The sequence below is a fragment of the Natator depressus genome, chromosome 2, assembly GCF_965152275.1.
Source record: "Natator depressus isolate rNatDep1 chromosome 2, rNatDep2.hap1, whole genome shotgun sequence".
Classification (NCBI taxonomy): Eukaryota; Metazoa; Chordata; order Testudines; family Cheloniidae; genus Natator; species Natator depressus.
In genome coordinates this window covers 128,439,319-129,592,751 of record NC_134235.1, presented here as the reverse complement: position 1 = coordinate 129,592,751, position 1,153,433 = coordinate 128,439,319, and the positions used below count along the sequence as shown (strand labels likewise).

Sequence of the window (1,153,433 nt, the reverse complement as noted above, 5' to 3'; positions counted from 1 at the left end):
ATGCCAATAGCCTTCTTGGCAACAAGGGCACACTGCTGACTCACTGTTGACCCATGTGGTTGGTGCCACGTAAGGGCTGCAAACCCCTCCATGGAATCATAGTATGTTCACCTCACCTGTCATGCTGTGGTCAAGGAGCACTCTTTTTCCCATTTTAGACAATAATTACTCTTTTCCCTACAATGTAATGATAAAGTGATTCATCTTCTTTCCTTCATTTATATTGCTTTGCCATAAAACTAATCCCCAAGTCTTTCTTTTCCATTTGTTACACACCAAACTCTTTAAGTCTCTCCTTATATATCTTATCCTCCCATCGCTGTGTCATTAATGTTGCCCTTCTTAGTATTCTCCTTCATTTTAGCAATATCCTTCTTGGACTATTGGGATTAAAATAGCGTATAACATTACAGATATGCTCATATCAGGGCTATGGAGAGTGACATTATCACCTCCCTTATTCTAAATGAGATGCCTTTGTACATCCATCCAGGAATAGCTCTGGGTTTGTTTTTTTCCTCAACAGACTCATTGAGCAAGCTCATATTTAGCCTCTGATCTATTGTCACTTCAGATCTCCCTTTCACTCACTGCTTTCTAGACCACTTCCCCTCCAGTTTGTATTTACATTGTTTATTTCCTCTTCCCACACTTATGGCTTTACATTTTTTTAGTGTCTACTCACCTCTTATAACATTCTTCCCAATGTAATTCCTTTTCTAGATCACTTTGCATTCTGGACCTGTCCTCCAGTATATATGCTTCCCTCTAATTCTGTCGATATCAGAAAATTTGATCAATGTAGCACTTAAGCCTTTTCTTGTAGCTTATTAATCCATAAGAACATAAGAAGGACTGTACTGGGTCAGACCAAAGGCCCATCCAGCCCAGTATCCTGTCTACCAACAGTGGCCAATGCCAGGTGCCCCAGAGGGAGTAAACCTAACAGGTAATGATCTAGTGATCTATCTCCTGCCATCCATCTCCACCCTCTGACAAACAGAGGCTAGGGACACCATTCCTTACCCAATTTAATAGTGCAGTTACATGTATATATCTTTCATCCAGAAGAATGTAAAAAAATGCCTCACTAGCTGTCTGTACAAGGATTATTCCACTGCCACAGAAAGGCAACCCCCGCAGTTGTTGAATGTGAATGTGATGCATCATCTTTCTTGTGCAAGATGGCTAAAAGTTTCATGGAAGGGAGTGGAGGATAACTTCTCCATTTGACACTGCAGAGGGAATTTTAGGAAGACAGAAGTAGCTGTCTAAGGGTCAAATTCTGTCTGCTTTATGTTGAATAGTACCTTACTCAACCAGCAGTTCACGGTGTGTGCTTCTCACCCCTATCAAGCCCCTTTTTGCTATATAAAATGGCCAGTGCTGCATAAAAGGCTCTAAAAACTCCCAGATCCTGCTGAGGGAGAATGCTCCAAGTGCAGGAACTGAAGAACACAGATACTGGTTGCTTCCAATGGCCATCTCACAATTCCTGGCATAGGGGGAATACTAGGGGTGAAACTGAAAGTGAGAGGGGCATGTCATAGGCTATGCCATAGTTTGTAGGACTACTGAGATTCTGGGAAGAGCTGCATCCCATAGACAAGGAATGACAGGATGTTGTAACTTATGCATTATGTACATTAGCGTTATCTAAACTTTTAGTCCCCGCACCAAGCAGCTCAGAATCCGGTGGTGACAAGTATATCTGCTTCATGCCACTTTAGCTTCCCTCCACTGGGGCTGAGAGTTGTGTTGTCGGTGGGGCTTCTCGCTAATAATGTTCTGTTCAACACGAATAAGAGTGGCAGAATCTGGCTCTAAGTTAGCCGCAGGCCAGCACACCAGCACTAACACATCTATTAGTCTTTGAGTGGAGATTAGGATGGATGTGCATGACTAATAGTCATAAGCCGTTTGCAGCTTTCCATTGTTTGTTAATGTCTTAATATTAATGTATATTTGTACTGCCCAAGGATACTATTCTGTATCTGAAGTAAGTCAGATCTGGCATTCTGGTATTTAAGTATTTGGATGGTGAAAATACAAGGAGACAGTTTCACATTGTTTTGGGCCCCCAAAATTGGTCTCTATGGCACTACAAAATATGAGCACAAATGCACAGACCATATATGGCTTTAGTTGAATTTTCCTGAAAATTGCCACAAATGCAGATGTCTGACTTCAATCCACAGCTATTGCTAGTGCACTTTTCAGTAATATGATTTCTTTATTAATGCCAACATCAAGATCACTATACCGAGCATTGAAGGCAAATACAAAGTTCTAACCTTTTAAGAGCACTTTAAATTCCATATAACAAAGACTTTAGTTGACATGTTAATTACCAAGCTGTATGAAAACTGGGTTATCTTCTGGCCTCTGGCATTTTTTAAGTTCATTAATCTTTTTTTCCTTATCTTCCTCTTTTGCCTTCCTTTTGCTGAGAATCTCTTAAGTATAGTGAGATTATAAAAACTCAGCCAGACAATGAGATTGTTGTGGTGGTAAATAAGGAGAAGCATTTGTTGAAATGGAACAAGCATTTTGTGTTTCTTGCGTATAATACTAAAAGTAACAGCATCAATGGAAAATTCAGATAACTGACCTTTGTGCAGGTTTATTGATAGCTGCCTGTACTGTGGGTGAGAGATGACAAAAGCTAATATTCCTTGATACCAATGTCATTTGCAACTACTAGAGTGTTTGGATTATTAAATTTCTTTTTAAATAAAAAAAGTATTTAATTTTCATAGAAAATAGTAAACCTTTATTTAATTTTGACAGATAGGTAAATTAGATAATTTAATGAAATTATTTTCCATGTATTTTTTTCAAGCAATAGAATTCTGTAATAATGATTCACTATAGCGCTGCCCTTTGAGCTGTCATTTACACGTGTGCAAAGTGGGTGTAAATTATAATCAGTCAGGCTTAGTAGCATTTTACACCTCCTTTACACTGGTCTGAATGATAAATTAAGGTGAGGGGCAGCAGAGAATCCAGTCCAAACTGTTCTGTAATACTCTAGTATCCTTTGAATCAGGCTACTCTGGTAAACACCTTTTGTTTACCCCGCTAACAAGAATTGCCCTTTCCCAGAAGAATTGCCAGCAGAATATTAGCAGCAATACTGATCTCTAGAGAGCTGCAGAGATTCCAGCATACTACTGAACAGACCTACAGAGCTCAGACGAGGCACTGATATGCCTGGCATAGAGATGGAGCCTGCTGTCTGTGCCTTGAAATTAAGAGGGGCAGATGCAAGATAAATGTTTTATGACACGGGATACATATGGTAGTTGGCATGGAAGGAGCAAACCAAAGCCTTGTCTACAGTAGGAAAATACTTGCTATTGACAAGGGATGTCAGCAGCAGGTGCAGTAAACGAGTTCTATAAGGTTTGACCACAAGAGTAAATGCCCGGTCAACGCTATTTCAGAAGCAGTGTTTTACTTTTCATAAAATTTGTATTGATTTTGGCTTTTCAATACAAACATCACAATATAAAAAGAAAACAAAAATGAACATTATGAATTTATAATCACCATCAGTAACAAACATACGTATGCAAAAACCACTCTAACAACTTTAATATTAAACTACAAAATCAAATAAATCAGTACTTTACAATTCATAGGGGCCCAGCACCCGAATGGCAGAGAGGGGAAATATGAAAGCCAAGGGGGCGGGGAAGATGGGCAAGGGGACAGAGGTGGACAAGTAAATCAATACATAGAATAGAATTGTGACCTCTCTGACTCAGTTACCCAAGGAAAATGTCACTTTCCACCACAGGGATCAATTTGAATTTGAAGGGAACTGGTCTCCACTGGTAGAAACATTTGATGAAAGAGCTGTGTTTAAAACAATGGTTAAAAATAGAGCTGGTTGAAAAACCCAACAGGTTTTCTTCAGAAAATGGTGTTTCATCAAAAGCTAAATGTTTTGTGGGAAGCAGGGGCGCTGGAACAATGTGTACAGTGGGGGGGGGGGCTGAGAGCCATTGAACCAAACAGCAAACCCTGTATATGATGGGAACCACTTCAAGCTAGGGGATGCAGCAGCACCCCTAGTAACCCTAGTTCCAGCATTTATGGTGGGAACATATTAATGTTGAAGTAATTTGACAGAACAATTCAAAATGATTAATTTAGACTTTCTCGTTTCATGTTGTTAAGGTAAAAATATTTGTTTTGGTAATGTCAAAACACTATAAAATACTGATGATAGTATAAAATATTAAATATAAGTTATAATGTTTGATATGTATGCATTATTGTTAGTATTTTCTATGGTATAATCATGTTTTGATATATAAAAAAAGAAACTTCTCCAAACAAAAATATTTCAGAATTTCTGTTCCATGAAATATTTTGAAATTTCACTTTTTGTCCCCATTCAGAATGAAAAGACATTTCAAAATGTAAGAGATCACTGTGGAATAGAAATTGTTTGTTTTGATTTTTTTGACCCACTCTAGTTAAAACCTGCTAGGTTTAACCACAGGTTTTGAAACAATGCTCAATGTGCTTTACACTTATGGTTTGACTGTGTTCAACAGTGGTTGATCTGCACTTATTGTCAGCAGTGGTAATTTTCCTCAAATAGACAAGATTTGTCATTCAGGAGCTGGCACTGGGAGTCCATGCACTTTTTGTGAGCATTCCAGGTAAGGTATTAGTGATTCAAAGTTATTAGAGGGACAAACAACTAAGAACCATCATTAGACAAAGATGCACAAAAAGCCTAAACAGCACCCAGTGCCATTAAATCACTGAGCAGAATTGCATCCCCATTAAACTGATATGATTAATATTTATTATCACTTAATTCTGGTCTCTGGGAGATTTATCTGTTAAATGGATTCATCCCTTATATGTGTCCTGATTAAATGGAGTGCATCTGTCTGTTTCTCAAGATACTGTTATGGATCCCATCACCATAATAGATAAGTACCTCCAAAGTATTTAAAAATAGGGCAAACAATAGGAACCTCTCTCTTTCTTCCTTCCAAAGGAATAAGAGAACAAATCTGGCTAGTTTGCAGAGTTTTATTATTTGTTAATTTTTGTTTGTGCATGTGATTGGGTGTATGAAGAACTTATTGAGGAAACAGAAATTGATCTAGCAGTTAAAAGTATAAAGTAATGTGTGATAAAATCATATCAGCGAAATCTACAGTCAAACCCAAGCATCTTTGTTACAAATGTTCATGTCATTTGGAATATTAACAGAAAAGTAATAGTAACTGCAAAGCACTGAGGCATGAAGATAAGGAATTAGCTTAATGAAACAGGTTACAATAGGAGGTCAAACATTTCCTTAATTGTACCGTGCAATCCTAGAGCTGGATTTGACCCATGATCTTTACTTCAAACATTTTTCTTTCTTCTTCATTCATTAGTTAAAGGAAATTAGCCATATAAAGGTTTCTTTGCTCAGTCCCAACATTAGTTATTAGTAGAGTTGTGAGAAATGTTTGCAGTAAACTTAACCTTGGGTACAAGATTCACTACCTACTGTTCCTAGGCAGAACTACATTTCAAAAGCCATTAACAATGGTCATCAATAAAGAGACACGTTGGTAAAACTGGCTATTATTATTATCATTTACTGTTTGTGTGGTTCCAAACATGAGCTAAATTGATTTACAGGCAAGTATACAGAACCCAACTCATAAGTTTCTGTACCTTCTCTAGTCATTTATACCAGTATAAACTGAGCATAAAATGCTTCCATTAGCATAAATGGCTGCACAAGGTGAAGGACAATGGTGAATCAGGTCATCAGTTCCTTCCCTGGGAAATTTAAAATCTAAAGAGACAACATAAAAGTCCAGTCTATACTATGTAATTTTTCTATATATTTTCCACCCGTGCTAATACTGATTCAGTTCCACCACCATTAGCAAAATCAGAAGGCCTTGTGCACACTAGCAGCAACCACCCTTTTAAACACTAATGGTGAAATTCTGGCACCATTGAATTCAATGGCAAAAAACTTCCATTGACTTCTGTGAGGCCAGCATTTCACCCTAAGTGTACTTCAGTTGCTCAAAGCAGGTCTAATCTAATCAACAAAGATTCTCAGTGTTGGTAATACAATACTGGCTGAGCCAGTAGTTGGCAACAACGCATATCTAGCTAGATTACTTACTAAATTCTAAGAATCCTTCCTGTTCTGTCCCTGGCAAAAAAGCATCACACAGACAGACACAGACCCTTTGTTTTTCTCCCTCCTCCCAGCTTTTGAAAGTGTCTTGTCTCCTCATTGGTCATTTTGGTCAGGTGCCAGTGAGGTTATCCTAGCTTCTTAACCCTTTACAGGTGAAAGGATTTTTCCTTCTGGCCAGGAGGGATTTTAAAGGTGTTTACCCTTCCCTTTATATTTATGAGACAGGCAGAAAGGCTTGCCATGTAAGAGGCTAGTCTCTCATTGGAGGTGGTGAGCCTTGGAACAAAGTTTTCTGTATTTTTAAATTTAAAGGCTCTTCTTAACACATGACCAGGATTCTGGTGCTTCAGGGAAGCTGCCTTAATTGCATGTAGATGCAGACTCTTATAGGATAGGCTTTTTCAGTCCAGTCAACTCAGTCCAGCCCTAAACACACATCACTGTGGGGAATGGGGCCCGTGAAGAATCAAGCTTAATCACAGAATCATAGAATCTCAGGGTTGGAAGGGACCTCAGGAGGTCATCTAGTCCAATCCCCTGCTCAAAGCAGGACCAATCCCCAATTTTTGCCCCAGATCCCTAAATGGGTCCCTCAAGGATTGAACTCACAACCCTGGGTTTAGCAGGCCAATGCTCAAACCACTGAGCTATCCCTTCCCCCATGAGGAAGAGTCTAAATAACTAAAAATTTTACTGGCTGTGCCACCTGAAAATGAAATCATAGTCAGCCTCAAAGGATGCTTCCAAATGAGGCTGACGGAATCAGGAGTTACTTTATCAACTTCTCCTGGGCGTGATTATATTGAGCATTAGGAACAAGGGAAACTTGACAGCACCAGAGCCTTGGGATGTTAAGGAAGGTGCTTTTAAAATTAGATTATATTTATATTGTATAAGAAATGCTTGGGGGAAAGTAGAGGAGGAACAAAGTAAATGAAAATAGGGGAACAGGAGAAAGCTATGGAAAAACCTGCTCTCATATGAAAGAAATACACCAACTAGAAATGCCCATATATTAACAGCACTTAAAAAGAAAAAAACACTACCGTGTTGAGAACTATTGGTACCTGATATTTATATATTGTAAGACAGAAAGAGGATGAAATGGAGAAAAGGCATGTTACTTCACTAGCATAAATCTGATAGTATGAAGAACTATTGAAACTAGGAGACTCATTAGGAGACGCCATAAGAGAACAATGAGTTGTACAGTGTGCGGCTTATCAATCAGAATGAAGTATTTAGCTAAAATGAAACAGCGCAAGCAATTCCCATTTTCTAGCAATGATAAAGTATTTTCCTGTTTTCCCTAGGGATGTTGAGCCAATTTACCCCACTGTAGATTGAAACACACACCTTATGGACTCTCAGAGCTTTAAGGGCAAAATCATTTTGGCTTTTTTTTCAATATGTTTTTTCACCTCTTTTTTATAGTTCATATTATTTATACCTATCACATAGCAAATAGAGAATACTGGCTGTTTTATTAGGGAAATAAATCATGGCAGAAAAGTAGTGGCTGCACAGAATAATCAGCTGACTGTATAGCAGTAGTCTAGTTTTATATTGTTAGCTTGAACCAAGTGAAGACAGATTAGTTGAAGTTTCTCTCCATTGTAACCTCTATAGCACAAGAAATAACACTGAATGCTAATATTTAAGACACGGTAGGCTTCCACTTCAGGATACAAAATAAAGATCATTTACTTCTCAGGTTTTCTTTCACCACTTGGACTTCCACATCCTTAGGTTTTAGAAAACCCTGCTTGATTTTAATCCTGCAATACATTTGTCTTGAAGTCATAAGCCTGTGGGGAAAAATTATTTCAGTTTCTCTCATTTGAGGTTCAGTATTCTAAATGTTAGTTTTCTTCTCAATGGTAGTAATGAAACTAATATACTTATTGCAGATTGTAAATGAAAAAAAGCTTTCAGTGCTGAATCCTTTGAATAAGAATGCAGTAATATGCTGTGATTTGCTATAGCATGTTATCAATCTAGCATTAGTCTGTAGACTAGGCCTGGGTGAACCTCTAAGGGCTTGGAGTTTAGGTTCAGTTTAGGTAAGCATCCACAGAATTATCCAATGCTCACAATTTCTAGAAGCTGCAAAACGGGGCTGGAAATTTCACAATCAATAGATGCTCTCACATATCTGTCTTGCCTTTTATTCTCAGCCCAAGCCAGAACTTGGAAATGAAAAGGCATGCAAAATGAATTAAAAAATAATATAAACATTTCAGAACCTCAGCAATGGTTCAATATACATTCATTGCTAAAAGTGGGAAAAGGTTTGGATCAGTTAATATTTTATATGGACCAGTTTACTCATCCCTAGAGTGAACCCTTTACATAGTGTGCATATATGTTTGTAGTAACTGAACCCAGGCTAGACTTTGGTGATGGTGGTCAGAGGGGAAAACATTTTGAAGATCTGGTCAGGATTCTGTCCTCCATTGAGGCCGTTGCTCCACCACTTGCTTCATCAAAATGACGCAAAGCTAAAAGGACCTTTTAGGTTCTTCCCTAACCTTTAAATTAATTAATTAGGTAGAGTCAGTGGCTAAAAAGACTTCTTTCACGTGTAGCTTTCTAGGAAATTGTTTCCCACCGGAAGACAATTTGGCCACAGCAATCTGTGCATTTGTCACCTCCAGTGTTGCCAATTGAATAATGTGCTTTTTGGCCTCTGATCTAGGCAGGCTCATGATGACGTACATTTCCAATGTTTATATAATTTTGGGAAAGCAAACTAGATATGAGTGTGTCTTGGTCACCACTCTCCACGCCTTCTGCTCAATACCCTGTCGCCTAGTGAAAGTTCCACTAAATTATAAGCCCAAAGACCAAGATTTCTGGCCCACATGGAGTGTAACAACAAACTTTCTCCTATCACTTACACTATAATTGATGTGGACAAGACTGTCCTATTGATTTAAAGGCTCTAGGTTCAAACCCTGCTCAAGTCTCATATATAAGAGTTAGTATAAGGACATTGAAGTAATTATTAGAATGAATTCATATTGCACCTAACAAAATGGGTGCCCGGTCCTGATTGGACCCTCTAGTGAGAACTATTACCTTGGAACCAAAATTTCTTTATTCACTACACATTTGTGAGAGCTAGTGACATTATAATTGTCACAGGCACATTGCGCTGTGTGTAGAGGGAGTTTAAAAATCAAAAGACAATTACAAAGGCATGATTTAATCTTTTTTTAAAAAATAAACCTCATGATTTTGGGACCAGTCTCATAATTGTTGGGGATTTGACTCATGATTTTGAACCTGGGGTTGGCAGTACTGTTTACCATATTTGGCACTGAGTATGTATGCAATCCAGAGGCTCCAGAATGTGACTTTCTGACACCTGAATGGCCCAGGCTGCCCATGCTGTGCTCCCCAACCACTTCCACTGACATTTCAAAGCCTTGAGTCTGATCTCCAAAGCAATCGATGGGTCAAAACACAGCTCCATCAGCAAATGCTTTCCCTGCCATAACCTGCATAAGAACATAAGAACGACCATACTGGGTCAGACCAAAGGTCCATCTACCCCCGTATCCTGTCTTCCAACAGTGGCCAATGCCATGTGCCAGAGGGAGTGAACAGAACAGGTAATCATCAAGTGAACCTTTCCCTGTAGCTCATTCCCAGCTTCTGTCACATAGAGGCTAGGGACACCATCACTGCCCATCTTGTCTAATAGTCATTCATGGACCTGTCCTCCATTAATTTATCTAATTTTTTAACCCTGTTATAGTCTTGATCTTCACAACCTCCTCTGGCAAAGAGTTCCACAGGTTGATTGTGCGTTGTGTAAAAAAATACTTCCTTTTGTTTGTTTTAAACCTGCTGCCTATTAATTTCATTTGGTGACCCCTAGTTCTTGTGTTATGAGAAGAAGTAAATAACACTTCTTTATTTACCTTCTCCACACCAGTCATGATTTTATAGACCTCTATCATATCCCCCTTAGTCGTCTCTTTTACAAGCTAAAAGGTCCCAGTCTTATTAATCTCTCCTCATACAGAAGCCATTCCATACCCCTAATCATTTTCGTTGCCCTTTTCTAAACCTTTTCCAATTCTAATATATCTGTTTTGAGATGGGGTGACCACATCTGCGCACAGTATTCAAGATGTGGGCATACCGTGGATTTATATAGAGGTAATATGATATGTTCTGTCTTATTACCTTTCCTAATGATGTCCAACATTTTGTTTCCTTTTTTTGACTGCTGCTGCAAATTGAGTGGATATTTTCAGAGAACTATACACAATGACTCCAAGAGCTCTTTTTCACTGAAAACAGCTAATTTAGACCCCATCATTTTATATGTATAGTTGGGATTATGTTTTCCAATATGCATTACTTTGCATTTATCAACATTGAATTTCATCTGCCATTTTGTTGCCCAGTCACCCAGTTTTGAGAGATCCTTTTGTAGCTTTTTGCAGTCTGCTTTAACTATCTGAGTAGTTTTGTATCATCTGCAAATTTTGCCACCTCACTGTTTACCCCTTTTTCCAGATCATTTAAGAACATGTTGAATAGGCCTGGGCCCAGTACAGAACCCTGAGAGACACCACTATTCACCTCTCTCCATTCTGAAAACTGACGATTTTTCCTACTCTTTGTTTGCTATCTTTTAACCAGTTACCAATCCACAAGAGGACCTTCCCTCTTATCCCATGATAGCTGACTTTGCTTAAGAGCCTTTGGTGAGGGACTCTTTCACAGCCTTTCTGAAAATATAAATACACTATATCCAGTGGATCCCCCTTGTCCACATGTTGACCCCCTCAAAGAGTTCCAGTTGATCGGTGAGGCATGATTTCCCTTTGCAAAAACCATGTTGACTCTTCCCCAACAAATTATGTTCATCTTTGTGTCTGACAACTCTGTTCTTTACTATAGTTTCAACCAGTTTGCCTGGTACTGTAATGGACTCTGTAATGGACAATTGTGCTTCTCTGGGACTATATGAGATCCAGGGATAAAGTGCTCTCAGTTGAGGGGATTCAGATGTGGAAAGAGCTTCCTGAGGAGTGGAATAATCCAGTCTGAACACATTCATCATATGCTACAAAAAACTCTTCTTTGTATCATGGAAGAACTGCATTGAGCAGGAATTAGTATGATCATGATAAAAAAACGTGTATAGCACTTAAAAAACTACATTAAAAGTTATTAAAGTTGCATACTCAAGCTTTTGCAATGGAAATGAGAACTGAAAGTAGCCAGAGGGTCACAGAATGGACTGAAAGGACAGGAGTCTAGAGGCATTGACTTTATGCAGGAGTTTAAACATGCTTCTTTTCTCCATCATAAGAGAGGTGTGGAATCACCTAGCCACCTTCATCTTTGGAAAATCTATTAGAGCAGCTAATTTATTCTTAGTCTCAAATGAGATGATGTGGGGATCAAGATGTTACAGATGAGCTAAACATGGCCATGTTTTCATGAAAAAGCATGGACTGGCCAATTACAATTCATCTTAGAACAATTAAGGGACAAAAACATAGTATAATGACTGGCAAACAATAAATCACATAGCAGGAATAAATCTTCTGAATGCTTTAAGGAGTTATATAGATAGATAGATTAGATTAGATTAGATTATGTTTATTCTAGGGGAATTAATTCAAATGATTTATGAAGTCTCTTTGTACATTGAGGTAATCAGCCTCTCCCACAATCTGTGTAGTTGCCTTGGATCAATACAACTCTCTGGAGAATAGGGTGACTCAATTGCTTTTGAACTCTATTAAGACCACCATAAATTGGTGTGACGTTATTAATATGAACTGGGACCGTATAGATCATTGTTGCCACCACTGTTATATATTTAGAGCAAATATTGTACAAAGGTTGTCGTGTGAGATGTCTACGAAGAGATTATGATTTGCTGGTTATAATTATGCTAGCTGTATGTGTATATCATTTTTGTATTTGAAGTTATGAATATGGGCTATGTACTTGTATCTCAAATGTATTTGATTCCAAGTAGCCTCAGCGAAGCATTTGGTCAGCTTCTTGAGAAAGGACTGTTCTCAGTAAGTGCTCAATCAAGAAACACTTAACTGACAACGGACTTTGGGAGACACCAATCCACATCTGAGCTTTCCTGGGAACATTCAAACTAACATGTAAACAATGGTGTCAACCTGCAAACTGAGTCATGCATAAACATTTGACTTGCTCATGTGACTCCAGACTCCATTTTGCTGCTGTGATTTTCCATAGTAAGAACAAAGGGGTGTCCTTCCATGGGCAGAGAGGATATAAAAGGCCTTGGAAACCCCTCTATTTTGTCTTCAATCCTGCTTCTGATCACTGGAGGAACCTTGCTACAAACTGAAGCGCTGAACGAAGGGCTGAGTGACCCATCCCAGCTGTGGATTGTGATGGGAAAAGGCCAGATGGCTATAGGAAAGTAGTGAGAAACAGGTATGTTAGCCCCAGGCTAAACAAATCCCTGTTACCATGGTAACCAAATGGCAGTTGCTCCAGGTTAATCAAGACACCTGGGGCCAATTAAAATCCTTCCAGAAAGCAGTGGAGACAGCTAGTTTGATTGGGACACCTGAAGCCAATCAGGGGCTGGCTGAAACTAGTTAAAAGCCTCCCAGTTAGTCAGGTGCAGGGCGTGTGTCAGGAGCTGTAGGAGGAAGTCACGCTGCTGGAGAAACAGAGCAGTACAGACCTATCAGGTACAAGAAAGGAGGCCCTGAGGTGAGGGTGACATAGATATTGAGGAAGTGGGGGCTGCTGTGGGGAAGTGGCCCAGGGAATTGTACTCGTCCTGTTTCCAAAAAGCCAGCTACCAAGAGCTGCTACTATCAGGGTCCCTGGGCTGAAGCCTAGAGTAGAGGGCAGCCCAGGCTCCCCCCTCCTCTCCCCAACTAATCACTGAGACTGGGAGACAACAGAGACTGTGCAAGGGAGGATAGCTTCTCCTCACCTCCCTTGCTGGCTTATGATGAAAATGGCTCAGTAGGCTGTGACCCTTGTCTCTAGAGAGAGAAGGGCTACATTGAGGGTCACAGTGAGCCTCTGGGGCTAGTGTAATCCATGAGGAAGCATGGGACCCACTGAGACAAGGTCAGAGCTTTGTCACAGGATGCACTCCAGAGACTTGATTTGAACCTGCAGTTGATTCCACCACTACTACAAGCCTGAACCAAGAACTTTGCCATTACTGTATGTAATTGATTCCATTTAACCAATTCTAGCTCTCATCTATATCTTTTTCCTTTTATGAATAAACCTTTATATTTTAGATTCTAAAGGATTGGCAACAGTGTGATTTGTGGGTAAGACCTGATTTGTATATTGACCTCTGTCTGGGTCTTGTTCCTTTGGGATCGGGAGAACAATTTTTCTTTTACTGGGGTATTCATAACCGTTCATCCCCATAACGAGTGGCACTGGTGGTGATACTGGGAAACTGGAGTATCTAAGGGAATTGCTTGTAAGACTTATGGTTAGCCAGTGGGGTAAAACCAAAGTCTTCTCTGTCTGGCTGGTTTGGTGTGCCTTAGAAGTGGAGAAATCTTAGCCTTGGGCTGTAACTCCCTTGCTCTCAGCAATTTGTCCTGAACTGATATTCTCAGAAGTGTCCTGCCAAAGGCAGCAGTCTTAAAATTGGTCAGAAGACTGTGCTCTGACCGCTCACTGGTATGGGAAACATATAGCTTTTTTCAATAGTTCAGGTCTGTACCATTTCAATTTTCTTGTGATACACTTGAGTAATATCATTGAAGTAGACAACACAAGAAATGTCATTCTACTATTTTTCTGTAAATGTAACATGGGTTAAATGCATTCATATAATCAGCCAAATATGATACATCTTATTTCATAATCACCAGGTATCATCCATATACTGGAAATATCCTGCAATATTGTCCCCAGCAAACCATGGCAATTGTCTCCAACAATGTCCACAAAACACCTTCCACTAAATGGTGAGGCTGGAAACTATACCAGTCCCTTCATTAAAAATACATTCATACTCAACATACATGAACAAGCATATCAGCCTCATGCTTAGTCCTCATATCAACATCACATTGTGTAAATAATAATACTAGTAATCTAATGATTCATTTAATTACTAAGGTGCCTTATCTTAAAGCTCCTTAATGACTAAAAAATATAATTAACAACAATTGTCATCATGGTTAAATAAAAAATATTAGGAGTGTACTGAAACACTACTCTAGAATAATAACATGGTCTGAAGAGGAAACATGAAAGTAAGGAGAAACATGACCTTACTACTAATCAGAGTTTTAGCATCCTTCACTTTCTTTAGTTTAAGCCCATGTTAAGAAAACAGATTAGGGGAGGAAAGAGTGTTGGCCACATACCCTTTGTGTATAACCCTATTTACTTACTTATGGTATTTAAAGGGGTCTCATCTCCTCCAAGCACCTTCAATATATCTATCTTCATCATTCTCTTGTGAGTGAGGATAGGATTATTATCACCCCTTTACAGAGACACTGAGGGTATGGAGAAATTGGAGCTTGGAGGTGTGATTCCCTGTGCAGACAGATGGACTTGTACTAGTTCAGCTGAAGCTATCACGCTAAAAACAGACATTGCAGCACAGCCTAGCCACCTGAATCCCAACCTACCTAATCTCCTGGGTCCATGCTCAGGTAGTTAGCCTGAGTCACTGCCAGTGCCACAACATCCACACTTCTATTTTTAACATGCTAGCTTCACCTGAACTAGTGTGTCTCTCGGCCCATTCTGGGAATTACACCACCCAGCTGTGGTGTTGACATACCACATGTAACTTGTCCAAGAGAACAAAGAAAGTCTATGGCAGAGCAGGGAATTAAAGCTCCCAAATTAAGAGCCTAAACACTAGACAGTCCTTCATGGTTTTTTTGCACTGGGGATGTTATTCAAAATGACTCTGTGAGATAACAGAAGATGCTGATGGACATGAGGTATTTCTTGAGTCAGATTGCCTAGGTTACATCAAAGTTTTTGGCAGCATGCTGAATCTATATTCAAATGCAAACAATCCTTGGAACTCATGGTATCATGGAAGCACTGAGTGCAGCAGAATCAAATCCCCCACGTTGTATGACTCAACTCCTCTGATGTACTGAGCACAGATCCCAATACTTATACAATTCCATTGACACAGCCTATGCAAGTCCCCCCAGCAAAGCCTGTGGTTAGGCAAGATCTAGTAGTTTCATTACTCATTCTTATAACAGTGTAACACATTTATGCCTGTGTGAGGTGAAAGAGAAAGTTGGAGTCAGATAATAAGGAGCAGTACTTTGACACAAAAGGTCTCTTTTGATGTAAAATATTTTTTCAGCAGGGGAAGAGAATAAACATAATGACCCTTATCATCTTCATGTTATCCCAACTGTGCAAAAGACGGTGGGTAGAAAGAACCAGCTATTCCCATCCATTCTACATGAGCACGTCTACAGAGATTGCTATAGTATCCAGACTCACGGCACTTCTTGACTGAGATTCAAGATGCTGGGATGTAGTCAGAAGAAAGATTGCTTACAAGCCCGCAGAGCACTGTTCTTCTTGGGCGAATACCAGTTCAAGTTGTGGAAGAAGCATATTTATATGTTGATTCTCTCCCCACAGAGGAGCAAGATGAATTCAAAAAGCTGATCTACTAGGGCATGGAAACAACCCCACACAGAGGATTGTGGGAACTGATGTAAATAATCTCCTAGAGAAAGTAGCTGCTTCTGTTGTGACTAGAGAGCGAAAAGTCATCCTTCATTTCCCTATTTTCATCCAAACTACTATTCATCTTCTCCTACTACTAAAGATCATAAAAAGAATAGTCACCAAGAAAAGAAGCCAATTTATACTCTAGGTATAGATTTAGATTAGTTCAGTGTGAAGTGATGGTTGATCTATTAATAGTCTGGATTAATATCTATGTAAAACAAATTCTTTCAAATCTCAGAAATGTTTGGAGAAGACTGCTGTAGATGGCTCAGGGTATTAATTAATGGGCTGTGAAATTTTATTCTTTCTAGTTCACAGTCCAGTGCAGCCCAGGTCAGAAGTGACTATAAGTCATTCAGTAGCTTATTTTAAATGGATTTTTCAGGCTAGCTCCTAATAGACAATTGACACCTTTGTGGGACGGTAATGCGTGCAAGAGAGCGAGATGTCAGGAACTTAATGAGCATACACTCTTTTTCTTTGCCCCTTAGAAGCAGCCTCTCCAGATCAGGACTGAGGTAAACCAGTGTGCTGGGTGGTGTGGGGTAGCTTACATTGACACTGCTCATTTCTACTTATCTGCAACAAAGCACACTACTTCTCTGGCGCTGTCAATTCGGCATATTTCACATGCAAAAACAAAACCAAAAAACCCATTATCACTTAATGAAAAAAGTTGTGTTTTGCAGTGTGGGTGACTGTTTCAGTAGAACTGCTTAATTATACAAACGTTTATGTCCACCACTGGCAAAGAAGCCTGCAGTATTTAGAACTCTTTGGGGCCCCAAGATCGGTGAAAAATCAACAACAAATACAGCTACTTAAGAGAATTATACTTTCATCATATCATGCCCTTATGACCTGCTCACTAAACGTCTCACATTGGATTCACAGTAGCTGAAAAATCACCCATTAAAGATAAATTAGAATTTAAATCTACAAACTGTCTAGCATTTATTTTAAATTATTATAAATGTATTTACATAGCTACTGGGAATGACTAAGCAGTGTAAGGAATTGGGAATGTTAAGTAATGTAACAAGCAATCTTCACTGGCTTAATTTAGCTGTGTTAGTAGATATAAATCCTTAATGATTCTTTTTGTATCTTAAGCTTTGTGTATATTAATTTTGTATATTATTTCACCAAAAATCCCAGGATCCTTGCTGTATTGGCCAACATGTCTAAACTCCAATGCCTTAACAATACTATATTTTAGACTGAGTTAGTGTGTGACTAATGTCTATAATCTATAGTAGGGCTGTGCTTAATTATTCACTTTGGTAACCTATATCCAGACAGGGACCCCAATCGACTAACAAAGGATTCCTGTTACTACAGAAGTGTGTTGTAATGAATAAGGCAGTGTGATTGATAAGGGGTACTTGTGATCCAGATCAGTGGACCACTGAACAGTTCTGTGACTGATATTTCTTATTGTAGCTGTTTTTGGTGACTTATGAAATAATGGCCCTTTGAAAGATGTTTTTAACTCATTCAGAAGTGCTTGTTTCCACAGTTGTTTTCAGTAATAATGGGGTTGAAATTCCTTTAGCTTTCAATCATGTAAACGGAGATACCATGCAAGAACTTCCATAATTAATTAAGTAAATTTTAATAGAACAATTTCTGCTATCACTTGAATTTGACTTAAGAATCTAGCCTTACCTATCAAATATTTTCCTCCTATCAATCTTATCTTACACATTCTCTCATTCTTTAGGGTTTCAATCTTCCATATGCTTAATTCAGAGAAAATTCTCATTGATTTCAATAAGAGTTTTACTAGCAGATGTCAAAAAATTAAAACATTTTGAAAAAAGGTAATTTAAAGATTACAGATTTGTTACAATAGTTGTTTCCAGATTTATTTACTGTATTAAAAGAGATAATTGAAAAAGAAATACATGCAAGCTGCTTTTGTTTCTAAGAAATAAAATAATTTTAATTTTGTTTTTTCTCTTACAAATGTGTGCAAATTTTCCTTGATCCTTAAAATACCCCTTTTAAGTCTACAAGGCCTCAACACAGTAAAACATTTAAGCACATGCGTAACCTCAAGTATATGAGTAATGCACCAAGTCTAGCTGACCTTAGTCATTCAAGTAGTCTTACTTTATGTTCTGCCTGGGTAATTTCTGTTGAACTCAATAGCTCATGGATGGCAATGTGAGTAGTGTGCACGACTAGAAGTACCAGTTTCCAAATGAAACAGGCTGCTAAGAAAAGAAATGGGATTTGTGTTTGTTAGATATCTTTGTTGCACAATAGCATTATTCTGACAAGCCATCTGCCCATGTTTTGCTAGAAATTTGAAATGTTTCAATGAAGGGTTGCAGGATCTCCCTTAAAAGCACAGACCTGGATTTTACCGCACCAAAAAATCAAGACAAAACTCCACTTCCGACTGTCCTTTTGTTATAGACAATATGACCTCCTAATTTTTTTTAAAAATTTATTGATAAAAGAGGTGGCAGGTGTGAGTTTCATGCTGAGCTGCCTTTTAGTCAATGTAGAGATATGGTTGTAAAAGATTATAATTTAGATATGCTCCTCATTATGGACAGTATTATGAATATAGGTATTTGGAGATGTGCCCTGGAGGCAGGGGTTTGGAACATTGCATGGCCACGTGCAGTAGTTCACCAGACACACCCTCAAGCTGGTCTTATTAAAGTTTTATTCCTTTCTCATTCACTGGTTTGTTATTTAATGAACCCCAAAATTGTTGCATGATATCAGAAGTGCTGAATGAGAAGGAAACTGCAGTCATTTTGAAGTTAACTCCTATGTTTTCAACTGAAAGCAGAGACAAAGGGAGGCACCAGAGAGGCATGTGGAGCACAAGGTACAGAGGGTTTTGCATGTATTTGGTGAGCACAATAGTAGCTTGACTAGCCTAAGAAGGGAGGGAAAGCCTCAAATGGATGTTTTGCAACCTCCATCCAGTCTGCAATTGTCAGGCAATGTTGCAGAGAACTGGAAAAAGTTCAAACAGAGATTTGAATTGTATTTAGCAGCCATAGGAGCAGAGGAGAAAAATGATAAAGTGAAATCCATCAGTCTTTTTGCATGTTGTTGGGGCTGAAGCATTGATTACTTATAACAACTCTAAGTTTGAAGAAGGTGAAATCATGAAGTTAAGTAAAATACTGACTATTTTATTCATTTGAGGAACACTGCTTTCCAAAAAGGAATGACACCTTTGAGAGAGAGAGAGAGAGAGAGAGAGAGAGAGAGAGAGAGAGAGAGTTTTTCACATGCATGCAAAAAACTGACGACACCATAGAGCAGTATGTCACAGAATTCATAGAATCATAGAATATCAGGGTTGGAAGGGACCTCAGGAGGTCATTTAGTCCAACCCCCTGCTCAAAGCAGGACCAATCCCCAACTAAAATATCCCAGCCAGGGCTTTGTCAAGCCTGACCTTAAAAACTTCAAAGGAAGGAGATTCCACCACCTCCATAGGTAACGCATTCCGGTGCTTCACCACCCTCCAAGTGAAAACGTTTTTCCTAATATCCAACCTAAACCTCCCCCATTGCAACTTGAGACCATTACTCCTCTTTCTGTCATCTGCTACCACTGAGAGCAGTCTAGATCCATCCTCTTTGGAACCCCCTTTCAGGTAGTTGAAAGCAGCTATCAAATCCCCCCTCATTCTTCTCTTCCATAGACTAAACATCCCCAGTTCCCTGAGCCTCTCCTCATAAGTCATGTGTTCCAGTCCTCTAATCATTTTGTTGCCCTCCGCTGGATGTCTTCCAATTTTTTCACACCCTTCTTGTAGTGTGGGGCCCAAAACTGGACACAGTACTCCAGATGAGGCCTCACCAATGTTGAATAGAGGGGAACGATCACATCCCTCGATCTGCTGGCAATGCCCCTACTTATACAGCCCATTGGTCTTCTTGGCAACAAGGGCACACTGTTGACTCATATCCAGCTTCTCGTCCACTGTAACCCATAGGTCCTTTTCTGAAGAACTGCTGCCTAGCCATTCGGTCCCTAGTCTGTAGCAGTGCATGGGATTCTTCCGAACTAAGTGCAGGACTCTGCACTTGTCCTTGTTGAACCTCATCAGATTTCTTTTGGCCCAATCTTCTAATTTATCTAGGTCCCTCTCTATCCTATTCCTACACTCCAGCATATCTACCTCTCCTTCCAGTTTAGTGTCATCTGCAAACTTGTTGAGGGTGCAATCCACGCCATCCTCCAGATCATTAATGAAGATATTGAACAAAAACGGCCCCAGGACCGACCCTTGGGGCACTCCACTTGATACCGGCTGCCAACTAGACATGGAGCCATTGATCACTACCCATTGAGCCCGACAATCTAGCCAACTTTCTATCCACCTTATAGTCCATTCATCCAGCCCATACTTCTTTAACTTGCTGGCAAGAATACTGTGGGAGACAGTGTCAAAAGCTTTGCTAAAGTCAAGGAACAACACGTCCACCACTGATTTCATTCCTACATGCCCGAGCAATACTTGTATACTCATCCCTGGTCATTTGTCCAATCTTCCACTTCTTGTAAGCTTCTTTTTTGTGTTTAAGATCAGCAAGGATTTCACTGTTAAGCCAAGCTGGTTGCCTACCATATTTACTATTCTTTCTACACATCGGGATGGTTTGTCCCTGTTACCTCAATAAGGATTCTTTAAAATACAGCCAGCTCTCCTGGACTCCTTTCCCCCTCATGTTATTCTCCCAGGGGATCCTGCCCATCAGTTCCCTGAGGGAGTCAAAGTCTGCTTTTCTGAAGTCCAGGGTCCGTATTCTGCTGCTCTCCTTTCTTCCTTCTGTCAGGATCCTGAACTCGACCATCTCATGGTCACTGCCTCCCAGATTCCCATCCACTTTTGCTGAAACTCAGTAAAACGTGATTTTGGTGAGCTGACAGAGTCTCTGGTCAGAGATAGTATAATTTGTGGCATTAAAGACAATGTGTTAAGAGAAAGACTTCTCCTTGAAGGAGACTTAACTTTAGAAAAAGCTCTCCAAATATGCAAGGGAGTAGAAACTGTAAAAGGACAAGCTAACAAGCTTAATTCACCAGAAGGAGTTAACCATGTAGTAAGTATAAAAGAATATAACCAGAATAGGTCAAATCAAAGAGTGGAACCACTTGCTATGAAAATCGCTGCTAGGATGAAGACTGGGTACAGATGGTCATGTGGAAAGATGTGGATCATAGCATTGCCCCAAACAGTGTGTTGCCTTTGGGAAACTCTGTCATAAATTGGGACAAAATACATCATTTTGCTGATTCAGAAAAGTAAAGTGCATTCAGTTAAAGACAATCTGGTTGAGGATTTTTCCATAGATGTACTGGGATCTAGCAAGCCTGATGAAAGGGAATGGATACAGCCTATGACAGTGAATGGAACAGTTATTCCACTGAAACTTGACACAGGAGCTCAGGTTAATATTCTGTCAGAACAAGATTATGAGAGACTAAAAATAAGACCAAAACTGAGACCAAGGAACAAATATACCAGTGAAGGGGAGGTACATTGCTAGCATCAACCATAAAAACACCATGTACAGGGGTGGGCAAACGTTTTGGCCTGACGGCCACATCTGGGTGGGGAAATTGTATGCAGGGCCATGAATGTAGGGCTGGGGCAAAGGGTTGGGGTGCGGGAGGGAATGTGGGATGTGGGAGGGAGTGCGGTGTGCAGGAAGGGGCTCAGGGTAGGGAGTTGGAACAGAGGAGGGATGCGGAGTGTACGAGGGGGCTCAGGGAAGGGGTTTGGAGTGCAGAGGGGGTGAACAGTGGTGCAGGGAGGAGTGCAGGTTGCGGGAGGGGGTTGAGGGCAGGGGGTTGGGGTGCAAAGTGTGGGAGGGGGCTTAGGGCAGTGGTGCAGGGAGGGGTGCGGGAGAGGGCTCAGGGCAGGGGTTTGGGGTGCAGGAGGGGTGCAAAGTGTAAGAGGTAACTCAGGGCAGTGGTGCAGGGAGGGGTGCAGAGTGTGGGAGGGTCTCAGGGCAGGGGGTTGGGTGCAGGAGAGGTGCGGGGTGAAGCAGGGGGCTCAGGAGAGGGGGTTGGGATGCAGAATGAGTGCAGGGTGCAGCAGGGGGTTGGGGTGCAGGCAGAAGGCTCAGGGCAGGAAGTTGGGGTGCAGGGTGCAGGAGGGGTTTGGGGTGCGGGCTCCGGCCCAGCGCTGCTTACCTGGAGAGGCTCCAGGGTGGCAGCAGCGCACACCAGTGTCAGGGCAAGCTCCCTGCCTGCCCTGGCCCTGGCCCCATGCTGCTCCAGGAAGCGGCTGACACCATGTCCCTGCGGCCCCGTGGGGCGGGGAGAAGGGGAGAGGCTCCGCGCACTGCTCTTGCCTGTGGGTACCTTCCCAGAAGCTCCCATTGGCCGTGGTTCCCTGTTCCTGTCCAATGGGAGCTTCAGGGGAGGTACCCACAGGCAAGAGCAGTGCACGGAGCCTCTCCCCTTCCCCCCGTCCTCTGGGGCCGCAGGGACATGGTGCCGGCTGCTTCTGGGAGTGGTGCCCACGGTGCTACAGGGGTGGCAATCCCGCGGGCTAGATCCAAAGCCCTGAAGAGCTGGATCCAGCCCACGGGCCGTAGTTTGCCCACCCCTGTTGTACAGGCTCCCGTTCATTGGAGTGCCAAAAGAGGTGACACCAACTTTAGGCCTGGGTGCATGTGAAAAATTCAGTCTGGTAAAATGGGTGCTCTCACTACAAGATCATACTGAACCTGGCTAGGAGGCACTCTTTGGGGAATATCATGACCTTTTGCAAAGGTCTATGAACATACTGATGGTGTTGACACCTCAATGGATAAGATCATCATCTGGGGCTCAATGAAAGAGGAGCATGATCATAGACTTTGGTAAGTTCTGGATGCAACTAGAGCTGCAAACCTCAAACTAAATAAGGAGAAATGTCTTTATGGGTTACATAACTGACTTTTCTTGAGGTCATTATTTCAAACGAAGCTGTAAAACCTGATAAGAGGAAGATTTCAGCCAATGAAATGATGTCACATGCCCAGTCAAACAAAGATATCCAACAGTTCCTGGGAATGGTTAATTATCTTGGAAAATTCATACCTAATCTATCTACCAAAGCAGTAGCTTTGAGAAAACTCCTAGAGAATAAAAATGAATGGTATTGGGGTACAGAATAGGAGGAATCATGGCAAGGTTTTAAACAACTGATACAAGAAACCAGCATTAAATTTCTGTGCACTAAGAATGCCTATTAAACTCCCAGCCGATGCTTCACAGTCTGGGTTAGGTGCAGTGATTTTACAGAAGAATGAGGATTGTTGGCAACCAGTGGCATATGTATCCAAATAACTGACTGCGGCAGAAACCAGATACACATAGATCAAGAAGGAGCTTTTAGGAATAGTGTTTTCCTGTGAGAGATTCATCAGTATATTAATGGATAGACTGTGGAACTTGAAATGTATGACAAGCCCCTGATAGCATTATTTAACAAACAACTAAATGACTGTACCTTAAGGATTCAAAGAATGATGATAAAGCTGCAAAAGTCTGATTTGGTTATGACCTATGCTCCCGGTAAATTCATGTTCACTGCAGATGTACTTTCTAGAGCAGTGGCTCCCACAAAACCAGAGAAGACTTTTGAGACAGAGAAGCAAGTAGATTTCATTGTAAAGTCAATTCCCATAGCTAACAGGAAACTGCAACAAATAAGAGAGGAAACAGAGAATGAATTGTTGGGAATCCTTAAAGAAGTGGTAATTAAAGGGTGGCCTGAAGAAATAAGCAGTTGCTGTCCTAATATAAGCGACTATTGGAACTGCAGACATGAACTTGCTGTGATAGACTGAGTGATTTTAAAGGGCAGTAAGGTTGTATTTCCAATGACCCTCCGAAAAGCAATGCTACAGAAGATCCACAAGGATCATTTAGGAATTGAGAAGTGCAAGCAAGGAGCAGGAAAGGCGCTGCATTGGCTGTGGATCAATCACAACATTGCTGATGTGGTAGGAACCTGCATTTCATGTGAAATAGAATCCATGACAATAGGCAAAGCCACTGAGACCTCATCCAGCTCTACAAAGGCCTTATGAGAAGGTTGGCACTGATTTATTTACCTGGCAATCAAAGGATTATTTAATAGTCACAGATTATTATACTCTGTATCCTGAAATTTGCACACACACTGCACAGTACTAATAGTAAGTCAGTGATAGCTGGCATGAAGGAAATCTTCTCCAGATATGGAATTCCAAATGAAGTCTTTAGAGACCATTGGCCACAATTTTCCAGTGCAGATTTTAGGCAATAAACCAGATTTTCATCAGAAAACATCAAATCCAAATTACCATCAATCAAATGGACTTGTGGAAATGTCTGAATGAAAAAGACTTTTGACAGTGGGAGCGATTTCTACAAAGCTGTACTGGTTTACCAAAGTACACCTTTGGAGAATGGCTTTTCTCCAGCTCAGCTGTTAATGGGAAGAAGGATCAGATCTAATTTACCAAATACTGATATCTCATAACAGTGAAACCATATGGAAGATGAAAGAAAACCAGAAGTCTACACAGAAATATTATTTTGACAAAAGGGTCCATGATCTCCCATCTCTTAACTCATGTGGATAGAGTGTGCCTGAGGAATCACACATCTAATACTTGGGGCTAAGGGGGTACCATTAAGAGCTGCATTCAAGGTCTTATGTAGTCCAGACAGACCCGGGGGATGCATTTCAACATAATCAAAGGGATCCACGAGTAATCCCAGAAAGTTCCGAAACACTGACAGTAGATGTGGACTCTGGCATTTCCCATATGACTGATCCTTTATCATCAATGCACAAAGGAGAAACTGTCAAGGAACAAGAGAACAACTCAGACTCTAATGAAGGCTTGATGCTGAGAAGATCAGAACAGGAGATTAAATGTCCTGAAAGACGCATGGGGACTTGCTAACCTTCCTGGAGATGGGGTATTAGAGGATAGTGACTAGTAAATAGAGTGATGTGCTGGTAACCTCTCCTCTCTAGGTAGCTGATATACTGGGCTTATGGAAATGTATTGCATGTGTTATTAGATAGTTTTTAGCTGTCTATATATATGTATATGAGTTAAGTTGCTTTTCTTTAAAAGGGAAGATATAAAGATATGGTTGCAGAAGAATATAATTTAGAGATGTTCCCTCATTATGGACAGTATTAAGAACATAGGACTTTGGACATGTGTCCTGGAGGCAGGGGTTGGGAACACTGCATGGCCATGTGCAGCAATTCGCCAGAGACACTCCAGTTTGCTTTATTAAAGTTTTATTCCTTTTTCATTCATTGGATTGTTATTTGATGAACCCCAAGATCATTACAGTTAATATAATGGGAACTACAAAGAGGTCCCTCTTAGACCTGCACAGCTAGACTGATAAGATGACCAAAGTAAAAACCTATAGCTGTACTTTTAGGGCAGACCCTGCAGTTACTCTAACAAGTTGTTCCAATGGCTAGCCCACAGAATGATGACAGTAATGGGCTCTTCATGCAGCTCTGACACACTGTTACAGCTCAAATATGCATACAATTGGTATGCATCTTAACACCAAAAGAAGCGAAGAGAATTAAGTGTCCTAAGAGGGACACCATCAGGATATCAGACTGTTTGGGAATTGGGTGCAACCTGCGCACCTTGTCAGCAGGGCAAAGGAGAGTGTGCATTTGTGGAAGTCACATCACAAACAACGGGCTGTCTCCTAAACCTTAGGGGACATGTCATTCTGTAGGCATAAATACTGTAGCTCTTACACCTTTTTTACTGATTATGGAATAATGGCCCAGCCAGCGCAGAATTTAATTTATTGAGTCAGCAGAGCTGAGTGGGTTAGGGAGTGGCATTAAGAAACTTTTCCCAGGGAATGCATCTAAATACCCTGTGCAGGAATGGAAGGAATTTGGACAAAAAGAACAGAGTGAGCCTGTAATGGGCATGCTCTGTCCTCATATGACCCTCAGTATCTGTCTGTTGAGTGGCAACTGTGTGTGTTTTATTTACACTCCCCTCACCAACCTCATACTCCTGGGGGAATTCTGCACCACTGGACACATGCAACATTCATGCCCCCAGCAGATTTCTTTGCTTCCCCACAGAAATATGATTTCTGACAGGGAAGCAAAGGGAAGCTGGAAGAGCTGTTGTACACAGCTCCCCAGCAGCCTGGGTGCATTTTTTTGGGTGCCTGGAGTAGCCAGCAGAGTGTTAAATTACTGGGGAGGGAGGCGTGGGACACTCCGGCCAGTGGCTCCTAACATGTGCCAGGCTCAGCTACTAGTCCTGGCTGGGAAGGATGGGACTTCCTCTTCCCCTGCAAGGAGCGGCCAGGGCTGTGTCAGACTCACCCCCAGAAACCTCTTCACCTGCAGGAAGCACCACCCCCCCCCTCACTTCCTGCCCCCCCATCGCATCTCAGCCATGAGGGGAAGGGGTCACTGAATGGGGGACTGCTCTCCCATCTGCCCAACCCCTGTGCATCTGGACCCACCTCATACCCAGATTTTCCCAGCAAGTCTCACCCCCTGCACTCAGAATCCCCCTCCCACACTGACTCGTCTGAACCTGAACCCGAACCCACGCCCCTACCCCTAAAAGCCTGGTCCTTGCACTGTGTCAGGGTCAGGTGTAACTTTACTGCAAAGTCCATGTCCCAGCACAGGGGGAGCAGTGCAGGGTGATCTCCTACCTCTTTGCAGTCAGTGGTCTGTGCTTCCCACTGCCATGATGGAGCCTCCATATTTATTTATTGACAAAAATTTGAAGAATTTTGCAGAATTTTAAATTATTGTGTGCAGAATTTTAAATTGTTTGGCACAGAATACCCTAAGGAGTAATACCAGCACAATGTCATGCAACAATTGTGTATACAGTACTTCTCTACCTTTAACCCTTTCCTGCAGGACCAGAGGGCTCCCTTCCTTGAGATCTCTACACATACTGGGCCCTGTTACTCCGTCTTTTCCCTGGTACACCTTCCTGTGTCATCCTTATAACCCTCAGCAGCTGGACCAATTGGCTCATCCAGCCTCCCAGTCTGATCAGCCAATTATGTTCCACATCCTCATTCAGTTTTCTCCAGGGAAGCTGACTGATGCCTAATTGATGAGAATGCTGGTTCACCTGCTAACTTCCAGCACTCTGTCACAGAGACCCATTGAAAGAAAGAGCTGGTTGAGTGCAGAAAGCAGGGCTGGGACTTGGATTGTGAGATCGGTCAAAATATAGCAGCTTGATTGGCATTCAACAGTTAAGTGGGGCTGGAGTCATCAATGGAGTGTCACAATGCTGATGACATCACGTCCCCAGTATGTTCTGTCAGAATCCATCTATGCCTCATAGTGTTACAGGGAGTCAGGGAGAGGGTCAGCCTCAGCAGCTCTGCCAGGGCCTGGATCTGCCTTCTCCCAAAGATCAGGGATGCTAACATCTGGGTTTTTGGTTCACACCCATTTCTGATAGATAATATGGTGATAATGTTACAGCACATGAAAGGAGACCTTCACCCACCTACCAGATCTCCATACCCAGAGGTGTGTCCAATAAGTACTTCATACATATACAGAAAGGGATAGTGCATATGGCTGTCCACTCTCTAGCTGTCCTGAACTAAAAGATCCCTATGGTGTTTTAATCTACAACAGTTTCAAAGGAAGGTTGATCAAAGTGCAGAGGGGAACTTTCAGTGCATGGCAGCAGGCATGGCAGCAGTGCCGACACAGACACAGTGAGCAGCAGGTTAGCATAGGGTAGATTCACATCCTAGCTTGCTGCAAAATAAGAGCTCGTTTGGCCAAACATCCTGTGTGTGTGTGTAAGTGAGCGAGTGAGTGTGTGTATGTGAGAGAGAAAGAGGGAGAGGAAAAAATGTTTCAAGGTCTTCCTCAGTTCACACAGAATAATGTGTTATTGTCACACACTGGGGACAAGTTGCCACTTTAAGATCCAAATTTCAAACACCCCAGAGTCTGAGGGCTAGTCTACACTTGAAATGCTACAATGTAGACACTACATACACTGACGGGAAGAGTTGTTCCATCAGCATAGGTAAATGACCTCCCCAAGAGGCAGTAGTTAGGCTGATGGAAGAATTCTTCTGTCAACCTAGCGCTATCTACACTGTGGGATAGGTCAGCTTAACTACGTCGCTCAGGGTGTGGATTTTTCACTCCCCTCAGAGATGTATCTAAGCCAATTTAATATTCTAGTATAGACCAGGCCTAAGTGTGACTAGATCCAGGGTTTGGGTGTGACTGAGATTTGTATCTCCTTGTCACAATGTTTCTTTCCAATCTGTTTCTTTCCTTTTTTCTTCTCTCTCGTGCAATTTTCCTTTTCTAACCTTTTCACGATGATTCTTTTGTGTCCTTTTCAGAGTTGCAACATGGCTCAGATAAGGATATTTGAAAATTATTTTATAAATAAAGAAATAATGGTCTAAGTAGTCTTTTCTCACCCTGATGAGCAAATTTCTGTGTACTTAATTCACCGTCAACTGAAGTCCCTAGAAATAAAAGAACTCAACTGATACTCAGCATTGGGCACTGGACTGTCAATCAGGAGACTTAAGCAGTATTCCAGCCTCTGCCACTGATCTGTTGTACCACCTTAGACAATTGACACTTTGCCTCGGTTTCTTCTCCTTTCTTTTTTATGTCCATCTTGACTCTTTAGATTCCAAGCTCTTTGGCACAAGGACACGTATGTGTTTTTACCTTGCCTAACAGAATGGGATCTCAGATGGGATTGGGCTCTCTACACAATCCCTTAATACCAATAATAAATAAAACTAATAATGAGGATGATGTTTGTGGGGGGGAATAGCACCAAATAAAATATTGGACAGACAGAGGTCCAAGAAAATACATCAGATGAATGTCTCAGCTGCAGTTCAGTGGGAAGGTATCAGCTGGGTGTCTCGCTGCGGATGATGGCATCTTTTTATTAATGGTGTTTCATACCACTGAGCTTGGTGATCAAGCTGGGAGAGGGAGAGGCTCTGGCACAATCAGCACAAAGGTACGGTAGAATGTATTAGTTCTAATAATAACATTTCTTTCCACTGGTCCCACTGCCCATAATCCACAATCCATACACAGAGTGAAACAGAGAGATAGAGTGAAATAAAGAAAGAGAAAGAAAAAAGAATGACAGTCAAACACTGCTGACTATCAGAGAAGCCCAATAGAACCCATCAGGCAGTTCAGAGTCTGCCTCACATCCACAACTCTTTAGAAGAGTCTTTTCTTATTTAGGGCTTATTTGTGAACCTCTTACTCCCCTGCTGAGCATTTATTCACCCAAGGAGAACCACTGACTCCAGCAGTAGTATGAGAAAGAGCTCTCTATGGCAAGTAACTTCTCCATGGTCTGATCTTTTGTCCATTTGGTGAGGGCCATGTATTGTGCATGTGTTTGCACACATTTGCTGTGCTTTATAAAGACCAGCATGTACCATCTTAACTCAGGCTGAGTAGTGCCTTGCTCCTCCAAGTGCTATTGAAATAAACATTGCTACTTGTGGAGTAAAATGCTGCTCAAGGTGAGTAAAAGTGGCACAATCTGGCCCTAAAATACTTTATTTACTGCCCCAAGTACCTTCGGTCTCTAATATTCTCATGAAAATCAACAGATCATTTGTGGAGTAAAGTATTAGACATAATGGCCAAACCTAACCCCTACCCTTTGTAATATGATCCTCCTGCCCATATCCCACATCTGTCACTTCAACAGTACAGAAAAAAAAGAAATGAACCTCTGCTTTTCTCCCACAACCTGAATACTTATCTCTCTCTTGGTAAAATAAGAACAATCTATCTCAGGCTTCAGGTCTTCAGCTGGTCACCTGCACAGGGGCCAGGAAGGTTGTTATTCTCCCCAGTTCAGAACTGGCCAAATGATTTAGGGGTTGTTGTTGTTGTTTTTAAGTCTTCCACTGAAACATCAGATAGCCACTGCTGGACACAAGGCTAAATGCAACCAATGGTTTGATGCAGTTTGGCAAATTCTATGCCCCTAGATGTTTGTGCCACTCTTGGTTTCATGCTCATAGTTAAACTAATCATCCAGTTAGGGGTCACGAAAGACCTTGGAGATTTTTCACCTTCATTGACAGCATCAACCAGGGCTGTCTTCTAGAATCATCTTGACCCATCAACATAACTCTAATTTCCTTTTCCTATTTAATAAATCTTTATATAGTTTATTATAGAATTGGCTACAAGTGTTGTCTTTGGTGCGAGATCTAAGGGGCACCTAACCCAAAGTGAGTGACTGCTCCGTTCAGATTGGTAGCAACCTGAATATTGCTGTGATACTTGGTCTAAGGGACCATCTATCACAAAGTTATGCTCATCTGGGTGAAGAGAGAGATTTGAGTACCTAATGGGGCTTTCTTTAACTCCATGTTCAGGCTGTTATAGTGCCTGAGGAGTTTACACTTGATGATTAGTTGGTGAAATCTGAGTATAGAATTCACAGCCAATTTGAGGGTTGTGTCCTGCTTCCTAACAATCTGCCCTGAGGTTGGGACTCATGCTCTTGAGACCCTGCAGGAAGCGTAACAGCAGGAAATTCAGAGAACTGGGAATTCAATACCAAGACTCTGGTAAAGTATGTGGAGATACCCATGATAACTGGCTCTAAAATTAATGGTGCCCGGAGCTCAAAGATCATTGATCAGGAAATGAGGGTAAAAGGAAAAAGATGTGGGTTTATTGGGAGACCAGCTGATATCTGCTGTGCACGGCAACCTGCTCTGAGTGAGGTGCCTGCCTAAAGTCAATTCAGTTAGTGAGCAGTCATGTTTCATCCCAAATGGAGAGAAGAAACTACATTGTCCTAAGATTGGTAGTCCCAAATCCACTGACGTCCATCTCTCATGAATTGGAATTGAGTGGTATTCCTTTACATAGTTTGTGAGTCCTCTAGGGATGATAGTACCTGTGTTCTATAGTTAGAAACCTGCCAGAGCAGCAGTTTGTATATTACTCCTGGGAGTATTCTGTGACAAAAAAAAAATTCTGCACACAATAATTTAAAATTCTGCAAATTTTATTTGTCAATAAATAAATGTGGAGGCTCCAGCGTGGCAGTGGGGAGCACAGGCCACTGACTGCACAGAGGGAGATCACCCTGCGCCCTCCTCCCACAGACATGAATTCGGAGGTAAAGATGCACCTGACCCTGACACCACGCAAGGACCAGGGCTGTCCCAGAAACACCTTAGGGCCCTGCCTCTCTGTGCCAAGAAAACTAGGTGTAGGCAGGCAGGCTCAGCCCAGCAGGATCCAAGTATGGAGGGGCTTAGTATAGGTAGATCCAAGTGTGGGGTGATAGGGTTCTGTGTGGGGCAATCTGGATGCGGGTGGCTTGGTGGGGAGTCTGGGTGAGAGGGAGATCTGGATGAAGAGGAGCTCTTGGGGGGCGGGGGTGGGTTCTGGGTACAGACACAATAGGACTCTGCAAGAGGGTCCAGGTGAAGGTGATTAAGACTCAGCGGAGGCAGAGGGGTCCGTGTGTGGAGGGATCAGCAGGGAGGGTCCAGGTGCTGGCCTGATAGGGTGAGGGTGCAGGGGATGTCTTGGTGGGGTTCAGTGGGGTGGGTGTCTGGGTGCAGGGGGCTAGTCAGGGTGGTCAAGATGCAGATGGGGTGGGGCTTGTTGGGGTGGGGATTCAAGTGCTGGGAGTGGTCTAAGTGCAGGGGTGGGATCCAGATGCAGGGAGGTGGGGCTCAGCAAGGGGGTCTGGATGAAGGGGGGCTCTGGATGCAGAGGGTGAGGCTTGTCGAGGTGTGGGTTCAGGTTCAGGGGGGGTCAGTGGGGTTGTTCTGGGTGCAGGGGGTGAGGCTTGGTGGGGAAATTTGGGTATAAGGTGGGTCTGGATGTATGGGTGTTGGGTGGATGGGGGATCAGCTCCTTGTATAGTGACCCCTCTCCCTCGCAGCTGAGGAGCAAAGGGGACAGGAAGCTGGGGGATGGGGTGTGGGGTGCTTCCTGCAGCCAGAGAGGTTTCTGGGGGTGAGTCTGACCCAGCCCTGGCTGCTCCTTCCTCTTCCCCTGCAAGTCCCATCCTTCCCAGACCAGCCAGGACTAGTAGCTGAGCCTGGCACAGGGTAGGAGCCACTGGTCCAGTCGTCCCCAGCCACACCCCCTGCCCTCAGTGATTTACCACTCTGCTGACTGCTGCAGGTGCCCAAAACAACACACCTGTGCTACTGGAGAGTGGCACATGACTGCTCTTGCGGATTCCCTTTGCTTCCCTATCAAAAAGTCATTTTTCTGCAGGGAAGCAAAGAAATCTGCAGGGAACATGAATTCTGCACCCACACAGTGGGTGCAGAATTCTCCCAGAAATAGTATATGCAGCCAGGCCTTGCATGTTTATTGTTAGTAACCACAATCATTTGGACTCCACAGTGTCCCTATGGTGCCATCATAGTTTGTTGAGTAAAGATTAAAAAAAACATAATAGTGTCCAAATATATGAGGACTGTAAGTTCACAATAGTAGATCTAATTTTGCCCAGTGGGGAAGGCTTATTTTCCAATGCAGCACAATTTTAGGAAACTGGCTTTGTCCAACACTTCCCAGCTAAAGCCAGAGGTTGCACTACTCTCTGTCTCTCAGCTGTGTCTGCTTTAATTCACTTTGTGAGAGCCTAAGTCTTGCCATGACTTGATCCTGTACATAAAGGATATGGGGTCTGTAGGTTATGATAAAGAACATGCCACCAGTGGCATTACACCTCAAGACTAGCAGGGCAGCCACATAGGTAGTGCTGTTGGAGAAGAAAAGCCCTCCCTCCTTGTAACAGTTCTTATTCAAAGCATCTGTACTAAAAACTGCAAACACAATGGGTATCCCAGCCTCGGTTATCTATCTAGTCAGTGATACAGACCAACCCCTGGGGCAATACAAAAACATAAAGGGAGACTCAGAAAGCCCCAGCTATTCTTTGTCTTTTAGAATGTTATTTATTTTGTGTGAAAGGACTGCAACGCCCCAAATATAGGGAATATAAAAGAGACATACTTTACACAAGGTGTTTGCCAAGCCCAAATGGCCACTTACAGTAAGCAGCCCCCAAAACCAGGATCATGAAATCCCCCTGAAGTTCAAATATGAATGAAAAACTGATAGAGGATAAAACTTGCTCCCAGGGTGGAGTGATTGTATTGGCTTTGGCATCTACTATTCAATGTATTATACTTTCAGGATGTCACACAGTGATGGAGGTAAAGCACTGAAAATTACTTTGAGTGACAGAACCTGAGGTAGAGCAGAGGTTAAAAATTCCACTCAGAAAAGATCAGGCTGATGCAAATAGCATAGCAAATGACCAGTCTGTAGTGACATTAGGTTTCCTACACCATGGGCTCAGGTAAATGCTGCCACCAGCAAGCTTTGAACTTGACAATTTTACCATGACGCCCCTCATTTTGCTCCCTTATTCTGAGGACCTTGTCCCCAGGAGAACGGTGATCCCTGATAAATATGTTAGGGGCTCTTCAAAGACCACTGGAGGAAAAACTAGTCACCACAGCTCCACTGCAGACATATCTAACAAACGCTTTACTACATTACTTACAAGTAAATACTACTTTACTGTTCATCAAGTGATGACCTCTCTCAAGAACAGGAAAGTCTTATTACACTTCCCAGTTTAGTCTTCCTTCACAGAAGCTGCTGGGTCCTACATCCTCTGAACATCACCTTTCCGCTACCCTGGACTCCTAAGTCACCGAAGAACTAGTCTCTAGTGTCTTGAGAGTCCAATCCTCTCACTTTCAGCTAGGTCCTGAAAAAAACTTACTCTAGCCAGCAAGCCTCACCTCTCCCTTCCCCACATCCTTGCCTACCACTTGCATTTGAGTGAACCTTCATGGTCGATCTTAGCAACCAAATGGGCCTTTACCGAGTCCTTAGATGTCCAATTACACTCTTATGTCCAACCATGTGTTTAATTTCCACAACCCCATACGTAGAATAACTTGCCACATTGCCTAACTTTCTCCACACACACCCAGGCCATGGAACTGCCCTCCCTTGTGGCGGGGAGAAAGCTGGGGAGATGTATGTGAGGGGAAAGGATTTTCTAGTATATGCTCCCCAAAACATTGTTTTGTCCCTAATGCTTATAGTGTGTCCAGGGATTGAGGTGTGGGTTAGGAGGGAGGCAGATCTGGTTCTCTTTGTGGGCCCTAAAATAAGGCATAAAAGAGGAGAGGGGGAGAGAGAGGTAGAACTCCAAGTATTGTGTAATGAGTTCAGGGGGTACTCGTAATATTCTGTATAACTAATACACTCCCTTCTGTCCTGCACCTCAGCCCACCTCTCTGCTGAAGCTCAGGTCAGAGCTTAGTCTGCTCATGACTTAAAAGGGGAAAAAAAGAAAAATATTACACAAGTTCCACTGCAAAGAGAGATTGGCATACCACTTCTTTAAGAATAATATCATTCTGCAATCTGCATTTGGAATACTTGTGAAAAAAAAATTTTAAACAATTCTCATGCAGTGTTTTCCTCACATAGTTTTCCCCACTGTCCTGCCGCTGCCTAAATTGGAAGGCACTCATCAGAACTCCCACACATACACCCAGACAGATGACTTCACAATATCTGCAGCATGGCATCAAAAGTGCCTGTGTGTCAGCTGGACTCCTCAGAGCCAGAGAGGAATGGCAGCCCCACAATTCTCCAAGCTCCTTAGAGTCCCCTCACCAAATCAGTGCAAAGCTCTTTCATGGTCAGCAGTAATTCCAGTCCCAAAGTCAATAGTTGACTGTCTCCACAGCTTCCAGCAAGATAGGAATTCTGCAGTGTCACAGACTGTAGGACACGGCTCACATAACATATGCATCTTAGTCCTGCTTTGATCAATTGCCAGGTCCACAAAGCCTTCTCCAACTCCCCCTATTTATAACCCGTACCCCACTGAGCTCCAATAGGCTCAGCTCTCAGATAACAGATGTGCTGAGCCAGCTAGACAGCTTGCCCTTAATCAAAACCCTTGACATAACATCAGACAGCTACTGAGCATATCCACAAATTACCACCACCAACACCTCCACTCCCTCCTTTAGATGCCTCTGAGCCCTTCTCATTGAGCATCCTGCCCTGCTCTCTACATGTGTGAGGAGACAGAGAGATATAAACAAAATCCATGTCTCTTCCCCATTGCTTCTTTCTCATCTTTAGACTAAAGAACTTCAATTGCTGCAGTACAACCATGTGAGTTACAATTGCCTTCAAGAAACAGCCATGACACTCTCACAGAGATGCTAAGCTTCTGAGAAACATCTTCATGTGCCAACCCCGCTACCATACAATTGTTAGGCAGACACCAATAACAATAAGCGTTTTACATTAGTTATTACAAGGGGAGAGCCACAAATGGAGTTTTCTCCTGATTATTTGGTTCTGGGGCTGAGCTGCAGCGTAGTTATTATAATGGATACTTCAGAGGGGTCCTTAATAGATCTGGACAACTAAATTGGCAAGATGGGTGGGTGACAGGGGGAAAACCCAAATCTATGCATTTAGGGCAGATCCTGCAATCTCTACTTTTGTGAGAAGTCCCAGTGATATCTCACAGAAGAGGTTCAGGAACTCGTCCTTCATCCAGTTTTGACATATTGTCATATCTCGAATACAGTTAGGCCTGGTGTACACTACACAGTTAGGCTGATGTAAGGTAGCTTATGTTGACCTAAATATGTCAGTGTACACACTACAGCTTTGTTCCACCAATGTAAGTGCCCTACTACACCGACATAGTAACTCCACCTCCACAAGAGGTGTAGGATTTATGTTGGTGTAGTTAGGGAAATGCAGTGTCTGTGTATACACTACATTACTTACATTGGCTGTTAGCTGTCTTGTCAATTTCATGGCTCCATGCTGGAGAAGCCAGGCCAGCTGGCCCCATCTCCTGGTGGGGCTCCCGGGAGGGAGCTGCGTGGAGCTGAGAGCCCGGGCTCTCAGTCCCTTACACTGCCCCTCTTCAGTCAGTGGAAGCACTCCTAGTGAGGATGCACTCAACTGACAGAAGGAGGGTTGTGTGGACATCAGTAATTGCTGTTGTGACTGTAAGTCAACCTAACAAAGGTCAGCTTATGTCTGTAGTATAGACATGCCCTTAGGTACATGCCTTAACCCCAAAAGTAAGAGGGAAATAAGAATTTATACTGCAGCATTTGATATTCTTAATTAGACTCTGCCAGGGCAGCGGACTCGTCTGTGATTGGTACATCATAAACACCTTATGAGTAGGGTAGAGAAGACAGTGTGCTCTTGGGAGTTTCATATCATAGACAAAGGACTGTCTCCTAAACATGAGGGGAAAATATCATTGTACAGTGACAGATCCTTTAAATCAAGCAGTATCAATTATCGAACAATAGTCCAGCCAACTATGAGTTAATTTTTTTCTCAGATAGTGGCTCTGGGAAGGATCAGGGAGGGGAAGGAAAAATTCTTTAATCCAAGTAAAGCATCTGAATTCCTGTAAAAAACAGAAGAACTGGGACAAAAGAGGCAGCAAAAGCCCCACTGAGAAATGAGCTGATTGGGTGCAGGGAGCAGAGCTGGGACTTGGATTGTGAGATCATTCAAAATATGGCAACCTGATTGGCCAGCAGCAGCCCAGAGAGGATGGAGTCATCAATGGGGTGTCATACAACTGATTTAGCTAAAGATGTTTGTAGATTATTTTATAAATAATGTAATAATGCCCCAAATCGTCATTTCTCATTATGCTGAGTACAATTCTGTGTAATGAATTCTTTTAACTGAAAACAGCTGTTCCTAGGTGTGTACGGAGTCAGCTGAGGAACAGCAGTGGCCAGTGGATTGAACACTGAACTGTCAATCAGGAGAACAGGGTAATATTCCTGCCTCTGCCACTGATCGGCTATTCCATCTTGGGCAACTGATATTTTGCCTCTGTTTCTTCCCCCTCTTGACTTCCAGTTCTTCAAGGTGGGGACAGTATATTACTATGTGGTTTTACCATGCTTAGCTCAATGGGATCCCAGGTGAGATTGGATTTCTAGGTGCTCCTTTAATACCAATAATAAATACCACTAATTATTCGGATAGTGACTGGGTGAGGAATAGCTACAAATAGTGCATATGAGAGAGAGAGTTCAAAGAAAATACATCAACTTAACCACTCATCTGCAGCTAAAGACAAGGGAATAGTGCCATCTTTTCTGTAATTGTGTTTCAGTACCCCTGTCCCTGGGTTGAGCTGGAAGAGGATCTGGCACAATCAGCACCAAGAGACAGTTGAATGCTTTAGCTCTGAACCGACATTTCTTTCCACAGATCCCACAGGGCATAAACCATCCACAATCTATACACAAAGTAAAATGGAAAGAAAGAGAGAGAGAGAGAGAGAGAATAACAAAGAGGATGAGAAAGAGTGAGTGTGAATGACAGTCAGACATTGCAGACCCTCAGGGGAGCCTAGGAGACATTAGGATATAACCAGATATTGACCATAGATGGAAGAAGGACACCAGGCCAGATAAGACCAGCAGTCTGATGCAGTTCAGCAAATCCTCCTATGGCCCGAGCTGCTTAGCTGTGCAACTCTTGCTCTCATGCTCATAGTTAAATTGTGCACTAGATTTGGGGTGAGGAAGTAATTTTCCTTCAGGTCAGATTGGCCAAGACCTTGGAGTTTTTTTTGCCTTCCTCTGCATCCCTGAGCAGGGGCTGTCTGCTAGGGTCATCTGGACCTATCTCAGGAGCTTCAGACATTAGGCTCACTTCCTGTTTTTACTGTACTTCCTATTTTCCATCTGTGGCTGACAACACTTCAGTCTCCTGAAGACTACAAATTTTAATACATAATTCTCTCCTAACTGACTTGCCAGTGTGGAGTTGGTTCAATACAATTTATTTGGAACGATTTTAAAGTGAGTTATGCTTTGTCTACAGTTGGGGTCTGCTTGTGATAAAAACATTTTCAGATCTACAGCCTCTGACTTTACAGTGAGAGCTGAGATCACATTTATCCTTTCTAGGGCTGTCTGCAAGTGGAGCTGGTAGTGATCATGAGTCCTTCAAAGGGTTTAGACTAGAAACCATTAATGCAATGGACATCAGAGTCTCAGATTTCTATATACTCCCGGGGTAACACACACATAAAGGGAGACTTTAAAATAATGCACACTGGAAAACATAATCCCTGTGTGATGGGGCATCTGCCCCCACTAGCCCATAAAGGGTTAAGAAAACCCTATGGAGGCTGCACAACAGGAAGCCAGTTGGAGACGACCCTAGGGAGGCTGTTCAGGAGACAGCCAATTGGAGAGTGCTACGAGGAGCAGCCAATCAGGGCCACGCAGGCCTTTTTCAGAAGAGCGGCAGGGCAGAGCAAGTCAGTTACTCCCTGGAGCTTGAGGAGGGAGAAGAAGTGCTCACATCTTGGAAAGAGCAGTGCTGGGCAGGTTCAGGGGAGTGAGAGTGAGCTCCCATCTGGGATGCTGGGGCCCTGAGACAAGGGCAGAGAAGGTGCTGGGGGCTGCGGGGAAGTGGCCCAAGGATGTAGACTGCAGGATTGGAAGGGTCAGAGCACATGGCTGCCATCTACAGGGTCCCTGGACTGGAACCTGGAGTAGTGGGTGGGCCTGGGTTTCCCCCCTGCCCCCCCACTTGCCACTGAGGAAGTCACTGGACAATAGACTATGGTTCCCAGGGAAGTGGGGAGGACAAACTGTGACACAGCCAGAGGGCTGAATCCTGAAGAGGATGGTGCGGTCCTTGGGGTGACATGCTTCCTGGAGCAGAACTGACGGTGGTGAGATATCACCAGATGAGGACACACTAGCGAACTAAGCTAATTCCCTGGACACCCAGCAGGAGGTGCCACAATGGTGAGTTGCACCCTGTCACACCCAACTATACATATAAAATGATGGGGTCTAAATTAGCTGTTACAACTCAAGAGAGAGATCTTGGAGTCATTGTGGACAGTTCTCTGAAAACACCCACTCAATATGCAGCGGCAGTCAAAAAATCAGACAGAATGTTGGGCATCCTTAAAAAAGGGATAGATATTAAGACATAAAATATTATATTGCCTCTATATAAATCCATGGTATTCCCACATCTTGAATACTGTGTGTAGATGTGGTCACCCCATCTCAAAAAAGATATATTGGAATTGGAAAAGGTTCAGAAAAGGGCAACAAAAATTATTAGGGGTATGGAATGCTCTCTGTATGAGGAGAGATTAATAAGATTGGGATTTTTCACCTTGGAAAAGAGAGAACCAAGGAGGGGTATGACTGAGGTCTATAAAATCATGACTGGTGTGGAAAAAGTAAATAAGGAAGTGTTAATTACTCCTTTTCTTAACTAAGGCTACATTTTAGTCATGGGTATTTTTAGTAAAAGTCATGGACAGGTCATGGGCAATACACAAAAAGTCATGGCCTATGACCTGTCCATGACTTTCACTAAAAATGCCTGTGACTAAATCTTACCTTCTGGGAGGGGGGCACTCCTGAAGACTGCTGCTGTGGGTTAGGCAGTGTGGGATGACACTTCTGCTGGGGAGGGGCAGTGAGGGGTGATGCTTTTGCTGCAGGGGGCGGAGGGGGCAACACGGGGCCCCACTGCTGCTGGGGAGAGGCAGCCCGTGGTCCTGATGCTGCTGGTTTGGGTTCAGGGCGGCCTGGGGACCCGCCACCACTGGGGTCCGGGTGGGAGATGGCCTGCGGCCTTGCCGCTGCTAATCTGGGCGGGGATGGCCCAGGGCCACGAGGCCACTGCTGCTGGTCCCACATCGCTGCTCCAGCGCAGCTCTGGGGACCAGCTGCCTGAGGCTGCCAGAGTAGTGTCTGGTGCGTCTGGCCCTAGGGCTTCCCCAACTGCTGGGGTGGTTCTGGGGTCAGATGCACCAGCTCTGCAAAATTCATGGAGTTCACGGAAAGTCACAAAAGCCATGATTTCCATGACCTCCATGAATGATTTGCAGCCTTATTCATAAGACAAGAACTAGGGGTCACCAAATGAAATTAATAGGCAGCAGACTTAAAACAAATGTAGGTTACAATTGCCTTCAAGCAACAACCAGCAAGAGGCCTGATGCTTTCCTCTCCATGATACCCACTTATGGATGCTAAGTTTCCCAATCATATGCTCCAGAGACAACCCCTTCACTGTACCTGTTTTAGCAGCCACCAATAAAAATCACTGGTTCATATTAGTCATAACATGAGGCTAGTTAGAGTTTTCCCTTCTGCTTTTTTGTTTCTGGTGCAGCACTGCAATGCAGTTGATTTAATGAGAACAGCAGAGTGGTCTCTGCAAAACCTGCAAAATTAAATTGGCCAGATGGGTGGGTAGGAGTGGAAGTAGGATGGATGGGTGGGAGTATCCTAGATCCTACAACTCTTACTTTCGCAAGTAGTCCCAGTGGCTAGCTCACAGAAGGAACGTAGGAAAGTGCCCTTTACACAGATCTGACATGCTGTCACAAGCTCATCAGGAATTAAGTACAGCATAAGCACCTTGTCAGCAGGGCAGAGGAGAGTGTGCGCTCATGGGAGTGACTAATAAAAGATGAAAGGCTGTCTCCTACACATGAAGGGAAATGTCATTGTGCAGTCAAAAACCCTTTAACGCTAGCACCTTCCTTATTGATTATTGAATAATGGCCCAGACAGCACTGAATTTAATATATTCTGAATCAATGGAGCTGGGAGTGTGCAAGGAGTGACATTAAATGGCTGCTATTGCAGGTAAAGGATCTAAATACCCTGTAAAAATACAGAAGAACTGGGACAAAAAGGACAGAGAAAGCCCTATTGAGATGAGAGCTGGATGGGTGCAGGAAGCATGGCTTGGATTTGATTTGTGAGGTCAGACAAAATACAGCAACCTCACTGGCCAGCAACAGTTCAGAAAGAGTGGAGTCATCAATGGGGTGCAACAATGCTGATGACCTCATCTCGCTAGTATGTTTTGTCAGGACCCTTCTCTGCGTCAGAGTGACAGAGGGAGGCAGTAAGAGGGGCACCTAACAGCGTGCTTCCCTGGTTCTGCCAGGGCTTTACCAATCAGGCTCTATCATTATTAGAGATGGTCCCAAAACATTTGGATCTGGATCTCACCCTTCTCCCATACATTAGGGATGCTGGGTTCCAAGGTTTTGGTTCACAATTACTTTTAATAGGTAATAGGTTGATAATGTTGTAGCAGATGAAAGGAGACCCTCACCAAACTACATGATCAAGAGGTAAATCCAGCAAATTTCAAATCCAAATTTCAAACATCCCACAAGCTGAATGTGACTGCACCCAGGGTTTGTGTGTGACTGAGATCTGTATCTCCATTTCAATCAGTTTCTTTCCAATCTCTTTGCTCATGTCTTGTGGAGTTTTCCTTCTCTGATTGTTTCATGACGGACATGAAATAACGTCCCCTTTTTTGTGCCCCTTTTAATCTTGCAAAGTGACTTGGATACAGATTTTTTAAAATTCTTTTGTAAGTAATGTAATAATGGCCCAAACTGTCTTTTCTCACTCTGCTGAGGACAACTCTATGTAATGAATTCCTTTAATAGAAAGCAGAAGCCCCTAGGTGAGAAAAGACTCAACTGAGGGACAGCATTGGCAATCCAGTTCCTAATCCTGCCCAGTCAGGAGACATAGACCATATTCCTGCATCTGCCACTTACCTGCTACTAGACAATACGCACTTTACCTCTGTTTTCTCACCATCCTTTTTCATGTCCTTATTGATCCTTTAGATTCTGAGGTCTTTGAGGCAGTGACTGTCTATTATTATGTGCTTTTTCCATTCCTAGCAAAGTGGGATGCCACTTTGGGGTGTCAGGTGCTGACTCCTAGTACCCAGGCCTACTGGTTGGAGTGGCTGTCAAAGCCAGATGTCAGGTCAGGACTGGGCCAAGGGTGGCACTGGAATCAAGATCTGGGGACAGGGCAGGGTCAGAACTAAGATCCATAGACAAGCCAGAATCAGTACCATAGCTGGAGTTCAGGTACAAACCAGGGTTCAAAGCTGGGGTCCAGATACAGACCAAAGGTCAAAGCTGGGTACTCAGAGTAGGAGCATCCAGGGAGGATCAAGAAGTGGAGACCAGGCTGGAGCGAGTCAGTAATAGGGCTAGAGCAAGGTCAGAGTAGGGCAAGGACAAGGCTGGAACAGGGCTCAGGCAGGGCTGGAACACGATCAAGAGCAGACTGGGAGTCTTGAGAATCTGAGACAGTGCTGTTCCTTTTCATATAGCCCTCCTGGCCCCTGATTGGCTGCTTCTGAAGCCCCTCTGATTGGTTAATTCCCCTGCAGTCAGTCTAGGCCACTTGGATGTTTTCTCTTCTGCTCCTCTCTGCGACGGGATGTGGCAGGACCTTGAGGTCTCCAAAAGGGGGGCCTCTGGGCCTAGTTTCCCCTTTCACAGAATCCTAGAGACCTAGAGGTAGAAACAATGACTATACTCAGCCCAGACTCAGTTGGCTTAGAAGCACATGGGTCCACTTACAACAGACTGGTAACTGAGCCCCAGGTTGTAACAAGTTGCTCAACAAAAACAGGCCACTTATTTAGATTACTAAATATGGGTTTAGGAGCCTAACTTTCAGCTCCTATTTCTTAAAATCTTGGCTGAAATGTTTAGTAGCATTTTTAATGTTATTGATTAAAAGTTGTTGGGTGGGGAAAATGAGACACATGGTCTTCCCTCTGACCCTTCACCCCCACCCCACCCAACCCCACCCCTCCAGAGCATCTTTGGCACTCAGGAGGATTCAGCCTCCAGACCAAGCATAGGTGTAGTAGAGGACACACCCCCTTTGCCCACCAGGGAATTAAGGGATGTGTTCTGTCTTCATGAGATAAATGCTTTTCAGTGGTACCGTTTCAGCAGTTCACATTCTCACCAGTGGGATGTTAATACTTTGGAAATAAGCAGGCAGATAAAATACAAGCAGTTGGAATGTTAGGTAGAGCTAGCTATACTGATCAAAACTCAATGTAATGAAAAGTATGGATATTGAACAGTAAATCCCACTGTAACCAGTATAAATAATAGTCTTCGATTAGGGGATAAATTTTCAAAGCATTTTATAGGGTTTGACGCATGCAATTCTCATCACGGTTAAGAATACTAGATTCCAAAATGCTGTGCAACCCTATACAAATTGATCTCTGTGTTTTGTGATTATATTTGACTCCTTATGTGCAAGGGAATTTTCCCTGTTCACTCAAGAATGCTCTAGATAGATCATTTATTTTCCAAGGAGAGAGAGAACATTTATGATTTTATTTTATTTGGTAATGTGCTTTTTTGGAACGTTTCTTTTAGTAGACACTAACAGAACTGCACAAGGTATCCAAAAGGTAAATTTTTTTACTGGGGACAGTGCATTTCTTGTCCTTATTTCTCATTATGGTGGCGAGCACACTTTTTCAAAATCAGATCAGTAGTTCATTTTCCATGTCTCTCTCCTAGTCTCCCTTGAAATAGATATTCTTCACCAGTAAGAGGAATCAAAAACATGCATACACAAAGGAGCCCAAACGACACGCACATTTAAAGAAACCTATAAACTGCTGGCATTTCTGAGAGGTTGGTAGGATTCCTCCTTGGCAATTATCCACCTGTCTCATACAGCTCATTTTTTTTCTAAATTGGTATGTGTTAGCTCATCTAAGAGTGCCAAGAGACTGTAACAATTAGCCTATTTGCATTAAAAAAACCAGATGCTCTAAGAATTCAGCATTGTCCTGTAGGGGTTGGATTTGGGAAAGTGCATCTGTTACAGTGCAACAGTATTTAGATAACAAAGATTCATTATAACATTGGTGGAAAATATCTATAAAAAGTTTGACAGCAGCTATGCTACTTTCAGTGGGATGAATACAAATTCTCTTAGCAAGACTTATTTGGATGCTGCACAGAGCAAATACTCTATATGGCAAGGTGTTATCCACAATGACATTACTGACAGTGCTGATCAGCTGGGGTATTTCTAGGAATAAGTCCATTTTAGTTTCCAAGAAAACATCCTCATGTTCAAAATTAACAAAATGATCAGACTGAATTCCATTAAGGTGCCCACGCAACAGTTCATTTAAGCAACTGCTGGGGCTGAAAATTGTGCTGACATGCCTTTGAACATGTAAGAGATTCATTAAACTGTGTAGGTACAGCCCTGAGTTGGAAGCTAAGAAGTCAAGAAGGCGTTCTGCCCCTGGCACACAATCTCCTTCCTGGTGGGCACAAGCATACAGAGATAGCATGCCTGTGGGATGCAGATTGCAACATTGCCACAGTCAGACAACTGTGCTGGCTGGCCAATGGAATGGGGGATGGAGGGAAGGCCCCCCTTTCTGCTCACCCGTCACTGCCCCTATTGTGGAGTAGGGAGGGAGTATTCCTTGTGCTCCCTTAGCACAGAGACTGCAATTCTAGCTGGCCATTACATAGGCCATGCATTGCCCTATAAAATGCACATATATGGAAAGGGAACAAAATCTTACACAAAAGAAACATGTCAGTACCCGGTTCAGCAGAAGGGGCTTTCAGTGGATGATTAATATTCTCAATGTTAATTTTGTTGAAAAGGATGGAATCAGTGCATCCCCAATTCTCATTTTTAAACTGAAATTTTAGTCTAGTTTTAGCGCCAGATTCAGACAAAGAATTCCTGGTTTGGAAACTCTTATTCATCAGTATGAGGTCTGCTTTGCTACAAAGCAGTAACAATTAAAAGATACCTTCAGCTCACAAGCAACTTTAGCAGGGGTTCATGGGTTTAATTTCACCCACAGAAATCATGAGACCATCCCTCATTCACCCCCAGATGTGGCTCTTGTCCCACAGAGCTGGGTCTTGCTCTCCACTCCACACATTGTGACTTGGTACATGGGGTCAAAGGGCCACTCATGTTCAGCTCAGCCACTCCTCTGTCATGACAGAGACTCCTTCAGCCTCTTCTCCTCTCCCACCAGGGCCTCCCCTTCTCATGAGGTCAGGATTCATGTTGCAGTGCTCGGGTGGAGGGTGCTGCTGTGGGTGATCAGTACCCCCTTAGCAGTTTAGTGCAGTGCACCCATTGAAACAAAAGACTACATCTATTCCTGCTTCATCTCTGCCTTTGGTTCACAAAGTCTGAGAATTTTAAGACTCTAGAGTGCCTGTCTACCTTCGTAACCATTTAATACTGACCCATGAAGTTTCCTGCAAGTCAGCCAATAAGTCACAGGTGTCTAACTGTTCATGAATAAGGGAAAACTCCTATTGTGGAATTTGCTGGTGGGCATAACAATTGTAATGCAGACCCTGCTTCTTGTCTTTTACTACTAGTATATTATTGATGGGCTCAATTGATTTTAAATACAGTCATCTTTCAAGGTAAACAGTAACCAGGCTTATCCACAGACATATGTTGCAGTGCCTGGCTGCCTGGAGTGAATTTCACTTACTGTACTTTGTATTCTGTTACATGTTTCCTCAAGTGCATTATTCTTAAAGAAAAAAGGATCAGAGTTGTATTTCAGTACAAAGTATTAGCATATGTAATTTGCTTACTCAGTTTAAAAAAAAGGACTAGTCTTTGGTACAATTCTTCTTTTTGTGATATATTAAGGATGCAAAATAAGCCTTAACTGATCATATCATCCGCCACTCTATTTTTAATGTAGAGTGGCACTAGTCATTCCATAGTCAATACTGAAAGTAGCTCTGTTATAAACCTGATTTTTCAACATCCCCATAACTTCACCAAAAAGAAATTGAAATGTATTAAATATTGCAAATCCTAGGGTACCTTTTTCCTGGAATGTGTAATAAAAAACATTTTATAGGGATCTGAAACTTTGGATATTTATTTCAGGGGAGGGGAGAATCTTCTGCCCCTCATGCTAGCTTTGCTCAAGGGACAACATGTTTGTTGGGTTCTGTCAGCGTGTTTGGAGAGATGCTCCTTTTAGTACTTTGATAGCTAGAGAGCGCAGAGAGTAATTCAGAACTCAGATACACAAATGTAGCCCTTGTTTATATTACAAATGCTCTGCTAGTAAAGCTCTATCAGTAGAGCCCTCTAATGTAGACATAACTTAGGCTGATAGAAGAATACTTCTGTCAGCATAGCTGCATCTACACCGAAGCTTTTGCCAGCATAGCTGTCAGATGTGGGGGTGCGTGTGTTTTTTTCCCACCCCCATGATGGACGTAGCTATGTCAGCAAAACTTTGTAGTGTAGACTTGGCCTTTTAAAAAAAATAGTTACTTAAAAGAAAAGCAAGGCAAACTTGTGAAGAGAGACTTGAAAGTTTCCCTCACTACTTACCCGCTCTGTGTTTATTTGCAGAAGGCAAACAACATAGAGTTATTAAAAATAAATTGTTGCATAGGGCAGGGAAAGTGTTACTCTCTGATGCACCCCAGCACAGCAATCTGCAAAACACAAACAAAGAACCAAGACATGCAGGTAGGCGTCAATCAAAACACAAACTAACCATGAAGCAGTTAGGGCAGCAACAGAGTGAACAAAACGATCACAGAAGGCTTCCAGGAAAACACCACAGCGAAACTTTGGCATTTCAACAATTACAGGTGATGATCTTCAAATGATCTGAGGCCATGTCTACACACACGAGCTTACAGTGGCACAGCTGTACCAATGCAGATGCACTGCTGTAAGAGTGCTCATGTAGCCGCTCTATGCCTATGGGAGAGACCTCTCCTGTCGACATAGCACTGTGCACCCCTGTGCACTAACACTTATGCTGGCAAAACTCAGGGGGCTGGTTTTTTTCACATCCGTGAGCTACAAAAGTTTTGCCAACATAAGTGTTAATGTAGACATGGCCTGAGATTTTTATTTAAGAAAAAAATAAAAAGGTCAGGTACACTTTAAATCTAACAGCATTGATACAAGGAAACCTATTTATTCAAGAATTATTTTTTAAAAGACCCTGGTGAAGATGCTCTTCCAAACTCTTAAGTTAATTGCTTTTTGCCTGCTAGGATTCCTCTGCACAGCTGGCCTGGAACTTCCATAGGACTGGGGATGAAGAGAAGACCTGGAATGAAGCCAGGGGCTGTGCCACTGAAGTTCACAGGAGGCGACATTCAGAACTAGATTGCTACAGACATACGCTCTTCTAAAAGGAGAATTCCCCCCCGCCCCTTTTTTGTTATTTTAGGAACTGGGGCTGGATGTCAGGGACAAGCAGACAGACCTATAGGGACACACAAACACTTTACAATGGATCCATTTTAATTTTTGATGGTGACTTGATTTTTCTTCACTCTTGGACCAAAAATTTTAAGAGCCATTTACTGTGATATTAATCAGCATTCTCATGTAGCAGGATCACTGTCTAGTCCAGTTTATGTTTTAAAATTTGGAACAATCAATGATGATATCACACTACTTGCTGTTTTATGATGTAATAGGAAGAGAGCCTGAGACATAAGCCCTTGTATCAGAGGCCTGGTACGAGGCAGGACCTGCTATACCCTGTTTGTATCAGGGTATAAAGATGCATCTCAGAGGGAGTACCTTTGTCTAGCCTAGGGAAGAACAGAAAGTCTCTCCATTCACTGAGCTGGTCCATTGTTATGGGCATACATGTATTAGTGGTCCGATAGAGTCTGCGGGATAGTAGTACCGTGCTTAGTCGACAATAAACCTGGTTGGGTGCCTTCATCCCTTAACAGAACTTGTGGTCATTGGGCAGTTCACTCAAGGTCTGCCATGCCAGCTGTCTGCACAGGGCTGGGGCAGCACACAGAGGGAACACACACACACACACACAGCCAAACATCTATCAACATCTAACCATGTATGATATATGAAATCAGTCAGTGGAAAGACAAAAAATATTTTCTCATCCCAGAAAGAAAAGCATCCACTGTCATGTGTTCATGATAGAGTTTGGGATGCTATTTTTCATGGGGTGAGGAAGTCTTTTGTATGTTTCATCTTCATAGTTATCCTTAATTACTAAAAAACTTTAGAGTATAAGTACCTACAAATTAAAATTGGTATACAAAATAACCTTATTAATTCAACTGGAATAGGATTATATAATTATTCAGATAATACTTAGATTTTAAAGATTTCTGTATTGCTTTACATAGAAGGGCTATTAATTTATTACCTTTATCTCCATTTTACAGGTGGGGAAACTGAGGCATGCGATAGCGAGCCAAAGTGACTTACTCAAGATCACTCTGCAGGTCAGTGGTAGCAGCAGGACTAGCACCAAGTGGTCAGATGATATGATTATGAGTGTAGTGCAGGAACCTGAACTGCATAGAACAGAACCAAGGTCTCCAGTAATGGGAAAAAACAGGATGGTCTTGGTCAATGGTAAAATTAAAGAATGTGCACAAACAAAATACAATACAAAGTAAAATATACCCTTACCATTACCACCTCCTCCACAGAAAACACAAGAGAATGAATCTGAAGCATTTGAAAAGCCAAGGGCCGAGGAAGTCTAATAGAGGGGCAGGTGGCTGTGGTAGCTCGGTAGTTCTCAGTCTGACAGCTCTGTCCAAAATGGGTGGTGATACTGCCTGATACTGCCTAGGGCATCTGGGGATTCACTGTTAAATATATCTCCCTCTGCAGTCTTTGGTGGAGCCCGAGTCACTTAGAATCATAGAATATCAGGGTTGGAAGGGACCTCAGGAGGTCATCTAGTCCAACCCCCTGCTCAAAGCAGGACCGATCCCCAATTAAATCATCCCAGCCTGGGCTTTGTCAAGCCTGCCCTTAAAAACTTCTAAGGAAGGAGATTCCACCACCTCCCTAGGTAACGCATTCCACTGTTTCACCACCCTCCTAGTGAAAAAGTTTTTTCCTAATATCCAACCTAAATCTCCCCCACTGCAACTTGAGACCATTACTCCTTGTTCTGTCATCTGCTACCACTGAGAACAGTCTAGAGCCATCCTCTTTGAAACCCCCTTTCAGGTTATTGAAAGCAGCTATCAAATCCCCCCTCCTTCTTCTCTTCCGTAGACTAAACATCCCCAGTTCCCTCAGCCTCTCCTCTTAAGTCATGTGTTCCAGTCCCCTAATCATTTTTGTTGCCCTCCACTGGACTCTTTCCAATTTTTCCACATCCTTCTTGTAGTGTGGGGCCCAAAACTGGACACAGTACTCCAGATGAGGCCTCACCAGTGTCGAATAGAGGGGAACGATCACGTCCCTCGATCTGCTGGCAATGCCCCTACTCATACATCCCAAAATGCCACTGGCCTTCTTGGCAACAAGGGCACACTGTTGACTCATATCCAGCTTCTCGTCCACTGTAACCCATAGGTCCTTTTCTGCAGATCTGCTGCCGAGCCATTTGGTCCCTAGTCTGTAGCGGTACATTGGATTCTTTCGTCCTAAGTGCAGGACTCTGCACTTGTCCCTGTTGAACCTCATCAGATTTCTTTTGGCCCAATCCTCCAATTTGTCTAGGTCCCTCTGTATCCTATCCCTACCCTCCAGCGTATCTACCTCTCCTTCCAGTTTAGTGTCATCTGCAAACTTGCTGAGGGTGCAATCCACGCCATCCTCCAGATCATTAATGAAGATATTGAACAAAAACGGCCCCAGGACCGACCCCTGGGGCACTCCACTTGATACTGGCTGCCAACTAGACTTGGAGCCATTGATCACTATCCGTTGAGCCCGACAATCTAGCCAACTTTCTATCCACCTTATAGTCCATTCATCCAGCCCATACTTCTTTAACTTGCTGGCAAGAATACTGTGGGAGACAGTGTCAAAAGCTTTGCTAAAGTCAAGGAACAACACATCCATTGCTTTCCCTTCATCCACAGAGCCAGTTATCTCGTCATAGAAGGCAATTAGATTAGTCAGGCATGACTTGCCCTTGGTGAATCCATGCTGACTGTTCCTGATCACTTTCCTCTCCTCTAAGTGCTTCAGAATTGATTCCTTGAGGATCTGCTCCATGATTTTTCCAGGGACTGAGGTGAGGCTGACTGGCCTGTAGTTCCCAGGATCCCCCTTCTTCCCTTTTTTAAAGATGGGCACTATATTAGCCTTTTTCCAGTCGTCCGGGACTTCCCCCGATCGCCATGAGTTTTCAAAGATAATGGCCAATGGTTCTGCAATCACATCCGCCAACTCCTTTAGCACTCTCCGATGCAATGCATCCGGCCCCATGAACTTGTGCACGTCCAGCTTTTCTACATAGTCCTGAACCACTTCTTTCTCCACAGAGGGCTGGTCACCTCCTCCCCATGCTGTGCTGCCCAGTGCAGTAGTCTGGGAGCTGACCTTGTTCGTGAAGACAGAGGCAAAAAAAGCATTGAGTACATTAGCTTTTTCCACATCCTCTGTCACTAGGTTGCCTCCCTCATTCAGTTAGGGGACCACATTTTCCTTGACTTTCTTCTTGTTGCTAACATACCTGAAGAAACCCTTCTTGTTACTCTTAACATCTCTTGCTAGCTGCAACTCCAGGTGTGATTTGGCCTTCCTGATTTCACTCCTGCATGCCCGAGCAATATTTTTATACTCATCCCTAGTCATTTGTCCAATCTTCCACTTCTTGTAAGCTTCTTTTTTTGTATTTAAAATCAGCAAGGATTTCACTGTTAAGCCAAGCTAGTCGCCTGCCGTATTTACTATTCTTTCTACTCATCGGGATGGTTTGTCCCTGTAACCTCAATAAAGATTCTTTAAAATATAGCCAGCTCTTCTGGACTCCTTTCCCCCTCATGTTATTCTCCCAGGGGATCCTGCCCATCAGTTCCCTGAGGGAGTCAAAGTCTGCTTTTCTGAAGTCCAGGGTCCGCATTCTGCTGCTTTCCTTTCTTCACTGTGTCAGGATCCTGAACTCGACTATCTCATGGTCACTGCCTCCCAGGTTCCCATCCACTTTTGCTTCCCTACTAATTCTTCCCAATTTGTGAGCAGCAGGTCAAGAAGAGCTCTGCCCCTAGTTGGTTCCTCCAGCACTTGCACCAGGAAATTGTCCCCTACATTTTCCAAAAACTTCCTGGATTGCCTGTGCACCACTGTATTGCTCTCCCAGCAGATATCAGGGTGATTGAAGTCTCCCATGAGAACCGGGGCCTGCAATCTAGTAACTTCTGCAAGTTGCCGGAAGAAAGCCTCGTCCACCTCATCCCCCTGGTCCGGTGGTCTATAGTAGACTCCCACCACGACATCACCCTTGTTGCTCACACTTCTAAACTTAATCCAGAGACTTTCAGGTTTTTCTGCAGTTTCATACTTGAGCTCTGAGCAGTCATACTGCTCTCTTAATACAGTGCAACTCCCCCACCTTTTCTGCCCTGCCTGTCCTTCCTGAACAGCTTATATCCATCCATGACAGTACTCCAGTCATGTGAGTTATCCCACCAAGTCTCTGTTATTCCAATCACATCATAATTCCTTGACTTTGCCAGGACTTTCAGTTCTCCCTGCTTGTTTCCCAGGCTTCGTGCATTTGTGTATAGGCACTTGAGATAACCCGCTGATCGCCCCTCTTTCTCAGTATGAGGCAGGAGCCCTCCCCTCTCACGCACTCCTGCTCGTGCTTCCTGCCAGTATCCCACTTCCCCACTTACCTCAGGGCTTTGGTCTCCTTCCCCCGGTGAACCTAGTTTAAAGCCCTCCTCACTAGGTTAGCCTGCTTGTGAAGATGCTCTTCCCTCTCTTTGTTAGGTGGAGCCCATCTCTGCCTAGCACTCCTCCTTCGTGGAACACCATCCAATGGTCAAAGAATCCAAAGCCTGCTCTCTGACACCACCTGCGTAGCCATTCGTTGACTTCCACGATTCAATGGTCTCTACCCAGGCTTTTTCCTTCCACGAGGAGGATGGACGAGAACACCACGTGCGCCTCAAACTCCTTTATCCTTCTTCCCAGAGCCACGTAGTCTGCAGTGATCCGCTCAAGGTCATTCTTGGCAGTATCATTGGTGCCCATGTGGAGAAGCAGGATGGGGTAGCGATCTGAGGGCTTGATGAGTCTTGGCAGTCTCTCCGTCACATCGTGAATCTTAGCTCCCGGCAAGCAGCAGACTTCTCGGTTTTCCCGGGGCGGCAGATAGATGACTCAGTCCCCCTGAGGAGAGAGTCCCCAACCACCACCACCCGCCTCCTTCTCTGGGGAGCGGTGGTCGTGGAGCCCCCAACCCTAGGACAGTGCATCTCATGCCTTCCAATCAGTCAACCAATCTCCAGCAGAAAACCCTTGAGTTCAGAAAATCAACTGGTGCACAAGTTCAGTATATTTTTCACTCTGAAATATTAATATACTATATATATTATTTCTTCTCTTCCTGGAAGTTGAAGGGCAATTATACTTTGTGAAAAGGTGGGGAGGAGCCTCTCAGTTTGGTTCTTGTGATTTCACATTGAAAAGAGATTGTGTTGTAGCAAAGTGATAGAGACAGACAACTTCTGAAACCATATGGACTACATCACTTTCCCAGCATATGACTATAATAATTAGTAGATTCATCCTTGGCATTTATACTTTCATTTTACATCTTTCAAACCCCTTTACCAACATCGTCTACTTGATTTAGCTGACTGAAGGCCTCGATTGATGTCAGAAAACCTCAAGAATATCTTTTGCCTCTTCCAGATTGCAACTTCAGTATCCCCAGTTCCTGCCAGTTTAACTGGTGTTCACCAGGGGAGTTGCCCAACGGGCTGTAGTTTGCATGCCATCTTCAGTGGGACATTGCAGGGTTCAAGCTGCATTTACAGCCCAGTTTTGGCAAATACCTACACTTGCATTACATTCCGAATGAAACATGTTTACTTATTCAACAAAGTAAACTCTGTAGCCCTCAAAATACGAATAGCAGATGTTTCTAAAGGCCCTGGGGGACTGTAAGATGAGTAAGGCAGGGTTAGCGGACTCTGGAGGCAAGAAGCAGGGCAGGCAGATTCCCTGCCTTAAAACATTATTTTCTAAAAAATATATGGGCCAGTTTCTAATTAAACTGTAATGCTTGTTTCAAGCCAAAGGCACTAAATACCAAACTAGTGAAAGAGGGCAGTTTGCTCATCACTCCTTGTGATAACTGAAACATCTACAGTGACGCTATAGACAAAGTGGATGACTTCTGATCCAGACACCTTACCTCAAATTACTCAGTTACCTTGTTCCCAGAAGTTTTCTTTTACTGCTTTGAATTAGTTCTCACAACTCCTGTCTGAACCACCTAGTAAAGAAGACAGCATCATCTAATGGGCCTGATCTTGGGCCCATGGAACTTAAATGCAAAGCTCCTATTCACTTCAATAGTGAAGGATCAAGTAGACTGCAAAATCTAAATTATTGCAAACTTATTGTTCAGAAGAAGTTTACCTGTACAGGACGACTTTGAAAATGTATCTGTTTGGATGTTACTGCTTTATTTGCAGACCTTCTTTAAAGAACCTTATCACTAATAATTCCTGTACTGAACTCAGACTATCTGCATTAGGATACTTACACTGGTACAAATTATTTCACTTTGTTACCCAATTAAGCTTCAATGGTGTAAGTCCTGCTTTAAGTGGGTGCCACGTATCTTCATTAGGAGTTTGAATTGGTATAACTACATTAAGTTTTTAGATGGGTGTGAATTTCCTTAAACATGGACAGGGCCTAAGAAATAGCAGCAAAGCTAAAGGTTATGCTGTGGGAACTTAAACAAGCAGAATGATCGAATGGACGTTTAACTGAATGAAATGCCATCACTACTTGTGTTTCTTGAGCATCAATATTCGTTTCTTCACATTTGTTAAGAGGTGTATTAGGGGACTTAGAACTCCTACTCCAGATGTCAATGCAGCCAGCCAGAATTCTGGATTAGGAGATATTAATATTGGTATATTAACATAAGACTAAGAATATATCTTTACAAAAAAACCTGCCTGATGGGTGGGAGGGGAGAGTCATGGTGCTCCCCCAAGTTCAAATCACAGACCATGCTCTCCATGCACAGATGACACAAAAATGAGACATCACTTACAGTGGATTGTGCAGATTTGTTGACACAATTGTGTCTCTTCTTTCTTGTGTGCTTTGATCAGCAGTGAACTTGTTTACAAATGTTGACATTTAAATTATCAAAATTACTCTTCAGAATAAAACTGGACAAATATTTTTTCACTGAAACTTTTTTCAGTGAAAAATGTAGACTGGGTGACCCCAAAATATTTCATGAATTCATGTGGAATTCATCAAACGTTGCAGTCACTTTACCCCCAAAACTTTTTTTAAATTATTTTTCCTGAATTGCCAGTGAACTGGAAAAAATACATTTTCCAAGCTCTATTTCAGAGTTAACACTTCACTAAAATGAATGAAAATAGTTTATTCCTCTCCAAGCTAATGTTTCAGGTTACCTCCAGATTATGGTAGATATCAGAGCATCTGTTTACACTGTATTTACATTTTATAAATTGTCTTCACAACAATATAGAGCTAGAAATTTAAGCTAAGTGGGAAAAAAAGTGTTTTTACTTTAAGGTAGTTAACTCAAGATCTCTTGCTGTAAAATCCTCAGTGTGGCTACTTGAGCTCAACCCTAGATCCCCCACTTCAGGTTTACGGTAACTAGATACATCGAGGAGGTGAACACTACCTGTGCCTTATCTCCACTACTAATTTACTTCAAGATAGCTATCTCAATGTCAAAGCACATCTTTACACCTTTATTTACACTGGAGACCAATACTTCTTTATTATTATTATTTTATTATTAGATGAAAGCATGGATTCTACGGAACAGGCTGCCCAACTACTGTAAGCCAGCACAGTTCAACACCTGCCAACAATCTCATGAGTTAGAGAACCTTTAGAGAATGCCAGACTTGCAAGTCCTTGTGACAGATGAGATACATGATCTATCGGTAGCTTTAATGACTCTCATGAGAGCTGAAGGCTTCCCCTAAACCTCACTGTAAATATAACTGAATTAGTTGAGCGAAAAATGTACAGTTTCACCTTGCAGGACCATGAATGAATAAAGGGAAGATTAATTAATATCTACAACAGTACTGGAAAAGGGAAAACAAATGGCTCTGGCCGATGCTCATGACTTTTTTCCCCATTAAATTCCCAGTTATAATTGTCCTTGAATACAATTACATTACATTCATAAACTTGTATGTTTCAGTGAGATTCCCTAGCAAAATGTAACAGAGGGAGCCTTTCCTCTGCTCAGTATTGTAATGACTGCACTAAAAGGACAGCACAATGACAGCATTGAAAGAACAGTATCACTTTCAAGGCCTCAGTGTCAACAGACTCTCATGGAAATATCTCCTCCCTCTAACTGCAAGCCTTAGGAGTGAATAACAGACTATCTTTGCTGGAGAGATCTGCCAGGGATAAGAACCTCTGAGCAGGCCTGGAAGGAGAGCATATCACTTATCTGATTTCAGCTCAAGAAAATATTAACATCGATTAAAAAAAATACATTAAAGTATTGTAAATGGACCTTCCTTTGTTGCCACTTGCTCCTAGAGCTAGTTTAATTCTAATCCTCAAGAATTTGAGTGACTTTGTGAGGCTTTTGCCCTGCTGCCTTCTTGTGATGAAGTCACTCCCTAATCACCACTCTCCCTCAGGGCATGAAGTAATAGGATATCCTCCTCAGGTGCCTTTCCCCTGCTGACAGCTGTTCCAGTCCTGCAGTGGTCTAATTCTTCTTATGACTCAGTGCTCCAGTTGGGTCACATATGCCCTGCCAGGGTAAATTGAGCCATTTATGTCTATAGTCCAGCAACTTCTCGGTGGGTCTTCAGCCCAACTTCAACCTTAATAATCCTTTCCAGCCTTTGTCTCTGAGGCATCCACGCTACCTTTACCTTCTACCTTTAGAGGAATCCAGGCCCTCCCTCTATGCAGAGTTCCAGCCCAGAGACCCTTTAATAAACAACTAAAATCTTCCTACCTGGACCACTTCTTTACCTTACCTTGCCTCTACATCTTTCCACCAGCCCCCTCCCAGGCTCATTCCTCCACAGACCCCTGCAAAAAAAAAAAAAAACACCATAGTCCCAGGGAACAAAGTGCATGGAAGAGTCCTGTGATGAGCCTACCTGCCCCTAGGAACACCCTGGAACCTAGCAGCCTCTGGTTATCTTCCAGCCCTATCCTGGCGTCCCTTCAGTCAGCCCGAGGACAGGCCCTGGCCTGAGACAAGCCTTTTCAAGGGGCTAGCATGAAATGTCCTCTGTTCCTCCCAGCCAGCCACTGCATCCGGCCTGTTTCCCTTTTTAACCCCTCCCTCCAGGTTTAAAATCTCTCTCAAGTGAAGTAGGGCAGGGCTGAGTGAGTGACTTAAGGTCATTAGCCCTTTCCTGCCTAATGAGGGGTGTGCACACCACATCACACTTCTCCCTTTTTTCTTAGCTTTCTGTTGACATGACACTAGCTAGGAGGCAGCATCAGGATTTCCTCCATGAAACATGTACAGCAGTCTTTCCTTTTCTTTCCTTCCCCTTTTCTTGTCTGACCCCTCTGAGCTTGAGGACCACGCTGCACTCATTTCTTTGGATGTAAGACTTTTGTGACTGGTCACTTAAAAAAAAAACTATGCAGAAGATGTATTTGTCCCCTTGCTGAAAACGTAATCCCTTGGCAAAAATTGTTGTTGATTAATTGTCATGATGCTAAAGGCAAAAAACATGCAGGATGTTTGGAAACAACACACTTTTCATTTTTCTCCTCAGACAAGAGAAGGGACAACATCAGTTATTACTTTTGCAGCCTACTCCTCAACACAGACTTGACCCTGAAAGGAATAAAATCTTGTGACAAAATTACTAATCAGGGACTCCTTAGAGGAAACAGGTGGGGCGAGTCTCTTCTCACTTACACTGGCATAAGTCAGGGATAATGTGATTGAAATTACACTGATGTAACTGAGAGGAGAATTATGCTCACTATCTGTGGCTGGGAAGGGTTATGACTACTCCTTATAAAAACATCAGGAGAGAGAAAAGAGCTATTTAAACTAAAGAACAATATCAGCACAGGAAGAAACAAGTATAAACTGGGCATGAAAAAAGTAATGCTGAAAATTAAAAGGTTTCTAACCAGAAAAGTGAGGTTCTGGAACAGCGTCCTAATAGGAGAACATAAGAACAGCCATACTGTGTCAGACCAATGGTCCATCTAACCCAGTATCCTGTCTTCCGACAGTGGCCATGCCAGGTGCTTCAGAGGGAAAGAACAGAACAGGTAATCAAGTGATCCATCATTTGTCACTCATTCCCAGCTTATGGGAAACTGAGATACTTCAGAGCATGGTTTTGCATCCCTGCCCATCTTGGCTAATAGCCATTGATGGACCTTATCCTCCATGAACTTATCTACTTCTTGTTTGAACCCTATTTTAGTCTTGGCCTTCACAGCATCCTCTGGCAAAGGGTTCCACAGGTTGACTGCGCGCTGGGTGAAGAAATACTTCCTTTTGTTTGTTTTGTGGAGCAGGAAACATAAATGGTTTTAAGATGCATTTTAATACACTTATGAACACGATGATATGATGGGCTTGCCTGCGATAGCAAGGAACTGGACTCAGTGATCCATGAGGTCCCTTCCAGTCCCATCCTATGTTCATAAGCTAGAGACTGTAAGTTTAAAAAATGTTGGGCTCACAATTTACAACCACAAATGGGAAGGTGTCTGACTGGAAGTTATAGAAGGTGATTCTAGTAATGCAGTGGCTGGCTGTAAAAGGCTAATTAATTAAGATGCGCTATTATCAGTAGGGTTATTATAATTATTATTCCTAGTAGGGTTACTACCAAAGCCTTTCCACTGGAATATGGGAAATACAGTGGCACCTCTGCATGGCTGCCAATACAGCCAATGGAATCCCAGCCCTGCCCCTATTCAGGGTTCAGGTGGTACAGAGAGCCTTACACCAGCCATCTGCACTGTGCTGAACTTTACTCCTTATGCAAACTCCCCATTTGCTTCAACAACAGGCTCTGATTGGGTCCATACTATTAGGCCTAGTGTAATAGTGCCTGATCAGAAGACGTGCTGAACACTCCAAGTTCCCACAGGAGGTAATATCAGTGAATGAACAACCATGGTTCATACACAGATGTAATCACCATACTTCAGAGTACCTCCACACAATATTGTAAACCAAAATATATTTTTGCCTCCCTACCCTTATAGCAGTGAGAAGTGAACTTCTGAAGAATTGGAAAGTTAACTCAGTTCAAATACTGCATTTTCTTCTGCACAACTGAAGAAAGGCTGTTAGAACCACATTGTTTAACAGATCCATCTATAAATCTTACAAGAACAGCATCTCATATAGTTTACAATAACTTCCCAGTATTCTGTCCTGCCTGTTATGCAGCTAGAAGAGTTCATGACATTCTGGTATTTTTGCTTCTGGTCGTGAAAGAAGCTAAAAGAATATTGGCTTTTTTAAAAATAAAAATGGTTTATTTTTGGTTTAACTTCATAGATTCATAGATATTTAGGTCAGAAGGGACCATTATGATCATCTAGTCTGACCTCCTGCACAACGCAGGCCACAGAATTTCACCCACCACTCCTACAAAAAAACCTCACACCTATATCTGTGCTATTGAAGTCCTCAAATTGTAGTTTAAAGACTTCAAGGAGCAGAGAATCCTCCAGCAAGTGACCCGTGCCCCATGCTACAGAGGAAGGCGAAAAACCTCCAGGGCCTCTTCTAATCTGCCCTGGAGGAAAATTCCTTCCCGACCCCAAATATGGCGATCAGCTAAACCCTGAGCACATGGGCAAGATTCACCAGCCAGATACTACAGAAAATTCTTTCCTGGGTAACTTGGATCTCACCCCATCTAATAGCCCATCACAGGCCATTGGGCCTATTTACCATGAATATTTAATTACCAAAACCATGTTATCCCATCATACTATCTCCTCCATAAACTTATCGAGTTTAATCTTAAAGCCAGATAGATCTTTTGCCCCCACTGCTTCCCTTGGAAGGCTATTCCAAAACTTCACTCCTCTGATGGTTAAAAACCTTCGTCTAATTTCTAGTCTAAATTTCCTAGTGGCCAGTTTATATCCATTTGTTCTTGTGTCCACATTGGTACTGAACTTAAATAATTCCTCTCCCTCTCCGGTATTTATCCCTCTAATATATTTATAGAGAGCAATCATATCTCCCCTCAACCTTCTTTTAGTTAGGCTAAACAAGCCAAGCTCCTTGAGTCTCCTTTCATAAGACAAGTTTTCCATTCCTTGGATCATCCTAGTAGCCCTTCTCTGTACCTGTTCCAGTTTGAATTCATCCTTCTTAAACATGGGAGACCAGAACTGCACACAGTATTCCAGGTGAGGTCTCACCAGAGCCTTGTATAACGGTACTAACACCTCCTTAGCTCTACTGGAAATACCTCGCCTGATGCATCCCAAGACCGCATTAGCTTTTTTCACAGCCATATCACATTGGCGGCTCATAGTCATCCTATGATCAAGCAATACCCCAAGGTCCTTTTCCTCCTCCGTTACTTCTAATTGATGCGTCCCCAGCTTATAACTAAAATTCTTGTTATTAATCCCTAAATGCATGACCTTACACTTCTCACTATTAAATTTCATCCTATTACTATTACTCCAGTTTACAAGGTCATCCAGATCCTCCTGTAGGGTATTCCTGTCCTTCTCTAAATTGGCAATACCTCCCAGGTTTGTATCATCCGCAAACTTTATTAGCACACTCCCACTTTTTGTGCCAAGGTCAGTAATAATAAGGTTAAATAAGATTGGTCCCAAAACTGATCCTTGAGGAACTCCACTGGTAACCTCCCTCCAGCCTGACAGTTCACCTTTCAGTAGGACCCGTTGTAGTCTCCCCTTTAACCAATTCCTTATCCACCTTTCAATTTTCCTATTGATCCCCATCTTATCCAATTTAACTAATAATTCTCCATGTGGCACGGTATTAAATGCCTTATTAAAATCTAGGTAAATTAGATCCACTTTGTCTAAAAAATCTGTTACTTTCTCAAAGAAGGAGATCAGGTTGGTTTGGCATGATCTACCTTTTGTAAAACCATGTTGTATTTTGTCCCATTTACCATTGACTTCAATGTCCTTAACTACCTTCTCCTTCAACATTTTTTCCAAGACCTTGCATACTACAGATGTCAAACTAACAGGCCTATAATTACCCAGATCACTTTTTTCCCTTTCTTAAAAATAGGAACTACGTTAGCAATTCTCCAATCATATGGTACAACCGCTGAGTTTACAGATTCATTAAAAATTCTTGCTAATGGACTTGCAATTTCTTGTGCCAATTCCTTTAATATTCTTGGATGAAGATTATCTGGGCCCCCCGATTTAGTCCCATAAAGCTGTTTGAGTTTCGCTTCTACCTCAAATATGGTAATGTCTACCTCCATATCCTCTTTCCCATTTGTCATGCTACTATTATCCCTAAGATCCTCTTTAGTCTTATTAAAGGCTGAGGTAAAGTATTTGTGTAGATATTGGGCCATGCCTAGATTATCCTTGACCTCCACTCCATCCTCAGTGTTTAGCGGTCCCACTTCTTCTTTCTTTGTTTTCTTCTTATTTATATGACTATAGAACCTTTTACTATTGGTTTTAATTCCCTTTGCAAGGTCCAACTCTACATGGCTTTTGGCCTTTCTCACTTTATCCCTACATGTTCTGACCTCAATAAGGTAGCTTTCCTTGCTGATCCCTCCCTTCTTCCACTCCCTATATGCTTTCTGCTTTTTCTTAATAACCTCTCTGAGGTGCTTGCTCATCCAGCTTGGTCTACAACTACTACCTATGAATTTTTTCCCCTTTCTTGGGATGCAGGGCTTCTGGTAGTTTCTGCAACTTTGACTTGAAGTAATTCCAGGCCTCCTCCACCTTTAGATCCACAAGTTCTTCAGTCCAATCCAGTTCCCTAACTAATTTCCTTAATATTTGAAAGTCAGCCCTTTTGAAATCAAAAACCCGAGCTGCAGATTTATTTTTATTAATCCTTCCGTTCAGTTTGAACTGAATTAGCTCATGATCACTTGAGCCAAGATTATCCCCTACAACCTTTTCTTCTCCTCACTACTCACTAAAACCAAATCTAAAATGGCATCCCCTCTAGTCGGTTCAGCAACTACTTGATGAAGGAATCCATCAGCTATCTCATCTAGGAAAATCTGAGCCCTATTATTATTACTAGCACTCGTCCTCCAGTCCATATCTGGGAAATTAAAGTCTCCCATGATCACACAGTTTCCATTAGTATTTACTTTATTAAAAACATTAAAAAGGGCTCTATCCATATCCAAATTAGATCCCGGCGGTCTATAGCACACCCCAAGCACTATGCCAGGGGAGGCTCTAATAGTTTTCTTCCCCAGTTTAATTTTTGCTCAGACGGACTCAGTCATATCCACTTCATCGCTTCTCATTTCTTTACATTCTATCTCATCATAGATATACAGTGCTACTCCACCACCTTTACCTTTATTTCGGTCTTTCCTAAACAGCACATACCCTTCAATACCTGTAGTCCAGTCATGACTACTATTCCACCATGTTTCTGTTATCCCTATAATATCTGGTTTCACTTGCTGCACCAGTAGCTCTAGTTCCTCCATTTTGTTACCTAGGATCCTCGCATTAGTGTACAAACATCTTAATTTTTGCTGTTTGGCCTCACTCACATTCTGTACCCTATTAGGCATGGTCATTTTACTACCAGTATAACCTATTAGACTTGTATCTACACTGCCCTTCCTCCTACCCACGACTGTATCCACTCTTACTTCATTTTCTTTCCTCTCAATGCTAAATTCTGACGTGGAGATTACCTGGACATCTCCCAACCATCTCCCCCAAACTCCTAGTTTAAAGCTCTCTTAATCAGTTGTGCCAGCCTCCATCCTAGAAGTCTATTTTCTTCCCTACTCAGATGAAGTCCATCCCGAGAGAACTGTCCTCTATCCATGAATGCCTCCCAGTGGCCATACATCCCAAAGCCCTCCTTATAGCACCACTGCCTAAGCCATCTGTTGATAGTCATAATCTTGTCACACCTTTGTTGCCCTTCTCTAGGAACAGGCAGAATCCCACTAAAGATCACCTGAGCCTCAATTTCCTTAAGCGTCTTCCCCAGCCGAGCATAGTCTCCCTTAATACTTTCCAGCGAGAATCTAGCGGTATCATTTGTTCCCACATGAAGGATAATTAGGGGATTCTTTCCGGCTCCCTTTAGAATCCTTTTCAACCTCAGGTCTACATCCCGTATCTTAGCACCTGGAAGACAGCACACCCTCCTATTCTCTGGATCAGCTCTGGTTACAGGCCTATCTATTCTTCTCAGTAAAGAGTCCCCAATCACATAGACCTGCCTTTTCCTAGTGAGGGTGCTATTCTCCAGTCTATCCCCCGTTCCTTCTGGCTGCAAGTTTTTTCCATTCCTATTCTCCCTTGTAATCCTCTTTAACCCATTCTGTATCCTCCTGGGGCTCATATTTGGTGTAATCTCCATTAACTCTTCCCCTTTTCCTATAGGACTAGCCGCTCTTCTCTTCTTCCTTGCCCTTCCACCTTCAGTGACCACCTGCTGAGCCCCTTCTTCATTTTCCAACTCTGCAAACCTATTCTTAAGCTCTATTTCTCCTTCACTAGCCCGTCTTTTCCTCTGCCTGGTTCTTTTAGTCACATGCTTCCACTGACCACTTTCCTCACCCAGTCTCCCCTCAGAATTCCCCAGTCCTGCTTCCATCTGCAAGTCTGAGCTTTTCCCTTCAGATACCTCATGTCTTTGCTCCATAATGTGCTCAAATCCCTTCCTAAACTCTACCAGACTTTCCACCTGCATCTCCAAACCTCGGATCTTTTCCTCCATCAGCTCTATCAGACGGCACTTCATACAGACAAAACTCTTACCAGGTGCCCCCTCCAGGATCATGTACATACCACAGCTTCCACATCCAGTCATCTTCATTGTGTCTTCCGCTACATGGGTCACTCCCACTGCTGCCTCTGTATCTGTCATTGCCTTCCCACCTAAATCCTGTTAATCTGGGAAACACAAACCACACCAAAACACCACCACCCACAGCAAAAAACAAGCACCACAAGACAATCTCCCCTTTCGAACTCCCACTCAAACTCCCCTGTTTACAGCTCTGTTTGCTAGCTCCTGTGCCGCTGCAGCTGTCTGTTGTTCTTGAAGGTTTGGGTCACTTCTTATTTTATCTAGGCTGCTGTGCATAACCCTTTGCTGTAGAAGTTAAAAGTTATGTTAGTTTGATCATAGTTGTGTGTTTGTTTGTTCTAAAGGATGAAGTCAATTTGAATTAATCTTCTCTATTGATGCGCTGCATTGCACAGATATTAAAGGACTTATGAAATTTTACCTGACATTTGGCAAAATGTAAATACTATGAAACCTCCCAATATCTATTAAGGAGAGGTGTTACAAGATCTTAAATGGTAAATGAAAGATAAGGAACTTGAATGACTATGGTCAAAAACATTCTATTGAAGTACTTTAAAACATGATATCTTACACTAACTTTCATCTGAAAGTCTCCAAGGCAGAGATTCTCAAAGTTATTTAGGCTCCTAACTTCTATTGATATTAAATGGAGTTAGGGCTCAAATCCTAAAAGGGGCAGAACTCAGGAGTTTTGAGGATCTGGGCCCAAGTTCCTACCTTGTTACAACCTTACATCAAGTTATTCCTACTATTTTGTCAATTCTGGTCCATGACAGTCCAAGAGCATTCAACATGATATTAAAGGGTTTACTTGTTTGGCAGTTGAAGTTGGGCCTGTTGATGGAATATGGGGTGGGAGAGGTGGGAATGGGCAGTAAACATTTGCAACCTTTGTGTAAGCAAATTCTTGAAAATGCATAAGGAACCAATGATCCCAAAGGCTGTGCCCTACTCATGCCGACATTGATAAGAGGTCTCAGTGGTACTGTCACCACCTCAGAACTCCCAGAAAGGGAATACTGGAGGAGCGAGTTTATTTCTTCCAAAGACATCCCTGACAGTGAATAAGGTAAACTTAATTGAAGATGCTAATATGTCTCGAATTTAAATCTGGGAAACAGAGTGACTGACAAAGATCACCCTTTAATTAAAGTTTAACATCTGACTGACAAATTTGATGGGAATCAATACTGCAAGAGAACTGTCTTCCTTGAAATAATTATCCCACTTTACAGCAATTACGTGGCATTCATAATTATGTCAGTGTCCTGGTATAACTATATGAATTGGTTTCATCTGAATTTCAATGAAGAAGAGGAGGTTTCAAGATTTGACTTTTGTAAGTCATCTGCACAAAATGCAACTAGGTTATCTTAAAAATAATAATAAACTCACTTTTTCCCTCCCTAAATGTCTGGTTATACGTCTATTAGTGACTAACCTGTAGCTAAAGCTTTAAAAGCATCATGTTACTCAGTAGTAACGGCTCAGTGTTTCATATAAAATACTAATTACAGCATGAAAACTTTTTTTAAAATTTTCACTAATAAATATACAGTGCACTTGGGATTTGATTCGTACAAGGGTTTAGGATTATAGAAAGACGCCCCTGCCTCCCCTCCCCCCCAAAAAGCAAGAAATTTTAGTTCTACTTTGAAGGACTGGACAGTTGTGGAGCAAATCATTCCATGCTCTCTGTTCATCATGGTTTAGTTGTTAGTTGTTTTAACCCCCTCTCTGCCCTGATGTTCTCCCATACTGCTCTGAACATTTATTAACACTTGATGCTGTGAAGATATTCTATACGCTATTATTGGAATCATACAGGAAAATTGGACCCAAGCAATAGTGCAAAATAGGGAGTTATACAGTAGAGTCTACGATCCCTAGCAAATTGTTCAAGAACAATTTGTGATTTCCAGAGCAGAATTACACGCTTATACACCTGTACCCATCTTTGGAACATTCCTAGAGAAACTCACGGACAGAAAAATCATTAAAAGAAAGCAATCAGGCGTACTGCCTGTGACAAACTTCCTCCTCTACCTTTGTGGGTCTTGCGCTTATTGGCTGATTTGCTCGCCTTGGAGATTCACAGCCGCCCTCAGTTTGGCCTTTTTTGTGAACCCACAGTCCAGGTCAACCCCTCCTGTGTCTGACCAGGAGTTGGAAGGTTTGGGGAGAATCCAGGACCGCCCTCTACTCCGGGTTCCAGCCCAGGGCCCTGTGGAATGCAGCTGTCTAGAGTGCCTCCTGGAATAGCTGTGCGACAGCTACAACTCCCTGGGCTACTTCCCCATGGCCTCCTCCCATCACCTTCTTTATCCTCACCATAGGACCTTCCTCCTGGTGTCTGATAATACTTGTACTCCTCAGTCCTCCAACAGTCCGCGTTCTCACTCTTAGCTCCTAGTGCTTCTTGCTCCCAGCTCCTCGTACGAATGCCACAAACTGAAGTGAGGTCCTTTTTAAACTCAGGTGCCCTGATTAGCCAGCCTTAATTGATTCTAGCAGCTTCTTGATTGGCTGCAGGTGTTCTAATCAGTCTTTTGTCTTAATTGTTTCCAGAAATTTCCTGATTGTTCTGGAACCTTCCCTCTTACCTTACTCAGGGGAAAGGGACCTACTTAGCCTGGGGCTAATATATCTGCCTTCTAGCATCTCTACTGGAGCCATTTGGCCCGACCCTGTCACATGCCCTATAAATATTGGCAATGGTTGGCATAATAGGCACATTTTAAAGTTAAAAATATAAACTGCTTAGTAAAGGTAATAAAAAGTACTAATCATGGAAATATGCTAATTATTTAAAAAACTGAAGGAAAAATTTTTCACTGTAAATTTTGGAAGGTGTGTCAACTATGTAAGGCAAATGTAAAGGAAAAGATGTATTTACAACTTTATTTTAAGTGATAGTACTTACAACAGAACTCAAGACATGCTCCCTGTGGGCTGCCTTCTAATCTCATTTATGTTTGTAGAAAACAAAAGTACCTACATTGAAGCCACTGGACTTACAGAGTTGTAAGCAAGAGCAAAATGAGACTGTCTATATTTGCTGCTATATTAAACATGACCAAAAAGATTGTGGGTTTGAAACATCAACATTTCAGCCGTTATACAGAATGCTGCCAAGTTGTTTGCCTTCCCTGTGCATTAGTATGGGGGGCTGGGGAAACCATGATTTTTTCATCATGAGTCTAAAATGATTAAGTACCCTCAACTTCCATTGAGTTAAGGTTTGAGCTTATAGCAGGTTGAGAATTTTTCAATAAATTTTTTTTCAATGGAAAATGCCAGTGCATGAAAACGAAAACTTTTCATGGAAACACATAGGTTTGGACAAAAAAATCAGCAGGAAGATTTTTCAGATTCAGGACAGAATATATGGTCAAAACCAGAGAAAGGACCCAGCCCAGAATAGCAAATAGCCTAAACTGAGATTTGAACCTGGGTTTCCCACATCTCAAGTGAGTGCTATGACCACCAAGGTATAGAGTCAGTCCCTCCTGAGAACATCAAAGGAATATTTATTTATTTTTTACAAAGTGAAACAGTACTCACAGGAGCACTTGAGAGGCTGATTTTTTAGCCTGGTGGTAAATCACTAGCTAGGACATAGGAAAGCTAGGTTCAAATACCTACTCTGCCTGATTTACAGCAGGGCTTGAACCTGTGTCTGCAACTTCCCCTTGGAGTGCCCTAATGACTAACCTATTGGTTAATCTGGGGTCTCTCTTGTTCTGTTTTTTTTTTTGTGGGGAAAAAATTGTATAATGAGAAATGAAAACAAGTATTGAAACTTCATTTTTTTAAAGCAGAATCCTTGTTTTCTGACCTACCTTATTTGAGCTCCAATATTGTTGGTAAAATGATGAATATGCTTGGGATGCTCTACAAAAAGGACTTGGTTCTTTAGTAATACAAGTATTCCTCTTCTTTTTGCGGATACAGACTAACATGGCTGCTACTCTGAAACCTATTTAAAGTCTGAGTCCCCTGAATTCACAGTTGTTTCTCACTCTTCAGGAGCTGTATTCAGGATCTCCAACCAATCATATCGAGCTTTTTTCGCATTAACCTCCAAAGTTCCAGGCCACAGTGACTCACACAATGAATTCGGTATGGTTCGCATTAGTTCCTGTTAACTTTCTTTCATTGTCAGCTTAAGGGAGCTCCCTTGAACAAAATGAGAGGTCAGCTCCCAACATGCCTAGTGCAATACCTCTCTAGCACATCCAGGTCAGGGATGAGCTGGGGATCAGAACTCTAACACACCTCTCCCCACCCAGTCAAAGGAAAAATGAAATACCACTAGACAACCTGGCCAGATCATTAAAATTTGTTGCTAATATTGCTTTCAGCTTAGGGACCCAGATTCATTTATTGCTTTCTCTACTGAGGAAATTGAATACAATCTTACTTGCTCCATAAATTTAGATGACTTTGTGAAACCAACTATGAAGAACTATTTTGGGACAGGTGAGGACTTAGAGTGGTGAAAAGAATCTGAGTAGGATAATTTAGTTGAATACACCTTTTTGCCCCCCAAACAACTCTGTTAAGTTCAGTCTCAAGACAAAAACAAAACTAGTGTTTAAAAAACCATCCTTCCAAAGGTTCTAAAACATTCAATTAATTTTTTTAGAGCAGTACAGATAGTTTCACAGAAAAGAAATATTCAATCAACAAAAACAAGATCCAGACAGATTTCAACAGCACAAGAATTAAAGATAAGACCTTCCAGAATTGTATCAGTTATCTTTCCCCTTATGATTTGGGGAGCTGGCTTCAGGATATCAAATTCTGGATACAGTTTTCAGTCTTAATTTAAAAAGTGTGAATTTCCTGGGTTCTGATCAATTTCTTTGTCCTTTAAAACCCTTTTCACGAGAAAACTTACAAATATTGGGATAAAGAAATCTCAGTGATGTTAAAATCAAATTTTATTGACATAACTTCATACTTCTTTACCAAACGATCCAATGCTAAATGTTCACATGAGTAACACTAGTCCCATAAATTGTTGCCTTGATTAATATCCTCAGTAACATTATTCTCACATATAGGATTTAATGGGATCCGACCCAATTGTGGGATCTCAGTTCCTAAGAAATATATAATAAGCAATGGCTCTAAATCTCAAAAAGCTCAGAACAGCTCCTGACTCTTCTTAGCTAATTTGGCTTCAAAAATGCAAATTATTCTGTGCCTATAGTCCCAAAGCCCATTACCACAGAAACATTTATTAACACTCTCCCTAACCTCAATAAATTTGTTAGGAGCTAGTCTGTTTTTGTATGCTTGAAGTTAATAATGATTTTAAATTGTCAAATAACAGGCTCAAATGGAATTATTTAATCAAAGATTAACCATCAGAGATTAGTGCAGTACTATACAGATTACAGAAAGAAGATATAATTTATCATTCCCCGTAGATGGTGAAAAGAAGGCAGTTTGGTCCCTTCCTCTGCACGTGGTAGAATGCTGACAGCATTTATTCCTAACCTAACTTTCCAACCCTATTTCAGTTGTAGGGTGTGAGACAAAAACTCCTTTTTGGAGGGAAAATCCTTTCCCATGATTAATTTAACTCTGTGGGGTTTTTTTTGTTTTTTTTACCTTTTCATTTTACCTAATTACTGATGGAATTTCTTTTATGTTATAGTTAGGTTACATGAACGATAAGCTAAAGGGAATGCTAATCCAGTCATTTTTCAGAGTAACAGCCATGTTAGTCTGTATTCGCAAAAAGAAAAGGAGTACTTGTGGCACCTTAGAGACTAACCAATTTATTTGAGCATAAGCTTTCGTGAGCTACAGCTCACTTCATCGGATGCATGTACTCCTTTTCTTTTTGCTAATCCAGTCATTATTACTAACGGCTGTGACGTTAGTTCTTATGGGATTAAAAACATTTCAATGGATCTTTAATTCATCCATTAAAAAAACATCTGCAACAACAAGTATGTCTTATCAATCATTGAAGATAAATTAAATCATAGGCACCCCATATCAATCACCCAGTCTCAGTCTAGCATACTCCTGTAGACAATTTTCATTCGCTTGAGGGGTCTTTTCCCTAGACGTCTATATCCTCAGCAACTCCAGGTCTGTGGGAATAATTAGATGCAGCCCAAATCTCAATTACATTAAAAAAAATCCTTAGTACAGGTCACTCACAGATTAAGAGTCATCATTCTGGGCCTTAGAATTAAAAAACAAACAAACACTTTTTGCTAATATCAGAAATTCTGGGGCAATAGTTAATATGTAAATAAATTTAATTTACAAGGGAAAAAAAGAGGATTAAAAAGGTTAATATTTACTAACATTATAGATTTCTTAACGAGCCCCAAATAAGGGACAGTACCGAATTGTGACAATTCTGTCCCTGGTTCTCTATTTTCTCCAGGAGGAAAGTAATACTGTGCCAGTCCATTACTGAATCCAGATCATTTCCCTTCCTCTGCTTACTCAGCTGTGCTGGCTAATACATTAGGGCATGGTGGTGGTGATGGAAAAGATGCTTTGCCTACTCCTCGTTCTGCCTGTGTAGCTGCATGAGAGGGAGAATAACTGCAAGTTCATGATGCTCTTCTTGCTATTCTGTGATCTGCAAGGCAACTACCCTGTACAGGGGAGAATAAAGATCATTATGCATGTGACAATTTTGCCCTAAATTGTTGAAAGCACTTGTATGTTTTTGAGCTGTGTGTGTTGCGCTAAGGCGATGCACATAGATTCGCTCCAAAATCAACTATCTTCACATTATTTTCCCAGCACAGAAGAAACATTCAGGTCACTAGGACTCTGATGGAAAAGCATGGGTTTGTTATTCACCCTGATTAAGTCCAGCATGTTTACTGCCGCTAATATAATTTTTCTGAGTTTTACCGAGTTTGTAGAAATGTCTGTCAGTCGGGAAACGATTGCTAAAGTCCTCCCTCTGTTCTTTGATTTGCACTCTTTATCTTACACTTCAATAAAAGCCTTTTATTGCTTCCCCCCGTTCCTCCTGGTATTGAACACAGCGATGGACAGATTTCTATTGACACAAAGGCCTCTTTACAGTGCAAGAGTGCAGTGAAAATCTGCCCCTCACTATCTAATCATGAAAAGAAAAGGAGTACTTGTGGCACCTTAGAGACTAACCAATTTATTTGAGCATAAGCTTTCGTGAGCTACAGCTCACTTCATCGGATGCATACTGTGGAAAGTGTAGAAGATCTTTTTATACACACAAAGCATGAAAAAATACCTCCCCCCACCCCACTCTCCTGCTGGTAATAGCTTATCTAAAGTGATCACTCTCCTTACAATGTGTATGATAATCAAGTTGGGCAATTTCCAGCACAAATCCAGGTTTTCTCTCCCCCCACACCACACGATCCATTATCTACAGCAAAGCACTGCGATACAACCGCATTTGCTCCAACCCCTCAGACAGAGAAAAACACCTACAAGATCTCTATCAAGCATTCTTACAACTACAATACCCACCTGCGGAAGTGAAGAAACAGATTGATAGAGCCAGAAGAATTCCCAGAAGTCTCCTACTACAGGACAGGCCTAATAAAGAAAATAACAGAACGCCACTAGCCGTCACCTTCAGCCCCCAACTAAAACCTCTCCAGCGCATTATTAAGGATCTACAACCTATCCTGAAGGATGAACCAACACTCTCACAAATCTTGGGAGACAGGCCAGTCCTTGCCTACAGACAGCCCCCCAACCTGAAGCAAATACTCACCAGCAACCACATACCACACAACAGAACCACTAACCCAGGAACCTATCCTTGCAACAAAGCCCGTTGCCAACTGTGCCCACATATCTATTCAGGGGACACCATCACAGGGCCTAATAACATCAGCCAACTATCAGAGGCTCGTTCACCTGCACATCCACCAATGTGATATATGCCATCATGTGCCAGCAATGCCCCTCTGCCATGTACATTGGTCAAACTGGACAGTCTCTACGTAAAAGAATAAATGGACACAAATCAGATGTCAAGAATTATAACATTCATAAACCAGTCGGAGAACACTTCAATCTCTCTGGTCACGCGATTACAGACATGAAAGTTGCGATATTACAACAAAAGAACTTCAAAACTGGACTCCAGCGAGAGACTGCTGAATTGGAATTCATTTGCAAATTGGATACAATTAACTTAGGCTTGAATAGAGACTGGGAGTGGCTAAGTCATTATGCAAGGTAACCTATTTCCCCTTGTTTTTTCCTACCCCCCCCCCAGACGTTCTCGTTAAACCCTGGATTTGAGCTGGAAATGGCCCACCTTGATTATCATACACATTGTAAGGAGAGTGATCACTTTAGATAAGCTATTACCAGCAGGAGAGTGGGGTGGGGGGAGGTATTTTTTCATGCTTTGTATGTATAAAAAGATCTTCTACACTTTCCACAGTATGCATCTGATGAAGTGAGCTGTAGCTCACGAAAGCTTATGCTCAAATAAATTGGTTAGTCTCTAAGGTGCCACAAGTACTCCTTTTCTTTTTGCGAATACAGACTAACACGGCTGTTACTCTGAAACCTATCTAATCATGGAAAAAGAGGTAGAACATACAGATATAATGTATCTAAAATAACATTCAGGACTTCACATTTAGTTTAAATACTTTAAAATATGACCCACCTTCTTTTACCATCTTCTTTTAGGGCCTGACCCAAAGCTGATTAGAATCAATGGGAGAGGGGTAAGGAATCTTCCAAAACTCTTAACCAGTTTAAGGATTCTTCGATCCATTAAACTGATCAAATGATATGCTGTCATTTTGGTGAAAGAACAGAGATCAATTTCCCCCGCATTTTTCGTTGGGTAGCCCAGGGTTAACCTCCTACTTTGACTTACAGAATGGTCTGCCAGTAATGTACATTGCCTCTAGAACAGAGAGGACTGCGTTTTGTTTATCTGACTTAGAAATAAGCCATCCTCTGGCACATAGGAGCCTCACTGCATGTGAAGCTGCAGATGTTTTTTTCTAGAGTCAAGGACATAAGGAGCTAAAGAGCTGTCTCATTATTTGGGCCTGAAGATCTAGAAAATACAAGCTTTACATTAAGAAAGACATTGCAGTTTCATGCTGGATATTGGGCTGGATCTTCAACAGCAACTATCTCAGGTTCATTAAATTTTTTGACAAGAGTTAGTTCAACCTGCTCGGCACAATTCCTATTTGAAAACATGCCAGCCTTTCCTTTGCGTATCAGCCAGAACTATTCAAGAAATGTATCATTATTTCTATTTTTGCCTATATACACTAGTACAGTATTCTTTTGTTTAAAAAGCAAAACCCACAAACCCTATCCTAATCATCAGAAATGTCCCAAAATACAATGATAAGCTTTAGGGTTAAATTGTGACAGGCCACATACAAGTACAGTGGGCTGGAGAATAGGGTGCCCAGAGCCCACTCTCACCCTCCATTGTACCTAGAGGCAGAATACAGAAAAGACAGGACCAATGTTTCCCGAAACACTTGGCTATCTGGGCAATGAACATTCCTGGCAGCACTCTTTCCTGGATGGCTTCTGGGTATGATCAAAGCCTTGTTTCCCACTCCATCTGATAATCAGAGGTAGATCTGGGGAAAAGAATGCAGCACATTGTAGAGATGCACATGCCATTTCTGAGCACGCTTGCCTCTGATCCACTGACGCAACCTGTGTGTATCAGCTGTTGTATGTAGAATGTCTTGGAGTCAGTACTTAGGTGCTACATCTTTGCTGCTCCCCCCGCTTCCCCCAAACGCATCTCTGGTAGTAAAAGCTGGAATTTGGACTAGTGTTTTGCTGTAGAATATTTTTATATAGTTGTCATGTAAATATATTTAGAAGTGTTGAATCCTAGTAACAATTTTCTTCTGAAGTTAAGATAGTAATTTTAAAGGTAACTGGTTTTGTTTCTTCTCTATAGGATCAGCCAGCCATCTGAGAATCGCTGAAGAGTATTTATTTCTGCTACTTTCTCTTAAAAGCCACCAGTCATTATCTGCTAGATTAGTAAACACCTATAAATTTTCTACATGAATAATGTCTGCCATTTTCCCATCTGGGCAGATTCTATCTCTATTACATAGGAGTAGTTGATATCTAGATCTGCCTCTGCCTTTTTAATACTTGTCAAGAATTCTCTCCCTTAAAAGCAATTGTAAGTAATTAATGATTAGTTACATACCATTTGCTAGAGGCACCTGAAGTCTTGTGTCATAAACCATTTGATTATTGATATACCTGTTTTAATCTGTGTTGCCTCAGAACAGCACTTACAGGATTTTCTGAATCAGCGGTGGGATTGTTTTATTTCATGTAATGACTGCAAACTGTTGATTAAGGATATTCATCTCTCTCTATTGCATCCTTCACCAAACTATCAGAATAGACTAGGGGTGGCCAAATTGTGGCTTGCGAGCCACATGCAGCTCTTTCACCAAGCCCACCATGCCCCCCTTTCTCTGTATACCAGACTGGTGGAGGAGCTCAGGGCTTCTGCCCTTCAGCAGGATGGTAGTGCTTGGGGCTTCACCCTCATAGGGCAGCCCTGCACCCTGGCAGGCAGCTCTGCAGGGCTAAAGCCCCAAGCCCCAGCAGGCGTGCCCAGCTCTCGAGGTTACAGACATTATCGTATGTGGCTCAGAGGGTCAGCAAGTCTGGCCACCCCTGCAATAGACTCTTGCCAAATTTGATAATAATCCAATTCTATTCTATTAGAGGCTTTGTAGATTTTCTTTTTTTAATGGATCTTTCTGATTTGTGGAAGTGTCTCATTAGTTACGTCTGGAATAACTTATCTGCTTGCATAATTGCCAATTTCTGCTGTCAGTGACACAAATGTATGTTGTGCGAGTGTACTGCTAGATAACAAGGAAAATTTACCGATATCTCAAAGGACTTTTTAAAACTTTATACTTAACTGGGTATATTATGGAAGATCTTTGTTCACACCCATGAAGTATGTCAAGGTTCCTCCCCCACTCTGAACTCTAGGGTACAGATGTGGGGACCTGCATGAAAAACCTCCTAGGCTTATCTTTACCAGCTTAGGTCAAAACTTCCCCAAGGTACAAAATATTCCACCCTTTGTCCTTGGATTGGCTGCTACCACCACCAAACAAATACTGGTTACTGGGGAAGAGCTGTTTGGACTCGTCTTTCCCCCCAAAATACTTCCCAAAACCTTGCACCCCACTTCCTGGACAAGGTTTGGTAAAAAGCCTCACCAATTTGCCTAGGTGACTACAGACCCAGACCCTTGGATCTTAAGAACAATGAACAATCCTCCCAACACTTGCACCCCCCCTTTCCTGGGAAATGTTGGATAAAAAGCCTCACCAATTTGCATAGGTGACCACAGACCCAAACCCTTGGATCTGAGAACAATGAAAAAGCATTCAGTTGTCTTACAAGAAGACTTTTAATAGAAATAGGAATACACAGAAGTAAAGAAATCCCCTCTGTAAAATCAGGATGGTAGATAACTTACAGGGGAATTAGATTCAAAACATAGAGAATCCCTCTAGGCAAAACCTTAAGTCACAAAAAAGATACACAGACAGAAATAGTTATTCTATTCAGCACAATTCTTTTCTCAGCCATTTAAAGAAATCATAATCTAATGCATACCTAGCTAGATTACTTACTAAAAGTTCTAAGACTCCATTCCTGGTCTATCCCCGGCAGAAAACAGCATATAGACAGACTGAGACCCTCTGTTTCTCTCCCTCCTCCCAGCTTTTGAAAGTATCTTGTCTCCTCATTGGTCATTTTGGTCAGGTGCCAGTGAGGTTACCTTTAGCTTCTTAACCCTTTACAGGTGAGAGGAGTTTCCCTCTGGCCAGGAGGGATTTTAAAGGGGTTTACCCTTCCCTTTATATTTATGACAAAGTATAATACCCAAATACAAACAATATTTAGGGAATGCCCAAATGAGTGGCTCCTTGATCCTGGGTCCAGGTCTATACCAGACTTTCCACAGTTTAAGGCAACCTCAGGGCTTTCCACACAACACAGCCCCTGTGCTGGGCTAGCTAACCTCTCATTAATTATTATTATTAAATATTTGCGCTGCATTAGTATGACCCGGTGTGCCTAGGGCAGCCGTAACTGGAAATGCCAATGTCAGGGCAGGCTTCAAATAGGAGAGCAGATACTCTGAAGACTGATGGGTCACACTTAGTTTAAACTCCCAACCAGTCACAAACTGTGCTTTCAATCCCCCACACTGGTTATCAAGAAGCAAAAAAGAAATCACACAGCCCCCTTTATTGCATTCCGGTTCTCTGGCTCCCAATCAGCACCTAGGTCCAGTACAGTGAGAAGTTATTTAAAAAACTCTGCTCACATATACAAAATGTTCTTCTGACCCCAAAGGGTCAGCCATGTTACTAGGTTAGTATAGTTTGGATCTTACCAAAATACCACGTTGCCAACCAATCCTTTAGTGTCTAAAACTAAAGGTTTATTATATAAAAAAGAAAGACCAAGAAGAAAGATTTAAATGGCAAAACATACAAAGACTTCAAAGTCCATCAGGTTCCTAGCAGTATTGGTGAGTTTGCTGGCTTGAACATCCCTCTGGAACACATCCACAGCTTGGATGGGTCATTCAGTCCTTTTTTCAGGCCTTCGTTTGTAGAAAGGTTACGCCAGAGGTAAGAAGCAGGTGTGAAGACAAGAAGCCAGACTGAAGACAAAATGGAGAAAATGCAGCGGCCTTTTATAGTCTTTTGCCATGCAGCTTTATTTCCTTTGTTTCAAACACAAGCTGCCCAGCACATGGCCTGGTAGCTTTAGAGTTCTGTCCATAGGTATGCCCCTGCATGCCTTGCTGAGTCATAAGGTGTATCCCTTGCCTTCTCTCAATTGTATAGATGATGTCCCTTGATGAGCTATCAATCAGGCTAGGCAGTGCTGATGCCAATCTGTCTGGGAGTGTCACCCAGATGCTCAGCACAAGTTTGGAACTACAGACATACCATACCTATAACCTACAATACAAAGGTGATACAAACACATAAATAAGATCATCATACCTGGCAAATTATAACATTTTTGCAGATACCTTACATGGTATATCTGGCATAACTCATTGCAATTTTACAATATTGGTATTCATAATATCCTAACATGCCCCCCCACCCCCAATTCCATACAGCATCACAATTAGCATCTACAATTCCCAGTGAGGGAATGCGGTAAGAACTGTACACACACAAAAATAAAAGATAGTTTTGGCCCCTAAGAGCATACAGGGAGGTGAAGGAGAACTGGTAGATACAACAAATTAACAAAATAACAGTGAGAAAATTGTGATGAGCACAGAGTGTTATTAGAAGCAGCAGTCACAACTGCCTATCCATTATTGAGCGTTTTGCAGGAATCACAACAGACAGGAGTTTTAACGGAGAGATGTAAAGGAGGATAATGTAGTGGACTTGCAGATTTTTGACCAAGCTTGCCTACCCGGCGGCATCGAGAAAGTGCAAAGGTGCTTATGGGAAAATGTGACTAAAGGACAATAAAGGCTGGCATTGCTGGTAGATCACAGCTGTATATGGGCAGCTTGACAGGATTTGAGAATATACCAATGGAAGAGATAGACTGAAAAAGTGAAGACATGTAGTTTGCATTTGATGCAGTGGAAAAAGGAGATCCCATCGGGGAATGCTTGCTGGGGACTCCCTCATGCTGGAAAGACCAAACATACCCCTCCCTCTTCATGATGGTATAGATTAAATAAAAAATGTCAGTGAGCAAGCAAAGGATTAGTAAATGCAACATATCATGTTAGCATACGAACAGAAAACTTAACTTTTGGAGCTTCCTGACTTTTTTCAAGCTTCTCATTGCATTCATATTAGCTTGTGACTTTAAATTTCCCTGCCATTTCCTAAAAGAGTGAAGAGAGAAAACAAAAAGGGGAAAGACTAAATTAAAAAAATAAATAAATAAAAGCAAATCCAGTCCCCAAAGGCCAGCTTATTCCCCTGAATCATGGGAAAATATGTTAATAAAAGAACACTGGTACACACATCGCACTGTACATGAAGCGTAGACAGACATGTATACTTTGCTATTTTTCTACTCTGCACGATCCAAATGGTATTCGCAACTAGCCATAACTTCATTAATTCAAAGCCAACATTTTTCAAAGCTCGCAAATAAACATAGCTTATACATATGGAATATATGAGATTGTAAGATCTTTGGGGAAGGGGTTGTATCTGTTCATGTGTCAGCATTTAAGGTCAGAAGGGACCACCATACCATTTTAGTCTGACCTTCTGTACAGGACAGGCAACTAACACCTCCCAGCCACTCCACACCAAGCAAACAGTTATAATCAGGCCACAGTATTACAGACCTTGGGAGACTAAAGTATTGTGTGCCACAGGCAGAGAACAGGAGGAACTGAGATATAACAGTAACTGAGGCTCCAGCAATGGTAGGGAACTGATTAAGTGACATCTAGCCAGGTAATCTCAGCAAGTGACCCAGGCCCCATGCTGCAGAGGAAGGCAAAAAACTCCCCAAGCCCTCTGCCAATCTGTCCTGCAGGAAAATTCCTTCCCAACCCCAAATACAGCACAACCCTTGGCTCATGCCACTTCCTGCAGCCCCCATTGGCCTGGAACGGCGTACCGCAGCCAGTGGGATCTCCGTTTGGCCGAACCTGCGGACGCTGCAGGTAAACAAACTGTCCCAGCCTGTCAGCAGATTTCCCTGATGGGCTGCGTGCCAAAGATTGCTGATCCTTGAGCTAGACCCTGAGAATGTGAGCAAGAGTCAGCCAGTGAAACATGTAAGAGAGAAAATTGTTTGTGCCACCTCAGAGTCCTGGCCCACCCCACCAGTGTCCCATCTCCAGCTATGGAAATCCCTGATGCCTCAGAGGACGGGGGGCGGGGGGGACGGGGAGAGATAGTCACAGAAAACACTGGGGAGTGGGGGGAATTCCCTTCCTAGGCCTTGAATACTTTTGTATAGAGCCCAGGATAATCCTTGTAGTGCTTTTGAGTGCTACCCTAATCAAATGAATATGTTAATAATCACTAAAATATCAGCTAAGTACTAATACTATTATTAACCAGGTTGATTTTTCTCAGGATTACTACTCTGGTATTCAGAAAAGGCTGAATTGTTACATATACATATTCCAACAGCTTCTCAGCACAGCACAGCTGCTGCTACATCCGGTGACAAAACCAACCTTTAAGGGACATGCAAGACATCAGAAGGTCAATGTTACATGCAGTAAAAAAGCAAAAATAAGACTGTAAAATACAATAAAAATAATAAAAAGACACCATTGCCAAGTGAGAAGAACAGCTATTTCAAAGGACAAAAGTTGCCAGAGGCTTGTTCATACTAGACAAAAAAAAAAAAGAAAATGATAAAAATGGAGAGAATGTGTCCATACATATTGAGGACCAAAGTGTTGACAAATGGAGTGTTATCAAGAAAGACTTCAACTTTATAGGACTCTACTTGTGGTAAAACTGTAACGTAAGTCTCCTTTTGCTGGACAAACTGAGTAGTAAGAGGGACAGTGGCACCACTGACTGGGCAGTGGCATTATGTGGGAGAAATTGATAAATGGGTCATAAAAAATAAGGAAAAGAAAGAATGGGCGTTTATTCCTGGAAAGTTACAATGAAATACTTACTGACACACGGGAATGGTTATAATGGATCAAACCAGCAGGATTCTAGCTCCAAAAGCTACTGGATACTTCAGAAGAAGTTGCAGGCAGCTGTCAGATAACTTGTCCACAGGGAGAGGTTCCTCCTAGCCCCTAATACTTAGAAGTAGGCTTATGCGCTGAAAATGCTTGTTGGGTTTTTTGGTTAATATTTACTGTGTTAACTCTAGGTAAGTTATTTGTGTAAACATAAAATCCTTTTTTGAATGCTGTTACATGCTTGGTCTCAGTTATATCTGTGGCAATGAGTTCCACAGGCTGATTGTGCAGTTATATGAAAAAAATACTTCTATGCATTTTTTAATTTGCCACCATTCAATTTCACTGAATGTCTCTCTGTTCTTGTATTATGAGACAGGGTGAATAAAAGTTCCCAATCTACTTTAAAGCACGTATGGTGCTGAAATCCATGTTATCATACTGTTATACAGTATCCCGTGACTTAGTCTGCCTCACCTGCTGTCTGAACACTGATCTATAACTGCCAAAACTACTTCTAACATTTCAAATCCCTAAGAAATTTTCCTAGAGCTTCTATTTTAAAAAAGAGAAAAATCTGCCAAAATGTTACACTCCTTCCCCACAAATATGAAATGATTTTCCCTAAAATGCACTATGCAGGGTAGGCAATATCCAATCCTAAATCAATTTCACTTTTAGGCATTAGTCCTGTATGAGGAACTGCTAGCACTGACACCTATATCATTGTGGTGTCCTATTGAAGTCAATGAATTCTTCAAGGGCACGGTGGGGCACACTTGTAGATCCTGGTGCAGATTTGGGATCCTAACCTTCAGGGATATAAATTGGCTCTGTCTACCACTTAAGAGCTGGAAATCCTCTCTCTCCAATAGCATTCTGGACTTATTTCTAGCACTGGTCAGTTGAAGGATATAGGATTTTACATTTTGGACTACGATTGACTAAACTGCTGTATTAAAAAGATTGCTTATATTTATTATACTTTTTAGGCAGCCTGTCTATACAAGCAGGGGGATATGAAAAATAGCAGCACTATGTCTTTTTAAAATTCTGTAAAATATGTTTTATTTTTTTGTAACGTATGCAGCATGGACAATAGATATATGGTACGGTTTGAAGTTTGTATGGGCACTCATCTGGAATTAATTGGTCTGTTTATAATCGGTATCATGTTCTTGACTGTTACATAAATGCTAGACACCCTGAACTAGAAAAATCGGATCTAATAATTATTCTGTTCTGATCCAGAACTCAACTTCACAATTTGGGGCTATGATTAAAATTATAATGCTTTTGTTCATCAGGCCTCCTTGTTTTATTCCATCTTAAAGGGACACTAACATGTTTCTATGAGCATTTTGATCATTCATTCTGAAAAAACTAGCTACAACTGTCACTCAGCAAGAGCTGATCATGACTTATATGAGTACAGATAGGGCAATTCTCCTCCAGAGCCCACTGTATTCATGACTGTGTCACTTATGTATCCCTGAAAAAGAGCTTAATTTCATTTTTCTGTTTTGTTTTTGAAAATCTGTCAAAGGCTTGGCTACATCCCATCTGTCAGAACACATCAAACCTGACACCACAAATAACTTGTGAAGAGTTTCAATTGTAAGAGCTCAATTGGTCCTTAAAGATGTAACATGTGACAAGTAAAGATTAAGCTGCCTCTCAGAATTCGGACATATAACTTGCACTTAGAATGACATAATCCAACCCTCAGCCAGTGGTTTAAGATAATGCATCAAGACAAGTGATGCTTATTCACATGTTCTGTTTTGAAGTGTTAACTCAAATTTGTGTTATTCTTAGATGGCTTTCTATAGGAAAAGAACAGCCCTCGAGTAAGATACTGTACTGTGTTCACCTCACTGGTTTATTCTTCCGTTACACAAACGATATACAGAACTAATTAATCCATTTTGGCAAAGCTTCCCTGCTTTTCGTCTATTTGAAAGTTTTTATGAAGCTTTTCCCTATAAATAGCCTTTTCTAACTCTTTTCTTCATGCCTATCAGGTCCAGGGTTAACTGTAATTCTACGCTCTCCATGGTCCCCTCAAGAACACCCTTTTAGGTCTCAGCCCTAAAGACGTGACCTCTCTGTGGGCCAGCACCGGTTTTACTTTCCCTCCAGAACACAGTTTTAGGGTCACAGTGCTCTTTCAATTCACTGTGAATATTTCAGTGTGTCTAACTTTAGCCCAGCATCTGCTATTCTATTATCTCCCAGAGGCTATGTCAGCACTTACCAGAGAGCAGCCAGCTCTCACAAAGCACAGTACAGTTATTTTAGAACAAAAGCATTACAGAGAAAGCATATCAACAATAAACAGTCTACAAACATACTAAGCTTACCATGTATCACCCATCTTCCACATGGAGACCTGGGTTTGTTTCCAGTCCTTCATCTCCTTCCAGCAGCATTTTGCTCTCTTGGCTAAGGTGTCACATCAGTTTGTGACACGTGAGTTTGTGAGTCAACCTGGAGTCACTTCGAGCTGACACTGTCTACAGTTTGGAACCTTTGTTGCCCAGATCTCCTGAAACAGATGAAACCACTCAATGCCCCTTTCCTCAAGGGGGTAAAGTTTCAAAGGCTGGATAGCTGAATAACTGGCATTGGGACTTTGTATTAATCACCCCCATTGTTCCAGATTCCATAGGAAACCCACCCAGTGAGCCAGGAACACAAAGATACATATAACTATTATTTGTACAAAGGTCTATGAATATTCTGTGGGACCACAGAGTCTGGCACATCTCAGTATAATAGTCTTTGAAGTTTTCCACGCTTTCAAGAGCTCACATCTGTCACATCTTCCCATTAGAAAAGAAAGAATTTAATCCCTATGCCCCAATGGGTAACAATGGTATATGAGTTGGAAAATTGATTCATTCTTTCATAAAATATATATATAAGAAGTTTCACAGTTTTCCACAATGCCCACTTCTATACTAGCCATGCCCCAGAATTCCCTCTTTATCCATCCCGGCACCTTTTCCTCACACAATTCCTTCAAAACTCAGGTCTTCCACATAACCCACCAGTGATATTGCATAGCATTAAAAGTGCTCCCATGCAGCCATTAATGGAAAAATAAATCTCATTCTAGAGGCTTTGTCCTGACCCACAGAAATCAACTGGAGTTTTTATTTTGATTTTAATGGGAGAAAGATCAGAGTCTAGTATAGCCAAAAACTCTAAGTTTCCCAGTGCTATTTGTTTTTTTGTGTGTGTGTTGGAGGGGGAGAGCTCTTCTTGGATTATAAGTGTAACTCCCCGCCACCCCTTTCCTCCCTGGGTTACTCGGGAGCAGGCAACACTCACCTGTGTGCCTGGGCGCCTGATGTTGTTGACATGAAAGGAGATCCTGAGTATCCCAGTGGTGATGTTGGATAGGTGGGAATCCTCTATCCACACCTCTGCTGCAGTCCTTTGCCCCCAAAGGAATTTGAAATTGGCAGTGCCTCCACGTGGCTGGGCCCTGTACACACTCAATGGTGTACCTTGGGAACCTCCAGGAATAAAGCTATTCTAATAACAAATAATAATAATAATATAATCTGTGGCATGGGTGTAACCCAAAAATACCAATTATAAATAATATACATCCAATATACTTAAATTAGAGCTAACACACCTTTACTTAACAACTTAAAGAACAGGGTATAACAGACTAAAATATTTCACGATTAATTTAAATCCACGGGGGGGAGTTGAATAAAATCAATTAACAAATATAGGATAGAGTGATAAATTAAACTTATGTAACTGGCATTGACACTGCCACCATTCACCCCACCCCGCAGTGTACACTCCTCTGGATTTCAGAGTCCGAGACACCGGCTTGCGTGGGCGCTCCGGAAGATCTGCAGCTGGAGACAGCACTCTGTTGTTTTTGTGTATCAGGCCCATCAAGGCAACAATCTGCACAACCCCTCGGACGACTGGAGCCAGCCCCACCAGATGTCAGCAGCTCTGGGTCCTGGTTTGGTGGGAAGATCACTCTGCTCGACTCAGACTCAGTCTCTCTGTGGTGTCCCTTCCCGAGCAAGTACTTTCCCAAACAACAGTGGGGGTTACTCACAGTCCTTCACTGCAGGCCCACCCCAGTCAGCTCTAAGCACAGCAACAGTCTCTGCCCTGGCTCCAGTGAAGCCACCAACAGCCGCTGCAGCTTCCTGCTGGATCAAAGCCCCTGCAGGCTCTCAGTAGCAGCAGCTCCTGGTATGGACAGAGCTCCACAGCAGCACTCTCATTCCTCTTCCCAAAATGGAGTTCACTGCCTGCTCGCCCTGCAGGAGGAAGTCTCTGCCTCTTTCCTCAAGGCCTCGTGGCAGTTGCAGTCTCTAAGGCTAGATTGCGGCACACAGGCTTTTCCCCGGAACACTCCCAATAAAGTTCAGAGGCCCCTCTAGTAAAAGGTGCCTACATAAGGTTTACAAGGCAGGTGCCACGCTTTCTTGGTATCTTGTGTCACCTGAGGCATACCATCAGTGCTTAATAGAGTGAGAGTTTAAAGTCAGAAAGGAGCACCAGATCATCTAGGCTGATCTCCTGTATATCACAGGCCACCCAGCACGCATACACTAAACCCAACACCTGGAATCAAAACAAAGTGTTATGGCCCTCAAGAGACTAGCACTAGCTAAAAACAGGTAAATATATCTCATGAAAATTTCCAAGAGAAATTAAACCTTTTCCACCTCATTTGAAGTTATTAGTTAAATGTTTTATTCTTTTTACTTTTAATCACTGTCACTACTACTGCCCCCTATACATTTCCACAGAGTCTCAATCACTGTAGCATCTAGGAATCAAACAATTAATAGTAGTCATTTTTTTCCTAATCACAAAATTGTAGCCAAACATATCAAAGTTACCTACTACTAGTTCACAGCGTCTTGAAACATAATCTGCACAGTGTGATAATGTACTCTTCGAGCTTGTTGATTTACATCCTGACCTGACTTTTTATGAGAAATAAATATTGCTGTGCAAGACATATAAATGGATTGTGTCATGGTGTTCTCCCAGATGCTGATTGTATTTGTTTCAAATTAGTGTGAAGAAAGGGAGATGAGTGGGTCCAACTGTTCAGAAGGATTTGGGAAATTATCAGTTCTCATCCTGCACATGCATTGTAACATCATCTACACATAGCACTTTCACCATACCTATACCATTTTATCTACTGCACTATATTTTACATAAATAAGGGCATATTAATTCTTATATACTGAACTGTTCGTTTTTCTATTCCATGGTTGGTCTGAGATGGAATTAAAATTGTCTGCAAACATTTAGGTGATTTCACTCAGGGAAGTTGGACAATATTTCAATAGTTTTGTTAATTCCTTTTTATGCCAAAAAGAATCATTTTATTTACTTGATAAGCAAATAGCAAAAGAAGATTATGGGTAATAAAAATGGATATAGGAGCATGTATATTCTATCATTTAAAAAAACATGAATTGTGTAAGGGGACAGTTGCCCCCTTACTAACATTCAGTGGGGGTGTTTTAGTTGCTAGCTCCCAGTACTAAAAAGGAAGGGTCGATGGGGAATCAGGACCCTGAGACTGACAGCTCCCAGGAACAATGGGGAGAGGCCAATGCTCCAGGTCAGCCTGAATGACAGGGTGAGCAGGCTAATCAGGGAGTCAGGAGGGCAGGGAGGTCCTGTCCTCCCTGTGAGCTGGATTTGCCTGGGTCAGACAGACAGAGTGGGGCCAAGCTAAGGAGAAAGCAGGGGCCCAAGCTGAGCTGGGGAGCAGAGCTGTGCCAGATCCAAAGGGACCAGAAAAGCAGCCCAGAGAGAGCTGACCCTGCGCTGGGAGCAGAGCTGCTGCCCCAAAGCCAGAGGCACAGCCCAGAGAGAGCAGACCTGTCCTGGGAGCAGAGCTGCAGCAACCAGAGCCAGAGGGGCCAAAGAAGCAGCCCAGGGAGCTGGAGGCAGAGCAGCAGCAGCAGTGCTGAGACAGAGTGGTAGAGCTGGGGCTGGAGCAGTCTGGAGCTGGGTGCGGTGAGCAGCTGGGGAGAGCGAGAGGGACCCTGGGCAGCAGGCCCAGCACAGGGAGACGCCTCAGCCAAGAGGCTCTGCAGGCCAGGCTTGGATCGTAACCCCGACAGGGCGGGGGCGACACTGGGAAGAAGGGTCCTACCACCTAGAGCCTGAGAGCGTGTGGCCACCACCAGAGCAAGTGTCCAACCCATAGCATCCCTGCAGCACAGCCAGGGCCTGCGAAGGCAGCCTGGGACTTACAAGGAACAGACTGTGAACTGCCCTGACATTCCAGAGACGCCGTTTGTGATGTTCCCCGCCACAGAGTGGGTTGATGTGTTTCCTTTAACCTTTCCCATTTTTCCTTATTCTTTTTAAAATTAATTGTTGATTAAATAACTTGCATTTGCTTTAACTTGTATGTAATGGTCAGTGGGTCAGAGAAATGCCCAGTGCAGAGAGAATACCCTGGAGTGGGGACACCCTAGCCCCCGTCCTAGGTGACCACAGCAGGTTTGGGGGTCAAGCCCCCCAGGAATTCTGGGCCCAGCCTTGTTGGGGTTACGAGGACTCTGCCAGACAGGAGAGTGGAAGGGGAGTCCTCAAGGGCAGGGAGGCCACTGGGTAAAGGAAGTGGGAGTGAGGACTCAGATCCTTTTGCTAGCCCACTTCACCGGGGTAGTGCAGAAGCCAGGAAAGTTCCCCACAATAGCAGGACTATTCCCCCACTTACAATTGCATCACAACCCACATCGCCCAGTCACTCACCTCTTAAAATTGCCTGAGAGATACTGGATTTAGTAATGGCAGAATACGGATTATCTCTTGAGAGAATTTCATCTTTTTCCAGTTAAATTAAAAAGTCAAACTACAAGGGTCATGAGTGAAAAGAGACTAGCCGCATTAGTGCCTAGTAATTACCAGGATGCATTTATTAGACTACTAGCGCTATTCATATTAATTAGGTAATTGGATGAATGTTGCATATACAGCAAGCCCTACAGTTCAGAGGTACTTAATTCTCTACAACTTCACAATATATCCATTCTAGCTATACTACCCTTTTAAAATACTAAATTTAAAAAATACTAGCAGCGTTGAGGTACAAATGTTATTTCCTGCAGATTGAAAGGGCACAGTTCTTAGTTAATTGGGGGAGATGAACATGGCTCTAAGTAATCTTTTTGCTTCCTCTGATCCTGGAGCCAAATCAGTCACTGATGTAAGTTAGTGCAGAAACAAGTCTGCTATAATTTTTGCCAGGGGTTGGTAGACCACACTGAACTATAGGCCTTCCCCTCCAGCTCCAGAATTGTATGTTTTGCATGTTTGTCATGGGACAACGGTTTTCACTGGTGAAAACAGATCTCTTTTCCAAACTCAGGGAAAGTGATAAAGCCATAAAAGACTTATTCTACATTTGGTAAGAACATATTTATTTATTTATGTATTTATTTTACACTGGGGCAACTCTCACTGGCATAAAACCAAAGTAACAGAGTAGAGTCTCAGGCCTACGGTTTCCATTTTAAAAGATTAATTGAGCTATTTGACTTTTCTCCCTTACACCTTTTCTTGGGAAATATTTGTGACACTCTGTACCTCGGGGGTAACACCCAGCACCCCCATGCTGATCCTTGTAAAATGATTGTGTGGTATCCAATCCAATATTTTTATAGGCAAGATCAATTTACAAAACCTGGCTAAAACAAGGGTTCAGTTATGGATGAGGATGAGGTTTGTCGGATAATGTAACAGCCACTACTGATTAACTCAAATTTGCAGAAGTAACCATCTAGGAGGAGGAAGCACCTTCTAACCAAACATCCATCTCTCTCTCTCTCCCAATAGCACCCTGCATTGTGGCACTTGTAGACATATCCATCTAGCAACAGTTGCTAATTAGGAAAGGGTCTCATCCTCTCATGGCTATTTCTATACACCAGAGCCTTCTGGGAGAGCATATGTTGTTAATAGCTTCCAGTGTGGTATGAGAAGCCTGTAATAGGATGCTGTCAGGATGGTTCAAGTAAGAAATTAAGATTTACATCCAAAGCAGCAATCTGACACAGCATGTTGGACAAAATGGCCCGGAAAAGTGTGGTGTGTGTACGTCATCACACTGACAGCAAACAGGTTATTGTCCATCTTACCAGCGGAAAAGTTCAGTTGCATCAGCCTAGAAGAAACAGAATTGGACGCTGATCAGTCACTCATTAACTGCCAATGCTGCAATGCCCATTGGGCATTGAGTGAAAGTACAACAGCCACTCCTTGCTGGAGCAACCCCTGGAGGAGCAATTTGAGAACAAAAACATAAGGCCTTCAACTTTCTTTTCACCATTTCCTGGCCAGAACATTTCAGAGATGGCTCAGATATCAATATTCAGATTTTGCAGCTTCTCAAAGAGGAGGACAGCTTTAGCTATTTCTAACATTCCAGGCACCAATTTTATATCGACTGCCAACACACAGGGTACCAGAATGGCCCTTTAACAAGGTTTCAGTGGTAATTTTTGCCTCAGAGGCAAATAAACTCTTGGGCATTTCAGCTAAAAGGTCAGTTGACCAGATTGTTGCACACATCTTGTCTCTCTAATATCCTGAGACCAACATAACTTCAACAACATTGAATATAAAAAAAGAGAGAAGCAGGTTTTTTCTTTTTTAAAATATCTTTGTTTGTTCCTGCTACCAAATGTTAATTAATTATTGTAATTAGGTTTGATGCATGCTCTGTATTAAGCAGTAGTACATCACGCTCAATACAGTCTATGCACTATATATAAAGTAGTTTTAAAATGTACACTGTAATAATTGACAAAAGTATATAAGGCCATCTTTGAAGACACATACACAAACAGAGATAAGGTTTGCCTCAACCTTAACTCTATTTCCTGACTTTTTGTTGTGTGATTTCTTGGGGTAGAGACCATCTGTTTGTTCTAGTGTGCACAGCGCCTAGGACAATGGGATCCTGGTCCATGTCTGAGGTTCCTAGGCACTACAGTAATACAAATAATAATCATATGAATATGTAATATTGCTTCAATGGTAGATTGCTGCACAAAATCCATAATAGCATATACCATACATATGAAAGTGTTCACCATATGTTAAACTGAAGATCCATTTGAGAAGTGGAATTCAACATGCACTTTTAAACATCTCACCTGCACTCAGCTTTTCAGTGCAGCACTACCAGAACTACTTGAAAATGCCCTAGCAGCTTCAGACAACTGCCCTTTCATTATTTAGCTATTGTTTTTGAAAGGAGCCTGACAGCGAAATGTTTCCTTCTACTGTGATCCAGTACAGTCATGTTGTGGCCAAATACAGAAAAGAAGAGCGCCCATATAGGGTTTTACTAAGTCAGGGAAAGTTTGTTTATAGCCAAGGCCTTGGACATCTCTTTTGTCTGTCTTTTTACTGCACCTTGTCTTTTCTATTTCATTTCATGAGCTGCACTTAGCACTAAGGTATCCTAAACTGCTAGAAGTTTTCTTCCTACTGTTTTCAAAATAATCAAATAGTATCAGCAAACCATTCAGGGATACATGGCTGGGGAGCTGGAGGAAATGACTCATTTTAATTCTTCAGCCCCTGTAAAGCTTTGGCTCTACAACTCACATTTCATTCTCCAAAGACAAATATGTTTCATTCCCAGGAACCTTACAAGTCTCTCCACACATACTGAAGTTTCTGTCAATCACTCTTCATTGTTTGGCCCTTATGAAGCAGTGTGTAAACAATATTTTCATAAATTAAGATTCACTTCAGCTTAATTGCTTCTTGTTCATCTACAGAGAGAATGAAAAAGTGTTATTCCTTTTCTGTTTACTGACTGTGGGCCTGTTTGCTTGAATCCTTTTCACTGCTGTATTTTTCAATATATCCTAAGACATTACCATACGTGTTTATTCGGCCTATTTTGAGTGAAAGCAGAAACAGTGGCACTTTAAAAAACAAAGATTTAATATGGTTCTTTGTGCAAAATGCAACTTTAAATTAAAAAAAAAAGTGTTGGCATGAGAGATGTAGGCTTTCAAGAATTATATTCCCCTATCACAAAAAAAGCTATGCCCTCTTCATCACCTAAGCAGGTACAGTATTTCAAGGCACATATTAAACTTCTAAAGTCCTTGTTTAGGGGAGGGAAGATGGTAATTTCATTAATGCACAGGACTGCTTATAGGGCTGTTGAATAGGGTTGTTTTTTTTTTTTTAAAGGTGACAGTTATTTTGTGAAAAACAGCACATTCAGGTCACTTTCACATATGGGTGGGTATTATGCACAAGTCATAAGTGTTTAGAGGGGTGCAAGCTATTCACAAAGACCTTCAAGAATCCCCAAAGTTTGACAAATTTCAACATAAATCAGAACATTCTTACCAAAATATATAATAGATTGTTTGTTATTATCATCGTATTTTAAAAGAATAGAACATCCAGTCAGGGAGCGGAAAAAGGCCATGCAGCTTAGCTGACCATCATCATTATGAATAGCAAAAAGAAACTAGTCAAAGCAATCAGTTAGCAATAAACTTCCTGGCTGAAATTGTATTAATTTTGCCAAGTTATTTAGGCCTAATTTTTTGAAAATTCTTACTCAGTTTTAGAGTGGCCAGTTTGAGACATGCAAGGTAAAATCATGGCTCCATTAAAATCAAAGGCAACCTGTGTACTTCAATGTGTCCAGGATTTCTCTTGCATAGTGTGTTATTCAGAGATGTTGAGCACCTAAAGCTCTCACTGAAGTAAATTGTAATTGTGGCTGTCCAGCATTCCTGAAGATTGGGGTTTAGAGAACTCAAATGGGGAAGTTGAGTATCACGGTGTCCTGAAATAGGTCACAGATGTGAGTGCCAATCTCAGTTTGGACTGTGAGAAAACTGGGCAGACACACCCAAACTGGAAGTATACTTTATAATTAGGTTTTACCAAACCAGTAACAAATGGGCACTACTGGATCACTACATTAGTTTTACCCTGGAGCCATAGACAGTTGCCCTTAGGCTCGCTAGCCCCTACTTTGCCACCCAGACAGACTGGACTTTATGATGAGAGGTTATTAAAAGCAAAACCACTACATACTAGGTTCTTCCAGCCCCCAATGGCCAGTCACTTTTCCTAGGTCAAGGTATACTTCAGATCTCACCAAAGACAATGCCGAAGCCAATTCCTTTCTTAAATTAAAAAGATTTATTAGCTAAGAAAAAGAAATGAGTGTTGTTGAGAGGTTAAAGCAAGCAAATCCATTATAGGTGAATTAAAGGTTGTAAGTTCATTATGATAGCATAGGTGCAGTAATTTGCTGGTTTCCTATAGTCTCTTAAGGTTGCCCAAATATGATTTTGGGGACCTCTGGCTTGTATCTGGTGTCCCCCCGACAGCATCCAAATGGATCAGAGATGTAGGATCGTTCCCAGGGCACACTTTTATAGATGAAAACAGACAGGCAAACATTTCTAGCACAGCATGGATCCATAGACTTCCCACTGTTGAACACAGTGGTCCACTCTTCATTTACAGTTCTACGGCTGGTCCATCAGCAGGCAATTAGTCTCTTGCTGCAGCCGCACTGCCTCCTGTTGGGCGGCTGCCTGGACACGAGTAGCCTCCTGCTGGGCAGCCATGGCTTGTATCAGTGCCCGCACTACCTCCTCCATTGTGGTGAAAAACAATAAAAATAGACCCGCTTCCCTTTTTTTTTCCCTTCCAAACACTCCCTTTCTTCTGCTGTGCTGTGGACACCAGATCCCACTTTCGACACCAGTTGTGACAAAGTTCCTGCTCTACCTTTGTGGGTCTTGCGCTTATTGGTGGATTTGCTCGCCTTGGAGCTTCACGGCAGCCCTCAATGTGACCGTTTTTCTGAATCCACAGTCCAGGTCGACTCCTCCTGTATCTGACCAGAAGTTGGGAGGATTTGGGGGGAACCCGGGACCGCCCTCTACTCCGGGTTCCAGCCCAGGGCCCTGTGGAATGCAGCTGTCTAGAGTGCCTCCTGGAACAGCTGTGCGACAGCTACAACTCCCTGGGCTACTTCCCCATGGCCTCCTCCCAACACCTTCTTTGTCCTCACCACAGGACCTTCCTCCTGATGTCTGTTAACGCTTGTACACCTCAGTCCTCCAACAGTCCCCTTTCTCACTCTCAGCTCCTAGGGCCTCTTGCTCCCAGCTCCTCACACGCACACCACAAACTGAAGTGAGCTCCTTTTTAAAACCCGGGTGCCCTGATTAGCCTGCCTTAATCGATTCTAGCAGCTTCTTGATTGGCTTCAGGTGTTCTAATCAGCCTGTCTTAATTATCTCCAGAAGGTTCCTGTTTGTTCTGGAACCTTCCCTGTTAGGAGACGGAATCGTTTCTTCGCTCGCTCCTGAGCTATCTGCTTTCCTTTCTTTCCTGAAGCCCCCTGGCCCAGATTTTTCACACTTTTCCTTTCGCTTAGTTTCCCCCCCCCACGTTTGGGCCGGACGCTTTGTTTTTTTGGTTTCGTTTTTTCCCGTTTTTCTGAGCTGCGTCAGTGTGCTGGCCGGTCGCCAGCACCCCCCCCAGACGCCTGCTTTTGGACTTTGCTCTTTGCTTAATTGAAACCCCGGAGGAGGGGGGGAGGACTGCCGACCCGCTGTCCAGAGAGGGGAGTGGACGCCCCCAGACCCAGCCGTTTTGTTTTTTGCCTGGACTTTTTTCTTATCATCACAACATTCCTAGCTGCCGAGAGCCTTGGGACAGAGCCAACAGCTGCAACAGATGCCAGAGGCCGGAGAACTCGCCCGGGCAGCTATGAATCATCGTGGAGAGAGGCCGTAAGACTGAGGGATTTCTTTTGAATTATACTCTCGGGGGGGGGAGTTGACTGCGTTCCAGCTGCGTCTGTGGCGGCACAGGGGTGTAGCAGGGAGCTACCCCCAGATCCACCGGTGCCCCCAACCCCCCCACCACTACTACGACTATCACGGCCCCCGCTGCTCCGTCCCTGCTGGCAATCTGCCATCTGCCTTCGGATCCAGCTGTTTGCTTTGGACTTTGCCTTTCGGACCGGGCATAACAACCAACCAAACGAGACTCTTTGGACAATTGTGGTGGGTCGTCCTCCCTCCACCTCCCCCCCCCCCGGATTGTTTATCCCATAGCTTACCCCTACTACCGGACCCCGATTTTTGCCCCCCCCCCCTCCTTCCGGTGTCTCCCTGTCTCTCCCTGCTTACAATGGCAGAGAAGGAGAGACGCAAGGCCCCTCCAACGAAATTGGTTGTCCCTTCCCCATCTACCCCCCTGCCCACCCCTCAAGATCTCCCCACCGCCTCCATTGTTAGAACCCCTGCCCCCGCCCCCGCTGGGGCCTCGGCAGTGGGAGGCACCGGGGCAATTACTACTGCTGCTTTGGTTCTTGCCCCATTAGATTCTAGGAACCCCCCCCCAGTTAGACGGAAAGGTCGGGGCGGGCCGAAAGGAAAGGGCCCCGCTAATGCCGCTGGGCCCTCCATGGCAGAGGCCGCCCCCACCACTGTGGCCTCATCATCGATCGTGGCACCCCTCCCAGCTGTTCCCTCCACCAGCTCTGCGACCGTCCCTCCCCCGGCCCCCAGGACGTATGCCCGGGCGGCGGCAGGCTCCCCCTCGCCTGCCGCCTCCTCATCTCGCCCACCCACTACCTCCGCTACCATCACTAGCGCCCGGGGCCCTCTTCCCGCCCTGACCAGGAAGCACGGTGTCCGTTGCCTCCTGGTGCCCGCCTCGCCCCACGTGGAGGCATACGTGCAGGCGTTGGCGAAGGTGGTAGGACCCATGGCCATTGTGGCGGCCTCCAAGATGTATGGGAAGGTCGTTTTCTTTCTGGCTTCGGAGACTGCCGCCCAGGAGGCGGTGGAGAAGGGCCTAGTGGTAGGAGGGGTGTTTATCCCCCTAGAACCGCTAGAAGATCTGGGCGTTCGCCTCGTCCTCACCTCCGTTCCTCCCTTTTTACCTAACGTTGCCCTGTTACCCGCTCTTTCTGCCCTGGGAAAACTCGTCTCTGCTATCAGCCCTCTCCCGTTAGGCTGCAAGGACCCCGCCCTCCGTCACGTCCTTTCGTTCCGCCGGCAAGTGCAGATTTCACTGCCGGCGGGGGTGCGAGACGGAGAGGCGCTCGAGGGGTCCTTCCTAGTCCCCTACCAGGGAGCCCACTATAGGGTCTTTTATTCCACCGGAGAGGCCCGGTGCTACCTCTGCCGCTCGGCGGGGCATGTCCGCAGGGACTGCCCTTTGGCCCGGGGGAGAGGGGCACCTGAGACCCCCGAGACCCGGCAGGATATTGGCCCTGTCGTTGCCGACACCCCTGGCCACCCGGCACCTAAAACCACCCCTCCTCCCACCCGATCCAACGCTGCCCCCGTCTGGGCCCAAGAGGTACCTTTCCAACAACGCCCGGGCGACCACGGGAGTCCCGCTCTTGCTGTAACCACCTCGGCAGAGCCTCTGGAGGAGAGTGTGGCACAGCTATTACCAGGTGCAGGAGGGGGCTCGCCCCAAGGAGAACCCCCCGCCCCTCCTGCTGCCTCACCGCTATCCCCCCAAACCCCTGAACCTTTGTCTCCGCGCCCCGCTCCGCCCCCTGCTACCCAACCCCCAGATGACGCTATGGAGGGCTGGACTGTAGTCCAGGGGAAGCGAGGCAAGCGGAAGGCTCGAGCCCCGCTGCATCCATCTGACGCGGAAGCCCCCCGGAAGACCAGGAAGGGAGGTACTGACCTTGAGCCTCCCGCTTCGGCCACAAGTGAGATCCATTCGCTGGTGTCGGGAGGTGAAGATAGACTGGCATTGGAGGGAGGAATCCCCCCTCCGCGGGGGACCCTCCCCTCCGAAGCCCCGGAGGAAGCCCCCTCTAACCGGATACCACCTGAACTCCCTACGAACCCCGACGTGACCGTTGAGGCGGGCCCTAGCGGAGAGGCCCCCAGGGTCGTAGGAGTCGGCCTCTCCTCTGTGTATGCAGAGATTGAGGCCCTAGATTTGACCCCGGTCACCCAGGGAGGGGATGATTTACTGCCGGCCGGCCTCGATTTAGGCAATCTCACCCCAGGCCCCCTTTCCCCATGTTCTCTCCCCCTGACTGCCTTTCCGGGTGAGCACCCCACGGAAAGTGGTTTACCACCTGATGCCATGGCTGCCACGACCACCCCGGAGCCAGCATCTAGCATTACTCGGAGCCCCCTCCCTTGCCCCTTAACCCCCGACCCTGCTCAGGAGGCACCTTCTTTTTGTTGCTCGCCTCCTGAAGCCCAGGGCCTTACCTCTGCCCCTGCCCCCACCCCTGTCCCGGTTCAATTTCCCTCCTCCTGCAAGGCTACTGCCGCCCCTGGGGTTATTTCTTTTCCGCCTTTTGCAGATTCCCCCCAAGGAGCAGTCTTTACATTTTCTAGTTGCGACTCATCAGGAGTTGCGCTTTTCCCCCTGCCATCCCCGTCCACCCCAAGACACGAGATGGATTTAATAACCCCAGCCTGTCAGACGCCCCGTCGGCGGTCCGCACCCTGCCTACCCGCCTTAGCGGACCTCGAGGCTGTATTAAGAATCCCATCGGGGAGTACCCCGGAAACCGTAACCCCATCCCCCCATGAGCTGCGGCATGCACTACGGAAGTTCTTAGAGCACACCCGTGGTGCCCGCAATAGGGCACAGCTGGCTCTCCAGCGATGGGGGGACTTCGATCAACTCGTTCAGGCCGCAAGGGCCCTTATGAAGGAGGGCAGAGGGCAAGGGAGGCGCGGTGCCGCGGCCTACGAGCGGGCCCGCGGCTTCCGGAGAGATCTACTTACTTACGGGATGGGACACGGGTTGCTACGCGACCCGCCGGGGGCCATGAGCACCCCCACCAATGAGAACTCCCCACCCCCCCGGCCCTCCGCATGACACCTCTCATTATTGTAACCCTGAATACCAGGGGCTGTAGGATGGCTCTCCGCAGGTCCCAGGTGCTCTCCTACCTTCGGGAGGGGGGGTACTCTGTGGTTTTCCTGCAGGAGACCCACACGGACCCAACCGCCGAGGATAGGTGGCGGCTGGAGTGGGGGGACGGGGTATACTTCAGCCATTGCACGACTTGGCAAGCTGGAGTGGCGACCCTGTTCTCCCCCGCCCTGCGGCCCGAGGTGCTAGGGGTCACTGAGGTCGTACCGGGCCACTTGTTGCACCTCCGAGTTCGTCTGGAGGGGCTCGTGGTCAATCTTGTTAATACCTATGCCCCGCAAGTGAGTTCACAGCGGCCACAATTCTACCAGCAGGTGTCCGATTTTCTCGGCACCCTAGACTCGCACGAGTGCCTGATCCTGGGAGGGGACTTTAACACTACCCTCGAGGAGCGGGACCGCTCGGGGGCCGAGCCGAGCCCGGCCGCCGCGACCATTCTCCGAGACATAGTCGATTATCACTCCCTAGTGGACGTCTGGCGTGACCATCACCCAGATGACACTTCCACGTTTACCTTTGTCCGGGTGGAGGCCCATCGGTCACACCGCTCTCGGTTAGACCGTATTTACCTATCCCGTTTCCATCTTTCACAGGCCCACTCCTCCACCGTTCGGCCGGCCCCTTTTTCCGACCATCATTTAGTTACCGTCACGGTCTCCCTCCGTGCGGAGGGACCGGGGCCGGCCTACTGGCACTTTAATAACAGCCTGCTGGAGGACGAGAGCTTTGTGATGTCCTTCCGGGAGTTTTGGCTGGCCTGGCGGGAGCAGTGGCGTGCCTTTCCCTCGGTGCGGCGCTGGTGGGATCTAGGGAAGGTGCGCGCCAAGCTCTTCTGCCGCAACTACACTCGGGGCGCCAGCCGACGGAGAAATGCAGCGATAGAGCAGTTGGAACGGGAGGTCTTAGAGCTGGAGAGGCGCCTGGCCGCCAGCCCCGGGGACCCGTCCCTCTGCGGAGCGTGCCGGGAGAAGCGGGAGGAACTTCGAGCCCTCGAGGACCACCGGGCCCGAGGTGCCTTTGTCCGGTCCCGCATCCGCCTCCTTCGGGAGATGGATCGCGGCTCCCGCTTCTTCTATGCCCTGGAGAAAACGAGGGGGGCCAAAAAACACGTCACCTGCCTTCTAGCGGAAGACGGCACCCCCCTCACGGATCCGGAGGAGATGTGTGGGAGGGCCCGTGACTTCTACGCAAGCCTTTTCTCCCCGGATCCGACCGATCCTGGCGCTCGCGGGGTGCTCTGGGAGGAACTCCCCACGGTCAGCGTGGGCGACCGAGACCGGCTAGAGCTGCCTCTCACCCTGGCCGAGTTCTCGGAAGCCCTCCGCCGCATGCCCACCAATAAATCTCCGGGCATGGACGGGCTGACCGTGGAGTTTTACCGCGCGTTCTGGGACATCCTCGGCCCAGACCTAGTCACTGTCTGGGCTGAGTCTTTGCAGGGCGGGGTCCTCCCTCTGTCGTGCAGGCGAGCGGTGCTTGCCTTGCTGCCGAAGAAGGGGGACCTCCGCGACTTACGAAACTGGCGTCCCCTCTCACTCCTTAGCACGGATTACAAAATCGTAGCGAAAGCACTTTCGCTGCGGCTAGGGTCCGTGATGGCGGACGTGATCCACCCAGACCAGACCTATACTGTCCCGGGTCGCAGCATTTTTGACAACCTCTTTCTAGTCCGAGACCTTTTGGAACTCGGGCGGAGAGACGGTCTGTCGTTCGCCCTCCTGTCTCTCGATCAGGAGAAGGCGTTCGATAGAGTGGATCCTGGGTACCTCCTGAGCACCCTGCGGGCGTTTGGATTCGGACCTCAGTTTGTGAGTTTTCTCTGGGTGCTGTACGCCTCCGCGGAGTGTTTGGTTAGGCTCAACTGGACCCTGACCGAACCGGTCAGCTTCGGGCGAGGGGTGCGGCAGGGGTGCCCCCTCTCAGGCCAGCTGTACGCTCTGGCGATCGAGCCTTTCCTCTGTCTCCTCCGCAGGAGGTTGACGGGGTTGGTGCTGCGGGAGCCGGAGCTGCGGCTGGTCCTGTCGGCGTACGCCGATGACGTCCTCCTCGTGGTCCAGGACCCGGGCGACTTGGCGCGAGTGGAGGCATGCCAAGCCATCTATTCAGCAGCCTCCTCCGCCCGAGTCAACTGGGTCAAGAGCTCTGGCTTGGCGGTGGGGGACTGGCGGCAGGTGAGCTCCCTCCCACCCGCGTTTCAGACCAGCCGGTGGAGCGCGGATCCACTGCTCTATCTAGGCGTTTACCTTTCTGCCACGCACCCTTCTCCGCCAGAGAACTGGCAAAATTTAGAAGGCGGGGTGATAGAGCGGCTCCGGAAATGGACGGGACTACTCCGATGTCTCTCCCTCCAAGGGAGAGCACTGGTGCTTAACCAATTAGTACTGTCCACGCTCTGGTACAGGCGCAACACCCTGGTCCCGGCCCCGGGTTTCCTGACCAACCTCCGGAGATTGATTCTAGAGTTCTTTTGGTCAGGAATGGACTGGGCCCCTGTTGGGGTTCTTCATCTACCCCTGAAGGAAGGAGGGCAGGGCCTGAAGTGTCTGTACACTCAGGTCCGCGTTTTCCGCCTCCAGGCCCTGCAGAGGCTCCTTTATAGTGCAGGTAGTTCGACGTGGAGCATATTGGCGCACGCCTTCCTACGCCGCTTCCACGGGCTCCGATATGACCGGCAGCTCTTTTATCTTTGTCCGAGAGGTTTTCCGCGAGACCTCTCCGGGCTGCCGGATTTCTACCAGGACCTCCTCCGGACCTGGAAACTGTTTTCAACCACCAGGTCCGTGGCGGCCATCGTGGGGGCAGATCTCCTCACGGAGCCCCTGCTACACAACCCCCAACTTCGAGTGCAGGCGGCAGAGTCCCGCACGGTGCGCCAGAGGTTGGTCCTGGCGGGAGTTACGAGGGTCGGGGACCTCCTGGACTACGACCGGGGAGACTGGCTGGATCCCCTGACGCTCGCTCGACGCATGGGGCTCTCCAGCCTTCGCACCCCCCGGCGCGTGCTTCAGGAGGTGGAGGCCGCTTTGACCCCCGCTGCTCGGGCTTATGTCAGCCGAGCCTTGCGCGAGGGCGCACCCCGCCCATCCTTTACCCCAGGCCCGCCGGACCTTTCCATCGGGCCCCTACCCTGCCGATCCCAACACACCCCTCATCCTTTCACTGCAAGCTGGCTGCATGAATTGCAACTGGTCGGTTTTCAAGTTGCACCACGGCAATATTTATATACACTCACGCTCCATACCCTTCACGCCCGCACCCTGGTGTCCCGCCCCGACACAAAGTGGCGAGATCTCCTACCACCCTTGGAGGGGGAGCAACCTCGGTGGGCCAGCCTGTACTCCACCTTGGTCCCGAAGCCCGTCGGGGACATCAGTTGGCGGCTCCTTCACGGGGCCGTGAGCACGAGCGTGTTTTTGACACGTTTCACCTCCGTTCCGGAGACTTGCCCCTTTTGTAATGTGAGGGAAACCCTGGCGCACGTCTATTTAGAGTGTGCCAGATTGCAGCCTCTTTTTCGGCTCCTCACAAATATTCTTTTGCGCTTTTGGCTTCATTTCTCCCCTCACCTCTTTATCTATACACTCCCCATCCGTGGCCCCACCAAGTCGCGGGATCTCCTGGTTAGCCTCCTCCTAGCCTTAGCTAAGACAGCCATTTATAAGACCAGAGAGCGGAGGTTGGCTCATGAGGCGTCCTGCGATTGTAGGGCCGTTTTCCGATCCTCAGTACACTCACGCATCCGGGCGGAGTTCCTCTGGGCGGCGTCCACCGACTCCCTTGACACCTTCGAGGAACGGTGGGTGCTGTCCGGGGTTCTCTGCTCAGTGACCCCGTCCGGTTCCCTCCGTCTGACCCTCTGATTGAGGGACAGAGCGAGAGACGCCAGCCACAGCCGTTAGCTGCTGTGAATACCATCATTATTGTTATTTAGGAGGGGTCTTATAATACATGGGCGTGCCCCCCTCCCTCCCAACCACCCACCCCGCAGCCGTGCCCATCTTGTCGGGCACTCTCAGGAGAGGGAGGGTCGGTGACCCTGGGCGCGGCACTAGGTAACTCGAGGGGGTGGAAGACCACGAGTGTCGAGGAAGCCCCCCCGCTCTAGGCCACCAGGTAACTCAGGAGGGTGGAAGACCACGAGTGTCGAGGAAGCCCCCCCGCTCTGGGCCTGGGCTAGCCTGAACACCTCTCCCTCCTGAAAGCTGTTGTGTTATACCTTCTGATTGCGTTGTTTTGTTGCTAAGTTTTTCTTTATCTTTTTGTAATCTCTGTAACTGTTACAAATAAACTTCTTTTCTGTTTCAAAAAAAAAAACAAAAAAAAAAAAACAACCTTCCCTGTTGGAGGACGGGACCGTCCCTCGCTTGCTCCTCAGCTATCTGGTTTCTTTTTTTTCCTAAAGCCCCCTGGCCTGGATTTTTCTTACTTTTGGACCCTGCTTTAGTCCCCCCCCCCCCGACCAGGCCGGACGCTTTGCTGATTTGGTTTGATTTTCTGTCGTTTTTTTGCTTTTTTTTTTTTGGATTGCTGACAAGCTGCCATCTTGCAGCCAGCACCACCCCCCCCTCGCCTGCTTTCGGGCACAGCTATTTGTTTCAGCTGAACCCCCGGAGGAGCGGGGGGAAGATTGCCGATTTTGCTGTCCGGAGGGGGGAGTGAAAGCCCCCAGACCCAGCCGCTTTGCTGGCAGCTCGGACTATCTCTACAACATTCTTAGCATGCCGGAAGCCTTGGAACACAGCCAACACGGCCGGAGAAGAAGGATTTCAGAAGACAGGAGAAATAATTTAAGAAGCTACGAATCATCGTGAAGGGGGCCGTAAGACTGAGTAATTTTTTGAATTCTACTCTCGTGGGGGGGAGTTTGACTGTGTTTTAATTGCATTTGTGGCGGCACAGGGGGTGTGGCAATAAGCTGCCCCCCTGATCCATTAGTGCCCCCCAACCCCCCCCACCATTACTACAACTGTCACGGCCCCCCGCCGCTTCGTCCCTGCTGGCAATCTGTCATCCGCCTTCGGATCCAGCTGTTTGCTTTGAACTTTGCCTTTCGGACCGGACATAACAGCCGACCAAACGAGACTCTTTGGACAAACGTGTGTGGGTTTGCACCCCCCCCCGGATTGCTTAGTTTACAGCCTGCCCCATTATTGGATTCCCCCCCCCTTGTCCACCCCATTTGGTATTCCCCCCCCTCCCCCCTCCTGCAGCCTAGTAGGGAGGAGTGCCTTCCCCCCCCCTTTCTCCTTCCGGCATCTCCCCGTCTCTCCCTGCTCACAATGGTGGGGAATGAGAGGAGCGAGGCCCCTTTAGCAAATTTAGTTGTTTCTCCCCCACTCCCCCCCTGCCCAACCCCCAACCTCGCCCCCCCCCACGATTGTCAAAATACTTGCCACCGCCCCTGCTGGGGCACCGGCAGCAGGAGGCACCGGAGTGATTACTGCTGCTGCTGTGCCCCCTGCCCCCTCAGGTTCTAGGAACCCCCTGCCAGCTGGCCGCAAAGGCCAGGGCGGGCAGAAAGGAAAGGGCCCCGCTAAAACATCTGGGCCCTCCATGGCAGGGGCGGCCCCCATAGCCGTGGCCTCGTCATCAACCGTGGCGCCCCTCCCCGCAGTTCCCTCCACCAGCTCTGCAAATGCTCCTCCCCCGGCCCCCAGGACGTATGCCCGGGCGGCGGCAGGCTCCCCCCTGCCTCCCGCCTCATCATCTCGCCCACCCACTGCCTCTGCTACCATCACCAGCAGCCGGGGCCCTTTTCCCACCTTGACCAGGAAGCACGGTGTCCGTTGCCTCCTGGTGCCCGCCTCGCCCCACGTGGAGGCATACGTGCAGGCGTTGGCGAAGGTGGTAGGACCCACGGCTATTGTGGCGGCCTCCAAGATGTATGGGAAGGTCGTTTTTTTCTTAGCTACAGAGACTGCCGCCCAAGAGGCGGTGGAGAGGGGCCTGGCGGTGGGGGGGGTGTTTGTCCCCCTGGAGCCGCTAGAAGACCTGGGTGTTCGCCTCGTCCTCACCTCCGTTCCCCCCTTTTTACCCAATGCTGCCCTGTTACCCGCTCTCTCCGCCCTGGGGAAACTTACCTCTGTCATCAGCCCTCTCCCGTTCGGCTGCAAGGACCCCACCCTCCGTCACGTCCTTTCTTTCCGCCGGCAAGTGCAGCTTCTACCGCCGGCGGGGGTGCGTGATGGGGAGACGCTCGAGGGGTCCTTCCTAGTCCCCTACCAGGGAGCCCGCTATCGGGTCTTTTACTCCACCGGAGAGGCCCGGTGCTACCTCTGCTGCTCAGCCGGGCATGTCCACAGAGACTGCCCTTTGGCCCGGGGGGGAGGGGCACCTGAGACCCCCGAGACCCAGCAGGATATCGGCCCCGTTGTTGCCGACGCCCCCAGCTGCCCAGCACCTGAAACCAACCCTCCTCCTACTCAATCCATCACTGCTCCCACCCGGGCCCAGGAGATTCCTTCCCTACTACGCCCGGGCGAGCAAGGGAGTCACACCCTTGCTATTACCACCTCAGCAGAGCCTATGGAGGAAGGTGCGACAAAGATATTATCGGGCATAGGAGAGGGCCCACCCCAAGGAGAACCCCCCCCTCCTCATGCTGCCTCACCGCTGCCCCCCCGAAACCCTGAACCATCGCCTCTGCCCCCCGACACGACCCCTGCTAACCAGCCCCCAGACGACGCTATGGAGGACTGGAACCTAGTCCAGGGGAAACGGAGCAAGCGGAAGGCTCGAGCTCCGCTGCATCCATCCGACGCGGAAGCCCCCCGGAAGACCAGGAAGGGAGGCACTGACATCGAGCCCTCCGCTACGACCACGAGTGAGGTCCATCCGCTGGTGTCGGGAGGGGAAGACAGACTGGCTTTGGAGGGCAGAACTCCCCCTCCACGGGAGACCCTCCCCTCCGAGACCCCTAAAGACGCCCCTTCTGCCCGGATACCATCCGAACCCCCCGCGAACCCCGAGGCGACCGCTGAGGCGGGCCCTAGAGGAGAGGCCCCCGGGGTAGCAGGCGTTGGCCTCTCCTCCATGTATGCGGAGATTGAGGCCCTAGATTTGACCCCGGTCACCCAGGGAGAGGATGATCTACTCCCGGCTGGCCTCGGACTAGGCAACCTCACCCCAGCCCCTCTTTCCCCATACTCCCTCCCCCTGATTGCCTTCCCGGGCGAGCACCCTGCAGAAGGTGGTCCACCACCTGATGCCACGGCCGCCAAGACCATCGCGGGGCCAGCGCCTAGCATTACTGGGAGCCCCCTCCCTTACCCCTTAACCCTCGACTCTGCTCAGGAGGCACCTTCCTTCAGCTGCTTGCCTCCTGAATCTCAGAGCCTTACCTCTGCCCCTGCCCCCTCCCCTAGCCCCACCCAGTTTACCCCCTCCTGCAATGCTCCTGCCGCCCCTGGGGTCGTTTCTTTTCCGCCTTTTGCAGATTCCCCCCAAGGAGCAGTCTTTGCACTTTCTAGTCACGACCCATTAGGAGTTGCAATTTTTCCCCCGCCATTCCCTTCCACCCCAAGGCATGAAATGGATTTCATAACCCCAGCCTGTCAGACGCCCCGTCGGTGGTCCGCACCCTGCCTACCCGCCTTAGCGGACCTCGAGGCTGTATTAAGAGTCCCACCGGGGAATACCCCGGGAACCGTAACCCCATCCCCCCATGAGCTGCGGCATGCACTACGGAAGTTCTTAGAACATACCCGTGGTGCCCGCAATAAGGTACAGCTAGCTCTTCCGCTCTGGGGGGACTTTGAGCAAATTTTTCAGACCACAAGGGCCCTTATAAAGGAGGGCAGAGGGCAAGGCAAGCGCGGTGCTGCGGCCTACGAGCGGGCCCGCAACTTCCAAAGCGATCTACTCATCTACGAGATGGGTCACAGGTTGGTGTGCAACCCGCCGGGGGCCACAAACACCCCCGCCACCGAGAAACCTCCACCCCACCAGCCCTCCGCATGATGCCTATTCTTATTGCAACCTTGAATACCAGGGGCTGTAGGATGGCTCTCCGCAGGTCCCAGGTGCTCTCTTACCTTCGGGAAGGAGGGTACTCTGTAGTTTTCCTGCAGGAGACCCATACGGACCCGACCGTTGAGGACAGGTGGCGGCTGGAGTGGGGGGACGGGGTCTACTTTAGCCACTTCACGACTTGGCAAGCTGGAGTGGCGACCCTGTTCTCCCCCACCCTACGGCCCGAGGTGCTAGGGGTCACTGAGGTCGTGCCGAGCCACCTGCTGCACCTTCGAGTCCGCATGGAGGGGCTCGTGGTTAATCTTGTTAATATCTATGCCCCACAACTGAGCCCAAAGCGGCCACAATTTTACCAGCGGGTGTCCGACTTTCTCGGCACCCTAGATTCGCACGAGTGCCTGGTCCTGGGAGGAGATTTTAACACCACCCTCAAGGAACAGGACCACTCAGGCGCCAAGCCAAGCCCGGCTGCCGCGAATATTCTTCGGGGAATAGTTGAATATCACTCCCTAGTGGACGTCTGGCGTGACCATCACCCAGATGACACCTCCATGTTCACTTTTGTCCGGGTGGAGGCCCATCGGTCACACCACTCTCGGTTGGACCGTATTTATTTATCCTGTTTCCATCTTTCACAGGCCCACTCCTCCACCATTCGGCCGGCCCCTTTTTCCGACCATCATTTAGTTACTATAACGGTCTCCCTCCGTGCAGAGAGACCGGGGCTGGCCTATTGGCACTTTAATAATAGCCTGTTGGAGGACGAGAGCTTCGTGACGTCCTTCCGGGAGTTTTGGCTCGCCTGGCGAGACAATGGCGTGCCTTTCCCTCGGTGCGGCGATGGTGGGATCTAGGGAAGGTCCGTGCCAAGCTCTTCTGCCGTGACTACACTCGGGGCACCAGCCGACGGAGAAATGCGGCGATAGAGCAGTTGGAACGGGAGGTCTTGGAGCTGGAGAGGCGCCTGGCCGCCGACCCCGAGGACCCGTCCCTCTGCGGAGCGTGCCGGGAGAAGAGGGAGGAGCTTCGGGCCCTCGAGGACCACCGGGCCCGAGGTGCCTTCGTCCGGTCCCGCATCCGCCTCCTTCGGGAGATGGACCGCGGCTCCCGCTTCTTCTATGCCCTGGAGAAAATGAGGGGGGCCAAGAAGCACGTCACCTGCCTTCTAGCGGAAGACGGCACCCCCCTCACGGATCCGGAGGAGATGTGTGGGAGGGCCCGCGACTTCTGCACAAGCCTTTTCTCCCCAGATCTGACCGATCCTGGCGCTTGCGGGGTGCTCTGGGAGGACCTCCCCACGGTCAGCGTGGGCGACCGAGAGCGGCTCTCACCCTGGCCGAGTTCTCGGAAGCCCTCCGCCGCATGCCCACCAATAAATCTCCGGGCATGGACGGGCTGACCGTGGAGTTTTACCGCGCGTTCTGGGACATCCTCGGCCCAGACCTAGTCACTGTCTGGGCTGAGTCCTTGCAGGGCGGGATCCTCCCTCTGTCGTGCAGGCGAGCGGTGCTCGCCTTGCTGCCGAAGAAGGGGGACCTCCGCGACTTACGAAACTGGCGTCCCGTCTCCCTCCTTAGCACGGATTACAAAATCGTAGCGAAAGCAATTTCGCTGCGGCTAGGGTCCGTGATGGCGGACGCGATCCACCCAGACCAGACCTATACTGTCCCAGGTCGCAGCATTTTTGACAACCTATTTCTAGTCCGAGACCTTTTGGAACTCGGGCGGAGAGATGGTCTGTCGTTCACCCTCCTGTCCCTTGATCAAGAGAAGGCGTTCGATAGAGTAGACCATGGGTACCTCCTGAGCACTCTGCAGGCGTTTGGATTCGGACCTCAGTTTGTGAGTTTTCTCCGGGTGCTGTATGCCTCCGCGGAGTGTTTGGTTAGGCTCAACTGGACCCTGACCGAACCGGTCAGCTTCGGGCGAGGAGTGCGACAAGGGTGCCCCCTCTCGGGCCAGCTGTACGCTCTTGCAATCGAGCCTTTCCTCTGTCTCCTCCGCAGGAGGTTGACAGGGTTGGTGCTGCGGGAGCCGGAGCTGCGGCTGGTACTGTCGGCGTACGCCGATGACGTACTTCTCGTGGTCCAGGACCCGGGCGACCTGGCGCGAGTGGAGGCATGCCAAGCCATCTATTCGGCAGCCTCCTCCGCCCGAGTCAACTGGGTCAAGAGCTCTGGCTTGGTGGTGGGGGACTGGCGGCAGGTAAGCTCCCTCCCACCCGCGCTTCAGACCATCCGGTGGAGCGCGGGTCCTCTGCTCTATCTCGGCGTTTTACCTTTCTGCCATGCACCCTTCCCCGCCAGAGAACTGGCAAAATTTGGAGGGCGGGGTGATAGAGCAGATCCAGAAATGGACAGGGCTACTCCGATGTCTCTCCCTCCGAGGGAGAGCACTGGTGCTTAACCAACTAGTCCTGTCCACGCTCTGGTACCGGCTCAACACCCTGGCCCCGGCCCCGGGTTTCCTGACCCACCTCCGGAGATTGATTCTAGAGTTCTTTTGGTCAGGAATGCACTGGGCCCCTGTTGGAGTTCTTCATTTACCCCCGAAGGAAGGAGGACAGGGCCTGAAGTGTCTGTACACTCAGGTCCGCGTTTTCCGCCTCCAGGCCCTGCAGAGGCTCTTTTACAGTGCAGGTAGTTCGACGTGGAGCATACTGGCGCACGCCTTCCTGTGCCGCTTCCAAGGGCTCCGATACGACCGGCAGCTCTTTTACCTTTGTTCGAGAGCTTTTCCGCGAGACCTCTCCGGGCTGCCGGTCTTCTATCAGGACCTCCTCCGGACCTGGAAACTGTTTCTAACGACCAGGTCCGTGGCGGCCACCGCGGGAGCAGATCTCCTCATGGAGCCCCTGCTACGCAACCCCCAACTCCGTGTGCAGGTGGCGGAGTCCCGCTCGGTGTGCCAGAGGTTGGTCTTGGCGGAAGTTACGAAGGTCGGAGACCTCCTGGACTATGACCGGAGAGACTGGCTGGATCCCCTGACGCTCGCTCGGCGCATGGGGCTCTCCAGCCCCCGTACTCCCCGGCGCGTACTTCAGGAGGTGAAGGCCGCCTTGACCCCCGCTGCTCGGGCTTATGTCAACCGAGCCTTGCGCGAGGGCGTACCACGCCCATCCTCTACCCCGGGCCCGCCGGACCTTTCCATTGGGCCCCTACCCTGCCGATCCCGACAAACCCCTCACCCTTTCACTGCGAGCCGGTTGCATGAACTGCAACCGGTCAGTTTTCAACTTGCATCACAGAAATATTTGTATACACTCACGCTTCACACCCTTCACGCCCACACCCTGGTGTCCCGCCCTGACACAAAGTGGCGGGACCTCCTGCCACCTTTGGAGGGTGAACAACCTCGATGGGCCAGCTTGTATTCCACCTTGGTCCCGAGGCCCGTCGGAGACATCAGTTGGCGGCTCCTTCACGGAGCTGTGAGCACGGGCGTGTTTTTGACACGGTTTACTTCCATCCTGGATACTTGCCCTTTTTGTAATGTGAGGGAAACCCTGGCGCACGTCTATTTAGAGTGTGCCAGATTTCAGCCCCTTTTTCGGCTCCTCACAAATATTCTGTTGCGCTTTTGGCTTCATTTCTCCCCTCACCTTTTTATCTATACACTTCCCATCCGGGGCCCCACAAAGTCGCGGGATCTCCTGGTTAACCTCCTCCTAGCTTTGGCAAAAACAGCCATTTATAAAACCAGAGAGAGGAGGTTGGCCCATGAAACGTCCTGCGATTGTAGGGCCTTTTTCCTATCCTCAGTACATTCACGTATCCGGGCGGAGTTCCTCTGGGCGGCGTCCACCGACTCCCTTGACACCTTTGAAGAGCGGTGGGCGCTGTCCGGGGTTCTCTGCTTGGTGACCCCATCCGGTTCCCTCTGTCTAACCCTTTGATTGAGGGGAAGAGCGAGAGACACCAGCCCCAGCCGTTGCCGCTGTGGATACCATCGTCACTGTCATCTAGGAGGGCCCTATAATACGTGGGTGTCTACCCCCCCACCCCCAAACTGCCAACCCCGCAGCCGTGCCCATCTTGCCGGGCACTCTCGAGGGGGGGATAATCGGTGACACTGGGCGCGGCACTAGGTAACTCGAGGGGGTGGAAGACCACGAGTGTCGAGGAAGCCCCCCCACTCTAGGCCACCAGGTAACTCAGGAGGGTGGAAGACCACGAGTGTCGAGGAAGCCCCCCCGCTCTGGGCCCAGGCTAGCCTGAACACTTCTCCCTCCTGAAAGCTGCTGTGTTATACCTTCTGTTTGCGTTGTTTTGTTTGCATACTTTGATTTGGTTCTTTGGTAATTCTTGTAATTGTCACAATAAATTTTTTTTCTGTTTCAAAAAAAAAAAAAAAAAAACCTTCCCTGCTCCCTTACCCAGGGAAAAGGGACCTCCTTCGCTTGCTGCTCAGCTATCTGCTTTCTATTCTCTCCTAAAGCCCCTGGCCTGGATTTTTCTTACTTTTTGACCCTGCTTCAGTCCACCGCCCCCCCCCCCCCACCGGGCCAGACGCTTTTTCTTCGTTTTGTTTTTTTTGCTTTTTTTCTCCTGCCGTTCGAGTCCTGATCGGCTGCCAGCTTGCTGCCAGCCCCCCCACGGCTGCCCTCGGACACTGCTACTGCTTTAGCTGAAACCCCCGGGGGGGGCGGGGAATGCCGACCCGCTCCCCGGAGGAGGGGAGTGGAAGCCCCCAGACCCAGCCATTTGCTGTTTTTGTGGACCCGTAATTAATCAACAGGTTATTTTTTTCTTCTTATCTGCTTGGCATTTCTGGAATGCTTCACCAAGCCCGGAAGAGAAGACAGCCAACAGAGACATTGCGCAGGGAAGCTACAAATCATCGTGGAGGGGGCCATAAGACTGAGTAACTTTTGAACTGTACTCTCGTGTGGGGGGAGTTTGACTGTGTCTTAACTGTGTTTGTAGGGGCACAGGGGGTGTGGCACGGAGCAGCCCCCCCGATCCATCGGTGCCCCCCCCAACACTACTACAACTGTCACGGCCCTCCCGCCGTCCGTCCCTGCTGGCAACTTGCCATCTGCCTCTGGATTTAGCTGCTTGCTCTGAATTTCGTCATCCGGACCAGATACAACAGCCGACCAAATGAGACTCTTTGGACAAACGCGCGTGGGTCCACGTTCCCCCCCCCCCCCGCTCCCGGACTGCCCACCCCACAGTTTGCCCCTACTACCTGACCCCAGCTCCTGTTTCCTCCCCCTGTCCAGTCCAACCCATTTGGCCCACCCCCCGCCGCCTGCAGCCCAGCAGGAGAAGTGGTTAATCTGCTTCCCCCTCCCCCCTCCTCCTTCTGGTGCCTCCCCGTATCTCCCTGCTCACAATGGCGGGGAATGAGAGGGGTGAGGCCCCTCTAACAACCTCAGCTGCCACTCTCCCCCTGCCCAACCCCCAAGCTTCCCCCCACCACTGCTGCCAAAACACCTGCCACCGCCCCTGCTGGGGCATCGGCAGCAGGAGGCACTGGGGTGACTACTGCCGCCACTATGCCCACCACCCCCCCAGATTCTAGGAGAGCCCCCCCCAGTTGGCCAGAAAGGCCAGGGTGTGAAGAAGGGAAAGGGCCCCGCTACAACCACCAGGCCCTCCATGGCAGGGGCTGCCCCCACTGCTGTGGCCTCGTCATCGACCATGGTGTCTCTCCCCGCTGTTGCCTCCACCAGCTCTGCGAGCATCCCTCCCCCGGCCCCCAGGGCGTATGCCCGAGCGGTAGCAGCCTCCCCACCGCCTGCCGCCTCGTCATCTTGCCCATGCACCACCTCCGCTACCATCAATAGTGGCCGGGGCCCCTTCCCCACCATGACCAGGAAGCACGGCATCCGTTGCTTCCCGGTGCCCGCCTCACCCCACGTGGAGACATACGTGCAGGTGTTGGCGAGGGTGGTAGGTCCCACGGCTATTGTGGCGGCCTCCAAAATGTACGGGAAGGTCGTCTTTTTCTTAGCATCGGAGGCTGCCGCCCAGGAGCGGTGTAGAAGGGCCTGGTGGTGGGGGGGGTGTTCGTTCCCCTGGAACCACTAGAGGACCTGGGCGTCTGCCTAGTCCTGACCTCCGTCCCTCCTTTTCTACCCAATGCCGCCCTGTTACCCGCTCTCTCCACCCTGGGGAAACCTGTTTCTGTCATCAGCCCTCTCCCGTTGGGCTGCAAGGACCCCACCGTCCGTCACATCCTTTCGTTCCACCGGCAAGTGCAGTTTCTACCGCCGCCAGCGGCACGTGACGGAGAGGCGCTCGAGGGGTCCTTCCTAGTCGCCTACCAGGGAGCCCGCTATCGGGTCTTTTACTCCACAGGAGAGGCCCGGTGCTACCTCTGCCGCTCAGCGGGGCATGTCCGAAGAGACTGCCCCTTGGCCCGGCGGGGAGGGGCACCCGAGACCCCCGAGACCCAGCAGGACATCGGCTCCGTCATTGCTGACGCCCCTGGCCGCCTGGTACCTGAAACCACCTCTCCTCCTGCTCGATCCACCGCTGCTCCTGCCCGGGCCCAAGAGACACCTCCCCTACAACACCCAGACGAGCGAGGGAGCCCCGCCCTTGCTGTTAACAATCCAGCAGAGCCTATGGAGGAGGATGCAGCAAAGATATTACCGGGCATAGGAGAGGGTCCGCCCCAAGGAGAACCGCACCCCCCTCATGCTGCCTCACCATTACCCTCCCCAAGCCCCTGAACCATCGCCTCTGCCCCCCGACACGACCCCTGCTAACCAGCCCCCAGACGATGCTATGGAGGGCTGGACCCTAGTCTAGGGAAAGCGAGGCAAGCGGAAGGCTCGAGCTCCGCTGCACCCATCCGATGCGGAGGCCCCCCAGAAGACCAGGAAGGGAGGCACTGACACTGAGCCTTCCGCTATGCCCACGAGTGAGCTCCTTCTGCCGGTGTTGGGAGGGGAAGATAAAATAGTACTGGAAGGTAGAACCTCCCCTCCACGGGAGACCCTCCCCTCTGAGACCCCTGAGGAAGCCCCTTCTGCCCGAATATCACCCGAACCTCCTGCGAACCCTGAAGCGACCGTCGTAGCGGGCGCCAGAGGGGAGAGCCCGGGGTGGCAGAAGAGGACCTCTCCTCCATGTAGGAGGAGATCGAGGCCCTAGGTTTGACCCCGGTCACCCAGGGAGAGAATGACCTACTGCCGGCTGGCCTCGATCTGGGCAACCTTACCCCAGTCCCCCTTTCCCCATGCTCCCTCCCCCAACCGCCTTCCCAGGCGGGCACCCTATAGAAGGTGGTCCACCACCTGATTCCATGGCTGCCAAATCCACCACAGAGCCTGCGCCTAGCATCACTGGGAGCCCCCTCCCCACCCCCATAACCCTCGAATCTGTTCGGGAGGCACCACCTCTCAGCTGCTTGCCTCCCGAAGCCCAGAGCCTCGCGTCTGACCCCGCCCCCACCCTGTCCCTGCCCAATCCACCTCCTCCTGCAATGTTATTGCCACCCCTGGGGTTATTTCTTTTCTGTTTTTTGCAGATTCCCCCCAAGGAGCAGCCTTTGCATTTTCCTGCCGCGATCCATTAGGAGCTGCAATTTTCCCTCCGCCATCCCCTTCTACCCCAAGGCTTGAGATGGACCTAATAACTTTAGCCTGTCAGACGCCCCATCGGTGGTCCATACCCTGCCTGCCCACCTCAGCGGACCACGAGGCTGTACCAAGAGCCCCACTAGGGAATAACCGGGAAATCGTAACCCCACCCCACCATGAGCTGCGAAAAGCATTGCGGGAGTTTTTAGAAGACATCCGTGGCTCCCGCAACAGGGTACAACTGGCTCTCCAGCTATGGGGGGACTTTGATCAACTCCTCCAGGCCACAAGGGCCCTTTTAAAGGAGGGTAGAGGGAAAGGAAGGCACGGTGCTGCGGCCTATGGGCGGGCCCGCAGCTTCCGTGATGATTTACTCACTTACGGGATGGGTCACGGATTGTTGCACGACCCGCTGGGGGCCATGAACACCCCCGCCAACAAGGAACCCCCACCGCCCCCAGCTCTCCACATGACGCCTCTCATTATCGCAACTTTGAACACCAGGGGCTGCAGGATGCCTCTCTGCAGGTCCCAGGTGCTCTCTTACCTTCGGGAAGGGGGGTACTCTGTGGTTTTCCTGCAGGAGACCCATATGGATCCGACCGCCGAGGACAGCTGGCGGCTGGAGTGGGGAGATGGGGTCTACTTTAGCCACTTCACGATTCGACAAGCTGGAGTGGCGACCCTGTTCTCCCCCAACCTACGGCCCGAGGTGCTAGGGGTCACTGAGGCTGTGCCGGGCCACCTGCTGCATCTCCGAGTCCATATGGAGGGGCTCGTGGTCAACCTCGTTAACATCTATGCCCCGACAACGAGCCCGAAGCGGCCGCAATTCTATCAGCGGGTGTCTGACTTCCTCGGCACCCTAGATTCTCACGAGTGTCTAGTCCTGGGAGGGGACTTTAACACCACCCTCGAGGAACAGGACCGCTCAGGGGCTGAGCTGAGCCCGGCCGCCACGAACATTCTCCGAGGAATAGTCGAACATCACTCCCTAGTGGATGTCTGGCGTGACCATCACCCAGATGACACTTCCACGTTCACCTTTGTCCGGGTGGAGGTCTTCGGTCACACCACTCTCGGTTGGACCGTATTTATTTATCCTGTTTCAGAAGCCCACTCCTCCAACATTCGGCCGGCCCCATTTTCCGACCATCATCTAGCCACCATAACAGCCTCCCTCCGCGCAGAGAGGCCGGGGCCAGCCTATTGGCATTTTAACAACAGCCTGTTGGAGGATGAGGGCTTCGTGACATCCTTCCAGGAGTTTTGGCTGGCCTGGCGAGAGCAGCGGCGTGTCTTTCCCTCGGCGCAGCGATGGTGGGATCTAGAGAAGGTGCGCGCCAAGCTCTTCTGCCGTGACTACACCTGGGGCACCAGCCGACGGAGAAATGCAGCGATAGAGCAGTTGGAACGGGAGGTCTTAGAGATGGAGAGGCATCTGGCCGCCAGCCCCAAAAACCCGTTCCTCTGCAGAGCATGCCAGGAGAAGCGGGAGGAGCTCTGGGCCCTCGAGGACCATCGGGTCTGAAGTGCCTTTGTTCGATCCTGCATCCGCCTCCTTCGGGAGATGGATTGCAGCTCCCATTTCTTCTACGCCCCAGAGAAAATGAGGGGGGCCAAAAAACACGTCACCTGCCTTCTAGCAGAAGACGGCGCCCCCCTCACGGATCTGGTGGAGATGTGTGGGAAGGCCCGGGACTTCGACAAAAGCCTTTTCTCCCCAGATCCAACCGATTCTGGCGCTTGCAAGGTGCTCTGGGAGGAACTCCCCACGGTCAGCCTGGGTGACCGAGACCGACTAGAGCTGCCTCTCACCCTGGCCGAGTTCTCAGAAGCCCTCCGTCGCATGCCCACCAATAAATCTCCGGGCATGGACGGGCTGACCGTGGAGTTCTACCGTGCGTTCTGGGATATCCTTGGCCCAGACCTAGCCACTGTCTGGGCTGAGTCTTTGTAGGGCGAGGTCCTCCCTCTTTCAAGGTGCTCACCTTGTTGCCGAAGAAGGGGGACCGCCGCGATTTACAAAACTGGCGTCCCGTCTCGCTCTTTACCACGGACTACAAAATCGTAGTGAAAGCAATCTCGCTGCGGCTAGGGTCCGTGGTGGCGGACGTGATCCACCCAGACCAGACCTATACTGTCCCGGGTCGCAACATTTTTGACAACCTATTTCTAGTCCGAGATCTTTTGGAACTCTGGCGTAGAGACGGTCTGTCATTCTCCCTCCTGTCTCTTGATCAGGAGAAGGCGTTCGATAGAGTGGACCATGGGTACCTCCTGGGCACTCTGCAGGCATTTGGATTCGGACCTCTGTTTGTGAGTTTTCTCCAGGTGCTGTACGCTTCCTCAGAGTATCTGGTTAGGCTCAACTGGACCCTGAGTGAACCGGTCAGCTTCGGGTGAGAAGTACAGCAGGGGTGCCCCCTCTTGGGCCAGCTGTACACTCTGGCAATCGAGCCCTTCCTCTGTCTCCTCCACAGGAGGTTGAAAGGGTTGGTGCTGCGGGAGCTGGAGCTGCGGCTGGTCCTGTCGGCGTACGCCGATGACGTGATCCTCGTGGTCCAGGACCTGGGGGACTTGGCGCGGGTGGAGGCTTGCCAGGCCATCTATTCGGCAGCCTCCTCCGCCCGAGTCAACTGGGTCAAGAGCTCTGGCTTGGCGGTGGGGGACTGGCGGCAGGTGAGCTCCCTCCCACCCGCGTTTCAGACCAGCCGGTGGAGCGCGGATCCACTGCTCTATCTAGGCGTTTACCTTTCTGCCACGCACCCTTCTCCGCCAGAGAACTGGCAAAATTTAGAAGGCGGGGTGATAGAGCGGCTCCGGAAATGGACGGGACTACTCCGATGTCTCTCCCTCCAAGGGAGAGCACTGGTGCTTAACCAATTAGTACTGTCCACGCTCTGGTACAGGCGCAACACCCTGGTCCCGGCCCCGGGTTTCCTGACCAACCTCCGGAGATTGATTCTAGAGTTCTTTTGGTCAGGAATGGACTGGGCCCCTGTTGGGGTTCTTCATCTACCCCTGAAGGAAGGAGGGCAGGGCCTGAAGTATCTGCACACTCAGGTCTGTGTCTTCTGCCTCCAGGCCCTGCAGAGGCTCCTTTATAGCACAGGTAGTTCGACGTGGAGCATACTGGGGCATGCCTTCCTGCGCCGCTTCCAAGGGCTCCGATACGACCGGCAGCTCTTTTATCTCTGTCCGAGAGGTTTTCCGCGAGACCTCTCTGGGCTGCCGGTCTTCTACCAGGACCTTCTCCGGACCTGGAAACTGTTTTCAACAACCAGGTCCGTGGCGGTCACCGTGGGAACAGATCTCCTCGCGGAGCCCCTGCTACACAACCCCCAGCTCCATGTGCAGGCGGCGGAGTCCTGCTCGGTGCGCCAGAGTTTGGTCCTGGCAGAAGTCACGAGAGTCGGAGACCTCCTGGACTACAACCGGGGAGACTGGCTGGATCCCCTGACACTCGCTCAGCGCATGGGGCTTTCCAGACCTCATACCCCCTGGCGCGTACTTCAGGAGGTGAAGGCCGCCTTGATGCCCGCTGCTTGGGCTTATCTCAACCGAGCCCTGCGCGAGGGTGCACCCCGCCCACCCTCTACCCCAGGCCCACTGGGGTTTCAATTGGGCCCCTACCCCGTAGATCCCAACAAACCCCTCACCCTTTCACTGCGAGCTGGCTGCATGAACTGCAGCCGGTCAGCTTCCAAATCGTGCCATGGAAATATCTATACACACTCATGCTTCACACCCTTCACGCCCACACCCTGGTGTCCCACCCCGATACAAAGTGGCGGGACCTCCTGCCACCTTTGGAGGGTGAGCAACCCCGGTGGGCCAGCCTGTATTCCACCTTGGTCCCGAGGCCCATCGGGGACATTAGTTGGCGGCTCCTTCATGGAGCTGTGAGCACGGGCGTGTTTTTGACACGGTTCACCCCCATCCCGGATACTTGCCCTTTTTGAAACGTGAGGAAAACCCTGGCACACGTATATTTAGAGTGTGCCAGGCTGCAGCCCCTTTTCCGGCTCCTCACGAATATTTTATTAAGCTTTTGGCTACACTTTTCCCCTCACCTTTTTATCTACACACTCCCCATCCGTGGCCCCACAAAATCGCGAAATCTCCTGGTTAACCTCCTCCTAGCCCTAGCTAAAACAGCCATTTATAAAACCAGAGAGGGGAGGTTGGCTAATGAAGCGTCCTGCGATTGTAGGGCCGTTTTCTGATCCTCAGTACATTCACGTATCCAGGCGGAGTTCCTCTGGGTGGTGTCCACCGACTCCCTTCACGCCTTCGAGGAGCGGTGTGTGCTGTCCGAGGTTCTCTGCTCGGTGACCCCGTCCGGTTCCCTCCGTCTAACTCTTTGATTGAGGGGAAGAGCGAGAGACCCCAGCCCCAGCTGTTGCCGCTGTGGATACCATCATCAGTGTCACCTAGGAGGGGTCCTATCACACGTGGGTGTACGCCCCCCCACCCCCAAACCGCCCACCCCGCAGCTGTGCCCATCTTGTCGGGCACTCTCAGGAGAGGAATAATCGGTGACACTGGGTGTGGCACTAGGTAACTCGAGGGGGTGGAAGACCATGAGTGTCGAGGAAGCCCCCCGCTCTAGGCCACCAGGTAACTCAGGAGGGTGGAAGACCACGAGTGTCGAGGAAGCCCCGCCGCTCTGGGCCCAGGCTAGCCTGAACACTTCTCCCTCCTGAAGGCTGCTGTGTTATACCTTGTGTTTGCTTTTGTTTTGTTGCATAGTTTTGCTTTATCCTTTTTGGTGATTTTTTGTAAGTGTTACACAAATAAAATTCTTTTCTGCTTCAAAAAAAATTACTCTCCTAGAGCCATCTGGCACGGCCCTGTCACAGAACCTAAGCTCCATTTTCAAACTTGACTTGGGCACTTAGGGCCAGATTGTTAAAGGTATTTAGGTCCATAAGGATGCAGGTAGATGTGGCTAATATGCTTTAAAAATCTAAACCTTAGACTCCTAAATGCCTAAGTCACATTTGAAAATCGAAGTTAAGATCTTAGGTCAGTTAGTTGCTTTTGAATATTTTACCTACAATCCTAAACATTTGTAAAGTCCTTTGAGATCCTAGCATGGAAGGAGCTATGGAATGCAATATTATACGTAATTTAATTATTTTACTTCCTATCAATAAGGTAATATTTGAATTTATTTAGCGAGACATTAAGAGGATAGCAACTTATTTTTAAACTTAAATAGTTAATAGGAACACTATGTATTTATGATTCTAGTTGAGGATGTAATTAAGTTGTTCCAGTGATAATTGCTGAAATTTTATATAGTTTAAAGGTGATGTTGAACTGAAGTAGGTTTCTATAAATAAATACATCTGTTTTCACTACATCCGTTAATTATGATTTATCACTAGATAAAAATGAATGCCATTTACTTATTAAAAATTGGATAAAAAGATAAACATATCTCCTTATAATCCCCATCACTATTTCCTAATCACATGCTGAGATTGTGGACTTCCTTATTAGTGAAAGAGCAGTAGTCATGAAACAGAATGAACATTATTTTAGGAAGACTGATTTTGCTGTTCAGTTGGACAGATTTCCCTCACTTTGAATTGAGCAATTGTGTATACAGCCAGGACACAGGTTAACTTCATATTCACCCTAGGACATCTTTGGGTTTCCCATAGGAACATTTCAATGGAAACTGCATGTGTTTATCTAATAGAAATAATTTCACCTATATGTATTATCACAAGAGCTTATGTACAATATTTTACTGCTGATTTTGAAATTAAATGTGTGTACTGACTAAAAGAACTGTCAGAGTCTGTAATTAGTGAGGCTTTTTAAAAAAAATATTTTATTTTCTGGAGTGAGATCAACATTTCCAACTCTATTGCATAACAATTTATATTTATTTATCAATATCCCTGAATGCCACATCATTGATAGCAGGGTTTGGTAAATGATAAAATTATTAATCTGACACAGATTAGTAATGATGGAGCCAATTATGGCTTTTATATAGACACCAGTTAAAATGAACGTGAATGTGACCCAGTAGTAACTGGAAATGTTCTAATTCTTAATCTCTAGCATAAGGGGAAAAAAATCCACAAACTATCGAAAGTATAGACAGGAAAATGCTTTTAGTGTTACCTGGTATTGTGCTGAAACCAAAAGCTCTTGGTAACTTTACTCTTTGCGAGGCAGTGGCAGGAAATAAATCAATGGGGACATGGCTAATTTGGCCTATAGATAGTTTTTGAACCCAGGTAAACAAATGTGCTTTCACTCAAAGCTTCTACTTTAATTTAGTCTCCAGCACTTACACAAGCCCACAACAGGTGAGTACCCCAAATTAATCCCAGACTAATATTTACCCAGGGTTTAGAGGAGGTCTCGAGTGGATTTCTGAAGACGTCCTATGGCCAGCTTTCCATCTGCTGGGGAACATGGCAGGTGTCCAAGTGTTCAAGTGTCCAAGAAGCTCAGATTTCTTCCTCTTTTTATATCCAATTTGTTAGTATGACATAGGTTATTCATCAAAATAGATAAACAAACAAACAAACTGCTGAGCAGAAGCTAAGTGAGAAATATTCCAGCCTATAGTGTGTAGTTTTCCATCAGTTAACCAGCTGTATTTCACATAGAAGTAGTTAACTATTGGCAGACTTTGCATCTTGCAAAACCGCATGCTACGGCAAAAAGCTCAAGTCAGGGAGGCACAGGGTCATGTTTACGCCTCGCGGTCACTCATATCCCCCATCACCAGCTAGTCTGCTAGTTGCGTTAGGCAGTTTCTGAAGCCTTTTCTCGTTGCTTTCAGCAATGAACATAACAATTGGCATTCCAGCTACGGGCAGTGATGTATGCATGTTAATGGGCTCTGGGCTATCAAAATTTTCCCCCTCCTACAGTGCCCTCCTTGAAGGTCACCTCCTTTTAAAAGGGGGCTTCCACATAGCCACAGTCAACTCCACCAAGAGTTATGGTTGCACCAGAGCTGTGATACAATGAAAACTCAAGACTCTCAGTCGAGATTGATCAAATTTTCTTCTTGTTGGCATCCCAAACTCAGCACACCAGATTAACTGTGTGATGACTACAGGGTGGCAAGTTACACATACTCCCCTTCTAAGGATGAGGGCAATGGTGACAGAAGCCACTGGCTCATCTGTCGGGGGACTTGGAGTTGCCAAATTTTCATGAGGTCCAACATATCATCAGGCTGAAAAAGAAGATCATTATTACTTGGAACACTAAAAATACTACAGTGAGATTCAGGGCCAAATTTAAGATCCCTGGGCCAGTGGGGAACCATCCAAATAATACCTTCCACGACTGGAGTTTTATATCCTGGCAAATTCTCGTAAATACACGTTTACTTTCATTGGTGTTATGATGTATGGTAACCATGACCTTACACACCTCTTTTTTGGCAGTGTGCATCTGGGTCTGTAAGTCAGAGTGTACAAGCAACATTTATAAAACAGTTAAATTCATTCCAAGGGATACAGCTTTCACAGCAGAGTACAAAGTATATGTCTCTTTTAACTGATTATATTTAAGTTCAGGCACTTGAAATTCAAAATTACATCCCCAAATCACTATAACATGACAAAAACATTTATTCTCATGAGGATCATGATCTACTTTATGCATGTAATTAACAAGAAGCATAGGATATCAGCTTCTAAGACACACACAGTGATCACCTATATATACAAGCATAGAGTTATTATTTGCTAATGGATTAATAGCATAGTGGCATTTCCCTTCAGTTGTTTCCCAAACACACATTCTCTACTTGCAGGGCATTTTTGTTGCATTCATGTCCAATTCCAGATTCCTTTAAACAGACGTCACTATCTGTAGCCTTGCCTCCCCCAGATCTTCTTGTCCAGTGTTTGGGGGTGAAAGGGATTGTTTCTACTTTAAAAAAATGGCTATTCCCCAGTAAACACATTTGGGCTTTCTACAATTAAATAACAGCCTGTCAGTTCCCACCCAGTGACAACTGTAACCAACTGGGTAGCTTTTAGTTCCCCCCACTAACTAATCCGCTCCTCTACTAGCCCCTTGTGTTTACATGAGGATGGTGTGGTTACGACCAAAGTGGTAGGGATTCCATAGTCACCAGCATAGATCATTTGCAACCCAAATCATGATACATTACCAGTTCTCACTCATTACCAATGTTAATATTTACTTTCGATTTTATTGAAGTGGCGCCATATCCGTCCCCGGGGCCTAAAGGAGTGATTTGTTCTTCCAGGATGTTGGGATCGGTAGTGATGTCAAGGGTATTGTTCACTTCACATTTCACAGTCATTCATGGATAGTCTCCCCATGCAAAAAACACAACAGGTTCCTAATTCACATGACCAAAGGAACAGATCTACAATCCAAAGGCCAGCAAAAGCAGCACATAGGAGTGCATTGCCTCCAAGATCTTCCAGTATCTACATAGTTAATAATCTAAAACACAAAGCAAAACAAACATTTCCCCTCCCTATATAGCAGGAGGTATCACTGAACATTTAAGCTAAATTTATTAACTTTTACTCAGACCCATCCAGGCCTGAGTCCCTCTTCCCCTTTCCTTCTTTCCTGGGAGGGGACTCTTGAGCTTTCAGCTGTCCTTTGAGCACCCACTTGGGGCTTGCTGAGCAAATTCATCAGACCTGATTTGCTTAGGGCCTGCTGGGGCTGAACATGTTCCTGTTATTTTTGTTAGCGAGTACATGTTTTGTGGTCTGTTTTCAGGACAAAGGACAATCTCACCAGATATTCCCAATGCTGCAAAGCCCATGTTCTTTTTTTCACAGGGAGTAAATCCCCTCTCCACCTCACTGGAAGGTAAAGAAATATGACACAGGGTGGAGCTCTGTTCCATGGTTCTGACTCAGAATAGCTCCCATCCCATTCTCAGTAGTCATCAGTTGCAGAAAAAATGGTTCTTCCACCTGGGATATGCTAAACCGGAACCCTGGAATTTAAGAATCAGCTCTACTCTCTGTTGATCAGGAGAGTGCCGCTCCTGTTCCAGGATTACTCCGAGGTAGTTTTTTTGCTGGGAGCAGAGCAGGGCTTTCTTTGGGCTTATCTTAAACGCAGTTTCCTGAATCATTTGTAACAGCCTCTCCAATACCTCCAGATTCTTTTCCCTGGTCTGAGTGCAAACCAGGATATCATGCATATAAAAAAAATTACACTGTCTCTTTTGGGCATTCCTGCCCACATCTTGACTCGGGCACTGATCCAGCCCATTAGGACCCTATGAAAACACAACTGCTTCCCTTAAAATGTAAAAAGCAGATTTGTAATAGCTGTCCCAAATGTAAAGGGATAACAAAGAAAGCATTGGCCAAATCTAAAACTGAAAACCACTGGGTCCCTCCTACAATGGAGGCCATCCCCTCCTAATACCTAGACATCAGCCAGCTCACCCAATTCAGGGGGGGTGGGAAATCCACTACCAGCCTCCAAGTTTTGTTATCACCTTTAAGGAATGGCCAGAGAACACCATTATTGGGGCTTATCTGTTCCACCAAAATTCCTTGGCCCAAAAGCCCATCACGTGTTTGTTTCAGACTGGCTTTTGCCTCTTTTATTGCTTCTGGGGTGGGGGATCAGGGTGTAGGACTCAGATTTCTACACCATTTTTAATACGTTCTTATTTTTGGCCCAAACATCACAGTGTTTCTCTGCAATTGCTAGGATTTCTGGGGGCCACATGGGACAATTCAGTTCTTCAGATATCTTAAGAGATGCTCTCCAGTAGCTTGCTGAAATCTCCACTGGCTCCCAGGGCGTGTCAGGGGCCGTTTCCCATAGGATCTGTTAGTAAAATCAACAAACATTCTTAATTCTCTCAAGACATCAATTCCCAGGATCACTTCTCCTCCCAAATCCATTGAACCATACTGCCCTTTTATTTCTCCTCTTCCCTACCCAATACAAAATGTTTCGGCAAAAGGGAACAACTTTCTGTGCCTCATTAAACTCCTGCAAGGTTTTAACTCCAGCCGGAGATTCAAACAGGTTCTTATTCTGGGTACTAATCAAGGAATAGGTGGCACCTGTATATAACAAATTCTATCCAAACACCCCTCCTTCAAACGCCACATAAACTGTGAACCTCCCCCAACCCATCAGTGTCCAAATCAGGAGAACTGGGGGCGACTGGCCTCCCCATGGAGAGGCAACGGGAGGTGCACTTGGGATCTTCCCTTCATGCTCAGCCAGCCTTAATAAAATTTCTGGGATGGAAAAGCCATCTATTTTGTCCTTCAGTTCATACCTTAGGCGCTGTCTCCAAATTTCCACCCCACCAGGGATCAGGGGCTCTGCTCGACTTTTATACCGCCTGTCTCCCTTCTCTTTCCTTTCTCCCCTTTAGCTCTCAAATAAACTACAATCTCTGGGCCCAATCCTTCTTTTGTTAATCTACTGCTTTTCTCAAAACTGCTTTCCAGGCAGTAGTTAGGATCAGTAGCAAAGTAAATTTTCCTGTTGCTAGGCAACGATATTTTCAAGGACAGTAAAATACTTTTAGTAAAGTAAAGCCAGCTGAAGCTTTAACTCTTAACTTTCAAAACAAAAACACACAAAGGCAAAAAACAGCAGATGGGAGAAGAGAGGGGAGGAGAGAGAAGAAATGGAAAGGGCAGGCAAAGAAAGTGTGTGTGAAGATTGACTTAAGAGGGAAGGGGAACTTAAGCCAAGAAAAACTATAGACAGCAACAACAAATATAGAAGTAGGGCTCTGTGAGCCAAAGCATCTAGGAACCCGAACCCCTAACCCCTATCTTGGCTCCGAGAGGAGAGTGGGAATTGCCACCACATCCACCGGAGTGAAACCGGGGGTGCCATCTATGCTTGCTAGCCACCACAAGGCTGTGCTCCAGCTTAACATACCAACCAATTCCCCTGGGGCTCTAACCTTTTCAGAGGAGAAGGGCCTGACCTCTACCCATTCTTCCCCTCGTCGGTTACCCCCTTGGAGACCAATCTTCCCTCACCATGGCACCTATGGGTGTGGATGTCTGCAGCTCTTCCAGTGTTTCAAGCAAGGGACCATACAGAGATTGCCCAGAAGAGCTCAAAGGAAATGGAAGTTCATAGGGATCATCCTTCTCATCATCATAATTAGAAGGATACAAATGAGGGTCCTCCTCTGACCCATCCCCCCTTCCCAGACTACAACTTCCTCTAATTACAGCCGCTATTCCCTTCTGCTCTCCAAACCCTGCCTCTTACATTCCCCATGGTCTGCCTAGGTCTTATCCTTGAGAACCCTTCAGTAAGATTCTAAAAGTTCTTTCACTCTCCACTGTCTTCTATTTCAATCCAGATACTTCCTGCTGCACCCTATTATTCTGTCGCTTACAGTCACACCCCTGCTTATGCAGTTCCACTATCTGAGCCCGGAGTATGTCTGACTCAGCCTTCAGGCTGGATATCTTTTTGGTTTTTTCAACATTATCTTTAATTCCTCTATTTCTGTCTTTAACTGATCTCTCTCTATCTACTGCCATCGTGACCATCTTCTTACAGAGCTGCAGGAATTCTCCGGGGCCCGTCCAGACTCCTGGTTTCCAGGATCTGTTACTATGTTCCTGTATAAAATCAGTCAAGCTGTTTCCCAACATCATTTTCAACTGTTCTTCCTTACCAGATATTTCCTTTCCTTTGGACAAAATTCCTCACTTGACCAGGCTGCCAGTCTGAGCTCTAAGTACCAGTAACAGAATGTTATCAATTAATTGACTTGCGAGCTACAACACAAAAGCCATAGGCTGTGACCCTACTTCACTGTCTTCTATTTCCTATTGCAATAGACAACTAGCAGTTTGCACCAAGAGACCCCTTCCTCTCCACCATCTCACTGGGGCCTCCAGTTCTGTTACTTGGAGTTTTGCTGAAGCCAAAACTCTTGGTAACTTTACTTTTTGCAAGGCACTGGCAGGAAATACGGCAATGGGGACAGAGGCCATCTGACCAATAGCTAGTTGATGCAAGCAGGCAAACAAAAGTGCTTTCACTCAAAGCTTCTACTTTATTTAGTCTCCAGCACTTACACAGGTCTGCAACAGGTTCGTAGAGCACCCAAAATTAATCCCAGATTAATATTTAACCAGGGTCTTGATGAGGTCTCGATTGGATTTCTGTAGATGTCCAGAGGCCAGCTTTCCATTTGCTGGGGAACTTGAGGGGTATCCAAGGTCTTCAAGAGTCCACCAAGCTCAGATTTCTTCCTCTTTTTATACCCAATTTGTTAGTATTACATAGCTTGTTGATCAAAAAACAAAAACCAAAACCAACCCCTCACCCCAAACTGCTGAGCAGAAGCTAAGTTAAGTGTGGAGTTTTCCATCAGTTAACCAGCTGTATTTCACATAGCAATAGTTAACTATTGCCAGACTTTCCATCTTGTAAAACCACATGTTTTGTCAAAAAGCTCAAGTCAGGAGGGAACAGGGTCATGTTTATGTCTCATGGTCACTCATATCCCCCCTCTCCTCCTGGTCTGTTAGCTGTGCTAAAGCTTCAGAATGGCCTTTCTAGCTACTTTCTGCAATGAGCACAACAATAATTGGCATTCCAGCTATGAGCAGTGGTGTAGGAATGTTACTGGGCTCTGGGCTATCAAAAATTTCCCCCTCCTACATAGAATAGTTTATATAACTTGTTAATTTTTTTAAGGTGTCTGTGACAGGTTGCTGGGCTGGGACTCCTAAACCAGCCCTCTGTCATGCTAACTATAATTAAGGGAACTAAATTGGAGCTGTCTAGAGAAACCTGCACCTGATTGACAAAGGGGAAACAGCAGGGCTGGCCTTACCATGAGGCGAACTGAAGCAGCTGCCTCAGGTGCCAGACTGTGGCAGGGTGCCACTAGGACCCAGAGTGTAGAAAATTGTGTCGGCTGCTGGGGCATATGTATTCTCTCTGCTCTAGATGCACAGAGATGGTGGAGTGCTGTGCTGGAGGAAGGAGGGCACAAGAGACATAACAGACATGCAGGAGAAAAGGTGAGAGGGAATAACAGAAAGCAGCAGGAGCTGCAGGGAGAGAGAGGAGGAGGAGGAGCCTCTTATGTACCTCTCTAGCACCCTGAGGAGCCTGGATGATTAACACCAGCTTCTCAGGGAGCTTCCTGTTTCCCGCTGCTTCCCTGAACCCACTTAAGGAGAACATGCAGTCAACTGTAGTAGTAGGAGCCAGTTAGGCCCTTAAGAAGCTGATATCTTCCCTCACTCTGGCCTTGCTACCAGCCTGCTTATTTGTCCCCTTCAATTGAGTGTTGAGAGCCACTATAGCTGGCACAGAACAGCAGTCATGAGTGAAAGAAGAAAACGCCCCTCTGGGGCAGCATTCAGAAAAAGAAAGAAAGCAAAGGAAGCTTTTCTATCTAAGCAGGAAGGAGCTCTCCTGAGATACATAGACACAAATGTTCACAGTGAGCCTTCCGGCCCCAGTGAGGATGTGAGTGGTGAGGAGATGCCTGATCTTCCAATTAGTCAGAGTGCAGCTGACCTGGCAGCTACTGCAGCATCCATATCTCCATCTCAGATAGATGTTGATCAGAGAGTTGATCAGAGAAGAGTGTCGTGGAGGCGCAAGAAACAGCTGCTGCTGAGTTTAGTTCCTTAAGTCGAGATGATCCAGGACTGTGGACCTACATGAGCAGTAGCCTGAGGGACTTCTTGTACTGCATGGGCCACAGCAAATGAAAAACTTCATATTCCCCAAAGACAATGAAAATAGAAGTTTCCATCCAACACATTACTGGCGTGAAATCCCCAATGGTGACAAAGTGGAGAGGCCATGGCTTATGTACTCAAAAACCCAGAATGCTGCATACTGTTTTTGTTGCAAACTCTTCGAGTCTAATGTTCCAGCCTCATTGGGTTCTACAGGAACAAAGGACTGGAAAAATCTGGCTAGAAATCTGGCATGCCATGAGAAGGCAGCAAATCACCAGAGAGCATTCCATAGGTGGAAAGAGCTTGAGATGAGACTAAAGTTAAAGGCCACCATAGATGATCAGCATCAAGAGAAGATTGCATCAGAGTCTCTTTACTGGCAAAATGTTCTGAAAAGGCTCATTGCCATTGTGAGAATGCTTGCTACCCAAAACCTAGCACTGCGTGGCACTTCAGATCAGCTGTATGTGCCAAACAATGGAAACTTCCTTAAAATTGTGGTGCTGATGGCTGGGTTACATGCTCCTGGGGTACAGCATCAAAGAAGAGTCACCACCCAAGAAATATACACACACCACTCCCTTGGAAAAACAACTCAAAATGAGATCATACAGTTACTGGCAACAGAAGTCAAACAGAAGATTGTTGCAGATCTGAAGTCAGCAAGTTTTCTCTGTTATTCTGGACTGCACACCTGACATCATCCATATGGAGCAAATGACTTCAATGGTGCGTTTTGTAACAACAACAGAATCTTGTGAAAATGTCCCTGCAATTGTAACTGTCAGAGAATTTTCTAGAATTTATTGACATTGATGATACTACAGGAGCTGGTATGACAAACATGCTTCTTAAAAAGCTGGAAGATATGGGAATTGTGATAGCTGACATGAGAGGTCAGTGCTACGATAATGGTGTCAACATGAGAGGAAAGAACAGAGGAGTTCAGACACAGATCCGAGAGTTAAACCCTCAAGCTTTTTTCGTCCCATGCAATTCTCATTCATTGATCTTGGTGGTCAGTGATGCAGCATCAGCTTGTGGTGAGGATGCTGAGTTTTTTAGTGTAATTCAATGCATCTATGTATTTTTCTCTGCATCAACTCATCGATGGCAAATTTTGAAGCAAAATCTGGGAACATCCTCTCTGACACTGAAACCACTGAGTGCCACATGATGGGAAAGTTGAGTCTAGGCGATAAAGCCTATCAAACACCAAATTGGGAAGATAGATGATGCCATAGTTGCCATGATGGAGGTTAATGCTATGACAGGAACTGTTCATGGGAGAACAGTGGCAGAGGGAAATGGAATCACGAGAAACATACATAACTTCAAATTTCTGTGTGGCTTAGTGTTGTGGCATGATGTCTTACTGGTCAGATGAGGGATTTCAAAACATTCTGAAGAGTGCACAGAAGTTGATGAAAGAAACTTCACACTGAAACTATTTTCCCACCCATTCAAGAATACAGGAGTCACCAAAGAAGAAGACATTTTGATTATGAGGCACGGGATAATCCCATAAGAGACCCCAAACAACAATTCAAAGTTGAATTCCTTAACCAGGTGCTAGATTGTGCAATAGTCAGTTGAAGAACGTTTCATGCAGCTCAAGGAACACAGCTGTATATTTGGGATGTTTATGATATTCCAAAACTCCTCACTATACCTGAAGAAGACCTACATCAGCAATGCAGGGCACTAGAGACAGTGTTGACACATGATGACATGTGCAATATTGATGCGAGTGATTTAGGCGATGAACTGAAAGCCCGTTCAAGATACATTTCAGCAGGATCAACTCCAAAGGCTGTTCTGGACTATATGTGCACAAATAAGATGACCACCCTCTTTCCAAATGCTTTTGTTGCTCTGTGCATACTTCTAACACTTCCTGTAACAGTTGCCAGTGGAGAATGCAGCTTCTCCAAGCTGAAGTTCATAAAAACACATCTACGCTCCACAATGACACAGGAGAGGCTGGTCGGCCTTGCAACCATCTCAGTAGAGCATGAGCTGGCCCAGATTGTGGGCCTTCAGGAAGCAGTTCAAATCTTTGCAACCAAGAAGGCACAGAAGGCACTTTGATTATTCAAACATATAAAAATGCCAGTGTTTACTATGCAGACAAGAAAAGTTACATTTGCTGTTCAGGTGTTTGAAAGTTAAGTGTTACTTAAAATTTTTGAACAAGGCATTTTAAGTTGTTAGTTCTCCTTTATTGGGGTAGGTAGCAGAGCAGTCCCATGAGAAGAGTAGAACAGGAAGAAGACAGAATTGAGACCTTTCAAATTTTTGGCCCAAGCGAGGGGACATGGGGGCATCATTTGAGCTCCCCGCCTCAGGTGCCAAAATGTTGTAGGCCGGCCCTAGGAAACAGCTGCCAGCCTAATTAGCCTGGGGCTGCATAAAAGCCTCAGAGGAAGGAAGCCGAAGGGGGCAGACAGAAACGGGGGAAACCGGAGATTGGGAGGAAAGTGAGAGTGCTTCTCTCCTGGCTGCAGGGGCTGGAAAGTCCTTTAGACTGAAACCCCCATGCTGTATGTGGTGAGAAGGTGATGGGATTGCACCCTATAAATAAACTGCACGGGTGATTGCTGAACCGGAGGGCCTCTGAGTGGTTTTTGCAGCAGAGCAGAGGCAGGACCCTGGGGGGACCCAGCTATGCCCTGTTAGTGTCCTTAAATTGTTCAAATGAGTGATTTTTTGTTAAGTACTTAAGACTTGAATATATTTACACTGTGTAAATATAATGTAACAGCTTTCATTATGTTTATAAATAGCAAAAGGGTAAGCTTTTAGATTTGGTCTGAAGTGCTTTCAGATGATTGTTACCCAAATTTGAACTATTATCGCACTTTAAGGAATCATCCTCAATTGGTAAATTATGAACTAGAAGGGGTCACCAGCAGGTCATTATGAGCTCATGAGACTGTGATTCCCACCTGACCTGTTAAACTATCATTATATCCAGATAATTGGAACACTGCTTCATATTTTGCACAAGTGGAAAGCCAGTCCCAGGAGAAAATTGTGTGATACATTTGCATTGTGCAGAATAGAATGTGAAACACCCAAGATGCACTATAGACTATAACTCACCTTTAGTATCAACTAAAAGAGAAAAGGAGGCAAGGCACAGAGAGAGAAAAAACAAGAAATCTCTGCTTCAGGAGACAACACAAAGAGAGAAAACAGCAACATTTCTCTTTCTTCATAAAAGGTCTAATTTATTGGAGGAACCAATTAACTACAATGTTCTTTGGATTAGTCTCTAACTTGACAATAAGAAGGAAATGGGAAAAAATGAGTTCCTCCACTTCTCGAAATCCTTTGAAGATCCAAGGTCAATGGCACAAATGTTTCTGAGATGTGGGGAAGTGGGCCACAAGATTAAAAATAAAAAAAGTGTCTGAAATGTGGGTCCTAGGAAAAAGTTGTTTAGAACTCCTGTTCTGGAATAATATACTCTAACAAGAGGTTTATATTAAAAATATTTACCTTCCAAGAGTTTTTTTTAAATTTACTGTCAAGCAAATTGAAACACAATATCCCTGCATTTTGTACTGACTTTCATATAATGTGACTGCTTAGAAATTTAATTTCCCAAATCGGGTGCAGTGATAAATACAACTCTCTTTATAATGAAAATATTTAATTTTTATACCACACATATAACAAAACCAAAACCCAGTTGAACTTCCACTTCATGCTTTTCTCCCTACATGTTTTTTTTCATTCTTTGATCATTGTAATGAAGTTAGCTGGAGCTTGTCTCTCTCTGGGGTGGCAGGGACCCCCACCGTCTCACTAAGTTCGGGAGGAGGTCTAGCAGGGAATTAGTCCTGCCGCAGAAGTCTTCCTCCGCAGTCTTTGTGAGGGCAGAAACAACACACTTAGTCCTCAGCCCAGGCCCTAGGTCAGGGCAGGGCAATGGTGAGTCAGGTGCTCAGGCCCTCAGGCAGTTTATCAACAGTGAGCCCAGGCCATGGGTGCGAAGGCCTGGGAGAGGGGGAGACTGCTACTCACAAGTTGGGTAGCAGGGGGGATGCAGGATGATGACGAAGACCCACTGCTATGTCAGTGGGGATCCTGGCCACAACACACTGACATGGGTTCTGGCAGTGTCGCAGCCAGACTAGGGTCGGCTGCCCCGGGGCTACTTCCGGACTCCCCATCTTGAGGTACCTGGGTCAGAGTGGTGTCCTCAGGGGGGTCCAACACCATGGGTTCCTCGAGATTGCTGTTGCAAGGCAGGCTGGGCCACTCTTCCGGGTAGTTGACCTGGGGCAGGCTTGGCAACTCCTCCAGGTAGCTGGCCTGGGGCAGGCTCAACAACTCCTCTGGGTAGCTGATGTGGGGCAGGCCTGGCCAGCCCTTGGGTCTGGTCTGCTGCAGGGGCTTCCCAACCAGGAGGTAAGCTGGAGGTGTCTGCTCTCCAAGTGAGCTCTGGGGTCAGGCCTTTATACTTCCTGTGCCACGCCTGACCCTCTGGGGGTGGGCTCAGAGCTCCCCGGCTCCACCCACTCTGGTGTACAGAGGGGCTCGTCTCTCTCTGGGGTGGCAGGGACCCACACCGCCTCACTACAATCATATTTGTAAAATCTACTTGCTATGCTGCTCTTATTGTATTAACTTATAGGTAATACAAATGTTCATCACTTGGTCCAGAATATATCTGATAACTAGTCCATAATACAAACTGTGACTCCTGGGGGAATTCTGCACCACTGCGCATGTGCAGAATTTATTTCCCTGCCAATTTCTTTGCTTCTCCGCAGAAAATGACTTTCTGATGTGGAAAAAAAGGGAAGCCACAAGAGCAGTCATGTGACCTTTCCCAGCAGTACGTTTTGGGTGTCCACGGCAGCTGGCAGAGAAGTAAATTACTGTAGGATGGGGGAAGGACTGGGGAAGACCCATCTGGTGGCTTCTACTGTGTGCTGGGCTCAATGGCTAGTTCCGGTTGGGCTAGGGAGGATGTGACTTCCTCTTCCCCTGCATGGCATCTGGGGCTGGGTCAGACCCACACCCAGATTTGTCCCCCAGATCCAGGAAGCTCTGCAAACTCTTCCCCCCACCCCCCACTTCCTGCATCCATTGCTCCTCAGCTGCAGGGGGAGGGATCACTGTACTGGGAGCTGCTCCACCAACCATCGTACATCCAGGCTCCCTCATACCCAGACCCTCCTGCTGAGCCTTACACCCATCACACACAGAGGAGCCCTACTTCCCCTGTGCCTGGACCATGCCAATGAACCACTCACACCTGGATCTCCACCTCACCAAGCCCCAACCAGCTGCACCTGGATCGCTACCCCACTGAGCCCCACTCCCCCAGCATCTGGACTCTGCACTGAGATCCCCACACTCAGACCCCACCCCCCGCCAAGCCCTATCCCCCCACACCTTGACCTCCCTGCTGATCCCCAACCACCTTCACCTGGACCCCCCTGCAGCATCCCATTACCGTTGCATCCAGAACCCCTAACAAGTCCCTGTGCATCCAGATACCTCCCACACTCGGATACCCCACTGACCCACCCACACCCAGATAGCTCCACGAAGAACCCTCTCAATCCACACCTGGATCCTTCCACACTAAGCCCCTCCACACGTGGATCCTGCTGGTCTGAGTCTGCCTGCCCACACCTGGTGCACCTGACATAGAGGGGCAGGATACTGGGGTGTTTCTGGGGCAGGTCTGGTCCTTGTGCTGTCAGGGTTGGGTGCAGCCTCACCGCTGAGTCTGTGTCCCAAGGGGAGCTGCAGGATGATCTCCCACCTCCGTTCAGCCAGCGGCCTGTGCTCTCCAATGCCATGCTGAAGCCTCCACATTAATCTGACAAATAAAATTTGCAGAATTTTAAAATATTGTGCACAGAATTTTTATTTTTTTGGCGCAGAATGCCCTCAGGAGTACAACTATGAATACATGCATTTGACTGTCATTAAAGTCAATGAGTACTTGTGGCACCTTAGAGACTAACCAATTTATTTGAGCATAAGCTTTTGTGAGCTACAGCTCACTGCATCGGATGCATACTGTGGAAAATACAGAAGGTGTTTTTATACACACAGACCATGAAAAAATGGGTGTTTATCACTACAGAAGGTTTTCTCTCCCCCCACCCCACTCTCCTGCTGGTAATAGCTTATCTAAAGTGATCACTCTCCTTACAATGTGTATGATAATCAAGGTGGGCCATTTCCAGCACAAATCCAAGTTTTCTCCCACCACCCCACCCTAGTAACCTATTTCCCCTTATTTATTCCTTTCCCCCCCCACACACTGTTCCTCAGACGTTCTTGTTAAACCCTGGAGAGAAAACCTTTTGTAGTGATAAACACCCATTTTTTCATGGTCTGTGTGTATAAAAACATCTTCTGTATTTTCCACTGTATGCATCCGATGAAGTGAGCTGTAGCTCATGAAAGCTTATGCTCAAATAAATTGGTTAGTCTCTAAGGTGCCACAAGTACTCCTTTTCTTTTTGCGAATACAGACTAACACGGCTGTTACTCTGAAACCTGTCATTAAAGTCAATGGGAGTTGTGCACCTGTGTCCAAGAGGAGAGTTTAGCTCTTTATTTGGGATTGGAATCTGTTCAGTTGTAAGAAGTACTCATCAGAGTCAAGTGAATATGAACAGGCTATACAGTGCCATATATTCATATCTTAAATGACATTGCTATAAAGCAAGGACCTTATCAAATAGGTCCATTCTATGGGCACCTGAAAAGACTAACTCTTTTCTCCTTTGTACTAAAGCTTATGAGAGCTAGCTGACTGGGTAATAGGACAGACCTGTAGTGGTCTGACTAGCTGGGCATGATATTAAGCATTTGATTTTTTCAAAAAATGTAATCAAATGCTTAATATCTTGCCAGTCACAAAACGTCTGTTTCACTGACTCCTTATGTAATCTGTATTAAATGTCTGGCCTGGCAAAAAGTCAGCCCTGGATAAGAAAGCAAAAAGGTAGACTAAAACCATCTTTGCACCAACAGACTGCCAAGTAGTGCACACATGAACATTTCTGTTCACGTGCTTGGTCTTGATTGTGACAATGTTGCACACTGTTTCAGTGAGGGACATTATACTAAGGTTTATATGTTCTGCATTCTATCAGTTTTATCACCTTATTGTTATGTTTCTCAACCATTAGGTGATACGCTCAATTTTAAAATTTAAGTTAGAATAACCTGCTTTGCTTTCTCCATTTGGATGAATCACTGTAGATGTCAGGCCAATAAAACTGTGTTGAAGGAAAGAGGCTAATTTCTGATCTGCATCAGTATACACCAGTGGAAAATTTGGCTGCAAGTCTTTTGGTTATGGATACACCTTATTGATTCGTTATCAGTTTGGATGCCATCTGTCTAGAAACGTAGGAAAGACACTAGGCCATAAGTAATATCTATATTTATGCAAATAGAGTTAGGAATCATCCACTTCACAAATACATTAAAATAACCTATCATAGATGTCCAAACCTTAGGGTTACATTTTCTACTATTCTAGACATTGTATATTGATTTTATGTGCATAATGTTAAATAATATATCTCAGCTACAGTCACATTCCATCATGTACTCTGATGGCATATCCTAACTCGACATAATCAGAAGAATTTAATATAAACAATTTCTAAAATTACCACCTTTGCTCTGATCATTTCTCACTTTCATCTAGCTAAAAACATAGGGCCTGAAGAAACTGTGCCTGACAAGTGATGCTGAGACCCATCTAATCTCCATCTCAAAAAGTGCTTAGCACCTTGCAGAATCAGCCTCTTTAGATCCTTTTATTCTAAATGGAAACAAGTATCTAAACATAAGTCAGATTTTTCACTGCCTAGATAAAGGACAGACAGGGAAGAGGAGAGTTGAAGTATAAAGGAATAACATATTAAGACTAGGTGTGTCAGGATCACAAATCCCATTGACTTTAAATAGAACCTGTGCTACTAAATCATATAGGACTTTTGAAAATCCCTCCTGTAAGGAATGGTGTCATGTGTGAGGAAATCACTGGGGCATTGTAATCAGAAAAAACAAAGGAGATTACACAGCAAGTGGTCTATATGATGGATTTTGATGGTGACTTCAAAGGCTAGGATTTTAAAAAGTCTTTGTGCAAAACCAAAAACCTATATACATATATATACAAACACACACACACACACACACACACACGAGCATCTACAGGGAAAAAAACAGGTTATAAGTGCAAAAATAATACAATACGTAGGGAAAACAGAAACACAAGCTAGGAGGAACACACAATAAAATATGAAACAGTCAAGTTAAAGCAATGGGAGAGGGGGTGTCATTCAAGGTAATAATATAAATCCCAGGTATTTTGTTTGTACAAATGAAAGTCTAGTAAGATAAAAAAAATAGACATTTTAAACCAAAGGACCAAAACAGAAGGCAAGAGAAAGAAAGGGTGAGAAAATGCAACCAACATGTACCCTCATGCACCGTTTAGATACATTTAGAAACCAAGACAAGTGTTGGAACTGATGATTTTAGATAAAAGGAAAATTGAAATGAAAACTGTAGCTTTGAGGAAGCAATAATCCAAAACAGACTTTCTGCACAGAAAGACTAGGAAGACAACATCCCCAACTACTGTAGGTTTCTTAATGCAGGAAACTGCTCCAGCACAGATATATGAAGATGTGCAAAATGTTAATATTGGATCTGTCTCAGCTTTTTGAAAATATGAATGGTCAGATAGTGGTATTAAGGCATTGGCTTGCCCTGGAAAAGCACAGGGCCAGGTGTTGGTGTGCTATCCCTTTCGGTGGTGGGCTTGCTTAATGTGCTCCTAGGCAGCTCTGCTAGTTACTGTAGAAGGGAAAGTCTCACCTCCACACTCATCTTTTGGGGTGATTTGCATCCCCAAAAGCACTAGCAGGGAGTAGTGCCTACACTTTCTGGAATGCAAGAGTGTTACCTGGAAGAAGAAAGACTTCTCTGTGCATTCAGACTTCTCTGTGCATTCATATTAGGTTCAAGATCACCCTGAGCCAAAATATAAGAGGAAAGATCCTCAGCTGGTACATATTGGTATATATTCATTCAGTGTAGCTACACAAATTTCACCAATGAGAAATTTGGCTTTAGATCTTTTTAGAGCTTTGTGGAACTTGACACTGAGTGTGTAAAGGTTCATTAGAACATTTTTCAGTTTCAGTTCATGTGGGCTTGCACTTTCTGAGTTTTGCTTTGCGTTTTGTTTTCAGAGTTAAAATCAGCTGATTGATATCATACCCACTCACAAGAATTTGCATATAGTCTTTGGTGGACACTAATCTGAACTAGGACTGCTTGCAATTTGTTCCAGGCTAAACCAAATTATTTCTGAATTTTTTTTTGAACAAAAGTTGTGTGTCCCTTCCTGATTTGGGATTTCCATATGAAAGCACTGCACATCTATAACCTATTCAAATACAAACCTGGAGATGGAAACCCCTTATCTTGAAAAGCAAGGTAGACAGTATGATATTTTGCCAAGTGCATCTTTTCTAAATAGGACCTCTAAAAATGTTGTCATCTATCACAAACAACATCTCTTATCCATTAAATATGGCCACTGAGCTTGTCAGTACTGAGTGGTACCATGAAGTGCCATACTTGTCGTTTCTATATCGATAATCCTGGTTTCTCCCTTCCAAAACCAAATTCAGAAATGTAATAAATATACAATTTGTTTTATGCAGACAGGAAAATGGTAATAGTTAAATGGCAAATGCTCAGTTGTTTCTCTCTTTTGTACAGAAATGTGTCCGGAAAGTTTTCTGACACTCTACATAGCACACATCAGCATGGTGTCTGAGGGTATCATAAAATTAGATGTGTTTCCAGGACAGGACAACACTGAGGGGACTTCAAAACATCTTTCCAACACTCCAGCCTTAGCTGCATAAACACAGATCTGGTGTGGCCCAAGATTCAGATAGTTTAAGACAGGAAGGGACCATTAGATCATCTATTCTGACCTCCTGTATATCACAGGCCCTCAAATGTCACCCGATTACTCCTGTACTGAGACCATTAACTTGTGCTTACTAAAGCATATCTTCCAGAAAGGCATCCAGTCATGAGCTGAAGATATCAGAAGATGGAGACTCTGCCATTTCCTCTTGCAATTTATTTCAGTATTTAATCACCCTCACTTAAAATGTGCATCTTACTTCCAGTTTGAATTTGTCTGGCTTCAGCTTTCAGTCACTGGTTCTTATTATGCCTTTCTCTGTTTGATAAGAGAGCCATTTAGTACCCTGCATTTTCCCTCTATGAAGGTACATATACAGTTTAACCAATTCACCTCTGAATATGCCTATGAACCAAATGCACAATTCCCTTGTTACCTATCAGCTCTGCGTTCTTCGGGAACCAGGGAACAGTATCCAGCCTGTCTGGCTCACAAAGGACCCCCCCCCCACACACACACACAGCCTCTGCTTGAACCAAAACCAATCAGAAGAAAGACTTACAAAAAGCAATGAAAAGGCAGTGGGAGACACACCTAAACCCCTGGGACAAGGGTGACAGAATTAAGGAAACTCACCTACCCTCATTTTCATCGAAGATGGGACAGGGAGGCATCTCCATTAGCATACAGAATCGAGAACAGAGATTCCAAGGCAAGAACGGCACTGACCTCTGGGACCAGAAAAGCAGGGAAGCACTGCATGATGGGGGATCTCTGCTCCAGATGTTAATGAACCCATGCCTGCACACACCCAGCTCAGTAGTTATCAGACCAATTCTAGTAACAAATCCTTTATTGGTACCCAAAATACTAAAGCTTCCTAATTCCATTGTGAGCTCCCTCCAAGGAACACGGCCCACAGCCAGGAATGATCAGTTCCTTTTGTCCAGCCTGAACAAAACAACTTCGGTATACTCCCTTGAGCCATCAGTTTACCCGTAAGCAAATCTAGTGTTCTCCCTTGAACCATTGTTGTTTCCCTACAAAAAAAAACGAAATAAAAACAAACAAACAGAAAAAACCCCTACCCACTCTCAAGTAAGTGTTCTGATGCCTGGATTAAAAATCTGCACCAGTTCCAATTGGACTTCATCTTCTCCTGACTGATTGTGCTGGGGGCTCTGCCTGTCTCCAGCACTCCGGACCCTCAGCTGCCACCATCACCTAGGAACCCCGACCGGTTCAAGCTTCACGGAGTGGTGAGAACCCAACTCTCTCTTTTTTTTCACCCCCTACTCTAGGTATAGCTTTCTAACCCTGACTTGTGTGATCAGGTATAGTTTTCTAAACCTGACTTTTGTAGTCAAATTAAGCTAGATTTAATATTGTAACTCTTTTGTTTGGCTCTCCTTGTATGGTTATTACCTGGCAATAAATAACTTTTATGGTTAAGCCGGTTGATTCCCTCCCTCCTTCTCTCTCTTTTGCATTTTTGGCTTCCCTATTTGCTCTGCAGCAATGTTCCTCTTACCTAAGCTAAAGATCCCTGCAGCACCCAAAACTCCTGTAGGGTTTGCTCATCAAGTGAGTTACTACCAGAACAGTTGTAACGTGAAAGTGGGGATAGGGACGTGCTGAACCTGTGGCAGAGGGGGGTGGCAGCTTGGAAGTGCTGAGTCCAGGGACATCTAAGGGGTCAGCCTGGGAGTGCTGATTGACCCAGTCTTCTCAGACATGCTCTGTTAATGTGTGTGTTTGTGTTTTCATCTGATTCTGGGACTGGAGGAACCCAGCCCTGGGGAACCTAGGTCCTGCAGGATAGCTCCATTAGGAAGGAACTTGCAGAAGGGAGAAGTAGAGCTCTGTTTGAGAACACAAGTGACACAAGCAGTACATTGATACAATTACAGAACTCCCCGCCCCAGAAGAATAACCCAAATAAATGAGCATACCCCAGGGTAATGGGCAAACCTGGTAACACCCTGCATGTTATAAATGGCAATTAAATAGCATGCAAGAATTATTCTGAGCATAGTAAGCATTCACTGTAATGTCTTTGAACCACCAATGTTTGGGTTTTTTCCAAGGCTGACGGGTATTGCAGTTCTTTTGATGTGAAAATTTGAAATTTAACTGAAAGATCCAAATTGAAAGAACCTGGTAGTCACAGCAATTTCTACAGAAGAAATAAATAGTTTTTTTTGGAGCTGATTTCTAAACAGAGGAAAAAAAAGTTTACCCAGCATGCCCTTTTCATCATTGTCATAAAAAATATTTCAGTGTTAACATAAACATTCCAGCAGCCTATTACCCCATGAGTTTATTGCAATTTATGTGAAATTTAGCAGTGGCCAAAAAAATAAAATTCTTCCATTTAGGGAGACTTAGCCATAAGCTTAACCAACTCAGAAATGACCACAGCTCCAGTTGAACCTAGATGCCCAATTTTACAATTACTTAAGATATTATCAAATGATTAATATGACACTTGTTAAAACATTTAACACATCCTTCAAGCCAATTGTATGGTATCCTTCTGAGATCATATAAAGCGAGAGAGAACGATTATACTTCTTAGTTCCCACCCCCCCCCCCCACACACACACACAATTTTTTTCCCCAAAGATTTGAAGATTTGGCTCTTTAAATGTGTTCTTTCTTTGTTTTCCCTGATGTGAAAAAAGCAGCAGCCAGTCTGAAGGTCTACGTTTTGCTCTTTGTAGCCAGAAGATATAATAAGATTCAGGGAAGGTTCAAGTTGGTTTTTATTGCATTAGAACCAATATCCTTACATTAAAATGCAACCATTTCAGTAAGACAAAATGAGACAAGGGAAAATTCAAAAAGCTAAAGCTACTGCCTAACGACCTTGAGGTTATAGCCCAAGCAAGGCTGATAATAGCAATACATATGACACAGTTTACCTGCGTTTTCAGAAAGGACTTTTGTGAAATACAAAATGACAGGCTGCTGATTAGGCATGAAGCACCAGGGATCCAGGCAGCACACAAGAGAAAATACGCTGAAGACAGTGTCTTTGTAAAGGACAGTGTTTACTTGGGTCTCTCAGAGGTCAATTGTTAGAGTCAGACCCTATTTATATAAAGGTCTTACAAGAAAAGACGAAAAAGCATGAGAATAAGTGAGAAGTTCAAAAGGGTGTAACTGCTGCCCCATCGGCATCACAGTTGCCTACTGAAGAATCATTCAGGGCTTGCTTGCTTACCCTTTACAAAATGCTTACCTTATTTTAGGCACAGAAATGAGATGAAATTAGCTCCTTTCTCTTTATTAGCTCTCAAACTGCCCTCCGGTCCCCAGACTAAATCATTAACATAGGTGCAATCTAGCAGATTAGTTACAGCCCTATGATTATAACTACTATGATTTGGCAAAGCATTTAAGCACATGCTTTATTTTAAGCATGAGAACAACTCCTTGGAAGTAAATAGGACTGCTGATGTACCAATGTTAAGTATGTGCTTAAGGCAGGGGTCGGCAACCTTTCAGAAGTGGTGTGCCAAGTCTTCATTTATTCACCTTAATTTAAGGTTTTACGTGACGGTAATACGTTTTAATGTTTTTTAGAAATTCTCTCTCGCTGTAAGTCTATATTATATAACTACGCTATTGTTGTATTGTAAAATAAACAGATTTTCAAAATGTTTAAGAAGCTTCATTTAAAATTGAATTAAAATGTTGATCATACGTCGCCGGCCTGCTCAGCCTGCTGCTGGTCTGGGGTTCCGTTCACCTAGGCCGGCAGCGGGCTGAGCGGGGCCGGCAGCCAGAACCCCAGACCGGCAGCGGCTGAGTGGGGCTGGCAGCCAGAACCCCAGACTGGCAGTGGGCTGAGCGGCTCAGCCCGCTGCCGCTCAGGGGTTCCATCTGCTGGCTCCTGCCAGCCAGGATCCCAGCTGCCAAACCCGCTCAGCCCGCTGCCGGTCTGGGGTCCCGGCCCTGCCCACATACAGTGGGTACCTACCTTCTCCCTGGTTCTGGTCATTCTCTTCCTCTCTCTTTGCACTGAGCTGAGGGAGGGAGTGCACTGAGCACAGGGCAGCGGGTGAAGGGAGCAGGCTGGAGGTTGGGGTGTAGGGTCTGGCCAGGAGTTGGAATGAGGGAGGGGGCTGAGGGTTGGGGCAGGAGGTTTGGGTGTGGAGTGCTTACCTGGGCAGCTCCCATTTGGTGGGAGGGGTGCAGGTGCTCCCGTTTGGTGCTCAGGGTGGGGCTGGGTATGTGGGGGGGGGGGTGCCAGAGTCAGGGCTGGGGTCATGGAGGGTGAAGGAGTCAAGCAGAGGGCTGGGTGTGTGTGAGGGGGGTACAGGGCTCAGGGCAGGGGCCTTGGGGTGTGCGGAGCTGCAGAGCTCAGGGCAGAGGGCTGGGTGTGTGTGGGGGGCTCAGGGCAGAGGGCTGGGGGTGTGGGCTGGGGTTGTGGGGTGCTCACAGCAGGGGGCTGGAGGGGATATGCCCCGCTTCCCCAAGGCCCTGCCCCTGCTTCTTCTCTGCTTCCTCCGGGAGCAGCGAGCACGCTGACTCCGCTCCTCCCCCACCCCCTCCATCGCAAGGGCCAGCAAGGAGGGAGGGATGAAGAGGAGGAGGAGGGGCAGGAACCCATCACAGTGCGGGAAGAGGCAGGGGAGCCATCAGGACCAAGCTGCCGGGATCCCGGCAGGCAGCAGTGTGCCATTAAAAATGGGCTCGCGTGCCGTCTTTGGCGCACGTGCCATAGGTTGCCGACCCCTGGCTTAAGGGCTAAGCTACAGAGGGGCCTAGATCACAATATTTCTGATCCCAGGCATTTCTTGCCAATAGAAAGATTGCTGCTCCAGTTACCATTTGATAACTCAGTTAAGAACTTTGTAAAGCATTTACATATCACCGACCAGAACTGGCAGTATCCTATTCCTTAAAAATAGATATGTGCCCATAAACACCCGTCTACAGCCACTCATTTGCAACTTAAGCTCCCTCTATTTATTTAGTTAATGAATTAATTTAAAGGCATTTTTATGGTGTTCAGTATAGCTATCCATTTAAACAGGTCCACTGTTACGCTTAAGAGAAGCAACATATTTCAAACATGATTTGGGCATACCTTAGGTAGCTGTTTTAAGAATTTCCAATAAAATTGCATTCCTCTTTCAGTTCTGCAACCACTGCTAGTACACAGAAACCCTACAAAAACTATTTGCCAACATCTATGTATCTGTGTAAATAAATAGATCTATAAAACATCAGACACATTTTGTATTACCCACCTCCCTTGTCCTATTGGCCTTGTTTCATGAAAGCATCCCTATTCAGAAAAGAATTTAAGCACATGAATATAGCCCATTGACTTGGGACTTAAATATATGCTCTTAGAGTGTTCCATCAAACATTCAGGACAACTAATAGACAGCAAATTCACCTGCAAGGTAGTGAGGGTCAAAAATAAGAAATAAAAAGCTGCTGTGGATATCTTGATCATGTCAGGACCAACATGATCCCTTTTTAAAAAATCAGTCCAATTTACTATTATATTGCTAGCTTTTTAATACTGAGAAAGGGTATCTTTCATCACTTCATTATAGTTCAAAGTTACCAAAAAAAGCAATACAGCAGCTGAACATGCAGTTCATCACAGAGAATATACATAAGATCATACAAGCAAATGACGTAGACTGGAAGTAACTAGGACTATTAGCAGCCTGTTACTATACCATAATTACAGCAGGAAGTCAAGTCAGTATGTGGTGCAATAAATCAATTTGCAAATAACTGGCAGGCCTAACGGACAGGTGAAACAATCACTACATAGGGCGTGGCCAGGCATTGTTTTCCTGGAGTAGGGACTGGAGATGTTTGGTGTGTCTTTCCATGGAGAGCCTGACTTTGCTTGTGTAGGTGTTTTAGTCTGGGGCCAGGTTTATGGGCATTAGTCAAAGTAAATTAATAGAATGAGACTAGTTATTAGTTTTTTACTATAGGACTTTGTTCAATACAAATACATAAAAATATCTAAAGGCTGGAGAGGAAGGATGGTTAAGGATCAGCACACAAAGTACAACACTTCAGTTCTTAGCTCTGCTACAGACTTCCTGTCTGAGCATGGGCAAATTATTTAGGGCTAGATTGTGGTGCCCCGTATGTGGCTGCTTAGTGGGAGTAAGGGGGATGGCTCAGTCCTGTTTGTATAGCTTATGTAAAGAAGCAAAGTTTCAGCTGCTGTAGACATAGAAGTGAAGGGGCTGCAACAAAGTTGTTTCCTTCATGAAGAAACTTGCTGATAAGAAGGCAGAGAGTCAGTAAAGCTGTGGTTCTCACACACACGGCTAGCAGAGCTGGCGTGCTGCATTGGGGAAGTATGTTGCCCCCCTTTCCCTCCCTGCGAAAGGGTTGTCATGGATTTCTCCCTCCCAGCACAATCACAAAGTGTGGAAGGCATTGTACTTTTAAGACAGAATGTTTCCCAATGCTACCTCGGATGCAGTGCATCTCCTGTTACAGGGCTATGGCTAAATACCACACTCTAGCCCTTAATCTCTCTGTGCCTCAGTTCTCTATCTATAAAACAGGGAATAATTCCCTGGCTCTCAGGGGTTTGTGAGGATAGATTCATTAATGTGTGTGAGGAGCTCAGTATGGACACTATGTCAGTATCTTGATAAAATTCAAAATATTACAAGTTCAGTCATAACCGTGGAAGCTGCATTATACCTTGAAGCTCATTGGACTAAACAGGAAAGCGCAATTGAGCAATTCAGCATGAGTCAGGAATGAAATTTAAAAGCAGAAGAAATCACTTAGGAGCTATTGGAGCAGCCAGTTAATAGGACAGTCAAATTCCTAACAGGTACCAGAGGGCAGCAAACCAATCAGTGAGGCAGCAACAGGCAGCAGTAGCTATGGCGACAGAAACAGACTAGTTCACCAAGAGGAAAAGAACAAGTACCTTGTCAGTGAGTAGGGCCCAAGGCTGTGAAAATGAGAGGGCCCCAAAAGTGCCACCTTGCTGCCTGCCTGAGTGTGGCTGCCTGGGGTGGGAGGGCAGGGAAGATGGACAGTGGAGTATGGTTCAGGATGGGAAGCAGGGGCTGCATGTGCCTTCCCAAGTGAAGCAATGCCCTCACCTTTCTGTGGAGCTCCTGATTGCTGTCTTCTTCCTGCTAGAGTCTGCATGATCCTTAGGGGAACAAAGAGTTATTGTATTAGCCACACTGCAGTTATTTATTTTGTCTTTTTAAAAGTGCTTCTTTGTTGACTAAATGTGATACATAACCACCATCCACATTACAAAGGAGGTTTATAAAAATCATTTCCCTTTGCTTCTTTCATATCAGTCTTGTGCTGTTCTTCAAGCCTTTGTTTGAGCCTATAGAAAGGCAGAGGTTAAAATGATCCATTGTTCAAGCCGTGTTTTTGTTCTGCTCTGGCCATCTTAATGTTAAACTGTGACAGCAGAATGAATGCTCCATAATAACTGCTCTGAAATAGTCCAGAAACAATAAGGCAGAGTTTTTAGATAATAATAAATAGCGTAATACCTGGTGATTTAGAAACTTGAGTTTGCCAAAGTTTTAGCTACATGGAGCAGCATGAGTCCATCCTTGCTAGTTACACAGGGAATCAGCTGCCCTCTTGGTGAACCTGTATTTGATTTAGACTTAAAATGTATGGCGCTTCTGAAAAGAAAAAAATTTAAAAGCGCTGCAGACGTTGCTGAGCTCTCTTGAGAGTAACAGGTCAATGAACTCAGATAGAGTCATGCTGGAGACAATGGAGAAAGTGACAAACATAATCTGAAGAGTGGCATATTCTCTGTCTGGTAATGCTGTCTGCAGTTCACTCAGGATTAAGTAATGTATGATCTGAATGGTGAAAAAAAAATCTTCAGCTGAATATTACACCCTTTTCAACTGGATTCGATGAAGGGTTTTGCCAGAATCCTATATCTTAGTTTTTTGATTGATTTAGATTAGTACAGGAATATTTTGATTTTAAAGGCCATGGGTGACCAGTAGCATTGCCAGCATTGCACATACGTTCTTCAATCTACACTGCTTTCTAATTTATTTCTAGTTCTAGAATAAGAAGTTCATTTTAACCTACAAAGCCCTACATGGGTTTTGTTACCAAAGAGACCTTGTTACCAAAAGACTCTCATTGGGTAAGATCAGCCGAGGTGTCTATGATAGAATCATAGAATATCAGGGTTGGAAGGGACCTCAGGAGGTCATCTAGTCCAACCCCCTGCTCAAAGCAGGACCAATCCCTAATTAAATCATCCCAGCCAGGGCTTTGTCAAGCCTGACCTTAAAAACTTCTAAGGAAGGAGATTCTACCACCTCCCTAGGTAAAGCATTCCAATGTTTCACCACCCTCCTAGTGAAAAAGTTTTTCCTAATATCCAACCTAAACCTCCCCCACTGCAACTTGAGACCATTACTCCTTGTCCTGTCATCTTCTACCACTGAGAATAGTCTAGAACCATCCTCTTTGGAACCACCTCTCAGGTAGTTGAAAGCAGCTATCAAATCCCCACTCATTCTTCTCTTCCGTAGACTAAACAATCCCAGTTCCCTCAGCCTCTCCTCATAAGTCATGTGTTCCAGACCCCTAATCATTTTCGTTGCCCTTCACTGGACTCTCTCCAATTTTTCCACCTCCTTCTTGTAGTGTGGGGCCCAAAACTGGACAGAGTACTCCAGATGAGGCCTCACCAATGTCAAATAGAGGGGAATGATCACGTCCCTCGATCTGCTGGCTATGCCCCTACTTATACATCCCAAAATGCCATTGGCTTTCTTGGCAACAAGGGCATACTGTTGACTCATATCCAGCTTCTCATCCACTGTCACCCTAGGTCCTTTTCCGCAGAACTGCTGCCTAGCCATTCGGTCCCTAGTCTGTAGCAGTGCATTGGATTCTTCCGTTCTAAGTGCAGGATCCTGCACTTATCCTTCTTGAACCTCATCAGATTTCTTTTGGCCCAATCCTCCAATTTGTCTAGGTCCCTCTGTATCCTATCCCTACCTGCCACCGTATCTACCACTCCTCCTAGTTTAGTATCATCTGCAAATTTGCTGAGCGTGCAATCCACACTATCCTCCAGATCATTTATGAAGATATTGAACAAAACCGGCCACAGGACCGACCCTTGGGGCACTCCACTTGATACCGGCTGCCATCTAGACATGGAGCAATTGATCACTACCCGTTGAGCCCGACAATCTAGCCAACTTTCTACCCACCTTATAGTGCATTCATCCAGCCCATACTTCTTTAACTTGCTGACAAGAATACTGTGGGAGACCGTGTCAAAAGCTTTGCTAAAGTCAGGAAACAATACATCCACTGCTTTCCCTTCATCCACAGAACGAGTAATCTCATCATAGAAGGCGATTAGATTAGTCAGGCATGACCTTCCCTTGGTGAATCCATGCTGACTGTTCCTGATCACTTTTCTCTCGTGTAAGTGCTTCAGGATTGATTCCTTGAGGACCCGCTCCATGATTTTTCCGGGGACTGAGGTGAGGCTGACTGGCCTGTAGTTCCCAGGATCCTCCTTCTTCCCTTTTTTAAAGATGGGCACTACATTAGCCTTTTTCCAGTCGTCCGGGACTTCCCCCAATCGCCATGAGTTTTCAAAGATAATGGCCAATGGCTCTGCAATCACAGCCACCAGCTCCTTTAGCACTCTCGGATGCAACGCATCCGGCCCTGTGGACTTGTGCACGTCCAGCTTTTCTATCTTTCCCCTACTTTAACTAGATGGGACTGGAAGTATTTTCAGAGAAGGGTCCACAAAAGTGGAATCTGCTTCCATCATCAGTTTGCCAGAGCTTGATGATTAATGGGTTAGCAAAGGTGGGAGGTATGTCACAATCTCACAAAGATCTAGCCTTCCTTCAATCATTCATTATATTCAAAAGCAGTGTTGCGTGCTCTTTGTTCATGTTGCCTGGATGGACAGAAACACCCCAGCACACTGTGCTCTCAGTCTCTCCCTAGGACCTCAAAGGGATGCACGCCCTGACCCTAACTGGTAATGGCTGCAGGGCTTCCCCAGTGATTCATGGATTCAGTGGATTGAGTCAGATCTGGGAACTTCATTATACTATGTCTGGTACAACATCATCAACCATGGTCACTCTGGCTGGCACAACAGTTCTCAGTAGAATATCCATGTCTGATGATGGAGGTGAGAGGAAAGCTTTAAATAGGGGTTTAGAAGAGTGTTTGGTTTTGGACATTAGTTCTAATTGCTATTTGTAGTATGTATAAAGTTTGAACAATGGGCAACTTTTATCAGTTAAAATAAATAATTAAATTAATTTGACCGTTGATGTTCTATAGTTTACTTAACTTGAGTGTCAGATCCAGTGAAACTATTTTAAAATCAGTGAAGTCAATGGAGTTGCACCTGATTAAACTAGCTTTGGCCCTTAAGAGTGTTTCCAACCAACTCATTATGTAATATAATACTAATTTGCAATTCTGTAGTGTGTATCATTTGAGGAGCTCAAAGCGCTTTATAAATATTAACTAATGAATGATCACAATACCATTCTGAAGTAGATAAAAATATTTTCCAGATGGGAAAGTAGAGCTGGTCAGAACCCAGATTTATTGCTCCAATTTTCTCATTTTTTTTTCATTCAAATCAGAACAAATGTTTTGAAATTTTCCATGCAGTGAAATTCCGAGGTCTAATTTCAAAAAAATCAAAACTTTTTTTTGGTCTGATAAGTTGAAATGTTCTGTTTTGACTTTATTGACTCAACTTTTATGTTTATAATATAAAATGTTTTGAGTGTTATAAGTTTATATTTTACATTTTTTATTATTTAAATTAGTAATTGGTTTTGAAATTGGTCATTCTGACTGGTACTTGGTATTTGGATGAGTACATGATATTCTAGAATCCAACTGACAATTGTTGATTTTGTAATTGGTATTTAAATTAGTTTGGTACTTGGTTTGCTCAAATGGTATTATAACTTGTGATTTGTAACTGTTATTCCACTTGATAATAGGTACTTGATTTAGTAATTGGTTTGGTAACATAACATAATATAATAAAAAACTGGGCAGCTTGTCAAGTGGCAGCTCAAGAAGCTGGCCATTCAGGGAGCTGTGGAGAGTAGGAGCTGGACTGCCCGGGGAACCTTGCTTCTTTGCCAGCCAGTCCGCCCATTGAGATTCCTTCTAAGCTTTCACTGAAATTGACACATTCCCTCAGAACATTTTGATTTCATAAACTCAGCATTTTTGATGGAAATCTGGTCAACTGGAAAAAAAACTGCCCACCTCTTTGGGAAAGTAGGAAACACAGGAATTGCTATAATGGATCCCACCAATGGTCCATCTGGTTCAGTGTCCTGTTAAGTATCACTTGGGATGATCTGTCTCAGAGAAATTTCCCCATAGTGTTCCAAAACTGGCTTATGCCTTGAAACATGAGGGGTTAGAGAACCATAGAATTGTAGGGATGGAAGGGATGTTGAGACATCAATAAGCTTAGCCCCATGTACTGAGGCTTGATCAAGTAAACCTTGAGCATTCCTGTTCAACCTCTCCTTAAAAACCTGCAACAACAGGGATTCCACAACCGTCTGTGGAAGCCTATTCCAGAGCTCAACTTCACTGATAGTTAGAAAGTTTTTCCTAATATCTAACCTAAATCTCCCTCACTGCAGATTAAACCCATTACTTCTTGTCCTACCATCAATGGACATGGAGAACAATTGATCACTATAAATCACAATTGATTTATAACAGTCTTTATAATATTTTAAGAGTGTTATCAAGTCCCCTCTCCAGGTTTTCTTTTCTCAAGACTAAAACATGCCCAGTTTTTTCAACTTTTCCTCACAGGTCAGGTTTTGTAAACCTTTTATTATTTTTGTTGCTCTTTTCTAGACTCTCTCCAATTTAGGCATATCTTTAGTTAAGTGTGGCACATACTTCCACTAAGGCCTCACCAGTACCAAGTAAAGTAGAAGAATAACCTCCCATTTGTCATAATCCAGATGTTTCAAACCTGGATGTTCACGGTTCCTTAGGATTATTATGCTCCAACCCTTCACCCATCAGTTTACTGGCATCAGTAAACCTGGTAAAGCCTTACCAAAATCAAGCTATATCACATCTACTGCTCTCTCCACTACCCACCAACCATTAGGCCGGTAACCCAAGTAAAGAAGAAATTTAAGTTGGTTTGGCTTAATTTATTTTTGACAAATCCACGCTGGCTAGTTCTTATAAACTCTATCATCCTCTCGGTGCTTACAAACTGATTGTTTGATAATTTGTTCCAGTATCTTTCCAGGTACTGAAATTAAGATGACTGGCCTTTAATTCCCCAGGTCTTCTTTGTTCCCCTTTTTAAAGATAGATATTATATTTGCCATTTTCCAGTCCTCTGGGACCTCAACTGTCCTTCATGAGTTCTCAAAGACAATTGCTATAGGCTCTGAGATTGCTTCAGCAAGGTCCTTAGGTATCCTAGGATGAATGTCCTCAGGCCCTGCTGATTTGAATATGTCAAACTTATCTAAATATTCTTTAACCTGTTCTTTCCCTATATTGGCTTCCATTCCTCCCTCCTTGTTGTTAATATTAATTATACTGAATATCTGGTCGCCATTAAAACTTTTTAGTGAAGACGGAAGCAAAACAGGCATTAAACACTTCAGCCATCTTGACGTCATCGGTTATTAGCTCTTCTTCCTCGCTAAGAAGTGAATTTACACTTTCCTTCTTTCTCTTGATTCCAGGGTATGTAAATAACATGTTCTTATTGCTTTTTACATCCCTGGCAATTTTGTGTCTTAGCCTTTCTGATTTTGTCTCTACATGCTTACACTATTCTTTTATACTCCTCCTTAGCAATTCACCCATGTTTGCATTTTTTGTAGGACTCCTTTTTGATTTTCAGGTCATTAAAGAGCTTCTAATGCAGACATATTGGCCACTTCCTGATGCAAAGGAAAGATAGGAAGAATAGGATCATTTGCAGTTGTGCCCTTAATATTGTATCCTTGAGAAACTGATAGCTCTCCTGAACTCCTTTTTCCCTGATATTTTCTTCCCATGGGACTTTCTCTACCAGTTTTATGAGTTTGTTAAAGTCCGATTTTTTTAAGTCAATTGTCCTTATTCTGCTGCTCTCACTCCTTCCTTTCCTTAAAATAATGAAATCTATCATTCATTATATTCAAAAGCAGTGTTGCGTGCTCTTTGTTCATGTTATCATTCCATAACAACTTTCAGCCAAATTGCCTTCCACCTTCAGTATCACTACCAATTCCTCCCTGTTGGTCAGAATCAAGTTTCAAATTTCTGTCCCTCCCCCCACCTGGTTACTTCCTCCACTTTCTGAAACAAAAAGTTGACTCCAATACAATCACATATCTTATTGGCAATTTTTGTTTTGCTGTGTTATTTTTCCAATAGATGTATGCACAATTAAATCTCCCCATTACCACCAGGTCTGATGTTTTAGATATTTCTGTTATTTGTTCTAGATATGCCTGATCCCCTCCTTGTCATGATTTGGTGGACTATAGCAGACCCCTTCCATCATGTCTCCTCAATTTTTCCCCCTTTTATCTTTAGCCAGATAAAGGGTGCAAAGGACACGTCCCTTCTAAAGATCTTTACAAATATTTAGAATTCCAGATATGTTTATTATCCTAGGTCTGATCTTTTTTTTGACTCCTGCTAAATTCTTGGCCTCAATGCCGAGGTTAAATTATTTTCTGTAGGTCAAACAGTAAGTCAGTGGCAGAGCCAAGAAAAAAAATGCTAAACTCTTGGCTCTTGGTTCCATCTAGACCACATATCCTCCAAATAGTTGCTGAAATTCTCCTGGATACACATAAAACATCCCCATTTTAAGACCAATCTAATCACATTTGTAGAACTGTAGGGATAATAGTATTCATTGTGGCATTACTTGAAAGTTTAGTCAACTTCAGTGTTTCTGCAAATGAAAGTTAGATAAGGTATAAATTCAACATAAGTTCAAGCCTCTACTATTTCTCATATGGCACCTCCCCCTCCAGAATCAATGGTTCAATTACTTCCTTTTTATTTGAACAATTATCCTATGTTAAGACAATTTAACACATGCAGCGTGTTATGTCTGATCCCAAATCAAGGATCATAGTTACAGTTCCTCTCTTACTTTTTAGCAATTCCCCTAAAGGTTATCCAAAAAAGAGAGCCTGAATCTCACAAACTATTTTAAATAATCTTTAATAAATGAGAACGTTTTAGGGTTGTTTAAAAATTGCACCTTGCCATGAATATATTATACCACTCACTTTACTCTCACCTCTTCCTTCTCAAGCACATTTGCTTCAACTACTCATCTGGGTCTAGATTTTAATTACATCAGTGGAGTGTGTTGTCTTATTTCAATGGAGTATCTCCTGATTTACATTGGTGCAAATGAGCTCTAAATCTGGGTATATACGGGTACATGCATCTTAATGGCAATGCCTCTAGCAAAAAACATTTTTGAACCCCAGGCTTTTGCGTGCGTTTGTTAGAGCTTTCCCAACTCCTATATAAAAATCTACTTTATACCCTTTTAAAATAAAGTAACTATGAATGAAGAAATAAAAGGAGAAAAGAAGGGACCCTTGTCTGTCTGGGGGCAGATTTTCAAAGGTACAGTGAGGCACATGTCTCCCCTTGAATTTCAATGGCAATTAGGTGCTTAATAGCTCTTTCGACTTTAGAAAAATTCCTACTTGCTAAGTATTGAGGATTTTTTCATATGGTAAGTAGAAGCATTTTTGTAAAACCTGTATTTAATGATCTGTCAAGTTCACTCAAGTCAAAGATGTTGGGCTACTGCTGTGGTGCTGCTCAAGTTTTGTCACGAAAATAAAAGTCCCAATTGTGACTGCCGTAAGTGGGTATACTATAGTGGAGAAAAGATAGAGAAAGCATGTTTTTCTATCCATCTGCAGGCATAAAGCTTTTGTCTGTCCCCTCTGGAGCAGTGCTTCTCCTCCTTCTATTTACACTGCTAATGCAGCTCTGGCCACAAAACAGCTCTAACTGTGCAAATGCATAAAGAGATATTTTAAAGGGGACACGGATGAGTTATCCTCATTGATCAGCAAGCAGTGGATCTAGACTGCCTAAGCAATATTATACTCATTTCTCTGGGGTGCGGGGGGGGGGGAGAACAGAACTTGACCTGGGCTTACATTGCTGCTGTGAAAAATTAAGTTAAATCATAGAAAAATCTTTAACAGGAGTAATGAAACAACAAAATGCATCAAGGGAGGTCGTGGATGGAATCACTGTCAGTGAAGATCTTCACTATTAAACCAAACCCTCCTTTTATCAAGTATCAGTTGAGGAAAAGTTAAATTAATCTATTCCTGCCATGATGCTGTACCACAAACTAGATGCACTACAGCCCCCTTTTAAGTCAAATGATTATGTGATTCCATTCAGTATCGAAATGGAAATGTTGATATTCCAGGATGCCAGAAGCAGACAGTACAACAAACACAAAGGGACAGATTTTCCCCTCTGATATGCATGTACAACTCACATCAAAGAAAATGAAAGCTGGACACACATGTCTGAGAAGGGAATTTGGAACAAAAGAGAAAGGAGATTCACTAACTCACTGATTTGTTAAAATGGGAGCTGAGTGGAGTGCCCTTCGCTAACTCTGAATCATTTTCTTAGTTCCCCACCACCATGCTCTGTCAGATGCTGAATTACTGATCATCAGGGCATATTATAAAGTCTACATACTTGGCCAGGGCTCTCTGTTAGGTGATGGGTTGTAGGGACTGATGAATTCCAAACAGAAGTGAATGGGAAGTTTGACTAGCATTGGTGCAATATAGTTGCATCAGCCAGTTTTGCTAATAAAGTAAGTTGCAGTATTCCAGGATATGGGGCGACAAAAGCATGGATCTCAGTAGGTAGGCCCTTGTCTGACAGGACAGGCTACAATCACCTGACCAACTGAGTGGGAAAGAAAGCATTCCTCTCCATATTAGCCAATCTGTGTGTCCAGAGATAGTGAGGACTACAGCACAACTTCAAGGCTTTACATCACTTCCTTGCTCTGTGGTGTGATTCTTGGGATTGATGATGGAATTAGAATTGTTTTGTAAGTGCTCACAGCTACAAAAGTCTGTGTTACAACACCCATATTGTCTGAGATGCTAATTCTTCACGGTTAAAAGAAATGTCCAAAATTGCTGTTCTATTAATAAATGAGAGAACATTAGCCCAAATGTTTGTCTTGAGCTTCAGCACAGCTAGCTTCAAATTAGTACAATTAAGGATCATTTCAATACGTTTACGTTGAAACAGGATGGTTTAGGGTTTAAAAAGGTTCTGCAATCTTTAACAAGCCCAAGGAAACTGAAGCAATATTTCAGTCCAGCGCCTGTGGCTCCCAGATCATTGGGAACACCGCTCTTCTACCTTGGTTAATTTAGGGTAGCTGAGTTGCCACCCATTTAGTTCTAAAAAATAGTAACACATCCCAAAGCATCATGCCCCTTTACTCAGGAACAGGGAGTAGGTTAGTAGGAGTAGGTAGAATGGCTAATTTAAGAATTTCTTCTCCATTCCAATCTGTCCTGAAGCAGTTCCTCTGCAGCTAATCAAAGCCTTTTTTAGGACATCTAGTTTTGGCTCTCCCAACCCTTCTCTTACTTAAAAATCAGGCATCTAACTCAAATCCAATTATAAGGACCTGATTCTGTCAACGCACATTTTAAATAAGAGTGGTCACATGTGAAAAGGTAATCTTGTGTGTAAGTGTTTGCAACATGGGGGTAACAAACAACTAAACAGCTTATTTGTAGAGGGGCCGAGCTGCCTTTAATTCCAATGGCTTCAATAGGAGCTGCAAGAGATCAGCACCTACATATGTATAGGCTGAAGGTCCAGAAAGCTGCAGATTTTATGAAGAGGATGCAATATAGAACCTGTCATGTGTTGTGAATATGCATTACATCATTTGCATAAACACCATGCTACATAGTTGGGGGTGGGGGAGGGAGAGAGGAGAGCACCACGCTGAATATCTGCCACATTACCTCATCCCAGAGGTCATCAGCATTCAGCCTTCCTACACTGGCTCACAGCACCATGACAAGCCATTAGCCACCTAGACCCTTTTCCACTTATAAAACTCAATGGGGGCAAATAGGAAAAAAAGCTACTGAAGCTACAGATTAACTTTGGAGTGGAAGACAGATTCAGGTTTACTGCAGAAGAATGAACATTTGCATGTCCTCCCATCAACTGGCTAAATAACATGAATAAATGGTTAAATAACCCAGTCACCATGGTTTGTATAACACTCCTGCAGGGTGGATATATCCATGGGCAGGTACCTCAGCTCCAAGCACCAGGTTAAACTCCCAGGACCCAAGAACCTCATTCACTCCTAGAAGCTTTCACATTGATACACACATAGAAGTCACCACTCTCCACATTCTTTCAGTCCCACGTGAGTGGGCTACCTCCCTTCCTCATTGGCCAGTCTCCCTTCCTCCTCCACCTGATCTGTTCCATGAACACGTGTGTGAGGGCATCATCTTTTTCTCTCTAGTGTTTCTCTGTGGTATCTCTTCATTTCATGACATCTGTGATGTGAGAGAGTCAGGTGGACAGTTGGGAGTCCAGCAGAAGGTGCATGAAATTGGCAGTCTCCTGAGCAAAACTGGTTTGCACCTGTGAAAATCAGGTAACTTATTTAGGTGCGTAAAGGTAGGCATCTAAATCCACTTTTAGGTAACCACGATTGAATATTTTGTCCATATATCTATTTGATGACTTTCAGTTATTTTGGATCACCAGTATTTCAAGGAGAAGATTAAAAAAGAAACAGAGCTCTTGCCCATGTGTGTCTTCAATCTATACAGCTGCTCTCCACTTCTGTGTGTAAGACACAAACTATGTGCAATCATTGTGTAACCCCTTGGCCGGGTGGTGTTGGCAGAAACCAGGGCCAGATTCAATATCTAGGGGGTTCCTCTTACAAATACAAAACAGAACTAGCTCAGTCTCCCACTCTGTAATCTGGGAAAATCAAACACCACCCCCCGGGCATCTCTAAGAGGCAGTACTTCCCCACTTGCAAGCACTGAGTCTGTGCTTACCAAAAGAAAAACTTTTATTAAAAGGAAAAGGGACCCCAGCATTAATGTGGGAAAACACCACAACCATTATTCAAAAGCATGTAACCATAAGCAAACACCTACCCCACAGTACATTGGGTAGCATCCTTTGCCATAATTTCCCACCGTGTGGTGTGGAAGTCCAAGGAACGAATGTCCCTTCAACACACCATTCCTTTTTTTCTCCTGCTGCATCCCATTCACAGTTGGTGGTCCTTGGTCAACCGGACCCAGAGTTCAGAGGTGTGTTCATGAGGATTCACTCCCACCCTCTGCTGCTGCCATCTCTGCCGTCGCTTGCTGCTGCCTCTGCTACTTACCGCTGGACTCTGCTGCCACTGGCCACAACTACTACGGTTTTCTCTGCCATCCCCCGCCGCTCACAGCCACTTCTGTGATGCTGTGTTCTGAGATTCCGCCACTTAACTATGTTCTCAGTGATTTCAGCTCTTAGTGAATTCACCGGGTTGCGGGGAACCTCACTGCTAGTACAGTCTCTGCACTGTCTTTCACAGTTCCCCAAGGATATTACTTCAGCCACTATTACCTTTATCTACCAAAATTGTAATTTCATCCAAAAAAGAAACCACATTAGTTTGACGGGATCTATTTTCCATAATGCCATGTTGCTTTCCACTAATTAAATTACCATCCTTTATTCATAGAATCCCTTACCAACCTCTCGATTATCTTGCTTGGGATTAATGTCAGGCTGATTGGCCTATAATTACCTGGGTCATCCCATTTAAATTTATTAAAAATTGGCACAACATTAGCTTGCTTCCATTGTTCTGGAACTTCCTCAGTGTGCCAAGACTTATTGAAAAACAGCATTAATGGTCCAGCGAGCTCCTTAGCCAAGCATTGTAAAACTCTTGGATGCAAGCTATTTGGACCTGTACATTAAAAATGTTTAACTTTGTAGCTTCTGTTTAACTACCTTGTGGTGGGGCAGGACTCACCCCTGCAGCACCTCCTGCTCGTCATCCAGGGAATTAGCATTTCTAGCCTCCAGAGTGCCCTCTGCAGGCCAGTATCCTGCTTGCCGCTGGACCCGAGTCCCTCCCGGACCCCAGTGTCCCTTTCACGCTGGGGTGCTGCCCCCTGCCAGTACCCCCACAGATCTGGGTCTTCTCCCCCCATCCCAGGGAATCCCCATCCCACCTCAGTCTTTGGCTACTGCCAGTCACCATCTAGCCCCTGCTCCCTGGGGCAGACTGCAGTATAATTGCCACTCATCATCGGCAAGGAGGGTCTGGATCTGCTGCTTCTGCCTACCCTTGGGCTGCCCTCTGCAACCCCAGTACCCTTCTCCTAGGCCTTCCTCAAGGCTTGCAGCCTGGGGGTTTCCCAGGCAGGAGCGCCACAGGTCCTCTGGCCTTTCCCCAGCCCTGCTCCACTTTAGGTACCTGGCTCAGCTCCCAGCAGTCAGGCCCCTCCCTTTCAACATCTAGAGAGACTCTGTGTCCTCCTGGCCCACTGCCCTCTTATAAAGGCCAGCTAGGCCCTGACTGGGGCGTGGCTGCAGCTGTGGCTGTTTCCCCAATCAGCCGAGGCTTGCTGCTTTCCCTAGCAGCAGCCCTATCGCAGCCTCAGCCCTCTCCCAGGGCTGATTTCAAGCCCTTCAGGGCAGGAGCAGGTGACCACCCTGATACATAACTCCTGAGAGACTAGTGAAAAGGCAAGAGTGTTCTCATCAGCATATGATGAGACTATATCATCTATTTCCCTACTCCTTCTGAACACAGAATAAAAATATTTATCGGTCACTTCTGCCTTTTCTGCATTATTATTAATAACTCTCCTATTTCCATCTAGTAATGGACCAATACCATTGAGAAGATATTTTTGTTCCTAATATTTTTTTTAAAAAAACACTCCTTGTTGTTCTTAACTCAGCTGACCATAGAGCACTCCTGGTGTCCCTTTGCTTCCCTTATCAATTTGCTATGGCCTTCTTCCTTGATTGTGGAATTATGGATTTTTGGGCATCTGGTAAGATGTTCTTAAAAGATTCCCAATTATCACTCACATTTTTCTGATTAAATTCTTCTCCTCACTCATAATTATCTTCAGCTTTGTGAAACAGGCCCTATTAAAGTACCAAATGTGTGTGTATATATATATATATATATATATATATTATTGATCTGGACTTTATTCGGCTTGTCATGATCACTTGCACCTAAACTACTGTTAATTTTCTGTTCTGTGATCAGTCCTGCTATCTAATACACACTTCCTCTGTGTTGGCTGCAACACTTCTTGAGTCAGGAAATTGTCATCTATAATTTTGAGAAATTTCAGGATATTTTAGTACAGGGAGCATGACACCTCCAGCATATGTCACTCAAATTGAAGTCCCTCATGATCATATGGCTTATATTCCTGTGCATTATAGATAAATTCATAAGGAGGCAGTCATCCTGTTCCCTAGTGTTACGTGGTAGACTGTAGCAGACATCAGTTAGTACCCCATTTTGTGCTTTATCTGTTAGGACATTGATCCATAAGCATTCAAGATAATTTTCTTCCAAGTTAGCAGTGATTTGGAAACAGGTAATGCCATTTTTTACATAGAGTGCCATTCCCCCTCCCCTTTGGTCACTAGGTCCTTCCTAAAATAGGTTACAACCATTAGTTTTAACATTGAAATAGCATGAAACATTCTACCAAGTTTTACAAAAAGAAAAGGAGTACTTGTGGCACCTTAGAGACTAACCAATATATTTGAGCATAAGCTTTCGTGAGCTACAGCTCACTTCATCGGATGCATACGATGAAGTGAGCTGTAGCTCACGAAAGCTTATGCTCAAATATATTGGTTAGTCTCTAAGGTGCCACAAGTACTCCTTTTCTTTTTGCGAATACAGACTAACACGGCTGTTACTCTGAAACCTACCAAGTTTTAGTAATTCCAACTAGATCAAATTTATGCTCATAAATTAGCAATTCCAATTCCATGTGTTTGTTACCCAGGCTCCTAGCATGGGTATATAGAATTTCTTTTCTTAGTGGCCTTTGTTTATTTTATTCATTTTGTTCACTACATCTCACTTTTGTTCTGAGTGCTTATATCTTCCCCATTTTTCACCTTCCCCTTTTGCTAATATTTTAACCTCCTCCTGTATAATCTACCCTGCCTTTCCCTGAGGAAATTGGTTCTCCTTCTACTGAGGTGGAGACCATCCAAATTTGATAGCCCCCTCCCTCGTAGAAGGTGAACCAAAGTTCCACAAAATCAAAACCTTCCACCACCTACCTATCCACTGGTGCACTTCCAGCATCTTCTGCCTTCCTTTAGTTATGGGACAGGAAGAGATTAATTTACTTGCCCAAGGTCACACAGGAAGCCTGTGGAGGAGCAGGGAATTGGATCTGGGTCTCTGGAATCTAACTACTGGATCATCCTTCTCCTGTAGCCTTGCATTGGCTACACTAATTTTACCTCAGTCAGAGCTAGCATGGATCTGTTTCTTCAAGCTGTAAATTACACCCTCAGCTCTAAGTGTACAAATATCCTCAGTCTCATTTACGCTAATGCTTTAGTTGTGAAAAACAACCTTAAAATAGGTGTGAACATAATTTTACTTCCACTTCAAGGAAGGCCTCTTTATACTGCCAAAACCACATAGAACAGCCGATGCATAAAAGAGAGTCAGCCCAATCAATTTTAATACTACCCTCATTTTAGAAGGCCCAGAGACTATCTGCCATGTGAGATAATCCCCTTATTTAAAACACCTCCAGAATATGAAGCAACCTCATACTTAAGATTAAATATCACAATTTTGAGTTGGCACAGAATATCAGGTGGGGTCCCATAGTTTGAGACTGCACATACGGCAAGTTGCTCTAGCTTTGAGTTAACATTCAAAAACGTGACTTATAAGTAAATGATATGGGGTTTGCCAATACCACATCAATGCTTTCTTAGATGAATTCTGAGATGCTTTGCTTAATTTACAAACAGCTTTGCCTCTAGTGACCACATTACTCATTACAGGTAAAGCTGTTGGTAAATTATGCAAAACATCCCTTATTACACTGTAAGTTCCTGAAGTGAGCAAGAACTGTGTCCTCCTATATTTGTATTATGCTAAAAGGATTTTGCGTGTCACTGTAATATACATTATAAATAATAGTCAAACACCATCAAGTATTTTTGTTGCTTATGCCACAGTTTAAAGACAGGGCATTTGAGAATATTTTGAAAATTTTAAACTTTTGTTTTAAATAAGCAGTACTAATTTCTGGAATCCTCCACCTATAAGGACAGGTTGCCTCATTTGCACAGATGGTGGCATGAATGAACGCATGAAGTTGGGGAAAGAGAAAAAGATCCTGATCCTGCAAAGAGAATCTCTGGGGCACAAGAAGAGGAGGAGGAGGGGGAGAAAATGAAGACAAGTCAATAGAGAGGGTGTGAAAAGTTATTTGGAGAAGATAAATGTATATATAAAAGAATATGGGGAATCAATGTAGAGATTCGAGAAGTGGAAAAACATGGTCAAAAGAGCAAGAAAGGAAAATTATCTCAAAGTCTACCATTATCTCTTCACTATCTAGGACAAAAATACTGTCTCTGTCACTTTCTAAGAGCAGAATCTACTAATCCCACACATAACTCCAGACTAACTCAAACCTATTTTTATTTTCTTCATTTATAACAACCAGCTTTACAATATCAAAAAGTTGCTTGGCTCTCAGCACACTATTAGCCTTAGTTTTGTATTGTTCCTGGATTTTAATCGTTCAAGAAACTGGCTAATTGCCAACACTGTCCAGAGAAAAATTGTTAGGTGACCCCCCAATAATCTCTAAATCCAGAAATCAATGCCAGATAAAGGGCAACTGTCTAATCAAGCTAACTAGAGGATTTTAAAGCTTTCAGCTACTTTCAAAGGAGCGAGAGGCCAGTAAGTGCACCAAAACACAGAGTTACAAGTCTACTGGCATAATGAGATAAAACACTGCCTCCGTCGTAAGTAGAAGGAAGTTGTGTTTTGTTTCAGCACACAAATACAATTTATACAAGTATTACTTTCGTCTGTAGTTGGTGAACGTTTCAGGTATCCTGCAAAATATAGTACAGTAATGAGTGTCACAGTGTCAAAGATAAATATATCAGAACAATTAGTTTTTGTAGGTTGCGTTAGGCAAAGCTGTGCTATTAATTACTTTGTCTGTGGTAGAAATTGACTGATTTTACTTTTTCAGTTAGTGGCATTATGGAAACGGTTATACTTTCCACTATCTATAAGATGATATGTGATTACTGTCAAAAGTATTGTCCAAGTGGTCGAAAGGGGGATTGGACTTCTGGAGTGTGTTAATTCATTACCGAAACAGAAGTAGAGAATCAGAATATTCCTTCCTAATCTACTGTTATCTACAATTATGTATATAGCTTCTATTAATATTTCGCTACGGGATGTATGAACAACCGAAAAGCTTACACAGAAGCAATGCTAGTTTCAGAGCTCCAGCAAAACAGCAGCGCTGTCTTCAAGTTCCTGCAAAACAGGTCCTCCCACCAGCTGTACAAACCCTCCAATACATTAAAATTCTTTTATAGAAAACTGTTTGATCGGTCAAGCAAAGATTTTTTCAACTAGACACACTTTGTTGCCCTAAAATATTACTATTGACCAAGGTCAGACAATTACTTTGTTCCATAGGCTGTGTGTACGAGGATTGGACAGTTCATCTGAGTGAAGTGAGTATGAAGTACACATTTCAAGATAGCAGGCTAGTGTTTTTCTGAACTCTTACCATTGCCTCTGTGTTTGGAGGAAGAAAAGGAGTACTTGTGGCACCTTAGAGACTAACAAATTTAAGGTGCCACAAGTACTCCTTTTCTTTTTGTGGATACAGACTAACACGGCTGCTACTCTGAAACCTGTGTTTGGAGGGGAGCTAGCAGCCCTACTGTGGTTGACCAGCTGAGGAAGGATATATCATCTAGGAGCTGAGGGGTTTCCGGCATTCCTTTGGGGGTGGTTAAAATAGGCGTGATTGCATCATATAGAAAAATCCAACCTATTCCATCCTAATCAGAAGCGACATTAGGGAGGGGCAGGCATGGTCACATGGCCCTCCCCAGATGCGGGGGAGGGGGGTGGGGAGTTACAGCTGTGCTCAGGTACCTGCCTCGGGCCAGAAGGAGAGCACTCGCCTGCGCTCTGCGGCTGCTTGCCCTGCCCTGGTGAGCTTCTTTCTTGCAGTGACGGGGCAAAATAGGAGGAGAGGAGCAGGGAGGAAGGGGGAGGCTGCCGGGGACACTGGGGATGATCGTGCTGCCTCTAGGCAACTCTGAGAGCCACCAACCCCTCTCATCTTTTTTGCTGGGAGTACGAATTTTATCTAATGCTGGAAGAGCTGCACAGCATGTTTAGTTGATGGCCTCCTTTCAGGCTATGCCCGTAGCAGCACATTCCAAGGTGGCGCCTCATTTCGTATGCAAAGTCTTTTGATTGAAGAAGTTTGGACGGGTCAGGTGGTGCGTTTGCATTAGCACGCTGGTTTCTGTAGGTCTATGCGCCCTATTCCCAGAGTAGCATGCTGGTGGTCTTGCCACATAACAAGAGAGCCCCTTCCAGCTCACACCGGAAATACAGAAAGTAGCATTGGTGGCAATGTTTTCACTGCAAAGAGTTTGCCAACAAAGGATAAGGAAAAAGTGTTGTTAGCTGCTCTCTCTCACCAGGTGCAAAGGACACAAGAGGGGTGCAGCCATCCTGAGTGTCACCTTACTGCACCATCCCTGCAGTGGCTGAGCGCTACATGGATACAAACTTCAATATTATTTCTAGTACAATACGCGGATACCTAATAGGGGCTTATAAGTTACAAGCTCTGAAAATACTGTATACAGAGTGGGGTATTAGAAGGTATGCTGTATTGTATACAGCGGTGGGTTGGAAGGTGTGGCATATTGTGCCCAGGGTATTGGAAGGTATGGCATATTGTTGCATTTTGAAAGCTAGGGGTATAATTAATCTGTTGTAATTCCACTGATTCCAGTGAAATTACACCAGGGGTAAAATTGGCCTAGTTGATTCAATTCTTTTTCTGTACAGCTGCAAAAATATCTTATGGCTTACATTGTTCCAGAAATCCTCAGCAAACAAACAGTTAGTTATTGATTGTTCCCTACACTTTAGCATAACTAAAAACAAAAACCTAAAATGAAAAGAGAAATTTAAGGCTTAAGCCATAAAGCAAGTAGGTCAAATGTATAATTGAAGTGACTGAGCAACGCAATAGGTGTCCAAAAGCTGGGTTGCTAACAGGGGCGGCTCTACCAATTTTGCCGCCCTCAGTCAGTTGCCACCGAATTGCCGCCGTGCCTGGAAGAGCAGCGGAGCTGCCGCTGAATTGCTGCTGCGGGCCACGGACTGCCGCCCCATTCTGAAGGCTGCTCCAAGCACCTGCTTGGAAAGCTGGTGCCTGGAGCGGTCCTGGTTGCTCAGGAGAACCTGGTGTCTGGTGGAGAGATGCAATAGATCTGCTCTGCTCCCAAAGCCAAACAGAAAGTAGCAGGTCAGTGGTGATAGAGGAGGTAAACCTGGTCTAAGATGACCACACCATTAGCCGTCCCTGGTATTACAGACCTAAGGGACAGGTCTCTGTTAATGCAGCACAGAATGAACTTGAAACAGCCAAAGGAATTTCCCCAGTGGCAGTGATGGTTCTGCTGCCTTCTGCATCTGCCATCTACTGCGCTGGAAGCCACTGTGCGGCATAAGGGAAAGCAAAGGCTTCTCGGAGGCAAGGAGGAGACAGAGCCACGTGAGGGAAGGGGAGGAGGAAGAGCTAGGCTCTGATATACCCAGTTCTCCGCTGGTTTAAGGGCCTTGGGGGATCTTTCCACTTGGGCACAGTGGAGAATTAAGCCCAAATCTCTGAACTAGACCAGAGTAATGGATCACTGAAATAAGCATCTTGGCCTGGTATCCCCCTTGATATAGCTGTTGTTACAGGAAAACAGTCTCTTACATTTTTAGCCCATGGCTGGTCTTTTCAAATAACTAATACAGAAGTAAAGGTGGATCAGCTGTCTCATTGATTTGATGGGGATATAGCAGCTCAAGGGCATAAAATTCTCATTCACTTTAGCAGGGTTCAAAGCCAGCTAGATAACAAATCAGTGACACATTTTTGTGCACTGTCTGAGCAAGACCTTGCTAATTTGCTTCTAAGTCCCCATTCTATTGTCCAATTAGCTGGGCGCTCTCCCCAGACAAACTCTGTCTAGCATTGTACTTCACTGCCTGCTTGCACGCTGTGAGACAGCGTATGTCTCTTGGCAGCCATCTTCCATTGAATTTCTCTAATCCACAAAGTGCATATAAAATGATCGTATCTCTGGGCAACTGCAGGAATTTTTCTGGGAAATGTAAACTTGTTGGAGGGCTAAGCTGCTACTATTATTCAGAGCTTTCACTGCAGTGGCAATGCTTTCGTCCATGCTGTTTAATGATCTGCTTGCATCTTTGCCATTAGAATCAGGAAAATTCCTCGACACTGCCTGTGAAATTAATATGCTAATAAAAATCATTTGTTATCTTAGTGCTTGGGAATGTGAATGAGGGATAGGACTTCATTCCTATTATTAAAATAAAGATAGATTATTTTTCTATCAAAACTTCACGTGGTTTCGCTGTAATTATAAAGCTGTATGCAGTTGTGTTGGCATTGTGTTGGGGTTATATTTATTCACAAGACTGATTCTGGCCCTTTATTCTAAGGTATCAGTGAGCACACCAAAAAAGCAAATGACAGAATGCATAAGAATTTCTGAGAGCGCTCTTTTTTTAAGAATCTCAAATGTCAGGGCCAGCAACATACAAATCTGCCTAAATGCTAGTCATATATTAGGACAACTTTCTTAAGATTTTTAGTGCACCTATGAAACATACAATCACAGTTTTCTCATGTGTTGCTCTCTTTTAGAACAGTCTCCATTTACTGTTACATAGTATCGTAAAACATGACATCAAAAGTAGTAAACCAAAACTCCTTTATCTCATGAGTACTGCCTTGAACCCCGTTGCATACCACCATAACCTTTAAGTTGTCCCGGCCTTACTATCCGCAGTTACTAGTCGCCTGTGATTCTAATGACATTTATATCACTGACATCAGCATTGATCTCTGTAACACTGACAAACTGACATGAGTTGGGGTCTGGCTGGCATCTGTGGGAATGAAGTCTGCCCGTAAAACTCAAGGAAAGCTGTAACTGTGCCAGTATAACCTGGCAGCAGGGATTAGAGGAGCTTCCCCAATTTGGGGTTCAAAAGTATTGTGTGGGGATCCAAAAGGTTCTGCTGATTTTTTTGTGCTTAAACAAACTGATCTTCTGTATCTTTTGAGGTTCACCCATCATCATTGTGATCAATTAAGGACCAGATCCTGCTGCATTAACTTCACTGAGAACAGGGAAAATTATATAGATATATATTATAAATGAATATGATACAGTGATTCTAAATAATGATAGGCCTTACTCTGATGTCTCTCTTCATATGACCATTCTCACATGAATCCAGTGGGACTACACACATGAGTAAGAGGGGTAGGTCCAAAAGCACAATCTAATATATATATTTCCATAGAGCCTACATCCATTTTCCACTGAAATGCAGGGAATAGAATATATTCTGACTGAAAATCTTATGAAACCTAGTAAACTGGTTGATTTTTAAAGTAGAAGTTAGAGAATATAAATGTAGCTTAAATATCAGAATTAATAGCAGTGCATGTCACCAATACTGCAGCCAGTGTACTGTGCATCATCGAGTCTTGACAGCTTTACATATAAAGCCTTTTCCCTCAGTGCCCCATCTGAATTTTTTTTCCAAGGTAGTATTATTTATTTATGAATCTTATTGGGGGATAGCGACACAGGGTAAGGACTTTTAATTCAAACTTCAAATATGCTGCATGACTACTTAGCTAACACAACACATGGGACTAGTAATCTCCATCAAGTAAAGTAAAAATAACTGAAGTTGTATCTGGAAAGTGTTATAAAAGCTTTTAGAGAAGGCTGGTCATTGTTGCGGAAAATGAGAGGTGCAGGAGGCAATGTTTAAAATAAAGTTTGGACAGAATTTCTGTTGAGCTCTTGAAACTCTTTGATATTTCCTAATTAAACCTTGCCCTCCCTTGAGTTTTTATCTGACATTCTACATGATTAGGTTCCAAGTAACCTGGAGATAATGTCTATTGACTAAGCCATATCTGAAATAGTAAGTACAGTATTATGTAGCAAACACCAAAATGAATAGCAACACCCAGTGCCTACTTGTCAAGATGTCAATCAGGAAGTAATTCAAGTGCTATGTGCGGAGGGTATATTATGCACTGCTCAGCATTTCTTTTCCACAGTTACATTTTTTCCCCTCTCTGCGGTCAATATTTTGTTTTGTATGGTCATTTCTTCTGTTAAATGACTCATTCAAAACGGAGCTATTTGTTCAAGTTCACTGGAATTCCAGAAACTCTTACCCCCTTAAAACCCAAGTAGGCTTTGATGATGGACAGACTAGATCAGATGCATCTTCATGTTTGGTCAACCGTGCTTGTGAGACCAAGCAAGGACCACGTTTCTTGATACCTCTAACAATACTGACCGACGCTTGAGGTACATGTTCACAATACAGTCGCATCTTTTTGTGCATGTGATGTCTTCTGTAATGTTCCGTATAATTATATTCTCTATAAGTCAGATTCCACCATCCTTGCTCACATTGAGAAATCAAGAATAGTCCCACTGAAAACAATAGGACTACTTGAGGAGCAGGATGATCCTTAGTGTTGAGTAGAGGTGGCAAAATCTGGTCAGATGTAGTATATGCAAGACACCGACCTGTTATGTAAATATTGGGTTTGGTAACCAGCTGAACCATTGCTAACTCAGTGCATATGCAAACTATCTAGGAAGAAATTAACAATTACAATTAATAAAATATAACATTATAAATTAATTGAACCAGATTTTCCACAGTTGTTTCACCACTTTTAAACATATATATTATACCATTCAAATCAGTGAAGTTACACTGGTGTTAAAACTGTGGCATAGGATTGGACAATCTGACTTACTAACTTTCAAGAGTGAGCTCCAAATATTCCCTTCCATCTTCCAAAGATCCAGCTCAAAAACAACCCATACCTCAGCATTTTACCTATATCCAGAATGAAAAGATCAACAAAGGTATGATGAAAACCTGAAATGGTTGGGAAATAATGGTTGTTGCAGACTGATAAATTCACTCTCACTCATTTCGGGGAAAATTTTCAGAGTCACAAAGGCCAGTGAGGTGCTCAGCTCCCATTGACAAATCAATGGAAATTGATGTCTAAGTTATATTTTTACCTTTGAAACTCTCCCACTTTGTTCTGTAGAGTATTGTGAGAATCCAAAGGTTATTTGGGGGGAGGGGAACAGCTGCTTCGTTGTCAGGCTTTAAATCATCTGCATAAAACAGGAGACGTGGCATATTCCCTAAGCAAGAGATACTATATCGGACCAGCTGCCAGTGTGCCAAACAAAGATAATAAGTATGTTAAGAAACAAGCATTACATCCTCAGAGAGAACTCAAAATGGCTGACCACTGAACATAAGAGATCTGATACTCTTATCTAATTTACAGTAATCCAATGTAATGTGCCCAATCACTTCCTTGTCACCAAGGGCACAAGCCAACTATCACTGAAGTTCAAAAAAAGTCCTCCTGTTGCTTTCAGTGGGAATTGGATTGAGCCCCAAATGAGAGCTGGGTTTTAAAAATTACCCCTTCTGTAGGTATCACATGCACCACATGGAACCAAAGATACATTTTCTATGAGACCTTCCTGTGGTGCATGTTAGAATTGCAATGTCACATGTACTTAGATACTGATCTGTAGTGCTGCACACATTGACATTTTCAGCAGGTGGTGCTTAATGGAAAAGAAACTACTGCTGACAAAGAGGCAAAAGCTACTGGGCAGACACAGATGTGTGGCAGTCTAATTAAATTTGCAATTGTACTTTTACTATAATCCATTGTCTAATTGTGTACCCAGACTAAACTGATGCATTTATAAGTGTAATTAATGATGAGTTATTTAAAGGCACTGATTGAACTGATTGGTTTTTCATTGACTACAAAGCAAATGAAGGAAGACTAGATTTGATTTTGAATTTTTTTGTAAATGTTTCCTTTCTTTTGTATTATTTCCATTTTAATTATTTTTCTGCCATATTAGAAAGTTAAGCATTAGTGAATGCAGCTAACAGGAACAAGATTATAGCAACAAACCAACAAAACAAATTGTAAGAAACAACAGCTGACAAGGAGGAGACGTGTGATATGGGTTGGCTCTTTATCACGCCGACCCCAGTCATGTGACCAAGGCCAGGAAATAAGTTTCATACTAGATTGACCTCTAAGAGCCAAATAAATTCGGTCCCTCATGAAACAAGGGGGGAGGCGCATTCTTGTGCCTCTCTCATAATAGTAATCCCTGTGTTCTAGAGAACAGGTTGCTGAAAAGGGAGCAAAGGATTGGTAGCTCCTGATTCCCCTACCTCTTTGCTTCTGCCCAGGAGACAGGGCCGGTGCACAGGAAGGAGCAATTTTCTCCATCCAAAGAAATGTGACAGATTGCTCATATCCCCTGCCCATTCATGCTTTTCTACCACCCCCAAGACACAATCTCCTTGGTGCTACTTCTGGTGCAGGATAGCTCAGCATTGCTCCTTCTTCAGGGGGGGACAAAAGTCATCATTATCCCTTCTTGTAGTGTATGCTCGATTTATAGACAGTCACATGAGTTTTAATTTATAGATAGGCTTGGAAGGATTAGATTTTTTTTTTATCAGCAAACGTTGATTTCACCATACACACACAAACATAGAAACAAATATTTCCATCAGTGATAATCTAAATTTACAGATACACAGAGTAAGAAAAATGTTGCTTAAGAACTTATTCAAGTTTTATTTAAGGATATTAACTTTATATATTTTGACACGTGATGATTGTGACAATTTGTGTTATAGTGCTTATTAAGCTTTAACCTTTTGAATCTGAACATCTATTGTCATTAAATAATTTTTGTCTGACACCCCCCCCGGGGGTGACTCCCTCAGTACTTTCCTGCAACCGTGAACATTTAAATCAATAAAAATTGGGGGGGAAAATGCTTAAACCCCATAATTTTGCCCAACCGTGGTAAATTAAATTGATATAAATAGAAACCAGTGCTTAAAAATAAAAAACAATATCCACTGAAATTATTTTAAAAAATTGAATTCTGTCAAGTCTATTTAAACATTCCTATTCTAAACACACCATTTAAATGGAGGAGAGGTAGATGTTTCACTCCAGTAGTATTTTTCAATTAAAAATATTCTACATATTTTATGTGGTTTTTGGTGATGACAGGTTTTTAGTGACACCAAATAGATGGTCCATAGGGTATACTATAGATTAGAGCTATGTCTGCTCCCATTAATGCTTGAATCAGGCCACTTTGGAACAGAAAAAAATCAGTGATTTTTCCTCATGACATTCACCCTTATCTCTCTCTCAATATCCCATCAGAATGTTGGGATGCATGGCAATTTTCCCATAGGGAGAATGTCACATAGAGGCCCAGTGGTGATTCGTCACTCTGGGTTAGCAACTCTAGTCAGGCCTGACATACTTACTACACCTAGCACAGTGTTGTCATAATCTATATCTAACAGGTGTCATGTAAGGTACCATATAGAACATGGTAACACACTGATCCCCAAAACCTTTCTGTGGTTTATATACAGGATGTGTACAAATAGTTATAAATAGGTGTTAGAATTATGTTCTTAAAATGTGTTTGGCAGGAAATGCACAAGCCCAGTCTGCTTTAGACAAAGGAATGTGTATTTGCTTGTCAGACCAGCCTGGTTATCAGGCAGAGACAACGAAGGTACATGTACACATAGGTGCAGGAATTAATGGTGCAGGGGGTGTTGCAGCACCCCCAGGTTTTGCATGGGGTCCCAGCTTCCGGCCCTGGTACCATCTGCCAACCCTGCGCCTGGGTCCCAGCTGCCGGCCCCAACCTGGGGCTCTTCACCCACCCCCAGCTGTGGCCCCAGCCTTGCCCCCCTAACCCCTGTATGAATCCCCCCCTTCTGGAACCATGGCCCTGCTCCTGGCCCCACCTCTAGGGGTGTCGAGAGATGCAGATGGGGGAAGAGAGGGGAGCAGCTTCCCCCCATGTACATGCAAGGTAAAGAAAGCCATCAGGAGAGCAAGTGGGGAAAGACGTTGATTTAATAGTCTCCATAGGAGATGGACACAGCACCCCCAGGAAACCTTCCAGCCTCTTGAAGCTGGGCATTAAACTTTGGAAGATATAAGCAAGGACAGAAATCAATTTTGGCATCCTTCACCTAAAGAGAAAGGAACCAGGCACTTTGAGATCTGCAAAGGGTCCTGGCCAGGGTCTGGTCAGCCATACTGGAAAAGAAATAGGTGAGGAAGACTTCTTTGAGCAAGAGAGTCTAATTTATTAAATCAGATGTTTGTCTTAAAAGCATATTTTTACTTTTGTTTGCCTGTAACCCTTTCTATCTTTAGTCCTTAATCACATAATTCTATATCCTTTTGTTAAATAAACTTGTTTTACTTTTAGCATAACCCAATTCAGTGCACTGATTGATGGGAAAGGTGTGTTGAACTGAGTTAAGATAACAGTCTGCAGTGTATTGTTTCTTTAAAGGAGCAATGAACTTAACTTCTGTAAGTGTTCAGTAAGGGGGCTGGACACTGGAGGGAGACGTCTCTGGGGAACTTTGGAATTGGGGTTCACTGAGTGTTACCTGTAAGGCACAGTTTGGACTAGCAGTATCCTGAAGAGTTTGTTGGCCAGGCAGTCATCTGTTGTGTCAGGGAGTTGTCACACAGTAGCAAAACTCATTTGATGAGGCTGAAAGGGGTAATACACAATTCTGGAAACCCCAGCAGATTGTCACAGAGAATATCCGTGTAGCATCAATGAAATGAGAGAGAATCTTAGAGAGTTCTCAAAATCAGCAGCAGAGCAAGCAAACCAACCGAGAAAATAGACTTCCCTTCAATTTTGTCGTGGTTGCAACAGAGGTGAAAAACAAACAGACAGAGACATAAATATAAATATTTCATACAGAAGTAATCTAACTTCAAGGCCTCAGTAACTGAATAGGAATGCATATCCCAGTCAGTAAATGCAGTTTCCTAGAGTCTTTTTTTTAATCTCTAAATCATTTTTCTGCCTTAACATTTCCTGTGCAGTAGACTATATTTTTTGAAAAGAAAGCCAGTTCCTCTTTTCAGTGCCAGATAACAAACATCCTTGGTTGTATCAAATAAACACAATAGTAAAGAAGATGGGTTGCAGCATTTCAGTACAAGGAGAAAAGCTATAGTGTGTTGGAGTAAGTACTATGGAATTTGTTGTTCAGTGGGGGTTGTTCTTTTCTCCCTTTTAAACTATTGTTATTCAACATTTCCACCACTTGGTTTAAAGCGGTTAATTTTAGCACAGACTTAAACTAGTTTTGGGAGGAGATAAATTGGGGAACTCTTTATAAACCTCCCATTGGGCCAACCTATAGGGTCTGATCGTGCTCCCACTGAAGTCAATAGTAAAATTCCAGCTGATTCTATCAGGACCTATAAGGACCAAAATAGAACACATAAGGATCTCTTTCTTTTAACCTTATGGGGGAATATTCAATGCAATGGACACAGCTACCAATTTTGCCTGAGCAGGAAAGTACTCTTGCATATTGTCCAGAAACAGATTAGATGCTGATAGTTAAAGTTTTGGCTCAAAACACTAGAGTAGGTATAAAATAACTGAACGGAGTACAGCTGGTTAATTTATTCTGAACCCACAGTCCAGGTCGACTCCTCCTGTGTCTGACCAGGAGTTGGGAGGATTTGGGGGGAACTCAGGCCTGCCCGCTACTCCAGGTTCCAGCCCAGAGCCCTGTGGAATGCAGCTGTCTAGAGTGCCTCCTGGAACAGCTGTGTGACAGCTACAACTCCCTGGGCTACTTCCCCATGGCCTCCTCCCAACACCTTCTTTATCCTCACTATAGGACCTTCCTCCTGGTGTCTGATACTGCTTGTACACCTCAGTCCTCCAACAGTCCGCGTTCTCACTCTCAGCTCCTAGTGCCTCTCGATCCCAGCTCCTCACATGCACACCACAAACTGAAGTGAGCTCCTTTTTAAAACCCAGGTGCCCTGATTAGCCTGCCTTAATTGATTCTAGCAGCTTCTTGATTGGCTGCAGGTGTTCTAATCAGCCTGTCCTAATTGTCTCCAGAAGGTTCCTGATTGTTCTGGAACCTTCCGTGTTACCTTACCCAGGGAAAAGGGACCTACTTAGCCTGGGGCTAATATATCTGCCTTCTGTTACTCTCCTGTAGCCATCTGGCCCGACCCTGTATTACCAAATATGTAATATTTGTATTGATTTATGTAATGTATGTAACTTTTCTCTCTTTCACAATATTTAATAAAAACCTCGTAAAGAATCAGGAATTAAAAAAAAAAAACCCTTCAATGTTACCTTACCCAGGGAAAAGGGACCTACTTAGCCTGCTCTTCTACTGCTGCCCTCTGGCCTGGGATTTTCTTGCTTTCTTGCTTTTTGCCCCTGCTTCGGCTTCCCCCCGCAACCGGGCCAGACGCTCCCCCCTTTCTTTTTTGTTGTTGTTGTTTTTTTCTTTCTCTGCTGTTGCTAGAGTGCTGGCCGGCTGCCGGACGGCTGTTAGCCCCCCGCCCGCCCTTAGACGCTGCTGCCGCTCCAGCTGAAACCGCCCCCCTGAGAGGGGGGGGCCTGCTGGCCCGCTCCCCGGAGCGGGGGAGTGGAAGGACCCAGCCCCCAGACCCAGCTGCTTGCTGTTTGTTTGTGGACCCGTCTCCAGCTGAGAGAATTTCTTATTACCTGCTCCGGCATCCCTGGAATGTTGGAGCTGCGAAAAAGAAAGCCCGGACAAGGAAGGGAAACAGCCGTCTACTGGAGGAACACCTCCCGGGGAATCTACAAATCGCTGTGGAGGGGGCCCAAGACTGAATAACTTTCAAACTGTGCTCTCGTGTGGGGGGAGGCCTTGACTGTGTCGTGACTGTGCTTGTAGGGTCACAGGGGGTGTGGCATGGAGCTGCCCCCTGATCCATCTGTGTCCCCCCCCCCACACACACACTACTATCCTCATCACTGCCCCCTCCATCATCATTGCTGGCTGTTTAACATCTGCCTCTGGACTTAGCTGCTCGCCCTGATTCCACCATGTGGGCTAGAAGCACCAGCCAACCAAACAGGACTCTCTGGACAAGCGTACGGTGGTTCATGTGCCCCCCTCCCCGAGCTGCCCATCCCACAGCCTGTCCCTTTTTACCTGACCCCAACTCCAGTTAACCACCTGCCACCGCCCCTTCTGGGGCATTGGCAATGGAGGGCACCAGGGTGATCTCCGCCGCTGCTATGCCCACCGCCTCCCCAGACTTTAGGGGAGCCCCCCCAGCCGGCGGGAAAGGCCAGGGCAAGAAGAAGGGGAAGGGCCCCGCTAAAACCACCAGCCTTCCGTGGCAGGGGCCACCGCCACTGCTGCAGCCCCGCCACCGACCATGGTGTCCCTCCCCGCTGCCCCCTCCACCGACTCTGCGGGTGTCCCTCCCTCACCCCCCAGGACATATGCCCAGGTGGCAGCAGCCCCCCTGCCTGCCACCTCGTCATCTCTCCCGCCCACCGCCTCCGCCACCATCAACAGCAGCCGGGGGCCCTTCCCCACCATGACAAGGAAGCATGGTGTCCGCTGCCTCCTGGTGCCCACCTCGCCCCACGTGAAGACCTACGTGAAGGCTTTGGCGAGGGTGGTGGGGCCCTCAGCCATTGTGGTGGCCTCCAAAATGTATGGGAAGGTCGTCTTCTTCTTAGCATCGGAGGCTGCCGCCCAGGAGGCGGTGGAGAGGGGCCTGGCAGTGGGGGGGGGGGTGTTTGTCCCCCTAGAGCTGCTGGAGGACCTGGGCATCCGCCTGGTCCTGACCTCTGTCCCTCCTTTTCTCCCCAGTGCTGCCCTGTTACCCGCCCTTTCCACCCTGGGGAAACCTGTTTCTGTCATCAGCCCTCTCCCGTTGGGCTGCAAGGACCCCACCCTCCGTCACGTCCTTTCGTTCCGCCAGCAAGTGCAGCTTCTACCGCCGGCGGCGGCACGTGACGGAGAGGCCCTCGAGGGGTCCTTCCTAGTCCCTTACCAAGGAGCCCGCTTGGTCTTTTACTCCACCGGAGAGGCCCGGTGCTACCTCTGCCGCTCAGCGGGGCATGTCCACAGAGACTGCCCTTTGGCCCGGGGGGGAGGGGCACCCGAGACCCCCCGAGACCCGGCAGGACATCGGCCCCGTTGTTGCCAACGCCCCTGGCCACCTGGCACCTGAAACCAACCCTCCTCCTATTCTACCCACCGCTGCTCCCGTCTGGGCCCAAGAAACACCTTTGCTACAATGCCCAGGCGAGCAAGGGAGTCCCACTCTTGCTATTACCAATCCAGCAGAGCCTATGTAGGAGGATGTGGCAAAGATATTACTGGGTATAGGAGAGGGCCCGCCCCAAGGAGAACCCCCCCGCCCCTCATGCTGCCTCACCGTTACCCCCCCGAACCCCTGAACCATCGCATCCACCCCCCGACACGACCCCTGCTAACCAACCCCCAGACGATGCTATGGAGGGCTGGACCCTAGTCCAGGGGAAGCGAGGCAAGTGGAAGGCTCGAGCTCCGCTGCACCCATCCGATGCGGAAGCCCCCCGGAAGACCAGGAAGGGAGGCACTGATTTTGAGCCTTCCGCTACGGCCACGAGTGAGATCCATCCGCTGGTGTCGGGAGGGGAAGACAGACTGGCATTGGAGGGCAGAATCCCCCCTCCACGGGAGACCCTCCCCTCCTAGACCCCTGAGGAAGTTCCTTCTGCCCGGATACCATCCGAACCCCCCGCGAACCCCGAAGCGACCGTTGAGGCGGGCCCTAGAGGAGAGGCCCTCGGGGTAGCAGGAGTTGGCCTTTCCTCTGTGTATGCAGAGATTGAGGCCCTAGATTTGACCCCGGTCACCCAGGGAGAGGATGATCTACTACCGGCTGGCCTCGATCTGGGCAACCTCACCCCAGTCCCCCTTTCCCCATGCTCCCTCCCCCTAATTGCCTTCCCAGGCGAGCACCCTGCAGAAGGTGGTCCACCACCTGATGCCATGGCCGCCAAGACCACCACGGAGCCAGCGCCTAGCATCACTGGGAGCCCCCTCCCTTACCCCTTAACCCTCGACTCTGCTCAGGAGGCACCTTTTTTTAGCTGCTCGCCTCCTGAAGCCCAGAGCCTTACCCCTGCCCCTGCCCCTGCCCCCACCCCGTCCCTTCCCAGTTCACCTCCTCCTGCAATGCTATTGCCGCCACTGGGGTTATTTTTTCCCCGCCTTTTGCAGATTCCCCCCAGGGAGCAGTCTTTGCACTTTCTAGTTGCGACCCATTAGGAGTTGCAATTTTCCCCCCGCCATCCTCTTCCACCCCAAGGCGTGAAATGGATTTAATAACCCCAGCCTGTCAGATGCCCCGTCGGTGGTCCGCACCCTGCCTACCCGCCTTAGCGGACCACGAGGCTGCATTAAGAGCCCTGCCAGGGAATACCCCGGAAATTGTAACCCCACCCCCCCATGAGCTGCGGCATGCACTACGGAAGTTCCTAGAACACACCCATGGTGCCCGCAATAGGGTACAGCTGGCTCTTCAGCTATGGGGGGACTTTGATCAAATTCTTCAGGCCACAAGAGCCCTTATACAGGAGGGCAGGGGGCAACGAAAGCGCGGTGCTGCGGCCTACGAGCGGGCCCGCGGCTTCCAAAAAGATCTACTCATCCACGGGATGGGTCACGGGTTGCTGCGCAACCCGCCGGGGGCCACGAACATCCCCACCAATGAGAAACCCCCACCGCCCCAGCCCTCCGCATGACACCTCTCATTATTGCAACCTTGAACAACAGGGGCTGTAGGATGGCTCTCCGCAGATCCCAGGTGCTCTCTTACCTTCGGGAAGGGGGGTACTCTGTAGCTTTCCTGCAGGAGACCCATACGGACCCGACCGTCGAGGACAGGTGGCAGCTGGAGTGGGGGGACGGAGTATACTTTAGCCACTTCACGACTTGGCAAGCTGGAGTGGCGACCCTGTTCTCCCACACCCTACGGCCCGAGGTGCTAGGGGTCACTGAGGCCGTGCCGGGCCACCTGCTGCACCTTCGAGTCCGTATGGAGGGGCTCGTGGTCAACCTTGTTAATATCTATGCCCCGCAAACGAGCCCAAAGCGGCCACAATTCTATCAGCGGGTGTCCGACTTTCTCGGCACCCTAGATTCGCACGAGTGCCTGGTCCTGGGAGGAGACTTTAACACCACCCTCGAGGAACAGGACCGCTCAGGGGCCGAGCCGAGCCCAGCCACTGCGAATATTCTCCAAGGAATATTTGAACATAACTCCCTAGTGGACGTCTGGCGTGACCATCACCCAAATGACACTTCCACGTTCACTTTTGTCCGGGTGGAGGCCTATCGGTCACACCACTCTCACTTGGACCGTATTTACTTATCCCGCTTCCATCTTTCACAGGCCCACTCCTCCACCATTCGGCCGGCCCCATTCTCCGACCATCATTTAGTCACCGTAACAGTCTCCCTCCGTGCAGAGAGGCCGGGGCCGGCCTATTGGCACTTTAACAACAGCCTGTTGGAGGACGAGAGCTTCATGACGTCCTTTCGGGAGTTTTGGCTGGCCTGGTGAGAGCAGTGGCGTGCCTTTCCCTCGGTGCGGCGATGGTGGGATCCAGGGAAGGTACGTGCCAAGCTCTTCTGCCGTGACTACACTCGGGGCACCAGCCGACGGAGAAATGCGGCGATAGAGCAGTTGGAACGGGAGGTCTTAGAGATGGAGAGGCGCCTGGCCGCCAACCCCGAGGACCCGTCCCTCTGCGGAGCGTGCCGGGAGAAGCGGGAGGAGCTTCAGGCCCTCGAGGACCACCGGGCCCGAGGTGCCTTCATTCAGTCCCGCATCCGCCTCCTTTGGGAGATGGACCGCAGCTCCCGCTTCTTCTATGCCCTGGAGAAAACGAGGGGGGCCAAGAAACACGTCACCTGCCTTCTAGTGGAAGACGGCACCCCCCTCACGGATCCAGAGGAGATGTGTGGGAGGGCCCGCGACTTCTACACAAGCCTTTTCTCCCCGGATCCAACCGATCCCAGTGCTTGCGGGGTGCTCTGGGAGGAACTCCCCACGGTCAGCGTGGGCGACAGAGACCGACTAGAGCTGCCTCTCACCCTGGCCGAGTTCTCAGAAGCCCTCCGTCGCATGCCCACCAATAAATCTCCGGGCATGGACGGGCTGACCGTGGAGTTTTACCGCGCGTTCTGGGACATCCTCGGCCCAGACCTAGTCACTGTCTGGGCTGAATCCTTGCAGAGCGGGGTCCTCCCTCTGTCGTGCAGGTGAGCGGTGCTCGCCTTGTTGCCGAAGAAGGGGGACCTCCGCGATTTACGAAACTGGTGTCCCGTCTCACTCCTTAGCACGGATTACAAAATCGTAGTGAAAGCAATCTCGCTGCGGCTAGGGTCCGTGATGGCGGACGTGATCCATCCAGACCAGACCTATACTGTCCCGGGTCGCAGCATTTTTGACAACCTATTTCTAGTCCGAGACCTTTTGGAACTCGGGCGGAGAGATGGTCTGTCGTTCGCCCTCCTGTCTCTTGATCAGGAGAAGGCGTTCGAAAGAGTAGACCATGGGTACCTCCTGAGCACTCTGCAGGCGTTTGGATTCGGACCTCAGTTTGTGAGTTTTCTCTAGGTGCTGTACGCTTCCTCAGAGTATCTGGTTAGGCTCAACTGGACCCTGACCGAACCGGTCAGCTTTGGGCGGGGAGTGTGGCAGGGGTGCCCCTCTCAGGCCAGCTGTACGCTCTGGTGATCGAGCCTTTCCTCTGTCTCCTCCGCAGGAGGTTGACAGGGTTGGTGCTGCGGGAGCCGGAGCTGCGGCTGGTCCTGTTGGCGTACGCCGATGACGTACTCCTCGTGGTCCAGGACCTGGGGGACATGGCGCGAGTGGAGGCATGCCAGGCCATCTATTCGGCAGCCTCCTCCGCCCAAGTCAACTGGGTCAAGAGCTCTGGCTTGGCAGTGGGGGACTGGCGGCAGGTAAGCTCCCTCCCACCCGCGCTTCAGACCATCCGGTGGAGCGCGGGTCCACTGCTCTATCTCGGCGTTTACCTTTCCGCCACGCACCCTTCCCCGCCGGAGAACTGGCAAAATTTAGAGGGCGGGGTGATAGAGCGGATCCGGAAATGGACCAGGCTACTCCGATGTCTCTCCCTCCGAGGGAGAGCACTGGTGCTTAACCAACTAGTCCTGTCCACGCTCTGGTACTGGCTCAACACCCTGGCCCTGGCCCGGGTTTCCTGACCCACCTCCGGAGATTGATTCTAGAGTTCTTTTGGTCAGTAATGCACTGGGCCCCTGTCGGAGTTCTTCATTTACCCCTGAAGGAAGGAGGGCAGGGCCTGAAGTGTCTGTACACTCAGGTCCGTGTTTTCCGCCTCCAGGCCCTGCAGAGGCTCCTTTATAGTGCAGGTAGTTTGACGTGGAGCATATTGGCGCACGCCTTCCTGCGCTGCTTCCAAGGGCTCCGATACGACCGGCAGCTCTTTTATCTTTGTCCGAGAGGTTTTCCGCGAGACCTCTCCGGGCTGCCGGTCTTCTACCAGGACCTCCTCCGGACCTGGAAACTGTTTCTAACGACCAGGTTCATGGCGGCCACCGTGGGAGCAGATCTCCTCACGGAGCCCCTGCTACACAATCCCCAACTCCGTGTGCAGTTGGCGGAGTCCCGCTCAGTGCGCCAGAGGTTGGTCCTGGCGGAAGTCACGAGGGTCGGAGACCTCCTGGACTACGACCGGAGAGACTGGCTGGATCCCCTGACGCTCGCTCGGCGAATGGGGCTCTCCAGACCTCATACCCCCCGGCGCGTACTTCAGGAGGTGAAGGCCGCCTTGATGCCCGCTGCTCGGGCTTATCTCAACCGAGCCCTGCGCGAGGGTGCACCCCGCCCACCCTCTACCCCAGGCCTGCTGGGGTTTCAATTGGGTCCCTACCCCATAGATTCCAACAAACCCCTCACCCTTTCACTGCAAGCCGGCTGCATGAACTGCAGCTGGTCAGTTTTCAAATTGCACCACGGAAATATTTATACACACTCACGCTTCACACCCTTCACGCCCACACCCTGGTGTCCCGCCCCAATACAAAGTGGTGGGACCTCCTGCCACCTTTGGAGGGCGAGCAACCTCGGTGGGCCAGCCTGTATTCCACCTTGGTCCCAAGGCCCGTCGGGGACATCAGCTGGCGGCTCCTTCACGGAGCTGTGAGCACGGGCGTGTTTCTGACATGGTTTACCCCCATCCCGGATTCTTGCCCTTTTTGTAATGTGAGGGAAACCCTGGCGCACGTATATTTAGAGTGTGCCAGATTGCAGCCCCTTTTCCGGCCCCTCACGAATATTCTATTGCGCTTTTGGCTTCATTTCTCCCCTCACCTTTTTATCTATACACTTCCCATCCGGGGCCCCACAAAATCGTGGGATCTCCTGGTTAACCTCCTCCTAGCCTTGGCTAAAACAGCCATTTATAAAACCAGAGAGAGGAGGTTGGCTCATGAAACGTCCTGCGATTGTAGGGCCTTTTTCCGATCCTCAGTACATTCACGTATCCGGGCGGAGTTCCTCTGGGCGGCGTCCACCGACTCCCTTGACGCCTTCGAGGAGCGGTGGGCGCTGTCCGGGGTTCTCTGCTCGGTGACCCCATCCGGTTCCCTCCATCTGACCCTTTGATTGAGGGGAAGAGCGAGAGACACCAACCCCCGCCGTTGCCACTGTGGATACCATCATTACTGTCATCTAGGAGGGGTCCTATAATACATGGGTGTCTACCCCCGCCACCCCCAAACCGCCCACCCCGCAGCCGTGCCCATCTTGCCGGGCACTCTCAGGAGAGGGATAATCGGTGACACTGGGCGCGGCACTAGGTAACTCGAGGGGTGGAAGACCACAAGTGTCGAGGAAGCCCCCCCGCTCTAGGCCACCAGGTAACTCAGGAGGGTGGACGACCACGAGTGTCGAGGAAGCCCCTCCGCTCTGGGCCCAGACTAGCCTGAACACTTCTCCCTCCTGAAAGCTGCTGTGTTATACCTTCTGTTTGCGTTGTTTTGTTGCATAGTTTGTTTTGTTTTCATGGTAATTCTTTGCAAGTGTTACAATAAAATTCTTTTCTGTTTCAAAAAAAAAAAAACCCTTCCGTGTTACCTTACCCAGGGAAAAGGGACCTACTTAGCCTGCTCTTCTACTGCTGCCCTCTGGCCTGGGATTTTCTTGCTTTTTGCCCCTGCTTCGGCTTCCCCCCCCAACCGGGCCAGACGCTCCCCCCTTTCTTTTTTGTTGTTGTTGTTTTTTTCTTTCTCTGCTGTTGCTAGAGTGCTGGCCGGCTGCCGGACGGCTGTTAGCCCCCCGCCCGCCCTTAGACGCTGCTGCCGCTCCAGCTGAAACCGCCCCCCTGAGAGGGGGGGGCCTGCTGGCCCGCTCCCCGGAGGGGGGGAGTGGAAGGACCCAGCCCCCAGACCCAGCTGCTTGCTGTTTGTTTGTGGACCCGTCTCCAGCTGAGAGAATTTCTTATCACCTGCTCCGGCATCCCTGGAATGTTGGAGCTGCGAAAAAGAAAGCCCGGACAAGGAAGGGAAACAGCCGTCTACTGGAGGAACACCTCCCGGGGAATCTACAAATCGCCGTGGAGGGGGCCCAAGACTGAGTAACTTTCAAACTGTGCTCTCGTGTGGGGGGAGGCCTTGACTGTGTCATGACTGTGCTTGTAGGGTCACAGGGGGTGTGGCACGGAGCTGCCCCCTGATCCATCTGTGTCCCCCCCCCCACACACACTACTATCCTCATCACTGCCCCCTCCATCATCATTGCTGGCTGTTTGACATCTGCCTCTGGACTTAGCTGCTCGCCCTGATTCCACCATGTGGGCTAGAAGCACCAGCCAACCAAACAGGACTCTCTGGACAAGCGTACGGTGGTTCATGTGCCCCCCCCCCCCCCCGAGCTGCCCATCCCACAGCCTATCCCTTTTTACCTGACCCCAACTCCAGTTAACCACCTGCCACCGCCCCTTCTGGGGCATCAGCAATGGAGGGCACCGGGGTGATCTCCGCCACTGCTATGCCCACTGCCTCCCCAGACTCTAGGGGAGCCCCCCCAGCCGGCGGGAAAGGCCAGGGCAAGAAGAAGGGGAAGGGCCCCGCTAAAACCACCAGCCTTCCGTGGCAGGGGCCACCGCCACTGCTGCAGCCCCGCCACCGACCATGGTGTCCCTCCCCGCTGCCCCTTCCACCAACTCTGCGGGTGTCCCTCCCTCACCCCCCAGGACATATGCCCAGGTGGCAGCAGCCCCCCTGCCTGCCACCTCGTCATCTCTCCCGCCCACCGCCTCCGCCACCATCAACAGCAGCCGGGGGCCCTTCCCCACCATGACAAGGAAGCATGGTGTCCGCTGCCTCCTGGTGCCCACCTCGCCCCACGTGAAGACCTACGTGAAGGCTTTGGCGAGGGTGGTGGGGCCCTCAGCCATTGTGGTGGCCTCCAAAATGTATGGGAAGGTCATCTTCTTCTTAGCATCGGAGGCTGCCGCCCAGGAGGCGGTGGAGAGGGGCCTGGCAGTGGGGGGGGGAGGTGTTTGTCCCCCTAGAGCTGCTGGAGGACCTGGGCATCCGCCTGGTCCTGACCTCTGTCCCTCCTTTTCTCCCCAGTGCTGCCCTGTTACCCGCCCTTTCCACCCTGGGGAAACCTGTTTCTGTCATCAGCCCTCTCCCATTGGGCTGCAAGGACCCCACCCTCCATCACATCCTTTCGTTCCGCCGGCAAGTGCAGCTTCTACCGCCGGCGGCGGCACGTGACGGAGAGGCCCTCGAGGGGTCCTTCCTAGTCCCTTACCAAGGAGCCCGCTATCGGGTCTTTTACTCCACCGGAAAGGCCCGGTGCTACCTCTGCCACTCAGCAAGGCATGTCCACAGAGACTGCCCTTTGGCCCGGGGGGGAGGGGCACCAAGACCCCCGAGACCCGGCAGGACATCGGCCCCATCGTTGCTGATGCCTCTGGCCGCCCAATACCCAAACCCACCCCCCATCCTCTTCAGATCACCACTTCTTCCTCTCAGGCCCAAGGGGCACCTCCCCTACAGAGCCCGGATGAGAGGGAGAGCCCCGCCCTTGCTGCTGACAATCTGGCGGGGCCTATGAAGGAGGGTGTGGCAGAGATACCACCAGGCATGGGAGAGAGCCTGCCCCAGGGAGAATCCTCCCTCCCTTATGCCGCCCCCACCGTCCCCCCCTAGCCCCTGAACCATTGCCTTTACCCCCTGATACGACCCCTGCTAACCAGCCCCCAGATGATGCCACGGAGGGCTGGGCCCTAGTCCAGGGGAAGCGAGGCAAGCGGAAGGCTCGAGCTCCACCTCATCTACCCGAGGCAGAGGCCCCCCGGAAGACCAGGAAGGGGGGCACCGATGCCGAACCTTCCGCTTTGCCCATGAGTGCGTCCCATCCACTGGTGTCAGCTGGGAAAGACGTGGTAGCACCAGAAGATAGTGTCTCCCCTCCACAGGAGACCCTCCCTTCCGAGACCCTCGAGGAAGACCCTTCTGTCCTGACACTACCCGAAGCCCCCGTGAACCTTGAGGCAACCGTCGTGGTGGGTGCCAGTGGGGAGAACCCCAGGGTGACGGAAAGTGTCCTCTCCTCCATGTTCAAGGAGATCGAGGCCCTAGATCTGACCCCGGGCACCCAGGGGGAGGATGACCTTTTGCCAGCAAACCTCGATTTTGGCGACCTCACTCCACCCCTCTTTTCCCCATGCTCCCTCCCCCTAACTGCTGCTTCTGCTCCCACCTCCGAGGAGCCCCTGGACTCCTCCATTGACCCAGCCACTGATGGCACCCCGCTGACGACCACCAAGCCTGCTCAGGTGACAGCCGGCGCCACGCGGCCGGAGCACGAGCCGCCAGGGGCACCCCCCATTGGTGCGGAGCAATTGATTTCCTTCCCGGGTGGAGGCCCAACAGAAGATAATCCACCTCCTGATGCTGTGGCCACTAAATTCACCCCAGAGCACGTGCCCAGTATCACTGAGAGCTCCCTCCCCACCCCCTTAACCCTTGAGCCTGATCGGGAGGCACCACCATCCAGCTGCTTGCCTCCCAAAACCCAGAACCTCGCCTCTGCCCCTGTCCCTGCCCCTACCCTTATCCAGTCTACCTCCTGCGATGTTATCGCCACCCCCGGGGCTGTCTCCTTCCCTTTTCCAACCAATGACCCCCAGGGAGCGGCCTTTGCGTTCTCCTGACCCGACCCATTAGGGGCGGCTATTTTCCCTCTATCGCCCCAGAGCTTGAGGCAGGCCTCGAAGCTCCAGCCATCAGGCACCCCGTCAGGGGTTCGCACCCTGCTTGTCCATTTTAGTGGACCATGGAGCTGCACCAAGTGCCCCGCCGGGGAACAACCGGGAAACTGTAACCCCACCCCCCCATGAGCTGCGAAGAGAGCTGCAGAAGTTTTTAGAGGATGTCTGTGGCTCCCGCAACAAGGTACAGCTTGCTCTCCAGCGATGGGGGGATTTTTTTCAAATCCTCCGGGCCACAAGGGCCCTCATGGGGGAAGGTAAAGGGATGGGGAAGCAGGATGCCGCGGCCTACTGACGGGTCCGCATTTTCCGTGACCGATTACTCACCTACGAGATGGGTCAAGGACTGTTGCGCGGCCTGCTGGGGGATGTGAGCGTCCCTGCCAGTGAGGACCCCCCCAGCCCTCCCCATGACACCTCTCACCATCGCAACGTTGACCACCCGGGGTTGTAGGATTACTCTCTGCAGGTTCCAGGTGCTCTCCTTCCTTCGGGAGGGAGGGTACTCTGTGATTTTCCTGCAGGAGACCCATACGGATCCGACCGCCGAAGATAGTTGGCGGCTGGAGTGGAGGGACAGGGTCTACTTTAGCCATTCCACGATTTGGCAGGCTGGAGTGGCGACCCTGTTCTCCCTGACCTATGGCCCGAGGTGCTAGGGGTCGCCGAGGCCGTGCAGGGTCGCCTGCTGCATCTCCGGGTCCATATAGAGGGGCTCATGTTTAACCTCGTTAATGTCTATGCCCCGACATCGGGCCCGGAGCGGCTGCAATTCTATCAGCAGGCGTCCGCCTTCCTCAGCACCTTAGATACTCACGAGTGCCTGGTCCTGGGAGGGGATTTTAATACCACCCTCGAGGAGTGAGACCGCTCGGGGACCGAGCAGTGCCCGGCCGCTGCGGACACGCTCCGGGAGATAGTTGAACATCACTCCCTAGTGGACATTTGGCTTGACCACCACCCGGATGACACTTCCACTTCACCTTTGTCTGGGTGGAAGCCCATCGGTCGAGCCACTCCCGGTTGGACCGCATTTATCTATCATGCATCCATCTCTCACAATCCACTCCTCCAGCATTCGGCTGGCCCCATTTTCTGACCATCACCTAGCCACCGTGACAGCCTCCCTCTGTGTGGAGAGGCCGGGGCCGGCCTATTGGCATTTTAACAACAGCCTGTTGGAGGATGAGGGCTTCGTGACATCCTTCCGGGAATTCTGGCTGGCCTGGCGAGGGCAGCAGCATGCCTTTCCCTCGGCGTGGCGATGGTGGGACCTGGGGAAGGTGCGCGCCCGGCTTTTCTGCCGCGACTACACCCGGGGCACCAGCCGACGGAGAAATGCGGCGATAGAGCAGTTGGAATGGGAGGTCTTAGCGATGGAGAGGCTTCTGGCCGCCAGCCCTGAAGACCCGCTCCTCTGCGGAGTGTGCTGGGAGAAGCGAGAGGAACTCCGGGCCCTCGAGAACCATTGGACCCAGGGCGCCTTTGTTCGATCCCACATCCGCCTCCTTCGGGAGATGGATCGTGGCTCCCACTTCTTCTATGTCCTGGAGAAAACGAGGGGGGCCAAGAAACACGTCTCCTGCCTTCTAGCGGAAGACGGCACCCCCCCTCACGGAACCGGCGGAGATGTGCGGGAGGGCCCGAGCCTTCTACGCAAGTCTTTTCTCCCCGGATCCGACCAACCCTAGCACTTGCACAGTGCTTTGGGAGGAGCTCCCTATGGTCAGCGCGAGCGACCGAGACCGGCTAGAGTTGCCTCTCACTCTGGCTGAGTTCTCGGAATCCCTCCGTCGTATGCCCACCAATAAGTCTCCAGGCATGGACGGGCTGACCGTGGAGTTCTACCCCGCGTTCTGGGACATCCTTGGCCCAGACCTAGCCACTGTGTGGGCCGAGTCTTTGCAGGGCGGGGTCCTCCCTCTTTCGTGCAGGCGAGCGGTGCTCGCCTTGTTGCCGAAGAAGGGGGATGTCCGCGATTTACGAAATTGGCATCCCGTCTCTCTCCTCAGCATGGCCTACAAAATCTTAGCGAAAGCAATCTCGCTGCGGCTAGGGTCTGTGCTGGCGGACGTGATCCATCCAGACCAGACCTACACCGTCCCGGACCGCAGTATCTTTGATAACCTATTTCTGGTTCAGGACCTTTTGGAACTCGGGCGTACAGTCGGTCTGTCGTTCGTCTTCCTGTCCCTAGATCAGGAGAAGGCGTTTGATAGGGTGGACCACGGGTACCTCCTGAGCACTCTGCAGGCGTTTGGCTTTGGACCCCAGTTTGTGGGTTTTCTCCGGGTGCTGTATGCCGCCGCAGAGTGTTTGGTTAAGCTCAACTGGACCCTGACTGAACCGGTCAGCTTCGGGCGAGGAGTACAGCAGGGTTACACCCTCTCAGGCCAGCTGTATGCTCTGGCGATCGAGCCCTTCCTCTGTCTCCTCCACAGGAGGTTGACAGGATTGGTGCTGCGGGAGCCGGAGCTGCGGCTGGTCCTGTCGGCGTACGCTGATGACGTGCTCCTCTTGATCCAGGACCCTGGCGACTTGGCGCGGGTGGAGTCTTGCCAGGCCATTTATTCGGCAGCCTCCTCTGCCCGGGTCAACTGGGTCAAGAGCTCTGGCTTGGCGGTAGGAGACTGGAGGCAGGCGAGCTCCCTCCCACCCGCGCTTCAGACCATCCGGAGGAGCGCGGGTCCGCTGCTCTACCTCGGAGTTTACCTCAGGCGTCCCTCCCCTGAAGCATCCCTCTCCGCCGGAGAACTTGGAAAATTTAGAGGACGGGGTGATAGAGCGGCTTCGGAAATGGACGGGACTACTCCGATGTCTCTCCCTCCGAGGGAGAGAGCAGGTGTTTAATCAACTAGTCCTGTCCCTGCTCTGGTACCGGCTCAAGACCCTGGTCCCGGCCCCAGGTTTCCGGCCACCTGGTCAACCCAGAGCCTACCCCCGCGGGCAGGGGCCTGGCGGACCCCCGGCCGTCTGGGGTCGCCCTGCCCCAGGCTCCGGGCTTAATTCTCGTCCGGCCACCAGGTCAACCCCAGGTTTCCTGACCAACCTCCGGACATCGATTCTGGGGTTCTTTTGGTCAGGAACACACTGGGCGCCTGTAGGGGTTCTTCATCTACCCCTGAGGGAAGGAGGACAGGGCCTGAAGTGTCTACACACTCAGGTCCGTGTCTTCCGCCTCCAGGCCCTGCAGAGGCTCCTCTATGGTGCAGGCAGTTCGGCGTGGAGCACACTGGTGCACGCCATCCTGTGCCACATCCGAGGGCTCCAATATGCCCAGCAGCTCTTTTATCTCCGTCCATGAGGTCTTCCGTGAGACCTCTCTGGGCTGCCGGTCTTCTACCAGGACCTCCTCCAGACTTGGAAACTGTTTTTAATGACCAGGTCCTTGGTGGCCACTGAGGGGGTAGATCTCCCTGCGGAGCCCCTGCTACACAACCCCCAGCTCTGTATGCAGGTGACGGAGTCCCGCTCGGTGCGCCAGAGCTTGATCCTGGAAGAAGTCATGAGAGTCGGAGACCTCCTGGACTACGACCGGGGAGACTGGCTGGATCCCCTGATGCTCGCCCAGCGCCTGGGGCTCTCCAGACCTCATACCCCCCGGCACGTACCCGGGTCCTGCTCAAGGGCACGCCCCGCCCACCCTCTACCCCACGCCCGCCGGACTTTTTAATTGGACCCCTGCCCCACAGATCCAATCAACCCCCGCCCCACCCCTTCACTGCGAGCCGGCTGCATGAACTCCAGCCAGTCAGCTTCCAAACCGCGCCAAGGAAACATCTATACACTCTCGCGCTCCACACCCTTCACGCCCTCACCCTAGTGTCCTGCCCCAACACAAAGTGTCGAGACCTGCTGCCACCTTTGGAGGGTGAGCAGCCCCGGTGGGCCAGCCTATATTCCACCTTGGTTCCGAGGCCCGTCGGGGACATCAGTTGGCGGCTCCTTCACGGAGCTGTGAGCACCAGCACATACTTGGCACGTTTCACCCCCATCCCAGATACTTGTCCCTTTTGTGGTGTGAAGGAAACCCTGGCGCACGTATATTTGGAGTGTGTCAGGCTGCAGCCCCTGTTCCAGCTCCTCACAAATCTCCTATTATGTTTTTGGTTGCATTTTTCCCCTCACCTTTTTATTTTTGCACTCCCCATCTGTGGCCTCACAAAGTCGCGGGATCTCCTAGTTAACCTCCTCCTGGCCCTGGCTAAAATGGCCATCTATAGAACCAGAGAGAGGAGGTTGGCCGATGGAATTTTCTGTGACTGTGGGGCCATTTTCCGATCCTCGGTCCGTTCATGTATCCGGGCGGAGTTCCTCTGGGCGGCATCCACCGACTCCCTTGATGCTTTTGAGGAGTGGTGGGCGCTGTCTGAAGTTCTCTGCTCGGTGTCCCCATCTGGGTCCCTTTGTCTGACCCTTTGATTGGGGGAGAGAGTAAGGGACCCCAGCCCCAGCCATTGCTGCTGCAGACACCACCACCTTAGAGGGGTCCTTTCACACGTGGCTGCACGTGCCCCTCCCCCGGATTGTCCACCCCACAGCCTGCCCCGCTTGTTGGGTGCTTTCAGAGGAGGGAATTGTTGGTGACACTCGGGCGTGGTGCCAGGTAACTCGAGGGGGTGGAAGACCACGAGAGTCGAAGAAGCCCGCCGCTCTGGGCCCAGGCAAGCTTGAACACTTCCCTCCCCTGAAGCTAATGAGAAAACAATTGTGATTGCTGTGGTTGCTGTGTTACACATTGCATATGCTGTTGTTTTTACTTTGTAAGTGTGTTATGCAAATAAAAATATCTTTTGCTTTTAAAAAAAAATTACTCTCCTAGAGCCATCTGGCCGACCCTGACACAATATATAAATTATTGATCTTACCAGCCTCTAATCTAAGGCCACATATGTACAAAATTTTTACTATAATCAATAATATTACATTTTTCTTTTAAATTACATATACATTAGTCTCAAGAAACAGCACTTATAAGTACTTTACCAAAAATATTCTATTGTCACTTGACAAATGCAAAATACTATCAGTATTTAAATATGTAATAGTATCTCCTTTAAAAATTTAGACACTGAAGTCAAGAGTAATGCCTAAATAACTCACTAATGCACTGGTCAGAGTTAAGATTGATGTGATGCAATATGCATTTCCTTATACTTCATATCTTCATATTTAAATCTATGCGTTTGTTTATTATGTGGGCATTGTAAGATTTATAATGTCTTTACCCATTAATTTCTTTGTTTTCAAGTTTTTGAGATTGGTAAAGGATGTGATAGTTATGTGTATTGTTGTCACATAACACCTTTATATTAACTGGATTTTAAACAAAGGAATTTTGGTTCATTTGTTTAAATCTTTCATATAAATAGGCACTGTCTTAAATGGCTAAACCTTTCTGTGGCTTACCCAAGTCATGAAGAAAGTCATAACTTTCTGATGGCAGGATTTCTTAGGTACAAGCTCAGCTGCAATGCTTAAGATTTCCATGAATGTCAGAGGTGGAGATGATTAATGGCTGAGAAATATAATGACTTACTTTTGGATTCTTCTTTAAGCCTGATTGGCTGAATCATTTATATGGCTGCTTCATAATTCCCAGCTTTTAGTAATTTAGTTAAACAGCAGTTCACTTCAGAGCATGTGGAATGGAAATAATATATGGCTCTGGACAGTACAGACCAAGTAAGGGCAAGCAGCTCCTTAGAAAGCAGGTTCATAATTCAATATGCATCAGATGGACATCTGGGTTAATTATCCTGACCCAGTATTACCCACAGATGAACTGCATCTTCTTAAAAAGGGTCAGGTGCTGCATCTGTAACAAAGTGATAGGCAAATTTCAAAGACATAAGAGGTCTCAGGTTCATATATAATAAGGCTAAAAAGGATCTGATGTTTCACCTGGCTTACCACTGCCTCTTTTACACCCATTCTACATCAGCAAACATGAGACATCCTACCTAATATTATCCACCCACTCATTTATTTGATTTTGATTTGTATAATTTTTCTGCTGTTTGCCATGAGCACAGCAATTCATCAGCCAAATTGTTCCACTATCAGTTCCACAGCAGTATTTCTACAGGTCAAAAAAAAAATCCATTTCTCTTAACCCTTTTTCATAAACCATAGTCTCACTTTTATAGTAGCTTTTGAATCCTATCTGCAGACTCATTCCATGCCATTCTTTTATTTTACCATCAGAAAATATACATCTAACTTCTCGATTAATTTTCTGTGTAGCACTGAGATGTGAATTTTGTTAAATTACCTAGTCTAAAAGGCTTTGCAGAGGCAATACCTGCATGTTAGTCAATGCAGGTTTTTGCCTCAGTACAGCTTTCAAAATTGGCCTCCAAATCCAGATAAACTGGGGACAATTTTACCTTCTAATAATGGTATGGTGCTCACTTGCCTCAAAGGATGTTATACTCCTGCAACTGAGGACAGAACAGGACCTATTAGCCAAGATTATCAAAAATGACTAATGATTTTGGGTGTCTCCCTTATTTCAACTGGAGACACTTGTAAGGGGCCTGATTTTTCATAAAGTGCTGAGCACCCATCCTCTGAAAATGGGGCCCCTTTAAGATATCTGAAGTTGGGCACCCTAAGCTCTCGGCAATGAAAATCACTAGTTACTTTTGAAAATTTAGGCCACTATCATGTCAACCAAATTCATCTCTAATTGCTCAGACTCTTACCATATCAAACAAGGGGCTCAGCTTGGCACCATCTTTTCTTCCTAGCCTTCTAGGGCCTGCCATATAATGATTTTCTCTGAACGAATGCATGCAAATGGATCTTCATTATGTTTACAAGCATTTTCCCTATGCAAGAAGTTAGGCTAAAACAGTTCAGATTAATTTTTCAGGACATCCTTTTTCTCTTTAAAAGAATAAACTGTACATCTTCCTCCACTTCTTGAACACATTACTTGATTCTATTTGTTAAATTCTGGGTCCTAAAGGTCTTTCATTGGTGATTACAGGAATCTAATATGTATGCAGCCTGGTCTTGAATATTTCTATTCATTAGAGTTAACTAACTAATATTTTGTATCATCTTGGGGCACAATCCTGCAAGGTACCAAGCACTCTGGCCCTGTTCCAGCAAAGTCCTTAAGTACATGCTTAACTTTAAACCCATGAGTAAGTGCTTTGCTGGATCAAGGACAGAGTGCTCAGAATTTTGCAGGATCAAGCCTTTACAGTGATTCTGTTCTAGATTGCAATAATTTTGTTACATAATTGTTCCTTAGATAGCTCCTCTTCTGCTTTCTCTTTAAATGTAAAGTGCATGTGTGTATGTGATATGTTACAAAACACAAACCTTTTCCCCCTTGATTTTGGCTCCTAGGGTCCCATCCAATTCCCACTGAAGTAAATGGGAGACTCATCAACTTCAGTAACCTTTGGATCAAGCCTTTAAGACTTGATTCAAACTCCATTAAAGTAAATTAAAAGACTCCTTGACTTCAGTGGGGCACTATATCGGGTCCTAGATTACATTTTCTATCCATTTGACACACAACCACTTTGGTGAGACTAAAGAGAAGTGAGCCATTTGATACCAGTTGGTGGTGGTCTTTGATACAGAAAATGTGTTCCCTAGAGACAGGACTGAGACACCATCTTATTTTATATAGGCCACTGGGTAGGTATCAAATGTTAATGACTTTTGAATGCTACTGACAAAGCTAGATTTATGTTGGTGACCTACATTCTCAAGGCTATGAACATTTCCCAGAACAGGCAACTGGTATTATGTCTTAAGATGTCACCTCCTTGCTGCAATGTATCTCTTCAGTCTTTATAATTTCTAACCACTTATTTCTAGGCTCTCTGTGGTATGTGTTTCAGTAAGAACACATTCTTTTGAAGTTTATGGCATATGAAATAATGGCAGTTATATAGCAACTTTCATCCTAGTTGCTCTTAACAAATATTGAGGCAAACATTTTTAAACCTGGAGACCTAAAGGTAGGTTCCTAACTCAATATTTAGGCATCTAATTCTAAATGGCCCCATTTTTAACAGTGCTCATTCCCACAAATCCCATGGAAGACTCTGGCTGCAATCCGTTTATTAGTCTACTTGTATTTCATATATATTTAAATATGGATTTAAGATCTTAATTTTAAGCACTCAGTTTTGAACATTTGGGGCCAAATTAATTAAGCATCAGAAAAATGTTATGGAAACCTAAGTAGGTTAAGCCACTTGCTCAAGATCAGACACTGAGTTAATGGCAAGAGCTGGGACTAGAGTGAAGCTGGGAAAGTTTTTTTGGATGACTTTTTTATTTGACAGAAAATGCAGTTTTGGTGAACCCAAAAATATTTGCAAATTTGACATGAATTGTTTTGGCCATTCACAGTATGGCCAGAAGACAAAGAGGATGGTTTCCCTCCCTCCCCCCTAGCCTCCAGACCATTGGCTCGAGTACTCAACGGGAGGTGGGAGATCCAGGTTCATGTCCGCACTCGGAAACAGACCTGACATGGCCTTTTTTTGATTCTCAAAAAATTCTCATTTTTTTTCAGATTTGGTCCAACCTGAATTGAAATATTTGTTCAATATTTTGGAACTGTGACCAACCAGAAAAATCAGTGATTCATCTAGATCTAGAATACAGTCCTGGATTCCTGACTCACCATCTCTTAATCAAACTATTAGATGGACCATTTCTATGTCACTGCCCATCGTTTCATCTTTTATTGTGCTAATCTCAATAAGTGGATCTGTATTGATGTTACTCCATTGACTTCAAAGGGGTTGTACCAGCTCAGTATTCATGAACTAGTTAGTTCATGACCACAACTCCCAGGTGTCCTCCACTTTTTAATATAATCTCTCTTGGAATCAGATCTCTGATGGACATTTCCTCTTTGTGTCCTTTTCAACTTTTGAGTGTTTTGAAGGTATCCTTTATCATTTTTAAAATATATGTACCAAGGACTTTTGCTTCAGTACACATTTTCCTTTGTAAATAACTGGAAAGTTGAAGTCGCCCAAAAGCACCAAGACACTTAATCTAACCATTGGTCCCTTTTCCCTTAGCAATTATTCATCCTTCTCTTCCCTTGGATTGTTCCTCTAACAAAACTTTGACTATAAAATATCGTTAATTACTCTTTGTTATCATTCATATTGTTACTTTCCATATGACACCCTCTCTCAATTTCATGTATGCTGTCAGCTCACTGAGGCAGAGAATCTCACTTTGTGTTTGTACACCATCTAACATATTGGGGTCCTGACCCTCAGTGGATCCCTGGGATGCTATTGCAATATAAACAAATCATTGTGAAAATATTTTGATTACAACACAACTGTCCTCTCTTCTGCCCATTCCTGTTGTTGAAGAGTGGAAAGAGGAAGTGTACTGGGAGATGAGGTAGCCTGCACATTTAAATGTGGTCTCTGATTATTCTGATGTGGTAGAGATGTTGGAGTATGAATAAGAACATCAACTCAACTCCCATCACCTACCCCTCAAATCAGTGTCACAGTACAAGAAAAACTAAAGAAGACAGCCACCACAACTATGTACTGTTAATGGTAGCATGTTATAGGAAAGAAAAATGGGAGAAAATAGGTATCTGTACCATTGTCATGTGCAATATCTCTAAAAGAAAAAAAATGTCATTCGGGTGGGGGTTTTATTTTAAAGAGAAGCAGAGAGAAAGATTGATCTGCTTTAAGAAAAAAGAATCATATAAATATAATGCCACATGAAAATCATATGAGCAGAGGGCAGCAGTTCCAGTCTGGACTCAGTTCCAGCAATGCGGTAGGGGCTGAGTGAGGAGAAGAATTATGTGGAGTTGGGAAACACACTGACATCATTTGAAAAGAACACACACATCTGTAGGGCCAAGTCTAATATGCTGTAGGAGTCTCAAAATGCTTCAAGAAATAGGATTCTGAGATTGTGCCCACAGTGAGATTGCCAAGGAGGCTAGCATCAACTGTGGGAATATTTTCTGGGATGGAACTGGAGTGAGATCACCAGCTCATGTCACATAAACCACTAATCATGAGATGGTAACAACATTTGGTCACCATTCATATTGTTCAAATTTGAACGGGTGACCCAGAAGTGAAATGCTCACTTTCCATTACCAGGCCTCTGATCCATCTCCATCTCACCTTTAAAGGAGATGGAAGGGATGGAATACAGATCAGCAGACATCCTCTGTTGAATGGCACACTACCTCTGTCCACACAATAGTCAAGGAGGTGGATTGACCGTCAGATGTCACAAGCTACTGTATGTAGAAGAAACCTTTTAAATTATATCAAAGTATGGTGGAAAACATATTGCAAACAAGCAAAACCTTTTCACTTATGGAGTGTGAGAGTTTTCATTTCCCTAGCCAGAAATAGCCAACTGCAGCCTCTACTTGGCCATCACAGGTACATAAAACCCTGCAAGACAGAGTGACCAGGTTCTTCAGCACATTTAAAGTGGAACATTTGACCTGACCACCTTATAGGTCACCTGGTGTTCTTTCCTTTTAAAAATACCTGGACAAGTGGCTGCTGGAGTTCAAATCCACACAGCTGCCCAGCATCACAGCTGCACCCTGAATGTGCCACTTTGACATAACCATTTAACTGATATAACCATGGTGAATGGGATGTAGGAGCTGTATGTCAAAGCTATCCAACACTTTATCTCCACAGGTAATATGATAAATCTGGTGTATGCCTTGAAGGGTAAGCAATCTATTTATTCATGTTCCATGCTTTGTATGCTGCCTCCCTTCTCCTGGCTTTTCACACAAGTTGAGTGAAATGTTTGCAATGAGCTCATGCAGAACTCACCTAGTTTCATGTTCTGTTACAAATGGAGACCTCAGGCCAGATTCATCAGATGCTTTGGTGAATATATCTTCTGAGTGATGCCCCATCCAAATTCCAGTGAACCTGGCCAGATGTATGGTTTGTGTTGACACAAAACCAGCTGAAAACTGGCATGTTCCCAACAGTATACATACGCCAATTAAGACCTACAACTCAAAACCATAGCTATACATTATGGCGCATGCCACTTTTACATATCTTAACAATCAAAAACAACTTATAATTCTAACCAGAGGAGTTTAAAAATGCCACAAATGACCAAGGGAAATGATTTTACATGTGCACTACAGTTTTGTTTTCCCCCCTGCAGGGTACAATCCTATGCATATGGTTGGGGCCAGGCGGGGGGGGGGGGAGTAGCTAGACATTTTCCAAAATGCATATGCAACATTATCATGCATAAATCCTGCATTTGTGCACACAAATGGGAATTTCTATGTGTACACTCAGTCACTGTAAGCACAAAGATATAGAGTATTCATAAAGGTCGGCATTAGATGTTATCATTTGCTAGAGCAGTTCAAATAAGTAATTAATAATAATGGTCAGCCACTATTTGAAAATTTAGTGTTTTTCTGCTTCAACACCTGTGAGCTTATGATTGTATTTCTATCCTGGAATTTGTTCTAATTATGCATGATAGACCATAGATCCAAATAAATCAGATTTGAACCAATCTATTGCTAGGTTAACTACAATAAATATTTCCCTTGCAGTTGCCGTCAATTGATCAGACCACGCTTGATTTATCATTTACAATGGATCCGATTTTTTAAATTATTTAGGTTCCTAAAGAGGCAGATAGGCTTCTATTGGGATCTTCAAAAGTACTTGGTACCCATCTGTGCTGAAGCGGGACTGTTTCCTCTGAATAGTGTGGAGGTGCCTCAGTTTCCCCTATGAAGTTCTTGAGTATCTAGGTGGTGGGATAAGGGTGTATGATCATTGCAGAGCCCTAGAGGGCAGGTGTGTGCAGGGGTCTGGACACAGAGAATGGCCGACACCCTGTTTCCTGGCAACTGATGGCCTGGGCCCTTCCCCCCTGCAAGGTGAGAGCTAAAGGGTTGGAGAACAAAGGAATCAGGTGACCTCCTGGCCCGGGAAAGGGACAAAACCCAGAAGAGGAGGGGCTGGAGGCAGTTTCAGTTTGGGGCTGGCTGGGGACATGGCATGAAGTGCAGATGTAGTTGTCTGGCTCACTGCCCCCCAAAATGGACCCAGCTGAGGGGTCCTATTCTCTGCACCTGCAAGCTCTGTGTTAGACCATGTTCCTGTCGTCTAATAAACCTTCTGTTTTACTGGCTGGCTGAGAGTCCCGTCTGACTGCGGAGTTGGGGGGCAGGAGCCAGACAACTACGTCTGCACTTCACGCTTCGTCCCTTGGATGAAAGCACTCTCTATAAACTACTATTCTTTCACAAAACTAGAGTCTCAAGGAACGCAGGAGTCCCGGAGGGCGGGGGTGGGCAACAACCCCCTCGTGAGGTGAGGAGGGAACCCGTTGTTAAGATTTTGGCAGATCATCACTGGGTTCATCCCTAACTGCATACAAATGATTTATATTCCAACCAGCACAGGGGAAATAGAACCAAGTTGGGGAAACCCTAAAATTAAAATATAATAAGTGGGGTGGGCCTACAAATTGGCTGTGCCGAGAAGGAAGGATACAGAGGATATTAAACATTAAAGAGGGTCTAAGGTATCCCTAAATGTTTTTTTAAAAAATGATCAGTTTCTCCCTTAAACTTCCTTTCTAGATCCAGGCCTAAAATATCTGTATCTTACAACTGGATGGTACCTTGTCCCCAAAAGCCATTCTTACAATTTTTCTGAAGGCATCTATGAGAATTGTCTAAAGCAAGGCAGCTTGTCACCATAACAGCCAATAATGAATTCATTTGGGAAAGAATGATTGCTGCACATGCATATACACATACATGTGCCTAAGAGTGGCTATGCGTATTCTTGCCTTTATTTTCTTCCACATCAGTAATAAGCAACCATAATAACCCCTGCTGTGACCATGGATCCATGTATGTGCAATTCACTGTTTTAATCACTTTGATCATTTATATATATTTGTGAATGGTTCACAAATGGTTTCACAAATTATTATATTTTGGTCATTGATTCATCTAAGAAGCCCTGGTTCCATTTCAGGACAATGGTGATTTGGGTGGAGTACTTTCATGAGTATAAATAATGACCTGTTTAGCAGTTATAATACTGCTGTTGTGAAATATCTCTTGGCATTTCTTGCTCCTTTCCTATTTGCAGCATGTTCTTTGAGACAGTGAATCAACTGAATGGACATATGGAGATTTAAAATCCTATTTAAAGTTACTATAGCATTGCTGACATACATCGACCTCACTAATACTGTTAAAGCATATCCTATTTTTAAATGTGAAGTGCCTTTAAATGGTTATATTTCATCAGCGCGTACAATATATGGGGTTACATGCAAATATCCCACTGTGTTTCAGGAGTGATGAGGAATGCAATAACCCATCACCATGGCAAACGGCATAGTTTATTTGAAAAATACGAATAAAAGATTTGATCCCTTTTGTTTATTCAAAGAAAAATGTAACAATCTCTAATGGTAACACTTGCTTAAGGAGGTATTTGTAACCTAATTCAATATAATATTATACTTTTGACATTTCTCTTTTGTTAAAAAAATATATATATATATATTTGGTGACTTTGGAAAAGTAAGAATATCCTAATACTTGCAATGCTGCTTTTAATGTTCCTCAGAATGCATTGTGCTCTTTTATATGAATGGCAAGTACAAGATCCCGAGTACACTGCAATCCCAAAACAATTACCTTATGCAGCACAATTTGCTATTCTCCTCTAGATTTTTAAAGTTTCCTTCATTATTCTTTCGTATGACAGTGTATAGAGGAGTTTACAGGACACAGTTAACTCCAATGTGGTTGACATTAAAATTTTGTAAAATGAGGTTTTACAAAGCCTAAAACCAACAGAAACATTGCATTTTTTAAAAAGTACCAATAGAAATAGTTGTTACAGCAATGAGTATAACCCTGCGGAATTTGCAATTCAAACATAGCAGCAACTTCAAATCTGAAAGCAAAATGGATTACAATGATTGACATGTTCCAAGCTGAAAGCAAGGCTAAAAATAAACAAAGTACATTAGAGAGTGGAAACTATTTTGGACTTTTAATTGCTTTTTTTTCAGTTTAAAACATCCAAGGTGTTAATAGTAGCACTGATAAAGAAATTGATCTGTTGCCAAATCCAACAACAATATGCAGGGTTGGAGTTAGACTCGCTGGAGCCAAGGGCAGAAACTAAGGAGTGGGCTCCAACTATGCTCAAGTTGAAGCTCAAGCCCTGCTGCCCAGGGCTGAAGCCTGAACCACTTGCTGTTGCCGCTCACCCCTACCCTGCAAACTTTCGTCCCCACCCCCTGAAGAGGCATTCCCCACACTTTCAAAACCTCTGCTTCAATGTGATTTCCCCCTCCCCTCCCCACCCCACCACACTTTTAGGGATTAAATTATTGTAATACTCGCATTACATTTACCCACAGTAACTCTGTAGAGATGATGTAACTTAGCTTCGTGAGGCCCCCTGTAGTGTGGGGCTCTGGGCAATTGCCCTGTTTCCTACCCCCTAATACCAGCCATGCCAATGTGTCTGTGATAATCTTTCCATTGACTTCAATAGGCAATGGATAAAGCTCTGTGATTTTTAACCTGGCAGGGCACTTTTAGATTCTATTCTTTCCCCCTGTATGTGCGCTGATCATTTTCCCAGATTATAAACCATGCTTACAACATGCTGAGTGCCCTCACCCAGCACCCTGCAAACAAAAAGACCTGTTTGAATTAATATGATTAATTGGTTGGGTGTAAATATCAGACAGCTTTTGCAGAAATAATTAGAAAGCCTTAAGTAACCCCTGTAATATGGCACTTAACTATTATTATAGCCATATAGCTTTATTCTGATTCGGGATCATCCAGCTTTAGTAAAAGTTGAGCACATTCCAGTGCTTAAACTGGCAGAGCTGCAATAGAATTAATGTTTGGGCTCAGAGTAAATTGTTTAAAAACATGACTAATACAAGAGATCCAAGAAAGATTTAAGCGATGTCTGTAGAATCAGACTCAACCACAACTAGAAAAGATTTTAACACAATATTTTCACTCTATGTAACCTTTGCTTAAATCAGTAGTGTGACAAAATGATCATGGCTTCTATGACACACAGAGTTAGCTTTTTCTTTCAGTTTAATCATGTTAACACAGAAAGCATCAAGTATAGTTGTAGTTTGTTCCTGGGACAAGAAAATCAAGGGTAAAATGGAAAGGTAACAAGGGGAAATCTGGCAAACCTATTTGATCTCCACCTTGAGATCCTTCTCTGTGTCTCTGAAGATTTGGTATTCTGCTCTTTGTCATGCAAACAACACAGCACTGTGATGTTTATTTGAGTAAACGACAGTAAGCATAGCATGCAGACTTATAATGATATAAAAGCACATTTGGAGATCATAGTTGCTAGGAGATATGAAACAACGCACAGAAGCATCAGTGAAGCCGAGTCTCAATAACCCCACAGCAGAATTTGCACTTTAAACACCTCAGAATTCCACACATCCTGTGGACAGTATATGTGTAGCATAGCAGCAACGGTACATGGAACATTACAAATGGTCAAACAGGGATTTCTCGTCTTCTGAAAGGTGACCCCCTACTCTCAGTGTCAGAATATGAGCATTAGGAAAGTCCATCTGCCTGTGTCACTACGCTTCACTTTTATTTGGCTTTAAACCTTCATGTAGCGATGACGCAATTCATACAAAAGTATCCTATCAAATATTACACAACTCAAACGGCAAGTCATTTCTCCTCTTTGGGGGCAGAGGGGAAGGTTTTTGCAGATTAAACTTCCCTAGATTCCATGTCTCAAACCTGTAATATAATAATGAAGCAGATGTAATATAAAATATTAGGGAACATGGGTACTATAGCTTTTGAAAGCTTTTGTCTTAGAGTGGTTTCCTTACCCTAGCACTCTGTTGGTGCTATACAAATAATACAGATGGTGGCATAAACTGATCGTCATTTACATCGGGAAGAAATGCCTCCATATCATTTATTGCACCACTGAATAAATTATGGCTTCAGTTCAGCTACGCACGTAAGCATGTGCTCCATGGGCACAGCATGTGCTTAACCCCCACTGAAATCACTTTATATTAAGCACATATTTCAGTATTGTCCTGAACAGGGATGTCAGCTTGAAGAAGATCCTATGAAGGCTTCTCTTCTGAGACATCCTGCACTGGGCACAAATTGAGACAGGATGCCGGACTAAATAGACCCAGGGCCGGCTCTAGGCACCAGCAAACCAAGCACGTGCTTGGGCCGCACTTTTCAAGGGGCGGCATTCAGCCCCTCTCTCCCCTTTTTTTGCTTCGGCGGCACTCGGACCCCCCCCCTTTTTTTTTTGCTTTGGTGGCACTCCGCTTGGGGCGGCAAAAAACCTAGAGCCAGCCCTGAATCGCCCTCACATTGCAACTAAAGTAGACCAATTTTTTTTCAAATCGCATTGAAATTTTGAATTTCAAAATAAAAAAAAAAAGATACAGAAAATTTGCTCTTGTAATTTTTTTCCACTTTTCCTCCCAAACAGATCTTATTACAACTGCTGTGCTTTTATATACTCCTGTTGTGTTCAAATTCATTTTAGCACATCAACATTTTAAAAAAAATATTACTTGCGCTTGGGGGTAGGAGGTGATGAGAAAGTGGCTAACAGAAGCTTGTGAGAAGTGCTGTGGCAAATAGCTTAAAGGAGTTTTCAATGTTTGTCTCAAAGTGTCAAGGTGAGTGAGGTAATATCTTTTATCGGGCCAACTTCCGTTGGTGAGAGAGACAAGCTGTCAAACTGACACAGAGCTCTTCATCAGTTCTCTTTCAAAATGTGTGAGCTTCCTGCCCATTTGCCCAGTAGGCCTTGTAAACTTGAAAGCACTCTTCAATAATGTCATGAGGGGCTGGCAAAAAAAATTCAAGAAATCGAAAGTAATGTTAAGTGTGAGCTGATGATTAGGGTCCAATCTGTGTCTGGCCCTTGTTCAGGTGTGTTGTGGGGAAGGAGGGTCCTAAGGAGCCTTCTAATTGCCTTATGTGGCTCATGTAAAGGCCATATACAACGGAGGTCCTTGCTTGGTGGGAAAGTCTAGAAGTGGTCCTTGCTTGGTGGGAAAGTCTAGAAGTGCTTCCGTCTCTACTCACCAGGGGGCATACAGCAGCCCAAAGGCGCAGGGAAGGGTGGGAAGAAGGTGGGATTATGGTTTTTCCACCCCTCCACAACTACCTGCAGAACAGGACTGTTGTAGAGTAGCATAGCAGCAGCCAGTCTTCCCCTGTGCAATAGGGAGCTTGGGACGGGGTACCAGAATGGGGTGGGAAGCGGTGGTGCAGAAGCAGGGTCTCAGGGGAAGAGGCGGTGCAGGGCCAGGGGCTTGGCGGAAGGGGCAGTGTGCGGGCGGGGGCTTGGGGAAGAGGGGTGGTGCAAGGGCGGTGCAGGGGGCAGCGTGGCATAGGGGGCGGGCCCACATTTCGGGTGTCTGTGGCCCCCCACTTTTAGGGCGCTTCCGCCACTCCTATCTTGGGGAGGAATTCCATCTTTTTGAGCTCCACCAGGGTCTATGCAGCTCCACACTGCTCCTAGCTCTGGGCTGTACCTTAAAGGTTGTTAATCATGATCATGGTCCTTTTATAGTCTGAGTGTGAGAAAGATGAAGAGCAGAAGAAACTTACTTTAAAAACACTAGCCATCAAAAAACTGTGGGAGGTTGGATTAAGTGTTAAAATGCTGAGAAAGCAAATTCCACAATGATAAACAATTAGAAATTGAATATCTTGATTTACTCAACTTACATGTACCCCAGTAATGGCACTTCTACATTACAATTTTTTTCCACCTCCACTGATTTTAATAGATTTGTGTACCCGCCAGATTTTACATTAGTCAAAAACTTTGCTGTGCTTGGAGGGAGATACTTCTAAGATCCTTCAGCATTTTGGGCAATAATAATTAATGTAACTATCATTAAAAAAAACACAGGAACATTGTCTTAAACTCCTTGCTGTCTCAGTTTCCACATTCAGATAACATCATACCAGCAGGTCTATTTTTCTTTTGGTAACACATGCAAAATAAACATGGCATAGGAGAGCCCTCGCATCACAAATTGACCATTGGAGCCCCGGACAGAGAGGAATGTAAGCCTAGTTAGCTTCATTCACTGACCCCCAAGGATGCACAGTGACCCAAACTACTGCATAGGTTAAAATGTACTGTGCGGTTCTTTTTATTGAGAAAGCCTATGTCTCATCTGCTTCACTGCATAGAGAATATTTTATACCATTCCATTTAGATGAACAAGGTCCCCGTGGAAAGGTTAAAAAAAAAAAAAGAAACAGAGAATGGAAGCAACAGCTTCTACACCACTCAATATCAGTGCAGGTCTTGTGACTATGGGCTGCATGCATATTTGTGCAGGCAGCCAGTTACCCCCATCTCCACTGGTTTGTTATCAAGGAATAGACTGAGGGAGGGCACAATGAAACTACATACCTGCACTGCAGCCTGATGTTTCAATAAGATTCAATGTGTTACTAATAGGGGCCCACCAAAGGGCCATTTGAGTGGATAATTCCAATGTATCCCTTCTGTAAAGGAATGGATTGCTGGCATTTATCAAAGCAGTAACGATCCCCATTGGTTATCTCAGTTTGGGATCCCAAGCCTAGTGCAGAGCTAGAAATGCAATGTCATAACTACCTGCCTAAGCTCTCCAGTGAACAATCCTCACCACAGGCACCACCATAGACTTACTGTTTTTCTGGCATGTTTAAATATATTGCAATAAAAATGTCATTGCTTCATTTATTTTAGGTATTGTTATGGATATGGTATCACAGACTTTATTTAGCAATTAAAAAATATACACAAAGGACAATTGTTTCTTTTTTTCTGTATTTTTCAAAATTTGATTTTCTTCCAGTTGAAGAACCCAGTTTCAAATATGAAAAGGGCACTTGTTTCTACAGTAACTGTGTACAACTTGCTCAGTTCCAAGTACTGTATTCATTTATTGTTACCGCTGCTGTGGTTCTCTCCAGTTTGGGAACTAAAACACTTCTTGTTCCAGGAATGGTAACTAAGTTGTTCTTTCTGATTCTATTTCTCCATAGAGTTCAGCTAGCTTCTTAAACTCTGGTCCCCAGTCACCAAGATAATTATAATCCTGGTCAGAGTGTGTAGTGGCTGAATCCAGAGAGCTGATAGATCCGGCTTCTGATCTATGACCCTCATATGCATATGTTTGTATGGAGTCATAGGGAGGCACACTGGGATCGAGATCTGCCTCTGCCAATCTTTGTCTAATAAATTCATGAACATCTATACTGTTCAGACTTGAAGAAGGCTGGTGCCTAGGTGCGTGCTTCACGTCAGGACGCACATCCCTCCGATACTTCAGCTCCTCAGCAGCTGATGGGTTCCGCAGGGCTGTGATGTCAAATGCTTCAGTGTCCTCCTCTCCACCACCCTCATCATCATACGTGACAATGTTTTCCCGAACATCCTCCTCGGAAATGATCAGGGGCTCCTTTTTGCTGCGTCTTAATGTAATGAAAAGGACCACAATTGCTAAAGAGAAAATTGCAGGTATTAGGTTAGGTTTACAGGCATTACATATGAAATAAGCAATATATCTCTTACATGGGTCACAAATACGAAATCCCAAATAAAAACGGATCAGACACTTGCGGACTGCTTTTTGGATTCTTGCATTATGATGTTGGGCTTCAACGGAGTTATGATTAACTCAGCTGTACGTTTGTATACCCCATGGCCAATATTTTCAAACCTGGATGCCTAAATTTGGGCATCAAAGAACAGATTTGCAGCTGAAATGGAGCTGGTGTCCAACTGAGCTGTGCCAATTTACATCTGCTGAAAATCCAGCCACTAAAATCCACCATAGGCAACTAAATAAGGGCATCCTACTTTTCAGAGGTGCAGAACACCTGCAGCTTGCGCTGACTTCACTGGAAATTGTGGCTACTCAGGACTGGTAACATCAGGCCACTTTTGTTAATACCAAGCTTTAGTTACAACCCTACTCCTCCCCATGTCCCTCAACAGCTCCACTACTCAACACATACATTTCAAATTTCCATTTCCCATTATGGACCCTTGTAACATTCAGATTGCCTGAACTTGCACTGTGTGTTCCTGTGTGTCATAAAACTGAGCACACATAATGTAAAACACTGGAAGAATATGTAATACACATAAACTAGAGGTTTTGTGAGTACAGCTAAAGTTTACCTCCCATGCACAGCCCATTGGTGGAAAAACAATCCATTGTTACCTCCACTATCAATAAGGCCCCGATTCTGCAAGTTGTCATATGCAGACAGTCTGCTGTACCCATGTGGAGTCCCACTTAAATCAGTGGGGCTCCCTGTTGGCACAGCAGCCTGCCAGAATATAGCAAGCAGTGCCTATAATGACTAAGAGGGAAACTTCCAATGGCACAAAGGGCAGTTGGGTGTCCAACCCTGATTAATTATCAATGAGATTGGGGTGCCTAATTCCTGCTTTGAAAATCTTCACCTAATATACAAAAGATGAGATTTTTCAACACTGCATAAGGGATCTGGATGCCCAATTCCTAATAAAATTAATAATCAATTAGCTATCAACTTAAAATCGTCAAGGTTTTGTGTTTTCCTTTTGGAAAAAACAATAACAAAATGCTCTTTCATTTCCATGTCCATGTATTTGCACATATTGTGACTGAAATGTTGATAACATAACTCCAGTGCGTTTCTGTACATTTTAAAGTTATACTCTAAAACCCAGGAAATGGCTGAGATAAGCTGTGGCGAAAGGAATCAGTAGAAAGAGCACAGGCTTTCAAGATAAATTCATTGATTTAAGGGATGTACGTGGGTCACAAGACAAATCCCATTGTTTCAAACATTCTCTGTTAGAATGCATAAAAACACATGGATAGTACAATGATGTTTATGTATAACATGCTGTATCTCTGCCAAATGAGAATATTAAGTAATGGGTAAATTAAAATTGGTCTAGGAAAATAGAGAAAATGCATATCCAAGGATATTTATCTAATGGAATCATTTTATCATTGAATATGTCCCCTGCCCCTCTTGATTATGTTGTGCACTGATATCAGCTCATCTCACAGAGGTAATTAGAAAGTGGCTTTTGTACAGTATTAATAGTGCTTCTTACAGAGTAATGCAATTCAAAACTCTTTTCCTCATCTCTCTTCCTTATCATTTTTCCAGCTGTTCTAGTGATGATCCTTGAGTCAATGGCTTTCTGAAATCTTTTCAAATTACCTGGGAAGATCTACAATGCTAATTACTCTGACCTTTGGACATTTTTTTCTACAGGATGCCAGTTTTTCACCAGTATGCTTTACAGGCATTTTTCCTATTAATTTTAGCAAAACCTATCTATAAAACCACAGCTTTATATTTCCAATTACCTCTTTTCACAAGTTATCCCTGATTCAAAAACGCATGATAGTAAAAGCCGCTACTGCCACGTTCTGAAGGCTAATGAAAGGATATCAGTATTTAACCAAGAGAGTGGCTTACCCAGAAGAATGATGACACAGAGCAGAATTGCAATTAAGGCTCCTGTGCTCAAACCGGCTGAAGAAAGGAAAGCTTCGGCATGGCAGGTCCGAACGCGCCCATCTCTCTCACATGCACAGACCCTGATTGTAAGGGTGCTGCTGCTGCTGAGAGAAGGGATTCCACTATCAGAAATCAAAATCGGGAGGTAGTAGACATCTTGAGTAGTTCGACTGAATCTCCTCCGTCTGGTCAGGATACTGGCTGTGTTATCTATAATCACAAAAAGCAGGACACCATGGCTTAATGAAGAATAATTATGATTTATTGTTTCTGTCATGCCCAAGGGTGTGAGAGACACCTCAACAAACAGACAGTCCCTGCCTCAAAGGGCTTACATTCTACAATTTAAACATGGCAGGACAAAGGTGTGTGACAGAGGAAAACAATAGGGGGGAGTGTGGTGGGATTAGGCAGGGTTACATAAATATCATGTGCCAGCTTTGCTAGTTCACTTCTTGGTGACTTAATTTACTTTGATAAAGTTTTTGGGTCTCATTCTCACTTAAGGACACTTTGTACCATCTGGGTAGTGTAAAGGGACCTGAAAGGGGGTGTGTATGTAACTTACATCCACTTAAAGTCCCATTTTCCACTACCACAGTTGTGTAAAAGTTCTTTAGAATAAACGAGAATAAGGCCCTTCAATTTAACTGACTGTGTTTCTTATAGGCTTCACAGCAGAAGTGAGTTATCAGGAGAGATCTGAGCGAGGAGAAGAGGGTGGCCAAAAAGCACCAGCTGTTGACATTCAAGGTGGAGGTGAGAGTTGACAGAGTGAGCTAGGGTAGGGGGCATGGGAAGTTAGAAGGTGGCACTCAGCTAAAGGGAGGGAACAGGCAAATGGATTCGAGTCATAGCAGAACAAAAAAGAGGGGAGAGGAAGTTCATGTTGAATTTCATTACTTAAAAGTTACTCAGGTCCAGCTGGCATGCTCTGCAGTTAATAATACTAAGGGGTTATTTTAATTTTACATTTATATGATAGTAGCACCCAGAGGCCCTCATTAGGATCAGGACCCCATTGTGCTAGGTCAGGGATTGGCAACCTTTGGCACGCTCCCACCAGCTGCGGTTCGCCACTGCAGGCCAATGGGGGCTGCGGGAAGCGGCGTGGGCCGAGGGATGTACTGGCCGCCGCTTCCCGCAGCCCCCATGGGCCTGGAGCGGTGAACTGTGGCCGGTGGGAGTTGCGATTGGCCAAACCTGTAGACGCTGCAGGTAAACAAAGCAGCCCGGCCTGCCAGCAGATTTCCCTGACAGGCCGCGTGCCAAAGGTTGCCAATCCCAGTGCCAGGGGTTGTGCAAACACATAAAAAGACATTGTTCCTACTCCAAACAGCATGCAATCTTCTAAGAAGTCAAGTGGAAGAGGGAATTGATACATTTTTATATACATATACACATCTACAGAAGTATTTTTTAGTTATTATAAACAAGAGTCACTTATCCCCATCAACATGGTACCAAATCCATCCTTAACTGGTTGATTTCTTAAAGACATTGTGAGCAGAGATGAATCCTGAGGAGCAATATGAAAGAGGAGGGTAGTGGCCATACAGATCAGTTCAGGGAGTGTTGCGACATTTTCAAGAGAAACTTGTAAGTGAGCTGATGAGTCTGGTATCACTGGCAGAGCCGAGGAGATGGGTCATCGTGTATGTGGATACATATGATCATGGAGATGTATCTCTGTAAGAGTGGAGTGATTAAGGGCAGGGAGGAGAAAACAGTGGGATGATTTTGTAATATTACTGGGAGTCAACAGATGATACTGTTACATAGATAGCCTCACAAGCTTTGTTTAACCAACACTACAGGCAGGAAGATCTTGCACACACGTGTGTTGGGGCAGTTCTTTTTTGGAAGTGGCTTTCACATCACTATTAAAGTCTGCTCACTGCCTGACTCTTTCTGATTGGAATATTTTTGTTTAGGTGTTGAGCTGCTGCGTACAGGACATACTGAAGCAAACATATATATATGGTTTCAGAAGCTCAGTGAGTGCTGAAGAATGCTAAGAAAGAACAACTGACCAAGATTATGGTGTGCTGAAGTCCATCCAGTTAGGATGAACTGAGGAAAGTATGAATTTTTCCTGAGGAATGGAGGAAATTGAAGCAGGAAAGAGCATACATATTGTTAAGAGTCCTGTTAAAGGGCCTGAACAGCTAGGTTGGCTTAGTGATGCTTCAAGACTCTGCTAACAATGCTTTGGGAAAGGGGCACACCAAGAGAACTAGGTAGATGTCACTGAAAAAGGGATACAGGTGCAGGAATATAGATAGAATGGCATGTTCCAGACCACATGGCTAGTTGTTTTCCATGGTGGGGAGGGGTCATGAGTATTGCTAGGTTGGGTAGCTATTACTTACTTGGTTTTGATTCAATAAGCCAGCCCTTTCTCTATCAAGCTCTTTGTGCCAGCATTTTAAACATTGATCTCATCTGTCTCTCTATCCTAACATTTCACCCATGCCTGCAGCAAGATCTATGTACGTATGTGACCCCCATCACCATGGGACTGGAATACTTGGCAATCATTAATGGATTTCATTCTCAACACCCTGTGAGGTAGATATTATCCCATTTTTACATGTGGGTAACTGAGGCAAAGGGTAGATTAATTGACATACCCAAGATCACACAGGAAGTCTGTGACTGAGCCAGGAACTGAATGTGTTTCCCAAGTCCCAGTCCAGTGGCCTGTTCACTGTGCTTATTGGTGCTTTCTTGGATGACTTAGCTGAACACATTTATCTTTGTCTCCATTTCCACTGGTTGCAATATATAAAACTGCCTCTTAAGTCTCCTTCCGCACTTAAAGGTCAAGGTGCCACTTTTGTGGGTTTTGCTCTGAGGCAGGCTGGCTGCCCAGCAGACTTCCTCCCACTCTTTTGGTGGTATGATGCCTGCCTGCTTTGTTGCCCACAAATCCATGATCAGGCCCCATGTATAAACACACAAATAGATGATTCTTTTGAAGTCATTAACACGCACTGACAGTATGTTCCTACAAAACAGCCTGAGAGTGGGGAGATAATATTTATAATGATACAATCTATCCCCTCTGTTATTGAGGTGCTAGGGTGTTGCACATTTAAAATAAAATGAATGAAAACCACTCAGCAATAATTAAAAGGTTGTCAAATAGTCTGCAAGAAAACCCCAACAGAAGTACTACACAAGAAACACAGCGAATCTGTATAGCTGCTTTTGATTTTGTGACACAGACCTTATTCCAAAATACACCTAAAAGTGTATGCAATACAAAAAGATTTGTTTTAAGACATCTCCAAATAAGCTGATAAAATTTTAGTTTTTACCATGCATTGTCTGGGGAGGTAGCCTTAATGAGACTGTGCAGGTATGACATTTTATTAAAAAAAATCAAGATCCCTCCACTAATATTCACTGTTTCACCATTAAAGTACATGCTATTTCCACCTTATTTTGCAGTGCCCCTCATTTTGTGTTACAATTGTGTCACTTGATTGAAAAGATCAAATTAAATGTCACTGGGATTCAGATTACATTTATTATATTCAGAGACCTCTTCCCCAGAGCTGGGCGAGTACTGGCCTGCGGATTCTATTCACAGACTGTGCCATGGAAAGAGGTTCGTTGAGTTCACAGGTCCACAGGTTTTACAGGCCTCTGCCAATTTAATTTAAAAAGAATTGGAAGATTCGTAAGGCTTATTTGACAAGAGGTTGGAAGAGCTTGTTCTTTGATACCTGTATGACATTTTACATTTACGAAAATGTTTTTCACAAACAATTTCAGTTCTTTTATTCTAGCATACGGATGGGGCGATGGGCTATCATGATGCTGAATTAGCTACAGAAGACCATAATATTGACCTTGCCACTCATTAAACAGTGGGGGGCTGTTGTCTGGCTTGTTGGAAAAGAAGTGTGCCCCCTTTAAGGGCTAGAAAGCCAAGAAGTGACTTCTGACTGCAGCAGCAGACTGGGGCAGCATGGAGTCTCTGATCTGTCATCCACAGGTGACCATAAGAGAGGGGAGACTATACAGATTCATGCTGGTGCAGAAAAAGCCTTCTTTTACCTGGACCAGTGGAACAGCACCCATCCTACCACCCATGAAAGTGGTAAAATACCAGGTTTTGTCAGGTTCTGCTGTGGGCATTGCACTAGTTGCTCCTTTCTCGGGGCAGAGGAAAAGGGGCTTGGAAGAAATTTTTCCCTCGCCACCAGATTGGCAAAGGCAAAGTGTTTTTGTATTGTTTTTTCCTTCCTTACAGCAGGTTCAGGAGGGCTTAGTTGGGCGAACATGAGAGAGGAATTAGACTATGATGTCGCAACTCATTATGTAAATGTGGTGTGGCTGTCCAGTGCAAGTATGCCTTAGGGAAGGGATACAATGATCAGACAAAATGGATTGGTAAAGGAGGTATGCTTTAAAGGAGCAGAAACAGAGATATGGACTGAATTCCCATTGACTTCAGTTCCCAAAATTGCCACTGACTTCAGTGGGGCCAGGACTTTACACATTGTCATTGTTCATCTAATAACTCAGCCCATATCTGGGATAATTCAGGTTAACTTGTTCTGACCTTGACACCAAGAACAAGATCCTTAGTAATTTTCATACCCCAAAGTACAATGTTATACAATAATGTTTTCTTTAATATGGCAAAATTCCCATTGCCTTCAATGAGGCCAGGATTTCACTCCATGTGTTTTTGTAGTGCAAATCTGCAAACCACTCCAAGAGCTAGATTTGCAATATGTGAAGGAGGATCATTGCACAAAAGAGCCAACAAATTTGACATTTTAAGAACATATATCTTCCAGAATGCAATGTCAGGCTTAAAAATCCAACTGAATTGCATTCTATCAACCAGAATTCTAACGAAACAGCAGAACCAAAATGTAGGCAAATACTTTAATTTGCAACATGACTTTTTAAAAAGTGCCATATCCTGACTGGCACTGGGCTCCTGGAATTGCACTGAAGTCAATGGGAGTTGCAGGTACTCAGCACATCTCAGCAATTTTATAACAGAATGGTCAACACTAGGGATGGTTTGATTTCAAGTTGCAAGAAAAATGCGGTGAGAAAACACCACCACAAAGTTATCTAGACAATATAATAAAGTAAAAATATCAAGAATACATTTAAGGGCTAAAGCTTGTAGTGCAATTCCATTTTCGTGACAAGTAACACCATATCCATCAACTGAGCATCAACAGTTGCATCAGTCATGAGGCTCATCCCAATACAAGTTATCCTCTCATCTTCTACAGCTAATCAAACATGTAGTAGCAAGTGCTATTAAGAATACTGATGATGGCCCTTTACTTCTTTTTGACGATTTATTATTTTTCTGTTGTGATGGTGTCTACAGGCCCCAACATATAAGCTCAGTTACTCTGTGTAAATTTAGACAGAGTAAGAAGTTCCTACAGTATTTGCCCATGTAAATCTGCCTGGGATGACATCCAAAAGAGGCCCAGTCTTTAAATCTGGGTAGGAAAGCATAACCTCCTCCTTTCTTCCCCTGACATAAATCTAACCTAGAGTGAGTGATCCAATGATGCATCTAAAACAGCAGTGACAAAAATGCAGTCTGTTAAGAAAAAAAGCCAAACACATCAGAGACCTAATACGAGAGCAAAAAGTGAACCATCCTGAGCAGAAAGGGTTTAAAGTCACACAAAAAACATGAGCAGCAACCAAGCAATGATGAAAGAATTTAAGCATGGAAGCTTATTGGCAAAGCTGTGAAGGAAAGAACATTGAAACATGAGGTCTGATATGAAATAAGGCAGCAGATAACTGCAGACGGGGAAATCCAAACTGAAAAAGCACAAAGATGTCAAAAGAAAAAAAAATAGGCAAGGTTGCGAGAAGATGAAATAAAAAAGTCATGGACGAAATTGGCAGACGTAACACTAGAGTGAAGAAATCTTGAAAGAATGAAGTTTAACCCCACCCCCCCAAATGAGAAGCTGACATTTTTATACTGTATAAAATAAATTAGTAAACACCAAAGAGTTGGAAGAATGCAATGCAACAACATTTTTCACAGCTTTGCATTTTTAACTCTTTTTAAAAAAGATAGTAACCATCAAAAGGCATGGGTTTAAACACAAAAGCAGTTAGAACCAAGGTCTCTAATTTAGAAATGCCCTTGATCATGGTCATTTTGGTACTTTATATTCTTTCTAAAAGTACTTACGGCATGGAATAAGTAGACAAAACCCTAGCTGGAATGTGTCTAAGATCTCTATAATAGTAAGCAAAATTAGAGCCATGTGTACAAAAATAAATATTTTTTTCTCCCAGTGGAGGTTTCCAGATATAAATACAAGCAAAGGAGGTTGTAGGTATGTGTTGCGGTGGTGGAATAGAAGGTCCAGGGGTATCAGCATGTTCATATATTCTAATGTTCATTATTACTATGGGGGAAACCTTGATAAAGGTAATACCTAGCTGTTATACAGTGCTTTTCTACGGTGGATCTCAAAGTGCTTTACAGAGGAGATCAGTATCTTTACTCCATGTTGGGAAACTGAGCACAGGAAGGTGAAGTGACTTGCCCAAACTCACCCAGCAGGTCAGTGATAGTAGCAGAGCTGGTGTTCAGCATCTCAGTCTAGTGACTAAATATGAATAAAGTGAATAAATGTACAAAAGTTCAGCCGAACATTTGCTCAATGACTTTTCTTCCTATGCTTTTTATATTTACACTGGGTAACTTTTCTGAGGGAGGAAGAGAAGTTGGAGAAGCCATTGAGAGGGAAACTATGGACTGTGCAACTTATAAGTGGAAAAACTTAACATGAAACAAAAAATCCCACAAATGTAGAAGGCCAAAGACAGTGGGGTACAAAGAAAGATGCTAATGATCCCTTTAAGGGTTATGGGGGAAATAACATAGAGAGTTTCTTCTGACAAAGGAAAAGAGACAGAGGCAGATAGGTAAGACGGCAGATATACTGGAACAGAAGCAGTAACATTAGGATGATGAAAACAGTACAGGTTGGTTCACCAGGCCAGAAGTGAACCAGCCTTTGTAAATAGCTAGATGGTTCATGTTCAATGACCTATCTATACCTGTTCCATAACAAAACATACTCTGTACATTCCAATAAGGCCCTTGACTCCTTTACAAAGCTGCACCCTTCCTTCCTGAAAAGATCTAAAGTCAGAAGGTGGGTCTCAAGGCTTGCAGGGGATAAGAGGGTTGGCTGCTAAGGGGCTAACTTAGAGGGGGAGGGAGATTTGTCCGTTTTGTAGCTGTACAAATAATGGTAGTTCATGATAACTGAACTTGTACACACACGAGCTATGACAGGTTTCAGAGTAACAGCTGTGTAAGTCTGTATTCTCAAAAAGAAAAGGAGTACTTGTGGCACCTTAGAGACTAACCAATTTATTTGAGCATAAGCTTTCGTGAGCTACAGCTCACTTCATCGGATGCATTCAGACATGCATCTGATGAAGTGAGCTGTAGCTCACGAAAGCTTATGCTCAAATAAATTGGTTAGTCTCTAAGGTGCCACAAGTACTCCTTTTCTTTTTACACGAGCTACGCTTTGGAAATACACGAAGCTGGAACCCAAGACTCTGCTCAAGTGGGTATGAGGTTCAGTGTGGAATATTCCCCACAGCTCTAAGCAATCTTTCTTTACACTTTGGAATTGTAGACTATGAATCCAGACTATCCTGCACTCAAGGCCATTATCACAATCCTCTTTGTTTCCAAAGTGCTGTTCATCTCTGATTTATATTTTGTTCCCACCCTGAGAAATGCAATGCAGGAATAGGGAAAATATCAAAGAAGCTGAGAACTGGTGCTAGTTCTGGGGAAGGTGAAAGTAGGAGCACTTTGTGGACTACTAATTTATGTATTATACACAAATTGAGGATTCTATTGACACACTACAGGCAAGCACAAGAGAAATGGAAGTCAAAAACAAAATAAAAATCCATTTGTTGCTTTAGGCATATTTTAATTTGTTGCTCAGCTCTGCTTATGTCAGCAGCTGAACTTTTAGAAGTTCTCTGAGATATTGTGACTAATTAAAAATAAACAAAATTATCAAAGAGACAATGTTTGCGTTGGTAATATTCCTAAAGTGATAGCTGCCAATTTCTTTTTAATATATATTTTATATATCACAATATATAAATAATAGTTGCAAATACAACAAAATATACCAAAATACTAGATTCAATATAATACACCAAGTAAATAAACAGGGTTAGAATAAAGGGAGTCAAGGGGAAGCAACATATTTATCCTCAGAGTCTACATTAATCATAGACCTCTAAAAAGTCAGCTCAAATTGCTATGTATATTTTGGGCATTTCCTTTCTGCAGAATGCCAGTCATTTGTTAGCTGCAAGGTCAGCCATATCACTGGCCCAGGCATACATATTTGGTGAAGATCAACTTTTCAATTTTTTCACGATTAATTTTTTAGTGACCAAAGCTGACATTGGAATCACACCACTTTGTTACCAGGTAATCTGCAGGTATCAGAAATATATCCAAGAATGAAATTTAAGGGAGAGGGCTCCAACTTAGCATCCAATATCAAATTGATCCTTTGACCTACTGCATACCAGAAATTCTTGACACAGGGCACTCCCAAAACATATGCACTAACGTACCAAGAGAGTTACATTTCCTACATCAGTCAGCATTCATGAGGCCCATTATCATTAGCCTTTGTGGAGACCACTATATATATTATAAAAAGTTTTTCGGTGAATAAGCCATAGTCTCAGGTCTACAGTTGCTTTTATTTTTGTTAACATTAGATGCAATTGTATTCCATTGGGTAACAGATAGTTGTGTATCCAAATCTCTCTTCCAAGCAACTCTCCAATTATCAGTCTTTGGCAGAGTTTTTTGGGACAGAAAACTGTAAAAGGATACCGCTGGCCAAGTAAATCCAGTAAGTTTCCTCCAAAGTAATAAAAATTCTGGAGTTCCCAGTGCATCCAGTCCAAACACATTCATTAGTAAATGCTTTAATTGGAGATGTTTCCATGCTCAGGAGCAGGGCAAGCCAAATTGTTGCTGAAAATCTACAAATACTTTAAATTTTTCATTGCCTATTAGCTGCGAAACAATCATAATTCCTGTCTCCATCAATCCACCCCAGCCAAGGTTTTGCCACTGATTTTAAAAATAGGATTGCTCTATGGGATTCCTTCTTTGTGGAAGAACACATGGAAGAAGAACTTTCTAGCCAAGTATGACTAAAGCTTGCTTCACAGCTGTTATTGTGGAAACGCTGGAGTCTTCAAATCCATAATAATTCAATTCTACAGTGTCTGAAATAGGGAGAGGATATACCAATTCTCATAGAATCATAGAAGACTGAACACTTTTTGCAGCCATAGCTAACAGCCACAAAGATACCTGACTTAACAAAAAGGAGATATCATAATTTTCAAAGTTGGAAAAGCCAAACCCTCCCAGAGCGAGGGGGAGCTGTTCAGAATCAGTCTAGGTTTCTTTCCTGCATCCTAAAGGAACATTCTGAAAATATTATTGAATTTCTTAAAATAATTTTGAGGAATAGAACTAGGGAGACCCCTCAGAAGATATGAAATTCTGGGAAGGACATTCATTTTTGGTATATTAATTTTACCCCACAAACTGAGGGGTTAAGGAGTTCCATCTCCCCAAATGGTTAGGTACTTGGGCAATTGTTGGCTTTCTCTATATCTTAGGAATGTCCTGAATATTCTGTATTTGTATAATCAGTATTCCTATACATTTTATGTAAAACGATTGCCATTGACAGTTCTGATTTAAGAAAAGACCTTTGTGGGCATAGTTGTTAATGCCTAAGATTTCTGATTTACTCCAATTAATTTTATATCCTGAGAGGTGTCCAAACTTTTAAACAGTTGGGTTAGAAGGTTAGGAATGGTAACTTTGGGCTTAGACACAAATACAAGAGCATCATCCGCATAGAACATAATGTTGGACTCTGTTATCCCCCACCCTGATATCATAAATATATTGATTTGGTCAGATAGCAATGGCTACAACTTCTAGATCTAAATCAAAGAGAAGAGGAGAAAGGGGACAGCCCTGCCTCATTCCTCTGTGTAACAGAAATGGGGCAGAAATAATACCTTTGGTCACTACCCTGGAAGTCAGGTTAGAGTACAAAAGTTTAATCCAAGCAAATAAATTGGTTACCAAATCCAAATTTTGCTAACACATGAAAAAGATAGTCACAGGCTATGTGATTAAAGGCCTTTTTTGGCATCGAAATAAACAAGAGCTAAGGGTTCCTTAGTATCTCCTGAAGCAGCAATAATATCAGTCAGATGACACAAATTATCTGAGCTTTGTCTATTATGAAGGAAGCCTACTTGATTTATGTGTATAATGTGTGAGAGAAGTTCATCCAATTGCATAGCAAGAGCTTTGACTGAAATCTTAGCATCACAATTTATTGAAGAAATCAGCCTGTGATTTCTACATAGTCCAAGGTCTTTCCCAGGTTTAGAAATATCTGAAATTACAACATCTCTTAGAGTACGCAGGAGAGTTTGCTCATTCTTGGCCTCATTGAATATGTTCAATAATCTGAGTGTTAAAGTTACATAGAACTTTTTGTAAAATTAAGTTGGGAACCCAGCAACACCAGGAATCTTTGCAACTTTCATTTCTTTTACAGCTGGCATTAGTTCCGTTATTTCTAAAGGAGCAGCTAAAAGTTGCTTCTGATAATTAGAGATCTGTGGAAGAGACAATACACTAGAAAAGTCATCTAGGGCATCTTTGCTGATTCTCTTTTCAGCTAAATATAGTTTTGAATAAAACTGTTGAAATTCTTCATTAATATCTGTGTTTTATATAATGTATTGCTACTATCATGAATAACAGCCATCTTATTTCTGTTAGCCTTTTGCTTAAATCTATATGCCAATAGCTTGCTATCTTTCTTGCCAGATTCCCAGCAGTTTTGCTTCAAACAGAAGAAAGCAAACTCAGCCTTTTGGGACAGAAATTTGTTGATTTTGTATTTTACATGAATGAGAGTTCTGAGTTCCTCTAGGAAGGGGGCAGATGCAGTCTACATCCAAGACCTTAATTTCCTTTGAAAGGGCATCAATTCTATGTTCTCTTCATTTCTTTTTAAAGGAGGCATAAGAGATGATACGGTCTCTGACGAAAGCTTTAAAGGCTTCCCAAAGTGTGGCAGCTGATGAAGCAGTGGGGCATTGGTATTAAAAAAAATTTTAACTCCTGCTGGATAGAGTTACCAAATGATGTATCAAACAGAAGAGATGTGTTTAATCGCCACATTTTAGTTGGGGGGGTACATAACATGGGGACCTAAAAGACATATATAGATAAGCATGGTCAGATATAGTAATAGTACCAGTGACAGAATTGGTCAAGTTTTGTGAAAGTAGGAAATAGTCCAATCTAAAACGTGTTGAATGAGCCGCAGGAAACAAAACAAAACAAAAAACACCCCAAACCTATAGGCTCTGGCTGTAGGAATACCCAATCTCCACACATTTTGTCATTCTAAGTCAGCTATGTATGTTTTTTATATGGAAATGGAGAAGATTTATCAAGGATAAGATCTAGAATTTTGTTAAAATCAACAGCTATAAAAAAGGTATGGTGGCCCTATGGCATTTACACTCATAAAACGTTTATGAAAAAAATTGGGATCATCCAGGTTTGGCCTGTAAAGATTGCAAAAGAGGATTATAAAACTGCCAATTTCAATCTTAAGGACAATGAATCCACCCTCATTGTCAGACCCTGTGATCAAAATATTAACATTCAACTTTTTATGTATTAGTATAGCAACACCCCTCACTTTAGAATTAAAGCAACTAGAAACTGAGAGGCCTACCCAATCTCTCTTCAGTTTATAAGCTTCAAGTTCTGTCAGATGCATCTCGTGGAGCATGTCTATGTTCTCTTTTTTCAGTACTGAATTACTTTTTTTTCTTTCAATGGGGTTATTAAATTCTTTTATATTCCAAGAGATGCTTTAAATTATTGGAGCCATCATTGTTAAAATATACTGGATAAAATATAAAGTCGTTTTGTGAATAAATGAGAAATTGCAGATGTTCCTAAGTAGCATACAGCTCTTTCATATCTTAGCAACTAAAGCTATATAATCTAGGCAAAGGGTGTCACTTCCCAGTACATATTCTATAGGCATGGGAAGGAAATTCCCAGCATGGAAGAGTGATGAGAGGGAGGCAGAAAGAGGAGTTAAATAAGCAAATAAACAAAATACAAAAAGATACGGGAGAGAGAAATACACACAAGTATCATACAATCCAAAAGAAGAATTTGTTTAAACTGTCCAAAAATACACACTTGACAACCAGAGGAGGTGGTTGGATCAGGTGAAATTTTGAGATTCTCACAACCCCTGGGGCCCCAAACATTAAAATTATAGTAACTGTCTGCTAGCAACAGAACCTTGACACATTTGTCGATAAGAAAGCACCATCTAATAAAGCTACTACAAAAAATATAATTACTGATCAAATGATTGATTTTACATTGATCCTCTTGTTGGACAAGTTAAGGCAACAGGAAGTAAATTGATGATAACCTTTCAACACTTCAGCCCCAGTGAGAGAGAAAAAAAGTAAAAGAAAAGAAACATACATATCAACATCTATGAGCGCATATCAACCTCTTTAGAGGGGCCATATCAGATCTCAGAGAGCCATACATTAATCCCATACAGTCAGATCATTCCATAGATGTCTCTTCTTGTGAGGAAAGAGTGTGCAGAATTTGAGGCAATTTTTCTGCCTCCTAAGAGGAACTGAATGATACTGTCCACTCATCATTCTTAATACGGAGCATTGCCAAATAAAATATTTCTAGTTTATCTTCCTGGCCAACTGGTTAAAAGCTGCCCTCATTGCAACCACATCACAGGAATAATCTCAAAAGAGCTGTATTTTAATTGCTGTTTCTCCCCATACCAGCTCCTTTTTTCCCCCTCTGGATTTCTGCAGGATTTCTCCCGTAGTGGTAAACTTCAGGAACTGTACAATCAATAGTCTAGGCTGATTTCCTGGAGCTGGCTAAGAAGCAAGAGCTCATTGTGCCCATTCTATGCCAAAACCAGAAGATCCAACAACTTAGTTAGCAGTTTAAGGACAAATTCAGAGGGTTTACCTTTCTCTAGTCCTTTAGGTAAAAACACAATCCTCATGTTACATCATTGTGAGTGGCTTTCTAGATCAATTAGCTTGGTCTTAACAGTCTTGATGTCATTACAGTTCTTCATAACCTGCAATTTGTTCTCTTTGAAATAATTTTCCACATCAGAAATTCTGTGTTGTGCTTCACCCATCTGGATTGAGCTTGTAGCACACTCTGAATCTCAGTCGTGGCGGTCTGTAGGGTCGAAACTGTAAATTTAATTTCACCAGTATCTACGGTCGCCTGCAGTAGTACCACCCAATTGTGCTGCCTCAGGCTCGGGCATGTTTCTGTTCGTAGAAGTGGGGAGGCAGGTCTCTTCTGTTTTTTTTTTCCCTGTGTTTTTGGATTCAGAGAGGAAGACGCAGAACTAAAGGGCATCTTGCAGGCTTCCATAATTGGAAGCAATATTTCTCTGGGTTGGATGGTGAGTTTTAGGGGACGGATATTTGGCGATTCCCCATTGGCTACTTTAGAGCTCAAGAAACCTGCATCCACCTCAGTCACAGTGCCCTCTGGTGTCCAAGCTTTCAATTTCTGAGTTTTAATTTGTTTACGTAGGACTATATTCTTGGGCATTTCCATTTCATTTCTTCACTGATAACACTGGGACAAACATTTATTTCTGGTTAGTTTCAAATTTACTGTCACGGGGCTGGTCTGCCACTCTAGTAGCGATGGCACGATGGATGGCCACAGTGCAGTTCAGAGTTTGGGCTTAGGGCTCAGGAATTCGTTTCTCAGCTAGCAGGGATTGTGAGTTGCAGATGGGGGGGGGGAGTGCACCCACTCAAACAAAGGGATAAAGAGCCTCTGTGTCACTCTTTAGCATCTCCTCTGGTCAGCTCAGGAGCAGAGGGGGATCTAGCTTTTTTTTAATTTAAGAAATGTTTTGGCCAGAGAGAGGAGGAAAATAGCAGAGATCTTCACAGCTCTGAGGAGTGTTTAGCTGGAGGAGTTCCCTCCCCCTCAACATGGAAAAACTCCTGATATCTGATACACTCCTTCTCTAAATTCTCTGCGTGGCTCATAAGTTGCCATCCCTTCTGCTTCCCTTTGCACTTGCAGCAGATTTCCCCTTTATTTATGTTTTTCAGTTGTGTGATAATATCTGAGCAAGACAGTATACATCCTGTTGATGCCCCAAGTGCTCTGGGGTTCAGTCTTACAGTTATCATAATTAGTGCTAATGCTGTTCTCCTTTCCCAGATATCTTAACATTTTCTCCCTTCCTGCTAATTCAGCAAAAATATGTTCTTTAAAGGTCCACATTTCATGAAATATGCAGAAAGTATTTGTAATAGTTCTATAAGTTGTGCTAGCTTTTGGGTTTTCCATCCAGCTCTACAGTAAAGAAGTGATTTCTTCCTGTGCTACTCTACTAAAAATAATATTTGTTTCTCTTGCGCCCATTTATTAAGTATTACTGCTACCAGAGCAGCAAAAACATATGTGCATATGTTACATCTTCTAGTAACATCAATGTGTGCTCTTACAGAATTAATTTTGAAAGTTCAGATGGATTTCTCTATCTGGGAGAAAACAAAGCTGTTTGATATCAGCAACACCAGCACGAGGAGGTGCCTCTGTACCCTTTTCTTTCTTTTGCCTGCTATGTGCCGATCCCAGCCTTGATCCCAGAGTTATGTGACTTTGCAGTCTGCTCAACATTGGAGGACAAGTGAACACAATCCCTGGAATAATGGTACAGATATAAGCTCAGTAATCAACAGAACAACATTAATTTATTATTGGAAAAGGATGGCCCAGTGGATAGAGCTTTAGCCTGGAACTTGAGAACCCAGTTCTGTTATGATGTTAGGCCCAGAATGTTAAAAGATATTTAGGCATTTCTTTGCTCAGTGTTACAATGCCTAACTGACTTAGGACTCTAAGTCTTATCTTAAAAAGTTAGTTTGGAAGTTAGGACCCTATGGGTATGTCTACACTGCACACCCCACCACCTGCCCCCCTGAGACATTGAGTTTCAGAGCCCAGGTCAATTGACTTGGGCTCAAGGGGCTCGAGTTGCAGGGCTAAAAATAGCAGTGCAGACTTTCACCCCAAGCCCGAATGTCGATGCTGCAATTTTCAGTCCCGCAGCCCAAGCCCCACAAGCCTGAGTCAGATGACCCGGGCCAGCCGCAGCTGTGCCAGAAATCTTTGATTGCCATGTAGACTTAATTAAGACTCATTGGAAGTCTATGGGACTTCAGCCCCTAAATCACTAAGGTGTTGCAACACATACAAAACTTGGTCTCTCTTTGCCTCAGTTCCCCATTTCTAAAACGGGAATAAATGGTATTTCCCTACCTCACAGGGGTCTGGTGAGGGTAAATACATTACAAATTGTGAGGTGCTCAGGTATTTATCTGGAGGCAGCTCCTCTCCCACAGCTGCTGTTAAAATATCTTGTTGAAAAAAGAAAGCAAACAAGCTGTAGCTATAGAAAAAGCATGTAACTTTTCCCCCACACATAACTCAAAAATGGCTCACTGGAAAATCTTCAAACTTGTTTTCAATATTGATCCTCAATGACAATTAGTGCACGAGACTGTCTTTACCAAGTTGGAGTTGAACATTTTCTTGGGGTTAAGTCCAATTTCAGACTTTCAGAAGTCACCAGTCTCAGTGGGTTAATGCTTGGGGAATTTACAAATTATATTGGCACAGCTGACTGAATACGTACATTCTGTGACACCAAAAATTACAGAGAATTTACCAGAGCCATTGGGGCAGCCAGTAGGATTTGTAAATCTTGTGAGAGAAAAAGTTGTATCTCAAAGAGCTTGAAAATCTTAAAAGTTCCCTGAAACCTGAGTGAAGTTCCCTCTAGAGGTTACAGTCTCTTCCAAGTGTCTCAAGGGCAGTATAACTTCTGCTTGCAGGTTACAGCATGAACCAAAATAGGGACGAAGCGATCAATCAATCTAATCCTCTCTCTCTCTCTGTATGTGTGTGTGTGTGTGTGCGCATTTATATATATATATATAAATACACACACACACACACGTACAGGAAGACTCTGTATGTATGTGTGTGACTATGTCCATACCAACCTATATATCTGTACAGAGGTCTTGGGCTTTCACCACAACTTGGAATAGACAGAGCTGGCTGAAAAACATTCACAAACATTTTCATTGAAATCTTTTTTTTTTTTTTCAAAAATGTCAAGCATTCTGCAAACTGGTCAAGAAATCGTGCAAGCTTTTTGCAAAGAAAAAAATATTGTTGATGTTTTGAAAATTTAAATTTTGTCAGCCAGCTCTGCATTCTGAAGAGGTTCTTCTCCCCTCCTTCTGGCTCCCTGACAGTGTGGTCCTGCAGCAAAGACTTCCCTGGGTGTCTCTAACTGTGAAAACTCCCGTAAGGGGCCTTCCTCAGCAGGAAAAGACTCGAGGAGCAGTTTATGTAGAATGCATTCATGCTGCCGTCTTTTCTACTGCTGTCTTTGGGGAGCAGGGAATGTCCTTCTTGTTACTGACCCCTTTCCCTTCCCAGACACAGATCCCAAAACCCATGAAGGAACTGAGGCACAGAAAAATCAGGGTATCCGACTGACCACCTTCCGTATGGGATGAGAAAGATCCATATGCAAGGTTCTCTGTATGCTAGAATTCATGAGGAAAGGATAAGGTTTAAAAAAAACATAAAAAGAATTAAGCATATTAATCAACTACACATTAGTGGGAAAAAGAGACCATTTGGGTAGGTACAGAATTCATAATAAAGAGCAGATTCACACTGGCAGACTAAACAAGCAGATTTTAAACTGGGTGAATGGGCAACTGTATTGCAAAAAAAATGATAGTAACTATGCTAGACTAAGTAATAACTGCCAAGTTCAGACATTATTGATAAATTTAAAAAAAAAACCTACGGAGAATACTTATTTTTTTCTAATAGATTCTATAATGCCCAGTGCTAGCAATATTATGAAGAACAATGTGGGAAGACTAGAGAAGCTCAGAATTCTTTTTTTCCCCCCCACAGAAAATTTTGGCTTTTTTGCAAATGTTTATAAACCAAAAATTTTCACCTGAAAACTTTCAGATGAAACCCACAATTTTTGACTCAGAAATGCCACTGCACAGCTTCATGGGAGTTGTAACTCATGTGCTCCCCTTCTCTATCAGCCAGGCTCCCAGGCTGGACTATATCTACCATGATGTACCTTTGTCTCCTCTCTTGCTGAGCCTGCATATGAAGAACAGGAATCCCTATAGTGCATTTTGAGCGATGCACTCTGGTTGGGGACCCTGAAGGCACAGAGTAGAATGTGGGCATGGGGGCCAAACGACAAGTCCTATGAGGAACCACAGTAGGTCTTCCAAAAACAAAACGAAAAACAAAATCTTTCGTGTGTGTGTGGGAGGGGTATTCAATTTTTTGGACAAGAAGTCAAACTTTCCCTCAGAAAGTAGTATATATTGCAAAAAACCAAACAAAAAACCAAACCAAAACAAAAAAAAACATTTTCTTGAAAACCCAGTTTTCCATCAAAAAACATTTGCAGCAGAAAATTTTCAAATAACCAACTCCCAAATAATTGAAAAGCCATTTTTCATTGGTCTTGCTTTCTAGAATTGCAGGATTAAACCATTAAATAAAAATGTATGTGATTTTCTTCAATGTAGCAATATTTTGTTGTTTCTTTGTTGTATTTGTCTGTGCACACTGTATTATTTTGCTGCTGGTGGTATTCTCTGATCCCTCTGGGCCTGATTGTGATACCCTTGTTCAAACTGAATAGTACTTATTTCATGAGGACACTCAATCAACTTCAGTGAATCTACTTGAGAAGTAAGATACTACTCAACATAAGAAGGAGTATCAGCACCCGGCTCCCCTTTTAATTTTTTTAAAGGGCCCAGACCATAATCCAAACCCAACTCCACATTTAAATTTCAAGAGCTCCTCCTTATCTCTGTGCCAAAATCCTGGCTCCAAACACCCCAGAGTTTTGAAAGGAGCGATTATAATCCAGGGCGGGCTGAAGCACCACTGCAGAGCTTCAGTTTTAAATTGGTTTAGTCCCACTGATGTCAAATGGTGTAAAATGGAATTAATGCAGTAGTGTATTGGGCCTTAAATCCAGAGCTGAATCTTGCAGTTTCAGCCTACTTCTAAAAGAAACAAAGCAAAGAGAAGAAATACTTGGGCATATGTTAAAATCCAAAAGGTTCTGCAGTTCCTCTTTCACAAAAATATTGTAGCTCTGCAGTGACATGGCACAATTCTCATTGAGACACATTTTCATTCTACAGTCTTGAAAAACATTATTGAATTGATTTTTCTCAAGCTTGTTCTCAGCCCAACACTGATTTTTTATTCTTTTTTCTAACCTAACAATCCCCAAATATTCAGCCATTATAAAGTTATGCAGTTGTAAAATAAAACCAATTTATTAAATTGTTCTGATCTTTTTTTTATGCAACACAGCTTAGAAATGGTTTTGTCTGAAAAGTTCAAAGTTGCCATATGCGTGGGATGTGTCTTCAGCCAAGTCTGGAAAAAATGGTTTAGAAATACTAAAGTTTCAAGTGGTTGAAAATTGCACTGCATATGTTTTCCACTGATATTTCAGGGCTAGATCGTGCCTAACAACACAGCTCTGAAGAAGGGGTGCTAGATAAATAGCACAAACCAAGGACGCATTGGTTCATGGACAGCCTTTGGAGGCACAATTTCCCCCTCTACTTCCCCTGCTCGAGAGTGGTAGTCATTTGTTGTTGTCCTATAACAAAAGCAAATTATGACACTCCATATACCAGCTGTAGTTGGTGGGGGTGGAGCCAATGCTCCACTCCATGTGCCCATATTCCACACTCATATGCTCCAGGGGGTATAGTAGGCCAGCAGCAACCTCTTACTTCAGTTCAACTGCACCCAAAGTCTGGATAGCTTGCACATAGAAGTAAGGAAAATTCTTACTCTCCCTCACATCCGTATGTGTGAATATGTAGTCCAAGTCACATTATGGCCCTTAAGCCTTAGAACATTGATATTTTGCTGGTGGCCAGACAAGTGTATGGTTTAGAGCATACAATTTGTTCAAAGGCTCCAAAGGTTTAATAATATATCAAGATCCAGAGATAAAAATATATCCATTCAAAAGCATGCAAACATCTGAAGCTCTGTGCATTGAAATGAGTGCAGCTGTGATCCCAAACGTAAAAACATTCAAACACTCAGTGAGTTTATATGAATCTCCCTTCAATGTTCAAAATATAAAGGCACACAAGTACACTCTGCATTCATTTCAGGGGTAGACCTCCCATCCCTGAATATATGCTCCATTATGATCTGAACAGAATGAAAGCTCCAAGTTGGCAAAGGGCTACATTGCACCATTTAGTCACCGCCCTGTGGGGGGATAGTGCAGAGTCATATCGTTCCCGGGGCAGTGCCGCAGGCCTTCCTTTGGGATACAGACCTCTAGGACTGAGAGGGAGTTCATTTTCCTTCAGTCCTTGGTTTCTCTTGTAAGAATGTCAGCCATAGTGACAATTCATACTGGTGTAGTGATGGTGGCTTTATAATCATCAACTAGGAACTGCACTGAGACTGCAAACAAAACATTTCTCCAACTTATTTAAATAAAACAACCACCATGAGTAGATAAAAAGACTATAAAGCGTACATGCTGGGTATAAAATAGAACAGAATATAAAAATGGAATAACATTTTCTAAAAGACTATTTTTGAAATAAAGTCCTGGTTATTCATAGTTCACAATACAATGTGTACAAATATGGTGTCCTTGGAATCAGCCAGTTGAACATTGATAGATTAGAGTTTCCACCTCCTGATAAGAATTGTGTGGAAACAGAGCACAATTGCTTTGTTCAATGAGACATCCCAGACAAAACAGAGTCCCACTTCTTATAGATTAATGTCTTTGATTTACCTTCATTGTCCCTTAGGGTAAAGTTGGGATTCAAAGAAAGGCCTTCATCAAGAGAATAATGGAATCTTGGCCCATTTGCAGAGTTATCTTTGTCAGTGGCTCTGATAGTCTGAATGACCTGAAATATAAATTAAATAGTAAATGTGTTGAAATTTCAACTTGACCCAAATATTACCTGACTTCAGCACAATCTTTAAGCTTAGCTTATTTTAATTTTCTACTTGGCTGCAGCCAAATTCAACCCATGAAACTACTGGCCCATTAGCTTGATTTCTCTCAAATGAAATATTTTAGGACCCATACTATGGAGCAAGCTAAAAGCATCCATACGTCACAATATTTTAATATGAGTCAGAACCTTGCTACAAATATTTTCCTTATCATTAATAGTGCACACTGGGGACTTTCAGAATTACAGTTTTCCATAAACACCTGTTTTCTGAGAGACAAGACAACGATTAGACAAATGTCTCCAATATATAGCATCCTCTGTGTGTTGTCCCTACTAATGAAATGCAAAAGCAGTTGACACTTTTTCCACTCTAACAATGCTTAGGGAAAACAATTGTTAAATCAGAGTGACAGACACTCAACACCAGCACTGTGTTTAAATCCCCTTTTAGGACTCAGTACCAAATTGTAAGAGAGCAGAAGATGAAGAGCAGCAGCCATAACCGGTTTTAGTTTGGCTTACCCCAGAGTAACATTAGATGAAATATATTGAGACAGACACCATGATTAGGAGAGCCAGGTTTGAAAGATAAGATTCCTATAACCCAAATCCCTACTGATTTTTCAAATTGAATGCAACCCAAAACTTTACTAGGCTTTTGCAATGTTTGACTGAATATTTTTCACCTTTCACTTTCATTTTCTTGGTGGGACTGGAAATTCAAGTGCCAAAATAGTATAAAAGAAAGACTGTTCTTAAGGTATTTCTGGATAAGACTGAATAAACTGCTGCACACAAATGACCAGAAATCCAGGGAGGGAAATACATTTTCTCATGAGATTTCCTGCTCAGTTTTGTAGACTGATAAGTGTCCAAATGTTTATAGACTCATCCACTCTGAACTTCTTTTAGGGCTGTTAGGGGTGCTGCTGTATTAAAAGCTGAAGTACACAGGCTTGTCTCAATGTCCACTTATACAGGAGTGGCAAAACAAAAGAAAGAAATGATATTTTTAAAGCTAATATAATACAACAATTACTGTATAATCAGTAGAGTCTGAGTCTGAAGCAGATAAGAAGGCAAACAATATTTTCTGATAATTATATTTTATTGGGAGCTGGGGGGAAGATTTGATATTTTTAAAAGTAGCCACAATAAATTATTTGCGAGATTGTAAGCAATCAAGGCAATTATTTGCCAGATTGTAAGCAATCAAATTACATCTCTGATCATCTATAATCTTGAAGTCTGCAGCTAAGCACCTCATACTACAGCACCACCTGTTAAAACTTTGGTAAGCAGCTAATTGCTCTACATTACATTTTGAAAAGGTGGTAAACCCCAAGAGGCATATCTGTAATTGAAATGGCCTTGCAAAATGAAAGAAGGATAGACATGCCTTACCTGATCAGCCTAAATTCAGATATTTCATTTTTAATGTTTAGAGATACTTGGGGAGGGAATATTTTCAATTTCAAGTACGTCAGTTTTTTGGGACTACTGAAATTTCTTTTGACAGTTTTTTTCTTTTTTCCTTTAATAGCTAGTTAAAATGTAGATCAAAGGCCTGAGAAAATGAAAGTGTGTTTCATTAAGTAATAGTTCCAAAAACTTGGTTGTTTATTAGCAAAAATACTTTATTTTGTCATACATTGTACACTTTTCTTTGACAAGTTATGTTTTTGCTAATGGATTAATCTTGGGGCTCAATCCTGCTTTACTCATATAAGTAGCTCTATCTGACTACACTCAGTATGGAAGACTGGACCAAATTTTCCTCTCAGATGCATGTGCCTTCCATTGAAATGCATACCTGAGTAAGTAGCCTTTGGTTGCAATTTGAAGGCCACATCCTAAAAGAGCAGGTAAGCCATGGAAAGCCAGCATTTCTGCTTAGGCGAGATAAAATCAGTGTTCTCACTTTTATTTGACATTGAGGACTTCTAGAGACACAGAGGGGTGGAAGATTAAGAACTTTTGAGCCACCACTCCACTATTAGAAATAAATGATCTTTAACAATACTGAAATGCATGCATTTTTTTTCCAGTTTTTCATGACGGAACATACTGTGGGCACTGTGGTTGATGCAAGGAAAATCTTACTATCCAAATGTGTAAAAATGTACCTCTCTCATTTATCTAACATCTCAGGCCAATGATTTTACAGGATCTTGTTTCAGATACATGCCACAGTTTTTCAATACTCTATCTCAAGGTTTCTGTGCCACAGAAGAATTGGTAGGGTGTCTTTAGTAGCACTTTAAATCTCAAGAAAATACCCTAGCTATATTCTCCGATTTTTGCATGTGAAAATCCATGTTTACTCTACTTTAAGCCATATAACTGAGAAAGTCTATAGTCAATTGAAAACACGCAATGTGGAAACAACACTTTTTCCATGTACAAAGTGTGTACATCGGGGCTGACTGAATTTTTTTGTTCAAATTGTTTTTCAACAGAAGTTTGGGTTTTTGATAAAATTAATTTGCTTCATGAAACATGTCTGCATTCCACAGAAAATATTAAGTTTTCAGTGCCAAAGAGAGGGGAATAATCACTTCCCTCGATCTGCTGGCAACGCTCGTACTAATACAGCCCAATATGCCATTGGCCTTCTTGGCAACAAGGGCACACTGCTGACTCAATTCCAGCTTCTCATCCACTGTAATCCCCAGGTTCTTTTCTGCAGAATTTAGCCAGTCGGTCCCCAGCCTATAGCGGTGCATAGGATTCTTCCTTCCTAAGTTCAGGACTCTGCACTTGTCCTGGTTGAACCTCAGCAGATTTCTTTTGGCCCAATTCTCCAATTTATCTAGATCACTCTGGACCCTATCCCTACCCTCCATCATATCTACCTCTCCCCCCAGCTTAGTGTCATCTGTAAACTTGCTAAGGGTGCAATTCATCCCATCATCCAAATCATTAATAAAGATGTTGAACAAAACTGGCCTCAGGACTGTCCCTTGGGGCACTCCGCTTGATACCAGCTGCCAACTAGATATCGAGCCTTTGATCACTACCTATTGAGCCTGACACTCTAGCCAGCTTTCTATCCACCTTATAGTCCATTCATCCAAACCATACTTCTTTAACTTGCTGGCAAGAATACTGTGGGAGACCATATCAAAAGCTTTGCTAAAGTCAAGATATATCACATCCACCACTTTCCCCATATCCACAGAGCCAATTATCTCATCATAGAAGGCAATCAGGTTCGTCAGGCATGATTTGCCCTTGGTGAATCTATGTTGACTGTTCCTGATCACCTTCCTCTCCTGCAAGTGCTTCAAAATGGATTCCTTGTGGACCTGCTCCATGATTTTGCTGGGGACTGAAGTGAGGCTGACCCTAACCCTAACTATTGAATTTGAAATGTTTCATGAAATTGGGTCGATATTTTGTTGCAGAAGAAAACTGGGCGGGGTGGGGGGAGAAGAGGGAAAGGTGCAACAATGTCAAAATGTCCTATTTCAACATTTGGGAATTGAATATTTTTGCTTCATTTTTTTGTATTGTATTATATTGTAGGATGTTATATAATGTATAATACAAAATAAAAAAAATCCTGAAAATCTACATGAAGCATTGAAAAAAAATTCCTTCATGATGAATTTCGAAATAATTGGTTCCCTTTCCTATTTGTAATTAAGCCAAAATATTTTGGAAAATGGAATTTCTGTCCTCCTCTAGTGAGGTATAAACATATGGATGGAGGGATTTCTCATATATGAGTCTTGTTCTTCCTGCCAGACATTTAATCAGGTTCTCAAACTTTATCACACAGTTCAGATGAAAGTTTTGATATCATTTATCGAGTCTGGATAATATCCATAATTGGAGTCTGAATAGTTCCAGAATACAAGGACCTTGAACTCTGATCTATATTATATGCTATTTCCCCCTCATTAATAAATTAACATGCTTTGAAATATCTTGTAATTTGTTTAATAAGGAATACACCATAGAAGAGGATTTTATTTTACAGATGTATTGAAACATGTATGAGTAAAAGTCTTTCTGTCCGATGGTCAAATTCTGTCCTGGCATAAGCTAGCACAACTCTAATTCACTTCAAGGGGAATTGCACTCTTTTATGATTGATTTGAATTTGGTGCTGTGTCTCAAGCTATATTTATTGTGCATCAGTCAGCAGTTCCTGTGGGATACAGAATGTATCTCCTAAGCAAGATGAATGCCAGACTAGGAAAGTCATGAGCAGAATGTTCAAATGGTCTTCTCCTCACAAGTGTTTTGAGTGGGAGACCCTTTTGCGGATTCATTGAAATAATTCCTTTCCAACAGTAGGTTTTATTGAATTAAAAACAAAATCAATTGTGCTCTTGGGAAGAGAGGGAGAAACAGAAGGAAAGACTGTGGAAATCAGTGTTGCTGTTATTTTCCCCACCTCAAACTTATCCCCAAACCCCTACCTAAAAACGCCCACTAAAAAAATCCCACAGGTTTATGGAATTAAAAACAAAATAAATCCAGTATGTTAAATCTGCTTTATTCTGCTTAACTGGACACTGGAGGATTATCACTTTGTAAGGAAAACCTTAGGCAGTTTAGGGCTGCTGTGGGGCTACCTGCACTCTCATCCTAGCTGCTGAGGCAGGAGGAATGGCTGAGCCAAAAAGGTATGGCCAGGGGAATCCCTGACTGCTGGTACAGCCTCTTAGGAGCCTGGGCAACTAGCATAAAATAAAGCAGCTCTTAGGATGTCATTGTGCCCCCCCCCCTTGAACTGTAGAACTCATCTGCAGCTGAGAATCTGCCCTACTATGTGATTGACTTTTTAGGTAGAACTGGTTAGAAATTCTCTGGTGGAACAGTTTTCCATTGGAGAATGCAGATTTCTCAACATTGAAATATTTTGAGGAGAAGGTTTGATTTCAACAAAGGTCGAACAGAACCCAGCCAGGGCTCTGACGGAATCCTGCCAGCCAGATAGGTTTCCATCAGACACTCACCTGGTTTCCTGCCAGCTCGCCCACCCAACTCTTCCAAAGTCTGCCAGGCAGGCTTTAGGGAAGACAGGAGCCTGAAAGTGCTGGCTTCAAGCTCTAAGGTTCTCAGCTTTGCTGAGGCTCTCAGGGCTTCCAGGATCTTGGCTCCCCATCAGCCCACCAGGCATAATTTCATTTCAAAATTACTGATTTCCCTAAATGATTTTTTAAAAATTCTGTTTTGTGGAGAAAATTGATTTTGGGAGAGGTGAGAATTTATTTTGGGGGGAGGTACTGATTTTGTGGGAGGCAAATCTATTCATTCTGCTATGAGAAGAAAGAAGTGATTGTGCGAGGGGGTGAGTACATGGTGCACAGGGGAGAAGAAAACTTGGGATGAGGCCTAGGTGTATTGTCGTGGGGTGTTTTTCTTAGAAAAGCCAGTCACAACTTATTTTCCCTTCCTAGGCATAGACCGGAGATTTTGTTTCATCTGTAGTGTCCTCAATGGGAAGGGAGTTACACAGAGAGAAAGGATGAGAGACAGAGATGTAGAAATTAGCGATAAGCATGGTAATTGTATGTAAATGTTAATGTGGAAATCATGCAAATTTAATGTAAATTAGTAATCATTCTTTTTGATGGGCCAATGTAGGAAAGTCTGGGTTTGATCAACCATCGTGTATTGATGTCAATCTTGATTCTTTAGTTCTTCCCTTAATTGAATTTTTCCTCTGCTATTTCATATGTAGCATCAAGCAGTGGGTCTGAGAGTTTAAATCTGTCTCAAAAGATATCTCTAGGGCAAAGTGCTTCAATCATTTCTTTAAATTGCTCATTTTGTGCTACATTGAAGGCAGTGTCAGCATAAAAGAAGGTTATAAATTATCAAGTTCAAGTCTTTGCCTTTCAGTTGCTTTTCTGGCATAATCATTCACCAACTGAATATACAAATTATTCTTTGTCATTTCCTGAAAGCTGAAGAAAAACAAAGAGTTTTACCGAATTAAATTGATATTGAAAAGCTGCTGAAAGACTGTAAACAAGGGTTTTAATTATCGTGACTTTCAAACAGAAGATAACAACATAGACCAGTGCTACTCCAAGTGGTGGTCTGCGGACCAGTGCCGGACCGCGAGCCATCGGCTGCTGGTCTGCAGGCACATTGGAAAAAAAAATTGCCGGTCCCCCACATCAGATCGCTTGAGAAGCACTGACATACACAATGCCTTACTTCCAGGATCATTAAAACAGTAGATGTTCTGCTTTTCCACTTCAAAAGACAAAGTATCATTCAGTGGCACATTTGATCTTAAAGAGTCTTTACATTTTTATTTAGAATTACCTATTTTCATTACTTCAGTTCACTGAGGGTTTTTTTTTTTTTTACTTTTTTCAACTTCAGACATATTTAATCAGTGACTAATGAACAAAGTTTATAATCACTATTTATCAACCATTTGCAGTATTGATCAGCAGCTTTCACATGTACTGCAACTAGAATGAGAAACAACCCCTTAATCAATTCAATATTGTGAAGCCTGAAAAACTAATAATCATGTTATCAAGTGCCCTGACTCCTTCCAAGAGTTTCCAGATTCTAGCAAACCACACAGTTCTAAGAGTTCACAGTGCTATCAAGGACTCTATCAGTTGTTCTGTCCCAGTTATTTTTATATATATATATATTCATGTAAATACTTCAGATGAACTTAAATCCAAGAGAGTCCAACAACAGCAACTGATTAAAACAGAAATAAAATATTCACAAAAAGCTGGGACAGTGTGGGAGGAGTGTTGAACCCAAAACCCATGTGTTTTTCACAAACCTGCAAAGTAACTCATCAGGAAGGCTGCAGTATAGTTGTAGCCTAGTCAGTCCCAGGATTTTAAAGACACAAGGTGGGTGAGGTAATATCTTTCATTGAACTAACTTCTGATGGTGAGAGAGACAATCTTTTGAGCCACAGAGCTCTCTTTTCAGGTCTGGGAAAGGTACTCTGAGCATCACAGCTAAATGCAAGATGGAGCAAATTGATTAACATAAGTAGTTAGCACATATTCTAAGGAACCATTCAAGGTAGATGCTAACTATGTACGCTAAACAATCTGCTCCAACTTGCACTTAAGTGTGATGCTCAGAGTACCTTTCCCAGAGTCGAAGAAAAGCTTTCTGTGGCTCAAAAGATTGTCCTTTTCACCAACAGATGTTGGTCCAATAAAAGATATTACCTCAACCGCCTTATCTCTCATCAGGAAGTGACATTTGAAAAGCAAGTTTTAGTCATACATTCATACATTGCTGTTATACATCTGATTTCTTACATAAATTATGTTTTTCGTTAGATGGAACTTTTAAACTGAAGTACCTAATATTTTCAAAAATGAAAATGTATGAAACCCAAGAAATGCTGAGCAATATTTTGCTATTGTAATTATTAGTACAGAACCTCAACTCAGGGCTTGTCTACACTACCACTTAAGTCGATGTAACTTTTTCGCTCAGGGATTTGAAAAAAAACACCCCCTTGAGCGACGTATGTTACATTGACTTAAAATGCTGTCTACATTGCATTATGTTGTGGGGAGACACTTTCCCACCAACATAGCTTCTGCCTCTCAACATAGCACTTCTTCGCTGATGTAGTGCAGTGGTGAAGACAAGCTCTTAGTGTTTACATTTTAGCCCTCTGCTTTCAGAAACAGGATTTTTCTGGTTATCATCCTTCCTACCTCTAGGATTCAATCAAGTTTTAATTTCCCAAACCAAGCTATTTTACTAAAGAGGGGATAGTCCCTTACAACTGGAATGACTTCTGTGAACTAGTCCACAAGGCCACTATCCTCTTTTCTTGCAAATCCCTACTCTAATTCCATTTTTGCTGTGACCCTAAAGTAAATTTTCCATTGTGTTGACTATTTGTGGAGTTCAAGGAAAATGTTAAGCCCCAAGTCTGTATTAAAATAAAGAAAAATATTTTTCTCTGTTAAATTGTTCTTTTAACAGCTAATTTGATTTTTACTCACAACAGTGTAAAGTGAAGCAATCTTATGGAGTTGCTTGACAATTTATTTGCCCTGTGATTAGCTGAAGTGAATGCCTATTTTTTGTGAAATGTAAAATTGGGTGTTTGAATCTATTTGTTTTTTTTTTTATAATCAAGTAATAGAATACAATTCCAGCTTTTATGTTTCCTATGTTTCCTAACTCAAAAAGTGTTGCATCCAATATGGGGGGAATTCTTTATTAGATCTGGTCTTAACAGATAAAGAGGAAATGATCACAGAACTAAAAATTAATGGTAACTTAAGTCTAAGTGATCATGATTTGATCACATTTATAATGTGCAAGCATAATAAAGTCCAGACCTGCAATCTATACACTTGGTGCTTTAATTGGGCTAGTTTCACGAAGCTATAAATAATTATGAACCAAATCAGCTAGGAGGAAGAATTTAACAAGAAGACTGTGAATGATAATTGACAGTCTTTTAAGAACACTTTACAAGATGCCCCAAAATTGAAGGCAGCTCCATAAAAATGGAAGTTGATAATAATGACAATAAATCAGAAGTAAGGAAGTATAGAAAATTTATAAGGGAAGGAAAGAGACACCAGGGGAAATCTATGTCCAACAGATTTAAGGACAATAAAAAGGAGTTTAAGTATATTAGGAGCAAAAAGAACCTTGACAATGGTATTGGTCTGTTACTAGATGGAAATCGTAGAATTATCAATAATAATGCAGAGAAGGCAGAAGTATTCAATAAATATTGTGGTTCCATATTTGGGGAACAAACAGATGATATAGTTTCATCAGATGGTGATGATAACACTCTTTCCATTCCACTAGTATTTCAGGAGGATGTTAAACAGAAGCTAATTAAGTTAGACATTTTGAAATGAGCAGACCCAGATAAATTGCATCCAAGAGTTTTAAAAGAGCTGTCTGAAGAGCTTACTGGACTATTAATGTTGAAATCTTGAAGCACTGGGGAAGTTCCTGAAGAATGGAAGAAAGCTAATGTGCCAATTTATAAAAACTGTAAAGGAGGTGACCCAGGTAACTATAGGTCTGTCAGCATGACGACAGTCCCAGGCAAGATAATGTAGCAGCTGATATAGGACTCACATGATAAAGAACTAAAGGAATCTAATGTAATTAATGCAAATCAACAAGGATTTATGGAAAACAGACCCTGTCAAACAAATTTATCTTTTTTTATGAGATTACATGCTTGGTTGATAAAGATAATAGTGTTGAGGAATATACTTAGACTTCTGGAAGGTGTTTGAGTTGGTACTGAACAACACTTTCATTAAAAAAATTAGAATGACATAAAATTAACATGCCACACATTAAAAGGATTAAAAACTGGCTAACTAATAGGTCTCAAAATGTAACTGAAATGCGGAATTGTCATCAAGCAGGTGTGTTTCCAGTGAGGTCCCTCAGGGATCAGATCTTGGTTCTACATTTAACATTTTTATCAGCGACCTGGAATAAAATATAAAATCTTCACTGATAAAGTGGGCAGATGACACAAAAATGGGGGAGTGTAAATAATGAAGAAAACAGGTCACTGATTCAGATCAATTGAGATCGCTTGGTAAACTGGGCACAAGCAAACAGGCGTTTTAATGCAGCTAAATGTAAATGTATTAATCTAGGGAAAAGATACAAAATAGGGATTTTGTGTCAAGCTGGGAGTACTTTAAACTAGATATGTGTGGAGTCTAAGAATCTAAGAATTGAGGTTGCTTGATGCAACGAGTTCCTTAATGGGACATCCTATTGGTCATTCTCACCAATTGTGGCTAAGTCAGGATAAATAAAAGCAATAAAATGTCTTTTAAATTATTCTGAACCATCATATCTATCTGAACCATCACACCTTTTATCATAAGTAATGGTTAACTTACAATGTACCCTCATTTTTCCTCCCCTCTTTCTTAATATCTGTCAAACTCATTTGTTGCATCTTGTCTTCAGTTACATGGTAAGCTCTTTGAGGAAGGATCCATGACTTCTTATGTGTTTCTTGCACAGTACAGTAACTCGATTCTCACTGGAGCCTTGGTGTACTAACCCAATACAAATAAATAATAATAAAAAGTGTGCAATATAGTTTTCCTAGTTTAAAAATAAAACATTAATAACAAGCACACTTTCATATTAAACTACTGTGTTATAAAGTCCTTCCCAGAGGTACTACTTCTGGATGTTAGATTGTAGTGTAGCAAGGGTCATGGCATCATTCACATCAGGGAACAACAGCTCCGGAGAGAAATATAATCCCAGTACACATCAGCAACAGATGTCAGTGTGGTCAGAAATATCTGATAATTTAATAAATAGCTTGCTCAAAACTGCCCATATATGGAAGTTCCTTTTGAGAGTTTAACTCTTTGTCAATGGGACTAATTTGCTGACTTAAAAACATAGCAAACAAAGAAAACTCATAAACATTTCAGAGTTTTCCTTGTCCTGTTATAACGCATTAAAAATATACCTTGTCTTTAATTTACATAATTTAAAAATAAAAGCATTGCACTAGACAATATCTAGAAGTCGGAAAAGAAAGTCACATTATTTAGGAGAATTTCACAAATGTTTGTCACCATTTAGTTTTGTTCAATTCTTCAGTCCGTGAAGTTGTACTTTATTTGAATCATATTATTATAGACTTTAAGGTCAGAAGGGACCATTATGATCATCTAGTCTGACCTCCTGCACAACGCAGGACACAGAATCTCACCACCCACTCCTGTAACAAACCTCTAACCTATGTCTGAGCTATTGAAGTCCTCAAATCGTAGTTTAAAGATTTGGTGCGGATATTTCTTACATTGTAGATATGAATACCTTTACCCTTTCCTCAATGCACACATTAGTTTTCATGTTTTCGATGTGAAAGCCATTATTGCTCAAAAAATGGACCCATTAAGAAAAATGTGAGAACCCTTGTATTTTGAGTGTTTTTCATTTTGTTACAGATAACACTTTAACTCTAATAGCTGCTCAATATCTGCCTCAGATTGTATTGTAATCTGTGGTGAAAGCAATACTTTATTAAACACATAAAACCAGATTTCTCCATTAAGCATAAATTAGCACAGATTGAGATAAAATGTGTCCCCAAATGAACAGAAAACGTGAAAAGCAATTACACCCTAACATCCATTTTAAGGCTGTCAAGCAAAATAGTGCATAGCCAGAAGTAAGTGGTAGCGAACAGTGCAGAACACTGAAAGAGAGTGAAAAATGTGAAAATATGGTAAAGCCCAGGGCACCGATGGAGCCTACCAGCAATGGAAGTAGCAGTAGAGCAGTACTCCGTTATTCAGCCTCAGTTTTAAAAGAAAAAAATGTCAGCCTCTTTATGAACATCTGATGTCATTTCACAGGGACACCCATGTAGGGTTCAGCCTGTTTGTAATCCTCACACAAACTGCTCTTTAGGACAACAACATGTTCAAAGAAGCACTATGGCAGCTTTGTTGTATCGAACATTGTACAGAGCACCATAAAGGAATCTTGCACCGAGTGACAACTGGGGTGGAAGGACACTGAATTTGTTTTATAGCATTGTTGATGATGATGGTGATGATGACGATGACGACAAGTATAAACAAGATCATGGGTTTCCAATATATAGTCTTTTAACAGATGTGATTATGATTTTGACTATCTTGACTGAACACAGACATCCGATTTTTAACATTAACATCACAAAAAATATTTTTAAAAAATCCCCAAAACACATTTCCCTCCACCTATCACATTCAAAAGTCTGATCAAATACAAAGTATACAAAATATAAATGGCATTCATATTTTTTTGCCTATGAAAATATGATGCTCAAGTATTCATTGAATCAAAATTATTTTGCATGTGACATTAACAGAAATAAATCTGTTCTTTTACCATACATTAGAGGAAAGAGAACCGTGAGACGGATGGGTTACCTGACCAGGCTTTGCATTCTCACAGACAACTACATCATATTCTCTGGCAAGCTCTGGAGGGTTGTCGTTGACATCCAGGATTCGAATATCAACTGGAACGTGGCTTAGCAGACCAGGGTTGTCTGTAATACAAACAAAAATGGATTCAGTCATTTGACAGTTTTAATACACACTCTAAAGCCTTAGTCTACACAAAAATTCTTAAAATCATGGTTTGTTGGAGGCTCCAGCTACTACAATAGAACTTTCAGTAAAGATACTTTAATAAAGATCCTATTTGCTGAGTCTCATTAACATTTTGAAAAATGAAAAATGAATAGACAGGCATAGCATGAATACTAAATTGCTATTTTGTCATATCAAGAAAATTACAAGTTACTCAGGAACTGAAGTGGGAGAAAGTTTTCAGAGTTTATTAGATGGTGTCACACTGTATGCTAAGAAATGATCAATTGGCTTCACAATTAACCTGAAAGTGTCACTCCAGTGTTGAACAAAATCTAAAATTAAATATAGTACTTTTGTTTTCCTCTGTCCCTCAAAGATTTCAGGGTATGAAAATAAAATACTGAAGTGATAAGAGAAGAAAAAAAAAACTGTTTAAACCATTTTGTCAAACTGGGCTCCAGATTCCATGCAAGATATTACACAGCTGCAAATTATATAAATATAATAAAGTGAGCCTTGATGCTGTTTCATTGAAGTCAATGGGAGTTTTTCAATTGACTTTAAAGGTGCAGGATCAATCACATAAACAGTAATAAAATAATGAACAATAAAGGCTTAAGTTGTTTAGGTTTAAAAAAAAGAACAACAGAGTTTATTCTACGAGATTAGGTCTGTCTCTGATTTCCAAAAAATCAAAACAAAAAGTACAATAAACAGACTTGTTTCAATTAACAGTTTTACATGATGAAATGGGAAGAAAATGCATGTTTTCTTGATCTATACACATATTCTCTCATTTTCATTACCTTACATTGGCTTTTTATATTTCTTTGTATAAATTTTATGTGAAGAACCTTTTATAATTAGCATTCTTCATTATAATACCCTCAGCTCCTGTAACAATATCTCTTCCAAAAAAAAAAAAAAGCAATATGCATCGCTGAACAGAAGAAAAAAAATCTTTCCTAACTGGTTAAAAATGTAGACCCTTTGCTGAAAATTGTGGACTTCATTTTTATGTCCTCCACTGGAACCTAACTAGCAGTAAAAGATATCTGGGTCCAATATTCAGGCACTGCATAGATGTAAATTGCTTGTAACTGCCACGGAGAACTGAGTCTGTGTTTTTTATAATGTGTGTGTGTATGTGTGTGTGTTATCTTTGCCTTAATTAGCCCATATCACATACCTCTATCAAAAAGGTTATTGGTGTGATGGCTCAGAGTCATTTTAACTTTGCTGACTGCTGCTCAGAATTCTTCCATCTTATTGATTAGATGAGAAAGCTTTCTAGTCCAAAAAAATTCTATCCAAGGCTATTTCTAGATTTGAGCGGGGAGGTGCAATTCCTAGCTCGTGTAGACATACCCATGTGTAGCGAGGTAGCACTATTTTTAGGGAGCTAGCTCGCAGAACTAGCAGTGGTCCATGCAAATCATACTTCTCAGCTCAAATGTAGAGGTAACCTGTATCACCAAATAACTTCCTCGTGAGATAATATATCAGAATGCTAACATTCTAGTGTATTTCAACAAGCCAGTCTTTTCGAGTTACAGGTGCGCTTTGGGACAAAGGTTCTGGTTGACAGGTCCCCTTAAGAGTCTCCACTCTCTCGCATGCACACACAAATGCATACAAATGTGTTTCAAGTTATACTCCACTTCCCCCCTATTCAACAGTTCTTAATGAGTTAACATGAGAAACAGGAGGAAGTTAAAATAATTATAAGAAATCAAGTATGGGGGGTAGCCATGTAAATCTGTATCCACAAAAACAACAAGGAGTCCGGTGGCACCTTAAAGACTAACACATTTATTTGGGAATAAGCTTTTGTGGTTTCTGGGTTAGTGTTTCTGTGGTGTGGTGCATAGTTGCTGGTGAGTATTTGCTTCAGGTTGTGGGGCTGTCTGTAAGCGAGGACTGGCCTGCCTCCAAAGGTCTGTGAGAGTGAGGGATCGTTTTCCAGGATAGGTTGTAGATCGCTGATAATCTGCTGGAGAAGTTTTAGCTGGGGGCTGTACGTGATGGCCAGTGGTGTTGTTATTTTCCTTGTTGGGTCTGTCCTGTAGTAGGTGATTTCTAGGTACCCATCTCGCTCTGTCAATCTGTTTCCTCACTTCCCCAGGTGGGTACTGTAGTTTTAAGAATGCTTGATAAAGATCTCGTAGGTGTTTGTCTCTGTCTGAGGAATTGGAGCAAATTCAGTTGTATCTTAGGGCGTGACTGTAGACAATGGATCGTGTGATGTGTCACTCTCACAGACCTTGGGAGGCAGGCCAGTCCTCGTTTACAGACAGCCTCCCAACCTGAAGCAAATATTCACCAGCAACTACACACCACACCACAGGAACCAATCCCTGTAGCAAATCTCGTTGCCTACTCTGTCCCCATATCTACTCTAGCGACACCATCAGAGGACCCAATCACATCAGCCACACCATCAGTGGCTCATTCACCTGCACGTCTACTAATGTTATATATGCCATCATGTGCCAGCAATGCCCCTCTGCTATGTACATTGGCCAAACTGGACAGTCCCTATGTATAAGGATAAATGGACACAAATTGGACATCAGGAATGGTAATAAACAAAAGCCAGTAGGAAAACACTTCAATCTTCCTGGACATTCTATAACAGATTTAAAAGTAGCTATACTTGAACAAAAAAACTTCAGAAACAGACTTGAAAGAGAAACTGAAGAACTAAAATTCATTTGAAAATTTAACACCATTAATTTGGGCTTGAATATGGACTGGGAGTGGCTGGCTCATTACAAAAGCAGCTTTGCCTCTCCTGGAATTCACACCTCCTTAAAATTATTGGGAGTGGACTACATCCACCCTGATCGAATTGGCCCTGTCAACACTGGTTCTCCACTTGTGAAGTAACTCCCTTCTCTTCATGTGTCAGTATAATAATGCCTGCATCTGTATTTTCACTCCATGCATCTGAAGAAATGTTTTTTTATCCATGAAAGCTTATGACCAAATAAATTGGTTAGTCTTTAAGATGCCACCGGACTCCTTAATGATAAGAAGTGTCACTCATAGGGATGGAAGACCTGATCAGGACAGCATAAGAACATATACTCCTACCCCAAACTTCCCCTCCCCCCCAGTATTAGAACTCAAATCAAATGAACCTTTTCAGAAGTTAGATACAGGCTGGACACTTCTATTTTCTTGCTTCAGCTTTTCTTGTGTGTTGATATTTTCAGTTCAGCTTTACAAAAAAGACTGGTTACCTACCTGTATTGCAAATGTTGTTCTTCGAGATATCACTGCAAATGTGTATTTCATTAAGGTGCGTGCATACCCAGCGCACCAGAGCTGGAGAGTTTTCTGCAGCAATACCCATTGGAGATCACACATGCACATCCTTGTGACACCTGAGACTATATCAGGGTGGCGGCACCCCATCCCTCCCTCAGTTTCTTCACACCAGAACATGGCAAAATAAGACTCGGAGACAGCGGGGCGGGTTGTGGAATATACGAGGGCAACAACATCTAAAAGAACAACAGTTAAAATACAGATAACCATTTTTTTCTTCAAGTGGTTGCACATGTGTATTCCACTCAGGTGATTCACAAGAAGTACCATTAGGAGGTGGAGCTCAGAGTCTGCAATATGTAACTGCAATGTGGCCTTCTCAACATTTGCATCAGATCTCAAAGCAGTCATGATGGTGTAATGATGAGTGAAGGTATGCACCGAGAACCAAGTGGCAGCCCTACAAATGTCCAGCATGAGGACATCCTTTTGAAAAGCCACTGAAGTAGTTTGAGCTCTCACTAAATGAGCCAATAGTGTACGTGGAGGATGGGTATCTGTTACTCCCATGAACCATGATAATACAGGAAGCAATCCATTTAGAAATTGTGTGGTAACTGCTTGACCTCTGAGTTTGTCAGCATAAGAAACAAATAGCCAATGGAACATCTTAAAAGGCTTAGTCCTATCAGGATGAAAGGTGCATGCCCTCTTTACAAGCCAAAATATGTAGATGTTCATCCTTACGTGAGTGTGATAATTTGGGGGGGGAAGAATGAAATGCAAATGAAAGGCAGATACCACTCGTGGCAAGGCACCTCCTTAGTCTCGGCAGACTTAGCATTTCCCCCTCTGGTGGTGGTGGGCATTTGGGCTCTTGGTGACTGGGATATAGACCTGTAATGAATTAAGAGTAGCTCAACAGTCTTTAAAAGAATGTAAAGTCTCATTAGTGCTGTATGAAAACAAACACAAACCATCAAACATAGTTTGTTGCATGTCCAATTGCTATACCCAAAGTTCTGTAATCAGAAAGCTTTTCTCACTGTTATTACAGATGCTATTACCATAGAAGCAGCATCAGATGCAGCAAATGCAGATTGGAGTGCCATCTTGGCCACTAAGCAACTTTCTGGCAGGAAAGACTTTACTTCCTCCTGGTAGTTTCTCAGTAAACCTGGACATTGCATCCCAGTTCACACAGTCACATGTAACTCACAGTGCTTGCTGATTTGCTATATGCATCTGGAGAAAGGAGGGGGAATAATTTTTTCTCCCAAATAAATCAAGTCTCTTGTGTCCTACTTCTTGTGGGTTGATTTAAATCTCCCCAAACATGATCTTTCATTGACAGGGATCACTACTAAAAATTCAGGGCAGAATGAGAATAAAAACCCTCAAAGTCTTTCACAGGAACACGATAACATTTGTCTGTGCACTTAGCTATAGGGGCTAAGGATACTGGAATATTCCGTAAGGTCTTTGCTGGTATTAGAAGAGTCTCATTGATCGCAAGGGCTATGACAAAGTTTTGGAGGACTCTGATCAGACTGCAAGGGGTCATCTAAATATTCAGTAGGCATTGGGGATCAAAAGTTGATGGGACCACTAGTTGAACTGATTGATCTCTAGTCCATTGTGAAGAGGCCAATGTAGGTACTGAGACAGGTATGGCAGATGATACCACAAAAAACTCCCAAGATGTTGATGGTACAGCATCTTGAATTGCTGTTGAGAAAGACTTCATAGTCAGTGCCAGGGAATACGCTGGGATCAGTAGCCAAGCTGACAATCATTCTGGTACTGAGGCTGTTGATGCCAAAGCAGAGTCCAAGACTGAAAATGAGACCTAAGACTTTCCCATCACTGACACAGCATGTCCTGGTGTCAAAGTGGGTACCAGAGAAGGCACCCAGCCCTCAATATGCTTCTTAGCTGGTACTGATGTCAGTACCACTAACAGTCTCTGCACCAGAGTTAAGGAGACAGAGCCGGTACTGCAGGAGATGTCACAAATGCATGGACTTGTGCAGTACAGGATGGTCTGGAACAGAGAGGCAAAGCAAATTCTTTTGCTGCCTCAGAGACCTGTGGGGTTGTCAGTATGATGTCAGCACTGAAGCAGCATGCACTGGTTCTGGACTCAACAGCCATCTTGTAGATAACGCACTGAGTCAACAGCACAGTACTGATATCCGTCCACAATGGTATTGGACTCAGTTAGCTATCCTAAAGATTGTACCAGAGTTGACAGGATGGTACTGATATCATCCCACTGCAGCACCAGACTCAATGTCCTTCCTACCGATGGTACCAGAGTCAATGGCATGGTACTGAACTCAATGGTTGTCCTGCGGATAGTACCAGAGTTGATGACATGGTACCCATATCCTGCTGCTGTAATACCAGGAAGATGTACACAAGGCCCAGCTCTATCATGGGTACCTGAAGAGCCCAATGATGTTTTGAGTTCTCTTTCAAGGAAGACAAGCTTATGTGTCCACTTTTGGGGAGGCCTTGAAGAAGAAGATTTCCCCCTCTTCCTCTGTGGAGAAGAGTGCAAGTCCAGGGGTCTGCCAGACAACTTGCAGACTTCATGCGAATGAAAGGTGTGATGTCCCAGGGCTTGAAACCAGACCAGAGAGTCCCCAAGCAGCTGCCACTTCCCGATTCACCCAATAGGTAGTAAAGTGGGTGGGCTGAGAAGCTACTAGGGCTACAGCGCCAGCCAAGGGACCACCCATGGGAGCGCTGACTGGAGGATCACTCGGCTCCACCGATTGGCCCAACTATGCTATTTAAGCCAAGAGAAAGAACAGGAAGTTTGTCAGAGCAACCCGGTGGTTTTCTGTTGTGGATGCACTGGATTGTGCTTGTGCCTGCCTCCTGCACTCAACCCTGTTCCTGACTCCTGCTCTGCTCCTGCCTCCTACTTCTCTCCCACCTTCTCTCCTATTCCCACCGGGCTCTTGCTCTATGCTTGATCCTTGCCTCTCCTTCTGTCCTTATGCCTTCCCTCCAATCTTCAGTGACCAGTCCTGCTCTGACCCCAGCCCCCAGCTTCTGACCCTGACTCCAGCTTGACCCTTGGCTCTGGTATTTGGCATCTGATCTCAACTCTGGCCCTGAGTTTTGATTACTGGTTCTGACTCTGGCTTGGCCCCTGGTTCTAGTAACTGGCAATTGACTGGTGCTGACCCTTGGCTTCATTCCCCAACCTGGATTCCTGTTCCACCCACTAGACCTGACTCCTGCTCTGACTACTACGCCAGACTGCGTACATGCTGGTTCATAACAGCAGGGCACTCATGTGAAGGCCCCAGGGGCTGAGGCAGGCCTTACCTGCTCCATAGGTGGTGTTTGAGGAGCGGGTTTCTGGAAAGCTGCATTCTTTTCTAAAAAGAGTGGTAGATACTGCACTTCTCAATGTGCTCCTCACTGAGGGTCAAAAAGGCAGCATGTATGAGGGTGACTATTCAGGATAGACACTTACATGATGGGACGTGCTCAAAGCCTAGTGAGCACTTCATGCCACCAGTGCATAGCACTAAAATATTTAAAAAAAAAACAAGTAAAACATAAAATAAAAAGCTAAACAACAGTTATCATCTGCTAACTATTTACAGATAAGGTAGAAGGCTAAACTGGCTAACTGTAGAAGAAAATAACATGAGGTAAACTATACATCGATTTCTGAGTCAGGCCACAGGTGATGAAAATGAATTGAGCTGGGTCAGGGCAGTGCTGCCTTTATGTAGGCTCAGGAGAGGCCACAAGGATGTGCAGGACATGTCCCACCCCAGCGAGCACTGGCTCTGGCATGCTGGGCGCACACACGCATCTGGTGAACTACATGTGTGCAATCATTCAAAGAAGTAGATATATCAACACCCCAAAAGCCCCTCACACTCTACTGTTATGGAGCGGGAGAAGGTCTGACCATCCTCCTTTTGTTCCCACAGAATCCACTGTGTCATCGTAAAATCTCTAGCTACATGTAATATTGACATACTACAAATAATGGAGACTGTGGAAGGAACATCCCCAGGAGCTAAAGACCATCAAAACTTCAGCACCTTCTGCTCCAAGTACAAGGTACAATTCTTTGATTTTGCCTTTTCTAACACAAATAAATAGCAACATGTATATTAAAGAAAAAATAGAAAGATCCACCCTACCAAATCCCAAATCAAAACAAAACAAATTCCTCCAACAAAACAAGACACTCCATTGCACACACGTCTCCCTATAAGGAGAGAATGAGAGAACATGGGTCAGATGTTAGTCATATTGCTCAATGCATTAGTGGAAGGTACTCAGATATTATAGTCATGAGCATGGTATAAGAACCTATATTGAATAGAATAGATTATATAAATAGATTCGTAACAGCCCACTGTAAACTGGACCATCTCTCCACTACGGAATATTAAAGGCCAGTAGAAGGTGCAACTATGGACATTTTCTGTATCACATTAATGCAAGGATGAGGCATTGAAGTTGTCACCTGCACCAGAGAAGATGACTCTATTGGGAATATTTGAGAATGAAAAAATAGTGGGAAAAGAGGAGGTTCAGAACAGGAAGGACACCAACTGGTCACTTCTGAACAGCTGGAAGAACGGAGCAAGCTGTCTGGTCACTGTTAGAGGGACTTGGAATACCAGTAGGCTTCCCCACAGAAGATAATTCAAAGTAAGGTGGTGGGAAAACCAGACCCTGGTAAAAGAAGATTTTAAGGTATAGGGGAAACTCAAAGTTGGCCCTCCCTAATAGGCACACCATGAAGTTTCCTAGGAGAGTACAAATGAAAGGACAGCACATTCCTTTTTAGTTGGGAAAATACAGTTATAAGCTGCCTTCTGTTTACCTGATCCCTCCCTCTTGGTGCAGAGTTCGGACAGTCCAAGAGCATGCATCTCACTGGTGGGAAGTATGGGAGGTGGATTCTGCCAGTAGCTGAGCCTGAGCTGATCTGTGGCTAAGAGGAGACTGATCCCAACTCCAGCAGGTTCGTGCATATGAACTGAGCGGGATATGAACTGGAAAGGGGCAAAAACTAACAAAAGGAGGCAGACAGACTGAGGGACAGAGGAGGACAAGGAATGATTGTAGGAGGAATGGACTGGGAAGAAAGTGACAATGTACTCGTGGATGAGTGAATAAAGCAGCAAAAATGGATTTGGGAGTAATCCCATCAATTTTGGGGAGAAAGAAATGGAAGACGTCAGGTGAGACATGACCAGAGGGAGCTCGTGGTGACAAAGAAAGATGATGACTCCCATTCAAAGAACAGCATTGCTCCTCTAAAGATGAGAGAAATACACTGATAGGGGAAGGAAAGAAAAAAAGTGAGTGAGAGCACAACGTAGAGCATAGACAGAAACATAGTGTTCCCTGTGAAGGTATAAGAGATTCCATTCCTATGGGATCAGAGGCCAGCAACTGGCTGCCTGGCTGATTAGCCACACCCACTGCAGCTGGGGAAAAGAGCTGGCACTTAATTAGCTGATCCTCATAGAAGAAGGCAGTAAGAAATGGAGGGAGGGGTCAGCAATACCCTCCAGAAAGCTGAGGGGCCAGTGGCTTTAAGCCCAATGGACTGCTGCTAGAGAAACTGTATTACTAAGGCTCTGAGGTAAGAACCAGGAAAAAATGGGTTGATAAACTAACTGGTGTGAGGGGCAAACTTGGGGAAGGGACTATTCAGCCTACACAGACTTTGAGGGAAGAGTCTGTGAGGTTTTTTTCATTTGTTTTAAAAGGCTTGAAATAACAGTAATATATATATATATATTATATATATAAAAAACCTACTAACCCTGCTGAAAATTGCTTCCCTGGATTCTGTGAGAGAACATCAAACAGAATTACCCCAGGGAGCAAGTTCATAGAATCATAGAATCATAGAATATCAGGGTTGGAAGGGACCCCAGAAGGTCATCTAGTCCAACCCCCTGCTCGAAGCAGGACCAATTCCCAGTTAAATCATCCCAGCCAGGGCTTTGTCAAGCCTGACCTTAAAAACCTCTAAGGAAGGAGATTCTACCACCTCCCTAGGTAACGCATTCCAGTGTTTCACCACCCTCTTAGTGAAAAAGTTTTTCCTAATATCCAATCTAAACCTCCCCCATTGCAACTTGAGACCATTACTCCTCGTTCTGTCATCTGCTACCATTGAGAACAGTCTAGAGCCATCCTCTTTGGAACCCCCTTTCAGGTAGTTGAAAGCAGCTATCAAATCCCCCCTCATTCTTCTCTTCTGCAGACTAAACAATCCCAGCTCCCTCAGCCTCTCTTCATAAGTCATGTGCTCTAGACCCCTAATCATTTTTGTTGTCCTTCGCTGGACTCTCTCCAATTTATCCACATCCTTCTTGTAGTGTGGGGCCCAAAACTGGACACAGTACTCCAGATGAGGCCTCACCAGTGTCGAATAGAGGGGAACGATCACATCCCTCGATCTGCTCGCTATGCCCCTACTTATACATCCCAAAATGCCATTGGCCTTCTTGGCAACAAGGGCACACTGTTGACTCATATCCAGCTTCTCGTCCACTGTCACCCCTAGGTCCTTTTCCGCAGAACTGCTGCCTAGCCATTCAGTCCCTAGTCTGTAGCGGTGCATTGGATTCTTCCATCCTAAGTGCAGGACCCTGCACTTATCCTTATTGAACCTCATCAGATTTCTTTTGGCCCAATCCTCCAATTTGTCTAGGTCCTTCTGTATCCTATCCCTCCCCTCCAGCGTATCTACCACTCCTCCCAGTTTAGTATCATCTGCAAATTTGCTGAGAGTGCAATCCACACCATCCTCCAGATCATTTATGAAGATATTGAACAAAACCGGCCCCAGGACCGACCCCTGGGGCACTCCACTTGACACCGGCTGCCAACTAGACATGGAGCCATTGATCACTACCCGTTGAGCTCGACAATCTAGCCAGCTTTCTACCCACCTTATAGTGCATTCATCTAGCCCATACTTCCTTAACTTGCTGACAAGAATACTGTGGGAGACCGTGTCAAAAGCTTTGCTAAAGTCAAGAAACAATACATCCACTGCTTTCCCTTCATCCACAGAACCAGTAATCTCATTATAAAAGGCGATTAGATTAGTCAGGCATGACCTTCCCTTGGTGAATCCATGCTGACTGTTCCTGATCACTTTCCTCTCATGTAAGTGCTTCAGGATTGATTCTTTGAGGACCTGCTCCATGATTTTTCCAGGGACTGAGGTGAGGCTGACTGGCCTGTAGTTCCCAGGATCCTCCTTCTTCCCTTTTTTAAAGATTGGCACTACATTAGCCTTTTTCCAGTCATCCGGGACTTCCCCCGTTCGCCACGAGTTTTCAAAGATAATGGCCAAGGGCTCTGCAATCACAGCCGCCAATTCCTTCAGCACTCTCGGATGTAACTCGTCCGGCCCCATGGACTTGTGCACGTCCAGCTTTTCTAAATAGTCCCTAACCACCTCTATCTCCACAGAGGGCTGGCCATCTCTTCCCCATTCTGTGATGCCCAGCGCAGCAGTCTGGGAGCTGACCTTGTTAGTGTTGGCTCATCAAGAGCTAAACCTGGTCTGGTAAAATGATGTTGCTATAGACAGGCCCCACTGCTTTACCCTACTCCTTTGCTGAGTGTTTGCAGAATCCAGAGGCTTGCAGGTAAGTTTCCTGTTTGGAGCATGAATTGGTGAGGCTGAAGCACACATTTTAGTGTAGTTTGTTCTTTCACAAAATGTATACAAGCCATGTTTGCTTGAACAGGAGTGGTAACAAACAACAAAACAGGCAACTTCCTTCTTGCAGAACCTTCATATCAGACACTGCTACCCTGTCTCCAGAGCAACAATCTTGCACCTCTTACTTTTCAGGGGGTCCTCACTCCAGTTCAACTACTTAACAAACTTTGTGCCCCTTGCATTTTTCACCTGGGAAACCCATAATCGAAAGCTGCTCATGGACACCACATAATGTGGAAAGGGGAGTCAGGGCCTTTACCCTTCCTTTGTGCAACTGCTCTCTAATGAAACATCTTAAAGGCTTAGACAAAGAAACATTCTTAAATGCACAGGATACCCTTAATAACACTCTGGATTCAGTTATTGCACGACATCTTTGATATCCAGTATAACTAGGACCAGGATTTGGACTGCTGAATTAGTGATACTTTTCTATGAGAAAAGAGTGAATAAAGACTTTTAAAATTTTGGTCTGAATTAATAATCTAGCAGAATGTAGAAATTCAGAAAACCTTGAAGCATTTTGTACACAAACACACAACTATGAGTCAAAAAATGTCATGAAGCTTATGACAAATAATGAATACTCAAGTTAGTCCATAAGACAATAAGAATGGTCATTCTAGGTTGCAGACCCATGTTTCATATAGCCCCATATTCTGTCTTCCAACAGTGGTCAATGCCAGATGCTTCAGAGGGAATAAACAAAACAGAGTTATTTATTGACCCGTCTATTCCCTGTTGTCTAGTCTCAGCTTCTGGCAGTCAGATGATTACGGACATCCAGAGCATGGGTTTGTGTCCTTTACCATCTTGGCTAATAGCCATTGATGGACCTATCCTCCATGAACTTATCTAATTCCTTTTTAAACCCATTTATAGCTTTGGTCTTCACAATATCCCCTGGCAATAAGCTCCACAAGCTGACTATGTGTTGTGTGAAGAAATACTTCCTTTCATTTGTTTTAAACCTGCTTGCTGCCTATTAATTTCACTGGGTGACCCCTGGTTCTTGTGTTATGTAAAGGGGTAAATAACACTTCCCTATTGCCTTTCTCTACACCATACATGATTTTATAGACGTCCATCACATCCCCTCTCAGGCTTCCCTTTTACAAGCTGAACAGACCCAGTCTTCTTAATGTTCAATAACCCTGATAATTTTTGTTGCCCTTCTCTGTAACTTTTCTAATTCCAACATATATTTTTGGATGGGGTGACCTGAACTGCACTTAGTATTCAAGGTGTGGGCTTGGACTTATATAGTGCCAACATGATATTTTCTGTCTTATATCTATCCCTTTCTTAGTGATTCCCAACATTCTGTTAACTTCTTTGACTGTCGTTACACATTGAGCAGATGTTTTCAGAGAACTATCCACGATGACTCCAAGATCTCTTTCTTGAGTGGTAACAGCTAATTTAGACCCCGTTATTTTGTACATATAAGTTTATATTGTTTTCCAGTGTGCATTACTTTCCATTTATCAACATTGAATTTCATCTGCCATTTTGTTGCCCCATAACATTTTGTGAGATCCTTTGTAATTCTTCACAGTCTGCTTTGAACTTAACTATCTTGAGTAATTTTGTATCATTGCCGATCTTTGACACCTCACTTTTTACCCCCCTTTTCAGATCATTTATGAATATGTTGAACAGCACTGGTCCCAATACAGATCCTTGGGAGAGCCCATTTTTTACCTCTCTGTACTGTGAAAACTTGACAGTTTATTCCTACCATTTATTTCCTCTGTTTCAATCAGTTACGGATCCATGAGAAGACCTCTCCTCTTATCACATGACTGCATATTTTACTTTGGCCTGTCAAAGGCTTTCTAAAAGTCCAAGGACAGTATATCCACTAGATCACCCTTGTGAATATGATTGTTGACACCCTCAAAGAATTCTAATCGATTGATGAGGTATGATTTCCTTTTACAAAAGCCATGTTGACTCTTCCCCAACATATCGTGTTAATCTATCCATCTGATAATTCTGTTCTTTGCTATAGTTTCTACCAATTTACCTGGTACTGAAGTTAGGCTTGCTGGCCTGTAATTGCCAGGATCTGAAGCCTTTTTTTTTTTTGTAAATTAATATTACATTAGCTATCCTCCAGTCATTTGGTGCAGAGACTGATTTAAGAAATAGGTTATATACCACAGTTAGTAATTCTGCAATTTCATATGTGAGTTCCTTCAGCACTCTTGGATGAATACCATCTGGTCCTGGTGACTTATTATTGTTTAATTTATCAGTTTGTTCCAAACCCTCTTCTACTGACACCTCAATCTGGAACACTTCCTGAATTTGGCACCTCATAAGGATGGCTCAGGTATGGGAATCATCATAACAATTAATTATTCCTCTCAAACACTGTACCAACAACTAAGAAAAAGTGCCTGTTTTTTACTTAATTTTCCTAAAACAGAGGGAAGGTGAATTCTACTAAGTTAAGCCAAATAACTATTTTAGTATTTCACAGAGTAGGGGGAAGCATTTATGTTACTTTTCTAACACATGTGAACAAGAACAGCAATAATTAGTTATATCCTCTTAGAAAACAAAATAAATCTTTAGAAAGAAAAAAATAATACACTGTGGATACTGAACTCTAAACAGTGAAAGAATATATGAGACGTGAGTATATGTGGTCATATTCAGATTTTGCTGTCTTGCACATCTATGGTGGTTGCTTAATTATAATCCAGATTAATAGCCTCAAAAACATTCACATGTTTCTTTGATGGGCAGTGTCTCTGATCTTTAAAATTAGGGATGTGAGTTTGAAAGAATCTCACTTGTTTTTGACGGTAATTACATCAACAACAATTTGGGTCCTATCAGTGCTAATTCATAAGAAGAAAAAACACCTTTTCCCCTTTTATACACCAGAATCATATCACCCCATATTCTTATTCCCACCAGGCTGTACATATATAAATTCCCTTATCTTTCTTCAAAGTTAAACAAGAGTGCTTGTGTGCATCTATCATTTCATTTTTAAGTGTATGTAAATGCACACACATTTTGGTCACTGTTACCATAAACCAAGCCAGTATGTCTCTTGATAGTGTTAACACATCTATTTTATATCCTCTGGACCTCTACCATGCTTTTGACCATTTTCATTAAACCTTTCAGTTCCTCCAGCTGCATCCTTCTGTCTCATTTTGCAGAATCAGTAACAACATGGATTTTAATCTCACAACACATTTCTTTTTCTTAAAAGCAAAACAGTCATGTCTCCTTCTCCATCTTTCTCCCCAAACTACTGCAAAACCTGAGAACAACTGGCCAAATTCTTTCCTTTGTTTGGAGCCCACTGACTTCAACTGAAAATATGTGTGGCACGTGAAAGAAAAATAATGGCCCGATTTTTGGCAGGTGTCACATGTTATCTTCTCTTAGGCTACATGGTCTGTTTAGAACATTCATCTGATACCTCTTGAACCTGGTTTAAACAATCTCATATATCTTAAATTTGCTCTCATTCTGTGTTTCTTAGTTGTCATTGTTATTTCCTTGTATTTCTTAATTTCTATTTCCACTATATTTCATCTTTGGAAAATGTTTGTGTATAATTAAAGCTCATATTGATCTCTGTAGCATAATTAACAATTACTGCATGTTGTTTTGTATGTTTTGGTTATCCTCATCTTCTTTCTTTTGATTAGAATTTATTGCCCTGTCTCAAAGTGTCTCAAAAAAAGTGCTGCTTTGTTGGGTTTTTGTAGTGACTGTATTTCCCTGGGATCATTTCAATACTGCAGCATAAACCATTGCACATTTTATTAATATATCACAGAGTTGCTGCTTTGTATGTATATATTTTTCCTTTTCCCTTTGAAGCTGGCATGAGGAATGGTGGTGGTGGGGGGGGGGAGAACAAACAATCATCATCAAATATCTTTGTTTTCCAGTATCTCATTTTATCTTAGAGCCTTGAGAACTTTTAAAATTATGTGGCTGCATAATAATGTTTCAAAGACTCTTATTTCCTATCTCACTGTGGGATCAAATTTCCATGTGTGCAGTATCATTTCACATGGTCATATTTTACTCTCTTTTCCTAGAACTTCAGACATCCAGAGCTTAAGAAAGTCTATGTGGATCTGACATTACCCCAGCAGATAGCCTTGCTATTTTAAAGTTATTTAATTTGCTCCTATTCTCTGCATCCTCTGCTCTGCAGGTTAGAATCCTATTTGGAAAAAGATCTATGAACCATAATGAATAAGTCTTTGTGAACACTGGAATTCAGGCTTGTTCTTGGAGTTTATCCTAATGGTTGCAAATTCTCCTTCCCCTCTCTAATCCATTCTGGTTATAAATTCAGTGAGTTCACTTGACAGCTACATAGGAATATAGGTACTACTATACTATATGAGGCCAGTGATCTATCTAAACCAGGATTCTATATCCAACAGTGGCCAATACCATCTCCTTCGGAGAAAGGAGTGAGAAATTCTGTAGAACGCACTTATAGTATAGTATGTTTGACAAAACTTTCTTTCAAATCTTCAATACCTAGAGGACAGTTTATGCCCTAAAGCATGATGGTTTCTATCTTTCCAAAATTCATGATTTTTGTTAACATTTACTATTATCACTCTGGATGATATTATTATCCATTTTAATGTCAAATCTTTTCCCCTTCAATGACTTTTTGTGGTAATGAATTCCACAGACTGATTGTGAGCTGTGTTTACCATGTGGCAGGTCTCAGAAATGTTTAGTTCAGTTGCTAGACTTACTGCTGAAACAGATTTCCTGACAAAATCCTTCTTGTTGGAAGAGAGAGAGAGAGAGCATCTGGAGCACTGGGCCAGTGAAAGACCTGAGGCCTGAACCATAGTCAGTAAAGTCAGGCCATAAACCAAAGCCAGGCCAAGTATTAAAACAGATACTTACAAGTTCACGGTCCAATACATGAACTTTGCAAGGGTTATTGCTAGTTTGTTGCTAAAACACAGGCACTCCTTAGAAACAATAGATACTGGGTATGTACGTGAACACATCTCAGAAGATTAACACAGGTACATCCTGACCTAACCCAGATAAAAGGGTTTGACAGAAGTGATGAATAGGAATGTTTTGCCTAAGTCATCTGGAGCAAAGTATAAGGGGAGGTAACAAGCAGATGTTGTGAAACATCTAAGGTGGTATGTAAGTTGTTTGACTCAGTCTATACATGTTGGGGTACCTCTCCTTAATACTTTGTGTGGCCTACGGGACAGCAGAGAGTCCCACTGCTGACTGAGCCACTCCTTGTCACTGGACCCTCATGTGTTAGTGTCACCTATAACCAAGGAGCCAGAGCGCTAGACTGTGCCTTCAGGGCAATAAACCTATGTCCGTGGTCTTTCTTCATGACTGACATTGAGGCCTGCTGAATTAGTAGGCTGCATTTTCTGCTAGTGCTAATAACAGTGGAGCTCCAAGAAAAGAAGCACTGAGCAGCCATAACAACCTGGCAGCAGTAACAACATTCTTCAGCAACGTTCTTAACAACACTTGCAATTTTTCTTGGCTGGGACCTCTGATGCAGCATGACATTCTCATTCTGATCCTCTAATGCCTCCATGTTATGCTTATTTCCCCCTACAGCTCTCACCCCATGTTACTGGAACAACAGACTCCAAGGGATATTTTTTAATCTTTCCCAATTGTAGCGTTGTTGCTTTGATTGTTCAAACTATAAATTAACTTTAATTGGAATTGACTTCAGAGCTGGAACACCTATTAGAAATGAGTGCTTTAGTACTTCTGCCCCTCTCTGACCCTCATCTTTCTCTTAAAGTAGGCCAGACTCCTATTTGTTGTTTTCAGCATTGCTGCATATTGAGCAATAATCTTAAATGAAGCATCTATCAGTGATTCCTGCAGTAGATCTTTCTTCTTCAAAATGTATCAGTGTGTGTGTGTATACACATCTACCCTGATATAACGTGGTCCTCGGGAGCCAAAAAATCTTACCATGTTATAGGTGAAATCGTGTTATATTGAACTTGCTTTGGCCTCGAGCATTTCCATTATTAACACAGTATTTGACACAAGAAGTTTTATTCTTGGTGTTGTTTTAGAAAGGGCACAACTGATGTTGTCCTTCACATCAAGCCCAGGGTCGGGGCTCGCAGATGCGCACCGGGGTCGGGGCTTGCAGCCACGTGTCCCTGTCGGGGTCGGGACTCACAGCCGCGCACTGGGGTCAGGGTTTGTAGCCCCACAGCTCCACACAGGGGTCAGGGCTCACAGCCCGGAGCAGGGTTCGGGGCTCGCAACTTGCAGCCGTGCGTTAGGCTCGGGGCTCGCGACCCCCACATAACTAGGTCGCAACTCCCTGAGGGGTCGCAACCCCCAGTTTGAGAACCAATGTTGTAGATGAGACAGAAAACCATTTTTGCTTTACCGCGTTATATCCAAATTTGTGTTATATCGGATTGCGTTATATCGGGGTAGAGGTGTATATAATATTATACTGATATATGGTTTGTATCAGTGTTTATTGATACAGAATGTATCTGTGTGTGAATATATATATACACATCTGAAACATCTGTTTTAATATATAAAATCAAAACGCCTCATTCATATATATATATGAATAAGATGTTTTGATTTTTTTCCCTCCAGTATGACTCCTCACATTTATCCAAGTTTAAATTTCACTGCCCAATTTCCAATATGCTTAGATTCTTCAGGAGTCCATCTAAATCCTCCTTAGTTTTTACCAACTGGGATGGGACATACTGTAATCTGATTTCACCACTTTTCTGCCCATTTCATTCATTACATTTGTCATAAATAGAAAGGGAAGGGTAAACCCCTTTAAAATCCCTCCTGGCCAGAGGAAATCTCCTCTCACCTGTAAAGGGTTAAGAAGCTAAAGGTAACCTCGCTGGCACCTGACCAAAATGACCAATGAGGAGACAAGATACTTTCAAAAGCTGGGAGGAGGGAGAGAAACAAAGGGTTTGTGTGTCTGTCTACATTCTGTCTTTGCCGGGGATAGACCAGGAATGAAGCCTTAGAACTTTTAGTAAGTAATCTAGCTAGGTATGTGTTAGATTATGATTTCTTTAAATGGCTGAGAAAAGAATTGTGCTGAATAGAATAACTATTTCTGTCTGTGTATCTTTTTTGTAACTTAAGGTCTTTGCCTAGAAGGGTTCTCTATGTTTTGAATCTAATTACCCTGTAAGGTATCTACCATCCTGATTTTACGGGGGGGATTTCTTTATTTCTAATTACTTCTATTTTTATTAAAAGTCTTTTTGTAAGAAAACTGAATGCTTTTTCATTGTTCTCAGATCCAAGGGTCTGGGTCTGTGGTCACCTAGGCAAATTGGTGAGGCTTTTTACCAAACCTTGTCCAGGAAGTGGGGTGCAAGGTTTTGGGAAGTATTTTGGGGGGAAAGACGTGTCCAAACAGCTCTTCCCCAGTAACCAGTATTTGTTTGGTGGTGGTAGCGGCCAATCCAAGGACAAAAGGGTGGAATATTTTGTACCTTGGGGAAGTTTTGACCTAAGCTGGTAAAGATAAGCTTAGGAGGTTTTTCATGCAGGTCCCCACATCTGTACCCTAGAGTTCAGAGTGGGGGAGGGACCTTGACAGGTGCCTAAAAGCCTTAGCGGATCTGGAACTGAGTTCCTCTCAAAATTCCACCCAGAAAGTGCATGTAAGCACCTCCTAGAGGGCTCAGAGACAATATTTTAATCTTAGAGACTAGAGGCCCTCCTAGAGGGCTCAGAGACAATATTTTAATCTTAGAGTTACGGAAGAAGAAGACCCAAGAAAGGTTAATCAAAACCTAGTCTGTCTGCCAAGCCCCCCCTTTTAACCAAAAGCTTCAAATCTTTTCAACACTCCAGTTTTAAGAATGAGAAGTACATGGAGGGAAAGCAATGCTCATTTCCCCCCACAACAGTGTACAACAGTGCTTCAAGCTTTTCTGAATTTCCCCCCACAACACAGAGCACTGTGGATGCAGAATTCTAAGGAGATTGTCTGTCTTTTAAAATAGCATTTCATCACCATGCATCTCATTTTCTTTAGTTATAAATATAATCTTTATTACTATCCTGTGCACAACACCACTCTCTTGATAATGTGACATAAATAATGTATAGAAAAGCTTCATTTAACTTTAGTGCTATTGAGATTTATTTCTGCAAAAGAGTTACATTTGGAAAGCCTGGATAGCTACTATTCCTTTTCACTTGCAGCTTCATATGGATGTCCCAATGTGGCTTTTAAATCTTAATTAAAGCTCACTTTTACTATGCACCTGTTTATGATTAGGCCTAAATTATAGTTTAATGCATGTTGCATTGTGATAAGACAATTTGCAAAGAAACTGTAAAGCACACCGAGGTCTCAGTGGTTGTGTTTTTTATGACTAACCACATAAAACTCAAGATTTTACTATTTACTATAGGCATAATAATAAAATCAATTTGTTGTCCTCATACAATTTTATATATATATATATAGTACTAATACTAGAGCATATGCTAGTAGCATCTTCCATAAATGAAATTGCAAAACAGATTCAATTTTAATCTGTAGCTGAAACAGATGAAAACAGAGGGGATGCTCACCAGTGTTGGTGGCTATTGTCATTGGTCCACATTGTGTTGCATCATCTTGTGACAATGATGGGATATAGCAAGAAGAAAAGAAAAAGTGCATCTGAAAATAGTTCATGTTCCCAAGCAAAATCATAGCCACTGAAAGATTACATTTGTGGGTTCAGTTGGCACAGTTTGTGTGGACACATGCTTAGTATTCCTATCTCCCTTTGTTTTGATGCCAGCATTTATACTTTGCCAGGATGGAGGATCTGTGACGAAAATGAGTTCAGTCACTTTTAGCTATTTTCTTAATTGGAGGAGAATTTTAAAAAGTAAAACTTTTTTTTTTCCCTGTACTAATAACATTTTTACAACTTCTTCAGTTAAATAGGGCTACTGACAAAACTGGCTTTACAGATGTGACGTATCAAGAAAATACTCTTATTTTAAGGTTGCAGGTAGCCTTGTTTCTTCAGAGGAATTTGGTCTGGATTAGGCAGTTATGAGCATTTCACATAGAATGTTTGCTGTAGGAATAGGAACAGAATCCAGATCCAAATCTTATCCACTAAACTACAGTGACCCCCTGACAATTTGCTTCAGCTTTCTGTGTCTTAGTCACAATGAGTAAAAGTTTCAACATTTCCTAACCTGTGTCCCATTTTCCAAAGTCAAAAACAGATTAATAATACCTTAAGGAATATTTGGGGATTTAATTTCTTAGATGAAAACAACGGGGGTCGGGGGGAGGGAACAGAGATTCAATCTATAGGGTCATTAGGTTAATTCTAGCTATAAAAGGGAATGGTTGAGTTTCTCAGATTAGGCAATATTCTTAAAAAATGATACTGTTTATTTATTTGTCAAGAAATATGAAAGCTGATATTCAACCCACACAAAAAGGCTAAATTCCTCCCTGATATGAGAACATTACCTATAATGGAGTTGTGCCCGAGACAAATTGGTACCGATGTGCTTAATAGAGGAAAAGGTTGTAAATATACATAGATGAATAAATATATGTATTTGTATTTTTTCTGGAATTAGAGAAATAACATGTATACCTCAAGTTCTCCTTTATCTCCAAATTGGTGGGAAAAGGCCTGCCTTTGAAGAGAACCTATAGACAATCGGGATAATATTCCTTAAAAACAATTATTAGTCTTGCATTCATAAGATATGGAAGCTTTTCTGTTACACGTTTACTAAATGTATTATTTACCTATCTCAGAAGCAGCAACTGTGATGTTGTACCAAGGTGTTTCCTCTCTGTCAAAGATCTTGGCAGTCTTAATGTTTCCAGTGTTAGCATCAATGATGAAATACCTATCTTCTTCTGTATTATGGTCAATGAAATATCTATGAAGGAATAAAAAAGCATAAATGCACAGATCTACTCCTTGTGGCATATAAATAATTGCAGCGCTGAAGAAGGCTACAAAGGAATATAATATGGGTTAATTTGTAAGTCTTTAAAAATGGTGCAGATTTTTTTAAAAGGTTAGGAGAAGTTCTATATTATCAAAGGATCCAAAATAAAATTACATTTATTTCTTATTTCATCATGCAACTTGATTTTTTTATTCAAAACAAAATTTCCACAGGAATTTACAAGACACATTTTGCCAGGAGTTGATTTTTACATAGCAGGAAAAAAAAAGGTTAAATTCTATTATTAATTATTTGCTGTGACTGCAATCTCTCTTGTTTGCTTATTTCCTGTACCAATAGTGTAGCATGTCTCACTGATAATGAATTTTGAAACATGATGATGTAAGATATTTTACAACATTAAGGGTTGCTGGGATCAAAAATAGCTGATTCATGAAACTGCAAGTGACACTGGACTAGAAGCAGAACTAACCAAGCTTAACTGCCTTGGCTTGTTGGCATGTTTCCTAGCAGTGAAAGTGAGAGCCTTGAAGTAGGGAAAGAAAAACAACAACAAAACAGAGTGAGGGAACACAAAGAAAGAGATTGGCAAGCAATATTTTTCAATGTATAGTTCATTCACGATTACTTTTAATAAATGTATCATTTACAGACTTCAGTCAAGCTTTCTTTCTAACTCCAGGCTTGTTCATAATCTCTGACAAAAAACAAAGGAAGAAGATACTGAATATCTCTTATGTACTGTAAGTGGTTCTTCAGATAGTTTATGACAGTCATGCTGTAACTGTGATAGTTTGAACATACAGAAGTTATGTAGGTCAAAACAGTGGTTTTGACATACCACATCCAAAATGAAAAATATTTTCATTATGATTTATATATCACTACAAACATGTATTGTACATTGCAGGATAATAAAATACATAGTCCCTATTCCAAGGAGTTTCTAATCTAAGAGTCTGGCTCCTGCAGACACTGACTACTGGACACATTGCTTATGACCGAGAGGAGACCCATTATTGACTATTCACAGTAGTATGTACTATGCTTAGTTTTGTTTGAACATGAACACTGTACCCTAGGATTAGCTATAGTACAATATGTACAGCTAGAGATGGGAGTAAATGAGATAAGGATTACAATGATAGGAACACATGGATGCTTATGGATAACTATCAAATCACTAGACAAACTATATCTATATTGATTTTCACAGCTGCATAACAAATGGTGGCTTTAGTTTTTAAAAGAGGAACAGCTTTGTCCACATCAACTGCATATTGTGACAAAGCTCTGACCTTGTCTCAGTGGGCCCCGCGCTTCCTGGTGGATTATGCTAGCCTCAGAGGCTCACTGTGACCCTCCACATAGCCCTTCTCTCTCTAGAGGCAAGGGTCACAGCCTACTGAGCCATTTTCATCATAAGCCAGCAAGGGAGGTGAGGAGAAGCTATCTTCCCTTGCACAGTCTCTGTTGTCTCCCAGTCTCAGTGATTAGTTGGGGAGGGGAGGGGAGGGGGGGCCCGGGCCCGCGCTCTACTCCAGGCTCCAGCCCAGGGACCCTGATAGTAGCAGCTCTTGGTAGCTGGCTTTTTGGAAACAGGACGAGTACGATTCCCTGGGCCACTTCCCCACAGCAGCCCCCACTTCCTCAATATCTACGTCACCCTTACCTCAGGCCTCTTTTCTTGTGCCTGATAAGGTTTGTTCTACTCCATTTCTCCAGCAGTATGACTTCCTCCTACAGCTCCTGTCACACGCCCTCCACCTGACTAAGTGGGAGGCTTTTAACTAGTTTCAGCCAGCCCCTGATTGGCTTCAGGTGTCCCAATCAACCTAGCTGTCTCCACTGCTTTCTGGAAGGATCTTAATTGGGTCACTGCGAGCCGGCTGCATGAACTGCAACCGGTCAGTTTTCAATTTGCATCACGGAAATATTTGTATACACTCACGCTTCACACCCTTCACGCCCACACCCTGGTGACCCGCCCCGACACAAAGTGGCGGGACCTCCTGCCACCTTTGGAGGGTGAGCAACCTCGATGGGCCAGCTTGTATTCCACCTTGGTCCCGAGGCCCGTCGGAGACATCAGTTGGCGGCTCCTTCACGGAGCTGTGAGCACGGGCGTGTTTTTGACACGGTTCACTTCCATTCCGGATACTTGCCCTTTTTGTAATGTGAGGGAAACCCTGGCACACGTCTATTTAGAGTGTACCAGATTGCAGCCCCTTTTTCGGCTCCTCACAAATATTTTGTTGCGCTTTTGGCTTCATTTTTCTCCCCACCTCTTTATCTATACACTCCCCATCCACGGCCCCACAAAGTCGCGGGATCTCCTGGTTAACCTCCTCCTAGCTTTGGCAAAAACAGCCATTTATAAAACCAGAGAGAGGAGGTTGGCCCATGAAACGTCCTGCGATTGTAGGGCCTTTTTCCTATCCTCAGTACATTCACGTATCCGGGCGGAGTTTCTTTGGGCGGCGACCACCGACTCCCTTGACACCTTTGAAGAGCGGTGGGCGCTGTCCGGGGTTCTTTGCTCGGTGACCCCATCCGGTTCCCTCCGTCTAACCCTTTGCTAGGAGGGCCCTATAATACGTGGGTGTCTAACCCCCCACCCCCAAACTGCCCACCCCGCAGCCGTGCCCATCTTGCCGGGCACTCTCAGGGGGGGGATAATTGGTGACACTGGGCGCGGCCCTAGGTAACTCGAAGGGGTGGAAGACCACGAGTGTCGAGGAAGCCCCCCCGCTCTAGGCCACCAGGTAACTCAGGAGGGTGGAAGACCAAGCCCCCCGCTCTGGGCCCAGGCTAGCCTGAACAGTTCTCCCTCCTGAAAGCTGCTGTGTTATACCTTCTGTTTGCGTTGTTTTGTTGCATACTTTGATTGGTTCTTGATAATTCTTGTAATTGTCACAATAATTTTTTTTTTCTGTTTCAATTAAAAAAAAAAAAAAAAAACTCCTTCTATTTTAGGAGCAGGGTAGCCACCCCACTACAGATACATTTCAAAAGTTCACTGGACTATAAAAGTCAGAGGCAAAGAACCCCAAGTTATCTTTCACCTAACACAACAAAGGAACCAAACACTTTGTATTTGGTGGGAGATCCAAAGGGCCCCAAACGTACTGAGTACAATCCTGTTTAGGTTAAGCTACTGATTTTTGTCAGTCCCTTGAATGGACACTTTGCTGTACTTATAAAGTACTATGAATGCATACTATTGGTGCTCTAGAAATAAGCTTCCTGCCTCTTAATGACCAGATCCACTGGATTCAGGTTGATGACCAAACAGCTCCACTCATATAGCCTATTTTAGAGCTAGATGACTATACTTCACCTAGGTTTTTCAATTTCTTGGTCCAATCAACAACAACACAACCCAGAACAAACAACCAAACAAAAATCACCTTGCTGCTTATGACCTTAATTAATTACATTGTTATTACTCTTAATAATACTAGTAATGAATGTTGGTGCTTCTGTAGAATAGAAAATGGGGATAGCATCATTGAAGTTCTAAAGCTTCAAATTATTTCTTCAAAACTGAATTTTCATCATAGATGAAACGAGATGCAACCTGCACCACCCTTTTGTCAGGAGGGGGTCTGTGCCCCAGAGGGGGATGAGAGAAGAGAAGGTCAAATGGAATGTTAATCACTGTTTTCCTTGGGTCTTCTGACCCAGTTCCTGGTCAAAGGGGGTGGGGGCTGCACTGGCCAGCTCTATGTCTTTTAGTTGAGCAGCGGTTGCAGGTGCCCCCAGTTATCTTAAGAAAAGCAAAGTATATTTGCCATGAGGCAGAAACAAAGAGAAGTTATAAAGAAAATAAGCAGTAAGCAGAATATTACCGTAGACAGATGTGAAAAGCAAAGTGAGTTAGGCTCTGAGCTTAGATACAGAAAATATTGGGCAAGGGAGATTTTCAAAAATACCTAAGGATTTTAGAAACACAATCACTATTGATAGTTTTTCACTGAGATTTTTGCTTCTAAATCCCTTAGAAGCTTTTGCAAAATCTCGCTAAATTAACTGAAGATGCCATATAATATCAAATCTGTCTCTCTGTCAAGCCAAACAAGCTGTCAGTTGGAGTTACTGCATGTCTCTCTCCAGTCATTTTGTTTTATTGGAAAACCTAGCTTTTCGTCCTATCCTAACCCCTTTTATTGGCTTACACATTACATTATAGATAGTACAAACCCAGTTTGGTGTCTGTCTCATACCTCTCAACAGCTATGGACAATAGGAAATGTTCTTGTTCAATTGCCCCTTGTCGTCTGGCATACATAGCTATCCGACCAAATAATCCTCCATAAATCATTTTTGAGACAGACCTGAGTTCACAACTCCCAATACATCTTTGACTTTACACATCAAAGCGTGCTTAGCCAGGCAAGCCTTAGATAAACTGTTCATCCCCAAACCAAAAATATCACTCAAATAAATAGGTATCTTGGCATACCTATTAATCACACTATCCACAGACATACTATTATATAATTAAATAGCACTACAGTGATACCTATTGGGAGACTTGATTTGGCTTCAAGTCGTAGCAGAGCCTCTTTCTTCACAAAAGACTCTCAGATTTAAAGCAAAGGTGAGAGGGAAGATATCTCAAACAGTAGCGCAGAAAAAAGTAAGTTATTCCTTTAAGTTTACTGCCTGTGATCAAAAGTTTGCACAAAGAGTTTGATCAATACAAACCTTAATGATACTGCAGCCTATTGTTTATGTAAGAAACAGTCACATAATACTGAGTGATGTGATGAGTACAACTAGCTTTGACGGGTGTCTTGAGCCTAACCTCAGTGGATGTGTTTTGATTTTAAAAATGCATCTCAGAGGACTGGTAGATTGCCACCTCCACTCGCAAAATGGAGAAACAGGATCCCAAGAGGCCAAGTTTCTACTTCTTAAGAAAATCTCCCACTGTTGTTAACTCTGTTTTGTCTCATGGCAGAAGTACTCCACCACTCTAGTGTGGACAGAAAGGGTGTGTGTTTGTGTGGTGGGGGGAGAGCATAAGGAATCTTTCCTTCCTTGCAATTTCAATCTGCGCATTCCTTTTAGGGTCATGGGCGAGGGGGTGTGGCCTCATTATCCACTAGAACTTAGCAGATCTGGATAGCCTTGCATCAGGGGTGAACAATGGAATGAATATACAGCACTTCACAAAGGGTTGTAATAGATGTGCTGCCTATGCACTCCTGGGAAAGCTCCACATGGCCAGTTACGACAAGCAGTGCCAAACTGATGCAATCCAACCCAGAAAGATTTAAACCTTTACCCTTCCCCATCAGACCCTAGCAAAAGAAGGCAGCCTAAGGTTGACATCTGATTAAAAAAAAAAAAAGAGTCCCCAGTCATCCTTACTGGTGGTCACTGGGGCTGAATCTGTATATGAACTCTAAATTGATGCAAGGGGTTTCACAATCTTAAATATAGATAGAAGTAACTGTTTGGCTCTAAAGGAAGAAAACTGGTAATGTTGAGGCTTTCAGGCCTCAAGAAGGGTTATTGAATGTGAAGATTCAAGAGAAAGTGGTTAGATCTTATATCCACAGTCCTCCATGGTCCACCCTGGTTTGAGTCTAAACACATTTAATCAGTTAATGACAGCCATTTCACCTGGGTGACCTCAAAGATTTAAAAGCCATTGTTTACTTTATTGGCAAAACCAGGTTTGAGCAGAGTCTTTCCTGTCATCCTCATGCATTCAAATTACAAGATATTTCTAATGTTCTTCTGGAAAGAAGTCGTGTGCCAGTTGAAGGCAATGGTGCTTAACATCTGCATTGTCCCCAAGAAAATATAAAAGATTATGGATTTGTCTCATCAGGCAAGACTAAAACTCAGGAGACTGTAATCCTATCCAGCTCTAAATTGGCACTGATGAGAGACTGAGGATTGTTCTAGTCACTGTCCTGCCTTAAGTATACAAAAAGGTCTGAGGATAGATAAACTGGCTTAGATATCTAAGAGGCTTTACAAGTTGATTAGATCCAAAACAATCAAGTCTTGGAATAAATTTCAAGTGAGCTGAACATTTCTGAGTATGCGTGGGCACTGTCAGAGAGCTGGGTGCTCCAGCTGCAGCTAGCCACAGCTTGCTGGTCAGAAGACAGAACCTTCATTAAACATTACTAGAGCCCCTCAAATGTGGACAAATACAACTCGGCAGATGCAGCCTTCAGATGCGCCTCCCAAATGTGAAAAATTATGTGGCATTAGCCCACCATGTATAAAAACAGATTACTTTTCATTCTGAGAAAATGGAATGCTGTTTGTATGAGGGGAAAAAAAACACTTTTCCCACACTCACTTTTATTCACTGACAACTTCTACACATCTTTCCTACCCTTGATCATGTGTACTCTATTATCTTGCTTATCTAGGAAAAGATTTGCTTCCACATTTTCTTTCTTCACCTTTGCATGGACAGGAAAGCCTGTAAGGACCTAAGTTAGAAGCCAAAGCAAGATGAAGATCACTCTTATTTTACTAAAAAAAAAAAGGAGTACTTGTGGCACCTTAGAGACTAACAAATTTATTTGAGCATAAGCTTTCGTGAGCTTTCGTGAATGCATCCGATGAAGTGAGCTGTAGCTCAAGAAAGCTTATGCTCAAATAAATTTGTTAGTCTCTCAGGTGCCACAAATACTCCTTTTCTTTTTGCGAATACAGACTAACACGGCTGCTACTCTGAAACCTGTCTTATTTTACTGACTTCACTAAATTCTTCAGAGAATTACTCCTGCTGCAATGGCGCTTTAAATAGGTGTATTGATACTGGGCATCTCACTGTTATATTCAAAATCCCCCTTTTTCAGTAAAATAAATATTTTACTCAGGTTCCAGTGCTGCTATGTAAGTACCAATATTGAGTTCAGTAAAATACCAGACCCAGTCTCCATCCCAAGGAACTTACACACTAAATGTGATTTTAATAACATATTTACTCATGCTTTTGGACGTATATACACAAAATAGCAGAATAAGTCATATAAGAATAAGTTTATATATTCATATTTGTTTATTATGGATTGGTGAAGATCAATCCTTCAGATCAAATCATGTCTAGATTTTGGGGACACTCAGATATATGACCTGAGTCTTAATGCTATACGCAAGTTTTACTCCAGTGTAATTATGCTGAAGTTAGTGCAATTCCACCAGCACAGAGTGAAAATTCAGGCCCTTGGAACTCCAACAGAGAAACAAACTGTCAGTTTTGCTGTCAAAACTATGGATAAGGGAAGAAACAATTCTGGTTGCTGAGAAATTTTGACCACCTTGTACTCGAAATCTGTGATGTGATAGCATCTTTTGGACTTATAAACTGCTGTTATATATGCGTAGCAGAGATAGAGCACACAGCTTGACCTAGCCCAATAATATTTTGGGTATCTACAGGGAAGGAGCAGCAATTGGATGAGAGCTGCTTCTGTTCCAACACTGTCACTAAAGAGATGTATGCTGCAGCCCTGGGGAAGACCCACAGCAATTCAGACAAAGCAAAAGACTTCTAGTCTTCAGCCAGGCAAAATAGGGGGCTCTTCATATATTTTGATTTACAGACAACCTTGTAGACCTTGGGAAAAATAATATTGAGGGAATAGAGAGGGCAAAGATATAACACGAGAGGAAAAGAAGGCCCCTGCCTTCTCTGCTTGCATGGATCTGCACACAAGAACTGGGTGAATTTTTCCGGAAAAAAATGCAGATTCATCGACACCGAACTGTTGTGTGAATGCATGTTGGTTTTGCCAAATTGTTCCTGTCAAAAAAAACAGGACACAAAAATGCCAAAAGTGTAAAAAATGTTGAAATGAAAAGTTAAAAAAGACAATGTTTTGATTTTTTTAATTCAAAATAACTTTTCATTTGAAAATATGCTTCAATGTTGTTTATTTATTTAAAGGAACCGCTCAAAATACAACCATTTGTTTTGGGTTGACTGAATTTTTTTCCTTTGACCCAAGACCATTTTTATTTATTTATTCTTCAATTCACATAAATTTTTGAAAACAATTGGTTTTGGGTCAACCCATTATTTTTCCCTCTGATTTTTTTGGAATTGCCTTAAAACAAAACAAAAATCAGTTATTTGCATAGCTCTACTGTACACTGAAACTCCTACAGAGATATACAGAGTGGGAAAACTTTACAGTCCATCTGTCAGAGCTTTGGTACCATCCTGCTCACTGTTTCATCCTAGTGCCTTACAAATTTTATGAGTAAACACAAGAAAGAATCTCTACCTTTTTATCGGCCCTTTGCTTTGCACCAAAGTAGGTTCTGCAGCAGCCAACAGGGCAATTCCCATATATTACCCAGATTCATAAAAATACAACAGGGTGATCCCCGTAGCACAGATTCATAAAATAGAGCCAAAGCGATATATTCAATACAGAACACAGACAGAAAACAGTTCATTCTGTATACTACACCATGATTTAAAATATCAGACTGACCCTTTTCTGCATATACATTATATACTGCATCACTTCTCACTGTAGTAAGGACCTTCTGTTGACTTCTCTTCTCATTCATACACTGTGTTCCATATTAGCCAAGTATTTTTGTTGTTGTTGACCTTATTCTCACACAGTGATTACACACAGCTTTCCAGATTACAGTAAGGATCCTTCCACTAACCCTACATTTCCATATTAAGCCTGTGCTCCCACAGTTCACAGACTACATTCCATAATATAATAGCTTCTACTGTTCCAGCATGTACTGGACCTACTTTATGTAGGGCTTTTCACTGCACTCTTTACATACGGCATTCCAGACTATTATCGGAGCTTTTTATTGCATTGATGATGTAATGTGTTTCAATCTTATATTAGGTGCCTGTCACTCCGTTGTTTATGTGTATTGTGCGCCTAACTGAAAGAGGAGATGCTATTCTATCATTTATATATTGTGGCCTACTTTATCAATGGAAACCTTCACTCCATTAATATGCTGCATTCCATATTTAATATGGATTTTTTTTCTCCATCAGCATAGCATGTACTGTAATATAAAAAGAGTAATAAGTGATTCTGGACAGTGTGTTTGCCATAGAACCCACTTGAGCAAGCAGTTCCTGCTCCCTGTTCTGTTTCCTCTTGCATTGTGGGCGTGCAAGAGGGTGTAGGTCAGGATGTTTACCAGGTCACCGAAGCTCATTAGACCTATCTTCCCAAAGACATGTAAGATAATTGAGCCTGTGCAATTTAGCTTTGTCTGTTTGGGTTTTTTTTTTTTTTTTTGGAAGGGTGGAGCTAGAATAGTTAGCTTTTATTCTCTTCCCTATTTATCAGCAGTGGGTTTTAGGAAAACCAGCTACTAGGCAGGGAAGAAAAAACTATAAGAACATAATTCTTGCAACATTCATTTCATTTCCAAACCCACACTATAGATCCCTCACATACTCACTGCTAAGATTCTGATACTGAACCAGAACCTACTTTGTGTAAGCACAGGTTTGGCTATAGGTTCCTCAAATCAAAAATTAAGGAGGGTTCAGAATGTGAGGGGTTGCTTTTGTTCCATCTCTAATAAATATAAATTTTTGCATTTAGGAATGTAAATATAATCCAGCTCAAGATCATTAAAGTTCTTAAAGGTCACAAAAAGAATGTTAGTAGTACATTGAATTTCAAGAGGATATACTCTTTGTTACAATATGAATCTCAGTGTTCCTTTTAAAATATCAAAATTTTTCCTGGCTCTCTGAAGTATGATACCATATAATTTGTTAAATCATCCCTATATTCTACTAGCAATGCAGCAAAGATTAAAATAGGTTCCTGCATCTGCTCCATTATTTGAAACCCAAATTAATTTCCCTATATAATGTTAATTTTGTAATCCTGTGACTAAGTAATGTATTATTTAATTAGTAGGTTATTTGAAAGCTCCAAACAGAAGGTTAGCAATTTAATCCAGACTAAATTGACGCAAATCTGAGTTCATTACAGCTCCGATATCACTCAGTGGCTGGAAAGCAGGTTCTTCTACTCTGTAACAGAGTAGGTATCCTAACCACTATCATATATCATCCATTATGAGGTAATACTACGCGACAGTTAGACAAAGCAGAAAGGCAAAAGCAGCCGGGAGACTCTACTACATGCTCTACTAACTTCCCATAAAATGAGCAGTCTGAAGCTTACAGAAAAGCTTTTCCAATTTTGTAGGTTTCCTTAATCTGGTTAATGCTTTCTACTTTTCCTGGAAATAAAGCAGCTGCTTTGTATAAAAGGCAACCTAACCATACGGCCCAATTTACTCCGTATCTAAATCTTCCATGTGTTATTCTGTTTTAGCTGTAGTGGCAGGAGTCAGGTTGGAGGGGAAGGAAAGAAAGCAATTTATTTTCTAGTGCATTCAGGAAGGTACTCAGACTACTTCAGTTTCCTATTGTTAATCAAGCTCTGTACTGACTAATGAAGTTAATTATAGCAAAGTGGAATACCGAGTGGTTTGGTTCAACATGAAAATGCTGTGAATTTCAAAACAGTAATACAGTGAAACCTGCTCTAATCAGCCCTGGAAGGATCTAACAAAAGTCAGTCACTTAGAAGAGTCAATTTTTAAGCAAACAATGATGGAAATTGTATAGAAAAGCACGAGATGTTTATATTTGTTGTTATTTGTGTTACAGTAGCACATAGAGAGCAAATCAAGATTAGGACCCTTTGTACGAGGGACCGTCTGTTCAAACAGCTAGTAAGAGACAATCCTTGCTCTGAACAGCTTACAATCTAATTTAAAGTAGGACAAAACAAATGTGTCTAACAGCTGATTGGAGGAAATCTTAAAATTGTTGTTTAAAACAGTGAATTGAATCCTGGAAATAATGTAAAATTCACTAAATGAAAAAATATTTGTTAACTAATATGGTATTTCTAGAAGGCTTTGTATTCTCAGCATTTACACTAACTACAGGGGATGAACCAAACTACCACCATGCTTTGCACTCTTGCCAAGCTTATTGTGAACTGTATGTAACCCTGTGTATGCAGAACCTTTCAGAAGTGATGCAAAATATAAACAAGGTGCTAGGATAATTGGGATAGGAGTCCTTAACTAAATAAAAAGCTAGAATAATTGGTGATTTGGCCCTCCCAAAATAAATAAAAAACAGACAAATCCAAAAATATATAATGAGTGAATGGAGAGAAACAGATGGATGGATAGAGATATAAGCTTTCATTTGCTTACTTTTATAATTTGTAAGGCACAGAGCTGAGCACAGTAAAATGTCTTGATAAAGTAAATTGGGTACGTTAAAAAGAAAGAAATAAGGACACTGATTTTCCCAAGCACAGAAACCACTGACAATTAAAAAAATATTGCATTTTGAAACTGGTACAGAAGATGATGGTTAATCATCACCAATTTGAAGAAGGAGGTATATAAAGATTGTGATGATATTGTGGATGGGAAAAAAAACAGTAGAATGTCCTCCTCTACGTCAACTATAGTGTCAGTACTAGCAATGTTTAACCGCATGTACAATTTGACACAGTGGCAGCATCTTTCGATTTAGACTTACGTGAAAAATAAGAAGTGTTATGTGGGAACAACAGTGATGCAATATGGAGGAAAGGATCTCCCACCTCCTAACAGCAGATAACAATATCTGTATTTGGTCACCTGCTGCTTGGCTTTATTGCTAAGAATTTTTTTTAAATATTTCTCCTTGGGACAGTTATTTGCTATAATCACTCTTCTGATCCTTACTCTGTCCACAGTGATCATTCTTGCCACCAGAATAAAGTGTAACTTAATTGGATAGTAAACAAATTGTATCATTAAACCAGCAGGTAATAAATTAATAATAATATGCTTGAAACCATGTGTGTCTAAAGCTATATCAACCTCAGTAATGGCAGTGTCCCTATAAAATGGAAAGGACATACAACTGGATTAGGAAACACTGTGAAGAAAGTCATTGCTCTTTAATTGTACTGTGAACTAGTATCATTCTATAATGGATCTAAGTAACTTAACTGACTAGTAGCTAGCACTGTAGATGGATCAGCTATGGAACACAAACCTTCATCTATGTGGTACACAGGCTGTAGATTTTGTATTTTCTAGTAAATCAGTGTCAAGAAAAGTGGTTTTTGTTTGATTGTTTTAAACTAGCATTCTGTGGGGATGAACATGGAGAAGGTACTCCTATTCTCCTCCTCTCAACAGGCTCACCCCTGAATTTTAAGACTTTAATCAAACAGCTCTTATTAAAGTTAATGGGAGTTTTATGGCTATATTTCAAACACACTGGGTAAGTCAGTAACTTGCCCTCCACACCATGGCAGGGGAATAAGGGAATCCTTTACTTCCCTCCACTGATGGCCTGCATCATGGGTCATGTAGTTTCCACAGAACTGCAATTTCCCTCTGCTCAGCTAGGTAAGAAATAAGGAGAGAGATTTGACTCTCCTCCCCAGTGTGACAACAAGCATAGAGGGGAAGGCAATATGCACCAGGCAAAGTGCTCATTTCAGTTCTGCTCATGGGGCAGCACAAGTATGTGTCACCCATTACTCAGAGCAGTCACAAAGCCACAATTCAGCCCTTTAAATATTAAAGCCCTGTGACAGAGTGCTGGAAACTAAAAGGTAAGTCAGCACTCTGACCACTTAGGCACCAATCAGACCCCCTGGAGAAGGCTGATTGGATAATTAGCTGGAAATCCCCAATCAGGCTGAGAAGGGTGATGAACCAATGAACCAGAAGCTTACTATTATAAAAGGGGGTACAGGAAGGAATTGAAGGAGTGCACCTGGGCTAGCTGAGCCCTGTATGCTCTGAGATTTTCAGGAAGGGAGGGCTTTTCCTGTGGGAAGGGGCCAAAGGGCCAGAAGCACCATAAATACTTTGCTGTGTGAGACTGCACGGGGGATGGTGGCAGGACTGTAAATAAACTCACATGAAGTTGACACCTACTGATAGAGTTTGAGAGGTTTCTGGGGTATCAGGGGATGGGGATGAAGCCTGCACAGTTACAAGCCCCTTAATATGTTGTGTGTGGGCATAAGATGGTTCAATATTGGGATGTATACTCTTTCACCTCTTGAATTCTGGCTCAAATACAACCCAAAGCTACCATGACAGAAATTGTTACCAGATGATGGTTGCTCAGGTGACTATATGTGAAATGAGTTTGATGGCTAGTCCAGCTATTAGAAGACAGGTATTTCCATAACAAAAACAACCATCATAATTGGCACCCTTTTTGGTTCTCTCAGAGGGATGGATAAAGAGAGACTGGACAATGAACTTTCCTCTCACGCCTAACAATGTTTCCTACAGGTCAGGATTGAACCTGCTAGTAGGGCAGTAAGGGGGCATTTGCACTGCTGCTGTCCCTGCTAAACCTCTACTATGGATAAAGAGAGGGTTTCAATGTCCAAGGTAGTCAATCCAGCTCCTTCCACAAGCATATCTTTCATATAGGGAAAAAACATTAAAAGAGAGAGAAATGGAAGGAAGAGTGAGGAAATAAAGGGAATAAGATGAGTGAGGAAAATTATAAGAAAGAATAGGGCTCAGGCACGGGTGAGCAAAAGTTAGGTTCAGTTATTGAAAGAATTTGAATAATTTATGTTGTCACCTCAGCCACTTGTTTCAAGCTGCTAGTGAAAAAGATGCCAAAGGGCTGGATCCACTGCCAGGACTGGTGCCAGCTATTTCTCCAACTAGTTTCCCACTCTACTCACCAAACCTGCTGCCGTTTTCCTTCTCAGCCCTTCACAACTTGCTATGGCTTCTCTCCTACCACCTTCCTCTGACTCTTCTCTGGACAAAATTTTCTTAACTGTTGAAAACTGTTGAGGGGTGGTGGATCTTCACTTGGCTTCCCTGTTCTCAGGCCAGCAAGAAAGCTAATCCCTATGTTGCTCCACGCTATGGGGTCACAGATTCATCTTCCTTACAGCCATTGTCATTTAGCTGACTTAGAAAGCGACTGGTCTCTTAGTCTAGTTAATTTTACTAGTTAACATACAAACGTTATGATTTAGACAATAACATGATAACCACAGTTTAAATTAATTATCTTAGCATTATCAAATTGTGGATACTGATTGTTGGATACCAAACACTTCTGAGAGTTGGAGTATCAGCACAAAAACAGGTTTCAGAATCATAAAAATTAGGAGTTTATAACATTCCATGGTAATTGTGCCACTGTATTGAGAGTATCATATTCAGTAGGCTTTAATTAAAATTGTGCATGTCCAATTAACTTCAGAAAGACTGATTGCCATTTACTTTCTCATATAGTCATGCAAGGGATTTACAATACATTCATAAAAAGGATTAGGCTACCAAACATGAAGTCATATGGGAATTATTTTTTTCTAAAAGATCTGAATTCCATCCTTAGATATTTGTTTGTTTATCTAGGGAATTATCATACTTTTTATTTGAAAAGAACCACACTTCCTCATATAAAGCAACACAAGAACGACCACTGTATTCCTCAGTATGGCCTAAAACATGTAGAGTAACTCTGCTGTAAACCAGGAATGGATCCAAGCCAAAATTTTAGCTATGACCAGCAACCCTCTTTTTCTATGTTGGCTGAATCCAAACACCTTGAAACTTAGAAAACTTCAGATTCAGATTTCCTGTACCTGGGTATATGAGTTTTCAGCCCCAGTGTGGTGATATGGCCTGTAATATGGAGTGTGTGAAATTTGGAGCCAGCTTCATAGTTCAGATCTTGCTGTTTTTCAAACCTAGCTGTGTTATAAATGCAGTGTTATGGTCAAACCATTAACACAGAATATCACAGAATTTATTAAAAAAAAAAAACCCAGAAACTGTTCCAAGAAATCAATTCCAGTAAGAAGACTATTTGATTTTTTTTAAAAAAGAAAAGGAGGACTTGTGGCACCTTAGAGACTAACCAATTTATTTGAGCATGAGCTTTCGTGAGCTACAGCTCACTTCATCGGATGCATACTGTGGAAATTGCAGAAGACATTATATACACAGACACCATGGAACAATACCTCCTCCCACCCCACTCTCCTGCTGGTAATAGCTTATCTAAAGTGATTTCCTGCACAAATCCAGGTTCTCTCACCCCCTCACCCCCCTCCAAAAACCACACACACAAACTCACTCTCCTGCTGGTAATAGCCTATCCAAAGTGACCGCTCTCCTTACAACCTTGATTTTCATGCAGGTTGTGCAGGAAATGGCCCACCTTGATTATCATACACATTGTGAAGAGAGTGGTCACTTTGGATGGGCTATTACCAGCAAGAGAGTGAGTTTGTCTGTGGGGGGGCGGAGGGTGAGAAAACCTGGATTTGTGCTGGAAATGGCCCAACTTGATGATCACTTTAGATAAGCTATTACCAGCAGGAGAGTGGGGTGGGAGGAGGTATTGTTCCATGGTGTCTGTGTATATAATGTCTTCTGCAATTTCCACAGTATGCATCCGATGAAGTGAGCTGTAGCTCATGAAAGCTCATGCTCAAATAAATTGGTTAGTCTCTAAGGTGCCACAAGTCCTCCTTTTCTTTTTGCGAATACAGACTAACACGGCTGTTACTCTGAAACCTTTGATTTCTTTCTTCACTAAAATGTTATACATTTGTTTCATTTACAAATCACGTATCTGATCTAGCACATGTTCGCTACTGAGACAAATAGCAACAGGACTAATCATCCTTGTATGTACTTTGCCTGGTAGTAAATGTTTGCAAAGTATGCCTCAAACAATATCAGCAATGCAGGAGAATTCACTAGATGACCAAAATTATTTTCTACTCTGATATGAATGAAAAATATTAGAATATTATAACTCAGATTATAAATATTTTGTAAAATTACTTGCATTCCCATGGTGTGGGAGGAACCTCCTTGACACCTGGCACAAGTGCTTGTCACTGTTAAATTTCCTCCATTTGGGAAAGTGCAGTGACTGCTTTCTCCCTGTGAAATCATAGTACCTCAAAAGATGGTAGAGAGAAGCCAGGGTCACGGTCCTAACCAGAGAATGGGCTGGTTACAGCAGTTGTGGGGTGGAACAGCAGGCTGTACAATCTTACCGGATGAGTCAGGCAATTAATTGATCTTTGACTATTAGTGGTAAATATGCCCAATGACCTGTGATGGGACGTTAGATAGGATGGGATCTGAGTTACTACAGAGAATGCTTTTCTGGGTGTCTGGCTGGTTGCCCACATGCTCAGGGTTTAGATGATCGCCATATTTGCGGTCGGGAAGGAATTTTTCTCCAGGGCAGATTGGCAGAAGCCCTGGCGAATTTTCGCCTTCCTCTGCAGCGTGGGGCACGGGTCACTTGCTGGAGGATTCTCTGCACCTTGAAGTCTTTAAACCACAATCTGAGGACTTCAATAGCTCAGGCATAGGTCAGGGGTTTGTTACAGGAGTGGGTGGGTGAGATTCTGTGGCCTGCGTTGTGCAGGAGGTCAGACTAGATGATCATAATGGTCCCTTCTGAACTTAAAGTCTATGATTCTATGATACTATGAACAGTAAATCATTCCTGCTCAATGGTCTACTCAGAGAAGGATTGTGTCAACGTGAGCTTCATGCTAACTTCTATTCAGGTTGATGGCAAAATGCCTCATTTTAGCACAAATTAATTGAAAAGCTGATAACTACAGTACGTACACAAAATTGAATGTGGGGAATAAAAAAAATTCATCCATTTTTTCTAATATAGGTTAACAGAAAATACATAATCCGACATATCCCAGATCTCATTTATCCATTAGCAACCAGAGATCAATTCAGTACTACTTGGACTTACTGTACCTTACTAAGCTGTTAGTGCTGTCAGGATCTTGTGCTGCCACTGTACCAACAACAGTCCCAATCTTCGCATTTTCATAAACTTCCATGACATAGGAAGGCATAGAGAATAGTGGAGGTTCATCCACGTCCCCAACAATGATCTTCAACATTGTTACGTCTTTAAATGGTCCCAAATGTGAAAAACGGAAATCAAGGTGTGTATTTGCTACTTCTATATTAAGTGTATAGGATTTCTTTTTTTCATAGTTGAGTGGCTGTTGGAAGAAAAAGATATGACATTACCATATTGTGCTTTTTTTTAACTTGTTGCAAACAAAATTTCTTTCAGTTTTCTTGGAAAGACAATTGGAGTATGTCTACACTGCATTAAAGCACCTGCAGCTGGCCCATGTCAGCTGACTTTGGTTTATGGGGCTATAAAACTGTAGTGTAGAACTTTGGGCTTGGGCTGAACACATGAAAAGAATTCTAAATTTACATTCTGCTTCTTTTTACATCCATTCACCCCTTGAATAATAAGTACAAATTAAATTATATTAATGCAATGGTAACTTTGCAGCTGTACATTCAGTCAGGACATATAAAATATAAGGTTACATGTGCAATCTTAATTCTGCCTCTAGTGTGTAAATATTACGGCATAGGGCCACATTTTTCATTGTTACCCTTCTGATTATCTCGAGTAACTCCATTGAAATCTCTGGAGCAGAATTTGGTCTTATGTCTTTAATTCTGTGATCACATGATGTTTCTTAATTTTTTCTTTAAACAATTTTAGATATTCATGTTTACCATCTGGTACTACTGTGCAGTACCGGGTGCACGTAAGACAAAAGGGCTACATGCTTGTAATTTTGTGAAACATTCTGGGGAGTTACATGGGGGTAAGGGGGCAATAATAACCAGCTCGGGGAATGCTTCCAGTAACCTTGCAATCAGTACAATACAATCCCAGGATCACAGAGATTGGCCTGTGATTCTAGATGCAAAGTGAACACATTCCATGATGCAAGCACATATGCAGTGTACTCATGTACCAACTTAATGCAAATATGTGCTCAAGCTGTAGTTTTCAAAGGTTCATAAACTAGTAAACTAAAAAATAATAATGCTTTTAAATAAAGAGGGTACTAGTCATCAGAGGATTAAATCTACACCATACTTCATACGTCAGTCATTTCTAAAAAGAGAAAGAGAGATTCTTTATTTTAAAAGGGAAATGTAAGAGAGAGAGAGTGTGTGTGTATGTGTATTTTTTCCCCATCACTAAACTCCCAAATGGCTGAAGAGATTTTGTTCTAACGTTTGAACCAATTCCATCTTTGAGCAAACAACAAGCAAGGAAAATATAAGATCACGTTTTGAATATATAAGAAAATTTTGATCATATGAAAAAAATAGCTTATAATGGAAATTGTTCTGCAAGCTCAAGAAAGTTCTAACTGTTTAACAATGTTATTAAGACATTTTGTGAAATTACATAAAAATAAAGCATGTAGCTCTTTTTAAACAATGAACACCATGCCTTGTGGTACACACACACACATAAGACCCCGATTTAGCACTGAGCTTCCTGCAGGCAGAAATGATACCCCAACACAGAACTCCATTGAAATCACAAAGGGCTGACTGAGTAGAACTCGGTGCAAGAGTGAAGTTTCAGAGTGACAGCTACACACGTGCATTTCCTATCAACATAAACATTGGGAATCTAAAAAATCACTAATTAAGGCAGGAACTGTGATGAACTAGATGTGTGAACCATGGGGGCTATATGTTCCAAGTGAAAGGGAGTTTGCTATGAACATCAGGTCTACAGTATGTTTCGGTGATAAGGTATGGCATTTAGGTTTGTCTGGATGTTAAAGTTGCCTAAAGTTGTGGTGATTTCTTCAGTTTTTACTGGGTATGTTGAAATGAAATGAACTTGTGCAATCTTAATGCTAAGGAAATGAGGTCTCTTTGCATGGAAATGTATGTTATTTTAAAAGTCATACAAATTTCTCAGGACCTAGCAAATCTTCCAGCATGCAGATCAGAACCATATACATCATTCAAAATAAATAATCATTGCCAATTGCCACAACATAATTATGTAATTACGTCTCATATGACATTGTTAGTCAGTGTTTTAATAAGCACGTCTATTTTAAAAGAAGTGAACATAAATTGACAATTCATACTGCTAGATGACATGTTTAGACAATGATCAATTATACAAGACAATGCAAAATACAACTAACATACGTGTATTACTTTGGAAACACAATTTAAGCCATAGTTGTGGAAAGATGAAAGTAAATGGGCCCATAGCAATATTTGGATTCCCAAGTAAATTGTGGAGAGCTATAAATCAAATACATGGTTGCAAGATACACAGTCTAATTAGGAACGTAATTGTTTTTTGCAGTTATCTTTAATGAAGGGTGGCAATTGTACCCAACAGCTTCAACAAAGATTATCTCTATTTTAACAATATTTGTAGCTACAGCAAAGCAGGAATAATAACATAAATCTCAGCATATAAGCAGGAAACAGTTGAGATTTCAAGGGCATCTATGCCTTTATGTCCAAAAGATAGACCCATGCAGTTTTTCCTCTCTTCTTCTTTCTGCTTCCTCCAGCCTATCCAAGAGAATCTGTCATTGAGAAGTGGGAGAGGAAGACCATTCCACTCTGCTATTTTGTGCTGCATGGTGGTGGGAAGACCAATGCCCTTTAATATTTAGCTATTCCGTAGCATATGGGACACATACGGTAGTGATTTACACCCCATACAATCATACTGAAGGCAGTGAGGTGACAGGGAGAAAATCAGTGGAGAATTTGCCGCTTAAAATCCTAAGGTGAACCTAGGACGCTCACTCATATAACAAAAACTAACAAAATATTCCACAACTACCAATAATTCTTGCTATCATTTGACCTTTTTCTTTTACATTTAATGTAAACTGTGGGAAATTGAAGTATGTTTATAATTTGGATTGACAGAACTAGATTTTGTATGGCGGCTGCTTGAAGTTGTGTACTTAAATTGAATTTGGCTTTATGTAATCTAAAAGAAAAAAAATCCTGTGTCCACGATTACATTTGCACCTGAAACAATGGAGGCCTGGTTAAAACAGCGCTAAAAATTTGGTATACAGCATTCACCCTACTATAGATTAGGTAGTATTTGGGCTGTATATACCTTTGTGGTTTTGCTCTTCCAGTTGTTTCAGGTTCATGTTAATATAAAAACCACTAAATGAATCTCACATGACCATTTCCAAAACTCACCAGTTTACTAAGCAATTAGGGGATTAATTGGGGGAAGTATTCACTACCTTAGTGCAGTATGGGTTTCTCAGGACTTCTTGGTGAGGTTTAGCAGTAGTTCCATCAGCAGTAGGAGGGCTGTTTTCTGTTCCACTTCAGCACAGGGGCAATGGGAATATGGGCTGGGCTGCCTACTCAGGCTATTCCACAGAGTAACATGGTATCTAGTTGTTTGAGGGAGTCAGTAAAAATATAGCCAACTCCTTCCCCAAGAGATAGAATGGGTGGTTGGAGGGAATATGCCACCCAGGGAAGTAATGGTTTTTGTCACACTTTCACCCTCTTCCCCCCAGAACTGATAAACCATATGAAGTGAAGGGAAATTATAGCTTGCTCATGAGATTTTGATGAAAGCTTGAGGTCTCTTCTGTAGACAGAAGTCAGAAGGGTTGAAGCGTGCACTCACAGGGACCATGAGGGAAGGAGGTTGTGAGGGAATAGAAGGCCCTGGGTCAGACCACAACAAGGTTAGAGAGAATCCTCACAGAAGCTGATGTGGGCTTTTCAGTCAGGTTGACCAACCTGGCCTAGAGCCTTGAGTGAATCTCTGAGAAGTTTATTCTTGCATCAAAACTTCAAACCTGCCAAATTTCAGATGATTTTGAAGAGAAATTTTGTGTAGACTTAGTTACTACATTTACTTGTGGCTTTTCTGATGTGCTCATGATACAGTACATTCTTCCTCAGAAAAGCAAGAGGGAAGGGATATTCTTATATGCTTTATATGCAACTTTATTTACTGAACAAAACTGATTGTGATCTTAGCGGAGATAAGCTATTTGAGGTAAAATGTTACAGTGATTAAACAAGGAGAAAGATTTTTAAAGATTATCTGAAATTACCTTCCATTCCCTGAACTGGAATCACAGGAGTACAGAATTAGTTTAGGGGCTCATATTCAAGTTCTTGATAAAAATATAGATCTTAAATGCCTTCCAGGCATCCATTTATAGAATTGACCAAACACTAAACATATTGCCGAAGGACACTTTTAAAATGTATATATAGCCAGTGGGGATAGTATAATGTCTCAGAGGCAATACAGGGGACATGGGATGCCAGGAATCTTCTGAAGCACTGGATTTCAGCTCATCCAAACCATAGTATTAGCTCAGCAAAATATGCCCTTGTATGTCTGAATGTGCAAGTGACTCATATCACCTATTATTTTGCATGATGATACAAAAACAGGCTGTGTTCACATTGAATGTACCCTAAAACAAAATAGTGTGAAAATGAACATTTCCCAGCTGCTACAGTGTCAGCCATAAATGGAGTTAACTCAGATTTTAACCTGGTTGAAGTATACATTTGTATCAGTGCAATTTCTGCACCTTCGCCTCGTGTTTTTAAAATGTCAGTGTATTGCATTTAATGGGCAATAGTCATAGTGAGCTTTTAGAGGTTTGAACCACTCTTATTTTAAACAAAATGTTCCAGATTATGACTTTAGTTACATTTATATAACCATACTGACTTTACTGGGATTGCAGGGACATAAAGAAGGGCAGAATTTATTTCTATGCATCTGCATCAGTTGTCACTCTTAATATACAGAGACACATTTAATATTAAAAGGCAGATGCTACCCACTCACTATAAACAAATGAATCAAAACTTGACATGATTTGGATAGACATATGAGCCATTTTAAAAAAAAGCCACACAATAAAATGAAATGTTAGTTATAAAATCTCATAACTCATATACAAATTAGTTGTGCATACTGTAAAATAAAAAATAATAATGCATAGGCCAATATTGGAGGTGTCATATAAAGGTATTTTTATCTACTTTTAGATGTAGGACTATTGTTAGGTGCTTATACTAGAGAGAGTTTGTTCTCATTTCTTCTTCCTGCCAAGATGGTTGCAGCCTCACTGGCTGGAGCTGAAGGAAGTGTTTTTCCTCCAGTGTGTTCACTGGATGTGATGGTGGAAAAGTCTGTTTGTTTGTTTGGAGACTGATGCAGAAGTTACTGTGTGCAGACTGGTAGATCCCATGGTTCTATGAGCTGACGTTATAAGCCTTGTTCCTGTGTTGCCTGAGGGGGTTGTGCACCCAGGCCAAATGTATCTGTAGGGAAGCTGACTTGGGAACTTCACTTGGGGACTGGAAAGATTTGCAATGAAGGGACAGGCAATAGGAGTACGTGTTCAAAAGGAGAAAGAGTTTTCTGTACCTTCCTCTGCTGTTGGGGAGCAGCTGACAGAGCAAGTTGTTGGTACAGATATAGTGGAACTAGTTCTCCTTACTCTGGGAAATGGCTTGCAGGGCGTACTCCATTTCAAACTCTGCCTGGGTGTTCAAGAGGGGCAAGAATACATTGGAGCTTTGCCACAATCAGGCTGTATCAGTAATGTAGGGGTGTAGGGCAGTTTAGCAGTCACACCTATGACTCCCCTTTCCCCTGTGATTGGAGAGGGGACTAGTACTGGGCTCTCCTCTGTTGCAGGGGTCCATTCACTTTAATGGACTTCACTCAGGATTATTAAGAATATGAGTTGACCAGAGGGAAAAGTGCCCCCAAAGAATCATTTTTTAAGACTCTGAAGTAGGGTTTTTTGTTTTTCCTGACCCTGGGGGCCCCAGAAACACAGAGGGAAGCTGCAGTGCTAATAAGGGAGCAGAAAGGCCTGTTGTGAATAAGCAACCATGGAATAATGACAATAAGGAAGGACCTAACTTGTCTATTTCTGACTCTATGTCTTCTGAGGGGCCACCCAGGAAGAAATCCCATGCAGCTGTCATAGCCAATCAGGATCAGGCTTCTGGGCAGGGTGCCTCACAATGGAAGGATTATTTTAGGATGCCTTGGCATAGATTTGTGATACGTCCGAGCTACAGAGAGGCCATAGACAAAGGTCACACTAGGGATTTTGTTGTTTTGACTCTTGTTAAAATCTTTAGGATTCTCGCTTGCACAGCTGAAAACTGTGATCCACCTGCTAGGCAGCAGAGAATTCATTGTCAGCTTTCACTCTGATAACGAACTGGATTTTTTCTGGGAGCGGTTTGGAATTGGGAAAGGAAGTAGGGATTGGGATGATATAGTAGCCGTTTCTTTATTCCAACCTGCCATTAAGCCTGTGACTATTTTCTTCCACAATAAAAACATACATGAAACAGACATTCTGCACTGGGTTCCATGTTATGCCAAAGTGTTGTAGCCTCCAATTAAAATATAGGGTCAATGTAGAGTTTGGAATAGTGAATTCAAAGTCACCTTTGTACTTTTCCAGGTAAATAATACAGTTCAGCATCTTGCCAACATATTTTATTTAGGTTCTGAACAGAGTTACTGTAGGCATCCTTGGAAGCCATGCACTTCTCTTAACTGTGGAATTAAAGAGTGTTTGAGGAAGTACATGCACTTTTGTTCTAATGCATACAAGACTGAGGATGGCAGGGACTTCATTAGATGGTGTGGGTGTGTGTGTGTAAAAAGTGGCATGTTAATAGGCAGTGCCCAGAGACATGGCAAAATAGGGAAAGACTGCATTCCTACCCGTGCAAGGACCTTTCCTCCTTCCTTGAGCTGGGGGGCAGAGGATTCCAAGCAGCCCTGCAATGATTGATGAAAGCCCTATTTTGAGCAGCATGGCCTCCCTACTTTGAGAGAAGGACTGACTTTGTTCTTTAGCAGTAAAGGATTGGGAAGGGATCAGAGCAAGGGAGTGGGAACCGTTGAGAGCCAGGACAATACAGAAGAGGGTACAAGCACTAATAATGTGGAGGAGTCTATTAGAGATGATGACGAAGAAAAAGAGAAAATTGGAAAGGAACATCTGCAGGTGTAATTGGTTTGTGCAGGAAGCCAAGTCACCAGGGAGGGACTGGAAGCTTCTGGTATAGAAGACCTGATAGTTGGGCAGCATGTTTTTATGTGCTGAGCTTCAAGAACAGAAGGATTTTTTAAAAGAGAGGATCCGAGAACACTGCTGGGGTTATGGCCTACAGCTGTCTGAACCACATATATGGTTGTCAGCTGTCTAATCGCACAAACCCAAACACCCTTGCCCTGTTCCCTGCCCCGCCCCTTCTTCAAGGCCCTCTGGCCCCTGACTCCCCAGACCCCCACCCCCTCCAGATACCCCCCGACGGCCTGTAGGCACCTGGCAGTCACTTCCAGGAGCGGTGTGGGGTCAGAACAGGCAGGGACCTTGCCTTAGCCCTGCTGCACCACCAGACTGTATTGCCTAAAAAATCCCAGTTTGGCTTCAGTAGCCTCCGGGAGATAGAGCCCAATTCCAGATGACTCCCAGAGAAACACATAATATTTTCACAGATCCAACAGGCAGCATTATAATACAGTTTGTATTAGGCACTCTTCTGGATGAGGGAGAGAAGAGAGATGACCCTGTGGGTGGGTTACAAATGCATTCATTAGGGGTTACTGGGCTTGAGCAACTTCAGAAAGAACTATCAGTTGGGATCAATATCTGGGGACTCAGAATGCCCCCCCACAGCTGAGAATAATAAACCAGCCAACAAAGAAAAAGTGGCTAAAGGAAAGAGTGTGTGGTTAAATCAGACGGTGACGAGGTGGTCAGGTAGACAGGAATCACAAATACCAGTAAGTACTTGGACCTTCCTTTGCATAGATGGTATTGCAACTTGGAGTATGCACTCCATTCTGAGTGTGGTCTGGAGGAAGTTGATCTATTAGGTTTTTGGAGGGGCAGGATTTGGATTTCATAGGGATCCAGGAAACAAAAGCAATATTCTAGGTGTCACATTTTGTGAGCGCAGAGAGAGTGGAGGAGGAGCCCATCTTTTTGGTCCCCAGCATCTGATACATATGAAGGAGTAGGGGTACTGCTTTATACTTATGGAGCATCAGTATAAAGCATAGAAGAACTGCAGCTGAGAAGATGTTTATTCATTGATTTCTGTTATTTGGGTTGGGGTATTGTTATGGCACCATCTATAACCCACAGCATCAAAAGCTGAGGAAAGATTTATTTATAGAGGTTGCCCCCTTTTTTTTTTTTTTTTTACAGACATTATGACACTTGTTTTTAATGGGAGATTTTAATTGTTTAGCTACAGTGACTGACAGTGTAAATCAATTGGCAGGGTTACAAGTTAATGAAACTTACTTAGAAGCAGTGTGGGTTGTTGCTGGATTAAGAAATTTTTTTGGGTATCCCCATTCAGTGAAAGAGGGGGAATTCACATTTTTGTAGAGGAGAATTTTGTAGAGTAGTTGATTGGACAGGGTATATGCAAAAGCTACGTCAATGACTGGACAATGTGCAGTGCAGCCAGTAGAGTTTTCTGACGACTGCTTGGTCAAGTTGAACTGGGGGAGTATAGAACAGTGATTTTTGGGTCAATGCTATTAGAAACTAAATGGTTGTTTACTTAATAGGGCAGTGACAATTAGAAAAGTTGAAGCCATCTTTGTAGAAAGAGAAATAGTTTGGAAGTTTTATGAACCCCAGATGGAGTGCTGGGAATGGACACAGAGGAATCTGGTGAGCTGTCGACATTCCTTTTCAGGACAGCTGCATACATCTGATTAGGCATTATTTAGCATTGCAGAGCTATTTGAGAGATCTTCATAGTTGACTGCAAGGTGGGGAATGCCTAGAAATAAGGCTCTCTGGGGAAGTTAAGTAGGAAATGGTTCAGTACCGAAGGAGAAAACCGGAATCAGCTATATTTGCAAAGAAATTGAGGCCAGAAGGTGCAATAGTCTCCTCTGATATGTTTTCAGGATGTAAAGAAAAGAGACTATTGTGGGTTATGGTGGGGTTGCAGGATCCTAACACTGGGCAGGTCTGCAGGGACTCTAATGGCATGTGGAGGATAATTTACAAATATTACAATGAGCTCTTTTAGGGACAAACCATTCCTCCTTTCTAGCAGCAGCAGTTTTTGGATAGTATTGCAGGTTTTCCAACATTGGCAGTTCAGGAACAGGACTCACTTGTGAGGCCAATAGAGGAAACGGAAGTTCATGTAGTTGTCTTGTCACTGAAGAAAGGAACTTTTCTGAGGGCGGACTATTACACAGTCAAATTTTATCAAAGGTTTACGAATCCCCTCTCTGCAGTGCTCTCAGTGACACCTTGAATACATGTACATCGGACCTTCCTTTTATGAAGGCCTCTCTTTTTTTCAAAAACAGGATTGGGAGGACATCAGGAACTGGAGACCTAATACCATTTTGAAAACAGGAAACAAAATTTTGGCTTTTCTAGCAAAAAGTTTGGAGAAAAAGCAGGGAAATTATTGCACCCCACTCAGTTTAATGCAGTTCAAGGTCACATGCTGGCAAGCACTTTGTGTAGTTTGCAGGAAGTATTTGAAATTGGTTGACGGGGGAAATGGGAGAGTTATGTTTTGTCCTTGGATCGGACCAAAACTTTTGACAAGAATGAACTTGTATTATATATGGTTGGTCCAGTCTCATAGTGGTATTTCCCTACTGTTTATTAATTGGCTGCAGCTCTTGTATGTTCATGTATTATGCCCTTTAGTAAAAGAGTGGAAGGGAGAGGCTATATTCTGGGATAAGACAAAGTTGTCCCTTGAGTCCGTTGTATTATTTTTCTTTGGACACTTTACTGTGGGCAGTGTATAGTAATAGGATTTCAGGGCATAAATACATGGATTAAGGGGAAGAGGAATTTCACTCTGTCAATGAAAATGTTCATCCACATAAATGATGTCACAGTGCTGGTGGGCAGTACAGAAGATGGGGACTTTTTTTTTCTTTACACTTTACATAATTATTCAGCAGCAGCCAGAGCAGCAATTAACATGAAGAAGAGCTTTTGTGGGTGGGGATTTCATGGTACTCTTTTGTTCTTTCAGAGAAGTTGGAGCTTGTGATGAGCCCTCCCGGAGTTACAGATATTTTGGGACTTGTCTTGGGCAGTGATTCAGTTGCTGAGTAGAACTGAGAGAAGCAGGGTAGGGTGATAAGGTGCCAGATTAAGGTGATGAGGTGGAAGGGATGAACACTAATGTTGGCACAAAGGATGATATTAACTATAAATATTCCTATTAGTCCTTTGCATTTATATAGCATATGGGTATCCTGCCCCTGGAAAACCGGGTTATTTTTTCAGATGCTCTGGGGCAATAATGTAACCTAATGGAGAGAAGCATAGTCTACCTTCCAGTTAAAGAAGGGGGGTTGGGTTGTTATGCCCTGAAGCTTTCTTGATGGAATTCTTTTTATTTTTAATTTTCAAAGGCTTTGCATTGCTGAGAGTTCAGAATGGTAACTCAATTCCCAGTATTATTCGGATATGTCACAGGGGAAGAAATGGAGTAACTGGTGGGAAAAAAGGGTAATTTCCCCCCCTGTAACAGTCAAGCAGCCTCCCTCTAACCTACACTTACTTTAAAATGTATTTCCCATTGGCAAATTCAGGAAACAGCATTCCAGCATGGTGGCTCAATTTAGGAGAGCTCTAAACCAGAGCGTGCTTATGGAATATTTCTCCGAATGCCATTTAGCAGTATTGAATTGCCCAAAAGATTGTCTCAGTAAGGTCATTATAGAACCTTCAAAATAACAGAGTTCCTGTCAAGTACAGGGACATATGGTTGCAGGTATTTCATAGTAAATTATATATTAGAAGTAGCCTATGAGGGAAGCACATAGTAGATGAAGAGGATCCTCAGGAAGCCTGCTCTGGGTCAGAGGAGATAGTGGAGCAGTTTTTATTATTCTGTTCCCTTCACATCTACATTTGGGATTTGTTGGCTTCAGAACTGAGAGTTCCATTGTTGCATGGCCAGACTTACGGAAAATTGACTTTTGGATCTTTTTCAGACACCAGAGGACTCAGCATCTGTTCCAATAAGTAAAAGACAGACATTTTCTCTGAAACTCTGGTAGTTGTTAATACAATGGTTTTATACTACCTCTGCAGAGCCACTGTTCAGCTGTCTGGGGCAAGCACAGAATGGCACACCTGAAACTCTTGTTCATGCTATTTGTGCAGTTGTTCAGTCACTGGCAATGTGGATAAAAAAGTATGAGCTTGGCGGAGTGGAGGCTGAGATGGGGCTCTATAATACTGGATTGATCTTCTAGTTTTAAGGACAAAAATTCTGGGGTGGGGAGGGTTTGGATTTTGTGTGTGGATTTTGTGTGTGTGTGTATCTGTGATTTGTTCTGACTTTGACTCTAATTTTGGGTTTTTGGTTATATTTCAATAAACATGAAAAGTGAGATGGAGGGAGTATATTTTCTTTCAAAAAGTTTTGTTTGATTTCACTTCTGGAGCTTCCCTCCCAACATCTCCCCTTCTTCATATCTTCCAGAGATTGTTTTTCACTCTTCCTGCCTTCATTGAAAGTGAGCAAATACATTAGTAAAATATGAATGTTAATGCATTCTTCCATTGCTTGTTTGTGTAGTATAATCCAGGCCTACACAGGTAAACAACAGCTCCACATAAAAAAAAAAAAAAACTAATTGATGCCTGTTAATCCAAATAGAGACTTAAATCTAAAAACAATTTCCTACCATTGGCAATGTTTTGAAAATTAATTAATTAATTATAACAGTGTATGGTTAATTCCTGTTTTCTTCATGTAAAACTAAACAAAAATCCAGTCACATCCTACAAAGGGGTCTTAGTATTTTGTGGGGAATTTACTAGAAACTCAGTTCAGGGGACCTGCTTAATGCAGATATGAGATGAACTCGGTGTCATAAACCCATTTGTGTAGAACTCAGTTAAACATCACCATATATGGCACAAAGCCTTTTGTCTCAGGGCCAACAGTTTGACTAGAACCTGGATAACATGGATAATTCATGTAAGTTATAACCACCTGATAGCTACTTAGTGATTTCAGTCTATTTGCAAAAGTGTAGGTGTGTATGTTATATAAACCACCTCAATAATTGGCACCTTTCCGGTACTCTCAGCAGGGAGGTCAAGGACTGAAAAGGCATGAAAACTAAACTGAATTTCTCATTGCCATAGATGAACCTTCTAGGTCAGGATTCAAGTCATTTGGGGACAACTATACTCTTGCTGTCTGTCTATACTTAGTTTGTTTAATCCAAAATGTTTCATGAACAATATAGCCACTCGCAAGGGGTGGGACCTTTAAAAAAATCCTACATGGTTTAATCTGATTCAGTCTATTTGGATATTACTGAATATTGAACTCTGGTCATTCTAGAAGCACAGAATATTTAATTAATTGTTGCCTTCAGATTGTTTCCCATCTCCTTCTCCTTCTGCACTTCCCACACAGAATTAAAGCTTTTGATGGAGACATTATATTAGCATTGGATCAATATGTGCTCTAGTAAATTTACAAATTAAAACAAACATTTCCATCTTGACCTCTGCTTGTCTTGTGCAGACTTCACTAACATTTTAATTATATTTACAGAAGCACTTCCAAAGCCATTTGCTTACCTTCTTCAGGGAAATAATTCCTTCCCGTGTCTCTTTGTCAGTGGATATGGAAAACACTCCAGAACCATCACCGTTTATGATCGTGTATTTCATGTCTGCATTAGAACCAGCATCTGCGTCATTTGCCTTGATTTTGCCTACTGCTGACCCAACTTGGGCTGATTCAGGAACATACAGCTGATAATGTTCTGGAAAAAAATATTAGGACAATATTTGTAATCAAGCTAGAAACAGAATTTCAGAATACTCAACACCCATCGTGCCTGCTAATCAGAGAACACAATTACCTCAGAATACTGACCATACTAAACTGCAAACCATATACATTTCTGACCATAAAGAGCACCAGCCAGAATTCTAAGTGACATCCAGTATTTGTACAAGCAGGTTCTGATGGCCACTAAAAGATAAAATACTAGTTCAAGAGATAATTAAGTAATTGGAGCACAATACCTCTTGTTAGCAAACATTTGGGAAAATACACTGTGGTGTGAATCACTGGTTTATATTATCCACACAAAAATATCAACGTATCCACACACTGCACATACCTTGACTATGGGACATGATTTCTTCAAAGAGCAGATCACTGTTTTGTAGGCAAGAATGACAGAACCAGTCTCCTTACAGTGGGGTAAAAATCTATGTTAACAGAAAAGTCCCAGTTCTTATACTTTGAAACATGTGTTTCAATATAAGGTTTAGAGGCAACAGCCAGTGTAGCATGAGTATTTTGCAGCCTTAGTAAACATACTCTATGTTCATTTCCCACCTCATCTGGTGAAGGAAACATTTGTAACTACATTTACAAATGTAAAAAGCTTGGAGTTGTTCTCTTCCCTCCCAACTCTTGCAGTTGCAAGAATGATTACCACTCAAAACTTTATTGCACTGAACAAAATCTGCTTATATCTGAAGTGAGTATTCATGCACCCCATTGTCTAGACATAATGTAAAAAGGCCTATTGTGTAACGTAAATGCCTATAAAAAAGAATGGGACCAGAGAAGCTGCAATTATGATACAATGACACCAATGGCTGTTGATATGGAGCTGGGAGAGTTAAATATTACTGAGTTCATTGAGAAATATGCCCAGTACTGTTATTCTAGCAGACCTATATTTAGGCTTGGCAGAATTCAATTTCTTTGATTTGATTTTTTTATAATTTTGAATATTTTGATTTTTTTTATCAGTTTTAATTTTCACAGTATCACATAATTATGGGTTTTAAGCATTTTATTTGATTTTTGTCTATTTAAACTTTCATAGTTGCAGGGAAATATGGGGGGATCAAACAATGGAGAGAGTTAGACAATAATTATTTAGTGACAGTAGCTGTTGAGATTTAAATGGTTAAAGTTCTATATACATTAAACCACAAACTATTAACATCACATGTCAAAATATGCAGAGTAAATATGCTTAAATCAAGCTCTAATAAAGTTATCAAACAGCATTTTTCTTACTTTACCCATCCATAAATTTCAATTAAAATTGCTGGAAATATTTTTTCATCGGAGCGGGGGGTATGTGTGTGTGAATGTTCATCGACATTTACCAATAAAAATACTATCCTTCCAAGCCTACCTATATTAGTCATTACTAAGCGACAATAAAACAAGAAACCATTGAGTTTCTGTTGAACAGTGTAAAGTGGCCTTAAGAGCCCCAGTCCCATGCAGGGGAGGATTCCTTCAGCATAGATATTGAGGAAGACAGCCATAAGGCTGTTTCAGAGAACTCTCTCCTAATCCCTGGCATAGGGGGTAGGCAGAGGAGGGAGGGCTATGTTGGGGGGAGAGGCAAGTTGGAGGCAAGTCTGCAGCTCACAGTCCTGTGGAGATTCAGGGCAGTGCTACACCCGTAGACAGAACTCTTGGGGCTGTCTAAGGTCTTGGCTACAAGGCATGGAAATGCACACTAGAGGGTGTGACACATTGCGCATTAGCTGGCCGGTGTAGATCCTACTCCATGCACTAAAAGCTCCCTAGCACGTGTTAACGTAGTGCTCATTAACACACATTAGGGCAGTGATTCTCAAACTTTTGTACTGGTGACCCCTTTCACATAGCAAGCCTCTGAGTGCGACGACCTCCCTCCCCCATAAATTAAAAACACTTTAAAATATATTTAACACCATTATAAATGCATTATAAAGGTGCTGTCATTTTGAATGAAGACATATTAAACTGATTTGTGAAAACATCATTTCATACTTTTTTTCCGCATGGTGTCACTACAGCACAGCTACTGAGGCTACAGACTGCCAACCTTTGGTAATGGCAGCCTGTGGCTTCAGACCTACTGAGAACAAAAGAAGATTGGGCCAAAATTGCCACTGTCTTAATTGGGGACAGCCTGTGGCCTCAGTCTTATTGAGAACAACAGATGGTGCTGTCATTTTGAATCAGGACAACTCTTCATGAGTTTCTCAGAAGGACACTTTTTTTTTCCAGTTTCTGCTTTAAGAGACACTTTCAGTCATGAAGAATAACAGAAAAAATAGCATTAATCCTACAAAAAAGTCTTTTCAAAACTATGGACTGCACTGGATCTACTTAAAGATACATTTGAAAATTAAATATGAACTTAAATTCATTGCTGAATTGTAACCTGTAATTTTGAAAAAGAAGTTTTAAGACTGTGATGAATTTTAAGAACACCTAGACTATATTACCTGATAATAACTCAGACTTTGATGCTATTGTAAAGTCTGAATTTGTTTCTCACATTCGGTCTTGCATTCTATTTTTACTTGATAAACAAGGGTTTGTTTTCAGTCTGCTGATAACAAATATACAGTGTTTTCTTCAAATGTGAGACTACTTCAGCTCTTTGCTGTCAACCCCAAAACTAAACTAGGAAGCTTAAAAAAAAAATCAGTTTATCTAATTAAAACCCAGCATTGATTTCACAAGTAAGGAAATTAGAACAAAGTAATATTGATTTTATATTCCCTGTGTTACCCAGAGAAATGATGTAAAATTAAGTTCTGAAGTTTTCATGTAATGTATCAAGGACTTGTTCCAAATTCCATCGGAAATCCACATCATAGAGATCTGGGGACTGGATTCTGTAACTTGTTGCATCAGGGCAGAAACCTGCACCCACCTGGAGTCCCAATGATTAAATGGGGGTCTTGTGAGGACTACAGGACTACAGCTGCATAGTCTCCTTTGCAAGGGCAGGCCCCATGTTTGTAACTGTGCTGCTGGGTAACAAAGCACATTTATGACATTGAGCTGTTTAGAGAAAACATTAGTTTTCTGCTCTAGCTAGAATCTTTATCCCTATTTGTCAGTCATGAATGTTTGGTATTTACTGAAACAAGTTCATTTATTTTCAATGTAGATCCTGGGAAATGTTCTCGTCTACCTTGGACATGTGAGGAATATATGTGAATAATTTGTTGTATGTAGAAAAGCACAAGGATGACTGTATCAAGTGGAACAATCATAGAATCATAGAATATCAGGGTTGGAAGGGACCTCAGGAGGTCATCTAGTCCAACCCCCTACTCAAAGCAGGACCAATCCCCAATAAAATCATCCCAGCCAAGGCTTTGTCAAGCCTGACCTTAAAAACTTCCAAGGAAGGAGATTCTACCACCTCCCTAGGTAACGCATTCCAGTGTTTCACCACCCTCCTAGTGAAAAAGTTTTTCCTAATATCCAACCTAAACCTCCCCCACTGCAACTTGAGACCATTATTCCTTGTCCTGTCCTCTTCTACCACTGAGAATAGTCTAGAACCATCCTCTCTGGAACCACCTCTCAGGTAGTTGAAAGCAGCTATCAAATCCCCCCTCATTCTTCTCTTCTGCAGACTAAACAATCCCAGTTCCCTCAGCCTCTCCTCATAAGTCATGTGTTCCAGACCCCTAATCATTTTTGTTGCCCTTCGCTGGACTCTCTCCAATTTATCCACATCCTTCTTGTAGTGTGGGGCCCAAAACTGGACACAGTACTCCAGATGAGGCCTCACCAATGTCGAATAGAGAGGAACGATCACGTCCCTCAATCTGCTCGCTATGCCCCTACTTATACATCCCAAAATGCCATTGGCCTTCTTGGCAACAAGGGCACACTGCTGACTCATATCCAGCTTCTCATCCACTGTCACCCTAGGTCCTTTTCCGCAGAACTGCTGCCTAGCCATTCGGTCCCTAGTCTGTAGCTGTGCATTGGGTTCTTCCATCCTAAGTGCAGGACCCTGCACTTATCCTTATTGAACCTCATCAGGTTTCTTTTGGCCCAATCCTCCAATTTGTCTAGGTCCCTCTGTATCCTATCTCTGCCCTCCAGCGTATCTACCACTCCTCCCAGTTTAGTATCATCCGCAAATTTGCTGAGAGTGCAATCCACACCATCCTCCAGATCATTTATGAAGATATTGAACAAAACCGGCCCCAGGACCGACCCCTGGGGCACTCCACTTGACACCGGCTGCCAACTAGACATGGAGCCATTGATCACTACCCGTTGAGCCCGACAATCTAGCCAACTTTCTACCCACCTTATAGTACATTCATCCAGCCCATACTTCTTTAACTTGCTGACAAGAATACTGTGGGAGACCGTGTCAAAAGCTTTGCTAAAGTCAAGAAACAATACATCCACTGCTTTCCCTTCATCCACAGAATCAGTAATCTCATCATAGAAGGCGATTAGATTAGTCAGGCATGACCTTCCCTTGGTGAATCCATGCTGACTGTTCCTGATCACTTTCCTCTCGTGTAAGTGCTTCAGGATTGATTCCTTGAGGACCTGCTCCATGATTTTTCCGGGGACTGAGGTGAGGCTGACTGGCCTGTAGTTCCCAGGATCCTCCTTCTTCCCTTTTTTAAAGATTGGCACTACATTAGCCTTTTTCCAGTCATCTGGGACTTCCCCCGTTCGCCAAGAGTTTTCAAAGATAATGGCCAATGGCTCTGCAATCACATCCGCCAATTCCTTTAGCACTCTCGGATGCAACTCGTCCGGCCCCATGGACTTGTGCACGTCCAGCTTTTCTAAATAGTCCCTAACCACCTCTTTCTCCACAGAGGGCTGGCCATCTACTCCCCATGTTGCAAGTAGATCCCCCATCATCTGGCTATTGTCACGGATGTGGGAATACCCACCCTCCCCACCACCCAACCCCCCGAGTAGGTGAATAAAGAAAATAATTTTTCACAAGCAATTATTTGAATTTAAATACAAATCTCTTTGGCCATGTTAGCTACCCTTTTGTGTTTGATTTCCAAGAACTGTCATGTGATCAATTTTTAAAATCACATACTTAAAATACTCTTGGAAACTGAGTGTTAAATTTACCTTCCAGGAGTATTTACAATAAAAACCTGATTATAAGAATTACGCTTTTCTAACTGGGGAACAAAGGCAATACCATCAACCTTATGTGACCAAATACAGTTAAGCAACAAATCTCAGTTTTCAAATAAAGCAAACAATGCTGTAAATGATATGCAAAACCTATTTAGTTGACTAAGTTCAACTAATGTATACATACAATGAAATTACATTTGCTCACAGGCATTCTGTGAACATAAAAAGAAGGCAAATTCATCAAAAATTATTTCTTGCACATTATTTGCCCAGCTCCAGAGAGAGAAAGAGAGAGCAAGAGAGTGAGAGAGAGAATTCTTAGCTGTCTCAAACAAACAGAAAACCCTTAGCTCTTAACTCTTGGATACATTTTATGTTCTTCGTAAGTTATTATGTTATGTATTCCTTTCCATCTCTCAGGGCACATCATATGTTAACAATTGATTCTAGTATATTAAGAATGTAAAACATAGTGGAAAAGGTAAAAAAACATTCAGATCATTGAGGGTTGTCTCTTTTTACACAAAATTTCCTTGGGGCGGTATTGATACTAGCTGCTTTTAAAATGACCTAATATCTTTGGTTCAGCAACCTTGCTAGGCAGGTGATTCCAAACAATTCTTATGGGGGATTAACCACTGGCCCCCCAACCCCCCACCCCCATGTCTCTTATGTTTGGAGCAGTAGGTTGCTGCTCTTTGGCTTGACGGATTTGATTCTCACACCAGCATCAGATAATAAAAGACAAACACATGCCTATTTATTTTTATTCCTGTCATATCTCCTGCTGAGAGAATAAGAGAGAAGCCACATGCTTCTTTTAAAGAAATTTGAGCCTGGATAGTTCAAAACTCTTACCAGGCTTACCTTTAATAAAAGGTGAGAAACATTTGCAATTTTTAAATGTACAACAATCAAAGTCAAATAGTTTGGGGATTTACTTCATCTGATGTTATCTTGTAAAAAAAGGAGAATAATCAATACATTGAACACTAAGCCATTTAAACAAAGGATGTGTCAGTCACTGGCCAGTCTCTTTTGGACCAGAGTAGAGACATTATACATATTACTAATTGAAATAATTGTATAATTGAAAACTTTAAGAACAAGAGAGGAAGAAAATACCAGTTGAGCAGGAGAGTTATGCAGTGTGACTATCATACAAACATTGACTTGATTCATGTTTAATGGCAGTAAAGTTCTGCTCAATAGTTGAGATAATTCCTCAAGTGGCACTCTTATATCAGTCTTAATGCCCTCTACAGTTAAAGTTGCAAAATAGTTTTCATTAGCACCCTATGACCTTGCATTCAGATCTGCAAAACATTCACTTTGCGGGGGGCTAACATTTTTCATGCTTTATCATAGCTGGACTGTCAGTTTTTCCATAAATCTTAAACACAATCCCATTGACTCTTTCTGAGTTATGAGTGCTTTTAAAAACAATTCTGACCATATTTCCTCCCCATTCAGCCAACTCAAAAAAAGGTGAACTTTGATTCTAACTTGGCACGCAAATTTGTGTGCTAAATTTGAAAAAAAAATTGCTTGGATAATAAAGATACAGGCTATTGAAATATAATCTAAATACGTTTATCGGCAACTACTAGGATTTATTGCTTAATAAAGTCCACCTCTTTGTGACATCAAAATGAACCTTTACCTTGAGGCCACTTAATAATGTATTGAGGTAGTCTGGATTAAACTTGAGACCCATATCTGATTGAAAGCAACGGGCTGGAGGAGAAATCAAAGTTTTGCAGAAAACTATTTCCAGCTGTTGCAGTATGGTTTGGCTGGTGACAAATTTCAGCATAGCTGGTACAACAGGGCAGCATGGAGGAAATCTCGATGAGGATCTCATTTTGGAGATTCCTCACATTGAGGCTACATCTATACTACTCACCATTTTTGGCAGCAGATAGTGTCTGTATAGCTACACTCCACAGGGAAAAGCAGGCTGTGTCCACGCTGCAGTGTTGTAGCTACATGTGTCAGTGAAAGGTTCTGGCAGAGGGGAAACAGTGGGGAAAAGCTCCAGCAGCTCCCTGTTGCCAGAGTCTTTCATTGAGGCAAGAAAAGACTAGCAGGGAGGAGGCCACTAGGAAAGGTCAAGCTGATGGAGCCTTTCCTGGAGTCAGCTCTGGCAGCCAGGAGCTGGCAGAGCCTTTCCTTACTGCCATTTAGCTGCTGGTATCTTGCCCTATGACAAAGTAGTGGTCCAGCAGCAGGGAACTGCTGAAGCCTTTCACTGATGTCTTCCCTCTGCCAGAACTGTTCCTCACGGGGGAGTCTTTTCCTGCAGCGGGGAAAGACTCCAGCAGTGGGGAGGCAGTGAGACACCACATGTTTAAAAATAGCAGTGTAGATAGGAAGCACGTCTTGGGTAAGTAGACAGCACACAGGGTATGTGCTTGCATACTCATACCCTCAGGCATATCTTTACTCTACTTACCTAAGCCATGCCTCACTGGCTACACTCCTATTTATACTCATGCTGGGGGGGGGTGGGAGGGGCTTGCAGGTATGTACACTACATGCTGCCAAAAGTGGCGTGTAGTGTAGACGTAGCCTGAGATCCCTCAAATTGCCCATTGGTCTCTGCTCCCTAAGGCCCAATGTAATGGGCTGAATTTTCACAACAGAAAAGGATAGACATTTAGTTTAATTTTTAAGTAGCACCAGCTGCTGAGCTAATCTAAATCCGTAGGGGCTCTTATATTTTCCCCTCACCTGCAAGCTTCTCCTTTCCACAAAATTAAGGCTTTTCTGCATGTGTGGGAAGAATATTGATTTTATGTTTATAATTGCCTTTAAGGAAATTATCCTCGCAGCAAAATTTCCAACTACCCAGATCCCAGCTGCTCTCCATCCCAGACTCTAAGAAAGATTATATGATGAGAATTATTAAATATATTAAATAATCAAACCTTATTGCATGTAAACCAAAATGTTAGAAGACTATTGTCATGCTAAGTTGCAAACTATGCACAAGGGCAAGCAATAATTATTGTGGAACAAAAACTCAGCTATGGAACTCACAAATGAAAACAAAAAAACAAAAAACAGTGTGTGTCATCTTAAAACTGAAGAGCTGAAGAACATTATTTAGAAAAAAAATCTTTATAAACATAGAGCTGATAGCTTCCTACTGTAGTTAGGATGAAAATCAACCAACTACACAGCTGGTACATGTCCCTATGCACTGATTAAGCCCTTAAAAGACTTAAGTAGGTCTTAAGTAATGCTTAAGTGATGCATGGGCCATCTGCATAGCAATAGCTTTTACCCTAAGTGAATTATTGCTATTAGATTGCCTTACTGGGAACAGTCACAGAGGAACCCATGAAGGCATCCAATTATTAGAACATCATCTCTATCGAAAAATGTGTTTCTTCAATCACACTTTTAAAATTGGTAATATTTAACTACATTAAGTTATTTTAATACATATGGAAATGTGCATTATATATCATGTAACCCCTTTGGGGTTTAGAGAGCATGGGCCAAGAGGAAATGCTGTTTGGGGAGGGGAAGAGCCTGGAGAGAGGGAGAGCAACAGGGTTTGTGTGTGTCTGGAGCTCCAGACAGAAGGTCTACAACAAGCAGGCCCTCACAGAGTGCAGCAGCTGAGACTCTGCCCGAAGCCAAGGAGGGACAGAGCGGCTGACCGGGGACACCCCAGGACAGGATTCAGTATGAGCACAAATGCACGAAGCCTGGGAAACAAGCAGGGAGAACTGGAAGTCCTGGCACAGTCAAGGAATTATGATGTGATTGGAATAACAGAGACTTGGTGGGATAACTCACATGAGTGGAGTACTGTCATGGATGGATATAAGCTGTTCAGGGAGGACAGAAAGGGCAGAAAAGGTGGGGGAGTTGCACTGTATGTAAGGGAGCAGCATGACTGCTCAGAGCTCAAGTATGAAACTGCAGAAAAACCTGAGAGTCTCTGGATTAAGTTTAGAAGTGTGAGCAACAAGGGTAATGCCATGGTGGGAGTCTGCTATAGACCACCAGACCAGGTGGATGAGGTGGACGAGGCTTTCTTCTGGCAACTAACCGAGTTACTAGATCACAGGCCGTGGTTCTCATGGGGAACTTCAATCACCCCGATATCTGCTGGGAGAGCAATACAGCAGTGCCCAGACAATCCAGGAAGTTTCTGGAAAGTGTAGAGGACAATTTCCTGGTTCAAGTGCTGGAAGAACCAACTAGGGGCAGAGCTCTTCTTGACCTGCTGCTCACAAACAGAGAAGAATTAGCAGGGGAAGCAAAAGTAGATGGGAACCTGGGAAGAAGTGACTATGAGATGGTCGAATTCAGGATCCTGACAAGAGGAAAAAGGAGAGCAGCAGAATACGGACCCCAAACTTCAGAAAAGCAGACTTTGACTCCCTTGGGGAACTGATGGGCAGGATCCCCGGGGAGAATAACATGAGGGGGAAAGGAGTCTAGGAGAGCTGGCTGTACTTTAAAGAATCCTTACTGAGGCTGCAGGAACAAACCATCCCGATGTGTAGAAAGAATAGTAAATATGGCAGGTGACCAAATATGGCTTAACAGTGAAATCCTTGCTGATCTTAAAAAAAAAAAAAGCAGCTTACAAGAAGTGGAAGATTGGACAAATTACCAGGGAGGAGTATAAAAATGTTGCTCAGGCATGCAGGAGTGAAATCAGGAAGGCCAAATCACAATTGGAGTTGCAGCTAGCAAAGGCTGTTAAGAGTAACAAGAAGGGTTTCTACAGGTATGTTAGCAACAAGAAGAAAGTCAAGGAAAGTGTGGGCCCCTTACTGAATGGGGGAGGCAACCTAGTGACAGAGGATGGGGAAAAACCTAATGTACTCAATGCTTTTTTTGCCTCTGTCTTCATGAACAAAGTCAGCTCCCAGACTACCGCACTGGGCAGCACAGCATGGGGAGGAGACGACCAGCCCTCTGTGAAGAAAGAAGTGGTTCACGACTATTTAGAAAAGCTGGAAGAACACAAGTCCATGGGGCTGGATGTGCTGCATCCAAGGGTGCTAAAGGAGTTGGCGGATGTGATTGCAGAGCCATTGGCCATTATCTTTGAAAACTCATGGCGATCGGGGGAGGTCCCAGATGACTGGAAAAAGGCTAATGTAGTGCCCATCTTTAAAAAAGGGAAGAAGGAGGATCCTGGGAACTACAGGCCAGTCAGCCTCACCTCAGTCCCTGGAAAAATCATGGAGCAAATTCTCAAGGAATCAATTTTGAAGCACTTAGAGGAGAGGAAAGTGATCAGGAACAGTCAGCATGGATTCACCAAGGGCAAGTCATGCCAGACTAACCTAATTGCCTTCTATAATGAGATAACTGGCTCTGTGGATGAGGGGAAAGCAGTGGACATGTTATTCCTTGACTTTAGCAAAGCTTTTGATACGGTCTTCCACAGTATTCTTGCCAGCAAGTTAAAGAAGTATGGGCTCGATGAATGGACTATAAGGTGGATAGAAAGTTCGCTAGATTGTTGGGCTCAACGGGTAGTGATCAATGGCTCCATGTCTAGTTCGCAGCCAGTATCAAGCGGAGTGCCCCAAGGATTGGTCCTGGGGCCGGTTTTGTTCAATATCTTCATTAATGATCTGGAGGATGGTGTGGATTGCATCCTCAGCAAGTTTGCAGATGACACTAAACTGGGAGGAGTGGTAGATACACTAGAGGGTAAGGAGAGGATACAGAGGGACCCAGACAAATTAGAGGATTGTGCCAAAAGAAATCTGATGAGGTTCAACAAGGACAAACGCAGACTCCTGCACTTAGGACGGAAGAATCCCATGCACTGCTACAGGCAAAGGACCGAGTGGCTAGGCAGCAGTTCTGCAGAAAAGGACCTAGGGGTTATAGTGGACGAGAAGCTGGATATGAGTCAACAGTGTCCCCTTGTTGCCAGGAAGGCTAACAGCATTTTGGGCTGTATAAGTAGGAGCATTGTCAGCAGATCGAGGGACATGATCATTCCCCTTTATTTGGCATTGGTGAGGCCTCAGTTTTGGGCCCCACACTACAAGAAGGATGTGGAAAAATTGGAAGGAGTCCAGAGGAGGGCAACAAAAATGATTAGGGGGCTGGAGCACATGATTTTTGAGGAGAGGCTGAGGGAACTGGGATTGATTAGTCTGCAGAAGAGAAGAATGAGGGGGGATTTGATAGCTGCTTTCAACTACCTGAAAGGGGGTTCCAAAGAGGATGGAGCTAGACTGTTCTCAGTGGTAGCAGATGACAGAACAAGGAGTAATGGCCTCAAGTTGCAGTGGAGGAGGTTTCAGTTGGATATTAGGAAAAAACTTTTTCACTCAGAGAGTGGTGAAGCACAGGAATGCGTTACCTAGGGAGGTGGTGGAATCTCCTTCCTTAGAGGTTTTTAAGGTCAAGCTTGACAAAGCCCGGGCTGGGATGATTTAGTTGGGGATTGGTCCTGCTTTGAGCTGGGGGTTGGATTAGATGACCTCCTGAGGTCTCTTCCAACCCTGATATTCTATGATTCACTGTGCCAAGGAGGAATCTCACAAGAAGGACAACCCAGAGCTGGACCCATTATCGCTGCTGCCCAGAGTGAGTACTGGGGCTTGTGCCTGTGCTTTGGAAATAAGGAGGAAGGCTGTTGTTAAGTGGGGAGGTTGTCACTCTGTGTGGCTTTGCAGAGAGTGGCAGAAGAAGGCACCATACAGGTTTTGGGGGGAAGATTTACTGGTGCTGAAGATTACAAGGACAATCAAGACTCTCCACTGGACTGGAACTTTGCCCAGGACTCCTGAACTGTGAGTGCAGATGCATTGCTCAGTATCTGCCCTTTTGGATTGTGGTACCACTGGGCCTGTTGGACCTTGTGTTGAATGTAACCCTGTTTTACCACTCCACCTAACTTTCTCTATTGAATTGTAAATATTTCCCTTTCCTATATTCATTGTACTCTTCCAGTGTGTGTGTGTTCACTCTGATGGTTTGGAACAGGTGCTCTGGGGGTAGAAGGTACTTGCCCTGCTGCGTTTTTGCGTGCACCTTTTCTTGGCCAGAGCTGCCTGCAGAGCAGGCTCCATCTTGGCTACAAGGTTACAAGCATAAATCTGTCTGTGATCATGAGGTCCTCCTTGTATTGCTACTGGATTGGGCCGAACACTGCATCCCATCTCCTAACCACGGTAAGCCATGAAACTGTAAAGCTTCAGTTAGTCCAGAATTCAGCAGCCAGCATCTCCAACAACACTAGTGACTGAGAGACTATTGTTCTGTGTTAGAATACCAGCATCCTGATGTGGCTACATTTATGGAGTGCACAATAAGTTGTGGGCAATCAGAACCTTGCAGGATCAAGCACAGTGAAAGCTACTAGCCAGTTCAATCCTTTTTATATATTTAATAACAATAACCTGTTTCATCAAGTCTTACAAGAGACACAGATCAGACTTCTTTCGTACAGTGTCTCACAAAAGAAAGGCATGTGGACCAAAATATATTTGTAACTTAAAACTGAATGCTATCTATATACGCATTTTTCCAGATTCCTACATCATTTGGACCCTTCTACATTTTACACATTATACACTATTAAAGAATCTCATGCAATCCTATGAAATATCTGGAATTTATAAGAAAGTTATTATAGTTATGTTTTGTCCTCAACATTTTGGTTTATGCTATAGAAGCTAATGGATTTGTCAACATATAAGGTCTAAAATTAATCTGCTGTATAAAATGTTACTTATCCAAGACAATAAGGGAAGCACCAGCTGAAATCTTGTGAGGCAGTGGACCAGAAAATAGTTCCCCCCTCAACATGTTTGCAGGGCCAATGGAAGATCAGGGCACTCAGCAATTCTCAGGAGGTGCTCATCTCCTTGCAGGATGAATTCTCAAACACAAGAGGATTACTGGAGAATGGCCTATGGAATCTATAGCATAGTAAGGCTACCAGAAGAAATGCATTTGTCTGTCCATAACTGGTTCCTTTTGTCAACATTAGCACTTAAAACACTCAGATGTGTCAGTTGAAACCACCATATGCGCTGATGATCCTGATGCAAGAAGAAACAGGATCAAACTAAAGAGCAAAATACATAAAAGATATCCATATTGCACTAAGGCTAAGATCACAGATCATACTAAGGATAAAGTCTACAGAAGATGGCCATGAAACTTGAAAAAAAGATGAAATTGCCTGTATCATTTTGCTAAGATCACAGAGTAGTTCAAGGAACATTTTTTTGTCAGTGTTAGAGCCCAAAGCTGGGGCATTACTCAATTAAGGTAGTCATTGATAAGGCTGACCATCATGAACTGGGAAATATAGTTTGCTGAAAACCAAAAGCTCCTTCAAGTGAAATGGTGTCTTCCATCTTGTGCTATATGGGTAGTTCATTTGCATTTAGACAGTCAATGAGAGGGAAAGGTTGTGAAGATAATAACATGGATTTAAAAGATGGATTACTATAGGACAGGGTGCCATTGAGGATGGTAGGTGGGGAAGTGTAGTCTAGAGAGGAATTCATTACACTCAGGTCATAGTCTTGTTGAAGTCATATTCACAGGCATGCACCTGATGAATACTTTTGTTTTGCAAACAGAATTGTTCATATACATTTTTTATATCAGGTATTGTTTTTACTATGTCTAAAATTGTATGTAAGAGGTCCAACCACATTATGAAAATGTATGAATCTGTATATTATATTCCCCCTCTCCTGATTAGACTGTTGTAGTATTGCAGAAAATTAAATTCCTTTTTAGGAGCTATTCTAACAATTTTTGTTTAGTACAGGGGTGGGCAAACTTTTTGGCCCAAGGGCCACATCGGGGATGCAAAACTATATGGAGGGCCAGGTAGGGAAGGCTGTGTCTCCCCAAACAGCCTGGCCTCCACCCCTATCCGTCCCCTCCCACTTCCCGCCCCCTGACTGCCCCCCTCAGAATCCCCGACCCATCCAACCCCATCCCCAGATCGCCCCCTCCCGGGACCCCCGCCTGTAACCACCCCCCGGGACACCACCCCCTATCCAACCTCCACTGCCCCCTGTCCTCTGTCTGCCCGGACCCCTATCCTCACCGCCTCCCCCTAACAGGCCCCCCAGGACTCCCACGCCTATCCAGACCCCCCTGTTCCCCATTCCCTGACCAACCCCCCAGAACCTCCTACCCATCCAACCGCCCCCTGACTGCCCCCCAGAACACCCTGCTCCCATCCCCCTTACCATGCCGGAGCCAGACATGCTGCCATGCTGCCCGGCAGGAGCCTCGGGCCAGAGTGCTGGCGGCGCAGCGCGCTGAAGCTGCGGGGGAGCAGGAGGGGGAACAGCAGGGGAGGGGCCGGGGCTAGCCTCCCCGGCTGGGAGCTCAGGGGCTGGGCAGCACGGTCTCACGGGCCAGATTTGGCCGGTGGGCTGTAGTTTGCCCACCTCTGGTTTAGTACAATGTTCAAACACATTTCATTAAATCCTAGAGGCAGTACAGTTGCTGAATTAAATGGGCATGTTGATCTCAAGTGACTTACTTTTTGTGATTAGAGTTTAATGTTTTATATAGTATAGGACAAATTCTACTATCCTTAGTCAAAACTCAGTTTTCTTCAAGAAGAGATTTTTTGAGAAAGGCCTGAAAGATCTGGCCTTAACTTTAAATAGATAATAACAACAACAAAGTATACATTTAAACGAGACATAATTCAGGAAAGCTGCGATCAAGGTATCCTTCACAATATGCTCTAATATACAGTCCACACATCATGTAGATACAAAACTCAACAGTGTGTTGGTCAGTTAAGACATTAACAATAAGGGAACATGAAGTTCAGCCCAGTAGTACAGTCAAAGGTAAACAAGAGTAAATGGAGTATACCTTCCTCTCATCTGGGACTATGGAGTTTAGTTTAGGTTACTTTACACTTTTTTTAACCACTACACCACTAGTTCAGCCTGTGTGTTCTCTGCAAACTTGGCAGCCATTCGAGTTCATACATTGGAGTTACTCATCTCCAAAACCTGCCTGGGAGGCAACTTCCACTTTCTGTGATATCCACAGTGCGTGCAATCCACAGCAAGACTCACTAGATGTTTCCCAAAAGGAGCAACGTCACCTGCTAATATAGTCTGAAATTGAGTATAAGGAGATAGAAATCAGGAGCATGAAGGACATGGATCAGAGAAAAAAATCAAAACTAAAATTAATTTTATGAATTTAGTGGTTATATTTCATGTTACAAGGATTGCCCCATATTAGACCATCTACATATTTACCATGTGCTGGAGATACATTATGACAGTTTAAGACTGGATTTGCAAGGCGTTTGGGAAGTTTCAATTAAATTTGTTGAGGAAGTGTAAGTTATAGTCATGGCTTTAGTATTAGAAACCTGTTTAAGAGCAAGTTGGATTGGGTGGTTGTCCTCCATATTATACATTTCAGGATTAATATTTTCTGAAAAGAAAAAACCCTTGAGCTCAGGAAAGCATCTGTTACTCAGCCTTGTCCAGTTAATTAATAGGTGTCCAAAGTTTCAGAAGTGAGATAATTTTGTCTTGTATTTTAAAAAAAATGTGTCTTTGAAGCAGTAAAAGAAATTGAAATATATAGAAATATAGTAAACCCTGTAAATATTCTCTACCCACTTACAAACAAATTGAAATATATATAAATCTACATAAAGAAACACACATACACACCAGACATGCCAAACCTGCGGAAAAAACTCAGAAATTCGGGTTGTTTTTGGCTTAATTGGCTAGTGAGTTGATTGTTGGCTAGTTTTTGGCTTGTAGCTTGTTGCTTGTTTGGCTTGTAGCTTGTTGCTGCTGCTTCTTTTTTTTTTTGATCAGCTCCCAGCAGGCAGGGACAAGTGGCGGAAGAGAGTCAGGGGTGCACAGCAGGCCCACAACAGTCCCAGACTGCATGCCAGGGGGATCTAGTCACATAGAGTGTTGGGGTTCTTAGGGATTGGCTTGTTTTGGCCTTGTTTTGAAATGGGATTAGCTTGATTTTTGGCTTATTGTGAAAGTCAGGGTGCTTATTTACTGCGTGAAAGTTGGCAACTGTGATACCCACATGTGTTGGTGTACATTTCTGTGTCAGTTTAATATCTAAGCACATCCCCCACCCTGAATCTCCCTACCCCCAATAAAAGGAAACAACTCTCCAAACTTTTGAAAGCTGCTGTGTATTTTTGCCTTCTTTGGTCGCTGAATTCTCACACATCATGGTAACCTAAGACTTTTTATTTGTTAATTAAGATACCTAAATATTTCATTTATTCCACTATATGATGTAGCCGTCATCTTTCCAATGATAATGTGAAAGTGTTAAAGATGGTGGTGGCTATCTTGCCAATTTTATGGGATATAAAACTGAATTAACTATCTCAGATTACATTTCAAAGGCTCTTCATTGTGCATATGGGAAGGACAGCACAAGTATTCATTATTACAAAACTTTTAAAGAGCTTCCTGACTACATAACATTAATTGTCAGATAATTGTATCTTTCCTTGGAGCTTTGTGATCTCAACTCTTCCTGATAAATCTTTTCCTTTAAACAGCTTAACATATTTCCCACTGGGTGAACTTATAGTTGCTAGACCATTATGTTCTACAGTGGCTCTTAATAATGTCTAAGTCCAGATTACCATACTTTTACTGGCCCTGAGCCAATTTGCAATCAAAAGTAGGTTTAGTCATGCAATTTTGGTCTGAAAAGTCTCTTAAATACCTTTTTGGGGCCAGACTCTGAAGTCTTAGAAGACAACAACTCCTGTTTCAGAATTCTAAATGTATATGCTGGGTGTTAATACATTTCCTATTCGTTATTTGATTGTGACCTTGTATGCACTTGCAGTTACATGAAGCTACACAGCAAGGTGAAAGACAGGCTGTGCCCACCCTCACTCTGGTGTATATTACATGCAGCAGTGAACGGCAGGGGGAGGCAGCGGGGGTGGGGAGGGTGGGTGGGAGGGTGGAGAGAGGCTCTGACACTGCAACACTACACTGATAAAAATAAGCACTGCTTGGGTGTGTAGAAAGCTATGAAGGGTACATACATTAAAGGCTCAAGCAGGTAGGACACCCTACTCTACTCACCTAAGCAGTGCCTCATCATCTACACTGACATTTACATCCACGCTAGCTAAGTGTGAAGTGTCTGTATTCTACATGATACCATAAGTGAGGAGTTACACTAAGATATTCTTACTACATGAACATTCGTCATAACTTGTGATGTGCGAGCATTTGGTTTTTGATATTTAGTATCCACACTTCACTTACTTCGGGAAAAGGCAGGATTTACTGTACAACACCAACAATAATAGTAATATCATACTTTGAACTATTGTTTTTAATATCAAAAGTGATTTATAAATCTTGTGTTGGGGCGTGGGGGGGCATGTACATGCTGGATTAAAGTTTATAATTCCTTCCCTGTCATGGGAACAACACGATTAACTTGGTGAATCCATACCATATTATCATGTAATTACATTTCAAAATGGATGGAGCAGAACCCACAGTAGAGTTCTTATCTTTTCCCTATTATTATTGTTGTTAGTAGTAGTATTATATGTAAAGGGATCATGGTTGGCTTCTGTGCTGGAATTGTATCACATCCTCACACACTATCCCACATGAAAAAGATGAAAAATAAAACCCCTGAAAACATCACTTTTTGTGTCCCCTCTCCACCTGTAACTTGAACAGTGATTGATTTTCATTAATAGGTCACTTCCATTACTAAAAATCAGTGTGGCTTTTCAAAACAAATACATATTGAACTTTTACATACTCTGAGGAAACCTGGGTGGATTGTCGTTGACATCAGTGAGTGTGATATTTACAGTTGTTGACCCTGATAGCCCTCCGACCTGCCCAGCCATATCTTTGGCTTGAATGACAACGGAATAATGCTCTCTGGCTTCCCTGTCCATGTTATGCAAGGCGGTCCTGATGACTCCTGTGATGCAAAGAAAAATAAAAGAAACACCAGTGTTAGCACTTCTGAACAATGGTCAAGGGCAGACATCTACAGAGCCTGTTTTGTCACCCGAGGTGGGACACAGAACTTCTACTATTGCAAAGCCCCTTTGTAGCCAAAATAAACTATTTTTAATTTAATTTCTGATTTCTAACCAACAGATTGGAAGTCTCTTGTGTGAAGACAACCAAAGAAAATGGGTTATACAATGTGTTGTGGAGAAATGTTGGTGAGAACTGCATTGTTTTCTAAAACATTTAATATAATTGTGGCAGCATTTGCTAGACAGAGAGCTTGCTTGAGGATATGTAGAAATTAAAAACACCCCATATTACAAGAAAATGTAATAATATATTAATAAATGATTACTCCAATTCATGTAATGTAGAAAGACCTCAAGGCACATTGCCAAAAAAACAATGTTTTATCTTATATAATAATTGCTTAAGTAGCTGTTTAATTGAAATATTAATGAATATGTATTCATGCCCCACAAGAGAAGTCTCAAATTCCACTATCCGGTAGCCAAACAAATAATAATCTTTTGTTTTTGTGCATAAAGTTTGGAACTATTCTGAAAAGTGACTTCAAAAATGGCACCCTCTTATTCAAAATGCCGTGATCTGATCCCTATATCCATTCACAGCTGTAAACAGTTGACCTTAGTGAGAAAAATGCATTTTTGCTGCTTTTTGACTCCTATTTAGCCCAGCAGAGCCGATAGAGCTGGAGGTCAGTGAGCAAAAGTTTCTACTTAATTTTACACATCATCAGCAGAAATGTTTACTAACTTCCAGTATCTTCAAGCACACTGATGACAAAAGGGTTGTGCAGGTATCACCTAAGGCTTGACCAATATGACCAATATTAGTTTTGTCACTGGTGATATGTTAGATCAAGGGTCTCAGACATGTGGCCCGCAGGGTTCTTTCCTGCGGCCCGCCAAGCTCCCCGCTCCGCTCCCCCCCGTTCCCTCCTTAGCGCACCGCATCCCCAGCCTACCTCCAGGCCAGGGGTGGGCAAACTACGGTCCCGGGCCATATCCGGCCCATCAGGGCTTTGGATCCGGCCCGCGGATTTGCCAACCTCGTGGTGCTGAGGGCCCCGCACAGCTTCCCTGCGGCCCCGGGGAGAGGGGGAGAAGAGAACTCTGTGAGCTGTTCTTGCCTGTGGTTACCGCCCCTAAAGCTCCCATTGGCCGGGAACGGGGAAGCACGGCCAATGGGAGCTTCGGGGGAGGTACCCACAGGCAAGAACAGCTCACAGAGTTCTCTGCTCCCCCTCCCCCCGGGGCCACAGGGAAGCAGTGCCTGTGACTTCCTGGAGCAGCACGGGGACAGGGCTGGGGCCAGGGCAGACAGGCAGGGAGCCCATCCTGGTCCCGGTGTGTGCCCCTGCCACCCCGGAGCCACTCAAGGTAAGAGGCGCCAGGCTGGAACCCGAACCCCTCCTGCATCCCGCACCCCAACTCCCTGCCCTGAGCCCCCTGCTACACCCCACACCCCTCCTGCACCCCAACTCCCTGCCCTGAGCCCCCTGCCTGCACCCCAACCCCTTGCCACACCCGCACTCCCTCCTGCACTCCAATCCCCTGCACTGAGCCCCCTGCCACACCCCCACCCCTCCTGCACCCCAACTCCCTGCCCTGAGCCCCCTGCCACACCCCAATCCCCTGCCATACCCCACACTCCCTCCTGCACCCCAACCCCCTGCCCTCAGCCCCCTGCTTCACCCTGCGGGTGGGGGGGTGGAGTGGGGGCAGCGTGGGGGGGGTGATGTGGCCCTCGGACCAATGTACAAGTCCTCATGTGGCCCTTCTGGTGATTCGAGTTTGAGACCCCTGTTTTAGATAGAATAACCCAGCTACATTCTCTGAGCCCAGACTGAGTTTACAAGGTTGGCAGTCTGGAAACCCCCCCCCTCCCCTCCACACACTATTATTTGTGAGTGGGGAGCATTTCACACATAAAGGGAACTGCAGGAGTCACTTCCCAGAGCAGAGTCCCACTTTAAGATTTAGAATTACAAAAAGATTTGTAAGGGCATTTTGAAACAGATTGTTAAATAGAGAAAGAAAACAAAACCTACCACTATCAAAGGTTCCTTAAAAAAATGTGTGAAAGACTAAACTTGTTAAAATAAAACTGTCCTGACATGGTAACTGTTGCTTCTTTTCAAATTTAAATAATTTGATAGCCATGCACAAGAACAGACAGGGATATAATAACAAATGCATTGATGGATGAGGGAACTTGATGGGGCTGCAGTGAAAGGTGGGAAGTCCTAGCAGCGAGGGAGGGAGACACTCCCCGTGGGATAATAGTTAGCTCCTCCCCCTGGGAGTCTCTGGCACCCATTGGCCAGCTGCAGGAGAGAGGTGCTGATGGATCAGCATTTCCCAGCTCCCAGGATGTAACTTGGCACAGAGGCCACATGGAGCCTCTTTTGATTTGTCCATTCTTACTAGTGGTTTCAGGCTTGGGTCCTAGATACACTTAAACTGAAAGTAGGGCTGGCTTAGACATAAAAGCATCACTTGAAGTCTACAGCAAGCTTCCAGGTCACAGGTGTTTAAGCCCACTAGGGAATGCCTGAAATGTTAATATGATCTTAATTGTGCATGCTCCAGTGAGGTGTGAGGTGGAGTATGAGCTACTTTGTGATGTCTGACAGCTCTGCGGTGAGAATCACTCTGCTTCTCTCCCTAATCATTACACTGGCTGGTACACAGCAAAGCGTTCTCCTTCTGCTTTCTGAAACCTCCATCATCCACTTGCTAGTTTCCTAATTCTTTCCAGAAACATACAAATGAGTTCTGAGAACAATGAGCCAGACCCTCCACTGGAGTAAACTGATATAGCACCCCTGAGAGTAATGAAGCTATTTATGGCAATTTATACCAAATGAGGATGAGGATCATTACCTATTCCTCTTACATTCCTATACATAACACTAGCACATTGCCCAGTGCAGGGAGTTTATGGTAGCTTTGCAAGAGGCCTAAGATTAGATCAAACTGGCCGTACTTGAGAAAATACAAATCCCACTTTCAAAGTGAAGGCTATGTCATTTTCCTTGCCACTAGACTCTATAGACTGGCTCACAGGTAAGCAAAACACACAACATACTTCCAGAACTGGGTTAAACATGGTTATGTAACATTAAAACACATGCAACTTTCCTAGTTTGACACTTCATTACCAACTGTAAACTCAGTTAGGTTTATTAAAAGGTTGGTGAATCTTTTGAGATTCTGTTCTGTACCATTTCAACAGAACCTGGAGCAATGTATGTGTGACATTCCATACCTTGGGGGAGCATCCTGTAACCCCCATATTCCTCATTTCTATATAATTGTGATCTTACATATAAAGCATGCCTTGTAAAGTATCAGGGGAATGGTTATGATAGGCTGAAAGTCATTTCTCTATCCATATATGTGTATCATTACCGCATATGAAGTTATGAGAATTGTGTGGTATGGTTGTCACTAGAACATGCTGTAAGTTGGGGAATAAGCCAGGTATTAGCTCCCCAGAGGCAACAGCAAGGAAAGTAACCAATGCCAGGGTGGGGTATCAATCAATCAATCAACAACCATTGACTAGGGGAATTGCTCAACCTTGCCTGGAGACTCAGCAATGCCCCGAGACATGCCTGGACTTGTGTTTTCAAGGACTGAGGGTATAAAACAGACACAGAGGCTATATGCTGGCCCTTCTCCTGCCCCCACCTATGCTGCAAGCAACTAAGACTAAACTCCAACAGAGGAGATTGGCCCAGATTTAAGGAACAAACCTGTATATTAAGGACTGCAATATCCAAGGGGGTGAGAAAAACTGCTTAATCTAGATGTTGCCCAGTCTAATAGGGTTGAGAGTTTAGACTGCGTGCTTATATTTTATTTCTTTTGGTAACTAACTCCGACTTTTTGCCTGTCACTTAATACCACTAAAAATCTACCTTTTAAGCTCAATAAATTTATTTAATTGTTTATCTTTACCAGTGAGTTTGTATGAAGTGTGGGGCAAATCTGCTCAGGTTTTGCAAAGGCTGGTGTATGTCCACTTTCCATTGTTGAAGTGGTGAAGCAATTTAATAAATTTGCACTGCCCATCTTGAGCAGTACAAGATGGTATATTCCTGGGGTACAGTGCTGGGGACTTTCTCTGTGTGATTCATGATTGGCTCTGGGAGCATTCATGCAATCTAGCTGGGTGTGGGGCTCCACATGCTGTTGTGCTGAGTGATCACAGCACCTAGAAGGGGTAGCTTCTTGTCACTAGCAAAGCATTATGAGAGACAGCCCAGGCTGGAGAGAGTTCAGGGGGTACAGCAGCCCCACAGTCCCAGGCTGCACCCCAGGGGTCCCGTCACAGTATGTTTAAACAAGAAACCATGTAAACATTTGTGGTTTTAACTCAGTACAGCTTTGAGTTTCTAGGTTCACTATCAGCAGCAACTTAAGATTCCGGAATTGCATACACCAGAGCCAAAGGAAGTTTGCCTGACACCTCTCACTCAAATAGAAACATTTGTATAGTTCCACATCATTTGTCTTTATTCACATTTAGTTTTCCCACAGAGATTCTCAGAACATTTCAAGAATAAATATCTAACCCCAATTTATATGTAATTACCAGAACTTGCCAAAGAAATTTGGATGAAACCACATTCAGTAAGAATATGCAGATCTGTCAAAATTGAAATGTTTTGTGAAATCAGATTAATTTTGCCTAATTTCTATTTTGGAAGAAAAAGGTGTGGGGGGAGAAATCCTAACAATATTGCAACTTCCCATTTCAAAATTTCCAGATTAGAAAATTTTGATTTTACATTTGGAAATTACTTCATTCTGTATTTTTTATTTTGCATTATATTATCTATTATAATTAGATTATCTATTATCTATTTTTTAAAGTCAAAATCAAAACAAAACGTTTCAATCAACACAAAACAAATTATTAGGACTGTCAATTAATCACAGTTAACAAATGCGATTAACCCAAAAAAATTAATCTGCAGTTTTAATTGCACTGTTCTACAATAGAATACCAACTGAAATTTATTAAATATTTTGGATGTTTTTCTACATTTTCATATATATTGTATTCTGTGTTGAATTGAAATCAAAGTGTAAATATTTTTATTACAAATATTTTTACTGTAAAACTGATAAAAAAGAAATAGTATTTTTAATTCACCTCATACAAGTACTGTAGTGCAATCTCTTTGTCGTGAAAGTGCAATTTGCAACTGTAGATTTTTTTGTTACATAACTGCACTCAAAAACAAAACAATGTAAAACTTCAGAGCCTACAAATCCATTCAGTCCTATTTCTTGTTCAGTCAATCGCTAAGACAAACAAGTGTGTTTACATTTACAGGAGATAATGCTGCCCTCTTCTTATTTACAATGTCACCAGAAAGTGAGAACAGGCATTTGCATGGCACTTTTGTAGCCGGCACTGCAAGGTATGTACGTGCCAGACATGCTAAACATTCATATGCCCCTTCATGATTTGGCCACCATTCCAGAGGACATGCTTCCATGCTGTTGATGCCCATTAAAACAATAATGTGTTAATTAAATTTGTGACTGAACTCCTCAGGGCAGAATTGTATGTCCCTTGCTCTGTTTTACCCACATACATATTTGCCAAATGTTTCACAATGTAGCAGTCTCGGGTGATGACCCAGCACATGTTGTTCATTTTAAAAACACTTTCACTTCAGATTTCACAAAACGCAAAGAAGGTATCAATGTGAGAATTTCTAAAGAGAGCTACAGCATTCAACCCAAGGTTTAAGGAAAGTGCCTTCCAAAATCTGAGAGGGATGAGGTGTGGAGCATATTTTCAGAAGTCTTAAAAGAGCAATATTCCTATGTGGAAATTACAGAACCCTAACCACCAAAAAAGAAAATCAACTTTCTGTTGGTGGCATCTGACTCAGATAAATGTTATCGAGCAGAAACCATCACTGGCATTGTTGCATGTCCACTGGAATGGTGGTTGAAGCATGAAGACATATGAATCTTTAGCGCATCTGTCACATAAATATCTTGCAAAGCTGGCTACAACAGTGCCATGGGAACAACTGTTCTCTCTTTCAGATGACATTGTAAACAAGAAGTGGGCAGCATTATCTCCCGCAAATGTAAACAGACTTGTTTGTCTGAGTGATTGGCTGAACAAGAAGTAGGACTGAGTGGAATTGCAGGCTCTAAAACTTTACATTGTTTTACTTTTGAATGCCCTTTTTTTGTCCACAGTTCTACGTCTGTAAGTTCAACTTTCATGATAAACAGACTGCACTACAGTACTTGTATTAGGTGAATTGAAAAATACTATTTCTTTTGTTTTTTTACAATGCAAATACTTGTAATAAAAATAAAGTGAGCACTGTACACTTTGTATTCTTTGTTGTAATTGAAATAAATATATTTGAAAATGTAGCAAACATCCAAAACATTTAAATAAAAGGTATTCTATAATTGTTTAACAGTACGATTAATCACATGATTAATCAGGATTATTCTTTTAATCACACAGTTAATCATGACTAATTTTTTAATCACTTGACAGCCCTACAAATAATGATTTTTTTCATTTTTCATTCCATTTTGGAATAAAGACAACATTTTGAAATTTCAAATTCCAACACAAAAAGGGATTTCTCTCCTCCACACAGAGAAAACATAAGAACATAAGAATGGCTATACTGGGTGAGACCAAAGGTCCATATAGCCCAGTATACTATCTTCCAACAGTGCCAATGCCAGCTGCTTCAGAGGGAATGAGCAGAACAGGTAATAATCCAGTGATCCATCCCCTGTTGCCCATTCCCAGCTTGTGCAAACAGAGGCTAGGGTCACCTCAGAGTATGGTTTTGCAGTCCTGCCCATCCTGGCTAATAGCTAGCCTCCATGAATTTATCTAGTAGTTTTTAGAACCCTGTTATAATATTGACCTTCACATCATCCACAGGTTGACTGTGCCCTGTGTAAAGAAATACTTCCTTAATTTGTTTTAAACCTGCTGCCTATTAATTTCATTTAGTGAGCCCTAGTTTTTGTCTTATGAGGAGTAAATAACACTTCCCTATTTACTTTCTCCACAGCAGTCATGATTTCATAAACCTCTATCATTTCCCCCCTTAGTCATCTCTTTTCCAAGCTGAAAAGTCCCAGCCTTACTAATCTCTCCTCATGTGGAAGCTGTTCCATACTCCTAATAATTTTTGGTGCCTTTTTCTGTAGTTTTTTCCAATTCCAGTGGATCTTTTTTTTGAGATGGGGTGACCAGCTCTTCATGCAGTATTCAAGATGTGGGTGAACCATGGGTTTATATATAGGAAATATGATATTGTCTGTCTTGTTACCTATACATTTCCTAATGATTCCCCACTTTCCAAGCTGCTGCACATTCAGTGGATGTTTTCAGAGATCTAGGAGTTATTGTGGATAAATCTCTTTCTTGAGTGGTACCACCTAATTTATACCCCATCATTTTATATATATAGTTGGAATTATATTTTCCAATATGCATTACTTTACATTTATCAACACTGAATTTCATTGAGCATTGAATTGAACAGTATAATCAAGTAATTATAACACAAAGAATATTAACCTTTCTCAAGTGTTAAGAAAAAAGTTACATGAACTGTGAGGTGGAGAAAATTTGTACTCTAAATGCATTCAGAAATGAAGAATAATTCTTTAATATCTTAGAACAAAAATATTTAAAATCAAGTATCATGAAAAAAGTTATACTAACTGTGTTGTGGACTTTTGTCCCCAGATTTATTCAGAAATTATGAACAGTTCTTTAATGTGTTAGGCAAAAAAACAAACAAACAAAAAAAACCAACCAACAACTTTATTTAACTCGCAAATTGAAAGAATTAGCAGGGGTCTCAGTTAGCCCTTCTACCTTAGGTCGACTGTATATATCGAAACAACAAGGAGTCTGGTGGCACCTTAAAGACTAACAGATTTGTTTGGGCATAAGCTTTCGTGGCTAAAACACCACTTCTTCAGATGCATTAAGGTGCCACCAGACTCCTTGTTGTTTTTGTGGATACAGAATAACACGGTTACCCCCTGATATTTGTATATATACAGCACTGCACGGATAAAAAATTTGGACCTGCATCCAATCCGCATCCATGATAATTAACTTGTATCCAATCTGCACTCCACCTTTTATATGTATGTGTATGCGCACCTGCACCAGCACCTATCTCACTATTGGAGCCCTGTAAGGACAAAAAAAAAATTTGGATCCACATCCGCTCCGCGATCTGCAAGGATGGTAAACAATACAACCAAATTGAGCTCTGTGGATGCAGATATCCACGGATATAAAGTGTATATCCAGTGATTTGCAGGCTTTTATGTGTACAATAACCACTGTCACTGCAATGCATTATCAATTAGCATATGCAATGTCCTAAAATAACATATTAGGAGGGCCAATGTGCATGAGCTATCCCAACATATATCCCGTGGGGTATATTATGCCATGGATGTGATGAGGGTTAAATTGGTAAATTTTAATTAACATTAAGGCAGTTCTGAGAATAAGCAATTTCTCCATATACAAAATAAATCCTTCCTAAGTCACAATTTCTCCTTGCTTCTTCCTTACTCCTAGGCGGTACGCCCATTCTCTACCCCTTCCTGACAATCTCTCACCTCTATTTTCTGGGGAGCAAATAAATAGGCAATTGTTTCTGCTTGCTCCTTAATGCTTGGGCCCAAAGTCTAGGGAAGTCCTTGTAGAGATTAAAAGGTTGGGTTATTTTACTCCCTTTTACTTGCTTGCACGGGTATGTCATCATCTATCTATCTATGTAGTGTATATACGTATATCTAGTGCTAAAAGATTTTTGATCCAATCAAATAAAAATATATTTAAATTTCATAAATATGTATATAGAATATGCATATTAAAATTAGAGTAATATTTTGGCAACAAGTTATATTTTTCTTTCTTGCATAGATGTAACCTGTAGACAACAGCCAAACAAACAAACAAGATTCTTAGAGAGGTGCAAATCTTAGAGAGTGGAGCACACATTGCTGTTGATATGCACATCATCTGAAAAGAATAAACTAAGTTTTTCTTTCCACATTCTTAATGCAAAACGCTTGTAGCTAATGGAAACTAACTAGGAATATTCATTTCCCTTTAGCAGTTACTCTGTTTGCCATGTGGAAGTGCAATCTTTGCATGTGAAATATTTTATTTTGTTGCTGGAACATGAAGCTGATCAAGTAGAGGGGTTCATACCAGCCCACTTTGACTCCACCTCTGCTGCTTCTGTGCAATTAGTACTTTAGTTTCTTGTGCTGTCAGTCAGATAACAATCATAAGTGCTAAACTCAAAATATATTTTAAATGTCCACTTTACACATTGATTATGCATGGGATTTTGACTAATTACTAAAGAAAGAAAAAGTGCCTCTGAAAGCATTGGAATATGATAATTTAATTAGTACCATTTTCTCCTGGTGGATGAAAGCTGTATTTCTGCAACTGCTTTGATTTAAGAATGTGGGGATAGGTTTTTAGATTCATTTTCTGATAGCTTATTATTTTAATGGACTGTCATGAGCATATTATTATGAATTTCTAAATTTCTAAATTTGAAAATACAACAACTTTCAAGGAGGTCATCACATCCCTTTTTTGTATTATTTTTGCCTTTTTAGGGTAACTGCTGAAGAAGCACAAGCTCTGAAACTATTCATCACAAAAGACACTTAAAACTAAAGCTAGAAAATGTAGCTTCCTAAAGTTTGGATTCAAGTTTTTTGTTCAGCCTTAATTATAAAGATATGAGTAATATAGACATTGAGATTTTAGTCCCAATTCAGACTGTGAATACTTCCAAAATATAGGTGTTTGGATTCAAGCTTTTCATTCAAGTCTCTCTCTAGATAAAACATATCTTGCATTGTGCTTCTTGCTGAGATTACACAAGTCAGCCATGAAACTAGATCTGACAATTACAGCCAAGAAAATGTAATAGAACAGATAATACTCCCTCATGTAGGGGTCAAATTTCTGTTACATTAAAGACTGTAGCGTTAATGGACACTGTCTGTGTGTATAAAAGGAAAAAGTTTCCTCTTTAGAGCGAGTTATTGCAGAAATATTTTACTTATCTTTCACAGACTTCATAATTAAGTAGGCAATAATAGTAAGTACTAAATTAGAATACATTTTTTAAATTAAATCAAGTTAATTTAGCTAGAATGGTGTTATAAGGAAACTGAGGGGAAAAATCAGTCATGATTTGTCATTAATAATGAAAGCCTTGTCAAAAAGGCTTCTGAATAGCAACCAGAACTATAAAATCAAAAAACCTCATGCACTAGCCTTCCAAAAGCAATATCTATTGATTGAAGGAAGCCTTCACTGGTAGAGTGGAAAGACCTAACTACAATAATTTCTTCTGGATGCCAAATGTAATCACAATATATTCAACACTTTCTTAATGTGGAGCTAACAAAGTGCATAAAATGCAGTAGATGCTGCCAATGAACGGAAAGGAAAACCTAATCTGTCATGTACAGTGGCTGAAACCTCAAGAACTGTCTGCTACAGAACTACCATAGCAATAGGCCACATTAGCTGGGCAAAAAAACCTGTCATTCTTTCTACTGTCCATAGTTAAAGCAGCTATAATATGGATGCCAGGTTTGTCAGTTCTTCTTCAGTTGGTGTTTACACCCACATTTAAAAAATATTCTTTCCTCTCTGACTCCTGGAGCTGGTTGAATCAGCAGGATCTTATTACCTGCAGATTGTTTTTCTGCTGAGCTGTTGTAGCTGTCCCATTCCCTGCAAATTGCTTTCTGAGTGCTGCTTCCCAATCGCTGTGATACGGAGGGGATTTTGCCTGGGTCTCTGGTGTCTGCTGATCGCAGGTTCACAGCACTGCGACTGTGCTCACTTTTGTAAACATTACCCTTTGACTTCCGCTCACTGTCCTGTTTTGAACTAATTTAGCAACCAAACAAAACATATGCACTCTCCAGTGCAAACCAACTTATCTAGTAACATACCAAGTTTTAAGCACACTGCAAAAATCTAAAGCTTTCTATATAGTTTTTTTTAGCTTGTTTTTTTTTTAAAGAAGTGATATTCTGTGCAAAAATACATGAATGGCCCGAACCTAAGCGGGTATACTCTGAAGATAATGAAGTTATGTTGATAAACTTTCTCAGCATCTGGCCCTAAGTAGGCTCAATTCTATGATCAGGTACAACTATCATGGACTTCATTGGGATTGTCTGGATGTAACTGAAGGCAGAAAGCTGGCTCTTTAAATGCTTTTCATGCTGCTTATAAATACTGGGGAGGGATGAATTGGGTCTGATAAAAGAAATGCCATGTTGCAGTGCACGCAGGAGAAGGAGCACAAAGATCCCTGTAGGGATACAATAGACATAAGTGTTTTATTAGTGATAATCTTCAAGTGACACAGATAGTAAATGCTACTTCTAGGTGCAGAAAGACGTAAAACAGTATTTAACACAATACATATTGCAACACAATTAAGAACCAACCTCCATCATGACATGGTCTAGAACTGTGGTTCTTAACCTTGGGTGCACCCACCCCCTGGGGGTGCGAGATGCCCTTTTTGGGGGTGCGAGACATGCCAGATTTTTTTAGAAGGTAAATCATCGAAAACACAATTAAGCACAGGCACGTAAGTACAACTACTATGTTTCACAAACCTATGTATTTATTAATATTATACATTTTTAACGATTACTGTCATATACAAACAAAAAATATATCTAGGTTTAAAGAACTGACCTACTTTAACAATTTTTGATAAGGGGTGCAAGAACATATTTTGATTTTGGTAAGAGGTGTGAGAACATATTTTGAGAACCAGAGGGGTGCAGGCTGCAGTAAAGGTTAAGAACCACTGGTTTAGAAGAATGGTCATTGAGCTGGGAGCCAAGACTACAAGCTGTCTCTGACAAGCCAATATTGTTCCACAGTTCTTTAGATGTTTCTTGGCTTTCAGAAAAGACCTTTTTAATGCTCTATAAATAGAGCGTGGCCAGGGAAAAGTGTGCAGCAACATCACTGGTCATCAGTAGCTTGGCTATTTTTTTCCTGTGAGATGAAGGGATTAATACTCACCTCCTGACACAAAGTTATTAGAGATAGGCTTTTGGACTCAGGCATGTTTAAGGTAAATCTTCTGCATTTATTTGAACACTTAGGAAATCGAAGATGGGGGAGGAAGTAAAAACAGACTTGCATTTAGCCATGCCCCCAGGCCTTTAACAGAGGTACTCAGGCCCTTAAGTGTAATTTTATAAGTTATCCTGATGCATCTGCAATTAACATGTAATCGTCTAAAAGGATTAACATTGTTAGACCTAAAGATCTTAAAAGGTGAATTCCAGGTCTTATTATTCCTAAACACTTTTAATAGCTCTGGAACTACACAGAGACCAAATATTGCGACCCTCCCCCGATCCTTTCCAAAATAATCCAAGCAACCTTTTCAAAGTGATTTTCTTTCTCTAACTGGGCTCTTCATTGATTTCTCTTCTTTTCAGTGTCAATCAAGCTCCTGTGTCCTTACGGAATTGTTCAGGGGTATGAGATATAAGTACTGGACGATAATCTCTTGAGGATTTAGTGACAGCAAAATGACTTTAGCTCCGACAAATCCCTCTTTGAACTGCTTTTAGACCCCCCTACATTTCTTCCTCCAGTGTTAAAGATTTAGCTTGGCCTAAATTTATCTGTGGTCAGGACACCCTTCAGACTGGACTGACGGTCAAATATATTACTACTTCTAGCAGTGCCATGCAACGTGCTGGCTGTGTGTGTGGGTGGGTGGTGTCGTGACACTCTTCACAATGGGTGGGTGGTACAGCAACTCTCTCGGCAGTGGCAGGTTTAAAACCTCTGACAGGGACTGCAAAGTAACTACTATGGAATGGCTGATATGATGATACTCGTTTGGCTTGCATACCAACATATAGTAACTGCATACCTCCAGCAGCAAGCAGGAGTTAACCAGTTCCAACTTGTGACCCAGAAGGTGTAGTGGGTGAAAATGGTCTCTGGCTAATAATGACTTGGGGCTTTTGTATTCTTTATGTTCCCTTGGGATGACTATCTTACTTCTTAATCAGCTCTGTGTAACTCTACCCTAACTGGTCAGAGACCGAAAAGTTGGGAAATCCCTGTGTTTGGGGAATGGCCTTACCTTATAGTCCTGTAATCTAGAATCTGCTGTGACTCCAGTCACACAGCAGAAGATATGCCTTGAGAAAAGAACAGACTATTGTCATGTTAGTATTTTGTATTGCATCATTTGAATATGTCCCATTTCTCAGTATTTTGCTTCACTCCTTGCAATCCAGTTTATGGAATGAGAGGCCCAGGCAGCACACTGAGGGTGTTTTTTATTCTCCTGGACTTCCTTTCATGAAGGCTCCAGCATAGGAGTTTTAACAATAGCTGAAAAGATCCTTACTGTAATGACCCTTTGTTTGGTGTCTAGCTCTTTACAGACATGGAGGAAGCTAAATACAGAGAAAGAACTAAGGAAGTTCCAATAGAAAGGCCCTTATTGAAGTTTCCTCAAGCCCACAACATATACCACCACACCTGAATCCTCTCTTGCTATGCTTGCTAGTGAGAGCCACTTTCGGGTCTCATAAAGCTATAGGTCACTTCACTGACTGAATCATTATAATCTCCTTCCTCATCATGCTTCACTGTAAGCCAATATTTTCTCCATCATGGGGAGCTCCCCACAATTGCTGGCCCAGTCCAGACACTCTGCAGACGTTTTGGCTGCAATATCTTGTAGTTTAAGATGCAAAAAGTTTCAACAGTAGATCTCACTGACTTCAATAGTGGTAAGCTCCTAACTCTCTCCAGAAAAGAGATCACTTCAGCACTTTTGGCAGCACTTACTGGCAGAACTTGCTTGGGGTTGAGGTCTGAGTCAGTGGGGTTTCTATCAGGAGAAAAATCTGGGTGTGAATAGAAATGGTTGAATATTCAAATCCTAGAATCTGGACAATCAAGTTCTAGGAGCACCACAGGCCTTGAAGGCTTCATACTATGGGAAAAGATCTTCCCTGAGTGATGGACAGTCTACTGGGCCTGCAGTGATATAGTGTCCCTGCTGTGTTTAATTCTATTGCTGCCGAGATGTCTGAGGCCCTGGGTGAACACATATCTATCTCTACTTCAAAATCCTCTCCAAGCTCCTTCATAACAGATTCATAACACCAGGCAGGCAGGCTGAAATAGAGTGAATGACTGTGCAGGGGATGGGTTAGAGGGGAGGTTAAAGCTAAGGAAATAAACCGTTATAGGCTCCTTCTTCAGATAAATTATTTTTTTCCTATAGGTTTGTATAGTTCCATGGCACTTGGTGAAAAGAAAAAACTCTATGCAACTTGAGATGAAAGGGGGGGGGGCAGTGGTAGCCCTAGATAAGACCCTTAGATAGTGGGAGCAGATTCAAATTCTCCATCACAAGGAATCTTATCCACAAGACAGAATTCTTGTTGGATGGCAAATGTAAAGGCGTGACAAATTTATGTTACCAATCTGCCTGAGGCTTCAGGTGATCAGGCTGAGGCCTCAGGATTGTTAGGGGAGGAGATGACGGAGCATACCAAGTGACCAAATTTTAAAGCTTTATTAATAAAATAATAAAATAACAGTGGAGAATGCTGGGATTCCATTCCCCAAGTCACTCAAAGGAAGGAAGAAAGCCTTAGTGCCCCAAGCCCTAACCCACTTTCATACTCACACCTGCACTACCCGAAGCTGGACTTTAGACAGGCACTTTCGGCCAATCGCAGCTCCCCCTGGCCGTGGTTTGCTGTTCCAGGTCAATGGGAGCTACGGGAAGTGGTGGTCAGCACATTCCTCGGCCCACGCCGCTTCCCGCAGCCCCCATTGGCCTGGAATGGCGAACCGTGGCCAGTGGGAGCTGCGATTGGTCGAACCTACAGACGCAGCAGGTAAACAAACCATCTTGGCCCGCCAGCGGATTTCCCTGATGGGCCACGTGCCAAAGGTTGCCAATCCCTGTTCTAGGGCCTCAATCAAATCGACAAAAAGGAGGAAAAGTCAGATTAATCTGCTACTTGTCCCATCCAGAATGCCTGCTGCTGTTCCCTTTATTACTTCCTTCACAATGGTGGGAGCAAAGGATGGAGTGGCAACCTTAACTTTGCATTTCCTATTTATCATTTTAAGTTGGACTCTTATGTCAATTAAATTTACCTTTTTGTCTTTAATAATTATTTGATTGTGTATGTAAACAATCTGAGATAATTAATGTGGTTGCCTGTGTTGTTACATAACATTGCAGTTTCAACAGACAGCAGGTCACCTTAATGACAGGGCCAAGATAAGAAACTATGCATCAGAATGGAACATTCATATGGGGTCAAACTGGAGAATAGATGTGAAAACTGATAGAAAAAAAGCATTCAGGAGAATACTTCCATTTCATCTTCACCTTCACTCCACTTCAGCTCAGTTTGATTTACTGATCTGTTTACATTACAGTGCTTTAATGTATAATTTCAGTCTCTATGTATTGCCAGGGAGACAGCATGCTCTAGCTGCAGATCATTAGGTTCTTTTCCCACTTCTGCCACAGATTCACTATGTGCCCTTGAACTTAAACTCAGTACTTGATTTACATATCTCTTAAATGACCTAACGGTCAGCTATTTCATGTAATATGGGGAGATTTAAGTAATGTTTGCAAAGCATTTAGTCCCAAATCCTGAGAATCACTTAAAGCATACATGTAACTTTTGATGACTAGAGTAGTCCAACTGAAGTTAATTTGAAGATGTCAGTGGGACTACCTACATATTTAAAGGTGCATATGTGGCAAAGTGCTTTGTTTAATCAGTGTCCTATAGATTGTTGGATGAACAATGCTAAAACCGTGGACAATATTATCTTTAACCAATACATCCACAGCATCCATAAGTAATGTTTTCAATCATGTGTGGTTGGCTAGGAGACTCTGTCACATCTTGGTGGACAATAATCTTGCCTCAGGTATTCACACTTTTGTCACTTCTCAGTAGGACTACAGCAATGTGATAAACCTGGAAGCTTTCAGCACTTAGGAAACTCCAGCTAGTACAGAATGCTGCTGTGTGTCTCCTCAGCAACACAGGCTAGCTTGAGCACATGGAACCTGTCCTCCACTCTTTATACTCACTTCTCGCACAATTTCAAATCAAATCCAAGGTCTGAGCTCTTATCTTCAAGGTACTCAATGACCTGGACTCAGAATATGTAAAAGATCACTTAAAACCCTGGGATGAAGACTGTAGTCAACAACTCTGCTCCTCGAACACAATCGAACTCTCAACAATAAGGGTAAAGGTTGTCTGTGTGAGAGACAGATTTTTCTTGGGGGCTGGTAGGTGACTGTGCAAGGAACTGCCCCAGGATCTAAGGACTATCACAAATCTTACCATCTTCCACTCCAAGTGCAAGACACATTTCTTTAACCTGCCTTCTCTTAACATAAATACACAGCTCTGTGTGTGTGTGTGAGAGACACTCCATTGCACATTCTTTTCCCTCTTGGGAGGGGATGAGAGAACAATACGCAATGGACGTTAGTCACATGGTTTAATGCAATACTGGGAGATACTCAGATATTATGGTGAGTGTGAGTGCTGTATAAAAATCTATATAGAATAGAATAGAATTCTGGGTGGAGAAATGCAGGACCACCTTAAACACCACATTCACTAATTCTGGATGCTTTTTTAGTCATAACAGTACTACTGATCTGCCTTCACTATGGTAAAAGCTATTTCTGCAAATTCCATTGTGTCCCCCCAAAAGATCAAGAAAACAAACATATTACTGCATCGGATGGCTTCCTGGCTGCACTCTTGGCAAATGGTTGATTGAATAGCCAGCTAGTATAAAATGGTAGTTTGCTACAACAGGCAGAAATTCATGGCTCCTGCAGATGCTCAGTGCTTGGTTTAGGAACCTTCGCTATGTGAACACGTTTATTGTTTTCCAACACACACAACAAAGAATGCTGTATGTTATATATGGAACATGTAACACAATCCCTTCAAGAAACTTGTGATGAGTTTAAAAATGCTATTTTGCTTCTTAGAGCCAACACCTCCAATTTATTTATCCATTAGATGACATAATAGGTAACTATTGACTTCTGTTGAGATTCAGTCAGGACTTATTGACCTGAGAGTTAAATATTGATTGCATTGAAGACAAGATAAATCTTTATCTGAAGGTTGCAATAAATCTTAAATTTGTCTGAAAACAGATGTTTGTGTTGTTTCATTGTTACATGTGCTATGTTACCAGGAAAAAAAAAAAGGCTATTAAAGAAGTGTTTTGGCTTATTTAAAAAAAAAGTTCTCCAGCACGCTACGGTGCATTAAGAAAGCCTTGTCTTCTTTCTCCCTCCCTACCCACCATGACTCAACATATAATAAATATTTATAAGCAACATTATGGGACAAACTTTTAAAAAAGTTCCTTTTGAATTAACCAGGTGTGTTATAGTGTATGGTATGCTGCCCTTGGTTGAAAATACCATGGGTGAAATCCTGGCCACACTGAAGTGAATGGGAGATTTATCATTGAAATAGAATTTCATAAGGTGTATGCATCTGAATAGTCTGAATAACGTCGTGGCATTCCAGCTAAGCCTAGGAAATGTTGAGGGAAGAAGGTTATATTAACACCTGCAAATATTACTCTGAAATGTACTTTTGTTCAGGTTTGGTGTAGTGAATATCCTGTAAAAAGAGGGAATCAGTGGGTATAATAGCGAACCCAGCTCCTACTGAAAGAACATAGTGGAAATGTGCTACTACATACTAAGTGTCATGTAGTACAATGTCTAAGGATGAGTTGGCTAATACAATGCCTGGTGGTCCACCAATAGTAAATAGGAAGATGAAACCAAGAGCTCAAAGTATGGCAGCGTCTCATTTAATTATTCTACAATATAGGGTGGCTAATCAGCTGAATACTTTTACTCCTGTTGGGATGGCAATAATTATTGTTGCGGATGTAAAATAGGCTTGTGTATCTACGTCTATTCCAACAGTAAATATGTGATGGGCTCATACAATAAAGCCTAAGAAACCAATAGATATTATTGCTCAAACTATCCCTATAAAACCAAATGGTTCTTTTTTATCTGCATAATAGGTAACAACATGGGAGATACTGCCAGGAGAAAGGGAAGGGGCATGATGAACCAGTGGTCTGATTTGGCATGGAAATATCCTATTTCCGTAAGAAAGGCAGCATTTTAAAAACTTTATCTTTGGCATACTATAAATAAAGCTTATTACTGGGAATCATAAATACTATCGTCCATCTTCTATTTATTTCCTCTTGCTGTCTTTCAGATACATTCTTTTAAGCATTTGATGTCAAAAGCATAAGACTTTGTTTTCTGACTTCTGATTTCAAATAATTTAATTTTATGAGGAAATGCTGAAACGTACTAATTTATAACTTGATTGCGCTCTGCCAATAGAAGTCAGTTTCACGTACTGCACTAATCTACTAGTGTACAAAGCATTCGTACAGTAGCATGAGAGAAACAGTAACATATATTTTCAAGCTCAGTAAATATTGCTGGTCTAAATCAATTAACAGTGAAATGAATCATCATCCGTTGAAAACTGGGACTTCTTATTTGTTCAAATCTTTTATAAGACTCTCGTTTAACAAAGCATTATTATATACTGTCATGCTTTACATCTTCAGCCAAAACACTGGCTGCATTAACCCTCACAAAACCCCCATGAGATTATTTTATAGATTGGAACAATGAGATAAAAGAAGTTTAGGGAACTATCAAAAGCCCATTTAAGTCAATGAGAACCAGAGGTGGTTGAAGATCAGAAATTTCAATTCCACAGGCATTCCTGGTATTTCTAAATTTATTTTCATCCCAAATCAGGATGAAACATCAAACTATCAAGATTCCTTTCAGGGGAAAAAAAACATTCTGAAAAATTTCAATTTGGAAATTGAAACAAATAGTGTTAAGATGTTGCACAAAGGAATGCAAACAGTAAGACAGGATACTAGTTTATGATACTAAATCCAAATGTTTTGGGGCCTGGTTCTCTGTTGGTGTAAATCAATGTACCTCTTCCAAAATGAATGGAACGATGCTGATTTACAAGAGTTATGTATCTGGCCAAAAGGATTAGGAAATATTTCATGATGTTAAATGAACAGAACAGTCATTCATGAGAGAATAATCTGTCACATGAGTAAAAGTTCCACATTCTAAAGCATAAACAGTAAAAGTACAAGAATTACACCAGCTGAGAATCTGGCCCTTAGTTCTTAATTAAAGTTGTTTATATCATTGTCTTTTTGTTTCCCAGACTAAAATATGCCTGGTGTATAAAATATGCATTTATTGACATGTTGCTATGACACTGGACTGGGACTCAGGAAAACTGGATTCTACTCCCAGCTCAGTCACTCACCCAGTGTATGACTCTGGACAAGTCAATTCACCTCTCTGTGCCTCTTTTTATTTCCACGTTCTATCCATCTTGTCTATGTAAACTGTAAGCTGCTCTGGGCAGGGTCTGTCTTTTAGTATGCATCTGTAGAGTGACTAGCAAAATGGCGCAGCGCCTCCTGCCTGCCGGCAGCTCTGCCAATTGACTCCTCCCGCACCCTCCCAGGGCCTTCTGCGCCCTGCGATCAGCTGTTACGTGGCATGCAGGAGGTGCTGGGAGGGAGGGGGCAGAGAGGAGACGGGATACACTCAGGGGAGGGGGTGGAAAGAGATGGGGTGGATCAGGGGCAGGAAGAGGCGGGGGGGTTGGGGCAAGGGTGGAGTGGGGGTGGGGCCTGGGGATGACCAGGGGTTGAGCACCACCCCCCGGGGACAATTGGAAGCCGGCACCTGCAGCTATGTGCATGGTTAGGTCTTATGGCCCAGGGACACCGATGGCCAGGTGTGATATCAAATCTGCTTTTTGACTGTTGCTGGTGCACACTTCTGACTTCAACCTTTTGGATTTCTCTTTCAAGGGACAATTTTATTTTGATAAACTATGCCCATGGGATGTGCACTATCCTCTTCAGCATTTGAAAAAATGAGTACAATGCTACACTGGGCAGTGATGTTGGAAGCTGGTTTATGGCAAGTCGTGCATTACTTATTCTTTTTGTTCATGGGTAGCACTAATTCAGACAACTGATGGACACCTTTCAGTCCCTTGCTAAAAGACTTGGGGGTATGAAAAAGCAGTGGAACCTTACACTACACTGACCTACCTGGGGATTGAGCTAAACACACTGGCAGGTAAATCATGATTCCCTCAATATAAGCTTCAGGAGCTATTGGACTTGATTAGGAGACGTAAAGGGGTTACCTAGTTACACTCTGTGAGCTGCAATCTCTTATTGGGAATCTTAACTTTTCCTGCCAGGTGTTAGCCCCAGGGCAAGCATTCTGTGTTCAGCTTGCAGCAGCCACTGCAGGCATAGCGAGACCTCACCCTTTTATGAGTTACTAGAGAGATGAAGGAAGATTTCGGGATGTGGGAACAGTTTCTGGGCCATTTTAATGCAGTGTCATCATAGAAGGAAGAATGGATACTGGAGGCTGAATTAAAGATGAACTCAGATGCTTTGGGAGGTATGGGTTTGGGGGTATTTTACCAACGTGGGGTGTGCCCAGAAATGGCCCTCCACCTGGCTGCAAAAAGGGATAGTGCAGGACATAACATTTCTGGATTTTTCCCCATTTTGGTCACTGTGGTCATTTGGGAACAGAGTTAGCTAATAAAAGAGCGTGCTTCTGGTGTGAGAGTATGGCAGTGGTACACATTATCCATCACCAGTCCTCCAGATCATACAGGGTTACGAGGTTAGTAAGGATATTTGTACTACGATGTATAAGCTTTAAATCTGCTTCACTTCCCAACACGTGTGCAGGGTTGATACTGGAATAGTCGGTGCATTGTCTCCTTTTCAGATGGACAGATTTTAGGTTCTGGCACCAGGAGCCAGCGAGGAACCCAAACAGACGCCGTAGCACTGCGGAACCTTGGCATATGATGGTTGCCAGTATAGCACAGAGGTCGATGGCTCTGCAAATAGTGTGAAGCTATGAGAGAAGTTTTTAATGATTTTGTGCTATTCAGGCTCTGGAAGGCCTGTCACTGATATAGCCCATTATAGAGGACCGTGTGCTGCAGTACATGCCGTCAACAACCAAAGGACTGGTGTCTTCAACCATCTCCACTCACCTATCGGCCCTTACATTTGTCAGTGAGCTGAACAGTTAACCAGAACTTGCAGCAGGTTTTTTAGTTCACCCTAGGGAGGCTACACATCATCCCATCACTGTTAATATCCTTAGGGATCTGCTGCCGATCCTGGAACCCATATATTGCTGTGGACAGGCGCTGGCCTTGTTCAGAGCGGCATTTCTGGTATCATTTTTGGAGCTTTTACGATCAGTGAGCTAGTACCTAGTTCCTGATAGTGATTCTCTGGAAGGGCTTTGGCACTAAGGAACATACAGTGGAAGTGATGATCAGTTATAATAACCTTGAGGAAGTCAAAGTTAGATCAAGGTTTGGGGATGAATCCATTATTCTACAGGGGCTTGGTAATCATAGAATCATAGAATAACAGAGTTGGAAGGGACCTCTGGAGGCCATCTAGTCCAACCCCCTGCCCAGAGCAGGACCAATCCCAACTAAATCATCCCAGCCAGGGCTTTGTCAAGCCTGACCTTAAAAACTTCTAAGGAAGGGGACTCCACCTCCTCCCTAGGTAACGCATTCCAGTGTTTCACCACCCTCCTAGTGAAAAAAGTTTTTCCTAATATCCAACCTAAACCTCCACCACTGCAACTTGAGACCATTACTCCTTGTCCTGTCATCTGCTATCACTGAGAATAGTCTAGATCCATCCTCTTTGGATCCACCTTTCAGGTAGTTGAAAGCAGCTATCAAATCCCCCCTCATTCTTCTCTTCTGTAGACTAAACAATCCCAGTTCCCTCAGCCTCTCCTCATAACTCATGTGTTCCAGTCCCCTAATCATTTTTGTTGCCCTTCGCTGGACTCTCTCCAATTTTTCCACATCCTTCTTGTAGTGTGGGGCCCAAAACTGGACACAGTACTCCAGATGAGGCCTCACCAATGTAGAATAGAGGGGAACGATCATGTCCCTCGATCTGCTGGCAATGCCCCTACTTATACACCCCAAAATGCCACTGGCCTTCTTGGCAACAAGGGCACGCTGTCGACTCATATCCAGCTTCTTGTCCACTGTCACCCCTAAGTCCTTCTCTGCAGAACTGCTGCCTAGCCATTCGGTCCCTAGTCTGTAGCGGTGCATGGGATTCTTCCGTCCTAAGTGCAGGACTCTGCACTTGTCCTTGTTGAACCTTATCTTTTGGCCCAATCCTCCAATTTGTCTAGGTCCCTCTGTATCCTATCCCTACCCTGCAGCGTATCTACCACTCCTCCCAGTTTAGTGTCATCCGCAAACTTGCTGAGGGTGCAATCCACACCATCCTCCAGATCCTGAATGAAGATATTGAACAAAACCGGCCCCAAGACCGACCCTTGGGGCACTCCGCTAGATACCGGCTGCCAACTAGACATGGAGCCATTGATCACTACCCGTTGAGCCCAACAATCTAGCCAACTTTCTACCCACCTTGTAGTGCATCCATCCAGCCCATACTTCTTTAACTTGCTGACAAGAATACTGTGGGAGACCGTGTCAAAAGCTTTGCTAAAGTCGAGGAATAACACATCCACTGCTTTCCCTTCATCCACAGAACCAGCTATCTCATCATACAAGGCAATTAGACTGGTCAGGCATGACTTTCCCTTGGTGAATCCATGCTGACTGTTCCTGATCACTTTCCTCTCGTCTAAGTGCTTCAGAATTGATTCCTTGAGGACATGCTCCATGATTTTTCCGGGGACTGCCCCTCTTTATTCACAGTGAGGGCGGGGGTCCTTCAGAAATTCCAGTTCATTACAGTTTTAAGATGGGAATTGACGAAGTTGGGGCTCCCAGTGCATGAATTTGGTTCCCACTCATTTAGGATCATGGTGGCAATAGCAGTGGTCCAGCTTGGTCTGAGATCTAGGGCAATTCAGACAATTGGGCACTGGCATTCTGAAGCATACAGAATGTACATGAGACCACTGGTAGGGAATCAATGTTAATTTTCTGTCGTGTTTTCATCTCAGATGCTGGCAGATAGGCCAGGCAGATTGTGGTGTGGCGCTATGGGCACTGTATCATTTACTTGGTGCACAGGTGGGCTTCCAGGTTGTCTGGAGGTTCGCAGCTGGGCCTCAGTGGTGATGCAGTCCTGAGCCAGCATGGAGGAGACCAGGTGATTCCCGTTCTATACCCTGTGGGGGCCCATGAGCGGGCACCAGATATAATTGTGGCTCACCTTGGGGAAAATGATTTGGGAATGTGTAAAGGGGTAGACTTCAGGATCAGAGCTAAGAAGGACTTGGGGCTGATCCTGGAACTTTGCACAGGAGTAAAAAATTGTGTGGTTGGACATGCTGCAATGCGGGTCTGTTGAGTTGACATGGCTAGGAGGTACGTGAATAGGTGTCATGGGGTGGGGGTGTTGATAATTCTGCATCAGGACATAGCGTACATGGCACCGAATTATCAGGGAGGGTGGAGTTCACCTGTCAGACTTGGGAGGGACACGTTTTTGGGCCAGTAATAAAGGGGGCATTATGAGATGTCTGTGAAACCGGCTAGGTATGGGAGGGAGGCAGCCACGTTAATAATTGTTGGTGCCTTCTTGTGGCAGATGTCCTGTGCAGGTACTCCATGGGGAAGGGGTATAGTGAGCAGATAAAATGGATTGGTAAAGGATTTAAAGGTGGTATTCTTTAAATGAGTGGCAAGGGGGAGGGATAGTCTTATGACTGGAGACAACTCCATTTTTATAGCCCCCCCAACCCTCATTCGAAGGGTGTGCAGGGTAAAGTCCCTAGCAGAGCGTCGGCTGGGAAGCAGGATGGGTAAGGGGGGGCTGATGGAAATCTCACCCTGGTATATATTGAAATGATTATGGAATTACCTGCACTGTACACTTATCTGCTGGGTACTCCATTTAAGAATAATGTTGCGGCCTAATTAAACCACATACAGTGTCTCCTATCCTTCTTCCAGCATAGCCGGTTAACTCAGTTGCTCAAATGTCCAAGGAAAGTGAACACAAAAAGGATATACGGTAAGTACTACTGTAATAGCTGTAATTTGCTATTACATTTGAGCTAATACTTGTGGAAATATTTTTGTTTCAGTTTTCATGTAGTTCTACTTGTTATGTCACAGAGAACAATTTAGTTATTAACAGACTGGCACCCCTGCACAGGCGCTTTAACAAGCAAAACAAACAACAAAACAGAAAACCTTTCAAATATTTTCCAAAACTTTGAGAGAATTAATATCCTGAGTGCTAAAGTCTAAACAGTAAACTTTACACGTATTTTCATATGTATAAAACCTTGTGTGGTTATCCATTACATTAATATTGCATCACTTAGGGTTTTTCTATGAACTGTGTTGCAGAAGCCATTTACAAAAGATTGGAGAACAGATTTTCATTACCATTTCTAAAAGATGTAATTTATCACATGGACGATGACACATATATCCTGAGAATTTTAAGATATTGAATGAAGTAGACAAATATATTTTGCAAAGGACACTGCTATATCACTATGCTTTGAACATTTTTTTTAACTTCTACAGAATATGAGATTTGACATTTCTGAAAGCTGTCCTTGAGCATTACATCTCTTAATTTTGGTCTCAACATTATCAAATAGTACCCTCTCAATGTAATCCCTTTTTATGTGCTAGCAGGAGTTCACAGACTATGGTTATAATTTTCAAATCTGGGTACCTAAAGAATAAAGAACTTAGGCACCTAAAGAATAGCCTAATATTCAGAGGTGCTACGCATCCACAGTTCCCACTGAAATCAAATTCTAACGTTAGTCAACCGATGTTTGAAAATGTAACCTTTATATTTTAATTGCTTGAATCTTAAACATATTCATAACGAAACTAGCAGTTTGTTTACAGATTGTGCATTACTATGTGAAATGGGGGAAAGAAGTTTTAAATAGCTAGCTTTCATATGGTTTTATTGGAAAAAAAATATATATAGACAATGTTATGACTTGACCATTTTAACAAAATAAAACCATCCAAATCAATGCAAAATATTTCCTACAGAGTATGCTTACATAAATAAATTTTACAAAATGATGTGTAACAGTTAGTGTCAACACTGTACAGAAGAATGCATGTAAGCATAATGGAATGGAAAGTAGCTGAACTATATTTTAGGTTGCAACAATATTAAAGCAAAATTTGCATAGTTCTCTAAAATCCACAAGCACACAGACTGGCCTGCACATAGGTATGCTAGGTAAGGACACATGGTATAGTTTGTTTATTAATATGGAGTCATTTGGTTAAGGGAGGAGGTATTTTTTCATGCTTTGTGTGTATATAATAAGATCTTCTACACTTTCCACAGTATGCATCCGATGAAGTGAGCTGTAGCTCACGAAAGCTTATGCTCAAATAAATTGTTTAGTCTCTAAGGTGCCACAAGTACTCCTTTTCTTTTTGCGAATACAGACTAACACAGCTGTTACTCTGAAATAAAACATGGTACTTCATTAAAATCCTAATAGGGCTCCAAAAGGAGCCGCAATAGGTTGTGCTTTCTTTTCAGATCTCTGTGTTTTGGAGCAGGAGATGAAAGTGGAAAGTAATCAGAACTCTAGTGGAAGTGGAATGTTTCCCTTTTAAGACACTCTCTAAACTGCTAACAGCTTTGGATCCAAAAGCAAGCTAGTAAGCCTCTGTGTGTAAATGCAAATTACCTAGCTGATGGGCACAAAGGAGCTGCAAATAAGGAATACATCTGGTCAGCAAACAAGCTACTAGAAGACTCAGATTATGGCCCTCCAGGAAAGGGAGGTGAAAAAACAAGTTAAGCCTGAAAATAAGGGGGACAGGTTAACCTTAAGGGATGGGTGTGTGTGGGGAAAATGGGAACAGGGAATGGGGGTAAGGAAATTGGAATCATGTTTGCTAACGGGGGAGATGGGAACAGGGAATGGGGGTAAGGAAATTGGAATCATGTTTTGCTAAGGTCAGGAATGGGAACAGGGACACAGGTGTAAGGTTCTGTTGTGTCAGAGCTGGGAAGGAGGATACTAAGGAAGGAAACTGGAATCATGCTTGCTGGAAGTTCTCCCCAATACACATCGAATTGTTTGCACCTTTGGACTTCGGGTATTGTTGCTCTCTGTTCATGCGAGAAGGACCAGGGAAGTAAGTGGGTGAAGGAATAAGCCCCCTAACACTTCTCTCTGCTGCTTTTCTCAGAGATCCAGTCAGCAGGCAGCTCAGGCTGAGAGAGCTGAAGAGCAAGCCTCCTTCCTCCTGCTATGGCTGCCTCCTTCACCTCAGAGAACTGAATTGCTCAATCACTTCTGCCTCTCTCAAGCTTTTTTTAGTGCACGTGTAACAAATTAAAAAGTGGCAGTTTGAATTTCATGTTTTTTCACAGAAATTGTACATTTTTCTTGGCAAATGTTCAGTGTCTCCTTTTCCACTAAACTCCATGGCAACTGAAAAAATCATAATAAAAAATTCATCATCATCACCAAGCTCAGGATTCAGCAAGCCAAATTCTGCCAGTTGCAGCTGGGCAGCTCCAACCTCTTCATATTCTGCCCTCAGGAACACACAGTCAGTGCTCTTGCCCTTCAGTGGGGTTTTCACAGGAATAACAGAAAGAAAATTTGAATACTGTGAGATATACAAGGGACCTATGGGGCAAGTAAAGCTCAGATTTTTTTTTTACTACAATTATTATTTACATAAATTAAAAAAAAATGTATATAAAGATGCCTGAGACTCTAGGAGTTCTAACAATCCATTAATGTTATAGTGTAACCCCAACAACATTAAAACAATCAGCCAGACAGGAACACAGGCAGCCAAGTAATGTGTTCCTTTCTACCCCTTCTTGCAGCTCAAGAAATATACTCAGCCCTCTCCAAAAGACCTATCAAATGGAAATCATAATTCTGTTGATTTTGTGCAAGCTAGAAAAGAATCAAATTTCCTCTCCTGGAGCTACGTTGGTTCTGCTGGGCTAACAGAAGTAAACAAATCTACCACTTTTTACCACTATCAGTAAAGCAATGGAGCTATGATTCAAAATAAATACAGGAAGCCAAGCTGCTATGAGAAAAGGTGCCATTTTTACACAGTCATTTTTCCAAGTAGCTTTCAGTCCAGCAGTTTCATAAAGACAATATACGTCTATACGTCTGGACTGCATCATTTCTTTCATAACTGTAATGAGTTTAGTGTAAATGATGGCTAATTTGACAGTTTATTTTGCACTTTGCTAGCAATGCTTTTATTTTATCCTTTCTCATGGCAGTGATAACCGAGAGGAGATAACTGCATCACACATGCTGTATTCCCACATACAGCTGTTGAGCAACACTCAAATCGTTTTCCAGATCATTAAGTGCATTCCCCACCTAAAAGACTGAGATGTTAATAATAAAGCAGTGATAATTCAAACAAGTACATGCAGGTGCAAACCTGTCAAAAGGCAAAGCACTAGAAGAAAAACTGGTTTCTAGCCATCACTTGTAATCCTCTTCTTTGAATGCTATGTTTGTGTATTTGGTATGTATCCCTCCTGTACAGATGGCATATTACGGTCTCACACTAACTGAATATTTGAAAAGCCAAAAGAAAAAAAAAACAAATTCTATCTAAATTAAATGACTAACAACGGATCCTGCAGAGTGGGGGGGGGGAGGGGAGGCACATTTGTTCAAAACCAGATGCAGTGAGTGTGCCCAAAGAAATATACATGCACATTTTTGCATACAATAAAATGAATATGTGTGTGCTCAACTATTAAGTGTCAACTATTTATTTTTTATGCAGCAGCACAGATTTTCTGAGGGCACAGGATGATTTCATGGGGAGGTATTTGAGGATCTGTCTGTTCCCTGTCCATACCCTCCAGAGTCCCAAATCATAGCAACTCTTTTGGCCAATAAATACTGCTTTGGATACCTGCCAGACAGGGTAAATTGTAAGCAGTAAGAATCCTCAAAGGATGAATTTGGTGCTTCAGCAGCATTCCAAAAGCCCCCCCCCCCTTTGGTGGCAAAATATAAACTGCTCTGACTTTCTGAAATGTTTCATAATTTGTGTGTCCAAAAATGATATCCATTCTTCTGTTGAACATAGTACAGCAGATCATGCACTGGGAGCTTTATGCACAAGCTTTACTTAGTCACGTCCTAAACAACCATTCTGATGTATAAACCCTCAAATTACATTGTTTTATTTTGAGTCATTGTAGCTATAACCTCTATTTTAGTCGCTATATTATTTTTTTTTCCTTTTTATGAAATCCTGCGCTTTCTGGAAAATACATAATCACAAAGGTTTACAAAAAGACAGAGTAGTGTGTCATTAGGTTATAATACTGAAATCCCTTAGCAGGATATAAACCTGCCTAGTATACCTCATGCTATTTTATTGTTTTGGTCTAAGCCTTACATTTGGAAAATGTAGGCATCCTAGAACCACAGGTGACAATTTCAGAACAGTCAATTCAGTCCCTCACATTTTGATGGTTGATAGACAAAGTTCTGTCCAATTTGCTTTGTAGTTCAAACTTTATAAACAAAAGGTCTGTCTGCTCTGTGGGGAACAAGATTGTGTGCAACCATTCATAAGGGTAGAAATTTGCTTCAATATCCTTGGACAGAATGCCCCCTCTCCATCACTCTTCTGCAGCACACTGTGTGCTAACTGGATGGCACCATACATCTTAGAAGTAGCTGCATTTCAGTGGCACTGTTTGTAAAGCAGCTCTTTAGGATTCCTTGGAATGAAAAGCATTGAATACATATAAAAATACTACTCCTTGGAATTTAACTAAGTGGGAATACTGATTTTGTGTGTGTGTGTGTGTGTGTGAGTGAGAGAGAGAGAGAGAGAGAGAGAGAACTTCAGCCACAGTTTATGCTGTGGCGTGTCATATTTCATTCCTTACAGATTCCTAGTAGCCCTGAACTTTTCCCTGTATTATCTTTCACACAGACAAATTTGGACAGCTGGCTTCAAAATCTCTGTCTGGGCTATTGAAATTGGGAATACCCAGCACATTATTTCAAAATGATGAAGGAAAATAATTGGAGACCAAGCCAAAGAGGCACAGAAATGTAGTGCTGAGTCGGCATTGTAGAGGTCCCAGAACATCCCTGTTTTAAATAATCCATCTATAACATGAGCCAGTTTACCCTACCTCAGAGAGGTATTGTGAACATAAGAACGGCCATACTGGGTCAGACCAAAGGTCCATCTAGCCCAGTATCCTGTCTTCCGACAGTAGCCAATGCCAGGTGCTTCAGAGGGAATGAACAGAACAGGCAATCATCGAGTGAACCATCCCCTGTCATCTAGTCCCAGCTTCTGGCAAAACTGAGGCTAAGAACACCATCCCTGCGCATCCTGGATAATAGCCATAGATGGACCTACCCTCCATGGATTTATCTAGTTCTTTTTTGAACCCTGTTTAGTTTTGGCCTTCACAACATCCTCTGGCAAGGCTGTTCCACAGGTTGACTGCATTGTGTGAAGAAAAATACTTCCTTTTGTTTGTTTTAAACCTGCTGCCTATTTCATTTGGTGATCTCTAGTTCTTGTGTTATGAGAAGGAGTAAATAACATTTCCTTATTTACTTTCTCCATACCAATCATGATTTTACAGATTTGTATCATAACCACCCTTAGTCAGCTCTTTTCCAAGCTGAAATTTAACTAGTGTTTATAAAAACACTCTTTAGGCCCTTGATTAAAAGAAAATCATCCTGGAATTCCTAAAATGCTTTATTTTATGTAATATGTTCTGCAATAAAAGACCAGTTGAGAACGGACAGCCTTAACTCTGAGCTTCTTTACATTTTGTGATGAGTGTTATCCTTATCTCTGACTCTATTCTGAGAGCTTACTGTGTGGCTGTGATGTATTTACTGTTACATATTCTCAACACCTTATTTAATAAGGGGTGACAACCGGTTTAAGAAACAGTCTCTTGATGTGATGCTGGAATAATAACCAATTACTGTCCAGTCTCTAACTTCCCTTTTGTGTCCGTTCCAGAGGCACTTAGCCTTGGTCTACACTACGTGTTTAGGTCGAAGTTAGCAGCATTAGATCGATTTAACCCTGCACCCGTCCACACGACGAAGCCATTTTTGTTGACTTAAAGGGCTCTTAAAATAGATTTCTGTACTCCTTCCCGATGACGGGATTACTGCTAAAATCAACATTGCTGGGTCAAATTTGGGGTAGTGTGGACGCAATTCAACGGTATTGGCCTCCAGGAGCTATCCCAGAGTGCTCCATTGTGACCTCTCTGGACAGCACTTTGAACTCTGATGCACTAGCCAGGTACACAGGAAAAGCCCAGGGAACTTTTGAATTTCATTTCCTGTTTGGTTAGCATGCCAAACTCAGCAGCACTCAGCCGCACAGGCGACCATGCAGTCCCCCCAGAATCGTAGAGCATAGAATGTTTCTACGCTCCCCCTATCGTCTCCGTCCCTGAGGTTATCGCAGATTAGAAGGCGAAAAAAAAGCACTTGCAATGACGTTTTCCTAGCTCATGCAGTCCTCCCACACTGATAGGACACAGCTTAACGCATGGAGGCATTCAGTGGCAGAGGCCAGGAAAGAACTGCTGCGTTTGCTTAACAGCAAAAGTATCATGCCTCGCTAGCGATCCTGCCTGAGCCAGGTCACTGTGTCACATGCACTCCACGCTGTGTCAGCCTTGGGTGGGGGTATGACCGCTTTGTGAGCAGGAAGGCCATAGATATAGACATTGCATTACGTAGCTTCTGTAGCTAGAGAAAACATTCCTGTGCATTTGGCAAAGTCTGTGTCAAAAAAAAGAGAAGTCCCATTCAAGTTGGGTTTCTGTAGTGTAGGGGTTATCATGTTTGCCTAACACACAGAAGGTCCCCGCTTTGAAACCAGGCAGAAACAGGTTACTGTTTCTTTCTCTGACTCTCCTCCTGCATTTTTAGTCTTAGAACAGACCTCACTGTGAAATTTTACTTTGAATTATATCAATTATGAGTTAAATAATAAGGAATCTCTCTCTAAGTTATAGTCCCGGGTCCCTTACCCTTTCAGCTGCTCTGATAAATTAACATTTTTCTTAGGGGAGGGGGAAAATTTTCATGAAGCCTTTTATAGGGACTAAATGCTATCTAGGACTCTGAAATAATCTTAACGTGGCCCATAGAGTGCAATCCTTCATTCTGGATTTGTCATTTCACAAGTTGAACTGCTCCTTACTACTGTCCAGGTTTCAAGAGCCATGGGAGCAAGGGGTAGGCTGGGGTAGGTGTGACCGCACGGTGCTGCCGGCTGGGAGAGCAGCCCGAGGCAGAAGCCTCCATCTCGCATGATATTCCAGGCAAGACTGAATCTCCATGAGACGAAACATAAAGAAGAGAACGACCTGGAGTCACTCCCATTCGGTGCTCTAAGAGGAGGATAGCCATGTCTGTCCAAGAGCCCCTGATCGACCTCATCAAGGTCTGCCAGGAGCACCCAGGAGACGTACAACGGCTATCAGTCCTACTGCACCATCTGCTGCGAAGGCAAGGAGCTGCTGCTGTGTAGCAACGCAGTACCGCATCTGCCAGCAGCACCCTGGAGACGTATGGTGATGGTGAACTGAGCGGCACCGGCGGCCGGGACCCCGGCTGGCAGGAGCCGATGGATGGAGCCCCATACCGGCAGCAGGCCTGCTGCCGGTCTGGGGCTCCGTCCGCCGGCCCCACTCAGCCCGCTGCCCGCCTGCGGTTCTGATCATCCAGGCAGGCAGCGGGCTGAGCGGGGCCGGTGGATGGGATCCTGGAAAAAAGGCGCGAAAAGATGGTCTGCCGTTGCTTTCACGGAGGGAGGGAGGGAGGGAGGGGGGCCCAACAACATGTACCCAAAACCACCAGCGACAAAGTTTTTGCCCCATCAGGCACTGGGAGCTTAACCCAAAATTCCAATGAGCAGTGGAGACTGTGGGAACTGTGGGATAGCTACCCACAGTGCACCACTCTGTAAGTTGATGCTAGCCATGGTAGTGAGGATGCACTCCGCCAACTTAATGCGCTTAGTGTGGACATACACAATTGACTGTATAAAATCGACTTCTAAAAATCGACTTCTATAAAATCGACCTAATTTTGTAGTGTAGACATACCCTTAGACACCACTGGGATCCTGCTGGCTTGGGCTCCACTCTTGCTTTTTAAATTGAACTTGTGCTTGTCATCATCATGAATGACCTCCTATTTGTTTTGGATTAGAATCAGTTGACCATTAGGACATGCTCATTTACTTCTCATTTGCTTTTGATCCCAATGGTCATGGTTGGTATTTCAGCAACTAAAGGAAATTGCTAACATGCCTGGAAGTGATCCCTATTCTTTCAAGTCATACCTAGGAGATATGATATTGATTCTTGGTCATGGAAAGTGTTATAATGTTCCTATCCTGTGCTGCTGTTCAACATATAAACAACATGAAGCCCCTTGGCAAGACATGAGTAGACATTAATACAGTGTCTTATACTTAGAGGATGTGTAATTGTCTCTCCTCCTTGTAGACGCCACAAGTTTTGCCTCAGCACTAGGAGAAAGCTTGGATATTTACCACCTGAATACATCAGACTACTTTTTCCTGAGTCTGTGACAACACAAATATTGCTGGTAAGACAGATCATAATTAGAGATGGTCTCTCTTCTCTTCCTATATTAAGGGAGGTGATTAGAAGCAGTGAAACTGGTTAAAACTTTGGAAGTAAATTAAGCTAAACAGAATTAAGATAGACCTAAGCTAAGAATCAAGATCCGAGGAATCACACAACCCATTTCGCCCAGCACAGGGCAGTCTTTCCATAAATTCATCACCAGATGCAGGAAAGGATCTTTTCTCCTGCTAACTATAACTACAGTCTACATAATTTAGCATGGTGTAGTGGTCAAAGTGGACAGGGGTGGATCTGTGGAAGCACCTAATATTAGGCCCATGGACCCAACTGATGATAATATACTGTATGTTTTGGATCTTACACTGTAGAATGTTATTTTATATGGTGAATATTTGTGATGTACTTGCCTTTATTTGTGACTTTCTGGCATTCCCTAGGATGTCAAAATTGTCACAGCCTTTTCTGTAGCAGTTTATCCTTGTTGCTTAGTAGGAGAACTGAATCAGGAGTCTTACTCTTTAGCTGCACACTTACCAAGCAGAGTGTCATCTAGTAAGGCTTCACTCTTGATAGCTGGACAGGGAGAAAGGCAGTGCACGATGGCTAGATTTCACACAACACTCAGGAAGAGCATGTGTACTTTATAACCAGCCTGTAAACAACTGGAGTTGCTAAAACATGCTGCTGGGGATACCTAGAACTGTGAGCCACTGTGTTACCTCTCTGCCTCAGTAAGATTGAATTTTGCTGGATCTTAGATTATGTCTCAGCTCCCTGCCATACCAGCCAAATTCTTAAAGCTCTCCCAGCTCTAGCAGGAATAATCAGCAGGAGTTCCTCAGAGATGTTTCTCTAAAATACACAGCCCCTACCACTGCATTCAAAGAAGATATTAGGTTTGCTTCTCTGTTAAAGTGTCAGTACAGTTTCTTAATCTGACTGGGGCAAATTCACCCTTCCCTCCAAACACAGCACTGAATTGATTTCTAGTAAAAGTGGAACAAGTTTATTAACAAAAGGGCACGGATTAAGTAATACCAAGTAAAAGAGATAAAGGTAAGATTGTTACAAGCAAACAAAAGAACACACATGGAAAAGTCTAAACCCTAATCTATCAAGATACAATTTTTGTTCAAGATGGTTTTGCTCAATCACAGTTTCCTTTCTGGACTTTATTGGCTGGTCTGGCCAGGACCCATCACAGAGACCAAATTGCTTGGTTTCTTTTTCTCCTTGAGGTGAAGGGTTAAGATGGAGTATCATTCTGTTCCTTATATTCCCAGTGGGATTTTTTTGTTTTACAAGTCAGGAAGGCTACCTGGTGATTCAGTCTCCACTGTCTCTCTGGGGTGCAGGAGACATGTTAATTCTTTATCTCTTGAGGTCAGGCTCAAGATAATTATCCCTGGTTTAGCTTGATGGCTTTCTTAATGGCTAATATGTAAATCAAAGTAAACCCACGTTCCTTTGTCTAAGACAGACCCATTTCTCACCTTTGCCTTGGCTAGGCTGTCTTGTGTTAAACATGTTCTAGTAACATCACACAGAATGAATTCATAACTTCACACATAAAGTTAACAAATGCATTTTGCAATTATATAAATTACCAGAGTGCCATCAGTTTTCATATATATACCTCTGTGACAGAAATATACCCATGTTCATACACTACACACTACTGTAATAATTTTGTACAAGGAATGTCATGTAAGGTATCATTTCAAAACTCATCATTTTCTAGCGAGTATCATCCTGGTAAAATAGGTGTGGCAACATTGTATGTGAAGTTTTAAGATTTGCTTGTATGATGTTATTCATACATGTTCCAAACCCCGGAGCCCTACCCAAACAGAAGTTGGCAAACAGGTCTGTCCTAAACAAAGGAATGTGTGGTCAGCTTAATTTGCATTTAAGCAGTAAACAGAGACATCAAGCAGGATGGAAGACAAAACCAGTTCAAACAGGTGAGAAAAAACCGGGAGGGAACATCCTTCCACATAGACTCTTTGTCTCCTTGCGCCCAGTTGGAAATGTTTTTTTTTTAAGAAGGGGACTGAAACTATATAAATGAGGGACAAACACCCCCAAATGGACCCCTCTCTCTCCCTGCCTATCACAGTCACTGCACCTGAAGAGAAAAAGGAGCAAGTGTTAGTCTCTGGAAGAGGAGTCCTAACCTGAGAATTTGGTCAGTAATCTGCTGGAGCATGCTGTGAGAAACTTTGCTTGAATCTGATATAGTTTATTAAGTTAGGCATTAGTAAAACATTTTATCTTTGTTTTACTTGTAAACACTTTATGGTTCTTTAATTGTGCCCACTTCAAATCTCTCTTTTTTGAAGTTAATAAACTCGCTTTACTATTTTATCTAACCCAGTGTGTTTAAACTGAAGTATCTGAATAACTATTTGAGATAATAATATGGCATATTATTCCCTTAAAGGAATAACAGACTTAAAATATTTTCACTATTTAGGAGAGGGCTGGGCAGTACAGGACATAGATTTCTGGGGGGATATTTAAGATTGGGGATGTGATGGGATCACCCTGCAGTATAAACAGGGCAGCTGAGAGCCAGAGTGTAACCCATCTGCGGCTGGCAGGCAAGTTGCGGTTACACACTGACACTCATGGTGTGGTAGCATGCTTGCAGGTTGTTTGTGAGCAGCTCAGGTGGGAGCTACTTCAGCAAGGCCATTGTAATGCATCCGAGGTGGCAGGGTAGGAGTGGCACAGGTGCTCATTAGTCTGGATTGTACCATGGTATGTCACAACCTCACAAGGCATATTTTGTACACATTATTGCAGTAATGTATAGGGTGCAAATACAGGGGTATCTAGAGTCACAATTTCTTCTCATGGGGAGTATCAGGTCATGATGCTGCACTTGGCATATTGTAAAAATTCTGAGTCTATGGATGGAGGTTTTGGGGAATAAATGGTGCAAAGGAGTGGGAGGAGACACAGTGGGGTTGTTCTCTCCCTGCTAGATAGCTTGGCAGTATTACATAGTGGGATTTGCAATTTCTGGAAAAGGGTAGAGTTTGATAACTAAGCAAAGAATTCCACCTTGCAGAGATGCCAGTCTTGCTCTGAGACTTTTAGGGATGTTTATAAACAAAAAAATAGGGAGGAAATAGGGAGGTTCCTGGGACTGGCAGCAAGTGTTGAAGATGCTAAGCCAAATACAGACAGGGGATCTGGGGTAACACCTTGACCACTTGAGGTGCATTTTACATGCACTCCTGTGTATGGTAGAGAGACTGGGAACTCTCTCTAACCCCTACCCTCTCCCTGGAAAATCTGGTCTCTCTCTCTCTTCCCCCTGGAGACACTAGGACCTCTCTCTCCCCCTGCCCTTCGCCACTTGTTGCACCTCTGGCCCTCTTGCCCCAAAAAGGGAGAAGGGGAGGACTGGTCCTAGGAAAGATGCCCTCCTATGGTGCCTGGGGCGCTTAATTACCTTGGCAGTCTTGGGCCTGGATCTCCTTTCCAGGATGATCTTCCTCTGTTGCATTCCCTCTCTTCCTCCTCCTCCTGCCTCTCCGGCTTCTATCCCTTGAGACTGAGCAGTGATGGTCAGATAGGAGGCAAAGCCATGGAAACTGTCATTGGGGTTTGGGGTGCTGGATTCACCACCCAAGCCACACACTATGTGTTGTATTTTAACTGCCCCATATACATCCTGCTGGTGCGCTCTAGATACCTAGAGTGCATTGAAACATGGTGCAGCAGGATCCACCTGAAACAGTTAGAATGCAACGCCCAGCCTGTGGCTTGGGTGATAAACGCAGCAGCACTCCAACCCATTCAAAAACTTATCACGCTTGCCTCCTATCAGACCCTGACTGTGCAATCTGTGCGTATGCCACAGGGGCATTGGAGAAGGTGGCTCCCTGTAGTGCTTTTTGCTGTGTTTGTAAGACCCTAGTGGTGATGAGTGACACACATACTTTATATACATGTGTGTGCATGCACATGTTTCAGCTTACAAAATTTGCAAATTTAAACCCAAATTACTAATTTCATAATGAAATGTAAATAATTGGGAGTATTGTGAAAAATTAGGGAGGGGTGGCATCTCTGCACCTTAATATCTTGGTTATGTTCCTTATTAATAACTTATTGTAACCTATGTGAATTTCTGTATTGTTGCTTGGAAAACTAATAATAATTACATTTTCAAAAGTCCATTAATAATAAAACTGGTGACATCATTTTTGCATGAAAAATAAACTATCCCTCACTGCAGAATTCCTAGGTGCTGCTTTCCACACGTACTTGTACATTAAGGAACATTTTTGTTTATTCACTTTTTGTCCCTCTCTCAGCTACAGTACAGAAAGAGATGCTTTTCCTCCTACGCTCCTAATGCACTTACATAACTTCAATAAGTTAACTAAACACAGACACTGGCTGTTGCATTCATCATACTAATTATATACTGAATGGTATGTTTCTCCCATCAAGTGCCTCCCACATATTTGATATAAACCTTTCAAACTGAAAGGAAAAAAAAAAGAAAACAAGTCCTAGAATTGTGCTGTGTGATTGAGAGAATCACTTATCCTGGTGTCACTAAGCTACAAAATCAATTAATGTGTTCCACATCTTCAGAAAGTGCTATCTAACATGCACCATGCAAACCATTACACTGGATATTCCAAAAAGCAATTGCTTCCTCCATTTAGGATTAGGATTAAGGTAAATTGACCCTTTCTTTACATGTTATGAGTAAAATGAAACAGATCACTTTTCTTCTGCTTGCCTTTCAAATAGATTTTGCATGGCTTGCTAGTAGAAGCCAGACAGTAATTGAAATTCTACCTGTGGAATGTACATAAAGCTATTTAACTGAGATGTAATTTCTATGTAAAGTAACTTTCCTTGGATGCATTAGGGTACATAATATAATTTAAATACTGGTAGTAACCTTCCTTCTAAGTGGATTAAAAAATAGCCAATGTATTTTTGGTAAACAAAACTGTTCTGATATTTCATTAGCATATTCAACATTTCCTTTTGCACTTCCCAAATGCCAGAAATAATCTTAATGCCAACTAGATGTTCAGTTTTAATATTTTAATCAAATGTTGCCAAAATTCACTTGACAATGTGCTCAAGACAGGCAACCCTAGGCTCATGTCCAATAATGAATTACATCTTCTCTCTCTCTCTCTCTCTCTCTCTCTCTCTCAATATTTACTATTTCTTAAAGGAAGTAGAGGAATGTTGATCTTGCGGTTAAATTAAATGCCTGCAAAGCAGGACATATGAGTTCCCTTCCTGCCTCCGCAACCAACTTTCACTGTAACTTTGTGTCAGCCACTTTGGCTCATTTCCTCATCTAAAATGAGAATATTATACGAATCTATCTCAACAGGGTTGTTGTGAGGCTTTGTTTCCAGTCCATTTCTGAATGCAAATTAAGGACTCGGTTTTGCACTATAAAGCTCTTTATAATTTAGGTACTGGTAATCTCAGAGACTTCCTCTCTCTTTGTACTTTTACCCAACATTTGAGTTGGCTGAGGCACTTAGGCTAACAATCCTTAGACTTAAACATCTGAAGTTTACAGAAGGGAGTATTCAGGAGAGAGCCCTTGACTGGAATTTGCTTTCCCTCTTCAGTCAACTGAACCAGAGCTTGCTGACATTCCGGAAACACTGCAAAGTCTGTCTATTTAATCAAGCTTCTCCTGATGAAGTGGTTTATAATAGGCAGAACTGATAGGAACAAAAAGGAGTTCTCGGTTGGAAGCTAGAAGGAAGTCATGAGTTCTAGTATCTCTTCTGCTGACTGATGTTAATGATTTATATTTACTTCACATATTATTGAGTAAGGCCTCAATCCTAAAATTTGGGATACAACAAATATACTCCCACCATTTAACAAATGGGGTAACTGAGAGGTTGTACAAAGTGCCTTCTTCTGGCACAGATGGGAATAGAAGCCATGTCACTAAAATGTCATATTCCAAGTCTCATCCAAGGAGTCCCATAGCCTTTGAAAATTAAAGGGCCAGGTCCATATACTTGGCTATGTTGTGACCACTACACCACAGTTCCCTTCCAAGTCAGTGATAGAACCCAGCAATACTGATTCCCTCCTTCCTACCACTGTCTAGCAAAAAAAAATATGGAAATGACTGGCAAAGTCATTGGATGTTTTACATCCTCCTCTATAACAACCTAATACTGTTACCTGTTACTTCTTTAGCTCATGTGAAAAATTGCTCTATATAAATAAAGTTCTGTGCTGTGGATATAAAGGCCCTGTATTTATACCCATGATGACACCAGCAGGGAGTCAATATGGTTCCACATTATAGGAATTCTGCTTTTTCAATTTTCTTTAAAAAAACAGGAAGTTACATACAAAAACTATGCTAAAAGGATATTACCAAATCAAGCAGGTTAGTCATCATATAAATAATGTAAACATTTGCTTCAGGGTTAAAATCAAGCTACAGCATTGTGGTATACATAAGGACAAGAATATAAAACTGTACATTTTGGCAATATTCATCTGAACAATATTCAGTCACTTATCTCTATGGTCTGATGCTGACAGGATACAGCAGCATACCCCAAATTGATCAGTAATTTTCTAACACCCATTAGCTCCTACTTACACTGTGCAGATCTGGCACCAGGTTCTTCTCCTTAACAAGAGCTGTCCTCTGGACAGTTAGTCTGATAGCCTTCTACTTTCCAGCCCTCCACCTCTACAGATTTCAGTGGGTGACTTTCTGGATGCTTCCACTTTCTTGGAGCCACAAAGTGGAGGTCTGGCCTACCAGCCTCGTACTTAAGGACCAGGGAAATCATTAAGATAGGTCAATTTCTCCTCCTATTCTCCCCATAGGGTGTCCAGGTGTCCAGTTTGTGACCAGAAAGCCTGGTTGAAAAGGGGACCTGATAGTTTCTGGTCAGATCTATGGATCAGACACACAAAGTCCGGTTACTGAGGGCAGGGTGGTACCGAGTTATCACCTGCATCAGTCCCTACTCAGCTGGGGCCACCTCCTACTTGCATTGGGCAGCTGCAGCTCCCAGTCCCAGCTGTGCAGGTGAATCCATCCCGGCCCACACAGGGAGTGGGGGAGAGGGAAAAAGCAGTGAGTGACGGAGGGAGGGGGGAAGAGGAGGGAATGGGGGGATGGGGCCTTAGGGGGAAGGGGCAGGGCAGGGGCAGGTCCTCAGGGGGAATGGGGTAGGAAAAGGGAGGCTCCGGCACTCCTGCTGGAGTGTCCGGTTTTTAAATATTACAAAGTTGGCAACCCTATCTCCCCAAAATATAAATCCAGCTACAGCCATCTTCACTGAATGGCCTGTCTGTGCTTTGATTGGTCTAAATTCTAACACACTGTAATTCCATTGGCTTTAATGGAATTAAAACTGGGTCAGATTGGTTCCATTATTTTTAAGAGGGAAGTCACTCCAGCTAAATGTCCATTCCTACATAGAGTTAGTAAACAAAAGTGAAACTATTTTCTGATCATCCAGGACATTTCCAATATAAAAAGACTAACATGTACATAGAAAGTGGTATAAGTACATGCAGGTGCAAACTTGTCAAAAGGCAAAATACAGGAAAGATGATAACTTCCAGGCCATCATCTGTAATCCTCTTTTAAATGTGTCATCTGTACATTTGGTGTATGGCCTTCCTGTGCAGATGGTATATGACTGGCCCACAGTTAATGAATACATACAGAGCCAGAGTACAAGGGGGGAAAAAAATCTGGCAGTATTAGATGGCATTAACAAAGAGTCCTAGGGAGAAATCCAAAAGAAATGTAGCTGAGCATCTTTTAGTTTCTTTCAGTGCTGAGCAGTGGACTACTGGGATCCCTCATTTTCTCCCTTCTGCTCCCTCAAAGGCCCCATAACACAGTGACCCTCCTTCTGGCTAAAGATGACAGGCTAGGACTTTGGGTGTCTGCCAGAAAAGGATGTTTGTGAGTGACACAAAGCACTCCCAAGCCCAAGGGGCTGAATATGGGTTCTCTGCAGAAGTGGGTATTTTTAAAGGTTTTTTGCTATAGCTGAATGGGGGGAAATGCTGCCATGACTTTTCTTGGACTTTTTTTATATACATTCTGTCAAAAATGATATTCATTATTCTGCAAGAGGCAGTACAGCAAACAATGCATTTAGATTTATGCACAAACTCTATTCACTCACTTCCAAACCAATTCTTCCTACAAGTAAATCCTCAAATTACATTCCATTTTATTTTGATCCATTATAGCTATCATATAGCTATCATATCATATTGCAACATATTTTTTTCATTGTGATGGCTTTCTAGGAGAGGCATCCTCACTAAGGTCTGTACAGGCACAGAACTATGTTATGGCAGGTTTTATGCAAAGATTTGTAATAGGATTTAAATTTGTAATTGTGCTCCACTTTATTTGTGAAAGTCCATACGTGTAGAACAGAAGGCATTATTAAACCTCCAGGTGTGGCTGTGAATGAAAACTACATGTGAATACTTATACATCCAAAATAGATGCCACCCACATAAAATTGCCCAAGAAACTCTTTTTCTAAATGTGGGAGGTAGCATGCTAGTCACATAGCACGTCTCTTGGACAGGCACAGTATAAAGTTGATATGCTCCCATGTTTGTTTATATAGAGCTATTGCTCCTCTTTTTTTTTTTCTCTCTCTCTTCCTCATATTTTCTAGCTGGAATAGGTGGATGTGGGAAGAAACAGAAAGAGATTTTATCATGAGAGAGAAAATCATTGCATGCTCTCTCTCTCTCTCTTTCATATATATGATTTTTCTCCCTCATGATAAAATCTCTCTGTTTCTTCCCACATCCACCTATTCCAGCTAGGAAATATGTGGAAGAAAAAGAACCCAGGAGCAATAGCTCTATATAAACAAAAGTGGGGGCACAACACCACTATACCGTGGCTATCTGCTCATCCAAGAGACATGCTAGATACACACACACACACAAACAAACACACGTTATATATATAAGACAGAAATTGCTGTTCCAAGTTACTCCAGGCTCATTTTTAAGACCCTGCTAAGTGCAAAAATCATGATCAGTAAGGAATTCTCACACACACAGATGCTCGAAAAACTGGACAATAAATCTGAGTCAAAATCTTAATGGTCTTTTTTGGTGTGAAGGAGTGGACGGCACAGATATTAAAATAATATGCCAGTCTCCCCATTTTCTGTGTGTTGATGCTCATGACAAATACTCAAAGACTCACAGAAGTATGAGATGGAAATGATGTATTAGGTCATCTAGTTCCTTCTCTTTGTCAATGCAGGACTGCTCCCTACTGCAAGTTAACGTCACTGTGTATGAATATATGCTGCAGCATTCATTTGTCTCTCTTCCTGATGGAAGGTTTATTTTATTACACTGAATATTCAGAGTGCATTTTACTGAGTGAACTGAAAGATACAATTTGCATAAAATATTTCAAAATGCATCTATATTTACATTAATAAAGTAAATTGCTTTTGCTTAGAATACTTCCTTTCAAATATTTATATGGCCATCTTGTAGAACTGAAGTTAAAACTATGGGCTACAGAGAGTTGCAAATTATCTTATATTCCTCCTCATATCCTGTGTATTACTCTGTGGATGAGCTAAGGTGAAACATTATGAATGGAAGGGCTTGAAAATCTATGCCATCACAGACTTGAGATTTTAGTTAGAGTTTGCAAAGCTGATGTGTAATAAGATCATTCAAAGAGAAATAAAGATTAATTATTTTCACTAAGGATTTCAGGCCACTCTGGTGACAAGGCTGGAGGAGTTGAATACCATGTATATTTTCCACTGGCACCTCAGAGGTTCACTGAGTTATTCTCAGATCTGAAGCAGCCATTTGCTTGCTCTTCTTTCTAAGAGGCATTGCTATGTATCTAGATTTGCTATTTATCTAGAGTTATGTGAACTGTTTTTTAGCAAATAATATATTTTTAAGGAATTTAGCTCTTTTTCCGTCCTGACATATACTCTGATGTTTGTTGTTCTTCTAAATTATTGGCCAGGTATTTTATGGGAACTTTTCATCTTTTCTGCTGTTCATGTTTTGGATAGTCACTAATTCACAATTCCTATTGGCACTAATAATGTATGTAGGAATGGAGTGAAGTTTAAACAAGCTGATCTAAATTTTAGTAAAAGTTTTGGGTAGGGCTAAGGTTCACACATGCTTCAAGCTGCTCCTCAGAAGTGGCTTCTAGCTGTCTATCACTATTAACTTACCTATGAATTTTTACCATGTAGTTGTTTTTCTAAGTTATCTATAACACAGTACTGATGATGTGTTAAAGGAAAATATATTTTTGATTACAAAAACAGGTGTCAACTTTAGCTCTATTAACAAAATGCTGTGTCTTGGAATATATTTCTATAGATATACTAGATATACTATAATCTCAGAGGCAAATAGTCTTCAGAATATCAGAACAGAAAGTGAATACACATTTTTTAATTAAACTAAAAACTTATTTTGTGGAGATTTTAATGTTGCACTTATGCATCCATCTGTGCATGAAAGCTAGCAAAATTAAGGATTTTAAACATTTTTCTCCTGTCATTGCTAATGGATATTTTGTTGAACCTTTTAAGATATGGTGCTCTCTCAGGGAAAACAAGCATGTGTTGAGTTTCCTAGCAAAGGTATTATTTAATTTGGTTACCTTTAAGGTACACTAAAATTAATAAAATCTGAGGTTAAGGCTTTCTGCAGCTTCTGTTAAAGAGAAAACAAGACTAGAAGTTGTCAATTGCCTAAGCAATACTTATTAACAGTGGTAAAGTGGAGATCAGTGTCATTTATTAATTCCTTGAGATCTTGGAGGAATTAATCTTCTCAAAAATAATATATTTTTATTTCCTTTACACATAAGATATTAAAGGCATTGGAGGAAGGGGAGGTTAGATCATGGCTTGAAGGCTTTATCTAGGACAACAAAAAGGAGGAAACAATAGAAGAAATATTTTAAATTTCTCCAGGGAACTACAATCTGATAAATGCTTCTGGATATATTCTTTTAAGACAACTATATCTATTTTCAACTTCAATCAGGCCTCATTCAGTGTTCACCAAATTCAGCAGAAAGATTCCCCTTGTCTTTATGGGGCATTGGATCACTTCATTAATGTTCCATGTAACTGTTACAATTTAGTATTTAAAGATGTAATTGTCTTATTCAGACTTTGTGTTCCTTGACTCCTTACTCTTAACCCAGAAGGGCTATTTGGTGTTGTTTCCTGAATCCATTTGTCATAAAATAGAGAGATAAAAATTTTAATAAAACTATATGCATTGAATAAACAGATAATAAGTACAACGTGTATAACTGTTAGCTGTCTGATAACGTCTGGATATTCAAGGTTGATATTACATCTGTCTCATTACTAAACTCAGATCAAATATGAAAAATAAAAACAGAGTTAAGCTTCACAGAAAGGTTCTGTTCTTAATCAGAGGTGTGGCCACCATCTTAAAGATGCTCAAGGAGGAAGATTTACAGATTTTAAAGGTATTTATTAAGGAAACCATAGCATGGCAATGTTTGTTAATGAGGTAAATAGTACTACCAGACTGATGACATAAGGGGGGAGTTGAGGAGAGAAAAAAAGATGACAAGATGTGGTAAACAGAAGTGACATACAGTTATGTTTTGGCCTCCACTGGACGGAATTCATCCATGAGTAGACACTGTATCTTGGAACTGATTTGCTCTAACAATTTCCCGATCCGAACTGATACCAATGCATTGATATGCCAGCAACATTGTCTCACAGAAGTGACGCCAGCTGGTGCTGAAGTAGTTGAGAATAAAAACGCAGCACAAATTACAATCAACACAGCAGGGTTGTTATACAGGGCTTAAACACAGCAAAGAGGTATGAATTTAGTTAAATGGATTAGCTCAATCTGTACACTTAAATTCAAACCTCTGTTCTGTCAATAATCAATTCAAAAGGAGCAAACAGTTTAGTCTGGAGGAAATTGGTTTGGCCTGAGGTGAAAGCCAGGGTGTGAAAAGATATCAAATAGGATAAATAAAACAAATAAATAAATAAAACTATATTATTCCCCACACCATCATTTCCTCTCTTTACATGAAGTCATCTGTTAAAATCCTGATTTTAAGGACTGTTTTTTTTCCAGAATTCCATTTTCTTAATCCATTTTGTTTTGATACCAAGATACCTGCAAAAATAACAACGTAACAATGCAGATTTTCATGTAGCAAAATCTTCGTATGGAGCCTCTCATTCTACAGTTCAGGAAACTGGTTAATGACAGAACTTAAGAAATACTGCAAATTGCATGTCAGTTTATGACTGTATTATAAAGAATAAATGTCAGGTTATGATGATTTCAAGTGCTCTGTAGATTTTCATCAGAGTGAAAGATAGCAACCTTGATCATGCTGTTAAAAGACAGAGTGCTTGTGAGAGAGAGTTGTCCATATCCTATGAAGAGATTTTGTTAATATGCACTTGCAAATTAACAGCTCCTTTTGCTCTCTTTCTTTTTCCCTCAAAGGATTTTACAGGCAGCTGAATAAGATTTAAAGCCCCAGATCCTGAGCTGTGTAAATCAACCTCACTGTGACTTCACTGTAGCTACATTGCTTTCACCAGCTAAGGATCTGGCCATTATCAACAACATGGATTCTTTTGCCTCTAAGGAAATATCTTCGATCTCACACTGTTTGCTGCATTTGCACCTGCCACATTTATAACTGTTGTTTATTTGTTTTAAAGCCCCTAGAAGCAAGCAGACTGCAAACAGGCAAAGGACTGGGGTTTTTAATTTATCTTACAGCACAGCCACAGAAACGACAATAGGCAATTGGAAAGTATTCTGATAGCTGAGGATCTGGTCACTACTACCAACAAGAAAACATCCAAACCATATGACCTCTCACCATGGGCATTGGAAATGAAAGTCTACATATCCCACTATCAAGCCACCCAGTCATCTAAGCGTGTGCACTCTATTTTTGTGTGAGTTCATAAATATTTGATAGCATGCAACCTCCTTGTCACCTGAGCCAGTTCCTCCCCTCATCTCTTTCTGTGCCTTCACTGGGCAATAGTGCCCATCATTTCATTGCATATCTGAAATGTTTCATAAGACACTCATGAAATGCTATGCAAAGGAAAGCAGATTTTCATAATGACTTTAAGTCAAGCTGTAGAGGAATCCACAATACACAGGTGTAGTTCATGGCTAAAAAAGGGGGAGGAGGGAACCTTATGAATAGGGCCCTATGAAATTCATGATTCATTTTGACCAATTTCATGGTCATAGGATTTTAAAAATCATAAATGTAATGTTTTCAGATATTTAAATCTGAAATTTTATGGTGTTGTAACTGTAGGGGTCCTGACCCAAAGAGGGGGGTGGGGGGAGGGGGGTCACGGAATTGCCACCATTACTTCTGCGCTGCCTTTAAATATGGGCCCTTGACCAGCAGTCGCCAATCTCCAGCCATCCAGCTCTGAAGGCAATGAAAAAGTAAGGGTGGAAATACTGTGACCTCCCCTACAATAACCTTGTGACCCCCACCCCTATAACTCCTTTTGGGTCGGAACCCCCAGTTTCAGAAATGCTTGTGTCCCCCGTGAAATCTGGGCTTTTGTGTACTTTTACCCTATACTATACAGATTTCAAGGGGGAGACCAGATTTCACCATCCGTGACATGTTTTTCACGGCCGTGAATTTGGAGGGACCTACAGTAACTCCTCACTTAAAGTTATCCCAGTTAACATTGTTTTGTTATTAGGTTGCTGATCTATTAGAGAACATACTTGTTTAAAGTCACGCAATGTTCCCTTATAAGGTTGTTTGGCTCGCCTCATTCCGCCCGTCCGGTGCTCCTGGAATGCCGGGCGGGCAGAGCGGGGGAAGACCCCGGACCCCAAACCCACTTCCCGGATGGAACGCCAGGCGGTCAGAGCGGAGCAAGCCCCCGTGCCCTGACCCCGCTACGCCCCTGTCTCAACCAAACTTCATAATCATCATTGGTGAGAACAGTATTAAATTGTTTGTTTAAAATTATTTAAAACTTATACTATATATGTATATAATGTCTTTTGTCTGGAAAAAAATTTTCCCCTGGAATCTAACCTCCCGTATTTACATTAATTCTTATGGGGAAATCGGATTTGCTTAATATTGTTTAGCTTAAAGTAGCATTTTTCAGCAACATAACTACAACGTTAAGCGAGGAATTACTGTACTTATGAACTGATATTTTGGCCAAGAGACAGTTTGTACTATAGTGGGTTTTATTCTTTACATGTGTATGCATAATTATTGTTTGCTCAATTTATTAAGTACAAGTTATATACTCATTAGTACACCATGATTATCTTTATTACACCGAATACCAAATACTGTAAGCTGTTAATGACTAGCCACTTATTTTAAAATCATCCCCTATTGTTTCAGGTAATTTAAAACACTGCCATCAAAAGAGTGGCTTTATTCATTTTAAAATGTAAATGTCATCAGTTTAACTAATAAGAAATAACTGTCTCGCCTGCCTGACTATAAAGAAATACGGTGCCTGCCTACCATAAAAATGTTTAAAGGCTTATCAGCTCAGCTCAGTATTTGATAAAGCGAGTAACAACCAGAAGACCTGAGAATAGTTTAACAACAATATGAAAAAAGTTTCTTGGTTTCCTATATGTTCAATTACTTTCTTTCTTTAGCATGTGATATTCTGAGTCTACGCTGTCTCAGAGATAACAAATGAGGAAAGCTTATTTAAATGTATGATATCTGAAAGAAAGCTGTACACATGGTAATCAAAAAGGCTCATTAAAGAACAGGGTTTATAATAGAGACTACAAATCCACAACCACCATACTGTCATGAATGCAACATTATAATTTTATTCATGTAAAAAAATAATGAGAACTATTCAGCTTCTAACACCAATACAAAATTGGAAAAAATGTGTCGAAGGCCAATAAATAGTAACAAACAGCAAAAGCCTGGGGGGAGGAGAAATGGGGTCACTGATGAGAGACTGGGACAATAAAGAGATTGTGCTAGATTCTGCTCTCAGGTACACCAATGTAAATAGGAAGTAACTTCAGTGAAGCAAATCAAGTTTCCCACTTTTAAGGTATATTCGTTGAGGCTATGTTTTAAGTCATGTTTCAGCCTTAAAAATAATTAAATGAAATGTTTGTGTATTTTTTAACATCATTGGACATTAAACACTTCACAGGACTGGATCCTAAATGCCTTCCATATATTTAGATATATTATTAAATCTGTACACTTTTTTAGAACAAAAAATGCATCCCTTTTAAAGAATTTAAGAGATTTTCATAAAATTGTGCAGAGAAAAAAAATGAATGAGATTTACTTTACCAGAGGTACTGTAATGGGTTTTATTTGCTTACATTGTAACCCCGAGAGCAAATTATTATCACCATTTTATAAGACCTGTAAGACTGTTGACACAATATTAATGATATAAATAGATCATAAATAGATCTGTGTACAACTATCCATTTTCATGCTTTTTCACATGTGAAAATAGATTTCCATAAGAATTCATGGCTACTCTCACTCTTGGGTATTTTTCCACCTATTTTTCAGAGGAGCAGTATTAGCTGGAAAATGTAAATACATAAAATTTATTGTGGAAAAATCCTGGTAAACTGAGAAGAGGCTTAATTTTATTAACACAGAATTTTGCAGTAATAGTCTCTGAGGCAACAGTTTACTCGATTCGTTACCACAGTGCCACAGCCTTCAGTTCTCACAAAACTGGGTGACTGGACAACAAAATAGCAGATGAAATTCAGTGTTGATAGATGCAAAGTAAAGCACATTGGAAAACATAATCCTCACTGTACATATAAAATGATGGGGTTTAAATTAGCTGTTACCACTCAAGAAAGAGATCTTGGAGTCATTGGGAATACTTATCTGAAAATATCCCCTCAATGTGCAGCGGCAGTCAACAAAGCTAACAGAATGTTTAGAGTCATTAGGAAAGGGATAGATAATAGGACAGAAATTATCATATTGCCTCTATATAAATCCATGGTTCTCCCACATCTTGAATACTGCATGCAGATCTGATCGCCCCATCTCAAAAAATATATATTTGAATTGGAAAGGGTACAGAGAAGGGCAACAAAAATGATTAGGGGTATGAAACATTTTCCATATCAGGAGAGATTAATAAGTCTGGGACTGTTCAGCTTGGAAAAGAGGTGACTAAATTGGGATATGATAGAGGTCTATAAAATCATGACCTGTGGAACTCTTTCCAGAGGATGTTGTGAAGGCCAAGACTATAACAGCGTTCAAAAAAGAACTAAGTAAATACATGGAGGATAGGTCCATCAATGGCTATTAGCCAGGATGGGCAGGGATGATGTCTCTAGCCTCTGTTTGCCAGAAGCTGGGAATGGGCGACAGGGGATGGATTACTTGATGATTACCTGTTCTGTTCCCTATGAAGCACCTGGCATTGACTACTGGAAGACAATACGAATTATGGCCCCAATCCTGTGAAGGCATATGTACCTGGCGAACCTGTGACTTGAATCATGGTCCTGCTGAACTCAATGTGTTACATAACATTGTGTGAATCAACTCGTTAACTCCTCTCTCTCTCTCTCTCTTTTTAAGGAGAAAATGAGTTAAACATCTGGGGTCTGATTCTACAAAGAGCTGGCACTTCACTATCCCCACATCACACTGGGGGAGGCTCAGTAACTTGCCAGGCCCTTGGCATGATATGCAAAAACACAACTTTTAACAGGGAATCTTAGTAGATTCCCAGAGTGCTGGCCAAAACCAGGTCTCCTTATAGTTCACCTGGAAGAGCTGTGATTTACAGAGCAGGTAGGATCTCAGTTCCAGTCTTCTGAAAAATCACATCCACAATAAAATTGTGGATTTTAGAATTTTTACAGTGTTCCAGAATTTGTTGCTTTTTCAGCTCATGTTTCAACTGTAGGCAACAGCCTTATACCAGTTTACCACTATCCTGCTATGCTGAACTGGTTGAAACAGCACTTGATTCTCTTATTCTGTGTAAGGAGGATGAAAAGGGAATAGAATGCCTTTGCAAAAGGAAGCATAATAGATGAATAGCTAAAGCCCAAATGGAAGAAAGAAACAAAGAAAGAAAGAAGCAAGCACAAGGCCCAAACCTGTTCCCACTGAAGTCAGTGGCAAAACTCCCATGAACTTCAATAGTGCAAGATACAAGTTCCATGTTGTATAAATATTGTATATGAAAACCACAATTCCCATAGTTTTTGACAATGGGCTATTCAGAGAACTTCCATATGGTCACAGAATGTCTGATCCCTGCAGGACTAGAAATTTGTGTGTGATCGAATGAAACATCAAAGAACTTAAAATAGCATGTGGTTCAGCTGCTCATGGCACTTCATGCTGATTTCAAAAGCTCTTTGAATTCTCCTGTGTCTGAAACTGACAGAAGGAACGAATATCAGCAAACACATGAGATGATGGGATAGTGGAAATTGTTTAATATTAAACATGGAAGGACTAACTTTTTTTTCCCACATCAACGGCTTGGTTTTGTGGTCCAAGATATATGGTCAGATCCTCAACTAGTCTAATTTGGGCTAACTTCATTGATGACCAATTTACACAAGCTGACACTTATTTTCTTCCCCGTAGAATGAATTACAAGTGTTAATGGCAAACGTTCAATCAAAATTATAGGTAATGTATTAAAAAAATAAAAACAATATTAAAGAAGCATTACTGTTAGCAAAGTAGTCTGAGGGTAAATACAATAGCACAGAAGAAAACAGTGTCAAATTTTGCTCTTAATCACCAGTGTAAACTGGTTTACTTCTGAACAGAATTTAGACCACGGAATGAAAGGAGTTTATTTTTATTAGTGCAGTTCTTTTATTTTTATCTCATTAAAGCTGAGAAATGAAATTAGTCTCAAGAGTGATGAAAATACACTTACTCATATGCAAAAAAAAACCCAAACAAAAAATCTTGAAATATATGAAAACATCACTTTCTTCTAAAAGGATTATTTTTTAACATTTCAAAGAAAAAAATAGAACAATGTTTTTTTTTTCCCTCTTGTTCCTGTAGCTTTAGTGGAGTCACATGCTTTTTATTGATTGATATAAAATATGCAATTAACTTTCACTTAAGATTATGGGAGTGCATTTCCCATCAACACAATCATTTAAATACTAGGAATTCCCTAGTTAAGAAAAATCACCCAAACACATTACATGTTACCTAGCTTTACAACCACATGTAACACCATACATATGCATTCTTACACTATGTATTCCTTTCAAAAAACAAATCTATACCAGCCCATAAATCCACACAAAGAAAACTAGTACTTGTGGCACCTTAGAGACTAACCAATTTATCTGAGCATAACCTTTCATGAGCTACAGCTCACTTCATCGGATGCATACTGTGGAAAGTACGGAAGATGTTTTTATACACACAAACCATGAAAAAATGGGTGATTATCACTACAAAAGGTTTTCTCATTGTAAGGAGAGTGATCACTTTACATAAGCTATTACCAGCAGGAGAGTGGAGTGGGGGGAGAGAAAACCTTTTGTAGTGATAATCACCCATTTTTTCATGGTTTGTGTGTATAAAAACGTCTTCTGTACTTTCCACAGTATGCATCCAATGAAGTGAGCTGTAGCTCACGAAAGCTTATGCTCAAATAAATTGGTTAGTCTCTAAGGTGCCACAAGTACTCCTTTTCTTTTTGCGAATACAGACTAACACGGCTGCTACTCTGAAATAAAGAAAACTAGTTATGTCTGAGATTCTGTCTAGAGTAATCCAAACCTAAATTTTAAACCACTACGAGCAAACTATTTGTTCGCTAGAGGGCATTGAAGGAAAAGTTCAGACTAAAGGCATAAATTTTTTAAAAAATTATTTTTAACTGCTAACCTTGAAACCATTGAGCAAATTTTCATGTAAATTTCCAGAAAGAAAAGTCTCTGTGTCTTGCAAGTATAAATAAAGTGTTGTCACCTTATCTCTTCACAAATGTAATTTCCATTAAATCTGTGAATCTCCATAAAACCTTATCTATGGAATAACTAGCAACGCCTTCATACATAACAAGAAAAAAGTCACATTAAATATGTTACAACTTGTTTGCAAATATGGTTTGTTTTTTTTGGCTTTTCTAAACCTTTGTATTAAGGAATTTAAGATTAATTTATTCTGGGATCTCAAAGAAGCCCAAAGGCCAGCATCAAGACTATCTGTGCAGCCCAAAGCAGCTCCTTAGGGGAAGGGTTACCCCGGCTTGTCCAGGAACTGAAAACAGAAGAGGGTGATTACTGCAATGCCAGAGATTTTAAATAGCTCCAGAGAAGTACTGTCCCCAGCGGGGGTTTGCACAAACTGGTTTAGGGCAGTCCCTGAGAAAGAGCAAGGGACAAAAAAGAACTTGGGATATCAAGGCTGAGTGTGGGGATGTTTCTTCCTTTTGACCCAACAAATGGACAGGGCATTGGATCTTCAGGGGACCCCAACCTTTGCTGAACGATTGGAAAGACTTTGGCCTACTGATGAGTATGATGGGTGAATCCTGGAATGTATAGGGTGCATTCAAATTTGTATGTATATACATGTATATATATAAAATGTGTTCTCTGTAATGCTTTTGCCTTAAAAGTAAGGGTACTTTGCTGTGGAAGGTCACTGGTAAAAACACTAATTTGGAGAGAGAGTGTATTAGAGATTGGGGCCGCCTTCTTGCTGGACCCTGGCTTGTTCTTGCTGAGCAAGAGCTCTCCCTAGGGTAATTCTTCCTGAAACCTTCTCACTGAGAACAGGGAAGGTAATTTCCAGCAGAGTCAGTTGTTGTGGCTTCTTTTTCTTTCATTGCAAGTTTTCTCAACAAACAAGATCAAATCTTCCCCGAGTCTGTCCCTCACTCCCCATAAGCTCCTCAACCCAAAGTTCCTGGCTTCTACCTGAGAGCCTTTTGATAATAGGACTTCCCCCACAGTCTTCCTTCTGTCCACCTTTTTGTTTCTGGGAGCAGTTCCTCCCAGCAGGAGCTCCAGCCTCCAACAGGTACTGCAACTCTTCCCTTTAATTGCCTGACTCCTCCTTTTATGATGATCAGAGGGTTAAGCCGCCAGCTTTAGCAGGTGCTGTAGGTGGGGCTAATCAGCCAGCTAACTAGCTGCCAGCCTCTGACCTCAGTCAAATCGTATCCCTTATATCTTCACAGAAAGCAAAGTACAGGTGGTGGCATTTAGGAAGACTGGCTTGCTAGGGTATCAAAGTGTATGGCAGGGTGCTGTGCAACCTTAAAACCCCCCAGTCAGGAGGGAAAGACACAAGGGTCTCTGTCCAAGAGTCAATTGCTGAAAGTCTAAAATCTTAAGTTTGTGGGTGCTTTTGAGGAACCACAGAAGGGTTTAAACATGTGCAGTTACCCTGTAACTCTGATTCAGTCTAGTTAAACATGTCCATAATTGTTTTCAGGATTGGGGTCTCATTGAGTCATAAAAACTGAAATAAAAAAACTGAAATAGATTTGACTTTATTTCCTAGTCACCTCTATAGGTTAGGGCTCCAAAAATCATAGAACATGGTTCAGTATCTGCTAACAGTGGGTATTGTTACATATTCTTAATAACTTCTTTCATCCTTCTATTCTTGTTTATAACTGCAAATGTGTCACTTATTTCAGTAAAGTGCTTCCAAACACAATTTGTATAGAGGATGTTATGTTGCACTGTAGTGTATTGCACAGATTGACTGCTGATATAAACACAAAAGGTTAAAGAAAATCAGAATCTAGGACATTACAATGATATCACTATTTAATGGAAACATTCTTCATCTGTAGTTAGGGCCCTACCAAATTCGCGGCCATGAAAAACACATCACTGACCGTGAAATCTGGTCTTTTGTGTGCTTTTATCCTATACTATTCAGATTTCATCGGGGAGACCAGTGCATCTCAAATTGGGGGTCCTGACCCAAAAGGGAGTTGCAGGGGGGTCCCAAGGTTATTTTAGGGAGGGTCACAGTATTGTTACCCTTACTTCTGTGATAGGTTTCAGAGTGGTAGCCGTGATAGTCTGTATCAGCAAAAACAATGAGGAGTCCTTGTGCTACAAGGACTCCTTACTTCTGTGTTGCCTTCAGAGCTGGCGGCCGGAGAGCGACAGCTGTTGGACGGGTGCTGAGCTCTGAAGGCAGCGCCTCTTCAGCAACAGCACAGAAGTAAGCGTAGCCACCCTTACTTCTGTGTTGCTGACTTCAGCAATAGGAGGCTGGAGAGTGGCAGCTGCTCACTGAGGGCCCAGCTCTGCAGGCAGTAGCACAGAAGGGTGGCAATGCCATACCGTGCCATCCTTACTTCTGTGCTGCTGTTGACGGTGGCTCTGCCTTCAGAGCTGGGCTCCCAGCTACCAGCCGCCGCTCTCCAGCTGCTAAGCTCTGAAGACAGTGCCACTGCCAGCAGCAGTACAGAAGTAGGAATAGCAGTACTTCAACCCCCCTACAATAACCTTGAGACCCCCCCCCCCAACTCCTTATTGGGTCAGGATCCCAACAATTACAATCCCCTGAAATTTTAGATTTAAATAGCTGAAATCATGAAATTTATGATTTTTTAAATCCTATGCCTGTGAAATTGATTAAAATGGACCATAAATTTGATAGGGCCCTATCTATAGTGCAGGTTGTTCTTTAAAGACTAAAGCATTCTGATAAAGCATTAGGGACCTAGTATTGTGGAGGGGGGAGCTATTGTCATAAGGGATTTTCCTATTTGTCTTCATAAGTACAACATTCTCTTTGATATATCAAAAACAAAAAACAAAGATTATTACTATTTTTTCATCAATGCCCATCTGCAGTTCCAATTCAGATATGTACAAGTAACTGTTTATTTCCATTTAACTGCAAACAAACAACAGTTTATTTTACCACAATAGAAATGTTTAAATCAGAAAGAGAAATGTGATAATGTACAATGCAGTTCCCCTTTCTATATCACCTGCTCTTCTCTGTTGAGTCTGTTTTGCAAACATGTAATAAGACTGCTTAGACTCACCCCCTCAGGGACAAAATGATTTGAGAAAGACTAAACATTACTATAAAGCTAATTATTTACTAATGAATAAATGCCCCTTGCTTTATGAAGTATTGCATTGACCAACTAGTCTCTGTACAGAGTCATTCACGTGTTTATGATTCTTTTTGTCCCTCTAACAATTCAGGCTGACAGCAGCAAAAGCTAGCTAAGTGATAGGACAGATTGCTTAGGTTTGGCAGACCCAAATATTGGATCTGTTCCAATATTTAAAAAACAAAACAAAAACAAAAGCAGTCTTGTAGTCCCCCTATACATGTCTTTATTTTACACAGTATAGTTTCATAGAAGTAGTAGCTATCTTTAAAGAATTTTAAGGTTGCAAAATCAGGCATTCCAAACCTCAGACATGCCAGATTTAAGGTTTCCTGTGCAGTCCTAATGCATTATAATCGATAGTCTTGTCAAGCATCACATAAGAAGTCTGGGGAAGAGCCAAGAATAAAGTCCAGCTTTCCCAGGTCCTATTCCAGTGCCTAAACACAGACACACCACACTACACTATGCCCTTGCCATAAAGTCATCCTGGAAGCAGAGAAAGGGTCAGATATGGGAGGTAGGGAAGTGCTCTTTGCTCCAACAATTCTGGACTGCAGAACTTCCTTTAAGCAGACAGTTATGGCTGTTGTAGGTTAGAGCAACCTCCGAGGCTGTTGTGTTTTACGTCAAGGATTGGACTGATACCTGAAGCAGCCCAGAATTTAAAAGATGCAAAGTGACTTGAAGCTGCTGGCCTATCTTCCCAGTGCAGGAAGGACTGACAGCAAACCCAAAGTATGGGTCAAGCCATTTTTCTTAGGACTCTCCAACACAAAATACAGCTATTCCCCTAACCAAAGAAGGCTGCAGGGGCCCAGAGGCCTTCCCCGGGGCATATTTTTCTCCTTCCTCCATTGCCTACCACAGGAGACCAATTACTTCCTGTAACTGTCCTTTCCACTGAGCTCTTTCAGTCTTTTATAGGAATCACCTGACCCCTTTTCCAGCTGGATTTGATAATCCCCTCTCCCAGGCAAAAACACCTGTTCTAAAAAAGTCTGTATCTGAAAAGGGCTGGCTGGACCCAGCTCCCCTGACCCCAGGTCCTCTGGCCCATAAAGAGGCAGACCACTTTCTAACAGCCACCTTCCCGCCCGCCCCACCCCCATGCTGGGTTGTGCATTCTGTGATAGGCCTTCTCAGTCACTTTTCTGGACCTTGGGTTCTATCTCCAGCTCTTACACAAGTGATCTTTTGCAACTTCTCAGCTATCTCATCTGTAAATAGGGTGGGCAGAAAGAGGAAAAATAATGTTGAGCTCCAAGGGTAGCAGTTTGAGGACTCGCTCAGTAATAAGGACTGTGGAGCTCAAAGAATTAACACCAATGAGCATACAAGATAATATTAGACCTCATGACTGGCACTGAGGATGCCTTCCTAGGTGTCAAACAAGTGACAGCAGCTGCTGTACTACTGTATCGCCCTTGGATCTCTTGCCCTGTGCCACAGTGCATAGAATATTTAGGAAACTCAGGGAGCTGAACCATTCTCAGATATTTGAGTGACAATTTTCTAAAAAGCTCTACAGAACAGGTGCAAATAGCGGGGGGTTTTTTCAGAAGTTTTAAGCAACCACATCTGGGTGGATTTTCATTGGGAAAACAAAATGTACCTCCTCTAATTCCCAGCATTGCCCACCTCCCAAATATAATGTTTCTGCTCCAAACTGTGGAGCCACTACCCCTCTTAAAAGAAACAGCTGGGTGAAAAAAATAGCAAGCAAAACTACTTATTTTTCCCTAAACTCACTTTTGGATACTGTTTTTACTGAAACTTAATAAACAGCCTGAGACAGAGAGTAAGTATGGAGAATTTTAGCCCAAGTGATTAAAGTCTGGCAAAGTTGCAAGCATCTAAAAACAGGGGCTTATAATGGAAACTCTTAGTCAATCTTAACTAGACGCGTTAAAACACTTGCTCAGAATACATTTAAATGTTTTATGTGAATCTTTCCTTTAATACTAAAAATGAAGAACAATTTGTATTGTATGCAAATCATTTGCAGAGCTATCATAGTGTAACCTACCACATGTCAATTGCAATTTCATATTACAATGACACTGAAATTACCAGTTACTTTTTATGTCACCTTGTGACAGCTATCATTCAAAATTGTACCAATATTCCCAAGAAATAAAATGGCAAAATAACTAATTACATTCTATCTTACAAACATTTCCAGAGTTACAACAGGTAATTTATGTACCACATTACTGACCAAACTGACATAATCAGAAAAAGTCCATTATTAACAGAAGATCAACATTAGAGTTTGTCAGGAATTTTCTCTGAATATGAGTTTTCAGTAGAAATGCACTTTCTTCAAAATCAAAACATAATGCAGGAAAATTAAAATACAATATTTCATTTCAGCTGGTTCAATCTGAGTCAAAATATTTCAGTTTCCTAAATTGAACTGAAAGATTAATATTGAACAGACCTCAAATGAAAACTGCATCTACCTAAAGTGTGTGGTGCCTCATGGGAATTGAAGTTTGGGTTCCATATGCCCTCATTCTCCCCGATAGACAGGGCTGCTTGACCAGACAACATGTCCCACAATGCAATGAGGTCTCCCACTTACTGAGCTGTGTAATACAGCTTGGGAGTCCTCTGATTCTAGATGCATCATGGGATATGTAGTTTCATCATTTCTGAATTAGAATTTTTCTTTCCATAAAAAATGTGTTATTTCAACTTTTCATCCCAAATCTGTAAACAAACAAATGTTAAAATATCAGAATTTCCCATGGATGGAAATTGTGGATTTTCACTCAGCTCTAATCAATGTTTTAATTAAAAAAAAATCTGCAAAGATACTGATATTGGAAAACATAATAATATAAAATATATTTAAAATATTGCACTGTCGCCCATTAAAGCTGATTGGAAAATGAATCCCTGTGAAACTTCCAACTTATCATCAAAAACATGAAAACCTCCAAACTGAAAATGTTTTTATTTTTATTTATTTATTGGGGGGTAAAAAACAAACCAAAAAAATGAGGAAGACAGACACTTTCTGCCAAAATTGTATTTTGTTGAAATTTTTTGGTCAAAAATGTTTCAACAAACAGTTTTCAACTAGTTCTGGCAAAATTACTTTTACCTCTCTTGATTCATTAGTGAAAGGAAAGACTTTATGGGTTTAGTCCAAAGGCCACTGAAGTGAATGGAAGGATTCCTGTTGAACTTAATAGACTGTGAATCAGACCTTCTAACACTGTCTTATTACTGTTTACCTGAACCACAGTGTGGACTCTCACCTATATAAGCCAGTGAGAAAGTAGCTTCCCAATGCTACTTGTTAAAGTATATTGTCTGTATTACCTTACAATCTTCCCTAAAACAAAAGCCATTTATCAAACAAAATTACTTTTATTCAAATCCAAAATCCATAATTAACTGAAGATTACTTTGTGGAAAAGCTGGTTGGAAAATCTGAGAACGACTGCAAATATTACATTTATATTTTAACTTCTCTATTGCTCAAACTGAAGATTTTTGTGATACATTAACTTTGATTTTGTTTAAGGCGGTTTGGAAATTGGCAAGAATCAATACCACACATATGTGGAAACTTTTTTGTTATCCCTCTTGTTTCACTACCTCTGGTTACAATGACAGAACTAAAATCAGTTTTCAATCCATTTGGGGTCTTATAAATAGTAAGTTGGTCCTGGGAGTGGATGTGTGTGTCAGCAACTATCTCTGTGAAGAAATTTATGTGAATTGTTTTCAGTTTCAAGCCTTTGAAATTCATCCTCTAGCTGCCTATCAGAAAGAAAGTGTCTTCAAGCTGAAAAAATCCACATTAGTTGTAGTAATGAATCCCAAATTAATGAATTGGAAGAAAAAATATCTACTTACTTTTACTAATGGTCTGATTTAATGCCCATTGAAGGCAATGGGAATCTACTATTGACCACAATGGGCATTAGATCAGCCCATAAGTCCCGGCTAGTAACAGGCAGTCTGTTGGGGGAAGAAAAAGGGATGGGGGAGAGTTACAGCAAAACCAATATAAATCTGTAAGTTCTGCAATTCTTAAGTATTGTGGTCACCTTGGCCTAGTCTGTGACTTGGACAACGCAAGTGCACAGGAGTAAGACAAGCCCCACCACTCATCTCCCCCTGGCCCCCATATCCAGCTTTCACAGCAGGGGGGTCAAATATGCTTCTGGTATAGGGCAGTGGCAAATTCCTATCCATGACCCCAAGCCCAAAGGGAAAGCAGGGAATGAACTGTGCTTCATATGAATATCTTTGAGGCACAATGCCTGTCACTGCTATTTCTGGACTGGGGCAGTTTATGCACCATCCCTGCTCAAAGATGCACCTAAAAGGAACAGTCTAGCAATAAATGTTTACATTTAGTATTACATTTGTTAAGATGTAATTCTCCACCTACTTCTTTCTGTAAACTACTAAATCAATAAACAGACCAACTGGAAATCTGATCAGAGTATCTTTAGGTATAGATATTTACAGATCAATCTTGGAAAACTGCAATGAAAATTCACCGTGTCAGGCACAAAATCTACTCAACAATCCTTCCCATGATAATCATGCTACCGAAAAACAAACAAACAACCTTCCTTCCTGCCTTCATGATATTTTACTTATCTGTGAAAACAAAACAAAAACAAAGACACAAACAAAATACCCTAAACCTAGCTCAGGACAAGTACGAATAAGAACATACAATTTTGCAAGAGTGGTATAAATGTAGATCAAGGAAACAAAATTTTGTTATAAAGACATGCAAATCTCACTCAACTGCATCAGTTATATGCATCATGCTATGCTGCATCCTCCTTCATTGTATATGCTTATTGATATAAGCTAAGGCACAATGCCGTTAGCTAGACAATGAAATATAGCAGCAAAATATATTCTCTTAATAGGTCCATACCTTGAGTATGCATTCAGTGTTTTTAATATGGTCTAATTTAATACACAGATATATTGTTAAAACAGATTGATTGTTTTAGCAAGTACAAATTTTGCACTGAATTCCATTTACAGTGATTATATGAAATAACTTGTTGCTTCATTTGTGCATGCACCCCACAAAACTACCACTTTTGACACAAACAGTTTGGGACATTCTGATGCAGCATAGCTTACAAGTGTGGTTGTACCAGTGCATTCTGGGACTCCTGAAATACCCACTTTATAGTGCCCAGAACTGCTGTTGGGAACAGGGACTTTTGACTAATTCCTAAATATAAGATACTGCACCTTGAGCTAGAATTTAGACAACTGGTTGAGCCAAAGCAACAGGAACTCTTGTCATATCTTTTCCATACTGATGAGAACCTGCTCTAAACTGTATCAGACTGGAGCCAAAGACCAACCATGTGTTGGCTGCACATATTGGATGCAAGGTTTTATACATACATGGCAAGCTGTAGGCACTCTGTTAATTTTTTCCCCTTCTATCTTTAAAACTAAGTATAAAAAGGACCTAGGTATTTATTATAGAGACATCCATTTTGAAGTTGAAGGCTAAATACCAAAGTGATGGGCGTTCTATAGGAATAGGAAACCTGAATAGGAAAGATTAGGTAGACAGACACCCAATCACACTTGCAGCAATCAAATCATTTGTACACAATAATATTGCTGAGGCCAACAATCCATTTCACTGGGATTTTAATGACTTTTCATAGGAACTAATTTCAAATGCATTAAACCCCAAGAATTCTAAAATGAGTTCAGACAGTGAAAAGACCTTTATCTTGTTACCAATCTTTGCCATTCTATGCTGAGGACATGAAGGTAGGAAAAATCTCATCATAAAAAGGTATTCCCCAGGAAGGTATTCCCCACTGTATCAGCTAAGTTCTTTATTTGATTTTTTTTTCCATTCAAGCAAAGTGAGCCTCTGGCCTAATTTATGTGGTAGTTAGATATAGAAAGAATCATGGTATTTTCTGCCTGAATACTTTTATATACAGCCAATCAATCTACGAGTATTTCTTTTAAGAAAAGGGTGGTGGAGAGCTAAACACTCATTTCATCTACCAGCATCGTGTGAAACTGCTGTCAGGATGCCTGCATTTTCTTCTGGTATTGTAAATGTTTTATCTAAGTTTTCTACTTATAAGGAAAGGACATCCTTATAGACAGAAATAAAGTTTGCTTTGCTAGTATCTTAAATTTAGTCTCTTCAAAATACTAAGTGACGGGGGGATACAAAAATATTGAGGATGTTGTTGACCATATAGAGTTAAATGCAATGGCAACTGAATCCCTGAGAAGTCTAGGCAATTCCAATAATGCAAGCATTGTTGCAAGCTTTATTAAAACTTTCATACTATAGGCCTATTACTGAAGTCATTATTCAGTCTTTATCAAGGAAGATCTCCCAAAGACTTAAAAGGGAGTTTTGCTCCAAGTGCAGACTAAGAACTGCATATTGGGTTACAAGGCAGAAACTCTAGTGAGTGGTACCATTTTTCTCATTCTGAAATGATGACATTTTCAGTGACAGAGATTGTGACATTGCTTTGAGACATCCTTGGAAGCATTTATGGGCTGGGGATTTCTGAAACTTGTTTGCCTGAGAGATGTTTATGGACCTAAAAGTGTTCTTTGTTAATAAAACTTTATTCTTAGTTTCACTACAAATAAACAATCTCAGTGCTGCGTATTAAGATGGGTGTATAATCCCAGCTGAGCTAAGAAGCTGTTATGTGTACTGGCTTCTTGGAGGAAGAGAATTTGATTTTACCTCTGTGAGTGTCCAGTAAAAGAGACTGGGCACTGCAAGGGAGATGGCCGTTGGGAGACTAAGGACTGGAAGGGTTATTGGGGTCATCCTGCAAGGAGTATCTGGACTGGTGGAAACCAGGGTGAGACCACTGTGCTGTCAGAATGCTCCTGGTGTCAGGGCTCTGAGCCAAAGCTGCACAGCACAGAGACACCTAGGGTTACAGGGCAGACGGTAACCAAACCCCTTACTGGTCTTGGTGAACCACTAAAGGATCCAGTGAACATCGTAGGAGAATAGTGAGCCTGAACACCAAAGAATAAGTAATTGAATCACCTGATAGTATATAGTATTGCTGTAATATAAAAGTGTATTGAGGAAAGTCTTTTATGAAAGCTTGTAATGTTCTGAATTTGATGGTCATTGGGAGATATGTATTCAGATTATGATTATGAATGTATGCACATTAGATCATTGAAATTGTAACTGTGGTGCAACTACAGCATCACCTCACAAGTAATCAGACAGGGAGGGGCGTCTCCCATGCTAGTTGTTTACACAAAACCAATTTCAAGTACCCATTCATTGTCCAGCCCTGAAGAGATATTGGTGGATCATTCGAGTTAACGAGAAAAAACTGAAACAATTTGAGAATGAAAAGAAAACTGCCGTCTTGGCCTTGATCTACACTACAAACTTATGTGGGTATAACTACATCACTCTGGAAAATCCACCCCCCTGGGTGACATAGTTATACTGACCTAACCCCCTGCATAGACAGCACCATGTCATGGGGAGGGCTTCCCCCGTCAACGTAACTACTGCCTCTCAGGGCAGTGGAGTACCTATGCTGACGGGAGGTGTTTGGCATAGGGAGCGTCTTCATTAAGTTCTACAGTGGTGCAGTGCAGCTGCACTGCTGCAACACTGTAAGCATAGACAACCCCTCGGAAATCTAAGAGACGAGGGAATTTCCCTCACCATGGATCACCAGAGTCTGAGAGAGAGAGAGAAAGAGAGAGTGCAACTTTTAAAAGCAGGCTTGTTGCTGAGATTTTTTTTTATCCAGAAATGGAGGGCCAGCACCTAAGCACAGGGCTGTCTGTGGAATACTAGAACCCCTCTAGGACAGAGAACATGCTGGGAAACTGTCCAGAGGTTATAGATAACTTGTATTAGAAAAGGGATTTTAGCTAATATAGAAATATAAAGCCTGAGGTTGTATATATGCTTATTTTCTGGGTAACACATATATGTTTTCTTCCCTTACTATTTCACCTTTGAAACTAAGACTTTTCTATTAAATTAACTTTTTTTGTTTATTTTTATCCAAGACAGGTTTATGTTGTGGAGACTGTGTGGTGTGTTTGTGCCAAAGTGAACCTATAACATGAGGAATAGCTTTCTTCCTTCAGGGGTGATGAACCAGAGGGAAAAAGTCCAAACGTCCGGTAGTTAAGAGCTCAGGGTGGACAGATCTGGGGAGACTCAGGACTGGAAGGGCTGTTGATGTCAACGCGTAAGGAGTAACTAGGCTAGTGGGAACCGAGGTGAGACCTTTATGCTTTTAGACTGGCTACTGGTGTCAGGGCACTGAGACATAGCAATACAGCATTAAGGCACCCAAGGTAACAGGACAGATAGTGACAGAACCCTGAACTAGTCTAGGTGATCCCCAAAACATCCCAGAAGCCAACACCAAATTCTGACACTCTGGGTTGGTAAAGCTCAGAACCATTATGGAGGTAATGGGCTCGGGCTTGAAAGTGGTTTCTCTGCCACCTTCCTGCTTAGATGAAAAAAATGCATTATGGAGGTTCCTGATATCAACTCCTCAGTTAGTGTTGAATTCTAAAGTGAGGTATATATTTCTGTGTTTCCTCTAAAAGTAGGTGGCCAAATGATGTGAAATTTAAATGGTTAGTAGGAAGTATTTCTGCTTGTGCTGAGTTGCAATTTGTCCTTCACAATGCTACTTTTCATTGTTGTCCAATGTCTCAAGAAATATTGTCTATATGCACATACATTAAGAGACAGGTGGCTCCTGACTAAATCTGGCACAATAGGTAGTTTGTTTAAAATAAAATGTTGAGTCATTTTTAGATGTTATTCACATTATAACTAAAAGTTTGTGTGCTGTGCACTCAAACCTGATTGTTGGGGCCTGGGTGCGTGCAAATACAACTGATGGACACACATACAACCTTCTCCGTCAGGGAAATCTAAAGTTTTTGTCAGATTTTTTTTGGCAGATGAATGAGGATCCATGTGCAGCTGCTGAGAGATAAAATGTTCTCCACCAATAGTTGTACTTTTATCACCCCACAGGTCCACTGCCCTTTATACAACCTCAAGCGCTGATTTAACATTAAAAAATTAGGACATTAATACACACAACACTTCATTGTGAAGTAATTAGGTTTGCTACTCACACAGCATACCTGACACAAACCCACAAAAGCAAAGTCATGACAAATTAAGTCACCTAATGATACATCACCTCTACTCCTCCCTCCACAAACATACACCTCACCATTAGTACAGCTAACATACATTATAAACCACACTGCTGCCTTGATCTCTGCGCCCTCTGGGGAGGCCAGTGTTCCATCATCCTCTTTAACCTCCCTGATGCACACAGCCTTTAGCAAAATATCTTCATCCAGTGCAACCAACTACTACAGCTAAGATCCATAACTATTAATGTTGGGAAAATCATTAGGTAATGGGGTAGAGAAAGGCAAAGGGTGGCAAAATTAAGGTTATGGAGAGAGATCTGTGTAGTATGATAGTTGCCATAATGCTAAGGTGTATGTTGTGGATGGAGGAGTAAAAGTTTGTTGTGTACTAGTACACAGAGAGAATTATATATGTTTGTACTAATATTTTCATCTAAACTATTGAATCAGTTTCTAAAGAAAATGTAAGTAATGGATATAGAACAAAAAGACAAACAGTATCCTCCAAATATCCCAGTAATTTTTGAATTGAGGATTAGATGCATTATTGGCCAACATGTTTTCCCCATTCTTTCTATCATAGTAAATTAACAGGAAGTAAGAAAGAGATAATCATTGTCAAGAAGAATGACACCTGTTAGTACAACCAAAAACCATGAAGATATTACTTAACTCCACAGAACTGAAATTTGACCTGCAAAGTGTTTCTAACATGTGGAACAAGTCCTAAGGGGAAGAGTGTTTAAGAGTCTGGTGCATTAATCTTTAGAGTCACTGTGCTGGCTCACATCCCAGATGAGCTAAAAATTACAATGATGTATGTGTGGTTTAAGGGTGAAATCTCTTTCTTTTCCTCTCCTCCCCCTGAAGTTAAACACATTTCTACCATGCATGCAATTTTCTACATGGTGTTTGTATAGAATATTAGCTCACAATGTTTACAAATCTCTTAAATTAAAAAGCTTATACATCTCTTGCCAAAAGCAAGACAGGGAGAAAGATCTGTGAATAGAAGGATAATCCTACTTTACGGATATCACATTTTACAGCTTGATAAAACGGAATTGTTTTTTCTTACACCAATATCATTAGCGACTGTAACATAGCCAGTAGGGTATTTTAAGGGCAAAAAAATATATAGGCCCTAGCATCCTGAATGAAGTGGGGCCAGCACATGTGAAAAGAGATGCAAGCAGCTATCAGATAGGGGCAAGCATGCAAAATAAACACAAAAGCTGGAGTATCATTATGCTGTCCCAGCATGCAGAAGATAGAGCTCAAACCTCCAATAATGCTGTTCACAGGGCAATTTACACATAAGACAAGGGAAATGGGCAGTAAGAGTAAGGGAACAGAACCTGTGCTACAGTATACGCCTCCTTTCTTCCCCACCATGTGTTTAAGAGCGGGGTATAACAAATACACAGGGCAAAGCTGCCCAGGCACTGCGTCAAAAGTATAAGGATATAATAATATATCCACAGATCATCGGTAAAGGGAGGTATATGCCCACAGAAGACTGGGACAATGCCATCTTAGGATAATGGTTCTGCTTATAGAGTCAGGATGTTGGAGTCCCTAGGTGACATGTCCAGAAGCCTTGAGAAAATAACACTGTGAACTGGTGCTGACTGGCAATTAGCAGATAGGCAGACATCATGCCAGTAGGCTGATAAGGATAACAGTAGGCTGATAAGGATAAAATCCACAGCAATTGCTCAGAAGGGCAAAGAGGGTTTTTATTAAAAAAAAAAAAAAAAGCCCCAGCACCCAGCTCCATTTCCAAAGGAGAAGAGCAATTGTCTTGGAGTGCTGGGCAGCCTGTTATCCTTTGTCTTGATCCTCTTAACTGTTTTCTGGAATAAACATTATACTGGATATGTTTGGGGTAAAAGCACTGCAGCCTCTTAGGGGGTAATGACTGTCATCCCGTGTCCTGTCTGGCACATGTGTCTGTGTCCAATGCCTTTTTCAATCAAGGTCTGAAGCATGCTAGACTGTGCCACATCCTACCTCCTCTTCCTCCTCATGCATTCCAACTTCTCCGAGAAATCTGTTATCAGGACCTAGGTCACCAATGGTGGTTGTCAACTAAGTATCATTTTTCAGACAGCTTTGGAGAAGGATGCATGACCATTTCACTGGCTTCTTCTGGACAGGTTGCACAGAGTTTTGTACCTCCCCCTGTTCTTTGTACACAAGCTTTGCTGAGCACCTTTGTTCTGGAAATTAATGTCTAGGTATCTGTCCCCAGTTTGGGACTCCTCTCACATTCCCCTTTTTTGGAGCGCATCTTGTTCCCCTGTAGTCTTTGCATCATAGTGGACAAATGGCCTAATCAATGAGGGTTTTAATTGTATGGAAGTCCTGTGAAAGTTTTAGTTGGGCCAAAATAGAGTTCTCAGGAAAACCAGATGCAGAGCAGCAAAAGCTACTTTATTTAATCAAAACTAGGATGTTAAATATTCCTAGCCTGTGTTTTGTAGCACTCAGCAGCATGTTGGTAAATGTATTAAGTGGCATCAACCAACTATTTTTCTTCCACTCTGTTTTTCATCTTCCCACATGTACAACTCATCTCTCTTACCACCTTTCCCTTTCTTTGAGTATCTTTGGGGAACATAATAATGATGTGCAAATGTGCTGAACACAAGAAATGGAAGTACAACAAAGACTGGTGAATACTCGCAGCTTACAATCGTAGTAAGAAAGATTCACGTTTGTGTCTTAATTATTCCCATGAAATCTAAAGCGAAGGAAATAATAATACTTAGGGTATTATTAGTTGCTAGTTAAAAAGTAGCACTGTTAGAACCAGGATAAAAAAATAATTCTTGAAAGGAGAAACAAAACTAAACAAAAACCTCAAGGATCAGAACAATACATTGAATAATACCTAGCAGAATTAGAAGAAAGTGACTAGACTCTTAAATTTTGTTTTGAGCTTGAATTCCTTGAGATTCTCTTTCTCCAACAGAAAAGTTGGTCTAGTAAAAGACAGTACCTCACCCACCTTGTCTCTCTTGTGATTCTCTTTGACGGTAAACTGAATGCTTTGACATTGGTGTAAACAGGAGGTAAAATATCCATGGAAGCTACTTCCAATGATACCTCAAAGAAAAAAAAAAACCTGCTCATGGAATATAGTTTTTAAATCTCCTGGAGAAAATGTGAAATGGTCATCCACAAAGGAAACAGTAAGTTTTAGCTTAAGTGGAGCTGCATGCTCTGTTAGTAACATATATCACTGATAGAGAAGACCTTGACTGACATGGTCATTCTCTAGTATGACTTCTTTTTGACACCACAAAGCAGAAATCAGTCAAATATAATAATACATTTGGATTCTGTAGTGGAGGATATAAGTAAATGGTCTGAGTGATCATTGTAAGCAAGACTTTCAAGACTCTCTATACTTGCTTGTATAATGTAAATAGAATTTATCTTCTGCAAAATTCCATTTTTCATGTAACAATTCTTGCAGAGTTCTTAAGGTTTGAATATTGAGCTACAAAGGTTTAGGGCCCTTTGTCATGTCAAGACTGTAGTACAACATAATAAGCCAGATCAAGAATTTACTCTGAGTCCATTTCAATGGGCAGCACTCAGCTGTGCAGACTTAGCAGCTGACCGAGCAGGGAGTTGTAAACGATTCAAAGTTCCCTCCCTGCTCCAATGTGGAAGTAATTTAAGCTACTTATATGGCCCCTATTGCCTTAGTATCTGAGCACCTCACATTTTTTTTAACATATTTATCCTCACAACACCCCTGTGAGCAGGAGAGTACTATTATCCCCATTTTACAGATGGGGAACTGAAAAACAGAAAGAGGTGACTTGTTCAAGGTCACAGAAGGAAGTTGATGCAGAAGAAAGAATTAGACACAGATCTTCTAAATCCTGTGCTATTGTCACCCATCCTCCATAACAACAGCCAATGACGAGTCCTACCTAGCAGGCTTGGCTTTGGCTTTAGCTTTAGCTTAGGTCAGAAAGGAATGTACTTTTGCCAAATTTATATAAGACATTGAAACTGAAACGTTCACACAAGAGAGTTTCACCATTGTAATTAAATCAATTTCTAAACTGAAACCAAACAGGACAGTCTCTACGCAAAAGAATAAATGGATACAAATCAGACATGAATAATTGTAACATTCAAAAACAAGTAGGAGAGCATTTTAATCTCCCTGGACACTCAATAACAGACTTAAAAGTGGCAAAAAAAAAAACCCTTCAAAAACAGACTTCAAAGAGAAACTGCAGAACAGGAATTAATTTGCAAACTGTACAACATCAAATTCGGCCTGAATAAAGACTGGGAGTGGATGGGTCACTACAAAAAGTAATTTTCCCTCTGCTGATACTCACACCTTCTTGTCAACTGTTGGAAATGGGTGATATCCTCCTTGATTTCATTGGCATCGTTAACACTACAAAAGTAATTTTTCTCTCTCTTGATATTCACCTCTTCTTGTCAACTGTTGAGAATAGGCCACTTCCACCTTAAATGAATTGGCCTCATTTGCACTGACCCCCCCCCCCCACTTGGTAAGGCAACTCCCATATTTTCATGGGCTGTAATATATATACTGCTTACTGTATTTTTCACTCCAGGCATCTGATGAAGTGGGTTTTAGCCCACGAAATCTTATGCCCAAATAAGTTTGTTAGTTTCTAAGGTGCCACAAGGACTCCTCATTGTTTTTGCTGATACAGACTGATATGGCTACCACTCTGAAACCTAAACAGAGATAGTTACATTGGTGCAAATTTAGTCAAGGCTTCAAACTGTAAGCTCTTTGGAGTGTTGGCTGTGTTTTTATGACCTGTGCGTGTACAGAACTGAACACTATGGGGCCCTGATCAGGATCCCTAAGTGATACTGATACTAACAATTAATAATAAATCAAAAATATAGTGCTCTGCCCTTCCTGTAGTGTGTTGTGCTCTGTGGCTGAACTCTGAATGGAAACAAAGGGATGCTGTACCCCCTCCCTCAAAAGCCACAATCCTGCCCAATGTGATCAGAAACATCAAACACACAAAGAACAAAATCACACCACCTAAAACTACAAAGACTGAAGTACTCACCCCATTTCAGCTCACTTAAAAATTCAGCGCTAATGGTAATGTAGGCACATTAATAGTTGTCCTCATTTTATATAGATATACTCTCTCTAAAATAGAAATACAACGTGCCTGTACCATTAGTGTTGCATTTGAAGTGAGCTGAAATGGGGTGACCACTTAAGTCTTTGTAGCATATTGCTATCTACATGTGTCTGTATAGCAATACCATGATTATAAATTATTACTGTTAATAGTTTCATCCCATATTACTGTCATGCAGCATGATTTAACATGTCAAAAATAAAAACAGATACACAAATTGTATAAGTACTACAGTATTCAGTTGGCTTATGAGCTAGTATCAAGTGCTGTTTGTTCCCCCCCTCCCCCGGCCCCCCTCCAAGTGAATTATAAATACATTTTTGCAAAATCATTTTTTAAAGATTTTGATACCACAAAATCTAAGTGCTGTCTGTAAATTATGGGTAAGTATATTGTTCTACACAGAATAGAAGTGACAATATGTTATAAATCACAGAGATAGCCAGTTTGGCACACACGGCACATCCTTATGCTTGGAACTACCTGCACATCCCTTCTTTGTATTGGCATATTTTAATATCATTATTATTGTACTCTCAGTAAAAGAACCAGTCCAGAGATGTTGTAAATTAGTGCTTTCTTATGAGGAATGCTTGAAGCCATTGCAATCTTATTGCATTCTTGAAAAACACAAAATGAGGCCACTTCTCTCATACCTTGTTTATACTAGTTTGCAGAAATATTATCTCACAAATAGGTTGCTTTACAATTTAAACTTCTAAACTAATATTTTCAAAAACAACAATAACTGATCTATGATTACTAATTTTGGTGTATTGTTGCCACCCAGTTCCAACCAGCCAGACGTTTAAAAGTACATTTTCTGTGTAATCTCAATATTTAAGTTTTCTTTGTGATTTGTTCAGAGACATTGTTTCAAGAATAAATGCATTTCCCCTGCATCAATTTCTATATTTCAAATTAGTGTCAGGAGTCAGATTTTCATAATACAAATTTCAGTATATTTAATGGATATAAGATAAACTGTTTGTGTGAAAAAGATAAATTATATCATTGTACCAGTCTCAGTAAATTGCTAATGAATACTGGACACTGTATATTTTTAATGAAGTTCATCAGGTATGTCTGCATATCGGTTTCATATTTCTTATACCATTGAGTGAATGATTAAAGCTATTTGTGGAGTAATACACTCAAGGAAAGATTCCTAGTAACTTCTATGGGCTTTCGACCGTGCCCTAATACAGCAAGATATCTGTATTGTACAGGCAGTCGAAAGAGCTTTACAGCTTATCTATCTTTATTATATAATTTTGATTTAATACACTTATTTTTATATTAACAAAGAAAATTTTTTTGATGTGGAGTTTAATTAGTAGAGATAGTTCCAAATCAAAAGACTGGATTCAAAATTTCCCAAATATTAGGAAAGTTGGGATCTGAAATTTGTAACTCAGCTCTCTATCTGTCATGAACTATTGAACAAGCAATGTACAAATGTCAAAAAGTATTTTAAAAGCATTTCTTGATTCTTCAGAAAGTTCCACCAATACCAGAATTCATATTTTTAAATGCCATTTTGCCCTAATATATTTATCAATTTACTTGTTCTATAACCATTGATATCCACTGATAACTTAATTACCTTATAACCAGTGATGAGCTGCCCAAATCTTAACAACCAGTTCCCTCCTCACCCCACAAGGGGGTCGTGGCCTGCCCCCCCGTGGCCTACCCATCCACCCCCCTCCCCTGTCCCCTGTCTCCCCTGGATCCAGGCAGGAGGGTCTCGTGGGCCACCGTAGTGGGTGCCCGCCCCGCCCCTAAGAGCCAGAGGGACCTGCCGGGGGGGCTGAGGTGGGGAGTCCCAGTGGTGCTTACCTGGGGCAGCTCCCGGGAAGCATCCCGCAGGTCCCTCTGGCTCCTAGGGGCGGGGTAGCATAGCTAGGAGGGGTGCTGCACCCACCAAATTTTCCCCGTGGGTGCTCCAGCCCCAGAGCACCCATGGAGTCGGCACCTAAGGCGCCACTTTTGGCCAATTGTTAAATTTAGAAGCCCTTTTAGAACCGGTTGTCCCTTGCAGGACAACCGGTTCTAAAAGGGCTTCTCAATGTAACAACCGGTTCCAGCGAACCGGTGCGAACCAGCTCCAGCTCACCGCTGCTTATAACAGGGGTGGCCACCTGCAGCTCTGGAGCCACATGCGGCTCTTCAGAAGTTAATATGCGGCTCCTTGTACAGGCACCGACTCCGGGGCTGGAGCTACAGGAGCCAACTTCACTGCTCAACCCCTGGTTCACAGGCACTGCCCCCACACCACTCCACCCCTTCTCGCCTCCTTCCCTGAGCCTGCAGTGCCCTCACTCCTCTCTCTCCCTCCCCCCCAGAGCCTCCTGCACACCACAAACAGCTGATCAGGAGGTGCGGTGAGGGAGGGGGGAGGCACTGATCGGTGTGGCTGCTGCCGTGAAGCTGATGCGGGACTGCTGACGTATTACTGTGGCTCTTTGGCAATGTACATTAGAAAATTCTGGCTCCTTCTCAGGCTCAGGTTGGCCATCCCTGCCTTATAATGTCATTAGTTATAATATGAGGGGGGAAGACAATTACCGTAGGGTTCCTTATATATCTGTCACATCCAGGTCCCACATCAAGTTGATGCACGTTAATTCTGCTAACATATCCTAGGATCTAAAAATAAATCTCTTCAGTTTTTGCCTCTTTCATGAGCATCAGTAATAAATATTCTATACTCAGAACATAGATCATTTGCTGAAGATGTGAAGCAAGGCAGGAAAGAGTCCAGTTCAATTTTCCACAGCAGAACTACTAAGAGTAGTAAGTAAATACATAATAATACTTAAAACGTATAGAGCATCAAAGCATGTTATAAACCTTAAGCTTAGATAGTAGTTGGCCAGGGTTAAGTTTCCACTTGAGGCAGGAGTCTGGCATCCCTCTACCTTGATGAAAACTAAATTATTTGCCTGAAAATTTTGCACATATTGTTTTGCCAGGGAAGTAGACTTGTTTTATTTATGTATTTATTTTTATTTGAGGGTAGCTAAGCAAATGCCTTAAGACATAAAAATTAAAAAATGTGAAACCTGTTGCATTTTTGAAAGTTTACCTTGAAAAAAACCCCACCGTTGATCAAAATATTTCAGATTTGATTTATTCTCTTCAGTGACTATTGTTTTATTCTCTTCAACTCTGACAACTTTTGAAAGTGTGATGATTTAATTTTTGAGTTATTTGATACCATACTTCTGAGAAGTCCAGAATTGGAGTCCTTGAATTGTAAATTGCATAGAACTGAGTTCAAACTATCTGTAGTTACAAGCTGTGTACTTCTTAAAGTCAGTATTCACAAAAGACAGCTAGCTATAAAAGATTTAAGATGTCTCTAGCCAAAGACTCCAAGAAGTTTTAAGAACTGTTACAGGGACCCTGTGGGTTTGAATAACCATAGCATGGACTCCTGGGGAGTTTATAAGACTTTCTCTCTTTCTCCCCCCTCCAGATTGTATCAAATCCATCTACATTTAGTTTTTGTATATCATTATTTTATATATTAAGTTATAAACTAAGAGAATGGCCAGATAAAATCTTCATTAAGAAAGAGTAGAAGAAATACAGACTTCAGGAAAAGTAATCTATTGTAGTTCTAAAGAATAGAAGTGATTGAAAATCTGGAAGTTCAGAATTAAGATTTTACAAAGACTGTCAAACAGTTCATATTCTCCTGTTATATCTCTGACTAGCCTGCATCTAGATTACAAACACCTTAAAGCCACACACTACATCTTTTTCTTCATTTTCCAGTATCTTAATTCCCCCCTTGAATCATACCAAACTCAGTATACTGATGTTATCGGAACTACCTGTCAAGTCAAATACCTTTCTCCAATTTTCTCTGCCCACATGAGCCATCTCTATCAATGTCTCACTTTTTACCTTCCTTATAAGGAATAAAACCTATCTTTCTCCCATCCCATATTTCCAATATAGTCAAGAAGTCATAATATTTTTACATCTTATCATCTACATAAAGTCTTGAAACCACTTAAGTTTATAAGGCCAATCCTCATGAAGGCTTCAGAAATTAACATTAAATCTACTCCTATCCACTTTCTGAGTACAAAGACCACTACAACTGTCTTATTCTCTTCCCTGATGTGGGCCTGACTTTCAAACATCCACACACAACCAAATCTGCACTATGAGCCATCCATTGGCTAAGTAATGGCTCCAGTTTACAGAATATCTCATTCTCCAGAATGAATTAGATCGAACATTGCATTTGAATGACAAAATAAAGTAGAAATATAGATGGCAACAATGGGAACTATAGTTATCACAGCTGTGATCTGATATCATGTGGGTGGTGCATAGTGTGGTACAAAGATTGAGAAAATTTGCGTAAACTTAACTCTGAATTTCCAATTTTCTTCTTAAGCTTTTTAAAATGCAATTTAGTTTAAAATTATCTTACTCTATAAGGCCTACATTAATACAATTCTAAAAAAAAATCAACTATCAAACACATCATAATGCTTGGCCAATGAAATACAGATATTCTATCACCTTTAAAACACACTGAATTCTTTCTAAAGGATCTGATACATCTATGCACGCGCACACGCACACACACACACCTGTATCTAGTTGTCTGAATTAAATATTGGAAAGATTTTGTTCTCAACACTCTAAATCAGAAGATGACCCTTCCCTACTAGAAGCTGCATGAGCAACTTGAAGTGTAAAATATTCCAAGCCTCATTAATGTCTTTCTTGGTACCCTGGATCAGTTTTGCTAGATATAAGTTAGCAAACTGTTGTTATTGTTTTATCAAGTTCATCAAGAAATGATGTAGGGAGGAAATTCTCCCTCCCGTTCTGGAATCTTTATGCTGCTTTATACTGTGGCAGCAAAATGCGTTGTGAAAATCCTGTATCCAGCCACCATAGGAACGGAGTAGAGGCCATCTCTCCAAATCCCAGACGAGGGAATGTGTGTGGGGCACCACAATAGTGGATTCTGGGTGGCATTGCTGCCGATAGGCAACATGGTTTAGACTCCTCAAATTGCACCCAGGGCTGTTTCAGCCCCCATAGTTGCCTGAAATCTCAGGGCAAGAAAAGATGATATAACAGCACCTTAATCCCCATCCCCTGGCTGGGAGGTTTGTACTACACCTCTTAAAGACACAGCACAAAATATCGTTTTTCGATCTGAGTCTACAGGCTTCTTGTCTTGAGACATGTCAGGGAAAATTAGAACCCATTGTTCCTGATAAAAATGTTTTGTTTTATAATCACCAAGAGCCAGATTCAGATACTCTTACCTCACATAGTAAATTTACTCCTCCAGCAGTTGTGCATAGGGAGATCAACACACACACACACTTTCACATGTAACAAGTCTCCTGTGAATATATATGCATATAAAGTGTGTCTGCATTTATTTCATGTCATACAATCTCAAAAGTGTTATTTTTTTCTGTCATAAATAGTAGTTGTGATCTCTTTGCTCCATAGCAAAATTTTGCTGGCTTACAAGGATTTGTTTTTGAAGGGAGGGAAAAGGAAAAACAACAATTATCAAATTAATCTGAAGTGAATACTGTATTAAATTAAACAGCCTTTTTATTAAAGATAAAAAATCACGTTAAACAAAATAAAATGTCTGTCATCAAACAATAGATAGGTTAATGAGGTTCAGGAAATTCAAGCAGTATTAAACACCCCACTTGGTAGACATTTCTTACTCTTTCTAATAAGCTATTTGGATTTCTTATTCTTGTTTTATGCTTTTATGTATCTTAAGGAGCAGGGGGGGAGCATAAATGATGCACAGAGCTTAAACCTGATCATTTCAGCTCATTCTACTCCTTGAGTCATATAGAACACATTTTCAGTGTAATGACAATATTGCAGTTTTAGAAATACAAACATAATATTTGTTTCCTATGGTATGTGTGTTGAAGCTCACATTCACTAATCCTGCTAAGCCTGTCCTACAGGCAAGACAAAGCACATACAATAATAATTTAATAGGCACAGTTGAGTGGTTTGCTGAGCCTAAACCTGAAAGTACAAAAAAGTGATATTCCACTTTGGCTGAATGGTTCATATCACAACTCCTTGAAGAATAAATTCTATACACAGACATTTCATTTGAATGAAGAGTACAAAATTGCAATTCTCATAGCTCAAAGGGTGTTCAAGTCAATGGTAGAATTTAATAGGAGAAAAACAATTCTTTCATATGTTGGGTTACAATCTACCAGCTTGCAATCTATCAGGTGCATCAAACCATAAGAAATATAAAGTGCCCACCTGTTTTAGGGTCAACAGAGAAGTATGGCTGTCCCTGAAGAATACTGTATACCACCCGGGCACTGTTCCCATAGGTAGGGTCATCTGCATCTGTAGCTGTCACCTGTAGAACAGAGGTACCTGTACATCCAGGAAAACAAGGTTTAGTTGATAAAAGTTCTAGATTTCCTGTCAAACAATTATTTTTAAATGCACTTCCAAAATTTCCTCCTCCCCCCCGCCCCGAAATCCCTTCTTTCTAGCTAGAGAAGGGATCAAATTGCAGAATTGCTTCTCCTTTTCCCATCCTTCCATATTTTTAAGGTGTTATCACCTTAGTATCTAACTGCAAAAAAATTATGAGTGTTAAGATCTGGGGTTTTGTTTCGGCTCATTATGTAAGGATAGCAGCAATTTCAAAATTCATATTCAGATCAAGATTTTGAACCACCAAAGTTATACATGTTGGGATAAGTCCACCATTTACTGCAGATACTAATTTTGAAAGATATATTCATTTTAAATCACATCAGTGGAGCTCCAGAAATCAATGAAAGGTGTACAACAATTGAAGTATAGAAATCAGAAGATTCCAAAGAACAAAAACTTAAACCTAAAACTGCTTTTTACAAGACTACAAATGGAATTTCAGAAACACAATTCCAGCATTAACAGAAACATCTGCGAGCAGCCTTCTTGCTGTACTTAACAGATATTTTTAACAAATTATCAGTTGCAACTCCTACTATATCATAAAGTGGAATAGGGTTACAAAATGCACTCTAGAGAGATTAAACTGTGTGAATTGCTGTGTAGATAAAGTGAAGCAGAGAAGTTTGTGATGGCTCCAGTTGCAATAAAGAAACTTTGAAATTTACTGTAATTTCTCCAGTAAATACTTGATTATGAATCTTTTTTGTTATCTCATTTGGACACTATTTTCAAGAAATCAGTTAGTGGAAGGAGGGTAAAGTTTTGGAGCGTCATTCTTTGTCCCACTATTCCATGTAGCCTCACACTTCCTACTTCCACACATAGAGTTGGCCAATTTCAATGAGGAGATATATAAGAAATGTAATATTGGAATAGACCATTAGCCCATTTCTAGTGTTATCGTAAAGCTGGCAGTGATATTTGATGCCTATGGCTCTGATCTTGCAGATACTTATGCACCATGAATTGAACTGTTTGAGGCCAATGGGACTCAGAGTCATAGTCAAGTAATCATGTGAGTCTTTGCAGGATCAGGACCTGTAAATGCTGAGGAAGCATCCATGCTATAGTGCAATGTTATATCCTGGACATAAAAGTTCCTTTCTACTTCCAAGCTGGTGATTAGCATACGCCTTATTAGGTTGAGAATTGTTATCTGATGTAGTTGTTAATTCCACTCACATAAATAACTTGAATACATGGGAAAGAGTGAAAATTGAGAATATTTTGTTTAATTTGAAAGTTAAATATAGCTCAATCAGCCGATAATGACCTGACCATTTATTTTTATCCAAGTTTTAATAACCTATATAGAAATGTGACAGATACACTGGCATGCAATTATTTTAGGTTCAAGATGACTGGATTATTTTTGAAGTACAATAAGCTGAAAAGAGAAATAAAATGTTGTTTCCTTAAACTGTCATTGAAATCCATATGGCCATTTTTACTGTGATGCCCATACTTAACGTTCATGTACAAGTTTCAGCAAATCATGACAGATAACTTCAACTAACAGCAAATGCCCCCTCCTCTGTTTTACAACTTGCCTAACTACCTGAAGAATGAACTTCCACCCTCTTCAGCAATAATATAAACATCAACGTGAAAAAGCTTATCTTCTCTGTACCCTAGTTTAGTCTAAAATCTCTGCTGACTACAGACTTTCCATATTAATTTACTTATACTTTTTATTAAGGAATTTATTATTTTACCTTGAAGTATTATTTTATTTTATTTGGGCCACCGTCAATGCCAGGACACAGGAACAAAGTGATTTTACTCATTACAATGTACATACTAACCAAAACCACCTACCCATGTAGGCAGCTTCTATAGATATTTAAAACACGGTAAAAACTGCAATCTCTTCCTACCCTCAAAAACAGTAATTACCAGCAGATGCCTTCCCTGTCAAAACATATTAGCCCCATATAAGCACCTTCCCCAAAGCTTGGAAAACATATGAGCTTTAAAGAAGTCTCTACATGTCAATGAATATGGGCTTTTTCAGAAGGCATAGGAGGAGTAAGGTCCAAAGCTGATGTTATTTCATTGTAAACACCTTTGTAACAGTCCCTCTCTCTTTTAAATAGATACATTGACAAAAGATTCATAGATTGAAGTGTTATCATGATTCTATACCAAGAAGACACCATAGTTTAAAATAATCTGGGCATTTTTATTATTTATTCATAAAGAGCAATAAATATGCATTCATGCTTAATTATTTATTTATGGTTTCATTTTTATTTGGTGTTAAAAAGGAACAAAAATGAAAAGTAAAGACTTTCTAGAATGCATATTCAGGACATTTTATCAAATCACACCGTTGGAATCCAAGTGTTATGGCTTTGCTGCAGAAATTACTGTTTTCTTGTGCAGAATGAAATTCAAGTTGTATCTTGTTCGCTGTTGCTGTTTTACAATCCTTGAGAATTCATTTGAGAATTCAGCCCAGAGCAGTTCATGCAGGCAGGCAAGTACTCTCAGCCATCAGAAATCTTCACCTTATTTTCACTTCTTAAAGTTTTCATTCAACATTGATCCATCTGAGATTTTAACAATGCAGCAAATCACAGCAAGTTATGCACACAGATTTGCATTCTCAGCAGACATTTACTTTTTATTAAACTTCCTCATTAAATGTTAAAGTTTTGTCTGCAGAGACGCAGACTGACATTATCCTCTTCAGCTTTTCTTCTCTAGATAACTTTACAACATTCTGATTGCAAAAAAAAAAGAAAAGAAAAAAAGAGAGAGACTAATATATGGCTACAGTTCTGATTTCCCAAATCAATTCAGCCTTAGTTTTGATAACACAGGAAAAAGTAAAACTTTTTTTTTGGGGGGGGGGGGGAAGGAGGTGATTCTGAAAGTACACAACCATATTTTACAGTTACAAACAAAGTATCAACTAAGTAGAAGTAATACCCAATATGTAGTTCTAAAAGTGCCAAGGGGAATAGTTTGGAATGGTAATGTACACTGAATAACCAACTAATCCAAATTTGGGGAAAACACACCATTTTTTTAAAAAAATATTTGCAATGTCAAAAATGCTTTCACAACAAAATTTTCAGGTTTCCTTGATATAGACTTATGCTGTAGTTTAGTGAATAAAGGCCTTCAGGGAAATTAGATGTTTATTTTTTTACTTGGTTCCTTTTTGAGAACATAAAAAATGGCCAGAGAGGGTCAGACCAATAGTCCAGCTACCCAATATTTTGTCTTCCGACAGTGGCCAATGCCAAGTGCTTCAGAGGGAATGAGCAGAACAGGTAATCATCAAGTGATCCATCCCCTGTCGCCCATTCCCAGATTCTGGCAAACAGAGGCTAGGGTCACTTCAGAACATGGTACTGCATTCCTGGCTAATAGCCATAGATAGACCTATCCTCCATTAAGTTACCTAGTTTTTTTTAACCCTGTTATAATCTTGGCCTTCAAAACTTCCTCCGGTAAAGAGTTCCACAGGTTGACTGTGCACTGTGTGAAGAATTTTTCCTTTTGTTTGTTTTATACCTGCTGCCTAGTAATTTCATTGGGTGACCCCTAGTTTGTGTGTTCTGAGAAGGAGTAAATAACATTTCCTTATTTACTTTCTCCGCACCAGGCATGATTTTATAGACCTCTATCATATCCTCTCTTAGTCATCTCTTTTCCAAGCTGAACAGTCCAAGTCTTATTAATCACTCCTCATATGGAAACCGTTCCATACCCTAATCATTTTTGTTGCCCTTTTGGTTTAGGTGGAGCCCATCCTTCCTGTATAGGTCCCCCCTTTCCCAAAAGGTTCCCCAGTTCCTAATAAACTTAACACCTCCTCCCTACACTATCATCTCATCCACACATTGAGACCCTGCAGTTCTCCCTGTCTGATGATGCATGTGGATCTGGAAGCATTTCAGAGGTTACCATAGAGGTCCTGGACTTCAATCTCTTACCTAGCAGCCTAAATTTGGCTTCCAGGACCTCTCTCCTATCCTTCCCTATGTCACTGGTACCTACATGTACCACAACCACTGACTCCTCCCCAGCTCTACACAAAAGTCTATTTAGATGTCTCAAGAGATCAATAACATTCACACAGGGCAGGCAAGTCACCATGTGGTCCTCCTGATCATCACAAACCCATGCAAATATCCATGTTTCTAATGATCAAATCCCCCAAGACTATTACCTGTCTCTTCCTAATAACTGGAGTTCCCTCCCCCAGAGAGGTATCCTTAGTGTGACAGGATACCATGACATAATCTGGAAAGAGGACCCCAACTATGGGATCATTTCACTCTGCTTCAGTTTGATGTTCTCTTTCCCTGAGACTTTCATCCTCTTCAACAGTACAGAGGTTGTCAGACTGGGAGAGGGACCATTCTACTGCATCCCAGAAAGTCTCATCTATGTACCTCTCTGTTTCCCTTAGGTCTTCCAGTTCAGCCACTCTGGTCTCCAAAGCCTGTATGCATTCTCTGGGGGCCGGGCTCTTTGCACTGAATGCACACATACGCCACCCGTCCATAAGTCAGGTAATCCTACATGCTACACGAGGTTCATTAACATTATTGGTAGCAGTAATGGAGTCCTGGTTTACATATAGCCACATAGTTCATTGGAAGAAATTGTTCATTTGGCTGACATTTACAGTAATTTACAGGTAATGATAACTCTGAAGGAAACCACTGGAAGAAGTGGTCCTGTCTCCATCAGAATGGTCCCCTGAGCAATCGTCACATTCTCTTTCTCTCATGCCGAACAAGATAACCAGGAATCAGATAACATGCTGATAGGGCTCAATCCTGTAAGCTGCTGAACACTCTGGCCTGCACCCGTGAAGCACTTAAGCATGTGATTATAGTTACACACAGAGACTCACAGAAATGGAAGGAGGGAAGGGACTTCAATAGGCCAGGTAGTCCATCTTCCTGCACTGAAGTAATACCAAGTATACTCAGATGGTACCTAATAGATGTTTGTCTAACATGTTCTGAAAAACCTCCAGTGGCAGCAATCCCACAACATCCCTAGGTAACCTATTCCATTACCTAACAATCCTTATACTTGAGAAGGTTTTCCTAATATCTAATGTAATTCTCCCTTGCTGCAGATTACGTCTTGTCCTAGTTGCAGTGGACACAGAGAGCAATTGATCACCATACACTTTATATAATGCTAAACTGTTATGTCCCCCTCAGTCTTGTCTCAAGACCAAACATACCTAATAGGTCTGGTTTCCTAAATCTTTTGTCATTTTTTATTGCTCTCCTCTGAACTCTCTCCATTTTGTCCACGTTTCTTAAAGTGTGGCACCCAACACTGGGCACAATACTCCAGTTGAGGCCTTACAGCAGTGCCAGGTAGAGCAGCACAATTACCTCCCATGTCTTAAATACAACACTCCTGTGAATAAACCCCAGAACATTAGCCTTTTTCACAACATCATCACATTGTCAACTCATATTCAATTTATGATCCACTCTAACTCCAGATCCTTTTCTGCCATACTACTGCCTAGCCAGCTATTCGCTATTTTGTATACATTTGATTTTTCCTTACTAAAGTGTAGTACTTTCCAATATTTAATTTAATCTTATTGATTTCAGACCAATTGTCCAATTTATTAAGGTTGCTTGAATACTATTCTTGTCCTCTGAAGTGCTTGCAACTCTTTCCAGCTTGGTGCCATCCACAAATTTCAAAAGCATACTGTGCACTCCATTCCCAATCATGAATGAAAATATTGAATAGTACCAGGACCCTGGATAGACCCCTGCAGGACTCCAGTGGATACTTCCCTCCCCACCTCAGTTTGACAGCAAACCAATAATAACTATTCGTGGAGTATTCTTCTTTCAACTAGTTCTTCACCAAACTTATGATAATTTCATCTAGACCACATTTCCCTAGTTTGCTTATGAGAATGTCATGTAGGACTGTGTCAGAAGCCTTTCTAGTATCAAGACATATTCTGTCTACCACTTCCCCTCTATCTACCAGGCCAATAACCACGTCAAAGAAGGAAATTAGGTTGGTTCAGCATGATTTGTTCTTGACAAATCTAAGCTGGCTATTACTTATCACCCTATTTTCCTCTAGATGCTCACAAATTTATTCTTGGTAATGACAATGAGAAAGACTGGGGGGGGGGGGGGAGAGAGAAGAGATTCATAAAGCATTACCACCAAATCTACTGTAATGTCGAATTCAAGAACCAAGGAAAGTACATTGAATGGCAAAACAACAAATTCAGATATCACAAAAAGCACAAGAATAGCTAGTGGTGAAACACCTTTAACAAATACTAAAATAAAGGTAAGAAGTTCAGCTATTTATAGCATCCCAGCTGAAGGTTAAAATGGCAAACTTGTCATGAAAGTGGATCCAATCCACATGGGATGAATCTAGCCATCAATTGAAGGTGGTGATGGGGAGATAAAGAGACCAAATAAAAAATCTTCAAAAAGCAATAACAGACTTTGATCAGGTATCACTGGAAAGACTGACAAGAAAACAAATTGTGCACAATATACAATGACTTTTCAAAAAGTGTGACGAGGTGGGAAAAAAATCAATAAATGTTAAAGAAAAGAATGATCAAAAACCTGCAATGAAAGCATCAAGACTGATTACAGTAAATGGTGAGATGTAACACTAACTCTGAATCACAGGGAAGTTTCTTAGAATATATTCTTTAACAATCATCAACAGAAAAAAAAATATGTTTTTCTCCACACAAGCTAGATGTTGATGCTTCACCTTAGCATTAGCAGTGTTTTGGGTTAAAATAAAACACACTGATTTATTACCCAAAATGTTGTCCTAAAATAGCCTGGAAGAGTCTGAGTAATCCCTAAAAGCTGATGATCAGGATACATAATTTGTAATGTGGCTGTGAATTAAAGCCAGGAATTCAGACTGATATGAAATGAGGTTTGTTATCTATAGAAGAATCAAACAAGCTCTACCCTGGAGTGACTAGTGAGAGGACAATAAGAAGTGAACTACTACAGATAAGAAGAAGAAATCATTACTTTATGTGCTCTTGACTTTGAGGACAACATCGATCTGTTCTCTACCAACCTTTTCACTATGTAGATAATAAAGTGACTGCTGAAGAGACAGAGAATCATGAGCTTAATTACAAGTAATACCCTATTTGAGAGTTTAGAATTTGAAAAAAGGGAGGAGTAAAACTGGTGAGTTTTCTTTATAGAAAGTTGTCTTATTGGAGGCAGAACTGGCAGAAGTAACTGGGGTGTAGTCTGATTACAGATGACTGGACGGTATTGCAAGGAATGAATAGAAGCTAGCAACTATAAGACTAAAAAATAATAATTAACCCAAAAACATACAAAAATTGCCGTGCTGTTTCTATAGTTGTGATGTGACACTGCAGCAACAAACCAAAGACAACTGGAGAGACTTCATGCAGATCTGCTGTATTTTTCATGACAGCAGCATTCCCCGACATCAATAGTGTACATGAAGAAATAACACTCTCACTGTTGTAATACCATCTGCAGAAAAGGCCTCTAAGGCCATGTCTACACTAAAAAGTTAAGTCAACTTCATCTAAGTCCACATCGAGCTTCTGATTTAAGCAAGTTGATCTTGCATTTCCATTCTACGCTCATTGTGTCGGCGGAGTGCATCTTCACCAGCAGCATTTGCATCGACACACAGAGCACTGCACTGTGGGTAGCTATCCCACAGCGCATGTAGCCGAGTGGAATTTTGGGTTGGACTTGCAATGCCTTATGGGACTAAAACATTGGCGCAGGTGGTATGGGAACATGGCATTAGCCTCCCATGATGCACTTAACTCCCCTTTCCCTGAAATCAACGGCAAACAAACCAAGCCTTTTTCGAGCCTTTTTTTGTAAGCCTGGGTTACCCACATGGTTGCCATAGCACGATAAGCATAGACCCCACTCAGCTGTACACTGTAGTTGTCAGCATTACAAGCACCTCACACCTTATCCTGCAGTATTTACACAGCCGATACAGGAGCTGCTGCACAGAACAATGTGCTGCCACGCAAGCAGCCCTGCTGGAAGACACAGTGCGGAGCAATTCTCAGTTGCTGGCGACAGTCACGCAACACCTTGACACAGTTGAGCACCATTTCTGGGCCCAGAAAACGAGCACTGACTGGCGGGACCACATTGTTATGCAGTTATGGGATGATGAGCAGTGGCTGCAGAACTCTTGAATGTGTAAGGCCACTTTCCAGGAACTGTGTGAAGAGCTTTCCCCAACCCTAAAATGAGAATTGCTCTGACAGTAGAGAAATGAGTGCCGATAGCTCTGTGGAAGCTTGCAACACCAGACTGCTATCGGTCAGAAGGGCATCAATTTGGAGTGGGTAAATCTAGCGATCCAAGCTTGCAGGGCCATCAACAGACTTCTGCTAAGAAGGGTAGTGACTCTGGGCAACATGCAGGACATAGTGGATGGTTTTGCCGTGATGGGGTTCCCTAATTGCGGAGGGATGATAGATGGAACACATGTCCAAATCTTGGCACCATACCACCAAAGAGTATGTAAACTGAAAGGGATACTTTGCAATGGTGTTGCAAGTGCTGGTGGACCACAGAGGCCATTTCACCAACATGAACGTTGGATGGTCATACAAGATGCATGACGTGCTCATCTTTAGAAACACAGGTCTGTTCAGAAAGCTGCAAGCAGGGACTTTCTTTCTAGACTGCAAAATAATAATTTTTGATGTTGAAATGCCAGCCATGATCCAGCCTACCCCTTGCTCCCATGGCTCATGGAGCCATACACAGGCAACCTAGACAGCAGTAAGGACCGGTTCAACCATAGGCTGAGCAAAGACAGAATGGTGGTGGGATGTGCCTTTGGACGTTTAAAAGGTTGCTGGCATTGTTTGCATACTAGGTTAAACCTCAGTGAAAGCAATATCTCCATTGTTATTGCTGCCTGCTGTGTGCTCCATAGTATCTGTGAAAGAAAGGGGGGAAAGTTTCTGCAGGGGTGGAGGGTTAAGGCAGATCGCCTGGCAGCCAATTTTGAGCAGCCAAACACCAGGGCAATAAGAAGAGCACATTGAGGGTCTCTACATCTCAGTAAGGTGTTGAAAACAAATTTCAGCAATGAGCCAGAGTAATGTGACACGTATCTGTGCTGTTCCTTACCAAAATGTCCCCGCGATTTGCATTTTCTCCCCTGTATACTCCACCCCCACCAACCACTTTGTGTTCAATGAATAAAGAGCCCTTTCTCCTCAATCAGTTAAGTTTTATTATGCACACAAACACAAAGAGACAGCAAAGAAAAGTAAGATAACCTGGGGCAAAAGGGCTGATAACACTATGGGAGGAGAAACAAGGAAAGCTTGCTTACAGAAGCACTGCAATAACAATCAAAGGTGTCGAAATGGGCGCCTTCTGGTCCTGGTACCCTCCCCTGGTGTTGAGTGCAAGGGATAACAGACTTTCCCAGCCTCCGCCTCACAGGACATTTGTGGGAGGAGGATGTAGAACTGGGTGATGATGGCAGCACGTTCAGCATAGGCTGCAGAGGGACTCCAGAATCCAGCTGACCTTTTTTGAGCCTCAAGCAGACACTTCAACATGTCTGATTGCTCCTTTATAATCCGCAGCATCTCTTCCTGCATGACACGCTCTTGTTCCATGCATGCTCACCTGTACTCCCTGACTATACCCAGGTTCCTGGATAGTGTGATCTCTATGCTCTGAGCTCCATCTTGTCACTCTTGAACTCATTGAACATGTCCTCCCGAGTCTTCTTTTTCCACCTTCTAATCTGGGAAAGTCTGTGTCCCGGTGTGGAGGATAGACAAGGCTTCAGCTGCAAGGAATGCAAAGTACAAGGGTAGCATTGACAGTTCATACATTGTTTCTGGTGCAAGGTTAATTTTTTCAATTAAAAACCCCACCCCTCAATACACTTCACTGCAAGCCACATCATAATAATGAGTCAATAGCCACTGGCTATTGCAAGAGTCAGTTTGCTGCTCCAGCCATGGAGAATAAGGCCACAAGTTATGGGCGAGAGGTCTTGTGCTGCTGCTTTTGTGAAGACATCCTTGGGATCACAGGTTGGAACTTGAGAAAAGCCCCCTTTCCCCAGGAACCTGGATGGTGCTTGAGGACAGGCACCAGGGTAAAGCCCCTGAAATAGTTTGGTTTTTAACAAAAGCAGCACCGGGGGGAAGGAGACAAACAGGAAGCTGCCACCCTCTTTTTTTCAATGCTGCTTGCAATGCACAGTGATCCCTTCCAACTGCAACCATTGCACATTTGGGAAAGTGTGGTTGTGTGACTCAGATTTCACCAGAGAGGGGGTGGCTTACTTGTTGAATTGTTTGCGGTATAAGGGCTAGCATTGAAAACTCCCCCCGTTTCTCCCAAGTGACCCTATGTGATATCACTCTCCTGAGGGTAACATAGATGGCAAAGAAGCAGATGCTGCAATTCTGTGTGCTGCAATGATGCCAGCAGAGTTAATAATGGAGTGGCACAGGAAAGTGTCCTACCATGGTGGACAAAACAAGGAAGCCCTTCCCAGAAACCTTCTGCAAAGGATTGCAGAATACCTTCATGAAAGCTTCCTAGAGATCTCCATGGAGGGTTCCCAGGCCATCCCTATGCACATAAATAGTATTTTTCAGAAGGCACTCTCTGCGAAGCTGGAGTGGCCACCGATACCCCCTACACCTACTTTTTTGTTCAGATTAAACATTAAAAATAATAGAATGTAACTCTTAGAGTTTGATTGGAAATGTGTACTCACTAGAGTTGCCTTCCCCAGCATCATACTGTGACGCCAACTGATCCTGTGAAGTGATGGGCTCCAGGGTTAAAAACTGTTCTTGGCTGTTGGGGAGAATTGATCCTCCATTTGCCTGCCCTTCTCCCACAATCTTGGCATAGATGCCAACATTTCTTCTGCTGGATCGGAGTTCAGCCTGCACAGACTTTTCTTCCCACACAGCAATAAGATCCACCACCTCCTGTGTACTCCATGCTGGAGTGCGTTTTCAGCCTTGAGTCTCCATTCTCTTCCTCCTCCTCCTCAACAACGTCCTCCTTGTTGTTGCTCAAGGGTGCCCGGGGCTCCTGGGAGGTATCCACAGAGCATTTTGGGGTAGTGGTGGGGTGCACACCGAGAATTGCATGCAGCTTCTCATAAAAGTGGCATGTCTGTGGGGCAGAACCAGAACGACTTTTCACTTCCCCTGTCTTCTGGTACACTTGCCAAAGCCCCTTTATTTTCACATGGCACTGCTGCGTGTCCCTGGTGTAGCCCTTCTCCCCCAATTTTGGCATAGATGCCAACATTTCTTCTGCTGGACCGGAGCTCTGCCTGCACAGACTTTTCTCCCCACACAGCAATAAGATCCACCACCTCCTGTGTACTCCATGCTGAGTGCGTTTTCAGCCTGGAGTCTCCATCATCAGCTGTGCCAGCATGCTCTCCATGCTGCTCAAACAGGAAATGAAAATTCAAAAGTTCCAGGGGCTTTAACAGGGGAGCAGCTGTTTCCTGTGTAACTGGCTGATGTGCAGCGGAGTTGAAAGTGCTTTCCAGAGCAGTCACAGTGGAGCATTGTGGGACACCTCCTGGTGGCCAATTCATTCGAATTACACAACAGAGTCTACACTATCCCCATGTCGACCCATGGATATTGAATCAAGCGCTCCCCCTCTCGCAGAGGAGTACAGAAGTCGACTTCCTAGGCTACTTAGGTCAGCAGAAAGGACTCAGTAGTGTAGACCCATACATTATTAGATTGACTTAACATGGCTTATGTCAACCTAAGTTTGTAGTGTAGACCAGGCCTTTGAGACATTACTTCCAGGAATTATATTTCTTCCTGGGGGTGGGGGAGAATTAATATATTTTGGTTGTCGGGCATAGCAGATATGGATTCAAAGCATTAAAATAAAACTTGTGGATCTCTACTTATTAGTATCTCCGTGTGGAGAAAAATATTGCTAGCTCCAGGACAGAAACAATAGATCAATTAAGTAGTCAGTATCCATGAAGGAGTCATGGATTCAGACAGGAACAAACAACCATAAGCAAAGTAGTGTTGCACCTTTTGTTTTAAATGATATCAAGCCAGTTAGAAAGCCTCTTATCAGTCACCTGAAGAGCTATCTTAGTTCAAAGACTGGCCAGTTAGAGTGGCTGATAAAAAGTGCAGAGCAGCTAGAGAGGATTTATGGTGATATCTGGAGCTGGGAGAAAAGGTAGATAATGTGCTTTAAGCTGAAAGCAAGGTAGTGGAAGGAGAAGGGGCTGAGGGAGAGATTCCAAGTATGGGGGAAAGACTCATGGAATCAAGGCTGGGAGTTGAGATAGAGACAGAGACCCCAGGAAGGGGTGGAAAGAAGGTGACCAAAAGTTAGCAGGAGACCAAAAGAAAGAATCAAGAACACTCAGGGGCAGAAAGACACCAAGGGGAAGACTGACCAAAGGCTTGGACATTCAGCTATTAGGAAGAGAGAAGGGTACTTCTAAGGGGAGGGGGTAAGGGAGAGACTTTTAGAAAGGGGAAAGAATTGGGGAGAGAAACAAATGGAGACTTACAGAATATATCAGATAATCTGTGGAAGAGAAACATGGTGAGGGGGGTTAGAGACGCTGAGCAAGACAGAAGTTGGGATTCTATTGCATAGTGAGGGTGAAAGAAAATCTGAGGAGAAGAGAATGAGTGGGGAAGGGGGAGAAGAGAACCAAGGGGATATAACAAGGGGATTGTTCCGTGACCTAAGGAGGAATGAAACAGTAGGAAAGTGAGAAATGGGGATGGAGCTAAAAGCATTAGAAACAGGAGAAAAGAAGGGGATGGAGGGAGAGATTTAGATCCTTCTACATTATGATAGTTACTGTGCTGGGCTGGACAGTTAAAATAATCTGGTCTTGCAGAGTAGATGCGAAAGAACTGTATTTAACCAATGGGGCCAATTCACCTCTCTCTTACACCAGTGTAAGTCCATTTATATCAGTGGTGTAATGGCTGTTTTACATCAATGTAAAGGGAGAGGAGAATCAGTCTCAAGTTTTCAAACTGCTACAATCCTGGCTTTGGCTGTTGAATATTTCAGGAACATGATTTAACAGTTTGGTGCTACCTACAATGGTGTGATCAACACACATGCTAATATGTTATATGCTGTATTTTACTACATGCATGTGTTGAAGGAAAATGTGAAGGGGCTAGCTATGTGCCTGGACCACTCCCACAGCAAGGTTAGAGTCACAAACTTGATGAACCCAAGAGACCTATATGTCAGCTGGCTCACAGTAATGATGGCAGGTGATGCCCACCCCCCACTCTACATCTTAAATGCCAGTGAGCCAGAGAATGAACAAACAAAGGACTCCCAGGCCAAAACAAGCTCTTCATACCTAAGCTTTTAAATGTCCTCAAATTACCTCTCATTAAAAATAAAACCTTTTTCTCTCTGTTTTCCTGACTCGTACAAAGCACCCCTGATTATTTTTTTGCTGCATCTGGCCCATTATGATGAGCCATCATCATAATTCAGTGTGACTGAATGATGATAAACCATCAAGATTCAATCATACCAGCCTTTCTCTCCAAACATATAATTCAAATAATCACTTCTTTATGAGAGGCCAGTAACTCAGTTCACTTTGATATTTTTTCCTGTTGGCATTTATAAACTCCACTTTGCAAAAGTTCAGCTAGACACTTGCTGACTTAAGAAAGAAAGAGTCAGTAGAAGTGAACAAATTATATGTTTTATGTAAATCGACTCCAGAGCGTTATTTTTGTCTTGGACTTCCTGCTGTTCTCTTTTAGAACTAGTGTGGGTAACTGTCCCCAATCACCCATTAGTGATACAAGGCAGCAGGCTTCAGGAGGAAAACTGCTTACAATAGCTGAGCTTTCTCAAACAAAAATATTTTTGGATCTGTCCATCCTACATGAGAAAAGAAATATATCTAGCACTGTGCCAAAAAAAAAAATCTAAATCAATGATATTATTGAGGAACAAATAAGTAACAGGAACTGCTAGCATGTTGCTGCTGCTTTAAATATAGCACTGATCAAGCAGCAGCAAAATGCATGGACATATAATTAATACCTAAGGTAAAACTGTCATAGGGTAATACAAAGCTGAGCTACACTTTATCTTACATTATAAAAAATAACTGAAGATGAACCTGTGAGGCTGTGGTCTAAAATAAACTGGAGATTTACTTTTCCTTTCATTTATTTTATTCTTTCCATAAATTGCATAGATTATTTACACAGTCAAATGCCTCTGAAAATAAAGTAAACAGTGTAGTTGTACAGAAATGTAAGAATGTAACTTTTTTTCCCAAAGTGCAGTTACCCAGGAGTGCAAAACTATTGAAGTATTTAAGAATAGCACTGCATTTCCTCTTCTGCTGACATGCATAATGTATTGTATGAGTGAACTATGGACAGGCAGATAAAGAAAACTAACATGTGATGTTCAATTTGAAATCTTGCTGCCTTGTTATTACTACAACCTTCCAGCTTTTGTTGACCTTTGTGTATAACTGATGAAAAAGAAAATGCTTTATTATAACTCTGTGAAACAGGAACTGGTAGCTTCACTAATTAAAATTTAGCTGCCTTACAAGAATAATGTATCTTCCTTACCCATTTCAGACATCTCTGGCACAGTAACAATGTAAGGTCCATCTGTAAATTTTGGTGCATTGTCATTGATGTCCTGCACTTTGATAATGAACTCAGATTCAGGCTCGAGTGGCTTGTTCGTCCGTCTGTCAATAGCCTGAGCATGCAGCACATAGTGTGTCTTCTGCTCTCGATCTAGGCTTTTGGTTGAATGGATGTCTCCCGTAGTGTCATCAATAATAAATATAGTTCCAGCCCCTTCTCCCGTAAGGATATACTTGACTGATCCATCACCTTTGTCAGAATTGGAGTGTAGCTGAAAAATATACACAAACACACAATATCATGTAAAATAATATTTAATATAGCATGTCATATAACACGATGTAATGCATCTGTATGCTGTTAGTACTGGTCTAGAAAAAACTCCTCCCTGGCTGCTGTAATGTTCTGTGCACAAGTTTAGCCAACTCATACTTATTCTGCTGTGGGTTACCTCATCATAACTGATCTGCTTGAGTTCCATAGGGATCTCCCTCCAGTCAGTGAGCTTCTTCAACTCTGTCATGGTACCAGCAAGTACATGAAAACAATATTTCTATCAGTTGCCTTTTTTTATGGCTCGCATCAAACTGAGTCAGCACTGCTGGAGCAATACCTTGAGCGCTGGTGTCTGAAACATCTATACTGATGAGCTAAGGCAATATGATTAAGTTTTACTTCACTGATTATGGTTCAGATCCAATCACCCATAAGTCATCTCGTATGGCCCCATGCACAATACCATTTGTAATAACTGGAAGCTGGGGATAGCACCTGAGTGACAGATGCCCCCCGCCCCCCGCCTTATTTTACCTCCGCCTAAAACATAACTATTTTTTCACTTTCTTCTATTGGAAAGTCACCTAATCTGCTGACCCCTGTATTATCCATTATAAAGTAATGGAGTTTGAATGGTCTATATCTTAACTACTGCTAGCATATCTATTTAAAATATGTAATTATTTCATCCTTTGAATAGGACAAAAAACAACCAAAAAAACTCCTTGTGAACTTAAATAAATACCAAATTGTATTAAAAATGAAGGCTAAAAAGCTATGTATCCAGGCTTTCCCCTACTAAATTCATAAAAAGGGAGCCTAGAAATCTGTTTGCCACAGAAAAACCATGGAAAAATGCAGAATTTCAGCTTTTACAGGAAAAATCTTTAGTTTTTACATTTAATGTAAAGATAAAAACTGGTAGCTTCACTCACTGCAAGTTATCTGCCTTACGAGAATAACATTTTCCTTACCCATTTCAGACATCTCTGAACTCATACAGCAGAATTCCATTTAGCCATCTTACATTATCAGGCTCAGACAGTCAGCCCCAGGCCACTGGGGCTCAGTTAATATGGAGAGGCAGAGGCTCGGGTAAATGGGGTTCTACTGTATATCAATAAAACACTGTTCAACTAATACCTATACATATTATGGCTAGGGAAAGCAAAGTTCAACGTTTCATTTTAATCACAAAAAATGTATATTTTTATGTTTCTTTTAATTCGAGAATTTTGGGGGTTTTAACCATGGAAAACTAGTGGTTATCTACATTAAAAAAAAATCTGTGTTCTCTGGCAGGAGGGCATCATTGTTTGATGGGTTGAAAGGTTTTTATTAACATCACCTTGATAAGAGGAGAGTGAATTTTGTACAATGCTGACCAAAGTGAGAATACAGTTATCAACATCTGTCCCAATCCTCACATTCTCCTCCAGTGGCATTAAATTGGAGAAATAGACTTTATGATTTTAAGTACTGACTCATTCTCATACTCACTGAGTTTGCTTGAATAGCACAAATTGTATTCTTCTAGCATGTGTTAGCACTAAATATCTGGCATTATTAACTTTCCTTGAAGAATCTGAGTAAAATATATAGAGAATACCAACAAATGTTATTAATTCAATTAATGCAACACATGGTGTTGCTTTCCAGTTGCCTCTCCAATTTGTGCCTCTCCATTAGTGTACAATTTCCTTTCAAACCTCATTTTAGAAACCATTTTAGGACATAGAGTATAATGTAAAATGAGATAGTTAAGGGAGATTGTAACCTTCTCGTTTATGCTTTGTCAAGTCAGAAGCTGCAGACACTTTCTTATCACCCCTTCTACCTACTTCCTTCTTTGGAAACTCTGTTTTGTGTTTGAAAGGCATTTGAGGTTGTGATTTATAAAGGTAAAAGACATATGTAGTCACTTGACGTTTTTCATTGTGGTTCTATCAGCTATGCATGGTTGATGTTGCACATCATTTATACTGTGTTCTGTATGTATTTACATTGCTGGGGAAAATCTAATAAAATTAAAGGCCAGATTCTCAGCTGATATAAATCAGCATAGCTCCATTGTAGCCAGTGTACTTACACAGATTGAAATTAGTGGATGACCTGGCCTAACGATTAAGATCAAATCAAAAAGTTATAAAATTCCATAACTCTGAACTTATTTTTTAAGTCTGAAAAATTAAAAAAAAATGTGTGGGGAGGGAGACAAAGTTGTACTGAGAGAGTGTGTGCGCGCAACCATCTAGTCCTGAAAGGATATCTTTCTATTTTTACATATCTCGTTTTTTATTCCTTTGGGCCACATTCTGCATTCAGATACATGCACATATCTCACAGACTTAAACGGAATTGGTGCTTGTATTATCAAGGGAAGAATCTGTTTATATGTAAGTAGTCCTCCCCTTAATTTATAATGCTCAGAGTGCTCAGTCTTGTAATGCTTGTAAAGCCAAAACACTCACCAAGTTGGAATTTGCCCTGTGAGAAAACTGGAATATAAGGACCAGGATGTTGGTCCATCTGGTGAAATAGCAAGAATTCTCATGTGCATCATTGCTAATTCCACTTTGATGGATAGATTCCTATGTGCCATAATTTTTAGGCCAGTAGAATTTATTTCAGAAAGCACGAGTGGTCTAATTTCTTATTAAACCTGCAGACAAGCTGCATGCGGCAGATCGTTCCAAATCCACCCCTGGTATAAAGCTCTGAAGTCAATGGAGCTGTCCCAGCAATGTGCAGAAGCCTACTCCATGCTACAAGGAGATAACAGGGAAAATTCCCTCCTCATTCTCTTTCTTTAATACTCTGTGTGTGTAGTTGTTGTCCAAGCCCAGAACACTGGTAAGAAATGAACAGACTGAGCAATACAGATAAAATGGGCTCAACCACTTCCTCACCTCAGCTTTGTAAGATTTTTCTGTAAAGATGCCACTACTCAAGGCAGTTCTACGAGTCTACCAGAGAAGGGAACTTTTAAAAATTGTCTGTAGCAGGCTGCTTCTAAGTATGAAATACCTTAGGATATAAAAATCTTCCAAAACCACTGGCATGCTCATGGAACTGAACAGTATTGGACTGATTTTTATTGTGGGGTGGGGGTGGAGGGGAGGACAGAGGGGAAGACAGAGGGGAAGGAAGGTTAGCACTAGCTGTCAGAATGAAAATTCAGGTATGTTTTCAGTCAGGAGAATCTTGACTCTCACAGGTAAACTATAGGAGGTAATGACAGGTTTCAGAGTAACAGCCGTGTTAGTCTGTATTTACAAAAAGAAAAGGAGTACTTGTGGCACCTTAGAGACTAACCAATTTATTTGAGCATAAGCTTTCGTGTAGCTTATGCTCAAATAAATTGGTTAATCTCTAAGGTGCCACAAGTACTCCTTTTCTTTTTATAGGAGGTAAGAAGCATGTACCAGCAATGAAATATTCCTCTGCTCACAGGTGTCAACAAATTATATGCTTGTCCTGCTACATCTTATGTGAAAATTACCCTGCAAGCTATTAAAGGAAAATTTGTGCTGGGATAATTAAGGGAAGACAATGAGTTGGATTACATTAGCAAAACCTGAAACCTTCAGATTTTCAATTGTGTCTTTCACACTTCCATTGTAAAGCAACTGCTGAAAGAAAGAAACTGGCAGAAAATGATTTGGGTGCCTCTTTTTCTGCTTTTTGATATGTTTCCTTCAGTGATTCCCCTGCTTATGAGAGAGTTGGTCTTTTCCCCCCCTGCATACTGCTAAATCATCCCCAGTAGAAAAAATGTATCCCTGTGGCTTTCAAAGAAAAAATGACTAGAAGATGGTCCAATAGTTAGGACACTAGGCAGGGGCTCTGGAAATCCGGATTTAATTGCCTGTTCTGCCACTGAATTCCTGTGTGACCTTGGGCAAGTCACTTAGGGCTTGTCCTCATGACACGATAAAGTACATTAGAGGGGTGTGATTTATAGAATGTGCTGCACTCTAACTGCCCAACACAGACCTTGCTGGCACACATTAAAAGGCACCTAATTCATATTATTCTTAATTCATGCCAGCAGTATCTACATGGAGTTTTACCTTAGACAAGCCCTTACTCTTATTTGCCACAGTTCCCTATTTGTAAAATAGGGATGTTAGGGTTCTTGGGATACCCAGGACTGTGAATCACCTTGTTAAATCCTGACTCTAGAGAGAGGGAATCTTTCTTGTGGTAGCTGGATGACAGATAGGTCCACCAGCCTTACAGCCACTCGAGCACTCTCCTCTAGGCTATGGCATCCCTGACGTCACCTCACAGGTTAACAATAGGGACACCACTATCCCTGAGTCCCTTTGAATTATTCCCCTGTGATATCCAGCCACTGCTACTGGCTACTCACAGAAATTCCAAATCCTCTGCCCCCAAAGGTACAGTGTACCCCAGTTTACCTGTTTCACCTTATACCACTTCTCCCGTGAACCACACGCCACTTGTGAACACTTACAAGAAAACAGAAGTAGGTTTATTTAAGAAAAAAATAACTAGAAATGAGAGAAAGTGATGGACGCAACTGGATACAACACGAAATAGCAAAATGCAAACTGGATCTACACTTATCAATAGTTACCTTTCCAATGTAATAAAGTAGGTCCTCCCACCCCAAAGTTCAGTCTGTTGCAGAGCTGTCTGGCTTCACAGGAACCAGGATTCAAATGTTCATGATACCTCCTCCCCACACTCCACCAGGTGTCTCCTCAGTGAATGGACCCAGAGTGCTTCTCCCACCCGTGTTATACTGAAAACAGATTTTTTTTCTATTCACAGATAGGAAGAAATCCTGTCTTGTTGTAAACTTTCTTTTTTACCTTTAACTTTGGTTTCAGTTGCTTGTTGTTGCCTCTGGTGGTTTCCCATACAAAATCTTAGTATTCCACAAGGCTGAACAATTGAGCCTTGCACTGAATCACAGGCCAAACAGGACAGAGTGTCAATTCCCCTTTGACTAAATAGGCCATCACCAAGACACATCATCTCCTCGTGACTAATTACTACTCCAATATAAACACCTTATGACTTGAATATTACCCATATATGCATCTCCGAATAATCATGAATCTTGATAAGTTATGCGGTTTCTGTGGATACCTTTCATGTTACTCTTTATGGATAAATACCCTGTAAATCATGTGTTTGGTGTAGTGAGTTTGTCAGGTCGGAGGTTACTTAACTTTCCTAATAGATAACACTGAAAGATCAGATGCCAAGTTACCAATGCTTGTTTGGAACCCTATTTCCACTCCTTTCAATGACTACTATCCCTTTGAGGTCTCTCTATCAAAAGCAGTATCACTGAATCCAAATCCAGGAAGTCACAAACAAGACAACAAACCATAGACATGAGGAAAGAAGAATAAAGAGTGACCATCTTCTAGGTTAAAACAGCTTTCGGTTATTAAAGTACATGAGCTCTGAGAGCCTCTGTGGCACATCTGCCCAAGACATAATCATTTATCCCTAAAGTCCCAGGTTTTTTTGTTGTTGTCCCCACCAAGACATTTTCTTCTCCCTATAAACTCCACAGACATGGTTGCTCATAAAAGAGCATTTCTACATGCAGGACACAGAGCCAAGATTTTCAGAATTGATTACGTGATTTTGGGTGTCTCAGTTACTGGGTGCACAAATTAAGACACCTTGGATGAGCCTGATTTTCCAGAAAGTGCTGAGCACCCTGTCTTTTGGAAATCAGGTCCCTTCAAAGAGTCTCAAACAGGGCATCCAAAATCAAAGCACTTAAAATCACTAATCACTTTTGGAAATCTTGGCCATTCTGAGTCTGCTTCTGTGTCTCAGAAAACAAGGTGTTTAATTATTCATTTGTCTTGTACTGGACATGACAAAAAATAAAGACAGTCCTTGCCCTATAGAGATTACAGTCTAATAAACAACATTCTAAACGTTAGAGAAATAGAAAAGTGGGATAACACAGATTTTTTCCCCTTTCCTCCAAATTGTAAATACACGGAGAGGTTTGAATGGGAGTAGGTTAGTAGATAAACAAACTAGGATTAGGTCATTCCACAAATAGATAGGGCAGGCTACATATTGAAATACTAGAAAGTATTTCAATATGTACCTTTGTCTGTAGGTGAGCCATACAAAAATAAAAGATAACATCTTCAATGGTGCCTGCATGACTTAGGAGCCTCAGCTCCATTTTAAAAAAATGATCTAGGCACTTAGCAATCAAATCCCCTTTGACTTGAAATGAGACTTGGGCTCCTACATTATGTCGGCATAGCAGGGGAGTTACATCAGCGGGAGGAGCATTTCAGTGTGTACACTATTTTGTCAACAAAACTATATAGTGTAGAAAAGGCCTAAGTCTCTTCTGAAAATGAGATTTAGGCCATGAATCACTTAGGCACTTTTGAAGATTTTATCCAATATTGTTTATTTGGTAAAATTCCTCGACAGGACAAATACAATAAATATTCTGAATCTGTTCACTTCAAGAGGAAGCCAGACAAGTATTGCAGTATGCTTATTTTTCTTCTTTTATCCCTCACTCACCCCATCCCTGTCTTTATTTCTTTAAATGTGTTCCTGTTCTGAGAAACAAGAAAGTGAAAATAATAGCTGAAGAGTAAATCTGAAATATCACCTTTATCAAGTCAGTAGGCTTCATTTCTTGACATATTTAATAACAGTTTGGCTTCAAGATGATTTATGATAGCTCTTTCATCTTTAACTGGTCTATTTCTCTAGCGTATGACTGATTTAGCAGAAGAGTGAGCAAGGTGTCCTTGTTTTGTTAAGACAAACATTTTTTTTCCATTAATGCTATTATGTCTAATTTTCTTTTATAATCCTCAAGATATCATAAAAAGGATTAAGTTTCTGAAAGGCACAGTGTTAATAGATTTCAGAGTAGCAGCAGTGTTAGTCTGTATCCACAAAAGGAAAAGGAGTACTTGTGGTACCTTAGAGACTAAAAAATTTATTTGAGCATAAGCTTCGTAAGCTACTGCTCACTTCATCGGATGCATTCAGTGGAAAATACAGTGGGGAGATTATATATATACAGAGAACATGTTAATAGATGTAGTTTAAACTTCTCTTAGCTAATATCAGTTTTCCACAACTAATTTTAAAACCTCTAAATAAATGCCATACTATTTCAGAGACCTGCAATCTGAATTGCTAGCTCACTAACTACACCACACAGGGATTTCAGTACAATATTTAAAACCCTCAGATCCAGAACTAGGTTATCACTATCAAGATCTGTGTGGCACCAATGTGTAGCTACTGAAAGTGATAATTTAGGAACAAGCTTTATTTCTCAGCAAGCTGGCTATACCTGCTTATTTGAATGATTTTGTAATTGTCACAGTTCAGGGCAACTGAACCTGTATTTCCCATGGATGGTTCACCATGGGCACCTACTCTTGGCTTTCAGCTCCCTAGCTGTTGCCTCTCTTAGGTGGAGACATGAATCTCTCTCTCCCTTCTGACTCTGTGCTTTCCCAGGCTGGAGAGTTCCCATTCCTTCACTGTGTCTTCCCAGCACAGACAGCTTGCCCTAGAATACCTGCTTCCTTTCCCTTCAGAAAAAGATAACAGTGTAATTGCTACAGATATAAGTTCCACACAACTCTTTCTAAGCAAACTTTCTTCATTTGTAAGGTACAAAGCACTACAGAAAAAACAGATTAAAAACAATAAAAAACTGACAAGGCGTGCTAATAAGCTTACCAGAAGTCAACCCAATTTTCTGCTATGGATTTGGCAAGTGCAATCTTTTAACCTAGGGGAATCCTTGTGGTTACAAGTTCATCAGTTTTTGACTGTTGCTCCTTGGAGACTCCAGTTGGAACTAGCATATGCATTTCTCCCCAAGGAGGGTGGTTTCAAAGGGTTGATAATGGAGGAAGTACATTAGTATTTCCCCTCCCTACTACAGGAGGATATACAATGCCGCAACTCTACATACTAAATTGCATTTTTAATACAATGTACCCCAAGGTGTTAGATCTAATACAATAAAGTTTAACTTAACTCTATAAAGTTTACCTTAACTCCATATGGTTCATTCGGTATACTGCCAATCGATCACAGTAATAACTAATATGTTATGAAAGCTCTAGTGCTACCTTATGAGGAGAAGGTAAGAATTGCTAGCAAATTTTATTAAAGCAAAATGTAACCATTGGTAGTCCCACTTGTTTGTGATTTTTTTTTAATATTACACACATACACACACACATACACACAGCTACCTAGAAAAAATGCTAATTTGCATCATACTAATGAAGGGATCATAATAAATACAGTAGTTATTTTACTATGGGGGTTGATTATTTCAAGCAAAACATGATGTGGGATTTTTTTGGACTTTAACTTTTTTGGGGGAACATATTTGTAGTAATTTAAATATAGTCACCATAGTTAATTAACCACAAAGAAGGATTTGGTTTCAGTGCTATATTTGAATACGACAGGAAGGATGGTCCTGTGGTTAGGGTGCTAGCCTAGGACTTAGAGACCCATACAGTATTTGATTTCTCACTATGCCAAAGACACTGTGTGTGATCTTGGACAAGTCATTTAGTTTGTCTGTGCCTGTGTTCCTCAACTGCACAGTGTGGATAACAGCACTTTCCTCATTCACTATACCCCCATGAAGTAGGGATGAGGGCCATATAACTACCTTAAGTAGACGATTATGCCTGTGCAACTTTAATGTAGCCCCTTGCGTGTCTGCATTATAATACACTCTTTAATTACATGCTCACACAGTATTATTCCCCACAGGAGTCCCGCCTCATTCAATGCACAGAGTAGACAGTGCTCAATTAACATGCAGATATTCAATATTTTGTTTTATATTCATTTTTCAAGATGTCTGATTTATTACAAGGAAGATAAGAAATATTAATTTCCTCAGAGGCTTTTCTATGGTACTCATTACTACAGTATCTGAATACTTCAAAAACATTAATTAATTAATTTTCACCAAACGCTTGTAAGGTGGGGTAGTTGTATTATCCCCATTTTACAGATAGGGAATAGAAGCATGGAAATTAAGGTAAAAAATGTCCACCAATTTGGAGTGTCCAATTTAATATACCTAGGGCCTGATTTTTCAGAGTACTTGGCATTATATAGCACTTGTATACATTCAAGCACAGTCCCATTAATTTCAGTTGAAACTGTGAGCAACTCAGCATTCTGCAAATCAGACCCCAGGGTCTCAAGTCAGGTATCCGTAAAATGAGGAAAATACAGTTAGTGAAAGGTTTGGTTCAAGTGACTTGATTCACATTTCATAGGAACTCTGTGGCAGAGACAGGGATAGAATCCAATTCTCCAGGGCAGCATTAAAGTGCCTTAACCATGAGACTGAAATCCCCTGCCTCATTCACCATACAACTTCCAACTTCTGCAACATATAAGGAAGGGTTCCTACGGACAACAGTCTCCTTTACCACACAACCCTGATTCATTCCAAGAGCAGGTCCATCCTGTGCATGAAATGAGGCAGGGATCCTGTGGCAAAAAACAGCGTATAATTATGTAATTAAAGACTATCATAACACATATGCCAAGGGGGCCAAATTAAGAAAGACAACCTTAATTGTGGCATTTGCTAACTTTTGAGTGACGCATAAAATGGGCATGTGCTCCCCCCAGATTGGCTCACTGGCTCTGTCCTTCTCTTGCCACATCTGCCCCCTGCACACTCAGCCCCTGTCCTTGGCAGCTGGGTGAGGAATGGAAGGGGCAGGACCAGCCACTTCTCATTCCAGCCGCTCTGGGTCACGGCTCTGTGCAACAAAGCAGATGTCTGAGAGAGCCTTGTTGGGGAGATGGTGGCAGGCTGCCCCCTGCCTGCACCCAGCTGCTGTGGACATGGACAGAGCAAGCCAGAGCCTCCACTCCCCCAACATGTTTCTGGCTTGCTTAGCCCCTATCCCCAGCCACTGGGCCTGGCTGGGGGGCAGCCCACCACTGCCTTCCCAATCAGGGTCTCTCAGGCAGCTGCTGCACTGTACAGAGCAGTGACTCGGAATGGCCAGCTTGAGCCATATGAGAAGCAGCTCCCTTATGCTCCCTGCCTGGGCCTTGCTGCTAGGGAGAGCAGCCGAATATACCAGGGGGCAGGCACAGCAGGAGGACAGAGTCCCTCTCCTCCCCTCCCCCATCCCCAGGTAACATGAGGTGAGGAGAGTGTGGCAGCCCCGGGCTGGGTGCAGTCACTGAGCAGAGGAGACATGTGGGACTGTCATGTGTCCTCCCCTTTAGATTGTGCCCCCCCAGTATGGGGAGGCATGAGTCATCTACTCTGACTTTGCAAATTTAATACTATTCTTTGAGCTCTGTTTGCATGGGTGTAATTTCCCAGGTTTTTTGTTTGTTTGTTTTTAAAAACAGTAATTTCATCACATGGTATTATCATTGCTATCCACATGGGACACCACCAGCATTGGGACTTTCAGATCCCACACACAGCTCCCCACCAAATGAGCCAGCACAGTCACCGATAGAAGTAGTACATTGTCATCCTCCATATGCACCAGAAGTAGAGGGTGAGATCCTTTGCCATTGTGGTTCACAGATACTTGCTGACAGCAGAGAAATAACGAGAATCAGGAATTCTGGATTTTATTCTGGCCTCCAAGGGTGTGTGTGCTCTTGTGGGCAACAGATTCTTCTGCCCACTCCCCGCAAGCTTAAAGCCTTTCTGCCTCTTCCCCTCTCATCCTGTCCCTGTCCCAGTCCTGTCTCTTCCCTTCCTTCTCCCAGTCCCATTCTCCACTCCTGAGGCTTCTCTTCCCAGCCTTAGTGTCCTCACCCAGCCAGTGCTAGTATCCCCCTACATACTTCCCATCCCAGTTGCAGCCCCTCCTGACTCCCAGTCTTCCCCCACCACTCTTAGTTCCCAGTTCCTTGTCCTAGTCTCTTTGCCCAGGCAGTCCCAATTTTCTCCCTGCATCCTAGTTCCTTGTTATATCTGTTTCCCATTCCCCTCACACCTTGTTCCTTTCGCCACACATACTGGTTTCCAGTCACACTGTCATTGCTTAAGCTAGTCCCAGTCTTCCCCTCATGCCACATCAGATTTTAGTCCAGTCTCTCTCCGAAGGATCCTAGTCTCACTCTACTCCTGCTAATTCCTCCTCAAGGACCAGTTCTTGCCCACTCCACATTCCAATCAGACAACTTTCTCCATCCCGCTGGCCAGGCATCACTGGTGGGACATTGTGATCACAGGAAAGACAGGCTCACATTCTCAGTTCTGAATCCCAATCTTCAGCAGCCCAGATCAGAAATTGCAGGGAATGTCTATTCAGCCCTGCACAGGGATATGCCCAGTATGGAAGGAATATTTGGAGAATTCAACTGATACATTTTAGCAAGACTCTAGTGAGCAGGTGTGAATTATTTTTCCAAGACTTAAAACTTGGCCAAATTTGGACAATTTTTTCATGGAGAGCAAAAGGCTCATCCCTGGTACTTGGATTACCCCTCCCTTGCCAATTTTCAAGTCCCTGCCCCAAAACACTAGAGCTTTTCAAATTAAAGTTAGATTTTTTAAAAAACACATGGGGAAATAATATTTTTCCCTCTCTAAGCTCATTCTCACCAACAGTTGGACCATTTTAGCTGGGAGGAAAAAGCTTGAGGCAAAAATGGAAAATTTCAGCCCATGTTCGGCAAAATTATAAGCAATTGAAGACAGGTCTTATAACAGGAAGTATCAGGCAATATTTCATATTAGATATCAGCAGTGCTACCTATACTGCCTTTAGTAGAGTGTTTTTTCATGTTGGGACTGGTGTTACAGTAACAAAATTAGATGGAGGTTATTAGAGTTGAACAATATTTTGTGGCTGGGTTCCAGTTCAAGTCCCTGATTAGATGTTCCTCTAAAACAAAACAGAAACAAAAGCCTTCCTCAGATAGGCCTGAAGTACTGCTTTGTGTATCAATGAAGACGAAAAGTTTTAACTCATTTTGATTCACACTACATCCAGTGTACTCTGTTGGGTACTCAAATAAACAATGACATGCAGACAAACAAATGAAATTACATACACACCTAGGCTTGTTTTCTGAGATTTGCTTCAGTAAGCTCACTAAGCACCCGGGGAAAACAAAGAACTGTTCCCCTGACAGTCTCTTTCCCCTAGGAACTGCCTCTTATAAGTTCCTTCATTAGTAATAAAGTGCAGCTGCCTTCAGTAAATCAGGCTCCAGAGGGATGCAGGTGTCTTTTCTCTTACCTTCCCTGTGTTAAGAGAACTGCATTGGAGTCTACACTAATGGTGCTTCCTTCTGCTGGGGAGACTGGGTCAGAGGCTTACAATGATGTGAGGGGCAGCAAAGCATCTGTACCCCCAATCACAGCAGGGGGTGGGAATCGAAAATTGTTCCTAATTGAGATTACTACTCTGAATTCGAGTAAGGATTCATGAGAGTTTAGCTATTTTGTGATGACAATATATTTTAACAAATTACATATATTACAAATTTGTATGAATTTGAGATGCAGGAAAAGCTCTCTAATGTTCACTTTATATTTTACAGAACTCCAAAAATACTTTGGGTTTAGTTCCACTAGAAGCAAACTTTAAAATTTCTTCATTCAAACAGCATGTGTCCTCCTAATCTCCGATTTGTCATTGTTAGACAAGGCTCCCAGCCAGCATCCGCTTCCAGCTTTCCTTCTTCAGCATTCCAGAGTTTATTTTTATCGTGAATTTGCAAGCAAATGGTATTGCTGTTTCTTCTTTAAACATGCACGCGCGTACACACACACACAAGAAAAAATGTGTGTCCCCTAACCCACACTCACAGCAGAACTCTATTCATCACAGCACAGCTAACAAGGAGTTAATAAACCAAGGCTGATTTATCCATGCTACTAAATTATATGCAGTCCATTCCACCTTTAAACTAATATTATATTTTCAGATTACCATATGCTAAAATACATTTTATCCCACAAGCCAAGTCCAAAATTCATTTAATATGAATTAACATTAAAATGATAACACAACCTCTTCTTAGAATAAGTAAATTAATAATTAGAATAAAATAGAACATTTCACAATGCCAATTGCTGAGCTTTAGTTGTAATGTATTGAGGCTAATTTCTAGTTTCCTCAGTATCCATCTGGAACAAAGTGACACAGCTAAAGTCCAAGTAGTAACACGGCCTTTCAGTTCCTTAGGGCTTTAGATATTAATGTAAACAGGTTAATCTGGCTAAAACCAGATTAGTTTTGCAACACTAAATTGCATCTGTAGCAATTACATTCCACATACTGTGTTATAACTAATGTGCATGTTGCTGTTCCTATGGAAAGTACAAGCAACTCAAGCTGTGGGATGAAGATCTGTACTGGAAACTGTTTGCGAAGCGAACTGGAACCAATATAAAATGAACAGGAAAAAAAAACCTCTGAAAGAAGTCTCAAGCAGTGATAGTGTTTGTCGTAAAAGAACAACAACAAATATATACATCAGTGAATTAGTCAGTTAAATCAATCCATTTGCAAGGAGTTTCTTTATTTCCTTTATTTTTATTCTGATCCTGCCACTATATATTTTGGATCCCCTATTCTCTTCAGACCTGTGAACAAACACATTCCTTCTGCCCAGGAAGAAGGCATGGCTTCCCTTAAAACTGCTGTCATCGCTGCTCCGTTAACCAGACAACATGTGGGTCTACTATGCTACTTCCAGAGGTCAAGCATAGTACCACCATAACACTCTTATCCCCACTGACCCAAGAAGGAAGAGTCCCAAGGTTACTCTACAAGCTGGATCTCCCACTCAGATTGCAGCAATCACATGAACTATTTTTGACAAAGAAAGGGAGTAACTGTAGACAATGAATGCATACATAATGCCCGCTAACTTCAGACATGCATACAGTATTGAGGGCAACTTCTGTTCTTAGGTATGTATATGAGGCTCCTATTCATTTTGTGTTTCTCTAGAAAATAGTCAAAATATAGATATAAGGGAAATTACATTATAATAATAATAAATTAATAATATACTAAACGGCAAATCTTTTGCTCTCTCTTTGGTACTCGTGAGAATACTGATCATGATGACTTCTTTTGATACTTATGTAGATATAATATGTAACTTCACAGAAATGCTCCTGTAATGTACCAGTGAGGTTAACAACCACATACAGAATGCTACCAAATGAGGCATATACTGCATAATCGGAATCTGGCTTGATGCCACTAAAATGTGCATTGTCTCCATGCAACTGAGAGCATCCTCAGACTTCCCCAGTGAATCTCTTCCTTTGGCATATACTACAAAATCTGATTTAATGAAATGTACTGCTGTGGGCAATGTCACACCTTTCTACTGAATTCTCAGAGGGAATCATTAGCCCAGGAGATAACTGTGTTATCCATAGTGGTGTTCACAAATTGAGTCGGAGCTACTCAAACACCAATGTCAAAAGGAGGCTGAAAACACAGAATTGCAATTGCCCCCATCTGGTGAATGGGCTTTCTGAGATAGAAAAAAATAATTGGATTGCAATCATCCAAGAAAACACAACAGAAACTGTATTAACTTTAGAGTATAACACAATAGCACACCAATATCTGTTTCTGTGAGACGTATTCATTTAAAGTCCACTCCTTTCCTACTATTTTTGGGGAGCCTGGGTAACGGCTGGAGTGTGCAGATGCATACGTAATGGAGTTTGAAATAACTTCTAGAGCATAAAAGCTGATACAAGTGGTCAGTGATACTCTTTGTTCCACACACACACAAAACTGATATTAAAAGGAAGACCACTGTGAGAATGACTCAAGTGAAATACAGCCTGAAAATAAAATAGCAAAGAAAATAGTATTTAATGTAGTCAGCAGAAGAAAACTGAAATGCTCATTTATTAGACCTCTTTAACAAGAGAACCTTTCTTTTAGAAATAAAATGGTTGTAGATTCAGAAGCTACATCTACAGTGCACTATGTGTACAGATCAATATATAAGAAAACAAATCTCTCAGTTATGTTAAAGTTTTTGTGTGAACTCTCTTCATAGTAGTAGGTTTTCATTTCAGTTTTGTTTTTATTTGTGTGAGATGATGTGATGAGCATTTAAATGTACTATTCACAAGGATAGGGCCCTTTACAGCAGTTTGGATTTAAAACACATGCTTCTTTTGTTCAGACGGATCTTTGTACAGCAGGATGGCCACTCTGGTTGCAGAATCCTGTGCCCAAAGAACATCTAAAGTATGTCACCATTAGGCCAATGCATTTTTTTGCTGGTTATATGGCTAAATGCTCAGAGTATATTGAACTATTAACTGAAAATAATTTTGTTCTGTTTGGGAATTTGTTTGAAAACAGACCATTTTTAAATGAATCTCTGTGTTACTCAGAATTGTTTGAAAATGATATAATGTGAATATACTGCATTTCAGCCTATAGCCTGCTCACTTCCCGAGCTGCCTGAGCATATGCACTATTGGTTATTCCTGAGGTATAAGCAGTTACCTTAGTTACAACATATTGCTTCTTTTTTCTGAGTAGGTGAGGGTAACTTTAAAAAGGAAGAGGAATTATGAGACTTTACAGAGTAAAGAAGATCACAGTTTGTGGAGTTAGGGAAAGTCAATCTGGGAGGATTAGGGAATTTTAGGATATTTTAACTCTTTTACTTTCCGGGCCAAAAGAATGACACCACTGCTAGAAAAAATAGGCCATCATAACATATCTGGGGTCAGATTTAAAATTAATTTTCTATTGTAATATTCAACCAAATCAGTGGTCAAAGCTGTGAAGGGTTTTGTCAGAGTCTTGCCTGGATGATCTGTAATTGTCCCGGTACCAGGACTCTGGCTAGGGGTTTGAAAGGCTAGCTACAATGGTTGTGGTCAATATCCTTGCCCACTTTATTTAACTGTGTTATTGTTAGGGTGCTGGCTTTGAAATTTGGGAATTCAATCTCTCCCTGTGATACTATACAACAGCACTCCATATCTACTGCATTTATTTAATTTAGTAGTCTCCAATTTTTTTTCTGTCACCTGCCACCACACTTGCTGTCATAAACAAATTAGTAATTGCAGTAGTAGTACAGACCCCCACTCCTAGTTGGTAAAGCCAACCAGATACCCATAATACCATGATTCTGACCAGGAGTCCAGGCAGCACATCAGTGTCTTTGGATGTATGATGTTGTTCTTAAGCAGACACCCATCCACAATAACTTCCATTTACCATATACTACAGGATTTTTTTTTTAAATGCACTGGTCTCCAGTATTCTGTTATATATCACCATTCATCACAGTCATTGACGCTCAACAACTGTAGTCTGTACATGGGAGATTCAGAATTGCTCAATATTGGTATAACTCTCCTCCTGCTGAAATTACACGTGAGTTTTACCATAGATTTCAATGGGAGAAGAGGTAGACCAATGTTTGAGGACTTTTGAAACTCCTACCTTGTGTGTACATGCACCATCAAACTCATAAGGGTTCATTAAAGAGCTGCAGTAGTCTATGTCAGGATTCTGGGGATCAATTCATTTCCACAGTTCTACTCCTCCATTGTATTAAGAATTGTTCTATTTGTAACTGCTTTACTGGTCATCCACACATACAATGTACAAGAAAATTAGCAGTGGAAGGATATAGGGATCTGCCACAGACACATTTTGACTCTGTGGAGACATTAACAGTCTTACAATGGACACTACCAGCATAACTTCTTTGTCACAATGTGTTTCTTTGTCACTAGCAGCAAACCACAGTGTTATTTTGGAAAGACACAGCAGTCTCTTTTTCTTTCAATTGTTTCAACACATTTCAGCTGCAGACACAAAACTAGTTTTTCACGAACATTGGTACATGTGTAGCTGTACACCACCCCTCCACACACACCAGTTTCTAATTCCCCAAATGCTCACAAAGTTTTTGTCTATTTGCTCAGGTCTGCTAATGATTATTGGAATATAAGCAGTTTTATTTTGTTTTAACCAGAGCTGATGATGTCACATGTTTTTATGCACCGTGGACACTTTATATAGTAATAGCCTTCAGGTCTCAATACTTTATCCATGTGACAATGTGAGTCAACCACTCCTTCCCTGCCCCTGCACATAAGGGTGCAAAGATAAGAGAAATGTACGTGATTTGTTCATTTAGTGATTGTAGTTCAAATGGTAACTAACTAGGAACCATTTTAATTTATGGACTCCATTAATTCAAGATTTTGAATAGGAAAAATATTATGCAGAATGAGTGCAATAAGAGTTGCTTAGTTTGTCCAACTCCCTTTGAGACACTGATGATCGTGAAATAAGGAACAGAGGATCTTTGAGAGGACAGTATCAAATGGCTTCCAGTTCACTAAAACATGAGGTTTGTTTGTTTACATACGATAAAAGAGACATGCCTTTTACAACCTGATATGAAGAATCTCCAGAGATGATTACTCCAGTTCCATATCAGTAAAACTGTATGAATCTTTTTTTATAAATATAGTAGATAATATAGACAAGTTCAAACAGACAGTGAGGGAACTGGACATTTGCTGGTAGCCAAAAAGGTAAAGACAGAAATAAATTTAAAATATATTATGAGAATCTGTCTCCTCCCCCGCAACAGAGCCCATAACAATTCAATTTAAAGGGATTTTTCTACTTCAGTCTACTCTGTATTACATATTACTTTTATTTTCACTTTGCTTGTTAAACATTCTCTGGCTTTTAAAAGTTACTTTAAATTATTTCCAAGTCACAGGATGATAAGATCACGAAATTTAGTGGTGAAGATTTTGACTCTGTAGCCATATACAGAGGATATAGCACTACAGAGGTGTTTTGGTTATGGTTCTGATACTTCACTTTTTTCATGTGGCACACGAGTAGTACCTTTGCTGGGCACAGTTTAGATGTATACGGAAATTGCTTCAGTCTGAGGTTTCCAATCAGCACGTCTCCTTTACAATACTGTATCTCTTTTGCTCCCTGACATGATCACTTTCCGGCCTCTTCCATCATAGCACCCTCATTGTTTGATATAAATCCAAAGACCTGTGTGGCCTGGGAACAGAGTGTCATATTATCATAGTGAAGAACGGTGATTAGGAATTACTTTAGAAGGTCACCTGTGCCTCCTGCTCAGGTGTTTCCTGATAATGGCAAAGAGGTGAACATCAGCTATGCTATTCATGACACCTCTGCTGGCTATTTCAGAGAAACACTAGTGTTGTTTATAAATGTTCCTCACCAGCCCTCTCAATAAAGGCAAGATGTGGTAATGATAGTAATAAAGGAGTGACACAAATGTGGCTACTGTTGCAACGATAACCATGCTTATGTAAACCTCATTCAGAGGCTGAAAAAAAATCGCATACTCAGTCTTTCTTCTGAGATTTCTAATACCAATCTGTTTTAGCTGAATCAGAGAAAAACACAATAGCTCTGGGTGGAGCCAGGAAATTCCCAAGTTTGCAAAAATAATCTCCAATTCCCTGCCCCCTCCAAAAAAAAATGTTAACCAAGCTTCTTCTGAACCTCAGCAAGAGCCACATTCTGCCACATTAGATGGATGTGAAGTGGGGAGGGTCTGAGAAGCCTTTTCCCATCCTCCCTTGAGCAACCATGTGAGAGCTAGGCAAAACTGCAGTGTCAGTATTCAGAGGAAGTCAGAGACTGCTCCTGCTCTCCTCCCCTGGGGATACATGGCATGCCAAATCAGGTGGGGAAGAAATAAGGATGTTTCTGATGGCTATAACTATGCACTGGCTTTCAGAGGGGTAGTAAGCTGCTCCCCCTGAATGCCTCTTGGAGGTATATTGACTCCAAGTCTTCCCCGTTGTGGCAATAATGCAGGACCCTGCCTACAAGACACAATCAAACTTTAGATGTTTAGATTTGGCTCAGCACAAGTGCTGATAATGATAATGACAACATATTATGTTCCAGTAATGCAGAAAATAAATGGTTTCACAACTATTCATGACAACTAAATAGACAAGGGACACAAAGAAACAAAATGATGTTTCTAGAAAGGGGTGTCTATTGCATGCTCAGACCCACAACTGCACAAAGCAAATGTCTAACTGTGCTCCTATGTGAAACATTTTACACATAAAAATATCTGGTTCTCTATGCAAATGTGGGTTGTAAGTGCACAATGTGAACAAAAGCACTGGCTATTGGCAGAAATTAGGTATCCACATCTGAAACCATGCCCTAAAATGTATACTTCTAACTTCTGATATGCTGGTACTTCTGAACTGTTGCACTGTTCAACAAATCTTTCGCCCATAGTGAAGAACTGAGAATGTGCTAACATGAGCCAGAAAGGTAGATCTTCCACATTCAGCAACAATACTAAAATACTTGAGGGGGGGATTTGTTTTTTTACAGGGACATATTGGTTCTAAGTTTCTCAGTGAAGCAAGATTTTAAATTCTTCACTGCCCTAATGTGGAGTCCATGGAAAGTCTCAACCAGAAGCTGGTATTTGAACTTCCCCTGGTCTGACTGCAGGTTGACTGTACCCCGGTCATGTGGTAATTTCATTACGGAGATTGACACACACACAAAAAAGCAGGTCGAGTCAACCTTCCTTTCCACTTAGTTATCCTCTTGATTAGATTTAAAAGCAGTGTGGTATTCTGGGAGTCTCAGAGAGATCCTTGCCCACCCAGTGGCCTGAATTCCATACACCTAGGTGTATGGAATACACAATATCACATTTTACTAGTCATATTTTCCATAACTTTTTGGTGTGTACCTTTCTCCTTATGATGATGCTTTCCAAAGATCATCAAAACCAAAATCCAAATGGGACACTCTTTCATCCCCTTTTGCAAGTACCCAAGGAAGTCCATTAAATCCCTAATATACAGCACTGTTGTTTGCGGTCATCAACTCATTTTCAGTTCTATCTTGACCCTTCTTCAGAAACAGAGTTCCCTAATACATGAAACACCAAAAATTAATTACCGACACTTGGAGAACTGCATCTTCCTCTACTTGGTGTGCTTGGCAGTGTCTGCTCAAACATCAGTAGCAAAGTCATCTATGATCAATATTTCAGTGGTTTTACTTCCCAGAGATCCCCTAATCAACGTTCCAGCAGTGTAGGGTTATATTGCCTCACACTGTATTCTGCCAAAGAATAATATAACATTAAGCACCTTAAGTATTACAAAGTAATGTGGGCTTGGCAAAATGACAGGTACATCAGTATCAAATACCTCATTTTTGAAGATTCTGCATATGATGAAAATGAGAATTTTAATACAGTTTGTTTCCAGAGATTATTGCACACAGTACCGGTGTGTACTTAATCTGGACACCTCTCCTATTCATTTAATTAAGACTTTCACAATAGACCTTTAAAAAATTAGAGGAATCTTGTAGGAAGTATGTTAATACTGTGCTGATGTGGCGGGGAACAAAGCGTCAGATTTTGATCTCATATCACTGTTATTTTTACCAATATGCGAAACAGCAGAATCAGGCTCTAGAAGTATAAAACCTATAGATGAAGCAGACATATATCTTTTGTTTCTGGGGAAAAGCTTAGGATCTTTAATTGCAGCCATGTAACTCAAAATATCTACTGCATACAGGTAAATTCTCTCAGGTAAATATGGTATCCTACCTAGACTAACATAACCAGTGATTTAAAAGGTTACAGTGACATTCACTAATGTTCTGAGAACATAGTAGAAAAATAGTTAATAGAGCTGATTGATACATTATGGACTACCAATCAAACAGCCAAGAATATAATGAAATCATCGTTTTTTAGGGGATGTTTTTTTTTCCATTTTGCATTCCTAGGTTTTTCATTTTCCTTTTGGAGTTTTAAAACACTTACTTATAAACAAATTTTGCTACGGCTTGTCATAAATATAAAGGGAAGGGTAAATCCCTTTAAAATCCCTCCTGGCCAGAGGAAATCTCCTCTCACCTGTAAAGGGTTAAGAAGCTAAAGGTAACCTCGCTGGCACCTGACCAAAATGACCAATGAGGAGACAAGATACTTTCAAAAGCTGGGGGGAGGGAGAGAAACAAAGGGTATGTGTGTCTGTCTATATTTTGTCTTTGCCGGGGATAGACCAGGAATGAAGCCTTAGAACTTTTAGTAAGTAATCTAGCTAGGTACGTGTTAGATTATGATTTCTTTAAATGGCTGAGAAAAGAATTGTGCTGAATGGAATAACTATTTCTGTCTGTGTATCTTTTTTGTAACTTAAGGTTTTTGCCTAGAGGGGCTCTCTATGTTTTGAATCTAATTACCCTGTAAGGTATCTACCATCCTGACTTTACAGGGGGGATTTTTTTTTTTATTTCTATTTACTTCTATTTCTATTAAAAGTCTTTTTGTAAGAAAACTGAATGCTTTTTCATTGTTCTCAGATCCAAGGGTTTGGGTCTGTGGTCACCTATGCAAATTGGTGAGGCTTTTTATCCAACATTTCCCTGGAAAGGGGGGGGTGCAAGTGTTGGGAGGATTGTTCATTGTTCTTAAGATCCAAGGGTCTGGGTCTGTAGTCACCTAGGCAAATTGGTGAGGCTTTTTACCAAACCTTGTCCAGGAAGTGGGGTGCAAGGTTTTGGGAAGTATTTTGGGGGGAAAGACGTGTCCAAACAGCTCTTCCCCAGTAACCAGTATTTGTTTGGTGGTGGTAGCGGCCAATCCAAGGACAAAAGGGTGGAATATTTTGTACCTTGGGGAAGTTTTGACCTAAGCTGGTAAAGATAAGCTTAGGAGGTTTTTCATGCAGGTCCCCACATCTGTACCCTAGAGTTCAGAGTGGGGGAGGAACCTTGACACGGCTACAGGCAGCACTATTGGCTTTCAGGATTATAACTCCATCCTGAGTGACCCTTTGTCTAAAAGTATATTGTAAAGCACTCCACTAACCCACCCAGTGGTTGGGGTGGAAAGGACTCTATGCTCTTAATCTTGCAAGGTGCAAGTACTCTGGCTCTGACCAGTAGAGCACTCAAGCAGCCGTTTACCTTTAAGAACAGAAGTAGTTCCACTTAACTGGACCTATTCCCTACTTGATGTGAAATACATGCTTAAGTGTTTTGCTGCACTGGGGCCAGAGTAGTCAGTACCTTGCAGGATCGAGCCCTGTACATAAAAGATATTAGTGTGTATGAATAAGGATTGTCCACTAGAGATGTTTCTTAACAGAGTTGCCAATTCTCATAATAGCTGGTGTTTTTTTAAACCCCTAACTGCAGAAGTCATGTGACTATATTAATACCACATTTATTACTGTTAATAATAAATAATAATACATTATTATTAAATATCATTATATTTATATATTTCAGCAAATGTTATGCTTTTTTTTTTTAGACATAACTCTAGTTTTTAACATTTGCGGTGGCCAATTGGTGTTTCCAGCATGAAAATCTGGTTTTCTTCAAATGTAACTACTTCTTCATTTGTAACTACTCAACTGGGTGCCTTCAATACTAAAGTATCATCTGAAAATGAGAATGACTTTTTTTGTCTGATGCTTGTACTGTATAGCTGCTGTCAGATGTGGAGGAAGAGATACTGGGAAGCTAACTAGAAGCTCTGTATGACAGGAAAAGAAAGCAAGCACCAAATGTAGGAGATAATTCATCTTGTCTGAAAAATGTATAAACAGATTGTTGAATGATAAACTACATATTCATACTCTAAACTGTATCAATGCAAGAAGTTTGCATTTGTTGTGGTTTTATATTGTCGTTGCATTTACCACTGTATACCCTTTCCAGCTCTCCAACTCTTTCATCATCTTTAGTTTTGGCAATAAAAGAACTATAAAATACAAAACCTTCAGGAAAAAAAAAGGAATATAGCAACTGCCACACTGGCATAGACCACTGGTACACGTAGAACATTATTTTTTTTCTCAGGGATTGCCAGATGCATCAGAGGAGAGTGGAAGAAACGTTGTAATTAAAAAGACCACGTGTAACCATCTTCATATGATATTCTAGGAACATTTTTGTGGATACCTGACATGCCCCAGTTTCTCATTTCATGAATCAAAATCTATCTACCTTTGTTCAAGACAAAAAGCATTGTTTCCAGTGAAGAAAAAATATGAATGAGTTTAGATATTATCAGAGCTATTATTTTGCTAAAAGGAATGTTAAAAACGTAAGTCTAGTGGAGAAACAGGCACAAGTCACTTGTTGAGTCAGACACCGGCAATGGTGGCACCAACACAAAAAAATGTTCTTTTATCTTGTGCATGACTATTTCACAATCCTCAAAAATGTCCCCCTAAAATGTGCCAGGCTTTATCTTATCTTTACTGGTCACTTATGAAATAATCTGTCCAAATGGGAAATTTCTTCCTAACCACTGTCAATTGAAGATTGGCTTATGCCTTGAAACATAAGCATTTAATTTTCTTTTTTTAATTTTAAATCCTATATATTTTAATCTGGATGTTCTTAATCACTTTATAAATTTGTGATACCTTTTAGAGTTCTACTAAGCACCTGACCATGATAATACCTTGTGGCAATGGATTCCACATTTAATTATGCACTGTGTATTTCCCTTGAGAAGTTTTAAATTTACTACCTTTCAGTTTCATTGACTGTCCCCTGGTTCTTGTATTATTTAATCTAGGTCTGATTCAAAGTCCACTAAAGTCAGTGTAAAGACTCCCATTGACTTTTTGTGGGCTTTAGTTCAGACCCATTATGCCAGGAGATACTGAATAAGGCATAAAGACAGAATATTCTTGAAGTAATTATTTTTATTGTAACTGTTTAGTAAAAAAAAAAAAAGCAAACATTTTGAATAAGGTAAGATTAATATGTATACATACAGTATAATAAAGCTTAAATCTAAAAACATAACTAGATAACATCATAGAAAGGGGACAACTTTAATTTCAGAGGTCAGCAGACTGCCAGTCCCAAAGAGACACTAAAATAAATAGGGTATATTGTCATATAATGCCTTCAGTTAGCTGACCATGAAAGGAGCACAGCTTATTATTATAGGTTTTATTATTTTCAATTATTTTTGCAAGGGAACATTAGCTTTTCTATCAGTGAAGCATTGGGCATTTCTGAGAGCCATTTGTGATAAGATGGGCATGCAGTTTTCCATTTCTCAGAATAGCTCGGTTTAGTTATTGTTAAGGCAGTAGAAAGTAGTTTGGATGCAGGTATAAAAAGGGAAAATTTGTGTACCCTTAAGACCAAGGATCGACAGATGTGCAGGTAGGATGAAAAAGGGAATATCCAGCCCTTTTACCTCCAGGAACATTGGGCTGGAAGGGACCTCCTGGGTCACTGAGTCCAGTCCACAGCAATCAGAGACAACCCCATCATATACTTCCATTCACAAACTTATCAAGCTCTAGGGTTGCCAGGTTTCCGTTTTTTGACCAGAAAGTCTGGTCGAAAGGGGACCTATGCAGTGTCCAGTCAGTTTTGCTGACTTGACACCAAAAGTCCAGTTACCGCAGTAACCATAATTGGCCTCCATTTCCTGGAGGATGGAAGAGCAGTTGCTGTTGAAGGAGCAGGGATCCTCACAGTGCATGGCATTTGAGAAGTGGGGCCAACAGGTGGGCTCACTGCATGGATGACCTGTCCCACTTTCTCAACCACCTATGGCTCTGGCTCTCTCCAGTACCTCGCTCCGCACCTGTGTCCCGATTAGGAAGGCAGGTAGGCAGGCTCTGCATCAGCTCCTCCCAACCTGGCTCTGCAGGTATACCCCAGAGGAAGAGGGAGAGTGTGACGGGGGAAGAGAGGAGCAAGCATAGAGTCTCCAGAGAGGGAGCTCTGGGGAATGTGGTCCCACACCAGGGCCAGGACTGCTTAAAAAGCAGGGATAATTTGTGGGAGCCCAGAAGGGGCTGAGAGAGAGTTTGGTCAGGGTAGTGTGATAGGCCCTGCTGAACTGATTGAAAAGTGAGCCCCAGGATAGGGCTGAAGATCAAAGGACCTTACAGAGGGCGCTGAAATAGGCCCCCAGTTAGACTTATACCCTGGAAGGGGTTTGCTTTGCTTTTATGAGACAGACTGTGTGACTCAGCCCTCCGGCTGAGTCACCGAAGACCCACCACAGGAATGGGTGTGCAGGCACTACCACTTGGCCAGAGGTCACTCGCGAGAGGTGAGTGTGACCCTGTTACAGATGGACTCTGCATTCCCCTGATCATCCTAGTAGCCTTCTCTGCACCTGTTTCAGTTTGAATGCCTCTTTCCTGAATGGTTTCAGAGTATCAGCCGTGTTAGTCTGTATCCGCAAAAAGAAAAGGAGTACTTGTGGCACCTTAGAGACTAACAAATTTATTTGAGCATAAGCTTTTGTGAGCTACATTGAATGCATCCGATGAAGTGAGCTGTAGCTCATGAAAGCTTATGCTCAAATAAATTTGTTAGTCTCTGAGGTGCCACAAGTACTCCTTTTCTTTCCTGAACCTGAGTGACCAGAATTGTACATACTATTCCAAATAAGACCTCGCCATTGCCTTGTACAATCGTATTAATACTTCCTTATCTCTGATGGAAATACCTTATGTGCTGTCTCTGGGTAGGCTGGCTAGTTATTAGGGGTTGGTGGGGCTAATTCTCCAGCTGTGAGCCACACTGGAGACCAGGGGTGGGCAAACTTTTTGGCCCGAGGGCCACATCTGGGTGGGGAAATTTTATGCAAGGCCATGAATGTAGGGCTGGGCGGGGGCTGGGGTGCGGGAGGGAGTGTGGTGTGCGGGAGGGGCAGGAAGATGGGGTGCGGGTGCAGGAGGGGTTCAGGGTGAGGGCTCCAGCCCAGAGCTGCTTACCTGGAGCGGCTCCGGGGTGGCAGCAGCGCACACCGGTGTCAGGGCAGGCAGGCTCCCTGCCTGCCCTGGCCCCGGCCCCGTGCTCCAGAAAGCGGCTGGCACCACGTCCCTGCGGCCCGTAGGGGGCGGGTGGACAGAGGGCTCCGCACGCTGCTCTTGCCTGTGGGTACCTCCCCCGAAGCTCCCATTGGCCGCGGTTCCCTGTTCCGGTCCAATGGGAGCTTTCTGGGAGGTACCCACCGGCAAGAGCAGCGCACGGAGCTCTCTGCCCCGCCTCCCCCCAGGGGCTGCAGGGACCTAGTGCCGGCCACTTCTGGGAGTGGTGCGGTGCCTGCGGCGCCACAGGGCTGGCAATCCCACAGGCTGGATCCAAAGCTGGATCCGGCCCGCGGGCTGTAGTTTGCCCACTCCTGCTGTAGACTCTTGTAGATCTGTTGCCACTGGGAGCTTCCAGAGATGCTCCAGGGCTAACAGGAGTTCCTGCAATACTATACACAGCCTGCAGGCAACTGAGGCACAGGGCACACAGATCTCTGTAGGGCTAATTCAGATTAGTCCCATAGATGTAGGTGTTCTGGCTCCTTGCATATACTCCATGCAGTCACATTCTCTCCCTGCTGCCTTGGGATCTGCTTATCCAGGCACAGGGAGGGTGGGGGGAGAGGGGGACGACTTGATGGAATGAAAATAAGGGGTGTCCAAAGGGGGTTTCTGGGATGAAGCGTTTCGTGACACAGAAGGTGAGTACCTGATCTGGTGGATCAGGTGGGAGATGTTTTCTGAGCTGTTGAGTTCAGGATAGAGTTCGCCTAAGGTTTGTCAGAGAGGAGCTGTTCTTTTGAAAAACCACAGGAGTTCATCGAATTGGAGTGCTTCTCGAATGAGACATACTCGCCAATTGAAGACCACTTCTCCCCCTACGCTTCTCCCTTAAAACTCTGTTCTCCTTCCAGCACCCTCTCATCCCTGGACACCTTTGTCATGCTCACCTATAACCCTATATCATCCAGAGAGCTCCATGCAGCCTCACGCAATCTTTCTCCTATTCCCACTCTCTTCTCCACTTAGCACTGCTCCCTACATGCTCCCTCACAACCACACACCTCATTGTACTGCTCATCACCATCCATATCCCCATCAACCTCTCCTCCACCGTGCCACCACATTCGGTTTCTGGTACATATGAAACATTTGTACATATCAACATTTAAAAGCTATAATAAATGTGGTGGAGAAGTTATAGAACTTTGTTAGGGGGAGGGAGGTTCAGCAGGGTGCAGGGCTTTTTGTGGACATATTAGAGGAATACAGCTGTGTGCGCTCAGTATGAAAATCAGGGCTGTAGTGGGAAATAAAGGACATCTGGGGTCCCTGGGAAGCACAGCAAGGATAAATACTTACCAGGGTGGATAGGGCCCAACCAAATTCATGGTCCATTTTGGTCAATTTTATGGTCATAGGATTTTTAAAATTGTAAATTTCATGATTTCAGCTATTTAAATCTGAACTTCATGGTGTTGTAATTGTAGGGGTCCTGACTCAAAAAGGAGTTGTGTGGTGGTGGCAAAGGTATTGTAGGGGGATTCCAGCTCTGCTACCCTTACTTCTGTGTTGCTGCTGGCGGTGGTGATGCCTTCAGAGCTGGGAGGTTGGAGAGCAGAGAGCCCATCTCTGCCAGCAGAAGCACAGAAGTAAGAATGACGTGGTAGGGTATTGCCTGTCTTACTTCTCCCCTGCTGACTGCAGAGCTGGGCCCTCAGTCTGCAGCCGCCACCCCCGGCGACCCAGCTCTGAAGGTGGCATGGTATGACATTGCAACCCTTATTTCTGTGCTGCTGCTGGTAGGATGCTATCTTCAGAGGTGGGGATCTGGCCGCCACTCCCTGGCCACCCAGCTCTGAAAGCAGCGTAGAAGTAAGGTGGCAATACCATGACCCCCCATAAATAACCTTGCAATCCCCCTGCTATGTCATTTTGGGTCAGGACCCCCAGTTTGAGAAATGCTGGTCTCCCCCATTGAAATCTCTATAGTATATGGTAAAAGCACACAAAAGACCAGATTTCACAGGGGGAGACTAGATTTCAAGGTCCGTGGTGAGTTTTTCATGGCCGTGAATTTAGTAGGGCCCTGCTGATAGTGATCCATGTGGCTATCCACACTGATATGTATATTAAATACCCTGGGAAGTTTCCCAAACAAAAAAACCCCTTCATTGATTTAGAATTAAGGTCACTAGGGTGCAAATTTCCCTAAAGCAATCACTGAAAATGAAGGCAATCCCCAGTGAAACCAGCACTCAACACATACCAAACCCATCTCACATCTCTTACCCAGACACAATCACCAAGTCCACAAGTACGCATGAAACTCAGGTTCAGTCCTAACACAGAACCACTCATAATGGCCACAGCTAATTCCTTGCAATTGCACTCATATGCAACCTTGAACAAGTGGATAAAATTAGGTTTAAACATCAGAATATTTTGAAACACTGAATTCGTAGTTTGCTTTTTTTTTTTAAACACACAAAACAATGGCAATTTTCAGAATTGTAAGCATATCACTACTCATAAGAGGAGGGCTTCATGCATCTAAATAAAAGCCGTGGCTACATCTTTGATAAAAGCATTGGCAAAATACACAGAAAAGACATGTGTGCCCAACACTTCAGTCTGAATGTTGTTTGCTCTTGCTTCTGTTTTTTCTGGAAATACTGGCTTCAGTGTAATTTGGTTATTTAAGAGCTGAAAGTCATAATGTCCAATTAAATTCTCAAAATCTTCAGGGACAAATGCAGCCTCTGAGAATTTACTTTCTGATAAAAATCTAGCAAATATTTATTGATAGTTTCATAATCAATTGTGGTTAGCTGTGCTTAAACGGGTGAGAGTATTATTGGCTCTCTACTCATAGTCTATTTGTGAGACTGCTAATAATAATGCTGCTGTCTCACCCTTGCCTATAGCTGTTCATGTGACAGGAAGTCTTTACAAGTGCTTCCGATTTTGCATATATCCCACATTATTTTTGGTGAGTTTGCAACATTTTATATCATTTACATTCCTGGTTTTTTTAAGCCTGATTCAGTTTCAGTAGAAAACTCCCTCTCTCTCTTTTATGCCAAAGGAAACTCTGAGATATAGAAATAGGAGAACATGGGATGACAGAGGAGAGGTGACATCAGGCAAAAGTGAAGAGGATGTCGTCTAGTGGGAACGCTTTCAACTGCATGACAAATTATAATGGTTAATTAAATGATAATCCCTTATGTAAACCTGGTGTCATATCCCCCCTAACTCCACAAGAGGGCTCCCTTCAATTGTTCTTCTTCGGAGAGAAGAGACTCAGTCCTCCAGGTGAAGGGAGCAATTATTTTCTAGAAAGGGAGGCAGGACTAAGAGAGGTCTCCTGCTAGAGTCATTGTTTAAAAGAACACTCCTGTTAGGAGGTGAGGTCACTGGAAATGACACAGTGCTGAGGCAAATCACCTGTAGACCTCCACAAACTACATTCAAAGCCTCACAATTGTGGGCAGTACCTGGGTCGCATCTTGCTATGGTGTCAATGCCATAGCACTTGTGAATGTTATACTAGTGTTGGGAGCAGGCTGATTTTCAGTGTATGTTTGTCAGAAGCTGGGAATGAGCGACAGGGGATGGATCACTTGATGATTACCTGTTCTGTTCGTTCCCTCTGGGTTACCTGGCACTGGCTGCTGTCGGAAGACAGGATACTGGGCTAGATGGACCTTTGGTCTGACCCAGTAGGGCCATTCTTATGTTCTTATTTTTTGGAGTCCTGTAAACTACAGTGGAGCATTCTGTAAGGGCCCCCCACATAAGACCATCATTTCTGCAATGGTTCCACCATCTCAGGGAGCTCTACCAAATATTTAACAGACTCTTGAACTTTCAGTATACACTGTACTATCCCTATAGACCGTCATGAACTCTTCTGATGCCAGTAACTATTCACTTATTAATCATGCTACCTAGATGAGCAAACATTTCTGCTTAATTAGGTCTGAATATAAGTTTATTTTAGCTCATGATGCTTGTCCTTTTATCACACTATCTCCGTCCAACTTGCTCTTCTTTATCACATCACTTTTGTTATTCAACGTGTGTCTAGAGCTCCTTAGGTGTGCACACGGCCTGATAGAGAAGAAAAGACTTAGTCCCTGTCTCACACAGCTAATAATTAGGGGAGGGGAAAGTCATCTAGTGGGAACCCTTTAATTTGTCTCTTGCAGCGTTTTATCTGTTTTCTTTACATATTTCTGCAAATAAAATGATGAAATTGCAATTATAATCATCCCAGTGCTACCCTGCACTGACGTAGGATATAGACTGGAAATAACATGTGTTACAAAGTAAAATAATCCAAAGTATATACATGCCACTCATCTGGCTCTATCCGCCATGTTCTCTGGAATTATACTTTACTGTATTCCTGAAAGTCATTACAGCTGCACTGCTTCAGAGGGACTGTGACACCATTTAATTCCCCACAAGTTTGAGAAGAAAAACAACATTAATATTTGTTATGCCTTTTAAAAAACCAGTGAGCCAATTGTGCATTTTAATTTAAATACAGTGATTTTACTGGGATCAGAATAACAGCAAGAAAATAATATAACAAACGAGCTGAATTAACACAATGAGTGGATATCCATTTACAAGTTATATCTGACCCCACTTCTTTCTTCTCTTCAGTCTCCAACCAAATCCAGCTGCAACTCCTTCCATTTAACAAATCTCTATTAAGTGCTACACCACATACAGTGTTCAAGGATCCTCAAAGACACAGTAATCACACAGTCATCACAGTACTCTGTATGCTTGGTGGGGGAGTTTCGGGAGGGAAAGGGGGGAAGAGATTGGTTGAAATATATAAAAAACAAATCAGTAAATTTAGAGGTTGTGAAAAAAGCAGGATTGATAGTCCTCTTGTCCCCTATCTTCTGGACAATGAAGTCATCAACTGACATTATTATCCATTCAAGTAATGATTTGTCCACAGAACAGGTACAGCACAGAGTAGAACATGGCAAATTCTCTGACACATTTCATGAATATATCTGAACCATGAACTGGAGGACCACATGAAGTTAGTTCAAGCTCTACTGAGGATACAAAAAAAGTCCCAGCCTACTCAATAATTAGTGAAGCTGCTTCTGGATAGTCCACCATGTTTCACTCAGGAGAATAAAATGAATGACAACAGATTTTTTGCTTGCACACATAAGCCTAAAATCTTGAAGAATTATACACAGTGAGATATGTGTTCCCATTTTCACTGCAGAGTTATCATTTTTGCATATGATGCAATTACTGTTTCTTTATTAACTGATATAGACGTAGGGAGTCACTACTTTTTGTTTTCAAGATGGAGTTTGTGAAAGTTCATTATACCATTTATTGCTTGTAAAATTTGAACATTTGGAGAAAGCAGTGTTTCACATCCATGGGTTCACTTCATGCATTTCTTGCTTTCGCTATATATCCCTGACATCACTAAGTATGGCATTTCACTGCATTCTTGTGACAAGAGTCCCACTGGCAAACATTCACTGTTCTATAACAGTAGCCCCAAACAGGCCTGACAAACTCACTACATCTAGCACACCACTTTCATAGTATTTATCCATAAAGAATATCACAGAAAATCGCTAATAAAGAATTATGTCATATAGATCCTCATAAGCATTGTGACATATGTACAAATGATATATAAGGAGCTGTGTGTATGTACTGAAAATACATTTTAAAGTCTTTCATCAACCAAACAGAAAAAAAAAAAGGAAAAAAAAAGTTTCTTCCAGACAGGAGTGAGGATGTATAGTCACTTGTCTATTAGTTCACATGTATATTAAGCATATAAGACAACACACTGGGAGACCAATTTACATATGAAGTCAACCAGCGGATGACTCAACCTTGCCTAGGGACTCAGCAAAGTTATTACATCATTCAAGTGTAAGATATTTTGAATCAATAATATATTTTCTTTTTCTTTTTGGTAAAGACTAGCTTTTATTAATGCACTTTCTATTCCCTGAAACCTTTTTTGTGTTGGTGGATTAAAGCTAAATAAAACGTGTTGCATAAAAAAATTCCCACCAGACATGCCTGGACTTGTATTCTCCAAGCACATGGGACTGAGGGTATAAAACAGAACACAGCAGGCCCATGCTTTGCCTTTCTCCTGTCCCTTTGCTGCAAGTGACAAAGACACTCAGAAGAAGACTTAAGACTCCAACAGAGGAGACTGGCCCAGGTTTCAAGGGTGAAATCTGTACACTATGAACTGCAATATCCAGTGGGGTGAGAAAAACCGCTTAATCTAGATGTTTCCCAGTCTAATAGGGTTGAGAGTTCAGAGTCCATGGTTATTTTATTTTATTTTGGTAACTAACTCTGACTTTTTGCCTAACACTTATAATCACTTAAATTCTATCTTTTGTAGTCAATAAATTTGTTTACTTGTTTATTTTTACCAGTGAGTTTGCAAACCTCAGCAGATTATCAAACACTTCATGCAAAGGCTGGTGTATATCCACTTCCTATTGTGGAAGTGTGATGGGCATTGCTGAGTCCCCAGGCAAGGTTGAGCAATTCCCCTGGTTTGGCCTTATGCAGGTGAGTCATTGCATGTAGCTCCCTTGTTGGACAATGGCAAGTGATGGGTTGTTTGACACCCCGCCTGGGAATTGGTAACTTTGCTGTTGCCTCTGGGGAACTAATAGCTGCATGTTTTACCAATTTACAGCATGTTTTATGGACAACCATACAACACAATTCTCATAACTTCATATGCATTAATGATATACATATATGGATAGAAAAATGACTGTCAGCAGATCATACCTTTCCCCTGATACCACAGCCTGCTTTATATGCAAAATTACAATTATATACAGATGAGGAATATGTGGGTTACAAGATGCTACCCCAAGGTACGGTATGTCACACTAGGTTTCCATTTTCTGATTTTGTTTTATGTATAACCATTTTGTTTCTAATTATCCATACTCACTATCTCTTCAGTCCTGATCTGTGATGATAAATTTATGATTGTTTTCACTATAAATGTATCTCAGTGCTGTGATTTTATAATGGACCTGATCCTGAGCTGAATCAAAGAAGCTAGTTTGTATGTTATCGCTCAGGAGATAGCAAACCTAGTAATTTCTGAGTGTCCAGTGGTTAAAGGCTGGACACTGCAGGGAGCACTCCGAGGACTCAGGGATTGGCATTTGTCTATCACTAGCCTGCACAGAGGGCATGAGGCCTGCAAAGGCCTGGAAGACAGTGTCTGTGTTGCTAGAAGCTGTTGGCTTCCATTAGCTGAGCTAGAGCAGGCATAGACAAGACCACTTAACACGAAAGACAGGTATTCATGAGGTGCCTTACAACTTTGGGTATCCCTGGGAAGTATCACACTTGCTTTCTCTATATATCCCTGGCATCACCACATATTGCATTTGACTGACTTCTGGTGAATAAAACAAAGATGCATAATTCCGACACTTGTGGTGATTTTGCAAGATCCCTAAGTGTTCTTTCCAAAACTCAGCAAGTGTCAATGAATAATGAAAGTTTTCTATTTTCATTATTCCTTTTACATATTTTTAGCCATTTTGTCTCTGAATGTTCTCATTCCTTTTAATCCATGCTATTGTTTTTCTGTGTCAGGAAGGAGGCAGCAAAGGCTTCATTGACTAAGGATAGGTGAACTGATACAGACAAAACAATAAAAGCAACCTCTACTAACACAGAGACCTCTAAACAAATCATTTCAGAGGTTTAAAAAGGATTTTTTTAAGGGAATCTCATTTTTATGCCCCTCTCCTGCTCCTGATTTATTCTGGAAGTGGAAATGTTGAGATACTAGCAGAAAAGTTTATCTTAGTGCATCTGGCCCAACTAGGAGGAGGAACCATCAGCTACCTTATGAGAAAGTTTTGTTCAAGCTCACATTTGGTGACCTAAAAGGTCTAGGGAACTGATAAACCAAATCTCGAAAAAAATTGTGGTCTGTCAATTCTCAACAAGAAATCAGCCATGAGAAGTATTTGAATAAGTATTTGAATAAATTTTATTCTCATTACACAAAACCTCAGCAATAACCATTTAGGGTTACACTAACTTCTTTATGTGTCTGTTTATGTGTAAATTAATTTGAAATTATACCAATGCTTTGGTTACAGTATTTATGGCATTCATCCGAATTAAGTATTTTTCCTTTGCTAAAAGGAGTATGTCCTTGTTATAATATATGTGTTACAGGGTTAGACTCTATTTACAAAATATGGCTGCCCACCATGCCTTGAGATGTCACAAAAGGCAATTTGCAATGTGGAAGACAAATTATTTTTTGCTGAGATAAAGCATAACTAGGGAAGAATTAAATGTACTGTTCTCCAGGACCAAAAGCGGGATGGGGTCGACTCCTGAAGTATGTCTACACAGTAAAGAAAAAACTGTGGCTGGCAGGGCCCATCAACTCAGGCTCATGGGGCTCAGGCTGTGGGTCTGTTTCATTGCTGTGTAGACTTCCAGCCCCTAGAGATATGGACAGATTGGTATTGGTATGTTTGTTACATATTTTGTCTTACCTGCTGTACTGTTAATGAATGTTATAAGTAAATATAATTTTTTATGATTTCTGTATGTTAAACTCTCATAATTCTTTTATGTGCTAGCCAACATAATTTTATATTGTATCTATTTACAGTAAAAGCTGTGTTATCCAGCACTTTACCAACCGGAAAGCTCTAGAAACTGGCATTTCTGATATCTCCCAATACGAATCTTCAATAGGGTTGCCAGGTGTCTGTTGTTCGACTGGAACACCTAGTCATAAAAGGACCCTGGCAAATCCCGTCAGCACTGCTGACCAGGCCATTAAAAGTCCGATTGGTGCGGGGCCAGCAAGCTCCCTACCTGGCTCCGTGTAGCTCCCCAGAAGCAGCAATATATCCCTGCTGCTCCTAGGTGGAGGAACAGCTACGGGGGCTCTGCGCGCTGCCCCCGCCCCACCCGACCCTGAACTCTGGCTCCACAACTCCCATTGGCTAGAAACTGCAGCCAATGGGAGCTGGTGGGCGGCACCTGCAGGCAGAGGCAGTGCACAGAGCCACCTTGCCGCGCCTCCGCCTAGGAGCAGCAGGGACATGTTGCTCTTGTGGGGAGCCGCCTGAGGTGAGCACCTTCCCGAATCTGGCACCCCGAAACCCCTACCTCACCCCAACCCCCTGCCCTGAGGCCCCTTCCACACCCAAACTCCCTCCCAGAGCCTGCACCTCCTCCTGTGCCCCAGCCCTGCACCCCCTCCCACACCTAAGCTCCCGCCCTCCATTGGTAAGTATAACTCTTAGATAACCGGAATTTTTGACTAACCGGCACCCTCCATACCCCCAACATGCCGGATAACAAAGCTTTTACTGTATTTAGTGCCTTTTACCTATTGAAACTGAAATGTCCTTTGTCCTACACTTGAACCTAGTTGGTGAAGGGAAAAAGAACTTAAGAATGGAATCTGTATAATCTTTTACCCTGCTCTTTCCCCTAACCTTACTAATATAGCCCAGATATATTATTGAAGGGACACCCCAAAACTAATGAAGTGACCCTACAGTAATATGTTATTATAAACAAGACTGGGTAATTGATAAGGGGATGCTTATAATCCAAGTATGTGCTGTGATTGATATGGGACATTTGTTATTGCACGTGTTTTCTGTGGTTTATGAAATAATGACCCATTGAAATGTTTTTAACTCATTAAGAAGTGCTTATTACAACAGGGGTTCTTAGCTTATCAATCAGGTAAACTAAGATATAAAAGAAATTCCATAAGTAATGAGGTAAATTAAGATATCAAATTGTGGGATATTAATTGTGGGGAAATATTTTTTTCCCTTCAAAAGGAATTTATTTGTCTCACATCGTCTAAAATGAAGGAGTGTGGGGCATTTAAACTGGGAATGAACACTGACAATTTTCCACCAGTTACTGAGGAAAGGAGCAGGGTTTTCATTTCTTCACCATTCAGAAAGAATGGCTCTACAACTCTGTGGGGTGGGAGGATCCCAGAGCTCAGGCTCTAGCCAAAGCCTGGAAGTCTACATAACAATGAAACAGATCCACAGCCTGAGCCGCGTGAGCCTAAGTCAACTAGTCCAGCTAGCCATGGGTTTTTCTTTGCTGTGTAGACATACCCTAAGAGACAACCCCTTCCCCCATTTGGTCCTGAAGAACAGTACATATAAAACAATATATTTTACTTGCAATTTCCCTTCTTCTCACTAAACTAAATAATTTCACTACAATGGGTCCTAAATCAAGAAACTCCCAACTCAATTGCCAAAGAGACACTGCACTTCATTAATCAAGTTGTATTTGTCATACTCTTTGCACAGATTAATAATCTAGTCACCCAGCTTTTAGTGTATCCTTAGATAGGCATTCCTACTGCAGACAGGAGTGGGTGGGTTGTATGAGATCTGTCCCTTTTACACAACATGAAATTGGTTCTTTGAAATTCCAGACAGTTAAATAAATTGGCTTCTTTCACCTGTTTAATTATCCATGTCCTGTTTGTCTCTACACAGCAGAAGCTTATCAAACAAAAGCCAATTACAAATCCCTCTTTTGGTTGTCAACTGAACATTAATAAAAATATGAAGCATTGCTGCAATGCTCAAGAATCCATTTGAGGTCACCCTGGTAACTACAAAATTCTGCAAAGTTAAAAATGCAATTGTCTGCAGAAGTGTTCCGAAGTTTCTGGAGTTAGTCATTTCATTTTTCTTGAATATCTCTAACATTTCTGATTTACAAGGGTTTTGTTTTGTTTTACAAGGTAAAAGGCAAGCAAACACAATGCCCACTAACCTGAGGACATGACTATTTCTGTACAATGTTTAGACTGTACTACACAGCAAACAAGTGTAAAATACTTTTTTCATGCTGGTGGGGTGAGAGGCATTTACAGAAATACAAATTGTGTTAAACTGAAAATAAATGAGGAAAAGATGTCTAGTTATCTTTCCTATGTTCAACAATCCCAACACTGGAAATATTTATGGCACTTATGTCTGAAACGAAGCTTTTAAAACCCAATAGTTTATTTAGAAATTCAGGATTTGCAATTAGCAGAAGCAGAGTCTTCTTAAAAGAAGGATGGAATTGAAAAAGCTGAGCAAAATCAAAGGGCTTTGAGTGAAGACTGAAGAGGCAACATCGGGCACTCAAACATGTTCACTTTAATTGTATATTTGAACTCAAAGTGATAGACAGTGAAGAGCAGCCACTTTGGTATGTACTTTCAATAAATGCAATTTGGGATGCTACTGTAACCTGTCTTCTGTGTTGTCTATGTACCTTTGCCCCACACAAGAGATTTTTCCATTGGCTGTAATCAACAGGAACAAGTTGTGTTGCCTTTTAAGCACACACTGTCACATTCATGCACTCTGTTACAAGACATAGTTGACATATCTACAGTGTGGGAAGGATTTACAGATCAGGGTGATAACCAATGTTTTAATTACCTCCGGGCAGGTCTACACTAGAAGCGCTACATCGGTGCAGCTGCGCCACTGTAGCGCATCTGGTGAAGATGCTCTATGCTGGCGGGACTGCACTCTCCCATCAGCATAATTACTCTACCTCCATGAGAGGCAGAAGCTATGTCAGTGGGAGAGCATCTCCCACAAACATAGCACCGGTGTGGACAGCACTTAGGTCACTGTAACTTGCGACTCTCGGGTGTGGGGGGAGGTGTCTTTTGCACACCTCTGAGCAGTGCAAATTAGATCGACTTAAACAGTAGTGTAGACCTGCCCTCAGTAAGTCTTCAGGCTGTACAACAAATGAACAGCTCTATCAAATCAAAACATAGGGAACACAGCTACTACAAGGTATCAGCCAAATAGTTGTCTCTAATTCTCATCTAATTGCCATAGAGGGGTCCAGATCCTCAGGTGTTATAGATGGGCACAGCTGCAATTGGTGATGTCCAGGTTATGCTCTTACTATGTTCTGGGGGCTACAGATAAAACAATGTTCAGTAACACACAGTAAATATGAAAAACTAATTAAAATTATTAAAAATCATTTACCTACTGACTAGGGGATTGCAATTCTCCAATAACTTAACATTGTGCTCTGCAGGCACCAGGCAGTGGAGATACCGATTTCTATCTGCACATGGGAAAGGAAAAGGAGAAAAAAGAGGACTCGGCTTCTTCCACTGTTACACAGCATGACTACCCATTAATTTAGGGCTTCAATGAGGTGAGGAACACTTCAGAGACAGCAACACTGCTGCCACTACAATTAATTTCCTTGTTTTGTGGTCCTGAGTTATGCCTGGAGCTCCTTTTGTCTTGATAATGCTAACAAATCTGCATCTGTCTGCCTTAAACACCATTTGTTTTGTGATGCCAGGAACCTAGGGAGATTGATTGTCATTGTGTATACTCAGTAGTACATACTACAGTAAAGAGTCTGGTTTTGGAAAGACAATTCAAATGCAAAAAAAAAAAAAGGCAGTGTTTTTGAAGCTGAACCTTCATTCCTGCTTATTCTGGATGTACAGAGTGATAAAACTAGGAATTAATTTCTGTTGTTTCATTTACCAGAAACTGATTTTAATAATCTTCATATATTCTTCATCAGGACTGGAAAGATAGATTTGGGGCTAAAACACAGAAGATGATGTGACCTTCCAGCTATGTACCTCAGCTTCCATTTCTGTAAAACTGAGATAATATTTCCCCAAATCATAGGGGTGTTGTGATGTTAAATTCATTAATGACTGCAAAGAGCTTTGAGATCTTTAGATAGAATGTGCTATAGTTCAAAATCATTTTGATGCATTGTAATCCCTATTTTTTCCTATTCTGTCTCCCTATTAGCATAAGCAATTTACGTACCCTTGAAACATAAATTATCTCCTGGTTTAATTTGTTCCATTATCTCCTTGCTTAATTTGGTTCAGAGTATGTTGTAAGCAAAGTGATTGAAAAAACCTTTGGTTTAGCTTCTCTTAGTGCCTGTGTATAACATTCTGCTCACACACAAAGCACTCTATTTGGCAGAAGCATGGACTGAGCTGACATGAAAATTAAATCATGTTTTAACCTCAAAGGAGTATGCCTGGGGGTGAGATGAAGCGATCTTTTAAAGTTGCTCTTGAAATCACAGGTGCTACAGCATGCAAAGGGATTACAGGTCCCAAATACATTCATGAGTTACTAAAAACCAGGACTGCAATCCCTCAGTGAAATTTCAGCAAGTGAACGGAATCCAGCTGAAGCATTTCAACAGACTTATCTTAAAAAAATATATCTCCACTTCCCCAGAGGCATTGCTGCTAGAGGTGGGGGCTGGGGAGGGAGAAAGCAGACAATACATAGCTGAAGAAAAAGGGAATAGCACAAGAAACATGGAATATTTTAAATTAGGATTATCCAAGACAAACCAGGACAATCACTTGGCTTTGAAGAGACTCTAATTTTGCAGGGTATATTTCTTAAATAAAATTTACTGTAATTCAGATTGTTTCCAATTTAGTAAATAGTTATTGGCACTTTCTCCCCCGTAATGCGGTGTTAGGGCATTGCATTTGATATGGGTAATTATTAAATAATGATGTATTTGGAATTCTCAGAAGAGGCTCTTTGAAAGTATTTTTGATTTTAAAGGTCAGATAATGCTCTCATCGCTCTGAGGAAAAAATGTTAACCAGGAATTAGAAGGGTGTCAAAACAGCTGGAAAACTTCTGAATTCTCCCTGGGATAACCTTGTGTTCTGAAACTGTAGTGTCATGAAATTCCCACTTATGGCTTTTTTGTATTCTGTTGTTTCCCACAAAAGGCTTTTGGATAGAAGTACATAACTTCTATGACAATTGCTTATGCACAACAAAAATGTTAGTGTTACAGCAGCTTGGAACCTTTTTTCAATGACATCACAAGGGTCACATCTACATTGTGATAAAAGACCTGTGGCATGGCCATGGCTGACCCGGATCAGCTGACTCGGGTCAGCCATGGCCATGCCACAGGTGAGTGCCATTTCATGAAAACATTCAAAGGTGTTGGTTTTGTTCTGCATTAGAACAAAGAATTTTGAAACCTCTCAAACTGTCAAACAAAACAGAATTGCTATGCCCCCAGGCTAGCTCTAGAACAGTGTTAAATAGTCTTAGAATCAGATTTTCATTAAGAATGTGTCTTTACAAATTCAAAATTCATTTTGCACAAATATACTGAAAATGAGCTCTCTCTTTTGTTGAACATGCCAACCAGGAAATTAATTCACTAGAATATTCATAAAAGATGAACACAAGAAAGAACATAAATACTTCTGGGATTTTCTGTGCCATAAGTTTCAACTTTAAAAGTGTGTTTGTCTATGAACATATATCAACAGTACGAGTGGTGTTGGTGTAGCCTCTTGTTGATCTTTCTTAAACTTTGTCTTTTGCCTTTTCATTACAGGGTGTTTCCGTTTGGCTACTGTAGTTTAGGAGCTCTGTGGATAGTGCTTATACCTCAGTACAAAACTCATATGGCACAGAATGACTCTCTCTGCTTTCTCTGTTCTGACAGAGAATCATGGGTGGGAATCTGTGGGAGTTGGATCCAGACAGGGGTACACAAAGTGGCAGAAAGGCTACAGGGAAATGTGTGGATCAGGAGGTTGATTGAGAGTGATGCAAGTGAATAGGGGGATCAGGGGAATACTCAAGGGGAAGCAGGGCATAGAAATAACATAAAAAAATAAGAATGGCCCTACTGGGTCAGACCAAACGTCCATCTGGCCCAGTATCCTGTCTTCTGATAGTGGCCAATGCCAGGTGCCCCAGAGGGAATGAACAGAACATGTAATCATCAAGTGATCCATCCCCTGTCACTTATTCCCAGCTTCTGGCAAACAGAGAGGAAGAATGTCATGTGTAGGACACTTGATGGGAAAGGTAGCAAAATATGGGGACCAAGTGAATTTACTGGTAGGTGGGGGACTGTGGAAGAGCATGAATATTGAATATGAGTGGGGCATCTGCCTATCCTGTTTATTTGAAAGAGGGATAGAGAGGGATAGAATGGAGCTCCCCACATTCCATGGAACGGGAGAGGGTAAAGAGAATCCTTTCAAATAGCGAGAAGGCAGTCTGGAATTTTTGGAGATATATTTAAAGTTGAATATTAAACCTGAGAGTATCACACAAAAACTGGATGAAAGGCAAAAAAAAAAAAAAAAAAAAAAATCAGCGACCAAGCAAAAAACAATGTGATTTTTTAAAAAAAATCGTATGAATTTTAAGCCAATCACATAATTTTGGGGGTTCTGATTAAATATGTGAATCCCTATGAGACAATAATGCTGCTTATGTGCTTAAAGGTACACATGTGCTTAAGTGTTTTGCTTGATGGAGATCTGTCACAGGATGATCTCTGGGGCAACTGAGGCAAACTAGCAAATAATATTAATGGATATTGACATATTCTGGTTACCCGTTATGTTTGACCTAGAAATATCTGAACAAGTGTCTAATGCAGGGGTGGCCAAACTGTGGCTTGCGACCCACATGCAGCTATTTTACCATGAAAGTGTTGCTTGCAAGCCTCCCTCTGCCTCATTATTCTCCACCTACCAGACCGTGGAGGCGAAGTGAGGGGAAGCTCTTGCAGTGCAGTGGTGGGGTAGGAGCTTCTGTCCAATGGGGAGGAGGCTCTCAGGTCTGTGGGGCACACCTGCCGGGGCTCAGGGCTTCAGCACGAGTGGAGCTGAAGCCCTAAGTTCTGGCTCCTGGCAAGTGTGCTCCAGCTCTCGAACTTCTGACGACTGTTGTATGCGGCTCAGAGGGCCAGTGCATTTGGCCCTGATCTAATGTGTGAAAAATAAAAATCAACGGCATAAAGTTATAAAGCTATCTCCTTTAAACAAACTGATACTGTACTTTTTTTCATAAATCCAGTGCATGTTTCCAAACAATGCTTTTGCAATATTCTACCATATCTAAAATGCTTTATATGTTGTTGGGAAGTTTTAGGGTTTTTTTATTTATTAAATTATAGTGCACTATTCCCACATATCATGGTGCTTTAAATAATATAGGATAAAACAGGAAATACCAAAACAATAATATTAAAAAATGAGAATACACTTGAGATTTCTGCTATTTAAGATGAAGAAAAATCTAGCGAGAACAGTTCAAGAGACATTGATTCCACTGAATCTAATCTCCTAAGTGCCAGGTTCTGTGTGCCATTAAGGCCACTATGTGGTATTCTTGCATGGTGACCTGGTCTAAAGCTGACTTTTCTAGCTTGTGAAGGATTCCCTAAGTCCTCAAGTGGTGAAGTCCACTGTAGCAGCTCCTATGCCACACTACTTCCCAACCCTATGCCCTGGCAATTAATTCTTAGCTACCATAAACAGCTCCATGGGGTTGGCCTGCACAAAATATGAATTCTAAGGATGCTCTCATTTCCACCAGGAACACACTGAAAGACAAATGCACCTAGGACCAGGAGAATGCAGAGGTGACTTAAACTCATGCTATCCCTCTGTCCTCTCCTAACTTACACTGCTTGACCACAGTTTAAGCCTGTGGCTGTAACTCTACAGCCACAAATCTAAACTGGATGAAAATACCACCTCCTCCATTCTCTATATAAGGTTAGAAGTTCCCTTCTCTGTGTTCTATTCAGTATTACTGAAAAATATTCAAACTGCAACTGACAAGCTCACGGTGGGAAATGACATACATGAAAATTAACTGCTCACTAAGAACCTTCCATAGCTCCCACAGCTGCAATAAAATGCTGGTGAGCCATAAATCTGAAATAGTCATTTCACATTGTTCTGACTGATAATTTCTGTTATAGTTAGAGATTATCCTTAAATGTTTATAAAGGTGTCAATAAATCTGGGATCTCCCTATTGCTACTTTAAATCAGTAAGGGATAGAGAGAGAGACAGAGACAGAGATCTTCTTAGTTCCCAAAATCTAAAGATAACTGTAGATCTGTGCCAAGGTTTACAGCCTACTTAACCACACTTATGCTAACCTATGCGCCAGCTAACATCTTTGCAGGATACAGGCCTGTAGGATTCTTGTGTAATAGCTGAATATAACAGAAGCAACTAAGTATCATAAAGGCAAGCCAGTGAATAGAATGGGGTGAATATAATGGCCAAGCTTGCTCTCTGGGTTACAGATGAGAAATCCAAGGGTTTAACTCAGTATTATAATTTTTTGCTCCTTCTTTTGGTAGATGTCCATGATCTATGATCAAGCTTGGCCATTATATTCATCCCATTCTATTCATTGGCTTGCCTTTATGATATTTAGTTGCTTCTATTATATTCAGCTACAACACAAGAACCCTACAGGTCTGTATCCTGTAAGATATTAGCTGGCGCGTAGGTTAGCGTAAGTGTAGTTAAGTAGGCTGTAACCCTTGGCACAGATCAACAGTTACCTTTAGTTTTTGGGAACTAAGAAGAGCTTGCTCAGTGGTAAGAGTTAGAATGTTCCAGTAAGTGCTACCACAAGGAACATGGAAGTAACTGCCGCAAATCCACTTAAACAAGGGGTGACGGTATGATCATGCACTGAAAGGGTAGTTACACATAACAATATGTTAACCTATAGAATACGTACACCCTCCGTTTTATATTGTTGAAAAGGCTAAATATGGGCATGGAGGACTGAGCACAAGCAGATGATGCTCAGGCACTAAACAGGACAGTCACCATGTGATCAGGGGCTGTTTTTTTCTGGGCCTCTTCCATTGCTGTCTGCTTCTCTACTTCCTGACTCTTCAACTCAGTGGGGAACTTGGACTATTGGACACTGTGGCATGCCAGAGACAGGGCTGGTCCTTTTGTCTCTTACCACCAGGTCCTCACTAAGGGTATGAGTATGCAATACTAAGAGCTTATGTACAGAATGATAAAGATAACAAGATAGCAATAATACTAGGATTGGGGTTATGTGGCTTGGATCTTTTCTAGCTTTATCCATTATTTTAATAAAGATATCGAAGGCTTTATTTTGCTCTCAGTGCGAGTGTCCTTGTCATCCACCCCGAGACTCCCCACAAGATATTGAGCTCCATAGTGTGAATTCTGTGTAGCCTGATTCTGGGGGAAGAACCTCATCACTGTCAGATCAACTGGCCATTAATACAACATTATTTACCTCAAAAAGGTTCAGGCAACACATCTACAGCTTTATTCCTTATTTTCCAACAACTTTTTACTGTAATTAAAAACAGTGCATGTACGCTTTTTAATGGTGTCACCATTTTAATGGTGTCGCCAGGGCTGGCTTAGACTTGCTGGGGCCGGGGGCCAAAGCCCAAGCCCAAGCCCAAGCCTGAGGGTTTAAGCCCTGGGCAGCAGGGGTCAGGTTACAGGCCCCCAGCCTGGAGCTGAGGCCTTTGGGCTTCGGCTTTGGTCCCACTGGCCTGGGGAGATATATCATGTTAAAAGACAATGGCTGCTTTCAAAAGGTTGTGTGATATATTGCAATTCTAGTATTACATGCAATGTGTCTGATTTCTTCATGAGTTTTATTTAAATTTATAATCTCCCCTACATGTGTATAATCCCCCTACGATTATTTGATATTTACAAGATCTATTTGTTATGTAGTAATCATATTTCCAACCATCTCTCTACTGTTCCATACAAAGGTGGTTTCCTTCCTTTTATCCTCCTAATGAGACATTCTTTACTTTCAGAAGGCAGGCAACCAGGGCCTTCCTTAACTTGAAAGTGGCTAGTTTAAGGAATGAGTGGCCCTGTGCACTTAAAAAGTCTTGACTTGATCAATGTTTCCACTTAGTGCAGAAAATGTTTTAAAAGTTATTGTGCTTCAGATACTGGTCTATGTGGATATGAGGTGAAAGGGCAAGAAGTAACAACAAGGAGAAAGTTAGAGAAAGCTGAGTCTTGTCCTGACTTTTCAGTATAAAAAGAATCTCAAGGAAGATGAGTTCACCCTGATAAAATTGATTTGAACATTTAATTGAAATGATAGTCTCTCTGCAGCAATCAGACAGTTTACAGTATGAGGCTAACAGACTGGATAAAGCCTTTTGACAAAAACAATATTCTACTGATATAGTAGATTGAATGTTGTCATTCTGACATAAAAGGACAAATTCCTCCCTGTGGAATTCCACATTGACTTCAGTGAAGTTATACCAGGTATGAATCTGATCCAGAAACACTGAAGTCCACTGTGTTCCAGCTTTTGTTTGTTTGTTCTGTCAAGTCAAAATGCACTTGTCAGTCTCATCTATATAGCCATTTCTTGTCATTGGACTGCATTATGAGTGACAAGGAGAACATGCTCCAGGAAATCTAAGACACGGCTGAACTCTATGTATCAAATTCAGAAGGGTAAAAGCAGTCTCTTCTACTGGGTTTTAATTTCTCCCCAATAACCTCTGAATGTTTTGAGATTCCAAGTCATAAGGGAGTTCCATTACATTCCATGACTAGTACAATTTGTGTAATGAGTCCCTCTTTCCTTATAGCCAAACAAGCAGAGAGTCGATATATTGAGTACTAACATATAAAAAATGAGGAAGAAAATGTAGCAAGTAGCATGTATTAGGATTATGCAAGAACTAGATGTAAATATTCAGTTTTTTGCACGCCACAACAGATTTTACATCAGTACTGTGATAATTGGAAGACTTTGCTCTTATACTGCAGCCTGATTCAGTCTACCTATCTTTAGTAGATCCTTACTCAGTGAGTAACCACACTGAAATCAATGAGACTAAACACAGAATAAGAAACTAGTGCCTGATCCTGTGCCCAATGAGATTAAAGTCAAGGCTACAATCACATTCAGAATCGGTGCCTGTTCATCGTGAGTAAGGGTGGCAAGGACAAGCTCCTAAGCAGCCTCAGATACTAGAAAAGCAGATAAAACACAATAAAATATGACCTAAAAATGACCAAAAAGAAGGTTTGTGGGTTTTTTTCGTGCTTCTTTATAATGTACAAAAGATGAGAAACTTTTACTATTATTGTTCTTAAAGAATACTTTTCCCTCAACTGAATTTTTACAGTAGAAGTATCAGGAATTTTACGTGTTATCTTTGCTGTTTTGCTGGAGGTCTCCCTTGAAGGATCCAGAAAGTTAGCTTGTGAGTTCTCTCAACCCTTAATTGAAGGAGTTGTTGTAGTGAAACTTTAAGAACAAATCTCTCTTCCCACTGTTTTACACACACACTTCTTGAAACAGTCTGAATAAAAGTCACTTCCTCTCTCAATCAATCAGGTTTTCCATCCAGGGTATCTATGGTCTCAAAACCTGCTACTTCTCTAGTCATCCAGAAAAACAAAACAAAGCAGGGTATACAACACAGGAATGTTTAGTATAAACAACTAGGAGAAATGAAAAATGTAATTACTTTTATCTGTTTTTAAGAACAGACTTTCCTACATTATAAAGGATTTGATTGATTGATTGATTGATTGATTGATTGCAAGTCACATTTAAGTCACAACTTTTGGGAAGTACCCAAGGTCAGTGTAGGAAAGGAAAAAGCTGTTCTTTCATGTGCATCTGGCTATATTACTGTTACCGCCATCATTTTTCACCAGCAATAGATCCTAGAAAAATAATTTTATCTGAATTTATTATTTGTGAAACTAGCAATTTAAAAAGGCATAAAACAAAGCACATATTTTTCTAGCTGTTGATTATGCCACTTGCACTCATCTTTACAAAGGCATGAAGACAGCTAACAAACCATGTGCAAAATCTTCAGCGAGATTGTGGCATGTACATTTTTCATTTCATTTTCTTTATCAAGTAAGAACATTGTTTCAAATTATTAAAATAAATGTAATACAGCCGACTAATTTATCATATGAAGATGCTCAAACTCTAGTTACATTATTTATTACATATGAGCTCGTTAGTAAGGTTCAATAAAATGCATTTTCTACATGTGATTTAATGAAAACAACTTGTGTTTCCCTCCTTAGCATTTGATTTAAGCTCTACATTTTCAGTTTCTCTCCTTACTAACATTAAGACAAGAAAGTTACAATTTTCTTGATATCAGGAAAATACTAAATCAATATTGCTGTGTGTTAGAATTAATCTCTTTCAGCATCATCTCACCACATTGTCTTTTTCAGAAAGTATGAATGATAAGTATAATATAGAGAGACAAGGTGAGGTAATATACTTTATTGAACCAACTTCTGGTGGTGAGAGACACAAGCTTTCGATTTACACAGAGCTCTTCTTCAGGTCTGTTTAAGCTTGGACAGAAGTTGCTCCAATGAAAGGTATTTCCTCAACCACCTTGTCTGTCTAATATATTGGGACCAACCTGGTCACAGCACTGCATACAAGTTTAATATACTGTATCTTCAGTCTTCAGGGAATAAAACTTCAAAGGAATTATCTTGAAAATCCCACATGATAATGGAGATCTCTTTCTCTATATGGCTAATTTGCAGTGCAATATTTTACCAGGGAAGTGGAAATGCTATAATTTTCTTTAAAATCGTATCCTCCTCTTGTACTACCTATCACTTGAACTCAGGGCTTTGGACCTGTGCTCCGGCTCTGCTCCAGCTCCAGGCAAAAACTTGCAGCTTCACCGCTTCAGAGCTGCTCCGCGCTCCAGCTCCAGGCTCCGCTCCAAAGCCCTGCTTGAACTCCCTTTAAACTGAGAGTCATATCATTCCATTTGGTATGCTTTGCTATACTGTCATCATAAATAGTGTGTCAAAGTGTTTTACAGTGAACAGTAAAAAAAAATAAGAAAAGGCTAAAATACTCCCAGACTCATTCCCCCATTGTGGGAAGATTTTTGCAGCTGCTTATGAGGGGTGTACCCTTAAAAACTCATAGAACCTACGGATCACCATCAGAGATATCAGGTTCCAACTTCATGGATCCCATGCCTATGTTGCTATGCAATTTTCCTTAGCAGCATAACTCATTCAAGAGTCAGATTGTTATTGCCATCCTGCCATCACCATGCACCTTACTTGTGTCTCCAAGGTGAGGAATGTTGAGAATGTGAGCTACGATTCTGTTTCCTGTGCAGTGCACTTTTAAACATACCGGGAGTATAACTACCTGTCTGTCAGAGGCAGGGATGTCTGAAGATCTTATGGACTGCAAGATGAGCTCTGATTTTCTGTCAGTCTCATGGAGTTTTCTATTAGTTGTTTTCTTTAGTCTAACATAAAAAGCCAGATAAACTGAAAGCGCATGTTTTTTTCTTTTATGTGTGGAAAATATACCCAGTGTGAATTATTGCAAGTGAGGAGACGATGCAGCAAGCAGTGCCAACTTCTTTGTGGCTCTTCTCTTGGGACTCTCCCATTTTATGAGAATAGTGCACTGCATAGAAGGACTGTATCCAATTCCTTCCCAGGTCATTCTGCATATGTGAGCCCTGCTTCATCCAGTGCTCAAGACTCAATGGAGAATGTAGACCTTTGCCTTAACATGTAAAGTGCCCACTCAGAGGTAAGGGTCCTCATGAGCCTTTGACTCATTGAACACTCATGAAGGATGGAGAATTTTGTTGCTATCAAGAATAGCATATCAACATAATGGAATTTCTTTCTTGCGTGTATATATGCTGGACATCTCGCAAGGACAGATATTAGGTTAGATATTGTGGTTCTCTTGGAAGTTTTCAGGAAAACTTCCCAAGATCAACCATAAGTTTCCTTTTTAACATAGTGACTGATTCCGCATGAAATATATACTCCACAATTGTACGTATAACCCCCAAGTATCACATTAGCAAGGCAATGTTAATAATAATCTTAACATCAGAGAGAGTCATGTACAATAGGACCATTTCTCATTCTTATCACAATCCCATTTAGTGAAGGGCTGTATTTTGTCATGTTCCATGTTCCTATAAAAACCTTAAGAGTGTTACGAATATAGATTAATTTCATACAATTTTCCAGTCTCCTAGCAACATGTTTCCAGGAGAATAGAAATATTACACTTTAAGAATGGGTATATAACGTGTTAAAATTCAGGATCAGTGACACAGGAGCCAGCAAACAGAGCTGCAACCAGGGGAGTTTGAGTGGGAGTTCTGTTGGAGAAAGAGAGAGGAGGCAAACCCCTATTCCTTAGGGGCAGTGATTGAGAGAGAGAGAGAGAGAGAGAGAGAGTGTGTGTGTGTGTGTGTTTTCAGTTTGCAAAGTCTGTAAGGCAGCAGTGTGCTGAGAGAGAATCAGAAACTTTGATCGCACAGCCCCGATTAGGGGTCTTATAAAGGCAGCCAAGTAGCCAGTCAGCAGCACAAGAGCCAGCAAACAGAACTGAAAACAGGGGAGTTTGAGTGGGTGTTTGTAAGGGGAGTACCCAGAAAGAGCTTTGTTTGTATGAAGTGCTGCCTGACAGAGCTGATGGAAGAAAAGATCCGAAGGTTGGAGGTGCATGTGGAAACTATGGTTGAGTTTCAGAGGGGATCTGGGCATGATGGAGGAAAATGTCAAGACTCGCAGATGTAAGATGGACTGGAGAACAGAGAGGACAGCCTGCTGGGTGAGGAAAGAGGGCAGTGGAAGCATGTGACTATGAGAACCAAGGACAGGAAAAGACCAGCTAATGAAGGAGAAAGAGCTCAGGAAGAGGTTTGCTGAGTTGGAAAATGAAGAAGGGGCACAGTAGGCAGTAACAGAAGGTGGGATGGCAAGGAAGAAGCTAAGAGCTGCTATTCATACAAGAAGAGGGGAAGAGTCAATGGAAAGAGTTTGGAGTTCTGGGAGAATACAGGATGACTTGCAGAATATTGCAAGAGAGGACCAAAGACAAGAGGACTTGCAGCCAGAAAGAACAGGAGGAAGTCCAGAGAATCCCACAACACCAGAAAGAGGAAGGTCTACATGATTGGTGACTTCCTACTAAGAAGAACAGACAGGACTGTCACCAGAGCTGAACTGGAGAACAGAATAGTTTGCTGTCTGCTGGGAGCTAAGATATGGAACATGGACCTGAAGATGTAAGGCTGAAGAGGATCCTAATAGGAGCACAAAAGAATCCACTGATTTTCCTTCACATGGGAAAAGATAATACTGATAGATTCTTGCTGGAACACATCAAGAAAGAGTGTGCCAGGCTAGGGAAGAAACTTAAAGAAATGGAGGCTCAGGTGATCTTAAGTAGGATTCTACCTGTTCCTAGAGGAGGAAAACGAAGGCAACACAAGATTTTGATGATTCACAGATGGCTCAGGCAGTGGTGCTATAAGGAGGACTGTTCTCATGGGATAGACTCCACCCTTGTAGGGAGTGAAATAGACTTCTGGGATAGAGGTTGGCAAAACTGATTAAAAGAGCTTTAAACTAGGAACACAGTGGTGAAGGTTGGGAGGTGCTTATGTAATCTCCATGCCTGATTCTAATATTGACCAGGAAGAAAATCAAAATGAAATACAGCAATTGTGAAAAGAAGAGCAATGGGTAGGAGAATGAAGTTTAAGAGGGAAAGATAGTGTCTATACCAATGAAGCTAACAGTCAGGTAGGCAATACTGGCAGTAGAATGACTATACCTAATCAGATGAGGAATCTGGGGAAAGCCAAACAGAAACAACTAAGTTGTTTGTACACCAATGCAAGGAGCCTGGGTAACAAACTGGAGGAACTAGAACTACTGGTGTAGGAAGTGAAACTAGATATTATAGGGTTAACAGAAACACAATGGAACATTAGTCATGACTGGAGTACAGATATTGAAGGGTATATGCTGTTCGGGAAAGACAAAAATAAAGGAAAAGGTGGTGGATTAGCATTGCATATTAATGATAAGATAGACTTCAAAGAAATTGGAAGTGATGGAATGGATAAAACTGTCTGTTTCGGTCATAGTCTCTTTGGGGAAGAAAGCTATCAGAAGTTCCCCTGAGATAGTGCTTGGGGTATGCTACAGACCTCCAATATCTGGTTAAGATATGGATAGAGACCTCTAAGTTTCAAATTAAATAAATACTACTGGTAATTGTGTGATTATGAGAGACTAACTTCTCAGGTAGAAACTGGAAGACAACTGCTACTAATAATAGTACAGCCCAGATTTTCCCTCATGTGATGGCTGACAGATTTCTTCAACAAAGAGTTCCTGAATGAACAAGAGGTGATGACATTTTAGATTTGGTTTGGTATTGGTGAATAGCGAGGACATCACAGAAAAATGGGTTTCAGGAGCCAACGCTGGGTTGAATGATCATGAGCTACTTCACTTTAAACTAAATGGAAGGATAAAGAAAATATATTTGCAACTAAGGTCCTTGATCTCAAAAGGGAAACTTAAAAAAAATAACGGGATTAGTTAGGGAAGTTGACTGGACTAGAGAACTAAAGGATCTTAATGTGGAAGTGGCTTGGAATTATTTTAAGTCAAAGTTGCAGAAACTATCTGAAGCCTGAATCCCAAGCGCGGGGGGGGGGGGGAATTGTAGGGAAGAGTTGCAGATCACACTGGATGAGCAAGCATCTCAAACAAGTGATTAAGAGAAAGCGGAAAGCCTATGAGGAATGGAAGGATCAGCAAGGAAAGCTCCCTCTTGGCGGTCAGAAAGTGTAGGGCAGGAAAGTGAGAACAGCCAAAAACTAAGCAGAGTTGGGCCTTGCAAAGGAGATTAAAACCAATAGTAAAATGTACTATAGTCATATAAATAAAAAGAAAACAAGGAAAGAAGATGTGGGACCACTAAACACTGAGGATGGGGTGGAGATTAAAGATAATCTAGACATGGGCCAACACTTAAACAAATACTTTGTCTCAGTTTTTAATAAGGGTAATGAAAACCTTAGGGGTAGTGGCGGGGTGGCTAATGGAAATAAGGATATGGAAGTAGAAATTACCACATACAATGTCAAAGACAAAATCAAACAGCTTAATGAGACTAAATCAGGGCACCCAGATATCTCCATCCAAGAATATTAAAGGAACTGGAATATGAAATTTAAAACATAATAGCAAGGATTTTTAATAGGTTATATCCTATGAATGGAGGATTGGTAATATAGTACTTATGAGACAGGGTATACCAGATCCTCTGAGGCCCCCTGCTGGAGGCCTCATGGCCCTGCCACACCCCGCCCCAAAAATGGGAATTGAGAGGGTCTTCCAAACTGCCTAGAGTGCCTGTGTGGGACACAGCCAATCAGAGCCCAGCCACCTAGTATAAGAAAAGCTGCAGGGCCAGAGGGAGTTCAGTTCCTTGCTAGAGCTGTAGGAATGTGGATGGTTTGTGGCGGGCTGATGGAACTACAGAACCCCAGACAGGGCAGTGCAATCAGAAGCTGGGGAGAGTGAGAAGGAGCCATAGTTGGTTGCTGCGACTCCATTCGGACAAGGCCTTGAGGTAAGGGTGAAGATCATGTGGTGCCACAGGGAATTGGCCCAGGGAATTAGAGAAGCCATGCAACATTGTTAAAGCGACACAGCAGATGGCAGCAATCTACAGGGTCCCTGGGCTGGGATCCAGGGTAGTGGGCGGGCCTGGGTTCACTCTCCCATCTCCAGTAGCCACTGGGGGGAAGCAACCTGGACATTGAGGCACCCCAGATAGTGCAAAGTCATTCACTTAAGGAATAAAAACAAGAATTTTTGCTATAAAGTGGAGATTTATCAGTAGGAAGTGACAAAGGAGAAAGACCTGGGAGTATTAGTTAATCACAGGGTGACTATGAGCTGCCAGTGTGATGTGGCTGTGAAAAAGGCTAATGAAATCTTAGGATGAATCAGGTGAGGTATTTCCAGTAGAGACAGGGAAGTTTTAGTATCATTATAGAAGGCACTGCTGAGACCTCATCTGGAATGCTGTGTGCAGTTCTGGTCTCCCATGTTTAAGAAAGATGAATTTAGACTCGAACAGGTGCAGAGAAGGACTATTCAGATGATCAGAGGAATGGAAAACCTACCTTAGGAAAGGAGATTCAAAGAGCTTAGCTTCATTAGCCTAAGCAAAAGAAGGCTGAGGGGAGATATTATTGCTCTCTATAAATAGGTCAGAGGGATAAATACCAGGCAGGGAGAGGAGTTATTTAAGTTAAGCGCCAATATGGACACAAGAACCAATGGATATAAACTCGCCATCAACAAGTTTATGCTTGAAATTAAAGGAAGGTTTCTAACCATCAGAGGAATGAAAAGCCTTCCAAGAGGACTAGTGGGGGCAAACAACCTAACTGATTTCAAGATTGTGCCTGATGAGTTTATGGAGTGGGTGGTATGATGAGACTGCCTAACAATGGCATGTAGCCAATCTGCAACTGCTAGTAGCAAATATCCCCAACAGCTGGTGATATGACACTAGATGGGGAGGGCTCTGAGTTATTAAAGACAATTCTTTCCCAGGTGCCTGGCTGGTGGGTCTTGCCCACATGCTCAGGATCTAACTGATTGCCATATTTGGGGTTGGGAAAGAATTTTCCCCCAGGTCAGATCAGCAGAGACCCTTGGGGTTTTTCGCCTTTCTCTGCAGTATGGAGCATGGATCAATGGCAGGTTTAAACTAGTGTAAAAGTTGGATTCTCTGTAACTTAAGGTTTTTAAATCATGATTTGAGGACTTCAGTAACTCACCAAGTGATTATGGGTCTATTACAGGAGTGGGTGGGTGAAGTTCTGTGGCCCGCAATGTGCAGGAGGTCAGACTAGATGATCACGATGATCCATTCTGGCCTTAAGGCCTATATGTCTGAGCACATACTATACAACACACAGTCAGTGACAGAAAATTAATCCATCCTCATAATAAGGATGAGATACCTCACCATTTTGATTAGAGACCTATTCTTGTCTTTAGTAAACATTACAATGACTGACTGCAACATTATAACAGCATTTTACATCATTACTCTGCTCTTGTGATGTTATTCCTAAACTGGGTATGAAAAATGTGAAAGGGCATGATCTAACACTACTACCAATGAGGCAGAATAGATGACTTGATTAATAATTGACAGCATTGGCAGGTCAGTGACATTGAACAGATGCCTAGAATTACAGAGACACACCCACCCATCCACTCCTTCATAAATCTAGGGTCCTGGTAGGAAAATCTCTTGTCAAATTCAAGGCACATCAGATGAAACCTAGATTATGTAGAAGAAATTACTGTAAATATTACAGCAGTTCAGAAACCTATTTCTCAAAATGAAGAGACACTATAACACAGCAACCATGATTTAAATTCTGTTGATTACTAGTATTATTTTAGTCTCCACAGATTTCCCTTTTTGAATAAAAATAATAATAAATAAATCTACCATGATAATATTGGTCAATCTCTACACTAAAATTAGAGCATCAGAACTACTGTCAAATGTAAAATGGAATACTGATACCTCCCATTGTAAGGAATTTGCTGCAAAGATAAATTCACTAACTTTTGTGAGGCACTAAGATACTAAAATGGTTGGCACCAAAGAGAACCCTATGAAGAAGGAAGGAAAAACAATATCCTTATTCAGTGCAGAGTTTGAACTGAGTGCAGCAAACGAGGCGTGGGGCCACACATTGAATGAGGGAGATGAAAAAAAAAATACTGAATAGCTGCCTCATTTCCTGAGCACCATCCATCCTGGGCACTGAGTGAGGTGGGGGTCCTAAGGAAAAACTAACATGGTTTAATGAAAGCCTGTATCATAATGTGTAGAAGAGAACAGTGTTTAGACATGCCTGTAACTTGGAGGCTCTCAGAAGTCAGGAAATGACACTTTGCAGTCTTCATGTTCTTGTAATGACTTTTTAGCATGGATTATCTCATACAGACAACATCACATGCTGGGAGCCAGTTTTTTTGGTTGACACCTACACAGGAGCGTAAGGGTGTGGGAAAGTATAGGGACCTTTCCCCTGAATTCACTGCATAAAAGCCAGGCATAAATGTAGTCCTTGCACTCTCCTTGAGCTCCTACCACTCTAAAGTTGCATCCTAAATGGATGCATCCTAAATGGATGTGGTAGATATGGTGCCATTATCCCCGCAGATGCACACATGGCCAGCTGTGGAGTGAAGCATATGATATACCCTCTGATAGAGGAAGAGTCCCAATGAAACTCCTTCCAAAATGGTGCTTCTTCACACGGATCTCAAAGTTGGCCTGCAACTTGTTGGACAAATCTTGTCCCTAAAGCATTTCTCAGGGAAGAGTTGCAACTTTTTATAGTTGTATGTCATCTTTTTTACTCACCATGATTATCATTGTAAATAGGGATAGTGGGCAAATACTTTGTGAATGTCTAACATCATTGACTTCTGAGGTGCTTCCAACTTTACAGGAGACATCAGCTAGGTTGGCATCTGGAACAACAATATATTCCTCTCCTAATGTCCCTGTACACCTTTACAGAAAAGAAATAAGACCTTACCTTTCCCACATACTGGGGATCCGGTCCCAGGTGTTCTTCTAAAACAAAGAACTGGTTCCATACCCATCCACGCTTGGGACGATGGTGCACTTCTGTTTCACCTTCTATGTGTTTGGTTTGATTTCTGGTCACCTTGATGGAGCCATGATGAGCAGCTCCATAACACCTCTGCACAAAACAGAGACAAACTAGGACTGGGCAGATACAAGATGTGCTCGTAATTCTCATTGTAGGATAACTTTCCAGTTCAAGGTTTCCTTTTCTCTTTTGGTTTTCTTTTCAGACGTAATCCCTTAATAGGTCCCCAAGAGGGAAGGTGAAGCCTGGTTTAGAAAAACAGTCCAAAATGTTTTATTTTTGGTATGTCCATGGTTTAACTGCCCATTGGGGAAAGGTCACACTGCATTTACATCATGAAGAATTGAGTGTAGAAATTTCTGGTATTTGTTCCGAGATCTTCACAATAGACTGCCACAGCCAACCATTTTATACCTAATAGAAGGGGAAAAAAATGAAAACCACTTACACATCACTAGAAACAGTAATTAGAGCTTTTCAACCTCAAAAGGTGACGTACCCACTGCTGTGCCAATTGGTTCTGTCAAAGGGTCCTACAACAATCAACATTTCTTTTCAATCTTTTGTGGAAGTGTTTTCTGATTGTTTTTGTGAAAGCACCTTAATAGTATGGCTCTTTAAAAGTACGTAAAATGTGTGCAATGTAAGGACTAGATGACTCAGGGGACTCTGGTAGTATGAGATTAGGCCTTTTACCTACTGGTTCAGAGTGACAACATCAGTCGTAATCAAAAAACACTGCTACCCAATTGATAGTGTTTAGCAGTTTATGTGAAATGAGTTGTTGGTCTCCATGAATTTTCAACTGGACAGCGGTTCAACATTATGAAAACTACCATCGTGGCTACTGGTAGTTTCGAGAGAGAGGGCAAAAAAAGAATGAGTGTGGAGACTCCAGGTCAAAACTGAGGCAAGTTCACAGAACTGTGTGACCAAATCATAAACTGATAGTGCCTGTGTTTTACCTCCTATGTGGCTGCATAGAGGGCTTCAGTCTCCAGGATCGTCTGGAGCATTCCAGAGATATGTACATAAAACAAATTAAAAAGTGAGCATTGTTGGTCTGAAACATCATCAGGCCTTCGAATTGTATAAGATAGGTACTTGTTTCCCAGTAATGAAAATCCCTTTTCTCCCCCACCTTAAAAAAAGGAAAATTAGCCTTGGGTGAAACATCAGTCTTTAAAATGTAATGGTTGGGGGGAAAATACAAAATAAAAAGTCCCTCCAAATCTTCACAGGGGCCAATGTTCTTTTGACAAGGACTTTGTTCTATTACCAGAGTTCTGTAGCAACATATAATCTCTGCAGATGTCAGATACTGACTATTTCCAAGGTCTGAAATCACATGTATAAACATTCACTGAGTTAGAATTAAAACTGCCCTCTGATAGAGATGGAGCAAGCTTATAATTAGGTAAATTAGCTATTACTGAATCTGTTTTAAAGATGAGATTCACTTCAGTTTTTCTGTGTATTCTTATAAAAGTTATCTGGTTTCTATTGCTCCTCTCCCCTGTCATAATGTTCTCAGTAAACATCACAGATAATTTTACTTGTGTAACACTGGGTTGTTTCCCCCATCCTTCCCTTTTTGCCAGAAGATGTTTCTGAGTCATTGATATTAAAATATTTTTGAGGTAAAAGAACACAGTATTCCTGATGGGGAGAAAAAACACATCTTTGTTTTTTGTTGTTTTTTTTACAGATATAATAAAGCAAATTATATGTGGAACATACTGTTTTCCCTCACACCAATGGGTGTGTTTATCTTATAACCACACCTCTGCCCTTCTTGCTGTATTGTTTAACCATCTAATATGAGAGTTGAAGCAAACAGACTAGCAACCTGAACACACACCTAAATGTCCCGGGGAGGGCGGAGGGAGGGACCTTTAGAAAACAGTAAGACAAGAAATTAGAAATCAGAGGGGACATATAAGAGCAGAAGTTCACCAATTTTTATGGTTTATGGATTGCTTTGTCTTTCTATCCACACATTTCAAAAGAATATCCCCACCGGAACACTCGCTACTCTTTTTCAGTATTTGTACTGAGTCCAAGCACAGTTCATCAGAGCACAGAGCAAATGCCTGCCCAAACTTCTGGTGCTAATTAACAGGTAGAATTACCCACAAGAGAGACATATTTTCCATTACAAGCATGTAGTTTGGAACAGTGGGCAGTTAGGTGAGGGTATAATACAAGTATTTTACACCCACGAAAAAAGATCTGTTTAAACTTTATCTTGATGCCACTTTCATGCTCTCTCTGGAAGACTAACAGAGGATTCGCTACACTGGATCAAACCATTGGTCCCCCGTACCTCATCTCAGCTCCAGCAGTGGTCAATGCCATGATCCACAAAAAGAGCAATGTACCGAGCCACCTTTAATAATACTCTATTACTAAAACATTTGCCTTACAAGGTGCTTTTCTAACACGGATGAATTAAGTCCTAAACAACACCCCTGTGCAGTTAATAGCATTATCCCCATTTTACAAATGGGGAAATGAATCAAGGACAATTTGAGGGATTTGCCATAGCCAGATAGCGTTGGAAGTCTGTTTATAAAGTTAGGGACAGAATACAGGATTCCTGGCACATACTTCTGTACCTAGCCTCTGACAGTCTTTCTGCATATAGGAGAAAGCATTCCTGTCCCATCCCAGCAGGAAATTAGTTTATGCCCCAAAGCATGAGATTTCCTCCAGACAATTCACTTATGAAAAACTATTCCAATAAATTAGGTATTGATACATTCCAATATAAATACATGTGAATTAAATGAAAGTTAAATAGTACTTTACAAAACAAAAATGACATACTTTTTCTTTTTAATGATTACTTTTTTCTTCCCTCACTTCCATTTTGGAGGATTCAAGGGAACAGCCTATTAGGCATTTTACACAGCACAAAAAAATGAAGAACAAAAAACCCAGAAACCCTTTAAAAAACAATATACAGTGACATTTCTCTCAGTGGAGCAGTTAAGCAGTATACAAAATTTATCTGAACTCATCATTACACAACATGCCTTTTCTGTGGAAATTTGTGATTTTTGTTTTGTGGAAAACACTGCTTACTCATTTATTTTTAAGCCACTATATAGCTTAATTTAAAATTATTCAGATTCCTTGTTTCTACATTTTTATGTTACAAAATAGTGACTGATTCATTTCTTATTTACTAGATTAATTTTTTACTTATGTTTTGTGTCAAGCTCTATTGGGATGAAAATTCAAATTAAAAATGTGCAAAAACAGCATTTTAAAACATTGTTTTCAATTAGCTAAATAAACCCACTTCTGCTGGCTACACAAAAAAAATATCAAAATATGTTTTGCATTTAAAAAATTGATTTATTAAACAAAGGAAGTATGATCTGTAGTTACTGATCGGAACTGACCATTTCTGGTCACCATGTTCTTCAAGATTTTAGAAATAGTAGATATCATCCCTTCACGTCTAGTTTGTGTTTATAGATTGGAAGAGGGAAACCACCTTATCTGGGTTTTTTTTTTTTTTTTTTTTTTAAATTCTCGGGGTTTTTTTTCCATTTTGAGTAAATTAGTCATTGAACTAAATGAGTTGAATGAACTGTAACAAAAAGTATTTTCTCTGTACCACAGAGAGGCTACTGTTGTCAAATGTTCATTCAACACTTTAACAAATTCTGGTTCCAGGTGCTTAGCCAGTGACCTCCACCAGGACAATGGTTTGATTTTCTTTAAAATATGGCAGGAAGCATGTACTGCAGGCATATAATTTAAATTATTTAAATAGATTATTAAATTGAAGCCTTACTATAGGTTGTCATAATTTCAAATTTAATTTTAAATAGGATTATTTATAAGCCCCCATATTTAATTTAAATTAAAACATCCAATTTAAATTATACATTTTGATTTTAAAAAATCATCATTTTTATCCACCCTACTATCCAGTATGGAAATTACTTAGTAAATATGACCTGCAAAAGGGTGTATCTGGGTGGGGTTTCCTTTACTACGTATGACCATGTTCTGAACTTTTAATTTTTTAAATAATAATAAAATAGTAATGACATAATAATAATAAAAAGAATAAGAATAATATGTAAGGATGGATACTGCTTGGTTTTTGTTAGAATTCCAATTCTTGACTATCATGGAATATTGTAGGATGACCAGAGAAATATTTACATTATTACATCATGAGAGACTCAAAGCTGAACAACTGAAAGAAGTAGGAATTTTTAGTGAGACTGTTTAAAATGCTTTGGTTTTAGAAATCCAATACTTAACACTCCGGAGAAAAGATGTCACTGTTAAAGTCTGAGAGCTCACCCCCACTTTAAAAAACAAACAATCCATTGCATTTCCCCTTTAAGTATTCATGGCAAAGTCTAGCTTGTTGGTGATGAAATTATAAAGACAGGAAGGGACTGAATGGTGAACATAATTGGAAGAAAATGCTGAAGAAACTTCTAGTTACTTTAATTGTGAGGGACTAAACAAACATGGGACTGAATCTTTTAAATTCCTCTAAATTGCTGGTTAAGGTGATGCTCTAAGATGCTGACTGCTCAACGCTGTTGTCTGCAATTTTAGATTGAGTGTCCTGCTCTATGTTTTTGTATTATAATGGTATATGGTACTGCAGAGCAGACTTGTATGATTGCTGAATCCTGGGAGCCCTTATGAAAATGAGTGGCGTATCTCAAGAGATTGTCACAATGAGTTAAAATTAAAATAAATTATTAAATAAGATGTGCAAAAGTTCTGCTGGCATTGCTTGAAATCATTATTTTAGCGTGGTTACTGCTTAGCATGGGAGCAGGGCTTTAATGAATTCCCCTGGAACCAGTGCCAGCCAGCATGGAAATGCAGAACAGGTATGCTTCACCAGCAGGAAGATGTGCAGCCCAAGCTGAGCCGTAATTAAGGTGGGCCCAAGTAATTCCTGAACCCTATTGTCACACCCTTCCTAAATGCAAACTGACCCTAAATTTGAATTCAGCTTAATGATTGATTTTAACAGATGTTTATACATCTAAATCTAGGCAACTCCTTCACATTCACTGACTGTTCTTGTCACAGACCTCTTTCATTCCTTGTCTGAGGATAGAGTGTTGCACATATGTACACACAAGCACATATGTGGTGGTGACAAACAGATAAACAATTACAGAATTTTGTGATAAACTGCATTTCTCATAAACGTTTGACTACTTCACCTGCACTCTGTTCACTGATTTCCTCTCTCTCTCTCTCTCTCTCAGGACTAGAGCTGGTAAAATATTTCCCTCAGAAACTGAACTTTAGTTGAAACTGAAATGTTTCCCACGAGAGTGTTGATTTTGAAAAAAAATTGACAGAGTTAGGCCAGCTCTGAACAGTTTTGAAAATCCCATTTTAAAATTACAATATTGTGTACACAGTGTTGTTGTAGCCTTGTTGGTTCCAGGATATTAGAGAGACAAGGGGGGAGAGGTAATGCCTTTTATTGGCTCCACTGCTATTGGTGAGAGACAAGCTTTTCAGCTTACACAGACCTGAAGGAGAGCTATGCATAAGCTCAAAAGCTTGTCTCTCTCACCAATAGCAGTTGGTCCACTAAAGATATTACCTCCCCCGCTTTGTTTCTCTAACATTGTATATGACTGTTGAGGGTTATCTCGCCAGCATACCAGATGTTAGGAACCCCGACTCCCACTGTCCAGCTTCTTTAGGGGATGCCTTCCCCTAAATCCACTTCCAACTCCTGTTTATCAGGAACCATAGCTGCTCTGTAATGAGTACCTGCACTGGACACTTAGCACATTTGCTACCTATTAATCTGCAGCATCTTGTTACATCTCCCACTGGGTCCCTGGTCTGCTTTAAGGAAGGCATACAAAGCCCACCACCACTTGGACAGTTTAGTGGTGAGGGAAATATTCCTTCTGAGCCCCGAACAGAAAGGAAAAGTTGATTAGCTCAATGCCTACAGCAGATCATAATACCCAGTACTACTCTCATCCTATAGCTGGATGCTGCAGGATATGATGAGAGGAAAGGGTTCCATCTGGAGGGCCTGGGGTATAAATACATCCCCACTCTATCCCCCGGTGCTCATGGTGTCCCCACCTGCTCTGGCCACTTCAATTTCCCCCCTTTGGCTCCATTCAGGTGAGTCCCCCTTTGTTCTCCCTCATAACCCAATGGCAGTGGGGCACTTTAAAGGAGCCATGGCCCCTTTTCTTCCTGCTGGCTAGATGAAGTCCCACCACATTCAGTGGCGCATTACATATGAAAGGGTCCCTAAAACATCTTGCTTAATTTCTCTATGTCCACAACCTGTACAGTTGGACTTATGGGGATGTCATCGTGGTATGGTGTCATGCAAAAGGTTCTCTCAGCATGGCTTGACATGGCCACAATGTATGTGAAATTCAAAAACACTTTATACAAAAGCACATAATCAGGCATTCTACATATGCCAGATAATTTAAGAAAATATCTTAACATGTTTTAGGATATTTTTGGGCCTCGTTATCTTACCCCTCCACCTGTAAAACCAGGTCCTTTTGTTAGATGTATAGGACTCAAAAGAAAAGAAAAATGTATAATACAATTAAAATGCCTAACAAATTATTTTAAAAAGTTCTTCTGTACAGAAAAAGTCATAACTTCATAGTCTAATATCTCAGCATCTTCCAACCCTAGAACCAAGTGCCTGCCACTAAAACGATAGAAGTATTCTTTTTCCAATGGTATAAAATTCCTTTTTCTCAATCTACAGAATCATAAGGGATTAGACTTGAAATTCTGCTGATTTTATGCATAAAAACTCTTATTGTTCCAGGATTCAATTTTTCCCATCCTGGGACTTGGGCTGGTATTTTTGTTGTTGTGGTGGCAGTGGTGTTTTTTTGTTTAAGGAGCTGAGCAGGGAATCAAATGGAATTTTTTTTTAAATGATCACTTACTGAAACAGCTCAGGATTTTAGAATCTTAGAATATGTACTGAGGCTGATGGATTAATGTCAAGTGATGTGATCAAACATGCCTAATAGATGTATCACAACCTGTGCAGTTTATCACATGGATATCTCTCTCTCACACACAGGCCTAGTGGAGTCAGGCTAAAACAAAACATTTTTATAGTATTACAGTGTCTTCCAGTAAAGAACATCTCTATCTACAAATACTGAATTATATTGATCTTAAATAGATATGGTGATCACTAGCCAACTACCGGGGGGGAAAGCCTCTAGATACTACTTCATGGTTGCAAGGAGTATGAGAAATTTAATAGCATAAAAGGTAAATGATCAGATAATGGGAATTAAATAAATTCATGCCGTTTCTCTTTTGTGAAATGTTAAAAACCCTAAAGACACATAAGCTGCTTCCAAACCAGATAAATACAGATCTTTCATTTAATATGTCACTGTAGAAACCCAATATTATAAGTTATTTAATGCACTTATTTTAACTCTTATCGACTGTATCATTAAGCCATGGTTAGGTGGACTGAGCAGGTGTAAGATGTGGAATGAAATGTGAGAGTAGCTTGGAGAGAATGGAGAGGAGAGAATAAATGGTGGAGTAGAAAGAGTGCAAGAATGAGAACAAACAGGAATGATGAACCAAAGATAGATAGATAGCATGAAAAGAATGAAACAAACATTGAAGAAGATGAACAATGATAGAAAATTTTGCGTGAGATAAAACAATACTGAAAGTGCCTAAAGAAAAGGCATCAAGAGACAGAAAAAAAGTGGAAAGAAAAAGGAAAGGCCAAGTGGGAACGTTGCAATTGTGCAAGATACGGGGTAAAACTCTCTCTCTCTGAGATGGATTTGCTTTCAGAAGACTTAGAATATTGAAAATGACTGAAGAAAGTACATCAAGGTAGATAAGCACAGGAGAAAGAAAAAGAAAAGAACACGTGGTAACTTGGCAATCATGAAAGATACTGTGGAAAGCTCTGTCTCAATAAGAGATTGATCTCGTAAATTGATAGCATGCATCCGAGAATTGTAGATGATTCAAGCAGACAGTAAAAAGTTCTGAAAAATGAAAAAGATCAACTGTCTATCTTACACAGATGAAAACACTATTAAACGTATGAAACTATCTGTCTGTATATCAGCTAGTGGATCAGACAAATGCACAGTATACATTTGAATCCCAGATTTTGGCTTTGGATCTGTGAATCAGCCTATAGAAATTAACTGGATTTATGATCAACCTATAGGAATCATCCTATAACAAAAGTCAGCACACAGTATTGACAGATGTGAATGCAAAACTGATAGAAATGGGCCCGGTATCTTTTTTATTTTTCAAACAACAACAATGGTTCTTGTTCTGTGTCACATGTACCTATGTGGAACTCCCACTGAAGTCAGCTGATGACATATTTTGCCCAGGACAAAAATATTTTTTTTTTGAGAAAAAGCAAACATAAAATGCTTGTAATCATACATGAGTATAGAGAGAACTGTTCAAGTTTAATGACTAGAGGCAGCTATACAGTATGAATAGATGCATGATAGGCTACAACATTCTTGTGTACAGTTTGCATGCAGAGAAATGAATAATGTGAAGTTATTCACCTTGATCTGTAGTCAACTCCTGCTGAGAATAATCGATAAATGCTGCCCAAGTAAAACCAAAAAAGAAAGGGAAAACAAACCACAAACAACGGAAAAGGAAAGAATCTGTAATGTTCTGAGTTGTCACAGCAGTACCCTGTGAAACCTGCTTCTATACAGATTGCATAATACTAGGACTCCCGTTCTAAAAGGGTGAAACACATCATAATAAAAGGAGAAGAAAGCAACATTTGTAAAAGGAAAACACTTCAGATAAAAGGTACAAACACACCGTTTTGTTTGTTGCATGATTGTTCCAAATGTGGGATACAAAAGAATAGGTACACAGCAGGTGTCAAAAGTCCAAAAAGAAGCAATCTCCCATTTGGTGTGGGTAAGCTCCCTAAATAAGCAAATCCTTCCTTTGGCATCTCAGCAGGGCCACACAGAGTTTTTTTGGGTGCCTGGGGCAAAATCTGAAGCTGAGGACCCCCACCCTTCCAAAAAAAATTACCACAGTGGGAAGGGCTGGAGATGAAGCCAAAACGGTATTCACCCTCACTGTAGTGGCTCGGCTCCTGTCCTGCAGGCTGGGTCGAGTTCACCACTTCAGTTATTGGGACCTGGCCCAGGGGATCAGTGTCTCTCAGGTTTGGAGGGGGCCTCTCAAATAGGAATCCTGGGGCAAACTTTTCCCTCCCCGAGAGGCCCTGAATCTCATATTGGTACTCAGGTGCCAATATAACAAATTGCTGTATTATGCCAATATAGAGACAATTTGATAGCCCAACTGTTGGCTCTGCATGTCCTAGCATTGTGGTAAGGTACCATAATTAAGAAATGGACCTAGAGATTACAAATCATGCTTCCCTGATGAGATTTTCCAAAGTGGCTAGGGAATTTAGCAACACATCTTCTATTTAAATTATTTGGCTAGAGACTCATCAGATTTTTAAAAATCTCAACCTTTGGTTTTTGTGAAGTACTCTGGAAATATTCACAGCATGTTATAAGGTGGTTTAGATATTTAAGAGTGGTGAATGCATTTATCAGCATCATACTGGGGGAAAAAAAAACAAATTATTTCCTTAGAAACATCATGCTCAACCAGGATTTAAGGTCCCAGCCTTCTGAATTTAGGTGTGATGCTTTGACACACTAGCGTGTCTATCTTAAACTTTAAAAAAATAATTTAGTTTTTGCATCTTCAGTAAGTTACTTCTCAAATTCTTTCTTGGCCTGCCTTATTATACTTTTACACTTAACCTGCCAGAGTTTGTGCTCCTTCCTATTTTTCTCAGTAAGATGTGACTTCCAAATTTTAAAGGATGCCTGTCTGCATCTAATGGACTCCATTATTCGGCTGTTTAGTTTTGGGGTCATTCTTCTAGTCCTCCTACTGTCTTTTTTTTATTTGCGGTATACACTTGGTCTGAGCCTCTATTATGATGCTTTTAAGTAGTCTTCATGTTACTTGCAGGCATTTTACACTCATGACTGCTCTTTTTAACGTCTGTCTAACTAGTGTCCTCATTCTTGCTTAGTTCCCCTTTTTGAAGTTAAATAGTACTGTGGTGGTATGTGTACATATATGTATATTCATTCCCCTCCACAAGGACATTAAATTTAATTACATTATGATCCCTATTACCAAGTGGTTCAGCTATAGTTACTCTTGGACCAGATACTGTGCTCCACTTTGCACTAAATTAAGAATTTCCTCTTCTTTTGTGGGTTCCAGTACTAGGTGCTCCAAGAAGTCATTTATGGTGTCTAGAAATTTTATTTCTTCATTACTCCCTGAGGTGACATGTACCCAGTCAATATGAAGATAGGTGAAATCATCCATTATGATTGTGTTTTCTGGCTTTGTAGCTTCTCTAATCTCCCTGAGCATTTCACAATCACTGTCACCATCCTCGTCAAGAAGACAGCAATGTATTTCTACTGCTGAACTCTTATTATTTTTCAAGCATGGAATTTTTATCCATAGATATTCTATAGTACAGTTTGAGTCATTTAAGAGTTTTACTTTACATGACTCTGTGCTTTCTTTCACAGAGTGCCATTCCTCCCAGCAGCATGACCTACTATGTTGTTATACATTTTCTACCCTGGTATTACAATATCCCACTGACTATCATCATCCCACTAAGTTTGTACGATGCCTATAATATTAATATCTTCATTTAATGGTAGGGACTCTAGTTCACCATTCTTAGTATTTAGACTTCTACCATTTGTATATAAGCACTTGTACATTTTATTAAAATTCAGTTGCTTGCCTTCATGTGTTATGTTTAAATGGGACTCATTTACATTTGCCTGTTCCTTACTAACTCTTACCTGTACTTTACCAACTTCTTTCCTATATTCTATACTAGGATATAGAGTTCCATTTTAAGAAATTAATCCCTACGGGATGTGCCATAAATATAAAGGGAAGGGTAACCACCTTTCTGTATACAGTGCTATAAAATCCCTCCTGGCCAGAGGCAAAACCCTTTCACCTGTAAAGGGTTAAGAAGCTAAGATAACCTCACTGGCACCTGACCAAAATGACCAATGAGAAGACAAGTTACTTTCAAAGCTGGAGCAGGGGGAACAAAGGGTCTGTCTGATGCTTTCTGCTGGGAACGGAACAGGAATGGAGTATTAGAACTTCTTAGTAAGTAATCTAGCTAGAAATGCGTTAGATTTCCTTTTGTTTAAATGGCTGGTAAATAAGCTGTGCTGAATGGAATGTATATTCCTGTTTTTGTGTCTTTTTGTAACTTAAGGTTTTGCCTAGAGGGATTCTCTGTTTTGAATCTGATTACCCTGTAAGGTATTTACCATCCTAATTTTACAGAGGTGATTCTTTTACTTTTTCTTTAATTAAAATTCTTCTTTTAAGAACCTGATTGCTTTTTCGTTGTTCTTAAGATCCAAGGGTTTGAGTCTGTGTTCACCTATGCAAATTGGTGAGGATTTTTATCAAGCCTTCCCCTGGAAAGGGGGTGTAGGGCTTGGGGGGATATTTTGGGGGGAAGACATCTCCAAGTGGGCTCTTTCCCTGTTCTCTGTTTAACACACTTGGTGGTGGCAGCATAGGGTTCAAGGACAAGGCAAAGTTTGTACCTTGAGGAAGTTTTTAACCTAAGCTGGTAAGAATAAGCTTAGGGGCTCTTTCATGCAGGTCCCCACATCTGTACCCTCGAGTTCAGAGTGGGGAAGGAACCTTGACAAGATATCTCTGCACAAACTGTGTACTCCCCTGCAACTGTGCACTTTCCTCCAGCCATTAATTTAACAAAAACATGATCTACAGCCTTTTTATGTGCCAGCAGTCTGTGTCTATTTTGCTTTAGGTGGAGCCCATCCCTTCTGTATAGGCTATTCCTTCCCCCAAAGGTTCCCCTGTTCCTACATCACCACACCCATGCATTTTGAAAACCTGCCAAACAGGCAGTGGGGCCACTAGATAATAAAGGTTTTAAAGGAGTACTCAAGGAGAAGACCATTGTAGAAAACAAAATTTAAGTCTTTGAATTCATCTTCACTGCAGATATGGAGCAGATACTACGAGACCTAGTCTTTTTGGGTGACATATCTGAAGTACTGTCTTAAATTAATGTGTTTATGTGATGGGCTGTAGAAACCCCACACTGGGCAACAGGGGGTTAAGGAACTAGTCTGGGGTCAGCCAATCACACTCCACCTGTATGAGGAGTTAAAAGGAAGGGGAGCAGGTCATTTGGTGGCAGACCAGGGAAGAACAAACCTGCAATCTGAAGCTCCAGCAGAGAAGAGCTGAGGAAAAAGCAAAATTTCTCCCCATGACAATTGTGAAAAGGTCCCTGCCTGAGGGAAAAGAGGACCTACTACAGAGAAAGCCTCAGAGGGAAGCAATTCCCCCTCCCTCTCCCGTGGACTCTGAGTTTGTTAATTACCCTTTATTTTGTGTGGACTACCCCAGCAGGGGAAAGCCTGGGACTGATCCTTCCCAGGGGAGGGGTCCATAGCACAGGAGGAGGCAGTTGCTGCCTGAGCAAGAAAGAGAGCAGCCTCGCTACACACAGCCACCACCAGGTGCTATGTGGTGAGCGGACACCTTGCATGCTGCCTTAACCCAGATGGTGACTCTGGGGCAATCACAAAGGGAGGAGTGATAGGAACTGGACCAGGGAGGACAACCTTAAGCATCCCCTGACTGTCAGATCACTGATAGCCATCAAAGGGTCCTGGGTCAAAGCTTGATGGAGTGGGAGAGACCCGGATGCCCTACCAACAACTCCACTGCAGGTCATGGGCCAAAACCCTGACCACTAGGCAATGCTCCCCTACCACTCCCCCTGACCCTGAAGAGATTTTTAACAAAGTGATAAAATAAACAGCAATAAGTCACCAGTTGGTATTTACCCAAGAGCTCTGAAGGAACTCAAATATGAAATGCAGAACTACTAACTCTGGTATGTAACCTATCATTTAAATCAGCCTTCGTACCAGATGACTGGCAGGTAGTTAATGCAATGCTGAGATTTAAAAAGGGCTCCAGAACAGATCTTGGCCAATGAGCCTAACTTCAGTACCAGGCAAATTGGTGGAAACTTATAGCAAAGAACAGAAGGATCATAAGACACCTAGATAAACATAATTTGTTGGAAAGAGTCAACATGGCTTTTGTAAAGGGAAGCCATGTCTCATCGATCTATCACAGTTCTTTGAGGGTGTCAGCAACCACGTGGACAAAGATGATCCAGTCAATGTAGTGTAATTGGATTTTCAGAAACCCTTTGATTAGGTCTCTTAAGGTCTTAAGGAAACTAAATGCCATGGGCTAAGACAGAAGGTCATCTGATGGATCAGTGACTAATTAAAAGATAGGAAACAAAGGTTAGAAAGAAATGGTCAGTTAAAGAAAGGCAAAGAGCAGGGTCCCCCAGAGATCTATGCTGGAACCTGTGCTGATCAACATATTTATTAATGATCTGGGAAAGGGGGTAGTCACTGAAGAGGCAAAGTTTGCAGATGATACAAAATAAATCAAGATAGTTAAATCTGAAGCAGACTATGAGGAGTTATAGAAGGATCTTACCAAACTGGATGACTGGGCAACAAAAGGGCAGATTAAATTTGATGTTGATAAGTACAAAGTAATGCATATTGGAACAAATAACCCCAGCTATACATATACAGTGATGGGTTCTAAATTAGATGTTACCACCCAAGAAAGAGATCTTGGAGTCACTGTGGATCAGTGGTGGGGAACCTGTGGCATGCGGGCCGCACACAGCCTGTTGGGGTAATCCGCTGGCAGGCCGTGAGACAGTGTTTACATTGACCGTCCGCAGGCACTGCTGCCTGCAGCTCCCAGTGGCCACGGTTCGCCGTTCCTGGGCCAATGGGAGCAGCAGAAGTGGCGGCCAGCACATCCAATATTGCATATTGACAGAGACAGTTCTCACTTATGTTGGTCCAAGAATATAATACCAATTCCACATCCTGATCCAGGCCTCACACCTTTGATGGGCTTAATGCAAGAATTGCCAAGTGAAATCTATGACCTGTGCTAGGCAGAAAGTCAGCCTATATGAGCATAATGATCCCTTCTAGCCTTAAAATGTATGAATTTGTCTCTCTATGAGAACATCTTCTCTATTCCACCTAATGTATAAACACTGCTGCATGGTCCAGTTTGGTACGAATACATGAAAAATAAAAATAACAGCCCTTTTTTTGCCTTCTCAGAGTTATGTCCCATTTCCTGTTCTTTCTGGCTAGATTTTACACGAATGTTAAAGGATGTTGCTTCCTCCACTACTATTACGTTAACTGCTGATTACAGTTACTGTGGCTTCCAAATGATAGCAATCATGAAATTATTGCCACTAATTAATAGGTTGTTTTGTGGGGGGGCACCTATAGCTGAAAACCTCCTCTAATTAACCAGCTGCTGCATTTGTTGTTGTTTGATGTAGAGGCCTTTGCACTCATGGATATGTGGAAAACATTACCTGAGGTCTTGTTTTCATTTGCTTCATAGCTTTGGTTTCAGACCATTCATATCCCACTTCAGTACTACAAGAGCCGGCAGTCCTTCTATTTATTTTCACTACCGCAGAAGCATGGGATTCTTTTTCTTTCTTTTTCAAGATATAGTACCTCAGAGTAATAAAGGTAAATAAAATTTGGAGACTGGAGTGAAGGAAAAGGGATGGGCACATTCTTCAAAAAATTAGAGATTACTGGTTCATGCTGCTTAAGCATCTCTGACATTACTGGGTTCTGACTCTCTTATGTTTGCTCTGAGTATAGGGTTGAAGTACATTTGATTAAAATCCTGACTGAAATCAGGCAGTGTGGAGATTTTATTTATTTATATATGAAAATAAGAGAGAGAGATGAAAATAAGAGAATTAACCACATTTCCTGAAGTTCCACAAGGTTTTTGTTCAATTCAAGTGTTTGATAAAGGTCCATTTTTCTCTAGCCATATTCCACTGCCAAAATGCAGTTTTAAAGCCGTTCAGAGTCCACACGCTGCATTAGTTTAATAGGCATTAACATACAGTTACCTCACTGGGTAATATGAATCATATTTAAATTAGCTGAGGTCATATTAGAGTGCAAATACTAGCATGAATAAATGGTTTCTGAAATTACTCATGGGGGAAGTTGTTCCACAGGCCATATTTGAAAGACCTTTGTGAGTTGGGAGGAAGAAAGGGAAGAAGACAGGCTTCAGAATGGAAATGAGGACCCCCAAAACAAGAAAAAGTATGGACAGCAGTCACAGGGAGGGAGTGGGGAGATGGTGCGTTAGCAGCAATATGGTCTGTGCGATAAGCACGAACACATGAAGGGCAGGGATGCACTTGTTCATCTAGCTGGGTTCCTGGACAGGCAGCAAGGAGGGTGAGGACCACCCCAGAATAGAAGCTCTTTGTTAGCAACTAGGTAAATGCTGTGTTATATCTGGACAGACCAAGAGAAGAGACAGTATCACAGTGAAGGACAGAGGCAGTGAACAACTGCAGCAGTGCCAGAGGAAGAAGGAGGCCCATAACTGTAAGCAGTGCTGGATGAGGCACAAATGCTGCCTGTAACAAAGGCATCAGCTCAGTGAGAGCATTCACCTGGCTGCTGCTGTGATGGTGAAGGACCAAGACCTTAGGTGCCAACGTGGTGCTCCGTAGAAGTGCAGGTGCTGAAGGAGAAGCATGGAGCTGCTCACGGAACACAAGTAGTCTTAGAGATGGGACAGCATCTGTGGAGGCAGCAGCAGGGTACCATTCAAAGAGAGTCTGTTGACAGTTTAGCCAAGACATTTGACCTGCAAACCATTTCTGTGGTTGCTGCTGCACAAGATCCTGCTGATGCATAGCTGAGCCACGTGGGCTTTGCAAGCAGTCAGTCCGAAGCTGGCATGAACAAAGAGCTGTATTCAGGCTCAGTTACAATTTTTATTGATTTTAAAGAGAGAAGAGTTATTGTTCACAGTTCATCATTTCAGCTCCTGATCAGAGTGTGGATCCACTCTGAAAAGTGGCTGTAAAATGGCAACCTGGGGTTCCATCGTCTTTTGGCTCTCAGTGATTTCTATAGCAAATGTGCATTATTTACAAGGAAAAAGATGACTTTTCTAACTTTCAGGTCCGAAAGCTCACCCTGTGCTCTCAGAATTAGGGGAAGATCTTTGCTCCCTAGACACACCACCAGGGATAGAGATTCTGCAGGCCAAATACGCCCCTCGCTATTTTCTTCAGATTATGAGAGGTATGACAAAGGAGCAGTCCCATTTCCCTATGTGGGTTAGCACCTGTGTAACTGTTTGGTTCTATAATTACATGTTGATGCACAAGCTGAGTTGTATCCCTCACCACAGCTGCTAAATTATTGTAACAAATGGCTCCAGTGAGCAGCAATTATGACAGTGATTGACTATGTAGATCAATATATTTAATAAATGCACTGAAGAGACACAAGAAATGTGGATTTATATTAAATGGCAGTAGGAGACTCAAAGGATTTTTCCAACCCTACCTCATCCCCATTCAAGGATCTCACATGGAAGTAATTAGTCAAATATGTGACACAAAGCTAGGAATTCACACCATTTGCAAAAAAAAATACTGTGCATGACTACACAAGATACAATGGTAAATCATTGATAGCAAAATATAATGACAAAATAGAAGCCAGTGGATTCAATAAATGAACCTTGTTTGGCAGATATGATTTATGAAAGACTATGCATCTGTACATGAGTGGAGGAATACATAAGAACTCCTTTAGCCCTTTCCTGATTAGAGCCCTTATACTCAGGCAACTAATCAAGAGAGACACAACAAGATAGGTGACTCCACTACTTGCAAACCCTACATGCCTACCTGCAATTAATGACAATGGTTATGGTTAATAGAAGTGTGAAAGTGACCCAAGCAAGTTGCAAAGTCTGCTAAATGATCCATAGCTGATCTACAACTTTCTCTCTGTCAAGCACCATGCCAGCTATTTCTAAATCTGGAGAATGTATAGAATTAAATAGATCTAGCCAAATATAATCCAATTTCATATACAAGAGAGAACTGGAAAATATTTTAAGTGTTCTAAATTCTCCTGTTCTGTCTTTTTCCAAGCTGCTCCCCAAGAGAATCAAAGCTTCAGTGATTTCTTCACCCTGTTCATAATGGTTAGGTCATTCAATCAGGGAACAAACAAACAAGCAAAAAGTGATTTTGATGAGCAATTATGCAACTTAAATAGCAAATATTTGCAGCTGTCCATCTCTATGTAATCCATACACTTTGTTCAGACAAATTATTTGTCAAACAAATGTGAATAATAATACTCTGTGAAAATCATGACTCCTTAACAGATAATTGAAAATAGGCAAACCATAAAAGGGACAGATTTTTAAAGGTATTGAGGTGCCTAATGATGCAGATAAGCCCCGTAGGGAATTTTCAAAAGTGCGTAGGCATCCAAATTACACTGAAACCAATAGAAGTTAGAACTGGAGCCGAAAAGTGACTGAGACAATGTGACATTCAGTATTTCAGTGCCTAACTTTAGGTGCCTTGAAAATCACAGGAACAACACTGCAATCCACAGTGCCTGTTTTAGGTACCTAGAGTCTCTATACAATGAATGGGAAGAGATGCAGGCCTGAGAATGCGATCATTAAAAGCCAGAATGCTAAGTGACTCCCCCCCACACCCAAGATAGCCAATGGGAGATGCTGATGAGAGGGGTGTGTCCTAAGTCTCACCCCTCCCCAGAGATAGGTGAGTAAGTCTGGGCTGGAAGGAGGCACCTGTCTTTGCTTGCAATCCGGAACTAGGAACCCCTCTCCGGGAGCCAGGCACCACACACCTTATAAGTTTTATTGCAGTGGCAAAAGCGTTGGACTAGGATGTGGGAAAACCAAGTTCAATTCCCCACTCCTTGCTTGAGGATAAGAAAGAATTTGAACTGAGGTCTCCCATAACTCTGAGGAGAGGGTTCTAACCACTGAGCTATTCTGATGTGGGGCTCTCTCAATCTCTCTCACTGAAGCTGTTCCACTTTGGATAAATACTTAAAAAGTCATTGGAGCAGGGGGACTGGACACTGGGTCTCCCTCACATCCCAAGTGGGTGCCCCAACCACCAGGCTATAGACCATCTCTCTCTCTCTCTGGTCCAGCAACTCTAAGCATTTATCCAAAGTGCAACAGCTTCAACAGGAGCGATTGTGCGAGCCCTAGATCAGAATAACTCAATGGTTAGCACGCTCTCCTAAGAGTTACGGGAGACCCCTGTTCAAGTCCTTTCTTCCCCTGAGACAGAGGGGGGAATTGAACCTGGGATTCCCACATCATGGGTGACTGGTCTAAGCATTGAGCTAAAAGTTATAGAGTGGATACTGCCATCATCTCCTTCTCCTCAAAGCATGCCTACTGGCTCAGCCGCCACTGGGAAGACAGGTGTTCACCTGCCTAGCTTCCCCAGCTTCATGGATTGCTCTGGGGCTCAGATGGAAGATAGGCGACTGGACACCTAGGGTGAGGCTGCAGTACGTGTGCTCTGAAGCAGAAACTTAGGGAACTTACACAGTGGAAATTTAGGTTCCGAGTTAGTTCAGCTGCCTACAGGGTTAGCTGGCAGCCAAGCAGGAGCTTTGTGAATCAGAGTGGAGCCTAAAACTTGTGTCTTAGGCTAGGGCCAGTCCTAGACCAAATGGCACCTCGCCAAGACCAGGCCCGTGCTGCTTCCCAGAGCTCCCATTGGCTCGGAACAGTGAACCACGGCCACTGGGAGCTGCGGGCGGCCGTGCAAATGTAAACAAACTATCTGGCGGGCTGCAAGAGGATTACACCTGATGGGCCGCAGATTGCCCACCACTGGATCAGAACATTCTAGAAGGTCAGTGAAAAATGAATCCATACACACAATACCAGAACCATATTACTTCAAACATTCTATTTTCCCTTTTGTCACTAACAACAACAGCACCCCGAGCCTGGCACCCTCCAAACCCCTGTACCCCAGGCAGTCACCTGGGTCACCTGTCCCTAAACCTGGCTCTGCTTAGGCACCTAACTCCCTTTGTGGATCTGGGTTGAGGTGCCTAACTCCCCTTTGTGCTCCACTCTTTGTTACAGTGCATGCACATGGGCAGGAAGAATGATGCTTGTGTAACAGTTTTAGCTCTATAAGGCATGGTAAAATCACACATCTGAAAGGGTAAAAAACCATTATAATCAATAACTACTGAGTCTTTGCAGTAGTTATTGCACACAAATATGCTTGCTGTTTGAAAACATTTCTTTTCTAAATGCCAAGAGGCATGTCTGCCCTATGTAGAAGCATGCCTTAAAAGGTGAATTTTTCAGACAGAACATGGACAAAATTCATTTTAACTGCTTGATTCTATTTGTTTTCCTTGCTTTGCAACTAAATGTAGTATAACCAATTGCCACAGTTGTTTCTTAATCACTATTGTTATTGTTGCTCATTTTTTGACAGCTACCAAAAGTGTGCAAGGTGCATTAGAGGACAGACCAAAAGACAGAACCTTTGTCCCCAAATGCTACCAATCTTGGCAGGGGTAGATGGCTCCTGTGAATGGGGGAGGGAAGAGATAGAAGGTGGGGGTAAGGGGAGATACTGAGATGGAGGGAGGGGCACAAGCCAGCTTCCTGGCAGTTCCTACCACTGTTCCAATGGCAGTTCCTCTGCATCTGGTGCCTATTGCCCGGAACTCCCCAGCAGACCTTGGCTGGCACCCTGTGTGCTGACACCCCCATGCCCCTCACCCAGATGCTGGAGTCCTGTCCCATTCCCCCATCCCAACAGCTAGCACACATGCTCCTGCCCCTCTCCCAGGTCAGGTGTCTCCATGGGCCCTGCAGTAGCTGGAAGGTAGGACCCGTCTGGGACAAGGAGTCCTACCTGTTCCATGGCAGCCAGGCCAAGCTCCTGCACCATCATGGCCACTACAGTCCCTCCTCTGGGTCCCACTCTCATCTCTGTCCCCCACAACACACACACACACACACACACACACACACACACACACGGTGGAAAATAGCCAGGTCCCTCCCTGGCTTCCAAGAGATACTGTGAGGACAAAAAACATTGCGGGGTGGAAACATAGATCCACCCTCCCCACCAATTCCCATTGCAGGGGCACAAGCCTCCCACCTACCCTGCTGTCATCCTTGTTCCGCCACCCCTGTCCAATCTAAATGTAAAATGTGATTGGCAAGTGAGGGTGGTAGTCAAGAGGAAAGTGGTGATGTGAGGAAGGACAAGGGTTAGAGCAACAAAATGTTGCGGTTATGCACTGAAGTAGCCATAGACAGGTAATCATTTTCCTATTCCACAAGAGTTTGTGAGATTTCATATTGTTTTTGCATCCTGAGTTGGGATTAAAAATCATAGCTTTGACAATTTTCACCAACTGATCATCCATTTTTTTTTTTTTAATCTGGTCAACTGAAATGTTTTGTTTCAACAATTTTGAAATGTTTCATTTTTATTTTGACTTTTTTTTTAGTTTTAATTAACAGAAATTTCAAAACCAAAAGTTATTTTGAGTCCAAAATAATAAACTTTTCATTCTGGACATGTTTCACTGGAATGTTTCAACAATTTGACAAGTTTTTGTTCAAAAATGTTTTGAATCAGGAGATTCAATCGAAACTGACTACTTTTCATGAATAGTTACAGTTTGGACAAATTGACATCTTCCAACAACAAAAATCTGTGCCTGAAAATTCCCTACCGGCTCTGCATTTAAGGTATATGCATTTATAGATTGTTTTAAGTTTTGATTTGATATTCTCATAATCATCATAATTATCATTGCATATAAAGTTGGTAACCATACATGATTCAAATGGCTAAGCAGTCTACAGACATACTCCTCAAAAATCAAGGGTGAAATCCTGGCTCCTGCGCTTAATATGGTCTGACAAAAAGGGAAGGGGCGGTCTATCATAACCTGGGAGCAGAAGCTTTACTAAGACATGCTTAAAGTGCATGTCTCAGTGACCCAGCTCAATTTTATTTTTAGTTGTTTAATTATTGATGGATCTCCAACCCCTTATTAACTGCCCCATGCACACTTTAAGCACTGTCTGGCCCCACTGAAATCAATGGCAAAACTCCCTTTGAGTTCAACAGGACCAAGACTTCCTCTTCAATTTAGTAGCACGCAACATGAATTGTAGTATCTTGGTAATAAAAACACATGTTATGCACTGTTTATGTAATTTTCCTATGAACTTTTTTCCCCTCCTCAAATGTATTTTTGAGTTATAAATTTCTCAAAGCCAAAGTTCACAATTGAAATGTGAACAGATCTTTAATTACAACAATATATGAGAGGAAATGCTATGAGTGACTAGCAAAATGACTCATCATTCTGAAAAACTCATTAATTTGTGCTTAAAATATAAACCCCCATGTCTATCTTTAGTTGGCTTCTTAAAGCCTGATCTCTCAGAAACCTGTGGCTCAAACGTTTTGAGGAGAAGTCCAGCTTAATAGCTCAGCTGCTGGCAAAATACCTAACCAATGAAGACTGAGGTTCAGTTCTCTCTCAGCTGGTTAAAGTCAAGAACAGCAGAAGCAGTGATCTGAACCTTCAGCCTGCACCTGAACCAAATCTTTTCTGATGTTTTAAAAAGATTGCTTAACTCTCTCTTATTTTTCATTTTTATGCACTTCCACCTGCCTGCCAAGACTGGCAATTGAAGTGCTAAAATAGCAATAAATGCTATTCTCACAAGATTTCCAGCTACATGTGGCAGACATAAGAAATTTTGATAGTTCTGAAGTTTCACTAAACCTTATCCAGATGTTTAGAGATTAATCCCTATGGCCCCAAACCTCCAAATCTTGTTTGACCCATCACAAGAGTGTCCTGCAAACAGTACATTAGACTACAGAGGATAAGTTTATCTGTCAATGTTTGGACAACAGCTTTCAAAAATGCTGTTTAAAGGATTAACAGAGAAGGAACAAGATGCTGATGGCAGAGGTGCTGAGCAACAACTGAGCTTTCAGGTCAGTGGCAAAATCGAAAAATAAAATTACTGTATATAGCAATGACAAGTTTTTCCATTTTTTTCCTAACGAAATGAGAAATTGGAAAACAAATCATTTCTGGGCAAACAAAATGTTTTGTTCAACCTGAAACAAAACATTTTGTTTATTGTATGGGCTTTTTTAGTTAAATCAAGCTAAGTTTCAAAACAATTTTTTTTTCTTAATGAAAAGTTGAAATGTGACTTTTTTTAGATGAAAAGTTTCAACATAGAACATTTTTATTTTTTTTTAGAAAGTTCCCCTTCCATTTTTCCCTGAAACTACTTGCCAAATTCAACCTAAATTTGCAGTTTGGGTTTACCCAAAACTGCATTTTCAGCACTTTTTTTTTTTTTTTACTGAAATAATTCTGCCCAGCTTTAGTTATAACTACTTGCATCTTTAGCTAAATTAAACAGAAACTGAAAATACTTATGCGTGTAACATACGTAAAGTATCATGAATTCCAATGATTTTTCTACACACAAACATTCTAGTTGAAAACGACAGGGCAAAATATTTGAGTAGGTGCTCTGCTAAAGACTGCCGACAGCACTTCCAGGCAGTTACTTTGTAGGAAAGAAATTACTCTAAACAATGTACTATTAAGCTCATATGTAACGAATCTGCATGAGATCTCTACCTTCCATTTGAATATTGAGTATTCCACTGGAAATCCAATTAATATGTTTCTGAATATCAGTTGAAAAGACCAGGGAGAGTTAGGTTCTGAGTATTTGGAAGTGTGTATAGATATTCCAACATAGGGGGTGGAGTCATATATGGGGGACAGTTTGAGGTTCATGACAGAATTTCAGCCAATAAAAAGCAGAGACATTTAGCGACTTAGTTGACTTATGGACATGACACAATCATTTTAATTCATTGCCAGCTGTGTTCTGAGTGCTGGCTGAAAGTGGGAGTAAATTGCTCTTGTCTCAGTGAAAGTTCCACACAGTCAATCTCTGCTAATTTAACATATCCTGAAACTCAGTCTATAAATATCCTGCTGTTTAGCTGCAGGAGGTGTTGAAGAGAAGCAGGGAGAAAACACCAGGGCTCCTCTATTAGTCTTCAAACTCTACAGTTTCTGTTACAGAGGCTGTGGACCTAGATTAGTTTTTAATTTGAAACAGGATAGTCCATAGGAACTGTTACAGCTTTTATGAAAGCTGTAGTTAAAGGGGTAGGATTGGTCAATGAAGTGGCTTGTGAATTGAACCCTATGGGGTGTTTCACAAATGCTGGAAGTGAACCAACGCCTACAGGTTAAACTCAAACTTTCAAGGAGAAATTCCTACAACTGTGTGTTGACTACATCCCACCTCAACCTCCTTTTGTGCCTTGTTACCTCATACATTTTCAGTTGGTTTCTGGGTTTAGAAACTACTACCATAAATCTTATGAACGCCTGGGATCTCAGCATTTCAGTCATGAATAGTAACGCTTGCTAACCCTTATGAGCTAAAGGTTTTCAGAACCTTTTTCTCCAAACTTCGATTCCTTCAAGATTTTAGCGACTATCATCTTGCTGGAGCTAGAATAAATGCTGCTTAATATCTGGAAGTTTTTTAAGTCAGCTTAAGTTGCATTAAGGTTAAATTCTGTTACTCCTGTCCTGTGCTGGGTGCAGGTAAGGAGAGAGAGATATTGGAAAAGGTGTTACAAATTCTGTACAGAACCAGAGTCCTCCTTAGCCAGAAGCAAAACTTAGAGTAACCTGAGGGCTGCTCTAAATAACACTGGTTTGAAATGGTTCTTTATAGGCCATTATTCCAGCCAGCCATCTTTCTGCCCTTGATATGTCTCTTAATCTGGGGCCGTGGTGTTTGGGCAGCATAATGCAATTATGTTGGTTCTCCAAAAGATGCCTTCACCCCCTCGTACAACAGGGGAATTGTGTGGGGATTGTTTCTTGTATCACAGAGCAGAATCTCAGTATCTAACTCAGAAAGATCAGACTTTAAAGAAGGAGTGTTATTCATTTTATTCAACTGTTTCAATATTTTAGCTGTTTAGTGTTAACCCTCTAACATTTTCCATCTATTTCACAAAATGTGAAGAGATGTTAACGTCTGTCCCTAGGCTGGGATTCCCTCACTCTAAAAAATGAAAGTAATCATTTGAGTCCCATGCTGCTGCTATTGTAACATACAGTTCCTATGTCTACATGGAAGACAGGTCACAATGTCCCAGTGAATTTTAGTGGAGAAAAATTTAATTCAGGCTCAAGCTGGGAACCTGAGATTTGGGTCTCAGAGCCCAGGCTCCAGAGAGAGTGTCTACACCACAGTTAAACAGCTGCATAGACTGAGCCCTGAGAGTCCAGGTCAGCTAACATGGACCAGCCATGGGTGTTAATTCCATTGCAGACATATCTAGAGTGCCACAGCTAAGTACAAGGAGGAACAGATTGTTACACTTGGGACAAATGAGGGTTAGTGGGTGACAGATCATCCTAAGAATGCAGGGGATGGAAAAAGAATCATCCTCTCTCTTCCTGCAGTGATGGTCTTGTGGTTTAGGCAGTTGAATGCTACCGTGGAGACTTGGATTCTATTCCTGTTTTTCTGCCACAGAGTTCCTATTTGACACTGGAGAAACCAAACTTTTCACAGGTAGTCACTAATTGTATGTTCCTCCTGATATCTGATTTGTCCAAGTGCTGAGCTCTCACACCTGGGTCTGAAGTCAATGGGAGTTGAACTTTGAACATACAAAGCTAAATACTCTGCAAAATCAGATTCCAAGTATCTCAAATTGGGCACACAAAATTAGCAGACACTTTTAACCTTATTCTGTCTGTGCATCAGTATTGCATCTGTAAAATGGAGATGATAGCCCCTCACCTCATAGGACTTTTGTGAAAATAAATATGTTTTAAACACTCAGGCACTGTAGACAAATGTCATAGGAAAGCCCAGGAGGAAATTCATAATTCTGTCTTCAGAGCATGGTTTGAACAGTGTGCAATAAATAAGGTGGGGGCCATATATTAAACAATGAAGATAAAATATTCAATATCTTCAAATTATTTGAGCACTGTCTACTCTGTGCACTGAATGAGGCAGGGATCCCATGGGGGAAAATAGTATGTGACCATGAAATTATCATAATGCAGTCTCACAAGGGGGGCAAACTAAGGATGCATAGGCAACCCCAGTTCTGGCATTTCCTACTTCCTGAGTGCGTGCATTGCAAATGTAATAATTTTTTTTTAATGTAGTTTTTTGTGTATTAGACAGACAGCTAGATGTGTGTTTCAGTGGGGGAAGGAGGGAAGGAGCCAGCTGCCCACCAAAAACTAAACAAATAAAATCTTGGGTCTGATATTATTTAGTACTGGAATTGTCCATCCATAATTAGTTCTGCAAACACAAAACATATTTGACTTACCTTCACCATCTTGGCAGGAAAAGAATCCTTGATAATTAGAAAAATACCAGATCTAGTCCAGAAGCCTTCCAGAACAGATTGAGAAAATGAAGGGCTAAATGTCACATTTTGATTTTTTTCTTAGTTACTTTGGAGAAAAATCACATTTCTGTTTTTAGCAATAACTATTTATATTGTCACTTTCACGCAGAAACTAATACAAGCATCAAGCTTTTTCCTAGAACTTTTCACCCTTGGGGCAAACTAGACTGGCTGAATGGACTTGCACAGAACATCTTACATTTAAAGACATTTACTGTGTTGGAGGATTCCCACTATCCAGATAACTAGGTTATCTATTTTAGGACATGAAAAACCTGTGATTTTTCTATTATTAAAAGAAGCTAGTGTATTTGCTATGAATACATTGCCTACAGTCACTGGAAATCTCTAGAATCTCCAAGAAAGCATCCTTATATGTTTTCCAGCTTATAAATTTGCTCAGTATTACTGCTGCAAATAAATGAAACTCAAATTAACTCCACATACAAAAGTTTGATAAAAAAGGGTCTCAAAACATCTTTTAAAAAGGTACAAGATATGATATTTTAACTGAGAAATCTATCTAAAGACTACATTTTAAAAAGTAATATTTGTGGTTATTATATCTGCACCAAAGCCTTCCAACAAGAAATGTACTGTAGCGGGGGAGAAAAGTCTTTAAATTTTACTAATGAGTCGGGAAATATTTACCCTACTTACGTAATAAAAGCGTATTTGCATTCTTTTCAAAATTGTATATCTGCAGGTAATTTGGGGCCAAATTCTCTGTTGCTATGATTATCCCAGCCCTATTGAAGTCAACTGTATGATAATATTGATCTCACTGCATCAATTTATGCTAGCAGAGAACTGTCTTATATCTAATATTGTTGTACCTCTACATTTTTTAAAAAACTGTATGTTTTTGTTTTGTGTGGTTTTTTTGTTTTTTCAGTCTGTATACTAGCACATTGTTATTAAAAATATGTCAAGAGCACAATAATTGCTTCTGAGTGTTTTGTGTGTGTGTGTGTGTGTGTGTGTGTATGGTTGGTTAGATATATACCTATATATATACACATGTACAATATATACATGATGCAAAAGTGTTTGGCAAATTCTCTTACACATACTTGCAAAACACAAATCCATAGTGTATACAATGCAATTCCATAATGTGCGCAAATCCTAATTTTCACAACATACGCATAGCTATTACAAAACTTCCATTACATGTTTGCAACATAAAATAATTTGATGATTTAACTATTCACCTTTCTGACAGCTGGGTTTATGATCTGACAAATATAATGTGCTGAGATTATTTTTGTAATTATTCACCTTCCCCAGCCCACCAGCATATCACCAATTCAGAATATACATGCAATGCTAAGTAATATGTGTGGATATATTTACAAACTGATAGTTTCTCTCTATTGTATACTGGTTCAATAGACTCATAAAGTGGATTGATATCCCAGAACAAAAACATTTTCTGTTTCCGTATTTTTTTTCTTTTTAATGTGTTCTCTGAACTCACATGACTTTCAGCAAAATCTCAGTTTTGGGAATGTGCAAACCTCGTGGCACTTGTATCATGGAGCTGCTGTGGGATTTATATTGCACATATTTATGAGTAATCAGTGAAACACAGATTGATATATACTAAGAAGTGTTAAGAGCATTTGTAGCATTCATTTTCAAAACTTTTTTTCCCCCTCATTCACACTGTATTAGTAGCAGCCTGGCACCAAACCGAACAGAATAAACTTTCTTTCGAAATGTTCTTTATGAAGTCTGACACAGAATTTGATATGTATGAAGCTTTCAAGTGTGAGCTGAAGGACATTTTAGGAGCCACATATGAGATCACTTGTTGTATGCCTGAGAACATTTCTTTTAATATTTGAAAGAAGCTACTAGACACTTTACATGCAGAAGCTAACTTGAGGTATAACCTATATATCTGCTGGATCTTAACCTATTTCCTGTAAGTGAAGAGAGAGAACATTTATCATCATCCTACTCAATGTTCAAGAATCATTAAAAAATCCAGGAGTGAACATCCAGAAAAAGTACTGGGGCGAGGGAAGGGAAGGGAAGTGGGGGCCACATAAATGTGGGAAGTAAAGGGAGTAGATTTATACATTAGCTCTCTGCTATCACTTCCTAACTGCACATATTTCAGCAGTCTTTTGTTATTCTTTGCTTCTGCTTTCTTGGTTGCTCTTTTGAGGACATGGGATGAATACGGAGAGCCTTAAAGACTGAGAAATCTGATAATCTCGGCTGAGTTTGTCCAGCCAGTTTCCTTCCTCAGATCTTCCTTCTTTTCTGCTCACTCCTAGAAATAGCTTGGTACTTCCCTTGACTGTTTAGCCCTGCTGCTTTCTTCTCCTTTTAATATTTTCTTCCTTCTGTAGATGTATAGACTAGGAGACAGTTTGTCAGTTTAATTCCTGGCATGAGGAGATCCTATCTTTGCTTTATCTTCTCTCTTTGGACCTTCTCACTTGCTGACCACTCTGCTCTCATTGCTTTGGATTTAAGACTGTTAGCCTGCAGATATCTTTGAAATCTGACTCCCATTTTATTTTTAGTCCCCTTATTGACACATTAGCCCCACCGACACATTTATTTACGGTGATTTGTTATGATGTGCCAAAGGGTTAGAATGATTCGGATGTTTACAAAAAACAAACTTTTCCATTTCCACCCCAGAAAAGACCAGGAGCGACATTAAAAGCTGCTATTTTCTCAACCCTGAGCCCTGACTCAGACTTGAGCTTTAAAAGACTTTCTGATATGATTTCCAAATCTGAGGCTTAATGACCTAAAGACTTGACCCTTTAGAAGAAAGAGCACTGGCTATACGCTGTAGGTTTCAAATGTTGGGTTTACAATTTACAAGCCCAGAAGGAAAAGTATCTAACTGGGAAGTTACAGTAGATGATCATAGTGCTGCTGTGATCATTTTTGAAGACAATCAAATCCTCAGATAATTTAGGGCCTGATTCTGCCAGCATCACAGCTGTGTCGTAGTTCCTTATTCCACCATAAATAGTCACCATGGGAGTACAGGTGGTAGAACTGGATCCTGTAAACTCCTTGGATGAAATGATGGCTCCACTGACACCAATGGGAGTTTTGCCATTGATTTCTATGGGGCCAAATTTTAGCCCCTTGATTTTTATGGGACTACTTATGTGAGTACCTGCTCATCAATGTGCATAGATTGCACAATCTGGCCCCTGCTGAACAACAAAATGAGGAAAAAGAATATCAGATTGAAAGGGGTCTCTAAACTTTTACATGATACTGATTCCTGGTGAAAACAGCCAACAAATATTCGACCCAAAAGTCCTACAATCTCATCTTCAACATGATACAGCTATTCCTCACCCAGTCAGGAAAAATGTGGATCAGACATCTTTATTTACAGCTTTGTATCCCTGCATTTTAGTGTTTCCTCTCTGATTAAAATATACAGATTATTTTTTACATATGACAGGAGCACCTATGAACCCTAGTCATTGACCAGGACCCTGTTGTGCAAGACACTCCTACAAACAGAGATTTTACCGATGAATAAAATATATTTTTTTACAGAACGGGGTATTAATTTTGCTTCACTTTTCCTGGCAAAGCTTAAGACCATTGGTGGCAGTATAGTTACCCCCTATATGAGCTACTATGCTATGCAGTTTATGAAATAAGTGACCACTGGTGCTAATATGAAAACAGCATACCATAATATCAAGCTCATGGCCCCAATCCTTTGCTGCAGCCCCGAGGAGATAAGGGGCAGGGATGGAGTGTAAAGATGCCTGTAAACTGCCTTTGCAATCCTGCTCTGTGGGGTTGCTTCATTCCAGGCTAAACCCATTAAGAAAGTTTCCTGAAGGTTGTAAGGGGCTATTTTTTCACTGCCAGGGATACCAGGGGCACTCTTTTTCCCCACTAATACCCCTAGTGCTGGCTTAAGGGATAGAGGCTGGAGTAGGAGCTTCTGCAGCAACTCTGTTCTACCTGGGAATTCCCCTGCACTGGAGAAATCCTCCAGAAGCTGGCTAAAATGGCTTTAGAGCAGCTCTGCATCACTGGAGCAGCAGGAAGTTGCCCCCTCGTGGTGAGGATCTGGCCCAACTTGCTTTGGAATCTCTGTATTCTATCATCTACTTTACGGTCATAATTGTTTAAATGTGAACACTCTTTTCCTCTCTGAATGTTTGAACTGTACACCATTGACATATGTTGAAAACTGTCTTGGGTTGATTTGAAATGTCTTCCAGTTCTTACCCCATAACCATCACTAACAAAGTCCATCAGAAGTGGGCAGTTGTCCACACATGCCTGGTAGGATAGGGATGATTGTTGGGCACATGTTTCATTAGGGAACCAATCTTCATTTTATTTGGAGAAAATAGAATAAAATATGATTGTTCCATCAACTGGTATTTTATGGCCCATTGAACAGCCAGAGTAGGAAACATCTTAATAAATAATGGCTTATGTACTATTTAACTGTGAACGTTGACTATTCATTTCATATATAAGTTCTATAAGGAGTGGTGATAGCTGCTATGTACACATAACGGCCACTGCTCACATTTGCTCACCAATTATTTTTTGAACGATTAACAAAATGACGACAGTATATTAATAATGGCAACATACTCTCTTCTTGGTGTAAATATGCAGAGCACTAGGCAGATGTTTTTATTTTTCCCCTCATTTTTGTTCTGCTTGTGAAGGACACAGGGTTGACAGCCTTGCAGACTAAACTCCTCCATGTGTGACCAGGAAACGAACAGCATAGCCAGTGGTAGGGCAAGCTTTCCATACCCTGCCTGTCCAATCCCACCCGACATTTTGCAGGGCTGACATATCCTGTGAATTAGGGGATTTCAGTCTTTGGCTCCTCTGCTAAAACTGTAAACAAGAGTGACAATGAATACCAGCTGTGGGGTTCTTTTGTTTGTTTTTTCAAACATGGATACCTTTATCTTGTTCATTACACATACAGTGTGAAAAAATCACTAGGTGGAAATAATGTTTGGTTCCTATTGGACTAGGCTGGGTTTGTGCCAGTGACATAAGAATGAGACTATTTCCCACTAATAAACCCATGAGCCTCCAGTTTCTCTGGACGCTCTTCCAAACAAAGAGCTGCATGTCACACCTTCTTGGTTCATCTTCGCCCCCACTTGATTACAAGTTTTATCATCACTTCTCTTGTTCTTATATTTCTATGGATGCTCCTCTCTCATTCAAAACATCGGTGCTGATTTCTGAGGAGATAATGCAGGCGGTACCTTCAAGGTGTTCTTTTTTCAGATAATTTTTATGTCAAACATATGATTGGAACCTTTTTATTGACAGTAGGAGATGGGTTGCCAGATTATCCTGCTGGTATATGGATGGTTCCCATATTTATTCAAGCAAATTAGATCTTTTCTACCACCCCATGTCACCTAGTAATTCATCTGATGTAGCTACTTTCTCTGTCTTCCTTCCTTTCTTCTTTCCCACTACTATATTAAGCTAGTATTAATGATTTATTTAGTTAGTGCTAGCTTGAGCTTTTAGTATAGAGTACATAGCAAGGTATGGGGTGGAGATGCACCATACCCTGGGTGGGGTGGAGAGCACTAGAGGCATTGTGGGTCTCTGAGTTGTGGCAGGGGGGAGGGGAGGCAGTTATTACAGCTACGTAGTGGGAATACTATACTCTCTCATAGCATGACCAGCCAGAACATGGGCATGGTGGAACCCTTGTTCCACCTCCCCAGCCCCTTTGCTCAGTTGTTCCGAGGGGGAGTAGCTGAGGTAAAGATCCTGTGCTCTCAGGAGTGCAGGAACTCCACATCTGACTGTCTCTTACATTAGTCACACAGATGGTGGCAGGGGAGACCTTATTCCCTCCTATTAATCTGCACTTCTGCAAAAGGAAAAGGCACGCTCCATCCCCTAATTATTTGAAGCAGAACCATGAGACCTAGAGTACCAGACTACATTTCCAGACAGTTCTACCTGAATAGCTCTCAATTTTTTAACTCTAGTTAGTTCACAAATGGCACCCTTACACTTAGTTGTATGTTTTAAGAAGCTGATAATTGCAGCATGAAAAGTCGCACATGCAAAATCTCTGCATTATTTTCAGAAAGCAGCTGATGGGCTTAATGCAGCTGCAAATAATTCTAAATGTTCGTACACCATCAGCCCTCAAATTTAGTGCATTATGCACCGTTTGCAAATTAAGTCTACCAAGCCCTTTAAGGTTTATTATTATATGTTGTATTCTGCTGCAGAGATATTTTCTCAAGGGGAAAAATAGAAGCCATCTATATTTTACAATGGAAATTAAGCTGGCATTATTCCAAAAACAGTGTAAATTAGCAGCAAGGCACACTGCAAACAAAGCTGACAGTCATTTATAATATGAAACAGAGTGGCATTTTAGTAGCATGTATACAAAATGGACAGATATGGCTTTATTCCTAGCTTCTGAGGGCATAGATTTGTGTGTGCATGCCTGCACTGCTCCCTCTAATTTTAGAGGGATTTTGAATAATTTTGAATATTATCTATTTAAAACTTCTTGCTACCTGAATGAGTTTACCTGAATGCTATTTAACACACTTTTCAGTTTGTAGCACATCGATAATTTACTGTATATTTCTGTACAGCGCTTATGTCCAGGTCCCTGATTACCGCCAAATTGATATCTTGACATTTTTCAGAGCACTTCAGTTTAGAAGCCGTTTGGATTGTACATGTGTGCGTGTTACAAAGTGATTGAAATGAAAGTAGCATTCCCAGTGCTGAGCAGCAGGTCTAAAAACATTTCAAACCAATAACTCTGAACGTCCTGCTCATCTCCATTCACTTTAAAACCAGAAGCAATACGTGTTGCTGGTTAGCTAAGAAAATAACACTTAAAACTGGCACTTACTGCCCAATGGTAACTGTGTGCTTCCCTTCTCTCACACAATCTGCCAAGCCAATCTTACTGCTTCTGCAATGCTGAAAAAAAAAAATAAGACAACAAATCAGACATTAGCGAAAGAGGAAAGATTTTTTAATTCTTGCCCGGAGCTGGAGTTAAGAGTAGCATAAATGATATTGGTACATCTGTTTGGAAATACTGTTGACACTTGAGACTCCTCTTCAGAAAGAAATGCAGATAGGGATGGAAGTTCCCTTTTATCCCTTCTGACAGTGGACTCCATTTAACCCCTACCTGCTACAAACTAATGCCAATCTGTCAGTGTAAAATCTAGCCACAAATATTTTATGTTATTGTGTAAAGTTCAGGTCTGACCAAGAAAAAATAATCAGATGGGTTTATCAGCATACTGAAAAATAATCAGATCCATCACCCTCACCTTTGGCCATTTTTAAGAGCAATCCTGAACGTTCCAGAGTATTGAGTTAACTTTTCTTTTTAAATAGCCTCCCTAATTTATTCCCCATGCTATGTCACCTCCAGTTACCAACTGGAAACCCAAGAATCAAAATAGTGCAATATTAAACAGAACACATTTCCAGCCTGACTGGAAGCAGAAGTCACATGTGGAGGAGACCCTGATTATGAGATGTCCACCTCAAATTTTCCTATGAAAAAGTCTAGGATACATCAGATGACATTCTAATTAGCACTCAAGCTTCAGGGTGCACATCTCACCCAAATGCAAGCCAAATCCAAAACAAACGCTTTATAGTTTGCCTATCATACAAAAGTAGAATCCCCATCTCAATCAACTTCATTGTAAGTTAGACCCATCCAGGGCCACATAAAGGCAACACTCACATACCCACTCCCTCAAGACACTTCTGGCCTTGCCCCCAAATTATGACCCAGCTCTCTACTTGAAATGGAGTAGAGTGGAAGGGGCAGCAGGATAGGTCTGTGTAATCTCTGACAGAACAGTAGCAGATACCTACTCTGCATGGGAGCTTCAGTGGTGACAGCAACTGTCCCTCTCCCCGGTGGAGGCAGAGATGGCAGCTGTGATATATCTGTTTGGATGGGTAGGCTGGGCCTACTGTATTATTCTCCTGTCTCACAGTCCTCAGCCGGAGTGGCATTGGCTGAAAACCACCCGGAACAGTAGGTCTTGGAGTAAACACCCCAATGTCATGCATAGGCCAGCTCCTCTTCTGCTGGTGCAAATAGAAGAAAACACTGACTTTCTGACATTCATGTGTGACAACTGCTGTTTACTGAAGGGTACAGTAACCACTGGAGCCAGTGAGCCTGACTCCAGTCACGTGACAGGGCTAGTAACCCATACCCATGTCAGCTGACTGGGGTGAACAAATAAAGTTCAGTTGACTCTTACTAGCATTCATGGGTGAGTCACACATTTATTAACCTAGTATGAAGAAGCATTTACAGTTTCTAGTAAGCTCCATTACAAAATATCAGATGGTGTTAATTTAATTAAAAATTTAAAAAGAGATGCAGATAAAACTCTTAATCACTCCTCAATTATGATACATTAGAGATGTCACCACATTGAAGCATACCTTCCTTACAATCTTACACCTACAGTTGTTCCATTTTCAGTTCTCCATGCAGTCTGTAAAGCTTGTCAAAACTTAGGGAAATGATGACAGTTTTGTAACATCAGTGTTGCCAACTCTCATGATTTTTTTGCAGTGACGGGATTTTAGCTGTGGCTAGAGCCCAGTCTGAAGATGAAGAGAGAAACTCCAGCCCTCTATCGCATTTGAGCCTTGAATGCCTGTCCCAGTTGCCTGCCTCCTGGGGTAGAGCAACCAATCACAGCTGCTATGGGAAAAACAGTTTCCCCTTCCCCCCACCTCATAATACCAAAGCCATGCTCATGGGAGGGGAGGGGGAGTAGTGAACTAAAGAATTCCTGGAGCTGACACCCCCCCCGCCCCAAATCTGGAAGGGGGAGAGGTGACCCCATTTGCAGCCCCCAACCCAAAAACTGGAAGGGAGAAGTGAAGAACACCAGGAGGAGCAGAAGTGTGGCTGAGAAAACGTGGGGGTGAACTGATGGAAAGAAGGGCTGCAGGGGGCAGAACTGATTTGAAAGTTGGGGCAAAATTAATTTCTGAGCAGTGGATGGGGAGATGTGGGGTAAGAGCACCTGAAGCATGGGGCCAAATCTCTCTCTCATCCCCCCCCCCCCAAGGGAGAGCTCAAAAATCTAAAGACAGACCAAAACCCCCACTATTTTATTCAGATATAACTTTATAAATTAATAACATTAAAATGTACATGTTTATTAACATTATTGCACTAATAATATTAATAAATACATATGTTATTATTAATGATATAGTAGTAAATTGCATCTAAGGTCTGACATGATTTTTGATCTCCTGAGATAGGCAATGCTGAGTACAAACCTAGTGACATTTTCAAATAATTTCTGATAACCCCACCAACCATAATGAGGAAAGGATTTTAAAGGAACACTATCAATTTCAAAATGTCATTTTATTATTAATATTGTGCTAGTGCTAGGAGGCCACAGTTGAGATTAGTGCCTCATTATGTTTTTCATACATGTATTAAGAGACAGTACGTGCCTTCAAAAGCTTCCAATCTTAATAGACAAGACAATAAAAGGGTGGGAGAAAGAGAGTATTATCTCCACTTCATATGTGGGAAATGAAGACACAGTGATTAAGTGATCTGACAAGGTCATAGAGGAAGTCTGTTGTGGAACTCAGCCTAGACCCATGCTTTCCGAAGTTCCATTTCAGTGCCTTAATCAAAAACTTTTTTCTCTAGATCTTTCTTCATTTCTATATGAAAGTCTCTTACCTACCATTTTTACATGTAACCTTACCATACAGAAATTGCAAGTGGTTAAATAAAATGTGGTGCTCTCTATTTTTCAGTCTTATTTTTGCATTAGATATTTATTTGTATTGCAGCAGTACATGGAGGCCTCTATTAGGGATCAGGACATATGTAAAATTAAAAAGATGTTCCTCCTCCAAGGAACTTATACAATCTAAGTAGCTAATGTCCAGTCAGTTGCATGTCTGTGTTGATAGTGAAGTTCACTTAATTTTACATATCAGCATGGTGACATCACAGTAATGCCAACTTAGGGGAATTCATGTGTACACAGGTCCTGTAAGAGCGTGTGATAAGAGCGGAGGAACGGCCAGAAGGGTGCCTATTCACCTCCCTAGGACTCCTGGAAGAGACTGAAGGATAAAAGCTGGGATGGTGTCTCCCCTCATTGTTTTGGTTCCCCATATTGTTTTAGGGCAAATGAAATCCAACGATCACAATCACCCCAGCATGAAGCTCTGAAAGGTAAACAATGTGTAGCAAGGTGACACTGGTTTTCTAGTCTCTCCCCAGGCTCTTTGCAGAATTGGAAGAGAACTGAATGGGAAGGCAGAGCCTATGAGTTACCAGTGGGGGTGTAGCAGGACTCTGAGCCTCCCTGCCTGATCTGCCACTGTCACAGATAATAGCAGGGACTGTAAGCCATGTCATGACCCCTCTCCTGCGTGAAAGCATCAAGTTGGGATAACTAAGGTAGCTGTTAGGTGAAGAGAAGCATTGAAGCTCTCTCCCCTGCTAGTGCAACCCAGGTAATCACCAGAAGGAGAGAGAAGAATATTAAACATGTATGAAAAAGTGCAAACTGAAGAAAAATCATGAAGTGGCAGCAAGTTGGGCACAACTTTAAGATGCTCATTTTCATGACACTTTGAAAACATGGGAGATGTCAAATTGATTGCCTTTCAACACTATCATGAGAGATCAGATGTGGAGCTGGAGCACCAAGTTTGGCCTCCAGAATAACATAAAATAGAAAAAAAATCCCTTCTGTGTTAAAATGAGAGATGTGTAGTTCCCTCTACAGTGCATTGATAATCCTGCAGTCTTATAATTCCAGCAATTCTGCAGAGGATTTCACTGAACAACAAAGAGTGCCTGTTACAACAAAAACAAAACAAAACCCCTCCTGTTCCTGCAGGACTGAAGGAAATTTTGAAACAGCTGGACAGCACTTTTTCAAGAGTCAAAATATAACGGTTATATTTTGACTCTTGAAAAAGTGCTGTCCAGCTGTTTCAAAATTTCCTTCTGTCCTGCACTTTTTCATACATGTTTAATATTCTTCTCTCTCCTTCTGGTGATTACCTGGGTTGCGCTAGCACATTCATCTACAGTGGCTTTTAACAGTGAACACATGCAAATTGCTCCTAGAATATTTCATTTGTCCCTTTTGCAGAGAATGTTGAGCAGGGTGAGTCATGGTGGAACCTGCTTGTTGAGAAGAAATAGGCACTCAGAGTCTGGTTTTGTTCTTCCTTGGAACACACAAGACCAATTATACTAACTAACATCATCATCACCGAAAGATGAAAGGAAGAAGGGAAATGAGTGTAACTGTAGATGCTTTAAAAAAAAAACAAACCACTGTTCTCCCCTTCTGGGTTTAATATCACAGTTGGAATAAATCTGTTTTGATTAGCACCACGCTAAGGATATCTTTGGGGGAGAAAAGAAAATAAACAGTATACATTTTAAAAAAAAATCCAACAGCCTTACACTGAAAGAAGTTATTAATATTGTCTTTATTACTTTTACTCTTGTTATTGCTTCTTGAAATGGTAGGAGAGATCTAAGAGTTATGGTCTGTTTTCCCATTGATACTATAATGAGCCACTAGGGGAACTAGAAGCAACTTACTGCCACACAAATTATGGCAAGTTTTTTGGTTTTTTTTAGGTTGTATAATTAAGGGGAGGTAGTGCTATTGGCAACACGATTAGTCTTTAAATTCCTCACTCCCCGCCTCAGGGAGCTGAGCACTGTAACTCCCCTTCTGTATATTTCTAACCGACTAAAGCTATTATCTTTTTGTTTACCATAAATAGTGCCTCTGACTCACTTTGTTTTGGGGAACCTGCCTCACAATCCCAATATAAATGTATGTAGCTAGCCCCTGTGGGAGAACCACAGTGCATTGCAATGGTGCAAAACCCATCATAAAGAAATCTCCCAAAATTTACAGCTTGAAATGGCGCAGCTATATCATCTCAGGAAGTGATTTTGTTAGTTCTCAGAAGGTAAACATACTGGGCCTGACCTACATACCCAACTGCTCCAGGAACTAGTATTGATAATGCTATAGAAGTTATAATATCAGTACCTGACATAACTGAATAATTGCTGATGTGGGCACTGTGCTATTGAAGAAGCTGTCTTTTAGGTGTGATTTAAAACAGAAGTCATCTTGACTACTACCGTAGAGGCCCAGTTATACTTGGGGCATGTAGGAATCCCACAGCAATTTTTGCAAGAGGAGGTCAATAACCATCCTTATGTGCTCATCTAATTACAATGTGACATTTTGGTTGGATATGATATTGTTACTTCCTGTCCTAAGCTCTTGCATAGTGTTTCTGTGCATTTGTTATCAGCTGCTATGTTACACTCAATAATTCTTTCAATTTTGGTAGCGGGTAAAGTGATTAGACTAGATTGATGGACAAAGTGTTTATATCATTTAGCAAAATGTATAAACGCTTTGGGATCCATATGGATGAAAGAAGTCCTCAACATTTAAGGCCTGCAACATATGATAACTCCATTCCTGTATCCTGCACACTTGTCTTCTACACGTTTTTGTACTGGAAATAACATTTTTGACTAATATTGATTACTTGTAAACTATATTCTCAAGTAATTTTCAATTGGTAAGCATTTGCTCAGAAAAGTGATCATCAGAAATGATTTCCTTGTGATTTTTTACACTTTAAATATTCCTTTCCTCCCCATCCCCCCGTGGCTACTTGAAAAGTCAAGGCACTGAAAGCCTAATTCATCTTCTTGCTTTGGCACATACCTGGAATCCAACTGAGTGACTGTAGTCTAAGCCCTGGTCTACATTAGGACTTTAGGTCGAATTTAGCAGCGTTAAATCGATGTAAACCTGCACCCGTCCACACGATGAAGCCCTTTATTTCGACTTAAAGGGCTCTTAAAATCCATTTCCTTACTCCACCCCTGACAAGTGGATTAGCTCTTAAATCGGCCTTGCCGGGCCGAATTTGGGGTACTGTGGACACAGTTCGACGGTATTGGTCTCCAGGAGCTATCCCAGAGTGCTCCATTGTGACTGCTCTGGACAGCACTCTCAACTCAGATGCACGATTGTTTGCCGATGCTCTGACGCAGGGAGGGGCGACTGACGACACGGCTTACAGGGAGTTAAAATCAACAAAGGGGGTGGCTTTACATCAAGGAGTATTTCAGGCAGGACTTCATGGAGGGTTCCAATAAGAAATGGTGCGCCTACGTTATTGTTCTTATTGGAACAAGGAGGTTACTCTGGCCTCTGACTGATACATGGCTAGATTTACCTCGCTGCACCTTCTCTGTGAGTGACTGCAATGTGACCTAGAGGAATGAGTCCCTTAGATGGGGGGCGGGGGGAGTGTTTGCAAATGAGTACAAAACAAATCTGGTCTATTTCTTGTTTTGATACACTCCATCTATCTTTTACATCTTTGGCTGGCAGCAGACGGTGCAGAAGGACTACATGCCATCCACATCTCATGGCTGCTCGGCAGAAGATGGTACAATAGGACTGCTAGCCATCCTCATCTCTTGCCTGCCCAGCAGAAGATGGTGCAATAGGACTGCTAGCAATCCATATAACCTGCCTGCTCACCATAAGATGGTTCAATAGGACTGACTGCAGGACTAAAGAGAATGACCTGATCAAGTCACTCCAAATTTTAGTCCCTGTGCCCATGTCTGCCCAGGCGCTCCTGATCGACCTCACACAGGCGACCAGGAGCACCTCGGACATGACGATGACGGCTATCAGTCCTACTGTACCGTCTGCTGCCACAAGGCAATGGGTTGCTGCTGCTGTGTAGCAATGCAGTAGCGCATCTGCCAGCACCCAGGAGACATACGGTGACAGTGAGCTGAGCGGGCTCCATGCTTGCCGTGGTATGGCGTCTGCACAGGTAATTCAGGAAAAAAGGCGCGAAATGATTGTCTGCCCTTGCTTTCACAGAGGGAGGGAGGGAACGGGGGCCTGACGGTATGTACCCAGAACAATCCGCGACAATGTTTTAGCCCCATCAGGCATTGGGATCTCAACCCAGAATTCCAATGGGCAGCGGAGACTGCGGGAACTGTGGGATAGCTACCCACAGTGCAACACTCCAGAAGTCGACTCTAGCCTTGGTACTGTGGAAGCACTCCGCCGAGTTAATGCACTTAGAGCATTTTCTGTGGGGACACACACACTCGAATATATAAAACCGATTTCTAAAAAACCGACTTCTATAAATTCGACCTAATTTCGTAGTGTAGACATACCCTAAGCATAGAAACAAGAGCAGCACTCTAGGGAATGCATGCACCTAGCAGGGACCTAAAAGCTTCAATTTTTAAGCTCCAACAACAGTATAATGATCTTAGTGATCTTACTATGCTACGAACAAAAAAAAAGGGGGGAGGGGATGGTCATTTTATGCCCTATAATTTTCAAATGCTACCTACATATGACATTTGCTTGAAGGCACAGAGCCATATAGCTGAACTTGACAGCTTTTCCTTCACTACCCTGAACTTTTCCATTGCCATAAATGGGAGATGAATTAGCATACAGCTATTTGTTCTAATGAGAAATTCATTCCTTTCTGAGAATACCAGTTAGAAATAATGTGTGCTTATCATACATAAACTGCATTTTTGAAGCATAAGCCAAGTATTTACTATGCTGCCTTTCCCCCCAATTCTTATTGTCTAACTTATAGAGGGTTTTTTAAAATCTTTTAATTAAACCTAGAGTCTAATTGCTTGGCTCCCCATAATCCCCTTCATCTATAGCTTCACTGAGGCATCCATGAAGGGAAGCTCAAATTACCAGCTAGAACCAAGCAAAGGTATTAGAATATGGCCATTTATAGGGTCCTACCAAATTCACGGCCATGAACAATGTGTCACGGACCGTGAAAACTGGTCTTTTGTGTGCCTTTACTCTATACTACACAGATTTCCTAGGGGGAGACCAGCATTTCTCAAATTGGTGGCCCTGACCCAAAAGGAAGTTGCGGGGGCAAGTCACAAGGTTATTTCGGGGGGCGGGATTGTGGTATTGCCACCCTTACTTCTGTGCTGCCTTCAGAGCTGGACAGCCGGAGAGTGGCGGCTGCTGGCTGGGAGCCCAGCTCTGAACGCAGCGCCCCGCCAGCAGCAGCAGCACAGAAGTAAGGGTGGCAAAACCATATCATGCCCCCCTTATTTCTGCACTGCTGCCTGCAGAGCTGGGCGGCCAGAGAGCAGCAGCTGCTGACTGAGGGCCCAGCTCTGCAGGCAGCAGCAGAGAAGTAAGGGTGGCAACACCACAGCATGCCCTCCTTACTTCTGCGCTGCTGCTGGTGGGGCTCCAGAGCTGGGCTCCCGGCCAGCAGCCACCACTCTCCAGTTTCTGCCACCAGGAGCAGCACAGAAGTAAGGGTAGTAGTACCGCAACCCCGCCCCCTACAATAACCTTGCAAACCCCCCCAACTCCTTTTTGTGTCAGGATCCCTACAATTACAACACAGTGATATTTACTATTTAAAAAATCCTGTGACCATGGAATTGACCAAAATGGACCATGAATTTGATAGGGCCTTCGCCATATATTAGTTTAAATAGGCACATGACTTATTTGTACTTCTTATTATACCAGGTAGATTTGTTTCTTTGTGTGTTGTTTGGTTTGGTTTTCTACCTTACAGAAACAAGCTCGCTGCTTTCTTTTTACATATTTAGCTACAATCCACCCCTGGATGTAAACCCACTGAAGACAATGGAGTTACATCAGGGATGAATTTATCCCTGAATGAATTAAAGAAGAAAAGGCTCAGATTTCAAATTCTCCACTTTGTCAAAACAGGTCACACCACTTAGTAGCTCCTTTTAAAAATATTTTTTATCACAAGAAAGCATTTCAATACATAGTGTTGCATCTATCTGCATTCACCCTGGTAATAATAACAGCCACTATGCATTGATAGAGATGGTTCTTCAAAGAACGCTATAATGCATTCAAAACCTAAGAATAAGCATTCCCAGCACTTTGCTAGAGGTGATTGAGATAAACATGACATTACTAAGGAAAACATGTGTTATCAAAATGCATGTACACACACATTTGGAAGTTATTCAACTTTACTAGGGGTCTTCTAAGGTTATTCTATTAGCAAGGTTGATTATTATGTGTAATATAATTGGAGCCATGACACCGGACAGTAATTTTCAATGTAACACATGAGAAAACATTAATAGCAATACAAAGGTAAATAAGTGGATAGCTTGTACTAATCTATTCTTTAAGAGCCATCCAAGATGTATAACGTCGTGACTGAATGCTGTGGAAATTCAGCACATTCAGTAACTTGCTGGTGCTCCTTCAAGAAATACCGAACATCTTTAGAGGTACAAAGTAAGTGAAAGACAAAGTAATTGGCCTCAGATCTCCAAGTTAGAATGAAACCAACACTTGTAAATCTAAATAATCTTCTGTCCTAGGATTTTGTATTTTAAATAACAACAACAAGTAAATTTATAACAACCACCACCACTTTACATAAGACAGAAAACAGATATGAGGGAAAGAAGGCCATGACTGACAAGGACAAGCAGTGTTGATGGGAAAATATAATTAATTGATCTCATTCTGTTGGTATTGCCACAAAGCCTGAAAGAATTGTCCAGATTGGATTAAAAGAAATTGTGGTACTGTTTGATGTGGTGGTGTCGTTCTCCCCCCACCTCCACCCCACCTCAGTCCCCTCCCCCACTCCTCTATCAAGGTTGAGGAGAGAGATAGTACAATCTAAAAATTGTGAACTACATTTACATTCATAGGGCACATGTAAAAAGGTATCAATGTCTTTTGGACATGACCAGCATTATCTTGACAGCGATAATCTATCTCAATTTAGCGTCTACTATCCTCCATGAAAGATAAAGGGTGAGAAGAGAGCTGAAGAGAAGAAGCAAGTGCATGAACTGGTGAGCATATATACTGTACAGATGCCCACTGTGAAGGACGATTCAAGCCAGTTTCCGAAATCCTTTCAGTAGCATTACAAGTAGATTAATTTCCTGTGCTTATTTTGATCTCACAACAGTTTTATATTGGTGTCCTTCCAGTAACTCTGAAAGAATTCCTCCTGATTTATGCTGGTGTAACACAAAACACAATCATGTTCCCTATCTTTCTTTTTTGTTTTTGGTAAATTGCCAAACAAGATTTTCACTTTTCAAACTCCAGATCAGCCATTTAAAATCAAATCACCTAGGTCATCTTATATCTAATGATGATAGAGAACAACGGCAGAAACAAGGTGTTACTTATTAAACTCTTTCAATCAAGTCTTAATTCAGTCACTTTAAATCCAAAAATTAAAACCCTAGAAAGCAGCAGGCTGTCTAGGCATTTTCAGCTGGAGAGCAGAAGGAACCAAGTGGCCACAATCAATCTGTACTGTGGGGCAGATTACCTGACCTGCTGTAGTAGCACCATTCAGGCAGTACTGGGGGAAGAGAAACCACCTGCAGGTCCCTTACCAGGCTTCCCATGGCTCCCAGGCTCTCCAGCAGACTGCCAGTTGGACTACAGAGGACCTGGGAGTCTCCAGGCTCTGAGGCTCACAGTGCTTGTTCACTGCCTGGCTAGCCAGCACCCCAGTTAGCTGATTCCTGGATTGCCAAGCTGCTTGGTTAGCTGCCTTCCCAAGCAGCATGGGACGGTGGCCAGCCAGGGAACTGGGCAGCCCACCCATCCGCCCACACAAAAAACAAACAGCCAACAAGCTGAAAAAATCCATTTTTGTTCTGTTATGAATTTTTTCTGGAAATCCCTTCCCACATAAAACAGCTTGAGCTTTTTGACTTTTTGCCCCAGTTTGAGATGGGAAAACATTCAGAAACTTTTGTTTTGTAGGAAAGGATATCCGTCTAGGGCAATAACTTGTTATTGGTTCCATCTAGGGCAATAACTGGTTATTGGTTCTCATCTTCTCCCATCTGTTTCCCCCATCTGCTGAACTGCCCTTGATGTTGGTGATAGTGGGTACCCATCCTTTGCTATGCAGTCCCCTGGGCTCAAGCAAGGCCAGATAATTCCTATCCTGCTCCCCTGAGACTCCAGTGCATCTGGCAGCAAGCTTCCAAGCCCAGACAGACCAACTTGTGCTAACAGGGCTCGAGCTAGCACATTAACAATAGCTGTGCGGACATGGCAGCACTGAAGGGAGCTCGGGGTAAGCATCCACGGTCAGATCCAGAGGGCAGGGTGGGCTGGAGTTTATGTGGCTAGCCCAAGCCACAACATCCTCAGAGCTATGGGTTTTGGTTGGTTGGTTGGTTTTTGCATGCTAGTGCAAGCCCCACTAACACACGTCTGTCTACCTGGGCTGGGAGGCTACCCCCTGCTACAGTGTAGATGTAATCCAACAGCACAGGAGGCTATGGAGTAGTCTCCTTTCTCTGCAATGCAGCAAGCAGCCAGAGAGGGAGTTGAGCTGCTGACCTGCTGCAGCAGAGACAGGAGAGTAGCTGCTGAGAGGCTACACACTAGAGCCTGAGGCAATAGGAGAACAAGTGGTAAGGAGTTCTGAAGGCCACAACATTTCAGCTTAGAAACATGGTTTAGGGAGCACTTTTTCAATTAATACCTAATCCAAATTTTCTTAACACTGTCCTTCTCAAGAGCCAACATTTAGAGCCTTGTGGACACCCTTATGCTAGAACACATCTTCCCTTGTGATGCAGTAAATATATAGAAGGCTTCTATTAGAAATACCCAACATATCAGGATCTCAGTTCTTACCTGGAGTTAAGTTATGAGTTCATGAGGTCAAACTAGATGATCGCAACAGTCCTTTCTAGCCTTGGAATCTGTGACTCTCCATGGAATGCTAATCGTGACATTATGGCAAGTGAACCAACAATCCATATGCGGAGATAATTTGCTGAAATATTACATCTGAGAAAGCAGTGTTTCTGCAAATGGCAAGGGACATTACGTCAGCTGAGATAAGTAGTACCTTGGCAGTGCCAAACTGGGGTCCTTACATAGATATGGTGTGATGATGTAGTAGCAAAGTCTAGAATGTGATGAACCCAGACTAGATTAGTGCTGGTCATTTAGAAAAGGTGGCTCATTTTGTTCCCACCTGGCATTAGGTTACGCCTGGTGGGGGAATTATGTGTGAGTTGATTGTAAGACTGAGCAGAGTTTGTGAAACTGAAGCTGCCTTCTCTGCATTACATGTCCTAGCCTGTTGTCTAAATTGTTTGTGGTAAGAAGAGTGTTATTTACTTCGTCCTCATGTTATGTTTGAGTCTTTATATTGTAATTCAGAAAGAATTTGACAATTTTTCATAGAAAAAGGTTGTTTTTTTTCCCATTGGAAAAAGGGGTTTTATCAATATTTTAAACAAAAACTTCAAAATAAATATTTCAGGGAAAATCCCTTGACATGTTTTGATATTTTTGAAAAGTTTATGGAATTTTTTTGTAATAATCACTTTTGTTCTTTTTACAATAATAATAAATAATAATACTAATAATAAACTTTCCCCTCCCAAGAAAAAAGTGATACAAAAATTTCAAATGGTAAGAAGTTAGAGAAAGTAACACTTCTGTTTTTAAAAGTGTCATTTTCTTTCCCTTTTTATTTAACCTTTTTTATGTTTAACCTTCTTCCCCCCCTTGTTAACACTTAAAAGTGAAAGTATTTCTTTTTTCTATGAAAGTAACACTTTCAGCAGTTTTACTGTTTTCCAACTGACAAAACTTGAAAAACAGAAAGTGTGGCAATTTTTTTTTTCCCACAGCAGGAAAATCTGAAAACTTATTTCCCATAGGAAAATTCACATGAGAAAAAAATCCCATTTTCTGGCCAGCTCTAGAAATAATTATATAATGTTTGTAAAAATATTGAAAGTTAAACATATAATTGGCAATGCTAAGTATTATAATAAATAAAACAGCAGCGTTAGCATAACTATGACATATTTTCTATTTAAAACAAAACCAAAACAAAAGAGCAAACAAACAAAATTATTTTTATTGAATCTTCTGCTGTATAAACTTTCTAAATGAATATTGTGTAAGTGATTGAGCAAATATTTTTTTGTAATACTGTGTGGATTCTTCACTCCAAGAGGGGCTATATATTTATAACTTTCTCCTCAACATATAACTTGGACACCTCCCAAACATTAATTTATTCATCCTCACAACACCCCATGAGGTAGGAAAATGTTATACCCATTTAATATATGGGGAACTGAATCATAGGGACATTAGTGACTTGCTCAGATTGTGGCAGAGCTAGGAGTTGAGTGTCAGTCCAGTGATTTTCACAAGACTATCCTGTCCCTACCTGTATGAAACCTTTTTCTGGATTTTGCTGTTCAAATATGCGATTGAAAGGGTGCTGTTTAAATTGTTACTGTGTGGCTGTGTGACTAACTTTGGTGGTAACATATAGTAAAAGAAACAATGAAGACCTGATGTATTGTGTTCGGGGGACCCATGATTGCTAGGGAGAGAGGCACAATAGTGCAGATATTTAGAACGACAAAGAATGACATTGAACTGGAAGAACAGAAGGCCTAAGTGCCTGCCTTTAGTAGAATACTCTCTACTCTTCCAGATACCAAATCACAGAATCAGAAGTGTAGGACTGGAAAGGATCTCAACAGGTCATCTTATGCAGTCCCTGCATTCAAGACAGGGCTAAGTAATAATTAGACCATTCTGACAGGTGTTTGTCTAACCTGTTCTTAAAAACCCCCCATGATGGAGATTCCACAACCTTCCTAGGCCATTTGTTCCAGTGCTTAACTACCCTGACAGTTAGGAAGTTTTTCCTAATGTCCAACCTAAACCTCCCTTGTTGCAATTTAAGCCCATTGCTTCTTTTCCTAGCCTCAGAGGTTAACTAGAAGAAATTTTTCACCCTCCTCCTTGTAACAACCTTGCATGTACTTGAAAACTGTTAGCATGTCACCCCTCAGTCTTCTCTTTTCCAGACTAAACAAACCTTTTTTTTTCCCAATTGTCCCTCAGAGGTCATGTTTTCCAGACTGTTAATCATGTTGTTGCTCTCCTCTAGACTTTCTTGAATTTGTCCACGTCTTTCTTGAAATATGGTGCCCAGAACTGGATTTAATACTCCAGCTGAGGCCTTATAATGCGGAATAAATTGTAAGAAGTATTTTTTGTGTCTTGCTACAACAATCCTGTGAATATATCCCAGAACAGTGCTCCTTTTTCTTTTTGCAACAGTGTTACATTGCTGACTCATATTTAGCCTGTGATTTACTATAACCCCCAGATCCCTTTTCATATTCCTCCTTCCTAGGCAGTCATTTCCCATTTTGCATACCTGCAACTGATTGTTCCTTCCTAAGTGGAGTACTTTGTATTTGTCCTTATTGACTTTCATCCTATTTACTTTAGACCATTTCTCCAGTTTGTCTAGATCATTTTGAAGCTATACTCCAAGCACTTGCAACCCCACCCAGCTTGCTATCGTCCACAAACTTTATAAGTGTACTCTCTATGTCATTATCTAAATCATTTATGAAGATATTGAACAGAAACAGACCCCGAACCGATCCTTGTGGGACCTCACTCAATATACCCCTCCAGCTTGACTGTGAACCACTGATAAATATGCTCTCGGGAATGGTTTTCTAACCACTTATGCACCCACCTTATAATAGCTCTGTTTTGGCTATATTTCCATAGTGTGTTTATGCACATACAAGACAGTATCAAAAGCCTTACTAAAGTCAAGTTATACCACATCTACTGCTTCCATCTTATCCACAAGGCTTGTTACCCAGTCAAAGAAAGCTATTAGGTTGGTGTTAGCATTGATTTTTCAAGAACAAATCATGTAACTGTTACTTATCACCTTATTATCTTCTAGGTGTTTGCAAATTGATTGCTTGATTTGCTTCATTATTTTTCTAGGTACTGAAGTTAAGATAGCTGATCTGTAATTCCCTGGGTTGTCCTTATTACTGTTTTTATAGATTGGCACTGTATTTGCCCTCTTCCAGTGCTCTGGAATCTCCATTTTCCATGAGTTTTTGAAGATAATTGCTAATGGCTCAGTCAGCTCCTTGAGTATTGTTGGATGTATTTCATCAGGCCTGACAACCTGAAGACATCTAAGTAATTTTTAACTTTGTCTTTCCCTATTTTATCCTCAAATCATTCCTCAGTTTCATTGGCATTCACTATGTTAGTTGTCGGATCACTACTAACTTTTTTTTGTGAAAACTGAAATAGAAAAGGCATATAGCACTTCTGCCATTTCCACATTTTCTGTTATTGTTTTTAACTCCTCACTGAGTATGGGGCTACTCTGTCCTTGGTCTTCCTCTTTCTTCTAATATATTTATAGAATGTTTTCTTGTTATCCTTTAAGTCTAGCTAATTTAATCTTATTTTGTGCCTTGGCTTTTCTAATTTTATCCCTATGTGTTTGTGGTTGTTATGGTTTTTTTTTTTAATATTCATCCTTTGTAATTTGACCTAACTTCCCCTTTTTGTTGGACTCTTTTTTGAGTTTCAGATCATTGGTTATTGCCTGGTTAAGCCAGGGTGGTCTCTTGCTGTCTTTCATACACAGTGGGATAGTTTGCTCTTGTGACCTTAATAATGTCTTTGAAAAATTACCACCTATCAAACTGGTTTTCCTCCTTAGCCTTTCTTCCCATGGGATCTTAGTATCAATTCCCTAAGTTTGCTAAATTGTGTAGTTTCAATGAATACTTATAACTAGAGTTGACATTAGTTCCAGCACATGGTCTTTCCGAAACCAGAAAAACTAAGATAAAATTTAGAATGAAATCTAAATTTCAAACAGTGTCCTTCAGTGAATGTTCCCCAAATGATGAGATGATGAATGAATTAGTGTTAAGACTGTTAGATGATGATTTGTGTGGAATCCTAAAAATAAAAATGTGGATAGACAGACTTAAGAGATAAAGAAATGCACACCAGGGAAAAACTAAGAACTAGACTATGTAACTAAAGGGGACCTTTTTTTTAAACAGGTCTATGTCATCTTGTCATGGACTTTTTGGTACCAAACATCTGGGTGCAATGACATCTTGTCCTGTTTTATCTCACCATACTGCTCTTGTAGTATAATGTTTTATTGGTGATGTTTCAGAGTGATGCCATATCATCCACAGAAATAAATATACAAGGCCAGATTCACTGAAGCAGGTGCAGAGAGTTTTAAATTAAAATTTACTCTTCCAGCCTGTCCCCTTGCATGCTCTGATGTTATCTCACTCAAGCTTGAAGAAAGGCAGATGGCATTCCTGATGCCTGCACTCCCTTGGGGTTTCTATCATGAGTGGGCAGCTTAAAATCCACCAGTAACTGAACAGCAGATCCCACAGCAATAGACATTGAGAAGGATATAATGTATCTGTATTTTCCCTAACTATGCCCTGTTTGTATCTGTTAGCAAATATTAACCCTTTTAGTTCTTTCTGTATATTTGATTCATTTATATCTTAACTATTCTTTACAATATTTAACTTCAACAAAGAGTATGTCTGAATTCTAAGGCCCAGAACCTGGGTCCTTGACCAACAAGTAACCCTATTCAGGAATTTTATCCATTATATGCTGTATTTTAACAATCTTGGGTGCCTTCATGTCTATAAAACTTCAGAAATCGTTGGAACCCATCTCCTTAACATATCTATAAGCTTACATATGCATAGACTTGGGAAACTAATAAGGGATGATTGTTACAGCAGATGTTTTTTGTTGTTTCAACAGGGAATCAACAGGGAAGAATGATTGTGGGGTAAGAAGGACCCACAGAGATATTAACTTGAAGAATTGTTAGTCCTCTGAGCTGTCAATAATCATGCCTTCACACTTAAATCACGTAAACTGAGAATGTATAGAAATGATATAACAACACGTGTTTCTTTGACAAAGAGGTCTTCTTTGTGTACAACCCTATATGACGACACTGGTATGGGAACTTATTGGGGGAATGGAAACTGCGTGTCCCTTCACATACAGTGAAGGAAAGACACAAAGCCAGCTCTTGGTGTGACAACAAAGGGTGTAATGTATCTATTTATTTCTGTATTCTGTATAGTGCTGTACTAATCTCTGATTGATAATCTTTGATTAAAGCATTCCAGTTGAGCCTGTTGTTTGACAGTCTTGAGTCATTAACTCAGACACACAACAGCCCCTTCCACAGCCAGTGCTCACTCAATTTTGGGGCATCATTGGCCTACAACCACTCCGTCAGAGGGTGCACATTTTCTACAACTAGAGTCCACCCACTTGTTGAACATGGATTCTTGGCTGATTTTAGTCCATAGCCTTGGATGTACAACTCCTTAGTCCACAAAAATATGTAGATGATATGTCTCTGATAACTGATTTCTTAGAAAAAGGAAATGCAGTAGATCTAATCCATCTGGATTTGAGTAAGGCATTTGATACAGTTCCACATGGAAAGTTATTAGTTAAATTGGAGATTCTGGGGACTAATATGAGAATTGAAAGGTGGATAAGGATCTGGTTAGAGAGGAGACTACAAGAGGTCTTACTGAAAGGTGAACTATCAGGCTGGAGGGAGATTACTAATGGAGTTCCTCAGGAATCAGTCTTAGGACCTTATTTAACATTTTTATTAATGGACCATAGCACAAATAGTGGGAGTGTGCTAATAAAATATGCATATGACCCATAGTTGGGTAGTACTCCCAATACAGAGGAGAACTGGAATATCAAACAAGAAGATCTGCATGACCTTGAAAACTGGAGTAATAGAAATGGGATGAAATTTAATAGTGCAAAGTGTAACTATTTAGGGACTAACAAGTAGAAATTTTGCTATAAGCAAGGGACTTATAAGTTGGAAGAGACAGAGGAGGAAAAAGACCTGTGTGTTTTGGTTGATGACACGATGACTATGAGCCTCCAATGTGATGCAGCCATGAAAAAAGGCTAATGCAATCCTAGAGTGTATCAGGCAAGGTATTTCCAGTAGAGATAGGGAAGTGTTAGTACCATCATACAAGGCACTAGTGAGACCTCATCTGAAATGCTGTGTGCAGTTCTGGTCTCCCATGTTTGAGAAAGATGAATTCAAACTAGAACAGGTGCAGAGAAGGGCTACTAGGACAATCAGAGGAATGGAAAACCTATGTTAGGAGAGGAGATTTAAAGAGCTTCACTTGTTTAGCCTAACAAGAAGGCTAAGGAGAGATAAGATTGCTCTTTATAAATACATCAGAGGGATAAATACCAGGGAAGGGAAGTAGTTATTTAAATTAAGTGCCAATGTTGACACAAGAACAAGTGGATAAAAACTGGCCATCAACAAATTTAGGCTTGAAATTAGACAAAGATTTCTAACCATCAAAGGAATGAAGTTCTGGAACAGCCTTCCAAGGGAAGCAGTGTGGGCCAAAAACCTGAATGGCTTCAAGACTGAGCTTGATAATTTTATGGAGGGAATGATATGATAAGAGTGACTACAATGGCATGTAGGTGGTCTGTGATTGCTAGTCGCAAATATCCCCAATCACCCGTGATGAGACACTAGATGGGGAGGGCTTTGAGTTACTATCATTCTTTCCCAGGTGTTTGGCTGATGGGTATTGCCAAAATGCTCAGGGTCTAACTAATTATCATATTTGGGGTCAGGAAAGAGTTTTCCCCTGAGTCAGACTGGCAGAGACCCTGGGGATTCTTTACCTTCTCCTGGAGCATGGGGCACAGGCCACTTGCAGGTTTAAAACTAGTGTAAATGGTGGATTCTCTGTAATGTGAGGTCTTTAAAACATGATTTAAGCACTTCAGTAACTCAGCCAGAGGTTATGGGTCTATTATAGGAGTGGGTGAGTGAGGTTCTGTGACGTGCAATGTGCAGGAGGTCAAACTAGAGGACCACAATGGTCCCTTCTGTGAGTCTGAGGAAAAGGTTGTGCTACAAGTGGGACATGGTACTGATGAGGAAAGGACACCATACCATGAACATTATTGGTAATCCAAATGAAGTGGTCAAATCTGTCTGTTTCCTCTTCTTTAGAATAGAACTTCTTCCCTTTCATACCTGCACTATTACACACAGGATTTTTCCAACACCAATAATGCCACTGAAGGATAGAGATTGGCAAATTTGCCTAGAAGACTAATGTCTACATTGTGAAGCCTTGTTTTTGTTTCTGATTTTCCTATTAGAAAAGACTCTGATATTCTGTGTTTTGCTATATTCTTTGGATTATTTACATTGAAACTTACATGATATTCATCAACTATTTAGATGAAGTAAGCAAAAAACAACAACTAGATCTGTATGAAACCCAGTAGTTTTGTTTCTCAGGTGTTCGCGTAAATATTTTCTTTGGTTCTCTCTGCAATGTTTTGCTTTAAGATTTTGGATTCATTTTAACAAAAATTCAAAGTGAGTTTCATTTGAAATTGCTGAGTTTCACTTGACATAGTGTCAAATCCATTTACGTAACTTCATTGTGAAATCATTTATCATCAGTGATACGATCATGAAAGTTAGCATGAGAAAAGACCTATCAATAACTCCATTTTTCCGGCATATATAGAAGGTGTTCTCTAGACTATGCTGTAAACACTTCATAGTTTATTTTCTAAGGTGGTCTGGAGTGATGTGATTTATAATAATACATTTTAAAATGTTTTTCTTTTCCAGATTCAGATGTCCCTGTAAGGAGACTTCCATTATGTCCCTGCCAGAGCTCACTGACTGGATTTTTTTTTCCCGATATTCATCCTACATTTTTCATTTCTTAATTTTATTAAATCACTCCTGTTTGTACCACATTGTTTCCCCATTCTGCATGGCTACCTCACTAAAATATGGTTCTACATGACACTAAGTAGATCAGATAACTTGCAGCGTTTTTCCCCCATGGAGATTTGTTCTTAGTCTCTTGCTTTGAAATCCAATAAAAATACCCAACTCATCATCAAATCATCAGGTGTCTATAGTAATTATTTTTGAAAGGTCAGATCACAGCTGGAAACCTTTATGGCTAGATTGTGCTTTAAGGCATTGTCCTGAACAAAGGGCAGTGAGTAGACTGCTCTACCCCAGGAGTACATGCCTAGAGGCACTGTACCTTAGAGACACCCCTTCTGAGACAAAACTGCTGCTTTTTCTGGTTTCCCCTGGAGTGACTTAGCTCTGCTGCTCAATGCATCAAGGATGCGGAAACAAATCTCAATCCAGTTTCCATCTTCACCAACTGCTCCAGGAGAGAGGAACTATGTGAGCACAGAGAGCTCACTCTCTCCTGTATGTATGGGTAGCCCACACCAGGGGCGGTGTGTGTGTGTGTGTGTGCTCTTATTCCCTATGTCTCTCTTACATAGATGTGTAACTGAAGTAACAGTTGAGTCATTATACCAAGTGAGGGAAAAACAATACAGATAATATAAGACCCTGATTCTGCCCCTCCCCCGCCTCATACTGAGTAGTGCCTTACTCTGAAAGCAGTCTTACTAAAATCAATGGGAAATAACGTACTATACCAGCAAGGAAGACAGTCTTTGGTGGGATATATGGAAACTATTTTAAAATCAAAGGATCAAAAGCAGTCTCCGTAAAACATATTTCTAAAGAGTCAAAGAAAGTTGGTAGTTTAGATGGTTTTGATGAGATGAGTGTTTACTCCTTTTCACCATTCTACCCACACTGCTTCGAATATGCAGCTGCAGTAGATAATAACCAAAAAAGTATTTTGCTCTCTGCAAATAAGTTTTTGAGGTGCCAAAATGTCACTTCTGCAAATACCAACTTTTGCAAAAGCACAACAGTCTAATCTTCATACAAGGCACAGTTACCTGGGAACAGAGCTAAGCATAATGGTTCTAAATAGCCCTCTCAGGCTAAAAATCTATTTATTCCCATTAAAGGCATACTTGTTGAAGCATGACAGATGTTGTTCTTTTAATGGCTCATTCAGCAGACTACATCTCAAGCAGGGTGGACATGCCAGTGCTTGCTGATAGTCTCAGTTTCTTGGCAAAAAGAACAGGAGTACGTGTGGCACCTTAGAGACTAACAAATGTACTTGAGCATAAGCTTTCGTGAGCTACAGCTCACTGCATCGGAGGCAGTTTCTTTGGTGCACCAAGAGGAATTTAAGATTTGTAAATTTAGATGCCAGTGAGGGCGGCGGGACAACTTAGGATGCATAATACAGCCCCTGCAAAGAACTGGAGGCTAGAGCTCTGGATGATGGAGGTGGAGGTGACAGATCACTGACTTAGATTTATGAATTCTATTCAGGTTCTTATACTGCCATCATCACTGCCTTATCTGAGCATCTTCCAGTAACAGTTTAAACTAACCGCACTCACGTGCCAGTATGACTTAGCAGTAATTATCCTGAATCATAATTTCGGGTATATCACCTGTGCCAAGAGGGATTCAGAAAGAAGAACTTTGCATTCCTCTCATATAAGGTCTTAAACTCTACTACTTTGATTCAGCATATTATTATTATTTGTTTGTTTTACAGTAGCACCTACAAGCCTGTCATGGACCCATTACTGATTTAACATGATAGGAAAATCTACCAAGCACAATTTAAAACAAACAAACCAACCAACCACAAAATAAAACAGCTGAGTACTGGTAAGACAAGTGACAATTGGACCTTTGCCGAGCTACTTACTGAACTTGTTCAGTCACCATTTTTGTAATGAGTTGGGACAAGATTCTTAGCCCCAAATAAAGACTGCACCACAATTGGCATAGTTCAGATTTCCAACAAAATTCTTGACTAAAAATATTACAAAGTAAGAACAGGTATTTTAGATGCAGAGAGTAGTAGCCAACAACTTGAAAGAATAAATATTGTATTGGGATGCTTAATGCTATAATAGTCCTTTAACGTATATCATCTCTGTTTAAATTACATTCCCCCCCAGACAGTGTGTTCTCAGCAAAAGTCAGTTCAGTCCTGTTATAACTAAGTTTAATGGGCTTCAAAGTAGTTGTTTCTTTTCCAGCATGTCATTACTTTTATGTGAAATAAAGCATAGGCTGTCAACTATATATGCTGAAATATGTAATTTGTGGTCCTTTTATGGAGAATTCTATGAAGAGTACATCTCTCCATGAGATTTCCAACTGACTGTTAATGGGAAGTAAAATTATAGCTACAGATCTTCTGTCCTGCAGCAAAGTCTTATAATAAATCCCACAGCAGGGTCACCTGCTTCAGTCCATCTTTTGGAATAAAAACCTGCTAACAAAATTGTTTCTGATTATGAGTTTGATGGTTTTGACAGTAAAGCCCTAAAGGGATATTCAGCACCCTATTGATTTAGGAGAGTAAGAATCAACACCATATAAGATAAATACCCCCCCCCCCCCAAAAAAAACCCATTATAAACAAGTTCATTCGTGTAACCTCTTTTCTAATTGTCATAATTAAAAACTAATCTTATTTGTTCACACAACATGATACTCAGCCTATTATGAAATTGGTCATTCAGTTCAGAGGAATTTGGGACACATTAAAGCAAAGATTTTTGTTTAATTTTAATGATAGTGTGTGTATGTGCGAGGACTGCACATTCAAACATTTAAGACAGAGAAAATTAGTATAGTCAGCACTGCACCTCATAGTAAGCGTCTGTAGGTATGTGTCTGTTCTGTATATACAGTATTCCTTTTGAAAATCACATTTTCATGACATGTTCAGTAACCACACAACACTGTGGCTGTATGAGAGCATATCTGGAATGTATATCTATCCTTAGTCACTTAAAATAAAAGTATTTTGAAAAAGATAATATTATGTGTTTTAAAAACCCATTCAGAATTATTACTAAGTCTTTATTCCATTAGACATTTAACTGTTGTTCATTTAGTGCAGTCCCAAGTGCTGATAAAAATAAATAGCATGAGTTGAGAGTAACTTGAATGAGAGAATTCGATTTGTAGCATGGCCCAGTGAAAAAACAATGTAAAGGGCCCAATTCTGCTCCCACTGAAGATAATGGCAGATGTTCAATTAACTAAAATAGGAAACAGGATTTCATTTATTAATGCATCAAAAGAAAACAAATATTCTCCTTCATAGCAAAGCCCTTCTAATTTGCTGACCACTGGATAAAAACTCCTAAAAGTGAGTCTTACATTCCTTGATTCCTTCCATTTGCTTTGCAAAGGTTAACAAGTTATGAATAAGTCTACGACGATTTGATGGTTTCAGTTCAGTACAGATAAATATACTACACTTTTAATGTACACACGAGTCATATCTGAATTCAGCAAAACTCAAAGTAAGTCTGGAAAAATCATGAACACAGAATCTCTCTTGAGCTTTCCAGGACCCCTTCAGATATGTCAGAAATCGTGGCACTGCTTATGGCAATACTTGCAGCATTTCAATGCTTCTGCCTAGTTGCTCAGGTAAGACCAGAAAGCTACACAGCTGTGCAAAAAAAAAGATACTGTAGGTTATAAATTGTATTTCCATATCTATATTACTAAATTGAATTAATTTTTAAGCTAATTTATTTTACCCATTACTTACTGGGAGACCAGAGGGTGAGGAGGGTGGAAAGGTGGTTTTGTTTTTGGATTTCTAATCTAGTCAGTTTCACTCTTGTTTCTAAGTAGGTGCCAGTCAATTTCACTTTCCAATTCTCATACAGTAGCACAATATTCTTAGATTTGAGTTTTACACACTGCAGGGGAGGGTTCATTTGTTAAAGTACTTAGCAGATGTTGTGAAGGGCACAGAATACATTTATGCTTCAAAAGACTGAAGTGGCATCTAATTTGTTTCTGCAATTCAAGATACTGGTTTTAATTAAAACATTCCATGGGGACACTGATACTGACCTCCTTTATCTAGCACTTTGAGATCTACAGATGAAATGCACGACATGAGAGCTAGTATTATTTCTGGTCTGGGTACTGTATTTTACTTGTTTCTTTTACTCTCTCTCTCTCTCTCACACACACACACACACACACACACACACACACACACACACACACACACACACACACACACACACACACACACACACACACAATCTTCAGCTTCTGGTCCCAACATCTGTAATATAGAGGCATACAACTGTTTTAATTATATTTACACTTTTTGTTTTCATATATCACTAAATGGTTTGTTCATAGATGCAATTATTTTATCTGAACCAGGTTGCACATTCCTAGCGGTCATAAATAACTTGGTTATGTTAAAGCTTTTTTATAATTCAATGCACTTTTTAAAATTTTATTTTATTTATACAGTATGCTAAATCCCACTGGCCATTTCTCCATATTTGATTAAAAAGCATACGTTCTACCCAAGAAATAGGAAAGATTAGTTTGATTTCAGAATGTAATCTTGACCAGTTCTACACAATATAGAAGGCGGGTCTGCATTACTATACAATGTGGAAAGGATGGAAGGTAACCTCAATAAATAGTGAACAGTATTCTGCATTTTTGTTCATGCATAAGCTTCATTTCCAAATATGCATTAACTCTAACATGTTTACCCTTTTAAATTTTTTCATCTTTGTTTTATCTTATTCTTTAACTAAAAAGTGACAAACTCACTCTCATGGAAATAAGTTTTACCACTGAATAGGAGAAAGGATTATGGATATTGATCTGGTTTCCCAGCCTTTCCCATTCTTATAGGAATTCAGTATTACCAACCCCAAGCTTTGAGATATCATTTAATTTTTTTTTTTTTGGTTTTGTTTTTAATTTGCCTTCTGCTTTCTGAGCCTTTAGGGTACACTCAGCTCTCTCTCTCTGCAACCATGTGGGCTAGATACCTACTAAAAAAACAAATAAAACAGATTCTCATACCAGCTCCTGGTTCCTGCAGATGTGGCTTTTAAGAAAGCAGTTATAAAAATAGAGGAGAAACAATAAGTCAGGAGGGAGCAGCTTTAGGGAGGAGCTACCCAGGATACAGGGCAACTGATCCTTTCAGAAGTCTTTAAAAAGATGGCCAGCCACAGACTGAATCAGAGTATGGAATAAGGTTTTCAGAGAGAGAAACAGAAGCTTACATTGAGTGCATGAAAAAACATCTTTTCTACTCACCTCTTTCCCCCCATTTGTCTGTTTATTCACCCTCTGGGGCAAACTCTCTTTGCTCTTTGTTTGTATGGTGCCTAGTACAATGAAGGTGTAATTTCTGTATTTATTCCTTAGGCATCGGGGCTATAAAAATAATTGGTCCAGGTGATGCAAAGGGATCCCTCCGATATATGGAGAATCACTGGGTAGCATAAAACCAGCTTAGTCTTCCATACACCATGGCCTCTCAGCATCCAGTGGTGGTAGTAGTAGGGTGGGGGATAATGGACAAAGCTGGCCCCATGGAGACTGCTGCTGCAAAGGTGTAGTGTAGAATAGTACTGAGGCTGTCTTATATGACTATAGGGCTGGGGAGCTGAAACCTGTTCTTTTACAGCTTCCCCACATCTACTCCATAGTCTTTTCACTATGCAAGAAAAAGCCTGAGGTATAGTTTCTATAATTGTACTTCGCCTGGTGAAGATGTGTCCCAGAGAGAGAAGGGTAACTAGGAGCTGACCCAAGTAAACCTGGATGATTCACAGTCACATATCAGCTGTTATATTTATTTGTGTATGTTTCTCAATGTCCTTGATGCATCAATAAATCATGGGTCCACAAACGATACATCTCACTTGCAGTACTCAGCAGAACACCACATCCATTTACAATGCCCATAACCCATACACTTTCTATTGCATGAACAACTCAGGCAACATGCATTAAGCCTTCACATATGAGATTTTCTCACATACACATTACATATGTTTATATTCCTAGTAAAAGATCTCTCTTGGGTTAAGTATGGAATATAATGTATATCAAGTAAGCAAGCATTTCATATTATCTATAGGCAAACCTCTCGTTCTGAGTTTTATTGTTGGTTTTTTGTTATCATTAGTGGTTTAATACTTAGTTAAGGAAATATAAATGAATATTTTAGTTTACCTACATTGAGATGTAGCCTCTCATTTAGAAGCTAGTAATCCCACATTATTTTAAGGAGGTTTATAACATATTAAAGTATGCATGGAAAAAAATGTAAAAATATGACTTTTTGTATTCATCCTCTCCTATACTCAGCCACATGCCCATCATTAACGAAAAAGAGCAAAGTTGATCATTCTTCCCTGTGGGTATCCGCACTACACAGTGCAAGGATATTTGATATGTACAATCAGGGTGCTGTCAGTAAAAAGAATCACTTTGTTCCCAGGTCTCACCACTGAGGGTTCAAAATGGCATGATTAGCCATTCATATGCCTAAACCATAAAATTCTCTCTCCTCCTCCCTCATAGGAGTAGCTAACATTTTATTATCAAGACATCTACTCATCCAAATCTGAATAAAATATGCAAAGTGAATAAAGATGCACCAAGAATGTGTGAACATTTAGTAGCACAACTGAATTCTACTGTCCAATCAAACTTAGCCCATGTACTCCTGATTGAAGACAAGTGATATCTCCACACATCCTTTTCATCATCCTATCGGGCACTTTCTCGCTTCTGCATTCCTTGCATTCAAAATTAGCACATTTGATTTGTCTCATAGTTCTTGTAAGTTCAGTCTATTTTTGAAAATATTTAAATAAAATTGGAATCTTTTAATCAACTGCATCTCATTTGTGTCTGTTCAGTTATTGTGAAGTATATTCTTTTGTGTGTCCACAATAGTAATACATTAAGATTTGTAAAGCACTACTTTATTGTTTAGTATTGCTTGACTGAATCAACAACATCTAACGCTGGTGAAGTCCCTCAAATTTGGCTACAAATAGAGAGACACACCCCCCCTCCCCAAATTGGCAATGATTTACATTTAAAAGGCCTTCCTGAGTACAAACAAATATAGCTTTTTGACCACTGTGGAAATATTGTATGACTGTGAAAGAAGTAAAAGGTAAGGGGTCAGAATCTCGGAAACCGACCTTATGGAACTGTGAATATTTCACAGCAGAGGATAAAAGAACTTGGAAGACGGTAGTATCTTGAGGATGGAGGTGTGTGTTAGGGTGTCTCGCAAACAAACTTGGGGCAAAGGTTTCCTCTCCAATATTGCTTTATATATAATAGATTATTTGGCAACTATTTGGCTTTATAAACATTGTCCAAAAGATATTGTGCTGCGTAAGGGTGTGTTTTTATTTAACCCCATAATATAAGAACATAAGAACTGCCATACTGGGTCAGACCAAAGATCCATCTAGCCCAATATCCTGTGTTCTGACAGTGGCCAATGCCAGGTGCCCCAGAGGGAATGAAACAGAACAAGTAATCACCAAGTGATCCTTTCCCTGTCCCTCATTCTCAGCTCCTGGCAAACAGAGGCTAGGGACACCATCCCTGCCCAACATAGCTAATACCCATTGATGGACCTATCCTCCGTGAATCTATCTAGTTCTTTATAAAACAGTTATAGATCTAGGGGGCCAGGCTCTGTTGCCTCTACTGGTTCAGAGGTGTTAGGGTGTGGGTCAGACTCGGGTACTTCTCCCTCCTGGGTGGCCTCCTTTTCAGCTGCTCGGGTCCGCCTACCTACGAGAGCGGCCCTCTGACTTCGGGCTAGTATTCGGGTTCCCAAGGCCTTAGCTGCCCTTCTTTCCCTTTTCATCTTTCTATGCTGTCTGGGAGTGGAGAACAAATCTGGGGATATTTCAGAGAAGGTTGGGGGTTGACAGTCTACTGTGGATGCCTCATTACTTTCAAGGCTTCCCCCTTTCTCCAATTTCCCTACCGGGAGTAAGTCTCCAAACCCTGGGAAGTCCCTCCCTATGAGCACTGGGTATGGGAGTTTAGGGACTACCCCTGCTGCAACCTCAGTAGTGTTCCCCTGAATCTCGATTTTTATTGGGATGGTGGGGTAATAACCAACTGTCTCATGGACGCATGTTATCCCCATACGCTTAGCCCATAGCAGCTGACTACACTTCACGAGCTTCCCCGAGACAAGTGTGATAGCACTCCCCAAATCAACTAGTGCTGTGATCTCTACCCCATTTAGCTTCACTGGTCTGGTGTACATATGTGGGGTTAGTGAGACCCCACAAGGTGGATTAGGGAGCATAGGTCTGCCCAGTTCCCCAGGTTACACTGCATAGGCTCCTTGACATTGGGACACTGTGCAACTATGTGTCCCCACTCCCCGCAGGCGTAACATCTGTATGGAGTCCTAGGCCTTCCTTGGTCTCTTTGTTTGGGCAGTCTAACATCACGATCCTCTTCCCCCTCAGTGCTCCGACTCTTTGTGGCTTCTGGTGGGCTTTCAGCCCCTCACTTTTTCCACCTGGGCTCTCCTGGTGGCCCAGTCACTCGAGCTCTAGGGCTTGGTGCTGCTAGTTTAACCCGGGGTGCTTCTTCCTTAACTGGTCGGGTCAGCTCCCCCGCCGTCCTTCGCCTTTCTACCAGCACGACAACCTCATCATAGCAGGAGGGTTCGTTCTGGCTTACCCAGGCACGAAGGTCTGGTGGTAGTCCTCTTATGTACCGGTCAATGACAAGAACCTCTAGTATCTCCTCCGGACTCTGGGACTCAGTTCGTAACCACTTTCGTGCAAGATGGATGAGGTCATAACTGGGACCGCGGGGTTTTGTTTTCCAGGTACCTCCACCCATGATATCGCTGGGCCCGCACTGCAGTCGTTACCCCAGATCTGGCCAGGATCTCTGCTTTCAGCTCGGGGTAGTCTGCCGCAGCCTCTTCAGGCAAATCATAGTAGGCCTTCTGGGTCTCCCCACACAGAAATAGAGCAAGGATGCCACACCACTGTTATTGGGGCCAAGCCTCCCGCAGGGCTGTCCTCTCAAAGGCCAGGAGGTATGCCTCTACATCATCCTCCCATGTCATTTTCTGCAGCCAATTGCTGGCCCATATGATCTGCATCCCATCATGGCCACGGTTCAGCTCTGTAAGGGCCTTCACCTGGTTTACCAGTTCCCGCAACGTAGCCCAGTCTTGAGCAGCCTGGTCCATCAGCAGGTGATCAGTCTCTTGCTGCAGCCACACTGCCTCCTGTTGGGCAGCTGCCTGGACATGGGTAGCCTCCTGCCGAGCAGCCATGGCTTTTATCAGTGCCCACACTATCTTCTCCATTGTGGTGAAAAAAAAGTAAACCCTCTCCCTTTACCCCCACCCCAACACCCTCCTCCTTCCGCCGCAATGTGCGCACCAGATCCCATTGCTAACACCAGTTGTGACAAAGTTCCTCCTCTACCTTGGTGGGTCTTGCACTTATTGATGGATTTGCTCGCCTTGGAGATTCACGGCCGCCCTCAGTTTGGCCGTTTTCGTGAACCCACACTCCAGGTCAACTCATCATGTGTCTGACCAGGAGTTCGGAGGTTTGGGGGAAACCCGGGCCCGCCCTCTACTCCAGGTTCCAGCCCAGGGCCCTGTGGAATGCAGCTGTCTAGAGTGCCTCTTGGAACAGCTGTGCGACAGCTACAACTCCCTGGGCTACTTTCTCATGGCCTCCTCCCAACAACTTTTTTATCCTCACCATAGGACCTTCCTCCTTGTGTCTGATAATGCTTGTACTCCTCAGTCCTCCAACCGTATGCGTTCTCAATCTCAGCTCCTAGCGCCTCTTGCTCCCAGCTCCTTACACACGCACCACAAACTGATGTGAGCTCCTTTTTTAAACCCAGGTGCCCTGATTAGCCTGCCTTAATTGATTCTAGCAGCTTCTTGATTGGCTGCAGTTGTTCTAATCAGCCTGTCTGTCTTAATTGTCTCCAGAAGGTTCCTGATTGTTCTGGAACCTTCCCTGTTACCTTACCCAGGGGAAAGGGACCTACTTAACCTAGGGCTAATATATCTGCCTTGTATTACTCTCCTGTAGCCATCCGGCCCGACCCTGTCACAACACTCAAACCACTGGTACATACCTGCAAATTTACCATTATCTTAACATAAAGGGCTTTTTGTTTTGCTTTGTAACTGATGATTATTTAACACTTATATAGTGACTTCCATCTGCAGATCTCAAAGCTCTTCCATTCAAATATCTCAGCTATTATTAAACCTCAAAATTACAGCTGTGACATAAGTACTGCACCCATTTTCTAAATGGGGACACAGGTCAACTGTGACATGCCCAATTCCATGAACCAAGTCATTATCAAAAAAAGGATTAATACTTAGGACCCAGTTCCTTCTCATATGATAAGATGAAGTCCCAGTGTCAGCAGAGAGAATTATTCTGATTTGGAAGAGGGAGAACTGGTCCCAGGTTTCCTGACTCTCAATCCTGTTCTCTAATCACAAAACCATTCTGCATAGATACACATAGCTATAATAAAATGTAAATACATTGTATTTTTGTTGATGAATACACCTTGATCTTAAACAGTGATCTTGGAATACAGAATGAGATCAATGACAGTTTTAGCGACAGGCTTAATGCATAATGGCCTTATTAAGCAATAAAAAGCTAATATAAAGCATCATAACCACAGAAATAAAGCATTATATAACAGTAACATGAAACAACAACATAAATTCTATCCTCCTAACCTTATAAGACATAATCCTGAACTCTTTACTCAGGCAAAACTCCAACTGACCGGAATTTTATAATACCTTTGTCACTCCAAGGTTGTATTTATTTGTTTGTTTAGTAATACATGAGCAGCTGCACTACTTTCCAAAATAAGCAGTTATATTCCATCCGTTCAGTAAATGTCAGGTAAATAATGGGTAAACAAATGCAAAGCTTGTTTAATAATATGAGAAGGAAGAACTGTTCTTGTTCAGAAGATGTTATTGCTACAAAATAATGACAGAGAGGCGAGGAAAAGAAAGAAAAGAAAAGGAATATGATCACAGGAAAACAAAAGGCTCAATTTCTCTCCCCCATCCCCTCAATAAATTGGGCAAATACTACATTCAAAGTGGCTACCAAAAACTTGCTGTCTCTGTAGTGTTTCTTAGCTAATCTGAACATCTCCATAAATTTATGATAACTGTGGATCTGATTTTCAATGGATGATTCTAAAATGGATGTTAAACATGTCTTCTGTAGCTAGGGATTCTACCAGCAACCTAATCCCTTAAGGCATTCTCGAAGAACGCACACAAATGTGTAACTTTTCAAAATGAGTATCTGAACTGGATAAATGTCAGGTGTTTAAAGTATCTGTTCTCTATATTCATAATTAGTGGTAAGGCATGAATTGAATTCTTGAAGGAGTAAACATGTTCTTATTCTTATTTTTAGTAAGAAAAAATCATCCTACTGAGTCATCTTTTTGGCTGGCACAATGTAATGTGCGACTTGGCATGAGGTGTAGCACCAGCTCAGGCTAACTGAAAGCATTTACTCCCACAATGGTATAGAAATGGAATCATAATTCTTTGTGATGCACAGGAAGATAGAGCATGTCATCACTACCATTCCACAGTATTGCATGCTGAAGATTAGAAAAGGAACATTTCACTCATACAAGTAAGTCTGTTAATTGCACAGCAAATGCTCCTAACAAAGAGAAGAGATCCTACAGTACATACATCAATGTGGCATATTCATTCCGACATGATTTATTTTCTAAAATTATAATTATACATGACATTTTTTCTTCTTTTTATAGGCTATAATATTGGTTATAGTTCTGGCTATACTACAGAACCTGCTACAGTTCTGACTGGAGAAGAACTATGTTAACATGAAGAGATTATACTTTTGTTTATGGAGACTCATCTACACAGTCCTATAGTCAAACAAGCCCTGGTCAAAATCATATGTCCCTTCAAAATTACTCAGATCTTGCTGATAGCCATAGACAGTTTTAATTCTATATTTGGGGGTGCAGCTCCAGCTAGGCCAACGGGGCAACAGGTGGAAGGCAAATTCTGCACCTACCTGAGGCTTGCAGTTTGAGAAGGCAATGCCTTTCCACATCCTCTGCACAAACTACACCCATGCTGTCGGCATAGTATGATTCCTTGATTAACAGAATACATATATTTATTGTTTGGGTTTTTTTAACTAAAATTTCTATTTTAAGAGACTCCTACACTCTATTATCAATAATTGACTAATTAAGCTTTGATCCTTATGACATTAAATGGAAGTAGCAATGTATCAACTTCATCCTTTGTGTAAAGTTAAGAAAAGCCATGCTACTTATGGGAACAACTCTTCCAGCATAGAAAGCTCTCAAGTGCTCTAGAACACAGACACTGCTAGATATTAGCTGAAAACTCAGAGAATGCGGTGCTGGGAGATAAGCCTGAAGGACTGAAATGTAGCTGAAATGTGATGGGTAAAAGCAGTCTGTTGTGTCTCCATGAAAGTGAGAGCAACTGTATTATGAAAAAAAGAAGAGCCTAAAGATCTATTCCTCAGTAACAAGTTTCCACTGTCGGTGCTATTTATTTCATGTAGATAATTCAGTTTTTGCCTTTAAAAAAAAATCAAACAGGCTAAGAAAGAACTGTTGACTGAGCCTGGGCTTTTCAAATGAACCTAAGAGAAGTAGGTACCCAATTCCCATTACAACACCAAAAAATAGCTAGCAATTTCATATTAATGTGATCCTTGTGTTCCCTTTTTTCTTTTACCCCATGTTTGTAACCATTTTTCATCCCATTGCATCTAACCTAGGACCCAGTCCTACAAACCCTCACTCATCTGAGTTATCTTTTATTTAACATATTGTTGCTTTCAAGTCAAAGAAAGTACGTGTAAGGGTAAGGACTACTCATGTGACTATTACTAGTCAGGAGCAAGCCTTCAGATTTTAAATTTTTCCAGGCAGGGACATCATCCTCTATTTTTTCTCTGCAGATAACAAGAATAGCAGTATTCTGGAAGGAAAGAAAGAAAGAGCCATCTGTCTGTTTTAAAACATCATGGGTCACATTAACATATTTTGTTTGTAACCTGAACCTGAAATGTCAAGTAAGAGCCTACTATTATGAACATCAACACTTCTCTTTTCTACAGTGAATTTTCTGGCCTGAAGTAGAAATACTGAAGTTGACAATTCCGACATGTTAAGCCTCAGTACTTGCAGTTCTCTATCTTGAAGATGACATCCAGCAGTCATGCATTTGTTTTGATTGGTTTCCATGGAAATTAAATGAATGGTTCATTCAACACTGCTTTTAGTCTGTTCTCACTTTTCCACACTTAATAAAAAAATGGTTAGCACAGTCATCCTGCAAGCTATTTTTCTTTCAGATTGTTATAGCAAGTGACTAACAAAAAGAGCGCTTTCCCCCCACTCTCTTTAATAATTTTAAATATGTCTCATCTTTCATTGACTCAGACACCATTAAAGGCATCTTCAGGAACATTCCCAAACACATTGGTAAGTTCCGATTATTAATTACTCTCATGTCCCAAGTATGACTAGCAGACAAGACTAATAAGCAGCTGTGTACGAATCTTCCAATCATGTTTCTAAGGGCATGTCTACATGTACAGCGGTGCAGCGGCACAGCTGGTGAAGACATTCAGTGCCGATGGGAGATAGCTCTCCTGTAGGCATAATAAAACCACCTTTGCAAATGGCAGTAGCTATGTTGGTGGGAGACACTCTCCCACAGACATAGCGCTATGCACATGAGTGTTTATGTGGGCGTAACTTATGTTGCTCAGGGTTAGGGGGGGTTTATTCACACCCCTGAACAATATAAATTATGCTGACATAAGCTGTAGTGTAGACATAGCTTAAGCTAATTCAGAAGTCTCTCTTCATCCCATTTCTTACCGCCCCATTGAGGCTTGTAGTTTTCTCCCAAAGCACTGTGCATACTATAAGATGCCCCTATAAATGTCCACTGTTTGCTCCCCATTTGTTGGGACTAGGATAGACTCATCTCCCAACTCAGTCTCTCTTCCCCACAGTTGTTCCGCACATGCGATTACAAACCAATACATAGGAACCAGCAACTGCCTCTAAACGGATGAAGCCATAGATTCTTCTGATATTGACAAAGGAGACCCAAAATGTAGAGGTTTATAATGCTTTCTGAATGATGGAAAACTAGACAACAATAATAACTGCAAAATCAGTTTTTGTTTTCTGAAGTACAGGGAAGAGTGTCACTCTATAGCACTGTAAGCATACATAGCACTTTTCACAGGGGCTACACTGATTACATCAGATGAAGTTCCTGCCCAAATTGCCTTGCCTGTAACAACTTGTAATCTAATGCAAACATAAGTGTTACAAGACAGCAGTTTAAATGGAAGGAGCAGTTTTGTAATTCACAAACTAGATCATCATAATCTTTAGTTCTTAGGAACTCATTCCTAGGACCTGTGGGCACTTTAACAAAACATTTTAACATAATTTACAATAAATAGCTCTACATGCCCAATTAAGCCACAGAGTAAGAACCAAGGTAAAGGGAATAGAAGATTTACCAAAATATCCATATTCAATCTCCCTAACTACATGTAAATAAGCATATGAACAGAGTACTACCATAATATAATTTGTGCTTTAACTCACAGTCCAGCATTCAGCCTTGAATACCTGCTCTGTGCACATATCTGGAACATTTCAATGGCAAAAAGCTATGTTAACGCAGAGTTAAAGTTGCTTGGTGGCATATTGTTCCCTTGCAGAAGGTTGAATTGAGCAAAACTCAAACTTAAAAGTCTAGAAAACATGACCTATAAGGGAAGATTGAAAAAAATTAGGTTTGTTTAGTCTGGAGAAGAGAAGACTCAGAGGGGACATGATAACAGTTTTCAAGTACATAAAAAGTCGTTACAAGGAAGAGGGAGGCAAATTGTTTTTGTTAACCTCTGAGGAAAGGATAGGAAGCAATGGGCTTAAATTGTAGTAAGGGCAGTTTAGAGTGAACACTAGGAAAAACTTTGTAACTGTCAGGGTAATTAAGCACCGGAATAAATTACTTAGGAAGGTTGTGGAATCTCTGTCACTGGAGATTGTTAAGAGCAGGTGAGAAACACCTGTCAGGGATGATCTAGATAATACTTTGAGTGCAGGGGACTGGTCTAGATGATCTCTTGAGGTCCCTTCCAGTCCTACAATTCTATGATTATATGAAATTTCTAAAAATCAGGAAATACACAGTTAAAGTTGCCCATGCAACCATAACATTTCCCTTTATCAGCAATGCCCCAACACACCTCAATAACACCCATACCTTTACTCTGCCAACCCTACGAGTGCTGAAATGCACAAGTTTTTCTCCTCCTTTTACAATCTGTTCATTCTTACCCATAGAAATCCATCTAACATGACTTAAGGACAAAAAGGAGGGGGAGGGAGAAAGGTTGCCCAAGCCACCTTGCTTCTATCCTGTTTAAACAATGCTGCAACATTCACATACAGTAACTCCTCACTTAATGTTGTAGTTAAGTTCCTGAAAAAATGCAACTTTAAGTGAAATGATGTTAAGCAAATCCAATTTCTCCATAAGAATTAGTGTAAATTGGGGCGGGGGGTTAGGTTCCAGGGAAATTTTTTTCACTAGACAAAAACCTATATATATATATATACACACACACACAGAGTATAAGTTTTAAACAATTTAATACAAGCAATGATAATTGTAAAGCTTGGTTGAGGTGGTGAAGTTAGAGGTAGTAACCAAGGCTGGTGGAAACCAGAGTGTGACTGGAGTGTTGTTGATAGGCTGCTGGGGTCAGAGCTGCTGGGCCAGTGCTGTAGCTATACACAGATGCTCAGGGTGTGACCTGCATACTGTTAAGACTATTTGTGAGTGGCCTGGTTAGGAGCTGAAACAACAAAGCATTGTGAGACATCCAAGGTTGCAGGGCTGGCAGTGACAAGCCTCCACTGATCTGAACTGCATCCTGGAATCAGACACTCCCCCAAGGAGTTCACAGTATAGCTACTTATAACTATCTGAGCACCTCACAACCCTTACTGTATTTATCCCCGCATTTCCTACTTCATACAGTGTGTTATTATCCCCACAGACTTCCCACGAGGCATGGCTCAAGCCTCCTCCCTGGTGCTTGCTTATTGGAGTGGACCTTCCCCCATCCCTGACTCCTTCTCACATGAGTTAGGTCCTGAGTTCTTTATTTTGGTACCTGGTGCCTCTACCCAAGCTGACTCCTCACTGAGACAGGGACACAAGGGGTGCTGTCACTGGGGAAAATAACTAATACTCTACTCTGTTCACAAAGAGTAAACCCATCACACAAACACAATACATTAATACGAAGCTCACCAATGAAATGGCACCCTCAAAAAGAATAATAAAACACAGGGGACCTTATTGAGGATACCAAACAAAGGTTCTAGGGAAGGAAAGGCTCAAAATTAGCCAAAATACTAGAACTCAACAAGATAAATTCCCTACCTCCCTGCATTTACCACTGCACCCTGACCCCCAATTACCTCCATAGCATCTTTCCAGGCAAATGGGACACTGGGGAATTGGTCCTGCAATGAGTGCTGTAGCACAGTGAACGTTAACTGGCTTACACCAAAAGAAAGGTGTTCCTTTGGTGTGCGTTTACTGAGTAAGGCAGGGTCCTCTCCTGGCTCCTAGTCTGGAGCCCTGTGGAGGTCTCAGTTGGTCTCAGCAGTAGGCTGGTTCATTGCCTCCCAGATCACTGGTCTCTACACAACTGGCACTGCTCGATCAGGTACTAAACCCCACAATAATTCAAAGTCTCCCTTTCTATGGGGAGTGGGAGTTGAGTAGAGATTCCTCAAGCTGCACTGCTCCTCTCTCAGCTCCAAACTCAAACAGCCCAAGAGTCAAACCAGAACTATTCCCTTTGGTTCTGAGGCAGACTGTCCCTTCTGACTAAGGGACTGAGCAGTCCTGGCTCCCCATTAGTCCAGCAAACTATCTATATAGAACACTCAATCCAAAGCTTCCTATTGCCTTTAGTAGGCGTTTCCAGTCTTTTCAGTCCCTCCTCCGCAGACTCTAAGCAGGCTGGGAAATGGTTTCGGAGGCTCTGGAGCCATTGTTGCTGTAGCCCAGAGGGAAGGACCCACAGAGGATCAGTTCAGCATTCTAGGAGATAGCAACCTCCAAAGGGGGTTACATCCCCATTTTGCAGATATAGAATTAAGGCACAGAATGATTAAGGGACTTTCCCAAGGTCACACAAAAAGTCAGTAGCAGAACAGAGAACTGAATCTGGATCTCTGAGGTCACAAGCTACCAACCTAACCACTAGAACATCATCTCATCAAGTTGGCTACAAGGAATGAGTCTGCCCTCCCCAGTATATTGGCCAGCAAAACTGGCCAGGTATGAGGCGGAAAATAAGCAGCATTCTTTCCACACTTACAATAAATTACTTCCCCCAGTGGATCAAGAGGGGAACAGGTGCTCCTTCTGAAGATAAAGTTCTATACAACCCCTTAGTCTGGTGTGAACCTAACAAACCAGTCTGACTCCAACTCAATCTAGGCAGTCTGGGGATTTTGTCTATAATGTGATTATACCCAGTAACACACAAATTCTGGGAACACAGCATAAATAATATTATGTTTGAGAGACCTGTTTTATTTAAACTAAAACTTTAGGGGTCAGAGCCTCTGCTGATGGCAATAGCATAGCTATATTGATGGGAAGGGAGCGACACCAATTTATACCAGCTGAACATCTGGATGTAGAAGCAGATTTCAAGATTATACTACAGGAGAACCTCAGAGTTACAAACACCTTGGGAATGGTGGTTGTTCATAACTCTGAAATGTTCGTAACTCTGAACAAAACATTACAGTTGTTCTTTCAAAAGTTTACAACTGAACATTGACTTAACACAGCTTTGAAACTTTACTATGCAGAAGAAAAATGCTGCTTTTAACCATCTTAATTTAAATGAAACAAGCACAGAAACAGTTTCCTTTACCTTACTTTCCTCAAATCTTTCTGTTTAAAAACTTTCCCTTTATTTTTTAGTAGTTTAGATTTAACACAGTACTGTACTGTATTTGCTTTTTTGTGTGCATATCTGATGCTGCCTGATTGCATAGTTCCGGTCCCAAATGAGGTGTGTGGTTGACCGGTCAGATCAGTCCCCAGCAAAATCATGGAGCAGGTCCTCAAGGAATCCATTTTGAAGCACTTGGAGGAGAGGAAGGTGATCAGGAAGAGTCAACATAGATTCACCAAGGACAAGTCATACCTGACCAACCTGATTGCCTTCTATAATGAGATAACTGGCTCTGTGGATATGGGGAAATCTGTGGATGTGATATAACTTGACTTTAGCAAAGCTTTTGATATGGTCTCCCACAGTATTCTTGCCAGCAAGTTAAAGAAGTATGGATTGGATGAAGGGACTATAAGGTGGACAGAAAGCTGGCTAGTTTGTTAGGCTCAATGGGTAGTGATCAATGGCTCGCTGTCTAGTTGGCAGCTGGTATCAAGCGGAGTGCCCCAGGAGTCGGTCCTGGGACCGGTTTTGTTCAACATCTTTGTTAATGATCTGGATGATGGGATGAATTGCACCCTCAGCAAGTTCGCAGATGACACTAAGCTGAGGGGAGAGGTAGATATGTTGGAGGGTAGGGATAGGGTCCAGAGTGACCTAGACAAATTGGAGGATTGGGCCAAAAGAAATCTGATGAGGTTCAACAAGGACAAGTGCAGAGACCTGAACTTAGGAGAGAAGAATCCCATGCACCGCTACAGACTGGGGACGGACTGGCTAAGCAGCAGTTCTGCAGAAAAGGACCTTGGGATTACTGTGGACGAGAAGCTGGATATGGTTCAGCAGTGTGCCCTTGTTGCAAAGAAGGCCAACGACGTATTGGGATGTATTAGTAGGAGCATTGCCAGCAGATCGAGGGAAATGATTATTCCCTTCTGTGCGGCACTGGTGAGGCCACACCTGGAGTATCGTGTACAGTTTTGGTCCCTCCACTACAGAAGAGATGTGGACAAATTGGAGAGAGTCCAGTGGAGGGCAACGAAAATGATTAGGGGTCTGGGGCACACGACTTATGAGGAGAGGCTGAGGGAACTCGGGTTATTTAGTTCTGCAGAAGAGAAGAGTGAAGGGGGATTTGATAGCAGCCTTCAACTACCTGAAGGGGGGTTCCAAAGAAGAAAGAGCTAGGCTGTTCTCAGTGGTGGCAGATGACAGAACAAGAAGCAATGGTCTCAAGTTGCAGTGGGGGAGGTCTAGGTTGGTCTAGGAGGAAACACTATTTCACTAGGAGGGTGGTGAAGCACTGGAATTGGTTACCTAGGGAGGTAGTGAAATCTCCATCCTTAGAGGTTTTTAAGGCCTGGCTTGACAAAGCCCTGGCTTGGGTGATTTACTTGGTGTTGGTCCTACTTTGAGCAAGGGATTGGACTAGATGACTTCCTGAGGTCTCTTCCAACCCTAATATTCTGTGATTCTATTATCGTAACTCTGAGGCTCATCAGTATAGTTATTTATTTCTGAGGAGGGACAGGAGGCTCAGATGAACTCTCCTGTGGGCACAGGACTATTAGAGTTTCTGGGGCCCCTGTATACAAGTCTTTTTCCAAATTTAAAACCAAATGATCACAATTATGGCATCGAGGCTATTAATGCTATATTAAACTTGCCTTTTAATTAACATAAAGCCGTTCTGTGGTTACATTTCAGTCTCAAAATATGTAGAATATAGTTAATTCAAAATAGCCTACTTCTTATACAGCTGTTATATTTGTTTCTTTCTGGGAGAGAGTTTGGGTGCAAGAGGGGATTCTGACCTGGGGTAAGGGGTTGGAGTGTAGGAGGGGATGCGAGCTGCAGGCTGCCTGCCTCCCTGCCATAGCCCCATGCTGCTCCCAGAAGCGACAGCTGCTGGCACATCTCTGCGCACCGCTGCGGGGAGGGGAACAGTGTGTTTCCGTGCGCTGCCTAAGCCTGCAAGTGCCACCCTGCAGCTCCCATTTGCCAGTTCCTGGCCAATGAGAGCTGTGGGGACGGTGCTGGGGGCAGGGGCAGTGCGCGGAGCCTCCTTCCCCTGCCCGCCAGGGGCTGCAGAGATGTGCCAGCAGCCGGCCACTTCAGGGAGCGGCGTGGGATCATGGCATGCAGGGAGCCTGCGTGAGCCCTGCTGTGCCGCTGGACTTTTAGTGGCCTGGAGATCACGATTGACGGGCAGAGGCTCCAGGATCCACCTGTCGATCGCAATCGATGAGTTGGTGACCACTGAATTGTATATAATTATGGATTTATTTTTGTGGGGGCCCCCCCAGCCAGAGGCCCTGGGCTGCAGCCCTTAAAGCCCCTCAGTTAATCCAGCCCTGAATATATGCCTAGCAGAGTTATTTGGTTCAGCCTACTAAAGAAAGATTACTGGCATAGGTTATATTCCAGAGCAACATGATTATTCCGTTTGTACTGTGGCAAGGACATTACTTACATAAACAAATTGTGTAATAAATAAATAATGACATCAACAACAACAAAATCAGACAAGTGGGCTTTTAAACTTGACTGGTTTAAAAAACAAAAACAAAAAATAGACTTTCACACCTTCTATGTCCAAGTATCCTATTAATGTCTTTGATGAGACTACTCACAGGAGGAAGAGTTTGCAGAATCACATTTGGTTGTAAACAGGGATTCAGTGTGAGTTAACACTAATCACTTCTAGTGAATACGTCTGTTAGTCTATAAGGTGCCACAGGACTCTTTGCTGCTTTTACAGATCCAGACTAACACGGCTACCCCTCTGATACATGAATTTTAAATGTTCTCTCCTCTATCCTACAGTGAAAAAAAAAGCACAATGTTGTCTCTGCACATTCAAACTAGGAAGAAAGTGCTACTCCAGCTGCCTAGAGTCAATAGTGTGGCTGCACTGGTCCTGATTTCTTAGTTACGGCTGAGTTGAGTTTTGCACTGAAAGCAGAAATATATATTACACACACACAATCTTGTCATATTTGTCTGTTGCATTTTTTGCTCAGTGTATTTTTAGTTTTTTAAATGTCCTTTCCAGTAACATTAAGCAGATGAATATTTCCCTATTTTTACGTTCAGAAGAAAACATAAAAAGAATGCTAAATTGCCAACCTAGTCTGCCTCCTTATCAGACTCAGAGTCATGTTTTATAAGATGCACAGTAAAATATTTAAATTGTGAATAATGTGAACTTCAATTGACACAATTTTAAGTGGTGCTTGGTAGGAACATAAACCTTCATTACAAATGTTCATCAAAATGTACAGCACTGAGGTAGCATCCACCAACAATGCATCATTTCCTTAATAGTGATATTCAGCAAGAGTTTATTGCAGCATAGTTTACCATTCATGTAATATTTATTCCAGTGGGAAACGGGATTGGAATTAGATAAATTGTTACACTGTGACTGTTGTTGAAATGTTAAATGTTGCACAAATAGAATACTAATGGGAGAGCAATGGATTAGAAACACATATACTTCGTGTTAGCTGACATAGCTCTCTTGGTGCTCATAAGGAATCACACTTCAATATCTAATGTTCATTTCCTGTGATTAGTGACCTATCACTTCCTGTCCTGCAATGAAGTAGTATTATACATATCTCAGTGCCATTAGGTACACATCATGTCCCTAAACTGTAGAAGTCATTTCTAGGATCAAATACACCAGATGTCATTACAGGTTACCTAGCCAGGTGGTACTATATATTGAATTGAATTTAGTTAACCCTTACAGACAAATCCCATGGAATTTAATGGGAATGAAACAAAGAGTGTCTTACTAAAAATTAATGGGGTCCTGTAGAAATTGCTCTAAAAATCAACAAAACCCAGGTGTGGAACCAATATTCACATTGGTGAGCACTTATCAGGACCTTAGGTTTGTATTTCCTTAGGGATTTTACTCGACCTTACTCAACATTCATTTAATAAGAGTATTTTCAGTTTAGATGGGGTTGGGTGATAGCAGAACATTTTCATGTGCTGGCAAAGAGCTTTCATTATAACAAAATCTTAAAGGATGATTTCATTCTTTATGTACAACAATATAGTTTCTTAACAACAAGCATAAGATAATACAGCCGCATATATAACAGGTGAATAGCTCTATTATCTGAAATGTTTAAAAAAGGATTATTGGGAAAGAACAGATGCATCCTTGAAATGGTTGCATGTGCTGTTCCCAAAACCTAGGCTGAAAAAGTTGATTAGCCCCTGCTAAGCAGTAAATCCATCCTAAGCTTCTGTTCAGAGTGTAAACCAGAGGGTTGAAAAGAGTTTTTGCTTTCTACTTTGTTTGGTCATTTAGTCGTAGACAAAATCAAGGCATGTGGAATATAGTAGGTCAAATCTTTTTTTAAATCGATAGATATAAAATATATTTTGTTTGATCTGTGTTTATTCAAGATACCTCTATTTACAAAGCATGGATTTTGCTCCCATAGAAGTCTAGCAAAACAAAATATGGTGGGTGCTAAGCTGCATGATTCATTGCCCTTTTGAGTATCATGTAACACCAAAGCACTCACATGCATACAGACAATGCCTTTAACAGAGTACCTGCAAAGAAGTTTAAAGGCTTATATAAAACTGCAATCTAGGAGGAACAAAGAAAAATTGGTCCATCAACTAAATAAAGTATTGAAATCTCCACTAGTACAGTGGCTGTCTGGTAAATACTGTATATGTAGTTTATTACCCTTTATTCTCGTTTTACTTTTCTTTTTTTAAACTTCAGTGATAAAGAGAATGCAGATGATCAGTCAAAGGCAGCTTTTCTGCAGCTGGCTGCAGAGATTACCTTATTTTTTATTTAAGCCTTCTGAATAAACAGACTTGACATGTTTGGACAAAGCACAGTACGGATCATTCCACAATGGCTGTTCAAGCAATATTCTCAACTACTAAAAGGTTTCACACCACTTGATTTACCAAGGCCTGAGGATTTTAAACATTTATTCACCAACTCATGCAGTACAGGGGTGAAAAAGTAACTTAGCACAAATGTTCATACTCTTGGGAGTGAGATTATATGATTTTCCAAAACTCCAATACTGTACATTGAGTTCCCAGCTCTGCCACAGACTTCCTTTGTGACCTTGGGCAACTCACTTAGGGTGCCTCACTTTCCCAGCTGAAAACTGAGGATAGTAATACTTCCTTACCTGCCAGGGGTGTTGTAAGGATAACTACAACACAGACTGGGAAGCTCTCTCAGATCTAATGATGATAAACACTATGTAAGAGATAGGTAGTGTTTTTGTAATAAATGCACACAACATACATGGAAAATACAAAGCTACCATGATTTAAGTAATATAATGGCAAGGGTTCCATTTCCAGTTTATTAGAGCACTAAAATATACTTTTATTTATTATAAAAAGGTTAATTGCCACAAAATATAGTTAAAAATTTAAAAAAATTGAAGCTTGAACATGACCAGATTCTACCCCCTTTGCTCATGGTGAGTAGTATTTTATTCTGTAAGCATTGGAATCACCATCAATAAATCATACTTTAAAAAAATCTTAATTCATACCGGATAACATTTCTTGGGGCTATTTTGAAATCTTCATTACACAATTAAGGAATAATATTTTAAATCTGAAGTATACCCCCACAAGAACAATTCAATAATGGAACTAGAATTAGCTAATGATGGGTAGGTTATGCAAGTCAGAGGGAGTTATAGTGAGTGAGGGAGCTTTATATGGTGAAGAATTATATAGAAACATAGGACACGGTACTGGAAAGGACCTCCCGTGTCATCATTCCTATAGGGGTAAAATTTTCAAAAGCATCTCACGGACCTAAGAGCCTACATCCCATTTTCAAAAGTGGAGCCCAAGCCTCACTGAAAGTCACTTTTGAAAAGGGGACATAGGCTACTAATTCAGTGAGATGCTCAGGAAAAGTTTTCCATACATCTGTTGTTCATTTCCAGACTTTCTAATATTTAAGATTTTTAAAAGATGTAAAGTCTTTTTGTAAAGTAAAATATTACTGTAAAATGATAATTTGGGGTTGTTAGCTGGGCTCCATGGAAATATAACAACTCTTTTAAAACTAATCTTATCTCCACACAGGCGGCAGGGCCGGCTCTACAGGTTTTGCCACCCCATGCAGTGAAGAAAACTACCGCCGCGGACGGCAAAAGGGAGAAGCTGCCGTCGATTTGCCGCTGTGGCCGGTGGGACAGAGAAGCTGCCGCTGCCAAGACAGAGGAGCTGCCGCCGAATTGCCGCCACCGCAGAAACACTGCCGCCCCAAGCACCTGCCTGGAGCTGGCCCTGGCGGGCAGATGGACTAGATGACATCTTGAGGTCCCTTTCAGCCCTACATTACTAAGATTACATGATTTATTACTACACTGCCTAGCCTTGTAGGTTACAATAATAAAGGCATTCCACTTTATCTTCTAATATTATGTGAAATGTATATGTAGGTATGATATAAATATGTATGAATATACTGAAATGGTCCTGAGTCAGTATCATTCACAACATAAGATACCTCTTCTTGCTTCAGAATTTCTCTCACCTTCAAAAATCAAACATGAGCAAAAACAAAATACACAAACAAAAAACCCACACTCCACCCAGCTACTAGTATATATTTTTTTACCTCTCCCCAGAAAAAGGTGGTTATTTCAGCTTGATGCTGAGGCTGGATACTTCTGTGCTCAGCTTATGATTTTTAGCCTCTGGTGTGCTCAGTCCTTCATCTTCTACACAAAAGCAATTCAATTTTGAACACACTAGGACAAAGAAAAACCTCACAAGTAAACGTCCTATTTAAAATATGGGTCTCTCACACTTGGTCTCCAACAAGCAATTATGAGAAGAGGGCTTTTCACTTCAGTGCTTTGGTGCTGGGAAGTGCTACTCAGTTCTGTATGTCATTGAAACATCCTGAAGTGAATTCCCATGGGAAAAATTCAACTGTTAATGACAGACTAATTTTATGAGGATATTGGTTGTTTTAAACTACACACGTTTCCATGAAGCACCAACTGTTTTTGGTTTGAGTGTAACAAAACCCACAAACTGAAGTATGAATAATAGCACCAGCATGCTTGGAGCTTTCATTTTAAATCAGGATTTGATAGCAGTGTCTGGAATCCTGATAAGAGAGTTCCCCACAACATGGAGAATTCACTAAATTCAGAAATGTACTATACAGTTAAAAGGTACATTCTCATTCCATTCCTGTAATGGAAAATTCTGGAGAACTGTAGCTCAAGAAACTAGTTTTAAATGTCCATCATTTCCTTCAGAGGAGGATTTTGCTGAGCCTTTTAGATAACTGTATACTTTGCAGCTCTGCTTTGTACATTACACTTTGTACTCCACAGTTCATCCAGTCACATTCTCCATAAAACAGACAAAGCTGATTTACCAGCACAGCATAGTGAAGAAAAAAACAACCAAAAAACAGGCCTACCTTAGAGGACCAAATTCTGCCTTTAGTTACACAAATGTAATTCCAGAGTAACTTCACTGATTTTGATTTACTTCAGACAGACACTAATTTAACAGAACAGCATATGCCCAAGAAGTCTGAATAAGGTATTCAATTCCAGGCACAGGGTACTTCTTGACCAGTATTCTGGGATGATGGCAGGTTTTTTTAATCAATGTATGATTTTTTTAGCTGGTTATATATTTACAATAAAAACGTAGACAAAATATTAACTGCATTTCTCTTATTGCAAATCTAGTTAACTGCTGACCCTATTACTTTGAAGATATTTAAACATTCTTTCCGTTACCATTCTCACTCTCTCTTAAGAGCAGCACCAAGAGGCAGACACTTAAAAATACTTCAAAAATCTTCAGCATACAGCTGCGAGCTGTTTCATTCAAAACAAAATGTTAGACTGGTTTCTTTCTCTTTTCTTTGAATTTGTCCAGCTGCATGATATTAATCTCAGAGATATTTAGATATGGTACTTACAAAATTTTAACATTGGTGCCTACAGTTTCCTCCAAAAGGGAAATCAACTAATTAGGAAGGTATATAAAGCATACAAGGCCTGTATTAATGTTAACCACCTAATAAAAGTTTAGAAATCGCAATCCAAAAAAGCAAAGTTCTTCTTCCCCTACACACACACCCCTACCCCCTTGAACATTCTGACAGTGAAAGTAAGATGGAATGCTATAGGAGATTATATAATACAGAATGGAAAGGAAATGTCTACAAGGTGATGCTCTCTCCATCTAGAAATCACCTTTAAAAAAGCCATAGCAAAAGACTAAGAAAGCCTTTAGCCCAAGGAGAGGAGTGAATACAAAGGGTTTTTCAAGCCCAATCAGACCATTACAGAACCAGGTGAGAGCCAAAAAAGACACTGAAAGCACTGGAGAATCCCGATCAATGAGCAACTGAAATGGACTGAAGAGTAGAGTACTGATAAGATTCAGAGCTCAGGAAGTGTCTGAAGTCCATCCAAAGATTGTAGTGAAGATCAATCAAAATATTTCTAACTCAAAACTAGAGGTCAAGGCCCAGGCACACACATAGAATGACATTGGCAAAAAGGAAAAGATTGTTTATTTTAAGTCAGGAAACTGATATTTTTCACTGTGGTAAACTAATCAGAAGAAAATAAAATCATGTAGTTGATTTATTCCACTCATCCATTTGCTCAAAAGAAATCTGAAGAAATTGATGGAAAAGTCTGTTCCAGTCTCATTGTGCCAACTTGGATTTTACAAGTATTTCCAGTTTGGTACGTAAAGTGGTAAATGAGGGGCTGAGCAATTGAACGTGCTGATTTACCACCCAACCAACCTACTTTTCTCTTTCGTATACCAAATAAACTCTCAAGCAGTGCAAAAGATCAAATGCTGTACTGCAGCTACAATTTCAGATCCATGCTTTTTGCATACACAAATATTTTTAACAGATGAAGACAATAACTTGGAGCCAGGGAGTAGGGACATTACCGAATACTCACTAAACAAAGGGATAATTACAGGTCTGCTGTCCCTGCTCTTGTAGAGGTGCTGAGGTGTAAGACTATAAAGGAATCTAATGACTTTTGCTGTAGAGTTGATTTGATCATCAAACTGGATTTTAGGAAATATTTTCCTCCCAGGGCTTATTAGTACAGTGGCATTGGTAATTATGGTTTTGCTTAGAGCACGGCATACAGGGGAGAAGGCATCGGTATGGGTATTCTCAGTTTCTGCTTTTATGTTTAACGTAAGTACTTAGTTTAGTGCTAAAAGCCCTAAATGTTGTCTTAATTCTTAACACAGGAAGTCTGTGGCTGAGCCAGAAACTGAACCCATGTCTGCTAGGTTCAATCATTCCTATAAAATAAATCACCCTTCCTACCAACAGCAAAATTTTATGCTGTTAACATTAGTGTGTGTGTGTGTAAGTGGCATGATTTGAGTACCTCTAAACATGAAAATATCCATCAACCAAACCCATTACCTAGTGCACCCTACTACTTATGCTACAGGACACTGGATCGTGTTCTTTGTTATGCACATAATTTCTAGAACAAAAACAGAAAACCTGGGCTTGGTAATCCAGAAACAAATTATTGGTGTTTATCAAGAAATCAGATCCATTGGTGCTTGAGGTACCATTTGAAATGATATTTTGGTACTAAAGGCTACTGGAGAACAGCTGCATAGCTAAGATCATATTGCCCGCATCTCTTTGTTCGTTAGCCAGTACCATATGCTCAGTACCTTTTATTTTGCATGTACTTACATGAAGGTATAGTATACAATAATCTTTTAAGAGATAATTACATTATACATTAAATTAATATATTGTTCTCAATTCCAAACACTTGCGTCAGTAGAATAAAATCACCTTTTCATTGTGAGGCGGTCACACATGATCCATGGTAACACATTATTACCAACTCATTTGTTCTTTAATTGCTAGTACAAAGGTTTTAATATCCTTGCTATAAATGGCTTATTGTCTTGCACTTTGAGGACAGCAATATAAACACAAGTATTACAATGTTTATATAAACAACTCCAATATAATTGGTGATTCCTATTTTTTATAATACTAACAGAACAGCAAATAGAAATACATCATAATAAATAAATTCAAAATGGGACTACTATTAATGTTATAAGGAGACTTATAGTACTATATGTGAATGACACCTTCCTTGTATTTCAGTTTTATCCAAACCAGAGTGGTTGTGACTTACCCTAACAAAGAGTAGGGTTTGGAGAGAGAGAGAGAGAGAGAGAGAGAGAGAGAGAGAGAGAGAGAGAGTGTGTGTGTGTGTGTATATACACACACACACATATATTGTGGTAGGATCTAGGGTCCCCATGGACCAAGACCTATTCTGTTACGCACTAAAAATTTAGAACAAAGAGACAGCCCCTGCTCCAAAGAGATTTAATCTAAGGAGGGCTGGCCAGGAAACCAAAGTTGAGTTCTGCAAAAAAATTTCAAGTTTTTGGAAAAAAAAGTCCTGAACGAGGATGAAAATCCCCGAACTAAAGAATGGAATTGAAATCCTGTAATATATAATTCTGGAAATACAGAAATGTACTGCCTGCCTGGTGACCTGTAGTGGAGCCAGGAACCAAGAAAATACTGTCAGCCCAACACTGAATAGCAGAATTGAAACTGATTAGTCTTGTCAACAGAGAGATCTGTCTATTAGGCTTGCAAGCCCTTAAAGGCCCAGGGACCAGTACAGTGGGCCCCCAATCTAACTGAATAAATAAATAATAATACAAAATACGATGGTCTTCAAGGAACACATCAGTAGAGAATGTATGATGTTTATCAATTAAAAACAAATGTGTGTGTGCGGGGAAAAATATAACTGTGTATGATCTCTGTGACTTCCCCAAGAAGCCCGACATGACCCTCGCTGCCCTCTCCTCCAGGGGGGTAATGACCCACTTTTGGGGAAGCTCTGCTGTATTGTGAAAGTTCTCAGAGTTCCTGTAATGTTATCTGAATCCAGGTGAAACTGCACTGGGACTTGTTCTTTCATGTCAGAAGTATTTCACACATTACAGATAAGGTTTTGAAAGTGTAGCTGTACACAATGGTTAACTGTATCACAGATAAAGACAACATCCAAGGCAACTCCTCACAGTGAGCTGTCACATAATTAGCTCTGTGCTTTTAATATAATTAGCCTGATAATGCAGCATTTCTGTAGTGAGGGAGAATGATGAACTCCCACTTACCCTAACAGGGCAGAAATGACCTTTCTGATTAGTCTGACACTTAAGAGCACAATCTAGAACATCAAGGAACATGTACTGGTATATCTATGCATTCAGCTTATGAATCCTCTCCACATGGATTTCAACAGCCTACCACTGGCAACTGCCTTCTAGATCTCTGGGGAAAAAACTAGGCAGCCCACTCATCAGGTGACTCAAACTCTGATTCTCAGCTTGGGCAGTAAGGGCAAGTGATATAATATAGAAAGACAGTGTTCAAGTAACATGGGTCAGCCATGTAGAAAGTTAGAAGTGTGCCTGGACATGGCCACTGGGATTTTTCACAATTAAATGGACCTTCCTTGTAGCATAAACACATGTATGAAGCAACACTGCCACACGTGCAAGTTCCAAGGAGTTGTTGGCATATCCTAATGCTAAACCTCAATACATATATCAAATGTAAACAGCTGGGAGGTTCTGAAGTTGTGTTAAAATTCCTTGCGAGCTGTATGTTGAACTGGCGGCAGCTCACACATCTAAGCAATTTCTACAAAATATCACTCAGGAACTGTTTTTCATTATTGTTCCATGTCCCTCAGCTTACAACACTACCTGATAGGTCACCGCTTCATTATAGGTTTCAGAGTAATTGTTTTAATGATGTTCTCAGAAAGGAAAATGCTAACAAGAACGAGACAGCATTTTTCCTCACACATGCCACATCACTGACTATCGTGAATGTAATCCAAATAGTCTCCTTGACTCCCTCCTCTGAGTTCAGGTATACAAAATCATGTTTGTATTTAACAGCAGTTTTAGTTTACTATGAAAGTCCTGCTAACCATTTTGTCTCTTGAAAGAAACCAAGGAAGTTCAATAAGCGGTTTAGATTTTTCAAAATATCACTTATTAGCATGTCTGTGCAAATACATATAAAAGTCATTATTTGCCAAAATGTCAACATTTTAAGAGATAACAGTTATTATCTATGTTTATGTAGAGAGGAATGCTATGCTATCTAAGACATTACTGTATATTAACAATTAGCAAAGGAAGACACTTTAATGGTGACTCTTATACATAACAGATTGCCACAAAAAGGAGTTACACTGCTGACATTATCAACTTAATGCAAATCAGCCTGGATTTTTCTGCAACATGAAAGATTGATGGAGAGCCGGCAAAGTGATGTATTTTGTGATGCAGCCATAGTTTCCATATAAAGCATTCCAGAAAGCCACTATTGCTCATCAGGCAAATAGGAGAACAAGAACTTGAGCAAATATGCACACACACACACCCCAAGAGAATGAAGACACTCCAAAGATTCAAGATCCTATGACGGCAAATTGATAGAGACAATACAAATGTTTTTATAGATATTAGAGACCAAAAATGTATAAATATATAATAGTTAATAGAGATGAGCACAGACACATACACAGCCACATTTGGGAAGTCTAGATCCAAAATGGGATCTGAATTATGTGGCTTGGGCCTATCTGTAGATAAAATTACATTTTTTTCCACTGTGCAATAAGAAGTGTCAAATGCACAAGAGCTTAAGGAGTCTTCAATAGGAAAGACAAAAATGACATTCCTTATTACCTTTTAAGCGACAGACTTTTTTAACATAACATTAATACGGAAATGTTACAAGGAGAAATAGCCCAGTTTAGTGTGCCATGTTTTCCGGTTGATATACAGCCGCAGTTGTAAGCCATGTAAATATTAAGACATGATAATAGTCTAACTGTTCTGGAAGCCATAGATTGAACCTAGAAAGATGTCTGGTTCAATCCCCAAATCATAAGACATGTCATAATATGGAATGTATGCCAGTCTTTAAAAGTGAAGAGAAGATGTGATTTAAAATGTCATTCTTTGGATGAGCAGTATGAGCTGGATTGTTATGATCTATTATCCAAAATAAACTACATTCAGGAGCTATATGAAGACAGAGAGGTAGAAAACATTTATAACACTGAATAGAGGAGTTACAGTAGTGTACTCAAACATCTGAATGACTTCTTTACATCAGCGTCGATTGCTTTTTCATATTTGAATGTATTTACCTGACAAATAACTCAACAGTATGAGCAAACACTGCATAACATTAGAGAAGAGGAGTGCTGACATATGCTACTGAGTTCCATCTAAGGAGTGTGAAACTAAACAGCTGAGAAAGTGTACTATGTGCTACTCTTTGCACAGGCTGAATTGCAATGTGCCCATCCTCCTTAGATCTATCAGAGTAATATTTCCTACCCAGCACACAGTAACAGTAATGAATAAGAACAGAGAATGCACACAGCGAACACAGATCTGGGATGAAATCTGTTCCCATGTCATATTCAACTAGTCAAAAGATGAGTGGCAAATAAAATCTGTCCTATAAAGAGTTGTTGTTTCACTGTGACAGTGACGAATACCTTAATTTGTAAAAAGTAAACATATAATTACTTAAATATTGAATAGATTATGGACATAGAGCTACAAATAGTCCCAGAAATAATGTTACACTTTAGCAGAAAATATTAACAAATATCACATGATTTGATTTTCTAATTCATTCTAGCAATTTTGCACACACACACATTTAGTGAGAAATGCCCCTAAATATTGTATCTGTGCACAGCCTTATACATTTTCAGTCACCATGGTATAATACATAATTGTGGTTTCTAACGTCTAGTTACTAGGAGCAGGCATTGCCAGGGCATGCAAATGAGATTCAGTATGGCCACTGAAAATAAAATCACATGCCATTTTATGCCACTACCATCTGTGGTTAGATTAATAGAAACAATACAAAAGTTATGCATTTATGATAGAGTTGCCGATTTTGCATAAGTCATTCAACTGACATTAGTCATTCAGTTAGAATCATCATTCCATAGGGGTATAGAGAGGAAAATCAAATATTTTCTGTGCATCTCTGGACATAGCTCCACTTGTGCTCTGCTTCCAATTTAACAGTCAATCATCAGTTGTATTCCATTCAACCTGGGCAAAATTTCATGAAGCAAACCAGAGAGTGAGATGGCAGTTGCCACTATCTGCTCACACGATAAAGAATCCCAGCTTTCTTCTTGCATCAGGAAGTGTTTCGTATAGTGCGAAAAACAGACAACCAACATGTTTGCATCACAAACCAACATAATTAACCTGTTGATACAGGTATAAGGTACTTTGTATCAAAGATTTTATTTTCTGGATCTATGAATAAAGATATTTATTAAAAAGACACTGCTAACTTACAAGTCGCACTTCTGCATGAAGCTGTTTTACCTATTAATACTACAAACAACAGCTAAACTATTTGGGCTAGGGACTATCTTTTTGTCTAAAGATTGTTTATTATAGTTAGTTTCATTTTTCCCTCTGTATAGGCAATTTCTATGTAGGTCTTTCACAAAGAAACAGGAGAAAGAAAAATGCATTATACATACTCACACACTAACGGAAATTTGATTTTATAGTCAAAAATTGACAGAGGGACTCAAGGGCAGGTGTAGTACCTGAAACTACATTGAGATAATTTTTCTTAATGTAAAATTAAAGACTCAGTAGTTTTTAAAAAATAATAAAAAGAGGACTGGAACTGTTGATTAAATAAGCAATGACTAACAAACAAAAACAGATGTAAACAAATATATAGCCATAGAACAATAAAAAAGTTATTTGAGAACATCCATCCCAAGCAATCAATACCTTTAATTTCTAACATCTAGTGTGATCAGATGACAAAAAAAGTGGCCATGTGCAATTAGAAGGATTTAAGTGTATTATGTATTCATTAAATGACAAACAAGCGGAATATAATTGCACATGACCATATTTCTTGTCGTGTATTCTCACTAGATGTTGGACATTAAAGGTATTTATATTGATTAAATAATCCATCCCAATGAATAAACAACACATTTAAATCCTTCTTTCTCTGCCATCTCAGAGTATTAGCTGTTTAAGAAAGGCAGATCAGTAAATTTCCAACATCATTTAATTATGTTGTTAGTCACAATAATGCTGCTGATAGCCATTTCTAACTTGGATTATAAACATTCATCTCTCCAAAGTCACATATAATTGTAATCTAAGGCACTATTCAGAACCACCATATCGAAAATATTTGTTGACAAAAGTTTGCAGAACTGTTATAGACACATTATTTAGGAAACAGATTTTCAGAACTGCTCAACACTTTAGGTATTAAAATCTTTTGAAAAAATCTGACGGTAACTGCATACTGCAAGGTGCTAGATGCTGAACACTTTTGAAATTCTGGCTCTTATTTAGGTATCTAAATGGAAGTTGAGCTCTCTTAAAAATGTGAGACCAATTCTGGGTGATGATCACTTGAAAAATATGGCCCTGAACACTTTTGAAAGTATGGTCACATGGGTGCACTATACTGCCGTACTCTGGACTAACCCTCCAACTTTTGTCAGTATGCAGTAATCTTTGTTTTAAAAAAAGCACTGACTCTCCAAGCCTGCAAGAAACTTTTGATTTACATTTGATTTTTATTTATAACAGGTTCAACTTATGAAGCCAGCAGGAGATGAGTATTTTATTTTGCAAAGTGATTCTTTTCTTATAGCAAAAAACAAACAAAAACAAAAAACCACAAACAAAAACCCCTGCGCTCAAAACCCGAGTACCTACAATAAAATGCCAATTAACTATCAGAGTCCTAATCCAAAAATTGCATCCCCTTCGAGATCAGGTACAAAAAGGCTGAAGTTATAGCTGTACCAGCAAGCTCCTCCAGAGCCCCAAACTGGCCATAACAAAGGATTTGGAGGACAATTCAATTTGTGTAGGCTGCTACCAAAATAATCCATATTATGTCTGTGTTATGTCAGGATTGCTCTCCTGATTCCTCTTTGTGGTGACAGGGTGTATTGAGGGTGGACGTGTTAGGCTCCCTTACTCTTCAAGTTACTGCTGTTTATACAGTATATCACACCCTACAGAATCTCTCAGATGTCCTCTGGATGTCTATTGAGTATTAGATTTTGGGACAATCCAGCACTCATCCTTTTCCTCTCACAGGTGGTAGCAGCGAAAGGATATGAATTGTACCCTTGCTAATGTTATTCAGGACATTTCAGTTTTCCTCAAACATATCCTGAACACTCAAGCAAATCAAAATTCACCAAACACAAACTCAGCTTGAGGACCAATGCTTGTATATTTACTTGAGAGTTAGAATCTTCCTCCTCCCAAGCACTTTGACTCAGTTTGGTGTCCAGTAGAACTGGGTGAGCAGCATATAAAGTGCTCAACATGTTTTGATTTTTTTTTTTTTTTGGTGAAAGATTTTTGTGGAGGGAAAAAGCTAATTACAAAATCCTGCATTTTATCAGCTGCTCACCCAGTTCTACTGGACACCAAACTGAATCAAAGTACTTGGGAGGAGGAAGACTATTGGGTCATTCAAGACAGATAAAACAAAGATGCCTTTAAACTATCTATCTCTGTTGCCATGGTGATGCCATGGGGACCTCTTTATAGATGCTATAGTACATTGCTTTCATCTTCCCGTATCACTGTCCCATAGACTACAGAGACGCCATAGGGAGAGGCAACAAGGCTGAAAGTCCTGCATTCTATTCCAGACTCAGTCACTGATTTACTGTATGACCACTTAAGTGCCAATCCTGCACAGATTTATGCTCATGCTTCAACATGTGCATATGTCTGTGCACGATCAGGGCCTTAATCTCTATGTGATTCAGCTTCTCCGTTGCTGAAATGCTATAAAATACTTACTCATTTCTGTTAAGTGTCTTGAGATTTTTTATTTGGTTTTATACCCATTTTTCTGGAAACGAGAAGTGATGTGGAGATTAAGCTTTTTGTTCAAAGATTGCAAAACTTTACTATCATAAATTAATCTGTGAACAAAAGGGACATACATACCATGTTGTAGCTAGTTTAGGCACAAGCCAATTTAGCCTGGTGATCTCCCCTTGAATTCTACTAGTTTTAGGAAAGTGAATAATTTTTGCTATGGCAGAACATTAAAATGCTCTCAGAGTCTTTTTTGTTTTCACAATCTCTGGTCAGTGAGTTTCTAGATTTAACACAGCAGTACAAGAATTCCATAAAAGTAATACCTTTTAAAAATAAAATTAAAATCAAATCAGCTTAGAGCCATTGAGTCCTCGAAAGAGAGATTTTTGTTTGAAAATGATTAGGCTACTTTTGCTTTGGACAATAATTGAAAAATGAAAGCAGGGAATGGTTTCTCAGACACTCAAATAGTGAGGTCAGAACCTTTTTCTTTTATAACTGATGTTTTTGTAGCTGTTCAGGCTCATCTGAGGTTCCTTGAGAGAACTGAAACTGACTCTGTATTAGACCTCTGTTTTCAAAAATCTATGGAACATTCTTAAAGACACAGAGGCCTTCCATCATACATAAGGAAGGGCTCTTTTCTGAAAGTAACAAAAAAAATTACTGCTCCAATAAAAATCTGGTGCTATAGGAATAATGCAGAGAGAAGCTTCTCAAGTTAAAATTCAACAATCTTTTTTCAGGTGGAGGAAATCAACCTTTTATCTGAAGATAAATAATAAATATATACATATATGTACATGAACATACACACACAATTGTATATTCACACATCACGTTTATCCTCCAGTGCAAGTAAAGGTTAATCAGTTTACATTTCCCCAGAAGTAGATTTTCTAGTGCCTCATCCAGTTGAGTTTTAAATATTCTACATGATGGGGCTTCTATAGCTTTCCTTCAGAGACAATTCCACAATCTAACAGAGCTTCTGGTCTGGAAATTCCATCTGACTCAATCCAGACTCAGTTTCCCCCTTCTTACTTTTATCCCACAAATCCTAGTACACGTTTGTTCTACCTTCAACAGCTCCTTTCTTGCTTTGGCTCATACTCTCTTCAAATATCTAATTTTACCCCCACCTCCGTTCCAAGACACCCTTAGTCATACTTTAACCAAGCTATTCATATTTACTTCTATTTAATGTTTCCTCATGTCTTCTGAGGATTTTTCTCTTTTCTGAATTCTTTCAGATATTACCAGAAATGTATTAACATAAGGGAGCCAGAACTGAACACAATCCTTCATATATTGTCACAGCAAAGCTATATGGAAAGGGACTATCTGTGAAGTCAAGTATTTCAATAAACGGCGATAAACTACATTGATATTTTGCTTCCATATCACGTTGCAAACTTATCTCTTATTTGCTTTTCACTATTACTCCTACTTCTTCTACAGGATTACTGCTGTCCACGTTCCCTGCCCCCTTTTCACTGACTATTTGTATTTTGGATTAATTTTCATCTCACCTTTTTTATTAAATGAATTTTATGTCATTCCTTTCTGTCCATATTTCTGAAACATTCTCTTCTGTTTGGCATTTTTGACATATGCATATACTTCCAATATAAGAAAATTGGAATATTTATCCCTTATGTATTTTCTTCCACTTCAAAATCATTAGGGAGGATTTTAACTAAGACCTAGACTAACAGGGATCCCTGTGGCATCTATTAGCCCCGTCTATTTAAAAACTAAGACAGACATGTTCTCTAATGTCAGGACACTGACAAGGGCATCAAACCTGAGGTTGAGAGTATCAGAGGAGTTCATGGTCAAGTTTCAGGATCAGGTCCAAATCAAGTTGAGGTCAAAGCTAGGAGCTCAAGAGCCAGAATGGTCATGGCAGCTACAGGAGAACCACATTATTACCATGACGCTTCCTGAAACACCTCTTGGGTTTCTAAAGGGTGGGGAGCCATTTGGGAGCTCTGAGGCTGCTGCCTGTCAGATCCCTCAAAGCGAGACTTCCTATGGTCTATGTCCACCGCATGTCATGGATAGTGGAGTGCAAGGCAGTCATAGCCACTGCTGGGTGGCAGCATGGCATTGTCCACTAGCTAGCGTTTCTGCACATTTGAGACCTGCTGGATCTTACACCTGTTCTCAAAAGCTTAAATATAAAATAGATAAGACAAGATTTAGAAGATCAGTTTAGGAAAGGATGAAGAAATTACTGGGGAAGAGGAGAAGGTGAGGATAGTCCTATAGTCAGTTTTACAGATGGTTTTGAAGGAGAAGAGAGACAATGTACCAGTTAGAGAACTAGTGTTCTAAGAGGAAGTAAATCTCAAGATGCAAATCCAAGAATGGACTATAATTGGAGCAATAAGACCAGAGGATTCAGAGGACTATAAGGAAGGAGAAGGGGAAAGGGTAAAATTGAGAGCAACAACATGATTATGTAGAACCATCAGCAGAGGGAAAAGGAAGCTGAATTTCCTTTCTGTTCACTTGTTGCTTTATGGTCTTTAACAATTCTGATGTTTCAGTTAGGGAACATCAGTGATATAATGGAGCATTTTATGTGTAAAAAGGTCTACCAAAAGCAGAAGTGATACTGCAGCTTGTCTGAGCTGCCTCTTACATGAAGCAGCTAAACAGTCCTCCATTGCACTTAGGGAACTATGACAGAAGAGAGAAGCATTACCTTAAAATATAAATAATGGGAATAAATTGGAGGGTGCCTGAAAGGAAATCTCAAATCCATCATGCTAAGCTTTCAAAGGCAAACTTTAAACAAAATGGAGGCAGTTCAAAATATCTATTCATTTTGCTTGTAAGACAGAAATGAATCTCTTATGCCTGTAGGCAGCAGAGAGTAATATGGTTTTTTGGACTGAAAAAGTGAAAACAGAGGATCAGACTGAATAAATGTTAAGATGCCAGGCTCACAAGACCCTTGGGAAACCACTCAAAAACAATATTTCTGAAACATCTCAGGAATAGTGGGTTTTTTATTGTTATTTACACCGCAGAGTGCATGCTTTAACACCAGAAGGGTGTATGTGTGTATATTAAGGAATGGGTATGGGAGGGGAAAAGGGAATATTTACATTGGAATTCAAAAGAGATCTGAATGGATCCAGGCACCTAACAGCATGGGGCAAAAAATCAGCTAATTCAGAAACTTTCATTGGATACGAGCTAATGTAACAAAGAATAATACTTCACACTTATATTTTATCTTTCAGAGCTTGCAAAATTTACTCACCCACAGCAAGAAGGAATCTTTTTCAGTGAGTGTCATCAACATGAGCAAAAACTAAGCACTCTTCAACTATAAAATTCTAGTCCATATGTTGAGAAGAAAACCTTGCAATATTGAACAGAGTAACTCAATGTAGGAATATCTTCCTAAGTCTGCAGAGACAGCTCCAGTGCTGCCATGGTTGGTGCAGGGTTGGAAGCACCTACTGCAGATTGGAGTTGGAGTAGTGGTACTTGCGCCTCTGCAGAACTCTGTGTATGATGGGACTGGAGTTGAGCAAACGTTTTTGACCAATTATTTTTTCAGTGAAAAAAACAGATTCGGCAACAAGGAAACATTTCATGATTTTTTGTTGATTTCATCAAATTGTTTCAGTCGGGAAAAAAACAAGTCTCCCTTCCCCCATAAATGTTTCGTTTTGATATTTTCAAAACTAAATGTTTCAATTTTTCCATTCAAAGTGACTTAGTTTCAAAATTTCTTTTAATTTTATTTTTAAATGTTAAAAAATGCTAAAAATTAAAATAAATTTTTTTTTTCTGGTTGGACAAAACTTTTCATTTGACACTAAAAGACATTTTTTTGACTTTCCAATTTACTAAAAATTTCAAAAAATGTTGTTTTCAGTTTAACCTGAAATGTTTTTTTTTCCAATTTTTCAGAATTTCCGGCAAACTGAATAATCTATTATTCATCCAGCCCCGTGCAGCAGGGCCTATGCGGCACTCCACGATCATCCCAGCTCTATGTGCCATTCTTGTCACCTCAATAGAAGGCTCTATATGTGAGGAGCCTTGGAGCCATCACCTCCATCTCCCCCCTGCATACCCTCTGTGGTTATGTCTACATTCACACCAAGCCCTTGCTAAGACTCAGGTTTGAGCCCAAGCCCTCCTCCACACACAAATCAGTCTGACTCAGGTCAGCAAACACTCAGGACCTGGCCCCTAGAATCCTGCTAGAGGGCTGGATCAGAGCTTGAGTCCATTCCTGCTTTAAAAAAAAAAGAATATTGCTTAGATCACTGACCAGCATTGCAAAGAATGCATACAAAGCTCCCTTTTGCGGAGTATGCTGTATATCTGGATAGGCAGGAGCTAAGTGCCACCTATTGCATCAGTTAATGGACTAGCTGTTCAGCTGCAACAAAGTACACTCAGCACAGCTGGAGCAGGCATATGTGTCTTCAAGCTACTCCCTTTAAGGCTCCTTGATCTTAGGGCTGATCAAGGTGCATCTGCACCTGTGACTCCAAGAGGCCATTCTGGAACAAGAATCTGGGCCAAGGATCTAGTTCCCATGTGTGCAGCTCCCACTAGTGGCATTAAAAGAAGGTAAAATAGTTTGTTTAAAGAGTCATTTGCTTGTCTGAATTTACTAGGAGTGCAACTTTTAAATTAAGAACATCAAGCAGACCTTCAGTTTCTTAGAGGATATCCAACAGCAATACACAGAAAACAATTCTAATTTTTTTTTGATATTTTAGATTTAATTCTGCTAAAATTTCTACATTTCCAAATATTCTGCACGAGTTGGTTTGCCTGGGCTGATGGTGGTGTGGTTGAGATTCCTGCACAGAAATAAGCAAAGAATGAGGTGCTGAGTGACCAAAAATTTATATTAAGTGTTGATATGGTGTGCAGAGGATCCAGGTTATATAAATAATATTACTCAATTTTCCTCTGGCTGGTGTTTAGTAGTCACTGTTTATCCATATTAACACTGTTCGAAGTGTATAAATCTGAAGTTAAAAAAGTTTAAATATGAATGATGTCTCACACTGAGCCCTAAATTACGCTCAATTCACATACACTCTTTTAAATGAGTATATTGAAGAGTTGAAAGCAAGGTTTATTGAATGGGTTTGATTTGTAAAACCACTCACCCTTCATCTGATCCAAAATGCAACAGCAAAGATTTGGAGTTAGGCACCTTAGGAGGCATTTCTAAAGTTGAGGAAAGTAACCTACTGCTTTTAAAAACAATTGCAAATACTTACAAATGTGTGAGAAAGCTTGTACACATGTCACAGGATGTTTAGTGTCATAGACTTAAATAGGACATAGGCATACAGGCATTCTTGAGTTTTGTTCTGCAGGAGAGTTGCAAAACTCATTAAATGTAATAAGCTCCACAGTGAATAAGGCAAGATCTCATTGTAATTTAATGAGCAATAATTAGCATTCGGATGGCCCTATGAAGTGAAACTCATTGCAGTTCTGAGAATGGGATACACTTTTTTTCTTTTTTTTTTTTTTCTTTTTTTTTAAGGTGGATGGAAACCTTTCTAGTTTCAGTTCAAAACTAGAAAGTGTGTAGATATATGTGAATGTGGGATTGGGTTTTGACCAAACACACCACAGTTATTTATCAATCCAGGCCAATCTGACTCCAGTTGCACATCAGTCCATTATTAGATTCTGGAACTTGGTATTCACCTGAACTCACCTTAGTGTAACAAAGCTCAAGTTTATTGGCCATCCAGGCACACGACAAACCCTACACATTCACCCAGGCTTTCTTCTGCTCCAGTTGCTTAAGGGATATTTGCATGGCTGCCAAATTTATGGGTTGACCCTGTAGACAACTGGTTTTCAGAGTCATTTTCAAGGATATCCCTTCTGATTGGCTGTCCTTCCCTACTCCTCCATCTCCTGCGTAAAGAGAGCCAATGAGAGCAACTCCAAACACTGCAGAATTTTCTTATCCCTCAGCACATGAAGCAGGCAGTGTTCCCTCCCACCCTCCAGCCCCTCTTAAAGGACCAGGATTGCCCCAAGGAGCTCAGCCTTCCTTTTCTTCATCTGGGTTGCCATTGCCCAGTTCTGCCCCCTCCCTGGCCTAGCATGATGGAGGAAAGTCAGGGAAATAAAGGAATTCCCTCTTGATCTCCTCACACTGGGTGGAGGGGGAGGGGGCAGGAAGATGCCCCAACCCAGTGACCTCACCCAAACTCAGGATAGGAATGAGGGAGCAGATCAGATGGGGAAGAAGCAGAAGCCCAGAACAGAGGAGGACATCAGGAGCAGGAGCAGACTCTGAACAGGTGTGGTTGGGAGGCACAATCGGTGCTGGACTGTGTGGGGAAGAGGGGAATTCACTAATTCATGGGGAGACACACTGTATTATGGGTATAATGGTCCAAAAATGGTAACTGCTTTTTATGGAAATTTATTTATTGCAATTTTTTGTTCTTAGTTTTCAGAAACCATTTCCTACCCTCATCTTTTCTTTCATTTCCCCCTTGTTTTCCCCCTTTTCCAGTGCTCACCAAAAAAAGGGAGAGAGAGAAAATGGGGAAATGAATATTTTTTTAAAAAATAATTTAAAATGCTGGGTTTTTTGAGTGAAACAAAAATAGAAAAATGGCCAGGGTTATTCAATGAAATGGTTGTAAGACGTTTTTTTAACTTGGGCAAAACAATGTATTTCCCCCAAATCTCATTCTCTGAAACAGTTGAATCCTTTTTTGCAGAATCTTAAAAACCAGCCACAAATAAATAAACAAATAAATGAAGGCAGGCACAACATAGTATATTTCAAAATGGTTGCAACTTGACAAAGTTATCAGGAACTGAGAACAGAGTCTCAAAGGAAAGTGCCAGGCGACTTTAAGTATAACTAGTGTATAACATAAGCATGACATCTTTAATTAAAGATTAATCTTTGTTCCTGGAGACTCCAGGCTAATCCTGGATGGTTGGCAACCCTAAACATAACAGAGTAGGGATATAAATCTCTATTAAATTGCATAGGACTTTTCCATAATGGAAGGAAAACATCAAGAAAGTTTTAATGGTAACAAAAATACCTGTCAAAGGTCAGTAGTATTAAAAGCATTCCACAGCTGAACAGTACTGGGGTTAGCAGTACCGTATAAAACAGCTTAGTGACAGTTATGAAAGTAATGCTGCAAGGTGAGGGAGAAAGAGGGAGAATATGGATTTATAATCTGGAAGAATCCCATGGACAAAATCCATTATATGATTATTTCCATTATACATCGAGCTAAGAAAGTTGTCAGTCTGAGATCCTTCTTTTTTTTCCCCTTTTTTTAAATGTGTTGGAATACATTTGTTGGGACAAGGAGTAAAATGTGATCAGAATTGCCATGTCTGAATGTTGTATATTACACACATTTGGTTGTCCTCTACCTCCCCACCTCCAAACCTTCTATAAAAGTTTCTTATACAAAGCTGTGTTGGATTCTAAGCCTCAATCCTATTCTCACTGAAGTCACTGGAGGGGTGAAAGATCCAGCCCCTGTGTTTTTTTAGCAGCTTTCAAAGAAGGTTTTAGATGTTTTACAATTTTTAAAAAAAAACAAACTTTTAAAAATGTAGCTTTTAAAAGGAGCTCATCTCATGTCACTGCAGAAGACATTGCTAACTGAATTGATTTATTTTACACCTTGTACCATACAAATACAAAAATATGTTCACATCACTTTAAGCTGAAAAGGTGAGATAATAACTCTAAGCTGAATATCTCTAAACTGAATACAAGAAATCTTGTTTTAATTAATTGCAAATGCATTTATTTAGAGTATGTCCTCTTCATCAGCAAAGTGTGTGAAAATTACATATAACAAATGACGTGTAGTTTTTCTGTGACTTCAGTAATCAGGCCTATTATTTATTAGCAAGAACAAAATTTGAAACATAAAAGAAGTAATGATTCAGGATTTTAACCCAGCTATAAATTACAGTTTTCTTCTTTATTTTTAAATATTGGCACGTTCCTCAGTCAGATAACATGCTATGGTGCTGCTCATGTGCCCTAGTTTATTTCACCTTTCCTGAAAGCCAAGATTTTACACTTAGAAGAGTCAGCACTTCCATAGTGCTAATGCCATATATCAATGTTAAAAATACCTTCTTAGAATCAAATGAAATCTTTCTCACTACAGGACAAGCCATAGTGGCCAGCTTTCTTTCAGCAGGATACTCACTCTACACACACACACAAACTGAAAGAACGTCAATCAGTGTGACTGCTACCTAGATATTCCTGTTATATTTAACAAGAAATGTTAAAACAAAACAAAAATAGTTCATCCAAGCATAATCAACTTTTTCATGCTCCTCCGGCAAAATTGGATCCATTGTTATGGACAAAATGTATTTATAAAAATACAACCTAGTCTTCTGCACCAGCTGGAATGTCCCTCATTTATCAAACAACATAACTCGTTTTCATTTTTAAAAAGTCACAGGGCATGAGAGAATTAAACCACATGGGTTCACATTCTGCATTCACACTCATGTAGCCACACTGAAAGAGTTACTTGAATGCAGTGAAAGACAGAATTTCACCCAGTAAGGAAAGCTGAACACAGAAGCAAACTTATTTCTACAACTAGAATTAAAATGTCAAAACAGCCCACGCACTCCAAATAGCCACAGGAATTAAGTGGTGAAAAAAATCTTTGCTCATCATTAGTCTGATATTTAATTGTTTTAATTCCCCCCCCCTCAAATTTTCTTCCAGATTCCTGATTCAACCCTGAGGATGTATCCATTATTCCCTGCTTTAACCTTCATTGTGACCTCAATTCTTTCAGCTTAGGAGATCTGAAAGCAACATTTATTTTTTCAAAGTTAAAAAATCCCCTTCATGGCTACAAGTGCTATTCCATTATCAACCAGTGGGATCACTATTGTGAAACATAAGACATGCACTGTCACTTGGGGCAAAGAATTTCAATTCATAGTTCTCTCAATCTTTGCAAGGAGGAAAAGACTTGAGTGATACAAGATTCAAATTCAGGTCTCCTGCATTGCATTATATAACATTACCGCTAGGTTAAGTGATCCGGTCATTTATTTATTTATATATTTTTTTTTAGATAAAATCATTTAGTGTAATTGTGAAGATGAAAATTTCCATATCTGAAAATAAACATATTGGTCTTATTTAAACATTCTAAGAGATCATTATTCAGCTACACGCTGTAAGCAGTACCTTATAACTGTGTTTACTAGTAACAAACACTCTATTCTTAGTGGCATTATTATTGCATTTTTTAAAAGCTGATTCTCTCTTTTCCCTCACCCCTCAACATATTTTCAGTTAAAGCATGAGTATATTAATAATCATTCATTGTGAAATGATACAGTATGTGATGAACCCGTGAAAAATCACTAGTGACCTGGCAAAATGAAAACATATAACCCTCTAATAGGAACACTGCCTAGAGAAAATCCCCTCTCTCTTTTTCCTATGTTGCAACTGCCTAGTAGAGTAATGGACATAAAGCAGAGACTGAATTTATAAGATCCAGATAATATGGGTGAAATTGTCAGTCAAATGAAGTAGCAAAAGGCATGGAGGAAACTGAAATCCTGTAGTTATAATTAACTGGGCATTGGAAACACTACAAACTACAGTTAACATCTGCCAACTAGCTCAGTTTTGTTTGAAACTATCACAACAGAAAACCCGCAACCTTTTCTTGCCCCCTGCTTGCTGATTTGCTTTAAAATTTGATAAAAGTAATGACGCTTCTGTTTTCTATCCAAAAATATCTAAGTGCTCTAAAAACATTAATTAATTCACAGATAAAAATGTACTTAACCTGGAGTTAAAGTTGAAGTAAAGACATAAATATGTTTCATCATATCTTTCAAGAATATCTGTGTTTAGAAAAAGCAAATAACTATCAAAAAGCCAGAGATTAGCAATTAAGGTTGTGCTTCTTAAACAAGACTTTAATTTTCATGCAATAGCAGCCGCGACCTTAACTCTGCCTAATAGAGGCAAAACAACCAAAAATTCTAGTTTGTATAAGTCCAGCAAAAATATACATGTCAGTATAACTAATGCAATGCATTATCTTTGGAGGTCTCAATCATTTTTATATCCATTTTCATAACACTAAGCTTTAAGACATGCAAGGGTTGCTACATCATACATCAATTAACTAATAAATTACAGTATCAACTTGCTTCATGTTACATTTGTAATATTAATTATTATTTTCTTTGCACTTTTTAAAGCTTTAAGTTAACATAACATTAATTTCTTTGTTAACCTTCTGCTCTACCACCGGTTAGGGTGACCAGGTGTCCAGTTTTTGACCGGAACATCAGGTCGAAAAGGGATCCTGGCAGCTCTGGTCAGCATCGCCGACTGGGCCATTAAAAGCCCGCTCAGCAGTGCTGTGGAGCTAAGGCAGGTTAGTCCCTACCTGTCCTAGGGCACCGTGCTGCGCCCTGGAAGTGGCCATCAGGTCCATCTCATAGGCGGGGGGGCCATGGGGCTCTGCTGGCTGCCTGAGCACCGGCTTCGCACTCCCATTGGCTGGTTCACGGCCAATAGAGGCTGGGAGGGGCGGTGCCTGCGGGCGAGAGCAGCACATGCCACGGAGCCTCTTCCCCGACCCACCTAGGAGCCAGACCTGCTGGCTGCTTCTGGGGCACAGCACAGAGCCAGGACAGGCAGGCAGCCTGCCTTAGCCCCGCTGTGCCTCTGACCAGGAGCCGCCCAAGGTAAGCCTGCACCCCAACCCCCTGCCCCAGGCCTGAGCCCTCCTCCCCAAGCTGGAACCCCCTCCTGCACCCCAAACCCCTCATTCCTGGCCATACCCCAGAGCTTGCACCTCCATTTCGAGCCCTCACCCCTTCCTGCACCCCAACCCCCTGCCCCAGCCCAGTGAAAGTGAGTAAGGGTTGGGGAGAGTGAGCCACTAAGGGAGGGGGAATGTAGTGAGTAGGGGGGGAGCCTCATGAAGGGGTGGGGCTAGGCGTTCAGTTTTGTGCAATTATCAAATTGGCAACCCTACCACCAGCACATCATACTTTTCATTTCCATACTTTGACATTTCCTCTCACTCTGCTTCTCCCCTCTTTCCTTTTCCACTGCTTTCCTGCTCTACTGGCAACATCCCCTCAATCTTCAAGATCTCCTTCCTCTCCCTCTCACATATACACTTGCTGCAGACCTCTCAAGAGACAAAAGAACTAAGCACATTAGCAGATTCACATGATGAAGATACTGAGGCTAGCAGTCAAATGGGGTGGGAGGCATTCCCCCTGCAGCCACTGATTAAAGAAATTATTGCAATTAATGTAATTTTAATTGTCTCCAACTCTCTGTTTCCATGCTAAGATCTTGCAAAAAAAATTAAGAATTATTTTCTAACTGTGGAGTCACTTTTTTGTGAGTGTGTGTCTCAATGTACCATGAGCTTGTCTGATTAACTCCAGGCTTAAGCACACATTGTCCTTTCTCCATTGAAAAGCCTATCTAGCAATTGCTTTATGCACTGAGGTTGAGGTCTGTCTCTGCAAGAAAAAAAGTTACTACACACTTTTTGGCGGGGGCGGGGGGAATTAAGCTTTGGACTTCTCAAATAGTCAGTGCCCTATATTAAACTTTTTGAAACCAACAATCTATTGAAATATTCCTAATTAGAAGGTTAAACTCTTTTACAATTTAATTGTAATCAACTAATCTTTGGTCATGTTAACTACTCTTCAGTGAGGGGAATACAGGAAACTATGTTTTCTCTTTCTTGCTTTGTCCCAAAGGTGGCAAAAAAATACATTTTTAGTGTTTTGGAGAAACACCTATTTTTTGAACATGTGTTAACCTTTTCCATGTCTCTTCACATTTGGGGGGAAATCTTCAGTCCCAGACCTAAATCTACCAATTTTGGGTCCCATAGTCCTTCATTTGGTAGAAGTGGAGGGTAAAATTGGGCGTATAATGGAAACTCATTTGCAACCTTAACTTTGAAACTGCTTGCACTCCATAATTAAGCATCGGGAATCCCTATACAATTTACATATTATTCATATTCATTTTATAGATGAAGAAACTAAGGCATAGAAAGATTAAGGACAATAATAAGGATAAATACAAAGTACTACACTTGGGAAGGAACAATCAATTGCACAAATGCAAAATGGGAAAGGACTGTCTTTGAAGAAGTACTGCAGAAAAGGATCTGGCTGTTACAGTGGATCACAAAATAAATATGAGACAACGTCATATTGTTAAACAAAATGCAAAAGTCATTCTAGACTGTATTAGCAGGAGAGTTATAATTCTTCCACTCTAGTCAGCACTTATATGGCCTCAACTAGAGTATCATGTCCCATTTTGTGCACCACATTTTGGGAAAGATGTGGACAAACTGGAGAAAGTCCAGAGGCAAACAACAAAAATGATTAAAGACCTAGAAAACATGATCTTCGAGGAAAGATGGAAAATAATGGGTTTGTTTAGTCTGGAGCAGAGAAGACTGAGGGAAGACATGATAATAATCTTCAAGTACATGAAAGATTGTTATAAAGAAGAGAGTGATAAAATGTTCTCCTTTACCACTCAGGACAGAACAGGTAATTGGATTACATTGCAGCAAGGGAGCTTTAGGTTGGACATTAGTAAAGCTTCCTAACTGTAAAAGTAGTTAAGCACCGTAACAAATTACCTAAGAAGGTTGTGGACTCTCCATCATTAGAGGTTTATAAGAACAGGTTAGACAAACACCTGTTAGGGAGGGTCTCTCGAAAATACTTAATCCTGCCTCAGTGCAGGGGACTTGACTAGATGACCTACTAAGGTCTGTTCCAGTCCTAAATTTCTATCATTCTATGACCATGTGACTTGCCCAAGTTCACACAGCAAATCGGTGACAGAATCTGGAACAGAATCCAAGAGTCCTGACCCTTACTGTTATCACTAGACCACACTCCCTTTCCTTTAAGCTCCGACGTTGCTGACCCATAACATGTGTGTTCCACTGAAATCTCAAACCAAATTCTAGCTGTTTTTTTATACATTGGATTATATAAAACTACTGTATGCACTACCATTTCCTTTGAATCATTTATGTATATCACATAGTGGGTGTCCAACACTATGAACAGAATATATTTTATTGATTTGCATGTTACCTCTTCCCACCACCCCTTTGTTTCTGGTCAGTCTCCACCCCCATGTTCAGTACACTTAAGAATGCTGTGCCACAGTGTGTGTGTGTCATAGCTAATCTAGTGTAGGCCTTCTTGCTGTTAGAGAGAGAGAGAGAGCACGCGCGCGCTTATTGGTACCTCTTCAGTTTGATGTGGTCTGTTCAGAACATTGATCATGCCCAGTAAGTTCAATGCCACAACCACATTAACAGAATACTAATTCTTAATCCAAGTAAGATTTTAGGGAACCAAAGCATACCTTTGCATGTCCATTAAACCCTATTCATTGGGCTCTGAAGGAGGTTAAATATTACAAACAGCGGAAGTTCAAAACCACCTGTTCAACAAGTCCAATTTTTAAATTAATTTCTTTTTATTTTTGTTTATACATTCACAATTGTCACTGAAACCAGTAAATAACTTTAAAATCAGGAGGAAAGAATAGGATAGGAAAAATGTCAATGCATATATTTTTTTAAAAATCCTTTTCTAATGCAGACGGTCTCCCAAACTACACTAAGTTAGGCAAATTGACTATATACTGCAGCTGAGTCAGTAATAGTACACACACATTTTTGGCACACACACACACTTCATTTTGGACTTGATAGTAAACTGCTCAAGACAGAGTCACAGCATAATTCTAGTTCAGGAACTAAAGAATATTGTATGAAATTGCCGAGGAAATTAATATGGGTAGAATGTAATTACCCAATTTGGCATTTTGCCAGAATACCAGCATCAGCACTCCTACTCTTCTGAAGTCCCAAAGGATCTTTAACATCTGCAAGTGATCAGGAGTTTTATTCTGTCTGTGATCTATAAGGTGGCACCATCTCCAGCAGCACAGTGCCCCCTAACACTATGCTGGTGCACTGGATCAATGTTTGTTACCTATACATATGTTCCTGCTCATGGTTTTTTGATGGTTTTCACAGCAGAAATGAAACAGGAAGTGTGTCATTAGTGCTAGTCAGCAAGATCCCTGGTGATTTTAACCAGTCAGGAAGCATAAAAATATTCTACCAGACACAATGCTTTACATAATTAGATCCACCATGTGGAATGGGAACCATATCTTGACTTGAAATCCTATAACACATTTACTTAATTCATATCCAAGAAAAGCTTGAGTTAATTATTCTAGGTGATATTTTAAGGTGGTAAATACCAACAGGGTAAATTAGCTTTGGATATAGTCAGGTTATTTTTTCTAAATGTGTCATTTTCCCTACCAAGATGGACTATGCCAAACACACATTAAAATCTTACACTAGTTTAATATCTCCCCTGAAGACATGTGTTTACTACCATAAAGGAGAAGAACAATTACTGCAAAAGGAAAGCTACACTGTGTTTTCAGACAACCGTATTTGATTGACTGCAGCATAGAAAATAAAGCTTTGGAAACACCGGAGCTATGTTTAGAGTTCTGGATGAAGAAAAAAATCTGTACCTTAAATAAAGTCAGTGATGCTATCACCTGAGCTAACTGAAGTCCATGCTCATTTTACCTTTCCTTTTCACCACTTTCCTCTGAGCAAGAGAAAACTGATGGGGCATCACTGCTCTTGTAGTTGGATGTATCCCAAGTCCCAGTTTAGCCCACAAAGTACTTATAAAAAAAGGTATACATACTATACTACAAAGTCTGACTCCAAAACGCATTACTATTTGTTTACACTTGTGACAAGTAAGTAGCTTCCCCACCCTCTTGCCCTCTCTCAGTGGTGTCATTCATGCAGACAAACAAAGTCACACATGCACACAGGTTCAATGCCACCTTGTTTTCAGAATACACATTAGTGAAGTCATATTGATGAACTCCTTCCTTGCTAAAACCCTCAATTCCAAACCCTGCGGAAGTTCAATTGGCAAAACCATTGAGTGAGCTAAAGTAATGCTGAATCGTATATTATTTTTTGTCCATTAGCACAAGTGGTGTAGGGGTGGGAAGGGGAAATGAAGGGAGGTCTCATTTCTGGCTGTGCATTGTTTACAGTGCCCTTTACAAGAAGTAAAAGTTTAGGCACTGCTTAAGCTTTAACAAGCAGCTACAGCTAAAACCATGACAAGAGCTCTGTTCTACTGCAATTTCAGTGCTCAGATATCATGTAATGTTACGGGTACTGGAAAGACTGATTAAAAATCACTGTTCAAATATCAAATGTAATGTTCCTGCTATACAGTCTTACAGTGTTTGCCTTTTAATATATATTTAGGTACATATATAAATGAGATCTGATCTAAATCATCTGAATGTGATCACCATTAAAATGCATCTGCACATTATTCTCACAAGTTATACAGCAGAAATGTAGGTATTGTTCAGACATTCACAGATAAATGCACACAGAACACAGCTATATTTTATGCTTATATTTTGTAGGTTGCACTGCAATATTCTTGGATAAGCAAACACAATTCTAAAATATCACAAGGGTATGGCTTACACATTAGAGTTAACTTTAAAATAAGCATATTATAGGCTGTGGATCCACTGCTACAGTAATATTTCACAAAATATTGTTGACACTGGTTAGAAGACTGTGTTAGCAGCACCATAGTCCAGAAATATTAATGTTGCTACATATTAAAGTGTCATTTTATTTAAGCCTTACCTTGGCTGACTTGCCCTAACTGGTGACAAGGAACTTAATTTATAAGAAGCAAATGGGGACTTTTCTCAGTGCTCGCAGCACAGCTGCTCCCAGTCCTCAGAGAGGCACACGACTCCAGCTCTGTGTACCTCCAAACCCCTCAGCTCATATGCTCTGCTTCTGCAGCTCATGAGAGCTTCTCTGATTGGCTGGCATTGCCTGTCTGCCTGATCCTCTCCCTCTCTCTCTCCTTTTTGCCCCCCTTGTTTTTCTTTCTTAAGCACTTCAGGGCTGTGCAAATTCTAGAGCATACAGTGTTGGTCCCCCTTTAGCCCTTTCAGCAAAGTCATCTTGCATGAAACATAAAGAAAATGTATATCTTAGCTCAGCATCAGCATCACTGCAAAAAAAAGCACCCTTTGGTACTAGAGCTCTGGAAAAATGACAGCTCTGTGGCAGTTAGCCCATAAATTCAGTGCAGGAGAGGGGAGCAGCAGAAAGAAGGGGCTTGGCTGTCAGATGGATTGGGAGTGCACAGAAGGAGTGTACAAGGGAAAGCACGCAGTAAGGCATTGGTTGGTAACCTGGTAATAAATTTTCATATTTCGGTGCAAAGTCGTCACAGCCAGCTAAACATTCAACTGCTGGCTCATTCATCAATGATCCACGCGATCTGATGGTGGCTGAGAGATTCAGCGTGAGTGATGTCCTTTAGTGCCTTCTTCCAGCCTAGCCAGGGCACAGATAGCTCACCCCCCACCAGGTCAGCCCTATATATTTAAAGAAGAATAGATATTGATTTTCTGCCCTTCAACATCCCCTCCTTTACATTATTCTACTATAAACTGAAACTCTGTAGTTATTTTGTTGCCTCAGACAGCTCTGTGTCAGGACACACTGGCTTCATGAAAAATTTACTCCAGAATCCATGTCTTCTTTAACACCTTCACTTCAAACAAATCACTCCATACCTATCCACCCCAAGATAAATAGCATTGGCTTAATCCAGGTTTTAGATAACGGAGTAAACAAGTGCCAGATGCTGCTTACCCAACCTGCTGTGGGCAATCCATAAGAAATGTAATTACCATATAAGTGGCAACTCTGGCACACAGACTGTTGGCAGTCAGAGATCCTGTCTTTAGCCTCTGGGTAGCAGCATGAACTGGGATGGATGGACAGATGAAACTGAACATGCTGAAGTTACACAAGGAGGAATAATAGGAGAGAAAAATATATCTCATAATGAAACAAAAAATGGAGATGCTCGAGACTGGGTAAAGGAGAGATGGCATGAGAAATTCTACGATTTAATGTAATTGGACTAAACGCCGATATCCTGAATTAGATGCAGGGAGCAGCAGAATTGTGTCCAGCGAACAGTTAGACATCCAAGAGGATAAAATCTGGTGCTGGGTCTTCAGCATTTTTCAAACGTAAACACCATTAGCTTCCTTGGGATACACATTTTAAAAGATGTGTGCAACTTGTGGAGGAATGTTGAAGCCAGGGAGTTAGAAGTTTGGATTTGGGAAATCTAAACTCTCAGCAGGAAGTGAAACAGAAACTGTTTCCATCTGCTATGTGTGTGTCCTGTGGCTTGCAAGAGCAACACATATGAATCAATGCTTTAGTGTTCAGTATTTCTGCATGCCCTCTCTCATGCAGCGTCTGTTCTGAACGAACTAGGTTTTGTATATCTCCAGATTCAGATTTTTTGTTTTTAATTCAGCTCTTTTTGTTGTTGCTGTTACCTCAGGAATAACTTTCAAATCTCCCCCATCAGGAAGGGGTAGGAGTGCATGTGTGTGAAAAAAACAAAGCAAAGCACAACAAAATAAACAAAACTTTTTACTCTTTAATGGGTGATACAGCTTCATTTAAAAAAAAAATCACACTAAGACATTCTCTAGAGATGCCCTAACTTGGTATATTTCACTGCCTCTAGTGAAAAGAGACATGTTTGCTTGCCTGTCTGCCTCTGAAGCATTTGTTGAGATGCCACCAATATGCAACCCAGGGACAGACGAAAACAAAATTGTAAGTCTTCCCTGGTGGTTTTCACTGGTTAAGACAGTACTAAGCACATCCGCTGGACATTCATAATGCAAGTCAACAGGCATTTGCTACTGTACTGTGTAGTAAACTAGGATGACATGCAGAAGGGACTATTGATAATTCCAAAGAGCAGTGTACAAATTCCATAAAGAGTTTACAAGTTGAGGATCTCTGTTTTCTGACATTATACAGACTTCACTCAGGAAACATCAATGTAAAAAGTTTACAGGGAGCATGACAAGATGCATTGGTATAAAATGATTAGAAATGTTCTGAACATTTTGGAATTATTAGAGGGGCTCATGGGAGGAAAGGGACAGTCAGAAAAAAGATAAGCCTCAGTATACTGCCTTTCAGACTCTTCTTCCACTCTGGAGTTTATAAGGAGAATAAAAAGGAGCAAATAGCCTGCCGAAATAAAATCAAGTTATTTGTGTGAGGTGCTTAAGGTTCTTTATATCAAAAATGATTGCAGAAAAACATATCTGTCACTGGAATTTTTTACTGCACTAATCTCTGAGACTGAGAGAATGGGCATTGCTGATGCCAAGTTCCTACTTATATGACTTTGAGCATGTTAGAAGAATCCTTCTATTGAGTGATACATAGCTAAGTGATACGTACCTACCTATGAATCTAATCCAGAATTCATGCAGGACCTACTACTGAAATGCAAAAGTTAAAATTACTGTCCTGGATTGTGACAATACTATCAGAGGTATTCCCAGGGAAATGTAGGCATATCACATTCAAGTAATTCTATACATAATTTTATCTCAAGAGTCCAGTAGGCTCCTGTACTTTTTAATTCTCAAAAGGTAGAAACTCCTCCTGTAGACTACATTCAGAAAGTTCCTTTTGTGAACTCATGAGATTGTGACAATCATCACAAAAAAACCTGTTCTTTTTAGTATTTTCCATCATAAGGGCTTGTTATACAGTACTTCTAAGAGTAATGCTGAAATAGAGGTTTCTAGTTCTGAAGTAGAACATGCAGCTCTTCACTACAGCACTAATCCTTTCTGTTACATTAAAAAAGAAAACATGCAGTATTTCACCTCTGGGATATTTTTTCTTTATTGTTTAACACGAGGTGGGAAAACTAAGGCCTGCGGGCCGAATCCAGCCCACGAGACATTTTAAGCCAGCCCACGAGCGCCTGTTGGGGAGCTGGGTCGGGGGCCGCACCACGCGGCTTCGTCCCACTCCGGTGCTCCAGCCGAGGCACCGGCTGGGGGAACCGCACCATGCGGCTCAGCCCTGCTCTGGCGCTCCAGCCAGGGCACTGAGTGGGGGGCTGCACCATGCGGCAAGGCCCTGCTCTGGCGCTCCAGCCAGGCACCAGGTCGGGGGCCACATCAAGCAGTTCCTGGAAGCCACGCCATGGCTCCACACCGAGGGCTGGGGGCTGCTCCACACCTAGGAGCCAGAGAAGGGACATGCCACTGCTTCCGAGAACCACTTGAGGTAAGCGCAACTCTGAGCCTGCACCCCTGAGCCTCTCCCCATGCCCCAACCCCCTGCCCCAGCCCTGATCCCCCTCCCGCTCTCCAAACCCCTCGATACCCGCATGGAGCACCCTCCTGCACCCCAAACCTCGTATCCCCAGCCCCACCCCAGAGCCCACACCCCCAGCCGGAACTTGCACCCCTTTCTGCATCCCTGCCCCAGGCCTGATCCCCCTCCAAACCCCTCGGTCCCAGCCCAGAGCACCCTCCTACACCTCAAACTCCTCATCCCCAGCCCCAACCCAGAGCCCGCACCCCCAAACAGAGCCCTCATCCCCTCCTGCACCCGAACCCCAATTTTGTGAGCATTAATGGCCTGCCATACAATTTCTATTCCCTGATGTGGCCCTTGGGCCAAAACGTTTGCCCACCCCTGGTTTAACAGATCTAGGAACCATTTGCAGAATAGTTCTAATTTACCTGGTCTCTCTCTGCTGTCACTTATTATGCTAAATGTATTGATCATCTTGCAGTTCACTGCTGGAGAATAGATCATTCAGCTAATATTCAAACAGTTACAAAAAGACTGACTCTTTCATTAGTAAATAAGGCAATAACAAATCAGGGTCATTTACAGATTGAAAACTGCCAGCACCTCGGGGATGTACAGAGCGGCTAATCATTGGCAGCATGATGCGGCCAACTCAACGTAACATTTAAAAAAAATAGGTTGTCCTCTGTACAGCAACAGACAAAGAAACTGAACACATTTGTTGCCAAGGATCTCACCACTGCTTCTAGGATTCTGACTGTTCATATGACATTACCACCAGAGAAAGGCTCCCACCCCCGGCTTATTTTTTAGCAGAAACTTTCCAGTTTTACAACAACAGTTAGAAATTATTCCTTCTTTCCAGTCACATGAGACCTTTTGTGTTGTTTTATCAATCTACTTCCACCCACCCAAAGGAATGAGATTGTCATCTCTGAAAATGAATGAAACTCGCTCTTTAAATAATAGTGTTTTCCATGGTTGTGGGCAGGGCAAAATGTTTGACTGGACTCCACCATAACTTTTGTCCTCTGCTCTAATGCATAACAGCCAGCCACGTCTGCACGTCTGTCTGTCATACGGATGTCTCTCTCCTTTCATTATCTTACTTCTTATGTCATCAACACTTTTTTAACCCACTCAGCCCCATTTACAAGACCTTGACATACGTAACAAAACAATAGATGTCAATGTAGAGTAGAACATTTCAGTGGGATGGTCACTAATTATTATTACCCTCATCATCTTGTTTGCTACTCACATTTGTTGTATATTGTTTTAATTAAATTCTAAAATCCTCTAGACGGTATTTTCCCATGAGCCTTGATGTCGCCTAGCACGATGAGGCCTGTATCCTGATTAGGACCTCTGGGAACTAACATAATACAAATAATAATACTCTTTAAAGTCTTTCTACATACTACTATAGTATAGTGTATATGTTAATGTACCACCTCCATCAAAGATTACCCCCATTAAAATCAATGGGAGTAAGAGTTGCCAATGTTAGTTAGACATATCCCTAGAGGTTACATCACATGACATAATCTTTAATTAAAGATTAATCTTTAACTCTTGGAGACTCCAGGACATTCCTTTGTTCTTCCATTGACCTCAGTGCAAAAAAGGCCCTAACGTTGCAGGCACTCTTATCACAGCTTTGGAACAGACCATGGATCTCTCCCCTAACATATTTCTCCAGGACTTGGAGCATATTTTATTTGTCTAGAAAGTGCATACCACATTTTGGGTTCTGTAGAAATAATAAAAGAATAATTATTTTATGTTTTGAAAGCTTTTGAAACCCACAAAGACTACTGGACAAAAATGGACCGAATATAGCCCTTTAATAGGCATAATCCTTGTAATGAAACTATGCATTCATGCCAGTAAGACTGGACATGAAACAATTTTCCACAAGTGTCAGACTAATGAAAAGTTAAACGAGAAATAGGATCACATTAAAATTAATATGAACATTATTTGTTGGCTATAGATACTCTTACAGATATCAAAGCAATTGCCTTAGAGAACATACACTTCAATTTAGCCACAGTAAATATATACTATGCACAGTAACAGTCTTCTACCTTGTTCTGGAATAATCATCCTATCAAGCGAGAGGATGGTTAATTCTCTATAATCTCATAATCCTCAAACTCCTGACTGAGACTGCCTACAAGGATGCCAGTTAGTGCTAATTGCGGCAGTGGATTTAAAAAAAAAAAAGGTTTGGTAACATGTATACATGCCCACTGGGAAATTGATTCAGACAAGCAGTTCATTTTACATGAATCCCCACTGCTTGGTCCCCTTCCTCATCTGGCCCTCCAATTTCTTTTTAAAAGTTTCTTTTAAAGTTTGAATGTAAAAAGATACATTGTTAAAGATTTGCAAATTCTGCAACAGCCAACAAAACTCAAGGTGAGGTGAGGTTGCTGATGCTGCCTTGGCTCCCTATATATCTAATACCACTGGAATATTTTCTAACAAAACAGCAACAGCTTTTGCTAAATAGAATGATACCAATAATAGTTGCCAATCACAGACGAGTGACACGAGGGACCATTTCCTCTTAGTATTCCATAAAACGACAGGCAAAACATGCTGCCTGGGCATGCAGAAAACAAAGTTGCACATGCCATGAAACTACCTGTTCCCATTGAATTATGAACTCAGTAATTCCCTCTTCAGTTGCAAAGAAGTACAGAGAACATGAAATCATCTCAGCTAGAGGGAGGAAAATAGGAGTGCCGTTTCCTTTACTGAGCCCTGGTCCACACTACAAAGTTAGGCTGACCTAACTACATTGCTCAGGACTGTGAAAAATTTCACACTCTGAAATGTAGGTAAGGCAACCTAAGCTCTGGTCTAGACACCACTAGGTTGACAGAAGAATTCTTCCGCCGACCTTGCTCCCACCTCTTAGAGAGGTGCACTTACTTCAGTAATGGAAGAACACCTCCCGTCACTGTAGTAAGAAGCTACGCTACAGCGGTCCTATAGCATTTCTACTAGTGTAGACAAACCCTGAGTTTCTGCGTCATTGTACATACTGAATGGAAGAAAGTGAGGAAAAAGGAGAAGACACAACTAGAGACAGTGCTGTGTCTGACTCACATGTCAAGAGATCTTTCTGCCTAGTCTCTTACTCTTCGTATTAGTGAATAGCGTACACTGCAGTAGGTCAGGATACACCTACGCAGGAAGCCTGCTTAATTGAGACATCTCCCAGGAAACCAAAATATCCCTAACAATACATAATGGCAATGGCTGCTGTTTATTAGGGATACTTTCAAGTAACTGAGTAGGGCTTACACAAGGAGATGCATCCGATGAAGTGAGCTGTAGCTCACGAAAGCTTATGCTCAAATAAATTGGTTAGTCTCTAAGGTGCCACAAGTACTCCTTTTCTTTTTACAAGGAGATGAAGAATGTTTGTGAATCTACACTTATGCTCTTCTAAACTGACAGAGCCAAAAGAAACAATCTCTGATATACTGACATTAATGTTAACTGACAGACCAACTCTTTTCAGAGAGTGGTGCTGCTAGTTATTTATCTATTCTATTTGGATATAATAAACTATCTGGTTTCAAAATGTTTGTTTTCAAGGTAAGCGTGTAATAGTGGAATTGAATGGCTCATGTGAATGATAATGAGATACAGAATCTATCACCTCTCTGTCATCAACTTTAGGTCAGCACTGAGCAAATCTTAACATGTAAAAGCTGCATAGTCACCTATGGGGCAGAAGTTGGTGGTTTCAGACCAGTTTTTACAGGACAAGTGATAACTTCATGAAAATCAATTACAGCTGATATCAACTAGTCATAGTTGTTGGACAAAGGATTGAATGAATGGTTATGGCGATAACTTATCTCACTTATATTGGTGGCCCCTTAATTTCAAGAACATTTCTAATGCTGTATGGAGGAATCTTGACCTTCTCCTGTCTGTTCCTGCAATATCTGTAAATCATAGAATCTTAGAAATGTAGAGCTAGAAGGGACCTCAAGTGGTCATCTGTTCCATCTGCTTTGCTGAGGCAGGACCAAGTATACCTAGACCACTCCTGACAAGTTTTTGTCTAACCTGTTCTTAAGAACCTCCAGTGATGGGGATTTCACCCCTTCCCTTGAGAACCTATTTCAGTACTTAACTATCCTTATTGTTAGCTTTTCCCTCTAATATCTAACCTAAATCTCCCTTGATACAGATTAAGCCCATTACTTTTAAAGAGGGTGGTGCTCAAATGTTCTCTTTATGCACTGAATGCAGGAAAAGTTGTGAAATCCCCTTAACATATATGAAGACTTATCAGCCCCTCCACCCAGTTATTGGGTCTTTTTCCTCAACACTTAACATGCCCATTTTTTAACCTTTCCTTTTAGGTCAGGTTTTCTAGACCTTTTGTCATTTTTGTGGTTCTCCTCTAGACTTTCTCTAATTTGTTCACATCTTTCATAAAGTGTGGCACACAAAACTGGACATAAGACTCCAGCTGAGGCCTCACCAGTGCCAAGCAGAGCAGGACAATTGCCTCCCAAGTCTTACATACAACACTCCTGTTAATACACCCCAGAATGATAGTAGCCTTTTTCTCATCACATTGTTGGTTCATATTCAATCTGTGATCTACTATACATCCCATATCCTTTTCTACAGTACTGCCTAGCCAGTTATTCCCTGTTTTCTATCTGTGCATTTGTTTTTTTCCTTCCTAACTGTAGTGCATTGCATTGTCTTTAGTAAGTTTCATCTTGGTGATTTCAGACCAATTATCCAATTTTGTTTTTCAATTCTAAATAGACAAGTTTTGTTTCTAGTGTTGTAAACTTCACCCCTTTCACAAGCACTAAACATTTATTTCAATAATACAACAATACAAAATAAACCACTTACATTTCTGCGTATGTCAGAAGCACCAAATTATGGAGAAGCTGACTGCATGTTGGACAACAAAAATTTGCAGATATTTAGTCAAAAGTGGAATGTATATTTTCATCAAGTGACACATTTGATGTAACAATCACGATTTTGAACATGAAGAACTTTCTAAACATTAAGTCTCTTCTAATGCCCATCTACAGGAATGACATAGCTTTAAGGGATATGATGAATGTCCTATAAGACAGTAGACCAGCACAGAGTAACTCTAGTTTAGACTCAGCAATACACTAGGTATGGATTGAAAGTGAGAATTCTGAAATGTAGTAAGATGATAACATTTCTATTGATGTGTGAGTGTTCATTCCATTGAGACTACACTCGTGAAACATGACAAAGCAGCGTTAAGGAAAAGAAAAACTTCCAAATGCTATTTTGCCCCCCTTTTTTACAGGATAGAATCTGCTTTGAGACTTGCTAAAGTTCTCTCACTCCAGAGCTATTATTACGCCATTGCTATTATTATTCCAGGCACTACTACCTTCTTAAATCTTAGGAAAACTTTCATAAAACATAAAAAAAAATTCCATTGCAAGACACCCTCAAAATATTGCTGCAATGTGTGAAACTCTACAGTATCTATGCTTTAAAAAAAAGTTTAAAAAGAAAACAATTTGTCATGTTTCCCAACCTATACTTATGGACACTGCTAACTTGTAATAGTACTTTGCACTAATATAGTACTAAAACTGGCCTTTGGAAGTGCTAAACTCACTGTTAAGATGTCTAAATTGTTAATTAATCCACTTTGTGGGACAATGACATTTAGCACAAGGGCATGGAGTCTATTATGTTTTGCGCACACTCATTTCATTACCTTTGGGTGAACCAAGTTTTGGGCCAAGGCAGAAAAAAGGAGATAGAACAGTCTTCTGGGAGGAAAGAAAAACTGAGGGGATGGAAGGTATACAAGAACTACATTCCTGGGGGTCCTCAAAATCTTAACACTTGACTCATTTGCACTTTCATATGAAGAGCTCAAATGAACAACGGAAGCACCAAGAATTTATGGGATTTTCTTGAAGTCACACCATGAATCAGTTACAGAACTGGAAACGGAAGTCAAGAAACTAAGAGTAATTCCTATTTCCTGCTTTTACTGGAAGAAAACATTCCAGTTCTGCCAGACAACAGTATTCACCTAGTTAGGAAGAAAAAAAGTAATTGAAATACGGCTATTTATTGAGATAAAAAATGCTTTTCATAAGTGGGAAAGCATTTTTCAATACTTTGTTTGTTTCTTGTGCTTTTTAGCTGACTTTAGAAATAGTGAGAATTGCAAACAATGTTAATGTTTTTGTAGATTCGTAGGCAACAAAAAGTAACCTTATATTGATTGGTGACAAAGAATGAAACAAACAGATGTTTGCTATTTTCCCCAAGCATAAACAGAGCATGGAGGTTTTCTGAATGGTACATTCTTTTATTTTAATTAAATTAAATGTTTAGTAACATTTCTTCTGTTCTGTCAAAGAATTCAATAGATGAAATGATTAATGGGGAAAATGGCAGCATTTTCTTTAGTGCCCACATCATAAACACATTGTAGATTATTTAACATCTTTTCACTGGAGGTAGGAAAACTAAATTAATGTGAAGCCTGATTCATAGTAAAAAGGTTAGCTAGAGTACTGTGCTTTTGTCTTATGTCTACTAAGATCAAAGGCAATTTTTTCACAAAGCAAAATTTGGTAGTGAATATCCTAAACAATGTGAGACAATTTTTCCATTGTTATTGGAAGTTATTCTTATAGTTTTATTGGGGTAATTACAAAGTCTGGTTGTATTCTGAAGATTGATTATCACAATGGCATATTCAGAGATTTTATGGCCAGAAGGTACCATCAGATCATCGAGTCTGATATCCTATATAACACAAGCCATATAATTTCATCCATATTCCCTCCTGTTGAGCCAACAACTTGTGTTTGACTAAAACATATGTTCCTGAAAGACCTTCTGTCTTCATCTGAAGATTTCAAGAGATGCAGAATCCACCGCCCCATCCGCCAGCCCTGTACACTCAATCTGAAATCTGAAAGTCAAACTAGTCCTTTCCTTCTCATGATCATTTATAATTAAGGTTCTGCAGGCCAAGCTATGCCCTCAGTTACACCAATGCAATCCCATTGCCTTCAATGGAGTTGTACAGGTATAAGTGATTGGCCTTGTACCAAGCTTTTAGTGAAAAATTCTGGTTATAATTGGCAGTGGAGAGTATGCCTCATGCTATTCACTGTGTAGCTAGAGACAATAGCCTAACTTTATATTTACCATTAAAAGAACAAGATATGACTGAATACACATGAAAAGCATGTCTATTCTGTAAGTAGGTGCCATTTTTACATAATTTCCTTTCAAAGTAGCAGTAATTGCTGAGCTAAGAGATCTATAGCTTCTAAAACAGTTTAATATTCCATACTAATGAGGAACTAAACAGTTAATCTCTAAACATATTTAAAAATGGATATCTTTAACAGTGAGTTTGGCAAAGTTGAAGCTAATTAAATATTTCCCCCCCTAGTTCCTTGTAATATAAGGCTATGAGATTAATTGTATATATCTCCATCCTTTATTTTTTCTTTCTTCGAAATGCCTCATTAGAAGTAAAAGTTCATTGCTGCAAATGGAAGCCGAGACTACAGCATGCATGTTTTTCATGCAGTTGACATTTTAGCGATGACAAAGATTATTTTGACATTTACAGAATCTAGGTTGTATTTTATGGACAGAAGATTGAAGTCAATTGTGTTTGGGGTGCTGGAGGAGGCTCTGGGCTGGGGTACGGGGTTCAGGGTGTGGGGTCTGGGAGGGAGTTAGGGTGTGGGCTCTGGCCGGATGGCGCTTACCTCAGGCGGCTCCCGGTCAGTGGCGCAGGGTCCCTGCCCTGGCTCTGCGCTGCTCCGAGAAGTGGCTGGAATGTCCGGCTCCTAGGCAGAGGCGCGGCCAGGTGGCTCTGCGCAGTGCGTGCTGCCCGCACCCACAGGTGCCACCCCCACAGCTCCCTTTGACCACGGTTCCTGGCCAATGGGAGCTGTGGAGCCAGTGCTGGGGGCAGGGAGAGCATGTGGAGCTTCCCTGATCACCCCTGCGCCTAGAGGCCAGACATGTTGGCCACTTCTGGGGAGCTGTGCAGAGGCAGGGAGCCTGCCTTAGCCCTGCTGCACCAACAACTGGACTTTTAATGGCCCGGTTAGCAGTGCTGACAAGAAACACCAGAGTCCCTTTTCATACAGGAGTTCTGGTCGAAAACGAGATGCCAGGCAACCCTAGTTGGAGCCTAAGTATGTCAGTTAAAAATCCCAGGCCTATTATTGCTTCATTTATGACACTTCATACAATAATACACTGCATTGGTATCTGTACTTTTTACTAACCACATTCATTTAACATTTACAATAATCTATATGCTATTACTGCAAGGCCATTCGTCATGCTATAGTTTAGGGTTTAGTGATATGTCTTTCATTCACGTTCATTTAGAGGTTAGCAACTTGCTCATAGGGTTGCCAACCAACCCAGATGGCCTGGGAGTCTCCTGGAATTGCTCTCAATCTCCCGGTTGCTATTGAAATCAATCCAGGAGATTTTAATAGGCCAAAAAGCTGATCAGTAGCACACCTCCCTTGGCACCACCTGGCTCCTGGAAGCAGCCAGCATGTCCCTTCGGCCCCTAGGCACAGGGGCAATCAGGGAGGTGCCACACACTAGCCCCGCCCTGAGCACCGGCTCCGCTGGTGCAGAAGCAGTGCCTGCAGGCAGGGTCAGTGTGCAGAGCCCCCTGGCCACCCCTAAGCCTAGGAGCCACAGGGACATGCCGGTTGCTTCCGGGAGCCGCCTGAGGTAAGCATCTCCTGGCCGGAGTCCGCATCCCACACTCCTCCCTGCACTGCAACCCCTTGCCCCAGGCTCAGCCTAGAGCTCCCTCCGACACTCCGAACTCTTTGGGCCCACCCTGAAGCCCAGAGCCCACACCCCCTCCCACACCTTAACCCCTGCCAGTGAAAGTGAGTGAGGGTGGGGGAAAGCAAGCGATGGAGGGAGGGGGGATGGAGTGAGAAGGGGCGGGACAGGGTCATGGCCTCAGGGAAGGGACGGGATAGGGGATGGGGAAAAGTTGTTTGGGTTTGTGCAATTAGACAGTTGGCAGCCCTACCAGCTCACTGTCAATTTTACATGAAAATAGCCCCCCAAAACCTATTTTTTAAGAAACCATTATTCAAAAAATATTAAGTGAGATCCTCATCTCATCTACGATGCAAAGCACTACACTAATCAATTCAGTGTGTAACTGAACAATTTAATTTAGGTATCCAAATTTGAAAATTGGACTCAAAATATGTAACTAGGTGACCTTAGGGAGTTATATTGTGGTACATAAGCCATTTATTTTAATTACCATACTTCTTTTTAAAAATCTCTAGGGTTTTGGTTGTACCTCAGGAAACGTAGCAGCTCCTACTTTACACTCAGCAAAAAAAGGAGCAGGGGAAATGGGGTGAGAAGGCTGATCATTTATATACTACATTAGGTCCAAGTTCTGAATTGTGAGTGGGTAGTTATGTGCCAGATATTCAAAATGGTACAGCTGTTGTTGAAATCCCCTTATCACTAAATTAGAAATTGTGCCCCTACTTACAGATTTTTATTTGCTGTAGTGTAGCAAAGTATTATTCTATACTGTGTGTCCTTGACAAAACAATATTCAGGCCTTGCTGCTGACACCCTTTATAAGTCATTTGCACCTGAATACAGTAGCCCAAAATACATGAAAAAAAAAAAAAAGAAAAGGAAAAGTCTACTGCTCCAGAGTACATTAAACTCTGTATTATAAAACTGATGACTCAAATATGTCTACTGAGACAAAAGCCTTGTTAATTAACTTTTTGAAGTGTACAAAACTTCTTAACACCTGAAAACATCAATAAATAAACAAACTTGCCATTTATTATTTTTAGAGATCGAAAGGCCTCTGCCAAATAACTCAGTACCCATATACATTCCATGGTTGTCTTTTGATTCTCAAGGAGCCCCAGACCACATCTTCTATGCAGTTCCTGGCTTGACTCAACATTGAACCAAGGGTTTTCATTATTCCTTGCATGTATGTGTTTCATACACTTTCCTGACTTTTTAACTAGTGAACCAGACGCCTGCATCACAAAGCACACGTATTCTGTTAGTTCTTTACAGTCAAACAGGCCTCAAACCAAAAAACTCGCAAACACATGCATATCTTTATGCACGTTAAAAGATTCCACAGAGTGAAATGCTTCGGAGTTAGGGACAACAGCCTGCTTTCTTCTCCTGGGGTCAGCTTCTCCCAACCCACACAGGGCACCTGGCCTTCTGCAAAGCAGCTGCCCTGACTGCTTGCCCTCATGGAGTCTGACCCCAGCAACAGGGAACCTGCTGGAGCAGGGGTGGCCAACCTATGGCTCCAGAGCCACATGCGGCTCTTCAGAAGTTAATATGCGGATCCTTGTATAGGCACCAATTCCAGGGCTGGAGCTACAGGCACCAATTTTCCAATGTGCGGTGGGGTATTCACTGCTCAACCCCTGGCTCTGCCACAGGCCCTGCCCCCCCTCCATCCCTTCCCTCCCCTGAGCCTGTCATGCCCTTGCCCCTCCTGCACCCGAGCTTCCTGCATGCCACGAAACAGCTGATCAGGAGGTGCGGGCAGGGAGGGAGGGGAAGGCGCTGATTGGCTTGGCTGCTGGTGGGTGGGAGCCGCTGGGAGCCGGGGTGGGGGGAGAGAGCTGATGTGGGGGCTGCTGACTTATTACTGTGGCTCTTTGGCAATGTACATTGGTAAATTCTGTCTCCTTCTCAGGCTCAGGTTGGCCACCCCTGTATTGGAGCATACCCAAAACTACCACACCCAGTTCCAGAAGCTTCTAGATTAAGCTTAATCTGCCTAGCAACAATGACCCAGACACAACTCACTCCTACCTCCCCACAATGGGTCTCTTCAACAGATATCTCCCAATTAGGCACATGAGTTACAATAACACTTTTTTAAAAAAATGGAAAAGGTTATGATCATAAGTGTTATTAAGTTCATTTCTCCAGTGTGGACATCATAGAATATACCAACATTTCTGGATTTATGTAAATCATATTTCTTTTTTCATGTTTGGGAGGAACATGTGACAAAAATAAGTCTGAATTTTAATATCTTTTACTAAGTAAAATAATGATATACTCTTGCTTTTATTTTTTTAGTTTATTTTGCCAGCACTCTAACATTATTTTATTGCAACAGTGGAAATGAACCTGAAGTATATCTACTACACACTTTACAAATTAAGCCTAGGAATGCAATGTGATATGCACAGTTGCAACCCTGGACCCTTTCAGAATCCCATTGACTTCCCTGGGATTCTGTTCAGACACAGGGTGTTCCCCCACACTCATTGCAATCTCAGGACTTAACTCATCTGTTTTAATTTATTTAAAATGTACTGTACCAGAATGCTTCATTGTTATAATTAAGTCATTTAGGTGGTTCTTTAAGATTTTCTGATAAATGGAATCAGGATCTTGAGGTCAAATTCTGGCTCGTTTACACATTTCAATGACAGCAGAAAATGGTCCATCTATCTGGATTGCTCAAAAGAAGACTGGAATTCCAAACAGATTAAGTTAACACAAAACAAAACATTGCTCTGTTTAATTTTCATCACACAATTTACAAATACAAATATTGTGTTCCTACAATGGATTTCTAGTGTCTCTGTGTGGAAACTTTTCTAGTATCCTGCATGTTCTACCAATAATGAGTCAATGGGATTCTGTAGCATCACAGTACTCTACTCATACGCATCTGATTGACAAATCAAAAAATCTGGGGGACCCATATGGTGCTGTAAGGTGGATATTCTGGTTTACCAACACAAATGACTTTATTACGAGAATTCACAGTAGCATCTCCATATCTCTTTCTGAAAACCTTTACACGGTGCAAAACAGCTCCTCCCTAAAGTCCAAAGTACTGGTTACTATCCTTCTCCTGAACTCTGCTCTAGCTATCCCTCTTGGTTTCTTTTATTACATGCATCCCAACCCAATATTTTTAGAATCTTATTACTGCCTTATTTCAAGTCTCTGATATTGTGAGATTGTCTGTGAGATATAAAAGACAATCCGAAGGGGAAAATGCAGCAGTAGCGGATCTCTGCTCCTCTCAGGATCTATGTTGTTTCCTTCAGCTCCAGTCTCATTCTTAAGGTCAATGGAGAGATCCCTTGATAATTTTTCCAGGGAATAAAATACAAATGACTCTCACTCAATTCCCTGGCTTTCGTATAATAGCTTCTTTTTTTTTCCCCGTGAAAACAGTGAAGGCTTATTATAAAGTCTGTTAGTCTGCTACCAGCACTTTTGAGAAGTTCTCTGGGTACTGTAGCCATTAGAATTTCATCTACATTTTGCAGATCTGTTTTTTTTTTTTAAATAGCTGCTGAGTAAAGCTAGCCTCTGAGTTCCCAGGTACTCTTTACATATATATATATATAGTTCTCCCTTTGCCTGTTTCAATATCCTTTTAGTGTACTGCATTTTTCATTACTTTCATTCATCTCTGAAGATCAGCACCTGTTTGCATTTTCTACTACTCCGTTCTCAACTCAAACTCAAATTGGTGGCTCTTTTACTATGGCCAGTATTTTGAGACTAATATTTGCTCTAACTGCCTTAAATTCTGATAGTTATTCCTTTAAATCTGATTTCATTGCAGGTTAGCTCTTGTCCATTTAAATCTCTCTGATCAGCGTTTGGGCACCATATTTTCTTGATGTGTGATGATGATGATGATTGATGATGATGAAGAGGGCTTTCTGCTGTGTCTGCTATAGTGGCTGTTAGTGGGAACAAATGTCAAATGTTGGCCTTCCTATGAAGCAGCCTTCTAGGTTTCCTTTTCAGGAGGAGGAGGTAGACTAAGAGGCCACTAAGAGTAGATTTTGTTGCATTCCCTCTCAGAGCAATTGCCTGAAACAGTCATCACTTACAAGTGATGACACTTCCCCAAATATCATCTGTTCATTCAAAGAATTAAAAAGTTTGTAGATGGAAGGAATGTCGCAGATGTAACAAGACTTTAACAAAGCATTTCATATAGTGCTTCACAATGTTTTTTTTTTTAATAATTCAAATTGTCTTGAGTATGATGCAGTCTCCTGTGGTTAAAGGCACACCCCTACAAGTGCTCTATTCAATCTGTATTTGAGTAGGACTCCTGGACTCCTCACTGACAAAGCTTTCCCATAGCCTGTGTAACACTTTTTTACCCTTTTCAGTTGGCTAGGAGACTGTCCCATCTGGGTATACAATGCCCTGACCCAGGTTATACATGCCTCAATCACATTTCTGGCGGGACTACAGCAATGCATGAAGCCATCAGCCCTTATGAAATTCCATCCAGCACAGAATGCTGTAGCATGTCTCCTCAGCAACATAGGTTATCGCAAGAGAATCAGACTTGTCCTCTGCTCTCTGCATTGTCTTCCCATAAAATATTAAGGTAAGTTCAAAGACACTCAATATCCTGGGCACAGGATATTTTAAAAGTTGCCTAAAGCAGTGAGATAAAGAACGTGGCCGACAACTCAACTCATCAAGCACACTGTAATTTCCATTATACAGCTTAAGTTTGTGCATCAGAGCTTTCTTGGAGGCCAGTCTGATACTGTGGAACAAACTCCCACAAGAAATAAGGACCATCACAAACCTCACCACCTTCAGTTCCAAATACAAGATGCAAGTCTTCAATCCTGTCTTCTCCAATAAACATAGATCACAGTGTACATATTATTAAAAATGAAAAATAAACAAACCTACACTTCCCACACAATGAAATAAAGCAGCGTTTCTCAAACTTCATTGCACCATGACCCCCTCCTGACGACAAAAATGCTACATGATGCCACGAAGGGGGACTGAAGCCTGAGCCTTCCCGAGCCCCACTGCCCCAGGCAGGGAGGGAGACAGCCCAAACCCCACTGCCCTGGGTGTTGATTAAAGGGAAGGAAGGACAGATTCATAAGGTAAGAGCTACACATAGCTAAGCAAAGAAATATATGGGCATTATGTTAAATGTTGACTCAGGTTGTTTTTTCTTGTATATGATGTTGGGTATATTATAAGAGAGTGAGATCATCTGCGAAGTCCAGGTCTTCAAGGGATGAGAAGGATGTCCATCCTATGCCTCTTGGCATGTCTTCTGTTGTACACTGCATTACCCAGTCAATGGCAATGTTGAAGAGGATTGCAGACATGACACCACAGACATACTCCTGTTTTGACTTTAAAAATAAGCTCACTGTGATCAACACTGCATGTAAAGTTGGAAAAGAAGCTTTTAATTATTAAACAACCTGAGTCAACAGCAAATTGGACTGAAAGTCAACTGCAATAAGACAGATATCATAACCCTTAATATTGCCTCACCATCATCAATATGGATAGAGGATTATGTTCACACCCATATAGAAACATTCACATACCTGGGCGGCACCATCAGCCAGGAGGGCGGAACAAGCCAGGATATCCAGAACAGAATAATAGAACCAGGAACACCGTCAGGAGCTTAAATAGAGTCTGTAAATCATCAAAATACAACACCAAAACCAAACACAGGATTTATCAGAACTGCACACTTCCAACACTACTTTATAGTGCAGAATGCTGGGGAATGAAGAAGTATGATATGTCCAAACTGTCTTCATTCATTACAACCTGCATCAGAAAAATTCTCCACATCCTTTGGCCCCAAACAATCTCAAACCAAGACCTATTCACACAGTGCAGCCAAGAAGATATGAGCACCATCATTACCAGGAGACATTGGAGATGGATTGTCCATGTACTTTGGATGGAAACTGATTCCATCACCAGAATAGCAATAAGATGGACACCTGAAGGCAAGCGAAAATAAGGTCACCCAAAAACAACATGGCAAAGAGCTGTGGATGCTGAGCTGAAAAACCTGGGGCACAGCTGGGGAACCATTGAAAGACTTTCCAGAAAGAGACAGAAGTGGAGGAGCTTTAGGTACTAACTAACTAACTGTTAAATGTCAATACAAATATTTGAGAAATGTAAACATTAAGAATAGGGAGGATATGTTTAGGATTGTCGGGCTCTAATTAAGAGTAAAAAGATACTATGGACCAAATACAGTTTTTTACTATTATTTATTATTTGTACTTTTGTAATGCCTAAATGTCCCATTCAGTGCTGGGGTCCCATTGTGCTAGGCCAGTGGTGGGCAACTGTAACCTGCGGGCTGCACACAGCCCATCAGGATAATCCACTGGTGGGCCGCCAGACAGTTTATTTACATTTGCACGGCTGCCTGCAGCTCCTAGTGGCCGCAGTTCACCGTTCCCAGCCAATGGGAGCCGTGGGAAGTGGCGGCCGGCATATCCCTGTTGCTCACACCTCTTCCCGCAACTCCCATTGGCCAGGAATGGCGAATGGCGGCCACTGGGAGCTGCAGGCAGCCATGCAAATGTAAACAAACTGTATGGTGGCCCGCCAGTGGATTATCCTGGCGGGCCGCGTGTGGCCCGCAGGCCGCAGGTTGCCCACCACTGTGCTGGGACCTTCACACACAACAACAAAAAGAGATTCCTGTACCAAAGAGTTTACAGTATAACTAAATAACTTAGATGTCAGCAGAATAACTATAAACCCAACAGAAATGTTTTTCAGGTTGTGGCTTATCTAATCCCCCAATTGAAGACTGGAAACCCTGACTGAGGCTCCAATTCAATAACGTACTTAAGCACTATTGAGTCCATTCCTTTTCAGCAATACACTTGGCATGCATGCTTAACTTTAAGCATGTGTTTAAATCCCACTGAAGTAAATAGGATTTAAGCATGTACTTAAGTTTGTTGAATTAGGGCCTCATTCATTTAATATCAGACTATCTATGTTCTCAACAATATGTCAGTATAGAGGAACAATTTTGAAGTGGCAGAGAGATAGACTGAACACACCTCTGCTTCTAGTGTTCCAAAATGTGGCCTAATAGGATCCATGGTCCCCCTGGTCCATGAAGTATAGCCTCTGTGTATCATTATAATCTTCTACTTTATTAGAGAACTGGATGTTATTACTAATGATCTGCTTATTTCATAGGCATCAGTTATCAACCACTCCACTCTCCTAAGGCAACTCCCACAAAAGCAGGGGAGCACCCCTCCCCTGCCTGGTCTCACTCACACCTACTTACAATACACCTCTTCCTCTATGCTCAGTCCTATTCAGTCTGTTCCATCTCCCTCTTCCTTATCCTCTGACTCACTTTCCATCATCAGCACTTACCCACTGATCTCCCTTGAGACAACACCACTTCTCTCTCTTTCCTCTTCTCTTCAGCATGCACCCTTCTGCCTGCAAAAATCAACTATGAACATATTTCATTATGTATATACTAATGTGTGAGAGAGCAGTGTGGCCTACAGGACAGAGCATTGGACTGGACTGAGACTTGGGGTCTATTCCCAACTGTGCCCCTGGCCTGCGTGACCTTGGGCAAGTCACTTCACCTACCCGTGGTTCTGCTTCCCACCTGTAAAATGGGGAGAATAATACTGACCTACTTCATAAAGCATTATTGTTGAAAAACACTGTCATAAATATAAAGGGAAGGGTAAACACCTTTAAATCCCTCCTGGCCAGAGGAAAAACCTTTTCACCGGTAAAGGGTTAAGAAGCTAGGATAACCTCGCTGGCACCTGACCAAAATGACCAATGAGGAGACAAGATACTTTCAAAGCTGGAAGGGGGGGAGAAACAAAGGCTCTCTCTCTGTGTGATGCTTTTGCCGGGAACAGAAAAGGAATGGAGTCTTAGAACTTAGTAAGTAATCTAGCTAGATATGCGTTAGATTCTGTTTTGTTTATATGGCCGATAAAATAAGCTGTGCTGAATGGAATGTATATTCCTATTTTTGTGTCTTTTTCTAACTTAAGGTTTTGCCTAGAAGGATTCTCTATGTTTTGGATCTGATTACCCTGTAAGGTATTTACCATCCTGATTTTACAGAGGTGATTCTTTTACTTTTCCTTCTATTAAAATTCTTCTTTTAAGAACCTGAATGCTTTTTCATTGTTCTTAAGATCCAAGGGTTTGGGTCTGTGTTCACCGATGCAAATTGGTGAGGATTTTTATCAAGCCTTCCCCAGGAAAGGGGGTGTAGGATTTGGGAGGATTTTGGGGGGGAAAGATGTTTCCAAGCGGGCTCTTTCCCTGTTATATATTTGTTAGACGCTTAGTTGTGGCAGCAAAAAGTCCAAGGGCAAAAGGTAAAATAGTTTGTACCTTGGGGAAGTTTTAACCTAAGCTGGTAAAAATAAGCTTAGGGGGTTTTCATGCAGGTTCCCACATCTGTACTCTAGAGTTCAGAGTGGGGAAGGAACCTTGGCAAACACTATATAGATATTAATTATTATTATTAAGTACTCTAAATGAAGCATACTTAGCCATGTCAAATTAAGCCATGACAGAGTCAGGAACAGAACTCAGGAGTCCTACTGACCCCTAATAACTTGTTATAACCGTAGACATTAATAAAATCTATAGGTAATTCTCTATCCTAAAATGGAATCCAGTGGAAGTGTAATTTCTTTCAGATTTTTGAGTGTATGTTCAAATATCTTATTAATTTTAAATATTAAACACAATTATATTGCTACTGTAATATGATAGGACAAGAATGGTACACTATTTAGAGAAATAATTACATCTGAGTGAAGGTTAAAAAAGACTGCATACATACAAAATCTCAAAATAAAACAGTCAAAACTGTCAAATTTCACCTTGTTGAGCATCAAAGCATAAGAAATAATAAATGTTATGTGGTTTTAAAGCAAAGCCAAAATATTGTACAGTTTCTTTTACCTTGCTGAAAAAATGGCATTTTTTAAAATGCAGCAAAAAATACTCAAAAATATTTTAACAGTCCCTTGTTGAAGCAGCAAAAGTGTGGGAAAAGAGAAAACACATAGCAGAAATTCCTGGTGCTAAAAACTTGGCTGCCTTCTAGTGATGCTTCTGCTGTCATTTTAGATAGAAATGCTGCAACTCGTGAGTACAGACTGGTAGGTATTAGGGCACAGGGGACAAAATAAATGAATTACAAATTTATCAAAATGATGCAATAAAAATGCAGCACAATTGCAGACTTATATTTCCCCCCCATTTTAAAGCATACATTCTGGACATGCTAATGTTACTAACATGTCTAAAATTAATTGCTACTTGATTTAAACACTTCACTTCAAATAATTGATAGATAATCCTTGCAAAATTAAAACAGACAATTTTTCACTCTCAATAGGCCATTCAGATGTCTTTAAAAAGCTTTATCCAAGTTCACAGTTTCAACACAGGATGTAAATGTTATCACAAGAAAGAATGGTCTGCGGCACTAAAAGACCTAGTGATAAGAACAGATGTGAAATATAAATCCATAGCAAGAATATTTGTTAATGTAGGGCTCAATTGTGAGTTGCCCTATGCACCTGCACAACAGAGTAAGAGATAGGAGTTTGTTCTTTCTTATTTTCCCAGGAAATCTCCAGTGCTTATGAAGAGGCAGAGATCAGTCTCTTCAGGGCTGCTAGAGCCCTAACTATCTGCCAGTACCATGGGGTACAAATTTGAACTGGCAGAGAGGTAAATTGGCCACACCTCTGCTTCTACCATTCCAAACTGAGGCCTACCAAGGTGTGCAGATAGGTAGCTCCACCCCTCATCCCCCCCACCAAACTGTGCAGCTAAACCAGCAAGGAAGAGAAAGTGATCTGCTTCAAGTATATGGCTGGCACAGATTACTTCCTCCATGGAGCAATTAGAGAATCAAGAATGGACTGTGACTGTCTGAGTCATAGTGTGGGTCCTAGTCTGCTCCTTGAGAAGCACAGCAAAAGCCAAAATTCAACCCTTAGAATTAAAATAGCGAGACTGACTAGTCCACAAACTATAGGAAGAGAAGAAATAAGCAGCTGTAACTTACCCTTTGGTTGACTGAAGTCACTGATGGAGCCAGTGGCAGATTTAGAATTAGTGGGGTCCTGTGTGCAGCTTCATTTTCAGGCCCCCCCACTCAGGACCCAGCCAAAAAAAAAGAACATTCTCTCTTAACTCTTCCCCCCACCCCCATTTTTCATTCTTTTTTTCTTCCTCTTCCTCCTATATTATAAGTAATAGGAAGTAAATGACAAAGTGAGGTACCTTGATTGGGGTACAGGAGGAGGTGCTGGGCTCTGGGCTGGGCAGGGGTTTGGGAGGGGGTGAGGGGTGCAGGCTCTGGGGGGAAGATGGCTTGTGGGGTGCGGGCTCTGGGCTGCGAGTTGGGGTGCAGGAGGAGTCAGGGGTGGTGCTTACCTTGGGCGGCACGGCTTCCAAAGTGACCAGGACACCCCTCTGGCAGTGGCTCCAAGGCAGGCGGGAGGGGGATGGAGCAGCAGGTCTCTGCACATCACTGCCCTCAGGCACCGCCCCCGCAGCTCCCATTGGCTGCAGTTCCTGGCCAATGGGAGCTGCGGAGTCGGCAGTCGGGGCAGGGGCAATGTGCAGAGACCCCCCCCCCAGGAGCTGCAGGGACATGCCGGTCGCTTCCATGAGCGGTGCGGCGTGGAGGGAGGGAGGGAAGCAATGCCAGCAGGAAGCCGCCTTAGCCCTGCTGCTGGCACATCTCTGCACACCCCTTGCGGGGAGGTGGGCAGCAGGTCTCCAGGCACTGCCTGGGGTGGGGGCAGTGCGTGGAGCCGTGTTCCCCCCCACCAGGGGCATGCAGAGACATGCCAGCAGCTGTTGGCTTCTGGGAGTGGCATGGGGCCACCGGCCATGAAATGCAGGCACCTTGCCTACCTGAGCCCTGCTGCACTGCCGGCAGAGACCCGGAAACAGGCTGTCAGATGAGATTTGTCCTGCATTTTGGGCCCCCCACCCCCGCCATTGGGTGGCCCATGCCACTGCACTGCTTGTTTCATGGTAAATCCGCCTCTGGATGGAGCAGCTGCAGATTGATAACGAGGGAACTAGTTTTCCTGTGTTTTCCAGCACAGACATAACCTGGCCCATTTTTTTATATTATATATTCATGTATTTCTATTACTACCATAGGGTGGATACGGCTTTCCGCAAATGGGATTGTATCTAGTTCTGTACATGGTGCTATACTGGTGCATGTAAGGAAGGCTTATTGCAGGATTGTAAATTGTGAGAGTGATATAGTTAAGAAAACTTTTGGGATTGGGTGCTTTTCTAGATTTGGTGATAATTTCTGTGTAGAAATCTGTATATGTTTGTTTGTATGTCTGGAATTAAGGTTTAACACTGGCTCTTCCATTGCCATATGGTACTAATGGGAGCCAAGGCAGGGTGGCAGGAGCCAGGAAGAGTTTAGAGTCTAAGTCAAAGTCCTCAGAGTCTAGGAGCTTGCAGCTGTGCTACAGAGGCAACTACCCTCTGTTTTATCAAAAAGGGAAGGTCATTGGTGGATCTGAGGAGTTCTGCCAGCTTTCCCTGGCAGGGATCAATCCAGGTATGATGGATAAATGGAATGATTGTTTTTGTATTTCATTTTAAGAGTTGATAGGTGGCCTATGTCTGAGGAGTTTTGAGAGAGAAGTTTGGGGGTATTGTTGTTATTCAACTAGAGCAGTGGTGGGCAACCTGCGGCCTGTCAGGGCAAGCTGCTGGCGGGCCACCAGACCGTTTGGTTACATTTGAACGGCCAACTGCAGCTCCCAGTGGCCGTGGTTTGCTGTTCCCAGCCAATGGGAACTGTGGGAAGTGGCGGCCAGGCCCGTGCCGCTTCCTGCAGCTCCCGTGGGCCAGGAATGGCAAACCACAGCCACTGGAAGCTGCAGGTGGCCGTGCAAATGTAAACAAACGGTCTGGTGGCCCGCCAGCAGCTTGCCCTGATGGGCCGTGTGTGGCCAGTGGGCCACAGGTTGCCCACCACCGAACTAGAGGACCCAAGAAAAAAAAAGTAGACTCTCAGGGATAAATTTGTAAAATGGATCATATTTAAATAGTTCTTTTGCAAAAGTTAGTAAGTATGTTTCGCATAAAATATTCATGGAAAATTCAATTTTGAGCTCCCCGAGGCAGGAATTCTTATCTTATTACTTTACTACTTGTTTGTATACCACCTAGCAGAGTGGAACCTTGATTGAAGCCCATAGGGCATTACTTTAATACAAATAAATAATAAATAATAATAATAATAATAAATAATAATTGCCTTCTAAACAATCATTGTGCCAAATCTGGAAACTAAATTCAATCATTAAAATATGAAACAGATGGATATTAGCCTTGCTCTAAGTTTGAATCTCAACACTCTCTTAACTGTAAATAGTTTTGGGGACTCACTTTTCCATAACAACATTAAAGGGAACTAGACAGGTAGCAACACCACAGTTAAGGATAGCTTGAGATTTGCTTAAAGCAGGACGAATAACCATCTCTTTCATACTTTAATGAAAGGTTTTCTTTTTGTTCAGTTCCTATGAGCCCATTTCTGTCTTCAAATGTATATACACAAATCACATTAATGCCAGTAGAAGCTGAATGCATGTTTCAAGGGAAGAATTAGCCCCTATGTTCCTAATACAAGCACAGTGGGATCAAAAATACCCTTGTAAAGCTGAACCGCTAAAACTGAAATCACACCATAGCTATTTTGAGCAATGTACAAAAAACCCTGTTCTTATAATTTTCCATGTTTTTCCCCCTGACACTTCTTAAGACCCACTTCATGTCTTATTTATTTGGAATATTTTCCTTCCCATTGTCTCAGGTTTTTCTCTTCATTCTAAATTCAGGATTTTGTGATGATTTGTTGTCTTTTAGGAACAAATCAGGAATATACTGTAAGTTTTGAAATGGGTTTTAGTGATTTCATTTCGTTGTATAGGGTTTGTTCAGTTTTGGGAGATTTGCTATGACGTCATCAGATGGGAGAATGGTGGATCTTTTTAATACTAAATGTTCAGTGGCTTGTAAGATTTCTTTCTGTGCACTCAACTGGTTTTATGAACTGAAATCTTTTTATCTTTCATAACTGTGCTGTATCATAACTTTTCCACCACATGAAATACTCCTGCACCAAATGACTTTATTGGGGCCATTTAAAAATATTTTCCCTAATACTAATCTAGTGGCTTAATAATAATAATTAATAATTAAAAGTATGTATTATTAATGAATGCATGAACAAGTGAAAGAGGACAACCTTAGCTATCTTTCCGCACAGTTATGGAGTGTCACTATACATTACTTAGGGCCAGGCCGTAGCTGATTCTTGTGCAGGTGGGTAAAGGGGAGGGTACAAGGAGCCTTAGCCCCTTGTATTCTGCACAGAGGCTGGCTACAACTGCACTCCCTGCATTGCCGTGAGGATCAAACCTCTAAATGATGGAGAGCGGGAGAAGGGAAAAGGTAAGGTCATGGCCCCACCTTCCCTTAACAGGCAAACTCTGTTCTATAGTGATAACTGGCTGCAGGAGGGAATACTTGCTATATGCTTGTAAACAGTGTAAGAAGGGACAGTGCACTGGTTATGACACTAACCTGGGACTCAAGAGTTAGGCTCAATTCCCTACTTCACCTTCCTTTGTTAACATGGGAAAGTCACTTACTCTCTCTGTGTCTCATTCTTCATCTATAAAATGAGATGCTAGGATGCTCACAGGGATGTTGTGAGGATTAATTCCTTTAAAATTGGGAGGTGCTCAAATACTACAGTAATGGGGACCATGTAAGTACTTTGGGGAGACAGTGTGTTCTCCTGCTGGCCTGTGCTCTGTCTCTAATGCAAACCTGTGACTTTAGCCTAATCTGTCTCCTAGCATTTAAATCAACTGCTTCTCCCTTTCCCACATGTGGCTGCATCACTTCCATCTTTCCCTGTTTCCAGTCTGGATATTTAATAAGAAAAGAGCAAATGTAAAACTGAAGGCTAGAAAAAGAATGTATCATGTCCAGACAACTATCTGTTAATAAAAAAGGGGAAAAAAAGATTTCTGTTACTGTAGCAGTGCCAAACACACAACAGCTAATAAAATACTTCTTGGATGTGTTTTTAATTTTAATTAGATTGTCCTGGGATGATCTAGAAAGTGTTTTATGTCAAAGAGAGCAGTTAATCAATGGAGGAGAGGATTTTCATTTCTGATAATTTGTTACTAACTGTGATCCTCATAACAACATTGTGGGGTTTTTTTTTAAGAATTTGAAAACATGTTATAATTTGCTCTTCCCTCTTTTGTTTATGAAGAATGATTTTTTTCTAATTGCAACCACTTAGCAGATGTACTCTTCTTAAATAGTCAGCAGCAAATGGCAACTAAAGTAAAACATATTTGAAAAATAAAATCAAGTAGAAAGATTGGTCTGCACAGACTCAAATGATCTGAAAGATGTTAATTTACTAATCCTCATTATTATTTATAACTATAGAATCTGTAAAATCTGCCTAAATTCTGGGTAAATATTTCAGTGATGCAGACCTCAAAAAGAAAAACACAAAGGAAATCAAAGCACTAAGGCTCGTCTAAAAAGAGCTGGATCAAAATTAAAGAAAACAAAGCACAATCCCAATTATCCAAAGGTCTAGAAGGACTCTCGAAAACTTCAGATAACTGGAAGAGCCAGCTAGCAGGCGTTTAAGTCCCCTGGTCCTGAGCTCAGAGTTCAGACTTACTAGTAGGCTCCTAGTGTCTGCTACATTTCTAAGACACAGAAGGAGCTGCACTTTAGGACTGCAGCGTATATATCTTGATATACTGGTCAAACACAGATATAAGGACTTGAGCATATTAATCACTTGAGCATATAGAGATTTATATGCACACGTCTGACCAGTCCAACCTTATATACTGAAGTCAAACCACAAAGGGACAGATCTGACTTTTGCATATCAGAGTTTTCAATTAACTGCTGTTTGGATAATTGAGGTTTGCCTATGTGACACATGGAAAAGTTCCAAGAAATTCATGCATACTTTAAACATTCCCATGGACGTTCTCCTTATTTACCACAGACATTTACGCCTTTGTAAAGATACTCTGGCTACCCCAATGGTAAGTAAAGTTCCCTTCCTCCTTTGGTCCTATGACATACTGAATATTAAGAACTTCTAAAGTAAAGCCCAGAAGAAAAATGCTGAAGAACATGCACCAAGATTTTCCACAGAATGTGGGTCTCTATCAGTAGTAATAGCTCCAATACAGGGCCCACTGACACTTGACACTAACTCCTGTAACAAATGAAACTGCCACCCACTTGCTTTGATTTATATTAAGTTTTACTGATGCCATCAACTCTTTCTGGAGACACACTAAATCCTAATCTCAGGCCTTGGCAGGTAAATTAAGGAGGAAATGATTTTTAACTCCTTTGATCTTGATACAGCCCTGCTGTCACAGAGGTGGTGGCTTGCTGCTCCCACAGAAGGAATTCACCCCAGGGTCCGCATGCTATGTTTGGCAAGGGCTCAGTTAGTGTATCTCCCAGCTGCTCCATCCAGAACCACACACTCTGGGAGTTATGCTGGACAGTTTAGGGACTCTGTGGGGTGAGAGTTGCGAGTGCCTTCCATTGCTGAAATCTTGAGGCTAGGCAGTCTTTCTGCTATGGGCCTTCTAGTCAAAAAGAAAATTGAGTTCTTCCCAACAGTTTGTATTTAACATTCTTCAGGTCTTTACATATATCACAGGCTTCAGTCTTGCTCCTAAACTAGTCGGTGGAAATATTGGCATTTAAAAAACAGCACAAACATGGTCATATTCTGAAAATTTGGGTGTCTTAAACTGCTTAGTGCCTTCTAATCTTTAAAAAACAAGCATGTTTCAGCTTTAAAAGCAGTATATATATGCACATGCCATTTGTTTTTAAAATAGCCAGAACTATATTTACTTTGTGTACATATCAAATTATTGCTTTTTTACTCTAGATAGATTTATAAACTGACTAACTGTGAATGGGGACCCTGATAATCTGAATAAAAAGCACCAAATCAGAAGAAGGAAACATAGGAAGATGAGAACAGCAGCTATAAGGCATAGTTCCCTTCCCCCTCACAGCCTGCTTAGGCTTGTCTGCCCTGATTCTGGCAAGGACAGACCTCCACTTGTTAAAAGTGTATTCCCAGAGGAGAGATGCTGGAAAGCCACATCTTCCCCTCCAGCCACTGTGGATATCTTCCTAGGAGGCAGTTATGCTCCAAGCAGCAGTAAGATCCATAGACTCCCCACCTCAGTTTGCACTGCGAAGCCCCAGAGGAAGGCATTCAAAATCTGCTTAAATTATGAAGCAGCTCTTGGGATACAATGGCTCTTGCATTTGGGGGCACAGTAACCTGCTGTGTAGGTTTGGAGAACCATATACTCTGCCCCTTCTCAGCACAAGTCTACCTTCAAGTTTATACTCTTCCTACTAAGAGGAAAGCAAAAAGCTGAACCATCTTATCACACAAACATTTTCGTATTCAAAAGGTGAGCTACAGAAATTAACATTTTAGAGCAGGTGAACATTTTTCTTTTCTTTCAGAAGGTATTCCAAGAGACTGCAAGTTATGTTGGATTCTGCAGTACATTTTGAGGTCAAGAAGAATAAGGAGAGGCTCACATTTATCCAGTGACAGCCAAAGGCAGCATTAAAAAAAATGCCAGTCAAGCAGAATGACAGCTCCTTTATTATACCCAAAATAACACAAAATAATTACCTTGTATAACCACTGCACAACTTTCCTCCCCCCCCACCCATGAATGCCACGACATTGCCTGGCACTTAGCTAGAGGGAACATCTCTCTTTCTTCTCGGGGTTGTGGGAATCCTCGTTTTCTATTGTTACATAGAGTGATATATATAGAACTTTAAAACGGCATTAAAAATAGAAACTTCCATACACGTGAAGGTGAAAAGACCTCACTTCTATCACAGCTTGTCAATTATACGGATAGAGCAAAGCGTCACAATTGGGCTTTATTCAATGGGTACTGGTGAATGAGTATTTTTTACTGGATCAGAATTCAAATCCTACTCTGGTGTATTTTTTTATTTTTAACCAAGAGGTAAGGATTCATTTCTTATTTAAATTTAATTCCTCTCAGGGCAGCAGATAACTTATATATCCCTTTATATCTCCAGATCAAAATTTAAGTATTTTTCTTCATTTTTACTCATAGCTGCTATCTCTATCTAGGTATAAATATAGCCCTAATTTTTTTTTTTTTTTTACCAGAAAGTCACCTATTCCTGTTTTTCCATAAAAAAGCAACAGCTCTCAAAGGACTCAATCCAACTCCCACTGAAGTCAATGAAAAGGTTCCCTATTCCCCCCCCCCCCCAATCTCAGTAAACTGAAATAGGCATGCATATGCTTCCTTGTGCATAACCGCAGATATTGCTAGCCTCACACTTCACCTTCTTTCCTCTGAGATACAGAAACTTCCATATGTTTACAGTGATCTTTTCCAGCCTAAAAAGGAAGCTTCTGGTAATAGTGATGTGCTTCCAAAATGAATGGGAACATCAGATCTAAAATGAACCATGTCTAACAGTTTACTTAAAGAAACCATGCTTGCTGCATTTTCTTTCCACGCCAGTGCAGACCACCTTTGCCTTTCATCATTTCACTATCACCATCTAGCCATACATATTATGTATAATCCTACCTTGATAAGATTTACCTCAGCACAGTAAGTCTTAGTACCAGTCCTCTCACGTAACTCAACAGGGTACACATAGCAAGAATTACCCGACATTTATTCATCTGACTGTTCTTTTCTTAAGTGCCAGGTACAGCATGTTTTTGTTGTGGAATTGTAAAATAGCAATCATAATAAAAAGAAACACCATTATTTATTGTCCTTATTTATTCTGTAGTTAGGGAGTAGTTCTAAATCCCGTTTATTCCCGTGATGACAGATGGTGATGTCATAAACACAGATTTATGATTTTACTGCAGGATCAATCAGAAGAAGAAACTGAGTTGTAAGGGAGGAAGTTCTTATCTGAACAGAAGATATTTGAAATAAAAGAGAAAGGAGTACTAATGATAGCCAGCCAGGTAAAATTACTAATTTTTGCAAACAATCTCATTTTTCTACTTTGTCTCAATGTAAAATTCCCCTTTTAATGCAATGTAAAATGCATACTTTGAAAGGTACTTAGATGGGAGGCATTCCATGTACTTTGGAGGACAGGATTTGAATTCAAAACAATCTTGACAAATGAAAGAATTGGTAAGAAATCAACAAGATGAATTCAGTAAAGACAAGTGCAAAGTATTATACTTGGAAAGGAAAAATCAAGCGTGCAACTACAAAATGGGGGAATAACTGGCTAGGTGGTGCTAAAAACGATCTGGGGGTCTGATGGGGAGCTCACCTTACACCAGCCCTGACAGGGTTAAGGAAATTGAGAAAGGGGCCAATTCGTGAAATGGCCACACATCAGGGGTTTAGGCCCAAGAAGCAACCCCTGAGTAGAAAATGGAGCTCAGTTGACCAGGTGGGGGCTGGGCTGGTATAAAGCCAGGAACATGGTAACAGAAATGGCAACAGTGAAGGAGTCTAGAGCCATCCTCTGTGTATTAGAGAGGGAAGGAGGGAACCCAGGGAAAGAATAGGAACCTGGGATCCTGGCGATGAGAGAAGGGCATACTATGAAGAGAGAAGGGTGGAGAAGAAAACCTCTGGGAGCTGAGAAGGAAGCAGCTGAGGGAGAGAGCAGAAAGGCTGGAGACTGAGCAGACCTTGGCTGCACTTTGTAGGGTCCCTGGACTGGAAAATGGAGTAGTGGGCAGGCTCGGGTTCCCCTATCAGCCACTGACTGAGTGGTGGGATAGTGGGTCCAGAGAGACTCTATACCCTGCAAGGGGAAACAACATGGAGACCTGGTTGGAGGACTGAGTCACAAAGAGGAAGCTGCAGCTCCTGGAGCAAGAAATGGGCCATAAAATGAGAGAGAGGACAATGGGTAGAGAGACAGCAAGGGAAGGTGTCAGTAAGGGGAGATGTTGCTGGAAGAGAGCTAATCCCCAAAACAGCCAGAAGGAGGTACCACTGGCAGTGAGTGAGTTACCCTGTGACAGGGGATTATAGTGGACCACAAATGGAATATAAATCAACAATGTGATGCAGCTGCAAAAAAGGCTAATATCATTATGGGGTGTTCTAAAAGGGGGTTATAAGCCAATTACAAAAGGACTTATTTAAGACAGGGATTCCCAAACCTTTTTCCCTGAAGCCCACCTGTGTAGCTGCAATAGACACTGTGGCCCACTTTTAACACTTCTTGAGGAAAATTATTAATATTAATTATTACATGCATGTAAACTATACCACTATAACTGAACAATGTACATGTTTCCTTTTCGTTTTAATGTAAACAATTGTAATGATAGAAATCCCTAGCGATATGCACTCAAAGAATACGTCAATATCTTTCAATATTTTTGAAACCAAAAAAGCTTTAGTAAAACTACATTTTAAAAAATTGTTGAGAGCAAAATGTGGTGTTCAAACAGGGAAAGCACAATTTGTAAAAACGGAACAATAAGCAACACAACAATGTTAATAAAATTGTTAAAAACACATTGTGTTATTTGATTTTAAAACAAAATAGTTGTCCAACTTTGAACCCTATATTGTATTTTCAGTATTTTTAGTGTAAAATCTGAATTTCTGTGCTAAGAAATGACCCAACCCTTTTCTTTACTAATTAGAAAAGAATAAAATATTGCAAATAAAAATATCAAATAACTTACAGACCAGCAGTCGTGTTAATGGGATGGATGTGCCTGCTTCTCCTTGCACAGTTTTTCCAGCTTAACCTGATCTCATCTTCTATTTTCAGCTTTCAGCCAGCTCAGGGTGCAGGCAAGGAGTAGCAAGGAGCTGTGTGCAGGTGGGACAGGGGATAGCAAGGGGTTCAGGAACAGGACTGTGTCCAAGGGGGTGCTGCTGTGGGGCCCATCCAGGCACTTGGTCCCTATTTGGCACTATGAGGGCAGCTCCACTCTTCTTGGCTATGTACGCACTGGGCTGGGCCCAGTCATGCCATCCTACACAGTCACTGTGACCACTGGCACCCAGTGGTTCGCAGGCACCATGTACTACACCTACCTGAGCCTCTAGGGCACGGCATCCATTATCAGCCCACATGAGGAAACTGACCTGGATGCACAAAATGCCTGGCATCATCACTCCCACCAGCCCCTGAAACTCTGATCATGATGGTGGGCCACTTGGAACTATGCTGAGGCCCACCTTTGGGCCACTGCCACAGTTTGGGAACCCCAATATAAAACACGAGAGACAACTGTCCTGCTCTACTTGGCACTGGTGAGGCCTCAGCTGGAGTACTGTGTCCACATTTTAGGAAAGATGTGGACAAATTGAAGAGAATCCAGAGGAGAGCAACAGCACTGACAAAAAGCTTAGAAAACCTGACCTATGAGGAAAGGTTAAAAAAATGGGTATGTGTAGTCTTGAGCAAAGAAGACTAAGTGGGAACCTGATGACAGTCTTCAAATATGTTAAGGGCTGTTATAAAGAGGTTGGTGATCAATTGTTCTCCATGACCATTAAAGGTAGGAAAAGAAGCAGTGAGCTTAATCTGCAGCAAAGGTGACTTAGGTTAGATATTAGGGAAAGCTTTCTAACTATAAGGGTAATTTAAGATCTGGAATAGCTTCCAAGGGAAATTGTGGAATTCCCATCACTGGAGGTTTTTAAAAAAACAGATTAGACAAACACTTATCAGGGATGGTCTAGGTTTACTTGGTCCCACCATCCTGTGGGGGGGCTAGGCTAAATGACTTACTGAGGTACCTTCCAGCCCTACATGGCTATGATTCTGTGTAGTGAATTTAACCATATACCTATATCAGTAAGTAAAATTTAATTTTAAATTTAGTATTTAATGTTGACCTTTTAACAGTCAGCAATTTACCTGATTTTTGGATGTGATATAGTTGCAAAATTAAAGGCTATATGTGAAAATGTGGCCATTACATTTCCACATATTAAACTGTATAGATTTCAATTTATCAATATCTGAAGGATGAAGTGCTGAGTTGATCCCCGCTGGGATTAAACTTCCAACTGGAACTGAGGCATTTAAATCATCCAGACAACTGAGGCATTCCCTCTGAGTATCCTCTTTTCAGCTTTGAACTACTAAGCACATGCTCTACTATTATGAAAGATGGAAAAGCAACAAATTACCTCCTAGACGTAGTGTTGACCACTGCTGTATACATCATAGAACAGTTTAATGTAGATGCTGAAGATTAAGAAGAATGTTATCTGGGATTCCACAATAGAAGAGCTACCATGGTGTTTTTCTGACCTACAAACATTCATTGCCAGCAAAACATAAAATTGAAATGTTGGCCAAAAGAAAAATGTCCTCATCCAGCCAAGAAGAATAGCAATCCACAACGATGACGCTGATTTAATTAATGTTTCCCACCCCCCAACAAAACTGTTTATGATACATCTTTGAAATAGACAGGTAAAGAGTTCAAACTTGGGCAATTAGAATGGACACCCCCCACACACAGAAGGTGCATGTTTTTTAATTATTATTTGCATGCAGGGGTTGTGATCAATATGGCTGTGTGAATTTTACAATGTTCTGATTAAATCAATGTAAATCATCAGACCAAAAATCATGAGATGCCATGATATATGAACAGACTCTTTTTTCCTTTCCTCTTTTTTTTTTTATATTTCACAAACTGCAGAAACGAACTGGGACCCACATTTCATCAAAACATTTAAGCATCTGTGTGTGTCCATCATTAGTTGGTAAAGCACTTAAAAGTATATGCTTAAATTGTATTGAAGTAAATGGGACTTACATACATGCCTAAAATTAAAACATGTGCTTAAGTTCTTTTCTGAACAGGAGTGGACTGCTGAATTGGGACCTCATGTTCACTACCTAAATCCCTCAGTGTCTTAATTTTCAAGTGAATTCAATGGGAGTTGTGAGAGCTCTGCACATCTGAAAAATAAGCCCATATTCTGCTTTACGATAGACTAGTGTGAACTCCTGACATCAAAATTGTTATAATATACCAACTCTTAGGAACTCAAGTTGAAAAACGTTAGCCTAATGTAATAATATATAATGTGGCCAATGTGTTCACTCCAAATTGATTTCAGAATATCTCTTGATATAATACTGTAATAACCCTTTTGATATACTCTTGATATAATTCTGTAATGATCGGTGTATAAAGCACATCCACAATTGGTGGTGGTGTATCATTATCTTATTGTTAAATTGTCTTGTGTTGATATTCTGCTATCTTGATTCAGGAGGAATAGGAGAAGGTTAAATCCTGCCTGCCTGTGTGCTGCAGTCGTTAATTGCAGTGTCCCAATAAATCCTTTGATTTCTATAAGAGTTACTATAAATTTTGCCTTCAGAGCCTTAGCAGAAGCTTCATCCCAGTTACGCATACAGAGTATGAACATGATAGTGTGGTATAATGATTTTACTGGCATGTGTTTAGGGTGGCTATATCATCCAAAACCACAATAGACTTTTGCAGTATATTCCATTTGACTGGCAATAAACAAGGTACACCTCCTTACTCTATCATGCATTCTGTGTCAGTCACTATTTTATTATTTTATGTGTGTTTTCAAAAATATTATTTAGAATTTTCTGTATATCATTACCTGCAAATCAAGGCTTCATGAGTCCAAATGTTCAGGACTCAAGAGAAAGAAAACTAGAACTGATAAACTGAAAACATTTGCTAAAAACATCTATTTTAAAGTCAGACATCTCAGGACCTTCCATGACTAAAAGCTATGTTTTAGTGCTATGATCTCCATGGGAAAATCCATCTCTTTCCAATGGTCTAAATCTTCCATTTCTTGATGAGAGATTAGCCAGCAGAAGTATGGTAGACACAATCAACTGAAAGGCACCTGGGTATAGGGAAATGGGGAATATTCAAAAGGTACAAAGGGGAGCTGGGAAGCTAACTCACCTTTGTGCCTTTGTAAATGTCCCCCCAAGTAACTAGCTAGCTATGCCTCAAATCTCTGAGCACTTTTTCCCCAGAGTGACAGATGCTGGGCTTCCCTTGGATCCATGGAATCAACCTTTCATCTCATCCGGGTCCTTGATTTGTAGATCCACAATCCTGTTCCCACTATTTAGCATTTTTGTGCCACTTTTTCATTCCAAAGCTATTTAGAAAAACGTCAAATCATAGCAATATCCCTGAAAGACAGACAGGCAAGTATCACCACCACCATTTTAGAGATCCGGAAATGAAATATAGTGGTTAAGTGACTTGCCCAGCGATACAGAATCACCCAGTGTCAGAGCTGGGATTAGAAATCAGGAGTTCTTGTCTTCCAGTCCCATCTTCTGACCACTTGACTTTGCCACTCATTATTATGAATTTCTTTTATTTTTCATCACTATGATATTTCACCTGTATATTTTTTTGTTTTGCCATCCATCAGTGTGTTACAAAGTATATTGTTGCTTATATTGACTGTTTATTCCTTTCAGTGTAAGTGAAATTTTAATGTTCTTGAAATTGAGGAACTAGTATCACTGGCTTGGGAAAGGCATTATATAAAGCTCCACATACGGCAATGTCAATGCCTCAGATTGCCTAGAGATTTATAGATAGATACAATGTACAAATCGAAAGAGTAAATAAATCCTGATCCGCAATGCCAGTGCTACAGCACTGTAGTATTTCAGACCTGGGTCACTCTTTAACATGAACTGTCAGTCACACCAAACTGATGAGTATTTTGTAACGTGAAAACTAGGGACCAAGATAACATCACCAAATTTAATTTTACTTGTGATCTGAGATAGCATTTAAACTCAAGGACTCCAGAGGTGAAAGGCTATTGCAATTGTACACTTCAATAACTGCCACCATTCAGATTCATGCAAATGTATTATACATGCAAACATTCATAACTAGATGTTACAGATGTGATAAATTATGGACTTTTATAACCTTGTATTTTACATTGCAATGTCATGTCCAATACCAATATACTGTATTCTATTGCTATAAGATATGACATTGTAATATAAACTACAAGTGTGCAAAATACGCTCTGCATTCATACATACATATGTTTGCCCTATTTTAAAAATCAATTAATGTTGATTCTTATACAGCACTGTCAACATCCATTACTTTTTGTCTTTTTGTTTAGTGGTGAGTGTGTGTGCGCGTGTGTTTCTGTGTAGGTATACAGCATATACCCCATTATATATGTTTGTGGGGGCAGGGTTATGGAGAACAGAGTGTGTTTACTTTTTGGCAGCTGCGACTGCTGTCATAATCCAGGGGGGAAAAGTTTAAAATGACAGATTCCTATCCACTGGTAAATTGAAACTGACTTTTAGGCAATTGGCTGAGTAAAATTCCCAGCTGGTTCCCTAAAAGGCCTAGGTTTAAAAAAAAAAATCAAATCTTCTCTGGCTCTGGATTGTGGATGTGTTCTTGAAAATATCTCACACACTTCTGATTTTGTTCTCTCTGTCTATAAACACAATAGACCAGTTACTGCTGCACTCATATTTCCCAACAGAATACGTATTTGTCACTCTTCTCTGAAGCTTCTGATTACTGTAGGGTGACTTTTTGTTCATCTCTCACTAAGGTTGGTATCCCCAAATAAAATGGATAGTTTCTGACTTTTTTCTTTAAAGGAGGTTAGTTTGTTTCTATGTGTCTGTTAGGAACTGTGAAATGTACAAGGAGGTTAGTATTAAACAAATTTTCCTAATAAACAGGTAAAATTATCTAATCAAACTGCACCTTAGATTTTGTGTTCTGCACTTGACACCCATGTCCAACTATCATCAGCGTCAATGGGAGTCCTATATAATGACTGAATGCCAAATGTGAAACAGAGATCTGCCCTGCAGAATGGAGAAGACAATTCTTCCTGCTGAATGACACGCTAGTCTGTAATGAAGAAAAAGCAGAGGAGAGAGAGTTTCTAGTGGGTTATTGCCTAACACTGCTATTGGCACGATCAGTAACAATAATACATTTCAGTTTATATGTCCCCAAGCCGAAAATGTATGGCAGATTAACATGTGGTTATTTTCTGTGAAGTGACTCTCTAAAAAACATCATACTTCGATCCCTTGTTCATTGTCTCAATGCTTTTCTGGTTTAATTTTTTTCAGTTTACAATATACTCAAGCTGTTTTCTTTCTGGCTTGCACATCATCATCATGGACAAATTTTGCCTTGTATAATCCAATGAGCTAAACTCTGCTTTCTTTGTGTAAATCTGGAGTTACCCCATTGACTACAATTTTGAGTTCTTTCATGGGACTTCACAACTAATGGCAGAATTTAACATTCCAGTTTGAATAAAGCACCCAGAATAACCTCCATATGGAAGGAGAAGCTACAAGAATCAAGTCAGTTGCAGTAGAATTCTTCCATCAGAGGGTGGAGTTTGCTCCACCCTCATCCTGCCCCCCAAAATACCTTATTGTCTACAAAAGAGGTTTAGGATTACAACATAAAACCTCATTTTATCAAGGGGTCTGCTGGTGGCAATATATATGGCTTATCCCATGGCTCCATTCAACTCTGGGGAATGTCTCCTGCATGAGACATGCTGCTTGAAGTTTTCCTTACAGGAGTCCCAAATCACAAGGTGACAGCCTAAGTTATTTCATACACTGTCTGAACCAATGGAATTAGTTTAGGAAGAATCCCTACCCCAACTTCCCAAAAAACCAACAGAGCCCATCCTCTGAAACAACCTACAAAAGGGGTTTTGTGGCTAAAAGACAGAGGGTAAGAAAAAAGAAGAGTCAGAAGACCCTCTTCCACAAACAGTGAGATACCTTTCTCTACAGGTAGATCTCTAAATACTATACCAATTTTGCACGGTCACTTTTCAGAGCAGAATTATACATGAACAGAAAATTTCTAAAACACTAAAGGTACAATATTAAAATCTAGCATGTCCATAAAAATCTGGGGAATTGGCTCTTTTCATTCTCCCTGTGTATCCAATAATTGTATTCAATGATATATTAAGAATATACAAAACTACACATTGAAATAATAATTAGAAAAAATGACCACACCATGAAGTCGGAAATGAATTAGAAGTTGTTCTAGGCCTTTGTTACCTACTTGTGATCCACTGTGGAGTCTGGATACAGATTCTGCAGCAAAATTGTTAAGGCCATAGCTGAACATTCCAAAATGGTGTATGTGACTACCTTTTCTCCTCAACTTCCTGTCAGAAGAATCTTTCAGGGAAATGATCCCCTCCATCTGGAAAGCCAACTTCTGCATTCAAGTGACTACAGTATCTATACGCATGACAGTAACCTCCAGTTTTGTAACATCTCTCAGGGGCATCACCTTTGTGCAGGGAGAGCACCTAGTTGCTCCCAGATTTCCTTGAATCTCCTCAGTATCCCCAGAGAAGAAGAATGCCCAGTCACCTCTTAATTAGATACCTCAAACTCAGAGTTGAAGAAGTTCACTTGAGAGAGATTTAGCTAGGACGAAAGTTAGGACTAATGTGTAATACAGCTCTCCCTGACTAAAATCTCCTTTGGGTCTACGCCTCTGCTCTGGCCTTCTCAAGCTGGACAGGCAGCCAGTCTGGTGTTGGCCTGATCAGAGGGTGGGGGATGTCTCCCCCCTCTCTCTCAGGCAAGAGTGAAGGTCCCATGGAACAAGGAGACAGTAAAGTCCAGCCACAAAAGGGACCAGACCCACTTTGTAGTCACTGCAGTGGCTCATGTGCCTTCCAACCCCCCTACTGCTACCACTGCTGAAGAAGATCCTCCTTTGTCACTGAAGTAGGAAACAACTGTGTCTCAGAAAGAGAAAGATCTGCTGGTAGGAGGGGCTCTGCTGGTTAATGAAAACAACCACCAGTGGGAAAAGCTAAGCATTGCAATGCTAGCAATGATGTAACAAGGACCAGTCAACCCTGGTAGCACCCTTTCAGAAACAAAAATGTAAAGTGAATGTAACGGATAGACAATAAGTTCAATTTAACTATCTTATCTATCAATGCAATGCAACAATTATTTCTAGTAGAGGGTAAAATTACTCAGCTAAAATACAAAAGCATCAGCAGAGTGTGACTGAAACTTCAGTACATTAAGGTGGAACATCATTTTTAGAGGGTAGGAAAATCAGTATATTGGCAGGAGGGAAACTGTGACTGTGGGCGGGAAGAAGGTCACCGCGTGGAGGGACACTGGAGCACAAGTGTCGGCTATCCATGCTTCCTTAGTGGACCCCAATTTAATCGACCCAGAGATCCAAGTGACAATTCAACCCTTCAAGTCCAACTCTTTCAATTTGCCTACAGCCAAGTTGCCCGTCCAGTACAAGGGCTGGTCAGGAACGTGGACTTTTGCAGTCTATGATGATTATCCCATCCCCATGCTGTTGGGGGAAGACTTGGCCAATCATGTGAAGCTAGCCAAGAGGGTGGGAATAGTCACCAGCAGCCAGGCTAAGCGAGCCGTCATGCCTAGCTCTGATCCGGAAACTTCTACCAGGACCCAGTCAGAGGTGATGGACCAGGACCCCATGTCAACGTCTGCAACAGCAGCAGTGGATCCAGTCCCAGAGACCCAGACAGAGCCAGTCCCAGAACCAGCGGAACAACCAGCACCAGACCCATTGCCAGCATTGAATCCAGTACTTGCAACCCCAACACCAGAGGGCCCCACCGAACCTGAACCCGCAGCAGCCGATAACCCTACACCAGAGGCTCAGCCGGAGCCTAAACCCCAACATAGCGCATCGGCGGAGAGTGGTTCACAGTCAACGGAAACAGCCCCATCCCCCTACATTGCTTTCAGAGGGACCAAGCCTAGGTCCACAATCCAATGAGGAACTGATGTCTCCAGCCTCAAGGGAACAGTTCCAAACTGAACAGAAAGCAGATGAAAGCCTCCAGAGAGCTTGGACGGCGGTCCAGAGCAACCCACCGCCTCTCAGCTCTTCTAATCGATCCAGGTTTGTTGTAGAAAAGGGACTTTTATACAAGGAAACTCTTTTTGGTGGACACCAGGAAGACTGGCATCCTCAGAGACAGTTGCTTGTTCCAACTAAATACCGGGCCAAGCTCTTGAGCTTAGCCCATGATCACCCTAATGGCCATGCTGGGGTGAACAGGACCAAAGACCATTTGGGGAGGTCATTCCACTGGGAGGGAATGGGCAAGGATGTTTCTACCTATGTCCAGTCTTGAGAGGTATGCCAAAGAGTGGGGAAACTCCAAGACCAGGTCAAAGCCCCTCTCCAGCCACTCCCCATCATTGAAGTTCCGTTTCAGTGAGTAGCTGCGGATATTCTGGGTACTTTTCCGAAGAAGACACCCAGAGGAAAGCAGTTCATACTGACTTTCATGAATTTTGCCGCCCGATGGCCAGAAGCAGTAGCTCTAAGCAACACCAGGGCTAAAAGTGTGTGCCAGGCACTAGCAGACATTTTTGCCAGGGTAGGTTGGCTCTCTGACATCCTCACAGACCCAGGAACTAATTTCCTGGCAGGAACTATGGAAAGCCTTTGGGAAGCCCATGGGGTAAATCACTTGGTTGCCACTCCTTACCACCCTCAAACAAATGACCTGGTGGAGAAACTTAATGGGACTTTGGGGACCATGCTACGTAAATTTGTAAATGAGCACTCCAATGATTGGGACCTAGTGTTGCAGCAGTTGCTCTTTGCCTACAGAGCTGTACCACATCCCAGTTTAGGGTTTTCACCATTTGAACTTGTATATGGCCGCGAGGTTAAGGGGCCATTACAGTTGGTGAAGCAGCAATGGGAGGGGTTTACACCTTCTCCAGGAACCAACATTCTGGACTTTGTAACCAACCTACAAAACACCCTCCAAACCTCTTTAGCCCTTGCTAAAGAGAACCTATAGGATGCTCAAAAAGAGCAAAAAGCCTGGTATGATAAACATGCCAGAGAGTGTTCGTTCGAAGTAGGGGACCAGGTCATGGTCTTAAAGGCGCTCCAGGCCCATAAAATGGAAGCGTCATGGGAAGGGCCATTCACGGTCCAGGAGCACCTGGCAGCTGTTAATTATCTCATAGCATTCCCCACCTCAGACCGAAAGCCTAAGGTGTACCATATTAATTCTCTAAAGCCCTTTTATTCCAGAGAATTAAAGGTTTGTCAGTTTACAGCCCAGGGAGGAGATGACGCTGAGTGGCCTGAAGGTGTCCACTACGAAGGGAAAAGTGCTGGTGGCGTGGAAGAGGTGAACCTCTCCATGACCCTTGGGCATATGCAGCAGATCAAGGAGCTGTGCACTAGCTATTCGCTGACGTTCTCAGCCACCCCAGGACTGAGTGAATGGGCATACCACTCCATTGACACAGGTAATGCTCACCCAATTAAAGTCCAACCTTACCTGGTGTCTCCTCAAGCTAAAACCGCTATAGAATGGGAGATCCAGGATATGCTACAGATGGGGGTAATCTGCCCCTCTGGCAGTGAATGGGCATCTCCAGTGGTTCTAGTTCCAAAACCAAATGGGGAGATACATTTTTGCGTGGACTACCATGAGATAAATGCTGTAACTCGCCCTGACAACTATCCAATGCCACACACAGATGAACTATCAGAGAAACTGGGATGGGCCCAGTTCATCTCTACCTTGGACTTAACCAAGGGGTACTGGCAAGTACCGCTAGATGAATCCGCCAAGGAAAGGTCAGCCTTCACCACACATGTTGGGCTGTATGAATTTAATGTACTCCCTTTCAGGCTGCGGAATGCACCTGCCACCTTCCAAAGACTTGTAGATGGTCTCCTAGAGGGATTAGGAGAATATGCAGTTGCCTACCTTGACGATGTGGCCATATTTTTGGATTCCTGGGCAGAACACCTGGGAATTCTACAAAAAAGTCTTTGAGCGCATAAGGGAGACAGGACTAACTGTTAAGGCTAAGAAGTGTCAAATAGGCCTAAACAGAGTGACTTACTTTGAACATCAGGTGGACCAAGGAACTATCAACCCCCTACAGGCCAAAGTGGATGCTATCCAAAAGTGGCCTGTCCCAAAGTCAAAGAAACAGGTCCAATCCATCTTAGGCTTGGCCGGATATTAAAGGCGATTTGTACCGCAATACAGCCAAATCGCCGCCCCACTGACAGACCTAACCAAAACCGAAACAGCCAAATGCCGTTCAGTGGACCGAAGTGTGTCAGAAGGCCAACCGACCATGCTGAGCTACAGTGGCTTCATACCGCCACGGGAAATAAAAAACTTATTCGGTGGAGTTTAGCTCTCCAAGATTTTGATTTTGACATCCAACACATCTCAGGAGCTTCTAACAAAGTGGCTGATGCACTCTCCTGTGAAAGTTTCCCAGAATCAACTAGTTAAAATCGTCCTTGAGATGTGAAAAATATTGTTAGTCTTTATATACTTGGTAGTATATCTAGAGGTGCGTGAGTCTTATTAACTCTGTTTTCTCCTAGAGCTCCAGGAAGAAATCACAGCCAGCGTTTCACCCTATCTGTGATTTGGGGGGCATGTCATAAATATAAAGGGAAGGGTAAACACCTTTAAATCCCTCCTGGCCAGAGGAAAAAAATCCTTTCAGCTGTAAAGGGTTAAGAAGCTAAGATAACCTCGCTGGCACCTGACCAAAATGACCAATGAGGAGACAAGATACTTTCAAAGCTGGAGAGGGGAGGAAACAAAGGTCTGTTTTTTTTTGCCTCCGGGACCAGAGTAGGAATGCAGGTCAGAACTCCTGTAAAGGGTTAATAAGCAATCTAGTTAGAAATGCATTAGATTCTGTTTTGTTTAAATGGCTGATACAATAAGTTGTGCTGAATGGAATGTATATTCCTGTTTTTGTGTCTTTTTGTAACTTAAGGTTTTGCCTAGAGGGATTCTCTGTGTTTTGAATCTGATTACCCTGTAAGGTATTTACCATCCTGATTTTACAGAGGTGATTCTTTTACTTTTCCTTCTATTAAAATTCTTCTTTTAAGAACCTGATTGCTTTTTTTTCATTGTTCTTAAGATCCAAGGGTTTGGGTCTGTGTTCATCTTTGCAAATTGGTGAGGATTTTTATCAAGCCTTTCCCAGGAAAGGGGGTGTAGGGCTTGGGGGCAAAGACGTTTCCAAGCGGGCTCTTTCCTGCTTATATTTGTTAGACGCTTGGTGGTGGCAGCAATAAGGTCCAGGGACACACGGTAAAACACTTTGTAACTTGGGGAAGTTTTAACCTAAGCTGGTAAAAATAAGCTTAGGGGGGGTTTCTTGCAGGTCCCCACATCTGTACTTTAGAGTTCAGAGTGGGGAAAGAACCTTGACAGCTCGTTAAAAGGCAATTTAAACATTTTCATATTTTGACCTCTAGAGCACAATGAACATGATAAATTGGATTCCAGTGACAGAAAGGGTGCAGAAAATAAACTGCTACTAGATATGACACTTGGCAACTCATTACTCTGTATGCTACTTTTAAATGTCAAAAATATTTAAGCACCTTAGGGCTTAGCTAGTAAAGACATGTTGCAGTCATTGTAAATAAATTGTCCATGGAAATAAACATAAATATAACTTTTGACAAAAATGGTAAAGGCAGCACATACAATACTTTCTCCTAATTTGGAGGTGTGGGGGCGGGGGAGAGAAGATATTGACAAAAGGAAGGTTGTGCTTGATGTCTTAATCATGGAAATGTAAGGCCAGACATGATTTTGAGATCTATATGCATATCTCCCTTGATCTGTATGTAAAGGAGGGTGGATTAGCCATATGCATATATTGTACCCTCTTCCTGGAATCTCACACAGGTTTCTCCATGGATTCAGAATCCAAGTGGGGTAGATGAGACAGAGGTAGTAGATTGGCCTGTGTTCACCAGGAGATATGGAGGGAAAGAGTGAAAGGAATTCACACCACAGGCAGATTACTAGAGGATGATAAAACTTTAAACTGGATTACACCTTTTCCTCAGATGCTCTTATGTTTTACAAGTTTTTTTTAAATGGCTAGATGGAGCCAGGGAGGCCATGATGGTACATCCTGGTGGAAAAGTCCTGTAGAATTTAATGGACACTGAAAACCTTTTTAGAGATCCTTTGAACTGTCTTATAAAATTTAATGGAGATAACAGAGGAACTTTTCAAAAAGCAGAAATGGCAGTTAACCACCCCACTCACATTGACTTCCAACAGCAGTTAGGTGCCTAATTGCCATTTTTACCTTTAAACATCTGCTTCAAAATACCCACACAGAAAGGATATTAAATGCTAGAGGTTTGCAGAGCAATATCTACTGAAGTTCTAAAAAATCCTGTTGGTTTCATTCCTCTTAATTCCTGTCAATTTTCTGTAAGGGTAGCTCCACTGAATCATATTGCCAGGAAGCCAGAAAAGGATGGGTCAAGGGTACCGAAGCTAGTAAAAAGTCACAAGATCTTTACAAAGATGATCTTTGCTTCTATGTATTTCCTGCCCCCAGAATGATTTGAGGATTTCCTGTGGCTTTCCTCTGTCCAAGACCCCTCCCATATATACATATATAACAGGGGTTGCTCAGATCCCCCACATATCAGAGAAGTAGCCATGTTAGTCTGTATCCACTGTGACAAAGTTCCTGCTCTACCTTGGTGGGTCTTGCGCTTATTGGTGGATTTGCTTGCCTTGGAGCTTCACGACAGCCCTCAGTTTGGCCGTTTTTCTGAACCCACAGTCCAGGTCGATTCCTCCTGTGTCTGACCAGGAGTTGGGAGGATTTGGGGGGAACCCGGGCCCGCCCTCTACTCCGGGTTCCAGCCCAGGGCCCTGTGGAATGCAGCTGTCTAGAGTGCCTCCTGGAACAGCTGTGCGACAGCCACAACTCCCTGGGCTACTTCCCCATGGCCTCCTCCCAACACCTTCTTTATCCTCACCACAGGACCTTCCTCCTGGTGTCTGATAATGTTTGTACACTTCAGTCCTCCAACAGTCCGCATTCTCAATCTCAGCTCCTAGTGCCTCTTGCTCCCAGCTCCTCACACGCACACCACAAACTGAAGTGAGCTCCTTTTTAAAACCCGGGTGCCCTGATTAGCCTTCCTTAATTGATTCTAGCAGCTTCTTAATTGGCTGCAGGTGTTCTAATCAGCCTGTCTTAATTGTCTCCAGATGATTCCTGATTGTTCTGGAACCTTCCCTGTTACCTTACCCAGGGAAAGGGACCTACTTAGCCTGGGGCTAATATATCTGCCTTCCATTACTCTACTCTCCTATAGCCATCTGTCCCAACCCTCTCACACCACAAAAACAACGAGGAGTCCAGTGGCATCTTCAAGACGAAGATTTATTTAGGCATAAGCTTTTGTGGGTAAAAAACCCACTTTTTCAGATGCATCAAGCTTATGCCCAAGTAAATGTGTTAGTCTTTAAGGTGCCACCAGACTCCTCCTTGTTTTTTCTGATCCCCACAATCCTTCTCCCAGTGAACCTAATGGCAAACTCTCTATTGACTTCATGGTGTCAGGATTAGGCTCTTAAACCCCGCTGAGGTTCTAAAATGAATAAATCCTCCATCTCATTTTAAAACATAGCAATAAGGGAAGGGGATCTACTAGCAGTTAATGACCAGCAAGAGGTCCTGAGGCCCCAAAGTTAAGCTGGTCATTAATTGCCAAGAATCAGTTACTATTGCTATTAATAAGTATGACACTATATGAATGAAATGGTGACAAAAAGTTTTAATACAAATTGTACATTTCTATCTTACTTAGAAGATTAACTTTCCTTTCAGCATAGCTATAAGGTATATATTTATTATAATAATTTATTAGAAAGGGAGCAAAACCCGCAGCATTTGGATTGTTTTTTTTTAAAATGTTCCTCTCTAGAGAGGCAGAAAACTGTATGAAAATGAAATTACATCTTACATTAAATTTTTTGGGCCCGGCCTGCAGTCATTGATGATAAATCATTACTAACCTACTTGCATCATAAATTAATGGTAGGTAAATACAGATTTGACTCAGCAATTATTTTATGTTAAGTGCAGAACCATGGCAAGTGCACTGTACTGTATACCCTCACTGGAACAAACCTGAGCACACAGACTTTACTCTGTCTTGTAATGCCAGACCTAGCTAATCAAACAAAGAGAATCCTCCACATAAATGAGGTTTCTTTGATACTGATACTATCTAGTTACACTTTCAGTCTCAGACTAATTCTAAATTCAGATGGGGTATGTACTGTAGAATAGCTATTCAGACTGTTAGTTGAATTTAATTAAATGAAAGTACTCTAATGATTAAGGGATAATTTTTTTAAAGTAAACCATAAAGTATAGGCGGTCTACTCATTAATGGGTAACATTATTTGATTATAATATTATATGAATATCAACATTTAAATATACATTCCAGTCCTAAAAAAAGCACAACACAGAGACACTGTTTTGACTGAAGTAATGCTTTGTTCTTCTGTTTGGTTTTTCTGCCCATGAGAGTTTTGAAGTTGGGCTAGGATGGGTCTGTATGAAGAAACATGCAGATCTCTTCCCAATCACTTTGCCTACTGAGCCACTGATTCCCTTTATTTTATAAGGCAGTTACTTTAAAACAGTCCTAGTGCAAGCCTAAACTCCCTCCTTTTTATGAATACTTTTTAGAGGACATGGGTAAATTGTTTAAGGCAATTTACTGAGAAAGGTTCAAAGCTGCTAATGTTTGTTAGGATCAGTTTCATTCTTCAAAGTAATGATTTTGTTAAGAGCACAAAAGTATTTTAATGAGGCTATCACCTTAAACTACAAACATTCCCAGTATGATGCATCATCATGGCAAAAACAGCAAGCTTATTTTACAGTAGCAGATCTAGGTGTCCAAAAACAGATACTAAGATATTACAAGTATTGAAAAAATAATTAAATACTATAAATTTTCAGTACATCTTACATGGGAATGAAATTTTAAGGAGTAGTCAATAGAAATTCAAGGCTGGAGATGTAAAAAGACATTATTATTGCCTAGTGAATAAATGTTTAACCATTGCAGAGCAATGTACAACAGCAAGAGATCTTTATACCATGATTATGCTTTGAAATAAGTGACATACTACGTGTGTTAAAAAGAGGGACCAAAAATATTCAAGTCCAGGTGTCCAAAATTAGTCTCCTAAATAATATGTAGGCACCCAGGTACAAAAGGACTGATTTTCAAAAGTGCTGATCTGCACCTTTCGATAGGCACTGTATCAAATTGTAGAACATAATGAGAAAAACCCTTTACAAATACTGTATACTCGGAAAATATGCAAATTTTACAATGACTGATGAAACAAATATATTTTCCATCTCTAATTGTAACAATCTACTTCTTGATTACATGTGGGTCACTTCCCCCATTTTTGCTGCCTTTTTCATTTAATTTAGAAAGAACAACCAGAGACATTTCCTGGCATAATCTGTCTAAGTGGTTACTTTAAGGCAGTGGTGGGCAACCTGCGGCCCACATGGAGCCCATCAGGGTAATCTGCTGGCAGGCCATGAGACAGTTTGTTTACATTAACCATCCGCAGGCACAGCCGCCCACAACTCCCAGTGGCCGTGGTTTGCCCACCACTGCTTTAAGGGTTAATTGCCATTGGGTTATTCCTCTATAGCAAAGTCATGATTCTCTACTTATTGTGGGCTAGTCAGTAGAGCACTGGATAGGAGACCTGGGTTCTCTTCTTGGGCAAGGCACTTGACCTCTCTGTGTGAGCTTGCCAATCTGTAAAATGGGGATAATGATGCTCACCTCCTTTGAAATCTGCTGATGAAAAACACTATATAAAAGCTAGGTATTATCATTACACTGTGGCACAATTGTGGTGGAAGAATAGAGGGTTGTTTTTTTTTTTTCAAATATCAGTGTCATTTGGGTAGATGGAGTTAATTCGACACAAGACGTGTCAAAAAAGAAGTTAACAGGAAGTCTTTAGAGACCCTGCTTTGTAAAGAAATAATCACTCAAGACAGAAACTGTTATCAGCCAAGAAAATGGGAATGTCTCTACTTGACCTTGAGGGAGAGAATGAGAAGGAATATGAAAGTAATAATGAGGAGTAGCCTTCTTGTAATAACAACTTTGTGTATACTAAGCCAAGGGGCTATTTCAACAAAATGCAAGGGGAGTCATTGAAATTGAAGTTTTAAATAACAGACTTCTTTCAGTTCATAAGAACACTCTTTTTTATAGTTAGCTAAGGGCACACATTGGTAAACTGGACCAGATCCTGCATGCCTTTCTCACTCAAAACTCCTGTGGATTGTACTAGGAGCTTTGGGTCTGCAAAGAGTGCAGAGTCTTGGCCACTGGTAAAATCTGAGGTAAACGAACTCAAAATACAGTGTATTTAGATGCACATACAGGGCCTGCTCTTGGTTCCATTGATGCCAATGTCAAAACTCCCAATGACTTTGGGAATGTGGGAGCAAACCCTTAGCAAATATAGATTTATATTAGCATCCATCCAAATGTTTTGAGGAAACTGAAGAATGAAGTGGTCAAGCTGCTACCAGAAATCTATAATCTATCATTAAAATTAATTCTTATATCAAGAGACTGAAAGGTAGTGATAGTTGTGCCAGACATGGCAAAATTGCAGAGAACAAAAATTAATTAAATTAGTCAACACTAGAGAGGATTGTGAGAAACTTCGAAGAGACCTAAGCAAACTTGACAATAGCAAATTAAAATTGTTAGGACTATTCAGGTTAAAGAGGAGATGAATATGAAACAATAAGGGTATATAAAAGTGGTATGTAGGTGTTCACATGGAAATTCCTTTTACCTTTTCTCATAATAAAAGAAAGACAGGGATACCCAATGAAATTAAAAGGTAACAAATCTAGAAGCGAAAAGAGGAAATACATATATAACATGTAACTAAACTGACACATAACATGTAACTAAACTGACACATATTATTGAGGCAACAACATTAGTCATTAATACGAATGACAAAAAATATCTGCTTTTACTTTTACTAGGATATACAATTAAAGGGGTGCCAGCCAAAATATTTCAGGACATAAACAAGCCACTAATTATTTGAGGGTTAGAAAGAAATTTCTCTCATATTCATAATATTATCAATTTGCCCTTCACTCCAATTAACATCTCCCATTGAATAATCTGCTACCGGCCACTACTGGAAACAGGATATTGAATGGGATGCATCAATCTCCTCTGGTTTAGCAAGTTTATGTCCCTTACTGACCAAATCCAAAGATAAAATTTCAGTTCCTGAAAAATCATAAGGCTGAAAGTAGGGCAATGAATATAATTATCATTAGTGGGTACAGCCATTAAATTGGTTACTCCACTGGACTCAAGCTAACCTTTATTCCATGCTGCCTCTCATTCCATTTCATTCTTTTCTTTACATTCCACCATTCATTCCATGCCCTTCTGGTCTTTCAATTGAAGGATTATTTGTTAAGAAAATGAGGTGTTAGACTGGAGAAATACAAAAGGGAATGGCAGACTGCACATTCCTAGGAAAAGGGATTCACCATTCGTCACTAGAATGTTCACATATATATTAACTAACTACTGTGGAGTTGTTTTTGTGAACTTCCTATAGTTCCAAATTTTCACACATGGATGTGTAAAGTTAATCACTTATATCTATACCAAAGCACCTAAACAAGTAGCCTGATAGTACTCACTCCTCTAACAGACTTTCAACAGGTTGGTCATCATTTCTGAAAACCAAGCCTTTATTTAGGTGGCAAAGTATGGATGTGTGTGATTAACTCTAGATGTTTCAAAATGTTGCCCTTAACTCCAAATGTTATTTCATTTAATTTCTACAAAAGCTTTTTAGGTTTTCCTCTTACTCTAACAGATGAACAAGTAAAAATTCCAATAAGAATGCACAATTTCCTGCTGCCATTCTAAAGTGGTGTCTAAAGTTACGCTCCTAAATCCACGTTTAGGCACCTAAATAGAAGTGGCCTGATTTTCAGAAGTCCGAGCATACAAGAAGTCCACTGGTGTCAACAGCATCTACAGGTGCACAGAACCTCTGAAAATCAAGCTGTGTATTTTTTTGGTTACTCCTTGGTAAACCGAGGGCTTAATACGGCTTTCTCACCACCAAATGCAGAGCTTCTTTTTAGACTGAAATACATAAATGAAGATCCAAGTCTCCTATGCTTTAGGACACAAACACTTCATCAGAGATCTTTTGTGCAGGAGGGTGAACCTCTCATACTCCAAGCCTTTAGGAGCAAGGTCAGGAAATCCAGTTGCAATGCTTGGCCTTGGGGCAGTAGTTTTCTGTTAAGATTCAGAAAAAGGCCTTTCACAGAAAGCTACCTCTCACTAATTCTGAACTACAAAGCAAAAGAATAATCTATATGGCATTTTAGCACAAACATGGACCCCAACCCACACCCACTTTTTCCTCCATCCTTTTCATTTGTGCCTGCTTCTTTCTAGAACAGCAGCAAATCCTGCATACTCATGGTCATTTATAGGACTGTGTTTAATTTAAAATATTTTTCCTGGGTGAGCATTTTTTATACAAAAATCTTACATGTTGTGCTCTCATATCAGATTTTTCACAGGTTTCAGTGAAAATCAAAAGGAGATTTCACAAGTGAAACACTGCCACCTTGTGTAAACTTTTTTCTGCCAAAATAGGAATATTTTTTCCCCTGGTGGACATCTATAATTTCTCTATGTAAACCCCATGCAGTGTTTGTAGTGCAAGGCTGTGTTTTCATGGTGGAAACCAAGTCATTTAATCTTTGATCACATTCACAATTTTTTTTGGTGAAAATAACAATGTTCCGCATGAGAATACGTAAGGTGAAAGTGGTTGTCAAATGCACTACAGAAAGAATTCAGATTTCATACAGAAATACACACACAGACACACACACGCTTTGCAGCATCTTCTCTTTATTACTGTTCACATGGTCTCTTTTGTTGAATTTCATGGTGCTGTAAAATCACTTGTGAAACTAGCTAGGGTCATTCAGCTTATTTTGATACATGACTTTCTTCCTTACCTGAGACATCTTGAATTTATTTTGTAATATGTGACTAACAATAAAACTTCATGACAATGTTAAGGATCTTTTTTAATATACAGCTATATAAAGATATTATCTGGTCTTCATCTACATAGATTTAATGAACAAATGGGTACATAATTAGGACCATATCTTAGACTTCCAATGAATGTTGTTAGTTATGTACAAAATTGATAATCATAGAATCATAGAACTGGAAGGGACCTCAAGAGGTCATCTAGTCCAGCCCCCTGCACTCAAGGCAGGACTAAGTATTACCTAGACCATCCCTGACAGGTGTTTGTCCAACCTACTCTTAAAAATCCCCAATGATGGGGATCTCACAACCTCCCTAGGCAATTTATTCTAGTGTTTAACCACTCTGACAGTTAGGAAGTTTTTCCTAATGTCCAACCTAAACTGCCCTTGCTACAATTTAAGCCCACTGCTTCTTGTCCTATCAACAGTGGTTAAGAACAACAATTTTCTCCCTCCTCTTTGTAACAACCTTTTATGTACTTGAAAACTGTTATCATGTCCCCTCTCAGTCTTCTCTTCTCCAGACTAAACAAACCCAATTTTTTCAATCTTCCCTCATAGATCATGTTTTCTAGACCTTTAATCATTTTTGTTGCTCTTCTCCAGACTTTCTCCAATTTGTCCACATCTTTCCTGAAATGTGGTGCCCAGAACTGGACACAATACTCCAGTTGAGGCCTAATCAGCGCAGAGTAGAGTGGAAGAATTACTTCTCATGTCTTGCTTACAATACAATAATAATGTCTCTGCTTCATAAAACTATATTTGTATTTTGCGTAGAGATTTGTACACTTAGCTTGTAAATGACCCACAGCTGGTTGGCAAAAAGATCTATAGCATTGCAAAAATGATACACAAAGGGAAGGAGGATGGTATTAGAACACCACTTATAAATGATGATTGGGGCACTGTTCCTGAACAAGTGAAGGAGAGATGTAAACAATAATTAGTGAGTGTCTTAAATGAGGCAAAACCCGTTTGTGGAGATGCCAACATATGATCTACGCAACAGAGGAAGAGGTGAGCAATGCAGTCTAGGAAATGAATGGTAAGGCAGTGGGACCTGATTAAGTGAGGGCAGACCTGGTAAAAATATTGGGCTACAGAGGCATAAAATGGATGAGCAAAGTGATTAAAGCCACATGGCAAGACAAGAGAATTCCTGAATACTGGTGCAAGTCTATCCCATTCCCAATACATAAGAAGGGAAGCATGCATGAAAAAGAAAACTATCAAGGGATAAAGCTATTGTTGAATGGGATGAAGATACTGGAATGTACCCTGGACGTTAGGATTAGGAAAATGGTGGATCCACTCACTAAACAAGAACCGTTTGGCTTTAGAAAAAGGTCTTCAGGAAAGACTTTAGGGGAACACAGATGCCATGTTTTTAATTCAGAGGATAGAGAGGTGGCTAGAGCACCAACAGGATGGCTCCTGGGCTTTTATACCCCTAGAAAAAGGCATACGATAAAGTGGAGAGACAGATGCTCACACCAGTGCTGAGGAAATATGGAGTTTGAGGATTCAATAACTATGGTGAATATCATATATTGAACACCTAAAATAGTGGGCCAAGCATATTTTGTAATGACAAGTCACTTTGAAATAAAAGTCAGATTGCACGAAGGGTTGTCCTTAAGTCCGCTGCTGTTTACATTATTACTGGACTAGGTCAGCAGGAAGATCCCAATGGAAAAAGTGAGAGACTCCTATATACAGATGACATGGAAATAAGGCATTTTCTATAAGACGACCTGGAGGAAAATATATACCAGTGGTATGACCAGCTAAGCAGACCTAAGATGAAAATATGCATGATGAAGGCTGAGGTCAGTAGAGTTGCCGCAGGGGAATTGCACATACAGATTAATGGAGTGAGAACAAACATAGACTGACCCGTTCAAGTAATTTCGTGGCTGGGTCATGGAAGATGGCAAGCTTGAACATGAGATATAGTCCAGACTGGGAAGTGCTGGAAGAGTGAGGAATAACGTCTCAGGGGCTGTGCATGTTAAACATATGACACAGACTAAAAACCCAACTGTGTAGAACAATGGTGTGCCCCAGAACTTGTACGATACAGAAGCATGGATGATATAGAGATGGCGGGTTCAACACCTACAGGTGTTTGAGATGAGATGTCTTTTTTCCATAAGAGGGCTTATACAAAGACACAGATTTTGAAATGAAAATATTAGAATGGAAGTCAATGTCCACGATGTGGCTGACAAAATACCGGCAGTGCAACTTCACTGGTTTGGACACATGGAGAGAACAAATGAAGGGGACCTGATGAAGACAGAATGGCAGGAGAGTGTGGTAGGAAAAAGAGGCAAGGAAGCAATGGATGGATAGCTTCAAAGAAGATGGTAAACAGGTGGATGATGGAACATGATTCCCACTTGATGGGGGGGGCGGGGAGAGGAGGAGCAGAAGAATAATTTTGTAAGCTATTGTTGCTTAGACATCAGGGACTAAGTAACAATAACAAATCACTTAAACACTCTGCAAGTAAAATAAACAAACAAATTGTAACAATTTTAATTAACTGTCTCAAAATTGTATTTAATGTAAATGTTTAAAAGATAGCAATAGTTTGTTGAATAAATACCAATAAAGATGAAGAATAAATTAAAACCTCTATAAAACACACTGGATGACTGCTTTTGTAATTTTAAAATTAAGTAGTGATGTGTACGACCAATGATTTGGGTTCACACACACACAAACACCAAACACAAACATAGTTGTTTAATCAGCTGTTAATTCAATGCTTTCTGCACCCGGAAGGCTGTTAATTTCTGACTGATTATCTCTGTTTAATTTCCCACGGAGAAGCAGACTGAAGGACATGGCTGTTTACAGCATAATGAACTCAGAGAAACAGTGTTAGGCTGCATATTTCATGGCCATTTTTTAAGCAATCTGCTATATTGAATGAGCACCATGTCTCTGAATTTCAATATATATGACAGTGTTTTCCATAGTCTTGCCACGAGGATGCACAAATATTATATGGAAACATATTAAGTCCCTGACATAAAGCTCTGAATTGTGAAATACAAAATAATACCCATATGGGAATGGTAACATATCCATGAACAATACAGATTACAGGAAGAAAATATTGAAGTGGTGTCAAAGTTGAAAGTCAGGAGTTCATATGCACTTGGAAGGCAATTATGAAAAGTGATGTTTACAGAAGGTAGTAAAAACTTTCTCTGTCCCAGGCATAAATTCAGAGGTATCTCATTTCATTAACTTACTATGCTGGAAGTGAAGGAAGTATATCTGTAAAGAATACATTAAGTAATGTTAAATCAGTATTTCAGGCACCAAAATGTAAGTTTTGTTACAGTGCAGGGTGAGTAATGTAATCTAGAAAAATGTCCTTCCTATCCACAATCCATGTATTAGGCGGCACACAGGTCGTTATAGCGGTTTGCATTGCTGCTTAAATAGACATTTCTAATTCACTAATGTTAAATTTATGGGGGCCAAACTAAGGCAAGTAAATCCTGTTCTCTATCCACATTTGATTTTCTTTTGTCACACATGAAATATCTGAAGATTTTTCAGAAGAGAATCCTTTGTTTCGATGCAGACACTCATAGGAATTTGGCATAGGCAAAGCCCAAAAGTTTCAACTTGATTTGGATAAACACCCCCAAATTCAGATACTTATCTAAAACTTATCTCAACAATCAGGACTGCTTCTTGCTGATGGCAGACCTGTGTTAGGGGGCTTATTCCTTCACCCACTTACTTTTTTGGTCCTTCTTGCATGAACAGAGAGCAACAATACCCGAAGTCCAAAGGTGCAAACAATCTGATGTTTATTGGGGTGAACTTCCAGCAAGCATGATTCCAGTTTCCTTCCTTAGTGTCCCCCTTCCCAGCTCTGACACCACAGAGCCTTACCTGTGTCCCTGTTCCCATTTCCCCCTTAGCAAAACATGATTCCAATTTCCCCACCCCCATTCCCATTTCCCCCTCTTACTTCCCGATTGACTGCAGACTACGTAGTAAAACTTGAGTTCTGCTTAGCTATACTTTAACCAGTCATTTTACTGAAATTTAACTAACCAATCCTAACATTGTAACATGATTATGTAACCAATTATATCCCACCACCTTAGTTTTCACCCAGCAAAATTAATTATACAGCAGACAGAAACAATCACAGAACCAGACAGAGATTATACTGACAAACAATAGGGAAATGAGGACTACAATGATAGAACACCACAGAAATGAGGATTTCACATCCCAGCTATTGATAAGTGAGTTCTTGCCAGACAGGATGCTATCAAACTAAGTTTCCTTTTACATTTCCTAGGCACTTCCCTTTCTCTGGAAGTGATAGGCACTATCAGGACAGGATTGTATTCCTAACAGCCCAATAGCACCTTCTTTCAGTGTGACTAGTTTGGAATGTGAGGATGTGACCGGTCGCTTCCCAGCTTATGGCTGCCTCTGCTGTGTAGCCAAAGTTCTTAGCCTAAGAACAGGGCCTCAGACTGTCACAGTGAGAAAAGGCCTTTACACCGGCAGACAGTGATTTTGATTCTCTCTTTTATACCTCTATAACTAGCTAAGTGATAAGAATACACCTAAATTCTTAGAGTATAGGCCTTTACAGACAGGCCTGAATATCTATATCCTAACAACCTGAACTATACTCTGCTCATGGTCCATGTGCAAAGCCAGCCTTGTCCCCAGGGTATTTATTGAGGAGGCACTGGAGTGGGATTCACTGAGATCTGGGTTTAGTTCCAAGTTCTTCCACAGGCTTCCTGTGTGACCTTGAGCAAGTAACTTACTCTCTCTGTGCCTCAGTTCCCCCTCTGTAAAATTGGTTTAATAATACTTCCCTACCTCATAGGGGTCTTGTGAGGGTAAGTTAATTATTTTTGTAAAGCCCTCAAATACTATAGTGACAAAGACCATACAAATACATTAAGATAGAAACTCATGGTGTAAAGTCAGGTAAGTATATAAAGCCAAAAATTTTCAAAGGAAGAACCAGTTCTGGATTTTGTGTTTGTTTGATTTTATACTTCCATAGCACAACAGACCAAATAAAAAGGAACTAAAACAAGCCTTTCCATCAAGAAGAATCAGGACAGGAGCTAAGTAACTCAAGAGAAGCTTAATACCGCTAAACTTTATTTAAATCACATTTTCATGCCACAGTTTCTTGTTATTAGGCCTTCAGAGGTCAGACAGCCTTCACAACATTCATCATGAAGTTGTTAAGACACAAAAAGAATCTATTTTTATCCCACCCACTCAAGTTTTTGGGTACATAAAACAGATGTTGTTAATATCCGTGTTCTCTCTACCATGCAGCACTTGGGAACCATTTGAAGCTTGTTTATATTCAGTGGTTATTCAATCATTCTAACCAGTTAGTCTCTACTGCACTTCATTTATTTGCTTGACATCTAGGCATATGCAATTCTGGTAGCCTGTGGACGATACAGTCACTGGACATCTGGCTGCTGACAACCATGAGGATATTCTTCTCATCATACTTGAAACAGTATATAATCAGTATCATTTTTCAACAATTCATGATAAAAGCACAAACAATACTTCAGTGTACAGCTTCCAACAGTTAGCCAAATGAAAATCTCAATGAGGAAGTACATTTTAAAAAGCAAATAACTGGCAGAGACTATACAAGTGCATTCAATACTAAATATTTACAATTAAATACATTATTAAAACTATGCCTGTTTGATTTCCATGCTTCTGTTTGTAGGCAATTACACATCAAGAGAGGAAGGAATGAGAGGAAGAATGAGAACACAGGCCTGGGAGCCATAGCTCTTGAGGAAAAAGAAAACAAGGACAAAAGAAAAGGGACCTCTAAACACTGAGGATGGGGTGGAGATAAAAGATACTTTATTCATGGCCCAACACCTAAACAAATACTTTGCTTCTGTTTTCAATAGGGTAATGAGGAGCTTAGGGGTAGTGGCAAGGCGGCTAATGGCAATGAAGACTTCTGAGGTGGAAGTCAAACTCGAATATCTTATTGGGACTAAATTGGGGGACCCGGATAATCTCCATCCAAGAATATTAAAGAAACTGGCACATGAAATTGCAAGCCCAATAGCAAGGATTTTTTAATGAATCTGTAAACTTGAGGGTCATACCTATAATTGGAGAATTGCTAATATAGTACCTATTTTAAGAAATGGGGGGAAAGTGATCCAGGAAACTACAGGACTGTTAATTTAACCTCAATTGTGTGCAAGATTTTGGAACAAAATTTGAAAGAGAACGTAGTCAAGGACATAGAGGTAAACAGTAATTGGGATAAAATACAAAATGGTTTTACAAAAAGGTAGATCATGCCAGACCAATCTCATCTTTCTTCAAGAAGATAACTGATTTTTAGACAAAGGAAATGCAGTAGATCTAATCTACCTGGATTTCAATAAGGCATTTGATACAGTTCCACATGGGAAATTAGTTAAATTGGAGAAGATGGGGATGAATATGAGAACTGAAAGGCAGAAAAGGAACTGGTTAAAGGGGAGACTACAATGGGTCATACTGAAAGGTGAACTGTCAGACTGGAGGGAGGTTACTAGTGGAATCCCACAGGGATCGGTCTTGGGACAAATCTTATTTAACATTTTTATTAGTGATCTTGGCACAAAATGTTCGAGTGTGCTAATAAAATTTGGTGATGGCACAAAATTGGGATGTATTGCCAATAGGAAGGAAGACTGGAACATCATCCAAGAAGATCTGGGCAACCTTGAAAACTGGACTAATAGAAATGGGATGAAATTTAATAGGGGAAAGTACAACGTCATGCACTACAGGACTAAACAATATTTTTTGCTATAAGCTGGGGACATATCAGTTGGAAGCGACAGAGGAGGAGAAAGACCTGGTTGATCACAGGATGACTAGTGTGATGCAGCAATGAAATAGGTTCATGCAGTCCTAGGATGCATCAGACAATGTATTTCCAGTAGAAACTAGCAAGTGTTAGTATCATTATACATGATATTGGTGAGACCTCATCTGGAATACTGTATGCAGTTCTGGACTTCCATGTTTAAGAAAGATGAATTCAAAATGGAACAGGTGCAGATAAGTCTACTAGGATGATATGAGGAATGGAAAACCTACCTTATGAGAGAAGACTCCATGAGCTTGGCTTGTTTAGCCTAAACAAAAGAAGGCTGAGGGGAGATATGATTGTGCTTTATAAATACATCAGAAGGATAAGTACCAGGGAGAGAGAGGAGTTATTTAGGTTAAGTGCCAGTGTGGACACAAGAACAAATGGATATAAACTGTCCATCAACAAGTTTAGGCTTAAAATTAAATGGAGTTTTCTAACCATGAGAGGAGCAAAGTTCTGGAACAGCCTTCCAAGGGGAGTAGTGGGGCCAAAAATGTAACTGGCTTCAAGACTGTGCTTGATAAATGTATGGAGGGGATGGTATGATGAAACTGTCTACAATGGCATGTAGCCGATCTGCAACTGCTAGTAGCTAATATCCCCAATGGCTAGTGATGGGACACTAGATGGGGAGGGCTCTGAGTTACTACAGAGAACTCTTTTGCAGGTGTCTGGGTGGTGGGTCTTGCCCACATGCTCAAGGTCTAACTGATATTTAGAGTAAGGAAGGAATTTCCCCCCAGGGCAGATTGGCAGAGATCCAGGGCATAATTTGCCTTCCTCTGCGGCATGGGGCACAGGTCACTTACAGCTTTAAGCTAGTGTAAATGGTGGATTCTCTGTAACTTGAAGTATTTAAATCGTAATTTGAGGACTTCAGTCACATAGCCAGAGGTTAGGCATCTATTACAGAACTGGGTTCTATGGCTTGAGTTGTACAGAAGGTCAGACTAGATGATCATGATGGTCCCTTCTGACCTTAACGTCTATGAGTTCTATCCCCAGTGATATTACTAACTCAGTGTGTGACTTGGGACAAAGTGCTTAATTACTCTGTGCCTTAGTGTATTCATCTGTAAAATTGGTATAATTCTTATTTCATGAGTGTTGCAAGCTTATTTTCTTTGTGTTTGTAAAAGACAGCTTATCCTTTGAAAGGGTGCTATAGGATTGCAAAGTATTATTTGACCATAATTTTAAAAATAAGATACATTTAAACTGATGAAATTATTTTATTTAAAAATGGCCCAGTTCAGCTACACTTACTCCACATACCCCACTAAAATAGTAGATTATTCAATTTGAGTTAGCTTGACAGAATCATACTCAAAATGTTTGGATATAGAGACAATGATCTAGGATTGTAAAATAAACATGTTTATTGGAACTTCCAATGTCCTGCAATATAAGGAACCTTCTTGTAACCTTACGGTGACACAGTCTCTCGCTCTCTCACCCAGACAAATGGTATTTTGGAAAGAAAATCTGTTAACAAATATTTGAATTCAACTAACACTCTTATGTTACCCTGTAAGCAAACAAACATCCCCAAATAAATACATACATACATAAATATCAGAGCTTCAAACTACAATCTTTAAACCTCATAAATAAGGAACTGTGTTCAAATGCTGGCAGTTAAAATGTTATATCTTAAACTCCATGGTACATTAGAGTCAATAATAAAAAAAGATGCTAATATGACTGCATTTTAATGCTCCTAATCCGTTTCCAAATTTTATTTAAGAAATCTATGACTGCTAATCCTTCCCCTTTGGGTCAGGACCAATGTAGAAAAGATTTCTGAATGGAACTGAATGGATATTCTTGAATACAGATTGACATTGTTGTTTCCAAGTGACTAATTCCTCTTGTATTACCCAATAATCTTATTTTCTTCCATCCTGGGATTTAAGACCCATGTAAATCAGCAAAGATAGATGCCAATTCCCTCTGATTAAGTCCTGTAGTATCAGAGCCAGCACGCTTTCCCACATGACAGTGTTTTGGTTCTGGAAATTTTATATGATCAGTATGATAACCAGCATTTCACTCCTCTCAACTCACTAAGTGTCTTTGTAGTGGGGCAGTTACCCTGCTCCTGAGAGAAAAGGCTAGGCTGATTGGGGAAGCAGCCACAGCTGTGGCCATGCCCCAATCAGGCCACAGCTGGCAGTATAAAAGGGCTGTGAGCCAAGAACTGAGGTAGTCTCTCTCTAGCTCTGGAGAGAGAAGGACCTGGCTGCCTGGGAGAGAAGGGTACCTGAGGTAGAGTAGTGCTGGGGAGCCCCAGCCTGCAGGCCTTGTTAAAGGCCTATCAAAGGTACTGGGGCTGCAGAGATGCAGCCTGGGAATAGGCAAAGGCAGCAGGTCCCAAGAGGCTGGGACCCAGGTGGCTGTGGTACAGGACACCAAATGGACCCAGACCCTGGGTGTATGTAACAGGGCAGTTACCTGCTCCTGAGAGAAAAAGCTAGGCTGATTGGGGAAGCAGCCACAGCTGGGGCCACACCCCAATCAGGCCACAGCTGGCCCTATAAAAGGGCTGTGAGCCAGGAACTGAGGCAGTCTCTCTAGCTCTGGAGAGAGAAGGACCTCGCTGCCTGGGAGAGGAGGGTACCTGAGGTAGAGCAGTGCTGGGGAAAGGCCTATCAGAGGTACTGGGGCTGCAGAGATACAGCCTGGGAATAGGCAAAGGCAGCAGGTCCTAACCCTTTGCCAATGATGAGTGGCAATGACAGACTGCAGTTTGCCTTAGTGCGCGGGGGCTAGATGATGATGGCAGTAGCCACTGAGGCAAGGTGGGGATAGACGGTTGGGGGTTCCCCTGGAAGGGGAGACCCAGAGCGTGGGGGTACTTCTGGGGCAGAGCCCTGAGGTAAAGGTGCACCAGGGTCCAGGAGGGACACGGGGGTCTGAGGCAAGCGAGACATTGGCCAGTAGAGGGTGCTCCGTAGGCTGAAGAGCTAATTCTCAAGACGACCAGCAGGAGGCACATGCTGGTGAGTCTTCTCTTCACTACAGTCTTAAAAGCAAGTCCTATCCACTCAATGAAACACAAGTACCAAGAAACTGGGTAAGGTTCTTTGTCCTGTGTATTTCAGTGGTTATGACTAAATGGTCATAAAGGACATAAAATCTATGAAAAATTGACATGGATGATCAAACACCTGTTTCTTTTTCCATGGAAAATGCCTTCAAAATGAGGATAGGCTGAAGTCATTAAAATATAATCCTTCTGCCAGGTGGAGTCAGCAGCAACAAGAGACAGGTTCAATATCTAAGAGTTTCTCCTAACAATACAACACAGAACTGGCTCGAGCCCGCACCCAGTAATCTGGGAAATTGAAGCACCACCTCTGGGGGCTGCTTGCAAGTAGAGAGTCGATGTTTGGCAAAGAAAACTTGAAAAGAAAAGAAAAGAAAAGAAAAGAAAGCCAGCACTAATTTGGGAAAATGCCATCAGCGTGAATTGCAAGCATAGGGCCAGGAGCAAAACACCCATCCCAGAGTATGTTGGCCAGTTTTCTTCACTTCAGGTTCTCACCTTGTGGTGCGAAAGTCAGACAAATATTCCTTTAACATGCCACTCCCCTTTCCCGCCAACACATCACACACATAGTTGGGGTCCTTGGTCAGCGAAGGCTCAGAGTTCAAAAGTATATTTGTGAGAGTTCACCTGCGGGGGAGGGAGGGAGAAGGTGTCGAGCAAGGCCTCAGTGGCTGCTGTTGCACCAGTCACTCTGTGTTGCTGCTGCCGCCACCGCCCCACTGTCCACTCCACCACTGGCTGCGCGGTTGCCCTCTGTATTGTTCACTCTGCCACTGGACCATCGCTCACTGTGTCATTCTGCTGCAACCTCTGTGATATCTTGAGGTCCCACCACTTACCACAGCTCTCAGTGAATTCAGCAGTTAGTGGGGGAGCCTTACTAGGAGGGCAGGCTAGTCAGTTTCTTTCAGCAGAGACACTGCCCCACACCAGGTCTAAGGTTTATCAGTGATTTCAGCTCATTAACAAAACAAAAGACTCCCAATTGAGTCTAATCAACATTGTCATTAAACAGTGGAGAAAGGAAGGGTAGAGACCACACCACCAGACAAGTATCTGGCCCCACCCTCTCATATCTCCGCTGGCCTTTGGCACTCCAACCTCCTGCTTATCAAGTGCAGTTCAGTTGAGGGTGACCGCCCTCCATCAGGGCATACCAAGCACAGTTCTGCTGCCCTTTATTCACACAATGAGGGTAACACTTTATTACCCCTGTACATAATACCAAAGTGATTTGCAATCCAACACCGACTAAAAGTGATCCTTTGGGCAAAGCAGCCCCATCATGCAGTACACCTAGGCAGAGTAGGTGTGTCTATACAAACAAGGTCAGTTCCTGATGTCTTTTCCCCTCAGCTCATCAAGAGATATCGGGGAGAATTTATTCAGGCCCAGTTTACATCAACAAAGCCATAGGTATATATGACAAAGACACAAGCATACCAGATAAAGCCAGACGCATGTTGAATCAAAGAAAGTACTGCAAGTCTTTTGGTTTCTGAAAGGTCTTAATAATTCTTCTAATGGATAAGAGTTGTACAGCTATGAAGAGTTGTAGGGCTTTTCACAGATCCTCATATTTTTGGGATAGAAAGGACTATTGACCCACTATATAATGCAGGCCATAGAACCTTGCCCAGTAATTTCTACATCAAGCCCATAACCCCTGTTTTAGTTATTTAGACACTCAACACCTGTGAAATGATGTGTAAGGATTTCTTCTGAACACTGACTACATGAAATGGACACCTTCCATCATATACTTGTTGTAAACTGTGACCAGCCAATAGAAGGCAACAATCATACATAAACTAGTGAACTACAGACTTTTCAGTTATAGCCAGTCTCCAAGAGTCTGGGAAATGCAGAAATACATATTGAATACCTGGCCACTAGTCAGTAATTGATTCACTGAAGAGGCAGTTTCTTACATTTCCAGCCATTGGGGAAGCTGGAAACCTCTTTAAACCAGGTTAGTAAACCATGTTTTGAATTAGCGGGCAACTTGCATTCATCTAATCTTACACAGAATGGAAACAAATGAACAAATCTTTATTCTGAATATGCAAATCTTGATGTTTGCAAAGTAAGATAATACATTAACCCAACCTCACTGTAAACCACAACTCCAATCACAATAAATATTATAGTTAAGGTTGCATCACAGCATTTGATTAAAGGATAATCATTCTAAGTCCACTAAAATTGAGATGCTTTGCTGGATTCCTTTGAAGTTTGGTGTACATCAGGAGGATGGTAAGATAGGGTCAGTGACCCAAATTTGGAGTAATTTGAGCCAGGGGTTCTATAGATAGAAGCTCTGAAAAAAGTGCCATTTAAAAAAAATATAAGATTGTGTTTGTTTTGCAGAGCTAGAGATCAAACTACTAATATAATGAGGGTCAAAATAGTTTCAATCTTAAGTTTTACATGAGGTAGTGCATGGTACACACTAAATATCTGGGGCACCCAAATTAAGAACGGCAGTTAAGAAAATGTATATTTTGGCACTGCATGTGCACCAATACAGAAAAATAGCTGGGGGGTTTCCATTCCTGCATTTTATACCCAGATTTGGTGTGATTGGTTTCATAGAATCATAGAATAACAGAATTGGAAGGGATCTCTGGAGGCCATCTAGTCCAACCCCCCCTGCCCAGAGCAGGACCAATCCCAACTAAATCATCCCAGCGAGGGCTTTGTCAAGCCTGACCTTAAAAACTTCTAAGGAAGGGGATTCCACCACCTCCCTAGGTAACGCATTCCAGTGTTTCACCACCCTCCTAGTGAAAAAGTTTTTCCTAATATCTAACCTAAACCTCCCCCACTGCAACTTGAGACCATTACTCCTTGTCCTGTCCTCTTCTACCACTGAGAATAGTCTAGAACCATCCTCTCTGGAACCACCTCTCAGGTAGTTAAAAGCAGCTATCAAATCCCCCCTCATTCTTCTCTTCCGTAGACTACACAATCCCAGTTCCCTCAGCTTCTCCTCATAAGTCATGTGTTCCAGACCCCTAATCATTTTTGTTGCCCTTCACTGGACTCTCTCCAATTTATCCACATCCTTCTTGTAGTGTGGGGCCCAAAACTGGACACAGTACTCCAGATGAGGCCTCACCAGTATCGAATAGAGGGGAACGATCACGTCCCTCGATCTGCTGGCAATGTGCCTACTTATACACCCCAAAATGCCATTGGCCTTCTTGGCAACAAGGGCACACCGTTGACTCATATCCAGCTTCTCGTCCACTGTCACCCCTAGGTTCTTCTCTGCAGGACTGCTGCCTAGCCATTTGGTCCCTAGTCTGTAGCGGTGCATTGGATTCTTCTGTCCTAAGTGCAGGACTCTGCACTTGTCCTTGTTGAACCTCATCAGATTTCTTTTGGCCCAATCCTCCAATTTGTCTAGGTCCCTCTGTATCCTATCCCTACCCTGCAGCGTATCTACCACTCCTCCCAGTTTAGTGTCATCCGCAAACTTGCTGAGGGTGCAATCCACACCATCCTCCAGATCATTAATGAAGATATTGAACAAAACCGGCCCCAGGTCTGACCCTTGGGGCACTCCGCTAGATACCGGCTGCCAACTAGACATGGAGCCATTGATCACTACCCGTTGAGCTCAACAATCTAGCCAACTTTCTACCCACTTTGTAGTGCATCCATCCAGCCCATACTTCTTTAACTTGCTGACAAGAATACTGTGGGAGACAGTGTCAAAAGCTTTGCTAAAGTCGGGGAATAACACGTCCACTGCTTTCCCTTCATCCACAGAACCAGTTCTCATTATAGAAGGCAATTAGGTTAGTCTGGCATGACTTGCCCTTGGTGAATCCATGCTGACTGTTCCTGATCACTTTCCTCTCCTCAAAGTGCTTCAAAATTGATTCCTTGAGAATTTGCTCCATGATTTTTCCAGGGACTGAGGTGAGGCTGACTGGCCTGTAGTTCACAGGATCCTCCTTCTTCCCTTTTTTAAAGATTGGCACAACATTAGCCTTTTTCCAGTATTCCTGGACTTCCCCGGATCGCCATGAGTTTTCAAAGTTTGAAGGGTCCCCCCCAAAAATAAATTCATTTCGCTGCCTTGTTTTGTTAAACTCAGAGGTACTAGTTACTGGATGAATCAGACACTGTTGAGATTGATGGTTGTGAACTCGCTCTTCTATTAGCATATCTGAGGATAATTTAATCACAAACCCATACCTAAGAATGACAAAGGGAATTCTGAATGGAGTGGCTGGAGGTTGTTAGAATTTGAGAGTCATGGGTGGCAGTATCATGTTGGGGGGAAGTATTCAAAGTATTTTGGGGGAAAATTAGATATTTGAATGCTTCCTGGTAGGGGAGGGGAAGGAAGGGACATAAGGGGGCAGAGGAGTGGAGGAATATGGAGAAAGGGGTTTGGGGTGCAATGAGAGAGGTTGGGGGTTCAGGTGAGGGAGGCATGGCATCCCCATCTCTACCAATGCACGCCAACTCCCTACAACCTCAGTTCTGCCAATGCACCTCAACCCCTCTGCACTCCCCAGCTCTGCCAGTGAACTACAGTTCCCCTGCTCCCTCAGCTATGCCAGTGTACCCCCAAACCTCATGCACTCCACAACATGACCAGTTTACCTTTGCTGAAAGAGAGCAGAGTTAAATATCCATGCAACCTTAACTGTTCATTTCCCTAGTTTTCAGAAGTTTGAGTTCTGCTCAACTCAACGTTCTGCAAGGGGATGACATACTGACAAGCAGCTGAAACTCTGCATTAATAGTAACAAATAATTTGAGCATAAGCTTTCGTGAGCTGATTTGATTTGATTTTCATGACTCAGCCTTGATTTTACTTTAAAAAGAATTTGCATAGATTTAGAACAAATATGATTTGCTGCAAGTCACTCTTACATGTGCTGTTTATATGTCAATCCTATGGTTACCCCACCACTGCCAGATGCAGTGTTTTTAGGATGTGAAAAATGTCTAAAATAATTCAAGAAACAGTGCTTGCTATTTGACTATTTATTTATTTTGTATTAACACCTTTCAGATCATAATAAGAAATGCGCATCCTGAAGCCTTAGGCCACTCGTATATAATTTATACCATAAAAGGTACTCTAGGGCAAGTTGAATTTATTAAAAATAAATACCTGTTATTTGAATGTTGCAAATTGTTATTCCTCTTTCCATTTTAGCTACAATAATGTTTTATATGAAAGGTTGACATGAACTGACATAACATGATATGACAGCAGAAAAGTAAACGAGGCCATACTTGCTAATAGAGTAGATCATTTCCTTTTGTTAGAATAGAAAATTGTTAGTGGGCTGGATTTTCCTTAAAAAGGAGGTAAATTGAATGTTCTAGAGAAATTTTATACCTGCAATTAATTTATTACCTGAAAATGTCTACTGTGTGAACTACTAGTGAAGGCAATCACTGAATCACATTTTTCTCACTTCTCATCTAAGGTAATATGCAGAGCAAATTACTTGAGAGATTTTTGTTTTAAAATGTTTTGAGGAGAAAATCTTATCTCTCTCAAGTGTTTTCTATAGCACTCTTTTACCACAGTGTCTAAGCCCTGAGCTGCTGAATTAGTACTGCATGACAATGTGCAATGCAGAATTCATCACAGATCTAGACAAGCAGTACCTTTCCGGTGAAATGGGATAGCAGCATTGTATTCCCACTAAATTTCCAGATGGAAATGGATTTGGCTGGGAGAAATCAATAAACTCATCCTGGTTTCAAAACCATCCATAAGAGTGAATAGTAACATAACAAAACCCAAAACACTGCTCCCCCTACACATCTTAACTCCTTTATGAAATTTTACACAGTTTGAATCAGATCACAATATTAAAAATCATACAGTGAAGATTTAAACTGAAGATTAATGATCTGGAAATGGCAAATGCCAGTAGTATGTGACCATTAGGAAGCCCTGTTCCCAGAGCTATTAATCATTATGATTATTAGACCAGTGACCAGATTGACAGTAGAGAAGGAGTTTCTCAGATGTAAGATGATCTGACTCTTCTAACTTCTCTGAAGAAAACTAGTCCTCAGTTAGTCCATTTTGTATTGTTAAGGAGTGCTACACTCCATGAGATTCTGATAAATTGCAAAGTTCTCTTGTTTGTATTAGCTAGTTTGTTCCATGGAAATACTTGTCAAAATGATGAAGAATCTGTATGTAAACCTCATTTTCTCTTTTTATCTGTTTTCTTCTAACACAATTATCAGCCCATGTTATGGTACATTATTTGAAATTACATTTTAAGGAGATTTTCATGAGGCCCAGTAGAGCCTAGACATACCAGAGGATAAACATAATTGAGCCTGTATTTCCAATTTTTTCCTCTATCACTTAGTATCACATGATACAAGTATGATTGCCAATGTGTTATAACCCAGATATTGTATAGCTTGCAAACTATTTATAAAACAACAAATATGTAGGAGTCCACTGGGTTTGTTTGGAAGATTCTTGCTAAAGAAACAGAACAGGAATTACACTAATTCTAAATAAGCACGCATTCAAAACATATTTTGGCAAAGTGAACTGAATCCACAAATACACTGTGCCCTGAGCCAGTAATGAGATTGACTTGAAGCCAGTAGCTTCTGTCTCATGCCAGATTATTAAAATAAATCAGTGGAAGAAGCTAACAACTCACTAGCCCATCTTTTCTTTTTTCTTATGAGTAGCCCAGTGACTGGACAATCTGATAATAGAGAAGATATTGGTCTAGTTGCTTTGGACACAGGACTAAACCAGAATCTTCTGAGTTCTAATCCCAGTCTTAGACTACATCATTTGGCCCTAAACTTTGAAGAATATCTGACGACTGTTATTGGGTGCCCTATTTCAGAAACCTAGGACATGGTTTTCAAAGGTGCTGGGAATCTACAGCAAGTCTTGAAGTCAGCTGGATACCTGGATCCTTAATACTACTGATAAATCAGATCTTTGATGTCTCAAGATAGGGAGCAAAAATTAGGGAAATTTTATCAAAATGTAGGTCTTAACATCCCAGCCTCAGCTTTCCCATCTCTAAAATAATACTTGCCTACTTTAATGGCTACAGGGTGAACTGTACCTTAGATCCCTTTTGGTCTCTCTGAGTACCACTTAGGTGACAGGCCTGGCTCCCTGCACCTCAGTTTGGGTGGAACCACACGATCCAACCATGAGCAGACTGGTTCTCTGTGCTGCAGTGCCTCCTGATTCTCAACTGTGTTAATGATGCAGGCCTAACTCAAGTCTGGCACGGGTAAGCGTTTTCCCATAGGAAGCCCATGGCAGCATAATTTGGCAGTGGCACAGGAACAGGGGTTTCAGAACAAAGCATTATTTATTTATTCCTCAAAGGTACAAAGCATTTATGAAAATACGTTAACAGAATAAAAGACCTAGATGTATACTTCCTTACCGAAGCTTAACCTGTCTATCCACAGCTCAGGAAGGTCCTGCTTATTCCCATTTCTGAGTTGGAAGAGCCAGCCTGTCCTCTGTCTCTGGGTGCCTACCTACTTTGGTGTCAGTGTCTGTCTGGTGACAACCTACTCCTCTCTCCTCCTCAAGCATGTGTTTTAGGTTTAGAATTCCCTTTGATCCTAGACTCAGCCTTAGGAAGAGTAAACTATGGATGGAGCCAGACAGGGATATTCCATAATAAACAGCTTTTCCATTGCTTCCTCCAGCATTTTTTATGTCTATCATTGTTTCATTTCCTGAAGGTTTGCACTTAACAGTCTCCTTTGATTTAACTCCTGGCAGACCAGCGGGTTAACATCAAACAGATCACCCAAGGGGCATATGAAATTTATAAAAAAACAACACACATGGCTCCCACATTCTCCTCACCTGCCTCACGGGGGGGTGGGGGGAGGGGGGTGGATACTTAATAAAAGCATTTTGAGGATTTGCTAAGTAATATTACTCTTTTGGCAGAACCGGCTCTAGCTTTTTTGCTGCACCAACCACCAAGCCGCCGAAGCAAAAAGAAAAAGAAAAAAAAAGGCTTCTCCTTGAAATGTGCCGCCCCAAGAACAGCCGGAATGCCGCCCCTTCAAATGGGCGACCCCAAGCACGTGCTTCCTTGGCTGGTGCCGAGAGCCAGCCCTGTCTTTTGGACTCCAACCCTGAGGTGGATATTCTGCACCCAAAGGACCAGGGAAGAGTTCTGCACCCATGGAGACTTGTTTCAATCTAGAAATGGGAAAGCCCTTTGGGTAGTGAAAGAAAAGCTGTTGCAGCCCCAAAGTCTTTGTGGAAGTCCGAATGAAATCTGGGGGGTTTAGCCAGAGAGCTAACAAAGAGAATTAGTGACTTATCTACCTTATCAGTACTTAAAGTGACCAACAGCTCCAAAACAGAGCATTCAACTGGCAAGGGACAGGACCACCTTCAAAACACCCCTATACTCCAAAAGAAAGGGAAGCAGAGGGGTGTGAGAGGTGTAAAAGATATAAGGAGCTAGATTAATGCAAACCAATTTTTAATAGCCTGATACAGTCTAATTATACTTCTACTTATGCTAAATAGCCTTATTAATAAAAAAGAGCAAGATAATCTATCAGTTTTATTAAGAAGATAGTCAAGTGGGTACTGTAAATGATGTTGTGAAGTATCACCAGGCATGCCAAAACTTCCATTTCATGTAAGTGCTCAAAATGTATCTACGTATAAAAAACCCCAAACCAACCAACCAAAAACCCCTTGTCACTTTGTCATTTTGCATTTTTCAGTTATAATGAGCACTACAAGCATTTTCCATGTTTTTTATTCATGAAGGAGGAGACTTTCAAATGAGAGTTCAGTGGGCCCTTAAGCTCAAGTTCTGTTAAAAAAATACATGGAAAGTTACAAAAGGGTATCTTTCACCAGACTATAAAATAATAGAAATTAGCAATAAAAGAGACTTATTAGGTAATTGATATCAATCCCCATGGTAGTGGAATATGTCCTTATTGAACACTTTCAAGTGTTTTCTGCAGTTTAATTTCAAATGCCCCAAGTATTGGGGCTTCCATTACTTCTCATAGGCCTGGTCTACACTGGGTGTGGGGATCGATCTAAGATACGCAACTTCAGCTACGAGAATAGCGTAGCTGACGTCGACGTATCTTAGATCGACTTAGAATCACTTACTTTGCGTCCTCGCGGCATGGGATCGACGGCCACTGCTCCCCCGTCGACTCCGCTTCTGCCTCTTGCAGTGGTGGAGTTCCAGAGTTGACGGCAGAGCGATTGGGGATCGATTTATCGCGTCTACACAAGACGAGATAAATCGATCCCCAATAGATCGATCACTACCCGCCGATCCTGTGGGTAGTGTACACGTGGCCATAGAGACAATAGATCTCACTGTCAGGAAGTTGCTCCCCCACCCCCTTCAGCTTGAATCTCTCTTTTCTTAAGTGTAAGTTACACCAGTGTAAACACACTCTCTGTCCTTGGTATTTAGAGCCTCCAAATAGTTGTGCATAGTTACAACATCATGGTCAGTTATCCATTAGTCAGGATATTCATATTGGACCAAATTTACCCTTGGTTTATATCATCATAAACTAGGGTACCAGATTCCTGGCAGTGGAAAGTCCATTGGGTGAGGTGCCTTCACACATACTCGCAGCTACCAGAGCTAGCGCAGCCCAAAAATGAGTGAGGGTGATTAGAGGAGGAAGGCATAGCAGGCAAGGTCAACCTACAGAAGTGCTGATCCATCAAATTCCCCTGCAGCCTCTACCAGCAGGGTTCCTATGGAGAATACAGCAGAAACTTATGTTACCACACGCAGGAAGACCTTCTGATGTACAGCAGTGGTAGAATTATGTCCTGCTCTCCCTGGGGATGAATCCCCACTAAGGCCTGTTCTACACCTAAAACTTAGGTCGCCTGAGGTACATGGCTCAGGGCTGTGAAAAATGTCATGCCCGGTGCAACAGTTTAGTTGCCCTAACCTGCACTGTAGACACAGGTAGGTCAAGAGAAGAATTCGTCCATTGACCTAGCTATGGCCTCTCAGATAAGTGGATTTACTACAGTGATGGGGAAAAAAACCCTTTTCCACTACAGTGCTACCCATGGCATAGATATAGTGCTGCAGTTGTGCCACTCTCATGCTTCAGTGTAGACATATCTTGAGATTCTGTGGCCCAGGCTCATGTCAGTAACTGCAATTTGCTTCTCCCTGAGCTAGAGGGCTGAATCTCGTCCACTTAGTTCTTTTAACCTTTCTTTATAAGTCAACGCTTCCAGCCCCTCAATCGCTATTGTTGCTCTTCACTCAATTCATTCCAGCTTGTACATTCTTCTTTTATCAAAGTGCCTAGAATTTTATGCAGCATTAACAGGTATGGACTCAATAGCTATGTACATGGCAGAGGGGCATTGCTGGCACATGATGGCATATATCACACTGGTAGATGTGCACATGAACGAGCCTCTGATAGTGTAGCTGATGTGATTAGGCCCTATGAAGGTGTCCCCTGAATAAGGCCTAATCACCATGTACATTGGTCAAACTGGACAGTCTATGTAAAAGATAAATGGACACAAATCAGACATCAAGAATTATAACATTCAAAAACCAGTTGGAGAACACTTCAATCTCTTTGGTCACTCAATTACAGACCTAAAAGTGGCAATCCTTCAACAAAAAAACTTCAAAAACAGACTCCAACGAGAGACTGCTGAATTGGAATTAGTTTGCCAGTTGGATACAATTAACTTAGGCTTGAATAAAGACGGGGAGTGGATGTGTCATTACACAAAGTAAAACTATTTCCCCCCTCCCCCCAGTTCCTCAGACTTTCTTGTCAACTACAGGAAATGGCCCATCTTGATTATCACTACAAAAGGTCCCCCGCCCCGCCCCCCTGCTGGTAATCACTCACCTTACCGGATCACTCTCATTACAGTGTGTATGGTAACAGCCATTGTTTCATGTTCTGTGTATATAAATCTCCCCACTGTATTTTCCACTGAATGCATCCGATGAAGTGAGCTGTAGCTCACGGAAGCTTATGCTCAAATAAATTTGTTAGTCTCTAAGGTGCCACAAGTACTCCTTTTCTCTTTCCACTAAATAGGAGTTTTGCCTGGCCAAGGACAGCAAAATGGATCCCCAAATTCTAAGCCACTCTTGGACCCTTTTTAATATTTCACTGTTCTTGCTGGTGTTTGTTTTCCAAGAACTTCAGCATTATTTGTGAATCTCATTAACACACTGTTTGCTCCCTCTTCCAGGTCAGTAATGAAGATGTTAAGGAAAACATGTCTGATCCCTGCAGCATCTGCCAGACACCTCCTTTCAACAAAGTACACAGCTGTTTATCGTTATCACATTTGGGATTCTCACCATTTTTCAAAGCACTGGTAAGCTGAGGCACCACAGGGTTTTTGCTAGCCCCTTGTTAACTGACCTTTGACTAATCACAGTTTTTATTTAAAGAAAAAGAAACAAATCTGGAAGTTTCTCTCCCCTTTCCTTGCAGAGTAGCCTTGAAAACAAACTGCTCCTGTTACTTGATCAGTTGGGTTCAAAAGAACTAGAGCTAAGCTCCACTTCTGTAGTGGCTCCAGAGACACCTAATGATGCCCATACGACACTTTTTATATGAAAAGAACCAATTATGTTTTCCAAGGAATCATTTCCCTGACCCTCCCTGAAATTCTTAGCCCAGTACTGTGTATAGTCTTGTCTGATAATGGTGGGCAGGAAACAGTTATTTTTGGGGAGAGGGAAAAGCATTTTTTCACAGGTCTGCCCAAAATACTAAAGCCAATATAATGTTCAACTATCTCTGATTATGGAACTGAGCTGGCTGCTGCTCTCTCAGACTGTTGCACAGTGCATCCATTGCTCCCTTCCTGCATCCTACACAAGTGCATATAGGAATATATGGGGGACTCCTCATTGTAGTTCCTGCACACTCTTACCAGTTGCACCAGCAAGGCAGAAAGACCTAGTCTCCCACCAAACCCCTTAACACAAATGAAGAGAAACCCATCCACCTCAGGAACCAAAGGGGATCCATTCCTATCCAGCCCACACACATGGTGATTTGAAACAAACAACCACCACTATTTCCAGACAAGACTGTAGGGCGCCCATCAGGTACACGGTCATTGATAGGAGCCTCCATGAAATCATGAGGAGGGGAAATTACTGGGAATGGGGGAGGGGATGGTTAGATTTGGGGGGTCATGTCACAAACTGAGACACACAATCTTTGAGAGAGCCTTTGTTAAAATCGTGTCAGCACATTACCATTTCCAGCGGTTCTTTGCACCATAATTTTAAACTCCTTTGTCAATAAATAAAAGCATCCAAGAGGTGGCAAGCTTCACAGTAAGGGCAGGAAGCCCATATAGTCCCTGATTCTCTCAATAATACACAGAAGTTTTTCATATTCCCATCTATATTGAGCTTGACTTGAATATACTTTGTGTAAAGGTTATTACTGAGAAAAATATGTAATTGAAATGCTTCTCAGCTTCTTATAGTTTTTGCACTCACGTGAGTAGAAAACAATATAATGTAAAAATTTAACTTTTTAGGGCACTACTCAGCTTTCTCTTCGTGTAAAAGGAGGGTGAACTATTTCATAATCAGTAAAGCTACTACAAGACCTAATTCAGAGTAACAGCCGTGTTAGTCTGTATTCGCAAAAAGAAAAGGTGAACTTGTGGCACCTTAGAGACTAACCAATTTATTTGAGCATGAGCTTTCGTGAGCTACAGCTCACTTCATCACTTCACTTCAAGACCTAAACTTCTTATGACATAAGTGTGAAGGTTGGGACATTTGTCAGCTTTGTGGAAACTTTACAGCTGTTGTGAAATGGCTATGAATTAAGAAGATGCAAGATAAAGTCTCATATCTCATGCAGCTTGTGCAAAGCCTTGACAACTCTTAAAACAAGACCCAGTTCAGAATGAGGAACTATAACATTTTCCACTTGAACATTTCCAATCAACACATCAATCAACACGTCAATCACCTAAAATGCCACTGCCAGTAATCATATTCCAAAGTGTTAAGTCTGCAACAACTGTCAAACGATATTTTGTAGAGCTTTGCACAGTGAATTTCAATGTAACCACTCAGATGAAAGCTGATGTTAGCTAAACCTGTGATCGTGTAAGGTCCCGAACACCCTACATTTCTGTTAACATCAATTGAAGTCAAAAGTGCTGAGCAACTCATAGGATAGAGTTTTTTCTGACTAAGGGCTCACCCTACAGCCCCTTACTAAATTAGTAGAACTTGCATGACAATAGTAAGTCTTTACAGGATTCAGTCCTCATAGTAATATCTCTAACTAAATATTTTTCTTGGAAAACAAAGTACTGTAGGCAGAAATAGCATAAAGGAACACGCCCCTGCAGACAGTACCTAGAAGAGGTTTTTTTTGTCTTAAATTAAAGAGTGTCATGAATTTTTGAGTAGTGTAATGATTTTCACAGTATGATCAGACTGGTTTTATTAACTTGAAATTATTTTCCCTAATAATAAACAAAGAAAGAAAGAATGAAATATAACAACTTTAAAATAGGTTACTGGACTGCCAAAAGAAAGGTTTGTAGAAATTATATGGTATATTCGAAGTAAACACGGTTATATGATGAGTCATTTAGTTGTTTTTCAGTCCTTAGCACTGGAACAAAATGCAAACATCGGTGAAACTGTGTGCTGGCAAGGGCATAATAGAATATGGAGTGGGAGGAAGCCCACAGTTACTCAGAACGTAATGGAAAAATCAGATGTGAAATCTGATGCAATTGTACAAGACTATTTAATTATAAATGGCATTGTTTCTATAACTCTGCAGTAGCATGCTTGACTCACAGCGTTACACTAATACATTGGGAGAAAGGGGGTGAGGGCAGAGTGACACTTCTATAAAAATCCTTATTCTCAGGGGTTTAACACACATCAGAAAATAAGTCTCGGTCTGGAATTACATTTGATATAAGTAATATGTAGTTAGAAGAAGTTTTGGCCAAAATTCTCTGCTGGTATATGGAATTACTTCATCAGAGAATTCACTCATTGTTTTTATTCTACTGCATATTTTTTACAAATTGTCATGTGCCCTGAGCAATCTCTGTGTGTGTGTGTGTGTGTGTTGTAAGATCACTGAGATGCATAATAAGTCAAATTCTATTTCAGTGGGACTAATTCATGTAAGAGTAACAATTCAGCTCAATAAATATATCACTAATACTGATCTTACATACAAGTCTTATACTCAGAATTTATACACAAACACACATATATACATATAATCTGTATTGCAGCAGTTACATTTGTGAGCATTATATATTTTTGTTTTCCACTCTGAAAGCTTAAAATAGCTCAAAGAATGTTCTCTAAAATTGAGGGTATATATATCACATATATATATTTCACTTCTGCAATACAGAAGAATGTAGTAGATATGCTTAGAAAGCACATATATTGGAGGGTTACTTTTAGCTCATAGTATTGGTCAGGCAAGGCCCAATCCTGCTATTTATTTAATAAATGGCAAAAGCTCATATTGATTCTAGTCAACAGGATCAGGTTCTGACTGGTTTAAATGAAATATTATTTAGAGTTTTCAAATGAAGCAGCTGATATATTTGGGAATGAATTGCTTGTTGTCAAATAATTTAGGTCCTAATTCAGCAAGTTACTTAAGCACATGCTTAAAATTAGTCACATGCCTATGCACCTTGGTGAACTGGGGACATATTGTGCATTTTGAAACACAATATGTGTGTGATAAAAAATATTTTAAAGTCAGGTTAAATAAATATGAATAAACTCGCTTTGTTTGATATGCCCCCAATTCAGCAATGTATTTTAGCACACAATTAAATGCTTTACTGAATCAGGGTTATAAAACAATGTATATTCAGAGTAAAAGGAGACATTATATTCCCTTGGTAAATAATATGGGTGAAATCCTGTCTCTATTGTAGTCAATAGTAAAACTCACCCTATATGTTTTATAACTTCCTAAAAGTGACTAGCAATTTTGGGTGTCTTGATTTGTGGGTCCAAGGCTAACCCCAACCACCTCCTTTACCCGGGACACCTTCAAGTGTCCTGATTTTCAGAAATGCTAAACAGTCACCTTCTCAATCCGGCCTCTTTATGATTTTTAAATTTGGGGACTAAAAGCTGAGATACCCAAAACAACTTGTCATATTTGAAAAGTAGACCTAGAGGCCCACGTTAACGATCCTTATGAACCAAATAAAAGACAACATATTTGAAACTATTGATTCACTCAGCTATATTTTAATTTCATTCATTTGGGTGGACAGAGTTGTTTCAGTAAGGACAGAATATCAAATTAAATTTTAAAATTTTCTGGCTTTTGACAATTTAAGCAAGACTCTCCACTTTATTTAAATGTGGTTTTGTATTTAATTTACCTTAAGCAGGCACTAAATTTGTATAACCTTTAGAGTTCTGTTAGTGCTCTTGTCCTAATCAGGAATCTTAATGAAATTCTCTCGTCTATTAATAAATTAGATGACTTTGCATTTAATTATAGAGAGCACTGATTATTAAATGAAATAGTCTGTAAATGAGCTTTCAAGATAACTTTGGCACTGCTTGGAAACCATAAGTGCCAAAGATGAATAATAAGTGCCCTAAAGTCATGGCCTTACTTCTGTAGAACTGCACCATTAGACTATCTGGGAACAAAGTAATGGAACATTGTTACAATTTGGGAGACTCTAGAAGTCTGGCCAAATTATGTTTTGCTCTGCTCTGAGAGGCTGTAGTCAGTTGAACATCTGGCAGATACAGATCAGGAAGTCAAGGCAGTTAAAATGACAGAGCATGTTATAGTAATTTTATATTGTATATCATCTGAGAGTTAGGCTTCTTGAAAGTTAATGTTTTCTTGTTCCAAAATTATTAAAAAAATGAAAGCCTCGCCACTACACATCAGTCAGAAGGCTTGCCAACAATATATGGGATGACTTTACAATTTATAAATTATGGGGGATATTTACATGAAGCTCATTCAAGTTTGGATGGTGCTCCTTGCAGGATTGGCAATTTCATGGGAAAAACTAGTTTATGACGGGGTGTTGGTAAATAGCTGCTTAAACCCAGTTTAAACCATGAAACTCAGAAAAATAATTGCAGGTTCAGAAAGTATAGAACAAATCATTTCAAACTTTGGATACGTCCATTGAAAGCTGAGGAATAGGCATAGTCTATCCAGTACATCAAAGTTTGTCTTCAGAATGCTGCATAACAAAATGAACCTGTAACTCTGATGGTTCTGATTGCTTAATTCTTTCAGCCTATAATTCTGCATTATTGTCAATTTCATATAATCGAATGTTTTTTACTTTTGGTTGTATAATATTGAAAATTGAAATGAGTCAAGGTGTATAACTTCCTTTAGAAAATACTGAACCAAGATGTACAAAGACATTCCGATGTTCTGTATTATAATGATATATATATATTGGTATACTAGCCCATTGCAGTTTTACTTTTTATTAGTATAACCCTAAATTAATCTAAGAATGTACTGCCTTATGTAACCACAATATGAATATGTAACTAAAACTAATGTGTAATGTGGTGTGCATTAATGAAGCCATTTTAAAAATAGAAAATGCCTTAAAGTGGGACTAAATAGTTTATCATGAGGCAGTAAAAAACATGATTTTGCCTTGTAAAAACCACCTCAGGTAAATACCAGGCTATCCCTGGCTCCTTGGCATGTGTGTGTTTTGCATCTCTCTCTATTTTTTGAGATAAATATAGATACAACTGATAAGTAACACTTGACCTTTTAAGAAGTAATCCAAACTTCCTCAGATGATATATAGCATAAAAATTCTGTAATATGTGGCATTTTTAATTGATTTGCCCTACTTACACTGTATATTTTAATTGGTCATCTAACTCTCTTAATCTTCCTTCCATTGGAATTAATGGAAGTTTTATCTTTGGAAGACTGAAGTGAGAATAGGCTCTCTCAGCATTTACACTAAAAAACCCACCATCACTTCTAATAAACTGTAATGTCCCAGCTACTGAGCTGAGAGATCCCAGACAAAGCGAGACAGCAGAAAAATACTGCTTATAAAGGAAATCCTTTTTAAAAATTTACTTGGTATCCATCTAGAGATGTAAGTGCCTTGTGAAATTTAGAACACAGAAATCTAAAATTGTCAATATCATACTTTAGTTAATCAAATTTCCCTATTACAAACTATCAAATTAAGAGACTTTCCCACAATGACCGCACTGCACCTTTAAGCACGGGGTGGGGTTTGGCTGGCTGGCTGAAGGGAACAGTGCTTTATGGCTTGGAGGGCTGGGGGAGGGGGTAGGAAAGAAAACTGCTCCAAAGGGAAGGGGTCAAGTGTGGTTGCTCACTCATCCCCTGGAAATGAAGGGCTTTAAAGGGGCAGCCCTGTGCCTGAAATCCCCTTTTACATGGAGCAGGCTGAGGCAGCACCCACCTTCTCTCCCCTTTAGGTGGTCAGATACCAGGTTTGGCCAAAACCTGCTGTGGGCATTACGCTGGATGCCCCCTTTTTAGGGGGGTTGGGAAGGAATTTTTCCTTTACGAGCAGATTAGCTTGGGTACAGTTGGGTTTTTTTCCGCCTTCCTCACAATGGGTTCAGAAAGGGCCTTGTTCACTAATTATATAAGTGTAGGGTGGATGTCCAGTGCAGGTACTCCATAGGAAAAGTATACAGTGACCAGAAAAATGGCTTGGAAAAAGACTTTAAAAGGAGGTGTTTGTTAAAGGAATGAATGGGGAGGGGAGGAGAGTTGGGGACTCCTATATGATTGGTACAGCAGGGAGCCCATCTCCATTTTTTAAAGCCCACCTTAAATCTCCTACGGGGTGGAAGGGAGAATGCTAACATCCCAGGGATGGACTGGCTGTGGGAACCTGGATGGAAAAAGAGGGGGAGCTGGCAGAAGCCCCCTCCCCCAGACAATTATGGACTAAATGTGGGGTTACCTGCACTGTACACTGTTATCTGCTGGGTAGTCCTAGACATCTAATAATAAAGTTGCAGCCTGATTAAACCCATTTCAAAATGTCTCCTGTCCTTCTTTCAGTATAGCTGGGCAAAGAAATGAATCTACCTAAACATACCATGAGACTTCCATTGAAATCATCCTTCAACCTTCAGCCTCTCCTCCTCTGAAACTCCAGCCTACCACAAGGCCTGTGAGAAAAGATGGACTTTGCATTGTGCCTGCAAAATTAAGAAATGTGGGCTCTTCCAGCAATGGATCAAAGCAAATTAAAGAGTTGATGACCCCCCTGATCCAAAATACTCTGCTTCTGCAGCCTGCCAAATTTGATTTGCTTGAAGAAACCGTAACTAACACATTTGAATTAATGAAGGGCTTCACAGTGGAATGAGATTTTTTCTGAACACTTCATCTATCCAAAATACAGCATATGACAAAATGTGAGGCACCCCCCCCAAAAAGTGGGTGTGAATGATTAGCCAGTGGATGCAGATGTATAAATGAAGATGGGTAGGCCTTGGCAGAATCTCTGGAGGGCATTTTTGTTTTATTTTCCCAAAGGGGTGGTCAGTTATTGTACATTTGGGAAATTCTGGGGTAAGACATAGTTTGTTCCCTTCAAACCTCATTTTGCAAGGCTACCATAAACTTAGAATATAGGGCCACCTCTTCATTTGCACAAACACATATGCACAGTTCATTTACTCCATTAGTATATGATGCCTACTTGTTTATTTATTTATTTTTAATTTATGTCCAAATTTTAAATGATTCTGCATCACATTGAGTTTGGCACATCCTAGCCACAATAATCCTAACATTGTGCATTTAACAATTTCAATTTGTACTATGGAAGATTATTTGCACCCATAGTGCAGTATAAATCTTGTTAATAGCGATTCCACCTACGTACCAATTAGGGTGACGAGGTGTCCAGTTTTCAACCGGAACACCCGGTCGAAAAGGGACTCTCACAGCTCTGGTCAGCACTGGTCGACCGAGCCATTAAACGTCCGGTCAGCAGTGCTGCGGAACCAAGGCAGGCTAGTCCCTACCTGTCCTGGGGCACCGTGCTATGCTCCAGAAGCGGCCAGCAGGTCTGGCTCCTAGGCGGGGGGGCCACTAGGCTCTGCGCTCTGTGCCCTCCCTGAACACCAGCTTAGCCAATGGGAGCTGAGGGAGGGGAGCAGTGTCTGTGGGAGAGAGAAGCATGCACCCCAGAGCCTTTGTATTTAACCATCATAAAGTACATAGCAAAGGTTTGGCATGTTACTTCAGTATCATCTATTGTTGATCAACATTATTAAAAAATGTTCTCATATATTTAAGCCTCATCCACAAATATTGATAACTGCAAATGATAAGCAGAGGTTTTACCCGTCGGTTTCTGCAGCATTGAACTCTTTATTAAAAAACAAAAATCAAGTTCCTAGCTCTTATAGCCAAAGTTGATATGTAACCTTACACAGGGGAAACCTTATTGAATATCTACAGGAAGCCTGAAAGAACAGAAAGGTCTGAAGTACATGTATTCATTTCAATGGAGTATATTAAATGTGGCGCCTATCTTAGTGTTACCCCTCTAAACTGCTGTATGGCTGGAAGTTTTGGGAGGCAGCAATCTTCTCGCTCATTCTGAACAAAATTTGAGCCTTGGCAGGAGGTAGGATTCTAAGTAATGATCTACAGGATGATCTGTCAAGGGTTGCTCGTAACCACTGTTTCCCCCCAATATCAACAACTTGTAGGCCAACATATTGCTCATGAAAGAACATACAATTACAAGAAACTATTTTGTGAACAATCACTGTTTTGCTATAGGTAATTTCTGTTCACTCTCACTCCACCGGAAGCAAGCTACAGAAACAACTCATGAGATTTGTTACTTTCAGCAGATCAATCATTGAGCCTCTAGATTAACATAGAATTAAGGGTTAGCTAAACCTCAAAGATGAACAATGAAAAAAAGGCACTCTGGGATATAAAATTCTGATGGTTACAGCCTTAACAATTGGATGGGTACAGTCACTTGTTTTAATTTAAAGTCTTTGAAATATGCTGTGTGTCTATTCCTGGGTCTTCCCCTGTGAGATCAGGTGCCAGTAAGCTGTTCATTTTGTTCATTATGTCTTCTGTATCACTTTGGATTATAGCTTTCAGGCTTGGATTAAGCCTATTCTTAGTGTTTCTAAATCAAAGCTGTGTATCTGGTTTTCATTCTGTCAGAAGTATCTAAGTAGCAGGATTTGGTAGGACATACTTAATAGCCCCAACAATAAGCCTGACACTAACACCCTTCAACAGAAACAGGTTTAAAATTAACAGAACAGGCACATGATAATGTACATGTACTACATTAAAACTTAGTTATAATGATCAGAGGAATGCAAAGTAGATGTGTCTACTGAGAAACTGTGCAAAGTGACATCAGAATGCAGTTTCAGCTCCCCTTAATTTATGTTAGACCATATTTACAATACTCAATGTACACCATATCAAATTTAAATAGACATATTTATTAAAATAGAATAGCCTTTACGATAAATATATGTATTTTTAAGTCTGTTCTGCCTTGACTTGCAAAACCATACTCTGAAGTGTCCCTAGCCTCTGTTTGCCAGAAGCTGGGAATGGGTGATGGGAGATGTAACACTTGTTCATTCCTTTTGAAGCACCTGGCATTGACTACTGTCGGAAGACAGGATACTGGGCTAGATGGACCATTGGTCTGCCCCAGTATGACCGTTCTTACGGTCACTTTTACCTCATACATCCTGGCTGCAGGGTGTAAATCAGCTCAGATTTTGGCCCTTAACTAATTGTGCACATGAAATACAGGGAGATGTCAAATAAGGTAACCTTTACCTTGGCAAAAGGTTCTCCCATGAACACCCACCCTCACCAAAGACAATTCAAGAAGAATCTTTGAATACATCAGAACCAGGCAATATTTCAGAACAAATACATCCATTTGTAATGAAGACATAGATCTCATCAACCACAGTACAGTGTAATTTACTGCAGATAAATATCAAAGATTCTTCTCACCTGAAGTTACGAATGGCAAGAACATGACAAATCTCCCCTCCACCATTTTTGCTATCAGAAGCAATGAGTTTGAAACAGCTTCCAACTTCTTCCATGTTACAGAAATCCCCTAGGATCTCACCCCAAATCAACATCTGTGCACACACCCCTTTCGACCCAGCATCTATCACATCTGTTCCTCAGATCTGTTCTGCTGCACAGCTTTAAATTTGTTCTGGTCCCTTTTCCTACCTCCAACATCAGAAGCACCAGATGTCACAACCAAGTCTAATCTGGCTCCTCAGAGCACTCTTAGCTGCAGCTATCATTTGCTTGTTAGTATATAGGCTTGTCAGTCAGCCTGAGATAGAATTTTGGGTTTGACCTATCAATATTCTTACACCTTACACTAATATGTGTGAACCAAGAACAAAAACAGAGTGTGTGTTGCTTCTGCCTGGCCAGATGGGTTTGTTAGCATAATGGGAACAGAGAAGAGCAGTTAAAGCGTTACTCCCATCTCAAGGCCAGGTCAAGCAACCAGTTGGGAGGGGCAAAGAGGGATTGGGAGAAGGTATAAAACACTAAAAGGCCAAAGAAGAGCCTGTCCCTGACCATAGCACAACTTCACTCCTCACCCTTCCCATGGGATACGAAAGAGGTCAGACAAAGACCTGAGATTCACGACCCCCCCAAAAAGGAACATGACCATAAGTTTGTAAGGGGTGGCACTGAGGACGTGCACTGCAGGTATATTTGGGCCTGCTAAGAAGGGAGAAATGGGAATGAAGAGGAATGGGGACATAGGCAAGGTTCTGCGGTGTCAGAACTGGGAAGGGGGACACAGGTAAATGCTCTGTGGCGTCAGAGCTGAGAACGGAATCCTGGGAAACAGACTCTGCCGGTGTATAGAGCGATGAATATGCTTGCTTGGAACTAACCGCAATAAACATCGCATTGCCTGCACTTCAGACTTCTGCTTTCTGTCTTCATGACAAGAACCAGGGGAGAGGGTGAAGGGAAAGACCTCTAACACTGCTCTCACCCCGATTCATCATGACCACAACCCATTGGTATTTTAGTCCTCTATCAAAAAACCAGAACATCTCAGCATCCCTGTCTCTCTCCTTTCACCAAGCCAACCCCAGCACCCCCCATCCCACCACCAAATATAGCTAAAACAAAATGGTTGATAGAGGGAGAGTTACTCTTTTTTAAACATTTTCTCTTATGTTTTAAGAACAACCCAGATCCTGCAAGTCATGTTTTGAGGATGAAGTCTACAAAGCACAATTTTTCAGCTTTCTAAACCTGTTCTTTTGTGTTTCATATGTGTTCTGTCTTGTAAATTAAAATCTAGTTTGGACTGATAACTTCCCAGCAAGGTAAAATAATTCAGAAAGCCCTGAAGTTCAAGAAATGGATAAGCTCTCTTAAGTCAAATATGTGTTGACAGTTTGGTGTTCCATCAGTCTCATTCAGCTGCATGGTATGGCAACTCATCTAGACCATATATAATAAAGGCTAGCTAAAGGTCATTTTTGGGATATGAAGTTTTCCACACAAGTGTGATACACCACTTCACATACGAAGCCTGTAACCTACCAGCTGTTTTATAAAGATCAAGTTATGCTAGTGGGTCATTCACTTCTTTGCTTCTTCAGGCAATGCTCACTCAAAGCAGCAGGGGCTACTTGTATCTCTCCATTCTGCCCCCATCCCATCCCTGTGTGCCTCCCATCCCCATCTATTTTCCAGGGAGTCCCAGCAACTCCACCCCACCTCTTCACCCATACCAGGAATTGTGTGTACCCCTACAATCCCCCAACTCATGTCCCCTATTTCTTCTTTCCACCATATCATGGTCCATCATTCTCCCCCATGCCAGGGAATCTGGGGGCCTCCAATGATATCTCCCTACTAGGATTCCCCATTCTCCTTTTCCTCCCCAATGCCACAGTTTTTTGTGCTCCCCTCCATTCTCCTCTCCATCACATGCCAGGAGCTGTGTGTGTACGCCATTTATTTTGTGACTGGTCCCATCTTAGCCCACCCATGTCTAGAGGGTCACAAACTCCATTGCTTCTTTAGGCTGAATTCATCATACACACAGGGACTCCTTGCATCCCTCCATCCCCACTCTAAAAGCTCCTGGTGTGCCACCCTCCCATCCTCCTCTATGTCAGGGACACATGCAAATATGTAACCTTGTGTAAATCATTGAATTATTTATTTTCTTTCGGATTGGGAGATAAATCACTCAGGATATCAATATTTGGAATGATGGGCTGAGCTGGGGTGTCATTGTTATGCTGGAAAATGTCAATGGCTTTCATCAACCAGTTCTTTGATCTACAGAAAATTACAAACCTGGTTAAAACTAATAGGTGTACTAGCCAGATGTAAGGGGTTCTGTGTGTCCCCTATTTCTCCTTCTGGTTTTTCCAGGTTTCACCAAAACCAATAAAGATCTGTGCACTGATGTCTAGAACATTTCCTGACATTTTGGAATTAAGCAGGTGCATAATTCAAATGTTATTGTGTTACAGACAGACAAAAATGCCATTAAGTTGAGAGAAAGGCCTTGCTTTGCTCAGCCAAACAGTGTAAATCTAGGGTAACTCCATTGTAAGAAATAGAGTTACTCCATATTTATATCAGGGTAAAAGAACATAATGTGGCCGTACGTTATTATGAGCCCACCATATAATTTAATTTGAAAACAGTTTTTGTTAATTTCACTGTGTCCTAAAGAGAGGCTCATCACAATATAAGAAGGATCCTAATTATTTTTTCCTTCTGACGTTTTACTTTTTTTCCTTAGCACATTTTGCTGGAATGACTTATACTGTGCTACTTCATGAAAATCCTGTACAAACAACAACAAGAGTAGAAAAATTTGAGATCTACAATAACAAAAGAAAGCAAGATTTTCTTAAGATTATCAGTTTTATAAAACTTTCTGCACCCATGGTCACAACACAAAGTGAGTGAAAAATATGACACATGCACTTCCAAAGGCATTTTTTGAAGAAAAAAAGCATTGTGTGAATGAAGTGCTATAAGAGTACATGTTATTTTGAAAGAATATTGAGTATAAAATAAAGGAAAAAAGTGTGCATCTATGTATAATATAAAGACTGATTTCTTAGGCCTTAAATTTATGTGTTTTAAAAGTGATAATATGCAAGTGACAAGACTTTTTTTTGGTGGGGACAAAATAGCTCAGAAAATTGGTAGTGGGACTCCATATGTTTGAGACTCTGTTGCACCTTCTGTGATATCCAGAATATACATGCAAATACAATTTGATCCAGTGCAATTACAAAGACTGGGATCACTAACTATCCAGAGATGGCCAATTATAATCAAGTTCCATTATATCAAATGACTGATCTTCCTTGATTAGAACAGACATAATACATACTTTACATGCATCTGATGACACCATGACTAAGGCTGCTTAAAGGAAGCTGCTCTGCAGTAAAACCCACTGCAAAGCCAATGTATCATGATGGAGATCTCATTTGCTCTGTACTGTGGCAATTGCGGCACTGTAACATTGTTTAAGAAATCTTAAAGGCATATTTTAATCAAATACAATTATAATTAGATTTTTTTTCTTTTCTTGTCTATTAAATCAACTTATTTCATTTAATATGCAGTTCATTATAAATGTAGTCCTCTTACTTCAATGGCACATACATCTTTATGGGTGTTAAACTCATAGGCGAAGGCAATCCTACTAGTAATCAAAGATTTTAGTTGCTATTCTAAAAGAGGTTGTGTGAAAGATTGTTTTGATCAATTTGACAAAAAGTGCCAAAAATACTTAAAAACAAAAAGGAAATTGGCCTCACAAATAACTGCAAAACAGGTTTTTACTATGATAGCATTTTTACAGATCTCTCTTGATCTAAGCCAACCTTTAGAATATGCTGTTTTTAAGTATCTTTTGATCAGATATTAGATGTTTTTTCTAGATTTACATTTTGGAGATTTCAATATGCAGCTATAACCGTCATATAAATATGGAATATTTTGATAATCATTTTCTTCATATAACTAACCCACTACATTAATTTTTGTGGCAGTTGTTTTGGAAGAAGTAAAACACATATGTTTGTAAACAAATTAATCAATTTCAAATTGTGTAAAACTACTCTTCTTTTCTAAATCATATAGATCATATCCAAAACAAGCTGGTAATTTCAAATTGCCTGCCAACACCTTCACTTCTAGACCACCAGTTCAAATTCAGTCCAGCTTAGCAGAGACTAACATTTTGGTATTGACTAGTGGTTGTTCATTCTTTCTATTTGAAATTACTTTGTCAGTTTCATTGCTCAATAACAGATTCCATATCCCAGAAAGTGACAATTGAACACTAGTTGCCCATTTCAGTAGAAAGAACAGGAGTACTTGTGGCAACTGTTCTTTTTGCTGATACAGACTAACACGGCTGCTACTCTGAAACCATTTCAGTAGAGATGTTAAGGATTGACTGCACATGGAGGGTTGTTCCCTGCAGGTCAGAGATGAGGAAGTTGGCAGCTGGTATAAAGCAGAGTGCCCCAGGAGTCGGTCCTGGGGCTGGTTTTTTCAATAGCTTCATTAATGATCTGGAGGATGGTGTGGATTGCACCCGCAGCAAGTTTGCAGATGACACTAAACTGGGAGGAGTGGTAGATACGTGGGAGGGTAGGGATAGGATACAGAGGGACCTAGACAAATTGGAGGATTGCGCCAAAAGAAATCTGATGAAGTTCAACAAGGACAAGTGCAGAGTCCTGCACTTAGGACGGAAGAATCCCATGCACTGCTACAGACTAGGGACCGAGTGGCTAGGCATCAGTTCTGTAGAAAAGGACCTAGGGGTTACAGTGGACGAGAAGCTGGATATGAGTCAACAGTGTGACCTTTTTGCCAAGAAGGTTAACAGCATTTTGGGATGCATAATTAGGAGCATTGCCAGCAGATCAAGGGACGTGATCACTCCCCTCTATTCGGCATTGGTGAGGCCTCATCTGGAGTACTGTGTCCAGTTTTGGGTCCCACTCTACAAGAAAGATGTGGAAAAATTGGAAAGAGTCCAGCAGAGGGCAACAAAAATGATTAGTGACCTGGAGCACATGATTTATGAGGAGTGGCTGAGGGAACTGGGATTATTTAGTCTGCGAAAGAGAAGAATGAGGGGGGATTTGATAGCTGCTTTCAACTACCTGAAAGGGGGTTCCAAAGAGGATGGAGCTAGACTGTTCTCAGTGGTAGCAGATGACAGAACAAGGAGTAATGGCCTCAAGTTGCAGTGGAGGAGGTTTCAGTTGGATATTAGGAAAAAACTTTTTCACTCGGAGAGTGGTGAAGCACAGGAATGCGTTACCTAGGGAGGTGGTGGAATCTCCTTCCTTAGAGGTTTTTAAGGTAGGGATGATTTAGTTGGGGATTGGTCCTGCTTTGAGCAGGGGGTTGGACTAGATGACCTCCTGAGGTCCCTTCCAACCCTGATAGTCTATGATTCTATGAATATGAAGGACTGCATAGGAAAGTTTTCACGTCCTCTTCCCATGCTACTTTGGTCCAAAAGATACACCAGAAGATGGCAGTATTTAAGACAGCCAGTCAGTATGACGCCTTTTCAAAAGTATGAAATTCATACAAACCAAATATTTTATATAACAAAGAAAAGCAATATGCTTTATATTTAATATCACAGGAAAAAATATACAAATGGAATGTGAATAAATAGTCAGATACAATGGGTATAAGCTCCACTATGAAGAAATATACTTAATAGAAATGGGGAGGGAGAAGGGGATGACAAGTAGTACATTATATAGTTATTTATCTGCAAAGCCCCCAGAAGTATGGCGGACACCATGCAGACAAATAGTGAGGATGCAGTCTCAATATATAGGGGATATAATTGAAGGTGGTGGCACAGCATGTGAGCACGAAGGGAGAAAAGGCTGTCAAACATCTTAGCAGGGTACTGGTGTGGGAAAGGGGAATCTGAAAGGATTACAAATGCATTGCAAAATAGTGACTCAGCACTAGAGCATTAGACTGGTCAGCAGAACAGCAGGCTACACAGTGACGAGGGATTCAAAGAAAAAAATCCCTAGATGACTGTTAGTGCTTAAGAAGAACTGGAGGACAAACAATGGTTAGGAGTTCGTCGAAAAGGATCACATATAGACAAAATTGTGACATGAGGCCTTAAACCCAGAAATCTCCACGTCCAAGTTGAATTCCATAACAAGATAAACGTGTTACAGTTAAGTTGTGAGCTAAACTATAATATATCACATATGTGGTGGCAATACCCATTTAATAAATCACATGTATAATGCACCTACTTCACTATACATTTCTAAGGCACCTATCACCATGGTAACATGGACTCACTTGCACCCGGTCCATTAATCTATATTCCTTGTGTCTATCTGTGATATTCCAAACCTCTGAATATCTTCAAGCAACTAAATATATGATGGTAACAAAGCATCATAGTGTAAATCCTGTCTTTCTGCTTACAATGTCAATCAAATGCCATTGTCCTGATTTTTGAGAGACCTCAAGCCAGTGCAAGATGCACAGTCACCTTCACAACTCCCCCAATCTCCCCCCAAAGTAAAAAAAACACCACTTATTGAGTCAAAACTAACTACAAAAAAATCAGGTGACATAGATGCACATGAAAGCATCAATTGGTACAGAGTCTTCTGGAATCAACATTTGAACGATCATTTCGGTTCATTAGGATCGAGAATTGTTTCAATGGCTTTAACAAGTTTCACTAGATGGGGAGTGTTTTTGTATCATTGAAAATCTATCACACTATTTCCAGATTTCGGGGTGGGGAGGGGAGAGTTTATTTCCTTATTTTATGATAGGGTTATCTGACCATGAGAAAGAAAAGGCCCATGGAATTATGGGGAGCCACTCTGAAGGATTAACCCGGAAGGGTATCCTATGATAATTATATCAAATCCCTTTTGAGAAGCCCAGCATGGAATCGCAAGGGAAAGATAGATAAGAAGGACCCAGATGCAGTTTGCAAGGCTGGTCACCTCTATTATTCTGAGTTCTACACTAGAAAAAGAGACTCCAAGGAATGCTCTTACCTTTGGAAAGATTGTTGGTCAAGGCCAGAGGAGAAGCCAGCAGCAACTACTTACTAATGGGAACCACCATTTTGGAGTCTTCTGAATTAACCTGACGTGCAGCTGATTGATAAGTATTAAACACCATAAGGAGGCAGAAATGTAGCATTGCATTCTCTCATCAAGTTAGACAAAAAAGGCAAATACATATTTTCCCTGTATAAACATTTTTTCTTCTTCTTGCTTTATTCTATCTCCTTATATGTGGTGTTCATTTAGTGCAGGTTATGTAATGGTTTTAAAAACTAACAAAAACTGGAAAAGAAACATGGAAAAGCAGAGAGGGCAAAATAGCTGCAAATATAAAATCAGCAATTTATGTGTAGCCCTGCTTTATTACATTAAGCAAAAAGAGATTGTTATTTTTTAAAAATCTTCTAATAGTTGAATAGAACAATATTCTTTATTATGCTCCTAAAAGCAATATAAATTTAATACTCATACTATGAGTTTCAACTATAAGAACACACACTAAATACAATCTATAAGACAAATAAGTGTACTTGCATTTAGCACAATGGGAGTCAGGAGGAGCTAATGGCGATTGTTTCAATGGATCAGGGGCAGACACATTCTGAAGCATTGTTCTAGTAAGTCATCAGCAAATGGTTGGTTGGTTGTCAGAAGTTCAGTAATAAAGTCAGTTCGTTTGTTAACAAACCTATAGGAAGTTTGGATATGATAACCAACATCGAAAATTGTGAGAATGTGTGACATCTATTTTAATTGTGAGAATGTGTGACATCTATTCCATTCTTTGGTTTCTCTCTGGTCACTTGTACCACAAAAATAATGCTTTCAAATACTGGTTCCTCGAAGAAGGAAGAAAGAGAGGTCATTGAAAGAGCGGTATCTGTGTTTATAAATTCTAGAATGGTCAGTAAGGCTTCCAAGATCCAGATAATGTTAGAAAATAAGATATTATTTTTATTTATTTGTCTAGATGTATAAAAATGTGTTCAGTTTCTTGCTACATGCATCTTCAAAACATTCTATTATATTAATGAAATTAAAAAAAAAAAAACAATTAGCAAAACTGAGCGAATGTCAACTAGGGAATACTATACAGAATCCAGTTTAAAGGACTCAACAAAATTCTCACCTCTAACAGACCACAAAACCTGTCCAACCAATGTCCTCAAGCAAAGGCTTTAGCAACAAGTGAGGCCCATGGGTCAAAAGTCTTGGGCAGGGCTACAAAGACCAGTGTATGAGGCCATGAATCCTGCAGTTGGAAAAGCTCTCTCAAAAATACCCTGCTACCAACCCCCACACCAGCTGATCTTAACTTTTGGGGAAGAACATGAGAAGAGAGATGGTTTTTAAGGTAGCCAGGACAGAAATCATAAAACGCTTTCAGAGGTCAAAGCTAACACCTTGAATTGCCCAGGGAAATAAATTGGAAGTACAGCTTCCATATGCTTACACCAGTAACAAAACAATAGCAACTTCCTAGCCAAGTGTAGATGGAAGAAATAACACTTGGCACAGCCTGAAAATTGCAATTTGGGAAAACTCGGTGTTTCTGAATAATAGCTGAAAATGTTTGGCTCCTCGACCTATTCAAGAGAAGGTAAAACTGGGGTTGCCAATGGAGGAGGGAAAACAGATGGGTCCCAGTCCCAGATATCTCCAAATAGTAACAGAAAACAGTCAGTCTGTTCTGGATCACATTACATTATAATGTCTTTGGGAAGCTGTCTGTCTAGCCATCAGCTGCATGTTTAGGGTGTTTCTCTTGTAACTGTTTAGGACCTTTGTGATGCAATTCCTCAGCTCAAGCCCAACCAATGACAGCAGTAAGAGCAGGACTAAAGCTACTTTTGTTGCTGTAAAATGGAGGTTGTGAGTATGCTGATAACTATATGTATAAGAACCTTTACATTAGGAACAAGTGGATGGATGTAGCTTCACTATAAGCTTTGTAGGTGAAATTTACAGAGGCTGAAACAAGTCCACTAAAATTAGAACTACTTCTGTAACCTGCAGTGACAGGGCTAATCACACTAATTTAATCTTCAAAGCAGATCCTGGATTTTCTCAGTACAGCCTCCATTGGCCTGTATACCTACTGATTGCCTTCTGTTGTCCACCTGCTGAACTATCAAGCTATATGGAATTTACTTACAAACTATTTTATTTTTGCACGTTGAACTGGTAGAGGCTTCACTTAAAATCACTAAACACAAACATGAACTGTAGAGACAGCTCTAATATCCTGAAGATAACCTTGTGACACAGTCTGATAAGTGTCAATGATTTCTTTCAGAACATTTAAATACCATCCTATTTTAGAATTCCTATTGCATCAACCAGGCACATGGAGAACAGTTGTTTATAAACGGGGTAAAATCACTAGTTATTAGACTTTGTCTGGATATAACTAGCCTCCATAGACAGCTCGCTATTGCTGTTGTATTGTACGTAGATAAAACACAAACTGATTTCTAAACAAAATAATTTCCAGTAGCTTAGAAGTATCAAGTGAAAGAGAAAGAAAGAAAGAAAGAGAAAGAAAGAGAAAGAATACTTCTGGGCTTCCCCTAAAGTGAAGCAACATGTACGTCTTTAGAAGATGTGATTACGAACAAATGTTCAAAAACAGTTACAATTATTTTTAAACACAAGCAGAAAGACTGAAAAATAGTTTATATGATTTATAAAACAAACATACCTCAAACACACAGGTATCTTAATTTCACCAAAGCATTACTATCTCAGCTGTCTTTTCGTCTTCAGCTCTTGCATTTGTTGCACTGGCCTAGGAAAAATAAATCTCAACTTACTTTCAAACAGAAAGCATAAGGCTATACCAAAGGAAAAAAATGTTAATAGCATTGCTGTTAATTCCTCAATCCTACTTCATTATCGTAAGGAAATAAATCTCAGAAAAGGATTGCCTTATTAAAAGTGAATTAGAAAACTGAATGTCATCAGCGCAGGGAGGCATTCTCTTAAAATGCAATCAGCAAGACGTCGTATAAATAGGGCACTACACAAAAATATTCCTATCAGGCAATCTAACAGATTTTCAACAGATGTGTATATAACTTTGATTTTATGAATTCCTAAAATAAAATATGTCTACATTATTTACCATGATCTTTCAAACAAATAAGGCAACAACAACAAAAAAAGTCATTTAGATTCTACTCAAGGAACAATATTTTAAAGGTATGTAAGGTGCAGACTTTTAAAGGTATGTAAGGTGAGTGATTATCGAAGTATCATTCATGCAATTTTTCAGTGTCATCAAAATATTTTATTTACCTTGGAAGACTGAAAAAACTGGTTTTGTTTTGATTTTATTGCTATGTATAATCCATGATTAAAAAGAAAGTGAAAACCCTTATGCACATCTTAAACACACATCTATCGCTAGCTATAGTTATGTGTGAAGGGTCTGAGCTGGGCAGAAGCAGTGCACAGTAAAAATGCAAACTTGGGACAACTCAGCACAGTGCTGAGTTAATTAATATTATCATATTAATATAACCGTTTCATCTAGCACCACAATATTTATACCTTTCAGTCATGTTATTTGAAAATAGGCAGCATCGAACAATTGCTCATTGGAAAAACTCATCAGTATTAAAACAGATGAAAACACTATATAGAAATATGTCAAACTTTTATTAAATATATGGGGAAAAACGGGTGTGTACAAGCCAACTACCGCATGTCATTTTTCTTCTCATTAGTATCACTATTTCTCTTCATTGTTTCCAAAATTCTATTCTAATTCTTTACCTGGTGGTCACCCTTTGAATATTTCTATAATTGACATAGCTTTTTGCATTATATAGCCGTAACCGCTGTAATAAAATTATTTTGAAGAAAAACAATATAAAAATGATGGTGCAGGTACAATATAAGATGAGAAGACTAGATCTGAAAGATATCCATACTTTGTGGAACGTAGTTAACACCTGGAAACAAATGGTGGAGACCTTTAAAGCATTCAAATGAAAAACATGTATTCCCTTTGGCTGTGTTCATGATACTTTCCACAAACATACTATTTTTTTCACTGAATCCTAGTCTCAAATTCAAAAGGGATATGTGTTTTGTGAAAGGGATCATGTTGGAAATGTCTGTGGGAGGAGATACAATTTTGAGGAGTGGAGCAACAAAAGGAGAGCACATCTGATTCTTATTTGTATATCAATATATAAGTTTCTCAACTTTTTCTCTCACCTTAAAAGTGTATTTTATCAATCTATATTAGGGGATGCCGCTCATCACAACACTATCTGAGCACCTTACACATGAATTCAATAGCAATAGTAGAGTCCCTAGTTGATTTGCATTATCCCAGAGGAGTGCAGCTGACACAGTGGTTCATAAATTGAAATATGCTTTTTAATGTAATTAAGGCTTGATGCATTAATTGCTTTGAAAATTAGACCCAGAGCTTTAAATTGGGATCAGAATCTGACTAGGAGCCAGATGAGGGATTAGAGCATAGAGCGGATGTGCTCATAGTCTAAGCCAGGGAGATGGTGCACAGCTGTATTCTGTACCAGCTAGAGCTTGCGTATCTTCTTCACATTTAGCTTCAGATCCAGTGAATTACAGTAATCAAGACTGGAGATGACAAATGTATGGATCACTGTGGACAGCTCCTTGTCCAGGAGAAAGGGCCAAAGTGAGGAGTGAAACAGTAACTTGAGACCCATGCCACTTTGATGAATGGGGACTGCATGTCTTCAATGCAAGGTGAAAACAACATCCTAGCTAGCTCTTGAAAATGATTCCCCTTTCTGACCAGCATAACTTTGGTCTTGCCTGGGTTAAACTTGGACCAGCTACTTTCATGCAGGCATTGATTTCTTGTACACATTCCAACATTTCAGCAATGACAGTGGCTGCATCCACAGAGAATGAAATATTTAGTTGAATGTAATCAGCATACTTCTGGCAGCTGAACACACGTGTGTCTGTCTCTCCCAGTGATCTCATGTAGATATTGAAGAAAAGAAGGGTAGTACAGCTATCTGGGGGACTCTGCAAGCAAGGGTCTTTAGCAATGAGGAAGAGTTACCCATCACCACTCTGAGGTTTGCTATAGAGGAATGACTGGAACCACTGTGATGCTGGACCGTTTACTCCTGTTGTGTCATGTAGGTGGGTTAGCAGTTCCTTGTGTCAATGGATGCGGAGAGGTCTAGCTCGCTGAGTATGGAGATCATGCTTGTGTCCATGGTCCTAAGAAGATTGCTGTGTCCTGATCTGAACCTATTGTGAGGCATCCAATCCCAAATGTTGGCTGATGTCCATGTTGTTGAAGATCAGTGGTTACTACTTTCTCAATTATTTTGCCCAGGCATGGAAGGCTGGAGACAGAACAGTAGTTGGAGAAGTCTTCCAGATTGAAAATTGAATGAACTATTGTGTTTTGCAGTAGGTGTGCTTCTCTGAAGAAGCCCTGACTATTTCTATTACTAGTGCAATAGTTGTTCTTCGCTGGCTTTTACCAGCCAGGATGGGATGGATGCATTTCACAGATTGGGGTGCTAATATTTTCCTTAGGTTGGTATAGTTACTCTTATGGATAATGTATGTTTTAGATCGCTCTTTAGAAGTTACTATATAGTACATTGCTGCTAAAAAACAAAATATTTTACAAATGTTGGTATCTGTCTTTATTACTCCTTAACACAGGGAGCAGGGGTATGATGTGAGAAGGGAGCTCCTAAAAGTTCTTGGGTGGAACAAGGGACCACTTTAAAGCTTTGTTTGGAGGCTACTGTATTACACAAACCATTTCATCTCTGGTATCACAAGACTGAATATTTCACCAGATTTACTGATCTCATGGGACTCTTCCAGGCTTGGTAAAATGCCTCAATCTTTGAGACTGTCAAACTATTTGTCTAATCTATTTCAGGTATGTCTAAGGTTCCAATCAACTTGGTATTTCTGTGCTAAATAAAATTGTCTGGAAGCCTCTCTCCAGTTTTCAGAGCAGCAAGGACGGATAAACATGTTTATATTTATCATGGATTTAAAAAAATAGCTTATATATATATATTCACTGATGTTTGTGTTGTACCTAAAGAAAAATGTATTGAAGAAATATGCCTTAACTCTTGCTCTGGCCAGAGACAAGCATGGACTCTTATTATTTCTTGGACTCGTGTGTATGTGTGTGTGTCTGTTGCTTAGGAATATTCTGCTTCTGCATCTGATAGTTTTAACCTTAGTCCCGCAAGCTGTATAGTTCTTGTGGTGCATAATTGTCTTTCAGGCCCTTGCAGAACTAGATCTAACATAGTCAGGTCTTAATCCACTGAGTGTTTCTAAATTAACACTAGTACTTCAGGCCAGGATTTTCAAAGGAGTCTAGGGAAGTCAGCTGCCCACCTCCCACTGAATTTCAAAGGCATTTGGGAACCCAACTCCTTGGGAAACCCCTGAATCAAATTTTGTTCTGAAAAGAACGGTAGTGGAGTTTGTGACACAGAAGCATAATGCAGTTCCGTCAGACTATGAGCTGGTGTGTGTGGAATCAACTTCATCCTTTTTTGTGGCAGTTGGGCTCTTGGGAATGCCTGTTTTTAGAAAATGTTGTGATGGACAGTTGGAAATGAAAATACATTCTTAGTGTATTTTCATTGTTGAACGTCATGGTGTTTCCAGGATGATAACATTAGATGCGGTGGAAAGAACTGAGTGCAATGAAATTAGTTTAGACCACAGGGGTCCACTCCCCGCAAATGGCTTGCTGGTAGCTTGAACCATTTTTTAATTAAAGCTTGGTTTTATTTAAAGCAACATGAGCATATGTTGGTAGTGACTGTTTGTGTTTTCACTGTAGATAGCTACCACTGTCATAGGAGACCTATTTAGACCCCATCCCTAAAAGATAAGATGATGAAGGAGGATGGGAGAGAAAAGCTGGTGTGCGACATCTTGGTGAAAACTACTGCCCCAAGCTTGCAATCAACCCCCAGACGAAACATTGCTAAACTTGACAGCCTGCAGTTTTTCTTGCTTCCCACAGGAGGTTAATATTTCATTGCTGCACCTAATACACATCTCAGCATGTCTTAAGCTGTATAAAGAAACAAACTTATGCATGACAGCGACACAACTAAAGATTTAAGTCTGAATTTTAGTCCCCTAAAATTTATATTCTAACATGTAATGAATGTCTCCAGAATTAAAAGAATAATTAACAAATATTACACCATTTTTCTGTAGTGAAATAAATCTATAACTTAGACACTGATTATGTAGGATCTACCTTATGATTTGTGCAGTTACTCAGCAAAAGGAGCTTTAGTTGACCAAACCCCCACACAAGATGGTGCTTGCATCCTGGATGGCAGCACTGTTGAGTGTGTTAATAAAGATAAATGCGCTGCATTTTCTAAATTAGTTCCATTGACAACAAAGAAAAAAATCATGGAACTTGGCATCCTCTCCTCAACTCCTACTAATATGAAAGAGCCAGAACAGGTAGCAAAGGGAGAAGATGTGGTTCTGTGGCACACCCACTGATTCCACATGCACTCAGAGAAGTCCCTCTTGTAGAACTGGAGATAGTTTTAAATATTATTTAGATGTGGCATTCCATTAAAGTTTTGAGAATAAGCCTGAATACACTAATTTTTACTCTTAAAAAATCATGCTTGAAAAAAACATTTTATAAGACTCTGCTTGCACACCAACACAGCAAAGAGGCAAGTTACCAGGCTGCAATAATGAAGCACTCTCTTTTTAACAGGATGAATGCTGCTTCTTCCCCTATTGGCCACAGATGGCATTTAGAAAACAAGGAGCTTGCCATCACCCGTATAACAAGAAGTCCAACATCAGACAGTATGTTGCAGGTTGTGCATTACGCCTGAAAGCACGTTAAATGTCAGAGGGAGGTGTTCCTGTCTTGCTGCTGGGCTTACCTGCACAGACTTGTGTAAGTGTCAGAAGTGTGAGAATATTAACAAACAATCTGCTGAACCTGTCTTTCACAATGCTGATGCGTCCGACAAGAGTTACTTTGAGGAGTCAGATGCCGTGACTGTCAGACTGGGAAATAAAAATGTGTTTTACTGAGGGAATAAGCCCTACGGTGCCAACAATAATATACATGACTCAAAATGAACACTGGATTTGAATAAGAAAATAAAATTTTGATTTATATCAATAATTATGTCAATTCAGGCCAATCCAGCTAAGATGTCAGTTTTAAATATTTGAGAAATAAATGTCAAATACAAGGGGATTCCCATAAAAAGTTTTATGTTTTACCTTTTTCAGAACTGGGGCTGAGGAAAATATGCTGGTTGTCAAGGGAAAAAGTAATATTTTAAGTATTTACAGAGAAAAATTCATCAGATGTATCAAATTTATAATTTCACATAGTTAGGCCGGCGTATAAACAGTTATTTTAGGGGCAAATGGTAACATAGTCCAGCCTACAGGGAAAGGTGAGTATTGCCAGGAAAAACAAATTATGGGGATGAGGTAAATACCTTGACCTATATTTACCATGAAAAGGTAGACATGGTAATTTATTGCACATTATTTGTTAGACTGATGATTGTAGAAAACATTGATGCATAAAACACCCCAGTAAGGCAAGAATTTTTAGTTCTTTAGGACATTTTATTGTCCATAAATATTAAAAAAAATAAAAATTTTATTCCAAATTGGCTATTTGCAATATTTTTTCTAGTGTATGATTTTTACGTTCCTCAGTCCATTCAGCCTTACCTTTAATGTACTTTGAGGCACATTTTGATCATTTTCAGCCAATTTGGGCCTTTACGGGGCAAACATTAAGGAAGTTATGGACAAGAACTCTTTGTTACTATGATGCCAAAACTGATAACTTTGGATGTGTCATGACAGAAAACTGCAGCGTTTCTTGTGGAAAACTTTTAAACCCAAGGTCTCTCAGATTATTGGCTATATAAATTTGCAGAGAAAAAAGTAGCGCTCCTGTTGCTGGAACAAAACAATTTTAAGCACAATAAGGGCCTTTCCATGCAGCCTATTATAAGACCAAGTCAGAAACAGACACACTAAAAACAAAAGAAGAACAATAAAGCCCAGGCACAATGGACCAAAACAGAACATGCAGAAGACGAAGAATGCTTTAGACAATCACAGCAGCCACAATATCTCAATTTAATTTACTTCAGAGAATGAGAGTGAGACTGAAAATTGGGACAACCACATTTTCTTGTCAAACAACCAATATTCCTTTCTTTGCCACCTATAGACAAGTGCAGTGAATTTCTTTCTTCAGCCTAGATTAAAACTCTGCTGATATTTTTCACAGGGATGTACAAAATATACTGATGATAAGGTAGCAAACAACATTCTTAATCCACTACAATGCTGCATTCAAGAATGGCTTTGGCCCCATAAAAAGCTCCACAGCATATTTTAGATTGCATATTGGTGCCCAACTATTATTTCATAATGTACCCTTAGTCCCCTGAGATTTCAGAGAGGCAACGGACCAGCCAAGATGTGTTGGCTATTTCCATGTAAATTGACTCTACGCTGAGGATGTGGTCTGTGGCTTGTGAAAAAGTGATCTATGGTTTTACTGCTTAGCAGATGAAGGCTCTGAATACCCAGTGCTGGCAGCGGTCTGACAGTAGTCTGGGACTGTGCCTAATGGCAGAGCATCCAGCCCAGTTTGGGCCTGGGGGCAGATAGAAAGATACCTGGACACAACCGGGCTTGATTTGAGCAACTGGCTTTGAGGAGGAAAGCTTTGTTTCCTAGTATTGTACTTAATTGCTGAAGTCACAGCAGCTTGAGCCTTTAGTTCCATGGGGAGCTGGCCCTGGCTCAGGCTTGTGGACTGTGAAAGGAACTAATTATAGTGTGCTGTTTCAATTTAAAAATGATACATAAAAGGAAAAAGAAGAACAAAAACGATTGAGCTGTACAGGCAGAGCAAAGTGCTAGGGAGTCAGCACTGCCAGGGTCTATATTGGTTATGTCACTTGCTCCATGGTTGAATCCCTTAACCATTACGTGCCTCAGTTTCCCTATCTACGGAATAATAATTATATTCCCCTAACTTTTAAAAATTAAATAAATACACATTTGTGAAGTATTTTGAGCTCCTAGACTGGACATAACTAGGTAAGTGTGAAGTCGTTAAAGATGAAGTTAATAACTAATTTTCTTGTGTGCACCTACCACAGTTTTTGACAGAAGCCACAAAATTTAGGGTCCAACCATGCAACCCTTACTGTGAATAGGTTCTAAAGGATCAAGACCTAATTGTATTGTTGGGGGAGGGGGCAGGTCTATATACATTTCTCTAAAAACCTATGAAATTTAATAGAGAGTAAAATCTTTTGTGTAGGGTCTATGGGGTTTGGTTTGGGGTATTATTTTTGTTTTGTTTTGTTTTTTACTGTTGTATAGAATTTTATAGCAAGCACAGTATCCACATAAAAAAAGGTGATTTTCAACTGTATATTTTGAACTTTACCATAGGCACCATCCTATTGAAAGCATTAGATTAAATAGCCCACTAACATAGGCAAATCACAAATGTGGACCTACCAATATTGTAAAAACGTGAAGAGGAATATTTTCAAAGCAGTGCATGTCAGTTTGCCATGAAACCTCTTTTGAAGATAGTGGGAATCACACAGCTAAATCTCCATGCACTGCTGTGAAAATGTAGCAGTAAGTAAAAAGCAATAAGGTATTCAGACAAACATTATGCCCAGTATCAAATTTTCAAACAGGTATAGAAATAAGCATTATTGCTACAGTTTAACCACTGGACTACCTGACCCAATAAACTCCTTTTTTCCATCCTTAACTATGCACTAGCTAGTAACCGTAACAATCCAAAGATCTAAAATGAATAAGGCAAAAGATGGACAATTTTGTCATTTAAAAAGTTATTAACATGTATATAGTGTAGTTATAAACACCATGAGAGTGCATGACACTTTACAAACAAATATAGAATCAACAACAGCTCTGATTTTTTTTTTTTAGATGAGCATATGGGAATCAAAACATTTTGAGTATCTCTTGGAGAAAAAAACAAAATGCCATGAATAAGAAGGTAAAGAGGTAGGTCTGTGAGTAGTGTCTACATTTCAGTAAAAAACCCATAGCTGGCCTTGGCCAGCTGAGTTGGGCTTCTAGGGCTTGGGTTAAGGGGCTGTTTAATTATGGTGTAGACATGCGGGCTCGGGCTTGAGCCTGGGCTCTAGGATCCCAGAGCTCAGGCTGCATCCCAAGCCCGAATGTCTATACTGCAATTAAACAGCCCCTTAGGTCAAGTCCCATGAGCCCAACTCAGCTGGCACAGGCTAGTCTCAGGTGTCCAACTGAAGTGTAGACATACACTAAAAGGGCAGGGGCCTTAGTGGGGAAGGGCAGAGGTGGGGGAATCATGGTGGCAGTGAAAGCTTTACCTGGACACCAGCTTCAGCTCCAGAAGTTCTCCTTGCTCTTCAGCAGCTCCTCACCAAGCAGGGTCCCTAGATGCCTGCAATGCTGGACAAACTGCATAGCAGCTTGCCTGCTGGGAGAAAGCTCAAACAGGTGCCAGCTGGCTCTTCCGTTGAAAAGCCAGATCAATAGTTCTGTAGCCTGGCTTTTATCTACTGGAACCTAAATGATCACTCCAATACCACAATCTCAAGAGATTAAAAGTCGACTGTCAGACGCCATCAAGAGAAAGAAAATAATGAGTTGGAGCCCAAAAATCCATGATATTTGACCACAAAAATATTATATTGTTATTTTTTGGTCTGTGTCTTGATTTTTTTAAATCTCCCTGCCTATCCCCAGTTTGTGTGCATGTGACAGATAATGCAACCACATGAAAAGTCTTTGGGGACTATTATATTAACCTTATGAAGGATATATGTATGTCTGGGGTCCAGGGATTGTATTCTACTCCATTGGGCAGGGTTGCCGCAGCTCCTTTAAAAACTAAAATCAGTGGGGGTTGATTATTATGGTCCCTAGACTGTCAACAGCTCCAGAGAAGTACCATCCTTTGACATGGTGTATATATACTGGCTGAAGCTGGATTTTTAAGATATGCAGGAGACAAAGAATGAAATTGGGACATAAAAGCCTGAGTTTGAACTGACAGAGGGGTGGTTCTTTGTCATTCAACAAAGGGGCATGACCTCTTGTCCAAGGGAGCACGCAATCCTGCAGCACATTTGGAACGATTGGAACCTACCAGGGTCTCCATAGGACTGATGGGCGGAAAGGGCTATTGGTAAAGCATTTTAGATCCTTTACTTGTGTTTCATGTTTTCGCAAAATGCTTTCATTCTTAAATAAACATACTCTACTTTGGAAGGTCTCTGTGGTCATGTGTAACTGTTGGCATGCACTGGTTCATAGCCCTTGGAGAGAAAGGAAAGTGCAGGGGCTGGATATCAGTCAGAACTGTTGAAATAATCACAGTGCAACCTCAGGCAGCTGCAACCTAATCCTCTGGCCTGGAGAGAGAAGGGCCCCTCCCCAATTGGGATGATGGCTAGAGGCCTGAGAGGACATTCCTGGAGCAGAGTGGGATCAGAGACAGTCCACTCTCACATACTTTAAGGTGATTTTGGCCCCCACTGCAAGACATTATGCGGTAAGATGATTTTGGCCATACATCTACCTGTCCCCTGCCCATCAATTAATTTTGCCCCCCTTAGCTCCCGCTCCCCATCAGTTCAGCCTCTGAGCATCATCTCTGCTCCTCAGTTCACCCACCCTCTCCTGGGTCCAGGTAGCTGCATCAGGGTCCTCTCTTCCCCTTCCAGGCTGGGAGGTGGGTGGCTCCAAGGGCTCTTTACCCCCTTCTGACCCTTCCTAGTGTGGGTGCTGCAAGAAGGAGGAGGAGGAGCAGAGCACCATCCTGTACCTACAGCTCACAGGAGTGGAACGAACAGCTGGGCTCGTTAGCACCATTATTCCCCTTTCCCCCCATTAAAAATGGCTTTGGGTTGTTTAGGGGAAGCAGGACAGAATTCCACCTGCAGAAGCTCTGATTGGTTGTTCAGCCCTAGGATGTGGCAAGTGGGGCAAGCAGCCAATCAGAAGGCTCAAATTTGGTAGGCAGCTGGAGCTTCTCTCATCAACACCAGACGGGGATCCAGTCAAAGCCAAACTACTGCCACTGTGACAAAAATCACGAGAGTTGGGAATTCTGTCACCCCAACTTCCCTGAGGGGACAGGAGGGAATTCTTCCTGCGTCCCAGCCCTGCAGGGGCCAGGCTGCAGCCTTTGCGGGACAGGGAGTGTGGTGGCTTCCTGTGGGGGACCCTTTGATCTCTGGGGCTACCTGCAGCTGCAGGTTTTGCAGCCGCTCAGAACCAGCACTCTGTCTTTTTGGAGGATAGGAGCTTTGGCAGTGTGATATGGAACTACACAAGTTCGCCTCAGTAAATTGAGCCTGGCGGCTGAAGGAGAGGCCTAGCAGAAAGCCAGCCAGCTGTGCGCCCGATCAGAGTACAGTGTCCATGTACACAGACACAGTATCCAACACACCACTAAATAAAACTGCTACGCCAGCATGGTCAGTGAGTGTTACTCACTGTTACAGGGAAAAGTGAACAGAAGTATGCATTTTGTTTTTCAGGCATTTTCTGGTGCACTGCAATGTACACAATGACTGCTTGTTTCAAACAAAGATTTTTCTTTAAGAGGCTTTGGCTTCCAACGAACTCATGTACCACCAGTGCTACATAAAAATCCTGCTCTAGTTCATCCACAAATTATTAGGTTTCACACAATAATCACTGGGTCAATTTCTATGGCCTGTGTTATGCCGGAGGTAAGATTAGATGATCAAAATGCTCCCTTCTGGCATTAACATTCTATGAGATCTATAAAATTCCTGGATGCTGAAGTCCTGTGTTTATTTACAGAGCAATTACTAAAGTGCAAGTGTAGTGTAAGCATCCCTATAGCACCCAAACAATATACCTCAAACCTACCCTATGACTGTGATCTTCATTTTATGAACACGTATTAAATTATTCCCTTCCAATAACTGCAGTTCTTATAAATATGTATCATAGATACATTATTGGGGGGTGAGGGAGGGAAGGAGGGCAGGGTATAAGAGATCCCAGTAAAGATCAAAGGCAGGGTAATATCAGAGAGGTGAACCTAACAGTAGACTTTCAATGCACTATAGTGCAAAAAAACAAACTAAAAATATCAGGAAATGATTTGTCTCATTTTTCTTACTTTTAAGAAACAAACCTGGTGATTACATTACATTCACAAAGGTTTATTGTTTAGGTTTAACTTGCATATGTCTATATTTCATTAAGTTGATTCAAAAGGATGCTCTCTTGGGATCTGGCACTATAAAGCGCTTTGCTTGAGATTTTGAACAGCAGAATACCAACAAATATACATTGTTTACATTAAGGCATAACAACCCTTCCCAAAAATGCAGTCAACTTGTTTCTTATTTCATAATCTATAAGAAGTACGATGGCACTGCCTCACCATTGCATATGGGAGAGTCTGGTTCAGAAAAAAGTAGATGGCATTTTATTCAAGAAGCCACGCACCTCTGTCTGTAGTGAGACAATTATTTTGCAAGAACAGTCTGTGTCAATCAGGAATTAAGGTAAGGTGAATAACGGGCAGCATTTCTCCGCTGAAAGCAGAGGGACAGATCACTCTCCTCTTTCTGACCCTGGCGTGGAGGAGCTCCTCTTCCTTCCTAGCTGGGGACAGGAGGACTCACCACACAGGAAATCCTGAAGAGGTTTTAAGGGGATTTCTGGAATTACTAGGGTTTCCCAAAATGGGTGGAAACAGCAGAACCTGACAGGGAAAACAAGGGGCTCCTGTCCTTTCTTCCTGTAATGGAAGATTCTTCCTGGGCAGACTCTTATCTTTCCAACCCTACCGAAGGGGAGGGAAAAACTCCCACCCTGCATGCTCTGTGTGGGATGACGATACATAACTCATAGATTTGAAGCTAAATCTTTCCCTTAAAATGCTGTACAATCTTGTACAATACAGAAAATTATGGCAATCACCAAGGAAGAATCCCCCAGTCCTTTCCCACAGTTTTACACCAATATAGATTTGCCATCCTGGTAAAAACTGGGAAAGAGGAGGAGCCCCATATACATTTGGAATGGGGGCTTGGTTGTTTTGTTAAATGTTTTTAATTTATCAAAAACAGCTAATAAAATGCTTCATTTACCAGTAACTCACTTTTCAGCAAATGGAAATTTTCTATCATGATCTTAATACAAAAATCAATGTAAAGAATTTTGATTGACTAATTGATGTGAAAAAAACTAAAATGGGTTGATTTCAAACCCAGTAGAAATGGAAACAACTTCACATTTATGAAATTTTGGGAGATTTTTTTTTTTTTAATTTTCAACCAGTTCTTACATTCTTGCTTAGTTGGATGCAGACCTGGCTATAGGCAGGGACTCCTTTTAGATCAGTGGTGGGCAACCTGTGGCCCATCAGGGTAATTCACTGGCAGACCGTGATACAGTTTGTTTACATTTGCATGGCCACCTGCAGCTCCCAGTGGCAATGGTTCACTATTTCCGGGCAATGGGAGCTGCGGGAAGCGGTGGCCAGCATATCCCTGTGGCCCGCACCACTTCCCGCAGCTCTCATTGGCCGGGAAAGGCAAACTGCAGCCACTGGCAGCTGCGGGCGGTGGTGTAAACATATACAAACTGTATCTTGGCCTCCCAGCAGATTACCCTGACGGGCCGTGTGCGGCCCGTGGGCCACAGGTTACCCACCACTGTTTTAGATACTGTTCTTTTTTTGTCCCCATTTTTCCTTCTCACCACATACTAATAAATAAGGAAATGTACACCACCACATATTAAAACCTATGTTATCAGCCACAGGTGCACTCCTATCTAGATCTGCTTTAACCACTAGTGTCAATGCTATAGCTCCTCAGTTTACTCTCCTTCTATAGTGAGAGTATTCTATGCTATAAGTACTCTGATGTAGTCCCTACAATCTTAATTTTTCCCTAGCTCTAAGAACACATTTCTTCCATGGTATGCCCACACCTTGAATAATGCATGAAATTTTGGTCACCCCATCTCAAAAATATATGTTAGGACTAGAAAAGGTACAGTAAAGGGCAAATAAAATGATTAGGGTTGTAGAACAGCTTCCGTACGATGACAGATTAAAAAGACTAATCAATTTAGGAAAGAGCTTACTATGAGAAGATATGGTAAAGTTCTAGAAAGTCATGAATGGTATGGAGAAAGTGAACAGGGAAATATTATTTACCCCTTTACCTTATGCAAGAACTAGTCATCCCCTGATTAAACTAATAGGCAGAGGTTTGAAACACACAAAAAGAAGTATTTCTTCACACAACACACAGTCAGCCTGTGGAACTGGTTGCCAGAAGATGATGTGAAGGCCAAAAATATAACTGGGTTCAAAAAAGAATTAGGTAAGTTCATGGAGGATAGATCCTTCCATGGCTATTAGCTAAGACTGTCAAGGATTCAACTTCATGCTCCAAGAGGACCTAAAATTCTAACTGCCAGAAGCTTGGGCTGGATGACAATGGATGCATAATTCAAAATTTCCCTGTTCTGTTCGTTTCCTCTAAATCATTTGTCACTGGCCGCTATCAAAGACAGGATACTGGGCTAACGGATCATTGGTGTGATCCAGTATGGCTGTTCTTATGTTCTTCTGAGAGAGAAGAAAGCCTTGCGATAATATTAGAATCACCCTAAGAAAGATATTTTAGATTAAGTTATTTAGACAGGGAATGGGGGAAGAAGGAAAGAGAAGGGTTCTGCATGTCTTAGTCTGAAAAGCTCAGGGTTAGGTTGGTGAGGAAGAAAGGATGCACTAAAATTGGAGGACAGTAGCTCTTCTCCTCCCAAACTAAGTTCAATGACCTAAACATATACTGAATAAAGACAAGGCCAGAATTAAGACCCCACCGTGCCAAGATATTGTGGAGGATGAATGCTGTATTTCTGTTGGATGGCACATTTGAGGTAAAATGTTCCTTTATGACACACCAACTGAATGGGAGCACGCCTAGGGTACTGTGCTTAGGCCATGCACAATGTGCCTAACCCTCCACTGCCTTGAACCTTATTGAGTTGCTTACACCAGTATAAAGTGGGTGCAAAACACTGACATAATTTTCCAATCCTTCACACTGGTGTTATGTTATACTCCCACTTTACACAAGTGTATATGGCTATAAAAGGAACAATCAGGCCTCATGACTCCAAAAGCCCAAGGGAAGCACAGCCACAGTATAAGCCTTTGACAGGAACAGCATGTGCTTCCTGGCCTGTGTGTGCGCAGGAAATGGCCACTTCTGACTCCCTCTGTCAGAGCCAGAAGTGGCACAAGAGCTATGCAGTCCTTGTGCTCAGCCACTGCACAGCAGTGTAAGGAGATGGAGAAGGAAGTCTCCTTGCATTCTCTCTGCCCCACCTTTGCATGCCTACAGAAAGCTGTATGAAACTGAACCATTAATGTGTTAGAGTTGTAGGCCAATGTTCTGCATTCACGAGTTAAGGCCCATCATGTCTAGCTGTTACTGCATAGTGCTTGTATGCCACTATCATTACTATTGTTTACAGGAATGCCCACATGCCTCAAATCAGATGGGAGCTTTAGTGCTCAACTGTGCAAATACCCCCACAACTCCTACATACATTTGAGTTAAGCGGAAGACAAAGTGTCAAACTTAACTCTGATATCTCTTTGCTTGTACAACCCATTGGTCCGTGTGTGTGTTATGCTTTCTCCTCTGAGCCTGATCCACGGAGGATGTGCATCTATTACTACCCCCAGTTAGAGAACCTTGGCTCTTTAGCTGAAGCCTTCATTTCACTCTGGCAGGTCAAATCCTTAATTTCAGCCAAGATGGTGGATATCACACAGACTCAGTTTAAGCAAAGTCTTTGCTTTCCATTACTGGAATATTAACTTGGCCTTTTGTTTTTATACACAGATCTGCCTTAATATAAAGAGCCAAATTCACCCATGATTTACACAGGGAGAAATTTCACAGAGGTGTTAGGAATGCTGGGTACTGTGATGATGTGGGGAAAATATGAAGGATGAGCTGCCTTTCAACTGAGATACAGGGGGTCAGTCTGGGAGACATAATTTGGGGAGTCTAGCCTGTACACATTTCAATAAAAATCTCAGTAAAACATGCTGATTATTATGTATCTTTATACATTAAGCTTTATACATTAAGCATTCTGTTCTACTAACCCATTTGTTGCACTCCTCATATTTATTATTTCAGAAGGGGTGACTTTGTTGTTTGTGTATATGTATTTAAGGTACCTAAACAATTGACACATACCAACTTTAGTTATTTAGGCTGTGTATTACCTCATACATTATTTCATTTCTATTGCAGTAAAATTGGTTATCAAGGGTCATAAGGATAACTCTATAAAGTGAAGAACTAACATTCATTTACACTCACATTCCCCCTAATTCAGAGATGGCATGGATAATGGTTTATTAGGGGGAAATGTGTGTGTTTCTTTCTAATTAGAGTGCTGTGTAAGTGGAAGATGCCATGAAACTTCTTGAACTCCTTTCCCAAAGGAAATTGACAGATATCTAAAGCCAAATAAAGACTGCATTAGTCAGATCACAGTCTAAGACATATTATCTTCCACCTAAGTTGATAGGGATATCCTCAAGCTTTGCAGAGCATAATGCTACATGTGGTACCTTTCCCAATCCCACCATGATATGCTTCCAGAATTTTTTTAAGAGGCTGACTCAGAAATTTTCCATCCTAATTATTAATATATGTGATATCTATAGGGTAGGATACTGTTTCTCTCAACTCCCAGAAGACAGACATCTGCAACACAGCAGCTGGCTGAGGAGAAATATTTGTGTTGAGCAGCACTTACTTGCACAAGAAGTTCTATTTATTTATATTACTGTTCAAGGTGAGTGAAGATTACAGAAACAGGGCTGGAGTGAATAGAAGCTGTTTCACTTGCAGCTTGAGAAAGGAATTTCTAGATTCATGATTTTAAGGTTAAAAGGGACTACTATGATCAGTTAAACCATCCCACCTAGCACAAGACATAGAACTTCACCCAATAATTTCTGCATGCAGCCCATAACTTCTGTCTGAGTTATATCCTATCTTGTAAAAAGATATCCACTCTTGATTTAAAAACTTCAAGTGATGGGGAATCTACCACATCCTTAAGAATGTTGTTCCTGGAATGGTTAATTACCTTCACTTAAAAATGACCACCTTATTTCTATTATGAGCGTGTCTCGCTGTGGTTTCCATCCACTGGATCTTGTTATGCTTTTTTTCTGCCAGTTTCAAGAGCTGTCTACTCTCAGAAATCCTTCCCCATGTAAGTACTTACAGACCACGATGAAATTACTTCTTAAACTTCTCTTGGATAAGCTAAATAGACTGAGCTTCCTTAGAATCGTGCTATAAGAGTTTTTTTCAGACTTTGAATCATCATTGTAACTCTTTTCTGTGACCTTTCCAATTTATCAACATCCTTTTTGAAGTATGGGTATCAGGACTGGACAACACTTTAACAAACAGGACCAGCCTTAAACTTCCAGATAAGTCAGAAAAAAAACCAATTTCTTTACTCTGCCCAACTTCCCATCAAAAATTCCCATCTTCCTTTATCTCACTTCTATGCACAAGGGGATTTGGGGGGAGAATAGCAGTAAGAGGATTTTTGAAGGATACACCCCCAACCAAGCTATGGGTTTGAGCCAAAGTCCATCTAAGTCATTGGAAGTCATTCCATTGTCTTTAATGGACTTTGAATAAGGATCCAATTCATTTCACACAAAATGTATGTGCATGCTTAGTATGAGTGGCGGGAAGGGTAGGAGAAGAACTTAGGGTCTCCTTAGCCTCCTGCTTCAGACCCAGAACCCAGCTGTATATTCTTTCCAACCCTATTGATTAGCTTACATTTTGAATGGCTATTGTTGTAAGAAACGACTTTTTCTTTGTAAATGAAAGAAATGATAGTCTTCCCTGGAACCCAACATCTGGCTCAATTAGGGTCTGATCCAAAGTCCATTGTATGCAATGCAAACACTCCTATTGACTCCAGAGGGCTTCGTGTCATGCCCTTCATCAGGGGCTTGTGTAAGCTCCTCCGGCTGATCAGATCCGCCTTCCATTATCTTACTTCATGGGCTGTGTGGAACTTTATCCATACAGAGCTCCTGCAGCAGAGCATCATGAAGGGTAAGAAAGTGAAGGGATTGTGTCCTACAGGTGGCAATCTCTGGTTCCACAAGAACATGCCGCCTTTGCACACAGGTCTACAATGGATGTTCCAGTCCATAGTAATCAGAACAGCAAGGTTTTAGAGGAAAAGGGGTACGAATGTAGCCTTCGTAATTAAACATCCTAAATCTCTCACATATTTAGACAATAGTTTTCCTTTCAGAATTGAAAATCACACTGACACAATCTGAACTTCAACCTCCCAACACCACGTTATGGAATAATTGAATTGCAATGAGACACTAAACTCTTTGAGCCATACGCTACATATATGTAGAGCAACTGGCACAATTGGTACCCAGTCCTGACTGGGGCTTTTGGGTGCTACCATAATACACATAATAATAATTAATAATATCATCTTAAACTAAATCTCATGGCATTTCTCATCATACACCAGACAGAGCCAAGTTGCTCATACAAACTCAGGTTTTTTCACCTTATCAAAACCACGTGTCTATAATATAGTTACATAACCACTCCTAATAAAAATCACACCAACTATACGATGCACATAAGCAACCAAACCCATGTTTAAATATGCAAGTGTGCACATAATATACACACTATATCATATGCACATTATTCACCAGTTCATGAAATAACACGTTAACAGGCTGGAGTTAAAGTTCCCTGTTGCAGTATGGCTTTCCGTTATGTTACAGGTGCAGTGAAGGTGACAATATTGCTGAATTGAGAGTGAGTGCATTAGCGAGAGTACCAGTGCGTTAGTGTGGATTTGTACTGTGAAATGTTACAGGTTAGCTCCTAATCTGTCATTTATTGAAGGTTATATAGGACTTTCACTGATTCAAACTTGGATTGGGCTGCTAATGCCTAGAGATTTAATGTACTGAATGTGAATGTTGTCTTCATTTATAATCTTTTCTTTTTTAAAGTGTTCGCATCATTGGGAGAAAGTATGTTTCAGCAGACTAAACTGTAGGTTAACTTTTTTGTGTTGCAATGCACACAGATACAGATAGATATCCATAGAGAGATGGAATGTATTTATAATTTTTAAATAATCCCCACACTATAAAGAAGGAAATGAACAGACAAAAGATGGACTGTCAGCAATATTGTCCTTGTTTTTACAGTGCACGTGCAGCAAAGGCAGCCTCAGAAAATTAATAAAGCTTCTATGAATATGTTTGTGGAAACATGATAAATTTATGAAGTGTTGCCTTGACCCTCCCAGACCGGCTAGCATGTTGCTGTGACTGACTAAATTCAGAACAGTGTAAAAAATTCAGAACACTGGAATACTGCTGCTAAAGCTTAACATGTTAATTAGAAACAAATATTGCAATACTCCTGTGCCATATTGACTAGGAGCCTGCAGAGAGGATATCAGTGAAAAAGCGACCGCAATTCACCTTTTGTTCAAGTGGCCAACCTGCTGTTTTCAGTGCACATGTCCTTGGCTCAATTCCCAATAAAGTTAGACTTCTTGTACGTTCAAGTAGCATTTAGATTAAAGGAACTGATTTAATACTGCCATCTGAATCGCTAATGTGTTAGCATGGGACGCACAAGTCACTAGGTTAAGAACTGCCAGTCTATTGTTCAGAAACTTCCAAGGTGCTGCACCAGCATTCCAAGGACTTTGAAACATCCTGGGCATGATTCCCCACTGATCTTTGGTACTTATTTACACCTATGCAACATACGCGTATATCACCACCATAGCATTTTACACCCCTTTTGCAAAGGTATAAAAAATTACTCAAGGTGCTCTGTGGTAAGGAATCAAGCTCTCAGTATCCTAGAAGGTTTATTACCAAAACAGGCACAGGGACATAGTTACCAAAATTGTTCTATTATGGGCAGATTATGTGCTATTCCTCTGAGGGCACTACTGCACTCTTTCAGTAAGAGACTGAAATGATACTGCAGTTCTGCTGCTGAGGGGGTCTCTTTTTGTTGGATGCAGGGGGGATGTGAAGGGACACACACAAGAGAATCCATGGAGAATTATGGACATCGGCTATAATGCTGGCAGACCAAGTGACAGCTCATGCCAAAGCCCCAGGCCAAGTCACTTGTGCATTAGTATAGATCAAAGTGATAGTTAAATGTATAAGTGTATATTTGGAGTTTAAACTTCATGAAAACTAATGGGTTAGGGATTGTTTTTACTTATCTGTATCTTGTTGTAATGTAATAGCAAACATTTATGTTGTGTATACCCCTGTAACTAAATAACCCAAACAAGAAAGAAGCCTTGTGGAATGCAAATGAGGACCTTTAACAGCAAAGTGCTCCTTCAAAGCAAGTGGTCTTTGTCTGTGATGATCCGCAGTTGAAGACTCAAAGTGCATTCCTCACCCACCATAATCAAAGGAAAAGCTCACACTGACCCTGCCAGCTTCTTTTCTGTGAGAAAAAGCTGTAAATAGGGATTCAAGGAAAGATCCTTCATCTCTGGACTGTTTCAACTCTTACAGGAAGTGTACCAGATGCAAAGCAGAGATCCCCAGAGACAATCTGGGTACCCTGAAAAGATTTCTGGGAAACTGACAGTTTATTATATCACTACCACCATTCAGAATTACAAACTATGACTCACTTGTACATATATTTTACCTGCTTTAACCTTTCAATAACTTGCATTCTTTTTTCTTAGTTAATAAACATTTAGTTATTGTACTATAGAATTGGCTACCAGCGTAGATCTGGAGTACCAATTAAGCTGGGGTAAGTGATTGGTCTCTTGGGACTGGGAGCAACCTGATGTGGTGTGATTTTTGGTGTAAGTGACCTTTTATCACAAAGTCCAGTTTGTCTGGGTGGCAAGATAGATTGGAGAGCCTAAGGGGACTGTCTGTGACTCCATGATAAGACTGATATAGTGATCCAGGAGTTCACGTTTGTTACTGGCTTGGTGAAATCTAAGTACAGAACATACCACCAGTGGTGTCTGCTCTGTTTTCTGACAGTCTACCCTGGGGTAGGCACTCACAGTTGTGAGCTTCTCCAGACAGCATGACACTGGATACAGCCAAATGACTCATTCCTTTGAGACAGACTACTTTCATTGTAACTTTTTTCCTCTTGTCATCCATGTGAAATTTACTTTAGTAAATAAGTAAGCAAAACAAATTATTTTGAGTGTTTGTGTGGAAGTGTGTGTGCATGTGTGTGTATGCATACACACATTCCCACAGAGAGAGAGCGTACACTATTTTGACTTCAGTAGGATTTGCTAGGGAACTTGCTAGGTTCTCAGCGTTTTTGAAAATCGGGGCACATATTTAAGTGGCTAAATATGGGTTTTGGAGCCTAAATTTAGGCATCCATAATTTGAAAATCTTAGCCAATAAGGAGATACAGGAATTTAGCATCTCTCAGGTTTAGATTATAAAGTTTTTGTGACTTTTTCTGCCCACTGCCCCTATTTGATGTTATCATGTACTCAGCTACCCAGAATACTATCAATCTCTAATTAATAGGTGTCCATTGCTTTAAATCACTGTAGTACAGCACAAGTATACAAGGTTCCTATTACAAGGTTGGGCCATGCCACAACAGGAAAGAATGCCAAAATCAAGAGGCAAATTCTCAAGTGCATAGAAGTTCCACTCAGCATATATCGGGGTGAGGGTGGGGGTGTCAAAGGTGGTGTCAAGCCACCTTTCTGTGCCCCTTGTTCCTTCTCTTATCCTGGAAGGCAGCTGAGGGTCAGTCAGCCAGTCATGCAAGTTAAAGAAACCTCAGAGTGTCTGGAAGTTCTATTAACTTTTAATCGCATTCCCTCTTGATTTTGGCCATGCCTGCTCCAGCCCTTGACGTCTGTTCAGAAGGGAGCTGGGGTTGGAGGTGAGGAGAAGGGGAATAGCTACACTGCCTCTATGCCTGTTAGGCGTTCCGCTTCAGAAGGGGAATTCTCAGCTGCCCTGGTAGTGTATCTCTAAGTTCTCTTTGCATTGCAAAGAGGATTTAGCATAGCACAGGAATACTACAGAAAACAATCTGGGATCTACTAGCATCCTGAACAGAAGTTTTAACACAGTTAAGTGCACTTTTAATAAATGTAATTTTTTAAATTCTGCCATTTGGATTGTGAAAGATGAACTGCAAAGAGAAAACAAAACCGGAACATAGTGCACAGTAATGTGTTGAACACTTCCCTTTAACCTTGCGCTGCGGCGGTAGGGGCAGAATATAGTACAGAAACAAGTTTTAATGCATTCTTTTAAAATTATTTCTCCTCTCCATGATGCTGTCTCATTACTAATTTGTTTATATAGTATACTTCCAAATGCCTCATTCCATGAGATCACAAAAACAGTGTAAATCTTTGGTGAATTAAGAAGAACCAGGAGGTTTTCACAGAAGGGAAATTCAAATTTTGAGAAAAGCAAGTTTAAAACTATATCTGCTTCATACAGCCTGGTTCGTGGGAGCACTGGGCTCAATCCTGCAAGTCAGTGCGTGTCTTTACCTACCATTAACGTCAATGGGAGTGAGGGTGCTCTGCAACTCCAGCATCAAGCCAAATTAACGACTGAAATGGATTCTTAGCTCAATTATCATTTTTACTTTGCAGTTCAAGTTCACAGAGGTAAATACAAACCGGTTTATGTTTGATTCTAGGTGAAAATACAACAAATGATAGAACTGATATATTACAACACTTGCTGAACCCAACACGCAGGGAATACTCTACTCAGTGGGTACAAGAACTCCTGTGGCCCCACAAATCCTCCCCCTCCTCCTCCTCCCATATAGCTTACTATCTGATTCAGATCAGGGACTTAAACCCGTGTCTCTGACATTCCAAGTCAGTGCCCTAATCACTGAGCTATTGGTTATGGGGTAGTAGTGAAAAATTATGAAAATTTTTTGAAAGGGTCTTGTTTTCATGCTGGTGTAGAAGGAAGACAATTTTAAAAATCTTGAAATTTTTCACAAAACTGAATTCCAACCATCACATGGGAGATCCATAATCTTTAATGAAATAGCCAATCTCTTCAATCCTTTTACAATAAAAGTGTTTCAGCAGAACATGACTAAAACTTCAAAAGTTTAGACAAACCATAGGAATGAAATTGAAACTTAAAATAAAGTAGAAAATAAATTGATACATTATGAGTCCTGAAAACAAACCTCCAGCTGGCTTAGCATAAAATACTACATTGCCGGAAAATAAAGCACACAGTTCAAAGGATCTTTCCTCCCTTGTACTACACCATAAAACCCACAGGGAATCTTCAAAGAACTCTTTATAGTTTAGTTTAATTATTTTTTAAAATGTGTGTAAGAAACTAAAAAGAAAATCTAACCAATGACAGGGCAGAAAAGATGATTTGCTACTGACTTGGGATGATGTTTAGTTAAATACTGCAGCAGTAGGTGCGGGGTCAATAACTGCATATTTCCCCATGACAATAAAATACAGGCCTGTGACAAAGACTGTTTTGCCCACTGACTGACTACTCACATATTCTCAGCTAGAACTTATTTATGGTATTTATTCAATAAAATATTAACAGCCACTATTTTACTATCTTTCACAGCATCAGTTGAAAGCATTTCCATGAAAAAGGCTTAGGAGGGGGTCTTTTAAAAATCATATTGTGCAGCTATTTCTACTAAAGACTAAGATAACATTTTCAAATTTGGTTGCCTGCAGTTGGATACCTAAATTCACGTTTAGTCAGCTGAAATATAACTGACCTAATTTTCTGTGACCTACAAGTCTCACTTATGTAAACAGATGTTTTTGATGCTCAGCACCTTGGAAAATCAGGCCATTTATATTTAGGTGCATAAATATGGCCTTTACTCACCTATTTAAACAGCCGAGTTTGACAATTTGGGGCAAAGAGTTTTCATTTCAGAAGATGAAGATACACAAGGACTTTACAGAATTTTTGAGGTGACATGCAGCTCTCCATCCATCTCAGAACAGCTGTACCATTTGGTTCTATATAAGCCTAGAAGGCTAAGATATTAGCTGGTCAGTTGAGCCAATGTATCGAAGGTAAAGACATCTTGCTGTTCAAAGCCAAACACTGCCCAAAAAACAAAGCCAACTATATACCCTATTCCAAGAAAAATGCATAGCAGGGCAGAGGTGGAGACATGTGATGCAGCAGTCAGCCTGGAAGATTCCATATACTGTATCTCGTATATATTGTGTTTTTTCCTAGTTGATGGTCAGCCAGCCAAGAAAGAACCCACTCACGTTTTATTGGGACATTGCATTTAATGCATTTCCCAAGGTCATTTCCCTTTGCCTCATTGCAGAGCAGAATCTGTGACAACTCCTGGGGAGGAAGAATTGTTCTGCCCTTTTGGCACTACACCCTTGCTATAACTGATAGTCAGTACTCATTCCAATCTTAGTTAATTGTTCATAAAGTCTGTGTGCACTGTTCCAGTGAGGTCTATTTTCCATTTAATGAACGTGCATGATTTCCATTAGCAATAACTCCAGTTAATACTGTGGAAATTATACATGTTTACTGAGAAGAGAACTGACCAAGCTTGCTTTAGCTGATATCAGCAACTAACCACTAACCACATAATTAGCAACATGAGCTACTCTGTGTGTGATAGTTTAAAGATTTTTTTCAAAGGGTTCCTTAATATTCATAACTAAATATTTCAAAGGTAGTGGGACTGTGGTTAAATAACATATTTGGTTTTCCTTTTCAGTTAACATTTGATTTGTTATAGAGATGATGATGCTTTTTGGTAACTCCTACCTTGTTCCCCCTGTGCTCTCAGCATTTGATAGGAAAAGGAATTATGCTAAGTATTTCAATCACAGCACAGCTTTCTTGCTGTGTTTTTCCTCATTTCCTAGTGAAGAATACGGAAATTAACTTTGTTTTTTGCAACTGTTTAGCTGTTTTCATTTTTCATAATGGACTGCGAGTAAAAACGTATCAGAGAAGAATAAAGGGAGACTGAATAATTTCCATCTACAGTGGAAGAGAATATGCTTTTGAATCAAAGAACTGAAGGGGTTTTAGCAGAGATGAAAAGCCCACCAAACTGCTGGCAATTTCAAATGATTTTAATTTGAAAGAGCATTATAACTAAAAATAAATTTTACACCACACAGAAAATATAGTCAAAAAACAGTATTAGTTTTCAGGACCTACAAGTAAAATATTGTATATTAGCAAAAAGATGCAGAAGGCAGCCCTGATTTGTTACGGTCTCATGGAAAATAGAAAGGACCAGTCAAACCCTGTCACGGTGGTTCCTAATTGGTTACCCTGACAGTATGCCCTTCACAAACTGTATATGATGATGAATAGTGGCAATCTTTGACAGGTGACTTGATATACTTTCGCATGAGATTGCCTTAGTATAACAATTTATGGATTAAATCATATTAAGCAAGTGAAGGCCAGTGACCAACAAGCCATCGGAACTTGGTTTAAGGTTGGGGCAGAGGATAAGATTAGATTTAAACTGAAATGAAGTTCACAATACTTTAAAAAAAAAGCTGACAAGAACTATGGATGTTATAGCCCCATCTCCATTAGCCTGATTAAAGCTAAATGTAGCTAGTATAATAACAGACAAAATCACTAGTAACCTTGTGTCATGTTGCAAATATTATAAGGCAACAAAAAAAGGATATGTAACGGAGCAAAACTTAATCTGGATTTGTCTTCAAGAAAATGTAAAGTAGTGTGCTGTGACTTCCAGAAAATCTGTTTAGCTAATTGGAACTTGCCATTCTTCTTGCCATTTTTTAGCTCACTGAGCTTGAAGTGACTTTTCTAAGACAAAGTGTAGAAGAATTGTATTCCTTCATAAACTTAAAAAAAAATAGTTCTTCCAAATAAAAATGAATGTTGTCCATTCATATTTTTATACCTTGATTTATAATATCAGTAGGATGCATTCTTTTAGTGGCCATCATCTGAACCTAGGAGGAAAGATGGTACTGTGTGCTCTCGTGGACATTTTTCAAAAAGTTGATGTTACTTAAATCAATTTTGAAAACACAGTCTGTAGCTTTATGCTGTTTGTATTCTCTGTGAATAAGCCTCTTCTTTTCCCCTTGATTTTCTTCCCTAGTAGGGTGGATAAAGAAAAATTGATTGCCCAAATAAGTTCACTTATAATTTGCAAATGTAGTCAAATTTTTTCATTCAAAAAGGCTTGAGGAATTAAGAGCATTTTTGTCACGGTGTGTAAATTCATATTAGGAAAGATAATTAATATCAGAAACTGACTCAGAATGGCAAAAGTGAAACTAAAAAAGTTGACTGAATAAGGTTCTGACTGGCTAAAAATAGAAGTCTAAGGTGAAATTAATGTTTAATAAAAATCAGATGCATAATAGAAAGTTAAAAAATAAGACCAATTTGGAAGGTACATCAGAAAATGTTTCATTTTGATAGAAGCATCAAAATTATTTCACCTCTCAGGCTCTCACATATTGATGTTTTCAGGTCAATATAACATGAATGTTTTAAGTCACAGACATGACACAGTACATGACTTGTGACTTCACCTTTATAGTGTATAAAGTCAGTATAACCTAAGCTGACTACCATTGCTGCAATGGTACTTGTTGAGCTGAACTTCATGGCTTTTCCACATGACCTACGTCCTTTTTAGGGAAAGCTGGTCCTTTCCAGTAGAGTAGAGCATTACTGAGGATCAGAGGTGTCTTTCAAGTGGGGAATATTTTTCATGATGAGAGATTGCTCAGCTCTGCTTTAATAGACCGACAATGTTTTTTTTTTGCTTAAAGACATTAGCACAGTGGGTTATACAGCAACAAATACTAATATTTAACTGACCCATGAATGGGGCAAGTGTCACACCTGATGTGGAACCTGAGTTGATAGAGTATCAGCATCAAATGCAAGCAGATGAAAAAGTTTTCATAAAGTCAAATAGAACGTGGGGATGGGTTATGTTTGGGTGAAGGATACAGAGCATACTTTGTGAAGCAGCTACTGAATATGGTTACACAGACTCCCATAAAATCCCACAAAGAACCCTATGAGCCATGGGACCAGTCTTAGAGTTCTTACGCATGTACAACTTTCACTGAATTAAAAGGGTGTTTTTATCTGGCAGCTAGATAGCACTAGGCCATCTTATTCTAACATGGAAGAAAATAACATGGAACTGCAGTGGTGGTGTTTGTGCTTAAACAGATCAATCAGCAGCCTAAAAATTTGGAGCCACTTTACTTTCCCAGCAATTCAGGAAGGAGTGCCGCAAGACCTCAGAGCTTTAGTAATGAAGTAGTTAAAACAAATATTGTTCAATTATTTGAGCACTACTCCAAATGAGCTCTCTCTTTTCAAACTGCAAATAACTGTTCTATACATTTTCCTTATTTTCCAGGAGGAAAAAGAACTAAAGCATAAATGTTTATTAACTGGAGACAATCTAATTACCACAATTCATTATTATGAACAAGAATTATAATTAAAAAAATAAAGTTTTGCTTAAAAATAGTTTGACAGTCAACTTCCCCTTCTCTATACTCACACTTATAGAATAGTCAGTACTTCTATCTAGCAATCCCACCAATATATGTCCCTCATCTTTGTATCTGAGCATCCCCCATGCTTAAAAAATGACAGTCTTCTGTCTGCTTCCCTTGCCACCAACAATATGGCTTATGATATTTTATTTCTAAATGAATGAATCATTATAAATGAGGATGCTGTAACAAAGTTACCATGCTGGCTGGGTCTCTGTGTTTGGCACATGAACACGCAGCCCGTAAAGAGTGTGGCTCCTCCCAAAAAGGGAAAGATCCCTGATCCAAGAAGTAACCCTCAGAGGAAGGTGCTTCCTGCCTAAGGGAGTATGCAAAGTCAGCAGCACCAGCAGCGAGAGGGGAGCTGCCTCTTAAGAGTTACCATCTTAAAGTAACAAACACATCTTTTGGTATTACTGAGCTCATGCCAATGCCATGTTCCTGGGGACTCTAGTTGATTGTGCTAACGCAGAAGGAGACCACAAGGTCATGTAATAGTACTACAGTGAGTAAACCTTGGCAAAGAGGTGGGTTATACATTTAGCTCTGAATGGGGTATGGTTAGTGGCTGTACTTGTTTTTTCTGGTAGTGAGTTCCATATCCTTGGTTTGGCTCCTATGAAAGTTCTGGTTACAAGCCCACCGCTGTTGGCAGGGCCACATAAGGGTCTGTGAAAAGCATCTGCTGTCCTCCACAGAAAATGTTGAGTTTTTCTTGAAAAAGTAAGTATATGTGCCTGCATTTTTTTAATGCAGAGATAATGATGGATGTCAGTGTTTCACTGCTCATTCATTCAACTAACTGATTGTGCCTGCAAACACTGTGCATCTTAAAAAGAGTCTTTATTGTTTTTTTCAACAGCAAGGGTAGTATGCACCATTACTATCTATGGTAAGAGTTTTCTTATTCATGTTTGCAACATCATCCTATGAAAGGGCAGAACATACTATTACCCTTACTTTGCAATCGTATTTCTAGAAATATTTTGAAAAATTAAGCATTTATTTTGATATGAAGAGACTTTGGGGAATGAGAAACTGTGCTGCTGGAGTCCTAATAAATGCCTAAACTAGTGAGATCAGCCAGGAGATGACACTCGATTCAGTCGAGACACAGTGGAAACAGAGAGACAGATAGTTTAACTACCCCCTATTCTGGAGGAACAGGGAGGTGAGAATCACAATAGTCCTGATCTCCATGATGGATAAGGTGCAAGTTTTGGTGAGGGTTGAAAACAAAAAGAATCAAGTCTTGTACTATGTTGCACTCAAACATTCCAATGTGCTGTGCCTCCACCTTCTTATTTTCACCATGTCTATCTAATTAAGTATATATTAGCCCATAGAAATACAAATTTCTGGCACTCTGAAGGTTATTACTATAAGCATAAAATCACTGAGCTGGCATCTAATTTTTAATATACAATTATTTACATAATGCTCTAAATTGCTGCATTCGCTAATGTGTTAATAATTTCCTTCCCCTCCAGGAGATTAAGGCCCTGATACTATAATCAGATATGCTAGTGTGTAGGGGAAAATCATATGGAATAAAAAACTCAAATAGCATTGGGTGATGGCTCTGATTATGCAAACACTTATGCACATGTTTAACTTGATCTGAGTAATCCAATTTCTCTATCATGCTTAAAGTTAAGCATATACATAAGTGTTTGCAAGACCAGAGCCTAAATTAGTATTCACATGCATATTGCCTGGGACCATGTATAGCACAATTAGATGTATTTTATATGTTCTTATGAAGCATTCAGCTTTGGCCACTGTAAGCTGTAGGAATCATGTGTCTGTGTGAATATGGCAGCTTTTATATTTGTTTGTTTATTTTAATTCTGTCTAGGAAACAGTGGGCAGGACTCTGTTTTGCAGAGACTCTACTGGACAACTTAGTCTTATATTTGACCCTGAATACCTTTGCACAAAGCCCCACTACGTTTGATCCAGAAGCAGAGGATTTGGATCTATGTAACACTCTTGCTATCCTAAAATTCTGATTCACTCTTATGCTAATGACATACCTATATAAATAATAACTTAACACATTCTTATATTGCAAATACAAGCTATGAACTTTTGATTGAACTATGTTATTGATTGATATTTTGTAATCTTAAAAATCTCCAATGATGGAGATTCCACAACCTCCCTAGGCAATTTATTCCAATGCTTAACCACCTTGACAGTTAGGAAGTTTTTTCCTTATGTCCAACTTAAACTGCCCTTGCTGCAGTTTAAGCCCATTGTTTCTTGTCCTATCCTCAGAGGTTGAGGTGGTTTATTCTCCCTCCTTGTAACAACCTTTTATATACTTGAAAACTTATGTCCCCTCTCAGTCTTCTCTTCTTTAGACTAAACAAAGCCTATTTTTCAATCTTTCCTCTTAGGTCATGTCTTCTAGACCTTTAAACATTTTTCAGGCTCTTTTCTGGATTTTCTCCAATTTGTCCACAATTTGTCCTGAAATGTAGCACCCAGAACTGGACACACTACTCCAGTTGAGGCCTAGTCAGCGTGGAATAGAGCGGAAGAATTACTTCTCATGTCTTGTTTAGAACACGCCTGCTAATACATCCCAGAATGATGTTTGCTTTTTTTATGGAACAGTGTTACACCATTCACTCATATTTAGCTGGTTACCCACTATGTCTCCTGGATCCTTTTTTGCAGTACTCCTTCAGGCCATTTCTCCAGTCTGTCCAGATCCTTTTGAATTTTAGTCCAATCCACCTCCCAGATTGGTATAATCAACAAACTTTATAAGTGTACACTCTTATCTAAATCATTGATGAAGATATTGAACAGAACTGGACCAAGAACTGATCCCTGGCTGCAAGGATCGTGTCACCAGAAGGGCTTTGGCTTCCTTGACCACGGGATGCTGTTCTGGGAGGATGGACTGCTAAGCACAGATGGGGTCCACCTATCATATACTGGTCCACTCCACTATGGAGAACTGCAACACCGTCTTCATATACAAGCACAAATATAGTTGTTAGTCTTGACAACATCACAGAATTACAGGTTGACTACAAATTCATGCAACTGACATGTATGCTGTTCTGGTACAATATTGAGTGTCCGCAGGTAGCGGAATGGAATTTGAGTGCAAGTTAGAAAATCTCACACCTTTAAGAAAACTAGCTACATTTATGAAAGTCATTCTTTGCATTCTTCTGCTCATGTGAATCATGCTCCTAGGGGAGAAAAGTGTAAGCCCTATGTTCTTCTGCCTCCCCTGTGGCTCATGAATTGTCAGATGGGGAATCCCAGAGGTAGACTGGGGGAAAAAAACGGCTGTTGGGATGGAATGAGATGCTGGGGGGTGCAGCTTGGGCAGAGGAGCAGGAGGTGAGAAGCTGATATTACAGTCAGAACACAGGTAACTGGGGGGAGGAGGGAAGATGGGAGAAAAGATTCCATGAAGTGCAAACAGAAAGAAAGAACAAAAACAATGAAAGTGTGATTTAACTTTTATATTTTCATAGAAAATTTGCAACAACATTATATAAATACACAATAATCATATGCATGTGCATATACATATATTTACATCGTATTGAAATGTGATAACTTCACAGGACAGATGCTTATGGGATTTCATTTTATCTTACATTTTAGCTATCATTGTGAGAATCTCACGTACAGTTGGAGGGTTGACACCTATTATGGGCAGGCAGGGGTGAGAGTGGTGTGGGCACACTTGTCAAGGGGTGTGTGAGTGAATAGTGGAAGTTGTGGAGACACAATCAAAGGCTGCCAGACTGAGAGGTTGCTGCTAGTTAGTGCACTTTTACATTTCCAATTTGAGTGCTTTCCAGCTGTCACTGTCACTCCATCTCTGGATAGTCCTGCTTCAGAGATCATAAATGATGCAAACTAGTGTGCGGTTATATGCAATAATATAAGTGGCTTTACTAGAGAAGAATAACAATGTAAGACTACAGAAATGTTTAATATATCTATGTCTGAAAATGCCTCCATTTATTCTACATTAATTTTCTAAATTCATAATATTGTGGCGAGACCTTTTCCTCCTGATAATCTAAAACTGATCTATAATGCAATAACTTTAAATAATTATATTAGCTCAAGTGTTTCTTAAAATATTATAACTGTTAATTGCCTCATCATCTAGTCATTCTTCTTAGCATATTTTCTATGACAGCTTCTACCCAGGGATAATCAGTCATCTTGACCAATGTGGCAGAGACACTGGGCATAGGAATGTTGGACTTTTGGCATCCTGTTTAGATGTTAGTTGAGGAGGGAAGGTTATCTGGGATGAAATAAATAAATGGCTTTGTAGTATCAGGAGAACTACAGTAGATTAAAATATATTGTCTAGACATGGTGATATCACATAAAATGCATTGGTTGTATGAGACATTCCTACTGCTCTTCTTTATTTCCACATTAGACCATTTAAAACAAAACAGATTCTAAATGGGAACATTCTAGTGGCTTAAAAGGCAAGAAAGGGAATACAAATGATGCTTAATCATAATGTATGAGGACCAAGGCCAAAATTCTTGAATTGGTGCCTAAAATTAGGCTCCTAAATCAGCAGGCTGATTTTCAAAGATGCTGAGTGCCAAGTTGCTCTCAATGAATCCAGTGGGATTTGTAAGTGCTCAGGACTTTTGAATATCGGGCCATTTTTTTTTTATGCCTGAATGTTGATTTGGGAGCAACCCAGTTTAAGACAAAAATTGGATCCCAGCAGCAAAAATATATGACAACTGAACCACAAAAAGGCAATGGTTGACTAAAAATAAGTTAACATTTTAAATATACACATTAAGAAAGTGATGTGTACCACTCTCTCTGCAGCTAGGGAAATTAATTATAGCAATTATTAATCTGCTGTGGACCAGTGCTTTATTTGGTTAATTGCAGGAGAGGTTACATAGAAGCACAAAGTAAATATTTAATTTTCGTATAACTCTTATATTATATATTTGTTCCTTAATTAAGGTGTACAGAACATGAACGTTTATAAACATTTACTACATATTAATGTATTTTAAATTATTTTATATATGTGTGTGTGTGTGTGTGTGTGTGTGTGTGTGTGTGTGTGTGTGTGTGTGTGTGTTCAGTTTTGCAGCTTGTCATGTCTTGTTTTAAAACTGCAGTACCCCACATGCTAAACTCATTTTGATAGTGGAGAACAATCACTATTTATGTGACACAGGAGAATAGCGTATTTAGCCTTTGTTATGCTGTTAGTTGTGCATATTTACAGCCACTACGCACTGTGGCCAGTAGGGGACACAACGCAAGGAGGTAAGCATTTGTATAAATAGGAAATAAAGATAGTCTTGAATTCACCCCAGCCAGGGTATGCTTGGTTTTTGTAATCTCTACCCTGTGTCAGAATAGGATCAAATAAATACCCAACAGATCACAGACCATCCCTCAGCTGCATGGAGCATATGGGTGTTATTTCCACAATAGACACCCAGACTGAATGGTGTGCAGGCATGTTAGTCGTCTCAAAACCAAACAACAAGGTTCAAAACTGTGTATCTTACCTAGCTCAATGGTAGAGAGCGACATGAACTCCTGTGCATTGAACACAACCTTGGACAACTTAATAAGGCAAGTCTTTTCAAAATTGGAGCCCAGTCTGGGTTCTGACAGGTACCACTTGCTACAGAGTCTGTACTACAATGACCATGAGCACACCTTTTGTAAGGTTTTATTTCAATTGACTGCCAACTGGCATATCATCTGCTCCTGAACTCTTCTAGAGGAAATGTCACAAGGAGGAAGGATTTTGAAGGGGTTCCCTTTCAAACAGATGATATAATTACCTATGGTAATTATCATCTGTTCTACCAAATCAACTCAAATAACATGATCTGGGTGTCTGCAATTCTGGAAAGACTGGAGAAAGCAGACCTAACAGTTAACGACAAGTGTGAATTCTTAGAAGATAATCAAGTTTTTAGGCCAGAGCATTGATGGAACAGGGGTCAGACCAGATACAGAAAAAATGTGAGCAATTTACCCAGATAAAGCAGCTTCACAATGTCAGTGAATTATGTCAGGGCATTGGCATGGTGATACACCTGTGAAAATTCCTATGTTACCTAATACAGAAGTAAAACCTAGTATGAGATTACCTGAGCCCACACAATTCCTGGTACTGGGGAACTAAACAGAGACAGGCATTCACAGAAATAAAACAAGACCTGAGCACTCCACAACTTTTGACACTATATCAGCCAAATAAACTCACCAGTTTCTGCTGGTGATGCACCATGCGAGGGGGGAGGGGGTCTCCAGTCCTCCTTCAGGATCAATTTATCTCACTGTGGCAGCCAGTAGTGTACGCCTCACAAGCACTATGCAGGGGAATGCGGAGCAGTACTATGCATATATAGAAATGGAAGCATTATCTAGTACATGGGCTGTGACCATTTCAAAAACTTTCTAGTGGGCTCAAAATTTAATGTGAAAACTGACTAAAGAACCTGTCACTCATTTAAGTTAAAAAATAGAAGCATTACTCCCTAAGATACATTTTCAAATGAGCCATATGAGTTTTCTGTTCCCGATTGTGCTTGTACCTGCTGAGAGCTTTGTCACAGCTAATACATTCTCAAGGGCCCCAGTACCAAAAACACCAGAGCAAGTGTGTAAACAGGAAGAGCTGTTCATAGAAGATTTTCTAGATGCAGTAATTAATAATCACCAGTCAAAGAAAAACACCTACAAGAAGTGAAAAAGCAGCAAGAGACAGATGAATTACTGAGTCAAGACATAATTCACTGGAAAGAAGGCTGGACAAAACAGATACATTCAGAAACCTCTATGAAACCATATAGGGGGTTTCTGGGGATCTTACCAAAAATCAAGATCTATTGTTGAAAGGGTACACACTGGTTATCTTTATATCAACACAACAGGAAATCCTTGACAGACTTCAGGAGGGACACTAAGTCATTACAAAATGTAGGGAGATAGCTAAACAGCCTGTTTGATGGTTTGGACTGACCCAAAAATGACAGCAGAGAATTGAGAAATGTGATGTTTGTGGCTGCATAAGAACCAACCCAGTGGGACAATTGTTATCATCTGTTCTACCAAATAGGCAGAAAGTTGGGAATGATCTTTTCTATCTGGATACCACAACCTATTTTTTAATTATTTCCTAAAGATTCATTGAAGTTCCCAGGTTTCACAACACCACATCAAGTGTAGTTGTGGAGAGGATAAAACCCATCTTCATCTGCTATGGGATTCCCCAGCAAATCATCTCTAAGAATGGTCCTCAATTTTCCTGAGGCCTTTAAGTGGTTTGCAGATACTTATGGTTTCACTCTTGTCATATGCAGCCCCTAGTTCCACCACAGGAATTGTGAAGCAGAATGTGCAATAAAGACAATAAAACAACTTATTTTTAATCATCACATCATCTCTGTACCCTGTTGGCATACTGGTCAACACCTCTAACAAATTGACTCAGCCCTGTAGAACTGTTGATGGGAAAGAATTGAGGTCCACTACTCCAACCATCCCTTGCCAATTAGACCCTTGTTGGCCTCATTTCCCAAGACTAAACAAGAAAGATCAAAATAAAACCCAACAGAAGTGGTACTTTGACATACGTCAGAGTTGAATCCTTGAGAGTACTGAATTCAGGAGATCATATTTAGGTGAAAGATTCTCAAGAAAAGGTGATCATGTAGGGATGTGCCAGTGTATGCTACTTTGTAAGCATGCCACCAGGAATCACCTTTCATAGTCAGTGTCATCTTGTGCCATCAGGTGGACCTCCAATATAGCATATTACCTTGAGACTGACATAAGGCTGAAGGTTCAGGCAGTCTACCCTGTCCTTCATAGGGCTGTTTATTCTTGTTTTGTATTCATATTTCATTACTGTTATATGTTGTGCTTTAATGAAAAGCTTAGATACAGGGTTCATCATTCTTTCCTTTTCAGAAAGGGGATGTGGTGTCAGCTTTGAATGTTAGAGCAGTCACGAGGGAGCGTTATAGTAAGGCTATAAGAGTCTCTAAACAAGCCTTGCATTCACCATGACCATAGTGTCCTGGGTCTCTAATCTGCCCACTGGTAGGGAAAGTTATGATGTTTACTGTACCTAAATTACATAGATATTGCAAAGGTTAGTGCCACAGGATATTACTAACCACTTCATTTATTTGTGCTGCCACTTGAAAGTACCATTCTTCTGCTTCTCTGTAAAACCATGTTACTATATTTTGAGAAGCAGAAGCAATGAAAAAACAAAAATCCTCTCTCCTCCATAATCCATGACACCAACAAATACTCAGCTGCATTTTTCCAGGAGCTCTATAAGGCCACAATTCATCAAGGTACTTAAGCAAGTGCTAACTTTAATCACTTTTGTAAGCAGGGTCTGAATGAACTCTCCCCTGACATCTAGTGATGAACTGGGAGAAAGAAACCTCAAAAGCAGACTTACTCTGCCTAGGTGATCAGCAGACAGACCTGCTTTGTCAAAGTAATTAATTTTAGTGGTTTGGGGCTAAAATTCTCTTTATTATTGAATGTGGGGGTAATGAAATGTTATCCTTCTTGTACAAGTAAAGGGCACCAGAACAGTACTTAACATGCCTTAGCTGTGGGGGACACTAACTTTAACCTCACTGATTAAGCAGGAAGTAATGATCCCAAATCCAAGTAAAGGTCAGAGGGTGAGGGCAAGTATTCCTACCTGGTGGCATGACCTTTGTTTAAAAAGTCCCAGTTACCATTTGACTCTCTCCCTCTAGCATCTAAAGAGAGCTGATCAGATTCAATTTTGAGTTCTTATTTCTGCTTAGTGATTAATAGAGCTGAAGTCACTGATAAGCTGATGTAAGAAGTCTGAACCTTAGATATGGCATAGAGACAATATTGCACTGAAAAGACAACACAGAAGAGGAGGCAGCAGAGAGATTCCCCACTACCCAGTGAAATCACGGAAGTGCTGAAGTCACTAAGAAATGAGTTAAGTGGTGGAACCCCAGAACACAGCATCACAAGTAGAGGTGGCAGCAGCAGACTGCAGTGACAGTGGTGAACAAAGGTGGAGTAATCACTCAAGCATCCTTCCCGTTAGGGTGGGATGTGAACCCATCCAAATCCACACCTGGGACATTGCTTACCTCGGACAACAAACCTTGAGTGGGGTAGAGTGGAGGGAAAAGGGGAGAGGCATGAGTCTGTTGAACTTTCACACCGCAAAGTGGGAAACTGAGGCAAAGGACATTGGCCAATATACTGTGGGATATGTGCTTGCTTATTGCTTGCATGCTTTTGAATAATAGTTTTCCCAAATTAATGCTGAGTTCCCTCTCCCTTTTATTAAAAAAGTTCTCTTTTATTATACCAGACTCAGACTTGCAAGTGGAGAAGTAAAGCCTATTGGAGGTGTCCAGGGTAGTGTTTTCCCAAATTACTGAGTGGGGTCTCAAGGCAGTTCTGTTTTGTGATGTTAAGAGGACCCCTATATACTGAACGTGGCCATTGTTGCTGCCCACACCATCCAGCAGAAGTCACCGGATCATTCCATTTGAAGTCAATGGTACTATTTAAATTATGAAAGTTATACCTTGTTAAAACTGGGCTGAAAACGGATGTAACACAAAGAGATAGAAAACATTTTCTTTTTCTTTCAGAACAGCCATTTTGCTATCCCCTGCCCAAGAATAATTTTACAACAGAATGATGACATTTCTTTATGTAAATGGTAATATTTTTCAATGTGGGAGAAATTCAAATTTTTACATTTTACATCTCAGGCAATTCCACTCCCAAGGCAAAAAGTAGCAGCTTCATACAGCTCAGTTTGAAGGCACAGATAATTCTTGTGGCCCTACTAATAAGAGACGTGGGATAGTCCAAGAACCATGGGTGCTGGAACTAGGGGTGCTGTAGCATTCCCTGGCTTGAAGTGGTTTCCAGTATATACACTGTTTACAGTTTGGTTCAATGGCTCTCAGCACCCCCACTATACAAATTGTTCCAGCACCCCTGCCAAGAGCCTGATTCTGCAAGGTTCAGAGCACCTCCTGATTAGTGCTGAGTGTCCTCAGTTCCCAGTGAACTCTATGGGAGGTTAGCACCTTGCTTGGACTCATGGGGCCTGATTCAAAGCCCATTGAAGTCAATGGCCCTGGTCCTTTAGGGTATGTCTACACTACAATGTAAGTCCAGCATTAAAACTCAGACTCAAGCCCAATCCCTTTCCATCTACACACAAGTCACACTAGCCCAGGGCTTGGACCAAGGGTCCCATGACCTCACAGGGGTGGAGGTCCAAGCCTGAGTCAAGCTGGGACCCAGGGTTTAATCCCTATTGCTTTTCAGTGTAGGTGTAGCTCCACTGAGTTCATGCTCTGTGAGCCCCCCAAAAGTATACCGCAATTCCACAAGCAAACTTTCTTTATCTTTTGGTGGACATTCAAGTTTTCCTGCACTGGATGTCCAAAAAAGGGCTAGAGTGGCCACTTTTTGGGAGGGCGCTAGGAAGTCTGGGATATCAGTAGTTGGATCCAGGCCTGCATAATGCAGTGTAACCCCAGGGTTCAACAGTTCCAAACCTGGGGTTACAAATGAGTATAGATGCTCAAGTCCTGGGTTTACCGCCCAGGGTCTGCTAACTTGCGTTCTACTATACCTGGTCTTGCAATGAAGATATGCCCTTAGTGTTCAGTCCTGCACCATTCAAATCAATGGAAGTTTTTCCAGTGACTTGAATGGGAACAGAATCAAGCCCTTGGTGAGTATATAGGATAGCTGGCATTATATTCTACCAATGTAGAGAAGTGCCCACATCTCAACATGGATCCTGCTCCATCTCAACATTCCAACATTGCAATTCTAGAGTTAAACAGTGTGGATGTTTAAACAATAGAACCGTTAAAGAACAGAAAACAGCACCATGCTGGCCTTACAGGTGCACATTATGTTTCAAAGATCTAAAAAGAAAATATTGCATTGTATCTAGTTGGAAATACAATGATGAGTGATGGACCATGGTTAAAGATACATCATCAAGTAGTTTCAGCCCACTCTATGGTTCAACACCACAACATCTTAAAATCATAATCTGATGGAAATTTTCCTCTGGATAACATTTTAAACTGAGCAAATCAGGTTTTTGTCATAAAGTGAAAATGAATGGTTTCACATGAGGCAGGGAAAGAAAGAAAATAAAAGTGAATAATATTGTATTTGCCAATCAGGCTACATAAAAATTGTGGATCAAGACACCTCAATATTTATTTGGGGAAGAGGTAGTAATCTGGTTCTTAACTTTGCACTTTACACAAAAAATGAAACAAAATTTGCAACTAAATAATACAGTAGTTCTCATGTAAATTTGTGACATGGTCAGCATTTGTTACACTAAAACTTCTGTATTAGCATACACACATGCAGCTCAAAAGCTTTTTACAGCAGTTTAAAAACATAAAATCTTATTTATGTCTTGTACAATTTATAGTCTCTTTCCTTCTAGTAAGATATTTCCTTCACAGCTTTTAGATCCTTAGGATCCAAGGGCATAGATCTCTGCTTGTGTATATTCTATTTCTTGGTTGTCCTATATATGCTAAATCTGTGTTTAAGGTTATGTGGATTTCTGTATTTTAGAAAAAGGATCCAGCCCTGAGTAGATATCCTTCATCCCCGCCTCGCCTGCAGTCTTTCAAATGTATTAAATATTTAGTTAAAATAATTAGATTCCTTTGACATTTATATGGATTCTACCTATCCCAATAAAGGCACATCAGATGATCCAGGCATATAAGCTTAAGGTTTTCAATGGAAAATTATTTTTATTAATAAAAATACAAATGATGTTGGCTTACACTGAACTATCTTATTACTCTACATAGTAAGCAGATCTATGCAATGTAACCTGTGGCACAAAGTGCCAAAATCTTATATGAGAAACTCTCAGAACAAATAAACATACTTAATTAAAATAAGTATTATCCTAATCTTCACATTTGCATTTAGTTTTCACACAGCAGAAATATGTCTGGTTCGCAACAGTACTTTGAGAGCATATATGAAGTTTAAGTCTTTACCTGGAAGCACGATTTTGACTATAATCTGGCAAGAGCTTTTCTTGCAGTCTGTGATACCGTTTGGGCTAGAACTTCTGAGAAAGGGTGCTGCCACTTTTTTTTTTTGAGCTAATCCTTTAACAGACCAGTGCTGCTTCGAATCTCATCAGTAATGGGTTGATTTTATGGGTAAAAATACTCATTACTTTTCATTGCTTGTTCCACTGAAATAATCTTCATTTTTTTTCCTAACTGAAACAATAGTGCTTATCATATTCTCATTAATTTACTGAATCGTCCTACTTTGATGAAATGTGTTAGTTCAGATGAAACTTCTCTTTGGTAGTTTGTCTTTATGATCATTTACCTTTACAATGATTATTTTATTGAAATTTTTTCAAAGTAGCTTGCTCTCATTTTGAAATACAATTGCAGTACTACAACAAATGAACATAAAAAAGCAAAGGTAAAGAAAAAGGAGAAATTAATGTAGTAAAAACAGGGTGTGCATAACTGGTATTTCCTAGTTGATATTAATATAGCAAAGTACCAAAATGAAAATGGAAGCACATATGAATTGTTAGTGCCATCCCTTATCTTTTGAAAACATCCTCCTTTTCTCATATATGAATCTAATTCCCTCTTACCTCAAATTGCTCCTCAAAACACACTTCTAGTACAAACCCTTTAAAATCAAACTTACAAGACGCTAACTATGATCTAAAATACTTGATAGAGCCTCTTGCTATGCATGGCCTAAATCCATGATTAGATTAATTCCACAGTGGTCTTAAATATGATTTAAACAGTGTGTGCATTTTGTGCTGGAGTTTTGTACATATCTGAATTTCATCTTATGTGAACAGGAAGCCAGTGAAGTTATTGAATAACAGATGAAGGGAGGATGTGGAATCCCCATCACTGTAGGTCAAACAAATAAACAAAAACTTGTTCACTTCCTCTAAAATTAAAACTGGGAAGGAAATTAGTTTGATGGATTAATTTTCTTCTGAATTTTTTGCTTCACTCTTTGTCATACCTCATTTTGGGATGCAAGACCTCCCACACGACAAGATCTATTGTCATTAGAGTACTAGGTGTCTTTGTGCTTTCCTAATTCCTTGTATTTTAGGGAGATGAGAACTCGGTTGTCATGAATGTATAGGTTCTGTGCTATCCCCCAGCCTTTATATAAATGCAAAGCTTTATCAACAGTGTGAGTTGCAAGTATAACTCAGATTACCCACTGCTTCATACAATTAATTAATCCCATCCCTATTTTGTTTAATAATGGAACGTCCTGAAAAGGTTCAGAGTTCTGATGCTTATCTTAGCTATCCAAACATTTGATCTCTGCAAAAATTGAGTTAGCAATCTCATAAGAACACACTAACCTTTTACTGCAAAAAGTTTTGTTCAACACAACATTTTCCTTCAGAAAAGTTGACTTCCATGTTTTAGATCAGCCCATTATGACACAGATGACAAGGTACCATTTAAAGCTAGGAAATTTCTGATCTAAACTATTGCATATATTTCAATTATCTTCCTTTATTTTTTATTTCTGCATATCATAAACAAATATAATAACCAAAGAACTGGTTCATGTTTCAGTTTGCTTTCTCCAGTAGTTATATTCTCCGGTTTGGGACTGCAAGCTTAAGTATAGATAATGGGTTGTGAAATATACCTAATTAAAAAAAAATGCTAAAACTGGCTATGCTGCCAATGTGTTCTCTTTCTCTGGAAATTATGGGTTCAGTCATGAGCTACCATGTGTACCCATGTTAGGGACTAAAGGAGCAGCAGGATCTTTTTATCACTTTTGGCAACTGCTCAGGTGACCCAAACCAGCCGCTGCTGGAGTGATCTGTGGTCAGCTGCTCTGGCGGTCCCTGGGGCCAGCCGCACCAGCCGCTGTTCAGGAGACCTGGGGCCAGTTGGCTCCGGAGACCACCCAAACAGTGGTCCTGAGGGTGCCCTGGGGAGCACCCAAGCAGCAGTGGTCCCGGGGCAGCTGGTGCAGTGGTCCCTGGGGCAGCTGGAGCAGCTACCCAGGATGCCCAGAGGGCATCTGGAGAGTAATCCCCAGGAGCAGCAGCTGGAGGGCAGTCAACCCCCAGTACTGGAGCAGGGTCCCCTCCCAGCGGAGCTCTCTCAGAGCAGTAGGGCCCCAGAAGTAGAGATTTAAGTAGGGTATTTTTTTAAAAAGTCATTAACAGGTCATGGGGGGTGGATTTTTACTTATTGCCCCTAATCTGTCCATGACTGACCAAAAATACCCATGACTAAATCTTAGCCTTATTGTTGAACTATCCAATCTACATATTATAGTGCAGTTCATCATCTAGCCTGGGAAAATATCTCACTATAGACAAACCACATCAATGGTGTTAACAATTGCTGGAATTAACTGTCAGGTTGTCATCAGTGGAAATCAAATTAGATTTGACAATCCGAATTTCAACTGCAAAGTGATCTTTGGTAATTAATATAATTAACAGCAAGAGAACAATGTACTAACATCATTAGCATATTGTTTGCTCAGATGAATCATTTTCACTTTGGTATTTAATTGATGTGACTTTTGCTTTAGTTACACTACAATTATCACGTCATGTTCCCGAGTAGATAGAGGAAAAAATTAGCTAAATTACTGTTTTCATGTTAAGGACAAAAATTTAAGTACCAGTTAAAAAAAAAATCAGTGCTCAGTATGTGAAGTAGTAAATACAAGTACCAGGCAACCATACCTAAGTCTTCTTTTTCAGTATGAAAAAAGTAAGCTTGAGTGTTGCTACTACCAAGTGACCCATGGCCGAGTTTGCAACCATTCAACTGCAGTTCATAGAGAATATCACCACGAGCCTTCTTTCACCTACAAAGTAGCAAAACTATATGCTCTAAGTCCGCCATTGGCCCCTCAATGCAATTCAGCATCTAGTTAAATCTTACTCTTGTTTTTACAACTTTTGTAAATTTGCTCCTACCTATTTCATGTACTTTGTATCTATGTGCTCCCATCCTTGCACCACTCCACTTATCTAGCACCAGCCTCGTCTCCATCCTGGCACATTGCCTCTCCACTGCTACTATGACAGCTTCATCCTTTTCCTCGCCTGTGATATCTTTTCCCTGGTGCTTTCAACAATTAGCTCTGGAAAAGGACAAGGCAGAAGCCTAAAATCCTGATTCACTCACTCCCCCCCTCATGTTGCCTGAGTATCCAATGCATTCCTGTCAACTTCAAATGTCCAACAATCATTAGCTGTCCTCAAAAATAAGGAGAATGGCTTAAAATATATGATTTTTTGAAAAATACATTTTTTGATTGTTTTTATTTACCTTCTGGCAATTTATTTCAGCAGCAGTTATGACTCAGGAGATTGGCAACAGACTATCTAGCTCACTTCTTTGAGCCTGGACCACAGTGAAATCATTGAAAGTTGTTACCACTTGATGGCTACACTGCTGTGTCATTATTAATCAGGTGCTCTCTTATCACAGAGGTGACTTTATTCCACTGTTGGGTTAATCAAATTAATCCAATTAGTCAATTAATCCAATTCCTAGTGAGAAACGTATCTATATCACCCCTCTATGTTTCCTTTGTTGCCTGGCTCCGAAGAGAAGCCAAGAACTGAATGGAGACTAAATTATCTTGAAAAGATACATACAACCTCATTTATATGAAAACCATTAATATGAAAGAGGGTCATGCCTCTAGAAGAGTTTTTGCTGTGTGAAGTTTGGATAGATGGCCAACCAGCTCGTGCAATGAATCTGTGACCACATAGCCATCTATTCCACAGGTCATCAGTGGAGATAAATCCTGGGACTTTCAACACTACCATAGAGCACACCCCACTAATATTCAAACTAAAGAGGGTAACTCCTCTTAGTCAGTAGCAGACTTTCATCCTCAGTATAGAGCAGCCACTAGAGAGAGGTTCAATCACATCCAGTTAGGCAATATATTACATAGTTGTTCATTAGTCATGGGTCATCCTCAGGAGCATGAGGTGTACAAGGAGTTCAAACCCTATGAAAGTTCCATTTTATAATGAACATTTCAACACATTCACATATCTAGTCCCCAGGGAACCTCAGAGATAGAAGCCAGCACCTGATTCTGCACCATAATCACATGTTCCTGCTAAATGAGCATAAAAGATCATTGCCATGAGCTGTTAATAAGTAGCAGGTTCTTATCTTCAGCGCAGGCCAGTCTTGGGAGGATGAGAATCACCCACAATTAGCTAAAATGTCTTACCTGAGGCTAAAATGCTTTGAGCAACATACCTTAAGTGAGACACTTAACATACTTCATAGCTATACCTCAGCTTTTGCCCTAATCCCTCTGCACTCAATTACTCTTTAGTCGTGCTGCATTTGTTGGCCTCGGGAACCAGCTAGTTGTCTATAACCTGGGGAAGGAGCCAACAAGATCTGATGCCGAAACTCCAGAGATTTCTCTGGGCCAGCTCCACTGATTATCTGAGGGTTTCAGCTGTCCCATGAGCCCTTTGGTTTTATTGGGGTTCATCAAGGTTAGGACTGAAGTACAATGGCCAGACCACATGGAAAATCATGCCCTGCCACTATCCATGTTTTACCTGTTAGGTACATAAAAGAATTAAGGTTCCAGGGTTACTTCTCTAGTCATTCTGAAAAGCACAAAAAACAACTAATAAAAATAATATTTACTTCTACCCTAGAAATTGATTGGTTTTTTTTCTCTCTTTTTTTTCCTTTGGTCAGAAAGCCTGCCAATCACAGCCAGTAACTGACAGCCTTTGAGATTAACAGCTATCATTTCCTGTGGGGATTTTTCACTGATTTCATAGAATGTGTAACTCTTGCTTTTCATCCACATACCAGGTATAGCACGAAGAGTAACAGTATCTTCAATCTCAGAGATGGTTGCTCAGCACCTGTGAAATTCAGGCTGTGTGCACCAGTATGTGGATTTTAGTGTCTAAATTTAGGCATTTAATTTTGACAGCATTGGCCTAGTTTTGGATTGATTTTAAAACCTTCAGTTATTATCCACCACCAGTCCCTGACCCCCATAACATTACTATTTTAAAATGTCCTCTAATCTTCCAGATTTAACCCTGTGTATCTAGTGCATTGTAGCCTTCCCCTGCATTCCCAGTTGAGGCCACCGTGCTTTCTGTTTTAATTTCCTTTCAATATCAGTAGAGAAACATAGGCATTTAAAACTGCAGCTGCCTTTTTGTAGTTCTGCATACTAGGGTAAAATCCACTCCCTCTATCTAAAACGTTAACTCATCAGGCTGTATGCAGATAGATACCAAAGATCTGAGCAGGTAAAATCCACCCATCAATGCAGGGGTCTATTAATAACTTCTTACCACAGCCCCTCAACACCTGTTGCACTTGGGCTTCTGGATCCACCCAAATGTAGATCCCGTGGCTTCTTCCATGGCTAATCCTTATCACTGCCTTAGACACTGGCCTATATAAGTTAACACAGAGACCCTTTCTGCTCCTCCAGCCACATCCCACAGCTTCTGTGTGGAACTTAAACGGTGGTGGTGGCGGGGTGTCTTCCACTGGCTCTCTGCACTGACGATTAATTTCTCCCAGTGTTGAAGTACACTGATGCTCTGACACCCCAGTGAATAAAACAAGCAAGGACAGAATTACAAAATATAAAGCTATTTTCAAGAATGTTGTATACAGTGTTGTTGTAGCCATGTTGGCCCCAGGATATTAGAGAGACAAGGTGGGCAAGGTAATATCTTTTATTGGACCAGGTGCCTTGAAGAAGAGCTCTGTGTAAGCTCGAAAGCTTGTCTCTCACACCAACTGAAACTGGTCCAATAAAAGATAGTACCTTACCCACTTTGTCTCTGTTTTCAACAACAGCAGTTAAAAAAAGTTAAGGAACAGATTAGGGGGAAAGAGAACAAGAAATACGTCCTCCTCAGGGATGGAGTCCATCTCTTTTTAAAGCTTTGTTTTACTGAAAGCCCTTGCAACTTCACCAATTAAGTTTAGAATCCATGCAATCTGACTGCTCCTTCTAATAGCTAAAGATCAACTACAAAAATTAGCTTGGGTAATGTAGATTAAAAAACCACACACACACAAAACAAACAAACCCATAAGCAAACATTATTTCTATACGAAAAGATCTGGGATTTTGTATGGAAGAATAGCAAGATGAAGAACCCCAAAGGAACCTTGTAACGAAATACTAAATTGGCTTTCCTGGAATGCTGTCAGAAGAAGATTTTCATCTCTTCATTTTGCTGATAAAGAAAGGTTAGAAATGACTATTGCTTTATAGCCATGGCTTGGAAAACAAAGCAATTTGAGACTTTGAACTCAGTGATTTTTCTTCCTATCACAAATGATCTATAAGTTTCATTACGCTATGATCTTTGATTCCTCAGGCAAAAGTTCTGCTGTATAAAATAAGCCTCCTGGAAAATAAAACAAACATCGCTACCTGCAGAATTCCAAAGGAAAAAAAAAAAACTATTTCAGTTTATCTGCTTAACCCTGTTCTGCCTGTAGTAGCTACTTGCCTCTGTCAACATGCCAGTAAGTATTATCTTCAATTGATTTGTACTTAAGAGCAAGCACTTTTCTTTTTTTTTTAATTTGTCTACACAATGAACAACTTCAAACAATTTGAACACCTGCCATTGTCAGCATGAGTCCTTTTCTTTTTCAGTGGTTACCATGCTGAAGCTTGGTTTAGTTTTAATGTGATCCTCACTTGCCTCCTTAACACCTGTGCCATTGTGACTTCTTGCAGCTGAAAGGGAGACAAGACCTGTCTTGACTACCTGACTTAATAGATCCTAAAGGGGAAAAAAAGTCTCCTGTCTTCATAAGAAAAGAAATATGGCAAAATAAGACCTCTGTTTAACACATTTTTCTTGGAAACTTTTTGAGGATCTGTTCCCCTAGGTAAAAAGGTAAATAATGAAGGAAGCATATAGTCTCAGATGGATAATCATCCAAATGTTCTAATTAAAGATTTTGAACTCCTAATGCTGTGAAAGAAGAACTATTTATTACCACTGTATTTTAATTCACAAAGGACACATTTCACAAGTCACTGTCATAGCTAGCAAAACAGCTAACTTGATATTAATTTCAAATGTGGATCTTATTGATCTCTGTGGACAAATAAAACAACTTTATAACCATCTGTGCATGTGGAAGTATAGCAAACCAGCTCAAAAACTGTAGCAGCAGAGGCAAGAGGTGCTTGTTGCTAAACTGGCTGACTTTGTATTGATTTTATAGCCATTGTCAGGAACACTGAGCACATTAGCAGGAGATGCACCTTTCAGCACCATCCGGAGGTAGGATGAAGAGAAATACATACAATGTGTGCACTTAAAAAGTTCCTTCAGATTTATGACATAATAAATGTTTCAGAAATATTCCCAGTACCCATCAGAGCAAGTAATAAATCTTGGAAACTTTTAAGATACTGTATGCTCACTGTACAAATATGATGGGGGTGGGGGAAGAGGATAGATTAGGGAAAGATTAAGGGAAGGAGGTACAATTATGACCACATATATGGCATGATTAGAAATGCTCAGGTCAAAGGAACCATACATTATATGTAGTACCATAGTTTGCCAGAGCAAATTACTTTTAACTCTTTTCCAATTAGAGATGGTCAAAAAATGGAAACAAATTTTCACCAAAAAAAAATCAGTAATTTTTCTTCTACAGATTTAGAAAAGGCATTTTTCATTTGCTTGAAAATGAAGACAACTTCTTAAAGTTTTTGGTTTAAAAATTTTCAAAATAAAAAAATGTTAAAAGTATTGCCCCCACTTTTCCCATCCTCTTCTCTTTTTTTTCCTCCACTGCATTCAATTTTTGCCTACCTTTTTTCTAGTTTGCCACTGAAAATGGAAAGAAAATGGAAAGAAAAAAAGAAATCACACTTTTTCCATTTTTGAATTGTATTTAAAAAATATTGAAAACTTTGAAAATATTGTTTTTTTCTGGAAAAAAATCCAATTTTGAAAAAAGACCAATTTTTGACTAAAAACAGTTCTGTTTGAAAAAAGTCAGCTCTATTTGCAGTTACAAAAGACTAACTAAGATTTAACATTTGTAGAGCTAAGTAAAATAAAATAAAATTTAGGATACGTATGTTAGTAAAATCCCAACTTGAAGAGAAATCAGTTAGTAAACAATTTACCCCCAGTGTGAGATTCTGTTCATAGAAGTTAGTGAAGGGGGGGAACCTCACTGAACCTGAGATTGTATTTTTCTGTTTTATACCAAAAAAATTTAATCTTAAAAAATAAAATAGTATGTACACCAGGAGGTAGTTAATTAAATAATTCCTTGAATATTAAAGCTTTTTCTTAGAATTGCACAACTGGCCTACACTCATCCCTGGGCTCCCAAGGAAGGAAGCGGGCATAGTGTGTGTACACATTTCTCTCCCCTACCCTGCTATATACTCTGCATAATTATATATATATATATATATAAAATTTATATATAAACCATAACAGTTTGTACAGAGATTTGGACTCTTAAGATCACCCTACCACTTTATATTTCAATAAAGACAGTATGTGCAATGGATATCTGGAAAAGCAAAATAAAACTCAATCTCCTACAAAGACTTGTGGACATGTTTAACATTGATTTCAGTGGAATACCTCAGAATGTTAGGGAATCGGAATCAAGAGGTTAAGAATCAAGGCCTTCATTTGTAAGTATATTATTTTTATTCATATCATAAGAGCAAATATCCTGCAGACATAAGGGGTAAAATCCCAGCCCCATTGAAGTCAATTGGAGTTGTGTCATTGACTTCAATAAGGACAGAATTTCGCCCAATGTCTTTGGTTTAAATTTGGAGTAGCTCCTATAAAGTCAATTAAGTTATTTTGGATTCATTCTGGTGTTGCTGAAAGCAACATATGCTTCAGGAACTCTTCTAGGAAGGTAGTATCTACAGAGCCCGGTAACTAGGGCATTTTAGCACCTGGGGCAAGCAAGCATATTTGCACCCCCTATCATTTTTTCCTTCAATTCTCTGCCCCACTGTTCTGCCCTTGCAGCTTTGTGCTCTGGGCAACTGCCCCCCTCACCCTGCCCTGGTTATGGCCTTGGGTATCCCATTGGATCTTATCATCATAAGTAGTTTTTCTTTTCAGTTATTAATGAAAAATTTCATCAATCTGCAAGAACTATGATATGACAATGGCACTGCTTCCAACATCCTAATTTGCAAAAATATGAAATTGTTCTTGCCATCTCTCATAAGCTTCACTTTCCACTCAGGCTTGTCATCATAGCTGTGAATTCATTGTTTCTCTGACTTCTGTACAATGGAAACAGCTGTCAACATTCACTCTTAGGATGGTGTTTTATTACCAATGTCATAAAATTGTTTTAAAGACTTTCCGGTATATTCCACTTTTCAGATTATAGTTATGAGACTTTGAATGAAGTCCTTAAAGCCCTAGTCATCAAATCAGTCAGTATTCTACCATTGCTAATTATGTTGATCAACAAATCACAACTGAATAGATATATCACATATTTGGTCAAAGTTAACACAATGCACATATGTAAAGTGTATCATATGCTATACTCTCACCTATGTGAAGTTCATTTTTGGCATACTCTCAGTTTTGGAAAGCTAGTTGAGAAAGGCATTACATTCTCTCAGAGATCTGAGATAAATATTGAGGGCAACATTTTTAAATTGTGGCCTCTAATATTGCACAAACACTCTTGTGCGCAAAAACATGATATATAAACAGTATTTACGCATGCAAATTTTGTAATTCCACTAGGAAATATTCAGATATGCAGAATTACACAAAGTACATTTGAGACTGGGTTGAGAGCCCTTTTAAAATTTGCACTGGATAGTCACAAAAATAGTCAACTTTGATAGACATCATTAGAAATAAGGTTTTCAGCACCGAAAGCTGGCAAACATTTTATTTTTCACCAGTTCCATCTGGACGCACAAATATGTGACATTTTACAAACAAAAAGCTGTATTATTTGGACTTCAGCAAGAGTGTTGATGGAGTAAGAACATTAGAATTTGGCCAAGAGATGCCAATACCATGCTAAAGTTGCCGTGCATGATAATAAACATATATAGTATAGAAGCATGAATTTTATTCATAATTCATCCCAATTACAATGGAAACCACTCACTTCCCATTCTTTTATGAAGGAATTTGGAGGGTACCCATGTCAGATCAACCCAAAATGATTTAGAGATTGCATGATCTGCTTCAGACTTAGGTTATTATTAATAGCCTCTTAGATTATTCACAATCTTCCAGTGCTTCTGGTGAAAGCATAGTATTAAAAGATTTCCTGACACTACCATGTAAATGTTTACAATTTCATATTTCTTAACCATAAAGGAAAGGTATTAGCCTCTGAAAGTGTATGAAACTCTACTAGTTCCTTTATGACCACTATAGGCCAAATTCTGTGCTTCAGGGAAAACACATATAGGGCTCTCGTTAACTTCAAAGGAAGCTTCACATGAGCATCCAAAGGCAGAATTTGGCATTAAATTCCAAGCATCCAACATTAAATGTCTTAAAACTACTATATCTAAATCTGAATTGTATAATCCTTCTAACTGCTTGTAGATTATATCTTAGTGCTTCAGTAAGAAAGAACAAGATAGAGTGAATTCTTCTTGTAAAAGAAGGGGTTTCCTCCATGACTCCAATCAATATTCTATTGTAATATGTGATATTAGACTGCCAAAACCATAGCCATCTTCACTTTCTAGCAAGTTTTCTTTTAACCTGGATTCTGGCATTTGGTTAATTTGTTTCTGTGTAAGTTGGGTTTGTCTGTGTCAACAGAATTTTAGGAACCCCTGTACGTAAAATACTATAGAGGTTAAGAAAATATTCAAATGTGGGAACTACTTAAATCCATAATTAGGACCTAAACCCGAGTGGCTTCATTTGAGAAGTGATGGGACCCAAATCTCCCATTGAGAGCAAGGATAAGAAAGCTGCCTGTCTCTTACCTAAGTCCACATTGAGGGAGGGATGCAAGAAGTCTCTCCGAGTGGATTAAGAATGCTCCCTGAGTGGGGTGAGACAGCTCTGCATTGCCCCCAACATAGAACTGGGCCTAACTGCAAGATGCAGCTTTAAGTTTGTATGGAACTGCCTGGATGTATAAGCTGGACAAAAATAGTGCCATATCTGATTTTTTGCCAGGTGATCCTTTCCTTAAAATAAATAAGGTCAAACTTCTTTTCTTCCAGCATTTACTCCTTTTTGAGAAAGAATCTCCTAAATTTGATAAATTGTTATAAAAAAATCCAATCAATGCTATTTAAATTAAATCTCTACAAAAGTTAGAGCAAATATCAGCTTCTATTTTCTCCTTGGCATACAGGTTTGGCAGTGAATGCTTTCACATAATGTCTCAGGGTCCAGAATTCTTGCACTTTTAATGTGCCAAAGGTTGATAGTATACTATTAACTTTAAACAGTCTACTTTACAAAAACAAAGTTTCAGGTTAGTGGATCTACAAATACATTTTCCTATTTTTTCTCTCTTCTGTGTAACTGTCTTAAAGATCAAAACAAAGAATGGGGGAAAGGTGAAACTGATTATACACAAAGTGCTGTCAAATGCACAAAGGAATTATTTTCTCCTGTATCTATCAATTGTAATAATCATAGGTGATACTTCTAGTGATAGTAGTTACAACATTTTCATGTGGAAATATGGCTTTTAAGTCGATAGTGTCGCTGTAACTGCTGATCTATATCTCTGCAGCATTTTAAAGGAACTTTGTTTGAAGCGAACTTAGGTTCCTGAAGAGAAAAGAAAATAAAACATGTTTCATATTTACAGTGTGCTCTTGGATCAAAGTAGGAGGCTGCGAGAAATCCAGGCTCAGTTTGCCTCTCAAGCCCATGATAACAGGAAGGAGAGAGAGGCCTTGAGTGTTGGATATTACATACACTATCTTATCCATGTTCATCTGAGCACGCTCACTTCTTTGAAGCAATGCAACTTCCCCAGACACTCAAACTGAACTTGTAAACACTCATAGCTTTTATGAGACTTCATGATGAATGATGCACACTTTACTGACCCTCAAACCTTAAGCAGATAGACAGTTTAGATAACAGTCTCTTGCTTAATGTATGCACAGAATATGCCCAGTGTTTAGACCATGCCACTCTAGATTTGGCATATATTAATGCACACAAAATTTCCATATAAGGGCACATATACAGAGCTTTTGTTCTCTTCCAGCTGTCATCTGTGTTTTGTTTATCTTGATGCTGGAGATCTTTCATTCACACTTCCCACTTTTAAATGCATGAAAAAGTGTGATATTTTTTGTTTATGTATTCAGGAGGCAGCTCCGTAACAAGATACAGTAGTTGATGTTTGTCTTCTGCCCATCTAATATGCACTTTGTAAATCCTTTGCTTAAAAATGGGATGTGTAAGCGCTAGTGTATGCCTGATTGTTTAATTTAGTTTTACAAGTTCACTAAATTGCAATTTGAATGGTTAGAATCTCAGAAGTACTGTACTAACAATGGTATATATAATCATATTCCATTTGGATCAACTGAAGAGCTGTAAAGCCTCATTAAATACAATCTGCCTCCTATTTCCAGGAATTCAGTATCTTGGGGCACCATGTAGTAGAAGACGAGATTAAAACATATGGGGTAAACCCAGTAGCCTATCGCTAGTATTCTGTTGTTCTTCATGTGCTGAAGACTGTTCTCCTGGAGACTTGTAAGGGTTTCCTTTGCATTTTCCAAATATCTGGCTAAGGAGAATCCCTGAGTGACTCCTTAGGGAATATTGTCAAATTCTGCTTGTTTGGGTGGATGATGGGTTTGATACAGGGCTTTGAAGGTGATGGAGTTTTAAATATGTAAAACTGGTTTGTGGAAAGTATGAAGCTCAAGACACCACAGATGAAGTGACAAACTCCTGAGTGAGGAGGATGGGAATCTATATTTTACATCTTATTTATACTCCATTTCATTTTCATGCATCAGTAGCTTCCATGTAAAATGAAAACAATTTTCCTTGCAAAAGGATAACCAAGATAAGATGAATTTATAAGCTGGATCAGTAGTTGCTGATTTCTGTTGTGTCAAATTGCTTATGTAGATTTTAGTAGTCGCTGCACTCAGTCATGCACGATACAGAAGAACTGATATTTCACATTTTTATTGTGGAAACAGGTGGTTTTTTGTGTATTTTGTTTTGTAAAGATCCAAAGAAAATGTTACACATCGTTTCATGAGATGTTATGAAAACACTTAAGACATAGGCAAGGGACATATTTTGAAATCTCTATAGTGGGCTTGCATATGCAAGCAGGTGGGAATCATGTCTTGTGATTAAGGCACTGGACTGGGACTCTGGAGATGAGGGCTCAGTTCCTTGTTCTCCCATAGACTTTGTGTGACTTTGGATACGTCAGTTAATTTCTCTGTGCTTCAGTTTCCATCTCTAAAATGGGGATAATACTTCCTTTCAGAGTAGCAGCCGTGTTAGTCTCTATTCACAAAAAGAAAAGGAGTACTTGTGGCCCCTTAGAGACTAACCAATTTATCTGAGCATAAGCTTTCGTGAGGGACACCATCGCCCCTGAGGGACACCATCACAGGGCCTAATAACATCAGCCACACTATCAGAGGCTCGTTCACCTGCACATCTACCAGTGTGATATATGCCATCATGTGCCAGCAATGCCCCTCTGCCATGTACATTGGTCAAACTGGACAGTCTCTACGTAAAAGAATAAATGGACACAAATCAGATGTCAAGAACTATAACTTTCATAAACCAGTTGGAGAACACTTCAATCTCTCTGGTCACAGGATTACAGACATGAAAGTTGCGATACTACAACAGAAAAACTTCAAAACCAGATTCCAGCGAGAGACTGCTGAATTGGAATTCATTTGCAAATTGGATACAATTAACTTAGGCTTGAATAGAGACTGGAAGTGGCTAAGTCATTATGCAAGGTAACCTATTTCCCCTTGTTTTTTCCTACCCCCTCCCCCGCCCACTGTTCCTCAGACGTTCTTGTTAAACCCTGGATTTGTGCTGGAAATGGCCCACCTTGATTATCATACACATTGAGTGATCACTTTAGATAAGCTATTACCAGCAGGAGAGTGGGGTGGGGGGAGAGAAAACCTTTTGTAGTGATAAACACCCATTTTTTCATGGTCTGTGTGTATAAAAACATCTTCTGTATTTTCCACAGTATGCATCCAATGAAGTGAGCTGTAGCTCATGAAAGCTTATGCTCAAATAAATTGGTTAGTCTCTAAGGTGCCACAAGTACTCCTTTTCTTTTTGCAAATACTTCCTTTGTCTATTTAGATTAAACTTTTTTGTGCAGAGACCGTCTCATACCATTTCTCTGTACGGCACAATGACCTCCTATCTTGGTTGCAGCCTCTACCGTAATAAATATCAATAAATAATCAATATAAGTACCCTTAGCATCTCTAGGCTCTCTAAGAATGATTTAATTAATGACGGATGAGAATGAAATGGTTCAGAGACCTAATTCAGTTTTCAGATGTATTTTGGAAGCTTATCCAGTAACCATACCTCTTTGGTTTTGAAATCAGGGTGTAAATCTCACGAAAATATACTTTTTTGGACAATTTACATTCTGACATGAAACCAAACGCATAAGAATCTCTTGGGTTTTGAAATCAAAGTGAAAAAACTAGGCTGATTTGACCTACAGGGACAAGAACCGTGACTGACAATCCTATGTGATAACTAATTGCACATAAGAAATTTTCCCCTTCTTTAAAGATTCCAGCCATGTAGGTTTCTCCTTCATAGGTCTTGTGGCTTCAGTGTGAATCAGACCAGGAGTAAAAAAGTACATAATTTTCTAAGCCTATTCAAATCCTGTTCTCTCAGTTAAGATCACCAACAACAGTAATTAATATCATTAAGGCAGGGGGCTGTTTTAAAGAGGTGAACACCTGTCCATTAGGAAACTGAAAGAGCAACAGCTCATTTCACATTCAATCGTAACATCAATCTCTAATATACATATGCACTATTTAAGGAAAAGCTACAATGTATGACTAGCCATACTGGAAAAGGCCTATGGTTCATATAGTTCGGTATCCTTGCTCTCTCTGTGGGCTAATGCTGGATACTTCTGAGGAAGTAAAAAAAAGTCCATAATGCATCTAACAGTGAAATACTATACTAGAGGCTGACATTTCTTTCACATCCTACCTAGTGATTGGTTTATACTTTGAAGGATGAGCACTAATAGTACTTATAATTTTAATGCTACCTAATATACGTGAAGATGCTATTCTTATTCATATAACTATCTAATCTATTTTCAAGCTTGCTCAGCTATTACTACCTGTGGCAATGACTCCACAGGCTAATTACAGGCTGCCTCATGAAGTACTTCTTTTTATCTCTTTGAAATGTGATGTCTTAATTCCATCAAGTGCCTTTGGTTCTTATAATATAGAAAAGTCCAAAGGGGAGCACTCTTAGCACCAAAATGATAGTATATTTCTACCATATCACCATAATTGCTGGCCCTAACAGAGGATAGTTGACAGTGACATGAGATACAAATTAGGGGTATGGAACAGCTTCCATTGAGGAGAGATTAATAAGACTGGGACTTTTCAGCTTGGAAAAGAGATGACTAAGGAGGCTATGATAGAGGTCTATAAAATCATGACTGGTGTGATGAAAGTAAATAAGGAACTGTTATTTACTCCTCAATAGAAGAACTAGGAGTCACCAAATGAAATGAATAGGCAGCAGGTTTAAAACAAACAAATGGAAGTATTTCTTCACACAACTCACAGTCAACCTGTGGAACTCTTTGCCAGAAGATGTTGTGAAGGCCAAGACTATAACAGCGTTCAAAAAAGAACAAGATAAATTCATGTAGGATAGGTCCATCAATGGCTATTAGCCAGGATGGGCAGGGATGGTGTCCCTAGCCTCTGTTTGCCAGAAGCTGGGAATGGGCAACAGACGATTGATCACTTGATGATTACCTTTTGTTCATTCCCTCTGGGGCACATGGCATTGGCGACTGTTGGAAGACATGATACTGGGCTAGACGGACCTCTCTCGGACCCAGTATGCCCATTCTTATGGTTACTATTAACCTAAACCAGACTGAAATGGCTTGTATCCCATAACTAATCTCTAGTTATCTAACAATGCTGTTTTGGAAAAAGTCATATGCAACAAAGTGGATTCTGTCAAAGGGTTCAATTTGAAATTAACATTTCAGCACTCTCCTATAACTTTGTCTATGCACTCATCTGATAACCAAGAATGAAGAGTCTTCGAGTGTTGGCCACCTATGACTTGAGCTGTTCGGACTTCATAACAGGCATTGCTTTATTATTACTTTTGTAAACACTGATTTTACTTTACCATAGACCTTGTAAATTGTATAGGATAAGGCATTGTGGCCAAATATTTTCACATTATGGATTTTTTACACACTCTTTTCTTGGCTTTCCCCTTCAAGCATAAAAAATTAGGAATTTCATGATATGATTGTATAGTTAAGAATGATATAGTAATGTGCATTTTCAAGGGGAAGATATGTAAACTCAGGTCTCTAATGTGGAAAATCTCATCCACATTACCCACAGTTCCTTTCAGACTTTCAAATATGTGTGCTTGGCTGTGTGCTAGGACCCACTCCCTTCCAGAACCTGGAATGGAACCCAAGATTCCTGATTCTCAGCATTCCCAAACTCTAATACAATTGAAAGAGTATCTCAGAGAATGGTCTGAAGAAAAAGTTAAAACTAGCTTTGAAAGTTATCTGATGCTTCCCTGCCAGAAGAAGAATTAAATAAGTATTGCATATTAATTAAACAGATTGCATATTCAGAAGCCGAGGGTGCCACCTAAGCCAACGCCAAAGGCATGAAGCCATTGAAAAGGTGAACACAACCAACTCTGAATCTAAACAAACCTGGAATAGAAAAGGAGTACTTGTGGCACCTGAGAGACTAACCTGGAATAGGTGCATTTCCCTATAATTTCTTAAAAAGAAGGAGATGGTATAAAAGATCTGAAGTGAGCATCTCTCTCTCTCTCACACACACACACTTTCTTCTCTGATTAGACAGCAAGCATTCCACAACACATCCCATCCCTGTCTAAATGCAAGCTCTACAAGACAAATAAGAAAAACAGAGAAGACTCAAGAAGAAAACAACCCAAGAAAAATCTCCCAAAAACTTCAATGTGAATTCTTGAGAGAAGCTAAATAAGACACTGCCAAGGGATTAGATACAGTCTTGTAACGATTTTATTGGGATAATCACCGCCCTGCATTTTAAGCAAGGGGTGGGGAAGGTTGTCTGATTGGCCGGGAGAAGAGGGCAATGCTTTCTGGCTTGTGGGGAGGAGGGGAGATGTAAAACTGCTGGAAAAGCAGTCAGCATGGTAGATGACTCACCACCTAGGAATGAAGGGTTTAAAAAGGTCAGCCTGGGCCTGGACTGTCCCTTCATCACTCGGAGCAGGCTAGGCGGCAAGCAGAGGCTCCGGTAGATGGCTTGCTGCAGGACCATGTGCAGTCAGATGGTGAGCGGGGATGGGGGGGCAACCCCTTCCCCATTTCAGGACAAAAAACAGGCAGGAACTGGACACGGTGGAAGGGGAGAGCGGGCACAGGTTCCCTGCTCCCTAGAACCCCCATGTGGAAGCAGTCCGGATGATCGGCAGGGGTTGGGGGAGGAGGGGAACAACCCCTTCCCTCATTGCAGGGCATAAAAGCAGTCAGGGTTTGGGACACAGCGGTAGAGGGGAGCAGGCATTGGTTCCCTGCTCCATAGAACCCTCCACGTGGAATCAGTCCGGACAGTGAGCAGGAACAGCAAGCGGGGAGTAGCCCCTTCCCCATTTCAGGCCATAGAAACAGGGAACATTTGGGACACGGTGGCAGAGGGGAGCAGGCATTGGTTCCCTGCGCCCTAGAAGCCCCATGTTTTCAGCTAGGAGACCTGTTTAAAACAAAACAAAAACACAATTCCCTGCCACAACTGGAAGGTAGCAGGGAGAGGGAGGGGGCATAAATAGTGCTCAGTCCACTACCACATAAAGCCACACAGTGTCAGGTAGGGAAAGGCAGGAACCCCCCACCACCACCACCAATCACTGCAGGGGGGAGAAAGAGGGCACTGGGACCAACACAATTTTGCATATAGCCCATACAGTGAGGGAGTGGGGGGGAAGAAACCTCCCTCGCTCCTCCGGCAGGTACAAAAGGGCTCTGGGCAACTCAATTCAGCCCCAAAAGGCAGTCCAGACAGTTAAGGGGGGGAGGAAGCCTTGGCTGTGGCAGGGGCCACAAGGTCCTAGGGGATTATCTCAGACCCAAGTGGGGTCCTGATATAGGGCCAAAAGAGAAAAAGAGGGGGAGAGATAGACAGGCAAACAAGCCATTCGGTTACAAGCCATTCCCTGTTTCAGTCAAGGAGGGAAAAGGGGCAGGAGCTGGTAAGCAGTCTCAGCATGGCTCCAGGGGGACACAAAAAGGGGAAAAATGGGTTCACAAAAGGAGGCTTAATTCTCCTTTTCCTCTGGCACCACTGGAGCAGGGTAGCAACAGGAGAACAGAGTCACAAAGGGAGGTAGAGTTCAGTAGAAGGGGTATAGGAACAAGAAGGAAAGGGGGGGGGAGCGGGCCCCTCCCAGAGCAGTTGCAGTGTACGTGGATGCTTAGCAGTTTTGCTTAACATGTTGCAGTTTTTCCCTGAAAGGGAGAAGCTCCCCTTTTTGTACATGGAGACAGGCGTCCCCTCATGGCATATGATTACCATGTTGAGATGGGGGCTAATGAGGTTGGGGCTACTGGCCCATGAATTTGGTTCCCACTCATTCAGAATAGAGGGGGCTATGGCAGCAGTGCAGATAGGTATGGAAGCAGAGGCTATTCAAGCAATCAGGTGCTGGCAGTCTAATGCATACCAAACGTATGTAAGACCACAGGTGGAAAATCAACATTAATCGGTTGTGTTCTTATTTCAGATACGGGACAGCTGACTATACACACAAGGGTGTGGATCTGTGGGCACAGTATTGTGTTTTGGGCTCCCAGGTGGGATTCGGTGGGCTCCCAGGTGGGATTCGGTGGAGAAGCATTACTCAGTTGGCACACACAGAGGGGCATGTTATGGGATTAACCGATATCGCTGTTGTATGCTGTGCAGGCGCGTCAGCGGCCACCGGATATATTGGTGATACGCCTGGGAGAAAATGGTCTGGGAACACTTAAAGGACTGGAGTTAATGCTTCGAACTAGGAGGAACCTGAAGCAGATCCTGGCAATTTGTCCAGGGGTTAACACTGTCAGGTCAAATATCCTTCAGCACAGGGTGCGGCGGGGAGCCATGAACCCTGCCAGGGTGGACAAAACCAGGAGGTATGTGAACAGGGAAGTGGCCAAATTCTTGCTGCCCTTGGGGGGCACAGTAATTTCACATCCTGGTATATTCTATGGAGCACCACAGTTATTTCAGGAAGATGGGGTGCACTTGTCAGACTCAGGTGCTGCCATATTTTTGGCTGATATAAAAGAGGGCCTTGGAAGATGTCTGGAACCCGGCTGGGTGTGGGGAGGAGGCAGCCAAGCTAATGGCTGGTGCCTCCTTGTGGCAGATGTTCAGTGCAGGTACTCCATAAATTAAGGCACAAAAGAATAGATAAATGGATTGGAAAAGGAATTAAGGAGAGGTGCTGGTAATTGAGAGAGCTGGGGGCAGATAGGGACTCCTATGATTGGTACGGCAGGGAGCCAACCCCCCATCATTATAGTCCACCTTAATCCCTCCTAAGAGGGGGGATGATCGGTAAGGTCCTGGCAAGGGAATTGCTGGAGGGACCTGGATGAAAATGCGGGGGAGCTGGTGGAAGCCCCCCACCACCCTCCTGGAATTGGAGGTTCTCGGCAGTGGATCTGCTGGAGGGACATAAAAGGAAAGGTGGTGGGGGTGGTGGTGGTAAAAGCACTCACCACCCCACAACCCTGGTTAATTGTGGGGGTTTCACCTGCACTGCACATTTTATCTGCCAGGTTAGTCCCAGACATCTAATAATAAAGTTGCGGCCTGATCAAACCCATATCTAAAGTCTCCTGTCATTCTTTCGGCATAGCCAGACAGTGAAATGCTGTTGTAACTTAATACTTTAGTTTTTTCCTTTTCATCACCAGATGGTTAGACCATGTATTCCTAGAGAAGAGACTGGGGCTAAACATTGGTAAATAGTAGGACTTAACTGGATTTAGGATTCTTAATATTTATAATTGTTCTGTTTTAAGAAAGCTGATTAAAGCCTTCTTCTAAATAACTAATTTAAATATTTCTTTGATTTCATATGATTTAGTTAAGATTGCTTACTTTGCCCAGTTATAAACTGTTTAGGTTTTTAACAACAACTGGACAGGTTTCACTTGCCCTTAACCAAATTATGTTGCCCATGAACAGTGTTAATTATCTAATAAGATACTAAAACTGAATTCACAATAAGTTGAGGAAATATACTTTTGTTTTAATTTACCAAGAGAAAAGGACCCCAGAGGTGGCTCTATTACAATGGTGTAATTTTTGTTACAAGATGTTCACATCGAGGCATGCAGAAAAATTTTCAACAGAAGTAACCAGTTTATCATTTGCGTTTAGTCATGGGTATAGTTTTGTTAATGTTTTCTTTTTTTCTTTCTTTAATAATAAAATAAGTGGTTAATAATTGTGATTATTTTGCTTGGTCTTAACTATGGTACCATTTATGGTAAGTAAATGAACCCCTGTGACTACGTAGTAGGTATCAGACTCCTGAATTGGTAGTAAGAGAAACAATTAGTAAGAACCATTTTTTGTTTCTCTAAACTAAATATATTTAAATAAAATTATTGGTGTCCAATAATTAAAATGAACCTTTTCTACCTATCACCTCTCATTAGAAATTCTCCCTCTAGTCTCCAAGCATTGGTTGTCGTCATTGCATTTTCAAGGCTTCCTAACATTTCTCAGATATAAATGCCCCTTAAAACTCCTTCCCAGGTGTTCTTCTTGTCTAATGTACCCTACTCAATCTATTTAGCTTAACAATGAGAAAGTTAATGGGTGAGTTGACTACAGTCTATGAGCAACTACATGGAGAAAAAATATTTAATAAAAGGCTCTTTAATCTAGCAGACAAAGGTATAATACATTCCAGTGGCTGGAAGTTGAAAGCTAGACAAATTCAGACTGGAAATATGGTGTAAATTTTTAAGTATGAGGGTAATTAACCATTGGAACAGTTTACCTAGGATCATGGTGGGATTCTCCATTGCTGACAATTTTTGAATCAAGGATGTTTTCTCTAAAAGATATGCTATCGAAATTATTTTGGGGCAGTTCTATGGCTTGTGCTATATAGGAGGTCAGACTATATGACCACAATGATCCTTTCCCAGCCTTAGGATTTATGAAGTCCCCTTTCCCAAGAGACAACTGCTTATTTTTCTTTTCCCTTCTCACCCACAGATCGTCCTCCACCCTCCCAGCTTTTGCTTCTGTTCAACTGTTGATTTTACAGCAACATCCAGGATGGTAAGTGATTGCTGAGGTGCATCTGTACCCCTTGGAACAAAGGGAATTTGCAGATAACAGGGCAGCTGGGTTTGGCTGTCTGACAATATTGTAAGGAATTATTTCTCTGCTTTTTACAATCTCAAGATGCATGAATGCAAAACATAATGTGCACTTTCTTTGCAACTTTTGTATAATAAATAATAATAATAATAAATAAATAAATAATATGAAAGATGAGTGTAGCTGGAAGCATGGTTTTAAAGACACCTGTCATTATATTGTGATAGATTTCTTAGAAAAGTGTCGCTGTATAAAGACATTAGTATACAAGACATGTACAGCGTAAGTGCATTACTGAAGCTCTTGGTCTGTCAAGTGACTGTTCAAATATAGAAGAATCCAATACTTATTATATTAATGAAACTAATATTTTTCATAGAGGATTTTGTAGCAGTACTTGGATTCATAGTAATAGCTAGTGCTAACATTCTCTTTACATACAAAAAGGATTTGAAGCAACAAGAAGTTCAAGAAGCCCACAGCGCTCAAAATATGTACATGAACCATATTTTCTCCCTATTAATGAATATAATTTCAAATAAAATAATGGTAATTCACAAGAAATACATACCACCCAATACAAATTTGCTCCAAATTATGCCTTTTTGTTTTGCCTATCGCTAAATTATAAAACATACCTTAGTAAAAATATTGTTACCAGTGCAGAAATGTGAAATAATTTGCATTCAGAGTCTGTGAAAACCTAGTGGAAGGTGGTAGAACAACACTGTGATTGGGAGGACCTTATGTATTTCCAGAATAAAATGAGTCTGCATTTACTACTATCAGTTGTATCATGGTAATGGGAAAAGGCCCTAATCCTGGGTCAGGGCCCCACTGGGCTAGTAGTTGTACAGATTACCATAAAAGGCAGTCCCTGCCCAAAGAGCTTATAGTCTGAATAGACATGAGAGATGAAGGCTAAGTGAAGGAGGTAATATTATGCTGCCCCTGTTCCTCTGATATATTTAATTTCTGTTTATATCAGTGCTAAAATGTCCATTTTTGTGAACTCTAACCTGCTCCCATTGATAGTGGTGTCAGTAGGAGAAGGACAGGTCATTTGATTTCATTCTACTGAGCAGGTATTATTCTAGCCAATTCTCAAAAGATTTTTGTTGCTTACGATTGGTCGGTCATTCTCTAAATAGCAGAACCATTTTGAAGTAGAAGATGTTTGTAAATCATCTCTCTTCCTTTCCTCCTTAATCAAATATAAGGCTAGATTTTTTCCCTTGGCATTGCCAGGTATATTAGAGGGGCTGCAGAGGGACCATTCAATGGCTGGAATCCACAGAAGGAATTCTGTCTCCACAAGAATTCCCTCCAATGACTCTCAGCCTACGCAGATGAGATAGCTGCCATCTTAGCTGACAGACCAAGGATTGAACAGAGATCCTCCAGAGACGAAGCCATAAGGTACTACAGCTTGCGCTAAAGCTCTGTAACTGGGGGCTGTAACAACTCATATCCTCTGTGGAGTGGCATATGGGAGGACTTGTGACCCTCCCTTCTCCATAGGTTACACAGACACTACACTCTGCTTAGAGAAGTTGCTGCATGCTCCCCCGGCAACACCACACCCAGTCAGCTTTGCTGTCCAGTACAGCAAGGGATAGATCGATGGCCTCACCCTCACCTGATTAGCTCTGATAGGGACTTAAGAAGCTGGCCTGTTCACAGGAGGGAGTGGCAGATGGGACGAAGAAGCTCCTTGTGCCTTCTCCCATTACATAGACATACGGGAGCTGAGCACAGTCTGACCCTTAATATTCGTTAGTGATAACACAAGATATATTGTTCAAATTCTAGTTTGTTTTGTGTTGAGTTTTGGGCAATATTCTATATTAAGAATTTATCGTTTTACGTCTGATTCAAAGTTTTTGCCAAAGTTAGAATCAGATTTTTTTTCCCCTCTGTTGCTGGCCAAAGAAAGAGCAGAATAATTGGTTGCAAATTATGTTCCATTTTTTAAAAACTGTTTCAGCTGCAAATTTAAAATCCAAATGTGACAGTCCAACAACAATTGGCAGAAAGCCTAAAACTGTAGACAACTGGATGTGGGAGGGTCTCTCTCTGGGTGATTTATTGGTGACGGGTAGTTGCACTAAAGTAGAATCAAAGTGCAATTTATTAGGGAGTATGTCTACAGTTTTTCACAAGGGCTTTCCTTATCTTTGCAAAGTAATCTTTATAATAAAACTCCAAATCATGAACTAATCACTGTTATTTTGCTTACAAAAATATAAATTGTAATAAATAAGTAGCTTGGCCCCAATTCAGCAAGTTACTTAAGCAGCTACCTATCTTTAAATATGTGATTAGTCTTAATAAACCATGGGATTTGGGGTTGGGGGCGGGGGGAAATCACACTGCCCAGACTTATGGTTTTTGATGTTTTGGTTTTTGTAAAGTGGCAGCCCAATGAAGTCAATAGAACTACTCAGTGTACACAATCTGGGGATGTGATCCTCCTAGAGTGAGTTGATAGATTTGGTCTAGTGGGCCCACTCTAGCTTTCTGAAAATAGCAGTGTAAACAGTTTTGAAGTTGCAGCTCAGGCTGGAGCTCAGGCTCTGAAGCCTAGGAAGGGGGCGGATGTGCTTCTGATCCCTACCACTAGCTTGAGCTGCAACTTCAAAGCACTGTTTACACAACTATTTTTAGAGCATTAGCCCAAATGTGTTGACCTGGGATGGGAGGCTCGTCTGCTTGGGTTGTGTAGACATACCCTCAGGTATTTAAAGTTAAGTACATGTATAAGTACCTTGCTGAATCAGAGCCTATATTATTTACAGAGCACAATGGTGGAGGTACTGTTAAAAAGTTAAGGTCAATGTTTTATAAAATGGCATCAGATTTTGTGTGTTTACATGTCAGAGGGTGACACTGGCCCTTTAACAAGAAAGAGGCCAGTTCACCTGTAACTGGTGAGTTGACAAGATCAGGAAGACCCAGTGGAACTACATCATGGATAAGACTTGAGATAAGTCTATTCCTCAATGACTATTTTGAAAAGTCATAGGGAATTTGGGAAGTCCTGGACATATCTACGTGCATTAAGTGAAATGGTTTGAGAATATGTCTCATTTTGGGGTATGTCTAATGTATCCCATGGAGATGTTTGGAAACTTAAAGGAGGGGTGGGTGGGAGTAGAGGCTTTCCCGTGAGATAAGCAGGACTTGTTTAATTTTGCTTTTGAGAGGGGCAGTTATGTAACAGGGTAGCGGCTCCTTTAAATGAAAAAAAGTCAAACTCTCCTGTTTTAGTCCAGATGTGCCTTAGTTTGGTGTAATGAGGAGAGCAGGGAAGTTTTAACCTTGGGGGTATGTCCCAGTATATGCCCCTGGGAGATATAACTGATAGCCCAAACACCACATGAAGTTTAGATCAAGAGAAATCAGGGCCCACAGCCCAAAGGGAGAGAGTTCAGAACCACATTCCAAAGAGAAAGGGTCCAGAGTCCCAAGACACAGAGAACGCAAGAGCAGACAGAACTGAAAGCCAATAGGGAGGGGAGAAGCATCCCAGCTAGACTGGTTGGGATGACATGTTTTGAGAGATGCCAGAGACATACTTGGTGTGCTGATGGATTGTTGGGAATTGAAAGATTGTATGTAGTGCTTGGACTGTGGTGGAGAATTCTTCCTGAAGATTGTGGGACTCATAATAAACTAACTCTGCAAAAGGGTGACTTAAATGCTCAGAAAGCTGTACTGGAATTACTGGTACCAATGAAGTGAAAACTTAGGAAGGGGCACTGGTCATGCAGCAACATGGTGCTGGAAGGGATGCTGTATGATATAAGGTGGAGATTGTGGACAGGTGATTGACTACTAGAAGAGGGGAACTATGAGTGCCCAAAACAACAAAATCGAGGCAGCAAGTTGCTTGCATAGCCACTGTGAGGACATGAGGGAGTGCCCTGGAGGTGGCTGCCCTATGACACCAATTTAAGAGAGCTTGGCCCTGATTTTTAGAGGTGCTGAGCACCCACAACTTTAACTGAAGTGAATGGAAGATGGTGCTCAACCTCTCTGAAAATCAATCCAAAGGTGTCAGAAGTTAGGCAACTAAAAATTAAGGCACTCAAAATCTGTTTTGCCAAGTTTTCAACAGTGACCTAAGATTTCCCTGTATCTCTTCTGCAAATACTACTTCTAAATTCATTTATTTCACCTATCTTAACCACTACTTTTCTTGACTCCAACAATTTTTTTAAAGTAAAACAAGAATTATTCAAAGCAAAGCAATGTATATGTTTTATTTGTTTATCTATATAGGTACTTATTGCTATCATGGTAGTAATTGAGGATAAGATTTGCAAAGGTATTTAGACACCTAGTGATGCAGACAGGAACCTAATGGGATTTTTAAAAGTACCCAAGCAGGTTAGGCAGAGAACTTCCTTGAAATCATGAAAATCAACAAGAGTTAGGAACCTAACATACTTAGGTATTTTCAATATGTGCCGCTCCTTAGATGCTGAAATACCTTTGAAAATCTGATCCTGAAAGCCTAATAATTTGCTCTCCTTGAAAACAATGCTCTCCCATTCAATAATGCTGAATAGAGAGTCCATGAAAAATTTGGAAAGATTTAAGCTTGGAAATAATTCTATTCATATACACCACTATTCATAAATCAATGTACTAGGATCATACCTGGTTTCCTAATGGTTCTTTGCTGACAATTGCTATTCAAATTATATAAGCTGGCTCTTACAAAGATTTATGATAGGCAAGGTCTTTTTTTAATCATTGCTACAAAGATGATACCCAAGAGGGACAAAACAGGCCTAATCCATTCCTGCTGCACTAACCTGAAAGATTTTAAATTTAACTGAATGTGTCAGAGGAAATGCATTAATAAATTCACCTCTTGAGAAGATGAATAAATTGGTAAAACCAAAATTATGCAGACAGGAAGAATGGCATTTCCAAAAGATTACCATTTTTAAAAATAATTTGGAGTAGCTCCACTGTGCCAGTATGCTTCAAAGTCTAGTTATTTACTACGAGGCAAAAAATTGAGGCAAGGGTCCCATTTTCAGGGTGCATGGTTGAGAATTATCTTAGTAGGTGGCAGTACAAAGGTTGCAGAAGGGTCCCAGCTCCATACAACAGTATGAAAGGAAGCAGGTCATATTTTGAAAATGCCCAAGACGACAGAATTGTCAACTCAGCAGACTTATTTTTAAAACTCCTTTATTAACAGAATTGGTGGCAACGTTTTCCTCACCATCTGTTGAGCTTGACAGTAATTTCAGCTTCCAGAATCTGATATTGCTCAGAGAAATGAAAGTATAAATGCACAATTTTATTCCCTTTGAGGCAAATCCAGTCCTTTCCTCCTTTGCTGCAGAGCCCCTTGACTGTGGGCCCACTGCAGTCCCGATACATGAGCGGTCATAGTGTTACATAGTTTAAAGCCAGAAGGGACCACCAGATCATTTAGTCCGACCTCCTGTATATCACAGGCCACTAACATTACCCAGCCACCTCCATACCAAGTCTAAGAACCAAAATGAGACCAGCCCTCAGTATTAGCATTACAGCCCTCAGAAGACAGAGTATAGGAAAGACTGAGGTGCACCAACGCCTTTGGCCCCTGCAATGGCATGGAACTGGTTAAATGATGAGGAGGAGGATTGATGTGTGGCTGGATGAGAGGTATCCATGCAGAGGCTCCCTGCATGGTAATATTCAAGGTATAAGAAAACTTGGAGTTGCACAGACCGTTCTGTTCCCTGGATGGGCATATAATGGCTCTCAGAGGGTACTCCAGACATTAGTTTTGGGAAGCCTGTGATGTGCCTATACAGCCTGAGAAATAGAATTACTCTTTCCAGTCCCCCATGCATCTTCCCAGTGAATGACCAAACCACAGAACAACCTGGAGCAAGAGGAAGGAGAGCTATCTTGCTTGGACGACAACAGAAGATATACATCCTTAGAATCAAAGCTTGATTTGATGGAAAATACATAATGTGATCACTTTCTTTGAGAAGATAACTGATTTATAAGACAAAGGAAATGCAATAGATCTAATCTACCTGGATTTCTTAAAGCATTAGATATAGATCCACATAGACTGGAGAAGACCAGGATTAATATGAGAATAGAAAGTTGGTTAAGGAATTAGTTGAAGGGGAGACTATGCGCTTTTTTGCTATAAACTGGGGATTGATCAATATGAAGCAACAGAGAAGGAGAAAGATGTGGGTGTACTGGTCAATCACAGGATGACTATGAGCCTCCAAAGAGATGTAGCTGTGAAAAAAGGCTAATGCAATCGTAGGCTGCAACAGGAAAGATATTTCCAGGAGAGATAGAGAAGTGTTATTACTCTCCTACAAAGCACTGATGAGACTTGATCTGTGTGCAGTCCTGGTCTCCCATGTTTAAGAAAGATGAATTCAGACTGGAACAGGTGCAGAGAAGAGCTACTAGGATGATCCTTGAAATGGAGGGGAGATATGATTGCTCTCTATATGAGTACCAGCGAGAGATAAATACCGGTGAGGGAGAAGAGTTATTTAGTTTAAGGTCCAATGTTGGAAAAATGAGAAAATGGATATAAACTGGCCATGAAGAAGTTTATGCTTGAAATTAAAGGAAGGCTTCTAACCATCAGAGGAACAAAGTTCAGGAACAGTCTTCCAAGGGGAATAATGGGGGGGAACCCCTAATTTGTTTCAAGACTGAGTTTGACAATTTTATGGAGGGGATGGTATGACAAGGTTGCCTATAATTGCATATGGCTCATCCATAACTGCTATTAGCAAATAGCTCCAGTGTCTAGAGATGGGACATTAAAGGGGGAGGGCTCTGAGTTACTACAGAGAATTCTTTCCCAGGTGTCTGGCTGATGGGTCTCTTCCAGAAGTGCATTAAATGAAAATTATTAACATCTGTCACATGATACAGTCTTCCTCTCATCTCCTCAGGCGAAGAATTGTACATGTAGTGTAGTGTTTTGGTAGGTTTGGTACATGTTGCCATGTGTTCATGTAAGAGAAAGGAAAGCTGAAAAAGTATGCTTTATACTTGGAGCCAGAAGTGGTGAGGATTGTGATGGTCCTTACTCCCTGTGGGAGTTCATTCCACAGTCTCAAACTGACCCAATAAAGCTCTGTCTCCTGCCAAATCAGTTTTACCCCTGTGACAGACTTCACACAATATCCTTAATTTTTTCACCTAATTTAACTGTCACAACTGAACATTTGCGCATTCATTCACCAACTCTTCTAAATGTAACAGAATTGGGGATAATACAATTATTTCTTTGTTCTAGGCACAGGAAAATACTGTTATATCAGATGTTGTTAAAAGTTGACTTTGTAATAGTAACCTTGGTTTCACTAGGCAGCTCATGTTCAACAGTGCAGATGTTAACACTCCATGCATAATATTGGTTTTATTTTAGGTGTATTGAACCACTTGTGAAGAATCTAGAACATGAAATTGTCAAGCTGCCCTACGGGGACCAATTAGCTCCCCTTTTACTCAATCTGATATTTGTGCTTATATTAGTATTTGTAGAGATTTTTATTTGGCAAGTACAGGTTTCTTGCCTTATTCTTTGTGACTTGTATTTTTTCTGTCTCCATAACCCTGAAGGATTCTGTAACATAAGGGCACCGTAACAGGGTGACACTGGTCCTTTAAGAAGGAGCAGCGCCAAAGTACATTTGCTGCATCCATTTATCCAGAGTAGGCTTTGTAAGAAGGTGTCCGGGCTTTGAGGGGGAGGAGACAATGAGGAAAACTGGATGAGTCAGAGCTAGGAAGCCACAGAAATCAGAGGGAGGGGAAGCAGTGAGTCTGAAACGTAAAAGGGTTTATAGCACAGGGTGAGCTGAGGAACCGTTTGTTTTGTTTAAATTTGGCATAAAACTGCCTAAAAGAAACTGTAGGTATAGCAGTAGATCATGTGGGAGCTGAGGAGAAGCCCTGCCCTGTTACAGAAACTATGATTCTATGAGTACTATAAAAAGAGACAGTACTTTGGTTTGGATATCTGTGTTATGCAAGGAGACAGGTTATTAGAACACAGCTAATATCTGATTGATTTATTTACTTTTGTTTTAGCGCGACATGATTCTTATCATAAGGCATTAAGATAAGCTGTTCTAGTATTTTATTTGGTCTCATGTCCAACCGGTTGAAGTTTATGACGAAAAACAATGCAAAATGAAATAATCAGAAGTAGCATTTTGCTTGGTAACAAAATAAAATGTTTCAGGAGATATTGGTGTTCCTACAGACAAATTGGCTTTATTAGTATTGTTACAAAACCCAATCTTGTTTATTTTGGGAGTATGTATTTGAGGCACTTGTCAAATAATCATTATTCAATAAAATGTGGTACATGTGGCGCTGTCTTAGGAGTGACACGTAAAATAAGTATTTTATATGGATGATAGATAATTTGTAGAGAGGTGTTTCCATTCTGGAATCCTTTAGAAGTTCCTTGATTGGTGATCAAACTAATGAGTTCAAAGACAACACAATTTAGATGGGAAGATGAAAGTAAATAAAGTATAAGTTGATGGATCAAAGTAAAATTCTGTCTTTGGTTTATTTTCTTTGTTCTAGCTATATTTTGGAAACTTTGCTGAACAGCCAAAGGTATCCTCATTTTTCTAAAGTCCATCAGAAATATCTTGTGTTAAAACAATTGGAACTAATAAAACTTAGAACTAAACACGAACTAGACAAAATCACCTGGTTTTAAATTTAATTAAAACTCCCAAACATGAACCAGTTCTGCTGAGTTTCCAAATTTCGGCCAAGATTTAGATATGCTTTGGCACAGTATTGAGCAAATGGGAGCCAATTTATGGCTCCTGGTAGAAAAATCATGCAAAATTTAGAATTGATTTTCAATTTCAGTTATAACAAAGAAAATGCACATCAATTGTAATATCGTAACCTCAGTCGCAATCTGTGAGAAACTCTCAAAAAATATATTTTGTACCACAGAAGGAAGAGAAAGGAAAATAAAATGAGACCGTCCTACAGAGGCTGAATCTCCCTCCTCCTATTTTAAAATCTTATTTATCTACTTCAATTTAAATAACTGAAGAATTTCCAAGGTTCTAGGTGCCCTAACACATCATTAACAATACAATTATAGCTGCATTCAAATAACCAGTTTTTGTTGCCAGTTCAGCAGGAGTTCAGCCAGCCACCTACAAATGCTCCCTTCTGCTCCTTCATTGATAAGAGAAGCATACCTCCAGCCTTTTGAAGAAACCCTATGAAACTGAAGTCTTTTGCAGTATGCCAGGAAAGTTACCAAATTCTAGTGCAGCAGGCTTAGCTGGTGAGCTAGCTTTGCTGATTTTGACACAATGTTTTGAAATGTATTATTCCAAATAATTGAGATTCTATAAGAGTCTCACATGTACTTGGAGAGTCAAAAAGGGGAGGAAAAAGTCTGAGGACCCCTGGGCTAGAAGAAAGTGAATGACTCATGTTAGCAGGTGGCAGTGACAGACCTGAAATGTGAGATCCCAAAACTGAACTATAAATACTAAAGTCTGAAGTATGTGGACATTAGAGGTTGTCAAGCCTCATAATAAACCAACAAAAACAAGGACTGAATAAGAAATTAATAATCAGAACCAAGACCACACTACTCAAGAGGTTAGGATAAAAGATCTAGATCTAAACCACCTTGGATTTTGTAAATCCAAAACTCAAGCAACAGAGCTTTCGAAAACTAAAATGACACCCATCTACATTGGATATATGCAGCTAATTTTAAAACATCACATGAAAAGCAAAGTTTTTGAAATGACTTTGGGTCTCTTGAAAACATAGGTTTAATGCAGATGACAAGTGCTATTACTGCTTTGAATCACATCATTTTAGATGACAAATTAGAAGATGTATGCTTTAATTAAAATAAAATGAAATATGATATTCATTATCACAGGCTCAGGAAGCATTAAAATATGCAAGGAAATAATTTCTATAGAATAACTAATGCATTTTTGGTATATAATTGCAAGCCAGTTCATGTATATGAAACTGTGAATAAACATGGAAATCTCAAACTGAAGCAATGGGAACTACATTAAAGTTCATCAATCTTCATTGACTACATGTAATGTCTAGAAAATATAAGCTCTGTACCAGTTTTAACTCAAGTCCCACTAGAGAACAGTCTCATTGCACATTACCTAATTGGTACCTACTAATATGACAAAAGCTATGATTCTTACACAGATCATTCCAAAAAGCGTGATGAACTTCCCACTTTACTCTTGTAGAAGAACTGAGAGTCTCTCAACAGCATATCTGTCTGGAGCAATCAGTTTGCTAGTCACATGTCTATGTTGCTTCAAAGATTTTTTTAATATGGCCATGACAATCATCTTCAATAATATCTCTATATATTTTACTTATAAATAAAATAAATTATATATATATATATATATATATATATATATATATATATATATATATATATATATATATATATATATATAATATATATATAGTGTGTGTGTGTGTGTCTAAAATTGTTTCTGACTCAGTCAACAGATCAAGCTTGAGAGATTACTTTCATATTTAAATTTAAGGCTTAGACAGCTGTTGGCCAATTTTATCATGATAGTGTAGCCACTGACTGATTGCAGTTAACTCTGCTCTCTGTGTAGTCATTTGCACACTTAAAGGGCACGTTTAATCTGCTGCTAGTGAGTATCACTTCCATCGACTATGTGAACATCAGTTCCATTTATTTTGTGCTTATGGTCTAATACCAATCTCAATCTGTATAAAAAAGTCATTTATCAATGGGATGTCAATGCAAATTCTGCTATGGAAGAAAAACAGTATGTAGCCCTTAAAGAGTATTATAGATAATCTTCATTTTAAAGGCATAAGACTATATTTTTTCTTAGTTATATCCCTGCAACATCTTCAACTTCAGGGATAGTGATTGGGTGCAACTGAGGGCAGTATTTGCATCATGGTATATGGTGATAATTAATAAATTATTGCTCTTTCAAATGCTCTGCACGTCATACTGCAATTGGAAGACATACTTGTTCTCAGTGAAAGACCACCCACCGCTGTGGCACTGGATTAAAGCAGAAATCATTAAAGAATATGTTATGACACCAGCAAGCTATGTTCCTTGAGAAGTGCATTCAGTATCCATGAGCAATATCAATAGTAGATCATAATGATGGCTGCCCTGCTTCGCATAAAAATTCCTACTATATTCCTTAAATGGCATACTGCTTATTTAAGTAGGTTCTCACTACTGTCTTAGGGTATGTCTACACTGCAATTAAAAACTTGCAGCTGGCGCATGCCAGCTGGCTTGGGCTAAGGACTTGTTTAACTTCAGCATAGATAATCGGGCTTGCTTTGGAGCTGGGCTCTTGGACCCTGTTTGGTGGGAGCATCCCAGAGCTTAGGCTGGAGCCTGAGCCCAAATTCTATGCTGCAGTTAAAGAACCCCTTAGCCCAAATCAGCTTTAATGGGCCAGCTGCGGGTGTCTAATTGCAGTATAGACATACCCTTAGACAACTGTTGATACATAGTGGGTAAAAAACTGAAAAATGAAAATTCACTACCCAAAATAAAACTTCATAACTCTGAAAAAATCTACTTAAAAACTTACACAAAGATTTTATTTTAATTTACATCAGTATTCTTTAAAGCATCTCAAGATCAGGAGGGAAAGTATTTGTGAAATGGGGAGAAATACTTAAGTTTACAAGTGTATATATTTTTATTTTCTGCTCCTATCTCTCATTGCTGGGTTTTCTTGTTTTGTTTTTTTTTACTTGAGGAAACTCTGAATTTGATTATGAGTTTTCTACCTCCTTCACTCTGAAATACACAATCCTTCATATATTGTCTGAATGTACTAGGCTTCGCATTTTATCACTATTTTTTCCCCTCTCCTGGCACCTGCTTTTTATCATCTCTCCACACAATCTCGTTGCTGTCAGTTACCAGTGTGAAACAATGCTTAGGCAAGACTGAATCATAATTTTAAACAGAAATTCACAGTAGGAAAAGTTAATGATCACAACCATGGGCTTCAATTCTATAAAATGAACTAAAGCTCAATGAAGGGTTTAGTCCATGCGGTGGTGGATGCCCTCAACTCCATTGAAATTAGTGTGGGAGATATTCAGCTCTTCATAGGACTGATTTCTTCAGTAAGTCTGAAGTTTCTTAAACTTCCTGTTTTTGTTTCCTGAATGTCACTAGAGAGCTGCTCAACAAACGAACAACTCCTGAGGAGCAACATGATATCAGAACCGAATGTTAGCATGAGAAAAAATGGTGCGGTATGTTGAATACAACCTAAGGCCATCTTGTGATCCTCCAAAGAACCAACTGCTAAAGAACCAAGTGTATTATTGGTATGATGATAACTAAGAAACCAACACCTTTTCCCAAATGTTACAGAAGCACAGTACCATATAACACTTCAATGCCTCCAGGTGTATCTTTCCATAATGATACGAAATCAACAGAAGGGGGAAAACAGGAGGTATGCAAAACATCTAAACTATTGTAGAGAAATGTTTTCCCTTTCTCTTCTCTCTTCAAAACAAAGTCCTAAGCAAGTAAGTTCTTAGTCATGCATCTGGTTTTTAGTTATACAAATAGTCCCATCTAAGCCAATGAATTTATTCACATGTTTAAGGACTACCTGAGGGCAAAATTTTGCTATTTTGGCACACTCTGTGGAAAAATAAGGCCTTGATCTCCTGGGCATGCAGAAGCTGCTTTGGTGGAGTCTAGCCTAAGTCTAACCTGTATGTCTTTGCAGCTTCAATGGTCAGTGACTACAAGGTGCCTATCTAGTCCCCATTTCCACCCTGACTCTATAGTGTGCTCTGTGCCCCCCAGAGGAGAGGAAATGGAGCAGTCTCTGTGCTCCTCACAGCATAACCCCAATGTAGATTGCACAAAGATTACAGAAAAGCCTCTGTATGCCCTCTCCAATCTAGTCCTAAACACACAAAAATCTGCTGGATCTAGCACTCTTTAGACTTTTCTTCTACAATACTGTTCAATTTTTTGCAGTACTATTGAATCTACCATTCAAAAGATGCAACACATCTGTTCTATTTTACTAAGGGCTGGTTAAAATGAGGATCAATTAGAGGGAAAGATCATCACACAATGAAAAAGTAACATCGCTCTCTTATGTCTCTCTTTTCAAGTCTTCAGCTTTTCATCTGGTTGATGGTGCCACAAGGGAGGCTCAATCAACATTTGAGATAACAAGATAACCAGATGTAGTATTAAGAGTTGTTGAAAGATCTGCTCTCTATTTTTATTTGATACCACCTAATTTTTTCCTACTTTTGATTTTTCAGTCTCTAGTTATTTGCCAGGCCCTTCCTCTCCAGCCCCCAGCGTCTAATAAATTGGCAATGTAAGTCAGGGATCGATACATTAGTTTTGACTGAGGTCCTAAAAGATTTCTGAAATGAAAAGCCTCTCTGCATTTGTCATAAATAGAAAGGGAAGGGTAAACCCCTTTAAAATCCCTCCTGGCCAGAGGAAATCTCCTCTCACCTGTAAAGGGTTAAGAAGCTAAAGGTAACCTCGCTGGCACCTGACCAAAATGACCAATGAGGAGACAAGATACTTTCAAAAGCTGGTAGGAGGGAGAGAAACAAAGGGTTTGTGTGTCTGTCTACATTTTGTCTTTGCCGGGGATAGACCAGGAATGAAGCCTTAGAACTTTTAGTAAGTAATCTAGCTAGGTATGTGTTAGATTATGATTTCTTTAAATGGCTGAGAAAAGAATTGTGCTGAATAGAATAACTATTTCTGTCTGTGTATCTTTTTTGTAACTTAAGGTTTTTGCCTAGAGGGGTTCTCTATGTTTTGAATCTAATTACCCTGTAAGGTATTTACCATCCTGATTTTACAGGGGGGATTTCTTATGTCTAATTCTATTTTTATTAAAAGTCTTCTTGTAAGAAAACTGAATGCTTTTTCATTGTTCTCAGATCCAGGGGTTTGGGTCTGTGGTCACCTATGCAAATTGGTGAGGCTTTTTATCCAACATTTCCCAGGAAAGGGGGGGTGCAAGTGTTGGGAGGATTGTTCATTGTTCTTAAGATCCAAGGGTCTGGGTCTGTAGTCACCTAGGCAAATTGGTGAGGCTTTTTACCAAACCTTGTCCAGGAAGTAGGGTGCAAGGGTTTTGGGAAGTATTTTGGGGGGAAAGACGTGTCCAAACAGCTCTTCCCCAGTAACCAGTATTTGTTTGGTGGTGGTAGCGGCCAATCCAAGGACAAAAGGGTGGAATATTTTGTACCTTGGGGAAGTTTTGACCTAAGCTGGTAAAGATAAGCTTAGGAGGTTTTTCATGCAGGTCCCCACATCTGTACCCTAGAGTTCAGAGTGGGGGAGGAACCTTGACATGGTGGCAGAGTGGTGGGATTAACCTGAAATCATTTTGAGATCCAGTTGAGATTTTTTTGAACTAGAAATACAGATTTTAAAAAAAAGGAAGTCCAGAAGCAGCTGAAACTGAAAGCAGCTTGTTTTTCTCTGCTTTGTGGCCAAGCAGAGACAAAAGGGGATTATCTTTGTGAATTGCAGGTTTTCTTTGCCTGGAGGCAGGGTACTTAACTCCTGCAGGGAAATTCACAGTCTTCCAACCCAGAGTTTTTTGTTTCCCTAAAAGTAAATAGAAGGAGGGGTGTTCTACCCATTTGCCTGGAGACAAAAGTGGCAGGGTTTTTTTTTTTTTTGGATTTTGATTTTTTACAAGGAGCACAAGTTTAAAAAGGAAACTTGTTTTTTCTTTGGGCTGGGTAAACAGGTTTCCAAGTAGTTGGAAGTTTTTGCTTTGATTTGGGCCCAGAGCAGAGACAAGGGAATTGTCTTTTTCTGTAGGCTGACAATCACTATCAGAGAATAGGTATTCTATTCCAGCACAGCAAAATTTTACAGCCAAGTTTTGTTTGTTTATTTCTAAACCTCGGGTGTAAAGTTAGTTAAAAACAGAGAGGTTAGAATGACAAAATCTGCGGCTAGACTACAGCTGGAATTAGCCAAATTTCAGGCTGAGGAAAAACAAAGGGAACATGAAAGACAGATAGAACTCATGCGGCTGGAGAAGGAGGTACAGGAGGCTGCCCACAAGAGGGAAATGGAGGCAAGGAAGCATGTGGAGGAGGAGAAGGAAAAAGAGAGGAAGCATGTGGAGGAGGTAGAGAAGATAAAGGCTCAGCAGAATATACCAACAAACCCTAGCAATCCTTCTCCAGGTACCACTTCCCATCCCAGAAAGTTCCCCACCTACAAGGCAGGTGATGATACTGAGGCCTTCTTAGAAAACTTCGAAAGGGCCTGCCTTGGGTACAGCATCTCTACCGACCAATACATGGTAGAGCTGAGGCCACAGCTCAGTGGACCCTTAGCTGAGGTGGCGGCTGAAATGCCTAGAGAACACATGAATGAGTATGAACTGTTTAAATCCAAGGCGAGAGTCAGAATGGGGATAACACCCGAGCATTCTCGTCGGAGGTTCAGAGCCCTAAGGTGGAAACCAGACGTGTCATTTACCCGACATGCCTACCACATTGTGAAACATTGGGATGCCTGGATATCAGGAGCAAGTGTTGAATCTCCAGTAGATGTGCCCTTCCTAATGCAAATGGAACAGTTCTTAGAGGGTGTTCCTGAGGAAATAGAAAGATACATCCTAGATGGGAAGCCCAAAACTGTAATCGAGGCAGGAGAGATTGGAGCCAGATGGGTGGAGGTGGCAGAGAAGAAAAAAACTGGTCGCAGTTGGAGTGGAGACCAGAAGGGACAACCCCAGACCACACCCTATTACCGGGGGCCGCCCAAAGCCCCACCTACCTCCCAAAGAACCCTCCAGACCCCTTATCGTCCCACCACCCCGTTCTCCAGCAACCCTCCTCGCCCCAGTGACCCATCAGCTGGACGATGTTTTAAATGTAACGAGCTGGGGCATATAAAGGCCAACTGCCCCAAGAACCCCAACAGATTACAGATTACAGTTGCACCGGAATCACACCAGAGGTCCACAGGCCCAGATACCTCCCAGATACCCTTGGAGCGGAGGGAAACTGTGAGTGTGGGCGGGAAGAAGGTCACCGCGTGGAGGGACACCGGAGCACAAGTGTCAGCTATCCATGCTTCCTTAGTGGACCCCAATTTAATCAACCCAGAGATCCAAGTGACGATTCAACCCTTCAAGTCCAACTCTTTCGATTTGCCTACAGCCAAGTTGCCTGTCCAGTACAAGGGCTGGTCCGGAACGTGGACTTTTGCAGTCTATGATGATTATCCCATCCCCATGCTGTTGGGGGAAGACTTGGCCAATCATGTGAAGCAGGCCAAGAGGGTGGGAACGGTCACCCGCAGCCAGGCTAAACAAGCCGTGAGGCCTAGCTCTGTTCCGAAAACTTCTATCAGGACCCGGTCAGAGGTGATGGACCCGGACCCCAGGCCAATATCTGCAACAGCAGTAGTGGATCCAGTCCCAGACGGAACCAGTCCCAGAACCGGAACCAGCCGAACAACCAACACCTGACCCATTGCCAGCACTGAATCCAGTACTTGCAACCTCAACACCAGAGGGCCCCACCGACCCTGAACTGGCAGCAGCCGATAACCCGACACAAGAGGCTCAGCCGGAGCCTGAACCCCAACATAGTGCACCAGTGGAGAGCGGTTCACAGTCAACAGAAACAGCTCCATCCCCTATATCGCTTCCAGAGGGACCAAGCCTAGGTCCACAATCCAATGAGGAACTGATGTCTCCAGCATCAAGGGAACAGTTCCAGACCGAACAGGAAGCAGATGAAAGCCTCCAGAGAGCTTGGACGGCGGCACGGAGCAACCCACCGCCTCTCAGCTCTTCTAATCGATCCAGGTTTGTTGTAGAAAGAGGACTTTTATACAAGGAAACTCTTTCTGGTGGACACCAGGAAGACTGGCATCCTCAGAGACAGTTGGTAGTTCCAACTAAATACCGGGCCAAGCTCTTGAGCTTAGCCCATGATCACCCTAGTGGCCATGCTGGGGTGAACAGGACCAAAGACCGTTTGGGGGGGTCATTCCACTGGGAGGGAATGGGCAAGGATGTTTCTACCTATCTCCAGTCTTGTGAGGTGTGCCAAAGAGTGGGAAAGCCCCAAGACCAGGTCAAAGCCCCTCTCCAGCCACTCCCCATCATTGAAGTTCCATTTCAGCGAGTAGCTGTGGATATTCTGGGTCCTTTTCCGAAAAAGACACCCAGAGGAAAGCAGTACATACTGACTTTCATGGATTTTGCCACCCGATGGCCGGAAGCAGTAGCTCTAAGCAACACCAGGGCTAACAGTGTGTGCCAGGCACTAGCAGACATTTTTGCCAGGGTAGGTTGGCCCTCCGACATCCTCACAGATGCAGGGACTAATTTCCTGGCAGGAACTATGAAAAACCTTTGGGAAGCTCATGGGGTAAATCACTTGGTTGCCACTCCTTACCACCATCAAACAAATGGCATGGTGGAGAAGTTTAATGGAACTTTGGGGGCCATGATACGTAAATTCGTAAATGAGCACTCCAATGATTGGGACCTAGTGTTGCAGCAGTTGCTCTTTGCCTACAGAGCTGTACCACACCCCAGTTTAGGGTTTTCCCCATTTGAACTTGTATATGGCCGTGAGGTTAAGGGGCCATTGCAGTTGGTGAAGCAGCAATGGGAGGGATTTACACCTTCACCAGGAACTAACATTCTGGACTTTGTAACCAACCTACAAAACACCCTCCGAACCTCTTTAGCCCTTGCTAAAGAAAACTTACAGGATGCTCAAAAAGAGCAAAAAGCCTGGTATGATAAACATGCCAGAGAGCGTTCCTTCGAAGTAGGGGACCAGGTCATGGTCTTAAAGGCGCTCCAGGCCCATAAAATGGAAGCATCGTGGGAAGGGCCGTTCACGGTCCAGGAGCGCCTGGGAGCTGTTAATTATCTCATAGCATTCCCCACCTCCAACCGAAAGCCTAAGGTGTACCATATTAATTCTCTAAAGCCCTTTTATTCCAGAGACTTAAAGGTTTGTCAGTTTACAGCCCAGGGAGGAGACGACGCTGAGTGGCCTGAAGGTGTCTACTACGAAGGGAAATGTGCTGGTGGTGTGGAAGAGGTGAACCTCTCCATGACCCTTGGGCGTATGCAGCAACAGCAGATCCAGGAGCTGTGCACTAGCTACGCGCCAACGTTCTCAGCCACCCCAGGACTGACTGAACGGGCATATCACTCCATTGACACAGGTAATGCTCGCCCAATTAGAGTCCAACCTTACCGGGTGTCTCCTCAAGCTAGAACTGCTATAGAACGGGAGATCCGGGATATGTTACAGATGGGTGTAATCCGCCCCTCTGAAAGTGCATGGGCATCTCCAGTGGTTCTAGTTCCCAAACCAGATGGGGAAATACGTTTTTGCGTGGACTACCATAAGCTAAATGCTGTAACTCGCCCAGACAACTATCCAATGCCACGCACAGATGAACTATTAGAGAAACTGGGACGGGCCCAGTTCATCTCTACCTTGGACTTAACCAAGGGGTACTGGCAGGTACCGCTAGATGAATCTGCCAAGGAAAGGTCAGCCTTCACCACACATCTCGGGCTGTATGAATTTAATGTACTCCCTTTCGGGCTGCGAAATGCACCCGCCACCTTCCAAAGACTTGTAGATGGTCTCCTAGCGGGATTAGGAGAATATGCAGTCGCCTACCTTGACCATGTGGCCATATTTTCGCATTCCTGGGCAGACCACCTGGAACATCTACAAAAAGTCCTTGAGCGCATAAGGGAGGCAGGACTAACTGTTAAGGCTAAGAAGTGTCAAATAGGCCTAAACAGAGTGACTTACCTTGGACACCAGGTGGGTCAAGGAACTATCAGCCCCCTACAGGCCAAAGTGGATGCTATCCAAAGGTGGCCTGTCCCAAAGTCAAAGAAACAGGTTCAATCCTTTTTAGGCTTGGCCGGTTATTACAGACGATTTGTACCACACTACAGCCAAATCACCGCCCCACTGACAGACCTAACCAAAAAGAAACAGCCAAATGCTGTTCAGTGGACCGAAAAGTGTCAGAAGGCCTTTAACAAGCTAAAAGCGACCCTCATGTCTGACCCTGTACTAAGGGCCCCAGACTTTGACAAACCGTTCCTAGTAACCACAGATGTGTCCGAGCGTGGTGTGGGAGCAGTTTTAATGCAGAAAGGACCTGATCAAGAATTCCACCCTGTAGTGTTCCTCAGCAAAAAACTGTCTGAGAGGGAAAGCAACTGGTCAATCACTGAAAAAGAATGTTACGCCATTGTCTACGCTCTGGAAAAGCTACGCCCATATGTTTGGGGACGGCGTTTCCACCTGCAAACCGACCATGCTGCACTGAAGTGGCTTCACACCGTCAAAGAAAATAACAAAAAACTTCTTCGGTGGAGTTTAGCTCTCCAAGATTTTGATTTCGACATCCAACACATCTCAGGAGCTTCTAACAAAGTGGCTGATGCACTCTCACGTGAAAGTTTCCCAGACTCAACTGGTTAAAATCGTCCTTGAGATGTGGAAAATATTGTTAGTCTTTATGTACTTGGTAGCATATTTAGAGATGCATGTGTCTTATTAACTCTGTTTTCCTAGAGCTCCAGGAAGAAATCCCAGCCAGTGTTTCACCCTAGCTGAGATTTGGGGGGCGTGTCATAAATATAAAGGGAAGGGTAAACCCCTTTAAAATCCCTCCTGGCCAGAGGAAATCTCCTCTCACCTGTAAAGGGTTAAGAAGCTAAAGGTAACCTCGCTGGCACCTGACCAAAATGACCAATGAGGAGACAAGATACTTTCAAAAGCTGGTAGGAGGGAGAGAAACAAAGGGTTTGTGTGTCTGTCTACATTTTGTCTTTGCCGGGGATAGACCAGGAATGAAGCCTTAGAACTTTTAGTAAGTAATCTAGCTAGGTATGTGTTAGATTATGATTTCTTTAAATGGCTGAGAAAAGAATTGTGCTGAATAGAATAACTATTTCTGTCTGTGTATCTTTTTTGTAACTTAAGGTTTTTGCCTAGAGGGGTTCTCTATGTTTTGAATCTAATTACCCTGTAAGGTATTTACCATCCTGATTTTACAGGGGGGATTTCTTATGTCTAATTCTATTTTTATTAAAAGTCTTCTTGTAAGAAAACTGAATGCTTTTTCATTGTTCTCAGATCCAGGGGTTTGGGTCTGTGGTCACCTATGCAAATTGGTGAGGCTTTTTATCCAACATTTCCCAGGAAAGGGGGGGTGCAAGTGTTGGGAGGATTGTTCATTGTTCTTAAGATCCAAGGGTCTGGGTCTGTAGTCACCTAGGCAAATTGGTGAGGCTTTTTACCAAACCTTGTCCAGGAAGTAGGGTGCAAGGGTTTTGGGAAGTATTTTGGGGGGAAAGACATGTCCAAACAGCTCTTCCCCAGTAACCAGTATTTGTTTGGTGGTGGTAGCGGCCAATCCAAGGACAAAAGGGTGGAATATTTTGTACCTTGGGGAAGTTTTGACCTAAGCTGGTAAAGATAAGCTTAGGAGGTTTTTCATGCAGGTCCCCACATCTGTACCCTAGAGTTCAGAGTGGGGGAGGAACCTTGACAGCATTTATTAGCAAAGAAACACAGAATTAATGACAAATAGTAAAACACACATGCTTTTAAATATATAATATTTATGTATGTTCTTCCTTTCTAAACATTCATTTTACACTTAATTGTAGTGCTCATATTAGTGGAAACGTTTTAATTAGCATTTAGGACTACAGCCCTCTCTCTGCAATGAAGAGTTAGCTTTCCCCTCTTATATAATCTCTATTTTTTACCAATTAAAAGGTTTTGGGTCTCCCCCCCTCGCTATTTTAGAAACACCTACAAAAGATTTCACAGTAACAAAGAACCCTCCCTATGCCATGGCATTTGGAAGGAGTGTGACTCTTTGGAATAGTATTAATATTTATGAAGGAGAGCAAATGGTTAGATAAATAATTAAAATAAGAACCTTTTAAGCAACAGAACAAAAGTATTTTTTCATATTACATACTGATCTGTCTTAAAGCAAGATCTTCTAAAAAAGGATAACACTGTGACAAGAATTCTGACATTTCTATATTATTTTTTTAAACAGTAACACGAAGAACAATACAAAAACTACCTCATGATTTTGATGTGAGCCTCTAGTACAACCCTTTTTTAGAATCTCTCTCTGTTTCAAAATGTCTTCTCTTTTGACATCTTCTAAAAGAAAGAATAGAGCCTTTTGGTTTACACGATTTCCTTCTTATAGGTTTTAAATATTCAAGACATTTGTTTACAAAGAAGGCCTATAGAAGTTGTGATACAGGAGCACCAGGGAGGAATAGTAGAGAGTTAGAGGGGAAATATATAAGCCCTAGGCTAATTAAGGTGTGGTTTCCTGTAGACTAGGGAGGGTTGCTACAGGTCAATTAGAGCACCTGTTGTCAATTAAGACCCTGTCAGGAACCTAATAAAACTCCCCTGCTTCAAGCAGTTAGGGGAAGAGAAGGAAGAAAAGAGGACTGGAGCTTGGAGGTGTGTTTTGAAAAACCAGAGAACTGAAGTAGGAGACTCTCTTCCCCAGCATCTAAGGACTGAAGGTACCCCCCACCGAAAGGGGAAAAGCATAAGAACCTGCAGGGGTTGAGAGGGGTTGGGGCTCAGAGTGAGGAGCAAACCCAGACCACTACCCTGCTTCCCTCCTCTACCACCTTCCTGGGTCATTAGTGGGGCCCTTGGGGCCCCAAGAGCAGGGGCAAGGGGTGGTATCTTAGCCCCCCACCAAGAAAAGTGCAAGACCCACCATAATAACATTGGCCATCTTGTCACAAAGTCCAGAATGGCAGGAACTGGTTACATATAAACTGGACTTTAGTGGAACTCCCATACTGTATACTCTACTATTAAGTTCCACATATATTTTTTAAAATGGTGCAGTAACAATCTATTTTGTAGATTTAAAAAAAATCTCCATACTTTTCATGCAGTTAACTAACCAGCCCCATTTATGCTCTGTGGATTGGGGGGAAGCAGTAGACTTGGTATATCTGGACTGTAGTAAATTTTTTATATTGTCTCACATGATCTTCTCCTAAACAAACAAGGGCAATGCAGCCTAGGTGGAACTACTATAAGGTTGGTGCATAACTTGTTGGAAAACCTTTCCCAGAGGGTAGTTATCAGTGGTTCACAGTCAAGCTGGAAGGGCATAATGAGTGGGGTCCCACAGGGATCAGTTCTGGGTCTGGTTCTGTTCAATATCTTCATCAATTATTTAGATAATGGCAAAGAGAGTATACTTAAAGTCCCCAGATGATACCAAGCTGGGAGAGGTTGCAAGTGCTTTGGAGGACAAGATTATAATTCAAAATGATCTGGACAAACTGGAGAAATGATCTGGAGTGAATAGGATGAAATTCAATAAGGACAAATGCAAAGTACTCCACTTAGGAATAAACAAATCAGTTGCACACATATAAAATGGAAAGTGACTGACTAGGAAGGAGTACTGTGGGAAGATCAGGGGGCTGATAGCTAACCACAAGCTAAATATGAGTCAACAGTGTCACACTGTTGCAAAAAAACAAAACAAAAAACACATCATTCTGGGATGTATTACCAGGAGTGCTGTAAGCAAGACACAAGAAGTAATTCTTCCGCTCTACTCTGCACTGACTAGGCCTCAACTGGAGTGTTGTGTTCAGTTCTGGGTGCCAAATTTCAGGAACGACATGGACAAATTGGAGAAAATCCAGAGAAGAGAAACAAAAATGATTCTAGATCTAGAAAACATGACCTATGAGGGAAGATTCAAAAAGTTGGGCTTGTTCAGTCTGGAGAAGAGAAGACTGAGCGGGGATGTGATAAGTTTTCAAGTACATAAAAGATTGTTACAAGGAGGAGGGAGAAAAAATGTTGTTCTTAACCACTGCTGCTAGGACAAGAAGCGATGGGCTTAAATGGCAGCAAAGGAGGCTTAGGCTGGACATCAGGAAAAACTTCCTAACTATATCAGGGGGGTTAAACACTGAAATAAATTGCCACCCCTGCTCTGCCCCAGCCCTCCCCCCCTCCACCACTTCCCCAAAGCCCCCACCCTTGCTCCACCCCAGTCCCACCCCCACTCCCTTGAGGACTGCAGCAGGGCCAGGCCTGCACTCACTGGCGGCAGAAAGTGCAGCAACCTGGCCCCAGCCGCACCGCTGGTGAGTGCTGGGAGGCAGTTCCCCCTTCCCCCCCCAAGCCATCTCTTGCCACCCATGGAGGCCTGGGGCCCCACACTCCCCACCTGTGGGGGGGCTGCGTAGGGCCCCAGAATAGCAAGGGACGGCCCTGCTCCCCATTCATTGTATAGGAAGCCTACGTGCCTCACTGCAGCTTTGTGGTTCACAGTGATTTTTCTAAGTGCCTATAAGTTAGGTGCTGTGATGCTAAGTGTTGCAACACCTACACTGCACACCACTTTCAGGGGCATGTAGGGTAAATGTAGCTACATGCTGCAGTGAAAATCAAGCTGCGTCTATGCTGCAGTGTACAACTACATGTATCATGGAAAGCCTACTTTTCCAGCAGCAGGGAAAGGCTCCAGCAGCTGGCAGGCAGTGGAACACTATACAGCTAAAGGTAGCAGTGTAGACAGGAAGGCAGGGCTTGGGCAAGTACAGAGCTTATAAGGTATGTACTGGAGTACACGTGCACACCCTTCAGGCCTGTCTGCACTCGATATACCTAAGCCATGCCTTCCCATCTACACTGTTATTTACACCCGTGCTACGAGGGCTACCCAAGTACGTACTCTACACTCCGCCAAAAGAAACATTCAGTGCAGATGTAGTCTGAGTCCCTTCCTCAATCTGAACCTATAAGTCTAACCACACAGGAGTTTGATGGCCAAAAAATTTTAGCTAACAAATTTTAGGAATTACACAATATTATCACCTTCTAATCTCATACCTTGGGTCCTTCTGGGGGCTAGAAGTAAGTATTCTGTGTCCCACTAGACAGTTGAGCATCTCTCCTTTCCACTGGTGTAAAGCTCCTGATTGTAGCTATACAGGGTCACAATGTCAGACCTCATGGCTCTCACTGAACATTTCCCATCCTGTGCGACAGAACAAGGTAATTTTTAGGGGAAAATTCTACCAAATTTTGGGGACAGAAGGAAGTATTTCTTTGGCAGGATTATATGAAGAAAAGGGGACTGGCACCAATCCAAGTCTTAAAATGTTAGAATCTGTTTGGCTAGATGGATTAGTGGGCACAGTACAGTTTCAGAGTAACAGCCGTGTTAGTCTGTATTCGTAAAAAGAAAAAAGAAAAGGAGTACTTGTGGCACCTTAGAGACTAACTTAGAGGGATGGGCTATTACCAGCAGGAGAGTGAGTTTGTATGTGTGTCTGTGGGGGAAGGGGGGGGGAGGTGAGAACCTAGATTTGTGCTGGAAATGGCCCTCCTTGATGATCACTTTAGATAAGCTGTTACCAGCAGGAGAGTGGGGCGGGAGGAAGTTTTGTTTCATGGTCTCTGTGTATATATAATGTCGTCTGCAGTTTCCACGATATGCTATGCATCCGATGAAGTGAGCTGTAGCTCACGAAAGCTCATGCTCAAATAAACTGGTTAGTCTCTAAGGTGCCACAAGTACTCCTTTTCTTTTTTCTTTTTACAGTACAGTTGAGATTCATAAAGGTATGATAAATGCAATTTATCACACAGCTCTGAGATTATCACCTCCCAGTGATAAATATCTGCTGAATTGCATAATCATGTGATAAACTGCGAAGTTGCCTTAGACGCTTAAAGCAGTAGCAATACAATCTCACCGAACAATGTTCCAGCTACAGCAGAGGATTTAAAGACTCTTCCAAAAGCACCCTTAATTGATGAGCCACTATCAGTAAGGTGACTTAAATTAATTAATTTAATTGATGAGCCAACATTGTGAGGAGAGTGGTTTGGGAAAGGAAGGAGCCTTTTCTGTCCTTAAACATAGCTAAGCAGAGTTCACCATGGAGCACAAGAGCCTGCAAGCACGCATGTTCTACTAACATACATCCTGAGGGAACAATCTCTGTGGTGTAGGATTGTCCTATTCTAAGCCAGATTCAGCTGGTAAGGGTAGGGTTTAGCCATTAGGATTCTGTTGATCTTTTTTGAAAAGATAGGGACCATGAAAGGACAACAGATGCTCTCTGCTGTCTGGAGTATATTACCAAGTTATAAAAATGAAAATGGAAGTTTATTGTCTGTTCACTTGTGTGCATGCTGCAGTGACAGATTTTTTTTTAAATTTCTCTGCCTACTGTACAGAAGAGAGTTGACTCTGTGGCCCTTAAAGTCAAACCAAAAAAAAAAGTAATATGACAGACAATAATAAAATACCATTTTAAAAGGAGAATGCTTGTATAATTCAGACTTTCAAGAGGAAAAGAAATTTCCTCAAATACTCTAACTGCAAAGTATTCAGAAAGAAATCCTATCAGTTTCAAGCCTTGTCCATGGTATGCAAAAGGAGTACCTGTAAAACAGCCACTAGCACTTACAGTTGTAACAATATCTTAAGCACTAGTGTAGAGACTGGGGTGAAATCCTGGTGCCAGCTTAATGGATCCAAGATTTTACCCTATGTGCTTTTACCACAACATGGTACTAAAACCATCTGATATCTGTTTACACAAGCACTTTTGCTGGTTGACACTGTAGCCCAAAAAGTACATACCCGCATGTTTAAGTTAGGCTCCTGCATCTATTTTTACATACAAAAACAAAACAGAGCACATTCAACTCCCCTCAAAGTCAGTGGTACTTACACACATGCTTAAATGCTTTGGTGAATTGGGGCCTACAGTTGTGGACTGCACATTTCAAAAAGAAGGGGTACATATTTCTTCTACACTTTTGCCTCTTATTGTACAGTTACTTAATCATTTTTAAATTAAGTAAACCACTCAATTTTACTAAGATTAAATGTTGTCTTCTAAATTTTGAAATTTAGAACTAAGATGCATTTTAAACTGAAGCACAAAGATGCACACTAATTTATTTATCCTATTAAATTTTCAGTATTTTTAATGTACATTTTGGGCCACAGTCTCATTTATTAAAAAATCCCCATTTTGCTGCTGTGGCAAAGGTCCTTAAAGTAAGTATAAATTACTGTTCCACCCATTTTGAGGCCCTTTACATTTGAGGCCCTTGGACATGAATATAAATGAGATTCAGGCCCTTTATGTTTATTTAGATGTTTCTTCCCCTGAAATGGATAAGTTTGTGCAGCAACAAAGTACAGTTTTGAAAAGCAGTATTTTTAAGCACTGACATTTTCTGTACTTTGCTACTGAAACACATTTCCAAAACCAGTCAAGAGGGAACTATCCCATAGACTTGGTTATTAATATTTATGGACACATTCTGCTAAGGCCTATCTTACATTAGAAGAGCTACACAATTCTGTGAAAAATCCAGATTTAAATCCACATACACCATTAGCTGGAAGCAATTGGATGATCAACATCAGTCTGACCTGAGCACTAAATAAATAAAAATAACCCCTTGCTATTGAACTGACTGCAAACACTCACAATGGGAAAAGTAAGGATGGCAGTTTGCTCTTGTCAGGTTTCCCTCCCCACTCTGAACTCTAGGGTATAGATGTGGGGACCTGCATGAAAGACCCCCTAAGCTTATTTCTACCAGCTTAGCGTAAAACTTCCCCAAGGCGCAAACTTTTTGCCCTTGGAGAGTACACTGCCACCACCAAGTGATTTAACAAAGAATTAGGGAAGAGACCACTTGAAGTTTGGCTTCCCCCCCAGGCCTTACACCCCCTTTCCTGGGGAGGCTTGAGAATAAACAAGATGAGCACAGACAAACCTTGGGTTTAGGGTCCTGAAAACCCATCAGATTCTTAAACAGAACTTTATTAGAAGAACAAAACAAAGATAAAAGAACTCTGCAGGATTAGAATGGAAGATAATCTCACAGGCAGTCAGATTCAAAACATAGAGCTCCCTCTAAGCAAAACCTTAAGTTACAAAAAGACACACAAACAGGAATACACATTCCCTCCAGCATAGCAAATTTCACAAGCCAAAAACAAAAGAAAATCTCTAGAATTTTCTAGCTAGATTACTTACTAACTCTATAGGAGTTGGATTGCTTGCTTTCTTGATCTGTCCCCAGCAGAGGCATTCCACAGACAGACAAAGCCTTTCTCTCTGTCCTGCCACCCTGCCCCAGATTTGAAAGTGTCTTGTCCCCTTATTGGTCATTTTGGTCAGGTGCGAGCCAGGTTACTTGAGCTTCTTAACCCTTTACAGGTAAGAGGATTTTGCCTCTGGCCAGGAGAGATTTTTTAGCACTGTATACAGAAAGGTGGTTACCGTTCCCTTTATTTTTATGACAGCTCTTCTGACTAGTCAGTATTCAACTTGACTTCAATGGACAGTGGCTTCATGCTTAAATAATCCAGGTTTTATGCAGTTTTGATTTTTTTGATAGTCAAGAAAACTAATCTTTATTTAAATATATATATTTTTGTCTGGTCAAGTATCATTCAGTCAATTATTTATATGTATTTGATTAGTCAATAAACTGACCTGCCATCCAATCTTGTTGCAAGACTGACATTTTCAATATATTCTTGATAATTTATTCTGAAAATATCAAACACTTATTACACACACATTAACCTTACTTTCTCATATAATACTGTAGTGCACCAGACTCAGTTTTACTAAAAATACACATTTCTTGGTGGACAGAAGTCCACAGCATAAAAACTAATATCACAACTGAAATCTTGGTTGGGAATTTCATTACTGGCATGTCTACATAGGGTAATTTACAAAAGACCCCACCTTAGTGTGATGGAATACACCCCTGTGTTCAGACCCTACACAGTACTGTAATTTTGTAAAAGGTTTGCCTTGTGACATATAATTTGAAAACTCATAACTTGTTGAACAATAATACTATGGTAAGGTGCATGTAGCAACATTATATGTAAAGTTATGAACATAAGCTGAAATCATGACTGAAGTATGTTTCCCAGATAAATCTGGGGAGTGATTAAACCAGTTTCTCAAAGACAAAGGTAAAGCTGATGTCCCAGACAGGTGTCAACAAAGCTAAAGGGCCATCACCTACCAAGTGGCCATTCTTCAGTAAGAAACGGGGGCAGGCACAAAGATCTGCATCTTAGCAAGGAAACAGCATGGAGTCTCCTTCCTCCAGCAGACTGCCTGTCTCCTGGTTCTCAGATGAAAATGCTTTTCAAAGAGGGACTAGAACACTATAAAAGGGAAGAGCAAACACCCATCTCTCACCCTGATTATCTAATTCTTTTCGCCTGAGAAGAAAAAGGAAATAGCCAATGGACTCTGGGAGAAGGGTCCTGACAAAGTTTCGTCAGCTGGAAGCATGTGGTAAGAAACTTTGCTTTGAATCTAATATAGTTTGTGAAACTAGGCACTAGAAAGCATTTTTTCTTATTTTCTTGTAAAAAATTGACTTTCATGTCTCATTGCTTGTACTCACTTAAAATCTTTTTGTAGTTAATTTGTTTTACTGTTTTATCTAATCCAATGTGTTTAAAGTGTCTGGGTAACTCCACTGAAGTTGGTAAACTAGTATATATTATTCACTTAAAGGAACAACAGACTTAATATATTTGCACTGTCCAGGAGTGGGTTGGGCAGTACAAGACACATTATGTTGGATCATATTAAAGAAGTTCTGTATTAAAATCACAAATGAGTTTGATTCCCCATAGTTTAAATTCCAGGGTATTACTAATTAAGAGGTCTCTTGGTTTTTGGTACTGTTTCTCTCCCTCTGTATGTGAAACTTGCAAGCTGCTAATTGCGTTAGTACATTCTAAGACAGAGTCTGTTCTCAAAGCAATTCACAGAGACTCAAAGCAATACTCTAACAACAGAAACAGCACCCAGAGACTCCCCGCCCTTTTGTTGTATTAACAATTGTGATTAAAATAGAGATAGAGGATGTATGTGGATGGATGCTTGGTGTGGATAATAACTGAATGATCAGGGAGGTGCCAGCCTAAGAATCCAGTGTCCATCGGCTGAAGAAGGCGTCAAGTGGAAATAACTAGAGGACCCCCGGAGGGCAGACTGGAATCCACCCAACAGCCTCAAGAATGGGAGAACCAAAGAACAAGATAACATCTAGCAGCACGGAGCCGTCAGGAATGTGCCATCTGCTGATTGATTCAGCAACAGCATGATGAAGCAATTCCCACAGACTGGCCTAGGAAGAAATTCCTATAAAAAGAGACTCTAAAAAGTGAGAACTTTGGGGTCTGATTCTGCAAACCAACTTCCAGGAGCATCAGATGAGCATCTGACAAGGCCCTGCTCCCTCCTCATGTCCAGGCCACCTGGCCAGTGGCTTGGCATGAGCAACTCTAAGGCTGGTAACTATGATAACAACCTTGCAGAACCTGTGTGTGTGTGTGTGTGTATATGAATGAATGTGTGAAGAAATATGAGATTGAATGGAATGTTATAGCTATAACTAACTGCTTACTATGATTCTTTCTGTATTCACAATAAATGTGGTATTTTGCCTTTTTCCCTTTAAGATCCTGCTGGTTTTTAATTTATTGGTATAACAATTTCTGGGAGGAAATCCATGACTGGAACTGTGTTGGGGTCACCCTGCACTATAACCAAGGCTGGTGCACTCCAGAGTGTAAACCAAGTGTGGCTGGCAGGCTTCAGTTAAACAGACATTCAGAGTGTTATTTGCTTGCTGGAGGGCTGTTAGTGAGCAGACCAAGTTGGAGCTAGTATCAGCAAGATATTATAAGTCACCTTAGGTTGCAGGGCAGGGGTTACATGGCCCCTCACTTGTCTGAATTGTACACAGGGTATGTCACATTTAGCTCATAATGGTTGAGAGAGAGCTGGATTAGACAAGGGTCCAGGAGCCAAACCCATTTTACCACTTGTACACTCTCTGAACTTCCCCTGAGTGTCACTGACAGCATCCCAATGCTTCTCTTCCTGCATTAGAATTGCCTTTTGTATAAAAATGCTGTGACATGCACAGACTAGCCAACCTGTGTATGGCCCATAACAACCTAACAAAGAGGCACTGAAATGTAACCAAGACAATCTACTTGTATGTGAACTTAAAAGGTGTACTAGACCAGCAATAATAGAAATCAAGGGTAGATGTCTGTGTTTACCGATATGCTGATAGAAGTTTAAACGTGTAACCAAATTAGCTTGTAATTGCCTTTCATGTCTTAATTGCCTTAATTATGTATGTAACTGTGTCCAGTTAACCTTAAGATCAAAGATGTGAGACATTGTAGGAAACTAATATTATCTATGTTGTCTTCAGCTTAACTATCTAAGCTATAATGAAGGACTGGCTAATGGCCTTATGTGAATAAATGCAACTAGTTTACCTGTGCATGCATAGGAAATAGAAGATTAGTTTCAAAGCAAAGATCTGCATTGCCTATTCTTTTTTGGGGGAAGGCCCTCCTGTGACATTACTGTGAGGAGGCTTGTCAGCTTGCTAGGGAGCTATAAAGGAAAGCCCTGGGCCTGATCTTTTCATCTCAGGTCTGCTTAAACTTTAACAGGGGAGATCTAAGCCATAAGACTGACATCTCCAGATAGACACCTGAACTGCCTATCAGAAGATAACCCTTTGAACTGATTCCAGAGAGACTTTTACAAATCAGCAGCCTCACCCTCTCTGCCATGAAAGTGACCTAAGGACTTTACACATGTATATGTAAATTGACCTCGTAATAACCATACATAACTCTCTTCTTTTTTTTTCCTTTTATTAATAAATATTACATTTAGCTATTAAGGATTGGCCATAAGTGTGTATTTGGGTAAGATTTGAAATATTCATAGACCTGGGGAGTAATGTGTCTGATCCTTTGGGATTGGAAGAACTTGATTTATGGTGAATAGGGTTTTAATAACCTCTCACTATATTAGTCTTAGCTGTCTAGATGGGAGCCAAGAGCTGGAATGCCTAAAGTAGATTGGTTTTGGCTTCTTGTTAACCAATGTGGTATTACAGAAGCTATTTTGTCACTGGGTTGGTGAATCTAATTATAGAACAAACGATCTGTTTGAGGGTTTGTTTGCCCTATTTCTTGCTGTGGGCCCCACATGTGGCATTCTCAGTGTGGCCCCTCTAGGCACCTGGTCACAAATGCATATATTCAAATTCTACAGAGTGAATTTGTAAGAGTCATAGTACAAAATACAGCACCTACCTTCCAAAGATCTTAAATCACTTTGCAAATAGTAATGAGTTACTCTCCACAACAAGGTAGGTATTATTAACAATACATAGCATCTATAGAACATGATTAAGTGTCACACTGTACCATTTACAGAAGAGTGAAACTGAACACACATGTTGATTTCCTATTCTGAGCTTTAACTAGTGCACCATGCTTTCATTCTAGGCCATCTTACATTTTGCTTGTGCCCAGAAAAGAGAATTAATATTGAGCAATTTATAAGGGAGCAATGTGTTTTTAAGACATCTGTTCTTACCCATATCCCTGAAACAGTCCTATTCCCTTATCTTTCCATAGCAGAATAAATTTTCTGTTTTCTCACCAAATTTCTTTTAAGACGTTTTCAAAAACCAGCAATTTTTCCTTTCCTTTTCAATTTAGATATGTAGAAAGGCAGATACTTTAATTGGAGTTCAGAAAACAGTTAAAGCTTGTTAAACAGATTTATTCTGCATGAAGCAATACATATATAAAGAAAACATAGGAATGTTTACCTGTAAATTATTTTTGTATCTGACTGTAACTATAACATTAATGTTCTCTTGTATCACAAGTGGCAAGCCAAAGTTTATAAAAATTGCATTATTTTTTTTGGTGATGGGGACTCTATGTTCCAAATTAAGCTACCTCATTGTATTCAGAATAAAAGAGAAGGCTTAAGATGAGCTGGAAGACCTGTCTACTGATGCATGCATATCAACCTGCTACCATCTGAAGGAATGTAATGAAAACTATACTTTGGACTTGCATCTCTCCTCAGCAGAAGATAACCCTCTCTCCATCAAAGACAAGGCTATTGCATGAGAGAAATTGTCCCTGACATTCAATGGACATTGAAACCCTTCCGCATCCTGGAAAGCACGGACTCTGAACAAGATTTAGGGGTCATAGTAGATAATCAATTGAGCATGAGCTTATGGTGCGATACTGGAGCTAGGAGGGTGAATGCAATCTTTGGATAGATTAGCAGGGGAATATCCAGTAGGAATAGGGAGGTAGTATTACCTCTGTAGTGAGTCCATTACCAGAATTATATGTCCTGTTTGTCTATCCACACTACCTGCCCCCCCAAAACCCTGAAAAATTGGATGGTTGAGAAAATAGCTACAGGAATGATTAGAAGTCTGGAAAACGTGTTATAGCGTCAGACATAAGACCAATCTATTTTGCTTATCCAAGGAAAGTTTAAGCAGTGACTTTGCCAGAGTCTACACTTGGAAGAGATTTCTGATAGTTGACAGCTCTTTAACATGGCAGAAACAGGCATAATAAATCCAGTGGCTGGAAACTGAAGCAAGACCAATTCAGATTAGAAACAAGGTGCACATTTTTGTCAGTGCAAGTAATTAACCAATAGAACAATTACCTAGGGACGTGGTTGTTTCTGTATCAGCTTTTAGCTGCATTTATTCTTTCTAAAAGATAGCTCAAATAGAATTCATGGGCTTGATCCAGAAATCATTGGATTAAGTTCTTTGGCCTGTATAGTTCAGGTTAGACTAGATGAGTATAATTAACCCTTGTGGCCTGAATCTATGGTTATAAGTAGCATTTAAAAATATAAGCATTAATTCAAAGTGTTAGGAGTGCTAGTGACAATGTAGGATTCAGGCCTGTATATTCATCTGAGATAGAATTTTGGGTCGTCTTTGCCCATTTCAATATTTTTATATACTTGTATCATTACTAATGTGTGAACAAAGACACTGTGTGTTGCTTCTGCATAGCCAGATAGGTTTGTTAGTATAATGGGAACATATAGTAACAGCTAAATTGTACTGGGCATGGTGGGGGTATAATGTACAAGCACACACATACTGCCTCAACTCCTCTCTCAAGGCAAGGTTAAGCAACCAGTTGGGAGGGGCAAGGGAGATGGGGTGGGGAGGTATAAGAAACACTAAAGCCAAATAAATGCCTCTCCCTGATCATGGCACAACCTCACCCCTCCCATGGGATACAAAAGAAGTAGGTTGAAGACCCCAGACTCATGACCCCCTAAAATGGAACATGACCATAAATTGTAAGAGATGGGACCAGGGCATGTATTACAGGTATATGTATCCTTGCTAAGGAGGCGGGTGGATGGGACACTGTTAAACAAGGCTCTGCAGCATGAGAGCTATGGATATGTTTGTTTGAAACTAACCTCAATAAACATTGCATTGTGTGCACTTTGGACTTCTGGTCTTCTGCTTTTTGTCTGCGTGACAAGAACCAGGGGAGGGGGTGAAGGGAAAGCCCTCTAACACAAAGACTTAAGACAGTACCTTGGCATTCCTCCTATTCAAGAGGCTCACAAATAGAGGAAAGAAAATAAAACATGGCTAAAGAGTTTACAAAGGGCTGGACTCAGGATCCAGATGAAACCTCAAAGTAAATTCTCATGTCAGAAATTGGGCCACTAAATGTGAGAATCTACTGGGTAAGGTGAAATTCTCCCCAAAGGGCTCCAAAGCCTGGAGTTTGGGACTGAAAGTCCCCTATGGAGAAAATCAAGGTCTAATGAGCTAGATGAGTTATCAATAGAAAGAAGAACATTTCCTCCTATTCCAAAAGTGTTCTCCCCACTTTGGAGCCACCATGGTAATAGGCGTGATATAAATGCCTAGCTAAATAGCAATATAGATTGGGTGAACAAATGCCTCTAAGATGACCTCACTTGGTTTAGATTTTTGGGGTGGGGGAGAAGGGGGAGTCAATGCAATTCAGCAGCTGTGGGCTCAAATTCTTTATTCTAGGCACAACAGGAGTAGGAATATATTCCTGTGACCAGATTTAAGCAAAGCATTGTCAGAACCTGGGAAAACAGGAAACAGAATATGGAATGTAGAGTGCAACATTTTTGTTGCTTGATCGTTCTTCTGCCTGTCACATGATACAAGCAGCTGATCCATTGTTCCACACTGATGTAACAGTGAAGTTGCATGTATTTCTGGAGATTGTGATGAAAGAGGCATCTCCTGAAGGCCAGTCTCCTACTATCTGAGGAGATAATTGTTTTATCTTGAAGATGTTAAGAAAATATGGAGTAGATAGAAGTAATTATCTTTGCTGCTTCCTTTACTCAAAGGAAAAGCTCAAAAAAATCTCTGGAAGATAGGGGTCTTACTTGTCATCTCTGGGTAGTCCTTAGAATATTTATTTTTCTACCACATTGATCTCTGTGTTTTCCTCCAGGATATTTCAGCTGGAGGAAGTTTTGTTCAGTGCCTTGGACATTTGGTTCAAGGACTTCTACAAAGCCCAATCTTTGAAAGAGACCATCAGTGTGGGGTTGATTCTTATTACAGGCTGTCAGTCAGTGCATTCTGACTAGTTATGCATTACTATTGGACTTGCCCATAATCAGCATACTAATTTCAATAAGGACCTTTGATCCTATCTAAACAGGAACTTGAAAAACTTACACAATGCACACACTATTCTACTAGCATAAATTTAAGCATGCCAGGCTAAAGAGATGTTTTAAAAGCAGAGTTTGACTGTTCTACAAGGAATTTGAAAACTTGAATTATTTCTGTAATTTTCCTATTTTTTTAAATGTCTGAAACCATATTCAATTTTAACACTTAAACACACAGACATGATTATGCACTGTAGCAAGTACTGGATCTGATCATCTGCTCCCAGTCTGCATATGGTAGTGTCCTACCCATCCAGATCTCCCTTTTTCTATGTGGAGGTGCTTCGAGCCTTCTCTAACAGTCCTCATGTGGACCCAGCTGGGATCATCTGGGGCCTGCATTGGAAAAGGGGGAGGAGGCTGTGCAGGATGGGACCACACTTTGTTACACTCCTTCTCCACACCCCCCCCCATTCACTTGTGCACCTTACTAAGAAAAAGGGGCCACATTCCCAAACTGGATTACCTTTTTCACATAGCCCCTTCTGGAGAGTTCCTGCCATTCATGTTGCCAGAGTGTTAATACCAATGGGGGGAATACAGCCAATGTGGAAGCATATGACAATTACAAAGGTGGTCCTCACTTCCTGCAGACCCACCAGTTTTGAGGACAGAGCCTTGCACGTTTACTACATGGAAGCAGGCTTAGCATCCCAGCTAAGATGAAAACTTCCATGAAGAGATTTCCTCCCAAGAAGGCTCTCTTCCTTGAGTGCAGAAGAGGAAAATCTGGCCCATTATCACTAATACTCATTGTAACCAATTAATGTGTTTTGTTTTTTAACCTCCCAATCTTCCTATTTCTAGTGTTAGAAATATAAACAACAAGGGACAACTTCAGGTCTGGTGAAACAAAGTGAATTTGTCTGCTGGTAGCAAATAGGTGTTTTTTAGGTGTGTGTTTTTTAAAATTCCTGCCAATATTCTTGTTAGGAAACAACTAGAAAGTAAAGATCCTAAAACAACTTATCATTTGCAAATGAGGTAACATAAGCTGACCCTACCATAAGATTAGTATGATCTGTGTTTCTGTGCAGCCATATTACTTTTCTTTGAGATCTGTCCTTGTAAATTAATAAAAACAATAACTTAAGTAAAGCAGATGACATGGCTCAAGAACATTCTCAATATGCCTTACAAGTTTTCCCTTTTACAGCTGCTGCTCACATTACATTCTTTGCTTCCACCTCTCCCAGTGCTTGACTCAAATCTGGCATGTCAGATGCCAAATTTTGAATGGCAATGCTCATCTTTTAGGTTAATTTGCAATGAATTATACAATATGTTAATTAAAATGGTTTAATGTTAATGAGTAGACATTACAACCTGTTTACCTTCCTTTCAGAAAATTAAGTAAATAGCAGCATCTGTTACACTGGAAATTATTATTGTTTAACGGGGACAAAACATGCAGGAAATGCAAGATGATGAATGTTATATATTTGTGGTACAAAAGAGTAATTACTTTATTTAGCAAAACACTACAAGAAGATTTACTTTTTTCCTCCTGAATTAAATCTCCAAATAAAGTTAAATTTTACTCTCACCACTTCATTAATTTTGGTAATTCTGTCCTTTATTAAATTCCTTGAATATTGTTATTTAATTCTGAATGCTCTGTAGAACTTGCTATGTAAACAAAATAACATAACGTTAATAAATCTTAAAGGCCTACCATGAACTAGAAATTATTAAGACTCTTCTGTGCATTAAAGCCTCTCAGAAAGCATTGATAATGCTGAACACAACACAGAGCCATTCTTGACTATGTTAATTTGATAGTTACCACCAAGAAACCTGCTATACATTATATAATCAGCAAACCAATGTATGAACAGCCCTTTTCTCCTTGCTACAATGTGCTGCTCATTCTCTAGCACCGTGGTCATTTGTGGACCAATTTTGTCATTATTTGCTAAAGCAGGATAAAGGGAAAATCATAAATAAGAAAAAAGACTTTTAATGGACATTATTTAAATTAGATAGAGCAAAGGTATGTTAAAATGCCTGTGACTTAGTATCCTTTTCACAATAATACTTAAGGACCCACACAGGGGTAGAAAGACTTTGCCACCTTTTAATGTTCCCTTTAACAATGTCAGGGAAATCACAGAAATTGATTGGAAGTCTAAATTTCATTATCTACATAGTATTCATTAAAAAGAAAAGGAGGACTTTTGGCACCTTAGAGATTAACAAATTTATTTGAGCATAAGCTTTCGTGAGCTACAGCTCACTTCATCAGATGCATTCAGTGGAAAATGCAGCGGGGAGATTTATATACATGGAGAACATGAAACAATGGGTGTTACTATACACACTGTAAGGAGAGTAATCAGGTAAGGTGAGCTATTACCAGCAGGAGAGCTGGGAGGGAAAAAACCTTTTGTAGTAATAATCAAGGTGGGCCATTTCCAGCAGTTGACAAGAACGTCTGAGGAACGGTGGGGGGGGATAAACCATGAAGAAATAGTTTTACTGTGTATAATGACCCATCCACTCCCAGTCTCTCGTTAGTGTGTATGGTAATACCCATTGTTTCATGTTCTCTATGTGTATAAATCCCCCACTGTATTTTCCACTGAATGCATCCGATGAAGTGAGCTGTAGCTCACGAAAGTTTATGCTCAAATAAATGTTAGTCGCTAAGGTACCACAAGTACTCCTGTTCTTTTTGCGGATACAGACTAACACGGCTGCTACTCTGAAACATAGTATTCATTAGCATTTTGGGGCATTTCAGAACAGAGATTATGCTGTCACCCATAGCAACACACTTTTACCTAGAACGTTGTGGGAAGTTGGACCAACTTAGTTGTATTTCAGTAACTGACAAGTCATGAATGATGTTGATGTACAAAATATAGCTAAAAATAAAAAAAAAAACTTTTCTTAAGGAGGCTGATGTCAAAAGAAACAACAATATTAGGCAAACATGATACTAAAAGAAAAAGGCAATTAGAACTTGGAGGATTTATCTCAATCATAAAAAAAATATGAACTTTGTAAACTGCAGACGCCTTTGAATTGAGAACCAATGCTTATGGATCTGATCAGTGTTTGCTCTAGATTTTCAAGTCTGAACTGGAAAATTCTATTAATGTTGTGCACTTGTCAGGGCAGAGACACATTAGACAAAAGAAATACCAGCACAACAAATTTAGTAATGCTAGTGAGGAATATCTGTCTACACCACAAGAATGAAGCAAACTTTTACAAACCATCCCCAGGGCAATGAGAATGTAGGAAAAGGAGTTTATGGATAATTAAGTATTCATAAGTATTCTGCTATACTGCTACAAACTGGTTTAAGATTATGGGTCTAGAAAGTAAGACAGAAGGTCAAAGTATGAAATTTAGTAGAAAATTTAAAAAAAAATGGTTAGACCCTGAAGGAAAACATTCTGTGACTACACAGCTTAAAGGATTTTTTTCACAATGCTTTTTTTGTGTTTCATTTATATAAATTCATGCATTAACATTTCCTAGTTTCATTATAAGGAGCCAATATTTATGAATATCCACAAATTATTCTTGTGTGTAACCATGAATACACATTATTAAACCAAGAATGATAAATGAGATAGTTTAACCATAAATATTTATGGCCTATATGAAATTAATCATGAAACCGTTAATGATCTATTATCCTATCTACACTGACAGTTCTCTTATTATGGGGTTAGTGATGCAATATGCTAAAGAAATTGCCACGATTTACCCTGGGTTTTGGTGCTGAACTATGTACACCTTCAGACTTACCGGTCCTTTCCATTCCAAAAAAAGTGATTATTGATTCCTTTTAAAGGTTAAGGGAGAGGGCAGTCTAACTTTCCAAAACACTTTCCTCAACCCTATATCCTACAGTCCCAGAAACCAAACTAACATAAACCTGCTTCAAGAAGAACAAACAAACAACAACAAATATTCTCCGTCTTGATTGGGGGAAAAAATAGTCTTACATAATACATAACCTTGCTAAGCATTTTGAACCTTTTGTTCAGATTTTGCTGCTCAGGAATCAAATAACAATATGTCAAGTTTATGAAACCAGCATCATACAGGGAAATCCTCTGGTATAACTTTGCACCAAGTTAAATGGAAAAATATGATAATGATGATCATATATATATGCGCCTGCACACATACAACACACCAGTTTGCAGGGGATACGAGCTATTGACTGAGGGAATATAAGAACTTTCACCTGTAGATGAACTCTTATGTTAATGAAGTATTTATAAAGCATGAAGTTGCTTTCTAACAAGAGCAATATGTCCTTAGTTACTATATGTAACTGTCGTCCTTTCCTACACAGAAGTAATGGCAAGTACTCCTATGCATTCCTTTCTCCTCTGAGATACAACTTTAAACAAATAATGACCTCAGTTAGACCAGTGAAAATATGGAGTAACTCCACTTAAATCAACAGTTACTTCAGTTTAAGATTATAATCTGGGTCCTGTGGGTCAATAACAAAGGCCTCGTCTACAGGGTAAATTAGTGCAGTGTAAGATAGGGTGTGAATTTAAAATGCTTGTTATTCCACACTAACTCCCAGTGTGGACACTCTTACTGTGCGTTAAAAGTGGCTATGTGTGTACTTTAGCTTAAAGCACACGGGGCACTTTTAGCAAGCAGTAAGAGTGTGCACACTGGGAGTTAATGTGGAATGGCTAGTGCTCTTTAAATTCAGAGGCTATCTTACATTGCACTAACTTCTCTATGTAGACAAATACTAAGTAACAGGCTTATAAACATATGGTGACAGATACTGCTCTCACTTACATCGGTGCTACCATACTGAAGCCGATGGAGTTGGAAGCATGGAGATAGGGTAGAAGATGACCCAGAGTAAAAGAACTATTAGTATGATCCTGCCCTTTTTTGTAAGACAAAACTACTTTTGTTCCTATCCTCAAAAAATGTTTTTCATATTAACTGGTGTTTGAAAGTATATAATAACTACCTTATTACAAAAAAGAAAAGGAGTACTTGTGGCACCTTAGAGACTAACCAATTTATTTGAGCATGAGCTTTTGTGAGCTACAGCTCACTTCGTCACTGAAAGATCTAGCTGCATAATACTGTATGCAAATTCCAATTATTAAATACATGCTGCGATGTTCAAAAATAGCACTCCAGATATATATACCTTTCTAACTTCAGTAATTTTCTTTTAATTCTCAAGTGTGTATTGAAATTAATATAAAATCTCTGTTTTAAATGGACTCTTGGGAACTTCATTCAAGTGTTATCCAATAGAACTCTGCCACTGCAATTTTTTAATATTTATATTTTTATTATTTTTTACAAGTAATACATATACTAAAATACCAGATTCATCATCATGTTCAAAATAAGTAAATAAGTTTAGGATAAAGGTAGAGGAGGTGAAGTGACATATCTATGTTCAAAGTCTACATTAATCATACGTTGCTTTGAATTTTTGGGGCATTCCCCTTCTGCAAAATGCTAGTTCTTTAGCTGTGAGGTCTGCCATATCACTAAATTAGTCATCAGTGTTTGGGGGGGATTGACTTTTCAATTTTTGCAGGATTCATTTTTTAGTGACCAATGCTCCACATTAGAACCATACCATCTAATTACTAGGTAACTTCCAGGTATCAGAAATATATCTAAGAATGAAGATTAAGGGGGAGGGACCCAATTTAGCATCCAATATCAAATTGGTCTTTTGACCCACATCATACCAGAGATTCTTGAGGCACTCCCAAAACATATGAGCTAATGTAGCACCCAGGGAATTACACTTCCAACAGTAGTCAGCATTTATGCAGCCCCTAAATATTAACCTATGTGGGAACCAGTATATTCAAAGAAGTGTGTCTTTTGGTGAATAAGCTGTGGTCTCAAATCTACAGTTGCTTTTTTAACATTAACATTTTAAATATTCCGATCCATTGGGTTGGAGATAGTTGAGTATCCAAATCTCTATTCCAAGCAACTCTCCAATTATCAATCTTTGGCACAGTTTTTTGGGCCAGAAGATTTTTAAAGGATACCACTGGCCAAGTAAATCCAGGAAGTTTCCTCCAAAATAATAAAACTTCTCGATATTCTGGAGCTCCCAATGAATCCAATCCAAATAACTCTGTAAGCAAATGCTTTAATTAGAGATATTTCCATGCTCTGGAGCAGGGCGAGCCAAATTGTTGCTGCAGAGCCACAAATTGTTTAAATTTATCATTGTCAATCAGCTTAGATGGTCATAATTCCTTTTCCCATCCAATCAACACCAGGGTTTTTCCACCAGTATTAAGGATAGGATTGCTCCATGGTTCCTTCCATTTCTTTTTAAAGGTGGCATAAGAGAGGATATGACCTCTGATGAAGTGTGGCAGCTGATGAAGCAGTGGGGGCGTTAAAAAAAATCTAGCTCCTGCTGGATAGAGTTAACACATGATGTATCAAACAGCAGAGAAATATTTAATTTCCACATCTTAATTGGGGATGCATACCCTGGTGGCCTATAAGATGTATATATAAGAGCATAGTCAGATATAACAATAGAACTGATGCCATAATCAGTGACAGAATGGATCCAGTATTGTGCCACTAAGAAATAGTCCAATCTTTAATATGTTAAATGAGCTGCAGGAAAAGGGGGAAATACAAAACAAACACTAGAATCTCTGGCCATAGGATGACCCACTCTCCACACATCCTGTAAGCCTAAATCAGACGTATTTATGAAGTACCGAATGTGTTTTTTTAAAGAGATAGAGAAGATGTATCAAGGAGTGGTCTAGAGTTTTGTTAAAGTCTCCACTATAATAATATGATAGTTACCCAGGTCATTTATACTCAAAAATTTACGGAAAAAGTTGGGATCATTCTGGTTTGGCTGGTAGAGATTGGCAAAGATGACTATAGAATTCCTAATTTCAGCCTGGAGGACAGTAAATCAGTCCTCATTGTCAGACCTTGTGCTCAAAATATTAACATATAACGTTATATGCAATAGTATAGTAATGCCCCTGACTTTACATTCAAACCAACTAGAAACTGAGAAAACTACCCAATCTCTATTCAGTTTACAAGCTTCAAGAGATGTGTCTCCTGGAGCATGGCAATGTCGAGAGTCTCTTTTTTAGGCATTGAGTATATATTTTTCTTTTAATAGGGTTATTAAAACCCCTTATATTCCAGCAGACACATTTAACTACCATTGTTAAAATATTAACCATATAATATACATATAAAGTTGTTTTGTGAATAAATAAAATTGCAAATTTTCCTGTGTAGCATACAGTTCTTGCATATCTAATCAGCAAAAGTTATGTAATCCAGGAGTAGAATGTTGTTTCCTGGTACCCATTTACAGGAGTGTGAGGGAAATTCCCAGCATGCAAGGCAATGGGAGGATGGCAGAAAGAGGAATGAAATACATTAAGAAAGATCATGGATAAAGAAATACTTTAATATCATACAATCAAAAAAGAAGAATCCATTTAAATAATCCAAAAATCCACTTGACAGATGGGACGTGGGGTTGTGGGCTGGATCAGATAAAACTTGAAGATCCTCACAGACCCTGGGGCCCCAAACATAACAAATATACCAATTATCTACTACCAATAGAACCTGGATACCTTAGTCCATAAGGAACCACAATCTAATAAAGCAATGATAAAAAATATTATTACGAATCACATGATAGATTTTACACTGATGCTCTTTTTCCAATGTAATTTGATGTTGGAGTTAAGGCAATAGGAAGTAAATTGATAACCCTTTAGCCCCAGTGAGAGAGGAGAAATAAAAGAAAACCAACTATCAGAATCAACTATTGCCAATCAACTTGTTTAGAGGTGCCATCTGAGAGCAATATATAAATTCCATACAAGTCAAATTATTCCACACATATCTCCTCTTGAAAGGGAGGAGTTTGCAGATTTTTGAGATATTTTTTGCCTCCTGAGGGAAAATGAATGATACTATCTTTGCAGCATTCTTAATATGCAGCAATGTCAGGTACTTAATAAGATATGTGGAAGTCCATCTTGCTGGCCAATTGTTTTGCTCCGTTAAAAGCTGCCCTCCTTTCAACCACATCACAGGCACAATCCTGAAAGAGCTGTGTTTTAATTGCCGGTTCTCCCCATAACAGATTATTTTTTCCTTTGGATTTCTCCAGTATAAAATCCTTAACTCTCAGGAGCTTCACAATCATTGCTCTAAGCCAACCTCCTGGAGCTGGTGTAGGGGGCAAGGGCTTGGTGTGCCCATTCTATATCAAAACAAAAATCCATGAGCAGGTCCAACTACTTAAGTTGCAGTTGAGGGAGAGAAGGTTCACCTTTCTCTATTCCTTCAAAAATGCACACAATCCTGATGTTACATTTCCATGAGTGGCTTTCCAGATCTGTTAATTTGGTCTAATCATTTTGATAACATTACAGTTCTTCATAATCTGTAATGTGTTCTCTTTGAAATAATCTTCTACTTCAGAAATTCTGTGTTCTGCTTCACCCAATCATCTGGACAGAGCTTGTAGTGCACACTGAATCTCAATCATGGTAATTTAATTTAATTTCAATGGTATGTGAAGCCACCAGGTTCAGGTGTCATTTTGATTCTAGAGGGGAAGCGAGGGAGATCTCCTGTGGTTGTGTGTGTGGTTTTTGTTGTTGTTTTATTTGTGCTTTCAGATTCGGAGAGGTAGATGCAGAGCTAGAGGGCATCTTAGGGATTTCAGTAGTTGGGAGCAATATTTCTCAGAGTTGGATGGTGTGTTTTAGGGGACAATGTTTGGGGATTGCCCATGGGCTGCTTCAGAGCTCAGTAAATCTGCATCCACCTCAGGTGCAGTGCTGTCTGGTGTTCATCACTCTCATTTGAAAAAATTGTGCAGGATTTTGCCTGCCTGCCTCTTGTTAAAGTACCAAGGCAAGTTGAGTGAGCTTTGCCAGACATTTCTTCTTTCTTACGCTCTCCATCATCTCACCTAGCTGATGATGTAGTCAAAATCCAGCACTTTATACTACTCCCAACTGTATTACTTTTTCACCAGCAGAAAATTTGGCCAGTAGAATTAATTGAGTTCAAAGCATTCCATTATATCTTGAAGACAACTTCAGTGAATTCAATGAAGTTGAGCCAGTTTTCACTAGGAGAGAATTTGGCCTATGATGAATCCTTTCTGCAAGTCCAGAAGCCTGAAGGCTTTGCAATGGTTTGGGGGGAAAGCAGTAGTGGTAAAATTTTTATGGAAACTCTGGGAGTATCACAGATCCTGGAGATATATTATGTTAAGGAATGGGAGCATATATTGCACTGCTTGCCAAGGACAGATCAGGATCAATCATATAGCAATATGAAACAATGTGTTCCTTTGTGAATTTTTTCAAGCTTCATCTAAAAGTTCTATTATACATACTTTAGTTGATGTGAAAAGGGAGACAGTGTCAGGGAGGAATATGAGAAAGCATATGAGGGATATGGGAGAAAATCTAGCACCTGTAATATGGAAAAGGAAAATGCTTCACTAAGTAGCCCAGCAACCAAGCAAAGCAAAGCTGTGTTAGTCTGTATCCGCAAAAAGAACAGGAGTACTTGTTGCACCTTAGAGACTAACAAATTTATTAGAGCATAAGCTTTTGTTGGCTACAGCCCACTTCATCGGATGCATAGAATGGAGCTTATAGTAAGAAGATATATATATACATACAGATAAGTTGGAAGTTGCCATACAAACTGTGAGAGGCTAATTAGTTAAGATGAGCTATTATCAGCAGGAGAAAAAAACTTTTGTAGTGATAATCAAGATGGCCCATTTAGACAGTTGACAAGAAGGAGTGAGGATACTTAACTTTAGGGATACAATTAACTCAGGCTTGAATAAAGACTGGGAGTGGATGGGTCATTACACAAAGTAAAACTATTTCCCCATGTTTATTCCCTCCCCCTCCCCCCCCCCGCCCCGTTCCTCAGACCTTCTTGTCAACTGCTGGAAATAGCCCACCTTGATTATCACTACCAAAGGTCCCCCCCCCGGCTCTCCTGCTGGTAATAGTTCGTCTTACCTGATCACTCTCGTTATAGTGTGTATGGTAACACCCATTGTTTCATGTTCTCTGTGTATATAAATCTCCCCACTGTATTTTCCACTGAATGCATCCGATGAAGTGAGCTGTAGCTCACAAAAGCTTATGCTCAAATAAATTTGTTAGTCTCTAAGGTGCCACAAGTACTCCCGTTCTTTTTTTAGTATATGAAGAACTGCTGTATACCAGAGCAGGAATCTGCACATAATGCTAATAGAAATCTTAGTGTTTCTTATAGACACATAGTCCAGTACATCATGAAGATCCAATGCCAAAGTTTCACAGTGTTTGAGTCTATTATGGAAAACAACAACAACAAAACAGTCCCACCCCCCACAGGCTGCCCTTTTCCAGAAGCTCCTCTGAACTTAACTAGCTAACTAAATAGATAATAGTCCCTCAAGCATCCCTTGGGTTACTCACAAAAGCAGCCACAGTGTAGATGGGGGTCCACGAGGTGTCTCAGAAATACGTTGGTCAGCCAGCCCCAAATAAGTAATCCCTATCAACCCCCCCTCCAGGAGTAAAAAATAATGCTGTAATTGTACAAACACTTAGAAAATTAGAACAGCTATACCACCTCTGTGCATCTCCACCAGGAGATTTCCCCTGTGCTGGAGGAATTCCCAGTGCAAATGGCCAATGGTGGATCCATGTACCAGACTCCCTAACAATATGTATCAGGGTGTGGAATAATCACAGTTCAGATGTAGTGAAAGACTCTTCTTTGGGGGACTAGACTTAATACACTATTAGAATATATACCCAAGGAAACAATCATGCATTGGCAAGGAGATGCACTGGATGATCTAAAAAATCTTTTTCATCTCTAACTTCTATTAGTCTATTCAGTTAGTTAATTTTTAGATGCTAGGATAATCTTCAATACTTGGACGTTTCATCCTTTAGGCATGATAAATATTGCAAAAATCCAATATGAAATATTATCAGCCCAAGTACATTATGTAGAACTATAGTTGGATAGCACCTAATATTCCCCATCTACTCTTTACATCCTTATTCTTTGTAATAATTTAGCCTAGCAATTCTGTAGCAATTAAAACATTATATAATGCACACTTTGTGACTACAGAGTTTAGTAAAAAGTGCACATTATATTTTCATGTTTCTACAGGGATCAAAATGAACGTCCATCTGTTTGTCCATATGTTGATAGAAGGTGAATTTTTGTCATTTGTACAAGGTGAGAGTCCACTGACTGCTTGTCTCCTGCTTTAGGATGAATATACAGTTCTTACCCTTTTCTTTATCTAATTAAGCACGTGGCAACCTACACAGAAATGTTTGGTCATACAGTATGCTGCAGCAATGTAAATGCTCTGTTTTTCCAGCAACTTAAGTTTGTGTCTTTTTTATATGTATATGTCTTTGGGAATCCCATTGTTGTTATCACAATAGCTTCAACCACTCACATAATGGCAGGGGAAAATATGCTACTTAATTGGCTTTTGCCATTATTGGAAAAGTCATACAGAATGAGTTCAACCAAACACTCATTAAGACATTTGCATAAATATATATTTTGGTTGTATTTTTCTGTGCTGGGGAATAAAAATATACAAGTCACAGAGGTAATTAAACCACACCTGTTTTTTTCTTATACATCACCAGTTATTTTGCAGACTCTTAATATTTCTAACTGTTAAAAATCCAATGTGCAAAGTTCATTCAAGTTTCTGGGCCCACTTCATGCATTAAGTATTCAAAACACATAGTCACTAATGAGTTTGTGGTGGATTATATCTTTCGTTCACAATGTCATGTTTTCAGTAATATCAAATAGCTTCTGTGATGATGGGGAACATCAGTGGTTATTGCAATCCAATGATGTGGGAACTGAACTATATGGCAGATGCCAGGGTAATAGTACTGTGATGGAGAAGTATATTACATATTTTTATTATAGGTGCAGATTATTATTAAGGTTGCCTGACACTTTGTATTATAAGAATCTATTTTTAGTTGCTTATAAATTTAACAAAATTTAATCATGTGGGTTGATACTTTCTATGATGCACTGATTTTTTTGGAAAATTTCAGCCAAAATGTTTCAGTTGTTTCTGAAAACAAGGCTAGGGAGAAATATATTGCTTTGCCCATGTTGAAATATTCTGGCAACCTTTTATCTGAAGAGCTCTAGAGCCCCCATGTTTTGGGGGTAGGGATTTGAAATTTGGGGTGAAGGGTAGTGCGGGGTGGTGGTTTTGAGTCAGAGATTTTCCCATGAAAATCTGCCCAGATTTGGCCAAGTTATAACTCTTTACAGAAGTGCAATTCACACATGCTCAGTATAGTCTGGTTACAGTTTTGTGTTAAGATTCCAGGCTCCCTGAGCACGCTTGAGCCTCTCAGCTCCTAGTGACAATCTGATTGTAGATGTACCATCCTGAGATGATGCATCCGACGAAGTGAGCTGTAGCTCACAAAAGCTTATGCTCAAATAAATCTCTTAGTCTCTAAGATGCCACAAGTACTCCTTTTCTTTTTTCATCCTGAGAGACTGACTGAGCATGCTCCAATTTAGGGTGCCTACAAAAGGGTCAGAAGTGTTTTTTCCTGAAATGGGTTTCTGGGCTGGACTGGGGCTGGCACAACGACCAAGAGCAGGAAGCCTGTCTCTCCTTTGCTTTCAACAACCCTCCTTGCTGCTGCCAAGGCAGCACAGAAGAGGAAGTCACCTGAGTCTAATGCAGAGGGGAGAAGAGCCACTCCATGAGGGAAAAAAAGAGAAGATTGGGATAAGAAGTCTGGTGAGACTGGGACTAGAAGGGAGAGAACTGTGACTGGGAGCTGGAAGGGAAGACTGGGAGCTGGGGATGGAAGACATGCTGGGCCTGGTTGGGCAAGGAGACTGGGAGCTGTAGGGGTGGTGGGAGACTGAAAATGGGAGCCAGTAAAGAAAAAGTGGGGTGTGTGTAGTGAATTAGGCAGTGTATTGCAGGGGGGAAAAGGACAGTCTCATGGTTAAGATAGTTAAATGATGCCCTGAAGAACTGAATTCTAAGCCTACTCTATACAAGAGTTCCTGTACGATGCTGGGCAAGTCACTTAAACCAGACTTTTCACAGGTGGTCACCAATTGTGTGTTCATCATTTTCTGGGTGCCCAACATGAGATGTTGGGCTGTGATTTGCAGAAGCTCCGAGCACTCACAGCTGCAGTTGAAATCAATGGGACCTATGCTTTCAACATTTGAGATGTTATATAATGCTAAGTCCTCTGAAAAATCAAGTACTTGTTGTCTCAAATTGGACACCTGGAATTATTTTGACCTTAAGCTCTTTCTACCTCAGCTCCCCATCTGTAAAATCATCTCACAACCGTTTGGTGAAGATAAATTAATGCTTGTGAAGCACATGGATATTATAATGAGCGTCATAGAAAAGCCCATGGGGATTTGAATAATTCTGTCTTCAGAGAAGGGTGTAAATATTATGCAGTAAAAAGGCCTATGGCAATATATTGAACAAGGAGGACATAAAATATCGCAAGGCTGCTCATTGAGCATTGTTCGTTCCGTGCACTGAATGAGGCAGGGCTACCGTGGAAAAAAACAGTATATGCAATCATGTAATTAAAGACTGCACAATAATGTATAAGCACAAGGAACCAAATTAAGGTTGCACAGGAAAACTTAATTCTAGCATTTCCTAATTTTTGAGTGTTTTACTCTGCAACCATAATAATATTTTAGCAGTTTTTGTGTGTAATAGTAAATAGATTATAGGGCATATTCTTCTCATTGTTACACCAGTGCAACTTCATACAAGTGCATAATGTAACTGAGGGGAGAATGCAGATGTATATGTATTCTATCAAGAGCACCTTAAAAGAATTCTTATACAAATGCACGTCTAATTCTGTATTATATTTGTGCTAATACCTCTATTAACAAGCATATAAAATATTTGGAAGTCTACTGTTAAATATGTTTCTCTGATGCCTGATTTTTTCCCTCTTACTTGAAATCAATTCTGCACTGACAGGCGATTTTAAAAAGGAGGTGAACATTGGGAGTGCACAGAGGAGACAAAGAAGTAGATTGAGATACTTTGAAGACAGCTGTGCAAATCTTCCATTACAAACTCTGAAACCACATGAAAATTGGCCTTTAATTGGATGAGCCGGGTAGGAAAGGGGAAAGTACAAAAAGACAAACCCTTCCCCGAAAGACAGATATATCCTCTGCAATTTGGACAGCTTACATTCTTAAGACCTGAATTACTCTGTGTGGGTGGGTGGGTAGGTATGTGTGTGTTTTAAATTAGCTAAAGCTAAGGAAAGACCAGCTGAGCAGCTACCATTTTCACTACTTAGGGTTCCAGTTTCAGATTCAAAGCTTTTAGTCTTAAAACCCTCGTCGGCAGAGAGCACTGCAAAGCAGCATACTGAGCCCTCGCAGAAAGGAAACTGTGGCACATTTCAATGGCATTCCAGGTAGATGCATACAGTGAATTTGGAAAGATGGTCACTTTTGAGTAGCTGGGGTATGTCCAAACTTTCCAATATGAACTTTACTGACAGTATATTGAGTATTTTAATAACGTGTCAAGTTAATTTCCAAAATCAAGTAGGTTTAATATGGGTCATTATTACATTTATTCTGTGGGGGAAACTATTAATTGCATTTTAGTTACTAAAAATGAATGTTACTACAAGTCTGTTTCTCAAAACATTGTGTTTTCACATTTTAGAGCATTAGAACTTCACATCCAGTAAACTCCCTCCTCAAAGTGAACAGATTAGACTCTGGAGAACAAAATAGTTGGGTAGCTTTAAATACCATAGAATTCAAGCTAATAAAGAAGTCTGTTTGTCAGGAACTTAAATATCACCTGTACAGAAGGGTTGCAGAACCAGGGACATGGTACATCTAGCTTTATGTATATATGACTACTGGCTTTCCTGACCGGGAGGAAGAACACCCTCCGATCCTGTCTGTTTGTTCCAATGAGGAATGGAATGGGGGTAGAGCTAGGAGCTATTTTACTCCATCTACAAAACAAGGAAATGAGTTTCCGCCCATGGCTACACTGAGCTCAGGCACAACAGCTCTTTACCTCCATTCCCATCTGATGGATGGTTAAAGACTGGATGTTAAAGACAACATTTAAGCTGAGGCAGATGAGATAAGAGGCAGTGAAAGCAACAAAAGGATGAACAGCTGTGATAGGCTTATGATAATTTGGGAGAGAGTCACTGGGTGAAACCCACTTCACCCATATAACCTTTGAATTACTGGGCTTTGTGTGCAGCCTGGGATTTGTTTATCCTGATACCGCAGGTGTAGTACTTGGAGAAGAATACACCTCTGGCCACAGAATTGTGCTCCAGATCCTCAACTTTCATTTGGAAAACATTATGTTTCTAGCCCACATGATTATAAAAACAACTCAGAAAATGGGAACAGAGACTAGACAGCGCTGCCTTTCTGACTTTGCAGAGAACCTGACTCTGAGAGACGTGAGCTGACCTTTTTATCTCAAAGGGGGGTTAGCTCTGAACCTGAAGGCGGCGATTTAAATGTCAACATTGTAAATTATTTCACTGATGGTCATGTGGGCAGAAACGCTCAGTGACCTTGCTTACGCCACAACCCCAAACTACCTCCACCCTAAGAGTTTATACAATTCAGTTATGTGCTGTCAATACAAAACTGAAAATAAGAGGCCAGCAGAAAATAAATTGAATGTTAAGTTAAATATGCAATTAAGTGTAGTAAGTATAGTATTCCTTTAATTATTTATTTTCATGGTTAATTAAATAAAAACCTCAATTTTAAACAAATTTTACTAAAGCTGCCTCAGAATCTCCAGACCCTAGGTCAGACACTCATCTGATGTAAATCAGCATAACTCCACTGATTTCTATTTACACCAGCTGGGGATGTGTGACTCATTCTCCCAGAATTAATGTGCACTTTACCATGAAGAAAACACAACCTTATTTATGCAGATGGAGTATGGTGTGACTATAGGGTTTCCACTTCTGAGGTACAAAACAACAGGACATGGGGGTGGGCAGTCTGGACTGGCAGGGGACAGCAGGGCTCACTCCCTGCGCACGCTGCACATTGTATTGTTTAAAATGGTGACACACTGAGGAGCATGAGGAGAGAGTGCTGCACCATTGTTGGGCCCTGCATCCCCGTCTTGGTCCAGGCCTGAGGAAAATGCCCAGGTGTCCCCTGCCCTGCCTCACTCTAAGGTAGGCCATGATTCTTTCTGCCTATAGGGTACAGACTCACCAGGCAACCAAACCAAGGGCAGTCCCTTTCATGGAGGGAAAACCAGGAGGGAAAGGTGTGCTGAGGGCTAGGGAATGAGATGTGACCAAAAAACATGGCTCTTAATGTCCTAGGGAAATTTACAGATTTCCCCGGACAGCCACCTCAAAAAAGGGATGATCTTTAGGAAAATCTGGGTAAGTGTCAACCCAATGTGGCTGAGGAAGATGGCTCATTTCTTTTTTGCCACTAGAAAGCATTACATTACATCAAAATGGCCTACATGAAATATATTTTTACTGAATTGCATGTATTTCAATAAAGGTCTTGAAGACTTTCATTAGAATCATACCTTCAGTATACATTTTTAGGCATTCAAATATAATGGTCATGAACACAAGTACCCTAGATTAGTACATTACTCCTTCTGCTACTCATACGGCCTTATCTCATTAACGCAAAAGCTTAAACATAATAATGGACTAATCACCATTATCTCTTCTGAATTATTATTATTGTCATTATTTACAGAATAACTATAATAGGCCTTAAAGTTCATTGAAATTCAAATACACAACCTGTTCTCCCTGAAGTCCTTCAACTCAGAAATCACTTTTTATTTGAAATGAACATGGCCTTGGATTGAGTGAAGCAACATTAACTGGCCAGGAATGTTCACTGCCTCCATAGAACTTTATAAACTTAAAAAAAATTGCTCAACTAGTATTTTTATTTTATCTACAGGACAGATTCTGATACAAGTGAAAAGTTAATGAAATTACTCTGGATTTATGCCAAAATAAGTGAAATTAGAAACTGTCCCAGTTCACTATGGAATTATTAATTCACAAAAGGTTTGGTGAACATTTAGCTGAGCTGATAGGTTGTATAAAAGTCAAGCCTTTTTTTTGTTTTAACTGTTGTAGCTATTATGCCAGACATTTACACCCTACAAGTGAGGGAAAAGATTAATAATCTTTTCCTCCATTTTATGTTCTGTATTAACTTTTTGCTTGAATTATCAAGTTCCACATTAAAAGTATACAAGACACCAGTACTTTAAGGAGCTAAGAGACTGAGAAGCTTATTGGAGGTTTAACAATATTGAAATACTCTTGTCTAGTATGAAAACTGTGGGCTAAATCAATCACTGCTGAATTTTTTTCAGATCAAGGAAACTATACCTGGCAGGAGTGTGTCCCAATATATTTTTGTTTCAACATTTATATCACTTTAATTACATATTCTTTTTTTATAGAATTCTTTGCTTTTTGTAAGATTAATGTTTAGAGAAAATACCATGCCAGCATAAGAATTAGTGTGCAAATAAGCAGAACAAATCATACTATATATGACACGTTTCAGAGTAGCAGCCGTGTTAGTCTGTATCCGCAAAAAGAAAAGGAGGACTTGTGATAAATTTGTTAGTCTCTAAGGTGCCACAAGTCCTCCTTTTCTTTTTGCACATAGCCAATTGTTACATTTCCTTCAGTAGAAGCTGATTTAATTCTGTCACCTACTACAATATTAAAAATGAATTTTAAACAAATTCATTGGATTGACCAAAGGTTGAGTTTTATTACAATAATGAGAACTGTAATGAGGATCATAACAGCATAATAATCTGTTACCTGATTAGAAGCATTTGCGGGTTGAAAAAGCTCTAATAAATATTTCTTAACAAGGTAAATCAGGAAGCATCCAAATGAATTCTTGCTTTCAAGGTTTTTGAGTCCCATTTAGAAACCACAGATGTAATAACATATTATAACACAGGGTTTCTTCTATGATATGCAAGGCAGTTATTAAAAAAAAAGAATAAAAATTAAACTGACGTGAAAAAGCGTGATTTTACTCACACCTTTTCTTGTGCTACCATAGTAGCTGGAGCCCTCAAAGCTGGGTACATTCAATGTACAAAAATAGTGCACAGGCAAAAATAATTTTACAAGGTCAAAAATGAAACATACCTAAACCTGCTGTTGTCATATATTAACTTGTTCTCTGAGGGTCAGAGATCTGGGGAAAATTAGCTGTAAGAGTGGATTATATAGGAATGCATTTTCATCCAGGGGTATACCCAATTTAGAGGGTATGTTCTTATTGCATTACATTGTGACTACTTTTTTACCTAAGGTTGGTTGGTTGTCATAATAAAAAAATGGAAACATAAAGATAAAAAATGCAAAAATAAAGTTAGAAAATCCATTATATGCATACAAGTAAATTTTAGGCATGTGAGAGTGACATCTGATTGAGGCTGCCATAATGACTGGTAAAGGGTGGCATTGCTTTGTGGAAGTGTTACATGTTATGCTCAGATATAACAGTGATGACCATGGTAAAAGAAATTACATAGAATAGAAAATTGAATTACAATGATAAAGAGGAATAACTGGTCCTATTTGTACCTAAGGGCAAGGTACAAGAAATGGAGTTCATATCTGACATACAAGGGTAAAGTTATCATTGTAGTCTCCCATTTTTCTGTGCAAAAGAACAACAAACATGCAGTTTTTAGGTATGCCAACAGTACATTTACTCATGTGGTTATTAAAGTTACTGTAATATTTGTGATGAATCCAACATGGTAAAAGTGTGTACTGCAGTGAAATAAACCTCTATATTTTATTTTTAATGTCACCCACTGTACATGGTAAGCTGTGTGATAATGTGCTAACAATTAATTTCTCACTATATACTATTTCATTTAAGCCTCTAATATCTAGCACCGTGGACTTGGAAATTCACCTTTCTTGCCGCATGATTCCCCTGAAAACTTTGGTAAAATAACAGGAAAAATGAGCTGTGAAACATCTGGTAACTCCAGCAGATGTCCTGATTGGTTGCAGATGGAACCAATTACCAAGGGGTTCCTGATTACAATATTTTAATATCAAAACAGATATGCATGGGATCAAAAACATCATCAGTGCTTACCTACCCTTCTTTGAATTGTATAGTTTTCCTTTGGCTACACCTATTCCTAATTTATTAAACTAACACTGTAATTTAGCTGTCATTTTGTCTGGCACATGTATATAGTTTCTGAAACCACAAAAAAATTCTTCTGTGATCTGCACTATAGTCTTATCTGCCGCGCTTGTCTCTACTGTGCACTCCTTTGGGTGTAGAACTCCCACATATGTACATGGAAGTTATGTGTGGGAAATGAGTGGATAAGTACTGTAGAATTTGCCAAAGGGAGTTGCAGTATGAATTAAAAAGGAGGATTTTACCATACATAATTCAGTTCCCAGAAGTCATGTATTTTACCCATAATTCTTCCTCAAAGTAGACAACTATGATTGACTAATGATCAAAGAATATGAAATGGATGGTAGGTTTACTTTATGGATCTGTCCTGCATATGAAAGCATCACTGTAAGACCCAGCATATTGAGAATACTTGAAATATATATTTTCCCCACAAAAATATTTGCTTTAAACTAATCGGCATTTTCATGACCAGCTCTAGTTTGAAGTTCACCTTTGCACTCCTCTGATACTAGGGCTGTTGCTTGTACAGCTGGTTCCCAAACATAAATCAGAGCATCCTGAGAGATGTTCTAACTCACACCAGATGCTAAACATCATCCAAGGATCAATACAGCATGGGTGCTTCCCAGTCATACCCCTTTTCCTTTAACCTACAGCACAAGAGGGGGTTACAGCAACTTCTGTGCCCCATGATAATATCCAAAGAGTGGGAGTGATCAGAGCTGGCTCTAGGCATTTTGCCACCCCAAGCAAAAGATCTGCCGCCCCAAACTCCGAGAGCACAACTGCCCAAGCCAAAAAAAAAAAAAACAACTTGCTTTGCTGGTGCCTAGAGCCGGTCCTGGGAGTGATAATCCTATTATGGATGGATATAGTGGATCCATTATGGTAAGACAGACAAATCCCTAAAGAAGCTGGATATCTGCACTCCTTGGGGAGCTGAGTACAACTTTTGTGGAGACAAAGCCCTGAGTACTGCCAAGCTAGTGTAGCTGGCTCTACACAACCCACTGCTGGCTCCCCTGGTTCAAGTGGGTGAGCTAGGATAGGCCAGGGGTGTAGGTACACTCCGCTCTGGTGATCCCTTGCTAACAGAACAATCCCTAGGCTACTATTACTGCTGGTGCAACAATGTCGCTTTTAGGCATATGCAGGAGTGCAAATCAACTTCTGGCTGGCCTCAGAATCAGAAAAGCTAAAGATGGCTTGCAGCTTCCTTTTCCCACCCCTAGTCTGAGCTGAGCCAAGCTCAGCTGGACCTGAGGATATGACCTACAGTCTGCAGAACATGCAACACAAAAGTGGCAACATGAAACCTTCCAATCTGACCCAACAATTAAAGTTTGGATAGAACTCAAACAATAAAGGAGGAAAAGTCACTTCCCATCCAAAACTGGCCTAAAATCTTACTCTTTGCTTATCCTATTCTTGGTGGTGAGTCCTAACTCATTACAGCATCTTTCCTCTCTTCTCTAACTTTAAATGGCTTGTAAAAATTCATTTCCAAATATTTACTTTTTTAATAAATCAGGTATTTTTTTCTCAAAAGGAACAGGAGTACTTGTGGCACCTTAGAGACTAACAAATGTATTTGAGCATAAGCTTTTGTGGGCTACAGGCACTGTAATGACGCTGGTTCTGGCGGGACTGAGAGTGCCAATTCAGGACAAACTGCTTAAAGCAGGGCAGTTACAGTCCGAGGGTGGGGTTTTTCCACCTCTAAGGCAAACCAAACCAGCCAAACAGAGCAGACTTTGGTTTTACTCCACTGGCTAACAACAAGTAACACAAGCAATTCCCTTAGACACTCCAGTTTCCCAGTATCTCCACCAGTGCCACTCGTTATGGGGATGAATGGTTATGAAAACCAATACCCTAGTAAAAGAAAAAAGGTTAAGGTTAGGGTTAGGCTGTAGCCCACGAAAACTTATGCTCAAATAAGTTTGTTAGTCTGTAAGGTGCCACAAGTACACCTTTTCTTTTAGCGGATACAGACTAACACGGCTGCTACTCTGAAACCTGTATTTTTTTCTATTACTCCCTTCTATTTCCAAATATCATTTCCCCTTTTTGCCTACTCTGTAAAAAGCTATCCTTCGATTCTATTGTTCTTTAATTTACTCTCTCTTTACTTTGTCAGTGGAATGCTATATGAATATTAGAATTTGATCTGAAGAAAATATTAAAACAAAACTGATTTCTAGGGAGTACATTGATATGAACATGAAAAATACCAAATATTACACATTCCTAATAGCATACTTTAATTCTGTATTTTTTTCCTTGGTTTACGTTGCTCACTGAAGGTTCTAGTTCAGCAGAAATTATCTGCACTTCAAAAACAGCTAAATTAGCCAATTTAACATTTGCAAAATTGTGTTATGATATTCAGCAAATAAAATCATTTGCAAGAAAATAACATATAAAATAATAATAATCTTCAGACAGACCACCCTGAGGTGTGATCCCATCAAATTTTATAAACTAAACAGGTTTTGATCTGGTAAGTACTTGTACAGGAAACTTCCAAGGTACTAAAGGAAGTGGTGGAACAGTTTCCCTCAGAGCTGAATTACTGCCCGAGCATCAGGGTATTAGTGGATTTTACAAAAGCTCTCCTATTGACGGTGGATGGCTCTGTTTGCAGGCAGGCCTTCCTGTGAGTCAGGCTGGGAGGAATGAAGGCTTGTGGTCTCACAGGAAATGTGACTATCTCACCTGGTACTGAAATCCATCTTAAACCTGGTGCTTTTCCACTTGGGGGAGGGGGGGCAGGACCCAGAGAGACAAAAGATTCCCGCCTTGTGCCAAAGCCATATAAGGGGGTGAAACAGAACAAAGAAAGGAACCATCATGAGAAATCCCCTAGCTACCACCTGAGCTGGAACAAGGGCTCTACCAGGGGAAAGGTTTATGCCCAGACTAGAAAGGTATGCAGTCTGTGAAAGAAACTTATTGAAACATCTCTAAGGGTGAGATTTTACCTGTATTCAGTATTTATTACTGTACTAGACTTAGACTTGCGGGTTTATTTTATATTGCTTGGTAATTCACTTTGTTCTGTCTGTTTTGGAACCATTTAAATCCTACTTTCTGTATTTAATAAAATAACTTTTTACTTGTTAATTAACCCTGAGTATGTATTAATACCTGGATGGGGCAAACAGCTGTGCATACCTCTCTATCAGTGTTATAGAGGGTGAACAATTTATGAGTTTATCCTGTATAAGCTTTATACAAGGTAAAATGGATTTGTCTGGGGTTTGGACCCCATTGGGAGTTGGGCATCTGAGTGTTAAAGACCGGCACACTTCTGTAAGCTGCTTTCAGTTAAGCCTAGAACTGTTAGGGCACGTGGTTCAGACCTGGATCTGGGTTTGCAGCGGGCTAGTGGATCTGCCTCAAACCAGGCAGGGAACTGCATCCTAAGCTGGGAGGGCAGGGAAAGCAGGGGCAGAAGTAGTCTTGGCACATCAGGTGACAATTCCCAAGGGGTTTCTGTGATCCAACCCATCACACCAGTGTCCTGATGAAGTTTCATACTGGCAAAATGGCACCTTATAAATAAAATCCTCTTCTAGTTTCAGTTGATTTCAGTATTTACTTCCTATCTAACATGTTGCATTGCAGTTATATTGTATCAATAAAGTACTGCCAACCCCAAGCATTCAATAATTATGAGTCGAGCCTCAGAAAGTGATGAAATTGAATTAAAAATCTTGAGATTTAAAAATAAAGTTAAGGAGTACTTGTGGCACCTTAGAGACTAACCAATTTATTTGAGCATAAGCTTTCGTGAGCTACAGCTCACTTCATCAGATGCATACTGTGGAAAATACAGAAGATGTTTGTTTTTATACACACAAATCATGAAAAAATGGGTGTTTATCACTACAAAAGGTTTTCTCTCCCCCCACCCCACTCTCCTGCTGGTAATAGCTTATGTAAAGTGATCACTCTCCTTACAATGTGTATGATAATCAAGGTGGGCCATTTCCAGCACAAATCCAGGTTCCCCCGGGAGAGTGCTGGAAATGGCCCACCTTAATTATCATACACATTGTAAGGAGAGTGATCACTTTACATAAGCTATTACCAGCAGGAGAGTGGGGTGGGGGGAGAGAAAACCTTTTGTAGTGATAAACACCCATTTTTTCATGATTTGTGTGTATAAAAACAAACATCTTCTGTATTTTCCACAGTATGCATCCGATGAAGTGAGCTGTAGCTCATGAAAGCTTATGCTCAAATAAATTGGTTCGTCTCTAAGGTGCCACAAGTACTCCTTTTCTTTTTGCGAATACAGACTAACACGGCTGTTACTCTGAAACCTGTCAAAAATAAAGTTGGTTTCTTTCTCTTTGCCTTCCGGTTTCTGAGCCTGCAAGGAACACTCAGATCATGTTTTCAAGCTCATTTATCAGCAAAGAGGAACTAGAATCTTGTTTTGTTTTTAAATTAAAGCTGAGATTTTCACATAATCACATGACACCAGGAGCTGGGGCTTTAAAATAACAAGTATTGAGTGACATATGATAATATCATGATTGTTTGCACCACAGCCTCTAGATATCTGCATTTTTTTTGGTAAATGACATGTTTACTTTACAGTTAGTGACATTCTGTCTCCTCGTCACATGTTTGTATGCAACACTCCTATTGACTCCGATGGGAAAAAATATTGCCATTGTTTTATATAATACTTTGGGATGTAAGCATGGAAGGAGCTATATAAATGAAGTGTATTATTTCTGAGTCTCACACTGGAAAATTTCAGTTGAATGGTGTAAAAATACAAGTAATCTAAATGGCAGACATTAGCAGGTTTGCTGATGTTCTGCACATCTTGAACTTTATTCTGTAAAGCTCAATATTCACGTCTTTTGCTGATCCTATTCAGAAAAGATATATCTGGCAAGGTTTAGTAGATGTTTATGATGCACTATGCACTACACAACAAATGGCAAAACATACCTCCATGATCAGGAAGCTTGGGGTAACAGAGGAGACATTTATTTTTCATAGGTAAATACATGTGGTTTGCATAGATTTTCTTGAATTCCACAGATTGAGATATGAATATTTTAATATTATCCATAGTGAAGACCAATAGAAAAAGAAACCCTCTTGAGGTTGCATACTTGCATATTTGTAAGTGTAAGCTATCCTTTATTTCAACTGGCATATTGTCACCAAACCTGTCACAAGATTTCTCTTTGCCAAAGCAATCATTGCAAGAGAAATGCCAAGTGAAAGACTGCCAAGAGGGGACAAAAGAAGCAATAAAGAATTATTGTCATGTGCCCAAGAATTAGTGGATGCCAAAGGAAGAGTCTATTATATTCTACGGGAAGGGGGATATCACAGAATGACAAAACTTACTGTGTTTGAGCAATCTACTGAAGTATTTACTAGGATTATCCAATCATAATAACAAGGACAGATTCACTATTTCTCAACATCCAACAATTTATTTACAGAACTACCTTACCATAGCTGGTTTTAAGTAATCTGATCTGGAGCCTATAAATGTCTGCTGGCATGTTCTTAACAAGAATGAGCAGACAAGAAAAAGAAAAAGAAAAAACCCTTTTCAACCACTCACATGTCACTATCTGCTATTATCATTAAGCTTGTAACAAATTACCCACTGAGCTTGAGAATGCAGAAGGGTTGTTTTTTTTTTTTTTTAACAGTTAGGAATATAGTTGAGATTTGTTGTTCCATAAAACTACTTCAGGTTACTGTCTAAAAATATGTTGTTCTATGGGTTTTTAAAAGGTTGAATCAATTGAGGCTGTCAGTGTCTCAAGATGGACAACCAAAACTTGAGGAATTCCAAGTTAGTAGACAATTTTGAAAACTGCTATGTGTGTTTCCCCATCTGCAAAATCAGAATTTATAATCCTCTCTTATCCCATAGGGATAATTTGGGTTAATTTGGATAAATTGATTTAAATTTGTAAAGTGCTTTGTCAAATTTACTGCCAATTTGTATTTTTATGTCTATAGATTAATTGTAAATAGTTTGCAGGGAATGCTCAGTCGTCAACACTTAAAAACTGAGTTATGTTTCTTCAAGCCAGAAGAGACCATTATGATCATCTAGTATGACGTGAGCCATGGAATTTCACCCAGTAATTTTTGCATCATACCCAATAACTTGGTTAGTTGAGATTAGTCACATGGTATTGTTTCCATTCCCTAAGTGGACAAGCACAACTCTTACAATAAGGAGGACTTGATGAAGCCACTACGGCTCCAAGTCACTCAGAGAGAAGCAGGAGTTAGAGTAAGGCAGTTCACAAGCAGAACTAAGGAATTTTATAAAATGTAACCCTTTTTCTTGCCTGGGTTAGACAGTCCTTCTCAAAGCACCATTCCAGAAAGCAACAAGATTTGTTAATAATGTAAACCAGATCAGTCATTTTATTTCTAACTGGGGCTCAGACAATCTCCCCAAAACAATATTTGTTAACTATGCTTTGTGTTAATTGTGTCACAATGGTTTCCAGATCAGATCTTCTCAGCTCATAAACAGAAATGTACTTTTCTAACTACCAGCTCTGAGGATCCACCTCCAGATACAGAACAGGCTCTGAATTTCAAATCCCTTTGTAGTTCTGTGTTTGGATCTGGGATGCACTCACTGTCGTAACAGGGAACTTCCATGAAAGCTGAATCCAAAGTTTTGGTCCAACTCTATTTTTATATATAATGGTAGGTTTAGACAGTAAAGTAAGCAGATATGGTCCATTAAAATGGGGGGAAAGAGTCAAGCAGATCATAATTTAACTTTGAATATAGGTATGATTCTGCATTCTTTTCAGAATCAGGGTACCCAGAACTGGGCCAATAGAATGCAGTAAGTTACATTACATGGTCTCTATTTGAATGTGAGTGGTAGTTTTAACTCTTACAAAGGGGAGATGGAAGTGGGGAGGGGAGTTTATGGGGAACCCGTAAGTCAAAATTGTGACAAAGTTCCTCCTCTGCCTTGGTGGGTCCTGCGCTTATTGGGGGATTTGCTCGCCTCAGAGATTCACAGCAGCCCTCAGTTTGGCCACTTTTGCTAGTGGCTTAAACCTGCCGTCCACTCAGCTAACCTCATCACTGGCCAGCATGGGAAATGGCCAGCACTCTCATAATTAAAAAAAATTAGAAAATACTTGTTTTTAAACAAATCAACTTTCCTTGCATTTCAGAGAATGCACACATACACAAAATCATGTATCCTGGGAAATATTTTAAAATGTCACAGACATATTTCATTCTCCCGTAGTGGAAACGCTACAAATATTTAATAGGGAAGACTGGAACATAATGCATTGGTGCATAAAGAGATGTAAATCTTGGGTTCAACACCTCCAAACTTCAAAAGTAGTCAGGGAGAGGTGGTATATACATTGTGCTTTCCATTTCTGTATTGTGTCATGAAGAAACTAATATGGTTCAGACACAAAACCACATATTTGTGCTCAGTTTTTATATACCCTTATAATTTATAGTTACATGTATGGAATATGGTTGAATCTACATTCATTATATTAACAAAATTTATTCTGCTGGAAGTTTGGCAGCATAAAAAATAGACAGTAAGGATTTTACAATGCATAGGATATTCAAAAAAAAGGATGACCAAAATATGATATTTCTTGCTATTGGATTACATTACATTTGAACAGTAATTACTAAGCAATTAGATGTTAGTACTTTTGGGGGTTTTTCTTTCCCTTCTGCAGAAAGGAAAATGATTTGGGTGAAAGAGTGCAAGCGCACTATTGTTCACTAATTGCATCATATGGCTCAGTCTGATAATATGTTTTAGTGGGTCTAATGTGATGATACATACACCAGCAATTGTAAATTTTCCATTCTAATCACTTGTGTCATGTGTCATGAAACAACTGGCTTTGGTGGTATAGCTTTCACATTAAAATATGAGAACCTTACTGCACAAATCCATAACAAATGGGTAGTAGCATTACCATGATATATGAAATCGCAGTCCATCTTAAATAAAAGGCATTTACATAAAAAAGAAAAACAATAATTATACGTTATAGAGATAGCAACAAATAGGCTTCCATATTGCTGATTTCAACTTTTTCAATGACCGCACCCTATCTGGAACTCGATGCAGTCCACAGAGACATCTAGTGGATGAACAATATACTACTAATTTATGTATCATTACAGGGTGTGTGTATTTGAAGAGAGTAGCCGATTGGTCCAGGAATGTGGGTGGAGTGGTCAAGCCAAGAGCAGGTAGTCCCACTGATGGAAGAGTGTCAGAGGAAGGCTCTCTCAATAGCAAATCATGCAAAGCCTAAGATGACTGGTAACCAAAAGGTCTGAACACCAAATCCTGCCCCACAGTGTGAACCCTCAACTCAATTTAAGGTGCCAATTTGCACAAGGATTCAGTACTGCTGCAGCCAGATGACACACGTAAGCAGACATTATGACATTCTGGGGTGCAATCCAGACCAGTGAGGGACTGTGTCACCTCTGCCTTGCAACCTGGGGTGCCTCACAATGCTTTGTTGCTGTAGCACCCAACCTGGGATCCTCACAAACAGACAAATAGCATGCAGGTTACAGGCTGCGTCTCTGTGTATAGCCACAGCTCTGGTCCAGCAACTCTGACCCTAGCAGCCTGTTTTAGCAGGAAGAGGACCTGAGACATAAGCCCTTGTATCAGAGGCCTGGTATGAGGCCTGAGGCCTGGGCAAAAGTAGTGGTCAAAGCTTTGCTGATATAAAGCAAAATCAGGCTGTGAGCTATAGGCAGGCCCTGCTCACAGAATCTGGCAAGAACAGGGCTGATATTTCAAAGACACACATTCCCAAGAGGTGCTAGGCACAGAGCACTCATGCAAACACATTCCAAAAGGGTCGTATTAGAACACCTCAATACCAACACATTCCCTAAAGATAACAGGAATATGCTGACCCATCCTAAAGATAAGTTCAGGATGACAGTGTGATGGATAGAGAAGTACAAGGTGATGGGTGGTAAACTGGCTATGTCAGAGGATGTGAACTAACTATGTCAGAGAGGAAGTATGTAACTTGTTGAACTGATGTATAAAATGGAGTCTGAGAGGGAGTGTCTCTGTGTGGCTGAGGGGACAGTGGAAAGTCCCACCACTGACTTAGCCGGTACATTGTCACAAGCATCCATGTGTTAGTCTACCTCTAACCATTGAGCCAGGGCATGAGCACTGTGCTTCATCAGCAATATACCAAGTCTGTGGATTTATTGGGCAGTTCGATTGGAGCCTGCTGTATGGGCTATCTGGCCAGAGTCAGTACAGCATGCAGAGAGAACACAAACGCAGCCAAACATCTGACCACACTGGTGACCCCCAACCGCTGATCTGGTAAGTAAGCAAGCTGCCCTCTGTAGGAATCATGATCTAACATGGCAGAAAACTGTTAGGGAACTCCCTTAACTGCTCCCTAAAAATCCCCACAGAATTTAATAAGGTATGGATGTGCTGGGTTGCTAGCAAAACAGTTCCATCTGAATTTAAAAAAAATATAGTGGGGAAGAAACATGGAATGGAATCTGTAAGGCTAGGACAGAGACTGTAGCCTTTGAATGTAGAATATTGCAAACTATAATCATGGCTGCTAAATGGTTAAGACAACAAGCCATTAGATAGATTTTAAGTAAGTAATTAAAGTCAGAAATGGTTATAAGATAAAATACTTTCTAAACTTAACAAACTAGACTTGTGTGACAGGATCAGGCCAGATGGCTACAGGAGTGTGATAGAAGGTAGATATATTAGCCCCAGATTAAGCAGGTCACTTTTCCCTGAGTAAGATAATGGGCTGTTCCAGAACAATCAGGAAGTTGCTGGAACCAATTAAGGCAGGCTAATTAGGACACCTGGAGCCAATTAAGAAGCTACCAGAATCAGTTAGGAGAGGCAGGCTAATCAGTTCACCTGGTTTTAAAAAGGACCTCACTTCAGTTAGTAAAGTGCATGCGAGGAGCTGGGATCAAGAGGGCGCAAGGAGCTTAGAGTGAGAAGGCATACTGCTGGAGGACTGAGGAGTACAAGCCTTATAAGACATCAGGAGGAAGGTCCTGTGGTGAGGATAAAGAAGGTGTTGGGAGGAGGCCATGGGGAAGTAGCCCAGGGAGTTGTAGATGTCACAAAGCTGTTACAAGAAACCCTGTAGACAGCTGTGATCCACAGGGCCCTGGGCTGGAACCCGGAGTAGAGGGTGGGCCCGGGTTCCGCCCATCCTCCCAACTCCCTACTGGATACAGGAGAAGTTGACCTGGACTGTGGGATTCCACCAGAGGGGAAGGTCCCTGGCCTGTCCCACGACCCACTAGGTGGACCAGTAGAGACTGCGGGAATTGTTCTCCTTCCTTTTCCCCATGCTGGAAAGTGATGAGGTTAGCTGAGTGGATGGCAGGTTTGAGCCACTAGCAAAAGTGGCCAAACTGAGGGCTTCCGTGAATCTCTGAGGTGAGCAAATCCCCCAATAAGCGCAGGACCCACCAAGGCAGAGGAGGAATTTTATCACACTTGGTTTAAAGTTAAATTCTCACCACAGGTTCCCAGTAACATTTGGAGTAGATCCTGACCTGAAACTTGGTCTGCAAAGTCCATAGGCCATTTCTTTTGTCTTCTTAGGTGAACAAGAGAGATGGGGGAGAGGGAGAGATGAGCTGGGGTGTCTTTGCCCCTCACTTTATGGTTCAGTCACCCTCTGAAATGCATTTTCCTGAGGGTTGCTGCTAGTTAAAGTTTATTCAAAAAGTAAAGAAGGTGACATGGTGTCTGGTGGTGAAAAGAGGTTGAATGCCATTCCTTCTCACCTCTGTTTGCTGAAATGTAGATTTTCCATGTCTTCCCCCTCTTGCTGTCTAAGGACCCTGTTTACCTATAAGTAAATTGAGGTAAACCCACTTTCCTTTGTTTAGGGTTTAACAACTTTCCCATAGGCAGGGCTGTGTGATTTTGAACATGTGCTAATAACATCATAAATGGGGATTTCATAACTGTACACATAATGTTGCTACATACATTTCACCATGATATTATTGACCAGCAAGTAATTAGTTTTCAGATGATACCTTACAAGGCATATTCTTCCCAAAGATTATTACAATAGTGCATAGGCCAGAGGTCCCCAAACTGTGGAGTGCGCATGGATGAATGTTCATGGGGCATGGATGAGTCCTGGGCCAGCCCCCATGTAAGATGGGGAGGGGAGGAAGCGCCACCCAGCTCTGCTCCTAGATCCATCCCTGGCTGCTGCCCCATGCCCTGGGTCCCCGGCTGTTGGTTTTGGCCCCAGCTGAGGCTCCACTCCCAGCCCTGCCCTCAGCTGTGTCCCCAGCCCTTTCCACCTTTCCACGTTTCCACCTCCCAGAGCCACAGTCCTGCTCCCAGCCCAGCTCCCAGGGCAGGGGGAGGAGGCATGGACAGGGGCAAAAGGGGGCATGAGGTAAAATGTGTGGGGACCACAGGTGTAGAATGTGAATATGGGGTGACTTTGGTCAGAGACCTATTTAATCAAATATGTCACAAGTCCTTCACTCAGAATTCTGTTTGGAAACAGTCCAGAATGGTGCTAAGAATGATGCACAGGAGGAAAGCTTTTGTGAATTAAAAATGTCATAAAAACAATGGTACTGATGCTGAAATATACTGGGATGTGGTTCATGCAGTCTTGGGGCAATGATTTTCTCTTTATTTATTTACAGTTCCACATTGCACTAATCTATGCTCACACCGTGTGTAAGAATACAAATAAATATTAAACTTCCCTACAATCCCAAACTCATCTCTATCTCCCGTGCCATAGACACCAAAAGTATAATCTATTCCTTTCTGTTCGCAGGCCGCTTTTCACACCTCCTAAAAAGCTGCTCGTAGATACATATCACAGCCCATTTTCTGTGCAATTACTGATACAACTTTCCCGTATTCCCACTTTTATGAACAGAATAGGATGATTGGAAACTATTAGTTTGACAGTTTCTCCCTCTCTCTCAACTGATTTTTTAAGAAGTTTTCATAATATATCTCCATTGAACTTTCTGCCACCTAGGCATTTTATGAAACACAGTTCCTAGAATTCTTTCTTCATAAATAGGACAAGTAATATTTGTAAAGCAGAAAATGCCATAAATCGTAATGTTGCCATTTTGCACAGATGAAATTAGAAAGCAATATGACAATTTAATGAAATTGGAATTAAACTAACATTTAGAAATAGTTTCATATTCTTACTGAGAGTTAAAAAATGACTCTTTGGTATGCATAGCAAGCTCAGTCTCCAGTAAAACAAATTATTTTCTCTGTTCTTAAATATTGTTCCTCCAAATTGATTCTTTGGGACAGAAGAAAGCATTTTTGCTGTTGCTCTCAGAGCTTCATCTTTCTTTGCTGTAGATGGTGTAAATGTAGTAATTGTCTGGCTATTCAGAAAGAAGGACAGGAGACATTTGATATGGGTTTAATCAGGCTTCAACTTTATTATTAGATGTCTGGGACTACCCGGTAGATAAGTGTATAGTGCAGGTAACCCCATGTTTATTCGTTAATTACCCAGGGGGCTTTTACCAGCTCCCCCTCTTCTTCCATCCAGGTCCCTCCAGAAAATCCATTGCCGGGACCTTACCATCCAACCCCACTGCCCCCAACAGGAGGGTTAAGGTGGGTTATAAGAATAGGGGGTTAGCTCCCTGCTGTACCAATTATAGGAGTCCCCAACCACCGCCCATTCATTCCTTTAAAGAACAACTCTTTTTAAGTCCTTTTCCAAAGCAATTATCTGGTCACTATATACCTTTCCTATGGGGTACCTGCACTGGACATCCACCTCACACTTAAGGAGTCGTGACATATGGTCTACTGCCCATCATGCCATGCATGAACAGAGCCCTTCCTGAACCTGCTATGGGAAAGGCGAAAAAACCCCTAACTGCACCCAAGCCAATACGGTGGTAAGGGAAAATTCTTTCCCAGCCCCTCTAAAACCTGGATGGCTAGCGCAATGCCCACAGCAGGTGTTGACCAAACCTGGTATTTTACCACCTAAAACAGAGGGAGGGTGGGTCCTACTTCAGCCTTGGTCCGTGTAAAAAGGAAGGCTTGAGGCGATGAACTGCTCCTTTTAAACGCTGCATTCCCAGGGGATGAATCAGCAATCACATTGACCACTTTTTGCAGCAGTTTTCATCTTACACCCCCACCCCCAGCCATAAAGCACCATTCCCTTCACTCGGCCAGCCAGCCAACACCCCCCCACCCCGCCCCACTTAAAGGTGCAGGGTGGTCAGTGTCCATGCACATCTTTTAAATGTCAGTAAATAATGCAGAGTAAATTCTAGGTGAGACATCAGTCTGTGCTGACAGCTGTGTAAAATAGCATTTATTTTAATGTATATTCATGGTCTAAAATTTGGTAGTGGGCACAGAGATTAACCAAGGCTCAGCTACCTCTAAAATACCTTATTTGCCACAGGTGTAAAACCCTTTTCCTCATCTTAAGGGGGGAAATGCATTTTCTGTGTCCAGATGTATTTATTACAAAAGCTTGATAAGTTTTTTATTATAAATCCAAGGCTTAAGGGAGAGATTTCAAATGCTGAAAAATAACTTTTTAATCTTAAAAAAAGTATATTTGGCTATTACTATAGTGTGCCCAAGAGGAACGGACAAAATTGATTTAGTTAATTTTGACCCACTCGAACACCGTTTATCTATTTATATGAATATTTTCATTGATCTAAAAGCTACTAGAGTCAAGGACAAGTTTTAGATTAAATTAACTAATATACACAGATAAAAGTGTAGGTTTAAGTCTATTTCAGTGTTTCACTTTACTTGTATAACACAGTACTTCAAAGACACTATAATAAAAGGGAACAAAAAGAGAAACAGAGAAAAAAACAGGATACAATATGTGGTAGAGAATGAGCAGAATTCTTTTAAAAAACAGGGAAACAGAAATTCTAATTAAGCAAACAGAAATGCTCATGAAAAAACCTGATCTCTTAAAAACATTTTATTGAGAAATTTCATATAATTTATAGATTTTTAAAGCCAGATGGCACCAATATGGTCACACAGTGTGAGCACCTACACAACACAGGTCACACAATTTCACCAATAATTAATGTATCTTAGTCCATATCTTGTGGTTGAGCTGGAGCATATTTTTTTAGGAAGACATCCCATATTAATTTGAAGACTTTGGGTGATGGAGAATTCACCATATTCCTTGGTAAGTTGAACTGAATCCAAATACAGATAGACTTAAGTATAGAGTTGTGATGTGGTAATTTCAAAACCAGTGTTTCTCAAAATGTGTGGTGCACCCCCAGGCAGGGGTGCAAAAGACTTTTGGGGTCTGTGCATGTGTGTGTGGACAGACGTCTTAAATGTCCGATTTTATTTTTAAAAGATTTTTATAACTGTTAAGGATGCAAAGAAACATTAACATCTGACCAGAGTTTAACTGATGCAGCAATGTTTGTTAGAGATTACAATATCTCTAAGAAATATGACTTGCCACATTCATCTCAATTGGGGATAACTCAGATTCCAATTATGATACTTTATATCAACATTGCTAATTATTTCACCGATGATCAAAACTTGGAAGAAAGGAAAAGAAAGATCTTGTTACAAAGATATACACAATCTACTCTAATTCCTTATGTTGCGTAGGTCTTTCAAACCAGATGGTGAGGATGAAGGGTGGATGATTGATTTTATTTTCCTGAAGGGGGTGCTCAATTTCCGGAAGTTAAGGAAATGCTGCCATAAAGAACTAATCAGTGGGAGTTAGGCACCTAAATGAATGAGCATTTGGAGAATGTTCATAGAAGTTATTAATGCTGTTAGAATTCCCCTTAAATTGAGCTGCATCTCCCTTAAATTAATCTAAGTGACAAATAAATAAAAACATAAAACAAAGATTTTAAAAAATTTGTCTTGGTCTGAAGTTAATATCTATGCTCAGTACCAAAATTTAGACCATGAACTATAGATCGGGGTGTCTTGCTTTCAATGAAAGTTTCAAGACTGATCGTTGAGCAAACAAATTAACCTTATACTTTCATTTTTAAAAAATTGCCAAAAATGACTATATCTTTTGTGCTTTTCTGAAAGCTGGATAGTCTGTCAGAGAATTTTTGCTGCTGTGTAATAATAAAAAAAAACAATGGGGTGAGATTCCATTATTTTCTCCTCTTCTTCTTTTTATCACAGAGCATCTTGCAGATAGGGAGTGTGGTACAGCATCGCCATTTTTGAGCCAGTCCATGGCTTGTTCTTCCATTAAGCCCAGATTAGTCGTATCTCTGTGTAAAATGGCCTGCCATCTAGTTGGTGGTCAGCCTCTAGGTAAGACTGACCTTGGTTGTGTTTGCATTATTTCTGTTGGCATCATATCATCTGTTTGTTTTTTGCAATGCCCACACTTTCAATATCTTTTCAGTTGTAGCAAGTCCCCTACGTTGATTTCATATCCTTCTCTCCTTCCAACATCGTCATTTGTCTTAATACCATTCCATTTTACACGTGCCATCTTTTGAAGAATGCTCACCGTTACTGCTTCAAGCCTTCTGATGTCTTTCATTTAACACAGCTGCTTCCAGATCATACAGTAATATTGTCAGTGCATTGACTTTTATAGTTTCTCACTTTGGCACCAAACAATGTTTTTATTGGTTCATAATGTCATCGATTTCTGTGCTTGTATTTGTAGCTAAACGTCAGAATGTCATATTTACACCCTAAACACTATTGTAATAATAGTAATAATAATCTTTGTACAAAGTATTCTTTGTAAGGTATCATCTGAAAACTCATTATTTGCTGGTCATTATTGTCCTGATAAAATATGTGTGCCAACATTGTATGTGACGCTATAAGAGTCTGCTGTATGGTTATTAAAACATGTTCCAAACTGAGGTTGGCAAACAGGTCAGTCTTAAACAAGAGAATGTGTGCTCTGCTTAATTTGCATTTAAGCAGTAAACAAAGTTATCAAATCAGAAGGGAAAAATGGAAGCTCAAACAGGTGAGAAAAAAACATCAAGGAACATCCTTCCATATAGACTTTTTGTCTCCTAGTACCCAGCTGGAAATGTTTTTCAAGAGGGAGACTGAACCTATAAAAGGGAGGGACAAACAGTCACACTGATAGGCATTCTCTCAATGCCCATTGATTCACTGCACCTGAAGGGAAAAAGGAAGCAGCCATTGGACTGGGGAAGGAGGCCTGACAAAAGAAGTTTGGTCAGTAAGACTGCTGAAAGCATGTGGTGAGAAAACTTTACATTGAATTTAACATAGTTTGTTAAGTTAGGCACTAATAAGCATTTTATCTTTATTTTTCTTGTAAACATTTCTGACTTTTATGCCTCATTACTTGTACTCACTTAAAATCTCTCTTTTTGTAGATAATAAACTTGTTTTATTGTTTTATCTAATCCAGTGTGTTTAAACGGAAGTGTCTGGGAAACTCCATTTGTGGCGGCAAGTTGTGTACATCTTTTTCCTTTTAAAGAAAGAACAGACCTGGTATAACGTGTATTGTCCAGGAGAGGGCTGGCCAGCACAGGACATGTATTTCGGGGGGGGGGGGGATTTAAGACTGGGGGTGTGTTGGGGTCACCCTCAAAATAACCAAGACTAGTGAGAGCCAGAGTGTAACCCAAAAGTGATTGGCAGGCTGCAGCTACACACAGACACTCAAGGTGTGGCTTGCATGCTGGAAAGCTGTTTGTGAGTGGCCCAGGTGGGAGCTACTTCAGCAAGGCATTATAAAGGCACCCAAAGTTGCAGGGCAGGGATGACACAGATCCTCCTTAGTTTGTATTCTACCCTGATGTGGTCACAATCTCCTTTTAACCTCATCCTTGATGGAACTGTTAGCACTGGTCAAGCTTCCTAGGTACACAAGTCTTTACTTATTCTATGACTTCACTGATACTGAATTTCAACACTTTATCTATTGTCCTTTTCCAAGATACGAACACTTCATTGTTTAGCATTTATTGGAAGTCCAAGTCGATTACACCATTTTTCCAAGGTAACAAAAAATATCATCATAAGTACAAACATGTCTGCCAGTTGTGCAATGTCATCTGCATAAACTCAAGAGTTTAACTCTAGCTCACCTTATGTCACACCCTTCAACTTGTTTAGAATTCTTTTCAATGTTCAGTTTAAGAACATGGTCAAAAGAGATGGTGATTCCATGCCCTCTTGTCTTACACTAAACTTCAACTTAAACCAGTTGCTTAATCTTTCCCTAGGAATTCAATTTCTCAAAATGGCCTGCATTTAAAAAGAATCCATACACATGAAAAAGATTGGCTATAATATGCAAAATAGACCAAGCAAAAGGAAAATTAACATCTTTGTCTTAGGAAGGTTTTCAATAGTTTCTGTCTTTCATTTGAAAATCTTGTAATACTTCTACCTGAATTGAATTTAGATGCAATCTTAACGTGATTTAAATTCTAGGTGACTGTTTAGTCAGTGGTGCTGAGCACAATGTAAAATTGTGTTGCAACACAGCTGTGATTGTTGTGCCACTCTGTAAGGTGTGGAGTTTTTTGTTTTTGTCATTAGTTTTGCCTCTTCCTTTAATTAGGCTTCCCTTTACTATGACAGTTTGTGTTTTTTGAAGACTAAGCTAAAATGTAAAGGAATTTCTTTTAATTTACATTTAGTGGTATCAAATGATACCCAAGGGGCATTTATTTTAAAAATTTACCTTAACTGGTTTGAAGTTTGGTACATGAATATTTAGGCATTTCCACTTTATGTTTCATTTAACATAACTCACTGGAAAAAAAAGTAAAAATAAAAAATCATGCCCACCTGATCCCGTGATTGACTCAAACCATCATTTCATACATTATACAATATACTGGGTTCAGCAGAGCTATGCTAATTTACACCAGCTGACCACTGGGCAGAATTAAATTTGTTGTACCATTCACCGATTTGGGGGCAGAAAAATACATTAATGGAGTTATTCTGAAACAGGTTCTGGAGGCTCAATAAGATTGAGTACTATGAAATGGCATGTAAAGAGCAGCAAAAAAATAAGCCAAGGTTAGTTCTAGTAATTTCAAAAAAATAATGTGTTATCCTAGTACTAGTCACTTGATTTAACAGTTCAATGTTACGCTTCTCTTCTGTTATTCTGCCTATACTAATCAAAGAGGCAGAGTTCACAAAGCTTTTATTTTTTTACTTTTACAACTTTTTATTTGCATTATGAAGATATAATTACAGAAATAAACTGTTCTTGAAAAGCTGGTTTGTAAAGCCACTACCCTCTATTTATATCACTTCCAAAAATCCATTTGTTCCATGACACCCAAAGAACCCTATGTCATTTTCCTGCCTGTTTCATTTAACTTATGAATTAACTGGTCATTTATATGATGGGAAAGGGTTTGATTTTTGGGAGCGAGAGAGGGGGAAAAAAAGACAGATACTGGAAACTGAGAACTTCTGTGTTGGATTGTGAGTCAATTGCATTGTGGAGGAAGAAAGAAGGGAGGGGAAATTAGTATCTAACTCAGAAAACATACAAAATATACCTTATACAAATGGTAAAAAAATGCAAAATGTCCATGGAAATAGACATTTTTTTTTCTTTTTTTGCCACATTTTGGCTAGCACTAGTAAATAATATTATACATGTCATCATCATTTATTTGTCAGTTGGATCCTTTTTTCCCCAGTGCCACCCTTTGCTGTCATCCAGGTGTTCTTATAGGGCAACTGTAGGAGTGGTGTGGTACTGGCCTATGATGCTTCCCCCTCAACAACCTCAAAAGGCCTGTATTATACTTTATTACACACCACTATACATAAAGAGAAACAGCGTTAGCAAATTATTGTTAGATAATCACCTTTAGAGAGCAGGGAGCAAATTCAGCCTGGCTGAGGCAGAAAAAGTCCATCTCACTCAACCAGAATCATTTTGGCTCATTTTGAAATTAGCCTACTGACAGGAGCCAGATTCCTAAACAAAATTAGAATAACTCAGCCCTGCCAGATGATGCTATGTGAAGGCCCTACCACTTGTCATACCAAACCAGAACAATGGTCTATTTAGTTCAATATCCTGACAGGGGCCAGAGCATGATGCTTGTGCAGAAGTACCAAAGACATCTGTGGAATGACCTTCCCTTCTTCTCCCAAAACATGCTGGGTGTCAAATATTAATAATGAAAACTGCTTCCTGAAATGGGAAAGTATTTGTTCAGTGTGGCCACAATAGGGACTGATGAAACAAGATATTGGTGGGAAAAGAGGAGACAAAGTTTGAAAGTAAGAAAAAAAATTAGGATAGAGTCAAATAAAGGGAGACATCACCTTCACCTACATGAGAGAAACAAATGAGGAAAGGAAAGAAGAAGAAAAAAGAATTATCATTAAAACCAAATCACAGTGGCAGGAGGGAGAAAGAAAAGCTAGTACTAAGGTGAAGATGCTACTGTCACTCGGTAATCAACAAAAACAGTCTGCAATGCTAATTTTCATGATATTGCAAGAGCACAGCTGGAGTGAGTCACACATTTTTGACTTTATTTTAAGGCACTTTTGAAGTCTCACACGCCAATGATGAAGGAATCTGCAATGTATATCCATGAGTCCTTTCCTTTTTTTCTTCCCCTCACCCCATTCTCACTGATTTAATTTGTCATAGCTTTTCAACTCTGAGTTACTAAGCGGTAAACATAGGTTACCATTGTAGTTCATTATATCACATATAATAATACAGAATATAAAACTGTTTTGAATGACAACTCTTCTTTGCAAAAGAGGATGTCCCACATTCTCCACATAATCAGTTAGACAACTTGAAATTCAAACACCACTCAATAAAGGATTCACTGACTAAACTCTTTGGGTTAGATCTTCAGCTTTTCTGAGTGCTACAGATGCACAGAAGCCATAAAAGTTACATGCATTTACACTAGCTGAGGAAAAGGCCTTTTGAACAGAGTATAATGCACCTTCATTCGGTGCAGCTGTTTCAAAGTGAAAACAATTTTGAGTTACTGTTAAAGTTAAATGATACAGTTAAAGAGACTGATAACATAGTTGAAAAAAAGCATAAGGCGAGATAAGTTAAGACAGTATTTCTCAACTAGTGGGTCGACATCTCCAAGAGGGTCATGAAAAGCAATTGGGGAGTTGTGAGGCATTGAAAATTGCATTACAATTCTAAAAGAAGGAAAATAAAGTTTCCAGAGTAAGTTAAGGGCAGCCAAAACGTTCAAACTTTGTGAGGTCAAATGTAGTAATTGTATTATGTAGTCTTATCTTTGATACATTCTTAATTCTTACACTAAATATAAAGGTGTAGATCATACAAATGTTTGACTTTGAATACAGCGTTGCCACCTGGAAAAGGTTGAGAAACTACCAAGTTAAAAAATACAATCTAAGGAGAGAATATATGTTGCATCTGATTTTTATGAAATGACCGTTTATGACTGAGAAATACAGGAAGAATGTTTTATGTGTAAGAAATCCATATACCAAGTGATAAACATGAGGTAGACACATTAGATTAGATAGATGTAATGAAATTCAGAGAAGAATCTCACTCACCATCAGTGGTCACATTATATGGAGGGACAAAGAAGAATGAGTGTTGGATATGTGAAGGGAACAAGAAGGGGAATTGAGAAAATCAAGAAACTAGATTATTCAAACATATTCGTGTATATAGTGCCCATTCCCATGCTATCTGGATAAGGGGCTTCCCCGCATCACCACACAGAAAGCTGATGCAGTTGCATCTACTTTTTGCCAGTACTGATCCATGAGACTGACAGTGGCAAAGTCTATGAAGGGTTTTGAAAACAAAGGAAGGCAGTTGTGGACTGGATCCTGAAATGAATAGTCAGAGGCTAGAATTGTTCAAGGATGGAAGTGTTATTGCACTTGGTGGAATCTGGGATGACAGAACTTGGGGAAGATGATTGGGGCATAAGTACACACCTTGTGTTATAAATATAAAGGGAAGGGTAATAAACTTTATGTATGCAGTAACATCAAATCCCTCCTGGCCAGAGGTACAGAATCACTTACCTGTAAGGGGTTAGTCAGTCCAATTAACCTAGCTGGCACATGACCAGAAGGACCAATGGGGAAAGAAGATACATTCAAATCAGGGGGAGGGGGCCGGGGGAAAGGGTTTGTAAGTGCTTTTTGTTTTGTTCCCTCTTGGGACAAAGAGAGAGACCAAGCCAGTAATCCAGCTCCTACTGAAATGATACATCTAAAATTACAGAAATTGTAAGTAATAGCAAGGAAATGTGTAGTGTTTATCTTTTCTTTTAGCTTGTTAATTTTCCCCATGCTAGGAGGGAGGTTTATTCCTGTTTTTGTAACTTTTGAAGTTGAGCCTAAAGGCGAATCCTCTGTGTTTTAAATCTTTTACTACCCTGTAAAATTACCTTCCATCATGATTTTACAGAGGTGCTTCTTTTACTTTTTTTTTTTTTTTTACAATAAAGTTCTTCTTTTAAGAACCTGATTGGTTTTTAGTGTCCTAAACCTACAGGGTCTGGTCTATACTTTTATTAAAGACAATTGGTTGGTATATTACTCTCAAACCTCCCCAGGAAAGGGGGTGAAAGGGCTTGGGGGGATATTTTGGGGAAATAGGAACTTGAAAAGGTCCTTTTCCTGAATCTTTGTCTAAATCACTTGGTGGTGGCAGCAATACTGTCCAAGGACAAGGGAAGGAATTTGTGCCTTGGGGAAGTTTTTAACCTAAGCTGGTGGAATATAAGCTTAGGGGGTCTTTCATGTGGGTCCCCACATCTGTACCCCAGAGTTCAGAGTGGGGAGGAAACCCTGACACCTTGTGAAGACAGGGAAGATTTAATGGGCTGCACTAGGACTAAGGAAGTACAACATCCCGACAGTTCTCTCCCTACATTTGAGATCCTATGGGAGGAGAGGCTCCTAGTCAATACTTGGGCTCCAGGAGTTGGAACATCTAAATACCAGTCCTGTAGCCAGGACTACCATGGAATTAAATGCAGATAGACCATAAATCCCCCTCCCCTGACACACACACACACACACACACACACACACACACACACACACACAGAAAAAGATTTGACCGAGGATGCAAAAAACACAGGTAAATCTTCCTTCCTACACTACATCTGCACACAGTTTGATGGAGGGTATCCCTGGCTGTCCTGCATAATCCAGTGGAAAGAATCATCCTACAGGAGGTAGGACAAGAGGATCTTTGAATGGGTGGTGCCTTGATCAGGTAAGCACAGATATGCCTTGCTTGCAGCAGCAGAACTGCCCAGACAGTTGTCTTAGGGGGCTCATGTGAAGATCTGGCCAGGAAAACGAATGCAGAAATGCTGTGTATCTAGCCACAGTCAAATAAGTAATTAACTTTAACAACACCAGCTGCACAGAATTTGTCAAGGCTCCAAAATAAGTTGTTTGAAAGCTTTAAAAAATCCCATAAAGGAACCTGTCAAGGGATTTTTTTAAAAACAAATAATGATGATTCAGTAGACATATTTTACAGTTCAAAAAATGAGAGAAAAGGCAGGAAATTCAACAGTCTGCTGAATACTTGGGAAAAAAGCTTTAAAATATCATAGACCTACTCCAACTGAAACAGTGCACCTACTGCCACTGCCACTTTGTATCCTGAGTGTACTCACTACTCCTAGGGTCACAATGAAGAACAAAAAAAAAACAGTAAAGATCATGCCATTGGCTAGGCAGGAGATTCAAACTCCTCTATTATTAAATGCAGAAGTAAAATATCATTGTGATGGGGCACCTGCCTCACACTGGACTCTAAGGTGTAATAGAGCCCTAGGAAGGCTGTGCAGGAGGCAGCCAATTAGAGAAGGGCTAAAGGGAGTAACCAAGCAAGGCCAAGCAGGCCTGTGTAAAAAGAGAGCTGCCAGGCAGAGGAGGGCAGTTCACTGCTGGGAACCCAGGGAGGAAAGACTGTGTCTCTGGAGGACTGAGAGAACTGCCAGCATCCTGGACAGAGCAGTGCTGCAAGCAGGGACCAGGGGAGCGAGAGACAGCTCCTGACTGACTGCTGGGGTTTGCAGGCTTAGGCCCTGTGGCAAGGGCAAAGAGGATGCTGGGGCCATGAGGAAGTAGCCAGACAATTTGCTGCAGTAGCCACTAAGGGAAGTGCCTGAACAATGGATTGCAAGTCCCCCAGAAGGGGTGAGCACAGTGTGTGGCATGCCTGGAGGGCTGTGTCGTTGAAGAGGATGCCAGAAGCCTTGGAAAGGCATGGGTCCTGGAACAAAAGTGACGGCAGTGAGGCACTACCAGGGAAGGGTGCATTGTCAAACAGAGCTAATCCCCACGACAGCCATCAGGAGGTGGCAGAGTGGTAAGTGAACCCCATTACAATCATGCTTAAACAAATGGATAATATTTCAATGTGAGATTTATTTTTCCCTTTATTGGTATATGTCAGATTAATCCTGAAGTCGGATGTATCATGGATAAATATAAAATAAAGTTAGGTTCACTTTAGTTTTGGAAAGCATTCAAAAGTCTGGCTGCTTTGCTTTGATACCAGCTGCTTGATTTTGTAATATTGAGGCCTGATCCTGCCAACCCTTATTTACATGAGTAATTTTATGCACAAGAGAGGACCAGGTTTGTATCTGGAAATCTCAGGAGAGCACAATCTCTTGTGATATTTCCAGTATTTTTTGCATCTGCTTGAGCAAGAAATACCACGAGATAAGACTTTCTTTAGTCTTTAGCATATCCACTTCCAAGCGCCTAGGTTCCCTATTACTTCAGTTATCATTGGATCAGGTTCTAGACACACACACACACACACACGAAATTAAAAGCCTCATCCAAACATTTTTAACCGGCTGGAAAGTTTGGCTATGGTTCAATTTGAGCTTTGTGAGAAGAGCCACTTCTCTTCTTATCTTATTCAAACCACTGCAGCCATCTCTGGATCAGAGATATAAGGGGGCAAAGAAAAAAAATGTGAAGACTAACATAATGAGTTTGCTTAAATCTATGACTCCTAAAGAGCACTCTTCTTGAATATTTTAAAAATGGATATAAAGCGATAGAAAGGTGACACCCCGACACAAGTCTTGTCTTTTGAGTATTCTTAATTCACTGTCAGAAAGAACCTTTAAGAACACCTTCCACTTGTTAACTAACCCACCTCCTCTCCTGAAAATCAATCTTGATATGAAATAGATTGAATATAGAATAACAGTGATGTGTAACAAGTGCAGAATTGCCTTATGCTCCAGGCTCATTCAAGATAATGCACTGCAATAGAACTGTTGATTGGCTATGCCTAAAAGAGAACAGGAGACACTGGATGTGGTTTAATTAGGCTGCAACTTTATTCTTAAATGTCCGAGAATACCAGCAGAGAAAAATATACGGTAAAGGTAATTTCCTAATCATTTGAGCATGTACCTGGGGGGCTTCCATCATCCCTCCTCTTTACCCATTCTGTTCCACAGTGAACCCGATGCTGGGACCTCACCATCCACCTTGAAAGAAGGTTAAAGCGGGATACAAAGAAGAGGAGGTGTTGGCTTCCTGCCATACCAGTTATAGGAGCCCCCAAACCGCAGTTTCATCTCTTTTAAAAATACTTCCTTTAAATCCTTTACCAATCCATTTTATCTGATCACTGTATCCCTTCTGTATGGAGCAACTGCACTGGAATCTGCCCCAAGTTTCCATAATTAGTTGCAAAATCATAGACTAATTCCCATTTCGTGTTTGCCCAACTAAGCCCCACCCCCCAAAACCACTTTGGGAAAGGCAAAAAAAACCCAACAAACCGCTTTCACCTTGGCCAATTTAATGGTGAAGGAAAAATTCCCTCCCAGCCTCCGAGAAAGGAGCGACTAACACAATGCCCACAGCAGGTCCTCACAAAACCTGGTATTTCACCACTTCAATGCATGGAAGGGTGGGTGCTGCTCCACTTGGTCCAGACACAAGAGGGCTTTTCCTGCACCAGCATGAACCTATATAATCCTTTCTCTCTTTCTGTCACCTGGGGTGGTGATGGATCAGCATTCCAGGCTGTCCTGGTTTGCCACTGCAGCTAAAAGTCACTCCCTGGCTCTCTAGCCCTGAAAGGGGTCACATACACCTTTTCCAACAAGCCAGACAATGACCCTGTCTACACAATGTGCAGTGAGGTCATTCTGCAAGAGATATACCAAGAACGTCCTTCCACTTACTCCACTGAATAAACTTTTACTATGCTCAGAACACTTATGTAATTACAACAAATGTCATTAGTTGCACAGAAGAGTAGATTATGGGATTGCAATTTAAAGATATGTTAATTGAAGAATGGAAGTGCCTCTCCTTTAAGCATTGACCCTTTTGTGGAGGTAGTTTGAATATGAGATATGTGTCTTCCCCCTTCCCCCCCCCCCAATAGAGTAATCAAAATGCACAGACTTCTGTTAGAAATGCCTGAAGTCCTGCATTTTCCACTTCTAGTTCTTTTGAAGAATATGTAATTTGTTTTATCTGGGGTGGACTTGGAGGAGGATAATTTAGAAAGAAAATCTACAAATTTCATTAGAGAAAAAGGCAACAGTTGATCTACATATACAAATATAGATTTAGAGATGGATCTTCTCACTTGCATACACTTATTGATGGAGTTTGCATATGCCTATGGTTTACATTAACATCTAACTGAGAAAAACTTTGTATATATACATGTTATATATGTATGCACATCTCTAAAAAGCACAGTTCTGCATATACCTACATACAGTCCAGTTATAATAAAACAAATGTGCACTCAGAAAAAGACAATGGAAAACAACATCTGTTCATTCTTCTTCATCTATGTGTCATGTTTTGAGGAAACAAATAATACACAAAGCTGGTAATTACTGAAATCAAATTGAAGGGGGAAACATTTGGATTCACCACCTTATGAACAATTCTTATTTGTATCCTTGACATTTATTAAACTAATAGGGCATCATACTGTGAGAATCTTGCATTCTGCCAGATACTATGATAATAATCAGTGGGAGGCTTTCAAAAGCCATACTTAGCCTTGCACACACTGTTCATTAAAATTATATAATCATTAAAGTTTGTATTTCTCACTAATGGAGGGGAGTAACTTTTATATTCTTCCTGCATCAGTTTTCATATGTTTGCTAAATTAATCTTGTGGCATTTCAGCATGAACAATTAGTCAAGGTTTGTTGTTAGATCAAAGCAATAAAAGCTACAGGTCCAGAAAATTTACTGTCTTCCAGACAAAGAATTTGGAAACTCAGTGTCATCACCTGAGATTGCCTCTTTGTCAGATTCAAGGGGATGATTAAATTAACATAAAAAATGAGAGGAGAATATCCTCCCGTATTTCTTGTTTAGCTAACATCATGCTTACCTTTTAGATATACAACATAATTCCTCTTAGAAGAGAAGGATAAATGAAGCCTTTATTTAGCATTCTTTAGTCTAAATTTACTATTAGTTGTGTGCTGTAAAGGAAAAAGAAAAACTAACTACCAGAGGAACGATGAGTGGGAGAGGATCCACTGAAGGAAACCAAAATGGAATGAAAAGATCTTACTCTTTGTTTATCTATTTCCAAAGTATGCTGTGGGGCAGTGGTTCCCAAACTTGTTCTGCTGCTTGTGCAGGGAAAGCCTCTGGCGGGCTGGGCTGGTTTGTTTACCTGCCGCGTCCGCAGGTTCGGCAAATCGTGGTTCCCAGTGGCCGTGGTTCACTGCTCCGGGCCAATGGGAGCTACTGGAAGCGGCGACCAGTATGTCCCTCGGCCCGCGCCGCTTCCAGCAGCTCCCATTGGCCTGGAGCAGCGAACCGCGGCCAGTGGGAGCCGCGATCGGCCGAACCTGCAGACGCGGCAGGTAAACAAACCAGCCCGGCCCGCCAGGGGCTTTCCCTGCACAAGCAGCGGAACAAGTTTGGGAACCACTGCTGCAGTGCATTTTAATTAGATGTTTCTAATTCTGTATTCTAAAATGAAGAGTTCCTGAAAACTAAAATTCACTTGCAAATTACTAACAGTGCATTTTCCCCAGGCAATAAAAAATAATACCATATATGGTTAGGCTGTTCACAAAAGTGCCCTTATTACTTTTCTAGGGTCATGCAATCTGATTAACTGTGCAAGAACAAAGCTTGCTACACATTTCAATTTAATTAATCTTTGCATTTGTATGTTTTCTTTCTGGTAAAGTCCCAAGACCAAAGTGGGGTTGGGTTGGTCATCATCAGGCATTAAATAAGAAGAGGTCATAATTAAAACATTTATAATGGTTCACCTGACATGTGAACAGCTGAAGACTGATTACAGTCAATAAAATTGAGCCTGAAGTTTGTAGCAGAGGGATTGATTTTGCAGAAGTGAGGCTCTGTTTGTGATGAATAGAAATGTGTAAAGCAGTTTCATTTTCCTTAATTTTTTATTTGTATGGGTTTACACTTCCAGAGCTTGACTTTGAGTTTCAGGTTTGCATCAAATGAATACTCAGAAATTTGGATACTCATCATGAGTATCTAATCCCAACCTTTTGGGCCACTCTGTAAAATCAGTCTGGAAATCTCATTAGATTAGGGATTTCTTCTGAGAATTCTGGAACTGCCTTCTTCAAGTTGGAGTAGAAATAGTGAAAGCAGGTTTCCTCTTTTGTCTCCAGAAAAAGTGAAGAGTAACAGGGAACCAAAATGAACCAAACCCTTTCATATGAAAAAAAAGTATTTGCAAGAGGTTTGGGTGAAGAGGGAATTTCTTTTATATGAACTAATTCACCATCTAGAAAAAGAAAAACAATTTAGACCCTCTACTGTAGCTCTTTGGGCAAAGCAACATTAAAAAAAAATGCAACTCAAATGCTTGGCAAAAGCTGAGGAAAGTGTGTGTGGTGGGTTTTTTTTGTTTGTTTTTTTTAATGTGTAGTCAGTGTTGCTGGAAGGTTGGCTGGAAGACAGAGAATTGATGGGAGAAATGTTGGCCCCATTGAAATCAATGGGAGTTTTGCCACTGACTTCAGTTAGGTCAGGATTTCACTCAAAATGTTTTTCACTATCGCTGATGATGTGAATACACATCCTGGAATATGTGTTACTTGATGAAGAGTCTGTAAGATTTTTAGGTGGGTAACATCCGGTAAAACAATCACACTGGTCAACAGACATGAACTTACAATATATTATTGTTTGTTATAATTATATTGCATGCTATAATCTACAGACTTGAAGGACACCCATGCCATAGTCAGTAGAAATACAATTATCTGATCCCAATTATTGGAAATGTGGGTATCCAAAGCAGGATCATGTGCCCTGATGCTTATTAATTACAGAAAAAATACCTTAGTTATCCACAGATATTCACTGTCCCACATGACATTCAGATAATTGAAGCTGTACTGTATATCAAGCATTGCATTAAACTAAAGTACAAAGCCATAAATCTATACTTTCTATGTACTTACTGATTTATCTGATGGATGAACCCTAAAGCTTATTAGATCCAACATTGCCATGCATAATTTCACTGAATAGGATCTTTGGCATGGATTGTGCTTAGCCTCGTGAACACTCACAAGGCATGGCAAGAAAGAACCAGGAGTCAACCTCACCACTATATAGGGATCAGGCATAATTTTAATTCATGTGGAAAACTCCTATAGAACTTTATAAGGATGAGCCAATAGGTTTCTCTGGAAATTACCCAAACAACCAAGTGAATTTACTATTTTATGTTACGTTAATTATTTAGAGAATGTCTCAGCAATATAAGTCTATAGTTTGGTTTGAAAATGAAATAAAAAGGTTATAAATCTCTATTAAATTTTCTAGGATGAACAAAGGCAATAGAAAACTTATTGGAGAAGAGAGGAGCGAGACGAAGACTAGGGAACATCTCCTTCACACCAGTCAGCTGAGGTGAACTGGTAAAAGCAGATCACATGCTACAGCCTTTTGACTGGCATGGCAAATGACATTGCTGTGAACATTTCTTCAGCATTAACTCTTCCTCAGGCTTCTGGTAGTTTCTCCTCATCACTAGCAATAAAGCACTGGTGTTCAGATTGTGTGAGATATAATATATCTTTTCATCTATATCTGTGTTAAGTATTATTTAGTGTCATTTGTGCTATAGCTCTTTGTGAGTTTGTTTTTCTTAATTTTAAATCCTTTAGCATAACTGTTAAGCAAATACTAACAAAAATGCATAAAACCATTAGATAGTTTACCCCTATTTATAAAAGGGCAAGAGTTTCAAATGGTCAGTTTACCTGTAATCTATTGGGATAAGTGAGGAAAACTGACTTTAATAACATACTGGGGGGAAAAAAGGCATTGTAAGTGTTTCTTGTACATATTTGACTACTGCTTACTGACAGTTGCAGGATCTGTTCTAATTTAGTTAATGCTACAAATAGCTCATTTGTGATTCAGTCCACATCACATTTAAACTTTCAGAGTGTCTTTAGTTCTCATATAGCTGCTGATAAAGTAGAGATATGCAAAAAATCTCAGACTGTCACATTTGAACTGCAGTCTTTGAGATTTATTTTTTTTTCATTTTGCCAATTTAATTTCCCATTTAAGTGTTTGTGGAAAAAACAAACCAAAACAAAAAAAAACATACTTTTGGCTGAAATTTCTTATGCTTGTTCTCAGACCAAAGGCAACTATTTTTGGAACGTTTGGTAAAATTCTGTTTAGCTGTTTATAAATTATGCAAGAATGGAAAAAATGTGGGTTTTATGCTTTAAGAAAAATCAGATTTTAATTAACATTAGTGTCTCAATATCACTTCATTTTTAAGATATCAGACCTACCAGGGATGCCTTAATGAGGAAAAATGGAACTGATATGTTTAAAGAAAACTGGTTTAGAAATAATATGGAAGTCATATGTTGTACATGTGCAGTACAAGATTTTTCACTAAATTTTTAGCACGTAACCAATAGGCAGAATTCAGACATACACACTCCTTGTTAGTGTTCCTCACATTTACACCATACAGATGTATGCATTCTTTGCCTTTATTGCAATGATACATACTGTATTCAAATAAGCTCAGTTGCAATACTCTTTTTATTATCTCTTTAAAAAGTCCCAGCTAAAAAAACAAGTAGACAAAAAGGGACTGTTTTAATGCATCTTTACAGCTGAGGCTTTAAGATGGACATGTCAGGAATTTCTATGGCTTAGACTGTGAACCCCTTTCATGGCATGGGCCTGATCCAAAGCCCATTGACTTCAGTGGGAGCTGGATCAGATCCAAGATTAATGAGTAGTGGATCACTTGTGTGAGCAGCTGCCCACCAATGAGGGTTAAGGGTTCACAATCTGTCCATATATTACAATTCTCAAACCAACTCATGGTGACAAGTGGCCTGACCAATGATCCATGTATCTGTTGTGAGTTCATCACAGAGCTGGGTGAAATTTTAGTATAATTTATAGTCAGTCTCTTTCCCTGGCCCTATTCATTGCAGTTATGAATGATTATGAAGAGTCATTATGAATGACAATGAATTGTGCCAGGGCAAGAGACTGAGAATGACTTTACAGTTTGGTGGTTAGGGCACTCACATAGGATGCGAGAGACTCAAGTCCCTGCTCCAATGACCATTTACCTATTTTTACACAGTGGAAAAGCTTCAACAGGGGAAGGGAGACTTTCCCTATAGCCTAGTGGCTAGGGCACTCTCTTGCAAGTTCTCACATCAGGCAGAGGTGGGCACTGACACTGGATTTTCCATATTGCACGTGAGCGCCCTCGCGAGAGGCTAAAGGTTAAAAGGGAGGCTGCCTCGTCCTCTGCCACTTCCCAGAAAAATCCATTTCAGGTCAAACAAAACATGGATCCAACAAAACCAAATTTTGCCCCCCAGATTTTTCAGAGCTGCCAGCTAATGGAAAAATTCACCCAAATCTGGAGAATTGTCCTTCCATCTTAGTCATCAAATAAGAATGTGAATATATAAAGTGCCACCATTTTTGCCAGTTTTGCATTAAGCAGGGTGTCTAGGAGTTAGTGTACAATGGAATTTAAGACATGCAAGGCAGGACATAGGTTTAAAACGAAACCAAACCAAAAACAAAAAAACACACCCCAGTAATGGTTGAACAATTTGGCTGAAAAGTATACGTGCAGTTCCATACTTGATTCCCAAACACTACTTAATCAGACCTGCTCACTGCACAGTCACAATATTGCTGCAGATAAATGAGTCTGTGTACAATAAAATAATAGGATCGCTAGTTTTCCATTTGGATCCAAACACCTCTAAATCTTTGCAGAGGTTGGGGGCAGGAAAATTCATATTGTAAATCTGAATATGGGTGATATTTTCACAGCTGGTCCTTATCTCTAGAATGGACTGAACCCCAACCCTCAGCTCTGAACACCATCATACTGTATGTATGTGTGTGAATCCAAAACATGGCTTCACATTAAAATGTACTGACTGGTCCCAGCACTAATATAAGGTTATTTATATTTCTTTCTACTTGTTTTTACAGCTTACTATTTTACTCTGCTTTGCACAAAATAAAAAGGGATTATATTTTATTGCTGATCTTACTTTACTCCTGTCAGTGCATGGGTAAAAATAAAGCCTACCAGTTGTGAGCTAATTTTGGTCCTCTTCAAAATCCCATCCTAGTGGTGTCACATAAAATTATAGTCTCTTCCAGCAGCTGAGTTCTGTGGCCCCTGCAATTTTGATGGGGATCCCCAGTTTATTATAATGCACACTTGGGGGGCTGCTTTGACAGAAGTCCTCAGAAAATGTGACTTCTTTCTCAGAAATCTTTATGGCATTTTTCAGAGTAGTTCTTTTGACAGCGGTGGGGGGAAACCCAGCCGCGCTAGGCTGTTCACTGCGTGGCTCCGATCAAGCTCTCACTCACCAGAAATGCCTTCTCCAGGGTCATGGTCTGGGAGAATGCCTTGGGAGTTGGGGGAAGCTATTGGCTCCAGCATTAAGAATAGTTCCTGGCTAGGGGGGAAAACAGATTCCCCACTTGCCACCTCTGCAGTGTCGTCGTCCTCCTCCACCTCTTCTTCCTCAAAAAACTCACTCCTCCTCCTCACTCCGTGCTACTCCCCCCTTGCAGGTGTCCATGGATAGCGGTGGGGTAGTGGTGGCGTCACCCCCCATAATTGCATGCAGCTCAAACAAAACATGGATCCATGAGTCGTGGTAGAAGTGGCATGTATGGGGCTGTGACCCAGAGCGCGCGTTCACCTCCTTGGCTTTTTGGTATGCTTGCCTGAGCGCCTTGATTTTTGTACAACGCTGCTCTGTGTTATTTGAATGCAGGTTTTTTTTTTTACATAATTCTACATCTGTAAGTTCAACTTTCCTGATAAAGAGATTGCACTACAGTACTTGTATTAGGTGAATTGAAATATAGTTTCTTTTGTTTTTTTTTACAGTGCAAATACTTGTAATCAGAAATAAATATTGTATAAAGTAAGCACTGTACACTTTGTATTCTGCGTTGTAATTGAAATCAATATATTTCAAAGTGTAGAAAACATCCAAAAATATTTAAATAAGTGGTATTATATTGATTAATTGTGCGATTAATCATGATTATTTTTTTAATTGCTTGACAGCCCTAGTAATTATTAAACTGATATACTCCCTTACAAAATTCTGATCAGAACTCAGTCAGGACTATCCAAAAATGATCACAGTGGGGAAAAAATGAAGAGTGAGAAATAGATCTGATAACACTATCAAATTTATTAATCATAAAACAGATGATCCACAGTAAGTTTTATATTTGAATTGCTCCAAAGTAGAAGACGACAATCAGGGTGGACATAGAAATATGAACTGATGGCCTGGTCTAAAGCTTCTCCTTGAAGTTCTTCAATGGGATCATATACTCAGTTTATTTTAACTAACAAGGGCCTATGAACACATGCTTCAAAAGGTTACTTATTATGTTCCGTTAGATTCCGCTAGGACAATTTGTACTTCTGAATAGTTTGAGTCATATATTTTCATTTCAGCAAGGCAAACATTTTATGGTTTCAAACCCACACACAGTCATCATAGTTTTGAATGTTTAATACTTTCTGTTCGGACGGAATCAGGCTGAAATGGAAAGGTGTCCTAAATCAATTGATAATGACATCCAAAATCTCATTCCACAATTTTATAACACGGATCCTCCCCCTTGCTTAGAGTTTGTAATATAATAACCCAGTTAACCCCAATCTGATTGTGATTTGAAAAAAAAATATGGAAAAGGAAACTATTGAAAATGAAATAGGGATACAATTAGAAGCTTAGACAATCAACAAGAAGATGCTAATTGTTGATCCCTGCTCCAGGGAAGGCAGAGAAAGGTAAACCACTCAAAACAAGCCACTTGGCCCTTTACCAACAACCCTCTCTATCCAACATCTGTGTTTCTTCCTCGTACCTTTCCTGAGGAAGGTGGAGTAGTGAACCCAGCTGGATGATGGCAAGTAGCAGGTCTGGAGTACCTCATCTCATATGTACAGAGATTCAAAAAAATCACACAATCAACAGCCCTCTATCCCCCAAATCTAGCATCACTAAAAATCCTCTCACCTGGAAAAGAATTAAAATCATACCCACCAATAACATACAGTTTATGATGGTGTGCTACATGCTAGCAGGCAAAACAGTGGAGCAGAAGGGATTTGAGACTGTCACCTGCAGTGGAATCAGCAGTGTTGAACCATTTAAAAAAAACCAAAACTGATTGAATTGAACGGCTTCTTTTTCTTTAAGTATGTATATATATCTATATCTATATATCTATATAAAGAAAAACCAAACTAATGGAAGTTCCTTAAAATACAAATGATTTCTTTAGTCCATAACTTCTGTATGCTTTACTAACTACATTTTCTTCGATGTTTCATAGTCCATTTCAAATTTAAGAAAGCCTAATACATATTATTTCAACAGTTGATCTTTCAGCTCTACTGGAAACGTTACTCAAGGAAGATCAAAAGGTCTCTAAATTGAATTGTTCCCTCATACTTTGCTAAATTTTTCATTGTTATGTGTTCATACGTAAAGGTTTACTTGTACGTCCAAGGACACTGCTACAGATGAACTATCTTGCATTTTTTCACTAATTGTTTTATTATTATTTCTATTCAAAGCAGGAGTAAAAGAAATGAAAAGGAAAACTGACAAGGTTGAAAATACAACCCTTTGAACCGAGTTCTACCTTTTGGTTTTCATATGAAAAGATGAATTACCACTTTTTTTCTCTGCCCTTTTTGTTGTTGGATTTGTTCTCCAGAAATACTGTAGTTCTCCTGCTATGAACACTCTAAAGGATATTGCTCTTCTGAGTACATAGATCTCATTTTAAACTGCAGTCTTAAACACTTAACATTCTGTGCACTTGAGTGCACTTATCATTTGCTTTTTTGCTGCAGCTATAAATAATGTTAGGGGAATGTCAGTGTCTAGATGTTCTAACCACACATATGCAACAGGATCAGCAGGTTTCACAATACATTTGTCAAGACGATGCTTGGAATTTTCATTCAACTTACTTTACTAAAAGTAAACAACTGCTGCAAGTGGTTCTCGCTAGGTAAAGTGCTACTCAATTATTCAAACAGCTTTAAATTGTATTGGTTTTGTTATGCATTATTCTTTTTATTACAATAATGTTGAATGTTAACATGTTTAATATTTTATGCTCAAAGATAATTGTATTCACAATTAAGATAATATATAGGAGTAAATGTAAAATGTTAAACATATTACAATTTGCTAATTTATGAAGACTAAGCAAGAGTACAGGTAGTTTACTAAACCTATGACTCATGTATTTTAACTGGATTTAAATAATTCTATTGTACCCCATATAACACATCCTTTAACATAACGTCTGCTTATTCTTTGACAATAATGTAAAAAAGGCTCCAAAAGAGCTGGGCACTGCTGCTGTTAAATAGAAATATATAAAATGTGAACACATAGAATGTGCCGCTTGTTATTTAGAACAAATGGTAAACAGATCGAACTGAATTATTTGTAAGATCAGCTCAGCATGAATTTAAGTCGCCTGCAAGGTGGATCAGATTGGGTTTGTAGAGTGAATGCACTGGAAGTATGGGGAGGAAGGATTAGCCAAAAGTCAGAATGCAGGATTTGGTGTCAGAACTCGGTTCTATTCCTTGTTCACTACTGGCTGGGAGTGTAATCGTAGGCCACACACCTGATCTATCTGCATCATTTTACCCTTCTGCAAAACAGAGATAATACCATCTTCCTCTGGAAAAGCATCTTCCAAGACAGGCAATACATTTTACAAGTTACAATGATTTACTTGAACCCAGATTTTGCCACAATTACTCACATGTAGCAGAATCTTACTCCAGGAATAGTTTCCACTGAAATAAATTGGTGAGATTATGTGATGCACATCTAAGAAGCACAGAACTCACAGCCCAGAAGGAGAGGATGCTAACATAGTTATAATCCAATTTTGTGCTTTCCCAGTTCTTAGCTATTTCAATAGTCAATGTGGCCCACAACATAATTTAGACAGACTGGGGCTGCAAGACCCATCTCTGAAACACATCCTGTGTTGGAGCTTGCTTGGCCATTTCTCAGTAGACAGGCTGTGGCTGTCTCTGTTCCTATGCTGCAGTAATCTTCGCATGGCTTTTAGAGCCTCTTTATCCCACCACTCTGGCCCCTCTACCCAGTATTCAGAGACTGGAAGGAGGATGAGACTCTCACTCAAAGGGCGATAAATGAAGGTAATAGTGTGAGTAAGGAGGATAGAATCGGGCCCTGAAGTGGAAAATGTCATATTTCCAAGATTTTTCTCCCCTTTTCATGTGGCAGAGAACTACATTCAATCCATGTTACCTTATGGCCAAAAATCAAGAGGAACTTTTTTTAAAAAAATATGTATCTTTATATTAAAAAACCCTAATGAAGTTCTGAAATTTGTAAAGATTGAAAAGGAGAAAACTTAAGTCTTAGGACACATTTTTTGTGTATGATAAGCTAATGCTGGTGTGTCATTAAAAGACCAATACTATTTTCTAAATCAAAGATCTTCAAATAATTATTTGTAAATAATAATTTTCACTGTGGAAAAATAGAACCACCACTTTTGGCGACAATCATTGTAAACAGGAGAGTACTACTGAGAAAGGGCACACAAGTAGAATCTCATGGTTGAAAACAGGACCGGGAAATAAATGTAACTAACCTTTTATTCCAAAGACTAGGTATACTCTTAACATTCTGCCCTCACCACGCTTGAGGAAGCGTAAAAATGACTGGCCTATAAAGGTGAAGATTGCACTTTTCGTTTTTTGGAAAAGCAAACTAGGGTGGCCAGGTGGCCCGTTTTTGACAGGAAAGTCCATTTGAAAAGGGGACCTGACAGTATCTCGTCAGATCTACTCACATCAAAAGTCTGGTTAATGTAGGTGGGGAAACACCGGGTCATCACCCCCGCCAGCCCCTACTCAGCTGGGGCTGCCTCCTATCTGCATTGGCTGGCTGCAGCTCCACACCGCAGCTCTGCAGGCGAGTTCCTCCCAACTCGAGCAGAGGGGGAAAGAAAGGGGGGAGAGAGGGGAAAAACTGCGAGCAATGGGGGCAGTGGCCTTAGAGGGAAGAGGTAGGACAGGGGAGGTTCTGGCACTCCTGCTATAGTGTCCGGTTTTGAAATATTACAAAGTTGGCAACCCTAAAGGAAACACTTGCTAAACTATCTGTTGACAACATACATATATGTAACGAATCAAAATAAAAAAATATAAGGATATAAAATGCAGAACATTTTTCAATAACCCACTTTCAAAATTATTCTTTGGAGAGTTGCTCTCTAACCATTACCATTTGTGTACCTTTTAAAAAATACTATTTATTTATGACGTATTAACAGGTTTTAAAATTCTTGCCACTAAATATCAGAAATAAAGCAATAATGATTTCAACTATAAGTATTTTGATTATATATATATAGGAATATAGTCACCAGATCTCTCTACTTAACAGGGTGCTAACATAGTAAAGAGTGAGCATCATGATGACATCTACAATATATTATTTCTAGTGATTGTATTAAATTGAGTGAAAACTCGATTACACACATTTAACAGGCTACAGGGACAACAGGGAAGTCTATGAACTGTTAATATTCAGAAAATTTGACATATGCTCGGTGTTCTATCGCAGGTGAATGTACTTTGAATATTGAATAAAAGGTAACAACATATCTAAATATCTATTTGTCATCTATGTTGCAGGGCACGTAATTGGTGCAGCATTTTTTCCCATAACAACAACCTCCCATCTGTTGTGAACCATTCTTCTTTGGTTGGACTATTTTCTTTTTCCATGAGAAGCTATTAAGCAGCTACTAGTAGATAAGATATTTATTCTTAATTTCCACTTGTGTGACTGTGTCTGTTAGGAAGAACCGTAAGTATTACAAAAGGCTTATTTGGTAATAAACATCCAATAATTTGTGATACTTGGTTACAGATTGCATCTCAGTACTCTAATGACTGGACATGTCCACCACAAATGCATAAAATCTTCTCTTTCCTCACAATTTCTCCAACATGGATCCTCATTCAATCTGTAGCTATACATTTAACCTGACAGGTCTGAAGTAAGACTGAAATATTCTCTGAAAGACATTTGATTTTATTGTGCTACAGACTGAGGCTGCTGGTCCTCTTTTCCAGATCAAACCCCAATTGTTCTGTTTAGGTCCTTTTCTTGGCATCTCACATGTGGACTTTTTTTGTTAGAAACATTGTCTACAAAGACTGATATAAATTAATTAATTTTCTTTTTGTTTTGTTTTCTAACTGACCAGATGCCATTGCTTCCATTGAAGTTAGCTTTCTGTATCAAACATTCTTTCTAGAAAAATGAGAAACGTAATGCCTAACTTGAAAGTAGTGGTACCATGAGAGAGTGGACCAGTAAATTTTGATCTCCAAATAAATTAGAAAATTTCTTTACTGAATAGCTGGACAACCATATGTATTCCATGGCTCTCCCAATCTTTAAAGTTCTCTTGTTCATGATTTGGGTTAAAATCTGGATTATTTGCAATAGGTACCATTAGTGAGGGAAGATAACTTCTCTCTAGTTCTAGTCCAAACTCATCACAGTAGCCTTTGCTAAAGGATGTGTATACATTTCTAGAGGATGTGTGTGTGTGTGTTTTGTTTGTTTGTTTTTTAACCCATGGCCTAGCCATGTTAACACTGCCACAATTTTCTTGTTCATGTTTAAGTACTTTTTATTGGTTACTTGAAGTTCATTACCTTTCTGAATACGATTTTATAGTGCCTTCTTTAATGCAGTTAACATCTAAAATCTAAGAAACTTAATTTTTGAATTGTTGAAAGTTAAAGGCTTTATACAGTGAATACTTCTACAACTGATATAAAGTGTTGTTGGCTACAGGTTCCCTTTACAATTGACTCATGTACATACAGATTTACAGCATGATTCTCCACTGAGTTGCCCCTGGGGTAGCCATTCACAAACTGAGAACAAATCTGTATAAACTGAGTGCAAAAGGCATTTTGATTTAGTAGAGTTTTGCTCTCACTTTGCTCAGATGTACATAAGTGGCATGGTGGTGAAGGGCCTTAACATTGATCTATGTGTTGTAGCTGGAGTAGCAAAAATATAAGACATATAAAAGGATACTGAAAATGTGAATACAATCTTTTAAAATGGGGAGCTGACACCATTACAGTATCATTCAGAAACAAGCTTGGCTTACACAGCTGATATTTGAGATAACTGGAGGGGCTACTGACTTTGTATGAAAAATCCTTTTAGAAATAATAGACAGTAAGTGACATCAAAATCTTTGGGTCTCTAAGTAACTCTAATCCTATTGCAGAACCACCAGGATGAGTGCCCTAGATAGAATGCTTCTGGAAGCATATGTCTGAACACAAAATAAAGGGAAAGGAGGGCTAATATGTATTTGGGGAGGAGCTAAACACAAAGGGCCAGTGAAATTGTACTGGAAATGAATTTGGGTCGGAGCCTTCCAAACAGAGAAAGTGACCTTTACAAGTCGAGTTGTGCAGGGAAAAACCATCTGGACTCTGCTGGAAGAAAGACATGCAGAGTATTGTCAGAGGACTGTGGTGAGAAAATCCTTGGCTGCTATCCTGGTTCTGCAAGCTTGAACTGTGCTGCTTTTGCTACTAAATCTCATTTCTGTTCAGAAACATCTGCAAGAATTATACATTTGTAAATAAAAGTAGGTTAGGATAATTTAATAATCCTGTTTTGGCTGTCCATTCATTCTCTCTCCTAAAAGTAATAATCCACTTCTCAGGTCCCCCTGGGTGCTACGCGTGCAGCATCATGACAGTATGTAAAGTGGCTCTTTCCCAAGTACATGTTGCAGCGGTTGTTTGTAAAAATTAGGAATTTTATTGAGAAAAGTTGCTGGCAGTACGTAAAACCAAAAGTAGTCAAAAAGATGGTGCAAATGTGTTTTATGAAACCATAATATGTATTGTATGTCAGCCTGAATGAAGATATGGACTTCCTCTATAGAACTATAAAAGTTAGAGAGGGAAAAGGTCTATTCAGCTATCCAAGCTATCTCCTAAAAATATGTTAAAATAGAATATTTCAAAAATATTTTCATGTTATTATAGTTAGGGCTCGGGGGTCCAGGAGATAAGGTTTTTTTTTAATTGTGAGCAGTTCACAGGCTATCGGAGAAAATAATGGAGCTTCTATGTGTAGAATGACAAGACGGTATTTCCCAGTTCTGGGGGCTCTGTGTACCCATTGCAAAGCTTTTCATTTAACAATTAAAAAGCAACATGTCAGACACTTCTACACATTTAAAGAGATGGGGAAGAAAAGCACTGAAAAATGGGAAAGACCTTATCTTTAGTATCATGATACCTGATTAGGACAAGCAGGAAGTATCAAATTGACTATTCTTTTTTACCCTCGCACAGAGTGTGCTATCATATCAAAGTATATTAGACACACAGCCACTCCAGTTTAGGAAAATACTGCATTTCCCCGAAGGTCAGACATGTATAATGTGACCCTATTGGTTTCTGCAATCTTACATGGATTTGAAGTTCACTTTGGAACATTCCTAAAGTCTGTATTGCTTATCCAGACTTTGTCAGAGCCTCCTGAACTTGCAAGAAACAGAATGAAAGTCTTAAAAGAACAGTTTTTCACAAATGATTTCCAGTGCTACCTGAATCCTGACATGTAAGAGATTCTTACATTGCAAAAGAAGTCTTACCTGCACTATTTCAACATTTCTGCTTCTGCCTTGCTGGACCCATGAAGTTAGGAAATGGATTAAAATAAATAAAAAATAACTTAATTAAAAGTCCTCCAGACTTATTAGGTTTTCAGATATTTTGGGCTGAAATTTGAAAGAAGTTTCAGGTCAGTTCTTATCTGAGCTTACTAACCCCTCTTTATTTATGTAACCTTAATTATAGTTGAATGGCAATGTAAACAAATTAGTTTATTTTGCCAATGGCATTCTTCCACTAAATTACATTTATACAAAAATGTTACAGCTTTAGAATCAAAATGCTATAGCTTTCTATACTTTTAAAAGGGCTTGTCTACATAGGACCAGGATAATTACAGACCAGGGAGCCTAATTTTGATACCTGGGAACATATGAGAAAAAAATATTAAACAATCACTTTGTAAGCACCTAGAGGATAATAGGTCTAGGTTTACCAGGTCCTGCCTCAGCACAAGGGGGCTGGACTTGATGACGTCTCATGATCCATCTTTCTAGCCTTACATTTCTATGATTCTGAATATTAAGTACACGTATGGCCTCCGTCATTGTAGTATCTGAGAGCCTCTGTCTCAAGACGACATTGACCCTTTAAGAAGGAGCAGAGCAAGTGCACCTATACCTCATGAGCTGACCAAGATTAGGCTTTAAAAGAGGACACCTGGGCCTGGTGCAGAGAGAGACTGGTGAGTCAGAGCTAGGAAGCTACAGGAAGGAAGACTGCCAGAGTCCCAAGGGACGGGAAGCAGTGAGAACCTGATATGAACTGTTCTGAAAACAGGGCCTTCAGGGAGAAAGCAGGACTCCCAGAGTCCTTGAGGACTGGGGCAGCTTAAAAGTTAAAGGGAAAAAATCTTGTGGGGTGAGCTGAATAACTGTTTTTGTTTGCTTTGCAATGTTTGAGAAATAAAAACTGCCTAAAAGAGACTGTGGACATGACAGTAGGTCCTTTGCAAGCTGGGGAGAAGCCCTGCTTTGTTACAGACTCATAATCATGTGACTGTATTGATCCATACATCTCCCCTCTGAGGTAAGAAAGTGTTGTTATCCCCATTTTACAGATGGGGAATAATTAATCTAAGTGACATGCCCAATGTGACACAAGAACTCTTTAACTGGGCAAGGAATTGAAGCCGGGTCTACCGAGTTCTAGGCTGGCACTGTAACCACAAGACCACCCTTCCTCTCTTCATTAGGAATGTATCTTTCCAACTGGATTAGCATGATTCTTAGAATCAAATTTCCCCTGGGAATACTCATGATTATGTATTATTTGCTGCCCACAAATATTCTGGAATAAATGTTTAAATTAATTCCTTTACTGGTTTAAATATTCACCAAACTTGTTTACTTGATTATTAGTAGAAAGTGAGCACAAAAGGGGGCACAAACATAATCAAACCAAATCCTTTTTTAAAAAACCCACACCTATATTTATGGTTAATTTGTGCAGTATTCACTCAGCTCTAATTCTCTGGCTGCAAAAACCTTGGGGGGCGGGGGGGGAATAGTTTTTCTCCTTGGTTTGCACAGCCTTACGTAGGGTTCCATGGTGCGAAAGATTAACAGATTTTTGTCACTGACTATGGTACAAATATATCAAGCTGTCGCACAAAGTAAACAAAAAGTGCAGAGTAAACACAAATTTTGCCTGTGTCAATATATATTCTAATTGGAACATTCCGTAAGGAAAGCAGCAAAAATCAGAAGCGTGCATGGTGCAATCTTCATGGAAAGACAGTTTAGCTTACACCCTTTAACAGGGACATGGGTTCCTGCTAATCTATTTCCAACAAGTGTTGAAAAACACAGAGAACTTGCCCAGATCCTAGCTCTAGACAGACTTCTCTGTTTCTACAAACAGGAAGAATAGTTGGGAAAAAAAGCAAAGAAAAATTTCTTCTGAAATGCCCCTCGCCTCCACTGTCGACACACTTTGCTAATTAACATTCACTATGTGTGTGTACGTGTTTCACACCATATCCTCTGCAAACTCTTCAAACAGCTTTTTAATGAATCCTGCAGTCTGCATTGATACACTATTGCTTTCTTTGTATTTCTAGCAAAAGCTAAAAAAAGAAAATTACAACAGAGCAAAATGTAAGGTGTGTTAACATAAGATAAAAAGAAAAAAGAAAAGGAGTACTTGTGGCACCTTAGAGACTAACCAGTTTATTTGAGCATGAGCTTTCGTGAGCTACAGCTCACTTCATCGGATGCATAGCATATTGTGGAAACTGCAGAAGACATTATATACACACAGAGACCATGAAACAAAACTTCCTCCCACCCCACTGTCCTGCTCGTAACAGCTTATCTAAAGTGATCATCAGGGAGGGCCATTTCCAGCACAAATCCAGGTTTTCTCACCCTTCTCCCCCCCCCACAGACACACATACAAACTCACTCTCCTGCTGGTAATAGCCCATCCCTCTTTGAAACCTCTCTTTATAATGCGCATGATAATCAAGGTGGGTCATTTCCAGCACTAATCCAGGTTTTCTCACCACCACCACCCCCCCACACACACGGGGGGGGGGGGGGAGAAGGGTGAGAAAACCTGGATTTGTGCTGGAAATGGCCCTCCCTGATGATCACTTTAGATAAGCTGTTACGAGCAGGACAGTGGGGTGGGAGGAAGTTTTGTTTCATGGTCTCTGTGTGTATATAATGTCTTCTGCAGTTTCCACAATATGCTATGCATCCGATGAAGTGAGCTGTAGCTCACGAAAGCTCATGCTCAAATAAACTGGTTAGTCTCTAAGGTGCCACAAGTACTCCTTTTCTTTTTTCTTTTTACGAATACAGACTAACACGGCTGTTACTCTGAAACCTAACATAAGATAAGTTATTTTCAGAATTGTCATTTCAATTATTAACAGTCTATGGTTGTGTAGGCTTCAAATAATACTTGTATGAGCAAAGAATGCTTTTTTCCCAGTATCAGCAATGTTAGTTGTGAATAAATGAGCTGATCTGAGCCACTGTTATAAATGAAAATGGTATTTAGGTTGTGATGTGCACAAGGCTCTGAGATACCCAGCTACCTACATTAGCTGAATTAAGTTTCCCATTAGTCTCAGTAGACATTGTGAGCACTGTGTTGTTTTTATCATTAGAATTAGAAGAGACCTCAGGAGGTCATCTAGTCCAACCCTCTGCTCAAAGCAGGAGCAACACCAACTAAATTATCCCAGCCAGGCTTTGTTAAGCCAGGCCTTAAAAAACTCTAAGGATGGAGATTCCACCACCTCCCCAGGTAACCCATTCCAGTGCTTCACCAGCCGCCTAGTGAAATAGTTTTTCTTAATATCCAACATAGCCCTCCTCAACTGCAACTTGAGACCAGTTCTCCTTGTTCTGTCATCTGTCACCACTGGGAACAGCCTAGCTCCATCCTTTTTGGAACCCCCCTCCAGGTAGGGGTTTTGCCCTCAAATCCCCCCTTACTCTTCTCTTCTGAAGACTAAACACGCCCAGTTCCCTCACCCTCTCCTCATAAATCATGTGCCCCAGCCCCCGATCATTTTTGTTGCCCTCCGCTGGACTCTCTCCAATTTGTCCACAGCCTTTCTGTAGTGGGAGGCCCAAAACTGGAAACAGTACTCCAGGTGTGGCCTCACCAGTGCCGAATAGAGGGGAATAATCACTTCCCTCGATCTGCTGGCAATGCTCCTACTAATGCTTTGTGTTACATTGTGTTACACTCCTACTTTGTGTTACATTGGGGAGAGAAACAAAAAACAAAGCAATGGAAGGCTTCTGGATTTGTCAGTCTTGTGTCCATTTCTTTATACAACGGTCTACAGAGATGTATGATCTGCAGCGTAGTTATGGTAATGTTTGCCATTATTTCCTGCCATTCATACCAGCAGTAATTTCACAGCAGGTTGTTACTATGAAAGTTTGAGCCCAGCTGTGAAAATGTTTTCTTAAATGTACATATTTTATTCATTCTGCTTTAGATTAAAATGTGTGTGTGCGCGCGCGCACACACATACACACACACACAATCTAAAACTAGTAGAATCTTGTGATAAAATCTAAATTTAGTAGAACCTCACTAGTTCACTGGTTCCCTTTAGGAGGAGGTGGACATGAGTGGGGACCAGAAAGAGTTCCTACCGTGGGGTGGGGTAGGGGGGCTGGAATTTGCCCCTTCCTCAAGAAATATCTGAGTTGGCATCACTGCCAGGTAACTGTCCTCCAGGAACATCTTTGCCAAATATATTTTAGAAAACCACTTGATCCAATTTTACATGTTTAGACGCTACATTGTATTAATAAGAAAATGACAAAAACAACAACAACAAAAAACCCACTAAAATTTTGATCCAGACTAGTTTGCCAGAAAGCAAAGAATGATATTCTTCTACTTCTAAAAATTATGTTAAGTTATGCATATTTATTCTTTCCTAACCTTTGATCATTAAGGTTTTTTTTTTGCACACCTTGTTTCTTTGAAGAAACTTCTGTCTACTTACATAAGATACATAATCTGTTTCTGGACATATGCCTTTCAGACACATCACTTCCTTTGCTTTGATATATAACAAAATGTCAAAACCAGTTTCCACTCTCACTTTCCATTATGCTCCAGCTCTGGGGACATTGATTTAATTGAAACCCAACTTACATCGGCTGTTTCTACCCCAATCACAATTAATCAGTGTAGTTTTTATTCATTTTACATGTTAAAGTGTTCAAACTTCTTCACAGGGAAACAGCACTATGCATTTAATTGGCCAGATCTCAGCCCACCGCTAATGAACCTTTGTGTTGCTTATAGGACCTTAAAATTGCCCTAAGTAGGAAGCTGAGAATTCTGTGCTATGGGGGAATCCTGGTCTACAGTAAGGCTAGCAGAGTGGCTCTGTGCCCACCTCTCCTGGCCCTCCAGCATAAGTGCTTCATAGGAGTGGGTATTTTGGGAGCTGCAATTCAGCAATCCTCACTAGTATAATAGCCCCTCAACACCATTACAAGCTTACACAAGTTAAAAAGCTGTCCTTGGACAGGTCTAATCTAGGCCCAGTTAGGCCTGGAGACAGCCTCTGTCTGAGGACTGAATGGTGGCTTAGGCCACCTTTGCTTCTCCCAGCCTCATCTGAATCAAGCTATAACATAGCTGAGGATTTTGTCCTTGATATTTCAATACACTGTATTATTTTAACAATCATTTCTTGGGTTATTTTAAATACATAGTTTATTTGCTGGTAATGTATTTTTAGGACTTGTCTTGAGAAGTGTTGAGCTTCTCACTCTCTCTCTCTCTCACACACACATAGTGAAAAGAAAAACATAGACCAAAACCATAATATGTATACCAATGTGACCTTAAAGCTGTGGCTGAATATATCAAATACCTTCAATTTCCTTTGGACTTTTCTAGTTGCTGAGACACAGTGAAAATCAACATTGATTACTTATCACTTAGTTATGTAGGTAATTACTTAGCTTATATATTATTTAAATACACTTTACAAAATTCATAGCATGGTTAGCAAATGTTACCTTCTTTCCTCTTCACAGCATCTCAGAGCCCCCTGTGGGACTGGTTTGCCCAAATAACTTAAAAATAAATGCTATAAATGAATTCTCAAACAACGGTGCTAAGATTTAACTGCCTGTCTCCCATTAACATCAAAGAGAGTCACATGGCTAAAGTCCTTCACAAGGCTTTGAAAATTTACCCCTTTTCAAAAAATTCCTTAAATAGATCATGAATTCTGAAGTTCATGGTGAGAGGAGCACCTCACAAATGTATAGTTGTATTCCACTGCTCTATATTACTCTTTCACCTATTCAGCAATGATGAGCACAGCATCACACTACTTGAAGAGCCATGGCATGTTGGCTTTTTGCTTGCTTTCTAGACACCAGGTAATAATCTGGCTTTATATCTGTGCTCTCTAATGTTCCCTGTTTTTTAAACTTCCTTGCTAATTTTATTTGTTTCTGTGTTTTTTTATTTATAATTTCCCATGTTCAGAATGTCCATTCCCTTTTAACAGTGTGGTATTTAAATAATGCCACATACCACATGCTTATTTAGATGAAGTACAGAAAAAAACCATCAGTATGTCTTAAGTCAACCTTCTGATGGGCCACATGCCTCCAAGTAGGATTATGAGGAACACTGATGACCCATTTATGGATTCATAGGTTTAGAAGGCCATTATCATCATCTAGCTTAACCTGCTCCATAACACAGGCCAAAGAATTTCACCCAGTAATTCTGACTTCAAGCCCAGTAACTTGCTGTGGAACTGCAACATCCAATCCTGATTTAAAGACATCAAGCGACAAAATCTACCACATCCCTTGGTAGTCTGTCCAAGTGGTTATTTACCTTGATGCTTAAAAGTGTATACCGTATTTCAGATTTGAACTTTGCTAGCTGTATCTTCTCTAATTGATTTTTTTTTGTATGTCCTCTTTCTAAGTTTGGACCTAATTCTGCCACACTTATTCATGCCGGAGTACCACCTTACACTGAGGAGTCCCACTGAATTTAGTAGCAGAATCTGACCATTTGTTTCTAGCCTATTTTATTCAGAATTCAGTTTAAATCTAAATTAATGAGGGCACATTAAAAGATGACACTCTTTAGTGAATTGTTTTATAATTTAAAGAATAGTAAATGGCAAGACAAAACTGAACTATTACATTTTAAATTACAGAGTCTGAGCTTTAGTTCCCTACAGAAAAGTAGATCTATATTTGTGAATATTGATTACCACTGAGGTTGGATTATGTTCATTTTTTTTCTTTGGCTCATACAGTCTCATTTCATTGATAAAACTATCTGTTTTCCTTCTTTAAAAGCCAATCCTAGTCAATAGTAGATTTTATGGACTGGGCCAATCCTAAATTGTTATTTAAAATTATGTTTATTGCCTTGAACTGATGCAATGGAAAATCATTCCTGAAAAAAACAAAACCAAAACCAGCTCTATTTCTGAACAAATAACCTCAGGAAAAGGCAGCAGTTCAGAATGACATGGTTCCATTACTGCCTCCATTGGCCTCTTTCTCTATAGGCACACAGACGGCCCTCCTGTCAGAGGAGACAACATATTAAGGAAGATTAGAGAGGCACCAGGGACTGGGAGAAACTGCAGGCTGACCCAATCACTACAAGGATAATCTTTTTCTGCATAAGCAAGCCCTAAATACATCTCCGGGAACACAAAGTAATAATGCATCTCCAACAGGAAGTGGTTTTGATTATGATTCTCAATAGAGGGTCAGTATTTGGGTAAAGGACTGATTAAGGTCCTGCTCCCACTTCCATTAACTTCAACTGGGCAGGAACAAATCCTCTGCTAATTGACAGAGGAGGTTGCACCATAGAAGGAGTCCTCCAGAAAGTGAAGAAATGCCACACTCCCTGTTCACTCTAGATGCAGTCTTTGGGTTCCTGGGACACTTCCTGATGGGAGCAGAAACAAAGCTGCCCAGGATAGGGCAGTAACCGGCTGCAGCAACACAGAGCAGTAGAAAGCTTATTACCTCATTGCTGCACATAGTTTCTGTGCATAATAAAGGGTTTATCTTGACGCTGGTCTGCTCTTCTGTAAGATATGACGGGGTACCAGGAATGGAAGGCACAGAATGCTAGAAGACCAGTCAGAGCAGTAACATTGAAATGGCTCCCACAGAGCCAGTCCTACTAAACTCCGCCCTTCCCAGCTCTGAGAATCAGGGGAAAATGCTGAATGTGCCTGTAAAATGTTCAAACAGCAATTTCAACTGAAATAAAGAAATATATGGAGCACATAAAAGTGGAAGAATCTAAAGTGTCTGTGAAAGACTATAATGGAAAAACAGTTGAAAATAAACTGGAGGATGAGCAGAAGATTGCCCTGCTCTTAACGGTGGCAGGCACAAATGCAACTAGATGTATATAATACATTCTATGTAGATGATGGTGGAGAAAGAGAGGAACACTTTGGAGAAAAAGAAAATGTTTGAGGATCATTGTGTCTCTGGAAAAAATGTTATTTTTGAGAGACCTATGTTCAGGATGAGAACACGGAATGTAGGGGAAACAGAGGAGTTTGTCACACACACACAAAAGTATCCGTCCCGTGAATTTGGAATGTTAACAGACTCTCTCATTAAAACCCAGATTGTGCCAGGGTGTAACAATAAAATGTCCATGAATGATTACTAAGGAAAAGGGATCTGACACTAGATATGGCAATATGTATATGCCAAGCAGCAGAACATAATGAAACACAGATAAAAATCCTAGGGAAAAGGCACAGAGCACAACTGTGAGTACTACAGCTGAGTTAGCAAAGGAAAAGTTCACAGAAATTAAATTGGCAAGGACAGAAACATGGAAAGCAGGAAACAATTCCAGTAATGTGGCAACCAGCATGAGTAAAGGAAATACCCAGCATTCAGGTGAATGTGTAAAAACTGTAAAAAGCCCAACCATTATGCTAAAATGTGCAAAGAAAGCAGTAAAGTGAATGTATTAATGCAGAAAGGGATTTCCCCCAAGTGAAGAGGAAGAGCTATTCTTAAGCATAATAATGGAGGAGGCTGAAAACTCAGAAGAATGGCTAATTAAAATGTGCACAAATGACACTTATGTGATAGATACATGATAGACACTGGGGCATAAATAAATGTAACAAGAGAAACTGGAATAAAGAAATATATGGAGCACATAAAAGTGGAAGAATCTAAAGTGTCTGTGAAAGACTATAATGGAAAAACAATTAAAGTGTTGGGAGAGTGTACACTGACATTAAATACAAAGGCAAATGATAAAACAAGTTTAAAACAAGATAAAACACAGAAGCAAGCAACCAGTCTTGGGCCTACACATGTGTTAGGTGCTTGGTCTTGTTAAGAGGATGTATTACCATAGAGCAGGGGTTGGCGACCTTCGGCCACGGCCCATCAGGGTAATTCGCTGGCGGGCCACGAGACATTTTGTTTACATTGACCGTCCGCAGGCATGGCCCCCTGCAGCTCCCAGTGGCCACAGGGATGTGCTGACAGCTGCTTTCTGCAGCTCCCGTTGGCCAGGAACAGCCACTGGGAGCTGCAGGGATCATGCCTGCGGATGGTCAACATAAACAAAATGTCTCGTGGCCCGCCAGCAGATTACCCTGATGGGCCAAGTGCCGAAGGTTGCTGACCCCTTCCATAGAGAGACAGAAAGCTATACAGAACCAGATATGAAAGTATTAATAATAGCATATGAAGATGTATTCACAGGAAATGGATTCCTTTCAATAATATACAAGAAATGTTTAAGAAAAGATGGAGAACCTGTGCTACACAAAAAGTTCCACAAGTCTTAAGAAAGAGACTAGAAGAGCTTCAAAACATGACAAACGGTATCATTTGGAGAACAGAAGAACCAAGAGATTGGATTCACTCTTCAGTGACTGTAAAAAAAGAGAAGAAGGATGATTACAACTGTGTATGGACCCTAAAGGGCTGAAGAAAAATATAAAAAGAACACTTCTACTTGCCCACAAGTGAACTGTTTTCTGAGATGGCAGGAACCAAATGCTTCAGCATGAGCCAGATAAGATGCATTGGCAGGATATTGGCAGATCCCCGTAGACAGTCAGAAATTCAAGATCTACACTTTCAACAAACCATTTGACAGATACTGTTTCTAAGACTGCCTTTTGGAATATGTTTGGCTCCAGGAGTATTTCACTGCAACATGAACCAGATGCTAAAGAGTCTAGTAGGTATGAAAGTGTAAATTGATGACATAATAATTTGGGGCAGGACTTCCTTTATATATGAGGAATGACTAAGGACAGTACTGGAAATTGTGACAGGTAGAAACCTTAAACTGCACAAGGGCAAATATCAATTCCAAACAACAGAAACAACATAGTTGGGAGAGAGATTGACCTCCAAGGGAATCTTGCCTGATGAATCAAAGATTGAAGCAACACTCAACATGCTGAGACTTTAAGATAAACAGGGAATTCTAAAGGCTGTAGGCATGTTGAATTATGTCAGCAAATTCATACATAACCATATAACTCATCTAAGGCACCTCTTCCACAAGCTCATTCAATGGCCTTGGATGCCAAAACATGTAAGGGATTTCAGTGATTTAAGGCACTTTTTGATACCAGCTTCAGTGTGGCAATTTTTTTACCCATTGAAAGACAAACTCTCCACAAATACCTTGAAAGGAGGGCTGGGAGCAGTACTATTACAGTGTTATGGAACTAACTGCCACTTTTATATACAACTAGGGCTATGACAGCCAAAGAGAAGACATATGAACAAACTGAAAAAGAGAGACTAGCTCTGGTGTAAGAATGTACAAGATTTCACAAATTTCTCTATGGATGTAGCTTCAAAGCAGAAACTGGTCACAAACCACTGACTCCAATACACAAATAAGGACTTGGAGAAGCACCAACTGGGATACAGTAACTACTGTTAAAAATACAGAAGTATGATGTGACCTGGAGGTCCAACCTGGATGCCACTTAGTAACGGCGGACTCTCTTTCAAGTGTAACCCTTCTGCCCATCAGAGTTGGCAGCAACAAGGGCCGGGTTCAGTATCTAAGGGTTCCATTCCAATAACACAATGCAAAACCGGCTCGAGCCCCCACCCAGTGACCTGGGACAAATATATACCACCCCCGCTGGGCACCTCCAAGAGGCAATACTTCCCCTCTCGCAAGCACAGAGTCTGAGTGTAGCAAAAGCCTTTTAATAACAGAGAGAAACAATGTGGCATTATGTTGGGGAAACACCACCAACAGGATTCATAACACAACGCATGAGCCAAAACCCTCCCCAAGCAAATTGGGCTGTGTCCTTCCCCTTTGGTTCTTGAGTCCAGCAACCCAAAAGTCACCCAAAGTCCCAAAAGTCCAACAACCCAAAAGTCTCTGTCCCTGGTCAGTACAGCCCCAGAGTTTGAAAGTATATCTGCAGAGTTTTACCTCCCAACCTGAGTGGAAATGGGGGGGGAGGAGGGTTAAGGGGCAGCTTACGTGGTCTAAAGCCGACTTTCCAACCTCTCTGTGGGACTCCGCTCCACCAGCCGCCCCACAAATTGCTCTGCACTGCCAATTGCTCCGCCAGCCATCCTGCAAACTACTCCACAATATATCTTCAGGCCCCCCCACTACTTAACACAACGCTCAGTGATTTCAGCTCTTAGTAATTTTAGCTCTTTAGTGATTTCAGCTTGTAGTAGGGAAGCCTCAGTGCTGGTACATCTTTGGCCCAAAGTGAATTCAGCTCAGCATTCTGTAACTCGACTCCTAGTAGAATCAAAACTAGCTCTGATATTCTACTGTGGACAGAGGAGACGGTGTAATTGGCATGTAGGGCCCTCACCAAGAGCCCATACAACCAGGTATTCGGCTTCGGCTTCGGCTTCGGCTTCGGCCCCGGCCCCGGCCCCGGCCCCGGCTGCTCCCTCTCTCTCTCTTCTCAATTCACTGGGTTTTGGAACCCATGATGCTTGCCTAGCGAGTGCTGCTAAGTTGATGGCGAGTCCCTCCATCATAACAAAAGGCCAAGTACAGTTCCACTCTCCTTGATTCACATAACCAGGATAAACAGTTTATTCTTCCTGCACCAATAACAGAGAAACTGCGGCTCCTACAGCAGCCAAAGTGGCCATCTAGGCGGGGTGGGTGTGCCTATGCAAACGAGATCAGCCCCTGAAGTTCTTTTCCATAACCCACCATGACTCGCCACCAGATGTCAGGGTAGAGCTCATCCTAACTCTGCTTACACAAGAAACATGCTCCATCTGACAATACACAGCCTGATGATGTGGAACAAGCAGTAAACATACATGTGAACATGATAAAAGTGTTACATGCTGTATCTCCAGGCATTTGTAATAAACTGGGGACCGAAACAGCTAAAGATGAAACGTTCCAAACAGTGATACAAGTGATAAGTAAAGGAGAAAAGAAAACAAAACAAAAAAACACTCCCGACCTGTGTATTCACACTATAAATGTAAGGTTTCAGTGATCTCAGGAGTGCTTCTGAAGAGAACACATATTGTGGTTCCCACAGTGATGAAAGAATAATGTTGGAATTAATACACAAAAGGCACCTGGGAATGACAATCAAAAAGGAGAGCTGGAGAAGCTGTATTCTGGCCATAGATGAATAGTGATATCAAAGAAATGGTGAGCAGGTTTGGAACATTTCAGAAGTATAGAGGTTCCCAGCAGAAAGAACCAATGTTACCACATGAATAACTTGCAGTTCCACCGGACAAAGCTGGAATTGACATATTCAGTTTTGGAAGACATAATCACCTGGTTATAATGGACTACTTAAGCAATTTCCCAAAAGTAGTCACATTGGAGGATTCTGATTGATTCTCTCTGAGACTTCTTTTCCCCACAGTTTCCTAAGAACTCAGTTTGACTCCAGATTTCATTACTCCAGTATTTTTATTTGTTATACAGCAAAGCTATGCTGAGTTGATCAGATTCAAGCATATGGGGTGGGTACAGGGATTGGGATTGGCCTGGTTACTTTGTAGAAGCCAATCCCTGTACAGCATGCCTTGCACAACTTACTCTGCCTCATTTTGAGATCCAGGCTTATCATGTCCATTGTAAATGGTTCCCAGCATGCTTCTCCTTATCTTAGCTAGTACAGACATTCTGTTTCCAGCCTGACTATCCATTTAACTCCCTAATCCTGTTTCCCAAGAAATGAGACCACAAACATGTGTACTTACTCATATAAAACCAAGCCTACAGATGTCATAGCAGTAACAGTTGTCAGAAACATTAAATCTCTATTTGCTTTGTCAAGGAATTCCAAGAAAAGTAATAATTGACATCAGATCACAGTTCAAGAATAGGGAATTCCTGAACTTTATTAAAATTTGCAACTTTCATCAGGAGACATCTAGATATTTTCAAACCTGTTACTAAGGCGCCTGTGATAGTGAGGAAAAGACTGTGAAAGTACAATTAGACAAAATATTACAATAAAGGAGCATGACCATTTCCACAGCTCAATAAACAAAGCCCCGATGAGAATTTGGCAGGATATAGATACTGGCCAGTCAAAGCCACAGGGATCAAAGAATAATAACCTTTCTCATACTTACTGATCATAGATGAAGGCAAAATATTGTTAAATAATCATAATAATCTGCTCAAGATACTTAACACTTTGGCCAAGACAACTGAAGATCAGATCAGATACACAAGTTGAAAAATATTCAGACTGACCCTGTTACTGACCAGGAGACTGAACTATTATGGACAAGGATTTACCTGAAGAGGGTTTGCAATACAGCAGTTCAGACAAATAGCTGAAATACCATAAAAGACTGAGCAAGGTATATTAGGGTTGTGTTTCAAGCAACCTGAAGAGTTAATTCCATTGTAGTATTTGTAATAGTTTAATAGTTTAGTTTAACAGTGTTTAAATTCAGTAAGTAAATTTTAAAAAAGGATCCAAAAAAGGGAAGATGTGATATAGAGTAAATTCTCTAGGAAGTGTGGAGAAGCCACACTTCCTGTGTAATCTTCATGCAGTCTTTAGTTTTCTGGGAGACTTCCTACTGGGGCAGAAAGAAAGAAGTGCAGGAGAGGGCAGTTGCAGGCTAAAGCTATGTGTGTTTCCTCATTGTTATGAACAGGAACTATGTACAGCAAAGTACATGTACATGTACTATGTACAGCAAAGAATTTATCTTGAAACTGGTCTGCTTGTCAGTAAGATATAGAGGCATGATCTAGTATCAGTGTCATTCAATCAATACCCAAGCACCTGATCGCAGTGTAGGATTGGAAGAGCCTTTCAGAACAGTACAGCTCAAATGCTTGAATGAGTGAACCCAGCTAATTCCTCAATCACTGATTTTAAACTAATTACCCTGGTGTTTACTTACCATTTTTTACAAAATAATTCAATACAAGAGTCTTTTCTTTTCAAATCTTCCAGACTTGCTACTTTCTTCACAGTCCACTCTTGTAGAAAAGTTATTGTTAGGAGCTTATGCACAAGGGAGGAAGAGGACAATGAAGAGAATCTAAATAAATGAAAGTATCAGGGAGTACCCATGTTAGTCTGTATCCACAAAAACAACAAGGAGTCCGGTGGCACCTTAAAGACTAACAGATTTATTTGAGCATAAGCTTTCGTGGGTAAAATCATAAATCTGTTAGTCTTTAAGGTGCCACCGGACTCCTTGTTGTTTTTGTAAATAAATGGAAGACATTCTTTATACTCTGGTGATGCAGAGACTGCCTGAGACAATGATGCCCTGGTCTTGTCTGGAATGTACACATAGTAAGACACAATCTACGCCCACAAGAGCCTACAATCTAAATGAAGTAGGAGAAAGGAAGTATGAGCCTCATTTTACTGTTAAACTGAGGCAAAGAGATTAAGTGACTTGCTCAAGGTCACACAGGGAGCGTGTGGCAGAGCTGCGGACTGTATTCAGATCTCCTGAGTCCTACTACAGTGCCTCAGTAACAAGACCATTCTTCCACTCTATGCATTAGTTCTCATCTATTCCACAAGTGATTAATTTTATTTTTCTACTTTAAATGACAGAGTAGTACACAGGCAGTCACAATTATCTGTTATTCAACTGGATAGAGTAAAATTTAAAAAGTTTTGAGACCATGAAATCCCGTTTCATGGTTCCTGAGTTTCTCACTTCACGTGGGTTTATGTGAATTTGTTGTACATTTTAAGTGTTTACTCTGTAGTTTCTTTACATGATATTTAAGGAAATTTTATCAAGGTTTCTTGCAATGAAAAACTATGAACTATAAATTGCCATTTAACTACTGCTAAACATGAAATAAAAAAATATGTACTTTGAAAATGTACCATGAAGCATGCAGAGAATTCAACTTTATACAAAAGTCCCTACTGCATTTGGTACTGTGGTCACAGTGTTCTAAATAGAATAGTCATGCCTGTGTAACTACCAGCACTCTTATTAACTCTGATTTGGAAATTTTCCACAATCAAACTTTAGCTGAGCCCTAAATGTTAGGTGAAATATTATGCAGTACTCACAAAATGAGCCATGAAATACAAAAATACAGTTTTACAAATTGTAGTGGCTCTAGCTAATTTAACATTGATGATCACCTAATGTATTGTATGCAAATCTTTAAGAGGGAAGAAGTTTTCCCTTCCCATGAAAATTTTTGAGATTTTGAAAATTTTCCCACATAGAATTGTGACTAATTGTTGAAATCTCAAAAATTTTCATAAACCAAAAACTGGGGGAGATGGGGGGGGGGGAGACGGGGGAGGGAGGGAAGGGAGGTTAAGTTCAGGTCAATCAAAAAAGTTTTGTTTCACTAATTTTGAAATGTTTTGTTTTGAGTTCAATCTTTTTTATTTTTAACTATAACATTAACTCAAAATAAAAAGTAATTTTAAAGTCCCAAACCAGAACGACCAACTCTAGTTCATAGTAACTACGTCAGTTTAAACCTGCCAGGATTAGAGATACTAGCTTTGTCACTAGTAAAGTGTTTGAGCTTCTAACTTGTGGAAAAATATTTGAGCTATCTTCTTCAAATAATTCCACCCATAGTACACATTTTGGTACTTTTAAAAGCAGGAAGACTTCCTTATTTCTATCTGTCAAACTATAGTACTTCACATCACATATTATTAAAGAAATCTGGGGTTGGGGGGAAAGGCTCTATGGGAACCTAAGGACTGGGAAGGTAATAGTTGTTTTGGGGTCATTTAAGTCAAACAAATGGGCATGAAAAATGTAATCAGGAAACTATTACCTGAATTTTTGTTGACAGATGCATTTAAAATGAAAATTATGCTTGGAACTGTTACATCCAGAACAACCAGGTTTCTAAGTAATGTTGGAAATCTTGCTCACTAATACATTTGATATAAAGATCTTAAGATACATCATGCTGATAACAAATTCCATGGCCTACAGCAGAGCTCTTCAGCAGCCCCATCAAGATGACTATGGAGCAGCATATAGGAGTACATCAGTCACAGGAGACACTATGCATTCTTATTCCTATTTATTATTTATATCGTGGTAGTACCCACAGGTCACCAATCAGGGATCAAGGCTCAGTGCAATAGATGTTGTACAGACATATAATGAAAACGTGCCCCCTGCCTCAGAGTTTAGAATCTAAGCATTCTGTTTTCCTGACCAAAAATGTAAAAAGCCTAAAGCAGGAAAAAGAGGGGAGAGTTTAGAACAGCAAGGAGAAATGTCAAAAGTTAAATAAATTAATAAATCACACAACAAGCCAAACAAGTTTTTCATGAGAGGTGATTGAATTAAAAAAAAAAAAAAGATAAAATACCTTTTATTTGATGAGTAGCCCACAGCTCAGAAATGCATGTTGGTTAAACAATCTTGAGCATCTCCCATGAAGATATCAAGAGGTGGATGTGGAAGGCTCACAAACTTTCACTGAAACAGAATAATACTGCTTTCAATATGCCTATCAGATAACAATGTGCCTATTGGATAACATTTTGCCAGCATGATACCGAAATGAAAAATATCAATATACCTAAAATGCTGCACTTGGGACAGATAGATGATGAGATATTTACTTTCAGCAAATATATCAAATTATCGAGTTCCGATAGTAATAGCACATGCTTTTTAAAACAAACAAACAAACAAAAATAAACAGCTGTCCATAACAGCAACTTCAGATCACAACAAATGGATAGTGGGGATGTTTCCAGGCTTGTAAGTAGCTCAGGAATTTTCCTGCCCGTACATCACATTCCAGCTTGGAAAATTGGTTAGGCAATCAGCTTTTTTAAAAACAAAAATGAAAAACTGTTATAGAAAGAATGATTATGATTTGTAAAGAGTTTTATGAGTATTTAATAGCAAAAGTGTAGAAAAAACATCCATAACAAAGGAATAGAGCCTATACTCTATCCAGGCAATTTAGATAATGTCTCATGCTCCTTCATATTTTCTTAGCTTCACTGTTTGTTAGCTCTGTGCCATGCTGTAATATTTTAATTAAAGCTGATCAAAAAATGGAATTTCCATACCCATAGGAAGTTCAGAGATATCAATATTTGGTTTTGTCCCAAATTATAAAAGTCTAAATGAAACTTTTCAACCTTATCAAAACAAAATATTTCAATAATTTCCCAGGACAATCTAAATATTCCTGTGAAAGGTTTTGACTTCTTTGAACCAGCATTTTCAGGAAACAAACTGTTCCATCAGAAAAATTTTGATCAGCTCTAATTTTAACGATGGCAGCAGTGGTTTGAGAGAAAACATGTTTAGTCATATATTGGGTCTTACCATGCATGACTGATAAACTTTGTACTCTACTGCACATTGCAATATACTACCACATCCCAGGCTAGCTATCAAATGGAAAGGGCTATGAGGTAATAATTACGACTTATATAGTGTTTTATATTTAAAAAAAAAAAAACACTGTTAAATCATCAGAGCACCACTGTGAGTTACTTCTCCCATGTTTAAGAAAGATAAATTTAAATTGTAACAGGTGTAGAAAAGGGCTACTAGGATGATCAGAGGAATTGAAAACCCATCTTATGAGAGGAGACTCAAGGAGCTTGGCTTGTTTATCCTTTCCAAAATAAGGCTGAGGGGAGATATGAATGTTCTCTATAAATACATCAGAGGGATCAATACCAGGGAGGGAGAGACGTTAAGTGCTAATGTTGACACAAGAACAAATGTATGTAAACTGGCAATCAGCAAGTTTATGCTTGAAATTAGAGGAATGTTTCTAACCATAAAAGGAGTGAAGTTCTAGAACAGCCTTCCAAGGGGAGCAGGGGGTGCAAAAAAACAAAACAAAACCCCTAACTGGTTTCAAGACTGAGCTTGGTAAGTTTATGGAGGCGATGGTATGATGAGATTGTCTATAATGTCATGTGGCCAATCTGTGACTGTTGTTAACAAATATCCCCAATGGCCAGAGATGGGACACTAGATGGGCAGGGCTCTGAGTTACTACAGATAATTCTTTCCCGGGTGTCTGCGTAGTGGGTCTTGCTGACATGCTCAGGGTATAACTGATCACCATATTTGGAGTTGGGAAAGAATTTTCTCCCTGGTCAGATTGGCAGAGACCCTGGGTTTTTTTTTCAGCTTCCCGCAGAGCATGGGGCATGGGCCACGTGCTAGTTTAAACTAGTGTAAATGGTGGATTCTCTGTAACTTGAAGTCTTTACATCATGATTTGAATAAGTCAGCCAGAGGTTATGGACCTATTACAGGAGTGGCTGGGTGAGGTTCTGTGGCCTGTTATGTACAGGACGTCAGACCAGATGATCATGATGGTCCCTTCTGGCCTAAAAATCTATGAAATAATGATCCTATTTTACACAGTGAAGGAAACTGAAGCAGATTTATGGTTATAATTATTCTTTAAGTGATATGATCAAGGCCACACAATGGTCTTGATCCTCCACAGCCTTATGCCCTAAGTTATACCTGTAGAAAATGAATACAAAGTTGGTATACAACAAACGGTAGTATTTTAAATCCACTTTACACATGCATAAATTACTACACCAGGAGCAAGACACAGGGAAATCAGATCCAGTTAGTTTGTGACAGACTCAGTATTAGGTTCCTAGAGTTCCTACCCACATTCAGTTCAGTGGAGCATAGCCCTGTTCAACAGACTGAAATAATACATTAGCTGACCAGGGATTCTGGGACCTGCATATAAGGGCAAGGCAAAGATTAGAAAATGGTATACTATCAACAACCATCTCTAACACTTCAAAGAGAAATTAAGAAAACAAATTCTTAAGGCCTGGGCATCTGAGACCTACTAGGCCCTAGATAAGTAAGATTTTACAGTAAGGCCAAGAAAGTTACATGTGGAGGAATAAAGCCCTTTATAAGTTTCAAAAACTATTCTATTATTGCCCAAAATTTTGTATTCAGAAAGAAGGACAAAGAGCCCCAACAGTTAGTTTTGCTTTGCGCTTGAATTTTTTTCACAGTTCTCTATAAAATATTTCTCTTTGTTTGGGTTCCAACTTCTGGAGTGCCAGCTTATGTTTTATATTTGATTTTTTTTTAAAGTTGTGCTTTGGTGTAAGTTTTGTGTAACTTGTCCTTTATGCACCCTTACTGATTTCTAAGTAAGTTTTAATTAGCCTTTCAGAGTAACAGCCGCGTTAGTCTGTATTCGCAAAAAGAAAAGGAGTACTTGTGGCACCTTAGAGATGAAAGCTTATGCTCAAATAAATTGGTTAGTCTCTAAGGTGCCACAAGTACTCCTTTTCTTTTTAATTAGCCTATAAGTATTGCACTATATGCTTAAATATATTCTATTAAGATCAGTGCTGTTTATGAACACTGGCAGTGCCATACTAGCTCTAACCAGTGGATCATCTATTAGTTCAGTGTCTTGACATCAATAGGGAGTAGTACTAGCTGGTTGTGGGGCAGTTGGAAGTAACCCCTCCCATGAGGAAAATTTCTAACACCTCATTAGCTTCTGCCCAAAAGCATGAGGCTTCATATGCCTTCAAAAACCTGTTATAACTCTGAATATCCTCTTGTTATCCATAAAATCCAATCCGTGTTTGGAACCTGTTAAATTCCTGGCCTTGATAATATCATGCGACAGGAAGTTCTGCAAGCTAATTCCTTTGTTTTGTTATAATTCAAGCAGATTACTTTTGTGTGCTCTGTTAGTAATTTGTTAGCAAATATTAACACTTTTAGTCCTTTACTTTCTGTACATTTGGTTAATGTATTAACTATTCTTTAGACTCTTTAGGATATTAACAAAGAGTATATTGAGTTTGAAAGACCCACTGAAATATATTATCTTGTTAGTCCTCTTGAGTGTTAATCATGTTTTTACACACAAATCAGGTAAACTGAGAATGTATAGAAATTATATCAAAACATGCTTCTTTTGGCAAAAGTTCTTTTTGTTTGGAAATCCGACATAATGACATTGGTATGGGAACTTAGTTGGGGAATGAATTCTACCACATTCCTCCAGACACAGTGGAGGAGAGACACACAGAAAGCTCTTTATCATCATCATCACTGCCACCGCCACCACCACCAAGGCGGTAATGTATCTATTCTTTCTATCTCTGATTGATAATCTGTGAATACCTAATTCCAATTGAGCCTGTTATTTGACAATCTTGAGTCATCATTAACTCAGACATGCAACAGCTCCATAGTAAATTTCTTGTTTCATGTGCTCCCCTTCTAAGCAAATAAAATGCACATAAAAGTAAAAAAATGAAACAATTGTTAAATTTGCACCACTTTTTCTCCCATTGTTGGAGGAATTACAAGCAATGGAAAATAGGGCTAAAGATCTGCGGTAAGCGCTCGTTCCAGTCTCACAGCTCTTGGGTAATTCACATGAAATGCCTGCCCCTCCAGTTACCATCCTTCCAAACCAGCACTGACAGCACATCTGATTCATTGGCCATACAGTTGTTTTGTTTCCCTATCACAGCTCTCCACTTGTTCCACCTCTGCAGGGAAAAAAATCTGTAGATAGAGATTTAATGCTGCTATGATACCTGTGGTAGCGGAAAGCCTGTGTTAAAGGCCATTGCTACAGAAGTGTGCCACTTATGGTAAATTCTGCCAGGCATGGCCCTAATTCATGCTAACCATTCCCCCATAATGCCATATGGATTTAATACACACAAATTTGTTACTATGTATTGTGTGCAGGGGGGCAACATGTTATGTGTTTACTGTTTTGATTTTTGCCACCGTAAGCAGGATTAACCTAAATTTGCTGTCCTCAGTGCCATTTAACAGAGAGGAGATTATGGTTCTTTCTGGGCTAGCTCTAATAGAGGTGTAGAACATGCTGTTTCTTAGGGCAGAAAAGTGTTAAGTGGCTGCTTTATGTGAGTGGCTACACAGGAAGGACAGTTAGGGAAACTGGGCTGGAAGGGGACGGCGTTTGTGGTTTGCTTAGGGGAGCAAAAGCCGTAGAGAAGGCCCTGGCTCTTAAAAACAATAGGTGGTGGGTAGGTAGTAGAATATCAGACTCATCAAAACACACTTCCTCCAAACAGTTCAGCTACCTCTATTTTTATAATGAGCTTGTAAAGAGAGAAGTGGAGGAAAAAAGTTGGCACCTTATATACAAGACCTCTGTACTGAAAAGGCCATGAATTATGTAAGCAGCTATTATTACTGAAAGCTAAAACAATTTAAGATGTAATAAAAGACTGCAGAAAAATTTATTTGATGCCAGAGTCGTCAGAGCTATCATCAGCTAACCAATCTGAAGGGTAATGTTCTTATTAACTGCCAATAATATTCATCCATTAAAAAATTAAACAAACATATTAGACTATTAAGTAACAATTTATGCCTTCAGTGATGCTTTTGTATCACCGTTGGTGTATTAAAGCTTTCTAGTGATGCATAAACAGATTCTTAATTAATGAACAAACATAAAAGACCCAGGATTTATGAATACAGTGCAAAAACTGCATAATTCTTTTGATCTTATTCTTTCTCCTTGATCAGCATGTCAGTGTCTATAGATCTGGCTCTGGATGAGTGCTGAGTAAAAATGTGAGAAGCAACATTGCTCGGTGCACTGTATATTACACCGGGAGAAGTAAAACACAGCTGTATTTTATCTGTGCTTGTTATACTGAAGCTTTGTTAGGCTTTTAAAAATGCAATACTCATTTTTGTCTTTCATGAAATATTCATGAAACCAAACCAAACAAACACAGAACCAAAGTCCTGCCCTCTGTTTCATGCACAAGATGCTCCTTTCTGCCATTGCACCAGTGCAGCATGTTCCACCATGCTCAGAGTACACTCCTATTTCCAAACAGGGGACCCCTTGGAATGTAGTCCACACACCCCAAGGAAATTTGGTATGTTGATCTGTGGTATTGTCATGCAAACAGATCCACAGGGCAGACGTTTGGCATGAAGTATGGGAAGAACATGCACTAAGGTACCCCCATTCCTCCGCATCAGTCTTCCTGAACCACCACAGATACACCACCTGCATGGCAGGAATTCCCCCTCACTCAAGAGGGACTATGAGTAATAACTGGGATAGAGGGCAATTTCCTGCAATAGCTTGGAAAAAACTTTATTTAATTCAGTTTAATTAAATAAAGTTTAACTTAATACCTTTGGGGTCCATTGTATTAAAAATGCAATTGTTTATGTGTTACTGGGGGATTGCATATAACTTTTCTAGGACATTTGCTAATGTAAACCTTGGGGGATATGTTCGGAACTTCAAAGAACTGCTTGGGAAAATATGTGAAATGGGTTTCCTAGGAGGTATTGTGAGTTCTTTTGAAGTTACACCCTGGGAGAAAAAGTCACTATCTACTGATGTCCTGCTCCTGAAAACTCCAGGCCAGAGACCCCTGAACAGTATAAAGGATGGACTAAACTTGTCCTGGGTGCACATAACAGGTAGGGCTGTTATGAACTTGTGACCACAGAACAGACTCTTTTGTAGAGTGTGGAGGACTAATCACCTGCCAGAGCTCATGCTGGCATCAGACTGATCTCTGATTAGCTTAATAGCCATGTCTACACGAGAGAGCTCACAGCAGCACAGCTGTACTGATGCAATTAAACCACCCACAATGAGCGGCTGTAACTATGTCAGCAGGAGAGCAGGTCCTGCCGACATAGCGTGGTCCAAACCGGTGCTTCTGTCGGTGTAACTCATGTCATTTGTGGCGAGTTTTTTTTCACACCCCGAAGCAACGATAAGTTCTACCAACAAAATTGTGAGTAAAATTGGTAGTGTTGTAAGTATGTAGATTCTTTTATTGTTTTAATATGTCTTCTCCATAGTCTTAAGGTAAAAACATTACATAAGTTTGCATAGAAAGAGCAGTGTGGTAGCTTAACTCTAGGCAGTTAAACTGTTATTAGTCTCTGAAATGAAAGCAAGAGGAGTGCTTAGGCAGATTCTCTTTTGCTGGAAATGAGAGAGAGCAGGCAAGGCACTATTCTGCCTGGTGATATCCTGGTCAGAAAGGAGAGAGACATGGGTCTCCCCCTGAGAGAGGTGACAGGTAAGGAAGCTGGAGGCCTGAGAGTGGGTGCCCATGCCAGACCACTGAGAGGAAATACAGACACAGTTGCCATGAACTGTGACACTAACAGCTGGATTTTACTTAGTGTCTGATATCTAAATTTTGAAAAAGCACTTCCAATATTGTGCATGTTAAAAGCTAATATGAAGAGCTGTTCACTGGAAGCCATGTGCAGTGCACAACAAGTTGTATCAGTACTGCAAAAGCAAGGAACTATGCTGCATATTCTTGAGTGCCATATCGATTATCTATTTACATGTAAACAGACAGAGGACACACTTACTATGTCTCATCCTCTACTAAAAACTGAGTAATTTCAAGTAGCTGTAGTCTTTGAAGTTACAAAGTAACTATACTGTTGTTCTTTTGGGGTTCTTTTGGGAGTCCCTTCCCTCTCTTCTCAGTTGCCCTCCAGAGATTTATGGGCCACTAGATTTTCTGCATCAGCTTTGCCAATTTCTGTGAAGCACTAGTAGGTGAACTCCCCTCACAAACTTCCCTACATCCACATATGGGAGGACTCCTAGATCATCCCTTCAGGACAATCGTTCCTTCGTTGTTAGGAAAGATGAGATGCACTGGGCTGCTGCACATGCCTTCTGTTAGTGCATTTCTCTGGTGGAGCAACGCTGTTTGTGGGGTTTTATTTAGTATGTGTTTTTTAATTGTTTCTTTACACCTGTTTCTGCTTTGCCATTAGACTGGCTGTGATGTGGGGAGGAGGAAGGTGATGTGATATCTTTCTATTCAGCTAATGCTGAAAACTATACAACAAATTCCCAATAGGAAAACGGAGACCCATTAATTATAATGAGCATCTGAAATTTCATGCTGGGCAAACTGAGCTTTGCAGCACTCTCTGACAAAAATTTCTGCTCTTGCATATAAGGGGTCTAATTCCCAATAATCCAAATGGTAATCAGGCATCACAAGGTAAAATTTGTTTTGCCATGTACATAAATCCATTTCTAGCTTGCTCCATGGCTGATAAGATATTTTGTGTGCTTCTCCTTGCAGACTGGCTAAAAACATATTGCAGCTATGTCCCTGGCTTATGTCGTCTTTCACCTCACTTCTCATGTTTGGCTAATACAGGATGTCTCAGGCATTGGTACATATGATTCAGCACCAGTGTGGCTTGCGTGTGTATGTGGATTAGCATTAGCAGACATATCTTTATGCATTGTGACCCCATAGCCTTTATAAAGCCTTGTACTGTCAGTTCTTCTATATGTCCCACTATTCATGAATATTAAATGGCACCTTTCCCATCCCTAACCGGATGACCATTCTGAATGCTTGAACAGCATAGAATCATAGACGATTAGGGTTGGAAGAGACCTCTGGAGGTCATCTAGTCAAACCCTCTGTTTGGATTTATCTCTATCTGCAGCTTGACTGTATCTGTCACAAGAAGGAATTCTGCTTAGTTGATATGTTCAAGTTCCTGATGAAACTTCCCCTTTTTGCATATGCTGAAGATTTCATAGTCAAATGTCTCAGCAATCACAGTCCTTTGTGGTAATGCTGCCCTAGACAAAAAATCTACAATGAACACCAGACACTTTGTACAGCCAACCAATGTTGTTAATTTTCATTAACATTCTTTGAAGAAATTTTGGAGCTGATAACAAATTTATTCCAAAGTTTTTTTTCTGTATCTATGTACAACTACACCCCAGGAGACCCTGGTCATGCTTGGTGCATGAACCACAGTGGCTAAGCATTCCTTCTCTATTTGAGCACAGTTTTGTTCTGTTGGATATAGTGCCCTAGAGGCAAATACAGGATGACCATTTTGTGAAAACTCTGATCCCAATCGGTATTCATGAGCATCACATTGGGTTACAGATTCTTTTACAGCACAATATTTTAGGCGTGAATGTCTAGTAACTAACTTTTGGACAGACACAGTCTCAAGGGCTGGCAAATTAGGATGTAGTTACTATCCATTGCTGTATTCAATGCAGCCACTCAGACTGCCATACTTTCTTTGTCCAGACTTTCAGCTACTTCATAGTTTGTCACTGAGGCTCTGAAGAAGCTCCACTTTTCATAGGTATGCCTGCCTTCACTGCAGCAGGGAATGGAAAGTTGCTCAAAGTCATTGCTGAAGTTACTCAGTGTCTCAGGTCAGACATAATGAAGAATTAAAGCAATTGAAAAAAAAACAAAAAAAACCTTTTGGTTCTGCCAGGATAATAAGAACTGACATAAAGAGCTGCAGCCAGGAAGCCCCAAGTGCACAACAAGAAGATTTATTGATCCTATAAAGTGCAGAAACTTTGCTACATATTGTCAAGCACCATCTACTGGAATCTTATCTAAAACTATTTATTAGGGTTGTCAAATGATTGAAAAAAATAATCGCTATTAATCACGTGATTAATCGTGCTGTTAAACAATAATAGAATACTATTTATGGTGCTTTTATGAGGTGAATTGAAAAATACTATTTCTTTTGTTTATCAGGTGAGTACTGTACACTTTATATTGTGTTGTAATTGAAATAAATGTATTTGAAAATGTAGAAAAACATCCAAAATGTTTAATACATTTCAATTAGTATTCTATTGTTTAACAGTGCAATTAAAACTGTGATTAATTTTTGAGTTAATTTGTTAATGTGATTAATTGACAGCCCTACTATTTATATATAGACAAAGCATTTACATAACATTCTGCTTTGGGATGAACTCCTTGAATTCATAAGAGAACAGTTACTGCCATGGTCACCAGAATGTGTTACCATCCTGATGGGAGATTTCTACCCCAAAGGAGAATTTACCTTAAGTTATAACTAAAGCTGATCAGGAATTCTCTGTCAAAAGCAAAAGAAAAAAAAAAAAGACAGAAAACACAGTTTCCCCAATATTAAAATTTTCCATGGGGAATTTCAAATTTTGTCATTTTTTTTTCAAGTTTTGTTCAGGAAAATCAAAATAAAATATTTTGTACTGGGTGAGGACAACGCAAATTAGAATATTTTATTTTAGTGAATTAACCTGAAATATTTTGCTTTGAATGAGTTAAAATAAATAAAAACATAATCCCTGCATTTTCCTAGCAGATTGGGTAATTGTAGTTCAGGTACCTATTTCTCCTGAAACTAAGCATATGTCTTCTAGGATGTACCCAGAATCATGTGGCTCCCTGATGATCCATGCAGTTTGATCAGGTGGGTCCACATTGCATCTTGATAGAGTTTCCTGAAGGACTGAATCTATCATATGAAACCACGGGGGCCCAAACTACAACTCCCATTAGGCAATAGATATGCAGTATCATGTTTAATGGTTGAAACATTTTATTTAGAACAAAAATGCCCAAATGAAATGTTTGAACATTTCTGAATTGAATTTTTTCAGAATCTATATTTCAACTTTTTTCTTCTGGGATGGAAACAAGTGTTGAAGAGTCAATTTCCTGCAGGATAAATATTCCAAATTTTGATCAGCTCTAGTTCTTACTCACACAATATTTTCCTCAGTTGGCAGTAATATATTCAAGTGACTGTGACTATGTGTGCTGAAGGAAGCATGTGGAAGGCGTTTGAGAGGGTGACTGAGAACTAAATCATATTTAAAATGGCAAAATTCACCTCAGGGACTTAGGGAACTAGCTGAAGCAATCTTGGAACCACTAGCTATTATCTTCAAGAACTCATGGAGGACAGGTGAGGTCCTGAAGGACTGGAAAAGGGCAAACATAGTACTTAACTTTTATTAGGGAAACTAACAGAACTTGGGGAATTCTAGAACAAGGAACATAACTTTGATACCTGGAAATATACTGAAACAAATTATTAAACAATCAGTTTGTAAGCACTTCAAGGATAATAGGGAGATGTATAATAGCCAACATGGCTTTGTCAAGAACCAATAATGCCAAACCAACTTAGTTTCCTTCTTTGATAGAGTTACTGCCCTATTGGATAAGAGGGAAACAGTAGATGGGCTATATCTTGATTTTAGTAAGGCTTGAACACTGTCCTGCATGACATTGTCATAAGCAAACTAGAAAAAAAATTGATCTAGATATGAAATTACTATAAAGTGGGTGCATAAGCAGTTCAAAGATTGTACTCAGTAGCTATAAATTGCTCACTGCCCAACTAGGAGATGTATCACATGAGGTCCCACTGAGGTCCATCCTGGATCTTGAACTATTCAATATTTTCATTTATGACTTGTTTAATGGAGTGGAGAATAAATTTATAAAATCTGCAGATTACACCAGGTTAGGTGGGTTTGCAAACACTGTGGAGGACAGGATTAGAACCAAAAAGGACATTTATAGATGGGAGAACTGGTCTAAAATCCACATGATGAAACACAGACAAGCACTAAGTACTACCTTTTAGGAAGGAAATACCAAATACAAAATGGGGAATAACTGGCTAGGTTGTAATACTGCTGAGAAAGGATCTGGAGGTTCCACTGGATCACAGACTGAATGAGTCAACAATGTGATGCATCTGAGAAAAAGAGTATTGTTCCAGTATTAACAGGAGCATTGAATGCAAGACCTAGGAGATAACTGTTCTGCAGCATTCACCACTAATAAGCCCTCAACTCTGTTGCCAAAAAGACAATTCACAGACCAATTCAATTGCAAGCAAAAGCCTGCATGCTTCATTTTCACTTGGTCCCTGCCAGAAAACTTATGTATGACCTAACCCTAAATTAAAAAAAATATCCCTAAAAATATTTTCTCATTGGGATCTTTCTTTGGCTACTGTATAAATTACAACTCTAAATCTATAAATAGCTTTAGAAAAGGGGAGGTATACCATGCTTCTTTTGAGGGCACATCCCTTAAGATCATTAAGACAGTCTGCTGCCTCAGTGTTTGCCTGAACTCTTCAATGCTACTCAAACAGTCATAGTTAAATAGATGCCATTTTCCATCTGTTGCTGCAGAAATGCCATTTCTCCCTCCTATAGGATTCAGAGTTAACTACAGTGATACACATATTTATGACTGCTGCGATTCTCTGTAACTAAAAAATAACTGCTGACCTTTTAAAAGCTACATTTATGTCAAAGAACAGCAACAGGATTCTTAAGGCAGATCATCTCAGCACTCTGCTCTCTCCTCCAGACTCCCATTTGCTATGAGATAATAGAATTATCTATTTAATTACACCTCTACATCTTCAGAACAAATCAGGTGTTCCATTTTTGCTCGACACTTTTCCTTTACTACTTTTCGCATTTTCTGATGCTAAGTATTCCTTGCTAATTTTGATAAAAAAATCAAATTCTAAAATTATTTTAAAAGGTTTCAAAAATGCCATTTTTCTTGTTTCTGGAGTTATATTATACTGCTGCATTAATTTCAGAACATCATATTGGTTTAATTTCTTTCATGTGTTTCTCCAACTAATATAATTCCTTTTGCAGTACATGAAAACTAATTAGGGAATATTAAATTGTATCAAAGCTCAGTGGGAGCTGAGGGTACTCATCACTTCTGAAAAATCAGCCCACTTATTTAAAAACCTAAATATGGATCCAGATGCCTATTTTTAGACATCCACATTTGAGAATTATAGCCATAACTTACATTAAGACAAATGTAATGAAATGTATATGTATATAAATTAAAATCTTTCATTCTAAAGGCCAAACAATTACTTTGTATTGTAAATGTACTATACAGCCACCTCTCCATGGTATCTGAGTTTACCACTATTTTTCACTATACTTAGAATAGCAGACAACTGTAGTAATAGATGGGAATTGTTTTTTGTGACTTCCATTGTCGGAATCATTAATCTGAAACTAAAATGTAACAGCAGACCACATTGCACGATCCATTGTCTACAGCCAAGCTCTAAGATACATTTGCATTTGCTCCAGTCCCTCAGACAGAGATAAACAGCTACAAGATCTCTATCAAGCTTTCTTAAAACTACATTACCCACCTGCTGAAATGAAGAAACAGATTGACAGAGCCAGAAGAATACCCAGAAGTCACCTACTCCAGGACAGTCCCAACAAAGAAAGTAACAGAATGCTACTGGCCGTCACCTTCAGCCTCCAACTAAAACCTCTCCAGTGCATCATCAAGGATCTACAACCTATCCTGAACGACGATCCCTCACTCTCACAGATCTTGAGAGACAGGCCAGTCCTCACTTACAGACAGCCCCCCAACCTGAAGCAAATACTCTCCAGAAACCACACACCACACAACAAAAACACTAACCCAGGAACCTATCCTTGCAACAAAGCCTGTTGCCAACTCTGTCCACATATCTATTCAAGGGATACCAACATAGGACCTAATCACATCAGCCACATCATAAGAGGCTCATTCACCTGCACATCTACCAATGTTATATATTCCATCATGTGCCAGCAATGCCCTTCTGCCATGTACATTGGCCAAACCAGACAATCTCAACACAAAGAATAAATGGACACCAATGAGACATCAAGAATTATAACATTCAAAAACCAGTCGGAGAATACTTCAACCTCCCTGGTCACTATTCTCCAACAAAAAAACTTCAGAAACAGACTCCAACGAGAAACTGCAGAATTGAAATTAATTTGCAAACTGTACACCATTAAATTAGGCTTGAATAAAGACTGGGAGTGGATGGGTCATTACACAAAGTGAAAACTATTTCCCCATGCTAATTTTTTCCCTACTGTTACTCACACCTTCTTGTCAACTATTTGAAATGGGCCATCCTGATTATCACTACAAAAAAGTTTTTTTTTCTCCTGCTGATAATAGTCCACCTTAATTGATTAGTCTTGTTACAATTGGTATGGCAACACCCATTTTTTCATGTTCTCTGTGTATATATATCTCCCTACTGTACATTCCACTGCATGCATCCGATGATGTGGGTTTTAGCCCATGAAAGCTTATGCCCAAATAAATTTGTTAGTCTCTAGGTGCCACAAGTACTCCTTGTTTTTTTAGTAGCTGTTCTGTCCCAGTAATGCTAGTCAAGGTTGCTGGAAAGGAAATGAAAAGTAGCATTTCCAACAGTAACCACAGGAGGAATTTTAATAGATCCAAATTGGAATTAAACTAAGAAACCAGGGAAGTCAACTCTACTCTTGTGAAAAATATCATGGAATCTTGTTACTTCAAGTGTTCATGGCCTCAATTTTATATCTTATGCAAACTGTTATCCTCTCTCTCTCCCCCCAAAACAAACAATTCAGCTAATACCATTCATTTTTTCTGCCTTAGCGGGAAAGTCATATACTGTAAAAAAGAAGCACAGATATAAAGAGGAAAAAATAAGCAAAGTGTCTGAAAAACAGTAAAAAGTCACAATTAAAAACAACAATTATACACAACAAAACACATTTCAAAGAGGTACATGACATTTGTTTTTTCTACTTTCCTAATCCACAAGGTTGACACAGTTGCTCAATGGTGGAGCAAGCAAACAGATTAAACAGTATCTATTGATTGAAACTGGGAATTCAAAATAACACGAGTTGCTCTTCAACTATACCCTACTTCAATGTAAGTGACACAGATTACGCCAGATAAACTTTTGGACACTAGGCAGGCTATGGAAGTAATGTCATTATATGCCATAGGCATGGAAAACTATGTACAAGTTGTGTTTATTAAAAAGGCTTGCAAATGTGCATAGCCTACAGGCCAAATCTCAAAATGCAAGAGTGGGTCTCAACACTGTGAAAGATAATCAGTTTGCCCACCATTTGAAATGGAATTCTATAAATATGGAAAGGGGAAAAATGGTTATTGACACAATTTGTGACCAAATGGACCAATTCCCACCCAATACAGGGAAAAGAAAATTCATCCACCATGTATGAGGGAGACAAATAGGGTGACCAGACAGCAAGTGTGAAAAATCGGGATGGGGTGGGGGGTAATAGGTGCCTATATAAGACAAAGCCCCAAATAGCGGAACTGTCCCTATAAAATTGTGACATCTGGTCACCCTACATATAGCCAATATGTGAGAACTTCAAGTTGGTAGGCAATGGCTGCACAAGAAAACAACATTGACTTGGGGGAAGCTGAACACATACATACCTGGAAGACAGCTTCCAGCCTGTTGGAACTGCAGTGCTCTGAAAGCAGTAAAAGGAGAAAAGGAGAAAGTGATCTCTCAGGCATTCCAACAGTATTATCTAGAACAGTGGTTTTCAAACTTTGTTCATTTGTGGACCCCTAAAAAAAAACTTCAAATGGAAGTGCAGACCCCTTTGGAAATCTTAGACATAGTTAGTGGGCCTCCAGATTGAAAACCACTGATCTAGAATATATTTTGTGCCAAAGAAGAATGTACAAAAGTGATTCTAAAAAGAGGAAACTGTAAGAAGTCAAAGTGAAGGTGGTGAAAGGGGCTTTGATAAAGCTACATCAAGACTTCAAGCAGCTGCAGACTGAAAAAGCGTTTGAGAAAACTCCTGAAGGTGCAAGAAAGAAACTGTCAGATTTACAAAAGAGACAACTGACAAGGTGTTAAAATATTGAGGGACTCAAGAGTGCAAATGAAGATCTGATGGCAAAAAAGATCAAACTGATTTTACAGGAACTTTGGATGTACCTTGGCAGTAAAACACACAAAAGCCAGAATCAGCAAGAAAAATACTTTCTGCCTTCCATTTTTGGTGATTCAGACACCAGAACTGAAAATAAGCAAGGGAAACAGTTGAACAAAACCACGAAGAAAACAGTTGTCAATAAAATGCCTTCAAATAATAGTAATTCAGAGGAAACCCAAACCTCCTTAACAATAAGCAATCTTTTGAAATAACCATAGTAAGAACAAACTGTAACTAGGGCAGAAGGTCTGCAAGACTATAATAATGATGGTGCTTTGCATGAGAACTAGGAACAGAAAACTACAGAAGAATATATTTATTAGATATTGTTGTGTTTGTAAGTGATTGGAGGAATAATGTAACTGTGTCCCACCAACTGTAACCTGAGCATTCCAGCATTGCTCAATTTAGTGAACAAAGTGTTCGAGTGTCCAGCAGCCTGCTGGAGCTCTGCTTAAAAAAGATTTAATTCTGTATGAGTGTCCTGAATTAATGGTCAAACACAATACACTAACTAGACAGAAGCTAGACATGGACTTTTTAACCACCTTGTAGTTGGGGATGAATTGAAAATAGAACCTGAACACAAACTGTCATCTGGAGTTTTGGACCAAAATCCACATTTCCAGATCAAGGAGAAAACTGCTGCTAGAGGGAAAAGAAAAGGAAAACAAACTCTTTCTGTGGAAAGGGAGAGCAAGCATTTCACCCTTGGCTACTTTTACTTGTACAGGGAACAGTGCACATCAAAGTGATCAGGAGAAGGCCACAAGAAGATAGGGCAAGCTCCAGCACAGAAGAAAGCACCCAACCTTCAAAACTCCTTATCCCCGCCCCTTTCCTTCTAACAGCCAGGAAAGAATCTCTGTCCTGATGCATTGTTTCATTCTCCTGTGAAATTTAGCCTTATACCTTCTCTTCATGCATTTTTGTTATCTTGTACCTGCCTTCTTTAGAATACTGAATAGATACAGTATTGGGGGAGGGATAGCTCAGTGGTTTGAGCATTGGCCTGCTAAACCCAGGGTTGTGAGTTCAATCCTTGAGGGGGCCATTTAGGGATCTGGGCCAAAAATTGGGGATTATTCCTGCTTTGAGCAGGGGGTTGGACTAGATGACCTCCTGAGGTCCCTTCCAACCCTGATATTCTGTGATACACAGTCATATTGCTTTGACCTGTTTCACTTTGCCGCAAGTACCACAAATGTAATCCCACAAGCTGATGTAAACACTGGATATCTATTCCACTTAACCTGATGACTAAAAATATCAAGGAGCTGCACCCCAACTATTACTGCTTCCTCTGCAACTCTGCTTCAAGTATTGACTGTAATCAGACACAAAGCTGAGAGCAAACAATACTGCTCACACAACTCATTCTATCCAGAACCTTGTTGAACCAAAAGCTAACACCATCGCAACATGTCTTCCCAAGACAAAAACCTGCTAAGAAAAATGATGCAGAAAGCTTGTAACAGTGTCACCTGTTGATCTGTGCCATACCAGTATAGGGATATAAATTCTCCCTCCATCAATGAGCAACACTCGAAAGACAATGAAACTCCATTCTTCCCTTCTCCCATCAGGAGTAAAAAGTGAGGAGCACCTCCTCTAGCACTAGAAACAAGCTCAGCAGCTGCATCCCTGGGCCTCAGGACTTGGAAGACCTAAACATATCTAAGCCCTTCATTTCAAGAAATGAAATTTCTCTAATTTTAGTCACCAAATTCCCAGAACATTCAATATGAAACTGGTTTTTTTCTCTTTTATTGCTATAAGTACTAAAAAAAATAAAATCACAAAAGAGTTATCATAAAAGGTTTAGAGAATGAATAAAGGAATTAACCCCACAGCATTTTAAGCAAAGCTGATTACATTTTTCCCACATCAAAATGCTTTTTAAAAAAAGAAAATTGGCTTTTCAACCAAAACAGTGTGTTTAAAATTTTCATGTTGATAAACATTCTCTCTTCCATAAAAAAATGAGAACTAGAAAAGTTTCAAATTAAATTGTTGTTTTCTTGAGTAAAATGAATTTTCAGTAAAAAAAAAATATGGGGTTTTTTGGTTCATTTTTGGATAAAATATTCCCTTTATCTTTCAAAGACCTATTTTTGTTAATTTTCCTTTTTTTAAAGCAGAAAACTCATTTTTTTTATTGAAAACTGTTTGCCAAAACCAGATTGTTTTTGTCAAAAACAATGTAGTGGGAAATTAAAAAAAATAAACAAATATTTTTAAATATTTCCCATGGAAAATAATTGTCATTCAACCAGATCTAATGTAAATTTCCTACATGGATACACTTTTTGTGTGTGTCTCATTGTGAATCTTTTTCACATATTGCATCCCGAGATATGCAAGGCAGATCTCTAACCTTTCTAACCAAGGCAGAAACACGTCACCTACTTCCCCTTTTTCTTTGAAAGAAGAAAAGCAGCACCTTCCCATCCTTCCTACCAGGATCAAGCACTATATCACAGCATGGATGAATTACAACTTCCTTTACCAGTCTTTTTTTTAAAAAAAGCCCCCCCATTTGCAATGCCACTTTCTGTTACTCTGTAGCAAAGCTTCACCGCTTATCCATCACACAGTTCTTAGTCCTCCCTCCCTCCTCCCCATTATCCAACATCTATATGAAGCATTTGGGAAAGCTGGTGAGGCGATACAAGTTGAAATTTCAGAAAAATGCAGATAATATTCAGTGCAAGATCTCCTTTACATCCAATGTAAACAGTAGCACATTCAGTTTCCTCAATGCCTTGCTGAAGTCACCCCTGGATGAATTGCAGAGGGCATGGACTCCTGAATGGTATTGGATGTCCAGATAGTCATGGCAGCAAAAAACTATCGACACTGAAAAAACACCACCACAGAGAGGCCTGTCAGTGCAGAAGACGGAACTTTTCACAGGATATGGGTCTAGAGTATGGAACTCATTGCCACGAGATGAGAACAAGCAGTTTCAGAACTGAATGCAAATCTTATTTCTCGGACGTAAAATTTTACATAATAATGTTGTCACGCACACTTTCAAACCCAACCTATAGTAGCATCACATAGTGTACTTTGCATATATCTTTAACAGGGATACAGCATACATATGTCATTATGCCATTTCTGTGTATTTTATTACATGCATTTTGTTGTGTTGTATGCTTTTGTGGTCTACCGTAGACAATTGGACCTTCATGTATTTTCAGTAAATGTTCTCCTCTCCAATATTTATGCATTACTCCAGACACTGACAGTAATAAACCAGATTCATGACTCATTTTCATTAGCAGATCATTTAACAGCATGATAGAGACAATTATACTTAATTTTATATCTAAACATCAATATTTCATCCTATCTAGAAAGCAGCAGCAGTAACACCTGCAGAGTTTGGTCAAGGGCAAATAAGGCAAACTTTGAAAGTAATGAATATTTGTACTAACAACTGCATTTGTTTTTCTACGCACTTTGCTGCAGGCTAATTTTCTTGCAGAAATATTTGTAAAGCTTGCTTGCTAAGACCTCTATGTCAGCAAGTACCATTACTGCCTCATTAGCTGTCTTTGATTTTCACAACAAAGTTTTTGCTTGTTTTTTCATGGCCATCTTGTCTATATAAAAATTGTAATATCAGGAGTTTTGAGTAGCCACTGGGTGGATTTTGTAGGTTATGAAATATATGAAAAGTTTCTTCATGAATATCAAGAAAAATTTAAACCTGCTAAACTTCGGAGCTGGCCTCCTTATGCAAAAAAAACACGATTAATAAAGCAGTGATTTATAAAAGAGGCGCCCACAAAAAATCTCTTTTTGTCTGTGGTAAACTCTGTAGCAATGGCACGTGTGCCACAGTAGGGAGACAATGAAACACTTAGAAATCTGTTAGATTTATTTTCCTCTATAAGCAAAAATATCCACTCCACCTCATTCAATGGGGATGAGGAAGATCTCTTGAGTGGACAGCAGGGAATGAACAGAACTCTGTGGCTTGACTGTGGCAATATAAGAGTTTAGGCATGGCGGGACATGGGCTGCCCCCTTCATCAGATCCTGCACCTCCCAGTCGGTTGGGGCAGGGGGTTAGCAGATTGGCTCTCAGATGTCACACCCCGCAGAACTCCCCCGCTGCTCTACAGCATGCTTAAGCTCAACTGGGCTTTTCAAAAGACTTTTGCTCCTGGAAATCTCTAAACTTGTTTTTTTTTCCCGTTTAAGCAAAAATCCTCTATTACAACAGTGATTGAGGAGGGAAACAGCAATGCTTGGCAAACAAATGCATATGGCATATGCTTGCTGGAAAATTTCATACTTGGCTCCTGAAAAATACACTGAGGGTGAGATCCTAATTCCATTGAAGTCAGTGGCAAAATTCCTATTCTCTTTAGTGGGAGCAGGATTTCACCCAGAGTGTATAAATAATATAAATATATTTGATATTCATAAGTTGAAATAGGGAGTAAAGACTGACAAAGGAGTCTACTAGTATTCTCCCTGTCACAGCTAGATAGATATATCCCAGTTCAGTATGGCAAGGAACTCTCTCCTGTTAACTAGACCGTTACATGTCCTGCGTGCAGGATTTGCAAATTAGTACAACTGAGACAGCTCTGGGGGATTACTTAATTCCACTCAGCAATCTATGGGTCCAATTATGTAACTGACCAGTGTTCACTAGCACTACTCTTTTGTGTAATAACTACTCAGGGTGAGTAAGGGATGTGAAGTTTGGCCCCATACACCGGCCCAAAAACCCACTATCCGGAAATAAAGAAATTACACAGACGTTTTTTATTTTCCTGCCCCAGTTACGTGAAGAAATGATGACTGGCCTCAGTCACATGACAGGGAACAATATCCACTAGCTATTGTTATAGGAAGTGAGTGTGCCTCTGCCAGGAAGTCATCCTTCACAAAGAGGGATGTAATCAGAGAAGAACAAGTGTTTTCCTTTACCTCTGAGGAATTTGCCTGCAGAAATCTACACTTTGCATTCTAGCTGTGGGAAGCCCTGTTTCATTTTCCATTTTTACCATAAACAGAGAGGACATTCTTTACATTTTTAATTCTGTTTTACAGTAAAGCAAACAAAGGTATTTAAACTCCTCCTAGGCACATTAGAAAGCTGTCCTGTACTAATCAGAGAGTAATGTCACACTCCCCAGAGAAACTTATTTTGAAAATATCTGAAACATAGTGAAGTATACTCCAAAGGCAAAAACATTGTTCTTCAAAAGTACTTTTATCAGAACCAAGGAGAAGTCATCTTGTTGGATCATATTAAAGAAGTTCTATATTAAAATCACAAATGAGTTTGATTCCCCATAGTTTAAATTCCAGGGTATTACTAATTAAGAGGTCTCTTGGTTTTTGGTACTGTTTCTCTCCCTCTCTGTGTGAAACTTGCAAGCTGCTAATTGTGTTAGTACATCCTAAGACAGAGTCTGTTCTCAAAGCAATACTTTGTAACAACAGAAACAGCACACAGAGACTCCCTGCCCTTTTGTTGTATTTATCTCACTTTGTTAACAATTGTGATTAAAATAGAGATAGAGGATGTATGTGGATGGATGCTTGGTGTGGATAATAACTGAATGATCAGGGAAGTGCCAGCCTAAGAATCCAGTGTCCATCGGCCGAAGAAGGCATCAAGTGGAAACAACCAGAGGACCCCGGAGGGCAGACTGGAATCTACCCAACAGCCTCAAGGATGGGAGAACCGAAGAACAACACAGAGCCGTCAGGAATGTGCCGTCTGCTGATTGATTCAGCAACAGCATGATGAAGCAATTCCCATAGACTGGCATAGGAATACATTCCTATAAAAATGGACTCCAGAAACTGAGAACTTTGGGGTCTGATTCTGTAAACCAACTTCCAGGAGCATCAGATGTGCATCTGACAAGGCCCTGCTCCTTCCTCGTGTCCAAGCCACCTGGCCAGTGGCTTGGTATGATCAACTCTAAGGCTGGTAACTATGATAACAACCTTGCAGAACCTCTGTGTGTGTGTGTGTGTGTGTGTGTGTGTGTGTGTATGAATGAATGTCTGAATAAATATGAAATTGAATGGAATGTTATAGCTATAACTAACTGCTTACTATGATTCTTTCTGTATTCACAATAAATGTGGCATTTTGCCTTTTCCCCTTTAAAAAGATCCTGCTGGTTTTTACTTTATTGGGATAACAATCTCTGGCAGGGATAATTAAGAAGTGACATGAGAGGGCTTACATTCCATTAGCAGAAACAAAATTATCCCACCCATCCCTTCCATTTGTTACAAGAATTTTAACAGGGGTCTCCTATGAATGCTGATTCTTTTTTTGCCATGACCTCTTTGTGCTGTTCTGACAAGAGGCTGGAAATCCAATGGATCTGGTCAGCTGAAAATTATCCCTCTGTAGTGGGGAAGCCTGGATGGCTTAAGAACTACCGCATATATAGGGGACAAAACCAGGGGAAAGGGAATATTGTCAGAATGTCTCTAGGGTCCAGTGATTGCTGGACTACTGGAATGTCCTGTTGGAACCAAAAGGGTAAATTTGAGTAGTGTTTCACACTGCTATCCAAGGAGCGATGCATTTGTTCCTGGGCAGCTGCATGCTGCTCTTGGTCATGTATGATCTAGGGCTGATATTAGTGCATTAGTAGCAAAACTCTTATATAAGAAAATGACTTTTCTTCTATGTTGCTAATATAGAACTCCCACAACCTTTAAACAGGCACAAGCACCAAGTGCATGTGACATTAACACATAGCCTACTGCCTACCAGTTCTACAGTGTTTTAAGGGAATGTGAAATTACTTGATTCAGTTTTTACCTTCCATCAGAAAAGTCATGACCAGTATGTCTAGGGAAATAGAAAATCTGCATATTCATGAATAAGAGATCAGTGATTAATATAAAATTGTCTGCAGAGATCAGACTGCTCCTTTCATTTACAACAATGAAAGAAACATTGCAACATTAAAAAAGATCGAGTTCAGTGAGGACAACTAAGTGTGCAACAGCCGACAACACCACTAGCTCAAAGGGAAGACAGCAGTGCATAATTTGTACCAGGGTTTGCCAGGGTTGAGCCCTGGCACCTCTAAGCTTGGGAGTTCATAGCCCCAGAACCTCTGGGATTTCTGCATCAGTTATGAAAGAAATTTTTAAAAAATTGCTTGAGTCTTGGCACCTCTTTCATTACAAATTAAGCACTGGCAAACAACTATCAGTCTGTGATATATGTAATAAATATATCTATATAGGTACTTCTATGAACCCCAGTGTTGTATTGTCTGAGGATCTCACAAACATTAATGACTTTAGCCTCATAGCACTCCTGGGAAGTAGGGAGGTATGGGGAACTCACAATCTGATCCCAAGTGCATTGCAGTAAATGGAAAGACTCCCACTGACTTCAATGGCCATTGGATCAGGCTTTTAGAGATTAAGGCTATATCTACACTCCAGTTGTAGTGGTACCAATCAAGTGAAGCCACAGCAGCACTGACTTCCGCGCAGGCTAGCTGCTTGAATACATATCCTGGGTGGGCTTGTGTAGCCCATGCTGAAGCTTTTGCGGCTGTAACTTCACTGCTAGTGGTGCCTGAGCTATCTAGATTAAAGTTAGCTCAGATATGCCTATATGCGGTGCAACCACACACTACAATTGCAGCACAGAAATACTTTAGAGACTTACCCAGCATCACAAAGGACATATGTGTCAAAGATGAATCCAGAGCTTTTCAGTCCTCATTCAGTATCTATATATAAATATATGTAATTCATCTGTAGCAAATTAAGAAAACTTAAGTCTCTGAAGACTGGTAAGCCTACACACTTCTTACTTTCAGAAGACTGACGATATTTGCTTTGCCTTACCACTACAATAAAGTAAAAGCTTCTCCATTAATTGAAAGAACAGCAGTTAATCCCTCTCCATCTTTGCCCTCTGAAAGAATATTTGCTGATTGAGCAGCCAATAATTGTTCCCAAGGACAATTTAAAAAGACAACTCAAATAAATTACGTATCACATATCTATGTTTAGAAGCTTGAAAATGATAATGGATTGTATTAAAACAGTGTCATTTCTATTAAAAGTTAAGTCTCAGAAACAGAAATACAGCTGCATTGTTTCATGGGGCTAAATGTACAGCATTAGGTTTAAAATTTAAAGTGATGGTACTACAAAGAACTAAAAATAATAGACCTGTCACACACACATTAAAAATCAAGGTAAAGCAGGTTGAGAGAATGGCATGTGGAAACCAAAAAGACTGATGAAAAAAAGGTGAAATGGAGAATGGATCATATATGAAAATGTAAAATGCTGATGCTTTGGCAGTACAGGTTTAAACGATGACCTACTCATTAAGGGCCTGATCCTGTTGCCTTTAAATCCATGAGCTTTTTCCACTGACTTTAGTCTGAGAGCTGTCAAGTCGAAATGGAGACTTCTAGTTACATGGATTGTATAACAGCATTAGCAATACATTGTTCAATATCACAAAAGTTCATGTTTTTTCCATTTGTTTATATTTTATCATATAAGTTATGTTCAAAATTCTTCTATTTAAAAGACGGTTTCCTTTAAAAAAAAATCCAAAATATCATATTGAGAATTGCAACACAGCCCTGTAACTTTATGGCTTTTTTACCCTCTTTTGACAAAACAGTGTTTGCAAGGTTTTTTTGGCACTGGTTTTGATGAAAGCCTGAAGCCTTCTTAATGTCCACATCCCAATATATATATATATAATGTTGGCTTCCTTAAGAAAATGGAGACTTGTTTCCTTTGAGAACACCATTCATCATGTTCCTCAAGATACAAAAGGCATACACAGCTCAGATTAGATACAGCAAATATGAAACTGCAGAAATACCTGAGAGTCTCTGGATTAAGTTTAGAAGTGTGAGCAACAAGGGTGATGTCGTGGTGGGAGTCTGCTATAGACCACCGGACCAGGGGGTTGAGGTGGACGAGGCTTTCTTCCGGCAACTCACAGAAGCTACTAGATCGCACGCCCTGGTTCTCATGGGCGACTTCAATCATCCTGATATCTGCTGGGAGAGCAATACAGCGGTGCACAGACAATCCAGGAAGTTTTTGGAAACTGTAGGGGACAATTTCCTGGTGCAAGTGCTGGAGGAACCAAATAGGGGCGGAGCTCTTCTTGACCTGCTGCTCACAAACCGGGAAGAATTAGTAGGGGAAGCAAAAGTGGATGGGAACCTGGGAAGCAGTGAACATGAGATGGTTGAGTTCAGGATCCTGACACAAGGAAGAAAGGAAAGCAGCAGAATACGGACCCTGGACTTCAGAAAAGCAGACTTTGACTCCCTCCGGGAACTGATGGGCAGGATACCCTGGGAGAATAACATGAGGGGGAAAGGAGTCCAGGAGAGCTGGCTGTATTTTAAAGAATCCTTATTGTGGTTACAGGGACAAACCATCCCGATATGTAGAAAGAATAGTAAATATGGCAGGCTTGGCTTAACAGTGAAATCCTTGCTGATCTTAAACACAAAAAAGAAGCTTACAAGAAGTGGAAGATTGGACATATGACCAGGGATGAGTATATAAATATTGCTCGGGCATGTAGGAATGAAATCAGGAAGGCTAAATCACACCTGGAGTTGCAGCTAGCGAGGGATGTTAAGAGTAACAAGAAGGGTTTCTTCAGGTATGTTGGCAACAAGAAGAAAGCCAAGGAAAGTGTGGGCCCCTTACTGAATGAGGGAGGCAACCTAGTGACAGAGGATGTGGAAAAAACTAATGTACTCAATGCTTTTTTTGCCTCTGTCTTCAGGAACAAGGTCAGCTCCCAGACTACTGCACTGGGCAGCACAGCATGGGGAGGAGGTGGCCAGCCCTCTGTGAAGAAAGAAGTGGTTCAGGACTATTTAGAAAAACTGGATGTACACAAGTCCATGGGGCCAGATGCGTTGCATCCGAGAGTGCTAAAGGAATTGGCGGATGTGATTGCAGAGCCATTAGCCATTATCTTTGAAAATTCATGGTGATCGGGGGAAGTCCTGGAAGACTGGAAAAAGGCTAATGTAGTGCCCATCTTTAAAAAAGGGAAGAAGGAGGATCCTGGGAACTACAGGCCAGTCAGCCTCACCTCAGTCCCTGGAAAAATCATGGAGCAGGTCCTCAAGGAATCAATTCTGAAGCACTTAGAGGAGAGGAAAGTGATCAGGAACAGTCAGCATGGATTCACCAAGGGCAAGTCATGCCTGACTAATCTAATTGCCTTCTATGATGAGATAACTGGTTCCGTGGATGAAGGGAAAGCAGTGGACATGTTATTCCTTGACTTTAGCAAAGCTTTTTGCACGGTCTCCCACAGTATTCTTGTCAGCAAGTTAAAGAAGTATGGGCTGGATGGATGCACTACAAAGTGGGTAGAAAGTTGGCTAGATTGTCGGGCTCAACGGGTAGTGATCAATGGCTCCATGTCTAGTTGGCAGCCGGTATCTAGCGGAGTGCCCCAAGGGTCAGTCCTGGGGCCGGTTTTGTTCAATATCTTCATTAATGATCTGGAGGATGGTGTGGATTGCACCCTCAGCAAGTTTGCGGATGACACTAAACTGGGAGGAGTGGTAGATATGCTGGAGGGTAGGGATAGGATACAGAGGGACCTAGACAAATTGGAGGATTGGGCCAAAAGAAATCTGATGAAGTTCAACAAGGACAAGTGCAGAGTCCTGCACTTAGGACGGAAGAATACAATGCACCGCTACAGACTAGGGACCGAATGGCTCGGCAGCAGTTCTGCAGAGAAGGACCTAGGGGTGACAGTGGACGAGAAGCTGGATGAGAGTCAACAGTGTGCCTTTGTTGCCAAGAAGGCCAATGGCATTTTGGGGTGTATAAGTAGGGGCATTGCCAGCAGATCGAGGGACGTGATCGTTCCCCTCTATTCGACATTGGTGAGGCCTCATCTGGAGTACTGTGTCCAGTTTTGGGCCCCACACTACAAGAAGGATGTAGAGAAACTGGAGAGAGTCCAGCGAAGGGCAACAAAAATGATTAGGGGTCTGGAACACATGACTTATGAGGAGAGGCTGAGGGAACTGGGATTGTTTAGTCTGCGGAAGAGAAGAATGAAGGGGGATTTGATAGCTGCTTTTAACTACCTGAAAGGTGGATCCAAAGAGGATGGATCTAGACTATTCTCAGTGATAGCAGATGACAGGACAAGGAGTAATGGTCTCAAGTTGCAGTGGGGGAGATTTAGGTTAGATATTAGGAAAAACTTTTTCACTAGGAGGGTGGTGAAACACTGGAATGTGTTACCTAGGGAGGTGGTGGAATCTCCTTCCTTAGAAGTTTTTAAGGTCAGGCTTGACAAAGCCCTGGCTGGGATGATTTAGTTGGGGATTGGTCCTGCTCTGGGCAGGGGGTTGGACTAGATGACCTCCAGAGGTCCCTTCCAACTCTGATATTCTATGATTCTATGAACAAAAGAAGTGGTGTTTGGAATTCAATATTAGGGAAACAGAAAACAAAGAGTTAAATATTGTGCACCTGTTACGGGTATTGCAGAAAGTGATTTCAAGTGACCACAGAATTTAGTTACATAGGAAAGACACACCCCTCCCAAAGAAACCCATTATTTCACAGCTCCTGCTTCCCTCTACCACAATGTCTAATGGTTTACCTTTAGATTCAACTATTTTCAAACCCTGTCTCTCTGATGGATTGGCCTAGGGAAAATTCTAGGGGGGGGGGGGGGGGGCTCAAGTTAAAAGCTGGTGAATCTAACAGAAGGGAATCTAACCATTTTTTACGGCACAGGGCAATCTGACCCTATGTTCAGATACTGGGCTTGATCCTGTAAGCAGGGGCACCATTTCAGATTTTGGTGAAAGAAAGAAAATTAAATATATATTAGACCCACTCATCTCCAACAACAATGTGTTTTGACATCTTGTGGCAAGTCACTTAAGGGACACTGGTTAGGTTTAAAATGTTAATGTATATTCTTACTTTATTACTAACTCTGTGGAGGGATTACAGAGTAGTAGCCATGTTAGTCTGTGTCTGCAAAAAGAAAAGGAGTACTTGTGGCACCTTAGAGACTAACACATTTATTTGAGCATAAGCTTTTGTGAGCTGTAGCTGTAGTCTCTAAGGTGCCACAAGTACTCCTTTTCTTTCTGTGGAGAGAGAGAGACCCCATTAGGACTCCTGGGTTCTATCCCAGCTCTGCGAGGACAGCGGGGTCTAGTGGGTTACAGCTGGGAGCAGACATATGTGGGTTCTATATAAGAACATCATAATGGCCATACTGTTTAAGACCATTGGTCCATCTAGCCCAGTATCCTGTTTTCCAACAGTGGCCAATGCCAGGTGCTTCAGAGGGAATGAACAGAACAGGCAATCATCAAGTTGCCCTGTTGCCCACTCCCAGCTTCTGGCAAACAGAGGCGAGGGACATGCAGAACATGGTGTTGGATCTCTGCCCACCCTGGCTAATAGCCAATGATGGACCTATCCTCCATGAACTTATCTAGTCCTTATTGGAACCCTGCTGTAGTTCTGGCCTTCACAACATCCCCTGGCAAAGAGTTCCACAGGTTGACTGTGAAGAAATATTTTGTTTGTTTTAAATCTGCTGCCTATTAATTTCATTGGGTGACCCCTAGTTCTTGTGTTATGTGAAGGAGTAAATAACATTTCCTTATTCAATTTTTCCATACCATTCATAATTTTATAGACCTCTATCATATCTCGCCTTAGTCATCTCTTTTCCAAGCTGAAAAGTCCCAGTCTTTTTAATCTCTCCTCAAATGGAATCTGTTCCATACCCTAGGCACCATCTTCCCCTCTGCCCCTTGGGTGTTCGACCCCCACCCACGGCCCCACCCCTGCCCGTCCCTGCACCGCCCTTGATCAGCCCCAATTCCACCCCCTTCTCCCAAGTCCCCGCCCCTGCCCTGCCTCTTTTCCACCTCCTTCCCTGAGTGTGCCGCATCCCCACTCTTCCCCCTCCCTCCCAGAAAGTCCTAAGCACCACAAAACAGATGTTAGGCAGTGGGCGGGAAGCACTGGGAGGGGGAGGAGCAGGGACGCGGTGCTCGGGGGAGCAGGAGGCTAGGAGGAGGGGGTGGGGGGAGCTTGGCTGCTGGTGGTGTGGAGAACCCACTAATTTTTCCCTGTAAGTACTCCAGCCCCGCAGCACCCACAGAGTCAGTGGCTATGTTCCATACCCATAATCATTTCTGTTGCCCTTCTTTATACCTTTTCCAAATCCAATATATTGAGATGGGGTGACCAAAACTTCACACACTATTCAATATGTTGGCGTACTGTGGATTTATATAGAGGTAATACGGTATTTTTCTCTCATTATCTAACCCTTTCGTAATGATTCCCAACATTATATTTGCTTTTTTGATTGCCACGGCACATTGAGCAGATGTGTTCAGAGAACTACCCCCGACTCCAAGATTTCTTTATTGACGGATTCAGCGAATTTAGATCCCATCATTTTGTATGCATAGTTGGGATTATATTTTGCCATGTGCATTGCTTTGCATTTATCAACATTGAATTTCTTCTACCGCTGTGTTACCCAGTCACCCAGTTTTGTGAGATCTCTTTGTAACTCTTCGCAATCTGCTTTGGACTTAATTATCTTGAGTAGTTTTGTATCATATGCAAATTGTACCATCTCACTATGTACCCCTTTTTCCAGATCATTTATGAATATGTTGAATAGGACTGGTCCCAGTACAGACACCACTATTTACCTCTCTCCATTCTCACCTTTTATTCCTATCCTTTGTTTCCTATCTTTTAACTGACATGCCTGGCAATGCTTTCAGGATCATCTAATGATCCTTAATTTACTTTAATGATAATCCTTTTGTTATCTTAATCACCCTGCCTCTGTTTATAAACAAACTCCCTGCCCCAAAGGCTGTGCTGCTCCCAGCTTCTGAACTCAACACACTCAAGTTGCTGCAGTTAAGAACTCTGTCTGGGACTCGGGCGAGTAGATCCCCCCATGAATCTCGGGGAGGAGGGGGTAGAGCCTTCCCCTGCCCCCCCACCGCCCAAATGGCGCCCCTGAGTGTAAGGTGCTGAGCATCTCCAACTCTCACTGAAGTCAATGGATGGGAAGACAACAAGAACCTAACAGGATCGGGCTCATAACCCCTACTACCTTTGAGGTATCTCATTCACAAAAACGTTATGTCTTCAATAGAAAGCATGATTTCCTTAATAGTTGGGCCAAAACACATATACATTTTGATTAAGACATCCTCCAAATTGGAGGCATAGTTATAGAACAATCACTATTTCCATTCTCCCTTTTTACAAAATAACGACTTAATATATTGAATTTCCTATGAGAGAGAGGGAGACCTCTCTCCCCTTTACTGTTCCTTCCCCATGTGGTTAAACAAAATTTAATGGGATTTGAAACAAAGTATATCATTAGCTGCCATGTCTTTCTTCCAGCACTCAAAACACTTTGCATGTTTTCAGATTGACTTTTTTCTTTGCATTGCTAAAGATTTTATGTAGCACCTCTCTGGAAGGAAGGTTCCATTAACATGCAAATGACCAGATCACACTGTGAGCTCCTTTTTGCAAGACAAAGTATCCCTTCCTGTAGTCGCAAAAAGAAAAGGAGGACTTGTGGCACCTTAGAGACTAACCAATTTATTTGAGCATGAGCTTTCGTGAGCTACAGCTCACTTCATCGGATGCATACTGTGGAAATTGCAGAAGACATTATATACACAGAGACCATGAAACAATATCTCCTCCCACCCCACTCTCCTGCTGGTAATAGCTTATCTAAAGTGATCATCAAGTTGGGCCATTTCCAGCACAAATCCAGGTTTTCTCACCCTCCGCGCCCCCACAGACAAACTCACTCTCTTGCTGGTAATAGCCCATCAAAAGTGACCACTGTCTTCACAATGTGTATGATAATCAAGGTGGGCCATTTCCTGCAGAAATCCAGGTTCTCTCACCCCCTCACCCCCCCTCCAAAAACCACACGCACAAACTCACTCTCCTGCTGGTAATAGCCTATCCAAAGTGACCACTCTCCTTACAACCTGCATGAAAATCAAAGTGGGCCATTTCCAGCACAAATCCAGGTTTTCTCACTCCCCCACCCCCACACACACACAAACTCACTCTCCTGCTGGCAATAGCTCATCCAAACTGACCACTCTCCCCACACTGTGCATGACAATCAAGGTGGGCCACTTCCAGCACAAATCCAAGTTTAACCAGAACGTCGGGGGGTGGGGTGGGAAAGAATAAAAAACAAGGGGAAATAGGCTACCTTGCATAATGACTTAGCCACTCCCAGTCTCTATTTAAGCCTAAATTAATAGTATCCAATTTGCAAATGAATTCCAATTCAGCAGTTTCTCGCTGGACTCTGGATTTGAAGTTTTTTTGTTGTAAGATAGCGACCTTCATGTCTCTGATTGCGTGACCAGAGAGATTGAAGTGTTCTCCGACTGGTTTATGAATGTTATAATTCTTGACATCTGATTTGTGTCCATTTATTCTTTTACGTAGAGACTGTCCAGTTTGATCAATGTACATGGCAGAGGGGCATTGCTGGCCCACCTTGATTATCATACACATTGTGAAAACAGTGGTCACTTTTGATGGGCTATTACCAGCAAGAGAGTGAGTTTGTCTGTGGGGGGGCGGAGGGTGAGAAAACCTGGATTTGTGCTGGAAATGGCCCAACTTGATGATCACTTTAGATAAGCTATTACCAGCAGGAGAGTGGGGTGGGAGGAGGTATTGTTTCATGGTGTCTGTGTATATAATGTCTTCTGCAACTTCCACAGTATGCATCCGATGAAGTGAGCTGTAGCTCATGAAAGCTCATGCTCAAATAAATTGGTTAGTCTCTAAGGTGCCACAAGTCCTCCTTTTCTTTTTGCGAATACAGACTAACACGGCTGTTACTCTGAAACCTTCCTGTAGTGAGGACACAAGTTCTTTATTAGAGGTGGGATTCATAGCTCCACTGATTATTCAGGTTGCCTGACATTTCCCCCATTTTAAGACCCAGTTTTTAGTTTCTCATAGCTTTGCCAAAATACTTGTTTGGGCTGAATTTTTCCTTGCTGCCTCAGGGTGAAGATTTCTGGAAAATTTCAGTCCAAACAGTTCAGCCATTCTGAGAACAAGTCAAGGAAAAAAATATGTTTTTTCCAATGTCAAAAAATTCCTTAGAGCAAGGATCTTAAATTTTGCAGGTGGTGGCTTTTCTATTGGAGATGTGGCTTTTGCCACACTCTGAAAACCTGCCCAAATTTGTCCAAGTTATAATCCTCTGAAAAAAAATCACAGTTATCTGGTAGAGCTTAACAGCTAAAGTCTCCAAGGAATCTGTTATCACTGAGCATTCTCATACAGCTCCTAGTGCTGAGCAGACTGTGCATGCACCATCCTCACACAGTAGAGGAGCTTGCTTCCTCCAGCCCAGCACTCTGGTGGCTCAGAAGGACTTTCCATGTAATGGCTGGTCCTGGCTGGGGTTGGGCCAGTCACTGGAACTGAGAGCAGGCAGCCTGTCTCTGCAGAGTGACCCCCCCACCACACACACACACCCCAGCTGGCAACCAGGCAGCATGGAGGAGGAAACCAACTCACTCACATGGAGTGAGGGATAGAGTGAGGAGGGTAACCAGTAGGTGGCAGGGCTTAGGAACCAGAGAGGAAACTGGGACTGGTAGGACAAGGAGACTGGGAATTGGAAACTGCGGGACAGGGGAAGAATGTGGTGGGAAGGGACGACAGATAGGTCAAGGAGCTGAGGTGAGACGGAAGAATTGGTCTGGCTAGGCAAAAACACTGGAAAAGGAATCAGGGGAAGTGAGGATAGTAGAAATGGATGAAAAACCTGGAAAGGGAAACTGGGACCAGGAGTCAGTAGGGATGAAGAATGATAGATAGGGAATTTGAGGAGGAAACTTGGACTGGCTGCGCAAGGACACTGCGAACAAGGAGCCAGAAGGCTGGGGGTGACTTGGAATGTCCGGGTAAGCCAACTAGGAGTAGGAGCAGATGGGAGACTGGAACAATGGTGGAAAGTCTGGAGGGATGAGACTGGGACTTACCAGGCAAAGAGGCTGGGGTCTGAAGCCTGAGGAGTGTAGATGGGATTATTTAGGCGAGGAAAAGAAGAAGAAGGAGAAGAAGCCAGGAATGGGGAAGGAACTGAACTGGGACAGGTTGGAGGGAAAGGGACAGAAGGGGTTAGTTAGGCTTGCGGGGAAAAGAGCAGAAGAGTTTGTACCGACTAGAGCACATGCCCCTCCTGCTTCCCAGGGCAGAGTCCCTCAACCTGTAAATATTGCCTACATTCTTTGTTCTTAAAATGTATATATTTACATTTAGCCATATTGAACATAACACATTGTTTTATTGCATCTCCTAGTAGTATAGAGAGAAATAGGGACCACCAAATTAAAAAGAAAAAAAAGAATAGAGATTAAAATGATTAAGAAACATGGGACATGAAGGTTTACACTCTCACAGTAAGACATAATACAGACAATGGCCTGATTTTCAGAGGTGCTGAACACTCGGCTTCCATTGATTTCAGCGGTGACTGCCAGCATTCAGCTCATCTGAAAATGAGGACAAATTGAAACTATGGTATGACATCAGGACTAATGGCACTTGTCCTTCACTCCATGGAATTTCAGAGACCATGTGTTATACATTTTTCACAGAGAAGCATAATAAATAATATCCTCCCTAATAGCTCAAGAACCATCTGGAAGCAGAGACTGGCATTGCGTGATTGCTTGTCTGCTGGTTGCTTTCTCTATAAACCTGCAGCTGCTCCAAGAATGTTGAGACAGCAGCTTACTCAGCAAAGTGAATCTCCCCAGAGATGTTCACCCAGTCTATTCCTTGTGTAGGTTTTATTTAAAACTAATGGAGAGTGCTGACTGGCAGTGAAGTCTGTCACCAAACACTGTTCCTTTGAGTAAAATATACCCAAGCTTTCACTACAGACGTCGGGATGGAAAACCTCACTGACCTTTCTGGTATGAAACAATTCTGAAGTGTGTTGATTGCTAATACTGCCAGCTTGTTTTTGATGAGGCCTGCAACCCACTAACAATCCTCATGAAATTGCATTCCTTATATTGCTCTCTGCACCAGTCTCCCAGCATGAGCTCTGAAATAATCACAGATTATTTTAGAATGCAGTCCATCTGTATGAATCAGTGCATATGTCGTAGCAAGTTCCTCCTGCACATTAAACAGCTTTCACAACAGTCTTCTGGAGGAAAATAAAAGTAGTCAAAGAAAATAAAGCAAACACTAGATATTGCTATTCACCCACGTGGGACCCAGCCTTTTCCCTCAAGTATCCTGGCTTCAGATCTCGCATATTCTTTGTCAAACAAGGAAATGGGTTTGTGCTCTCAGCAAATTCCTTAGAGAGTGTATATTCATACCATGAAACTACCAGGCACACTGATGCTATCGATAGTCTCTACTTATAAGAGTCCCGGGATTGGAACAGAAGCAGTTTTGTAGGCCAGGGCTTGTGTATAATTGGAGACGTAAGAAAGTGTATCTCATAAGAGCCTGCCCACTGTAGCTGTCTTTTACCAACACTAACAGTCTCACTTTAATGAATATTAAATTCATTTAATTGAAAATAGTTGTTTTGGCACTTGTAGTGGCATTTATTAGTTTTCATTCCAGAAACTAACATACTTGATAATAAAGACAGCTAGAATAGGGTTATAACTCTCTGATCCTGGCCACAGTTATGGATTCTATTTGCAAAAATTAATCCTCACAATAATCTGTAAAACAATCATTCCTGATTCAACAACTTTTTACCCACATCCAAAAAAGAAGCACTGCTTTGGCCTTTCCATTTGCCCTTGCCAATGGCTCCTTATGTGGGTACGGTAGTCGGGACTGAGCTGACCTATAGATTTAGTTTTAAAAGTCTGTACTGAGATGAGCCTTACAGTTATACATACCTGGAATGAAGCCACCTTGGTATGTGATTGCAGAGGTCATAAGCATATTGACCAACATTTTCAAATTAACTTCAGGGAGATTTGTTGTCATGACAGAGGGGTGGCCAGTCCAAACCTAAGCCGTGCTTCAACCTCCACGTGCCAGCTCACAATGCCATTCACTGAAATTTGTCCCAGTCCCTTTGTGCCAAACCTGATAAAAATAATTAAATGAGGTAGGTTTTTTGCTTGTAAATGACCTACTGGGACATTTGGTCAGTCTGGTCATAGGCTATGTAAGATTAAACCTGATCCCTGTTTGGATGGGGAGCCTTTACAAATAACTAGGTGCTGCAGCGTGTAGGTGTGGTAATTCAGCATGTGGATCTCTTCCATTTGAGTTGATGCTTGGACCAATGATCAAGCATGTAATTAGAGGAAACTGTGCTGGCAGAGCTGCCATCTCTCAGTGATGCACTAAAGCAGAGTCCCAACCATTTCTGATTAATAAATATCCCCTAGTGTTTTTAAAGGAGTATTTAACTTTGATGTCCTGGCTGAACTATCTTTTGAATTATTACTGTGATGCTGGCAGACCCAGGTACCGGATCATGCCAAAGTTCCTATGGCTCAGCTAAACACTTAGAAACACATAAACTGGAATAAGTCTGGCTCACCTGTGTGTTAGTAGCATTAACATAGCTATTAGAATTAAAAGTGTGTTTCATGTTTAGACTCTATTGAATGCTTGTGAGTTGCTGCATCCATTAATCTTCCTTATAACATCTATATCCCATACTGTAAGGTAATATTTGAGTGGTTGTATTGGAGCCTCTGTGACTGTGTAAATCACCAGACAGGGAGAGACATAAACTAGCATAAAGTGTTGATCTCCAATAGGAGGTATTACGTCCTGGAAGAGTCCATCGACACCAGATGGACTACTGTGGGATGATAAAGAGGACAAAGGCATTGCGTTGTTCTGCCCTCCACCCCCTGCAGATCAGGAAGCAAGTGGATTTCTCCCATCAGCTGAGTTTGCAGCTCAGACCACCAAGAACTGTATCCCTGTGACACTTGGACTCTGTGGGGCAATGTGTCCTCGGCATTCGCAAAAGATCCCCAGCTGCTTAGCCTGGGTTAGCCCTAAAGAACATACAGATCTTGCTTATTATGGAAGCTTCTATTACCTTTGGAAATTTAAAATTGTAACTTATTTGTGTATATATATGTTTACCTGCTCTAACCTTGTAAATAACTCCCTTGTTTCTTTTTCTTATTTAATAAATATTTATATAATTTGTTATTGGATTAGCTACAAACATTATTTTTGGTGTGAGACCTAAGGTGCAATTGATCCAGGGTAATGAACTGGTCCTTTGGGACTGGGAGTAACCTGAATATTGTTGTAACTCTTAGTGTAAGAGACCATCTATCACAAAGGTAAACTCGCATGATTGGCAAGATAGATCAGAGTACCCAAGGGGACTGTCTGTGACTCCATATTTAGGCTGTTATACTGACTGAAGAGCTTACGCTTGATAATGTGTTTGTGCCCTGGTTTTTAACAGTCTGTCCGGAGCGTTGTATTCACACTCTTGAGTCACTGCAGGTAGCATTGCAATTACATTCCCTCTACACTTTTAATAGGATGTGATAGTCTTATTCACTTCCTAAATTGTTGTGTAACGTAACTATACCTTATTAATTAGCAAAACAAATTGTACACTAATGTTATTGCTGTGCACTACTCCATTTCGCTATAGGAAGCGGCTCAAGTAACTCCTGTAATGTGAAGGGTTCTGAAATCCTTTGAGATGAAAGGTGCTATGTAAAGCTTTATCACCACCATCAGATGAATCTGATCCAATATGCTTTAACAGATGCTGTCGAAGAAGAAGAAGAAGAAGAAGCAGCTGTCTTCAGTGCAACTGACATATAAACTTGTCAGCTTTGTAGCTAAAACAGAACTTTGAAAGTTTCAGCCTAAAAGCAATTTTGGTGGTTGGGATGTGGGGGCCAGGGAGATATGAGAGAAACCACACCCCACCTTAAGCATCGCGTTCATTACTCAAATACCTTACTATAGTCTAAGTGAATTAAAAATAAATAGAATAAGCTCCCAACAAATGCAGGTGAACAGGTATTTTTTTAAGGATCCTATTCTTATACCCTTATTCTGGGATACTACCTGCTTGCTCCATGACAATAATGGGACTACAACAGCAAGCAGGTAATACACCAGAATAAGGCGCTCTTAGATAAAGCAAAGGATATTGGATCTCAGTTGTTAGATCTGTTTCCTGATCTGTTGTTACCACTTTTAAATAATAGCTCACCTGCAAATAAAAAAAAAAGAACAGTGATCCCAGGTCCTTGGCTGTGCCAAAGGCTATATGGGTAACTAATGATCATAAAATCAATACCAAAGAAGTCTTATAACAAGTTGAAAACAATACAAACAGAACTGAAAGAAAAACAAATAAAATAAAACAGACAAACAAACACAGACAAGTGGACTTAGAGCAACAAAGGAAGAAAAATATATCTTGAAAAAATAATCTTATAGATGTGTAAGAATATTCAGTTTAGAGCAGATAGACTACAAGATACTGCAACTTGTAACATTTAGATCCAGCATTAATCTTAAATGTCTGACAAACTTTGATTTTTCAAATTTAAGTGTGGATCAAAAGTTGTGAGCATGCAGTTATGTACTGTCTCACTTTTTACAGCAGAGTTCGTCAAACAATTATTTTTTTATATTTTCCTTGGATTTATTACTTATACCCAAAGATCTTTTAGGAACATTTCTGTAACTAAAATTTGATCAGAACCTATTGCAGCACTATTCCTTTTGCGGCACTGACATCACAATGTCTAGTCTCCTTGTGTGACCTGTTACCCCATCGACTGTTGCTGAGGCAACATACAGAAGAAAGATTGTAAATGACTAAGTGAAACACACATGGCACAATTCACCAAATGATGCAAACAGTTTGTGTTTTTCATTTGCTGCTTTCCTCATCTGTTCATTTTCAAACCTATTGCTGTTGCCCTGTTAAGCTGACCTTGCATAAAAATGTCCGTAGCCAAACAATAGCAACAGCAAAGGCATAAACCATAAACTATTAACTTCTGAGGTGTGAATTCTCCTCTCCAGCAGCCCTTTCATTATAGGATGTGATAGGCAAAATAAACTTTGTACCATTTACATTCTACCATGTGTGGGCAATAGCCTTTTCTCTTTTATTCCTCACCTTTGGTTTCCTTTTTTTTTTTTTTAAATCGCCACTGGAGCCCTGGGGTAGTGGTAATAGCCAGGAGCCGTGGGCCCTTTAAATCACTGCCAGTGCCCTGGGGTAGTGGCGGCGGTGGCTGGGAGCCCAGCGGCGATTTAAAGGGCCCACCCCACATCAGCGGTCCTGCCGGTACGGCGGCTACTTTCTTACCATTATGCCGTACTGGACCACACTGGTTTACTTTCACCTCTGGTTGGTGCAGACAGCAGCTACAACTGGTGCAGAGTGCAACTACTCTACGTTGGCCACACCCACATGAGGAAAAAAAAAATCAGTCAGTACTAACACTAGTTCTGCCACAGTAGCGGAAACTTTTGTAGAGAAGGCTCCAGGACACCTAGTTAGCTAAATAGAACCTCAAATGTGGGAGCAGCTACTTGCTCTGACTATAATAGTTCTGGTGACTTCTGATGTTTCTACGACTAAGCTAGTTAAACCTGCTCACCAGCAGGTTTAATTAATTGATACAATGGGAAACATGACAGAAGCTACCAGACAACGACTCCCAGAGCCTTATCTATTCTTGGGTTCCCACGAGGTAAGATTAGTGGTGTAAGGTAGAGGGTTTGGGTTCTGCAGAATGTTGGTGCCCCCTTCTACTGAAATAGAGGCCATCCAAACTACACAGCTTCCTCTACCAATAGACGTTGGACCAATCTCCTCAGCTGGGTAGAGTAGTCAGGAGTGGTTTACACTAATAGTAAAATCAGTGAGTGAAAAGAGGGAATATATGAACACTCAGCACAGAATTGAGATCTTGAGAACAAAATCAATTAAGGAACTAAAGAAGGAGGGAATAAATTACTGAATTGCCTATACACCAATGCTAGGAGCCTGGGTAACAAACAACAGGAATTGGAATTGCTCATTTATGAGCATAAATTAGAACAAACTGGTATCACTGAAACCGGGTGGGATGAGTCACACACTTGTAAAGTTAACATCAATGGTTATAACTTATTTAGAAAAGAAGGGGTAGACAAAAGGGAAGAAGGGGTGACGCTACATCAGAAATGGCATTACCTGTTTCTGAATCATCTTAAATGTTTATGAATCAATATCTGAATAGATAAAGCACAAGATGGGGTACTGCTACAGATCACCCAATAATGTCAGGGAGCAGGAAGACTGCCTCCAGTCCTTACGCACCTGTCTATAGTGTGCAGGGGGGGAAAAAGTTGCATGAGCATGGAGGCCTTCAATATGAATGACATGTGCCAATATTAAAACATCCTTGGAATTCCTAAACATTATAGATGACAATTTCCTAACTGAAAAAATGTTGCAGCCAATACAAGGGAATTTTATATTCGATGTTTTCCTAACAAATAAAGAGACACTGATTACAGATTTAAAAAATCATGGTAGCTTAGGTACAAGTGATCATGATTTATAATGTGCAAGCAGAATAAAGTCCAGACCAGTAATATATATATAACTGGTGCTTTAATAGAGACAGTTTCACAAAGCTGACAACAGCTTTAAGTAAAATCAGATGGGAGGAAGAACTTAATCAGAAAAGTGTGAATGATAATTAGGAATAATTTAAGAACACCTTATGAGAAACCCCAAGAGCCACAATTGTGGTTAAAAAAACTGACCTCATTTAGAGGGGAAGTGCAGGAAGATGTAAATTGAAAAATAATACTTTACAAATGGAAGAAAGTAATGAATCTAAAACAGAAGTTAAGGATTGATAAAATTGATAAGGAAAGCAAAGGAAAACCAGGAGAAATCTATGGCCAGCAGAGTGTAAGACAATAAGGTGCTTTTGTTTGTTTGTTTAAATATATCAGGAACAAAAAAACCCTGACAATGTTATTGGTACATTATTAGACAAAAAAAAATATTATCAATAATAATGCAGAAGGGGCAGAAGAGTTCAATAAATATTTGTTCTGTATGGGGGTGGGAGGGAGAGAAACAGATGGTATAGTCTCATAATATGGTGACAACACTCTTTCCATTCCACTAGAATCTCAGGAGGATGTTAAACAACAGCTAACAATTTTTAAAATCAGCATGTCCAGATAACTTACATGCCAAGAGTTTTATAATAACTGGCTGAGGAGCTTGTTGGGCCATTAATGTGGATTTTCAACGAGACTTGGATCACTGGGGAAGTTTCAGAAGATTGGAAGAAAGCTAATGTGCCAATTTTTAAAAAGGGGAAATGAATGGCTGGGGTAATTATACGCCTGTCAGTCTGACATTGATCCCAGGCAAGATAATGCAGTGGCTGATACAGGACTCGATTAATAGAGAATTAAAGTAAGGTAATGCTATTAATGCAAATAAACATGGGTTTATGGAAAATAGATCCTGACAGACTAACTTGATATAATTTTAGAAGAGATTACAAGTTTGGTTGATAAAGGTAATAATGTTGATATAATATACTTAGAATTCTGTAAGATGTTCCACTTGGTACGTGACACTTTGATTAAAAAAAACTGGAACTATATAAAATAACATGGCACACATTAAATAGATTAAAAACTGGCAAACTGATAGGTCTCAAAATGTAACAAAATGGGGAACCATGGAGTGGGTGTTTCCAGTGAAGTTCCTCAGTGCTCACCTCTTGGCCCTATGCTATTTAACATTTTTATCAATGACCTAGAACAAAACACACAATCATCACTGATAAAGTTGGCAGATGACACAAAAATAGGGGAGTGGTAATAATGAAGAGGACAGATCACTGCTTGAGAGCAGTGTGGATTGCTTGGTAAACTGGATGCAAGCAAAGAAGATATGTTTTAATACGGCTGAATGTAAATGCATACATCTGGGAACAAAGAATGTAGGTCATACCTACAGAATAGGGGACTCTATCCTGGGAAGCAGTGTCTCTGAAAAAGATTTGAGGGTTGTGGTGGATAATCAGCTGTACATGAGCTCCCAGTGTGACACTGAGGCCAAAATGAGCTAATGTGATCCTGGAATACATAAACAAAGGAATCTGGAGGAGTAGAGAGGTTATTTACCTCTGTATTTGGAAATGTTGTGACTGCTGCTGGAATACTGTGTCCAGTTCTGGTGCCCACAGTTCAAGAAGGATGTTGATAAATTGGAGAGAATTCAGAGAAGAACCGCAAGAATGATTAAAGGATTAGAAAATATGCCTTATAATGGTAGACTCAAGGAGCTCAATCTATTTAACTAACAAAGATAGGATTAAGGGGGATTTGATTACAGTCTATAAATATCTACATGGGAAACAAATATTTAATAATAGGCTTTTCAATGTAGGAGAGAAAGGGATAACATGATCCAATGGTTGGAAGCTGAAGCTGGAGAAATTCAGACTGGAAATAAGGTGTAAATATTTAACAGTGAGAGTAATTAGAACCATTTACAAAAGTCATGGTGGATTCTCCTTCACCGAATTAAATCAAGATTTAATGTTTTTCTAAAAGATATCTCCTGGGAATTATTTGGGGGAAGTTTTATGGACTGGGTTATACAGGAAATCATCTGGCCTGAACACAGTGGCCTCTTCTGATCTTGGAATGTATGAAAAACCACCACCACCACCGATGGGATTTTTCTAAAATGTCCTAGAGTAGACCTGGCCTTACAAAATATTAACTGACAAATTGTAATAGGAACTATACCAGCTTCCTTTTCATTCTGGTGCAGTTCAAAGTTATGCCTTTGATGTAAAGAAACCTAATGGCTTGGGTCCTGCCTCCATGAAAAACACTCTCTCTCTTTATAAGTATGAGCTGAGGTCAGCTGAGAGGCTCCTAGATTTAAAACGTCCCAGAGCCTTTGACTCCAGTTCTTGTTTCCTCCAACTGGTGTAACGTAGTCCAAGTCAGCTGACTTTGATAACAAATTGTAAGGTCCAACTCTTTTTTTCCCCCCCAAGCATTGTAGGGTGTGGTTAATGGCAAGAAGAGTTCTGATAAGATATTTCATACAGAAATTTCAAATATGATTGAAAGGTGCCGGAAGGCTGTTCTGGATAGCAGCCACTGAGGACACTTCTGTCATGAGAGGTAAGATTATATACTGAGGCAGAGAGGAGCCCACAGCAATTTCTGGATGAATAGGAAGGTGGTAGGGGAGAAAAAGAAAAAGGTTGGAGAAAATAATGTAAATGGGGAAACAGCAAAGTTGGGGATTGGGGGAGGGAAAGGTTTAATTTAGAGGCAGTTCCCTGCTTCTGAGACCCATTTATAACATATAATTAACATGGAGCAAGGTGAAGTAAAAGTCAAAAAACAATCAATTTAATTTCACTTCCAGAAAATGAAGTAACATTTCAAATTGCTAGAAAACACTTGTTTTTAATTGCCTCTATTGATTGCTTCAGTTCTGTTGTTGCATTCTAGATCCCCTCCTGATATTCCACTGCACTGTAAAATGAGACATTATTTGATTCATTCTTTCTTAAATTGAAATTGAAACCAAAACTCTAACCATTAAGCCCCTGTGTATACCTCACTGCTCTCCTCTTAGCCCAGCATTATTTAACTTCCTTTCACCATTGTAACTCTAACAAATGTTGTTGCTATTTCCTTTTAACATAACCGGTCAATAAAAAGAACAGGAACACATTCTTTATCTTTCTTTCCCTTTCTTCTTTCCAGAAGGATATTTTATCCTGAAGACTGATGCCTACAGCAAAACAAACTGACATTCAGTAATGATATTCATTTAAAAACATTATTCCTTGATGCAAAATTGCTTTGAATTTTTTATGATTTCTCTTCTCACTAAACATTGATCTAAGCTCGAAAAAAACCTCCTAATATATTTTCTTACTTCATTTCTAAAAGTGACAGACTCATGGGTCCCAAGATTATTGCCTGGTCAGGGAGTGTCAGAGTTAGATCTGGGCAAAGTTTTGGGGACAATTCCGCTCCCCCCCCCCCCCAAAAAAAAAGTGCAGATTTAGGTCAACTGGAACATTTGGTGAACTCGTGTAGATTTTGGCAAATGGTTTTGGTTGAAATTTAAAAAAAAATGAAGTGTTGAAACAACTCATTCTGACAGTATCAAAATATCAAAACATTAAGCAGATTTAGGCAACATTCCAGAGGTGGGGAATTAGTAATTAGAGTGTTCACCTGGGATGTGGAAAACTCAGGTTCAAATCCCTATGCCAAAGCAGCAACTTGAACACAGGTCTCTTCCTCTTAGGTGGACACCCACCTAGGAGGGGAATACCTGGGTTGAACATCTGCTCCAAAGGAACTGTGGCCAATGGGGGCTGCGGGGGCAGCGCCTGCAGGCAGGGGCAGCACCTGCAGGCAGGGGCAGCATGTGGAGACCCTTGGCCATCCCTCTGCTTAGGAGCCGGAGTGATATGCCGCCACTTCCTGGGAGCCACGCGGACTTCCTCCATTCCCGGGAAATACTGGGGCCACCTGAGGTCAGTAAGCACCACCCAGAGCCTGCACCCCAAACCCCCTCCTGCGCCCCAACCCCCTACCCCAGCTCAGAACCCCTTCCCACACCCAAACTCCCTCCTGGAGCCCACCTCAGCCCCTTGCCCCAGCCCTGAGTCCCCTCCCACACTCCAAATCCCTGGGCCCCAGCCCAGACCTCCTTTCTTCACCCCAAACCCCTCATCCCCACCCTCAGCCGGAGCCCTTGCTGGCCCCGCACTGAACCCCCTGCCCTCACCTGGAGCCCCCTCCTACACCCCAAACCCCTCATCCCTGGCCCCACCCCAGAGCCCACAGCCCCAGACAGATCCCACACCCCAACCCCCTGCCCCCGGCTGGTAAAAATGAGCAAGTGAGCAAGAGTGAGGGAGAGGGAGCAATGGAGGGATGGGACCTCAGAGAAGGGGTAGGGGAGGGGTAAGGGGCGGAGGAAGGGTATTTGTTTTTCTACAGTTAGAAAGTTTGGCAATGCTACCCTTTGGGTCCAATTCAGTAAAACATGATGATGTTACATTACTTAAGATTTTTTTTCAGAGCTTATGTAGTACAAAAGCTGATGATACATTTTCTAAATTGGGTCTTCACAAAAAATTGAAGAGTAAATATACATCAGAGGAATGTGATGAAAGGATGAATAAACCCACATTTAAAAATAAAATAAATACATAAATAAATGTAATTAGAAATAAAATTGAAACAGAACCCCAGATTCTAATAGCCCTAAAATTTTGGGGAGCCAAATACAAATATGGATCCAAATTTTGCAAGTTGGGCCTTTCTCTATTTTTAATAATGCAAAAATTGTTTGTCCTTATAAAATATTGAGCAGATGACATTTTAAGACTACAGGAATACACTTCGTATCCTTGCTTTTGTAAAATAATTGCAGCTGTATCATACCTGACCAATATTTTGAATTCTTTGATGGCATGGAAGGAAAATGCCATCTCCACATTTGCTATTCCAGAACAGTGAAGTAAAATGTTAAAGTACTTCCAGTATGGCTGGGTAGATTTACTTAGGATTTCAGAATAGCTGAAATGATAATAGAACTAACTTCTTATTTATGAATATACCACTTGCTTACAAAGGAAATAGCAATTGTCAAGCTAGTCAGTGCCAAACTGAGTTTTAAATTTAATCATCCGAATCCAATGTTCCGTAAGTGAATGGCTCTATAATAAATGTATGTTTTGCTAGTAGCAATGAACTTCAAAGCTGATTTATTTTATACATACATCAAAAAACTCAGTAGTTTCATGAAAAAAAAAAAGGATGAATTTTCATTCCTGCTTCATGGACAAGGATTAATACTGCACTATATTTTTTTAAGGAAGACATATCAATTACCAGAACACAAAACTGTACCCATGTACTAAAATGTATTGTAGGTTGTTTTTTTTTTAAAGTGTAAAATAGTTTCCCCTGTGTTCCTGCTGTAGTGCAGGTTCTCTTAAGAACAGTTCTATAATGTGGAAGGACAAGGTTAAATTTCATATTAAATATTAATGCAAGGTTTAGTTCCTGATAAAATATTTCTTGATTTTCTAACAAATTTATACAGTGCCCCTGAGGTATTGTGGCACATTTAAACTAAAATTAGCACTAATTGCTTTGTGTGCATGCCTGCATATCTAGATTCATATATTCAAACCCTTTCAAACTGCAGTATATTAAGTAGTGTTTGTAAATTAATTGTGTTCCTGATCCAACTCCCACTGAAGTCAGTGCAAATATTCTCATTGATTTCAACGGGAGTTGGACTGGGCCCTGTAATTTTAAAACAGACTTGTAAGAAGAATACAGACTGATAATTTATTATGAATGAAGTCCTATGTCATGCTCTGCAATGTGGTTCAGCCAGTGATTCTGTAAAGTTCCCTGTCCTATAGATGTCTAATTATTCAGATTCCAAAGACTATTTCTGTTTTCAAACAAAACCAGAAATTTCAAATATACTGTGGTTACAACAGCTCCCTTTTTTAATGAACACTGTTGCACTTGTGGTACCTGGAGACACTCAGGCTGGAGACCAGTTAGTATAAAAGCCTAGGAGATGCTGGTAAGGTATTCTCTAAGAAAACCCTTTGATTTTGGAACTTACTTCCTCCATGGGTTCTAAATACTCCACATTATTTGACCTTTATAAGGCACTGCACAGCTTCCCCCCGCACCCACACATTCAACCTGGCCTTTAGAGAAGATGGCAGAAATTTGGTAGCACAAGGAGTGGTGGGAAGGGAAAGGATTTTTGTAGTGTCTATATATTGCCTGGCCGTTTTTGGTTACAGGAAATTGGTAAAATTGATGGAGTCATAAATTACAACAATTGTATTTTGTTAAAATGTGACATGGGCACTTAACATCGCATATAAGTGTTTTTGTATTTTTCTGTATAACTCAAAATATATAAGTAAATACATACATTAGAGCGAGAGAGAGAGAGAGAGAGAGAGGCATACATACACACATGTATACATGTGTTATATGAAATGCACATACTATTCTGCAGCTAGAGATAATAAAATAAGAGAAAGGCACAAGTTAGTGAAAGACTGAAAGAAACCTGAGTCCTTCAGAAAGAGATACACACCAAACATCTGCCTATTCACTCGTTCATACAAACAGATTAAAACCCAAAGCTGTAAATTAATAAAGCTATTTGTCTTACAAGAGCAGAAGGAAGAGAGACTGTATATTATTTCTCTATTTAAATACTTGAGACACTGAAGGTCATGCTATCATATTGCAAGATAATGACTTTTTACATCATACATTGCTTAGGCTTAATTCAAACTACACTGAAGTCAGTGGAAGTCTTTCCAAAGGCCTTTAAAATGCATGGATCAGGCCTTATATTATCATTGTCTGCATAAACTAGCATAGAAAAACTATCTGATGTTGAAAGTTAAATACTCATACTCAGAAGCAACTGATGTTTTAATAAATCATGTAGACTGAAAAAAAGGTAAACAGCAATAGGAGTGAGAGAGAGAGAGAGTATGTATGATGGCCACTCTTGGACCAAAAATCCAGTCCCACTGTCTGCTATCCTCTCAACAAACCTTAACATCCCTTTGACAGTGGGGATGACTGCGAGGATAGCTGTGTCCTGGAGTCAGCACCTTGGAACGTATTTAGTTCAGTGCAACAGACTAGATCAAGCATGTTATATTACAATAGTGTTAACTGCCATTTCTCTGTTTACAAGAACAAGAAAAGATCTGTGTGGGTGTAGAGAGAGAGGTGATTTCATTCTGCAGAATCTCATAGCTACCACCTGAGGTTTTTTTGTTTGGTTGGTTTGTTTTTTTTTATGACTCTACCACACATTCACCACTTACCAGGGCTAGATTTCCAATTAGGCACAGTAGGCAAGTGCCTAGGGGCACTGGAATTCTAGGGGCAACTTACCTCTCTAAAACTGTGTGCAACCCAAAGGTCAGCTGTAGGTGGGGGAGGGGGGGAGGCGCTGAAGATGCTCTGCCTAGGTGTGCGTAAGGTCTAAATCTGGCCCTGCTACTTACCTAACTTTCCATTTTCAAATTAATAATCAGTATTTCCCCAAATCTCCAGTGACTTCAATGCTTCAGTAAGGACTGCAAGAATGGGCCCTATATCTTTAATATTAACTGTGCATAGCACTGTATATTTCTGCAGCACTTTACAGAAATAAAAAAGACATTGTCCCAGATTGAAAGAGCTTTTAGTATAAATTAGACTAACGAAGGGCCCAGTCCTGCTCCTCCCCTCCATCCATGTCAACTAATTGTCACATAACCTAGAGCTCAGTGAGTACTACCACTGATTTCTGTTAAAGAATAAGTTATTACTCATATTGAGTAAAGGACAAGAAATGGGTCCATGTTACCAGAGCTGGGTGAATAACTCATAATAAATATTGTTTAAAACAAATCTTTGCTTCTCTGTGCTTGTAAATTATCTGTGGTTGTCTCACATGTTCATTGTCTGATATTAATGGTCATATAATTTCTGCAAATATTTCTTTTACTGAAGCTCATTCATGGACAATTATTATGAGTGTTTTCTATGTAAGCTGATTTGTTGGACTATGTTAGTTACACTGGATGTTTCTATCCCCTGAATAGGTAAGTGTAACTCTTAGAGCTAGTCTACCCTGGCAACACTAAAGCGCTGCCACTCTCTAAAGAAACCACCTCCACAAGGGGCATAGCTACCAGCACTGGGAGCACGGCTACCAGCGCTGGTGCACTGTTTACACTGGTGCTTTACAGCGCTGAAACTTGCTGCACTCAGAGGGTTGTTGTTTTTTCACACCCCCTGAGCGAGAAAGTTGCAGCGCTGTAAATTGCCAGTATAGACAAGCCCTTAGGATAGGTTTACACTGCACACTCCTTATGGTGGCACATAGCGTACATATACTACATGCCCCGCCCCAGCACTGGTATAAGTAGCAGTGTAGATGGTGAGGCACTGCTTGGGCAACTAAAGATACACCTGAATATTTAGGGTCTGTACCCTACTTTATATGCCCAAGCCATTCCTCCCTCATCGACACTGATGCAGGGAAAGACTGACAGTAGGGAGGGCAGTGGGGAAAGCCTCCAGCAGTGGCGAGTTCCTGGAGTCTTCCCCTGCTGAGGTGAAAGTCCAGCTCTGCACTACCACTTACTTCAGTATAACTTACGTTGCTCAGGAGTGTGAATAAGCCACCCCCTGAGTGAAGTAAGTTACACCAACCTAAGTGTGACCAGAGCTATGTCAGCAAGAGAGCTTCTCCCACCGATATAGTTACCACCTCCTATGGGAGGTGGAGTTATTATACTGATGGGAGAGCTCTCTTCTGTCAGCACAGAGCATCTGCACCAGATGTGCACAGGGGCGCAGCTGCAGAGGTGCAACTCAGCTGATGTAGCGCTTCTAGTGTAAATTAGCCCAAAGACTCTTCCAATGGGGGAAGACTCCTACAGCTCCCCATTACCAGAGCCTGCCTTCCCCTTGCCATAGCTTTTCACTGCTATGTGTAGCTCCATACCACAGTGTGCTTGCAGCTTGCTTTTCCCTGAGGCACGTAACTACATACCATCACCAGTGGTATGCAGGGTAGACATGCCTTTAGAATTGGTTTCCCAACATAGATACTCACATTTAAGAACGTGAATCTCACTGGAAACATTCTTTACCATTTACCGGTCTTCACCATTTGCACAAACATTCCTTTTAATAAACAAGGACCCATACAAGAAGTAAGGTATTATTCAGGGTGAGATGGGGAGGCACAATCAAGGCACTTTAAGGGTTTAGTAGTGTTTTGGTGGTGTGGGTTGGTTGGTATTCTAGGTGTTTTATTTATTGTACTGCACCTCAAATACTTCTATCAGCACCTAAATGAATTAATTTAAAATATGAGAAACAAAAACTTCTCTTTCTTCTCTTGTTTTATCTCCTGCTTTTTGCAGCTTCAGAATACCTTGAAAATAAATTTCACTTTGGATGCAGTCAGTAATTTATTAAGCTATATCAGCACTGGGCTGTAAATGCTTCATGTCTAAAGAAATGATGACCAAAAAAAAAAAAAAAGGCAAAAGACAGGATAATGTAAATAATAGAGCTTGATGGATAATTTGTAGTGAATAATATATCGAACAAGTTATACTTATAGAATCATAGAATTTAAGGTCAGAAGGGACTCCTGTAACAAACCCCTAACTTATGTCTGAACTATTGAAGTCCTCAAATCATGGTTTAAAGACTTCAAGGTGCAGAGAATCCTCCAGCAAGTGACCCGTGCCCCACGCTGCAGAGGAAGGCAAAAACCCCCCAGGGCCTCTGCCAATCTGCCCTGGAGGAAAATTCCTTCCTGACCCCAAATATTGTGACGAGCTAAACCCTGAGTAGGTGGGCAAGACTCACCAGCCAGACACCCAAGAAAGAATTCTCTGTAATAACTCAGATCCCACCTCGTCTAACATCCCATCACAGGCCATTGGGCATATCTACCGCTAATAGTTGAAGATCAATTATTTGCCAAAGTTAGGCTATCCCATCGTATCATCCCCTCCATAAAAGTATCAAGCTTAGTCTTGAAGCCAGATATGTCTTTTGCCCCCACTGCTTCCCTTGGAAGGCTGTTCCAGAACTTCACTCCTCTGATGGCTAGAAACCTTCTTCTAATTTCAAGTCTAAAACTTCCTGATGGCCAGTTTATATCCATTTGATCTTGTGTCCACATTGGTACTGAGCTTAAATAATTCTTCTCCTTCCCTGGTATTTATCCCTCTGATATATTTATAGAGAGCAGTCATATCCCCTCTCAGCCTTCTTTTGATTAGGCTAACAAGCCAAGCTCTTAGAGTCTCCTTTCATAAGACAGGTTTTCCATTCCTCGGATCATCCTGGTAGCCCTTCTCTATACCTGTTCCAGTTTGAATTCATCCTTCTTAAACATGGGAGACCAGAACTGCACACAATATTCCAGATGAGGTCTCACCAGTGACTTGTATAACAGTACTAACACCTCCTTATCTCTACTGGAAATACCTCGCCTGATGCATCCCAAGACTGCATTAGCTTTTTTCACGGCCATATCACATTGGCGGCTCATAATCATCCTGTGATCAACCAATACTCTGAGGTCCTTCTCCTCCTCTGTTACTTCCAAGTGATGCATCCCCAGTTTATAACAGAAATTCTTGTTATTAATCCCTAAATGCATGACCTTGCACTTTTCACTATTAAATTTCATCCTATTACAGTTTACAAGGTTATCCAGATCTTCCTGTATGATATCCCGGTCCTTCTCTATATTGGCAATATCTCTCAGCTTTGTGTCATCCGCAAACTTTATTAGCACATTCCCACTTTTTGTTCCAAGGTCAGTAATAAAAAGATTAAATAATATTGGTCCCAAAACCAAATCCCTGAGGAACTCCACTAGTAACCTCCTTCCAGCCTAACAGTTCACCTTTAAGTGTGACCTGCTGTAGTCTCCCCTTTAACCAGTTCCTTATCCACCTTTCAGTTTTCATATTGAGGCCCATCTTTTCCAATTTAGCTAATAATTCCCCACGTGGAACCGTATCAAATGCCTTACTGAAATTGAGGTAAATTAGATCCACTGTGTTTCCTTTGTCTAAAAAAATCTGTTACTTTCTCAAAGAAGGAGATCAGGTTGGTTTGACACGATCTACCTTTTGTAAAGCCGTGTTGTATTTTGTCCCAATTACCATTGACCTCAATGCCCTTAACTACTTTCTCCTTCAATTTTTTTCCCAAGACTTTGCATACTACAGATGTCAAACTAACAGGCCTACTTCTTTTCCTTATGAATTGTTTGCAAACATATAACATTTTCAGATGTATTCACCATGGAGATTATTTGTGGATTTTTCCAATGAGTAGTTCTCAGGTCTGTATGTCAGTCACAAACAGTGAATATTCAAAATTCACCCTAAGCCTGATTCTCCACCCTCCTCCACCCTTCTAACTCAATAACAATGGAATCTGCATTTCAAAGGGTACATTGTTGGTGGGTAGTTAATGGATTTAGAAAGTTGCTGTCAGTGACTATTTCAGCTAAAAATCTACTTCTTTCGCTAGTAAAGCATGTGAATATTAGCGTGAAAGGGAAAGCTTTCATAAAAAGTTATGGATATGGTCTAAATCAGAATTCACTTCCAAATTCAAATGAGTATCCAGGAATATTGTTGTTCACTATTCACCCAGTTCACAGCAGTTTTGCTTTGATCATTTGACAACTTGCAATTCAATGCTAATTTTTTTACTACAGTTGCTAGTGATTGCCTATTCCACACATATGTACTTTAATACTTATTTTGCAGTGATGTGTTGGAAGTGATATGTTGATTTTGTTGAGTTGTTGCTTTTATCAGTGTTATGAGACCATTTCAAAGAGTTTCCTTTCAAAATATCAAACCTAATGCATTCAGAAAAATGAATTTGGAAAAGTTAGAGATATGCTGTATGCTAATAAAATTGATCCTTTATTTCCCAAGGCTGTATTCTGTCCCAAGGTAAAAGGTTGAAGAATAACAATGGATTCATGTTCTGTAAAATGAGATGATATTTTACTGGTTCTTTCTACATTCTGTAGCCAACAGGATGTTTATGTCTCACTTCTCAGACAGGTTTGCAATAGTTCTTAATTTCATAATGGCTTATTCAATATAAAATGAATATCTAATTAATGTTCTTGCCTTTCCCCTCTCTTTTGTTAGGAAAATAAACAAAACCATTTTATTCCTTTTGAATTCTACTTCTTCCTCATCACAGTAAATACAGTATATATGTTCTTCCCTGTACACGCTTTGCCTTTTCATTATAATTAGCAAGCAGGTAACAGTGCAATACCCAACTAAGCATACAACATTGACTCTCATACCTACTGAGCAAAAGCACACAGAATGCAACAGGAATTCTAGCCCGGGGGTGCTACTCATGAAAAATGCAAGATGCATTCTGGTCTAGGGTGCTACTAGTTGATAGACTGTTTCATACTCAAACTTCAAATCGGGCTAGGCTATACAATACCCTACAATTTATAGGGCACCTTAACAAGGGAACATCTCAATCACTTTTATAAAGAAGAATATCAGAATACTCTAAATTAAAAAGAACACTAATTCCTAAACAACACAGCTAGTGTGTTACATTCTGTGGCTTTTGAGATCAACATGTAGATAGTAAGCATTAGCCCTTCACTCCTCATGTGGCTATCAGTTCTATCATGAAAGATGCTAAGTACCCTTTTACTTTGATTGTATTCAACAGGAGTGGAGGGCACTCTGCACCTTTAAGAATTGTATTGTGAAAGGGCAGCAGAACTAGATTATGCCATTTTCTGTGGATCTTTAAGGTTTAGTGGAGAGTTAGAAGTGTGGACTCACCACTGGCATGCCTCCTTGGGTGTAGTGTAGAAGCTCTGCCTTCTCTAGAGCCCCTGATGATGATCACTTCACTCTCTTAGCTGTCTGTCTGCCTCTTCTCACGACTTGGCCCTCTGGCAGGTCACATTTAGTCCCACCCCTTCCGGGTTAACAGAAGTCCAACAAAAACAAATGTCTGATCCCTCTGTACAGTCTGCCACCCTCAATTCTGGGCCCAGTGATCATTACACCCTTTTCTCAGGATTTTCATAGTCCATATCCCCTTCTGAGGGCTTCATGCAAACTTACCAGTGGCTGGTAGGGGAATCCAAGCCCTCTGACCCTACACAGGGGTCCCTAGGCTGTGCAGCCAAGGTGTGCTTCATGAGACACCTCGCAACTGGCTCCCTAGGCTAATGGTAGGAAGGAGCCCTTCTTCAAGGCCTTTTCACCAGCCCCTTTGTGGGCTCTTTGTAACAAGCAACACCTACCAGTGTTTATCCCCACTTCTAAGCCTTGTATCAGGGTTAACCACAGGAGCTTGCTCCAATCCTGTGGATTTCAGATATCTCCTCTTTATAGTGCACTGAGGATAAGAACATAACAAAGGCCATACTGGGTCAGACCAAAGGTCCATCTATCCAGTACCCTGTCTTCCAGCAGTGGCCAATGCCAGGTGCTTCAGAAGGAGTGAAGAGAACAGGTAATCATCAAGATCCAACCCCTGAAATCCATACTCAGCTTCTGGCAAACAGAGGCTAGGGACACCATCTCTGCCCATCCTGGTTAATAGCCATTGATGGCCCTATCCCCTGTGAATTTATCTAGTTCTTTTCTGAACCCTTTTATAGTCTTGAGACTACAGAGTTTATCGCTCTGTCCCTGTAGCCCCTCAGACTCCAGTCCAAATGCCCCTTATGCTTTATCGTCACTGCCTCTTGGATGTCACTCCCTTAGGCTTTCTTCTGACTTAGGACAACTCACCTCTGGTTCCAGGCTTCACGGCTCCCAACCTTCCAGGCTTCTTCCTGGCTCAGGAGCCTCTGATTCTGGATTCAGGCCTCCAAGGCTTCCTTCTGCCTTTAGCCCGCGAGAAGCTACCCAGCTCATTTGCGTCTCCTTCTTGGCCTCTTTCCCAACGCTTTAGGTGCCTCCCCAGCTGGGTTTGATCACTAAATATGCTTAGCTCCCCTAAATGTGAAAGCTCCCTACATATGAAAAATATATTAATTTTTTTTTTAATTCCCAACCCAAGAAAGCATTAACAAAGAAAAGAGGAGGGAGATAATGAGGAGATGTAGAATGAGAATAAGAATGAGGGGAAACTGAGCTACCTATGGTTAAGCAATTTTGGGTATAGGTAGAGAACATTCCAAGTTAAGGTAAAAGATACAGCTGCTTGTGAGCAAACAACATAATGGTTCAGAATTCAGTGATTGCATTCTAAACTTCCTTTATGCCACCTGTCGGTCCACCTTTAAATCAGCAATACCAAATGACTAAAAATATGTATCTGAGTAGAGGTCATCCAGGTTTAAGGGATGGATTATCTCATTCAAGCCATGTTAATAAAATAGGTCCACATCCAACAAATAAAGACACAGAAAATGAAGCCAGTTGGTTGATTTACCTGGGCATCGTTGCTGGTAAAAATCATTGAACAGACACACCAGGGAGCAGCTGGAATGCTCAGCTCAATTGCTTTGAATAAGAAACCAGACATACGTATCAGAGGCCAATTTCATCCTTTTTAAACACGTGTGCGCTTTAACCTTCTTAAATACAATGAAAAAAGTCAATTAAGCTTTGTAAGGCTCATTGTAACATGTGGAGTTTATTTAGTAAACAGGAAATCAAGACTATTTTAATTACATGTATATGGCTCTACAAAGAATCGGGGAGGGAATGCCATGGTTTTGAATGTCTCTTGGAACTTGTCCATTATATAGGAAGTCAAGATTTTTAAGAATTACTAGTGATCTGGGTTGCCTCAGAAAATCAGGCCCCTTAAAGATGTTTCAAGTTGAGTACCCAAAAAAATGAAGCAATCAAAATCACTATGCAGTTCTGAAAATCTTGAACAGGATGTATGATGAGAGAATTAATATACTAGAATTTGAAAGGAAAGGATAGACAGAAAGAGCTCCATGTGTTTTTTGCCCATGAGGAAGGAAATTATATATATGAATGGGGAAAAAAAGCTAAAGCATCTGATTTAGAGTAATTCATATAGAGTTGCAAATTTTTTGGAAACTCATATATACAAGCAATAACAGCTGGAAGAGAAGTGCTGCACTCAGAAATGAAAAGGACTTTATCACTAGCATATAGTTCAGTTTTAACTGCAGTATTGCCTGCTTGAATACCTTGAATAAATTAAGTACAAGGACATGAGATGAATAGCCATGACCTTGATTGAAAGAATGGGGAAAAAAAGTACACAGAAAAGGTACCTCCCAGCAGGCCCCCCTTTCCAGGTCAGAGTAGCGTGAAGCACAATTGTTGGCAATCATGAAAATCTTGCATAATTTTTTGGATCCAATTTATAAAACAAATTGGAATCCAGCCGAAACTTTCCCAGATCTTTATCCTGGTACGACCAGCAAACCCAGACATAGTTTTTTAATCTCTCTTCCTACATCAAGAAAAGTCAGGAAAGATTTTGATTTTGAGTGTTTAGCTGTCCATTGACCACCAAAGGCAATTCTAATGTTACAGGACAAATTATAGTTTTTTCCATTATGCCATTTTGAGCTAAAGATATTAACGCAGGAAGGACATTCTTGGGCCTGTGGAAACATCCATGACAATGTTCAGGTCTAGGTTTATTAATGAAATAATTATGCTCTCTTCAGGGTCCTTGGCTTTTTCTGGATTCTGTGCAGTAGCTGCAACATCCCATTGGCCCAGGACTACAGCTATTAGTGATAAGCCAAAGAAGATGCATGGAAGCCCATGAAAGATAATTTCTGCTTTCTTTTAAAGAAAGCAAAAACAAAAAACGGGGGCACAATTTTGATCTTCCATTGACTTAAATGGGAACTGAGCGAGGATAAGGCCAGAATTGAGCCCCTTGGTACTTGCCTTTTCCCTTGCAGAGCTACCATTGAAAATGCAGGCCAATGTAACGAAAGCAATAGCTCTGAAACGAAGAAGCAGCTTGACTGCATTTCTGCAAAGGTTTCAGAGTAACAGCCGTGTTAGTCTGTATTCGCAAAAAGAAAAGGAGTACTTGTGGCACCTTAGAGACTAACCAATTTATTTGAGCATAAGTTTTCGTGAGCTACAGCTCACTTCATCGGATGCATACTGTGGAAAGTATAGAAGACGTTCTTGTTAACACCCCCCCCCCCCCAGACGTTCTTGTTAAACCCTAGATTTGTGCTGGAAATGGCCCACCTTGATTATCATACACATTGTAAGGAGAGTGATCACTTTAGATAAGCTATTACCATCAGGAGAGTGGGGTGGGGGGGAGAGAAAACCTTTTGTAGTGGTAAACACCCATTTTTTCATGCTTTGTATATATAAAAAGATCTTCTATACTTTCCACAGCATGCATCTGATGAAGTGAGCTGTAGCTCACGAAAGCTTATGCTCAAATAAATTGGTTAGTCTCTAAGGTGCCACAAGTACTCCTTTTCTTTCTGCAAAGGGAGGATGGGCAGATGGGGTGAACATAAGGCTTCTCCACCCCAAACATATGTTTTATGCAATATGATCAGTTTAATTAGGGTCTATCCCCAAGAATCATCAAACTAACCTTTCCCCAAATTGTAAACCAGCCATGGCAAAATGCAGTAGTAGGTAGCAGAATTCAGGGCCTAGCAAGTCAGTTTTATTTTTGGAGCATAATTTAGTGGTACTGAACAAGGTATTTTCTTAGTGTAATTTGCTTACTCACAAAATGTACACAAGTCCTGTTTCTTGAACAGAGGTAATAACACACTACACACAGGCAACTGCCTCTTGCAGAAACCTCAGCTAATGCGCCTCTGCCCTGCCCCAAGAAGCAGCTGTCATTGGCCTCTGTTTCTCTACAGGACTCTTCTACAATCTAATTGCTCAAACACAGTTCTCTCTACTTACCACCATCCCCTGAACTTTACATGTGAGAAACCTCCTATCTTAAAGCTCTTCATCTGGGACCATCTGGCCTCCAGATTAAGCCTTGGCACCAATCCTCCTTTTGTATAACTGCTCTGAAATACAAAAGAACCTGAGAGCTTTAACTGCCAGACAAAGGAGAGTGCTTCAACCTTAAAGAGTGTCAAGATGCTTACACATCAATGACCCAATAAAATGCAAGCCATTAGTACCTTTTGGACTGGAAGGGTCATTTTGGGAGGGGGGCTGCAGGACCAAATGCAATGGCCAACTTAGCTTGTTAGAATTTTCAGCCTTCTGTGAGACCTAGAAGTTTGCTATTCAGATAGACAACTGAAACACCACAAGTGCATCTGTCATTGATCTGACTGCAGCAGCTGTTGCAAGGAGACCTCCCATCCTTTGTGCCATCAGTGACAACATGAGCACATGAAGTGTGCTGCCCGGCATAGTCCTTACATCTCTGCCCTCCAATAAGCAGTGAAGAGGAGGCAAGACCAAGCTGCTGCTGCTGTCGTATTGAGTGGAAGTGCAGCAGCTGCTGCAGCTACCTCTCTCTGCTTCAATACCTGCCTGACCAGACTCAGCTCAAACTTTAGAGTCAATAGTAGGAGGGTGCTTCAACCCCTGCTCCCCTCTCAAACTTCAAGACTAGTCCTCACTCAATTCCTCAAATAAAATTAGAGGACAGTGCCAGCAGCCAGGTGAGGGCATGCCCACCTACAGAATGAAAGGGAACCTATTCCTGCAGCAGACCACCTTGTCAACCACCAGGGAATATGCATCAGTGACTAGTGGGAAATATTTTGGAGGGAAGTCTGTGGTTAAAGGTTTGAGAATAGGAGCAGTAGGAAGCTAGGTCCAATGAGACAAGGCACATTTTTGATAAGGGACTGAGAATTGTGCTGCTGCGAAAAGGGGGATCTACACCCTGGCAGAAAGAACTAAAATGAGAATGAAAGTTCTAATCACCCATCTCCCTAGACTCCTCTAACTCTACATAGTGGCAGGTTTCAGAGTAGCAATCCGATGAAGTGAACTGTAGCTCAGAAAGCTTATGCTCAAATACATTTGTTAGTCTCTAGGGTGCCACAAGTACTCCTTTTCTTTCTACATAGTTTCTCACTCCAGCACACCCAGCTAGTCACATCAAAAAGCAAGACTTCAAATCAAACAACATCATCATTTATAGACAGCTTTACTGCGGCTTTCTATGGTTAGAGCAAGACTCCAAAGTACATAAGGCATTTGGGGGGGATAAATTCTGTTCCTTGATGTGAAGTTCTGTTCTGGAAAATGACTTAAAACAGAATTGTGGTGTCCCATTGTTAATTGCCTCTGTGAGCATGGGGCCATCTCCTCAGGGAACACATAGGGAAAACATAACAGAAAATAAAACAAATATTTACCAGCTGAGAGAGAGAGAGCATACAGCAACTAATGTTGTATAGCAAAATGGCTGCTTAAGGGCTGCTGCTGCTTTGCTCTGCCAAATTTAAAGGGCCAGTGAAAGGCATGCTGGGAAAGAATTTGGTGAGGGTTACATTTTGTCATCTTCCTCATGCATATATAATGCTTCTGCCGAGAGCGAATGGCAGCAGTAAGGGATGGGTTCAATCTGTCTAGGAGAGTCCTATAAAATAAACAAACGTATGGCCTGAGACCCTACCCAGGCTGTACTCGTATTTCTGGATCTGAGAAATTAAAATATAATCTTCTTGACCACCTTTCTAGGTGATATTTCCTTGCTCATAAGCACTCAGGAGTCTCTGGGATTATGAAAGTGTCTTATTTGTGAAAAAATTAAAAGAAAAACAAAGAAACACAATAACTTACTAACTAAACTATATTATATATATAAGCAAATGAGCAACTATATACATACACACAAATGAGCAAACCCCACTCAGAGTGTCAGGAGTATGGTTAGCACCACAATTGCCAGTATTAGTTATTTGATTAGTTGTAGTCCAGAACTCTTAATCTCAAAGCAATCCCCACCCATGGGTCCAATAAGACTAATAGGAGTCTGGGTCAATCTCCTCAACCAATCTTTTCTAGACCAGAGAAGTGAAGACAACAAGGTCTTTCTCCCATGTACAGCCCCCTGATCCAGTTCTGTGACATCAGCTTTGTCACCAGTCATCTGGTTGGGCACCATTCGTGGAATTTAGCTTTGTGCAGTTACCTGTCAGGGTGCTGTGAAGTCAGCTCTGTGCTGCTTCCAATGGTCTGGTCAGGCTCGGCTGTGAAGCCAGATCCGCATCACCACTAGTCTGGTCATGCCTCACTGTAAAGTCAGCTCTGACCTACTGCTGCCATTTCAGCCTGAGCCAGTCCAATCCCACAGAAACACTATGCACAGGCTTCAGAATCTCCATGTGTGGAAGCTGGAGCAAATAATGACCCTTGGACAGTTTTACGTGAATGAATGGTCAGGAATACTTTTTCCCCATAGTATTTTACCAACGCTAACAGCAGTGGTGTGCCATCTATATATGCAATACATGCATTGCATGCCCCTGAATTCACAAAAGAGGTGATCCACCTGGCAGCCCACAGGACAATTCTGTCCAGGCCCAGATTCATGCCGTAGAACAAAATGGCCTCCTCTGCACAGCCTGACCTTACTGGCATTGTACGTGCAGGGTCACATTGCATGGATGACACAATTTTGTGGAACATCAGTAAAAAAGGTTGGACTACTTAAGGCAGGCAAATGTGAATTGAATTGTCTATGATAGAACAGAGCTGATAGCGTGAACTCTTCATCAAGATGGAAAGTTTAGCACAAAATTTGTTCACTAAATGTTGTTGCGTGCCTCATTAAAGTGTCACAAGCACTGCACTGTCTCACAACAATCATAAGATTGGCTTGTAAGCCAGTCCATATAACAAAGCTGTTCCAGCTAATCATACAGGCCTAGACAAGATGAAAACTTAAGCCCCAATCCTTCAAGGACTTCTTTGTGGGCAGTCACTTGCACTGATTCCATTTTAAGTCAATGGGGCTCTGGGTAGCCATAAGGACCCTCCACACAGAGCTCCATGCAGGACAAGGGTCTTATATCAATCCAGTATTAAATGATTATAGTAGTCAATTATTCAGCTACAATTCAATCTGAAAAGTAGTAGGAAAGGAGAATTTTATTTCAGGAGGCAAAATACAGTAAATGTAAATACATAAATAAATGACCCTCTTAACAGAAAAAAAAATCAGAAACAGCATATCCACCGTTGCCTCAGGTAGGGGGGAAAAAGGACATCTCTGAAAAGAGAATAAAATTTGATGGACCAGAAAGAATCAGATAATCCATCTGAAATCCTCAGGCATTCTAACCACAAAAAAATAAGTTCTACTGCATCAATGGCCGCTGAGATACCTACTGGGAACACGATGATCAGAACCCTTATGTGAATTAATAAGCAAAAAAATTACAGAAATGCACTGTGGTCTCATTGTAACCCAGATGGAAACTTGTTACAAACAGAGTCAGCTCAGCCTGAAGCCAAGTAGTCTCCACCTTTTAAAGTAACTAGCTTCAGAATGAACAGTGGTGATAACTAAACAAAGCATCTGTAAGCAGAGACATTTGCTTGAATAAATGAGTGGCAGGAAGCAATATAATAAAAAGATTTATTTATAATCTGGGTTTTTAAAAAGCAAAGGACAGCAATTCACACAGGAGATATAAAGAAGCCAGAGCTGGATGGTCACAGGAGAAGGACTGGTTACCTTAGTAATAACAGAGAGAAGGAAAGTGAGACCCACACTCTAGTGCATATGATTCAACATTTATTCGTTGAGTTTGCCAATCTAATTATTACTCTATTACTCGGTCTATAAAGGAGCTGTTCCTAACAAACCAACCCCCTTTCGAAAAAGGAAGCTAAAGTTAAAATTACATTCCATATAAAAAAAATCAGACAGCTAGTTGTTCATTCATTTTCCCCATATATATTCATATTTTTAGGCCCCGATTCAGCAAGGCACTTCAGCACATGACCTTAACGATAGTTAACGCATGCTTAAAGCTAGGCATATATGTGACATACCAGGGTACAATGCAGACTATTGAGCAGTTGTTTCACCCTTGGCCTGCAACCTTGGTTGCCTTAAAATGGCCTTACTGAAGTAGCTCCCACCTGGGCTGCTCACAAACAGCCTGTCAGCATACACGCCACACCCTGCGTGTCTGTGTGTAACTGCAGCCGGCCAGCCACACTTGGGTTATACTCTGGCTCTCAGCAGCCTTGGTTATACTACAGGGTGACCCCAATACATCCCCAGTTTTAGATTTCCCCCCAGAAATGTGTGTTCTGTACTGAACAGTACAAATTATATTAAATCCATTATTCCTTTAAGAAAACAATATGCACACAACTTGCCACCCAAAATGTAGTCTCCCAGATACTTCAATTTAAACACACTGGATTACATAAAACAAGAAGACAAGTTTATTAACTACAGAGAGATGGATTTTAAGTGAGTGCAAGTAATGATGCATAAAAGTTAGAAATGATTACAAGAAAAATAAAGATAAAACATTACTGGTGCCTAACTTACGAACTATGTTAAATTCAAAACAAGGTTTTCTCACCACATGCTTTCTGCAGTCTTACTGACCAAACTTCTTAGCTCGGGACTCCTTCCCACAAATACCAATGCTTCCTTCCTTTGTCCCTGCAGCTGCAGTGAATCAATGGACTGGAGGAGCAGAGGGGCTTGAGGTGTTTGTCACTTGTTATCCTTTCAGTCCCTCTCTGAAAAAACATTTCCACCTGGGTACTAACAGACAAAGAGTCTGTGTGGAAAGATGTTCTCTCTGCTGCCTTTTTCTCACCTGTTTGAGTTTCCTTTGTTTCCCTTCCAACTTGATGACTCTGTTTGCTGCTTAAATGCAAATTAAGCAGAGCACGCATTCCTTTGTTTACCACAGACCTGTTTAACAACCTCTTTTTTGGCAGGGCTATGGAGTTTGGAACACCTGTTAACATCATACAGGGAATTCTTATAACTTTGTGTTATATCTTATAACTATGTTGTTACACATATTTTATCAGGACGATACTGACCAGCACGTTATGAGTTTTCAAGTGACATCTTACAATGCCTTTATAAAAATTATTACGACAGTGTGTAAGGTGTGAACACAGGGGTATGCTGTCACAAGCTACTTGAGCATCTTGCTGACTCAGGGACTTCAATTGGTCATACCAGGCCAATAATGAGACAAATTCTGCCCTTATTTACACCCATCCATTTCCATTCAATTCAATGTTGTTTTACAGATGTACCTGAGGATAGATTTTATCATGATATTTCTTACATCTGTTGTACAATTAGGATGAAAGATGAAACCAAAGTCATTTTTTATTCAGGACACACTGAATGTATGGAGGGTTAGGTCCAAACACACTCATTAAATTAGCAAGAATTATACGTTCGATTAATTTTACAGTGACAACCATCAGGAGAGCCCAAAGTCTTTTACAAACATGAAGTAATCCTCACAGTACCCTATGAGTTCTTAACCTCAATTTAATGATGAGAGAAGAAAGACATGGACAGAAATTAAGGTCCTAATTTTGAAAAGTGGCCTCTTTTTTGGTGGCTTTAATTTGGAGGCTCAGAAATGGAAGCATCTAAGATGAGTGGCCTCACTTGAAAATTTGACCCTATGTGACTTGCTCAAGGTCACAAGGAAAGTCTGCAACAGAGGTTAGGATTAGAGCTGGGGGGGGAACAGTTTTCCCATCCCACAAATATTTTCAAGATTTTACAATTTTTTTTCCCATTCTGCACTGAAATAAAACACAGACCTTTTGAATTTGTTCATGAAAAAATGAACCCTCCACCCAACCCAGAACTGCCAATAACCCAGGGGTGAGGGCACTCACCTGGGATGTGGAAACCCAGATCCCAGTCCTGAAGCAGAAACTTGAACTTAGATCTCCCACATTGCAGAGGAGTGTCCTAACCAGTGGGCTATAGAATAGGTCTGTCTTTCTTATACAATACATATTTATTTCTAAAATGTGGAACAGCTCCAACAAGAAATGGGTTCTGGGAGACCTGTGTTCAAATCCCTTCTCTGAGAATGCTTGAGACCTCAGGTGCATGCCCTTAGACACTAGCTAATCTGTCTCCCACTTGTGCAATTACATCCTAGACATGTGCATCTGATTAAGTGACTTGTAGCTCATGAAAGCTTATGCTCAGATAAATTTGTTAGTCTCTAAGGTGCCACAAGTACTCCTTTTCTTTTCGCGAATACAGACTAACACGGCTGCTACTCTGAAATATATCCTAGACTGAAACCCTTTCTCAGATGACTCTGTTGACAAACAACAATACAGGAAGATTTTTTCAAAAATCAAAAACAAATTTTATTCAGAAAGCTGCTAATATCAAGACTGTGAAAATAAAATAGCATTGTCAAAATCTTGGGGAAACATTAAGAACATCAAAATCGCAAGACCAGAATAGCCCAATTGTCCATTTGGGCCTTGATCCTGCAAAAATCAGTGTTTTGCACTGTGAGCATTCCAATTTACTTCAGAGCTCTATGTAAGTTTGAAAGTGCATCTCTCTCACCAACAGAAGTTCATTTTGTCATAAATATAAAGGGAAGGGTAACCACCTTTCTGTATACAGAGCTATAAAATCCCTCCTGGCCAGAGGCAAAACCCTTTCACCTGTAAAAAGTTAAGAAGCTAAGATAACCTCGCTGGCACCTGACCAAAATGACCAATGAGGAGACAAGATACTTTCAAAGCTGGAGGGGGGGGAGAAACAAAGGGTGGATGGGTGGGTGTGAGGGAGAGGAGAGGCTATGCTATGCTATGCTATGCTATGCTTTTGCCGGGAACAGAACAGGAATGCTCTTCAGAACTTCTGTTAAGTTAGTAAGTAATCTAGCTGGAAATGTGTTAGATTTCCTTTTGTTAAATGGCTGGTAAAATAGGCTGTGCAGAACGGAATGTATATTCCTGTTTTTGTGTCTTTTTGTAACTTATGGTTTTGCCTAGAGAGATTCTCTATGTTTTGAATCTGATTACCCTGTAAGGTATTTACCATCCTGATTTTACAGAGGTGATTCTTTTACTTTTTCTTCTATTAAAATTATTCTTTTAAGAACCTGATTGCTTTTTCATTGTTCTTAAGATCCAAGGGTTTGGGTCTGTGCTCACTGATGCAAATTGGTGAGGATTTTTATCAAGCCTTCCCCAGGAAAGGGGGTGTAGGGTTTGGAGGGATATTTTGGGGGGAAGACATCTCCAAGTGGTCTCTTTCCCTGTCCTTTGTTTAACATGCTTGGTGGTGGCAGCATAGGGTTCAAGGACAAGGCAAAGTTTGTACCTTGAGGAAGTTTTTAACCTAAGCTGGTAAGAATAAGCTTAGGGGGTCTTTTATGCAGGTCCCCACATCTGTACCCTAGAGTTCAGAGTGGGGAAGGAACCTTGACACATCCATTGAAAGATATTACTTCAGCACCTTATCTCTCTGATAACCCGAGACCAACACACCTACACCACAACATACTTAGTGTGAAAAGTTGGTAAATCAGTGCAGTTTTGTAGACCCGGTATGGAAGTCTGCTGCAGTCATTGAGAAGCTCAGAAATCAGGCGATATTGACAGGAGAAGGAAGCAGGGCTAGAAAAGTGAGCTCCAAACAGTGAGGTCTGGGCAGTGGTGGCTTTAGGTAGGGTTTATGATTTTAGACTTTGTTGAAAGCTGTTTGGATTATTTTGTGATGAAGGACTCTGAGGTTTTTATGAGCTTTATCTGACATTAAGCCAGTCTGAAAAAGGGGTGCTGTGAATCTGTAACTAAAACTATCTGGAGTACTAAGTGGTCTGGAAGAGAGGGCTAATAGAGATAGGATGCCTGAAAAGTGACCCTTAGCCATGAGGAGGCACTCAGTTAGTGGCTACACTCATGTAGACATAGGGTAAAGAAATATATATAGCTCTATTTGGCACAGGATAATAGGATTTTCCATCTTGAGTTGTGTATTTAAACCGAATATGGAACAATTTTTCTGTTTTACCTCCAGCCAATTTAATCACATATCACCTGCATTTAAATGTCTGTCTCTCTCTAGAGATTACAAGTCAAGAAAATTGTGTCAAGAATGAAAATGTCCACACTAGTTGATTAGATTCGAATGGGTTGCTAACCTCCATCAAGCATGTCAGAAATGCTTTCCTTTTATCTTTTATGCAAAATGACTGGTAGGTAATTGCATTCTCCTCAGCTAATAGAAAGGTATTTTTTTAGAACCTGCCAGGGTGCTCAGGGCATCACTCTGACAAATTACGTTTGACAGAAATCCAGCATCACTCAGGAATCCACTTTTAAAAGTATCCAGGACCATTGGTAGAGTAGCACAATTTGACTGCCATATTACGAAGTATCCATAGGCTTCAACTATTATGAATATGTTCACAGCTGTAAAAGCAGGATTTTCAAAAGCACTCAGAGTTGGCCTAACTTGTATACAAGCAAAAACCTGGCGTTAGTGAATTTTGGCATATAATAAAAGATGTAAAATTGAAAACTCTTTTTCCATTAAAGCCAGTGGTAAATCTCCCATTAACTTCAGGGAGAACAAAGAGAGGCTGACGACTAGTGCTTTTGAAAATCCTCCCCAAAAACTTTTCAATAGCTTTTTATTTATTGTTTTTAAACACAAAAAAAGTCTGTGGAATAAGCATGAGGCAATGTTAGAAAACAAGGTAAATGAATGTGTACATCTCTCACAACCACAAGCACTGCTGAGAGAAAAGGAGGGAACTGCCATTTGTTCACTAGCAGCGGATTTGGAGATCCTGAGTACCTTGAGTAGTAGCCCTGGTGATTTCACACCACTCAAGGGGAGTGTGGGTATCAGAATCTGTCTGAGGAATGTTGTTGACATTACTATACAGGACAATCAATTCAACAGTTTATCATAACGTAGCCCCTTTTGAAATGTGCTGGTTAAAGCAATCTGAGGTGAACCACTCCACATGCTCATTAATTGTTGTCAGAGTTGTAAAATCTAGTCTTTTTCTCCCAACTTTTCCTTATTTGACTTTGCATTACAAACAAACTAAAGCAGAAACCTCACAGTTACTACAAAATATTGTTACTTTCAAAAAACTAGCTTGAATTTCTTTATGGTGCTGGGCTATTATTCATCTTTTTGTGACTCCAGGCTTTGCAATGTTATTTTAAAGATTTTTTTTTTTTGTGTCAATACCCCCGTGTTTTGAGCTCAGCTTCATTGTATAGTAAGTTTTGTGTATTAAAGCAGGATGCATGGATCAGTGGGCTTGGATCCTGCTGAGAGGATGTCTATGGACCCACAATTTTGATCCTAAGATCCATGGGACTGTGCTCAAAGTCTGGAAGTACAAAGTGCTGTGAGTCCCACCTTTGGGACTGGGAAGCAATGGCCGGGCTGGGGACTCGGAGCACCTCCACAGAGATGCTTTCTGGTCTTCTCCTTGTCCCACAGCTTCTTCCTTCACCTGACTCTGGCACAACACATTCTCAGCTCTCACAGTAGCAGCTAGACTGTGAGAATGAATGTGGTTTACAGGCACACGGAAGAAGAAGAAACTGCATGGGCTCAGCCTTGTGGAATCTGCCATTCATTTTTATTGGCTGGACATGCCATAAGTAGAACCTTTTCCAGATAGCTCATGCTTGGTGTCCCAGTTCAGTTCATACTCAGTTCACTCTTCATGAGGCTGCTTCAGCCAGCAGCTAGCCGGTTTACAGGTGCTTAATCTGGTCATGCCAGTCATCACAGGGTATTCAGGGACAACTGACTATGCCTACAGCTTCCTGTACTCTACTAATCACAGGGATCCTCAGACAGCTATTTGGGCAAGCAACTCACAGAAACTCCCACCATTCCAAAAGAGCAAGTAAGTTAAGGATCTACAGAGGAGTGGAAGAGGAGGAAGGGTTCTCAGGGTTCATGTGCATTGGGAAGGTAAATGAGGATGAAGGGCTATCAAACCTTGAAGGGAAAGAGAAGAAGAAATATCAATTTTGATTTCTTGTGTATATTATGTGTCAGATTATGGGAGAAGTGGACACTGGGTTTTCATATATTGTGTGTGGATTTGGGGAGGAGGGGTAATTTTGATGTGCTTTTTTTTTTTGCCTGTAATATTTATATTTTGGGGGTATGTGGTTAACTTCTGCTTGTGTTAGATGGAGGATTATATGGGGGATGGTGGAAAACTTATTTGCTGTTGTGAATTCTGTGTTCTCACTGAAATAATAGCGTTCCAGTAGCTCAAATTTTTAGTATATATATTTACTATATATTTTGTGAATTTTTGTAACTGACTTCGAATTAAATTTAAATTGTCAATACAAGTTTAACAAGTACTTAATTTTCAAAGTCCTTTTCAAAGGCTAATTCACTTTACAATCCCAATAGGGCCATATCCAGGGTGCAATGGTCCACTGAAGTCGATAGAAAGATTTCCATGGACTTTAATGGGCTTTGATTTATACCTGTTCTATTTCACTGGTTTTGAATAGTAAGTGAAAACTCTGGTTTAAAAAAAAAAAAAGGCTGGGTAGGAGGGGTTGGAAGGGGCTAATGAACATTTTTCATTCTTTTGTCTAGGCAGCTGTTCTCAAACGTTAGCAACCCGAGGACCCACACTGTGATTTCACATTTTTTGCGGACCCCCAAGCCGGCTTCTAATTTTCCTTGGGGGTTCTCAACTCCCGCTCAGCCCCCGCCCCTACCCCCACTCCACCCCTTCCCCCAAGGTCCCACTTCACCTTTCCTGCCCCCGCTCCACCCCTGTCCTTTCTCTTCCCTGCCTCTTTCCACCTCCTCCCCGCAGCGTGCCCCATCCCCGCTCTTTCCACTCCCTCCCAGAGGCTACTGCACACTGCTGAACAACTGTTCCGTGGCTTGCAGGAGACACTGGGAGGGAGGAGGAGGAGTTGATCAGCAGAGCCAGCAGCCCTGGACATGACTTGCAGACCCCCTGGAGCCAGACATGACTCGTGGACCCCCTGGAGTACCCTTGCGGAACTCCAGGGGTCCATGGACCCCAGTATGAGAATTGCTGGTCTATATAGTCAATTTTATGCACTCAGTATCCCTGTTTAAGCATAAAGGCCTCATGCATCTGTAAATAGTCAAGGTTCTTATTGGTAATTTAGAAGAAACCACAAAGTACTGATATTTCACATTTAGTGGAATGGTTGTGAAGTAATGATTAGCATTAATATACCCTCTCTGTTAAAGTGAGAGCAACAGCTAAGCAATATGGAGGAAAGGCTTTTGGGTGTTCTGGTTTAAGGATTATAGTATGCTCTTTTAAAAAGCCTGCAAAATACTAATTATGGATCTGAAGTTTACTCAAGAGTTACTATTAAGTTACCTTTCACATTCTGTATGAACCTCAAGTAGCTAATTAGATGTAGAAGTGATTGTGCTTATCTTCTTGCTTGCCAGAAAGTCTTTCTACCTCGCCTGCTACTCACTTGATGGACTTTTGATCAATTTAGCTTAATTCTAATGACATCACCCTCACTCTATATCTTTTGCTATCACTGAGTTTTGTTTTACCTGAGAACTTCAAAGCAAAACCTTCTGTTTTACTTGCATGGCTGTAAATAAAGGATCTGAGGATTTATGTTCACACATAAAACATTAAGTATTCTCTAGCCTTAAAAAGAAACAACAACGAAAAATAATACCCTGATCCTTATGCTTAATTTTGAGCACATGCTTAATTTTGAGCATATGAACGGGCACACTGAATTATATGGGATGCTCACATGCTTGAAATTAAGCATATGTAGAGCTGGGTGAAAAATGATCTTTTTGGTTTATTGGTAACTTTGAAAAGTTAGAAAACCTGTTATTGGGTCAGGCCAAAATTGAACACTTCCAAAACTTCTGGAAAATCAAAAAGATTTAAATTTTTTTTTTTTTTTATTGAATGAAACGCTTTGGTCTGTCAAACTCAGAATGTTCTCATCTTATTATGACCATTATTAATGTTTTTAAATTTAAAAAAATGAAATATTAAAATGCAATTTGTTTAAAACCAAGAATTCAAATTGTTTCACTTTAAAAAGTTTGAAACAAAATATTTCAATTCTGTGTGTGGAGGGGAGGAATTAAGCAAACAATTTAATTAAATTGACACACAGTCAGTTAAATTGAATCTGTATTTTTCACCAAGAGAAAAGTTTTGCCTGAAAATTATTGCCCAGCTCCATTGTTCCCTCTAATTTTTCCCACCCATGTGCAGAATGAATTTTGTTATGTGCACCAATATGGAGGTGATGTGTCACACATCACCTCCATATTGGTGCACATAACAAAATTCATGTGGTGGGGGTAGGGCTGAGGGGTTTGGAGTGTGGGAGAGGGCTCAGGGCTGGTGCAGAGGGTTAGTGGTGCAGGGGTGTGAGGGCTCTGGCTGGGGGTGTGGGCCCTGGGGTGGGGATGGGGATGAGAGGCTCAGGGTTGGGTGGGGGGGGGGCCCGGATGGGGATGCAGGCTTGGGGGTGAGGGGTTTGGGGTGCAGAAAGGTGCTCCGGGGCTACAGTGTGGAGAGAGGACTCCCCTCAGCTCTCTCTCCCCACAGCAGCACCTGGGCTTGGGGGTATACACACCTCTCCCTCGGCTATGGCAGCTCATGGACTGGGGCTGGGTTCAGGGAGGGGTGCTCCACAATCAGGCCGGGCTGGGCTGCCCAGGTTTGGGTCAGGCTGCCCTGGCCATGGCTGGGTTCAGGCAGGGCCGCCGCGGCTAGGTCTGGGTCAGGTGGGCCACGGCTGGGGCATAGGCGCTGACTCCATGGATGCTCTGGAGCTGGAGCACCCATGGGGAAAAATTGGTGGGTGTGGAGCACCCACTGGCAGCTCACTGACCCGCCCACGCACCCCAGCTCCCCTCCACCTCTGCTCCACCTCCACCTCCTCCCCTGAGTGGGCTGACGTGTCCTGCTTCTCCCCTCACCCTCCACAGCGCTTGCACTGCGAAACAGCTGTTTTGCACAGCAAGTCTGGGAGGGAGGGGGGAGGAGGAACGTGGCGTGCTTGGGGAAGAGGCGGGGCCAGGGCAGGGATTTGGGGAGGGATCCAATAGGGGCAGGAAGGGGTGGAGTCTGCGCGGGGCCGGGGAAGGGGCTGGGGAGTGTGAGCACCCACCGGCACCAACAAAAGTTGGCGCCTGTGGGCTGGGGCCACAATGCTCCACCCCGGCTGGGTTCGGGCCAGAGGAGGGGTGCCCCAGCATGTCCGAGCTGCAGCATAGCTGGGGCTAGGGGGCTGCATCGGCTGTTGCAGGTTGGGAGCTGGGCTAGATTGGGGCCGGGGGTGGGGAATCCCTCTTCCAGCCATGGCAGGTCTCCAGATGGATTCCCTGAGTGCCTGCGCGTTGCTAAATAGGCGGCTACACGGCCGCAATGCTTACAGGAAATTTAGGATGATACCAAGCTGGGAGGGGTTGCAAGAGCTTTAAAGGATAGGGTTAAAATTCAAAATGATCTGGACAAAGTAGAGAAATGGTCTGAAGAAAACAGGATGAAATTCAATGAGGACAAATGCAAAGTACTCCACTTAGAAAAGAACAATCAGTTGCACTCATACAAAATGGGAAATGACTGCCTAAGAAGGAGCACTGCAGAGTTTGGATCTGGGGGTCATAGTGGATCACAAGCTAAATATAAGTGAACAGTGTAACATTGTTTAAAAAAAAAAGCAAACATCATTCTGGGATGTATTAGCAAAAGTGTTGTAAGGAAGACACGCAAAGTAATTCTGCCAGTCTACTCTGTGCTGATGACACCTCAGCTGGAGTTTTGTATTCAGTTCTGAGCACCACTTTTCAGGAAACATATGGACAAATTGGAGAAAGTCCAGAGAAGAGCAACAAAAATGATTGAAAGGTCTAGAAAACATTACCTATGAGGGAAGATTCGGGTTGTTTAGTCTGGAGAAGGGAAGACTTAGAGGGGACATTATAACAGTCTTCAAGTATGTAAAAGGTTGTTACAAGGAAGAGGGAGAAAAATTGTTCTCCTTAACCTCTGAGGAGAGGACAAGAAGCAATGGGCTTAAATTGCAGCAAGGGAGGTTTAGGTTGGACATTAGGAAAAACTTTCTGTCAGGGTGGTTAAACAATGGAATAAATTGCTCAGGCTGATTGTGGAATCTCCATCATTGGAGATTTTTAAGAGCAGGTTAGACAAACACCTGTCAGGAATGATCTAGATAATATTTAGTGCTGCTATGAGTGCTGGGGACTGGACTAGATGACCTCCTGAGGTCCCTTCCAGTCCTACCATTCTATGATTCCATAGTGGATAATAGCAGCCAATGAGTTTTCTTCAGATAAGTTAGATAGCATTTTTTTTTTTGCAGCATTTTGCTGAACCTTGTAGCTGGAAATGCAATTACCATTTTACAGTACAAAAACGATCTAACAAAATCAACTTCCTACAGATCCATGTAATATCAGACATACACACTTGAAAGACTTTTTTTCAGATGCTGTTGCAATTTATCAGAGTGGGAACAGATGATGAATGCCTTAATGCTGTCTTCCAAATAAAAAAAGGAAGCAGGTGTTGACACTAATATAGGCAATTAGAAGCTCTTCTTGATGAATGTGACCTTTCTCTTCTTACCATGTGTAACCATCATATGGCAAGACTGGGTCATAGAATGTTTTCTTGAATTTCTTTAATAGTCTTATCTACCAATATTTAAACCATAAGCAGCGCTTCCTTATAATAGACAGTATCTGGTTTCTGCCTGTTCTACTTTGCAATCAATTGTTTTTGGAAGCTGTTTATTTTGCTTTCATTGTGTCCCATGCTGCTCTGACAAAATGATGCGGGTATAACAATGAGTGCAGTAGAGATAGCATGTGTAAAAGTTTATCTCACCCTTATTTTATGCTACAAAGTTTAACATATGTTCTGCTCCTTTATCAAAAATGGCCTTCCTTCTGCTACCCAACTAACAATTGGTTAAGATGCACACCTCCCACAGTTAACTTCAGACTACTGGGCTATAGACTTTGTTAATTCTCTTTATTACAGCAGGTGCTTATTTAAAAGAATGCCTGTACTAAGATTAACAAATTTATTAGAGCATAAGTTTTCATGAGCTACAGCTCACTACATCGGATGCATACAGTGGAAAGTATAGTGGGGAGATTTTATATACACAGAGAACATGAAACAATGGGTGTTACCATACAGACTGGTTTCAGAGTAGCAGCCGTGTTAGTCTGTATTCGCAAAAAGAAAAGGAGTACTTGTGGCACCTTAGAGACTAACCAATTTATTTGAGCATAAGCTTTCGTGAGCTACAGCTCACTTCATCGGATGCATTCAGTGGAAAATACAGTGGGGAGATTTATATACACACAGAACATGAAAAAATGGGTGTTTATCATGCACACTGTAAGGAGAGTGATCACTTAAGATGAGATATTACCAGCGGGAGGGGGGTGTGGAAACCCTTTGTAGTGATAATCAAGGTGGGCCATTTCAAGCAGTTAACAAGAATGTCTGAGGAACCGGGGGGGGGGGGGGGAGATAAACAAGGGGAAATAGTCCCCCCCCCTCCTGCTGGTAATAGTTTTACTTTGTGTAATGACACATCCACTCCCAGTCTTTATTCAAGCCTAAATTAATTGGAATTAATTTTCAAATAAGATTGTATACAAATGTAGCTTGAATGCTATGTACAGTCCACAAGAGGAAAATAAGATACTGTAAAATGGTTTCCTTAGATTACAACAATCTGGCACAGCTGGATTAGGATGGAGGATGGTTTCACACTGGGGTTGCCTTGTAGATATACTTGGTTTTATCAAAATAATCCTCAGATTGAAGGAATAAAAAAACCAAGAGTCACAAGGGGGGAAATTGCCCTGTTGAGTAATCTTGTAAACTGTCAAGACAGAACATAATATCCATGATAAGCATTTCAGCAATGGGGGGGGGGGGAGAGAGGGAGTTTTTGTGGGGGCTTACATTTGCTTGTGAATACTTTTCATTCATAAACATAGAACCAAAACCAAACCAGAATAGGGGTTAGATTGCAAATTTGCTATGCCTGGTGTTTTTGTTTTTAACTCTGACTGCAGATTCCAGTTTCTGGTATCCTTTGCTGTCTTCCTCTTCTTTTACACCATTTAAAGCTAATGGTAAAAACTCTTTCACTTCAATAGGCTGGATCTGTCCCTATATCCAAAGTAGAGTTTATGCTCTGATTCAGTGATGGAAAAATCTCACATGCTCTTTTTGTGAGACTGGCCTTGACAGTGGCAATGTAGTAAAATCTGTTGATCTTGTGAAATTTCCACCCTACCGAATGGTGAGTCGTTCATGAGATCAATTGTTTCCTGAAGGTGTTACCCAATCTTGGACCGAAAACCTGAAAAAAACATGGCTGTTCTTGAAAGATTTTTGGCTGCTTTCAAATTAGAACCTGACATTACGTCCTGGTTTTGAATCAGACCTGGAACCAAAACAAGAGTGTCTTGTTTGGATCCATTTGGACCGTATATTTGAAATTTGAGCTATTCCCTATTATAGGCCTGCTCCCCACTTTGGACACTAATTCTTCATTCCAAACTGGCATAATGAATTTTAAAGCCTAGTCTGAAACTCTAGGCCATTCTAACTTTCTCTCTCATGAGTGTTCAAGTGGTTAGTCAAACTACCTACCCCCACACTCAAACTTCAGCTCTGATTCAAAATATGTATTCTAGTGTTTGCCACTTGCTGAACAGCTGCCTAATTATATGCCTGGTACCATTATTTAGGATGAATTATATGCTGCATCTGATTTCCTTGAGTCTGAAGGTTTCTTTCATTTTGATACACCGAGAGAATGACTCTTAACTGTAGATACTAATAATGCATCAATCTAATGAGCCAGTATGTTCAACAGATGCCTTCTCCAAAGGAAAACAATTGAAAAAATCCCTTTTGCATATTGCCCCCTAACCTAGATGTGCATGGTCAATGTAGTGATAACAAGATGAAAGTTTAACTTTTGAAGACTGCTGAATTCACATATTTATAGGAAAAGTCCTACCCTGAGTCAGCAGGAATCTCATAAGCACAATAATTAATTAGCAGTGACCTTCCAGTTCCCACGATACCAGGCAGCTGGATCTCCTGAGGAGTGAAGGGATGGGAAAAATTCAGGTGAACCTTAAAGTGACTTTGCACTATTGATAATTATGCTGATATAGAAGATATTGCTGAGTGAATTTTCTTTGAGCACTCACTGTATGAAAACAATGAATATTAAGTAGCAATGCTCTTTATATCAACTAATATAGCTATGCTCTGAAACTGATATAAAATATAAAGTGATCATCAAAAGTCAAGTCCATTATCCGTTTAGAACTTTCCTTTGCAAACACATAGACATTTGCAGGAAAACCCCTTTAAAGAAGTATGCTTGTTGCTAATGGTATCATGAAGAACCACTAGGAGGTAAGTCTATGGCTGTAAGGCTGAACAAAATAAATTGCATGGAAAAAGCAACAAAAAGATTCGTTATGGATTGTTACTTAGCATATCAAGACTATTCATATGGATGTAGTTTGCTCACCCAAAGCTTTTTTTTTAATCTCATGGTTTATACTCAGAAGTGTGCACAAAAAAGTGTGTGTTTGAATTCTTTAAAGATTGGACAACATGGACAAGATTTCCAACGTACAGATGAATGCATACATGATTTCCAACTACTATATACAAGGAAGTATTAGGCATGTGCTCACAAATTACTGGTTATTGGCCTTGTGGATGATGGAGGGGTGAAGCAGTAGATACAATTTATCTTGATTTTGAGTAAAGCTTTTAATGCTGTCCCACTTAACAGTTTGATAAGTAAACTAGGGAAATGCAATCTAGATTAAATTACTATAAGGTGGGTGCACAACTGGCTGAAAAAATGTACTCAAAAGGTATGTGTACACTATAGCTGGGAAGTGCAATTACCAGCATGGGGTTGACAGACTCAGTGGGGAGGGATAGCTCAGTGGTTTGAGCATGGGTCTGCTAAACCCAGGGTTGTGAGTTTAATCCTTGAGGGGGTCATTTAGGGATCTGGGGCAAAAATTGGAAATTGGTCCTGCTTTGAGCAGGAGGTTGGACTAGATGACCTCCTGAGGTCCCTTCCAACCTGGATATTCTATTCTATGACTCAGAGTGGCTCAGCTTGAGCTAGGATGTTAAAAATAGTAGTGTGAATGTTGAGGCACTGGTGACAGCTCAGGGTAGCCACTAGAGCATAGACCCAGAGAATTGGGTGGGCTTCGATTCAGGCACTGGCCACTGGCGGTGCTGCAATGATTTGAGCCACTGGAAGTGCTACAGTGTCCACACTGCTATTTTTAGCACGCTAGCTCAAGCTGAGTTAGTGCAAGTCTGCCTACGTGAGCTGGGAATCATATATCCCAACTGGAGTGTTGATGTACCCAACCGATAGTTATCAATGATTTGCTATCAAACTTGGAGAATGTATCAAGTGAGGTTTCAGGAGATCTGTCCTTGGTCTGGTAGTAGACAGTATTTTCATTAATGACTCGGATGATGGAGTGGAGAGTATTCTTAAAATCTGTGGATGACATCAAGCTGGGAAGAGTTACAAGCACTTTGGAGCTCAGAATTCTAATTCCAAACAACCTTGACAAATTAGAGAATTGGTCTGAAATCAACAAGAAAAAAATCAGTAAAGACAACTGCAAAGAACTATACTTAGGAAGGAAAAATCAAATACCCAAATACAAAATGGGGAATAATTGGTGATGTGGTTGTACTGCAGAAGAGGCTTTGGTATTTATAGTGGACCACAAATTGAATATGAGCCAACCCGATTCAGTTGAAAAAAAGGCAAATATAATTCTGGGATGTATTAAAAGGAATATCATGTGGGACAAAAAATGTAATTATCCCACTCTACTTGACATGGGTGAGGCCTCAGCTAGAGTACTGTGTCCAGTTTTTGGTGCCATACTTTAAAAAACATGTGGCAAATGGTAGAGAGTACAGAAGAGAGAAACAAAAATCCTGGCATATGAGGGAATGTTTTTTGTTTTTTTTTAAATTAGACAGGTTTGGTCTTGAGGACAGAAGATTGAGGGAGGACCTGATAACAGTCTTCAAATATGTTAAGGCTGTTATAAAGTGGCTGGTGATCAGTAGCGTAACTAGGGGGGGAGCGGGGCAGCGGCCGCTGCCCCGCTCCCCGACTGAGCACAAGTGGTGCCTTGTCAATGTCTTGGCGCCTTTTAAATTTTCCTTTGTTGAGGGAACAGAGGGAGCGATCCAAAAAAATGGTGCCACCAGCTGCGGCGCTTTTACTCACCTCGGCAGCAAGACCTTCAGTGCCACCAAAGACACCCGGAGCAAGTGAGGGCCGGCTGCTGGAGTGCTGCCGGGTGAGTAAAAGCGCCGCAGCGGGTGGCGCAATTTTTTTGGATTGCTCCCCCTGTTCCCTCCACCTGGCTACGCAGCTGCTGGTGATCAATTGTTCTCCATGTCCACTAAAAGTCAGGCCATACTTATCACACCTCTTTCGTTCTCCTCACTGCCTTCTTCCACCCATTTTCCCCCATCAGCCTCAGCCCAGATCGCTACATGTTCTAATACTTTTCCTGCATGTCTGTTCCTTCTAGAACTTTATCTTGCCCCCAGTGTTTCTGGTCCAACCAAGCTCTTACCTCCTTCTTCCTTCCCTGCCCCACCGCTAACAACATATATGCATCATTGATCCCTCTTCTTGACTCCAAGAAACAAGAAGTTGCTGTTCCTAGGTGTTAACCATTTCTAAAATAAGGAACATTCATAGAGTTAATGTGCATTAAAATGGCTTTCCCTGACAACAACAACAAAAAACCTGCTTGACAACATACACATTAGCAGCTAATCTGTAAGAATCAGTTCAGCTTCACTATGTAACCATAATGTAGTTCTTTTGCTGTAAGCATTAGCATGCAAATGGAAGCTGTAGCCTATCTATTAATCAAACTTTCATATCTGACATGACATATTACTGTATGCAGTATTGTTGTAGCCATGTTGGTACCAGGATATTAGAGAGACAAGGCAGCTGAGGTAATATCATTTAGTGGACCAACCTCTATTGATGAAAGAGACAAGCTTTTGAATACACCCTTGTATTCGCACCCTACACACTACTGTAATGATCTTTGTACAAAGTATGCCTTGCAAAGTATCATCTGAAAACTTATAATTTGCTGGTCAGTATTGTCCTGATAAAATGTGTGTGGAAAAGTTGTATGTAAAGTTATAAGATCCCTGTATGGTGTTATTAACACATGTTTCAACCAAACATGCCAAACCCTCAGAAATTGGGCTTGTTTTTGACTTAATTGGCTTGTGAGTTGCTTGTTAGCTAGTTTTTGGCTTGTAGCTTGTTGCTTCTTTTTTTTTGATCGGCTCCCAGCAAGTGTGGGCAAGGGGCAAGTAGGGGCAAGGGAGGGGGAAGAGTCAGGGGTGCACAGTGGGCCCACCACAGTCCCACAGTGCATGCCAGGGGAATCTAGTCACATAGAGTGTTGGGGTTCTTAGGGATTGGCTTGTTTTGACCTTGTTTTGAAATGGGATTAGGTTGATGTTTGGCTTATTGTGAAAGTTGGGGTGCTTATTTATCGCGTGAAAGTTGGCAACTGTGGTTTTAAATCCTAGGTGAGAGCGAAGCATTGTAAAGGCACCCAAGGTGGCAGGGCAGGAGTGACACAGGTGCTCATTAATCTGGATTGTACCCTGGTATGTCACAATAAGGTAATATCTTTTATTGGACCAACTTCTGTTGGTGAGAGAGACAAGCTTTTGAGTTTACACAAAGCTCTTCTTCAGATCTGGGAAATATTCTCTGACATATTATTGTGCTTTGGGTCTGAGAGGTGTGAGCATAGACAGATGCTGAGGGTTGGTTGTTGCTTTTGTGCATGGTGCTGTGGGGAACATTCGCTTCTCAACTCTATGAGCTAAGATCAAGTGTATGTAGTCTCTTGGCCTACCCAAGGCTGTGATCAAGTGTCTTGATGTTTTTGGTATTTTGGCCTTGAGATGAAAACTTTGTTTGTGTCTCTTGGACCTTGAAGTGAAAAAATTATCTAAGTTATATCTGTTCTTTCAGTTTTTCTTCTTTGCAAAGAACAGAAAGACAGATTTGTGATGGGGTATCATGAAAGCTACTTCATGAGCAGGGAGGAAGAAATAAAACACAGAACACTTCTTATCCTTCACCCTCTTAACATAAATATTTTCTGTGGGAGGGGAAAACCCCCCAGCAAGGATCATTAAACTAGCTGTGTTATAGATATACATTATTAGAAAGTACATGGAAACACTGATTAATAAAAACTAAGAAAGCTTCAACTCTATTGCCATTCTGCCTATAGCACTATGATGTATATTACCAGACATATCACCGATCTGTGTACATCTACAAGGGCATTTTTCATGTTGTAATAATGCCTCTTTGTTTCATTAGAGGAAGTAGAAAACAATAAAATAAAAATATTCTCTCAACATTACACAGACAGTTGTTCCTCCCCAGTATCTGCACTGGGATGGGGAGCAGGTGGTATGAAAATTCAGTTATTATGTAGCTGGCACAGAGCATGCACTTTTGCACAATTGTCTGAAATCTCTAAACACTAAAGGAATCAAACTTTAATTTTCCTTTCATCATTTGGCACAGGAAAAAGTTGCCGACTGTCAAAGTATAAAATCCAATGGATTTTATCTAGCATCTAGATAAAAAAGTCAATGCATGTTTCACAGCTATCACCCTTGATGTTTGCAGAAAAAACTGGAACTAGACTATGTAATATTTGGTTACATGTATGCTTCTGTCTCTATTGGCTTGTAACATGAACTGATGAGATGAAATATAGATTTACTTTGAAACCATGAAGGAAATTCCCCTTTTCCTCTTTTTAATTGCCAATATATTATGAGATGCACAGGTCTTAAAAAAAAAAAAAAAAAAAAAAAAAAAAAGTAAAGAATAAGGAAGGCCTGGCATGAAGAAACAAGGAGCATCATAATCATCCCTAGCGTAATTCCATTCTGCTCATTGGAGTTACACTCGGGATTAGCATTTCTAATGGTAATGCCATTTCTAGTGGCTCAGCATTTCTATTGTCAGTAAAATCAATACATTTTATATAATACATTTAATCATGTCTCTGCAGGATCATCTGCTGAACAACAGTGGATTCCAACAGTGAGGTTTCTGGGAGTTTGTAGGGTTTTTGCAAATTTGCTGGATTTTGGCAGCATCTGACAGGATATCTATGGAACTGCAGCGCTATCTGGCTGAGTGCTTCGTAGAAGTTTACAAAGTACACGATATACCACCTGAGATTTCTAGCTGATACTGCTCTTATATGTTGGAGTAGGAGTTAACATTTGGTGACTCATCAAAAACATATCTACTGAAGCTTAATTATATACTAAATAGTTGTTTTTAACAGATGCCCACTCATTGATTAGGCCCCAATCCTGCAATCAGATTTTAGCAGATGGGCCCTCTGCATCTATGTAGAGCCCCATTGAAATGAATACATCTTTGCATGGGCACAGGTCTCCAGCTGTAAAGATCTGATTGCTGGATCAGAGTCCTAGTACATAGTGCACATTTATACTAACACCTTTTGAATACAGTCATTCTATGATTAAAGAATTAATGTTGCTAGGACTTCTATAAGACACACATTTTCATTCGTGAGGGCTCTCACCAACTTAAATTTACTTTTAGAACTACAGAGACTTTGTACTTTCCAAAGGAAAATTGCTTCCTCACAGTCAGCTGTTCAATTATCTTGGTTTCCACACTGTGGCACATCATTTGGGGCTAAACTTCTCCCTGATGTATATCTATTGACTTTCTTTAGGCCTTTTGTCTGTCTTATGTAGACTCAATAGGTTCATAGGAATGACATTAGGGAACACCCTCAGTATACACAATTTATCTATTCTGCTCAGAGCAGTTCAGTCAGATGGGTAAGAATTATTAAAGGAGTCTGAAATGGTCATCTCCCTAGCTTATCTCCATACTTCCTCAAACAGTTTCACAACACAGGCGCTCTCTAAAAATATAAAAAATTTGGCCTTTTTTAGAAGGCTACACTATTCAGGAGACAGAATGCCAAAGCTGGATTGTTTGTATTCAAACACACCTGTAGGAAGCATTAAGATTATTGTAGCACAAGCTGACGTACTGATTTCAATGTCCCAGATTAATACCTGGGGTAAGCAGATAAAGCTCCATTGATTCAGATCAGCAGTTCCCAAACTATGGGGCAGGCCTCCCAGTTGAAGCACAGGAATATATCAAGAAAGGCAAAGGGGGTGTGTGTGTGGTGTTTTTTTTGTTTGTTTGTTTTGTTTTTGTGTTTTTTTAAGAGCTTTGGCTGTCAGCCTAGGGTGGCTGGGGCTTATGCAGAAGTGCCATTCATGTCTACGAGGTAGGGATAAAGGGAGCAGCAGGAGCCCGGCCACCCAGGCTTGTTCTCTCCTTCCCCCCACCCCAATCCCTCACCTGGAGGTGGTAGGGCTCTGGCTGTCAGCCCCAGGGTTGCAACAGCAGCTCAGAAGTAAAGGTGACAATGGGGCACTAAGTCTGCGGTGGAAAGTGATATTGACAAATATTCACATTGCCACCCTTCTGTGGTGCTGCTAGCATGTCGCTGCCTTTGGAGCTGGGGGCCTGGCCAGCACCCGCTGCTCCCTGCTCTGCCTTCAGAGCTGGGGGGTGGTACACGTACTTGAGGAGGGGGGAATACATGAAATGAGAGGGGCCCGATCAAATAAGTATAAGAACCACTGATTGAGACCAAGTTGCCACCAATTATAGCAGGACTGATTTTGGTTCAATTTATATATTCTAGGCTATATTGTCTGCTGGTTTTGTGGCATGAAGCCAAGAAACAAGACAATAGCAAGGTAAGACCAAAATAACCAAGTGAACCCCACCACGTTACAATACACCACAACTGCTATGACAGCAAAGCCAAAATTGCAGTGTTACTCTGGCACTGTAAGCAGTGTGCTATGCATGTAATAGTAACGATAAGGAACTATTGCCCAAATGAGAAATTAGTCAGGGAAGGAGTGTAACAATTTGAAAGGATCCCCTTCAAGACAGCGTAGTGGCAGAGGAAATAGGGACTGGGTGGCAGATCTAATCACTGCAGCAGAGCACTGGCTCATAGCACTCCATAGGACTGGTACGTGTACATGCACAGTCAAAGTTATGCCGCAGGCTGTGTGGAAGTACAGGACGCCTACACGATGATCTGGAATACAGCAAACTGGAAAAGGTCAAGGTGAAGTATCACTGAGGTAGGGCATGATTAGGCTCAGCAAAGAAAATGAGACGAGTGGGGGCACATGGGAGGATAAGACTCGGGCATACTGTCCAGTGGCATGTCAGATGAGTGCAGTAACCAAGCAGTGCACTGTAACTAGGAGGCCGTTTGCTGTGGCTGTGTCACTCTCCTAGCAATCAGAGTTGAACTGTAGGTACAATGCAGACTGGTGTGTTACTCAGGTATGCTGAGAGGCGGGAGAGGGCAGGTGATGGGCACACCGTGAACTCATAACCCACACAGAGAAAATTCAGATAATCTAAAACGGCTACTTTCAGAGTAGTTCTCAGAGCAATGCCAGTCATCAAAGAAACCAAAGAACCAAAACCACCTACTAACCCTGTATCCATCATTGGAACGAGGTCACAATCATGTTGTACCACATGGTGTCGCTGAGTATAATAGTATGTCATTGGGATGATGGGGAGGGAGGGCCATTTTAAGTTGTCATCTTCTGCCACTTCAGTTCCTCACAGCAAACAAGGGGCTTAGTTTCCTATTTGCCTTTCATTGACCTATGACCTTTCCCCTGCTTCCTCTGCATTAGTTGTTGCAATGAGGATAACGATATTATCATAGGTATGTGACGGATCTTGCTGTGTTTCTTATTGGTTTGAAAGAGGAATGGGGGCAAGTAGGTGAACACAAGTAACTGGGTTACCAGGGTTGCTATATTAATGATTTGCTGTATTAGCAGGAAACTTATTAGAAGTAGTTAGGCTAAGGCTTTAGTTATAGTAGTATAGGCCCAAAGGAATATAACCCTTGCTCATGTGTTTGCACTCTCATTCAAGAGGATAAACAGGAGACCACAAAGGGACAGTACACCACAAGACCAAAACTCCATACTTACAGAATCACTTGGCAAGCGGTAGGTAAGTAGATAGACCACACTGACACATCGGAATTGTTAGGAAATAATTGAGAAAGGATTGATGCCAACGGTTAATATTAGTGATTAGGGTTAATTAGGGACTCCCAGAATGCCATAGATGGAGGGGAGCAAGCACTAACATTGATAATTGGGATATCAGAATAAATATGGGCATACATCTGTAACTTCTGCATAATGTAGTGTATAAGGCCTCATGCCTAGTTCCCTTTCCTCGGGTTCTCTCTGGCTCTGGATTAGCACCAGATGGATCTGTGGCCTTCTGAGGTTTTCCACTTGCTAATTTACATCCCTATTTCTTCTTCTTCATCATCATCTTTTATAGTGCAAATATGAAATGTGTTTATTACCCTGGCCCTACTGGGTATACAGGCTATTTGGTTGGAAACTTTTTTTTATGCCAGTTAGTGTTTATAGGTAGTACAATTATCAGGTTTCTTTGTAAGGTTAGTATTGAATCTGTACTACTCTACCACCAATCACTTCAGTCCCTGAAAGAAAAATGGGGATTCCTAAGGGAATCTCATGTGTAGCCCATTTTGGGAAAGAATCTGTGACTGATTATTCATAATAATCATTATAGACATGACAAATCAATTGTGTCAATACTTGTAAGGGTTACACTTTTTCATTTGTTGTTGACCTTATGGGGATTAAATGATTGCGTAGGTACATCCCTATATAGCTGTCCCAGTTTATCAACCTCATTTATTATGGCTGGAGATCTAAGTTGTGATGTTGCTTGAAGTAATATGAGACATACTCTGCATATATGACCAGGAGTAGAGTGGGGATGACAATGGTACCCAATTGCATGCAATGCATCCTGTTGCTTTTCTAGTGCCAGTTTCTCTAAATTGTGTCCATTTATGTTCATTTTTGACCATACACCTTGCTAGTTAGTACTGTAGAAAGTGAATGGCGTTCTTCATATTTCATTGTGACCCATGTTTTTTGTTAGTCTTATCTGCAGTGTTTGCAATTTGCTCACCATATTTAAAAATTGTGCAATACATCCCAACACATTTAACAACCCCAGCCTTCTGCAGTATGTGTGGCTCAGAAGACTGCACATACTGCAGATACTTTCAAAATACATGTGCCTGTAGTGAAGTATTAATATGCTATTGAATAGATTTTAAAGCCAGAAGGGATGCTGTGCTCACCTGGTTCAATCTTCTACATAACACCCCATAACATTTTATCCAGTAATTTCTGCATCAATTCGCTTTCACTTGCCACCAAAAATAAATAAATCAATCAAATGTTCCCAGCAGGGAGCTAATTGAAAAATTAGTGTACATGTAGTAATTGATTGCTATTTATGTAAATAAGTTATTCATTATGTCTAAATTGAATATGAACTTGTTAGGCTTACTTTACAGTTTTGTTGTCTATTTTTGAAAGCTGTATTAAAATAGAGATTAAATATATTTCCTAGTTGCACAAAACGCGAAAGGCTGTAGAGAGCCAGCAGAACCTATGAAATATGCCTCTCCATCTTACTGGCTGAATGAACAAGAAACCAGCCAGCCTGAAGAACACAAACTATTTTCTTCTCTTTTTTTAAACACTGTTTAGGACCTAAATGGTGTGAGGCGCATAGGTGAATGCTATCATATCCTGGGGCCAGCGATGTGCGTATGTATAAAATTTTTAATCTCCCTGTGGCTCCAGACTGAATTTCCGCAACCCACAGTTACTGCAGTTCTAAGATACAGGGCGCCAATTGTGGGGGAGGGGCGGCTCCAGCCACCTACTGAGTTTCACACAGGATGTGTGTTCCCAGAAGGAGATCTTAACTGCACAGAATTAGTACGGAATGTGAGTTCTGCAGAGAGGTGCTGCTCCCAGGTTGTGCCCCTGGGGCAGGGAGTCCGTTTTTTGTTTACAAACAGAGGCAGGGTGATTCAGATAAGCAAGGGCTGATAATTAAATTGAGGATCTGGAAATTGTTAGATGAACCCGTAAAATAGGAATCCCTCTGCAGGGGGGAGAAGCTGTTGAAGAAATACAACTAAACCCTCTGAGCGAAGGTTACATTCAGAAAAGAGGGAGATGTGAATGGGGTAGGTGAAAAGAAGGGGCCAGGAAAGGAATAGCAGTGGTATAGGGAAGTTCCCACTCTACCTGCAGTACTTATGTTGCCCCATCATCATAATATCTGAGCGCCTCACAACACAGCCCCTCCATGAGGTAGAGCAGTGCTGTTGTTCCCATTGTACGGATGGGGCACTGAGGGACACACAGACTAAAGGCCAGATTTTCAAAGGTATTTAGGCACCTAGTGGGATTTTCAAAAGCACCTAGAAGGTTAGGTGCTTTGTAAACCCCACTAGATGCCTAGCTGCATCTTTGGGTGCCTAAAAATCTTTGAAACTCTGTCCCTATATCACTGAGCTGAGGTCATACAGGAAGTCCAGGCGCAGGGGAAGTAGAACCCAGGTCTCCCACTCAGGGCTAGCTCCCTATCCAGTGGACCAGCCTTTTGCTCTCTGCTGCATGTTGCAAAAAAGAGGACTCAGATGGGAGGAAAACCAAGGCGCCAGTTCCCTGAGTCTCCAACAGTTGGTCCCAGGAGATTGGGAAGGTTGTCATGGTTGACAGTATGGAAAAGCAGCACAGAAGTCAAGAAAGAAAGAAAATTAGAGTCAGATGAGAGAAGAGCACTTAACTGTTAATGGGTGGCAGGTTCTGCCCTGCGCTGGGTTGTACAGCAATGCCTGATGTGCAATTTCAGATTTTAACTGAAAAACATTTTGTTTTGTCATTTTTTTGTTCTGAGTCTGAGAAAAGGAAGGAATGAGAAAGTGTCATATGAGTATCAGATGTGATTATACCTCAAATTCTTAGGGTTTCAGCTGTATTCATGGCAATTCCAGAACAAAGATCAGAAACTGCATTGACAGAGTCGATGATTGTCATGATTTGTACTATTCACTGGGTGCCATCTGTGTGCTCAGCACTGTTCAACATATGCCAGAAAATGTAATCCCTGAGCCAATGCATGTAAAATGTGTAACTCTGGATAAGATGGCTCAGATATTTAAGTATGAAGGGTATAGTTATTAAGCACATGTTAATGTCTATGAGTCTAGGCGCTGATGGAGATAGAAGTTTTATTTGATTAAGGACTAGAAGATTTGATCCTCCAACGTTCTTTCAAGAGGAAGAGCTTCCCAGAGCTCCTGTGCCTGTTTATTTTCCTTTCCTTCTGATATACCTCAGAAGTCTCATTTTTTTTCTCAACTTTAAAATGTGGAATTTTCTTGGCGTTTGGTTTAAAATATTCTCCTGTGAAAGCTGCAACTCAGTTACTCTAGTGTTGTGTTTAAGACCCTTCTGGAAAGAAAATAGCCTTTGCCACCTCTCATGATTTTGTCATGGGACTCATGATAATTATTTTTTTCCTTAAAGCCCCAGTTCCTGCAGTCAAGTGATATATGATGATATCAGCCTTCATTCTTAAAGAAAAATGAACTTTCTGTCCCTTGTGGCTATGGGGAAAGCTTCACAATGTGACCCTAGTACACCCTAAAGGCTCAAAAAGCAGAATGTAAATAAAAAGTACACCAAATCTATTGTTTTTACATAATCTCATTATTTTAAACCCAATCTCATGATTTTTGGTGAGCCTGATTCATGATTTTTTAACATTTGGGGGTGGCAATACTGTAAGTGACTTGACAGTGTCAGTTTCACTCCTGTTTAAAGTCAGTTTCTAGTCTATTATTTGTAGTGGGGTAACTACTACTATCCCTAGGGCCCCAGGCAGGTGCAGTATAAACTCACAAGGTCTTGCCCTAATAGGATGTTTCCAAATATTAAATGATCTATTCCAGGCTTGAAGAACAGCAAAAAAAGTGATAGAAAGTAATCTAGATTTTTCTACAATTGTTTCAATTGTTGTAGTCAAGAGTTAGTAACAAAGTAAGAATATACATTACAATTTTAAACCTAACCAGTCCCTTCAGTGAATTGACACGTCAGAACATGTTAGTATTAGAGCTGCGTGGGTCTAATATTTATTTAATTCTATTTCTTTATGTAGGAATTAGAAATTATTATCTGACAGGAGCACTGTATCTAGATTATTATCTAAAAAGAAAAAAAAACAAGAGTTTTCAGGTGCCCAAGTAGCCTCTGGAATCACAGTTAAATTGCCTCTCCCACCCTCAGTCAGAAATGGCACCCTTCAGGACCACCCCGAGATTAGGATTTTGCAAACCTACGCAACACTAATTGAAAGTACAGGATACTCCACATAATTGGGAGGGCACTAACCCACTGGGGTTTCTACTTGCAAGCTAAACAAATGAGAGCGGGTGTCAATGATTTCTGTTTAATCAAGACAGAATAAACAAAATTATTCTTAATAGGGATGCAGTCTGAAAAATATTAAGGCCTCCAGCCTTCAAGTTATTCCACATATGCAGACTCCTATGCATATACAGAGCCCCATTCGGCATAAACGAAGTTCCATTAACTTTCCACAAGAAAGTATCAATTTTGATGAAGTCTTGTTTTGGGGAAAAATGAAAAAAAAGTGTTCTGGTAAAAATAGATCATTCTGATTTTTCATTTCAAAATGAAGTTGATTCATAAATTAGTTTCTTTTATATTAGAATGAAATTATATAATTCATTCTGATTTTGACTTTTTAAAGAATTACATGTTTTGATTTAATTGAAATGGAACACTTTTTGTCCCAAAACTATTTTCAAAAACTTAATTGTATAGGAAATATTTTTTTTTCGTTTCAATTTGAAACGAAAGTGTATTTCAAAATGGAATGGAAATTTCAGGTTTTGACCAGGTCTATAAAACACCCTATAATTTTAGTTACCCACACCTCTCCCTAAAGTCATTACAACTGTACTAGTTAGCATCTGAAATATTCTAATGATGTGCCAAGCGCCAAGCCTGCCAATGATCAAAAGCTTTACAGCTTAAAGACTAGTATGAACTGGGGTGAAAGATGCCAGATACGTTCTGAATTTTAAAGCTATATTAACTTTCTGCCAGATTCAGATTGTGTTTAAAAATCACTGGGTTGGAATTCACTGCCAATTAGAGCTTTTAGTCAGAAAAGAGGGCATTCATTCTTCTTATATGGGAAGGAAAGAGCGTAGCTCCATTTTCACTAAGTGTTATGGGACCTTTTTTGCCAACACAAAATACTTGAGTTCCCTAGTAATAAAACATAGTGATTCGGAGGTCAGACACCACCCTGGTTGTTGACTTTATTAGGATTTGAATTTTTTTGATATTTTTTTTCAGTTCCACAAAGTGAGAAATACACCTATTAAAAATGAGTGGGGGGACTGGAAGGGAGAATAGGCAGCATATGAAATAGAAAGGAAGGCATTGATTCTGGGCTCAATAGTCTCTGAGGCTGTGTACTAAGAGCAGTGCAGAGCTGCCTTACACCAGGAGCAGTATTGGAAGGCATAAGGAATGCCTCCTAGATCTTCTGGGCTTGTAGAAACCATGCGCTCACTGCTACACGCCTGTGACCCAGGCATATTACACCTATGTCTGATCAGCTTCTCAATATTTTGCCAAAGGCGGGGGTGGGGTGAATATATGTAAAATGTAGGATATTATGTTCCACGCTTGTTAGAGATGAAGTAAGTCACCTGAGGCAGGGTGGGCCTCAGAGCTATCTCAATCAAGAGTGAGATCAATCAACATCTTTTGGTGTTGACAGTCTGGAGCAGATGCAGGCCTGAGCTTTTACAAAGACAAAGGAAGCCCAAAAAAAGACTCTGAATAGAGGATCTCACAGCTGAGCTGAAGTTAATGAAACACCCGGATTATTATTATGAAAAGAGACAAAACATCTGCATAGGGGAAGAAGAAAAGGCACAAAGATGCTATCCATTATAGAGGCAACACTTGGGCAGCATGTGTCTCATGAGAAGTGGGTCCAGCTCCTTGGATTAGATAAGCACTGTAAAGACTGACCATTGGGTGAGAAATATATTATTAGACAGGGAAGTTAGACAGGGTTCAAAAAAGAGCTAGATAAATTCATAGAGGATAGGTCCATCAATGGCTATTAGCCAGGATGAGGAGGTATGGTGTCAGTAGCCTCTGTTTGTCAGAAGCTGGGAATGGGTGATGGAGGATGGATCACTTGATGATTACCTGTTCTGTTCATTCCCTCTGGGGCACCTGGCAATGGCCACTGTTGGAAGACAGGATACTGGTCTAGATGGACCTTTAGTCTGACCCAGTATGGCTGTTCTTATGAAGTAATAAGTATAGGCTCTAGGAGGCATTTTATATTTTTCTTCTATCTGTAATCTGGAGTTTCCGTTTACTTGCTACTATTTTGGATCTCTCTTGAGCTGTGTTAAATAAATTTATATTTGGTTTTACTATAGGAACAACCAAGGACCTTGCACTAAACACACTGTTGAACTGAGGGGAGAACCAGGGTGCACTGCTTCTCTGAAGGCAGCAGATCAGTGTATACTGGGGCTGTCCAGAAGATAAGGGATTGGGCACTCAAAAGAAGCAAGGATGGGTATGCTAGGGGCTAGCCTGCAGAGGAAAAGAGCGTTGTTTGTAGAGCCTAGAGCAGAGCACTTACGCTGTCAGTTATGAGGATTTCCCTCAGTAGGCACCAATAAGGCTCTCACGTGCTGAAATAAGAATGAGAAATTTCCCCCAGTGGACACCAATAAGTCTCTCTCACTCTCATGGTGGTAGTGATACACCTCTGGTAACCCATGAAGTGTCATAATGCCTTTTTGCAGTGCAGTTTAGGATTGATTTGGAAGCAGGGATCTTCCACCTCCCACCACTTTCATCTATTCACATACTGCTGAGATGTTCCATAACGACCCAACTATTTCCAGTAAATGCAAACATAATAAATCAAAGCTAAAATGTTTGTAAAATTCTTTAAAAAACAAAAAGAAAGAAAGAAAAGCCAAGGTTTCTGGATACTTTGATTCCCTAGATAGCATTACAAGATTGGACCCTAGAGAAATCAGGCCTTAAAACCTTCAATTCTGAAATCTGTCATGTAAAGAGGCAGAATTTCTAATGAGGACTTGTTCAACTTAAACCCAGAAATTGTTTAAAATGTCTTGCAAGTAAACAAAATTTCTGGCAAGTAAAGAATTTTTCAGGCTGCGAGATTAAGAGCAGAATATCATCCAAAAAGAGTGCTGTTTTGTTCATTCTGAAGTAAAACCTTTAAATATGGGGTTGATCACTGAAGAACTACCCAGGGGTTCCATTATTAAAGCAAAAAGCAGGGGTGACAAAGGACATCATTGATCATTCACAGGTCATCTCTTTCCCATGCTGAAGGTATCATTCACTCTGTGATTACTGCCTCCATCGCTGGATGAGGAAACACACCTTCCAATAGAACTGAACAGGGCCAAAGAAACCTTACAGAATTTTAATGTTTAATCGTATGCTGTTCTGGATATAGTGACCTCTCACGTAGTAGATCTTATAGCAAATACTACTACTTCCACAACAGGGACATCCACATTTTGAGATTTATCATTGTTTGAGTCTGAAAAATTAATTTTATGTATAAATCAATATATTCTTATTCATAGGGACGATTTATGATAATGTGACCTGATTTCCTGCATAACACAGGCCATAGAATTTCACCCAGTAACGACAATAACATGTCGTGGAACTAAAAATATCTTTTTAAAAAGACATTCGACCCCGAATTAACGACTTCAAATGCCTAATAATTTATTACTTTCCTTAATAAGCTGTTCCAATGGTTAATTACCTTCACTATCAAAAGTTTATCTTCTCAAGAAATATATAATTAAGTTGCTCTGCAAGGGGTCAGATCCTAGGTCATTTCTCTTCCTGGGTCTCTTTTTTTTCTTTTCTGATGGAATGCTGTTTCTTATCTCCTGCTTTCCCCAGCTCCACTCTTGTCAGCACAGAACATCCTCCTTAAAGCGCTAGAGTAGTGCAGCTGCATCGGTGCAGCTGTGCCGATGCAGCATTTTAAATTGTAGACCTGCCCTGAGCTTCTGTATCTTTTTGCCCTACATATGTGACAGACTCCTCTGAATGGTGGTGTAGCAGGGGAAAAGGGGAAGTGCCTGGCGATCTATTGTGGCTTGGGGAATATGGCTGTTAAAACTGCCCCTGGGTTATACCTAGGTATCGTGCTCTCCCTCTACATCATTTCTTGAAAATTAAAACATACTTTTATTTGTGAACATGTGGGTGAGTATGGGAAATACCAGCAAAATGAACCAGTTGGTCACATTCACAAGAATTTGCCCACCCGGTGCTAAATCAGATAATTTTTGGGGATGGGGTGAATGAGTGTTTATGTCAAGGAAATAGTCTTTTTTTTTGTGTGTGAAAATCCCTACATGATATATTTTTAACAATCCACAAACCACTTTAAAAATACATTTAATGCCACACCAGACAGTGGATAGGCAAATAATGGATTCACTGATTTCAAGGCCAGAAGGGGCCATTGTAATCATCTAGTTCGACCTCCTATATCACACTGCCCATAGACTATCCCAAAATAAACCCCACAGCATAGCGTTAAAAAAAAAACCATTCAATCTTGATTTAAAAATTCAGTGAGGGAAAATCCACCACAACCATTGGTAACTTGTTCCCATAGTTAATTACTCAAACCATTACATATTTATATCTTATTTCCAGTCTGTCTATCTTCAACTTCCAGCTATTGGATCATGTTATATCTTTCTCTACTAGACTGAAAAGCACATTATTAAATATTTGTTCCCCATGTAGATACTTATAGATTGTATTTAATCACCCCTTAACCTTCTCTTTGCAGAAATAAGTAGATTGAGATCCTTGAGTCTGTCACTATAAGGCATGTCTTCTAATTCCTTTAATCATTCTTATGGCTCTTTTCTGAACCCTCTCCAATTTATCAACATCTTTCATGAACTGTGGACATGAGAACTGGATACAGTATCCTACCAGTGGTCGCACCAGTGTCAAACATAGAGGTAAAATAACCTCTCCACTTCACCTTGAGATTTCCCTGTTTATGCATCCCAGGATCACACTGTGAGCTCATGTCCAAGTAATAATCCACCACAACCCCCAAATCTTCTTCAGAGTCACTGTTTCCTAAGATAGAGTCCCCCATCCTGCAAGTATAGCCTACATTCTTTGTTTCTAGATATATATGTGACGGGTTCGGACACAGAGACCCCCTTGGGACTGTCACCTGACATGCTGAAATTACCTCTGTGCCCATTTTCCCTGTTAGCTTGGGACTCCAGAACCCTGCCTTGTTGAGCCAGACATGCTAGCCTGCTGCAACACAGACCCAGGTCTGGTCCATGCCCCCAAAGCTGCAGACTTTAACCAAAAACTGCTCAGCAGGTACTCTGTCTCCAGCACCCAGCCACCCAGCTCCCAATATGATCCAAACCCCAAATAAATCTGTTTTACTCTGTACAAGCTTATACAGGGTAAACTCATAAATTGTCCACCCTCTATAACACTGATAGAGAGATATGCACAGATGTTTGCTCCTCCAGGTATTAATTACTTACTCTGGGTTCACTAATAAACAAAAACAAACAAAAAAGTGATTTTATTAAGAATAAAAAGTAGGATTTGAGTGGTTTCAAGTAATAACAGACAGAACAAATCACCAAACAAAATAAAGCAAACAAGTAAGTCTAAGCCTAATACATTAAGAAACTGAATACAAGTAAATCTCACCCTCAGAGTTGTTCCAATAAGCTTCTTTCACAGACTAGATGCCTTTCTAGTCTGGGCCCAATCCTTTCCCCTGGTACGGTTCTTGTTAGTTCCAGCAGACATCTTAGGTGGAAAACAGATGTGTTCTCATGGCTGGCAGCCCCCTTTGTTATGTTCCACCCCCTTTTATAGCTTTGGCCCAAGGCGGGAATCTTTTGTCTCTCTGGGTCCCCATCCCTCCTTCTAAATGGAAAAGTACCATATTTAAGATGGATTTCTGCATCATGTGACATGGTCACATGTCCTGTGAGACCTCCCAGCCTCCATTCTTCCTGGGCTGGCTTACACAAACACAGGAAAGCTTGCAAGTAAACAAAGCAATTTATAAGTAATTGTCCTAGTCAAAGGGAGCCATCAAGATTCTAAACCACCGTCAATGGCCCACACTTTGCATAATTACAATAGGACCCCAGAGTTATACTTTATATTTCTAGCTTCAGATACAAGAATGATACATACATACAAATAGGAGGAATATATTCAGTAGGTTGTAACCTTTGTTATGATACCTTACAAGAGACCTTTTGCATAAAGCATATTCCAGTTACATCATATTTACACTCATAAGCACATTTCCATAAAACATTGGAGGGCAACGTCACAGTATATATTTACAAAGCACAACTATGTCACTTGTGATGGACACAGTCAAAAGTGGAATAACGTGACTTACTTGTTAGTCAGGGAGTATTTGGTGTATACACTATATATGTCTATTACAGCTGAGTGAATAATTTGTAATTAATCATTTATTCAATGAATTTAAGTTCTTTCACTCCTGGAAGACTGTTTGTGAGCAGACTGCGATAGCCTCAGATTGATTCCTATTCATAAATCAAATTTATTCAGTGAGTATCTCTTCAAAAAATACACCAGGGGTTAATCAAAAATATTCAAAATGAAAGCTATGTTGCTTTGTTATGTTTAGCCAGGTGCACCTCCTGGTCTCTGTTCCATGATTCAGCATGGCACTTAAATACAAATTTTTACTTCATTCAGACAACTCCTGTACTTAAAGTGAGGTATGTGTTAACCTATACTACTGAACTGGGGCTGGACTGAGCATGAGGGAGTAACAGAGGGCTGCATTAAGGAGGCTGTGTTGGTGAGTATCTGAGTCTCTGTTGTGGGGACAGTTTGACCGTGTGCTTGATTGGTTGTTTGAAAAGTGTGAATTGGGAGTGCTTTGTTCCAAGTGAGCCTTGAGTGGGCCTGACTGTTATAAAAAGCCAGTCAGCTGGGAACCAGCTAAACAGCAAACAGCAGAGAGGCTAACAGAGGGCATTTGCCTGGGAGTTCGCCTAGGGAGAGCCCACTGAGGCTTATATCTTGTCGGCTTCTCTGAGTAGTTACTACAACTCCTGAGGAAGCTCGTAGATGGAAGGTAATATGGATGGGGAGTGTTCAGCTCTTGTGACCTGCACTGCATGTGCCATGTTTGTCTTTCTTCCACAGGACAGAAGCGACTTTGTCTGTACAAAGTGCAAGCTGGTCTCCATATTGGAAGAGAAGGTTCAAGGTCTGGAGAAACAAGTATCGACCCTGCGTTGCATAAGAGAAACTGAACATTTCCTGGATAGATGTCTGGATATGCTTCTACAGGCACAATGTTCTGAAGATTCAGAGCAGGCTGCGCAGTGGGGACAGAAGGACAGTGAAGAAATTTGGCAGCATGTGACCTCCAGAAGAAGAAAGGGAAGCGTCCATGTACCAGCAACGCAGATACAGCTAAGCAACCGTTTTCATGTTCTCTCCACAGGTACTAATGTGGAGAGTGGACTAGATGATACATCTGAGGGAAGGGAACAGAAGGAGACTCCACTGATTGGAAGGCATGAGATGCACTGTCCTAGGGATGAGGGTTCCATGACCACGGCTCCCAAGATGAGGAGGTAGGTGGTGGTGGTCAGGGACTCTCTCCTCAGGGGGACTGAGTCATCTATCTGCCGCCCTAACCAGGAAAACCGAGAAGTCTGCAGCTTGCCAGGAGCTAGAATTCACGATGTGATGGAGAGACTGCCGAGACTCATCAAGCCCTTGGATCACTACCCCTTCCTACTTCTCCACGTGGGCACCAATGATACTGCCAAGAATGACCTTGAGCGGATCACTGAAGACTATGTGGCTCTGGGAAGAAGGATAAAGGAGTCTGAGGTGCAATTGGTGTGCTCATCCATCCTCCGCGTGGAATAAAAAGGCTTGGGTAGAGACCGTCGAATCGTGGAAGTCAACGAATAGCTACATAGGTGATGTCGGAGAGAAGGCTTTGGATTCTTTGACCATGGGATGGTGTTCCAAGGAAGGAGGAGTGCTAGGCAGAGACGGGCTCCACTTAACGAAGAGAGGGAAGAGCATCTTTGCAAGCAGGCTGGCTAACCTAGTGAGGAGGGCTTTAAACTAGGTTCACTGGGGGAAGAAGACCAAAGCCCTGAGGTAAGTGGGGAAGTGGGATACTGGGAGGAAGCACGAGCAGGAGAGCGCGAAAGGGGAGGGCTCCTGCCTCATACAAAGAAAATAGGACAAACAGCAAGTTATCTCAAGTGCCTATTCACAAATGCATGAAGCCTGGGAAACAAGCAGGGAGAACTGGAAGTCCTGGTACAGTCAAGGAATTATGATGTAATTGGAATAACAGAGACTTGGTGGGATAACTCACATGACTGGAGTATTCTCATGGATGGGTATAAACTGTTCAGGAAGGATAGGCAGGACAGAAAAGGTGGGGGAGTTGCATTGTATGTAAGAAAGCGGTATGACTGCTCAGAGCTCTGGTATGAAACTGCAGAAAAACCTGAGTGTCTCTGGATTAAGTTTAGAAGCGTGAGCAACAAGCGTGATGTCGTAGTGGGAGTCTGCGATAGACCATCGGACCAGGGGGTTGAGGTGGATGAGGCTTTCTTCCAGCAACTAACAGAAGTTACTAGATCGCAGGCCCTGATTCTTATGGGAGACTTCAATCACCCTGATATCTGCTGGGAGAGCAATACAGCGGTGCACGGACAATCCAGGAAGCTTTTGGAAAGTGTAGGGGACAATTTCCTGGTGCAAGGGCTGGAGGAACCAACTAGGGGCAGAGCTCTTCTTGACCTGCTGCTCACAAACCGGGAAAAATTAGTAGGGAAGCAAAAGTGGATGGGAACCTGGGAGGCAGTGACCACGAGATGGTCGAGTTCAGGATCCTTACACAGGGAAGAAAGGAGAGCAGCAGAATACGGACCCTGGACTTCAGAAAAGCAGACTTTGACTCCCTCAGAGAACTGATGTGCAGGATCCCCTGGGAGAATAACATGAGGGGGAAAGGAGTCCAGGAGAACTGGCTGTATTTTAAAGAATCCTTATTGAAGTTACAGGGACAAACCATCCTGATGTGTAGAAAGAATAGTAAATATGGCAGGCGACCAGCTTGGCTTAACAGTGAAATCCTTGCTGATCTTAAACACAAAAAAGAGGCTTACAAGAAGTGGAAGATTGGACAAATGACCAGGGAAGAGTATAAAAATATTGCTTGGGCATGCAGGAGTGAAATCAGGAAGGCCAAATCACACCTGGAGTTGCAGCTAGCAAGAGATGTTAAGAGTAACAAGAAGGGTTTCTTCAGGTATGTTAGCAACAAGAAGAAAGTCAAGGAAAGTGTGGGCCCCTTACAGAATAAGGGAGGCAACCTAGTGACAGAGGATGTGGAAAAAGCTAATGTACTCAATGCTTTTTTTGCCTCTGTCTTCAGGAACAAGGTCAGCTCCCAGACTACTGCATTGGGCAGCACAGCATGGGGAGGAGGTGACCAGGCCTCTGTGGAGAAAGAAGTAGTTCACGACTATTTAGAAGAGCTGGACGAGCACAAGTCCATGGGGCCGGATGCGCTGCATCCGAGAGTGCTAAAGGAGTTGGCAGATGTGATTGCAGAGCCATTGGTCATTATCTTTGAAAATTCATGGCGATCGGGGGAGGTCTCAGATGACTGGAAAAAGGCTAATGTAGAGCCCATCTTTAAAAAAGGGAAGGAGGAGGATCTTTAAAAAAGGGAAGGAGGAGGATCCTGGGAACTACAGGCCAGTCAGCCTCACCTCAGTCCCTGGAAAAATCATGGAGCAGGTCCTCAAGGAATCAATTCTGAAGCACTTAGACAAGAGGAAAGTGATCAGGAACAGTCAGCATGGATTCACCAAGGGCAAGTCATGCCTGACTAATCTAATTGCCTTCTTTGATGAGATAACTGGCTCTATGGATGAGGGGAAAGCAGTGGATGTGTTGTTCCTTGACTTTAGCAAAGCTTTTTGCACAGTCTCCCACAGTATTCTTGCTAGCAAGTTAAAGAAGTATGGGCTGGATGAAAGGACTATAAGGTGGACAGGAAGCTGGCTCTATTGTCGGGCTCAATGGGTAGTGATCAATGGCTCCATGTCTAGTTGGCAGCCGGTATAAAGTGGAGTGCCCCAAGGGTCGGTCCTCGGGCCAGTTTTGTTCAATATCTTCATTAATGATCTGGAGGATGGTGTGGATTGCATCCTCAGCAAGTTTTCAGATGACGCTAAACTGGGAGGAGAGGTAGATACACTGGAGGGTAGAGATAGGATACAGAGGGAACTAGATAAATTAGAGGATTGGGCCAAAAGAAATCTGATGAGGTTCAACAAGGACAAGTGCAGAGTCCTGCACTTAGTATGGAAGAATCCCATGCACTGCTACAGACTAGCGACCGAATGGCTAGGCAGCAGTTCTGCAGAAAAGGACCGAGGGGTTACAGTGGACAAGAAGCTGGATATGAGTCAACAGTGTGCCATTGTTGCCAAGAAGGCCAATGCCAAGAAGGATGTGGAAAAATTGGAAAACGTCCAGCGGAGGGCAACAAAAATGATTAGGGGACTGGAACAATGACTTATGAGGAGAGGCTGAGGGGACTGGGATTGTTTAGTCTGCGGAAGAGAAGAATGAGGGGGGATTTGATAGCTGCTTTCAACTACCTGAAAGGGGGTTCCAAAGAGGATGGATCTAGACTGTTCTCAGTGGTAGCAGATGACAGAACAAGGAGTAATGGTCTCAAGTTGCAGTGGGGGAGGTTTAGGTTGGATATTAGAAAAAACTTTTTCACTAGGAGGGTGGTGAAACACTGGAATGCGTTACCTAGGGAGGTGGTGGAATCCCCTTCCTTAGAAGTTTTTAAGGTCAGGCTTGACAAAGCCCTGGCTGGGATGATTTAATTGGGGATTGGTCCTGCTTTGAGCAGGGGGTTGGACTAGGGGACCTCCTGAGGTCCCTTCCAACCCTGATATTCTATGATTCTATGCCAGCACTTCTGGCAAGAATAACTTTGCATATCCTGAAAGACGATCCCTCACTCTCACAGATCTTGGGAGACAGGCCAGCCCTCGCTTACAGACAGCCCCCCAACCTGAACCAAATACGCATGAACAACCACGCACCACACAACAAAAACACTAACCCAGGAACCTATCCTTGCAACAAAGCCCGTTGCCAACTCTGTCCACATATCTATTCAAGGGACACCATCATAGGACCTAACCACATCAGCCACACCATCAGAGGCTCACTCACCTGCACATCTACCAATGTGATATATGCCATCATGTGCCAGCAATGCCCCTCTGCCATGTACATTGGCCAAACCAGACAGTCTCTACGCAAAAGAATAAATGGACACAAATCAGATGTCAAGAATTATAACATTCAAAAACCAGACTGAGAACACTTCAACCTCGCTGGTCACTCAATTACAGACCTAAAAGTGGCAATTCTTCAACAAAAAAACTTCAAAAACAGACTCCAACGAGAAACTGCAGAACTGGAATTAATTTGCAAACTGGACACCATTAAATTAGGCTTGAATAAGGACTGGATGTGGATGGGTCATTACGCAAAGTAAAAACTATTTCCCCATGCTAATTTCCCCCCACTGTTACTCACGCCTTCTTCTCAACTGTTTGAAATGGGCCAACCTTTTATCACTACAAAAGGTTTTTTTTCTCCTGCTGATAATAGCCCACCTTAATTGATTAGTCTCGTTAGAGGCGGTATGGCAACATCCATGTTTTTCATATTCTCTGTGTGTATATATCTAATCTAAATCTATATCTATATATATCTTCCTATTGTATTTTCCACTGCATGAATCTGATGAAGCGGGCTTTAGCCCATGGAAGCTTATGCCCAGATAAATGTGTTAGTCTCTAAGGTGTCCAAGTACTCCTCGTTCTTTTTGCTGATACAGACTAACATGGATGCCACTCTGAAACCTGTTTGCGTTTAATTAATTTTTAGTTAATTTTTCATGAACACTCATGCTTTCACCTTTGAAATCTGTGCCAGTAAAGGTGAATTGCTCAAATATTTGTGGAACAACACTATGGCAGGGATGAAAGCATTGCTGAAACACATTAAAAAATTCTAACCGGTATTAGTAGGAAAGGTTTTCCGTATTTGAATAGTTTTAATTTATATATATGATACATTTGTATATAAATAAGAAATATGTACATGTCTACAGCCATGCGCTGTTTGGCTTTAATTTTTAATGTGATTGTCCAGGTTTCCTCCATTAAGTGTCTCTTTCCATTAAATCTATCGTTTCAAGACTGTTCAAGGATTTGTAGCATTTTGCGAAAGACTTTGCATAGCCTTGTTTTGCAAGTGTATATTTTATACCTATATTATCTGTTTGAACACACATTTCTATCATTATAATGGGTATGCTTGTAAATGATTCATCTGAATTAGGAAACTGAATCCCCAATAAAGAGTTCAGCTGGAATTATTTCCTGTGTTATAAAATGGTTGTGATGTAAGATGTTGTAACATTTATTATGAATTATGAAGGCATTTATGATGAGAGAGATGGGTTTTCATTAATGTCAGTTTGACATTTGCAAAATTGATTTGTGTTGACATTTAGAGTACTTCTGTTGTAGTATGGACCCTTGTTTGACATTAAGCACACTAAATTACATGAGTTATTCTTAAAAGCTTCCCATAGAACATTGTCCTCTATCTTGTAAAATAGCATGACTACTCTACGTGTGCCAGGCATATTCCAGGGAGCAAAATAAGGACAATGATTGGCATAGAAAGCAAGTCCTCCAACAAAAGTTATCTGCTGCCAGACTTCCTCCTCTTCTTCACAGTGAGAACAAATGGATTTTCACAGATTTGAAGGGCTTATCATATAATTTTAATTGTCAAGAAAAGTTGGAGCAAGACCACCAAAAATAAAAGCCGTGTGTGTGTGTGTGTGTGTGTGTGTGTGTGTGTGTGTGTGCGTGTGCGTGTTTCAGAAAAGTGAAATGATGAAGTGGCTGACACTCAAAAGGACAATTGGAAGAACTGAAATCTGCCCTCAAATTAAGTGTGCGCCTCATTGACTTCAATGGGAGTGACACACATGCATTTGAACACAAGTTTAAGCATTTCTGAGAGTCTTTTAATATTCCTGGCTTGAATTTGAAATGCAATAGAAGACGTAAGTTTAAGGGAAATAGATCAAATTAAAGACAGGGCTAAATTCCCTTCAGACAATTTTTTTCCCAAGTTGTTCACTGTAACTGTCATGACAAACCAAGAAATTCAATCTTCAATATTACTTATATGTACATATGTAAGTAAATTCTCTAGACGTTTTGGCTCCAGTGTTGTGTTACTTGAGCATCATGTATCACAAAATATGGGTCTGTTCTTGAGTTTGGCTGCACTGCACACAGTGCAGAATCCAAGGCAGGGAACAAAGATGGCTTTAGGCTACCATTGGGGAACCCCGACTCTGCAGTCTAAGGTAGAGCAGGCTTCGGGGTTGATCAAGCATACATGTAGAGCCCCAAGGTCAGGCAGCGACAAGGAAGAATGAGCGTCCACAGATTCTAAAAGTGTGCTTGCTTTCCCCCAGTTACATCCTTTCTGCTGCCTCAAGATGAGGCGGGCAGATTGAGTCCCTGCACAGCCTTCACAACCCACAACTGAGGAATGCCCATACTTGGGGGGACTTGCAGTTAAGGCACTTCCACTTGATTTCTAGCACTTCAGCAGCAGAAGTGAAGCACAAAAGGGCGGAAAGTCCTCAGCACCTCTGAAAATCAGGCTCTATTACTCTTTATTCTAATGTATCTATGGATTCATTATATGTCAGTCAACTGCTTTTCTAAATCTTTGATGCTGATATTTTATGGCAGTGAACTCCATAAGTGAATTATGCAGTTTATGGAATTCATTTCCTTTTATTATTCTCCTCTGTAAATTGAACAGTATTGCTTCACATGCTTGTCTTTCCGTGACATTAATCATTTTCTGTTGCCTCTTTCTGTGTATCTTTTCCCACTATATCTTTTATAAAATTGGGTAGCCATATGTGAGCTCAGTATTCAACTCATATGATAGCATTCCACTATTTTCAGAATTATTTTCTATTCCATCCTAACTTCTTTTTTTTCTTTGACTGTTGCTACCAATTGACCAAATTTTTCATTGACCTGTCCACAATTGATGTCTGGATCTTTTGTCCAAAGTGGCTACAGCTAAATTAAATTGAGAACCTAGCAATATTTATGGTTAACTCAAATTATTTCTTCCAATGTGAACTGCATTCTATTTCTCAAGATCAAATGCCATTTGCCTATGTGCTGACAATTTATCTAGCTTTGTTAGGTCCCTCTGAAGTTTCTCAGTTGTGTCTAGCCTTGAACATATTAAATAATAATGTGTTACTTACATATTTTGTTCATTAGTTCTCATTCCCCTTTTCCAGATAATTAAAGAATATATGAAAAAAACACTCATCTTTGGGGAAATCTTTGGACACACCACAGTTAAATGTTTACCATGTCAACAACTGCCTTTTTCTGTTCTGTCGTGTAACCAGAAAAAAACAATAGATTGACTGTTAGAGATAGTTTATCTCCCCTATCCGTGTCTATGTCTCCTCACTGCTCCCCACATGTCAGCGAGAGAAAAAAGAAAAGATGAAGTCTTCCTACAGAGTGCTCCTTACCCCACTGGGTAATAGTGATTGCCTGATATATTGATATTACTACAGTTTTACATATAACAATTCTAGGAGAAAAGTACAACTATGGTGGTCCTGGCCATTCATGTAATCATGGGCATTTAGGTGGACATCAGCTGACAGTATTCAAAACTAGCTCATATGTAATTTTTTAAAGCTCTGTAGTAGAAATTGTTCATGTCATTACAGTGAACAAGAATAGTTACTAGATCACTATTTACCTGCAGTACAATAATAGAAGTACCATACCCTAGGCATCATAGTTGTTTCCTCATTGAGCAACAGGGAAAACAAGTGTAGCACTTTAGACACCACCATGTGGGAACTGGGTCACTGCTAACGCTCACCACCACATGAGATAAAACTTCATATTCAGCTGTGACCAATACAACTAATGGCTATCCATTTATTGTTTGCCTATATGGTACTCGTGTTCCAGCAAATAAGGGAAGTTGAATATTCTTTCCCTCACTGGCTCACTTCTTAGTTAGGACCATTCATAAGGGAGATCCCCTTAATTTTAAACAGAAATAGACTACTTCTGTTTCTGCATTTTTTTTTAATTGGGACAATGTATTTGCAAGTGGGGTCATATTTAGAGTACAATATGAACTAAATGAGAAGTTTTGAATGGAATCTGATTATTCCAATCAAACAATAGTGAAGACGGATCTGAATGTTTATGAAGCAAGTAGCTAGTCAAAGTTTGTGGCCCTGGGATGTTCCAGTTAAAAGGAGGAATTGGTGAAGTCTGGTATTTTGTTTATTCAATCTTGTTTATTTACAAAGTCCTGCTTGTTTGAACACAGCAGGCACAAAGAACTAAAGCAGCAGTCTTTTAGTTTACAGCCCCAAGCCTCTTTAGCCAACTCCAAAGTATGCTCTTAGCTCTTTCCAGCATCACACTGTGCTCTCAGGCTACTGCTCGTCTTTCCTGCTTTTTGCTTTTGCATTTCTCTCTCTCTCTTTTCTTGTCTGTTCTCAGTTTTGGTGTTTTTCAGTTTTCCCTTCCCTCACACACACACAATTCAATACTGAGCAAAACAATACTGAGCAAAAACTCCTGGGCAAGTTCACCAACTCTTTTTTCCTAGGTGTGGGCTTATCCTTATGGTTATGCTAAGTGAAGTATGTGTTCAAACCCATCAATCTCAGTGAGGTTTAACCTCAATCCATAACAAGGTTTAACCTTGCTCATAACACTTATTAAAAATGTCCCCATTACAATAAAATCCATGACAATCTATGGAAAAGCAGCTTTGGCATATTAGCTTACACTACCTCATGGTCTTATTGAATTGTTTTTCATTGTTGAAACCAAAGGAAACTGTTACTGAATTTAGGCTAAGAACCCAGTTCTGTAGCTGTATCAATCCACTTGCAGAAACAGGGGACTACATTTTCAAATGTACACAGCACCTTTGGTGCAAGAAGAAAATAAGACCTATTCTGTTAGAAACGGAATTAAAATTAATAAGCACATTACATTTTTCTGTTTGATTTTTATTGGATTTGATGTTAAACCAGATCTTAAAATATTAGTCTGAAAAAATAAACTAAGTTTGATTTAAGCAATTTTGAAGAACTGAATATTTTAAAAATATCTATATGCTAATAAGCTATTTCTAAAGGATGGGATATGTCAACTGTTGAGCTGATTCATTTGAATCTGCAATTTAATACAATTACATAGATATCTCAAATCAAGGCCATCTTAATGTGTGTACATAGGAAGAGTGAGTCAACATTTAATTATGACACTTCAGTTTAGGGTTGGGGGAGGCTTATCAAAACTGCTTTAAGTTGCTATGAAACTTTTTCTGGTTGACAATTTCTCTTACACTGTGGAATTGTAACCATAGTTCAGAGAGAACAGAAATTGTGATCTGCAAGGCCATACAATTAAGAGAAGTATCGGACCAGAACAGCTAAGACCTTAGAGGCCTCTCATTAAACACAGTGGATACAGATTTAAAATAATCAAATATTTGTGCCAAAAGCAGTTTAGTCAAAAGTTTTCTTTATGTTTTTGGGTTTAACAAAAAAATCCGCAGTTCCCCATGTTCACTAATGGAAATGTAAAAAATCAGTAGTACGAGCACTACTTCCAATGTTGTTAAATCATTGTCCTTGAGAAGACTGTCGTTATGGTTCCTCATATGTGTCTATATCGATCCAGGAGAAGGAGCAGCAGTACTACAATTTTCTCATCATGCTCAGAAATCCATAAACATTAAAAATGTTCCAAATTATGCACTATTGGTTTCCGTGCCATTTTCATTTCCAGTGACTAATGAACATCAAGAGTGAGGGAATAATTTAAAAGTCCACAGGTAATTACTGGGAAGTAAACTGAATGATTAGGCTGTGACTTATAGCACACTGAGAACAATGCTCAGTACATGATTTCCATTGTTATTCGAGACTTGTAGTTGCTTTATCACAAAATCAATAAGATCTTGCAATCTCTTAGAGCTGGGCAAATTTGGGTACTCTGATGTCATAAAATGTGTACTAGTAATGATATAATTATTCTGTAATAAAACCTTCCATATTCAGTGACAATTTTGCATAGTATTAATGAATGGATAATATCTAAATATTAGGTAAAATAACTTGCAGGATCATAAGTACTTGATTTCCAGAATGTCCGTTGGCTCTGGCTGATTTTGCATTGTGCTCTTTAAATTGGTTAGAATATGAAATGTTAACACACAGGATCAAAACTTTCCCATCTGAGATTACGTCCAAGAATATGTATTTTAAAGGCTATAGTCATGCCAATTTATGCATAGAGCCCTCATTGACATTAAGATTATGCCTGCCACAACCCGCTTATATTTTGTTCATAGAACCAAACTCCTCTGCTGATTGTCTCAAATTAACACAATGTTCCAGTATGCAAATATTCATGCTGGTAACTATAGATTTGCACATGACATGTTGCCAGTTAACACACTATGGAAATACATCTTGGCTGACAGCAAGAAGTAAAAGAATTCTTCCTAAAGTCAGGATTACACTATGCTCCTAAAATGGATTCCATATATGCAGTTTTCAGATAGCAGCACGCTAACTAGAGCTATATACTTTTGTCCAAAAAACAACCAAACAAAAGCTATGCTCCTTTTACAGTAGCAGCAGCTGGGGTAAAATTCTGATGTCTGTTACAAATCCATAATGAATGGACTGAAGGAGATATAGTATTTGTGATGTGGTATACTAGCCCTTCAGAATTTAGTGCAGAAACAATTCTGGACCGGCAGTGCACCATACAAAGCTGGTCCATAATCATTAACCCTATTACAACCCTGTGTCTACTATAGAGATTAATCCAGGATCAGTAGGATTAAACAAGCTGTCATTGTTTGTCTTCAAATTTGAAACTGTGTAATATGCTAACCTGGCCTGAGCCTGGCTAGGGAGCTGAGATACCACCCAGGTACACCACAAGTAAATTCCCTAGCCTGGATAACTAGAAGGGTGACTCTCCTGGAATTTGGACTAATTGTGTTTCTCTTCTTATAATCACTGCTCTTCAAGATTATAAAGGAATAGGGGGTCTGGGATTGTAGATAGAGGAGTCTGTGGTAGGCATCACCTTTTGTTTATTTATTATGCTAACAGACTAAAATAAACAGTATCCCTGGAGATTGGGGTAATAATTTGTATTTATTTATTTTTAATCAATCCGAGATTTTGGTGTGTGTTACTAAAGAGAAACCTGGTTTTGGTTAAAACCCATATAACTAAGAACAGAACTTGGCACTGGCAGACATATCTCCAAACACTATAATAAATCCTAATTCGCAGAATGTCCAGTACAATCTTTGCAGATGTCTCTATATTAGAGGTGTCTGGGAAAAAAACAACAACAACAACTTTTTGTGGGAATTAAAAAACAAAACCAAACCAAACCCCCTTTACTGATTTTTTTCAATTTTGAAAAGCATCAACATCTTTCAACTGTTGAAACACTTCAAAGCAGATGTATAGTGAATTGGAAATACACTCTACTCCCCCCCAAAATAATTGCAAAGTAGATCGTGCCATAAAAAAAAAGTTAAACTTGGAATTTGGAAAATTTTGACCAGATCTGAAATATATATCTGCTTATATTTATATACCCCGCTCCCCAAAGGCCCACCCTTAAATACTATTGCATATATCTCTGAAAAGGTGTGTATTTTGTTTCCCTCAGTATGTCTATAGAAAAAGTTGCATCCAAATGTATCTGGAAGCAAATCTGATTTAAAACCAATCCTTTAAAATATCTTTGCAGTAGCACCACAAAAGCTACAGATTACACTATTGCACTTGCAGAAATGCTGTCCTGGGTCACTTCTGCTCCCATGTCAGCCCTGTTGGTGCTCCGACTGTAGCCTCAAAAATATATTTTACCATTAGCTCCTTTACTTAATGCATGATTGGTTTAGAGAAATGCATGCAATTAAAATGTGAATTAATACTGACTATGTATCATACAAAAAGTTTGTATGGTGTGAGTGGGGCCTCTAGCCAGCTATGTGAAGCAAAGACAGAAAAACCTGAGCATAATCATATGACTGGAGGATCATCACTTTCCAGTTGTTGTAGATGCTAAATACAAATTAATCAAAGTGGGAGAATGAGCTGCTGGAATACAATTCAATCCTAATTCTTCTTCTAAATGCATAAGTGAGACCTCACGAGTGCGTAACTCCGCACAGCTTAAATCCAGAGCTAATAAAAGCCAGTGGAAGGGGAAAACTCACTGTCACATCTGGATTTAAGCTGTGCGGCCAAATGGCTATTGTATTCTGCCCCTGCCTTGGTCTCACACAACCCCCCCACCCCCGGTCCCAGCAACAACCCTGAGTGAAATTAACAAGGAAGCCAGAAATAGCCCCGAATCCCATGGTTCAGACCACTGAGTGAACAGCTAAGTTTAAACTGTTCTTATGCAGGCGGCAGGCTACCGGGGGAGGCTTCTTCCTCAGCCAGTCCCCCTGCTCCCTGCTACAAGCTAGAGGGGAGCCCCTGCAGCGTGCGGGGGTTGGGGGAATGCGGAGCCTAGCCCCGTCGGCAGCCTGGCTGGAGGAGGAGGAGGGAGGACAAGGAGAAAAATGTGACAGTGAGTTTTCAGGCTTATTCCAATAGTAAAGTTTTATTACAGACAGTACAGATAGTAGTAATAGTAGCTTTATTTTCTATAGCTAAGTCACACAATGGGAGGGATCCATGAAGTATGTAGGAGAGGTGGGTTGCTTGTGTTTGGACTGTAGGGGTAAGAAATGTAACTTACTTCCACCCTTGGCCCCGCCCCTTCTGCCTGAGGCCCCGCCCCTTCCAGGGGGGAAAGAGTGGGACCTGTACCGGTAAGAGCTGTATTTTACTTTCACCCCTGATATTAGGAAAAACTTTTTCACTCGGAGGGTGGTAAGCACTGGAATGGGTTACCTAGGGAGGTGGTGGAATCTCCTTCCTTAGAGGTTTTTAAGGTCAGGCTTGACAAAGCCCTAGCTGGGATGATTTAGTTGGGGATTGGTCCTGCTTTGAGCAGGGGGTTGGACTAGATGACCTCCTGAGACCCCTTCCAACTCTGATACTCTATGATTCTGTGAATCAGTGTGTTGGGCCTGATTCTGATGCCACTGAACATGATGGCAAAATGCTCATTGATTTCAATGAGAATAGAAATAAAACCCTGGATCTGCTGCTCTACTGCTTTGCATCTTATATAGCCATTTATATCAGTGCCTATGAAGGTTTTAAAAAACCCAGCGTGAATGGTAGTGATTTTGATGTGGAACCATTTATACCTATTTTGTGCACAGGCAAATGACAGCCCAAGCTGTGTTGGAGTTGAGAATTGGAATCACCATATGGTACAGCCACCATCACTGCTGCTAAGCCTGATTAGAAGATAGCCAATATATAATGTGATAAATAAAGGGTGGGGGGTAGCTCCCTTTTATGGACGCCAGCCACTAGCTATAAAATCCCTCTTAGTAGCTGTTCTCTAATTACTTTACCTGTAAAGGGTTAAAAAGTCTCATTGTGATGCATAGGTAAAAGGAAGTGAGTGGGCACATGGCCAAAAGAGCCAGTGGGAAGGCTAGAACTTTTTAAAATTGAAACAAGGCTACCCTTTTGTCTGTCGTTGTTCTCTGGGGAGAGGCAGACAGGGCTGCAGTTATGCTGTAAGAAGCTTTGGGCCAGGTCTGAAAAATCATCAGTATCATACCTAGAAATTACTCATTTAAAACTCCAGATATGTAAGTAGATCAGGAAATGTCTAGGAAGATGTGATTAGGTTTATTTCTTTTATTTTTTATGGCTTGCGGATTCCTCTGTGCTAACCCCAAGTACTTTTCTTTTTTGCTTGTAACCTTAAACTGGATCTCAAAAAAGCTATTCTTAATACTTAATCCTTGTAGTTTTTTTTTTAATCTAGCAAAAGCCTAAATTCCCAGATGTATTTTCTCTCTCTCTTTTTTTTTTAATTAATAAACTTTACCTTAAGAACAGAATTGGATTTTTGTGTCTGAAGAGGTTTGTGCACACGTTTAATTAGCTGGTGGCAACAGCTGAATTCCCCCCTGCCCCTTCTCATCTCTTCCCTGGGGGCGGGGGTGTGTGTGTGTGAAAGGGCTTGAGGGTACCCCACAGGAAGGAACTCCCAAGAGTGCCTTCCGGGGTTCTGCACTTGGGTGGTGGCAGCATCTACCAATCCAAGGTCAGAGAAAAGCTGTAACCTTGGACGTTTAATACAAGCCTGGAGTGGCAAGTATTAATTTTTAGAATCTTTGCGGGCCCCCACCTTCTGCACTCAAAGTGCCAGAGAGGAGAATCAGCCTTGAAATATAGTAAGGGGAAGTGTGGATGTGGTTAGCATCTTTTTGACAGCTGAATCTGAATCACCCTGCCACAGTGCAGAACAAGAAATGTAAGTAGAATCACTGTTTCTCATGACCAATAACTCATTCTCTTCCTTACATGCATGGACTTAGTTCAAAAAGCTTTGCTGTGCTTTAAAAAATAAAGGGGAAGAGGTGAGCCTGTTAAATAATAGTTCCAGGATACTCCTGCTGACATATGAGCTCTGGGAACAAATTAAAATGGCTGGCAAGGGGCATGCTTTTGGATGCACCAGGTTCTTCTCTGTATTCTTTTTGTTACTTTATGGAAGACTGGGTTTCAGAATGTCTTTGAAGGGTATATGAGTGACAGCCAGAGACAGATGTTCCTTTAAAAAAAAATCCACACAACAGGTCCAGTACAGTCTGAACTAGTTTCCCTGCACTACCCTGCCCATTTGCCTTAACCCTGATCTGGCAGAATCACCTTTAGCAGAGAAAGGATAGACAAGTTCAGTTCCCATGCCCATGCTGTCCTTGCCCCCTCTGCTAAGATTGTCCGCTAGGATGCCAATTACTGCCAGTTATCTTGGTGAATTTTGTCATGTGGACTAGAAACCGGACGGAGACAAGACCTAGCCAACTTTTAATTATATGCACACTATTAAGACTAGTCAGGGAAGTAAGGCTAACAGCTAATTTTCAAGGACAGAGTCTAACACAAAGAAAACAGAAGATTTCTGATGGCTGGATGGATTTCACATTTTATACTAAAATGTGAAAATCCAGTTTTTGCTTCTTCAGCATCAGAAGTTACAGAGCCTTGATAACCCAAAGCTTTAATGGAACCAAGAAACCAACGGAAACTCAGTCCCTTGATGAGTTTCTTATACCACACGTTTGACATCCATTTTAAATTCTTCAGAAAGGACTAAGATTGGTTCAGGGCTAGAAACTGGCAAAAGTTCAGAGCATGTGTGGAGAGATACATATGTTAGACAAAGATCTTATGCCTGAACTAGCTTTCACCCCACCTAGCTAAGGAATCATAATAATTCCTTTCTCGAGCCCCTGTTCCTAATCCTGTATAGTTTTATTTAGAATTTTACATTACCACGTATAGCCAAGTATCTGGCACCTTAAGATTTTGGAAAAACTAGTAATAAAATAACAGCTTTTCAGTATAAAGGAAAAGAATCCTGCTCCAAGACAGAAAACTGCATTCTCTGGTAATAACTAAATGGAAAACTTTTCAAAGACTTGACTAGATAGGTACATCAAGGATCTAATCATCTTACTTGACCTACAACAAAAATCTACACTGCTGATTTGTGGGAATCTGTGACACGAGGGGAAACTCTCAAGTTATCAGCTATAACTGTATTCAGAGTGGATATATTGGGAATGCAGAGATTTGGTTTAAATGTATCATCCCTCCCCCTTCTCCCCCCACCAATTTGGGATCTGCAACCTGGATAAACAATGCATTTGACAAAATATATTATATTCAATTCCAAATAACTGTCTGCAACCAGAAAACCTAGCACACTCTAGCAGATGAGACATGTCTGAAACACACAGCCAGGCACATAATTCCAGCAAGTTCTTACATTATTAGAATCGAAAGAAAAAGAAAAAAAAAAATCCAAGGACACTAATTCTTACAGCTAGCATAATTTTTCATTCAAAAATACTTCGCAATGGACAATAAATAATCCCTATAAAAAACCCATTGTGCCCATTATCTGTTCTAGTATATTTCCTGAGTAGATCAGCTGGCTGAGAACTAACCTTGGCCTGTTGCCACAAACACTCTCTATTTGCCCACTTTGCATACTCACTCAGCAATGCACCACTTTTGTAGTATTTGTTTACAAGACAGGAAGTTATGCAAATAAAGAGGCATTAATAAAGAAAATCACTCACAAAAGCCTCCTAGATACAAAGGGCAGTAGAATGTTTTCCTATATGAATCTCTGGAGTCAGCATGAACTGGCTAAAAGCTATTAGAATGAGCTCCCCATCAGATCCAAAACCCATTGAAGTCAATGGAAAAAAGCCTATTGACTTTGGAAAAGGCCCCGTTCTTGCTTTTAGTTATGGGCAAAATTCCCAGATACATTCCTCTCCTATTGTCCAACTGCACCCTGAAATTAATGAGGAACATGCTAATCAAGAATGGGAAAATATAAAACAAAATTTGAACTCATATAGCTCTTAAAAAAAAAGTCATGTTAAGGCTTTAGCTAAGTACAACCATTGCAACAGAATATATAAGTAGTGTTTTAACTTTCTAGATAAGGGAAAATGAGAGACCAGGCCAAATTCTGCCGTTGGTTATAATGGTTTTAATCTACTGACTTCTATGAGATTGCATAGTTTAGATGAGAAGTTAAGATCCTGGCTAGCTCTGGGAGCAATTAGTTTTGCCATGTAAGATGAGAATTCAACATTAAAAAAAATTCCTAAATCAGGACAAAAGTCAAAATCTTGAAAATTTTCACAAACCAAAAATCCAAATGTTTTTTAGTGTGGATCAATTGAAAGTTTTTTTTCAATAATTTAGAAATATTTAGTTTAGATTTCAATCTTTCTCCCTTTAACTGATTTTAGTGTAAATTTAGTAAGTTTTCAAAATTAAAAGTTGTTTTGACTAGAAAAACTGAAACTTTGTGGTTTGACAATGTTGAAATGGGATGTTTAAACAATCTTGAAACTATTTTTGCAAATGCTGGTCTAGTCAGGTGTTTTGTTGAACTAAACATTGTTTATGAACCGCTTTACTTTCAGTAAATCAGCTTTTTTTTTTTTTTTTTTTTTAAGAGGGGGCAGTTTCATTGAAACATTTCTCATCACCTCTAGTCCTGGCACATCAGTAGAAGAGCCAGCATTAAAAATTAGGAGTTTGTGTGTCAGTCCCTTGATGAGTTCATTATACCACAAGTTTGGCATCCATTTTAGACCCTTCAGAACGGACTAAGATTGGTTCAGGGCTAGAAATAGGCAAAAGTTCAGAGCACATGTTGAGAGAAATACATGTTGGCTAACGATCATATGCCTGAACTAGCTTTAAACCCATTAGCTAAAAGGTCATAATAATTCGTTTCCCAAGTTCCTGTTCCTAATCCTGTATAGTTTTATTTAGAACTTTACATTACTACCTATAGCTAAGTATCTGGCTCCCTAAGATTTTGAAAAACTATCAATAATAAAATAACAGCCTTTCAGTATAAAGGAAAAGTACCCTGCTCCATGACAGAAAACTGCATTCTCTGGTAATAACTAAACCAAAAACCTTTCAAACCTTGACCAGATATGTAGGTCTTATATTGTGCCTTGATGCTAATTAAACTGGATACCTCTAGACAGAATGAGTTCTAGGATGGTAGACTTAGCCATGGAGAGGTTAATTCCAGTTTCTTCTGAAGGCCCAAAATAATATATAATTAACTCCTGTATCTTTTTTCTAAAAATCCTTGCAGTTTCAGAAAAGATGTTAATTTTCCTGCTGTTCTCTGTACCCTCATGCACTCTCATTCTGTTCTCATGCACTCTCATTCTATCACACTCTCGAGGTTAAAATAATGGACCAGTTCAGAGATGCTATGTTTGGACTTAATCCTGACAGATTCTCACACCTTCAATTTCCACCGTAGTCAATATGCTTTGAAGGCATTTAGCATCACTCAAGATTGGAGCCTTAAACTAGGCCTAGATTACAGTACAGTAGACCTGCACTAGTGTGCACTTTGGAAAGATGCAAATCCCCAAACTGTTAATAAATAATGGCATTTACTGTGCATCAAACGTGTCACTCCCCCGTTGTCAAGAAAACCACAGTAAAGTGTCTATAGAACTGTGCTCTTAGTTTATATTCTACTGCACAGCTCAAGTTTATTTTTCATTGTACATTTGTTATCATACAATATCACAATTATATACGTGTATAAACACCAAAATCTGGAAATGTCTAATGTCTCCCCCACATATTAGTGCATATTTTCAAGGTTCTACTGTACTAAGACTAAAATTTAAAAAGAAAAGTTGCCCCATGAGCAGAAAACTGACACTGAGTCTACAGGAAAAAAAATACCTTAGACAGGATTTCTCTCTACTTCCTTTTCTATGGGAAAATAAAGTTATTCTAAGTTGTTTACTACTTTCTGTTGAGTTTTTACCATCTGTGGTGCTATAGATTGCTCAAATTTTATCAATCTTGGCTCCCTTGAAAATATGCAGGCACAAAGAACATATTGTCATGGGAGCTTACACAAAGCGAACACACACATCCTACATATTGATAGTGTTGTCAGGCTTTCATGTGTCTATAGTCCTGAACCACTGTGCTTCTGATTATCGGAAGTTTAAGCAAGAAGGCACAGCAATAGCATAGCTATAGTCAGCATACTATTTCTTTCTATTCATTCTCCATTCATCCTGGAATTCAAGTGATTTATAAAAAAAACAAAAATACAGGTCATATCTAATTATATTCATGATTTAGCATCAAACATGCCACTGTCTTTTTCTAGAAAGATTTCTAATAGCCGCCTATTTCTCTAGTATCTCTGTACCTTGTACATAAATTATCCCTGACATCTTTTTAAGATGAAATTTATATATAGCTGTAGAGAGTTGATTTATACAGTGATTTAAGTACTCTGATTATTTGAACAGGGGAATTATGACAACTGGAATATATACCAGCAGGGACAAGTACTGTAGTTATTTCAAATACAAGCCCTATTATCAATTTTTAGATACCATGAACTTTTTTTATTGTACAATTTCTGTGTATATTTGGTGTGTATATTTTCAAAGCACCGCCACCTTCTGCTCCTGATGCCACCAATGCAGTCCCTATCCTGCTTTATACATGTCTGGCGTTCATTTGGACTCTTTGATTCCAACCTGTGTAGGCTTATTAGGGTATTCTGTGAAAGTTTTTCAACTCCTACTTCACCAATCACAATGGTTTATGCAGATTATTTCATATGTTTTACCATTCTTTGTAGGCCCTTGACAATTTTCCATGTTTGCCCCATTTGTTTGGTGGTTTTGATGTTCAAATCTAAGAGCTTGTTGTATATGACTACTCGATGTGGTATAGAAATTACGGGGCAGATCCTCAGTGATTGAAAATCAACAAAGCTCCATAGAAGTAAACGGAGCTTCTCTGGTTGATAACAACTGAGGATCATGGCCCTATAAGGCTGCGCAGGTTGTCTAAAATGAAGTCTTGTTGTAGTGCAAGACTTAGAGTTCAGCTAGAGCTTTTTATTATTTGTGTGTATCACCACAGCAATTAGGACCCCTCATCATGAACTAGGACCCCATTATGCCAGGCACTATACAAACAAAAAAAAAATAGTCCCAGCCCCAAAGAGATTATAATCTAAGAACAGACACTGGATTTACTGAATGCAGTGATCCTTGTCAATGCTTTCCAATGTTGCCTTGTTTTTGGGCTTCAGCAATGGCATATTCTGCTTTCCTTCATGCAGGTCTGAGATTTTCACTATTGATCCAGGAAATCTTTTTTGTGGATGCTGAGCCTAATTTAATGAAATATGTGTAGTGTGAATACTTTGAACTGATAGTAGTTTTTGATCCTGAGGCGCTTAAAGCACGTAACAGATGTGGGCAAGCATTAATATAATTAACATTTAAAATATTTTTTTGGAATATAAAAAAAAATTTGGTCCCTGCATGTCTCTGGACATTTCATTAGTCTTATTATCAAAGGGAACAATAAAGTTCTCTTCCCTCACATTTCCCTAAAAGTACAGTCAGGCACTGCCTGCATGTGAGAGAAGGGGAGCTTCACAACAGGACCACCACTAAGGACCATTCCCACCATGATTTCAGCAATATCAGCACAGCCCTCATTCTCCCAACGTTAACTGAAAAGTGGGATGCAGGGCTAAGACAATTGCCTTTATACCTATGGGAACTCAGAGAATATATTTGCAACACAATTAGGCATTGCTTACCAAAGTTCTTGAGGGGCCAGTGCAGAGTGGAAACCAAAACTTTGCCACATCCCTGAGGCATGGCCAATCTGCTGCAATATTCCTTCCCTGACCCAAATATGGTGTTCAGTGTTAACCTGTGCAACCCAACAAAGACCAGTACGGATAAGCAATTCAAATAGTCATCTAAACTGAGCACTCTTCCAACGGGGCCCAAAGCCTACTTAGACTCGACAAAAGAATTGGGTGCAGAGATTCTGCTACTGTATCAGCAAGTGGGGTAGACATCTATTCTGTGAACAGGGGCTGCTAACAGGAAGTTTCAAGAGGGAGTTCTCCGGTGAAAGAGGAGCAAATACGGGACTCTTGGGGTAAGTGGCTGTCTGTAGTGTGTGTTTGTGTTTGGGGGTTACTTGCTGTGTGCTGCACTTGTGTTTGTCTGTCTGTTTGTTTGAAGGACCATGTGCTGTGGCTGGCAGTTGGAAGCTGTGAACTTCTAAACAAGGTTTGAAATCTAGAAGCCTCTGTTCATTGGCTGAGTCCTAGTCAGGGGGCAGGGCTATCAAGAAAGCCAGGCCTTTATAAAGCAGCGAGCAAGCGACTAGGGGCCGCTAGCAGGGAGTTTGGAAGGGGAGTGGGAAGGGGGTAAGGTGCCATTCTTTAAAACCTTTAAACTAAACTATAATCAAAACTTTCTGATTTAAATAAAAACCCTATCATCAACCTAGTTAGCTGTAGGAGAGAATGCAGGCAGAAGCCCAGCAGTAGAGTGGGGGCTATCCTGTTTATTGCACTCAGTGTAGCATGTATGATTACCTGCCCTGTTGGCGGGTGGTGTGTATGTGCATTCGGTGCAAGGAGCTCCTGGTCCTCAGAGACTGTGTATGGGCTTTGGAGGCCAGGGTGGCGGAACTGGAGGAGCTAAGGGAGGCAGAGAGGTATGTTGATGAGGCTCTCCAGGACACTGTAGATTTGTCCCACCTCCGGTCAGACAGACCCTGCGCTGCTAAGGAGGATGAAAGGCCCAGGGAAGGAGAGCAGTCAATGGGAGCAGAGGGAAACCTTCCCATAGTTGGGACCCTCCTTCCAGATGATGTTGAGGTATCCTCTTGCACTGAGGTTACCTCCTCGAGGAGGGAACTCCAGTCATTAGGAAAAGGCAGGTATTAGTAATGGGAGATTCGATCATTAGAAACATAGATAGCTGGGTTTGTGATGACCAGGAGAACCGTATGGTGACTTGCCTGCCTGGTGCGAAGGTTGCAGATCTCTCGAGGCATCTAGATAGTCTTATGTGTAGTGCGGGGGAGGAGCTGGTGATCGTGGTACATGTAGGTACCAATGACATAAGGAAGGGTAGGGGAGACATCCTGGAGGCCAAATTTAGGCTTCTAGGAAAGAGACTAAAATCCAGGACCTCTATGGTGGCATTCTCAGAAATGCTTCCAGTTCCACATGCAGGGCCAGGTAGGCAGGCAAAACTTCAGAGTCTCAATGCGTAGATGAGACGATGGTGTAGAGAGGAGGGGTTTAGATTTATTAGGAACTGGGGAAACTTTTGGGGCGGGGGAGCCTATACAGAAAGGATGGGCTCCACTTAAACCAAAGTGGATCCAGACTGCTGGCACTTAACATTAAAAGGGTTGCAGAGCAGTTTTTGAACTAAGAGATGGGGGAAAGCCAATTGCTGCAGAGGAGCACGTGGATCAGAGAGAGACTTCTCTTAGAGGAGAGAGTCTATTGACAGAGATTCTCTAGGTTTTAGTTAGGAGTAGAGGATGGAAGAGGATAAAGTATGGGCCAGATCAGATGAGAAACACTCACATAAAGAATCTGACACATCAGAAAAGGGCAGACAAACAGTGAAAAGATTTTTAAGTGCTTGTACACAAATGCTAGAAGTCTAAATAATAAGATGGGTGAACTAGAGAGTCTCACGTTAAAGGAAGATATTGATATAATAAGCATCACAGAAACTTGGTGGAGTGAGGACTATCAATGGGACACAATCATTTCGGGGTACAAAATATACTGGAAGGACAGAACCAGTCGTGCGGGGGGTGGGTGGGGAGTGGCACTATATGTGAAAGAAAATGTGGAATCAAATGAAATAAAAATCTTAAATGAATCCACATGTTCCATAGACTCTCTATGGATAGTAATTCCATGCTCTAATAAGAATATAACAGTAGGAATCTATTATCGACCACCTGACCAGGACAGTGATAGTGACGACGAAATGCTAAGGGAGATTAGAGAGGCTATCAAAATAAAGAACTCAATAATAGAGGGGGATTTCAATTATGCCCATATTGACTGGGTACATGTCACCTCAGGACGAAATGCAGAGACAAAATTTCTTGATACGTTAAATGACTGCTTCTTGGAGCAGCTGGTACAGGAACCCACAAGGGGAGAGGCAACTGTCAATATAGTCCTGACTGGAGCACAGGATCTGGTCCAAGAGGTAATTATAACAGGACCTCTTGGAAATAGTGATCATAATATAATAACATTTAACATTCCTGTGGTGGGAAGAACACCTGAACTGCCCAACACTGTGGCATTTAATTTCAGAAAGGGGAACTATGCAAAAATGAGGAGGTTAGTTAAACAGAAATTAAAACGTACAGTGACTAAAGTGAAATCCCTGCAAGCAGCTGCATGGACACTTTTCAAAGACACCATAATAGAGGCTCAACTTAAATGTATCCCCCAAATTAAAAAACACAGCAAAAGATCTAAAAAAGAGCCACCGTGGCTTAACAACCATGTAAAAGAAGTAGTGGGAGATAAAAAGGCACCTTTTAAAAAGGGAAAGTTAAACCCTAGCGAGGTAAATAGAAAGGCGCATAAACACGGCCAAATTAAATGTAAAAATGTAATAAGAAAAGCCAAAAAGGAGTTTGAAGAACCGCTAAGCAAAAACTCAAAAGGTAATAACAACATGTTTTTTAAGTACATCAGAAGCAGGAAGCCTGCTAAACAACCAGAGGGGCCCCTGGACTATGGAGATACAAAAGGACCACTTAAAGACGATAAAGTCATTGCAGAGAAACTAAATGAATACTTTGCTTCAGTCTTCACGGCTGAGGATGTTAGGGAGATTCCCAAACCTGAGCTGTCTTTTGTAGGTGACAAATCTGAGGATTGAAGGGTCACTAGAGGAGGTTTGGGAATTAACTGAGAAACTTAACAGTAACAAGTCACTGGGACCAGATGGCATTCACCCAAGAGTTCTGAAATTGCGGAACTATTAACTATGGTTTGTAACCTGTCCTTTAAATCAGCTTCTGTACCTAATGATTAGAAAATAGCTAACGTAACACCAATATTTAAAAAGGGCTCTAGAGGTGATCCTGGCAATTACAGATGGGTAAGTCTAACGTCGGTACCGGGCAAATTAGTTGAAACAATAGTAAAGAATTAAAATTGTCAAACATGTAGAATAACATAAATTGTTGCGCAAAAGTCAATGTTGTTTCTGTAAAGGGAAATCATGTCTTACTAATCTATTAGAGTTCTTTGAAGGGGTCAACAAACATGTGGACAAGGGGGATCCGGTGGACATAGTCTACTTAGATTTCCAGAAAGCCTTTGACAAGGTCCCTCACCAAAGGCTCTTCGTAAATTAAGTTGTCATGGGATAAGAGGGACGATCCTTTCATGGATTGAGAACTAGTTAAAAGACAGGGAACAAATAGTAGGAATAAATGGTAAATTTTCAGAATGGAGAGGGGTAACCAGCTGTGTTTCCCAAGGGTCAGCCCTAGGACCAATCCTATTCAACTAATTCATAAATGATCTGGAGAAAGGGGTAAACAGTGAGGTGGCAAAGTTTGCAGATGATACTAAACTGCTCAGGATAGTTAAGAGCAAAGCAGACTGTGAAGAACTTCAAAAAGATCTCACAAAACTAAGTGACTGGCAACAAAATGGCAAATGAAATTTAATATGGTTAAATGTAAAGTAATGCACATAGGAAAAAATAACCCCTACTATACATACAATATGATGGGGGCTAATTTAGATACAACTAATCAGGAGAAAGATCTTGGAGTCATTGTGGATAGTTCTCTGAAGACATCCATGCAGTGTGCAGCGGCAGTCAAAAAAGCAAACAGGATGTTAGGAATCACCAAAAAAGGGATAGAGAATAAGACGGAGAATATCTTATTCTCCTTATATAAATGCATGGTATGCCCATATCTTGAATATTGCATACAGATATGGTCCCCTCATCCCAAAAAAGATATACTGGCATTAGAAAAAGGTTCAGAAAAGGGCAACTAAAATGATCAGGGGTTTGGAATGGGTCCCATATGAGGAGAGATTAAAGAGGCTAGGAAAAGAGGAGACTAAGGGGGGATATGATAGAGGTATATAAAACCATGAGTGGTGTGGAGAAAGTGAATAAGGAAAAGTTATTTACTTGTTCCAATAATATAAGAACTAGGGGCCAACAAATAAAATTAACGGGCAGCAGGTTTAAAATAAATAAAACGAAGTTCTTTACACAGCGCACAGTCAACCTGTGGAACTCCTTGCCTGAGGAGGTTGTGAAGGCTAGGACTATAACAGGGTTTAAAAGAGAACTGGATAAATTCATGGAGGTTAAGCCCATTAATGACTATTAGCTTGGATGAGTAAGGAATGGTGTCCCTAGCCTCTGTTGTCAGAGGGTGGAGATGGATGGCAGGAGAGATATCACTTGATCATTACGTTAGGTTCACTCTCTCTGGGGCACCGGGTATTGGCCACTGTTGGTAGATAGAATACTGGGCTGGATGGACCTTTGGTCTGACCCAGTATGGCCATTCGTATGTTCTTATGCTAGTGACCTCCACATTATTCACTATTTCCCCACCACTCTAGCCATTCCTGAACCAGGTGTGAAAATCATAGGCTAGCCTAGAGCATTCCAAAATCTGCCTGCACTTCTGGCAGGTAGGCAAAGTGGTATTCCCTCTCCTCTCTGGGGGACCATCGAAGTAGGGCATAGCAACATGTCTGGAAACTGGAGCCTAGTTGTTTAAAAATAGCCCATTCCTTCCAGACCCTGTTATAAGCAGATAGTCTCTCTTTAAATAGCTCCTTATTTTTTCTCCTTGAAATAAAAATGCAACAATCTAACAAATGAATGCTCAGCATTTTTTTTCACTCTTTCCAACATCACTTTTGTTGATAAATGATAATGTCTTTAAGTGTAACTTGAAGACACTGTAGTCAAGTGTTGCATATAAATGAATGTATTTTGAAATTGAAATAGAATATGTCCCAATGACAGGAGTCTGCTGATGTCTACTATCAAAGTTGCAGGCTATTTCTCTGTCATAGCTGCCTTCTTCAATGAAAATAACAGTCGTGGATCTGTTTTCATAATTTACTGGGTAATTTATTTTCATAAGAAGGGAAATGCTAAAGCTGATGCCTTTTATCACTGCAACCTTATTTGGATTTTGTACAGACTAATAATTTTATGTCAGTATATTGTGGTTTTGTAATTGTTAAATCACCACAGCAAAGAGACACATTGTCCACATCTTTAAATGGAAAACTTATGAATACACAAATAACATTCCGTGTCAACTATTTTTACAGGTTTCAGAGTAGCAGCCGAGTTAGTCTGTATCCACGAAAAAAACAGGAGTACTTGTGGCACTTTAGAGACTAACAAATTTATTAGAGCATAAGCATTTGTGGGCTACAGCCCACTTCATTGGATTTTACAGGCTTGAATTCACTAAAACCAGCAGCTGCCCATGCTTGTCTTACACTGCACAAGTCAAAACGTGCTAAATGTTCTCTGATATGTCATGTAAAACATCCGCTGATGTAAAACTGAGGTCAGAATTCATGATTCATGTAGTGATTATTTTTACTATGACGTTTCAACTGTAAACTACCTAGGTCAAGCCAACCTGCAAGAGACTCTTTCTTTGCTTGTTTGAATCTAGAGATAGGAAACACGCTCCTTGAAACCAGAACATATGTTTGCATTCCAGGGGTGCTTATTCCATTATCTTTAATGGCAAAACAGCAGTTCAGAAGAGAACAAATAGATGGTGGGAAAAAATACTCTATAAACTACTCTTCCTATATCAATATGATTGCAAGAACTAGACTATCCAATTGATTACATGACCCCAAGTAAACATCACTACCGCTATGCAGCAGTTTATTTTAAGGCTGCCAGTTGCTAGCCGGTGGTCTGTTAAACTTAAATTCCTTCATGACTCCCACACATAAAACACATCTTGTGTGGCACTCTAAGTCACAGCTCTTGGGAACTGGCCTCGTCTCATTGGACACCGGTAAGAAGCATGTTGTATGTCTTTTTCATAAAAAACTGAGGGATCTCTGAATACATTTTTGTACATTGGTCTGAGGGTTTGTTTTTGTGGATGTCAGTCATAGTTGCCTCTAGAGTCTCCAATTACTTCCTTTCTAAAAGCCTGAACTTTAAGCAGGGGTTGAGGGGGTGGGGTGGGGAGCGGGCAGCATTGTCCAGCTTGCCAGGGGAAACGGAATAGAGCTTTGTGAGTGGGGTGAGAGAGAGGGGCTCAGTGGCTGCTGTAACAGTAGAGTGGGTTAGCGTGGTGATTTTGACTCACCCCCCAGGGACCACAAGGGCTGAGGAGTTGATAAAGGGCAAACCTGGAAGCCCCTTTTCCTTGGACCAGGCAGAGCAGCACACACCCTCCCTCCCCTTCAAGGTGGCAAAATACCAGGTTTAGGCAGGACCTGCTGGGGGCATCGCACTAGCTACTCCTTTTTAGGGAGAGCTGGGAAGGAATTTTTCCCTCACCATCAGATTGGCAAAGGTAGAGTGGCGGGTGGGGGAGGGCTTTGTTATGGTGAGTAGGGAAAGGAGTTAGGCTATGATGTAGCTACTCATTATGTAAGCATGGGGTGGATGTCCAGTGCAGGTACTCCATAGGGAAGGGATACAGTGACCCAATAAATGGCTTGGGAAAAGACTTAAAAAGTAGATGTTGGTTAAAGAAGCAAAATGGGGGGAGGAGAGGAGTTTCAGGGCTCCTATGACAGGCATGGCAGGGAACTCATCTTACAGACCACCTTAACCCTCAGTGGTAAGGTCCCAGCAATGGGATGGTTAAGGGACCTGAATAGAAAAAGGAAGAGCTGACAAAAGCCCCAAATAGATATTGAAATGGTCATGGAGTTACCTGAATGGTACACTTATCTGCCAGGTAGTCCCAGACATCGAATAGTAAACTTGCAGCAAGATTAAAATCATATCAAGTGTCTCCTGTCCTTCATTTGATAGAAACAGACAATGATTAGCCAGTTCAAATGTGACTACTTAAAGATTAGGCACCTTAATTAGCACGAGGTGCCCCAATGAATATTTAGCTGCCTAAATACAGATTTTAGGCTGTAACTTCTGATTTTAGGATGTAACTTCAGGGTCTCCTTAATGTGATGGTTCAAAGTGAAGAACATTTCCACAGATGTAGGTAATGATCGTGAAATTATCTTAATTCTAGTCTACTGTCTTATATGAGCACTTTTATCTGCTCGCCACATACCCACGCAAACCTGCACCCATACCTACACATAGTATCGGTAACTAGCGTAACTCACCACAAGCATATATTTAGTACAAGTTCTCTTCTAAACATTTATCCTTCTATCTTCTATTACAATGCCTAGTGAGCTGAGTATTAGCACTTTAAACATTTGTAGACCCTTTAGCAAACTGGTGACAAGGTATTTTTGTAGTGTTTTTTAATATAGTAGATAACATTTTTTTCCAATTCAGAATAGTTTTTTAAAACACGAAATATGAGTGACCTGGCTGGAGGGTCAAGCATGAAACGGGAGAAATTCTGTCTTGAGAGAGCAAGGCAGAGAGTAACAGAGTGCAATTGCAGGAAGGGGTGTGGGCCTGGCAGAGCCGACCCTCAGATGCATCTACAAGGAGGCACTCTGGCAGTGAGTAGAGCACTTTGTGACAGATGGGATTAATGCAAGGAAGAAGAGTTGTATGTACTTGTCTGTATTTTAGATACCTTCAAAATACGGGCAAATCACAATGATACTGTTACAGCGACATCTTTCTCACGTGGTCTGGTAGTAGTATTGAAATCTTACTCCTGAAAAAGGTGTTGAAAAACCATTGGAGCATATACTGTAAGTAGATGTTGATATGTATGTCCTCACTCTGTTAATCCCCATTGATTTTGGAAGCATACATTTTGTGAAGTTACCTTATTGGACAGTTATTTAACATCTTTAGTAAACAAAAGGAGTTTCTATAAAAACTAATGCAGTCTTATTAATTCTCAGAAGCAAATTTCTTCACACTGTCCTACCAATGAGCCTCAAGTCTGACCAGGAGAGACCATCTCAGAAATCTTGACCACTCATTCCTTAGCATCTTGAATTAGATTACCAAAATAATGGCTAATTAATGACAACAATGCATTTGTGTGACGTGAATGCTTCTTCAAAAATCTACTGGAATCAATCTCTGTTTAAAGGAAAAAGAAACTTACAAGATATTCAAATGGTAAAGTTTCTAGTGATGCATCTCAAAACAACTATGAAGCTAATGGGTCTTCTCATAACAGCAGCCACAAAAATAACAATAATTAAAAATAGATAAGTGTTATATACGTGGAATTATGTTCATTCAATTAAGCATATAGTGATATGTGCTCTGAGGCTGCAATTTCACAGATGGTCCTGGTGATAACACTAATTACTTAGTTTTTGCATAAGAGTTAGTATCGCGATAGGTTCTTACATATGACATTTGTCTAATTATAACTACATGGAATTAATTTCTGCTTTGTGAGAGGAGATTGCTGTTTCTATGATGTTCAAATAGTTTTGACTGCCAAAACTATCTTTTGACCCTTTTTTGCATGAAGATTGTCCCCCATGTATAAAAGTTAGGGGTTTTGTAAAGAGCTATGACTGATGGCAGGAAAGGTTGCTTTATACTTTCTGGCTGCTGGAAGTATTTTGTTACAGGCTAGAGTTAACATTGATTGGGTGGTAGGAAATAGGTCTCTTTCTATTTAATGGTCTCTGTTTGTGACTTGGACGTAAAGATTTAGTGTGCAAATTGCTTATAAAAGTTTAATAGCTGTTGGATGAGGAATTAATAATGTGTGTAATAATATGCTGTGTTTGAATTGCATATATAACTTTAATTCTAAATCAATTTATTTTTTCTGACAGGATTACCTCGCAGGGTTCACTTCAGTCAATATTTTCCAAAAGGGTCGATGAACCTTGATGTTTACTGAAACAAGAAGCAAATTAGCCTGATTTACTGGAAGGGTTCTAACAGCATAACATGGGCTATGGACCCTTGCTTGGTCGAAACTCCACCTGGAGCAATAGCCTCTCATCATAAAATGCTTGCAAACCCTACAACCCAGAATTTGGTTAGGCCAGCTGCAGGAGGAGTGGGGATCAGGGGACACTGGAAAGGCACTGATTGAATGCATTCCCCAGGTCTCCTTTGGTGGTGGACCTATTATGGAGTCCTGATTGTGATTTAAAGCTGACCAACCCTGGTACATTAAAGCAGCAGCCCTGCCATCTGCATTTTCTCAAGAATTGAATTTCCATCAGATGCAGGTGAACTCAGTTTGTTTCCTACTTCAGATTACATCTACAGGAGTGTACTAAGAACCATGAGTGTGTTTAACTGATTAAAAAAACTCAAATATTTCAATCACAGTAACATTTAACATATATTAAAAGAACAACAAAACCATGAAAGTACAAAAGTAATGTTCGCTGTAGGACCACAAACATAGCAGGCTGCATTTGAGTATAAAATTTTAGCTGCCTCAGAACAAGGAGGGGAATTCTCTCTATTTGAATGTGCAGTACACATTCCACAAGCTACAGAGTGCTGTAACTCCTTTGTTTCTCTTTATCAATATGTAGCTTTAAAATTCTGTTGGTTAACTTGAATGATAGAAATGGAATAAAACTTTGAACTTTAAGGAACCAAGAACCCAGAGAATCTAGATATAATTGCTTCCTTTAAATAAATCCATAATTTTGATATACTTCATTTTTGACAATATATAGTGGAAATGAGCACATTTTTATTCTTGTTACTGCTTATTCACTCCTCTTCTGGTGCTACTGCCTCCTCTTATATGCCACTCTTCCTTTATCCTCTCCAGCTGTTCCTCCTCTTTTTTCCTCCTGCTTATTCCCACCAGCTGTTTCATGTGAATCCCCTAATTCATCCTTTATCACAGTTGACAGTCTTCCTTGTACAATCTTTAATTATTGCTTTCTCTTCATGCCTAATAGATACAAATGGCTGTTTGAATTATTTTCACAACAGTTTGGATTTCACCAGTTTTAATTACCTAGTCATATTGGGTTCAAACAATTTACATACCATCATACTGCAGAAGGATGAAGAACTTCATGTCTAAGGGCCACATTCTGCAATTGGAACTATCCAGGCAGACATATGCACTCTCAGAGACCTGCTGATATTAAGAGGGTTCTGAGTGGCAGGCTGGTCTGTGCACAAAGATTCAATTCCAGGATGTGACTCTCACAATTACTGATGGGTGAACTGCTACTGCAATTGAGGTGTAGCTCAGAGAAACATCTCAACAGCTGCTTTTATTTCTTGTCCCTTTTTTGCAGTCTCTGTATTTGTTTTACATTCTACCTCATTCTACACCCTACATTTTAAATTATATTTTGTTCTTCTGTACTCCTTTATTCCCCCTCCCAACCTCTCTTAGTGGAAAACAAAGGCCAAGCTACGTGAGAGACCAACGTTGTATTGCAACCCTAGACACCTGGGCAGGTGGAAAGACTACCCCCCCTCCAATTCAAGATGAAGAACACCATTTAGTCAGCATCACTCTGATCTAATGTGTCACCTGGAATTAGGAGATCAATTTGAAGGCTTAAAAGTCAGCCTCATGTTCATCATATAAGAAGTCTTACAGCTCCTGCCCACTGTGTATTTCCTTTCTCCTCATACTCCATGTACAAAATCTCATGTGCCAAACCCATGTAAATCTATCTCACTTAGTAAACTGCCCCCTGGCCTGCATCATTCCGAACACTGCTTGCATACAAAAGAAATAATAATTTGAGTGATTTATTAGCCCAATCTCACACCCCACAAGATGTGATAAGCTGCATCATTTTTTATCTTAACATGGAGAGGGGAGTTATCCATTTGGGAACCACCGACAATGAAATAACATGAATGAGGGACAGAGACTAATAACATTCCACACACTGAAAGAGTGATTGCAGTTATACAGACATCCACATACAATAGAGTTTGTTCTTCATCTTATTAAAGGCCCCTCTGAACTGTGTTGTAAAAACATTTCAATGCTTAAAAACAAGATTCACTGAACATAAATCAAATGCTTTAATACTTCACATTTATATAGTACCTTTCAGTGGAGGATCTCAAAGTCCTTTGCAAACACTAACTACTCATACCACTGGGAAGTTTTATTATACCCATTTTACTACCTGATGTAAACAGAGCCCAGGGTCACACAGTCAGCTGATGAGAGATGGTGCAAATTCCCTGTACTCTGGCCTAATCACTCGCTTGTCTTCTCTTTTCTTATTAAATTAACCTCATTTCAAGCAAATTCGCAAACCCCTCATATCAGTGTATAAAGATTTTCATTTATTTAATGAGGAGGGACAGGAGAAAAAAAGGAAAAAATATACTAAAGAGATCAATTAATTTTTTGTTAGATATAGTACTTCAGTTAGTAAAGCCTCCCTGGCTATGCAGGAGGAAGGTGGTAATTACCTGATCAGAAGCACATTATTGCTCCTTTAGAAAAGAGTGGAGTGCACCATATTGGCTAATTTAAATGGCATACTGCAGTATATATGTTAGGTGGCTTAAAGATCTGATCACTTTCTTTAGTTAGAAGACAATGGCCCTTTGGGTCTATTCAGAAACGGTTGTAGTAGCTGAGATCTTCTCCTAACACTTTACTAGATATCCCAATTAAACAGTCTGCTGTGCAACCGTGATGCATTTGGGGAGTTAATGGGAGTTTTGCATGAGTAAACACAAAGTTATGATTTCAGAATTTGGCCCACTGTTGTAAATTCTTTATTATAATTAGGGCCAGATTTACAGGTAACACATGCTGTTTGCAGAAAGGACAGGAGTACTTGTGGCATCTTAGAGACTAACAAATTTATTAGAGCATAAGCTTTCATGGGTTACAGCCCACTAATATATCTTCTTACTATATGTTCCAGTGTATGCATACGATGAAGTGGGCTGTAGCCCATGAAAGCTTATGCTCTAATAAATTTGTTAGTCTCTAAGGTGCCACAAGTACTCCTGTTCTTTTTGCGGATACAGACTAACACGGCTGCTACTCTGAAACGTGCTGCATGCACTGCTTTAGCGCTATGCTGAATTAATAGTTGCTTTATGTCATAGGAGCAGTGGAAGGCAGCAAGAATGCACTGGTGAACCTGGCCCACTGTGTTTTCATTTTAGATAGTGTGACACAGGGCCAGAAATTGTTACACAACTATCAGGCTAATTGACCCAGATTCAATCTTTAGAGACATATTAGTAGATAATGATTGTCGTTAGATATTGTTAGATATGGACAATGTAACCAAACAGTCCTGTCTGAATTGACAGAGATCAAAAGGAGATGTTAACATTTAGATGAAATGTAAATGTAGTAATATCACTGACTTTATTTCTCTTTGAAGTTTGTAGTAAACTACTGTAAATGGTGGGAGATGGGCAGTTGCCTTATGCTAACCCATGTAGCTAATTACCAGTGATGCTTAGGACATAGGAGGTCTACTTCAAAGACACAACGTTTCACCTATTATTCGCCTGCTGTAAAAAGGCTGCAAGAAAACTACAAAAAGAACTCTAGGGCCCTGAGCCTCCATCTCAGATCTGCTTAAGCTTCAACAAGAGAAGTTTGAGTCACAAGACTGAAGTCTCCAGTTCCATTCTGGATCACCCCGATATTAGACATTGGATTATAACCTATGGAAATAATTCTGAAATAACTCTTGGCAGCTCTGAAGCGCATCACCTCTACTATGAAACTAACCTAAGAACTTTATTCATATCGGTATGTATAATGATCTTTTAAACAATACTCTCTTTTCTTTTTTTAATAAATCTGAGTTTAGTTAATAAGAATTGGCTGTAAGTGTGTATTTGAGTAAGATCTAAACTAGTAATTGATCTGGTGGGCAATGTGTCCAACTCTTTGGGACTGGTAACTTTTTTATATGATGAACAAGATTTTCAGTGATCATCATCATATTTGACTTGGCTATCTGGGTGGTAGCCCAAGGCTGGGTTGCTTTAAGGGAACTGTGTTTTGGCTTCTGGGTAACCAGTAAGGTACTGCAGAAGTTGTTTTGTTGCTGGCTTGGTGAATCTAAGTGTTAGAATAACCACCAGTTTTGGGGATTGTCTGCCTCATTCTTTGCAGTTTGCCCCAACCGAGCAATCTTAGTGTGGCCTCCCTGGGACCCTGATCACAGATGGTTATATATTCTGCCACTGATATCAAGTTCTAGTATGTCATACTATGAACAGAAAGCATCGCTCTTCTTTCCCAAATGTAAATCATATTATATTGCACTTTCTGATATAAAATAATGGCGATTGGTGGGGAGCACATGTCACAATGTGTTGATCTGGCAGATCTGAAAGAAGAGAACTTTTAAAAAACTGTAGCTAAAGAACCCAAGCCTTATGGAGGGACTTTAAAAAAAGGGCTCCGATACAGCAAAATACTTAATCAGTTTGTCCATATTCAGCAAAGCACTTAAGTATATGTTTAAACTTTAGGCATGTGCTTAAATCTCATTGAAGTCAATAAGACTTAAGTACATATTTAAGTGCTTTACGGAATCGGGATTCACTTAAACACTGTGATTGCTAAATCAGGGACTAAATTTATGAAGTCTCACTTGTCAAGAAAAACAAACAAACAGGAACTGTGTATTTAGAAGGTAATTAGGATGATTAATGAAGTAAATCACACACCACGTGTTTAAGAAGCACCTAACATTCTGAAGAACTTGCTTCACATCTGTGAAAAAAATACTGCAGCCACCTTACAAATCACCATTGGAACAATAATACATCAAAATGCTTATCTTCCCTCTCAAAGTGTGCAAACATGCCTCTTTTGGCAATCACTGAAGGCTATAGTCCATCAAGTTCTCACTCAGCTTAATATTTTTAGAGAGGGTAAAATCCCCCTACACACACACAAACACAGAGAGAGAGAGAGAGAGAGAGAGAGAGAGAGGATGCACAAATAGAATAGGTCATCTGGTCTGACAGTGGCCTATAATGTCATCACTTCTTTTTTCCCCAAATCTGTTGTAATAAAAAAAATATTTTACATCAACCTCAAATGTTGCTCCATTTGAGGATGTCATAATGCTTCTCCTTCAATCCAGGTGTGACGGTTCCTTCCCCATTCTGAACTCTAGGGTACAGATGTGGGGACCTTCATGAAAAACCCCCTAAGCTTATTTTTACCAGCTTAGGTTAAAACTTCCCCAAGGTACAAACTATTTTATCTTTTGACCCTGGACTTTATTGCTGTCACCACCAAGTGTCTAACAAATATTTAACAGGGAAAGAGCCCGCTTGGAAACGTCTTTCCCCCTAAAATCCCCCCAAGCCCTACACCCCCTTTCCTGGGGAAGGCTTGATAAATATCCTCACCAATTTGCATAGGTGAACACAGACCCAAACTCTTGGATCTTAAGAACAATGAAAAAGCAATCAGGTTCTTAAAAGAAGAATTTTAATTAAAGAAAAAATAAAAGAATCACCTCTGTAAAGTCAGTATGGTAAATACCTTACAGGGTAATCAGATTCAAAACATAGAGAATCCCTCTAGGCAAAACCTTAAGTTACAAAAAGACAAAAAACCAGAATCTACATTCCATTCAGCACAACTTATTTTATCAGCCATTTAAACAAAACAGAATCTAACGCATATCTAACTAGAATGCTTACTGACTTTTTACAGGAGTTCTGACCTGCATTCCTGCTCTGGTCCCGGCAAAAGCATCACACAGACAGAGAGGACCCTTTGTTTCCCCCACCCCCAGCTTCGAAAGTATCTTGTCTCCTCATTGGTCATTTTGGTCAGGTGCCAGCGAGGTTATCTTAGCTTCTTAACCCTTTACAGGTGAAAGGGTTTTTTCCTCTGGCCAGGAGGGATTTAAAGGTGGTAAGCCTTCCCTTTATATTTATGACACCAGGACTCACATATCAAGGTGCATGATAAGGCTTTTTAGCCATCTCCTTGAGTTTTTGAAGATTGAGTCTGGAGTTGTCTTTAGCTCTGGCACATTTTTAAAGAGATGACTGGCTGTCCTGCCTGTCACCTTCCAGAATGCCATTTCAGTTTGAAAAAAACCCTAAGATTTTGAAATAATGTTTTTTAACATATTTATACTATGTGTCAGTGTATGTATTGTGTGCATGGTATGTATTGCCATGTCACACATACACACAGTAGTCACCATTAAAATTAACATTTACCACAACACTGTATCTGAGATACCAGTTATTTTGTGTTCTAAGTATGGGGTGGGGAGATGAAGATTTATTGTCTCTCAGATACAGTGCTGTGTTAATTGTTGATAAAAGTTGAGGTTTAATGTATATAGGTGACATACTGTATATAGGCAACATACTGATACACATACATACAGAGTTCCTACTTATACAGTGCATATAAGCAAATGCAAATCCTTTGCAGACCTTTTTACCATTCAGTGAAAATTTTCAAGCTTTAGAATGGATTCACATAATCCATTTCTTCCTAGGCAGAGAGACCTACCACTTAAGAATATTCAGTGCTGTGTCAGACAGTGACGACTTGATACATCCAAGACCTGGTCTATAACAAGACAATTCACAGTTGGCAGCATTAGTGAAACTTTCCAGAATGGTAGTGCTGACATTATGGCTGTTGATAGCTTCTAGCCCCATTAGAGAATATTATGAGGTTTAAGTCTACATAACACTAGAATAAGCCTTTCCTGTATTAATTCCATTGTATAATGTTGTGCTTGACCTTTTGTTTCCTTTGTATCATATAATTTTAAAGAGAATGCCTAGTTTTCTTGTTTGCTTTATTAGAACCCTGTATTATTAAAACTCTTTGTAATTGACTCTAGCTTTTATCCTCCATTCTCATTAAAAATATAGATGCCTACATATGCAAACAACCATGTTTTTCATCTCTTTTAAATACAATGCTTTAGTAAGCACTTCTAGTAAGTGGAGAAAATCTTTTTATTATGCAGAAATTTGCAATGCACATCAAATGGTATAAGGACCTTGTTTCCTTCTTTTTTAAAAGCTGGAGTTTCAGTACTGTTTTTTGTTTATTTGTTTTCAAGTCAGTCTAGAGTCCAAGAAGGGTGTTTGATTGCCAGTGCTCAAGTTCTTTATTTATCTAAAAAACCAGGTACAGCATGGGCATAGGAAAAGCATGGGTTCAACTACAATGTATACTGCAGCATGGCAGAGAAAATTTTCTCCGCAAAAGGCCATCTCTATGGTCTGAAGCCACAGCATATTGGTCATTGACATCACCAACAAAGTGCCAATTATTGCCTGTTATGACAGCAGCTTAGTAATGTGCACATCTGTCTCTTATGAGCTGAATTGCAACCAACATGCACATTTAACATCAAACAATAAACAGCCTTGAGATGGTAACAATCTGTGCTAACTACTGACTTGTTCTTGATTTGAAACAACAACCAAGAAATGTTGTAATATTTTACTTTCCAATCAAAAGAGTAAAAAGGCAAGTACCTCAACATTGTATGTTCACTTAAATACAACTGTCATGTTCATTTTTGGCCAATATCCAGCAAACAAGCTGGAATAGTATAAATAGCCAAGGAAATAACTCTTCTCAAACTGTAAATTTTACAGTTGATATGCAGTTCTTCATTCACACTGTTTTGGGTTCCAATTAGGAAATCTGCTAACCTCTGTGACTGAGTAACTTCCCTATCTTTAGCTCAGGTGGGTCTGGCTTCATTGAGTTGAAAGATGTAGCTTGCACTGTTTGCAGCCTTCTCTCCCTGTCTCTGTCAGCTGTCTCCTTCAAGCCTGTCAGCTTTTTCAGTGATACATCCAAAGCCACCTCTCCCAGCTCACCCCCAGATCTCCTTCCTTGCTGTCAGGGGAACCTTCTCAGGGTCCTCTGATCTTTTAGGATCTCAGCATTGGCAATACAAAAAGCATTAACTTTGGTGTTGCCTGGAAGAAGCATCTCCCCAGAATGGCCCCTACCTGCTTTGATGTCTACCTGAAGCTATCTTATCTCTTAGTCATCATTTCTTTTCCTGCCAAGGCCAAACCCCCTCTTACTTAGTCTTTTGGGTTCAAGTAGGCAGCAATATAAAACTGATTGGGGAAACTGAGTCATACATAAACTAAGAAATAATACATTTTCCCAGTTTGTCATATCCTACTCTTAACCAACCCCCATAATGTGCAAGTGTAACAAACATCATCTTCACTGACACTGGGGTTTGAACTGGGGACTTTCAGAGCTAAAAGCTAAGTGTCTACAGTTTGAAAGAATGAACCACACTCTGTGGCTAAGATCCGTAACAACTCATTATCAGCGCATCATAATATACACTGACCAGTGAGTTAAACAAGTCTTCTGTGATAGGTTTTCAGCCTTCTAGAGGAACCAGCTAGTGACTGATCTATACCTTTGTTTATGAACTCATAGGAAAATGACTCTCTCATTCACTTTTTACCGACAGCATAGATCTTGCAGCCTCCAGTCATCACTGGACTCAACTCCTTACCCCCATCCTTCATTCTTAGTCTAACCACTCATTACATGGATTTTCTGTCTAGCCAAGTATAATTTGGGTTTGCTGAGATGCATTAGTTTCCATGGTAGAAATGGTATAATCAGTGGATTAAGACTTCCGATATGGTCAGGTCAGATAGGATTTGTGTTAAGCTGCTGCTTTGGGTTAGATATCCGCTCCATATTCTTGACTCTCAGAATGACACATTTAGTGCCTGGATGCCATGTTGTTTGACATACTATAAATACACAGATAGACAGATAGACAGACCTTAAATCATAGTCTGAACACACTTATTGGTCTCATTCTTATTTTCTAAAGTAATCTCTGAACAACCCCACCACTCCAACACATTCTGGGTGACATGTGATGTGGCTGTCTCTACCATTTTTGTAATGAGTATGTTAAACACAATCAACATAATAAAAATATTTTTCTTTATATTCTTTATCATCTGCACATGTTTCTTGTTGTCAGTAATAAACACACATGATTTAGGAAAGAACAACTATTGGCCTATTTATTTTGTGAGGTAAATGTCAGCAAATGTGTCTTGACACCTACAGCAAAACAAGGCCTGAGGGGCACCAAGCATCAAATTATATCAGATTAGCCAATATTGCCTCACAGCTCGGATTCATAAGAGATACACTGAAGGGTTCAGAACACTTACCCTCCCGTGCAAGCCATGAATGACCACTCTAATCCTGATTTCCTCCCACAGTTGGCTACTACATTGATCGAATTATCTAAAATAAATAATCTGCATTATGGACCTGGAGGGAAGCCTGTTATCTCCTAGGTTAAAGCGGCCTATCTCACTTAGGTCTTCTATACAGAATTCAGAGTTTAAACAAAGTTTATTTGTCTTTCAAGACCTGTTGAGCTAAAGAGATCAAACACTTAACTGATATGTTTGGTGCTTGAGGTATCCACTTGTTCAAAGAACTGCAATCCTCATTTGATCTTCCCCAGTCTAGCTTCTTTTGCATATCTCCAACAGAGACACTTCACAACCACTCATCTTGGTCGAACAAGTATTAACCTATTGATCTTTCCTTAGAATCCACTGTGTTTCCTAAGGGGTATATTGATTATGTTGATAGAACAGCATAATGTTCAACTTGGGTAGCTTGAAGAGGGACAGGGGTATCCTCCCTCAGCCGTTAAAAAAAAAAAGCAAACAAAAAAACCCAAACCTGCCATTAACTATAATCTAGCACATTCCAAAAAAGTGTCCACCAATTGTTTTTAAAGATTATTTTTAGGAGCCCCATCTTTATGTTATCTCTGGTAAGGAAGTGGTACAGTATCCAGACAGAAGGTGAACTTCATCACAGACAGGAAAATTATCCCCGACTTCCCTTCAGTCTGGTGAAGGAATGTTAATGAACAGCCACTTGAGAGCCCCTTCCATCACATCACTGCTCAGAGCCCTTTAAGGTTGCTCTTTTACAGACCTTAAAAAAAGAGTCTGAGAAATATAAGGAGCTTCCCTCAGACAATGGGCTGACTGTACTGCCTTCATAGCTCCTGTGACAGTGAGCAGATGTAGTGTATCCAATTGGTTTACCTCTAATTATAACTTTGGTTTTACAGATCTTTCTTTTTTATAAATATTAAATCTCATCCTGACTATAACTAGATTTTATACTGAACCATTCCATCAGTTTGCAGTCCCATTCTTTGGCCAGTATGAATGGAAATAGCATCTCTAATGAGGCAGTGCTGGATTACAGGATAGGCAGTTTGCTCCTTCTGGTTTACCAGCCTGAGGCCCCAGTTACCAAACTTATTTTTTCCAACTTCTTGTCTTCCATAGGATTCACAACCCATGCAAGCAAACACTCAGGTGATTTAAATTTTCCAAAATCTATAATTCTTTATTGTCCACTAAAAGTGTGCATAGAACGGTCGTTTCTTTGCAAATTAAGTGCATACCCAATGTGTTAGGATGGCAGTAACAATAAAAAGTGATGCATTCTGCAATGAATCTAGCTCTGATGAGATACCACCTGAAGATTGTTTGGAGTTGTCTGTGTGTCTTCAAGTCAAAGTCAGGCACATCTATGATTTTCTGTTGAGCTACTTGTCCAACACTATTTGATGACAGGCTATAGCTGTAAAGTTTATAAATAAACAAACACAAAATCATAGCTAAAGAAAAGTATGCAAAACAACACAAATCTGCTCCATAACTAAGTAGAGATGTTTCACAAATCACTGCAAGCAGGCGGAAAAAATGACTACAATAACACTGTTTACATCAGGTGAATGCTATTTCAGCAGCAATAAATACAGAGAGGAAAAAGTGGTCTTTCAGATTCTGGTAACATCATCACCATAATAGAGAGGATGATGATTGTGGCAGCGGGTGTGGGAACAGTGAGGGAATACTGGGAAGGTGGGCAGTATGACAGAGGTGCTGGTATGAGTCAGACCATTTTACTCTACATCCCCTAGAAGATCGCAGCTGCAGTGTCACAAAAAACATTTAGCTTCCACAGACATTTATTGGAAAGGCAGTAGACTGGGACTCAGGTGATATACTGGCACTGATACAAACTGAATGTGTGACTTTGGCTGTCAAGGTTCCTTCCCCACTCTGAACTCTAGGGTACAGATGTGGGGACCTGCATGAAAACCTCCTAAGCTTACTTTTACCAGCTTAAGTTAAAATTTCCCCAAGGTAGTTTTTACCTTTTGCCCTTGGACTTTCACTGCCACCACCAAACCTCTAACCGGTATTATATTATTAGGAAAGAGTCCGTTTGGAAACGTCTTCCCCCCCAAAAAAAATCCTCCCAAATGTTACCCCCCTTTTCCTGGGGAAGGTTTGATAAAAATCCTCACCAATTTGCATAGGTGAACACAGACCCAAACCCTTGGATCTTAAGAACAATGAAAAAGCAATCAGTTTCTTAAAAGAAGAATTTTAATAGAAGAAAAAGTAGAAAGTATCACCTCTGTAAAATCAGGATGGTAAATACCTTACAGGGTAATCAGATTCAAAACATAGAGAATCCCTCTAGGCTAAACCTTAAATTACAAAAAGACACAAAAACAGGAATATCCATTCCATTCAGCACAGCTTATTTTCTCAGCCATTTAAAGAAATCAGAATCTAACGCATATCTAGCTAGATTACTTACTAAGTTCTAAGACTCCATTCCTGTTCTGTCCCTGGCAAAAGCATCACACAGACAGAGAGAGAGGCTTTGTTTCTCCCTCCCCCCAGCTTTTGAAAGTATCTTATCTCCTCATTGGTCATTTTGGTCAGGTGCCAGCGAGGTTATCCTAGCTTCTCTAGCCTTTACAGGTGAAAGGGTTTTTCCTCTGGCCAGGAGAGATTTTAAAGGTGTTTACCCTTCCCTTTATATTTATGACATTGGCCAAGTCACTTAGGCTGCCATTTTCAAAGAAGACTCTAATAGTTAGGTGTCCACTCCTCATTGAATTTCAGTGGAACATGCACTCCTAACTTTCTTAAAGTTCCTTTGTAAACCCCAGCCTCAATTTCCATGTGCCTCAGTTACCTATGTATAAAACTAGGGTAATACCTTCCTTCACCAATCCATCATCTTTCTTATCCTCTTTAGATGTATGCTTTTTGTGCTGAGGACTCTCTCTTACTAAATGTTTGTACAGTGGCTTGTATGAAGAGGCCCTGATCTCCACTGGTGATACTGTAATTCAGATAATATTTTTATTTTAATAATACATTCTTTTAAATACATATTTAACTCTCTAGAAATCTTTTTTACAAATCTCTCACAGGGTATTACTTTAATACGCATTTACTCATGTGCTCCATATACTAAAGGGGCTATTTTAACATCAGCATACAATGTGTTTAACTCACTTATCTAAAGACACAAAAAACTGGGGAAATGTAACCTTATTAAAATGAATGGTTGGCACAGTAATGAAACAGCTTCTGTTGCCTGTAATAGTTATTCTTTTTGACATCTTTGTTATGCAAAAAAATGGCAAATACTATTCTACCTTGAAACTACAGATTATACAGAACTACAGAATAATTTATGTACTTAATAATTTACAGTATAATAATTTGTAAAAATCAATTATTGATGAAAGAATGCTGTCATAAAAGGAATAATAAATGAGCACAGTCACTACCACATGCAATAATTTCATCTTATTTACAGAATTCATAGTAGACTGTAATCGCTTCCTGAGAAGATAATCACTTTTGGGGCAGAGACTGGCTTTCAATGCATACGTGGACACTGTGTGGCACATTGTGGATGCTACCACAAAATAATAATAATAAATACCAGCTACATAGAGCAGTAGGGTGACCACCCTTACTGAATTGGGATTGAGTGGGACAATCTCAAAATGCAGAGTTCAAGTCCTAGGCGCTGTGGCACTGGGCCACACCTGCCCGAGGGTCAGGAGTGCCACCAGCCTTTTCCCGGTGGGGCTTAGCCCCCCACCACCATGAAACCCCACCCCCTGCTTCTCCTCTCCCCCCACCATGAGGCCCAGCCCCCTGGCCAGACCAGATGCTGGAGCCGGGCAGTAGTAAGAACCATCAAGGGAGCCTGGGCTGCTGTCAGGAACACTGAACCCACCACCTGCCCTGGATGGCATGCCCTGGGGGGTGGGACATGGGCTGGGGGCTGCTCTCAGGCACCACGGCCCCCATCCAGGGCAGGTGGAGTGTCTGGGGCTTCCCACAGCATCCCTGTCTTCCTAGGCAGCTCTCACCACTGCCCAGCTCCGCTTCTGGCCTGGCCAGGAGGCAGGGCCTCCAGGGAAAGAAGAGGGACAGAGGCTCCTTCATATGTCCCGCTTTTGCTTTCTGACAAAGTGGCCACCCTATAGGACAGTAGTACAACAATGGCACTGTTTGAATGGCTCTTCTTCAGAGCTTATCAGTTTTTATTTAAAAAAAAAAACCTTATTTTCCCCCTCTGGTTGCTACAAATTTATAAATTAAGGGCTACTTCCAAACTACTCTTACTGGAGTCCAGCAGGCTTGGGGGACAAAATCAGCTTTAACCCTCCTTCATCAATCCCTGGTGTAAAGTAGAGAAGGCTTAGAGATGCTCTGTTTTATGCTGGTTGTCAGCAACCCCAAGGGGCAATACCAGTAGCCCAGAACAACATAAAGTGGTCTGATTATGTCCAGAATCTAGCCTCAAACTGATAAAATTGAACTGTACTAAACATTTGTGTGAAAATTGAAAAAGTAAAAACTGTCTTGAAGTTTTATCACAAATTCTTCTTAGGTTCCAAGAACAGTTTGCTTATCTTTGTGCACTGTTTACTTGATACTGGACCCTATTACAGGTAAATAAAAGCCCAATTTTGAAAAAGTAGGGAATAATTTGTGGGTTTTGCATCAACATTATGCAAAATCCCATTTTACTTAGTTTTGAAATGCAACCAAAATTAGGTGAGAAACTTATTAGTTTCAAGTGAGATTTGCTTTTTTGCTTTTGGGTTTCTCTGAACTCAGTTTCAAAGTGAAACCAGAGCAGTGTGAATCCGCATACATCAAAACTGAATTTAAAAAAATGGTATGACTCCCCAGCTCACCTGGCTTTAATTTTATTTTTCAAATTATTAAAATCAGTTGCTAATTTAGTAGAGTGAAATGTACCTTATTTTCTTGTTGAAAATGTCTCCTGCTTGATGTTGTAATGAAACAGTTTGACACTTTGAACAAGATAAGCATTCTTTAATAATTAGAGTAGCAGCTATTTTTAATGTCTTAGAAAAAATGATTCCAGACTACCACAGCTGCTCCTCTAATTATTACTTCTCATTCCAAATTAGAAAAATTTTAAAAAAAAATTGGAATTTCCCATGGAACAGAAATTCTCAGTTTTCACTAGCTCTATGCCTAGATCTTTGGCTGTTTTGTCCATGTAGAGTCAAATTTTGGTTTATAGTAAAAGATAAAATGTACAAAATGAGTTTTTATTTATCTTGCAAACTCTCTTGTCCTTGTTCAGAACTCACCCTGATTTAAGACAACTGTAACTCTAGCCACTACTGCTGATGTTTACCATTGTAAGTGAGAGGAGAATCAGGTCTTTTTCCTCCTTATTCTTTTGAGGTCCTATAAACAGCACTTTTATAACTTACTATATTGTTTCTAACAAAGGTGTAATTGAGAGATCATAGAAGCAAAATACCTCCACAGTCAAAATCAGAATTGAATAAGAGTGCCTAGTCTTTCTGATCATAGACAGGTTCACTTATTCTCTTTTGGACAAGCAGAAAGCATGGTAGTATGGAATTCATTCTATGGGCTGGAGTCTCATCTTCTGTAAATTGGAGGAGCTCCATAGAATTCAATGGAGCTAGGTCATTTTACATCAGCTGAGAGTCTGGGCCGTATAAAGGGTGACCCAAACACTACAGAAATGCCATTTTTGTTTAAATACATGTGTTCTAGCTCTACTATACATTTCTGCATGTCTTGCTTCTTTCAAGACTATGTAAAAGAGGTGCATTACCTGTGGTTCTGAAGGTGACACAATATAAGTAAAGGCACAAACGGTGGACACTTCATCAAAATATGTAATTTCTACCTCTGGGTGACCTGAAACCCCAGTGTACAGGTGAAATATGCATGTTGTCTTGCACATTAGGATAGTACAGGCATGTTCCTTTCTCTGCTAGAGATTGTAGAGGGCTAGGGCCATTCATTCTCCCACCCCCTTTCCCACGGAGGGGTGAATTTACATCCCTGGGGGATGCTAGAACAGAGGAATCCCTGGGCCTCCAGTTGTGCTAGCGTCCTGCACAGGTGATCAGACTGAGGAATGGTTTCTTAACATCTCCTTGCCTCTCCTCCCCTTGCATCGATAGTTGGGCCAGGCACAAGCTTATCTCAGAAGGGGAATTAACTGTATTCCTGTTACATGTTTTATAAGCTAGTCTCCTTAATTTCCTTCATTATCTCAGTAATTATGAGGAGTATTTTTAGTGATTTCTATTATTTATGGGCTTTGCTCTGTTAGAAACATAAAAATGCTCTGTTATGGACTACTGTGCTCTGACAGTTCTTGGTCTTTCACCACTTGGATGGTGTTCCTATTAGCCTTCTAACCTGTGTGCATAAAATTACACTTAACACTACATTTTTTAAAAAGTCCTCTCTTGCAAGCTGAGGGTCCATGGTGGACTACAGAAATATGCACTGGGAACTTTAAGTAATTTAGAAAAAACATCAAAACAGCCAGGATAATCCCTGATAAGTAACAAGAATTGTGACATGGTGATACTAAGAGCTACCTTTCAAAATACTTTGTGTACCCAATGCCTATTACAGAATTGTTCAGATGATAAAGTGGAACACCAGTGTTTTCAATAACACCAATTCAAAATACACAGCATTTGCCATTCTTATTACCCATTTTTTAACAAAGAAATACTATCCAGTTTTCTAAATATTTCAAAAAGGAATTTCTTTCAGAAAAGCAAAAGGACATTTGCTGGAAAACACACATCATTTAGTGCAGGAAAAAACAAATAATATGCCAGATTATAAGACAATAAAAAATAAAAATTATTAGTGTGTTACCTCCCCTATAATGTATCTTGCAGTGTGTGTCCCTCTTTCAAGAGTCTGGGCCTACTGCTCTGTGGCTGTGAAAGGTAAAAGAAACACACATGGAACAACTCCCCACCCTGTAGTCAGACACCAACAGCTCAAAATGAGCATAGTGTTGTAGATTTGGCCCACAATCTGTAAAACATTTGATTTCAATGCAAGGAGTGTATGCTCATCACCAGGTCACTCCATGGAGATAGCCAATATAGATTTAGGTGCCAATGTTTGAAAATTTTGAGCAAGGTCTTCATGATGAGGCCTTTACAACTGAGGCTCTTTGTGGACATTGAAGATTCTATGGCACTTCTCGTAAGAGTAGGTGTTTGCTCTTTTGCCCTTGACCTACATTTAATCTTTATTATTTTTTAAGCTGCATTGCATATCATACCTGGCTGTACTTCACTGGTGTAACTAACTTGAAAAACAGACCCCCAGTCCTAATTCAAGCAAAAGTCTCTAGGAGTTTTGCCTGATCATTAACTTGATTGTAAGGAGAGTGATGACTTTAGATAAGCTATTACCAGCAGGAGAGTGGGTGGGGGGAGAGAAAACCTTTTGTAGTGATAAACACCCATTTTTTCATGGTTTGAACGTATAAGAACATCTTCTGTATTTTCCACAGTATGCATCCGATGAAGCGAGCTGTAGCTCACAAAAGCTTATGCTCAAATAAATTGGTTAGTCTCTAACTGTATATAGGAAACCGAGCCAAAAGGAAGATACACAACCGAGCCAAAAGGAAGATATGTGTGCTGCTAATATCTCTCCTTGCAGAGAACACTGGTCAATTGGAGTCTGAATGTGTTAAGATCCATTATAGCTTCTCAGAGAAAAAGTATCTGCCAAGTTGTTCTCAGATGCAGTCGTTTTTTCTAAACAGAAAATAAGCTATACACACACAGAGTGCCTGAGTACAACTAAAGTGCTATTTAAGTGTGACTTCCAGTGCTAATATGTCTATCTATCTATATAACAGTATTTCAATATTTTATTTTCCATTGAAGTGCAAGAGAGGTTTTGTTTTATTTTTCTTTTTTTACTAGATCTTTACAGCTATAATCATGTTATTTTCCCTTTTAGCTATGCCATTAACAAAAAAAACCCCAAACAAACAAAAAAAGTAATTGACATCCTATTGAGCTCTGTGGCTTGGGCTTTCATAATAGTTTCTCAAACAATTTGATGCCATTCCAGAGGCGTGAAAATATCATGAATGTACTAATGATGTTAAAATGGGATTTGAGCACTCTGAGTTGTATTCTGGATTTTATTTACCACAGGCTTGTGAATATTATTAATTATTATTCATAAGCTTATCTCTGGACATTGTTTAGTGTGGCACTGATGCATGGCATTCTACTTAAAGGACAATTGCATGTAACAATGATCCAGCATATGGAATGTTTGACTGTGGATTTCAAATATAAACATATGGACTCTACCTTTTCTTAGATCTGTGAGCAAATCCACACATATGGTACCTTACAAAGTTAGTTGCTACTCCTGCAATATTATGCACATGCTTAGAGCCATGAGTCATGAGTCACATGGATTCCTGATGAAGTCAATAGGACTTTGTCCACACATATCACACTGAAGGATAAGGTAAAGTAAAAAGAAAAGGAGTACTTGTGGCACCTTAGAGACTAACAAATTTATCTGAGCATAAGCTTTCGTGAGCTACAGCTCAAGCGAATACAGACTAATACGGCTGCTACTCTGAAAGGTAAAGTAAGTATCCTCCATTTATGGAACTGTGTTAATACAAAAGAAAAATTACTCTGTTTGACAGCAATCAGCCTCCATATGATCTGCTGATGGTGAGCCAGGATTTAGAGCAGTGATACTAGTACCTAGCTCTTGTATAGCACTTTTAATCAATTGACCTCAAAGTACTTTACAGAAGAGGTCATTATCATTATCCTCAATTTAAAGACAGGGAAACTGCAGCATGAACAGATGACTGATCTTGCCCAAGGTCATCCAGCAAGCTAGTGGTAGAATGAGGAATAAAACTCAGGTCTCCTGAATCCCAGCCTAGTGCTCTATCCACTGCGTCTCATTTTTTTTTTTTTTTTACATGGCAAGACGATGCCGCAAAACTGAACTAAAAAGCAATGGACAAAGACATTCAGAAGTGACTAGTGATTCTGAGAGCTTCTCTTTTTTTGGGTGCCCAACTCGACCTAGCTTAAAGGGGCCTGATTTCCAGATGGAGGAGGAGGTTGCTCAGCACTTGCTGAAAATCGATCCATGTTTAGGCATTTCTAGTTGGGCAACCAAAAATGGAGACATCCTAAATCACTAGTCACTTATGAACATCATGTCCTAATAAAATTTACTCAGTTCATTTGTCAAGGTTCCTCCCCCACTCTGAACTCTAGGGTACAGATGTGGGGACCTGCATGAAAAACCTCCTAAGCTTATCTTTACCAGCTTAGGTCAAAACTTCCCCAAGGTACAAAATATTCCATCCTTTTGTCCTTGGATTGGCCGCTACCACCACCAAACAAATACTGGTTACTGGGGAAGAGCTGTTTGGACACGTCTTTCCCCCCAAAATACTTCCCAAAAAACCTTGCACCCTACTTCCTGGACAAGGTTTGGTAAAAAGCCTCACCAATTTGCCTAGGTGACTACAGACCCAGACCCTTGGATCTTAAGAACAATGAACAATCCTCCCAACACTTGCACCCTCCCTTTCCTGGGAAATGTTGGATAAAAAGCCTCACCAATTTGCATAGGTGACCACAGACCCAAACCCCTGGATCTGAGAACAATGAAAAAGCATTCAGTTTTCTTACAAGAAGACTTTTAATAAAAATAGAATTAGAAATAAGAAATCCCCCCTATAAAATCAGGATGGTAAATACCTTACAGGGTAATTAGATTCAAAACATAGAGAACCCCTCTAGGCAAAAACCTTAAGTTACAAAAAAGATACACAGACAGAAATAGTTATTCTATTCAGCACAATTCTTTTCTCAGCCATTTAAAGAAATCATAATCTAACACATACCTAGCTAGATTACTTACTAAAAGTTCTAAGGCTTCATTCCTGGTCTATCTCCGGCAAAGACAGAATGTAGACAGACACACAAACCCTTTGTTTCTCTCCCTCCTCCCAGCTTTTGAAAGTATCTTGTCTCCTCATTGGTCATTTTGGTCAGGTGCCAGCGAGGTTACCTTTAGCTTCTTAACCCTTTACAGGTGAGAGGAGATTTCCTCTGGCCAGGAGGGATTTTAAAGGGGTTTACCCTTCCCTTTATATTTATGACATCATTCATGAACAGGAATTTGGAGGAAATCATTCTGGGAGGAGCATAAGGAAGCTCAAATTGACCATGGAGTATAAAATGTTCTTCATAACAGTTAAAATAAAACCCAGCTAAATGCTGGTGGAAAACAACCCAGGTAATAAAAGTGAAAACATCATGACTGTTGGATGTTAAACAAATGCCTGTGCGTGCCAGATATATTTAATAACATTAAATGAACATACTGTAGTTAATTCAGATTGAAATAAGAGATCTATATTTTGCTGCTAAGATTGGTGGTAGAAATAGGAGAGAACATTGAAGAAGGAAACATAAAACCACACAAAACTTACCCTGCATTGTTTCATTACAATACAGCTGCATGAATACTACAGGAGGAAGAAAAATAAAACTAAACAAAACCCAGCAATAAACCAAAAATCCTCCTAATATTTGTTTATATTCTAAAACCAATTCTCTTCAACTGTGTTTCTATTTTAAATACTTATATGCCCCCCATAATATTGTACAGAATCTTTAATGTATTTTCCTCATAACACCCCAGTGCAATATCCCCATTTTAGAAGTGGGGAACAAAGGCACAAAGAGAAAAAAGGTATATCTACACTTCAAAAAGGCATGTTTGGAAACTGAGTTAGTTTATCAGCATTTGCTAACTCGGGTAAAAATAGCAGCAAAGCCTGGGCAACTGAGTTTAGCAGCTTGAGTTCAACCCAAGGCTCTAACTTGAGCTGCAAACCCAAGTTGCTACATCTTCATTACTAATTTAACTTGAGTTAGCAGCACACATTTTGTTTTTTAAATGTAGACACATAATTGAGTTACCGAAGGAAGTCTGTAGCAGAGTAGGGAATTAAACTCCAGTCTCCTGAATCCGAGGTTAGCACTCGCACCATTAGACCATCCTTCTTCCAAACCAAGAACTATTGGCAAAAGTTATTCAGGAATTAATTTCAAAATGCAAATACATTTCTGAAAATATAGCAAAACTGTTCATGTGTCATTTGCTTTCCCTCAAATTTTCTGATTTTTTGATAAACAAAAAAAGTTTTGGTGTCAGCCTTTCCTCAGTTTTGCCACTCCCCCACCTTTTTCCCCTTCATTTTGCCACTTGAAAAAATATGGAAAAAATATGGAAAAATATGGAAAAAAAGTCCCCAAAAGATTTTGGGGGTTTTTTTCCATAGAAAAATCTGGAAAAAATATTTTTTTGTGAAATTACATATTTACCAGCTCTATTTATAATGGACTACTTGGTACTACTCAGTGTGGGTGACAGAATCAGACCCTAAAAGCAATAAGTATCTATTACAATAGTTAAGTCTTAAAATGTGAACCGTAATGTTGGTCTTATTGAAATAGGATAAACTTTGAAGTTTATGTAGTTTTGCAATAAGTTAAGTTCTGGCAATGCAGTAGCTATGCAGACAAATGAAATCACTATTATGCTCTTACCTATGGGTCACTCTCAATCATTTAACAATAGCACCTATTCTTTGAGAAATAAAATATACCAATGAACAAGCTGGTGTTTTATTTTCAATAGTGTTATGTAGTTTAACTTTACTTGCGAGCAACCAAAATAAATGAAAACATCTGTAGATGGGTTCTCTGGGTACTTTCTCATCCATTGGCTTTTGCTTCATAGTGTAGCAATGCTAGTGCTGGCCGTGGCTAATAGGCTTAGCCCTGGTGTTATACATAAATCCAGCATCGGATCCAAAAGAAGTGTTACAAACTGAAAAATGAGGGTTCCAAACAAAACAAAACAAACAAACAAACAAACAACACACCCATTCTTAAGCAGAATCTGAAAAGAAGCAAGCAAAGCCTTAATATAAAGAGACCTGGATCTACTATGGTTTTCTTGATCTGCATGTTTAACAACTATTAACAGGAATGGGAATTATAGACATGGAACTATTAGAGCCTTTAAAATTATCAAGGAACAGTTACACACTTTCACACAAGGACACAAAGTCAATATAATGCCTTGCACAAGAAGATTCCAAGACTACACCACATTAACATGTTCTATTAGAAACAAGAGCTCTCAGACAGGCAATGGATTAAACACTCAAACAAAATCTGGATGGTGACACTGAAAAAAATAATGGAAGGGGCAGTCCAGCAGTGACCAAAAGATCTTTTGAAATCAATAAGATTATTTCTGTCCAGTTATCAGGATTTGCATTTGCTGTAATGGTGCAACATTATTGGAACACCTACACAGACAATAAAACCTGCCAGTTTTGCTTCTTTTGGAACTTTTCAGTTCTATATTTATATATTTGGCAAATTTAGTATGTACAAAAACTGTTTATGAGTCTAAATTATCCAACATGCTAGGGTGCTCCATTTCAGGATCCAACCACAAAGGAGCTGTGGGAGAGCAGAGCAGTCTTTATCTACAGGATTTTGCTACTTTGTGATGTTGCAAATGAAATAAAATAAAATAAATAAAAATAAATAATAAATAATAATAAAAAAATATATCCTGAAGCTGACGCCTATTTACATTGTTATCTGGGAAAGAGCCTCAATTTGCTAGTTCACGGTATAGATTGTCTTCAGACAAGCTAGAACTAATTGTGGAAGTGGCAGAAGAGGAAAGCAAAATATGGAAGTTGAGTTTTTTTCCAGAGAAAATGATTTCTCTGTACAGACCACAAATAGTAAATAACTTAATACTGATTTTAAGGTGCACTTGATTTGAAAACCAGAATGAATGTGTAGGATGCAATGGTACTAACAGTGAAATGAATCATAGCTGTACTTGCCTAGAAATGGGTCAGTATACATATTTATCTGTCATATTGATATGGCTCCCATCACCACAGTATCTGAGTGCCTCACAATAATTAACATATTTATCCTAAGGAAGTATTATTTCCCCCATTTTACAGGTGGGGAACTGGAGCAAAGTGACTTGCACAAGGACAGACACAGGAAGTTTGTGGTGGAGCATGAAACTGAATCTATTTCTCTCAAGAACTAGACTAACACCCTAACCACTGGACCATCCTTCCTCTCCAAATCAAAATCCTGGCCCTGATCAACCCCCAAAACTTGAGGTCATTTGAAATACTACCCCAGATCCAGATCTGAATTTTGCAAATTGCCCCTATTTTTATAATGTACTCACCTGACATCCCAGATCCAAACATCTCCAAACTTTGGTGTATTCAAAATCAGGGTCTGAATCTTTCAACTTTAGCACATATGACACTTTGGCAAAGGCACTAGCTGTTTCCTCACATGTTTGGGCACGAAAGTTAAACTGTCGGGATATCAGATTAACGTGCTGCCGCCAAGCAATATATATTCTTCATTACTGTACCTCTTTCACTCAGAGAACCCAGTAAGCATGTGATTGGCTGCTGCTATTTGAAGCGAGACTGCTATATAGAATCTTTCTTTTGCTTCTGTTCTTTTATGGTTGGAGACAACACTAGCAGTCTATACTGGAGAAAATCAACTTCTTCATGGCAAAATGAAAGAAATATAGACACGTCTTAGATTTATTCTGTAATTTATCTCCATATAGTGCAAAAAATCAAAAGGGCCCCTGCAATGTGGAGGTGCGTCCATAATACTGATTGTTAAAGTTGTGTAGGGAGCATAAATATATGGTTAAACTCAAAGCCCAAACTCAAGAGCCCCTCTGACAGGACTGTACACAGTTTGTGAATTCAAGTATTTCTTTGGGAACAGTCAATTAAATTAATTTTACTTGAAGTGATTTCTTTTTGGATTTAGATCAACAGTTTAAGTTTTAGCATTTAGTTCTATCAGTTGATCAAGTGCAATTTTTATTTTACTTTTTTATAACTCCATGTAGACTACTATATATTTTATATAATCTTCATCCACGAGAAAGAGCCTACATAAATACCAGTGCCAATCACAATTTTCAGTTCACAAGTTACAAACATTTATCAAGGTAGCAGATGACACAATACAGAGATTTCAGTTTACCATTAAATTACATGTTCGGGAGTTCTTTTTAACTTAGTTGCTTTGGGAGGTTATCTTTGGTTATACAGTAGATTGGGTTAGAGCTACTATTTTTAAAGTTTGGGTTCCTTCAGGCTTGTAATTTTGTTTGTTTAAATTTTTAAGTGAATTTTATTTTTTGGGCTTGTGGAAGATGCTGGATCAACACCTGTGAAGCCAAGAGTCCTCTCTTTGGGCCTGACTCAGTGCTTATTTACAAAGGGCAAAGTATGTGTAATTCCTTTGGTATCAATGGACTTACACTAGTGCCATGCATCATTTATTCACATATATAGCAACTGTGCAAACTCTCACCCATCTGGAACTCACCTCCACAGGGAAGAGAGTAATACAGCTTATCTGATAGTAGACGTGGACAGTTAAGTCCACTAATGGCACAGCATTATTTCAGTTTGTAAGAAAGATTGCAGGATTATTTTTGTGTTGATGTACTCAGCCATGACACACTAGGGGTTCTGGACAATTATGAATTAAATTGACTTGCATTCTGCATGATATGATATTTTTATGAATCAGATTGTAAATTCATCTGTCAGTATTAACAAGGTGTTCTGTCTGCTCCCAATCTATAATATATACTGCTCATTATTGCACAAGTACCTGCATGACAGTGAATGGGAAGAAGGTGGTGTTTTTTTAGGGAGTATCAGGGAATCTGCTGCAGGCAAACAGAACTCATGATAAATCAATACTCTGATCTGCTATGTTTGTATGAGTTTTAATGTATCACCTAACAATTGGGAAACTGGGAAGTTTCCATAGAACAAAATGACTAGAAGTCTCTTTTCTGTTTCTAAAACTTGTACATGGACTAGCAATAACATGCTCAAATGAGCCAGAGCAGGGAAAAGTGCTTATTAGGGTATCTTACAAGCAAACATCTGCAGTTAAAGTAACTCAGACATAGTTCACCAAAAATTACTTACATGAATTCTTGTTTAAAAAAGAATGATTCCAAGGCCAGAATTCTGAAACACTCTATGCATTACAATTAGTAAAAGTAAAACCCTCTTCAAAAATAATGTATCTTATATTTTCTTATCAAGATGGCAATATTTCCAGGTTTCAGTGGGAATAAAATCTTTAAATTTTTCAGCAGTCAGCTACTAGCCTTCTATTACTCTAGTCAAGAGAGACTTATTTCTTCATTTCCAATAATACAAGTTTCCCCTTGTCATAAAGAGAACACCAAAAGAACATGATTAGATATTTGTGAGCATTACCAAAACAAAGGTTTCAGAGTAACAGCCGTGTTAGTCTGTATTCGCAAAAAGAAAAGGAGTACTTGTGGCACCTTAGAGACTAACCAATTTATTTGAGCATAAGCTTTCGTGAGCTACAGCTCACTTCATCGGATGCATAAAGTGGAAAATGCAGTGAGGATGTTTTATACACACAGACCATGAAAAAAATGGGTGCTTATCACTTCAAAAGGTTCTCTCTCCCCCCACCCCACTCTCCTGCTGGTAATAGCTTATCTAAAGCGATCACTCAATGTGTATGATAATCAAGTTGGGCCATTTCCAGCACAAATCCAAATCCCACCCCCCAAACTCACTCTCCTGTTGGTAATAGCTTATCTAAAGTGATCACTCTCCTTACAAAGTGTATGATAACCAAGGTGGGCCATTTCCAGCACAAATCCAGGGTTTAACAAGAACGTCTGGGGGGGGGAGGGAGGTAGGAAAAAACAAGGGGAAATAGGTTACCTTGCATAATGACTTAGCCACTCCCAGTCGCTATTCAAGCCTAAGTTAATTGTATCCAATTTGCAAATGAATTCCAATTCAACAGTCTCTCACTGGAGTCTGGTTTTGAAATTTTTTTGTTGTAATATCGCAACTTTCATGTCTGTAATCGTGTGACCAGAGAGATTGAAGTGTTCTCCGACTGGTTTATTAATGTTATAATTCTTGACATCTGATTTGTGTCCATTTATTCTTTTACGTAGAGACTGTCAGTTTGACCAATGTACATGGCAGAGGGGCATTGCTGGCACATGATGGCATATATCACATTGGTGATGGCATATATCACTATTACCAGCAGGAGAGTGGGGTGGGGGGAGAGAAAACCTTTTGTAGTGGTAAACACCCATTTTTTCATGCTTTGTGTGTATAAAAAGATCTTCTTCTGTACTTTCCACAGTATGCATCCGATGAAGTGATCTGTAGCTCACGAAAGCTTATGCTCAAATAAATTGGTTAGTCTCTAAGGTGCCACAAGTACTCCTTTTCTTTTTACCAAAACAAAGGATACACAAAATTCTGAAAGACATCTGACAAGGTATATGGAACCACCTTTTCATCTTTCAGGATTGTCCTAAACCAAAATATGTCTGGTCTAGTGTCACAACAGGAGCTGTTTCAGGGATGTTCTCCCCCCAATTTTTTTTATCATCATATTAGGAAATCTTTTGCTTTACTGAAGTTAAACAGAGGTATTTGTTTAGAATCCTCGTTACGGCAGCCAACACATATATTTCACCAATGTAGCTTCAGAATTGTGTATCTGCCCCATAGAAACATAACTCTCGAGGTTAAAAGATATGGAAAGGCTTATTCTTATCTTGTCAACTAAACTGGTTTGAAGAAAGGTGGAGTAAGTGATTAAAAGCCAATCAGTGAGGCCCAGACTCAGCCACCCTAACTCATGTATGGATTTACCTTCACCATCAGCAACCCCGTTCCTCTTTCTTTTTACTGCTTTCATAAGAAAATATCTCAAGCTATCAATAAATCTGTTTAATTTTAATTTAAAAAGGTGTAACTAAAAATCTTTCAGGTATCAAATTGTGTACAAAACTCATTAAAGGGGCCAAAATTTTGCTTTCAGTTACACTGGCTGAATAGGTGTCTTTGACAGCAGAATGTGACCAAAGACTCAGATTCCAAAGGCAGAAGGCACCATTTTGATCATCTACTCTGACCTCCTGTATACCACAGGGATGACTTGGTTAAGGTCTACAAGTACCTACATGGGTAACAAATATTTAATAATGGGCTCTTTGGTCTATCAGAGAAAGGTATAACATGGTGCAACAGCTGGAAGCTAAAGCTTGACAAATTCAGACTGGAAATAAGGTTTGTTTTTTTTTTTAAATAAACAGTGAGAGTAATTAACCATTGGAATACTTAGTTATCAAGGGTCATGGTGGATTCTTCATACCTGACCATTTTTAAATCAAGATTAGATGTTTTTGTAAAAGATATGCTCTAAGAATTATTTGGGGAAAATTCTAATTTCCCGTGTTCTATAAGGGGTCAGACTAGCTGATCACAATAGTCCTTTCTGGCCTTGGAATCTATGACTCTATGAAAACAATTTTGCATGAGCTTATCCTTGGCTTTGTGCACATGCTTATGGTGTGTCTGCATATACCAGATCTTACACGTACATAAACCATATGCACCTGGATTTGAATGGGGAAAGGGGGGAATTTTGAAGAGAACCCGATTTGGGATAATAAGTTCCATTGATGGTATAGTACTGGTGCTCCTAAGTCATGCAGGGTCAGAATTTTAAAGGTATTTAGGCACCTAAAGAGGGAAAAGATGCCTGGTGGGATTTTAAAAAGCATCTAACTCCATAGGTGGAATGGTCTAATGCCACAGGATTTTGGCATTTTTGAAAATCGTATTAAACATCCTAAAATCTTGAAATTCTTGTCTTTATTCACATTTGAAAATACCACCCTTGGAATGCAACAGAAGTATAAATTTGATTTTGAATATTTAAAGGTTCAGAACATAAGTGTGAATAGGTTACATTGCCACCAGTTTACACATGCACAATTTTTTTTGCAGTACCAGTTTGTAATAGCAGAAATCATGTAATTTTTATTACTTGCCCCAGCAGAGCAAAAGCACTATCATTTCATGTATGGTGTTATTTGACCTTGGGTTTTACTTGTTAGCTTGTCTTGTTGGGGGAGGGGGAGGGCAGGCAGGCACACCTGGAGCTAACAATTCACATTTGATGCTCTGTTTCACTCTGCTATTTGTACAGACCAAGGATTTCACAGATAAAATCCAACAAACTAGTTTCATGGTTTACACAACTCTGAAGCTGTTTCAGCTAAGTTCCAGCAGAGAAACACACAAAAAGCAAAAAATATTTATATTTTCGTATAATACTATATATAGTATTCTATTCTCTGCCATTATTTACTAACACAGATCATTACTCAGTTGTCTGAAAATGGGTATGAGATCAAATTCATAACTTTAAGAGTTGGAAGTAGAAATGGATGTTTTATGCAATATCTGACTATCCTCCTGTCTCCCACAGGCAAGGGGACCTGAAGAAATGTAGTGTCATTGGATCAACCTATACAGACTTGGAATCTTGTTATTTGTGTTTATTCAGAAATGGTCATGTTTCCAAGTTCATTATATGGGCGGAGTATCATTCCCTTCCCCGGCTCTCTGCATTAGGCTGCCAATCAAGAAGAGAGGAGGTAGGCAATATAAAGAAATAGGCAATCTTCCAAAGAATGAATGAAAAGAGCCAATGTTAAGAGAAATTCTATATGTTCATCGGTTTGAACGACAAATATGAAAGCGTAACTTTAGAGCTGCTCTTGCTATTATATGCTGAGACATTAGGATACCTCCCAGTGAAAGGACATCCATGAAGAACATAATATCAGTATTGAATATGAAAGCAAAGGAACTTAATATTGGCCTTTCCGTTCTCCTCAGAATATAAAAACTCAGGAGCCTACTACCTATGTCATATATGTACATTTGTAGCAATGAATTACAACACTAAAGACATTGGACAGTCAGAATAGATTATAAATAATTCAGGGTCTATATTCCTCTATGTTTGGACAACACCTAGTACAATTCAGGTGCTATTGCAATAGAAATAATAATACTGAATCTAAACAATCGGTATCTACTGCTAAGAATGTGGGAAAGGTGACTTAGAAGGAATATATTAAGCACTAAAAAATAAAATCTAAAACACTCAGAAAAGTAAGGAAAATAATTGCTAGTTCAACTGAACTATACCAGATGGCTGAGGCCCTAACAATCTATAGTATTAATCTGAAGACTGATTAGTCCCTCCTTCTCATCCATTAACAACCTATTCCTGACCTCTCCCTTGGATCTCTTTGACTGAAGCAGACTGATACAGAATTTCTGTAAGAAAGAATTGCCAATGGTGAAGATATACCTATCCCTTGCTGTTCCTTTTCATTTGCTCACTGCATGAAATACTTACAGCATTGTAGTGGTGGTGTCAAACCTCTGGCCAATGTAAGATCCTGATTAGTCGGAAGCATGTTCTCATAAACAAATCTACAGGCCTCATCACTGTCCCTTCAAACTCTAATGCGAAGGCCAAATAAATCCCACAAAGCCTACTGCACCTAATCCTTGGAATTTCAGTTTACAAAAGAGACTAAAAGCTATAGTAGTCCATGCTGTGGCAACACTAATACATGAAAGAGCATCAGCAGGAGTAAGACATTTTACTCTGCCAGAACACTTTGCTAATGCAATTGAAAAATGTAACTCATTAGTTATTAGTTCACAGTGATGAGGTGCTATTCAGGCAAACAATGTGCCTTTATCAATGGACAATATTCTCTTGATGAAAGGGCTACAAATGTCAGGGTAAAACAAGCTCTAATGTAATGGGGAACGAAATAGTCAGCTGTAGCCAGCTTTGAAGGAAACATTTGCTGGTTTCCAAATCAGTTGCTCTCAGTCAGAGAACATTCAGATCACATCATTTGGGTTGCTGATTACATAGGGATAGGATGAAGAACCTTGCTCAGAGCTGTCAGCACTGGTTGCTTAAAAGCACTTGCATACTAATGAATATGGATGACTCACTAGATAACGCATCTCCCCTCTAAGTTATGCCTTGGAGTGTGGGGGCATGCTGGAAGACACAGATGAATACTAATAAACAAATCCCTTATTTAGGCTAAGGAGCATTTCCTTTTCCTTTTAAGGAAACATACTGCTTATGACACTACTCACATCTAAGTCACTGATTTGAATCTTATCCAAATCTGTAGTGAATGGAGGTTTTTAACCAACTGATGGCAGCTTGGTAGCCTATGTAAAGTGAGGTAGCAGTTTCAGTTTGGTTTTAAATGGGCAAATATTGACATAAGGAAAGGCACAATCACAAATGAGACCTTTGATGCAGTTTCTGTGTTATGTTTCCTTTCTGTATAATATTCAGCCACTAGACATCTGTGCTGTGTCCTGTTCCAGACAGGGTGAGGTCCTTGGAAAATCACAAAGAAAAAGCGAGAGAGACAAGGTGGGTAAGATAATATCTTTTATTGGACAAACTCCTGTTGGTGAGAGACAATAAAAGATATTACCACACACACCTTGTGTCTCTAATATATTGGGACTGATATGGCTACAACTATAAATCAAGCCACATAGTAACCTGTTTCTTGGTGTCTGCAATTGATAGCAGTTCCATTTCATAAACATTTCCTCTTTAAGAGAGCCTGTTATATTGCACATCAGGATAATTTCAGAAAGATAAGCCAAGACTTAGTGGAAATGTGAAACACTTCAAGATGGTTGACTCAGACAAGCAAAGTGGAGCTGTCATCTAACATCTTACATATAATATTAAATTCACTTAAAAATCATGCTGATGGTGACTAACTGGTAATATATGCACTAGGAAACCTAATTATCAGTTATACATTATTGACAGCTGCATATTACAGCTACTGTTTATGTTGATCCACCTGCAATTTACAGTGTGGGATAGATTTTTAAAGTAGCCTTAAAATAACTTTCCCTTGTCATGAGTACATACACTGACAAAATTGTGCTTGCAGTTATAATTATTTGCAGACACAAATGAAGGTATTTTGATATTTAACTACATGAATTGTGAGCACAATCAGTTTTCAAATGTCTGCTAACATAGGAAGACATAATTTCTGGATGCTGAGCCCAATAAACATTTAGGTACCTCAAATTAGACACACCCCAAATTAGTGAAATATAATGATGCCAATTCTATTGTATGTCAATGAAACCTGGGTGCTGAGAAAGGCTGAAGAACATTGGATTGATGTTTTCATTTCTTGTCAACTTTGTCAGCTGCTCTATACCAAGTGGTAAGACAAGATATAAATGAGGATGTTTGAAACCAAACCTAGCCTCCCTATCAGCACTGGTTCGGTTTCGGCAGCTTTCTTGGCAGGGACATATTATTAGACCGGAAAAAAGACCAACAAATTCCAAAGTGGGTTTACCAAGGAATACTGGTACACAGCTGGCACATGGGCACCAAAAGCTTTGATGGGAAAACAAAATAGACAATGATAGACAAACACTAAGTACCTAGCCACAGATCAATCTTGGTATTGCTCGATTTACAAAGAGGCCATGTCCCTTTGGGGCTTGCCATATTGATAATGATGACAATGGATTCTTGAAAATTTGGGCCTATATATGTATATATCCTTATTTACATTCATAATTACTTGTACATGCTAAAAGGGAGGCCAGGTCTTTAAAATCTTGCTATTTAAATGATCTTGATAAGGGCTGTGAGTGATTTTGTTAGAGAGTTCATAGCACAATAAAATTATGTTTGATCATATGGCGATTACTGATATTTATGTTTCCTTACTTCCTCTTTCTAAAACAGCCATCTTGGAGACTGAGAAAATACTTGACCTAACCCAATTCATTCATTTTCTTATATCTAGTTTCCATATGAAATAAACAGCTTTCATTTTTTTCCAGCAACTTGGGACATTATATTACTAGTTGGCCTAGACGTATTTTGTAGCTATCTGCATGTAAAAGGGTGATCTGAATCTGACTCATTTCTTCTTTATAGTCAATCTACATACTTCCAAAGAAATTGTTTTAATAATAATTACAGACGGTAAAAGATGTGTGGCAAATCATACATTCACTGGACAGAGGACGGGGGGAAAAAAAGCCCGCCCTCAAGATTAAATTTACTGGGTACATTACATAATTAAATCAGTATATAGGAAGCAAGAGTCCTGAATCTCTTCTAAATCAAGAATCCCATGGAGCAACAAGAGTATGCTCCTGTCCCTCTGGTGGCTGTGCTGCCAATGACTTTAAAGGGTCATTTAAGCAAAGTTTTAAAAGTATGGGGAAAATTGAATGTAACAGTTGCAGTTACATTCTGAGACAGGAAATCCCATTGATGCTGCATTGTGCATCAAAATACTGGCCCAATGGAAGTAAACAAAAGTAAAATGCAATTGCTTTAATACATTTTGAAATGGAACTGACAAGCTCCAAAAGGGAACAGGGGAGAGAGAGAAGCACCGATGCCTTCTAATGGTGTTGTGTGTTATTTCCAGAGTTCAACATCAGACCTACCGTATGGAGAAGCCCAGTCGCATCTGCATTGTGGCATCAGCTAGATCTTCCTTGAAAAACACTCAGCATTTCTGTGTTACATGCGATGTTTTATGTGAGTCACTTGATTCATGAGCTAAAGCTGAACTGAAACCATTGTACAGTTATGACCGTAAAATGAGCGTCATCTGAAAATCGGCCTCCAGAGATGAAAGCCCTGCAACGAGGGATGTACTCAGTCCTGACATACACAGCCATGGAGGTGTCTGACTCACTGGAACCAGCGACAGCAAGGATGAGACTGTATTCCAGGAGGATGCTCAGGGAGTGTGCACTCCTTTCTTGGTGCAGAGCCCAGCTCCACACAGGCTTCTTTCACAGCAGCGCACAGGGAAAAAGAGCAACCGGGTGGGGAAGATCTGATGCTGTACATGTTCTCAGTCCTCCCCATACTGTGGGACTGTATTAGGAAAAAGCTGGGCTACTTCAAGCATGCAGCTAAGGCCAGCTAAGGAGGGAAGAGGAAAAGAGGTCTCACCTTGAATTTCGGCACATCTCCCCAATACCCAGCTGCTTGGGCTTGTAGCTGGGCTCAGGGATTTGTTCCATGGTGGCAAAGGGGTAAAACTGTTACATCTATATGGGAGAGATCAAGGGCTATGCTAAAGGTGTTCAGTGCAGCTCAGCCACAGGAGTGTAAAAGTAGTCTTAAGTCACCTGATATCCTGGCCCATCCTGGTCACCTGATGCAATTTAGAGAAATTCTGGAGCTGCTGAAAAATATTCCTGGCTACCCATGGTCCAGTGGGCTACTCTGGCAGCCAGGGAGTACAAGGGTACTTCAGCCATGTCCACTTTCCTCCCTGCCAAGCCCTCTTTTCAGTAAGAGGAGCATAGGGAGTCACAAAACAGCTGGAGCATAAAGGATTGCCACCATATATCCTTAAAGATTATCTGGCGCACAGATACACTGGCAGGGTGCATTAGAAATACACCAAGGTAGATTAGTAAAGAGATTAATATATGAGAGTTGGAACATTTCTTTTAACAAAATGAAGGTGCAACAGGCAGATGCTCTGAAAATAAATCAGAGAGCCACATACCACTTTTTATTAAAATCATCTGAAATTACTCACAAAACAAAGCATGAGCAGTGAGTAAAAATAAGTTTTGTGTGTGTGTACACACACCACACACACACAGAACTATATATATATATATATATATATATATACACATTGGGGTACATATTTTAATTGTAGGAAAGTTTAATCCTGATTTAGACTACGTGTCTCCCCACAAAAAATCAATACGGTTGGAGAGAGTGTAAATCTGTGCCAATTAGGGTTCATTGCCTACAGATTCTATCCACTATTATCTGTGATTAGTGAGTTAGTTAATGTTGCTTCATCAGTAGATCATGCTGTTTCCACAAAGTCAGAAGGAAGCATCCAATTGCCCCTTGAAGTACATGGCTGCCTGTGTGTTCCTACTTATCAAAGAATTAAGAGTATTTCCTTTGTGTGATTCCATATTTTAATTATTCAATTAGACAGCACAGCTGGGTAACATGGGATGTATCTGCTACCATCTAGAGCAGTGGTTCTCAAAGCCGGTCCGCCGCTTGTTCAGGGAAAGCCCCTGCCGGGCTGGACTGGTTTGTTTACCTGCCGCGTCCGCAGGTTTAGCCGATCCCGGCTCCCAGTGGCCGCTGTTCACTGCTCCAGGCCAATGGGGCTGCGGGAAGGGCAGCCAGCACGTCCCTTGACCCGCGTCGCTTCCCGCAGCCCCCATTGGCCTGGAGCGGCGAACCACGGCTAGTGGGAGCCGCGATTGGCCGAACCTGCGGACGCGGCAGGTAAACAAACCGGTCCAGCCTGGCAGGGGCTTTCCCTGAACAAGCGGTGGACTGGCTTTGAGAACCACTGACCTAGAGAGCCTAAAACATACATCACACAAAGAACATCTTCCAGCTGAGACAAGCTTAGGAGATATCATCATGAACTGAGTCAAGGAGGGCTTTAGTTTGTCCCATCTGGTGAAATCCCTGGTAGAGCTGGCCTTTGGACCCTAAAACTTACAGATATATTGTCTAAGGATTAATAAAGTCACTGTTCAAGTATCATATGTTGATCAGGACTAAATCATAACAATAAGCTCCTATAGGCCCTAACATTTTGAGTTCTACTCCCAACTTGCGTTCTTAATCTCTCTCTCTTATTGAACCACAAAAATGGCATATGAGGGACATGAAAGGGGTTCAGGAGTCCCAATGCGCTTTCCTCAGCCTCCCAGCTTTCCATGGCTGGCTCTGCAACTCCCCCCACCTCACTTTGGCTCCTCCACCAGCACTGCCTCTTCACTCAAGCCCTGCTGTTCTCTGGCATGTTACACCTCCACTGTGCCCTATCACATAGCTGTAGCTCACAGCTATAAACCATTAGGAACAGCTGCAACCATTAATCAGATACATTACTGGCCAGATAACTTCTTATGATCAATTTGCCCACAGGGGCTCTACTTACTGCTGGGCTTCTCCAAGATGATATGTTCAGAGATATCACACCTGATTCTGATATTTCTTCCACCTTTTTTACACCAGCATCATTCCACCTTCTTCAGTAGAGTCACTCCTTTTTTACATTGCAGGAAGATCAGACCCAGTAACACTATGCTTTCTTTAGCACGGACTATTTATTAAAAACAATAGTTCACAAAATTGCCCTTCCACTAGAAATGTAAATAATTTAGTTTGCATTTAATATTTGATCAGGTGTGTCGTGATTAGCATTTTTCAGGGACATTGTGTTTATGAGATAGTTTCAAATACTGGTCTGTTAATCATTCTTAGCATTCTTTTCTTCCACCATGGGTGACTTGCAATTTCCAGACATTATGTTTGCTTGTCATCAAATGTTATTACTTATGCAATTTTGAAATTAAAGTTTTCAGGCTTGATTCTACTTCTACTGAATTCAGGGGGAATTTTGCCATTGATTTGCCCAGGATTGGCATTTCATTATGGAACAGTGCTGTGCTTCATTCCCTTTTCTTCTCTTGCAGTTTATAATGAGGGAGGTAAAACATCAGCAGCATATATTTATGTGGGAACACAAGATTCAGTCTGTATTTTGTATTTGTTTGTATTCCTTATTTGGCTGTGATACACAGGTACTTTACATATATATTTTTATGACAGGAAGAGATCTGCTATTATTAATCCTATATGACTATTTTGAGCAAGCTGCCAAAAGTTAATACTGAGATTTTTACTTTGTGGAGGAATATATTTTTCAAGTGTGTTTCAAGAAGAGATGGACCTGCAATGGATTGCAGAACAACCCTAATCACTGCATGGGATTTGAAATCTAGACACAAACCTGGATCTGGCTTACATGCTTAAAAACCTCTCAGTTACCGCACCCCAGAACTTTATTGAGAAGGGTGTCTGAAATCCAGATCTGAATTCAGATCTATATTTTATGGTGCTGTTTCATCTCTAATGTGAAGATTTACATTATTCCATTTGAGTCCATTTTCGGTATCAAACATTACACTGGGTCTCTATATATGCTAAAAGCTTCCACACTATGTTTTACTTTATTATTTACAATTTTGCAAGGAAATTGCAGTCTCAAAGATCTCAGATCAGAAACTTCAGAGAAAATTCTCTCCTACTTTGATAAGGCCTCATTAGATTCCTTCTGTGAGCTTGAACTGGGACTCAAAAATATGTTCACTGACATTTTATCTTGACTTTCTAAGTTCTCCTAAAACACACATTTAATCTACATTTTATTGTATGAGAAAGAATTATTGTACCTTGCCAATATATATTTATTTTATTTACAGCCTTTCTAGTAGAATTTGTTCTTTGTTAGGAATATTATATGCATTGTTTTACAATATACCTTAATCTTATGTCTGATTCCAAATAATCTGTGTGAAGAATTTGAAATTCTGGCATTTGTGATAGAAATCAGGTAAGCAGGAAATCACCATTCCCATCAACCTCATCTCCACTGTTCTATGACCCTCTGAGGTGAACACTCAGACATATCCTTTTCCCTTGGGGAAAGTAGGGAAGGGGACAGAAACTATATTGTAAAACCCTGACCCAGAAAGTGATCTGACTCTGGGGCAAGCGGAGGCCACATGGCAAGCCATGAGCAGCAGGGAAGCTGGATGCAGGAGAAGCTACCAGAGAACTATATGCAGAGCAGACTGCAGCAGGAGCTAGGGAGTTGTGTGTGGACCAGGGTGAGACTGCTGAACATTAGAGCTGGGATCAAATCTATGCCGAACTTGGGGGGTAAGCAGCAGAGACTGGACCAGGAGCAAGAGATACCACTAAGTGATCCTGGTCTTGACACCTCAAAGCTCCAATTTTATTAGAAGACTGGGCTGTAGATGCCAACCCAGGCATTAGGCTTGAAGAGCCCGAACCCTTGATTGGGCTGCCCCCAGGGGCCAAAATACAAACTACTATTGTCTCACTGAGTTGTAACTGTTGAAGCCTCTGTACCTAGGGTATTTGCGACCTTTCCCTTTCTTGCCAGCCATAGTAAAATACTCTTTCCCATAGACATGTATCTGAGTAATTATTGGAACTCACCAGGGCTAACACCTACAGGGCCTAACACTTTCTCAACCACCTTCAGTTCTTGCCTCAATAAACCTGGAATTCTTCTACTAATAGTTTAGAGATTTGACGTAGTATGGCACTGAACAGCTATGGTAGTTATATTGGGTATCTTTTAGCCTTCACCTACTGTGAGTTTAAAAGGATACTGGATCTCTTTTTTCTTAATCCATAGGAAATGTATTGTTCAGAATAGAAAAAGGATTGTAGTGTTGGTTAATATGTATAAATGAAACATTTTTAGGACATGTAACAGAAACATGTCTAAACTAAATGATCATTATGACATATTGACAATATACTGAAAAAACCTGGTAAAAATAAGATAAACTTCATTGAATTGAGTTTAACTTCATTGAATTAGGGCTAACACCTTTGGAGTTCATCATGTTACAAATGCAAATGTGTATGTACTATTGTGAGATTGTATGGACCCTCTTTGCAGAAATACAAGATTAAAGCAATCTCTGGAAAGTATGAGGAAGTTCAAAGGTCTTTTTTGGAATAATTCATGCAAAGTGGATTTCCTTCGGAAATATCTTGAAGTGAGGGGAATGCAAATCCCCCCCCCCCCAAGCCAACTTTTTGACGATATATTTTAGGGAGAGAGATCCTTTGAATACTAACTACATGCTCTGGAAAGTCCATTCAAAGACCCCTGAACTGCAAAACAGGGAACTGAACATGATAGGAGGGTCCTTGTTCTGACCTGAAGCTCTGATGAATTTGTAACTACAAGGATACCCCTGGGGTGGTATATTAAAAGACTGCACTTGCCAGAATCCATGTGAAAGCTGGAATGAACTCTGTTAAGATTATTGGTATGCACATAGTTTCTTTTAGTATTTTAATATGTTTTCTCTGTAATGTTTTTTACCTTAAGAATAAATTAGGCTTTCATAGAAAAAAATTGTGTGGTAGCATATCTATAGCAATTAAACTGTTATCCACCTCTGAAGAGAAAGCAAGCTACCTGTCTGTACTGAGAATGATAGAGTGAAGGCAGGGAACAGTCCTTTTTTTTTCTTTTTTTAAAGAGGCAATGCCTTTAACACACCAACTCTTTATTGGCTCCAAGAAGCAATACGACATTGTAAAGCAGCAGGCAGCTCAGCCTGGGGTCCCACAGAGCAGAGACAGGAGGGTCCCGCAGGGGTCAGGGCACCCTCTCAGTGTGGCAGATGGTGGGGGACCAGCTTGTAATGGGCACCGCAGGAGGGGCAGCGCTGGGGCTCCCCCTTGTGCAGCCAGAACCAGATCACGCAGCTGTTGTCCTCTTCACAGATGCAGCCCAGGATCCTCTTGCTAGAGATGGAGGGGACCAGGTTGGGACCCTCCTTGGTCCCAGAGTAGCACTTTGGTTGGAGCATGTTGTAGGGATACCCTGGTTAGAAAGGATAGAGATGCAAAAGAAGCCACAAATGGGGAGCTGAAAGCAAAGAGTGAATGCTCTTACTGAACCACTGAGGGGATATAGAGGTGCTGTTGCCCTGAACAATGAGAATCATATATTAACATAATTATGAGATTCCTCAGAGAACAAAATACATGGACAGATGTCTCAATTTTTGTTAATGCAGATACACCAATTTACACAAACTGAGAATCTGGACCAGCATCTTTAACCATACAGGAAACATACAGTGTGAGATAAGAAGAAATGCTTTTGAAATGAAAGACATTACTCCTGATTTACTCTTGAGTTTTTGGATTTACATCCCTATCTAGAAATAGACTGTACATATGAGTAGAGAAACCCTGCTGAGGTAAGGACTAGTCAACAGCTTCCATAGAGACTGTCACCATAAAAACTCTCCTGATGTTTGCTAAAGCATATATGCTTCTTGTATTGCTTTACTATAGAGGTGAAAGGAAATTAGATGAAGACGCATATAACTAGTCATGATTTCCTTGATGCACTCCTTAGTAGATTAAAGACAAAACATGCTTCTGCAGTAATCTGCATAAACAAAGGTAAGTGCCTTTTAGAACACAGACTTGTTTTAACATAACTTTATTTATTTTTACTTAACCAAATTTTATAGTGGTAGAATATTATACTCCCTTGGCCCAAAGTTTATAATCAACTTACTTTTATTTTTTCTTCCTAAAACATATTCAATAACAATTTAGTTATGGCATTTGTTGTGCAGTCTTTGATTACCGAGATGCCATATGTTCTCCTACAAAAGATGAGATAATGCATCAAAGGCACGAATGCAATATTGTTTCAGCCTTTGATCATTTCAATAGGCTTAGGAATAAGAAAATAAATGCTTGCATAAAGTCATTACCAACTCCAGATACAACTTCATTAACCAAATAAAGATTATTTAATTCAATGCATTAGAAACACCTATAGCAGTGCGCAAGGAGAAAATACCATGTAGGACAGTCAAACATGATCAAAACACTTGGAAAATTCATGTTTGTTTTTAAAAAAAGTTAGGAATTATAAAGGGAAACCAGCAGTACTAGCAACCTCAGCTGAACAGAGAATGAAACATAAACTGGTCTGACATAAATATTTGTTAAAGACAATCTTGACTTTTCTAATTGCCTCATTCTCTAATAGAGTTTATCCTCATTTTAATTTAATGTTTCCATTTTTAAAAATCAAGCACATCTTCCCCTAGGAGAGACAAGGTAACATTGTATGAAATATAACAATAATGAATAGAGAATTTTCATATGCAGAATGTTTATTTAAAAATACAAGTTAATTCCTCACCCTCGCCTTTATAGAAAAACAAAATATTATGTACTTTTCTAAGGGTTTATGTTGGAGAAAAAGACAACTAAATTCTATGTCCGTGTCATCTTGATTAAAACAGCTAGACCCCCTTAATATGTTGTTCATTCGTAATGAATTCAATCAAAATATTATTCATTCTTTAAAGGTATCAGACTGTCAAATCAGTCTCAGGGGACTAAATAGACAATACTGAAAGTACCTCAGAGGAAGCATACTTTTTACTTCCACTAGTATATACTACAGAAGTTCTTCAAAGCAGCCATTAATTCCTCGAGGTTCTCAACATTTTCACTTCCTTCATAAATACATTCTGGGAAATATTTTTTCAAGAGTCAATAATATTTTCCAAGATAATAGACATCTGGAACAATCTGTCATGATCCTTTGAGACAGTCATGCTCAGGATTTTTCCTAATAATGTTATAGAATAATCAATTTCTAGTCATATCCATGTGCCTACATGGTTAAAATAAATGCATCTTTCCTAGACAGCAACAGTTGTGACAATTCCAGGAAATATGTTTCAGCATTCTGTAATACATCATATTTCTTTATTTACATGATCCTTTATTTCTCATGCACTCAGAAGCTCTGGGACAATCAGTAACAAAACATTAGGGAAATTTTGCTTTTTAATTTAATTTCAGTCAGTTACAACCTATGAAGTAAAATAATTTAAAGTATTAAACTACAGTTCATACATTTAGAAACATATTTCTGTTGGGCTAGGATAGGGTAACTAGATAACAAGTGTGAAAAATCAGGATGGGGGTTACGGGTGGGGTAATAGACACCTATATAAGTAAAAGCCCTGAATATCAGGACTGTCCCTATAAAATCGGAATATCTGGTTACCCTAGGTTAGGACCTGCTGTGGGCATTGCACTAGTCACTCATTTTTAGGGAGTCTGGGAAGAAATATTTCCCTCACCACCATATTGGCTTAGATGGAATGTTTTTTTTTCCCCCCTTCCCCACAGTGGGTGTCAGGGAGGACCTATTATAGTGAGGAAGAAAAGGGATTAGGCTATATGTCACAACCCATTTTGTAAGTGTAGGGTGGATGTCCAGTGCAGGTACTCCATAGGGAAAGTATCCAGTGACCAGACAAATGGCCTAGTAAAGGACTTAAAAAGGAGGTGCTGGTTAAAGGAACAGAATGGAGGGGTGAGAGGTTCGGGGCTCCTATGATTGGCATGACAGGGAGCCTACCCCCATTTTAAGATCTTAACATCTTCTTGGGGGGTGGGGGTGGGGGGAATGGATGGCAAGATCCAAGCTATGGGTTGGCTGGGGCATCTGGATGGAAAATGAAGGGGGTGGCTAGTGGAAGGCCTGGGTAGCTATTTGAATGAACATGGAGTTGCCTGCACTGTGCAGTTTCATCTGCCGGATAGTCCCAATCATCTAATAATAAAATTTCAGCCTGACTAAATCCATATCAAGTGTCTCCTGACCTTCTTTTGGTATAGCCAAACAATTAGAAACATATTTAATTAAAGCAGGGGTCAGCAACCTTCGGCACGCGGCCCATCAGGGTAATCTGCTGGTGGGCCACAAGACATTTTGTTTACGTTGACCATCCACAGGCACGGCCCCCCGCAGCTCCCATTGGCCAGGAATGGTGGAACCTTAGCCACTGGGAGCTGTGGGGGGCCATGCCTGCAGACGGTCGGCATAGACAAAATGCCCCGTAACCCGCAAGCGTATTATCTTGATGGGCCACATGCCGAAGGTTGCCGACTCCTGAATTAAAGAAACATTTGCCCCATAATTATTTCTAAACTAGCCTTCTGATGATATTTTCCATGACTCAGTGTTATAAACTGCTATACTACTCAAAGTCATATGGCAGCAGTCATTTCAAGTATTGTCTGTTTTTTATTTTATTTGAGAATCCTATGTGTATTAATATGGTTCTGGCAAAATTACTTGTCATGAACAATTTCTCATCATATCCAGGATGTCATCTTAGTGCCTCCCCATCCCGCCCACCACACATACACAAATGTGTGTGCAAGACATCATGGGTATGAAGTGAAATTGTTCATGACTCAAATAATTTTGCCAGATTTATACTGATATGCATACCTACATACAATAAATAAACTAAAGAACACAATTTTGAAGAAAGAGGAAAACCCTGCTAGTGTCTCTTTTTTGCCTAAGAATATTTAAATAAGGGAAAATTTGTTTTGATCATGGCCCAAATTTTTAAATAGCTTGTGAACATTTCTCCCAGTCATTCTAGTGCCACAACAATCCTCAGACCCAGCAAAAATTAGCATGATCCCCATTCACAGATGAGACAAATCAGGGAAAGGCATCATTGCGAAGAGTCTACAACCCTTATGCACACCATGGAACAAATATTTCTAGTATTCTTCTCTGTAACAATGCAGAGGGGGGAATCTGGGAAGGAACACTGGTAGTAGAGGACAGGCCTGGAGGTGTGACCGGGGGATCCACAGCTACATGAACCAAATTCTTTGTGTAGGGAGATCACAAGCTCAGCAGTCACTATTTTAGTTCCGAGGCTTCTTGTAGTGCCTCTTGCAGTGCAAACATGGTGACTTTACAGTCTGTTGTTGCAAGAGGGATAAACTTTCTATTCTCTCTCAGTCTCCTGTGCAGTCCCATTTACAAAACTCAACGTCTTTGTGCAGGAGGGTCCAGAATTTGACCCAAGACCTCTATCCATTTTTGTTCTCCAAAATTCAATTTTCTTAACACCACTGGTTAGAACTGACCATTGGTGGAATTGACTGAATACTTCTCCTTCATCTAACTTTAAAATATCTGTTAATTCTTGTATTTATTTATTTTACCAATTCATTTACCTCCTGAAAACTATAACTATTGGGCCTGATTACCCTCTCACTTAAACTGGTGTAAATCAAGCATAACTCCATCAAAGGCAAGGGAGTCACTCTGAGATAAAACTGGTGTAAGAGAGAAGAGAATCAGGACTATTATCTGTAAAACTAGGTCTTATGTTTTCAAGAGACTAATAAGCACTCTAATTTTGTTGCTGTATCTTATCAAACAGTTTTACAACACAGAAAAATATCAGCTTACATGACATACGTTGAGAGGCACCCTTATCTTGTTCCATGTTACCGTAATTATTGCGACATCAAATGAGACTATTAGTTGGACCTCTCTTTCAAAGGAACATAAAAACTGATAGCAATGGTGGAATTGGTTGTTTCTAAATCTGATAAAATTTCAGCTGAAAACAGAATTTGGCTCCAAAAGATCTTAGAATCACAGAATATCAGGGTTGGAAGGGACCTCAGGAGGTCCTCTAGTCCAACCCCCTGCTCAATCCCCAACTAAATCATCCCAGTCAGGGCTTTGTCAAGCCTGACCTTAAAAACCTCTAAGGAAGGAGATTCCACCACCTCCCTAGGTAACCCATTCTAGTGCTTCACCACCCTCCAAGTGAAAAAGTTTTTCCTAATATCCAACCTAAACCTCCCACACTGCAACTTGAGACCTTGTTCTGTCATCTGCTACCACTGAGAACAGCCTAGATCTCTTTGGAACCCCCTTTCCTCTTTGGAACCCCCTTTCAGGTAGTTGAAAGCAGCTATCAAATCCTCCCTCATTCTTCTCTTCTGCAGACTAAATAATCCCAGTTCCCTCAGCCTCTCCTCATAAATCATGTGCTCCAACCCCCTAATAATTTTCGTTGCCTGCCTCTGGACTCTTTCCAGTTTTTCTACATCCTTCTTGTAGTGTGGGGCCCAAACTGGACACAGTACTCTAGATGAGGCCTCAACAATGCCAAAAAGAGGGGAATGATAAAGCCCTCAATCTGCTGGCAATGCTTTTACTTATACAGCCCAAAATGCTGTTAGCCTTTTTGGCAACAAGGGCACACTGTTGACTCATATCCAGCTTCTTGTCCACTGTCACCCCTAGGTCCTTTTCTGCAGAGCTGCTGCCTAGTCACTTGGTCCCTCATCTGTAGCTTTGCATGGGATTCTTCCATACTAAGTGCAGGACTCTGCACTTGTCCTTGTTGAACCTCAGATTTCTTTTGGCTCAATCCTCTAATTTGTCTAGGTCCCTCTGTATCCTATCTTCATTTTCTCTAACTTATTCTCTTTAGCTGGGATATAAGCCTGCTCAGAATTCATTTGTGTAAAGGTAATTGAATTTTTAAATATCTTATTTTGAACTGGGAAGATCTGGTGTATATAACAGATTAAAATCAGACAGAGTTTCAATACACTTTTGCAGTTTTTTAGACTATTTTCTCTCAAGGCAGCCTACGTGTGAAAAAATTATTCTTCATGTCTTTTTTAAACTGACATGCCAAAAAGTTTACTTGCGCATCACTGAAAGAATTCACCCTGGGCAAAGGGACAGTACAAGGCTTACACATCAATTAATCAATTAATCCCCTCACAACCCTTTATTCAGAGGGCTTAAGTATGACTTGAGTGATGCATAAGCCTTGGGCTAGCCCTATACAAAATGCTGAATTTTATTCAGTATGAATGAGTATGTGTGATTTTACTCCAGAATTTATTTTACGCTTGATGAATGTCTTAATATTCTTGTTGACATTCCAAGACTGTCTAATATTTTGGGATATTTTCAAGGACATGACCCATAACCAGTTGCTTAATTTTTGTTCCACTTGATCAGCTTTATATATTGTCTCTTTCTTTTTGGCGGATGTAAAAGATTCTATTTACCCACAGGGTTAAATTCTCCTTTTGATTACACCAGTGCTTTCAACGGGACCGGACTGGTATAACTGAGAGGAAAATTTGGTTCAGAATCATTAGGGCACCCTGAAAAAAACAGGGCTAGTAGTATTGTTTTGCTGCAGTGGTTCTTTCTCCTCTCACTCCATTACTTCTCTGTAATGGCTTGCCAAAGGAAACAGAGAATTCTATCATCTTTAAAAAAAAAAGAACAAAAGATACAAGAATTTTAAATTACAGGATTTGTGCCTAGCACCAAGTTACTGTAGCATAGATGCACAGCACTGGTAAGCTAGCACAGCTGGCTTCTGGCCTCGCAACCCCTTCTCATGAAACTCCTGAAACTCTTTTTCAGGTACTTGATCTTTCTCCTCCCACTTCCCCTTTTCCAGTCTCTTCTCTCCTTTAGCTTCCCTTAGCCTGACCCTGCCCTCAGTCTTACATCCTATCATTGCAATCCCTGTAGGATCTCTTGCTTTCAGTTTCTTCAGATGCAGGATCACAAACCCAAGTCCAAAGAGTCCCAGAGACACCAAATATGGCATCATGGGATGTGTAGTCCTCATATTGTCTACAATTCAACTGGAAGTAGTTATAGTCCTTTGGAGCCAATTCACAGTACATAGAGGCCTTATCAAAACATCCCTGGCAAGGTTTGGAGGGGAGGGGTCTACATGTGCATTATTAATGAAAGCAACCTTGCAAAATTCTATTCACCAACTCACTCAGCAAACATATCATTAGTATTTTCATCCATCACGGTATTTTAAATCATGATGGTAAAGGATAGGTTGGAATAACAAGAACCATTCCACTCGTTTTGTGGGATAGGTAATGTCAAAAAGTTAATGGACAAGGTGTTCCTGGATGGACAAAGATAACAGAGAAATACTGGGAACAGCAGGAGTAGGGAAAGTGACAGCTTTCAGCTATTCTCTTGCCTCACAGTGCCAGGCAACCATTTCATCAGCACCTTGTTCTCCTCCAGCCATTTTTAGACCCCCAAGACTATTAATGAAGAGCACCCTCTCTGCCTACTGAAATCCATAGTAGTTACAGTGCTCAGAACATAGTCAGACTGGACCTTTGACTGACTTTCTAGTTAACAAATGATAGGTATTATTTGCCACTACATAAATCCTGTTTTATTCTTGAGAGACACCAGATTATGGCCCACAAGAAGAAAAAGAACCTTAGCAATTAAAATGGCAAATCAAATGCTGTCTGATTTTCTTCTCATGTCATACCAATTTTACATCATTGTAGAGCTTGATTGACTTAATCACAGTTATTTCTGATATACAAGGGTGAAGGTGAAAGGTAAGTAAGGCCCAATGAGCTATACCACCATTGTCCGTCTGGCCCATTCATGTTAATAAAACGACTCTGGCATTATCATGCATTCAAAAGATGTATAAAAAAAAAAACCCTTACCTTTTTAAATTTGAATAGAAACAGCTCAAATGTTTGGAATCTTAAGGACAATAATTTGGTATTTAGTGGTAGCATTTTCCGTGTACAATTCTGAGTAGCTCTGCTGCTATCTGGAAAAAGTATGTATTTTTTTACATAAAATATTTTCTTTATCTATAATGATGCAGACATGACACTCTCCATTACAGTTATTCTAGACTAAGCGGAAAATGATCCAAATGGAAGTGATTTAAGACATATATGGAATAATTTTAGAATATGTAATAAACTGTCAAACACATCCAGGGAATATAAAACCACATTTTTTTCAAGAAAGTCTTCACATTCCAAAGATTCCAAACTAGCAAATACTCCGGAAGTGGTGGATTTTATGGCTGTTTGACATTTCCTCAAGTTTTGATGTGCTAGATTATTGGCTCATTTTTAATCTGTCCATTTTCGGGCCAGTCTGTACTTAAAAACCTGCACTGGCACAGCTGTGCTTCTGTAGCACTTTAGTGAAGACACTGCTGATGGGAGAGCTTCTCCTGTCAGTATAATGAATCCACCTCTGTGAAAGGCAGTAGCTTTATCAATGTGAGAAGCCCACTCACATCGCTCGGGGTGTGAATACTTTACACCCCTGAGCAACACAGCATTCAATGACGTGAGCTGTAGCTCACGAAAGCTTATGCTCAAATAAATTTGTTAGTCTCTAAGGTGCCACAAGTACTCCTTTTCTCTTTGAGCTATATTGATGTAAGTTTGAAGTATAGACCTGGCCTTAATAATGTCTCCTAGATCTTTCAATTAAAAACAAAAACAAAAAAAAACTAAGGTCTCAATCCTGCACAGACAGACACATGTGCTTAACTTTACACAATGAATATTCTTATTTAAATCACAGAGCATGAGGTTAAGTAGGAGCAGTGCTTAATTTGTAATGAAAGAAGTGCTGGGGCTTAAGCAATTTTTTTTACATTCATAACTGATGCAGCAAGTCCTGAGGTGCTGGGGCTATGAACTTCAAAGCCAAGAGGTGCTTGGGCTCAGCCCTGGCACAAATTAAACACTGAGCATGTGCCAAAGTCTTTGAAAGACTGGGGTCTCAGGTCATTTGTCCAAGGTCTGCTATGTTTGAGCCCAGATAGAACCTTGATTTGAATGAACTACATTTTGACTGCAGGGTTTAGGTAGCTGTTAGGATTGTTTCTAGCAAAACCTTTGGATTAGCCTCTGTTACAACTTGTTTAGGAATAGGTCTCTAAGCAGCTAATTGGAATGCCTCAAAAACAGGAATGGCTAGCAGAGACTGCAAGGAGAGGACTGTAAGGAGAGACAGAACCTGATCTTCAGATCACTGATCTCTTTCTGTGTTGAGATAAGGTCAACTGACATTAATTGATCATTTCTCCCTAAGAGGCAAAAAAGCCAAGGAGAGTGAAACTTGGCAGCGTTCTTAATGAATGATTTACCCAGCACCACCAATTTGTAAGAATTATAGGCCAAAAATGCCTTCCCTTACAGCCAGTCATCCTGATTGGTCAATGGGCTTGGATGGATGAAACTGCTAGCAGAATTTAGCCCTATGCTTTCTTTTTCATATTACAGTAGAACAGCATGTGAAGGGCATTTCATTCCACCCCTCAAAAATATGCCTTGATTAATTTCTTTTTTCTTCTCAGAGAATTTTATTATTTGGGGTGTTGCAACTTTGAAGAACTCTACCAGTCAAAACTGACAATCCTAGCTCCTTTTCTTTTGCAGTCATAAATTATTACCATGTATACATGATTAATCCAGGAAGAAGACTTGGCATGAGCTGCACAGTTTAATTGGGGGGTAAATCATGTGACTAGTTATAACTTCAGACATATATAACAATAAGCAATAATACTTTCTCCAATTGTTTTGTACGCATAATATAATGCTAAATTAATGCTTGTCTGGCAGACAACATATTGCTGTCAGAAAGCAGCAAATCACTCACAGTTAAAGCTAGCTGTCAAGCAGTTTAGAAAGCTTATATATTGCTGCTATTTAGAAATAGCCACAAATACAGGCCCCAATCAGCAAAACAATTAAAGCATGGGCTTACTTTTAAGCACATGAGTAATTCCAACTCTCTTCCACACAGCAATTAATCACATGCCTAAGTCCCATTGCATGGGCTTTAGTGCTATGCTAAATTCAGTGCTACAAAGGGCTCTCTGGTTTCCAATATGTTTTCAGATTTTCTTTATTTTCTAGTGGCTTCTGGGCTCATAGGGTCAAAATCAGTGGGATATACGAGCTGACAGATGATGACTTTTAAACTCCAAATAGTAAAGTGACTGTATGAGATGTTTTCATATGATTGAGAGATAATACATGGCACCATCGCAGGGCTATTGTATAGAGTTAATTATATGTGTCTTTAATTCCTATGAAATAATGTTAGCCTGCTCCTGTAAACACCATAGAGAATGTAAGAAATCAAAATGGTAGCTGTTGCATGCCCTGTTGCAGTAATCGAGAAAATAATGCCTATCGTACCTGCAATCTGGGTTTTATTTGCAGAATTTTAAATGGGTAAGATTCTTGAACTCACCCCACCGTTCATACCTGTACTGGGAGCACACAGGGGCTTAGTCCCTTTAGAACTTATCAGTGCCTCTCTCCAACCTGTAAACTGACATTGTCACAAACCCAAAGGAGGATTAGTGATGCAAGGAGAAGGTGTATCTTCAGAATGACACAAGTTGTTCCCTACATCTTGCCAGATGGTGAGTATGGTGCCTTTGAGTAATTAAGACGGATGGTCAAGTGGCGAGGGCCCTAACCCAAGACATGGGAGACCTAGGTTTTATTTCCTCGTAGGCCACAGATGTCCTCTGTGACCTTGAGCAAGTCACAATCTTTTTTTGTGACTCCTTGACCCAGTTGTAAAATAAGGAAAATTCCTCACAATGGTGTTTTGTGGACAAATACATTAATGATCTCTCAGATACTACAGTCGTGGGAACTTCAGAAATACCTAGGTTTCTAACTATAAGGCAATTACCTCCCCCATACTGCAAATTAAATCCTGTTCTAATCTTACAAAAGGTAAATTGAAGTAGAGAAACAGAAAGGAGTCTGAAATCTTAATTTCAGATGGGTTCAAAATTCACAACTAGACTCAGATCCAAATGTTATGATTAGAGCTTATCTTTATAATGAGCTGCAATAGAACTGAAAATCTCAACACTTTGATCATGGGGAACAGCTTGAATCTGGTCCCAGTTCTTCATTCGACCTATAGTAGAAGCCAATGTATACAGTGTATACTATGATTAAGTAAGCACAGATGTTCTTTTTAAGCAATGTTAATGAGAAAACAAATTTTAAGGTTTCATGAACAAATGTCCCCATTACATGCTTTGTACTGCTCCCAAAGTGTAACAACTAGACCACAACACCATTGGAATGAAATTAGATATATTGTGAGTTATTGAAAGCTCATAATTTTCACAATGGATCAGCACAAATTTATTTAGTGCAGGTGTTTTTTTTATAATTGGGCTGCACTGAGAGAATTCAATGTCCTTCAAACTCTCGTATAAAAACTACGGCTTTTGATTAATTGCGGTTAACTCATGTGAGTAACTAAAAAAAAATTAATCAAGATTAAAAATCATGATGAATTGCACTGTTAAACAATGGAATACCAACTGAAATATTTTAAATATTTTGGATGTTTTTTCTACATTTTCAAATATTTTGATTTAAATGACAACACAGAATACAAAGTGTACAGTGCTCACTTTATATATCTATATTTTTTACAAATATTTGCACTGTAACAATGATAAAAGAAATAGTATTTTTCAGTTCACCTCCCATAAGTACCATAGTTCAACCTCTTTATCGTGAAAGTGCAATTTACAAATGTAGATTTTTTTTGGTTACATAACTGCACTCCAAAACAAAACAATGTAAAACTTTAGAGTCTACAATTCCACTCAGTCCTACTTCTTGTGAAGCCAATTGCTAAGAGAAACATGCTTGTTTACATTTATGGGATATAATGCTGCTCGCTTCTTATTTACAATATCACCTGAAAGAGAGAACAGACGTTTGCCTGGCCCTTTTGTAGCCAGCATTGCAAAGTATTTTCATGCCAGATATGCTAAACATTCATATGCCCCTCTATGCTTTGATCACCATTCCTGAAAACATGCTTCCATGCTGATGACACTCGTTAAAAAATATGCATTAATTACATTTGTGACTGAAGTTCTTGGTGGAGAATTTCATGTCTTCTGCTCTGTGTTTTACCTGCATTCTGCCATATATTTCATATTACAACAGTTTCAGATGATAACCCAGCATGTTGTTCATTTTAAAAACACTTTCGCTGAAGATTTCACAAAACACAAAGAAAGTACCAATGTGAGATTTCTAAAGACATCTATAGCATTCCACCCATGATTTAAGAATCTGAAGTGCCTTCCAAAATCTGAAAGGGAAGGGGTGTGGAATATGCTTTCAGAAGTCTTAAAAGAGCAACACTCCAATGTGGAAACTACAGAACCCGAACCACCAAAAAAAGAAAATGAACATTCTACTGGTGACATCTGACTCAGATGATGAAAATGAACATGCATTGGTCTGCACTCCTTTGGATCATTATTGAGCAGAATCCATCATCAGCATGGACATATGTCCTCTGGAATGGTGGCTGAAGCATGAAAGGACATATGAATCTTAAGCGCATGTGACACAAATATCTTGCAACGCTGGCTACAACAGTGCCATGTGAAAGCCTGTTCTCACTTTCAGGTGACATTGTAAACAAGAAGCAGGTAGCATTATCTCCTGCAAATGTAAACAAAAACTTGTTGGTCTGAGCGATTTACTGAACAAGAAGTAGGACTGAGTGGACTTGTAGGTTCGAAAGTTTTACATTGTTTTATTTTTGAATGCAATTATTTTTTGTACATAACTGTTTTTTATAGTACTTGCATTAAGTGAATTGAAAAATACTATTTCTTTTATTTTTACAGTGCAAATATGTATAATAAAAATATAAAGTGAGCTCTGTACACTTTGTATTGTGTGTTGTAATTGTGTACTCCTCCTGTAACGGGGGTAGAGGGTTGGGGCTCTAGCGTGCGGGGGTGGGGCAAGGCCAGGGGGCTAACCTCCCCAAAGCGGGGGTTCACCCACTGCCCGTGCCTCTATCATATCCCTCCTTAATCGTCTCTTTTCCAAGCTGAACAGTCCCAGTCTTTTTAATCTCTCCTCATATGAAAGTTGTTTTATATCCCTAATCATTTTTGTTGCCCTTCTCTGTACTTTTTCCAATTCTAATATATCTTTTTTTAGATGGAGCAACCAAAACTGCATGCAGTATTCCAGTGGTGGGTATACCATGGTTTTATAGTATTTTCTGTCATATTATCTATCACTTTCCTAACAGTTGCTAACATTCTGTTAACTTTGAATGCTGCCGCAAATTGAGCAGATATTTTCAGAAAACTATCTATGATGACTCCAAGATGATCTCTTTATTGTGTGGTAAATGAACACTGTGTGTGTATAGTTGGGATTTTCTTTTCCAATGTGCCTTACTTTACATTTATCAATACTAAATTTTATCTGTCATTTTCTTGGCAAGTGACCCAATTTTGGGAAATCCCTTTGTAACTCTTCACAGTCAGCTTTGGACTTAAATATCTTGAGTAATTTTGTATTTTCTGCAAACTTTGCACCTTACTGTCTACCCTTTTCCAGATCATTTATGAATATGTTGAACAGCACTGGTCCCGGTTCAGATCCATGGGGGACCTTAGTATTTAGCTCTCTCTGTAAAAACTGACTATTTTTTCTGCTCTTTGTTTTCTATCTTTCAATCTGTTATGGATCCATGAGAAGACCTTCCCTTTTATCCCATGACTGCTTACTTTGCTTAAAAGCCTTTGGGGTGGGAACTTGTCAAAGGCTTTCTGAAAGTCAAGGAACAAAATATTCACAAGGGATCACCTTTGTCTGCATGTTTGTTGACCCCCTGAAAGAATTCTAATATATCGGTGAGACATGATTTCACTTTACAAAAGCCATGTTGACTCTTCCCCAACATGTCGTGTTCATCTATGTATCTGATCATTCTGCTCTTTACTATTAGTTTCAATCAATTTGACATGGTCCTGAAGTTAGGCTTAGTGGCCTGTAATTGCCAAGATCACTTCTGGAGCCTTTTTAAAAAAAAAAACTAAAAAAAACCCCTGGTGTTATTGTAGCTATTCTCCAGTCATCTGGTACAGAAGCTAACTAAAGCAATAGGCTACATAACGTAATTCTGCAATTTCATGTCTGAGTTCCTTCAGAACCGTTGGTGACTGCCATCTGGTCCTTGTGACTTATTACCATTTAATTGATCAATTTGTTCCAAAACCTCCTCTTTTGACAACTCAATCTAGAACAGTTCCTCACATTTGTCACTTTTAAAGGATGACTCAGTGTAGCAAACTCCCTCACATTCTCTGCAGTGAAGACCAATACAAAGAATTCATTTAGCTTCTCCCCAATGATGTTATCTTCCGTGAATGTTCGTTTGGCACCTCAATCATCCAGTGGCTCCACTGATTGTTTGACAGTTTTTCTGCTTCTGATATACTTTTAAAAATTGCTGTTGGTTTTTGTGTCTTTTACTAGTTGCTTTTGAAATTCTTTTTTGACCTGTCTAATTATATCTTTACACATCTTGCTAGAGTTTATGCTCCTTACTATTCTCCTCAGTAGGATTTGACTTTCAATTTTTAAAACATGTCTTTTTGCCTGTAACCATCTCTTCTACTCTGTTGTCTAGCCATGATGTCATTGTTCGGGTCCTCTTACTTTATAAAAAAAAAAAGAAAAGAAAAGAAATTGGGTATACATTTAGTTTGAGCCTCTATTACGGTATTTTAAAATAGTTTCTATGCAGCTTCAAGGCACTTCACTCTTGTATCTGTTCTTTTTTAATTTCCATTTAACTAGCTCTCTCATTTTTGTGTAGTTCCCCTTTTTGAAGTTAATTGCTGCTATGTTAAGTTTCTTTAGTATTTTCCCCACACACACACACCAGGATGTTACATTTAATGAAATTATGGTCACTATTACTAAGTGATTCATCTATGTTCACCTCTTGGACCAGATCCTGTGCTCCACTTAGGAGTAAATCAAAAATTGCCTCTCCCCTTATGGGTTCCAGGACTAGCTGCTCCAAGGAGCAGTCATTAATGATGTTTAGAAATTTTCTCTCCATGTCCCTTCCTGAAGTCTCATGTACCCAGTCAATATGGGGATAATTGAAATCCTGCATTACTATTGGGTTTTCTGGTTTTGTAGCCTCTCTAATCTGCTTGACCATTTCACAATAACCATTACCATCCTGGTCAGGTGGTCTGAGGTATATTCCTACTGCTATACTCTTATTATTCAAGCACAGAATTTCTATCCATAGAGATTGTCTGGTACACTTTGATTCATTTAAAGACTTTTACTATATTTGGCTTTATGGTTTCTTTCACATATTGTGTCCCTCCCCTCCCCAGAATAACTTCCTCTGTCATTCCTATATATATATTTGGTACCCTGTTTTTACCCTATTCCATTGATTATCACCATTCCAACAAGTTTCTGTGACACCTCATGTATCTATATCCTCATTTAATACCAGGCGCTCAAGTTAACCCATCTCAGTTAGACTTCTAGCATTTGTATATAAGCACTTATCAAATTTGTCAATACTTAGTTGTCTGCTTTCATGTGATGCTCTCATGGGAAACACTGGAGAATTTATTTTAACATACTGGGAACTGTAATACAAAACATTTAGGAAAACAAATAGGCTGCATATATATATGGTCACACGAGTAACAAGTGGCTGATAAAGATCACAGAATGACATTTTGTAAAGTGTTGCTAAAAAAAACTCTATTGTCAGCCTGTTTCCTCATCACTCATGTTCACCTATTTCACAAAACAGACATTTTTTTTATCAAAGGACTTTCATACTATTTTCCTGAGGCGCACCTGACCCTAGTGCTGTTTCTGGGCATATCAACTCTCTCTTTTCAATGAGACTGGAGGTGTCCAATCCACATGGTAAGAGTTTTCATTGTAGATACTCCTGCAGCTGGTTTCCTCATTGATTTCCTGCCTTTGTTAAAGCAGCAGCAGCAGTTGTTGGATGTGACATCCTTTTCCAGACAATTTTAAAAAAAATAATGAACTTCTAAAACAAAACTCTGCATTGCACACACCATGTCTCCCCTATGGAGAGGATGAATGAAGAATATATTTCTGGAAGCTTCTCAGATACCATTGTAAGGAGAGCATTATAAGAACCTGCACATATCAGAACAGGCATTTGATCTCACCTGCACTGATCACCATGGAAGAAGAGATGAGGAAGAGGCCCAAAAAAGGGGAGGAAGCATGTAGATTGCAGACATGACTGTTTCATTCCCAGACTGGTAAATAAACAGCCACAGCACTCTCCATAGGATACCCTCAGGGAAGCCCAACTCTCCTAATTGCTTAATCACAGACAGAAGTCAATTTGGTTGAGGGCACATTCAGTGTGGAACATGTTTCAGGACTGTTGGTGGGGCAAGAATAAGGCCCTCTTCATCAACATCCTGGTACTTAGATTGTTAGCCTTGAGCTACTATGCCTCATAGGATGACTTACCTAGACAGCCATGTCTTCCAAATGAACTGATAAACAAAGCAGTAGTGTCATATGTGAAACAGGTTTCAGAGTAACAGCCGTGTTAGTCTGTATTCGCAAAAAGAAAAGGAGCACTTGTGGCACCCTATTACCAGCAGGAGAGTGGGGTGGGGGGAGGTATTTTTTCATGCTTTGTGTGTATAAAAAGATCTTCTACACTTTCCACAGTATGCATCCGATGAAGTGAGCTGTAGCTCACGAAAGCTTATGCTCAAATAAATTGGTTAGTCTCTAAGGTGCCACAAGTACTCCTTTTCTATATGTGAAACAGTGTGCAATGAGAAGCAAATGGAACAAGAAAAGCAACTCTTCTGAAATGGGGAGCTCCTCTGTACTATTGGGCAAGAAAGAATGTGAAATCTTAGAGCTCTGCATGAAGGCTGGCTAAACATAATTCAAACCTACCAGGAATGGGACCATTAAAAAGTATCCTAGGGGACAGTCAGAAGCACTGACTGTCAACCTCTTCACATTAAGTCCAAGCCACTGACCAGAAAGGTTGCACTGCAGTTACTAACTGGATCCCAGGGCCCTGGCAAATGACACATTCATGACCAGGCAGGCAAAGGAGATATTGTTTTCATTACTTCTACAACCTTCCCTCCAGTCCCAGACTTCAACTAGGACTGCTGAGAGAAAAAAAAATGGCAGTCTGCTTACCCCTCTAGCTCTAGATTGGCTGAGGAGTATGGTTCACAGACCTTCTCCAATTGACCTGTGAATGCAACCTCACTTTTCCAGAAAGGCAGACCTTCTATTTCAAGGACCAATTCTACACCATGGTAGATCTCATTCCAGGGCCTGGCTCATGAACAGCACCATTGGACTACAACAGACGCCTCGAAGCAGGTGCTTAGTATCCTTCTCCATTCACAGAAAAGCATCTTCAAAGCTCTTTACAGAATCTGAGATATAGTCACTTCGTGGTGCCAATATTTTAAGATTGGAGCACCCCTTTCCACCTCTTTCAGACTTCCTTTAAGATAGGTTTGACAAAGAGCTTTCAGTCAGTTATTGCGCAGTGCAAACCATTGTTCTGAGTGCTCTTTTTGGGGGATCAGTCAAGGGCTACCCCGTGTATACCTTCCCCAGTGTGAATAGATTCTTAAAAGACACCACTTGTCTGAGACCCCAGTTTAGTTCTTCTATTCTGCTCTGAGGCCTTAAACTTCTTCTGAATGTCTATGCTCAGACCCCATTGATCCTTTTAATGCCACCCCAGCCCCATACTACTACAGTTGTCTCCTAGGCAACAGTATGCTGTATACTGTTGATGTAGTGTTTAAACACAGACACCAAACTAAAACCCTGTCTCCAAACACTGATGAATTTGGAGAAGTTTGGGTCTTGATCAAGCTATGATACTCTAACCTATGTCTAGTACCGATCTCTTCTTTTGTTTTGGGGTGTTTTTTTCTTCAGTTAAAGGGATTTGGGGGCTGAGATAACCACCCTGCCCGTTAATCATGAGTAAGGCCATGATTCTGTCATGGCAGTCACAGATTCTGTTTGTACCACGTCCCCTCCAGGGAATTTTTAGTAAAATTCAGGAACAGGTCACAGGGACTTCTGTGAATTTTTGTTTATTGCCCACAACCAGTCCGTGACTTTTATTAAAAATACCCGTGACAGAATTGTAGCCTTAATCATGAGGGAAGGGAAGAAAAACAGAGAAAATTAGACAGATTTGCTATGATCTTTTTTAAAAGTTCCCAAGTCATTCATTACACTTTATGGAATGTTTGCCATTTAAACTTGTGGCATGACTGCTTCAGCATTGTTGTGACACCATATTGCCTCCTATTGATTTTTCCCCTTGGTCTTTCAGATTTAAATGTTTGCCTCCTTAAATGCTTCCTAATCTACCACTATTAAATGACTACATACATTTCAATAACATACAAATGTACCTTGGAATGAAAGTATTATGGACAGAGAGTAATTATCTTAACCCAAGCAATCTCACTTATCTGATCATGCAGTATATACACTTGCAGCTTTTTGTTGTCAGAAGATTCCTGATACATCATCAGCAGAGTTGTGTGCTTGCTGGCACAGGACTAAAATAAAATTGTTTTTTAATTGCAAATATTCATACAAACAAAACTATGCTTATATGAATGTTATTGGAAGTGATTTTTTAGGGATTTAATTCTCCACTTCATTAAACACATTTTACACTAAAATTAATGGAGTATCATTACGGTAAAACTGATGTATTAGAGAGGAGAAGACTCAGGCTTGGGCCTTAAATCATATTTCATTTAATTTAGAAACTAAATTTAATTGACCAAAAAAAATTATAATAATGGTGCTGGGTAGAAGTGAAAGTTCTTTGTTAAAATTAAGTCATTCAATCAGGGATTAGAGACAATACCATGTGAATTAGATGACCAATCACACAATTTAAGCAGTGATTTCTGAATATGAGACAATCAGATTAATATTCACGATGAATAGTTTGAAATCAATAGACTGAAATTTGTTTGCATAAATTCAATGATCATATACAATGAAGTAAAGCATTCCAAATTGATACATGGAATAAATTCAATAACACAATTTCTCTCTGTGAATAATTCAATAACCTCCAGCAAATGACCAAATGATGGTTGTTAGAGGCTTATATGAAATGAGTGAACAAATTTCTATGTCACAATTACCAGAGTCCATGGCTAAGCAGCTATGCTTACAGAGGCCACAGATGGAAAGAATCAGGAAGACTTAATATCAACTGCCTCACCACTAGATGTCACCGCTTAAGTCAGGCTTGAAGCACACTATTCAGGTGTGAGAGAAATGTGAACAGCTTCTGCCTATGCTACACCTGTTCAGTCAATTTGAAGAGAAATAGAAAGCCGTCATTTCAGCACTTTTCATGAGCAGTAAAATTCATTTAAAATAAAATAATAAAAAAAGCTTTCTTGTTTGAACACGTGCTCTTGGAGAAGTTTAAAATCTTGCTTGAAATGTTTTTCATTACAAGAATGATTCATGGTTTAAATAAATAAAAAGCTTACTTCTAATTTATGTGCACACAGTTGTAAGCAGCGCATCATAAAGCATGTCAGTATAAAAATCAAATCACTTCTGGTGCTATATATCAATGATTCTGCTGTATATGACTTCCAGCTCAAGAATGATTAATATTCAAACCTGCATGTCAAAGCTCATGCATTCAACCTGCACTGAGGTATCAATTTGCCTTGTTTTATGCTTCCTATGAAATCACAGTTGTAGGAATCTGACAGAATGTTTCCAAATTCTCCTCTGCATATAATGTACTGGAGTCTATTTGAAGAACAAGAGGATAGAATCGGTGGGTCGTTTAAAGCACTTTGTCCAGAATGGGATTTTTTTTTCATCTTTTCAATCATTAGCCAAACTCTTTGTTATTGAAATCACCTTTGTAATTTTTTTTAACTGTTTGAAAACTTTTTGCTAGAAGTGAATTCGCTCATGCACTTGTTTTGCAAATCAGCTGCTGTCAGCTGACTTGACATTTTAATCACTCTGTGGATCTGTGAAGAATGCTGGCTCAGAAATGGGCATGTTCCCTCTCCCTCCGTGCTGCCTCCTTGCTTGTGGCAGTAGATATGCTGACCCGTTGCAAACCTTTGAGTTTGGCTGAGGCTTGAGAAATGATATTCTTTTGTACCACAGGTTCCATAATAACAAATCCAGCTTCTATGATTGTTCAATAATTTAAACTGGAAGAGTCATCCAACAGGAATTTAACAGCATACTTCGTATATTAAATTCTGTATTATAGTGGATAAACAGGCAATAGTCACAGGTGCCACAATATCTTCCAGGACATCCCATGAGATTACTGGGTGCAATGCAACTCCTTTAATAGCACGGAAATTAGTTTATTTCATCTTGGCTAAAACATCTCTACAGTTTAACCCATTCACAGCTGATCTCCACTGAAGCTTCAGTACTGAAATTTAATGTGACAACTTCTCTGAAGTGTTGATGTTCTTCTGTCTCAAGCTAAAATACTCAAAAAAGATAGAAGTGCACTCTTAGTGCTTTTAAACTGTGCTTTTAAACCACATTTGCCAGTTTTACTCATTAAGAAAGCACAGCATTTAAACAGTGATGAGTGAGATATTGTATTCAGTCCCAATACACTCATATAGATGAAGTGTACAGAAGTTGAACTCTGTCTTACTGTGTTTCCCATTGCAAAAAAATTGACAGCTGTACTGTTAGGGGGGTTTCTGCAGTGGTGTTAAATGGAGAGAAGGTTAAATATCTATGGAAATGTTTCCTATTTTATTCTTGTTATAAAGTTCAGAATCCCTCAAGTCTTCATCCTTCATCAGCATGAATCATAATGATTTTAGAAAAAAATTAAAAAGATCCAATCCTGATTTATGAGTTTCCAGTGATGGAGAATTCGGCACAACCTTTGGTAAGTTATAACTTAGCTCAGAAGCTAACTCAACATCCTGTCATTCAACTCCTCACCTGTTTAAATTAATTGAAGTCTGACTGAAAGACAGGCAGTTGGCAGTGGAGACAGAGATGAGGGGCTAATTGGGTGAAAACAGTCTGGCAGCTAGGATTATATAAGCAAGCAGGAAGGAAGTGCTAGGAGCCTGAACAAAAGCAGAAATAGGGAGGATTGGTTGCTACAATTGCAGCCTTCCCCAGAAGTAAGTGAGGAAGTCAGCTACTGATCAATACATATAATATATAATAAAACATAGAGGTGGTTCAGAGGATCTGGAGTAGTTGTGGTCTGTGATTAAGGCCTGAAAGGACTCTCAAGGGACCAACCTGTGACATTCTCTCCCAATGATTTTATATATTCTTCCAGGTTATTAATAACAAATATTAAATAGCATAGGGCCACAAACTGATCCTTGTGAGACCCCACCAGAAACACATCCACTTGATGATGATTGTCCACTTAAAATTACATTTTGAGGTCCCTCAATTAACCAGTTTTTAATCCATTTAATGTGTGCCAAGTTGATTTGTCATTGTTTTGATTTCTTTATCAAAATGTTCATAGAATCAGAGGACTGAAAGGAACCTTGAGAGGTCAACTCGTCTCGTCCCCTGCACTAATGGCAGGACTAAGTATTATCTAGACCAGGGGTTCCCAAACTTGGTTCACAGCTTGTTCAGGGTAAGCTCCTGGCAGGCCGTGAGATGCTTTGTTTACCTGAGCGTCTGCAGGTATGGCAGCTCGCAGCTTCCAGTGGCCGCGGTTTGCTCTTCCAGGCCAATGGGAGCCGCAGAAAGCGATGCTTGCTGGGCCACCACTTCCCACAGCTCCCGTTGGCTGGGAATGGTGAACCGCGGCCATTGGGAGATATGAGCGGCAGTACCTGGGGATGCCCAGCTAAACAAAGCATCTCATGGCCATCCAGGTGCTTACCCTGAACAAGCCACGAACCAAGTTTGGGAACTCCCGATCTAGACCATCCCTGAGAGGTGTTTGTCTAACTTGCTCTTAAAAATCTCCAATGATGGAGATTCCATAACCTCCCTAGGCAATTTATTCCAGTGCTTAACCACCCTGACAGTTAGGAAGTTTTTCTGAATGTCCAACCTAAACCTCCCTTGCTGCAATTTAAGCCCATTGCTTCTTGTCCTAATCTTGGAGATTAAGAAGAGGAATTTTTCTCCCTTCTCCTTGTAACAATCTTTTATGTACTTGAAAACTGTTATCATGTCCCCTTTCAGTCTTCCCTTTTTCAGACTAAACAAACCCAATATTTTCAATCTTCCCTGAAAGCTCATATTTTCTAGACCTTTAATCATTTTTGTTGCTCTTCTGTGGACTTTCTCCAATTTGTCCACATCTTTCCTGAAATGTGGTGCCCAGAACTGGACACAATACTCCAGTTGAGGCCTAATCAGAGTGGAGTAGAGTAGAGTGGAAGAATTACTTCTCGTGTCTTGCTTACAACACTCCTGCTAATACAACCCAGAATGATGTTCATTTTTTTTTGCAACAGCGTTACACTGTTGATTCATATTAGCTTGTGGTCCACTATGACCCCCACATCCCTTTCCACAATACTCCTTCCTAGGCGGTCATTTCCCATTTTGTATGTATTCAACTAATTGTTCCTTCCTAAGTGGAGTACTTTGCATTTGTCCTTACTGAATTTCATCCTATTTACTCCAGTTTGTCCAGATCATTTTGAATCATAATACTATCCTCCAAATCACTTGCAACGCTTCCCAGCTTCATATTGTCTGCCAGATTTATTCTCTATGCCATTAACTAAATCATTGATGAAAATATTGAACAGAACTGGAACCAGAACTGATCCCAGCAGGACCCCACTCATTATTTCCTTTTAGCTTGACTATGAACCACTGATAACTACTTTCTGGAAATGATTTTCCAACCAGTTTTGCACCTACCTTATAGTAGCTCCATCTAGGTTGCATTTCCCTAGTTTGTTTATGAGAAGGTCTTGTGAGACACTATCAAAAGTTTTATTAAAGTCAAGATGTACCACATCTACCACTTCCCCATATCCACAAGGCTTGTTACCCTGTCAAAGAATGCTATCAGGTTGGTTTGACATGATTTGTTTTTGACAAATTCATGCTGACTGTTACTTATCACCTTATTATCTTCTAGATGTTTGCAAATTGATTGCTTAATTATTTGCTTCATTATCTTTCCAGGTACAGAAGTTAAGCTGACTGGTCTGTAATTTCCTGGGTTGTCCTAATTTCTCTTTTTATAGATTGGCACTATATTTGCCCATTTCCAGTCATCTGGAATCTCTCCCATCTTCCATGATTTTTCAAAGATAATCATTAATGGCTCAGATATCTCCTCAGTCAGCTCCTTGAGTATTCTAGGATGCATTTCATCAGGCCCTGGTGGCTTGAAAATATCTAGCTTGTCTAAGTAATTTTTAACTTGTTCTTTCCCTGCTTTAGCCTTTGATCTTACCTTATTTTCACTGGCATTCACTATGTTAGACGTCCAATAGCCACCAACCTTTTTGGTGAAAACCAAAACAAAGAAGCCATTAAGTACCTCTGCCATTTCCATGTTTTCTGTTATTGTTTTTCCCCCCTCATTGAGTAATGGGCCTATCTGGTCCTTGGTCTTCCTCTTGCTTCTAATGTATTTGTAGAATGTTTTCTTGTCACCCTTTATGTCTCTAGCTAGTTTGAGCTCGTTTTGTGCCTTGGTCTTTCTAATTTTGTCCCTATATACTTCTGTTATTTGTTTCTATTCATCCTTTGTAATTTGACCTTGTTTCCACTTTTTGTAGAACTCTTTTTTGAGTTTTAGATCATTAAAGATCTCCTGGTTAAGCCAGGATGGTCTCTTGCTATACTTCCTATATTTCCTACACAGTGGGATAGTTTGCACTTGTGCCCTTATTAATGTCTCTGAAAAACTGCCAACTGTCTTCAATTGTTTTTCCCTTAGACTTGCTTCCCATGGGATCTTACCTATCAGATCCCTGAGTTTGCTAAAGTCTGCCTTCTTAAAATCCTTGTCTTTATTTTGCTGTTCTTTCTCCTACCATTCCTTAGAATCATGAATTCTACCATTTCACAATCATTTCACCCAAGTTGCCTTCCACTTTCAAATTCTCAACCAGTTCCTCCCTATTTGTCAAAATCAAATCTAGAACAGCCTCTTCTCTGGTAGCTTTCTCCTCCTTCTGATATAAAAAAAAAAAATGTATTCAATACATTCCAAGCACTTGTTGGAGAATCTGTGCCCTGCTGTGTTATTTTCCCAACAGATGTCTGAGTAGTTGAAGTCTTATGCATATAGTAATGAATCTCAGTAAATGGGGTTTTATATTTATATTGAGGTTGATACTTAACAAATCTGGGAATACAGGAAAGTCCTAGAAGGTTGGGGGAAAAGCTAATATTGTGCCAATATTTAAAAAGAGTAAATGGGGTGGCTGGAGGGAATTATTATAGACTAGTTAGCTTAACACGCTTACTGGACAAAATCATGGAAAGGCTGATATAGGGTGCAATCAGTACAGAATTAAAGTATGGTGTCATAATTAGTGGTCACTTGTTGGATCAGTTTTGTTCAACACCTTCATTAATGATCTGGGTAACGGGATGAATTGCACCTCAGCAAGTTTGCAGATGACACTAAGATAGGGGGAGAGGTAGATAAGCTGGAGGGTAGGGATAGGGTCCAGAGTGACCTTCACAAATTTGAGGATTTGGCCAAAAGAAATCTGATGAAGTTCAACAAAGACAAGTGCAGAATCCTGCACTTAGGATGGAAGAATCCCAGGCATCGCTACAGGCTGGGGACTGACTGGCTAAGCATCAGTTCTTCAGAAAAGGACCTGGGGATTACAGTGCATGAGAAGCTGCATATGAGTCAACAGTGGGCCCTTGTTGTCAAGAAGGCTAACAGCATACTGGTCTGCATTAATAGGAGCATTGCCAGCAGATCGAGGGAAGTGATTATTCTCAACTATTTGGCACTGGTGAGGCCATATCTGGAATATTGCATCCAGTTTTGGGACCCCCACTACAGAAAGGATGTGGACAAATTGGAGAGAGGTGGTGAAGCACTGGAATGGGTTACCTAGGGAGGTGGTGGAATCTCCATCCTTAGAGGTTTTTAAGGCCCGGCTTGACAAAGCTGTGGCTGGGATGATTTAGCTGGGGTTGGTCCTGCTTTGAGCAGAGGGTTGGACTAGATGACCTCCTGAGGTCTCTTCCAACCCTAATCTTCTATGATTCTATGATTTTAGAAAACAAAGCAGTAGGTCATTATTTTTAGTAGGAATTTCTAACTGCAAAGTAGAAAAGGCAGTATAATTAAAATATTTGTTAAAAAAATTATCAAAAATCGTGAAAATCGGGGATATATTCACATGTCAATATATGTCAATGATATATGTCAAATACTTGAATCATCAACTCCACTCTACAGTTGGGGAAATATTTTTTTAAATAATATTTATCAAATATCGTATTTGGTCATATTATTAGAGCTGCTGAATATTTTTGAGTATTTTAAATTATGTTTTTAACTCAGTTTCATTGAAGAGACTAAAAGTTTACGCTTATGGTAGGAACTCAAAGATTACAGCCAGAGATTAATTAAAACAAAACAAAAATATTATTTTTTGTCTACATTTTCCATGGAAATTTTAATTTTTGGTGTAAATTCAAATACTGAAATTTCTGGGTTTTGGTGTTCAGTTATGGTGCTTAATATCACCCAAAAAAATCTGCTCCCCGATCCAATTTTCTATCGAAATATATATGTTTGATGGAATTTTTTTGAATTGCCCTGTGGTAGACAATTTTCTGCAATATCCTTGGGAGACCTTATTTAATTAAATGTAAATATCTTTGGGGATCATTGTATTAAATACATGTTTTTGTATTATTGTGGGATGGAACTGTGTATAACCTCTAGAGAGGGTTAATGTGACTGATGTGAGACCTGGGGGTTCAAACTATTATATTGAACAATGTGCCAGACAAGAATCGACTTTTCAAACAAAAAGCGTGAAGTCATTTTCCTGGGGTATATTTAGGGGGGAGTTGAATGCAAATTCCCCAGTTCTGGTTATGCAAAAACCCATCCTTTTGAAACTATGTCCTGAAGAGCACACCATTGGCTGCTGAACACCTGTTACATGAGGTCAAGATCAAAGGTCCAACCTACAGTAAAATCTCAGAGTTACAAACTGATCAGTCAACCACACACCGCATCTGGAACCAGAAGTATGCAATCAGGCAGCATCAGAGAAAAAAAAAAAAAAACGTCGGTGGGGGGCGGGGAATACAATACAATACTGTGTTAAATGTAAACTACTAAAAAATAAAGGGAATTTTTTTATAAAAATTGACAAGGATAGGAAACTGTTTCTGGGCTTGTTTCATTTAAATTAAGATGTTTAAAAGCAGCATTTACTTCTACATAGTTAAAGTTAAAAGGCTCTATTAAGTCAATATTCAGTTGCAAACTTTTGAAAGACAAACCATAATGTTTTGTGCAGAGTTACGAACATTTCAGAGTTACGAACAACCTCCATTCCTGAGGTGTTTGTAACTCTGAGGTTACTATATCTGAGGTTCTACTATATCTAAAGAAAAGACTCAACTTTTCATGGTGGTTCAGATTCTGAATCTGAGACAATGACAAACTAATAACCATGGGGGGGAAAACAGTTGTGGGTTTTGAAGGACTGACACCCCCCAGAGCTTGAGGTTGGGGTGACCTCTGGGAAGCTTTTTTACATAAGAATGGCCATACTGGGTCAGACCAATAGTCCATCTAGCCAAGTATCCTGTCTTCTGACAGTGGCCAATCCCAGGTGTTTCAAAGGGAATGAACAGAACTGGCAATCATTGAGCATACATGTACGTTAGCATGCATGTAGGTTCTTCCATTGTTTTTAAAGTGTTTTTCCCCCCTCTGTCATGCTTTCGCCTGAAATATGAAGATGTTTGATCATAAAGAACTGCGTGGTAACTTATAATTGGGGGCCATTAGGAATATCATAACCTCTGAAGAGAAAGCAAAGTACAGATGCTGGCCTTTTAGGCAGTCCGGGTTTTGGGGAATATCACAATGTAGGCAGAGAACTGTGCAGCCTGAAAAAAAATCCATCCAGAAGGGAGAGAGATGTGGTGCTCTACCCAAAAGAGTTGATGGCTGAGGAGCTGGAAGCCTACAGTGGGTGCCCTGGCTGGACCACTAAGGGAGAATACAGGTGCTATTGCCTGAACTGTGACATGCCCTAACCACAGCTCTGTGCTGCCTGTTGCAGCTTGTCCTCAGCCTAAAATGTTAGCTCATTAGGCCAGGGACTGTGTTCCTCTAACTTTTGTACAGTGTCTAGAACAGAGTTGGGCAAACTACAGCCTGTGGGATGGTCCTGCCTGGCCCTTGAGCTCTGTCATAAATATAAAGGGAAGGGTAAACACCTTTAAATCCCTCCTGGCCAGAGGAAAAACCCTTTCACCTGTAAAGGGTAAAGAAGCTAGGATAACCTTGCTTCCACCTGACCAAAATGACCAATGAGGAGACAAGATACTTTCAAAGCTGGAGGGTGAGAAGGGGGAAACAAAGGGTTCTCTCTCTCTCTGTGTTGCCTTTGCCAGGACCAGAGCAGGAATGAAGTCTTAGAACTTAATAAGTAATCTAGCTAGATATGCATTAGATTCTGATTTCTTTAAATGGCTGAGAAAATAAGCTGTGCTGAATGGAATGTATATTCCTGTTTTTGTGTCTTTTTGTAACTTAAGGTTTTGCCTAGAGGGATTCTCTGTGTTTTGAATCTGATTACCCTGTATGGTATTTACCATCCTGATTTTACAGAGGTGATTCTTTTACTTTTTTTCTTCAATTAAAATTCTTCTTTTAAGAATCTGATTGCTTTTTCATGGTTCTTAAGATCCAAGGGTTTGGGTCTGTGTTCACCTATGCAAATTGGTGAGGATTTTTATCAAACCTTCCCCAGGAAAGGGGGTGTAGGGCTTGGGGGGATTTTAGGGGGAAAGACGTTTCCAAGCGGGCTCTTTCCCTGTTATATATTTGTTAGATGCTTGGTGGTGGCAGCAATAAAGTCCAAGGGCAAAAGGTAAAATAGTTTGTACCCTGGGGAAGTTTTAACCTAAGCTGGTAAAAATAAGCTTAGGGGGTTTTAACGCAGGTCCCCACATCTGTACTCTAGAGTTCAGAGTGGGGAAGGAACCTTGACAAGCTCCCAGCAGGGGAGGCTAGCTCCTGGCCCCTCCCCCGCTGTCCACTTCCCCATCAGCCTCAGCTAGCTGTGAGGCCAGTGCGCTGGGTGGGGTGGGGGCTGTGAGCTCCTGCTGAGCAGCACAGCGGCGGGGCTGGCTCTGGCTGGGCAGCACGGCTGCCAGTCCTGCTGCTCTGAGCAGCATGGTAAGGGGGCGGGGAGTGGGGAGGTTGGATAAGGGGCAGGGAGTCCTGGGGGGCAGTCAGGGGACAGGGAGCAGGGGTCGGTTGTATGGGGCAGAAGTTCTGCGGGGAGGGGTGGTCAGGAGACAGGGAACGGGGGGGCTGGATAGGTGTGAGTGTCCCGGGGGTCCTGTCAGGGACGGGTGGATGGGGTCGGGGCAGTCAGAGGTCAGGGAGCGGGGGGGGGGTCGGATAGGGGGTGGAGTCCGAGAGGTTGGTTAGGGGCAGGAGGTCCCGGGGGGAGGTATCAGGGGACAGGGAGCAGGGGGGTCGGATAGGGGGTGGGATCCTGGGGGGGAGGTTAGGGGCAGGGGGTCCCGGGAGGGGGAGCTCAGGAGACAAGGAGCGGAGATTGGAGGTGTCAGGAGTTCTGAGGGGGCAGGAAGTGGGAGAGGGTGGGAGCCAGGCTATCTGGGGAGGCAAAGCCTTCCCTACCCGGCCCTCCATACAATTTCGGAACCTCAATGTGGCCAAAAAGTTTGCCCATTCCTGATCTAGAACAATGAGGCATTGACCCTACTCTAATACAAATAAGTAGTAGTAATAATGCATCCCAGTGCTGTGAAGAAAAACAAGACCCCATTTTTTCTCCACAAAGCTATTTGTAATGAAAATTAACCTATACTAATCTCGTAGGTGAAAGGGAAACACTCCACTGATGGCTTTGACAAATCCTAAACTGGATGTAGTAGACAGAAGGAAAATTTCATGAAGAAACTATTTTTCTACAACACACTGTTTCTTTCCAAATCCAGAATGCACACAATAGAATAACTCAGCTTTTTTGCTTCTCAGTGTGGAGAAGGAACTCTATGAAATGTACTTCTTCTTATAGTGGATACAGTTTAATTTGCAATTTATTGAATTTCACATGGAAAATTATTTATACTTTCCTTCATTTTAAAGTACTCAGAAACTTTGGAGATGGACAACAATATAAGATAGATTTTACACTTGTGATTGTGCTTGATTTGTATGAGGAACTTAGCCGTTTCCTGTGGAGGCTATTGGCTGCTATGATTTTACTGTCTGGCAGTTTCCCTAGTGAATTCTCCCAAGATTTATCTAATAAAAAATTCTGATCATGGATTGGCTCCAGCAGCAAAACTAAGTTCTGAATCTAGATTAGAGTCCAGACTTCCAAAATTTGGAGACTGTTTATATCTACAACTTTTGTTTGGCCCATTACAGAGATATGGGTCTGCTGTAAAATTCAGATCTGGATGTGAATTTCCCAAAAAATTGGGTATATATAGATCAGAGGGTTTTGAAAAATGATGATGAATCATTTCAAATGATAAAAAACAGATTTTTCTTGCAACAATCAGAGACATTGATAAACTTCATAAAGATCAAAATTCCACTATTTCCACTATCAGCCTTTTATTTTTGTTGGTGCACAACTGCAAAATTGCAACTTGGAACAGATTGTAAATTTTCACACATTTGTTGCAGGTGGAGATTAACCACTTTCCAACAGTTATCCCTCCCTTTTCATACTGCAGGCAGTTTGGTTTTGCATGTGAAAGTATAATTATTTTTATTATGGGGCACTATAAAAACTGGGGACAGATTTACAAAATGACTTTGCCAAATGAGGGTTTGTTAATCTTTTTTTAAAAAAAATAAAACATATCTACATCCAGTGAGAAAATATGTTTGCTGTTGAGTCCCCGTCTAATGACAATCATCACTGAGATACCTGAGTGTATGTCAAAACAGTGAGCAGCTGGTCCTAGCAACAAGTCTCAGAGCCTGGTTCAATAGACTCAGGCTTGCAGGGTTCATGGTAAAAATGACTGCATAGACATTGCAGCTTGGGCTGGAGCTCAGGCTCTGAAGCCTAGGAATAGGCTCAGGGTAGGTCTACTCTGCAATAAAAAATCCTGTGGCACTGAGTCTCACAAGTGACTGGGGTTCACAAGGCTAAACATTGCAGTGCAGATGTTTGGGCTTGGGTGGAAGCATGGGCTCTCCGACCCTCCTATCTTGTGGGGTTCCATAGCCTGGGATCCAGCCCAAACCCATATGTCTACACTACAATTTTTAGCCCTGCAGCCTGAATTCCAAGAGCCAAACTCATCTGACCTGAGCCAGCCATGGCCATGCTACAGGTCTTTTATTGCAGCATAGATGTGCCCTCACAGCCTAGGCTCCAGCACAAGCCACAACTACACAGCTATTTTTAGCACAAGCCCCAGTGTGTTGATCTGGACTCTGAGACTCACATGTACCTGAGTGGCTTCTCTCTATTAAGCAACCTACTACTACTGATGGCAGAATTAAGTTGAGATTCCACTGGGAAGAGAATGCTTGCAAATTTATTGATAGATGTGGGACTGAGTTCAAGACTTATAGGACTGGTGGATAATTATTCTTTTCATATTGTAACTATGGTTATTATGCATGAAAAGCAAGACCTCTCCCATGACTAATTCTGTGGTAATTTCTGTGGTAAGTCCCAGCTTTCTGCTGTTCCTGATAATGCACACCTTAATTGATTTTGAACAACAGTTTGAATTCTAATATGTTTATATTATGCTAAAACATTTACATTTGTATTTACTGTTAAGCATTTAATGTGAGAGCTGTTTTGGTAATTAGTGAATACGTTGCATTTTGTAAGGTGCTAGTTAGAAAATAGCTTACTTGGTACGTGTGGCCAAGGCCATGGGTACCTTTGTCTGGTATCTGGATACAAAGTTTCTGCAATTGGAAGTGCTGGCATTGTGATGCCTTACTGCAGTATTTTTGGTTGGCTCCCCAAAGTATTGCACAATTAGTGCAGAATGAAGGTGCACAAGCTGAGAAGCAGGTGTCATCTTAAGCAGAGAAGTTTTCAACAGAAATAGTGTTAGAAATAATACCGAAAGGAAATAAATTAATTAAAGTTGGTGGGTGTTTGGGGCACTAAGATTCAAGTAGGATCTGTCCCTATGGCACATGGCAACCAATGATGAGTATGTGTTCTGTATATTTAAAGCTAGTTTCTAAAAATGGTGTGGCCTTTTATCTTTGCGGTTGTTCTATATGGTTCTCAATTTAAAAAAAAGAAACAAGTTAATAAGAGGTTATTTTGAGTTCAGTGGCTGGCAGAAGTGAAATCAAAAGAGCAAAAATGAATTCATATTTAAAAAGAAATCTGACTCAGAAACAGAGAGTGAAGGCCTGATCCCTAGGTCTGGCTGACCTTTACTTGGGAGACATGGCAGGGGTGAGCGTGCAATTGTGGGCAAAGGTGATTTTGTATCACCTTTACGCTTACCCTGATTCAGAAATTGACTGGGGGCCTGTTAGGCCCCTGGCACAAAGAAGAACAATCTGTAGGCTAATTGTGGGAGAAGGCTTAGACTTACAAAACTTTACTTACAAACTATACAGGAATGGTATATCAGGTTATAGTTGTGCAGCAGAAGAGTAGCAGTATGCATAAAGTAAAAGTTTTGCATGGGGGAGACCATGCTTCAGGATTTGTATGGATAAATATTCCATTAATAAGGATATAAATGCAATACTGCCATTTGCTGCAACCTCCAGATCAGAAATGTAACAGTAAAATCAGAATGCTGAATGATACAGGAAATGAGCAAGTGGAATGACACCCTGGGACATAGGAGAAACAGCATTTAAATACCATGAAAAACTCCTTGGAATAGCTCACTATGGAACTCACAAGATGAGATGGGACCCTACCTTGCCCTCAGTAACAGACAGGATTTAATTCAGGTACCATGTGGCTGAAGCACATACAGCAATAATATAATTAAGTAGGTCACACTTTATATTAAGGGTGCGTTTATAATAGCTTGCAAGGGGTCAATAAATGATTTAAAGCTGTGATAATCTTATTAAAAACCTATTCATTGCTGTAAGTAGAAATGGTCAAAAATTTTTGGTCTAATAGTTTTTTTTTTTTTAATAAAAAATGCCTTTTTTGGCAAAATGGAAGTTCCCGCAGGAAATGTATGTTTTAAATTCAATATATTTTTTGGTGGGGGGGGGGGGGAGAGAGTGTCAATGACAAACCAAAATCCAAAGAGTTCCAGTTATAAGTACATTAGTAGAAGGTGTTAAAGATGTTTATAAGACATGGTTTATAAGCCATATGTTTGAGCTGCTGGACTGATATAACCACTGATTTACCATGTAATACAATATCTATTAAATACTATTTGTTCTTGGAATTTTGCTATAAAATGTGCCAATTAAGATCAGCAACCTTGCAGCATGGATTGTACTAAACCGAAAAAATGTCAAAAAGGGGGTTTTTTGTTTAGTTTTAGCTTAGTTTTAAATGAACAAGTTAGACAAACTTGTTGAGATATTAAAAGTTGAGATATTAAAATCCTTAGAATCAGGACGCAGGCTGATTAGTTATACCATGGCCTAATTTTTTTAGAAGTGACTAAAGATATTGTGCGCCTGACCTGTAACAGCTTAAAAGCAGCCTTAATTTCAGTGGGCAGATGATCAGCACTTTTTAAAAAAATCAGACATCTTTAAGACAAATCATGTTTTACACCCAAAAATCACTAGTTAGATTTGAAAATCTTGGTTCTTATGTGTACCCTTCCATGCTGCAAACCCCAGAACGAGGATGAGAAAAAATCCCAAACAGGAAGCAAATACTAAGGGACACATGAAGATGATTGAGTGGATAGAAACACAGTTATTCAGGCTAAACAAATGTCTTTTAAAAAATGCCCAAGTGATGCTAAGAGAACTGAACAAACTCTAACAAATCAAAATCAACTTACTGTACTTAAACTGTACAAGCTGTACCCAACTACAGCTGGGCAGGAAACCGTTTTCCATCCCACGGATACGGTCTTGAAACAAGACCAGGACCAGGACACGTTTTTGAAAATACTGAGACACCAAAAACATGATATTTTTTTCATTCTGGGTCAACCAAAATGTTTCATTTTGATATTTCAAAATGTTTAATTTCAAGTTAAACTTTTTTCTCCCCCTTTTTTTTTTTTAAGTTTTTTTTTTTCACTCTAATTAGTTTAAATTTTGAAACAAAAAGTCATTTTAAACTGGAAGATGGGAATTTTTGTTTTTGGAAATGACAACATTAAAAACTAACAATTTAAAACCTTTTTTGTTTGACTTTTTTTCAAGTTAGGAAATGCATCAAAATTTCACAAACAGTTTTGAATTTGACAAATCAGCATTTGCAGACAAAAAATGATATGTTGAAAAATTCCTGATCAGCTGATCAGCTGTATGCACAGTGCACCGAAATATGTAGTTAAAGTAAGTGAAGGAAAAATATGTATCAAATATGTTTCTTGATATTCTTTGGAGCTGAAAATTATTGGTAATAGAGAGTTTCCTTCAACATGTTACATGTAAGCTTATACAGTAGCAGGAGCTCTGAATCTATTGGCATTAAGGACTTTTTAAAAATATCAAGATATTTTATTTCTTTCCCCAAATCACTAGTTCAAAATAATTTGTTATATCAGATATGCGTATGGAAAAGAAAAATAGTGGTAATAAAAAAGAAAGCATGGGTGTAGTTACTTTGGAATTATTTTAAAAGTTCACCAATGGTGACACAAGGATCTATGTCATATACATGAAATTCTTTCGTATCCATCTTCAGACCTACTGCAAAACTACTTTTTTTTTATTTCTACAGTCTGATTAGTTCTATAGTACACTCAAATAATTTGTGTCTAAATGATTAATATAAAAATGGTTATTGCGTTTACATACAGCAAACAGAGGCAATGAAGATAAGAGCTGCCACAATATTATTCAGTCTGGGAGTTTATATTTTAAATCATTCCATTCTTTCATTTGTCTTTGCAAGTGACAGTACACAAAAACAGCGTGTGCATTAGAGTTGGGGACATGTTTCTGATGAACAGTAAAATTGCCAAAATGCATTTTGGAAGCATGAAAACTATATAATAATTTGGATCAAATTCAGCCAATAATTTTGTCCAAAAAATGTTGAAACAGTTATTATGACCATTTTGAACTGAAACATTTCATTTCAACCATTTTGAAACATTTCATTTTGACTTTTTGTTTCAAAACAGCATTTCAGATAGAAATTTGGCGCATTTTTTAGAAAGGATGAAAAACACTCAAAGAGAAACACTGGGGAAAAGATCATTTCAGTTTGAACAAAATGTTCTGGTCCACGCAAAACAATGTTCTTTTTTTCATTGCCGTGATTTTTTTCATTTCCCCATGGATTTTTTTAGTTTGGCCTTGGATCAAACACACAAATTATTTGCTCTACTTTAATGTGCATAAATCGAAGCTAGGAGGAGGTAGCCTTGAAAAGTTAACTCAAAGCATGATTCTATAATTATAATTTATAGCTATTACATTTTTGCAAACTATGTAATATATATATTTTAAATGCAGTTGACTACATGGTTTACCATATTAGATAACTCAGCTAAATAACTTTATAACATGTAATCGTAATGGCTTAGGGCATTAAAGGACAAGCCTTAATGGAAGATACCAAGCTAAAGCTGAACCTTTAGGTTTTATCAAACTTAGTGGCTGAAGGCATATGTTGCTAATGTAGCATCTTACCCAGAATAATGACAGAAGAATCACTGGGACATGAAACCACAACCTGCAGGGAGTTAATCATGATCATTAATCACTGTGCCACATTTCCCCCTCTTTGTTCTTTGTGAGGAATGGAGTGTTGACAAAAACAGACTTCATTCTTGTTTACAGAATATAAATGAAGTTCAAATCAACATCACAACTTCTTGTGGGATGGGAGAACAAAATACATTAAAAAATTGGCTCTTTTTGAAAGACTAGCTGATTCAGGGATGGGAGAGATCACATTATGAGGAGCTTTTCACCTCTAGGTTGTTGGTTCATATCTAGTGTTCAGTTGCCAGTGTAAAATGAAATTGGTGATCTGCACCCAGTTCATAGTGGAAAGGCGCCCTTATTGCAAAACACATCTACACAGCTGGAGGCTTGTTGGTATTCGCCTCAGGAAGACCACAAAACCCAAAGATCAAGTGCGCACAGAGACTGAACTAGCCTCTCAAGTCTAGAGATGGCTTGTGATCCTTCAAGGGCTGAGAGTCACCTTGTTGCCACCTGCCACCAGCACGAGGGAGTCTGGCCTGTACGTGGCTGAGTGTCGGCTCCCTAACACCACCAGACTTTCTGCTACTCATGGACTCTCCTTTGGGCTACGCTATCCCTGCCTTTGCCTTGCAGATTGACAATAGATGCACCCAGACCCCTACTCCCTAAAAAATGTTCCCTGTGGTGTCCAGCCCCTGATCTCTGGATACTCACAGAAATCCCACACACTCTGTTTCCCAGGGACCAGTATACCCCAGTTTACAAGTTTTACTTTAGCCCACCACTTCTGTATCACATGCAGTGCTTCAGTTCAGTTACAATAAAACATAAGGAAAAGTATTTAAGAAAAAAGAGATTCAAATACAAACAAGTGTGAGTGAGGGAAACAAATGGTTAGCTACTGAGGTTGCATATGCACCCCACACAAGACCTGACTGGACAAAAAGGACCAATTAACCTTGTGACAGACTGCACCTGAGAAGGGTCAGGGCTGATAAGGCCTAATGGCAGATGGAGCCAAACTGGGATAGGTACACAGAGAGGAAGTTGGTGGTAAGAGATGGCTGTGGGGAGAAGCTTTGCAGTCACTCGTTAGAGAGGAAGGTGACTGGCCACAGACAAGGAGGAGTAAACCCTGAGATCCTGCCTTGGGATATAGATTCTGACCAGAAATCAAGTGAGTAAGATAGACATAGGGGGCAGAGGAAGTTCCACTGGTAACCCAGGTGTGGGCCAGTTATAGGAAGGAAAGGTAGGAAGGAGCTCAGCAGAACAGCAACAAGGTCAGAACGTGAGTAGACCACAGTTGCTGGACATAAGGTCCTTGGGCTGGAATCCGGAGTAGTGGGCAGGCCTGGATTCCCCTACCAAGCACTGGGGAAGTGGCAAAGACTGGACAATGAAGCAGAAGCCTGTCTGGAACAATTTGTCCAGTAGGACCTTGATAGTACCCCAGATGGGGAAAACTACAGTGACCTGGCTGGTCGACCAAGCCATGCAGAGTGAGCACCCTGAGTGATGAGGAGAGAGTAGCCTGACTCCACAGAGAGATTGACCACAGGTCGAGAAAGTGAAGGAGTGGGTATCAGACTGGTTGTGAGCTAACTGCCAGATGGGCCACAGCAGCAAGTAGTGAATCATGTGACAGATACACAGCAAAATAATGAAATGCTAACTAGGGCCTGATATTATTAATAGTCACCTTTCCTATTTAATAAAGCAGATTCTAACCCCAAAGTTCAGCCCTTTGCAGCACTTGCTAGACCCAAGGAGCTAGCACCTAGTCTTTCATGAAGGAGCCCCATGCATCAAGTTTGTCAGGTCTGAGACAGGAGTTGCTTGTAATGAACCCTTTTGCCAGTTGGCACTGATGGGCTTCTGTGTCTGCCCCCTCCAGATGAGGGGTGAGACAGCTGTGGGACTGCACGGAGAAGTCTGGACTGCTGCTGCTTCAGCTATGCCTGTTCTGCCATTAAACAGAGGGATTAAAGTTCCATGTCTATCAATCTGGCAACTTTCACAAACATGGAATTAAGTTTTTTTTTTCTTTTGGGAGATCAAGTTTATCAGCTTCTGCCAATCATTTAGATTTCTGAAACTTAGGACCAATGTAAAAAAACACACCCACACCCAAATTTGTCTTATAAAAGTGAAGCATAATTCTGGATTTTATTCATATAGGTTAAAAATTTCCGAATCAAAAAGGGGTTAGGTATTTTATTTCTTTTCTTTCTGGTCAAAGGAATTTTCCTCCCAAGAAGTGTTATAAAAGACAAAGACAGACTTACTTATGCAGCTGCAGATGGCCAGAGAAAAGTAGCATATAAGGATTTTGAAAAGGATTAGATAACTTTGTGATGGTTAGTTATGCTTATATACAGAAGGATAATAGAACCACAAGTTTGAGCTGTAAACTGGCCACTTGTGGGGCTCTGGGACAGATTTTTCACCCAGGTCACAGTACTGGATAATTGGCCAATTGTATTTGAAGTAGGATTAATTGGAAATATGTTTGGCTAGACCCCTGCATTTATCTTAGATTAGGGTGAGTTTGGGTTCTAGCTAGACCTTGTGGACATCAGTACAGGCCTACAAAAATCTGAAAGACCACGGCTTGCTAGTTCTATTTGCACTCATACTCCATGGCTTCAGAAACTCCAGAAACTCCTCACTTTCCACTTATGTGGTGCTCTGGGAGTCCCCACTGGTCTAGCCCACCACTCCCTTTTGGAAATCAGTGGCTCCCAATCTTTGGGGTTTACTGGGAAATCAGGTCTCCACACTATCATTTGTAGTGGGCCTGCCAGATAGCGGAGCCTTTAGGAAAAGGAGACCATTTGGAAACCCTCTAATATCCCCCCAACTCAAGGCAGCAGATAGGTTAACCATTCCTTTTCCGGTGCCATCTAGATGGCAAACTGGAGAGAAAAATAGCAACTCAGAAGTTTTAGAATGTGGTAAGCCTTAGGGGGTCTGATTTTCAGAAGCACTGAGCACTCACAATTCTAATTGTGGTCAATAGGAGCTGCAAGAGTTTAGCGCTTCTGATAATCTACTACTGTGGCTTGTTAGCCTTCTGCCAGTGGAAAATGTTTGTTTTTCCCTCTGCCCAATGGAGGTCAGGCCGGTCCTGAACCTTTTAGAAGACCCAGTAAGATTGGGAGAGGCACTGGCTCTCTCTCTAGTGGACCCTTCAAAGGAAAAGGATGCAGAATGTGTGTGTGATGTATCACCAGCAGATCTCTGAAATGGGGCACAAACTGCTGGGTCTGTACAACCCACGTCTCCAAGCAAACCAGCCAAGGGAACCCCCTGAGAATCAACAGGGAAGCCACACAGCACAGTCGCTCCAGGTATCATTCTGCCCTAGTTATGGGGTGTAGGAGTCGTTAGCTTTCTCAGAAATGTCAAGTACAGGCCACAGCTGGAGACAGAATTTTATTTTTTCCCCCTGTTCACGCTAACATTTTTTTCTCTGCTTAATTTTTGTGGCTTGCAGTTTGTCTGTTTTACTAACTTGCTAGAATACCTCTGAATTTCGCCATTATATCTTGTTTGTTTCTTCTGTTCTTTCCATTTCTTGCTCTTTCCTTTACCACTTCCATGTCATTTTAAAATCTTACCTACTGTTCCTCTCCATGGATTCTTATTGCCTTAACTCTGTGCTGTTTCAGCCTTGTTCTGAATCAAGGATTTATAGTGCTTCTCTTCTTTCCTTTCACTATATTTTATCTTGGTTTTAATGATACCCAATCAGAGAGAGAGAAATGATAAGAGAAAAAATAGCTATGACCAAACAAGACACTTCAACAGTCTCATCACACTATTGTAATTTTGTAAAATGTTAAAACAGAACCACATAAATGGGAAATGTGAATATAAAATAAAAATTAAAAAGTACATTTAAAGTGAACATTGTTTTGTGGATATGATTCCCAGCGATACCAATCCTATTCCTTTGAACAAGCTGCAAATTCAATAGAAATTAGAAAGCACTTACATTTTAAAGCTCTGATCCCACAAATATTTAAGCACCTGAGCAGTCCCGCTGAACATTATGCAAATGTAAAGTTTTTTTTTCCATTGCTGTTTATGGTTAGAGGGCAGAAAGACAGGATGAGTCAGAGATGGCATCATTGCTGACACCAAAATAGCACTCTGGTTGCGACAGGAGGAAGTCTGAAGTGGTGCTTTAACTGCTTGTTTTCCAACAATAAGCATTTCAAACATAATTACAAAGATCATTTCAGTGCCATTGGCACATTGTACATAGTTGAGATCAAATGAACTATGATCTACATGAACTACGATAAATATAGGATGTCAAAAGAGAGGACAAAATAAGGACTTAAATACAATGGAATTATTCACTTGCGTAAAGTAAATCAGCTGTTTGCAAGATTGCAGCATTATTTCATCTCTTTTGACTTTCTATATTTATTCCATGTTACTTTGATTCTAAACGATGCACTGCATGTCAGAGGTATTGAAATAACATCTTTGTACTTGATTGTTTATAGGATGGTTAATGCAGATAAGTCACCATCATGGAGCTCCCCTGTCAGACCCAGAGTGTCATTAATTTTGGTGATAGCGATACCATCTCTGACTCACAACAACCACTTTCTACCCAGCATACCCCACTGTTTAAACATAAGGAGACAAGAAGAAACCTCCCAGTAAGTTCACAGTTGCATGATGTGAATAATGGCCCCACTAAATTGAACTTGCATCATGGAAATTAGTGTAAGTAAAGCTGCTAAACACAAGTAGGTTATTTTATTCAAATGCTGGGAGTCTGATTTATTAAAGTAGCCACCTTAGGCTTATTTTAAAATGTGGATGTAAGGGGCTACCAGAGTCTGAAAGAGAAGGCTGACAGAGCATGTCTGTTTGAACCTCCCCTCTCCATCAGCCAGTGAGAAATGCTGCTCCATCACCCCGTATTGATATACAGCAATGTCCTTCATGCTGGGCAAGTTTTCAGTACTAGAGAAAACGTATAAGACAGGTATAAGACAAACAATATTTCTTTGTCTCTCTGGTAATGCACTGCTAAAGCCATTTATTTAAGGATGGGCCTATGCCAAAACCACAGCTTTGGCAGAAAGACCAAGAGGAAGGAATCCACAATTAAAAGCCTAAACAAAACATAGATGATACATAATTTGGAACTGGTATGCCATAGTGAGGACGATCTCATTGAGTTTCTCTCCCAGATATCTTCCTAAGGTTTTTATTATTTTTATTACTAGTGTATTGCCAACCGCGGTCATCCTCAATCCAAAATCATACTTTGGATTTCTAAGCTTCCTGTGATCCAGCAGTCTTCATCTACAAATCTACCACTGGATGTTGACAAGATACTGTTTGTTCCATAGACCTGAGATTGTTTCCATTGACTGCACATTTTATGTCCAGTAGAAGCACAGTAATGTTGGGACAAAATAGAACAGAAAAAGCCAGCAGATCATGATAGCAGACACTGCTTTATTTTAATAATTCGTAATCAGTGGCTGCTCCCTCTGGAGTTGATAAGATATCAGACAGGAGGAAACCAACCAGCTGCAACAGTTTATGTCATTACATATTACAAATATGAGATGTATATTCAAAATCCCCATAGAAATAAAAGGATCTTCCTGGACACAGCAGTTATTTTCTTGAACCTCTTTTTAAAATAATGCAACGGAGGCCTCTAAATCAGGAACGAATAAATAAATACAAGCTTCCTTCGTATAAGATGCTAAATTAAGAAAAGAACATGTTGTGAGCTGGATTTCAAATGGCTCCAGAGCAATTACACGAGGTCAAGCAAAAAGTTTCTCCTCTCTGCTCCCCTATATGTGCTGCTCACAGAAGCAGTCCCTACAGCTGGAAGGGAGAAGGCTGCTGAAACAGGCAAGGGAATGACAGAGAGAAGGTCTTTGCCTCTGCACCAGCCTGAAAAGTGAGACTGACACATCAGGGGAGCATCTTACTCCATGCAAGTGATTGGTGTGAGGTTTACATTCTCCCTCATTGTCCTCCACTTTCAAGAGGAAAAGCGTGTGTTAATACCACTACTGTGTAATTACTCTGTTTACCCTCTAATAAATCCCCTCTTTTGAAGGGCTGAAAGGAAAGCATTAATGTGTGTGTGTGTGCATGTAACTGCATAAATGCTTTAGTGCAATTTATTTATTTTTGTACAAACTTAAAATGCTGTTAGAGGTATTAAAAACATTGCAAATGTGACTGTATTTATCAGAGGAGATTTGAAATTCCATGAGCACTGTGTTCTATATGTCAAATCATCACCCTTTTCAGCACTCATTATTTATAAAAACATTTCAAATTTTAAATTGTAATTTTTTCAATGTATCTCTATTTTCTTCAACAAGAGTAACATTTTGCTGACCTCCTCAACTGACATGATCTTAAATATGGGAAATGTTGGCAGGGAAGGGTTCCTGAGATGTGGAAAATGCACTGTCAAAACAGGTGTGTGAACTTGCTGAATCCGTACAGTACACTCACAGGCAAACTTAACGGAACTAAGCTGCTGTAACCTTGTACCTCTGTAAATGGTTTTATGAGTCAGAAAGGGGCGAGGAATAATGTAGTGAAAGAAAAGAAAAGAAACTTCTGCCCAGTATCTATTCATCTGACCAACTGAGGCTTGGCAACAGCATACAGACCAAGCAAACAAGAAGGGATGAAGTGGTCATGGCACTGCCTGGGTAATAAAGGGGAGTAAGAAAGTCCTAGGAAGAGATGAGGATCAAGGAGACTCTCTACCATGAGTAATGGGGAAGTTTGGATGTTAAGATCAGCAGGGACTACCGTGATCATCCACTCTGACATTCACATTATATGTACTTAACTCAGATAAAATCATCACACAGCTACATTGAACTTTGGAGAAGTTACTGTAATTAGTCTCAGTAACAGAGGCTCACCATTTGGGGTCCATGATGGTTTGGCCCGCTAAGTATTATTCTAATCCCAGCTTTCATTTAAAAGTAGGGTACATTTCTAGCCCCCCTCATTTCAGAGACACATTCAAAATGTAAACTGATTGCAAGTGTGAAAAGTTGTCATAGCAATTTTTCCTAAAAGTAACTGGTGACTCTTTTACCCTGTAACAACCCTCACACATCAACAGGGTTTTAATCCAAGACCTGGACTAAAACGGACCTCTATCATGGATAAGTAAATCCTTTAGCTGTCAGCAGTAGCGAGCTGTTATCTCTTGTGGGCTAGTTACTAGTGGGATATATGTCACACACTTTACAAACATGCTCTTTCTGCCAAGAGGCAGAAAGCCTTGGCTCTTGGGGCATACAAACACCACAGCCCCAGATTTGTTGGGAGAGTCTTGGCATCACTACTTCTATTAGTGGAGTAGTGATGTTAATAGTAGTAGTGATGTTCTCCATTGTCATTTCTTCCTGTCAGCTCAGTGAAGGTAGCCCTTGACTCATTCTCTCCAAAGGCTTTCATGAGCAGGGACTTCAGCATTCCCTTTTGCCACCTACCATACATTTGTGAAGACACTAGGGGAGACTGATATTTTGGACTGAAGCATCCTCAGTATACAAGGATGCTCAGCTCTAGCACACTCTAATTTTGCAGTCTTTCCATGCCTGAACAAGGTAACGTTCCACATGAAAGAGAAACTGACTGTCACAACCTGAATAAAATGTAAATGAGGCTTATTGGCTATAAAATTTATGGGAATGGGCTGATGCCATTTAGAGAAATGGTTGATGCCACACGCTCTACTGGGAATTTACTCCTGGTGTGCCCAATCGGAGTGTGCAACTTGCACACTGCCCTCTCTCCATCGCACCCTCAGATCATCAGAAAAACATCTGGCTCTCAGATTGTAACTGGGGCCATAATGAATTTCAACATCTATGGCTGGCCAGAAGGCTGTTTCCTTTCCTGTCACAAGAGCCACCTAGAACTTTACATTCTCCAGGTAAGAGTGTTGCAGTGACTACCTAGGGTACTTCTGAAGTCTAACCAAAAGCTATGGCTTATGTACTATTCCTGATTTTCTGGTAATGCATTTCTTGCATACTTGGAATTATAAATACCAGCGGACATACAACATATTCATACAATATCGCTTCTCATTGCTGCTCTGAGATTCAGACCTCAGACGCCATACAGTCTTGACTGAGTTCTTATTCAGGCACAAGCCCCATTGAAATCATCTGGATTTGACCTTGTAAATGATAAATTATTTCACAATAAGGTCCATAATGAGGATGTTTACATAAAAAAGAATTCACTTCAATTTAAGGATCCGCTTTCACTGTGTTGTTGGCTCGAACTATAACTCGAGCTTTGCCCCAACCCAACTCCCATCCACACATACAATTCTCTAGGTCAACGTTTCTCAAACTGGGGTTTCTCAAAGTTGGTCACGAGGTTACTCCCGAGGGGCCAAGGGCCCCACTGATTAACTTCTCCCCCTCCCTCGCAGCACCCCCTGCATGCCGGTGAACAAGTGTTCCCCAACGTGCAGGAGGTGCTGGGAGGGTGGTGGAGGAGCGGGGACGGGGCGGAAAGAGGCAGGGAAGAGGAGAGGCGGGGATGGGGCCTTGGGGGAAGGGGTGGAGTTGGGGCGGGGCCTAGTGCTGGGGGGGGGCTAGGGGGTCTGCAAAAGATTTTAAATCTAAATGATGGTCCTTGGGTTGCTAAAGTTTTGAACCGCTGCTCTAGGTTGAGTTACGTGGCATTTTCAAATTGAGCAAGCTGGCCCACTGGGGGTGTGATTTCAAGTCTGAGTGCTGCTAGAGCTAGTAATGCAGCACAGATGTATCAATTGAAGTTACAACTAATCAACTGCTAATCCAATCACTCTATGATGCTAATCAAATCACTGTGTAGCTCTGCTGCTGTTTTGCATAGTGGTCACCCTCATTCTGTTCTCCTTCAAGCTAGACTAATTCAAGTGGAGTTGACCTGAGGCCTGGCTTGCACTCACAAGTTCAGCTGACATAGCGACAGGGCTCAGGGGTGTGAAAAACGGCCCTAGCTCTCAGCATAGACACAGCTTGCATCAACCTAGCTACCATCACTCAGGAAAACTGAGTTCTTGCAGTGATGGAAAACCCTCTTCTGTCACTGTGCGCTGTGTCTATGGTATGGGGTTATGCCAGCATACCTACAGCACTGTAACTGTCCCCGTAGTGTAGACATGGCCTACCTCAAGCTCACTGTAGCAGTGACAACAAGACCTAATTTCATTCTTGCATGAAAGAGTCTCATTAAATGAGCCAGTTTGATACATCTCTGCCACCTTATAGTAATCACAGGAAAAGATTGTTTATCATTAACCACAAGTGGGAGTAAATAGTTGAGACAAACTAAGAAAAAATTAAAATAAAACCTCACGTGGATAAATAACAGTTACTAAATTAACTGTGCCCTGCTGATAATTTTAAAAGAACGGAGTGTACTGAGCTCTGTGGTATTTCATCAGCCTCTAATAATAATCTGCAAGGTGATTTTGAAAATTACAATTTGAGTTCTTGGCTATTGTGTCAACATTTGACAGGGAATAGAAATGCTTTTAAGAATAAGGTCCTTTATCAGTTGGCTCCCAGAAAGCTCCCAGGCTATGCACAATTTCTATTCAGTGAATGGCTGTATATAATAGCATCTGTTAATGAAAAATATCACAGACTTGTATGGTATATTTTAACAATCTGCCAAGCACAACACAATGCAATAAAAGCCATGTTGTCACTTAAATACCAGATGATCGCAATTTATCTTTAAATTATGGACCCATCGCTATGGCAAGTTCAAGTGAAAGACAGTCTCTGGCTAGCAAACATTTCATTTGACCTCTAAGAAAAGGCCACTGTCATAAGACAGGATACTGGGCTAGATGGTCTCATTATATTCAATAAAGTCCTGACATTTGCATAAATTCTTGTCTGTGAAAGAATGCAAGTAAATTTATCCTGGACACACACACACACGTTATGCTCCCTTCCAACTGCTAGCAAAGTCCTTCTGGAAGAGGAGTCCTAAAAAAGTGTCCACCCATCTACATACATTTGCATATGAAAAGATATTTGCACTTTATAGCTATACATTCACCCTGAGATATTGTTCATAAATGACAAAGCCATGTGATACACACAATTGATAGCCTCCCAAGTGTAATCCCTGGCTGCTCAGTGTGGCACTCTGCCCCGCTCTACTAGTGGCTAGGCCAGCCAGCAATCAATGGACCTGTTACAGCCTTGGTTAAAAGAGATGCGTCTTTTAAGGCAGTAGAGGCTTATGCATTAAGCTCAAAGAGATCCCAGGTTTGATCCCTGCTGTCAACAAGGGGATGTTGCACAAGGAATCCTCTTCCTAGAATTCATTCTCACATGTCCAATCCCTAAGCAGCCTCAATCAGCTCCCATCTTTTAAAAATAGCCTGCTAGAGAAATAGTTCCTCCTTCTCCCTTACCTATCCACCACAACTGTGGAATTTTTCCCTTCAACATTTACACTGCTTTGACATGTAGCAAGGGGCATATTTGGGTGTGAAGCAATGACAGGTTTAAGGTCAGTTCTCTCATGATTTATTAAGGCTAGAAACGGGAGCCCTGCTCTTCCTCCCCTCAAATGCACATACACATCTCCACCTTCTTGAACCAAATGGACCCTTTCAAGGTTCTAAGAAAACCACCTCCAAAAATATTTTCCACTGGGGAAGAGTCAGGGATCTATGTCTACTGCATACATCTCCTCCCCATTCCCGACCCCTGCATGGGGAATCCTCTGAGACGTTCAACTATCTTGAGACTGGCTTGAGGCTGTATTCATTTTTCAGCAAACCTCCTTCATCATGTGGACCCTCCCCAAAGCATGGCAAGTAGGTTGTTCTCGGGCAGCTGCGGATGGAGCCATGCTGCCAAAGAGCCTTATAGAAGGCAGGAACACCAGAGCCAGTGTGAAGGCACAAGACTATCATGCATGACACAGACCTCTAGGGTATCTCCCAAAATCCATAGGTGCCTGGGGCTAAATTCCCTGCCTGAGTGTTCTCCATTTGTGTAGACTTCAGTAGGGAATGACCCCTGATAGCCACTCCCCTTTAAGATTCCAACCCTTCCAGATATCCCTAAGGAGGTCTGCAGAGAAGGGAAACTGAGTGAGGATAAGGGTCTCGGAGAGGAGGTTCTGAGGACCATCCTCATTTCCGTGGATCTCCTGAAATTAACAGAAAGGGAGAGCCCTTAAAAATCCTCAAATTGGAGTCCCCTTGTTACACCTAGGAAGTCTGTTCAGACATCACCCCATGAAACTTAGGAGGGACTTCAAAACCTTAATAGGCTCCCCACCCCTGACAAACCAAAATAGGGTCATTATCCTCCGGTGAGCCAAACTTAGAGAGAAAATCTTTTATTGGACCAACTTCTGCTGATGAGAGAGACAAGCTTTCAAGCTTACACAGAGCTCTTCTGCAGACCTGAAGAAGAGCTCTGTGTAAGCGCAAAAGCTTTTCAGACCGCTAAAAGATATTGCATCACTCACCTTGTCTCTCTACTATCTTGGGACCAACAAGGCTATAACAACACTGCATGCAATGAGCCAAAATGGCTATTTGGGGCCTCACAATTAAGCTAAGGCTCCTGGTGAGTTGGGGGTTGCCCTCCATGAGCTTAATAAAGGCAGGGGGAAGAACAATGAATTTAAGGCTTGCTGGAGGGGCGGGTGGTGTTCCCCTGCTACAGATCTCTTTAAGTCCACATAAAGGAGGAAAGCACTCTTCTCTCTCTATAAGAGAGGCTCTTCATGAGCCTTTTTATAGGAAAAATATCTTTTTCCCTATAGAAAAAACTGCATAGCTATACTTTTCACCTCTATCTCATCTAAAAAGAAGGATAGAGTGGTGCACTTTTTGTAAATGTTTCCCTCTGTCTTCTGTTGAGCTATACAATGTTATCTGCTAATAGTATAAACTACATTTTAATAACTCTTGAAACCACACATTAAATCAACTAAATTTGAGTCTTTGGCACTACAGATCTCAATCCAGTAAAGCAGATTTGCTCTCTTCCTTTATTTTATTGCTACAAAGTTGAAAAAAATCTAAAAAGAATGTTGGAACAGCATTTAACCCCTATATTAGAGAGTATCATATGTCAGGAGCCTCTTCTCTGATTAAGTTAATATTTTGTGAAAATTTCTACCCTGACTTCAGATCTAACCTACCAATTTTGAGACTGATATGCTGGGTGGGTTTTGGGGTTTTTTTGTGCATTTTAGAGGAGAGGCAAAATCAGGCTTCTAATGGAGACTCATTTGCAACCAGACCTATGATACAACTATTGTCATTTCATAACTAACTACTAAAAAAATATTTTTTCTTTACTAGATTGACAGCCTGAATAAAAGGACAATGATTTTGGAAATCGGAAGAGTTTCGCATCAAGGAAGTCACAGATGGTTAATGGAGTGCCATGGGAACTCCTGCATCTGGTCCAGCAGCAAAGACTAATGACAGCTTATTCACGGCTTACTTTGGCCATTATCAGTGGGATGGCCAGATTAAGCATGGCAAAAGTCCAGGGACGTGCTCCATCTGCCAGTCTGCCCCTTAAATCAGAGATACGATAGCCAAATGCAATAGTCAGAACATTCTAAGATTAAGAAAGTGGATATTAACATTAGATGAAGCTGAATATCTAAAGTGTTATGCCAAGCTTATATTCTCCTATGCACTAAGATTTTAATATTACCCTTCAGTAAACAAGTGTCAGAAGTGTGGATAATACTTCACAAATATTAAAAGACTGAGTCCCTACCTACAGAATAAACAATAGAAAGACCAACCAGAATTTTACCAGCTACTTCATGGGAAGAGTCAGGAATATCAATTTTCAAATGTAACTTTCAAAAGAGTCTAAAATCAAACACCTCAAAATGTTAGAAGTATTTCTTTAATTCATGAAATACCATAGCGCCTAGTTCTCCACAGCCTTTCACCATATGCAGTCATTTACAGTTGAAAGTGAATATAAAAAACACTGCCATTCTGATGTGGTAGCATTCTACAGTGCTGTAAATGGCCGACACAACCTGCAAGGCACAAAAGAATCAGACTCCAAGTCAGTAAGTATACTGTAATTTATGAGACAATAAGGAAATATATATGGAATTTTTATAATGTATAAATATATAAAGCCTAATTCTGCTCTTAGTTATACTGGTGTACTGTAAATCCAGATTAACTCCATAATAGTCAATGGTGTTACATCAGAGGATATGAGAACAGAATTTGACTCATAAATAGGAAGTTTTACCTTAATTTTTATTGGCAAATGAAATGAAGTATAGGGATCACTGTACAGGTTAGGACTGGCAATTGATACAGCAGTGGATTGAGATATAGTGGTAGTACAGGTTGGCATTAGTCCCTGATGAGCGTGATGATATTAATTAGACCAGAATTAGATTTCTCTTAACTATTCTATGTCTTCCCAACTGTATAAGTAGGAAGAAGCAACTTGCAGGTCATGTAAATACAGCAGAACTGCTTGGCTTTCAGGTTACTTACATTATACTTAGGTTAAAGGTGGTAGTTTTCGTGGTATAGAAATCAACATTAGGCACCTAGATTATGGTAGATTTACAATAGTTTGGCAATATCCATAGCACTAGCCCCTAGTAAAATTAAGCCTGTCAGGTAATGAAGGAATACCATATCCATCAGAGTAAAAACTATTTGTTGGTGTCATTCAATGCCCAAGTATAATGTATCATGATCTTGTATTTCAGCTGAGAAAAGCAGTTTTTATTTCCCCACAGGGAGTAAAAATTACTTGTGGAGATGAGCACGTTTGCTGGTCTATTAAATGATATTCTCCTACCCAAATATAAAATTTCCCTGCTAGGACTGGTGCCTAAGGGAGTATAGACTGATTCATTACCTGTTGCCCTCAGAGGGTTAATCATTACGACTTTATTGACCACAGCTCTGCTCAGCAAAAATGCTTATTTGAACCAAGCAATTTACAGTTGCTAAATGCAGGTGAGGGAGCCATCACAGCAACTACTAGTACGGGCCAGGCATGCTGTTTGTTATCAGAGCACCCAGGCTGTTTCAATTTACTTAGTTTATTTTTAGTGGGTACATTTTATTTTTTAAAGGCCATGGCTCCACCAGTTGTTTGCAGTCTCTCAAGGCTTTAAAGCAGGTGGCGCAATCATCCACCTTATGGCTACAGGGACACGAAGTTTGTGTGTACACACACACGCACTTAGCTACAACGCCCATGGAGGTTATGTGCTGGCATGCCTAATCAGCCTTTCAGCATGTATAATAAATACAAAATTGGATGGTCTCTTATGTATGGACTGAGAACATAAGTCATCTGGCATCATCTCTCTTTTGGGTCATTGAGCCCAACTGCAGTTCAGGGAGCCAAAGGCTGGAACAGGAGCATTTTGTGGTCTACAGATACAGCTGTAGAGGCAAAAGTCACTTTAAGTAATATTTATATCATCACTAGAGGATTTGACCATTACAAGTATAGCATGTAGGTTTGTATGGGAAGATATTTGTGCCTCAAGGTAATGATCTCCACAGAGGGATTTCAAAAGCAGTTTATCAATAATAGGCCTATGGCAATCACCAGGCAGAATTTAGTCATACAACTGTTTCTTACAATGCATTTGGGGATGGTTGTTTGGATGGAATAGTCAAATCATTCAGTATGCAATTGATAAAGGCTCCCGATCTTTTCAAAGGAACACAATGTAATGAGGAGTTTCTTCAGGGCATGACTCTCTGTGGTCCCCATCAGAATTTTGTCCCTATTTACACAACATGCTTCATTTCCAGTCAAGGAAGAAAATAAACACCATAGCTTCCTTGCCTCGTAAGTCTTTTAAGGGTCAGGTCACTGTCTCGCAAAGCGAGTTTGCTAGCTACCTTATTTTTAAATGTGTAAAGCAGCACATTATTCTGAAGGCAAGAAATGGGTTCTTACACTTGTAGAATAATAATTACGCTATTCATAGGGTTGCCAATTTTGGTTAGATGTATTCCCAGAGGTTTCGACACATGACATAATCTTTAATTAAAGATTAATCTTTAATTCCTGGAGACTCCAGGACAATCCTGGAGAGCTGGCAACCTTAACAATGAAAGCAATGCTAAAGCAAGGTTTATGGGACATTTAACAAAAGACACTGTCTCAAGCTTAGTATGAATGAAAGGGACACAGTTTTCTCTAGGTATTTAAAAATGTGTCAACTTTTGATTGCTTTTGTATTGACAAGAGCATTACTGGGTTGGTTTAATCTTTTATTATATAAAGCAAATGAACATGTGTATGTTAAATGTTATAATGGGTTTGTGTGTAGTCAGTAGTTATACAAGATGAGATCATATTGTTCAGTGCATTTCCAGATCAGATTCTTTAATGGTGTTTCTGGCTCTCACTGGTGCAAAGAGAAAGGTAATCAGTCTGAAAAATACAGTGGTGTTATAGACTTGCTTTGTTATAAACTGTTATTTTCATCAGACGTTACAAATATCATAGGGATGTGTTTGTGAGTTTGCCTGCTGCAGGAAGGTAGAATTTAGCAAAGTGAACCTACATATAGATGTCTTCTTCCTGTTTCAAATCTTCTCCTAAAAGTAAAGATTTGTTTAAGCTCTTGGAGACCATTCCCTCATTTTGGACAGTCTTCCAGTAAAAGCAGAATTTGATGAATTGGATCTACAAGAGTAGAGCTTACATTCATTCTACAAAGGCACAATAACTTAGCTCCCAAGACTGTCCTCTCTGTGATAAGGTAAAGGGAAGTAAGTAGATAGAAATATGGGAGGCTCAGGTTTTACAATAGACAACATTACTCTGGCTTCATTTTGGAAAAGTAGACTGAGACTTATTTTTGTTGGAGGAGCGGGGAAAAGTGAGCATTGTTTTGCTGACCAATAATTTACCTCAGCTACAGTATTTGAAATGTGAAAGTATAAAATTCTTTGCTGTTTGAGTACTACTATGCACATTTTAAATTAGGTAGGAATTACTTTAAAAAAACAATGTGCAGTAAGTATTTGACATCTGGACGTTTTAAAACAGATTATATATATATTTATTGTAAGAGGATGGCGAGAATCAGAACCTCAAATCCAAAACCTTTGAAGTTTGGGAAACTGCAAATATAAATCTGAACTTCTTGTCATAGGTGCTACCAGTGGTTCTCAAACTAGGGCCGCTGCTTGTTCAGGGAAAGCCCCTGGTGTGCCGGGCCGGTTTGTTTACCTGCCGCATCCGCAGGTTTGGCCGATCGCAGCTCCCACTGGCTGCAGTTCGCTGCTCCAGGCCAATGCGGGCTGCAGGAAGGGCAGCCAGCACATCCCTTGGCCCGCACCACTTCCTGCAGCCCCCATTGGCCTGGAACGGCAAACCGCGGCCAGTGGGAGCCGCGATCGGCCAAACCTGCGGACGCGGCAGGTAAACAATAGCATATCGTGGTATGCTATGCATCCGATGAAGTGAGCTGTAGCTCACGAAAGCTCATGCTCAAATAAACTGGTTAGTCTCTAAGGTGCCACAAGTACTCCTTTTCTTTTTTCTTTTTAGAAAGTTTAGATTATATTGCATTTATGTCAAATACAAGAAGTGTGAGGCCCTAAAAGGAATTTACTTAAAATGGCTTTACATTAGTAACACCAGCAATTAACATGCAGAGTCATTTACTGAAACCAGTTGAACGAGAATGTCCTGTGCATTTTTTAAAGTGTTTTGAAGGAAAAAAAAAAGTAAAATAAAGGTGCTAATGCTGCATGAGGTACAATCAGCCTTCTTTAGAGTCCCACGTGTTCCTGTGAGTTGGAGCAGCAAAGTGATGCCGGGGTAATCATTTAATTGCTGTATTATATCTGTCCTCTGGGATACAAAATACCCACATGACTACCTTAAAATGATACATCTATTCCACTATTAGCACGTCAAAGAACACCACCATATTTTTCCACCACAGATATTGCATGATGCATACCAAAAGGTGAGCCAACAGGTAAATAATATATATATATATAAAGCAGAAATGAATGACCAGTGATGGTGAATATACAAGCAAAACACAGGAGCAAAATATGAGAATAAATTGGTCTTATTGCAATTTGGGGAAAGACTCAGCTTTAAAACCTATAAGTTATGATATACATTTATTTTCATTCGTATACTATCCTTCCCGAGACCAGGGCATCTTATGATTTACCGCTAGAATTCACTGAGTTGGCACATCTCTACATTCACAAACCTACAAGCCTGCAGTTAAATCCAGAAGTTAAAGCATCATCTACAAGGCAAGCAGTGTGAAGTTTGACCTAATTATATTTTATTATCTGAACTCAAGATTTATTAGTAGGGTGCTGAAAATGCACAAATGAACATGTAAAGCAACTCCCACTCCAAAAAAGCTTAAGAAAGAATAATGTCTACTCTGCACATTCCTTTCAGCAGAATGTAAAATACAGACATTGTATGTACCCCTAGCAAAGATATAAATATCAGTGTAGATGATGAGATACCGCTTAGGCAAATAGAGCAAAGACATTTCTGAACCCTGTGGGTATGTACCCTGGTATGTAGCCTTCAGGGCTCTCTACTCACCCTTTCTAGTGCCTCCCTTTCTACACTTCTATTTTTAGCAGTATAGTGTCCCACTGCCTCCTCACTGCTGGAGACTTTCACCAGTATGGGAAAATGCTCCAGCACTGGGGAAAGATTCTTGCATTTGCGGAGGTAACAAGGAACGACTCTGGCAGTGGGGAAGGCTCTGGTGCAGAGGGGGAGGCAATGGTGAAAGGCTCCAGCAGTTCCCTGCTCCCAAGCCCTTCCCTCATCCCCCCGAGTCTCTCCCTGACACATGTGATGCAACCTGCTTTTCACTGCTTCATGTAGCTGCACAGACCCTACATGCCACCTCAGGAGGTATGAGGTGTAAACATAACCTTAAGACACAGATCACATTCCAGTCCTCTGCCCACTAGAAATATATGACATATTTATTACAGCATCCTTCTCCATGGTGGCTAGACACATTTTCAAAATTAAAAAAATAAAACAAAACATAACTTATGCATAGGTAATGGGAGAAACATGGTTGCTTCCTACAAGAGTTTTAGCAACCATTTTGTCATATTCTCAGTCAAGAGGACACAAAGCTCCCTTTCCATAAAAACAAGACAAACTAAATAAATATCTTGCATCAGGCCCTTTAGCTCACTAGACACAGGTGCTGGTGGATTTCCAAAAGGATTGCATTTCTGAGAAAGGATCCCTAAATTAAGAAGGCCCTGGAAACTGGTTTTAAAGTGTTCAAAGTCTAAAGAACCAACAGCAAGAAGCTTTGGGCTGATGTATTTAAGTACTGCAACACAGTGTGGGGTGAAAGTCTGTTTCTCAGATAAGAGGGTGCCTCTATGATGTTATACAGCATTGATGAAGTACCTCTGACACAGAGTCCAAATCATATGCATGCTGAAGTGATTGTGATGCCCACATGCTTTACGTTTGGCTGTATTTTTATTCACTTGGCCTGGATTTTGCTAATCCATTTCTTCTCTTTAGTAATGTACATGATGCAATAAGCAGAAAATACCTCCTCAAATAGTAGAATAGTCAGTTGATTGGCTGAAACAAGGTAATTGCTTAAGCAATTTCCTTTTCAAAGAACTGAAGTCCTGAAGCTCCTCGAGATTATTTCCAGAAGGGAAGACTGTGTATTGCATTTATAAAGAAACTGTGAGAAATATTTGGCAGTGATATGCCTTGGGTGGGGATAGACTTCAGGTACTAAATGGAAAACTTTCCTGGCTGAGGTGTTCAGTAACATCTCATGTGAAAAGAGACAAGACAGATTTAAACAGTTTGATTTCTATAAACTAGACTGAGTGTAGGTCAAACGTGGGCATCTCTGGAGCATTAGAAAAATCATTATTTGCATTACTGTATGTAATGTTCCCAGCAGTTATCCCCTGGGTGTTATATTTTTAACTGGCAGAACACTGGACTTCAATCCTGGAGTTTACATTATATGAGAAGAAGAAAACTGGTAGAAAATAATGAGAACCATTTAAGAGAAGTTCATAACTACCAGGTTGTGGGCTTAGTAATTGTTTTTGCTGTCTGCTATGTGGATGTTCAAAATACTCTGAAAGGGCTTGTGGTCTTATTGAGCCTTTTAGAATCTGATTGGAGACATCCAGGTAAAGCCAGGTGAACACGTATTGTGGTAATGAGCTCCTTACAAGAATCTAAATAACACAAGAAACCTCTTCCCATCCTCTGACAAGTCTGCAGGGCATTAGAACAATACAGGAAAGAGTTAAGAGGGTCAGGGAATGTATCCTTCTGTGCCTCACAAACCCACCATGCCCAGATGACAATCATAAAAGGAGGAAGGAGAAAACGGGAAGGAGAGGGAGAAAGTTACAATGTAGGTTGAGAAGGGCCCGTTTCCCTGCTTGTACACCAACAGGAGGAGATGACTTTATCTGGTTTCCTAGAGAGGGAAGAACTTTGGTTCTGGAAAGTACTTTCATCAGCAGTGAGGAAGAGCATAGCTTGTGACAGGGCCCCAATTGCTAGTAGAAATAGGGGAGATCATCTCTGCACAAATACTGAGGTGGGTAGTTTGCACCTTGATCCAGGAGCTCCTGGGAACTAACCAGGCCACTTAACTTGCACACAGCTGCCCAAGGCCCCTGTAGGCCTTGTGACAGCCAAATAATAGTTGGAGCACTGGTCTGCCCCAGCAACAACCCTTCCACATCCTCCAAGCTATCCCCTGGCCTTAGCTGCTGCACCATGGCCTCCTGCAGGGGGTAGGGTAGAACCAGTAGAGCTGATGTTGGATCTATCAGTGGGGCTTTCTTTACCAGGGTTATTTACCAGGTGTTTTATAGCTTCTTTGCAGCCACTTTGTATCAGTGTAACAAAGTGGCTTCATGGCAACTGTCAATATAGCCCTAAAAGAAAAGGAGGACTTGTGGCACCTTAGAGACTAACCAATTTATTTGAGCATGAGCTTTCGTGAGCTACAGCTCACTTCATCGGATGCATACTGTGGAAATTGCAGAATACATTATTATATACACAGACACCATTGTCTGTGTATATAATAATGTATTCTGCAATTTCCACTTTATGCATCCGATGAAGTGAGCTGTAGCTCACAAAAGCTCATGCTCAAATAAATTGGTTAGTCTCTAAGGTGCCACAAGTCCTCCTCTTCTTTTTGCAAATATAGACTAACACAGCTGTTACTCTGGAATATAGCCCTAGACATTTTATTGAAATAAGATGTGGAGAAGGAAGAGCAGTTGCCAATTGTGTTGCTGATATTTTGCTAATTACATTATCTACTTTCTTATAGGACTGTGTTTGAAAATTATCAAGAAAAGCTTTCTTGTTCTCTTACATGAGTGCACAGCAGTAATGAGCAACCCTCCAAAAGCTTTGATGTTTTGGAATGGCATCCAAAACTTTATCTGAAGCCAATTGAAATTTGTCACATTTCAAAATAGGGTTAGATAGCTAAAGAGAGGTGGCTTTCCTGTGAGGATTTTTACTTTCTGGTTTCAATTGGGTAGGACATTTCACAACACTAGTCTCCCGTACGGTAATTTAGTATATCCAGATACTGTCCCAGCCAAAACTGGAATGTGAAGGTTATCTGCATATTTTTTTAAAGTTAAACTTGAGGAAAAAAAATGGATGTGAACTTTGGATGAAGCTTTGGGTCATGTTTCAGTGCCTTTGTACATCATGAGAAATCATTAAATAATGGGTCCATTCTTACTCCCAATGAATTTAGTGGCAGTTTTGCCATCAATTTCAGTTGTAGAGGGATTGAGTCTATCGTTCTACACTCAGCAGTACATTTATTTATCATCCAATAGAGGCTGGAGCCGATAAGTATTGTCTGGATTTTGGATGACTGGGCAGTGCAAAAAAGGAAAATCCATTTCTTTGTCTCAATTTTTGTTAGAAGAGGAAAACAAAAGTCCCTTTACTCCAAGAGGAAAAAGATGAATGCAGCAGTTTATAAACCAGTATATTGCAACTCTCCTCTATACCATACATAATTCCCAGTGGCCACCTGTCTAGTCTATCATCTTCACCTTTAAATATTCTGGGCCATGTACAAGTGGGACTGCTGATCATTCTTCAGTATTAAGAACAAATGTACTCCCCAATGGAATCAAGCAAATAGTTAATCATCATGCATTCTTAATAACTGAAGTGGTCACTACTTCAGATCTGGCCAGGAAGTTAAACTTGCACCAATTTATATCAGGAATCTTCAATAATTGGAAGGTATAAAATATACTCGGGCTACTGTCCTTAGCCAACTACTGGAATTCATGAAAAATACTTTTAAAAAAAATAACAACGGTATAAATAATTCAAGGAATTGACATGGCTTTGTTGTTGCCATAAACAAGTTAATTTTCTAAGGTACAAATCTGCCAAGGAAGGACAGCCAACTAAAAGAAGTACTTTTCACTATCAGCTGTTCTGCTGGACCTTGCTGATGTACTTTGTGCTCCACAGACCTGCATCATTAATTATTGTACAGAGGAAGATTTGTCTGTGCATTGTTCTACACCTCAGCATATTCAGTGTTTTTGCAAAGCAGTAGCATTTTGTTGCCTCTGTTCTAAAGGCTTTGAAATTCAAATAAATCCACAATTTGTAAAAGCTTATCTCCAGACTGTCCTTCCACACACTTTAATAGTATTTTTCTTCATTATACACAGTAAAGTATTTTTTCCTTCTTCATGTATTACAGTTGGTCATGTTAGTTGGATGGAATAACTGTAAATATTGGGAAAAAAATAAGAACCACATTTCATTGCAGGATTCAAACATCTGATGACCAACTAAAGTTCATGCATTTTGGGTTACAAGCTTTTTCAATACCTTATATCCACCACAGAACTTAACTAGGGGGCACATTTTGCAACTGGATCTGCACAGGTGGATCCTTGTACCAATATGGAGGCTGATTGAACACACCTGGTTTCTGCATTGGTGCTGCAAGAGTCCATCCACATATCTGATTGCAGGGTCAGGGGCTACATACATAACAATACAGAACAGGATGGGGGTATGCATATATTTACATACAAGATGATATGAGGAACAAAAGGTAGAATTAATATAAGCATTGGCTTATTCCTGAGCTTCTCAAGCCAAGGGTTGTAAATAGCTGTCAGTGAGTCCTGATCTGTCCTTTCCATATTGATAAATAGGATGATAAATAGGTCGATCTGAGGTATCTGGGAACAGGGGTCCCAGCTTTAATTATTTTTTAATTTTTAAAAGAAACTGGAAAAAATAACAGCAACAGACCCAGCTTCATATGCATGATATAGTTGATATCTTAAATCAGCTCTATTAAAATGAGTCTAACAGTTTTCATAATATTTAAGTTATTCTTGTAAACTTCTTACTTATAGCAATGATAGTCAGAGACACATGACAATCTTCCCCCGCATTGACTCCAAGAAAGCAGAAAATGGGAAAAAATGTTTCCTGTTAAGCATATCTGGAGTCTTATTTGGAGACATGTCTGAATAATTGTTTTATACATCTTTAAACATTCATCAGTGACAAATCTTTTATACATGCTTAGCAGAGCATCCTAGACTGTTGCAGGTTTCATTAGCTAAAGTTTCAGAGTGACTTCTGTTTATCATAATACCACCTTACATTTACACAGTAGTTTTCATTCAAAAGTAATTCAAAGTGCTTTACATAGTGTGTGTATTTAAAGGATAAATTCACCACCTAGTAAATTAGAGACATCTCTGCAGTGGAACACAGTAGACACTGTGACAAGAGCTTCTATGTGAGATTGTGTGTGTGTGTGCGTTTGAAGAAACCTCATTGATTTTGGATAAGCAGAGCATAATTAAATTATACAGGATTTGTGGAGAAGACAGTGAGCTTGGGGTTAATGCACTAGATTCTGACTCAAGAGTTCTGGCTTCATTTCCTGGTTCTGCTACAGACTTCTTGTGTGATCTTGTTCATGTTAATCAATCACTCTGGACCTCAGGTCCGCATCTCAAAAATCATACTTCCTTTCTCTCAGCCTTTGACAGTCTTGCCTCCTTAGACGGTACGATCTCCAAAACAAGGACTCTCTCTTGCTGTATGTATCTACAGCACCTAGTGCACTGTGTTCCCAATCTTGGCTGGAACCACTAGGTTCAACTGTAATAAAGTGAATTGCAGCCCCTCCTCTCAGAATGCAGCACATCATCTCACAGAGAAAACTGCAAACAAGCAAGCATGTGATCATTGTGATCTTCAGGAAAATCTAAAAGGAAAATGACTATTGTTTCCATTTAAGATGCAGTTCTGGGCAGGGACATCTTTTTGCTACATGTGTGTAAAGTGCCTGATCACTGACAGTGGCCCCTAATTCCTACCAAAACAACAATACTTTAAAAGTTAAGTTACCTGTACAGTAAAAGATGAGATGATTTTGGCTAATACTCCCATCTTTATTCACATTGAGTAATACCTTACTCTACGACTACTCCTATTGTCTCGTTCAGCTGGGTAACTTAGGCCAGGTCTACACTAAAAAGTTAGGTGGGACCCAGAGAGGCAGATCAGGGGTCTGAAAAATCCACACCCCTAACCAACATAGTTAAGCCAACCTAACCCCCTATTTAGACAGTGCTAGTTCAACAGAAGAATTCTTCAATTGACCAGTCTACTGCCATTTGGGGAAGTGGATTAACTACAGCTATAGAGGACCCCTGCCATCTCTGTAGTGAACGCCTACACTCATGTGCTACAGTGGTGCAGTTGCTATGCTGCAGTGGTTTAAATGTGGACATAGCCTTATTTGTGTAGGAAGATACAAAAATAGCAGGAATAGGAGAATCCCATCTTTTATAAGTACATTGAAAGTAACTTTGAGTGGCTCATACTCAGAACATCCCAGTTTTACAAGGTAACTTTTGTTTTTAACAGAATTACAAATTTCAAAGCTTCTGTAAGCCAACCAGACTTGGCAGGTTACCTTGTCCAGTGAGCAAATATATTCTCTTTCAAAGTTAAACAGTTATAAAAATAACTCTTTCAGAAGTAAAATAATGGAAGAAGGAGGGAAATAATTTTCTGCTAGTTTTGACTCACTTTTTTTCCAGCTTCACATTGTGTCACTGTTTTTAGTATATGCATTCCCTTGAGCCTGTCTTCTCATGTTTTAGCAACAGATCACTTGGCAATAAGAATCATAGAACTGGAAGGGACCAGATCACTTGGCAATCATAGAATCATAGAACTGGAAGGGACCTCAAGAGGTCATCTAGTCCAGTCCCCTGCACTCATGGTAGGACTAAGTATTATCTAGAGCAGTGGTTCTCAAACTAGGGCCACCGCTTGTTCAGGGAACAACTTACCCTGGTGGGTAAGGCTGGTTTGTTTACCTGTCGTGTCCACAGGTTTGGCCAATCACGGATCCCGCGGTTCGCCGCTCCAGACCAATGGGGGCTGCAGGAAGGGTGACCAGCACATCCCTTGGCCCACGCCACTTCCGCATCCCCATTGGCCTGGAGCGGCAAACTGTGGCCAGTGGGAGCCGCGATCGGACAAACCCTGAGGACGCAGCAGGCAAACAAACTGGCCCGGCCTACCAGGGGCTTTCCCTGAAAAAGCGGCGGAACCAGTTTGAGAACCACTGATCTAGAGCATCCCTGATAGGTGTCAGTCTAACCTGCTCTTAAAAATCCCCAATGATGGTGATTCCACATCCTCACTGGGCTATTTATTCCGTGCTTAACCACCCTGACAGGATTTTTTTCCTAATGTCCAACCTAAACTGCCCTTGCTGCAATATATACCCATTGCTTCTTGTCCTATCCTTAGAGGTTAAGGAGAATATTTTTTTCTCCCTCCTCCTTGTAACAACCTTTTATATACTTGAAAACTGTTATCATATCCCCTCTCAGTCTTCTCTTTTCCAGACTAAACAAACCCAATGTTTCCAATCTTCCTTCATAGGCCATGTTTTCTAGACCATTAATCATTGTTGTTGCTCTTCTCTGAACTTTCTCCAATTCATCTACATCTTTCCTGAAATGTGGTGCCCAGAACTGGACACAGTACTCCAGTTGAGGCCATATCAGTGCAGAGTAGAGTTCAAAGATGGCATTTAAAAGAAAAATACTACTTTAATCATTCATTTTGAGAAAAATCTCCCAGTCAGTATATTTTTTCTCTACAATATTTGCCTAAATCAAGTAGAAAGATTTTGTTTCTAGGTTTTGGCACTGAGATTTATGAATGAGTTTTTCATAACCTTTGGACTGCTCAATTTCAGTCCCCAGAGCCACCTCTGATACTGTGCAACTGTTACCAATGCTGAGGAAGGTGTTGAGGAGTGACCTCCTGCATGGAGGAACTGTGCAGCAAATCTGTCGCCCAATAGAATGTGTGCAGCCAGTGTGAGGGATCCCTCAGTACAGAGAGGGGAACAGTGCTAACCACTGATCACTCTAAGTATACTTATTTGTATAATCTTCATTGGAAAATATTTTCACTAGTTAAGCTCACTCTGTTACTTTTCATCTAAATGTCAGCTGCCTTGCATTGATGTCAATTTGCTGTGTTAAATAGTGCTATATACAGAAATATATTGCAAATATACTATATATATATACACATAACACACATTATATATATATATATATATATATATATATATATATATATATATATATATATGTGTGTGTGTGTATATATATATATACATACATACACACACACACACACACATATATATATATATATATATACACACACACACATATATACACACATACAGTACTATATACAGAAATAATATTGCAAGTAATACTCAAGGACACTCCTATGGAGTAGTATTGTATTCCACTTGATGGGTGGCTTCTCAAGTCAGGTAATACTCAGCATGACCAAGAGGTTCAGAATCCGGTCAAAAGTGACTTCAGTGAGATTACTCACATGAGTAAGTGTTTTCCGGTTTAGGCTGATAGGGAAAAAGGGAAACGAAGGGTGTAGCATTTGCTCTATGTCTCATTTCAAACAAATAGCGTCCACTTTAAAAGTTCACTGACATCTATTCTCTCCTTCAAAAAGAATGTTGCATGTCTGAAGAAACTACATATTCCATATTCCAAACAACTTAAAGGTTCTTATCAGGCAGCTCAGTCAAATATGAGTCTTTCGCTAACCATATCAGAGCACTCATCAACTATTTCTTTTCATGACAGCTCCCAGGAAATGTTTCTGGAATGAGCAGATATGTAGCATCGTTTGGACATTTATAGCAACTAATATTAAATGCAGTTGTCTCATTTTTCTTGAAAGTGTTTCCCTACACACACTGGATGGACAGCTGGATGGATAGATGGACGGACACACACAATAAATTTAAAGTGTTGTATAAATCAGCAGCAGCATCAGGACTAGCCTCTCAATCATCTGCATGCATGCAAAAAAATCAATATTTTCTGGTTGCTCTATCTGATTAAAATAGTTATATGTTCAGAATAAACTCATTCAAGCAGAATGTATTTAAAAACGGGTAAAGGAACCAATAGCATCTGTCCAACGTGGCCTGCTGTGTGAATAGTATAGGAAGAAAGAGCCCCCTAATGGCTTCAAGTTATCTGTGAAAATAAATAGATTTCAGTTTCCTGAGTTCCTGGTTGAAAGCAGAAGCAAAATGAGTTTCTGAATGGCAAAAAATTAGTAATTTGGGTAAATGGTTGATATTATTGAACCAAAGTGTGAAATGGAGTGATCAGTCAAGATTCTCTGTGCTCAAAAAGTCAAAGGAAATGAACAGTTTAGACTACATAAATCAAGCTTGAAATGAACATGTGTTTAAGAGGTAAATTCAATTATTTAAATCTGGGACTGACAAAAGTGAACCCTTATGGTGTAAAACTTATGCACAGACGCTATCAACACATTTAAATACAACAATCTCAAAACCTAAAATAACGTGAAGGCTTTGGATCCCCCCCCCCCTTTTTTTAAGAAATAATTATTCAAGCTGAGTATCGCTAGTAGAAAAATAAAAGTCTTGTAATTTTCTTTTAGAATTTCATGATGAGCATCGAAGTATTAATGTTTTTAGATACTTGTTTGTAGGGGGCTTATTGATATTATACCCCTTTGATGTAAATTAAAACTGATGCTTATTTTGTAGTTTCATGGTGTGGGGGGGGGAATCCCATTGAGGGAAACAACCAAGAACAATCAGTGATTCCTCTCTTTCATAAGTGGTACATTTAAAGAGCACAGGTTCAATAAGCAAGCATGTCTACACAGATAAAGGGGAGAGGTGAAATGTGAAAGCTTTCCCATAGCTCTTAGACAAAGCTATGCAAAAGAAGTATTTGTAAATGTTACCCTCAGTGCTACATATTTAAAGAGACAGGCATGCATTTTCATAGGCGCCTAAGGGAGTTAGGGATTCGGCTCCTAATGAAATTCAATGGGAGTTGGGTGAAAAATCGCAGCCACAGATAATATACTTGCTAGCTCTACCCCCTTCAGTACCTGACACATATACTGTGCTCTGTTAACATTGTCAGTAGATAAAATAGAAAGCATTTCTCTCTCTCTCTCTTACTTTGGGCTGGATTCTGACACTTACCTTGTACAGTACTGTATTCTGGCCAGCAATCTTATTTATTCTATTGGGACTGTTCATGTAGTGAGGCCCTATTCAATGCACGTAAATGCGGCAGAATCTGACCCTAAATGAGTCCACTGTTAAATGTGAAGAATATCACCGGAAGAAAGGCTAGAATTACCTATATGCATAAATTGTGTTTATCAACTATAGAAAGACACTGGGACTACTTAACTACACTATGCAAAAACAGAAAGCTGAATAGAATAGACAGACACTGCTTTTTTTTTTTTTTAAGGCTTGTCAGTTTGCATTTTTACTTTTCTAGCCATTTTTTTCATAAAGTATATTAAAAATGAACCCAGATACCTCTCTCACCCATTCAAGTATGCACTCTGGTCCATTATACTAACGCCAATTTAAAAAAATTATCTATGACCATATTTCCCTACATACCAGTAACTAGTTTTTAATTAATATTTAAGGTCTACAAAATATGAAGAGTGAACTGAATAATTATGAATAAGGTATTTCATGTTACTTTGGGGGGGTTTGTAGTTACCAGGTGAAATAATATTATTTAATACTTTAATGTTGCATATACAACATAGGTAAAATATTTTGGGGGAGGAAAAAAGGTAATTGCAGCATATCCATTGATGGTTTGCCATCACCAGGGGTAGACTGCAATGTAGGGTTTAAAAGAACAGACATTTGAGGATCAGTAACCTTCTGTGAAAATTCCTTAACTTGATGACCCATAGGAAAGTTATTCCTGGCTGTGAGAATAACTGCTCAAATGCTTGGATTAATATAGTGACTACTCCACTTTGCTCAGATAGAAAATTAAAGTGGCTAGAATACAAAACATCCTTTTGGCTGGGATCAAGAAGCAGAAAGCACAAACAAACTAACATGAAAGATGATGCAAATCATCACAGTTAAAAAGAATATGATATGAATGCCTTTTGTTTGAAGTCACAGTGCTGTCTTTCCAGCTTTACTCTTCTGTCACCTATAATCCCAAAGTCAACATCTTCCTGACTGCTGCATAGCCTAAAAAGCTCGATTATTTCTTTTCTAACCTATCACCTTCCATAGAGGTAATGAAACTGTTTCCCACCAAGTTGAGGGATGTAATATGTGAAAAGTTTACGGAGAACAAAAGACGCTTTAAGGGAGGGGAGTGTCAATGTCACATCAAAACAGGCAATCAACTCGATGAGACTAGTACATTAGGCACAGAATAACTGAACATCTGAGGATTCATGTTTCAGCTCCTAAACCTTGGTATTTTCTTTTCAAGCAGAACGTTAGCTATAAGTACCATATCTCTAATAAGATGGCAGTATAATGCCATATCATTTAAGACAGATCATGTTTGTGCAGCAGTGGTTAGCTTACCGTCAAAAGACAGATTTTGTTTTAAACTACTGACAAGCACTGTGTAATGCTCCAGTGAAATGACTGCCTTACCTGGCTGCACAACATGAATAGCCAAGAATTTATTGCTTAGCATCTGTGGGACAGTTTACATTATAATATTGCACAAGTAGATAGAAAAATGTCATTGCTACCCACTTCATTTTCACTTAGTTTGGGCAAAAGTATAATCAACATTTTTCACAATCCAGAACTCCTTCCTAATTCTCTCTGTGCATGCATAGTATTTGATACCTATCCATCTGAGAATGAGAAAAAACTATATGCAATAAATCCATACTGTACATGAAGCCAAAGCTCATAGGTATTTTTTAACATGCAAGGTATAAAAAGAATAAGGCATTTTTTTTATTAACTGCTGAGAAAGGACAAAGAAAATCCTTACCTGGAGGATCAAACTGTGTATATCATCAGTGCTGTGTGGGTTTAGTGGGGAGAAGGCGAATTTTTGTTTTCAGTAATGAACCTCTTCTTCAGAGATGCAGATTGTTAAGAGATAAGTAAAATGAACTATTCCAATGTCCAGTCTATCATCGCTTGCACAGACTTGAGGCTAGCATCCTCTCATGAAGGAAGAAGGTAGCTCAGTAAGTTGTCCACTGAGGGAGCTAGGTATCAGTGTTATCAGGCACCAGCAGTCACATACTGATGCTATAGTACATACTCTCTCCCTCTCTTGCTCTCTCAGCTCTGAGTCTAAGCTCCTTCTGCTGCTGTATAATCAATCTAGCCTGTCTGAATCTAATAGGCCTCTATTTAACCAGCCAATCAATAGAAAGGATTCCAGTGCTGGTCCCCAGGGTCTTTTCCAGAAGTGGTACAAAGTATAAGAGTTTTGGCAGCAGTTTAAACCAAGTATTTTTCAATATTTTATCTCCCTTAGAGAGAGAATGTTTAGGAGACCCCAGCTTCAAAGCTAGCTTTGTCTCTGTGCTTTCTCATGTGAATTATATAAACACACACACACACTGTGCTGCAGTAGCATTCTGAAACCTTCCCCTCTCTTTCCCATTTTCAGTGTTTCAGAATAAAAATGCCAGAGATGGATCTGAACAGCAACCCCCTGATCAAAGCACTTGAATATTAGGGTGTTTAAAATCCAGTTCTGAATTTCGGAACTTGGGACTATCTCTAGTAAATACAGAAAAGAAGTAAGTATATGCTGACTAGAAGGGAAACATGCCTTGCAGTCTTATATTTATATCCCTCTGATTTTGAACCAGGATCCTTTCTTATGCCCTTCATACTTCCATTTGTTTTACAACCCCTAACAATACCCTACAGAAGCTTGCAAGTAAAAACATTGGGAGGGTCATTGTGTGCTGTGCATAACTGAGCATTGTATCACCACAAAATTCTTTAGCCTGAATAGTTCTACCACTGATTTTGGCAAACTTTACAGAAAAATGGGTCTGCAAGCTGGTGGTTCTGGTTCTGCTTCTGACACAGTTTTCATTCTGAAACAGACTGATGGGTAGCTGCTGCCATGCTTCTAACTCTGCAGAATTGGTCTCATTGACATAAGGTGATCCCACACCTCATCATGTTGACAGTACCAGAGAAGCTGATGTCTTGCTTACAACTATTGACAATTACTGCTCCCAGCAGACATTTAAAAAAAGAAGAGCCTCCTAGTGAGCAAAAACAGACAGTGTGACTTCACAAACCATGTTGCCCTATTCCAGGATTACGAAGCATTTGCTGACCCAGATCTTTCCAGGCTGAGTCACAGTATATGTGCATACAACTGTGCATACATACTCCCACATGAAACTGACTTGCAGTAAAAATTGCTCAACACTATCACTAAGATTCCAAGAAATCAACTATTAAGCCACAGTTCGTATACGCACCAGCTTCAACTCACCCATTACCACCAAATATAATATCCAGTTTGAGATTCCTCAGCTCCACACTATACTTCTTCTCAACTCCAACATATCAACAACCACAAAGCACATACCATATTCAAATGTGCAACCTGAACTCCAGTCTTAGGTGGATGAAAATAAATCACCTTTCTGCATGCACAGTGGTGAAATTTAGCATTTTACATGTAAATGAAATATTATATGATCAAAATTATGGTTTTTCATGAGTGAAGAACCTGTTGTGTGATGGGGTGAGAGATGTGTGGTTACCATATGGGGGGAGAAGAGAGCAAACTGAACCCTTCTTAGGTCCATGAGAGAGGAAGTTTGGGGTGGGGAGGGGGATTGGAGAGAAGGAGAAACAGACACAAGAAGCACTGTGGGGGGTCTGAAGTCTGGGTTGGTAGGGGGTCCACATATCTGTGCTTCAAGGATTCCTCATGGAGTTTTTGCCTGGTGCATTAAAGGAACACTTCCCCACTTCTCCCTGTATATTCCACCCCTCAAGTCTGTTCTGCTTTTGGAATTTTAGTTTACCTTTAAGTGAAAATTTCAACACAACCTTAACTGTGGAGTTACTATAGATGCCATGTATACTGTTTACATACTGAACACATACTCATATGCATCCAGCATAAAAAAATATATCTTTGGCCACCACACAAATACAGCCACTTCTGGGGTGGAACATAGTACTGTTTTAACAGTGCATAGGAAAAAAAAAACCTCCACATCAGAAGAGTTTAGGACAGGAAGCACACATTTTTAGTTGAAAATACAAAGAGAGGATATTTAGCAAGGCAGAATTATGCACAGATGTTTTACACCAGAGCTCAGTGTAGTAGCACAGAGCATTGAATCAGTATGCCAGCAAACAGTGTGAATTAGAGCTAGGCAAAAACAGATTCAGAATAAAAAACATCCTTAGCCTTTCATATGTATCTATATTCTGCTTATATTATTCCCTGAGGAGACACAGTAATAAATAGCTCATTAAAAGCCAGGTGGCCTAATTGCTGTGTTTCAAAACTAAGGGGGTGCGTGTGTGAGTGTGTATATGTGTGTGGGTGTGTATATATATATACACATAAATATATCCACAGATCTCTGCAGTAGTGAATTTTCACTTTATAAATACGGTTTCCCATGCACTTTTACCTCTCCCCCATATCAATATATAAATAGGGCTCACTTTTCCCTGAATTTTGAACCACATGTGATGAGTTTGTTTGTTGTCTGTGTCACAGTACAGCCCAAAAGCCCCAGAGTCATGGCCCCATTGTTCTCAGTATGGTACAAATGCTTAGGAAGACACAGTCTCTGCCCCAAAGAGATGGGAAAAAACAAGATTATGACAAGCTGATCATTATTGCTTTTTAGGAGAAAATACAAGCTGCATAGGGATATTTATATCTATATGACAACACATTAATACATATATAATAAATATATATTTATATCAGGGGATATAATCAGGGGAGATAATAATGATCAGGGGATCCTGGCCTTCTAATACTTCCAATGGGAGAAACCAGCCCTCATATCAAATGACTTTTCCCTGAGCAAAGAAGCTGTTACAGAAATGTCCTAGGAGGTATGTGAACAATACAAATACACAATAATTCAAATATTCCATTAATTAAAAATATAAAATCTTGTCTTTTCCCCACAATGTGGGAAGGTATTAAAGATCAAATTCAGTGGAGATATAAGTGGGCACAACTCCATTAAAGTTAAAAGGCAGGGAGATACAGAGGCTCCTTTGCCTTTCCAGTTTGTAACAATAAGGATTAAAATAGGATTACAATCTATGTGAATATGTCATTGTCTCAGCCATAAAAAAAGAAAAACACAACAGACACTTACTCGCTGAAAAAATAAGATACAGCCAGTAGCTTCCAAGTGCAAAGCGCTTCCATTAGGGCTCCAGCTGCTTGTCTCTGCCAGATTTAAAGAGCCAGACCCAGAAAGGCATGCTGGGAAAAAGTGCCTATAAAAGGTCAACACTGCAGCAGAGTTTATGAATCTATGTGGTGTTGTGTGAGTGTTATGTACTGTGTGTTAGAAGTCTTCAGTTTAACAGACTGTAGTTATTTTCCCACATAGTTTGATCTTATAAATGGTTTGGATTTAATTGCGTTTCAGGTGCATTACCAGTGTACTAAAATCTTGGACGTAGTTCTGCCATGGGTACATCTAGAGGGAAACGGGCTGTAAAAGTAACTGAAGCATTTTCCTACTGTCAATGACAAAAACAGGAACTTAATCCTCGGTCTCCCTCATGCATGCCTTAACCAGAGTGCCATTAGATATTCTGGGAGCGGGTCTCTCTCATTCTCTTGGAGAAACTGTTCTAAACACCAAGCTATAGATTTGTGCTACTGAACCTTCTAATATTTAAATTACTTATAGAAAGTGGAACAGCTCCAACAGAGGAGATTAAGAGTGCCCTACACCCAAGTAGCCAATAGGGGGTGATTAGGGTACTCCCGTAAGGGAGACCTGGATTGACATGCCTGCTGCAGAGTAGGGATTTAAACTGGAGTTCTCCCCTGCCAGAACAAAGCCCCCTTACCATTCGGCTATTGGATAAAAGGGGGTGGGGACAGGAAGGAAAGCACCCTTTTCTCCTCCATTTTGTGAATGCCCCAAATCAAAAAGTTTATCTTTCAGTCAACAGATGTGTTGGTTTTTGTTTCACCAAGAAAACTATATATATATATACACTTTTGGGTTGCTCCTGAATGATTTTTTTCCCCAGTTTTGTTGTTGCTGTTGTTTTGGCTAGCAAGCCAAAAAATCAATTATTTGCTCCAAGTATAACTCACTGGTCACTGTGGGTGGGATCCACAAAGGGACTTAGCTGTTGAAATGCTCAGCATTATGTTGCCTAACTTTTAGACACCTAGAAAAGTCGTAGGAATAATGCTATGATGCACAAAGCTGAGTTAGGCGGCCTACATAATGAATGAGGAGAGCTACCGCACCTAAGAATGTGATTCACAAAAGCCAGCATACTAGGCAGGGAGCCACCTAAGGTAGCTAATGGTTGGCATCTCCTAAAGGGATATGTGCTAAGCTGTGCTGCTCACTTGAAAATAGGCACTTAAATCTGGTCTGTAGGGAGGCACCTAGCCCTATTTAGCAATCCACAAATGCGAACCAGCTGCCTAAGTTATTTTTTGAGGCAATGATTGAGGTACCTGCCTCTCTCTACACAAAATGACCACAAGATGAGCAGACCTTATAACCCACTAATTAGAGCACAGACCTGTGATGTGAGATTCACTCTTTTCCATAGGGAGAGCTAGGATGTGAACCATTATGTCCCACATAGTAGGCATGTTTTTCAACCATTGATCTATGGAATAGTTTGTGGGGGAACGTCCCTTAATCTCTCCTGCTGAAGCTGTCCCACCGTGGCTAAATAATGAAAGTGATTAGAGCAGGAGGCTTGGAGCCAGGCTTTCGCACCTCCCGGGTATGTGCCCTAAATACTGGATGACAGAAGCATTCCATCTGTTGCGAACTTGCTCTAGCTTGCTGGCCCAATGGAATAATTTCAGCAGGATAGATTGGCATAGCCCGACACCAGACTATCCACTAGATCAATGGCTAGAGAGCTTTTCTGAGATGCAGAAAAATCGAGTTCACATTCTTTCTCTCCCCCCATCCCACCGGCATAGAGAAGAGAGGTGATTGAATCTGCATTTCCCGCATCCTAGGGGAGTGTGCTAGTTGCTAAGCTAACGACTATGAGCTGAACACCCCCCCCCCATCACTCTGCAGGTAGACTTTGAATGGGACCTGAACAGGCGAGAAGCCTCTGAGCACACCTGCTGTTGAGTGCCCTGCATGCAGCACCTATCTTCTCTCAGTTTGCAAATCACTCTGCACCCCTTCCACCCTGGGGGCATTCTGCTGGGCTGATTTTTGGTAGTGCAGCTGTGTCCTTAGCAGATAAGCATCTCTGATTTCCAGCACCTCAGCAAAAGGAGAGAGCCTTGGGGTCTGTACCTAGGCAGCCAGCCTGAACTTGTGAATCACTTGGAGGCTTAGGAGGAAGATAGGTGCCCAGGTGCCTGGAGAGAAGCAGAAACATAGGTGCTTAGGGAACTTCTACTTTGAAAACTTAGGTGCTGACTGAATTTAGGTGCCTACAGGGTTCTAGGAGAGATTTGTGAACGTAGGCACTTAAACCTGAGATTTAGGTGCCTTAGGCTGGGCATAAATATCTTTGTGGATGTAGGCTTGTGTCCCTCTCTGTGCCTGATCCATAGAAGTTGTGAGTTCATACAGCTACTACCCTGCAAGGCTTTGGTTTATAGCTCAGTAAATGGCAACTCATGCTTTCCGTCCTGGAGGTCCCTAGTTCAATCCTTGTTAATGGCAAAGTCTTATTATTGGAGACTTTGACTTAGTTTTGCCATAAAATTAGGTCTACCAACCTGATGCCATTGATTACCCATCAATGAAAAGTAATATGTCCTCCTTTCTTGCTATATATGTATATATATATATATATATATATATATATACACACACATCACATGCTGAAATGCTTTTCTGCAGGATGAACATGATATAAAAATAAAGGTTTTAAAAATAGTTATCTATCACTGTTAATGTTTCATATATTATATAAGTTCTCTTAAGAAACCAGTGCTGCTCTCTGCAGGCCAATCGTTTTAAAAGGGTTTTACAAGCCTGATTTCGAACTTAGTATTATGCAGAAGCAGTAGCCTCTTCTGAATTAAGGTTGCATCAGCTTGCACTATAAAATCTCTCTTTCATCTGCCCTCTTCTCCTCCATCTTTAGGATGGAAAAGTGATTTGGTTTGAAAATTACCAGATCTACTTTGAAATCTTATACCTGTGCATAATGCCTAGCACAATAGGGCCTGATCCTGAATCTGGCCTCAGGTACTTTGTGTGCTATACAATTCAATACAATACAATACAATACAATTCAAAGGTTAAGCAATATTAACAAATTGAACAAAACATTATTCTTCACAATCTGAAGAAAGTTCATTAAATGATTTTTGACTACAAGTCCATAACAAAAATTTACCCTGAATTGAAATATTCAATTAATATTTCTATCTGTTCATCTTGTTCAAAACACTTTGTCTGCCTCTACAATCTTTCCTTGTGCTATGCTTAAAACTACACACAATTTCATGGACTGGCTCTTAATGAAGCCCCAAATTCCCTCCCATCCCCATCACTCTTTTTTAGGTAAAGAAAGGATCTCCAACACAATACTGCTTTCAAGAAGAACAGGTTCTTTGTGAAAATGCCTAGATTTCTCAAGGAGCGTTGGTTTAATGGATGAGTGAGTGTTTTTAATAAAGATCCTGTTCTTCATGAAAGTAGTTGCTTCTTTGTCAAAGATGTTCCTCTACAACAAAAGGAAATGCTGCTGGGCTGAAAAAAAAAAATCTGTTCTCTCCACCATGACAGGTCCTGATAGATAGAGACCATATTGCTGGGGTTATGGACCACCACTGTACTACTCTCCGAAATTGTTCAGAAATAAATTTGACTGATTTTTTTCCCCAAAATCAAGATGAAAATGCATTAAAACAACTCAGTCATTTATGGCCAGAATAAAGGCTATCGTGCTGTGAAGAAGAGACATTTAGAAATGTTAGGAAAAGGATAGACAGAAAATACAATATTGCCTCTGGATAAATCCATGCTTCCACCCACATCTTGAATACTGCATGCAGATCTGGTGGCCCCATCTTAAAAAGGATATATTGGAATTGGAAAAGATACAGAAAAGGGCAACAAAAATATTAGGGGTATGGAACAGCTTCCATATGAGGAGAGATTAAAACTGGGATTTCGAGTTTCGAAAAGAGATGATTAAGGGGGGATATGTTAGATGTCTATAAAATCATGACTGGTGTGGAGAAAATAAATAAGGAAGTGTTATTTATGCCTTCTCATACCACAAGAACTAGGGGTCACCAAATGAAATTAATAGGCAGCAAGTTTAAAACAACCAAGACAGCATTTCTTTACACAACACACAGTCAACCTGTAGAACTCTTTGCCAGAGAATGTTGTGAAGCCCAAGACTATAACAAGGTTCAAAAAAGAACTAGATAAGGAGACTAGGTTCATCAATGGCTATTAGCGAGGAAGAGCAGGAATGCAAAACCATGTTGTGAAGTGTCCCTAGCCTATGTTTGCCAGAAGCTGGGAATGGGTTGCAGGAGATCGTTCACTTGATGATTACCTTTTCTGTTCATTCCCTCTGATGCACCTGGGACTGGCCACTGTTGGAAGACAGTATACTGGACTAGATGGTCTGACCCAGTATGGCCGTTCATATATTCTTAAGAACATATTTCTTCGTGCTTGATAAGAATTCAGAGTTTGCTTATGATGTGCATATTGTAAGATTTTTTGCTGTCATTAGTTATTTATATCCTTACTTTTAAGTGGAGAGATTTTATAAACAGTGTGATTGGTAGTAATGTTGCTGCCACTTGGCACTTGGACTGGTTTTAAAAACAATTTTGTTAGTTTTTTTTCTGTTATGGTTTGTTTTGGGAATTGTTACTGCTAGAATTGGGGAGGAGACTGTATGGGGAAAAATGATAGGACCTCCTTTAATATTTTCCTCTACTTTTTTCTATTTATCTGTATTACCATAATGCCTAATATTTCCAATACTAGAAAATTTGGGACAGAACAGTTTTTATCAGAAAATGCTGAATTTTTGAAATGGAAACTTTCCACAAGATTGTACCCGTTTCAATTAAACTTTAATCAGGAAAGGTTTCTCAGGTCCAGGATGGAACTTCTAGTTGAGAGAGAGGTAGACATAACCATGACTATCTCAGAAAAGGAAGTACCCAAGAGGATCAAAACACTCCCGTGAGATGGGACCTGCTTTCAGCCCTTTTTGCTGAATGAGGTGGAGAAGGAACTTGAACCAGGGAATCTCCCACAGCTAAGGCAAGTGGCCTTAGCACCGCAGTCTATTGCCACACTGGGGTTGGGGTGGCCATCTCTGGTTTTTCACTGAAAAACTCCAGAAGGTCTTGGTTTTATTCTGATGCAGAGTGGGAACCATTTCCCATCCAGCTGTAGTCCTGATAGCTGATCAGACGTAATATGGGGAAAGTCAAGGGTTTTTTTTTTCATTTTTCCTCTCAGACTTTCTTCTTTTTCTCCCTTCTCCTTTGCACAACTAACCTCCTTCCCACAATGTCATGTGATATTTGTCTGTCCGTTCTCCTCACACTTAAAGGCAATTGCCATATCCGGCTTGTTCTCCCTCTTCAGATCTTGTATGTCCAACAGTTTTTCACCCAGTGACTAAAATATTTGTCCATGCATCGACAATCTCTTGCCTTACCTAATTCAAAGAACACAGCACCTGCCACTGCAGACTAGAGCAATGTTTCATCTACTCCAGAATTCTGTTTCCTGTACTGGTCAATGCCAGATGCTTCAAAGGATGGTGCAAGAAACCTCATAACAGGCAATTATAGAATAAGCTGTTCGTAGGGAGAATTTCTTCCTAACCTCAGTCAATTAGTGGTTGGTTTATGCAGTGAGTCACAGGGGTTTATATACCATTTCTCCCCGGTGTCTTCACTGCGGTGAGTCGACTGCTGCTGCTCCCCCCGTCGACTCTGCCTGCTCCTCTCGCAGCGGTGGAGTACAGGAGTCGATGGGAGAGCACCCAGGGGTCGATTTATCAGGCCTAGTCTAGAACCGATAAATTGACCCCCCCTCTGGATGGATCGCTGCCTGCCGATCTGGTGGGTAGTATAGACGTACCATCAGTTGCACATTCCCTCATACAACTGATGGACAGATTTTATTTTCCAATTATGTGTAGTGCCTTATGCCTGGGAATGTTAGGCCCAGGACTTTGAATGAGGAATGTAGGTTTATGATTGAACTTTGGGGGCACTACCAAATAATTAATACATATGAATAATATGGCTATGATGTATATATTTATAGTGTATATGGGTATATATTTATGTGTCTATATGCCACCACCTTATATTGAAGCATAACAATATTTTTTAATATGGTGTTGTAGTTTGGCCCTTTTACTTTGGTTGCACAGATAGCAGTTATTACCTGTATGATTATTGGTAGTAGGCTGAGTGTATTAAAATACTCGGATAGGCATTGTTATAGTGTGTTCCACAGTACTATGTATATGAGAAGTAAAACTGAAATTTGGAGTAGTGACATAGCAAATGAGGCCTTTATATATAATTTTGTGTGTGTTTAGTTAGTACACAGTACTGTCCATCCAAGTTATAGGCAATGTTCCCTCTAACTTTTGACAGGCCGTGTGCACAAAAAATGTCTTCTGTGCAAATTTTTGTGCGCGCGGTGTTTCGGATCTGTGTGCGCGCACACACGCGCACAGCTTATAGGGAACAGTGATTATAGGTTACCCTTACTGCTGGCTGTTACCCTCAGGTAAGCTTTGCTGGGCAGGAAATAGGAACTGTTAGCTTTTTTCGTTTTGTCGGTTGCATTGCTCTGTAATACACCAGTAGCTGCTGTATATGAGTTGTTTTTTAATAGATGCTGTCTTTCAAATAATCTACTGAATGGACAGTAACCAATTTATTAAATATTGCTGTGTTAGCATTTAGTATTGGTAGCCTGACACTGAACAAGATTGTTTTGAATAACAGGTGCCTTACTTAGGATGCAGTGTTACTGACTTCAGAGTGTTACTGGTACTGCTAGGGAATTTGTTGAGTCAATTTGTAGTCACTATGTAATGTTTTTTTGTAACCAATTTGATTTGCTTTGTTTGTCTTCATGTTGTTTGCTGCCATTTGCTTGTTGATATTTACCTGTGTGTTGTTTAAACAGTTTAGCAAGGTTATGCACATTGTAAATGGTGTACAGCAAAAATACAACAATAAAGTAGCAATACAGAAATAATACATTTGCTTTTACACAGTAGCCAAATTCAAATTAAATGACAATTTAAGCTGGTCCAGTATTAGTGGTTTTTAGCTGATTGCCAACTTAATTGTCCATAGGTGGTGGACTGAGGTGCAATTGACCAGTGTCTTATTTATAAAGCACTTCACTTTTCTTGATGGTTGGGGGTTCCTTCACTGTATACTGATATCTTCTAGTGTTTTTGTGGTGTGATAGTTTTGGTGTGTGAGAAGCAACCTTAAACAGCTAGTTAGTTAACATATTTTTGTTTGTTTTATATTTGTCATTGTTTTAGTAACCCAAATTTAATACACAGATTAACTTAATTTGTTTACAATGTAATGGGGACCAAGTCTTTCATAACAATAATTTAGCAATTAGTATAGACATAATTTTTACTTGAGGTTCATTACTAATATTTTATACTAAATGTAATGCTTAACTCCTAGAATAGATGCTCACAATCTTCTATGAGAAGGTGTATTGCTTTTTCTTGCTGAGCGCTTTGTTTTAGCAAAAGAGTTAGTAACATAATTTTCACCAAGTTTTTTAGAGTTAATTTTCTTGTGATACTAATTCCACTTTTAACTATTTAGAAGCACAATCTTTAACAACTACTTCCCTTTAACATAATATAAAAATGTCTAACAATTAAACCAAAATAAATTTTAAATTCAAGTTTATGCAAACACTTTGAGGGTATTAAATTTTTATGACACTTTGTTATGTTTGGGAGCTAAAGGTGGAAATCTGCTGAAAAGGTGGAAACCTGTTGAAATTGTTTGGATAGCTTTATGCATAAATTGAATTTTTTTTTTAAATAATTACTATGACATTTCTATAACTATATTTAAAAGTGCAAACAAGTTCATAAAACCCAAATAAGAAATTGACATTTTGCTAATATTATCTTTACCTCAATGTTGAGGTTTCCCCTTTTATTTTTATTTTTTATTCAAAGAAAAAATATAAGACTATGATTAATAAAAGAGATTAAAAAAACAGGCCTCTAATACAAGGGCTTATGTCTCAAGCTCTCTTCCTACTGTTATAAGCAACTGAAAACAGGATCATGTGAAGGAAGTGTGAGGCAACCTATCACTGCCAATTCAACCAATAGGACTCACTTCCTACATTAAAATACTTATTTATGTAAGTTTCTTAGAGCTTTCTTTACAAGCTTAATATGAAAAAAGGGATTTTAAATGGCCTTTTGTTAGCCACTTGCCAAATATAGGTGATAACATAATAGATTTCAATACAGTAGAGAATACTTATTCAAAAATAATTTAATATGCAGCAACTATCAAATACAAAGTTAACACAATGTTTCTTAAACACACTGCTTATTTATGCTTGGTTAATACTTCATAGAGATTAAACTGCATATTTAAAATATGTTTGTGAGTGTTTTCTGAACAGAGTAAACTTGTATTTTAAAGAGTGAGCCCCTTATGCTTGCTGTGAAACAGGCCCCCATTTTCATAGTTAGGATCTAGACAAAGCAGAAGAATGATAGTTGTCCAACAACGAAAATTACTTAAGCATTGGACTAAAATTTTATAAAGGTTTGCTGAGCTTGTTTGGCATTTGTCTATGGCCAAAGAAACCTATACATTATAATGAATTTCCATTTCTTATATCCTCTGAGTCAGAAATATCACAGATGTCAATGGGAACAGTATCAAACTTATGTGGAGGCCTCCATACCTTACTCAGAGACAAAGAAAGAAAATCAACTTAGTCACATTGTGATGTTTATGTAAACTTGATGTAAGCTCAAGTCTATTTCTAAGCTGCTTCTCAACATCTTGGAAGTGGTGATGTAGTACTTCCTCAGAAGAGCTCCTTGCTTTTCCCTGGAGGACATTTGTCTTCAAGAGGGACTCTATGGAGATTTATCTCAACAGCATTTCTCCAGAGGAGATGTTGGAAGGCTGTGTTGACTAAACATTTTGTTGGCTAAAAAGATCTTTCCAGTTCTGTTTCTTCTCTTCTGCCAGTCATGATCTTCCTGTTTTAAATACCTCAAAATGTAGCATGTGTAAGTTTTCGTATTACTTATATCTTTCATTCATTTCTAGAAAGACTTTATCTCTACCCTCTATTCAGGTAGCATTACATTGAAGACATAAGCTCATCAGTCTGATTTGTCCTTTCAATATTACGTCATCTCTTATCAACTATATTGATATGACTCTGGCATCACCAATAGTCCTCATTTTATCCTAAACCAGTACAAAGGTACCTTCAAGTCCTTTTGTTAGAAAATCATATTTATCCAGCTTAGACAATGGCAAGAGATGTTGACAATCTTTCTTCAAAAACTTTCACAATATTTACTTAATAGACATACATTCTGTGCAGACTTTATCAAAGTTCATTATACTTTAATTCTGAACTTCCTATAAAATGTGTTTATTACTTTATTTAGGAAAGAGCTGTATTTACTTGTTTGGGTTATTTTAAATCTGCGTAACATAGAATCATAGAAACTTAGGGCTGGAAGGGATCTCAAGATGTCATCAAGTCCTGCCCCTCCATTTAGCAGGACCAAGTAAACCTACATCATCCCTAACAGGTGTGTAACCCACTTTTTCCCCAGTCAGAGAAGAAGTCCTTCTAGCCATATTTTAGATTATACTAGGGCCTGGGTGGGTAAGCATCCCAGGCTGGCATTTTAGAGATTTTTTTGTAAACATCATCCTGGGAGTTGGTGTGTGACTGTACATGTCTCATTATAAAATAGAGGGTGTGGCTGGCAGGGCATTCTGTAAGGACTCTGATACTCTGAAACTTGTTCCTCACCCTCAGTCTTAAAATATCCTGAATTTGGTGACTTTCAGAGCATGCTGAAAAAGACACCCATTTGGAGAAGGCTGAGGGCATGCTTTCTAGATGAAGAAGGAGATAGCGTGGCTGGCTGGTCATGTTCCTCTGGAACTGATTTCACTGCTCCTGACGTTTAATTTAATTGTCTTTATTGTATCATTAATTATATGAAGGCTCCTAGAGCCATGAATTGGAATCTTCACTAATTAAAAAAAAAATCTAAACAAACACAAAGCATAGCCCTTCAGGAACTTTGCTACTAGGGAAACCACTGAGGTTGAGTAGACCTTTAAAAGTGATGCAAATTGTGACAGCTTCCCTCTTGGCTGACACAAGAGGGGCTGAACTGGGGCTCTCTAGAACTAAAATCTGGAGTTGCTACAGCTTGAGTTTAAGAACCAAGCTGCTACAACAAGGGACTGTAACAACTCATACCCCTGTGGATTGGCTCAGACATAGACTTGTAAAACACACTCAGCAGCAAGTGAATACTTCCTCTGCTTAAAGGAAGCGCAACCCAAACCCCTGAGGGCCAGAATGGTTCAAATTCTCAGTAAGCCCTGTTACAAGGCACCTCTGCTGCCACCTACTGTACTGCCTAGCTAGTTTATGTGGTTCACAGTCACAAACACAAATCAGGTGTGTATTATTCTTTCACCAAGGGCTTTATTTATTCTTTCCTTACAAATCAGCACAGGCTTGTAATTAGGAAATACTTCCTTACAACCTTCATATCAGGCTGTCAAGGTTCCTTCCCCACTCTGAACTCTAGGGTACAGATGTGGGGACCTGCATGAAAGATCCCCTAAGCTTATTCTTACCAGCTCAGGTTAAAAACTTCCCCAAGGTACAAACTTTGCCTTATCCTTGAACCCTATGCTGCCACCACCAAGTGTTTTACACAAAGAACAGGGAAAGAGACCACTTGGAGATGTCTTCCCACAAAATACCCCCCCAAGCCCTACACCCCCTTTCCTGGGGAAGGCTTCATAATAATCCTCACCAATTGGTACAGGTGAACACAGACCCAAGCCCTTGGATCTTAAGAACAATGAAAAATCAATCAGGTTCTGAAAAGAAGAATTTTAATTAGAGAAAAGGTAAAAGAATCACCTCTAAAATCAGGATGGTAAATACCTTACAGGGTAATCAGATTCAAAACATAGAGAATCCCTCTAGGCAAAACCTTAAGTTACAAAAAGACACCAAAACAGGAATACACATTCCCTCCAGCACAGCTTATTTTACAAGCCATTAAACAAAAAAAAATCTAACGCATTTTCTAGCTAGATTACTTACTAACTTTACAGGAGTTGTAAGGCTTGCATTCCTGATCTGTTCCAGGCAAAAGCATCACACAGACAGACAAAACCCTTTGTCCGCCCCCCTTCCAGATTTGAAAGTATCTGGTCCCCTCATTGGTCATTTTGGGTCAGGTGCCAGTGAGGTTACCTTAGCTTCTTAACCCTTTACAGGTGAAAGGGTTTTGCCTCTGGCCAGGAGGGATTTTATAGCAGAAAGGTGGTTACCCTTCCCTTTATATTTATGACACAGGCTCATCCTCTAAGTTTTCCTTCTGAACTCCTTTGTTTCTTGTTCCTCCCACTTATATCCTTCCAATTACATTGTTAGCCCAGTGATTATCACCTAAATGCTTATAATCCACCCCACCCCATTTATGTGGCCAAACTGAAGCAGGGACCTCTAAAATTAGGAGCGTAAGATGCTAAAGTTGGGAACTGTAACAACTGATGTATTCTGTGGATTGACACAGAGGGGGACCTGTAACTCATTTCTGAGTGTGGGTTATGCTACTACCTACATAAAATTAGAGGTAAGTGGAATTAGGCTGAGAGCTCCCCACTTCCATCAGAGAATTAAAATTAGAAATCAGATTAAGGTATTTTTCTTTGGAATCCACGTGGTCTTGTGCATATGTCCAGAACTCTCTTGGTTGACATATAGACAATTACAGTCTCAAGAAAAGACCAAATCTTAATTCCCTGAAGCCCATTAGGTATAACTATGACTGTATTACATTTCTCAGAAATTTTTCCAACTGCTTTTACAATTTTAATTCTGTGTCTTCAATCTTCCAGTTCCCCAGTGTCTTGACATTTTTCTAGAATCTACTTGTTCTTCAGTTGTGCAGTTCCATAGTGCTCCCTAGCATCAGATGCTGAATGCTTTATTAACTTCCTTAAGAAAATAAAGAGATGCTTGTAGGTGATTCTGTTTGTCTACTAAATCATTCTCTCAAATCCTCTTCCCAGTGCACGTTTATTTCACTTTTGGATTGCACAGAAAATGCTCTAGTTCTGTAGTTCTTGAGTTATAGAAACATTTGAACAGACCAATGAACTAAAACTCAAAATGTTTTGTTGAAATAACAAGTGGCTGTACATCATTGCAAAAGTTTATGCTTTGTCCAAACCAAAGAGAAACTGTTCTGTAGTGCCATCTAATGATGTTAAGAGGGCACATTAGAAACAAGCTTCAAAAGGTTTCATAGCAACTGTTTGTAATAAGATACAGTACCACAGGGCATGAAAATAGCCTTCAGAACAACTTAGTAATTGGGTGATGATTATCTACAAAAGAAATGTTACCTCCTATTAGTAGAATGGCTGCTCTGTCTGTTACTTTCCATACTTGAGAAAATAGGTACGAGATATTTTAAATAGGGCTGTCAATTAATCACAGTCAACTCACGCAATTAATTAAAAAATTAATCATGATTAATCGCACTGTTAAACAATAGAATAGTAATTGAAATGTATTACATATTTTTCTACATTTTCAAATATATTGATTTAAATTACCACACAGAATACAAAGTATACAGTGCTCACTTTATATATATTTTTTTACAAATATTTGCACTATAAAACTGACAAAATAAATTGTATTTTTTCAATTCACCTCATACGAGTGCTGTAGTGCAATCTCTTTATCGTGAAAGTGCAACTTACAAATGTAGAATTTTTTTTGTTACATAACTATACTCAAAAAAAAAAAAAGGAAACTTTAGCCCTTACAAGTCTACTCAGTCCTACTTCTTGTGCAGCCAATCGCTAATTGTTTACATTTATGGGAGATAATGCTGCCCGCTTCTTATTTACAATGTCACCTGAAAGAGAGAACAGACGTTTGCATTGCACTCTTTTAGCCAGCACTGCAAGGTATTTTCATGCCAGATATGCTAAACAATCATATGCCCCTTCATACTTTGACCACCATTCCAGAGGATATGCTTCCATGCTGAAGATCTGAGTTAAAAAAAATTATGCGTTAATTAAATTTGTGACTGAACTCCTTGGAGAATTGTACATCTCCTGCTCTCTGTTTTACCTGCATCCTGCCATACATTTCATATTACAGCAGTCTCGAATGATGACCCAGGATGTTGTTCATTTTAAGAAGATTTTCACTGCGGATTTCACAGAACACAAAGAAGGTACCAATGTGAGATTTCTAAAGATAGCTACAGCACTCGACCCAGGATTTAAGAATCTGGAGTGCCTTCCAAAATCTGCAAGGGATGGGGTTTGGAGCATGCTTTCAGAAGTCTTAAAAGAGCAACACTCCAATGTGGAAACTACAGAACCTGAACCACGAATAAAGAAAATGAACCTTCTGCTGATGACATCTAAGCCAGATGATGAAAATGAACATGCATTGGTCTGCACTGCTTTGGATTGTTATCGAGTAGAACCCATCATCAGCATGGATGTATGTCCTCTGGAATGGTGGTTGAAGCACGAAGGGACATATGAATCTTTAGCGCATGTGACACATAAATATCTTGCAGCACTGGCTACAACAGTGCCATGCGAATGCCTGTTCTCACTTTCAGGTGACATTGTAAACAAGAAGCAGGCAGCATTATCTCCTGCAAATGTAAACAAACTTGTTTGTCTGAGCGATTGGCTAAATAAGAGGTAGGACTGTGTGGACTTGTAGGTTCTAAAGTTTTATATTGTTTTATTTTTTAATGCAATTATTTTTTGTACATAACACTATATTTATAAGTTCAAATTTCACAATAAAGAGATTGCACTATAGTACTTGTATTAAGTGAGTTGAAAAATGCTATTTCTTTTATTTTTACAGTGCAAATATTTATAATAAAATATAAAGTGAGCTCTGTACACTGTATTCTGTGTTGTAATTGAAATCAATATATTTGAAAATGTGGAAAACATCCAAAATATTTATATAAATGGTATTCTATTATTGTTTAACAGCATGATTAATTGTGATTAATTTTTAAATTGCGTGATTAGTCGCGATTAATTTTTTTAATTGCTTGACAGCCCTAATTTTAAGTTAGGTTTCAGAGTAACAGCTGTGTTAGTCTGTATTCGCAAAAAGAAAAGGAGTACTTGTGGCACCTTAGAGACTAACCAATTTATTTGAGCATAAGCTTTCGTGAGCTACAGCTCACTTCATTGGATGCATACTGTGGAAAGTGTAGAAGATCTTATTATATACACATAAAGCATGAAAAAATACCTTCCTACAGACAGCCCCCCAACCTGAAGCAAATACTCACCAGCAACCACATACCACACAACAGAACCACTAACCCAGGAACCTATCCTTGCAACAAAGCCCGTTGCCAACTGTGCCCACATATCTATTCAGGGGACACCATCACAGGGCCTAATAACATCAGCCACACTATCAGAGGCTCATTCACCTGCACATCCACCAATGTGATATATGCCATCATGTGCCAGCAGTGCCCCTCTGCCATGTACATTGGTCAAACTGGACAGTCTCTACATAAAAGAGTAAATGGACACAAATCAGATGTCAAGAATTATAACATTCATAAACCAGTCGGAGAACACTTCAATCTCTCTGGTCACGCGATTACAGACATGAAAGTTGCGATATTACAACAAAAAAACTTCAAAACTGGACTCCAGCGAGAGACTGCTGAATTGGAATTCATTTGCAAATTGGATACAATTAACTTAGGCTTGAATAGAGACTGGGAGTGGCTAAGTCATTATGCAAAGTAACCTATTTCCCCTTGTTTTTTCCTACCCCCCCCCCAGACGTTCTCGTTAAACCCTGGATTTGTGCTGGAAATGGCCCACCTTGATTATCATACACATTGTAAGGAGAGTGATCACTTTAGATAAGCTATTACCAGCAGGAGAGTGGGGTGGGGGGAGGTATTTTTTCATGCTTTGTATGTATAAAAAGATCTTCTACACTTTCCACAGTATGCATCTGATGAAGTGAGCTGTAGCTCACGAAAGCTTATGCTCAAATAAATTGGTTAGTCTCTAAGGTGCCACAAGTACTCCTTTAATTTTAAGTTAGTAATTGACTGAGCAACAGCATCCGTTTTAATTTTATGTAGTCTAATATCTGATAAGAAATTGTGCAAACAATCTTAGAACCTGATCCTGCTTTTCTCTCTCAGGCAAAACTCTCATTGAAACCACAGGTAGTTTTGCCCAGAATAAAGTGCAAAACTGGAACTATAAGGTACATTAGTATGTCAGACTCCCCTCATTGCACAAGAACATTGCAACTGCCTCACTGCAAATATACATAGTAAAGAGACGTCCCTGGGTATTTACAACAATAGAGCAAAAAAATCTAGTAAAGTTAGAGGGAGAAAGAGTTCACATGTCTACTGGACTCTTCCTTTTCTCAAAGGCCAAAATACATTGATTATCACATAGATTATACTAGGAGGATGGTGGGGTTTTGTTTGTTCATTTGGGGTGTTTTTTTTATTTTATTTTTTTGTTTTATTTTTTTACTTTGGGATTTTTTTCATTTAAAATATCATTCTTCACAGATCAGACTTTACTATAAGTCTTTCCTAGCATTTATCCCCCAAAACAGGTTTGCTCACAGCTCTAGTCTCCTGTGGATATGTCTAATAATCATCCTTGAACTGCCCCTTCCTAGGACTAGTAACTGCAGAGGCAGAGGCACACTGTAGACAGCTGTAGCTCAATTCAAAACTCAAAATTATAGAACTGTAGAAGTAAACAGTTGCTGTAGGTAGCATATCATGCAACAGTTAAAGAAGTCAACATGTAAGGGAGTCTTAAAAACAATTCCAATGTTTGTTTGCATTACCTAAGGAGCAGCACAGTCACATAACCTCCAGTTCCAGGCACCCCAGAGGACAGAAAGTTTGTCATGCCAGCTAATCAGCCCCCAAAGCTAATTTTGCTGAGGATGGACTAGAGTCTTACCTGGTGTAAATCAGCACAACTCTACTAAATTCAGTGACTGACTACATTTGATTTACACTAGCTGAGAAACGCTTCCAGAAAGTGCAAAGTTACAGTAAATATCTTAACCTTTACCTCCCCTGAATCTCAGTTCCTTACCGTTATATGGCAATGTATATACTCAGTTAAAAAAGGGAGAACAGCAAAGTGGTTCAGGTTTCAGAGCAAGTGCAACCACGGGAGAGGAAGCCATGCAGCGGAAGTACTGCCAGCACTACCATGGTTGCTCCAAAGTGCCTAGTGTCACCAGAACACAACTAGTCCTGAGTGTGCCCCACATATAGTGGAACTGACAAATGATAATGCTGTTGCTTTTTTCCCCTCCGATTCAAGAGGTCTTGTAGTGTTATATTCTGGCTATTGGCATCAAATGGATAGTGAAAAATGTCCGGAAAGAGGTGCGAGGCATTGGAATTTAAAAAAAAATACTAAACTAAGGCTAATTGGATGTTCAAAGATCTGGTCATTTAAAATCCTGACCTACCAGTTTGTGTGTAGATCACCAGCAATATGGTGCGTTGCTTTCTAGTGTAGGCAAATCCCATTGCTTCTCTTGCTGCTAATGGTGGTAATAACAGTGGTGCTGACAACAGCGGGATATCTGATGGAGCACCTCCACAAAACCTCCTCATTGATGCTACTGATTATTTGGATTTGCTTGCCCTTCTTTTCTGTTTCTATCTTCCTTCCCTTCCAGTCCCATACTTCAAGATGATCACAAGAAGCCTTCTGAACTGAGCATATACAAAAATAGAGCCTTCATAAGAATACTCACATCAGCATATGTAAGCCTTCTTTTTTGACTTTCTTATAAGTAAATGTTCGGTCCTACAAATCAATGCAGAAAATGAATAAAAAGGGTCAATTTAGAATTCAACTAAAATGTAGTAGGAATTGGCATTTTCAGTGTAAGCCAAGCTCTGTGAAGAACAAAGTTATGATGTTGGTACCATCTACTTTATGCCCCATCCTGCAAAGACATATGCATGGTCTTAACTTTATGAACTCTGAGTAAAGGTAAGCCAGTGCATATGTCTTTGCAGGATGGTGGGTTTAGTCTGCATATTTTGCCTATAATTTAAATTATTCCTTTGAATATTAAAAAAAATCTTCTCTGCCTCTCAGTGTAATAATTATTTTCTACATTGTGATATTTCACTTAGAAAACAACCCACTTCCTGGCATTCAAAACTCAATTTATCGCTAAACTCTTTCTTGTTTAAAAAAAGCAACCAGACCATTTCATTCAGTGTGATGTTAATATTCATTTATCTGCAGGGGTCAGTGCCCCTTGGATGTTTCGCTTAATGTTTAGAGCAGCATGGGCATGAGTTTTGTAGAAGCTTCAATACTGGCGATGGACTGAGGTGGGGAAGGAATGTCATATGAATATCAAAGCCTTTTTACTCAAATGAGTGGAGCTGCTTGGCTTACTTGGCAATGTTACTGTTTTGTGTCTAGGAGCTCTCTGCTTCAGTCCCTCCTGACTCTTTGCAATGATTTATGTGTGTGTTAATATTAAATTACGTCCGGAAGAGACAGCAAGACTGCCTGTGTTGCACAAGTGGTTGATTACTAGAAAGGCAGTGATTAGCATTTTTAGTTACTTAATAGGAGGTACCTGTGGATTGACAGTATCTATTATATATGAGGAAAGATGAAAGGTGCCCTGAGCTGAATCAGGTTACAGTGCCATATTGATAAACAAAACCTTATTAAAGTAGAAACAGATCAGATAATACCTTCCTCCCTTTTGGTTTGGAAAGATAGTGAAAGTCTTCTTATGAAGAGAGGACTACTGAGTTGTGCCTTCCAGAGGTGGCACACAGTAATTAAAATTGACTCTCTGGCTCTAGCGTGCTCACTGGAACTATTTGAATGAGGCCTAATCAAGCCCAGATGCAGGTCAGTAGAAGCTTCTGTTCTTCCTGTGAGAGCAGTCATTGCCCTAACTCACCTGAGCTAGAAAAAGAACTTCTGCAGGCTGTATTCATATTCAAACTACAGCTCATTGAGGGAATAGAAACTCAACATTTTTTCCACACACAAAGACACACTTTTGATAAAAATTGTCCAGGAAAACGTCTCCCTTTTTTGAAACATTCTAATTAAATACAGGTTCCTGTGTAGAAATTTCGCTTCTCTTGTTGACACCCTGACTCTAGATCCACCCAGTGTGTGTTGCCTAAAATTTGCAGATTTGAGATGCAGAAAAGGGGAGATTACAGTAGAAATCATTAGAAAGCCAACATTTACCAACTCTTACAACATGAATTACCCCACTGTTCATGGTAGCAAATGTCCAGTCTTATTTGTTCACATTCCAGTGACATATCTGTGGTCCATCATTTTCATGTGGTTGTGAGCACTGCCAACATTTCCCACATATCCATACCTGAATCACCACAGTGTTCCCCGCTGTTTCCCATAGGGGATATATGTGATAATTGTGAGAACTCTCCCGGCAAATATTGACTTTTAACACCATTGCCTGTACTCACTACTTAACATTTTCTTCATCTATCACGTGTTTACACATGTTTAGGCCATGCAAAACTGGTAGCAAGTTGTTCAAGCAGTAGTGTTTTCAGCATTGAATCTTTGGACACACTACTCCTAGAGGAATTTTGAGCCACTGCTCATGTGAAGAATTCATGTGAAATGCAGATTTTTTTTTCCCCCTGCAGAAAATACGTTGAGCCAGAGAGGCCCCAGCCTTCACTCATCAGAGGCTGCTGTGGCACCAGCCTTCACTCATCAGGGGATGCTGTGGCACCAGAAGAGAGGGAGCTGGGTTTGGGCCAGAACACCCAGCTGTGGAGAGGGAGAAGATGCTGACTTCTCACAGGACCCTGCCTGTGGGGCCAGTTGAGAAGGCATGGGATATCAAGGGGATGGACAGTATGGCACTTGGGGCTGCTGGGAGTGTCACAGTCTGAGGTTCAGAAGGGCTAGTGGTGGGGGACAGAGTGGGGTAAAGGCACAGGAGGTAGTGGGGTGACAGCATTGAGCTAGGGGCTGAGTGGGGGTGCAGGGCCACAGGGGGTAGAGGCAGGGATTTCCTCCCCTCCCTCCTGAATTTCCCCAACACCCCACCCCCAGTGGTCAACCTCTAGGCTTGGCAGTTGATAGGCCTGGGACCTCTGGGCTTGACATATCAGTTATGAAAGTAACAAACTTTCTTGAGCCCCAGCACCTCTTTCATTACAAATTAAGCACTGGTCACACTCAACTGAACTGTCCTCGCTAAGCAGGGGGGTTGGATGCCAGATCCAGGTGGGGGGAGAGAGGGTGGGGCACAGGTGTGTTGGTTGGTGGCGTGGGCTCTGCCTAAAAGTCACAGGCACTATTTGACCTGCCCCTCTTTCCTGTTTAAAGATAGAGGCTGATTCGACTCCATAAGTAGTCTTTTGGAGTGTTTTTTTTAAGTGACCACTACAGCTAAAATCACTGATTATCAGGTCAAAGGGCTTAGACCTGCTGCCTGAGAGAGTTTCTGTGGAAGAGATGGCCCAGCCTGCACTAGCAAAGTGGTTCCCCCAATGAGAGCTGAAATCATGGAGAGCTGGTGGAACCTTGAGAGACTGACTCACAGAGGTCATAGTTGCAGGTGGCAGCAGAAAGTGACAGTGCAGGGCAATTGGGGACAGAGCGGTGGAGTGAATGATGGCATGATAGACAACAGCAGCCAGAGCAAGTGGTGAGTGGCTGGAGAAACAAGCAAGATGGGGGTGGGAGGAGAACTCACATGAAAGCACCTTTGTACTCTGGGTCTCCACTGACCAAGGACAACAACGATGAGTGGGGTGCAGTGGAGGGAGAAGCTGGGGAGGGGCACATTGCCGATCCCTGCTGTAAGTGAAGAGGACAAGAAGTGTTTGTTAAGCCAGTTGAAAAAGTACAGAGACTTGATGCTTACAAATCGACAACAGCGACTTCTGGATTCTACTCAACCTCTGTGTAACTTTTACAGATGCCTGTCTCATAAAACACTGAAAGTTGAGTGCAGTGAGGCACTAACAACAATGGGGTTGCCATGTGATCAGGACAGAATATAAAGAATTTGAACACAGAGTGTAATATCTTATGATGAATGAATGAAGATTTGACTTCAACTTCTTCTTTATCATCACTAGTGGTTCAACCTAATCTTTGTGCTATGTTTCCTGGGATGAAAAAAGTATGAATTCATCGCTTGCTATCCCAGTCACAACAGTCTTAGCGGAGTTCTTTTCCCTCATTGAATAGAATATTGTGTTCTGAAAGAAGTTGCCTTCTGCCTGACCAGGAGCATATCAAGAAGGACAAGAAGTACCGGACACACAAGAAGCCACCCAAAATCATTGCACTGCATTCAAGAAGTTCAGTGAAAGAGTTGTTCAAAATTACAACAAGAAACCAAGAAGGATATAAACATAATGCTTTATAGTAGGCCTGAGTAGCCAACTTTAATTTCTGTGATGATTTTAAAACATGAGTAAAATCTAATAAAATGATTGTGAAACATTTTTCAATTTTTACTATTGTATCATACAGCCTACTTTCATCCTTATGGTGTCACCCCTTGTTGCCGTTCACCCCCCTTGTATATTGGAACACCTCCCCTAATTTCATTTCCTGGGAAAAACACTGGGAAGAGGGGTGGCTGAGTGGGAGTACAGGGACACATGGGGATGAGGGAGGGTTTGCAGGGGCACATGGGGAAGGGGAAGATGTGTCTGACTGAATGGGAGAAGCTAGGAGTCAGTCAGGGTCTTCATGGGGAGGCTTTCCAGCTCCCTAACCTCTCCAGCTCCCTATCAACCCCCCACCCCTCCAAAAACCCCAAACAAACCTATTTCATACTTCTCCCACCCACACCCAACAACCCTCCAGGTTCACTCTCAGTCTCCTTTCCAGGAATTTCTTCCTTTTCCCTCAGCAACTCCATTACCCTATTCTTGTCCAAGCTGTTCAACTGCTTTTCAGGGGTGTGGGAAATGCATTTCCATATCGTTGTTTAAATGAATTAGTACTCAATTTTTTATATTAATATGCCTACTAAGGAATCTGTTTGTCAAAAAAAAAAATCCGGAACCTTTTTTATTGTCTGTATTGTTACAGACATATTTGTTGACCTGTATTTTGAAATAAATTACCAAACTAATTGAAACGAGTGTAATTATATTGTTATTCTGACAAATAAAATATGGAGAATTTTAAAATATTGTGCACATATTTTTAATGTTTGTGTGCAGAATGCTCATTCTGCATGTTATTCCTGTGGGAAGTCTCCAAGTTGGATGCAGCTAGGAAGTGGAGATTTTCCATGTCTAAGCCCCAGTCTACACTGGGGGCGGGGGGGATCGATCTAAGTTATGCAACTTCAACTCTGTGAATAACGTAGCTGAAGTCAACGTACTTAGCTCGACTTACCGTGGTGTAATAAATACAAAGAGTGTACTAGGCCAAGAATCAGTACTTGTAACAATGTTGAGCAGTATGTGGTATAGCTGTAGCTGAGTCAGTCCCATGACAATAGAGAGGCTAGGTGGAAGAGGTAATATCTTTTATTTTACCAAGCGGCAAAGAATCCTGTGGCACCTTATAGACTAACAGACGTATTGGAGCATGAGCTTTCGTGGGGGAACACCCACTTCATCGGATTAACATGGCTACCCCTCTGAAGCTTTATTTGACCAATTTCAGTTGGTGACAGAGCCTATTCTTCAGGAGTGTGTGGCATGAAAGCTTGTCTCTCTCACCAACAGAAGTTGGTCCAATAAGAGAGAAGTTTTTGAGCCACACAGAACTGAAGAAGAATCTCTGTCTCCAACAGACGTTGATCCAATAAAAGAAATTATCTCACCCACCTAGTCTTTGTAATATTGAGCAGGTAATTTATGGTCAAATGTAATGCACTTGAAAGAACCCAGCAAGATTTGCTCTTTTGTGACTTGCGATTAGGTTCTTTGCTACATATTTACACACACATAAAACAGGAAGTATCATCTTAAGAGAAGGGCCTTTTTGTTAGACTCTTCAGCAGTGATTTTTTTAAAGTATTCTTGTGGAATGAATAGCATTGTGGAACTATCATGTGTGTGCTATTTCCTTACATAAAAGGAAAGTGAAAGAAACAGCTTAGTATCACTGTGCCAGTTTGTCTCTTTCTCCCACGCAGGAGCCACAAACCTTAATTATTTGGATCTCCCTAAGTGAAAGGGGAATGCTTTCCTCACATTACTGTCCCTACTCACTTCCACCCTGTGGATGCCCCTCCATAGGTGCCCAACAGAGAAGGGATTCCACTGAGTTTTGGTGATGGAGACATGTATAGGAGAAATGGACTGTTCAGATTTCATGGCACTGCACTCTACCAGATCTCTGCATAGAAATTAGAAGTTTACTCTCAATGGTAGTTCTCATATTGATTCCTGGGTTTCACCATCCATACTTTATCCACCTTTATGATTACTTTCCTTAGATATGTTGGCTTGCATTCAGTTTAGATGGATGCCTAAATTAAAACTTCTCCCTCCATGTTGTCCTTCACTAAAAGGAAGCTTTTCACTTCAGGTTCATCCGGATTAAAAATGCTCTTATAACAACCCAGGGAGCTCCTTCACTGCCAACTGGAAGTGAACACCCCAGCCCATAACTCACGTCAGGCCTGACATACTTCTTGCTCCAGCTCACTGTGGTCATAATCTGTATCTAAAAGGTGTCATGTAAGGTATTATATATAAGCTGATAGCATGCTGGTCATTTAATATTATTGTCTGTGGTATGTACAGGTGGAGTATACAGAGTTATAAATGTCCAGCACTCATCTGTTCTTAAAATGGGTTTGGCAGACAGTGCAAAAGCCCAGCCAGTCCTAGACAAAGTATGTTTCACCTGCTTGACAGTGTCTCCAAGGTAATTGAACAAGACAAGGCCAGAAGCAATGAAAATTTTTACATATAAGGTAAACTAAACCACCAAACTAGCAAATGTGGGAGATGACCACTTGATCACAATGGGAGATTGAGTCTGTATTTCAGGAAGACTTCTTGGCCCTTGAAACAGAGAAAATGGACTTTGAGAAATACAGAAAGAAACAGCCATTTTGGCATCCATCACTTGAGGGACGAAAGAAGCGAAAGCTCTTGAAATCTGAGAGAGTTAGATCCTTCAGCCAAGTGGGCTAAAGTCTCTGAGAACTGACTATAAAAGAAGAAACCTGCTTAGACAAAGATTGGAACTTGCTAAATTTAAGTTTTAGTCACTAAAAAGTGTTTGTAACCTTTCAAACCTTTTGCTCTTATTTGAAAACACTGAAACCTATGTTCTTTGTTTAAATTATTCTTGTTTTATTACAAAACAATGTCCATGTGTATATTGAGGTGAAGTGTGAGTCATCAGCTTACCTAACAGGCTGTTGTTTGCTGCCTCCAAAAAGGCAGGACATACCTAATAATTTCTGTGATTTTTTTTTCTCCAGTGAGAGGGACTGGAAACTGCAGAAAAATGTCTCTGGGAACTCAGGAACTGGGGTTCACTGAAAGGCTAAGTTTGCGTTGGCAGAATCCTGAAAAGTTTGCTGGCAAGGCAGACAAGCACTTGACACATAGCTTGGAAGCAGCAAAGTTCATTGTTGCTGAGGCAGAGGGGTAATACTGACTCACAGTGCTGGGTGACCTGAGCAAGATGTCACATCCATACTTTTCAGCTAAAGAAAACCTTATTCCCTCAGTCCAAGAGAATAATAGAAATATGTAGTGTCTAGCTATCATAAAGGAGGAGAAAATGTCACCTGTTTCCTGGTGTCTTAGAGAAGCAAAAATCTTTCTCTCTAGAGCTCATGTCTTTCCAAGGTTATTGATGACAATGGGAATTAGGTCTGAGTGAGGAATAACTAAGGATTTTCAAATTAAGGTTTTTGGCAATAAATAGCATGTTACAAAACATGCTCCTGCAAATTAGAAACATACTCTGAGTTTTATGATGTCATATTTAGTCTTCAAAACTAGTATGGAAGCCCAGATTGCTACTCTAAAATGGACTTACTAGCACAGAGATTTCTATTTTTCTTCTGTCAATAAATGAAGGAGCTACTTGTTTTCAGTCACTTGATACCCATCCAAGATGATCCTTCAGCTGCTAAGAGATTAAAATGCAGTTTGATCTTTCTAGCACTTTCTCCAGCTAGAAAATCCTGTATTTTAAAGTAATAATTGCAGATGTTTCTTAACCTCAGTGGTTTTACTAGTACTGTAGTGACCATATACTCTTATCTAATTTTTTAAATCACCTTTTCTGTCAAGCATTTTGGGGTTTATATTATGTCTCTATCTAGGGGTAATAAGAAATTACTAGAAATGGACACCTGACTCCAGATTAGGTTTAGGACAGTGGTTCTCAAACTTTTGTGCTGGTGATCCCTTTCACATAGCAAGCCTCTGAGTGCGACCCCCCCGCCCCCCGATAAATTAAAAAACATTTTTTTAATATATTTAACACCATTATAAATGCTGGAGGCAAAGCGGGGTTTGGGGTGGAGGCTGATAGCTCATGATCCCCTATGTAATATCCTCTCAACCCCCTGAGGGGTCCCGACCCCCAGTTTCAGAACCCCTGGTTTAAGATGACGTTTGGGTTCACACTTGATACTGAGTTGTTCTTGTAAGATTCTGCCCTTAAATTGTATCTGATAAAATCAGATGATCTGACTGGGTTTACATCATCTTGAAAGATGGAAAATCTCATGAGGTCAACAGCTTTTATGAGCATTTGGTTTAATCCAGTCTTGAAAGGGTCTTTTTTGTCTTATTTTAAAGTTGGACAAGACCCAGAACTAAAACAGATAGGACATGTTTAAATGCAGGGGCTTTGAATAACTTTTTTTCTCCACCCCAAAAAACAAGTGTTTGGATTTGACAGGTTCCTGTTTTTGGCCCATATCTAATAAAAACATTGCCAATTCCACCAAATAAATACAGATTTTTTTTTCAGGATCACTATCTTTTTCTTCCCTCCCTGCTTTTGACATGGGATCATTCTCTATCCTTTGTATTCACATCACACATGGCTGGTAGACTATGGCCTGACCTCATCGCAATAGGGTCCATGACTTGGGCTCCTAGATGATACAGTAATACAATTATATTATAATAATCCTTCAAAAAGCTAAAGGAATCTTCAGGATTCCATCCTAAAACTGAAACCCATCTTCCTGTTCCCAAAAGGTTTTAATGGTTTGAAGATCTGAAAAGTCATTCACACTACATCCTAGTCAAACATGCATCTATCTAGCTAGCTAGCAAGCTAGCTCGCTAGCTAGTTTAAATAAATACTTTGTTCGATAAAGGTTTCTTGAGATAAGAGGAGACATTTTAAAAGTATTTTATATGTGCCAAATAGTCTTTTCAAGATGCATACTGAGCTATACATTGACTGATTCACTTGAAGTTATTTGTCTTCAAATTGACATTTCTGTATTACTTTAAAATGCTTTTTCAATTTGATTCATTTCTGTAGCATTCTAAGTTACTGACATCAAAAGAGCTATAAGCATAAGTACAGATTGACTGATGTCTGAATGAGGCCAGCATTGTGTAGGTGTAGAGAGTGTGTGTATTTTCTAGGGTGAAAAGTTATAATAGATGGTATTGTGATGGTACTTACTAATTTTAATTCTCTACATTCATATTCTGATTTTTCTAGAATAATATGAATATATGAACTAATATTCAGTTTTGAGCATTTCTATCTTCTGAAATGGCTGCTTCCACCTCTAACACAGTTAGCCAAACCTACATGCATACCATGAAAAAGTATCTGAACACTTGTTTGAATAAAAAAGTAGAGAATGCCTTGTCAAGTTCTCTCACAGGTGTATGAACTCCCACCCCTCTGCCCAAGTTGCATCTCATCAATAACAGACTGGAGTTCTGAGTGAATAAACTTCAACAAGCACCCATGGGTCATCTTGTCAGGACTCTTTCCTCCAGCCACTGGGTATGGCTCCATAGAAAGACTACATTGTCAAGTGTACTTCAAAAAACAGGTATAAGATGATTTGAAAGTGCAAATCATGTCTTTGTTATTGCATTTGCATTGCATAAGCATTGGCCTGGAGTCTGTAATTAATGTGCTTGGCATGAAGCAGGAGAATTGTTGGCCCTATGAGTGGTTTCTGATCACAGCCCAGGCTCTGCAACATCTGCTAATTATGGATAGGGCTCCTGGTTTGGGGGGTTTATTAATTTCATTTTCAGGATTATTCTTATCAATTTTTGAGTTTATGTAGGTGTCCAAAAATTGTGGCTGTGGGGAGGGGAGGCTGGAACTTTCTTTGAATATTTTGTAATGTATACATTATACATTACAATATTGACTATTGTAGTAAGTAATTTTAATAATTCACTAGGGACCATTACTGTGTACAACTGTTTCAAACAGCACTATATTAAAGTGTGCTGGGGAATCCTTAATGCACACAGAGTCTACACAGACCAATTAAGGCACAACATGTTAATCTTTAGAAATCACACCCCCAAAATGCATATTATGCCACTGTCTAGAAAAGTCCTTAGATACAAGTAACCATTTCTTGTGTTTAGTGGGTAAACATCAATTTCATTTTTTTTTGTATGGGGGGTGTTTTATTGGTGTTTATTGGTTAAAACCTAAAATCAGAAGTCCTGCTTATGGCTTTGATTTTTGTCCACTGCACTGTTGTGAGATGGGATTTTTTTTCCGTATTAGCTAAAAAAACATGTCAGTCCCTTGCAGAGTGGGGTAGAGCTCTCCAACTCCTACCATCGCAGAAACTTGTGATGCTGATGGGGACTATTCTTTTGAATAGCTCCAAACAGTGTTTACAGATGATGCATCATACCTGCTGTGGCCTCTGGAATATTCAGGAGGTTAGGCTTGTTCTTTGTTTATTTTCCCAGGTTCTTGTATTTTTGCCCTGTATATCTGTCTGTGTCTGCAACAGGCTGGCAGGACCCACTTCATATATCTGAGTCCCTACTCACCTTCTTTGCCCTGGCAGACTATAGGGAGTTCCCTGTTTCTGTCTAACATTCTATTTGTGCAACATTTGAGCAAAGAATGGAGGAAGCTGTTTTAATATCACTTGAACAAAGCGACTAATTGCCTCCCTTCCTATCACAGTCTGTACCGATGGCCTTTTCAATCCATTCAGGTGCTTGTACTGCCCTCCCTCACGAGAATAAATGCTGCAATGAGAAGGCTGAAGTGACAGGAGGAAACAAAGACAAGAGGGTGAGGCTATCACATTTAGAAACAGGGGAAAGTACCTGTAAACCATATCAAAGATCATCAAGACTTAGAAAATCGAGTTCAGCTTGTGCTCAGCCCAAGTGGAGAAATGATACTCCCTGGTAACCCACAACCAAAAATGTCTTCAGAGCACAACTGTTGCTCAAAATTGGCTTTGAAAATTTCCCCTTATTTTCTAACTGTTGAAAAGTGGACAACACATTCCACTGCAGAGCACATAACACCTTTTAAAATTTCCCTCTACACAATCTTATTGAGCAACATGTAGAAATCTGTTCACAGTTTACTTGCATTCAGAACATAATTGAATAAATTGAAGTAAATAGTATGCTATGAATAGCTCTCTCAGCTGTACAATTAATACAATTCCTAGACTATATTATACAGCGCTAATTAAATGCAAAATAAAAGTCAAATTACTATCATATAAGCTTTGATGTGCATCTCCAAGTGAATGTAATCCTGTAGCTGAAGGTTTTTTTAGCTTATTGAGAAATAAATGACAGATGTTGAAATACATAAGATGGGGTAGATTGTTTTGCTTGGTGGCAAGGTCTCCATTCATTTGTGTGGTTGTAGCTGGTGACTTTCCCCCCTTGCTTATTGGGTAATGTTCCTGGGTAATGAAAGTCCAAAAGAAAAATCCAATGGCTGAAACACATTGTTTATGCAGGGCTCTTAGGGCTGCTGGCTCTTTTCTTGAGAGTTGGTGCTTCCTTCAGCTCCTCTCTTGCTGCAGGAGAGGAGAGAAGCTTCCTCTCACCTTCTGTCGGAAACTCCAGCTTTGACTGAGTACTCAGATCCTCCTTTCTAGGCCCCAAGTACGAAGCCCTTTATGCCTCCTTATCCAAGGCCATTTCCTCAGGATCCTCCACCCTCTCTGGAATCCTCTTGACACACTCTACTTCTCTTTTCAAAAGTTTCATCTTCCAGCATTCTGGATCCTCTCTGAAAGCTATTTCTTCCTTGGCTTCAAGGAAATTAAAAGATGTGGTGTATAGCTCTCGCTCCTTCAACAGCTTACCACTGGTGGAATACTGTTGGAGTACTGGTGGAGTACTGTTTGTTCATTTCCATGCTCATGTGCATGATCATGCTCTCTCTCTTTTTCAAAAGCATTTTCTCCTCCCAGGTCTCCAATGTGTACACTGGAGATACCCACTGTCACCACCTGTTCCTCTAATAGTTCTGGTCAAAACTTTTTGAACAAATGACTTATTTATCAAAGTCCTTTTTAAAAATCAAACACTTTAATGATTTTTTAAAAAAATCTCTAATTATGATCAAATTGAAAAAATTAGTTTTTTCTGGTTTGGGTTTTTTTTCTTTTTTCTATTTTTTTTTTTTTTGGTTTATCACTTTGCCTTTTTTTGCTGTACCCAAATGTGCACATTTGCTGGACGTGATCCAAAGCTTATTGAAGTCACTGAGAATGTTTCCAACAATTTTAATGAATGTTGGATGAAAGTTTTCATCACACTTTGTTCATCATGTATGCTACTTTTGCTCTTTTTTTTTTTTTTTTTTTTTTTGGTTTATCACTTTTCCTTTCTTTGCTCTACCCTATTTCCCTTTCATTGTCAAAAGTGAGAGAAAAGGGGAAGGAAAAGTGTAAGAAAAAGAAGAATGGAAAAGGGAATTGAAAAAAAAATGGAAAACATTTTGACAATGTCTACTGAAATTTTAATATATTTTGAATACATGGGTCAAAAATGGCTAAAGAAATTGCATAATTGTTCACAAATTATTTTTCCATTTTTTTTTACCAGCTCTAGTCTCTAGAGCTAATTTATTATTTGCTCTTTCCTATTACTCATTGTAGGCTACTGCAAGTTGTGTGGTCCCTCTAGGAACCGCCTCAGAATGCCTTGGTTTTGAGGAAACAGGAGGATAGTACTGTAACTCTGGCCTTTCCTTAAAGGGACAGTATTCCCTTTTACATGCCTTAGTAACTAAATTTCTTTTGAGTGGAAGAACTATCTGAAATACTTTCACAGTATTTAGCTTTTCACAGTGCTTTCCCCCCTCCTCTATTCTTTTCCTTTCCAAGAATTTTTTTGTTGTATATTAGTCTAATTTGAGAATAATTTTTAGTGTGTTCCTTCTTTATCACTTCACCACCTGATGTCATTGCCACAAAAACACATGGAAATAATAATTAATATAAGTAATAAATAAATTAAAACTGTAACTAATTCACATGCCACTGGTATATTAATGGGTTTCCTAATTTTCTACTTTCACAGTAAAAGCTTTTACCTTTCTCTTGCATACAAGAACACTTAACCTGAACAAATAAATTGCTTTGAAAAGCACTGTGTACTTGTAATACAGTGATTTAATTAAAAATCAACTGACTACATAAGAACCAATTACTTTATTTGTTTAAATTATATTTAATAAAAATAAAACAATACCTCTTTGCTTTGAGCACGATTCACATTTCAATAACTTTAATAAGCAGATGTTTTATTTACTGTTCAAAATTGCAGATAAATATAATATAGGGGCTGAGAAGTGGGATGTAAGTTTAAGTTATTTAATTGGGACCTGATCCACAGCTCACTGAAGTCATTGAGAATGTTTCCGAGAGCTTTAATGAACTTTGGATTAAAGTTTTCATCACACTTTGTTCATCGTTTATGCTACTTTTGCTGTTTTGTACTGTAAAAGGTAAAGAAAAGAGGTTGTTGCTTAGGTGAGACTCTGTTGATCAGAATGTTACTGACAAATAAACATGATTTATTGAAGCAAGAGTTTATCTTTTCATTTCAGAGCCTTTGCAAAATAAACAAGTGCCTGAGTCTTTCCATTTTTACATTGCAATTCTCAAAACTTTCTGTAAGTCGTCCCATAGGGAATTATGGATTCACCCCACTAATATCTCTGGGCATGGACACCACTTGGTTTTCACTGATTTCAAAGTTTAACTGAGGGAAGGCAGAAAAGATGGCTCCTTCTTATGAGAATTATATGTATTGCTTATCTATCTACATGGGCACCTTATACTATACCAGTGGTTCTCAACCCGTGGGCTGCATTTAGCACACAGCTGTGGCCAATTGTTTGCTAAAGGCTGCTGCGTCATACAGCAGGGACCAGGTTCCTGACTGCCGCCCGCCCGGCCCATCACCCAGGGCTCTGCTCCTGGCCCCATTCTGTGGAGGGGGCTCTGGGCAGGAGGTGCTGGGCATAGGGGTTTATGGGTGGAAGGGGTTGTGCTTCTCAACATGCAGCCCAGGTAACACATTGTGGGCTGCATATGTAGCCCATGATGATAAATAGATTGAGAACCACAGTACTATACTGATAAGATCCTAATTAATTCCAATAAAAATAATATGCAGGCAAGGCACTAGAGGCAGGATTCACCTGGGGGGTTTAGAATGAGGATTGCCCTGTCTAACTCTTAGGTGTCCTACCACCAAGTGGAATCCACAATGTTGAGTTTAGGCACTCAGCTTCCCTTTACAATATATGGGAGAGTTAGGAGCTTTAGAGCGGGATCCATAGAAGCCAACATGCTGAGTGAAGAGCCACTGAAGTAGCCTCTAGAAAATACCATGGGTGGGAGGTTAAACTCCACTCCCTCAAAGTGGGGGGTATGCCAATCAACTCCAGTCAGGACTCGCAGCCGTGAACTTCCTCCTGCAGTTAGGCACCTGAAAAAGGGCTGGCCTTGCTTAAGAAAAATAGAGGAGGAGGAGCTGTTGCTTCCTTTCTTCCCTATAGCTCAGTGGTTAGAGCACTTACCCTAGAGGTGGTAGGAGACCAAGGTTCAAATCCCGCCTTTGCCTGAGAGGAGCAGGTACTTGAATCCAGATTCCCATATGCCATGGGAATGCCCTAATCACTGGATTATCTGGTAAAAGTGGTGGGGACACCACCACCTATGTTTTATCGGGGTGGGGGAAAATCCATTAGATGTGCTGATCATAGATAATGTCTATAATATTAGGCCCTGATGGAAAAATACCTGCGTGGAATGCCTAGCTTGTAAATCCCATGGGGGCCTCACCACTGCTCACTGTGGTCAGGACTGAAGCAGCTATGCACATGCTCATTGGCAGAAATTTGAGGTGACATTACCAGTGGAAACTTTGGTGCCTATTGGGCTAGGGGGCAGTTGAACATGGAGGCTTTGAGAATCTACATTTTGGACTTAGGCATCTAAAGTCATGTTAGGTGCCTAGGTCCCTTCCGTGAGTCCCATCCTATTCTGCCATATGAGCTGCAATGTGGCCTAATCAGTAGCTTCCCTGGACTGGGACACAGGAGACCTCAATTCTGTTCCCGGATCTGGTATGGGCCTGGTGGGCGACACTGTGCACATCACTTTGTCTATCTCTCCTTCAGATTCCCCGCCTGTAAAATGAGGATAATGATACTTGCCTCCTTTGGAAAGTGCTTTAATATCTATGGATGAAACATGCTATATTAGTATTGGTGCCAGGGAGGGCTTCATTGTAAGGCTGATTTTTCACATCGTTCCAAACCCCAATTTTAAGGAAATGCAAATGTTGAGACCATTTAAAGGTAAAGTCTCCAGAGACAGGATAATTTTCCCAGAATATCTAGAGGAAACTGAGCAAGTCAATTTTTGAGATTTACAGCCAGGAAATTGTCTCTAATATTTTTGCAAGTTTTCTGATGTTTGCCTCCTTCTCTGAACCCCTTGAAATTAGATAATAATACATTTTGGAACAACAGCAGCTGTAATAAAATAATTAAGTCCTATTTAAAAACTGTCCTTCATTCTCACACAATGAAAAAGACTCCTTTCCTTTCCTGGTGATCATTTGACTTTTTCCACTGTTATCATTACATTTCACCTCTCATGACTTGTCTAATATTTTGTGGACAAAGACACAAAGACCTCAGTATCATTCAGAGCAATAAAAGCATAAGTCTTACATACAGTGGGCACTACCTCATGGATTCATCTGATAATATAAGAACCTATGTTTTCATTAAAGCAATGTTTTAAGCATTCACAGCTGTAAAGAAAATCTTGAAAAAAAAATGGCCAGATTGTAATCAGTGCAGTGATGGCTGTAGACAAGCTGAAACAACAACTTGAAAGGGGGTGAACCCTCCGTGGGTTGTGAACTCTAAGACCTGCTGCTCTGGGGGACCCTGGAAACACCACAGCCAGAGAGACCTCTGCTGTGGTCCCATCTCACCTACCCAGGCAGATTAGCTGCTTATGTTGGTACTACATGTCATGATGCGGGGACCCTTCTTCTAAAAAAAATTCTTTCCTTAAACCTGTTTTTTTCCTCCAACTACCACCCCAATTGTCTCCTCATGTTCTTTTCTAACATCTTGGAATGGGTTGCTTCCATAGGCGGCAGGTGAACAGGCTGTTGGGGGAGGCTAGAGGCCCCCTGCCTTCTACTCTCCATTCCCCCTGGAGCCCGGAGCGTGCACACACCCTACTGCCGCCGCCCCCTCCCTTGCACACCCCCAGCACTGGGCGGTGTGGCTGGAGCACCCCCCAGCCCTAGCACTGGCTGGGCGGACAGGCGGCCTGGCTGGAGCACCCCCAGCCCTGGAGTGCTGGGCGGGCAGCAGAAGTCCCAGCGCCAGGAGGTTTGGCGGTACAGAATGGCCCCAGCCCAGGGATCCTGTGTACACCGCAGCCCCCAGCCTGCCTACCTCAGCCTCTGGGCCACAAGGGAACAGCAGGCAGGAAAGGGCCTCGGGGGTGGAACATGGGAAGGGCCACGTCAGGCTGTTTGGGGAGGCAGAGCCTTCCCCTGCCTACGATAACTGCTGCCCATGGCTGCTTCTCCTCAAATTCTTCCTTCCCTGATCCAGCATTCTATTCACACACCTTCCCAATCTTATTTTCACTTATGTCTTTCTACTGAGGCAACTGTTATGGCATTATTAATTATTTGTTTGTGGCTAAATCTAAAGGTTTTACTTCTGTCCTCAACCTTCTTGAACTATCACCTGAATTTCATATTGTGGATCATGCTCTTCTCTTTTAATTCCTTAGCACATGCTGTGTGGTTTCTCTGATTTTGTACTCCCATAGTTTTCTTCCTAATCACAGCCCTGGAATGTTAAAATTCCAACAACCCCACAAAAAGGGAGATTTTTTTAAAAAATAGGAACTAGGTGTTGATTGAATTCATCCTGCAGGGCAGAAAGTCCTTTAAAGGCCTGGAGCAATTTTAAGGTGGCATAAAAGTAAATGACTGATACCTTAGAGTACATGAAAGAATAATATTTCTTTCTCATATTTTCTCTTGCAGCAGACGGTATTCCCAAGTGCTTTGCTCTGCATCCCCTGCTCTTTTCTCTTTATACTTAACCTCTTGGAGAAATTGTTTCTTCATATGACCGACTGTACCATTTGTTCACTGATGATACTCAATTGCAAACCTCGTTAAATTCATTTCCTCCATCTTTACAACTTTGTTTCTGCCTGTCTTCTCTTCAGTTTCTCTTGGATAAAAGCTAATTATTGTAAATTAAATACTGGTGAGATACAAAATTTGTTTTCTTACCCTCTAACTCCTCTTTATTCTCTGATGACTTTAACATCAACAATATTCCGATTAGTTGTTTTGTTATTGGGTTTTTTTTACTGCTAAGAACATCAAGTGAAATTGTGGCCCCTTTGAAGTGTATGCCAAGACTTCCATTGACTTCAGTGGGGCAAGATTTCACCTATGCATTTAATCTATAAGTAGTAACACTATTTTTGTGCCCATATTTCTGAAGCTGCTAAATCATAGATACTGTCTAAACATCTGAAGTCTCTACAAGTTTCTTAATGTTTAATACAGCACATACCAGGTGCATATATTTCCGATCTCATGTCTCCAGTTCTACAATGGTCTTCTGAAATCCACTCAAAACTCATATAGCACTTCCAGTTTTTGTTTTACTGCACTATTTACATGTTTCCTTTCTTTCTTCTTTTTGCCACCCACCTTTCCAAAATATTCACCTGCCTGGGTCAGAGTAAGAGCTGCGTGGGCAGCTGTAGGGAGCCATGGACCCACCACCTGCTGGGGCGGGAGGGGTACTAAGAGGTGGGGACATGGGTCAGGGGGTTACTCTCAGCCCACCCCTCCCGTCCCCAGGGGTCCCCAGCCCAGTTCCAGCTTCCAGCTTGGCTGGGAGGCAGGGTCTCAGGGGGAAGAGGAGGTGCAGGTTCCCCTAGTCATAGCCCTCCCCACACACTTTTAGGTAGTATTCATCACCCCGGCTTCTAGGTCTCTGCAGACCTCACCCTCTCCCGTACAGGCTCATGACAGACAAAAACCAACCTCCTCCACCACTGTCCCCCTTATTCGTATCCAGCACCCATCACTGGACACTCACAGAAATAACCAGGTAAACAGTCTCTGAAGAGAGAGAGAGTGTACACACAGCTGAACTGGTACAACACAGGATCAGGTCCTTTATAACAGCACAGTGGAATCTACTTATAGTGAAAATAAATGGTTGTTTACTAAGATTACAATATAAAAAAGACATCTTTTCAACATGATTTGCCCTACTCAGTTTTACCTTTCTACTTTTTCTTTTTACTGGGAACCACTTGTTTTTTAAATAATAAACAAACTGTGATATGTCATGTGAGTTTCTGAAGCAATTTTGTGAATACTGACATGCTGAGGCCCCTTTAAGAACAAGAATGAAATCTCTGAACTATGTATCTGAATATTATTGATGCAGGCCCAGGAGGGAAGAGAGTTCTGTTGGGACTTGCTACATCTTGTTAACGATGGTCTCCTATATTCTTTCTGCAACTAAAAAGAAAAAGAACAAAACCAGGAGATGAAGGAAATTATGAATCACATAATTTGTTAGTCTCTAAGGTGCCACAAGTCCTTCTTTTCTTTTTATGTTACTGTCAGATACTTTCTTAATCTTATTTGAATTTCTGGTCAAATTGTTTGTCGCATCAAAGACAAATATCACATAGTTACTTGAGATATAAGACTTGGTTCTGTTTATATAACCCACTGGTGCGTGTGTATGATGAGTCCCCTTCTTTGATGACCTACAGAGGATATGGGTTTTTGCAGCCCCACCTACAGAGCCTGGACTCTTTAACTCAAACTATAGCAGCTTATGCGTCAAGTTCTGGACGTCTGTGGGTTTATCCCCAAGGTGGCAGCCATAACATTTACACAAAGGAATAAAAATGCTCTGCAGAAATTATCAGTACTCATACAACCTTATATCAAAAATCCAGTCTACAAAGAAATTAGAAACAGAAACTCAGGAAAAGAATTAGAAAGTTATCACTACTGAGTTTCAGGGAAACAAAAGTTCAAATATTCAAACTTCTAAAATATCTTCCTTTAATAAACATTCCGCCACAAAAGGTTGAAAGCATCACAAATGGCCTTTGTGTATATTCTTTGGACAAGCTGTTACTGTTCAATATCTGTTAACAATGTTCATGCTAAATGAAGGACTGTTAAGATCATTAATCTTTGCTAAAAAGAATGCAAAAAGAAATGTGTTTTGCATGCATCTCTGCTGCCCCCCAGCAATTGCATTAAGTTGTATGGTTGCATCTGTTGAAATGATATAACTTAAATACAAAACCCCCATTCATGAAACATTAAGGATGCACATTTTAGTGAAAGGAGAACTAGATTATTTTTGTCTAATATGAATAATTCCCCCACATTGGGCTCAATCCTCTACTGCACTGAGTCTTCAGGGATCACATCTCAGGGGAACTTGTGGGTGATGGGGATGGAGCGGAAGGTGCTCCTTAATCATTTTTCCATTGATTTGATTATATACCACCTGGAGGCCAATACGGCCTCCTCTAAATTATGCTAGCTTCAGCCACAATGCTGGCCAGGATTTAGCAGACAACTGTGCACTCCACCCTGCCCCTGACATGCCTCCTATGTAGAGATGCTACCAGCTTTGCATTAGCTGAGAATTTCCTATGTCAAAGGTCATCTTCAGTGGCAGGGCAAAGCACACCAAATGGAATGAATGGTTAGGCTACTGTAACTAATGTATTTACTGGGGATAATCCTTACCAAAATACTCCCCAGATTTTGGATTGCTTAAATTTCAAAATGCTCACCTGTATCTTATCTCTAACATATTTAATGTGCAAAAGTAGTGCATACAAAAAACTGCATTTAAACAACTTTATTAAGGTTGCAAAGCCAAACACTCAGAAGTTACAAAATGACAGAATAAAGGTTGCTTCTGCAACATTAATTCACCCCCCTTGTGCATGTGAATTATGATACAGTCTTTAATTACATGATCACATACTATGTTTTAAAGCAGGATCCCTACATCATTCAGAGCACAGGCTGGACCTGTTCTGGGAAATGAATCAAGCTTGTGTAGTAATCCCTTCCTGGACTTCTGGCAGCAATATCCCCTCTCCCTGCCTCTTTTGTCCCTTTGTCCCAGGTTTTTTTTTCTTTCTTTTTTCCCCGCAACTGACCCAGTTCTCCCTTCATATCCACAGCTTCTTGTGAAATCTCTCTCTCCTCTCCTTGCCCCTCTTCATCCCCCATGGTTTCCTTGTCCCAGTATCCCTGTCCATTCTCCCTCAGTTCCTTATCTGATCTCAGTGCTTTCCCTCCCCAATCAAATAGCTCCCAGTCACCTCCTTTTGCCTCACCAGGTCCAAGTCCCAGTTTTGTCCACTTCTAGCTCCCAGTCTCCTTGCCCAAACAGTCCTAGTCTCACCATACTCTTGTCCCAATCTACTCATTTCCCACCCATAGTCGGGCTTCTGTTTCCTCTGCATTCAAATCAGGTGGCTTCCTTCCAGGGGTAAGGGTCATGGAGAGCACAAGAGAGATAAGCTGCCTGCTCTCAGTCACTTTTAAAAGTGCAGACCCATAATTTCACATTCAGTTAGAAGTATATTTTCCCCCGGTGAGCATTTGTCTCCCATTAGCAATAATTGGGGCTATGCATGTATATGGAAGGGAAAATACATCACATAGACCTAATTTTGAGCAACAGGAAGAATCTGGAAATCACTTATTTACTAATCTATTTCTCTTCTTGCATTAGTTTTTCCATTAGATGACATTAGCAGTACTGATTTTGTACAGATTGAAAATCATTAACTGCTTATTTTCTTAATTCTTTTTCTGATTTGGATAATGCCTTTCCTTCTCCTACTCATCTCCTTTCCACTCAAAGTGCTAATTTCCCTTTAAAATCTGTTTCTTCTGCTGAAGTCAGCATAGATCTAAACAAACTGAATTATTCTAAACAATGTGCTTCCAATGTGCTCACAATGGGACCAAAACTTATTGTCCTAAAATGTCAAGTCACTTAATTTTAGGACAATATCTTTTTTTCCCCTCTGTTTTGACTTCTTTTCTGTATGTGCGTGCCTTGTAGCAGATCTGAATACTGTACTTATTTATTTCTGCTTTTCCAAAAGCCATCAATAAATTCAACTTGCAATGAAGAGAGGAAATATGTGTAGATCCATTTCTTGTTTAGTTAGCAAAAGATTTCCATTCCATTTAATCTCTTACAAATAAGCTGATCTCTAACACCAAAATAAACTGCAAGCAAGCCTCTTCTTAATGTTTCGTGTTAGTGATGGGGCAAATCCTGACCCGTGATCCTAATGCATCTAAATGATGTATGGGGTGAAAATTGTTCAGAATACCAGTTAGGGCTCTCTTCCTTTCCATCACTCTTAATGACTCCACCATCCTTGCTCACCCACACTTTCAACATTGGTGTTATGTTCAGTTCTTCCCTTTATTCACCTTTCTGTATATTTCTAACAAGATTCATGGAGTTTAAGTCCAAGACGGACCATTAAATCATCGTCTGATTATCTGTAGGTCGCAGGCCTGTACATTTCTCCATTACCCCAATTTTGAGCCCAATAATGTGTTTGACTAAAGCATACCCTCCAGAAAGGCTTTGATTTTAAAACATCAAAAGATGGAGAATCCTCCATTTCCCTTGGTAGTTTGATCCAATGGCTGATCACCCTCGCTATTAAAAATGTGTCCCTTATTTCCAATTTAAATCCAGGTGACTTCAGCTTCCAGCCACTAGTATTATCCTTGGGTATTATCCTGGTTGCTGCTATATTAAAGAACCCTTTAATACCCAGTATTTTCTCCCAATGAAGGTACATATGCAGTGTAATCAGCCCACCTCTTCATGTTTCTGATAAACTAATCAGATTTGAGCTCTTTCAGTTTCTCACTGTAAGGTATTTTGCTCAGCCCTTGAAACATTTTGGTGGCTCTTTTCACCACCTTCTCCAATCTTTCAACATCCTTTAAATAGGTGAGACACTGGAAATGTATGCAATATTCCAGTATCAGTCTCACCAATGCTGTATACAGAGATAAAATTACCACCCTACTAGGGCTGGGCAGGAAATGGTTTCCCTGCCCCAGGAAAAATTTGTGATTACAAAATATTTTCCCATTCTGTGTCAGGATGCAACAGAGGCATTTTGAGATTTTTCATGAAAATGAGAGTGTGATACCAGAACAGCCAGTAGCCCAGAGGTTATGGCACTCATCTGGGATATGGGCATCCCAAGTTCAGGTTCCTACTCAGCCTGATTCATGAGCAGGGGTCTAATCAGTTGTATGTGATAGAAGAGGAAAGAGACCTAGGCATGTTTGTTGATCATCTGATGGCTATGAGCCACCAATGTACTGTAGCTGCAAAAAAGGCAAATGTGATCCTAGGATGTAGTAGGGAAGGCAATTCCAGTAGAGAGAGGAAGAGGGATGACAAAGCCCCGGCTGGGATGATATAGTTGGGGATTCGTCCTGCTTTGAGCAGGGGGTTGGACTAGATGTCCTCCTGAGGTCCCTTCCAACCCTGATATTCTATGATTCTATTAATGCTATTGTACAAGGCATTGGTAAAATTTCATCTGGAATGCTGTTTACAGTTCCAATCACCAAATTCAAGACAGATTAATTCAAATTAGAGCAAATGTGTAGGTATAGAGCTTGCTAGGTATGAGTAAACTTGCATATAGCTTGATTTGAGTGCAAGGTTAAACTGTAAACAAAGGTGTGACAGGCTGTGTACTGAAAGTGGTGTATGGGGGGGGGGGGGGAGGTAACTGAGATAAGTGGGAACACCCTGAATTGATAAACTTGAAATGTAGACAATGTGAGGACATAAGCAGTTGGTCCTTATGCAATCTGCAGAATATTTGTCATTATATAATCTGTAAAATGTCCAAGACAATTAGATTCAAGAAGTATAGATGTTAGTAGCTAGGAAAAATGTATATATACTGTGTAGTGGGTCATATAACTTGGGATAGTGGTATCCACCCTATACCTAAACTCCCTGTGTCTGGGCCTGGCTAGCATGGGCATCGATCTGTTACTTGCCTAATAAAGATACCTGAGAGATTAGCTAGAGTCTAACTGAGTTTTTGGATCCCAGAGAAATGGATGACGTGTCTAAATAAAACCAGTGGAAAAGGTCTCAGAGAAAATCCCAAGAAGAGACAGAGTACAGCTACTACAATGATCAGCACAATGAGATGAGATGGGATGAGAGCCCATCTTACGAGAGGTGACTAAAAGAGCTTGACTTGTTTAGTTTAGCAAAACAAAGGCTGAAAGGGGATATGATTTCTTTCTATAACTATATTGGAATGTAAATACCAGGGAGAGTAAGAGCTGGTTAAGCTAAAGACCAATGTTGGCCCAAGAACAAATGGGTATAAACTAGCCATGAATAAGTTTAGGCTGAAAATTAGAAGATTTTTTACCACCAGAAGAGTGAAGTTCTGGGATAGCCTCCCAATAGGATTTGGGGGGGGGGCAAATTACCAAATTATTTTTAAGAGCTTGATAACTATGACTGGGATTGTATGAGAATGATGCCTGTGATGGTGGAGTGCTGGCCAGGGCAGTTCTGGGGGTCCCTTCTTGTTCACGTTTTATGATCCTAAAATCTCATGCTTCAGGATTTCTTCTGGTAACCTATAGGGGTCAGGAAGGAAATTATTTTCCCCCAATGTATTCTGGCATGGTGCTTTTTGTTTTTATTTTTTTCTCCTTCTTCCGAAGCATGAGAGATGGCCACAGCTGGAGATGGGACACTTGATGGGGTAGGCCAGTGCTCTGAGGTGGCACAGAGAATTCTCTTTCTCAGGTGCTTGATTGGGAGGCTTTGCTAACATGCTCAGGGTCTAGCGGATCATGATTTTCAGGGTTCACAAGTAATTTCCCCCCAGGTCAAATTGGCAGTGATGTTGGGACTTTTGCCTTCCTCTGCAGTGTTGGGCCTGGGTCACTTGCTAGAATCATCTGGATATATCTCCCTAAATCAATTCCCTGTCATTGTAGGGGTCTTGGGAATTGATGCACCTATGTCCCTCCTATTCTCTGCCTGTGGCACACAGGACTTCAGTCTCCTGACGGTTGTAATAGTTCCGTCTGATTCTGTATGTTGGCTTGGTTTGTGAGTGCTGGGTGGCATTGAAGGCCTGTGATACACAGGAGGCCAGACTCAAGGATATGATGGTCCCTTCTGGCCTTAAACTTGATGACTCCAATTCCTAGATTCTTGTCAGAGTCACTGCTTTCTGGGAGACAGTCCTCCATTCTCTAGGTATGGCCTGCACGACTTGTTCCTAGATGTATGACTTTGCATTTGTCTTTACTGAAACACATTTTTTGGATGGGCCCAGGTCACCAAGAGATCCAGATTGCTCTGTACTACTGCCCTGTCATTATTTACCATTCCTCAAAACTTTATGTCATACACAAATTTTAGCAGCAGTGATTTTATATTTATTTCTAGATAATTGATACGGTTGAAAAGTGTCGGGCCTAGTACTGACACCTTGAGAAACTTACTTGAAGCACCCCGTTCAATGGTGAATTCCATTTGATTACTTTCTTTTTAGTGCTGTTAGCCCGCCATTCTTAATCCACTAAATGTGTGACTTATTGACAGTGTATAGTGATATTTTAAAATCAGAATATCATGTTGTACTAAGTCAAACACCTTACAAAAGTTGAAGTACATCCACACAGCTAGTTTTTGTCAGCCAAACATGTAAAGTCCTCCAAGCTGATCATTGTAGTAGCTGTACTCTGTCTCTTCTTGGGATTTTCTCTGAGACCTTTTCCACTGGTTTTATTTAGACACGTCATCCATTTCTCTGGGATCCAAAAACTCAGTTAGACTCTAGCTAATCTCTCAGGTATCTTTATTAGGCAAGTAACAGATCGATGCCCATGCTAGCCAGGCCCAGATACAGGGAGTTTAGGTATAGGGTGGATACCACTATCCCAAGTTATATGACCCACTACACAGTATATATACATTTTTCCTAGCTAAATAAATCGGGTTTCTTTGACAAAAACTATTCTCCATAAAATCATGTTGACTGGTACTAATTATATATCTATCATTTAATTCTTTATTAATTAACTCTTGAGTGAGATTTTCCATTATTTTGTCCAAAATTGATATCAGGATAACTCTGCTTTAGTTACCCAGCTCATCCTGTCGGCTCTTTTTGAATATTGGTACAATAGCAGCATTCTCCCAGTCTCCTGGAATTTTCCTGGTATTCTCAGATTTATTGCAAATGAGCATGAGAAGGCCAGAGATCTCCTCAGCTAGTTCTTCTAGGACTCTGGGGTACAATTATCTGGGCCTACTGTTTTTTGTTGTTGTTGTTTTTTAAATGGCCATCATATTACAGTGGAGTTATCATACGAATAATAAAACAAAATTTATGTACCAGCTCACTCTGACAAACACCCTCCCTGGCTTATGCTTCATGTCAAAGTGAGCGTCCACTTGTAGTTTATCTCCTGTATAAACTGCTATGAGCTACTCTGCAGCCAACTTTATTGAAGAGAGGCTTGGGCAAAATGCTTTAGACGGTAAGATTCAAACTGTTTTATGTTGGTGGAATTCCACAACCAAAAGCCTTAATCTCAAAAATACAAAGCCCCCATCTCAGCAAGTTTCAGCCTATGCTGTGTGAGAATGAACAGATCAATCAACAAATGTACATGTAGTCTGAGCCCACCACAGGGAATACACCTCTACCCTGATGTAACGCGACCCGATATAAGACGAATTTGGATATAATGCAGTAAAGCAGCGCTCTGGGGGGGCGGGGCTGCACGCTCCAGCGGACCAATGCGTCAGCGTGTCTGGCTCCGACACGCTGCTCTGAGCGGTGTGTTAAGGGTGCCGGGCCAGGGCCGAGAGGTTGGATAAGGGGCAGAGGGTCTTGGGGGGGTGGTCAGGGGACAGGGGGGTTGTATGGTTCGTAGGTTCTGGGGGTTAGGGCCATCAGGGGATGGGGGCGTTGGATAGGGCGTGGGAGTCCTGGGGGACCTGTCAGGGTGTGGGTGTGTGGATAGGGGCCGGGGCAGTTGGGGACAGGGAGCGGGGGGGGGAGGGGTTGGATGGGTCGGGGGTTCTGAGGAGTCAGTCAGGGGATGGGAAGTGACTATTAATAACAGAAATGCTTGAGGCCAAAGCAAGTTCGATATAACACGGTTTCACCTATAACACGGTAAGATTTTTTGGCTCCCGAGGACAGCGTTATATTGGGGTAGAGGTGTATTTCATACACACAAATCATGTACATCTTTTTCTGTCTTTATTTGCAGATGGTTTGTGCTTCTCTATTTTTTTCTCTTCATCAGTTATGGGAATACTGTTCACTCTTCAGCCTCTCAGGCTGTATTGAGAGAACTATAGAAGTTCTTCTTCTTGTTCTTGTTGTTATTTTATGGAGTCATTTTAGTGCCCATGACTGAGTTGTATATCAAAGCTCAAATTAGTTATCTTTTGCCAGCAGAAAGCTATTTCATTTGCTATTAATGATACATAAATAATTGCATAATAATGCTCCAATTTATTAATCCTTTTTCTTCTTTATTTATTAATAGCACTGGTTATTTTTTCAGATATTTTGATATATATATATATATATTTTGCTGCAGTCTTTGCTTCTAGTGTGGGTGTTATTTGTATTGTATTGTAGTTTTTCACTGGAATGTTTTATAAAATATCACAAAGTGAATAGTATTCATTAAATCAGTGTTATTGTCTTAGTTGAAAACAATATGCAACTGCAGATTATATTTATCCTTATGCTAAAGATGCATTATATATTTGTTGTGAATGGAATTAGACTTTTTTTTTTTTGGTAGTATAGCAACATATGCTTGATTCCTTGTAGTCCTCAAAGGCATTATTGCATGTGAAATGTTTCCATCACACCGCAGGATTTTAAAATTTTTAAAGATATCTTTGTCAAAGCTTATTTGTAAGGAAATGCAAATAGTTTCAATCCAGAGCTGATGCTAGCTCACTGGGAGCCCTAAATAGGAATATTTTGCCCCACCCCCATACTAAAACAGGTTAGGTCTTACAATAAAAGTGAATAGGGGACCCCTTGAGCTGCCAGGGCCCTAAGCAATTGCTTAGTCTGCTTATGCTTATCGCCAGCTCAGTTTCAGTCACATCCTTAGATTTTCCAATTTTCCACCTGTAAGAAGAGCATATTTTAATTTCCCAGCCACGTTCATAAAGGATGTTAACATAATAAAATTAACAGGTTTAGGGTCTGGTTTTGCAGCAATGATGCCAATTGTTTTCAGTGAGAAGGATGTGTAAAGAATAACTGGCAAATCACACAGAGAACAAGTGGATCCCTTCTATAGTCACACTTAGGGCTGGCTGGTCTACACTACTGCTTAAGTCGATGTAACTTACATCACTCAGGGCTGTGAAAAAGACACACCCCCCCCCGAAGCAATGTAAGTTACATAGACTTAAGTGCTGTCCACACTAGTGCTGTGTTGGTGGGAGTCGCTCTCCTGCTGACATAGCGTCCGCCTCTCTTGGAGGTGGAGTAATTATGTTGACGGGAGAGCACTCTCCTGTTGCCATAATGCATCTTCACCTGATGCAATACATGAGCACAGCTGCATCAATGCAGCTGTGCCAATGTAGTGCTGTAGTGTAGACTTGCCCTGTAACAATAGCATTAAAGTAGACTTTTGTTCTATATTTGTGTTGTGTATAGTGAAACATTTTTATATTTGTGTAGAGCACTGGCCTATCAAGTCTATCTAATTTCTCACATTAGTCTGTGTCTAAGGCAGAGGTGGGCAAACTACGGCCCGTGAGCCACATCCAGCCCGCTGAACCATTCTGCCCAGCTCCTGAGCTCCTGGCCTGGGAGGCTCGCCCCCGGCCCCTCCCCCACTGTCCTTCCTCCCGTTCAGCCTCAGCTCACTGTGCCATGGATGCAATGCTCTGGGCGGTGGGGCTGCAGAGCCGCAGCCTGACCTGGTGCTCTATGCTGCACAGTGCGTGGCTGGCTCCAGCCAGGCAGCGTGGCTGCCTGTCCTGGTGAGGCCACGCTGCCAGCCACCGGTGCTCCAGGCAGCGTGGTAAGGGGGCAGGGAGAAGTGGGGATTGGATAGAGGGCAGGGAAGTTCGGGGCACGGTCAGGGGCCACGGGTGTGGATAGGGGTTGGGGTGGTCAGAGGGCTGGGAACAGGGGGTGGGGGGGTTGAATGAGGGCGGGGTCCTGGGGGCAGTCAGGAAGGAGCGGGGGTTGGATGGGGGGATGGGGGGCAGAGGGTCTGGGGGTGGTCAGGGAGAAGAGGTGGCTGGATGGGGCAGGGGTCCGGGGGGGCAGTCAGGAAGGAGAGCAGGGGTTGGATGCGGTGGTGGGGGGCAGTTAGGGGCAGGGAGTCCGGGGGAGGTCAGGAGACAGAAAGCAGGGGGGGTGGATGGGGCAGAGATCCCGGGGGGGCCGTCAAGGGGGGTGAGAAGCAGGGGGGGTCGGATGGGAGCAGCGGCTGGGCCATGCCTGGTTGTTTGGGGAGGCATGGCCTCCCCTAACCAGCCCCCCATACAATTTCTGAAACCCGATGCAGCCCCCAGGCCAAAAAGTTTGCCATCCCCGGTGTAAGGGATTATAGCAAGAGGAAACTCTGCCTCCCTCAATAGTTCACCCAGACAATGGTGCAAGTCTGTGTACATGGGGAAAAAATTATTCTTGACCCCAGCAGGCAATTATCCTTGCTTTTGTGAAGATACACATTTAATAAATAAGGACGAAATTTTGCTCTGTAATACATATGCACACATTGCATTTAAGCAGGACATCTGGATGAAAATGATTGATAAAGGAGCCAACTGGAATAAGGACAAGAAAAAAAGAAAGACAATGGAAATAGGGCAGAGAATTGAAACAACAGGGAAAAAAAAAGAGAGAAGGGAATGCAGAGAAGGCTAAAGTTTGTGTTTGGGATTAGACATAGGCCTAAACTGCAGAGCTCAGATTTTGACAGGAACTTCATAAAAGTTCAAACCCATGGAGATTTGGCCACTACAGATATAAGGATGAGAAATAAAGGCTGGATCTGTATTGATATCAAAGCTTTGTCCAATGTCCAGGTGCGTTTGGGCCGTTCTCTTGTTTGTGAGATCATTAAAATGATTTGTACTGGAAAGGTTGCGAACTCCTGCTGGAGACCTTGAACTTCACCACTTTGGTATGGCTTTTTATTGGTTGATTTAAATCTCAAATCAATCAACGGATTAACTACCTTAGAAAATTTTAAAAATACTTTGCAATGGCAACATCTTACATAAACCTTCAGGTCCACTTGTAGTGCTGAGGAAAAATAACTTGCCAGCTATTTCTGCTTTGTTCAGTTATTGCATATTGTATCTAGCAACAAAGACTTTTAGCAGTGAAAGACAAGTTTCAGGCTTTTCTCCTGAACCCACAGAACTGTCAAAACCAATCATATACACAATAAGATTGCACTGCAGTATTTCACAGGCACTCATACTTTTATTCTTCTTTTAACCTGACATTGATTTTTAAGACATACAGTATTTTATCACTTAAGGAGCTGTAATAATGTGCTAGCAAGAAGTACTGCTATTTTGTAATTTGGAAATAACTGGACTGTGTCCCTGTTCATTTGATTAGTTAAGGACACTGTCATTCTCTAATCTATTTAGGTACTTACAACAGCAATGAAGGCAATATATCTCTTTGGGTTTTTTTGGATTTAGCCTCATAACACCCACAAAGTGAAGAAGTCCTATCAGTGACATTTTACAAATAAGAAACTGAGGCACAAGCCATTATGGGTCAGATTTTCAATGGTATTTATGCGCCTAAAGATGCAGACAGATGCCTAGTTGGATTTTCAAAAGCACCTAAGCAGGTTAGTCACCTAAACTCCCCCTGAAATAAATGACTTGCCCAAAGTCACACAGGAAGTCTGTGTCAAAGCTGGGAGCAGAAACTAGGATTCCTATAGCCCAATGAAGTACCTTAATCATAAAGTGATCTGTTGGGTGAAAAATGAGATCTAATTCAATTTAGGCTTAAACAGTTTTTTAGCCTTTATTATGTACATTTTATTTTTTAAGATAATGCTATTATCACACATGAATTACATATTCATGCAAAAACAGAAAAGGCAAGAAAAGTAGTTTGATCAAGAAATCTCTGCTGCGGACAGGGTGACTCTTCAAATCTCTGGTCTCTGATGTGTTTGCCTTGTGTCTTCTCCACTGTTATTGTTAATCTTCTCTCTTTTATCCGCAGTTCCATAACTTTGCACAGACACAGTTTACCAAGTGTGACAAGGTCAGGCCAGCTGGCTACAGGAGAGTGATTTTTTATTTTTTATTTTTTGGATGGAGCAAGCTCCTATTCCATCTCCCTGTTCCAAAAATCCATTTAATATAAAGCTCTCAGATAGAGAACATATCAGATATTAAACTGATAAGAACAGATTTAAAAATTTTGTTAAAGTTAATGTAACCCTTCTGCCCATCAGAGTTGGCAGCAACAAGGGCCGGGTTCAATATCTAGGGGATCCATTCCAATAACACAATGCAAACCGGCTCGAGCCCCCACCCAGTGACCTGGGACAAATATATACCACCCCCGCTGGGCGCCTCCAAGAGGCAATACTTCCCCTCTCGCAAGCACATAGTCTGAGTGTAGCAAAAAGCCTTTTAATAACAGAGAGAAACAATGTGGCATTATGTTGGGGAAACACCACCAACAGGATTCATAACACAACCCATGAGCAAAAAAAAACCACCCCAAGCAAATTGGGGCATGCCCCTTTCCCTCGGGTTCTTGAGTCCCAGAACCCAAACGTCTCTTGAGTCCAGCAATCCACAAATCACCCAAAGTCCAAAAAGTCCAGCCCCAGAGTTCAAAAGTTCATCGGCATAGTGTTACTCCCCAGTCTGGCTAAAATGTGCCTGTGTGTGGGGGAAAGGGGTAAGGGGCACCTTACGTGTCCTGAAGCTGACTGCCCCACAGGGCTCTGCTCTGCTACACTGTCTCACGAACGGCTCTGCTCCACCACGACCGGCTCCGCTCTGCACCGCTCGCCATCTCACGAACAGCTCTGCTCAGCTCGCCGTCTCACGAACACACCGCTGTCTCACGAACGGCTCCACTCCACCACGACCGGCTCTGCTCTGCACCGCTCGCTGTCTCAAGAACAGCTCTGCTCAGCTCGCTGTCTCATGAATGGCTCCGCTCTGCACAGCTCGCCGTCTCACGAACAGCTCTGCTCAGCTCGCCGTCTCACGAACACACCGCTGTCTCACAGACGGCTCCGCTCCACCACGACCGGCTCCACTCCGCACAGCTTGCCGTCTCACGAACACACCGCTGCACTCTAGATCTTCTGGCTCCCCACTACTTGACACAGTGCTCAGTGATTTCAGCTCTTAATGATTTCAGCTCATAGTAGTGGGGGCCTTAGTGCTGGTGCACCTTAAGGCCAAAGTGAATGCAGCACAGTACCTGTAGCAAGACTCTTAATAGACCCAAAATTAGCTCTGACATTCCACAGTGGAGAGAGACAGAGGTGCAATTGGTGCTTCAGGCCCTCACAAAGGGGCCCACACCACCAGATACTAATACCTGTCTCAAGTCTCTCTCAATTCACACAGTTTTGGAACCCATGACCCTTGCCTAGCGAGTGCTACTTAGTTGATGGTGAGTCCCTCCATCATAGCAAAAGGCCAAGTACAGTTCCAAGCACAGTTCCCATAATCAGGGTAATAACAATTTATTCTTCCTGCCCCAATAACAGAGACACTGGGGATCCCACAGCAGCCGAAGTGACCATTTGGGCAGCTATGGCCTCAGTCTAGGCGGGGTGGGTGTGCCTATGCAAATGAGATCAGCCCCTAAAGTTTTTTTTCCACAACTTGCCACACCTCACCACCAGATGTCAGGGTGGAGCTCACCCTGACACTGCTTACATCAATGTTTAAAATCAAATTTACACAAGTTAAGAGGGAAGGTACTGTACATCCGGGGTTGGGCTTGGGTTATGGGGGATTGCAAGTATCGGTTACAAAGTCCCCGAGGTACATACATATCACATAACCAGCATAGATCCAGGTTGGGGTGTGGGAGTTTTTAACATGTCAGTGGTTAAATGGGCTCAGGTACTCCACCTATGGAACGTATTAAGAGTCCAAGTCAGTATTGGTGTAGAGAATAAGTACATGGCTGGGGTGCATCCCTCAGTTCATCAGGGAAGGAAATGGATTATTTCCCTGGTCAGTGTTCTCGGTTACTTGACCTGGTATTGTCGGTGTCCTGTGATGTGTTCTGTGTAGATGTCTCTGGACCACCTGATGGTGTCAGGCACCATGAGCTGTCTTATGAGCTGAGTGTAGCATCGACCGACTCCGCACACTCCCAATACCGCCTCGTTGTGGGGGTCCCATGCACCCAGGGCTCTCATGACCAGGGTGTGGGTCTGGACCTCGTAGCCCTGGGCTCTCAGGGTGTCAGCCAGCAGTGTGTACTTCAACGCCTTCCATGCTCGGGCCTCGTGGAAGGCCTGTGACCTGTTTTCAAATGGCTCCATGATGTCTACCATAAGGACCTTCTTCTTTTCTGTGTCGGTCATGATGATGTCGGGTTGCAGTCAGCTGTCTGTCCCTGGGATCGCAGAGTCAACGGTGATCTTCCCCAGGGACGGCGGGATGGCTTTCACCAGCCGGTTCTGGATGGCATTGTGGCGCCAGGCTCCTGAGTGCAGTTTGCATCCACACAGGATGTGCAGCAGGGTCTTGTTGGTGTAGCCACACTTCCTGCAGTGCTTGTCCTGGTTGCTGTGGCGGATGGCTCCACTGAGGGGAACGCAGTTGAGTCTGGCCCTGTGGATGAACCGCCAGTCAGCAAACCTGGTGAAGCTGCCCCTGGGGAGGAACTGGTTGCTGCCATCCCGCTTGCTGGACACCTCAAACACCTTGCCCTCGACTGGCTTCCGCTTGAGGTTCTTGGCGTAGTGGCAGCAGATGGCGTCTTTCAGAGTCCTTTCCAGCATTGTTCTAGTGGTCAGGGTGACGATGGTGTGGTCCCGGGTCTTTATGTGAGGCACCAGTATTCCCAGCTCCCGGCGCACCTCGCATCACTTCCAGTGGCAGCTGATCCCCTTTTCTAGGTGTCTCGAGGTGTTGCGGGAGCAGGACCAGAGAGGACAGGTCTCCCCTCTCTCTCCCAAATTCAGCTTCCAAGGAGCCGCTGAGGTAAGTGGCGATGTCCTGATCTAAGGGGGCCATGATGATGCATTTCCTGACTACGTCCCATACGGCTTCCTCTGCGATGCTCCTCACCATCGGGTCCGGGTATGTCAGGAGGCAGAAGGTGTGGGTGATCACCACCACGTCGCACAGGTCGCCCATCCGAGGTACGCTGGCGCCGCCCTGCCTATGGGAGATGTAGATGATGTCGGTGCTGGCCCTCTGGGGAAGGTAAAGCCACTTCCTCACCAGCTGCTTGATGGTGCTGTCAGCCTTGTTCAGGGGTACCTTGGCCACAGCCGATCCCTTGAGGACAAAAGAGATGTGGGGGATCAGGAAGGTATTGAGGGCGTTCATCTTTTGCCAGGGGGTGAGCAGGGAGGAGTTGATTTGGGCTGCGTCCCGCAGGATCTCTGCAATGGTGTCTTTGGGGTCTGTCAGGCACAGACTTCTGTGGGTGTGCCCAGGTGTTGGTATACCTCTCCCTCCTCAAGGGAGGCCATGGGCTCGTCCTGGATCAGGAATCGTATCACCTGGACCAGAGCCCTGGTGCCGCCTTCAACGTGAAGGGAGGTGCACTTTTTGGAGTTGAAGCAGAGGCCCATCCACTTGGCGGCTCGGTGATGTCATGCATCCGCTGGAGGCTTTCTGAGCTGTCAGCGACCAGTGCCAGATCGTCCGCATAGGCCAGGATGCTGATTTTCTTGCCATCCAGGTTGAAGCCAGTCGGGCCGCTGGAGATGTTTCAGATGAGCAGTTCCATGGTCAGGTTGAAGATGATGGGGCTGAGGGGGCAGGGAGTTGACCCTCCTTCTGGCTGTGATTTCTGCAGACAGTTCTGCGGTCAGCCTGTCAATCAGGGTGTCGAAGTTCTCAGCGTTTGCCAACTCTTCCGTCCAGGCGGATTGCCATGGCGTGGCAACCCTCACTTGCAGCCATCGCTCCTCCTGCTGCATTGTCTCCACAAGTTCAGGTGCTGTGGGGACAGTCTGTGGCCTTCTTGTCTCTTGGACTGGGGAGCGGTGTTCAGGTGGATCTTGGGGTGGGGGTCCTGGTGAGGTGGGGGGAGCAGCTCTTGATGTCTCAGAGGTAGCTCTGGATCTTCTGGGAGGGAGTGGGGTTCTGGAAGCACCTGGGTTGGACTTTGGGGTGACGCGGTCATGTCTGGAAGCACTGGGGATGGTTCTGGTTCTCCTTCAGGCAGTATCCGGCTGGGGGGTCCTCAGTGGGGCATGGGATTTTTGGCAATCGGGGTCTCACTGGGCAACCCTGGAGGAGGTGTTGGGTCTCCCAGGGGTGGAGCCTGATCGTGGGGCTTGGGGGCTGCGGGAGGCTCCTCTGTTGGCTGGATCTGGCCAGGCTGCCTGGGGGGAGGTGCTAGTTGCTCCTATTGCAGGGCGGTATGGTTACCTGTGGGGGAGCGCTGCCCCGTCTTCTATCTGTGTTGTGCCGGATAGTTTCTATGAGATCGCTGAGTCATCTGGTGAGGTTGCTGACTTGCGAGATGGCAGTGATCTTCCTCAAGGCAGGATCCAGTGTGGGGATTCTGGAGATGGGGCTGGTTCTTTTGGTGGCGTCGTGGCGGGGGTCGTGCTTCCCTCGGTTGGCAGTTGGTCCCCCCTTATGTGCTGTGGCTCTGGGGATGCTGGCTGGGGTGCTGAAGTCAGAGCGTTGGTGGGGGTCAGGGTTGGAATGCTCAGGGTGTCAGTGGGATTGACCTTTGCCATTGTGAGGGGTCCCTTGTAGGTTGTTTGATGGTAGTTACATTTCTTTTGTGTCTTGAAGGGTAGATCGTAGCAGCTACACCGGAAGGTGATCCATTTGTTGTGGGCCTTCCAAACGTGTTTGCTGAGGCCCCCGAGGGTCTGGACTCGACGGAAGGGGAAACAGAAGTGGTAGAGGAGGAGGCCTGTAGGGATCGGGTACTGGAGGTAGATGCAGTCGTCTTCCCCTGTCTCACCCTCTGCGCCTCTGTTGTGCCTGCAGACTCACCAGGAGGTTCCTCTCAGTCTGGCAGAGAAGCTTGAGGAGGTGAAGTCGCTCCTGGCGGGGGCTGGACTCACTGGCCACAATATCCCTTTGCCTGGAAGGACAGTGTGCGGCATCGAGATCCTGGGCTGTGGAGAGCGTTCCCCTGGGAGCGGCCTTCCTCCGGGCAGCAGGATGGTAAGTAGTTTTGGGGTCCCGGGTTGAGGAGGTGGTTCCTTCGGGAGCATCCCTCTCTGGAGCAGCAGAGCAGCGCTCAGCATCCTTGTCCTGGGCAGTGGGAGAGGTTCTCTGGGGGTCCTCCTCCTGAAGAGCTGGTGAGATGTTGTTGCTCCTCGATGTGAGGTCCCGAAGAGACATCCTCATGGCACCAGGTCTCCCTGCAGAGGTATCCCCAGTGGTTTTCTTCAGCCAGGTGCTGATTTTTTCATCCTTGCTGGTGGTCCGTGTCTTCCTTGAGGCGCCAAGGGTCTTCGAGATGGGCTTCCACTGAGCTTTCTGAGAAGTGGAAGATTCAGGCGCAGTAGCCGAAGGTACAGCTTGGGATGTCTCAGGAGCAGAGAGAGGATTTTCTTCCAAAGTAGCAGCAGCAGAGTACATCTTCAAAGCAGCATCGTTTTTTTCAAAAATGGCAGCAGGAGAATCCATTTTCAGAGAAGGTGTCCTAACTGTCTATCAAAACAGATTAAACAGATAAGAACAGATACTACGCTGGATCTTAGCCATGAGGCCGAGAAGCAGGCAGATTAGCCCCAGGTTAAGAAGGTACCTTTTCCCTGGGAAAGGTAACAGGGGCAGTTCCAGAACAATCAGGAACTCACTGGAACCAGGTAAGGCAGACAGGCTGATTAGGACACCTGGAGCCAAGTAGAAGCTGCTAGAATCAATTAAGATAGGCAGGCTAATGAGGGCACCTGGTTTAAAAAGGACCTCACTTCAGTCAGTGCGGGGTGTGTGAGGAGCTGAGAGTGAGTTGGTGTACTGCTGGAGGACTGAGGAGTACAAGCGTTATCAGACATCAGGAGGAAGGTCCGGTGGTGAGGACAAAAAGGGTGTTGGGAGGAGACCATGGGCAAGTAGCCCAGGGAGTTGTAGCTGTCACGCAGCTGTTGTAGGAGACACTATAGACAGCTGCAATCCACAGTGCCCTGGGCTGGAACCCGGAGTAGAGGGCAGGCCTGGGTTCCCCCCAACTCCCTATTTGATATAAGAGGAGTTGATCTGGACTGTGGGTCCCACCAGAGGGGAAGGTCTCTGGCCTGTCCCCCACCCATTAGGTGCGCCAACCGAGACTGTGGGGATTGTTCTCCTCTTTTTCCCCATGCTGGCCAGTGATGAGGTTAGCTGAGTGAACGGCAGCTTTGTGCCACTAACAAAAGGAGCCAAACTGAGTACTGATGTAAACCTCTGAGGTGAATAAAATCCACCTGAAAGCACAGAACCCACTAAGGCAGAGGAGGAACTTTGTCACACAAGTTAACACATCTGTGTACCTATCTATTCTAACCCCCCAATTTATAAACAGTCTCAAGTATAAATCTTAATAACAAATACATTGTTGTTTATCCTCTAAAACTTACTTTTATCTGTCTATTCTGTCATCCCAACTGGCTCCATCCAGTTCTCATCTTACAATATTTTGTATTCTTCTTACTGGTCTAATTTTGTGGCTTTGGGTTTTTTGTTAGCATGTCTTATTTTGGAGGAAAGGGGTGCACCTGAAGCTAATAATTCCCTCTTGACGCTCTGCTTCACCCTGCTATTTACACTGGCCAAGGATTTTACAGATAAGACACAAAAACTAGGTTTCTGATTTACAAACTTTCTCAGCAAAATTCAAAGTGCTGTATCTGAAGAAATACATGCAAAAATTCCTTTATAGTTTCTTATACTATATATAATATTAATTAGTGTGTGTATATATAGTTAACTAACACAACTTATTACAATTCCTCTGACATATCTTTCCTTCCCTAACAGTATATTCTTTATGTAATATCTCAAACTGTACCAGTAACCTTTTATGATGCAAAACATATCAGAAATTATTCCAAATGATTATGCAATTTTCATTATTTTCATCAGCTGTCATTATATATATCAGACATATAATATATCTAACCCCATTGAGAGGTTTCCTTACGGCAGCCTACAGATACCATAAAAACCAAAAGAATTCTTAGGGGTTCATTTTCTGGAGAGATATGCATGGTTTTAGCAATTTGTGTGAGATTAGTCAATGGGAGTCCACATGACTAAAACTACATACACCACTTTGAAAGTTCATCCTGTATGTGATTCATGGCTTTACGTAATGTTTATCAAGGAAAACAGTAATGAGAAATAAACAGTTGCTGAGGAGCTTCCTAATTGAAAAGGGCTAATGGTTTAGTATGTACTTAAGGATGTAATCAGCCTCTGAATTTTGGACCTGAATTTAATGTCCCTAATGCAGGCAAAATTCTTTGAAGTCAATGGTAATTTGGCCTGAGCAGGGACTGCAGGCCTGGTCCCTTGTAAGTGCTTGAAAAGTTAACCACAAGCCCTAGGTGAACAATTTGCAAGGAATCATTATTAGATGAAACCTTGTAGATTATCCACAAACAGGCCTAGATTGTTATTAATTTATTTGGCTGATATTTTTGGACAGGATTATTATTCAGCAAATAATTCTTGCAAACACAGACTTGCTAGTGTGAATAGCTATTAATGTTGTTTAATAATTACATTGCAGTCTGACTCTCACATTTGCTACCTGAACCTTGGATTACTTTAAATCCCTCCTTTTATTTGATCCTTATGGTAGAAAGAAGGGAAGATATTTTTATAGCAGGTTATTAGTTCAAAAAAATAGTAACCATGTTACATTGAGAGAGATGAGAACACAGCATAGTTAAGAACTCTGTCCAGAATCCATGAAGAAATTTAGGTATTTCAAAGCCTAACTTTAGGCACCTTGAAAATCACTGGAATTCACAAACCCTGGGTTAGGATCTCTGTACAATGAATGGGGAGGGACAGGTGCCTCAAAATGGAATCCACAAAATCCAGCACACTAGGCAGGGAGCCACCTAAATTAACCAAAAGAAGATGCTGATGAGAGGGGTGAGTTCTAAACCCACCCTGCTTGGGATTTAGGCACTTAGCTCCTGGCTTCAGGAAGCTACCTATCTTGGTGATCCACTCTCCTGTGTGGAGAGTGTGGCAGCTTTGGTGCCTAAACTGTTCTAGCAAGAAATGCTGGATGAGGAGGGGCTGCCACCTCCCTTATAACTTTTAGCCCACTTTGTAGACCACTCAACTGGCATCAATTCCTTTCCATCAAGCAGAGAAGGGAAGGACTTGAACAAGGATTTTTCCACACAGCTCAGGAAAATGCTTGATCCACTGAGCAATGGGATATTCAGACGTGGGGCTTCTTCAGTCTCTCCTGTTGAAGCTGTTCCACTTTGGATCAGTACTTACCAGTCATTAGGGCAGAGGGAGACACTGTATAGCTGGTTAGGGCAGTCTCCAAAATGGGAGACCACTGTTCAAATCCTTGTTTCTAGCTGGTAGAGGGGGAATGAAACCTGGGTCTCCCACCTCCTAAGTGAGTGTATTACCCACTGGGCTAAAGTATACACAGAAGGCGTTGGTGGTGGTCCTCTGGATGGATGGATTTTGAATGGGCCTTAATCTAGTGGAAGTAGTTTAAGCCTATCAGATCAAGCTTCACAGATGAGATAAATGTTCCCCCACCTATCTTCAGTTGGTGGCTGTGACCGGGGTCCTACTGGGGAGCCAGTTACGGTCACTCAATTAGGGTGACCTGCAAAGAATGGGGCAGCCAAACCCACCAAGCTGGTGCGTATTCCAATACTTAGATTCACCAAGCCAGCATAAAACAACTTCTTTATTACCTCACTGGTTACTCAGAAGTCCAAACAACACAGTTCCCTTAAAGTGATCCAGCCTCAGGCCTCCATCCAGGTAGCCACATCAAATATGATGAAAATTTCTGTAGATCTTATTTCATCATATAAAAGAAAAGGTTCTACTAACCTCAAAGGAGCGGACCCATTACCTCCCAGGTTAATGAATGTTTCAGATCTTATTCAAATACACGTACAGCCAATTCTTATTAACTAAACTAAAATTGATTAAAAAACAAAAAAGTATGGTTAAAAGATCAGTATACATATAGACAAGAGTTCAGTTCATTAGGGTTCAGATTCACAGCAGAGATGGTGAGCTTTGTAGTTGCAAAGAGTTCCTTTAGAATTCAGTTCACAGGTCATAGTCCAATATCCAAATATCATAATCAGGGCATACCAGCATAACTGGGACCTCAGTCTTGGGACTCAAACTTCCCCTGACGAAGCCTAAGTAGATCTGAGATGACAGAATCAGGACCCAATGATCTTTTATACAATTTCATGTCTTTTGATGAGTTGGAATTCCTCCGGGAACAAAAGGTAATTAGGATGACTTTAAAGGAGGTCCATCACCTGTACTTATCTATATGAATTAACATAAGGACATTTGCTTGTTCCTCCACCATTCACAGTATATTTCAAAGAGAGATGAATCCTGAGAAATCCCGTGTTTACAATTCATTTACATGATATGATGTTCTTCTGACCTCTGAATTATCAGAATACAGCATAGATAAGGACTGTTGATTACATTGTCCACCCTACTCATACATATGTAAATAGACAAACATATCTCCCCACATGTCTATTGAGGGTTATTTATTTTGCAAGATGTTTTACCCTTTCTAGCCATGCATCACAGTGGCTTAGGCATCCAATCACCTAGACCAAGGCAGCAGTGCACATGCTTAGAGACAGAAACATAGGTGCCTGGGAGACTTTTACAGTGAAAATGTAGGCACCTCATGGGCAGTCTCCCCTGGTGCTGCCACTGCTGCCAGACCCCCGGTTGTGGGATTTGGTGGAGGAAGTTTTTGTTTTATTATGCCCCATGCAGGTTCCAGGATGGCTCAGGAAGCAGTATGTTTTATTCAGCTTCCTGGGTTCATCAGTAATCTCCCTGGACTCCAGAGAGATTACTGATGAACCCAGGAGGCTGAGTAGCAAATACCACCTCATCAGTCACCCCAGAACCTGCATGGGGCATATCAAAACTTCTTCGGGACGAGATGCTTTTCCTCGGGGTGGCTTCAGGTCTGGGGAGGGGAGTCACAACATGGCTGCAGATAGCCCAGGGCTCCTCTGGTTGTGGGCGGGAGGGGAAGGAACAACTCTGGGCTTCGGTTGGCCTGGGGCTCCTCTAGCTGAGGGAGAACAGGGGGTCTCGGAGCTCTGGGTGGGGGTGGGGGTGGAGGGGCATGGAAAGGATGGAACTGGGTGCTAGCCTCTCCGAAATGGGGCTCCACCCACCGCCCATGGGGCGCCTAGTGAATTTAAACACTTACAGGGTTAGGCAGCAGCCGTATGGGGATTTTGTAGATTGCAATGGTCCCTAAAATGGGAATTTAGACACCTAAATCTGGGACTTACGTGGCTAATTCCTTTTTGTAGCTCTGGACCACTGTAACAAGTCAAGGATACTGCAATCTACAAGGATTAAGAGGTCCCCTGCCTGTCACACAGATGCTTGGGAGGGAGTATAAAAGGCAGGGGAAGCTGGGGCAAAGAGGACTAAGAACAGTGCTTAATTTGTAATGAAAGAGGTGCCCGGGCTCAAGCAATTATGTGTCGGGGTTCAAGCTTTTTTTTTTTTTTTTTTTTAATTTTTTTTATTTTTTAAACATTCATAACCCTGGAAAGCTGTGGCATAAATGAAGCACTGACTAAGAGGAAGAGGTGTTTTTCTCTTCTTTCCTGTCTGGTTAAAGCAGGAACTGCCTAGGGGAATTATTTGCCATTGTTTTTCAATTGATTTGTTTGTCTTGTGATTGCAACTAAAACAAGGCCTGTGGAAAGGACATTAGAAGCTAATGACTGAAGCCTTATTTCTCTTTTTCTGGCTGGGGAAACTGCCCACTTCTCTCCTCTCTTCACACTTTCAATCCTCTCTGTTCAAGTTTCTACGTGCAATGTGCATGTGGACAGTTAGGATGGCATTGTACGGTCCAAAGGAGGCAACTCTTCTTTAAACCAGAACCGTGATGTGACATGGTGGTGTAATAATATTTGGTCCCATCCTAGGCAACACTTTACAGGAAAGCAGTTCATCAGGCAAGATGTTAAGGTGGCAAACACCACACCAAAATTCTATAGGTAAATCCAGGTGTAGTCCTGGCTCCTGACAGGCAGAAGAAAATCCCCACAAATCTATGCTATATACTTTCTCTACACTCCAGGTTTTATTTATTGCACTATACATACAATTAAAACAATCTTTATTCATAGGTTACAGGAATGGAATAAATCAGCAAAGCTCCACTGAAGCCAACAGAGATGTATCACTTGATGTCAGCTGAAGAACTGGCGCTACAGATCTACTCATATTTCCTTTGGCTTTGCATTTACCTCAGATACTTTGGCTTGCGTAGTCCCATGACATGCATGAATTCATGCAGAGCAATAGAAAAGAGTGGCTGTTAAACAAGGTGATGGTGATATTCTACACCTCAGACCTGACATACACAATAGCTGTCAAATGAAAGATTATGTGTACCTCACTGTGCATTAGGGATTGTGCCAATCATTTTCAAACACAGCTACCACATCTAGCAGCCTGCAGCAAGGGATAGAAAGGATGCCTGTGCTACTTTTTTTTTTCTGTGTCAGATCAGTTGGTATGTACTGTATATTTTTGGATACGTCAGAAAATATGTGAGTTAAAGTACATGGAGGTTGCCAGCTTTGTGTTGGACTCACTAGTAACAACTCATTGTCAGAATGGTCGATGCTTTGAAGGCTGGATGTGTGTTCTCATATTCTTTGTTTCACCAGTGCAGTAAGCCTTTGAGGGCAAACTTCCCTTTAGTAGATTGTAACATAGCAAATCTACTGGGAAATGCTGAATAACAGTTGTGAGAATTGCCTCTCATCAGTGATTCAAAACCAGGTGCTATTTGGGGCCTTCTACTATTCTACTGAGGTACTTATTGTTATCTGTATTATCATAGCACCAAGGAGCTCTAGTTGTGGAACAGGAACCCATTGTGCTAGGCACTGTACAAACACAGGACAGACTATTGAGTAATACTACTGCGTTTTGTTTTTTTTTAAAAGGGAAATCACAAAAATGCTTTCAATATTTATTCCCCCTGGCTTTATATCCATTGAAGTTTTTTTTGGCTGAAATTTAAAACTTTGACAAATTCACCAAACTTTTGAAATGTAATGTTTAACTGGCTGTCTAGTTGGTGCATAAATAGGGGGGGAAAAAACCTCAAACATTTTTCTATTTTTTTAATCAAATTTCAAAATTTCACTGAAAACATTATTGCAAAATTGAAAATCAGAAATATTTTGTCCAATGCATAACAGTTATGTCAGGACCTGTGTACCATAAATATGTCATATGGCCCATGACCCTGATTCAAGAAAGCATTGAAGTGAATACTTAAAGCTTATTTGATTCTTTGGGACTAAAGCACATGCTTGAAATTAAGCTTCCTTCCCGAATATGGACGCCTTCCTGAATCATGATCTGTCTGTCTAATCAAAACAACTTAAGTTTCAAACATTGAATACTCAAAGTAAACTACTCCAAAACGAGCTACTGGCCAAAAATTATTCAGAAAACCTTTTGGTGAATCGTTTTGAAAAACAAAAATGTAAGAAAATATTCATCCTTTGATGGGCATGTTGTGCACAGAGAGAGGAAGAGAGTCAAGTAACCAAATAAATGTATACCTTCAAGTCAGCGGCAGTGCTAGGGGTACCTATGTGGCTCCACAGTATGCCAACATTTTTATGGCTGACTTAGAACAACACTTCCTCAGCTCCCGTCCCCTAACTCCCTTTCTCTACTTATGCTACATTGATGACATCTTCATCTGGACCCATGGGAAAGAGGCCCATGAGGAATTCCACTAGGATTTCAACAATTTCCATCCCACCATCAACCTCAGCCTGGACCAGTCCACACAAGAGATCCACTTCCTGGACATTGTAGTGCAAATAAGCAATGGTCACATAAACACCAGCCTATACCGGAAACTTGCTGACCGGTATACTTATCTACATGACTCCAGCTTTCATCCAGACCACATCACATGATCCATTGTCTACAGCCAAGGTCTAAGATTGTTACACTAATAAAATAATACCAATAGGATCTTATAAGAGGGATAAGGCAAAATGCCGCGTTTATTGTAAATACAATAGTTAGCATATGCTTTTCAGTCTCTCTCACACACACACACACACACCATGCACACACTCCTGCCAGGTGATGTTTATAGTTACCAGTCCAGAGTCTGGATCAATCTAGTGGCCAGCCAGATTGATCGCAGAGGGGAGTAGGGCTCTGTCGGTCGCGATCCGATGCTCCTGGAGTGTAGCAAGACGAAACCAAAGTCTCATGGCTAAGCACCCTGTTCTTATAGACTTTTTTTTTCTCTGTTGAAGTCTATGGATTTTGCTGTGTCAGTTTATGACCGGTTACTCCTTGATTGGTGTTAACATTTCAAAACACCTTTGAGAGGATCATCCTGTCCTGGTTTCAATTTAATCAATTGTCTTTAGGGGTACCAGCCTTCCGCTCAGGGTCTTCAATCTGCCCTTCCTTCATTATGGATGTGCATTTATGATTTTCTGGAGTTGTTAAGTCTCTTCAGTCCTCCTTCCTTGACCATCTGGCTATAACAATGGCCTTCACACCTTATCTTTTCCTGATGCATGCATTCCTCATTCACACAGTTTCTCACAGAGAAGACAGAAATTAAACTTCACTAAATCTTGTGGTCAAAAACAGTTTACATTGTGCTCAGGCCTTCAACATTCCTTTAATCTAATTAACATAGACACAATACAAAATCCTGTCTCTTATTAACTAAACTTCATAACAGGTCCTAATTGTAATGCACATGGGAAAACAGAATCTCGTAGTCCCAGAGGGTCATTCCTTTCTGCTATTCAAACGGGGAGGGCTAGCAGGATGAAATCAAGACATACATTAATTCTTATAGTACAAATATAAAATCCTGCTCCTACAAGATACAAGTGCATTTGCTCCAGTCCCTCAGACAGAGACAAACACCTACAGGATCTCTATCAAGCATTCTTAAAACTACAGTACCCACCTGCTGAAGTGAAGAAACAGATTGACAGAGCCAGAAGGGTATCTAGAAGTCACCCAATACAGGACAGGCCCATCAAAAAAAGTAATAGAACGCCACTAGCCGTCACCTTCAGCCCCCAACCAAAATCTCTCCAGCGCATCATCAAGGATCTACAACCTATCCTGAAGGACAATCCCTCACTCTCACAGATCTTGGGAGACAGACCAGTCCTCGCTTACAGACAGCCCCCCAACTGAAGCAAATACTCACCAGCAATTACACATCAGACAACAAAAACACTAACCCAGGAACCTATCCCTGAAACAAACCCCGTTGCCAGCTCTGTCCACATATCTAGTCAAGGGACACCATCAAAGGACCTAAGCACATCAGCCACACTATCAGAGACTCGTTCACCTGCACATCTACCAATGTGATATATGCCATCATGTGCCAACAATGCCCCTCTGCCATGTACATTGGCCAAACCGGACAGACTCTACACAAAAGAATAAATGGACATAAATCAGACCTCAAGAATTATAACATTCAAAAACCAGTTGGAGAACACTTCAACCTCCTTGGACACTCAATAGCAGACCTAAAAGTTGCAGTTATTCAACAAAAAAACTTCAAAAACAGACTCCAATGAGAAACTGCAGAACTGGAATTAATTTGCAAACTGGACACCATCAAATTAGGCCTGAATAAAATCTGGGAGTGGACGGGTCACTACAAGAACTAAAAACTAATTTCCCAATGCTAATTTCTGTTACTCACAACTTCTTGTCAACTGTTTGAAATGGGACACCCTGATTACCACTACAAAAGTGATTTTTCCCCCTCCTGCTGATAATAGCCCACTTTAATTGAATTATCTCATTAGAATTGGTTAGGAAACGCCCATCTTTTTACGTATTGTGTGTGTGTGTGTATATCTATCTATCTATATCTATCTAATCTTCCTACTGTATTTTCCACTCTGTGCATCTGATGAAGTGGGTCTTAGCACACAAAAACTTATGCCCAAATAAATGTGTTAGTTTCTAAGGTGCCACAAGTACATCTCATTGTTTTTGCTGAATAAATTATTTTATGAATAATATAGTTCTACACTCTAATTAGTCCAGGTGGAGTACCAGTGCTATATGTTCTAAAAACATGAGTCCCTTAACTAGAAAAACAGATGTAAAAATGAAAAACAAACAACCAAAGAAAACCAAACCCAACCAACCCTTCCCCCACACGCCCTCAGACCCCCGCCATAAAGCAATAATCTTGCCAAAACAGGAGTCCAAAATATAGATGTCGTCTGAAGGACTTTTTTCACCTTGTCTAGGTTTTGAAAGAAGTCTCACTCAGGAGAAGGAATTTTATGGTTGCACCAAGGAATTCAGTGTTGCTAACAATATTGAATTGAATTGTCTTCAGTGAGGATCTTGAACTGTTTTGTTGTTGAACTCTTCTGAGAACAATATTTTCCTGTTGGTCATAATAATCTATTCATTGGGTGAAGCACCAGAAGCCAAACCCATTGGCTTCACTGGGAAGTGGAAAGACTCACACTGATGTCAATGGTTACTGGATTGCACCATAAGAATACAGTGCCAAACTTTGGCCCATGATGGTATCAAATCTTGTGTATTTCTTGCTAACAGACTGCTAGAGCAAAACATGATGAAGCCAAAGGATTATCCTTGTTACTTTTTCTGACCAATACTTTAACTTACAACTGCCTGCTGCCACTGTCAGACACAGGTTTCACAGTGGTGGCCGTGTTAGTCTGTATCAGCAGAAAGAATGAGGAGTATTTGTGGCACCTTAGAGACTAACAAATTTATTTAAGCATAAGCTGATGAAGTGGGCTTTAGCCCACGAAAGCTTATGTTCAAATTTGTTAGTCTCTAAGGTGCCACAAGTATTCCTCGTTCTTTCTGTCAGACACTGGACTCTCTCACTCTGAATACAAAGGAATGCTGATTGCATCTTCAGTAGAGTCAAAGGAATCTATTGTATGCTGAATAACTGGAATAAGGATGATATACTCTTAGTAGATAGTGACTTCTCTTTGGATAGCTGCCATTTATTCTAGCAACTCCAAATTGTTGTTAGACAGACAGGGAAACTTTACATTTGCAATCTTATAAAAATATATGACTGCTTTTGATCAAAACTAATTGAAACCGAAACTATTGTGATGCACATGCTGTGCAGCAAACTTCCCTTTTTATAGCTGATGACATACTAGCGGGTTATTTGAGAGAATTGCTTTACCACTGACTACAAGAGGAAAAGAGATTTTTATCTAGACAGAGCAAAACTGGTTACTAAAAATAACTAAATATTGGTGAAAATACTTTGGATTCACTTTTTCTGTATGGTTGGACCAAATCTTAGCCTTTCTGAGGTGTAGATAAGTAAAAGATATTCACAGATTGCAGTGACTCTGTTTATTTTTAAGTGACAATCTCATGTACAACCACAGATTTCATTCGAACCAAGATTTTTTAGGACCCAAAGTCTTCTGTTGGCACACTTCTGCTATGCACAGGTTGGGGGCAGGCTGTGAAAAGTCCTCGTGCTTAGGCTGGGCACCCCTGGTGTGCCAGGGAGAAATGCTCTGACCATGCATCTTCTGCAGGAGTATAAAGGAGGAGTTTGTGGATGCAGTGCAAATAACTTTTTTGTTTTGTTCTTGGGGGCAGAATCAACAAATAAAATAGCTGTTTGGTGAAATGAAAGTCAAAAATATTGTCAAGACAATTTTGTTTCATTTTTGATTTATCTTTTTAAAAACATTTATTCAGACTGAAGTATAGTTAAAAAGTCATTTAAAATCAAATCAAAACATTGTTTAAAAATCAAAATGAAACACTTTTTTTTTTAAACAAAAAATTCAGCAAATTTGACAATTTTCAAAATGAATGTTGGCCCAATTCCCCATTTTTTGTGGGGGAGAGGACGGAGGGAGTTTTGTTTGAAAATTTTTACCCAGCTCTAGTGCTGTCAATAGATTTGTAGTTTGTAGGCACTGAGGCACATTGGCCATCAAGGCTTCTGAAGTTTGTGGTTTGTTGTAGTAATTCTACTTAGTGCTTTTCCTTCATAGATCTTCAAATGTAGATATGTAGTAAATATCACTTTATATGTAGGAAAACAGGCATAGAGAGACGTCGGGTCATTTGCCAGCATCACACAGCAAGTCAGTAACAAAGCTGGGAAGCAAGTCGTTCTGACTTTCAGCATGGTGCTACAGGATGAAATTTAAATTCATGGCTCTGCAGCATTGTGGAAAGGATTCTGTACACCAAGTATTTCTAAGACAATTCTTGCAGAAAACACATTTACTGGGCCTTTGCACAGAAAGGAAGCATTTGTCTCTCAGGCAGGAGCATCTATAGTACTTCTGCAGAGGCTTAAAGGTTTACTCTGATTAGCCAGAGACACTAAGGAGATCCAAAATGACACATTCAACCATCCAAGAAAATGTGCCATATTTTCTCCTACGAAGTATTTGAAAAACATCATAAAATGCAAACTGGAAATTTTATTTCTCCATATTGTGTAATTAGAAAGATGGGGTGACCAGCTCTGATAGGAAAAAACTGTGTTAATGGGGACAAGCAAACTTTTAGCAAAGTAAGTCTTAATTTTCTATGTCTGGGATTAATAAAAATGATTGTTCTAGAACTAGGAGCTCTAAGGTGATTTGGCTAATAGAGAGGGAGGATTTGAAGGAAATCAATGAAACACTCTATAGGAATGTGTCAGAATTTTCTGATTAGCATTAAACAGTCTAAAGGGATAGCTGGTAGGAACAGAAGCACTTAGCTGACATGGCAAAAATATCTTTGACATTCTTTATGTACATGAGACTTGCTTAGTGATATCACATAACTGGTGTATTTACAATACATAATGTAATCACACATTTATTTTGAGTGATGAGGGACAGATGTGGCACTCAGGCCATGTACGTTATTTAAAATACTGTGAGTAACTGTCTGTGGAAAGCCAGGCACCTTACATTTAATTGTCAAACTTTACAACATATTCAAAAAGTAGTTATTTAATCTTTGGGCTATAACTTAACACAGCAATAGCAAAGCCATAGGATAATACATGTAAAAATATACAAAGCCCATGCTCATTGTGAAAGTGCAGGAAACTTGAAAACTTGTATAATATTAGTGTGATATTAACTGCAGTGTGCTTTTGAAAGAGACCAAAATGTTAGTTTTAATTCTTCAGTTGTTATCTTCCCAGTTTCAGAGTAGAACACCTTGCAGGACTGGGTCCTCTATACATTCAGTACCATTAATGTGTAGATGGGTTTGGAGAGGGATAGTGCAATGTGGAATTGGTGCACAGGACATTGCCCAAGCATTTTTATTTACTGATCATTCAAAAGTTTTATTCTACTATTTATATGCACAACCTTCAAATAATCTGTTTTTGGAACATTTTATTGTAGCAAATTTATTTTAGAATATAAATCATTGCAGACACGCAAAAGAGTCAAATTTCATAATTCTGTCATTTAAACTTTATTGTATATAGTTGAGGGTGGATAAAATGGAACAAATTCAGTGAAAATTACATAAAAAATATTCATTTCTTTAACACATTTTTATTCTTCTTCAAAAAATACTTTCAACAAGGTACATGAAATAATGAAGGCAATAGTAAAGAGTTATGAAATGCTGCTTTATGCCCTATCTAATGTTATGAAAACAAAGTGATACTCATGACTAAAAAGCAGTACATTTTAAAATGAACCAAGGGAAATGCTTTCCTACAGTCACCCTCTTGAACTGACTTCTGCAAGAGATTATCAAGACAAATAGTGTAGCAGGATTTATAAAAGGCAGGATAACTTGGAGTCTATTAAAGTAGCATCTAGAGTATTGTTAACTCTTTCACATCTCCTTATTCTCTACTGCAGTCTTCAAATTATTTATCTCCTGCAAATGTGCTGGTAAGAAAGCAGTTCCCTTCATCTGGATCCCCAAAGAGATGTCTTTATCTTAGAAATTGGTTCTAATCTTTGCAGGGTACAAAATTGCTGTTAGCGCACTATCCTCTGAGAAAGCAGCCTTAAGATTGATCCAATATGTCTGAGGCGGGGCGGGGGGTGGGAGGGGGGGTTGGGAGGAGAAAAAAAAGTACTTGGTATTGTAAGGAGAAAAAACAAATTCCAGAAGAGTATGCATATGTTTCCTGATGTATATGTTTGTGCAGAGCAATTCAAGCCCCGAAGGACCATCTTATCAATAGAACCTTTTCATTTTTATTCCCAGCCTCTTGTGTGTTGAATTGGTTTTGGCTATTGTCTGGAACATGACTGCTGTAGGAACAACCTCCTCCTCAAAGCAGTATACCTCCTAGACAGGAGTTTAGAGCAGGGGTGGGAGAACAAGCTTTGCAGAATTTAGAATGCACGCAGACACTGTAGGTATACATTTAGAATTGGACCTAAAAACAGATCCCTTGTGTGGTAAGGTGTCTATTTGTGGCTTGGAAACAAACACACACAACACCTCCCTGGGGGTGTTCAGTTTGCATGTTCTTAGTGGTTCTATTCTGTAAACAAAGCATGTTGCCAATCGTAGGCCAGCAAAGTGACATAAGTTTGACATTGTGCAGTTCAGCAGCATTGAGGTGTAAGATTGTCAAAGTCAAAAAGGCCAAAAAGCAAATATAAAAGTAAAAGCAGAGTCCAGGCCCTATTCTTCCCATGTAGGATACAAAAAAATCCCACTAGATATCAATGAGTTACTTGAAATCTCTAGGGGGTGATACCCAGGGTTTTCAGAACCCAAAGCAATGGTAACTTAACTTTTTCTCTCCAGGCCGTGTCAGGAATAAATCAATGGGAACACAACTCATCCATCTGCTAAATGATTAATACAAACTATAATGCTTTTGCCTAAAACTACTTTTTTATTTTCACGCATGCACGTGCACATGCATGCACACACATCTGTTGTAGCAGTGGGTTCAGAACATTACAAGCATTTAAAGTTACCCCAAAAGTCTGAAATGGTTTTGAGGAATCAACAGCCAGGCTTCTGGGGACCCTCCTTCTGTCTGCCTGCTGGGGAACTTGGGTGTTAAATCCTTGTCCAGAGAAAAGCTTCCTTGGACTGCTCCAAAGCACACTTTCTAACTAAACTTTTTATCCAGACAAAGTACATAACTCATTATAGCCCCTAATAGGCTAACAATTTCCCTAGCAACAGCCAATATCATTTCATTATTTTCCTTATCAGCAAAACATTTCCAGTAATAACAACAATAAAACTTACATGTCAGAAGCACCTAAAACCAAGGTCAGTTGTCCAAACATTCCTTCTATTTCCACGGTACATTAACTTCTTGTCCCAACCTTCTATTCTGATTACCAGAGCTGCAAACATGCAACTGCACGATCTGGCCTCTCAGGGCCGAACATTATTCTTAGCTCTGTGGTGTTTGGTTTTCAGCTGGCAGTGGCTGACCACACAAGATGGCTGACTGCAGTGCCGTCAAATTCTGGGGTACATGCAGGAATGTCAAATTTGGGGGCTATATGGGGAGGGGAGAGTTTATGGGCTAGCTCCTTGGGCTCTCATAAATGGGGAGTGTCCAGGTTCCCTTCCCACCCTGAGCTCTAGGGTACAGATGTGGGGACCTGCATGAAAGACCCTCTAAGCTTATTCTTACCAGCTTAGGTTAAACGCTGCCACCACCAAAGTGTTACACAAAGAACAGGGGAAGTGCTCTAGCGGTGGCAGCAATTGGGTGGCGACTGCTTGGGGCTGCAAAATTGGTAGAACCGCCCCTGTTCGCTGGGAATAGAATAGCAGTTTATGTGCCCGCTAAACCAATTTATCTCTTGAGGTACAGATTCTTTACATGTAGTGTGTTGAAAGGACCTCTCATATCAGGGGGAAAGAAGTCAGGATTTAGTTTTCTTTATAGATAACACTAGCTGCTTTCAGGATGTTTTCTTCATCCCATATGTTAGTGTAATTATGATCATGTTGGCTAAATTATCCTTGTTACTTAATATAGTATCCAGAACATATAACCAATCAGTAATAAGATAGTCCATTGTCAAGCTGGGGTAAAACTTAAAACATGTATTGGGCAAAGATGGCCAGTTTTTTTCTCAGAATTCACATGACAAATAATGCTTTGTAGTTGGTATGTTCCAAGAAGTATCTTTACATGACATTTAAAAGGAAATCCATTTCTTTTAAATTCCAGCCATGTTGTTTCTTTTCTTACAAAACAGGAACACATACTGACATTTACTATAATATATCAAATTTAAAACTGTAATTTCAAAATTAAATATGAGAGAGAGTGAAGGGAATAGGGAATGGAAAAGTGCATGATTAGTAAGCACATGTATCTTTATTACGACATTGAGAGGAAACTTGAGCTAGTGGTTAAAATAAGACTGCGCCTCAGAAGATCTTGATTCTGTTCCTAGCTCTGCCACAGACACCCTGTGTGACTTTGGGAAAGTCATTATATCCCTCTGTGTCTTCGTTTCTCATCAGTAAAATGGGAATAATAGTACTACTTTTCTCCCACCCATTGCCTTGTCTATTGGCTTATTCCTAACTCCCAGTTACTTAGCAGTTGGTTTAGGCCTCAAAGCAAGAGGGATTATGTCCCTTGTACATTTTTACCCTAATTTATCTGGCCGTGTATGTTGATATAAAAATATAATGCTTTTTAAAACCTTACTAAACCTCTGGCTGCAATGGTATTGAGTGGCGGTGAGTTCCAGAGGTTGATTATTCATTGTGTGAAAAAGTATTTCCTTTTATTGGTTTTAAATTTATTCTCTTATTGTCATTAGATGTCACCTGTGACACTGGCAGATCACATCATACTAGAGTGTATTCAGGTCAATTCACTTGTGTATTAGCGTGGATGAAAGTGATTGTTAAATGCATAAGAGCATATTTGGTTTTGAAAACTAAAGTGATGTTACATGCACTGTTTTTACTTCTCTGTCCTGTTTTAATGTAATAGCAAGCATTTACATTGTAAATACCCCTGTAACTAAATAACCTATTAGACAAGAAAGAAGCCTCATGAAATGCACATGAAGAAATTTAACAGAAAAATGCTAATTTCAAAGCAAGTAGCCATTGTGTGAGGTGACCGAAGGTCAAATACTCAAAGTGCATTCCTCACTTACCACCATCAAAGGAAAAGCCCATGTGGGTAAGGACACTGTCAGATTGCTTTTGTCAGAAGAAGTTATAAGTATAAATTCAAGGAAAGATTCTTCATCTCTAGGCTGTTTGGAGTTTTACAGGGAAGTGTATCAAATACAAAGCAGGTATCCCCAGAGACAATGTGGGTACCCTGCGAAGACTTTTGGGAAACTGGCAGTTTATTAAATCACTGCCACCATTTGGAGTTACAAACTGTGATTCACCTGTTAATATATTTTACCTGCTTTAACCTTTCAACAATTCTCATTTCCCTTTCTTAACTAATAAGCCTTAAATTAGTTTACTATAGAATTGGCTACCAGCTTTGGTGCAAGATCTGGAATACCAATTGATCTGGGATAAGTGATCAGTCTCTTGGGACTGGGAGTAACCTGATGTGGAGTGGTTTTTGGTTGAAGTAACCCTTATCACAAAGTTCAGTTTCTCTGGGTGGCAAGATAGACGAGAATATAAGGGGACTGTCTGGGACTCCCTGGTAAGACTGGTATAGCGATCCAGGGGTTGACATTTGTTTCTGGTTTGGTGAAATCTAATTATAGAATATGCCACCAGTTTGGGCTGTCTGCCCTGTTTTCTGACAGTCTGCCCTCTTGCCCGATCTTTAGATTATGTATTAATTATACGGATTACTTAAGAATCCCCAATTATCACTTTGAGTGTTGACAGGTTCTTGTCCCAGGATCAGGCCCCATATTATGCAAATTATTATATAGTTGGGAACCCTGATGCGCACAGTTGCAACACTCACACTATAGGGGAAGAGTCCTGTGGCACGTTATAGACTAACAGACGTATTGGAGCACAAGCTTTCATGGGAAAATACCCACTTTGTCGGATGCAGGTAGTGGAAATTTCCAGAGGCAGGTATAAATATGCAAGCAAGAATCAGGCTAGGGATAATGAGGTTAGTTCAATCAGTGAGGATAAGGCCTTCTTCTAGCAGTTGAGGTGTGAACACCAAGGGAAGAGAAACTGCTTTTGTAGGTGGATAGCCATTCATAGACTCTTTAATCCTGAGCTGTTTAATCCTCAACCACACCATCACTAGTTCATTCATCTGCATGTCCACCGATGTAATCTACGCCATCATGTGCCAACAATGCCCCTCTGCTATGTACATTGGCCAAACTGGACAGTCCCTACGTAAAAGGATAAATGGACACAAATCAGATATTAGGAATGGTAATATACAAAAACCTGTAGGAGAACACTTCAGCCTCCCTGGACACACACTAGCAGATTTAAAGATAGCCATCCTGCAGCAAAAAAACTTCAGGACCAGACTTCAAAGAGAAATTGCTGAGCTTCAGTTCATTTGCAAATTTGACACCATCAGCTCAGGATTAAACAAAGACTGAACGGCTAGCCAACTGCAAAAGCAGTTTCTCCTCCCTTGGTGTTCACACCTCAACTGCTAGAAGAGGGCATCATCCTGCCTGATTGAACTAACCTTATTATCCCTAGCCTGATTCTTGCTTGCATATTTATAGCTGCTTCTGGAAATTTCCACTATATGCATCCAACAAAGTGGGTATTCACCCACGAAAGCTTATGCTCTAATACATCTGTTAGTCTATAAGTGCCACAGGACTCTTTGCCACTTTTACAGATCCAGACTAACATGGCTACCCCTCTGATATTTCACACTATAGGAACTTTTATATTTATAAATATAATTTGTTAATACATTTAACATTGTCACAAAGACCCCGTCTCAGTAGGTAGATAGTGATAATACAGAATGTACATCTGCACATCCATATACTCACACCATCTCCTGTAAAACAACCTGAAGTGTTAGCCATCATCTTCCTCATCACCATCACCTTCCCCATCATCATCAGTGGCCATCATTCTGGCACCTCCTAAGGACTAGAGATCTCTCCCCCACTGCTCCTAGGTTGGATGCAACTTTTATAATCTGTTACACTGCCACCATTATGTTAAATGCATATTCAGTAGGGGATTCTTTTCCTTATTTGTATTTCCTCACCTTAGTCATGCTGGAGTGTCTTTTTCCTATAGGTTAGGATATCAGTGATCTGAACTTATTATCATATATTTCAATTCATTACCATGGGCCATTTATGGTTGGGTATCACATTTGTTATTTCTGTCCTAACTGCTTATTTTGGTTCTTTCCAAGTTGTGGCATACCTTTTAAGTTTAAAAGGGTATGAACTTCAGAAGCCTCCAATGCCAGCCTACTTCAACGCATCCTCTATGTGAAAGGTCGCAGCCATATATGGACCTTATGCTTTAGCTCATCACCATCTGTCTAGGTGAAAGGTCCCAAATATATGTATTCTAACTTTTGCCTTAGCTCAACATACAGGATGTGGCCTGTAGGTCCCTTGTTTTACGGCCAAAATATACTCTAACACAAACTTATTATAATAAAACAAATAATTAAACCTATAAGAAAAGATATTTAAGCAAGCAGGCTAGCCTTAGATGTATCTTATGTATCTGTTATGTATGCCAGTTCATTGCCAGGACTCTTCTGTGGTTCACTCATGTACCTGTGGTCAGAACTTCCCCTTAAACTCTACTTTCAGCTCCCCACATACTTGGGATTTTCTGTTGGGCCGTTTATCTGTGTAAAGTTTCTGTTCAAAGTTCATAGGCCTCAAGCCTTATGCTAACTTGCTGAAGCTAATGTCTTACAAGATACAGGCCTGTATGTTTTTTGCATTACTGCTGAATATAATGCAAAGCAGTAAATATAATAAAGGCAAGCTAGCGCACTGGGCTATGGCCCGGAGATAGGCATTCCAGAAAGCGTGACACCACCTTTTTCTTGTATTATGAGAGGTTAAATATAAATTAATTTCTCTCTTTCCATTGTGTTCCCTCTTATTTTGACACAGTACTAAATTAAACCATCCTAACATTTTCACACTCTCTCCTCACATGGAATCCTTTCCATAATTCTAATTATTTTCTTAGCCCTTCTTTGGGCCCTCTTTTTCTGCTTCATCTTTTTTGAGATATGGTCGCCTTCTCATGGAATACCATGGGTTTATGTAATAGTCCATGGCATTTTATATATTCTATCAATTGATGTCTTTTTTTAAAATGCTACTTCACATTGAACAGATGTTTTTGCTGAGCTGTTCACACTGCTGCCCAGGTGTCTTTCCTATCTGGCTAGAGTTAATTTAGAAACCAGTGCTGTGTAGAATAGCTGAAAGTATTCCTTCCAACATGGATTATCTTGCATTAGTCAACAACCAATTTAATCATTCTGTGTCTGTTTTGCCTTGAAAATTGGACATTTATTCAGAGTCTTGGTTTCCTTTCTCTTAAGTTTCCTATACATGATTGTATTTAAACACTTGTTGCTTGACTACATATTTTCCTTAATAGCCTCTTGTGGTTAAAGGCTTGTTGAAAGTCCAGATCAATTATGTAAACTGATTATCTTTTAAGAAGTATTTTGCCAACATCCTCTAATAGTAGATTGGCAAAGCATGCTTCTCCCACACATAATCCACCTGCCAGGGATGTTCTAGGTATACTTTATCCTGCCTCAGTGCAGAGGAATGGGCTAGATGGCTTCTTGAGGCCCCTTCCAGCCCTATATCTCAGATTCTATGCTGGCTTGCCCTTATCATATGATTTTCATGTAGGGGAGTTATACCTCAGAAATAAGTGATTTTTTTCCCCCAAACCAGCTTGCCTTGAACAAAAAGTACAGATCTGTAACCTCAGTGTCTTTTTTTTTAAAGTTACCTATAATGTTTCTTTGCTTTCCACTCTCTATTTTAAGGGTGTGTGTGTGTGTGTGTGTGTGTGTGTTTTCTCCCCCCAATTTGTGTGGGCCAACTATGACTTCCAAGGGTTAATGCTAGGTTACAGGAATATTTTATAAAATGCATGGAATATCTTTCAAAGGCTTCACCATTCTATTTCCAGCACTTCAGCAGAGTTAGCTATACAATTTTAAATTTCCTTTCCAATTGCCCAAATAAATCCCTGTTTCATGGTTGTCAGAAATCCTAAGGAATGAGAGCAAAACCCATCACACTTAAAATAGACTGTCTTCAGTATCTTCATGAGCTTGCCTCTTTCAGTTTAAGCAGACCAGACAAACTCATAGGCTGGAACTTCCAGTGCTGCAGGTGACTGGCACCCAGTGCTATTCATAAAATGCAGATAGATCTGCAACATTCTCCCAAAGCCCTTTGTTAATATGACATTTTTAAACCAATGTTACAGTACTTGCAGTTAGATGGATTAGACTTTGAGGCCACGCTCATTAAATTCCTGTTACATGCTCATTAAAGTCAAGCTAACCAAGTTTCTTTTCTACAGCACTTAGGGATTGGACTCCCCCCCTCCCCTGACATACTCACACCTTTCTCTCTTATATGAATAATTGCTAAAGCAAATATATTTATACTGCTGGTGTTTGAAGAACAGCCTACTGAATACTAATTCTGGCTCACAACTATCAGCAAAGAGGCTTTCTGAACATCTGTTTTTTCTCCGCAACTAAGAAAAAAATTTACTATACCACAAGGAAACTGTGGCTGCCTCATTGGAAGACACTGCACTGGAAATGAAATCGTTGCATAAAAGCTTATTATTTCAAAGACGTTAGTAGCTAATTGTTTTGCAGTTACTTAGACTATTTGCTTTTACCAGCCTAGCTGCAAATTACTCATGATGGACCAAATTCTGTTCTCAGTTATGCCAGTGTAAATCTGGAGCAAACTAAATTGAAGTCACTAGCTGAAAGTGGAGTTTAAACCAGCATCATTAACTTGGTCACTTTTCACATCCTGAATATCTTATGGTAAAATGTAATGAAACAACATGTTAACATATGCATTTAAGGAGGAAAAAATGTAATTGAAAATTCACCATCTGTTCAACTTACTTATGACTGGCACAGAAATGCATTACGGTAGCATTTAGAGACCCCAACTAAGAGCAGACCCCCACTGTGCTAAGCGCTGCACATTCCCATGTGGTAAGATTGTAAATCTGCCTTTGGGGCAGAGACACAATCTAAATAGACAAGACGGGGAAAAAAATAGGACAAAGCAGTATTGGCTCCATTACATAGATGGAGACCGGAGGATCAGAGATTAAAGTCCCAATCCTGAAAGTGATGTGTTGGTGGACCCCTGCACCCATGTGGAATCCCAATAAAGTAATTTGGACTCCATCCATGTACATAACTCTTCTAGATCAGGGACTAAGTGTTTTGTCTAAGATCACACAAGGATTCTGACAGAGGCAGTAACTGAACCCAGGTCTCCTGAGTTCTAGTCTAATGCTTCCTACAGACCTTAATTTCTGCCTTTCTGTACAGTTTCAGTTTAGTTTGTTTGCCAAATTCCTCTGAAAATCTGGAATAACTTTTTAAATTATTATTAGTGGCCTGGTAGCGCTGATAATGTACTGGCTACTGTCAACATACACATGAATACATATTTCCTACTTCAAAGATATTTTTAATTTCAGTTTTGATTTTTTTTAAACTAAAACCTCTTTAAATCCTTATTACAACTCAATTCCACATCTAGCTTCACACCCAAAACAGTGCAGAATGAAGAGTTCCCTTAAGGCTACCTTATTGTGGTAACACACAATCCTCAGCACTTCTGGAAATTAGCTTGGAGCATGACTTCTGAGAGGAGGAACATACTGCTTTTAAGAGGATGGCTTGTGAGACACCCTGGCACCACAATATTCACCACTGTCATATAATTAGGATATGTTTTGCATAAAGTATGCCTTGTGAGGTATCATTCTAAATGTCTTGATCTGCTAGACAGCAATATCTCATTGGATTGTATGTGCTATTACTGTATGTGAAGTTATGAAGTTCGGCTATGTATGTGTTACTGAAACACGTGAGGATGAAAATACTCACAAACAGCCTTTCAGGTACAACAGTAAAAAGGCCAAATAATGTTCATAGCTTATTGAGGAAATGTACACAACCCCAAGAACTGTGTACAATAGAAACGTCTCAGAGATAGCACAATGGGAACTGTTTGACCCAGGTCACAGCAAAAGAGCTTTCCAGAAACTTGGAAGAAGATATAAAAGGGGGAATGCCATCATGACTGGACCTCACTCTCTCTACAACAACACACCTGGAAACACCTGAGGACTAAAGACTGAACAGGTGGGTAAGTGATGGTCCCAAGCTAAAAGGGATTTCTAGCCATTGTATGAAAACCTGGGAAACCGAAGCTGTGAAGCCAAGGCAGCTTGTGCCTTAAGAATCTGCCAGCCTGTTTATCATTCAGGGTGAAAATTTGTTAATTCATATCCTATCTAGTACATTAAGACCAGTTTGTGGTTTTGTTTATTTACTAAGTAATCTGCTTTGATCTGTTTGCTATCCCTAATAATCACTTAATCTATCTTCTTGTAGTTAATAAACTTGCTGTGTTTTGTCTAAAACCACTGTGTGGAAATCACAATTTGGAGCAGAAAACTGTGTATATTCTGCTCCACATTGACGGAGGAGGTGAATTTTATGAGCTTACACTGTACAATTCTCTGTGCAGCGCAACACAGTATAATTTTGGGTTTACTCTCCAGAGGGGGTGCGTGCTTTAGGAACTGGGAGGTGCCTTAGTTGAACTTTCCCATGCAGAGTTGAACTCAGCATCTGTGTGTATCATAGAATCATAGAATCTCAGGGTTGGAAGGGACCTCATGAGGTCATCTAGTCCAACCCCCTGATCCCCGACTACATCATCCCAGCCAGGGCTTTGTCAAGCCCGACCTTAAAAACTTCTAGGGAAGGAGATTCCACCACCTCCCTAAGTAACACATTCCAGTGTTTCACCACCCTCATAGTGAAAAAGTTTTTCCTAATATCCATCCTAAATCTCCCCCACTGCAACTTGAGACCATTACTCCTTGTTCTGTCATCTGCTACCACTGAGAACAGTCTAGAGCCATCCTCTTTGGAACCCCCTTTCAGGTAGTTGAAAGCAACTATCAAATCCTCCCTCATTCTTCTCTTCTGAAGACTAAACATCCCCAGTTCCCACAGCCTCTCCTCATAAGTCATGTGTTCCAGTCCCCTAATCATTTTTGTTGCCCTCCTCTGGACTCTTTCCAATTTTTCCACATCCTTCTTGTAATGTGGGGCCCAAAACTGGACACAGTACTCCAGATGAGGCCTCACCAATGTTGAATAGAGGGGAACGATCACGTCCCTTGATCTGCTGGCAATGCCCCTAATTATATATCCCAAAATGCCATTGGCTTTCTTGGCAACAAGGGCACACTGTTGACTCATATCCAACTTCTCGTCCACTGTAACCTCTAGGTCCTTTTCTGCAGGACTGCTGCCTAGCCATTCAGTCCCTAGTCTGTAGCGGTGCATGGGATTCTTCTGTCTTAAGTGCAGGACTCTGCACTTGTCCTTGTTGAACCTCATCAGATTTCTTTTGGCTCAATCCTCTAATTTGTCTAGGTCCCTCTGTATCCTATCCCTACCTTCCAGTGTATCTACCTCTCCTCCCAGTTTAGTGTCATCTGCAAACTTGCTGAGGGTGCAATCCACACCATCCTCCAGATCATTTATGAAGATATTGAACAAAACCGGCCCCAGGACCGACCCTTGGGGCACTCCACTTGATACTGGCTGCCAACTAGACATGGAGCCATTGATCACTACCCGTTGAGCCTGACAATCTAGCCAACTTTCTACCCACCTTATAGTGCATTCATCCAGCCCATACTTCTTTAACTTGCTGGCAAGAATACTGTGGGAGACCGTGCCAAAAGCTTTGCTAAAGTCAAGGAACAACACATCCACTGCTTTCCCCTCATCCACAGAGCCAGGTATCTCATCACAGAAGGCAATTAGATTAGTCAGGCATGACTTGCCCTTGGTGAATCCATGCTGACTGTTCCTGATCACTTTCCTCTCCTCTAAGTGCTTCAGAATTGATTCCTTGAGGACCTGCTCCATGATTTTTCCAGGAACTGAGGTGAGGCTGACTGGCCTGTAGTTCCCAGGATCCTCCTTCTTCCCTTTTTTAATGATGGGCACTACATTAGCCTTTTTCCAGTTGTCCGGGACTTCCCCCGATCACCATGAGTTTTCAAAGATAATGGCCAATGGCTCTGCAATCACATCTGCCAACTCCTTTAGCACTCTCAGATGCAGCGCATCCGGCCCCATGGACTTGTGCTCGTCCAGCTTTTCTAAATAGTCCCGAACAACTTCTTTCTCCACAGAGGGCTGGTCACCTCCTCCCCATGCTGTGCTGCCCAGTGCAGTAGTCTGGGAGCTGACCTTGTTCGTGAAGACAGAGGCAAAAAAAGCACTGAGTACATTAGCTTTTTCCACATCCTCTGTCACTAGGTTGCCTCCCTCATTCAGTAAGGGGCCCACACTGATTGGCCTTCCTGATTTCACTCCTGCATGCCCGAGCAATATTTTTATACTCTTCCCTGGTCATTTGTCAAATCTTCCACTTCTTGTAAGCTTCTTTTTTGTGTTTAAGATCAGCAAGGATTTCACTGTTAAGCCAAGCTTATGTTATGTCGCCTGCCATATTTACTATTCTTTCTACACATCGGGATGGTTTGTCCCTGTAACTTCAATAAGGATTCTTTAAAATACAGCCAGTCCTCCTGGACTTCTTTCCCCCTCATGTTATTCTCCCAGGGGATCCTGTCCATCAGTTCCCTGAGGGAGTCAAAGTCTGCTTTTCTGAAGTCCAGGGTCTGTATTCTGCTGCTCTCCTTTCTTCACTGTGTCAGGATCATGAACTTGACCATCTCATGGTCACTGCATCCCAGGTTCCCATCCACTTTTGCTTCCCCTACTAATTTTTCCCAGTTTGTGAGCAGCACGTCAAGAAGAGCTCTGCCCCTAGTTGGGTCCTCCAGCACTTGCACCAGGAAGTTGTCCCCTACACTTTCCAAAAACTTCCTGAATTGTCTGTGCACCACTGTATTGCTCTCCCAGCAGATATCAGGGTAATTGAAGTCTCCCATGAGAACCAGGGCCTGCAATCTAGTAACTTCCGTGAGTTGCCAGAAGAAAGCCTCGTCCACCTCATCCCCCTGGTCCGGTGGTCTATAGCAGAATCCCACCATGACATCACCCTTGTTGCTCACACTTCTAAACTTAATCCAGAGACTCTCAGGTTTTTCTGCAGTTTCATACTTGAGCTCTGAGCAGTCATACTGCTCCCTTATATACAATGCAACTCCCCCACCTTTTCTGCCCTGCCTGTCCTTCCTGAACAGTTTATATCCATCCATAAGAATACTCCAGTCATGTGAGTTATCCCACCAAGTCTCTGTTATTCCAATCACATCATAATTCCTTGACTGTACCAGGACTTCCAGTTCTCCCTGCTTGTTTCCCAGGCTTCATGCATTTGTGTATAGGCACTTGAGATAACTCGCTGATTGTCCCTCTTTCTCAGTATGAGGCAGGAGCCCTCCCCTCTCACGCCCTCCTGCTTGTGCTTCCTCCCTGTATCCTACTTCCCCACTTACCTCAGTGCTTTGGTCTCCTTCCCCCGGTGAACCTAGTTTAAAGCCCTCCTCACTAGGTTAGCCAGCCTGCTTGCGAAGATGCTCTTCCCTCTCTTTGTTTGGTGGAGCCCGTCTCTGCCTAGCACTCCTCCTTCTTGGAACACCATCCCATGGTGAAAGAATCCAAAGCCTGCGTAGCCATTCGTTGACTTCCATGATTCGACGGTCTCTACCCAGGCCTTTTCCTTCCACGGGGAGGATGGACGAGAACACCACTTGCACCTCAATCCCCTTTATCCTTCTTCCCAGAGCCACGTAATCTGCAGTGATCCACTCAAGGTCATTCTTGGCAGTATGGTGCCCACGTGGAGAAGCAGGAAGGGGTAGTGATCCGAGGGCTTGGTGAGTCTCAGCAGTCTCTCCGTCACATCGTGAATCCTAGCTCCTGGCAAGCAGCAGACTTCTCGGTTTTCCTGGTCGGGCTGGCAGACAGATGACTCAGTCCCCCTGAGGAGAGAGTCCCCGACCACCACCACCCACCTCCTTCTCTTGGGAGCAGTGGTCATGGAACCCCCAACCCTAGGACAGTGCATCTCATGCCTTCCAATTGGCGGAGTCTCCTTCTGTTCCCTTCCCTCAGATGTATCATCTAGTCCACTCTCCGCATTAGTACCTGTGGAGAGAACATGAAAATGGTTACTTACCTGTATCTGCATTGCTGGTGCATGGACGCTCCCCTTTCTTCTTCTGGAGGTCACATGCTGCCAAATTTCCTCACCGTCCTCCTGTCCCCATGTGCAGTCTGCTCTGAATCTTCAGAACCTTGTGCCCGTAGAAGCATATCCTGACGTCTGCCCAGGAAATCTTCAGTTTCTCTTACGCAACGCAGGGTCGATACCTGTTGCTCCAGACCTTGAACCTTCTCTTCCAATATGGAGACCAGCTTGCACTTTGTTCAGACAAAGTCGCTTCTGTCCTGTGGAAGAAAGACAAACATGGCACATCCAGTGCAGGTCACAACAGCTGAACATTCCCCATCCATATTACCTTCCTTCTACGAGCTTCCTCAGGAGTTGTAGTAACTACTCAGAGAAGCTGGCAAGATGTAAGCCTCAGTGGGCTCTCCCCAGGCGAACTCCCAGGCAAACTCCCTCTGTTAGCCTCTCTGCTGTTCGCTGTAGCTGCAGCTCGGTGTGTCCCTACTTGTATGGGTGTTGGCTTGAGGGCCCCCCACCCCTTCACTGTGAGCCGGCTGCACAAGCTGCAGCTGGTCTGCTTCCAGACCGCGCCAAGGAAACATCTATACACACTCGTGCTCCACAACCTTCATGCCCTCACCCTCGTGTCCTGCCCTGATACAAAATGGCGGGACCTCCTGCCACCTTTGGAGGGTGAGGAGCGCCGGTGGGCCGGCCTATATTCCACCTTGGTCCCGAGACCCACCAGGGATATCAGTTGGCGGCTCCTTCACGAAGCCATGAGCACAGGCATGTACTTGGCGCAGTTCACCCCTATCCCAGATACCTGCCCCTTTTGCAGCGTGAGGGAAACCCTGGCACACATATATTTGGTGTGTGCCAGGCTACAGCCCCTATTCTGGCTCCTCACAAATATTTTATTATGCTTTTGGTTGCACTTTTCCCCTCACCTTCTTATTTATACACTCCCTATCCACGGCCCCACAAAGTCACGGGATCTCCTGGTCAACCTCCTCCTGGCCCTAGCTAAAATGGCCATCTATAAAGCAGGAGTGAGGAGGTTGGCCGATGGAGTCTCCTGTGACTGTGGGGCCTGTTTCTCATCCTCCGTCCATTCACGTATCCGGGCAGAGTTCCTCTGGGCGGCGTCCACTGACTCCCTTGATGCCTTTGAGAAGCAGTGGGTGCTGTCCGGGGTTCTCTGCTCAGTGTCCCTGTCTGGTTCCCTTCGTTTGACCCTTTGATCACACTCCTGTCCCTGTTATTTCATTAGTTGTCCCCTGTATTTATTTGGTATCCAGGTCCTGTGGATCCCTCTCTTAGGCTGGGGGGGATCCTTTAGCAGTGGGCAGGCTTTGCCCGCCCACATCCCAGATCCCAATAGGATCACTCTCCTGTAGCCCTCTGACCTGGAAGGAGAAGGAGGGAGAGGGCTGCTGCTCCCACTGCTGATACTGCTGCTGTTAGGCCCTGGGCTCTCCCTGCTGCTGTTGCTGCTCCAGCTGCTCCCCTGGCTAGCCCAGACACCACCCCCCTTCTCTGTAACGTGGTTGCTAGCCTGCTGCTGGACCCCCCACGCTCGGGGCTGCTACTGCTCCAACTGCAGCCCCTTGCGGGGGGTGGGGGGGCTGCTAGCCTGCTCCCCAGAGTGGGGGGAGTGAGGGACCCCAGCCCCAGCTGTTGCTGCCGTGGACACCATCACCACCACCACCATCTGAGAGGGGTCTTTTCTGCCTGCCTGGACCACCACCTGGAATTCCTGGAGCTGCTGCTGCAGAGTCTGCTGCCTGGAGCTGCTGAAGCCCTGCGGAGGAGAAGAGGACCATCTTCCAGTGAGGGAGCACCTAGAGACTTTGCAGACCAACGTGGAGGGGGCCTTAAGACTGAGTAACTTTTGAACTGTGCTCTTGTGGTGGGGGCCTTGACTGTGTTTGTGGGGACACGGGGGTGTGGCGTCGAGCTGCCCCCAGATCCACTCCTGTCCCTGTTATTTCTTTAGTTGTCCCCCATATTTATTTGGTGTCCAGGTCCTGTGGATCGCCCTCTTAGGCTGCAGGGGGATCCTTTAGCAGTGGATCCCAATAGGATCACTCTCCTGTAGCCATCCGGCCTGACCCTGTCACACTATGTGCAGGTTTTTCACAGTCAGACTTTGCCAGCAGCAGACTATAGGGCCTCACCCCTCTCTGTGCCTGGCCTTTCCTTTTCCCTTTTCCTTTCTCTCTCTTCCCCCTCCTCTTCCTCCTCGGGCTTCATTTCTGCCAGCCTTTATAGCCCCTGGATGATTAGGCTGGCAGCTTTCAGAGTAACAGCCGTGTTAGTCTGTATTCGCAAAAAGAAAAGGAGTACTTATGGCACCTTAGAGACTAACCAATTTATTTGAGCATAAGCTTTCGTGAGCTACAGCTCACTTCATCGGATGCATACTGTGGAAAATACAGAAGATGTTCTCAGAGCTGTTCAACCAGCCCCAATCCATGCCCCTTGACTGGGGCTGGAGTGGCAGGGGGCTGATTAAGCCCTTCTTACTCAGCACCCTGTCCCAGTAGCAAACTGTGTTAGAAAAGTCGGCAAACCCATAGAGTGGAGAGAACAGGAGATGTACTACCTATTCCTGGAGATCAATCTGCATTGAGGTTGGGGTGAATCTCATTGTAGCCTGCCTTGGAATGATTGCAGGTTGAACTAACAGCAGTGCTCTGTCCCCCTCACCCTATGCATCTGTTTCAATGCAGCTGTCACTTGGCACCTGAAGGTGGTAATACTCCTGAGGGAGCCAAACTGCAAAGGAAATGGGAAAACCAAGGAGGAGGCCCTTGGACTGCATCCTACAACTTCTGCAGATCTTTGAACATTTATAGGCTTAAGAGGCCAAACCTGAAGCTATTTTCAGTGGCTATGAGGTGGGAAACTTTGCCTCCTGCAAAGAGAGAATTATTTGTTGGAATCTGCACAACTAGACACTTTGTTGCTTGCCTTGCTATGAAGGAAAATTGCTGAAGGGAGCATATGACCCATGGACACATTTATATATAAATGTCCTAAGAAAGTATTACAACCTTTATTTGCATTCAGTAATAACCCTGTAATAGTAGTTAACATTACCTAATTAAAGATATCTATTTCTGGTTAGTAACAGCTAATACTACTCATAGGCTTGCCGTTGTTTTCTTTGTGCACCAGCAAGAGCTCTAGGTGAAACTCTGCCCTTTCTGATCTTTCTGTTTGCACAGCACCTAGCTAGTCCATGACGGGGACTCCCAGAGACTACTGCAATACAAATAATACATAAAAATAATCTTTAAACATCCTCCACAAAATCCAGAAGAATATGACCTGTAACTCAAACTAGTTGGACATTTCCCAACAGGACATTTTTACATCACAAAATGTTGATTAATCAAACTAAAACATTTTGTGGGGACATGTTAATTTCAACAAAACTTCCAACAGAACCCAGGCAGCTTCCAGTAGACTTGATGTGGGATGAAAAATTTTCCAAAATCTCAAAACTTCTCAAAATCAAATTCAATTTTTCAACCAGCTTCACTTGTAAACTCAAGCAACCTTCAAAATAACTGGAAGTCCTTAACTTACATGGACAGATTCTCCAATCTGATGAACCAGAGGTTCTCAAACTGTGGTCCATGGACCATGAGCTCCATTCAGGTGGTCTGCAAATAGTTCCTTCTAAGGTGTGAGCCTGGGTGGCCGCACACAAGAGAATGAAGGGCCACCCACCTAATTAGAGGAGCTGCACAGGCATGGCTCCACTAATTAAGTGCCTGGACCCTGGAGAAGACACACATGTAAGGTGAGGTGGCGGCCTTGGGGGGAATAGGGGGTAGGTTGGAGGGGGCAGTGGGGTGAGAAGAGGGGGTGGGGGAATTTGGGATGTGCAGGGTTGCAGCAGCCAGAAGAAGAGGCGACTTTCCCCAGCTCCAGAGCTGAGGCTGCCAGGGAGAGATGGCCCTCCTTCCCAGCCCCAGCTCTGTGGCTGCTGTGGTGGGGGAGAGAGGGAGAGACCCCCTTCCTTCCCAGCCCCAGCTCGGGGGCTGCTGCAGCGGGGGAGAGAGGGCACATCCATCGCATTAGAAAGGTAAGACTACTGATATGAAAATATGAGTTGTGTGCTTTTATTTGTAGAACAAAAAAAGTTAAGGTTTTTTTTTTAATATATATATATATATATATATATATATATATATATATATATATATATATATATATATATAGCACTTTTATCCAAAGTGCTTTACAATAGTTAGCTAATGGTATAAACAGCATTTGGAAAGATCATTAAGTGGTCCGCCGAGACCCTCAGCAATTTTCAAGTGGTCCACAAAAAAAAAGTTTGAGAACCACTGTGATAAAACCATATGGCTTGATGCAACCTTTACTTGCACTGCGGATGGGCAGCTCTGAACTGATCAGCTGCAATGAGGTCTGCAACTGCACCCCTCCCCCTTTGTCGAAGCACACCTTGAATGGAGTGGAGCATCAAGCCCATTAGGACAAGTGCTTTCAGAAGCTCTGCTTTGGAAGTGCCCAATTCTGAAGCCTTTACTCATGTTGAGTAGAATATATTCATGTGAGTAATTTCATACACTGCAGTGTGAGTGGTACAAAATCTGTCCCTAATTTAGTGCCTCTGTATATCAACAGTGCAAAAATCAATTGCACAAGTACAAAATGACTCTAGTTTGCCTGAATGTGGTGGGGCGCTTTTTTTTTTTCCCCATCATGATCTTGTAAACATATTCATCATTGCTATGAGCTAGGATATTATGATATATCTGCTAGTAGCTTTTTAAGGAACATTTGCAGCATAGCTAGCCTTGACATCACCAGTGCCTTTTCAGAATGTCACGAGCTTGGGCGCTCATGTTATTTTTGCTCATGCAGTGTCAAATAACATTGATATTTGAGGCAGAACTCGGCTTGATACTCAATATGGAAAACATTCTGACTGGCATACAAATTGTTCCCCCCCCCCAAAGACTAGTAATGTACCTAATTCCATTGCTTTCCTACACTTTGCGTTTACTCTGCAAAAAGAATGAAATCAGAACTAGAGCAGCAGCGAGCTGTTCAGATCCATACTCTGGCAAACAAGGCTCTCTAATCCTTTTTGGAAAAAAAATAACTTGCAATCTGCAACTTGTTTCACCAGGGACTGAGTGAGGCTTCCTAACTCTTCCAGAATGCTTGGTATTTAACTCCAAGTTAATACTGATATTGACAGAAAAATTATTTGTTGTTTCAGCTCTGTTAGTTATGCACCTAAAATCCAGATGCTTCATGAAGCTTATCCAAAAAATCCAGTCCTCATTGGCTTACAAAAGTGGGTGGGAAATTTCATGAGAATTGGGTGCTCTCATGAGTAATCTAGTATTTCTAGATTTTGGTCAAGCCAAAACAACTGAAAGACCATCCTTTTCAGAGCTGGTTGAAATTTTTCCTCCTGCAATTTTTTGTTCCATCAGAAAAAGCATTTTCACCACAATCATCCTTTTCTATCGGGGAAAATGATTTTTGAATAAACTTCTCTATTTTCCAAAGGAGCTTTTCTAAACAAATCAAACCACTACATTTGCAAATGCTGACTCAGACCAATTTATTTCAATTGTCAATTTGACTTAGTCACGTTAAATGTAAATATTAATTAAAAAGGAAAAATGTCATTTCAAATCAGTATTTCATTTCAAAATGTCTCTACTTTTTTATTTTGACATGTCTGAATCAATTTTTTTTACTTTACATTCAGCTAAAATATTCAATATTTTGTGTATAAAATGTGTTGAAATATCAGAATCTCGTTTGGGATTGAATTTTCATTTTCTGGAAAGCTCTAATCCTCTCTCACACAAATTTAACAATTCAGCATCCAGGCAAAAATCTCATATTCAGGAGTAGGTTTCAATGGAAAATAAAGATTGACCATCCTTACCAAATTCAAAAAGGCATCATTTCAAATTTATTTTAATTTTAGGAGCATGTTCCAGATGGTTTTTAAATTAACTAGCCCTATTTATTTGACCATACTTTCTTTATTATATCATGTCATATTCACTTGTCACCACTTTATTGTCCTTACTGGGGTTAATTTGAAAAATCCAATCCAGCAGTAACAATAAAACCCCAAGTGTGAAATAATTATAGACACAAATGTATCATTCCACTTATAGGCACATTTACATTCACCTGCTCAGAGTGCAAAGACCCCATTTAGCAGTCCATCCCTGATCAGCAAAGCATGTACATGGAACACATTCTACCTGCAACAGCCACAGATAGCCAGGGAAACTGGTTATAGTAGCCAAAACTTGCTTTCCTATTACCGAATACATGAAGAGTATAGAATGTGCTATTGGTTTAAAATGAAAGATCACGTGACAGTGTTATGGCATGGACTCCATTCATCATAAATCTTTATGAAAAAGATTTGGTGACCCACAAAATGTTGAGACCTCAAAAGTGCCAGAGAACAAAAGGAAGCACAAGAGGCAACAGCACCAAAAAAAAAAAAAAAAATGCAGAGAAGAAATCTAGAAAATAAGCATTAAACTGCAGAAGATGCAGAGTTCTGATGCTCACTGTCTGACCAGAGTGCTTCAAAATACTGTGAGAAGAATTCCTCTGATCAGATGATAGATATATTAATGTAGTTCATCATTTTTGACCTTTTCAGGGGAAAAAATGAGAGATGGCAGGAGAGAAGATTTTAGCCTGACATTTAGAGTTTATAATCAATACTGTACTACATAGAAGCAAGACATAAAGATGTCATGGGTTGTGCATATGACAGAGGAAGAAATTATTTTCTCTTTTAATTATCATGATAGAAAAGAAATAAAAAGATTTCAGGAACAGCAATATGAAAAATAGAGCTGGTTGGGTAATTTTTTGACAAAATATTTTTTTTCATCTAATGACTATTCATCAAAACCAGAATGTTTTGTAGAAATGTATAGGTTTTGACAAAAGTTTTGTTAGGAAGGTTTCTCAGCCCCAGGCGAGAGGAGGAAACACAATCTAGTGGTCTCCAGCCCCAGTCTAGTGGTTAGTACACTCAGCTGGGATGGGGGAGACCTAGGTTTAAATAGCTACTCTTCCTGATTTGAAACAGGGACTTGAACATGGGTCTCTCACTTTCTAGGTAAGTACCCTAATGACTGGGGAAGAGGGTCTCTGTCTTTTGCTTTTTCAGAAAAAATTCTAACCGTGTCATTTTCATTCCAATACAGAATTGTGAAATCTCAATGTTCTTGATGAAATGGAATCCTTGCTTTCCAGCCATCTCCAGTAAGAAACTAGAAAATAGAAGTTAAAGAAATAATCTGGATATTTGTCATATTAATGATAATTGAGAACTAAAACACACACTTCACATTCTTTTTCTGGTTTTGGTTTTGTTGAAATAATGAATGCCAGGATGTTGGAGGTGCAGACTATGAGACTGACAAAGACTATAGGTGGCTACAGGTGAAACCCACTGTGTTAGTATAGCAACTGAAACATGTTGGATTTGAAAATCAGTTTGTCTAATTTTTTCCCCCAAGGGCAGGATTTTCTCTTTTTTCAGATCTTTTCAGTGTATCTTTCAAACTCCTCTTGATATCAGACTTATGAAAGTAATAAAACTTTATCATGAATCTTCTCTCTATTATTTGAGCAAAATCAAAAGCCAAATGTAGGTAGTTACCTCCTAATTTGTTCTTGTCTGTTCTATAGAAGAACAAATCTGAGGCTAAATAGGCAATTCGAAAGAACATGCGTCCTGCTTGACCTTTGCAAAAACTTACTTACTGGTACTGTGTTGATTTTCTGATAGATTAGATTTGTTCAAATAGAGTTCCACTGATTTTTAGTTCCATGTAATGATGGAAATAAAATGGCTGGCTTCTACAAGTGTCTATTGTATTTAGTACTTTTAAAGTTATGCATAAACTCCCCAAGTAAGATCAAGCGCCTGGTCCTGTACACATACTTTGCATAGGATAATAAGAGACTACATTCTAAGGCCCCCATCCTGAAAACACATGTGGTGTGTACCTTTACACCCTGAATAATCCGATTGATGTAAATGAGATTACCCACGTGAGTTAAACTATCCTTGTGTATAAGTATTTGCAGGAATCAGGATCTACATGGACAAGACAAAGGGTGGGAAAAAGTAGTAGTTTCCCTATTTGACTGATAGGGAAATGAGGCACTGAGAGATTAATGGCCTTGTTCAAGGTTACAAAGGAAGCCCAGAGGAGAGCTGCCATCTGAACCCAAATCACCGGAGTCCTAGTCCATAGTGCCATAACACAGGCCCATCCTTCCATTTTGTTTTGATGTGTTTTATTACAGTCACTAATGAGTACCAGTAGCAGTTTACAGGCAGAAAATGTATTAATCAGAATGAATGTACTCCTTTAATAGATAATGCAATTTCTTTATTAAAAAATATTTCAGTTTCCCTGATTTTATATTTTAAAATCAAGTTTTATAGGTACATCCAGCTTCTGTTAATTATATAGTTAATTTATGTGGGGGAAAACCTACTAATCACAAAACCCATAATTTATAATATATAATAATATAATTATAATATAAAAATAAGGTCTTAATCTTTATCTGATTTGTGAAGTATTTTCGAAAGCTAAGGTCTGCATTTTAACATCCGTGCATTTAATGGCCTGGTCCTGGAAGTCTCTGTGCTCAGATTTCATGTAAACTTCAATAGGATTTTTGAGTGTGGAGCGGCTGCAAGGTTGGACCTCAAATGTCCTGTGTGAAAATGACCTGTAACTACACCCACCCACCCGCACACCCACCCAGCCACTATAGAGTTAAGGTGGAAGAAAGAAGCAGCAGTAGTGTTCTTTCCTATTTATTTATAGAGAGACAAGGTGGGTAATATCTCTTATTGGACCAACTTCTGTTGGTGAGAGAGACAAGCTTTGGAGCTATATAGAGCTCTTCTTCAGGTCTGGGAAAGGGGCTCCTAGCATCACAGCAAAATGCAAGGTGGAACAGATTGTTTACCAAAGTAGTTAGCACACATTGTAAGGGACCATTCAAGGTAGAGAGGCCTATTAACACCCCTCCAAGTCATAGGGAGGAAAAGGGATGAGGGGAAGCAGCTGAGGGGGAGGGTTGTTGATAGGTTATAGATTGTTGTAATAAGACATAAATCCAATGTCTCTATTCAGTCCATGATTTTGAGTATGTAGCAGTTATGAATTTAAGCTCTCAGGCTCATATTTTGAAAGTGTTATGCAGGTTTCCTTTAAGGATGAGGACTGAGAGGATAGTTATAGAGTGATTGATTTGTGAAGAGAGTTCATCCACAGGTGATGTGGTGTTTTTGTCTTTTATCAATTTCCTGTTTGAGTCCATTCAAGAGTGTTGTGATTGTCTGATTTGACCCACATCATTGCTACTGGGTTATTTAGCTCACTGGATAAGGTACACCCACATGTTCTGATAGATATGTGTAAGACCCACAGATCTTGAAAGGTGTCTTGTGGGGGATGTTGATCATTGTATCAGTGGAGCTATGTCTACAGTTTCTTTCAGCTGTTCTGGCAGGGTCTGGTGCCACTTTGAGTTGGTGTATCCTGGTCTGTGGAGAGCTTGCTTCTAATGATGAGCTTGGAGAGTTTGGGGAGTTGTTTGAAGACCAGAAGAGGGGGTTCAGAAAATATTTCTTTCAGGATGGGATCCTCATTCAAAATGGGTTGCAGATGTTTTATGATATCCCTTATGGGTTCCAGTGTGAGGTGGTTCCAGTGAGTGGTGAGGTGACAACTAGGGGTTTGCAGGTGGAGGGGGTTTTATTTCTGTATTGAAGCAGGTTCTCTTGGGATATTTGGGTGGCCCATTCCATAATGTGATCTACATCTCTGGTGGAGTGTTCTTGTTTGGTGAAGGTGGCTTTGAGTGTGTCAAGATGTATATCTTGGACTTTCTCTGTGGAGCATATTCTGTGGTATCTGAGTGCCTGGCTGTAGATAACAGATTTCCTGGTGTCTTTGAGGTGGTTACTGGATCTATGAAGGTAGGTGTGGTGATCTGTGGGTTTCTCGTCTCTAGAATTCTATTGTTGAAGCAGATTGTCGTGTCCAGGAAGTGGATGCGGGGTGGGAGTGTTCCAGAGAGAGAGTTTAATGGATGAATGGTGGTTGTTAAAGTTATGGTGGAAATCTGAGGGACTGAATAGAGACTCTTGATTTATGGTGTATTACAACAATCTATAATTCACTATCAACCTGTTTCCCCCCCCACACACACACAAACACCTTCCTCCTTATGACTCCACAGGTGGGGAGGTGGGGGGTATTAATGGAGCACTTCACCTTAAATGGTACCTTTAAAATATGTAAGCTACTTACATTAAACAATCTGTTCCACCTTATATTTAACTGTGACACTGATTAAGGGTATGTCTACAATACAAAATTATGTCAACGTAAGTTACGTTGATGTACAGCCACCATAGTAATTAAATTGCTTTTGTCTGTCCACACTAAGCTCCTTTTGTTGGTGGTGCATGCCCTCACCAGGAACACTTGCACCGATTTAACTGTCAGTGTGGGGCATTGTGGGATGGCTTCTGAAAGATAGCAACAGTCAATGTAAGCAATGCAGTGTCTCCACTAAAGCTGCATCCACCTAGCTATGTCAACCCAAGCACTACACTTTTGCAAAGGTGGAGTTATTAAGTCGGCATAGCGGGCAAGTTACATCAGCGATAACGGCATTTTAGTATAGACACTTACAGAGTTAGGTCGATATAAACTATCTTGTGTCAACCTAACTCTGTAGTATGCACCAGGGCTAAGTTTCGTGGACCTGAATAAAAGCTCTGTACAAGCTCAAAACTTGTCTGTCTCACCAACAGATGATGGTCCAATAAAAGTCATTACCTCACCCACCTTGTCTCTCTAATATGCTGGGAACAACCTGGCTACAACAACACTACATACTATTTACTTATAAAAAGAACAGGAGTATTTGTGGCACCTTAGAGACTAACAAATTTATTGGTGCATAAGCTTTCGTGGGTTACAGCTCACTTCATCGCGCTGTAGCCCACAAAAGTTTATGCTCTAATAAATGTTAGTCTCTAAGGTGCCACAAGTACTCCTGTTCTTTTTGCAGATACAGACTAACGCGGCTGCTACTCTGAAACCTTATTTACTTATAGACATTTCTGTGGTACTTATCATATTTGAGGGTCTTCAATTTCTTTAATAAATTATGAGGCACTGAATATTTGTGTTTGGTGGATTGGGCTAGGGATTTATAACCAGTTCAGATAAAATGACAAAGGTCCTAAATCTTCACCTATAAAACATACCAGGCCTCAAAAGAATCTTTCTTGAAGTTTAAATAAATAAAACACAGTTGACTTCTTCCCTCTTTATTTTTCTTTTTGGTGTTCCTCTTCATTCCTCATTCTGGGTGGCATTGACATTGAGGGTGCAGAAATACCGTGAAAAAGACTTGTGGAAATGTCACAAAGTACTTTTAAGAGACCTACCCTACTTTTACAGGCCAGAGAAAGTTAACACTGTCAGAATTCATTAACACAGAAATGGACGCTGTTAGGTGCTAATGCCATTAAAACATCTGCATATGCCATATCATCATAGCTGAGATAATTTCCCATATATATATATGTATGTATACATAAACTAGAAAATAACTGTGAGGTATCTGTTAGCAAATGCAACACGTTAATGGGGGCTAGCGTCCCTGAAGTGAATGGATGTGTTAATCATTTTCAGATCTGACCAACCTTGCTGAAACCATGCTTCCCTACCTTATTTTATTATTTGTATTACTGTAGTGCCTAGAGGCCCCATTATGGATTGAGGACCTATGGTGCTAGGCACTGAACACACACACACTCACAAACAAGTCCCTGACTCATGGGGTTTGTAGTCTAAGTATATTAAGGAAAACAACAATTGGATACAATAAAGAAATGCAAAAAGAAAAGGAGTACTTGTGGCACCTTAGAGACTAACCAATTTATTTGAGCATAAGCTTTCGTGAGCTACAGCTGAGCTGTAGCTCACGAAAGCTTATGCTCAAATAAATTGGTTAGTCTCTAAGGTGCCACAAGTACTCCTTTTCTTTTTGCGAATACAGACTAACACGGCTGTTACTCTGAAACCTACCAATAAAGAAATGGGAAGTACAATATAACAGATATATTTACAATTAGCTGTCTCCTGTTTCTTTTTAGCACTCAGTTCTAATTTGAGACTTAGAGCTGTGTATCACCACACAAAGGATTTTAATGATGCATATCAATGTTTCTAAGATTTGAACAGAATCTTTGATTAAATGGGGAAAGAAATAAACAATAAAAAGTGAAGTTTTAGTGACCATCCTGGATGGCCTCTCTTTTGTCCTGCACAGGAGAGAATCGGTCCCAAATTCCTGCTCTGAATATCTTGCAATCTAAATCATAAATGTATATTTGTTCTTGGGAAAATGTAGTGAGCTACTAGTAACTTAGAATTTCTTCAACTTTGGCATAACAGATTTGTTCTCATTTCATAAACTGTGAAACCAATGTCTAGTAAGAACATGCCTTATCTCCAGATTTTATCTTCACTTTCCCCAGCTTATCTCCCATGTTCATTTTGCTCACTTTTTTTTGTTGTGCTCTGCATTTATAGCAGTCTCCTCATTCACATATGCCAGGCCTCCACAAATTTCCTGAAAACCCACCTGCTTTTTGAAACACTGTCGGTAACATATAATGACCATAAATCGTTCTTTGTTTGTTTACTGTACTAGTTCTGCCTTTAGATTTTAAACTATTGCAAAGCTTTGTATGGGGTTACAGTGCTATGTAAAAATAAATAACTAAAACACATAGGATAGTACAGCTGCATGATTTTTGAAAGCAGAAATATGGAGACCAAATGTAAAACTGAATGAAAGACAAATTAAAGGCTAGGGTTGCACTGTTTGGAATAAGAACTGATGGCTCATTCTGCGCCCATCTGCCCAAATCCTTGTAAATTCTGTTGTAAAAAGAAGTTTGTGGAAATGTTGATGGATATGTCTTAGTGCTTGATTCTTTTTTAATTTAATGACAAAGCATAGTCATTGAGATTTGTTAAAACCAGGCATGTAATCAGAGTGGAGGATTGTCAGTAAAATGCTTCAAAAGGTGGAAGTTTGTATTCTTGTTCTTGGAGACATTCTGCATTGGTGGGGGTGGGAGGAAACCAAATAAATGTGTCAATTCAGAAATCAGAACTTGAAGCCATGCTCAAAAATGGCCACACTAGAACAATCAACAAACTTTAAAAACAATTAACGTATCAGTCAGAATACTTATCATTTTAAGGAAAAATGTAAGGAATAAATAATCCACTTTTGTTTATTCCCACTCCAGTGACAATGCCATCCACTTCTATCACACCTGGATATCTGAAGACAAATTCATTGCAATTTTGCTGTTTCTCATTGCAGAAAGGCTTTAGGTCCTGATCCAAAGCCCATTTAAATAATTTGAAAGACTCCTATTTACTCCACTGGGCTTTGGATCCGGCCCTTAATTGGGAAAATGTCTCAGTTATCTTGTTGAACCATAAGTGTTTGCCACACCCTCTCTGTCATTGTATTCCATCATGCATCTACATACCACTCCCACTGATGTAGCATCACTGGCTAGTTAACATGCTTACTTTTCCCCAGAAAGTGGAGTCAAATGATAAATGGGTGATTTTGAGCTAGATCTCAATAGCATACACCTTGTAGTCTCCTTTTTGGTCTTTTGTCTGACAGAGTTTGTATGCCCAATGTCTTGAGAAGACTGACTAGAAAGCTTTCCACACAATTAGCAGAGATGGGGTGTTCATGGTCAAACTTTATCCGATATTATGCTTGGCTCTGGAAAGATACCTCCATCCTCTCTTAAGAGAATCCAAATGAATGTTTGGAGGATAATGAAGATAACCAGAAGCTGAAGGTGCCATAATAATTTGTATCTATCATGACAGTTGAGAGTTGGCTTTTAAGGCCATTTTTTCAAAAGGTACTCCAAAATTGTTAACTCACTTATCTACATTTTTTTCACATTTTTTTGTTTCATGAGAATTTTTTTTTCTTTTTGGGGGGTGGGTTTTAGCCCCTCTCTCTTCCTTTATGCAAAATGGCTGAAATGTGTTTCCTTTTTTTTTTTTCAAAAATATTTCACTTTTAGGTAAAGATCAAGCACAGAAAATTTTCACCTGAAAATGGGAAAGTTCCAGAAAGTTATTAGCAAGGCAGTGTGCTTTAAAATGTTATGATTTCCATCATAAAAACAAACAAACAAACAAAATAAAACCCCCAAAACACAACATGAGTTCTGGGGTTTTCCTAAAAAGAACCAGGACATGATCCTCAAATGGTGTAAACTGGAATGATTCCACTGAAATAACCTTTGATAGTGTTTTGCTATGTTTATATGTTGTTATACTATTATAGCTTATTTCACCATTTAATAACTTTGGACTAAATCACACTGAAGTCACTGACAGCTATTTAGCACTTTTTTAAATGGAGGAAAAATATTAACAATCAATTTGTCAGGACTTTTTAAAAACTAAAATTATGACTTTCACAGTTTTGCCATGACAAACAACTAACCTTTGTTATTAGCCATTGTTAAACAGGGGGCTCTACTGGAAACTATTGTGTAACTTGAAACAAAGGAGAATGCTATTAGCTCCCACTCATAAATTTCCCAGAATGTTACCTTAGAAACACATTTAGTTTATTTCTGATTAAGTAAACCACCAGATCAAGTTCAAATTATACCAGACCAATGTATTTGTATTTTTAAGTCTAGTAATAGTAGGGTCTCAAATTCAATGAGAGACTGAGTATAATGTGTAAAACGGTTCTGCTTTATCTAATATACAGAATGACAAGATAAAAAAAAACATATCACTTACATCTTTGAGGATAATTTGAGAGTAGAGGGGACTTTTAAATAACATAGTGGATGGTGGAAAGCCCTTGATTTGGTCTTTTTAACAAACAGCCTAGATCATTGCAGCTGAAGTGCCTGGATTCATCTGCATTATTTTCTTTTAAAGCTAGGCTACAAAAAGGCACAGTCTGTGCTTACCCTAGCAGCAGATCTAGGTTTTCTAATTTGGAAGCCTGGGGGCATCTGTCACTGTTGGGAGCCCCGTAACGAATTCAAAGGTACATCACCACAGGACTATTTCTTCCTGAATAACTTACCTAACTTTCAACTGCTTGGCTGTTCTCTCTGCCCTGAAATGAAGAATATATCTTTATCTATTTGCATTTGATAGACATTTATATCAGAACAGGAAGTTGCAAACATATGATCTCCATGTGGAGTATAAATCAGGTAAGGAACCACAAAGAGCAGATACCCTTAACAGGCCAGTATGCAGATGAAAATCACTTGAAATGGATGATGCATATGATGAATGCAGTAAGGCTTATGCCTTTTATAACAACACAATTAGCAGCATTTTAAACATACACTTGTAGAGGTAGAACCCCAAGTGTGCTAGAGCAGTTCTCAGTGTGCTTACACCTCCTATGAAGACATGACCACTATGTGATACATTTCTTTATTTTTGCAATCATAATAATTGCTAAATTAATAATATAAAATATATACTAGAGTAAGTGCTGCAGTTTGCAATGTTTTTTGACTCCACGGTAACAAAATAATACAGCCACACTATGGTGTGATAGGATGGAATATAGACTGTAAGAGTTCAGGAAGAATCACTGCCTTTTATTAGGAATATGTATTTATGTAGATCATTTAAAAAACACATTATTGATAAATAATAAGCATTCTATAGGAACTGTTTTGATCTATTGACTGAATACTGTAATGCCTAAAAAGTGTCCAGATAATAATGATGTACTTGAACCTGGCAAACTATTCATAGTAAACAACTTATTCACTGAGTATAGCCTCTATATAACTTCCATAAATGTGCCCATTCTACAAACTATTTGTTTGGTAAATGCAAACAAGCATATTTAAAGTCTACAGATTGATCACACATTGTAAATGTGAATAATGCTTTGAGAATTACATATTTGTAATTTGATATTTGAGCTGTGTGATCCCTAGAGTGACATATTACTTTTTCTCTTCCCTGATTCAGCCGTCTATCCCTATTAAGCAAATGCCTAAACTTAAGCATGCCTTTAAGTATTTTCTTTTACTGACTTGAATGTGATATAAACACAATACTTTAAGAGAACCAATAAACATGTGTTTGAGTGATTTGCTGAATTGGAATCAGGATAACAGTAACTCTCATATTATGGTCTTTGCATAATAAAAGTTAATGTCCTATTAGAGAACAGAAACAACACCAGTGGCTCTCCATAATTAAGATTGTGATGATATTCCATTATAAAGTACTTAAACATTGGGATTTAAAAATGAGCTTGAAGTACTCTGCTGAATGAGGGTCATAACCCTGAGTAAGGACTGCAAGATAGTAAACTATACATGGAATCTATCTATTCTATTCTTGAAAAGATATTTTTTTTTACTCAATGAGCACCGTAAGATCCCAGCTTTTGGGCTTATACCTCTCTTTAGATATATAGTAGAAGATCAGTATGCAGATGTAACTACAAAGTGTTCTAATTATGGTAATTAAAAGGCTTTGATGAATTCTTCATGTTTGGTTCACCTAAGGAATGGCCCATCAGACTATTGTATGAAGGTATTGCAGTTTTTCTATGAATTTACTTCCAAATCTATGCAACTGATATTTGCTGACATTTTACTGCTTCTAGTTAACATAGGTTTCAGAGTAGCAGCCGTGTTAGTCTGTATTCTGCCTGCCCACTGCGTGGGGCTGGTGTTGCCACTAGTGCCCACCCCCCCCCCCCCCGCATGTTCCTCTGCACCCCACTTTTTGGCAAAAGTGGGCATTTGTCCCACTTGCTTTTGCCAACTGATCAAGTTGTCAAGAGCAAATGAGACAAATGCCCATTTTTGCCAAAAAAGTCAGGATGGCTGGGACAGGGCTTAAAAAAGGGACTGTCCCTGCCAAAACGGGACATAAGGTAACTCTAGCCCCGAGTGATGCAGTTATACCGACCTTACTTCCAGAATATAGAGTACTATGTCAACGGGGGGCTTCTCCCGGGGCATAGCTACTGCCTCTCTGGGAGTGGGAGTACATACGCCAATGGGAACAGTTCTAAGTGCAGCAATGCTGATTTTTACAACAGCTGCGGCCAGATTCAGCACCTTGGACCTGCTCCTCTGCCCATTGAGCAAAATTCCAATTTACTTCAATGAGTGCAGGATTGGACCTTTGAAGAATTAGGTGGTGGAGAAAATTGTTACAAAAGAGACCAAGATCTAATTGGATTTTATGAAGTTACTTCTGTCGGTAGTTGTTCTAAGAAACCCTAGCTTTGGTACCCAAGCACTTAATGAAAATGACATCCTCCTCTGTCCTGGGAGGCAAGACCTACCGGGCTAGTATGGAGCAATGAGAAGTACTCTGAATTTGTTGGCTGTATTTTCCCGTTGATGGTGACAAGGAAGAAAACGGGGGGAATGAACACCAGAGTTGTTCATTTCACAGGATGAAGGTGTCATACAAATATCATGAGCTTTCCTGTCTCTTTCCATGTGTTTTGAAGAAAGTTCGTTACTTTGGGCACACAAAAGATGCAAGTCAGAGATGCAAGTCAGATGCAAGTCAGAGATGCAAGTCAGCCCTACATAGATGTTATAATCAGAAATATACTCAAACCTAGCTCCCACTTCCTTGTAGAGAGAGTCTTATCTTATTAGCTTGTGGATATAGCTTCCTTTTGATGTTTGATTGTGAATCCTCTCTCTCTCCCTTCCTGCTATATCAGTTGCTTCTGTTCTTAGAAAGCAGCTTTTTATGCACCCTGTAAAATATCCAGTGGATCTCGCGGTAGCATGAATAAACTGAACACTAGAAAGCTGCACTTTCAAATGGTCACTTATTAACACAACCCTCCCACTACTCAAAACAAAACCCCAGAACTAAAATAATCAGGAAAAAGGTCAGCATCTACTACATGGCTTCCCACCAGCTGCACCATTTACACTGTAAATGAAGTATAATTTCTGGGAATTCATAAATCTATCCAAAGAGAAAACCTCTGTTCTAGTCTTTGAATAGACACTAGCTGACTCCCCCTCTACAGTAAACCTTTTTACAATTCCTGTAAGATACACCTGTCCAAAGTACTCTGATATAAACCCTTTTCCTGGACAAAAAATTCCCTCAGGTGTCACAGTCACTTTGCTTTCATGAAGATTACTCCCAGTGTACAGCCATGTCAGAAGGAAGACAGAAGGTAATGGATGTGGTTTAATTAAGCTGCAAGTTTATTCAGTTAAAATATCTGGGAGTACCTGGCAATATATTGTACAGTGAAGATTGTCATCTTTTCCTTAATTCTTTCCACATAATCCCTGGTCCCAGCTATCCTGTTACAGCCCCCTCCTTTGCCCCCCCACCCACAAGAGGATTAAGGGGACTAGAAAAGGAGTGGGTTGTGTCCCGTGAGTAACAGCCTTAGGAAACCCAAGCCTTCATTCCTCAGCTCTCTTAACGGATGCTTTACTTTACATCCTTTTCCTATCTGTTTTCTCCAATAACTGTATCCCTTCCATAATGAGTACCTGCACTGGACATCAGCGACAAGGAAGCTCCACCAATTATGTTTGTCAGTCTTACACACACACACAAACACACACACACACACACACACACACACACACACACACACACACACACCCTCCCTTCCCAGGTATTCTCTAATTTCTTCCTTAATATCAGACAAAAATATATCTATCCCTCAAATCAGATGTGTATCCTTTCCTCCCTAAATAGCTTGGGTGCCCAATAAGATCTATCTGGATATGGAAATACCAATTACCATTGGTTACGTATGATTTTAGCCACCTCCCTATCTACACGCCTCTGGGTTTCTCCAGGACTTCACACGGGATAAACACCCCACCTCACCTGCACAATTTCGGGCCAGCTGGATGGGCCCCCTCGACCTGGTCCAGCCATTTCCTGCTCCTCCCCGCTCCATACAGATAAAACATTTACCCTTCCTCCATCTGTTACCAGTTGATGGAAGAGCCCTTTAAAGCACAATAGCTCTTTTTCAATAGTTCTTGACAGCTGGACAAGGGCCCTCTGCATAAAGCTGCAGTGAGCACATTTCTAGCATAGGTCCCCCTTTCCCAACTAAATGAGCAGTCTGACCACACCCAGAGTAACTTCTTTTGATATGGACAAAAGTTCAGGATAAAAATTGGCTGTTCAGCCAGAACAGCATAAGGTAGGAAAAAAGAAGAGACCTGGAACCAGGAGGGTTCTCTTCAGGGTGACCAAATATGCCAGCCCTCAGGTGAATAAAATGAAGGAGTGAGAAGAGAGGGTAGAGAACAGTAGTACCACAGGGCTCCTATGTCACATCTTCACTTGCTCTGAGGGAAAAAAAAGGAGGGTGTTAATCTGCCACACACCCTCTATGATGTTCATACAACAGGCTATAGGTGTTCTGTGACCATTTTTTCTTAATATAGACGAAGTTGTTTGGAAAGAGAGTTTTGTTAATTCTCATGCTTCCTTGACTTCTAGATACTTCAGGCTTAATTTGGACTCCCCATGTTTATTACCAGATTCCCTCATACAAATAGTAGTTAGGCCCCAGTTCTGCCATGAGCTCTGTGCAGGAGTGGGGGTCTGCCCACATAAGGCTAATCCAGGGAAAGGGACATTAGACAGGCTGGCATCTAGCATTATCTTGCTCTCAAGTGAAACTCAGTGAAGTTTTCATGGAGAAACTACTTCTCTCGATAACCCCTATTTTAAAGTTACTTTTTGTTATTTGTCCATAGAAATGTCAGAACATGGTCTAGACAGCATTGCTGGAAGTTCCACTTCTGAGGAAGAAAGGCCTCGCTTAAGAATGGTAGCTTTTCAAATATAAACACCTGTCTTTGAACTGCCAACAGCTCAAATTCACGTTACCATAAGATATATGGTTTTACATCTTTTTGTTGTATAGCTTTTTCCAAAGATCTTATACATGCTTTTGTGGCTGGGCGAGATTAGATCTAGTAGCAGAGTCTCGTGCAGAGATCTCCACCATAAACATCTTCTGGCTTATATATAATTTAGGAGAGTCAGACTTTGAAGAAAACTCTTCCATGACACAGAATCTATAAATGAAAGACAAGGTTGATCAGATATTCAACAGGTTTCTCAGCCATCTTGGATATTTTGGTCACTTTGTTTATTTTATTTGCAGAGAGGATTTTAGCCATAACAGAAGACACAAAGATGTTTTCAGTACAGTAACAGCTGAAAAGAATATCTTTGAATAAATTTATTTGAGACCCTGATATTCACTTGAAATAAGACTGGGGCTAAATGAGATTCACTTGACAAGTTTGGGGGGGGGCGGGAAACATGTATACACTTTTTGGATCTCAAAGTTTGGATGAGACCTGACACATACCAGTGATCTCCTCTTATTGAGGAGTAGCTACAGTCAGTCTCTTCTTCTTCAGCAGGATTCATAAACTGAGAAAATTTTAACCATGATTCTTCATCTTGAGGGGAATCTTGTGAATGTGGAAGTATTGTCATCTTGTTGATGCAGCATAGAAATAACCGTTTCATTCAGGTATACAAGTTTATTAGGCAGTAGGGCATAGTAATGGCTCAGAGGAAACTCTCGGAAACTCTCCCTCATTGTGCTAGAAGCTATTTTTCACTCTGTTCTGTACAGCCTGTTTTTTTTTTCCTGTAGGGAATGGTGGGGTAAGGGGAAGGAAGAAGTGGAATAATCTTTCTGCTTTTGTGTTATCGTAGAAAACGGGAAGAAAGGAAACTGTTTTTTTGTTTCATGTTTACACTTTCTTTTTCTGAGATGGGAGAAAGGAAAGAAGTCACCTGTTCCCTTTATTTTCTTTTGAGTTGTGCAGCATTTCAGTGAGGTTGGCAGAGGATGATTGAAATATCAGGTAATTCCTCTTGAGATAAATAGTTTCTGTCCTGAGAGAATGCGGGGCGGGGAGGGGGGGAGAGAGAGGGGGAAGAATGCTGGCTTCTCTCAGATGCAATCCCTGAACTAACTGAGCACTGACTCTGAAACTCTACTTTTGAGAGCATTTGATTTGGATCTCTGAGGCAAACAACAGTGCACTGAGAAGCCACAGAAAGTTGGCAGCAAGAACAGTTCTCAGTTTGGCTTCCTGCTGAGCTTTGTTTGAGCACTTTGTGTGATCTATATGATTGTCTTTGCAAGAAAATACACGAGGGGCCTCAATTAGTTTTGGGGAGGACTCTGACAACAAGGCCTTAGAGGTGTAGACTAAACTGTGCTTTCCTCTAAAGCAGGGGTGGACAAATATTTTGGCCCTAGGGCCACATCTGGGTATGGAAATTGTATGGCTGGCCATGAATGCTCATGAAATTGGGGTTAGGGTGTGGGAGGGGATGAGGGCTCTGGGATGGGGCCAGAAATGAGGAGTTCAGAGTATGTGAGGGGGCTCCAGACTGGCGCAAGGGGTTGGGGTATGTGGGGGAGTGAGGGCTCCAGCTGGGTGTGTGGAGCTGGGGATGAGGGTTAGGGGTGCAGGAGGCTGCTCTGGGGTGGGGGCAGCCTGTGGAGCCCTCTGGCTGCCCCTACACATAGGAGCCAGAGGGGGGACATGCCACTGCTTCCGGGAGCTGCACAGAGTAGTGCTAATGAAGCCAATACAATCAAGGTGGACATTGGCCTCATTAGCACTACAGATGTAATTTTCCCTCTGTTGATATTCACCCGTTCTTGTCAACTGTTGAGAATAGGCCACTTGCACCTTAACTGAATTGACCTCGTTAGCATTGACCCCCCCACTTGGTAAGGCAACTCCCATTTTTTCGTGTGCTGTAATATTTATACTGATTACTGTATTTTTCACTCCATGCATCTGATGAAGTGGGTTTTAGCCCATGAAAGCGTATGCCCAAATAAATGTGTTAGTCTCTAAGGTGCCACAAGGACTCCTCATTGTTTTTACTACTGTGTTCTGATTTGTAAGATGAGGAAGAGAGATTAGACATGTATTGAGGTGGAAGAATCAACACGGTGAAGCTTTCCTGAAGTGAGAATGAGTAGTGAATGGAGCTAGTGTTGAGGTGGTACATTAAAGGCAACAGAACTTTTCTAGTATTGGAGCCAGATTGGTGCTACGGGGAGGACCTTCCAATGCGGTGGTAGTGCCAAGTCCCAAAAGCCACTTCACAGTAAAAGAGGCTGCAGCTGAAATAAAATGGTTTCAGGTGAAGCAATAATCCTGTTGTGAAGAAAAAAAATATTAATTTCATTTCTGTAGAGGAGAGAGGAGCTGATAAGGGAAGCAGCTCAACTAGGGTCTCTGCTGTATAGTAACTAGGTTACTATAGCTTCCTGTTAATACAAAATCTGACACATGCCTGTCTCCAAGGAGACCTATTCTGTAATGAGCCCTCCCATTACTCCCATTACATTAGACACTGAAACCAACACCTTTTCTGCACGTGTTTAATATAAAGACACACCATAAATGTAAGTGTAAATGATGTGCTGTTCCTTCTCTGTTCAAGATGGGAGGAAGGAATGGGTGGATGGTGTGCAGATGCAATATCCTGTTATATTTTTCTAAAGAGACTTGGTCTATACAGGTTTCAGAGCAGCAGCCATGTTAGTCTGTATTCGCAAAAAGAAAAGGAGTACTTGTGGCACCTTAGAGACTAACAAATTTATTTGAGCATAAGCTTTTGTGAACGTGTAGCTTATGCTCAAATAAATTTGTTAGTCTCTAAGGTGCCACAAGTACTCCTTTTCTTTTTAGGTCTATACAAGTTAACTTCTTATTCTATTCCATTCTATGTAGGTTTTTATACTGCAATAATCAGTGTAAAATCGAAGCGTCTTTCAGGAGTGCATTAATCAATGTGAATAACATCCGTCAAGTGTGTTTGTTCTTTATCATTTCACCAGGTTCTTAGGGTCAGATCCTCAATTGGTATATATGGGTGTAGTTCCACTGACTTCAGTGAGCTTGTCTCCTCCAAGACTTGATCTCTAGATTTGCCTACACTTTGTAGCAATACAGGAGACCTGTTTAAAACAAAAACAAAAACATAGAAAAATATTTAGGATCAGATTCTGATCTCACTTGTGCCCATGTAAATCCAATTGAGTTCCACTGACTTCGAAAAAGTTACTCTAGATTTACACCAGAGTTTGGACACTACAAGGGGCAGATCCTCATCTGCTATAAATTGTTGTAGTAGCTCCACAAAGGATCTAAATTTTGATATTTGTTGAAAGATCATATTGTCTCTGAGAACTTGAAAAAATGTGAATAAAAGTACTCTAAAATTAGAATGGGGAAGAGTTCTAGAATGCAAACATTAAAAAGAGTAAGATTAATGAAGTCAATGGAACTATGCCAATTTACAGCAGCTAAGGATCAGGTAACCTGCTGTCATTTCTTTATCTGAATTAATCTTTGTCCATGCCTCAAATCAAGGTTTAGGAAAGTATATGATCATACTGTACCAACCTGAAACCACTTTTTGGAAAAGAAAAAAAGGCCTATTCAGTTGTGTAACTTCATCAGCCAGGCAACAGCATCTCCTGCTCCAGATAAGTGAGAACCAGTAAACCTGAAACCAGTCTCTTTTAGAACAGTATACATTAAAAGTATAAATAAAAAGGGAGTGTATGACCTCACTGCTTTAAAATTCAGTAGTGTTCTGGAGTTTGCCCACAGTTAATGCCCCAGTGTTCGATACAGAATGCTGAGGTCCCGATGAACACAATGAAACACTTTCCTGCAATACTGAGGTTGTTACTAGTCCTCATGGGAACAACAGGATGGTTCCCAAAACAAAAGACACCCTGAATGTATTGGGAGAAAGAAGGTCATATGAGGGTTAAGCTTGGCTGAAGAAGCTTCCAGAAAGATCATATAAATTTGGGATAAGCACCAGAATTTTTCGCTGATCATTTAAACAGAAGCTTCTGACGTTCAGCCTTCACTCATTTTTGTTTTCATTTTTTCCCAGGAACCAATGTAGTGCTTCCTTGTCGACAGCAAATATGTATGGCGTAATGATGTGTTAGTGAAATGTGCATATAGTTCATTCAGCACAATTTCTTGTGGTGGTTTGAACTACAGTTAGATAACAGAAAATGACACATGTAGCTTTATTTTCCCAAGGTCTTCATGTTTTTCACTTTGAAAGAACAAAACAGTAGCAGCTGCCTTTGGGTTTATGATGGTGGATGCGTTTTCTATTGACTAACAAAGCTGTTCAAATGTCAAGCGAACAGCACTGCACGTCTGATATGCGGATGCAGATAAATGGGCTGGCAGCTAAACTGAAGCTTTTCATGGTATTTTGCCACCCAGTGATACTAATATTAATCCATGCTTAATAACAGTCATTAAAAAATCCTAACTTTTTCCTACTTGAGTAGTAAGTTAGAGTTTGCACGCCAGGGATACTTTCAAGACTGCTGTGGCTAATGCTTTTCTCAGCTAAATCTCCATTAGTAAAACATCAGTAATCTTTAAGATCATAATACAAAATAAATGGAAATTTCAAATGAAAAGCATTGAGTCTTTTCTTTTGTAATTTACAAGTGGCAATGATTCAAGCAGAATTTTTTCACTGCTTAAGAGAAGCTTTCTAATTCGAAGTGGCTCTCCTAAAGTTATTTTCAAGTACATTTTAGCCAGTGCTTTGTTAGCTAATGTATAGTGTTTGTATATGAAAGATTCTCTACAGAACAAGGAAACCTGTGTCTAATTCCTGTGTGGAATGGATGACCATGTTTTCTCTCTAACTTCAATCCCACTTGGACTTCATGGATTTGAAAATTCAACTCCAACTCAGTATTGTCTGGCTTGCATTCTACTTGATAAGGAACAGAATGGATTAAGTTGGGAGGAAAATACAAATGAAATAGGGTGAAAATGGTGTAGATTGCAGGCACACTGAAAAACCTTCAGATAGACATTGTAGAAAAAAGGTGTAGGGAAGAGATTATTTTCTCATTTATGCCTATAAAATCCAATTGCTCAATATAAAAAATTTATATAGGACTCCTACTTCCATCACTCTAACTTCTTTGAGGTACTTCTTCATTTAGGTAGAAAAATAAATCTTGCAGTATAAATCAAGTCACCCTTAGAGATTGATTGGGGTGGGGAAAGAATAAATATGGATTAAATTCAGAGTCCTTTTGTCAATTCTAATTCACTCCTTTTCCAAGAAAGTTTCCACTGATATTCATGAAGTTTATCTGGCGAGGCACTCAGGACTTTCAGGCTTGCCTAACTTACAAAGGGAAAAATGTTATTCAGCATAGTTTGAGGTTTGCAAAGCACAGCTCTCCATGTTGTTTCTACTCCTTAGTGATAACCAAATATTGGTTCATCTGTAACAAAAAAAAATGTTTTAAATCTATTAAAGAGCCTGATTCTAACTCAGGCCAAGTTATTATGGGCAGGGCAAATGTTTGCCCAACACTTTCCATTCTAAGACCCTATTTTCAGTTGCTTATAACTTGGTCATATTTTAACTGTTTGGGCTGAAATTTTCCATGCTGGGTGTCTGACGCTAAATCATCTTGGAAAAAATCATCCAAAAACAGTTCAGCTGTTTCAGAGAACAAGGCTAGGGGAAAACATATTGAAAAACAATGTAAAAAAATAAAATCTGGTAACCTGTTATTGGAAAATTCTAATGCCTCTGTACTTTGGAGCAGGGAATTGAAATTTAGGGTGGCCTTTGAGTCAGGGTTGAGCCTTTTGGCATGCCTGAGAAAATCCAGCCAAACTTGGCCAAGTTATTTGGATTTGGAAAAAAAAATCACAGTTCTTACATGCTCAGTAGAATCTTTGAACATTCCATCCAAACTAAGTATGTTCGAGCCTCTCTGTGCTGACTTGACTGCACAAGCACCATCCCTACAGAGCCATTGAGCATGCTCCAGCCCAGAGCTAAGATGGCTCAGAAGGACTTTCCCTTTCAAATACCGCTTTTTTTTTCTTTATCAATTTTACTTATCTTCCTCACCTTTGGAAAATTAATCCTTTTGAAGCCCCAAATTAATATTAATGGTTAGGACTGTCATCTGCTTGCCCACAATGACTACAAATGGTTTTAACAGTCCAGTCATTGAGATAATCCTGCCTGCTTTCAATATTGCCAATTTCTTCTTCCCATCAATGAGAAATTTCAATTCTTCTTCCTTATCACCGAAACTCCTAGCATTGCTATATAAGCATTTAAATATCTTTTCTTCATATTCTTTGCCACCTCTAGTCAATGTGGTCATGACACCTTGTGTTTGAGCTAGATGTGCCTCTTTAGCACCATTGTGATAATTAGGCTGACAAATTTACCCTAACTGAGCTCAACTGTAAAAAATATGTAAAAGTTCATAAGATGTCACAGTAAGTCTATAATAACAAATGGGAAAAGATAAAAAAAGGAGACAAAAACTGATTTAATCAAAATAAAAAGGACTACTGATATAACTTAAGGATTGTGTTGAGATCATCCTTGGTAAACAAAACAATGTGGGTCCAGAAGTCAGTGAACCAGAATTGGTGTATCAGAAACTAGGTCTGACTGGTGAACAGAATAATAAGGGGATGAGCTATTCTACCGATCTTTCCGTTTTTGAGTCCTTACAGAAAGATGGGGGGGGGGGGAAGGTTGGACATATGGAAGAGCAGGCAGAGGCTACTGGAGCAAACTTCTCTATCATGGCTACCACCCCCACCATTTGCTGGGACCCTGGGCTTTTGTAACCCTGATTTTGAGAGATGTTCTGGCCAGACTGTGCTAAAGAGAGAGAGGGACTCGGGTAATAATGGAATAAATGGGCTGTAACAGAGTCCCTGGTGAGTTGGGTGGCCTAGTGGTTAGCAGCCCCCAGTAGTGGGGGCAGTGGTAGGGTAGCTCAGTCCTACCCACTCTGCTGGGCTCTGACCTAGGGCCCGAGGAGAGTCAACAGCGTTTGGCCTCTGAGGAGCCTCTCTGAGTTATCCTGCCTGGGTCATTTCCTGTCTCAACTTCTGGTCCCAGATAAGTGAAAAAGAAACCCAACCATCAGCCTCAATCACGCTCAGCGTATAGTCCTATTCCCTCAGGGAGGCTTCTCCAGCCGCTCTCCAATGAGCCTTCCAGGTAGGTCTGTCCTCCTCCCTTCTGCGTGGGGCTTCTCCCTTTTCAACACTGTCTTCATGTGGAGCATGTTCTTCACAGCTAAAGGGGCTGGGTTACTTGGGCTCCATAGTGGCTTCTAACCCCTTCTGCCCCAGTGTGGGGTTTGTATACCACATCACATAGGCCAAAGGTGTTAATGTAACCCAGTCACTATCCAACATTAAACAGTGTTAAATAAGGTTCGAGGTTTGGAATAAAGGGTCCTCAGTCTGCTTAGTACCATGGCACATACATCACTAAAAAGTATTTTAACCCTTTATTAAAGATACAGAAAAGAAAGAAAAACACTTAAAGCCTTTCATTTTAACTACATCCCTTGTTCTCTTGCCCTTTACCTGGAGAGAATGTTAGAAGGAAAAAATCAGCCCTTGTTTGAGAGATTCTTAGGGAAAGAGAAAAAGTCAATTGAGATGGGCTGAAGCTGATGTTTCTGCTGTTGTTACAATCTGACCCTGTTTTATCCCAGGTGGTGTCTGGGATTCAGCCTGAGCTGGTAGTGCTGGTGGTGTCCTCCAGATCCCTCTCTCTGGCTTGGTCTGGTTAAGAATATCTCACGATCAGGATGACAAAGGCCTGAAGCCTCAGGAAATGGTGGGGGTGGCAGCCATGATGGAGAAGCTTACTCCAGTAGCCTCTGTCTGTTCTTCCCTATTTCCTCCCCCCCACACACACACAAAAGTCTCTTTAAGGACCCCAAAAGGGAGGGATGGATGGAATGTCCCATCCCTTCATTCTCTTGGCCACCAGTTAGGCCTAGTTTCTGACACATCAGTTTTGGTTCACTGATTTCTGGAGCCACATTTTTTTGTTTACCAAGGATGATTTTAACATAATCCTTGAGTTTTATCAGTAGAAATTTTTTTTGTCTAGACTTATTTAGTCTCTGTGGCTGGTTTTCTTGCACTTGTTTATGAGGTTCATTATTGAAAATAACTTGACCTATTTTTCATAGTTAAATCCCAGTAGGCAAAAGTTTCATAGACCAATTATCACAACCACTTCCTCCTGATCACCAGCTGAGACCAACCAATTCCTCCCTACCCCCAGCCTCATCTCCCTTCTCGCCCCCCAATTCCATCGCTGCTCCCTACCAATTAATCACAGTTTCCCCCATTTTTCCTCCCAGACCTCATCCAGGAATCCCTGTTCTCTGGGACCCTCTCCAGCCCCACTGATCTGCCAGCAGTGGCCCAGGGAGGCCACTCTTCATTCCATGGATCACTGACTGTAATTCTCTCTGTAAGGACTGCTTTGGATCAATGTGGCTCCAGGCTCTCCCACCCGGTCTTCTGTGCTGTGAAGCAGATCCGATCAGCCTTGTCCTGTAGCCAACAGAAGTGGGGCTGGGGAATAGAGTCTGTTAGCCAGGAACCTCCCCGACCCAACCAAACTAGCCCCAGGACTATGGGGGAGGACAGAGAAATATGCCCCCCTTTTAAGTCTCCTCCAACACAGGCACCATCAGAAATTGGGACAGTGTCTGTGGAGGCAGGGGATCCTGGATTGTGTGGTGAAAATGTTCCCATATAGGAGGTCATAGATCATATGGGGGTTGTGGATTGTCCAGGACAAACCTCCCTAGAGGGGGTCAGGATGCTACGAGGGGCAGGACACACTCGGTGCCAGCTCAGCAGGGGAATATTTGTACCTTATTTCCATCCTGGAGATGCTCCATGATGACTCAGAGAGAAGCTTCCTCCAGGCCAGGACCACCTCCTCCTCATCCACCTGGGTGTCGAGGTGGGGGGGGCTGCAACTGAGAAAGGTGGGGAAAAGGTACTCTTGATCCTGCTGTGGGGAAGAATTGGATGTAGCAAGGAGAGAAGGTTAATGTGCCCCAAAGATGCCCTGAGCCCCATTGGCTTCAGGGACCATGACATAGAGGGCCCCATGTTGTCTCAGCCTATCTAGAAAGTGCCAGATCACTTACTGCCCCGAGGAGGCTGGGAGCTCTTCAGTGGTCGGGTAGGGTGATGTCTCATTCTGCACCTCATAGCTGGGATCTTGGCTCCTGTGCTTCCTGGAGAAGAGGCCCCAGAGCTGCCTTGCTCAGCTCCCATTCTGTGCTGGGTCCTTCCTAACCAGCTACATCCTATACCACCTCCATTTTGGCCTAAATGGTGTGTTGGTGCTGCTGTGGGAGCAGGTTTCCTCCTCCAGTTTGACAGGTATGTCCACCTCTGGGCCTGGATCAGAGCTGCTTGCCCCTGCAACAGGGATGGAGGGGATGCTCTTGTCCTGGGAAGCTGAAAATTGCCTCCATGAAGCTGCAGGTCCACCTGTGGAGACTTATTCCTCAGTATCCTCTTGAGCCAGTCCATTCTGGAATCAAGAGAGGAGGAGCTGTAAGTCTGGGGTCAATGCAGCCTTTCCTTAATGGAACTGTCTGCCTCCTCCACACCCAGCTGGGGTGTTGCCTCCTCACCCTGCAGCCCACTGTGAGTCACATGGACTGGAATCCAAACACACTGGTGGGAGCTGATAGGACAGGCTGCTCCCAAATCTCCCCCATACCACCCCAGGCACTGTGACAGCAGGGGATTATCATCCTTTTACTGCAGGTTTGGTCAGTGTCCTTGGGTTCCTGGCATTGGAATGTCTCTCTCTTCTTAGAGGTCATGTTACTTTTGAAAGCAGTCTGTGACACAATTTTTCTTTCTGTCCTTCCACTGGGGATTTTCCAGGCTTTGACTCCCTGTAGGACTGCTGTGGCAAAGAGTCATTTGAAGTCAGTGGTTCTGTCAGAGGAACCCTATTATTCCCCCAGGTCAGAACTATTCAATATTGATA

The 1,153,433-nt window shown here is 41.1% G+C and overlaps 1 protein-coding gene, 1 non-coding gene and 1 pseudogene across 9 annotated transcripts; all 3 read right to left on the bottom strand.

The window, feature by feature from the left end:
• Window positions 1–195,823: 195,823 nt before the first annotated feature.
• CDH18 (cadherin 18) lies at window positions 195,824–1,040,896 on the bottom strand. 8 transcript variants are annotated; one of them, XM_074944996.1, is made up of 15 exons: window positions 1,040,366–1,040,896; window positions 816,096–816,205; window positions 644,442–644,528; window positions 481,057–481,127; window positions 448,481–448,972; window positions 392,923–393,217; window positions 378,075–378,194; window positions 302,085–302,252; window positions 283,964–284,151; window positions 271,242–271,495; window positions 254,260–254,396; window positions 233,273–233,394; window positions 221,186–221,303; window positions 201,030–201,281; window positions 195,824–199,041 (listed from the first exon to the last, which is right to left on the bottom strand). In XM_074944996.1, exons 5-15 carry the CDS (start codon window positions 448,706–448,708, stop codon window positions 198,551–198,553), a joined length of 2,373 nt encoding a protein of 790 aa, XP_074801097.1. In that variant the 5' UTR covers window positions 448,709–448,972; window positions 481,057–481,127; window positions 644,442–644,528; window positions 816,096–816,205; window positions 1,040,366–1,040,896; the 3' UTR covers window positions 195,824–198,550. The 8 variants fall into 8 exon arrangements, with proteins under 8 accessions (XP_074801097.1, XP_074801098.1, XP_074801099.1 ...); XM_074944997.1 differs by lacking the exon at window positions 1,040,366–1,040,896 and adding an exon at window positions 912,700–912,724; XM_074944998.1 differs by lacking the exon at window positions 1,040,366–1,040,896 and adding an exon at window positions 830,887–830,904.
• A 49,919-nt stretch (window positions 1,040,897–1,090,815) lies between these two features.
• LOC141983538 (U2 spliceosomal RNA) lies at window positions 1,090,816–1,090,992 on the bottom strand (annotated as a pseudogene).
• Window positions 1,090,993–1,096,269: 5,277 nt separating this feature from the next.
• Window positions 1,096,270–1,096,469, bottom strand: LOC141983542 (U2 spliceosomal RNA). Its single transcript, XR_012638389.1, has one exon. It is a non-coding gene; the product is annotated as a U2 spliceosomal RNA (small nuclear RNA).
• Between the last annotated feature and the right edge of the window lie 56,964 nt (window positions 1,096,470–1,153,433).

What these genes read in the sequence shown, in the direction of transcription:
- CDH18 (XM_074944996.1), bottom strand. Translation starts at nt 448,708, where the DNA reads ATGAGAATTACGAGCACATCTTGTATCTGCCCAGTCCTAGTTTGTCTC. An exon ending in TCCACCCAGGTTTCCTCAGA is followed by an intron (nt 284,152 to 302,084) that starts GTATGTAAAAGT and finishes ATTTTTTTCCAG; the next exon opens with AACATTATCAGCTGTATGTT. An exon ending in AGCACTAACAGCTTAGTAAG is followed by an intron (nt 254,397 to 271,241) that starts GTACAGTAAGTC and finishes ATTCCTTCATAG; the next exon opens with ATATTTCATTGACCATAATA.